Source organism: Lynx canadensis, chromosome B1, assembly GCF_007474595.2.
Source record: "Lynx canadensis isolate LIC74 chromosome B1, mLynCan4.pri.v2, whole genome shotgun sequence".
NCBI classification, from domain to species: Eukaryota; Metazoa; Chordata; class Mammalia; order Carnivora; family Felidae; genus Lynx; species Lynx canadensis.
The window spans coordinates 169,790,020-170,854,589 of NC_044306.2; the positions used below are offsets into that span (position 1 = coordinate 169,790,020).

At 39.5% G+C, this 1,064,570-nt stretch overlaps 6 protein-coding genes and 2 pseudogenes across 9 annotated transcripts; 4 read left to right on the forward strand and 4 right to left on the reverse strand.

The window, feature by feature from the left end:
• Positions 1–251,686: 251,686 nt before the first annotated feature.
• Positions 251,687–566,925, reverse strand: GRXCR1 (glutaredoxin and cysteine rich domain containing 1). Of its 4 annotated transcripts, none has more exons than XM_030313952.1 (4): positions 378,200–378,601; positions 310,769–311,011; positions 262,686–262,751; positions 251,687–251,948 (listed from the first exon to the last, which is right to left on the reverse strand). In XM_030313952.1, exons 1-4 carry the CDS (start codon positions 378,599–378,601, stop codon positions 251,769–251,771), a joined length of 891 nt encoding a protein of 296 aa, XP_030169812.1. In that variant the 3' UTR covers positions 251,687–251,768. The 4 variants fall into 4 exon arrangements, 1 of the variants encoding a protein (XP_030169812.1); XR_003968455.1 differs by lacking the exons at positions 251,687–251,948; positions 262,686–262,751; positions 378,200–378,601 and adding exons at positions 438,790–438,874; positions 565,495–565,564; positions 566,809–566,925 and having other exon boundaries at positions 310,947–311,011; XR_003968456.1 differs by lacking the exons at positions 251,687–251,948; positions 262,686–262,751; positions 310,769–311,011; positions 378,200–378,601 and adding exons at positions 560,251–560,290; positions 565,495–565,564; positions 566,809–566,925.
• Positions 264,262–264,776, forward strand: TRIM61 (tripartite motif containing 61). Its single transcript, XM_030313954.1, is given in 3 exon segments — positions 264,262–264,338; positions 264,340–264,591; positions 264,593–264,776. Coding segments are annotated over 3 exon segments (513 nt in total).
• Positions 495,147–496,331, reverse strand: LOC115512686 (39S ribosomal protein L42, mitochondrial-like). The gene is given in 2 exon segments (XM_032592999.1): positions 495,147–495,820; positions 495,823–496,331. Coding segments are annotated over 2 exon segments (423 nt in total). The 5' UTR covers positions 495,956–496,331; the 3' UTR covers positions 495,147–495,530.
• A 325-nt stretch (positions 566,926–567,250) lies between the features above and the next one.
• ATP8A1 (ATPase phospholipid transporting 8A1) lies at positions 567,251–799,100 on the forward strand. The gene is given in 40 exon segments (XM_030313951.1): positions 567,251–567,394; positions 601,934–602,048; positions 603,303–603,402; positions 604,565–604,663; positions 611,836–611,881; positions 627,709–627,749; positions 637,438–637,511; positions 640,023–640,092; positions 641,153–641,280; positions 645,407–645,518; positions 646,838–647,003; positions 648,260–648,387; positions 650,979–651,056; positions 652,258–652,346; positions 658,565–658,609; positions 667,673–667,745; positions 669,860–669,965; positions 671,159–671,241; positions 675,838–675,887; positions 680,351–680,420; positions 685,208–685,292; positions 687,698–687,837; positions 702,448–702,586; positions 706,118–706,182; positions 724,675–724,701; positions 724,703–724,759; positions 724,761–724,799; positions 724,801–724,850; positions 743,335–743,518; positions 743,612–743,722; positions 750,348–750,422; positions 750,527–750,649; positions 754,118–754,196; positions 759,427–759,488; positions 762,637–762,693; positions 763,621–763,728; positions 784,281–784,369; positions 785,094–785,186; positions 793,136–793,227; positions 794,411–799,100. Coding segments are annotated over 40 exon segments (3,495 nt in total). The 5' UTR covers positions 567,251–567,345; the 3' UTR covers positions 794,509–799,100.
• A 6,434-nt stretch (positions 799,101–805,534) lies between these two features.
• On the reverse strand, positions 805,535–810,907 carry SHISA3 (shisa family member 3). The gene is made up of 2 exons (XM_030311955.1): positions 810,631–810,907; positions 805,535–807,069 (listed from the first exon to the last, which is right to left on the reverse strand). Exons 1-2 carry the CDS (start codon positions 810,905–810,907, stop codon positions 806,630–806,632), a joined length of 717 nt encoding a protein of 238 aa, XP_030167815.1. The 3' UTR covers positions 805,535–806,629.
• Positions 810,908–850,698: 39,791 nt separating this feature from the next.
• LOC115513201 lies at positions 850,699–850,799 on the reverse strand (annotated as a pseudogene).
• Positions 850,800–965,895: 115,096 nt separating this feature from the next.
• Positions 965,896–967,318, forward strand: LOC115513084 (annotated as a pseudogene).
• A 38,330-nt stretch (positions 967,319–1,005,648) lies between these two features.
• Positions 1,005,649–1,043,936, forward strand: BEND4 (BEN domain containing 4). The gene is made up of 6 exons (XM_030313955.1): positions 1,005,649–1,006,160; positions 1,011,910–1,012,047; positions 1,013,538–1,014,104; positions 1,027,018–1,027,109; positions 1,033,663–1,033,903; positions 1,037,354–1,043,936. Exons 1-6 carry the CDS (start codon positions 1,005,674–1,005,676, stop codon positions 1,037,569–1,037,571), a joined length of 1,743 nt encoding a protein of 580 aa, XP_030169815.1. The 5' UTR covers positions 1,005,649–1,005,673; the 3' UTR covers positions 1,037,572–1,043,936.
• The last annotated feature ends 20,634 nt before the right edge of the window (positions 1,043,937–1,064,570 follow it).

The window sequence follows — 1,064,570 nt, forward strand, 5'->3', positions numbered from 1 at the left end:
GGTGGTAATTGGAGTGATGAAAGCAACTGGCATATTATAACAGGGAAATTTTTAAAATGTGCATTGATTGTAAAGTGGGATGGGAAATCAATTAAAGAAAATGCACCAGCAGGTGCACTATCTCAGGCATTTGATAGGTTCTGAAGAGGCAGTTATTAAAATGGCAGCAGAATAAGATGCTATTTGCTCATGTTATTGATGCACTGGAGAAAGACAATGAGGTTTAATGATGCCAGAGGCCAAAAAAGCTAAGACTCAGATCTAGGACTTAATTATAAGTGAAATGGAGTTCCAGGGAAGGTCTATTTGTCAACTCTGGCAATTGTGCTATGCAAAAATCAGGGTTCAGTTTAGGAAGGAGTGGGAACCTAAAATTTTTATTGGAGACATTTGAGCTTCTCCTGAAACCTGTAGGCCTTCAAAGTGGTCTGTTCCTTCCCATTAAAGTCTAGCATGCTCCTGTTTTTAAAAAGATGACGCAGAGGCCTCTGGATTTTAGAAAAATATATACCCCTCAGGATCTATTTCCACTGATTCTCCTAGATACCAGACAAAAAATTAAGTCCAAATCACAATATAATCCAAAGATATGTTAGCCTATTAAAAAAGATGTACTTGGGGCACCTGGGTGACTCAGTTTGTTGAGCTTCTGACTTTGACTCAGGTCATGATCTCATGATTTGTGGGTTAGAGCCCCGCATCAGGCTCTGTGCTGACAGTTCAGAGCCTGGAGCCTGCTTCAGATTCTGTGTCTCCTTCTCTCTGCCCCTCTCCCACTGGTGCTCTCCCTCTCTCTCTCTCTCTCTCTCTGTGTGTGTCTTTGGAAATTAAATAAACATTAAAAAATAATAAAATAATAAAAAGAAGTACCAAACCAAAAGAGCTATAGGGTATCATCAACACGTATCAGTAAGGCCCACAGTAATATGTGTATGGTTGTGGAATCTGAAAGGGCTGATCAAGGTGGATGAGGTAAAAAGTTAGATAAGGAGAATTTATGAAAAACGGATATAAGAGGAGAAAGGCCAAGTTTGGTTTATAAATAGGTCAGTTCGGTACATGAGTACAAGCTGAAAATACATTGCTGATCAGAACAGTCCTACTCAGAATGGCCCTGAAATAGTGACGTGAAAAATAATTTCAGTGGGAGAAACTTTTTGTACTACACCTGATATTTCACATTGTTTAGAAAGAAAAGTTGCACATAAATTCACAGTGCAAAGTGACTTAACTTTCTATTTAAGGACCTGGAGAGACAAAGACTGGCAGGTAAGGAACTAAAAGTTGCAGAAGAAATATGTGAATGGACCTATCCATGTAGATGAGTGATCATGCAGTGTAAATATCTTTGTATTATATGCCAATGCCCATCAGTGAGTACTTACCATGGAAAAGGCACTAAAAAAAGTCAAGTAGACAGAATGGCTTAGACAGTTGACATGAGCCAACACCTGTCTTTGGACATTCTTACCTTGCAGCAGTGGATTCTTGAACAAAGTAGTCATGGTGGTGGAATGAAGAGTATTCCTGATGTCTCACCTACCAAGGCTGATGTAGCTCCTGCTGAAACAAAGGACAATTCTGAGCCTCAATATGGCAGTATCTCTTCAACAGTCCCCCTGGTGGTGAGTTGATTTCACAGGACTCTCCACTCTGAAAGGAGCAGCTTGTTTTAACACATTGTAGGTGTGTAGGAATTAACACATATTCTAGGTACATATTTGCTTTTTCTTCTTGCATAACATCAGCTAGTCTCTAGGGAATCTGAACCAGGAGACTCATGAGGTGACCGTTGGATGTGTTCTAGAAATGAAAAATTAAACCAAGAAAGAAACTTATCAGAGTCAGCTATCACAGGTAGCTTTTCCAACAAAAGAGATATAGGAAGGGAACCCCCAGAAGGATGGTTAGGAAAAATCCAAAATGCCCATTGTGCAGCTATTTTAAAGAGATAGCATTCCAGAATCCTCCAGAAGAGACTTCTGAGAAATATTATGGGAAAGATCAGGCTAATGTGTGAGTGTGTGTGTGTGTGTGTGTGTGTGTGTGTGTGTTACATACACTATAAAAATGGATGGAACCACATTTATTACAAAAGTCTTGACAAGAAATACAACAAAACAAATAATTCTCTACATAATTTTTTTTCTAATTACCTTGTAAATTTATTTATGCCTTGCCTTGTTCTTAAGTGGATTTGGTGAATCAGTTTACTATAAAATTTTATATGGTATTTCCAATTTTTACTCCAACTCAGCAAGAATTAATTTTATTTTTGCCTATTTCAGAATATAATCAGTGTCTCTGAGGGGTTAAATAACTTGTTCAAAGTTACCCAAGAGGCTAAACCATACCCCAAACCAGAAAAATAGTTCCGTTAAGAGTGAATATAAGTGATTTCTTTTCCACTTCTATTTTTCAAACTTTCCAAAATATAGTTATGCTGATTTTATAGGGAAAATAAGTTGTAAAATAAGAAAAAATAGACTCACTAGATGTCCAATACATATTCATTGAATTTTCAAATGAAACAGCAACACAGAACAATTGTCATTCAAGATCCTCTGGATCTATTTTAAGAGACGGTTAAATTTCATGCCAGGAAATTGTGTTCTCAGCCTAAATTGTCCACGCAGTTTTGAGCAAGTATGTCATTTTCACTTCTTAATCTAATAGCTCTGAATCTTTGCGTTTAACAACTTAGCTATCTACATTTTAGAGGTGGCTGAAGAGACTCTTATTTAGGTAGTATTATAGTTTTTTTTTTAATGTAACAAATAGAGTTTTCTACAATAGTAGAAAGCAGCCTTTTCAAGTAAAACAGGAAAATATTGTCATAGTAAAAAAAAGTCACATCGGTTTGTTCCATTGGTAACTTTTGTATCTTCTCTCATTTTATATAATGTGCCCTAAGTATACCTGAGGCATAAATAGGAGAGTAAAATGGGTGATTTTTTCAGTCTGTGGATAGGCATCCTCATTTTTTTTTTTTTTGAGATAAAAGGCACAAATGAGTGAGGGTAGAAAGAGGGAGAGAGACAAAGAATCCCATGAGGAGCAGAGACAGAGAGAGAGAGAGAGAATCAGGGCTCACCCTCACCTGAAGTGGGGCTCATGCTCACAAACCAGTGAGATCATGACATGAGCAAAAGTCAGAAGCATAACCAACCGAGCCACCCCGGCGCCTGGCGGCCTCATTCATAGAAGGAACTCATCATGTTCACTGAGGAGATGAAAAAATGCAAGAGCTAGATGAACTTAGAGAATATACTGAGTCATAATCCAGTAATGCTGCCCCTGTCATCTCTTCCCGCTCAAAATTATAAACGGATCTTAATGAAAAAGGTATTTAAAAGAATTTTGTTAATGTTTATTTATTTATCTTGAGAGAGAGAGAGGGAAAGAGATAAATCAGTGGAGGGGCAGAAAGTGAGGGAGAGAGAAAGAATCCCAAGTAAGATCTGTGCTGTCACCACAGAGCCCAAAGCAGGACTGGATCTCAGGAACCATGAGATCATGACCTGAGCCGAAATCAAGAGTCAGACACTTAACTGACTGAGCAACCCAGGCGCCCAGAAAAGGGTAATTTTAAAAATAATATGCTATGTACCACAATTAAGAATTCAAATTGGGCCTGTAGTTAGATACTTGAACTTTAATGAGATCATTTTCTTCATTGTAGCCTCTCGGGATAAGAACAGCAGCTGTGTAGACAACGGTATACACCAAACTTGTTTCTGTCGCCAAAAATTTACTTTAGAAACCATTATTTTAGGGGGAAAATTGGTCAAATATGTCTTGCGTAACTTCATGTACAAAGAAGCATGCTGGGGTAGGAGTGGGCCTAATAGCTATTATCCTGGTCCTCCAAATCGACTTCAGAACTAAGAAAAAGATCAATATAGGAGTCAAGCATATGGGGGATCAAGATACCACTTTCATTACTGATAATACAAATATTGGAAAACGTGAGTTAGAGTAAGTGCCAATGAAGCATGCTAGCCTTTTCCCCCCCATAATTAGAGAAATGAGTGAGATGACAGAGAAAAGCCATGTGTTGCTCAAACGAAAGGCTGAGTCACAGGGAAACATAAAGAAAGGCAAAAATGGTGCCTTCCAAACACAATATACTGGGCACTTATGCATGATCAAACACCTACAAGACTTAACTATCTCATGCGATCTAGTTAACCATCTATAAGTTAACTCCTATGAGATTTAACCATCTCATGTGATGCTTCGTCAAGTGAGGAAGATAAAATAATAATCCATAAATTGCCTAAATACTTGTTTTCTCCTCACACTGAAAATTGCTTGATGGCAGAGTTGACATGTGTCCTCAAATTCTAAGAATATATATTTTAAATAATGAATAAAATAAAATGGAAATGTGAGAACAACAACAACAAAAATGGCTTAAAGGAGTGAGTGATCCCTGCTTACTCAGGGCCAGTATCCCAGGGAGGGCTTAGTCAGAGTGTGAAAAAAGAAAGGTATGTAAAGAGTAGAAAAAAAGAACAGAGAAGAAAAGAACTTTTCAGGCAGGGAAAATAGGTATGAGTAAAACTACTGTGGCATATCAATAATACACAGTATATTTTGAGAAAATGGGTAGACCTCATGGGCTGGAGGGGAAAGGTTATATTGTGTTGAAAATGTATTATGATGGAATGGAAGTTTAGAACTAGACTCTTGAAGAAATTAATGACTTTGCAAGGGAGTTGCCTTGTTTTATATTCTTGTATAGGCAAAGGGCAACTATTGAAGGTTTTTAAGCAAAGCTGTAATATAAAAATAGCATTTTAGGGGAAAAAATAAGCTGGTGGCAAACTACCAAATGAATCAGAAGCATATCAATCTTGGGATAGAATGTTGGAAATGAACAAATGGGTCCCTTAGCTCTCCTCTAATTTCTCACGGTCTTAGACATCCAGATCCTCCATAATAATTAGATTAAGTGTGTATGAGTATCCTTCAGGTAAATTATTTTCAGGTTTAAAAATTTACATCCAAAATTATTTCTCTTGTATCATGTAACCTTGTTCCAGTTCTTAAAATTAACTCATGAATATATTTAATGGTGAAAGGCCAAAGAGATTCAGATACAAAAGGCCTTTCTTTGACAACTTTTCTTTTTGTTTTACCTTTCTACTCATTCTTTTTTTTTTTAGTCTTTGAAAACCCACTTATTGGCAAATGTTTAGCAACTCTGATTCCATATGTGTGATTTGGCCTCATTCTCTACCACACTGAGAGATTCTATCATCTCCTTTATCCCCTCATCCAATTAATCACCACTTTTGCCTTCTCATATCCTAAATGTTTACCTATGTATTGTGATCGCTGTGAAGAAGCGGGATGCACCCTTACCCAAAATTTGGTTCAGATGTCCAAATTGATGATCCCAGACACATACCAAGAGGGTATGATAAGTCTCGTCACTTAGAAAATAAGACTTTCTGGAGATTTAAGGGCAGACTTCCCAAGCTGGTCTGAAAATGGCCTGACAGGGGAAGGAAAGGAGACTGGCTGGAGGTATTTATTGTGGTTAGGATCTGGGGCAAGGATGAGGGTTACAGTGTGTGGGCAAGGGCTTGTATGATTTGAATTACCCTCCAGAGCCAAACGAGAAAACACTAGACTTTCTTACCAGCTTCCCCAAACAGAGATCACAATGAAGAGGTAAGGCTTAAAAGCCATCATCAATTGAACAACAGACTTATTACACCATGAAACACCATCTTCATCTATCCTTTGCATTGGTGTCCTAGGCTCTCTGCTAGTCTCCCTTCCTCTAATCTCTGTGATGTGCCAATCCATCTTTCACCATCGGTCCAGGCTTGCACCCTTCAGTCTGATGATGCCATGATCCTGTTCAGAATTCTTCAGTGGCTCTGCATCCCTAAGCAGTAAGTCTCAATGTCCTCATTGAGCATTAGGGGACTGAATCCCGGACACCGAAGAAAATTCAAAGTGGTTCTCTGCAAGACAAGTATTTTTGAACTCGTTGTATCTGAAATATCATGTAGATTTTATCTTCTCCTACAGGTAGTCATATGACTTTTAGTATAAAAAGTATCTCCCACATGCCAATTCAAAATAGACTGAAAATGTAGAGTGCCCTCATATCTTCCTGGGGAAGTCACCATATTGATCTATAGCTTTTAGTGTTTAACCGAGCCTACCCTTAGAGCATTAATACTTTAGTTAGAGAAGCATAACTTTTGCACAATAAACTATAAATGTCTCTACTTAGTATAGGAGATCCTTCACTATCATGAGCCATATCCACCCTAAGTCTCTGTAATGATGATCTGCTTCTGAAAATCATACACAACAAGCCCTCCATGCTCTTGTAGCAACAATGACCCCCATGTTTCACTCCGCTGTGGATTCACATGATCTTCCCTCTGTCTGAAGCACCCTGCCTCTACCTTCCCTGGAAAAAAACTTTTCTTTTGGGGTGTGGTATACTTAATTCTTCAAATTAAGGATTTTAGTCTCTCTTTGAAGTGTTTCCCTAAATTTTCTCTGAACAGATTACACATCTACATTATAGCAACGATTATTTTGTTTTGTAATTTTTTCATGTCTACCTTCTCCAAAGTTTTCATAGACAGGTGCAGGATCCTTTCAACTACATGAACTAGCATAAAGCCTGTGGTATAGTGGATATTCAATACACTTTTGTTGAGTGAATGAACAAATATTTTTGAAGTGACATTTATAGCAATAACTGTTGCTGTCCTTTCTTTTAAATGCTGTTAAAGAAACATCTCTAGTAATAATATGGTTGGAATTCTTAATTTGCCTCATATGAAAGGTGATTTAAATATTTAAATATAGCATACATTCATTTAAAAAAGTATTATGAGAATGGCCAAGAGAGAAAAAAGAAGGAAAGAAAGAAAGAAAAAAAACCCAACAAGAGGATAGCAAATAGCAAAAAACTATAAATAAAAAAGGGGCTTAGAGAAAAAGAAAAGTATCAGAAAAAAAAATTAAAAATCCCACTTGTCTGTGTAAGCTCCCAAGAGTAAAAACCAGGGGCAAAGAAATTCACACAATATCTCAGGGCTGAGTGGTATGGGAGGGGAAAGAGAATTTATACAAACCATGAGGGAACAAACTGGGGCAAGAGAGAGGTAAAAAAAAATTTTAATGTGAAGCAAGCCCATGAAAATATAATTATATTTGCTGATAAGGGGACAGTGGGCTTCAGGTGGGCAGTGAGATAAGCTGAATGCATTATTATGTGTGTGTGTGTGATGGGAATATGTAAGTAAAAGATGAACTTTTTACTACTGGTTATAAGTTATTAAGTTGCTAAATTTTTATCCTAGTTGATTTGTGTGATGTGTCCCCATCCCCAGACCATTGGAATTATGGACCCCAGGATATTTGTTTTCTATAAGCCCTTTCACTTGATAATGATAATGAAGAGAACAAGAATAATGAAATTAGAATAATAATCACAATAATAATACAACCTTTATAAGTTATAGTCCACATTTTCAATTGTGTTAGAAGTATATATTTTTTCCTCTGATATAAAGTGATTCTTATTTTGATCCCCATAGGACTCAGTTGGGAGAAAACAGTATTAGTCTTTCTTTGATCTCTCTTCAATACAACTCCTCAGGATTAAGAATTAATGAAAGTATCAGGGAGCAAAGAGAGAAGAAAAGGAAGGATATAGACCTCAGTAATCAGTTCCCACAGTTGGCCTCTGAGACATCCACCAGCCTGTACGTATGTCAGTTCCCAGTCTGGCAGCTCTCAGGAACCCTCTGCTCTTAGACATACAGCTCTCTCGTCTCATCTTTCCTTCCTAGAGCTCACAATAATTTATTCTAGATTCATAGAGAATCCTTCTCCCCTCAAATTATGGGTCAAGATGTATTGCCTCTACCCAGAATTCTCTCTTCTCTCTGGGAAGAAAGGAAACAAAAAGCCAAGAGAATTGATGACTTATCTTACCACTTAAGTCAATAGTATTTTGTTAGATGAGGAGGGGTCAATAAAACAATAAGGGAAAGAAAGATTATCATGTCACAAGAATTATCCTAACATAGCAGTCATCTTTTATTGCATGCCTATTACATTCCGGGCACTGAGATAATCACTTCATGCTGGTCAATGTTTGGAGTGGTATTGCTCTTAAAGAGAATCTCTTGAATTGAAGAAGAGAAAATTCTCAGGAGTAGTCACTAGAGATAATATGAGTTAAATCCATTGAATTCAGAAGTAAAGACACAGATCTGTGACACACTGGGGGTAGGCAGAGAGAGCAAGGAAAAGGAGACAGAAGGTTTGTAGGACTGTAGCAAATTAAGGGCATAATTGGCATTTGATCAAGTAGAGCTGAGGGCTCAGCAAAGATTGAACTAGGAAAGAACCATACATAGTAGTCCTTAGCAACAGGGCTCTCTCCTTTTACAAATGACATTAGAGTGGAAAAGGTCGTATGTTAATTAAGTCGGTAGTAGCTAGCAAAAAAGTATTTTGCAAAAGATGTTGTTTAAATAGTCTGACTTAAGAGAGAGTCTGAGAAGGATTTTTTAGAGAATTTTGTGCATTTAACAAAGAACAATATAAGGAAGAAAAGAATTTAAATTACATACAAAGAAATTAAATTGGGTCTGTGTAAGGGGGAACTTCTTCCATTCCAGAGACTTATTTTGTCTGCTAATGCCCTTTTCATGAACCATGTAAATAAACTAAATCTATCCCAGGTCTATACTTCTTCAATTGTCATTTCTGATGTTATTATTGTATGGAAGAGAGCTCTTAAGGGCAAAAAGAGTTCCTTTAATACTTGAAAGTTAGCATAATATGTTACTCCAAAGTATACCAATTAAGCTTAAGGGTTATTGTGAGCTAAAGTCACTTGAAAAACAGCAGGTGCCAGGAAGGCTCTCTGACCTCTCCTTTTTCTTCCTGAAAGCAGGAGATAAAAACTCCATATGGAAGATGTCTTCCCTGTACCAGGAAGAAAGCAACACCCTTATCATCAGACACAGGACGTCTCATACTTAGGCTATCATAAAAAAGACTAGAAATAACACATGGTGAAGGAAATGTAGAGAAAAGGGAATCCTTGTGCATTGTTAGTAGAAATACATATTGGTACAGTCTCTATAGCAAACAGAATGGAATTTCCTCAAAAAATTAAAAATACAACTGTCCTATGCTCCAACAACCCCACTGCTGGATATATATCCAAAGGAAATGAAAGCAGCATATTAAAGAGATGTCTGCACTCCCATGTTCATTGCAGCGCTATTTATAGTAACTAAGATATGGAAACAAACTAAGTGTCCATCAAGGGATGAATGGATAAAGAAGATGTGGTATAGATACCATGGAACATTACTCATCCATGTGAAAAGAAAGGATTTCTGCCATTTGCAATATCATGGATTAAATTTGAGGGCTTCATGCTAAGTGAAATAAGTCAAACAGAGAAAGACAAATACTATATGAATTCACTTATATGTGGAACCAAAAAAAATCAATGTCATAGAAATAGAGTTGAATGATGGTTACCAGTGGCTGGGGTGGTACGGGAAATGGGGCGATGTTGGCCAAAGTATACAAACTTACAGCTATATGATAACTAAGTTCTGGGGATCTAATGTACCACATGGAGATTATAGTTAATGAATATTGTATTATATAAACTTGAATGCTGTTAAGAGAATAGATCTTAAATTTTCTCATCACAAAAAAAGAAATGGCAATTATGTGACATGATGGAGGTATAGCTAACACTGTGATGGTAATCATTTTGCAATATATATATATATATATATATATATATATATATATATAATCAGTATGTTGCTCCTTAAACTTACATAATGTTACATCTCAATTATGTCTCAATAAAACTGGGGGAAGAAAGAAACAGAAAAATAAAAAGAAGACTGAGGAAAGTTTATAAAAAAAAAACAAAGTGTCAGTCAAAATGTGAAGGATGTATTAAAAAACAACTAATAAAAATTGTTTCTAAAAGAACATAGTCAATGAGAAAATAAACTTGAAGAAGAAAACAAAAAATAAAAAACTAATGCTAGCATCAATGTTATCTCATTTGGGAAATTTTTTCCTAGTTACCATAGAGATGGGTTTCAGAGGGACCCATATATTTTAGAAGGTCATGAAATGATGTCAATTATTTTTTGACTCCACACATGAAATGTTTAGACCACATAAAATAGAGGAGCTGCTGTGAAATTATTAGATCAGATGTTTACTACATACATAGTATGCTATTTTATAACATTTTGGCAAAATTCCATTTTATTGAAATAGTAGCTTTTAAGTTTAACACAATGGTTAAAATTCTTTGTTTGTTATAAAAATTCACAGGAAACACAAAACTCAGCAGCTAAGAACATTTTTTTATCCAATTTTGCTCTCTATATCTCCTAGATGGCAGTGGTGAAGGGGGGGGGGTGTGAGCTTTGTGTAGGGGGAGGTGACATTTTAAGATACCAAGAAAAAGTGAACTGCAAAATGCAAAGTGAACATGAAGCTGAAAAATGGCAAAGCACAAAGGTACTAAATCTCGTTTGCTTCAGCTTGTCAAACTTAATTTCATCCACTACATGTAAAAGATCTTTTGGAAAACAATTAAGTTCAAGAGGCTGCAAGGTCTGAAATGATTCCTGAGGTTGCTAGAATTTTTAATAAAAAATCTAGGAAGTGTAAGTACATCTAGGTGTCCCGCAAGACTCAAATTTTATATGGGAATTAACAAAGAACTCCAAAAGTAGCAAGAGGGCCCTCCACCACCATCTGCTATTAGTGCCAAAAGGCAATTGAAACTGAATGTTTGGAGGGCAGAAAGAGGGCAAAGGTTGGTTAGGAATAAGATTTAAGGCCACCGTTTCCCTACTTACAATTTTATTAAGAAATATATTATAGAAAACATATTTTTTTCAAGGAAGTGTACTACTTTTCTTTAAATTTCAGTTTTACTCAGCTATAACTAACTTATAATGTGGTAAGATGTTTATTTATTTATTTTAGTTTGAGTCATTCATTTCTATTTCTTTTTTTAACATAATTGATAGTTTCATGAAGTATTTACAAATATATTTGCAGAATTAAAAGAACCAATAAGGGATGATGAAGTATGCTGGAACTAGCAAGAACAACTTTAACCACATCTAAACCCAAAGAGGGAAATTGGAGAACAAAGTTACTGGAACCCAGGAGCCAGAACCAGGAAAAAGAGGACCAATGATAGGACTGATTATATCTGGCATACAAGGAATTAGGAGAATAAATATCCACAACTGCCTTTCTCTAAACTCTCTAATCTGCAACCAGTACTAGACACAAATGGACGTCAAAAGGCAAGAGAGGTGATGTATGTAGTCCATGGAGGTCACTCTTGAGGGCCCCAGGTTTGAGCAGAAAAGCATGGAGAATTATCTATAGGGAAAACAAAGAGGTGTGTTTATCGTTTGTCTGTTTGCTCTCAGACCTATTTACTTGCCTTTTCCTTGATCTGATATTAACACAGGGAACTGAATTTCCCAGGCTCTCCTACCGACTTGTTGTGTTTTTTTTTTGACAGTCTGTTTTATTTTTTTTTCAATTTATACCTTATTTATTTTTAATAAATAATTAATTAATAAAAACAATAATTTTTTGTCAAATTTGCTAACACACAGTGTGTAAAATGCGCTCTTGGTGTTGGGGGTTAGATTGCTACGGTTCATCGCTTACGTACAACACCCAGTGCTCATCCCAACAAGTGCGCTCCTCACTGCCCATCCATCTGTGGTCATTGAGAGCTAGTGGGCAGAGATTAGAGGACTCAAGGAAATCAAAAGTTGTGCTGTCTGTCCCAAATTCTCTCTACTTCAGACATTATCTCTAAATAATATCCTCCATGGTCTAGCTACCATTGAACAGACACAGTCCCAGCTCTCATAGGGTTGGGTAGAGCAGAACAGGGCAGTAATACTATTTCCATTTCAGCTGTAAATTTAGGCTTTTGGACTGACATAATATTATCTCCTGTGTCCTTCCAGCCTGGGTGCGGTAGTAGATTCATGCTGTTTCTACTGTCTGGGTTGTTTCATGTTTCTCTGCATAAATTCTCAAGTCTTCTATCACCTTTGTATCCAATTACCACTATTGAATTTTCTCTCTTTGCAATACTAGCAGTCATTTCTGTTTCTGACAGAACTCGGATAAAATGCTGGGCTAATTTGTGATCGGGAGACATTTTCATAGACTTAGAATTTTACTTCCTAAGTTTTTTTAATAAATTGAAAGTGTGATTTGCCATCACAAAAAGAATATGGTAAATAACAGTATCATACTATTTTCCCTCAGGCTAATGAGATAATAGAATCAGAATTTAATCAATGAATCAAATATTTATGTCATACCTAAATGAAGTCATAGCATACTGTATGAAAAAAACTAACAGTAGTTCAAATTGATAAAAGTAGAGGGAAAATTGAGTTACTCCATGGCATAATTGGCAGTGGAGGCATTAAAAAAAATCTTAAAAGGACTTGTGAGTTACAGGTCAGTTTTATAGTTGCATTTTGAACACATATATTGTTCCCAGCCTGCTTTAGTCATGCAAGATCTCCACTGTTTGTTAGGAGGTAAGATAATAGTAAATGATCAATGGTAGAAAGTACTAGGCAGCAAAGATAACTGAGGATTCATTACCAGGTTTTTAATCATGTAGCTTTACTGTCATTCAGTTATTCATAACTGTATTTTTAAAAACAAATTTCAATATTGCATTTTTCTTGATATATAAAATAATAAGAAACTGGAATGGGAGGTAGAAATATGTACATGGATTGATCCTACTCAGTATCTATTTATTCCAGGAAAGAGTCAGTGTATTTTTTTTTAAGATTCACTGTATTTTTTTTAATATGAAATTTATTGTCAAATTGGTTTCCATACAACACCCAGTGCTCATTCCAAACAGGTGCCCTCTTCAATACCCATCACCCACTCTCCCCTCCCTCTCACCCCCCATCAACCCTCAGTTTGTCCTCAGTTTTTAAGTCTCTTATGTTTTGGCTCCCTCCTTCTCTAACCTTTTTTTTTTTCCTTCCCCTTCCACATGGTCTTCTGTTAAGTTTCTCAGGATCCACATAGGAATGAAAACATATGGTATTTGTCTTTCTCTGTATGACTTATTTCACTTAGCATAACACTCTCTGATTCCATCCACGTTGCTACAAAGGGCCGTATTTCATTCTTTCTCATTGCCACGTAGTACTCCATTGTGTATATAAACCACAATTTCTTTATCCATTCATCAGTTGATGGACATTTAGGCTCTTTCCATAATTTGGCTATTGTTGAAAGTGCTGCTATAAACATTGGGGTACAAGTGCCCCTATGCATCAGCACTCCTTTTTCCCTTGGGTAAATTCCTAGCAGTGCTATTGCTGGGTCATAGGGCAGATTTATTTTTAGTTTTTTGAGGAACCTCCACACTGTTTTCCAGAGTGGCTGCACCAGTTTACATTCCCACCAACAGTGCAAGAGGGTTCCCATTTCTCCTCATCCTCGCCAGCATCTATAGTCTCCTAATGTGTTCATTTTAGCCACTCTGACTGGCGTGAGGTGATATCTCAATGTGGTTTTGATTTGTATCTCCCTGATGAGGAGCTATGTTGAGCACATTTTCATGTGCCTGTTGGCCATCTGGATGTCTTCTTTAGAGAAGTGTCTATTCATGTTTTCTGCCCATTTCTTCACTGGATTATTTGTTTTTCAGGTGTGGAGTTTGGTGAGTTCTTTATAGATTTTGGATACTAGTCCTTTGTCCGATATGTCATCTGCAAATATCTTTTCCCATTCTGTTGGTTGCCTTTTAGTTTTGTTGATTGTTTGCTTTGCAGGGCAGAAGCTTTTTATCTTCATGAGGTCCTCCTCATGAGGACCTCTTCATGAGGTCCCAATAATTCATTTTTGCTTTTAATTCCCTTGCCTTTGGAGATGTGTCAAGTAAGAAATTGCTGCGGCTGAGGTCAGAGAGGTCTTTTCCTGCTTTCTCCTCTAGGGTTTGATGGCTTCCTGTTGCACATTCAGATCCTTTATCCACTTTGAGTTTATTTTTGTGAATGGTGTACGAAACTGGCCTAGTTTCATTCTTCTGCATGTCACTGTCCAGCTCTCCCAGCACCATTTGTTAAAGAGACTGTCTTTTTTCCATTGGATGTTCTTTCCTGCTTTGTCAAAGATTAGTTGGCCATACTTTTGTGGGTCTAGTTCTGGGGTTTCTATTCTACTCCATTGGTCTATGTGTCTGTTTTAGTGCCAATACCACGCTGTCTTGATTACAGCTTTGTAGTAGAGACTAAAGTCTGGGATTGTGATGTCTCCCGCTTTAGCCTTCTTCTTCAAAATTACTTTGGCTATTCGGGGTCTTTTGTGGTTCCATATGAATTTTCGGATTGCTTGTTCTAGCTTCGAGAAGAATGCTGGTGCAATTTTGATTGGGATTGCATTGAATGTGTACATAGCTTTGGGTAGTATTGACATTTTAACAATATTTATTCTTCCAATCCATGAGCACGGAATGTTTTTCCATTTCTTTATATCTTCTTCAATTTCCTTCATAAGCTTTCTATAGTTTTCAGCATACAGATCTTTTACATCTTTGGTTAGTTTTATTCCTAGGTATTTTATGCTTCTTGGTCCAATTGTGAATGGGATAATTTTCTTTAGTTATCTTTCTGTTGCTTCATTATTAGTGTATAAGAATGCAACTGATTTCTGTACATTGATTTTGTATCCTGTGACTTTGCTGAATTCATGTATCTAGCAGACTTTTGGTGGAGTCTATCAGATTTTCCATGTATAAAATCATATCTGCAAAAAGTGAAAGCTTGACTTCATCTTTGCCAATTTTGATGCCTTTGATTTCGTTTTGTTGTCTGATTGCTGATGCTAACACTTCCAACACTATGGTAAACAACAGCAGTGAGAGTGGACATCCCTGTCGTGTTCCTGATCTCAGGGAAAAAGCTCTCAGTTTTTCCCCATTAAGGATGATATTAGCTGTGGGCTTTTCATAAATGACTTTTATGATCTTTAAGTATGTTCCTTCTATCCTGACTTTCTCAAGGGTTTTTATTACGAAAGGATGCTGAATTTTGTCGAATGCCTTTTCTGCATCGATTGACAGGATCATATGGTTCTTCTCTTTTCTTTTATTAATGTGATGTATAACGTTGATTAATTTGCAAATGTTGAACCAGCCCTGCATCCCAGGAATGAATCCCACTTGATCATGGTGAATAATTCTTTTTATATGCCGTTGAATTCGATTTGCTAGTATCTTATTGAGAATTTTTGTATCTATATTCATCAGGGATATTGGCCTGTAGTTCTCTTTTTTTGCTGGGTCTCTGTCTGGTTTAGGAATCAAAGTAATGCTGGCTTCATAGAATGAGTCTGGAAGTTGTCCTTCTCTTTCTATTTTTTGGAACAGCTTGAGAAGGATAGGTATTATCTCTGCTTTAAATGTCTGGTAGAATTCCCCTGGGAAGCCCTCTGGTCCTGGACTCTTATTTGTTGGGAGATTTTTGATAACTGACTCAATTTCCTTGCTGGTTATGGGTCTGTTCAAGTTTTCTATTTCTTCCTGTTTGAGTTTTGGAAGTCTGTGGGTGTTTAGGAATTTGTCCATTTCTTCCAGGTTGTCCAGTTTGTTGGCATATAATTTTTCATAGTATTCCCTTATAATTGCTTGTATTTCTGAAGGATTGGTTGTAATAATTCCATTTTCATTCATGGTTTTATCTATTTGGGTCATCTGCCTTTTCTTTTTGAGAAGCCTGGCTAGAAGTTTATCAATTTTGCTTATTTTTTCAAAAAAACCAACTCTTGGTTTCATTGATCTGCGCTATAGTTTTTTTAAATTCTATATTGTTTATTTCTGCTCTGATCTTTATTATTTCTCTTCTTCTGCTCGCACTGGGGTGTCTTTGCTGTTCTGTTTCTATTTCCTTTAGATGTGCTGTTAGATTTTGCATTTGGGATTTTTCTTGTTTCTTGAGATAAGCCCAGATTTCAATGTATTTTCCTCTCAGGACTGCCTTCACTGCATCCCAAAGCATTTAGATTGTTGTAGTTTCATTTTCATTTGTTTCCATGTATTTTTAAATTTCTTCTCTAATTGTCTGGTTGACCCATTCATTCTTTAGTAGGATGTTCTTTTAACCTCCATGGTTTTGGAGGTTTTCCAAACTTTTTCCTGTGGTTGATTTCAAGCTTCATACCATTGTGGTCTGAAAGAATGCATGGTATGATCTCAATTCTTGTATACTTATGAAGGGCTGTTTTGTGACCCAGTATGTGATCTATCTTAGAGAATGTTCCATGTGCACTCGAAAAGAAAGTATATTCTGTTGCTTTGGGATGCAGAGTTCTAAATATATCTGTCAAGTCCATCTGATCCAATGTATCCTTCAAGGCCCTTGTTTCTTTATTGATCGTGTGTCTAGATGATCTATCCATTGTTGTAAGTGGAGTATTAAAGTCCCCTGCAATTACCACATTCTTATCAGTAAGGTTGCTTATATTTGTGATTAATTGTTTTATATATTTGGGGGCTCCCGTATTCGGCACATAGACATTTATAATTGTTAGCTCTTCCTGGTGGATAGACCCTGTAATTATTATATAATGCCTTTCTTAATCTCTTGTTACAGCCTTTAATTTAAAGTCTAGTTTGTCTGATGTAAGTGTGGCTACTCCAGCTTTCTTCTGACTTCCAGTAGCATGATAGATAGTTCTCCATCCCTTCACTTTCAATCTGAAGGTGTCCTCAGGTCTCAAATGAGTCTCTTATAGACAGCAAATAGGTGGGTCTTGTTTTTTTATCCATTCTGATACCCTATGTCTTTTGGTTGGAGCATTTAGTCCATTTACATTCAGTGTTATTATAGAATGATATGGGTTTAGAGTCATTGTGATGTCTGTAGGTTTCATGCTTGTAGTGATGTCTCTGGTACTGTGTGGTCCTTGTAACATTTCACTCATAGAATCCCCATTAGGATTTCTTGTAGGGCTTGTAGTGGTGATGAATTCCTTCAGTTTTTGTTTGTTTGGGAAGGCCTTTATCTCTCCTTCTATTCTGAATGACAGGTTTGCTGGATAAAGGATTCTCAGCTGCATGTTTTTTCTGTTCATCACTTTGAAGATTTCCTGCCATTCCTTTCTGGCTTGCCAAGTTTCAGTAGATAGGTCTGCCACTAGTCTTATGGGTCTCCCTTTATATGTTAGAGCGTGTTTATCCCTGGCTGCTTTCAGAATTTTCTCTTTATCCTTGCATTTTGCCAGTTTCATTATGATGTCATGCAGATCAATTCAAGTTACGTCTGAAGAGAGTTCTCTGTGCCTCTTGGATTTCAATGCCTTTTTCCTTCCCCAGATCAGGGAAGTTCTCAACTATGATTTGTTCAAGTACACCTTCAGCCCCTTTCTCTCTCTCTTCCTCTTCTGGAATTCCTATTATATGGATAGTGTTGCATTTGATTGCATCACTTAGTTCTCTAATTCTCCCCTCATACCCCTGGATTTTTTTATCTCTCTTTTTGTCAGCTTCCTCTTTTTCCATAATTTTATCTTCTAATTCACCTAATCTCTCCTCTGCCGCTTCAATCTGAGCTGTGGTCACCTCCATTTTATTTTGCACCTCATTTATAGCATTTTTAAGCTCCTCCTGACTATTTCTTAGTCCCTTGATCTCTGTAGCAATAGATTCTCTGCTGTCCTGTATACTTTTTTAAGTCTAGTAATTAATTTTATGACTATTTTCTAAATTCTTCTTCTGTATATTGCTTAAATCGTTTTTGATCAATTCACTAGCTGTTGCTACTTCCTGGAGTTTCTTTTGAGGAGAATTCTTCCGTTTATCATTTTAAGTAGTCCCTGGGGTGGCGCTGGAACTGCAGGGCACTTCTCCTGTGCTGTCAGTAGTAACTTGCCTTGGTGGGCGGGGCCGCAGTCAGACCCGATGTCTGTCGCCAGCCCACCACTGGGGCCACAGTCAGACTGGTGTGTACCTTATCTTCCTCCTCTCCCAGAGGCAGGACTCGCTGTGGATTGGTGTGGCCCCTGTCTGGGCTATTTGCACACTGCCAGGCTTGTGGTGCTGCTTTGATGGGATCTGGCGTATTAGCCAGGGTGGATCTGCAAGGTGCACAGGGGTGGGAGGGGCAGGCTTAGCTCCCTTTGCCAGCAGTGGTCCCCTGCGGGAAGGGTCCTGCAGCACCCATGGGGAGGCAGACCCATCAGAGGGATGGATCCACAGAAGAACAGCATTGGGTGTTTGTGCAGTACAAGCAAGTTCGGTGATGGGAACTGGTTCCCTTTGGGATTACAGGTGGGGGATGGGAGAGGGAGATGGTGCTTGCCAGCGCCTTTGTTCCCTGCAGAGCTGAGCTCTGTCTTCCAGGGCTCAACAACTCTTCCTCCTGGTGCCCTCTCACCCTCCCCGCTGTCTGAGAGCAGAGCTGTTGACTTTTAACATTCCAGATGTTAAGTCCCACTGACTGTCAGAACTCATGGAGTCCGGCCCCTTGGCTTTTGCAAGCCAGACTTCAGGGGCTCTGCCTTGCCCAGCGAGCTACACCTCCACCACCCTGGCTCCCTCCCGCCAGTCCGTGTAGCATGCACCGCCTCTCTGCCCTTCCTACTCTCTTCCGTGGGCCTCTCGTCTATGCTTGTCTCCAGAGAGTCCATTCTGCTAGTCTTCTGGTGGTTTCCTGGGTTATTTAGGCAGATGTGGGTGGAATATAAGTGATCAGCAGGACGAGATGAACCCAGCACCCTCCTATGCCGCCATCTTCCCCCTTCTCCAAGATTCACTGTATTTTTAAAGTAGAACTATGCCTATCAAAGAGAAAAAAAATCCTACCTTCCCCAGATGCATTTGCAGACCTGCATGTCTGATAATATACAAGCAGAAATCATTGGGTGGGACTTCCAGGAAATCTCTCCCAGGGATTCATGAGTCATGTTGTCCTCCCTATCTCCCCTCCTTCCCATTCTTCCCTGAATTGTACCTGTAATGGTTGCTTTGTAGATATTACGGCTAGCTTTGCAGCCACAAGTTTTCAACCATGAGGCAATCTTCAGAAGAAAGCTACATGTTTAAAGAATGGCAGTGTGAGTGGAGAGCTGAACTGGAATATTAAGTACACCATAAAGCCACAATAGTAGACCTAGACAACCAAAGTTCAGACTTAATTATGGGAGAGAAAACAAATCTCTATCTTCTTTAAACTAATGATACTTAAGCTTTTTGTTCATATCAGACAAATGCGATTAGTAATGGATATTACCCCGTTTATCTGAAGATATTCATCACAAAATGGAAGCTTGTTTGAAACTTGACTCAGAAAGGTTATGAAGGAGGTGCCTGTGTGGCTCAGTCAGTTAAGCTCTTGACTCCTGATTTTGGCTCAGGTCATGATCTCCCAGTTGTGAGATAGAACCCCACATAGGGGTCTGTGCTGGGCGTGGAGCCTGCTTAAGATTCTCTCTCTTCCTCTCTCCCTGTCCTCCCCCACTTAGGCATACATCTCTCTCTCTCTCTCTCTCTCTCTCCAAAAAAAAAAAAAAAGAAAGAAAGAATGAGAGAGAGAGAGAAAGAAAAGAAAGTTATAAAAGAATTAAATAAATTTAAAAATATACTGTTTTTCTTAATGAAAGTGAACTGATAATTGCAAAGTTTTCCATTAGTCCCCCAAATAACTTGTATATGAAACAAAATCCCAGTAAAAATAGAAAATATTTTAACTTGAAAAATTAATCTGAAAGAATAGTAAAATGAAATAATTGGAAAAAAAATTAAGGAACTATAATAAAGGATTATTTCCTACTTTAATTTAACTGACATGTAATAAGAGTTAATATAATTCAAACAGGGTGATACTGACAAATAGACATATCATTGAAAAGTATAGTCCTAAAACAGACTCAAGGATATATGACTTTGGATCATAAAGTACTTTGTCCAATAAGAAATAAGAGTGAAAACAAGAATTTTGTAGTCTCTTTCTATGACCTTAGAATTTTTCATAACTTATATATTGAGTCTGTTTCCTTAGGAGAGACCATTTGGATATCAGCACAGTAAACATAATGACAATGAATGAGATTATCAGAGAAGGAAGTAGAGATGGCTTGGTTCAGCGGTCTTGCTAACACTTGTTCTGCTCTTTACAAGCAGAATGCCAGTAATGTAGTCTTGGTGTACACATATCTTTGAATCAAGAGTACTGACATACATATTGAAACCAAATCACAGTTCTAGAGAACAAAGTCTGTACCTGCTGACCTCCACGTATGGATATGGAACATTATCTCTTTTGAACAAGTACTCATAGGAAAGTGCTTCTTCATTTAGAACTGGGGCAGGGAGAGCTGCTTTTACTGAAGGCTATTTGGAATATCACTCTCCAAGGAGACATAACATGATACGGCCATCAAACTCAGGTACTAAGCAACCATGGTATAAATCTACTATAAAATCTACAACTTTGAGGCTAATCCATCAGCTGTAAGTTAAGAATGCACTGCATGCACTTAGAAAAGCTCAATGTTCAGGGGTCATCTCTTGCCCGAGAGTAAGTGCCCATGTATTATTAACAAAAATGAATGTATCAATATTGACTTAAGGCAGGGTGCTACACTTTGTGAGTGAAAAAATTCAATTACAGTATTTCTAAAGACCTTATGAAGTCCAAATGTCAGGAAAAATATTCAGAATCACAATCTTACTGTGAAAGAGAATAAGGAAAGTAAACAGAACTAAATACAGAGAGTTACTGATGATTTTATTTGTATAAATTCAAATGATTCATAAAGCAGTATGAAAGCCCTGCTAATTGTTTCTCCTGTATAAAATAATTATACATAACCATAGCTAATTTATTTTGTACAACTTTCAGAAGTTACTATTGATTTTTTTAAGGTAGATTATTTAGAATTTATAATACCAATACTACTTAAAACAAAAGCCCTGCCTTTATCTCTACAGACATTTTTAAGAGGTGAAATGCATGTTCTAAGTACACACATGAATATCTGAGTATCTGAGTCCTAACACTTATGGATGGTGTTAGCAAACTTCATTTGTCTGGAAGTCTCATTATTCTACTATTTTGTCACTATAAGGTTATAGCTATTGGTGCTGATTTTTTGGAAACTTTCCTTTTGAAGTTTTAGTGGTTACAAACTGAGGAAAATTAATTATGCTACCATGAGATGCAGAAGAAGGAAAAGAGCATCATTCAAATAGTTGCGTTAATTTACTAGGGTTGCCATAAGAAAGTATCAAAACCTGGGCGACTTAAAACAATATAGTTTCACAGTCCTGGAAGCTACAGATGAGAAATCAAGGTGTCATCAGAATCATACTCTCTGACTATTGTAGGGGACAATCTTTTCTTAACTCTTCTAGCTTTCAGTGCTTGCTAGCAATCCTTGGTTCATAAATGCATACCTTTAGTCACATGGCTGCGTTCCTCCTGTGTCTTCACATATTTCCCTTCTGTGCATGTCTGTCTCTGTGTCCAAACGCCTCTTTGTATAAAGACAGCAGTTACATTGTATTAAGACATTATTTTAAATGGACTATCTCTATTAGGATACTATTTCCAACTAAGATAACATTCTGAGGTACCAGGAATTAAGACTTCAACATATATTTTTTGGAAGGACACAATTCAACACATCATACACATGGGGGCACAAGCAGGATATCTATTTTTATTTGAAAAGGAAAGGTAATATAAGTAAGGTAAATACCCCAGTGGGTTTTTATCAACAAGATCCTGCATTTTATTGAAATGTGCCAAATGGAAATGTTTTATCAAGTGAATTAATAGATACATTTTCAATGTCACTTGGATAGAGGGCTTCCCTCACTTCTGTGAGTGTTATTCTGAAATTATCAGTTAAAATCTTGGAAAAGGAGCCAAAAGCAACAAAGTGATTTTAACAGAATTAAGTGAAGATTATGCATTCATAAAACAAAAATTAACTACAGAAAGGTGCAAACTGAGTGACATGACTCAGTTGTAGTTCGTTTGAAAGAAAATGAGAATTTTACTAGTAACAAGTTAAAGGTAAGACAAGTTTGGTAAATATGATGCATTTAACAAGTTAATATGAAACTAATTAATTAACTTTGGGGTACAATGCTGGCCTTGAGTCTTAAGGTATATATAGTATATCAAAAAATAGGTATCACCTCTATGTCAAGGTCTCTGCCAGATACTACAGTGCATGCAAAGTAAAGAAAGACTTATATCTCTAAGAGAGATAATAACATGTAGGGGGTGCAAGAATGCTGAGTAGGCTGCCAAATATACCAGTAGTAAGAATACAAAGTAGAAACTTCCAAGGAAGATGGCAGAATAAGAGGACACTAAGCTCACCTTGTTCCATGGATACAACTAGAAAACACCCAAATCAGTATAAGTAACCCAGAAAATATAGACTGCTATATACAGAAGATTTTATATACAAACCTAATGGTAACCACAAATCAAAACACAGTGATAGATATGCAAAAGAGAGACAGAGAGAGAGAAAGGGATCCAAGTATATCACTAAAGAGCACCAACAAACCATGAGAGAAAAGAGCAAGAGAATAAAGGAAGAAACACAAACTACAAAACAACCATAAAACAAGTAACAAAATGGTAATAAGTACATACTTATCAATAATTACTTTATAGGGGCGCCTCGGTGGCGTAGTCGGTTAAGCGTCCGCCTTCAGCCAGGTCACGATCTCGCGGTCCGTGAGTTCGAGCCCCACGTCGGGCTCTGGGCTGATGGCTCAGAGCCTGGAGCCTGTTTCCGATTCTGTGTCTCCCTCTCTCTCTGCCCCTCGCCCGTTCATGCTCTGTCTCTCTCTGTCCCAAAAATAAATAAACGTTGAAAAAAAAATAAAAAAATAATTACTTTATAAATGTACTAAGGGCTCCAATCAAAAGACATAGGGTGTTGGAATAGACAAAAAAACAAGACCTATTTAATGCTGCTTGCAAAAGACTCATTTCAGACCTAAAGACACATGCAGATTGAAAGTGAAGTGATAGGATGCCTGGGTGGCTCAGTTGGTTAAGTGTCTGACTTCAGCTCAGGTCATGATCCCAAAGCTTGTGAGTTCGAGGCCCTTTTTGGGCTTTGTGCTGACAGCTCAGAGCCTGAAGCCTGCTTTGGGTTCTGTGTCTCTCTCTATATCTGCCCTTCTTTGACTAGTACTCTCCCTCTCTTCCTTAAAAATAAATAATAAAACAATTTTAAAAATTAAAAAAAAGTTAAGTGATGGAAACGCATTTATCATGCAAATGGAAGTGAAAAGAATCTAGGGTAGCAATACTTATATTGAACAAAATAGATTTTAAAACAAAGACTGTAAAAAAACTAAAAAAAATAAAACAAAGACTATAAAAAGAGACAAAAAACACTATGTAATAATAAAGAGAACAATCCAACAAGAGGTTGCAACAATTATAAATATTCACCCAACATGGAAGCACCCATAAACGTTAAGCAGCTAATAATAAACATAAAGGACATAATCAATAGTATTGCAATAACAGTAGGGGACTTGAACACCCCAGTTACATCAGTGGATAGATCATACAAACAGAAAATCAATAAACAGTGGCTTTGAATGACACATTGGACCAGATGAATCTAACATATATTCAGAGATTCCATCCTAACACAGCAGAATACACATTCTTTTCAAGTGTAGATGGAATATTCTCCAAAATGGATCAAATATTAGGCCATAAAACAAATCTCAACAAATTAAAAAAAAACTGAAACCACATCATTTGTCATTTCCAACCACAGGGCTATGATAATAGAAATCAGCCACAAAGAAAAGTCTGGAAAGAACACAAATACATGGAGGTTAAATAACATGCTACTAAACAATGAATGGATCAACCAAGAAAGTCAGAGGAAATTTAAAAAAATGCACAAAGACAAAGGAAAATGAAAACACAACAGTCCCAAATCTTTGGAATGCAGTAAAAGCTGTTTTAAGAGAGAATTTTATTGTAACACAGCTGTACATCCAGAAGCCAGAAAAATATCAAACAACCTAACCTTACACCTAAAGAAGCATAAAAAAGAAGAACAAATGAAACTCAAATTCAGTAGAAGGAAGGAAATAATAGATTAGAGCATAAATAAATAGAAACTAACTAACTAAATTAATTAATTAGAAAAATACAATAGAAGAAATGAATGAAACCAGGAACTGGTTCTTTGAAAGGATCAACAAAATTGATAAACTTTAGCCAAGATCATCGAGAGAGAGAGAGAGAGAGAGAGAGAGAGGAGGGAACCCAAATAAACGAAATCAGAAATGTAAGAGGAGAAATAACAATGAACACTACAGAAGTACAAAAGATTATAAGAAAATATTATGAAAAAATTTATGTCAACAACCTGGAAAACCTAGAAGAAATAGATCAATTTCTAGAAACGTACAACCTACAAAAACTGAATCAAGATGAAATTAAAAATTTGAACACGCAGATTAGCAGCAATGAAATTGAATCAGTAATCAAAAATTCGCAACAAACAGAAGTCCAGGACCAGGCAGCTTCACAAGTGAAGTCTACCAATTGGTTAAAGAAAAGTTAATACCTATTCTTTGCAAGCTATTAAAAAAAAAAAAAAAAAAAAGAAGGAAAGTTTCCAAATTCATTCTATGAGGCTAGCATTACCCTGATTCCAAAACAAAGATAAAGACACTACAAAAAGTGAAACAGAGAGAGAGAGAAACAAGCCAGTATCTCTAATGAATATAGGTGTGAAAATCCTCAACAAAATATTAGCAAACTGAATCTAATACATTTTAAAAAATCATCACCAGGGCAACTGGGTGGCTCAGCTGGTTGAGCATCCAACTCTTGATTTTGGCTCAGGTCATGATCCCAGGGAGTACTGAGTCCCATGTCAGGCTCTGCACTGAGTGTGGAGCCTGATTGGAATTCTCTCTCTCTCTCTCCCTGTGCCCCTCCCACCCCTAGCACTCCTAAAAAAAAAAAAAAAAAAAAAAAAAAAAACCAATAAAAAAAAAACAAAAAAACCCCACCCAAAACAAATAGAATTTGTTCCTGGGATGAAAAGATTGTTCAATATTCACAAATCAGCCCACATTAGGCATCACATCAACAAGAGAAAAGATAAAAACTATACAATCATTTCCATAGATGCAGAAAAAGCATTTGACAATGTACAACATCCATTCATGATAAAATCCCTCAACAAAGTGGGTTCAGAGGGAACATAATTCAACATAATAAAGTCCATTTATGAAAAACCCACAGATAATAACATACTGAATAGTGAAAAACTGAGGGCTTTCCCCCTAAAATCAGGAACAAGGCAAGGATGTTCACTCTAACCACTTTTATTAGACTTGATGTCCTAACTACAGCAATTAGACAAGAAAGAGATTAAAAAGCATCCAAATTGGTAAGAAAGATGGAAAAATTTTACTATTTGCAAATGACATGATACTGTGTATAGAAAATAGTAAAGACTCCACCAAAAAAACACTAAAACTGATAAATGAATTCAGTAAGGTCACAGAATATAAAATTAATATACAGAAATCTGTTGCATTTCTATACACTAATAATGCAGAAGTACAAAGAAAAATTAAGAAAACAATCTCATTTATAGCAGTAACAAAAAGAATGAAATACCTAGAAAATAAACTTAGCCAAGGGGTGAAAGAACTGTACTCTGAAAACTATAAAACACTGATGAAAGAAATCGAAGACAACACAAACAAATTGAAAGATATTCCATGCTTATGGACTGGGAGAATAAATCATGTTAAAATGTCCTCACTACCTAAAAAAATTTACAGTTTTAATCCAATTGCTATCAAACAACCAACATCATTTTTCTCATTCCTGGAACAAATAATTTTCATAAATGTATGGAACCACCTTGAATAACCAAAGCAATATTGAAAAGGGACAAAACTGGAGGTATCACAATCCCAGATATCAGGATATACTACAAAGCCATAGGAATCAAAACTGTATGGTACTTGCACAAAAAACAGACACATAGATCAATAGAACAGAATAGAGAGCCCAGAAATAAGCCCATGATTATATAGCCAAGTAATCTTTGACAAAGGAGGCAAGAATATACAATGGGAAAAAGACAATCTCTTTAACAAATTGTATTAGAAAAACTGGACAGCTACATGTAAAAGCATGAAATTGGACTTCTTTCTCATACCATACACATAAATAAATTCAAAATGGATTAAAGACCTAAATGTGAGACCTGAAGCCATAAAAATCCTATAAGAGAGCACAGGCAATAATTTCTCTGGCATTATCCATAGTGACATTTTTCTAGATATGTCTTCTGAGGCAAGGGAAACAGAAGCGAAAATAAAATATCAAAATGAAATGAAAGCTTTTACATAGCAAAGGAAACAATCAACAAAACTAAAAGACAACCTACAGAATGGGAGAAGATATTTGCAAATGACATGAGATAAAAGGATTGACACAACTCACCATCCCCCCTGAAATGAATAATCTAATTTAAAAAATGGGCAGAAGACATGAACAGACATTTCTCCAAAGAGGACATACAGATTGCCAACAGACACATGAAGATGCTCAATGTCACTCATTATCAGGAAAATGAACATCAAAACCACAATGAGATATCACCTCACACCTATCAGAATGGCTAAAATCAAAAGCACAAGAAATAAGTGTTGGTGAAAATGTGGAAAAGAAGGAACCGTCTTGCACTATAGGTGGGAATGCAAATTGGTGCAGCCACTGTGGAAAACAACATGGAGTTTACGCAATAAATTAAAAATAGAACTATCTTATGTTACAGTAATTCCACTTCTAGATATTTACCCAAAGAATATAAAAACACTAATTTGAAAGGATATATGCACCCATATGTTTATTGCAGCATTATTTACAATAGCCAAATTATGGAAGCAACCTAATGTCCATCCATAGATAAATGGATAAAGAAGAAGTGGTGTGTGTGTGTGTGTGTGTGCACATGTATGTATATGCGTGTGTGTGTATAATGGAATATTACTCCATCGTAAGAAGAATGAAATCTTGCCATTTATAACAACTGGATAGATCTAAAGAATATAACGCTAAGCGAAATAAGTCAGTCAGAGGACAAAGACCATGTGATTTCACTCACATATGAAATTTAAGAAACAAAGCAAACAAATAATGAAAGAGAAAACCAAAAAACTGACTCTTAACCATAGAGAGCAAACTGAACTATCCCTGAGGGGAGGTGGGTTGGAAAATGAGTGAAATAGATGAAGGGAGTTAAGAGTATACTTACCATGATGAGCACTGAGTAACGTATAGAATTGTTGAATCACTATATTATACACCCGAATGTAATATAACACTATATGTTAACTATACTGGAATTATTTTTTAATTATATGCAAACAAACAGAAAATGAAAAGTAGAATTTTGATAGATGGTCTAAAAAAGCAAAATGTCATGTGAATTCAAACGAATACAAGGACAAGTCAACTTGGAAGACATCAGGAAATATGATACACAAGAAGCTTCTGCTTAGAACTCACTTCTTCCTTAAAAGGCTTTTTTTACCCCCAAAATAAATTATCTCATATTCTAATCCTATTTCACCATACTATACATCCCTCAGGTCACCTTTGTAAACAAATAGTCATTCAACATATTATTGGAGTGTTTCCCATCTGCCAGGTGATATGATCAAACAGAAATTAACACAACAGAAACCTATTTTAATGAGGAACAGCAATATTAAACAAACACTTATATTATAAGTTGCTATTGGGAAAGGGTCAGGAAAACTTCATCTGTTCTGAGATAACAACAGGTTTCACTCAGTAGGGGAATGATGGTGATGAAATGGTAGGATCAACTGCCAGGGAGTCTTCATGAAAAATTGCTTAGAAGGTGTTACTGAGGATAAGTAACCTGGAAGGATGAGTAAAAGGATTTACAGTCAATAGAGCAAGGAAGCCAACCTAAAGTGACCCCATCGCTTAGGAGCCAGAGGAATAAACACCCCAGCTCCCTCTTCTTTGATCTCCTGATGATGCCTGCTGTTGGCCAAAATCAAAATGGAAGCCAAAAAGCATAGGAGCCCATGGATGCAGTTCATATATATTCATCTATAGGGTACACAGAAGGGTGGACAACAACAAAGAATGTATTTGGAGAGACAATGAGCTCACTACCTACAGACAGAGAAAATGATTTACAATATGAAAATCAATATGCTGGGAAATATGTGTATTGGATAAAGAAGAGAAACAACAGATGTTAAGGGGCTTATCACAGTGCTTGGGATGCAGTGTCATCTCAATGTCATCTATTTATCACTATCATCATCATCATCATTATTATTGTTGTCATCATAATCATCAGTAGTAGTGTTTTATTTATTTTTTTAAATGTTAATTGATTTTGAGAGAGCTAGAGAGAGTATGAGCTAGGGAGGGGCAGAGAGAAGGAGAGAGAAATCCCAAGCAGCCTTCATGCCTAGAATGGAACCTAACTAGGGTCTTGATCTCATAACCACAAGATCATGACCTGAGCTGAACTCAAAAGTCAGATGCTTAACAGACTGAGCCACCCAGGTTTCCCAGTAGTAATATTTTAAAACACTATCATCATTGCTGGAAATGAGACTTTTAAGCAACTAGAAGAGTCATCCATGTGGATTTCATTCAGGACCATATTAGAATTTATGTAGATACAAAAACTGATTTTGCTGCTAAAGTTTTCAGTGAATAACAAGAAGTAACCAAAAATAAAGTGAGTAGATGACCAGAATGAGGATAAGCTAAAGGTAGAGCTTTAAAGAATGTGCTTTAAATAATCAAAGATTTGTATCAACTAAATTTTGAGAACCTGGTAAGAGTTTGGTTGGTAGAGATGAAGAGACAGAGAAACATAAATTAAGAGGAACAACTGATCGAAACAGGAGTATATACATTGTGAAAATGCGAAGTAATTCATTTTCAATGAATCATAGAATATGAATAAAAAACACTGGCAGAGGGTAACATTAATGTAATTTGCTGCCTTATTTTGTAGGGCTTTGAATATCAGACCAAGGGTTATTGGAATGGAGATAGTGGAGAGCTAGCAAATGATTTTGAGAAAGGGAATAATTTAATTAGAGTAAAATAAATTGTCCTAAGTATAATTTGGACTGAATAAGATTAGTCAATAATTGTACAAGAAGGGAGGCAAAGAATGAACTTTGAATAACTAGTAGAAAGTAGATAGACATTAAGGGAAGAACATTCCACTCAGAGAGAACAGCATGTACAAAGGCACAAAAATGATAACTATGATATTGAATTAGGGTAGTTTTCACTTATTTCACCCATCCTCCACTAACCTCCTTTCTGGTAACCACCAGTTTGTTCCCTGTATTTGTGACTGTTTCTGTTTTTGTTTGGTTCTTTGCTTTGTTTTGTTTTTAATGTTTATTTATTTATTTTGAGAGAGAGAGAGCATGCGCACATGAGCTAGTGGGGGAGGGGCAGAGAAAGGGAGAGAGAAAATCCCAAGCAGACTCTGCACTGTCAGTGCAGAGCCTGATGTGGGACTCAGTCCCAGGAACCATGAGACCATGACCTGAGCCGAAATCAAGAGTCAGACGCTCAACTGACTGAGCCACCCAGGCACCCCTGTTTTGTTTTTTGGATTCTACATATACATGAAATCATTTATGACCTCTACCTAATAGACGCCAGAAGCACCTCCTCCCAAACCGTGACAACAAAAAAAAATGACTCCGACAATTCCTATGTGCGTTGGAAGTGGAAAGGGAGCAAAATAACCCATGGCTGAGAACCGCTGAGTTATAGGAAATGCATATAATTTAATAGAATCAGAGAGTAAAGTATAGCAATGAGTTGACTACATAATGGAGCTGGAAAAATAGAGATAGATAAATGCTTTTAGATTGTTATGTTGAGGTTTTTTATTTTCTCCCAATTATTAAAAAAAAAAAATAAGAGGCAAAGAAGTGAACAGAGAAAAATTGTAGTTTAGAAGGATCACACTGGGAGTAATGTGAGGGAGCAAGTCTGTTGTCAGGGAGGCTGTTCGGAGGAAATTCTAAAAGCCCTATTTTTATAGCGTCATTGAGAATTTAAAGGAGACAAGATATATTTTTAAAAAAGGTTGAAGAAATTAGAATAATAAAATAGGGAGGATGGAGCAATAGTGTGAGGAGAAAAGATGATAGAGGGTTTAAGGGTGATTCTTAGGGCTCTACCTTGAGTAACTGAATGGATGAAAGTACCACATCCATACACGGGTAATAAGTTTAAGGGAAAATGTGTTCTGCTGGAGCGATAAGGGAAAATATGATAAATTCATTTTTGGTTAAGTTAAACTTGAGGTGCCAATGGAAAAACAAAGTACAAATGACTGAAGGTGGATATATCTATATATGTTCATGTTGGATTTGTACATTTAGAAATCATCAGTATAGTGTTTTTCTAATGAGTAGAGGGGGCCAAGGAACAAAACATAGAGAGATACTACTTAAAAAAAATAGAGGAATAAAACCTGGCAAAAGTGTTTGCGAATGTACTCCAAAAGACTAATGGGAGGAAAGCCAAAAAATGAGAAAACTTTAAGAATGTTGATATGGATAATCAATGAAATAATCAGTGAGACCAGTATCACAAAAGTAGGATTTAGCAGCAAAGACACTGAGCACCTTAACAATGGTAATTTTATGGAGAATGGCAAGCAAAGAGACGTGGAGGAAAGTTTAGAGAAAAGGAATGTGGAATATTATTTACACATGTATATATTTGAAAGCTAAAATGAAGGAGAATGAGTAAAACTGAAAGAAATAGAAAACTAAAGAAAGAGTTGGTTTTCTCTTGAAACTATGAAAATTGATCTACTACATTAATGGAAAAAAAAGATAAAAATCATGATTATCTCAATAGATGCAGAAAAAGCATTTGACGAAATTCAACATTCTTTTATGATAAAATTCTCAACAAGTTAGGTCTAGATGGAATGTAGTACTGAAAGTCCTAGCCAGAGAACTTAGGTGAGAAAAGGAAATAAAAGGAACCCAAATCAAACAGTAAGAACTAAAATTGTCTTTGTTTTCAGATGACACTTTATTGTATATGGAAACCCTAAGATTCTACCAAAAAAAAAAAAAAAACCTATTTGTATGAACTAATAAATGAATTAGTAAAGATTCAGGATATAAAATCAATATACAGAATCAATTGTGTTTTTATACACTAACAGCAAACTTTTGGAAAGAGAAATTAAGAAAACCATCCCACTTACAATAGGATCAAAAACATTAAAATAATTGAGAATAAATTTAACTAAGAAGGTGAAAAATGTGTACATTAAAAAGTATAATACATAGATGCAAAAATCAAAGAAGACACAAATAACTGGAAAGATACCACGTTTGTGGATTGGAGGAATTAATATTGTTCACATATCCATACTAACTGGAGCACCTGAGTGGCTCAGTGGGACATCTGACTCTTGATTTCAGCTCAGGTCATGATCTCATGGTTCATTAGTTCAACCCCCACCTCAGGCTCTGCACTGATAGTGCAGGGCTTGCTTGGGAGTCTCTCTCTCACCCTCTCTCTCTTTGTCTCTTCCCTGTTTGTGCTCTCTCTCTCTCTCTCTCTCTAAATGAACAAGTAATCTTTGCTCATTTAGAGAACAAATATATTTTTACATATTTTATAAATATATGATATGTGTGTATACACACACACATATATATATATATATATATATATATATATATATATATATCCATACTATCCAAAGTGATCTATAGATTCAATGCAATGCCTATAAAAATTTCAGTGGCATTTTTTTTTACAGAAATAGAAAAAAAAATTGTACAGAATCACAAAAGATCCCAAATAGTCAAAGCAATCTTGAGAAAGAACAAATCTGAAGGCATCACTCTTTCTGATTTCAACTTATATTACAAAGCTATAGTAATCAAAACAGTATGGTACTAGCATGAAAACAGACATAGAACAGAATTGAGAGTCCAGAAATAAACCCATGCTTATATAGTCAACTAATTCCTGACAAGGGTGTCAAAAACACACAATGGGGAAAGGGTAGTTTCTTCGATAGGTGATGGAAAAACTGGACATCCACATATGAAAGAATGAAACTTAACCTTATTTTACGTCACTCACAAAAATTACCTTATAATGGGTTAAAGATCTAAATGTGAGACTTGAAACTATTACAGCTCTTAGAAGAAAACAGATGGAGAAAGATCCTGAACATTGGTCTTAACGAAGATTATTTGGATATGACACTGAAAATATAGGCAACAAAAATCAAATATGGACAAACTAAAAAGCTTCTGCACAGAAAGTAAATCAACAAAATGATAAGTCAACCTATGGAATAGGTTGCAAAGCATATATCTGATAAAGAATTAATATCCAAAATATATATAAAAAAAAACTCATGTCACTCAAAAAGCAATCTATTTAAATAATGGCCACACACACTGAACTTTCTTTTTAAAGTTTATTTATTTATTTTTGAGAGAAAGAGAGAAGGGGAGGGGCCGAGAGAGAAGGGGAGAGAGAAAAACAATCCCAAGCAGGCTCTGGGTTCAAAACCACAAACCATGAGACCATGACCTGAGCCAAAATCAAGAGTCATGTGTTTAACTGACTGAACTACCAGGCACCCCAGAAACTGAACATTTTTCCAAAGCAGATATACAAATGGCCAACAGGTGTGTGAAAGAACATTTAATATCATAAATCAGGGAAATGAAAATTAAAACCACAATGAGATTTCACCTCACACCTGTCAGAATGGCCTTTATCAAAAAGTCATAGTGAGTGTTGGTGAGTTAGACTGACTAGGCTAAGCTAGCTTATCTCGTACTTCCCCCATCTATAACATGATGAGATTCATGAAAGTGGTGAGCCTAAAAATGGAAGCAAGAGGTCAAGGAGGATTGTAGCTAAAAAAAAAAAAAAAAAAAAAAAATTAAAATCAAAAAAATTTAAGTCCTAAAATTAGAAATCATGCCAGTGTTGTTTTTTTTTTTCTTTTAATGGCTTCCTATTACTTACCAAAATTAGAACAAACATCCATATCAAGTTCCTTATATCTCTTAACTTTATTTGGTATTTGTTTTCTTCATTGCAAAATTGTACTTTTTTAAGGTTGTCTAGGCCCAGATTAGGTTATAAGATACTTCAAATTATTGCTGAAAGTTTCATCCTTTTATTTCCTCAATGTATTGTAGTTGCTGCAATTTATTGTGGCTGAAATGATGTATGTGGAGACATAAGAAGGAATTTTTTCAATTGTAAACTACTCTATAAATGGAATGGAATTACAACAGCATGAATAGTTCAATGATAAATATTTCAAGCTGAGATTCGATGACCTTTTATGAGGAGGAATGCTACCATTTATTGAACACCTAATATGTGCTAGGTAATGTACGACATGCTTTACTGATGCCATTTGATTGATGTGCACTGTAATTAATCAGTAGATATAATTTACTGCTGTGAAAGGTACATATATTGCTTGATCTCCAGTATAGGGCTGCACCTGGATTCAACTCCAGTATGGCTGACACCAAAACATGGGTTCTCATTTCAGAGAGAGGAATTTGGGCTAAATGTCCATTTTAGTCATTAACAGCAACATGATTGATATTATTTCTTTGACCAATTCCATGTTACTATAGAAGACCATACTTGTGTTTATGGTTAGGCATCCTATATTGCATCTATACTAAAGTACCAAGACCTCAATTTTCTTACAAAAAAAAAAAAAAAAAAGATTAATTCTGTGTCATTTGTATTTTAAGAGCTTTTCTTAGGGGAAAAATTTGTTTTAATATCTGTGTAAGGTACAAGAGTAATTTTCTTTTATAACCTGAGTGAAAAAATGGTACCAGAAATTCTGCTCCCTGTGAATTTGAACGATTTGAAATTTCACCACCAGTGTTTCTAGAATGAGATTAAGTACTTGCAGATAATAATGAATGCACTGTTGAAATCATTTAAATGATTGAATGAAGTATTTGAGAGAAGTCATTGTGAGGCATATAATTTCCTTTTTCTCTCCTCTGGTGCATGGATTTCATTCCTTAAGTAAATGGAGGAAAAAAAAAGTATAGTACCTTGAAATTTCCCATATGAAATCTAGTATTGTTGCAAGACAAAGATATTTTACCCTGCGGCAACATTTTCTTTATAAAGCATCCTTCTTGTCATGTTATTTTTGTTGGAAAATGATTTATTAGAAAGTCTTTACAGTTTGGAGTCTGAATAAATCATGTTGGCTGGATATTAAGGAGCTATAATAATCAAATGTAGAGGTAAGTTCATTAATTTTCCAGAGTTCATGTGAGTCATCACCACTTCTGCGTCAGCCAGTGGTACTCAAAGTGCGGTCCCTGCGCTAGCAATGTCAGGAACTGGGAATTTGTTAGAAATGCAAATTCTAGAGCCCCTACCCCAAACCTTCTGAATCAGAAACTTTTGGGGATAAAGCCCAGCAATCTGTGTTTTAGCAAGCCTTCTACTAGATGCTCATATTGCTAAAGTTTGAAGAAAACTGACCTAATCCATGGTTAATGACTTGGGCAAATGTACATCTGACCCCCAGCCTTCATCTTTAGGAATTAGGGATTCCTAATCTGGCTGAACATTAGAATAATCTGCCTGTCCTCCTAAAAAATATTGAGGACCAGACTCACCCAGACAAACTGAATCAGCATCTCTCAGGTAGATCTGATAGGCAGCCAGCCGGACTTGAGAACCACCAATCTATAGCAGCAGAGTTTGTGCTAGGAAGAATTTCAAGTACAGTATCCGCAAATATGGGTAAGAGTCCTGATCTAAGTTTTTATTCATGATATAACTTTAGGCAAACCTTAAAATTTTTACATTTCTCTATCACAAAATTTTGCAAGTGCCCAATGAGTTGAATTACATGACAATGCATCACATATTCTAAAGTCCAAAATTTGTTGGGGCGCCTGGGTGGCGCAGTCGGTTAAGCGTCCGACTTCAGCCAGGTCACGATCTCGCGGTCCGTGAGTTCGAGCCCCGCGTCGGGCTCTGGGCTGATGGCTCGGAGCCTGGAGCCTGTTTCCGATTCTGTGTCTCCCTCTCTCTCTGCCCCTCCCCCGTTCATGCTCTGTCTCTCTCTGTCCCAAAAATAAAATAAAATAAAAAAAAGTTGAAAAAAAAATTAAAAATAAATAAATAAATAAAGTCTAAAATTTGTGAATGGTCCAAGACAGGCAGCAACTGATCTTGGTTAGAACTGAAGAACATCCAGCCCCAGTAGAGATGATGAAACAGAATTTGCACTTTAAAGTGATCTGTCATTCACATACACATTCATGTTTTTGAAGCACTGTTCTAAAGCATGAGGCCAAGATAAGTCATCTTCATAACATATAAAAGAGAAAATGCAGTATTTCCCATCATTCAAATTATGCTTAGCTTTAAATGAGTGTGGGGTTAAAAAAAAGAGAGAGAGAGAGAGAGAGAGAGAGAGAGAAGAAATTTAGAATAAGCATTTCAGCTTCACATTTTCACTGTGAGTTTCCTCTTTGAGACTGAAAATGAAAAGACTCTGAGTCTGTTTGTCCAGCAAAAACATAAATGAGTACAGGTCCCCTCAAGGCTTGCTAGGTTACTAAGAATTTAAAAGTAACTCAAGTTTGATGAACAGTTCTTTTCATGCATGCTGTTCAAAGGCTAAAAAAGAGTTGCAGAATGTAAGGAAGAGCTGTTGAATAATAAGGAATAGCTAAAGTCTGCAGGCAAATACTTGTCAATAAGCACATACTGATTATTATTCTTATTTATTATTGTTGTTGTTGTTGTTGTTGTTGTGATTATGAACTGCCGTAAACAGACATACAAGTTTAAATCAACACATTATAGGTAAATGTCATTGTAATAACATACCAAAAAGAAAAAACAACCAGAAAACCGTGCTTCATATGGATGGTTTAACATAAGAGTATGATTTCCTTCAGCAGGTACCCCTTGCTATTTATGCAAGTGTAATTATTAAGGCACAAGACATGATTTTCCTTGTAATAAACTTCTTGTATTCCTCTGCTCTTTGGAGGAAGTAATAAACTGCTAGGTGAACAGAAAGTCCAATAAATACTCCCATACACTTCAGCTCATCAGTTGTGTAAATTTTATCGACTTACCAGGATCATGCTATTTGGATTTATTGTCTGTAAGGATAAAAAGCTGTAATAAAGGTGGATAAATGGATCCCATTGGCCCATAAATAACTGTTCAACCAAAAGAGCTGCGGCAGAGTAACTTTGTTTTCCACCATCTGGTGCATCAGAGAATGTTATCAAAGCAGCAGTAGGTGGTGGTGGGAAAACATGCGTTTCATTTCCATCCTTGAGAAAACAGTAGCATTTGGAAAACACATGCATCCTTTTTCCTGGGCCAGCTACCTAAATACCATCCAATATAAAAGGATTTATTTTTTTAATATTTTTTCCACGTTCGCGAGTCTCATCGTGTTATAGATGGGGGAGGTGCTAGACTGATAAATCTGACATCTGAAGTATCCCCTAGTTTTCTACATAATAGAAAGAGCACCCTCATGAATAATGCAGAACTCCAAAGCTAGGGAAAACTGGTGGTGGAAAGTTCCTGAGTGAAACACGAATAGAGGCCACCACATTCTCAGAGGATTGAGAATGGTCCCAGTTCAAAACTTAAATTGTATTAACCTCCATATTAGTTAAAGCGTCTTATGTGGAGTCTTAAAAATTAATCCACTGATTAACCCATTCTTCTTTTTTTTTTGTAATCCACTTATTTCAAACATTTTAATTTAGCATGTCTAAGCCTCAGGCATTTTGAAATCTCATCTTGTTTATGATAATTCTTTTTATTGTTGAATAAACCTGTTCCCTTTACCAGACTCTACTCTTTACAAGTCTTATTCCGTGTATTTTTATAGATGTAGAATCAGGGGTACAGGGATGCCTGGGTGGCTCAGTCAGTTAAGCGTGGGACTTTGGCTCAGGTCATGATCTCACGATTCATGGGTTAAAGCTCTGCATCAGGGTCTCTGCTGTCAGTGTAGAGCCTGCTTCAGATCCTCTGTCCACCTTTCTCTCTGCCCCTCCCCTCACTGGTTCTTTCTCCCTCTCTCTTTCTCTGTTTCTCTCAAAAATAAATAAACTTTAGGGGCACCTGGGTGGCTCAGTTGGTTAAGCGGCCGACTTCGGCTTAGGTCATGATCTCGTGGTCCGTGAGTTCGAGCCCCGCGTCGGGCTCTGTGCTGACAGCTCAGAGCCTGGAGCCTGTTTCAGGTTCTGTGTCTCCCTCTCTCTGACCCTCCCCCATTCATGCTCTGTCTCTCTCTGTCTCAAAAATAAATAAATGTTTAAAAAAATTTTTTTAATAAAAATAAATAAATAAATAAGCTTAAAAAAAAGAATCAGGGGTACAAAAAATTGAAATGTAATTTTTAAATAGTTCTATTTTATGTATATTGATGCCTCCCATTCTAATGAATGTAGAAAACTTCACAGAGTCATTTTTAGGCAAAATGGAGTGAAAAACAACATGATGATTCATATCTAAGATTAATATCTTGCTACACCTACCTTTAGAAAATATCCACATCTGATTCTTCCAAACAGTTTCACATTCTTCTATCAAATGGTTTTGATTACCAGAAGCTTAGTAGACAGTGCATTGAAGGAAAAATTAGTGAAAAGACAAAGGTTTTGGGATAAGATCTGGTGTTGACCATGTAATGTTGGGTAAAATATTTTACTTACCTGTATTTCAGTTTCCATATGTATAAAATACTTTTAGACTTGATGAAAGATATATTCCCTTAAATTCTGTGATCGTATAGTTTCTAAATCCTCTGAAAGTTATTTTAGGCGCTCATCAATTAACAGAAAAAAAAAAAAACATATACTTGAAAGCCTTATTATGTGGCCATACCACTAGCAACTTACATTGATTAGGCATTTATAAGAAGTAAGGCATTTTTCTGAGTATTTATATATATTATCTTGCTTTTTAATGATAAAAAACTTTATATGTGAGAAAATTAAGGCTCAAAGAAGTTAACTAACTTGTCTTTTGTCTCATAGTTAATAAGAGGTGAAGCCAGGGTTCAAACCCAGACAATCAGTTTTTAGACCCTACACTATTAACCACATCCTGCAACTGTGATGTCCTATCTAAAAATACTTTTACTTTGTGGTGCTGGGGTGGCTCAGTGTGTTAAGCACCCGACTTCTGCTCAGGTCATGATCTCATGGTTCGTGAGTTTGAGCCCCACGTCAGGCTCTGTGCTGACAGCTTGGCGCCTGGAGCCTGCTTCAGATTCTCTCTCTCTCAAAAATAAATAAACATTAAAAATATTAAAAGATATTCTTACTTCAATACATTCAAGTCTGTGTCATAATATTTTCAATATATAGTGCCATCAGTTTTATTTGTATACATGGTGAGCAAGGTAAGACTCTGAAAAAATTAGGATCGCTCCAATCTGTTCGTTTATAAAGGAGTAAGTTATCTACTCATATACTAGCTTATCTAGTCTCTATAGTACCTAATATTTCCAGAGAGCAGCTTTTTCTCTTAAATAATAAACTAAATAATCAGGAAACACAGACACAATTCAAAATGCCATCTTCTTGAGTTTAGGCTCCCAATCTATTTTGTGCTCTACACTGAGGCACATTTCAATTCTATCTGATAAGTGTATGGCTAAAAATATACACTGGTGTGTATGTATTATTCATGTATTATGTCCTTTAATGGATTTTTACTTTTGTCATTGTGTGGCGTACATCCATCATCTGAGAAGAGGATTCAACCAGTTTCCAGTGAAGCATGTAAGGCCAATGGCAATCCTCATACACTATTTACTGACAAAATCCAAGGTGCTGGATTACCTCACATGGACATCAGAATATTGAATATTCTGAACACTCAAAAGAAGAGTAAGACTGGATTTTAGACAATATCCTCATAGGAAAATGACCCCGACAGCAAAAGTAACAGCTAGCTGAGGAGCTTAGTTCTTAAAAAGGAATTGAATCACCCATACTAGAGCAAGAATTAATTAAAGAGACAAATAAGAAATTAGAGCAAGCATAATATATAACTTCAGAGAAGTAAAAGAGGCAAGAATAAATTATTTTAAAGAGGAACTAAGAGAAATGTGACAAATATTATTTTTGAAATAAAGAATTCAATATGTGTAAGAAATGCCAAAGAGATTCAAGGACAAGTTAGTGAACTGGAATATCTTTCCAAAAGAAATCAGAAGTGAGTATATAGAGGAAAAACACAGAATAAGAGTAAAAAGGAGTGGAGATCTGAAGTAGATATGTCATCAACCATAAGTTAGGAATCCAGTGAAAGAGAATATAACAAATATAGAAAACAGATTTGGGATTTTCAGACAGAAAAGACATATAACCTAAAAATGAATAAAATTTAACCTGACAATGAGTGAAAAAACAGTAGAATAATTTTGTCCAAATAATAAAAGAAAATAACTGTTATTTTTGTTTTTTTATATGGCCAGATTATCATTCAAAATCTGTGTTGCAAGCAATATATTTTTTTTTAATAGCAACAAAAACTAAGAGATTTCACTACAAATAGATCTCACTAATGAGATTTCCAAATGATGTACTTCAGGAAGAAGCAGATCAGATGCTTCAATACATGTAAGCCATTAATTAAAAAAAAAAAAAAACACTTTTTCTATTCATTGATCCACTGAGAACTTTACAGTCTCATACCGACACAGCATGATAGGATATTTCATATTTACCTTTTTTTGCAAGTTATATCTCTTCTTCCTGTTCTCATCTACCCGATGAACACCTAGTAATTATTACAGCCTCAGATCAAAGCTTTTCCCCTATTGGCTGAGTTTCCAAACAATCCTGAGCCCAGTGGAATAAACTTTGTACATACCTCTCTTATAGCTTTTGTTGCATCCATTGTTTATTTAATAAATAATTACTAAGCAATTACTTTGTTCCAAGCACTCTCTTAGACACTAAGAATGTAATCACAGAAGTAAGGAGTCCCTGCTCTCATAAAATTCCCCTTAGTAAACAATCACAAATTATGTTGTTGCAATTACTACTCATAGGACCTTTTCTATTAGTTAAGTCCCTGAGGGCAGGGAAAACCATAATTTATCTTTGGACTTGCATGTCTCAAAGTCAGTTGACACTCAGGCCCCCACAATCTGCTATATCCAGATGGACACACAAGTTTGAGGTGGCTAAATAGAGCCACTTAATGATGTTTATTAGTAGAATAAATCCTAGTCATTAATGAATAAGTATCACTACTTTATATCTAAGGACAGGAGTTCATCATTTATTGATGTTATGCGTCGTCATCTCTGAGCTACAGCTCACACTTCGATTATGTGAGTAGAAGAATTATTCACGAGATACTTCCAAGTATTACATTCTATTTTTTAATGTGCCAATAAAAGTGCTGCATCCTAAGACTTTAAGACAGAAAGGAAAAACTTGTTGTATTCACAATGAGGTTTTTATTTAGAATTATTCAGGATTAGTGAGAAATTCTGTGCTTTCTCACCTGTATGACTTGGGGGGAATCACTTAACTAAGCTGTGTTGTCTTCATTTGTAAAAAGCATTACTAACAATGCCTGCCCCAGACATTTTTATGGGGATCGTAATAGAAAAGAACAGAAGGAAAGCTCTTTAAATCTCAAAAGGACAATGCAAACAAGATATTCTACTGAAACGTAAGCTCCACAGAGGCAAGATTTTTTTGTTGGTTTGTTCACAGCTAAATCCTTTACTTCTAGACCACTGCCAAACACGTTGGCACCCAATAAACACTAGTGGAACCTTTTAATCAAATATCGGTGGAGTTAATATGTATATATTACAGAAGTAATTTAAAACATTTTAAATGCAATGTCGTCTACTCAGTTGCCAATCTCTAAAACTAAACCCTAAAACTAGAGAAATTTGAAGAGTTCCTTAATGTGAAATCTCAAAGGGATTTATTTTGTCAGGTTAATCAATGTGTAATTTTATTACTGCATCCATAAAGTCAACATGAAAATTTTCCTCTATAATGTTGAAAATGGGTTGCAATAGAAATTAATTAAGGAGAAAAACAGGCAGTGTTCGGAGTGTGTGTGTTGGGTGAGGGGTGGGGGAGGGGGTGGATGGGTGCGTATGCACCTGCATGTGGAAAGCTTTGGGGAACATCCCTGCATCTGTTTAATTCAGTAGCTCAAAAGTAAGCTCTCTTAAGTGTCATCTTCATGTGGTCTATTATATTTAATGTGATTTTCAGATACTCAAAGCAGTACAGTGCAATCTATGTCGTTAAATTCTTTTGACACCCGTTCTGTTTCTACAAGTACAACCCACCAAGTGGATCACGTCATCCTATAAGCCTAGGCCCTCATGCTAGTGATAGAATCATCTCCCTTTCTGCTCTGCTGCAGCCAATTCATCATAAGAAAACCCTGGGCTAACTGCAGTAATGGGTCAGTTCTTACCATGAGCTTCCAGATACTTGTGCTGCTTTTACAAATCTCCAGGATATGATGTACTGAGCAAGAAATTCATCAATAAAATACTTGAAACACTTACCGTGGCAATCTATCTAAATTTGGGAGAAAAGTAATCTTTACAGAAAGGTTCAGCCTGCTTATGATGATAGAGGTGTATTAAGAATCACAATTATTAGGATTTCAGTGGATGAAGAGGTGTCTGTCTCATAGAAAACCCCTGAATAATACAACACATCCTATGAATTATTTATCATTCACAAGGTAGTATATGTTAGCATGCATTGCCAAGAATAAAGTGGTCAGATAAAAAAAAAATGTTACTCTAGAAATGGTGTGCTTATTCCTTCAGCAACTCTAGCCTGCAAAGCATTCTTATTACAAGTCAATGATTGGAGCAAAGGGGAGGTTGGAAGTTGGGTCTCAAAGGTTCAGTATTTTATATTCCAATTTGTCAGCTTCATTTGTCCAGAGAAAGTGGTGCAGTTACCACTAGAACAGACTCTGGTGTGGAGTTTGCAGGGACCTGACTAGGTAATATGGATGGGGGAGTAGCCTGTGTTTCTTTAGCTTAAATGACAACATCCATCCCCTTACTGCCACCTCTTGGCTGCTAGTAACTTCAACCAATAACTACCTTTCCTGGGAATTTGACTTTACTGAGACTAACTGGGGCTGTGCCACTCTCTCCTGGACCACCTTTAAATGCCTGCTCACTCTTGGGGCGCCTGGGTGGCTTGGTCGGTTAAGCGTCCAACTTGGGCTCAGGTCATGATCTCACAGTCCGTGAGTTCGAGCCCCGTGTCGGGCTCTGTGCTGACCGCTCAGAGCCTGGAGCCTGTTTCGGATTCTGTGTCTCCCTCTCTCTCTGCCCCTCCCCTGTTCATTCTCTGTCTCTCTCTGTCTCAAAAATAAATAAACGTTAAAAAAAAATTAAAAAAAAATGCCTTCTCACTCTTTATGACCCTCACACTGAAACCATCCCAGCGCAGCCCTCAGTGTCCTGGAGATTAGAAGAGAGAGTCTCTGCAGAAGTCCAGTAACAAAATGAGATACGTAACTAGGTTTGTGCAAGAAAAACTAGCAGACAAAAAAGTAGAACCGGAATTTCATCCTAGCATAGTGACCAAGGCACTTGAGGATTTTGGTAAGTCACTCCATCCCCTTGCGTTTATTTCCTACTTTATAGAATAAAAAAAGGTTGAATAAATAGGTTGGGAAAAGAAAAAAAAAAAAAACTAAAAACACACCACATTGGAGTTTATATGTAAGGTACAAACAAGTTTCTTGTTTTTTAAGTTCATTTATTTATTTTGAGAGAGAGAGAGTGCGGGAGAGGGGCAGAGAGAGAGGAGGAATGAGGATCCCAAGTAGACTCCATGCTGTCAGCTCAGAGCCCCACACGGGGCTCAAGCCCAAGAATCATGAGGTCATGACCAGAGCCAAAATTCAACACTCAGATGCTTAACTGTCTGAGCCACACAGGTGCCCCACAATACAAACAACTTTCTATACGTCAGTTTCCTCTCAAGCCCTCAGCAGTACATCCCAACTATATACACTGGGTATGTGGGCAATGGTGACTCAAGCCAGTCGTTTATGGTTAAGTTACATTCAGGGTACATTCATTGAGAAGGAATGCCTTTTAGAAACCAATATTCTTAAAATTATTTTCTTTTGCTTGTATTAATTTGATCCCCTACAAAATAGATTTTACTTCTCTGGGAAATGCACATTTATGAAATTCCTTATATGTTTATCTTCCCGAGGCTGGGAGCTCTTCCACAGTAAGGCCTGGGACTAAGTATTGTTTTGTGTTTCCTAGCACCCAGCAAGTTACTCGCAAACATAGGAGTGTTTGCATGCATGGATTAAAAACCTGGCCTCTATGGGGCACCTGGGTGGCTCAGGCGGTTGTGCGTCCAACTTCAGCCCAGGTCATGATCTCGCGGTCTGTTAGTTTGAGCCCCGCATCAGGCTCTGTGCTGACAGGCTCTGTGCCTTGTTCGGATTCTGTGTCTCCCTCTCTCTGTCCCTCCCCCGCTTATACTCTGTCTCTCTTTCTCTCTCTCAGAAATAAATAAACATTAAAAAAAAATTTTTTTAAACCTGAGCTTTAAATTAATTACATCATATTTAAGCATATAATTATATAATATATATAAGTAATATATAAGGATAAACATATTTATAATTATATATAATATATATAATCACATCATATAAAATGACATAATTTATTGTATTATATATAACTACAGTAGAAATAAATTTATATTATATATAAATAATATATAAATATGTATTATGTTATATTATGTTTTTAATAAATTAAAATGTAATGTTATGTTATTCTGAACCAGTCAGAGGGGTATGGGAAGTGGTGTGTGTTTTTAGATTAAACTCACAGAACTTAAATATAAGGACAAATAATTCTATATGGCCTTACATACATCATGATAAATGGTCAGTAAGTAAATCTACTACTTGAAAATTAATGTGCTACTCATCATCAGGGAACTACAAATCAAAACTACAATGGGAGATCTCCTCACACTTGTCAGAATGCCTAAAATTAACAACACGGGAAACAATTGTTGGCGAGGATGTGGAGAAAGTGGAACCCTCTTACACTATTGGTGGGATGCAAACTGGTGTGGCCACTGTGGAAAACAATAAGATGAGTTTCCTCAAAAAGCTAAAAATAGAACTACCCTATGACCCAGAAAGTGCACTACTAGGTATTTACCCAAAGGATATAAAAATACTGATTTGAAGGTGTATGTACACCCCAATATTTATAGCAACACTCTCAGCAATAGCCAAATTATTGAAAGAGCCCAAATGTCCATGGACTGATGAATGGATAAAGAAGATGTGAAGATTTAAATATATAAATATGTAATATCTATATAAAAATATTACTTACATATTTAATATTACATATAAAATTTTATATGTATATAAATATTAATCGGTCATAAAAAATAATGAAATCTTGACATTTCCAATGATGTGGAGGGAGCGAGAGAGTATCATGCTAAGCAAAATAAGTCCGAGAAAGACAAATACCATATGATTTTACTCACGTGGAATTTAAGAAACAAAACAGATGAACTTGGTGGAAAAAAAAAAAAAAAAAACCAGGGGCAAACCAGAAAACAGACTCTTATCTATATAGAACAAACTGAGAGTTGATAGAGGGAGGTGGGCGGAGGGATGGGGCCAATGGATGATGGGTATTAAAGAGGGCATTTGTTATGATGAGAATTGGGTGTTTTATGGAAGTGATGAATCACTATATTCTACACCTGAAACTATATTACACTGTGTGTTAACTAACTGGAATTGAAATACAAACTTGAAAAAGCAAAAAAAAAGAGGAATAGGATTTAACACTGAAAACAGCAAAACAAAACAAACAAACAAAAAATTAATGTGGTAAAGCGTCTAGAAAGTAACACTTTTCTGTAAAGTATTTCACCAGGTAAAGGTAAGTATGAGTTAGCAAAATTTGTATAAAATGATTAAGCAATAATAAAAAAGTCCAAATGTCAATTTGTACTTTTTCTTCACAGGTCTTTGCAGACTTTTTAATTTGTGAGATTATTTGTATTTTCCTATGTATCCCCTGCTTCACTGTGTGGTCCATGAATGATGGACAGTTCTTTGCTCAGCTTTGAATCTCAGTGCCTAGCACAGTGAGTAGGTAGTATTTTCTTATGTTGATTTGTAACAAAAATGAGAAAATAATGATATATCTTCGTAAGAAGTATTAAACCTCTAATTTTAAGTTCTAAGCAATTGTTTCCAAACAAAAAATATTCAGACTTTTGTTGTGAATACACACAATAAAGAAAAGATAGAATCTTTTCCTAGCTTTGCCATTATATCACTTTATGATGTGGGCAAGACCTTTCATTTCTTTGTGTTTATTTCTTCATTTGAAAAATCAAATAAGTAAATACTGCCTGGCCACATCCATAAAGAGAAAGGAAATGGTAGAATTCAGATGGCAGAAGCTGGGAAAGATCTCTGACCTATCTAGTTGGAAGAAGAGTCTGTGTTTCTAATTATGCCCTTTTAGCTCCCTTTGATGAAGCTCCTTTTTCAATAACGTTTCCACTTACATAGGAACTAAAATTGTATCAGCCTTGTTTTTTGCTGTATATCCAGATGCCTATCACAAGGCGTGGAAAAAATTCTCAAAAAATATTTGTTCATGCAATGATGTAAAAGAATTGGTGAGTTCATTGCTCCCTTCTCCAACTTTCTTACCCTCTTTGATATCCCTGTAACATCGTTGCCTCTACTGTTTCATCCTTCTTGAAGTACTCCTTAGTTTTAACAGCATCTGTGATACTACATGGCATTTGCTTTACTCTCTTTATCCTTTCCTTCTTGGTGTCCTCTTTTTTCTATGTCCTCAAATGCAGGTGTTACCCAAGGTTCAATTCATAGCTTTCCTCTCTAAATTCTTTACAGGGTTTTTAGGCAACTCATTCTAATGGTTTCCATTGTGAGCATTATCCATATAACTTTTGGATTTATTTTTTCTGGTGCTGTTCTCTCCACCTTCCAATGTCCAATCTCACATTTCCAATTTGGGGCCTTCAATGCCTTCAAGTCAAATGGCCAAAAGTGAGCTCACCATTTTCCCTTGTCCCCAAACCAGGCTTCCTGTGGCATCTGTATCCTTAACAATATCATTATTGTTCCCATTACCTTTCCCTAAAGCTTCATGGAAAACCCATCATAAAATCTTGCCAAATCAACTGTGTTTTTTATCATTCTTATCTATTGCATTTCCTATCCTCACTGCCATATACTAAGTCAGCCTTAATTTTTGTTGCTTGACCTACCATGGTAGCATCTTCATTGGTGTTACATCTTGGTATTCTGTTCCTGGGCCACCACTACCATGAGGGAAGGGAGCAGGAAACTAGCAAAATACATATTAGCAATTGTAATAGTTGACAGGAATACAAGTATGAATGTCTCTGTCTTCAAGACTTTTACTCTTTGTAGGAAACAGGCACAGATACAAAAGAATACAGTAAAATATGGCAAGTCCAAGACCACATTATGCATAATGTGTTATGAGGGAATCACCTACCTAAAAGTCACATTCCCTTGTCTACTTGGAGCCAGGCTTTGTTCTTCTACTCATGCTTTCTGCTCCCTCAAAGACAGAAGAGCACTATAATGGGTCAGACCAAGGGCACTATTCAACCACAGTGTTTTTAGCCAGAATAGCCATAAAGAGGACATTGATGACCTTTGCTAGAACTGTCATAGTGGAATGGAGATTAAGAAAGTCAAAAGGTTGTGGGGATAATTTCTGAGCTAGAATTAAAGAAGTGGAGACAACAATTGTGATAGACGCCATGATGTGTTACCATATATCCCATTCAGAAATATCATCAGAAGTGTCATCCCCCAGGTGCCGGGCTTACTGCCAGGAGAAGTGCCTCATCTGTTGGCTCTCTTTAAGGACTGCCTGAACTGAAGAAAATTATCTGACCCAAGGTCGTGCTTCCTTCCTGAGGCTTGCAGCATAATACCCAGAAAAACAGAGTAATATCTAGACATTTTAAGGATTTATTGGACACGGGATTGAATTAATATCAATATCCATGCATGTGGTACTGTTCTGTGCATGATCTTAGCTCCTGAGTATCTTGTGAAATTAACGGAGGCCTTTGTTGTGACATCAGTGAGTTCTACTCTTCCTCCTGCCCAATCTTCTTTCCCTCTTGATTCCAAGAGCTTTCCAAGTATATTTCCTGTGTGTCTATGCCCATCTCAGGATCTATTTTCCAGAGCCTGACTCATTGGTAACAAAAGACATTTCCCAAACTGAGCTCCAGAATAAATATCCACAGAATGGATCTGAATTCAACCAGCAACCTGAACAAGAGTTGTTCCACTGAACCCATTCGTGCTGGATCAGAAAGCACAGTCCTCAGTCCATCTACATACTGCAAACAGATGCTTACAAATGTAAGCTAGCCAGCTTGGAGAGGTTTCTTACATAGCATTATTGTGGCAAGAGATACTAACCCAAGACATTTTATTCCACATTTTACAAATGAGGAAGCCAAGGCTCAAAAACATTTATTAATTGGTCAGTATTGTGCAGCTGGTAAGCATTAGAGAAAGACTTCAAACCAATTTTTATCACATGACAGTTTATCATGTGACAACTTCTCAACATCCATCTGCAGCTTTGCATCACCTACTGAATAAGACTGAAAATTTTTACCATGGTCAAAAGTTTCTGGAATGTGATCTCACTCTATCTATCCAGAATTGTTGTGTAGGACACTTTTTCACAGTAGAAGCATTTTGGTCAGACTGTACTTCTCAAAGATCTTTAAATATGCTCTCTGCTTTCCAACACCTGTTCCTTGATTCCTGCCATTCTCTCCCATGGAACATTATTCCTCCAATCAATCAACAGTTAGGGGGAAAAAGAGGATATTTCTTTCATGAAAACTTCTCATGGTTTAAGAACAAAGAGTGATCGTTCCCATCTTTGAATTATTGTGTCACTTACACCTGTCTTATGACACATTGCCATACTTCCCTGAACAACAGTACCATATGGTAGGCTCCCAGGAACAGAAGGTCTTTATCTACCCTCTGCACATAGTATAGAGATTACCAGTAGTAAATTCTCAATAAATATGTTTCAGATAAATGACTGGTGGGTAATAAAGAATTGTGAAAAAATACAAAAGCTATATACCAATGTAAAGTATTATTACCTATGGTTTAAATTCTAAATATTTTATTAAACAAAAAATGGACAATCAATTAGGACAGATGTGGGTTTAAACCCTTGCTTTATTAGTATGTCAAAATTTTTAATCTCTCAGAATAATCATGTCATTTTTAAATTAGGAATAATATCTACCATATAGTGTTAACATGAGCACTGAATGAAATGCATATATACAATTATTGGCTCAGAAGTTGCTGAATAATGCTAAGTGCCTTTCCCTGTATGCTTCACTCTTCCTGTCTTTCAATCCTAGACTTCCCTTTTCCCTGTAATAATTCCTATGATTGGAAATATTTGTTTGTTAATTTTTTTGTGAGTTCAAAAAATCTGCACATCATAATCTGGTATTCTATCTGTCTGCTTCCATCCACAAATGATCATGATCAATCCATAACATTGAGCAAATCATTTAACTTCTTTGATATCTTTTTTAAATTTATGGAGTGGAAGGTCTACACTAGATAATCTCTAAGCCCCTTAAGAGTTTTTGAAGTTCAGTTACAGAACTGAGGTTTGGGAATATGTGTCTGGTTTGGTCATCCTCTCCTCTGTATTTCTGTGCTAATATTTGCATATTGATTTTTGTGAATCTTACGGATATAAGGAGAAATATAAGAAGAAAAATATTATATTATCAGCCACCAACTACACTAGATAATCTCTAAGCCCCTTAAGAGTTTTTGAAGTTCAGTTACAGAACTGAGGTTTGGGAATATGTGTCTGGTTTGGTCATCCTCTTCTCTGTATTTCTGTGCTAATATTTGCATATTGATTTTTGTGAATCTTACGGATATAAGGAGAAATATAAGAAGAAAAATATTATATTATCAGCCACCAACAGAGTATCACTAGGCCAGAGATGGTCAAATATCCATCATAATGTTATTGATTTATTCATTTTCCTTTAAAAAATCTATATTTAAAAGATGGAAAACCCGAATCATCATACTAGGAGCGTGGTGCTATAGCATGTTATAGGGGTCTTTACAGCCAGTGTTCGTATTGCTACCAAACTGGACAAGAAGTGAGAGCAATCACTCTTCCAGGAGCCAGAGAATCTATTTCTGGAATGTTTTATCTTCCACTGTTACTTTTTTCTTCCTTCTTTCCTTATAACATATTGCCTGCCTACCTGCTTTCTTTCCTTTTTCCCTTCCCTTTCTCCCTCTCCTTCCCTCCAGCCCTCTCCTCTGTCTCTGTCTTTCCTTCTTTCCTTCCTTTCTTCTTCTTTTTTTTTTCCCTCAATCCTCATTAAGAACCAGTATGATTGATTTTCAATGCCATCATATTCATTGCTTTGGAATCAATTCCTAGAAAATACTGAGGCTATCTCTCATTAGATAGGTACCTTTCCGATAACTTCTGAATTTGAAAAATGGTTCCTCCAAGATGAGGTGGCAGAATGAGCTACCAGTCCATAGTGAAATTAATATTAATATCTAATAAGGGAAAAAGTAGTTAATATCCTCCTATCTTAATGAATTGATTAAGCCAGAGCCAGTGAAGAATAGGCATTATAAGCCTATCACCTAAAATATGAGGAACACACACTTCGTGTGGCAGTCTATTCATTTGAAATAATTCATTACCTGGAAAAAAAAAAGTCATCTTTAAAAATACAATGGGAAATTGCACTCGGAAAATTTGTGTTTACTCATTAATACTCTAGTCTGTGAAAATATGAAACAGGCAAACAGGCTTTGTGAGAAATAAGGGCTTAACAAAATCAAATACGAATTTTATTTTAAAGCTTGTCAGTTCATAAAACAAAACCAGGGAGAAAAAAATGCCAAAGAAGCACAACTTTAAAATTAATAATTCTTATCGGCAGTGAGTGACAGCCCAAAGGGGGAGGAGAAAACAGATGAAAATGCCATAGAATATTAATAATTTATGTGAAAGCTTAACTTTTTCTAAGAAAGATGAACTCTTAATTCTTGTTAGTTCTCCTTGGTATTATCTCCCAAACTGGGGTTCTAAATCGCCTGTTCGTTTTTAATAATTACTGGAATATAAAGTATATGGTGAGTAGCGCCCTAAAATCTTCACTTCTACCTCATGCCCATTCCCTGTTTCCACATAAACCTTTTGACAAATTGTAAAATATTCACAACGCAGAAAGTTAACTGGTCATGTGCTCAGAAGAGATTAATGTCTCCATCTGCAGAAATGAATGAAGGCAGCAAGACTCCCAAATGCTCTGGGTATGCAAAATGCTGAAATACAGAGAAATCACTGCATGGTGTTTCTTTCTTTTTTTTTTAATTTTATTTTTAATTTTTTAAAATTTACATCCAAATTAGCATATAGTGCAACAATGATTTCAGTAATAGATTCCTTAGTGCCCCTTACCCATTTAGCCCATACCCCCCTCCCATATTTGTTTGTTCTCCATATTTGAGTCTCTTCTGTTTTGTCCCCCTCCCTGTTTTTATATTATTTTCATTGCCCTTCCCTTATGTTCATCTGTTTTGTCTCTTAAAGTCCTCATATGAGTGAAGTCATATGATTTTTCTCTTTCTCTGACTGACTAATTTCATTTAGCATAAGACCCTCCAGTTCCATCCACGTAGTTGCAAATGGCAAGATTTCATTCTTTTTGATTGCCAAGTAATACTTCATTGTGCGTGTGTGTGTGTGTGTGTGTGTGTATACACCACATCTTCTTTATCCATTCATTCATCACTGGACATCTGGGCTCTTTCCATACTTTGGCTATTGTCGATAGTGCTGCTATAAACATGGGGGTGCATGTGTCCCTTCAAAATAGCACACCTGTATCCTGTGGATAAATGCTTAGTAGGGCAATTGCTGGGTCTTAGGGTATGCATGGTGTTTTTTTTTTGGAACTTAGACTCAAGATGAAAAATGGGCCGCAGTCTGGTAGTTCAAAATTAACTTTTGGCAGATTAGATCTAATTGTTGCCCTATTCCTAAATCAAACGTCAGCATAGAGTCTTCAGTGAATTTATAATCCAGTGAGCAAAACAAGATCCAAATAATAATATACCTATATATACATTCAAAGTTCAACATTTCACGAGAAGCTACTATGGACCAGCTGCTATACTTGGTGCTGGTTGTTGCACAAAGAAAATTAAAATGCTAATTTTACATAAGGACTCACTGCCTTCAGGGTTTTGTTTATAAAATTAGGCAACTACAAAGATAAAATTACAGTTTAATTCTAAATAGTCTCAGAAGAGGGGTGCCTGGTCATGACCTCAAGGTCATTAGTTCCATCCCTTCATTGGGCTCACTGCTGTTGGCGCAGAGTTTGCTTCAGACCCTCTGCCCCCATCCCCCTCTGCCGCTCCCCAACTCACATGTGTGTGCATGCTCTCACTCTCTTTCAAAAATAAAAATAAATAGGGGCGCCTGGGTGGCTCAGTCGGTTAAGTGTCCAACTTCGGCTCAGGTCATGATCTCATGGTTCGTGGGTTTGAGCCCTGCGCTGGGCTCTGTGCTGGCATCTCAGAGCTTGGAGCCTGCTTCAGATTCTGTCTCTCTCTCTCTCTGCCCCTCCCCCACTTGTGCTCTGTCCCTAAAATAAACATTAAAAAAAATTAAAAATAAAATAAATAAAAACATATAGCCTCAGAGGAGAAAAAAAAATCAGAAGAAGAGCATGGATTTGTAAATGAATACAGATGAAGTAGGTGATTTTGCTAATATTAAAATAAAGTTGTTAGGGGAAGACATCAATGAATTTGAGAGATAGGGGGACCTTTAGAAATCATTTACTGAGGGGCGCCTGGGTGGCGCAGTCGGTTAAGCGTCCGACTTCAGCCAGGTCACGATCTCGCGGTCCGTGAGTTCGAGCCCCGCGTCAGGCTCTGGGCTGATGGCTCGGAGCCTGGAGCCTGTTTCCGATTCTGTGTCTCCCTCTCTCTCTGCCCCTCCCCCGTTCATGCTCTGTCTCTCTCTGTCCCAAAAAAATAAATAAACGTTGAAAAAAAAAAATTTAAAAAAAAAAGAAATCATTTACTGAAACTCATCAATTTTACCAGTGAAGAATTAGGTCCATGGATATAAGATGAATTGGCAAAACTTGTACAGATTTGTGAATTACTTGTTACTTGCGTAAATTTGAGTAAGTGACTTTCCTTTCTGGGTCTCAGGTTCTTAATCTACAATTTGGCAACAATTCTGTCTTCCTTGTTGGATTGGCTTGAGCATCAAATAATGAAATATACACAGTTTAAAATAGTGCCTGCAAAGAGTAAGCACTCAAAAGTATGTTCTTAAATGGATGCTGTTGGCAAGAGAGCCAGCACCCAATTTTTGTGATTCTCAGTCAAGAGCTCTGTTCAATATTCTATTGTATGCTTTTGTATGCTTAACAATTTGCTAAGAGGGTAGATCTTACAGTAACTGTTCTTATTACAAAAGCTAATAATAATAAGGAGGACAGGAAGAAACTTTGGGAGGTAATAGATGTGTTGATGACATAGGTTGTAGCGATGGTTTCATGGATGGATACTTTTCACCAAGCCACCAAGTTATACATTAAATATGTACACAATTTAGTCAATTATACCTCAGTAAAGTAGTTTCTTAAAGAAATAATTCTGTTCATTAGGCCATACCACCTCTGTGCATGAAAGTCAATTCACCAACGCTTAAACTTTAAGACTTGCATAGCACACCCAAAAAAATGAGTCTGCAATGGTATTTTATTAGTAGAAGTCATTATTATATGAAAATAATAACAGAATCAGAAACAAGAATGGAAGGAGGGATTAATGTCAGTATCAAGACGATGAGCCTCAAAATTCTTCATCTAACATAGACAGACACAAATATAGAATAGAATCACTTCTTGACCGTATGGATAACCACAAGAATCACCTGTAGATATAAAAGGAAGAGAAAAAACAAATCTCTTCCATTCTTATTCTATTTCTCCATAAGAACGATGAAACAACATCAATAAGAAGAATCTGAAATCCAACCTCCTTGAGGTTGTGAAGGATTACTAATGTCTCCTGAGGAAAATAAACAATCTAGGGGATTTGAAAAGCCTTTGCGTTGCATCACCAGAGGATTCTGTGAGCAGCAGAGTGTGGTAGTTGAGAACAGAGACTTTGGGCCAGGTAGAAATTATTTTAACACAGTCCTGTTCTAGGTAAAACTAGGTGAATAATAGTATCTCCCTCAAAACAAAATTTTAAATGATTAAACAAGTTAATATGTGGCGTATGCAGCATATAGTGAGAGACATGTGAAGTATGTGAATGTTGATAATTCCAAAATCTATGGGCCAAAATTAGTCAAAAAGATGTTTGACTTATCTGGTGATTGAGAAACGAAAATTAAAATAGGAATGAGACCTTATTTCTCAGAATTATGATAGCCAAAAATTGAGCCATAAGAGTTTTTGAGGAGTGCTTACATCAGGCCTGAGGAAAGAGGGGAGGGTCAGTAGAAGGGGCAATAGTGACAGTGGAAGGAACAGGATAAGGGAACATATACACAAGAGAAGACACCGCCGAAAACAGCACCAGCCCAAAGCTGGCTAATGAGATCGAGTTGTCAAATAAATGAAAGAGAGAAGAGGGTTTTGAGATGCACTTCTTAAAAAAAATAAAAAAATAAATAAGTATCCTAACATTTCCTATATCAAATTGAGATTTTATTCTATAGATCTGTAACTAAATTCTATAAATCTGCAGGAAAGGGGTTCTGGAGAAATATGTGTCAGTATAGACGTTCTATGCAGCACGACAGTTTTGTGAGGCACTCTTGAGAAGGACAGTCTGCCATCATCCTGAACCATTTGAGGAAATAGCTATGAAGGGGGGCACTTTTTTTTTTCTTTTCTGCTCTTTTCCAGTTCTATTGAAATATAATTGGCATCGAATACAGGGTAAGTTTAAGATGTGCAATGTGATTTGATACACGCGTATATTGCAAAATGATAATCACAATGAGGTTACTTAGCATATCCACCACTTCACATAATTTTCTTGTTTGGGTGTATATGTATGGTAAGAGCATTTAAGATCTACTATCTTAACAACTTTTAAATACACAGTACAATATTGTTAACTATAGTTACCGTGCTGTGCATTAAATCTCCCGAACGTACTTATCTTGAAACTGGAAGTTTGTATCCTTCCACGAACACCTCCCCACTTCCCCCATCCTCTAACCCCCCACAACCACCCATCTACTGTTTCTATGAGTTCGACTTTTTTTTCTTTTAATTTGTGTATAATTGACACGCAACGTTTCATTAATTTCAGGTGTACAACATAGTGATTCAACTTCTCTGTACATTGTGCTTTGCTCACCACAAGAGTAGCTACCCACTGTCACCATACAACACTATTATAATATTATTGACGATATTCTCTATGCTGCACCTGTTATCCCGACGACTTATTCATTCCATAACTGGGAGCTGGTATCTCCCATTTGGAATAGGGCACTTTTGACTGAGCAGGCCATTTATGTTGGCTACAAGCACACCTTAAACAGCATTCCACCAGAATCACGAATGACTAATATGACATGACTCTTTTTAGAAGAAACAAACAAACAAAAAAACACAGAAAGAAAACCAGTTGATTTTTAGTGGAAAATATTTAAGATTAAAACGTGTTATTCAGGGGCGCCTGGGTGGCTCAGGCGGTTGAGCATCCGACTTCGGCTCAGGTCATGATCTCGCAGTCCGTGGGTTCAAGCCCCGCGTCGGGCTCTGTGCTGACAGCTCAGAGCCTGGAGCCTGCTTCGGATTCTGTGTCTCCCTATCTCTCTCTGCCCCTTCCCTGCTCATGCTCTGTCTCTGTCTCAAAAACAAATAAAAACTTTTTAAAAATTTAAAAATAAATAAATAAATAAATAAATAAAACGTGTTATTCAGTCTTAACAAATAATGTAAAATTTGAACATGATATAAACCATGGTATTCTTATTACCTATGAGCCTATTTTTTATATTAATCAAGAACTATTTTAAATGATGTGCTGTTTGCACATAAAGCTTTAAATCTACTTTCTTTGGGGATCCCAAAAGGTTAATCAATATTTATGGAAGAATGCAGTCATTTAAGTGACTAAAAATTAGAAATCTTAGGAAATAAAATTGACTTTCTTATAGTTAAATATGTTTCCTTAACTCATATGATCATTCCTTCATTAAAGATCATCTTTTGAGTGGATGAGTTATCAAACAATCACCCTCACAAGCCCTTGTTAAAAACCAGGGCCATCACGTATATTCAATCTACACATCTACTTTGAGTAATTCTTATGATGTCACTAGCAAATGTGACTTATTAGGAAATATTCCAAGCTCTGTGGGACGGACCTGGGATTTCTAAACCCATGTCTCAATAAATTGCCATCCCTACAGTTGAACACAAAGACGCAAGTTGCATGATCAATCCCAAACTTTGAGATGTTGTTCTGTTGAGAGCAACAGAAGCTCTTGGAACCCAGAGTGAGAACACTTTTCCTGTGTCTAGCTGAAAAGAAACCATGATGGGGGTGAATTAAAAAGAAAAAAAAATGTGGTATCACACCAATCAACCTCCCCAGGAGTTGGTGAAAACACAGACAAATTGGACAGGGACAGCTGCAGAACTTTAGAGCTGACAATTAAGAAGTGCTGAAACACACTGGTGCAAAACCACAGCATCAAGGATTTGAAGCTGCAAAAACAGCTGGGCTGATCCTCCAGCTGAGCATTTCCTCTTCCAGCCCATCTCTGAGCCAAGACCATGAGCACAGGGGAGGACGTGGCAGGTGGGGAGCTGCACATCTAGGATTCATTCAAAAAACAAAAAGCCACCCAAAAATGGCATCCGCTACTTAGAGAATGCCTCTGCACATATGTGAGGAAACTAGAGATGGTGTTTTCTGAATAGATTGGTGCATTTTCATGCATGAGGACAGTGAAAAACATCCCTTGAAGTAAGTACTAAAGGTAGAAGAAAGAATTTTGAATCACTCACGCTGAGTTGAATTCCAATCCAACCCCATACTAAATACATCACTGTGGGCCACCGATTTGTTCTCTTTTAGAATGGGGTCAGCAAACTTTTTCTCTAAAGAGCTAGAGAGGAAATATTTTAGGGTTTGTGGGCCAAGCAAACTTGAAGACGTTACATAAATACTTTTAGAAAAAGAGAGGAAAAAAATCACAAATAGCTTACTAATCAAATTTAAACTATTTATGGACACCCAAATTTGAACTATGTGATAGAAAATATTCTTCTTTTGATTCTTTTCAGCAATTTAAAAATGTAAAAACGAGGGTGCCTGTTGGCTCAGTCGGTTAAGCGTCCAACTTCGGCTCAGGTCATCGTCTCACAGGTCATGGGTTTGAGCCCTGTGTCCAGTTCTGTGCTGACAGCTCAGAGCCTGAAACCTGCTTAGGATTCTGTGTCTCCCTCTCTCTGCCCCTCCCCTGTTCACGCTCTGCCTCTCTCTCTCAAAAATAAATAAACATTAAAACATTTTTTAATGTAAAAAACATCCTTTTTTTAAACAAATTTGTTTATTTATTTATTTTGTCAGAAACAGAGAGAAAGAATCTTAAGCAGGCTCCAAGCCATCAGCACAGAGCTCCAGGCAAGGCTCAAACTCACAAACCGTGACCAGACAAGAGTCAGACACTTAACCGACTGAATCACCCAGGCACCCCTGTAAAAACCATTCTTACCTCCTGGGGTGCACAAAACAGCTCGTGGGCTGCACTTGGCTCCCATGCGATAGTTTGCCAACCTCTCTCTTAGAGCATTGCATGGCCTATGAATTTACCAGCAAATGTTACTAATTATGATTATTATTTAATAATTATTTTAAATTACTTACTAATTAATTACAACATTATTTGTAAAAAAGAATAAAGTTCTGATATATGAAAAACATTTTGTTAACTAAATGAAGCCCATCACAAAGACCACATATTATATGAGATACATATTGTATGCCAGAAAATGGGAATCTATAGAGACAGAAAGTAGATTCGTGGTTGCCTAGGGAGGAGGAGTGTTCAGGGTTAGGAGAGAATGGGTACTGACTGATAATAAATACAGAGTTTCATTTTGGAACAATGAAAACATTCTAAAACTAATTTTGTGATGGTTCATAATCCTGTGAACATGCTATCCACTGAGCTGGACATGTTAAATGGCTGAATTACATAGTAGGTGAGTTGTATCTCAAAAAAGTTGTTTAAAAAATAAAATATTTTTATTACACATACAACTTCCCCCACCAAGATGTCTCCTGATCTGTCAAATCATGGCAAACCACATAGATAATCATTTGGATGCTGTCACCAATACTCCAAATCAAACACACAAACATGTAAAAAAAAAAAATAATACACTGTAGTAGAAGTATTTAAAACAACTTGGCATTTATTTCTTCCACAATCACTCATTAAATTCAAGTATGCATTAAGTATTGTATCCTTGGATGTAATAGGTCAACTTATAAGATATCAGAAAGCTTATTGTATATAAGTTCGGCTTAAACTCACCTTTCTTGAATAATTGAGATAAAGGCTTATGTAGTTCCCTATTAGGGTTATCGGAAATTACTAACTGCCCTATCTCTCTTCTGTGACCTCGCCTGCTTGCTAAATAGATAACTTAGAATGCAAAATGCTCCCCCACCCCTTCTACCAAGATCTGGCTTAGGGCAAGACCAACATGTAAAAAGTCACATACTTGATACCCTACGGCCTCTCAGGTGTCTAACTATGATTGGTCATTTTAAACCCTCTTAGGACAAAGATCTTTAAATTGATAGGTTCCCGCCAAAACTAACGTCTGTGTGTCACAATATAATTGGCTACCATGAAATGTTGTAAATTGTAATTAGTTAACCAAATAATGACGTATTCTGACTTGCTAAAATCCATATAAGCTCACTGCCACCTTTGTTCAGGGCCATTCTCTGCATTTTTCTCAAGATCAGGAGGTCAGGTTTGGCCCGGTGGTGAATAAAATCTTGCCTCACTTCTATTTGGCATCCGGTGGTTTTTCCAACAGCATCCTGTTTCATGGAATAAAAACATAAATAAGGTAGTATCCTTGCCTTGGAATTGATTACAGAACAGGAGTGCTGACAGATATATAAAAGACACAAGATAACTGGATGTGACAAAGTGGTAATTGCACAATTGGAAATTTGCAAAAGAAATTATAAGCCACAAAAACTTTTTCTCCCAGACAAATACAGAAATCTTCAGACCAAAATCTGAAGTTAAGACCAATTAAGCTCCATTAGTAGAATTTTTATTTGAATCAGATATTTGAAAGGCAGTGTTTGAAAAGCATTTGCTCTAATCCTCAAAACATGTTAGAGCAGAAGAGAGTTCAGGCAGAAATAAGCCTTAGAGATGTGGATAAACAGTCTTCCTCACTCAGAGGAAGGAAAGAGGGAAGATGGATAAAGAAAGAAAATTGATTTTAAGGCTGCAAATTGGTAAATCAAGATTATTGGGGTTGGACTTTTTCAGGAGAGAAAGAGGTGACATAAAAATGGTTAGGTTAGACTCCTATGGAGCGTACACTAGCCAAAAAAAGACAAATCTCATCACTGGCAGGAATGCACAGGCTAAAGAGTCACAAAGTTGTTGAAATCATGCAAAGACTTGGGTAATTTTATCCTTAGCAGATGATAGAGACTGGGGCACTGGTAAGCAGAGAAGGGCACCAAGGAAAATCAAAGAAAGATGGGGCCCAAGGTTGGAGGGACTGTTGATGTCACCATGGCTAACCAGGTTGTCCTATCTGTGTTGAGAGGCAAGTGAAATCAAGACACAGCCAGTGAACTAGAATGATGATCACAAGGCAAATACCCTCCGGGTCAGAGGCATGAAAGAAAAAAAGCAATTAGGAATGAATATAAAACAATAGCAGATGTAAGGGCGATCTGGCTAGGACATCTGTCACTCCATTGATCGCCAGGGTTGATTAGAATGATCTGGCTGGCTAGGTGGGTGTCCCCTTCCTCCCTCACCGCTCCACGTGGGTCCCTCCAGAAGCTGTGCACGCTCGGTAGAAGAGGAGGACCCTCCCCGATAGAGGAGGGCCGTTGGTCAAGGGTATACGAGTAGCTGCGCTCCCCTGCTAGAACCTCCAAACAAGCTCTGAAAACAATAGCAAAGCAGGGCTGATGGCAACTAGAGAAAGTAATGTCCTTGTTAAATGAGGAAAGAAAGAAAGAAGAAAGACAGAAAGAAGAAAGAAAGAAAGAAAGAACCGAAATAAAGAAAGAAAGACAGAAGAAAGAAAACGATGGGAGATGGGGAGGAAGAAATACAAAAAGGCAGAAGGGAAGCTGAGAGGAGGGAAGTGAGGAGGGAAGGAAGAGCTAGTCTATTAACAAAACACCTAGATTTATAGTCCAGACTTAGATTATTTTACCCATGATGGAAAAATACAGAGAATTAAAAGATTGAGGGTTATCCAGAAGGTAAGCAGCAGATTCATTAAGAGATTGTGGACTGGATGTTTATTAAGAGGACTGGACATATTCAGAAAAAGGAAAAACACACTTTGTTGTTTATCTGAAATTCACATTTAACTGGGTGTCATATATTCTAGTTATATGGCAAAGCTAAAGGGATTTTACAAATACAATTAAGGTTTCCAATCTGTTGACTTTGAGTTAACCAAAGGGAGATTATCCTGGGCGGGCCTCACTTTATCAGATGAGACCTTTAAAGAATGTGTTTGAATACCTTAAAGAAGGCATTTGAGTTCTCCTGCTGGCCTCCAGGAAGAAACAAACAACCATATCATCAACTTCCTGTGGAAGGAATAGCCTCTAGGATCTGAGGAGTCCAGTCCTACAACCACAAGGAACTAATTCCTGCCAACAACTACATGAACTTGGAAGAGGACTCAAGCTTTGAGTAAGACCTCAGCCCTGACTGACACAGGAATCAGCCATGAGGCACAGAGCACAGGAATCAACTAAGTGGTGCCTATACTTCTAATCCGTGGAAACTGTGAGATATTAAATGTATAGCGTCTGAAGCCACTAAACGTGTAGTGACTTGTGACATGGCAATAGAAAACTAATACAGACTATAATCTCAGATTTCTTGAATCTGAGACTGATTCTGCCATTTCCTAGGTTAACTGGGTTAAAAGGATGCTGTCATTCTAAAAAGCAGGCATAGGTCTAACCTCAAGTTGAAGTTCTTCTGTATTCTGAGGGTGAGTACCTCATGCCACAAATCCTAAAAATAATGTAGAATAAAGCCAGTATCACCATTCTTTAGCTTCCCTGATGATGGGCTCATCAGCATTTCTACTACTGGCACTAGAAATTCCCCCTTCTCTGTTTTCCTTAGAGAAGGAAGATTACAATTGTCAACAAAACTTGATTACACGTGAAAAAATAGTCATCTCAGGGACTGCACAGCACTGAACTGAGTTCCTCTTAACAAGTCCTCGCAACAACTTTTCAAGGCTGGGATTATTAGCCACATTTTACTAATAAGGAAACAGGGCTCAGAGAGATTAAAAGACTTGCTGAAGATCACCCAGATAGTAAATCGTAGAGCTCAAATTAGAAAATTATAAGGTTTGTCACCAAAATCTATGTTCTCACTATTGTGAAATAAGCCTTGTCATTGAAACATAGTTCTCTCCATTTCAAGCCTCCATTCACCCACACCATTTAGAATTTAGAACTGGATGCAACACTAACATTAATCCTATATTCCAGGTTACTAATGAATCCAGGTTACCTGTAAAGTAGATTTTTCACAAGAAGCCTGTGTATCCTCTGTATAATAAACAGGTACTCTATATAATAAACATGGGGAAGACCATATAGTGGTAAATTTCTCTACCTGAAAATGTTTCTGCCAAGTAACTCAGCATTCACCTAATTCCATGAAGCTTTTACTTCCTGGATACAAAGAGAAATTATATGAGCTTTATAGAGAAAAATTGCAAATGGCTTCTGCAGCCAAGGATAACTGCTAACACACACGCCCAGGCGCTAATTACCCTCAGCACATAGCAATTGCATTCATAATTCTAAAATAAATGATTTGGTTTTAATATCTTATATCTTCTATTTATAGAATTATAATTTTCTAGGAGAAATGGATAGCATTTTGCAACATTTGCTCTGGTAGGCAAAGAGCTTAGAAACGTTGGATGAGAAAACAGGATTTGAATATGTAAATCAATCAGCAAGATTGCATCACATTTTATCAGATCCCAGAAGCAGAAGTGGTATGGACTTTTTTCAGATGATCTTTTACTAACTATATTATATGTCTTAAGTAAATATTAACTAGCAAGAGAAACTTGTCTAATAGGATGTCAATATCTTGATAATCCTTTTTACTCCACATTTTTATTTACTGTTTCATTGATTTATTAATGTTAATTAACATTTACTCTATTTTTCTCAATAAAATATGTATACTAAAGGCCATAGCCTTAAAATAAATAAGCATATACACATATATAAAATAACAAATGTACATATACATATATTTTACATACACACAGTTGTGTGTTAGATACGTGTGTGTGTGTGTGTGTGTGTGTGTGTGTGACATTAACCCCCATGATTTCCCCAAATATTGACTGGTCTGATGTTAAAGTGCCCTTTTGCTCATCTAATGGAAGTTTGGTAATGGGTCAATTTTGCCTTGCCTTGATTCTCCATCCTGGTCTGATATAAGACATTTCAGAATAATGCAAGCTCTATAGGGCAGAGATTTTTGTCTTTTACTGATAGATCACAAGTGTTAGAGTACTGCCTGAGACACAGTAAATACATGCTGCATGAATATAATAAACAAATGGCCTACAATTTGATTCATTTTCCATACATGCAAACTGAGAACAAGAAGAAAGTATGTTAAGGTGCTAACAACACATCTTACTTTAAAATGAAAAAGAAGCTAAATTTGTGAGATTTCCTCCTTTTGAATAAAGGTTGAGCTCACTGATTTTATTTCAACTGGAAAGATTATAGGTAGGATGGCAGCAGAGTGCATATTTCTTAAGGATGAAATGGAATTGTATTCAGTATCATTGGGATCCCCTTAAATAACAGCAGCTTGAGGACGGATGGATCATTGACATGTTTCTTCATTTTTCTCTTCATTACACTCTGAATTTTGTTTTAAAATCAAGGATGCTATTCCATATGAGTTCTTCTGCATATAATAAATAATTACAACATTACATAATAAAATCTTACATTTTTAATATGAGGATAATTACATCCTTGTAAGCATGTACAATGCGAGTCTATATTAATGCAGAAGCCACACTGGTATAATTAAGCAATTACAAACATAGCACGACTAAAAAGGATTGAAAAAAATAAGAGAATAAGGGTCTTCCCTAAGGGACACACTTTCTATCTCCAGAAAAACACTGACAAATATTCCATCATGAACCTTTTATTCATGTATCCAATACGGCACTAAAACCTACTTAGCTTCTTTATGTTACTGCAGAGACAATAGCATTTAATTATTTCTTGAAATTTGAAATCATACATACTAAGCCAAAAGGTTCCATAATGCTTTATTATTCAGTATTGCAAATTATTTTGTAGAATTATTTTCAAATATATGTGTGGTGAATTCATTACGGTAGAATGGTTCATTGGTTAGATCACAAGAGACTCATTTCAAAAATCAGAAATTTCATCTAGCACTAATTGGAAAGTTAACCCCATAAAATTGTTTTAATGGTCAATATCTTGCCACTCTGCCTAATTTATCCAAAGGGAACAGTATGGGGCTGATGAGTCAGAGGAATGACTCAACCACTAGGCTGTACGTGGTGGTGGAATCCTGCAAACATTTATTTCATTTCTAGACACCACTTAGATAAATAATGCATAACGTTAGAACCCAGCATGAGATTCAATATTTTGACTTAGGAACAGCTTTGTTCTTTCTTGCAGGACAATTAATATCTGGTTAGATGCCACTGTGAATGATGAATTGTTTCTTAAAATGTTGTCTGATTTCTTTTCACCTCTTCACTCTAGCACAAATAATTTTTTTATGAACCTTGAGAGCCTAGATAGTAGTACAAATGCCTTCAAGCACCATGGAAATGGCCTTGAGACATAAGCCTAAGGCCAGACCTTTTATGCATCACTGATGCAAACCAGGTATCTTGTAGGAAAGGAGAAATCAGAAAGCCAGCTTTCAGGGTTAATGCTAAGATTCATGGGGAGGTATTTTGCTGAGGACATTACTTGAATATGAGAAAGTTTTCCTCACCCAGTTTCCACGGACTTTCCTGTAGTTTGTGTGCTATTTTGCACATGCCCTTGCTATTGCTTCGCCGTCAAGTTCATGTGTCTGCAGAAATATATAAAAAATGCATTATCTGTCAATTCATGAGCAGGGGGAAAAGTTGTGCAGGCAAAGCTTCCTTGTGCTATAAAAAGAAATATAGTGGCTTCAGCTCCTTGGGAGTTCCCAGTCTTCACAATAAATCATAGACACTTAGCTCAGACCTCCACAAACTTCTTTCTACTGATGAGGCACATTGCACGTTACTCCCTGTTGCTCACTCCTGCGTTGCTAAAATGAAGACCGGATGAACTTCAAGAGCTGGCATTTGCCTTGAGCAGTTCAAAAACAGGGCTGGCAAGATTCACAGGTCTGACAATCCCAGGATCAGCAGAATTGGTTGATTAAAGGGAGCAAAATTTAGAGTTTATAATGAAATTTTAACAATGAGCTGCTTAAACAAGTCATTCAGAATTTATGCTTCTGAATAACTTGCTGTAAAACTGAATAATGCACATTTCAAAGGAACACAAAATCTGATTTCTGTTGTTTGGTTTTCTCCAAAAGTGTCAGTTGGGATTTGAACAGTGAGACAGAATAGTTTGATGTCTTTGGGTAACTTCCTTAGCATTGTCCCCACTGTTGAAAGAATTAAACCAAAAGGCAAATTTCAGACAATAAGAAATAAGCTAGTTATGGTTGACTGAAAGTGAATCCATAAAGGCATCAAGGATCACATGGCAATGCCACATACCTCACAAGACAAAACATAAAGGATGAGGTTGGGTTCAGATGTAAATAGAATCACGTTTTCTTGCATTTTCCCTTGTTTCCGTTTGTCTTAGTCAGTTTGAGCTTCTATAACACAATGCTATAGACTGAGAGGCTTATAAATAACAAACGAGTATTTCTCATAGTTCTTGACTGTGGAAAGTTCAAGCTCAAGGTGCCAGCCGATTTTGTATCTGATGAATGCCCCACTTCCTGGTTTATGGATGGCTTTTTGCTGTGTCTTCATGCAGCAAAAGGGGCAAAAAAAACTCTAAGTGGTCTGTTTTATAAGGCCACTAATGTCATTCATGAGGACTCTACCCTCATGACTTAGTTACCTCCTAGAGGCCCCGCCTCCTAATACCATCACAGAGTTTCAACATATGAATTTGGGGGAGCGTGGGGGTGGTACACAAACATTCGGTCCATTGTACCACTGAAAAGCAGCAATTAGAAACAAAGAAAGAAAACATTTAAATATATCTAGAGAAAAAGCAAAAAAAAAAAAAAAATCCAAGTAGAGTTGTCAGTGAAACCACAATTTCTTGACTTTGACTTTTCGTCCACGATTTGTTTTCACTATGTTATTATGGCAAACCTAACTATTCTATCAGGGACAAACTACTGTTCGTTCATGTGTAAGCTCATTTACTCTTCCTCTCTCTCTTTATATTGAATTTTAAGGTGTTTTAAAGAGATTTCAAGTAATTCTTCAAAATAGGTTTTTATACAAACATGTGTTTTCCTAGAGGCATACATAAATAGATAAAATGCAGAGAGCACATGCACATATATTTCTTACTTTCCCACAGAGAACCAGTCTTGTAGTTTTCTGTTCCAGGACAGACAGATACCAAGGCATGCATCTATCTATCTACTAAAGGATTGGCTCATTAATTCCAAAAAGAAACCTTACTCAAAATGGATGTGCTGGTGGAAAGAAAGGGAAGCCAAGCCATAGCTTCTTCCACTCACCTTCCTACAGGTGAAAGAAATAACTTCAGAACCACTGAGAGCATGTATGGCTTCAAGCGATCTTTATGGAAAAAAATGACTACTTGAGAAATTATTTGTTCTGGAAGTTGCTGAATCTTTCCTATCGGCATAACTTATTACTGCACTTGATGGCTTTCCTGCAGTTGCTGTTTTATCCCATATATGAAACTGTAATGAAAAGGTTAATCACAGCTCACCAGGGTTTATTATAGTTAGAGGCTATTAACGGTTTGAATGGAGTCCAGCTACTTCAAACCCTCAAGCATATTGAAAGAAACCAGTTATTAACTGGGGCCATGCCCTACATACTAAGGAGTACATAATAATTTTCACTCTGAGCAAATCTGGATTTAAAAGAATATGGGAAAGTCAAAGGGTCTCTTCTAGCATCTGTTTACTGCGAGCTGCGTAAGTCAAACTTAACCTTGTATAAAATGGGTTTTTGGGGGATTGTTTTTTTTTGTTGTTGTTTCTTGTAATTGACCTAAGAGTTTCTAGTTAAGTATGAAGAGTGCCAGCTTTGGAGTTAGAACGCAGGATTAAGAAACAAGCTTTGCAAGTTTTTACCTATATGACCTTGGGTCAATTACTTCACCTCAATATGCCTAAATTCAGTTTCTTTAGTGGTAAAATGAGTGTAATTGAAGTACCTAATCTGTAGGGTTGTTGCGAGCATGAAATAAGGTAATCCATGCAGAGGGCTTAGCATAGTACCTACCATATAGTAAACATCCAATGAATGTCAGCAATTCTTATTATTGTTAATGTTATCATTATTATTGCTACAAGAAAGTAAGAGATAATAACTTTAAAATAATCTGAAACACAAAAGAAAACAATCTTAAACTTTGGCAAATCATGATATATGTACAAAATTCCATTTATGAATTATTTCAGTACTGAAATGTATCAATACCCTCCTTAATGTCTAGGATTCTTAAGAAAACGTGCTGCCCCTTGTCTATCAATTTTACATTGCTGATTCAACTGTCCTCCAGTTTGAATAAGGTTTCTGTCATGGTTATGGTTATTCACTGAGCTGTGTACAACCTTTATTGCAGCAACTAATGGCATGCATTTTTCCAAATAGTGACAGTGTGCATGGTAGGTCGTAAAGGTTGACTGGCAAACATAATGGTACACTGCTCCATAAAATAAGTGATATCCTCAATTGTACCTTCCTTATAATGCAGATTTTTATATGTTTTTATTAGAATGGAGTCAGGGCATCTTAATATGCTAACTAATGTTAACAAAGCACTTTCAAAGCAAGAGTTTTTAATATTTTGCGATCTGAACTTTTGTATTATTTTTTGCCCATAAGTACAGTCTTACTGAATAACTGGATTACACATGTTTGTGTAATTATTTTTTTCAATGCTAGAAAGCCCTGCTCCTTCGTATGGGGCTTAAGCAAGCAGCTTAAAATGCCAGAAAAGGGATATGCCACTGGAGAGAATCAACATCAGTTGGGCCACAAATGGGCCAATGATATTTTCTATCTAGGACATAATCTTTGTTTTCTTCAATGCCAGTCACTAGCTGAAAATCCCAAATTTATTTCATTTGCCTGTGGTGAGATGAACTCTCCTCATTTGCTACATCCCTTCCTCAGACTTTGGTAGAGTAAAGCAAGGGAAATGCAGGGAAATTTGAGAAATGCAGAGGAAAACAGACAAAGAGATATGCATTTTTATCTTATTGCAGGGAATATATTGAAGATAGTGGATCCACTGATTGCCTTGTAAACAGCACATTCTAGGATCAGACCTTGATGAACAGGTTTCCCCTTCCCCTCTTACATTGACAGATTCAAAGCTTACCATCTCCTCCCCTACCTTGTCCCAAAATAGGGCTCTCTAAACAGTAAAACTAGATGGAAACGAGTGGTAGACCATTCTACTTGAGATAGAGAAGGAAAAGCGTCTCCATGAAGGGACGTGGAAGGGAAAAGGAGATGAGGAAAAGGAGAGGAAATCACAAAGATTAAGAAATTACCAAAGGTGGGTGGAACGATGAAAAGGTAGGATGTAGGACAGACCTGAAGAAAGACAATATGAAGTAGTCTGGGGTAGAATGAACAACCTCAAGCTGAGGATAAACAGAAAGGACAATCCACTGAAATGGCATCACTTTCATTCTGTTCAACTTAGAATTAGAACTCAACCCAAAGTAAAAGGTGATTTTGTACATTGTTTTCATGTTATAGGTTGAATTGTGTTCCACAAAAATCCATATGTTGAAGCGCTACCTCAGGTACTTGAATTCCCAGTACCTCAGGATGTAACTGTATTTGGAGATAAGATCTTTGAAGAGATAATTGAGTTAAAATGAGATCGTTAAGATCTCTAATCCAATATGACTAGAAATGTGATATAGATATATGTGTACAGAGAGGAAAGACCATATGAAAACAGAAAGAAAAGAGCCATTTGCAAGCAAAAGAGAGAGAGTCTTCAGAAGAAACCAATCCTGTTGACACCTTGATCTTAGACTTCTCACCTGCAGAAATCTAAGGAAATAAATTTCGGTTTAAACTACTCAGACTGTATCACTTCTCGGCCTTTTGGCTAAAGTCAAGCGTACTCAGACTGTGGTATTTTGTTTACGGCAGCCCTTGAAAACTAACATAACCTGATCTCTGTTGTGCTTTGGTCTCAGCAACAGTAACATCACTTCATGATGGACGTAACCACAACACTGCTCAGTTTTTACTGCTTGATCCTGGAATTTAACAAACAGCAGTGCTATGTTTCAGGTATTGTGATAGGTGCGAAGCTTGTAAGGAAGAACATGATGTTTCCTATGCTCTCGAGAGGACTACCTTCTCACTGGGGACACACAAGTGTGTAAAAACATAAATTTAAGTGGAACCCTGGTCAAGGCTTTATGAACAGTATAAGAGGACCAAGAAATGAATGACTGTCCAGCCTTTCTAGTGGGGGAAGACCCTGTGACATGGCCTGATAGAGAAACCTTCTAGATGAAGTGCCTTCAAAAGGTAGATTGCAAAGCAAAGATTAAAACATAATTTTTCTGTTGCCATATGTAAAGATTTTATATGTAACAAAATTTTTGAAACCTAAGGATTTCAAAGTTTTAATGTCATTAGGCTCAATGCCGTTTGATAACGCAATACTTCAGTGTTTAGAATATCAATAACATACTATTTGGACATCTCTTATGACAATTATTAACTCTTATGCATTAAGAAGTACTCTTGTCATCAAACGGAAGACACACGCCTCACACTTCTTTAGAAATGTTGACTTCCGCAGATTAAAATCCCACACACCTTTTCACTTCAAGTACAGCTTCATCTGGAAATTCAACTGATGACCTGAATTCAACTGAATTCAACTCTGTCTCTCATTGGCTTCTCCCTCTTTAGATAGACACTATTTTCTTCTGGTTTACTTCATTCTCATGCAAACTATTTCTCTGTCCTGGTTCCTGGCACCTCTAGGTTTGCATCATAATTAAAACTAAGGATAAGGATACTTATAGATCAAAATCTTCTCCAGTCAAATAAAATCAGTGAAAATGTCAGTATTTTATCTCGTTAGATACACATTATTTCATATATTTATCCTAACGATTGTTGTAGCCAGTGGGATAACATACTTCTTAGCCAGACCTGGAGCAGTGTCCACCTTAGGAACTGAGGCATAAATTAGACAAAAGACTAAACCCTTCTTGGACAACATGGGCTGTGTTAAAATTGCAGTGGGGTTCAGATAGAGTATAATGAGTGATACATAGACAAAAATAATAGTTATATAGGTCCTAATTAATACGGAATTCTTTTTTTTTTTTTAATGTTTATTATTTTTAAGAGAGAGAGAGAGAGAGAGAACATGAGCAGGGGAGAGGCAGAGAGAGAGGAAGACACAGAATCTGAAGCAGACTCCAGGCTCTGAGCTGTCACCACAGAGCCCGATGCGGGGCTCAAATCCATGAACCCTGAGTTCATGACCTGAGCTGAAGTGAGATGCTTAACCAACTGAGCAACCCAGGCACCCCAATACAGAATTATTTCTATTTCACATGTGTGCATGTCTTACCTCTTCTACCTTGAGGATGAGTATAATATATAATGTATGCCAAACACTGTTCTTTATACATATTAACTCATTTAATAAGTACAACAGGGGCACCTGGGTGGCTCAGTCGGTTAAGCCTCTGACTCTTGGTTTCAGCTCAGGGCATGATCTCAAGTTTCTTGAGTTCGAGCCCTTCATCGGGATCTGCACTAATAGGACAGAGCCTGCTTGGGATTCTCTCTCTCTCCCTCTCTCTGCCCCTACCCCACTAGCACTGTCTCTCTCTCTCTCAAAATAAAAAAAAACTTAAAAAAAAAAAGTACAACAAATGTGTAAGGTACTTTCATTGTTCCCATTTTACAGATAACAAATCTTGTCATAGACACTGGGTCTAAAATTCTCCCTGGTTTAGCAAAAAAGCAGGATGCAGGATTGAAAGCAAGAGACGGCTAATGTCCAGGAAAAGATGAGAGCTCTGAATAAGGGTCCTTGCCCCATATTTATTCAGATCAGAAGGCTTAAGAACGTGATGGGTGGGCACAAAGAGACACAGAAACTGTGGACATTAACTTGGGGACGTGAGGGAAAAGGGGGCTTTTGAAGATATACAGTGTTTGGGGGTTTGGGTCAATGTAAAACAAAATCCTGGTGCCGGGCAGATGGGTAGATGTTTGTTAACGGCAGACAGGAGGTACTGTGTCTAACTTAGCTAGCTTAGGGGATGAGACAGACAGGGGAAATAACCTCAGGCTTAATAAGGTACCTTTTCTTTTGTTAACCTTCTCCACTCTGGGCTGCTTTGCCTGCAGTGCAGGGGCCCACAGTCCAATTCACCAGTTTACCTAACCTGGCTCTATCCTCCTGTGAAAGCAGCTTTTCTTCTATAGTACTAAATTGGGGGTGCTTCCACCCTGAATATCTAATCTTGTTTATTTCATATACCCATGTATTGGGCACCTTTGTGCCATTCCTATTTTAGGCCTTTGCCTCTCCCTCTCTATTCTAGGGCTTCTGCACCCCATCTCTATTTTGGGGTGCCTTTGCACCTCCCTATTCCTGGCACCTTTGTGCCTCCCTATTTTCATGGTGCCTTTGCACCCCCCTATTCTTGGGGTGCCAATCTGGTTTACCCAAACTCGGTGTGAGCATTTTATGATTTTGTATTTCTTTATGCCTTGTTTACCCATTGGTGCAAACCCAGGGATTCCTAAGCTTAACTCCCACAGAATCTAAGCCACCTGCAGTTAAGTGACTTTCACAAAGTCATATAACAATAGCAGAGGGACAATTCAAATAAAACTTGGTTCCAGATTTCATCAGCTTATCCACTATGTTATGTCACTGTTCCTGTGGGTGGTGTTCAATTAGTGTACTGAATGGTTAAATGACAAGTGGCATGAAAGATACAACTTCAGCAGCTGAACAGGGAATTAAACCCAGAATTCTTATTTACCACTGGAAAACTTTATCCATAAGACCTTACTGCCTTTGGAACGATTCACTTTGATGTTCTTGTGATTTAATTTTTTCTTTTTAGTCTTCTGACTGAGAGTGTATTTTCATTTTTCTGCATTGCATTCTTACTTGTGAATGAGAAGAGATTTTTTTAACCAGGGTTCCATTTATTTCATCTCATTTAGATCAAGATACTCTTAAAAGCTGCAAATGCCCAGGGAATTATAAATCAGAATGCTAACCTGTGAAGTTCATGTTATCAAATGGTAACAGTCCCATCAGAACATTAAGGATGTGATTTAATACCTTGTTGAAAACATATTTACAAATAGAAATTTTTTACAATATTTAGGCTTTGGTCTAGAAGAAAATGGTATATATGGACATGTATACATTTGGCTGTTTATGTAAATATAGTTATGTTGTCTATACTAGTTCATTAGAACAATTTTCCATCTTGAATAAAGTTTGGTCTTATCTACAGAAAAAATCATTGTAAACTGACCTAATTAATTTTAGTTTTAAAACTATGCATTAGTGGATATTGGTTCTACACAAACACACACACACACACACACACACACACACACACACATACACACACACCCTTCATCCTCTACCCCACAGTCACCCCCACTGGTGCTGTTATCACACATCAAACCCTTGCTTAATTGGCTCAGGAGTATCAAAAACTCAGAAGAGACAGTACTTGAAGTTCTCATTAGTTAAGAACAGAGTTGGCCCGGGGCGCCTGGGTGGCTTGGTCGGTTAAGCGTCCGACTGCGGCTCAGGTCATGATCTCACGGTCCGTGAGTTCGAGCCCCGCGTCGGGCTCTGTGCTGACAGCTCAGAGCCTGGAGCCTGTTTCAGATTCTGTGTCTCCCTCTCTCTCTGCCCCTCCCCTGTTTATGCTCTGTCTCTCTCTGTCTCAAAAATAAATAAACGTTAAAAAAAAAAATTAAAAAAAAAAAAGAACAAAGTTGGCCCAAAAGTATCAGTTTAGACACCAGATAGAAATTTGGCTTAAATAGAAGCAATAAAGCAAAGCAGTTAAAAAATCTCCTGGGGTGCCTGGGTAGCTCAGTCAGTTAAGCCTCTGACTTCCACTCGGGTCATTGTCTTACAGTTCATGAGTTCAGGCCCCACGATGGGCTCTGTGCTGACAGCTCAGAGCCTGGAGCATGCTTTGGATTCTGTGTTTCCGTCTTTCTCTGTTCCTCCCTCACTCTCACTCTGTCTCTGTCTCTGTCTCTCTCTCTCAAAAATAAACATTAGAAAATTTTTTGGAAAAAACATATCTCCTTTCAACCAGGAAAGTGCCCATATGGTAAAACCAAGCTCAGAACTCTCTACAGGTACCCCCTGCTCTCCAGAAATCAAACAACAGACAAGTTGGTTTTTCAGTATCCACAACAGGGTAACAGCTGTCCCAAGCTCTGTTCAACAGTTTAAACACACAATCAGAGAATTCTTGGCTATTAATTTCTTTCCTTATTTCTATTTTTTTTAACGTTTATTTATTTTTGAGACAGAGAGAGACAGAGCATGAATGGGGGAGGGGCAGAGAGAGAGGGAGACACAGAATCGGAAGCAGGCTCCAGAGTCTGAGCCATCAGCCCAGAGCCTGACACGGGGCTCGAACTCACGGACCGCGAGATGGTGACCTGAGCTGAAGTCAGAGGCTTAACCGACTGAGCCACCCAGGCGCCCGTCTTTATTTCTATTTTTAACAAATATATAAATTCACCAGCAAATAGCCCATGTAAAACTAAAAGGTGAATGTTAATAGATGCATTTTAAAAGATATCATTAGTTACGTTTTGTAAAGAAAAGTGGTAGATTTCTAATTTGCTACAAATTTTTAGGATATACCCAAACTCAATCTTACTAAATTGCAATAATCACAATAGCAACGATATAAATACAGAAAAGAAAATACTGTGAGGAACATTCTATTTGAAATCATGTAGGCAACGTAATTTGTAGTGAAAGTATATCCCAATAGTAAAGAAGGAAAACGGAATTATAAATCAGTAAAATTAAAATATAGTCAGACTTTAGTAATACTAAAAATGTTATACATGTGCAATTGCTTTTGAATTAAGTTTATATAAACTTTATATATAATATATTATATGCATATAAGATATATTTTATGTTTGCTTTTAGTTCAAAATAGTAAAAGCCAAGGCTACCTGAAATTTAAGACCAGAGACAAGATATAGATTAACCCCACAGCACAGTGAAAGCAGTTAAGCAATCTCACAAACAAATTTCAGTGTTGTTTTTCACAGTTTTAAAAAACCATCCATAAAAGTTTTTTGTTACTTCAGATGAATATTCTGCCATAAATATTCTCTTAACCATTCCTGTTGGTTCTGACCCCATTATGCTCTCCTTTTCTGTTCTAGCCACCAGTTAAGAAGCTATTTATATAGTTTTCTCAGGTGTTAATAGTTCCCTCAGTTGACATCAATGGGCAGAGATGAACATTTAGAATTCAGTTATCAGCTTGCTTGTCATTTAGATTGTCAGTTTCATTCATCTTCTCCTGAGTGAGTCAGTATGAAATAACATAGGCTTATCAAGGAAAAATGAGCCCGTGAGGCCTCTCATTGTTTTCAGTTCCATTCAATATAATTATTACTTCATTCTGTGCCAGACTTTTGGTATTCAGAATTTGCAAAAATTAGGTATGATTATTACCAAGAAAAATGTCAGCTTTTCAGAGCGTATCATCATTTGGGAAATCATGATAGATCTCACTGAGTATTTTTTAAATGGCGGTGAAGTCTAATTTAGAAGTGGAAAAACTGGCCAATTCTCATCCACTTTGGGCTCTTTATTGGTTGGGTTTGAAAGGACAATATAATATTAATATATATCTTAACATCATTGGAAAAGTCCCCACAGAGGACACTGAAGAGCCAACATGAGACAGCCAGAGAAACCGCAGCACTGAAAATCCCTAACAAAGGGCCTGAAATAAACTCTTACAATGAGTGTAACTGAAATGCATATAAGGAAATCATGTAACAAGCAATCTTTTTAAATTAAATGGTCAATGGTACACTGGCTGAGGGGAAAACAAGCATATATAGTCTTTTAAAGCAAATAAGGACAGAAACATACAGTACTGTCAATACGAAGCCGAAATCCCTCATCACAATGCGCACGTTTCCAAGTTTATTTACAGTGTGACCTGAAAATAGGATGTGTCTTCCCTGGGAGCTGTGGTCAGCGTGAGGCCAGAAGTGTGGTCCCGTTGCCCAGAGCCCATGAGATCTAGCCACACATGGAACAATCAAGCAATGGCCCTATTGAAAGTACATATATGGAGAAACAACGCTGCTCAGAAAAATCTCAAGCCGGGTGATGGCTCGGAATGCTGCTATCAAGCCACAAATAAAAGGTAGAAAAGGTCCAGAGAAAGATAAATGAAATTATAAAAGAAAATCAATAAATACTTGAAAGAAAAACATTTCTGAGCAGTTTTTATGTGCCGCTTATTGTGCTAAGTGTATTCACTTGTCATGTCCGTTAGTCCTAGAAATTTTTGTGAACAGCTCAGTACAATTTCTGGCACAAGGTAGGGCTCTCTGAGGTGGCAGTGGCCATTATTGATGAGGGACCATAAGGCAAGCCGAGGGCCAAGCACAGGTTGCTGCAACAACCCCTGTCCCCCGGTAGGATATATGTAATATTCCTCAGGCACTCCTGGCTGCCCAAGGACAAAGGAAAGGACAGAAAACAAATGGTTAATATCACAAGAAACAGGCAATCTTATCAATAGCCTAATCTCTGGGAACTCCCTACTATCTTAACTATAATGCTTTGCTAGAGGGAGAAACAACCTTAGTTTGACAATAACTAGGTCTTCAGTAATCTATAAATCCTCTTTAATGTATGCAAATCCCTTCAAGAAACTTCCTCTTGAGGTTACCTCTTCCAACTCCACAGTAGATAAGCAGTCACTTTGCACTACCTCAGTGCAGCTCTTTCTGCCCATGGGTCCTATCCCATTGCTTTAATAAAATCACCTTTTTGTACCAAAGAGGTCTTCTCTTCATGAATTCTTTCTTTTTTTTTTAATTTTTTTTACATTTATTTATTTTTGAGAAACAGTGAGACAAAGCGTGAGTGGGGGAGGGGCAGAAAGAGAAGGAGACACAGAATCTGAAGCAGGCTCCTGGCTCTGAGCAAGCAGTCAGCACAGAGCCTGATGCGGGGCTCAAACCCACGAACTGTGAGATCGTGACCTGAGCCGAGGTCGGACGCTCAACTGACTGTGCCACCCAAGTGTCCCTTCATGAATTCTTTCTTGACTGTCAGCTCCAGACATCACCCCCATCACCCCAAAACCTCATCAGTTACTCTTATTATTATTAATCATGCCTCTTGCGATTAATGTTTCATCAGGGGATAATGGTGTTAAGTGAAGAAGAAAGGTGTGTGTTTGGAGTGGAAGAGGGTGGGAGGCACATTTGTTAGGTGTCTACAGTGTGCTAGATTTTTACATGTCTTAGTATATATCAACTTAAAATAACTCTGAGAACTAACATTATTATCCCCAATTTATAGAAGAGAATGCTGAAATGTTCTCTTTCCTCTTAAATTATTTTTTTAATCCATACTCTCTTCCTTACTTTTGCTCTTTGCTTTCTTCCTTCTATCCCTTCTCCATTTATTAACTTATTATCTTTTTTCTCCCAAAGAGTGAGAGAACAGTTAGTTTAGTTTCATTACAGAAATAGATATAAATTAAAAAAAAATTAAAACACATACACTTGTATGTGTGTACGTATACATGTACATACATATACACATACATACATGTATACACATACACATGTGTGCATATACATATATCTAATCTTATTGAAGTGAAAATGATACTGAAACATGTTGAAATTAGGATTTAGGTTAATGGACCAGTGCATGACACACATTCAACCAGAGGAGAATTACAAATTGGTCTCTCAGATTCCTTACATCCATCACAAAGAAATATGGGTAATATTATAAGGGTCATTGGGTACGTAGGATAGAAAAAAAACAGATAATATAAAACACTTTTATTTTTTCCTGATACTTAACCAAAGAGAGGACAGAGCAAAACCAGTCTACTCCCTTCCCCTCTCAAAAATCATCTACCAAGGAAGAATAAAAAAAAGTAAAATCCACCTTCAATGAAACAAGGAGATATTTGTAATCCTGAAACACAATATAAAAAGACAGAATAAGGTAACAGAAGAAGAGTAAATAGCTTAGCTGAGATAAGATCAAACCTAAGCAAAAAGAAAAAAAGGACAAATCAATTTTCCTGGACAAACTCCAGAAAGGCTTAAGGAATTGCAGGCACAGGTTACATTTCAAGGCAGAGAGGAGGCAAGGGTCTAAAAGGACAATTGCTTGAAAATCTGTTTCACTGCAAGAAGATCCTCACATTGTGCTGATCTCCCTGCACTTACTGAGTCAGGTGACTATTATTCTTCCTTGCCCTTGAAGGAATAGAGTCTGGAAAGACTGAAACGGAGAGGCCCTTGCCTTGGAAACAGAGGGCACTGTTGTCTCCAGATGGAAAGGTAAAGTGCTTTAGCGAGTACAAGGGTCTAAGATGTGTCCCTTGCTTGAATTGGCTCAGAACTGCAGTGGCCAGGAATCTGTCTGTTAGGCAAGAGAGTGTAGGAACCTCTTCTGCAAAACTGAACCACTGTAGGAAAGAGTTCTATAGATACTGACTGGGGAAAAAAATCCAGTTCATGACATCATAGTGAAATCACTGATCTACAGCCTACCTCCGTGCAGTCGAGGTTTTATGATTACTATACATTTGAGCATGAAAGATAAGCCATGATAAAAACTAAAACTCAAGATAGAGACAATGTAGGTTAAAATAAGAACATTAACAATATACATATGCAATTTGCATATATAATATATATAACATCTGAGAGAAATAATAAAGGACATTGCATCTTTAAAAAAAGAGCAAAATAGGGGCGCCTGGGTGGCTCAGTCGGTTGAGCGTCCGACTTCGGCTCAGGTCACGATCTCGCGGTCCGTGAGTTCGAGCCCCGCATCGGGCTCTGGGCTGATGGCTCAGAGCCTGGAGCCTGCTTCCGATTCTGTGTCTCCCTCTCTCTCTGCCCCTCCCCCATTCATGCTCTGTCTCTCTCTGTCTCAAAAATAAATAAATGTTAAAAAAATTTTTTTAAATAAAAAATAAAAAAAGAGCAAAATCACATTAAAAGAAAGTTTTCAAATAACCAAAAATCTGCTAAAAATTATATATTTATATATATGATTGTATACACATATATCTATATCTATATCTATCTATCTATCTACCTATATAATAGCAATTTTGATAGAATTGGACAAAACAGGTTGGGAAAAGCTAACAAATTTTTTTAATATCTATATATTGATATATAAAATAGAAAGGAAAAGATAAGATAGCTTGAGCAATCCAAGAGTTTCAACAACGTGGTTTCAGAAAGAGAGAGCAGAAAACGCTTGGGGGGAAGAAATAAAAACCATTTCTCCCATCTTGATGGACATCATATTCCAGAATGCAACCCAGTGAATGAAAAACCTTCATACTGAAGCACATCATCATGAAATTTCAGAACACCAAGGATAGAGAAAACATACTGAAAATTTCCAGAGAATATAAACTGGTCACATACAAGAATGATATACCAGAGTTGCGTGAGACTTCTCAAAAGCAACTCCTGAAGCAAGAAAGCAAAAGAGAAATTCTTTTAATATTTCAAGGAAAATAATTTTCCATCAAATGTTTTATACAAACCTATATTGTGAATCAAATTTGTGGGTAGAATTAGGATATTTTCAAATGTTCAACGTCTCTAGAAAGGTACTGCCAATATCTGTTTTTTCAGGAAGTTGCTAGAGAGTATTTCACAGCCAAAAATGAGGTAAACAAACCAAAATAGGGAAGATTCTTCAAAGCAGAGAGTTAGAAGGAAGCCCCTAGCCAAGAGTTCTATAGAGTAAAATATTTCAGAGTAAACAGAGTGGGATGGTTCCAGGAGGGAACAGAAATAAGTTATAAGTTAGGGGACAAGTATGACCAAAGGAGAAATTATAAGGACTGATATTTTACGGACATAAGACTTACAGGCGAACACCCCACATTAGTTTAATCAATCATACCTTAAACATTTAATTTACATATTAGTAACTTTTAGTTGTGTTTCCTCTTAAATAAGCTCATTAGCATAGAATGTGAGGTAGAAAACATCACTTCTCCCCATTGATTACTATTATCAATCCTTTATGTGGGAAGTGAAATTTACAAAGTCGTGAATGGGGTGAGTGAAAAAGTTCTATTTAACTATTTGATATAAAAAGGAGCATTTTGTTTGTTTTCCTAACTGAGCAGCATGTATTCAGCCACTTCTCTATTTAAGACTCTCATTTGTCACTTTCCATAAATGCTGGCAGAAGTCAAACTGTGCTTAAGGCTCTTTCAGGGAACAGCTTGTGACTTTTTTCCAAGTGTTTTTTCAACCATTTCCATGAGCCGGGTATCTGGTGATAGATTTGTTTTGAGCTCTCAGAAGCTGTCGTTATCTGGGTCATGGCTCCACTCTGGACATTGTACCTCTTGACCATATGCTTTGAGAGTGCCTCACACAAGTTCTGCACAGTAGGAAACACTCTTGAATTGGATGATGCTGTTGCAGTAATTGTACAGATCAAGAAAAATCACACAGGGCCCCCAAACAACTAGTTTGTATTTAAGTTACCCCCCTTTTGCGGAACTGCACTAGATCTTATTTCCATAGAGGTATTGGAATGTGGTCTTAACCACAATCCAGAGAAATTCAAAAGAGAAACAACTTTTTTTTTTTTACATTTTAGTAATCGGTTCTTAATGTCTACATCCTACGTTATGCTCTACATTTTCATGTTCTTTGAAATAATAAGTTATATCATTGGAGGTTTTTGAGAAGACATAGATGTTATGCATATGGACATCAAAGGTACGAAGAGTAAAATGAAGGTGTGGTGTTGCTGCAGCAAATACTTGAAGCTGCTTCTAATTGTATTATTATCCTGTCTCCAAGAAGGCTTCTGAGGTCATCTGAATTTATACCAACTGGTCCACATGCCGAGGATGGATGGTATTTAAACCATAATTAAGGCACGTTGTAGGCTGGGCGAAAATATGACTTCAAAAATGCAAGATTTTTATGGTTCATTTTTAGGTTTCACAACAATAATATAAGAAAAAAATTGAGATTTTACTTCCACTTTAAGAAATGTTTCAAGAAATCTTCACAGAAAGAAAGAAAAGGAAAATTAGAAATTGCTACATCTGTGGTACTTGCTTGGCATGTGGTAAGTATTTCTCAATATTAGACATTTTTCTCCTATTCCTAGTTATTATTCTCTTATTCCCAGTTCAGGGAGAAGCAGTCTAAAGACAGTAAGTAAAAATCATCAAGCAGCCCGGCCATTTCCAGCAGAATCTCATAGAACTTATCTGGCTTTGGTGAGATGCCTTAACTGGTAATAAGTACACTCTGAAGCCCACTTTAGAGAATTTAGAAAATTCAACAGTTGTACAATGCACCTTGTTCATGTGACACGCTGAAACCAAAGTTAACTTTAGACAGTATCAACTGAATGTCTACATTTATCTGTAATATGAATGAAAATCTACAGTATTTCTCCTGAAGGCAGACAAAAATCTTTATGGTTGTTAAATATATTCAAATATCTTTTGGATTCATTTTTAAAACCTTACATCTCTTATAATGAATTTTTCCATCTCATGGAAAAAATTTGTCCTCCCCGTCTAATTTTCATAAGCCTAAACATAGGCTGCATTTAGCAAGTGTCCCTGAAGAAAAACAAGGTGTCCTTATTACCTTAAGGGTCAGCCTTCACATCAGAACACATACTCCTCAAAAAAAAAAAAAAATAATAAATAATAAATAAATGAAGGAAAGAAGGAAGGAAGCACTCCCATACGGAGGAAAATTCGTTATCTTGAGTTTATTTTGCGGAAACTTGGAGTTTCCAACCGTATTTCATACAGCAGATTGGTAAGGCAACATTGTCGGCCACTCGACATTCATTTTGGTCTACTTTTTGCTTATCTCCACTAAGAGTTAAAATGGCTTTTGAACCCTAGGATTATCTTTAAAATATTTGTCTGTGACAAAGGCTTTACTGAGGACAGACTCTGCATTATTCACGAAAGGTCTAGTTTTGACATATGGTCCGCCACATGAGTTCAACTGCTGGCTGGCTCCCATTCTGCGGGCTCGAGTGCCAGCTGGAATCAATATCATTTTGTAAGAGGGACATAGGCATCATTCTTTTGTAGAAACAGACATTTGTCTCTTGCTTCCAGAGTCATCCGTGCTCTGTACCACACATTTAGATACTTAATCAAACAATATCTTATATCCCTTTTCATGGTTATATATTGGTGTATTCCCTAAGGAATTCACTGAGGTCAGGAACTGTGCTTTACACAATTTTGCATCTGTTACCGCTTTACGACAGTGCTAGCTACGTTGGTAGGTGCTTATTAACCACTGAATTGAAAACTTTATGTAGATACTGACCACTAAAGCTATTTTACATTCTGTTTCTCCAACGTACTAGGAAGGCCCATTCTAGAATACGAATATTTATAGGTTTTACAACTGGGAGCACCTGGGTGACTCAGTCAGTTGCGCATCCGACTTCAGGTAAGGTCATGAGCTCACAATTCGTGAGTTCGAGCCCCCCATAGATCTACTGCTGTCAGCGCAAGCTGGCTTCGGATCCCCTTCCCTCCCTCCCACCCCCGCCCCCCGCGCCCTCTCTCTGCCCCTCCCCCGCTCATGCTCTCTCTCAAAATTACACATTTAAAGGTTGTACAACGATACCCTCCTCGAGGCGTTTTTGGGGGAAGCTTAAGGGCGACGTAATAGCAGCTCAGTCACGACACTAGCTAAAGTTCAATATCCCAGGAAAGGTGGATGTAAATATCAGTGCTCCCATAGGATGCAGAGGTGGGTGATAAAAATAGTCAACTCCAGGCCATCGCATTTTTTTATCTGAGAAGAGATTCACTGTAAACTGAGGTCCTCCATGAGGAAACTGAACTTGATGTCTAAGAGAACAGGATGTAAATAACTCACTGCCCTAATGAGGCAGAGAACGTCATGGCAGAATTGATTGCCTAAGATGTAATCCACACAGTTCTTAGATCAGAAAGAAAATTGTAAAAGGTAGCAAAAGAGAGAAAAGCTATCCTGGAGTATGGATAAGTTATGTTTTCACAATTGTACACAATTATGTTTAATTACATAGTAAACTATGGAGTTCTCATTTATTTTTTTAAATGGATTTTTCCAGGTTTTTTTTTTAATGTGTATTCATTTTTGAGAGAGAGAGAGAGAGCGTGAGATGGGGAGGGGCAGAGAGAGAGGGGGACAGAGGATCTGAGTGGGCTTGTGCTGACAGCAGAGAGCTCTATGAGGGGCTCAAACTCATGAACTGTGAGATCATGACCTGAGCCAAAGTCAGATGCTCAATGGATTGAGCCACCCAAGGCGCCCCGCGTTCTCATTTAATAGAATAAAATTTGTGAGTTTTTTGAGAATCTTCATAAAACTCCCACAAAAAAATTATGCTGTAGGTATGTTTAGGTCTATCACAGGGCTAAGGAGACACTTTCAATGATTGCTGTCAAGATTCTGTTGCCAGAGTGGGGAAAAGATGGGCTGTGCATTGAGGGTGCATTGAGGGCAATGTGCCCACTATCCGGGAAATTCCTCTCACTTCTCTCTTACACCTGGCCCTGTCTTTGTTCACTCCTCTGTTTTAGGAGAGGACACATCCTTATTGCTTCTTGAGAAAACAACAACAACCACAACAACAACAACAGTAGCAACAGCATTTTTATACAATTTTTTTTCTTTTGGAGAGGTTTTAATATTTTCTCCTTATCCAACATGTTCTGAAATCTCACAGTAACACTACTTTGTATGTTTGGTTCCCCATCATGGTCAGCAATCAGTGGGCCTTTTCTTTAAATTTTTTTTTTCAACGTTTTTTATTTATTTTTGGGACAGAGAGAGACAGAGCATGAACGGGGGAGGGGCAGAGAGAGAGGGAGACACAGAATCGGAAACAGGCTCCAGGCTCCGAGCCATCAGCCCAGAGCCCGACGCGGGGCTCGAACTCACGGACCGCGAGATCGTGACCTGGCTGAAGTCGGACGCTTAACCGACTGCGCCACCCAGGCGCCCTCAGTGGGCCTTTTCAACTTGAAATTTTCTATCTTCAATCCTGAGAAATTTCCATGAACTATTTCTTTGATAGTTGCCTCTCTTTCATTTTATCTCTTCCTTCTTTCCGGAACTTCTCTGACTTTGCTCTTGGAATTCCTTTCTCTGTTCTTTTCCTTTTCCTCTTTTTTTTTTTTTTTTTTTTTTTTCTGTTTCTCTTGCCGGGTGATTTTCCTCAACTTTATTTTTTAAGCCCTCTGTTAAATTCTCACTTCTGAAATCATAATGACTGGTACACTTCTAGCATCTTTTTCCTGTTAATCAATTCTTTATTACAGTCTTTTCCTTTTTGTAATAGCATCTTTTGTAGTCTGAAGGTGTTAATATGATTCTTTTTTCTCTCAGTTTTCTCTGCTTTCCCCTGGGAATTGTGTCTGTTTTTTCCTAATTCACTTTAGTCTTCATCTTTCACAATAGAGGCTTTCTTGGATGATCCTTGGATTTCTGTTCCTATTTAAGAGTACAGCAGGGAAAAGCTCACCAGAAATTTTGTGTGCATAGAGAGAGAAATTGGAGAGCTAAGCGCTGGGCTTTATTAAAAGTCATACTGCACTGCTATTATCTGTATGTTGGTCTTTCCCCCTTGGCCTATCTGTTTTCTCTAGAGGCAAAAATACTCTCATCCTTACTGATGCCAGCCAGAATTCTCTAAACCAAGTAGGGAATGGGCCATCCAAGGGGATGGGCCCTTGTCATTCAGTATTCAGACTTTCACATAATCCTGCTGTCTTCCCTATGGCAACTCAGCCCTGTTTTCAACTCTGCCTGAGAACTGGAACTCAGAGATTATCAGGTTTTACTTTTCAGATAGTAAAATTCCCATCTCCAACCCTCTGAGGATGAAGGCTTCCTGTGGACAGACATCTGGGTTCTAACAGCTCTTATGCAATTGATGTTCTGCAAGAATCCAAGCACAATGTATTTGCTTGTTTCTTTCTTTCTTTACGTATTTATTTACTTACTGACTTACTTATTTTAGTTCTTACTGACTCTTTAAATGTTGTTCATTGGTACTTCCCTGCCTTGAGATAAAAATTGCCAGTTGACCTACACACTGAGACTACTTTGAGGCTCACAATGCCCTTTAAGTCACAAACACAGATGACTCAATTTGTCATTAGTATGCTCAGTCCTAAACAAGCCTTTACATTTAATCCAGCCCTACATTTAATTTAGCAGTAAATCTTTTCCCCTTCTCCTGCCTTGGTATCTTCAGCAAATAAAACTTCTTTTTTTTTTTTTTTTTTTTTTTTTTTTTTTTTTTTTTTTTTTTTTTTTAAATTTTTTTTTTCAACGTTTATTTATTTTTGGGACAGAGAGAGACAGAGCATGAACGGGGGAGGGGCAGAGAGAGAGGGAGACACAGAATCGGAAGCAGGCTCCAGGCTCTGAGCCATCAGCCCAGAGCCTGACGCGGGGCTCGAACTCACGGACCGAGATCGTGACCTGGCTGAAGTCGGACGCTTAACCGACTGCGCCACCCAGGCGCCCCCAGCAAATAAAACTTCTAGTCCAGGAATGAGTATGTATTCAGTTTTTCTCTTATCTAAAATCCTTACCCATTCTTCCCTCTCCAGCTTGCTTATGTAATTTTCTCTGCTTGCTCCCTTTTCCCTTTCCACAGATGGGGAGCGGGGGTGGGGGAGGGCGTGGAAGACACATTGTCACCAGGGATGCCATTATTGCATGAATTGGAGTGTTTAGATAACAGATGTTTAAGACTCACCTTCTCCTGGTCACCTTTGTGTGATCTTTGGAAATTCCCATTTGGGAAACTTCCATTATAGCTCCTTGATGTGGGAAATACAGGTTTTCCTTTAGATGACATAGGCACCTGCCCTCAAACTCCCAGAAGTTCTACCCCACAGGGATATTATTCTTGAGATCTGCTAACCCATAAACAGGAAATCTCTTGGGTTAAAATTAAACAGCCTCCAGAGAGTTCTCTCACTTTGCCCCAACAAATTCAAGAAGTGTGCAGTAACATATATTCTGCTGCCTTGGGTCATTTTATCTTCCTCCAACATTAATTAGGCATCTTGATAACTACAGCTTTGTAATATAGCTTGAAGTCCAGAACTGTGATGCCTCCAACTTTGCTTTGCTTTATCAGGATTGTTTTGGCTATTCAGGGTCTTTTGTGGTTCCATACAAATTTTAAGATTGCTTGTTTTAACTCTGAAAAATGCTGGTGGTATTTTCATAGGGGTTGCATTAAATGTGTAGATTTCTTTGGGCAGTTTAGACTTTCTAACATTTGTTCTTCCAATCCATGAGCTTGGAATGTTTTTCCATTTCTTTGTGCCGTCTTCAATTTCTTTCATGAGTGTTCTACAGTTTTCAGCGTACAGATCTTTACCCCTTTGGTTAGGTCGATGCTTAGCTATCTTATGGGTTTGGTGCAATTATAATTGGGATCAATTCCTTGATTTCTCTTTCTGTTGCTTCATTATTGTTGTATAGAAATGTAACAGGTTTCTGTACATTGATTTTGTATCCTGTGACTTTACTGAATTCATATGTCAGTTCTAGCAATTTTTTGGTAGAGTCATTTGGGTTTTCTACAGAGTATCTTGTCATCTGTGAATAGTGCAAGTTTGACTTACTCCTTGCCTGATTTGATTGCCTTTTATTTCTTTTTGCTGTCTGATTGCCGAGGCCATGACTTCTAGTACTATTTTAAATAAAAATGGTGAGAGTGGACATTCCTGTCTTGTTCCTGACTATAGAGGAAAGACTCTCAATTTTTTCCCATTGAGGATAATATTAGCTGTGGGTCTCTCATATATGGCCTTTATGATGTTGAGGTATATTCCTTCTATCCCTCCTTTGTTGAGGGTTTTTATCAAAAATGGATGCTTTACTTTGTCAAATGCTCTTTCTGCATCTACTGAGAGGATCAGTGAGATTCTGCATATTTTAACAAGCACCCCAAGATCCTTGTTAACCGTGTTGATGTTTGAAAACACTAGGCTTTGTTCTGGGAGCATAGTTAGAAGAATATCATGCAAAAAAGAAAAGAAAAGAAAAGAAACAGAACTTGGGAGCAGTGAGGATGGAAATATTGAGAGAAATTTGAAAAATATTTAGAGAGTTAGGATCAAGAGGAAAGCCATAGGATACAGCTATTGACCCTACTATACATAGTCAATTGCCAAGTAATTTAATGCTCATGATGAACGAATTCCCACCAAGCTTTTAACAATTTATGCCTTGATATATTACTCTCCTTCATCTTCAAAACATATATATATATATATATATATATATATATATATATATATTCTAACTGAAAATTCCTGAAGAATAAATCTGTAAATGTAGAAATTTAAGCTTCCTGACAGGTGGAGAAAAAGATATTTTAAGCTGGCACAAATGATTATGATGAAAGTGAGGCATAATGCAGAAGTACCCAGATGACGGAGCAGGCAGATAATTTAATTCTAGGGGGAAATAAATTGCAACTGCCATACTTCAGTTTGAATGCTACTCTAACAGCATGGGTAATTTTTTATACTAAATATTGGAGTTCTTCTGGGAATTAATATAATTGCAAATGTTGAAAGAAAAGTTATGATCAACACAGGCCCCTAGCAGAGTCTTCATTAATCCCCAACATTCAGTTTTCAAATTGTAAACCACAGAGGGTCTAAATATATGGCCTTATGTTGGTTGTATACATATTTTTTGCTATGGTTATAAAAGATGCCCTTGGAAAGACAACACTGAAAGTATTTGTGGTATATGTACCCAGAAAATGGTACATCTGGAGATGCTAACAAAAATCCGTTTCTTTTCTCTGTCTCTTGTCCAGTCCCCAGGAATATATATGCTGAAATGATGCTTACATATAGTAGAGTAAAATACTACTATATTCTTTTACAGCACTTTAGAGTTGATAAAGCTGTTCCATACATAGGATCTTAGTAAATTTTCACAGTAAATCCATGAGATGTTTATGATGCTATTTTAGGCATAAAAAAAAAAAAGGAGGCTCAGAAAATTTAAATAACTAGCGCAAGAAGATACATCTAGGAAGTAACAGGGCCTGGAATACTAGCTGATGCATTTTGACAAAATGCCCAATGATCTTTCTTCAAAAGATCTTGTATGTGGGGTCATATTAAAGATAGGAACTTTGCTTTGGGATCCCTTTCACCTTTATTAACTTGCTGTCTCTCTCCCCTTCCTTCCCTTTCTCCTCTCCCTCCCTCCTTGCACATCTTCCCACTTCCCAGGCCAAAGGTGCAGGTTATCTTGGATCCTATCAAAGAGAAACTGTTACAGGTTTCCATTTCTTTGGTAGCACTCTGTCCTCTGAACCTCCTTCTTGACTTTCAAAGTTTAACAGTGCTATCGACCCATTCCTGGAAGGCCCAGTTCTCAGCTAGCTGAAGTAGCATTGGTCAGTGAGAAAGATTCATACACCCCAAGGTACCACTGCCTGATGATAGATAGCTTAGATTTCTCCCAAGATTTCTAGACTTTAGCTTTAGATAAGGCTACAGAGAGATGCATCCTTGGCCATAAATGGACCATAAATGTCAGTAGTACCTTGTCTGATGGGTTCTCTTCCTCCCTTTCCCTCTCCACCCCATTCTCTGTCTTGACCAGAAATTCCAAACAGAACATCAAAGATTAAACTCTGCGTTGACCTATTTTATTTTGTTTCTTCCCTGTTCTTTCACCTCCCCCTCCTCCCCATTTTTCCCACTTCCTTCCTCCTCTTCCTTCTCTTTCTCCTTCTCCATCCTCCTCTCCACTTCTCCTCCTCCCTTCTTCCTCCCCCTCCTCCTCTTCTCTTCCTCCTCCTCATCCTTCCCCTCCCTCTCTCCTCCTCCTCCTTCTCTTCTTCTCCTCCTCTTCCTCCTCTAGCAGGGCCATGTAATCTGAAGTTTGTCATCACCTTCACCCTCCATAGCCATTTACATTAAACAAACTTTATTTATCTACATGACATTTATGGCTTCTGAAAGTTAGAGTTTGTGACTTCCAATCCAGCTCACAAGAACCCACTTCATCTTCTGTAATCATTCTCCTTCCCTTCTTTACCTCACATTGACATTTGGTGTTCCTGCTGCCAGAAACAACACTTTCCAACTTAATTTGCCCAACCTTTAATGTTTGATCCTTAGCTTGCTGTACTTCCTTAGATACAGATTTCATATTCAACTTCAACTTTGCAATATATGATTTCTTTCATCTTAAAAAGAGAAATATGACAATATATATTGATAATTATCAAATCTGGACAGTGGTAGAAGACATTTATTTCAATATTCTATGTATTTTCTCTATCTTAAAATATTTCTCAAAATAAAAACAAAAACTTTAGTAATTCTTACTTCACCAAATCTCTGAGTTTAGTCCTTGAATGCAGTCATTATTTGGGTGCCTCCTGAGCTAGCCCTTCTTCCTCAACCCATGCATTTCCAATTTTAAATGTAATTTTCTCTTCGGGGTAATGAGTTACAGCCTGGAATATTTCTTTCTGAAGCCAATGTATTTTAATACTTTTTTAGGGAACAATGCCTTGATCCAAAGAAATACAGTTTAGGGATGGAATATCACACATGCCCTCTAGTTCAGATCATGTGAAGAGAACCTATATCAGGGGTAGGGTGGGGGGCACATCTTTATGAGATCAGGAATAAGAAGCCCAGGTGGTCCTTTGCTGCTCTACAGCTCTATAATTTGCTCTCCTTTCTCTGGACTGTAACATTTAAGGGCTGCCTTTCTGAACCTATTGTATGGCAAAATGCTTCACTCCTCACACACTTCCCACTTATCTCCTGATCAATCATCATGTCTCTCAGGGAGACTTGACCTGAGTTCCCAATCTAGGTTGGGCTGCTTCTGTTATTTGCCCCCTTTGTAATTGTAATTACTTTAAAAAATCCATCTTCCCACCAGGCAGCGTGATACCTGAGACAAGAACCAGATCCACCTTAGTCATTGATGCATTTTAGCGCCTAGCCCATTGCCAAGAATATAGTGTGTATTAAACAAATGTTTGTTGAATGAAGGGGAGAATGAAGCAATAATGGGGGGTGGGAGTCAAAACAGTTACTGGTTTCCAGAGTGCCTATGAACCAGACAACATCCTTGAGTTTTAGCTTCCTACTCCTGACCAGTCTGCACATTTAATTTCTTCACCTTTTGCCTGTGCTGAGATTCTTAATGAAAGTGTCAGGGGAAATGTTCACAAAAGGATGATTGTGACTTTTATAATTATTAATAACTGAGGGCTTTTGTGACAGAAGTCTCAGTGTCTCTCCTACAGCTGAAGCCCGAGAAGAAAACGCATAATTCTCAGTAATGTCTGTCTAATAAATCAGGCTTCAACAAAGTTAATTAACTGGAAAGCACATGACTTGGAAAACACCATTAAACGTCTCCTAGATTAAATGCTGATGAGAGGCTGGACCAATACCCATGTTGAATCTCTGACTTTGCTGTCAATCTTGTGGAAAGAAAAAAGTTGGCTACTTGTGAAACCACCTGGTTACACAGTGATAAGGAATATGTTAAAGCAGCTCCTCAGACAAATGGGTTGTGAACACATATCAAAGTTTTATATTAAGCTTGCCCTAAGGGATAAGGTTCTTAGGAAGGCCATCTCAGTGGCTTCTCTTTACTAGAGATATTTCATAGTAGAGTAAATATAAAAAAGGGGTAGTGTCTGATTAAAGATAATTAAGAAAGAGGTTAAAGATTGTCTTAGTCACTTTGGACAGCTATAACAAAATACTATAAGACTGGGGGGGGGGGGATGTTGCTTATAAACAACAGAAATTTCTCATTGTTCTGAAGGTAGGGAAATAAAAAGTCACGTCCCCAACAGATTCAGTGTCTGGTGAAAGCCTTCTTGATTCATAAATGGCCTGCTTCTCCCTAGGTGTTCTAATTACAGGGAGGGAAGGAGAGGGAGTTTCCATGTGTCTTCTCATAAGGGCAGTAAACCCATTCATGAGAGTTGCACTTTTATGGTCTAATTATTTCCCAAAGGCCCCACATCCTAATACCATCATGTTGTAGGTTGGGATTTCAACATATTAGGGGGACACATTCAGTCTATAACATCCCTGGCCTCCCCAAATTCATGTCCTTCTCACATGCAAAATACATTCATTCCATCCCAATATCCTCAAAAGACTTAATTCTTTCCAGTATCAACTCTAAAGTCTAAAGTCTGAAATCTCATCACAATAGTATCTAAACAAAGGTGGGTGGGATTCAAAGGACAAATCGTCCTGAGGCAAAATTCCTCACCAGCTGTGAAACTGGGAAACCAAACAATTGTACTTCTCCAAATACAACAGTGAGACAGGCATAGGACAGACATTCCCATTCCAAAAGGATGAAATAAGGAAGCAGGGGTGGTGAGTCCCAAGCAAAACCTAGTAAGGTAAACATCAAATGATCTTAAGGTTCAAGAATAATCCTTTTTGGCTCCACTCTCTGCCCTCTAGTCTCTATGAGTCAGTGGTCCCACCTTCCACCTCACTGGGGCAGCAGTCCTGCCCCCAGAGCTCTGCTGGGTGAGGATCAAACCCCCAGGGCTCTGGGAAGCCTCACACCCAGATCTTTGGGCAGAAATCATCTGAACTTGAAAGCAAGGCCACAGTCTCTCCTCCCCCACTCCCCACCTTTTGAAACTGAGGAGGCAGCTCCAGTGATCTCTGAATCACCTTTAGAGTCATTCTTTACTTGTCATAAAGAATAGCTCTAGGTTTCTGCTGACTTGTTTGATTAGGTTCATGGCTCATATGCATACTAATCTCTTTATCAAATGGTTGCATGGCCACAGCTTCCAAATACAAGGTCTCGGTGTTTGCACTATGGATAGGTTGAGAATTTTCCCAATATCTAATTTCTGGTTCCTTTTTTCTTATCAATCCTTTCTTCGATGTATTTCTCTCTTCTCACATTTACCATCAGCAGTCCAGAAGAACCAAGCCACTCCTTTAAGATTTGTTTAGAAATCTCCTCAGCTAAATATCTAATTTCTACTTTCCACAGAACACTAGGACATGGACACAATTCAGCCAAGATCTTTGCTGCTTTATAATGAAACTCTCCTTGCCTCCAATATCAAGTAGAATGTTCCTTATTTCTGGCTGAGGCCTCATTAGAATGGCCTTTGCCGTCTATATTTCTATAGGCATTCTGCTCGTTTTTACTAATTACTAAGGCATTCTCTAAGAGGACAGAAACTTTCTCTACAGCTCTCCTCTCTCCTTTCTGAGCTCTCACCAGAATGGCCTTTAGAAGTCCCTTCACAATAATCTTGGCTTCTAGCAAGCACCTTCCAACTCTCTGGCCTCTGCCCATTACCCAGTTCTAAAGCTGCTTCCCGATTTTTAGGTATTTGCAATTGCAGCACCCCATGTCTCAGTTAGTTTGGGTTGCTATAACAAAAATACATGTTCCCGTCCTCTCATCCCCCCTCCAGAGAACAACAGCCATCATTGCCAGGAAAGGTCAGGAGGCACTAGGAGTATTTATTTGCCCTGGCTCCCTGAGCCTACTAATGCCTTTCTTTCCTTTCAAGTATGCAAGTATTTAGTGAGCTGGTGTCTATAGAAAATGTAGAGTAAATTGACACAGATAGATTTAAAACCTTGCCCAAAATCACAAGGCCATTTATAGGGAGATCTAGTTTTGGAACCTAGGTGTTGTTCATCCTTTTCCCACATATTACAATTTTACTATACAGGAAAACTGTGACAGATGATCTGGGGAATGGAGAATACAAACTAACACAGGAAGGAACTGGAACAAGAGACAAGCCTCCATTTTCTAAAAAGCACAGATGTGTTGAACAATTCACTGTCACAGTCATTTTACAGAATAAAGGTAAAACCATATCAAGTACTTAACATGTGCCAGGCACTGTGCTCAGTGCTTTACCCAAATTATTCTTTTCAGTTCTCTAACTCCACTGAGACATAGAAGCTTTAAATTCCCCCATTTTACAGATGATGAACAGATAACAAAACGTGGCTACACAGTGGAATCATCTGAGGGAGAGAGGTCACAAATACTGATATCTGAGCCTTAACCCCAGAATTTCTTATTTAACTGATATGAGGTGGGGCCATGCAGTTGTTATTTTTAAGGCATCCCAGACAATTCTCATATGTAGCACAAAATTTCAAATTCTTAAATTATTTAATAATAGTTTAAAATGAGCAATTCTCTAATATTAAGAGCCATTGGATTGAACTACTAGCCTAAGATCAGTCTTGTAGACCCATACAGATCAAAGAGTTGAACTCAGGTAGCCTGAGTAGGGCTCCCTCACCCGAACATACTATTCTGCCTCTACTTAATGGGTATCTCATGGCACTTCATAGTCACAAAGAACAGTGCACTAGATAGGTTTATCCCCATTTTACAGATGAACATCTGAGGAAGAGAGAAATTGACTAACTTATCAAGAGACGTTGCAAATCAGGGGCGGGGCTTGGATTCCCACACCAGACTTTTGGACGTCAAATCTCAGGAGCAATTACCCTTTGTTATTCATACTCGAACTCCTGGAGGATTATCCCTAGATTAGAATCTTTTTACTGTGCACGGTAGAGAGGTAGAAACAACATTAAAAATGTACTCATGCTCAGAGGCCAGTACTTTTTATCTCTCTCTATTGCGATAAAAGAAGAAATAAGTTCCTGATGAAATGTATTTTCTCAGACACACAGAGAAAGTGGTAAATAATAGTGAAATAGAGTCAAAAGAATGCCCCCCCACACACACAAACCAATAAGACTTCAGGTATGTGATGCTTAAATTAATTATTGAAAATTGGCCTGATAATCTGGGTATCATTTACAGCATTCCTTCTACAGGAAAATAACAAACTCATAAATGAACTTTTGGGTGACAACTGCAAGGTGGGGGATTGTCTACACTGTATAAACACCAGATGTGAATATTATAAATGTTCATTTGTGTGTGTAGAAAGAGATATGTTTTCAAAATGTAAATATAAACTGAATTCATCTACTTAGAAATCTCAGATGAATATATCCATTTTTTATCTTTAGAGGCTGACAGAGTGGCTTTTGTATCTGCACTATAGCATTAAAAATTGTTTCCTTGAAACACATTTCCCATTCTAAGCAGCTAGCACCTGTCATGCAGGCCACATATGGTAGCTTGGTTAGTGAAGCGATAAAGAATTATAGTAGGTAGTAACCACCTGATTCAATCAGCCATCAATCATTTAAAACACATCAAGCTTTGTTTTGACGGCCAGGGCCTTTGCACTAACCAGATAAACAACTGATGCTCCCTGTTCAGACTCACAAAACGCAGATCATCCTTGATCTTCTCTCTTAACTACAGACTGTCTCCCCTTCTAGCAAGCCGGCTTCAGTCACCTCGGTCTACTCAAATTTTCCAGAAGACCTCCTTTTCTCTTGTGCCTCTAACACCCTCCTGCTCATCCCTTATCTCACGTGCACAGCCCCTTTCTTTGCATGAAGGCCAGCTGAAACAGCAGGTCTACCCAGAAGCCTTCCCAAAGGCTGTCATGTGGAATTTCACCTCCTAGTCCCCTACATTCCTGTAGCACACCAGATTGGGTTACGTCACCCTTCTTACCAGAGGCCAGCTCGCATTCCTCCCATAAATGCGTGATTGCCTGCTCTGTGCTAAGCACTAATATCAGCCAGCACTAGGGGAATAAATGGAGTAAATTCTAGATGCCCTTGGTCTGGGAGGAGATACAAATACATAAATAAAACCATTATATAATACCAGAATTATATATAAACCAGAATTGTTGTTTCATATTTTATTTTATTTATTTTATTTTTTAATGGTTATTTATTTTGAGAGAGAGAGCATGTGTGTGAATGAGGGGAGAGGCAGAGAGAAAGGAGGAGAGAGAATCACAAGCAGGCCCAACACTGTCAACACAGAGCCCTACACGGGGCTCAATCTCACGAACTGTGAGATCATGACCTGAGCCAAATTCAAGAGTCAGACACTTAACTGACTGAGCCACCCAGGTGTGCCTATTTTGTTTATTTTAAAAGTTTTTTTTTAATGTTTATTTATTTTTGAGAGAGAGAGTGATGGAGTGTGAGCAGGGGAGGGGCAGAGAGAGAGGGAGACACAGAATCTGAAGCAGGCTCCAGGCTCTGAGCTGTCAGCACAGAGCCCGACGCGGGGCTCGAACCCACGGACCGCGAGATCATGACCTGAGCCGAAGTCAGAAGCTCAACTGACTGAGCCACCCAGGTGCCCCTATTTTGTTTATTTTAAAATAAACAATACATTCATATTTTACAAAAGTTACAAAAAGGTAAAATGATGAAAATTCTTCCTCTTACATTTTCTCCCAGTTATTCAGCTGCCCTCTCCTGAAGCAATGAATATTAACAGTTCTTGTATATCCATCTGGGGATATTCCATGAGTATATAAACAAATACATATGCATTTATATATATATACAGTATCAGAAAAAAAATTTTACATAGGTGCTCTAAAAACAAAACAAGATTTTGCAGCTTTCCTTTTTTACTTACTTCTGATATTTTGTGTATCACTTGATCAGTACATAAAGAACTTTCTCATAGTTTTTTTTTTTTAATTTTTTTAACGTTTATTTATTTTTGAAGGAAAGAGAGACAGAGAGTGTGGGGGGGAGGGGCAGAGAGAGAGGGAGACACAGAGTCCGAAGTAGGCTCCAGGCTCTGAGCTGTCAGCACAGAGCCCGATGCGGGCCTCGAACTCACGAACCTCGAGATCATGTCCTGAGCCCAAGTCGGTCGCTTAACCGACTAAACCACCCAGGCACCCCTCTTAGTTTTTAAATTTGGATACATACTGTTCCATCATAGGGATATACCATAATTTATATAACCAAATCCCAGTTGAGGAATGTTTTGATTGTTCTCATTCTTTTGTAACAACCAATGGTACAGTGAATAATCTAATACATAAATCATGTGTGTATATGTATGTATGTATGTGTGTGTTTGTGAAGCTATTTTAGTGTGAACAGCCCTGCAAAGCATAAGAATGCTTGTTTCTTTGCCCCCTGAACAACATATTTCCAAGCTTTTGATGCTCGCCAATCTGATATGGGGGAAAAAAAATCCTACTATCTTAATTTAGTTTGCATTTCTTTTATTGTAAGCGAGATTAGGTCTCTAAGAATCATTTGTATTTCCTTTTCTGTGAATCTGATGGACACATTGGTTCCCAATTTTTCTATCAGTTTATTGTTTCTTATTGATTTATGGGAGTACTGTAAATCAAAGAAATTAACCTTATGTGAAGTGAGTTGCATATGTTTTACCCTCAGTTAATAATTTGTCTTTTGAATTTGCCTTGCAGAAATCTGGTAGCTTTATAAGATTAAATTTATCAATTTCAGTATGGGTAAGAACTTTCAAGTTGTGATAAAAAATACAAAAGCCCTAACTGAACTTCTGAAAGTATATCTGGCTTTCCAGTTAGAGGAAAGAAGAGAAAGTATGGCTTGTTTCCCGTTTGTTTCACTTCTATATTCCAATTACATATATTACAGGGACATATGCTGAGACTAATTAGGCTCCTTTAAGAATCAACCAGTCACTACCTGTTGTTCCAATTATTAACGCTGCAAAACAAATTATCCCAACACTCGATGCATAATAACATTAGTATGTTCGGGTATTCTTTGAGTCAAGAATTTGGACAGAACACAGCGGGAAAGAATTGTCTGTGCTCTAGGATGTCTCAGACCTGCTGCAGTCTCAAAGCTGGGGGCTGGAATCATATTACAAAGGCTCAGTCCAACCACAAAATGCTGGAGATTAGGGGGAGATTAGGAGATGAGCTGCCCTCCTGAACACCTTCTACAGTACCCACATGTTGCCTGGGTTTCCTCATAATATGAGGGCTGGGTCCAAAGGATGTGTCACAGAAAGAAAGAGTCAGACTGAAGCTATATCATAAGATACAGAGCAACACATCTGCGGTACTCCATTGGTCAGAACAGTCTGTGCCTGCCCAGGTTCAAAGAGAGAGAAAAATAGACTCTACCTCTTGATGAGGAGTGGCAAGGTTCACCGGTGACAGGGATCTGTCCTGCACATCTTCAATTCAAATAAGACGTCTGTCTCAGTCTAAGGCAGGACTCACCTGTGGGGCCTACTCGATTGCAGGGTTATGTCTGCTTTCTTGTGGCAACAGCTAAAGAATTAGCCCTGCTTCAAGTTATAAGACAGGTTCCTGCTCCCCTTCTAGTGCGTGGGTCTGGTTACTGGGTTGCTATTTCCTCCATCGACCGTCTCAGGGTAATATCGGTAGAAACAAGAAACAGTCAATTCTTGCTTATCTAGGAATATTGGTACCCACCCTCAACCCGCCTTCTGCTGATGATTTTTGTATTCACAATTCTTTTTATCAAACAATGAGAAAGACAAGATGAAAAAGTCCTACCAACCCATTTGATGATGCATTAGTCACTCTGGCATAGTCAATGCTAAGAAAAAAGAAAGAAAGGAAGGAAGGAAGAAAAAGATGCTATTTACCAAAGTAGAGTACACAAATTATCTCTGGGTTTCAATTATCCGTATTTGTCTGATTAGCATCACTGACTAATCCCATTTTTTAAAAGAATTTCCTATAAAGATTCAATTATTTCCTATGGAACATATCCTGCTCTGTTAAACTAGTCAACAAATGCAGTATTTCCTTTGACAAAAATTTAGAGATATTTTAAATAGAAAACCAAACCAAAATAAAACCATTGACGTATCATTATGGCTGTTCACTCAACAGAGCTAAGTAGCATATTAAGTACAAAAACAGAAATCACGTGTTCCAAATTGAGCTAAGATATAAGATCCATTTGATCTTTGTACCAGATCAAGATATGAAGTGAAGACAATTTTACAGGGTGGGACAAAGGACTACCAAGAACAATTGTCTTTATTCCATAAAGGGGCATCCAGATGGTACAAAATCAGTACCCAAGACATGCCAATAGTCTATGGATTTGTTTTAGAGACCGACAGAGGTAGTCGGCTGATGGGATAAGGTAACAGGGATTTCAAAACAGAGAACTGTGACAATCATTTTAAATAATGTCTGTAATGCAGCAGGCACCAAAAGACTGAATCATAAAGGCAAGATCTCCTGTCTCAAAGGGTGACCAGCAACTTCTAACCAAGTATACATGGGTCTCAGTAAAAAAACAAACAAAAACTATATATATAGTTAACATATATATATATGTGTATATAACATATACACACACACACACACATATATATATATATATATATATATATATATATATATAGGGTTCATTTGATTACTTAGAAGAGGTGGTCTATTTGTATTAGCAGAAGTAGCCAGCCTAAAAACAGCAAACACCTAGGAAAAAGTCAGAGCCTGCTAACTGAGAAAGTACGTAGTTGAGGTCAAATAGTGAACTTGTGAAATCCTGGTTTGGACACACAGAGGAGATTAGGTATCAACCAAAACAAGCATTGGGCCATAAGCTTCCAGACAAGCATATGATTGAATTTCACGTTCTCCTCCATTATTTAGAAAAAAGGTTATTTTTACAATTTTTACCTTGCTCCTTTGCAGGTTGGTTTACTTGAAAAGATCCAAACCTGTCTAAGTTGAAGAAAGGATTCAAGAGAAGCCAAGAAAAGATAGAATCCAAGAAAATAAGGCAGGGACAGATAGTATTTTTTTTATGTTTATTTTATTTATTCTGAGAGAGAGAAAGCAGGGAAGGGGCAGAGAAAGAGAGAGGGAGAGGGAGAGATAGAATCCCAAGCAGACTCCACACTATCAACACAGAGCCTGACTCGGGGCTCAAGATCACAGACCGTGAGATCATGACCTGAGTCGAAATCAGGAGTTGGCCGCTTAACCGACTGAGCCACCCAGGCACGCTGACAGATAGTATGTTTTAAAAGACATTTTAACATTAAGCATGGTCCTGACATCTAATGCACCTGTTGTTTCCCTTCCCACATACCATCATTTTCATCAAGTCTTCTGAAAAGATCCAATTCTTGATTTTTCTCAATAGTTCAGTGCTGGCTGGGAGGGTAAGTGGGATATGACTCTGACAGGACTGTCACTTAGGATTTTGCAAACAGCCACCACATAATATTTCACTACACAGCCTCCTAGTAATGGACGAGGATAATTGAACACTATCCTCGCAGCAATGAGAGCACCATGGCATCTGATTTTACATTTTGTGCCCTTTTCATAACAAAAGAGACCATTACAAAATCCCTCACACTGCCCTGAGCGTGTTTTAAATCTGTTGGAAAACTTAACTCAATGATAGTGTTTTACACTGATTTTCTGTCCTGTATGATCCAAACCAATTCATGTTTCAATTTTACTTTAAGATTTACACTTAGCTCTGATCTTGAGTTTCATTTTATCTCCCTCTCTGTAAGCATTTCTTCCCAACTGCCAAAAAAATGATAATATCCAAATGTTATCTCATATAAAGGAATACCTAGGAAAATAACACTACATATAAATATATATGCACACACATATATGTATACACATATGCACATCGATCTATACATAGACGTACATACATTTGTATCATATATTATTTGAGCAGAGTACTTTTCTGGGCCCGACATCCTTCCAACCTTTATACCGCATTTACGAAAAAGAGACATATGTAACATGATGATAATAGTGCACATCTATTGAAAATTTATTACACACCAAGCACAGTTTCAGATTTTTAAAATATAATGTATGTAAATATTTCATTTTTATGTGTAATATTTCACAAAATATAAAATACTGTTGATTGTACATGTAACATCTCATTTAAGCTTCAGAGCAGCCTGATAAGACTTAAGTCTCGCAGTAATTACTATAAGAAAAATCTCCATTTCTCAGATAAAGACATGAAGGCTCAGAGAGATAGTTACCTGTTCAAGGTCACACAGCAAATCACGGAGCTTTTAAACCTTAACCATTGACATGAACTGCCTGCAAGGAGAGAAAGAAACCAAAGCCTGGGGGCCATGGAGAACCGTTCCCCAGGCACAGACGGCACCTAAGCAAGGGACTGGTGGCATGTGCTTACTATATTTCAGAATTGCTATGGTTGCATGGCAGCTATACCATGTGGACAAAGCCAGAAGAGTGGAGCAACCTGCCTCACCCGGGAGGAGCGTTCATCCCTGACACCGTCTACACTTGCCCGGGCCTGGTAACGAAGAACATTCTAAGATTTAGACAAGTATATAGTTGCTTTTAAATTCTTCCAGACAATGCAGCCCTCACTGCCGACATGGGTAGACAGTCCCATCACCCCACCTGCCCTTGCTAAGTGCTGCCACTTTGCACCTCTGGCTCCCCTCCCCTCCCCACCTTCTGGAAGGTGGAGTTGACAGTGCTTATCTTGCCCTGTCTACAAATGACGCATCTCGTTGTACTTGGGAGGCTGTGAGACGGGTCATTGTCCCATTGACTCCCTTGTCCTCAAAGCCAGAGGACCTGGACTTGGGGCTGAGTCCCAACAAACATATTCTGCAAATCTCTTCCATGCTATGGCCTGACTTACAGACCTAAGGATAGGACTTGAGCCTGAGTCAGATGCCATTAAAAAGAAATAGCTTAGGTTGGTCTACTACGTTAGTGGCTCCAGTATTCGTGTTCTTTCTTCGTCCCCTCTGCTTGAATCTTGGCAGGCCCTATCTTATTCATTCAAATGTGCTGGAAGTGACACTATGCCAGTTTTATCCCTTTATTTTAAGGTTTGGCAGAGTCGTTATGGAAGGAATCCAACTATCCTAAAGGCAAGATAAGTGGAGAGGTGACAGGAAAAGACCCTAAGATTACATTGCTGGGAGGGAGTCCGGCCCTCTCAGCATTTCCTCTGGGGTCCCGGTCTTCAGCTGACCTTGACTAAATTCAACACTGGCAAAACCAATAGACCACCCCAGGCCAGGTTGCAGACTGGTAAGCAGGTAGAATGATTACTCCTTCAAGCCAATAACTTTTGGGTGTAGTTTTTACAAAGTAAACAGACAACCCAAATACCTAGTGAATAGAAAATATTTAACACATGTGAGTACAAGTGACAGTGGCAGGAGATTGATCCTCAGGGCCCCGAAACTCTAGGTAAGAGAAAGACTAATGAACTGACAAGCAAGATAAGTGTCATGACAGAGCTGTTAATTTGGTACAGCTGAAGTACTGAAGGACATTCGAGGCCAGATTAGTGAGATCAGGGAGACTTCCGAGAGAAATAATAAGTGAGCAAAATTCTGCAAGGGAAGTGGGAGTTCACTAGGAAGAGAAAAGAAAAGAAAAAAGAAAAGAAAAGAAAAGAAAAGAAAAGAAAAGAAAAGAAAAGAAAAGAAAAGAAAAGAAAAGAAAAGAAAAGAAAAGAAAAGAAAAGAAAAACAACGACAACAAAAAACATTAAGAACCTTCCTCTATGTCTCCAGCACATCTAGATCAGTTCCCTGTTCATAAATGAAGAATTAATAATTAATATGTTTGCAAGCCCTCAGTATAAACATAAAATTTAAAGTAATTAAGACTGTGAAAAGGAAACGAGTTAAGCATGCCTCCTCTTGAACATGAATGGCTCCAGCCCTCAAGTGTATAAGATCTTTTGCCAAACCAGTGCTTCCTTTTCCCTAAGCAGAGAAGAATTCCCTCCATTAAAACAAGTACAGTGTAGGCTAACAGAATGTAGATTATAGTAATTCTTTATATGCTGCATTACTGAATATGCTATGTTGGATCCTTTCTAGAAGAATTCATGGAGACAGGACAGCCGCCTTTCAAGAACTCATTACCTAAAAAGATCTCAAAATCGGAATCAAAATCAGGAGTCACATTTACACCATCGACCTTTTTATTTCGTGTTATTACTAGATCATTAGGTAACGTTGTGCCCCTATAAGGACAGCATCTGCTGTCACTAGGCATGGCTCTACTTTTGTTTTTACATTTCCCCCAATCTATATTAATATAAATGTACATTTACTTACAAAGTGAGAAAAAAAAGAGTTAATTGAGTTCAAACTACTATCAAAAAAGCACTTATGGCTGGGACTATGAAAATTTGAATACTATCTGCTTTTTTTTTTAGTTTTATCACTTGTTCAAGAGCTAGATGTTTGGGACTTTTTAAAAAGGGATATAATAAAGGGTGAGATAAAATAAGAAAATTTTCATTCTCTTTTCCTCGATCCATCCCTTCCTAAAGTTATGGGACAGAATACATAGACTGTATAAAATCCCCAGCTATTAGAAGGCAGATCGTTGAGATCCAACTCAATGTTTGTTGAGTGAATAAATAAACAAACAAGAGCAGTTATTGCACTAGGAGACCAAGAGAGAGAAGGCATTCATTTATATGGGAGAATAGAATGAGAATTAGAGAAGAGTGTGATGTGCTAGATACTCAGGCCAGACCAGGCAGACAGGGAGATGATTAAAAGGAGGAAGATTGATGGGGCGCCTGAGTGGCTCAGTCGATTAAGTCTGTCTCTTGGTTTCAGCTCAGGTCATGATCTCGCAGTTCTGGAGTTTGAGCCCCGCATCAGACTCTGCGCTGAAGCGCGGGGCATGATTGGGATCATCTCTTTCGCCTCTCTTTCTGTCCTTACCCCTCTTGTGCTCTCTCCTCAAAATAAATAAACAATAAAAAAAAAAAAAAAGAAGAAGAACGAAGATTGATACGGTCTTTGAAATGAATGGCCGAGTGATGACGGTCTTCATAGCAGTGAACCAAAAAGAAAATGAGGACTTGAAAAGAAAGCATTTTTTGCAGTGGCCCCTTTAAAATTTATAAATGAGCAAATCAGAGAAGAATTCATGCATTCTGCAAACGCATTGTTCCCAAGAAGGAAAGAAGAGGAAGGTATCCCTAATATCTCCTTCAAAAACTCACTATTGGGGTTAAGAGTTTCGCTCTTTACTAGGGAGGACTGAGTGATGGTTTCCATGTAACTGAAAATTATCATAAGGGAGACCTTTCCCAAATGGAAGGAAACACTAGATGTGGGAATGATTACTTTCCCTGCTAACATTCCTTAGTTAGTTTGTTTGTTCCTGTAATGCCACTGGGTCTTTGAGGTAACAGAAGAATAGCTACCCTCTTGAGGAAGAAAAAAAAAAACTACCTTCTATCTGAATAGCAGTGTTCTCCCTAACTTTACAAGGCAACTCTCCCAGTATCAACAGCTGGCCTTTAGACTATTCTTGTAAGACAGAAGGGACAAAGCCCCAAAGGCTCAAAACTGAGAGCTCTGAGAATTCAATCCCAAGGCCTTGTTGTACTCAGGGTGCAAGCTGACTCCCAAGTCTAATTACCTTCTGTCATAGATTGTGTTTTCCCAGAGCCATACCCAAGCTAAGGATTTTGGTGGAAATCCTTATCAGAAGGATAAGGGCCTTATCACGAACTTCACTCCAAAAGCAAAACTGAACATAAAACCGGCATGGATTAGGGGAGGCAGGGAAGAAAAGGTGAAAAAGCCAAAGAAGGGTACCTCAGATGGAGTTCAAGACTCAACTTGATCCCCAGGGCCTGTTTGGGGACTTTAACCCTGTAAATATAAAAAATATATGTAAATTTAAATAGTCTCAGCTTAAATTTTAATTGGTTGAATATCATAGTCTTTTTTAAAAAATGTAAGTATGAAAAGAATGAACCACTTTAAAAAAAATTTTTTTTAATGTTTATTTACTTTTGAAGGAGAGAGAGACAGAGTGAGTGGGGGCATGGTGGGGGCGGGCAGAAAGAGAGGGAGACACAGAATCCAAAGCAGGCTCCAGGCTCTTAGCTGTCAGCACAGAGCCCAATGTGGGGCTTGAACCCACAAACCACGAGATCATGACCTGAGCCAAACATGGATGCTCAACCGACTGAGCCACCCAGGCGCCCCTACTTCTCCTTCTTTTTTTTTTTTTTTTTTTTTCAGCTTTCTCATCAGAATACGCAGAAGTTTCCAACTGGTTTCTCTAAATCTGACAAATGTCTTATCTGACTTTGCCAGTCCTCTTGACCACTGAGTGAATGTTCTAAAAATTCAAGTCTGTCGTGCCCTGGATTATAAGCTTTTAACATTCACCTTTTTTCTAAACATTCGAGATCAAATTAAAGCAATCAAAAGTTTGAGTTTTAACAAGTAATCCAATCTTGCAAAATGGTAAGTGATCAGAAGTAGACCCAGACATCTTCATACAACAAGGCTTAAATATTTTAAATCAGTATCTCTTAATTTAAACAACTGCTATCAGCTCCTTGACCACTCCATTCTTGAGCAACCATACCTTATCCAAAGAAAGACAATGTAATCTGCAGTTAGAGTATACTGTTAATCTTGTCTATTTCATGATTTTGGTTTAAAAGTCTAGGACGCCATCATAGAATAACACAATAGATCCTAATGTCAGCATTTTTCAATAACCTTTTATTACACAATGTGCACTTTGTCATCTAAAAGGAGGGGAGTCAATTCTGCCCCAGCTATGGGAGTTAAATCAACAAAATCATCTAAGGAAAGTGGCACTATTGATATAGGAAGCTTTTCTTTTGTTGTTTGGAATATACTTTTTGAATATTTCAAATTGACATACATTTTAGCTAAGGTCAGCTCTTGTAGGGCAGTGACGCCCTATAGTTTGTTTTTGTTTTTCTGTTTATTTTACTAAGAGACCAAAAAGTATCCTAAAAACCATTCTACTATTGATTTTTGTTTGGAAAAATTAATACTTTAATAAAATTACGCTCTGCGGTAAGACAGACAGAACTCTATCTTATGTAGATAAAATTATAAGTGTAAGTATTTATGATTAATTTTAGGAGACTGGCAGACCCTGATCTATAACTTCCTAATATTGTGAAAAGATTTCAGATTTTCAGTCTTTATATTATACATGATAAAATGAGAGTGACTTGAATCATAATAAGTTGTAAATTTCATTCTAAACTGCTTTTTACAAAGTTGTCAAATACTTCATGGGTCATATCTTTTTGCATACTAAAATTTATCATGCAAATTTACCATGTAAAATGGCAGCAAATCAAAAATAATTGATTAAATATAAACTCACTTTCCATTACGTTTGGCATCAAAGAGCTACAGAATAGAGAGTTTATTATCATGGCATTATTATAGATTTTGAATGATCTATTGGTATTTTCTCTTCTTTATAGAATCATCTTAGCTGTCTACTTGATTTACTTCATTAAATCATCCTAAAAATCATCATTATCCAATAAACCAAGAAGGCATATAGGTTTATATTCCAAAAATGTTTTTTATAGTTTACATACTAATTAAATTGAATAGAAGAAAGAATTATCTCGCAATAATTCATTTCCAATGCAGTGTTTGTGTTTGAGGACATACACTTTCCGACAAAATGACTCCATTTTTTTTTAAGCCAACCACAAGTTAATTCCTCAAAAACTTTAACAAATGCAATGATCTCTATATCACTTTGCAATTCAGGAAAGTTTCCAATAATACTCTTTTTTTCAGTTTATAGGTAAAGAAATATATATGAAAGTAAATCTTTCATTGATTTACTAATTTACATGTTCGTTGATGAATTTCTGTATGTTCAATTAACTCTCAGATCGATAGGTGTCCTTTATGTTTGTGTTTCTAAAAGTAAAATACAGAATTGAAATTATTATACATAAATCTTAAAAAAGAGGTGAAATGATTACAAACTAAAAAATCTTGGAATGAAAAAATTAAACATGAATTATGTAGGTAGGTTAGAAAAATTGATTTTAAAAATCCAGTAATTAGTCTGATAGTTTTACTTCAGCCATTTAAATACTAATCACAGTCACATGTGGTAGACACAGAGAAATGATGACCAGATTCCTCTTCAGTGAAGGACTCAGTTTCCAGCTTTGAGGAATGTGGTCAGCAGACAGCCTCCAGCTCTTGGCTCCTTCAGGGTCTACCTCGGCTGCAGAGGCCCACCTTGTTGCAAATCATGTTCTCCTGGGGTGACTTACATCCAGTAACTTCACAAAAAAGGGTCCAAAGCTTGAACCATTTAGAAAGAGTAAAGAGCGATTCTGATGGAAATCCCACATTCCAGATTCACCCTATGAATTAGCTAAGGTTTCAGACCTGTGCCAAGGTTCAACTTCTTTTGTCCAATCCTGCTTCTTCCCCTGCTTTCACAGGCATTGATCCCTACAAAATCTCTCGTATCCCAAACACCATCCCAGCCTCTGTGTCCAGAAAACCCAGCTGTGACATCTCCATTAATGCATAAGAGAAAAAAGCAAAAGTTAGTCAAATCTAATGTACCAGAGATAGTATTGTAAAAATGTGGCAATGGTATACTGGATTGGAAATGGAAATTAAGAGACTAGGCCACAAGATGGGCCTTTATTACTACCTTAGTTTTGTGGCCTTTCACAGATCACTGAATACCTGGAAGACCGGCTCCTCCAATTGTCAAGTTAGGAGACTGGCTACAGATCTCACTGTACTTTCCAGACCCATGACACTATAAGGTAAACCAGTGGTTCCCAAATGCTTTCTGTGGGCTCAGACCAGTCTATTATAAAATTTTCACCAATTTTTGGAAAAAAGAAACATGGAAAGTAGTGACGTTTTCAGAGTTAAATTTCTTCAGTTTGCCTTTTTGCTTTGTATTGTGCTGATTTTGAAGTCAACTCCTTTCTCTTTTTAAAATTTTTTAGCTTTACGAAATATCATTTCTTTCAGACCTGATGAGGTCAGTCAGAAATATTTTTTTTTTAAATATATTTTACAGGCAAAATCAAACTTGGGATCAGTCACCCAGGCTACCCCTGAACTGTTATTTCAAAATTCTACTGAATGGCAAAACTGTGAACCATTAATCTCAGCTTTCATAGAAATGATATGCATTCAACTGATGCTGATACTTATTGTCATTGATGATACAGATATATCAAAGTGAATTAGGGATAAGAGCAGACTCAGATTCATGTTCTATGACTCCTGTTTTGTATAAATTTGCATATAGTTCTGGTAGGCTTTTGAATTCTAGAAAAGGTGGTACTTCAACATGTATTCCCATTATGGAACCTCTCCTTTCAAAAACTCCCACTTTTTCCCCCTGAAGTCTAGGTATATCCATTTTAAGAAAAAAAGGTGGGATGGGGGGTGGCAGAATCTTAGAATGAGTGGTCTCAAGAGTTCCATTTCTCAACTCTGAGTTGACCTCTCCAAAATTACTAAGAGCTTAGAGAAAGGATGTTTTTCCTAATTTTCCCTGGTTTATCTCAAAAAATGCCTTGTTAGCAGCAACAAGGCATTTACCCAATTCTACCCTCCTCCTCCTTAATAGGCAGTTTAATATAGCATAATGAAAAGATCAGCAGACTGGGAGTCAAGATTTTTGAACGTGCCAAGTGATATTGTGAATAATATTGAGATAATGTTTTAATAAGCAAGCACATTTTATAGTGTAAACCACTCAGCTGAGAGGTATCCTACCTCAGCGACTAGTAATATCACTATTCCCTTTCTGCCAGCTGATGGCCTCTTCTGCTCACTCTCTTTCTTATCCCGCAAAGCAAGTCTTTCTTCTCTACCCTTTTCTTGGCTTTCTGCAGTTTCTCCAAATGTACCTCCTCTGTCTCCATTTCAGGGCTCTCTTCTCTCCTGGATTCAGTTGTTAGCATTTTGTTCGTTCTCCAGAACAGCATCACTGGGTAAGGTGCCGCTGCTCTCCACCGTCCCCCTGCCTCTCCACTTCATGCCCCTCAGCCACCATTTTCCCTTCATTCACATCCCAGCTGCCATTTTTCTTTCATTCACATCCCACAAACTTTTTTTTCACATCCCACAATCCTTTTCTTTTTACTGAAAAGTAATTGATGTACAATATCCTCTTGGTTTCAGGTGTACATCACAGTAATTCAGTATTTTTATATATTATCAAATCTTTCCCATGAGGTCTAGTTACCATCTGTCACCAAACAGTTATTACAATATATTGCCTATATTCCCTATGGTGTACATTATATCCTCCTGACTTGTTCATTTTAAAACTGGAAGTTTTGTACCTTTTAATCCCCATTACCCATTTCACTCATTCTGAATCCTGCCCTGCCTGGTAACCAACAGTTTCTTTCCTGTATCTATGAGTCTGTTAAGTGTGTTACTTAATGTACCTTTACTCTCTTTTTCTTGCTGTGTCTCCTCTCTTTGAAAAAGCTTAGCTTGAGACTTTCACTGATGGGCCACTAAGGACCGAATCTATTGTTTCCGGTGCTATATTCCAACTGCTGCAGAAACTGAGGAGATATTTGACACCACACTTTCTCTGAAATGATGGTAGTTTGTGTTATTGTTGTTGTTGTTGTGTTTTGTGTGGGTTTTTGTTTGTTTCTTGTTGTTGTGTTTTGTTTTGTTTTGTTTTGTTTTAAGAGGCAATGGCTGTGTGCTTCATTGAAAACATAAAGGTTTGGAGCTTCAGCCTGCTGAATGCTCATGTAGGTTTCTCTTTTCTCCAGAAAGATTCTGGCAAATTTCTTCATCTAAAGCAGATAGCAAACCAAACAAAATTTTGCATTTATTTCCACAAGATGTATGTAATTATGGTAGTCCATTTATTTAAGACCTAATTAATTATTATATTTTTTCTTCATTGGGGAGATCTCACCATAATGAGACCAATGATCTTAACTTTCACCCCAACCCCACCTATATCAGAAAACTTTACTCCTCAGAATTTTAGCAACTTTAGATGCTTGAGCACCAGAGGCTTATCTAGAGGTTTTGGAGGTTTTAAAAAGTAATACCAAAGAATGCTATGACCCAGCCTTTGGTCCAGATTTCTTTCCCAACTATAATTTTATCAGTGAGACGATCGTATCACTTATACCCACAAATCTTTGTGTTGTGGTATTTGTGTTGCACTACCTGAGGAGAAAATAGGATATGATATACCTTATTGACATTTTAGACAATTAATTTTTCAGTTTCTTAAGAATCACCTAAGACATGGGGTGCCTGGGTGGCGCAGTCGGTTAAGCGTCCGACTTCGGCCAGGTCACGATCTCGCGGTCCGTGAGTTCGAGCCCCGCGTCGGGCTCTGGGCTGATGGCTCAGAGCCTGGAGCCTGTTTCCGATTCTGTGTCTCCCTCTCTCTCTGCCCCTCCCCCGTTCATGCTCTGTCTCTCTCTGTCCCAAAAATAAATAAACGTTGGAAAAAAAAAAAAAAAAAAAGAACCACCTAAGACAATGCAGTAAAAGTGACTTTTTTTTTTAGAGTAGAAAAAGTAGCACATCATAAGCCGGGGAAACCACACAATTGTTGTAAGGACCAAATATGATGTAAATAAACATATTTTGCACATCTTAAACATTAAAAACAATAAAAGCTACATAAAAAAGGAAGGTAGAATTGAATGTGCATCTAAACTTCAGTCTAATAGAAGTGTGCCATGCTAGAACAGTAGCAATTAGTCTCTCCATATTTTTTACTCCACAAAATGTAAACCCATAAGATTTCTGATGCCCTCAATGTTTATTAATCACTGATTTCATTAGTGTTTATTTCACACCTACATCCAAAAAGATTTAAAGAGCTATTCAGGGGCGCCTGGGTGGCGCAGTCGGTTAAGCGTCCGACTTCAGCCAGGTCACGATCTCGCGGTCCGTGAGTTCGAGCCCCGCGTCAGGCTCTGGGCTGATGGCTCGGAGCCTGGAGCCTGTTTCCGATTCTGTGTCTCCCTCTCTCTCTGCCCCTCCCCCGTTCATGCTCTGTCTCTCTCTGTCCCAAAAATAAATAAACGTTGAAAAAAAAAAATTTTAGAAAAAAAAAGAGCTATTCAACAAAATTTGAAAGCCAATTATGAAACCGAAAAGATTCAAGAGAGACATGCAGGAATCCTAGTATGAGGCCATTACTGCTGTGAATCATATTTGACGCTGGCTACCTTATAAGATAAAGAGATAGACACTGAGAACATAAAATATAAGAAAAATATTGTTCTTGCCTTCCAAGAGCTTAAACCAATGAGGAAATAATTACATGTAAAGAAATAGTAAAATTATACCATAAAATCGAGGGCAGAGATAAGAGCTTGTTTCTGGGAAGGGGCAAGGATACATCTTCCTGTAGACTCGAGAGAAAATGCTTGGTAAATCTACAGACAGATTTTAAGGGCAAAAGAAGAGACTGGGGATAATACTTTTCATAAGACTTTTCTTCTTACTAATGCAGTAAATGAAGTTATCTGCCGCTTTGGAAGTGGGTTTATTGTTTCAAGGTCAGTAGAAAAAAGTTTGCAATTCCCACTCTTGGGGAGAACACAATAAGAAATAGATTTTTTGTTATACCTATCACCGGCAGTAGTCTATCAATAAATAAAAAATAAAGACAGCTGACTTTTCTTTCAAAATATTGCAAGAACATTCTCTAATGATCTTCCTTCAGGTCAGAGAATATTTGGCAGGCCAAGCAATTTCTATTACTGATTCTGTGTAGACAGTTTTGTTTATTAAATATACATTAGAGGAAATGATTTTTCTCCCTTTAGAGTCTAGACTTATGGCACTATAGACTGATTCCTTTAAATATATGGAAACTAGCTATGTTTATTTTATGAGTTAGAAAGTCTCATAACTCTCAAGGCTCATATCCGATTTGTATCTCTAAAATGTTTTTTTATAAACTAAAATAAACATATAATCCCTTTTCTGCAAACCATAGGCTATTCATCCAAACCAAACAAGATATTTGAACATATTAATTTTAGCGTGGTTTAAAAATACATGGCTGAGCTATGCACTGGGGGCATGCTTTTGGTACCATACTACATTTTAACCCTTGAAGGTCACCTGCTTTTTTCATACCTGCTTTTGAGGAGTATTCTTACTAACAATCAAATTTCATTTTCCCCTATAGAACAAAAGTGGAAAATCTGGAGGTTATGTGCGGCCTGGAAGGGGGTGCTGCTGTTTATAGACCAGGACTCAAATTTGATCTTAGATTTGATCTACATAACACAAAGTGAAATTGTAATGAATGGGAGAAGTACTCATACTCCATTCAGATCATTTTAATTGCATTATAATTGTTTGGGTAGATAATCTTTTTTAGCTTATAGACTATTCAGTTAAGGACAAAAAATTCGAATTGACTTAAATGTCCGTCAATTTTTAAAAATGGTTAAATTTACAGAACAGCATATCCATGCAACCACTAAAAATGTGGAAAGTTTCTATGTACCAAAATGGAAATGATCACAAAGGTTAAAAAAAAAAAGTAAGTTGCAGAAAAAAAAAAAACACAGAGTAAAATCTTGTTTTTATCAACCAACGAAAGTTGAGTGTATGTGTATGTGCTTACACAAGATACAAAAATATTTTGAAGAGTAATAAATAAACAACACTGGTTACTTCTGAAAACATAATTAAGAGGGGTCAAGAAACATTCATTTCTTATCATATAGATATTATATTTATTATATAGATTTACTATTTATTATATAATTTTATAATATATTTTATTGGAAATAAAATATTTCCCAGTATTTCTACATTGTTTGAATTAACTACATAAGAGTTAATTAGATTTGTAATTAAACAAAACAAAATTTTAATAGTAAATTTATTGAAGATAAGAATAACCTATTTTTATACATGGGTGATGTCTATATAAAAGTGGAAAATATTTTGATATAATCATTGACTAAAGTATAATTTTCCTCTCTGTTATTATACATTGTACAAATATACAATGTGTAATTCCTTCCACTTTTGCTTTTGTTTCTGTTACAACTTCAAACTTTCTACTTAGAGGATTTAATAAATAGTAGGGGCACCTGGGTGGCTCAGTCAGTTAAGCCTTTGAATCTTGATTTCAGCTCAGGTCATGATCTCACAGTGGCTCCTGAGATTGAGTGTGGGAGCCTGTGTGGGATTCTCTCTCTCCCTCCTTCTCTGCCCTTCCTCTGCTCATATGTGCTCTCCCTCCCTCTCTCTCTCTCTCTCAAAATAAATAAACTTAAAAAAAGAGAAGGATTTAATTATCTACTATTGGAAAGTATCCAGGTCTTGTAACTCAAGAGCTTACTTATGAGAAGTAACAGCAGCATGTGATAGTTTGGTAGAAATGCAAAATATGCTTCACCTCAGATCTACTGAATCAGGATCTTCACTTTCACAAGATTCCCAGGGGACATTCCCATTAAAAATTAAGAAGCACTGCTCCAGAGCACTAATCCTTATATATGATTTTATAGCAAGTATCTTATTTTTATTCAGATCATATGTTTATGGACCGCCTGGAAAGGTGAGGGCAGAGAAAATCAATAGAGATTAAAAGGGCTAAAGTCTTTGATTCATCTCCATATTGCCTTTCTAGGGTTTATGACTCCAATCCTTTCCTTTGAAATCACCTCAGAACAGATAGGAACACAGAAGATTAAAAATCTGAGTAACTCTATGGAGCGCTTGGGTGGCTGAGTTGGTTAAGCGTCCAACTTCGGCTCAGGTTTCTGAGACCTCAGGTTGTGAGATCTCATGGTCTGTGAGAACAAGCCCCGCGTGGGGCTCTGGGCTGATGGCTCAGAGCCTGGATCCTGCTTCCCAGATTCTGTGTCTCCCTCTCTCTCTGCCCCTCCTCCGCTCATACCCTTGTCTCTCTTTCTATCTCAAAAATAAATAAAATATTTTAAAATTAAAAAAAAAATTGATTATATTAACTCCATTCCTAGTCTGATAGAAAACGGCACAATCATCTATGGTTTTAGACACTTGAACTGAAAACAGCTTAAATTAAAACATATGCCACACATAAAATATATTGTTTGTGTAAACATCTATTTATTCCCATTCAAATGAAACGTGGGAAAGTAAAAGTCAGGATGAAATGAAATGTGGTCAGAGTGAAATCTGTTATATGAGGCTGTGAAATGGGGGAAAAAAGTGCAGATGCCAGAAGTGTTGTTTTTTGAGTGTATGAAACATTAGGAATCAAATAAAGAAAAACAAGGACTCTGGGCAATAGAGATTGGCCCTGTCACCTCATTCATTTACTCTTTTTCTATTAATTTATGTCCCACTATATTTAAAAATTGTAAAATAACGTTGCCTGTCAAATGGTAGACAGTAAAAGCTTTTGGAATAAATGAATGAATACATGCAAGCCTCTTTTGAGTATGGAAACTTCCACTCCCTGTAATACTGCAGAGCAGATAGCCTGAAAACTCCTCTCCACACAGCAAAGAGAAATGCTGGGAAAAATAGATACACTTTGAAATTCAAACCTGTAGTAGCAAATATAAGGGAAATCCCCAGGATGCTAAAGCAACGAGGTCATTAAAAGCCAGAGTGGTCAGCGCAAGGACGGACACCAAGTAGTCTTGGGGAAATTGTTGCTACGATGACCTAGATAGAGTCTTGGGGTTCGATGTTCATAGGATAAGAGACAACCTGTGCAAAATGAAGACTTGGAACCGATATCTCTCACAAAATCAGGACATTCCAAAGACTCCAACCTCAGCGAAAGGATCGGCTTAAAAGATATGTGCACCCACACAAGGAAAAATTATGGGTCAATATCTGGACACCTGGGCACTGCATGGAAAAATTAGTCTCCCTTAAGAATTTATAACCATGGGATGAAAGTCACATGTTATTGGTGTTTAATTTCAACCACCTATGTTTTCTGGGAGACTAAAAATTAGAATAAAGGGTTTGAGGGCTAACGATACCCCTAGAGTTTATGGCCAAAGCAAATTGAACTCCTCTCTTCATAAATTATTTCTCAGTACAGACTACACAAAATTTCCATGAATAAAACCCTCTGATGACTTAAGAGTCACCAAGCAAAAAAGCAGAAGCATCAGATAATACAACTATTATATACAGATGATAGAAAAAGCATGTTTAAAATGATGAGAGATGTAAATTAAAAAAAAAAAACAAGGAAAATCAGTCACAATGAAAAAAGAATGGGTAAGAAAAAGAACCAAGTAAAACATCTAAAAATGAAAAATATAATTACTGAAATATAAAATGTCACCAAATGAATATTAGGTTAGCTACAGACAAGGAAAGCATTAGTGGGCTGGAAAAGATTATTTGGAGTGAACACTCAAAAAATAAAATGAGAGAAAACATGAACCAGGGGTTAGAAGTCACAAATCTAGTAAGTATTACAAAGTATAAGAAAAGGGAGAATGGGAAAAGACAATGTTCTTAGATATAATGCCTGAGAAGTTTCTAGAATTGGTGAAAGACATATTTCTCTGACTCTAGATTTTCAAAGAGGATATAAATTAAAATAAGTCCACACCCATCCATATTGTAGTGTAACCATAGAATTTAAAATTACAGCAAAGGTTTTAAAAGCAAGAATTCATATTGTTACAAAGAAACAATTCTAAAACGGCAGACTGTTTTCGATGGAACAGTATCTGCAGACAGTTAATAGAGCTGCAGCCCATTTTTCTATACTGAGCTAAAATATCATTCAGGATGGAGGACACAATAGATTCAGATAATCAAGCCCTGAACTTCCACTAGCAGCTTCCTGTGTTACTTCCTGTCCACAAAGTAATAAAAGCTGTAAATTTTCAGAAGAAACATGAACTTAGAAGAAAGAAGTAAATTGCAAAAGCACAGTAAGGAAGACAATATGTACACAATAATGATTATATCAAACAATAATAATGTTTAATTAGGGGACAATAAATACCAGGTTTAATTAAATTACCGAACAACTATAACACAGAAGGTAGAAGATGGTAACAGTGCTAAGCATTCTAAGGTGTTTGTATGATTCTATAGAAGAGTAGAGATACTGATCATCTTTAAACTGCTTAAACTTCAAAGTGTTTCAAATATTTCATATTAAAATGGTACGATAAATCAGTTAAACAAGAGAAGAATGTATAATAGCCAAATTAGTAAATGGGGAAGATCAGAAAAAAACTTGAAAGCATCTAGAAAGCATAAGGAAAAAGAGGAGAAATAAGATGCAAACAAAAAGAAACTTTAGAAAATACTCAATATGGTGGTACCTGGGTGGCTCGGTTGGTGGTCAAGTGTCTGACTTCCACTCAGGTCATGATCTCAAGGTTCCTGGGTTTGAGCCCTGCGTCCAGCTCTACGCTGACAGCTGGGAGCCTGGAGCCTGCTTTGGATTCTGTCTCCCTCTCTCTCTGCCCCTCCCCTGCTTGTGTGCACCCTCTCTCTCTTTCTCTCTCCCTTTCTTCTCTCTCAAAAATAGAAAAATAAACATTAAAAAAGAAAATACTCAATATAACAGGAAAATAATCCTTAATTCTAGAGACAGAAATTGTTTGAAGATACAAATTAAAACAGAGAACTATGCCCAACCACCCAGCCCTGACCCCATATACATTCCCTAGGCAGAGTTTGGGGTACAAGGTGGAACCTTACCTAACATTTAATCAAGTCTTTTCTTAGAGTTGCTTGATTGCAACAATATTTGCGGACTCTCAGCAATTTAAAGAAAATCACATTTTATTAGAATAATATGGAATAGCTCACAGATAAAACAAATGTGAGAGTTAAAATCTCTGCTATCAGGAAAGACAGAAACCAGAGTGAGAACAAATGACCATTTCCTTTACAGCCAAACAGCCAGAATGAAGATTCTCCATTCTTATTCTCTCAGACTTCAAATTACCAGCCTGACAGCTGCAGGGGGTGAATAATTTGATTAATGCGTGCACTAAAAAAACAAGCAATTGGGCAAAGCAGGAGGGAGGGGCAGGGAGGGCTTCCCAGAGAAAAACCAAGGTGCCATGATAAAAGAAACCCTAAACTGGAGAAAAAAAAAAATACTGAAGGTAATTTGACTCTTTCTGCTGGATCTTTATCCAGGTATAGCAGCAATTTTTATATGATATTTGACTCAAGGGGAATATACATTTCTAGAATTGTTATTAAATTTTTCTCTTTCTCCATAAGCATTTAGACCAGTGATCACAAATCAAATGACTGCTAGCATCAGACAACTCAAGGAAACAGTATGCACTATTGGAATACGATGATAAAGAGGAACTCACTTGCAGTGTCAGGAATAAAATACAAAATGGTGAAAGTAAAGGAAAACTGGAAATACCTGGACTTACCCAAGGAAGCAGTGGTTACTAAGCTCAAGCTGATTTTTGGAAAAATCAAGAGTCAGGAATTTATGCAAAATAGCCAAATGTTTCTCTTGATGTCAAATTTTAATTGATATTGGCAACTGATAACTTTTTAAAATACTGTGGGTATTTTACCAGACAGATCAATTAGACACAATTGCAGGACCGATTCTGTTATCGGCCATCTATGGATCGTGGCTTGTGTCTCAGTGACTTGTGGACTGTATTATCTGTGCATGTTAATGGGAGAAAACTGTGAAACTCTATACTTCCAATTTCTTCCTCCCATCTTCTGGGCTATTATTGGCTATACATTTTAGTACACACACACACACACACACACACACATTATATATAATGTGTATTCCATATGTATAATGTATACATTATATATGTATATATGTATAACATATATGTAATATACATTACAAGATAACACTATTATGTTTGTTTTAGATAATTATCTTCTACAGAGCTCAAATATAGAAAGCAATATCTATTATTTGTAACTTTCTTTTTATATGATTTATTTTTTTCTTGATAGACTTTTTTTGTCATTTTTTTTAATGTTTATTTATTTTTGAGACAGAGAGAGACAGAGTATGAACAGGGGAGGGTCAGAGAGAGAGGGAGACACAGAATCTGAAACAGGCTCCAGGCTCTGAGCTGTCAGCACAGAGCCCGATGCGGGGCTCGAACTCACGGACCGTGAGATCATGACCTGAGCTGAAGTCGGACGCTTAACGACTGAGCCACCCAAGTGCCCCGATAGACATTTTTTAAAGACAGTTTTAGGTTCTCAGCAAAATCAAGCAGGAAGTACACAGAGTTCCTGTATATCCTTGCACCCCGCCCCCCACCCCAGCCTTACTTACCATCGATGTCTCACAGGACAGTTGCACATTTGTTACAATTGACGAACCTACACTGACACATGATTTTCACCCAAAGTCCATAGTTGACATTAGGGTTCACTCTTGGCGGCATACAGTCTAAGGGGTTGGACAAATGCCTAAAGACAAATATCTACCATTATAGTTTCATATAGAATAGTTTCACTTTCCTTGAAACTCTCTGTGCTCCATCTACTAACTTTTCCTTTCCCCTCACCCCTGGCAACCACCGATCTTTCTACTAATAAATAGTGGAAATATAAATTGATGCAGCTGCTATGGAAAATAGCATGAAGTTTCCTCAAAAAATTAAAAACAAATCTACCATATGATCCAGCAATCCCACTTCTGGGTATTTATCCAAAGGAAACAAAAATACTAATTTGAAGAGATGTCTGCGCTCCCATGTTTATTGCAGTGTTATTTACAATAGCCAAGATATGGAAGTAACCTAATGCATCAATAGAAGGATAGCTAAAGAAGATGTAATATATATATACATATGAATATTATATATGTATATATATGAATATTATATATATATGAATATTACATATGTGTATATATGAATATTATATATATATAATGGAATATTACTCAGACATTAAAAAAAGCTCGCCATTTGTGAAAATGTGGATGGATCTAGAGGGCATTATGCTAAGTGAAATAAGTCAAAGAAAGACAAATACCATATGATTTCCCTTATTTGTGGAATCTAAAAATCAGAACTAAAAAAGAAAAACAGATTCAGATATAGGAAGTAAGTTGTTGGTTGGGGAAAGGGGATGACAAAATAAGTGAAGGGGATTAAGAGGTACAAACTTCCAGTTTTAAAATAAACAAGTCACGGGATGACACGGAGATATAATACACAGTATAGGAAATATAGTCAATAATATTATAATAAGTTTTTATGGTGACAAGTAGAAATGAGACATTGTGGGAATCGTTTTGTAACACATAAAAATATCAAATCACTATGATATACACTAGAAACTAGAATACTGTATATTATACATCAACAAATAAAAAAGAAAGAAGGATTTATGCCACTTTAGTGGATCACTAGGAATCTCAAGCTTCATTACCTTTTATAAAAGTATAAATAGGTGTGTGAAAACCCCTCCACTGACTTGATGAAAGTTTCTTTGCTTTTTCATCCTTATTATTTCTATCTTGTACCATTTCTTATGGTTTCACTTTTCTCACAACACAAAGATTTGCTCACTACTCTGGGTAGATTTTTATCTAAGGCAATAACCATCTAAAATTTTGTTAAGGAAGCAGGTAGCTGGGGCTCTGACCTGAGGTAGACTTTTGGAAAGAGAAAAGGTGGCCCACTGTGGGCATGAGGAAAGGGAGACCAATTAGAAAGCCCAAGGAAAGAAAGGAAAGCAAAGGCAGAGAATGATCAGGTGCAACGAAGGTGAGCAAAAGGCTCCATGTCTGAAATAGTAAGAGTGAACAGCTTGGGATAAATAAACAAGAAGACACTCCTTCAGGAGCGACAGAGAAAAGTAATGTTATGGGAAATTTATCGCCTGACCTTTGTTCAAGGAAAAATGGTATTAATGAAAGTTCAGTGAAACATTGGAACAATCCAACAATCAAGAATTATTTCACCAGGGGCATCTGGGAGGCTCAGTTGGTTAAGCCAACTGATTAAGAGTGAGTTTATTAAGAGTGAGGGCATGAGTGGGGAGGGGCAGAGAGAGGGAAAGAGAATCCCAAGCAGGCCTCGCACTGTCAGTGCAGAGCCGTACTCGGGGCTCGAACCCACAAATCATGAGATCATGACCTGAGCCAAAATCCAGTCTGATGCTTACCTGACTGAGCCACCCAGGTGCCCCTCAGCTCTTTTTTAAAACTCTTTGTGGGGCGCCTGGGTGGCGCAGTCGGTTAAGCGTCCGACTTCAGCCAGGTCACGATCTCGCGGTCCGTGAGTTCGAGCCCCGCGTCAGGCTCTGGGCTGATGGCTCAGAACCTGGAGCCTGTTTCTGATTCTGTGTCTCCCTCTCTCTCTGCCCCTCCCCCGTTCATGCTCTGTCTCTCTCTGTCCCAAAAATAAAATAAACGTTGAAAAAAAAAAATTTAAAACTCTTTGTTTCTTCTTGGAAAGTGGCCCTCCTTGGACCCATCTTATTCAGATATGACAGAGCAACATTTTGAAAACTCCATGCGATGGTTTAACTTTAACGAGCAAATGCAATTTCAAGAAAGGAAAAATAATTTTAACTCAAATGATTTGCTTTAAAACCAAGTACAAACGGAATTAAGCTTGAAATACACAAAAACTGTAACATTTACACTGAGAAAGAGAAACCCATCATGGAACTGCTGCACAAAAGCATTAAGAGTGAGGAGCAACTCGATTTCCTACTGTGCAATTTAAATGTACTGAAAATAATTAAAATGAATGTAATTGAAACTGTTTCTGCACCATGGTTCAATTAGGTCATTTAAATGTTGCATGAGAAAATTCTGAAATTGTTCTGAAGCAAATAGAGGCCTTGAATTGTGAACCGTAGATGCAGGTGAACTCAGGTGGTCCGGGGGAATAGGATATGAGGCCAGCAGCACCTGCTACCCACACTAGTGGGAACAGACACAGTGCTGGAAGAGCCCTGTGTATGTAGCAAATGGCGGGTCAGTACCATCGGTTTCCATAGGAAAGGAAAAATAATACAATTGAAAGTCAAGCCTGTCTCGTTGGTGCCAGGAATTTGGGGCAACTTTTTCTCCTGGAAGCCAAGCCTAAAAGTATTCAAATGTCACTTAAGGAAGGATTCTTTGGAATTAAAGCAGACTTGAACAGTGGCTGATAGCATTAATGGTTATTAAATTGGAAAACTATAGTAGGATTCCAACAGAGCTTAAGTTGTACTCACCCTGAGATTGAGAAATGTCTAGGAAAGCCTGGTGAAATTGGGCCACCTGGGCTCGATTCGTATAAATAATTCACTATGCTTCTGGGGGTAGAACTCACCTAAGAGAAAGGTGTCAAGATGGATAATAATGTTTTGCCTTTACTACAGTCAAATATCTGGCCACCAGATTATCTGCTGGCCCAGCTTCTGTAGGTGCCTGGCTGAACACTAGTAAACAGAGACTATAAAAAGGAGAGAGTAAAACTGAACAGAAGTAACCCCCTAAACTACCAAATGGACATTGACTGAATAGGGACAGAAAAGGATGGAGATGTCTGGCTGGTTCCATTGGTACAAGTCGTCAGATAATGGCAGCTTTGGCAATGACAGGGGTCTGCACGGGTGAGTCTGCAGTGGATTCGTAGCTGGATGAACACCCATAACCTTGCATATTTATAGCTGCTTTGTCACAGTCATTGGAAGCACAAGGTACCTCATACAATTTACAAGAGCTTTCCTGGTATTTGCAGACATTTTAAGGCACAGCAAGATCAGAGTCAGGAATCACTTACAAAGCATACTCCCACAACTGCATTGGAAACGGAATTTGATTTTTTTGTAAAAAAAAAAAAAAAAATCCAATCATCCCATAACTTTTTTGAAGCACCTATATCAGGTAATGGGAGTTACACATATTACCATAGGTCATTTTCAGCCACAACCACACCGGGATCTTTGCAGTCCTGGAAATATTAATTATCCTGTGAACAAGGCACCTAGAAACAGGTAAGCTTAGTTTTATTGGCTCTGCTCTATTCTTTTGTTCCACATTGACTGTGAGCATTTTGTCATTGTGCCTTTTATTAACTCAGTATCATTTTGATTATAACATATAATCACGGGGGGAGTTTTGGCAAATACCTTTATTTAGATACCTTTATTTAGAATATGATTCCAACATTCAGTTTTTTATAAGTGGAATATTTAAAATATTAGTCTTTAGAAAATAAAATGATGGCTCTTACAAGGAAAACATTGCTTTGTGTAGGGGAGTTGTCCTTAAAACATACCAACATCTTCGGTAGAGGCTTATCAATCCACGTCTTTAAAAGCACACACAGAGGGGCACCTGGGAGGCTCAGTCTGTTGAGCGTCTCACCTGAGCTCAGGTCATGATCTTGCGGTTCATGAGTTCCAGCCCCACATTGGGCTCACTGCTGTCAGCCTGTCAGTAAAACCCACTTCGCATCCCCTGCCTGCTCTCTCTGCCCCTCTCCCACTTGTGCTCTCCCAAAAATAAATATTAAAAGTATAAGAAATAAAAATAAAAAGTACACAGAAAGATCATGGAGAGGGTTCAGAAGAATCAAAGGGATGTTTAAAGAATTGGAAAACAATCGCTACGTAAAAAGGTTGAGAAAATTGGGATTTCAAGACAACTCAAAGGGGAATTATTTTTTCAAAATAATTGGGCTGTTATTCAAATAAGGGCTGTTATGAACAGGATGATAGCTGGTTGTTTTTCATCTCCATTTAGAGCAAGATAAGAGAAAGGGGTTGGAGAGAGAGTGTAGGGGAGTTAGGCTAGCTGTTAGAAAGGATTTTGTTTTAATAGGGATGATAACCCTGGATCATATTATGGACACTGTCAGACACATTCTTGTGCGTGGTTGATATAAATAATAATTTTAAATTTTTTAAAAAAATTTAAATTCACAGAGTTGTCCAGAAGTTTCTCAAGATCCTCATGTTCATGTTCAACCAGGGAAAACAAAAACCAGTATCTCTACTTCATCATCCCTTTGTCTTAATAATATGTCATTATTACCAAGTTGTCAGTAACTGGTTAAGTTTCACATTAATTTGTCTTATTGAATTAACTTTGGCTTCATTCCCTAGTTTCCCAGGATGCCTGATCGATCGAGGAAGTAGGAGATAAATAAGATCAGCGTTTTAAAACGTTTCGTGCAGCAGGAACATTGCTAGCAATAACCTCTTCTGTGATTGGTCATATAGATAAGCGGAGCTGCTCTGGTTCCCTGGGAGCGAGACAAGACAAAGGGGCAGAAGATGGGGCAGAATCCTGTTGATTTCACCCCCCCCATACCTGCCCTTAATACCTGCCCTTCCAACAACCCCCAAGACACCCTGGAGGAACCCATATGGCTTTTTGAGCATAGTTTAAAAATCACTGACCCAGATGAGAATGACATATTAACCACTCTCGTGGTGTTTTATAGCTCATAAAATGATTTAAAGTATATTATCTGTGTCCTTCCTGCCTCAGCATTCAGGTTCTATTTCAGCAAATCATTTAAAAGCATCTGGTAATAACTTTTTAAAGGTGATCATAAGTCATTATATTAGTTATAATAAGGAAGGAAAAAAATAGTGTAATTTAGAATGGGTTTCTTTCTTGACAAAAATTATGGGGGACATTTTTGTTTCCATCATTTTAGAAAGCATGTGAGATGAAAAGACTATATATTAATTAAAAGTACAATAGAAAGTTCTACTCTAATGGAGTTTGATATTGGACCAGGGCCAACCTCTCCAGTAGTACATAGTAGGGCCATGATACTTCTCAGGGCACCTGAAAATGTTGTATATGTTTTAAAATCAGGATTTATAAAAATGAGCTAGGTCAAAGAAATGGTTTACTCTATAATATTAACAGGTTGTTTTGATTACCTCCTGTCTATCCCGTTGCTAAGGGAGGGATTCCCGACCTAGGGTTCTGGCAACGGCCAGAAATGTGACACTTTGACTATGGACAGATGAGAAGGATAGCGGGTTATTGGTCACAGAGATTCTCAGCCTGGTACAAGAGCACGCAGGGCCCCATGGTGGCTGCACTCAGAACACAGTGAACAGCTGGGGGCTGTCGGGGAGGCTTTCTAATACTAAGAAGTTGAGATGCCTCCTGGTTCCCATAGGAGAATGGGATTGGCTGGTTTGAATAATTCCACAGGCTGGCCAGGAACTGAAATCCATTACCCAGGGATAAGCAGGAACTATGCTTGGTCTCTGATAAAGAGGATTGTTTGGTCCGCAGATCTCATCCATGAGAGCAGAGTAGTGAGAAGAATTTATGGTGAAGCCATTTGAGGCCCTCTGCATTTCACAAACTGTCAAGGTAGCACATGATATTGAACTTTTTGGGTCTTATACCACATATATTTGCTTTATACCAATATAGTCATAAAATACATATATATTTTTTTTAAATGAAGAGACCCACAAAAGCAAAAGTGCCTAGGGGCTCATGAAAGTCATTTGTGGTCCTCTTGGAGACTGATAAATATAGAACTAGCATGCCCCCTGTTTGTCGTAGAACTAAGCAAACCCCTTAATTCACTTCAACAACATTCACAATCTTGCTCTGTTCTTAATATTTAAATTTAAAAATGTCCAAACATCAGAAGTTAGTGCAAGAGACATATAAGAGAAGTGCTTAGAGTCCGATTATGTGATTGATGTAACTTTCCTTCCTGAAAAGATAGTATATGTAACCTTGAGCATGTTCCTCAGTCTCTCTGAATTATAAGCTACTTATATTTAAAGAAATATTATGGAAATTAAGTCAATGAAGTAGGGAAAACACCTCTCACAGTGTCTAGCAGGTGTTAGTTGGATATAAATCATCATTGCAATCAAGGCTGCTAACTTTATTGTTTCTGAATATTCTTTATAGAGTTTGCTCGGCTTTAGTAGGCACTGAAAATGCATTAAGTGAATGGATGGGTAGGTAAATACATGAACTTACATATACACAAGGAGTCCTTGTCTTTACTACATTTTCCTTACCTAGAATGTTCTCTCCACTCTTCCTTGCTTAGCTAAGTTCTGCTCTACGATAGAAGAGCAACTTTCAGTAAATGATTTTATTTTTATTTTTTGAGAGATAGAGAAAGAGCATGAGCAAGGGAGGGGCAGAGAGAGAGAGAGAGAGAGAGAGAGAGAGAATCCTAAGCAGGCTCCATAACCAGCATGGAGTCTGATGTGAGGCTCCATCCCACAACTATGAGATCATGATTTGAGCCAAATATCAAGTCAGATGCTCAACCAACTGAGCCACTCAGGATCCCCTCAGTAAATGATTTTTTAACAATCTAGTTCCTTTTGATATCTTTCTTCCCTGAACTTCTGGAGAATTTATTCTCTAAGGTACTCATTTTAAACTGAATCTCCAATGCTTTGGTTATTAATTCTTTAGATTATTTCCCATCTCCCTAAACTATAGAATTATAAATGTTAAGGGATAAGGTTATACCTTTTTATTTTCTTAGGCCTAGCATCATTTCCTTCTCACAGTAGGAACTTAGTCAAAGATAAATACAATAAAACCTTGGTTTGCGAGCATAATTGGTTTCAAAAACATGTTTGTAATACAAAGCACTTCTACATCAAAGTGAATTTCCCCATAAGAAATAATGGAAACTTAGATGATTCATTCCACAAACCAAAAATATTCATACAAAAAATGATTACAATACTGTAATATAACACAAAATGATAAAGATACAAAATATAAAGAAAAATAACTTGCACTTAACTTTGAAAACCTTTGTGGCTGATGTGAGGGAGACAAGAGAGAGGAGGGTTATTGTGTAAGACGACTTTCACTATCACTACCAGAATCACTGCTATCTATTGGCTCAATGGAATCTTTTTCTTTTCAAGCAACTTTAACAAGGAACCTATCCAATGACATTTGCTTTTGCCTCCTTTTGAGGATTTCACAGAAATGTGACATAGCATTGATGATCACCCATAATCCTTCAGAGAGAGAGAGAAGAACCATTGGCTCGGTAGTGATCATGTGACGTTCAGCATCACATACTACTCATATTGCAAGACACTGCTGGTTTATCAAGTTATAATTTATTAGAAATGTTTGCTCGTCTTGCAGAACACTTGAAGAACAAGTTGCTTGCAATCCAAGGTTTTACGGTATCAGTCTTTCCCTCCCCATTCTTGCTCCTGCTGCTTAATTGATAGCATTCTCATCCCCCCAGAAAAACTTCAGAATTTCCAAAGATAAATACAGAATCCTGGGTATCCTGTAGTGAATGTGATCGCTATCTGTTTGAAGGCAATTTTTTTATCAGAGAACAAGAATTAGAAGTGGAGGAGGAAGGTTCACCTGCCCGGAAGACTGGATCAACTACGTCCTCTCTGATGATCCAGGCTTTCGTACCACCTCAGTGTTTCCTCAAACCCTTTCATTCTCCCACACTGCCCCTCGATCATTAATGCTGTTCTGTCTTTGGAACATCTCCCATTCATGCTCCAGATCCAAGTTCTCACTACTGTCAAGTGAGGTCTCCATCAATTCTTGTCTGAGTTACTGAAATAGCTTCTAAATGGGTCTGTCTCCAGCTCACATCTCTGTCAATTTATCCTATTTCTTACAACCTGGATTATCTTCATAAAGCAGTTTATTTTTTACTCACAAAGGAAATCTCATGATCTAAATTTTCAATTGATTATTCAATATTCAATTATTTACATTATAAAGTACACGTCCAAATCCTTTTGCTTAGAATTGTAGTTCTCCTGCAATACTTCAGGAACTATTTTTTTTTATTTTTATCATGTATCGTATCACATCCTTTGAATATGGCGCAAGCTGGATGACAACTCTCTAAAAAGCAAACAATATTCCCTATTTCTCTCACCACATTCAAGCTCTTTCTATTCAAACTGTCTGTCTGTGAACTAGCCTCATAGGTTATATCCCCATCATCCTAAATCTATTTCAAATGTCAAATCTGTTAAGGTTTCTTGTATCTCCTTCCAGGAAGTTTATATCTCCTATTCTCTATGCTTTCTAACTTCTAAACATTTTGTCCCCTCCTCATTCCAATATTTTCACAATTTATCTTAGAGTAATGTGTGTTTGTTTGTGTGTGAGAGAGAGAGATTTTCTGCTATATGGTAAACTGTTTGACAAAAATTGATGTCTGATTATCCTCCCATCTCTAATAGGACTCAGAACGATGCTTTGCCCAAAGTTGGAAGACACTGACTGCTGTTGAATTTAATTTTTCCTAAACTGAAAGAGGAAAGCCTCTAGGGCCTTAGTGTCAGAAATAAAATATTCCAATTAGATATGTTCACCTAAAATGGAACAGAAAGCCAATAAGTGTTCTATGTATTACTCACTAATTATCTTAATGTCCGCCTTCAAATTTGAGAGCAGACATTATCTACCCTCATCTAAGAAATTTTGTGGTTATTATAAGAAAAAGCAATAAGTAATAAACTGATTTTTCCTTACAAAAACATTTTCAAATATTTTTTAAGAAAATATATTTCACAAATAAAGAGTTCCGTGGATATAGGAGTTTTTAAAATACCAAGTTAAAGTTGAACCAATCTCTTTGCCACAGAATTTCAATATATTTTTAATGAATTGTGAATATCAAACAGAATGAAACAGTGTATAGAATTCCCTAAGCATAATGTTGCACAGAAATCTTTTCTTTGAGAGCATATTGCATATTGCTGGACTATTTGGGAAACCAATCTTCATTAGTGTTAACCTGTTTTAACATGAGTTTAAATCTGTTGTAGAGACTGCATCATTTTTGTAAGAGATAGAACACTTAAGTACCAATATACTAAAGTATATAAAGATATCAAAATATCTCCTGGAAAACTTAAGGATCCAATAAAAACAGTATTTACCAATGTAAGCTAAGCTAAAAATTCTGTAAAATATCAAAGAGGCTGTATCTATATGGGTCAAAGTCATTAAATGCTTGAATAAAATAGCATGCTATGATTTTCAATACAAATCAGCAACTAAACAATTTTCATAAATCCATGGGTTTTGTGCATGACTTTTGACTTTATGGAACTGAGCATTTAGGGGCTGAGAAAATGTTGAACAAACTGAAACCATTTAATTTTTAAATATTTAACTTTTACCCAATAAAAATCCCTTGCTTTAAGAGACATCAAGTCTATTTATAAATATCTGTGTTGGTGGAGTTTTCATAATATTTTCATTTTTGTGAATCAGCTGTATCCTAAAGTCAGTCACATGGTAAACAGGAGATTTTTGGGCAAGAATCAGAGATTTAAGAGACAGCTAATCATCGCTACTCCAAGTAATGAGAAAAAAATTAAAATTGTTTGATTTGGTCATAGTAATGATTTAAACACTAAATATTGTCTTTACTATTGTTTTTCTATAAATTTTATGGGTGCTGTCATGAATGTGTAATATATCATGCACCCTGGGGGAAATTGCAGTAGTGTATAATACTGGAAAAAGTTCTGTTCCTTGGAGACACTAGCACATTGGCCATGGCTATTATTTACTATTATCTCAATTCTCAAATTAATCTCTAAAATTATTCATTTATTTTGTTTGTTGTTTAGGCATCATAAAGATAGCAAAATAATTAATTGAGACTAAAACCAGCTTACAGAATACAAATGATATGTAGTGAACACTTTCTAGTGTCTCTTCCTTGCCTATGAGCCATCATTAGCAAGATTCAGAGATGAGTCATGGTATTAAGTTGATTCAACCATAACATATGTGATCCAAGCTGAGAGCCAGTCCTACTTTTTTCAGTCAGTACAAGGAAAAGACACTGAAAGATAGAAGTATCCATGTGTGGCTAAATACCATGTCAGCCCTGGAATTAGCCTCTGTATGTGACTGAAGTATAACATGTATTTTAGCAACTGAAGGAGGCCATGTTATTCTAGGGAAAGCTACGCTGCAGGAAAAAGGGAACATTGAGATCAGGCAAAATAAATTCTCAACAAGAAACGGGAGAAAAAGATAAAGAAAAGATGGAGAGAAAATACTTTTTAAGGTTCTGATGATGTCAAATTTCTCTTTTCACTTGTTACTTCAGGTCTACCTACTTTTCAGTTTTTGTGTGTTTGAGCCACTCATGTATTTGATATTTTTTAAATCTCCCTTTTTGCTTAAGCTGGTTCAAGTGATTTTATGTTATTTACCATAGCCAAGTTTTAAATAACGCATTCCTAAAATTAACTTCAGCATAGTTGTTCATAGAGCAAGCTATTGCCAGTACAATCCAGTCAAAGACCAACAGGCATACACCCATGGTTGGATAAGTTGGGTTTGACTGCGCATCACAGCAAGGAAGAACACTCACCAGGGAACTGTGGACCAGCAGAGTGTGTTAGAACAGACTAATTACAGGATTTGGACTTATGGTTTGGAGAGAGGCTTTAGGGAAGTTTGGTATTGCTCTAGATTGGCCGCTGTCAGGAAGTGTAATTCTGGGATTGGGTATCTTAACAAATCTTAGCTAGAAGAAGAGAAGACTACAATATAACTGGTGGAGAAGCTATTTGTGGAAGCTACAAATATAACTGGTGGAGAAGCAGCAGTCACCTCAGCCAGTTCTGGTCATTCTTGTGGTGTGGATAGTATACGGTGTTTTACATGTTCAGACATGATGATTGAGTGATCTTGTTTTCATTTTGATCCAGCATGATTGTAGAGTGGCTTCATCTGATAGTGATATTCTATGAATATTTTATGTTCAACTGGAGAACACCAAGACCCAGCTGATGATGTCAGGTGCTGTTTTTCTTTTTCTGTTTATAAGAAAAAGCAATCTGACCTAATCATCAATCCCTCCTCATTAAGGGATTAGTGACACTCTATCTACCCCAGGTCACCCTCGTTCATCTTGTCCTCTACACTATATTTGAAGCTGATCTTCTCCATAGCCTATGCTTACCTTGTTCCATCCCATCACAACAAAAGTGGAAGTTTTTCTGTATCAAAGAATGTAATTCTAGTGACAAAAAACATCAGTCTCCAAATTGGGCTAAAGTTCAAACATCAAATGCAGTATCTTCATCCACTGTATTTCTAAATCTCTAACGCTTGTTCCTCTTTGCACATCTTTTTGAGATGTGGAAATATCCAATGTTTGCTCTGAGACAAGCCAGTCACACTCCCAGCTCAATCCTACTAACCACTCATTCCCCCCTCTTTCTTTCTATTCAGTGCAGCATCTAACAGAACTTCATTGTAGGGAAAAAAGGGGGCTTTGTATCCCCCATTTTTTGGTCAGGAAAAAAGTGCCTTCTAATTTGAAAGCTTCCAGGATTCAGGAACTACCAGGAAAAGCTTCTCTAACAGAACAGCCATAATTATGATTCCATCATGCCTTCTGTGCAACTCTACCAAATATCACCCTTGCTGTAGTAGTTTAAGGCTGTCACATGTAATTGCCTAATACACGCTTATCCTATTATTTTATTTTACTTTTATGAAGGTGACTTAAGCACATTCTGAAAGTCTAAGGGAGAACTAGAGAGCAAGGAGGAGTTGCCTGACAGTGAGGTAGCCATGGTGCTCAGAACTGAACTAGCACTCTGACAGAAAACAGGTTTCTGAAGGTTCTCGTATCGCTGTTATGGCAAGAGTTCTGAAGTAGGGCTAGCTAAATTAAAACATTGTTTCCTACTCATAAGCTATGTGACTGATGAAGTTACTTAACTTCTTTGTGTCACAGTTGCTTTATCTATAAAATGGAAGGAAGAAGAGTTTTTGTCTCATAGGGGTACCATGAAGGCCCAAAGACAAAATGTCCATAGGGAATTCACCAGAGCTCCTGGGGCATAATGAGTCCTTGCTAATATGCACACAAATACACACATATAAAGAACACACACATGCACACACACACACACACACACACACACACACACACATATATTTTTCTCACATAAAACAAGCTGCTTAATAGAGAATATTAAGCTGCTTAATAGAGAATTTCATAACTTTTAATGAAAATATTTATAAAAACAATAAAAATGAACTCATCCTATAGGGCAAATATCCAGTAATAGCCACAAATTTCCCTCAATTTACAAACACAGGTATTTTCTCATCTCTTCTTTCCCCAAATTCCTAATCTCTGCTAGAATCTAGGAATACAAACATAAAAGCACACATTTTTGGTATTAGGCCGTCATTTTACACAAAAACAGGCATTTGTAGGCTTGGTATTTGTACGTAGGTTTCCATTGCTCCTTTAACATTTGAAGTTGAAGATTCTAAAGAAAAGTAATATCATGGCCTGCCTGGGGTCATTCGCGAAGTAAACGTATTTTTGACAAATTCCACATTATCTGCTCTACTATGGAAACAGGTCTTTTGTGATTAAGACTGAATATGTGCATCTTTAGGTCCTAGGAACAGTGAAAAAGTAGACTTGTCTACAAATAGGGGCTTTAATCACTCACTCAGTACTTTTTCTTCCAGAAAGTTGCTTCCACAGCATAGGGGAAAAAGTTGCCAAAATAAATCATCCAGATAAAATATTGAAACACATTAAATTCTAAAAAAGAGCAATACCAGATACTGTACTTTCCAAAACATATTACTAGTTCTATATTTATATTGTTTTTTTTAAGATTTCTCTTTTGTTATTCAAAATACAATCAGTGTTGGTTTAGCAGAAATAACAAACACTAGGCAGATATGTGCAAAATGAGATAAAGACACAAAAAGGAAGAATGCACTTAATTATGACTATGATGTGATTTGAAATAAACAACTTATGAAAGGAATGCTATGATTTTTTTTTGCTCTTTTTCCTTTTAAAAAGAAAGTTATGGTCTATATGTATATGTGTAAATAGTCCAATGGGGGAAAAATACAAGTCTTATAGATACTATTACCTAATATATCAGTTATTAAAGTAAAAGGTATCTTTTTATCAATTACGTCTGGCGATATACATTGAAAATTCCCTTTACTTACATTTAAGTAAAAAATTGAATTGTAATATCTGAATAGTACCCTAATAAATTTTTCAAGAAGCTTCAGTATAACTAGCTGCATCTTTTCTGATGACGTTGAATCTCTTATAGGTAGTTTTTATTAAGTATTTGCCATGTTTCAGGTACTGTAGTACTTTACATACATAATATAATTTTTTTCCAAGGAAAAACCCTGTGAAATGTGTATCATAGCCACCATTTCATAGTTGAAGTACTAAATCTCAGTGAGCCAATAGATTTGCCCAAGATCACATGAGCAGTAGTATGTGGTAGGTCTGTTGAAATCCAAAACCTCTTCTCTTAATCACTAAGCTATAATAACTCTTGTAGGCAGCCTTATGTTGAGTATTCAGTATATGCTAAGCCCTCCATTATCTCATTTACTCTGTACAACTATTCTCAGGAGTACATATCTACTCAAGATGCAAAAACAGAGCTCAAGGTCACATGTTAGTAAGTTAAGCATGTCAATTGCAACACCAGAATCTAGATTTAGGCTTGTCTAAATCCAAAGCCATCCTTTTAATCTGCAAGTCCTACTGTCCAATTGTCATAACTGACTGGAAAAGAAAATATTGTTTTATTCTATGTAATTCTCATTCAGACCAGCATTGCCCTAATAACTGGTAATATATTTTGGAAGCGGTAGGTAATTATTACTATCATTATTACATATTTTTCCATTTCACCTGAGAAGGAATTTTGCAAGCACTTAGAGAGTTTTTGAAAAAATGTCAAGGGTGTTGAACTATATTTTCTGAAACAGACTTGAATATTTGAACTTCAGCTTAATAAATGCAGTTAGAAAATGTAATAGGAAAATTCAAAGTGGAGGAAATAAGATTATGTATTTCTGACCCCAGTGCAGATGCTTTATCACATTGCTAGATCAAGTGAGAAAGTGACACAGGAAAATACCATCATCTTGAACAGCCTGCATTTTTAATGGACTTAACTGTTAAGAGTGGGAATGCAATCAAAATTCTTTAAAAGAGAAACTGGAAAAATATTAACTTGATGGAATCCTTGCATGTTGATTCCTGCCTACCCTTTGTTTCTCAACTTATATAATCACAGGCACTGCCATCAACCTGCCAATTAGTTTAAACTCGCAAGACAAAAATACCTCTAGCCACAAATTGTATCTCACAAGCACAGTTAAAGATAAATTTTGTAACAATAGGAAAACCCCTGAATTAGGGGAAATGTCACCCCTGCATACCTTTTTCAGGGATATGGCTTGCTCGTCCCCAAAAGAGTTATGAAGGCAAATACCAACAACAGTGTGTACCAGCAAGGGAAGGCAAAGTATCGGGGCAGCCTGATCCTGGATCAACAAAAATGTACCACAGAGCATATGAGTGACGCAGACAAGTAGGAGCATTCAGAAGGAGAGCAACTCTTAAGATCTAATTACTAGGAGGACATCAGAAGAATATATGAAAACCGTTTAAGTTCTGAACTGAAGCCTTAAGTCTCCAGTGAAGAAAAAACCTAATGGAATGCTAATATGTTTAGCATTGCTCTCACTGTCTTTGCTTTCCACTTAGGTAGTTACAGGTGCTCCCACCAAGCTGTTATTTTAACTTCGTGAAACAAAATGCCTTTGCCTAAAATTTTATTTAATAAGCATACTTCATTTGTGAGCTTTTGTCTTTAAACATCACAGATGTCACACCTAGGAATAGACCGAATCCTCTCTCCTCCACTCCCAATTTCAAATCACCAAAGTGGGACTCTAGCTGCCACAGATTACAAGTTCAAGGAGCTCACCTCTGAACTAATCAAAAGGAGCCAGGGGTCTAGATCCATTGTACAAATTATCAGAAGCCATTTCCATGGCCATTCAAATGAAGACTCAGTTCTCTCTGTCTCTCTGTCTCTGTCTCTGTCTCTCTCTCTCTCTCTCTCTCACACACACACACACACACACACACACACATCTAAGAAAAAATATAATGAATGTCCTTCACTCATGCTCAGAACAAGGTTTCAATCCAACTATTTCCCAAAAGTACAGTTTGAGAAGTAAAAAGTGTCACTTAAGGAGAACTCAGATTTTACTTTTCTTTCATTTGAGCTGTCACTACTGGCAGTCAGCTCCACAGCACATTCTCACATTGACTCTCTCTAGACCTACTTAGCTCTCTTTTTTTTAGTTCACTTCTGCTCCCTGGGATTACACTCCCTGATCACGTACAAACCATACACCTTTGCCTCGGGCTCCATTTAATATGGGGAAATCAGACTAAGTCAGAAAGGAATAAGGTTCTTGATTCATCAATTCATTCACCAAGCAAACAATACAAGCTGAGAAAAATGAAAGCTCTCATATCCTTCATATATTGCTTCAAAAACATTTACTGCGTGACTATTACATGTCAAGTACTGTACTTGGGGCAGTTCATACAGTGGTGCATAAGAAGACTACCTCAGCCCTGAAGAAGCTCACAGTCCCTTTGGAGATGTCAAAATCAAGTCAATAGATAAATAATTAGAAGTTGTGTTCACTGCTAAGAAGGAAACCAGACAGCACTCTGAGAAAGGAAATAGCTAAGGGAGGCTCTCTTAGGGCTGCATTGGGAATGTTTAACAGATAGAATTCATTGTTGCAGGCAACAGAAGCTACCTCTAGCTGGTCATCAGAAATTATTGAAAGTATGTGAGGTAGCTTACAACATTGAGCAGAGCCTGGGACAAAGCCAGGACAAAACGCAAGCCCCACAGCAAAACTGGGCTGATGAAGTAACAGCTGGTGATGTTTGTGCTGATCCACCATGACCAGGGTAACCCATATCTCCTGCCCACCGATGTCACTTTGGTGTGAGGAACTTGACTTCCTAACCACTGGAATACTGCCACCACTTCCACTATTGTCACCAAAATCCAGACGTCTCCATTGTCTTCAGTGACAGCAAAAAGTAAAGCACCTTTCAGAACTTTTGAGGGGTTATTGAGAGTATGTCTGGTGGGTGAGTCCTCATCATGTATTTGCTTCCTAATGCAAGGAAGCCAGGGATTTTGAGTTACGATGTTTGCGTTGGGGAGGTGAATTCATGATGTGGGGATTCCCACAAATGCAGAAAGGCAGACATAATAGGAAAGACGCATTCGTGGACTGTACAAAGGCCTTGGGGGAAGGTATGGCCCCAAGTTGCTATATAAAGAACTAAAAGAAGGTTTATATGCAGAACTAGACCAAGATATAACAGGACTATGTCGAAGAGAGCCATATCTGGATCACAGAGGACAAAAGTGGCACAAGATGGAGTTGGTGATGTGATATGATGTGAAAGATGGACAGGGCCACATCACTGACATCAGCACATGTTGTCCTTTAACTACCATCTCTGTCTAGCTACCCTCTATTTTTACTGTTTTCAGTGGTGAAATAATTTGGAGTCCACATAAACCACAACTATGAACTTGGAAACTCATTTTCTCTGCATTGTAAATTCAGGGACCCAATAAATATTCATGTGGAATGAATGGATGGCACAAAAGATGAATTTTCACATAAAGGTTTTGGTCTTAAAATTGGAACATTTTAATAAGACCTGAACATTTTCATTTGGATGCTAATATTCTGAAAATTGTTAGTATATGACTAATAACCATGTTCTCCAACTATTTATGATATTTTGAAAGACAGAACTACAAAATATTTTGCTGCATTCACTTTCTAGGTAAATCATAACCATATACATATTTTCCTAAATCACAATATAAATTCACAAATAATTATTTATGGAGCTGATAAATTTGTTACCAGAATTTCTGCATACATTCATTTTTCTATCACTAAGAATTAGATTTTAAACAATCCTATCAGAAAACCAAACTTGGGCAATATTGAAGGACAAATAGTATGTCATCTGAAAGCTTTGAAGGTATTAATACATACTTTGTAAAAGTGTAATATCATAAAGCTACGTCACACAGTAAGTATTAACACCTCCATTTTCTATTCTTTCTGAAATGACACATGGTATAGAAGCATGTAAATCTTTTACATTGAGGAGAAATCCGTGGGTTCTTTTGTCACAACAAAGAGTAGACTCAGTTTGAGCTATCTACCTGCTATGTATTTTCTGAGTTTGTCGCCAGAGATTACTTATTATAATAACTGATGGCAACTATTAAGTGAGCAGTATCATACACCATCGTGGTCACATGAGATATCACATTTACCTCTCACATCAGTAAAATGGTTCTTATTCCCATTTGACAGATAAAAGAATGATGGTTCACTGAGATTTATGGACTTTCCAAATATTGCCAAGCTAAAAGCACAAAGCAGTGTCACACAGCTGTATGAAGTACGTGAGGTCAGGGATTGTACCGAGGTCCTTGAGCAATGAGTCTGGGGCTCCTTTTACTTTTCCACACTATCACCAGTCTATGAACATTCTTCAATAAACATCTCTACTAATTTGAAAATGTATATATAAATAACTCTACCAGTGACCACTTTATATTATAACTAGTCATGGCAGCAAGGCCACTCAGATTCATATTTTCATCCAATCTATATACAGGCACCTTTTCTCCATTTTTCTTCACATCTGTTGGGAAAATAGCTACACAGAGGGAAAAGATTCTCCCTCGTGTACTCTCCTAGATGGAGAAAGCAGTCAAGACATCTCTAAGGCAGAGTTACTTCATAACTCTCCTTGGGAGACTTCCAGAAGACAGAGCACACGTCCAAAAAGGCATCCCAGATACAGAGATAGCACACATTGTCACACATTGTCAGACATCACATGCTGTCACTTGATATGTTTTATTGCTTCATTGATTCTAATATATTTTATGGTGTTTCCTTTTCAAAGTGATGAGAAAGGCACAACCCCAAGAGCATAGTCCTCACCATGTACAGATTCTTCCCATAGAGGCAAGGACAATATTAAGACGAAAGCCTAGTATTTACTGAGCAATAGCTTTGCAAGCAGGTTCACCTAAGGCATCACCTTTATTCCTCACACTGGATTATGTGCCAAAGGTCCTTCTTCCACGGGAAGGTACAGGGGAGAAAAATCCACAGAGACTATACCTAGACAGAATAGTGCTATTTGTTGAATGGATGTAGTAAGTCCAGCTAAAAACTTGTTGGTTAACAATGGACTTGTTTCCATAGGTCTCTGCATTTCTCTGGAAACTAATCCTCAACTATCTATGTCATGATTTCATTCTGGAAGCCCCAGAAGGTATGTCATGTGCATTCACAAACAAATTTTTCTGCAGCTCTAAAATGGCAGTGAGGATTTTATTGTTGTTGTTGCTTTTACTGTGATGAAACCACAAAGGTATTCTGTAGCAAAAAACAACACTGAATACAATCTGGTTTCATCAGGTAGTGATATGAGGCTTAAGAAACTTTGAGAACACAGTATAATAATTGAGAAGTGAATAGGCAGATTCATTTCTGAATTAGGAGGTTCTGCATTTTCTTATCTTGTACTTCTGGCTTCCTTATACTTATATTTGTATTAGCTTTTCTTGATTGATGTATAAAGCTATTATCCACACATTACTTTCGGATGTCACCAGGAGAAGCTATTCTAAGCTGATTCTTAATTTTGCAGATCTGCAAATCTTATTTAGTCAGTTTGCCCAGTGGACAGACTCAGGTCAACAAAATTAACAAATACTGATTTCTAAATCAGATGCCAACTTATTAATTTATAGGAAGAATATTTATTGCCTAGGGACATAAATATTCACATTGGTACTGTACCATGACTGGAAATTTTCAGTCATTTTGATTTATGATTATGCATTTATCAATATCTCTATTTTCTCCATAATATAAGTGTTCAGGAAAGTTGGCTCTCCCTACTTTATTAGGAAGAAGAGGTATGATACAAAATATGCAGACCAAAGGCATTTAAGTCATATGCGATAGAAAAGTGCCAAACTCTATTTGATGCTTCGTCTACAGATAACAACTTTTTAGATGTTTCCATCTCAGCAAGATGATGGACATGGACTAGAAAAAATTGCATAGAGAGACATAAATCATTTTCCTCATCTGTGGTCTTCGAGCAATTATATTACAGAATCAATTTAGCTGCTCAGGCAATTGAACTACATCTGTCATTCAAAAGTCCTCAAATGAGAAGGTGATGTAACTTCTTCCTGACTAGCATTCAAAATGGATTATTAATATTATTTTTACTAAACTCAGGTCACACTTTGAATTAAGGGGGGAAAGGTGAAAGAAAAATAAGAAAGGAAGAGACAGGGTGGGGTTTTTTTGTGAGTTTTAGGTCTCAACCTACCTTTGTATCCCTAAGCCTTCTCTACTTCCAATAAAATATTTCATCATTTATTCTATCATGCAATTATGACTGTTGTCACCTCAAAGATTTGATGCCCCTATTAACGTCTTTGAGGGGGAAATATTATGAAAGTATAGCATATCATGTTTCACACTCACCTCACAATATTATGGCTTACGGTCTCCACCAAAGCATTAATAATCAAAAGCAAAGACGGGAAGCATTCAAAACAGAAAGCTCTACTATAATCGTTTTAAATCAGTTTTATATATAATTTCTACAGTTTAGTTCCTCATTACCTTTTACTTGGGATTATTTTTATGGTACTTTTTATTCTGCAGTCATTTGTTGGCTGAATACTAAGGTAGACCTTAAAAGAAAATGACAGATGTAAGACAGAATAGTTAGACCAGGCTTTCTCACCTGCACATGGATATCAGAGACCTGAATGTAACAGAGACTTGGAGATAACTAATGAAAAAATAAACTCAATATTCAAATAAATAGTTTCTGTGACAAAATCAAATGACTTATACCATTATCCCATAATATTTATATAAATAGTTCTTTTCACCATTTAATATTGCTTTTAATGGCAGATCTTGTCCTCTTTCCCCCACCAGCACTCTTCTGAAAATGGTTTCCAACATAGTTGTAATTATTTCTCTTTCTAGTTTAAGAAATACACCTGCTATTTTTGATTTAGCTGAATATCTCTAAGATCTGAAGCAGCATGCTGAGTACGCAGAGAATTATATTATGTCTTAAAGTAAGATTGATATGTCATTAAGTGAACAAATTCTTTCATAAATTGCCCCTGAAAACGAAAGGATCAGCTCTTTTATGTAGGAGACTGGAGACTTCACACTAGTAATTTTGTTTGGTCTTCTTAAGTCTACATTCTAGTGTTCAAGAATGGACAGTGAGCTTAAGGCATCTAAAGAAAGCTGGAACTAGCTATCTGCTCTCTCACAGCTCTTCCTGATTCTTTTATTATATTCTCTACAAATGAATTATATCTCAAAAGAGATTAAGAAAACCACTGTCTATAGAAAAAAAATGACCACCAAAACAATCATGAATGCTCTTTTTTTTTTTTTTTTAAAGAAGATCGCTAGTTCAGTCTAACCATTGCTTTCCTTTTTAACTTTCTCCCAAGTCATGGTTGTTGAAAAATCATTGATATCAATGTGTATGCAAGCATGTGTCTGTATCTATTTATATGTGTTATATTCTGAAACTCTGTGGCCCTGTTTTCCTTGTTCTTGCTGCTACACATTTCAGTGACTGTCTCCAAGAACACGCTGGCCCAAGAGTTTAAACGCTGCCTAGCCCCAGAGAGGAGTTGCAACATCACAGGGGTCTTCTAATGTGTGCTAAATCAAATATTTAACTTGTCCAAATGCTGCAAAAGCCAGTGCAATAATACGGCCAACAATCACTTCCTGAATCTTACAACCCTCAACCTTAGGCTCAAAGAGTTGGGTTTTTATGGACTGACTCCTTTCGTTCTCCTGCTATGCAAGGCCTTGTAACTAATTCTCAGACCCGACATTCCCTGAAGAAGACAGACCCTGCAGTCTGGGCAGTTTTCCTGGGTGGGGTTAATCTCTAGGGAAATAGTGTTAAGGAATCTCTCTACACACATAAATATTTGAGTTTGGGGCATTGGGCTTTAGGAATAAGCTACCCTCAACAATTTTTCTGTCTAGCTCCACATCTCATTTCTACCACCTGAGTTAAAATAAATTAAATTTTAACTAGTTCCTGTCATAAATACTTATTTTCTATATAGGTTATAAAATTTGTTTAGCTTTCTTAAGAGTTTACCTTTTCTGTAACTAATTTGGGATGGTCTGCTCATTAAGAATGACTCTTACATGGGGCACTTGGGTGGCACCTAACTTGGTTTTGGCTCAGGTCACGATTTCATGGGTCATGAGTTCAAGCCCCATGTCGGGCTCTGAACTGAGTATGGAGCTTGCTTAAGCCTCTCTCTCTCTTTCTCTCTCTCTCTCTCTCTCTCCCTCCCTCCGTCCCCCTCTGCCCCTCTCTCCCACTTGCACTCTCTAAAAAAAAAAAAAAAAAAAAAAAAGAATGACTTCTACATTTAGGTCAGCTTAAGACTAGTATGGGAGTTCAATTTTATCTCATATTGAGAGAAATTCTTGATGATCAACATATTACAGATTCTTTGCCTCTACTACTTTAATAAATGGCATTATAGGACTAGGACAGGGAAAGTACAAGATAATCCTGGACAAACTTGTGGTGCCAAGAAGTAACAACAAAAAAAATTTTAATGACAGAGACATATCCGTAGGACACAGGAGTTAACTCAAACAGACTTCCAAATACCAAACCTAGGACAATCTGAGGAACAAAATAAAATAATGATAGCAATAGATTATAACCTATGGAATAAACCAAGTATCCATGAATTTATAATTAAACAATCAATATGAATAAATAAGTAGAAAATGTAATATATAGATATAAATAAATAAAAGTGCTATAAATAATTTAAAATATAAAAATATTTAATAAACAATGAATATATTTATATAATAAATCATTTAAAAATAAATAAAAATAATTGATATAAATAAATAATTGAATGTATAAATAATAAATAAATACATTTGGTATATGTTTAAATGTAAATGGTAAAAAAATATAAATATAAATACTATAAATATAAATATAAATAAATAAATAATTGGCCTAAATAAATAATTGAATAAAAATAAGTGAGGGGAAGGGAAATCTCTTTCTTACCATAAAATTCCAATCAACATATTTAGAAGAAATGATGAAAACAGAAAATCCACTATTTAGCAAACACCTTACTAATAATTGTTTTAGGCAAGACTCATCAATAGGTGCTAAAATTAATGAGCAAAAGTATGATGAGACACAGTATTTATACAGCCTCCAAGTATATCCCCTCAGGATAAGTATTCATTACAAAGAGAAAAAGAGTGACAGGAACTCTCCAATGGCAGCCACCACCTTACCCAAGTGATCAAAACTCACATTACCACCAATGAGAAAATTCACACTATGTGTCCCCGAAATGATGCTGTACAGAGGGCACAAAGGCACTTCTGTGCATTTTTGCCAAACCTAAACTTAATCAGGAGGAAACATCAGACAATCTCACATTGAAGATCATTCAATTCAAGATTGTGTCAAGATTGTGAAAGACAAAGCTGAGAAACTGTTCCAGATTAAAGGAGACTAATGTGACATGGCAACTAAATGCAATGTGTGACTCTAGATCAATGTCTGGATCAGATATAGGACATTAGTAAGACAATTGGCCAGATTTGAATATGATATGCAAATTAGTTAATAGCATTGCATCAATATTAATTTCCTGGGTTTGAGAATTATATTGTGGTTATATAAAATGAGAACATGTGGAAAATCAATGTGAAGAGTATATGAGAATTCTCTGGTGTTTGCAAATCTAAAACTACTCAAAAATAAAAAATTGGAAAAATGTTAAGAAAGATAAAACAAATTTCCGACCCCCAAAATATTTTCACCTTTCTGACTTTTTTTCAGGAGCCAATTCATGAAAACTATATCATAGGTAACTGTGGCACATGCAAGAATCTCTAGCTACCATTAACTACCTTTAACTCTCACCTAGACTATTATAATGGACTCCTAACAATGGCCAGTCCATTATCTATATGATAGTGAGAATGAGCTATTCAAAACCTAAATATGATTATGTCACCTGCTTCCCATGATCTCGAGTTTCCCTAAGGGTCCAAATGCCATCTGCCCTCCAGTAAGAGTCTTTGTAATATTTCCTCTTCCCATGGTTTGCCTCCTTCTCTTCTTTACCTTGTTAATTCTATTAATTTTTTAGACACCAGTCAAAGCCTTCCCTGACTTGGTTAACTACCTCTATCATAGACACCATAACATACAGTCTGCCCTTTTTAGCATCTATCAGGATTAATTTTACATGTTTGTGTGGTTATTTGATTAACGTTTGCCATTCTCACTGCACTGTAAACTTTATGAGAGCTTAATCAATATTTATCTCCAGCATTTAGCCCAAAGTATAGCACTCAATAAATATTTGTTGAATGAAAGAAATAAATAAGCCATATATGAAAGTATCTCTACATGACTCTTCCAAAAATTTGAAATATGTTTTTTCTCAATGGATAGTTAAAAGTAAAAAAGTATAACTTTTTTTTTTTTTACTTTTAACTTCACAAAAGTATAATTTAAAGATATTACCTTATTTGGCTTTTCTTGCTATAAATTCATTTTCTGTGTTTAACATAAACTTGTAGGATTGCATGACATAAGATTTTTCCTGAAATAGGTAAAGCAGAATATGGGAAGCTTATCCTTAACATCTTCACTCCCTTCCAAGAAAATGTCAGTGAATTATGTCAAAATAGATAGTCTTAAATAGAAAAATATAAGTAGAAATAGAATGTCAGAAATGAAAATATAAATGTATCAATAGAATTATCAACTTGATGTACTAGAATTCCCATTTGGCTTAGAGCTTCCAGGCAACAGAGGCAAAGGGGGAAATCTAGTCACACAAAGAAGGAATCATATCATTTATTTAGACAGATCTATATTTACTTATTCTTGGAACTATGGAGTTCTCTTTTATATGAAAAAAATGGTAAAGTAATGACTCTGGGTCCACTTGGGAGTCTTCCTTCCGTCTGGTGTCCAGCAAGCTGTATTTGAATCCTACTTTTTGTTAACTTTTAAAGTATGTAAAGTTGTGAAAATCACTTCTGTGTGAAGCTCAGTTTTCTCAGTTAAAATAGAATGAGTGGAAGGAACGTCTATAGAGGGTTCTATAAGGATTAAAAGACATTATGTGTGCACACTCGGGACATGTAGTCCATGCGTGTCTATGCAAACTCCTGTCTGTGCAAACTTTCATTTCAAAAAAAATCTGCCAAAGAAATACACATCATGGCAGAGAAAAAGGGTTTTTGAAAGCTATTATGAAAAAAAATGGCATTTATAGTTAAGATTATTTTTTGTTTCAAGCTTCACATTCAGGATTTAAATTCAGAATGGCCAAGGGGACACATGTTTAGTTTACTCAGTACTCATGGCTCCCTTCTATTATCAGATAAGACATTTATTGGGATTCTGACAGTTCTGCTTTCTGAATAGGAAAAGCTGAAGGAAGACATAGGTAAGGAGGAGCAGATAATAGAAAGTTGTGATATCTGGGCCAGGAGAGAAGAAGCCCTGGGTCTCCACTCATAATTTAACCTTTTCTGCTGACAAGTGCAAAAGATATTCAACCTAAGTAGACCACATCAGCCTCAAAGTTTCTACTCAAAAGAAGATAAAGATAATGGACAAGAGTGAATAGGAGGCCTTATGTGAGTGCTAAAGACTGAATTGTGTCCCCCCAAAATTCATATGTTGAAGTCTTAACCCTCAATGTAACTATATTTAGAAATAGGGCCTTTGGAAGGTAATTAAGTTTAAATGAGGTCAATAAAGATGGCCCCTGATCCAATGGTATTAGCGTCCTTATAAGAAGAGACACCAACAAAGGAATAACTAAACAGACTCAAATAGAGAGAACAAACTGTTTACCAGGGGAAAGGTGGGTAGAAGAATGGGTAAATATATTTTAAAAGAGGAAAAAGATACACCAAGGAGCTCGTTCTTGCTCCCTCACTGTCATGTGAAGACACAGCCAGAAAGTGGCCATCTGCAAGCCGGGAAGAGCTCTCACAAGAAACCAATGCTGTCAGACTTTCGTCTTGGGTTCTGGCCTCCAGAACCATGAGCCACCAGTCTGGAATATTTTCTTATGCCTGCCCTCTCTGACTAATGCAGTGAGGAAAGCATTTGACTTAATCTTCATAATTAAAGTTCACTGAGAGCAATTTGAGAAAAATATATATATATATGAGAGTTAAAATAAATAATAAAATAATTTATCCTAATAAAATAAGGAATTCAATGGAGGCTCCTGGGTGGCTCAGTAGGTTAAGTGTCACACTCTCGATTTCAGCTCAGGTCATGATCTCATGGTAGGTGAGTTCAAGCCCCATGTCTGGCTCCATTCTGACAGTGCAGCCTACATTGGAATTCTCTCCTTCCCCTCTCTCTGCCCCTCCCCCACCTACACTTTCTGTTTCTCTCTCTCAAATAAATAAAAATAAAACTTTAAAAAAAAAAAAAGAATTCAATGAACGCACAGCACAGAACTCACCAAAGGCCTAACCACTGCACTAGTTGCTATGGAATATTTCAACCACTCTATACCTTGGTTTGGGGACATGTACTCTTGTTTTGGCTAGATGTAAGATGGCGAAAGTAAATTCCTCCTTGTCTAATTAAAGGTACAGTTAATTTATTCCCCTTTTGCAACACAAATGGCAAAGTTCTGATTAATCAGCTCTCGAACAAAAGCAAACCCTCTTCTACGCTTAATTAAAATTCAAATTTCTCTGGAGGGTTGATGACAGTGGGGAGTTGGCATATGCCACTGCTAAATACGTGTTGCTTGCAGGACAATGTTAGAGACAGACCTTGGGGACTTGTGCATCCGTATAAACAAGAATATGCTCAAACATTCAATTAGGTGCCTCCACATTTTTATTCTCAGCAGGGAATGGGTATAGAGAGAGAGGCCAAGAATTTTTAAATTATTGCACCCTAAGGTTCCAATCATAGTCATTATCCAGAGAATAGTTATTCAGGTAATCCCCAGTAAAAGAAAAACCAGGTGAGTTAATGTATACATAAAGATAGCATGGCCACCACCCAAAGTCCAATGTAAATGGTAGGGACAGGTAGCATCCTGATTTAATACAAGTATAAGAGGCAAAACACTGCAAAATTACCTTGACATGCCTTCGTCTAACTGAATTGAGCTATTCCATCAGGAGCAGCACTTCATTCTTTAGTCCTTGGTGCATGTATGAGCCTTTCGCTTTCCATTTCTGAAGAGGAAAGATAATCTCAGGTAAGGGACCACTGAAGATTTAATCTCTAAGGCAGAGATCAAAAGCTCTAACTGATACAGGAACCAGGCAGGTAACATAAAGGGGAAAACAAGCTTGATGCAAAAAAATTGGGAAAACTGGAGACTGTGATACACTGGAGAGCATCGATCCTCTGGTTGGTAATGGGTTGGGGTGTCGAAAACTCTCCAGTGTCAGGCTATAGTCACCATGCAGGTGAGAATGAACATATGCCCAATGTATCCCGATTTTTTAAAAGAAAATGGAAATCTATATTTTTAATAGAAAATATTCTGACTTTTACATGTTTCCCATAATGACTGTAAAACGATGTTTAGGTTTAAAAAAGCACTTCTACCAACATTATTCAGCCAGTGTGCCACCTCTCCTACGGCTAGATCAGGCAGCTTTTGCAAAGGAAGATTTAAAAAAATTAGGAGGTGAGGGAACCCCTAATTTGTGATCTCTGCTCAAAAGACTAAAATTCAACAATTTTTTAAAATCTTCCTTTGCAAAAGCTGCCTGATATAGTAGAAAGAATACTCAACTGAGATAGTGGCATTGCCCCTGGTTACCTGCTAGGTCCTAGATGTATGATCGTGAACTTTAGGGCCTCCATTTATACACTTGGTAGACTGAACAACTTGTGTCTAAGGTTCCTTTCAAGTTCAACATTTATAGCATGTCAGCAAAATGAGGAAGAGAAGTTAAAGGTCACATCATCTAGCTCTGCATCCAATGATTGAAGTATGTTTACAGGGCAGGCTTTATGGTCACATATTTGAAATTTGAAGTAATGTTAATCCTAGTTGCTACATTTGTCAACATGGTGTAATATATCTGAATTTATGATAATATCAAGGAATAAGATATCTAATAATTTGAGCTAAGGAGTTTACTTGCCTATATCTACTTAAACTAAATACAATAAAGAATTAACTTCATAAAATATGCAGACTGTTGGAACCACAATTTGTCACTTTCTTAGAATTAGTTTTTGTCCTGGGAAATTATTTAAAAATCATGTATTACTTCAATAAATACTGCTGAGTTCCAAGCATTAATATATAAAATTTCTCATCTCTCAGACTCACTAGAATACACTAAAACAGCAATAATCTGAATTCTCATTTATAGGAAATTCCCTTTTTAATATTTTTGTGATGATAGCTTGCTTCCTATGAGTTAGAGCAATTACCAAGGTCATTGGATATCTCAGTGAAGCCAACTCCTACAGACGTTGTGATACAAGGATTTCTTTTTATAGTCAAAGGCATAATGATCTTTCCACTAAACAACAACAATGCTTTATACTTACAAAGCATTTTTTTGGTTTGCAAAGTGCTTTCATGCATTAAGCTGAACCCCCACTACTGTGTCTGGGGATATTTATGGCAATAATTATTATGTTCATAAGGCAGATAAAGAAATTTAGGTTCAGAGAGCCCTTGGTCATCTAGATAGTGCGTGCTAACACTATCTAAAGAAACTTTGTGCAATAATCGAAATGTTTTATGATCTGAACTCTCCAGTATGGTAGCCACTAAGAATATGTGGGTGTTGGGCACTTGAAATCTGACTAGTGAGAATGAAGGACTAATTTTTAATTTGATTTGATTTTAATTAATTTATATTTAAGTTGTCATATGTAGCTAATGGCTGCTCTATTGGACAGTGAAGATCTATATATGACATATTCATTTTTAATTAATCTATCTTTTTTCTTTTCACTTTGCAGTAAGTCTTCTAATTTGATCCATACTCGTCTTGAAATACCTTTCATATAGGTCTTTTACTTACCATTCTAATTTCTAATAAGCAATTCAGATCACTGAACACATGAACACTGCAACAGCCTGCAAGGTGATCTCCATTACTCATGTCTGTTCCCAACTCACTGTAAACATCTTCAAGAAAGAAACCATACTCAGAAGACATGAAGAGATATTTCTCCAATGAAGACATAGAGATGGCCAACAGACACGTGAAAAGATGCTCAATATCTCAAATCATCAGGGAAATGCAAATTAAAACCACAATGAGATACCAACTCACCTGTCAGAATAGCTAGAATCAAAAAGGCAAGAAACAACAAGTGTTGGCAAGGATGTGGAGAAAAAGGGACTCTCATGCACTGTTGGTGGGAATGCAAACTGGTGCAGCCACGGTGGAAAATAGTATGGCGATTCCTGAAAAAATTAAAGATAGAATTACCGTATGATCAAGTAATTCAGCTACTAAGTATTTACTCAAACAATACAAAAACACTAATTAATCTATAAATAATTATATATTATTTATAATTATAATTATATATAAAATTATATATTATATATTAAATATATATTTTATAATCATAAATTTCTATAAAAATTAATATATATGTGTATATACATACAATGGAATATTATTCAGCTACAAAAAAGAATGAAATCTTTCCATTTGCAATCTAGAGGGTATTATGCTAAGTGAGACAAGTTAATCAGAAAAAGACAAATACCATATTATTTCACTCATATGTGGAATATAAGAAACAAAACAAATGAACAAAGAAAAAAAGATCCAAAAAGAAAAAAAAAAAACACCCAGACTCAAATATAGGGGAAAAACTGGTTACCAGAGGGATGATGGGTGGGGGAATGGATGAAGTAGGTAAACGGAATTAAGAGTACACTTACCATGATGAGCACTGAGCAATGTATAGAATTATTGGGTCACTATATTATATGAAACTAATACAACACTGTATGTTACTTATACTGGAATTAAACATTAAAAAAAAAAAGAAGCCATACCTCTTTTTTTTTAATTTTTTTAAACGTTTATTTATTGTTGAGAAACAGAAAGAGACACAGTGTGAGTGGGGGAGGGGCAGAGAGCAAGGGAGACACAGAATCTGAAACAGGCTCCAGGCCCTGAGCTGTCAGCACAGAGCCCGATGCTCGGCTGGAACTCACAAACCTCAAGATCATGACCTGAGCTGAAGTTGGATGTTTAACCTACTGAGCCACCCAGGTGCCCCAAGAAGCCATACTTCACACAGCTATCTTTGCCCACAACAATGCTGCATAACAAATAATATATCAGCAGATTTAAAATGTAAGCATTTCTTTAGCTCACAAGTATGCAGACCAACTGAGGATTTGGCTGGCCTAAACTGGATTGAGATGGGTGGTTTTACTGGTCTCAGATGGGCTCATTCATGGGCTTACAGCCAGCTAGGAGATGCTGATCTTGGCTTGGCTCAGCTGGTGATGGCTCCGTTCCACTTGTATTTCATCTCCATTTTAGAACCAGTGAGTTTGCAATAGCATGTTGTTCCAGTGGGGATAGCAAGGGGGCAATAGAGCAAGTAGAAGCACAAAAGATCCCCTGATGCCTAGGCTTAGAACTGGCACACAATCACTTCCACCTTATTGTATTGGCCTAAAGAAATCATGTACTGGGGCACCTGGGTGGCTCAGTTGGTGAAGCATTCGACTTCGGCTCGAGTCATGATCTCACGGGTCATGGGTTCGGGCCTGGTGACAGACTCTGTGCTGACAGCTCAGAGCCTGGAGCCTGCTTCAGATTCTGTGTCTCCCTCTCTCTGCTCCTCCCCGACTCACTCTCTGTCTCTGTCTCTCCCAAAAATAAGTAAAACATTAAAAAAAAAAAGGAAAAAAAAGAAATCATATACCCAAACACACAATCAGGAAGCAGAGAAATAAACACTGCCCACAGTGTGAAGGCACTGCGATAGTCTTGAATAAAGGGGATATATTCAAAGAGGGGTGAAAATGTCATTGTCACAATACTTGTTTGTGTGTATATATTCCTTGCACTCCCTATTCCTCATTGCAGAAAAACAGTATCAGAATAAAAACATTTCAAAATGAAAAGAGCATCACCTGAAGATACCAAGTCAGTGTTCCCAAAGTCATAGTGGTATCATGGATGCTCATTTGTTTCATGGTTATAGTATAGTAAGGGCTTATGGAACAGACACGAAGAGTTCAGAATTCCTTAAGCCATCCTCGCACACTACAGTAACATCTTTGTCATTCTGCCACCTGAAAAATTGGTCTCTTTTATAAAGCTAGTTCCAAGTCAAAATAAATTTATATCTTAGGAACTTGAAATAACCTATTCTTTGAATGTAAAGAGTGCTCAAATTAATCTCATCCCCTTAGTGATAATGTTTTCCTCTTTCTCAAAAATATTATTAAACAGCAATATCATATATCATTTAGAGATCAGTTTCTTTGGGAAGCTTTTTAAACTCTTAAAAACTTAAATTAGAATAATAAAATATATGAACAGGTCTATATTTATCCTAATAACAAAGTTAAAATCTTTTGCTGTTCCTTTTTCTCTTGGGGTTATTCATCTTTCAAGCTAGAATTTTCAAGCTCAAATTCTTCCTTGAATATTTTTCTCTTTTAATTAGTGTTCTTAGGAGTCTTACTGAACCATTTGCTTATATATTTTCCATCACATCTTGTCACATCTACTTGAGTGTGAAGGCAAACTTTATGACAGATCTATCAACAAGCAACTTTTAGCATAAATCTGAGGCATATTTTAAAATTTGTTGCTTACTTAACCATAAATGAAACATGTTTGTATATGTTAAAAATAATTAACATCCTTAAAAAGAATCTTAAGTTGTGTCTTTATGACAGTTAGTGAAAATTTAGAGGGTTTATTTTTGTCACTACACAGAAATAAGAAAAAAGGATAGGTGAGAAAATTCTAGCACAGAGTTATCCAATAAAAGGCATTGAAAATGGGGTGTTCTATGAAGACTATTTTTTCATTAATTGTGTTTCGTAGAAAACTTGTTTGATTCATGTTGAAAATGTTGGAAGATTGTATTTTCCTGAGTTCTATACAATAAGTGTAAAATAGTTATTCTTTGGTTTATTAACTAGGGTCCCCCTTTGTACATTCATTATTGTTGTAGAATAGAACAAAATGATAAATAAAATTATCCTGAAGGAATATGGATAAAAGGACATCTTTGGAAATGCTTACTTTTAAAATAAATTATTAAAAAAGATTATTTTTGTCTCCATCATTCTCTCAAAAGTAAAGCAAAAATAATTGAATTTATTAACAATCTGGGTTCTTTCCACTGAAACTTTGCCTCAGCACAGTTGAATAGACAGCAGTTATTTTAACCTGAATGAACTAAAATGAATGACAATAATCGTTTCTTTTATAACTTATTTCAGAAGAGTCCCATAGAACACAATTGGCTTAGGGTTTAAAAGACATATGAAGTATATCAGGGTTTCAGACCTGAGAGTTTTCACTGTGTTCCACACGTGATTCAGACAGAATTGGGCATGTCTGGAAAAAGTATGAGCAGGGTCTATCACAGTTCCATTTGATGAGTCTTTGGGGGGAAAATAATTAAGACTGGATGAAGTGGGAGTACCTGAATGGATTGAATCATGGATTAGAGTTGAACTCCCATGGGGAAAGTGTGTGTGTGTGTGTGTGTGTGTGTGTGTGTGTGCACATACATATATGTATATCACAGCTTAAGGTAGCACTTGGTGCCCATTTGACTTAAAAATAGTTGTTTTTTTTTTAATCTTCTCTGTTTGGTTTTATAAATAACATTTCTTTTCATTTGTATGATTTAATTAATGTGGAAAGCACTGAGATGTGATAGAAATTAAAAGGCATTAATTCTTACTGAGTTGTACTGGCCCCATCACCAATTGTTCTTTAACCTCCTTGAAGCTCTGTCTCCTTATCCATGATCTGCTTTTGAGAGGAATGCATGTAACATATATTAATTACCTCAGACAATTGCTAAATAAATATTGATTTTTTTGCCATCTTTTCCAAGAGATGTTTATTCTGCATTATTGTTTTTTTTATTTTTTTAATGTTTATTTATTTTTGAGAGAACGAGAAACAGAGTGTGAGCTGGGGTGGGGCAGAGAGACAGGGAGACACAGAATCCGAAGCAGGCTCCGTCCAGGCTCTGAGTTGTCAGCACAGAGCCCGACATGGGGTTCGAACTCACAAACCATGAGATCATGAACTGAGCCAAAGTTGGATGCTCAACTGACTGAGCCACCCAGGCACCCCTGCATTATTGTTTTTTATGTAAGAAATTATTCAAATCCTGGCCTCGGAAATAAGATATGGAATTGGATTTTCTAAACATTCAGCCATTGATATCAATGCATTTTATGGAAGAGTTGGTGAAATAGGAAGTGATTCATGATAAAATTGAGCACAACAGTATTGTAAGAGCTTACATAGTGAGAAGTTGAGAGTATCAATAGTATGAAATCATTTAAAGTAAGACTAGACAAAACACTAGAAATACTTCTGCTGTGTCATATAAGGAAGATATAGGCTTTTGGAAAATGATGCCCCCTGTATAAAGCCAATATGTTTCTTACAAATGATAGTGTGAAATTGACTTTGATGAGGTGACTCCTTTGAGAAGCCCCAAATTAGCTTGTTCAAAACCATCACAACAATTAATTCTGTTTAAGACTTGCATTCAACATAGGAAGCAGAGAAAATATATCACATATGATATTTTTGATTAAAGTTTTTCCAAGTTAAAAGTAAATGTGTTCTAATTATAGAAAATACAAAAAAGAACTAAAAATTTTAAGAAGAAAAAAATATGTTCCAACAGGCAAACACAATCACTGTTAAGACAGTAGCTTTTATGAATTTGGTAGATTTTTCTAACGAATCTGTATTATATATTATCATATGTATTAAAATAAATTAAAATATAGTTGATCTCTATGTAAGTATTTCCCTTCTTTTCCTTCCTTTGTTCTTTCTTTTTCGCCTTCCTTTCTTTTCTCTTCTTTTCCTCCACTTCTTTTTCCTTCTTTTCCAATTTCTTTTTCTTTCACTGATTGGCAATTGAGAATTTTAACAATTAAAAATATTGTTGTGTACCTTAAAATCAGAAAACATACCTATCTCAGATCTACATGAAATCACACTTAATAGCCAATTCCAGGGGCACCTGGGTGGCTCAATCGGTTGAGCGTCCGACTTTGGTTCAGGTCATGATCTTGCTGTCTGTGAGTTCAAGCCCCACATCGGGCTCTGTGCTGACAGCTCAGAGCCTGGAGTCTATTTCAGATTCTGTGTTTCCCTCTCTTTCTGCCCCCCCCCACTCATGCTCTGTCTCTCTCTCTCTCTCTCTGTCAAAAATAAATAAACATTAATTTTTTTTTTAAATAGCCAATTCCAGGTACCAAATTGTAATTAGAAAGTCTAACCTTTCTTTCAATAGCATTAAAAACAATAAAATACTTAAGAACAAACTTAACAAAAGAAATGAAAGATTTGTACAATAACAACTATAAGACTTTGATGAAAATATGGAATACTTTTACTGTATTAAGGGTAATATACAAGAGTACTGTTTAATATCTTCTAACAATCCATGGCCACCATCTAATACCACCTGTGGTAAAGGGAAACTTTAAAAAAGGAAAAGAAAACCAGAATTTGTGGTATGCTTATCATGTGACAAAATTTCAGGATCACTATGGAGCTACTTAAAATCTTCACTGGCCTATACATATTTTGACATATATTTTACTAGAGAGATAATAAAGGTAACCTTTATTAAGCAGTCCTGTGTCAGGACCAGGACTCTCTCTCTCTCTGTACACACACACACACACATACACACACATATATATATATACCCACATAAATATATGCTAATTTATTCTTGACATAAACCCATTCATGTACTCATATTACAGATGAGAAAACTGAGGCAGAGGGGATTTATTTACTGGCTGGGATCAAGAAACTAGCAAGGGAAAGAGCGTAATTTGAACTGAGGTTACTGAACTCTTTTACCATACCACCTCCAAAATAACATTCTATGAGAACATTTCCAATCACACTTTTTCTTTACTTGTCTTTGCTTTTACTTTAAAATCTGGAATATTGAAAAGCAGAAAATTAAGAAATATCTTACCTGGCTAATGTTGGACATCACTTATTGCTATTTGTACAGGTTTTTCTTTAAGACTCAAGTATCTTACTTAGAATCTGTCTCCCTGTGGGTGATGTCCTATCTCTCTTCTGTCATTCCACACTGAATTTTCCATGATTGGACTGTGTTTTCTGTTTCTACATCTTTTTTGAGGTTGCTCTCATCATGGGCATGATTTTCTATAAACCCTTTTATACTTTTTAGTTCTCATTATAGCTGAATATTTTATGGCATTTTTATAGTTCTTACTCCTTAAAAAAAACAAAAACAAAAACAAAAAACAGGCGTGCCTAGGTGGCTCTTTCAGTTAAGCGTCTGACTTCAGCTCAGGTCATGATCTCACAGTTCATGGGTTCAAGGCCCACGTCGGGCTCTGTGCTGACCACTCAGGGCCTGGAGCCTGCTTCGGATTCTGTGTCTCCCTCTCTCTCTGCCCCTCCCCCCTCACACTTTCTCTCTCGCAAAAATAAATAAACATTAAAAAAAAAAAAAAAAAAAAACACGGGCATCTGGGTGGCTTAGTCAGCTAAACATCTGACTCTGGATTTTGGCTCCAGTGATGATCTCACAGTTAATGGATTTGAGCCTTAAGTCTGGCTCTGCACTGACAGTGTGGAGCCTGCTTGGGATTCTCTCTCTCTCTCTTCTCTCTGCCCCTTCCTCACTCTTTCTCTCTTTATCTCAAAATAAAAAAAATAAAAATAAAACTTTATAAAAAAAAAAAACCACTGCCTTTCTTTTCATGATGCTCTTCTTGGTTTTCATTCCTACTTTCTGATTATTCTTCTTTAATTTCCTTGATTATGTGCTCTTTATCTGCCCACTCCTTCAGTGTAAGAGTTTGCAACAATTGTACTCTTCTTCACATTCCAAATATTATCTCCAAATTAACTTGCCCTGACTAAAGGTTGTAGCAATAATCTGTAGGCTAATGTCTGCAAAATATGTATAGAAAGCTTTACCTTTACCCTGAGTTCATTAAGTAAACTACTTACTACCTCTTGGAACATCCCGAAGGAATTTTATACTCAATTGTGTCTAAAATAACTCCTTATTGGATCTCAAGAAAACTTCCCATATTCTTTATCCCGGAGTCTAACATGACCATCTACTCAATGACTCAAGTTGGAATGTGGTTGTGATTCTCAAGATTTCCTTTGTTCTCATGTCCACAGCCAACGAACCAAAACAGTCTACATGGTAGAATGTTACTATTACTTTCTAACTGGTCTCATGGAATATCTGTCACCATTAAAATCCATTCTCTAAACTGCCTTCAAAGCAAATCTTTCTGAAACAAAAATAGTCAAACTATTTCTCTGTTGAAAACAGTCATTGACTTCCTGTTACCTGTAAGATTTAGAACAAATTTTAGAACTTTTACGAGCCAGTGTTTGACTACCTCTCTAGTCTCATGACCTCCAAATTAATGCCCAAGACACCAGTTTTCTTGCCATTACACTTACTTGCTTTTACACTTTCTGCCCGTTCTGCTCAGGATATATCTATATGTGAAATAGTTACTAATACAAAAGTAGATATTACCCTTTTTCCTGAGAGTTTTGCATTTAGCTTTAGTACATTTATGTTTGATGTTATGATGTTAACACACTATCTGGACCAGTGATTGTGGTTATTAGTTCATGTTTTTGTTCCTTTCACTTCATAAAGCAGCAGTACACAGCACAAAGGACACCACATAGTGATGTTCGACAAATATTTTTTTAAACCCCACTAAAATTTCATCAATTTCTGCAAATAGGAAGCAGAAGAAGATATTTCTTTTTTTTTAATTTTTTTTAATGTTTATTCATTCTTGACAGAGAGACAGACATGAGGGGCAGAGAGAGAGAGGAGACACAGAATCCAAAGCAGGCTCCAGGCTCTGAGCTGTCAGCACAGAGCCCAATGCAGGGTTCGAACCACGAACTGTGAGATCACAACCTGAGCTGAAGTCGGATGCTTAACCAACTGAGCCACCCAGGCACCCTGAAGATGTTTCTTTATGGCGCTATACTATCCGCTTATCAGTCAAATCAATGAAAGTTATAATTCAAGCTAATTAAAGGCCACGATGAATCAAAGCAATCAGTTCTTACCAAGTATGTTTAACTATTCAATTGGTTTGTCATGGTAAAAATATAACTTCATTTTAGTTGGGAAAAAAAAAATCCGTGATTTCAGAGGACAAAACTCATATCATCTTGATTGCTTGACATTTTCTGGTTAGTCTGTTGCAGTTTAAATAGACCTTGAATGGCATGGTTTATTCACTGTCCTTTTTTTGCAGCAAAGAAACATGGAACAACTGGAATACCTTATCATCTAATGTTTCAAGGCAATTATTTAAGACCTGTAGCTGTCATTGTAACACTGAACTTTTTCTGTTTACCTGGAAGAAGCACGCTGACATTCATCACCATGCTGCAAGGTAATGTTAGCTTGCAAGTGTCATGTTCAAACTTTTAAATGTGTAATGTTTAATTTACCTTAGTTTGCTTTAGAAATATTTTATATTTAATCCCTTATCTTCAATTTAGACAACTAATTGCTTTTGAAAAATTACACTGGTCAATTTCATATTTCACTATATGGCAAATTCTGATAAGTAACTCTCATTTATCAATGATACTCAGCTCTACATTAATAATTTTCAAGACATAATACCCTAGGTAACAGTTGTCTTTGGTGATGCTCAGTTTAGGTATAGAAGGTAAGCTCTACAATGAACTAAATGAAAAGTTCAAAAATGGACAATTCTATTAGGATTAAAATAAATAAATAATGTATCTAAGTATATCACATAAAAATCACCATTACTCTCAAGGGCACCTGGGTGGCTCAGTCAGTTAAGCTTCTGACTTGGGCTCAGGTTGTAATGCCCCCGATTTCGAATCCGAGAGACCACCAAGGAGCCGATACCGATGCAAACGCACAAGGGTTTATTTGCAAGCTCGAGCTTGGGCCCAAGTATACCCGACACAGTGGAGCAGGGACTTGGCCCCTAGGTTAAGAGGCGTAGCAGTTTTATAGGGGCCAGTGGCCAATGAGATTGTAACACACACAGAAAGTTGCATAGTCATGTCAGTCCACACGCAGGTGGCCAATTGAATTACAATTTACCCTATAGTAACTGTTTGAACTAGCCTATCGCTCTGGTCAGAATTGGCGCGCAAGTTTGGCGGGCAAAAGGCGGGGTTTACATCCTTTGGCAGTTAGGGGTTCCGCATTCCTAAATTCGGTTTCCAGTAAGGGTGTGCTCAGCGGCTTGACTAGGGTGGGGGAGTGTCTTAAGCAATAAGTAGGTCATGTGGGGGTTATACATGAGATGGTGGATGTAGCACAAAATGGAGTTAGTCTTGCTCTGCTTGTCCAGGGGTAGGGGATTTTTGTTAAATTCCTTGGGTCCCACAAGGTCATGATCTTGTGGTTCGTAGTTGTGCCTACAGCTCAGATCCTAGAGCCTGCTTCGGATTCTGTGTTTTCTTCTCTGTCTGCCCCTCCCCTGCTCACTTTCTCTCTCTCTTTCTCTCTCAAAAATAAATAAACATTAAAAATTCTTAAAACAAATACATAAATAAAAATAAAAATTGCCATTAGTCTTTACATGGAATAAATATTTCACATGTAAATAAAATGATGGTTACCGTGCAGTGCCTGGTTGGCTCAGTTGGTAAGGCATGCGACTCTTGATCCCAGGGTCATGAGTTCAAGCCCATAAGGGGTGTGGAGTCAACTGTTTAAAAAAAAAAATGATGGTTACCTTTACTTAAATGACCAAATTGAACCACTCTTGTTTTTTAATAGTTACTTATTGATTATATTGTTATTCTTTGTGAACTAATACTGTAATTTCAACAGTTATTTTTTTAAATGCAGTTATAATTCTCTGCACAGATTTTCAACCAGTGTAAAAAAATGAAACATAAGTGAGGTTGAAGAATCAGACTTATAAATAGAGAGAACAAAATGGTGGTTACCAGAGGGAAGAGAGGTGGGGAGATAGGCAAAATGAGTGAATGGGATTGGGAGATACAGGCTTCCAGTTATGGAATGAATAAGTCATAAGAATGAAATATGCAGCATGGAGAATATAGTCAATGGTATTATAATAGTGTTGTATGGTGATAGATGGTAGCTACATTGTGGCAGGCAGAGCATAATGTATAGAGATGTTCAATCACTATGTTACATATCCTGAAACCAATGCAACACTGTGTGTCAACTATCCTCAAATTTAAACATTTTTTTTAAATAAAAGAAATGCGGCTGATCCCAAAGAAAACAATATGCGAAGAGATTATTTAGAAGCCTTGTCTAATAGTGTGTTAAATGCAATTTTAAACTACCTACAGTCAGTCCACTTTGTTCTTGTTAAGACTTCACTCATCTCACCCATGAGCATTATAGTAGTCTTCTCTAATTTCCTAGTACTAGACAACCAAAGCCAGCTCAGAATTTGATATTACTGGAGTAGAGATCTAATAAGCAAATCTTAGCACATCTTTCATTTTTAAAAATCTTTGATGGCTTTCTATTGCATAAAGAACAAAACTAAAATCCATTATCCTGAACATAAAGACCTTCAAATACATCTACAGTTTACCTTTCAAAACTAATCCCTGTCCCCTGTCTCTCCCTAATAGGAATGCTTGGTCTCCCAAATATTGAATTGTGTTGGTTGTTTTCAATTATAGTATAATATATGTATATACATATATATAACATATATATAACATTATATGTTATACATAATATCACAATGAGAAATAACCCAGTAAATGCTATCCTTACTCCCTGCCCAGGTTCTGAATAAACTGGTAATAAGACTTATCTTTTAGTAAGAAAATTAGGAAATCAAACTACCATTTTTCTTGCTAGAAGAGGCCAGGTTGAGAAATATGACTTAAATCCATTTCCCAAATGGGTTTGCCAATACTGAGTCTTAAATCTGAAAGACTTACTCATTAAAAAAAAAAATTTCTTTTTTAATGTTTATCTTTATTTTTGAAACAGAGAGAGACAGAGCATGAGTGTGAGAGAGGCAGAGAGAGAGGGAGACACAGAATCAGAAGCAGGCTCCAGGCTCTGAGCTGTTAGCACAGAGCCCAACACAGGGCTCAAACTCGTCAACCGCGAGATCATGACCTGAGCCGAAGTTGGACACTCAACCGACTGAGCCACTCAGGTGCCCCAAGACTTACTCATTTATTCATGATGATCTAAACTGGGACAGTCCTATATGGTACACATGTGGTATTCCATACTCTTTTTAGGCAAATTTGCTCCAAGAGAAAGAATGATAGCATTGAGCAAGAATATCTAGTTATTCTTCTCAAATTTAGAAATCAGATATAATAAATGCTGAGATGCATACCGTAGAGTTATGCAGATTCGTGTATAACACGTATCATGATTGGCTTTTCTCCTGATTCCAGACTCCCAACCATCAAGTGAGAATAGAAAAAACTCCTGAACTTCCAAAGAGGAAAGGAAGTAGAAGAAAAGATGAGGCATGGCAGTAAAATGATAGCCAATCCCATCTCAGGAAGCTTGGGAGGGGGAAAGCTCATCTTCTGTCATTGGCATTCATTTTCCTGATCAAATCTTCTTCTATCAAATTGCTGAAATTGGTACCAACAAACCAGAAGATTTTTGGAATTGCTGCCTCTATTCTAGAAGTTTCTGCCAACCTTAGGATCCAGAATGATCCTCGCTGATATTTAACTTCTAGGTTCATATAGGGAAAATGTGGGACAAAGGCTGGTGGGTCTGTGTAGCTGGGAAATAAAGGTCAGGTGAATTGTTGCCTTGGGGTCAATTACATGGGTTCTTGCTGGCTCAGGGAATTCCCTATTGCTTGAGTGGGTAGTTTTGGTTCCCATCATGGGATGCTTTCCCACAGGGTCTTTTGCCTGAGTTGAAAGATAAGCTGAAAAGAAGAACTTAATCAATTTGAAAGAACAGATTAAGATCAAAATAGAGATAGTTGAAGTCCTCCTTCAAAGCCAGATCTTCAGAACTCCAGCCCACACTGGCCATTCATTAACCTGTCAACAAAGTAACTTACATTTAACATGACTGAGAAATTTTATAGCCTACATAGGAGATGTAGTAAGTAAAGGAGGAGAGGCACATAGAGAAAATCCCTCCTCATTGAATCAAGAGCAGAAAAAACATATATTGCCTTTGAATTATATACTTACCTAGATAATAATAGAGTAATATTTTGTTTTGTTATATTAGATTATATTAAATACTTAGGACATACCCTAATTTGTAAACACTGAATAGTTGTAATGCTAACAATATATATTAAAATTAATATTTGCTTGTATTTTTTATTCAATATGTATCGAAAATGTATTATGTGTATATTTTGGTCCCTAGACCCAATTCCAATGTATGCAGGAGGAATTTTCCCTCCACACTGCCAACCAAGCAATGTTCCAGATACCAGCAAGGTGTCCTACAATCCAACTCAGTTCTGACACTATCTACCTGGAGATTCCAGTCACCCTATAAGATTCTTTCCCCCTCCCATTGCAGATGCCAGTGGCAAGCCCAAGTTATCACCTGTGCTTCTGATTGATGGTCTATAGATTGGAGTTTCCAGTGACCCCACCTTGGGTTCAATCACTTTGCTAAAGTGCCTCATAGAACTCAGAGAAACGTTTTACTTACTGGATTAACAGTGTTATAAAAAGATATGCTAAAAAATATGGATGAACATCCAGATGAAAGAGATGCATAGGACAAGGTATGTGGGAAGGAGGTTCACAGCTTCCTTGTCCTCTCTGAGCTTGCCACTCTTCCCAAATCTCCACATATTACCCATACAGAGCTCTCTGAACTCGCTTCTTTGGGTTTTTATGGAAGCTTCATTATATAGGCATGATTGATTAAATCATTGGCCATGGGTAATTGAGTCAACCTGGAGGTTGGGGGATCGGGCTGAAAGTTCCAACCCTCTATTCAAGGTTGGTTCCTCTGGTGACCAGCCCCCATCCTTAGCTTTTTTTCCAAAAATCACCTCATTAACATAAATCCTATTGTGATGGGGAAGGGCTTGTTATAACAAGACACCCATTTCACTCTTATGATCCTGAAGTTCCCCTCCCTCCCAGACTGAAGGCAAGAGGCTAAATATTGTAACAAAAGATGTTTCCGTTGCTGTTATTGATCAGGAAATTCTAAGATTTGGGGAGCTATGAGCCAGAAACTATGGATAAAGAGCAAACACATATTTCTTGAAAGTGTTATCAGCAAAGCTAGCATTATGGCAACATGCCTGGGGGCTATAAATCACAGTAACAGTGTGTAAGTTTATATTTTAAGAAAATTTCACTTTTTTTTCTTTTCTTTTTTTTTTTTTAGACGGAGAATGCACAATAGGCAGGGGACAGTGCGAGAGAGAATCCCAGTGAGAGAGAGTGAGGCAGAGTCCAACATGGGGCTTGATCTCACAAACTATAAGATCATGACCTGAGTCGAAACCAAGTCTGATGCTTAACCAACTAGCTACATAGATGCCCCAAAATCCCACTATCCTAATTGTAATCACACCTCAGAAGGAGATTATGATTTATCCGTTATATTGTCAGACTTTATAGGATATGCGAAACATTAGTAAAATTTGATATAATTTCAAAAATAGGTGTAGTTGCCTGGGAATGAAATTTCAAGACTATGAATTGTTCACTTCATTCTCAGATTATTTTTTTTGGAAAAAAGCATCATTTGATTGGTCATTTCAATTAAACACTAGTCAAAGGCTCTTTTCATAAATGAAAATACTTGAGACAATTTCATTCTAACATTGTGTAGTGCTTTGTCATTGGTAGCCAGATCTGATTATCTGTTGATCATTTCCCTTATGTAATACATGCTTCTTTATTGCATATGGTTTGAATTCTCCATGCCTGTCTATTAGTGCATGTACTTGCAGAATTAGATAGAGTCTGTTTAAAGAGTTGCTCATGGTAGATAGAGCATAGAGATGGGGAAAGTGCCATAGGGAAGTATAGATCTTTCCTTCACTTTGCACTGCAGGAGAGATTGTGTCAACCAAGGGGCCTAAACTTGGCATGGCATGACTTGATCTGACCTTCCCATGGCCCTCACATGCTGTACTGAGAGAGAATGCATAACCCAGACTTCAAGAACTATCATATGTTTAATCTAAAGTTTATGAGAGTACCAAAGAATTAAACCAGATATCAGCAGATTGACTAAAGTTTCCCCAGAAAAAGGAATATGCTGGTAGTCTCTCAGCATATCAACCTACAGTAACACACACTGTAAACTGTATGTCATTTCTATTACTCTGAATATTCAGTGAGGTCAAGTTGAAAGTTAGAGCTTGGACTCTGCGTTTACATGTAGAATTACAAATGCATCTTACCTAGGCTTCCAATTAGAAACGAAAAAGGAGAGCTGGATCCCTTTCATAAGAGTAGAGTGGTAGCGACAAGCACAGTCATTGGCAAAGGACAGCTGTGCCTGGAGAGTGGAGATACCACCACAGCCATCATCAGCAAAGCCAGCATTGTGGCAGCATGTCTGGGGGCTGAGGCAGAATAATGTGGGAGACTTATTTCTGAGCACTCATGTGACAGCTATCTGTGGAGCTCTTAGAAATAGCTAGAGGACATGTTGAGAGATGCTAATTTCTGTCATTCAAGCACATAAGGATGATGCCTTAGAAATTTGGATATTTGGAATTATTTATTATGATGTGTGGTAGTCATAAGCTGGTCAGGCCAGAGAACATTTGGGTTACATAAACCTCATTTGTTATGCAACACAAGCTATATGAACTTCTTTTTCATTTTTATAACCCAACACAGAGAGATGAAAATTCTATTCTAGCTATTTTCTCCCTAAGGGGGTCTCTCTGTTTTGGAAGAGGTTTTTGAAACTGCTATTTAACAAGAATATCTCTTCTCTAAAAGAAGTTACTTTGTACCCTAAATAAATTAGTTTAATACGTGTATAGACAATTCTTGTTTTATGAATGGAATCTCAGCTGATGGGCGAGCCAGTCAATTCAATAAAACTAATCAACTCAAGGAACAAAATAAAAGAAGAAATTGTCAGTCAATTCCGTCAGAAAACAAATTGATGCTTCTTCTTGAAAAGTCTGGGGAGAATAAGGTAGCTGGATTTTAGCAACCCGGGTACTGCTGATTTTGCAAAGAAAACGTAAGGTATCTTGGTTTCATGTTTTATTATTTCACTGGCTAGTGTAGTCACTCAAAGGTCACAAATCACAAAGATCACAAAGATCTTTGTGGGGTGGGGGTGGGGAGGTAAGGGGGAGTAATCAAAATGAAAATGTTATAAATCGATAATATATTGATTAGAAAATCTTTGTGGTGGAAGAGACGGTTATATGAAATGACGGTACATGCTATAACTGAGATTCAGTTACCAAGATATCTTGGACATGATTGTCACGTATTCTTAGTATTCTTTCAGTTAAAGTGAGATTTTCTCCAACACACAAATAAAAAGGTAGCTGTGAGAGGTTGTCAGTCCAAACTCAAATATGTGCAATCTTTTTTTTTTTCAATCTGCTCAGAGACGTGGCCTGAGTCAAGTTCATCATTAAAAAAGAATCAAAGTAACATAGGATTTGAAGCCATGTTTTCCTTTACCCTAGAGAAAATATGTTCAACATATTTTCAGTAGAAAACATATTATTCAACATATTGTTCAAACAGAGCAACAGAAGGAGGTTTTTAATGATGTCAAACATCTCAAAAATGTTGATTAATATACTCAGTTGAAAAGAAATCAAGTAAATAAGTTATAATGGGGAGGGGGGGGAGAGAGGGAGGGAGGGAAGGAAGGAAGGAAGGAAGGAAGGAAGGAAGGAAGGAAGGGAGGGAGGGAGGAAGGAAGGAAGGAAAGATGGGAGGAAGAAACAGAGGGAGGGAGAGGGAAGAAGGAAAGAAAGAAGAGAAAATAGTTTTCCTTTTTTCACTTCCTTACCTCCTCTCCCTCTCCCCCACCCCAAAATAGCTCTATTGTTCTTCCTTGTAGATTCCTAATTTTTGTTGAAAGCAACTTGTCTCCCAAATCTGAAACATAAGTCATTCCAAATTTCTTTGTCTTCTGGATCACACACACTCTGCATTGACCCCCCCTTTCCCCACACCTAACTACTCACCACATGTAGTGAGTTCTACCTATTAAGCATCTGTGATCCACCTTCTCCTCTCCAACAGATCCAGTTCAAGTCCCTGTCACCTCATTCCTGAACTGCAGTGACAGCCTTTAATGAGCCTGTTAGTTTTCACCTTTCTAGTTCAGGCTTCACTACCAAAAAAAAAAAATAAATAAATAAAAAAAAAAAAAAAATAAGATTTAGGCAAAATACAGAGTATCTTTGTCACTACAGGAAATAAACCCTTTATCAGCCCAAATCAGTCTCCTTTCTGTAGTGTCTAATTTCCATATATTCATCCCTGTTAGAGTCAAACAACAATAAAGGATAAAATCTGGGTTGGGCTTTTTTGTAATTATATGACCTTGGGTAAGTGACTTTGCATCTCTTTATCTCATTTTCTCCCCCTGCAAAATGGGGACAGTTGTTGTGAGGCTCAGAAGTTATAAATACCTGACAAAGAGTAAATGCTCAATAATCTTTAGTTATGATGTGCGTGTGCAGAATGATCTAGGTGTTATTAGGCAGTAAGTTATCATTTTTGTTGTACTAGTCTGTCTTCACTGCTAGGATAAGAGATCTTTGAAGAAAAAGACTTCACGCTATACTAAATCTCTGTGTCTCCAAAGCCTAATACTGTGCCTTCATTTAGTAGTTTTTCAATACCTATGTGTTGAATAAATGTATAAAATGATGAATATTCACTACTGTAATAGAGATATTAGTGTGTGGGAAATAAAAAGAACTCAGCTGCTCCCTCATGACAAGAAAATCCTTTATGAACGGCCTTTGGCTGATCTCCAGTTGCAATAACAGCACATTTGTAAGTCAATATTCTTGGATACCACAAAATAACTTTTGTGAAGGTCAGAGGGTTGGGATTAATGTAGACAGAATATTTATAAGTCTGTGATCAAATATACAAAGGTAAGGAAGTTTCCATTTTTGTACCGCCTGTATCTTCTCTCTTCGGATCACCCCTCCATATATGTATATCAGGATGTCTCCAAGACAAATTATACTATCATCCATTTCTAATGATAGTGATTATTAAAATAGACACATTAACCAGGACTTCTATCTTTCATGGTGATCTGGATACTATGGTCTTCTGGTTACCTGATTCTACTGCCAGTCTAGATGAGCTACTGCTGAATATATTCTAGTTTCAAGCTCTTACAGACTATTATTCTTGGTGGCTTTTTATACACGCTTGCATTAAAGAATTGCTTTTTAGATTACAGAGCTATTGGTTATTACATAAGGTGAACGAAAATAATAGGAACATTAATTGGGCACCGATTATGTGCCAGTCACTGTGCTAGGCAATGTACATATGCTGTCTTGTTTACTTTTTACAACACAGATAATTATTTTATCCCCCATCTACATAAGAGGACACTGAGACCTATAGAGATTAAGTAGCTTGTTATTATACAGAAGGTATAATTAGTAAGGTAAACTAATTAATTAATAAAGCTGATCATTTTGTCTCTTAAAATGAAGCCATTTTGCTTTTTTTAACCTTAAAAACTAACCACGTACCCAAGAAACTGTTAAGTAATTAAGCATAACTACAATATACGGCCTTTGGGTGAGAGAGGAGCCAGATAAGAAGCGAGGTGATTGGTGAAGGTAATCTAATCACTAAACACAGACAACAAAAATATTTCCCTGTTTTAGTGAAGAGCCAAGTACAGAATCCAACAGAACTGTGTTGAGTGCTGTTGCATTTTTTTTTCATGAAAAGAACTTGGAGAACACATGAAAATGAAAAAAAAAAAAAGTATAATTTTACCAAAAGATATTTGTGTCCTGGGGTTTTGTTTGTTTGTTTGCCTTGTTAGTCTTGTTGTTTGCCAAAGCCTCCTCCTCTCCAGCCCCCCAATGGCCCCTGCTCCACCGGGCCACACTTAGGCAGTGAAGTGAGCACTAAAAGAACTGATTCATTCTATGCTAAATGTGAGGAAGAAATCTTGGCTTGTCAGCCCAATGACTGTCAAGTTCAGAGTTGACTCCTTAGCAGAATAACTAGAGAGCCATGTTATTTTATATTGTCTAGGTGCCTCTAAAATGGAATGGTGTAGAGCTAATTTAATAAGAGACTGAAAACAATACACATATTTTATGCGGAATGACAACAGTTGATCAGAATATTATACTCCACAGTAATGACTAAAGATCCCTTTAGCTTTTGGATTATTACCTCGTATGTGAGACATGTGTCAGACACTAAAGACTGATGATTAGACAGAAATGAAACTGGTCATTGAGCTGAGGATTATGAAAATTGTCTCTCATTTCTTACAGAGCATGCCGGGTAGAGTTTAGAATCTAACAACCTATGATCACTTACATATAATTGCATCTTTCATGTTTCTGGGGAAGAAGAATACAAATCTGGAGCTAATATCCTTTGTGGAAATATTTTGGGAACATTCTGCTGTTTTCCTCTAAGAAAAAAGTAGTATAAGTAAATCTTGCTATTCTAAGAGACAGAATACTTGATATGACTCCAGTGAAATTGCTAATGCAGGAATATGTTTCTCCACTCATTTTAATCCCAACACCAGAAGTGCATTCATCATTGCATGGTCCTCAGAACTAAATTGATTTGATTTCCCAAGACCAAGTCAGGACCTAAATTTCTGTATGCGTTTAGTAATATTTGACCATTCCATCCCCTATACATTAAATTGTGCAAACACCAAACAAGGTTTTCGTAGAATGCTACGATCTTTCTTAGGGTATGTAAAGCCCATCCAAGAAGTGGAATTGGAGAACTGGAGTGGAGAGTACAGGAATCTCTTCTTCACCCCTTCCCTGCTTTGGCACCATATTTCTTACAATCTCAGTATCCGTCCAGAAGAAAAGTTCTTGCCAAGAGGCCCTCTTTTATAGTTCCAAATTTTACAGAGCCCCTTATCACTACTTCTCCCTCTGATACTTTCATGCTTGGTGGCAGGCAGGGGGCGGCGTAGTAATGGCCTCTTACTATTGCTGGTCTCCAGGTGCCTCAATATCCCTTACCAATTCCATTAACCATGCCCACATCTCTGGAAGGTGTCCCTTTGTTAAAATGTCCTTGCCTGGTCAATCTAAGTGGAATTCTGTTTTCTGCTAGATCTCTGACTGCTACAGTGATGTTGTATATAATAGGAGTTAAGCAAATATATATATTCATTAAATGTTTCCATGCCTACTTTTAAAGCTTAGAAGAAAGAAGGAAGGCAGAAAGGCAGGAAGGCAGGAAGGAAGGAAAAGAGAGAGGGAAGAAGGAAAGGAGACAAACTCATAAAACTTAACCTAGTGATTTCCCACAAAAGACATTTCAATTAACAATGAGGTGCTCAATTCAACATTTTCAAAAATAGTGAAGTTAGTCTTATATTAAACTCCACACATTAATTTAAAAAAAAAAAAAACACCCAGAAAGTTTAGTTTTAGTTTTGTTTGTTTGGTTTTTTTTATTTTGTTTTGATTTGTCAAAAATGTTGATAGCTCAGTATGGTACCACTCATTACCTTAGTTATCTCAGAAATTCTAACTAGTGATTCTATGCATCTGAATGATAACCATGTGGTAGCTAATGGTTTACCCTTAATAAGTACAATAAAGCAAAAAAAGTAAAAATGAAAATTTATGGTCCATTAGAGGAAAATCAACAAAACGGAGCTCTTAGGGTTGAAAGTTTGATAATAACTGGTTTAATACTATAACATCAGTACAAGAGACTCTGCTTAACTCTGAGACGTCTCCTTAAAGACTGCCACACCCCTCAAGGACACTCTGCAGTGTAGGGCAGCCACATTCCCAGGGACAGTTAGGCCTCAGAAGCCCCAAGGAATAGCCTTCCATTTCGAATGTGCACATGGCTTCTTTACTTCCAAGAATTAGAGAGGTCCATGAGATGATGGAGTTGACCTGAAGTTCATGTTTATCAACCGTAAATTGGAAAATCAAGTTCATAGGCCAGCCCTAAGCCTGACTGCAGGGTGACCCGATGCATCTAATTCTCCATTCTGCTTCCCCCATACTAACAGTTCATCACCTGGAAGTGGATATGACTGAATCTTCTGGGAAATGGTCCATTTTATACTTTAATTGTGGAACCGACTCATCCCCTTAATAATTCTCCTTAAATGGAACTAGCCTTGGGGCGCCTGGGTGGCGCAGTCGGTTAAGCGTCCGACTTCAGCCAGGTCATGATCTCGCGGTCCGTGAGTTCGAGCCCCGCGTCAGGCTCTGGGCTGATGGCTCAGAGCCTGGAGCCTGTTTCCGATTCTGTGTCTCCCTCTCTCTCTGCCCCTCCCCCGTTCATGCTCTGTCTCTCTCTGTCCCAAAAATAAATAAACGTTGAAAAAAAAAAATTTAAAAAAAAAATAAAAAAATAATAAAAAAATAAATAAATAAATGGAACTAGCCTTTAACGGATGAGTACCATGTATCAGTTAGTAGTTCCTAGACGGTTAGAGATAGATTTGACTCCCAGTCCCATATGGGGGCCAATAAATGCTGATAAAAGATACAGTCTCTGAAAAATCCTGTTACTTTGATCATCTTTTTCCAAGGCTATTTTCCCTGATGGTCATATCTTAGGTGTCGTAGGCACAACTAGTGACTTCTACCTTGAGATCATGCCTGATGCCAGTAAGAACTTTAATGACAGGCCCTGGGTCAGAGGCTTCAATTTTATATGATTAGCATCTATTTTTTTTTATTCTATTTTTATTTGGGGGGTGGGGGAGGTACAGAAGGAGAGAGAGAGAATCCCAAGGAGGCTCCACACTCAGCATGGAGCCTGATGCCGGCTCAATCCCATGACCCTAGGATCATGACCTGAGCAGAAATCAAGAGTCAAATGCTTAATCAAATGAGTCACTCAGGTGCCCCAACATCTTTTTCTTTTTCTTTTCCTTTTTCTTTTCCTTTTTCTTTTCCTTTTTCTTTTCCTTTTCCTTTTTCTTTTCCTTTTTCTTTTTCTTTCCCTTTTAATGTTTACTTATTTTTGAGAGAGAGAAAGAAAGGGTGGGAGTAGGGGAGGGGCAGAGAGACAGGGAAACACAGAACGGGAAGCAGGCTCTAGGCTCTGAGTTGTCAGCACAGAGTCTGATGCGGGGCTCGAACCCATGAGCCGTGAGATCACAACCTGAGCCAAAGTCAGACACTTAACTGACCAAGCCACCCAGGCACCCCATCTATTTCTTTTTCTATCTGTATATGTGTGTGTATATATATATATATATAGTGGCATCAATATATACACTAACATACAACAAAAATTCACTTCAGTATAGCAATTCTTAAATATTTTACTTACTCTTTATGTCCTTTCCTTGGGGAAAAGGACTTCCTTTTCTGTCGTTTTTTTTTTTTTTTAATTTTTTAAATGTTTACTTTTTTTAATGTTTATTTATTTTTGACAGAGAGAGACACAGAGCATGAGCAGGGGAGGGGCAGAGAGAGAGGGAGACACAGAATCGGAAGCAGGCTCCAGGCTCTGAGTGGTCAGCACAGAGACGGACACGGGGCTCGAACTCAGAGTGAGAGATCGTGACCTGAGCCGAAGTCGGCCGCTCAACCGACTGAGCCACCCAGGCGCCCCAATGTTTACTTATTTTTGAGAGAGACAAAGCATGAGAAGGGAAGGGACAGAGAGAAAGGGAGACACAGAATCGGAAGCCGGCACCAGGCTCCGAGCTGTCAGCACAGAGCCCAATGTGGGGATTGAACTCACAAACCATGAGATCATGACCTGAGCCAATGTCAGAGGCTTAACTGACTGAGCCACCACCCAGGCGCCTTCTGGTGTTCCATGTATCTGAGAAAAATAGTTACCTGATTTTAAAACGACTAGGCTATCTGAAAATACTAATTTACATGAAGACATCAAGTGAAAAACCTGGAACTTAGGGTGGAGAGTTGTAGGTCTCAGAGCTGGTCTGTCCACTGCCTCCCTAAGTGGGGTCTTAGCGGTGTTATCTGTCAGGACCTCAGTTGCTCATCTGTAGAGCAAGGAAACGTGGAGCCCTTGTCTGACACTCGCCCCACCTCCAATTCACCATCTGCACCAAGAGTCTGCTCCTTCTATCGACAGCACTTCTCAGATTTATAATTTTCACAACTTGCAATTAATTACTCCATAGTACAGACTAATATACCTGCTCAGAGTCGAACACAGCATCCCCTTGTAGCGCACCGCCAGACCCTACAGCTGAGTTCAAAGATTCTTTGTGTTTTGAAAAGAGTACTTGATGTGGAATAATGAGGGCTGGGCCTGGCATTCCTCTCTGCTGCTTGTAAATTGCGTGACTGTGGACGAATAACTGAAGCAGCATTTTAAACCTAATTCCTCATTCATGGAATGCGGATGACAACGTCTACCTACCTACCTTATGGAATTGCTGTGTGCCTTTCAAAAGATAGCTCTGGTGAAGCATACAGAATATATGAAACTCACTAAGTGCACTTGCACTTTTATATTTAGATTGACCTTTAGGAGAATTTATCTATAGAAAAATTCAGCTTTCATGCTTTTTAAAGGTCAATGTGAAAAACGCAAGCGATAGTTACTGCTTTCTTAACAAAACTGCACAAGTTATTAGTAATGACGATGATCCAAAATATTAAAAATATTTACTAAATCACCTGAAGAGTTAGAGTAATTAACCAGTTAACATGACTCCATGTTAAGAGAGGATGAAATCTTGGGGTGCCTGGGTGGCTGTTAGTTAAGCGTCCAACTTGGGCTCAGGTCATGATCTCATGGTTTGTGAACTCAAGCCCCACAATGAGCTTGTGTTGACAGCTCACAGCCTGGAGCCTGCTTCAGATTCTGTGTCTCCCTCTCTTTCTGCCCCACCCGGCTCACGCTCTGTCTCTGTCATAAAAATAAATAAATACCAAAAAAGAATTAAAAAAAAAAAAGAGAGAGAGGATGAAATCTTTGCCAAAGATTAAAATGATAACTACAGGAAAAATACGACTTTAAAACAAGGCTAAAGCCATGAAACTGTATTAATGGTCCACAGCTGACAGTTGAATTCTGGCTATTGGTGGCTATCGATGTCAGTGTCGTCCCAAAGTAACCACAACCTGAGAAATCAGAAATGCTCTAGCATCCATTCCTCCAACCCAGAAATAAGAGCTGCTGAAAACAAGAACGGCAAAAGTAACAATAGCAGCCAGTGCATTGATGGCTCACCATACAGAACTGTGTTTCCATATCTTATCTCACTTAATCTCCTCAGCAACCCTATAAAGTTATGTTCTGCCAATATTTGCATTTTAAAGACAAGGAAACTGAGGTTTGGAGACATGGCATAACTTGCCCAAACCCAGGTCACTAAACTGGTACTAGAATAAGACCTTAGGAAATGAACTTCCAAAGTTACCACTAAGAGAAGAGAAAACAATACTTGAACGACTGAACGACTGAATACCGCCCTTCTGGATAGAAGCCTGTGGATGCATCCCGCTTCATTCTGCCTGCCGGTCTGAGAAGCCATTTATTGAAGCTACTCCGTTGTTTAACACGCAAGCATTAATTACCGAAGTAACAAATGCCCAATCAAATAAAACTGCTGTTAGTTGGTGTCCTGCTGCTGAGACACATATGGACAAGCAGTATGCATCGGGAAACTTTTTCTCGGGTCAAACAAGAGATCAGGTATCAAACTAGCCGCGAGACTTGACCTAAAGAGCAGAGCTTGGTCAGCCCAGCGCTAGCTCCACCCCCTGACGTCACAGGCACCAAGTAAGCTTTCTGTACTGATCTCTATATTCCCATTGGGATCTTAATTTATTATTATAATCACATAATTAAATGAGTAACGATTGCTTTCTCATTCCATCTTGGGGCGCAACTTAAAATCATAGTGACATTATTTAGAATTGTTTTTTTCATTCTTTCTTCTAGTGAAGTATTTTACCCGGCTTTCAGAGTTGCTGTTAATGCTTTCATTTTAGATACCTTTCACGGCACTTACTTCATATTTTAATGGTGTCTTTGGGTTAAGAGTCAACCCAGAAAATACGATCTGAATTAAATAAACTTTACACACTTAGCCAATACTTTTATTTTCACGTGCGAGGCATGGTCTAAAATTTTCAAGTCCGCATGCTCAACTTATTATCTGAATACATGTAAAATATAACTGAATGTTTTCTTTGGTAGATGATTCAGGATTTTATAGGATTCGAAGATAGTTGCTATAAACAAAAAACAGAAGAGAGATTACTTTTTTTGTTGTTTCATTATTAGAGAATCGAAGTGATGAAATCACCTTGCCAAGGTCACAGAGCTAATTAAAGATTACCCAGGCTAGACATGCGTCTGATATGAATTCCTCAATAGTCTTGCTATTGGAAGTGTAGTATGAGGACTGGCCGCATGAGCATCACTGGGGAACTTGTTAGGAATGCAGATTCTCAGGGTGCACCCAGATATACTGAATCAAAATCTACAGTTTACAAGATCCTTGGGTGATGGGCATCACGTTCAAATTTGAGGAGCCCAGCTCCATAGCACCCTGTTAATTTTCTTAATTATCTACCTACAAAATACTGTGGCCCTTGGCAGATAGATTAGTCTAGAACTTAAAAGAAACTTAGGAAAACTGAGGTTTGGAAGTTTTTTTTTTTTTTTTAACTTACATTAGGTGATTTTAAGTACACCCTTTTATTATTAGGCACTTTTCTTTAGAAATAACTCATGACTGCGTTTGTAATTACAGATACAAATGGTTATCTCTATGTGCATGTTTTTAATACATATATACTAAAAGAGGTATATATCTCCGATTTTTACTAGACTGCATATTTTTTTCATCTCTAGAAACCCTGCAGAGAGCAGATCTGCATTACCCATCAAACCTCAGCTTTTACAGCCTACTGTCATCTGTCAGAAGCACACTATCGCCACCTGCTGACACTGCCGTAGAAAAGCTAGCAAGGTGTTTAACTTATTCCCTCTCTTCTACCAAGATCATTTCATTCTAATTTTACTGTTTTGCACTCATATTTTCCCCCAATCTCTGATTTCTTCCCAATTCTACGACCACACCGTGCGACACTCTTACTCTATTGTTCTCCTTATGGAGCTGAACTTCAGCTCACTACAATCATACCAAAAAGATTTTAAAACCGGTTTCAGTATATAATAAGCAATTACTGTCCTCTCTGCATTGATGTATAACTACCAGGATAAGTGTCCCAAATTATGATTCAAAAAGTAAAATTAACTTACCAGGTGCAGCTTAGTGATCAATGCAGAAGGCCTCATACCTGTGCTTAACAAGTATTCGAGATTCATTAGATATATAAGAAACTTCTCTCTTCTCCACTATTCCTCCTTTTTGTAGGTTTCTATGAAAAAGATGCTCTCTTCCCTTTATATTTTATCTAAAAAAAAGTTAATATTGCCTGCCATTTATGAATATCTTTCTGTCTTATAAAAGCAATTTTTTTAAACCTTAGTTTATTTCTCTCCTCAGCTTGTGATTAATTTAGACCCAGAAAAATCTCTGTTCTCTCCCTCACATTATTAAAAAAAAAAAAAAAAAAAAAACTGGCCTCAAAAAAGGCAACTGTTTACACAGTTGTGGAAACACTTTAAAGCTGGCTCCAAATGATTAATTAAAATTAATATAGTCAATGGAAACAAACCTTGAGAATCTCAAAATTTCCTTCAAAAAGCCTCAGAAGTTCCAATGGTACTTTTATCAAAGATAATTTTGATTCCTGTCTTTTTTTTTTATGTTTATGTATTTGTTTTGAGAGAGAGAAAAAAAGAAGGAGAGCGAGAGGGAGAGGGGGAGAACAAGCAAGGGCGGGGCAGAGAGAGGAAGAGAGAGAGAATCCCAAGCAGGCTCCATGCTGTCAACCCAAAACCCCGCTAACCACGAGATCATGACCTGAGCAGAAATCAAGAGTCTGGATTCTCAACCAGCTGAACCACCCACGCGCCCCTCCCTGTTGTTTTTGTTGTTACTGATAATGATGATTGATTGTGGCATCTTTAAGAGGGATCCCTCTAAGGGAACATAATTGCCTACCTCAAATATTTCACTACCGAATGTTGTGTGATAGCCTACTCAAAAGGAATACAAAATATACTTTGTGTCAGAGTTACACTGAAAAAAAAAAAAATCCCTGCATTTTACTTTTAAACATCTTAAGCCTCTATGGAGAAAGAATGTTACGTCAACATTAGTAAAATTTTAGAGGATGGATTGAAAGAAGAAAAGTTCATTCCCTGAAGATGTATGTGCCTTCAAATCTTAAAGTGCCAATTCAGGGTGTTAAGAAAAAAAAAAAACTAAACCTAAAATCCTCAAAACTAATGAGAGCAAAGGAAAGTTGAAGTTTGAGAGCTGCTCAGATAAGAATTTGCATGAAGTCACTTCAATTTTCCTATTCCTGTTGGGTTTGGTTACAGTAATAATAATTTTTAAAAGGTATGCATGCTGGGTTTGTTTTGAGAAAATTAGGTTAGATTGTTATGCAAAGAAGAGGAAGAAGGAGGAGGAGGAGAGGAAGAAGAGAAGAAAGAGAGTGGGGAAGGAAGGAAGGAAGGGAGGGAGGGAAGGAGGGTGGAAGGGAAAAGAATTATACCAGGTAGAATTAAACCAGCAAGGAAGACTTACTCAAGATTACCGCAGTAGGAGAGAGACATTGAACAAAAGATGGCAGGGTTTTAAAGTGCTGAAGTGAGTTAGTAAAAGTGCACCTGAGAACTGAAGAGGGCGGTTGGTCAATGAGATTAGGCCATCTGTGTTGCTAATTGGTGTTTCTCTAAATTAGGCTTCTACCCTCTCACTGAGAGGGAAAGATAGGAGTGCTATCTTTCCCAGTGATTCCATTCCAAAGGGATGGCTCTCAGGTACTTGACAAAGACATTTCTGGGTTGTAAAACTGGCAAGAGGCTGAGAATCTCTACCTCTAAGGAGCAAAGAAAGAATTTACAATTGCAAGTTTTCTAAAGTAAATGCTCTAAGAAAAGGGAGGTCAGGGCCAGTTGTCAGTTGTTAATCAAGCTGAGGGTGTTAAAGCTGCCTGGTCAGTATCCAATTGTTGTATCACAAGTGTGTTAATGAGCTTTAAAATGAAGCTTTGGTTTTCTGTATTCTCGAGATATGAGTGTGAAGTAAATAACCCAGATGTTCCTTGCTGATTCAAACACTGTGCAAGTAATTCACAAAGAGAAATCCTTAACCTACAGCAACATGATTAAAATAAGTGAATAGTCTCTCACAAGAGGAGGGCTCTGAAGGACAACACTCATTTGAACATGTTAGTTATTGCAAGCTGGTTTAAAAAGTCTGTTCACGTAATATTATAGGTGACTCTATTCTTTGTTATTGGGTAATTCTCATTTTTTTTTAAGTTGCAGAGACACCATTTTCCTTCTCTATTAAAAAAATCCACTTTGAAATTATGTTAGCTATTACCATAAAATTATTGCTCTAAAATCGCTGCCATAAAATCATCACAATCATGACACTTCAATGTCATACAACAAAAATTGTTTATTTCTCATGTTTTTGCAGGCTCCACTGATCTATGCTGGTCTTGGCTAGAGTGACACAAAATTTTTCCACTATCCTTTTTCTGCTATCCTTTTTCTGGGATCAGCAAACAATTAGCAAACAGGCCCGGGGACCTCCTTCTCAGGAGCCCCAGACCAGGCAGAAGCATGCAAGGTCTCTTGAGGACCAGGCATATCACTAACTTCTGCCTAACATTGGCCAAAGAAAGTCACATCGATGAGGCCAGTGGCAGAGCGAAAAAGCCTCACAAAATTTGATGGCAGGGACACCGGAGTGGCTCAGTGGGTTAAACATCCAACTCTTGATTTGGGCTCAGGGCATGATCTCATGCTTTGTGAGCTCGAGCCCTGTGCCAGGCTCTGAGCGAAGCATGGAGCCTGCTCAAGACTCTCTCTCTCCCTCTTTCTCTCTCTGCCTCTTCCCCACTTGTGTGCATGCTCTCTCACTCTCTCTCACTCTCTCCACAAAAAAAAAAAAAAAGTATCAAAGAACACAGATACAGGGAGGAGGAAAGAATTGGGGACATTAAGGCAATCTACCACAGGTTTATTCATTAAATATTCATTGAAAACTCGCTATGTTCATAGAATAATGTGGAAGGAGACTTGTCTTTTCTCACAAAGAATGTACAGCGTAAGAGGAATCTGAGCAAGTTTTAATGCTAAAGCAAATATTTACAGTGGGCATTAAGAAACAGACACCATTTAATTCAGTAAAAAATGGAGAAGCATTCCGGGGAAAGGAAACTATATTATAAACAGGAGAATGCCTGTGAGAAAACACAGAGCATATTCAAAAAGGTTCAATCTGAATGAAATAATGAGTACATGAAAAGGAATCATTTGAAATGTTGTTGAGAGAAAACATTCAGTGTCCTTTTTATTACATCACCACCCTCAGTCCGCTTCTCAAATATTAGTGGTTCCTAGGAGTTAGCCTTCTTCCGTCCTTGCTTCTCCATACTCCATACTTGGTTAGCCTAATGTCAGCATCCCAATTTAAGCAAATGACTCACAAAGTTGAACCTCCAGTTATAGCCATTCTTCTTATATTCAGAGCCTCTATTTTCAACAGTTTCTAAATATCTTTAACAGAATATTCTAGAAATATTTCAAAGATGATGTATATAATGGGATCTTCCATACTCCAACATGTTTTTTTATATTCCTTATCTCAGGAATCAGCACTGATGCTGGCAAGCCAGGTCCAAGGACCCCAAGGAGGTCCTGCAAGACCAGCCAAGAGGGTCCTTGGCTTCCCGTAGGATGGAAATCAAGCTGGAGATGGCAGGAAGTGACAGCAGAGTTTCCTGAAGATATATAGAGACAGGTGGATCTTCTGGGAGACTCAGAAAGGAAGAGCATGAGTCTCGTCTTTGTTCGGAGTCTGGGGAGGTTTTACTGAGGACGGCAATCTGGTGTATGTGTCCCCTCAGGCATCTAAGAACTGGTCAGAACAAAGATGAGGGCATAGGTGTTAGTTTTGGAGCCAGGGGGCCTTGGTATAAAGATATTTGGCTCCAATGGTCTGGAATACACATATGATGGCTTCATCTGATCCTTCTCACCTCATCCTTCCTTAGATGTTATCTCTTCTAGCAAAATCATTAATTCCTTGTCCCTGACAAGGAGGACATATGCTGTTTGCATTACAAGACATGTGTAAAGTGGAGTGTGGGTGCAGATCTTAGCAAGAATAGAAGCAAGAAAGTAGCAAAAAGCAACTTTTTTATGAGTCCTATGTCAGCACTACAAGGCCCCCTAGCTGAAAACCCAGCAGTCCACCCAACCCCATCCCTCTTCTTAATTCGGTCATATCTAACCATTTAAGTCACATTTATTCTGTCTCATTAACCTTCCACAAATTTACCATCCTCCTTTCTATTTCTACATCATTACCTTAGCTAAGGCCACCAGCATGTCTTACCCATGACATTACAATACTCTCCATACTTACCTCCGATCTCCAGTCTTCCCAATGCCAGAATGACCCATCAAAATTGGATTTTTGATCATATGGTTTCTCTGTTCAGAAAAATTTTAAGGTATTCTCTTATTGTCAGGATTCTCTTATTTGGTCATTTATTCATTCTGTAAATACATCCTGAATCTCAGGCATCAGGACCTGTTCTAGACAATAGAGGCAGAACTAGGTCTCTGCTCTCATGGAGCTGACATTCTAGTAGGACAAAAATAATAAGACACATAAAGAAAAAAACACATGATATATTCAAACAGAATGATAAGCACTGTAAAGAATGCAATGAAGGGTGGTGGATAATGGACAAAGGGTAGTCAGGTATGAAGTGCCTATTTTGGAATCAATTTAGGAACATGATACTGCTAAGAAAAGATGGTTACTGAGATCTGGTCTGGGAGCAGTCTAACCGTAATTAAAGATATATTGACATCCAATATACATTTTGAAATTTTGAGGTGAAACTGACAGATCTGAATTATGGGTTGAGATGAGGAAAGAAGGATCAATAATGGTTTCTGTGCATTTGGACAGAACATATGGGTAAATGGTGGTGCCATTGACCAAGATAAGTTAAGCCCAGGAAAGAGCAGCTGAGAATGGAAGAGCAAGATTTCTAGTTTTGCCATGTTAGTTTGAAATGCCAAAAATAACTACTCCATAGTAGAGAAATTAAATTAATTAATTGCTAAATTGATTATGAGAATTCAATACACTTTAAATAAATTAAATAGTGAATAAATTTTAATGGGAACTTAAAAATATATATCAGGGGCACCTGGGTGGCTCAGTCAGTTAAGCGTCCAACTTCTGCCCAGTCTGTGAGTTTGAGCCCCGCGTCAGGCTCTCTGCTGACCGCTCGGAGCCTGGAGCCTGCTTCGGATTCTGTGTCTCCCTCTCTCTGATCCTCCCCCGCTCATGTTCTGTCTCTCTCTGTCTCAAAAATAAATGAAACGTTTAAATAAATAAATACATACATACATACATACATAAATATAAAAATATATATCAATGTGCTTACCTGTTTTGCATTTCCGTGAGGATAACCTTGTTAGTCATCAAAATCTTTCCTTTTTGATGATGAGATAGGTTGATGTAATGGATTAGAGGTAGGATGGGAATCACTGGTTTAGCCTGTTATTAATGAAATGGCCTTCATATTTTGACTGACAATGTAGGGTTTTGGAATTGAAGAAATTGTCTTGAGAGCTATTATACTAGTGTACCTATAATCAAGCATGAGGAATCAGATTCTACCAATTACAATATAGATAATCATCTTTTCACTAATTCAAGCAATCATTCAACAATTATGCATTAAGTATCTCCTATGCCCCAAGCTTTATTTAGTTCTATTAAAAAAAAAAAACTAGCCTATTAGTCCTGCTATACGAAGCTAGAAGGGAGGAGGTCATGCAGAGGAAGGTGGAAACACTAAATCTGCCTTTTCTATCCTAGAAATTGGGAAAAGGGATGATAGAATTGATCAGACCCCAGTATCCTTCTCTTCTCACCCCTTTATTCCACGTTTCAGTCTATACCTTGAATAGACTCTGTTTTAAACACCAAGACATGTATGGGGATACCAAAAATGTCAGAGCTAGAGCCCTCTTTTCCTGGGCAAAGTAAGAGGAGATTTAAATATACAGGCCATTAGAAGACCCTCAATCAGGGGCACTTGGGTGGCTCAGTCAGTTGAGTCTCCAACTCAGGTCATGATCCCAGGGTCATGGGATTCCTGGTGGTGGGAGCCTGTGTCAGTCTCCGGCTCTATGCTGAGTGTGGACCCAGCTTGGGATTCACTCTCTCTCCCCTTCTGCCCCTCTCGCCTGCTAACGCTCTCTCTCTCTCTCTCTCTAAAATAGAAAGCAAAAGAAAAGAAAAGAATAACCTCAAACAGGGCTCAGCACTGCATTCTAATACGGCATGACAGTGAATTATGGAAGTAGCAAGAATGCAGACAGATGAGTCCACCCTGGTGGCTAACCTAAGCTTGGAATGCCTGGTGAGAGACCTCTGAGAATTAAGATGACTCATGGCCCAGGACAGTCCTTGCTCAGAGCAAAGATTGCCTCAATGAGGACCTTAAACTCGGGGCCAAATGCCAGAACCACAGACTGCAGCGGTGGGCCCAATACATCCGTGCTCTTCAAACTAAGACATGTGCACCTTTCCAAGGGTTATACAGGCATAGGTGGTTTTAAACAAACCGTTTTCCAGATTCTCGAGTTTCATAATTTGTTTTTATAAAAACTGATCTGACTAGGCACGTGCCTGCATTTCCAAACCCATCTTCCAGCTTTTCAAGAAAGGCACAACCGTCACTCATCCCAAATCTTGGTAAGGTACACTGCTCTGCAGGATAAAATGTCCAACAGATATGTAGTTCAAAATATTCATTTTAGGGATCTTTTTTTTAGGACAACTCAAAATGTCATAAACACACAGAACTTCTAAATTCTCCTAATGTCCTTATTTATATTTATAAATTTCCTGATTTATATGTATATAAAATATATCTTTATATTTTATATTTATATTTAACACATTTCTGTTAAAGTGGTCCCATGATGCATATCCTATCATTGAAATATGCTCACGCTATCTCTGTACCTCAAGTCCTTTTAATGCTAGAATGCAAATTTCATGTGATCAATCTCATTTGGACCTACATCTAGGTCATCTACCATAGGGCCTGGGACAAAAAGACAGCTCAACAAATATATTTTGAATGAATACATATTTTCCCTCTTATTCAAACTTACCCAACTCCAAGTCCAATGCATGCCCTAACTGTTCCATGAAGACCAGTGGTCTTGAAGAGCGACGTTTGGAACTTCTGCCTCAGGGGTATAGAATGAGAATTAAGAGCACAGACTCGGGGCGCCTGGGTGGCGCAGTCGGTTAAGCGTCCCACTTCAGCCAGGTCACGATCTCGCGGTCCGTGAGTTCGAGCCCCGCGTCAGGCTCTGGGCTGATGGCTCGGAGCCTGGAGCCTGTTTCCGATTCTGTGTCTCCCTCTCTCTCTGCCCCTCCCCCGTTCATGCTCTGTCTCTCTCTGTCCCAAAAATAAAAAAAAAAAAAAGAGCACAGACTCTGGGGTGGACCATCCAGGTTCAGATCCTAGTTCTACCACCTATCTCATATGTAAGTTATTTGTACTCTTTGTGGCTGTTTAGGAAAAAAGACCCTAAGGCTTGCTGGGCTTGTTTTGAAGCTTAAATTAGAATTTATATGTAAAACACTAAAACAACACCTAGTGTATTTTAAATACCATGCATTTGAATTATTGTATTTATCAACTGTCAACTAGTAGCATTATTATCTATAGTACTAAGTTGGCATGTCTCAACAGATACCTTTCATGTGATACTGACCTGTTTCTCTAGTAACTTGGAAAGACCGTACGTTTCTAAATTAAAAGCTGTCAGTTTATTCAGTAGGACATTTTTAGTACTACAGGAAATACTATTGGAATTCATTAAGTAGTTTCTAATGTATATAACAGATTTTTAATAAGTGAAGTATTTTATTAAATTTGGATTAAACTGGGGCACCTGGGTGGCTCAGTCAGTTAAGCATCTGACTCTTGATTTCGGCTCAGGTCGTGATGTCAGTTTGTGGGATGGAGCCCCACATCAGGCTCTGTGTGGATGGTGCAGAGACTGCTTGGGGTTCTCACTTTTCCTCTCTCTCTGCCCCTCCCCTGCTCTCTCGTGCTCTCTCTCTCTCTCTCAAAATAAATAAACTTCAAAAATTTGGGGATTAAACTGAATAACCCTCTTAACAGGAAAAGTCCACCAAGAATATTTGTTTATCTATAATTTAAAAATCAACAATCTATAGCTCTGCAACCGTCATTAACTTTTTAATCTGTCTCATTATCGTGGTACTTCTCCACAATTCATATTTAAAATAAATGACTACTAACCCTGCTTCATTATAGTCACAGATGTCTGCACCCATCCAACTTCCCTCTGCATTCTGGCAAGGAAGCCTGACTTGCAACCACGCAACACTAAAAACATGCTAAAATATGCAACCAAAGAAACGGAATTATTAATGGATTTCCTCCTCACTTGAAAAAAGCTATGGAGACTTTCTTCCGTGAGTCATGGCGCTATGATTTATGCATGTCTTTGTTTACTTGCCAATACACCATTACCAGGAAAAATTGATGAGGCATCAATAATTAAGAAATTCTGAAATCAATAATTAAAAAATTCTTGAAGCGTGACAATTGCTTCAAGAAGTACTAATTCTTCCATGGTTGTCTGAGGTTTGGAGAAAAGTGAAAGCAAATGGATTTGTGGTCATGGTGCTTGGACCAAATAAAGTAAAAGAAGTACTGAGACACAGTGAGAGGAGATAAAAATCAAGAGTAGACTTTAAAAAAACAGGAATTTGGAGATTCCAGCAGAAATATGACTCAGACATAAATGCAGTTGCTTTCTCCTTCTCGAAAAGGAGCGGCTGGGCCAGTGCAAACTTTGACTCAATAATCAAGAGACTTAAGTTGGCAAATATTTTATTTTTAAAAATACTAGATATTAATTACATTTTATATTAATAGCATATGTAAGAGCATAAATAATATAGCATCCGTAAATGGCATATGTGACATACTATATATAAAAAATCAGTTATCTGGAATGGGTAGGTATGCCCACTTGTGGTGTGTTGGTAAATGTTCAGCAACCATCTTTCCCACAGAGATGTGTGTGTGTGTGTGTGTGTATACTTGCCTGTGTATAAATATACATATATATATTTACTTATTAGGATGTGTAGCACACACTTTACAAATGATAAAGTATATATAACTCTTTATTATAAACTCTATATAACCAATAGACTATCATAGATTTTGTTATTGATCTTTGCCAACCTCTTATATCTGTAACCAATTTATGGCTGCAGCTGATGAGATGCAGTGCTAACATGAATGTTGGCTGATATTTTTGGTTTCGTAACAAGTAAGATAAAAGTAAACAATGAAGACGAAGATTGGAAGTTTACTTATCTATAAGAAATGTAAGTGACGCCTTTTTGAATCAGACAATAATTTTGCACACTGATGTTTCCTCAAATTTTTTTGTGCCATTCATAATATAACAGAATGACTCCATTTTACGGTCACTCTACTTTATTCTCATTTTCTCCACCACTTTCTGGAGACAAAACAATCAACAAAACAGTAGACCAAATCCTCAACTGTAGACTTTGCCAGTTTCTGTGGTGTAAATTGTCCCACCACAGATGCTTTCAGGTTACAAGCACAGTGGCATTATATAGTATTTCCGTTGTATATTATATAGTATTATATAGTATATCAGTATCCATATGGATACAGCATTCAGTATTATATAGTATTATATAGTATATATATATATATATTAGTGTTAGTATTATATATATTATATATTAATATAATACTATATTATATTATTATACTAATAATGTTATAATATATAATATTATATATTAATATAATACTATATTAGTATTATAATATATAGTATTATATTATATAGTATTATATAGTATCTCAGTATCCATATGGATACAATAGATGTAAATCATCTTACTTAATAGCATAGATAATGCAAGTATGTAATAGTATAATTGGGAAGTGATGACTGTTGAGTAGAAGTGATTTAATGCAACTAATTTTGTAAAACTGGCAGAATCCAGTTCCAGCATGCTACTTGGTAAACCTCAAACAGCAATGGCTTTTCACATAGGAAGAATTTAGCTGTTATTTTAGCTCTAAAAAGACCCTACATTTGTAGAGAGGCTCAGGAGAAGACGTGTCCAAGATTAGTGAGCTGACGTGCCATGAAAAAGCTGATTTGAGAAATATTCATCTATTGCTTAGTTCTCCAATTCACTCCTGTTAATTTTCTGTACCGGTGGCCAAATAAATCAGTAACTTGTAGCAAGTGTATGTAAGTGACATCACTTTCCACCAATTCATCACTCATAAAATGCTGCAGGGTGACTAAAATAAGAGTAAAAATACATAATCTCTAACAGGAAGAATTAAAGTCAGATATATTTATAAATATCTTGATAGTAACATGACTAAAACTGTGATCGATTTAAACTGTGAACACTGGTCCAAAAGGCAGCAATGTTGCTAACTTACCTTGTACTTTCAATTCTTGACTCAGTACTCAAAACATACTGGGTCTTCAAAGAGTAGTCCCTTTATAAATGACCAAAACATATTAAATACTAACTTTGTGCATATTACTGTGCCAATTCTGTAAGAAACACAAAAATATTATAAGGTAAAGACAAATGATCTAACCTTATTAGTCCTGTTATCTCATGTGAATTAAGTATGCTTCACAGATCTAATATGTTTAAAGCACAAAATAAACTGATTGACATCACAATATCTAACTCTTTTGACAACTCTAATATAGCATATTATGAAAAATAAATATGCCTCTTACCCCAAAATATTTAACACATAGTTGAAGAGGAAAAAAATGCAACATGTAATGTAAACCATTACAAAAACTGCGATTTACAATAAAGTATAGATAAGATAGATAATCTATCTATCTATATAGATAAGATAGATAGATAGATAATCTATCTATCTAGATAGATAGATAGATAAGTATATTAGAACAACAGACTATGTTTTAAATGATATATCAGATGTTCCTAAAAGCTGGTGAAATTTACCTATGCAAACTACTTAAATAGCAATCGTACTATGGTCAGTCCATGGTGTGGACTGTGGTCAGAATGATTCAAACCTGTGATAATTGAATATGGTTTGAATGATTCAAACCTGTGATAATTGAATTTTTGCCATAGCTATTTCAAAAAACAAAGCTTTCAGATGATATTAACTATGTAATTGATTCATAATGGTATATTTCTATAAGCACATGTGTTTAATTTGCTTTGATATGTTGAAATGTCACTTCTGAAAGAAAATCTACAGAGAGAGATTTCTGTCATCTCTTCCTCTTATAAAGATACCAGTTCTCTTGGAGTAAGGTCACATGCTTATAACCTCATTTAATCTTTATCTTCATGAAGGCCCTGTCTCCAAATACAGTCACACTTTGAGGCTAGGTCTTCAACATATGAATTCATGGGGACACAATTCAGTCTATAACACACTGAATTTTAAGAACAAGTAAAAACAACAACTACAAACACTTATACAACACTCATAATATGCCAGATACTGTTCCAATAGTTTAATGTTCACCCATATAGTAATCATCCCAACAACTCTTTGGGCTAGATACTATCATTGTCACTGTTTTACAGATGAGATCATTTAGTTACATAAAATGTTAACTTGTCCCAGTTTATCCTGCTAATAAGATGGAGTCTGCTTAATTGAGCCAGGATTCAAACTGATACAGGCTCCAGAATAAAATCTACTAAAATTATCCATCGTGTTAAGGATGGAACACTGGATTCCTGGCTCCTTTCTCAGTTTTACGAAGAAGTCTGTCAATACAAACTACTATTTCATACTAAGGTTCGTTGGCTTTTGTGTAGAGGCATTTATATTCATCTGTTTGAATTAGAAGAAGAACAGTAAGTCTTTCTGGAGAAAACCATCAGTTATACAGTGCTTTGTGGAAATGACACTGGCTTTGCTAATGTAGGTGGAGTGTAGATGTATGTGCCCATGTGAACAACTTACGGTTATCTCACAAGAGAGGCTTACATCAGCATTCTGTGCATAAGGACAAGTAAATGAAATAATTGAGAAACTGAGCTATGGAATACATCATTTTATTGAGCTGGCTTGGATCTTTGGTGTCTAAATGGCTTGTTAATGAACTCAGCTGAATAATTCACTAAATGTATTATGAACATTACACAGAGGCATTTGAAAGATCATATAAATGGTCTGTATTAATATTTTCCAAGCCAGATCACAGTAATTCATGAAAAAGGAAAAATCTGCCATGACAGTTATTTATTTTCCAAAGCTTGACCTATTCAGAAATTAAACAGAGAAAGAGTATGTCAGATGACTTAATCAAACAAAAATCTATTTTGAAAAGTCACTTGCATTATTTTCTTTAGAAAAGTAATTCTCGGTGTTAGATCTTAACAGAGAGGGCAGTTAAATATATTTAGTTCTTTTTTGTATGTTTTATTTATTTTTGAGAGAGACGGAGTATGAGCAGGTGAGGGACAGAGAGAGAGGAAGACACAGAATCTGAAGACAGGCTCCAGGATCTGAGCTGTCAGCACAGGGGCTTGAGGGGCTCAAACTTGTGAACTGTGAGATCATGACCAGAGCCAAAGTTGGACGCTTAACTGACTGAGCCACCCAGGCACCCCAAGAATCATGCTATTCATATAAATTGTTTCAGTAAATACTTAGCAAATATATTATCACTGGCCCAACAGATACTTACCAGATAAATTATCACTGGGTTGTATTATTATTTCTACCCCACCGTAATTAACATATTTAAATACCTCCACAAATTATATACAATAAAACAGTAAAATGTAAATAAACACATATACTTTTAAATGAGAATAAAGAAAAATACAAATTAGACAAGAAAGCCAAACAGGAAAAGAAAATAATAAATATATATGCTGATATATACTTAACATATTAAGTGTAGTATTATATTGCATATAGGCCATAAATTTCAAATGTAACTCAGTGTGCTTCCACTATTAGACATTGTTTCTTGCCGGACTCAATAGATTGGAAAATGTAACTCTAAATTACCTAATCTATTCATCTGTTCTATGCAGCTATCAGGACATGTATCAAATTAATACCCTTAAATTGTTAGCATTTTTTTTTAAGTTTATTTATTTAGTTTTGAGAGAAAGAGAGAGAGAGAGAGGCAGAGAGAGAATCCCAAGCAGGCTCTGCACTGTCGACACAAAGCCCAATGCAGGGCTCGAACTCACGTACAGTGAGATCATGACCTGAGACAAAATGAAGAGTTGGACACTTAACCAGTCAACTGAACCTCCCAGGTGCCCCAGTCTGTTAGCATTTGTAATGTCATGCTTTCTGATGCTAGTTAGATATCATCAATAATTTGTCAAATCCATGATTTGTTAAAACCAACTTATATCTTAAGCATTTTTCTGCATTTTCTCCGTTTCAGAAGAAATGCATCCAAATAATATAAAGATGTAAGCATTTCAAAAGGAAAAGAGGTGGGACCTGAGAAGGCTACAATTTTATGTCATTCAATATTTTGATATAATCTGTCAGGACAACACCCTTGCCCACTTTATTCCTCACAGGGGTGTTGAAATATATGCATTAGTAACCCAGAGCAAATTTGTAGCTCATGCAGATTAACTTACATTATTCCAGTCCATAGTTTAAAGGCTGAGAAAAGTTCAACAAAAGTTACAAAAAATCATATTATTCTTAACAAATATCTCAGCACATCCATAGGGATCAATCAATAGAATAGCCAAACCTAAAACCCATTGTTTCCTCATGTAAAGTATTTGCCTGAAAAACAGACCTGGAGACGGTGAAAGAGGAAATAAGCCTGAGAATTAGACTTTCACAAACTGCCTGCTATGAACTGAATGTGTCCTCCTCACAAACCTAATCCCCAACGTGGATTTGGAGGTGGGGCCTTTGGGAGGAGATTCAGCCCAAATGAATGGGATTAGGGCTTTTATGAAAAAGACCCCAGAGAGTCCCCTCTCCCTTTCTGCCCCCTGAGGACATGGGGAGAAGACAGCCATCTATGAGCCAGAAAGCAGGTTCTCACCAGCCACTGAATCTGCCAGTTTCTTGATCTTGGACTTCCCAGCCTCCGGAACTATGAGAAATAAATCTCTGCTATTCAGAAACTACCCAGGCTGTGGTATTCAGCCCAAGCGGACTATAACACTGACCACAGATCTGAGGGGAGAAAATGTTTCTCCTCTTGGAAAGAGAGTACATGATTCAGGGCCCATCCAGAAGAGAATCCTACAAACGGAGTCCATTAAAGGAAACCACTGGTGGGAAGTAGAGCTCACCAATCAGACCAGAACGTTTTTCAAGTTCTGGAAGCAAAATCTCCTCTCTCCTGACATGACCACAGGGGGGGATACAAGTGAAGTCTCCAAAAGGCATATCCTTCACCTGCCTGATAACAATGCCAGGTTTTGCCCATAAACACATGTGGACTAGTTTTATTTTTGTTTCAATCAGCACATCTCTCTCCACATAAGACACCCCTGATAAGCAGTCTTTTCTTTCCACATTGCATGAATCTCTGTCAGCAACTGTGTTGCTCAAGGCTCACGGGATGCTTGGTTGTATGCTAGGAGAGACACTTGCAGAACCCTGAAATCACTCCCCTTAGGGACGCGACACTAATAAGGCCTTATCTCAATGAGCGCGAATTGCGTTATATTCATAAAGGAAAACACTTTTAACGAAGATAGAAAACGTAAGGCGGCCGTATGATACCCACAAATGCCTAGATTCCCACCCCGGTCCTCAAAGCTTTTTGCATTTCAGATAGAAAGTAATATGCGATATAAAATGCGTGGGAAGAGCTAACATACCACAGCCAGAATCCTGTACGTACAAACTTAGCCAAGGGTACAACCAATAAAGGGAATTTGACAAATACTAAGTCACTATCCTTAGTAAATACGACTTTGTGGCTAACCTGACTCGGGCCTAGATTTTAAACATCTTTGACCACAAACAACTTCTACAAAAACACTTTACACGTGGCCCAGTACACGAAATAGGCATATGTACACTAGTCTGCTGGGGCTGCTATAATAAAATACAATACAGTGTGTGACTTAGATGTCAGAAGTTAATTTTAATTTTCTCATAGTTCTAAAGGCTGGAAGTCTGAGATCAATGTGTCGGCAGGTTCGGTTCCTCCTGAGGCCTCTCTTCCCTTGGCTTACAGATAGCTACCGTTTCCCTGTGTCCCCACATGACCTTTCCCCTGTGCACACCCATCCCTGGTATCTCTTCTCTTCTTATAAAGACACTCGTCTTAGGGCACCTGGATTGCTCAGTGGGTTAAGTGTCCGACTTCGGCTCAGGTCATGATCTCGTGGTTCGTGAGTTCGAGCCCCACATTGAGCTCTGTACTGACAGCTCAGAGCCCAGAGTCTACTTCGGATTCTGTATCTCCCTCTCTCTCTGTCCCTCCCCTGCTCGTGCTCTCTTTCTCTGTCAAAAATAAAAATAAACATTTAAAAAAAATTTTTTTAAAAGACACTAGTCTTACTGTATTAGAGCCTTACCCTTAAGATCTTATTTAACCTTGATTATCTCCTTAAAGGCCCTATGTCCAAAAACAGTCACATTCTAAGTAATGTACTGGGGGTCAGGACATCAACGTATGAATTTGAAGGGGACACAATTCAGTCTGTAACAATGCACATGTGTGTATGATGTGACTGAAATAAAGTTTCACAAGACAGTATCTACCCTCACTACATGCTAAGTCACCTCCTATTTTCTGTTCTATTACGTTATATTCTTATAACAAACAAACCTTGGTTGTGATCCACTAAACTGATTTCATGACCTACAAACTGCAAACTGAAAACCACGAGCCAAGTGTATCTGGCCATATGGTCCACCAAGTTCCTGGAATAGGAGAAACTCTAAGCACATTATCTAGGTCAACCACATGGGGCAGTAACCACTACAGGGTCCATCGATTACAAAAAAAAAATGTTGATAGTACGTTAAACATTATGTCAAAGTACACTAAGATAGTGATAAGAAAAAAACGTGGAGCTCTGAATTATCAACTGAGTCAGGGTGAAGTAAGTGACTGCAATTGGGGAATTTTTAAGCCCCCTCGCTGCCAACGTAGACGGAGATCACCAGCGTGACTTGGCAAACACAACTGAAGACACAAGAGACTCATTCAGTCTGGGGGAAAGATAATATTCAGCATGAGTCCTGGATGTAGAAGAAGAAAGGGCTTGTGGAAGAAGTGTTTGGGGGAAATGTTTCACCATCATCTAGGTAATAATGTTTTATTAAATTTTTGTTCAGAAAGACTTGTCTTTCCAAATATTAGAAAATATTCTAAAGGCACAATAACTAAAATAATATACTGTTGTGTGGAAAAGGGCAGTGTTGGGTGTTTTTCTTCGTGGAAATCTTTACAGCTGTGCGTAGTGGTTCAGGTGGCCATCTAGACGCCCTCCTCTTTGTTCTGTCCAAGTGCACAGGAATGATACTCACTTTGGGCAGTGTGTAAGACTTTTTTCCGTTGTACCTATTCCACAGGCATATTTTTCAGGATTCCTGTAAGGGATGTGCACCATTAAGAGCCATCACATTCAGAGGCGCCTCAGTCCATTAAGCGTCCAACTTTGGCTCAGGTCATGATCTTGGATCTCATGGGTTCAAGCCCTACATCAGGCTCTATGCTGGCAGCTCGAAGCCTGGAGCCAGCTTCAGATTTTGTGTCTCCCTCCATCTCTCTCTCTATGCCCCTCCGCTGCTCATGCTCTATATGTCTCTCTCTCCATCTTTCAAAAATAAAACATTAAAAAATAAATAAAAAATAAAGAGTCATCACATTCAAAAAAGTCTAGAATATGGATGACCTTGTCATCAGGTATTTGTCGTTCATTTATAATCTATCCTATTACAAAGGAAATTTACCAATAAAGAGTGTGGGGTTTTTTTAGTTTATTTATTTTAAGAGAGAGAGAGCAAGCACAAGTGTGAGGGCGGTGGGGGGGGGAGTAGGAGAGAGAGAGAGAGAGAGAGAGAAAATCCCAAGTAGGCTCTGTGAAGTCAGCACAGAGTCCGATGTGAGACTCACACCCACGAACAATGAGATCATGACCTGAGTCACAACCAAGAGTCAGGGGCTTAACTCACTGAGCCACCTAGTCACCCCACCAATAAAGGGTGTTTATACTATAAACAATGTTGTCTAGTACCATAGTTGACTTTTAATCTTTATCAGGTTTTCAGAGAAAGAACTAGAAAGTTAACAAAAATTAACTAAAGAACTAAAAGTTAATTTGACTGCAGGTCAAATTCTCATGTAGAAGGAATTAAAGGTTTTGCTAACTCTTTACTCACAGCCACTTTCTGTTCAAAGGTTGTATAGTTACCCATGTCTGATAAACAGGAAACTTTCCTAAGATGAGGAATTATCAAAAGACCAGTGACTAAAACTGAGCACAACTCATCTGTGAGTCCATCCCAGTTGGTTTTGGAATGGAAACTATTTCCCCTTCTCACTTGGAAGATTCTGCTACCCAGCTTTTTCTCCAGTCCCAGCTGTCCTTCTACTACATTCCTCTTCTGACACGAACCCCACCTTCTCCCTCTGATTATTTTTGAAAATGGAATTTCTGACTCTGCAAGCTTATGGCCAAATATTTCTGTTCTACTTTTTTTTTTAATGTTTATTTATTTTTAAGAGAGACAGAGTGCAAGCAGGGGAGGAACGGAGAGAGGGAGACACAGACTCTGAAGCAGGCTCCAGGCTCTGAGCAAGCGGTCAGCACAGAGCCTGATGCGGGGCTCGAACCCACAAACAGTGAGATCGTGACCTGAGCCAAAGTCGGATGCTTAACCAACTGAGCCACCAAGCACCCCATAAATATTTCTGTGTCACACACTGAGTTTTAGTTTCTGCTTCGACATGGCCTCAGAATGCATTTGTTGAACCAACAAGACATTGTAGCAGCATGTTTACGATGCCCTGGGCACTCTTCTGTGAATTGGGGGTGCAATAGTGAACACAACCAACAAAGTCCATGCTCTGAAGACTTACATTCTAGTGGTATAGGCAGAGAACAAAAAAATGGTACATACAGAAGCAAGAAAAATGTGAAATATGATAATGCCATGCAATAAATTAAAATTGGGTGAAACAATATTGTATCTATGTAAACTGTAACTAATCTGTCCTTTGTGCATGTATACCATGGTTCACAAAAGAGTGACAAAAATACATGGCCCTTAAACTATTAAATACGTATGAAGAATGTGTTCAGCTATATGTAAAAGAAAAACTTGACACACAGCAGACTTAATTACATGTTTAATTCTCTCAAATCACAGATTTATTTTTTATGTATTTATGTATGTATGTATGTATTCATTTATCTATTTATCTATTTATCTATCTATCTATTTATTTTTTAGCTAATCTATATAGGTCAGTGCCCTTGTAATTCACGAGGCCTTTCCCCCAAAGTCACAAATGGCTTCTATAAGCTTCAGGAATAACATGTGTAACTCAGGAACAAACAGGAAGGAGCCAAGACATGTATTTTCCAAAACTGCCCATGCTCAGCTCCCAGGAGAATAACGCGTAAATCTCTATCTCCTAAGTGAGTGACATGGCCACCCCAAACTACAAAGGAAACTGAGAAAACTGAGAAAATAATTGCCATGATTGGTTTACACCAATTAAGACCTATTATGTAGGGCCTGCTATGTTGTTATCTCAAACAAAATCAGAGTACTTTTAGCAAAGAAGTAATAGGAGATAAACATTTGGTGGGCAACTAAGAGTCACTTCCAGTTACCAATTTTCTAATTAGACTGGATTTCTACAAGAAGAATCTATAAGAGGAAGAAATATACTATTCCTCTATAAATTCTGAAGAAACTATGATCATGATTATAATTTTAGTTTTTATTCAAGCCCTTCTGCACCAAATACTATAGTAATATTAAACCCCAAATGAGATTATGATCCTATTCCCCTAATTCATTCGTAGGAAAATCAATATGTATCTCGATGTCTTACGTTTGTTTGATCAATATTTTGGTCTTCACTTTTCAAAACTAAGAATGACACAGGGAGCAATAAAACTCAGTGATACTGAGAAGAAAAAAGTTTTCAGATATAAGACCAGCAGGTCTCCAGAATACCTTCATAGTGGAGAAAGTTTTAATTTCCTCCATGGACTGAAGGGTAATTCACAGTGGAAAAACAGGTAGGATGACAAATAATAATAATAAAATGTTCACAGAGAAAGATTGATAAATTTGTGGAATTAAAATAAAAATTATCATGACCTTTTGAAAGTGTGAGGCATAAGATAGACTTTTGTAGGAAGAAGTAAAATAAAAAAGAACTTATAATAATCTTTTATTCCATCAGAAATATCAGGGTACATAGATGGGAAAGAGTGGCATATGCTTTTGGTACCCTGCCCTGATCCCCTTCTACATGTTAGCTGCTTATAGTTCACGGCTACATACTTCTCTGAAGAATTCTGCTCAGCCAGTCAGAGCCGCCTTGCTGGGAGATTGTGCCTCCTTTCTCTGTGCTTCCTCCCCATTCCCCTGGCCAGAGAAGCCTGCAGCCAATGACCCAGAGATACAAAAGACTCCTCCTTGCTAAAAAGCTGGACCCACTCAGTAATTTGTACCCCAGCACTCTCCTTGGAATCAGGCAGAAGCTAGTTTCCTGCCAAAACCACATCCTTCCTAAACTGCTTTTCTTGGCCTGTCCTGGGGCCATTCATTCCTTCCTCAATAAAACTCATACACCTGAATCCCTGACTCAGGCTTGGTGGGTGGGGAACACCACAAAGCATAAAGGTGAGACACCCCTTTTCACCTGTGGGAATATTATATTCCTTCAGGCATAGTGAGGACCATGGCAGACATCTTCTATAGAAAGATATCCTATAGAGGTTCTTCATAGTCTCTTGATTGAAGTATAATTTGGTAGTAGCAGCTTTTGATGTTCTAGATAGGTTGTTTCTCCCTTGGGCCTCCTAGGCTCATTGTTATTCGTATAAATCATTGACAAGCAAGAATTCTCTCTCCTCAACATCTATCTGTTCCTCTCTGCTCTCTTTTAGTCCAAATACTGCCTCAATGACCCTTATAGCTCTCTAATGCATGCATCGAGCTCTTTCTGGGAGTAAGTCATTAAAGAAAAAAGTTGAAGGTTCTGCAAGTGGCAGCAAGAAGCATAGTCTCACTTCTAGATACTCATATCTGAGTAAAAGAGTCAGGGCACAAATTTCTAAATTCTAGCCCAACCAATGGACCCTCCCACCCAATCCTGATACATGTAACTAAATGTTGGCGTAAGTCCTGGACTCTTCTTAATATGTCCCAGCAATAGTTCTGTTAACTGGCTTTTCCTCTCGGATACACACAAATGTGCACGTGTGTTTGTGTGTGTCTATGAGGTGTGTATTCTCTTGGTTTATATGCACATATATGCACACACACAATCATATGTGTATATATGTACAAGAATATATACATACAAACCTATATGTTCATTCTATAGTTTTTTTTTTCTTTTTTAAAAAATATTTATTCATTTTGAGAGAGAGAGAGAGAATGCGAGGAGGGAAAGGTACAGAGAGAGAGAGGGAAAAAGAAAGAATCCCAGGTGGGCCCGTGTTGTCAGGGGCCTGAACCCAAGAACTATGAGATGGTGACCTAAGTCAAAACCAAGAGTCAGATGCTTAAGCAACTGAGCCACTCAGGCACCCTTCTATAAAGTTTTCTACATATATAAATATCACAATTCTATTCCAATGTTAATTTACTTAAAACCACTCTCTGGTGAAGGATATATTTCTTTCAGTTTTGTTGGCAGACAACATGAAAAACATAACTCCAATATTTCCTACTGTATTTTAGAAGGTTAAAAATAAATAAAAGCAAATCTACTTCTTTTTATTCTCTTCCTATATCAATAATTTTATGACTTGTTAACTCTGAAAACCTACTAGGCTTATTACTAAACTCAATTCCTTAAAGCTGTAAAAGCAACCCAAGAAAAGCACTTTAGGAGAATTGCTACAGTTTCTGATGGTGAAAATCACTCAGTTTCTGCTGTCTACTTTATCCTGAGGTTGCTCAAGAAGCTAAAATGTTTCTTATGACACAAGAGCCAAGTTCTATAATGTCTCCTTTCACAGCAGAGTTGACTAAAAGCTTCCATTTTCCCACTTGGAGGTTTCAAGACAATAACTTTGCATAGTAAGGAAAGTTGCCATAATGTCATTTTCAGGAAAGTCAAACACACACTGATGAAGCTGTTGACAGAAATATAAGTGAATTATGGCTTGGCAAAGCATGAAGCCATTAAAGGAAAAATGTCCTCCAAATCATCCCTAAGGATCAGCAGATTTTATACTTGACAGCTTTTCTTTCCTTAATGGAGTTTCAATGGGAATTATAGTGGCAGAGTTTGCATTAGATTATTCTTTATTTAATGTGTTGAAATATGGGTCCTCATTGGAGTAAGCTCTAGAGAGAGGCAGGGAATAAGGACCATGGAGGCCTGCCTAGAAATGGGAATGAAACCCCACTTAAATCCAACAGTCCCACTTGTTGTAACCCATATTTGAGGGAGAAATGCATGCTTCCTTGAATGAGTGATAGATTGGATGGTGCATGGTGTCCTCTTGTTTTTAAATTCTCTGAGTTCTTTACAGTTTTCTAATAGACTGTGTTAAATCTGTAAACAAAGGTTTAGGGATTTCCTAAACCAAATATGACTCAATTTGTGGTCATAATTGGCACAAGTTATTGTGTGCTTTATATCCAAGATGTTTATCCATAGGATCTAAATAATACCACTGGCTTCAAAAGGATGAGACTTTCAAAAGGCTAAATCATAAAAGGAAAAAAAAAATTAGAACATTTATTGCATATCTTGTTTGGGCCATATTCTGCATTAAAGGTTCTATTTCACAATTAATCCTTTCGAGACCATAAGTGACAGCTGATCCTCTTTTTCTTGGCACCAGAAACAAACTACCTTTAAAAAAAAATACAAGAAGACTAAAAGAAAGCTGTTATTTTGTGTCCTAGAGTGAATATGGTGGGTATTTATTATACTGCACTAGTTTTATTCAGAAATGCATAGCTGAGTTTATTCCAATACCTTTCTTTCCAGTAAAATAGTTCAGAAAATCTTTGCAGTCCTGGCTGAATTTATTCAACCAAACAAAGGGGAGAAATGGCATTTAAGTAGCAACATTGATTGAGCATATATAAAACCTTTAGGTGTGATAGGTCAGCAGGTTAATTATTCTGCCATGAGCTCCATGTCTATTGTGATGCCTTAGGCATCCAGCATCATGTACAGTACACAGGTCAGTTGTACAGAGCATCATTGTCTTTCTATAGGTATAAGCTATCAAAGATTAAGCATAGAGTCCTGCATAGAAGATATTAAACCAGTTTGGCTGAATTGACATGTATGAAACCCCTATTTGAAAACAGAAATAAAATAAAATAAATTTATCTGGAAAAGTAAAAGTGAAGATTCGGGAAAATTTAGTGAGATTCAATATGGACGTGGAAAATGAATTAAAATGTAAATTAAGGGATCTGGTTGTTAGGAGACTAGAGTCCCAATCCTGATTCTCTCCCTACCAAGTTTTGCGTCACTGGGCACTTGCTGGGTGTCAGTTTTACCTCTAAAATGGAATTGTTGAGCTAGATATTTTAAAATTTTCAAGGACCCTTTTTTCTCCAACCTCCAGTCTTTTTTGAAGCTCAAGAGTGTACTAAATAGAACTTTTGGCTATGTGAGCATTTCTGCTGTTCATTTATTTGACCCAATTCTTCAACTAAACCTGATCATAAAAAAAAAAAAAAAAAATTGATTCCATTGTAGAGATTACTGGGGAGGTAAAAAAGACAACTGGAGTCAATTTAACTTATTAGCATAGTTAATATATGGGCATTCTTGGCCACTTGTGAGTTGCCTTATTCCTTCTTCTGAGTACTTACCATACTTAATGTATGTACCAGTTACATGGCATTTAACAAATACATTGAATTGTCCTCTTTTATGCCCATGGATCCTATAATTTTCATTGCCTGGATAAACTCTTCAGTGTTTGGGTTGTAATTTGTCTATCTTATTTATTCATAACTGTGTAGATAACAGTTATTGAAGTAAAATTTGCTGCTGCTTATAAGTAGTAAATGCTAGAATAAATGTTAAGTATTGCCTCATTTTTTGTGAGAAATGTGTTTAAATATATGTGTTAGGTCGAGTAAATATATTCCCCTAAAGCTCAATATCTATGAAACAGTGAAAGCTAGAACTGATAAGATGAACAAATATAAATGTAGCCCTTTCTATGTGGCAGGTGTTGTTGTGCTTCTCATACATAATCTCATGATTTCTACCACAACCCTGTGAGGTCAATGCCATCCTGAACCTAATTTCTCAGAGAGATTTAGCAAAATCCACATAGCTGGTAAATGGTAGAGCTGGAATTCACACCAAGGCAGTCTGAAACCAGAGCCTACTGTGAGAGCCTGAATATAAGAACTAATTGTGTCTCTCTAAGTTAACCAGTGAAAATTAGAAGACATAATTGTTATAATAAATTTTTTTTCTAGAACAGAGTTGGAAAATTACAGTCTGTGAGCTAATTTCAGTCATCCACCATTTTTTAAATAGTTTTATCTGAACGCAGCCATACTCATTTATGTCTTGTCAATAGCGGACTTTGCATTAAAATGGCAGAGTTGAGTAGTCACCAGAGATTGGATTCCCCACGCCCCGTCCAAAATCCAAAATACTTACTATCTGGTCCTTTGCAGAAAAGGTTTGCAGATCTCAAGTCTAGAGGAATCCTACTCAAGCTTCTTCTTTTTAAATAATCAACCTTCTTCTATTCTTCTTCTAGTAATTCCATAATAAGAAAATGTCACAAATAATGTGTATCCAAATTCATTCTATCCATCCTAGGACTCAAAACATACATACAAGTTTGTACCTTTGTTGCCTCGTTTTTACTATCCAAACCATTTTATTATCTATTTCCTTTTTTCTCATTTTTTTTGTAAATTTAGACCTTTACTTTATTAACATTTATTCCATTTTTTCATATCTACACTTAATATTACAGCCTCCATTTTGACTTTTATGTTTATTAAAATATGTTTCATAGCTTATATTTATTAACATATGTCAATAGGTAAGTGACTTTCCTCATATCCTCTTTTGCTGATCCTGGATCAGTTTGCTACCAAATCCTATTTCCTCCTTTGCTCCTGTTACAGGGCATCTGATCCCTACAGGACGTATTATACATACCCCCCAACAAGTGGTATCCAGAAGCGTTCAGCCAACAGAATGCTTCCAGGAGGTGAAGAGGTAGGGAGAAGCCAGGGTATTTCCTCCCTCCCTGCAACTCTCCATAGTCTATTATGGTTCTAGATTACTGGTTGGTAAGGAGGGTGGAGAGAATGGGGTTACTGTACATGGGTTCCAGTAATACCTTCTCTTCCCTCTTTAGATGGTCCAGGCTTCCTTCCATGGCTAATTTCCAGACTGTTCCTCCATTCCATTTGGCTTTGTCACCCTTCCATTTCTTGTGTGATCATTTCCCTGCTTTAATTCTTTTGAGTATAAGTTCTTGATGTGATTTTTGTTGTTGTTTGTTTGACATTAATCTATACAATTCTATTTAGTGTGATCTTTAGAAATAGACTGCATTCTTAACATGTTGTTAACTATCACACATGATTTTACCAAAAAAGGCCTGCAAAAGTTCATTATTAAAGTTCTTCACATGTGACGTATGTTTCAAAAAATATACAGAGAACAAACTAAGGATTTCTGGAGGAGAGGTGGGTAGGGGGATTGGCTAAATGGTTGATGGGTACTAAGGAAGGCATTTGTTGGGATGAGCACTGGGTCTAATATGTAAGAAATGAATCACTGGGTTCTACTCCTGAAACCAACACTACACTGTATGTTAACTAACTTGAATTTAAATACATTTTTTAAATAAATCAATAAATACAAGAAAAAATACTACTGCCTGAGCAATACTGCAAATTGAACTTTCAAGGAACAACAACACAAAGTGACTTGCTACTTTCTTTGAACTCTGTTCATGTACAACAGGTTGCCAAATCCCAAAGAAAAATACAAACCTAACATCACATTTTAGACATGATGCATTTCAATTTAACGGAAATATTTCAAAATTTTAGTCTTAAGATATAAATAATTACTGGAAATTTTGAAATTAAATACAGTATATGGGATTTTTTTTCCCCCTTAGGGCTCTCCTTGTCATTTCCTCAGGCTTAAGTTAAATGCTCAATAAGAATTCAGCACAAAGACAACATGGAGGTCTCCCTTAAGTTTCCTGCTTTTCCCTGGGATAGAAACCAAGCATGGCTTGTAATGTGATACTGAAGTGAAAACAAATGATTGTTGATAGACATTTCCAGTTTGAGGGCCCAGAATACATTGTTCTGTCTGAAATGTTTTAATATTTACATTGTATTTTATGTGTGACCCAGTTTTATTCATTCTGTATAAAATGTGATGTTTTTTCAATTTCAAAAAATTTGGGATAAGATACATTACAGGACATGGAAACCTCCCTTAAGGAATACTTATATGAATATATGGCACTATTCTACTATTGAAACAGCGACGAGTGTTAGAAAATACTTTTTTAATTTCTCTTCATGTTGAAAGTAAAATGGCATTAAGGATGTGTTTGGTTGGCTTACAACTGACTGAATTTTTTATTCTTTCCTTCCTTTACTCTCATTTCTCCAACTTCTCTTTAGTCTCAGTCCAAGTATGTTCTGTAATGACACGACAAAGTATGAGTTTTGGAGTCAGAAACATCCAGGTGCAAATCCCAGGTTCCCCACTTCTGACCTGGAAACACCTCTTATTTATGTGAGCCTCCAGTGCCTCATGTGCAAAATGTGTGCAATCCTATCTCTTCCACAGGATTTTGCTAGGACAAAATCAGATTAAAAGTTTAAATTCAATCAATTTGTAAGCATTCAGTATAGATCTTAGTTCCCTTCACTTTTCTCCTAATTCCCTCTTCCCTTCTAACTTCAGTACTTATATAAAAGCCAACGCATGCCATGTATACCATTATCTGTGTTACCTTGTCCTCCTCTAGGCTTGGATTGTCTCATTCTAAATGTGTCCATGTGAAGGGTTGGAGGAAAATAGAAAGCAATATGCAAATTTGCCTTTCCTTCTGATTTGAAGTTATTCCTGGGATAACTGTTGGTCTACCTCCAGCTAATTCTGCCTTAAACACGTGTTTAGAAGGGCTACAACGTATTTAGAAGGGCTCCTTCCTGTACTCCTCCAATCCGTGCTAATCTCTCTTATCCCCAGGATGCCTAGCCAGATGTGGGGAGAGAAAGGAAGTCATGTAGGTAAAGGAACAAATTTCAAACATGGCTCCAGAGCATCTTGATGGCTTCTGCTCCTGAAGACCTGTAGGGTGGGTCCGCCATTGCTGGGAAGGTCATGTGCCCGGAGCAAGTACCTGGTTGTCATGGGTGATACTCCAAGGATTCTATTAAAGTAAGATGTGTGTTGTCAATTCTAGACAGCTGGCTCCTGGAGCTACTGAATCCTGTAAACAAAAGATAACTTGTGAGTGTTCAGGGGTGAAGAGAAGGTGTATTGATTCCTTAGGAGTGAAAGCCAATATTTGAAAGACATATTTTTTATTTTACTGACGTTTTTTAGTTGTGATAGAAAAATCCTACTCTCCACTGATTATTCATGGAAGTCCCCAAACTTCAGTGAAGAACAAGCAGGACACTTCTTGACACTTGCACAGACCCAAAGCTGTAAGAGTAGAAGCTATACATTTATAATTCAGTAGAGAATGATTTAGCCTCTTCTGTGGGTACTGTACATCCCTTATTTTTGTTGCATAAGTGTAATTGAGAATCACACCTTTTCTACCACTTAGATGTAGTAGTGTGTTTTTAATAAACGTTTTAACTTTTCTATTTTATATTCTTTAATTGGCTGTCAGATCAAGAACTTTTAAAATTATATACAGGGGCATCTGAGTGGCTCAGTCGGTTAAGCATCCGACTTTGGTTCAGGTCATGGTCTCACGGTCCATGAGTTCTAGCATGCGTCAGGCTCTGTGCTGACAGCTCAGAGCCTGGAGCCCGCTTCAGATTCTGTGTCTCCTTTGTCTGCCCCTCTGTCACTTGCACTCTGTCTCTTGCATTGTCTCAAAAATAAATTTAAAAAAAACATTAAAAGAATGAAATAAAATTATATACAGTATTTTTGATGCTAAGGCAAGACAAAACAGGGTTGGAGCAAAGGGGCAGGAAGTTGGGAGGAAAAGACTTAGGGAAAGTATTCTGTCCTCTTACTCCTAGGAAGGGTAATAGCCCTTAATGTTTTTAATGATATAAGCTACTCAAGGTTTTCCATTCAACTTTGTTGCTAAGAAAGTAATAATAAATTTTGTGGTGGTGGTGGTGGGAGAAGGAATAGAACAAACATGGAGGTTTTGGGAAAATGAAAATAAATTATGTGTACCCCTGGCATAAAACTGACCCAGTTCCTGGCCCCCAGAATTGGGAAAAGTCTCTGTATCTCTTGATTTGAACACCTGAACCTGCTATAAGGCCAGTGTCTCTGAGGTGTGAGGATTTAAAGGGACAGGGTTGTGGAGGTGACTGCCAGGACGCACTCTTACCACAGTAGCTGTGAAAGCCAAAGCCAGACAATTCAGAGAGAACATTGTAATTTGTGATATCTCCCTCTTTGGAATCTAGGAATGAGACTGCTGGATCCCCCATGTTGGACAGACAGAGTGTCTGATTAGTTGATCATGGGGCAGCTAGAACAGAGGATACCAATGGCAGCGATGGACTGAAGAACATGAGGGCTTTTTCTTCCTGGAGAGAGAAATCACATGGAACTTCATTTTGAATTACACAGGTCCTTTGAGCCTTTAATCGGTAAAAGATGGGGAGCCCTGAGAAATGTGATACTATCTTCTTGGCAAGCAAACAGATAAGGACATAGAGTTCATTTTAGCGAAATGCGAAAATAAATATGGCCACAATCAGTACCTTGGCTATTGTGGAATATTGTATACTTGTTGATATTAGTCAATCTCAAGGGCGAGTGGTAAGTTTTGTGCAGCTTTCACCGGAAGAGTAAGTTAAAACCTCTGTTGACCTATAATATCACTTGCATTTTCAAATTGTATAGTTACTAAGGATGTGTGGTGAATTTGAATTTCCATTCAAGAAGCATTTTCCAAGTTACCCCATTTTCTTCTCTGTAGTAAGTACCTCAGGTCTTTTTCCACACCATTTACAAAATACATAATTGTTTCAGGTTTGTGACTAAATTGTCACAACATATCACAGAAATATCATTTGTTTTCATTGTGGCTGTACAATTCACGGTTATGCTTTAATTTGACCTGATTCCTTCCTATCTGATCGATATATATCAGATGTCCAACTGGCTCAGTAGTTCTTCGCAGAACCAGTGGAGGTAAGAGCCAGAAAAATGTGTAAACCATTAAATGGTTGTTATTGTTGTTTACTTTTCTGCTGAGTCTCACCTAGATTTTCCATTTTCAAATTATGTAACCGATATAGTGAATAAGCAAGGTACTCAGAATCCATTCAGAAAACAGTTCTATTCTTTATCCTTAATTGTCCATTCAAACTTGGCAGGTTCTTCCTCTAAGTGTGGAAAAAATCTGATTCCACACAGTTTTTTTAGCAACTTTATTAAGGAATAATTGAAATATAGTAAACTGCATATATTTAAAGTATACAATTTCATGGGTTGTGATACAGAAAGTGTAAATATGTACTTTCAAACCCATTATCATAATCAAGATAGTGAATCACTTCCAATTTCATTATGCTCCATTTTAATCTCTCCCAGCCTCCCTTTCCACCCTCTACTTCCATCTCCAAACAAGTGCTAATCTGCTTCTGTCACTATACATCACTTTGAATTTTCTAGAATATTATATAAATGAAATCATATAACATGTAATCTTTTATATCTTTAACTCAGCATCACTATTCTGAGATTTATCCATGTTATGGTGTGTATTAATACCACAAATCTACTCACTTGTTTTTTTTTTTAAGTTTATTTATTTATTTTGAGAGACAGAGAGAGCATGAGCAGGGGAGGTCAGAAAGAGAGGGAGAGAGAGAATCCCAAGCAGGCCCTGCACTGCTAGTGTGGAGCCTGACAAGGGGCTCGAACTCACAAACAGTGAGATCATGACCTGAGCCAAAAATCAAGAGTCAGTCACTTAACTGACTAAGCCACCCAAGAGACCCCTAATCACTTGTGGATGGACATTTGTGTTCTTTCCAGTTTTTTGCTATTAGGAATAAAGCTACTGTGAATATTCATGTACAAGACTTTGTATGCACATATTTTTTGTAATTCTGGGTTAGATGAAGATTTCTTATATATGAAATTAAAAGCGCAATTCGTAAAAGAATGAATAAAAAACTGATCTTTTTTTGTTTTTGTTGTTTTGGTTTTGGTTTTGGTTTTTAATATAACTTATTGTCAAATTGGTTAACATTTAATATAACCTATTGATCAAATTGGTAAGCTGTCTCTTGGTTTTAGTGGTTCATTGCTTACATACAATACCCAGTGCTCATCCCAACAAGCACCCTCCTCAATGCCCATCACCCATTTTCCCCTCTCCCTCACCCCATCCCCCATCAACCCTCAGTTTGTTCTCTGTATTTAAGAGTCTCATATGGGTTTGCGTCCCTCCCACTCTGTTTGAAACTACTTTTTCCCCTTCTTTCCCCATGGTCTTCTGTTAAGTTTCTCAGGATCCACATATGAGTGAAAACATATGGTATCTGTCCTTCTCTGACTGACTTATTTTCGCTCAGCCTAATACCTTCCAGTTGCATCCACATTGCTGCAAATGCCATGACTTCATTCTTTCTCACTGCCAAGTAGTATTCCATTGTATACATAGACCACATTTTCTTTATCCATTCATCAGTTGATGGACATTTAGGCTCTTTCCATAATTTGGCTATTGTTGAAACTGTTGCTATAAACATTGGGGTACATGTGCCCCTATGAATCAACATTACTTGGATAAGTTCCTAGTAGTGTTATTGCTGGGTCATAGAGTAGTTCCATTTTTAATTTTTTGAGGAACCTCCACACTATTTTCCAGAGTGGCTGCACCAGTTTGCATTCCCACCAACAGTACAAGAGGGTTCCCGTTTCTCTACATCCTCGCCAGCATCTAGTAGTTTCCTGAGTTGTTCATTTTAGCCACTCTGACTGGTGTGGGGTGGTATCTCCATGTAGTTTTGATTTGTATTTCCCTGTGATGAGTGATGTTGAGCATTTTTTCATGTGTCTGTTAGCCATCTGGATGTCTTCTTTGGAAAAGTGCCTATTCATGTCTTCAGCCCATTTCTTCACTGGATTATTTGTAAAAACTGCTCTTTGAGAAACATTGGTAAGGGAACATAAAGCTAAAGGTGAAGAGAAAATATTTGCAAATCATAAAAATGTTGAAAACTTATATATAAAATATATTTTTAATATCAAAACTCAATAAAGAGAAAACAATCATGTGAAAAATTGGGAATGATTTAAACAGATATCACCAAAGATTAAATCTGTATTTATCTATATCTATATCTATAGATAGATAGATAGAGAGATGGCAAATAAGTGCATGAAAAGATGCTCACCAATATTCATTACCAAGGAAATTCAAATTAAAACCACAAAGAGATACCACTACACATTTATTAGAAGACTGGAATTAAAAAGACTGATTGTACCAAGTATTAGAGAGATCATAGAACACCAGAGACTTTAAGACACTTCTGGAGGGAATTTAACATGGTTTTTAATAACTTTAGACAGCAGTTTGACAGTTTCTTAAAATATTAAACATGTACCCCCCAAATGGTACCACAATTCCACTCCTCATATTTACTCATAAGCAATGAAAGTATATCCATAATATTTTTTTACTCAGAAAATAAAAATTCCTCTAACCATATTTAGTCACCAAAAAATTGTGTCTCTAATAAGTGAAATATCCATTTTTAGGTAGTAATCAAAACTCCGAACTATAGCCAAAATTCAGACTTCCTGTCTTCCCAAGTTCTGGCTTCCTTAAAGTTGGCCCCTGAAGAAGGAGAGGGTTGTGTGACTCACTTCCTCTTACTCCCTCTCCTACGGTCGAATCATCTTCCATCTTTGCACCACTAGCTGAGAATCCTGTCTACTCTAATGTCTGGCCCCAGAGAAGGAGAGCAGATTAGGATTTTATGTGATAGTATCAGGATGTGTCAGGATATTTGGTTTCTCTGAACATGTTAAGTGTTCACAACTGACTTTTTTTTTTCCTTTTAAGAGTCTTTGTGGGTCTCCTCAGGACATACTTCTCATATAGCTTCCAGTTGCTGAAACGTCTCACTGCAGATCCCTGATGTGGGTGCTGCACTCTTTGACAGTAGACAGTGAGTCCCAACAGGCTGGGGACCCAGATAAGATTCCATCCTCCTTTGCAAGATGTTAACCTGTTGCAGACCAGCTCTCTCTGTGCATGGCTCATATCTTATCCACAAAATTCATAAGGACTTAAAATAGTCAAAAATATATTTGAAAAAGTATAAAGTTGAAGTACTAATACTACCTAAGTTCAAGATTTATCATGAAGTTAAATATTTAAGACATGTATTGGATTGGCATAAATTATTGGAACAGAATGCAGAGAACCCAGAAGTAGGTCTATATGGTCAGTTAATTTTTTAAAGCGTCTAAAGGCAATGTAAAAAAAAAAAGGTAATATTTTCAACAAATGATGTTGAACATTGGATATCCATATGCAAACAAAGTTTAACTTGAATTCATAGCCTGAACCATATGCAAAAGAGAAAATATTTGTTTTCTTGGATTAGGCAAAAATTCCTTAGCCATTCACCTGAAACTGATATAACGTTATACGTAGAATTCTTAGCTATAGTGCCAAAAGCATAATTCATAAAAGAAAGCAATAATAAATTGTATTTCATTACATTCAGAACTTTTGCTCTTTGAAAGACACTGTGAAGACCATTACGAGACAAGTCAAAGACTGGGGGAAGATATTTCAAGTCACACAACTGGAAAAGGGCTTGTATCCGGAATGCATGAAGACCTCTCGAAAGTCAATAATAAGAAAACAAAAATGCATATTAAAAAGTAGGCAAAAGATCTGGTCAGACACTTCACCAAGGAAGACACACGGCTGACAAATAAGAACATGAAAAGATGTTCAACATCATTAGTCCTTGGGTCTTTAGGAAAATGCAAGTTATAACCATAAGATACCACTACACACTTATTAGATCGGCTAAAAACGACTTCTTTAAGTTGACTTTACCAACCATGGACAAAGATGTAGAGCAACTGAAATTTTCATACATCGTGGATGGAAATGTAAATGGTGGAATCTCTTTTGAAAATTCTTCGGGAGTCTCTTAAATTAAGTATGCACCAACCATTCTACCCCCAGGTGTTTGCTCAAAAGAATTCAAAGTTTCAGGCCACAGAAAGGCTTATATATGAATGTCCATAGCAGTTTGATTTGCAGCAGACAAAACTGGAAACAAGCCAAATGCCCATCAACAAGTGAATGTTTATGCAAACTGTGGTTTATCCATACTTATCAAACTGCTACTCATTAATGAAAAGAAATGAAGCGTAGATATACATGCCACAACATGGATGTTATCTCAAGATTATTATGCCAGTGCAGAAGAAAGAGTGAGTATATACTGTATGATTTCATTTACATAAAATTCTAAAAACTGAAAACTAATCTACAGTGACAGAAAGTAGAGCAGTGGTTGCCTGGAGGTGTAAGTGGTGTAAGTTTCTTGAAACCAAAATCAACATGATGAAAATATTCTTCATTCCCAAAATGTCCTTCTGTCCTTTGATGATTTCTTCCACTCTCCTCTCATACGCTACTCCCCCTGCCTATATGCAGCTATAATGCTGCAATTTATTGTATGTCCATTGTACCTCAGTAAAATTGCTCAAAACATTTTTTAGGGCATATTACAGAAATGATGAAAAGCCACTCACGCCCACGCTTGGCAACCTGCAGCTTGGATGTCAGAAACAGCCCTTCGGGTGTTAGATTGGCCCACCTGGGCTGACCGTGACTTGATTCATAGCTCTGGGAACAGGGTGAATGCCCTTTTCTGCACTTGCCACTGAAAGTTCAATACATTCATTGAGCAAAACCATGTGCCAGGAGTAAAAATGCCGGGCAGAAGTAGCTGCCCCCCAAAACAGCACAGCATGGCCCCCCTCCCTAGCCCTTCTCACTGGGAGGCAGGGTGCTCCAGTGGCTCTCTGCCGTTGGATTTGTGACTGAGTCCTGCAACCACCGCTTCCAAACTGTGTAACACTGTGCTAAACACCTTTGCTCTCAGAACTTCATTTTGCTAACCTGTAGAGTGGAGAATATAATATCCACCTCACGAGGGCTATTAGATAAGGATGTAGGGAATGACACATGCAGCAGGATCAATTTTGCACACAAAAAAACACATCATTCATTTATGATTATGGTTAGAACAATATCAAGAAGCAATCGTCCCAAGAGGCTGCTGGTGCCTGTGTTGTAGGGCATCCTTTCTATGCCGGAGGATGGTCCTAAACTTGCCTGTCCTCATATTGTTTCCACTTTTAACAAAATAAATACCCTTTTAAAAATTAGGTCACTTTTACCTGAAAGAATACTGTGAGTAGTAAAGCACATTCGAATATGTAAACTTTAGAGCCATTTTAAGTACAACCAGCAGAATAGACAAAAAGAAGGACCACAGTTGCTACACTACAGGGAAGAAAATGTTCCTGAGCAGTCTACTGCTCTGTGCAGACTCTCACTAATTAGAATTAATTAGTACTGGTAGGGCTCCCATGAAATGCACTGAAAATGGATGGCACGTTCATCAACACAGAGTAATGATAAATGACGATGTGTTGAGTTGGGGTGATGTGATTAATAGAATCTATAGAAGTCCAGGCTGCCTTTTACTTGGCGTAGTATTTTTCTGAATGGATTCAAGAAGCAGATTTTTTAAAGCACATCAATTTAAATGAATAGGAAATAGTGGTGGTGACAGATGTTCTAAACCCTAGAGAAGTCATGCGGAAGATAATATTGCTTCCTTACACTCTTATAGGACCAACTTGTTTAACAAAGGGCTTTCACATTCTTTCACTGAACCTTCTTATTTGCCTGATGACTTAAACAAAGCTGGTATTAAGCCCCATTATATACTTGAGAAACCAAAATTCAGAAATCTTGGGTCACTTGTCCATAGTCAAATAGCTGGCACACTTCAGAAATGGGTCTATATTTAGAGCATGTGCGGTATTTTTGTCTGCTTGGCATCTGCTACTATATATTCTAAAAATAATATCCTGATTTTGTTTGGGAAGAACCATCACTCCTCCTCTCTTCAATCATGTAGCTTTAATGTCACCAACACCACTCATAGGTTCAGAGTGGGTTTTAGAACCCCCTACTACATGTGTCAAAGAGGGATCTCTTTTTTTTCTGGGGCTATATGTAAGTTGCTTAGCTGGAAACACAGGTCTATCAAAGGTCACCACATGTCATATGGAAAATGCCAGCTTAGCAGTTCCAAATTAAAGGAGAGTAATGCCAAAAAAGGCGGAGGGAGGAGGGAGAGTAAAAAAGGGAGGAAGGGAGAGAGAGAAAGGAGATCATCTGGGGTCATCATTTGAATCCCTGAATGTAACATCCAGTTGTGCTCAAAACCAAACCTACTCTGGGAGGCAAATCATTAGAGACTTCATGTTTTTATTTATTTTTGAGGGAGAAAGAGAGAGAGAGAGAGAGAGAGACAGAGACAGAGCACAAGTGGGGGAGGGGCAGACACAGAATCCTAGGCAGGCTCCAGACTCTGAGCTGTTAGCACAGAACCTTACATGGGGCTTAAACTCATGAACTGTGAGATCATGACCTGAGCTGAAGTTGGATGCTTAACTGTCTGAGCCACCCAGGCGCCCCAAACCATGAAAGACTTAAATACAGAGAACAAACTGAGGGTTGCTGGAGGGGTGTTTGGTGGGGGGATCGGCTAAATGGGTGATGGGCATTAAGGAGGGCATGAGCCTTGGGATGAGCCCTGGGGTCATACGTAAGTGATGAATTATTAAATTCTCCTCCTGAAACCATTATTATAATATAGATTAACTTACTTGCATTTAAATAAAATTTTAAAAAAAATAGCTGCTAAAAAAAGTTATATGAACCAACAAATTCCTTCTTATTTTGTTTAATCTAGCCTGTTTTTTTGTTTCTGTCACTTTTACCTGACTAATACAGACAAGAATTCAGGTCTTTGGACCCATATTTCAGTGGTCTTCACTGCACTAGAATTCCTCCCTTGGAAAAAAATAACTATAAAATTATGATAGTTCATAGGTATTAAGTACTTTGGATATGCTAACTACCCTTCCAAATACATATATTAACTCTTTAATCCATACAACAGCTCAGGAGTTAACATGTAGAATCATCTGATGAATAAATAACCAACACACAGAACAATTAAATAGCTTCACCCAATATACATCCCAAATAAATGGAGGAGCCAGGATTTGAACATATTCAGTCTGGTCACAGAGCCAGTGCCTTTTTGAGTGAGGCTATACTTACTCTTTTTTTAAAGCTGAATTATTCTCTGACCAATATGAGGCCAGCAGTTGGGTAAATGCTAGCTTCTAGTGAGCAGTGAATAGGACACATGGATGAAGGAGGAGCCGCCCACAATCAATCTGGGTCCACTGCAGTTGGCAAAATCCAATGGGGATGAAAAGTATCTCCTTACCTGTTTTGTTTTTTCGCTGCATATTCTTAGTCACCACTAAGACATGAGACATGGAAGCCTTGATAAAGCTGGCACTCCAGTTGGAACAGGTGCATTGTATCGTAATTTGTAAGACTCCATGTTTTCCTGATGCCTCAACGTCCCCACAAATGGGCTGTGAGTACCATCCGAAGGTAACCAAACACACCAGTGTGTTAAGGCTGGTCTTTGTTACAAGTTCCCCTCTAGCCCTCCCCTGACTAGGATCCAGTGACATTCAAAGGCACCAATGAAATCCCCTCATGTCTTTTGGTTGAGCACTCCACCATGACCCCCAATGAAAACACTTGCCCACACGCCCTCATCTGCTCTCAGCTCCCCTCTGCTTGCTTGAGCCCACTCTCTTGGAGTTCCTTTTGTATGGACCCTTGCATGGTGTGCCATGCCTCCCTCTTCTAGGACCTGTAAGTATAATAAATTTATTCTACTCTCCTATGCCTTGCTATAGTGTTTTTCCACGTCCACAACAGATTAATCATCAAAGAACCCATTTTAAAATAATATAATTGTTCTTTCCAACATACGTGTACATCTCGAGATTTTTTTTCTTCACTCTCTGCCAGGTTATGCTTAGGTTTACTTAGTCAATCCGGAGTCAGAGGAGTATAGCCTCAATTAATTATTTTGAAACAAAATTTTACATATTCCTGAATGTGTTCCCACATTTTATTTCATTTGTTTATTTCATTTGCTCTCCCAACAGATCTTTGAGGCAGGCCAGGCTATAAAATTCCCATCTATGAAGATGAGAAATCTGAGATCAGGAGATATCTTGTTCAGGGTCACCCTGATGTTGTGTAAGGGGATGAACCAGCTTCTCTTCCGCTACACCATCCCATTTTTTTGTTGTTGTTGTTTTCTTGGGTGAATTCTGTATGTTTCTCAATCTCACTTATAAAATATGACCCATTTCTATATCCCCAGGTCCAACCCCAAGCTCATAATCTTCACCTCTAACCCATTTTCTGATGTTGTCCCTGACATCTTTCTTATTTGCCTTTCAGATATTTCTATCTGAATACCTTTGTTGCCATTAACTTCCATCTCTATTTTTTATATACTGGCCTGTGGATGGACTTCAGCATCTCAAGCCATGATCTACTTTGACAATCTTTAATGGAATATGACCACCACTAACTAGTCTTTTTCCTGATACTCAGTCATTCAGACTGCTCTCCACCTTCCCTGAAATCTTCAGTCGCTCACTGCCATCCTCCCCAAACCTCCCAATTTGAACCTGCAGAATAGCAACCTGGTCACAGATGGTAAGGACTCCTAGCCCACCATTTGTAGCAGCTGATGGCATTCTTTTAAATCTGGCATTAAAAAAAATCAGAACATACATATGCATCACCTGTGTGCTTGAAACACAGAATAAGGAGAGACACTTATACACCCACATCTTGCCAAATTCTACTGATGAGAAAACTCATCAAGATGACATGACCACTGGTTGACCCCTGAGTTAGACCTCTATAATCAGAGGATCCTTGCTCCCAGAAACTGCCTCAAGGACACAGCCTTGAGTTAGTAAGTGGTGTTGGAACCATTTGGATGGTATACAGTATTGAATCCCGTTAAGGCCTCTATATAAATTTTTAAGATTTGGTGGGAAGATGGGGAGATCTATTTGTCTTGCAGCTGCCCAAGGCAAGAGTGATGGGTAAATTCCTTGCTTATTAAATCTGACACCTACCAGTCTGGAATGGCCTGCTTCTTTCTTTGGTCTCTTCTTGCCCTCCATGTGTGGAGGCCAGTTTCAGATCATACCTGGAAAGCTCCCAAGGAGGTTGTGAACCAGCATGTACCCTGGTCTCAGATTCACCTTTAAATACTTTCACTCCCATGGTGCCTGGGTAGCTCAGTCAGTTTAAGCATCTGACTCTTGATTTCAGCTCATGTCATGATCTTGCCATTTGTTGAGTTCGAGCCCCACATTGGGCTCTGCACTGACAGTGCAGAGTCTGCTTGGATTCTGTCTCTCTCTGCCCCTCCCCCACTCACTGTCTCTCAAAATAAATAAATATGCACTTTGAAAAAGTAAATAATAAATATTTTTTCACTCCCTAAGGGAGTATACTCATGAGGTATTCCACAGTCTAAAATTTTACAGTATTATAGAGTTAAGAGGAATCTGATAGATGAGGAAACTGAGCTCCACAAAGATAAAGGAGTTCTACCGGTCAGGGCAGGCAAATTATTATAACCCACAACACCAAACTTGTAGTGGCTCAGCTTAATGGTAGTCTATCTCTCACTCAAATCATAGTCTAATTTAGGATGGCAGATGTGTATCTTAGGGGCCCAGGGTCTTCTATGTGGGCCCTTTGATTCCTCTTTTTGTAACTAGTGATTGCAGAAAGAAAAGTACATGCAAAATTCCACAAGAGGTTTCAATGGTCCTAGACTAGGGGTACATCAAATCAGCTCACATTTCATTGACCAAAGTTCAGTTACATGGACACATCTAACTGCAAGGGAGGCTGAGGAATATAGTGAAGTGTTTTTGTTTTGTTTTGTTTTGTTTTGTTTTGTTTTTAATTGCAGACATTACCTGGTTTATAAGTTGCCTTAAATATTTTACTTAAAAAAAAAGCCATTTAGAAATTTATGCTAGGGGCGCCTGTGTGGCTCAGTCAGTTGAGTGTCTGACTCTTGATTTTGGCTCAAGTCATGATCCCATCATCGTGGGATCAAGCCCTGCATCAGACTCCAAAATCCTCCCTCTCTTCCCACTCCCTATGGGACTTCATTGCCATATTGATCTAGCTTTTCTTTCTACTCATGTGCCCCAGTTGAGAGTTAACCCTAAGGTATTTGAAATATCGACTGAAATAAAGCTACAGTATGAAAGCTGCAAACTGTTTTCTAGGCCTCTAGATTAAATATTTTAATTCCTCTTTGATGCAACCAGCATTCCCCCCATGGAAAATCGCTTCAAGTTGGCTCTTGATATTATTCAAATATTAAGCCAGAAGTTAAACTGTGATGCAAACATTAACTTAAATGCCTATGTTTTACATGGACCATATGACTTTATATATTGCTGAAGTAAGAATTATATTTCAGACTTTTCTTGGTTTTCTATGTGTATACTGGATTTTTGTAGTAGAAAAATAGAAAACAGAAAAATAGAAAAAAACCTTTATTTTTTTTCTATTGAACAAATCATCACAAACTTAATGACAATAAGAATTCATTACCATTCAGTTCTGTAGTTTGGAAGACTGACACGGTCTCACTGGGCTAAAATCATGGTGCTGGTAAGGCTACCTTCCTTTCTGGGGCCTCTTGGGGTATATCTGTTTCTTTTCCTTTTCCATCTCCTGGAAGCAGTTCACATTCCTCACCTGTGGTTCCTTTCCTCCCCCTGCAAGTTCAACAACATCATGTCTCTCTGGCCATTCTTCCATAGTCACATCTCCTTCTGATCCTCTTCTGCCTCCCTCTTCCACTTATAAAGATCTTGATTATTATATTGAGGCCAGTGGACAATCCAAAATAATATCTCTATATTCAGGTCAGCTGCTGAGCAACTTTAATTCTCCTTTGCCACATCAGGTAATACACTTGCAGTTTAGGGATTAGGACACGGACATCTTGGGGACCCTTGTTCTGCCAGTTAACTGGTGCCAATAACACTGGTTATTGTATCGCGAGAAATACTAAAATGAAAGAGTGGATTCCGACTACGTATGGATTGAGACTTGTAAGGCTCTGGCCCAAATTACTGTGTACATTTGTAAAAGTGAGATGGAAAGCATGAAGAGGACAGTAAAATGTCAGTATTTGTAAAAGAGAAGGGCCAGAAGGAAAAAGCAGAAATAACTGCTTTCATGAATGCCTTTGTAAGTCTCCTGGCATTAGGAGTGTTGATTGGGCACAAGTTGGGAAATTTGAAAAATAAGTCTCTTTGTTTGGGCTTTGCCAATCCCACAGGGCATCAGTAAGACTCTTTCACGAAAATTGAAGGGAGGTAGACTTTGGCCTGGTGAGTCAAATCAAGGGAGGGAGAAATGACTGAAGCAGATAGATTACTTTGTGAGTATAAGTGATGTTCTTCTTTGGGGATCTGAGAAATCATTGGGGTCACTCTTTGGATGGGTTTTAAGTATCTTAAGTATCAGATGATGGGAGCCACAGCTAAAACTTGGTCTGAAAATGTTAATTCCACTTCAAAAAGTCCTCAGAGACTTTAAAGCATATATATATATATATATATATATATATATATATATGCATATACACACAAATATATATAATTCCTCTAGAATTTAGATTTCCTTCTATGGAAGGAATCATTTCATTATTCATTATTCATTTCGTTATTCATTATTTCATTATGCTAAGTGAAATAAGTCAGAGAAAGACAGATACCATATGTTTTCACTCATATGTGGATCATGAGAAACTTAACAGAAGACCATGGGGGAGGGGAAGGGGAAAAAATAGTTACAGAGAGGGAGGGAGGCAAACCATAAGAGACTCTCAAACACAGAGAACAAACTGATGGTAGATAGGGGGGTGGGGGAGAGGGGAAAATGGGTGATGGGTATTAAGGAGGACACTTGTTGGGTTGAGCACTGGGTGCTGTATGTTAACGATGAACCACGGGAATCTACCCCAAAAACCAAGAGCACACTTTACACACTATACGTTAACCAATTTGACAATAAATTATATTTTAAAAAAGAGTAAAATATAAAAATAAAAAATAAATTTCCTTCTATCATTAAACATGATCAGAGCAACCAAAGAAAGCATTTATTTGACTAATGCTGCTTTTGTTTCTATGTTTCAGCAGAGAATTTGGAAGTATTTTTGTTCTTGTACATTCTATTGCTTCATTAACTTAAGCTTCAGTAGCTTGCTCTGTGCATCTTTGCTTAGTGGAAATGTGGTAGCAGTAGTGAAAGCAAACTTATTTGAAAGACATCTCCCTTCCCAACTGTTGTTTCCCAAAACCAAGCCCACTGACAAGATTGAGGTATGTTTCCTAGAGAGAGAGAGAGAGAGAGAGAGAGAGAGAGAAGAAATTTGACTTTACAGGAGTCCATTTGAGAAACACATAAAAAGAGGAAGATCTGGAAAAAGACCTTTCTGAAGACCAGGATAGGAGACAGAAGTCTGTGAATTTCATTAGGAGCTAAGGCCTGTATACAGCTTCAGACCAATACCTCAAGAGAGGGCCAGACTTTGGAAAAGGGTTACTGCACATCATCTTTAGGGATTTGAGCAATGGCGCCCCAGCCTCAACTCTCATGCTTTAGGTATGACCCAGATGTAGCAGAACCAAGTGGGAGGGATCCCTGGGTATCTCTACAGTGATTTGTGTCACTGATAACAGATAACATCTATTATCTTCAGGACCTGGATACATTCACGTGAAATCCACAGTGCACTGCACTTCTCCAGAGAATGGGAACAGCAACAATGATGGGGGGGGGGGGGTTGTCTATTCCCTTGCAAACCACCTCTTTCCAGCAAAAGGAAAGGGAATGCTCAAAAGTGAGCTGATTTTAGAAAGCCAGGGGATGTGCTATTTCATGCTAGTTTATGAGCAAAGATTCTTACCTGGCTTTAGTTGCTTTCTACCCTTTTCTCCATGATTTTATTGTTAGTGACAGGTTGTCTACAAACACTACCTCTGAATTATTATTATAATTATAGTACAGCCCCTAGCTCTTTACCCACCCCCAGTGAAGGAATCAAAGTAAATGGTTACTTTGTTTTCTCAAATCTACCAGTAACACTTCTCTGAATATGTTCTTTCTGTAAAGTCACTAAAGATCTTCCTGGATTGCAGGTACAACCATGATCTCTACAAGATGGCAGCTTGGATGTTCAAACTGAATTCAGCTGTATTACATATACACCTCCTACTCCTCTACCCAGCCCTAGTGAAGGAATCTTGACCTTCTTAGGCACCAAGAACCCAGATTGAAGCAAGGAGGGGTAAAATGAATGACTGCGAAAACCATTTTCTCTCTAGAGGCACGGAGAGGAGGACCTTTTGACAGGAGGTCCCTGTAAGTGTTCATAACAATAGGATTGGCTGATTTTTAGAAATAATAGCAAGAAAAAGAAAGAAATATATGGAGTATTTTGGGAATTGAATTACTCAGAAATAAGCAGCCTAATGATTTCTACTTAGTCATAGTAGATACGGGGTTCTGCATACTAAAAGGAGACACTTCAGGGTCATTATACTGTGGGGTCAATCCTAGTCTTGGTTGATGGCAAACAAAAGCTTTATATTTGCATATCAGAGGCTTTTAAAGTTCTTGTAGGTGAATGTTACTAATGTATGCAGAGAGAAGTTAAGATGTGTGGCAAAGCAGCAATGATAAAAAATTAATGCTTACTACTATGTGCCAATTACTCTTTTAAGTATTGCACACATATTATCTCATTTAGTTTGGCTGATCAGAATGATAGCAAGAAATTACAAATTAAAAACAAGGAGACTTTAAGCTCATCCTTTTAATTTATGGATAATATTAAACTATTGCTATTATGCCAACTCTATTATTTTGTAAACATTTACATTATAAATTAGTAAATATTTCAATAATACCCCATATCAATGAAATTACTATAAATTGTATTGTACATATAGCTGTTAAAACCTGAATGTCTTTACATTTTTATTTAAATATTTAAAAACATTAAATAGTATGAACAGAGGCATTCATAGATAATGTTCAAAATCCAAAAGAATAAGACCTATTTTTTTTTCACTTTATTCTGATACAAAATATTTAAATACAATACCCCTTTCTTTTCTGGTTAATTATTCTCAGTGACATTTTGAGATCAGAATCAGCATATAATTATTCTTTCTCTAAAACCCCTGGAATTAAAGTTGAGCTGACAAAAGAATATTTAAATCTAAGAACTTTTGAAAAATTACCTCTAAGTGAGTCAGCTAGAACGAACTTCATTTTATTAAGATTTTAATTTTTTAAAAAAATCTTTCATTCTTCAAGGTGAATAAGAGGTCTGTGATATTGAAAAACACTTATGGGATGGTACAGGGAAAATCTGTGACTACAAAAATGAAAGTACAGTTTTCTGGTATATGGAGAATGAAAGGAAACTATGATCCAGCTCCACTGACCTTCTTCAGTTTCTTAAATTGCAAAGACATTGGCTACTTCAGAGACTTCCCATAAGCTGCTTCCTCTCCCCACAATGCTTACCCTGCTCCAACCTACCCTCAATTCTTTGACTACCTACTTTCTACTTATTCTTCCAGTCGCTTCTGCAGGCAAGCCTTCCAGACCTCTCAAGCTATCTTATGCCTCCCTGGTAGATGTTCCGGTATAAGCTTCCACTTTCATAGTTTTTCATTACATCTTTAGTTTTGCAAATTTTTGTTTGTCACTCTGAAAAAATTGTAAGATCTATTCCATGAAAGCAAGAACTGTGGGGCCCTTGTTCCCTGGTGTATTCCAAACCTTCACCATGATGTCGGCAATATAGCATATGTGCCTTAGATATTTAATGAAAAAAAATGAGAAAGATAACAGGCATCTTGAGACAGGGAGAAAAGATTACGATTCATAAAGCAATAATGCAAAACTATTTTTATTTCCCATAATTATGCACCAATAAATAATATCCAAATTCTCTATTCAGCCAATATTTGTGGAGCACCAGATCTATGCCAGGAAATGATGGTGAACCAGACACCGTCTCTGCACTTAGGGTATTTGTAAGTCTGTGGGAGAAACATACGGTAAGAAACGATGAGGTACTGTTACAGGCATTACGGTAGCATAAGATGGAGTGCCATGGAAGTAGATCGGAGGGGTATCAATTCCAGTATCTACTGCTAAGTTACAAATTGTCCTGAAGGATAGTGTTTAAAACAATTTGTTTTTTGTGTTTTTTTTTTGGGGGGGGAGCTCCAGTTTTTTTTTTTTTTTTTGAGGGGCAGAGAGAGGGGAGAGAGGATCAGAAGCAGGCCCTGTGCTGACAGCCTGAGGTGGGGCTCGAATTCACAAACCCTGAGATCATGACCTGAGTTGAAGTCGGACACTCAACCGACTGAGCCACCCACGTGCCCTAATGTGTTATTTTTATATCTCATAATTCTGTGGGTCAGCAATTTTAGCAGAATGTAGACAGGATGGCTTGTCCCTACTCATGATGCCTGAGACCTCAGCTATAATAATTAAAATCGCTGAGGACCGGAATGACTAGAGGCTGGCCACGTACCTCTCTCTATGTCTGTTTTTCCACCCTCTACATGTTGCTAGCTTGGAATTCCTCATGATATGGCAACTCTGTCAGGACTTCTTATGTGTTCAGGACTGTAAGAGAGGATGTTTCAAGACACGAGGAGTAAACGTTACCAATCTCTTACAATCTGGGCCTTCAGTCAAAGTAGGCCTGAATGAGATGTGTATCTCAAATTTCTATCATATATCTTGGCAGGGAACAGGTGTCAAACACCTTGTGGCCATCTACAATCCACTGAACTACCTAACTCCGGCCGGGGCATCAGGAGAGGCTTTGTGGAGGGCACAAAAATCTCGGCTGACACCTAAAACAACTGTGAGTTAGGATGAAGAAGTGGAGGGTGGCATAGGGGAGGCATTTCAACCAGAGGTCAGTAGTGCAAGAATGCTCACAGTTTGGCCAGAGATGGGTAGAACTGTGGCAGGAAAGGAAGGGACGGCGTAGTGGTGAATGATAAAACTGACTAGAAAAAGAGCAATTCATTTATGAAAGATCAAACATCTCTTCTCTCCACATCCCCATTTCAGTGATAATGGTCAGGATGAAGGTAGTAAGTAGTGCGTAATGGGCAGAGGAGAACGGATTGAGGAGTGCTAGTTCAGAAAGACAAAATGTCGAATCCAGACTCTGACACTAACTATACTGTCCTTTTTTTAAAATGTTTTTTAGTTTATTTTTATTTTAGAGAGAGAGAGAGAGAGAGAGAGTGTGTGTGTGTGTGTGTGTGCGCGAGCAGGGGAGAAGGGAAGAGGGAGAAAGAGAATCTCAAGCAGGCTCCACATTCAGTGGAGCCAGACATGGGGCTAGATCCCACAACCCTGGATCATGACCTGAGCTGAAATCAAAAGTTGGATGTTCAACCAACTGAGCCAGTCAGGCACCCTTCTTACTGTAGAGTCTTGGGCAAAATTCCATGAGTCACACTTACTACAACTCTAATAAGATGAATCATTTCGGGGCGCCTGGGTGGCTCAGTCGGTTGGGCGTCCGACTTCGGCTCAGGTCATGATCTCACAGTCTATGGGTTTGAGCCCCGCATCGGGCTCTGTGCTGACAGCTCAGAGCCTGGAGCCTGTTTCGGATTCTGTGTCTCCCTCTCTCTCTGACCCTCCCTTGTTCATGCTCTGTCTCTCTCTGTCTCAAAAATAAATAAACGTTAAAAAAAAAAGATGAATCATTTCTCTTCATAATGATATATCATATTAGCTCTTTTTATAGCTAACATTTATTGAACATGTGAGATATTGGCTAAAGGTGCATATTATCTTACTAACAACCCTGTAAAGTAGGTAATTTCATTTCATTTTATAAGAAAGGAAACAGACATACATAGGAAAATTCTTTTCCTGAAGTTTCCAAGGTTTCAGTGGACCATGAAGCCAGGCAGTCTGGTCCCAGAGACACCGTCCCTCTCAGCCAGTTCTTCATGCCTCTATGAAGATAAAATGAGATGTCCATTCTAAAAGTCAACCTTGGAATGTAGCAACCACTAGAGATATTCAATAGATAACTTTATCATTTGAGTAGGATACCTAATTCCTTTTTTTTAAATGTTTTTATTTATTTTTGAGAGGGAGAGAGAGAGAGAGAGTGAGCGAGCTCACACAAGTCGGGGAGGGGCAGAAAGAGAGGGGAATCCATCATCTGAAGCGGGCTCCAGGCTCTGAGCTATCAGCACAGAGCCAGATGTGGGGCTCAAACTCATGAACCATGAGATTATGACCTGAGTCAAAGTCAGACACTTAACTGACTGAACCACCCAGGTGTCCCAGTATTTAATTCTTCATAGCATATTTTGAAGATTCATAGGAGCGTGTCTAATATTACATGCAGATCCCTGTTCAAAGAAAATTCATTACTGTGCAAACTCAGAAAACCATTCAATCGGCATTGAATGCCAACTCTGTGCAAGTCTGTTCCAGCCTATGATGTGAGATGTAGGCATACAGCAGCCGGAATCCCTGCTCTCAGTTCACTGCAGTATAACCTAGGCTGTGAGTTCCGTCAGAAACAGGCTCTGAGGCAAGGATTCAAACGTAAATAGTTTATTTAGGAGACAATCCCAGGAAATACCTGCAGGGTGTGAGAAACAAAGCAAGGAAGTAAAAACAGAGCCAAGAAAGTTCATTATCTAGCAATTACCGCTGGGCAATAGAACTTTATTCCCTCGGCAGAGTGACAAGAACTTCAGTTATCCCAAGCAAGGGGCAGGGAAGGTGGGGTACCCATCCCTTGACTTCCTGTCCATCATTGGCTGTAGGCTGCTTCCGGGAGCATTAATTCCCTAGCACTCAGCCTACCTTGCTCTTGAGCCAAAAGCACTTGGGTAGCCAAACAGCCCTCAGACCAAGAGTCAGAGGTGTTCAGGGTTAACAACATTCTGTGTGTGGAGGCCACCCTGGGCCAAGGGCCTATGGAAGGGGTCCTTGCAGTGTCTGCAATGATAATTACATCAACAAGAAAATTATGTACATTAGAATGTGATAAATGCTCAGATATCGTAAGGACAAATGGATGTTACAAATTCTCCCTGTTGAAAATAAGGGAAAAGGGGGCACCCAGGTGGCTTAGTCGGTTAAGCGTCCAACTCAGCTTGGGTCATGATCTCACCGTTTGTGAGTTCGAGCCCTGCATCGGGCTCTTTGCTGTTGCTGCAGTCTGCTTCAGATCCCCTGTCTCCCTCTCTCTGCCCCTCCCCTGCTGTCACTCTCTCTGTTTGTCTCTCAAAAATAAACAAATAAACAAACAAAAAGAAAATAAGAGGAAAGATCCCCCTTCCTTTCTTAGAAAACTTGCAGTTGGATTTCCCCCATCATGACATACTATTTTTGAAAGCAAGTCTCAAGTAACTTTATCTTTATTATCTCCTCTGTCTCTACATACAATCCTGTACGTGGAAGAACTTGACGGCATGTGATGTATAAACCCCTACCTATTCCACATCTGTACTGTGAGCATGCATCATCACAGGCCATGGGACAGAACTGGGCTACCCTTGGGACGCTGGGAATCTTCAGACCGCGGGAGAACGGGAGTGATCTCAGGTGAGGAGCAGCTCACTGACCATCAAACCTGCCTGTGCCGCCTGCACTCCAAACCGTCCGAGACCTTAACTGAGCATTTATAAGATAGGGAAAGATTAAAGGCTGTGACACTTCAGTCACACTAAGAAAATTACGAAGGACATTTTGTAGACTAGAGAGATGTTTTATGTCCACAAGAAATCAAAACCTGAAAAGGACAGTTAGTTCAGGCAAGAAAAAACAATAAGGATACCAACAGTAAGACAGAAACTATTTGAGTGCCGAAATCTCTTTCACACCTTTCCTATTTTATTGGGCTGGTTTGTGTACTCTCCCAGTAGGCTCTGGTGCAATTAGCATTTGAAACACATGATTTATTTGTTCAGCCATAGCTATTGGTGAAGGATTAAGCAGTTCTGATTTTATGGTAGCAGGCAGGGACGCCTGGGTGGCTCAGTTGGTTAAGCATCGGACACTTGATTTTGGCCCAGGTCATGAGCTTGCAGTTTGTGAGATCGAGCCTTCCATCGAGTTCTGTGCTGACAGCACGGACCCTGCATGGGATTCTCTCTCTCCCTCTCTCTCTACCCCTCCTCTGCTTGCTCTCTTTCTCTCTCAAAATAAAGCAAATAAACTCAAAAAAATAAAATTAAAAAAAAAAAAAGAAAGTAACAGGCAAAACAGGTCGATGTATATGATCCATAAGCCATGCGAATAGAAAGTTGAATGCTAAATTAGAGTCTATGATTTGTTCTCTCTGGGAAAATCCATCATAGACTTCTGGTTTCAGTAACTTTATCTTTCACATTTGAGGTATTTCACATCTAGTACTTTTCAAGGGCATCATAATTAATTCAACTTTCATTTGTTTGTGGTACAAATGTTTACCGGACTCTTAATAGGTGCCAAGCCCTACACTTGACTCTAAGCATTCAGTATTGAAAACACCGGGACCTACTCTCAGTAAGTTAAATAATCAAACAAGTAATTAAAAGCAAACAAACCATCACAGCACAATGCAGTAAGAACTTCACTGCAGGATGATTACTGATCCAACTCAGCAAACACATACCAAGCCCTTCTTTGTGCCAAGCGATATGTTAGATGCTCACGAGGAAACAAAATAAACCAGCGCTTTTGCTACTCTCTTACGCAGATCATCTAGTCCCAAGACGTAGTCCTGTTCATTCATAATTCAACGTATGTCCTTGGGTGTGGACAGACTACCTAGAGATTTAGCTCTTGGATCTGTAGTCACAGGTAACACCAATTGCTCTTCAAACAGAATGCAACTAATGCAAGGCATTAGGGTAGTGTGCATGCGTATCATGAAGGATCTCCACAGTAATTATTATCAATGTCTTTTTTAAGAATTTTAAATGTATTTTTATGTCATGATTAAGCACAATTAATTTAGTTTCTTAACATGGTCATAACAGGAAAGAATTGTTGCTATTTATACTTGATCCCTTTTTAACTACTTTGAAGGCTGCATAAAGTTTGTTCTTTCTTGTTTGTTTACTTGTTTTTTAAAAAGAATTTCCGTATTGCCATATTTCAGAATGGGAAATGGCAGATAGGGTTTGGCTCCACATAGTAGATCTTCTGAAGGAGAATTAAACTGCTTTTCAATGCATCTTCCAAAGAATTCTTTAGATCATTTCTTTAGTTTGTCATACACTCATCCCTTTATACCTTGTGGCATCTATTTTGGAATATGGGGCTTAAGCAACTCCCCCTAAAAACGTTTCTATTCTTTTTAAATAACTAGCAGAACACACAATCGTGAAGTATCTTGGTATATGAGTTTTTTCATTATTAATGGCATATTGAAAGGATTCATCTTCTGTATTTTGGTGTCAAAGTCAAACAAATTATGAATCAAATGTTAATGGATGTTGTAGACATTATAATCTCTCCCAATGCCTTAAGATCTTGGTATACGTTTTGAGAAAATCAAGTGAACAGTATAAATGTGTACTGATATATTCATCTTCAGTTAGAGTAACTTATTGATCTGCCATTAGTATGACAGAAAAGATATTCATGAGTCAGTGGTTAGGAATGCCTAGGCTAGTAGTTTGCATATGCGAAATTGGTAAAACAAAATGGTGGTAATAAGACAGAGCAGAGACTGGACTTGGGTCCCCTTATCCTGAACCACAAAATCCAGTGTTCCTGGATAGCTGAAAGTCCATGCCCTTTGAGTAGCATATCTTGCAGGGAATCGGAAGCAGGATGCTTACCTGAAGGACAGTCTACTACAAAGACTAGTGAAGATCCAACCAAATCGGTCTGCGCCAAGGTGGACCCCAGCACTGACCTTTCATGGACTCTCTTTCTCATTATAATACTAAAAATCACACCCTGGGGTGGAGATTTAACATGCTAATTAGATTTACAATACACGTTAAAGCATGACATTTACGTGCACAGGCACCAAGAACTCCCCACCTCCACACGCTTAATGACGCTTAAATGACAATGACGCTTAAATGACACCCCTTTCCTGCTTCAGTCTCTTTAAAAATTTCCCAGCCTTTGTTCGGGGGACCAGGCTGAAGACCCCTTTCCTTTGCGCTGTCTCCCTTATGCTCCAGCATACGCCCCAGTAAAAGCCATGTCTGGAACTCTTGTTTGGCCTCTAGTTAATTTCCATTGCTTGGGGAGCCCAAGGACCCACGTCAGTTACAGATGAGTTACAGTGACTGTGAATGACTCCAAATTCCTCAAAGATCCCCTACACTTCTGAGATCCAAAAATCAGCCAATGTCTGATTCTTATGTATGGTCAAACTCAGCACATTCTAACCATCACAGATAGAACCATTTAAGGAAAATAAAACACAATGTTTTAACTGAAGGAGAGAAGTCCTAAGATTGAATTACGCCCCGGTAAGAAGTTATGAAATCAATAGCAATATGCTGACAACACTGGTGTCAAGTTCCGATGGGATGTGACTTAACAATTCCACCTGTCTTCCTTAATTTATTCGCGATCTAATTCTTATCTCTGATGTTAATTATGGCATTAAAAAAAATCAGATTTTCCACTTGAACATTCTCTATCTTTCATACTTTTGATTAGGACAAAATCACCCAGCTTGAGAACTGCTTTTCAAGAGTTCACCATACACTATGGAAACGTAGAAAATAGGTTAAGTTTTTACTTACTGGTAAGATAAATACACTTGATTATCCCTGGATGGTAACCTACTTACAAGATCAAAAAGAGGGGTTCCTGGGTGGCTCAGTCGGTTAAGTGCCTGACTCTTGATTCCGGCTCAGGTCATGATCTCACCATTTGTTAGATCGAACCCTGCCTCAGGCTCTACACTGCCAGCCCAGAGTCTGCTTGGGATTCTCTGTCTCTGTCCCTCACACTCTCTCTTTCTCTCTCAAGAATAAATAAATGAATTCAATTTAAAAAAAAATTTAAAAAGGCTCAAAAAAGAAATGGGATGTATGAAGTTTAACATTGACCTTGTCTGAATATTGAATATTGAAACAAAGTGAGAAAATTAGGACTTGACTTTCTTTCACTTTTGAAATTTCCTAGGCTGCTTAGGAGAGGGAAGATCAGAGAGGTGGTAAGAATCTGAAGCTAAGCCAAGGTAGATAGCACAGGGAAGAAGGAAGCTAAGGGTAAATTATGGGAATTAAGAAATATCAGGAAACAGTGACTAAAACCTACAGTTGAGACACTGGCAGAATGTGCAGGCTTTGGAGATCCTGGCGAGAAAGTACAGCCTTCTACTCCCACCCCACTCTGAAGCCCAGGGTACTCGTGTTCTTGCCCGTGACGTAACCATAAAGCCTTAGGCACATTCAGGACAGTGATGTGGGAGGTGTATTGGCCCTTTGGGGCAGGGTAAATGGCAGTTAACTATGATAGAATCAGGAGCTCTACTTGCTAATAATTCTTTATGACATTTAGTAAATATCCTTTGCTTCTGCCACCGAACATCCCTTTAGGTTTCTTCTTTTAAAACAGTACTCCAAATTTCCTATGGAAAGGGACTTTACGCCTACTTTCATGCCATGCTAGAGGATTTGGGAGATTTGCTTCAGCAGACAGCTTTAATTAGCCATAGTAATTAGTCAAGGGATGGACACATGGCACAGCCAGGAATCGTGAAACAGGATGGAGCTTTTGCCAGGAATCCAGAGGAAAAAGACTCCCATCTCTTTCCCCCTGCCCTTAAACCCGGTTGAATGTGACAGTAACTCCTACAACCAACTTGCCCCTCGTGGAAACTGAGAACAGAGAAATACATGGAAGAAAGCATTGCTGAGCTGAGGAACGCAGATAAATAGCATGGGACAAGGCCTTAGGTTCAAGCTGCAGCTGAAATCAGACTTAGCCCAGGACTTTTCAAGTATATGAACAAAAAACAAAAAACATTGTTTTTATTAAGCCAATTTCATTAATGCTAATGCATGGGCCTCTGCCTAAAATATAGCAAGTTTCTGCAGCATAGCAGAAGAGATTTAGAATCATACACAGTCGTGTGTAAATCCTAATTCTACCAATATAACTCTGGGTAAATGAATTAACCTCTCTGGAATGTAGTTTTCTTTTTCTTTCTCTTTTTTTTTTAAGGTTTTTTTTTTTTTTTTTTTTTAAATGTGTATTTTTGAGATAGAGGGCATGAGTGGGGGAGGGACAGAGACAGAGGGAGACAGAATCTGAAGCAGGCTCTGAGTTGCCAGCGCAAAGCCTGACGTGGGGCTCCAACCCACCAACCTTGAGATCAGGACCTGAGCTAAAGTCGGACGCTCAACCAACTGAGCCACCCAGGAACCCCCGGTTTTCTTATTATATACAAAGAATAAAACCCAAATGATCAATAAAAAGCCTATGGAAAGCTTCTACATTACATGCCGCATAGTAGGCCCTCAGTAAATGATGGTTAGTGTTTTTTGGGTCTTGGTTTTTTGCCTATACCAGAGAAAGAACGAATCGTTCTGAAAGGTCCTCATTGGCATTAATGAAAAACGAAATACAAATTGTCAGGAAAAAATCAAAGATATAAAAACACCTTTTACTGATTTTGTTAACTAAACTCAGATGTTCTAATGCCTACCAATTATATGACTTTGGGAACATCATCCCACGTTCATCACCCTATTTTAGCTGTTAAGTGACTGGATATGGAGTTCCAATTCCTCTTTTAGTTCTAAACCTCTGAGCTGATAGTTCTTAAATGCAATAGTTACAAATGAATAATACGTTAATCAACATGCTCCTTACATGAAAATAGAAAAGCCATAGTTCAATTCTCTTTACCTGGTTGGTTACCCTGAGGTAATGATTTAGATAGATAACTTTAAAAAAAATCCTCTTTTGAGATTATAAACTCTTTAAATATAACTTCAGCCTGCTTTCTTTCCTTCCTTCTTTTCTTTCTGAATAATTTAGCCATTAGGAGGGGGCAAGCCAGGGAGGTGTCAGTCAGGGTTGGGGACACTGGCACCCATTTGACAGATGTTGGAGCCAGAGCAAGATGAAAAGGGTAAGTGGCCCTTGTAAGTGACCCTAGTAGGTTGTTAACAAACCTAAACAGGGCGAGGAGAGCATCCACATAAGGGGCTAAGAGGGTGGTGACAGTGGCGATGGGAGATTGGAAACATGGGGGGACTGAATTCGCTAAGTTACAGATTGAAGATTTGGGGATCTCTGTTTTTCTAGGGAAGAGAGTTTCAAATATGGAAAAGGAGTGAATTAGAATGAACACTTTGTTACAGAACGAGAATCGAGGACATCACTTGAACTCGTGTATATATGTAAATATAAATATATAAATATTATATAAATATATATATACTTAAGTGTGTATATGTATTTACATACACACTTCCCCTAACTCTGTCCACTGAGAAGGTCTGGAGTAGTGACCATCCCCCAATAGCAATAAGCACATCTGGTGTCTAGATCTTGGTTTCTAGGTGAAAGGGCTAATTTTAAAGCTGGGGCAGAGGATAGAAAGTAAGCCTGGAAAATCTTGAATCAGAAAGAAGACAGTGCTCAAGTGATGGAGACATATTAAAAGAACAAAAAGAACAAAAAAAAACCGACTTAAAAAGATTAAGTGGTCGCATTTAAGACAATTTGAATATCAAAATAAATAATGACTGTAACAAATTAAAAGCTGTTTAAAAAATAGGAATCCATGAAGCCATCCTGCTATAAATAAATGAATACAAATGAACTGATAAGAGAAAGCATTTTGTTTGGCATAATTTCAACTAATAAATGTAGAGTGAATGATAGAATTAGAAAATCACAATTTGGCATAGTAATATTAATTCACCCAAGCCATATCAATGGATGCTAAAATGATTAAAGTTTATGAGCAATGGGAATTTGCATAGTCTCAAAGTACCTCTCTACAAAATAGTAATCACAAAAGGGCACATGAGTAATTTTACATGGAGAAACACAGCAGATGCCACCTTAATCAAATGATCAAAGTTAACATCACCAGTAACCAGACAAATTAAAATTGTGTTCCACCTAATAGGATACAGTGAAAAGAACACAACATTATTTCTCTGATAATCTTGCCAAAAAAATGTATAACTTACATCTAATCATGTGAAAACATCAGGCAAAATCCCAATTGAGGAACATTCTACAAGGAAACTGGCTGTAATCATCAAAATATATTAAGATCAGGGGCTCTGGGTGGTTCAGTCAGTTAAATGTCAACTTCAGCTTAGGTCATGATCTCACAGTTCGTGGGTTCGAGCCCCATGTTGGGCTCTGTGCTGACAGCTCAAAATCTGGAGCCTGCTTCAGATTCTTTGTCTCCCTCTCTCTCTGCCCCTCCTGCACTTGTGCTCTCTCTCTCATTCTCTCAAGAATAAATAAACACAAAAAAATTTTTAAAAATATTAAGATCAGAAAAGGCAAGCAAAAACTAAGCCATGTTTCTGATTAAAGTGCATTTTAAAAATTGCAACATGTTATATACCTGAAACTAATGTAACATTATGTGTCAACTATATTTCAATTAAAAAGAGACACAAAAACTGCAAATTTCAACGTGCAACTTTGGTTGAAACTCTTGGGAAAACTGGTGCTATTCAAACACCTTCTGTAGATTCTATGGTGATCATGTATCACTGTTAATTTTGATGGTTGTATTATGATTATATAGGAGAATGTCTTTGTGCATAGGAATTATACACCAAAGTATTCGGGTTAAGGGAACATCACACTGTCAACAAATTCTTAAATGACTAAAACCAAATTATTTATACTGTTCTTGTAACTTAGTTATCTAAGTTTGAAATTATTTCTGAATTAAAATTATTTTAATAAATAACCAGAGTTAATTAAATATCACAAAAGCTAAAAGTTGGAGACAACTGAAGTGTCCATCAAAAAAATGAATAGACGAAGAAATTGTAGCATATATACAACATAATACTACTAGGCAAATAAATGGAATGAACTACTGATACATGTAATAACACGGATGAATCTCACAGGAGTTACACCGAATGAAAAAGGGAGACACAAAAATATAATTACTGTGTTTTTAGATACTACTGTGTGATAAGAAATCCTAGAGCAAACAAAACTAACCTATAAAAATAGAAATAATATCTGTAGTTGCCTGGGTCTCGAAGGGTGGAGATCAGGAGGCACTGGCAGCAAAGGGGCACAAGAGAACTTTCCTGAACGATGGAAATGTGCTATGTTCTCAAGGATGTTAGTTAGGTACATGTACACCATCGTCAAAATTCCCAAGTCTGAGTTTTATTGTATGCAATTATATCTCACTAAGGTTAATTTTAAAACAAAATATTGCTGGTAATAATAAAACAATAGCAACTGAGAAAACAAAACAGCAAGTAAAATATCAATAAAAATAAACTTCAAGACGCCTGTTCTCTTTGGAACTATTTTTAATAAACAGCCATGAGATGGTAAACTATCTGTTTCTTGAAAATCGGCTAGGGGGCGCCTGGGTGGCGCAGTCGGTTAAGCGTCCGACTTCAGCCAGGTCACGATCTCGCGGTCCGTGAGTTCGAGCCCCGCGTCGGGCTCTGGGCTGATGGCTCAGAGCCTGGAGCCTGTTTCCGATTCTGTGTCTCCCTCTCTCTCTGCCCCTCCCCCGTTCATGCTCTGTCTCTCTCTGTCCCAAAAATAAATAAAACGTTGAAAAAAAAATTAAAAAAAAAAAAAAAAAAAAAAGAAAATCGGCTAGTAAGTATAATAAACTTATTAGTATCTAGGTTAGTTTTGTCTCTTAATTTTAATGCTATATTTTTAATAAAATCCTATACAAAAACAAAATTTCTCAACCAAATCACTACATCGTGTAAATTTGTTTATTTAAGGTGTCCCTTATCCTAATAGTTTAACTTTAATTAAGCGCTGTTTAAAAAAAAAAAAAAAAAGTTGCGGGATGACTGGGTGGCTCAGTGGTTGAGTATCCGACTTCGGCTCAGGTCATGATCTCGCAGTTCGTGAGTTTAAGCCCCAGGTCAGGCTCTGTGCTGACAGCTCAGAGCCTGGAGCCTCCTTTGGATTCTGTGTCTCCCTCGCTCTTGGCCCATCCCCCACTTGCATTGTGTGTGTGTGTCTCTCTCTCAAAAATAAATAAACTTGAAAAAGAATAAAAGCAATTAGAAAATGTTGTGTTTTGACAGCAAACAACTCAATTAGCAAACGCCTGGGTTGGAGTGGTGAGGGAGAACTCTGTGGCTTCCTTATGCAGATCTCTAAATTATTTGAAACGTTTTGTACCAAAAGCTGTATCATGACTCGAATGCACCTGAACACAATTCACCTCTTCTTCCCAAACCAGAAGCTTTTTCATTTGCTACAGGACCAACATCTTTGAAGAGCAGTATATCAAGCATTCAAGGAGACAGTGGTTGTTCTAAAAGAAGTACATGGTGTCCGAAAAGGGAAGCGGGTTTGTGCGATGTAAGTCTTGCAGGAAAAGTACAGCAAGGTTGACACCGGGCGGGCCTTAGATTCTGTGCTCTTGCAGCCCACTGCAAAGAGTGCTGATAAGCTGTTAAGAGCTAGAACTTTCAAAACCTACTCACGACCCGTCCTGTTTAAAACAATTCCTTCCAGATTCATTATGCTGGCGTGAGAAAGGAAAGACATCCAAGATTTGAATATCAAAACTTACATACCATAATTTTGCTCCGCAATTCAAAGGTGGATTATTCAGTGCCCTGAGTGCCACCCCTAAATTATTTAAAGGAAACTAAGTAATCTGAATTCTTCTGCGGGCTGAATTATTTAAGGCATAAATGTTTCCTGTTGAATGCTTTTGTGGTCACATTTTGTGTCTTGGCCTAAGTGAATCAAATCAGCTTTAATGCTGTAATATGAAAACAATGGTTAGAAATAATACATGAAGTGATTGTCATGGTTTTTTCCTAGGAGAATGATGAAGTAGATCTCGGCAATAATACACATTTCTTCTTATATCTTTAGTAAAGCCTGTGCCAACAAGAAATTGCTCCCTTCTGTCTCTAGCCTTCTCTGTCTCTTAAACTTGTATGAAAGTCGATTGCAAATAAATGCTCCTCTGCTAAATTTGTAACTCTCTTCTAAATCTGCCATTGCTAGCCCAGGTTTCTTATTACCTATTAGAATATTTTATATCAGCAATAATATACTTACCAGTGTGGCCAATTACCTTGTTGAAGAGAAATTGGCAATCTGTCATTTGATGTGCAATCCAATGCATTGTCTCTGGGGTATAGCTTTGGTTATATTGCTAAGAGATAATATTGTACTTTATCTGCCTCCCAGGCTTAGGAACAGACTACCTCGAAGCCTTACTAGAACCTCATTTTTGTCATTAAATTTAATTGTCTCACATTTACTGCCACTTTTAGCAAAGTCCAAACTACATGGTTTGGGTTTCAGATTGTATTTCTCTTCTCATCTTCTTACCGGTTGGGAAGGTGGGAGACAGGAGGAGGAAGGTCAGTTAAAACCTCAAAAAATCACAGGACAGCAGGATAAATAAGAATTCAGAAGTGAAGAAATGCATCAGAAAGACAGTAAGCAATGATGGAATCCTTTTGTTCATTACAGAGTCTCTTGAATTAAATTGAGACATTCTTATTTTTCAAGTAAAATGGTTTTTTCAATTTTTTAATGTTTTATTTATTTTTGAGAGGGAGCGAGAGAGAGAAACAGTGCGAGTGGGGGAGAGGCAGAGAGAGAGGGAGACATAGAATCTGAAGCAGGCTCCAGGCTCTGAGCTGTCAGCACAGAGCCCAACATGGGCCTCAAACTCACGAACTGTGAGATCATGACTTGAGCCAAAGTTGGACACTTAACTGACTGAGCCACCCAGGCGCCCCTGAGATATTCTCTAAATTGAATAGTATTTTAAATGTAATGAACATCCCTTGTTGGTGGTTTGTGGTGGCAAGTAACAGAATCCAACTCAAGATATATTAAAGAAAAAGAAAAAAATATCTCAGACAGGCTGAGGAGATGGAAATTACTAGATGGACACAGGGATATTTCACAGCTTCCAAGGGCAATAATTCCATGGCTCCAAAAAAGACTGCAATCCGGAACCGGGGAGAGGTAGGGCTCTCATCACACCCTTCAGCCTGTTACACTCTCTCTGCCCACATCATCTCTCTCTGCCTGTCTACATGGCAGCAAAGTGGGTAACCCCAAGCTACCAGGTTTAGGTCTGGTATGCGCAAGAGAAGCCCAGACTCCCCTAAGCCCCCTGAAGGAAGAATCTACTCAGTCTCCCTCAAGCCACTGCTTTCCCATGGTCAAATCAACTATGAACAAAGATTTCATTATGTGGCTTTGGGAACTAGGGTTATCATAAATTTCTATAGCAAAGAAGAGTTTATTGGTTCACGAGCTGGGCAGAAACTCAATATATGCTCACCACAGAAACTTGTAGCTTAACCATTTTAAAGCAATTTTTTCTTTTAGGTCACATCCTTTAATAACTGGCATTCCTAAAGTAATGTGTCAAGCACTAAGAAGTCAGACTTCCAGAACTCTATAGTTTGCCTGTATGAGATACTTTGTAAACTGAGTGTCAGATTTTCTCCCTCCAGTGTCTACTTCTGCCAGTATTTTTCAGGTTTTCATATCTGAAACACAATTTCCTGTTCTTCCGTGAAGTTGCCTTCAAAAACTGGGCTACGGGCTCTGTCCTGAGTGTAGAGCCTGCTTTGTATTCTCTCTCTCTCTCTCTCTCTCTCTCCTCTCTCCTCTCTCCTCTCTCCTCTCTCTCTCTCTTTCCCCTCCACCATCTGCCCCGCTGGTGCACTATCTCTCTCTAAAATAAAATTTAAAAAAATTCAAAAACTGGGCTAGAGAATTCACTGTCAATTTATCACGACCGCCATACCTTTGGCATCTAAACCAGGACTACAGGTAAGGACTGTAAAGGTAAGGACTATATTCTATATTGTCCGCAGTCCTCTTCTTTGTGTAGTTCTGGGCTAGAACTTGACAAAGAGAGGCATTTGCATGAGATTGGTAAGGAGCCATTGTTTTCCAGAGGCCGCTGCCCTCTGATGTGTGGACAATCACGAGACCCAGAGTCATCCTAGGGAGTTAAAGAACCACCAGCCTCACCACTGAGCACTGACGACTCCAGCCTTCCTGGAGATGTGTAAGAAGTACACGGCTTCCAGGTGAGGACTTGAGAACCCTTTGTCTGGTGTTGCAGGCTGAGATCCTCTATGCTGGCTCCCTTGACCCCAGCTCTTCTGATAGCTGCAAATCTCAGTCATTCATATATCAAGCCGTTATACGGAGAATACATGAGAGGCTTCTGTGTTTGCAGTTGTCCCGTGTCTGATAAAAAGCTTATTGAGGGGCGCCTGGGTGGCACAGTCGGTTGAGCGTCCGACTTCAGCCAGGTCACGATCTCGCGGTCCGTGAGTTCGAGCCCCGCGTCAGGCTTTGGGCTGATGGCTCAGAGCCTGGAGCCTGTTTCCGATTCTGTGTCTCCCTCTCTCTCTGCCCCTCCCCCATTCATGCTCTGTCTCTCTCTGTCCCAAAAATAAATAAACGTTGAAAAAAAAAAAAAAAAAAAAAAGCTGATTGAATTCTGCTATCAGCGGTTTTTCACATGCTGTGGAAGGCACAGAGCCTATGTTCTTAGTAATTCTACGGTTAAATTCCAGGCATTCCATTACATCATTTTCATCTTAAATAATACTTCTGCTCATACGATCTGGAGCCCGGTCAGTTTCTCTGAAGATGACCAAACTTCTCAAAAGTTTTCAAACTCAGAAGTCCCGCAAAACATTGTCTATCTTTTTGGAAGGGCATAATACCACTACATTTATAATGTATTATTTTCCCTTAATATATTGAGAGATCTGTGGGAATGGAGTTTGGCAATGGTTTATAAGTTAGCCTTAAAGACTGACAGTCCAGGGGCACCTGGATGGCTCAGTCGGTTGAGCGTTCGACTTCAGCTTAGGTCATGATCTCATGATCCGTGGGTTGGAGACCCGCATCCGGCTCTGTGCCCACAGCTCGGAGCCTGGAGCCTGCTTGGGATTCTATGTCTCCCTCTCTCTCTGCCCTTCCCCTGCTCACACTCTGTCTCTGTCTCTGTCTCTCTTTTCTCTCAGAAATAAAAATAAAGACATTAAAAAAAAAAAAAGACTGACAGTCCAGTCGTCATGAAAAAGCAGCCCTCAAAACCCGTGCTTCTCTCTCATTCTGTGCTGCTTTGAGGGTGACTGGCAACCCATTTGTGTGCTCTAAAAGTTTTCAGAGGCAAAAGTATCTTTATTTTTGGAACACCTTTGGAAGATCCTTAGCATATAACACATGGCTCCTCTTTCCATACTCTCCTAGTAAGTATTTACTTTCATTGAAACCGGTTTGGGCTGCCGGGTTTGCCTTGGGTATTGAATGTGTATTAAGTTCACGTCCGAGCACTGGGAGAAAGAGGCATAGTATAAATCAATCAATCAAATGAATAAAGCATTAGGTGGGGTTGTGCAAGGGGGCAGAAGGTGTCTATATGTTTGCAGGAAATCCGATATGAGATGAATGGTTTGGGAAAACACGCGCACAGCTAGAAAAGGGCTTCAAGTGAGCAGGCCAAATGCAATATTTGCGTGCCCACTTCAGTGGCCATGTCCTGTTCAGATTGGCGTGGTCTTTGAAACCCAGATGTTGAAACCCTCCTTTTCACTTCAAAAGCAAAGGAACTAACTGCATACTACTATGGTGGTCACACGTTGCACTAAACGTGCCTGGGGGTAGTTTATTATTCTCTTGGCTAGACGTTTTGGAAGAGATGAGGGAAAGCTTCAAGTTCCTTGGAAGATACTGGTGAGGTTGGATTCATAACTGTCGAAGCGTTTCTTTATGAAAGTCTTTCCACACACTTTGACACCCACCGCTTGGGTAAGTTATGTCGTCACAGCCCGACTAACAGTTTCATGTGAGATTTTGTTCTTCAAGTGGCACTGATTTCCTTAACTTGTTTTCTTATTATAGAACGATACCTGCATAAAAGCAAAACGGACTTCCAGGGTTTGGTGTGACAAGCAGTGAAGAATACTGGCACATTTATTAGCAGCAGCCACAATCTTTTTTCAGACCATAAAAAAAAAAAAAAAAATGATGTCACTGCATTTCGCCCAGATCTGCTGTGGCGGCAAGAGTTTGGGAAAATACCTGTCAGACTGAAAAACAAAAACCGGACATTGTACTTCAATCACATTTAATTCCGAATGTGTTCATCAACGTCATTGTTCACCGTTCTGGAAAAAAAAGTTATGAACATAATTACGTGTGTCGATTCTCGATCAATTTTGTTCTATAACTGAGGCAGATACTACCCCGCCAATTCTAAGTCATCCTCGCTTATCAAAAATTCAGGGGAGTTTTTAGAGACTTTATTTTTCAAACTACCAAGGAAGTGCTCAGTATCTCATCAAGCAGCACATTTTTAGCAAATACTCTACTTCATCACTTGGCTTTTCTTAAGACAACAGTTTGAGGAAGAAGAAAGTATGAAAAAAGATCAAACTTTTCTATTCCCAGGCTCTGAACTATGAGCCAAGGAGGATGATGGCAAGAATCTCTCATCTACTCAGAAAAAGTTAAATAAAACTGAGAGTCCATTAGAGAAGAGTTAGAGATTCATCCCCCTTGAGCTATATTTAAGCTCTCAACATAAGAGGCAACAAGAATTTCAAAAGAAAGCCTATGTCTACATCAGATCTCAGAAGAAGATGTTTTACTAAAAACTTACCATCATTTTCCTTGTCAAAATTATATAACCATGTGGGTTTTGTTCAGATCTCAGAATGTCAAATCTTCCATACTGTGTTTGAGTTCATACCCTATACCTACATCCAGGGCGGTGGGGGGAATCTAAAAATACTAGTAGCCTTTGTGTTAGGACTTCCTATGCACGAAAGAATTGATAGAATTACTTGGCAAAACATTGTACAAATGCAGTCTGGGAAATTATATGGCGGGGGTGGAGGGGGTATTTACACATATGAATTTTTGTTCACATTTGTTCATTGGATCATTTTAGCCCATAAAAAAATCACTGAATAATTTAGTTAGAAATATCTTTCAAAGCTGTCAGATGGGATGTCAGCACTAATAGAAACTACCAAGTAATAATATCTAAGTCCTATGTCACTTTTCTTTAATAAGCACAACTAGATATTTGAAGAAGCACAAGATAATGGCATTCCAGTTTTTTATTTGAAGATTTGTCTATTTTATTTGAATCATGATGAATATCTTTCACAACATCTCTGGATTTCAGATTTAAAAATTACTGGTATAAGACAAGCAAACACTTTTCACTTTGAACCAGTGACAAAAATACTAGCACACTTTAAAACAATAAACTCCAAAGATAAGTGAGATATTCTATAATCCAACTTTATATTCATTATATGTTTATAGAATACCACTTTCAAACATGCCAGAAGGTAAGACCTCTAATGAGTAACACTGAAGTTTCTAGAACCTGGAAAGACAAATAGAGGAGCTGGAATATTGGTGAATATACTTTAGTATGAAGACATTAACCCAGAGCATCAGAAACTGCAAAATACTTAGGTTATAATTATACTTCTTTTATTTGTTTTAACTTTTAAAGTTTTTTATTTGTTTTTGAGAGGGAGAGAGAGAGAGAGGGAGAGAGAGAACGAGTAGGGGAGGGGCAGGAGGAGAGGGAGACACACAGAATCTGAAGCAGGCTCCAGGCTCTGAGCTGTCAGTACAGAGCCTGATGTGGGGCTCGAACTCATGAACCGCGAGATCATGACCTGAACCGAAGTCAGATGCTCAACTGACTGAGCCACCCAGGCACCCCTATAATTATACTTCTGATACTACTTAAAACATACACGTAAAGGTTGTAGAGGTAATTTGTTTCATTCGTTTTGTAAATTAAAGGTCTCTAATTCTGTCCTAATGTTTTTCAATAATCTTTCATGAGTATTCTAATGAGTTTCATCCATTTGTTCCCTTTTAACATCTCTGTGGCGTTTGGAATGCTCATTGAATTTTTGTATACACAGCATCAGGGACCAGTTGGCAGACAAGAGGGAGAATTAATTGTCTCTGAAGCACAAAAAAACGTTTAGATGTAGACTGATGCTACGTGTGGGAGGTTCTATGTAATGTCAGAAAAACTTTCATTTATAATCTGAATTGTGATTGCCCTACCTCTATTTAGAAAAGTAACAATTTTTGCAAACCATGAAGTAAAATTTAGGAGTGAATCACCACTAACACATATATGCTTTTTTGTATATATACCAAACATTATTGGCAAGAAGTTCATCTGCTCTATTACGGAGGGGAAAAAAACACATGGAATTTAGCCAAGGGCTTTATGAAGATTAGAATATTACTAGTTGATCCAGACTCTTCCTTAAATCCAGTGATCCCACAGGTATAGCTCCAGTAGTTAAAGGATTCCTTTAATACTTGGCACTCACTTGGCATCATCAAGTGAGTGACAGAAGCATCATCACTACTGTCCAGGGAGAATCTCTGAAAAGAATTTAATCTCTCTATATTTCATAGAGCTTTTTCTGGCCACTAGACCTACTGACAGTTAATTACATTTGGAATGAGAAAATGGATAAATGTGCTGAATCCATGAATGTGGTTGACCTAGCTCTTTCTGAGTCATTGAGCACTGCTCAGAATAGAATTGGGAAGAGTAAGGGAAGAATAGAAACCCGAATTTCCTGAACCTGACAACAAATACAGTTATTTGCATGGCTGGGGACACATATCAAGCCATGGAACTTCTCCATTTACTCCACCTCCTTTACCTTCTTATAAGAGGATTTCAGTGGGACCAACAGAAACTATTCATTTACAGATTTTGACCAGTTGCAGCCATAATTCCCTTGGCCATTCTCTCTTGGTATGCTTCTGTACTTAACAGGGTTTGGGTGGCATAAGCAAAAATGTGTGGGCAATCAGATAGTGACTGAGCAAATTTTAGGAATATAGTGTAAGTCAAGAGTCATCCTTAGCATTGACAACATAAAGGTTAAAGTATATTATTAATACCAACAGAATGGTTGTAGTTTATTCAGAATATTCCATGAGCTAACTAATCAATCAACCATTTTCAGCACCCAATTATATAAATATATATTTAAAAAATGCAAGTGAATCAATTTTAATATTTTAAGAATCAGTAATAGAGTCCAAAAAATGGCCCACACAAAATAATTTTATAAACCAACTTTCAAAAAGAAAATTGCATATAAATCACTCAGAACTACAATTGGAAAACAGAATCATTCATCATAATAACTTTAACAAAAGAAAGGAGGAGGATACACAAAGTAATTCTACCATAATAAAAAAAGCAAAAAAAAAAGTAGAATAAATAATTTTATTTATTTACAATAATAATAATTTTAACAAAATATTTGAATTCCCTACATGAATAAGCTTTGTTGAATTATATAAATATTTTAATAAATTTATTCAATAAATATTTACTAAGTATTTATAGCATAACTGTCATTATTCTAGCATTTAGGGATAATGAAGTGAACAAAATCCCTGCCATAGTTAACAACTCAATATAATACATTGCTAGCTACCAATAAATGTTATGATGAAAAGCAAAGTGAGAAACAATATGGGGGTTCGGAGGATGATGTTTAAATAGGGTAGTCAGGGAAGCTCCCTGGTTGCAGTGACATTTAAGCCAAACTGAAATAAAGTGCTGAAGAAGGGATAGTTCTATGTTTCTTGATTAAAAATTAGTAAGAAGAGACAAGCCTAGGTGGCTCGGTCTGTAAAGTGTTGGACCTCAGCTCAGGTCATGACTTCATGGTTCATAAGTTCGAGCCCCGCAACAGGCTCTGTGCTGACAGCTTGGAGCCTGGAGCCTGCTTCGTATTCTGTGTCTGCCTCTCTCTCTCTGCTCCTCCCCAGCTCTTTCTCTCTCTCAAAAATAAACACACACACACACACACATATATTTTTGTAATTAGCAAGAAGAAACATACATACAGAAAGATACAGAGAATGATGCTAGCAAGATGGCAGAATGAGTTTCCAGGGATTATCCCCTTACAGAAACATCCATCCGAACAACTACCCTGAAAAAAATACCTTCCCAAGAGTTAAGGATTCCAGGTGAGAGATTACAGCACCTGGATGGAGCACAGAAATAAGAAAAGACACATTGAAGAGTGTAGGAAAGACAGTTTCACATTACCTACATCACCTTTTCCCCAAGCCGAGCCAGTGAAGCAGAGAGGGATACCCTCCCTGTGGGTTGAGAAAAGAAAAGTGAAGCGAGCCCCAGACTTCTCCATGGACTTCAGCCACCAGACCCTCCTCAGTACCAGGCCAACTCCTTGGCCCTAGGCTCCTGGCCTACCCCCAGAACAACCTGTGTGGCCCAAGGCTCCAGCAAACCAAAAGTCCAGGTCCTCTCCAGTGGACCCAGGGTCTAGGACTACCCCTGTGCACCCAGTTCCAGGTCAGTCGTCACAGATTTAGGGTCCAGTTTTTGCCCAAGGAATCAGGCTTCAAACCTGACCCTGGCAACAAGCCAGCCATCTATATACCCAGGCACCAGGCCTATCTCTGTGGACTTAGGTGCCAGGCCAGCCCCAGACTCAGGACAAGGCTCATCCCCGTGGACCCAGGCACCACACCTGCCCCAGCGTCAGATTGTCCATCATGGACCCAGGCTTCAGGCATAATCCTGTGGGCAGAGTCTCTAGGCCCACTCCCATGGACCAAAGCTCTAGGCTGGACCCTGTGAACTCAGGCACAAGACCCACCTACCTGCTGACCCAGGCAATGCAATTATTATCAAAATTCCAATGGCATTTTTTTTACAGAAATAGAAAACAACAATTCTAAAATTCATTTGAAACCACAGAAGCCCTGAGTAGCCAAAGCAATCTCAAGAAAGAAGAACAAAACTGAAAGTATCATGGTATACTTTCAAAATATACTACAAGGCTATAGTAATCAAAACAGCATGAAGCTGGCATAAAAGCAGACATACAGACCAGTGGAACAGAACAGAGAGCCCAGAAATAAATCCACACATAAATGGTCAATCTCAACAAAGGTGCCAAGAGCACACAGGGAGAGAGAATAGTCTCTTCAACAAATGCTGCTGGGAAAATTAGATACCCACAGGCAGAAGAATGAAATTGGACCCTAATCTCACTCTGTATACAAAAATCAACTCAGAATGAATTAAAGATTTAATGTGAATCTATTCAAAGAAGATTAGGGGAAAATCTTCTTGATATTGGTCTGGGCAATGATTTTTTGGATATGATCCCAAAATCCAGGCAACAAAAGCAAAAATAGACAAGTGGGACATTATGAAACCAAAAAGCTTCTGCACAGCAAAGGAAACAACCAACAGGGTGAAGAGACAGCTTAAGGAATGGGAGAAAATACTTACAAATCACATATCTGATAGGTTAATACCCAAGACATATAAGGAACTTAAATAATTTAATAGCAAGAAAACAAATAAACTGATTAAAAAATTGGCAAAGGACCTGGAAAAGGACTTCTTTTTTTCAAAGAAGACATACAAATGCCAACACGTGTATGAAAAAGTGCTCAATATCACTAATATCAGGAAAATGCAAATCAAAATCACAATACATCACTTCATTTTTATTAGAATGGCTGTTATTAAAAATAGGAGCACCTGGGTGGCTTAGTCAGTCAAGCATCCAACTTCGGTTGAGGCCATCATCTTGCAGTTCATGAGTTGGAGCCCCACATTGGGGTCTGTACTGATAGCTCAGAGCCTGGAGCCTGCTTCAGTTTCTGTGTCTCCCTCTCTCTCTGCCCCTCTCTCACTCATGCTCTATTTCTCTCTCTCTCCCTCTCTCTCTCTCAAAAATAAATAAAAAACATTAAAAAATTTTCTTAAAAGAGAAGATACTTAAGTGTTGATAAGGAAATGGAGAAAAGTGAACCCTTGTGCACTGTTGGTGAGAATGTAAACCAACCATACTGTGGAAAGAAAAGTGAACCCTTGTGCACTGTTGGTGAGAATATAAACCAACCATACTGTGGAAAGCAGTACGGAGGATCCTCAAAAAATTAAAAATGGATTTACTACACGATCCAGAAATACCATTTCTGGATATATATACCCAAGGAAATGAAGTCAGTATCTAGAAAAGATATCTGTGCTCTCATGTGTATTGTGGCATTATTCACAGTAGCCAATATATGGAAACAACCTATGTGTCCCTCAATGGATGAATGGTTAAAGAAATGTTACATATAAATACATCAAAGTGTTATTTAGCCTATAAAAGAAGGAAATCATATCATTCACAACAATATGGATGGACCTGGAAGACATTAGGCTAAGTTAAATAAGTCAGTCATAGAAAGACAAATACTGTTTCCTATCACTTATATTTGTGATCTAAAATAATTGACCTCCCCCAAACAGAGAGTATAATGATGGCTGCCAGGAGCTGGCGGTTCAGAGAAATGGGGAGATGCTGGTGAGAGGGCACAAAGTTTCAGTTATGCAAGATGAATAAATTCTGGAGATCCAATGTACAACATGGTGACTCTAGTCCAAGAGACTAGATCTTTAAATGTTTTTATCACACACATATGCACACACATGTGCAAAAGATAGCTAAATGAGGTAATTAAAGCCAGTTAATTAGCTTGATTTTGGTAATCATTTCACAATGCATACATATATCACAAACATCATATTTTACAATATAAATATATACACTTTTTATTTGCCCATTATATCTTCGTAAGGCTGGAAATGAAAAAGAATGAAATAAGCCATACAGAGAAAGACAGATACCATATGGTTTCACTCTTATGAGAAACTTAACAGAAACCCATGGGGGAGGGGAAGGAAAAAAAAAAAAAAAGAGGTTAGAGTGGGAGAGAGCCAAAGCATAAGAGACTGTTAAAAACTGAGAACAAACTGAGGGTTGATGGGGGGTGGGAGGGAGGGGAGGGTGGGTGATGGGTATTGAGGAGGGCACCTTTTGGGATGAGCACTGGGTGTTGTATGGAAACCAATTTGACAATAAACTTCATATATTGAAAAAAAAAGAATTAAAAAAAAAGAAAAAGAATGATCCAAATGTACACATTTCATACAAATATAAGTGAGAAGTTCTAAAGGAAATAACATCAAAGTGTGCATTTGTGCTGTTTTTTTTCTTTAGTTTTATCTTTATTTAAAAAAAATTACAGTGATAACGTGTAAATTTAATCGTCAGAAGTTAGTAATTATATGCACCAAAAATCACTCCTGCAACTCAGATATGCAAAGAAAATGTGCTGGCATGAAAGCCTACTGTAACATTACTTTGATTTTTCCAAACAATTGCTCAAATATGCATCTTCCTCATTAGCAGGGAATAAATATCTCTCACTTGAAAAGTTCTTGAAGCCCTTGGATTTTCCAAAATTCTGAGGAGACCCTGATTTCCTGAGCTAGCATCTGATCATTCCACTGGTGGTATGAGTTTTACAGACACAGGCCAATACTGAAGACATACCCTGCACAGTTTGATGAATGGTGCTTGTCACTTCTTAGTGAGATACACTTCCTCTTCCAGATCCCTGCCCAAGACACAGTAAATGAACCAGATCTATTCTTTTTACTTATTTTTTTATTTTTTTAATGTTTATTTATTTTTGAGAGAGAGACAGAGCATTAGCAGGGTAGGGGCAGAGAGAGGGGGAGACACAGAATCTGAAGCAGGCTTCAGGCTCTGAGCTGTCACACAGAGCCTGGTGTGGGGCTCAAACCCATGAACCGTGAGATCATGACCTGAGCTGAAGTCGGATGCTTAACCAACTGAGCCACCCAGGTGCCCACAGATCTATTCGTTTTATTTCACATTCTCATTTCCAGTCACTGTTCTCCAAAGCACAATGACAAACTAGCCCGGTGTTTAAAAAGCTTTTCGCATCAGCTACAGGCTATGCTGAATTATCTTCCCCAACAAGGACCCACACATCTTTGATTTTAACCCAGGCTATTCTTAAGCATCAAAATGAAATTGTAGCTGAACTAGAGAGAAGAAATAAAGCTGACCCAGGGACAGAGACAATGACAGACAATGATTGATGAGATTTTGATAGGAATTTAAAGTTAAATATGGACTCAGTTATCAAACTACCAACTCCACACTCTGCCCAGTAGTGGGGGAAGGTGAGGGGGAAGAAAATATGGAGGTCAGTTAGAACACGTGGATAGCTACTCTCCTTGCTTCTACAACTGGTCATGAAAGTTGGTTTGTATTTCCAAATTTCTTGCTTGTCTTAGTTCATGTTAAGTCTGCCCTCTGTCAGCACCTCAGTAGACTGGGTTCTTTTCCTAGTAGAGTTATTCAAAACCTCCTTTCCAGGTTATCTTACCTTTTGGTTGCCCTGCTTTTATTGCAAGACTGTAATCTTCCATGAACCTTTATCACTGGAGATGGCAGTATCTAGAAGGTGACTGAGAAATGTCCTGAATTCCAGATATCTCCCTTCTTGCATATATTGTGTAGCACCGATGCTATTCTCCATAAACAGGATCAGTCAGTCTGCCAAACAGTAACTTTTTCTTCCGTAGGTCTGGTGTCACCAGAAGCTAAAAATGCCCTTCTGGAAGTCTCAATTCTTTGTTTGATAGACCACTGCTTGGGTCCTGATGCAAGCTCTTGTCCTTTGAATACTAAGATATCAAGAGCATAACATCATGGGGATAGAGGCAAACATATTCTGAGTCAGACTATAAGAGTAATATTTAGAGGATCCATACTTACTTCCACCTCTTGGTTCCCAGATTCATGTATTCTGAGAATTAAAATAAAAACACCAAAAAAAACCAGCACCATATACTGTCATTGGTTAAGAGTATGCATGGCACCCTAAATTCTTATTATTCCCAATTCCATCACTTCTTTTAATAAATAATCACTTTGTTTTTCCAAACCAGTCTTTCATGATGTAAATAACGTGATTGAAAAAGCATTCATTGCTTCCAGGATGAGTACAAAGCTTTGTCCTTTCAAAGCTTTTCACAATCAATTTCTAAAGGATCTCTAGTCTTATGTGGCAGGTACTGAAATTTAAATGTAAATTCTCCCAACAACCCTATATGGTAGGGATCAGCGTTACTCCCATTTTACAAATAAGAAAATTGAGGCACAGTAAGTATAAGAAAATTACCTGAAGTCATAGCTGGTAAATAGGAGAACTGGGATTCAAAACCAGAGAGTTCAAATCCAGAGCCTGCTCTCCTAGCCCCAGTGACACATTGCCTATCATCATCATCTTTGGGGACACTTGATACATGTAATGAATGTTTGTTATCCGCCAGGCATTGTGCTCAGCATGGGCCACGACTTCCATCCGTGTCTTGGCTTATAGAAATCCTAGCTATTATCAAAGGCACAGCTTCCAGCTAAGTCCCCCCAAAAGACTCCCATGTTCAAATATCCGGCTGTTTTGAGCTCCTTATAATATTTAGTGTCCTTACCAGACAATAATCTCATGATAGAACTTGTATTCTATTTATCTATTGAAAGAGCAGACCTAGGCCGGCTGACTAGTGACTGTGTCCCCAATATGGCCGCAGAAAGAAGTTCCTGCTCAAACCTCAGAACACGCCTCCTCCCCTTGAGTAACTTACGTTTTCTAAGAAAGCAGGCTACCGATTGATGCATTCTTCCGAAGTCTGAGGTGGGAGGAAGGGGAGTGTGAGAGGCGTGGAACGTGTGAGTAGAAGAGGGAGAGCTTCTCTCGGGTAGGGGCCAGAGGCAGGAGCCCTCAACCCTGTCCAGGCTTAGAATGACCTGGGAGCATTTTACCCCTCCCCAAACCAATTAATCAGAGTCTCTGGGGATGGTGTTTGGTGCTAGGTATTTATATAGCACAGCAAGGCTGACAGCCAATGGTTAATAGGTGACCAGTGAGAACCGTTCTGTATACACTGAGGCCAAACATGTTAGAGATCCTCAGACACAGTGGTTCTTAAACTTCAGGTGCATCAGAATCTCTTGGAAGACTTGTTCAAACACAGATTGCTGAGCCCCACCCCCGGAGTTTCTGACTCAGTAGGTCTGTGACCACCAGGCCCAACATTTGCATTTTTAACAAGTTCCAGGTGATGCTGATAATTGCTGATCTGGGACCACACTTTGGCAGCCAATCGGCTGAGTCCACGACCCTTCCCCAGCCAATCAGCTAAGGCCATGATCCCTATAAAACCTTCATGCTTTTGAAACTCGCTCTCTCTCCGGTGTCTCACCGCTGCGTTGGTGCAGGTAGGAGATTGAGCTCAAGCTAGCTCGAATAAAGGCTCTTTTGCTTTTGCATCGGACTCAACTCCCTGGTGGCCTTTGGGGATCACGAATTCTGGGCATAACACTATGACATGCCTTATCTTCCCAATCATGGTAAGGACAAGGCCATATCATACTGTCTCTGTATCCCTCACAGTGCCTGGTACATGTTTTGACTGAGAGTCACGGGCTTCGTTTTTATTCCAGGAACTCGGGGAGTTTTCTACAATTAACGACCCCAATAATGTTACTAACTCACTTACATGTTTTATTCAGAAACTTCTGCTTCAGAAGTAGGGTCAATAGTTTTCCCCAATTCTTATTTCCGCAAGCATGGAAGGAGAAGAAAAAGGGAAGAGTGCAGCAGCCAGTAGCTGTTCCCATATTTGCAACAGCAAAGGATTGGCAGCAACTACTGGAAAAAAAAAAAAAAAAGCCCACGAAAAGTACAGACAATTTTACCTTGGGGAAGAATGTTCTGAGACACAGATATATTTCTCTTTCTTAAGAATAAAGCTTGCTGTAATATTTCCTAGCCAGCAAACAAAAACGTGACAGTAGATATATCGACAATTCTGTCTCCAGGTAAAACCTACAGCAGACAGCAAACCACTCAAAATAGACCTCTAAAGGTCAAAGCAAATATGTAAACTTCAGAGCAGTGAAATGCATCTGCTTCTCCAGGAAACAGCACCTTAGTTTTGGAACCAGTGCTCCTCCTAGGGGCTTTTCAGGCTTCCCAGTGGCTTCGTTCAGCAAATGCAAAGCAATACGTAATATATTATGTGGATCTAATGTAATATGTGCATCAAAGCAACCAGCGGTGCGTAAAAAAACATTTGAAGATCACTATTCCCATCAGTCTCAACATTTTTCTTTTATTGCAATAAATAAGCGCTCTTCCCAGACTTCCATGCCACCACTCTCCATATTTTGCACACGTTTTGCTTTCGTGTCTTCGGGTAACATCTTATTTTGATATCCCTCAAACAAGGTTGCAGAGAGAAAAGGGTTAAGATCATGGAAAATATAGAGAATAAAATACAAAAGTGCAGAATGATACCTGAGGCAGGTGCAATGTGGGCAATCAATATGGATTTTCCAGATATCGATTAATATTAAGGGTAGTCTTCGGTTTTGCGGCATGTAAGCAATGCTTTCAGGACATCTTATATTCTTTTATGAAAGCTATATTCCCAAAGTCACCTTCCCACCAAATTGTGCATTCTGAGTTTTCCAGTGTGTTCTGTGCTAAGTTTAATGAAAGAGTTCAAACAGTTCAGAATGGGGCCAGAGCAAGACATTGCCTTCAGAATGAACGATCCTTCTTTTCTTGAAGGAAGTGTGCTTTGAGACACGGATACCTCCCCAGAGGTGAAATAACGGATTTTTTCCCATCCAGGAATTTCCAGAGGCCAGTGGTTCTCCGAAGGAGAATACTTCTTGGTCAGTGTCCCCTGAGATCACTTACAGGAAACAAAAGTCCGCTACGGCTGCACGGCTGCATGTTCTATGAGACTGTTTCTCTTTTATGAAATTATTTTGTTAATTTTAATATAAATTTTATATATGTAAGGTGCACAACATGATGATTTGATATACATAGTGAAATGACTAATACAGTCAAGCTAATTAACATACCATCTCCTTGGTATGCCTGTGTGGCTCAGTCGATTGAGATCCTGACTTGATTTCGGCTCAGGTCATGATCCCAGAGTCATAGAATTGAGCCCTTTGCAGGGCTCCAATCTGAGGGTGGATGGAGCCTGCTTGGGATTCTCTCTCCCTCAATCTCTCTCTCTCTCTTTCTCTCTCTGCCCCTCCCCCACTTGAGTTCACTCTCTCTCTCACTAAAATTATATATATATATATATGTATATACAATACATATATATACATGTATAATATATAGTATATACACATATAATTATATTTGCATATATAATATAATATCACCACACATAGTTACCTTTGTGTGTGTGTGTCCAAAAAAGCACCTGAAATTTACTCTCTTAAGTATCTAGTATTCAGTGCATTGGTTTGAACTACAGTCATGATGATGTGTTTGATCTCTAAGACTTATTTGTCCTTCATAATTGAAACTTTGTACCTTCTGACTAACATCTCTGTTTTCCCCACTTCTCCTATCCTGGGACCTACCATTCTACTCTACCACTCTCCTCTCAGATTCTGTATTTTCCATGTTTTTAGATGCCACATGCAGAGGACATTATGCTAAGTGAAGTAAGCCAGAGACAGAAAGAGACTGTCTCTAAGTGAGACAGGTGAGGGGGTCTTTCAGTCTTGCACAGCAACAGGTCTTCCAAAGTAATTGAATCTCCAGTCAAACCCTGCAGGTCAAACACAGCCTACATTAGAAGAAACCTGAAGGGTGGGGATGCCTGGGTGGCTCAGCTGGTTAAGCATTTGACTCTTTTTTTTTTTTTAAACATTTTTTTATTTTATTTTTGAGACAGAGAGAGACAAAGCATGAACAGGGGAGGGTCAGAGAGAGAGGGAGACACAGAATCTGAAACAGGCTCCAGGCTCTGAGCTGTCAGCACAGAGCCCGACGTGGGGCTCGAACTCACAGACTGCAAGATCATGACCTGAGCTGAAGTCGGCCGCTTTACCGACTGAGCCACCCAGGTGCCCCAAGCATTTGACTCTTGATTTCAGCTCAGCTCATGACCCTGTGAGTTTGAGCCCTGCCCTGGGCTCTGCGCTGACAGTGCAGCACCTGCTTGGGATTCTCTCTCTCTCCCTCTCTCTCTGCCCCTCCCCTGCTCACACTCTACCTCTCTCTCAAAATAAATAAACATTAAAAAAAATTTTTTTTTTAAACCTGAAGGTGAGGAAGGTGATGGTGAATAACCTTGAGCATATTATCAACCATGTCTCTGGTTATTGTTATGGTCCCATCAGTCATCAGTTAGCTAAAGCTTTTTTTTTTTGAGAGAGAGAGAGAGAGAGAGAGTGAGAGAGAGAGAGAGAGTGAACGCTCGTGAAAGTGGGGGAGGGGCAGAGTGAGAGAGAGAGAGAGAGAGAGAGAGAGAGAGAGAGAGAGAATCTTAAGCAGGCTCTGTGCCCAGCACAGAACCCGATGCAGGGCTCCATCCCATGATCCTGGGATCATGACCTGGGTGGAAATCAAAAGTCAGGTGCTTAACCGACAGAGCCACCCAGGTGACCCAAGCTAAAGCTTTTTAGCCAAGTTCCACTTCACATACATTCCAGATGGGCATACGCTCCCTGTTCCCTCTGTAATACATTCCTCCAACGCCTTCCGCCTGCTGATGCTTGCAACCGGGAGAAACACTCTTATCTGCCTGCCTACTTGGGCTATCAGCAGACAAATGTATCTCCCGTGAATCAGTTGTTTCTAACCAAATCTGTTAGATTTATAATTGTGCTGGTAATTATAGATATAATTGTATAACTAAATCACATTAATTTTGATTAAGTGAAATAATTTTTTATAACTAAATGTTACATGGACGGGCTAAATACAAGAGCAAAGAGAAAGATGTTTATTCTATGAGAACTGTGTTTAATGCCTTAGAAATAATTTTACAAAATCAAGTACTAAAAAAATTATTGTCAAATTATTGTGGCTGACGAAACTACAAATGAGCGGGAGAGAAGTGCCTGGTGGCTCAGTCGGTTGGGCATCTGACTCTTGATCTCAGCTCAGGTCATGATCTCATGGTTCATGAGATTGAACACCACATTAGGTTCTGGGCTGACAGTGTGGAGCCTGCTTGGGATTCTGCCTCTCTCTCTCTCTTTCTCTCTCTACTCCTCCTCTTTCTCTTTCTCCCTCTCTCTCAAAATAAATAAACATTAAAAAAAAAGCAGAAAAAACAATCCCCCAAATCTAAAAAGTATTACTGTCAGATTGCTTGCCCAAAGAGTCTTTAAATTTTCACTCCACTTTGAAGAACTCCAGACTGACTTCTTTGCTGGGCATGATGTTTGTGCATGAAAGACAAGTCAAAAGGCTGTAATTTAGCCTTTTTAAAAAAGACCTTGGGATGACAAGAAGATTAAAAAACAAATATTCATTTATAATTATTAGGTATGTATCATTCTTGAAGACCCCCCCCACCACACACACACACACCAATCTTAGTTAAAAATGTTTTCTTGGACCATCCTAGCCTTGACTGCATCACTGTATAGCCTTTGCCAACAGCCAGCATTGCCTGGCTTTTGAAATACATGGCAAGAATGCAGGCAAGAATATACGAAATGTAATGCCGTAAGAGCATGGGGCAGACTTTTCTTTTCATTCCTATTCTATTGATTATGTAGGTGTTCATCTTTGAGCAAGTTTGTTATTTCCTTGATTGACTTCCCACTTTATACCAGAAATAAAGCCAGCTTATGTGGACACTTATGATCAATAAATTAATATAAATGTCAAGACTTTAGGAAAGTTAACTGACATTCTGAATCACAGTTTCTTCATGGTACACTAAAGAATATATGAGACACCTTCTAAAAACCCAAGCATACAGAAGGCGTCCAATAAATGTTAGTCCATTTCCTTATCTGGTCAGTAAAAAGATACATTGTTGAGACACAACTTTTACGGTAATTATAAAAATGTTCTATGCTTCTGCGTCATGCTCTGTGTTTTTAAAATAGATATACTTTCCTATATATTCTACTTAATCACACAGAACAATGTGGGATAAATATAGCAGGTATAATTATATCCTACTTGCATTTTATAAAATTGAAACAGACATGAAACTTCTAAATCAAGTTCTTCCAGAAAGTTAACGTAAGTTTATTTTTAAATAAGCCTGTTTATGAGCCTATTAGTCTCATTAACTTCTGCAACTCTATGAGATGTCTGAGGTTTTTGTATTGTTTTGTTTAATTTCATTACTTTTCCATAATGTTCTTCTTTAGAGGCCCACAAATAATCAGCAGAAAACATAACACTTTAATTCCATGCCAATGCATGGCAAAAAGAATAAAAGAAACAAAAACAAATTCCTTCTGAATGCAACTGAGAGAGAGCTTTTGTCCTTCAAGCTCATAATCCGAGATAGGGCCTGAAAATTAGAATCCACTGTACTATTCTAATTCTCCATCCTGGTTACACCCCAGACAAGGAGGATATTGGGAGTATGACTAGATTTGCCAATACATAGCCAGTGCCTGAGTAGTTAGGAAATTTCCGGATAGGCCCTATTAGTTAATCAAACCTCAGAAATATGTTGGAACTATGTTAAGAATCTGCTCACTCATGGGAGAAGCTCTTCCCCCCTTTCTTGACAGAAGAGAAGCCTACTTTCAACAACTGTAATTTGTACCACTGTCTTAGCTCTGGTCATATTTAATTTCCTCTTTTTGCCCCCTCCCCGCTGTGAGGCAATTGTTCTATAGATTGATTTTGGCTTAATCTGTAGCTTCATATAAGTGGAGTCACATCGTATATATGCTTCATGTCTTGCTTAGTTTATTCACGTAATGTTTTTGAGATTGATCCATGTTATTGCTAGAATCAATAGCCTGTTCCTTTTTATCACCAGGTAGTGTGCCTAGTAATAATATATCATATTAATATACCATTTTAAAATACCATAATTTTCTTATCAATTCTCCTGTCAGTGGGCATTTTGCTTATTGCCTGTTATGAATATAGATTCCATGAAACTCTTACACAATGTGGACATAGGGCTTTTTATTTCTCTTGAATAAATAACTAGGAGTAAAATTGTTGGGCATGCAATTGCGTATGTTTACGTTTATTAGAAACCATCAAACAGTTTTCCTAACTGGTTGCACCATTTAACATTCTCATTAGCAATGGATAAGAGATCCAGTCATTCCATATCTACACCCACATGTTACATCTTCCATCTTTTACAATGTTAGCTATCTGGGGCGCCTGGGTGGCTCAGTTGGTGTACCATCTGACTCCTTTTTGTTAACGTTTATTTATTTTTGAGAGAGAGAGAGCAGGAGAGGGGCAGAAAGAGAGGGGAACAGAGGGTTTGATGCAGGTTCTGTGCTGACAGCCGCCAGCCCAATGCGGGGCTCAAACTCGAACTCACAGAACTCACAAACCCTAAGATCACGACCTGAGCCAAAGTCAGAAGCTCAACCAACTGAGCCACCTAGGCATCCCGAGCATCCGACTCCTGATATTGGTTCAGATCATGATCTCAGGGTCGTGGGACGGAGCCCTGCATTGGGCTCTGCACTGAGCATGGAACCTGCTTGGAATTCTGTCTTTCCCTCTGTTCCTCTCCCCTGCCCATGCACTCTCTCTCTCTAAAATAAAATAATAATAAATAAAATTAAATGTTAGCTATTCTAAATATGATAGTATTTATGATAATATGATAGTATTATGATAGTATTTATGATAATATGATAGAAAATATGATAGTAAATATGATAGTAAGGGCACACTGTGGTTTTGATTCACATTCCCCTGATGATTAATATGTATATTTCCCCTTGTTTTTGACCATTCATATGTCTTCTTTTGTGTGAAGTGTCCACTGCTTTATTAGTGTTTTTTTTTCAGTTATTTATATATACTAGTTATAAGTCCTTTAACAGGCATTTGTACTGTAAACATTTTCTCCCAGTTGTGGCTTCCCTCTTCATATTTTTTTTAGTGAGGAGATTTTAATTAAGTCCAATTTATCATTTTCTATAGTTAGGTGCTTTGTGACTTATGCAAAACATCTTTACTACCCCAGGATTGTAAGGATAGTCTCCTGGCTTAGCATTAACATTATTTATCTATTTATCTACCTATCTAGTTATTTATTTATTTATTTTTAATGATAATTTATTTTTGAGGGAGACAGAGACAGAATGCGAGTGGGGGAGGGGCAGAGAGAGACAGGGAGATACAGAATCCAAAGCAGGTTCCAGGCTCCGAGCTGTCAGCACAGAGCCCGACGTGGGGCTCAAACTCATGAACTGTGAGATCATGACCTGAGCCGAAGTCAGACGCTTCACCAGCTGAGCCACCCAGGCACCTCTAGCATTAACATTTACAGCAAAGTTTGCCTCTCTGGACACTATTGACATTTCCGACTGGACCCACTTGAGGGGTGGGGTTGTCTTGTGTTTTGTAAGATATTTAGCAGAATCCTTGGCCTCTAGCTACTACTATATGCCTGAGGCAGGAATGGTGGCATTGGTAGCAGTTTTCGATGTCATTTTTCTTCCAGATGTGAATCTAGTAGTTCCGGATTATTTGTCAAAAAAGACTCTCCATTCCCCACTGCCTTGAATTGGCATCTTTCTTGAAAATCACCTGACCTCATTGCGTGGGTCTATTTCTCTATTCTTTATTCCACTTGTCTACTTGTTGATTTTACTCTACTTATTAAAAATGTTCATGAATACTGTAGATTGTTTGCATCTTTAATATAAATTTAAAATTGCTGGTCAAATTCTACAGAAAGTCTGATGGATTTTAATTGAGATTATTGCATTGAGACATTGAAACTATAAATATCTTTAAAATGTCATCTTCCAATCCAAAATGTGGCTTATTTCCTCATGTATTTGGGTTCTATACTTTCTCAGCAAAATTTACATTCTAGTTTTAAATGTAGAGGTCTTACATGTATTTTGTAAAATGTATTCCATATACTTAAAGGTTGCTGACAATATTATAAACTGTATTGTTTTAATTTATATTCAAATTGTTTGTGATTTGCGTGCTGCATTTTTAACTTTTATAAAAGGACCTCAAATCCAATAATTTCAACTTCACTCTGAAGTTCAGTAGTTCGTAGATTTCTTTGGGTTTTCTACATGCTAGTCATGTGGTTTACAAAGAATGAGCTCTATTTTTTCCCAATCTTTATGACTTTTTTTTTCTTGCTGGTTTCACTGGACAGGACCTTCATCATAATATTGAATAGGAGTGATAAAAGTGAACATTAATGTACTCTTCTTGATTTCAGGGGGAAACTAATATTTTTACCATTAAGTATAATGTTAGTTATCGATTTTCATATTCAATGAGTTCCTTTCTATTCTTAGTTCAAGTGTTAGGTTTTGCTCTAGCAAGCAGCCAAAGATACCATGATATCATGAAAGTTTTGTTTTTGGCGTTCTAAAGGCAAGTGTGTTTTGTTTTTTCCCTTAGCTCTACAATATAGCCCTCAATCCTTGGCTTTTCTCTAAATATGGGGCCCTTCTGGGATTTCAAGGAAACGTCCATTGTGTGGATCACTTGAACTCCAAACTCTGACTTTGCAACCTGAGCAGCTGTTGAAATCTCTGCACAACTCTCTGGCCTCTCAGCTACTTCTTTTTTCTGGGGGATATCGTGATTTATGATAAATACACAGTTGGTCTTTGTGCCCTTTTCTGTCACAGAGCTAAAACCCTTAGAATTTAAGAGAACTTCCGAGTTGGTGAACACGTGGGGATGCTGGGAGAGTGATGTGCTCAAAGTGTTCGGAGAGGGCGCGGAAGTTCCTTGCCCCACTCTTTGCCCTATGCTTCTCTTCCATCTGGCTTTTTCTGAGTTATAGCCTTTTATAATAAACTGGTCATCTAGCACATAAGATGTCTCTTTGGGTTCTCTAATCAATCCCAGGCTGGGGGTCATTGGAACCTCATATCTCTAGCTGCTTGGTTAGAAGTGCTGGTGACAACCTCGATTTTTTGGCAGACATCTGAAGTGGTAATGGGAAGGCTGTCCTGTGGGACTGAGCCTTTAACCTGTGGGATCTGACACTTTCTCCCGATTAGACAGTGTCAGAATTGAGTTGAACTATAGGATGCCCAGCTGGTGTCAGAGAATTGCTTGGTGGTGTGGGGAAAACCCCCGTACATTGCAACTGGTCCCAGTATATTACTCTGCGTAGGTAGGTTGGGAATCTGGCAAGGAATTAAGTGGAATTAAAGAACAGATTTGGGGGCGCCCCTCTCCTTGGTCCTCTCATTTCTTAGAAGTTTCTACGCAATTCCAGGCATCCTGGAGGCCCAAATGTCAACATTTATTTCTTTAATCCAGTAAGTTTGCACTTTCTTTATGAGCTGTATCCTGTGCAAACTGGAAAGTGTTCTCAGAGGATAAGCTGGATAAATGTAGGTTCATTTTGTTTGTTTCCCTTCTTCCAGCGATTGAATTCTTTCCAGTTCCTTTCTGGTTTTTGTTATTTTCCAATGCCTTCAACAGTTGTTTATTTTTCATTATTTCATTCCAAATAAATGTGTTATTAGTAGGAGGCTTCATCTGCTATAAACTGTTCCACTGTTACCAATTATAATTCCCCATATTGGATTTCTTACAATTCCTCAAACACACAACTTTTTTCTGACCTCTGGGACTCCACATATGCTATTCCTTTACTTGAAGCACAATCCCCCTTGCTCTTTGGCTAACTTATTTCTGATTACCCTTTATGCATGTGTTTAAACATCAGTTGCTCAACAAAGTCGTTTCTTTCCATTTCTAACTCACCTAAGTTGGTCCATCTGCTATAATTCCCATAGTACACTAGATCATTTGTGGTCTAAGACTCATCCTGTTTACAGTTATTTGTTTAATACTTCCTTCCTTCTTAGAGTATACACTGCATGAAACCAAAACCATACCCTATACTGTGCCTCACTGATTAGTAAGTACTCAGTAAAAATTTGTATCTTTTTACAATACTGAGGTGTAAAATGTTTTGATTACCTTTTCACAAATATTGAGAAGGTGGTTTATTAAGGTCAATCATAAGAGAATCCGTCAGAATACAGACACATGTACTGGTGTGTCCAATAATTATAACATAATTTCTTTTTGTCCACTTTACCAACATTGCCTATGTGTTCAAACAGTCGCAGCTTTTTGTTTTTTATTATTTTTTAAAAATTTTTAATGTTTACTTATTTTTGAGAGAGACAGAGTGTGCATGGAGGAGGAGCAGAGAGGGAGGGAGATACAGAATCCAAAGCAGGTTCTAGGCTCTGAGCTGTCAGCAAAGAAAGAGCCTAACATAGGGCTCAAACTCACGAACCACAAGATCGTGACCTGAGCCAAAGTCAGATGCTTAACCAGTTGAGCCACCCAGGGACCCCTGACAATAGCACCTTTTTAAAGGGTTTTCAGTGACAATAGCACAAAGCAAATGTTACAAAACTGAATCCAGATAAGTCTTCTGGCAACTTTTACATCATCACCAAGAAATCCACCTGATAACAATAGTGATTTGTCACTAATTTTTTAAAGCTGTAAAATAGTCTTAAAGATGATAACATTAGTGACAAATGTTATCATCTTTAAGACTATTTTACAGCTTTAAAAAAATTCTAAATATAAATATGACCATATTTTTTTCCACTGTCCAGAGCTCTTTTCTTCTCTGTAGCTGAGACACACAGAAATGAGTTATGCATCTAGGGAATTGGAGTAACTCCTTCTAGACAAAAGGGTGACATTGCAATTGGCACTATTACATACAGTGAGTCTTTTCTTTAGAAACTCAAACACATTTAACATGGGGCGCCTGGGTGGCGCAGTCGGTTGGGCGTCCGACTTCAGCCAGGTCACGATCTCGCGGTCCGTGAGTTCGAGCCCCGCGTCGGGCTCTGGGCTGATGGCTCGGAGCCTGGAGCCTGTTTCCGATTCTGTGTCTCCCTCTCTCTGTGGCCCTCCCCCGTTCATGCTCTGTCTCTCTCTGTCCCAAAAATAAATAAACGTTGAAAAAAAAAAAAAGAAAGAAACTCAAACACATTTAACAAATCAGAGTTTGGATATCCTGAAAGGGTACTGGGTACTCCACTAATTTCAATGAGAAGCCGGGGTCTAGCAAAGGGCATGGCAAATCGTTGTTAAACAAACGTTTATTTCATGAGTCAATGAAAATGGCCACAGCAAAAATTGAAAACAAAGGCAATTATACTAAACAAAGTTTATTGATTAACTCATAAACATGACAGTTAAAAATAAAAACACGTATAAACCATATGATTGACTTTAGTTAATAAAACGAGGCTCTCCCTGGGTGCGATCGCCGGCTAACCAGCACAGCTCTTACAGCGTTGAAGGCCGTTCTCGTTGCAAGCAGTGCACTTCAAAGCTTTGAAAGAGTCTGTAAAGCAGTTTCGAAACACTGACATCTTGCTCCCATGGCACACGGAGCACGGAAGAAAGCCAAAGCCTCCACAGGAGGGACACTCCTGTGGATGCTGCACTCTCTGTAGAGGGCGGCAGGGGGACAAGAGAGGACAGAAAAGGCGTTAGCATGAACAACTCAACCTGCCTTCCTGTCTGCCTGCATTGTGGATGGTCGTAAAACAATGCTGGCTGTGGACTTGAAATCACCTACCACGTATGCAGAGACGCAGGGGGAAAGCTAGCTGAAGTTTTCTTTAATACCCCGTTGATGGCCACCAATAGCATAACCTTGTTTTGTGAAGACTGGTACATTTTAGGTTAAAGGGTCCAGATCTCAGGAGATCTATCACACGAAAACATTTGGTTTGTTTACAAACCAAACAATTCAGGAAATGGTTATTTTCATTAGAGGGAAGTACTGTAACTTTCCCTTGAGTACCTCTTAACAGTTTAATACCTTTGTTTATAGAACAGTATCACTAATAGTGAGTCTGGAAAATCAAAACACTAAAAGCTGAGTGTGAAACAGCCACTATCAACTGAAGATTTATCGTTACATTGCACATTTGAATAATGCTTTGTTTTTTTAAAAGCACTTTCAAATGCATTATTGTATAGAATCGTCCCTCATGCCATCCTTTACACATACAGACACCTTCGACTGTAAAGCAGATATTCAGGCATCTTTATCCTTATTTTATATTTAAGGAAATAGGCATAGAAATCTTAAGGTATTTATCCAAGTCCATAAAATGCCCCACAATGGCTATCTGCCTTTCTACCTCAAGTAAAGATAAAATACTCTCCTACTAAAATGAAAGTAACCATGCATTGTATTAAGGATAATATTTTGAAAATTATTCACACACATTTCTATTTCCCTCTTTGAGCACATATCCTTTGCCAGAGTTCACTAGTGGTATCCATCAGCAGTGGGGAGATTAGGAGCCATTACAGAATGAAGACGAGGTGAAAAGTGAATTAATACCAAGCTTCTGACTTGCAAAATAGGAGTTTGCAGCAATATTTGAAAGCTTGGCTTTGGGAAGAGAATAATTGCTAAAATAAAACTGGGAAATGTGAATCAATACACACACACACACACACAGGCAGAAACACACTCAAACGTGGTTTATATACACAGACATATGGCTGTTCGCTGGAGATTCACAACTGCACGTACTAAAGTCTCCAAAGCAGCCAAATGAAAAGGAACCTGATTAACTGGGTTTAACCCACCGTTTCCCCAGCACTTACAGCTATGATAACTCTTTTCTCAGGAAACAACCATAATTCTCTCACAATTAGTACTTTATGGAATGTGCTTCGGGAAATAAACATTAAGGACATGATTGCTTCAAAATTTATGTCCCCACTTTTCAGATATGCACTTTTTGTATATAGCAAAGTTCACCTGCAATTATAGTTTGACTTAGCTATTATGTCAAGATGGCAAAATCCACATAATACCTCATTTTTAGCGGCACAGAATTACTTGATAGAAAGTAGTAGTTGGCAAACCGGATGACACAAAGAGGGAACTTTATCAAGACTACAGGTTCAAAACTCTTCCAAAAAGTTAGATTGAGTGTGTGTAGCAATTAGTTACTTTGTAGGCGGGTTTTTGTCATTTCTTTGTGCAAGTATTGACCAAAACATGGTATAGTGAATTTACAATTTTACATAATATTAAAATGTCTTTAGAAAATAAATTGAATAAAACCAAACCCAGTGATGGAAAAAGAGTGTAGTTTAAAAGCAAATTATAAGGAAAAAAATGTAATAAAAGCAAATTATAATATAATTAGTAAATAATGGTGTTCTTATCAAATTTAAAAACTATGATAAAATAGATAGATTCTTGACATTCACGAGAGCTGTGCCAGAAGTTTATATTAAAAATACATAATGACTTGTGGGTCACCTGGGTGGTTCAGTCAGTTAAGCATCCAACTCTTGATTTCAGCTCAGGTCATACCCTCATGGTTGTGAGATCAAGCCCCGTGTCAGGCTCTGTGCTGGGTATAAAGCCTGCTTAAGATTCTCTCTCTCCTTCTCTCTCTGCCCCTCCCTCCCATTTATGTACACAGGTGCTCTTTCTCTTTCTCAAAAAAATTATATACACACACACACACACACACACACACGCACACACACACACACACATACAATGACCTACTGATCAGAACAGATATTGGGCTGGCCTAGGTCCTGGAGAAAGGACCTTTAGGGCCCCTGACTCTGGGATTTCACCCATTAGTGCTAGATTATAACTAGATCTGGGTTTCAAGTAGAATAGTATCATCAAATTTTGCAATTAAAAATACAAGATGCCTGGTTAATTTGAATTTCAGAGCAACTACAAATTTTCGTATAGGTATATCCCCAACATTGCATGAGACATACAAAAACTAAAAATTATTTCTCATTTATCTGAGAATTAGATGTAAGTGGGCAGTTCATATTTAGTATGGCATCCCTCATAGAGAAGTTGCTGACAGGGAAGGTATGAAATGCTCAGTTGTCTTGGGAAAGCAGCTGATGTCTTGGAGCATAGGGTTGGAAAGATTCTGAAGGCATTTCCATTCTCAGTAAAAATTAGCTGCTTCAGCCATAAACTGAGGAGAGGAAAAGAATGGCATACATATTATATAGCATCTATACCCAACTCTCACACGTGCCTGATTTCACAAACGAAGAAACAAAAACTCTTAATGACTATAAGAAATGTTTAGGTCACAGGGGAATTAGAAAATTGGAACTTGAAGAACTTTCTTCAAGAGCAAATCTCTTTGGGTGAGTACCTAGCAGTGCAATTGCGGGATCATAGGGTAGTTCTATTTTTAAGTTTTTGAGGAACCTCCAGACTGTTTTCCAAAGTGGCTGCACCAGTTTGCATTCCCACCTACTAGATATTTACCCAAAGAAAAGAAAAATACTAATTCAAAGCGATACAGACACCCCAGTGTTTATAGCAGCATTATCTACAATAACCAAACTATAGAAACAGCCCAAGTGTCCTTCAACTGATGAATGGATAAAGATGTGGTAAATATACGTACAGTGGACTATTACTCAGCCATCAAAAAGAATGAAATCTTGTCATTTGCAATGACATGGATGGAGCTAGAGGGTATTAGGCTAAGCAAAATAAGTCAGTCAGAGAATGAAAAATGCCACATGATTTCACTCATATGTGGAATTTAAGAAATAAAACAATTGAGCAAAGGGGAAAAAAAAGAAGAGGGAGGCAAACCAAGAAACAGACTCTTAATAGTAGAGAACAAACTGATGATTACTAGAGGGGAGGTGGGTGAGGGGAAGGCTTAAACAGGTGATGGGGATTAAGGAGAGCACTCCTTGTGAGGAGCACCGGCTGTTGTTATGGAAGTGTTGAATCACTATATTGTACACATGAAACTTATACTACACTGTATGCTAACTGGAATTCAAATAAAAACTTTTAACAAAAGAGCAAATCTCATGGTCCTTTCTCTTTAGTAGTAGTTTTTCACCTTTATTTACATCCATAATAGTCTCAAATAACATATTACATGGGATCCTCAAACATAAAAGAGTTGAATGATAAATGCTGTGACCGAGGCATAAGTGGGGGTGGCTCTGAGCGGGTCTTGAGCTCTCACTGTTCCATTAGCCTCCAGGTATCTCATTCCCGATACACCATCCAGTACAATCTACTCCATTGGTTCTTCTAATAAAAATAAATAATTCAGTCATCCCTAGCTATCTCCTTCAGAGAGCACTTTTGTTATAATGTTACAGTTTTGTTAGTCTGCGGTTCCAATTTAAAGAGTTCCAACAACGAGAAAAAACTGGCTTGTATTAAATGTATCAGATGCAGGTAAGTAGATGGTTGTGCCCCCAGTACAGGTGTTAAAGGGGCTAGAAAATTGCCCCAAACATGGACAACGTTCTAGGAAGGAGGAAGGAAGAACTGAGGTTAACAACAGTCATTATTAAAAGCAACAAAACAGACTTCCACTTTCAATGAAGAAGTCCACTGCAGAAACACCGAATTTCAAGCAACTAGCTCTTTAGTGCCCAGTTGCCCAGCAAAGTGAGAAACCATGCAGCCCTGGGTGAGAACAGCACACAGAGCACTGAGTTCACAGAATGGCCCTCCTTCGAATAGTGGTTTGGGTGGAAGCACGTCCCTTTGGGGTGGAATTCAAGAAAAAAAAAAAGGAGTGAGAAATCATCCTCTCTTTTTACCTCTTTCTGTTCTCATACACTTGGCGAGAGACTTTAAAAAAAGACTCAGAGGGTGAGACACTGTCTCAGAGGGTGAGACATTTATTCATTCATTCCACAAATATTGAATGTCTACTTGCCAGGCACTGTGGAAGGCACTGGGGATAAAGCAGTGAGGCCAGACACATCCCTGTTCACTTCATAGTAGCCCTCAGCCCTTCCCTTAGCTTTGAATGGGTCCACGCCATACTGTGGTCATCGGAATTAAAACACACAAGAACTCCAGAGTCTCTCACAAAGGATCGACAGGATGAGGATGAAAGGGTAGAGCTCATGAATGATTGTCAAATGGATTTCCTTTGTAGCACAAACTCAAATTCAGAAATATAAAGAGATTTTCCTATTATCTAAAATAGAAGGAGGATGCTAATATCAAGGGCTTTCACTATCTTCCTGTAGATTAGGAAATGGATGCACTTATTATTTTTAACCTCAGATTTACCTATTCCTGTTCTAGTAGAACTTGAAAGTCTCTTAAGTATTCCACTAAAGAGGAAGTAATTTACCTGATTTTCTGTAACCATAAATCTCGTCATCCAGATTGTCTATGAAGCAAATCTATCCATATAACAAATTGTCAAAGAGGGCACACTTTGCATATAATCATCTCTGGATGATTCACCTCTGTCTATGTATTTTGTTTTAAACTACATTCAACAATTTAATTCAGAAAATGCTTAAGTGCCTGCTAAACACCTCTGTCTGATCAAGCTGCTAATAAACACAATCTTTGCTGATGATCAGAGTTCCCAGCATCCGTAATTTGCAGCCTTGAGAAAGAAGCCCCTGAACTAACTGTCGACACAGAGGAAAGTTGTGGCTTATAATCTTAAATTCATTAGCCTAAATATAGGAGTCTGATTTTTGAACCCAGTGTGCTGGACTGCCATAAACCTACTTAAAAAGATGTTCAGATTTCAGAGAGAGGCAGGCAGAGTACATGGCCTGATTTCCCAGGTGAGTCAGTGGTCTCTGATGCTTCTATGAATATGCCGTGGCCACCGCACCAACCCCCCGCCCGCACTGGGAGGGTCACCATCCAGAACTGTGCTTCTCCAGGGAGGGTTAAGACAGTGTCTGATAGCATCAACGTCCTGCAAAAATAGGCTGTGCCATTCTAGCATCCTCCGTGTGTAGCTGAAAACCTTGTGTTCTTCGCGAACAATGAATAAGTAATCACCAGCCCTCAGGGGAGAGTCAGATTTTACAAGAAAAAAAGGACACGAAATGGGCATATGTTGGCAATCTCATTAGAAATGACAAGAATGTTTGTTCATAACTTTAAAAAAAAATAGCAAGGCAAGAGCTTACTTGGAGCTTCTCTACCATCTGCAATCTTTAATTCAGTATCTGCCATAACCAGGTGTTTGCTAATACATCTCAAGGCTCCCCGGGCTTCCTCTGTGTGAACACCAGCAGGATCAGCTATCCATCATGGTTATTGTTTTAGGGGAATCGTAGACACTTCTTTGCTTCTAATCTCCAGCTTGTTTATTAATATAAATAAATAAATAAATAAATAAATAAATATTACTAAAATGGTGTTTTCATTTCATCCTTTCACTCAAGCATTATCCTACACAAAATAATTATTTTTCTCTTCCTTTTCATCAGCTCACTGCTCTGCCTTTTCAAAAAAGGAACCTTGGATGAAAGAGGATTCATTCATCTTTTCACTTAACAAATATTTATTGTCTGTTATTTGCCAATCCCTGTTCTAGGCACTAAAGGTACAGAATAGAACAAAAGAGACAAGGATCTTGTGTCCACATGGAGCTCACACTATATTAGCTCACACTATATATTAGGAGCTCACACTATATATATCAGGAGCTCACACTATATACCCTGCAAATTCTGTCTCAGGAACAGAATCCTCCCAGGTGCACCTAGCTCCACTGAACCCAAGTATCCACACTAGCTATTGTTATATTTCACTTGCTTCTGCTGGCTTTAGCCATATTCTCATGTTTAAATCTACTGACAATTTTCATCAATGAATCAGGCCCACTTGACTTCCCAGAGCAATGTTCACTTGGGCTGGCTGTATGCTAAGATGCTTCGACTTGGAAATTTGAAATTATTTGTTGACTCCATTTCTGATGGCCCAACCATAACTGCTACCTCTCTTTCTTCACCATCATTTGGAATAACTGTTAAAAACTGGGACCTGAATTATGAGGACCAGGATAGTCATCATCTACCATGTAGTACGAACTAACAGTAAACTAGAACTTGGCAAGATCTGTCTGGTTTCTCTCTAAAGTTATCACCAATTTACCCATCTTTCAGGATGGCCTCCCCTCTAGTTTCAGAGTCCAGTGTTAAAGCCTAATCTGTTCCCTGGACCTCATACTCTGTCTACCTCACAGCCAACTTCTCACTTGAGCTTTGGGTCCTACCACATATGGTCAGATTTCCCAGACAACTACATGCCACTTAATTTGAGAGTCATGGAAGCATAGATTCATGCTTACGACCATGGGTTTTGAAGTCAGGGTGATTATAATCATGAATCAAACACTGTCTGTAAGGTCTTCAGAAAGTGATTTAATCTCTGTGCCTCCATTTCCTGGTTAGTAAAAAGGGGGTAATAATAGAAACTGACCTGCAGAGTTGTTGTGACGTTTCAATGACTTAATACATACAAAACATCAAGAATGTTACTTGCTACATAGTAAAGACTCCAATGTTTCCAACCTCACGAATATTTAACTCCTACTCCACTGCCAAAAGTCAACTTGAAGAATGGGATGGGTTTAGACTGGAATTTTGCATCCCTTATCCACTTTTCCTGGCTCTTCCAACTGCCTCTCTTGAGGGTCAATATCTTTACCTAGGCTAGTGTGCCTTAAGCCCTAGCTCCTCTCACAGGCAAATTAGGGCTTTCTTTGGATGGCTACAATTTCTCTACCAGTTTTGTTACATGGGAAAAGCAGCCCAACAGAGTTATAACACCTTACAGCTCCTACAACAGCAGAAGTCAGTACCATACAATTCTTTTCAACATCATGAATAGTCTTAAATGTCTGCACCTTATTTATGCCATCTGTAGAATGGAGACAGATTTGATGAAGAGAAAAAAATCTTCTTTCCAAAATTCTTTGAGCTGAGAGACAGAGGTTATGTTATATAGCATGATGGTGTTCACCAAGTTGCAGAATTAAGGGATTGTAGACTCAAAGAATAAAAGTCCATGAAGAGCTAAGCCGATCATCAATCTTTAAAAAGAGTAATGAGAGAGATTTACCCTATATGACTCTAAAAGATGCTGTTAAGCCACAGAAATAAAAACAGGATGATATTGCTACAATAAGACTGGCAAAGGAACTCAGTAGAGAGTCAAACCAAGACCCAAGTACACATGGGGATTTATTATGATATAAAATTGGCACAACAGAGCAATAAAAAAAAATAGTAGATTATTTAGTAGCTGGTTTGGGGAAGCTATCTCATCATAAATAAGAAAATGCAAGTGCATTCTGTATGAAGTAAAGACCTAGGTATGAAAAATTATAAAGTTAATAGAAGGGAATGCAGGATAATATCTATGTAACGTTAAGATAAAAGACTACTTCGTTATGAGGAAGCATGATCAATTTGATTATATCAGAGGATTTCTGTTGGGTGACAGACATCATGAAAGAAACTGAAAAAAGGAAAGGAAACATTGACAATGACTAAAACAAAGAAAACATATATTTAGAATGTAGAAGATTCTTCCAAAACTCAACCAAGGAAGAAAAAAAAAAGACAATTCCAAGACTTTTACAGGGAAGGTATAAGAATACACAGTTTACACAAGAAATTTAAAATGTTTTTAATGTTTATTTATATTTGAGAAAGAGAGAGAAAGAGAAAGAGAGAGTGCAAGGTGGGGGAGGGGCAGAGAGAGGGAGACAGAATCTGAAGCAGGCTCCAGGCTCTGAGCTGTCAATATGGACCCCAACATGGGGCTGGAACTCATGAATTGGGAGATCATGACCTGAGCTGAAGTCAGACGCTTAACTGACTGAACCACCCAGGTGCCCCAAGAAATTTAAAATTTAACAAGCATACAATGGGACACTCAAACTCAGTGGTAATCAGAAAAATGTAAATTAAAACAATAAGGCAATATATCTTCACACCTACTACCCTAGCAAAAACTAGAAAACAGTAAATTAGAGAACAATGTAAAATATTGTCAAGAATCGTGGGGAGGAAGAACGTGGGAACACCTAAAAACGTCTTTCCCTACAACAGGGAGTATTTGAAAGGTGCAACCAGTCCAGAGAGCCATCTACTTGGAAAATTAAGTGTATGCTTAAGCAATTTCTACTCCCAGAGAAATCCATAAGGAACATGTTCAAGGTTGTTCCTGGAAGCAGTGTTTGAGGAGGGTACTGAATGACATCTGGGTATCCATCAATGGAAAAGCAGGTAGATAAAAAATAGTGGGTAGGCACCACAGAGCTGCACTGTCCAAAACAGGAGCCACTAGCCACATTTGTCTATTTAAATTTAATTTTAAATCAAATAAAATTAAATAAAATTAAAATTTCAGTTTCTCAGTCACACTAGCCATATTACTTGCTATAACAGCGACTATAAAGTGCTCGATAGCCACATACAGCCCATGGTTACCACTTTGGACAATACAGATATGTTTCCATCATGGAGTAGTTAGAAGAAATGTATTAAATGTTCACATAGCAACATACATGGTCCTTAAAAACATAGTGCCTAGTGAAGACAATTTGCAACAAAATAAAAAATATTTGTGTAAAATATTACACAACAAAAATGCAATGCTGTATTACATAACAGCATGACACAAATTAAAAATGTATGCAGAGGGGCGCCTGGGTGGCGCAGTCGGTTAAGCGTCCGACTTCAGCCAGGTCACGATCTCGAGGTCCGTGAGTTCGAGCCCCGCGTCAGGCTCTGGGCTGACGGCTCAGAGCCTGGAGCCTGTTTCCGATTCTGTGTCTCCCTCTCTCTCTGCCCCTCCCCCATTCATGCTCTGTCTCTCTCTGTCCCAAAAATAAATAAACATTGAAAAAAAAAATTAAAAAAAAAATGTATGCAGAAAACAATAATGCACATTAACCAAGTTAAATCATTTAAATAAAAGATATGCATTAACCTAAACTCATGGTTTCAGGGGGTTGGAGTCGAGTATAGGGACAAAAAGAAAAAAAGAAGTCCATCCACACAGATTTTCAAGCTGAGAGGAGTTGCTGACTATATAGTCCATGCCCTCACTGTGTTTGTCCTTCTGGAAGAAATCACAACAGGGGGGCGCCTGGTTGGCTCAGTCGGTTGAGCCTCCGACTTCGGCTCAGGTCATGATCTCATGGTTCGTGAGTTCAAGCCCCGCGTCGGGCTCTGTGCTGACAGCTCGGAGCCTGGAGCCTGCTTCAGATTCTGTGTCTCCCTCTCTCTTCCCCGCTCATGCTCTATCTCTCAAAGATGAATAAACGTTAAAAAACATTAAAAAAAAAAAAAAAGAAATCACAATAGGAATGAAACATGATTCCTAAAACCAAGGAGCCCTTGGTTCGTTTGGGACACCCATCAAATACCCAAGGAAAGGTGATAGACAAGTCAAAGGATTGTGGTAAGCACCCAACAGGAAGAGGGTTATAAAAATTCCAAGGTGCGAGAGACCAGGAATGATCTGGGGAAGAAAGGATACTGTAAGATGGGCCTTGAAGATGGTGTAAGTAAATGAGGACCTGGAATAAGAGCATTCTAGGCAGACAAAACAGCTTGCACAAAGAAATGGTAGGAAGAAGCCACAGAGACTTGTCTCTTGCAACTAAAGAACAAAAAGTGGTAGAGAATCAGAGGTGAGGTCAGTGGAGGAGACTAGACCAAGAAGAGCTGGCAGGGCTTATAGATACTGGGTGCCTATATTGCCTAATTCACCTGGGAATGTCCTGGTTCATGTGTGCTGTCCCAGAGAAATCATTAACACACCCTCTTTACTCTCAAAGTGTCCCAGTTTGGGCCAGAAAAGATATGACCTTCCTACCTATGGAGAGAAACAGGCTGATAATATAGTTTAGCAGAGGACTTTCTGGTTCCATATTGATTTGATACATTACATATTTGAACATGCATTTCTCTGATGCTACGATTGTAAGTATTGGAACAAAATTAAAGTGTGCACTTTAGGAGAAATAATTTTTCTGAAATCTTTAGAAATGATAAGCTGGTCCGTGGGAAAGATAATTTAAATGAAAAATTGTAAACGTGCTTCAAGACAATTGCCTGATTCTGAAACACCTCATCAACAGCTCTATTACAGAGAATTAGGCTCTAATAAAGCTGACTGGGATTCTCACCTAATACTATGAGGTAGGGAGAAGCTAACACTAAAGTCACTCTAGCTGGAGCAAACCTAATGGCAGGTGATACCAAATGAAAACTGCCACACGTATCCCATTACGTATTTGTAAGAACATGGGGAGAAAAATTCAATTAGGAAAACTCAATTACAATCAGAATGTGTTTTAACATTTTGATTACTAAAAATAAGTTGCTAAAAGCACAATTACCTCAATTTTGGTTAAGAGGTCTTGCAGTTCTCCTGATTCATTCATTGACAAAATTTTCTCAGCACCCTATTAACAAGAAAGGGTGGGGTGGGGGAAGAAAATCCATTTTGTTAGTATTGGAGAAAACAAAGTTCTAGCCAGGAGAGCTTAACCCACAAGATACTGAACACCATTCTTCCCTCATAAGTAAATTTACAACCAGGAGGCCAAAGAAGGGAGGAAATTTCTTTTTTCCTCCATATATTCTCCCATTTAGTAAGGCTTAGTGGGAGCAAGAGGACGACTGCCAGCAGAAGGTGAGAGCTGGGAATCCCACAAATGTCAGATTATGTCCAGATATGGAAGGTTCCAGCACACCCTTCAGAGTTGTTCAGAGAGCCTGAAGGCAGCTCTGCCATCTGGGAAAGGAAACCATTGAGCAAACTCCCAGCCTGGGCTGTCTCCACCCTATTCCCAGTGGTGTTGACATGACCCTCCCTTCACGTGTAGAGATAGTGGCAGCTAATAATACTAATAAAATTAATAACCACTGACACTAATTAAGCACACATTATGAGCTGGGCACCCAACATCATCTAATTTGAAGTGGTAGGCTCTATTAATAGCACAAAGTGAGCCTCAGTGAGATTAAATAACAATGCCAAGGCCACCCCGAAAGGAAGCAGAATGGGAATCTGTACACAAGCAGGGAACTCACTCCAGAGCCATTGTTTTTAACTTGTAAAACTTTCCCATGAAAATGAGAATGGGGGCAATGTATGCACTTTCCAAACAAATCATAGTGTTTCTTCTAACTACCTGATTTTCCTTTCTTTCCAGCCTCTTCTTACATTCTCCTGCTCGATTTTCCTTTCCTCGATAAGGAAGGAAATTATTTCTGATCAAAGGCAGAGACCATGTGTGCCTTGTTCACAACATCTCCCTGGCACGGAATAACAGTTGTTGGCACAGAATAGGTGTTGAATCAGTTTTTGATTGATCAACCAAACGGGGAGAAATAGCACCACACAATAAATACTTCTTGGATTCCTATTTGTGCTGGGCAGGATGGAAAACAAAAACTCACTTAAGATATTTAAAACGTCCTGGTTCATAAGGAGGTCACTATAGACTTTTATGTAAACGTACAACAAAGTAAACCACAATGCAGAATGGGAAATAGGTGTTGGAACCAGGCTCTGGGGCCACAGCAGTCTCTGGCCAGAGACGGGCTCAGCCATTTGCTCCAGGAAAGATTCCTAGTCTTGGACCTAAAGCTACTTTCTTGAACTGGAAAGTCATTAAGCCTGACTTTACATCATTGAGTGGAAAAAACAGCAGCCCAGCTAATCTGTTCTAGGATGTAATCGACTCCAGCCTGTGGAGTATTCTTGGCAACAGACTCTAGAGCTAAGGGGCAAAGGGATAAACAGGTTTATACAAGCTATCATCAACATGCCAATCCGGTGAAAATGAAAGCTGGTCAGTTTCCAAGGTCTGTGGGAGGATACCCATCGCTCACTGGGTCCTGAGTGCTAGCGGGCCAGGCTTTACTACAGAACAGATTACCTCATCCACCACCTTTGTTCATGGCTCAATGGAGTGTGTGATGTCCCTGGCAGGCTTCCAAATAGGGGCTAGCTGTCCCATCTGTCTGGACTACTTGAAAGACCCAGTGTGGACATAACTTCTGTCTCTCTTGAGTCAGTCTGTCCTGGAAGGATCTAAATGAGACTTTACCCTGTCCATTTTGCCATTATTGTTCTCCAGGAAGGAAATTCATAAGCAATCCCCAGCTGGGCAATTTGATGGAAATCGCTAAGCTACTATAAATAAGAAGAAGCCAGAGGAAGAAGAAGGAAGAGAAGCTCGTATGTGAAAAGCATAATTAAGTGTTGGCCTTCTTCTGTCAGAAGGACTGGAAAGTTTTGTCCACAGTGTAGTTTCTCCACTGATCACTGGAATCACTGCATTTGACCCAGAGAGAAGGCTGTTCCCCATCACAGGAAAAGATTGGAGAATTGCACTGAACCAGGGAAGGAGAGAGTGGAACAGGTAGAAAAGGGGATAACTGTGCAAACCAGAAAATCATTGGAACTGAAGAAGAAATAGAGTCTGAGTTCGAGCAACTTATGTGGTTTCTCAAAAATGAGCAAGAGACTGTTCTTTGGCAATGACAAGATGAGGAAATGGATATTTTAATGAAACGAAATGAAAACCTAACATTTTAAAAGCATCTTTCCACATTAAAACATCTATTAAAGGAGACAGAGGGAAGATATGCAAGGTGAAAACTGGAATTACTGACAGATGTTAAAACTATCTACCATAGATATAAAACCTTAAAGTCCCCTGAACCATTTTCATGGCAATTAAAGGAATATGGCAAGAAGGAGGTGGAGGTGGAGAAGGAGGTGGAGGTGGAGGTGGAGGAGGAGGAGGAGGAGGAGGAGGAGAAGGAGAAGAAGAAGAAGAAGAAGGGGAGGAGGAGGAGGAGGAAGAAGAAGAAAAATAAGGAGGGGGCGGGGAGGGGAGAGGGAGGGGGAGGAAGAAAAGAAGTGTCAAATGGGTGATGCAGAAAAGGGCAACTAGGAAATCATAACATGGGGGAAACGGATCTGCTTATTGACGGCAGAGAAGGCTTTCTGAGCTTGGCAGAATTTGATCTGGACCTTGAAGCTTAGGGGAGGTTTCTAAGATGAGGTAGGCAATTTTTGTAGTGATGTATAGGAGCCTTTAGTTCTGGGTTTTATTTTACTTCAGTTTATCTCATAAAATTCATGTCACCTTAATCACCATCAGAAATGTCAACTTGATATATTAAAAAGCACTAGGAATTAACACACAGGGCTACAGAGGATATATGTAACTGTACAAGGCAGGTTATATTCTTTAGTTTGTGGGTGGTTTGGCCAGGAGGACAGAAGAGACATACCTAAAGCAAGACCCAAAGTGATGGAAGCACCAAACAAAACATTAAACTCTAAAATGTAGGAATAACTGGTAATATTTTACTTTTGCTGCATTCTATTTCTTTTAAGAGTCAGCCACGCTAAAATGGGAAAAGCCCCTGGGGACTCTGGTCCACCAACTAAAGCAGCAAGGGAATAGATCATTTTTCTACAATGAAAGAAAATGCACCACATGACCCCAAGCAAAACGAATGCACCAGAGAAGCTATCAGGCATCTGCTTTCCAGCTCTTTTCTTCTCTCAGCTGTCCGCGTTCCTTAGCCAGTTGTTTAGAATCCGATGCAGAGACCAGGAAAGGCCTTTCTCATTACCCATCAATACATGAAATTTGCCCTGCCTCAGCCAAATAATTCCAGCATCATCAACACGACAAGAGTAGATTCTACGTTTCAATAGAAACACAGGCTTTGCTCACATTAAGCAACGTACCCAAACTCTGTTCAAGACACACCTGGGGTCTGGTGCACAGGTGGCATACCAAGTGCCGAAGGTGGAGAAAATTCTCTGGAACAGAGACCTGAGCGCTGAGTACTTGCTCCCTCTCTCAACTGCTGCTACTCAATATAGCATCCACCCACAACTCCACCTGGCCCGCCCCCAGATCATTTCCTTGGAAGGAGCCCTCTGTTCTTTTGCCAAGTACTGAACAGAAACAAGAGTCAAAATCCCCTGCTTCCCCACTGGGTTCCAAGTCCCCAACCTCCACCTGACCTGTCCTTGCTGAACTGAAGTGCAAGATTTTACAGGGCAGGACAAGGAAATCTCTGCCCTCTCTGCTCCTAAGCAGCAGCAGCAGCAGCTGAGGCAGGATAGGGATCTCAGCCTTGCTGGCAAGTGTCAGGGAAAACGAGGTTCCTCCCATCCTGAGGCTTGGATAGCGCTCAACCTGCCCTGCGCTGCTCTGCATTCACCCAGTCCAAAGCTCTCATTCCCTGCAGCTTTCCACCACAGACATTCTAATTATTACTTGGTCTATAAAGACACTTGCGTGCCCAAAGAAGAGAGCGTATTTTTTTAAATTATTTTTTTAATGTTTATTTACTTTTGAGTCAGAGAAAGTGTGAAGCGGCAGAGAGGCAGAGAGAGAAGGAGACAGAATCTGAAGCAGGCTCCAGGCTACCAGCTGTCAGCACAGAACCCGTTGTGGGGCTCGAACCCACGAACAGCGAACAGCGAGATCATGACCTGAGCGAAAATCACACACTTACCCGACTGAGCCACCCAAGCACTCTGAGAGCGTATTTTTTTTTAAGTATTAACATTCTTAGGGGGTAATCTTTTCCCGCTTGGTATTTGGTTAAGAGTATCACATGAGTTTGTTAACTTTTACAATGTAAGTCTATTATTCAGTTCCATGCAAGTAGAAATTAATCTTTCTATTATTGGCATAGTTTGCCAAGACTTCCAGGATACCTATGGAAATATTTCTAATGCATTTTTCAATTGATTCAGAATCTTTTTTTCTGAAAATTAATTTAATCCTGAAATTAATGATACTAGTAATATGCTAGGTGCTTTACAGACATTGGCTTTTTTAATCATCAGTGCAAGATAAGCATTATTATCTCTCTTTTTTTTTTTTTTTTAAAGAAGAAACTGAAGTTTGAAGAGAATAAGGAACATGCCCAGCACCTTTTAGTTAGTCAATACAAAGCCTGTCCAGATCTTGAACTCGGGTCATATTGTCTCAAAACATACATTCTTTCCATTGTTCCATGCATGCTGCCTGCTCACTGATATAATTTATTAGTGAAAAAATGGTACAGATAGCTCCCAGTCTGAGTAACATGACAGTCTGTGTTGGGATTCACTGTTGACATGGGTCCCAAAAAAGCCAAGTGAATGAAAGCCTTCACTGCAATGACTCCAAACTGGATGAATGTGTCAGAGAAGCTAAGGAACATCTCTATTGTTTTTTTACTTCAGTGTCAGGTATTTTTGGTTATTTCAAATACATTGCATATTCCAGAAAAGGACTTAGTTCATTATAAACTCCAATATATGAAATTAGCTCTATTCTCAAATTCTTTCCCCCTTAAAATTCTGAGCAGTGAGCTGTGACATGTGAACAAGTCACTTTACTTTATATGTAACAAACTTCCCAGAGATCAGACAGTCTACATAATCTTTTGCCACATGAATCACCAAAAAAGAGACCCACACCTTCAGGCAACAAGAACAGGTTTAGAAAAGACATCAGCCCCTGCTGGTTAGGGCTGCTGGACACTCACCCACCATTTGTGATCCATGAATGTACACAAGTGGCCACCATACTCATTTGTACTCATGTCCATTCATTTATTTCCACATTCAACACAATTCTGAGTCTCCATTATGGGTTAGGCATTGTGCTAAGTGTTTGAGATATAAACAATAAGCAAAAAAAAAAAAAAAAAAAGACTCCCTGTTCCTGAGAGAATGTAAAATCTTTTGGAGTAGACAGATGTTAAACAAAAGGTCATACAAATAAATGTAAATTATAACCGTCATAAATACTACAAAAGAGTTGTTGGTACAAGATGTTGTGAAAGTGTATCTAATAAGGTGCAATTAACTTAATCAACAAGATTAGGGAAAACTCCATCAAGTAATGATTAAGTTGTTATCTTTATGATCGATAGTAGGTAACTGAGCACATAGATAGAATGAAGGAAGGAAATTAATTAGAGCAATAAGGTTACCAAATATCATATGTACATGATCCTTCGTGGTCACCATTTTCTTTCATTCAAAATAAGAAAAACTATGTTCAATGAACCTGCCTATCAGATTCTGCATAGTGTTTTGGACTGGTGCCCTGGAGGAAACATAGGTAAGATACCAGGCCACAGGGTCAGTGATCTATTTTACCAATAAGATGAGGAAAAGTTTAGATTGGTATAAGCCAGCTTGGATTCACCACACTCTTCTAGATCTCTGTGAAGAGTTGTTAGGCCAAGGGTTTCCTTGCCCATCATCAAAAAAACGAAATAAACAAATACAGACATTTAAGTATTTTTTCTCAAGAATTACTTAAAATCACACATACAGGCGTTAGCTGCCTTCAGGCTGATATACCTCCACGCTAATACCCAGGCTCTGAGATTCCACATAGGACACAAATGTTTGGAAACTATTGACCTGAAATTTTTGAGAGGTCCAGAAGAACTAAAAATAATGTTCTCATTAACCAAAACCAAACAGAATATTTTTTAATTTATTTTTATTTTTTTAATTTACCTGCAAGTTAGCATATAGTACAACAATGATTTCAGGAGTAGATTCCCTAATGCCCCTTACGCATTCAGCTCCTCCCCCTTCTTACAACCCCTCCAGTAACCCTCAGTTTGTTCTCCATATTTATGAGTCTCTTCTGTTTTGTCCCCCTCCCTGTTTTTATATTATTTTTGCTTCCCTTCCCTTGTGTTCATCTGTTCTGTGTCTTAAAGTTCTCATATGAGTGAAGTCATATATTTGTCTTTCTCTGACTAATTTTGCTTAGCATAACACACTCTAGTTCCATCCACGTTGTTGCAAATGGTAAGATTTCATTCTTTTGATTGCCGAGTAATACTCCATTGTATATTTATACCACATCTTCTTTATCCACTCATCCATTGATGGACATTTGGGCTCTTTCCATGCTTTGGCTATTGTTGATAGTGCTGCTATAAACACTGGGGTGCATATGCCCCTTCAAAACAGCACGCCTGTATCCCTTGGATAAATACCTAGTAGTACAATTGCTGGGTCGTAGGGTAGTTCTGTTTTTAATTTTTTGACGAACCTCCATACTGTTTTCCAGAGTGGCTGCACCAGTTTGCATTCCCACCAGCAGTGCAAAAGAGATCCTCTTTCTCCGCATCCTCACCAACATTTGCTCTTGCCTGAGTTATTAATGTTAGCCATTCTGACAGGTGTGACGTGGTATCTCACTGTGGTTCTGATTTGTATTTCCCTGATGATGAGTGATGTTGAGCATTTTTTCATGTGTTGGTTGGCCATCTGGATGTCTTCTTTGGAGAAGTGCCTATTCATGTATTTTGCCCATTTCTTCACTGGATTATTTGTTTTTTGGGTGTGGAGTTTGATACATTCTTTATAGATTTTGGATACTAACCCTTTATCTGATATGTCATTTGCAAATATCTTCTCCCATTCCATCGGTTGCCTTTTAGCTTTGCTGATTGTTTCCTTCGCTGTGCAAAAGCTTTTTATTTTGATGAGGTCCCAATAGTTCATTTTTGCTTTTGTTTCCTTTGCTTCTGGAGATGTGTTGAGTAAGAAGTTGCTGCAGCCAAGATCAAAGAGGTTTTTGCCTGCTTTCTCCTTCAGGATTTTGATGGCTTCCCGTCTTACATTTAGGTCTTTCATCCATTTTGAGTTCATTTTTGTGTATGGTGTAAGAAAGTGGTCCAGGTTCATTTTTCGCTGTCCAGTTTTCCCAGCACCACTTGCTAAAGAGACTGTCTTTATTCAATTGGATATTCTTTTCTGCTTTGTCAAAGATTAGTTGGCCATACGTTTGTGGGTCCATTTCCAGGTTCTCTATTCTGTTCCATTGATCTGAGTGTCTGTTTTTGTGCCAAATCAGAAATTTTAATGTATATATACATATATGCATATTGTGTGTATGCATATATGTTATATATTACTTAATTTTTACTTTTATTTGCATTTATTCATATACCACTTCATCTTACTAAGAAAGTTGCCTGCAATAAAAGATACATATAATGATAAAATAAAATAAAATTTGAATAAAAATTCAGGACAAAAGAAATGTCCTAAATACATTTCAAAATGATAGCTATTATTGAGACTTAAATTTATTCTAAGGCAGCTCCTCAATTCAAACAAAGTTTGTTTTAGTGTAGTACTCTAACAATGCAATGTTTTACATAACACTTTAGATGGTCTTGCTATTATAATAAATAATACCCCTGCTTTTTCATTAACCATAAAAATATAGTCTCTAAATAAATGCCATCACAGAAGTGGCTCTTGACTCAAATAGTACAAGTTTTTTTTATCCCTCCTGCTGGCTTAAATCAGGCTCCTTTTCCCTTTTGCTTAACCACTTCCCTGTGATTTATTTCTCTCTATTTAACTGCACACCCTACATTGCTTGTTGGAGTACCTTCTAGTGACTGGGATGCAACCCAGACTCCTCAGCATGGTTGACACAAACCTCCACTATTGGCTGCACCAACCCTTCCAGCCCTGTCCTTTAATGCTATGTACTCCTAATACTCTGAATTTCTCTCCTTCTCCTGGACATACCAGGTCCTTCCATGAGATAATATGCCTTTGCACATGCTCTGTACCTTTGCCCCAAATTTATTCTATCCTTCGCAGCCTCTCCCAGAAAACTTCTAGACATCCCTCCAAACCCAAATGAAATGTTACCTTATTGATGAAGTTTCTTTGATTTTCCCAGGCAAATATCAGTATTCCTTCCTCTGTGCTCTGAGACCACTTTGTGCCCCCCTGCACTGTGAGCCCAGTGGTGATTAAAGCAACTGGGACTTCTTCAAGGACCCAGCGCTTTGCATGGTGCCCCATAGACACTCAATAAGTATTTGCCATATTAACATCTTCAGCCATTTTGTAGTAAATACATTAGTATATACTAAATGTAGTAAGTGTAGTAAAAAATGTAGTAAAAAAAAAAAGAAAAGCATTACATTCCAAATGGCTGTTTCCCACAATGACTTCTGATTTAAAAAGGAAAGATAGGGGCACCTGGGTGACTCAGTTAAGTGTCTGACTTCGGCTCAGATCACGATCTTCACAGTTTGTGAGTTCGAGCCTCACATCGGGCTCTGTGCTGACAGCTCAGAGCCTGGAGCTTGCTTCAGATTCCATGTCTCCCTCTCTCTCTGCCCCTCCCCGCTTGCACTCACTCTCTCTCTGTCTCTTTCTCTTTCTCAAATAAATAAATAAACATTAAAAAAAAAAAAAGGAAAAATAAGCAAAGGCATAAATCAAAAGGCACCTTGGTGAAGGTAAATCTGCAAGCTGATGTGATTTGATGATGGACTGCCAAACACCTACAGGAGAGAGGGGTATGGAGACTGTGTGACTGCTTCCCCCTAACCATCACTTCCTTTAGCTGGGCACAGGACAGGAAATGAAGAGCAAACCATTGGAGGCTGCACTCTCATGACGACTGGTAGGCTGGGCTGTCTGGTGCCAGCTACTAAAGGATTTTTCTGCTGTGTAATCAGGAGAGCAGATGGCAGGGCTGGCATTCAAGGACCTCAACCAACACCTAGCATGACGCCTGCCAAAGGACGTGCTCAGTAAATGTTTGTTTCTGTGGCTGCCAGACCCACCAGAACGGGAGGTTACGTCAACCCTGGAGACAGGCCACCCGAGCCCTGCTGACAACGGCAGACTTTACTTCAGGAATCGGCTTGGGATCATCTCCAGTACGTGAACCAACTCCATGGAGACCCTGGAGTTCTACACCAAACAGTTAGGCCTGGAAGATGTTCAAAGCAGGTGTGGTGATATCCCTCCAGTGTCTTAAAAAAGACACAGTAAAATCTCCTCAGAAAATCTCATTCTAAAGAGCATGGTTTTCCTGTGTCCCTGGCAGGAAGAATTAACTGCAAAATTAAACTAGTTGACTTGTTTTGTGTAATTATATAATACAGACTTTTGGATGTTGAAAAACGCCTGCCAAAGGCAGTGATTTAGGTTTTCTGTAATTAATGTTGAGCTACTTTTTTCAGTCTAGCTACAACGAACACTTTTCTCATGGAAGCCAATCTTGATCTTTATAATAAAGCCATATCATCAAAGTAGATGATCATGGGGATATATTATTCTCTTTTCTATGGCAGAAAACCATCTCTCTTGTTCTTTTATTTATTTTTTCTGGTTCCTTTAAAATTAATATTGAATCACATAAAAGTGACATCAAGTCCCTAGGGTTTTTTTTTTTTTTAATTTTTTTTAACGTTTATTTATTATTGAGAGACAAAGAGACACAGAGCGAAAGCAGGCCAGGGGTAGAGAGAAGGGGAGACACAGAATCTGAAACAGGCTCCAGGCTCTGAGCTGTCAGCACAGAGCCCGACGCGGGGCTCAAACTCAGGAACCAGGAGATCATGACCTGAGCCGAAGTCGGTCGCCCAACCAACTGAGTCACCCAGGCGCCCCAAAGTCACTACTAGGTTTAAAAAAAAAGATAATATTGGGGGATCGAGCTAGAAGCCGGAAAACAGTTTTACTTAATAGATTTAAGACTGTTGTCTACTACGTCACATAATTCCCTGCATAAACTGATTTTTAGAATGCAGTGATTAAGTTCACCAAAGTTTTTTTTTCATTCAGCTATAACTGACATATAACATGTTACTAGTTTAAGGTACATAACATAATGATTCAATATTTGTATATATTGCAAAATGATCCCCACAATAAGTCTAGTTAACATCCATCACAGCACATAGTTACAAATTTTTTTCTAGCAATGACAACTTTTAAGATCTACTCTCAGAAGCTCTCAAATATACAATGCAGTATTGTGAGCTGTAGTCACAATGCTGTACAATACGTCACCAGTATTTATTTATTTTATAACTGGAAGTTTGTACCTTTTGACCCCCTTCACCTATTTTGCATCCCTGTCCCGTGCCCCCACATTTGGCAACCATCAATCTGTTTTTTGTATTTATGAACTCAGGATTTTTTTTCCTTGAGATTCCACATATAAGTAAGATCATACAGTATTTGTCTTTGTTTGTCTGACTTCACTTATTAGCATGAGGCCTTCAAGGTCCATCCATATTGTCAAAAATGACAAGATTTCATTCTTTCTTATGGCTGAATAATATATATATTGTGTATATGTGTGTATACGTGTGGATGTGTGTATATTGTGTATATGTGTGTATATGTGTATATATATTGTGTATATAGTGCATATATGTATATTACATATATATGTATATCATAATTTCTTTATTCATTCATCCATTGATAAACACCAAGGTTGTTTCCGTCTCTAGGGAATTGAAAACATTGCTGCAGTGAACACAGGGGTGCATATACCTTTTCGAGTTAGTGCTTTTGTTTTCTTTAGATAAATACCCAGAAGCGAAATTGATGACTCATATGGTAGTTCAATTTTTTTAGGAACCTCCGTGCTGTCTTCCACAGTGGCTGCACCAATTTACTTTCCCACCAACAGTGCACAAGGGTTCCGTTATACCCACATCCTCCATTACATTTGTTATTTCTTGTCTTTGATCATAGCCATTCTAACCAGTGTGAAGTGATACTTCACTGTGGTTTTCATTTGCACTTCCTTGATAATTAGTAATATTGAGCACCTTCTCATGTGTCTGTTGGTTATCTATATGTCTTCTTTGGAAAAAAAAGTGTATTCAGATCATCTGCCCATTTTTTACTTGGATTGTTTGTCTTTTTGCTATTTAGTTGTATGAGTTCTTTATATTTTGGGATATTAATCCTTTATCAGATATGTGATTTGCAAATATTTTCTCTCATTTGGTAGTCTGCCTTTTCATTTTGTTAATGATTTCCTTTGCTGTACAGAAGCTTTTTGGTTGATATAGTCCCACTTATATATTTTTACAACCAAAGGTTTTCTTTTTTATTTTTTTAATGTTTATTTATTTATTTTGAGGGAGAGAAAAGAGCACAAGTGGGGCAGGGGCAGAGAGAGAGAGAGAGAGAGAGAGAGAGAGAGAGAGAGAGAATCCCAAGCAGGCACTGTGCTTGAACTCATGAATTGTGAGTTCATTGGAACTCACAAATCGTGGAACTTGAACTCACGAATCGTGAGATCATTGCCTGAGCCAAAATCAAAAGTTGGATGCTTAACCAATGGAGCCACCCAGGCACCCCAGCCAAAGGTTTTCTGAATACAATTCCAGATTAAATCCTAGTGCCCCCATTTACAAATTAATTTAACTTGGACAAATAATGTAAATAAAGACTCAGCTTCCTGGGGAGCCTGTGTGGCTCAGTTGTTCAAGCATCTGACTTCAGCTCAGGTCATGATCTCATGGTTTGTGAGTTCGAGCCCCACGTCAGGCTCTGTGCTGACAGCTCAGAGCCTGGAGCCTGCTTTGGATTCTGTGTCTCCCTCTCTTTCTGCCCCTCCCCAGCTCATGCTCTCTCTCTCTCCCAAAAATAAACATTTAAAAAAATTTTAAAAAAAAGACTCAGTTTCCTTATTTGTAAATTGGGTATAATTATGTTTATAATGTTGTTGTAGAGATTACATGAGATATATAAGTCTACAACACTGTATGGCATATATTAGGAATTCAATAAATAGTAGTTGTTTATTTATTATTGTTGTTGATGTTGAACTCTGAGAAAATTTGTAATTTAGGATCAATTTTGAGCATACAAACATTTCCTGTCTAGAGTCAATAAATAATTTTTAGAAAAGGAGGTCAATAAGAGTATTATATTGCTTTCAGATGATGCCACCATAAAGTAAAGAGAATGTAATAAAAAGGGAGGTAGAGGATCATACAAAATATTGGGATTAAAATCTCAATTTTGTGATTAAAAAAGAAAGGTGGTATGAAATTTGAGGACTTTCTAGCTACATTGTAGACATGCTAAAATACTATGAGAGATTTAACTAGCTTTCAGCCAAGATTCTTCGGAAAGTCAGAAACTGAGGACAGTTAGTGAACAATATTACTGAAGACGAGTCGATTATTTTTCTTGGGTAACACAGAATTTAATCACTCAGCAGGAAAAATATATGAGGAAGATTCATGTGGTGAGGGTAGTTGAGAAATATAATTAGTTGATCCAAATATCAATAATTCCATTAATAGGAGGGAGATCCTACTTAAATAGGCCTAAATCCCAAATGGGATCCAAGGATGTTTAGACATGGACAGGCTATGGAAGAATCATCACTGCAGCTTAGATGTTCAATAAAAATTACCTTATCATTAGTATTATGATCTTAGTAAAATTATCACTCCTACCTAGTTGCTACTAGAAAGACTTTTCTATAGTGTACTGAAGTTCATGGTCATGAAATGAAGCAGATGACCCATTTTTATAAGGTACTATAATGTTAAAGAGTCATCAGTTGTCTAATAATTGTTGTTTTTTAAACTCATGAGAATAACCCAATGCATCTTCCAAGATCCCAGCAGGAAACTTGGATGCCCTAAGACTTTAATTGAGGAGCATTTAATGAAAGGATAATCTACAGAAGTGTGGACAACAGTAAATAAACCAATGGGCTTGGTGAATCACCAGGGGGGTGGGCAACAATGACGGTGTAACTACCCATAAGTCTAACAATCTTGAGGAAGGCATTGTATGCAGTAGCTGTGGGAACTCAGCAACTGCCCAAACTGCACCTCAGTGTGATGGGAGCAGGGAACGTAAATACCTCTGTCCCACCTCACTCAGATCTCCCCCTTAGCCTCCTTGTGACTGAAGTCAGAAGGCGAAAGCACCTGCTTGGAGGAATCTGTAAAGTTTGCCTTTCTGTGGCTCAGAACAGTGAAGGGGAGAGAATGGATCTGGAAGGGAAAACAGAAAAAAGGGAAAACAGCCCAGCAGCCATGAATCACATGATTCCTTTCATTCTATTGGAAACGATCCCAGTTTGAGTCCATTTATTATGTGTCTTCAGAACAAGAGAATAAGAATGACGAGAACCTTTCTGTAATCCTACGGCGAAAGGAAGTGAATCGCATGAGTAACCAGATATGTTGGAAAGGCTGAACCATTGGAGTTAAAATTGTGGGTTCAGCCATATATTAAATCCTATCTCTGCTACTTAATCGGGTGTGCAGCTTGGGCAAGTTACTTACGTCCTCAAAACCTCAGTTTTCTCAGCTACAAACTAAAGAGAAAAATATCACTATCAGGTACAATTGTAAGAAATAAGTGAGATAATGTATATTATGTACTTAGCATAGTGCCAGGTACATATAGACCATTAGTAATGAAAATAATATTTGTTTATTTTTGTTGTTTTCAGAAGATTAGTAATGGACTTTCCATTGAGAGATCCATTTTGAAGGACTCATTGTCAAGTGTTTCTTTTTTAAATCAACTGCTGTGACCTCCTTACAGTGGGACTATTCTCCTTCTATTGGTAGTGTGGAGAGAATATTAATTACCTCTACTTCATTGTCACTGTCCACTCTTCATTGTCCTTTTCATTCCAAAAATCCTTTGAAATTGATTTAGGCATAGCTTTTGTGAAAGAGTATTTTTCCCAGCCTCCTGTGTAGTTAGATGTAGCCGTGTGCCTAAGACCTTCCAGTGAGATGTGAGCAGAAGTAATGCATACAGCTTCCAGGCCAGACTCTTAAAAGCAAACGGGTCATCCTACTCTTATTCTTTTTATCTTTTAACAAGGTGGAAAAAAATGTGATGTGTTAAGCCATTTTTAACCATGCAGTAAGGACTTACCCTGAATGGAGACGCAGTAAGACAAAAATGACTCATGGAGCCGAGATCATCTATATCCTTAGATCACTACCAGCTCAGACTTACTTGAGAAACAAATAAATATCTACCTTATTTGAACAAATAACCTACGATTTATAAACAGATATAGATATACATACATATGGATGGATGGATGGATGGATGGATGGATGGACCAACAGATTTAGGTAGAGATATAGAGACAAAGACAGAGACAGATAGAGAAGATAGAGATAGGATAAGGATGACATTATAGAAGTGAGTTGGAGGCCAGCACAAACTTCTGGGTACTGTCCAGAATTTAAGAATTTTTTTTTTAGCTATAAGATTTAGGAAAAGAAGTGAAACAGGATGGCAATAATAGCCTTGTCCAGAGAGATTTCTTGTAGATATTTTTAGGTTCTTTCTCCATTCCTTTCAGAACTCTCCCTGCCAGAAGTGTCTTCTATTTGGAGAAGGACACCAAGGAACTAATTGTGTAGGCAGGTCAGGAAGGATGACTAAAATTCGGGTCTCTAAATCTGGACTGAGAACAAAGCCTGGTATTCCTTTGTCATCTCCCTTTGTCTTGGCCTCTACAGCCTCCAAAAAAAGCAAGTTTGGGATTTTCTCGAAGTTATAAGGCTCTCATGATTCATTTCTTGAGGAACTTGGCTGTTGCAGTGGTAGCACAATGCCAGGAGGACAGTTCTTAAAGGGTATGGGAGGAGGGGGGTTGAGCAAGGGCCTTAAGTGAAGCTTCTAATAGTTTATTGAGCACCCAGAATTAAACATGTGTTTTACAGCATTACCCACTTAATGTTTACTGCATCCCTACAAGTCCTCTTTTAAAAGCCTCAGTTTTAAAATAGGGAAACTGAGACTCAAAGAGATTATAAAAGTACAAGTGTTACAAGAGTACTTGTTCAAGAGCATCACACAGCTAATACTTGGCAGAGTCAAGGTTCAAATCTAGATCTACCTGGTTCAAAAGATTATGCTTTTCTTCACTGAACTTCACTTTTTCCATATATATATTTACAAATAATATCTACCTCTAAGGGTTACTATGAGAATAAAGCATGATATTAACACATGTTAAGCCACAGTTTAATATAGAACATAATAAGTGCACCAGGGGCACCTGGGTGGCTCAGTCAGTTGAGTGTCGCACTCTTGATTTTGGCTCAGGTCATGATTCCAGGGTCGTGGAATCGAGCCCCACATTGGGCTCTGCACTGAGCATGGAGCCTGCTTAAGATTCTCTCTCCCTCTGACTCTCTCCCCTGCTCACGCTCTCTTGCTCTCTCTCTCTAAATTTTTTTTTAAAATAATGCCCATTACTACTATTATTGCTATAACTTTTGTACTATACTCATACACCATGATATTAATATATCACAAGTTTTACCTAATGTTCAGTGATGGTAGATGACAAAGACCATAGATTTTAGATCTTGTCAATTTCTTGGGTCCTAGAGACTGCTTCAGCATTTCATTTAAGCCATCAATGTAGGCAAACTTCTGCCTTAAAGTCCTGACCTGTGTCAGGTCTCCTATTTGCCTTCCTGAAGCACAGAAGTAAATGGTTGGAAATCGAGGCAATCTGTCAGAGGGCATAGGCGGGTGTGTTTCAGAGTATCCAGAGAGTAAATATGAGCCCTCTTACTTAGAAGACAGGCTAATGCAAAAGTTATCCATAAAATGACCATTTATCTCACTCAACCATTTAATAAGGTAAAGTAAAGTCATAGATAATAAAGAATATACTAATACTAAAAAGATGAAATAAAGTAAGAGAAATGAAAGCATACTTGAAGCAGTAAAATGTCAAATAAAAAAGCGGATTCCAAGATAAAAAGAAGTGTAATATAATCAATGAAAACTAGAGAAAATGAAGCAAATAAAAACTAGGAAAAAGATATTAGTGAAATAAAATAGTATAACCAAGGACACAGCAGACTAAGATAATTAAGATAAAGAGAGTCCCAGAAACATTTTAAAAATAAAATGGGAAAAAATATTTGAAGATAGGAAATTAACCAGTGAAGATATTACGAGGTATGATAATAAAAGCCAAAGAGTTTTATTAGAACGTATAAATGAGGCAGCCTCTGAGACCAGAAGCATAAACCCTCGTATGGCAACTACCAGGCTTTCAAAGCCAAAGCACCTAGTTACTAAACTATAAAAGGTACCACCAAGTAGCCAGGTCCTCTAATCAGCATCATAGCCATCAGTCGATCTTGCCTCCTCGGTTTTTATCACCTCACATCCAACCCATCGGGAAATCCTGTGGATTCACCTGCAACGTTCAGTTTGAATCGGCCCATTTCTCATCACCTCTACTGCAATTCCCTGCTTTTATTCCTGCATGCCTCCAATTCTCTTCTCCATGGTGGCCAGAATAATATTTTACAAATTCAGAAGGGTCGCTTCACTTGCTTTCTCCTGATTCAAAGCAGCAAGCACCTTTGCTTTCCATTTATATCAGAAGCCAGATCTCTTACTGTGACATATAGGACTCTGTGCACCATGGTCCTAATTCTCTAGCCCACCCTGTGGGTTAGACTCACCTCTGTCTCAAGCTCACAAACTTCCCATTGGGCTTTCTTTCCATGTTCTTTTACTCTTAGAACATGCCAGCTTGTTCCTGCCTTAGAGTGTTGGCATGTACTTAAATGTACCAAATCTCTACAACCAGAATGCACAACTCCCAGGATCTCTTTATAATGGCCTTATCGTCATGCTCCAAGTCTTAGCTTTAAGTCCCAGATCCTCAGACAAACCTTTCTCAGATCACCCAAATTAATTAAACCTTTTTCTAATTACTCTGAATCCCAGATCCTATTAACTTCCTAGCAGTTTACAATCTATAATTTAGTACATATTTATTTACCTGCTCATCTCCTCTAGGAGAATGTAAGCTCCATAGAAGTAGAGACAATAAGCTATTTAATTCAACACTGTGTATAACTGGGATCTGGCGTCAGGCTGGACTCCTATTCGTTTCTTATAAATATTTGCTGAATGAAACACCACAGAGCAGACTTCCTTTCCAAGGCTTTGGACTCCCTAGTGGACAAGAATCCTCATGATTCAGAACCAAGGAACAGAAAGCAGGATGTTTAGTGTACATGCCCTTCACCCACACCTGGCATCTCATTTGCCCATGAGTGCTGCCCACCTTGGATATTAGTGTCAGGATAACTGGGTACAACAAGATTGAATTCTGTGGCCATCTCCTTGATGGGTATAGTTTGCAATCTGGTCACAGTCTCTTGTCCTACAGTGACTCTTTGTTCTTGAACAAAATAAGGTTGAACGGCACGGCATTGTCATCATTGCCAAAAATGAGCAAACATCAGCAATTTGTTATGGTTCAACTTAATACATATGCGCCAGCCCACAAAAAAGCATAGAATTAAAGCTAAAGAATGTGTTACAAACAAGAAAATGCATCCAACCAGTCTCTCAAAGGCTACCATGACATATGGGCATATTTTTTAAATTAAAGATGCCGGCAAACACCCAGAAACTAAATTCTGTTCAATACAGGTTTTGCCTATATCAGACCACAAGTATCAATAACCTTTTCTATGAGACCAAAATCAACTATCAGCTCTTTACCCCTGACATTTCTGATCAGGATAAAAGAGGACAGGAAAAAGAAGAAGGAAAAAAGAAAAATCATAGCACTGGTTCACTTAGCTCAGCATTCAGGAACAAATCAACTAAAATATAAGATGGATATCACATGCATGCCCAATAATCACAAGCAAGGCATTTGGAAGCCCCCAGTAAGGTACACACACTGCTAAGGACGTATACTCTGAAGAGTACAAACAAATAGTTTTCCCCTGCAGAGAAACTCCACGTAAATCCAGACACCATTTCTCACAGTGCAGAATAAATAACTGTCACTGGCTCCGGAATTCAGTGTTTTACATCGGATACTTTCCAAGAGTCAAAAACTCAACTGAGAGAGCAAGCATGAGCCTCTGCAAAGTTGAGCATCAAACCCCATGCCGAGCTATCATCCAGGGAGGCATGATGGGCTTTTGCCCCTGCTCAAGGTGAATTCAAAACCTAACTAACTAAATTAGACAACCATATTTAAGGCAAGCAAAGAAATGACGCAGAGACTCACTGGAAGCATATTTTACTTCAAACACACTCAATTGAAGATCAAGGAAAGAAAACCTGGCCGTAGTACAAAGCCATCCAACAATCTCTGAGGAAGAGGTAAGAGTTGGATGGAAGAAGGAGGAAAATGCCTGTAGCTACACATGTTATCCCTGGTGTATGGCTGAAAAATCCATGAACTGGTAATACGGTCTTAGCCTCCTCCCACCATGTGGTTTGATACTAACACAACCAGTGCAGGCTTATATATCATCACAAATAACAAACGGGACATTAAGGTGAAATTAAACTCCAGCAACCCTCTGATATCCAATGGAGTAGGCTTGTTGTCTGCTTGCTGATGCTTACACATTGTCGAGCCAACCATAGGCTTTTCTGAGGTATTAATAAATGAAAGCTTTCTTTTGTTTGTTTTAACTCAGTGAATGATGAACTTTATAGGAGTTTTTTTGTTTTGTTTTGTTTTTTGTTTTGTTTTTTAATTCTCACTGTTGCCTCAAGCAAGATACCTTTAAGGGAAAAAGCTGTGGCAAGGATATGCCGTGTTTGGGGGCCGCTTGAGGGAAAAGGTAAGCCTGAGGATGGAAGGAGTAGAAACAAGAGGTGGCCAAGGAGCATGGCCTCGCCGTTCTGTAGGAGATAGACACAGATTCTTTGTGTTTGCTTTGAGAGAAAGAGGACAGAGGACTGAGAGAGTGGCGGGGTGAGGGGAGGGAGTGCAGCGATAAACGGGGGCAATCCGAGACTATGTGGTGAGGCACCTGAAGGGCCCTGCAGCCAAAACAACTTTGAAGACGCTCCTGTTTAATTGGAAGTTGTCTCTGTCAAAGCATGTTTGTTTAGCGCGAAGCAAGTCTTGGGTAAATTCTGCTCTGAGTCTTGAGTAAATTCTGCTCCCGCTTGTTTTGTGGGTATCGTGTACAGAGAAGCCAGCAAAAGACTAAATTTCATGTCAAGGCTGAGTATGCCACAGGAGAGAAACTGCACAAAGAAGAAATGCATCCGCAGCAGAAGTGATCTCAAGAATGCTAATCTCTCTCTGGGGCACCTGGGTGGCTCGGTTGGTTAAGCGTCAGACTTCGGCTCAGGTCATGATCTCACAGTTTGTGAGTTCGAGCCCCGCATTGGGCTCTGTGCTGACAGCTCGCAGGCTGGAGCCTGCTTCAGATTCTGTGTCTCCTTCTCTCGTTGCCCTTCCCCCACTTGTGCTCTGTCTCTATCAAAAATAAATAAATGTAAAAAAATTAAAAAAAAAAAAAGAATGCTAATCTCTCTACCCTCATTCCCCTTTCACCCTCCAGAATTCATGAAAATCACAGTGAGGATGTTGGACATGCATCAGGAATGAAGTTTTACACTTTAATTGAATGTCACCCAAATCCTAAGCGGTCAGGAGACCCAGGTGTCATGTGAGTTGTGCTTCGGTTAAGACCTTTGTTTGAAATTGTTAATTTTAAAATACTTTTTGATGTCCCAGAAGGACTAAATGTAGGCACTAAATACCAGATCAACAACACGAGTTGTATTTCAAAGTCAAGAGAGCCAAAGCTGTTAATTTGTTAATCAGTTTGTTTTTTTTTTTTTAAGTCAGTTCTCAAAATTTATCTGTGACAGGGACGCCTGGGTGGCTCAGTCCTTTAAGTGTCCGACTCTGATTTCAACTCAGGTCATGATCTCACAGTTTGTGAGTTGGAGCCCTGTGTCAGGCTCTGCACTGACTGTGCGGAGCCTGCTTGGGATTCTCTCTTTCTCTTTCTCTCTCTCTCTCTGCCCCTCCCCTGCTCATGATCTCTCTCTCTCTCTCTCTGTCTCAAAAGAAATAAACTTAAAAAAAAACTATCCGTGACAGATAAAACTGAGCAATGACCAAAGTCAAGAAGCAAGATGAAAAAAGTAAAAAAATTCTTGTTTAAATTTCTGTCTTCAGAGGTCATTATTCCCTGAAACAAACCCTCTGCATTATGAAGTAGTCAGGACATGCCTCCCATTTGCAGATGAGGTGATTCTCTTCTGGGAAATGCAATCATCATGAAATTCAAGTAGGCCTGCCCGAATGCAGACCCTGCTGTATTTGCTTTGTTTTATTTTTTCAATGAAAAGACACAGAGTTTTTTTCCCTTATAAAACTTGGCCACTTGGATGACTTTTATTCAATCATTTATATTTCTTTTTTTTAATAATTTTTAATTTATTTTTGAGAGAGAGAGTGAGAGAGCACAAATAGGGGAGGAACTGAGAGAGAAGGAGACACAGAATTCAAAGCAGGCTCCAGGCTCTGAGCTGTCAGCACAGAGCCCGACGTGGGGCCCGAACCCACGAACTGTGAGATCATGACCTGAGCTGAAGTCGGAAGCTTAACCGACTGAGACACCCAGGCACCCTGCAATCATCTGTATTTCCATAATTTATTGTTAACTTCACCAAATATTTGAAGTTTCTCATAGATGGCAGAAAAGGAAAATAGCATATAGGTAATCCAAATTTCAACTTCCAGTGATCTATTTAAAGACATTATCTACCCAAAAGGTATCATTCCTATGAGTAATAATCTCCTATTAACATAGAATATTTTATACATCTATCAGTTAAGATAACCATAAGTGACACACAGTTTGTACGCCATTCATTTGCTCAATAAATTGTCAAAATGGTTACAGACTCAACATAAGAGCCTGAATTAATGCGGTAGGAATTAAGGAAAAGGAACAGAAAGAAACAATATTCAGGAGGTAGAATCCGGAGTTCCTGTAGGTCAAAGGATCGTAGCCAAGGGTGACCATCCCATTGTGAGTGATAAGAGACAAAGAGGAATACACACGCATATTGTAAGATACTCATCTTTGATTAATGCCTATTTTGTTAGTATGAAAGATTAACTTATAAAATGTATAGTATCTACTGGAGTTTACATTTTTATACAGTCAGGATGCTATTTTAGCATCTTTTATAATTGCAGTTTTGAGGGTATGTAACAGTCATCTTCAAAACACTGCAATTAAGAATGACAGCTCTCCACAATAAATCTAAACTTGGAGGATTTATGGGTTTTGCTATGTAAATTTGCAAAGCGATGAATACTTGACAATTTTTAAAGCAAAAGTAAAAACTGGTCACAGGCAAATCTTTTATGATACTAGAATTAAAAAAATATACCTTCCAAATACATAGATTATTAGTCAAGATTTTTTCATTGTGCAAACCAAAGGGTTCACATAACAAAAAGTAGAAGCTGAAAAAAACGACGATGATTTATTCCCCAAGTCACTTTAGGTCAAAGTTAAAGATGACTTATTAGGGTCATAAAATAGCAGTGGATGTAGTAAATTTATGTCTTTGCTTTGTTCCCTGTCATATTGTAACCAAAGCTATTTCTACCCTGCCATAATGTGTATTTTTAATCAGACAGTATTAGCCACAGCAGAGCAAACCACAAGTCACAAGGACAGATGACTGTAACTCTATTTATGTTAGAGATAGATTTCTGTGACATTGCATATAAGCAGGATTTATAAATCAGATTAAATTTCCACTTCACTCCCATAATAATTTTGTTTCTAATGATATCAGTTTGACCCTAAATTTCATCTTTAAAAACCTACTTGGAGAAAATATATAATTTTTTTCTGCAGGTTTCTAAAGTAACCACAATAGTCTCAAAAAATGATATCTACTCTTTATTGATTAAATGCTGCCCGTGATGAAGTAGGGTAATGAAATCTGAAAGCTTTAGGATGTTTATATCTGAGTGTTCTCTGGTAAGAGTAAACAGCAGTAGGAAAGCTGGTTTTGCCTGAACAATTATACCATAGTTTTGCTTTAAACACCTTCTAAGCCCTCAGACTCCATGAGACCTTGTCTTGAGCTGGCTGAGTGGGCCCTTCAATTCTTCAAAGGTAAAATTCTGTTTATTTTGCACACTGCCTTAGAAGGGAAGAACCATTAAAAATCTACAATGTCATTCCCTAATTTGCCAATTCATTGTATTGACTTAAAGTGTGGCACACATATACGTAATGTACTTTTTATTTAATGTAGCAGAAGCACTGGAATTTTAGTAACATTTGCCCCACATGTGCTTTCCCAAACACTGCCAATTCGGCTGTATAGGATTGCAGATACAAGTTTCTTATAGCCTGGATGTGGTAAACTAGTGACTCCTAGTGGTTGGCACATAGATGTGCAAATCATCTCTTCCCAGCAAAATCCAAACGAAGAGGGAAAATGATACATACCGCTTCATTCCCTTCCAAAACAAACAAAAAACCAAAAAACAGTTACTGCTACCAGAAATATTCTTAAATAGACCGCTTCCACACGTGCAAAGAAAATACCTGTATAAATAAACATTTTAAAAAACTCTTACTGATAAAAACCACGCTGGAAATTGTCCAAAGCAGGAAAACTAAAGTTTATTGATGAATATTGCTGAAATACAACGATAGCTTAATATCCCCATATCTGGGATTTTGTCCCCAAAACACAATTCAACAGGAACAAAAATCTATATCCAACATTCTCTATAAAGCAAACCACAAAACTGGAAAGATTAATTTCCAAGAAGAGTGAAAGATTTTAACAAATTCAAATATGTCACCATGATGATATATAATAAAGTCATTCTCAAGTTTAATTATAAGTTCTAGGGGAAAAGTGAATGCTGTTTTTCATAAATACTAGGCTTAAAAAGCAGAGAAAAATAGTTCATTCGTTGTGAAATGTCACCATAAAATATATATAACCATGTGTATACATATATACATACATACATACTGGAAGGGAATATAGAAAAATGAACATGATTGTATGAAGGCAGTAATACTATGTATTTTTCTTATTAAAGACAATTTCTTTTTTCCTAGAGTAGTTTTAGGTTCACAGCAAAACTGGGATAAAAGTACAGAGATTTCCCATATATTCCCTGTTCTCCCATTATCAACATCCCCCACCAGAGTGGCCCATGGTTACAACTGATGAACCTAAACTGACATCATTATCATTGAAGTCCACGGTTTATATGAGGGTTGACACTCAGTATTGTACACTCTAGGGGATTGGACAAATGTATAATGACATATATCCATCATTATAGTATCATACAGAGTATTTTCCCTAAAAATCCTGTGTATTGTATATTTTTAATGTTTAAATGTTTATTTATTTACTTTTGAGAGGGAGACAGAGAGAAACACACACACACACATAGAGCACAAATTGAGGAGGGGGCAGAGAGAGAAGGAGACACAGAATCTGAAACACTCCAGGCTCTGAGCTGTCAGCACAGAGACGGACGTGGGGCTCGAATCCAAACTGTGAGGTCATGCCCTGAGCCCAAGTCGGAGGCTCAACTGACTGAGCCACCCAGGCGCCCCTATTTTTAATGTTTAAAATGCCTTTTGTTTTCCCAATAAAAAACGTTCAAGAAAATATCTAAATTGCAAATTTATTTCAAAGTAACACATACAAATAAGCTAACAATGAACTTCTCAAAATTCCGACCTAATCAACTGTTCCTCTCTAGCACCTACTCACCCTTACAGCCTACCCCCATACTTCCTCAGGAAAGTCTTCCCTAGCACCCTTATCTGGGTAAAAGTACTCTATTAGATGTTCTTAAAGACCCCATTCTTTTCTTGCAGAACATATCGCTCACTTTGTGATTATTAGGATGACTGCTAGAGTTTGTGTCTTTCACTAGATCGTAAGAGAAAAACTGTACATGGGAAGCACTCAATACAATTTGTGGGATAAACTGAAGGGCAGCACGTACTCAGCGGGGTATTCAACATGCACAATTTCCTGCCCCCACTTCAGAAGCAGCTGGAGTCCAGCCAAGGCACAGGTGTGATCCTTCATTCACTTTGCAATTTTCCCCAATCCACATAAGAATTTTGATGATCTTAGAATTACCTAGTATACTGGGGCAGAGTTAATCGGATTCTCTGTCTCTTTATTTCCTCCTAGCAACTTCTCATATCATGTAGAATGAGACACACTGAAAGACTGAAAAATTTTCATTTGGGCTGCCTGTTTTGTCTCCTGAAGCTGTTTCTCTTCCATACCCTCCTACACAATGACTTCAGCCCCTAACCCGTCCTCTCCCTCCTTCCTGATACCGTCCATACTGACGAGCAGTTGTTGCCAATCTCCAAAAAAACAATGGTCACTCTTTCAAGAACCAGTTTTAGCCAATTATTCCTTAAACTTGGTGAATTTCCACTCACCTATGCGTGATACAGTCCTCTAAAACATTTTCTCTCCTTTTTTTTTTTTTTTTAAGTTTATTTTGAGAGAGACAGAGACCGCTCAAGTGGGGGAGGGACACAGAGAGAGGGAGAGAGAGAGAATCCCAAGCAGGCTCTGTGCTGCCAGTGCAGAGCCCGACGTGGGGCTTGAACCCACCAAACTGTGAGATCATGACCTGAGCTGAAACCAGGAGCCAGACGTTTGCGAACTAAACCACCTGGGTGCCCTTCCTCTTCTTTTCCCTAGTAACTTAGCTCCTGCCAAGCATTCTTGTGGTGGGCATTATCAAATAAAGGCTATGCTCACAGAGCTCTGGTCCATTTTCTTCCACACTTGCTTATTTACGAAAGAGAGAAGAGACACGTTTGTTTCACTCCTCAGAATATACACAGCATCCGACACAGCCTACGTGGAGCCTAACAATATTTTTTAGCTGAAATTAAGTCATTGAAAACTAGGGCTCACTGTTCTGAAATTGGCACGAGAGGCTAAAAGCAAAAGTCTGCACCCTCACTACATTCTCCCACTTTTCCAGCTCAAGGTAGCAATGCATCAAGGAATTAATAACCCAGAGTCCAGGAGAAGCAGGAAGGAGACAGATAATGAAGATGAAGGGGGTGTTCCTGAGATGTTACGGAAGCGAATTGCTTCCATCTGGCCAGGAGCACATTTTCAGCTGTTCCTCTAATTTCATGTATGTTTTGCCTATGAGACAGAAAACACACTTTAACTGAAAGTAAGGAAGAAATGAAGGTAGGAAAGAAAGCAATCCTATCACGAATTAAAGCGGCATTTGCCATTTTCAAAGTTGAAGTAAAGTATAGTACGTGTAATGGGGGCTAAGAAAGGAGAAGAGAAAAAAAAAGAGTTTTTAAGAAAAACTATGCTTTCATTATCTTTTCTCCCCAAATTGGAAATGTAAGAAGGAAATGCAAGACATTTTAAAAATTGATAAACCAAAAGAACTACAGAAATGTTAACATTGTTATAAAAATAGTTTAAGGGGGCGCCTGGGTGGCGCAGTCGGTTAAGCGTCCGACTTCAGCCAGGTCACGATCTCGCGGTCCGTGAGTTCGAGCCCCGCGTCGGGCTCTGGGCTGATGGCTCAGAGCCTGGAGCCTGTTTCCGATTCTGTGTCTCCCTCTCTCTCTGCCCCTCGCTCATTCATGCTCTGTCTCTCTCTGTCCCAAAAATAAATAAACGTTGAAAAAAAAAATTTTAAAAAAAAAATAAAAATAAAAATAGTTTAAAATCTTTTTAAGAAGGGAATTTAATTATATTTTATATTTAAATAATTGTACTAAAACATGTGAACTTTACCCCGACTCACAACCAGCTCGCTTTAACATTCTGCAGGTACTGTTAGCCATGAGCAGTGCAAAGGCATTTTGGACGTTATGTGCCTGAATCAAGCTACCAAACATTACGGGCTTCTGGGTCCCGATATGAAAACGAGGACAAGAGTTTTTAGGTCACTGAGGAAAGAGCATGATCCACTATGAATGTATATAATATAATGTGAACAAATCTTATTTTCAAGTCTTTTCCACACTAATATTGGAGTTCTAAGCAGGGAAATTGTGACCAGAGAGAAAAATGAAAATTATGCATCTAATAATAAGGTGCTGGCAATCTTCAAAGGCAGAAAAAAAAGGCAGGCTGCATAATTAATCTCATGTAATAACAAAGCACAAAATCACAATAAATTAGTCATCTGTGTTCTAATTACTTTAAAGAATGACTGTTGGTGTGCAGAGTAATTGACATCCCAGTGATCCCAGGTTTGACTCGTAGCGCTTCCCCTTCTCCTGACTATTAATTATCAATCATGTTAAATTACTTAGCTCTCTGAAGAAGGGCATTTGCTCAGCTTCATTTTAACACCATGCCTATGGTTGTGTTCCAGAAATTTCTTAGGAAGCAGCCATACGGATACCTAGGTGAGACGGTGACAATTACCCCTTGGATCTAACTCCTCTATCCTCCACTAACAAATTTCCCTGGAAAAGAAAAAGGAACGTAAGAGCTACGGAAAATTTGATTTAGTGATAAGAACTAGGACAGGGTAATATCCATATGCCAGGGTCTTAAAGGAAATGCTGTAAAAGGAAGGGCAAACAGGACTGAAATTTCCATGAACTCTGCCATTAAAGGGGCTGTGTGACCGGGGGGAAGTGCATGGCTTCAAACACTTGATCAACACCTGCTCATTCAGAGCTGAGTGGCAGTCAGGTGATCTCTGTCCAGCGAGCGTCCTCAAAAAGAACAGCATTGTCTCCAAGGAAGTGAAAGTTGATTCTTAGGGGGTGGGAGAAAGTGATATATACTCTATGATGATATACAAACTCATGCAGATAGAGGGCAATAACGAAAAAAAAAAAAAAGGTTGAGAAACACTGTTATACATCGTCAGCTACAGAGAAGGGCTTCTTATCCAGGAATGATTGAGCAGTGATGGCAGAGTTCACACTCGCTCACAGTGCTCTAAGCACGTGCCAGAGGCCTCACTGAAAGAGGCAGCGTATTCTTGCAAATACCTTACGTGCAATCTCCAACTGGTTCTCCTTAGACCGCAAAGAAGGCACAGTACATTTAACAAAAGAAAATTTTTTGTTTTTGTTTGTTTGTTTCCTTGTTTGTTATTTAGAGAGAGAGAGAAAGAGAGTGAGCAGGGGAGGGGCAGAGGGAGAGGGAGAGAGAGAATCTTAAGCAGGCTCCACGCTTAGCCCGGAGCCCAATGTGGGCCTTGATCCCATGATCAGGACCTGAGCCAAAATCAAGAGTCAGACAATTAACCAACTGAGCTACCCAGGTGCCCCAGAGTTAGGCTTTGTTTTTAAAGATAACAGAAAATAGAAAAATACACGAAAGATAAAATAGAATGACAACACTAAAGAAAAAAATTCTAGTGATGACAATAAAATTTTTTTAAGTTTATTTTGATAGAGAGAGAGTGAGTGTGATCAGGGGAGTGGAGGGGTGGAGAGCAAGGGACAGGGAGGATCCCAAGCAGGTTCCTCACTACCAGTGCAGAGCCTGATGCAGGGCTTGAATCCAAAAACCGTGAGATCATGACCTGAGCCAAAATCAAGAGTCAGATGCTTAGCTGACTGAGCCACCCAGGGGCCCCTAGTGATGACCATAAATTTAAATGGATTAATTCTCTTCCTGAAACATAAAGATTCACAAATTATGTCAAATAAAATCCAAGTATAATTTTGTTTACAAAAGAAATACCTAAATCAAAATTACTAAGCAAAAGAATACAGGCAAACAAAAATAAAGTACATAAATATACCATGGGAGATACAGAGTGGGCTGTGTGAGCAGTGATATAAGACAAGAAAAATTTAAGCCAAAAAGCACTGATTTATCAAAGATGGTTATTAGAAAAAGCCACGAATGTATTTATCTCTACATATTTAAATATATGAAGCCACATCGATAAAGACTAACGTATATTAGCTGACCCTAAGAATTTGATGGGAAAAAAAGATTGAAATAAAAATCAGAGTATTTGAATGGTATAATTATAAAATTTGTTTTATTTTTTATTAAAAAAATTTTTTTTAATGTTTATTTATTTTTGAGACAGAGAGAGACAGAGCATGAATGGGGGAGGGTCAGAGAGAGAGGGAGACACAGGATCTGAAGCAGGCTTCAGGCTCTGAGCTGTCAGCACAGAGCCCGACGAAGGGCTCTTGATCTCACAGACCGTGAGATCACGACCTGAGCCGAAGTCGGACGCTTAACCAACTGAGCCACCCAGGCGCCCCTATAAAATTTGTTTTAATGTTTATTTATTTTTGAGACAGAGAGAGACATAACATGAGTGGGGGAGGGGCAGAGAGACAGGGAGACAGAATCAGAAGTAGGCTCCAGGCTCTGAGCTGTCAGCACAGAGCCCGACGCGAGGCTCGAACTCACAGACGATGAGATCATGACCTGAGCCAAAGTCGGTCGCTCAACCGACTGAGCCACCCAGGCGCCCCTTGAATGGTATAATTATATAATTAAAACACTGTGTTTTATTTATATATATGTATCTGTCAAAATAGAGGTTACCTGTTCTTCTCAAGAAGCCATGAAAATCTTACATAACTTTATTATATATTAGACTACATAGAAAACATCAATCAATAAATTCCAAACAGTAATCATCTCATAGGTCATATTATTTGACCACAATGCAATACAATTAGAAACAAATAGTTAAATGTAAAACCAGATTAAAAAATATCTTGGAAATGAACCCATTCTCCAAAGAACAATTAGGTCAAAGAGAGAAAAAAAAAAAACTGAAATTACCAACTACTTTACATAAAAATTAAAATGTTACAGATTGGGGCACCTGGGTTGCTTTGTTAGTTAAGCATCTAACTCTTGATTTTGACTCAGGTCAAGATCTCAGGGTTTGTGACTTAGTGCTCCACATGGGGCTCCACACTGAGAGTGCAAAGCCTGCTTAAGATTCTCTCTCTCTGCCCCTCCTGCGCACACACATACACACTGTTTCTCTCAAATAAAGAAACTTAAAAAAAAATAAAAACAAAAAATGTTACGGATCAAACTTACATACATAGTGAAAGCAGTTTAAAGAAGTAAATTCAGGGGTGCCTGGGTGGCTCAGTCTGTTGAGGAACCAACTTTGGCTCAGGTCATAATCTCACAGTCTGTGAGTTCGAGCCCCGTGTCGGGCTCTGTGCTGACAGCTCAGAGCCTGGAGCCTGTTTCAGATTCTGTGTCTCCCTCTCTCTCTGTCCCTCCCCCACTCATGCTCTGTCTCTTTCTGTCTCAGAAATAAACATTAAAAAAAATTTTTTTTAAAAGAAGTAAATTCAAATCCATGAGTTTTTATTCCTTAAAGAAAGTAAACTCAAGAAATTGCACAATGATCCTCAAAAGTATCCTATCAAAGCAAAAAGAAGAAAATAATGAAGTTGTAAATTTAGAATTACATTTAAGAGGGTGAGCAGAGAAGAGCAACAGCTCAGGTCCTGATTATACTAAAATGTCCGTGTTCTTTGCTCAATATTTGAATTACATTAAAATGTTAATGCCCTTGGCTTCCATTTTCTTGTTTTTGGAAAGTTCTCTAAAAAAGATACTCTAACTATATAAGAATTACATTCACAAAGATATTTATTGTGGTATTTTCTACAATCCTGAGCCCAAATTTTCAACAGCAGGGGAAAGATGAAAAAAAAAAAAACAAAATGTAGTCAGATGAAAAAAATGATAAAACCATTAAAAAAGACTTTATCATTATGGAGATTCTAAAAGCCTTTTAGGGCAGTTCACAACGTGGGTGGAAAATACTGGGCACGTTTCCTGGTACCCACAGCCACCACAGTCTGGCTCTAGAAGCTCATAAGCAAAGCCAACCAGCTCCATACAGCAGAACACAACCCATGACTGACTCCATTACCTGGCTCCAGGAACCTCTCCAATCATATTTCCCCAGCTCCCTATATACACTTGTGGTAGCTAATATCTAATGATGGCCACCATCACCTCCTTCCCTCCCTGTAGCCATGTCTCATCACTCATGGAAAGATGGAGTCTGTCCCCTCACCTTGCATCTAAGCTGGTCTTATGATTTGTTTCGACCAAAAGGAAGTGAGGGATATGATGTTCTGGAACCTCTCAGCCCAGACTTTAAGAAGTCTAGCATCTTCTGCTTCTTCCCTTTTGTACATCAGATGCCATATAAAAAGCTGACTACCCTGAGATCATTAAGTTGTGAAGAAACCCAAGACAGCTACCTAGAGAGGCCACAGGGAGCACGAGAAGTGTGTTCTTTGGGTCAACTAAAACAATAAAACAATAAATAAGCAAATAAATAAATAAAATAAATAATAAATAATGTAAAGCAAATAATATAATGATAATATAAAGCAAATATAAATAATAAATAAAATAAAGCAAAGAAATAAAACCTTTAAGTGAAGGGTTCTTGTACTTCCCAGCCCAGCCCAGCTGGCACCCAAAAGCAACTGTGTGAGTGGCCCTAACAGATGCCATACGGAGCAGAGGAATCACCCTGCTGAGTGCACTCAACCCATGAAATTGTGAAACAAAAGAAACGGTTGCAAATCACTAAACTTTGGGGTGACTTGTAACAAGGAACTTGATACCTGAAACACAGTCGGAACTTGAGTCATACCAAACTAAAAGCACGTACAGAAAGTACCATGTCTGTGAGTTTGCACGTTCTACTTTTTTGTTCCCGCCTTTGCTCACTGTATAAACTTCTAGTCCACTTGAAAGACCCAAGCAAGCATTTTCTCTGCTGTGAAGCCTTCCCAGAATGCCTCAGGCAGTCACTCCTCATGCCTCTAGATGTCATAACACAACGACACAGCACATACTTCTTTCACTGTACTTTCACGCCGAGGGACAAATTTGTTTCTGTGTCTACCTGCACACTGTGAGTTCCTTGTGGGCAGAGACTGGGGCGTTATCCTTTCCATATTTCCATTGCTTAAAACAATACCTAAAAAATAATCCCATGAAGCAGATAGGATTGTTCCTCTTTTACACATGTGGAAACTGACATACGCAGCGTTAAGTTAACGTGCTCAAGGTCGCTCAGAAAGTTGAGCTAAATGTATAGAGAGAGAGATCATGAAAGAATGAAATTCTATGAGCTCAAGAAATCTTTCCAGATAATTCCATCTTTCACCAATCTTTTTCTCCTCTTGTGTCCTATAGTCTTTATAACCTGGAAAAAAAAAATCCATATGGAACAAAGAATCCTCCACATACTCTTGACTTCACAGTCTCACTGCAAGTTTCTGGTACGCAAACATCACAGTTTATATTGCTACTAAATCTTCCAAAAGGCCTGGCATAGCACATAATAGGTCCTCATTCATTCATTTATTGGTCATTTCAAAAGCATTAAACCGGTCAATGATGAAGAGAAGTTCGGGAAAATGTATCAAGTATTTTTCTACAAAATAAAAATATAATTAAACATTCAATTATATTTTCAATCTCCACTTCTTATACTGTGAATTGCAATGCATTTTTTAAATACATGTTTTTGAACCCAGGGAAAAGAATGATCTTGACTGAATATTCATTGTGAATAACCCGCCTGTCACCTGAGTTCTGCACTACCCAAAGTGAAAGGGTAGACTGAGCTTCGCAAACTCAGGAAAAATCACATTGTTATTTTTATTGTATGCTTTGCCTGAGAAGGAACTGAGATTTGCTGTCATTTCTGCATCAGGGCTCTCAATCAGTGACAGAATGAAATTGATTTATTTCCCATTTTGACTTGTAAAAATCTGAAAATTTAGATCTTACCCTTTTTTCCCTCAGAGACAAAACACAATAGACAGACAGGAGCCCGTTTCCTCCGCAAATATTCCCATAGCCAAGGCAACACCTAGGTCCTTCCATCTAACTTCTCACTCCCTTTACTACATGTTTAAACTCCCCTGACTCATTCAAGTTTAAACCAAAAGACCAAGGTTCACACTAAGGTCATTTCAAGCTCCAAAGCACAGCACACTCCAAAAAATGTGTGATGCCTGAGGACCCCAAAGAGAAGAACAAGGAAGGAACTTCCTGCCCTCAGTGGACACTAATGTCTTTGGGGCTTTTGACGGGGCAACCTCAGTGGTGGCAGGGACGCTGGATACAATCAGCACAGAGCTAAACTGTATGTCAGAGAAAACTCATAAAAACTTTTTCCTTAGTTAACACCATTTTATAGAGATCTAAGTTGACCTGTTATTCCTTCAGGAAAAAACAGTAAGTCCCTAGAATTCTTTTACCCTGCAATTCATCACCTAGATCTTTCCCAGAACTAAACCGAATCACACCTCCTCAGAAAGAATCAAAGATGTCCACAAGTTAGGCATAACTCTAGATTTCTCTCTAGAAATCTCTTATGCTAGGAATACATGTGGCACAGAATTAGGGGCACAATCCCACCACTTCTTATGAAAATCTTACTCATTTTGCAAAGCACAGCTCAAAGGCTCCCTCCTGCTTAGAACCTTCCCTCATTGCCCTGACTGAAATACATCTTTTTTCTCCTTCTAAACTTTTACGATTAACTTAGCACTTGGCACAACTAGCTTAGAGTGACATAGCATGTGTCATGCTCACTTCCTTCTCCCCCTCACACACATCTCTTACATTTTGACCCTAGATAAAGGAACTGTGCATTTAAAATCTTTGGATCTCTAGAACACTGCACATTGCTTTGTACACAGAGGGCACTCAATGTTTGCTCCGTGACTATTCATTTTATTCCTTGTAGTCTTTTCAGAATTACTACTCTTACAATAGCCTAGAAGCCATACACAGGGACACATCCAAATCTGCCCCACCTACTGTAGATCACAACTCCCACCCTGCATTGTAGCAATATGACCCAAGTTCCAGAGAAATTTAAATAATATACAAATAATGAAAAAAAAAAAAACTTTAGACATTTGTTTCTGTTTTCCCAAGTTCTTTAACTGAACTTTTTTTGTTTATTTCAGATCTTTCAACAGAAACCATAGATGGAATACTATCGAATGTGTGGATCACAGGGTATAGTTTGGCATTCTGAGGAGAGCTTGAAATCCTTCCCACTCCCACTACCCATCAGAGGCCCCTTAAGGAAAGGTTGAGGGTACGTCTGGGGCACCACAGAGAACACTTTGATAGTCACTAATTCTGATTCGCCTCCTCAGATTCTCAAATAGGCCACAGGAGTCTGAGAGAGTGGCTGAAATCCACAATTAATGGATGAACCCTGGTTCCTGGGGCCACTGAACCCTGCTGATTCCCCACAAGACTGACTTCATTGCACCCAAAGAGGAAGCCCAGGATTCGTCTTTGCTTCAGCAGTTCAGGGCTTGTAGTTAGACAGGTACTTTGCTTCGTTTTATTCACCCTATTGATTCTTTGAACCTAATCCAGAGAATAAACACCAACCAGGACCAAACATATGGTCAAGTCTTTAGCTTAATTTTTGTGTTTGGAGAGAAAAGCATCTTGGGCTGAGTTCAACCAAGCTGGGAGTCCAAGGAGTGATTAAAAACAAAACAAAACACAACACAATGTATCATAATCCTACCTGAACATAAGGAAGCCTGCCACTTGGCACAGGAGCTATTTACTTTGTCGAATCCCCATGTGAAATGTTTGCTGGGTTGTAATCATATATAATATCACGGTAACAAACTAGATGTTTATAGAAAAATAGGTCCTAAGGGCCAGAAACTCTAAGAGAAAATACATTCACTTTCCTTTTCCTTATTTTTTTCCTTTCAAAATGTAAATGAATGGTATAAATGTTTGATTCAGGCTCAGGCCCCCAACGGATAAAATATTTATGACATTTGTTTTAAGTTCTTGAATAGTCAGTTCAAAATTGTTCCTCCTAGTTTTTTCTTTTCCTGAAAGGAAATATAGATTTGAAACTTTGTCTATTATCCAGATATTTAAGGCATTTAATTTTAATTGAGCTCATTTATTCTACTGTATATTTAATGTGTTTTCTTATATTGTGAGAGCCCTCTGCTGGTTGAGAAAACACTAAGTCTCTCTGCTCACAAGAACAGAAATACAGCTCATTACCAACCAAAGCTCTTCTTTACTGAGATAGTGATTTCAAGTTCTATTAGAAATGGATGCTCATTAAAATTTCTATTAACTCTCACCTACTCATAGAATGGTACATTATTTTTCTGCAGTTTCTAAGATTAAAAAAAAGAGTTTCAATGCTTACATTATGTCTTTAAATCCAAATAAGAAAACATTGATTATGCACAAATATATTTTCTTTTCAATCAGATTGGGAATAGTTAGCAATTTACATCTAAATTAAGATACAGGCAAATTGGCTCCTGGATCCCTTTATGAGGTGGTATGCTCTGTGTCCTCTTTAATTTGTGTCCAAGTCACAAACAGACACAACCGGTTTGTTTTTGGTTTTTTGTTTTTGTTTTTTTTTTTTTTAGAGAGAGAGAGCGTATATGTGCAGGTGTGCGAGCAGGGAGGGGCAGAGGGAGGGAGAGAGAGAGAAAACCTGAAGCAGGCTTCATGCTCAGTGTGGTGCTTGACACAGGGCTCAATCCACGACCCTGGGATCATGACCTGAGCCGAAATCAAGAGTCAGACGCTCAACCAACCGAGCCACCTAGGCTCCCCTCAACACGTCTATTTTATACTTTCATAGTGCCTAGGTACATAGCATCAAATTTAAGCCTCAAGTTTTGATATATTGTGCAAGTAATTAAACAATGTACCTACCAGACACTTTATAAGTATCCTGCCATACAGACAATTACAGCAGGCAAAACTAAATGCGGCAAAGTCTTGATCAAGTGGGACAATTCACTAAAATTTGTGAAATGGTAAAGCCAGGATATATATATTAAGGAAAGACTATACGGATGAAGCTGTTCCTTGGGCCTATAATTTTGGAATACGTAATGCCTACATGCCTCAAAAACTCTCTCTTTAACGGACTCTAAATTTTTGGAGTGAAAGTTAAATAGCACATAAACAGGTTTCAAGGTACCTACTGCTATATGATTCTTCATGTCATTGATTTAAAGGCAGCACCCAAAATATGAGATGAAAACAGTATAATCATAGTCCTTCCACATTTTCTCTGCAAGAATAGGGTAAGAGCCAAACAAATCAGCAAAACTGAAGGCAAAGATTTGGTCAGTGGAACCAGCACATCACAAGATGTTAGTGGTGATGCTACAGGATTACTGTAGGACTAAGATGATGGTATGTGACTGTGGCAATTTGAAGAGGACTGATTCCTTGATTTAGTTCTACAGAGCTGTGCTTTGAATGCCAAACTGTTACACAAACTAATTTCATGACCACATGCAGTGTTAAAGCATCATTAACAGACTTCGGTAAATCAAAAGTATGCAATCCTCCAACATGAAAATGTCACTGAGCACATCCGACTCAGGCAAAAAGCCAGGATTAGATGATGTCAAAGGTCTGCACTTCGGTAGTTTATTGCAGTCATTGCCACCAATGTGTTCATGCCTCACTGTGTGCACACCACTCTAGGACGTGACATTGGTGGTCCTCCGACCAGTAGGTGGAGTCTGTTTTCTCCATCTTGAATCTGGGGCTGACCCTATGACTTGCTCTAGTCAATGAGACAAAACAACCATGACTTAAGCAGAGGTTTTTAATGTGCTTGAGCTTCAGGGCTTGCCCTCTTTCACTTCTAGGAACGTCTTTGCCACCATGTAACAAGTTCCAGCTAGGCTACTAAAGAGGAGAAAATCTGAGAAACCAATTTCCACGTAAGTGAGATCATCCTAGACCACTCAGCTCTAGCCGAGCCACAAGTAGACCACAACAAGCAGCCAAGTCCAGGAAACATCACAATCTATACAGTAAATGTTGTTCTAAACCACTAAGTTTTGGGGTGGTTTGTTACGTAGCAAAAGCTGTTAACAGCTACTTCCATCATAAAGCCCAAACTTTGACTATGGTTTGTTATAGTCCATGACCACATTTTTCTGGAGATGGAATCTTGAGTCATTTGATAAATTCTTTACTCCATGATCTAAGGAATGATACTAGCACCAGACTGATCTGCTTGCAGAAAGAGAATGATAGTCATCAAAAATAGCAGCTTATATTTCACAGGAAAATTCTGTTTCCTTGTTGTCTTAATTATTGTCTACTAACCACATATCCATGGGAAAGGGATGTTGAGACCTAGTAAAATGGACCTAAAAAACAAGGGTATAAGGAATTTTTATCTTGAGAAACGTTCACATGAAAGTTATATAAGTATTTTAACTAGCCTCAGACTCAGTAGGATTCATTGTATGGCATAGATGCTTAAATGGAGGCTCCATTCATAGAGTGATAGAGATAATATTCATAGAGACAATCATCTAGAAGACTAGCTCTTGTTTTGGGTGCTGCATTTAAAGACGAGACTAGGTCCTAAGGAGAATAATTAAGATGTGGAAGTTCAGAAAACCATGAGACAAGTAAGAGTTAAGGGAACCTCAGAGAAAACCTCCCAATATTTTTGCAAATTAAATTATAGTTATGAATGAGGGAATGGTTTTAATTTCATTTTTCTAGGTTCAAGAACTAAGACCAACAAGTGCAGGAAGTTAAAGGCAGCACTTTCTAATATTTAAAGGGGTACTACAATCAAATAGGTTGCCTTGAACCACAGTGAGGTTGTTGCCACTGGGTGTGTTCAAAGATTGTTCATCTTTGCCCAGGGATATGGTAGAAAGAATTCATGTGCTGAGAGAAACACTTGAGAAGCTGACATCCAAACCGACCTTCTTAATCCAAGGTTCTATGTTTCCGTATGAAACATCTGCATGCATCTCTCTACATTTGTCTTTTCAAAACCTAATAAAGCAAATCTTTGGCAACCTCATCTTGTTGGTAGCCCCACCAGTCTTCCAACTTGGTCTTGATCTGAGAGGATATGAGAGAGAAGAGGTGCTAACAGAAGAATCTAAGAAATTAATTCCTTCAGCCTTCTGCCTCTTACTTGGACACACGTTTAAATGGATTAGCTTTGTTCTAATAATAAAGAACAAATCGATGTCACTTTTTGACATTTTCACATAAAAAATGTTTTCTGAGTTGAATAAGGTAAAACTGTATTTACTATTAAAAAGAGAGAGAAAATCATTGTCATATTGTAAGGAAATAATAGTGCAGAGTATTTTATAAGTAACTGGTATGTTTCATCTTAAGAAAAAATAGGTGTGTTGGGGCGCCTGGGTGGCGCAGTCGGTTAAGCGTCCGACATCAGCCAGGTCACGATCTTGCGGTCCGTGAGTTCGAGCCCCGCGTCGGGCTCTGGGCTGATGGCTCAGAGCCTGGAGCCTGTTTCCGATTCTGTGTCTCCCTCTCTCTCTGCCCCTCCCCCGTTCATGCTCTGTCTCTGTCTGTCCCAAAAATAAAATAAACGTTGAAAAAAAAAAATTAAAAAAAAACACTACCACTAACCAGAAGCTCAGATGCTGTGCAGCATCCTGCCCCCATGAATCAGACCTCTTGGACATTGATGTCTGAGGATAGACTCAGAATATACTCCACCTTTTCTCCTCTCATGATTTATTGACCCAGCCTTCTCTTAATTCTTCTTATTATCTCTATCTCTCCCCACCTATACATCCTAAGTATATGTTTTCTCTAAAGCTTTTGCCTTAATAATATTAGCAAAGGGTTAGAGTGCACCATGTTCCAGACACTGTGAGTTTTTATGCTTCATCTCACTTAATTCTCAAAATGCCCAATGTTGTAGGTATTTTATTATCTTCATCTTAAAGAAATTGACCAAATAACTGGACCAATACCCATACTAGCAAGGAAAAGAACTTACTCTTGTATCCAGATGTCTGCTTCCACTTTACTTTGCTACTCTTATTTTCCAGGAGGAGCTCCCAAAATGTGAAAATGAAGATCCCAATGGATACAGTGTAAACCTTGGCAAGTGATCAGATATGAGTAAGAGAAAGATGGAGTAAAAGAAAACCAAGATTTTGAGCCTCTGTGACTGGGAAAATTGTGGGGTCACTAATCAAAACCAGAGAACTGAAATAAGTAACTAATGATGAGGCATCATTCTATGCTAGTTTTTTTTTTTTTAATGTTTAGGTAAAATATCTGTAAAATTAAAATACCCTACAAGATTAGAGCTGCAAATAGACTTGAAGACTAGAAAAAGAGAAAGATAATAATGGATGTGATAAAGAGAGAGCAGAAGATGGCAATGGGACTTCTGTTTGGTGAAATTAGAAAACACTGGAGCAGTTGGTTATGTGGGTCACAAAAGAAAACCAACAAAGTATTGATATGAAAATTAGACAATGAGCCTAGATAATGCTGATAATACAACTTTGTTGGAGACTTCTTTGCTATGACTTTAGATATTCTCCAATAATGCCCTTGGTTATACTAGAGGAAAAGAGGAAAAACGGATGAAGGGGGTTGCGTAGGACTGGGAATGGACAAACTTGGGAGCTCCACAGAGCCTGTCCAGCAGGTGATAACAGACTAAGTATTACCATATTCCTGAATACAGTAAGGGAGGGAAACAAGTGAAACCAAAATTGTGACTATAAGCTACGAGAAGTAGAAAAGGCAAAAGGACACACAATATCACTGATGATAGAACAAGTTCAATAGAGAGACAAGGGGATAGACAGAAGGACAGAACATTGGGGCCACTGCAGGATGTTTCTAAGTTTAAGATCTTGAATGTGGAGAAGTTTCACCTGATGAAGTAATTCAGGGTGTGACTATGCTGCTAAATAGTAGAATTGAAAGCCAGGGAGATGAAGGTTAAGAACTTTGCAGACTTGATTTTAAAGGGTCCAAGCTCTAGAGTCAGACACACCCAAAGCTGAATCCTCACTCTGCCACTTGTGATCTGAAGGTATTTAAACTGTTTTGTAAATTCTCTAAACTTTACTTTTCTTCAGGTATGAAATTGGGGGTGGGAAAGATGATAGTAGTACTATTCACCGAACTATTTTACAATGTACAAGAGAACAAGGAGGCAAAACGCTTGGCAGAGTATATCATTCAAGTTAGCTTTTACTGTTATTGTCATTGTTGTTGCTAACAAAAACTATCCTCAATTAAGTAGAAAAAAAAAGGACAAAGAAGCAATCACACAAGAAAATATTGCCTAATTTAAATTCCAAGAACCTGACTTAGGCTTAAATTTCAGACTTCTCTAACCCCGTGCTTTCTGAAGTGGAGGGAACAGGCCAGAAACAAATAATTTATGACTTTGATGAAGGAGGCTTGAAGATTAAATATTTACTGTGTCTATTACAAATAAGATCCAAGACAACAGGGGTAGACGAATGTTCAGAAGATTCTCCGTCCATTTGGACCTCTGATGAAATTGCTAATGATTAAGAAAATGACCACAAAGGATACTGATGACTTCCAAAAAAAAAAAAAAAAAAAGAAAAGATAAAGTTCTAAATTCATTGATTCCATAATTAAATACAAAAATATCAGCATGAGATATGATTGTACTTACTTGTGAAGAAGTGGGTCACATTACTAAGTAAAATCTTCAAAGACAACTAAGAAGTGGGATATACTCCAGTAGGCACCGTCTCCAAAGTACTCCTTTTATTGAAAAGTTAGTTACCTAGGGATAAATTCTCAGAAAGCTCTTATATTGTAAAGAAGATTGTGTACATGTATAATGAGAAGGTCTATAACTTTCATCAGATTTTCAAAGAAGAATATGGCCCCAACATTTAAAGACCACTTCTCATATATATGGGAAATATTTTCAAGAGGTTTAAAATAGAATGGTTTCAAAACCTAATAAAACATCTAACTTTACATTGGTTACATTGGTGGTTTATGACACTACTTATTTAATATCATAACACATTCCCATAAAGAAACCAAAATTATCAAACATTCCCCACCCTCCACTCATCCTGCCACTCGTCTTTCCTGGGAGCCAGGAAATAAATGAAGTGAGTTCTTCAGTTTTCCAAGCTGTGTACAGGAAAAGGGAACCTAAGAACCTGGTAGACACTCTGGGTTGAGGAAATAGAACTAAAAGCCCAGGAAACTAAGATGGCTGGAGTTTACAGGACAAAGTACTAGAGAATGAAGGGCTTCGTGGAGAACTCTGAAGATGTGCAGAGAGCCAGCTTGCGTTCAGCAGCGTACTCATCAGCACATGCATGTAAGGCAAGTATGGAAGGCTAGCAAAAGAACCTGAAAAGATTAAAAGGGACAGTACCCAGGAAAAGGTCTGAGAAGAATGCCTGTTCCCAATAATCAGTGGGGCATTAGATAAAGATCCCACAATATTATGCTTCCATAATGGGGAATAATTAGCTTTGGACTAAAGCTAATTCTGTCTTGAAAATCTTCAAAACAGAACCCCAAATAGCAAACTTTTTCCAAGCAACTTAATTGCATCTCAGCAAAAAAGTTTAAGAATATTTATAGAAATACAGGGGCGCCTGAGTGCTTAATCAGTTAAGCATCTGACTCTTGATTTCAGCTCAGGTCATGATCTCATGGGTTTGTGAGATCCAGCCCTGCATCAGGTTCTGCGCTGACAGTGTGAAGCCTGTGTGAAATTCTTTCTCTCCATCTCTCTCTGCCCCTCCTCTGCTTGCTTGGTTTCTCTTTCCCTCAAAATAAATAAACATTAAAAAAAAAAGAATATTTATAGGAATACAAAAATTTCCCAACAAGGAATACTTTTACCCAACCAGATAAGATTCACAATATGCAGAATCCAATAAAAAATTACCAGGCAGGTAAAGAAGTAGAAAATATGACTCCCAATGTGGGGAAAAAAATCAATCAATTAAAACCAACCCAGACTGACACAGATATTAGAATTGTCAGGCAAGGAGATTAAAACAAGTTATTATACCTATATCCCATATGTTAAAAAAAGCTAGAAGATATATTGAACATGTTAAGTAGAGATATGGAATATATATTTTTTAAAAATTAAATGCCTGAAGATAAAATTATAATTCCTGAAATTAAAAAAAATAAACTGGATAGGATTAACACAAGATTAGACATTTTACAAGAAAAGATTAGGAATAGATTAGAAGACATAGCAAGAGAAACTATACAAAATGAAAAGGAGTGAGCTATGGAACAACTTCAAGCAGCCTAATATGCATGTAAGTAGAGCCTCTGAAAAGAAGAGAAGGAAGGGAAGATCTAAATAATATTTGAAAAAATAAAAGTCTACTAGAACTGATACATGAATTCAGCAAAGTCACAGGATACAAAATCAATAAACAGAAATCAGTTGCATTCTTATACACTAATAATGAAGCAACAGAAAGACAAATAAAGAAACTGATCCCATTCACAATTGCACCAAGAAGCATAAAATACCTAGGAATAAACCTAACCAAAGATGTAAAAGATCTATATGCTGAAAACTATAGAAAGTTATGAAGGAAATTGAAGAAGATATACAGAAATGGAAAAACATTTCATGCTCATGGATTGGAAGAATAAATATTGTTAAAATGTCAATACTACCCAAAGCTATCTACACATTCAATGCAATCCCAATCAAAATTGCACCAGCATTCTTCTCAAAGCTAGAACAAGTAATCCTAAAATTTGTATGGAACCACAAAAGACCCCGAATAACCAAAGTAACATTGAAGAAGACCAAAGCGGGAGGCATCATAATCCCAGACTTTAGCCTCTACTACAAAGTTGTAATCATCAAGACAGCATGGTATTGGCACAAAAACAGACACATAGACCAATGGAATAGAATAGAGACTCCAGAATTGGACCCACAAAAGTATGGCCAACTAATCTTTGACAAAGCAGGAAAGAATATCCAATGGAAAAAAGGTAGTCTCTTTAACAAATGGTGCTGGGAGAGCTGGACACAACATGCAGAAGAATGAAACTAGAACACTTTCTTACACCATTCACAAAAATAAACTCAAAATGGATAAAGGACCTGAATGTGAGACAGGAAACCATCAAAACCTTAGAGGAAAAAACAGGAAAAAACCTCTCTGACCTCAGCCGCAGCAATTTCTTACTTGACACATCCCCAAAGGCAAGGGAATTAAAAGCAAAAATGAACTATTGGGACCTCATGAAGATAAAAACCTTCCGCACTGCAAAGGAAACAATCAACAAAACTAAAAGGCAACCAACGGAATGGGAAAAGATATTTGCAAATGACGTATCGGACAAAGGGCTAGTATCCAAAATCTATAAAGAACTCACCAAACTCCACACCCGAAAAACAAATAATCCAGTGAAGAAATGGGCAGAAAACATGAATAGACACTTCTCTAAAGAAGACATACAGATGGCCAACAGGCACATGAAAAGATGCTCAACGTCACTCCGCATCAGGCCAATACAAATCAAAACCACACTCATATATCACCTCATGCCAGTCAGAGTGGCCAAAATGAACAAATCAGGAAACTACAGATGCTGGCGAGGATGTGGAGAAATGGGAACCCTCTTGCACTGTTGGTGGGAATGCAAACTGATGCAGCCACTCTGGAAAACAGTGTGGAGTTTCCTCAAAAAATTAAAAACAGATCTACCCTATGACCCAGCAATAGCACTGCTAGGACTTTACCCAAGGGATACAGAAGTGCTGATGCATAGGGGCACTTGCACCCCAATATTTATGGCAGCACTTTCAACAATAGTCAAATTATGGAAAGAGCCTAAATGTCCATCAACTGATGAATGGATAAAGAAATTGTGGTTTATATACACAATGGAATACTACATGGCAATGAGAAATAATGAAATATGCCCTTTTGTAGCAACGTGGATGGAACTGGAGTGTTATGCTAAGTGAAATAAGTCATACAGAGAAAAACAGATACCATCTGTTTTCAGTCTTATGTGGCCCTGAGAAACTTAACAGAAGACCATGGGGGAAGGGAAAGAAAAAAATAAAGTTAGAGAGGGAGTGAGCCAAACCATAAAAGACTCTTAAAAACTGAGAACAATCTGAGGGTTGATGGGGGGTGGGAGGGAGGGCAGGGTGGGTGATGGGTATTGAGGAGGGTACCTGTTGGGATGAGCACTGGATGTTGTACGGAAACCAATCTGACAATAAATTTCATATTAAAAAAAAAAAAAGAAAAAATAATGGCTGAAACTGTTCCAAATTAGATTAAAAGAAAAAACTACACATCCAAGAATGTCAATGAACCCTAAGCAAAAGAAACATGAAGAAAGCTATACCAAGATATATCATAATCAAGTTTCTGAAATCAAGTGATTAAAAGAAAAATCTTAAAAGCAGCAAGGGGAAGGAGAAGACACACATACAGAGGAACAAAGATAAGGTTGACACCATACGTTTTATCAGAAGTAATGCAAATGGAAGATAGAGGAGCAATGTCTCTTAAGTACTAAAAGAAAAAAAAAATCCTTTCAACCTTAGAATTCTATATCCAGCAAAGATATCTTATAAAAACCAAAGACGGAATTTTTTCAGACATAAAAATGCTGAAAGAATTCATCTACAGCAGACCCACACTACAATAATAGTGTATAAGAAGCCCTTCACATAAAAATAAAGTGATGCTGAATGATTTAATACTCTACACCAAAGAATAAAGAGAACCAGAAATTAAAATTGCACAAGTTAGAGCACTACCAAACTCACCTGATGAGGTCATCATCACCCTGACACCAAAACCAGATAAAGACATTAGAAGAATAGAAAACTATATTGACAGAAAGATTAATGGTCACCAAGGGACAGGGGTTGGAGGAAGGGACTGACTGTCAATTGGCATGAGGAGTATTTGGGGGGTGTGGGGGTGGAAATGCTCTGTATTTCAAATGTATTAATAGATTCACGGGTGTAAATATCTGCCCAAACCCATCAAATTATAATTTAAATGGATACAGTTTATTATATGTAAATTGTACCTCAATAATCTGATTAAAACAAACAAAACAGTGCATCTGGCAGATACTGTGGTTCAGCTCACTCGTAACCAATCCAATCTCCTTCTAAAGCGTCTTCCTGTACTGTAAAGGCTAGAAACCTAAAAGCCACATTTCCCATTGTCCTCCGTTGTTTTCATATGTGACTGATTCAGTAACCACAGATATACTCATTCACTGGAGACTTTACTTAGGAACAGAATTATGTAGGAAAAGGGGCAGAGAACAAATCATCTGTTTTGCTGGAGAGGACCAAATCCAGAGGCATTTCTGGAGCCAGCAGCTTCCTAATTGTGGCACAGGCTTCTTTGGTGGCCCATTTCTGCAGAGAAGTTATACAAGTTCTCTCTGAAAGCTTGCTTAGAGCCTATATTTCTAGTCTATAAACTACCTATGCTTGGTAACAATTCCTTCATTCTTGAACTGAATAAAATAGCATTTTCAATGGATACCGAATTATCAAGCAGTCACAGCTCAATATCAGCTAGTTTAAGAGACCTGCCTAGATCAACAGCTCTTCTACTCCTCTTCATTACCAGAGTCTCCACTCTGATTCATTCTATGTTTTATAGCTCAGTTCCAATGTGGGTTTTATAGATTTCTACTGTAAAAGTTTTATGGTTGGTCCAGAATCAACACACTATTTCTAACCTATTTCCTACTAGAATTTCTAAGATAACTTATGTCCAAACTTCAGGAACACAATTTTTTTGTATAAAGATCTCCTGATGCCAAATCCACAAGATTATTGCTTTAAAAGTTTCAAGCTGAACTTGCTTCCCCACCCTCCACCCCTCCCAGCCCCCAACTAGCTCCTTGACCCTCCCTCCCCTGATGGAGCATGCCAGGACAGTGAAGATTTGTTTTCTAAAGTAATTCCTTTCCCTTGACTGTTGCATTGCTTCCATCTTTACATAGAAGTCTGGCTGGGAATGGGGGTCATCAGGAAAAAAGAGCTGAGCATTCTTGTTAATTCCTCTGCTCTTTCCCATTGTACTCTGTTAAGGTCCCTGCAGTGGAGACCCATCCCTGGGTCTGGCACCACCTATCCCTGGGTCTGGCAGCAATGATGCAGGAAAATAGGGCAGCTGTTGCAAAACGGCCTCATGCTCTCTCCACCCCATCTCACTGTCTCCCACAGTGTGCCTCCATATGCCTGTTTCTGTTCTGTCGACTTCATTCTCTGCCCCTCTCAATTTCTCTCTCTCCCTCCTTTCAAACAGTTGTATTGCACAGATGATTCATACATCTTGATTTTTCTCACTCATCTAAATTTAAGCTAAATCAAATGGTTTCGTGTGACCGTTTAAAACATCACAGATGTTAAGGAAACTACCAACATCAGCTTCTTTTCCTCCCTAGGAATCATGCTTCACCATGTGCCAAAACCCAGCAGAGGGCATCCTTCCATTTCAGATGAATGAACTCTGCAGGGAAAAGGCTCTCTCTCCAGTTCCAGCGCTGTGTTACATTTACAACTGCACACTGGAATTTAAATAAAGGGGTTTTTGTAGTAGGAGGGGAGTTTGTTGTAGAAGTTGTTTTCTGGGGTGTTTGCCTCCTTTTAAATTATAGATTTAGAAGTAAATCTCCTTTATAAGAAAAAAATGAAGAGGAAAAAGAAATCCGTCTCTGGTCTCTTTCCAGATTTGGGGCATTAGCTTCAAATTGCAGAAGCAATAAGGTAGTACCTCTGTGATCTTTCCTTCTCTAGGCCACTGTATTAATAAAGTAATCACAGAAAAAAGCAATTGAGAAAAAATCTGCACCCCACCTCTCTTGTCTGTCACACTCTCCCTCTGTCCATCAAATGGAAAGAAAAATAGCATTACTTCCTGTTAGATCATCTTAGAAGTAGGAAGAAGATAAGTATGGTCAAAAGCAGTGCATCAGGTAAAGCCAACTTTCCACCTGTATAAGGTGGCAGTCACCCACTATGTTTAATTGGGTAGATCACAGAAACCAAAATTCCACAAAGGGAAATATCTTCTACTATCATCAGAATTTTTCCAGGGTTAAAAGGCAAATGACCAAAACCCTTATCAGTGATTTTTTTCCTCCTGGTGTGGGTGAGTTTATCAGATCCTTTCATGGTAGGAGAATGTCAGAGAGAAGGAGAGAATATGAAAGGACAATAGAGCATCATATACTCATTCAACATACATTTCTGAGCACTTTGTGCCAAAACCCTTTTCTAGGTATTAAGACTGCATCAGCAAACAAAGTATCAAAGATCCCTTTCCTTGAGGTGATGTGCCAAAAAAGCTGGGGTTTGAGGAGTCTGGCAGACCTAACTTTGAGTCCTGGCCCTGTCACTTGACTGGCTTTGTGACTTGAAGCAAAATAATTAATGTTCTCTTTTGCAAAATAAGGATAAAGTTGTTACTATTTATTAAAAACATACTTGTTTTCTTGTTCCAGGCACAAGAATTGAGCATTTGTATATATTACATATGGTAAAATTCTCACAATTAGTCTGTGAGAAAGGTTCTATTACGCTTCTCCTTTTACAAATGAGAAAACCCAGGAACAGAGTGATTTCTAAATTGCCCAGAATCACATAGACGTGTTGGAGCATGAATTTGAAACAAGGCTGTCTTGCTTCTCAACCAGTAGAGCAGAGTTGTTCTCTGAGGCTATCCTGGGGATTCGATGAGATGAATGTGTAAAGCTGAGAGTGCAGTATAGTATCATTATTACTCTATTATTATTAATTTATCACTCATGACTGCCATTGTTGTAACTTTCTGGGACCTAAGGGTACATGTTGAAATATGATAAAAGAGGCTCAATGCATCAAATCAAAAGTCCTCTGCCTCAGAATGTAGTCTGTGTCCAGCTCAGGTTAAAAGTAGGATTGCAGAAGTCATACCCAGGAATCATGGCTTCACTGCATTTATCTTTCCATAAGATGACAGGCTGTCTCTAACAGTGATGGCTCTAGACAGAATATCAGAACAGTTTCCCTGTAACAAAACATGAGCATTTCCTGCTCTGGATTTTTTCTAACCTCCCCTGAAAGCTGAGGGTTAAGACCAGATGCGAAACAAAGCCAAGATCCAAATATCCATCTGCCTTTTGACAGCAGCTCTTTGTTCCCTGATAAGTGATCTGGGGGGAGTCAGTCCCACCCCCTCAACCACTGGTGTCCCTTGGCTCTTTGTTCTTACTCTTTCTAAAGTGCACTGTTCAGAGCCTCTTCTCGGGCTTCTTAATGACTGTGCGATTGTGCGTGCTCTTAGATCGATGGGGGTTAATTAACGCTAACAGTATTATTCAAAGAAAAATGAAGCAGTCATGTTTCCTGGCTTCTCTGGGAGTTTTCTCTTCTTTCTGTAAGCCTAAATTTGTGTCTCACACTGACAAATTACCAAAATTCAGAATAATTTTTAACAAGCAGATAAAATTCTGGCTCCAGGCCCCATTTCTTATTGATTTTGTTTCAGGACCACCATCTCAGTTTCATTAGGTAGGAAACTGAGTGTTCGATAATGGGGTATAAGAGAATTCACAAATGTACATCTTTATAAATATTCTGTTTTTCTTGTGTGCAATAAAAAATAGTTTTTATCTCACATGTCAAGCTTCATAATGCAAAACTCAAGTCAACTGAACATTTAAAAAATGTATTCCTATTCAAAAAGGCAATTTAATGCTGATTTTATCTCACCATGCTTCTGTAGGGATGAACACTGTTAGCAACACATCATTTGGGACAGAAATAAGTGCTTCAATTCCTTTGGTTGGAACTCCAAAAAAATAGCAAATTTCCCAGGAGTTATGTTGCAAGTTGCCTTGTCATAGGCTTATAGATTTCTAACAATGCTGGTTGGGTTCAATAAAAAAGAAGATTTTCCTTAGCGGAGTACTTACCCCAAGGTAATGGCCATCGATGAACACGACAGGGAGGGAAGGAGCTTCAGAAACACGCCGGCATCGCTCATCTAGCTCTTTTCCATAGTCACCGTTCAAAGCTATGTTTTTCTCTTCAAATTTTACTCGATGGTTTTGGAAGATCTTTCTAACCAGTTCACATCTTTCAAAGGTTGTTCGTACAACACGAAGGCAAGTGGTATAAATCACTACACGGTCAAATTCTAGGTCAATTGATGGTTGCTGAAGAAAAAACATTGTAGTATAGTGTCAATATTTGCATTTACTTTCTTACATCTTATTATTTTAAGACAATTAGCATTTCAGTGTGTTATACATTAAAAGTATGCAGTAAAGTTGAAGTGCCATATTTGTCAATTCTAAGACATGTTTTTATGTTAGAAAATCTGTAATTAAAAAGTGGATAACAATCAACATAATTTAAATGGCATAATTTAATTCACAGTGTTTTTTCTGTTCTCAGTGGCAAATCAAATAATGGTATATCTTCAATTGATGATGTTTCACACGGCATACCATGTGGTAAGATAAGGAATGATTGAATGATCTCTCTTGTGTTTTGTAGACATTTTTCAATTACTAGATCTGCCTCTTAAACCCAAAGTAAAAAATGTGACAGAACAGTCAAGGTTAGTATTTCACCATTTGAAAACCCTCCCACTTATCAATTTAACAAATTTTATGGTCTTTGGGCCACTATTTCCTGGAAATAACAAGATGTATATCATAGGATTGTTCTGAGGTTTAAGTAGCACAGCAAATGTGCATGCACTCTGTCGAGCAACAGAGCTCCAATGTGCAGCGAGAAAGCTCTGCAGTGACCCAGAGGGAGTGCATAGACACCAACACCATAGTGGCCAGTGGGTCAGAGCCAGGCATGGAAAGTAAGGAAGGAAACAGGTACACTACAACAGAGGCAAGCAACTCTCACAAGCAAGACGATTCTCTGTGTGTGAATCCTGTCTTCTATATTTCCTGCTACATCTGAAGTCAGTGACTGTATTCCTGAGAAAACCTGCCCAGTACTGCTAGGGCCACACAACATAGGCCCTGACAACATTAGGAAAGATCCTTTTCTTCCTTGTCACAGTCTTCCTTGAAGGAGACTAAACGAAATACAACTATACCATGAGACCAAGGGATACGTGAGTTTTCACTGGGCCACAGTTGTTAAAACACAAGGACGCAACTTACAAACCCCTGTTAAGGCAAATCTTTGATTGGAAACCAGTCCAGACAACTAAATACTAGAATCAGAAGGTAAGATACTAAGCTCTACCACTTTGTATTCAAAGAAGTCAGAACAGTGCATCAGAGGTGAATGTACACATAGTCCTAAAAAGGTCTAAAGTCATTAAGATGGCAAGGCAATGATGTCCACCTCACCAAGAAAGAGGACATTTTTTTCCTGATGACACAATATATCAGGGATGAAAGAATCACTGCTTCCCTCAATAGAGTTTACACGCTAAGCTGAAAACCCAGAGACTTGGAAGGACCAAACAGGTGTCATAAATGCTGGGCCAGACCAGAAATAAAAGAGATATTAGTGAGAGGTAAAAAGTCATCTGAAAGATAAAAAATGTCACTCAGCTTTAGGCAAGCTTCAGGCTGTCAGGCACGTTACTCACTGTTGTCAGACATTATTATTTAATTAATTAATTTATTTATTTATTTATGACATGTTATTTTAAATATAAGCTTGAAATCTGATTTTTTTAGGTTATTTATTTATTTATTTATTTAAGAGAGACAGAGAGAGCATGAGCAGGAGAGGGGCAGAAAGAGAGGGAGAGAGAAAATCCCAAGCAGGCTTCACACTGTCAGCACAGAGGCAGATGCAGGGCTTGATCCCATGAACCATGAGATCATGACCTGAGCTGAAATCAAGAGTTGGACACTTAACCGACTGAGCCACCCAGGTACCCCAAAATCTGGCGTTTTATGGAAAATTTTATTCTTTCTAAATGCCAGAACCTCATTAAAAATGTATTCAGACCATGTGGACCACAATATTTGAAGGCTGAATTTGGCCTATACACTGTTAATTAATACTGGAGTAGAGAAACATTAGATACATCTAGACTCTGCCACTGGCCATCTTTGTGTTTTGGAGAAGCTAATGAACTAGTAAGCCTCAAACTAGTAAGTTTTGTCAACTGTCAAATGTGATCTACCTAGCAGGTTTGCTGAGGAGACTAAGTAACCAAGAAAATGAAAACAACTAGTGTAGGGCTTGACATGCACTACTGTGCTCAGTTACACTCCACATTGTGGGATTTGTAAGATTAAAAACACAAACAAGAATGAATCAGTGGGAAAAAAATGAGTGGAGTTAATGACAAGAAAGGGGGATTGTTACTATGCTGTAGATGAAGAAGCATTGGTTTTCAAAGAGAGAAACAAAATGCCCAAGAACCTATGGGTTATCTTCATGTTCATGGTTATGGGCAAGTAGAGAATCAAGAAACTCACGACAAATACTGCAGCTCCTGGAAGTGCACTCAGGGTCCCTTTTCTCTGATGACATTATGCGCGTAAGTATGCATTGTTCCTCGGGCTGCAAGGCTGCTAGATCCACATTTGATTCCACCAACATGTTCCACTTTTTTCAGTAGCTACACGTAACTTTTGAAATATTTAAGAAGACATACATTTTCCCCATGAGTAGAGGTGGGAGAGTTTAAAATCGGACCATTCTGCCGTCACAGTAACCAACTCATATAGGATTCTCTCTGCTTGTACCACTTTTCTGTGTGTCTCTGTGTGTCTCTAAGGGACACGCATTTAAAAAGTAGTAATAAGATGGACCCCCATTAGTGGCCATGTTGGATGCTGTTTAATGTAAAAGGAAACAAAGATATCCCTTTACCTCCTGTTGAGAATGAGCTTCACCTGCAATCAATGGATCTCCAAATGTGTTGGATATTAGAATAAATTGGGGAGTTTTTAAAAATGCCCAAAGCCCAGGCCAAGTACATAACAATTAAATCAGAATCACCAGGAGTGAAAATCTCAGAATTGTGATTTTTTTTTTTTTAGAGCTCTGAAGGTGATTCCAATGTGCAACCAAGTTCTACTAGTTAGATACCAGTTGGAAATGCAGAAAAAAGGCTTCACCCTAGATCTGCTGAGTCAGAATCCGCATTTTAACAAGTTCTCTGGGGAATTTGGATTCATATTACATTTTAAGGAGCCCCAGTGCAATCACACTGACAGCTTGACCTGACGGAGAAACTGAGTTTATGTCCCTTTAAAATAACCGCTAGTCATTCATTCAGTTACTAGAATCATTTATTTGCCAAACATGGTGCTAAGGTACTAGATATATAATGGCAAACAAACAATATTGTTCCCTAACAACCTGAAGCTCATAGTTTTTTTTTATTTACATAAATAAATATAGATTCACAACCTGTTAAGTGTTGGAAAGGAAATGCACAAGTTGTTATCAGAGGCTACTGAAGGTGTGCCTTTTCTTGTTTCAGAGTTTGAGAAAGTGTTTTCTGATATTTGAGCTCTGCTCTGAAGGACAAGAAGGAGTTAGAGAAATTAAGTAGGTAAGAAAGCATGGGGTAAAGTATTATAGGTAAGTGCAAAGAGCTTGAGATGGGAGGAAGACGGCATGTTTGAGACTCTGAAAGAAGGTCTTTTGGGACACCTGGGTTACTCGGTCGGTTAGGCGTCTCACTTCAGCTCAGGTCATGATCTCAGGGTTCGTGAGTTCAAGCCCTGCGTTGGGCTCTGTGTTGACAGCTCTGAGCCTGGAGCCTGCTTTGGATTCTGTGTCTCCCTCTCCCCCTCCCCAGCTTGTGCTCTATCTCTACCTCTCTCACTCAAAAATAAATAAACATTAAAAATTTAAAAATAAAAAAAAAAAGAAAGAGTCTTTTGCCAAAACACAAAGAAAGAGAACTACAGTAGTACTGATGATTCTGGACAGGTATGCAGGATCTATATCATGTTGTACCTTTATAACCACCTTAAAGATCTGTGAGCTTCAACCTCAGAGCAATGGGAAATTCCCGAAGGTTTTTAAGGAGGAAGGGAGGAATTTACATTAAAAAAAAGTAAGTGCAGCAGGGCGAGTGCAGATAGTTGCACAGAATGTGTATAGCAGGGTCTAAATGAATGATTCCTTCAGGGCTGTGTAGCCCACAACTGGAGCAATCATACTCAGTCTTATTCCCAACTCCCTTGGTCTGAGAACTGAGACTGAATACGGGATAAAATGAGGGTAGGAAATTTGGTTATCTATTAGAATAAGCTGTTAAGCAAAGTGTTCTAAAAAGACCTTATTGAACAATTTTGGGGGGTATGATTTGGAAGTAGATCTTCCTAGAGGTAGAAGTAGGTTGAATGATTTCCCAAAGTTTTATAAGATGAATTTAAATGATATTGTCTTCGGCCGAAAAAAAAAAAAATCCTCTTCTACATTTGTGTCATTTTCTGTCCCTCAACAGATTTGTCAAAGCATCTGGCCAGAAATCTAAAAATAGCCACTCAATGGTTACTGTCCTTCTTCTCCCTTCCTAGGGGTTACCATGGGAATAGCGTAATGAAGGATGGATGCATCTGAGACAGTGCTGAGAAGCCATTGGGATTTGCAGCCTGCTTGTTTTGAGAGAGCCGACCTAGATATTCATAAAGGCAGGCCACTTCTTCCCTTCCACTGATTAAACAGATGAATCTTAGGAGTGACCTGAAGCCTCACCAGAGCCTGCAGCAAATGCAGATATGTTGGCAAGGGACGGAAATTGCTACGCACAAGACATAGAGGTTACGCAATAGCCAACTTATGTCCTCAACCTGCACCTGCCTTGTAAGAGCCACTGTGAAATTGTAGTATTCCAGTTACTTCATCATCTTGGGGCAATTCTGGAGCCCCCATGCCCACTGAAGCCCCCATGCCCACAGGAGCTGCCACTGGAATTCAGGCCAAGAATTAGTCTCCACGGCTCCCTGACAGAGGATCCCTGGAGCAGACCCAGCTCCTCCGGCTGGAGGAAATCCAGTGGGTTATTTCCATTTGACCCTTTGCCTGTCCAGCCTGGCAATGGTTTAAAAAGGCCTCCTGAAATAGGGGTCCCCAGACACCTCCAGGAATTCAGGTCTTAAACAAAAATAAAAACCAAAACCAAAAGTAACATTTTAAAACATCAATGGCAGATAGAATGCTAGAACTTTACATTCATAATCCTTACAATCGCTCACACGTTGTTATTGCCTGCTTTATTTGTAGACTGAGAAAGCTAGGCTCAGAGAGGATAAGTGTCCTAAACAGGGTGACAGAATCAGAATTCAGTAATTTAGAAAACTGGAACCAGATGCACATCTTTCCAAAATCCATGTGTTTCCACTGAGCCAAGATGAACCACCAAATCACCCTCTGGTTTTATTACTATCTCCCCAGGATAAAGCTGTTGCCCAAACACAGATGGCTATAGACCTAATTCATCACCTGTGAGAAGTGTTTGTGATTTAAAGAGGTTTAACTCTTTCCTAAATTATGTTCACACATGTAACAGGAAGTAACATCACAAGAGGGGCATTTTAAACTTTCTTGTTTCAGTCTGAAGATATTCCTTGGAGATGGGGAAGGTGTAGAGATCTTTCCTCCTCTACCTGAGAACAAAGAGGTGAAATGATTAGTTTAGAGCCACACAGCATGTCAGAGGTAAACTGGGACTAGACTCAGACAGACTTTTTGATTAGCAGGCAATGGGCGAACCTGGCTCCAGGAAACACCGTTTTAGTTAGTTAGTTAGTTAGTTAGTTAGTTAGTTAGTTAGTTAGTTAGTTAGTTATTTTTATCTGTTTATTTTTTAAGTATGCTTCATGCCCAGCACAGAGCACTGCAATGCAGTGCTCTAACTCACAACCCCGAGATCATGACCTGAGCTGAGATGAAGAGTCAGATGTTTAAGCAACTGAGTCACCCAGGTGCCCCCTGGAACTGCCATTTTAAAGAGCAGGTGCTTGCCTGTGGAAGCAGGGCTGTGGGCCTTTGTAAAGGATGAGAATTTTATATCTCTTTCTTTCTCTCTCTCTCTGTCTCTGTCTCTGTCTCTCTCTCTCCCCCTCCCTCTCCATGCTATTCTGTAAATCCCTATAGCTATATGCATGTTCTGAGATGCACCCCCCCAGGGAACTTCTCTGTGTCCCTTTATAAGACACAGATTATAAAAATAATTATAATAACTATTAGTTACCGTATGACTGCATAGATATGTAGTCCTTGGGACTTTACATGTAGAACTTTCATTTATCAAGAGATAAGGATTATAATTCACGCTTTACAAATAAGGAAACTAAAGCTTAGAATAAACTTAAGGTGCCCAAATACCTCAGGAAAAAAGGAACGGAACCAAAATTTTAACCTGGGTCTGCCTCCTAAGTCCTTGCTTTTGCCACGGGAAGATACTATATACCCCTCTTAAATACACCCAACCAATGGGCCATACTGTTCTAGAACTGAGTGATGAAATATACCATGGACGAACTGTCACAGGGACAGTCCTAGAAATTCCCCTCACTCATCCCTCCACTTCATTCTACTATCTCTGGCTGGATGTCATTGCTTTACACAGACCTTCACCCATCATCATATGGAAAATGGGCCCTCTACCTTCATACCCAACTCTTTCCTTTATAGCACCTAGCACTGCTAGACATTACCTTGTGTTTGGTTATTGATTTGCTGTCTGTTCCCCCCAAATAAAATATTACCCTGCCAAAGCAGGAACTAAGTTTTGTAGTTTTGTTTACAAGAATTAAGAACCAAAAATATGACCCGGTACGTCGTAGATGCTCAATAAGTACCTTCTGGCCTCTTTCCCACACATTTAATTAGAACTTGGTTTGAATTTGCCTCTTAAAAACTGTACATTCTTGGACAGTTATTTAATCTCTTCAAATTTGAGTTTTTCTTATCTATAAAATAGGGACACAAATGCCTCCTTCATGAGGATGTTTTCGGATTCAATGATTTACTGAATAGAAAAGCCCTTGGCATGAATCCTGATGCATAATAAACACTCAATAAATGTTACCTTTTGATTATTAGTATTACCATTATTATAAAACGTTATCGACACGCACCACCAACAGCACTATCACCCCCATCATTATAACCAACTATGTGAATCAGACTAACTTCATCTTGGACAATTCCGCCATGATAACCACTCAGAGACCTGAAGCCTTGAGCACAGCATCCCCCCCTCCACATTCTTTCTTTTTATTTAATCATACACATAATAACCCTTAAGTACACCCTTGAGGCATAGTGTTCTTGATCTGCCCGGGAGCTATGACTATGACCCACAACTATTCTCAAACATTTCCCCCCAGTTGTTCCTCATCAGTACTCCCAGCCTCTAGGAGACAAAAGCAGGTCTTACAGGAAGTGGGGTTGTGGACATCTCCTCATCTTGGGCAGAAGCCCAAGACTGCTGTCCATAAACCCCTTAATAAGACATTTCTTATCCAGTTGGACTTATCTGCCTTTTTCTTCAGTCTCCCATCTCCTTCAGCATTTGGAGGTCACTTTGCACATACCTCCCTTTCATGGAACACCAAGTCCAAATTCACATGTCATCAGCCTCATAAGCCTGAACGGCAAAGTTAAACCTCATATTTACACAATGATCAAAAATTAAATCTTTTTAATGAGTTAAATTTCCAGTTACATTTGTTTGGATACACCATCAATTCTAAGAGTGAAAACAACAAAGCGGAGCATATACATCACATGCCATAAAAATCCCTCCTTTCTAACTCTGGGTGCCCCCTTGGTGGCATGAAAGAAATGCATGGGCACAATCTTTGCATGCAAAGATTTCTGAAGAGTGTGTTTTCTGTTTTTGTAATGCTCTAAGACCATATAAGTTAATGAATTTCAGTTATTACCTCAGGAATTATCTACTTGTCCAAATCAATTATTGAGTTGGCCTAGACATTAACTGAAAAGTCAATGAACCTAATGAATCCTTCATACCAAACAAACAAAAATGTATTTTTCCAGAAAGCTAAGCTGAAACAATGTTGATTTCATAGCACATCTGAGTTAATGAAAATGAAGGTGCCCCACTCCTCCGCCATAGAGACCTTAGAAAAATGTCTCAATTCTGTCAACTTTGTATTAATCAAGCACGGGGAAGTTTCACTTGAAAATATAGATTTTTGTCTGTTCTTCAAAAAACAGAATCTGACAACATTAGTTTTGTTGCATTCTTGTACAAAAACAGTAACTGAAGCTTGGTGGCAGCTACCCTCTTTAGTGGCATATGTCTCCTGATGCTGCGTGTAATGTCATTCCCTTAGATCTAGACAATTTCTTGCATTAACATTACCTACATTGCTTCTTTCATCCAGAGCTTGTGATGCTGCATCCAGTCTAGTGAGTCTGTACACACACCTTATATGGGAGGAAACTGTGTATTTACTTGAATCATTCACAGTGTATTTACTTGAATCAACTTTTGGGGGGAAGCAACATGTAGTGGGGGGGGGAACCCATCTTGAGCCAACACTTTGGCACTTAGTAGCTGCAAGAACTTGGGGAAATCAGTTTACTTTTCTGGAACTAGTTTTTCTCTTCTCTAATATGGGAATAGATATAATCCAGCTGACAAAGGAGTTGTAGGATCATATGTAAAATGCACCTGAAGACACACTGTAAATTATAATACTTTACAAACACAGCAGCTGTCATCACTGCCCAGACATCCAGTTGAGAGAAAAGGAACAAGCCTCTAATGGAAACCACCTTCCTACCAAACCAAACTTCTCCTCCCATATGAATATTTTGGTTTCTACAGACATCGTCAGAAATATTATTTATTGGCCTTTGTTATTCTGCTCATCTCTGTAGATAAAACTGCCATCAAGGTGAGTGCCAAAATCACATTCAGGAACATCCAATCCCGGGTGATGTGCTTTACAACACTGAAAAGCCAGGCAGCAACTGAATTAGGAACATCCTGCAAATGGAGACAGTGGGGGGGGGGGGGGGGGGAAACTTTCCCTCTCATCCTCTGAAAAATTCACATTGCAAAACCAGAAGAGATGAAAGTGTTGAACAATAACATCAGAATAATAAGTGGGTAGAGTGCCTTCACCATTTTCCTAATGCCTTTCATCTTTTTACTTCACAAAAACCTGGCACTCTTTCTTAAAGGTATAGGTGCCCTTTTTCTTCCGTTCTCCCAAATATATACATATCATAAATAAATCAAAATCAAACAATGAAAGATTAAAATCTTCCTCAGTTTTCTACGTCAAAAAAAAAAAAAGGCTGAATAATCAGCTAAATGAGATCAATCCCTTTTAATGGGTTGGGATGTGACAGGAATCTCCTTTAGAGGTTATAATACCTGCATCTCATCTCAGCTTCATGGTTTCATAAATATCAGTGTGATGAAGAGAAGTGATCTTAGTCTCTGTGGAATTCCCAGAATAGACTGAAAACCAAGAGCAACAAAGGCAGTGAAAACTCAGAAGTCGAGAAAATTGGACCCAGCCTCAGGCAAATCCTTATTCCTGCCTCCTCCTGGGGTATCCAGGTTTAACTCTTATGTCCTCCTGACTATTCTTATTGTCATGATTCCAACCTCACCTAGGTATGCTCTTCTCCAGATTCCAAACACTGCACACAGGAGAAGAAACTGCTGGAGAGTACTTATGGAAAGCTTGGAAGTTGCCACATGAAGCTGATATACGTACTTTTTTGAGCATTGAGTCCTTCAATTCTATAAGGAACAGAGGTACTATCATTATCCTAACTTTTCAGAGGAGGAAACTGAGACACAGAGAAGTATGTGACAAGTCTAAAGCCAGAAATCTAGCAAATGATGGAGCTAGTATTTGATCTGAGTAAATCATAGAACTCAAATCTTTACATGGTGCTATTGGCCATGTACTGACTCTGCTTGAGTGTATCTATATCCCATTTCATCCCGTAGAGAACAAAATATTAGAGGGAGAGATACAGGATTTATGAATCCTAAAGTTTCATATATATATGGATTTTAGGTACATAGTATATTAGTTTCCTAGGGCTGCTGTAAAAAATTACCACAAACATAGTGAGTGGCTTAAAACAACAAAAATATATTGCCTTGCAATTCTGAAAGTCAGAAGTTCCAAATGGGACTGGGCATAAATCAAGGTGTCAGGAGGGCTACGCTCTCACTAAGGCTCTAGGGAAAAATCCATTAGCTTCCCCTTCCCAGGGTCTAGGGGTCACCTGCATTCCTTGATCTTGGTCTCTTCCTCCATCTTCAAAGTATAGTGTAACAGTCTCTACTTTCATTGCCACATCTCCTCACTGACTTTTGTGCCTCATTTTTTTTTTTTTTTGAGATAGATAGAGGGTAAGCAGGGTAGAGAGGCAGAGGGAGAGGGGGAGAGACAACCTCAAGCAAGCTCCTGGGATCATGACCTGAGCTGAAATTAAGGGTCAGATGCTCAATGGACTGAACCATCAAGGTACCCTGTGCCTCCCCGTTGTAAGTACCCTTGTGATGACATTGGGCCCATCCAATAATCCAAGATAATCTTCCCATCTCAAGATCTCTAACTTAATTACATCTGAAAAGTCCTTTTTGCTGTCAGGTAACATATTCACAGTTTCCAGGAATTGGGACATAAACACCTTTGACAGGATGGGGGTGATGGTGGGAAACCATTATTCTGCCTAGTAGAGATAGATAGTTTTAAGGTACTGGATCATAGGTACAGGAATAAAGGACTTCAAGTTATACAATCTTAAAACAGAAAGGAAAATGGAGATCATTTAGTCCAACTTGGACAAAGGTATGGCAATATCAAGAATATGCTCAAACTTCTGGTTATTGAACTGTATCTTCCTCATTGTGCTTAGCAACTTGCTTTATAAACACAAAATAAGGTAATTCTACTAAGGTAGGTATGAAACACCTTGTTCTTCTAAGACCTTCGACACAATCACTTGTGAGTAGAACTTTCTCCAAGTTGCTACTGAAGAAATGGAAAGGATATTTAAAAAGAAGCAAGAACAAAAAACAAAACAACAACAACAAAAAAAGTCAGGTGCCTGGGTGGCTCAGTTGATGAAGCAGCCAACTCTCAATTTCAGCTCAGGTCATGATCTCACAGTTCATGAGCCTGAGCCCCGCATCAGGCTCTGCACTGACAGTGTGGAGCCTGCTTGGGATTCTGTCTTCCTCTATCTCTGCCCCTCCCCCACTCATGCTTTCTCTCTTTCAAAATAAAGAAACTTTAAAAAGAAAGAAAAAAAAGATTTGTCTGATCCTTATCTAACCAGTGTGCTTTGTCTCCCTTTTCTACCTTTTACCTAAAAATATGCTTTGCTTCCTCCAAACAAGCCTTAGAAATTGCTCTGAAAAACCAGATGCTAAGCATGACAAAATGAGGGAGGTACTTTGTGTTACATGAAAAGGAAAACACAAATGAAAATGTTTAAAATTTCTGCATAAAGCCAGAGGTTGAATTTGTCTGTGTTCTCCACAAAAGCAACTGACTAATTTTTCAGTACAGCTTCAAAGAGATAAACAAATAACTGTAAGATTTCAAAGGCAAGAAAATGTTGCTTTTCCATGTCTTCTCCAATTTCCCCAAATCAGGTTGCCTTAATAAAAGTAACTAAATTGTGAAGCCCATTAATCCCACAGAAGCAGATGTGAAGGAAGAATAATGCTCAAAACCTTACAAGTCATATATTTTTTCAAGTATATACCATACTATTTGAGATGACCAATGTAATTTTGTAAAGGAAGTTTACTTGATATTGATTGCATATTCAAATAAGAAATGCAGGTGTTTTTAAATAAGATTAATCACAGTATTATCGGAAGGTAGAAAATAATTTCTGGAAATGTTTTTCAGCAGACACTGCTTGCTTTAATACCAGAGCTCCTGACTCGAGCTGATTATCGAATTTTGGAGATTCAGTTATTAGGAAAGAAATATGACTAAATTATTGAACGAAATACTAAGTCCCATTAAGTGGAAAATTTCATTGTGAATAATTTTATTAGTAACCTGATCAATACTGGAAACAAGAAAATATTCATTGATGATTTTTTATGTTACAGGCATCATGTAAATGAATCCATTTATTGTCACTAAAATCCTCACAACATACAATGCCAACAGATATGATTATTCCATTTTCACCGACAAAATAAAAAAGTCACAGAGAGATTGCAAATTTTCTCAAGGCACATAATCATAAAAATCTTTTCTTGTTGGCATATGTAACACCACCTCTCCTAGATTTTCTCTTACATGTCTGGCTGTTCCTTCTTTGTGTTTCGCTAGAGCTCCTCCTTCCTCTAAGAATTCTGGTTCCCCTGGGCTCTCAGCTTGGTCCACCTCCTTCTCTCTGGATGATCTCTTCCCAGTTTCAATAGCTAATTGAAGGCTGATGAACTCTCAGGGGTATATCCTCAGCTCAGACTCCACTCCAGCAATCCAGATTAGATATCCAGCTACCTATGTAACATTTCCACTTGGATATACCCTCCACACTAGAATTCAGAATGCCTGAAGCTAACCTCTTCATTGCCACTATACCTAAAACCAGTTGCTTAAAATCTGGGAACAGTTCTGGTTCCTCCAGAGATTTCCCCTATCACCAACCCCATACTCTACAAATGAAGCAGTCCTATCAATTCTTTCTTTGTATGTTTCATGCCTGTCTCCTTCTCTCTGTCCGCACTTCTACAGATTTAACTCAGGTTCGTACAATTTCTCACCGACATTATAGCCTCTCTACTTTAGGGGTATGGATTCCAGTTGAATCCACACCACAGTTGCAATCCACATTGCAGTAGGTGTATGTAATTCTGGAGAGGATAATTTTGTAGTAGTCATCTCTGATTCAATTGATAGTACATTGCCAGGCCAAAAGCTGAAGGCTGACTGTTGCATAGCAGCCAACAGGATGCATTCAAACAAACCGCCAAGGATGCTTTCACTCTTCCTCATTTTATTTTTTTCAATAAAGGGAAGAAAAAAGACCAAAAGACTTGTGTTTACAATTAAGATGAAATAATGTAGTTTCATTCAAATAAATGATGATTTTAGAAATACTGAAGGATAAGACAATAAAGTGGTACTCAAATATTCACATATATATACATACATATACATATACATATACATATACATATACATATACATATATACACACACATATATACATATATACGTATGTATATACATACATATACATACATATACATATATACACGCACATATATACACACATATATACATATACATATATGAAGCATGAGGTAGGATAAAAACTGGCTAACCACCTTTAAAATAGAATAGAGAACATCATTATTCTGCATTAGTCTCCATCAAGATGGGGTTAAATGCTTGTGCAGATGTTAGCCATGCCTGAGGAAAGGCTAGCCTGTTGCCTTTATTGTCATCCACTGTCTACCTGGCTGCTTCTACTAAAATGGTATTTAAAGTCTCTAGACATGAACAACCACCCTCTGAAGAGATCAACTCACGATTCCAAACCTGCATGGCACAGTCATACCCTCAGCCAGCCCCCGGAGAGAGAAACCACCTTTCTCTCTGGCTCTCAAGCTATGAGAATTCAAGTATAGAAGATGCCAGACATGGTGTTCTCATCATCCCCAAATGTGGAGAAAGCAGAAAGGAGGAAGGAAACAGACTGAAAAGAGAAGTTTGCAACAGCACTTCCCTTTTCATTTCCTTCTCCACCCCTGTCATGGTCATGGTTAATTTACATGAGTCGATAAATAACTTCCTTTTCCTGTATTTTTTGTGTTGAGTTGGTCATGTTTGTCACAACCAACCAAAGATGCTGTTACAATACCTGGGGTTTCAGCAGACGCGACGAACTTTAGTGATGACATTTTTCTCTCCAGAAATAAAAACAAACTTTTTAGGGGAAATCAGACTTTTTAGCAGTTTTCACGTGCTTGGGACATAGCCTATTTCTACACTCATATATCACCTAGGCTCGAATAGAATCAGTGGCTGAAGACTTCAGGAACGGCTGGCTGATCTCTTCCCTCTTGACTTCATGGTATGAAGAATTCTGAATCGGGGGCCACCTGGGAGGCCCAGTCGGTTAAGCACCAACTTCAGCTCATGTGATGATCTTGCGGTTCATGGGTTCGGGCCCCACGTCAGGCTCTGTGCTGACAGCTCCGAGCCTAGAGCCTGCTTCAGATCCTGTGTCTCCCTCTCTCTCTGCCTCTCCCCTGATCATGCTGTCTCTCTCTCACACAAAAATAAAATAAACATTTAAAAAATTTAAAAATATTTTTAAAAATAATATAAATTTTAAAAAAGTTCTGAATTTGGAGGGGTAAAACCTATGTTGTGAATCTCATCTCTGCTAATCTGTAGTAAAGTGGCCTATAACAAATTGATTCCCACATTCATAAAATAGTTAAAACCCTCCTGCATCCACATCACCCAACTCATGGGGATCAAACAAAATGGATGGCATTACCGTAGTCTATACAGCCATGCATAAGTAAGTGCTATTAATTACTTGCAATTCTCAAGAATAAATCTTTGAGGGGCACCTGAGTGGCTCAGTTGGTTGAGCATCAAACTTCAGCTCAGGTCATGGTTTTATGGTTTGTGAGTTCAAGCCCCACATTGGGCTCGCTGCTTCCAGCACAGAGCTCGCTTTGGATCCTCTGTCCCCCTCTCTCTCTTCCCCTCTCCCGCTCATTCTCTCTCCCTCTCTCTCTCTCTCTCAAAAATGAATAAACATTAAAAAAAAAGAATTAATCTTTGAATCTTTGATATCTTTTCTATAAATTCTCTCCCTTGAAGGACTAACCTATTTGGTTGCCTTCAATTACCACCTTCCTTCTCCTGGCTCCCAGGTCAATATTTCTTTTCCTTTCTTCTCACCTGAGCTAGTCTAAGAAGCATTTCCTTTTTAAAATCTGGACATTGCCTCAAACTCAGCAAGTCTAAGGTCATACTCTTCCCCAAATTCATGTTCTCCCTGAACTTCCACCTCTGGCTTTGGTCTGTCCATCTTCTACTGGGTCCTGGAGTTTCCTTCCAACCACTCCTCTCTATTGATCAGATCCAATCATGAACCAGTTTCTACTGTGGTCACGTCCCTATAAATTTCTCACACATCTCTATTGCTCTCTTCTTATTGCCCTCATGCAACACTAAACTCTCATCACATTTGCCTATATTGTTATATCCTAACCTGTCTAATTCTATTTTCTACCCCTTGCAATATCTCCTCTCTAAAATCTTCAAATCTTCCTGGTGACTTACTGATTTTATATACATAGGTACACACACGCACGCACACACACGTTGCAACTATGTAATGTAAATGTTTTTATTTCTTAGAAAGAGGAGGAAGCTGAGGCTCAGAGATATAAAACGACTTGCCCTAAATCATGGGGTTATGATGTGGAAAAACAGAATTGAACACTAGTACGTCTACCTCCCAAACTGATGATGCAGTGCCTTCCACTAACTTGCCACATTGCAGCCCTTCCATCGAGGCCATGTGCCTTTCTTTCATTCTCAAGCATCCTCCTATTCTCCCCTTACCCTTCAATCTATGATTTCCTATGTCATGAATGGCATTACGTCTGACAAATAGTTGTGAAAAGACAATATTCAGATCTTCAAGTCTTCCATCCCTGTGTTAAAGTTGAACAGAGAGAGAGAGAATAAGACAGAAAGAGACAAAGAGGGAAGGAGAAAAGGAGGAGAGGAGGAAAGGAGGGAGGGGAGGAAGGAAGGAAGGAAGGAAGGAAGGAAGGAAGGAAGGAAGGAAGGAAGGAAGGAAGGAAGGGAATCAAATTTTCTAAAATTCTTATAGGAAACAGGATACATTGTTATCACTTCTCAAAATATGGCCCATAGAGCACCTGCGTCAAATCCCCAGGATGCAGGTCCCAGGCTCCTCCCCTCCCTGATTCCGGAGCAGTAGCTCTCCTACTGAAATAAGAACCCCAGAGAATTCTTATGCACACTACAGTCTACGAATCACCGAAACCTGAAGTCTCTGGATGTTCTTGCCACAAAACGGAATTTTTAAACAGCATAGTCTATTTGTGCTCCTTCGAGAGTAAACAAACATTCCATAGGAGCTGTGCCTAATTCTGGTGACTATCAGTGGATGACACTGACACCCTTTTCTCTTTCTTACTGAAAGAAGGGCTCCTAATTAAAACCTCCCATGGAGCTGACAGTAAGTCAGGCTCAGGCACCTGCACTGTCTTATTTTCTTGCCTGATTTTGTGAAGGAAATGTAACAGAAGCTAGAGTGAATATTTTTAATGTTTACTTTTGAGAGAGAAAGAGAGAAAGCAGGGGGGAAGGGCAGAGAGAGGTGGACAGGGAATCTGAAGTGGGCTCTGCGCTGACAGCAGTGAGCCGGGCATGGGGCTTGAACTCATGAACCATGAGATAATGACCTGAGCCAAAGTTGACACTCAACTGACTGAGCCACCCAGGCACCCCAAAGATAGAGTGAAATCTTACACAAAAATCCAAATGATCGCTAAAACACTCAACTCATTTTACTTAAACCTCAACTGCTCCAACTTTTCTACTTGTATATGCTTCACATTACATCCAATTCACCAGATCCAGAGTATTCAGAATTAAGGGTATAATTTTCCTCCTCTTATATTTTGTTAGAATGATTTCATTGTTGTTATCATGCCTAGGACCAAAAGTTTCCAATTATGATGCTCTAGTCCCACACAAATAACTTCAGCTGTTCTCTCTTTCTTTCCTTGAAGTACAAACAGAACTTGATATTTTTTTAATTGAAGTACAGTTGACATACAATTTTATATTAGCTTCAAGTGTACAACACAGTGATTCAACAATTATATACCTTACCAAATGCATACCACAGTTAAGTGTAGTTACCATCTGTCACCCTACAAACTTACTACAATATTATTGACTGTATTCCCTATGCAGAATCTTCATCCCTGTGACTTACTTATTTTATAACTGGAAATCTGTACCTCTTAACCCCCTTCACCTATTTCACCCATATCCCCACCGCCTTCCCTCGGGGAACCACCAGTTTGTTCTCTGTAGTTATGTAAATCTGTTTCTTTTACTTCCTCTTTTATTTTTTTTTAAATTTTTAATGTTTATTCATTTTTGAGAGAGAGGAAGAGAGATAGAGTATGAGCAGGGGAGTGGCAGAGACAGAGGGAGACACAGAATCTGAAGCAGGCTCCAGGCTCTGAGCTGTCAGCACAGAGCCCAACTGGGTGCTCAAACCCACAAGCCATGAGATCATGACCTGAGCCGACCAGACCGACTGAGCCACCCAGGCGCTGCCCCCCCCTTTTTTAAATTTTAAAAATTTACTTCCTCTTTTAAAGACAGCACAAGAACAGGTTGTGAATTGAAAACCTTGTGAGCAGATTTTCAAATGACGTGCTCAAGTTGCTGTTTTAGTTTAGAGGATATGCCAGGTTTAAGGATAAGAAAAAGCTTCTTGATGGTTTCCTAACTTGATCCACCTATATCATTTTAAAAAGGGGAAGAGGACATTGCCACATACCTTAAGCTCTGTTCGTTTTGCTTTGTTTAGCTTTTTGTTTTATTTCTAATTGTGAGGATAACTGCATCCTTAAGAATTTACACTCTCCCTGCTGACATGTACTATAAGATGACTGATCTATTTTAGGCCCTTCTGTCTATTTTCATTAAAGAGGGACTTGATCTAAGCAATCCCAACTGAAGCAGACACTGTGGTGTGATGGGAATAACACTGGCCTAGGAATCAAAAGTCCCAGATCTTATTTCCAGTTTGGCCACAACTTCGGGGCCTTTATATGATCCCTTCAGAACTCACTCCCTCCAGAAGTCACTAGCCTCTATCAAATGAGAGGAGTGGTCTAGATCAAGGGCCACAAATTCAAAGGTTTCTCAGGAGCTGGGCAGGTAAAGCATTAACAGAAGATGACAGCGGTAGTGGGGATTATCAGGACTGGATTTTATGCCCTCTCAAAAGGCATTCGAATTGGAAATAATTTTAAAACAGTGTGTTAACCAAACCTCTGGAAGCTAAAGTTAGCCCACAAGCTACTTACGATCCCTGAACAAGATAGTTTTTCAAGTACCTCTCAGCTTTAACCATACGTGATTCTAAAATAACAAGTAATGGTAATTGAAATCACCTTGTCGTAAAGATAACAAAAATTAACATCTATCGGGTTCTTACTTGTCGCCAGGCTCTTAGCCAAAGACTTTACTTACAGTAACTCATCGTAATCTTTATAATTACTCAGTGAGGTGGGTATATGGTTATAATCCCTCTTTTCCAGAGAAGAAAATCAAAGCATAGAGAGTTTAAATAACTTGTCCACACTAATCCTTATGTTTTCATGTTGCAATTGCCTTATGTTATACTCAAGTTTTGTGTTTAAGATACATTAATTTTGCTTTGGATTTATTCCTTTTTCAAGTATAAAGAAACCAGCGAAACAATTATTACTCACATGAGCCTGCTTCCTGGAAGCAATGTACCGTTCTTAACATTCGACATATTTTCTCCTGGTTAGTGTTCCACGCATTTTGAATTCAGACATCATACTGCATAATTCTGATTTTATTTTTAATTTAGGTGTTTAATTGATATGTTTTATACTACATGTTGTCAGGAGCATTTCTCCATGTCATAAAAAAACCCTTCGTAAATCTCATTTCTAATAAATGCCTAAAATTCCATTAAAAAAAATTAGAAAAGCATGATGCAACAGAGCAAACGAGGCTTAATTTCAAAGTTAATTAAATATTCAAGTTATAAACCTTAATCAAGAGACTTAATGAAGGATAAAAATAATATGTGAAAGTTAGGAAATATTTTATATGTTAACATTATTTAATGTTTCACTCCATTAAAGTAATAAATAATCAAAGTTATTTTTGATGTCTCTAAATTACTGAATTAGCATTGTGTACATAGAGGACCAGTTGTTATTAACAAGCTAGAGAATAAGAATGGAAGTAAATTTTTATAAAAAGTGAGTTATCTAAAATGTTAATAAGTTTTACAATTAAATAAAAAGTGTTTTTATTGGCGTGCCTGGGTGGCTCAGTCGGTTAAGCATCCTACTCTCGGTTTCATCTCAGGTCATGATTTCACAGTTTGTAAGTTAGAGCTTTGTGCTGACAGTGTGGAGCCTGCTTGGGATACTCTCTCTCCCTCTATCTTTCTTTTTTTTTTTTTTTTTTTTTTAATTTTTTTTTTCAACTTTTATTTATTTTTGGGACAGAGAGAGACAGAGCATGAACAGGGGAGGGGCAGAGAGAGAGGGAGACACAGAATCGGAAACAGGCTCCAGGCTCCGAGCCATCAGCCCAGAGCCCGACGCGGGGCTCGAACTCACGGACCGCGAGATCGTGACCTGGCTGAAGTCGGACGCTTAACCGACTGCGCCACCCAGGCGCCCCTCTATCTTTCAAAATAATTTTTTTTTTTTTGAGAGCTCATGCTCTCTCTGTCTTTCTCTCTCTCAAAATAAATGTTTAAAAAAGTGCTTTATCAATGTCACCTGAAAGTGAATAAAGTCATAGAATCAGAATAATGGAAGTAGAAGAGAGTTCTAGAAACCAGTGGACACTGTTCCTCGACCCATTTATTGAACTGTACTATAGCTGCTGTCAGATCACAGGAATTAACAATTTATTTTAATCCAAAATACCAAATGAGATCATCATTAAAACTTGATAGTTTGGATTTCTGGTTTCAACGCCAACATGTAAAGGCTTGGAAGTTGTCCCTTCCAAGTGAAAGCCAGATGAAACTAAAATCACTGACTTGAAGGGTCCATCAAAGTACCGAGCTTGCAGAGCAAGTTGCCACCCTGAAACCCAGAGAGACAGATGTATTCAGAGAGACACAGCTGACTTCTATTTACCTAGAACCAAAGTCTTTGGGGCCATAAATGGGTAGGGCACTTAAATGGTAATTGTGATACTGCTGGAGGCCAAGTGTGGACGAACATGATAGTGTGACTGCTGTTTTAGGGGGATCTCCAGACTCTCGTAAGTTTTACTTCCAGGAACCCCAACAGGTTCTCACAGTGAAGAACCAAGAAAGATTCCCCCCAGGCTCTGCCAGGCTAAGGGGAAAGAGTAACCCCTGTGAAATGCAGTTAGAGCTAATTCCTTCTCCCTAAGTGTAGGCTACACAGAGTGATTTCCTTCCAATGAGTACAGCAGGAAAAGTAGGGGAAGAGAGTGAGTATACAGTGGAGAAACCTGACAAGCCCTGCTTTAGCCGGGTGGTCAAGTTCAGCTTCAATTGTGAAAAGTCACGTTGATAGAGGGTATCCTAACAAAATATGACGAAAATGGTGCTTTCACCACTGTGATCTTCCTCCACAAAACATATGACCCCAGTCTAGTCATGAGAAAAACATGAAACAAATCCTGAGAGAAATTCTGTATCTGTGCAATACTGTCCCAAATTAACAAAGTCATCAAACCCAAGTTAAGTTTGAGAAACTAAATGTACTGTGTTATCTTACATGGGATCTGGAACAGAAAAAGGACATTAGGTAAACACTGAGGAAATCTGAATAAATCATGGATTTCAGTTAATAATGTATTAATATTGCTTCACTAATTGTGACAAATGTGCAATACTAATTTTAAGATTTTAATAATAATAGAGAAAATTAGCCATGGGATAAATGGGAATTCTGTATTATCGCCACGATTGTTTTGTAAAAACTATTCTAAATAGGGGCGCCTGCGTGCCTCAGTTGGTTGAGCATCTGAGTCTTTATTTCAGCTCAAGTCATGATCCTAGGGTCATGGGATCGAGCCCCACATTGGCATGGAGGCTGCTTGAGATTCATTCTCTCTCACTCCCTCTACCCCCTCCTCTGTTCATGCTCTCTTTCTGTCTCTAAAAAAATAAAATAAAATAACTATTCTAAATAAAACATTTAATTTTTAGAAAACAAACATTAATAAGCATGAAAAAATCTAACACTAGTAATGAAAAGCTCACAAATTAATGTAAATATTAATAGTTTGCTATAACTCATATAACTAATTAAAAACAGAGAATTGGCTGTTGTTCCCTCATTAAAGACTAATTTTCAGCTTGGTATGTGGTCTCATACATCAGCACATTCTAGTACACTCTAATTTTTATGGAAATTGTAAGTAAAATGACAGTCTTATTTTTCTAATATTTCTATTATTTGACAAAGAAACAGAGTCACTCCAAAGAAGGATAGTTCTTGCTTTTCTTCTCCTCCTCCAAGAGAAGAGCAGAAAAATACCTGGTAGAGCATTTTCCAAATTTAATTTCATAAAACTACAAATTTTTTTCTATAGGAAAAACAGAAGAGTAAAACAGGAGGTTTTTCATTTTTTTTTTAAACAAAATATTCCATTGTTCTCTTGAAAAGCTACAGCATACTTTAGCATAGAAAACTGGGAAGTCCTAGAGTAAAGACACTTTTTATGGCCATCATGCAGTTTTTCACAAAGCACATATTAACATCTGAAATCACACCATATTTTTAAATAACAAAGTGCATTCAGATCATTCAGGAAAAAGAACTTTAATAGAAATAAGTCAAAATGCCTTTCTTAATCATATCAGATGCCTCTGCCTGGCATTCACAGCCCTCTACTCTACAGTCTATTTATCCTTCATGACGTGTCCAGCCCATATTTTGGACTCTTTCACCACAAAACTCTCCTCATACAAAGCTCCTTTCTCTTCAGCTGGAGATTAGTTTCATTTCTGAGACTTGCGTAGGACATTGCGCCTACCTGACTATCTGAAATGCCTCCTTCCTTCCCTCCTCTCCAAAGTCTTCCCTCTTTCAAGGACCAACTTAAGTTATCATACTGCACAAGCTCTCCCTGATCTCTCCTGGCCCTAGCCATTTCTTTCTTCTTTGTTCCCCCTAATGTCTATGATACTTAACTTTGCCACTGACTGCACAATCCAATGACTTTACTCAGTATTTCTTAAAATGTGTTCCACAGACCATCTGGTTTTTGTTTGGTTTTACCCAGTTTTTCCTGACATCTCTTAGCACTAGAAATCTATATACTTCAGTAGAGAAAGTGCTAACTTGACTATTATTTGTGTGTCTCTGAATGCATGTGTCTTTTCTTTTGCATAACTGTTGGAAAGCAAAAAATAAGTTCTTCACTTGATGGTAACCTACCAAATGTAATGTTTAACACACATGACAAATATTTGTTGCATTAACATGTTCCTGAGAAGTCATGGTTTGAGAATTTCCAATATCATCTGCATATTCAAGGAACTTGTTTAAAAATCTTTCTCCTGGGGCGCCTAGGTGGCGCAGTCGGTTAAGCGTCCGACTTCAGCCAGGTCACGATCTCGCGGTCCGTGAGTTCGAGCCCCGCGTCGGGCTCTGGGCTGATGGCTCAGAGCCTGGAGCCTGTTTCCGATTCTGTGTCTCCCTCTCTCTCTCTGCCCCTCGCCCGTTCATGCTCTGTCTCTCTCTGTCCCAAAAATAAATAAACGTTGAAAAAAAAAAATTAAAAAAAAAAAAATCTTTCTCCTATCACGAGAAGCCAAGAGTATGGAGTACCCCCGACAATCTCCAACCAAAATCCCAATCTCAGACTCAGATTCTGGGGAGGATATGTTCTTAACCAAATTTATTATATCTCACAGAAAAGTGCCATTAACCACAAGCATAATCTTTGTCCGGGCTCCTGAGCTCTCTCTGGGCTCATTGATGGAGTCTTGTCATCACCAGCCATCTCCTACCCAAGCCGTATTTGCACATGAATTCATCCAAGGCACCAGTTTTAGCTGTTACATTTATGGCTCTGATTTTTTTCAAAGTTTATTCACACAGCAGATCTAATACAAACATGGACAAAAGGTAAGCGAAAATATTTTATAAAAAACAAAACAGAAGCCAAGTAAAAAGAAATTAACTCTGTCACATGACAGAGTGCAGGCTTGGAAAATATGCAGTATCCTGTTAGCTAAGATAGAGAGAAATTGTTCCTTTCTGTGCAACCTCAAAATCCTCTCTATAGGTTTGCATTCTCAAGAAAATTATATGAATTCTATGAAAAGAAGTGCTAATCCATGCGTTCAGGCATAAAATAAAGAGAGATTCCATGTGTATGTGTGGTACAGAGGCAGGTGTTAAAACTGAGCTACATTTGTCTCATTACAAAATTGTTCAGTGCATCTCCTCTGCCCTTGTTTATTGCTCATTTTCTCTATTACCGAGATTGCACTTAGAATATGCTAAACCATGTGGAGACTTTTGAATATCTATGGTGTCCTATCATACATATGTAATGGGTATATTGCAGAGTCTCAACTCAACATCAAACTGTTCTATTTTTTTTCAGCTAACTGCCCAGATGGTGCTTTATCACTAAAGCACTAAAAAAGAAGAGGTCTCCTTAAGGATTCTAGAACTTCCCCTTTCAGATTTAGAATGACATCATTTAGATATTTTAAGTAGTACTACTGGTTTTAAAATTTCACTCTAAAACCTAAAGCAGATTCTCCTTTTCCTCTTCCCTGTTCAGCAACATATCTCCTTGCATCTACCTCACTTGGGAGAAAGACAGGGAGCCATGTAGTCTGCTCTTTGCTTCCCCTTTTCCTTTCTCAGAGCACCAGCTCCTCCTCCTTATAGGTGAGGAAGAGGAAGAGGGAAAGGGTGTGAGCATGCTGGCTTCCCCTCCACGTACCATGGCAGCTATTCTAGCCACATGCTAGATAGTGCTAGATTCTAGCCACATGGTAGATAGGCGTGCATGGGCACAGCGCTTACAGGCCTAGACAGCACTGCTCCACTCTGGCAGTCCCTTGTAAAATGGAAGCACTTCTGGATGATCTCCACCTCATGGATTCAGGCAATATCCCCCTGACTCATGGTCTCCTTTTCCCTCCATAAAGCACTGGTTCCAGAAAGACTCCAGTATCACTGCCCTCAATAGCCAGGCATGTGGAAGAGTGTCCTCTCTTGAGTGTTTCCTGGTTTCCTCTCTGCTTAGTAACTTCTCATCATGCCATCTTTCTTTAATTCTCTCTTCATGTGCTTCATGTTGGCAGTTTAGAAGGTTCTCTCAGGAAGCACATGTCTATTTAAGTTGAGCAAAGTGGTAGTCTCTCCTTCTTTGAGTCTCCCTAAAATCACAGATTATTCTCTCATCACTCTCTCCCCTAACCTTCCTTAGCTTAAAAAAACAGGAGACACCAGCACACTTTTTCCCTCTCTACCTCAAGGGGAAGGATGGTGGTCAATGAATGAGAAAGTTCTCCCAGCAAACCTTACTGGGAGGTAGGCATCTCCAACTGTGGTCACCTCTCTAAAACTCAGGAGCACTTAACTCCTTTTGTACTTAGCCTTGGTCTTTCCAGGGCAAAAGGAAATAAATTCTCTCTCAACTAATAAACCACAAATAACTATGAGGTGACACCTCAACTATGACAGAGACACCTCATGCTTCTTTGAGGCCCCACATGTGGCACAGTGCCCTGTGCTGCTGCTCAAAAAATATTCGTTTATTTATTCTAGAGCCACCTGTGGTTGATCCTTAACCATGTGGCCTAGTCGTTGCATTCTGGGGACGCTCATCTACTCATGATGATAAGTAAACTTACTTTGTATGCTTTACAGGCCAGAGAAAGAGACTTTTTAAAAGAGTTTTTAAAGCTTATTTATTTATTTTGAGAGAGGGAGGGGGAGTGAGAGAGAGAGAGAGAGAGAGAGCATGAGTGGGGGAGAGGCAGAGAGAGAGGGAAAGAGAGAATCCCAAGCAGGCTCCTCACTGTCAGTGCAGAGCCCCATGCAGGGCTTGATCCCAAGAACTGTGAGATCATGACGTGAGCCAAAATCAAGAGTGGAACACTTAACTGACTGAGAGGCACCCTGAGAGAGAGAGAGAGAGAGAGAGAGAGAGAGAGAGAGAGAGAGAGACTTTGATCCATGTTTAAATATTTACCTTATGAATTCTGAGATGCCTTCAACCACATTTGAAATTTCAATGGATGATACTAAATCAGGAAAGACATTGGTTACCAGCTTTCCAATCTTTGGTGTTGACTTTCCGAAAAGGAGTGGCAAGTGAAATGAATAAGCTAGAATCCTGTCTACATATTGCAACACAGTAGTTTCTTCAGTTTCTGGAAGACCTCCTGACTCAGGAGGCACTTGGTAAATGTTTTGCTAACAGGCTAATAGAGTACCTGGATAAGAGACTACTTATCCAGCATAATAACGTACTTAAAAGGTTTCCTGGTCCATATCTCACCATTTGGCATTTGACAGAAGGATGAGATGGCATTCCTTCTGTTACAATTTTAACTGTGACCTAAAGTGGACATAAATTCATAGGTGCAAAAATGACTCCTGTATTCTAAAAAGATATTCTCTAAAATGGGTGACCAGTGTGCTACATTAACCAGCAACGAGAGCATCATGTGGGCCCCTGATAGAAATTTAGAATCCCAGGCCACAATGCAAACCTACAAAATCAGATCCTTTCCTATGTGTAACAGCATCCCCAGGCAATCCACACGCATAGAGCCCACAAAAGGGCTAATGCTAGCTTTAACCCTAACTTCACTGACCTTAAGTATATAAAAGAATTGAAACCAAAAAGGAAAAAGAGAAGAGTATTTCCTTAGAATGTGTTGTTGGAGGGTTGTGGCATTTCTCTGTCCTTTGTCTAGTTGGAGGCAAAGGGGAACTTTAAGAGAAATAGAGAGAGTTTGGCTTCTTTTCTCTTGGAGTTTATGAAAATGTCTACAGGCAAGAGGATGGCTAAGAGACCTTTGCTGCATGATAAAGAAGTGACATTGACAACAAACTGCACTGAAACCAACTCTGGAGGGTTGATGTGTTTTCTCTGTGTGGACCACATTTGGACCTTGAATCAAGAATCTGCCTGCAGCTGCTGGGAATCACGCCCAAAAGAACACTGCTGTGGAAAGACCCCTCCAAGGGACAGACCACAAGCAGCTGGATGCCAGAGGCTGAAGAAGGAATCTGTGCAGGCCTGGTAGGATCGATGATGCATGCATGCAGAGGATAACCATTGAAAGGACCCAGAGCAGATATCAGGGACAGACACAGAGGCATCTCATGAGAGATAGAGTCAGCCTTGGACAGGTGAAACTTCTAGAAGATAACATCACAGATTACATTTTATCAGCCACCTGAGACTTCACCTTTGCCCACAACAAAATCCCTAAACTGGGACACCTGGGTGGTTCAGTCAGTTAAGCATCCAACTCTTGGTTTTGGCTCAGGCTATGATCTCATGGTTCACGAGTTCGAGCCTTGCATCCAGCTCCACACTGATAGTGTGGAGCCTGCTTGGGATCTTCTCCCTCTCTGCTCCTCCCCCGCTTGCTCACACTCTCTCTTTCTCTCTTTCTCAAAATAAATAAATAAACTTTATAAACAAACAAACAAACAAAGCAAACCCTAAAGAAGGTAAAGGAAGTCTAATGGATGGGTGGGGAGAACAAGGCCGGGAAACAGAGATGAAGTCTTCTCACCCCACTCCCCACAGCCGACCTACCAGACCCAGGAGATCACAACTGAAGGATGGAAAAAGTAACTTTGAATGTAGTTCAAAGTTTTTATTATTGCACTAGATTGGACACTGTATTTATTGAGACAGCCTGTGACCAAGCCAGAAGACCTTTTACTTAAGAAGGGATACAGTTACACAATCTGCTAGAAAATTTTCCAAAGCTTGAGGGAAGAACTAACTCATACATTTGAAAGACATCAGGGAAATGGAGCATAGGTATTTTGAGCTCATATTATAACAAATCCAGCTCATTTAATGTACATGTTACACAAACAAGAAAAGATACAGAGAGAAGAAATCAGACATTACTTGATTTTATCCACTACTGAGCTACTATCACCAAGCCTTAGCTTTTAACCTAGACCTTGCTGACTCCATTATACTCCAATCTGAGTAAACCAGTGCAATAAAAAACACGAATTCCTATTTTGGCTCCCAGTCTCAATTTCAGTAAGCGTCAATATTAGCAGTATGATCTGAGTGCCAGAGGCTCGCAAACCAAATAGATGAATAAAAAGAAAGGACAAGAAACACGGGGAACTTAATGAATATCTCAAAATTAACATGCTCTAAACAAACTTCTGGGTATGCAAACACAGGCCCACTGCTTGGTGGAGATTAGAAGTTTGAAGTTAATCTGCTACAAGGAATAACCTTAAGAAAGAGGAGATAAGACCTGACTCAGGTAGAGAAATGGACTAGAGAAAAACTGCATAATAGAGAATGACTGATGGATGTTTAGCACTGTCATATCTAATAAGAAGTCTTAAGTTGGTGCTTCACCTGCATTGGGCTAGCCTGGAATCCCCTTCCCTCAGTCTCCAAAACTTAACTGACAATCTCCTACACACAACTTTGTGACCTATGTGAATGAAATTTTAAAGGAATGAAGAAATGTGTGAAGGTGATGACAGAGGGTCAAGAAGGACAGATAAACAAAAGTGAGATAGAGAATGGATATAAAATAGACACAGAGAATCCACTAAACACCAAAAATCAGATTGCAGAGGTTAGGGCCTTAGAGACTGCTTGCTCAGTTCTGCTGTCTACCAATGGTGTAGTTGACTAAGACAAAAATTGGTACTGAGAAGTGGGGTGCTGCTGTAAGAAACTGAAAACGTGAAGGTGGCTTTGGAACTGGGTAATGGTAGAGACTGGAAGAGTTTGAGATACATGCTAGAAAAAGCCACAATTGCCATAGGAATGGCTGGCTCAATCGGTAGAGTGTGTGACTCTTAATCTTGAGGTTGTAAGATCCACCTCCATGTTGGGCATAGAGCCTACTTAAATGAACGAATGAATGAATGAATGAATGCGGGCTTTTTCCCATTAGAATAAGAATGTCTATGCCATGCCTCTCCCATCATTGTATTTTGAAAGCACATAAGTTGTTTGGTTTCAGTTTCCCAGCTAGAGAAGAGTTTTGCTTCAGGATAAGTCTCACTCGTATTTCATTGAAATGATATTTACACAAAACTTTGGACTTTAAAGTTGATGCTAAAAAAGAGCTAATATTTTGGAGGCTTGTGGGATGGAATGGATACATTTTGCATGTGATAAAGACATGAATTTTGAAGGCCAGGGCAGAATGCAATGGATGATATTTTTAATCTCCCCCAAATTCATATGTTGAAAACCTAACCCCCAGTGTGATTGTATTAGAGGTGGGGCTTTTCAGATGTGATTCAGTCATGAGGGTGGAGCCCTCATGAATGGGATTAGGGCCTTTTTAAAAGAAACCCCACAGTGCTCTTTTGTTCCCATTCTTCCACGTGAGGACTTATGGCTGTTTATGAACCTGGGAGTATGTTCTCTCCAGGCACCAACTACATTGGCACTTTGATCTTGGACTTCCCAGCCTCTGGAACTAGAAGAAAAAATGTTTGCTGTTTAAACCACCCAATCTATGGTTCTGTTATAGGAGCCCAAGCAGACTAAAACCGTGGTCTTAGATAAGTATTTGACCTCTTTATACTTGTTTCCTTACCTCTAAAATGAAAATTATAATAGAATTTACTCCAAGGAGTTATTATGAGACTATTTTAGATAATATATGGAAAGAGAATGTAAAAATGCCTGGAACTCTTTTGTTGGTGATGTTGTGGCTACTGATGATGATTTTAAGGAATGTTGTGTTTCCCACCATTCATTGGGTGGGGGCTCAGTCATTTTATTTGACTATCACATGAAAATGTGACCTATATAATTCAGAAAATGTCGGAGATGCCCAGGCAGCCTACCCTTATGTTACTATAAGAGACAGCATTTCTCAGCCTTCCACCTGCTCACACCCACTACCAAGTCCACCATTCCACACACAGAGCCAATCTCCAAATCCTCCTGCAAACAAATTTAGGCTTTCATAAAGGAACTCATATATGTTAATGAGTACCATTGTCTCGGCAGCCATTCTGAGACTATCATCTTTCTCCTCTCCTGCTCCATCTGTCTCTCCTGTCTACTGACAGGGTTTCTGATGAGATTCCATGAAAACACTGTTGCCAAAGGCCCTCATGCTATGACTCATGAGCGCCTACTGAAAGCACTCTCTTTTACGGTTCTCTGCTCCCCCCACGCACCCTGGTATACATCGCTGCACAAACCTCCTGGTGTGGTAGGTTTGCCTGCTGGGATGAATCCTTCTCAAGGCCTTGCCATCTGAGACATAAATGGTGGCTCCTGCTCATAGACTGGACACCACTTTCATAGTTGCAAAGTGACTGCGTATATGTGCTAGCTGGTTGTTAGTGTATAACTTATGGGCAGTATAGTAAGAGGGTGCTGGTGGCAGAGTAAGAAATTATACCCAGAGCACAGACATTAAGTCCAGGTGAGCAATTTCTACAACGAAATAAGGTAGTATCTGGAGTTCCAGAGTGTATTGTATGCATTTTTTAGTTTTCCAGATATTATAATGTTTTGACATCTTAAATTTTTTTCTGGCTGGGGAAAGACTGCCCCTTCTGGGGCTGGACAATTTTTAGAGATAGTAAAGGATTTGGCCAAGAGCATGCCTTACATATGCAAACTAACCAGTCAAGAACCCTAAGTCCTCTCTCTGGTCTGCATACCCCAAAGGCAATATTCTTCTGCCTTAATTACCCCAGGACCACTAGGACAACTAGGGACCACTCCCATAGTTGAGAGTCCGCCAAAGTTATTCATATAGCTAATCTTAGCTAATCCTAAACTGTTTACCCTGCCCCACCTCACATTCTCCATGGAAACCCCAACAAAGGCTGTGGCCCAAGCTCTCCCCTCATTCCTATATTCTGCATCATGTTCACGCTGGTAGCTTTTCCATATAGCTCTCCATGACACTCCATGCCTCCTGTCCCTAGAAGCTGTGAGTATGAGAACATTGCTTTCCTGAGCCTGTCCTCTGTCTTCTCTTGTGGCCATACCTGACTGGCCATCTCATAAAAGAATCCAGAACACAAAGTAAAGCAGTTACTGGTCTAGAAGTTGTAGTAAGCCTCTGCCCAGCAGGGGCTCATCCTCGGGAGGCAGAAGGCCGCTGCTGCTAACATAAACATATCCCTTAAGAGAAAATGGAGGGACGTAAGAAACCAAACTTCCTGAATATCCTCCGGACTAATATCTTTTGGTGCCATTTGCTGAGTGTGTATCTTTTACATCTATTGCAGCAAATTTAAATTCTAATAGACTTAAGTATCAGAATGTTTTTAATGCCAAGCCTGAGAGCCTCTGTAGGACTATTTCCCACACATGCTCCAAGAGTAGGAGCCCCACCTATCTCACCATGGTGTATAGTTCCAGGGTATGCTGCTGATTCTAGGACACACACCTGTGACTCTCTACCTGTTGGCTTTCTCTAAGCTGGAAGTTCCGGGGAGTTAATACCTCCTCGTAACAGCCCTCAGCCAGTGATTTATGAAGGGTGGCGAATAAATATCTCAGATTTCTTGCCCCTTTGAAGTGCATTCTATATTGTAGGATTGAGCTCTGGTTGTCAAGAGCAGTAACTTGCTCAACAACAATGTTTATTTGCTTCCTTCCCTTCTCTGTCTCAATTTCCACTCTCCTACGGAGGCTTCCTGTGATCACTTCCCAAATACATTAGGTACACTCAAACCCTTATCTGGGGAATCCAATCTAAAACAAACACTTACCCTGGATTGGAAAATTCCCCTCCCCCAACCAAGCACATTCTTATTCTATTTTCATTTCCCAGATTTCAAAGCAAGGTTATCTTAGGTCACCAACTTTCCAAGTAGTTATTTTTCTACTTACTTGCATTCCTTTCTACCTTGAATCCAGGCATTTAAGCCATCTTTTGCTACTACTATTGTTTCACAAGTTGATCTGTCTCTTCCAAGTGACATGTAAAGAACTTGAGAGAAGGAATTGGTTCTTAAACACCTTCCTACTTCCTCAAAATGCCTAACATGGTATTTAGCACATAAATATTCACTAAGTATCTGTACATAGGTTCATAGCAAATTTATCAAATATAAGTTGGATACTGTCAGGTGCCAGCCTCAGAGGGACTCCTTTGAGATCTATGAAAGTATAGCCACAGGAGGGATTTAGAGTACTGTCCCCGCAAATTTGGCCTCATAAGTCTAGTATCTGTGTCCACATCTGGTTCTGCTATAGATTCCTTGGTCATGGTATTCAGCTCATAGCAAGACAACTACCCTTCACAATACTGAAACAGAACACAGTGCATTTCATACTAAACTGTAAAACCTAGGCAACTCTCCAAAGTCTTAGTGTAAAACTACTAGCTGATCCATTCCTACCCTGCAACTAAACTAGGTCATTTCTAGGTCCTTTGGAATGGTTCAAACTAACTAATGTTCTCTAAGAGGGTCCCATTCCATACTAGGTAATGTCAGTAATGGTATAAAAGTAGAGACAAATAATTCAGAAGAATAATAATGCTTGGGAAATAGTTTGTTTTCTTTCACTCATAAACTGCAGATCTTACATTGTACAGCAATAAGTTTTGCATTGGCAGCAAGAGCTGTACTACAAAACATAGGAGGTGCTCAATAAGCATGAGTTGAATTAATAAATGAATGGAGAAGAAGTAACTCCAGAAGAAATGGGAAGAAGAAAATCACTGAAAACCAATGTGTTACTTAGGGATTGATTTTTATGATGGACAATTAAAAATGTACTCAACACAATAAAGGTCCTATGTGACAAGCCCACAGCTAACATCATATTCCATGATAAAAAGCTGAAACCTTTTCCTCCTACATCAGGAAGAACTATGCTCACTCTCACCACTTTTATTCAACATAGTATTAGAAGTCCTAGCCAGAGCAATCAGGCAATAAAAAGAAATAAACTGCATGCAAATCAGAAAGGAAGATTTAAAACCATCACTATTTGCAGTGACTGATATTATACATTGTTAACTGTAAAAATATATCATGTTCACAGATTAGAAGAATTAATATTGTTCAAATGTCTATACTAACTGAAATAATCTACAGATTTAATGTAATTCCTATCCAAATACCAACCGCATTTTTCACAGAATTACAGATACTAATACTAATACTAATACTAAAATGTATCTGGAACCACAGAAGACCCCCAAATAGCCAAAGCAATCTTGAGAAAGAAGAACAAAGCTGGAGGAATCACAATCCTAGATTTCAGTAAAACCTTGGATTGGGAGTAACTTGTTCTGTGAGTGTTCCACAAGATGAGCAAACATTTCTAATAAACTTGAACTTGATAAAAGAATGATGTCTTGTAATACGAGTAGTACGTGATGTTGAATGTCACATGATCACAACTGAGCCAATGGTTCTTGAAATTTGCTTTGATATACAAGTGCTTTGGATTACAAGCATGTTTTTGGAATGAATTATGCTCACTAACTAAGGTTTACTGTATACTACAAAGCTGTAGTAATCAAAACAGTACAGTACTGGCACAAAAATGGACACACTGATCAATAGAGCAGCATAGAGACCCCAGAAATAAACCCACACTTATAGGGTCAATTAATCTATAGCAAAGGAGACAAGAATATACAAGGAGGAAAAGATAGTACCTTCAATAAATAGTGCCGGGGAAACTGGACAGCTACATACAAAAGAATGAAACTGGACTGCTTTCTTACACCATCTACACACGCACACCAAAAAAAACCTCAAAATGGATTAAAGACCTAAACATGAGACACAAAACCATAAAACTCCTTGAAGAAAACATAGATAGTAATTTCTTTGACATCAGCTGTCACAACATTTTTCTAGATGTATCTCCTGAGGCAAGGGAAGCAAAAGCAAAAATAAACAATTGGGACTACACCAAAGTTAAAATCTTGTGCACAGTGAAGGAAACCTAACGAAAAGGCAACTTACTGAATAGGTGAAGGTATTCACAAACAACATATCTGATAAGGGGTTAATATCCAATATATACAGAACGTATACAACTTAACACCAAAAAGGACAAATAATCTAATTTAGAAATGGGCAGAGGACCTGAACAGACATTTTCCCAAAAAAGATATACAGATGGCCAACAGACATGGGAAACAAGGTCAACATCAGGAAAATGCAAATCAAAACCACAATGAAATATCACCTCATACCTGCCAGAATGGCTAGAATGTTAATAAAAATAAATGAATAAATAAATAAATAAATAAATAAATAAATAAATAAATAAATAAATAAGTGTTGGCAAGGATGTGGAGAAAAAGGAACCCTTGTGCACTTTTGGTGGGAATGTAAACTGGTGCAGCCAATCTGGAGAACAGCTTAGAGGTTCCTCAAAAAATTAAAGATAGAAATACCTTATGATTCAGCAATTTTACTATTGAAAATTTACCCAAAGAAAATGGAAACACTAATTTGAAAAAATATGTGCATCCCTATGCTTTTTTCAACTTATTTACAATGGCCAACATATGGAAGAAACCCAAATGTCCATTGATAAATGAATGGATAAAGATGCATTCCATATATGTAATGGAATACTACCCAGCTATAAAAAAGGCTGAGATCTCATTTGTTTAAAAAAAAATTAACGTTTATTTATTTTTGAGAGAGAGAGAGAGAGAGAAAGAGTGTGGGTGGGGGAGGGGCAGAGAGAGAAGGAGACACAGAATCTGAAACAGGCTCCAGGCTCTGAGCTGTCAGCACAGAGCCCGACGTGGGGCTCAAACCCACGAACTGTGAGATCATGCCAAAGTTGGAGGCTTATCCAACTGAGCCACCCAGGGGCCCCCGGATCTTGCCATTTGTGACAACATGAATGGACCTACAGGGTATTATGCTAAGTGAAATATGTCAGATGGAGAAAGACAAATATCATTCCTATGCATTTAGAAACATCTCACACACTTCTTTTTCATGAAGGATGAACATGCGTACATTGCTAACAAAACCCATGAGCTACAGACACATTGCAGATAGACGAAAGCAACTAAGGGTTTCCATTGACAAATGCATCTTGTTTACAGGGCCATGTGGAACTTAGACACTTCAATAGGGCAGTCAATGCCTTCTGAAGCACATCAGTTGCTAGACTTCCCTGACCTCCATATCTGAAAGACAGTTTTACCCCTGCCCCTACCTGTTACCTCATCCCTCATTCTCAATTGTCTCACCTTTTGGAAATTTCCTTCACAAAGTTTACCACCACCTCAAGGTACATTATGTATTTATTTTAGCTCGCTATTTATTTGATTACTATCTGCCTTTGCAAGCCAAAGGCAGGAACTTTGGGTTGCCCCTGGTGCGCACACAGCCCCTGGAAACATACCTGGCACATACCAAGTACTTCATACCTTTCTGTTAAGAAAAGAAGTAAAAGAGAATGGGAGAGAAGGAAATAGTGGTAAGAAAAATTGATTTTGGAGCTAGAAGTTCCTGTATTGCAACACAGTTTCATTGCTTCTTCTGTTGTTATTGTTTCCGGCTATTTGTTTGTTTGTCTAAAAATAATATATTAAGTACAGGTGACACACAATGTTAGTTTCAGGTGTACAACACAGTGATTCAACAAGTGTATATATCCCTTATGCTGTGCTCACAAGTGTTGCCACCATCTGTACATACAATGCTATTACAATACCATTGACTATATTCTCTATGCTGTACCTTGTATCCCCATAACATGAGAAATTTTATTTTTTTAAGTTTATTTATTTTGAGAGAGAGAGAGCACCCAAAAGTGGGGAGGGGCAGAGAGATGGGAGAGAGAGAGAGAGAGAGAGAGAGAGAGAGAGAGAGAGATAGGGGATGAGGGATAGAGAGACAGGAGACAGAGGGAATCCCAAGCAGGCTCCACGCTGTCAGCGCAGAGCCTGATGCAGGGTTCAATCTCACAAACCATGGGATCATGACGTGAGCTGAAATCAGGAGTCGGGTGCTTAACTGACTGTGCCACCAAGATGCCCCAACATGAGAAATTTTAAATGGACTACGTGAGTGTTTGTGTATTTAAGAGGGACATCAGTAGTAAAAAAATTTAAAAGAAATTTTTAAATGCAAGAAAATCACCTCCTGCAAAGATGAGTGACAATGAAAAGCTACCTTCTATTTTTTCAATGTTTATTTTTTTTTAACTTTTAATGTTCATTTATTTTTGAGACAGAGACAGAGCATGAGTGGGGGAGGGGCAGAGAGAGAGGGAGACACAGAATCTGAAGCAGGCTCCAGGCTCTGAGCTGGCAGCACAGGGCCCGACGCAGGGCTCGAACTCATCAACCATGAGATCGTAACCTGAGCTGAAGTTAGACGCTCAACCGACTGAGCCACCCAGTCGCCTTTCAATGTTTATTTTATTTTTTTGCTTTTATTTTAATTTTATTTTTTATTTTTTTTAAATTTACATCCAAATTAGTTAGCATATAGTGCAACAATGATTTCAGGAATAGATTCCTTAGTGCCCCTTACCCCCATTTAGCTCATCCCCTCCCACAACCCCTCCAGTAACGCTCAGTTTGTTCTCCATATTTATGAGTCTCTTCTGTTTTGTCCCCCTCCCTGTTTTTATATTATTTTTGTTTCCCTTCCCTATGTTCATCTGTTTTGTCTCCTAAAGTCCTCATATGAGTGAAGTCATTATTTTGTCTTTCTCTGACTGACTAATTTCACTTAGCCTAATACCTCCAGTTCCATCCACATAGTTGCAAATGGCAAGATTTCATTCGTTTTGATTGCCGAGTAATACTCCATTGTGTATATATATATACGTGTGTGTGTGTGTGTGTGTATACACACACACACACACATATATATATACCCCATTGTGTATATATATGTGTGTGTGTATATATATATATACATATGTATATATATATATATATACCACATCTTCTTTATCCATTCATCCATCGAGGGACATTTGGGCTTCTTTCATACTTTGGCTGTTGTCGATAGTGCTGCTATAAACACTGGGGTGCATGTGTCCCTTCAAAACAGCACCCTGTATCCCTTGGATAAATGCCTAGTAGTGCAATTGCTGGGTTGTAGGTTAGTTCTATTTTTAGTTTTTTGAGGAACTTCCATACAATTTTCCAGAGTGGCTGCACCAGCTTGCCTTCCCATGTTTCCAGCTTTATTGAGGTGTAATTGACAAGTAAAATTGTATGATATTTAAAATACACAATGTGATGATTTGGTACATGTGTACATGTGAAAGGATTCCCCCTCACTGCATTAATCAACACATTCCATCACTTCACATACTTAACTTTTTGTGTATGTGAGAACATTTAAGTTCTATTCTATTAGCAAATTTTAATTATACAATATGGTGTTATCAACTATAGTCACTATGTTATACATTAGATCCTCAGACCTTATTCGTCTTATAACTGAAATTTTGTATCTTTTTACCAAGCTCTATTTCCTCCACCCCTCAGCCCCTGGCAACTATTTTTCTACTTTCTATTTCTATAAGTTCCATATATATGAAACTTTCTATTTCTACTTTTCTACTTCTATTTCTATTTCTATTTTCTACTTTCTATTTCTATAGGTTCCATATATATGAAAATATATACATATATGGAACTTAAATGTTTAACTTTATATATTTATATATAAATATATACATACATATTTAGATTCCACATACTAGTGATACTGTGTGGTATTTGTCTTTCTCTGGCTTATTTCACTTAGCATAACACCTTCCAGGTTCACCCATGTCGTCTCACATGATAAGATTTCCTTCTTCGGGCTCTGTGCTGACGGCTCAGAGCCTGGAGCCTGTTTCCGATTCTGTGTCTCCCTCTCTCTCTGCCCCTCCCCCGTTCATGCTCTGTCTCTCTCTGTCCCAAAAATAAATAAACGTTGAAAAAAATTTAAAAAAAAAAAAGATTTCCTTCTTTTTTTTAAGGCAGAACAATATTCGATTTGATATAAATATGTGTGTGTGTGTGTGTGTGTGTGTGTGTGTGTGTGTGTGTGTATCACATTTGCTTTATCCTGTTGACAGGTTATTTCCATACCTTGCTTATTGTTAAATATTGCTCTAGAAACATAGGAATGCAGGTATCTCTGCAAGTAATGATATTGTTTCCTTTGCACACATACTCAGAAGTAGGATTGCTGGACCATATGGTAGTTCTATTTTTAATTTCTTGAGGAACCTCCACACTATTTTCCATAGTGGCTATACTAGTTCATTGCATTTTAAATGAACTTGGGCAGATTATGTAATTTCTCTGAGTATGCAGTATATATAAAGTGGAATTACCTTTATTTCTCCCACAGAGTTGTTTTAAGGAATAAATGTGAAATACAGGTAAAATCATTAATCTATCAATCATTCCTGGCACATTACATGCACATATGTGCATACATGTGTGTTTATTATATAATTCTCACCTTGTTTCACGTAAATATTTCTAAAAGTATTATATCTATGTGAAAGCATGGTACTAGCTACTGAGTTGTTGTATTTCAAAGTGAATTAGATGACCTGTTCCATTTATCTAGGACCTTCCATAAATTAGGGCCCCCCCCCCCCGCCCAGGTCAGATTCTCTGTCTTCATTACAACGTCCTGCTGTCTTTTGCCTTTTCTACTTTAGATCATAAGGGAATTGCTTGTCTTTTTAGTATCATAATCAGTTGTGCAATTTGTGGTAATTTTTACCAATAGTAACAATGATGTTTGTGATTTACATTTTAATATAGAGTGAATTCAAGGCTATCCCCATAACAACTTCATGCTCAGTCCCTAGCTTTTTAAAATGATGCCTTGAGTGAGAAATATCAGAGTGAAGGCACCATATGAGAAGGTGTAGATTCCTTGCCAATGCAATGATGCTTAGAAAGTAAGCAATATCTATTACATAAGAAAACCAAACATGTTGACGCATCTTTGGAGATTTTTTAGGAATTGGTGTTTGTAGGGATACTGTGTATGAGCATTGCCAACCTGGTGACAGATGGTGGTGCAGAAGCATGGGGCGAAGCTAGGAAGAGAAGAGATTAAATTGGTAATTTGCATGTTGCTAGGAACACATTTTTAAGCCAAATTACAATTACGCTATTTGTATACTGTGAAGTAAAAGAAAATTTCTATACACAAAAAGCAAAGATCAAGGTAAATATTTGTCTAAACAGTCCTTTCCTTTTTAATTGGCAAAGTTACCCACTCTAATAGAAAAGATATTTGGTTTGCATGCATATTAAGTTATTGAGAGGCTTTCTTATTGGCCCTAGAATGGCCACTAAGACTATAAGCTAAGAACACAGAAGCACAGATTACCCAATAATTGGGGACCAACAGACTCTCCTGGGTTTATTAAGAGACAGATAAATAAGCTCTGCTATCCTCCAACCACCTCTCCACTCTCTTCAACCCCCCCCCCGACCTTATATCAACAGAAGATAAAGGGGGGTAGAGAGGATTATTACAGTAGCTAGTCATTAGCTTGCTATTTAGAGGCCCCAATTCTTGCCCTCCTATAGCCACTCCCATCCCTACAAGGTAAGAGACAAAGGGATGTGCCTATCTGAAGCCGGTACCTTCTTCAAATGATACACTGAGTTCTTTCTCCTGGTGGTCCTAACTAAGCCTGCTTCTAGAGCCCACAAAGATTTCTTCCCTGAGAAGCACAACCCCTCCACCTAAAGAGTGGCCAAGGGTGAATATTTGCAGCAAGTGGCAAGAAGTGAAACAGAGCTTGACATATTGACTCCAGCAACTACACACAAGTGTGCAAGGCCGTGATCCATGTAAAACAATTCCAGGACTGGAAAGATAAGGATGGTAGGCCTTGGGCCACGGATGGAGAGAAGGACAGGACAGTTCATCCCATGTTTACACACAAGAATACAAGGGGTTCAAGAATTTTAAATTTTAACCTGGTCCTGAAGGTCATTCTGAAGATATATCATGAGAAGTATATAAATATATTTATTTAACACTTTGTTGGCTTGATATATAACTTTTTATATTTAGACACAGGGTGTCTAAGCCTCCATCTATACTCACCCCAGGCTCCACAGATGTTAGGGGGAGGTAATAGAGAGGCATCCAGGAAAGCCAACCAGTGTCAGCCAAGATATAAATGAGAAACACTAGTCAGTTTCAATCACTTCTCTCCTTCCTGAAGCATAAGGATGGGTACTTCGGAAAAGAAAGGAGGGTGAGGGAAAGGAAGGCAGATGGTATGGTCTATGAGAAGACCACACCCTCTCATCCCCCCAAATCCTTCCACCCTAAGTCACATCAGCAGAAAGAGAAAGAAAATCCTTAAATGGGATAAGACAAGTAATGCTCTAGGTGTAGAACAGTTTGGAATAATCATGGAATTTGTCTGAGATGTTAATGAAATTTTTAAAAAGAGAGGTTGGATGAAACATCTTTAAAGACAGTGATTTAAAAGGAATAAAACCATATATTGTGTAAATCTCACCAAATTCAGACTTTTCAAAAAACTCTTTAAAGATGGACTATATGTCCCAACGTGTGTGTATTTCCTATGTACAAGATGCCCGACCCCAACATTCTAACTAGAAAATGACCCACTGTCCTACATCATAGTATTTCCTGCAGTGGGGTCTTCAGTAATCAAAACCATGATATAGTTCCGAAGTCCCAAATTTAGATGAACCTTAGAGAAAAAAGGAAAATCTAGAAATGGGTAAAACTGGGGATGTGGGTACAAATGGAACCTGTGTGGAAAGCTCATTGGCATTTATTTTCTGGGATAGAGATTTAAAAGGAAATTATTGCAGCCCTGGAAAATAACCCCATAGCAAAGGCAACTGGCAGTAATTCATTGGCCTCTGCTTGCTAAAGAAGACTGAAGGAGAAAAACCAGACAGAAGAGCTATTAGGATCATCTATAATAAAGATTTAATCAGGACTAATGTAATGACTTAGTGTGGGGAATGAGAAAAGAACAAAACATTTGATTTTCTGAAAATTACTTTTCAGAGATTTTTGCAAGAACTAAGAGGAAAACAGGGAGGGAAGAAAGGGGGGAAAGAAGGAGTGAAGAAAGGAGGGAAGGGGAAACCGACTCTTCAGGGTTAACCCAATTTGATAGAGAGGAGGACTCACTCCCATGCACTGCACAGAGGTGGGATCTGAAGTAGAACCTGGGCACCCTTTCGATGGGTGCTCTGTAGATGCTCTAAGCTTCCAGCTCCTCCGGGTATGATTACCACACATCACACTGCTATTTGCTATTTCTATGTGACACCTTGTCCCAACATATATATCATAATTTAGTAATGGGTTTTGAATGCCGCTCTTCCTGATGTGTGCATTAAGTGCAGATGACAGGGGAAGCAAATTAGTTCTCACACGAGTTCGTCATAAGCTGTAAAATAAAAGCCTTTTTGGCTGAATGGGTATGCATATGATTAGAAACATTAAAATACTCTCTTTAGTTGGGATAACTGCCAAGGAATATATTCACTGTCTGTGCCCGGTGCTTCTCTCTCCCCCCACTCCACCCTCCCCCTTCACCTTTCCAATTGCTGACTCCAGGGAAGGCAACCAGTTCTAAAAGCCGTTTGTCAGTGTATCCCATGTCCTATAATAAACTCTTTCTGCCAGAAATGCAGAGGAAGCACGCTGTGGAAAAGCTCTCCCTTGGATGGTCAGCAGTGTCTAACTCCCTGCCTGCTCTTTACACACAGGCCAGACTTTCGGCTTCCCTCTGGAAGGTACAGGGTCCTTTCCCTTGTGCCACAAGAGCCATGATGCTTCACACAGCGCAGACACTCCAAAGGCATGCTGGAGACATACGTGATAATTCTACACACTCCATATCTCCCAAAGCAAACCAGCAGTAAGATGCATCAGACTCCTTGAGAGATACAGAAGTCAATGATAGATTTCCAAATCCAAAATATAAATGGAGAAGAACTATTACAGAAAATTCTATCTCTAGAAATTAAAATTTTAAGCTCCAAGTAGAAAATAGTGAGTTCTGAGAAATGATTTTTTTTTTATCCAGTACATTATAGGTTATTGGAAATGGCCAGTGCCATTCTAAGGTGTAGTGTATTCTAAGGAGTCCAGTGAGAACAACCAAGAAAACATGGCCTGTGGGTTTCTATATCATTCAAATGTATTCTTCTCACACTCTGACAAGCTCCCAATGCTGAAGGTGCTGATAGGAAAGGTCTGAATTTTTCTGTGCCTGGGATCACAGTACCCCAAATATACCCTGGAAAAGAATGCCATTTTATAGGGCATCCTTATAAAATGGAACGCAAAAGAAAACGGCATGCTTTAAAAATGCCATGTCTGGGGCGCCTGGGTGGCTCAGTCGGTTGAGCTTCTGACTTCAGCTCAGGTCATGATCTCATGGTCCGTGAGTTCGAGCCCCGCATCGGGCTCTGTGCTGACAGCTCGGAACCTGAAGCCTGCTTCAGATTCTGTGTCTCCCTATCTCTCTGACCCTCCCCCGTTCATGCCCTGTCTCTTTCTGTATCAAAAATAAGTAAACATTAAAAAAAATTCTTTAATAAAAAATAAAATACATAAATAAAAATGCCATGTCCAAGAAAGTAGACTAAGAAGTTGGACCATGGCGTCAAACTCAAATGCCCATGAGATAAGCAGGCAATGAGGGACTTGGGCCAGGTATTAAAAAAAAACCACAACAACAGTGTAGATGTGAGGAAAAATACCAAGGATCCTTGAAGGTGGAGTTAGGGACATAATAAAAAGGAGAAAAAGGGGCATATTGAAAGGTGCAACCCTCTCTGACCGACCGGCCACTACGCAGCTCTATCTTATGTCACCTGAGGAAAGCCAGGCCCAGATGTGTCAAGAGATGCTACTAATCTGTATTTATGTAAAATTCCCTGATTTAAAAATATCAGCAGCTAGTAGAGGTATTTTTTTAACCCAGAGTATTATTAAGTCATACGATAGTTATTATTAAAAAGTCAGCTGGTAGAGCTCCCAGCTTGAACCTAAGACAGATTCAGACTGAGGTTTAGCATGTATAGTATAAGACATACAAGGGAAGAGCGACCTAGTGGTTTATTCATGTGAGTAGACCCAGGCACCTACTGGGAAAGAATTCACATATTAGAAGAGAGATGGTTAGAGCATAGGAATTTGTTACTAACTGATGAGAGGCAGCAGACGTGGGGACAAGCATCCTTTGTGTTGCCATCTAGTCCTTCAACACAAAGCACAAAGAGCTTCAGCACAGACCACATGGGCACTTGCAGGGGGCAGAAGCAAGGGGTGCTCTCATGGGTTTCTTTCCAGTTCTCACTTTCCAATCAATCAAATCTATCAGTTAATCAATTATAGCCAACAGTTACTAAAGCCAAGTGTAATGGCACGCTGGCGGATACAAGACATGCTCTTGGGGAACACAGAATCTATGTTCTAAGGGAACAAGACACACAAACCTGAAACTTTCAGGAACCATCCCTGTGACCAGCAACAGTGAGAGGCAGAAAATGGAGCTGGAATGAGGAGGAGAAACTGGAGGGTTCCGGAAAGTCAATGGTGAGAGTTAGTCCTCTCACGCAGTGCTTCTCAAACTTTTGTTTGCACAGGAATCCCCTGGGCATCTTATTAAAATGCAATTCTGATTCCCAAAGTCTGGTGGAACCAAAACTTCTGTTTCGTATGGTGAACCTCCAGATGTGGCTTCCACTCCTTACATGACATGTGGAGAAGCAAGGGGGCTTAACTCTTTCTGGGAACTTTAGTGCTCCAAGAAAAAAACAAAACTTTGTGAGGGCTGGAGTTGCTCAAGGAATATATGATTGTGATCCCAGGTTAACCCCTTCACGAAGGCGAGGCTGGTGTGACAAAGTGGAGGGGGCACTCACCACAGTGACTTTGAGAGAAGTATTAGGTGCATAGAAAACAGATTTCAAACCAGTCTATCCGTACTTGGATGTAAGTAAGCACCGGCTATGCTGGAATCTTAAAACGCGTATTAGATCTCGGAACATTGAAAAACTAAATATTAAGGTGACTAGTTCATGGACTTCATTTCTTCCTATTACGTTGTCTAATTCCTATCTTGTTTCCCTATCAGAGGACTACGGTTTGCACTTCATCATCCCAGTTGTTCCTGTTCTGGCCAGAAATAGGAGGTAGCCTTTCCACCCAGGACAGCTTCTTTCACGGTGAAACGTATTGGCTCTACGAAGCTCTTATCTAAGAAGCACTCTGTACCTCTCCTCCGTCCCGCCTGGCCACCTGTTTTGGAGTCTTTAATTAAAACGAGTGTCAGTGGTTCCATTTGTCACTCTCCCTGTGTAAGTAATCATAGAGTCGCGCGTGGTTGCCAGGAGAGCCCTCACCGGCGAGTCTCGGCTGAGCTGCAGACATACAGCATTTTCAGTGGCAGTTGTTCCAACCCTGCACTGGGGATTAATTACTCTGCAGGAGCAGTCTGCCTCATACAACAAAACAATTTTCATTCATCAGCCGTGGGTGTGAAATTAATGAAAGCCACAATCTCATTGGAATGCAACACTAAGTCCTCATTTGTGCTGTCAATACCGCAGGAAATGGGATACTTTTTTCCCTCCTCTATATATTTCTGCTTTCAGCAATAAAATCAGATTAGCCTTTCATAAATGCCAAGGATTACACTTTTGGATACACACACACATGTACGCAGAAGGAGAGCGAGAGAGTGAGAGAGAGAGAGAGAATGCCAAATGTATTGGGAAAACAGCAGCAGCCTCTGAAGGCAATGTATAAAAGCAAATTACAAGAGCTATCCTCCCATCAATGTTCATTTGAAGGAAGTAATTCTTGACTTTATTTCCTCCCAAACTTCCTTCTCTGACTCCAAAGCAACCACACACTATTAAGGTAAAAGATTGTAGGGAGTTAAAGCATACATTTCTAGGCTCAAAGTTTTTATCAGCATGTACATTAATGCATTGTAAAATCTCCATCTAAATTTTAATTATCCTGGAGACTGAAAATGCCCTGGGTAAGGAAGACACCAAAAGACTAGATCTTGGAGGTTCTGGTCGGCACTCATAGTGATGGCTTCCTGAATCCAAATCATTGTACGCATCCTCCCCCTAAAAATAAGATCAACAAGGACCAAAAATAAAACTACACATTCCATGCCTCAGCATTGCTAGGAGACAAAGAATAGCATGAGCTTCGAATTAACTTAAAAAAATACATCCAAATTACAACAGGGTTTCCTCCACCACCATCATTAACTTTGTCCAATGAAAGGACAGGCGAGTTATGACATACCAGCAGTTGTGAGCAAACCTACCATCCAGACTTTGGTTTCCTAATACCCTTCTGCACCAGAATGTACCAGGGCTCTTTGAAGAAATGGTTGATTCCTGGGATGAGCAGAGAAAGTATAAAGTGAGCTTGGACTACCTTGTGCCAAAAAAGTAAGGAAGTGCTTAAAAATTTGACGTGGGCATGTCAAGAAGACACCAGTGCCAGTTTAAGGGGCTCCTTCCTACTGGACAAAAATGGAACATTTAGAGTATTAAAATGAATAAGGACAGCAATGGATTATAACCCAGTGAATAAGAATCCAGAGCCTGTATACTGATAATAAATAGATAAATAAATCTATAAACAAAGGAGAAAAGAGAATCTTTCTTACAGAAGAATGCTAGTAACTATAGGGGGAAATCATCACTTTGCAAACATAATTCTAAAATTTTATTCATGGAAAAAAATCATCGACATGTGCTTAATCTTTGCTGTGGAAGTTTGATGAGTAACCAGATAATCACACAGCCTCAAAGTACCTCCCAATAAAGTATTTTTTAATTAAAATAAGAAAAATGACTTTACAGTGGAGATATTAGATACCATAATAAAAACCAAAATGAATATTACTCAAAGGAATAAATGGACAACATGTGCCTTCAGATGTGATACCCCAGAAAGATATATCACTTATGTAATACCCCAGCCAAAAATATATAACCTGATTTTTTTTTTATTTTTTTTAACATTTATTTATTTTCAAGAGACAGAGTGCGAGTGGGGGAGGGGCAGAGAGAGAGGGAGACACAGAATCGGAAACAGGCTCCAGGCTCTGAGCTGTCAGCACAGAGCCTGACGCAGGGCTCAAACCAACAAACCGAGAGATCGTGACCTGAGCTGAAGTCAGACGCTTAACTGACTGAGCCACCCAGGCGCCCCATATAACCTGATTCTAATCATGAGGAAACAGCAGAGAAACCCAGATTGAGGAATATTCTGCTAAATAACTGTATTCTTCAAAATGTAGATGGCATGAAAGACCAAAAAAGGCTGAGGACCATTTCAAAGTGATAAATTTCCATGTGCTACATATTGGAGCATGACTAATCAGCTTCTGTGGTTTTACCTGTTGTTTATAATTTACTTTCTTTTCTCTTGATTAATGTGCCTGTGCATCTCAGATAACCCACTTTATGCCTGGGGACTTCCCTTTACTACTATTTATCCTGTGAATCCTATCTTGCCTGAAGACTTTCTTCCTGGTATTTCTCTTTACTGCTCTCCTGAATTAGATCAAATGTTTCCTACATTCTGAATCTTCTCATCTCTTGGTTTGTACCTTTCTTTTTTGTAAAAGTGCAGGTTTAGTTGTTTTTTTTTTTTTTTTTTTTTCTGAAATGATGTGAAGAAGGCAAACTCTCTTGAGCCTTTGCACATATGGAAACATTTTTGTTTTACACTTACACTTGATTAGTGGTTTGCCTGGAAGGAGAATTATCTCTTCAAAATAATTTTTCCAAGAGATTTCCAGTCAAGATAGCTTTGTAGCTTTAGGTATAGATATGCCCCTGCTCAATGTTCCAAGTAGTATGGGAGATTAAAATAAAAAAAGAGTGGATTTTTTTTTATTTTTTTTAACATTTATTCATTTTTGAGAGACAGAGAGAGAGTATGAGCGGGGAAGGGGCAGAGAGAGAGAGGGAGACACAGAAATCTGAAGCAGGCTCCAGGCTCTGAGCTGTCAGCACAGAGCCCGATGTGGGGCTCGAACTCACAAACTGTGAGATCATGACCTGAGCTGAAGTCAGACGCTCAACCGGCTGAGCCACCCAGGCACCCCAAAAAAGAGTGGATTTTTAAAAAATAAATCAAAAAAAGATAGTCATGTCAAGGTCCAGAAATAGAACAGAAACAAAGAGGTAGGTAGGAATGAAGTCACATAGCTCCCACAGCAATAGACTGAAGCCAGATTCATTACCAGAAATTGGGCTAGGCTAGGACTTACCATCTCATGACAGGTACCTGGGGCAGGGGGGTGGGGGGAGTCAGGGAGAATCACCTCATTAGCTGCCTGGAAATACAGTTTATATGAAATGTGGCAAGACAGAGCCTTGCAAACAGAACCTGAGTGAAGCTACTCTCTGGCTTTGTAACTGGATATAAAACATACCCAGTATCACTAGACGACAACAGTCTTGAGTAACCATTTAAAATGTGGTTCTAGACTACAAATAAAGCAGCAGTACCAAAACTACCAAACTGGTCAGTGGAGAGAGAAAGAAATATCCTTTCATTCAAGGTGACTCTACACACCCTAATTCCAAATGTGTGAAGAAAATGAACTGAACTCTAGGAAAAAGTCAGTACAGGTGAAATGAAAATACCAATGCAATCTAAAAAAGACTTTGTATCAGACACCTCTCACATACCACTTCTGATCTTCACCATGTCACATCTGTCATATCTCATTCTCCACTGAGGTGACCAACTTTGCATGGGTTCTGACCAGCTTCAAGTGAGCACAGGGTAACAGGGCTCACACATGGAAGGTCTGTCCTGCATCTCTTACTCCTGACCGGTGAGTGGACTTAGGTTGACTCAACACTAGACTGATAGGTGCTTTTTTAAGCCAACTGATGATTTCAAATTTTGCCTTATTAAAATTATAAGAACCATAGTTCGTAGCACTAGTATCAGCACTTTAAGTCTCCCAGTTTCTCACTTATGCTCATTAGATAATAAAGGCAAAGTGCAGAATGTTGACATCATCCCACAAACACTGCCACATAATGGTGTTATCACTGTCCAAACCAAAGTACTGACTAATGTATACAATTCCAAATCTGGCATATGGAAATAGTTCAGGGCTGCCATTTGAATATGAAGTAAAGAACTTCCCATGCACATGAGCTATCTATAATTTCCTTGTCACGAGCTTTAACTTCCGCCTATTTTGCGTGTGTGTTGTTTTTTGTTGTTGTTGTTTATGCAAAGAATTTGGCTTCACATACTTCTTTGAACATTTCAAAATACATTGAAAGCAAATTATGGTGTGCCAATATAAAAATGAAGAATGAATTCTATCACATTCTCTCAAGGTCCCCATCAATACTGAGTTTTTATGATTCCATGGAAACAAATATGATTTTTAAACAAACACACAACAGTCTCTTAACAACCTATATTTTTCTGTAGTGCATATTATACATTTATGCCAGATAATCTCCACAAATCCCTTTGACCCTTGTTTAAATATCACTTTTTTAGGTATCTTTTATCCAAACAAGACACTTTTGAAAGTGACAGGTATCCCAGGAATTATAACAAGGCAGTAATTAAACCACAGGGGAAACTAAGACGTACAGTCACCTTACCTCGTTTTTGCTCTCATTGCTGGCTATACTGACTCTTTGGGTTCTCAGTAAGAATCAAAAATAGCTTTCCAATTTTACCTCCCACCATTTCCCCCACACAAACTCTGTGCTACAAGTAAACTAGTCCCTTTATTGACTCCCAAACATACCTTATGTCTCTAAGAGACTCACCTCCCCATTTTCTAAGGTAAGTATACCATATATAATACAAGTATTATATGCCAGGCCCTGTTCTAATCTCTGTAAATGTATTACTTATTTTAATCCTCACAATACCCACATAAATTAGGTATAACTACTAACTCAAAATTTATAGATGAGGCAACTATAATTTGCCCAAGATGACACAGATAAAGGGTGATATGTGACTTAGGAGTTTGAACCTATGGGTTCTCTTCCAGAGTCACTGCTATCCACCACTACATATACTAGTTCAAATCTCACCCACTGCCTAGAAACCTCCTTGTCCTTCTATCCGCAGAAGATTCCAGAATCCTCTGATCTCCTAGTAATTATACTACCTTATAATATTTCAATTCTCAGTGTGTTATTTTCCCTTCTTTTATCATTATTCATAACGTTATGTGTCTGTGTCTTACAAATCTAATTCATGAGAGCAGGAGCCTTCTGTTTATAATCACAAATTTATTGCTTGACTTTTTTTTTTACAGTTTCATTGTTATTGCCTTGTTGGTTTTATATATATCCAAGACATACTTGGATACCTAGAAAACTTCTTCCAAAATATATGCATGTTTCAATTCTTTGAATGGCCTCAGATTAGATTTTCTTTGTTTAGGAGATGCAGTCCACTGCAAAATCAAAATGCACACATTCATTTAGTCCACAAGTATTTATGGGACATGTATTATGCAGCAAAGTACTGTGGTAGGCACCCAGGATGTGGAAATTTAAAATTCCGTCCTTGTGGACCTGTGTGGAAGGCTGAGTAGTACACAGACTTCTGTGTTAGAGTTATAGTATGTGGCAATAGGGCTTTAGTAGAGCTGTAATGAGGGTGTTCTGAGAGTTATAGAGGCATTGAACCTAACTGAGGGCAAGCACTGAAGCTTCCAGGAAAGAGGCACGTCTGAGGTTAGTTTAAAAGATTGAGTTAACCAAGAGAGAAAAGTGGCAGCATTTCAAGATGAGAAATCAGCATGTACCAAAAGCAAAGCGAAAAAAATCAGATGATATAGAATGGCAAAGATTGGTTAGAGTAAGGGATCGGTACATACGGGCTGTAAGGGAGACCATGTCCAGAGATGGGACTGCAAGAGTAAAATGGAAAAGCAGGGAAGGCTTTATACGCCATATGTATCAGCTGCCTCTTTTGTTCCACCTCCCATTGGCTTCAAGAAACAGATCCATATGAGCTTCGTGTCATGTGGTACCGACAGATACTCACTGTGACTTAGTGCCATGTTTCCAGCTCGGACTTTTCTCTGGCTCCTCGGGGTGGGGCACTGAAAGAAGACCACTCAGCTCTTAGGCATGTGTAGCCTACAAGTGTGTGTGGTGAGTGGGGGAATATAGATCTCATGGCGCGATTCTCACCAAAGGGAAAGAGACCATAAAAGAATGCTTCTCCCAGTTGATGTGGATTCTGAAAGGCATTTTAGATACTCTTCAGAAGGCCCCAGCAGGATGCAGGATCGAAGGACCCTCATTAAACACGGCAGTAATCAATGTACCTTTGCCGTGGCTCTATCCCCTTCCCTCTTTCACATTTCTCCATCTCTCCCTCCTGCCCTGAGATCACTTCTCCAATAAACGACCTGCACGCAAATCCTCATTTCATATTCTGCTGCTGAGAAGAACTCAGGTCATACAGCAGACTCTGAAGTTAGATTTTATATGTAAATGCTGCCAAGAACCATTGATTTGTTTTCAGCAGGGGAGTAACATGATTAGCTTTTCAATTATACAAGGACAAAATCCACAGGAGGCGGAAAAACAGAATGGGGAGAGTTTCTTCATATCTATGGCAACATAAAGTTACCGAGAAAACCCCGGAAGTAAATGGACTTTTTTTTACACGAGAAAAAATAACAATAATGGCCTCAAAAAAAAAATGGCTAGCCAGATGGCACTTTCTGATTGTATTTGCAGAAAAGCAAAATGTGCAGGGATGAACTCTGGCTCCAGGGTAAATTATTAAGTAGGGAGAGTTTGGGGCTTGGGGGCTCTCCTACTCTTCACCTTTTCCTGCTTTGATATTCTTTTCAGAAACTTTTTAGTAACAATGATGAGCTGGTAAACTATTTTCAGGGAGAGGATAAAAGCCCTAATTTCCCGTGTTAGCTGATTTCTGTGCTGGGAATACTCCCACCATAGCCAATTTCAAACAGCCAAGTGTTTCACAACTGACTTGCTAATTCTCTGAATATGTAACAACCCTCTCTCCACCCCTACACTGCTGCTACTTCCACAGGAAAGCCCTGGGGCTATTCTGAACTCTGGCAACCAGTACCCTAGTTTCCTCTCTTTATTGCAATGCAACTGCCTTCCACTGCTCTTCTTTGCAATGTTTTGCTGAGATCCTAGTATCCTCAGTTTTGATCCCTTCCCCACCCAATGCTTCTCCTCCTTTGTCTCCAGATAACATCATTTTATGTTTATAGGGTGTGGTGGGTGCTAGGGTGTGTCCCTACCCCTCCCCTTCGCCAGGCTGGTCCACTGTCCTCAGATACTATGACTGGTGGCTGCTAACTGTTCTCTGCTGCTGTCCTCCGAACAGAGGATAATTCCTTCAGATGAATGGGAGCCTCTTCATCCAGGAGACTGAAGGGGGGAAGGGCAGCCAACTATTGACATTGCGCAGAACCCCACACTGGTCCACCTGTATTAATAACTCCTCTGAATGAGACCTGATGAGCAAGGAATACTAAACACCTGAATATAAGATACACTACTCCAGAGTGTGGGAGATAAACCCCACAGAATTTATCTAGGAGTCTGGTGGTTTGAGGCATGTTGGAACCTCCTCTCAAAAGGAAAGGGCAAATTATTTTTGCCCCTTCTATCTCTAAGAAAGAAATAAAGTGCTCTGTGGACCTCTTCAGGTGTTAGAAGACACACATCCACTTATCAAGTGGCACAGAAGGTTGTTAGTTTGGGGTAGGGCTGACAAAAAGAACAGATGCAGGCTGAAATACAAGTAACCGAGAATTGTGGTTCATGCATGCAACGCAGCAGATTCCATGTTATTAAAGTATCTGTAGTGAAGAAGGGCATTATGTCCAAATCACTAGCCAGGAAATAGGAAAAGACATAGCACCAATAGGAAAGACATAGCACCAACCCCTAGGGTTCAGGATCAGGACCAAGACCATGCCATACCATGTGTCATATCATCCAGAACCCGCCACCGAATAGATATATCATGTTGAAGGTACAGATGATATATCAGCTTGGAGATGAAACCCTGTGGGAAAGGGGCATCATTCTTCAGGATGCCACTTATACCTTAAGCCAGTACTATGTTAGGCTTATACGGTGGTTATTATATGGTGCTATATTTCCAATACCTACAATTCATGGGTCCAGGAACCAACAGAAAGCTGTAGGAATGATCCCATTTGCCATCATTCCTAGGCCTTCACCTGGGGCCTAGGAATTACTACAACTTTAGGTATTATTAGTTTTAAGCCCTTGGTCCCGGAAGGGAATACTTGTACCAAGTAACATAGTGAAAGGCTCACTAAACTTAAAACTACAGTTGATATCTAGTCACCTTAGGTTCACCATGACAGTAGTCTAGTTGGTATAAAAAGGAATCATTATACGAGCAGAAGGAATTGACCCTGATTTTCTCAAAGATATAGAACTGCTGGTACATATTAGGGGCAGATAAAAATATAGCTGGGACTCTGGTGCCTCTCTTGGTATTCACATGGTTTTAAATGTAAATGGTCAAGGACAGCAACCACTGCCTGACAAGGGCATAGTGATCAGAGGCTCAGACTCCACAAGGACTAAAAATAAGGGCCACCCACTCATGCAAACCACCTAGACCAGCAGAAGTGCTAGCTAGGTAGGAGGAGGGGGTCTAAAATGGATGGTAAAAGAGGCAGAAAATAAATACCAGTTATCACGTTGAGACCAACGACAGCGTGGGGGCTATAATTTATATACCACTAACTGTCCCACTGACTGTGGCAAGGCTATGCCTGGATGAAATGAACTTGATGGAAGAAGCAAGTAAAGCTGAACAGGGCAAGAGGTGGACTGTAGTGGATGCACCCAGAACTCCCTTCACAAGGTTGGCTGACCCACCCCCCAAGCAGCATGAATATTGGCTGCTAAAAACTCACAGCTTCCCCTTTCTGGATAAACATCTCAGCAGAACAGATGATGTCCTGACACACATACATAAACACACATACATGGACAGCCAATGGTTGATGACAGACAGACAGAAGCATACAAAATGCCAGCCCATTACTGCAAGGTGGAAACAAATCCATGGTACAATTTGTATTCTGAGTACCCAGACTGCAGCTGGTCTCCAGCCAAGACCACTCCCTGGCTGAGCTGTCCTCCCCTGCCCTAACCTGCTTCCTTCACCCCTTACTTTTGAGAGTCCTTCCTCAATAAATCACTTTTCACAAGAACCCAATCTCAGGTTCTACTTCTAGGAACTTCAACCTAAGCAGAAGACACTTAGCTGGAGCAGGAAAGTGGGGGGAAAAAAATAGAAAAGGATTTCAGGCGGCAGATCAAAATGAAGACCAAAATAGTTGGGGACAAATGTTTTTTTTTCATTGTCCTTCGAATCATACTGGGATGTTGTCAGCTTCTATTATGTAAAATAAGTTAATATCCACCTTGCAAATTTGCCAGGATTAAAGAAACAGTATTGTTAGAAAGGTACCTAAGAAAATTTCTGTCACATGTAGACATTCAATAAAGGGTTGCTCTTATTACCAGTACTAATAATATTCTTTTAAGTCAGTGTTTTAAAAAGCTTGTTTGTGACTAGCAGAATCCAGAGCAGCAATGCTGACAGGCTTGCTGAGAGAGAGTCTGCCCTGCTCTGCATGCAGAGAGCTTTCCTATCATTGTTCTCCTCAAATGTGAAATGAGTTCCACCTCACTGACTGCAGAGCCCCTGAGGCTTGGAAGGGGGAGGCGGACGGAGGCAGTGAAGGAAGAAGCCTTGGGAATGATCCCTGTGACTCTGTAGTCATTGTGTTCAGTATTTTATTTTGTTTTTGATTCCACGTAGGCAAGCAGAAGGGAAAAAACAAAGCAATGTGCACTACTTGGGGAAAGTTCCTTTCTGTTTTAGATTGCTCACTTTAAGTCAAATGTGGCATGCGCTTGTTTAAAATTACACAATTAGCGCCCTACTATGGATATGGCAGATAGCTGACAGGCTTAGACTTATATTGCTGTTAGTTAATAATAAATTGCTTACCACCCCTAATATCATTTGATGTCTGTGAAGTTCTAGTGTTAGAATAATAGAATCAGGTAAAAAGCTCTAGGCCTTAGAAAAGATGAATAGCAGCCAGAAATCAAAAGGAATGAATACTGAAAAAAAAAAATAAGAGGAAATGAACCTGGAAAGACAGAAAAAAACACGGATAAGCAAACTAAATATTATGACATGTGATCACTATTAAAGCACTTTAGTAATTCAAGTAGCATGATCTAATGTGACTTAAATTGCATAAAATAAAAATTAAATCTTACCAAAGTTGTTTAGTAATGGTGTGGCAGGCACTATTGCTTGTCTATCCAACAGCTATTTCCAAACCCATGCTCTACCAGAGAGGCAATGCCATATATTCATATTCCCAGCCTCTTGTTATAACAAATAGTGGCCCTAAGACCCTATTCCAGCTAATGAAATGTCAGACAGTGCTTCTAGAAAGTTTCCAGAATTTTCTTATTCCTTTTTGATAGAAGAGGCACACCTACAAAGAATGTTCTTTTTTGCTTTTCCTCTTCTTCTGTTTTTTGCCTCTGGATTAGCTTTAAATTATGGCAGTCATCTTGAATCCATGAGGGAGCATCACAAACAAGCTAAGGATGAGAGCACAGAACAGGAAAAATGGAGTTGTTTATTACATTATCAAGCCACCAACAACCTGAGCCTCCTCTAAACTTCTTCTTAATTGATATAACAAATGTCTAAGTATTTTAAGCCATATCTAGTAGTCCACTCTGTGCCTTATAGCAGAGCACATCCCATATATTTACAAATAATTCCCCAATTATTGTTGAAAGGCATAACAAGTCAATCCAGGCTATTACGAAAGAACAGAGAGAGCCCGCCTCTGTCCAGAAGAGGCAGGCCAGGCTTCCAGGATGACAGGTGTTGTACGGGAATGCTCAGACACAAGGCACTTAGGTAGCTGGCTGAGCTCACAGGTACACAGCCAAGTGCAGCACAGCCAGGCTGGCAAACACATGGCCAACTAGTCACAGGAAGTTAAAACTACAGAATCCAAGACAAAGACCCAGTTAGGGGCCAAAGCCAATGAGAAACTCAAACACAGAAACTGGCCTCAGGAAAACAGTTTTGTGTGGCAGAGGCTAAGCCAAGTTTAGATGCAGAAGCTAAGATTTCCCAAAAGGAAGTGAGTTCAGCCAACAAAACTTGTAGTACCATAATGCCTTTTAAGGAGTGGCCTAGAGTTCCCATGCAGCCCTAGTTTTAAAAGATGTTATGTGAAGAGAACAGAATCTCTATAAGATTCTGAATTTAAAAGAACTCAGATGTCCTGCTTCTGTCCCCCAGTAAACTCTGAGTACTTACTACATTCTATAGTAACTATGAGTTTGTATTCCTCATAAGAAAGAACTTAATTCCTCTGAGGACAGAAATCATGTTTTGTTCATCTTTGTGCACCCTCACTGCCTAGCAGAGTACTTAACAATGACTGATTCTATAGAGGCCAAGGGCAGGCTTCCCCAAGATAGGCCACTTTGGCATGAACATCATTTTGAGTTAAAAGTCATCAAAACTCAGTAGATGTAGAAAAGCTCTCTTCATGGTCCTCAACTGCCTAAATTTACATTGTAAAGGAGAGCCTGTATCAGGAAGAGTTATTAACAGAGACTCCCTTTTACCTAATACACTTATCTGTGTAATAGGGCAACCTTTGTTTTTAAAAACATCTCCTTTCACCTTCCTGCTAATGACCTTCCTCCCCTTTGTATCTTCAGACTCTACCTCTCTCCTTAGTTCATGTAAGCTTCATGTTGCCTTGTTCTTGGAATTTCCAGGTCTATGTGGATTCCCTTACATACACTATTAAATTTTATTTTCTCATGTTCATCTGAATTATGTCAATTTGATTCCAAGTCCAGCTAGAAGGCCCTTGTAGAAGGTCTTCATCCCTAACAATTCACTGTTTGTTGAGGTGGATAGTAAAAATAATAACAATATTTATTGAGCACTTATAACATGCCAGGCATTGTGCAAAATGGTTTATATGCAACAGTTCATAGGAAATAATCAGGATCATTAACCCAATTTCAGCAACAAGAAAACTAGGGCTTACAAAAGTTAGGTAAATTTCCCCATCACACCCACCCAGGAAATAGCAGACTCTGCATATGAAACCAGGTCACCTCCCTCCAGAGAATACAGTTCTTACCCCTTCATGGAGGAATCATGTATTTTTCACAAAGAAAAGTGGGGATTCTTAGAAATTTGGGTTTTTTCCTGCTCCTGTGAATAATTGATGGAGTTATGTTTTCAAGAGCCTAGACATACACGGGGCGCCTGGGTGGCTCAGTCGGTTGAGTGTCCGACTTCGGCTCAGGTCATGATCTTGCAGTTCGTGAGTTTGAGTCCCGCGTCGGGCTCTGTGCTGACAGCTCAGAGCCTGGAGCCTGCTTCGGATTCTGTCTCCCTCTCCCTGTACCCCTCCCCTGCTCATGCTCTGTCTGTCTCTGTCTCTCAACAATAAGTAAATGTTAAAAAATAAAATTAAAAAAAAAGAGCCTGGACATACACAAGATGAAGTTGGGTAGTTCCAAGAACTGGAAAAAGTAGAAGTGGGGTATTCTGAGAGACAACTTATGTGAAAGGCCCGTGAGCAACATCAGTGCAGCATCAAGGGGCTGGAAGAGCAGAAATGAAGATGAATGTGCCAGAATCCACAGACCAGGACCATGGCTAGGTTCTCTGACCCCCTCAAGCCTGCATATCCTGCAGATCATAATGGTAGGGAAAGAAGCCCCAGTGATGACTAGTATAGGACTTCTTGCCCACACTACGAAATAGGAGCCAGTAGTCACTTTGAATCCAGTATGGAAAGAATCAAGTCAAGTGGTCTTTCCAGCAGTGGTTTATCGTGCCTCACGTTTACCTCCAACAGAAAGGACGGACAGAAGAGAGAGAGAAAGCCTGTTGTGCAGGCTGAGTGGGCAGCTACCTAATTTCCAGCACAGGCTTTGGGTCTGCTTCAGTCGTCATAAGCTCTCACCACCAAGTCACTTCTTTGGGGGCATAATTCCATCTCTAGAAATCTTAGAAATATGAAAAACACTTTTTGAGAAAGCTAACTTGTAACTGAGGCAGAAAGAACTGGCCATGGAAGATGCTGAAGTAGGCAGAAATAAAGAATAATAAAAGAAAAAAAAATATATATATATAAAGAAAAATCCCACAGTTAGAAGAACAGCCCTGACAGCTGTGATCAATTAAGAGAATCTATGATGCTGTGTCTCAAAGCTCCATGATTTAGTTTTTTATATGGTTCAAAAGAGAGGTGGTAACCTTAGTTAAGTTTGGTTGGTTTATTGGTTATTGAAATTTCCTAATACTTTCTTTTAACTGACAAATGTGTATAACTATACGTTGTCCTAGAACTACTGTTAAAAGCACAAGGTACTCACAGAGGCAAATTTTCAGCCTTCAGGCTCTTGCTGCTGTGTTTTCATTGTGAATGAAGTTCCATGACTCTAGAAACCCACTACTACTGAGTATTGGTCTGACCGACTCAATACACAAAATTTGTGCCATGACTACAAGTTATCTGCTTCCCAGAATCACAGTTATTTCCCTGAGATTGTAGGAATTAGGATCCATGACCCCTGGGAGACAAATGGCTCCCTTCCTGAACAAAGTTTCTGGCACTATATGAGTAATGTGTAAAGATCATTGTTAAAGAGCCTAATAAAAGGAAATCCATGAAACCCTCTGAGGCTGATAGTCTATGGTACAACCACTTACACATAATTCATTTCTCTCCTCTTTGCACATCTTTCATTTCTCTCCTCTTTCTGTATTAAAAAGACCACTAGTTTAAATTTATTGGTTTCTTATACTTAATAAAATACATTTGCCACTTCATTAGTGATAACTTTATTTGCTTTAAGGTCAATTCTTTTTACTCAGTGCTATTCCATGCTGATAGTTTGCCACAATCAAAACTGTGTTCCATCAACTCCATAAGGTGCTAAGGCATAGCTAATTACAAGACCAGAGTACAAAAGGATTAACATCTTTGACTAACACAATAAAATTAAATTTTGTTGAATATAGAGTCCTGTATGTAAACACAGAAAAAAAACTAACAAGAGTATTACATTAAATAAAAACAGATGTTTTATGAGATTGAAAGTTTTAACCTCATGAATCTTTCCACTGAGAAAAGATGTTTGACTCAACAAGCCAACATCATCACAACAGTGTGATGTGGCCACCAAAAATATTATTTTAGTCTTAAATTATATTCATGGAAGTGGGTGACAGATGACCTTCACTCTATCCTGGTATGATCAGTTTCAGTAGGTTCAATATCCACAGGATAGTGAGACTTGAATCCTTGTCTTGCCAAGACTCTGAATCTCTTCCCTCTAGAAATCCCCACCAAAGGCTAGGTAAGACCTTGACAGAGATGCTGTAGAGAAAATTCAGGCATCCAATGAGTGGTTGGACACTAGTTGCCTAATGGATAAGAGCCCAAGCTTTGGAGTCAAACTTTCTGATAGTTATATCACTCACCATCATGTGACTTTGAGCAAGGTACTCAGAATCTGTGAACTTGTACCAGTTTGCTCCTGCTGCTTAACCAACCACCCCAAACAGAGTGAAATGCAACGTTAAACATTTATGGCTCACTCTTGAGTCTGCAGTTTAGCTGGCAGTCAGCAGATCGGGGCTAAGCTATGAAGGATTTGGCTTCAAAATGTTGGTTGGGTCCAGGTCTGTTCTTCATGTCTCTCACTCTCCTAGGACCAGCCAGCCTCCTGCAGCATGCCTTCTCTTGGAAAGAGTGCAGGAGAGAAAACTCAATCATGCAAGCACATTTCAAGCTTTTGCATGCGCCACATCTATCACCATCCCATTGTCTAAAGGGAGTCATGTGGCCAACGCTAAAGTCAAGGGCTGTAGAAGTCCACTCTTATCCTCATGCAGTCATGACAGAAGTGCGTCCATGTGTGACACACATTGGAAAAAAGTTGAATCTAGTTTTCTCATAGACAAAATAAGTTTACTGTACCTACCAGGTATGGCAGGTAGACTAATGGCTGGCCAGAAATATCCATGTCCTAATCCCCACAACCTATGAATATGTCACCTTATATGGCAAAAGAGGCTCTGCAGATATTATTTCACTAAGGATCTTGAGATAGGACGATTATCCTGGATTACCCAGGTAGGTCCAATATAATCACAAAGGTCTTTATAAGGGAAAGAAGATGAAGGGTTAGAAAAAAAGATATAACAATGGAAGCAGAGGTCAGAGAGATGCAGAACCAGGACCCAGGGAGCCTCCAGGAGCTGGTAAAGGCAAGAAACAGATTCTTCAGAAAGCCTCCAGAAAGAGTAAAATCCTACAGAAAGCTTGATTTTAGTCCCATAAAACTCCTTCCAGACTTCTGGCCTCCAGAACTATAAAGTAATAAATCTGTGTTATTATAAACCACTCAGTTTATGGTGATTTGTTTCAATAGGAAAGTAATACACTAGGTGAATAATTATTACCATTGTTCAATCCCCCTAAATATGGATACTGCAGGCTTTTTTCTTTCACATAACCACACAATTAATCTGGATGCCAAAGGCCTTGCTCTTTATTTCTGGGGAAAATCATGAGTCCTGTGTCATTGAAAAGGGCAGTGTTTACTTGAGCTCAGCAGAATCTTGAAACATGAGAGGGCATCACTTCTGCCAGATGTTTCCCAAACAGTATGCTAACAGCCGTCAAAAGAAGGTGCTCATGAGTCAGTCATGAGAGGACACTGAACCTGGCACTACACCAAAGGTAACGTGCAGGTAAGCACAGCTGCTCTACCAGCACAGGCTGGTTCTGGAGCACTGATGAGCAGGGCAATCCCACAGCTTGTCCATGCTGACCCTGCTCTAATCCACAAAGCCCACTTTCCAATCTCTAAACCTGCCAATTTCCCCTGAGGTCACAGCCCATCCAACTATTCTCCTTTCCCAAAATGACCCTCATTCAGTCTCTACCAGATTGGCATTCTTTCTCCTTGTTTGATTTCCACTGACTTGTCAGCACATAATTCCCCCAGGTTTTCTCTTCTATCTCTTGCAAATCAACAACCTGGCTTTCACTACTCTACCCACTCTGTGGACTAGTCAAGCTTTCAGACTTTTCATACAATAAAGATCTTTAATTCTATGTCATTAGTTACATAAAAGGTGCAAAACAGGGGGGCAACTTAATTCTTCCATGGCCTAATTGTTGGAGGAGTTAATCAAGAGGACATGCTGTCAACTGATGGGCAGTCACAGGCTTCTCACCTCCTCTCCTGTCCTTGGAATGTATGCCCCCAGCCACCATTCCCACAGCTGAAGCTGTTCAAGGATGCAGCCTTGAGAGAGTAAGGTGTTATTGAGGTCATCTGAATAGTATTTGTAACTGAAGTCAGTTAAGGCCTCTATATAAACTTTTAAAATTCCAGTGGGTATGGAGATATACTCATCTTGTGGCTACCCAAGACAAGCTTCATAGGTAAGTTCCCTTGCTTATTAAACTTGCCACCTACCAATCTGGACTGGCCTGTCTCTTTCTCTGGTCAATTCCTGCCCTCCATGTACAGGAGCTTGTTTCAAATTTAACCCAGGAAGCTTCAGAGGTTGTGAACACCAATTTTGTTGTTTAGGAATCAAAAAAATAATAAATACTTCTACAATTTATTCTATTAACTATGAAGGAATTACATGAACAAAATGTGCACCTATTTCTTCCTAACAAAATGTTCTAAGGCATAAATAATTTGTCAGAAATTAGGTGACATAATGAATTATTACAAAAATAAAATTGACGGGGCGCCTGGGTGGCGCAGTCGGTTAAGCGTCCGACTTCAGCCAGGTCACGATCTCGCGGTCCGTGAGTTCGAGCCCCGCGTCGGGCTCTGGGCTGATGGCTCAGAGCCTGGAGCCTGTTTCCGATTCTGTGTCTCCCTCTCTCTCTGCCCCTCCCCCGTTCATGCTCTGTCTCTCTCTGTCCCAAAAATAAATAAAAACGTTGAAAAAAAAATTAAAAAAAAAAAATAAAATTGAGCAAAGAGATCCTAAATATTACTTGAATAGACTTGTGTACATGAACCAAAGTCCCTTAATAAAAGTTTCTGTATGGGGGTGCCTAGGTGGCTCCGTTGGTTGAGCATCCAACTTCGGCTCAGGTCATGATATCATGGTCCATGGGTTTGAGCCCTGCATCAGCCTCTCTGCTGACAGCTCGGAGCCTGGAACCTGCTTTGGATTCTGTGTCTCCCTCTCTCTCTGCCCCTCCTGCACTTGCACTCTGTCTCTCTCTCTCAAAAATAAACATTAAAAAATTTCTGTATGACATTTTAACATGTCTATAATCTCTAAAATTCCTTCCAGGCAATAGTGATTGAGGAAGTGATGTATTTATATAGTGTCAACTTATAGACTATTAAATATTTATATTGCTTTTATACAAAATTCAAGGTACCGGGTTTCAAAGAAAATATCAGAAACTCTGTAAGCATGAGTAGGACCACCCAAAGATGTTTGTCTAACCCTGCTATTATATTGCTTTTATAATGTTTGGAAGCATCAGGTGCTAATTTCCTAATTATGTGGTAACCATTTGCTATCAGTAAGAGTTCATTAAGCAGTTTCAAGTCATCTTGTAGAATCTGTGGGTTTTCTCAGCATGTTGTTCTGATGTCAGAATTTAGGTAAATTAATGGATTAAGCGTCAGCCTTCCACAAATTAAAATGTCACAACGATCCCATGTCCTGATGATACAAGTACATAGGAGAGAATGAGAAATATTCCAACTAGATACTCATTGAACTAATGAGAGAAATCTGTAGTAAGATTCATGGAATTGGGATAAGTACTCATGGTCAGAGTCACTGTTACTGACTACTGGAGCCTTGTAGGATCAAGATAAGAGTCATTAATTATATAGATTACCCTTCAGTCCTTGGGCCTTGAAATGGACCTAAATTAGAAAGAAAGCAAGAGAAGTTGAAGAAAGGAATGTAATAAAATGATGGTCTAGTAACAGAAAGACTAAATGGAGAAAAATATAAGCATGGGAGAAACGAGGAATGGGTAGCAGAGACTATGTTAGGCCAATAAGAAAACAGAGAGGGAAAAGCCTCTGGAAAAAGAAGATAAAGTCAAGTTTTGTGTCTGAATTCTTCCAGAAATCACTTTACACAACAATTCACAATACATTACTGAATAGTCCATGAAGGCAAAAGCTGGGTCTTACTCCTCACATTATCTACTTAGTGCCTGCTCCATAATAGATACGTAGCAAATGGTAATTAAAGAATGATTGATTGAATCTAGAAGATAACCCACAACAGAAAGAACCGAATGGAGGGAGCTACTAACACTTCACCACGCAAAACCTATTCCTCTCCAATAGGAGAAATCTCCAAACTGAAAAGAGATGGAAAAGAAAAAAAAAATAATCACTTTGTAAGAGAATTTCACTTAATTCATTAACTCAAAGAAAGAACATTTACTGAAGTCCTAATCAGCATCAGTGTCAAACGCTGTGGCCAAGAGTAGCAAAGCATTGGTATGTGGAAGGTGGTCATTATAACAGCACTTCAACAGGTTTGAAGGGTTAACTCCTTCAAGATCATGCACTCCTTGCCTGCTAACCTAAGTCCATTGGTCTGTAGGAGAACTAACCGCCTTTTCCTCGAGATTTTGCAGATCACTGGCCTTGATGAATAAAGAACCAGGCTTTCTTGGAAGATAAGCCCTGACCCCATTAAAAACAGCTGCCATCGATGCCAGCAAGTCTGTTGAGGGTCATGTTGACATATAATTAACTGCCAGAGCATCAGCTTCTCCTGCATGTTAGCACCCCCCCACCCCAGCCCATTTCTCAACCCTTCCCCTTTAAAACCCTCTGCCTTCACCTGGACTGGGAAGACAGTCTTTAAGACCTTAGTCCACCATCTTCCCAGGTTGAGGCTTCCTAAATAACACAACCTTTCCTTTCCCACCATCACTTGTCTCTTGAGTATTGAATTTCGAGAGGTGAGCAGCTGAACCAGAGTTTGCAACTGGTTCTCTGTCTGGTAACAGCAGGAACTTCGGGTGTATCAGTTTGCAATTATAAAATTTTCCATAAAAATATATCATTTGTACCAACCCATTTTGGGGTTGTAATGTAGTTTCTTGCATCATTTGGAATTGCATAAAAAAATCCTGCAGCTTTTGCTATTCCTGATAGCTAAAAAAGGCAATATTTCCATTAATAAATGCTTATTTTGATAGAACATCACATAATAATTTTTCTGAATGAGATTTTAAATCCTATAACAATGTTTCACACGCAGAGAATATGCTCAACTTATTAATTAATAATGATAGTACCTCATGAAATTGCTATGAGAAATAAATGTCAATGCACATAAATAATAAGGACAGTGTATTTAGTAAGTACTTAATCAATATTTAGTATTGTTGTTGTTTTCCAGAGTGGTCCAAATAAACCACTGGGACCAAGGAGTCATCAAGAGTATCGCCTTGTTTTCATTGGAATATTACTCTATTGCCAAAGCTAGATAAAGTTTACTAGAGATGAATAATAAGTACAGCCAGAAATTTCTGTTAATCATTCATTCTAAAGTTAGTGAACAACGCTGAGCAGGGGTCTTCCCAGACTTAACCCAGTCATCCCTTCCCGGTGTCAACCCTTGCAATCTGAAAAGAGTTTAATCACATGATGTTATAGAGATGATAAGGTTTGATAAATTTTAAAAATATAATTTAAGGGGCTCCTGGGTGGCTCAGTCCGTTGGGCATCAAACTCTCGATTTCGCCTCAGGTCAGGATCTCACAGTTCATGAGTTCAAGCCCCACATTGGGCTCTGCCCTGACAGCACAGAGCCTACTTGGGATTTCTCTCTCTCCCTCTCTCACTCCCTGCCCCTCCCCGACTTGTGCACTCTCTCTCAAAATAAATTAAAAAAAATAAAGGTAAGGTTGAGTGTTTTTGTATACAGCACTATACTTTGAAAACCTAACAAAGCCAAAGCAGTGAAAGGCAGGGTTCCCAGGTTACTAGCTTTGGGCCAGACACTTGATTTCTCAGTTACTACAAGCAGGCATTATTGCTCCTTATTTCACAAAATCTTTGGAACAATCAAGTAAAATAATGTACCCGAAAAAATTTGCAAAATATAAATTCTTCCGCAAATGTAAAATTATTTTTATTTTACTTATCTCGAAATGTTAAAATGCTTATAAATATAAACACATTAATCACAGATGTGCATGTAAATACAAAGATGAAAAGTTATATGTTTGAGTTTTTAGAAAGGAACCAGCAAATTATAACATGGGAATAGCTATTGTCCTTCTTGGCATCTATTTTTCTCTAATACAGTAGCTTTAAATTTGTAAAAAGAGGGAATTAAAAGTATAGAAATTACAGAAAAAAGACTATAACTGAGTATACAACAGACTATACAAGTTTGAAAATAGGATGAAGACAAAATTACTGATATTTAATTACTGCCTGAAATTTAATCCCATAGGAACAAATTAGAAAAAAACTAATGACCTTAATTATCTGCATCATTGACCCACCCCAAGAAGCTTTGGAAATATGTTGCTGCTAAGGTCAAGGTGTATTGCAAATCTTTTTTTTTTTTTTTTTTTTTTTTTTGCTATAAATTTATTCAAATCAAGAAAACTGTCGTATTTAAACCTCTCAAAGTAATTTTGGCACATATGAAATCATTAAGTCCCTGAGCTCTTTTTACAGGCTGGTTTTTGCACTGTCTCCTCCCCAGGCACCTGGGCCACTTGCTGCCTGTCCTGGCCCCACGGGTGTATCTCGAACCTAATCATGCCCTGAGTGATGAGCGCTATGAGCCACATGGTGGTCTTGTAATTTGTCTTGCATGAGGTAACAGTGACTAATTGTAAAAAATAAATACAAAATAATTTTTTTCTAAAATTCTCCAGTAATGACAAGTAAAATCATTTATCTAGGTAGAATTATCCTTACAGCAGAATTTCTTAAAGAAAATTAAAACACCACACCTACATCAGAATGTACTGGTAATTTCAGGAACCATTTCTAAACCAACTGATTGATAAATTAGGATACAAGAGGAAACAAGTCTGTCAGGATATCTTTATCTTTAGCTCAGGAAACCCCTCCCTGGTGATCTAACATGATCAGAAGAACAAATGACAGATGAATACATAACGTCTTTGTTTTCCCCCTTAAATATTGAAGACATAAAGAACATTAAGGAATATTTTTATTAACTCTAGTGAACTGGATGAATTTCCATTTTACATGCTAGGTCAATGATTCTCAAACTTCAGTGTATGGATGAACAACCTAAAGAGCTTCTAATAAATGCATATTTCCAGGCCATCACTAGATTCCAGGTTCTCAGATTTCCAAATGAGCCTCTCTTGAGCATTACATTCTTGTTGTTTCTAGGAGAAATGGAAAAACCAAGCACCTGTATCTGAAGAGCTATAATCTAGATGCACTGGAGGCTTTGAGAGATTCACAAATGAAACAATGAACCACCCTCTACAAGGCCCAACTGCACATCTAAGTGACTTTCCTCTCTTTACCTCATGGTCCATTACTACTCTCAAAAACTTTAATTAATATTGCACATCCTCAATTACCCAGAGTTCTATAGAGTAAACTAATTAACACATGAAATGGGAATTTGTTCTAACATCCCTTTTATACACAACTTTCTAAATAAGTGTTCCTAAGAAGTAAAAATATTTGAGGCAAATAATTTCAATGACAATTCTCTGCACAGCTGAAATGTTTGCAAGCTCCATGCCAATATTTTATGAGACAGGAGTAACAGAATGGGAAACTAACAGAGAGGAAGCCAAGTTATTTACCGGTTCTTTGAAAGCTTTTATTTATAACTGGGTTTCCTCTCAAGTTTCAAGTTGAATGCTTTAAGATTTTATGACTTAAAACAGGAAGAAAAACCTGTGTCTTCAATTATAGTGCCTTGCTTCAATAAGATTGTGCATTGAAACCTTAATCAAATATCCAAAATATTACTCCTCACTTTTTCCTCCATGAGAGAAATTGCTACATCACAGTTACATCCAGTTAGGTTTGCTGCTTATTTTCTAAGGGATGTGGAAAATATACAGATATCCAGGGAAGAGTCACATCTGGTCCCATAACCATGTATAGAAGTAACTTCATGGTAACTTCTGCTTTTAGTCCCCAGGGCTTCTCTGCTACTGCATTGTGGGATGCCTATGGAAACCTACTCAGTCATCCTAAAGCACATGTCTAAGACATTTGTCACTCCTTATGACACCTATCCTTTAACAAGCAGCGAGCATCCAAATCAGCTTTCTACATAATGCTGCATAGGTTGTATTGCACAACTCTGAGGGGTGCTATTTACACAGACAGTGATGTGAATGGAGCCCCTTGAAATAGCACAACTAGCAGCCCTCATCCAAGAGAGGAACTCCTTTAACTTATGTTTTGTCCTGGAGAGATCAGAGAACATTCCATGATGACGATGGTGATGATGATGATGATAAAAGTAATGATGGCCAAAATTTGTGAATACTTGCAATATGCTGATTACTTTGCCCACATTATACAGAAAGAAGGACTGGCTAGAAAGAAAAATGGTTAAGTACCAGACTTTGAGGGACTTCTGCTAGTAATCACTATTGTCCTCTTGAAGCAAAGGGTAAATGGAATATGGGTAAGTTATTAAAAAATGAGTTTCACTGGATTTTTTTTTCAAAAGAAAAAGGGTGATGGAATTACACATTGAAAAGTATACAAGTTAACTATTATAAAGTAATGTAGTAATAACATCTGATTATAGAATTTCTTCTATTTCCTATATGTGAATTTATAAGCTCTTTCAGGACAAAGCCATAGGGAGAAAAACATTTTCTCTTGAAGATTTAAGGTATTTACCCATAAATAATAATTTTGGGGGTAGATATGAATAAATTCAAATCACAGTACTATAACTGGTGCAGAAGTTTTGTAAATAACCTTCCAGATCGTAAAGCAATTCAAATCATGACTCAATCAAAAGCTAAAGTAATCACAATAAATGCAAACATTTTTACACTTATTACAGAGTCTTGGCTTATACTTTGACAATAATAATTTCTGCATTAGATAAAACACAGAGGCCACTAAGGTTATTTTAGAAGTCTATACAAGATCTCCAAATTAGTCAAACATAGTCATCAGTTTCTAACTTTTGATTTCCCACCTCATCCCTAATCAGTGAAATCTTTCATAGGTAAATTCTACATATGAAAATAACCTTTGATTTTAACTGCTTTTACCCTTTAATTTCTTTTTTTTTAATCCTGGCGATGTGATCTTTCTAAATACTTCTTTGAAATGAAAAATAATAAAATACTATTGGTTAAAATCCTTTCTCCCTACCACTGTTATATCTGTCTATAATGCAGAGGCACTGGATAATTCATCAAGGAGATTTTATTTAAATATTGAAAATAACACAGAATGGTATTATAATGAAAAATATTGGTTTGCTACCTTAATGATAGTGATTATGAATTCTATTCCTGAAATAATGATCCCTGCTTTTAACAGAAAATCATTTTACCAATGCTTCTGGGCAATTTCAAAAACTTGTCTAAACATTATATCATTACCAAAGGCCTCCAGACCTGAATAATGCATTCCTACATTACTGTGCAGAATCTATCACATTTTAAAGGCTAACATTTTTCCTATAAGATCTGGATCTCACTCCATACATTTACAGAGGGATAACTTTTTCAAGTGCTACTCTAGAGTTCCATTGGGCAAATGAATGAAGAAAGGCACCTCAGATAAAAGCTGCAACCCCCAGAGTAGTAGGGGCAAGTCGAAGTTTGTCTTTACAGCTTCCTAACATTCCAACTGAATCCAACGCCACTGAATGCAGCTCTCAATGTTCTCTGGTTTAAAATCCATACAAGTGATGATAAGTGCTAATCTGGTATCTGCAAGGTGATAAACCAAAAATTAACTCCTAAGTTGTGCTCAGATGCTTTGAACACCATCATCTTGGTAAAGAAACAGACACATTGTTTTAGTCACTGCACACTGGAAGAAAAGACCACTTAGAAATATGACTTTGAGAATCCATCTACTTTGCTAAGCATAATGACCCTCTTTTTAATCGATGGCTGTTGAGACAATATCTTAGATGGGGGAGTGACTCATGAAGTATGTAGAAGTCATGAATAAGAGAAGCTTGCTTTCAACTGGAGGGCACAGAGGTGTTGAGATGGTGAGTTAAGAACAAAGCCCGGGAAAAGCAAAGTGCATTGACTTACCTGCAATACTTTGGTCAAATTGTTAAATAGAGCTTGGCCGGCACTCACTTTGTACTTGACGCCTCTGACTGTGCCATTTTTGCTTAAAATGTGGACTCTTCTTGTACCAAAACCCTTCTCACTGGCAGCCCTCGCTAACACCAGCAAGTTATCCTGGTCGTTCTCATACTCATCACCTTCTGATCCTATGTGGCCATTTTGCTGTCCATCAGACTCACTCAGTCCATCTACCCCACAGATGCTGGCACATTCAGAATCCAGGGAGCCTGATGGTTGCCCATCTTCATACACTTCCTTCAGAACTCGCCCGCTGTGAGATGACGCAATCCGAAACCGGACTTTCCGTGGCCTGTCATTTTCTGGCTTTATGTCCCTTTTTAGCATGATCACTTCCATCCACATAAACAATTCACATAATCTCTGGATCAATGTTATTGCATTAGTCCACTTGCCACATAGCAATATCAGAGCCTCATTCTCGCAACAGCGGCACCCATATGAAACTAACATCGAAAGAAGATTCCTAAGAACTTACAGTGAGTCTCTGCTATTAATAATGAATGTGTGTGCGTGTGCTATGGTTACCTTTAAACTAAAACCTGCAAATGATCCCAGCCTTTAAATATTAAACAGCCATGGTGGACTCTTTAACAGGACAAACGCAAGAAAGTGGCAGGTAATGAAACAATAAATAAGTATGGGGCAAGGAAACGAAAGACCTGAACGTTGAAGCCAATGATGAATGTTGAAAAGGATCTTTAACAGAAGAGTATCTCTACAATTCGCTGTCCAGAGTGGAGGCCAGAGATAAAGTATGGAATCTAATGTGTAGGATGGGACGTGTCATAGTCCTCCCACAGGGCTTCTTTCTTCTGTCTTCCACTGTGATCTTTCAAAAGGGCAGTGAATGTGCTACTTGCCAACATAGAGCTTTTAATATTAGTTAATGAAATAATCTCTTCGACTTTGTCAGCATTGTATAAGATGCATTTTCAATACACATCTTCATGCACAAGTGGTTTTGCTAAAGAATAACTTTTTAACAAACTGTGAAAAGAGAGAACATTTGCCTTGTTACTTCCCACTTCCGCTAGCTGAAAATTCTCTCAGAGGGAAGGATTTTGGAAGGAAACATAAGGGACAATGAGGGAGGAATGGAAAATCCTCCAAGCCAGCCAGATCAGGCAAAGAGGTCCTGGTGATCTGCATTAATAAATATTATATCCAAATCACCCATGCATACAGAGCGGACCTCCTAACACCATGCTCAGTGCATTTTCTGACACTTTGGTGAGTGACTGAAGAATCTCTTAAGATACAAGGGCCAAAAATGAACAAATCAGGAGACTATAGATGCTGGAGAGGATGTGGAGAAACGGGAACCCTCTTGCACTGCTGGTGGGAATGCAAACTGGTGCAGCCACTCTGGAAATCAGTGTAGAGGTTCCTCAAAAAAATTAAAAATGGACCTACCCTATGACCCAGCAGTAGCACTGCTAGGAATTTACCCAAGGGATACAGGAGGGCTGATGCATAGGGGCACTTATACCCCAATGTTTATAGCAGCACTCTCAACAATAGCCAAATTATGGAAAGAGCATAAATGTCCATCAACTGATGAATGGATAAAGAAATTGTGGTTTAATATACACAATGGAGTACTATGTGGCAATAAGAAAGAATGAAATATGGCCCTTTGTAGCAACGTGGATGGAACTGGAGAGTGTGATGCTAAGTGAAATAAGCCATACAGAGAAAGACAGATACTATATGTTTTCACTCTTATGTGGATCCTGAGAAACTTAACAGAAACCCATGGGGGAAGGGAAGGAAAAAAAAAAAAAAGAGGTTAGAGTGGGAGAGAGCCAAAGCATAAGAGACTCTTAAAAACTGAGAACAAACTGAGGGTTGATGGGGGTGGGTGATGGGTATTGAAAAGGGCATCTTTTGGGATGAGCACTGGCTGTTGTATGGCAACCAATTTGACAATAAATTTCATATATTAAAAAAAAATTAATTCTCAGAAAAAAAAAAGATACAAGGGCCATATTAAAACATACACTGTGGTGAGTATCCCAACCTGTTTGCACCTCCAGAGGGAGGATCCACACTTGGCCCTCATACTGCACTTCAGTTTTTTTTTTTTTTAATGTATAGTTTTATGTGATATAAACTTAATTTACTTTTATTTTAGAAAATTCAGACAATAATAGCACGATGTTGTGAATAAAGTCACACAAAAAAAGAAGAGTCACAAATCTCCTCCCTGGAGATGTTAATAATTTTGTGAAACATCTCCCAGTGCCTATGAAGACGGGATGCTCTGATGGTCACAAAACTACATCGCCCAGCCTCTTGCAATTTAAGAGGAGAAGGAACAAGTGCTAGCTTTCACTGATGGGATGTGAACAAAAGCCACGCCTCATTTGTGGACCAAGGCAGTTAAGAGAGAGAGTGCCCCATCCACGCCCTTTCTCCTCCTTCCCCATCTGCTAGCTGGATGACCCTTGAAGCCATATACTGAGCTTGTCAGAGCCACAGGTTCACAACCGTCACCACCCCGCACTAAACTATGTTATGAGCAAAAACTAAGCCTTTATTGTGTTAAGCAGTGGAGGTGGAAATTTAAGGATTGTTTGTTAGGGCATCTATCAGTCCTGAATGTGCTCTCATATATTCAACATCTTGCTTTTTTCATTCACCATTATATAGTGAGTCATTTGAGTCATTTCCTATGTATTTCTGAAAAACATGAATTTGATGTGTATATTAAAAGTCCTTCCACTAGCTGTACCACGTTTTATTTCTCTTTCTGGATTGCCTGATGTTTAAATTATTTAAAATATTTAGTAAAATAATGCTGCACTAAATGTTCTTGTTCAAAAATCAGTTTACATATATCTAAGTAGTCCCTTAGTATCAATTCCTTTGGGTAAAATTGATGAGGTAAGAATTTTTTTTAATGCAAAGCTTTTGATATAAATTGTCAATTGCTGATATGAAAAGTTGTATACCTTGCACTTCTACTAGCATATGAGTTCTGATTTTACTGTCTCTAACCAATGCCAACAGTGCATATTACCAATTTTCAACAACATTTATTTTGTCAAGTCGAAAAGTAGTATTTTGGTGATGTTATAGTTTCCCAACTTTGAACACTGTTGAGGACTTTCATTCTGAATATTTTATTCATATAGAGCTCTCAATGAAGAAAAAGATGGAGAAAAATGGAAACCTCTACCTCCTGGCTAATCAAATTAGAGAGCAAATATTAGAGAATTCTATATAATGCCAAAGAAGGAGGGAGAGATGAAGGGTGAAAGGGGGAGAGAGAGGGAAAGATCAAGTATGAGATCAGCTAAGTGACAATATAAAGGGGCTTTAACTTGGCAAAGTAAAAGAGTATGTAGTCAAAGTACACAAAAAGAGAACATAAGTGAGGAAATACTTATTGGGGAAGAAGAGAAAAAATAATTCAGCTTTATGCCCAAATGTCCAAATCTTTAAAAGACACCATAGGGTAGGGCATGAGTATGAGCCTAATCAAGAAAAAAAATCAAAATTCTGTGCTTGTCCCAGTTAATTTTTGTCCTGAATTCCCCATTTAATCTTTCCCACCCCCATTTTTCTAGGTGTTTGAGTTGGACAGAGTGCTATATAGCATGAGCAGGATTTTGAAGTCAAGAAACCTAGGTTCAAATTCCAGCATACCTCAGTGAAAAAACTCTTTTCACCTCTCAAGTCTTCAATTTTCCTATCAGTAGAATGAAGGTAACAATATCTACCCTAGTGAGCTGTGCTTAGAAGTATCTGGAACACATTGCTCAATGTGTTTTTGATGGTGTGTACATACACTATGCATCCTTTGGATGGAAACAACTAATTTTAGCCTGAATTAAGGCAAGACAGTGGCTACACAAGATTGCAGTTAATAAACAGACTTGGAGGATAGAGAGAATTCAATAAAATGATTTCAAAGTTTGTGATATTTTAACGTTTATTTATTTTTGAGACAGAGAGAGACAGAGCATGAACGGGGGAGGGGCAGAGAGAGAGGGAGACACAGAATCGGAAACAGGCTCCAGGCTCCAAGCCATCAGCCCAGAGCCCGATGCGGGGCTCGAACCCACAGATGGCGAGATCGTGACCTGAGTTGAAGTCGGACGCTTAACCGACTGAGCCACCCAGGCGCCCCACAGTTTGTGATATTTTAAATATACATATTAAAAATACATTGTGTATGTACATAAACACATGCATATGTATTCATATCTAATATTTACATACCATTTTAAAATAATGATATTAGTTAAAAGTCATCTCTCTTTTATGGATGAACTGAAAGTCCTGTAAACTGGAAACCAGCCTGCTACAAGTATAAGGAGGTATCTGCTAGTGTGAGACTATGCCTTGATAACTGTGATTCACATACTTATCTTAAGCTAAAATGAAAATTAAGGTGCTCTAGGGGCACTGGGTGGCTCAGTCGGTTAAGCGTCCGACTTCTGCTCAGGTCATATCTCACAGATTGTGAGTTTGAGCCCTGCGTCAGGCTCTGTACTAAAAGCTCAAAGCCTAGAGCCTGCTTCAGATTCTGTGTCTCCCTCTCTCTCTGCCCCTCCTCTGCTCACTCTCTCTCTCTCTCAAAAATAAAGATTAAAAAAATTAAAAATTAAGGTGCTCTTTTCAGTGGATAGCTTTGTAACTATTCTTTCATTCAGGCAATGAGTATTCCATCAGTATCTACTGAGTGCCACCCAAGGATAAGACACGGTAAGACACTATGGTAAATATAAAGATATGTAAAAGTATGCCCATGCCTTCCATTGGTAACATATGCTTAAACAAAACAGCTAGAGCTCAATGTAGTGTATCTTAAACTAACATATAATCCCATTTCCTTGAAATAGCCAAGTTTCCAGTCATCAATAAAAGACATCAATACTGTTAGCAGCACTCTCCACTCTTATTCTGCTTACAATTGGTTCCCAGCTGCTGGATGTTAATATAGCAACTTCTAACTACTCCATCAGCCACCTTTTCCCAGAATCAGTTTATTTTTCCCTATTTTTAAATCACTTTGCCAGGTTAGCATCCTCCCTTCAGAAAGAAGTTCCTTCATCTCTTCCTTCGGATGTACTCTTTCAATCATTTATTCATTTAACAATATTTATCGAACCCCTAATAAATATCAGAGAGTTGCTGGATCTATACAGGTGAACACAACAGGCACATTCTGTGCCTTTAGGAATAGATAACGTATAATAAACAAATAAAGATATAATAAAAATTATAATATGCATTACTAAGAAAAAGATATGGGTATAACAAGAAATGATAAAAGAAGGGAGCCTTCTCAGATGAAATAGTTACAGTCAGTCTCTGAAAAGGAGACAGTAGAAGAGATTGCTCACGTAAAGGTTTGAGGTGGGCAGGAGTAGTTGGAGATAGTTCCTCAGCTGTGGTGGCATGTGTAAAGGCCCTGAGACCAAAACGCAGCAGGTTTGTTTAAAGAACTAAATAAAAGCAGAGTGGCTGAAAATAACTATGACTTCCATCCTACAAAGCCCTTCTCAAAAGGACAATACTGAGGCACCTGGGTGGCTCAGTCAGTTGAGCATCTGGGTCTCGATTTCGGCTCAGGTCATGATCTCACAGTTTGTGGGTTCGAGCCCTGTGTTGGGCTCTGTGCTGATGGCACAGAGTCTGCTTGGGATTCTCTCTCTCTCTCTCTCTCTCTCTCTCTCTCTCTCAAAATAAATAAATAAACTTTTTTTTAAAAAAAGGACAATACTAACAAGACTTTTGCTTTTTAACCTAATCCTTAATTTATGCAACCCCCTCAAAACTTGAACCAAAAACTTAGAAACCGTATTACCAATATAGAAATATTTCCAATACTCATAAGTTTAACACCAATGGACATGTTTGTTTAAAATAGTAAGTTATAAATTCTAGAATCTAAATAGAGGATAGAATGTTGTATTAACCAAACTAGAACTACTTTGGAAAATACAATTAATGAGCAATTCAAAGACAAAATAAATGCCCCTTGTTCAGTTCCCAGTAGAAATGATAACCTAGCAGCTAGAGCTAAGCCCGGATATTTCTTGTTGGTGTTGGTTTTTTAAGTAGAATATCTAATTATTTCCTTATTTGTAGAGAAAGCAGGACATTAAAATTTAATTATTCTTTCACTCATTCCATCTCCAAATATTGCCCCACATACTATTCTGTGTGTGATTAACACTACATGGTAAAAAATAATTTTAACCATATTCCTGGCTTTTGGAGCACAATTTTTAAGATTCCCTTGAATCATAGTAAATATGCACATGTCTCCATTTGCTGCTATTTTATAACTATCACATTCACTGTTTTGTTTTTTGGTCTTCAAAACAGTAAAAATTGGTCACTGAATGTGAAGCAGAAACTCTGACAGTCATTAACAAAGTAATTGTCTTTTCTCCAGCAACATTTGTCAACAGAGAAGCAATAAGCCATGACTCACTCCCCAGTACTGTTCTCAGAACTTCTGTTGGGATGGAGAGAACCTATTGATTTTTATATTCTAACTACATGGTGACTAGAGGGGGAAGGAGATTTACTAACCACCAGTGAAATAGGGAAAATAAACTGTCTCTGAAACTTTTCAGCATATACAATATTGAACCCTTTTTAACAAACATGACTTTGCAAATCAAAATTCACAGTTCAAATATTAATTTGAAGCACAGAGAGCTTCTAATTAGAGAAGAAACTAAGTGCATTTAAGAATTTATTCTTTGAAAACAGGACTATTTTATTGTTACATAACACGAAAGATGCAGGCTTTCTTAGTTTATAGATTAGTTATGAATGGGGGCTGTGGGTATACATGATTCTGGGTTTGAATCTTGGATCAGCCACCCTCTAAGTGACCTTGAGCCTCAGTTTCCTCATATGTCAGATAGTAGTTCCTATTGCATAGAGTGTTTGAGAAGATTAAACAAAATGAGGTATATGAACTGCTTAGCATGCTGCTCAACAAATGATAACCATAAATTCTTTCAGTTACTTGAACTAGCTACATATACTTTGGAGGACAGTGAGAAAATGGAACCAGATGAAACTAATTGATGGAAGTCAAGGCAATCCCATTCTGTTTTTCGTCTGATTCTGGGGCTTCAAGGCTGAACCAGTCTGTCATCACTAAGACCCTGGAGAAGGGCTCCAGTTTCCAAAGCCTTGTTCACTCTTTACATCTCCGGACTGAGAGTTCATCATGTATTAAATGCTGTACTGGGGGCAGAAGGCTTCAGTGCTGGCTTACTTCCTGTCACTATGGATCCTGAGCAGCCGCGGCTGTGTCAGAATCCCACGCTGCCCAGCTATGGATTCAACATGCAGCCCAGCATTTCCATCGGATAATTATATAAACTGTCTAAAATTAGCACAACCACAGATGAAGGAAGATCAATATATAGTCCCCAGAGAAACGACTTCCCCGAATGGACTTTAACAGTTCAATTTTCTTCTTTGATTCCCCTCTGTATCTTGCAGAGTGTTTTGCATATAAACAGTGCTCAGAAAAATGTTTGCTGAATTAAAATTAGTTGGATTTTGGGGCGCCTGGGTGGCGCAGTCGGTTAAGCATCCGACTTCAGCCAGGTCACGATCTCGCGGTCCGTGAGTTCGAGCCCCGCGTCAGGCTCTGGGCTGATGGCTCAGAGCCTGGAGCCTGTTTCTGATTCTGTGTCTCCCTCTCTCTGCCCCTCCCCCGTTCATGCTCTGTCTCTCTCTGTCCCAAAAATAAATAAACATTGAAAAAAAAAACTAAAAAAAAATTAGTTGGATTTTAATGTCAGAACAAACTGACCTCACATTCTAGGAGAGAGGTAACTAACCACTGACATGATTACTTCCATCTCTTTCTGTCCTGCTTCTGGTCCATATGTGAGGTGGGAAATAATGTTTACTCTTCAGGCAAAAATATCTGAGTCCTATAAAGTTATTGGTGTCCTTAAAGGCACCATCTACACTACATTACAAATTGTTGGATGGCAGAGTAAATAGTGTATTCTGCCTATAGAATCCAAGTCCCAGAAAGAAAATCAAAGAGAAATAAATCAAGTTTACCTATTTAGTGCTAAAAACTTGACTTGGCTGCCTTCAGCTTATAAAAGCCAAGGGATTCAAACATCCAATCCACTTAGCACCAAGTAGCTATAAGCTCAGGCTTATGCAAGTATGTTTCTCAAGCATGAAACAAGGACTTGACTCTTTTCCCCTGAATAAGGAATTTCATGTGTACTGTGTGGCTAAGATTCTTCAAACTGGGAGAAAAATCACTTTTATATCCTTCTTCAATCAGATTGTCACTATGGAGAATACCCATAAGATATGTCTTACGGTAGAAAGATTGTTTTTTAATTTTTTAATGTTTATTTATTTTTGAGAAGAGACAGAGTGTGAGGAGAAAGAGAGAGAGAGAGAGAGAGAGAGAGAGAGAGAGAGACACAGAATCTGATGCAGGCTTCAGGCTCTGAGCTGTCAGCACAAAGCCCAACGCAGGGCTCAAACTCAGGAACCATGAGATTGTGAGATCATGACCTGAGCTGAAATTGGACGCTTAACCAACCGAGCCACTCAGGATCCTCTCGGTAGAAAGATTTTTAAACTAACTGCGTTATTACTCCAGGATATTGGTCGACGGATTCAACACCTCTTAATTCCCAATAAAGAGATAATCAATGAACTAAATTATGCATACATTTATCCTACACATGGGAAGTATACTTCTCACAATTCTGCCTGGAACCATCCAAGGAAATACAACTACCATGGGATGGAGAAAAGGTTGGATAGAATGAATGAATGTGGCACCTGAGAATAAAGATTAATGAATAAAGCATTAAAAACGCTGAATCAGATCCAGAGATACTCAAGGTATCCTGCTAAGTATCATAAAGACCAGAGTTCATCCCTGAGATATTTCCAGAATCAGGATAGAAATAAGAGAACAGAGAAATAGAGTCACAGTCTTAGAAACATCAGCCTAGAAAACTAAAATCAGTTTTTCAAATCAGCAGTGGATTTTAACAGAACATCAGTGCTGAATGTGGTAGCATGAGAATGTAAATCCCATGCAAATCCCTAGAGTGGCGATTTATTTTTCCAGGAGAATGTGCTTGCAGAAAATGTAAAAGATCCTTACAGATTTTTAAATCTATTCAGGTAAATAGCAATGCTCTCAGAGACTACCCTGCTAAATTTTTCTCAGTCAATAGTTTTAGGTTGATGAAAAAAAATAAAATATCAAGAGAAACATGCAAAGCTGACTGGAAAATATATATTAAAGAAATCCTTATCTTGAGACACACTTCCTTTCTTATTCCTGTGGCTGAATTTTTTTTGAATCACTGAAAATTTGACATACGTTATCTTTTACCAATAAATGCCATAAATTTACCACAAATTGTATTTCATAATCATGTTGTTGTTTTTCTTCCAAAAGCATAATGCCAGAATGGAGCCTTGGGACAACCCAATTCTATTAGCCTACCACTGTTGCCAGGGTAACAGGGGGCTGCTGATTCTACTGTCTGACGTGAAGGTTAAAACTGGCAAGAGAGGAAAAACAGGGAGCCAAGACAGAAAAAAAAAAAAAAAACACAACTGCATTCGTTCAGAGATCTAGAGTTTCTGTTTTCCTTGTGGGATTGTGGTTTCAAGTCCACAGATATAATAGAAAGTTCTGTAAGAGCACACAAGTGGTCCACAAGACCAGGCAAGTTCCCTTAAAGAGAAGGCATAATGCAAAATGGATTATGAGCTCTGTGGCTGAAAAGGCACACCACCCCAGACAGCACAGGGTTCAGTCAAATCTCCCAAAGTATCTATTACACATTTAAAAGGGGGACCTTTGCAGATATCTCTTTTTGCATCGTCTTTTGCAAACGAGTTAATGCAGTTTCCAAAGCTTTTGTATATATAAACCTGGAACTCTTAAAGTAACCTGATTTGGCTTTGATCTGCTCTGTTTGCATAAAGAACCTTTTTTCCAGTATGAATATATGTCATATTAGAAACGAAATAAAAATTCATTAATCATTTATACTGACTGCCCACCATTAGCTCTGGAAGCTGGGAGTCTCTTGGAAGATTCAATGGACTCCAGGGGTAAGCCTCGATGCTTTGAGAGCCAGGGAGTAAAATAGGATGAGGAGTTAAGGAAACCATTGTCCACACTTATGCATGACAACTGCCACATCCCTGACACTCTGGAGATCAATAATCCAATCACTGGAACATTAGAAGGTAACAACCTGGGCACCGACACTGTGGCTTCACAAGGGGCAGGGGCAGCGGCTGACATCTGCTAGACCTGTCCAGGCAGCTTGGGGGCCAATGGGTATTGATAAGCATGAGCCAAAGGGGAAGAGCATGCCACCTGAGGCTGTGCAGTTTTCCATGTGAGACTCACTGAACCCCCTCTCCTGAAATAATTCTGGAGGCTTTGGAGCAAGGGACCCTGAGGTCCAGCCATCCATCTGTTGGAGGCTCTGAGCTACTATAATTTAGGAATCATTTATTTTCACAGGCTGTGGAAGCCTGAATCATATGTTCACCATTGCATAAATGTGAAAGGCTCAACCCAGAGTGCTTTTCAGGTACTTCATAAACGGATCTGGGCACCTTAGCACCGTTGAGGATTTATGCCGGGTCTTACCAGTTCTAAGATGTGCATTTTCTCACATGTTAACATCTCTGAAATTGGTGGGCATCTGACCCTCAGATCAGTCTGTGACAGTCATGACATAACTGCCTGCACATTAAAACTTATAGACTGGTTTCACTGGCTTGGAAGAAAATCCAAGACACTGGGGCCCCTGGGTGGCTCAGTTGGCTAAGCGTCCGACTTCAGCTCAGGTCCTGATCACGGTTTGTGGGTTCGAGCCCCATGTCGGGCTCTGTGCTGACAGCTCAGAGCCTGGAGCCTGTTTCAGATTCTGTTTCCCTCTCTCTCTGCCCCTCCCCTGCTCATGCTCTGTCTCTCTCTCTCAAAAATAAACATTAAAAAAAATTTTTTTTAAGAAAACCCAAGACAAGAGCAAAGTACACTTTTAATAAACACTGCATCACCAATGCTTTTGACTGCAGGAAGGACTTGTGTGAAAAATCACATACATCAATGACTCTGAGGGGAAAAGTGGTTAACAAGACTCAAACTGAGTGCAAACACATTTAGGAATATCCTAATCAATTTATTTTATATTTATTTGCCTTTATATGTATCCTTAAGAGTGATATATGAGAACAATATCTATATAAATACATCTGAAAGAGCTTTTTCCATATGTTTAAAATTGTCAAGCCATACTAAAATATCATGCCATGGTTAAATTAGCAGGGCTTTTTTTTTTTTTCTTTCTCGGTGGTTCATAAAATAAGGATGCATCCTCCAGATGACAGCATCTTAGATTCAATGAAATATGGGCATATGCTACAATTCCCATGTACATGCAACTTTTATTTAATGCTGTGCAACATCCAGAGGCACAGGCAAGAAAGAACTTCATTACCAGGAAGGATGCATTCTTATTAGAGGTCTGGAACACACTGGGATCCAGAGGATGGGCTATTAATTTATTTGCTATCAGCATGGGGTCACCTTTCTATCCAATGAAGTCAGCCTCAGAGAGGCATCGAACGTTTCTTCCTCGCCACTCCCATCTCCCCACTATCCTCCTCCTTTTCTGCCTGTCTGCTCTCTTCCCAGGACTCTGGTTCCATTCGGTTGGCACTGTGGGGTCAAAGCCACTGAATCTGGCTCCTCTCACCCCCCCATGAGGACATCCTCAGGTCTTTCAGATATTTCAGAAGGGAGCATCCCTGAAATCCCCAAGATGTTCTCTTGCCAGTATTGAGTACATCTCACAGCATACATGATAGGTACATCACAGGAAGTCTCCACCAGCAAGGTGAGGGTGGGAAGGAATGAACTGGGTAAAACACGCAGAGAACACTGTCTGTTTGATTTAATCTCATAACACTCCTGACAATAGGGGATTACAAAACACCCACTTTACAGATGGGTACATTGGTACTAAATGGTGACTCATGCACTAACTCTAACATGGACATGTAGAATGAGGAGCTGGGGCAGTGCATTAGCTGTGACTTACATTGGGGGAAAATAACCTTTTATTTCACTTAAAATAGTAATGAGCAGAGGGGCGCCTGGGTGGCTCAGTCGGTTAAGAGTCCAGCTCTTGGTTTTGGCTCAGGTCATGATCTTGTGGTTCGTAGGTTCAAGCCCCACATTGGGCTCTGAACTAACAGCATGGAGCCTGCTTGGGATTCTCTCTCTCCCTTTCTCTCTGCCCCTCCCCCTCTTGTGCTGTCTCCGTCTCTCTCAAAATAAACTTAAAAAAAATAGTAATGAGCAGAAGGTGTGTTAATAATAACCTCTCATATGTTTATAAATGTTTGCTTAATGATGAATTTATGAGGCCTTACTAATAGGGTATCTAATTTGATTTAAAACAAAACGGCTATTATTATTTCAATTTATATTCACCCAATTCTCGTAGGGACTAAAAGAAGGCTACAAAAATGCATACAACAGAGCAACATACAATAAATTCAAAATAATTCAGAAAAAGAATAAAGATAGGAGGTAAATATTAATATATCCAACCCCCAGACTGAAGGAAATGAGGCACAATGAGATAAAATTCTTCCTAATTCATTGCTTATCCCACCAATCTGAGTCCTACATAAATGAAACATCTGAGTCCTCCATAAGTGAAACATCTGAGTTTCATCTACAGTCTAAGTCTGACATAAATGAAACATGTGAATTGAAGCTGAATGCCACTAACCTTTCAGAAAGCCAGAAAACCAATCCCCATCTTTGTATTTTCACTTTGTCCCTCACAAACTCAACTGCTTAACTTCCCAACCCATTCATTTCTCAGCAAATACTTTTTAGTAGGTTTCTTGTACCCGGCATTGCCCTTGGCCCTGCCTATACAAATACAAACAAGGCTAATCTCCAGTGACACAGAAAGTGGTCTGTTCTACTTCTTCCTCTCCAGGTTGACATCCAGCTCAAACATCATCACAGAGTGATTTGAACATAAATACCTTAACCTCCAAAAGTTCCCAAGGTTTCTGCGATCATGTGTGCTTAAATGGCAGTAACTCAAAAAAATAATGTTCTTCACAGAAAATACTCCTCTTTGTTCTGAGTAAATACACAAGAAAAAGTGAGGCATGTTCTAGTATACAGTCTGCTTTGCGCTCCCTTATTAAGAAATATATTTGGGGCGCCTGGGTGGCGCAGTCGGTTAAGCGTCCGACTTCAGCCAGGTCACGATCTCCTGGTCCGTGAGTTCGAGCCCCGCGTCGGGCTTTGGGCTGATGGCTCAGAGCCTGGAGCCTGTTTCCGATTCTGTGTCTCCCTCTCTCTCTGCCCCTCCCCCGTTCATGCTCTGTCTCTCTCTGTCCCAAAAATAAATAAAACGTTAAAAAAAAAAAAAAAATAAAAAAAAAAAAAAAAAAAAAAAAAAAGAAATATATTTGTCCTTCACAAATAAATGACTTGAACTATGGTGTCCTGACTAGCACAGTGCATAGTGAATAATATCCTATCATCAAAAAAGAACATTTTCACTGATGGTTACTTCATCTCTTTCGGTTTTCCTCATCAGCCCTTATATAAAAGTCTAACGAAATCTCAGACAAATGCAGAATGTTACATTTTAGAAAAGAATCATGACCAGCCCTCTTATCTTTCTTTTTCTTACACTAGGATTTCTAGTATTCCTTTTATGTCGATCATGATGTACGCTAGATGCATAAAAAATCTTCAGTATAAAAAGCTGAAGACTCTTTCAAAGGAGAATTCTTAACCAGAATATGGATCTATTTCATCTTTGTACGCTAAAATAAATACTTCTTAATATCAACTCTCTTGCTCAACATGCCAATACTGAATTCTCCAAAACCAGTGTACAGAAAATCATTGATGCTCTCAGAGTATCAGACTAACATTCATTAAAAACTGGAGTGTTTGTATCAGAGATGGTGTGAGTAATGGAAGAATAATCAATATGTACATCAGACACCTGAAAATATCGAATCACTGTAGAATTTAACATAACTGTTGGCTTAATTTTATTCAACTTTGTAAAAAAAAAACATACAAGGAAGTTTAGCATGTAAAGAAGTAAACGTATGGCTGAATGGAGAATTTAAAAAAAAAATTTTTAATGTTATTTATTTTTGAGAGAGAGAGAGAGAGTGAGGGAGAGGCAGAGAGAGAGGGAGACACAGAACCTGAAGCAGGCTCCAGGCTCTGAGTTGTCAGCACAGAGCCTGATGCGGGGCTCGAACCCACGAACTGTGAGATCATGACCTGAGCTGAAGTCTGACATTTCACTGACTGAGCCACCCAGGAGCCCCTGAATGGAGAAATTTTTTAAAAATATCTTCTATCATAAGGTAATTTGGCCAATGAGTCTTCCTCTACATAAGAGGCATGATATACCTGATAGTTGTTTTTTATTTCATTGACTAAATGCAAGCACAGCAACTTAACTGTCAGAACGTATCCTGTACAGGATTGCTCCAGAAGCAGGTTTCCATTTCTCTTTAGTTTATCATTTTACCGACTGAATTATTTCTCTTAATACAGTCAAAGTTTCATTAGTTTCCTCTAACCAAAGAGTTACACTTAGGAATACTCCACCACTGGTAAGAAGTAGATCCCTACCCATGTCCAAATATCAGTGATACAACTTATTAATTTGATAATTATGTTGCCTTAACTGTACACTTGTTTATGTCCTATCTTAGAAGTATATCACAAAACAGGCTATCGGCTAAACAAATGACAACAGTCCAATAATTAAGGTCTAGCTTTGAATACAACATAGAATATTTTTTTTTAATTATTTTTTAACATTTATTTATTTTTGGGACAGAGAGAGACAGAGCATGCACGGGGGAGGGGCAGAGAGAGAGGGAGATACAGAATCGGAAGCAGGCTCCAGGCTCTGAGCCATCAGCCCAGAGCCCGACACGGGGCTCAAACCCACGGACTGTGAGATCATGACCTGAGCTGAAGTCGGACGCTCAAGCGACTGAGCCACCCAGGTGCCCCAGAATATTATTTTAAATAATAAAAAAGTCACAGTAAAACAGTTTAAAAGTAAATTACAAAAGAAAATTTATATTTAAAAAAATACAGACAGAAAACTAATTAAATACATAAATGTTGGAGGATGTGGAAAATTGAAAGCCTCCTAAAATTACTGATGGGTGTATACACTCATGGAACCGTTCTGGATCCCAAGACCCAGGAAACCCACTCAGAATTATATAACCTAGAGATGTTACCTCAAGGTCCGTTAAGGGGACATGTATGAGGAGGTTTGTTTCAATATTGTGTGAGGTTGTGGGAAACTGGAAACAATAGCCCTGTAAACGCTATGTAGAAATCGGGATCAATGAGCTAAGTTCACACGTAACTCCATGTACCTTTAATACATAGTACTGGTATTGACTGAAATAATTTAGAAATCGAATGGGTTCTACAGACACTAACGTACAATTTAAGCAGAATAAAAACAAATGCATGCACAAAGCAGCACTACAAATTTGACAAGAGTGATAGAAATCAAAGTGTATTCTGTACGTCTACATAAGACAGAAGAGGGAGATAAGAGTGAGAAGACGTGAAGCAGGAAATGAGGGGCTCTGCATGGCCCAGTGATGACAGAGGACCCTGAAGAGCACAATGTCATTAACTCACCTCACTGTAACCAAACATAGATATGTGATTATCTTACAGTTGATGTGTTATGGCTAGTTTTTACTTTTTTGTGCGTTTCTGTATTTTCAGATGAGTGTGTTTTATCCTCATACTTACTAAATATAGTTATTCCTCAGATTTTCACGTTCTGTTTATACAGGTTAATTCACACACAACAAAATTCACCCTTTTAGTGCTACTGATTGATGAGTTTTAACAAATATATACAGGACTCCTTAGACTTTTAAGGGACTTGCTTGGACCAGAGCTTTGGTACCCAGACCCAGTGCTTTTCCCACTACATCAAAATAACTTCTAAAATATTACCCCCAAATTTTCATGCCTTTCTGTTTGTATTTCATAATACATCTTACCATTTTTTTACCTTTGAAAAATTAATTACTATAATAAACGCCTCCATGGAACTGCATGTGGGAAGACATCATTAGATGTGCCCTTTGTTATGTGAAACAATGGAATTGAGAGAAAGTAATTTTTCACAGTGAGAAATCAGAGACCAGATAGAAAATCAGGAGGCTGCAAGCCTGACATTTGCTTTGGTGAATTTTCATGACTAACCTTTTTTTCTGAATAGCAGTTGACCCATCTTAAAAGGATAGGAAGCCAAGATTTCATACATTGAAAAATATGCCATTTTAGAAGGAGTGCTAACTTCCAACTCACTCCTGGTTTCCTTCTTTCTACCTTCTTCCTTTCATGGATCATTTTGGGGCTTCAGGGGAGTTCTTGGAGATACAAGAAACAGAGACAAGCAAAAGACAAGAGTAACATGGAAGGGTAAGAAAACTGAGCTGTTGGCATCCAACTGACACAGCACAGTGAGTCTGGACACAGGAAGATGGATAGGATATGAGGTCAGCCACCCAGACGATGGATGATATTCCTACAGCTGTTAGGATATTGTCCCCAACTACACCGGCAACAGCTTGTAGTCTAGCTCAGAAATCAGATCTCCCTCACCCAAAATAAATTAATTAACACCCACCCCTCTGAATTAAATAGCCCTGTCTGCCTGCCCAGCTTCTGTCAGCATTCTTTCTTCCCTAATGCCTGTTCCTTGCTGAGCTTTCCAACTGCCCTCAGCGCTGCCAAGCAGGCAGTTCCTGTTCTTTAATTCAGTTTTATCATGTCGGGAGATTGCAATCAAGCCTTAATAACATTCTGCAGCCCGTAGAGACATTAGCCATCCCTGAAACCCAGCTAACTTTTTGTTACAGGCATCTGTTCAAAAGACAAAACAAACAAAACAAAACAAAACAAAACAACCACACTCAGCCAGCACAGTACACACACTCCAAAGAAGTATCAATGAGGGGGTACAGAAAATGACCTAGCATCATCAACTTTATTCTTTGGTCAGATTTCTTATTCCTATTAGAAATAGGCAATGATCAGCAACTGAAATTCTGTAATCTAAAAGATGACCAAGGACAGCTGAGACCAAAATCTTGAGAAGCACCTTCTACTCTGCTGTCCAGGTGCCTCTCAACTCATCATGAAGTCATGATAGTGAGATTTTGCATCCGTTTCGTGCTTTAGCTTCCGATGGCTCTCACGTGCTGTGTCCTTCACACTGGGTCAAAGAAATAGGATCTGAAGAAGCCGATTTGCAAAATGATCATCCAAATACCTTCTTAGTGAGAAAAAAAAAACTTTAATTTTCAATCAGGTGATATGTTGGCAGCCAAATATGTAATCATTTGCAAACTCAGAAAACTATTACCCGAAGCACAGCTAGTATATAGCCTCCTGTGGTATGGGACAGCTTGGGAAGAGGGAAGATAGACCCAATTGTGGGGTAGACTGTGAAGATTACTGACTAAGCACAGACACAACAGAAGAGGAAAATAAGCAAATATGAAAGTGGACTTCTCTAGCTTCTCAGTTTGGCTTGAAACCAATTATTGGAAACAAGTCCATTTGCCTACTGTACTATGTCCCCTCTTAGGGAGTGTGCATGGAACCTCTCCCTGGCCTCAGGAAACCTCCGACCTAACCCTAATCATTCGGCTTTGTCTCTGCAGAATTTCTAACTTCATGCAGTGATTCTCATCAGTGTCTGTGGGCACTGAAATTTGGGGTCATGGGGCGCCTGGGTGGCGCAGTCGGTTAAGCGTCCGACTTCAGCCAGGTCACGATCTCGCGGTCTGTGAGTTCGAGCCCCGCGTCGGGCTCTGGGCTGATGGCTCAGAGCCTGGAGCCTGTTTCTGATTCTGTGTCTCCCTCTCTCTCTGCCCCTCGCCCGTTCATGCTCTGTCTCTCTCTGTCCCAAAAATAAATAAAAAAAAAAAAAGAAAAGAAATTTGGGGTCATTCTCAGATAATTATTCACGCATGAAGAAACAGAGAAAGCCATTTGTAAAAGAGGGAAAGAGGAAATGCAGATATCCAGAGGAAAACAGAAGCAGAGTTTGGGGTTGGAGGGTGCTGGAAGGACAGAGAAACAGAGAAATGTTCCTTAGTTCCCAGTCTCATTCCCATTACTGGTTCTGGTCTGATTGCAGGAGAATACAGTTAGTTTCCCAGCCTATTTGGTTCAGACGTCTCTTGAATAACTTGGGGTGTGAGGAACCCCCACTGGGAACTGGTGCCAGCTTCTGGAAGGCTCCTGTTTCACATCCACATCAGAGCAATGTCCCTGTATATTCTCTTAACAGGATCCCCTCCGAACTGACTCTTTTGCCCACCTCCCCTTTTCTTTCTGACTTCACAGTGGCCTCTTAGTGTTTATGAGCTTGCGTATTAGGGTCTCTCCCTCAGGTCTTAATATTCCAGCAGTGGGTCAGTTCTCTGCAGGATTAGGGGGATTCATAGGCTCTGTGAATGCGTCTGCATCTGTGCGCTCTATCCTGAAGCTCTCCAAAGAAAGAAGCAATTCATCTATTTTATATGGGACACAGCTGTCAGGGAGGCAAAGTGCAAGGACTGTAGACCCAGAAGCCAACTGGCTGGCATTAAAATACCAGTTCTGAGTCAAGGTGTGCAACGTTGGTAAGTTTATTTTTCTTAACATCCCTGAACTTTCTTTGCCTGTAAACTCTTGGGTCCAAACCCATATGAAAATGTCATTTCTGTAGGTCAGAAATGATAGAGTCTCAGAAACTTCCCAGGGATAAACCTAATGGCATTATACCTGTCTCACACGTGAGTGAAAATTTGAGTGTTTAATGCCTAATGGTTTCTAATGTCTGGCAAAAGTACACCCCAATGAGTAACAGCTTTTCATCTTAACGTGCTGTTGCCTACTGTTATCCAGAATAATCCCTTTGTGCCCATGGGTACTTTATGATGATGAAGGGGAGGAGGAGGAGGAGGACCTAATATGCCATAACGCCCAAATTCTCCAAGCTGCTGGGCTCCCCAGCTGACTAACCCCAGAATATGGTTTCTTAACAGAACATGATCCCACCTAGCTGAGCAAGACCTGTGGAGAAGAGGTAGCCACAGGAAGGCAGTTGCATTGTGCTCAACGAACGGAGCCGTGACAGCCAACAGCCGCAGGGCGAGCAGCCCAAGCTCTTTGAGGGCACCTAGAAGCAGAGGCTCATGTGTGAGGCAAAGGTCACACCCAGAAGGAAGAGGCAGCAGTTTACCCTACAGGAGCTTCAGGCTTCGGTTGAGCCACATGTCTAGACAGAAAAGGCTTCTCAAAACAGAGCCACAAGGTGAGCTCAGCCTTTCACAAAGTGACCTCATCTTAGCACCATCTTTCTGTGACCACAGTGTGGAAAAGGTTGTCTCCTGACTGGCAATCCTTCTATGCCTATGCTGACAATGACAATCACCTACGTCAGTGGTCAGGCTCTGACAGGGCAGGTCAGCCAGTCCTCGTGTGGCGAGTCCGTAAGGTGCCATTCCTAGGAAAGGCAATGCCATGGTGGAGTCCTCTTCTTGTTTTAGAAATTCTAAAATTATAAATCCCCAATGCCCAAAGTCTGTGCAGAAGGGTTCACGTATTCCCTCCTCATGGACCACTTCCCCTAAATAAATACGTCACCTGCTTCCCAATTTTTCCCGGTCTTTGTTTATGTCACACTATCATGATGTGGGGTGACCAGACTACTGTCCAGGTTGCTTGGGACAGTCCCAGTTGACATCTGTTATTACAGAATTACTAAACAGTGCCTGTTTCCATACTCGAAATACCTCCCTTAGAAAGTAAATGAGGGGATGCCTGGGTGGCTCAATCAGTCGGGTGTCCGACTGGCTCAGGTAAATTATCTCGTGGTCTGTGAGTGTGAGCCCCACACTGGGCTTTGTGCTGACAGCTTGGAGCCTGGAGCCTGCTTCAGATTCTGTGGCTCCCTCTCTCTCTGCCCCTCCACCGCTTGCACTGTTTCTCTCTCTCGCTCTCAAAAATAAATAAACATTAATTTAAAAAAAAATAAAAGGAAGTAGGGGTGCCTGGGTGGCTCAGTCGGTTGAGCGTCCGACTTCAGCTCAGGTCATGATCTCACGGTTCGTGAGTTCGAGCCCCGCTTCAGGCTCTGTGCTGACAGCTCAGAGCCTGGAGCCTGCTTCAGATTCTGTGGCTCCCTCTGTCTCTGACCCTCCCCTGATCATGCCCTGTCTCTTTCTCTCAAAAATAAATAAACGTTAAAAAAATTTTTTTATAAAAAAATAAATAAAGGAAGGAAGTAAATGATACAGTCACTCTGCCTTCCCTGACAGCTTAGATAAAATTTGTCACTATTTCCCTTAACCTGCTCTAATATTTTTCATATCACAATGATTTATCTCTTATAGTCTGTCTTCCCATTGTAAGCTGTTCTAGATCAAAGACTCAAAACTATTGTGATAAATGCTATATTCCAGCATCTGGAACAATCACTGGAAGGCACTTAGAAGGTATTCCAAAAATACTTGTTGAATGAATTTAAAAATTAAGGAATGAGACAAAAATTTCCCTTCTAAACAGTGATATTTACTTTCATTATCTGGTGAACTAAGAGTAAAGGTAATCAACTAAGCCCATATCCAGTCTTTTCTTAAAATGTTTCAACATTCTAACACAGCAGTATGTTTTTGCAAATTTGTTGCCTTGCTGTATTTCCCCCAACCTTCTCGGGACCCACCGCCCTCTACATTCCCAGTAGAACGTTTTGCCAATGGCATTTAGCAGGCATATTTTCAAATTGCTTGCCTTGGGTGAACCTCTACAGAGTGTATGTTTCAAGAGCTCTACCCAAGTGTGCAGTGGGTCATATAACCCTGCCCTTTGGCTGGCCCAACAAGATTACTTGGAAATAGAGCATAGCAATTCTAAGAACTTCCAACAGTGAACAAGATAAAGAAAACAGCTTCCTTCACTCCCAGAGATTTCCAGCTCTTGGCTCGTCATGGGGTCTGGCATAATATCCACCCGTGTATACCTCTAGTTAATTCACCTGTTTATTTAACCTGGTCTGAATGACTTCATGCTGCTTACCACCACCAACTCTGAGTCACTAGGGAAAATTCGCCAAAGGGGCTGCTCCTTCCTATTCCTGTAAAGCACCATCCAGTAATAAACTCTCTGGAGCTCACCTCTCTCTGGGACCCAAAATTCCAAATGGGACGAACTTTAACTCTCTGGAGTTGATTATACATAGATTGCCTTTAGGGAAATGGAACCTTGGAATGAAAATATATTGATGGTTCAAAGCTACTTCCTGGACTATTTCCTTTATGTCCACATGCCCACCAGACATTGCCAACAAGGTGTGCTTCTGTTACCTAAGCACAAATATCTAATAGAACTTCGTTATTCCTCATCTTCTTCTTTCTAATCATTTCCACTTCTTCCAAGAGAAGACTCTTTTTAGCAGATTTAGGATTTCTGCTCTCCGACCCTGTCCTCTCTCTTTGTCGCTCTCTACCTGGTTACCACACCCACAAGTACTTCTGCGTGCCCTTCTAACCATATCTCAGGTGTGTCCTTTCTCCCCAACCTCAGAGTCTCTGCTTAAGCCTAAGTCCTCAGTGTGCAAAGAAAACCACACTCAGAACTGGTCGATCTTACTTTATTCCAAACTTCCTACTAACTGGCTTCGAGTGCAGCCAGATAAAAACTCACAAATTTGAGTTTTTACATGTAAAAATATAAGCCAGATAATTTGAATGGATGAACCTGAGCACCTAACCTATCTAAAACAATTATCATTTCTTATCCAATAAATTCACTGTTTAATAAAATTACACGTGTACTTTACCCCATAAAAGTTTTTCCATATGGCTATTTTTTTCTTTCCTTTCTACCTTTCCATTTACTTATTTTTCATTTACCTCTTTCCTTATGCCCATTTCCTGTTTCTATTTTTGAAATATCTTGTTTCAGCTTTTCCACATTTGATTTTTATGCTCTGGCACCTGGAGAGCACATGAATAAGTTCCAATTTTAGAAGGTACAGCTGGGCTTTTATGGGAAATGGAAAAGGACAAAACCTCCTTTTAACAACCTGGAGAGTTCATCTGGCTTTTCTAACTGTTGTTTTATGTTTCATTTTTTAGAGGACTAAATAACATTCTCATATCAACAAAGCACCAGTGGCCCTGAGTGCAATCCCTTGTTGTAAAAGCAAATAGAGATAAATAACCTGGCTTGTACATTTCAATATTTTATGAATGAACTCTAGCCTTAGGGAATTATTTCAGACTCTAAGTCATAACTCATTCCATGATTCACTGCATATGGCTAGTTAAAAGTCTGAGTCTCTTCAACTGTATCAGTGGACCCTAACCGTATCATATCCTAAATCTCCTTTTCTGCCAAATATTTTAATATCCCTTTTACTATCCTGAAATGAAATGCATAGGCACTTTAATCCATCCACACAGAGATAATACACTCATTCCATAGTTTCTTTTCTACAATTCTAAAGCCCAACAAGCTCTGAAACCTGAAAACTTTTATCAGAGTTTGGCTCCTAAACTCACACGGCCCCATCCCCGACCTGAATTGATGCGAATAATTTATTTTATTTATCCCATCTATTATGAATATGTGCTACAATAAAATCAGTGTAATTGGTTTTAGGTCCCATATTCCACAGAGACCATGACATTATATTAGGTGTATGTACTTCACTAGTTTTCTAAAATCTGAAGAAAAGACTGAAAATACTTCTGGCTAAGAAATTCAGAAAAAGGTTTTCATAACTATGTAACCTACCTTCACACAAAAACTCAGTATACACTCTAATAACTCTAGCAGGAGGAAGAAATGAAAGGATACTAATTTATAAAAACCATACATATTTCATTATGGAAGTCCTTGGACATGATATAGTAGCAGATGTACTGAAGCGGTCTGATGCCTGCACCGGGACAGAGAAGCACCCATCACTGGGTACAACAGGCACAATGCACGAGGGCATAATTTTCTGAAATGATGAATAACTTCTGGTAAATTTCCAAACAGCAAAATACAATACTCCTTTCAATTTACACCTCAGTTGCATTTCCTGGAAAGTAGACTGTATATGAAAGCTTCATTAAAAAGCATCTGTGTTCATACATCAGATGCAGTTTGTTTCAAAGCTAAGAGAATATGAAATCCGTACAGGATAGATATGTATCTGCTGTGCAGGGCTCTCTCACACATGGCAAGACATCTAGCATCCCTGGATCCAACTTTGTGAAATGACATAGGAGACCCTTCCCCAAATATTAAAAACAAAAAAACACATTCCCATAATTTCCAGAATGCCCCCGTCCCAGAGGACAGTAATTCTCTTACTAAGAACCACTGGACTCATTTATCTTCAGTTTCTCTCAGACCAACAGCCTTAGGAGGATTTGGAAAATACATTCAACTGGAACTGAATCTTAACCAAAGCCGTGATGATCTCTGGACTCTCAGATACCTCCCTCTGCGGTAAGTCCCATCCAAACAGGAATCCTGATCTCATGGCTGTTAGCAGCATTGCATCTGTGGGAATGCATATCACCCCTGCTTCTTCCCCAAGACCTTTCCTTGTTCCCATTCTTCAACTGTTCATTCAACCCGTTTGATTGAGCACATGTCACATTAAACAGCAGGGATTCAAAACTTGCTAAACTCCTGCCCTCCAAGAACTTCCAGTATAGTCGGAGAAGCAGTATAATAGAGATAAATGGAGTGCTGAGGAGTATGGAAGGTAGATGTGATACTTAGATATAGAAGGTCATAGACAGTTTCTGAGAAAAAATCAGTGGCTATTCCTGGTATAATTTCCAAGAATGCTAAAGAAAAGCCTTTTGCAATAAAGGCAAATAGAAAGAGAAATATTGCTTGCACATTTAAAGATAATTTATTGCTGGGGCGCCTGGGTGGCTCAGTCGGTTAAGCGGCCGACTCTTGATTTCTGCTCAGGTCACGATCTCATGGTCATGGGATCAAGCCCCACATTGGGTTCCAGGATAGGCGTGGAGCCTGCTTGGGATTCTCTCTCTCTGTGCCCCTCCTCTGCTCACGTGTATGTGTGTGTGTAAGTGTGTGTTTGTGCTTCAAAATAAATAAACTTAAGATAATTACTACTTTTCCGAGTTTCATCCTCAATGGAAAGAAAACTGGATGAATAGCAGTTCATTCATTCAAAAACAATCTTTATAGAACACCTATAAATACAGGCTTATCAGACATCTATAAAATATATAACTCTAAGTCATCATTTTCATTTTCATTATTTTCATTTTTCCAAAGCTGGGCTTTAGATTAAGAAAATCTACCCAAATATTTCCTTCACAAGAGTTCTTAATATTCCACAGATGCTATCTGATTTTTTCCTCACTTTTTTTATAAAAAGGATATATATTTTTATAGCCACAGTTGAGGGCACAAGTGTCCAAAAGCACTGTTTGTCCAAAGACATATTGTACCACTTCTACTGACTGTCTACTTAGTTTACAAATAAAGTGAGAGGATAAATAAAAGAAGCTTGGTGTGGTAACTTACCATCAATAAGTAATCTTAGCTCTTTAAATAGAAATGTTCCTGGAAAAAAACCTGTTTTTGCTATTTTGGAAGTAATATCATAACTGGAACATTCAACTGAGAAGTTACTTCTCAAACTTGGAAGATATAAAAACATATTCCATTTTCATGGCCTATTTAGATAAGTTTAGACCATTTGCTGCTTTGAATGCCAAAATAGTCTTGGTTTTTCACTTGTGAACTATATTTTTCTTAATGTCTCAGAAATTAAATTGTGTAATTTTAAATTGTGAAATCTAATTGGAACCAAGAACCTGGATACTTAAAACATGTAATTTGAAGTGAGAAACTCACTTTAGCTTATATTGATGTGTTTCCTGCTATATAGTCTCCATTTTGGATGCTTCATAAATATAAAGAACAATGATAAAAAATACTTTTATTAAGGATTTCTTATGTGCCAAAAATGCTCCATATGTTACCACTTTAGTCCTTAAAATAAATCTATAAATATGTAATATTGTTCCAACTTTACATATGAGAAAACTGAGGCTCAGAGACACTAAATACTTTACTCAAATCATCAAGGCAGAGCTGATATCCAAACACAAGGCTGGCTGAATCTTGCATTCCAGATTATAGACATCATGGTATCAGAACTGAAAGACCCAACTCATTGATGTTCTTTCCTCTCACACTGCTGGTTCTTGCTTCCAGGAAGCTGGTTCCTGGCTTCTTATTCTTAATGCTTCCTTATTCTATGACTTGTGCTCCCCACAGCTTCTGGGCAGTAGGTTTCATTCAAATAGCTATTCTGAAATTTTTTTTAGTTTTTATTTATTTATTTTGAGAGAGACAGAGACAGTGTGAGTAGGGGAGGGGCAGAAAGAGAGAGAGAATCCCAAGCAGGTCTGCACTGTCAGCACAGATCCCACATGGGGCTCAACTCATGAAACTGTGAGATCATGCCCTGAGCTGAAACCGATAGTTGGACGCTTAACCAACCGAGCCTCCTGGGCACCCCTCAAACAGGTCTTTTGGAAGCATCTTGTGTAAAAAAATAAACAGAAGTCTCTGGAGATGGCAGTACAAACTCACTTGTTAGTGGTAGTTCCCTCATGAGCCAGATGCCAAATGTTGTGAATTTTATGAAACCAGAATTGACAGTTTCTGCCCAGCAGGGCGTAATGTTTTACTACTGGTCTAGTTGGTTCATATATCATCATATCCCAGTAACTATAATTTTTCTTCCATTTCTGGGACATGTGTACCTCTGAAGGACCTGAAAACAGCAGTTGGCTAAACTCAAATGTATAGGTGCAACTGTAAGAATGGGCCATGGGCACAAATGCTTACAGAACGTCAGAACCTAGAAAGAAATTTAAACTTATTAATGTTTATTTATTTTTGAGAGAGTGAGAAAGAAAGAATCCCAAGCAGGCCTCACACTGTCAGTGCAAAGCCCATTGCTTGAACCCACGAACTGTGAGATCACAACCTGAGCTGAAATCGAGTCACATGCTTAACCAACTGAGCCATCCAGGAGTCCCAGAACTAGAAAAAAAATTTAGATATTAAAATATGTTTGATCAATTTTCAAAGGAGAGAACCAGAGTGGTCTCATGAATAGTTAGGAACATTACCCAAACTAGATCTGGCTTCCAATGGAGACATTGTTCCATTACCACTGTTCCATGCTACCAAGTCTGAATAATGCCCAAGATCATATCTACACTCTTGAGCTAAGTTTTAAGTTCACTTTGTCTATTGCTGTGCTCTGTATATTGTTGACTATACAGCCACCTGAGGCTATAAGTATTGTTATGGATCCTCTTTCCTAATAGTTCTTCCTGATAAATGCTGGTCACCTGTTTCTCCATTATTTTCCCTTCTATTCCACACCTGTTGGGCTCCACAGCATCTGGCTTTACAAATTTACCTTGGCATTATTTTCCTTCCCTCTCAAATTTCAATGCAAAGCTTTACATGTTATTTTATTTGGAACAACAGAATGAAAGTGAAGCCTGGTTGAGGCCAAGAAAAAGGTTAAGACCAAAGAAGAGTGTGATCGTTCAGGCAGACTCAGACAAAGGACCGACTGAAAAGAGGGAGAGAGGGGAGTGAAAGAGAAGAAACCAGGAAATGGGACAGCACTCAAGGTGGAGAAAACTGACCAGAAAGGAACAATCAGTATCCAGAAGACTATGACACTCACCTCCCATTCAGATGCAACAACTGTATTCAATGAGGGGTGGGGTAGGTGGGGCATGGCAGGTGGAAAGTCCAGGTAGGGGTCATTTTCAATGCAAAGCTAAGGTGAGATGGGGGAGGGGACTGAGTTGGGGTTCTGAGTCCTCATTCTCTGGGAACAGACTCCATTCTGTGCCAAGTAAATGGGAGACAGCTTACAGACATGGATAGTAAAAAGGGAGCTAGAAAAAGAGCTAGGCCAGAAACTAGTGCAGGTTATCAGAGAACCCATTAAGTATATTAGGTTCAGGACTAAGCCCTAGGACCTGATGCAATGAACTTGAGACATAGAAATCCAACCGAAGGGAGAAGGTCAAGAATGAAGAAATTAAGGTAAGGCCGGATTTCAGTGCCTCATGGGGGCTTGCAACTGGTTTTGTGGGTTTTGGCAGCAAAACTTGTTTTCCACCACCTGACCAACTAAGTCTCTACTTCAGTCCTCTCCTGTGTCAGGAAATAAATGGGACCTGATGCCAAAACTGAACCGGAGAAGCCTGAGGCTGTCGCAGGCCATGGTTAGATGCAGAACAAAAATCAGAGACAAAGGAGTGGATGGTAAAGGGAAACATGAGAGCTGAATCAACATCATGATACTAACAGTGTTAGCACACTTGCTGCCCATGCAAAACAAGGCTTTGAAACGGAGGCAAAGTCTGTTCTGGGAAGTATCTCTTCTCCATGGAACCGGCACCAAAGTCTAGCTTCCTGGAATCTGAGCAGCTCAGGACCCAGGCACTCCAAGGCTATAAATGTAAACCCCTATAGTACCCAACAGAGCCTGACACCCTGAGAGGCAATATCCCCGTGCAGTCCTTTGTGGAATTACTGCCTCCTCTATCTACATACTCTAAGCCCCTCATCTTAAGTACCCCAACGCACATGACTGCTTCTGGGAACAGCAGGCATCTTCCCACATATGCTGGCGATCACAAGCAAGCCAGCTTTTAAGTAGTGAGGACGACTGTGTGCCAGAATCGTCTCCGCTACATTTCTTATATTGCACACACAGGCTATAACTTTCCTAAGGAAACACATTAAAAGTAAAAATAAAGGTAAGGTGTGTTTTTAAACCTTTCCACCTTCGAGGAAGCAGGCATGGAAGCAAAGGCAGTTTGCTGTAGTTGAAAAAAAAAAAAAAAAAAGGATGTTGCTAAGGAATCATGTTTATTTTAGAAGAACTTAGAATAACAAATACCGAAATTCTGATGTCTTGTACTTATTCAAAGTAGTGCATTTCCGTACTTTCATGAAAGGGTACATTTATAGTTTCCTGAGAGAACAGAAATATCTCACAATGTTGGTTTTAGAGAAACAGTTGATAATGAACATCAAAACACATGTAACTAAAAAAGACCAACATGTGATCTGAATTTTTTTTTTTTTAGTGTTTTATTTATTCTTGACAGAGAGAGAGAGAAGGAGACTGAGCACAGCGGGGGAGGGGCAGAGAGAGAGAGAGGGAAACACAGAATCCGAAACAGGCCCCAGGCTCTGAGCTGTCAGCACAGAGCCTGACGCAGGGCTGGAACTCACGAACCGTGAGACCATGACCTAAGCCGAAGTCAGAACGCTTAACCGACTGAGCCACCCAGGCGCCCCTGAACTTTTTTTTTAATCTTCCCTGGCTGTTTTGCATACACCCTGCCCAGGAGGATTATCAGTAAAATTCTAGTGGAGAACAGGAACAACCCTAGGTATTGCAAAAAGAGGATATTTAATAGAATCGGCTACTCAGGTGCTAGATGAGAGGGAAAACCAGTGTGATGAGGTAACTCGGAAATGAGTCACTGACCATTCCATTTCTGTAGTTTTGCATGACAAAGTACCTCAAACTTTAGGAGCTCAATACACAACAATCTATCTTTTTTAAATCATTATCTTTCATAGTGCCTGAGAGTTGAGTGGGCACCATTAGATAGCTCTCACCTGCGTTCTCTCATGCAGTTACGTCAGATGGTGGAGAAGTTGACATCATGTGGGATATCACATGTTTGATAGTCAATGCTGGCTGTTGGCTGGGACCTTGGCAGGAGTTTGGGGCCAGAACACTCACACAGACTTCTCCATGTGGCCTGGCCTTCCTCATAACATGACCATCTCAGACTTCTTACCTGATGGCTCAGGCTTCCAAGGCAAGTAATCCAACAGAGAAAGGATCCAAAAGATCCATCCCCTTTCTGACCTACCCTCAAAACACCACTGTCACTTCTGCCATATTCTGTGGGTTAGTTTAAGTTTGGTCTAGACAGAAGGGAGGGGACACTGGCCCCTGGTGGTAAGAATGTCAGGGAATTTGTGGACACATTAAAACCCATGAGACAGAGGAAGCAGCTACCAGCCCATGTCCTGGGACAACATTAAGAGACGATGTTACAAGAACCAAGAATTGTGGAGTAGGAACCACAAAGGCCAGTGCTGGAGGCATAGAGGAGGGCCGCACAGAATCATAAGAGAAAGAGAAGGGAAACCAGGTCTTGCCATTTCAAGCCCACAGAGACAGTGCTAATTATTCCATCATACATACTGCTCTTATATAGAGTCTGCATCCTCTATAAATAAGCCTGACTTGACAAAGTATGGACTGGTATGTCAGTAAACTGATGAGTAGATTAATTACTGATTTTTGTTATGACAGTATTTCCAGTGAACAACTCTATCAAAATAAGCTGGCTGCTTTTTAAAAACTAAGTCTTGGGGGCGCCTGGCTGGCTCCATCGGCTGAGCATCTGACTCTTAATTTCCGCTCAGGTCATGATTTCACGGTTCATGGGTTCAAGCCCCACATAGGGCTCTATGCTGACAGCATGGAACCTGCTTGGGATTTTCTCTCTCCCCTCTCTCTCTACCCATGCGCTCTCTCTCTCTGCTCTCTCTCTCTTTTTCTCTCTCTCAACAAACATTTAAAATGAAATGAAGTGAAAAAAATGAAATAAAATAAATTAAAAACTAAGTCTTTAATATTTTGATGTACAAACATCAAGATCATAAGAAAAAACATGCTGCCAAATCAAAATAACCCAAGAGACATAATAGCAAATGCAATGTGTGGTCTTGACTTAGACAAACCAACTGTAAAGGACATTTTAGCCAATTATAGAAATTTGAATATAAGCTGGGTTTAAAGTGAGATAGAAATTTACTGAACAGGAAAGATGAAGATCATTGACTAAGAAGCTTACAAAACAAAGTGTACAATACTAATATGTACTAAGGTATTAACCGTGGTGATCCCTGAGGGAGTGGGGATGTGATATTTGTTTTCTAATTATTCTTGTTTTCTTTCTGATTTTCTACATATACATACATTAGTTCTATAACTATAAAAAAGTTATTTGAATAAAAGCCCTTTTAAAATAATTATGACATATAGGTGAACTCACTATCATATAGAACCTGTCTCTCAGATTTGCAATTTCAGAAACACAATGTCAGGCTGAGGAACAAATTTATGTTCATGAACCCTGAATCCAGACAGAAGCCAGAGACAGAGATATGATTCCCTGTAGGAATCAACATACTTTCTTTTGGATTCACAGAGATATTAGCGACTCAGAACAAAGTGCTAAAGAAAAGGAAATTGAAAAGTCCTCCTCTAAACTAATTTCCTCTTTCTTGCCTCAGCCCATGAAAATATCCAAGTCTCTCCATCCTAAATTAAAGTTCATGCTCCCCATAGTTCTTTCCTTGACATTTTTCTGTTTCTTGTTACATTATATATTCCTACGAAGCAGGCCACCACCTATAGTGATGACTCCCAAATGTGTATCTTCATTCCTGACTGTTCCCCTAAACATGGATAGGATTGTCTAATAAACGTTTCCATTTGAATTCTTACGGGAACCAAGAAGTCAGTGTATCCAGCAGTAAATTTAATCATATTTTTTTTGTAAAACACATTAATTCTCTATTTCTCATCCTTATTAATTATATCAATGTCAATCCAGCAATCCACCTCAGGAATGTGATGGGCATCTCAAATTTCCCTCATAATCCCACCACCCATACATATACCTAGTCATTTGCAGATGCCCTGATAATTTATCCTTGCAGAAAATCTATCAGTTTCCAACAACTGATAAGTTGAGTTTTCAAAGTTCCAGTATAAAAGATCAATGTTCAAAACTCAACTGTAATTTGTATATACTAGCAAATGGTGAAGACTGCAGTTAAAAATATAATTTATAATAGCATAAAAATATGAGCTACTTAGGGGTATATCTGTTAAAATATGTGCAAGTCAAACACTGAAAACTATAAATACTGAAAAGAAATCAAGAATATTTGACAGAATGGAGAAATAGTCATGTCTGTGGACCATCACAAGCCTCAGTCTAGTTAAGGGAACACTCTTCTACAATGAATATAGATTCAACACAATTGCAATAAAAATCCCAGCAGCCTTGTAGAAGTTGACAAGAATTCTAAAATTTATTGGAAATGCAAAGGAACCAGAAGAGCCAAAATAACCTTAAAAAAAGAGAGAGTTCTTCCCATCCTACTTTAAAATTTATCATTAAACTACAGCAATCAAGTCAATCAGTTGTCAGATAGGCAAATTGATCTATCTGGGCTAGAATAGAGTTCAGAAAAACACCACTATATATATAATTAATTGCTTTTCCACAAGTTCAAATACAATTCAGGGAATAGCCTTTTAACAAATAAAAATTAATATACATATAAAATAAACTTCAATCCATATCTCGCACCACAGAAAAATATTAACTCAGAAATGGATCATAGATATACATGCAAAATCTAAAACTATGAAATTTCTAAAACAAAACATGAGGAAATCTGTGCCTTGTGTTAGGTCACAATTTCTTAGATAAGGTATCAAAAGCACAATCTATAAAATAAAAAATTAGTAAGCTGGACTTCATCAAAGTAAAGAACTTCTACTTTCCAAAAGACACTGTTAAAAGAATAAAGAAGACAAAATCATGGGCTGAGAGAAAACACCTGAAGACCTCATATCTGAGAAAGGCCTTTTATTCGAATATATAAATAACTATCAGCACATAATAAGAAAAAAAACCAATAAAACAGTAAATGCTTTGAACATTTTCCAGGGAAGATTTGCTGATCACAGATAAGTATATGAAGGATGTCCAACATCATCCATCATTAGGGAAATTCAAATTAAAAACACACTATGATACTACTACACATTAGAATGTCTAAAATTTAAAAGATTGTCCATACCAAGTATTCAGGGAATATGGAAAAACTGGAACTCTCACACAGTGCTAATAGGAATGTAAACTAAACTAGCACAACTACCTTACAAAGTTGTATGACAGTTTCTTAAGTTAAACATACAGCTACTATATAACCCAGGGATTCCCAGTCCCAGATATTTCCCCAAAAGAAATAAAAGTGTATGTTGATGAGATCCCAATAGTTTATTTTTGCTTTTTGTCTCCCTTGCTTCCGGAGACATGTCTAGTAAGAAGTTGCTGCAGCCGAGGTCAAAGAGGTTGCTGCCTGTATTCTCCACGAGGATTTTGATGGTTTCCTATCTTACATTTAGGTCTTTCATCTATTTTGAATTTATTTTTCTGTATAGTGTAAGAGAGTGGTCCAGTTTCATTCTTCTGCATATCACTGTCCAATTTTCCCAACACCATTTGCTGAAGAGAGTGTCTTTTCTCCATTGGATATTCTTTCCTTCTTTGTCAAAAATTAGTTGGCCATACATTTGTAGGTCTATTTCTGGGTTCTCTATTCTGTTCCATTGATCTATGTGTCTATTTTTGTGCCAGTACCATACTGTCTTGATGATTACAGCTTTGTAATACTGCTTAAGTCCGAAACTGTGATGCCTCTAGCTTTGGTTTCCTTTTTCAACATTACTTTTGCTATTCGAGGTCTTTTCTGGTTCCATACAAATTTTAGAATTGTTTGTTCTAGCTCTGTGAAGAATTCTGCTGTTATTTGAGAGGAATTGCATTGAATGTGTAGATGCTTTGGGTAGTTTTGACATTTTAACACTATTTGTTCTTTCAATCCTTGAGCATGGAGTGTTTTCCCATTTTTGTGTGTCTTCTTCAATTTCTTTCATAAGATTTCTATGGTTTTCCGTGTATAGATCTTTTACCCCTTTGGTTAGGTTGATTCCTAGATATCTTGTGTTCCTTGGTGCAATTATAAATGGGATTAATTCCTTGATTTCTCTTTCTGACACTTCATTATTTGTGTATAGAAATGCAACCGATTTCTGTACATTGATTTTATATCCTGTGACTTTGCTGAATTCATATATCAGTTCTAGCAGTTTTTTGGTGGAATCTTTTGGGTTTTCTACAAAGAGTATCATGTCATCTGTGAAGAGTGAAAGTTTGACTTCTTCCTTGGCAATTTGTATGCATTTTATTTCTTTTTTGTTTTCTGATTGCTGAGGCTAGGACTTCCAGTACTATGTTGAAAAACAGTGGTAAGAGTGGACATCCCTGTCATGTTCCTGCTCTCAGTTTTTCCCCATTGAGGATGACATTAGCTGTGGGTCTTTCATATGGACTTTATGATGTTCAAGTATATTCCTTCTATCACTACTTTCTTGAGGGTTTTTATCAGGAAAGGAGGCTGTATATGTGGATCCCGAGAAACTTAACAGAAGACCATGGGAGAGGGGATGGGGGAAAAATGTTATAGAGAGGGAGGGAGGCAAACCATAAGAGACTCTTAAATACTGAGAACAAACTGAGGGTTGATTGGGGGTGGGGGAGAGGAGAAAGTTGGTGATGGGCATTGAGGAGGGCACCTGTTGGGATGAGCACAGGGTGCTGTATATAAAATATAAAAAAAACACTGGGTGTTTTATGTACAATACAATACAATACAATACAATACAATAACTATGTTAAATTCCTTTTCAAAAAAAAAAAGGAAAGAATGCTGTATTTTGTTAAATGCTTTTTCTGCATCTATAGAAAGGATCAAAGGATGGTTCTTATCCTTTCTTTTACTTATGTGGTATATCATGTTGATTGATTTGCAAATATTGAAACAGCCCTGCATCCCAGAAATAAATCCCACTTGATCAGGGTGAATAATTCTTTTGATGTACTGTTAAATTCAATTTGCTAGTATCTTGTTGAAAATTTTTGCATCCAGGTTCATCAGGGATATGATGTAATTCTCCTTTGTAGTAAAGTCTTTGTCTGGTTTTGGAATCAAGGTAATGCTGGCTGCACAGATTGAGTCTGGAAGCTTTCCTGACATTTCTCTTTTGGAACATCAAGATAAAAAACTTCTGCACAGCAAAGGAAATAATCAACAAAAGTAAAGGCAACCAACGGAATGGGAGAAGATATTTGCAAATGACATATTGGATAAAGGGTTAGTAAAGAATTTACCAAACTTAAACTTATCAAACCCCAAAAACAAATAATCCAGGAAAGAAATGGGCAGAGGGCAGAGGACATGAATAAACACTTTTCCAAAGAAGACATCCGTATGGCTAACAGACACATGAAAAGATGCTCAACATCACTCATCATCAGGGAAATACAAATCAAAACCACATGAGATACCACCTCACACCTGTCAGAATGGCTGAAATTAACAACTCAGGAAATCACATGTTGGTGAAGATGTGCACTGCTGATGGGAACGCAAACTGGTGCAGCCACTGTGGAAAATAGTATGGAGGTTCCTCAAAAAATTAAAAATAGAACTACCCTACGACCCAACAATTGCACTGTTAGGTATTTATTCAAAGGATACAAAAATGCTGATTTGAAGGGGCACATGCACCCCAGTTTATAACAGTGCTATCAACAATGACCAAATCATGGAAAAGCTCAAACGGCCATCAACTGATGAATGGATAAAGAAGATGTGGTATATATATGTACAAGGGAATAATACTCGGTGATCAAAATGAATGATATTTTGCCACTTGCAACAACATGGATGGAACTAGAGTGTATTATGCTAAGGGAAATAAGTCAGTCAGAGAAAGACAAATATATAATTTCACACCTATGTGGAATTTAAGAATCAAACAGATGAACATAGGGAAAAGGAAGGAAAAGGAAAAATAAGATAAAAACAGAGAGGGAAGCAAACCATAAGAGACTCTTAAATACAGAGAATAAATGGAGGGTTGCTGGAGGGGAGGTGGGTAGGGCGCTAAATGGATTATGGGCATTAGGGAGGGCACTTGTTGGGATGAGCACTGAGTGTTATATGTAAGTGATGAATCACTGGGTTCTACTCCTGAAACCAATACTATACTGTATGTTAACTAACCTGAATGGAATTTGAATAAATAAATTTAAAAAAAAGAAATAAAAACATATGTAGATAGAAATACTGATATATACATGTTTACAGCAGTTTTATTTGTAAAAGCCCTGAACTGGAAACAACCCAAATGTCCATCAACAAGTCCATAGATATAAAAATTGTGGTTCATCCATACAAAGGAATACTACTCAGCAATAGGTAATGAACTACTGATCCAAGCAATAACTTGGATGAATAACTTGAATAACTTGGAATAGAATAAATAACAATTTAATATTATTATAAACTGCACACATTATACAATATGTCGGAGATGGCCACTGGGAGAATGGGACTGCCAGTTGACCCTCAAGCTGGACCCAGACACTTAGAGGCTCCTCACCTCCTCTCCTATTCTTGGAATGCATGCTCTGCCCACCGTTCCCACAGTAGGAGCTGTTTCAAAGCACTCAGGCTTGAGAGAGAAGGTGCTGTTGAGACCATCTGGATAACATATGTGATTGAACCCAGTTAAGGCCACTAAATAAACTTCAAGGATTCTGGAGGGCACGTGTAGAAAACTACTAGACTTGCAGCTGTCCAAGACAAGCCTTGCATGTAAGTCCCCTTGCTTATTAAACCTGTTACCTACAAATCTGGAATGGCCTCCTTCTTCGGTCTCTCTTTGTCCTCCATGTACAGGGACCAGTTTCAGATTTCATCGGGGGAACTCCTGAGATTTCAAACCAACACATCTAAATAAGTATGCCTGCAGGGTGATTAACTCTTACGGTATTGAACTGAGCACCCCACCCACCTCAACTATTCTAAACTCGTTTACATTCCAAAGCAGAGCATTCCAGTTCTCATTGCTGGCCATTATTAATTAATTTTTTAATTGATAAAAACCTTTTGAGGCTTCTTAATATGTATTAGTGAATTAGGACATTCAAATATGTGAGCATAGCCCGTGGTTTGTGTTTCAGTGGACAGGGAACTCTAGCCCTGGGTTTGAGCTCCATCCAGTTCAGCAACTTTCAAGTTCCCCTACTTTTTCACACACAGGATTTTGGTCCTCATAAATATGCTGTATGTATAAGTGTATAAGGCACTAATAAAGAGCTTGGCACATGGTTAGCATTCCATAAATGATAGCTACTACTAGCTAATTTCATACAAATACTTAAATAACTTTCAAAACATTGTTTGAGTCCCAGTTCAAATTAACGCCAAGAAGTTCTTGGTTCTTTCTCGGACTGATGGCAAAATAATTCTCATGTTGTCCTGTAGTCTTTCCTTTCCGACTAGACTTAAGCCTTTATTGAATGCATTGAAATGGTAATTTTTGACAGCACATAAATTCTCCCCAAGGGAGAAAAACCTAATCATAATTTTCCTATGTGATATGGAAAGTTAAACTATTTTCTCATTTCTGAAATTGCCTATTTCTTACAAAGTATGCACACTGGTAGAAGAAACATTCTCAGAAAATAGTCAGAAATGTGGGGGCTCTAGAAGAAAAAAAAGTTTAAAGAAATTTTTCAGTATAACTGCTAGAGCTTTACAAATTAATAAAAATGCATTCCCCTATTTTGAGGACCAAGCACCCCAGATTTGCTCCAAAATACAACAGGCGTTGTGTACAAGATGGTTATAAACTGTTCTCCTGGAGGAGAAATTAGTGATGTGGCCTCTTTATATTTCTTCTAGGGCAGACACCACTGGGCTGTATGTACCTGTTGATCTATTTACCAGCCTGCTTTTGATATACAGTTAAAGCAGATGCAATTTCATTTGAGAATCTAAATGTCAAAAGCCCGGGTAATTTTCATCCTAGACAGTCCTCGAAAGTCAGTTATCTTTTTTATTAGGATACCACAGGGGATATTTTAGGTCAGAAATGAAGCAATACGTCTACATATAGTTTTTGAAATGACATTAACCTTCTCCTTCTGACTCATCTTCCTTTACTGATTCACGATCTTTGGGTAAAGATTGCTTCCAAGTGTTCCATTTCTAATCATATCACTCCTATGAAATTAAATACCTTTTTTTAATTCTTTTTTTTCTTTCAAGATTTTATTTAAATTCGTGTTAGTCAACATACAATGTAGTATATCCTAACTCATCACTTACATATAATACTCAGTGCTCATCACAAATGCCCTCCTCCTTTTTAAAATTCTTCATTGATTTATAACAGTATAGAATTTTCTTACAGCTGGTTCAGCCATATTGAAATGTGTGGCCCAAGACCCACCATTGGAAAGGTGATACCTAATTGGTCCCAGAATGTGCGCTTAGTATACATGTCATTATGTTCATTTTTCTTAATTTTTACTTTATCAATTAATATTCTTTATATGCTTTTTAGAATTTTATACTTTGTATTCATTTGCTAAAACTGCCATAACAAAGTACCACAAATCGAATGGCATAAACAACACACATTGTCCCAACAGTTCTGGAGGCTGGAAGTCCAAGATCAAGGTGTCAGCAGAGTTGCTTCTTTCTGGAAGCTGTGAAAGAATCCATTCTGTGCCTCCAGCTTCTGGTGGTTTGCTAGCAATCTCTGGCATTCCTTGACTTGTATAAGTACTATCCCAACTTCTGCCTCTATCATCACGTGATGCCCCTGCTGTGTATCTGTGTATGTAGTTCCCATTTTTTTATAAAGACAACACTCATACTAGATCAGGGCCTACCCCGATGGCCTTATCTTAAGTAAATACATCTGTAATGACCCAATTTCCATATCAGGTCATGTTCTCAGTTACTGCAGGGTAGGATACATGACTTTTGAAGTAACATAATTCAACTCAGAGCACACATAAACACATACATATGTTACATAGGAAACTTTCTAGCACATCATCATTATACTTATATTTGCTTTCTCCGTGCCTTTTTTCATAAGATGAGAACAAGTTTCTTAAGTCCATCAACAATATGGAACAATAGGTAGAAGTATGAAGGTAAGTTACTTCAGTGGAGCTAATGGTTCTGCTAATTCTTGCAGACCATTCTGCCTGATGGACTAGACCACCAGCCACTCTGAAGCACAGGCAGGTTTATGCCCAGCCTCCCCTGCCTGGGATCCTCTATTGTTTACTTGCTGTTGTCTAACTCTCGCCATACATAGCCACCACTTTCTAATAAATTCTATAAGTAGGAAATAATATTTATGGCCGGTAGCTCTGCGTGTGGCCCACCTGATTTTGGTCATCAAGTTTCAAACAATAACAGCTCTGTGATACTGCAGCAAGTTAGACTATTTAAGTTTGTCTCAATAGTATTGACAAGCAGGATAGCAAATAGTTTTCAATTCTCTCTTAGTGACAACTCCAGTAAATTAGTAAACTGAATTTCTAAAGATTTAATTGAAGATGCTAAGTCATCTGGAATAGCAGGTCACTGTAGATTCTTTTTTAATTTGTTTAATGTTTATTTATTTTGAGAGTGGGAGAAACAGAGAGAGCGGGGGGGGGGGGGGGGGGGAGGAGGGGCAGAGAGAGAGGGAGAGAGAGAAAATGCCAAGCAGGATCTGCACTGTCAGCATAGAGCCCAACACATGACCTGGGGCAATATCAAGAATTGGACACTTAACCAACTGAGCCACTCAAGTGCCCTGGTCATTGTAGTTTCTTAACGTTTGCCATGAGTTGGGATATAGGATGGGGTATAGTTATTCCATGATCCTAACTCATCCTAAGGCACCTTAAGATAATCAAAATTACCCAAAGACAGTTGTAACCTAGATTGTGGCATCATGATCATTCTGTTTCCCAGATCCTTCTTCCCCCTGATTTCCTGTTTATGAATTATTTTCCTGCCCCCCCACACCATCTAATGCACTCATGCATCTAATACTAATGATCTCTCTGTCTCTACTTCATTGGCCCTATGAAATCAGTCGTTGGCTTCATCGTATGGATGGTCTCTCTTATATACCAAATATCTTCTAGGTGTTATAGCTAGTAAATTAGGTTGTGCTAAACAGATGCCTTTTCATAAAATTCCTAAGGCAGAAATACAGTGAACACCATATTCTTGCGACTCTTGGCTAGGGCTGCTGTCAAAACAGGACATGGAAATATAAGATCTTCCATCATCAGCATTTCAGTGGCCACCACTGTCCAGCTCCATGGGCTGAGAGGCAGGCTCTCTGAGAGTGGAGGCTCCCTGCTTCCTGCAAGACTGCCACGGAGGCTTTAGAGACATTAGTCACCTAGTGGGACAGTGATCCAATCTTCCTAAAGAAGTTTCTGGAAACCCAACCTAGACCTCTTCCTTTAACCTCTCCAATTATTATGTAAACACCTATTTTTGTATAGTAAACCTCTTTCTGCTTCAAATACATAAAGTGGTATTCCTAATAGTAGACTTAACTGGATATAAATGAGGGGAAGAACCATGAAGAGTTTATGGCACAGAAATACAATTTCAAGAGCACTAGACATTAGATGCCTTTCTTTATTATTGTTTTTGGATCAATTCCTTGTGGGAGTTTTCATCAGATAATTTACACTACACCAAACCCCAGCTACATGCAGTCTCATTCCTCCTTTCCAGATTATTTCTGATTTGCCAAATTCTTCCTAATTGCAGAGAAATTTACTCTCTTCATTTCCCAACCCCAAATCCAGTTTTCAGGCCAATTTTGTACGTCTGAACCTACCTGGGTGCAGAGCAGCTCAAAATAACTCACATAACAAGAACCACTCCCTTACATGGCAGGTGTGCTTATCCACAACTTTTTCACCCATCAGATAATGACAGTTGATGTGGAAGCCAATGAAACAAGGGTTCACATGTCATGTGAGAAATTTAAGGTGTGGTCACGATGGCATTATCAGGAAATATCAAGGTTCCTCCAGTACACAATAAAAGCACTATGGACTTCCCAAAGGGGTATGACTGGGAGCAGAATGAAAAGCCAGTACCACCGGCCTGTTTTCTCTCTCTCCCGCTCACATCCAGTCCTCGGCTACAGAAATCTATCTCGCCTGGGCATTTTCAGTGTGAATATACAAGTCTTTTTTTCCACCCAGTGTTATTTTCCCAATTGTTATTTTGAGTAATATGTTTCCTTCTACTATTCCCTTTTCTCCTTTGTAGAATCCTTAACTCTCCACATTTTACAATTTCTGATGCTGTGCTCCAAGTCTCTTAGCTTTTTCCTCAAGATTTCATTCTCTTTGGGTTTTTTGCTGTGTTTTGAAATGTGTCTTCCACTTGACCCTCCAGGCTAATCTCTATGATGACTAATCTCTCCTTAACTCATCCACTCAGTTTTTAAATTTTAAATTTGTCAGATTTTTAAGTTTCAGGAAGTCTTTATAAAGCAATAATAGAATCTTGAATTTTGAATCTCTCTTCTCTTTCCCTAATTCTCTCTTCCCTCCCCCTCCCTTCTTTCTTTCCTTCCTTTTTTGTCGCCTTCCTTTCCTTTCACTTTCCTTTTTTCTGTGGTCTTTCCTTTGTTCCTTCCTTTTCTTCCCTGTCCTTCCATTACACTTTCACTTGCATCTGTCTGTCTTCGTTCGTTCTTTTTCTTTTTCTTTCTTCTTCTTTCTTTCACTTCTTTCTTTCTGTCTTTCTTTTCATTCTCCCCTGTCCCCTTCTACACCCTCACTCTTCCTTTCTCTCTCCCCCATGCTCTGTTTTAACTCAGAGGATCATATCTGCTGCGTCTCCCTTTGATTTGATTATTTCCTTTGCCTACCACTAAGTCTATTTACATACCAAGCTTAATAGGGTACCTGGGAGTGACTAAAACCCAACAAGTGGCAGAAAGTACTGATATTCACAGACAGGGATGTGAAAACTGGAAACTCTTCAGTCCCCATTACAACCATCCAGCAGAAGCTTGACTGGTGCTCTCTTAGGCAGAGTCCTCACTCTGCCTTCACAGGGCCCCTCTGAGGCCTTCACAATCAGCAGGTCTGCCTGGAATGCCATGTATAGGCTAGCAAGGTTTTCCTCTTCGGATTATACAGATCTTAAGGTATAATCTCTCTTCAGGAAAAAGAGTTCAAATTCTCAGCCCAGATCAACTTTCAGGCCAAGACAGAATCATCCTAAACTTCCAGCCTATGTCAGGGTCAAAGTTTTCACATACATCCTTCAGTCCAAGCACCTGTTTCTCTATGAAAAGATAGCTGGTATTTAGATTAGAATTGAAAGTGAGTATCAGGGCAATAGGGACATGGCAGGTCACCATATCATCAGAATTCTGATAACTCTGAGGCAGATGGTAAAGATGTTACCAAGACATCTGAAGATCGAAGAGACAAGACAGATTGAAACCAGCCAATATTATTTGTTTTATGCCTTATCGCTTTCCACAAAAGATTTAATATGATTCACAGCAGAACACACACAATAAACCAGCAAAATGTAAGCAGAGATTAAAAATAAGAACCAAGCAAAATATAATTTAGAAGAGGAAAGAAAAAATAAAATAAGTGACTTGTATCTGGAGCCCAATTAATGGGCAGACTAACCAGGAGGTTACCTGGGATGCTGATTTCTAATGCATGAGATAGCATTCCCGGGATAAATTCACACAGTATAAATTGGTCTCACTCCCATTAAAGTAGATAGAATCAAGTCAGAGTTAAAAACACCCTTTACAGCATTACTTTGTCTTTTGAGTAATTTTTTCCCTACCCATATATAATTTTAGTGAGTTAGATGCCAGCAAAGTGAGCTGAGCTTTTAAAACTAAATAAAGTCAAAGGTCTGCTTCTGGGGAATGAATAATGTAGTTAACTAAATTGGAAACCTGCATTATGTCTTCTAAGAAGTTGCCTTGGAACTCTACAGTTCTATAATGTCTACAAGTTAGAAAATTATAAAAGGGAAATGGAAGGATAAGAAGCAGATAAAATAGGAAACAGCTTGACAAATGTTTTGGTTGGAATTAATGAACACATGACTATGTCCACATAACTTCTTAGAAAACATTTTTCTCACCATCTCCACTACATAAAAGTTTTAAAATATATTTTTAAAATTTCTATCAAAAAGGTATCAAGTGATTGAATCGGCCTATCAGTCTGCCCTGTCACACAGCACATTCAGTAAAACACCTCGTGAAGCAGTTCTTCTGACCCTGTTCTACCTTTTTCAGAAGCCAGATCTTCACTACAATAAGTGGGCATGATCTACCTGGTTCAAGCACCTACCTATGAAAATACTTAGAATAATTTTTAAATTCATACTGTTTGAAGAAAAACAATGGTTTCACTGAGAACTGCTCAATAGATACTTTGAAATCTATTTGAAACGGTACATAGCAAGATACACTGAACTTGAACATTAACATACACAGCTTTCTCTAAACAATTCAGCAACATCATCCTGAGGTTAACCAAAAGTTCCTTCTCAGTAAGGAATACATCTTCCTTACCCAGCCCACCAGGAGTATAGACTCTGTTTTGGTCCAATTTCGATTTATCTTCTTGAAAATTCTGGTAGTAACCTTGTTATTTGAGCCTGTTATTATTAGCATATTATTTAGCATATTAATTCCGAGACTCTACAAATGTACAAGGTTCATGGAAATGACCAAATCTTTAGTAAGTACTTTTGTTGGATGATGACTTCCTCCAATATACTGTATATTCAGTGCCTTTTGTTTTTCCCTCCAAACTCAGCTCTAAGCCTTTTATCTCTTTTTACTATTGTGATTATCATTCTACATTTCTGTTCTCTGCCCTGATGTGGAATCAAGAACTTATAAGATGAGACACTTCCCTATTGGGGTCCAAGAAGGAAACAACTAACTCCAGTCAGCACAGAACACCTACCATGCCACTACCCGTGAAACATATTTAAGTAACCCCACTTGCTGCATTATCTCAGAGCTGTGAAATAATAGAATACCCCAAATCATACGAGCTGCATTCAGATCCTCAGACAATAACGTTATTTCATATTTATAGGATAATGTCTGAAGCCCTTTCTCAGAGGCTCACTCAACTGACAGCTGACACAACCCTGAGAAGCAGGTAAATAAGACCTAATTATCCTCACTTTATAGCTGAGGAAGCTTAGAGTCTCAAATCTGTAAGTCAGGGCACAAATCACAGTCCATAAAGTCAGACAGTTATATGTTCCAATTCCAGTGCTCTCACTTAGGTAGGCTCTTCATCTTTCTATTTGTCTTAGCTTTCTCCACTCTCATAAACCAGTTGTGAAGATTAAGTGGGATAATGTATAAATAAAAAAGCACTAGTAGGATCCTGGCATTTTATTACTGGATGCTGTCTAAATAGCATTTCTCTCCCCTTTTCCCTCCCTCAGAGATGTGGGTCTGACCACCCAACCAATAAATGGTGGAGTCCAGAAGAGAACCCAGCTCTGACTCTTGACCAAGTGGAGAGGTATCAGCTCAGGGGCCAAAATTCCCTTCTATACTCATACTTAATGGTTTGTCCAACCACATGAAAATTGTTGCCACAGAGAGAGAGGGGCAGGTCAGGGTTTTGTCCAGCCTGATGCTTAGACAATTTGGAAGCTCCTTCTTTAAGAAAAGAATACAAAATTGAGAATATAAGGTTAGGTATAAAAGGGCTACCTGGTTGGAATCAAAGAAGTCACAGCAAGTTAGAATTTTTTTAAAACTGACTAAAAATGAAGACATTATCAAACCCTGAAAAATAATATAACATATTTATTAATCATTTTCCAGAAATACCTCTCCACTACCTTTCCCTACTTTTTTTTTTTTTTTTTTTGCTGCATACTCCTTGATCACCTTTCCACCCAACAACTTTAAAACATTACCCAAATACAGAGATTAGACAATAAATCAGTCTTTCCTTGATCATGGCTGATTGTTCTACTTTATTGAAGGCAATTTTATCTGTCATTTAGTTTGGAGCTGACAAACCTCACTAAAGTAAAACATACTAGATATGCCAAGGGACCATCTGATGTGCTGGAACATGCAAAATACAGAACTTCACCAGTCTGTCCTACTGCTATAGATTTATGTCCCATAAACACAGGAATTTTTGATAAATTCTATTTCATGTAATTCTCATAAAAAAAAAAAAAGACGGAGTTTAATTGACTAGAAAGAACTTCTGCTTTAATTAGGTGTCACTGTGAACGGAGTCCTCCACTTACAATTTTATACATCCGACTGACAGTTGGGAGAATTTTCCATAGCCTAGTTTCTGGCTCCATATATTCCAAGCTTCACTTCACCCCTTTTCCTACATGTTTCCGGAGCTGGTTTATATCATGATACCACGGTTTTAGGTCAAGATGCTTATGTGTTCACCAGGATGATGAACAATCACGCAGGTATAATCTGAAGTGACAGAAAATTATGCAAAGTATCTCATAAATCCCCTAGTCAGATCCCCCCAAAATGCATGCAGTTACTTTGACACCACAGACCAGGAGAGGAAGCGTGTCAAAGGAAAATCTGGAGGGGAGCAAGTAGTCTCAGCTGATTGCTGCTAAAATAGCTTATGTTTTTCAAACGTTACAAAACATATGACCATTAGAACTCATTGCTAGGGCCCCAGATGGAGCTAGTGTAGGTGAGAGGGGTGTGTTAGCTTTGCTGAAGAGAAATCCACCCCTGCAGGGACCCATTCCAGAACAAAGTCAGGGAGACAACTTAATTTCTAGGACCTCAAGCAATTTAAAAGCATAAGCTAATGCCTTACAAAGACTACTTTTGTCCCACCTCAATTAATTTATTTTCTTTTTTTAATGTTTATTTATTTATTTGAGAGAGACAGAGAGCATGCACATGCAGGGGGAGGGGCAAAGGAGGGCAGAGAGAGGGAAGAGGGGCACAGAGAGAGAGAGAGGAAGACAGAACCCCAAGCAAGCTCTGTGCTGTCAGCACAGAGCCCCATGGGGAGCTTGATCTCAGGAACCAGATCATGACCTGAGTTGATATCAGGAGTCAAATGCTTAACCCACTGAGCCAGCCAGGTGTCCCTCAATTAATGTATTTTCTTTGACTACTCTTGTTGCTTTGAAAACTTGAGGAGTATCTAAGCAAAGAAAAGAAAGGATTTACAGCTGGGAAGAAAGATATCTAGGTATTGGTTGCTCACTCTATGACATTTTGATACTTGAGAATATTTTTTAATATTTTAGCTGTAGCTCCAACTTTGATCTGTCCACATTCTATTACCATTTTGGATTCACTTTAACCCTGAGAACTCCAAGCTGAAAAGCTTCTGCAGCAACTAGCCACAGGTTGTTTCTATTCCGGCTTGTTTTCATTTCACCATGGATCTTTGAACAGTCACTGAGCTAATTCCATTTTCAGGCCCATTAATCTGAAACTTCAAATCAAAAGAGAGATGATGCCTCTCCCTGATAGGTTTGCAGAACGGCAGCGACAGTGGTAACAGCATCTTAAAACTCCCTGTGCTGCCTCCAGATCAGTATGTGTGCATGGATGGCTCCTTGAATGCCAGAGGAAGGCCTGGGCAGAGGGGAGAGGTGGGAAGGGGAGGGAGGGGAGGGGAGGAAAGGGAAGGGATGGGATCCTTTTACTTGGCATTTCTTCGCTGTTTGTCATTAATACTAACAAGCCTGGCCTTCAAGTACTGTGAAATGGACTGAGATTGTTTTTGGAATCCCCACGTCTTCCACTCCGAGTCTCTCTTTGGTTTGACAGCTCAGTTTCCTTTAGCATCCAAATTTCTCTTTCTTTACAACCCTTCTCCCTTCTAGTAACCTGGTTTGCAGGAAGATATTGGATCTAAAACAAACACAAAATGCCCATACTCAGCTTTTCAGGTGCAAATGAGCACATCTTCGTGTCCAAAGACACAGTGTTGATCAACACTGGCTGCACATTAAAATTACCCAAGGACTTTTAAAAAATACCAATACCTGGTACCTGGGCCTTAGTCCAGACCGAGAAGACACTCTGGGGTTGGACCCAAGCATGGAGATTTTTCTAGCATCTCCCCAGGTGAATCTATACTGTTATTTTATTTTCACAGGGAAAGGAAACATAAGGGAAAATCTGGGGCTCCATTTATGGAATTTCAGGCAACAGAAAGCATGGAAAGTATTTTAGGGAGCAGATGGCAGAGGGCTTTTCCAGCAGCCTTAAAATCCCTTCAGTAGCCGATCTGCCACTGCCATTCATCGATAGAGCCTTCTGTAAAAACGCTGTACCTACAGCAACCAAATTAGAATTAAACCGACCAGCCCAAGTGCCAAGATCCTAAAACAATTCAGTTCCACAACACTGAAAGAGTTGCCTTCATATTTCAATTATGGATTTTTTCAACTATTCTGTGCATGTCACAAATACTGACACCAGAGGTCATTATAAAACAGAAATCTTTCCTTCTCTGTTACTGTTGTTTATTAACAAACATTATGTGAGCACCTGCTGTGGAGATGTGCACGGGAAGTGATTAGGAGATTAGAAAATACTGACAGAAAAAAATCCCTCTTTAGCTATAAAATCCTATGATTCTGAGGTAAATCTCTTCTCTGAATGCTGAACACTTTAGAAAGACCTCTTATGAGATAGAATTCTGGAGGCATCAAGGACCAAATTATTCACCCAAATTGTCTCCTTTCTGATCTGCCTGAAATTCCTATTTCTTTTCATTGAGTCAATAGAAGTTTCATAGAATTAGCTTGGAAAAGGTGACGTACGCTGTAGCACCTACTGATCCCTTGGTATATATTTGGTGACCAAATCCCTAGGCAATTTTGTTACCAAATCACCTAGAACAAATCTCTCAAGGTTTAGAACCCTGAGCTGGAAAGTTCTGTAGGGGAAAAAGGGACCAGAACAGCCCAACTCTCTGGGAAGCAGTGTGAACACTGCAGGCCTGGAAAGGACACAGATTCTCAAAGAAAAAGAGGAGAGTTTCAAGAGCATGGTCCCAGAGAGGATAGGAAACAGGGGTCAGAAAGACATGGACATCACAATCTCCACCTACTTCTCAAGTGTCACCTTGGGCAGGCTGAGCCTCTGTGTATTCAGGACAACCTGTTGCTGTTTGAACCTTTTTGTCTCTAAGGCCTTCACTTTACTTGACCTTTCTCCACCAGTTTATACTTGCCCTCTTACAACCTGGCCCCTGCTACTGTCTGCTCCTAGTTTCTACCTAATTCCACCTTTCACTAGCTGTCCTACCAATGCCTGACCCAAAATATAGAGTAGGATGATGTCCTTTTATTTATTTTTTTAATTTTTTTATAACGTTTTAATTTATTTTTGAGGAACAGAGAGACAGAGCACAAGCTGGGGTGGGGCAGAGAGAGAGAGGGAGACACAGAATCCAAAACAGGCTCCAGGCTCTGAGCTGTCAGCACAGAGCCCGACACAGGGCTTGAACCCACAAACTGTGAGATCATGACCTGAGATGAAGTCGAACACTCAACCAAATGAGCCACCCAGGCTCTCCTGGGATGATGTCCTTTTAAAAGAAAGCTGAAAAGTAACCCATGGGTTATTGGGAAGCAGAGGAGAAGTAAGATAGGTGTTGATAACAGTAATTGTATTACTAAGACACTGCATGTTTACATGCATAGTGATGTAAATATCATAAATAGTGATGTCAGCAGTAACAGTAAATGTTCTCATTTCTAGGAATGTATTCTCCTCTCCCCCTCCTTCCCTCAATTCTTGTACTATTCTCTGTCTAGAAAGAGTGTTCAGAGAACATGTGAAAAACTCACAAAATCTCCAGAGGGGAAAGATCTGGGCATGAGCTTCCTGCTCCTTAGTGGGCAAGACCTGAGTCCAAAATAATGCTTTTATTGTTTTTATGTAGAAATTCTGAAGTTAATGTAATCTATAGAATTGTGGGAACACATATATAGCATATTTTTATGATGTTACTGTTACATGCTACCTTCTCTAAGAAAAGTTAGCATTTGTTAGACTAACTGTCTTTATACATGAAGATACCATTATAACCACACTTAAAGATAACTTATGTTCCAAAATATTCTGTATCCCAAGCTAAAAGCATTAACTCATGCCTGCTTTTCATTTGCTACCTGTAACCCATATGACATAAAGTTGTTTTGAATACACTGCAAAGTGGGTCTAGATTGGTAAAAAAAAGCTGAAATCAGAAGTCCTCAATCAATGGAAAATGATACTGAGAGAGGTTCTAATGAAGAATGGCCAATATGTTCTAGGTATTATAAATACCATAAATAAATATATCTCAAATGAATCAGACCCAAATTACTGGGTCTAATTTTCAAATTTAATTATAAATACAAATGAGTTTGTTACAATCTAATTGAGATTTACAGTTGCCCTGGGTTCAAAAAATTACACCATAAAAATCTTAGTTTTGTTTGCAGCAATAGCTTGCTAAAACACAATAATAGTAATTAAATAAGAAGGAGTAAGATTTTGAGGGGAAGCTTGGTGTGAATTTTCTTTTTCAATGGTATTTGAATTAGCCATGGAAGATTAATGAAATGAATAAAATGAAATGTATTAACAAATGAAATAAAATGAATGTGGCAAATACTCGAGTAGAAATATTATTAGAAACAATTTACAATCACATGGAAAGAACTTTTAATTGCTTGTTATATCTCCTAGGTATTACATTTTATCAGAAACTGCAATGCCTATGCATCTCTACTAGTGGGTTTTGGTCTGAAGAAAGTAATCAAGACATTTGGACAGTGACATCTTCATCGTCTTCTGTCACTTCATTTACACAATTGAATTTCTACCTAAGTGGAAGGTATCCCCAAATCAAATAATGTCTATAATGAATGCCTCTTCCTTCTACTTAGTTCTGCCTCTCAGAGTGACATATCAAAAGACTTCATTAAGTAGCTAATAAATATCAGAGCCTTCCATAGAGTTTCCTATTGTATGTTGGCTCTACTCAGGCTTCTGAATTTGGGAGACACTAGAAACAGAATAAAAGATAAAGAAGATGGGGCACCTGGGTGGCTCAATCCATTGAGCGTCTGACTTCAGCTCAGGTCATGATCTCGTGGTTCATGGGTCCAGGCCTCGCGTCTAGCTTTGTGCTGACAGCTCGGAGCCTGGAGCCTGTTTCAGATTCTGTGTCTCCCCCTCTCTCTCAGCTTCTCCTCCACTCATGCTCTCTCTCTCTCTCTCTCTCTCTCTCTCTCTCTCTCTCTCTCAAAAACAAATAAAAACATTAAAAAAAAGATAAAGAAGACAAGGGGAAAATGTCTACTGTCCTTAATGCGACATCTTTATAGCTGCCTAGGTGCCTGAAACATCAAAAAGATAACTATTCATTAATTCATTCATTTAACAAATATCCATTAAATGCTTCCTATGTGCCAGGCACTATTCTTGGCACTGAAGATACAGGAGTGAAGAAAATAAGCAAAAATCCCTGCCTTCCTAGAGCTTACACCCTTGTGGAAATAGGCTAAATAAATAAATAACAACATACTAAAATATGTATATATTAAATGTTAAATGAGACATGAGGGCTATGGAGAAAGACAAAATAAGCAAAAAGATTATTATGTTGGCAAGTAGAGTTTTCAATTTTAAACATAATGGTTAGGGTAGATCTTCTTGAGAAGGTGACATGTGAGTAAGGATCTAAAGAAGGTGAGGGAAATGAGCCATGCAGGTAACTGAATGAAAATGGCACAGCAAATTCAAGGTCCCTTAAAGAGAAGTATGTCTAGTGTGTTCAAGAAACAGCAAAGAGGCCACTTATACCAGAGGGAAGTGACCAGCAGATGACACAGAGATGGTTAGGTCAGATACATTCAGGAAGGACAGATTTAGCAGGGCCTATGAAGGTATTATAATACTTTTCCATGTTTACTCTGCATAAGATGGGAAACCATTACAAATTTTAAAGAAAAAGAAGTGTCATGATTGGATCAATGTTTTAAAAGGGGTCACCTTCGTTGTTCAGTTGAGGCTAGACTGTGTGGAGCAAGAATGGAAGGAGACCAACTAGAAGGGAGCTTAGCCCTGGTTTCTCCCAAAGCTGAGCTTGAGCCAATGGCTGCCCACAGATAGATTATTCTGTAAAGTGACCCCAAAGGAGAGGACTTGACACTTAAGAAGAGGGAAACGGGGAAATAAAGCCAATTAAGAGCTTTATGAAGCTTAGCCACTGTGAGCAAGTGGGGTTCCATGCAGGGCAGCCTCTGAAGACATACAAAGCTGACACTCAGAATTTTCCACCTAAAAGATGGAGGAGGGAGTTTTTCCCCAGCAGCTCTCATTCTCCACCAGCTAAGTGTTGTCCCATGGAGATGTAATTCTCTTTAATTCCAGTTTTGAAAAGAGAAAGCAAAAGAGTGACTGAGCAAGTTCCCATAGATATCACACCCAGTGGTGGCAAAGAAACCCTAAGGGAAAGCAAGAGACGAGAAAGCTAGAGATAATCTGAGGGGAGGTACCACCAGGTTACACTTACAAGCAGCCAGGTGTGGAAGCAATGGCTGGAGTAAAAAGGTAAGTTGAGAGTATATGAGGTAGGGCACAAGATTTTTCCCCCACAGGGACTTCAGCAGTAATCCACAATGGTGGGTTGAACAAAAGTCGTGGCAGTGGAGGTGGTGGGAAACTGTCAGATTAGAATACATTTTTAAATGTAGGGCCAAAAATATCTGCTGACCAACTTAATGAGAAATGTGAGGAAAAAAGCACTTTGTGGGGTTTCTGTCAACTGGGTAGGAGAGAATTGTAAAATTATGAGGTTTGGGAGAAGAATAGGGATCTTTGAGTTTGGACATGGTACATTTGATCTTCCTATTAGACAAATGGAAATCTTGACATTTAATTCTGGACTTACAGCACAGGGGAGACATTCAAGCTGGAACTATAAATTTTGAGGGCCCTGGCATATGCACAGTATTTAAAGCCATAAAATTGTTTAAGATCACCAAGGGAGTGAGTATAGACAGAGACAGAGAAGAGGTTCAAAAATGAAGATATGGAACACTCCATCATTAACATATGAAGTAGAGGGAAAGAAACCAGCAAATGAGATCGAGAAGGAAGCAGACACTGAAATGGAAGGAAAACCAGGAGATAGTGTGCTAGAAGACAAGTTGAGAAAGTATCGCAAGAAAGAAAGACTGATTAAGCCTATCAGATGGTGCTGATAGGCCAATGGACCCTGAATTTAGCAATGAGATGTCACTGATGACCATGACATGAGGTGCTTGGGGCAAAAGCCTGGTTGGTTTGGATTCGAAAGGCAGACAGGAAGGGACACCTGGATGGTCACTCAGTTAAGCATTTGACTCTTGATTTCAGCTCAGGTCATGATCTCACGGTTCATTAGCTGGAGCCCTGTATCAGGCTCTTGTGCTGACAGTGCAGAGCCTGCTTGGTATTCTCTGTCTCCCTCTTTCTCTCTGCCCCTCTCCCACTCTCATGCATGTGCCTGTTTGGTCTCTCTCTCAAAATAAATAAATAAACTTTTTTTTTTTTTTTTTTAAGGAAGATTTAGAGTTCATATGTATGAAAATCCTTTCAAAGAGTTTTACTGCAAGGAGAGCAGGAAGTCAGAGAATAAGATGGGGCAAAGAAAGTTCTTCTTTAGATGGAAGAAATAATGACATTTGTATGTGGACAGGAATAATCTAGTTAAGAGGGAAACTGATGATCTAGAAGAGAGAGAGGATAATTGGCCGAGCACTGTCCTTGACTAGGTAGGAGGGGATGGAGTCTAACACACTAGCAGAAGTGTGGGTCTCACTTGGCTTGCAAAGCTCCATCACACCAGTGGAAGGAAAGGTAGAATCTGTAGGTGAAAGGCTTGTCCAAGGAGCTTGTTGAAGTTCTTTTCTGGTTGCGTCTATCTGAATAGTGAAATAAGAAGCCAAGAGTGGGGTCAGAAAAAAAGATGCTGGAGCTTTCAGGGGAGAAGAGAAGGTATATATTTGACATCAAGGAAAGTGGGGAAGTGAAGAGTAATTGCCAGGTGTCTTAGTCCATTCAGGCTGCTATTACAAAATATGTTGGATGCTATTACAAAATAAACAACAGAAATTTATTTCTCACAATCCTAGAGGCTAAAAAAGTACAAGGCAAGGTGCCAACAGATTCAGTGTCTGATGAGGGTCTGCTTCCTCGTTCGCAGAGAGCAGTCTTTTCACTGTCAAAGAAGTGAGAGAGCTTTGTGGGGTCTGTTTTATAATGGCACTAATCTCATTCATGAGGGCTTCACCCTCATGACCTAATCACCTCCCAAAGATTGTCCCTTTTAAATATCATTACACTGAGGGTTACATTTCAACATATGAATTTTGGGAGGGACACAAACATCCATTGTATGGTACCAAGTAGCACTAAGGGACCAGTAGAGGGTCAGGTCATGAGTTTAAAATGACACTGGTCAACCTGGATGTGAACTTTTCTCCATCAAGACCCAGATTTCCAGGTGAAAACACAGCAGAGGCAGAGTTGGATTTAACCAGGGCTGTGGTTTAGCCAATGACTACAAAGACACTGGACAGAGAGAATCAAGAATCAGGAGTGTGTACAAGACAGCGACTTCTATAATTGCTCTGGAATTAGGCTGATATGGAAGGACACGAGGGCATGAAGTAGATGAGAAAGAGTGAAAAGTGTGAGATTGATCACAGTAAGATCAACCGCAACTGCGCTGCCCCACAGTGATTACAATGAATATTTCCAAGTCAAGGACCACAGTGTAGAATCTTAGGCCCCAGGAGAATTTTTAAAAACTTTTTATTTTAAAGTAATTATTGACTCACAGAAAGTTACAAAAGTAGTCCTGTGTACCCTTTACCTGTGCACTCTCCCGCCAATGGTGACATCATTGATAACTATAGTATAATACCCATGAGCATTCTTAGGGTATTGGGTGCCTTGTAATTAGATTAAATTCAATGAAAGAGGGAATGATTCCATAAAAAGAAGTAGCACTCACTCAGTGGTATTCATATACTTGCCCTCTCCTTCATTTGCATCCGGTGCATGGACTTTGAGCCAGATGACCAGACTCGGGGCCAGACACACTTGAGTTCAAATCCAAGCTCCACTTCTCATTGGCTTTGGCATCCTAAGCAGGCTATATTGTGGTACAAGGCTGAAAATTATGCCTCAGTATCACATGCCGCTTTTAAAATGTATGTATCTGGTAAAATCAGGAGGGCCTCAAATAGCCTTGGCTATTTGGTTCACAGACAGCAATAGAGCACGTAAGGTCATCCATCCTCCTTATCAAAAGGAACAGGCACAGTTCTGGCTTATCCCTGAGTAGTGGCTTTCAGTTCCCTGCAAGCCCTTGGAATTATTCAAATCAGGAAAGTCACATCCTCCCTTGGGAATGAGGGCCCACTCCTGATTACGTAAACCCTACCTCCCACAGCTCCTGGTTGTTCACTCTGCTCCTGAGCACAAACCTGTGGAGCCTTGCATAGTGTGAGGTGTCCATCTCCCCTTAATGAACTGCTATTGGCCCCAGCTGTCCTCTGCATCATAGAAGGCGATCAAAACACATGCATCACCTCTCTCGTCTTTTAATCTATAAAATGGGAATTCAAATACAACCACCTCCCCCAAATCAGATAAACTATCTTACAGTGTCTAGGTCAACAAATATTCCCTACCTCTCCCCCTGAAGATGAGACCTCAGTTTCAGCGCAAGAACCACTTTCTTTGCAGTGGCTCTTTCTCCTTTCTTGGAACTCCTCTGGCAATTATAACCTTTACTATTCTAATGATACATACATTATCTTTTCATATGTATCCATTTTCACTGCCACGTCACTGCAGAGTATGCCTTTGCTTGTCTATGCCTCAAAACACTCTCTGCAGTTTTGTGATCACAAAAGATGCTCAATAAATAGAAATAATAGCTAACATTTACTGAGTACTTACTAGAAGTCAGGCCCTGAGCTAAGAGTCTTACAATAAACTTCACAATGGATGAGATAGTGATTGACTTATCCAAATATGGTGGCTTAAACCAACAATTATTATACTTCATGATTTTGCGGGTCAGAAATTTGGGCAGAACTTAGCTGGGTGAAACTTCTACGTGATGTCAATGAAAGTCACTCAGTAGTATCTGGCTGACAGATGGACTGGTCTGAAGGGCCCAAGATGGCCTCACTTCCATGTCTAGCACCTTGGTGGAGATGGCTGGAAGGCTGGGCTCATCTGATGCCATCAACCACAATACTTGGTAACTCAGGGTATTAAGATTTCTTATATGGAAGGGTGCCTGGGTGGCTCAGTCAGTTAAGTGTCCGACTTCAGCTCAGGTCATGATCTCATGGCTCATGGGTTTGAGCCCCGTGTCAGGTGCTGTGCTGACAGCCCAGAGCCTAGAGCCTACTTTGGATTCTGTGTGTGTCTCTCTCTCTGCCCTTCCTCCACTCATGCTCTGTCTCTCAAAAATAAATAAACATAAAAAAAAAAAAAGACTTCTTACATGGAGGCACAGAGCTCCAAAAGCAAGTGTTCCTATGAGCAAGATGGCAGCTGCATGACCCTTATGACCTAGCCTTGGAAGTCACATCATGTCACCTCATTGTATTCAATTGGTCAAGCAGTCACAAGCCCACCCATTTCAAAGAGAGGGGACATAGATTCAACCTGTTGATGGGAAGTATGTCATAGAATTTTTGATCAGGTTTTAGTCACTAAAGATATCATACCCACTCTTAAAAAAGTAAATTTGGACTTACAGAGAAATTGAGTAACTTCTTATGTCATGCGCCAGGGTGACTGTGTTAACCCCTGAGAAGGATGTCCACCAATCTCGCTCTGAGATAGGGACCCTACAGTATCTGCAATACTTGTTTAATTAAGATACCTTACATTGAAATATTTTAATGCTCTTCAAAGAATTCACAGTATATAAAGAGAGAGCTAGCTGCTTCTTATAGCCCATATATTCCTTAAACAGATACTCCTACAAGTCTGAGCATATAGTTTACAGTAGAGGGAAGATTTATCACTTTGCCAGAGCTAGCATATGGTTATGACACATTTATAGGAGTGACTGAAATGATTTGGAAAGATGTGTCTAAGTTGCATCACATCACCCAAGATTATGAGGCATCCTAAAAAGAAGACTGATTTAGAGGCATTATGGCTAATGTCGTTGCAGTTGAAAATTGCTCTGCATTTGCATATACGTGCCTTGAAAAGCAAAAAGCTAGAGTCTGACTTTTCTGGAAACTGCTTAATTAACATGTTGAATATTAGTTTGTTTAATGCATGCCCCTACAGGCAAGGGGTGTGTGTGTGTGTGTGGGTGTGAACACACACAAGTGTGGGTGTGTATGTATGTGTGTGTTTCTGGGGGGAGGTGAGGGTAGGGGCCATTAGAGACAATATTACCACATTATTTTGATGTGACTCAGATGAAGAGTAGCAACGTGGCAGTGACAAAAATGCAGAAGACGGTGGCACTGAGAATTGTATTTCTGGTGTGAAATCGATTGAAGAACTGAGGGCCATGGGAATAAAGCGATCTGATGTGGTAATGAGGCAGTGGAGCTCCTGCAGGCTGAGGCTAGAATCCCAGAGCAGACCCTGCACACTGACTGAAACTTGAACCAACTGCCCAATGCATCCAAACCCCAGTTTCCTTACTTATGAAGTGGAGCTAACACCCCAGTAAAGCACTGCTGCAAAAATCAGACTGCACAGACAGTGCCTAGACATGGGTCTGACACTTTGGGGGTATTTAATAAATGCTGTTTGATGATGATTATCAGGAGACTGTAATTCTTGGTTTCCTCTGATCAAGTTCCCTGAACGGCGGAAACATCACCATCAAATTCCCTGCTATATTAAGGGCATTTTGGCACAAGACATAGTGTATGGTAAGAACTCTATAACTATTTTGGTATAAAATGTATGCATGCATGAATTGAGCCAGAGATGGAGAAGAACAAAAATAATGGGGTTAGGGAAATGCTGTGGCAACATCTCCAAGCGGTGAGAACACAGGCTTTGAAAAGAGACATGCCTCTGAAAATCAGCTATGTCCATCCATAACTGTGGGCTGCTAGAAAGATCATAATGCTTCCCTCATGAGTTGTGGCAATTAAAGGAAGTACTGTATGTAAAGCACCTTGCACAGTGCACACACAGAGAACACATTCCAACACTGACTACTGCCCTTGTTAGTACTGTTAATGTTCTAGGCAATGGACCCCATTCCTCGGGTTTCTTCCTCACTAACTGTGAATTCAGTACATTTGTGCATACATTCAATTAGAGCAAGAATTTTGTAAGCCTGTTAGCTTTTAACGTGCCTTCTGCAGATTTACAAATCTGGCTTTCTTTTCTTCTTCTTCTTCTTCTTCTTCTTCTTCTTCTTCTTCTTCTTCTTCTTTTTTTTTTTTTTTTCCTGCTTAAAATGTTTTGGCTGTAGGTTCATGCTAATTCTATTGATTGGTTAAAGTCACATCTACTGTTTCTTTAACTTAGTGAAGATGCTTAGTGCCACAGTAGAATGGATATAAAACCTCACACTATAATTATCTATTTTCAACCAAAATAAAATGATTTATATTCTATTTCATCTCCCCGAGCAGTTGATATATACGCTTATATTTAATTTTATTTTTTATTCTCTGTAAGGCTTGTCTCTATTAATTACATACAAAGCACATTTCCCCCCAATCTGGTAACCAGCTGCAGCATTTCAGTGTTTTCATCACAAAATGTCAAACTCACAATTGATTCTGTGATTCAAAGAAATGGTTGCATAGTCCTCTGAGCTCTGTAATGAAATGTGTTTGTTGTATTTCGTATTATACCAAAACTTGACTTTTCCCATTATCTTTCTTTTTAAATTACAAAAGCAATACATGTTCTGGCCTACACATTGATTACTGAAGCAAAGAAAAGCGTTCTCTCAAAGTATTGTATTTCTTAAATGCACTCTATAGATTTTAAGACTTTTCATTCAAATGTTAAGTCTGATTCAATCAATCCCCAGTCTCTTCCTTCCTTAATAAAATTACTACAGTACTATCTTAAAGGAATATTGTAGAGGATTTTTTGTCTATGAATTTTCTGAAAATAAGTCCATGGATAGGAAATTTATAAGAGAAAAGCATAAGCGGCCAGCAAACACAAGAAATAACATTCACCTTCCTATGTAAGAGAGGAAAGATACCTTTTTCCTATTCCCCTCCTAGGTTCTCCAGATGGGGCTCCCTAATTGGACCAGCAACAGACTGAGAAGAGAAGAAAATCATACAAATGTACTTAATATAAGTTTCACATGAAGACCTGGGGCACCTGGGTGGTTCAGTAGGTTGAGCATCTGACTCTTGATTTCAGCTCAGGTCAGGATCCCAGGATCTTGGGATCGAGCCCTGAATCAGGCTCCACACTGAGTATAGAGCCTGCTTCAGATTCTCTCTCTCTGTGTTTGTTTAAGGATTTAATAAAACAGAGTAAATTTTAAAGACAGATGGCAAAGATGGACAGTGCCATTCATTAAAGAGCCACTTCTTGGGGCGCCTGGGTGGCTCAGTCGGTTAAGCGTCCGACTTCAGCCAGGTCACGATCTCGCGGTCCGTGAGTTCGAGCCCCGCGTCAGGCTCTGGGCTGATGGCTCAGAGCCTGGAGCCTGTTTCCGATTCTGTGTCTCCCTCTCTCTCTGCCCCTCCCCCGTTCATGCTCTGTCTCTCTCTGTCCCAAAAATAAATAAACGTTGAAAAAAAAAAAAATTTAAAGAGCCACTTCTTTAACTCAGATTTCAGGACATAGGGAATTTAAATGTCTTCTTATAGCACAATTACTTGAATTTGATAGTATTTCAGCTCTTGTCACAAGAAGGACTGTCATTTCCTGTCTGAAACACTTATTAAGTTACAAAAATTTCTCTTCGATCTTTGCAGAGGTATTTCAATTCCAACCTGGCCACCTGTGTTCTACAATATCACTAACAGCATTCCGTAAATATCTTTCAAAGTTTTATCTGAAGGTGGAAGAATGCAAATTCTGAAAGGCAATACAAACCTGCAAAATATAACCGGGCTGCCAGGAAAAAAAATACTGGCAACATATACAGGAAATCCATTTTGCAATCAACCTGGATCTTATCAAGGTTCTGTTTGCTATACAAATAGTGATGAAGTAGATATCTGAGAGGTGATTGGGGTTATTTACTAAGTAATCACCCAATGTTCTGTGATTAAATATGGGGCATTAGCTAGAGTTAATAGAAAAGGGACTCTAACAACTCAACACACATGCCTATTTTATCTACAAAATACTGCTCACTTATTTAACGTACCAATGAATCCAACACAAAATAAATAGCTAGGCAACTGGTTTCTGTTTGTCTTTAGAACGTTCTAGGAGCAGAGAGGCAAAGACATGAACAATCTGATTACTCAGTCTTGCCCACAGAGATGGAGAGAAGACATTTGTGATTTACAAAAAAAAAAAAAAAAAAGAAAAAAAGAAAAGAAAAGACCTGCACAGGTTTTGGTAGCAAAAGGAAAAGGAGAAAGTGAGTATCTCTTCACCTAGAGGTGAAGGCAACTGAACCTAGAATGGAAAAGAAAGGTGATGGTTGGTGGCAAAGTGATCCTACATGATCTTGAGAAATCCTTCTCTTCCCAGCATCTGGTCACCAGATCTATAGACAAAACAACCTGCTTTTTAAAAAATATCACTTATAAGTTTTTTCTTTTAATAACAGCGATATATTAAAAAGAATAAAAATTAACTATAATTCTCAACACTATTGTTGATACTACATACTTCCTCCAAGGCTTTTCTCTATGTACAAACCCTTTTACAGACAATATGCTACTTCAATGTGCTAGGTAGCCTCTGCGTTTATGCCATAATTTGAGTTAAAATTTAATGCATTCACTTGATAGTTAAATATGTGGCCTTTGGAATGAGAAACCTGGATTAAAATTCAATAGTTTGGAGCAAAATACTTAAATCCTCCATGGTTTTCTTTCCTCAATCATAAAATGTGTAAAATATCTTCCTAGGGATCAGGATTCAGTGAAGATTTGGTAAGACAATGTACTTAAAGCACTGCACATAAGAAGATATTAAGCTCTAGATTAATAGCAGTTATTCTTACTTCATATGTGTTTTAAAATTAGCCATGTATACAACTGGGGTGTTCATTTGTGCCGTGTTAATCTTTGGAAGCTGGATTCTGGTACTTCCAGTGTGTATCCTGACCAAAGATGGCTGACACACACTTCTTGGCATTCCCAGGCCCATTAGTTGACAAAGGGAGAAACTCAGTCTGAAATCAGTTGGCACTATTAGGAAATAATCTGAAAACAACCCATCATTTTAAATATGGATACCTCAGTTTGTTCTCTGTATTTCTCTGCCTTTAAGAGTCTCTTCTGGTTTACCTCCCTCTCTGTTTTTATCTTATTTTTCCTTCCCTTCCCCTATGTTAATCTATTGTGTTTCTTAAATTCCAAATGAGGGTTGCTGGAGGAGAAGCAGGTAGGGGGATGGGCTAAATGGGTGAGGGGCATTAAGGAAGGCACTTGTTGGGATAAGCACTGAGTGTTGTTATATGTAAGTGATGAATCATTACATTCTACTCCTGAAACCAATATAACACTATATTTTAACTAACTTGAATTAAAATTTTTTTTAATATAATTTATTTTCAAGTTGGCTAACATACAGTATATACAGTGTGCTCTTGGTTTTGGGGGTAGATTCCCATGATTCATCACTTACATACAACACCCAATGCTCATCCCAACAAGTGCCCTCCTCAATGCCCATCACCCATGTTCCCCTTTCCACCGTGCCACCTCCCCCCAATCAAGCCTCAGTTTGTTCTCTGTATTCAAGAGCCTCTCATGGTTTGCCTCCCTCTCTCTCTGTTTGTAACCATTTTCCCCCCTTCCTTTCTTGAAAACAGTGTGGAGGTTCCTCAAAAAATTACAAATAGAATGACTCTACAACCCAGCAATAGCACTACTAGGAATTTATCCAAAGGATACAGGAGTGCTGATTCATAGGGGCACATGTACCCCAATGTTTACAGCAGAGCTTTTTTTTTTTTAACGTTTATTTATTTTTGAGACAGAGAGAGACAGAGCATGAACAGGGGAGGGGCAGAGAGAGAGGGAGACACAGAATCTGAAACAGGCTGCAGGCTCTGAGCGGTCAGCACAGAGCCCGACGCGGGGCTCGAACTCACAGGCCGTGAGATCATGACCTGAGCCGAAGTCAGACGCTTAACTGACCAAGCCACCCAGGCGCCCCTGCAGAGCTTTTAACAATAGCCAAATTATGGAGAGAGCCTAAATGTCCATTAACTTGAATTTAAATTAAAAAAAGAAAAGAAAAAGAAATAAATACAGATACCTAACAAACACATCTTTATTTGCAGATGCCCCGTTTAGTATGACCTATAGAGATGAAGCATTCACATGATGACTACAGTACCTGGGTTGGGATCCTCACTCTACCTCCTACTAGCCATATGCCCCTGGACCAATCACTTCACTTCACTCGGTCTCCGTTTACTCAGCTGCAAAAAAAAATAAGTAAAGCTTAGAACAGTGTCTAGCATGTTTTTTTTTCAGTAGTATCAGCATCATACAGAGCACTTTGTGGAATTTATATCCAGAGAAACACGTATTTAAAGATTGCTTAGTACCACCATGAGACTGAGATCTAGGTTTACAAAAACGGGTTTTCATGTTTCCACTCATCCATAGCTTATCCATGAGAGTTCCTCTCCCAGTCACTCTGCAGATCACTGCAGCAATTCCAGATATTCCAAACAGATGTAATAATATTCTGTGAGGGAGGGGGGCATTTCTTCCCATGACTAACTGTTTATTAGTAAAGAAAACCTTTGCCAGAAGCTCTCACCTGGCTGCTCCTCATATCCCACTGGGCAGGGCTGTGTCACAATGCCTATGGCCAGGGCTAGTCACTGGTAAGGGGAATGACATCACCAAGAATGGCCTGGGTTAATAGTGCCTCATCCTAGGCATATGGGAGAGTGGAAAACTTTTAAAAATTGCAGGGAGGGATCGTCCGAGAAAAGGAATTAGGGGATGGGGGAAGGAAGCAAGGAGAATGATTGCTTATAGGCAATCCGTAAAATCTAACACCAAATTCTCAGTAATTTCTACCATATAGTAAGCACATACTGTATACCAGACACTTGCTTTGTGTGGATTATAATTCTCATAACAGTCTACTCCAGTCGGGCCCTATCCCCATGGCTCCCATGAAGCACTCTTATCTTGAGTCACTTCTCTATCCTCATATTTACTGCTCGGTAGCAACAAATGCAATTAACCCTTCCCTAGACATATCAAAATTTTCTTATGTTTTCCCTCTGCTCACTACTTCTTTTCCAAACCTTCAGCCGTTCCCTTCTTGTCAATATGGCATCTAAATGATGGAATCCCCCAGGGCTCATGCTGGACCATTTCCATTCTCTGTTCATTCTTTCTCCTGGAGCCATCTCTTACAGGCCTATGGCTTTAACTATAAGGAAAGCTAATGATTCCCAAATTAAGATAGTTTTAAACTAGAAGTCCCAGCTTGAACCCAAATTATTAGAATGTTTTTCTTTTTAAAAAATATTTTGATTTTATAAAGCATATTTCATCTCTTATGTCTCTAATACTTCCTTTTATTTCTCCCAAAACTGGAGGACTAGTTACAAAAGTCCAGTACATCAAAACACACATTTACTGAGCACATTTATCTCAGCCGAGGGCCTTGACTGCTCTGGGACCAAAAGCCTGTGGTAATTTATGAGCCTTTAAAGTCTTAGAAAGAAATATCAGTTGAACTCGGTGCAAATATGAGAGTCTAGAAGCTCATTCAGTGCTGCCTCCAAGATCAGAAAGAACCTTTGGGAAAACTAAAATTCACTAGCAGCCCTGACATATCAGAAGGAAGCTAATAATGTTGGGATGTCCTGCTGGTCAACAGTCCTCTGGGTTTCCTTAAATCATTCAAAAACATATTACTGTCAGTCACTCAGCTGGGCCTCAGAGAGCCACATGATTGAACTGGCTCTGCTCCCAGTTATTGATTCAAATGTGGTTTCAAGGATAGCAAAATGCTTGGGGCGATGCAAGGCTCCAGTTCAACATGAAAGGAAGGTCAGCCTTTCATTCGCTATGTTGCTTCACTCATTGACCCCTGAGTACCTCCAAACATTGACCGTGGCAGAGCTGAGTTTTCTAAACTCCTACATCTCCTTTTGTGGGTCATGGGGTTTTAATTAATACCCAAGGGAAAATGCTTTCTCCTGGGACAGGAAGCTGGCATGCCCTAAAGGGTGATGTACAATTTGGGGTTGTAGCTGCAGTACTCACAAACTGCCACTCGGGGGACAAGCCGCTCTGTTACCTGGGCCCTGTGACTGCTTCTGAAAACAAAACCCTCTGATGGGATCATTTTCCTCCAATATTGGAAGAACAATCTAGAAACATGACTGCAAAGTCTCAGGGCTGTGTGTCTACATATACATAAATATACATTTATACACAGAAGCCTTTCAGCTCACACGACTTGAGAAAATCCCCAATTTCCACCTACCCAATGGGGTAAACAGTAAAACCTTGGATTGTGAGTAACTTGTTCTATGAATGTTCTGCAAGATGAACAAACATTTTTAATAAATTTTAACTTGATAAACAAGTGATGTCTTACAATATGAGTAGTACCTGGTGCCAAATGTCACATGATCACAACTGAGCCAATGGTCCTTGAAATTCTCATTTATGTACAAGTGCTTTGGATTACAAGCATGTTTCCAGAACAAATTATGCTCGCAAACCAAGGTTTTACCATACTTCTTTCATTTTGCTTGTTATTTCGTCTGATCTAGCAACTAGAGTGGGTTCCAGGGAGCTCAAAACAAAGGAAAGGTCTAACCTCTGGAGGAACACAACTATATTTTACACATTTGTGGAGGAAGGGATATGTCAAAAGCTGGGATCTTTCAGAAGATCGGGTTGGAAAGATATTAGTGGCCCAAATACTTCTACACACTGAACACCTGAGCACGTGTTTCACATTCACTGTGCAGCAATGTTTTTTTCCTTTTTCTCTTTCTTTTCTGTGGCTGTTAACAATTAAAGGGAAGTGTCGGCACATAAATTGCTCAGTATGACTCCAATTTTGTCTACTTTCTCTAGGTCTCTGCCTCCCTCTTTATTTACCTTGACATGAGAACCTTTATTCTTGCCAAAAGAGGCAGTAGAGGTGGAAACGCTAATTTATTTGTGTGTCATCACTCTGAAAACTAAAAAAGGAACCAGATTATCCAAGGAACACTGTAAGACAAAAAAGGCACTGCTATAAATATACCTGTGAAGATAAAACTTTGAACTTTTTTTTTTTCACCTGTCTTCAGGAAATGGCCAAAGGTTATATTTTGTCATAACAGGCCTTGGATGTTAGAAAATATCCCTGAGGCACCTGCATGGTTGTCAGTCGAGCGTCCAACTTCAGCTCGGCTCACCATCTTGTGGTTTAAGAGTTCGAATTCTGTGTCAGGCTCTCTGCTCTCAGCACAGAGCTTGCTTTGGATCCTGTGTCCCCCTCTCTCTCTGTCCCTTTCCCCTTTCAAAAATAAAAAAAAAGAACTATAGAAGATATCCTTATACATTTACATAGACATGCAGACACACACACAGACACACACACACACACATAATTTGTAGAAAGCTTAGAAAGAAAACCAAAAGTCAAGATAGATCAGTCCCTGATTGATACCATGGTCAAATATCAGGGATCATGTGCTTATAAAAACAAAATGGTCACCAGAATTCAGGAGTATGACTAGCATAAACAGAGGCCCAGGGTCAGTCAAGCCAATGGCGTTTTTTTCTATGCCAATGACCAACCAATTTCAGGGGCACTGTGACTAACTTCTGGAAGGCTGTAACAAGAGTTCATAGCTGGTCTCACAAGCAGGACCTAGCACAGAGCAGGATCCACATTTGCTTCTGATCCAGAAAAGGATATTTGAGGAGAAGAGCCAGTTTGAGAACCTTGTAGCATTTTCCAACCCAAGACCAGTCTGTCCTGTCTGAGCCCAGACCATTCCCCTGTTGGCTTATGAGATTTATTTAATAAATAAATAAATATAAAATAAATACAAATAAATACATATAAAAGATGAGACCAAACCAGTTGCCACCTCAGAATAGGGTCAAGTATAAGGAAACATGGAGTATTTCATTGTGGGAGGTAACTGTGATTCAAGTCCAGCTGCTTCTAAGACATCATGGTAACAGCCAAGAACTCATGGATTTTAACAATTCTTTTGGAAGCGAATTGGCATGATTCTTTCTCTGCTTCTGTTAAGAGCTTAGGCTCTGGCATAAGGTGATTTCACATGAGTTCTAGAATGAGACCTGCTACATTCTAAGCTCTGCCACTTGATCATGTTAGTTAAGCTGTTTAGTCCTGTTTTCTCATCTTTCAGATGGAATTAGTAACAGGATTTACTTCACAAGTTTTCTGGGAAGATTAAACCTATTTAGACAGGTCTGGCATACAATAAGCCTTCAATAAATATCAGCTACCATAATTAGCATCATCATTACTAATATTATCACTCTGTTACAATGAAGAAAGTAACTTTCTCCCTGGTAAAAGCCAATAGTGTCCTACTATCAGAGGACTTTGGTGAATCTGTTATTACCTTTCTCTCCTTACCCTTGACCTCCCTCCTTCTTTACCAGATTGTCCAGCAGCATTTAGTCATATGTTACTTTCTGTTTTTGTTTTGTTTTGTTTTGTTTTTTACAAAGGTCCCCTTGATTTCACACCTTCTTCTAGTTGCTTCTTCTTCCTTGCTTGAAAAAAAAAATCTTGGAATCATTGTCTGTATATGTGGTCCAATTTCCTTTCTCATTTCAACCTACCCCATTATGACTTTGGCCCCTAGAGTTACCTCCTTTTTTGCCAACTCCAATGACACTTTTCAATCCTTATATAACTAGAACTTTCCACCTCATTCAGTATCACTTACTATGCACTTATCAAAACATTCTGCGTTTTATTTTTTCTTTATATAACATTTTTGTGACTGTTAGAGTTCCTCTTTGTTCAGTTGGTTCTCAGTTGTACTCTTTCCATCAGTGATCATGTCCAACCCCATAACTCTTCATATTTCCAGATAAAATCTCTTCATTCATATAAGCAACTTCTCCTCTTGGAGACTTCTCCTCTTGGAGTCTTCCAGGCATCTAAATTTGTCATATCTAAAATGAGCTCCCAATATTTATACACATGTTCCCAAATATTCTCCTCCTCAAGCCACTGCATTTCCATATACCAACACCCATGTATTTGCCTGTTGAAACCAATGTCATTCATGATATTTCCCACCCACATCTAATCCAGTATCCATTCCCATGAATTCTCTCTCTAAAATAGTGGTTATCAGTTAGAAGAGATTTTGTCCCCAAGGGATATTTAATAAGGACTACCTGCCTGTCTGAAGACATTTTTTAACAATGGGGACATCAGGGAGTGCCACTGGCAGAGAAAGAGGCCAGGGATTGCTGCTAAATACTCCTATAGTAAACTGAAAAGCCCCATAACAAAGAACTATCTGGCCTCAAATGTCAATAGGCTTAAGGTTTAAAACTCTGCTCTTAAATATGTCCTGAAAGTGTCCAATTCTCTCAGTCTCCACTGCCAGCACCTGATCTAACTCATGACCCTTCAGGCTCTATTGTTTTAGGGGTCTCCTATGTGGTCTCTCACCTCCTTCACTTTTGTCCCCCACTCCCTCATCCTTTTCTCCACACAGCAACCAGAGTAAGATGTGAATATGATCCTATTAAGACCCTACCACCATCCTAACCCCTTTCAACAGTCTCCCCACTGCACCTAGAATAACAGCCCAACTTCTAATCGAGGCCTGGGTCTTATCCACCTTTCCAACTTCAGCTTGACCATTCTCTTATTCTTAAAGCATTTTCCTCTCTTAGGGTCTGAATCATAGCATTCTTCTGGTTTCTCTTACCTCTCTGGAGGCTCCTTCTCACTTTCTTCTGCAAGAATCTCTTCTGCTCAGTTTCTAAATATTGGAGTTCCCCAAGGTTTCGTCCCTGGGCTGTCTTCTCCAATCTATCTATGGTCTCTCCCAGGTTATATAATTTATTCAGATGGCTTTAAAAACCATATATATGCTCTCAACTCAATTGACCCTAGGCTTATTTACCCAACATCTTTCTTGACAACACTGTTAGAATGTTTAATATGTATCTCAGAACATAACTCTTGCACTCTCCACTCCAAACCTGTCCTTCCTCCAGTCTTTCCCACCTCAATAACTGTTCCACCATTCACCTAGATGTTAATTTCAAACCCTAGAAGCTGTCTTCTATTCCTTTCTTTTACTCATTTGCCATATCCAATCCAACAGCAGTCCTGTCAACCACTCCTTCAAAATATACACCAATGTGTCCATTTTTTACTGCCTCCATCACTGTTGACTTAGTCAAAGCCAATATTATCTCCCACCTGGGCCATAAAATAACCTAACTGATATCCCTAGTTCTACACTTGCTTCTCCACAATCCATTCTGCACAGAGTGTTTAAAGTTTCCTTTTCTTTATTTCACTTGATCCAGTTATTCCCCTGATTAAAAGTGGAAGTATTGGTATGGTGATAAAAAGCAGTCATATTTTTAATGTATGTTAAAGGTATAGATGACAGGATTGCTATTGGATTGAATATGCTTCCCATTACCCAAGTTCTTTCACCAGGGTCCATAAACCCTAAATGAACTGACTCCTACCTATCTCTCCAATCTTATTTCATGCCACTCTCTCCCTCCACCACCTAGTTCAATCCACACTGATCCTAGTTCTCTATGTGAAAACACATGCCTCTCAGACTTTGCACTCACCCTTCCTTCCACTTGGGATTCTGTGTCTTCAAATCTTTGCATATCATTCTGGCATCAGCTCAGATGTAATTTTACAATAAGGCTTTCCTTCCCCACCGAAGCTAAAGTAGTTCCCCAATCACTCTATCATCTCACTCAGTTAGTATGTTTGCACAATGTACTGCTACATCATACTTTGTTCATTTTTTGTCTTGTTAATAATGAGAGGAAAACTTGATTTAATTTGTTCACTGTAGTATCTCCTTAAGTCTAGAAAAGCTCCCGGCACACAGTGGATGCTCAATAAACATTTGTTGTGCCATTAAATAAGTTTAAGAGAACAGTTTAATGTCATCTTTGTTGAGGAGCCATGTTAGCTGTTTTCCTCATCATCTGGTGAGAGTGTTCACAGAGAGTAGCCATTTAACTATTGCAGGCATGTCACCCACGGAATACCTAGGCAGAAATGATGTCTCTCTACAGCTAAGACTTTGCTAAACCTAATTGACTGTCTAAGGTGGACACGTTCTCCTTTGCAACGACCCAAGAGAATCACAAAACACCAAAAATAGGAAATGGGTCCTTATCATCAAAAAGAATGGTGATGAATAAAAGAAAAACCTCCAATATCTATATTTGGGAAAGATTAGGCCAGACTGAAATATAACCGTATTATATCTCCTCTTGCTTTACACTTCCATATACACCACAACTCAAGGTCTAATACCCTCTGAAATAATGTACTGGTTCCACTGATAACTGCTAGTGGCCATGATGATCAATATCTTATACATATCTATCAGTTCTAAACCAAGTATAATAGAATGAGAGAAATTCAGAGGGATATTTTAATTTAATGACTGATTACTTTAGACTCTAGTTATGTAACTAATATTATAATTAATGGTAGCTTAGTGGATACATTTGAGTGAAAAATTTAGTAAGCTCTTCTCTAGGATTAGCAATAAATTTAAAATGTCCGCTTTTCTTTTGCTGAAATGTGCTGAGGGAACCCTGAACAATCCACAGCACTTTGTGTTCTCTGTCAAGGGAAAGGACAAGTATATACTGCTTCCTGTAGCACAATTTCTCAAATGCCAATGTGAAAAATATCCTTTTCTTTTAAAATTTCATTTGAGCCTAGTTAATAACAAGGCCCCCAGTCAAAGCCCAGCAGAGCAATCAGCTTTGACTGTGTCCTTTGTCACAGCATTGAGAATGTGCCAAATACAGAAAGTTCCTCTCTGAGTCTAAATGCTCCCAGGGCATGTCAGGACTACTAAGTCAAACCAACACATTACCAAAATGAAAGTACAATCATGGTCTCCTAGTTTCAGAACAGATGGCAAAATAGTAGGGATTTGTGGGTTCCTCGACCCAACCCTAGAGGAGTACAGAAGCAAGAGGGCACTATAGTTTACAGGACACAGAAAACACATACACTCATGAAAACTCTGGGGAACTGAAGCTTTTTCTAAGTGGAGTAGTTGTGGGGGTTGATGACTGACTGCAGCCTGTGGTCAGTGAGAATCGAAACCAGCAGTACGAGGAGAGAAACTTCTAGGTCAGCTCTTTTCTATCTCCACAATAGTTTGGGATGATCGTCGTCTGGCCTTTCACGATAGAAATTAGCAACATGAGTTTAAGTCATCCTGGTAAATGCACTGCAAAATCTCTGTGAGGGTGAACACTAGATGAAAATGTATGAGCTACTTGGCCAAAATGGGAAACCAACTTCTCCAACCCTTTTCCCTCAATCCCCTAAACTGGTAGCTTTCAACTTAAAGATACTGTGTTCTTCCAAAGCTGCATCCCTTTATTAATTTTAAAAAATTTTTACATCTAACATATGTTTTTTATTGAAACACACCTGACATGCAACCCTGTATAAATTTAAGGTGTACATGTTAATTTGATACCTATTGTAAAGATTGCTATTATAGCTATAATTAGCACCTCAATCACATCACATAATTACCATTTTTTTTTTTAGTGGTCGAAGTAATTAGAATTTAATCTGTTAGCACATTTGATGGTTATAATACAATATTGTCTTCTATATTCATTTTACTGTGCATTAGATCTCTGGGATTTATTTACTACCTGTTGCAAGTCTGTACCCTTAAACATCATCTGTCCTCTACCCTATCTCCCCCCATCCCCTGGCAACCATCATCTTACTGTTTGGCTTTTTTAGATTGTACAGTGATAGGACATAGCATTTGTCTTTATCAGTCTGACTTATCTCACTCGGGATAATGTCTCTTAATTAATTAATTAATTTTATTTATTAATTTGAAGGTAAAATTCTTGAGTTGTGTGGTGGAGTGGTAGTAAATGGGAGAGATACGAGTAGTAGTTTTTGGTACCCGGAGATCATATCCTCCCCTCTCCTTAAGCTTACCCAGATGATTCTGGACGAGGGCCTAGTCTCTGGCATATCCCATACACGTTATTAGATGCAAGGAAATGTGATTCCTTGAGTCAAACAAGCAAAAACAGAGACTTGAACACTGCAACCACTGCTAAAAATAAAAATAAGCTCAACCACATAAGTTATTAAAAGCAGAATTATTGGAAATATGGGCAAAAAATTCAAAATAAGCATAAGAAGATAGAGAAGAGAAGATATTAGTAACATGGAGCAGTAATGAGAAATTATGATGAGAAAACAAATAGAAATATTAGATATGAAAAATACAGCTAGGGGCGCCTGGGTGGCGCAGTCGGTTAAGCATCCGACTTCAGCCAGGTCACGATCTCGCGGTCCGTGAGTTCGAGCCCCGCGTCGGGCTCTGGGCTGATGGCTCAGAGCCTGGAGCCTGTTTCCGATTCTGTGTCTCCCTCTCTCTCTGCCCCTCCCCCGTTCATGCTCTGTCTCTCTCTGTCCCAAAAATAAATAAACATTCAAAAAAAAATTAAAAAAAAAATTGTTTGAAAAATACAGCTAAAATAAAGAACACAATAAGTAAGTTAATTACCAAGATAAGTTGAAGAATGAGTTAATGAGTTGTAAAAAAAAAAAAAAAAAAAAAGAACACTCTCAGAGGCAGCAAAAAGGATAATAAAAATTTACATATATATGTATGTATATATATGGGTGTGCCATATATATATATATGATGGTAACAGGTAGACAATAGAGTTCCTATAAATAGAGAAAACATGCATAGAAGTAAAATTTGAACAAACAAAAAGGATAAAATTGCCAGAATTAAAGAAAGAAAAGCCTGCAGACTGAAAAGGGGCATAAACTCATAGGTCATTAAACAGAAGAAATAAGGACAAATCAAACACCTAAGTGCATTATTATTAAAATGAAGGATATCAAAGACATAGTAAGGGAAAATAATAAAAATGTACAAAGGCAAGAACGGCTCCCTTACAAAAGAAAAAGAATCAGAATGGCATCTGACTTCTCAACCACACACTGAATGCAAAAATTCAACACAATCGTATTTTGAAAGTAATAAAGGAAAAGAACTTTCCTCTTAGAATTTTATATCCAAGCAAATTATAAGTCAAAGATGAGAGCACAGTAAAAAGTGCTCTTCGGCACTGCAGGCCTCAGATGGTTTAATACGCTAAGATCCCTAATAAAAACACTCTAAGCAATCAATAACAGTGGGAGGGGAGTCACAGGATATGCTGTTTCAGGAGATACAGAAAGGGGGTGAAATTTTCTGGTACTTGTAGGTTGAATAGTATCCAGAAACAATTCACAATTATATTATACTTATATTACTTTTACATAGGTTTTATTATGTATCAGGCACTCATCTAAATTCTGAACATATGTAATTCAAAGACAACTCTTCGACTATGATCTCCATTTTACTGATAAATAATTTAGGCATAGAAGGTTATGTGGCTTACCCAAGGTCATACAGCTAGCTAACTAAATCCAACAATCCATAAAAAAAAAAAAAAAAGTTCACATTCACCTCAAATGAGGTTAATCCCAGAAATGCAAAAATAGTTATATTTCATGAAACTCACCAATACCATTATGTCATTAGCAAAGTAGAGAAAATCATATCAATCACTCAAATGATGCAAAGAGACTTTAATAAAGTTCAGGACCTATCTATTTTTTCAACAATCTGAACAAACTAAAACTAGAAGGGAACTTCCTCACAGTGGTGAACATTGTATATCCAAACCTTATAGCAAACACTACCCTTAGTGGAGAAAAACAGAGAGCACACCCTTTAAAATAGAACACAATATTTTCACACCACAACTGACTGATACAATTCTACAAGTCTTACCAATACTAAAAGAAAAGAAAAATATTTAGGAGAAGAGAAAAAAAATGTCACTGTTAGTCCATAATACTATCATCCAATAAAACCATAGAATTATCACCAAAAAAGCAACTAAAAATAATGTTCAGAAATTTAACTGGAGATAACTTAAAAAATCAATAGTGCTAACTTACCTCAGCCATAACCAATTAGAAAATATAACAGTAGCAAAAAAGAAAGAAAGGAAAACAAAAACTATAAAATATCTAGAAATTAACCAGGAACACACAATAACTATAGAGAAAACAAAAACTCCAATCAAGGTCATATAAGTTGATATATAAATTAAATGGACATTTTATTTTTTTAGATAAGATGGCTTAACATTACAAAGATATTTATTCTTCCTAATTATTCTATTAATCTGATGTAAATCAATTATAGTTCCAGTTGGATTTTTTAAGAATTAAATGAATTTATTCTATTTTCAATAGAAGGAAGCCAACCTTATAAAAAATGGGAGAGAAAAGAGGAACAAGTTGTCAGATATTGATTCTTTTAAATCATAATTTAAAAATTAAGATATTTAAAAATTAAGAGTTGGGGATCCAACTCTTGGTCTCAGCTCAGGTCATGATCTCACGGTTCACAGAATTGGGCCCCGTGTAGGACTCTGCACTGGCAGCATGGAGCCTGCTTGGGATTCTCTCTCTCCTCTCTCTCTGCCTGTCCCCTGTTCATGTGCTCTCTCTCTCTTAAAATAAGTAAGCATTTTTTTTTTAAGAAAATTAAGATATTGCCACAAGAACAATCATGTTGATCAATGGAACATAATAGCTCAGGGACAAAACATGTATATGGGCCACTCTTATATAAATGAAAGCTAGTATCACAAATTCATGGGAAAACTATGAATTATTTAGTAAAATGGTTTGAGAAAAGTGAATCCTACTTAACCTTACATATCAAAGTAAACAACAACAGGAATAAATATCTAAAGGTGAAGGATAAAACTAGAAAGTTGGTAGAATAAAATATTCAATAGCTACAGACCTGGTGAAGGAGAAAGATTGTTTAAACAGAACTTCAAAAGCACAAAGAAATAAATGATTAAGTTGTCTATATCAGAATAAAGATTTTCTGGTCAATAAGAAACTAAGGATAAAGTTAACATATAGTTGACAGAATGGAAGAAGATATTCGCAAAGTACAAAACCAACAAGAGATTAATGTTTACAATATACAAGAAAATCTTAGAAGTGTATAATGAAAGACAACAACCCAAACAGACAAATGAGCAAGAAATATGAATATCCAATATATAGAAGAAACCCAAGACACTGACAAATAGATGACAGGTCAAAGTGACTGACAATTACAGCGATGCATATAAAGTAAGTTACTACAGAATAGCAAAAATTAGAAAGCTGAATAATGTCAACCATTCATAGGAATACTGGTAGTTAGGAATTTTGTCCATGCTGGTGAAAACATAAACTAGCGCAGCCTTTCTGAAGAGCAACATGGCTCTAGTCAAAATATGAACCACATGACTCAGCAGTTCCATACTTGAGCGTCATTTCCAAAAGAAGGTCTCGCAAGGTCCCTGAAGAGACAGATGTACAGAGTTGTTTACCACATCCCCAACAATGATGCCAGAGTTTCCCATAGGTCATGTGACCAACAGAGAAGGCAGGTGGACATGGACCATCTAGGCAGGACCCCATGTAAGGCTCAGTTCACCCATGACAGAATCTCCCCAATAAGAAGCTGAAAGATGGCTTGTTTTGGCCAGAGCTGGGAGGAGGTGGAAGGAAAAGAGACAGAGCTGGACCTCACAATGAAAAATGCAGTGTTGTCATCCCTTGAAACCTTTCCAAAGACTCATACATGTGTCCTAGGAGGAGTCAGTATTTGATTACCTGCCATAGAGAAGGAAATGACTATAAGTTACTGTTGCTTGGAAAAGCAGCAAAAGAAGTGCATTGTTACCGACCAGTTAAGGCAAGAGATAATTATCTCTTATCCTCTCCTTCCTCCTACTCCAGCAAAGTAAAGGAGCTGGACTTTAAAGAGAGTTTGAAGAAGAGGTATCTCAGAGCTATATCATACCCACCACCGTCCAAGCAACCAGAGCCGAGATCAAGTCCCCTCTAGAGAGGAAAGAACACAAGGCAGTTGAAAAACCATCCTTATAATGCTTTTCAGCTCTGTAGTGTCCTTTCTGTAGGGACCCTGCTATAGTATGAATGTTGTGTTCCTCCAAAATGCATATGTTGAAATTCTAACCCCATAGGTGATGGTACTAGGAGATGAGATCTTTGGGAGGTGATTAGGTCACCAGGGCAGAGCCCTCATCAATAGGATTGGTACATTTATCAAAAAGGGTCTGGAGGGCTTGCTTGTCCTTTGTGCCATGTAAGGATGCAGTGAGAAATCTGCCCTCACCCATCCATGTTGGCAACCTAACATCAGACTTACAACCTCCATAACTGTGAGAAATAAATTCTGTTGTTTATAAGCCACTCAGTCTGTGGTGTTTTTGCTATAGCAGCCTGAACAGACTAAGACAAATCCCAAAGGAAAAAGGTGGTCAGGGCCAGAGGTTAAGCTGAAGCTGGCTCAGCCAGAAGTAGGAATTCATTTAATTTCCCTTGATTTGTGTCCCATGTAACTTCAAAAATTATTTAAAACAAGCAGAATAGAAACCATGTAATGTTGGTTTTACTTCTAACGTTGAAAAGACACCCACTGTCGTGCAACCCGAGAATCATCATCACGGTGTAAGGGAATGAGCAGGGCTGGCCTGTCCAACACTGTGTCCAGTCATAGCAGCTCAGAGAGATGGGCATGAGGACTTTTGCTCAGACCAAACCACACTAGTTGGCTTCGTATCACAGCTGTACCAGAGATCCCTAGAACAACTAAGGTGAAGAGGAGGATTACAAGTGAGACCAGAAGCTCCTCAAATGTCTTCTCCTTGGAAGTCCTGGAGGACACAGTCACTGATCTCCAGATCTTCAAATGTAAATTGATGGTTTAAAAATGATAGAGAAAATAAGGGAGTTAAAAATAAGGGGAAAAAACCTTTCAAGGAGTATAAACTATTAAATAATGGAAAGTGTTCCTTTTCATTATCTCCATCTCTGTTCTCAAAGACAAAATGAAGTTATGACCAAAAAGGAGCCAATCTTATTTCTTTGAATAATCTTAATGTTTCACAAAAGCCATCAGTTATTGTTGCCAAGTCTCAAAAAAGAATCCTTTAACAACTGGACTACAAAAAAAATTGAGCATAATGTGTGTTTTAATTCTAATTTGTATTTGGCTATATAGACCCAGCCATCGGCTGTCAAATGCTTGGTTTGAGATCTAACAGCTAAAGATTTTATTATTGCCTTCTATGTCAGATGTTCAAGCATTAGATGCCCTGAGGAGTTGGTTTTTGATGTAGTTATTATTACTGAAAGCAACAGAATATCCTAATATCTTCAAATATTAACTTTTGCCCTGAAGTAAGACAAGCACATGCAAATGTAATAATTTGGGCCTGAGATGTTGTAAACAAATACAGAAGTAGGAGGGAAATGTCCCAAGTATGAACAGTTAATAGCTAATTGACCCACAATACAGTTGCCTCTCCTGTGAACAATTAAGAGTTGACCATTTAACAATAAATATCAGGTCAGTTCACCTCCTTTGCCTCCAATACAATCCCAATATCATAAGGACAATTTTCTTGTCAAAGCCAAAGTCCTCAAAAGCAGGACTTGACTGGGTATAAAATTCTGTTCTATTTCTTAGTATTCATAATGAAGTTGTTTACAGTTTTATTTGTCACACTCATTCACAGTTTTATATTAAGGAAAGAAAATGACATTTAAGAAATTAATTGAGTTCAGGGCAAAAGATATCTTACATTTGATGTTTCTGAAAGTCTAAATATAAATAAAATGTCTGTCAAAGCATGTTTCTGAATTTTATAAGACTATAATTATACACATATTTAATAACCCCATTAGGCAAGATGCTTTAGAAAACACTGAAGACTTAGATTATTATGATTAGCATAATAATTAGGTCGTTCATCAGGAAAAACTATGAATAATTCATTCTAATTAAGTAACTGATAGAACAGTAAATCAACCATCAGTGCCAGACCCCAGTAGGTTATGGACGGTAGTAATCACCAGTGAAACTAACTTCTGGGTACAAGATAATAAATTAAAATATTATTCAATTTTTGTTCTATTACTAGAAAGATCACCAAAAATTCTTTCTTGGTCTTTGGATGTTTGACAGTCAGTGGATTTACCCCAGGTAGGTGATGCACTTTGCTGCTGTATGCATAACTTGAAAAATAGAAAAAAAGATTAGACGTGAGAGATATGAGGGGAAAATGTGCCTATCTTCTAGATAATAAATGTTGCCATTGTGTTACCTCTCTCCAGCTATGCTAGGTGACTAACTTTTGAAATCTGATGTAGGAATATGTATTCATAGGAATGAAACAGCTTATGGAGAAAACAGGTGGTAAGAAACTCCTCCAGCCCATAATGCTGGTGTAAATGATTCTTCAAAAGAACAAAAGATCCTGTCCCCACATCCTTTTGTCACTATATAAAATGATGCCAATCCTCACAGAGAAAGTAGAGAGCCAGCTTATAAAGCCTGCTGCGATGCTGGACCTCAGAACAATCTATTATTAAATATTCTGCTGCATCTTCTGTTTTAGAAGGAAAACAGTCCAAGAGCTATACTTATTTTCTGGAAGAGAGATGAAGGTCAATTCAAAGATTTTAATAATCAATATCAAGATATAGGAGAAGCCTAGTACAGAGGTCCTATCTAATTTATGGAAATATTAATTTGAAGTTTAGTATACAATAGGCTTTAAGTCAAAGTGTTTCTGTTTTCCTTATAACCTGTAAGATGTAGTATATGATCAACTAGACCCCAGGATGGAAGACCAAACAGAAACTTATTTTAGTGTAGAGTAACTAAAAATAAAACATTAAGGAATATGAAGAAGTTCAAGTGAACATGGGAACCTGGGAATTGTTTTCTATGCTGAGCAGAGGACACGTTGGATGAATAAAACATTTAGCTCCAATATGAACTGCCTGATCCCAATTAACCTCTCTGGCCATAGGCTTGACTTCAGAAATGCTACTGTTATAATACTGAATGGGGTTTAGAATAGCAACGGTCACTAACTAGTAATCCAGCAGAATTTACACATCAGCCAGGAAACACTGCACTGTGGATTGGAAATCTCCACACCATAATCCTCTAAGACAGGCTACAAACGTGGGAGCCATCCCTAACTTCTTCCTCTCAACTTCCCATCACACTGGCCTCCCAGTACTGTGGACTTGTCTGTAACATCTTTCCACACTGTCCACATTCATAGTTCTCAATGGTACTATGTTCAGTCATGCACTGATCATCTCTTGCTTATTTTGATAAAATGTTATCCTACTGACTTCTGTGCCCGCCTATATGTCCCACTCTGACACAAATCTGATCGCAGAAATCTATCACTTAAAATGCTCCAATAATTCCTCATTTCTTTACTTACAATTTGGTGCTCACTAACTTCCCCAGTACCTGCCTTATCAACCTGTACTGGGAATAATCCTCGCAGATCTCAGAGCATGTCATGATCTCAAGCTCTTAAGTCTTTGCACATGTATGCTGAGATCAGCCAATTGGAGTGTCCACCCCTGCAGTTACTACTCTAAGGCCAGGTGGCATATGATTATAAAGTCACACTCAAACACAAGTCCCAAGGTACAATGGGACTGGGTCTGGTTCTGTTTATCCTTTCCCTTATTTCTGTTATTGCACTGAATTTGTCCCTTTGTGTAAAGGTAAGAGAGCTTCATCCACCCACACCAGCTCAGAACCTAAGTCAGTCTAGGATGAAATCAATTAGCACTAAGGATAGACCACAGAAGGACTGCCTGAAATCAGCAGCTAGACCTCCCTAGGTATAACTGGACAACTGTCCCTAAAGAAAACATACATAGAAACAAAATTAAGTGCCTACAGCAACCAGTTCTTATATTTTCATAACTTTTTGGATCATTGAGGACAGATGTTTTTCTGCACTTACTACCCCTGAATACCTATAAAGAGGAAGCTAGCATAATATCTCATATCCTTGTCTCCTCCAAAAAAATATGAATTTTTAAAAATGTTTATTTATTTACTTTGACAGAGAGCACACATGAGCAGGGGAGGGACAGACAGAGAGGAGAGAGAAAATTCCAAGTAGGCTCCACGCTGTCAGCACAGAGCCTGACGCAGGGCTCAATCCCACCAACCATGAGATCATGACCTGAGCCGAAATCAAGAGTCAGAGCCTTAACCAAATGAACCATCCAGGCACCACCCCCCCAAAAAGAAATTTTTAACCACAGACCTCAGGTACTGAATAATTCTCTTTCGCATTAGAGTGATTTAAGTGATCTACTTCCCAGAAGAACCCAAGCACACTGGCCTCGTTTGTTCAAAAGAAAGCATCAATATTATGGAATTAGTGTTGATTTGTGTGTGTGATCAAGGTGTTGTGACTATTAATCAAAAAGAGTCTTTATGCTTTAGAGATAAAGCGTTTATAGATGAAATTATATACGCCTGGACTTGCTTTAAAAATAATGCAATGCAGGAGGGGGTAATCACAAATGAAACCAGATTGGCCATGAGTTTGATTATTTTAAACTGAGTAATTAGCACATGAGGGTTCATTATACAATTCTCTCTTCCTTTGCACATATTTTTTAAATTCCATAACAAAAACCTTTTTTAAAAAGAGAGACTCTTTAGAGCTGGTTGATCACATTTATTCCTATAAAAGGGGAAAACCACTACAAGACATGTCAAGGGTTTCAGGCCTCCTTTAGGAGATTTTCCTGAGGGTTTCCTATAATATCACCCAACTCTCTCCACTTGAAACATCTCCTTTCCCACACCCACCTTCCCTAACTCCTATTATTCTTCACTGCTTAGTTTAGATATGCCCTTTCTTGGAAAGCCTTATCCTATTGTCACCCTACTTCCTGTTTGTCTGAAGCATCCCTATTACAGGCTTTCATAGCACCCATGCTTACTTTTATCAGGGTTGTTATCACACTAATTTATGTATTCTTTACTTGCCGTTTTAGAATCTACAACAGAATCCAAATTTTTTGAAAATAGGAAACACATCTTCTTTACCTCAAGAAAGGATTCTTAAAGCACACAATTTGTTTATCTTAGATTTTCTGACAGTTCTCTAGATTTTATTCTGGCCTGATGAACTTTCTTACTTTGAGAATCTTCTGCATGTGGAGAGGCCAGGAATGAAAAGTCTGTTTCAAATCCACCAAACCCTTAATTGCTTATGTTTCCTCTAAATTATGCCTAAAGATGAACTGTTTCTTTTTTCACTCATCCCTCACTATTTGTATGATAGGCAGTAAGATGAAGCAAGGTAGCACTTCAATGTTCTACGTGGAAATATTCTTAGCTAGATAACTGGGTAATTAGATACATTTTGTATTATCTGCATTGATGAGGGACCATGAGGCAAGCTGAGGGCAAAGTACAAGCTAACACACTGCACACACACCCTCCCGCCCCCAGGTGAGACGTGTGTAATATTCCTCAGGCACTCCTTGCTGCCCAAGAACAAAGGAAAGGAAGGAAAACAAATGGTTACTGATAGAGATCACGGTCCTGCAAGACATGAGTCTCTATCTATTTGTAGTCTCTACAACAGAGACTACAATAGTCTCTAAACTATTTGTAGTTTACAAAATATCTTAGTAAATTACAAGAAAAAGGCAATCTTATCAATAGCCTAATCTCCAGAAACCTATAGACTCAGTTTCCTGGAGGCCCCAACAACACCTCCCCTGCATAGTGATGTGAGGAACAAAGGCAAGAAGGAAATGGCAGGTAAAATTAAATGTCCTTATAACCTGCAGCCCATTGACAAATACTTGAGGTAAATACAGAGTATAATAACATTTCTCCGGGAACCCCCTACTGCCCTAATGTCAATGCCTTACTAAAAGAAAAACAACCTTGGCTTAACCATAGCAAGGCCTCAGGTATCCTAGGAGTCCTTTTTAGCATATCAAAGTCCTCCAGGAGGTCTGTCTTTTGCCTTTATCCCTCAGCTCCATAGTATATAACCAGTCACTCTTCATAACCCCAGTGCAGCTCTTTCTGCCCATGGGTCCTGTCCCCGTACTTTAATAAAATCACCTTTTTGCACCAAAGACGTCTTCAAGAATTCTTTCCTGGCCATCAGCTCTGAACCCCACCCTCCAAAACCTCATCAAAATCACCGCATGCAACAATGTTGATAAAACTTCTATCACATAACAACAGTCTCTCTTCTTCCAGGTTTCAAAACATTTCTCATTCTTCTCTAATCCTTTACCACTAGGCTACTTGAGGTCCTTTTTAGGAACTGCTCTCATGGACTCTCAAGATTTTATTAACAGTCTCCTCAAGTCCACACACCATCCAGTCCACATGTTTCACTGTTTTCTTTTCATGGCAGCAGCAATCTCCAAATACCAAATTCTGTTCCTGTTATCTATTGCTCCATAACAACTCACTGCAAAACAGTGGCTAAAACAAGAATCATTCTCTAACATCTTGAGGTTTATCTGGGTCAGAAATTTGAGAAAGGCTTGGCTGGGCAGTTCCGGTTTCATATCTCCTGGGTGAAAAGCAGTCAGATGATGGCTGGAGCTGAAACAGCAAGAGCATGGAACATCTGGGGACCGTCTGGACATGTCTGTCCCTTCCTCTTGTCTCAGAGTTTTTCCATGCAGCCTCTGTGCATGGGATAGTTTGGGCTTTCTCACAGCTTCATGGTCTCAGAGCAAACTGTTTACAAAATGACTGAAGGCTCTAAGAGCAAGGTACTAGTAAATGAGGTACAGGTTGCATTGCCTTTTACGACTGACCTCAGAAGTCATGTTCCTTGTGTTGCTTCCTTGTATTTTATTGGCCAAAACAGTCACAAAAGACCACCCAAGAACCCTCTAGCATACAATAGCTACTAACAATGTTGTTACATTCCCAGCCCCCACCAAGAAATGACTCAGTAGGATATACCTTCAGTGAATTTGAAGAGTACTTTTTTTGAAGTTAAAGAAAGCTTATTGAGAAATCTAGTTTGACACTTTACTATTAAAAGTTTCCTCTAAAAAAAAAATGGAGCTATTATTACATACCAGTGAGTCAGAAAAAATATACAATGACAAATCCTTTAAGATCATTTAACTCTTGGGGCGCCTGGGTGGCTCAGTCGGTTAAGCTGCCGACTTCAGCTCAGGTCACGATCTCGCGGTCCGTGAGTTCGAGCCCCGCGTCGGGCTCTGGGCTGATGGCTCAGAGCCTGGAGCCTGTTTCAGGTTCTGTGTCTCCCTCTCTCTCTCTGCCCCTTCCCCGTTCATGCTCTGTCTCTCTCTGTCTCAAAAATAAAAAAAATTAAAAAAAATAAAATAAAAAAAAGTTAAAAAAAAAAGATTATTTAACTCTTAAGAGACTGGTGCTTTGGCATTATCTTAGGAGTCTCACTTTTGCTATCCCCCAAACAACTGAGAAATATATGCCTAACAGTGTTTTTGCAGTATTCATATAAGAATAGATATAGTTCCTAAATTACAGTTTAGGGCAGACACTTCTTGATTGTGGCCAAGTATCAGTCTCTCTCTTCCTATTCCTACCTATTACTTTCATAAGTTTCAGAGGAAAATTAGAACTCTTCTCACCCAAGGGGTGATTATTTTTTAGACTAAGCCAATAACGGTAAATTTACTGCCCTTCTTGCTAGATAACCTGATTCGTTTAAGAATGGGCAAGTAAACAGCAACTCTAGCCTTTCAGATCTGAGATAAAAAAATGAGTTAAGGGCACTTCTCACTCATACAGAGTCAGGAGAAGGGAACAACAGCTCTTCAGCCTTTGAACTTTGTTTTGCAAAGATGCGATGCTTTCAGCTGCCATGGCCATCTTGCAATAATGAAAGGCCCTAAAATTAATAAACGCTAAAATCTTAAGGATAGAAAAGCAAAAAGGTAGACAGAGCTTTAGTCCTTTGTGATGTCACTGAGACACTGAACTAACCAAACTCAGAACTCCCCTACCTCAGGACTTCCTGTTAAGTAAAACAATAAATATCTACCTACCTCAAGCGGACTTAGGTCTGATTCCATAGAAGAGTCTCAGACAGGTGTGTGGGTGCCCGTAATATACCGAGAGAGTGCTTTCTAGACAAAGGAACAAAAGAAGCAGGAGAGGAAGTGAAGGAGCTAAGCAAGAGTATAGCCTCACCCAGAGTCCAATTTGCAGGCTAAACCCACAGGGAGATATAGAGCATACATATTATACAGCTGGCCTTTTATACACCTATATTAATCAGTTACTGGCTAAGGAATACTCCTGGTGAAAGAGCATGGAAACTCTGATGGCTTCTGTTCTGCTGAAGAGAATGACTGGCTTAGACTATTAGCAGACAAAATTCATAGCATTTAGGGATGAGTACACTGGACTGGTAAAGGAGACCTAAGCCGAAGTCTAATAGCATCCACTAGAGTCCAACACTTGCATCAGTCAGATTCATTTACTTCCCTTATTAACTTCATTCAATTCAGGTGCAGCTTTTCTGAGATTCTGACTGGTCACAATCCCTGGAAAAACTTACGAAAGGAAGGTAGTGGGGCAAACTACAACTGCCACTGCTTAGTTGGTCCCAAGTCCATTAACTGATAGGCATCAGCCATTCTAGATTTCCCATTAATACTGGTTAAGGTAGTTTGTCTTGTGGAGTGACCCAGCCCCCTCATCACTGAGGAATTTGAACCATTGTTTACTCGGTGGTTGTTCTGCTTGCCTATGTACTGTAAAAACTGGGGATGGAGGTTCCAGCAGTTGCCCAGTGGATCCTCTGATTGCCACATATACTCCTCTGTACCCCAATTATGAAGGAGCAGCCCTGCTGCCCTATGCTGACCAGAGTATGAACCAGAACTTCTGAATGTATAGAACCAGAACACAAATTGCCAGATATGGGTGACTAGGAGTAAGGGTGAGTAGGGCCACTCCTATTTCCCCTCCTGATTCTCAGACCATATATTGTGCCTATTTTGGACAGAGTGTCATTCAGTGAATGTTGGTTTAAGGTGTATACCACATTCTGAAATCACCCCATTCACCCAGATTATGAGCTCTAAGCTGGTGTCCAACAGGGTGTTCCAAGAGGCCCTTCCAAAACTCTTTTGGGCAGGGAGGTTCTAGATGGTGCAATGTGGAGAAGGACAAGTGAGTCCCATTGTCCTGTGCCCACCACCATACCTCCTTTGCCCTAATTAGGTCTCTTGGTCCAAGGCAATGTTATGGAGGATCCCATGTTGGTGGATCATACACCTTATGAGCCCTAAGATATAAGTGCTGCTTGAGGCACTGTGGGCAGGAAATATAAAAGAGTATCCAGAATACATGTCCATCCCAATAATGATGAATTATCACCAAGTGACAGAGTCACACCATCTCTGCTTGCCAGTATTGCGGCTTGGCTGTTGTTTCCCAAAGTTAGCTTAGCTGGAAGGAAGCAAGCATGGGAAAGGGCAATGAATTCATTTTCTGAAGGTCTATTCTTTCTCACGTGTGGTTGATTAATGAAACATTACGGTGGAAGGGGCCTAACGCAATCAACTTGTCTTGATGTGGCTAATTAGTTTCCTAGAATGATCATACTGGGGTTCTTGGTTTCTGTTGCTTGTAGTCTGAACATTCTGCCTCAGAAGTAGTATATAAAACTTGGGGAGAAAAAAGTCTGAGTAGTTGTGCCCATGCATAGGCTCGTCTGAGGATGTAGCTGTTCCATTCTTGAACCCATTGCACAAGCACTGGGGGAGTCAAGGACAAAGGCTGTTTGGTGGTGTAGTGGTTCTGCTCCAGTAAATGCTCTCTAGTGAGCATTAACATACAACACAAAGATCCTCACACTTTGTACTCACTCCCTTAGGTCCATCTGCATGCCTCTTCCCAAGACGTCCTTGTCCCTGACCTTCTAATCATCCTTTTGCGTACCTTTAGCCTAACAACTAAGCTATTTGCTCATATATACACTAACACCTCCACGTCCTATCATCTCTACTCTAAAGGAGGCCATGATGGCATTTTGGATTTCTAGGTTTCAGCATAAACTCAGGCCCTATATTCAATAGTTTCTGCATATAACTCTTAAAAGATCTGAATATTCCCTTTACCCCCAGTGTTTAGTTATCCAAGTAAATGATGATAAATTCCTTTGAGAAAAGGACTAAGAGAATCACTACTGTATACATTTGCTATGGTGTTAAAAGGCCTTTCATGATGAGAATTGGGCCTCTCCAACCATTGATGAGTTCTAGGGCTGATAAATACTAAGGTCTAAATCTGGTTAAGAGATCATGACTTTCCATTAAAAATCTTCTGCCCATCCTTCCTTGATCTCTTCTAATTACATATTTAAGCAATATCCCTTTTTGGCTACCCATATATTTTGCCCCTAGGGATAGTCCATGTTCTGTGGACCATTTCCATAGATTACTGTAAAATCCTTGTGACCTCATAATTTAGGGGACCCAGGGAGAAAGGAAAATGTGGAGTTCTGTGGCAAGGAATTAAAGAATTATAATGAAATTCAAGATGGTGACAGCATAGCATTAAACAAACTTAGCATCCCATCTAAGCACAACTCACACATCCATGAAGTGGCCCTGACTTCCTGGGTCAGGTCTTGCTGACCCCTATTCCTAATTTACTGCCAATTACAGTTATTATTCCCACTTGCTTCTGACAGTTAAGTGCTGTCATTTGGCCTCTGCTGTTCTGGGATTCTATTCTCTCTACTGTCATTGTGGAGCTCCGTTTTGGAGTATCTCCTACAATCAGCCCTGCACTACAAGGAGAGTTGTTACTGAGATTCTTGGAGACGCTGGTGCTTCCTGCACTGCTGCAAACCTCATTGATCTGGTAAGAAAGAGTACCTGTCATCTCTTCCAAGGAACAGAGTCAGCTGGAAGATTTTCCAATCTTTCAATATATCCATTCTAGCAGGCCCTTTCTTTGAGCGTTTTGATCCCTTCCTCCACAGTCTGCGGTGACATTTCTTATATCTCTAGTTCATTTAACACTCACTTCCTCACATCAGTGATTAATACTTTATCACTTTTCCAAGCTTCCAAGATTCACCCCAGTAGCATCTTGGATTATTCTTAGGGCCATTACCAAACTTGCCCTTATCCAAAGTTAGACCTACAACTGCTTGGTCCACTCCTAGACAAAGTCCCCAAGATCAGGATCTACACCTAGACAAACTTCCATGGTTCCTGCTGGCATGTGTTAGGCAGTCCTACTGCTGCTTTCTGTATAGTCTCTCCCCTTTCCTCGGATCTGCATTTTCCCAGTAGAGTTTACTGAGACTTATGTTAGATATGAGTCTGGTGACCAGGAGGGGAGACAGGAACAGATATGAAGGAGAGAAAGCATTGTTTTTAAGGCATTTGCTTCATTGAAGTCTCTGCATAGTCTTCAAGGAAGAGGAAGGCCTTTCTATTCCTATGAGGAAAAGTGATCATTTCCCCAGGTCCTGAGGATTCAGAACTTTGGTGGGGAAAGGATAAGGTAGGGCTTAAGTACAACAATCCAAATATTACAAATATATAAACCCTTCTATTTCACATAGTTTAACAATGAGAATGGATCTATATAAACTCCCAAGAAATGCTATAAAAAGATGATACATATTATATGTACAAATACATATAGCATATATGGTATACATGTATTTAAAAGCATACAAACTAAACAGTTCTTGCCTATTACAAGGGACATGGAAGGGACCTTCACTTCTATACCTTTAAATTGTTTATATTTTTCTCTCAGATCTTCATTGATGAGAGTTAACTAAATCACATCCTCAGTTCATAATGTATTATCATTATTTGTCCTAGTAAGGCTTAATCTTCTTTATATTATTTACTAATATTTACCTATTTATTTTTGTCTTCTTCTTAGTTCTTTCCTCGTACTCCACTGGCAACTGTTATAATGTGTTTATACTAACATAGTGCACTAAAACATCAATCATATTTACAGAATCCAAGTTATACCCAGCACCAAGCTTTACTAATAATTATTAAAGTTTATAAGAAAGCCATATCACATCAGAAGACATCTTTCTAAATTCCTTTTTAACATTGGGATGCACTTTGGATTCAAAGTGACAAGCACACTATGGCCAATACAAAATAGCACCAGGAAGCCTCTTAGTTTTGTGGGTCTCTCAACCTTTATACTCTCTAGTCATGTAGCAAGAAACTCTATACAATTAACTTCCATTATTCAATCCAGCTATGGTTCATAAAGCCATGAACTGAAGACTAATTTATAATAACAATCAGGACGAAGTTCATCCTACTATAAATTCCTTAGATAAGAAATCAGTATATAGTACCCTCTGCAAGATCTTCAATTACCTTCCAATTAGTAAATTCCATTAACTGGATAACGAAGGGGTCTGGCTAAGGTCAGAAGTAATTCAGGCAGGGAGAAAGCAACCAAGTTAGAGACCTGTTTATTAATCCTTTTATAGTACTTAAAGTTTACCTTTTATTTTGATGCATTCTTGCAACATGCATATTGTTTTATGAGCATGTATGTACACACATTTGCATTCAATATTTACCTAGTTGCTGCATATTTACATTAAAATTCCACTTTGTACTGGTTTCTTTTAGCCCTATGTTTTAGGATCCATCCATACTGTTATGTGAGTACCTAAGCCTTGCTTCTAACTGCGGCATACTACTCCATTATAACTATCCCCTCTCCAATGATGGACAGCCAGCTTGCCTCACTTCCCTAGTACCAGAAACAATACTTCAGGCAATATGTACACAGAAGAATTTCATTAGGAGATATAATCCAGAGCATTATTCTAGAGCCATAAGGAAAACAAATATACTTTATTAATAATATACCATCTCCAAGATGAATACAAACTATACTTCCACCAGGGCATGAGGATCTCCATATCCCCCCATTCCTGCCAACACTCACCATTACCCAACTGACAGGGGTAATAATTACAACATAAATGTTTCATTTGGTTTTGGATCCTCTAATTACCAGTTCTTGTGACTATCTTAACATATGCTTGTTACCTTTTTGAATTTCTTTTTCATTATATTGTTTGTTCATTTCCTTTCTACATCTTCCAAATTGCAGTTAAAATGGCACATTCCCAACTCAACTTCCTCTTAACTGAATTCCAAAACGTTCCATGGCCATTCAAATACCAAAAGACAAAAAGGGAAGTGCAATGAGGGGACAGTCAGAGTAGCAAAAGCTAGTGATCCTCACTAATTTGGCAAAAATAACTTACTCTTGCAAATTTCCCTACAACATAGAACAATGTGAATGTCTTAGGAGGGTCCCTCCTAAAGCAAATAAGGGGCCCTGAAGCTAAGATTTTTTTTGCTTCACGGTAAATGGATCCAGGGTCCCATGTATATGTGGATCCAGCATGAGCTCGCTATTTGGTTTATTACTATGTCTTTGAAGTTGCTTGATTTTATCAATAAGCATGTATTAATTTATTTATATATATTTTTAAACATTACTGAGGATTTCTTAGAATTCCCAGTGGCAATTTTATATTTTACTTTCTTTTTTTTTTTTCTTTTTCTTTTTATTTTTTTTTTTTATGAAATTCATTGACAAATTGGTTTCCATACAACACCCAGTGCTCATCCCAAAAGGTGCCCTCCTCAATACCCATCACCCACCCTCCCCTCCCTCCCACCCCCCATCAACCCTCAGTTTCTTCTCAGTTTTTAACAGTCTCTTATGCTTTGGCTCTCTCCCACTCTAACCTCTTTTTTCTTTTTTTTTTTCCTTCCCCTCCCCCATGGGTTCCTGTTAAGTTTCTCAGGATCCACATAAGAGTGAAACCATATGGTATCTGTCTTTCTCTGTATGGCTTATTTCACTTAGCATTACACTCTCCAGTTCCATCCACGTTGCTACAAAGGGCCATATTTCATTTTTTCTCATTGCCACATAGTACTCCATGTGTATATATACCACAATTTCTTTATCCATTCATGAGTTGATGGACATTTAGGCTCTTTCCATAATTTGGCTATTGTTGAGAGTGCTGCTATGAACATTGGGGTACAAGTGCCCCTATGCATCAGTACTCCTGTATCCCTTGGATAAATTCCTAGCAGTGCTATTGCTGGGTCATAGGGCTAGTATCTAAAATCTATAAAGAGCTCACCAAACTCCACACCCGAAAAACAAATAACCCAGTGAAGAAATGGGCAGAAAACATGAATAGACACTTCTCTAAAGAAGACATCCAGATGGCCAACAGGCACATGAAAAGATGCTCAGCGTCGCTCCTTATCAGGGAAATACAAATCAAAACCACACTCAGGTATCACCTCACGCCAGTCAGAGTGGCCAAAATGAACAAATCAGGAGACTATAGATGCTGGAGAGGATGTGGAGAAACGGGAACCCTCTTGCACTGTTGGTGGGAATGCAAATTGGTGCAGCCGCTCTGGAAAGCAGTGTGGAGGTTCCTCAGAAAATTATATTTTACTTTCAATTCAAATTTTATGCAGCTCCCCTCCCCCCCTTCCTCACCGTGTCTACTAGAGGATGTGTCCTCTGACCAACAGGATTTCCCACCTTCGGACATCGCTCACCACCATGTGCTCAGGGGCATTATTCCCTCTAGTTTTCATTGTCTTTATCAATGATAGAATCTAGCTAATTAAGACACTGCTAAGAAAAATGCAGTCCATCCCCCTTCAAATTCATGAGTTAGTTCATGCATTTGTTTATTCAACAAACAATCTTGTGTCCCTACTATGTGTTTACATGTTATGAGTTCAACAGGAAAAAACAACCACGTTAGTCCCCATGAAGTTTAATTTTTACTGTAAAACATTCCCTTTACTAAGAAGAAAGCAGAGAGTATATGGGGAATATATAAGTACTTTTTCCCTCCTCTTATGATGTAAATAATAACAATATGCCTTCTCCTGGTAACCATTGCTTTAAATTTCTAGACACTGCAATGGATCAGTAGTGGTTTCTTCAAAAACAAAGACTGCATGTTCATTCGCTTTTCCAGAGGTCAGCTGATCACTCTACCACTACAGTCATATACACGTGTCTAAGTCACAATGGTCCACACAAAATATTGAGTGCTCTTTTCAATACCCCCAATAAATGCAGTGCTGACATAGTTACTATCTTATTGAATTATAATTCTTTCCCACTGTGTTCATGTCTCTTCCCTCAATATGCTGTGAAGAGACATAACTGTGTAAGATATTCCCCCATTGAGGAAGATCAACACACCCTAAAGAAAAAGAACAAATACTTTCACAATAAAGTTGAAAATGATGGCATTTTTCTTTTGAACAAATGTTTGGGGTTTTTTTCCTAACATAGAATTTGTGGTGTTAATTAACTATTGATAAGTATAAGCATGGCAAATTTGTCAGAAACTTTCCAGAGACTTCCATATTTAATGCCCTAGCTTATCTCTTTCAGCTTCATCATCTGTGGTTTCCTGCATCTTGGCAAAGTTCCCAAAACAGACCATGCTGTTTCATACATCAGCATTTTTAGCCTCACTGCAACTTCTTCTTGGAATGTGTTTCCAACATTCCTTTCTTCACCTACTTCTCACTCTTTATTCAAAATAGAGTATTTTGACATTTTGACAAAATACAGCTGGCTGAGCATCTGATTTAGGCTTAGGTCATAATCTCATGATGTGGGAGTTCGAGCTCCCTGCTGTCAGTGCACAGCCCGCTTCGTATCCTCTTTCCCTCTCTCTCTCTCTCTCTCTCTCTCTCTCTCTCTCTCTCTCTCTCTCTCCCTGCTCACACACTCTCTGTCTCTTGCTCGAAAAATAAATAAAAAATTTAAAAATATATAGTTTTGATCCTGATTCTCCAATAGCACAATGCCCCTCTCCTGAGACCCAAAGCACCCTGAGCATCCTTGACCAAACACTTAGTCTCTTGAAATGATCTATTTAAGTGTCTGCCCAGCCCACTAGCCTAAAAGTTCCTCGAGAGCAGGTATTGTCATACTCATCTTTATCTATCCAGCTCTTACCACAGTCCCTGCCACCGAGCATCTAATCATTAAATATTGAACAGAAAACTCAACTAAAATCACTTCTTGGAATAGCACTTTGCATTTATACAATCATAATCACCCCCAAAATGAATTCTGCGGCTAAACAAAATAGTTAGCTTCTGACAGGGGGAATTTGAAGAGCAGAGAAAGGACCACTGGCAATCTTCTGTTAAAGTCACTCCTGGGGCATGTGGGTGGCTCAGTCAGTTAAGCCTCTGACTTCAACTCAGGTCATGATGATCTCACAAGTTCTTGGATTTGAGCCCCGTGTTGGGCTCTGTACTGATGGCTCAGAGTCTGGAGCCTGCTTCATATTCTGTGTCTCCCTCTCTCTCCCCTCTCTCTCAAAAATGATAAGCATCAAAAGAAATTTTAAGGGGAGGAAAAAAAAAAAAAAAAAAAGACGTTAGAGTGGGAGAGCCAAAGCATAAGAGACTGTTAAAAACTGAGAACAAACTGAGGGTTGATGGGGGTGGGAGGGAGGAGAGGGGGTGATGGGTATTGAGGAGGGCACCTTTTGGGATGAGCACTGGGTGTTGTATGGAAACCAATTTGACAATAAATTTCATATATTAAAAAAACAAAAAAAGAAATTTTAAGTCATTACTTATCATCGTTTAATTACAAATTTTAAATGCCAATTTGTATACTGTGCATGAAACACATTAACAATCTATCCCTTGTTGATATTATTATGTATGGCTTAGTGAAGCGGTTTTTAAACTTGCTTTTGAGGTTTCAGGTGGAAATTGTTTTGTGTTTATTTTTTGTGTACCTATTTTGAGGTGACCACTTTTTTTCCTAAATTAAGTGTGAGCAGGAAAATCAACAAATGCACCAGGGAAAAGTGAGTGAGCTAGTTGAGGCTGGATGAGGAAAACGGAGCTAGCACCTTAGAACCCCTACTGCTCCTTGGAGCTCCCCACAGCAATTATCTGTAGGCAGCAAGCACTGTCCTTGGCTGGAGCACCAAACCCAACTTTATGTACAAGGACTCTGTTCCTCCATCCCTGCTCACTGCCTGATTGTTTATTTCAATTTTCTTTCTTTTTTTTAGTTGATCAAGGAGATTCTGAGGCTGCCAACTTCGTCTGTATTCAGAAGTATGAAGTGCTCATGGCTTCTAGGATTCTGAGGTTACTACAGAATGTTAAGGAGCGGGTTCTGTAAGTGATACATAATTACCTGCTTCACATGCATGCTATCTTTACTATTATTTAACATGTATTATATGAAAAGTGCTAAAGAGAAATGTTGCTCAATTTATAATGTGTATACGAAGCACCCGGGATCTTGTTAAAATGGAGGCTTTGACTCAGTAAGTCAGGAGCAAGGTTGGATCATCTACATTTCTAACAAGCCCCCAGGGGATGCCAATGCTTCTAGTCCACAGATGGTGCTTTGAGAAGCAATAAAGGATGCAAAGAATGGATGAGCTATTGTCTCCAGTTCTCATGAAGTTCACAGTCTCACAGGAGGCACAGACGTAAACTGTAAGAACTCAAATGCCAGGCAGCAAAGGGCAAGTAATAAAGAGAATGTTGAACACCAAGCAGTTCGTAGCAGAAAATTTGCAACTCGGGTGGTTTTCAAAATCTCCCTTCAAGTGCTTTAAGAAAGTGATGTAGAAAAATAAGGAAGACCATCAAGAAATCAGTCAGTAGGTCCCAAAAGAAATCAAATACATTCTCCCAAATGCTGGTCCCTTTCCTGCTCATTTTCTTAGCATTAGAGAATTGAGATTTTTTTTTTTTTTTACTATTACCAGCATACTTCTGCTTTCTTGTCCCACAGAGAGCAGTGAAGGAAGAAGGACCCCAGAGAAAGGAAGCTGAAAAATGTAGCTTCCTCCTGGTTTCTGAAAACAGCTTCCTAGACTGGAAGTATTGACCCTGGCAGAGATGTTGCCTTGCAGGGATAGTAAAACTATCAGGCCAAAAATCTATGCTCGTTATCAAACACCCTGGCCCACTCCTCCACACAGGTGTCCAGGTGTCAAGCTGAAAGGGAAGACAAATGCAGATCAGCCAGCACACATAGCCCTGAACTGCTTTGGAAAATTCCACGGTGCATGACAGGTACTTCTCTGTTCTCACATTTTGTTAACAGGCGAACAGCTGTACATAGGTTTACAAACCTGGATGTGTTTGTCATGAAGCCGCAAGATCACAGCATGGAAGTGCCACGCGAATACAATCCTGTGAATGTGCATCAGGATTTCACTCTCAGAACACCTGCTTCTAGGAAATAGATACAACAGCCAAACTGACCTGTAGCCAAGCAGCAAACATACAATTCTCTTGCTGACAGAGAATCTATTTCTCAGAAAAAAAAAACAAAAACAAAACTCTGTCTCAGTGTTGTCCCCTCGTCTTTTTTTCCACACCAATGATACTGTAGTAGCGAACTGCACTCTGTAGAAGAAAACATACAGGATTTGGAAAACCAGCCTTTAGGCTTCAGGCAATGCCTCTTAAGTCCAAGCTTCTTATCCTATCCATAAAATAAAGATAATAAAATCTATTACACTTACCTGCTGAGATACTGTGAGGATTTAAAGAAGCAAATGTATGTGAAAGAACCATAGAAAGTATAAAATAATGATAGCAATAGCCAATATGTATTGAGTGAATACTACACACCTGGTACTTTCTATGTATTACCTGATTTTATACTCACAGAACCCAGTAAGGTAGGCATTATAATCATTTTAGAGATAAGGCATAGGGAATAAGCTTAGGAATCCCCTGAGCCTGCACGGATGGTTAACAAGGCATAAAGAATTACAAAGCCATAGGGTGCTCTCACTCAAGCTTGGGTAAACAAGATTAGGCCCCCAGGAAAAAGTGGAGGGGGGCAAAGGCTCCCAGAATAGAGAAAGGGGGCAAAGGCCGCAGAATAGAGAGGAGGGCAAAGGCCCAAATACAAAGGTATATGAGGTAAGCAAGATTAGGCATTAAGGGTGAAAACGTCCACCAATTTAGTACTATAGCAGAAAGCTGCTTTCATAGGAAGGAAAGACCAAATTAGGTAAACAGGTAAATAGGGCTATAGACCAGTTGCACTGTGGGTGAAGCTGCCCAGAGCAGAGCTGATTAAGAAAGGTGACTTGTTAACCCTGAGGTTATTTGCTCTACCTTTCTCATCCCCTGGTCTAGGCTAGCTAAGATAAACAGACGTGGTACCTCATGTCCACTGTAAATAACCTTCCTCCTGGCCACTGGCACCAAGATTTTGTTTTGTATTTACCCAAACCCCTAACCCGGAATATCTTCAAGACCCCCTTTCCCTCACATCCATGAGTTAATGTTCACAGATTTACTGTCTCTTTGTGCACGTCCATCACCATGTTTGTAAGCCTCCTGATCCAATAAAACTGGAGCAAGGACCCTTATTTGGGGCTCTTGTCTTTTCTCGGACATTAGCCATCTCTCACATTTTAATCCTGCATCCCGCTTTCTTGCTGGGCAAGAAAGAACTTTAGACTTAGAGTCTACGACAGCCTTAAGGAAACTGAGGCTAAGAGAGATTGAGTAACTTGACAAAATTACATTACTACTACGTAACCAAGCATAATGCACACTTGTCATTTTTTGGTCCCCAGCATCACTGACTCTTTCCCACAGCATCCCAACTTATCTTTAGGGAACTGTATCTCATTCATTAAGAACAGTCTTCATAGGTAGAAAATAGTCAACTTCCATTATAAAAGTTGAAGGGCTAGATTTATCTTTCCACTAGACTGGCACTGGAAGAGGGACAAAATGTAGCCACTCTTTTGTGGGACTTTGACTTTTGAGGAAGTAGTGAGAAGTTTTAAAAAATGGGGAGGTCCCATTCAATCAGAAGGGATATTTCCTTTAGTTCTTGCTTCTCCGACATGTCCCAAACTACTGGTTTCTGTTTATGTCAAAATATGGTTCTCCAATCTTCAAATAGGTTATATCTCAACAGTTTGCCAATAAATTTACTTAATTTATTGCTTAGTTTACTGCTTTTTTGCTTAATTTAGCCAATATTTGTTTCTTTGCAATAAAAAGATGTTAACTGATATACCATGCCAGGATTTCAACCCAGGGCAGCCTGAAATCCAACACCCATACACTGAGCTGATTAATTATACCATCTCCTAACAAGGTCACTTTAAGTATTAAAACATACTTCTCTTCTCCAACCAACAGGTGTATTAATCCATAATAGACTTACAAATTCATATAACTTCTGCTTTCTAAAAATAAATGCAAAAATTATTTCTCAAGTGATAATTTAGAAATCCTCCTAAGGACCATAGATTTAAGGCAAAATCATAGAGTCATTCAGTACATTGAGTTGTAGAGTTGATAGGAAACTATGAGATCATTTTCACCTAACTTTATATAGGCATACCAATAAGTAAATGAAAACAACACCTTCCAGGCTTAAACACTCTTCTTTAATTTGGCATAGGATGCGACCATTACACTGCCTAAATGCAACGCATTATAGATTAAGTCTCACCAAACACAAAATGTAAACAAGGACTACAGAAACAAAATTTATTTTTCCAAGCTTTGCCTTTTTCAATTTTAAGAAATATCCAGGCTCTGCTAAGTAAGTATATTATTCCAGCAGCCTCTGGAGTCATATAAATGATCATCATGGACATCAAACAACAGACAGCTTTCAAAAAGAAAAAAGAAAATGGTTCAGCCACAGTTTAATTTCCTCTCTACTTTCAAAAGAACATATATTCACTGGATGTTTGGGAAAAGGACTTTCTTCCACTCTCTTGACACTTTTTTGTTTGTGCTAGATGAAAAAGAGAAGCCATAAACTGATCTGGGCACTTAGATTTGCAACCTCCAAGGTATGGTCAGTTTTTCATGAACGAAACAAAATGTAATCTAAATGCATCACATTGGAATATGTATATAGAACCAAACAAAACGTTCAACATTCCCTGCAACATGCAAAAAAAACACTCACATTTGTTAAATATCATTTTCCCTACTCCAGGGCTGAGAGATATTCATTCAGCAGGTATTTTTTGAGCATATTGAGGGATTATGTTAAGCATGCTTTGAGCTCAAATCAATATCTCACTCACTCTGAAATTCCAAGCTGAAGGATCATCTTATAAAACACTAGAGAGTCCTTCTAGTAGTGCTGGTAACCTAATCTGGTCGAATATGCCCAAGTGGAAACCACAGAACACTGAATTTCATCATCTTTAAGATGTTTTCAGAAAGTAGGCTTTATAAATTTAAGCAAAGTACACATTTAGCAAAGTACATAAAGATAATTTGATCAAATAATTAATTTCATGATGACTTTTATTAAATGTGTGAGTTTAGAATCATATAAGTATTTTAAATACTTGCTCTAATATAATGAATTCTGTCCAAGTAAATAACCATATCCTAAAAAAATAAACACAATGAAAATATGGGCATAGAATAATCTCAGACATCTCAAATGGAATTATTTGATGGATTTGGAACATAATTAGAAAAAATTTTATTCATTTCTTTGAAGTTATTCAGAGAGAAGTTTAGAAGTCTTGGTATACATGGAATAGGACCCTTTTATGAAAACACTGCAGGAAAAAATATCTATAACAACATGGCACAGGAATATCGCCTTTACCCTGAGACTCGCTATTTTTAACCCTTTCATTTACAATTTATTTCAAAAGTTGGTCTAATGCTTTTACTCCATGAACAAAGTTTCATCAAAATGGCCTTTTGACAGAATCAACCTTCTCTTCAGTTTGGAAAGACCATATCCTACTCTTAAGCAAGCAATCTTTGTTTCATATTTGCGGCCCCATTAAACAGAACTGGAGACGTGACTTTTTTTGTTTTGTAAATCTTTTTGTTGTAAACCTTACTTTTGGTGGGTGCCAAAGGGGAAAAAATAAGAAACGAAATCAATGTTTGTATTTAAACTTGGAATTATAATGAGAAGATATGGAGAGAGAGAGAGAGAGAGAGAGAGAGTATTGCTTACTCTCTAGAATGTAACCTCATAGATTAATAAATAGCTCCTTCTCTTCCTTTACACAGATTAATAATCTTTTTCTCTCAGTGAAAATGGAAGCTATCATTTATTGAGTAGTAATTATGTGCCAGGTACCATAATAAATTCTTCAAGCACTTTGTCTTATGTTACTCAAAGGTCAGCTTCAGGGGCGCCTGGGTGGCTCGGTCGGTTAAGCGTCCGACTTCGGCTCAGGTCATGATCTCACGGTCCGTGAGTTGGAATCCCCACGTCGGGCTCTGTGCTGACAGCTCGGAGCCTGGAGCCTGTTTCGGATTCTGTGTCTCCCTCTCTCTCTGCCCCTCCCCTGTTCATGCTCTGTCACTCATTGTCTCAAAAATAAATAACATTAAAAAAAATTTTTTTTTAATTAAAAAAAAAGGTCAGCTTCAAGCTACAGAAAACTTTTTTTAAGTTATTCATTCAAAAATTATTTATTGAGCAAGTACTATCAGACACTATTCTGAGCTCTGAGGATATAAAAGTAAACAAAAAACAGTCATTGTTTGCATATAAAGAACAAAAACAGAACTTAAAAGCATCCACAGATGAAAGGATATCTCTAAGTGTGATAATTCGGCCAAAAACAAGTCAGCAATTACAATGGAAGCCAGCAAAAATGTTGAGAAAATGTATTCAAAAATATATTCAAATCCAATCTGGAATTGTATATTCAACTAGATTATCATTCAAGAATGAGGACAAAACAAGTAAGTTATTAGATGAAAACATATCCCTTCATTAATGCACCCTAAATAAGATCACTTATAATATACTTCTAGAAGAGAACAAATGATCCCTGAAGGGAGATCAAAAAGCACACAAGAATGGTGTGCCAAGTGGATTCCATAAAATACTAATAACGATGGTGGTGGCCATTACTCTTTGTGTGTGGATGTCATCTTACCCATCCTAAAAATTTTATACACATACAGATATATTAATATTTAGTTATATATAATTAAACTTTAAAAAATTTATTTTTCTCTAAAGAAATTAACCGGAATATAGTACCCTTTTTATGAAGAGAAAATAAAGCCCCATTTTCTTTTAAGCATAATTATGAAAAACAGCTTCTTCTAGGCTCTGCTGTTTTAATCAGTCTAATTTTTATCCTTTTTTATGCTCAAATTGTCACAGCTTGGCCAATGAAAGCTCTTTTTAAGTTGGCTTCTGAGTCCTGTCAACACCACATCAGAACATTTCAAAGTGTACTTGCTTTCTGGCAACAAAAGTTTCTAGACTCATCTTGAAATATCTCTTCCCAAGGCATAGAATTAGCTCCTCCTAGAAGCACTGATATTTTTAGTTAAGTTTTACCATTTCTCTATGATATCCCTACTTGAAAGTTGAACTCCTCACAGAACTATAACCAACCTCTTTATACCGAATTTCTATTATTTATTAAAGTTTATATAACCACTCAATTTTTAAAATTTTGTCCATAAAGGGACCTAGTGGTTCAGTCAGTTAAGCATCTGACACTTGATTTCAGCTCAGACCATGATCTCATGGTTGGTGAGTTCAAGCCCCGCATCGGGCTGTGCATTGATAGTGTGGAGCCTGCTTGGGATTTTCTCTCCCTCCCTCTCTGCTCCTCTCCTGCACGCTCGCTCGCTCTCTCTCTCTCTCTCTCTCAAAATAAACAAACTTAAAAAAATGTTTAAAAAATATCTGTCCATAAAAATTAAAGCCTAGAAGATAGTGCTAATATTTTGAGTAATTTGCACTATTTGTATTTCTGTAATGATTTTATGCACATTTATTGACTCACTCAAATCCTATGTCAACCCAATGCTTCTAACTATTTTCAGGAAGTTTCATAATTTTTTCTAATTTTTATAGGGTTATATTTCTAAGAGCTGCCATTGTCTTTAGCAAGTTTTACAATTACTTTTCATTTAACTGTGAGAGAAAATTTTTAAAGTCAACTACTTGAAAAAAATGCTAGGAAATATACTTTATCCCTCCATACACAGATACAAAAAAAAAAATGAAAAGCTTTGATAGTTCATTTTTTTAATTTAAATAAGAAAAGTATTATATCTGTAAGTAATAAGGCAAGTTAAAATTGGAAAACACCTTTCAGTCTTTGCTTGTAGAGAAAGTGAGATTTGTATGCAGAAAGATAAATTCATCAGGGAAGTTCAACATCTAAATCCTCACAGCAAAAGCATGTTTAGATCTCTTCGATGATATTTATATGGCCAAATGGTACCCTCTGGTGCAAGACTAATTGAAAGTGGCACTTTAACATTATGATTGCTCAAATTGAAAAAAGGACCCCTAAGGATAGAGTAGCAATACTCAATTAAAAATGCCTGACTGTTAGAGAAAATGATACTGATTATCTTGCCTCTGAACCTCAAATTAATTTTGCAAGATAATTCTCTACAATTTAAGTAAGACTGTCTCCATTATGTGATTTATTAGAACTATCTTGAACCTCTTGGCCACTAAACATATGACTTTTCAAAAAGTAATTGAGAAATGTGTTTCTTCTTCTGGTCAGAATTTAGTTAAGAGGTTTAAGGATAATAATTTTGGTATATAGAACCTAGATACATGAATATTTATAATCTTTGTTTGGCTTGGCCAAAACCAAGTTGCAATTACAATCCAAATTCTTCACCAAACCATTAGTTTTTTTTTAAAGAATAAAAGCCAAAGTGATTTTGCCTAAATCTGAAATGATAATCTGTCCCGAATTATTGCCATTAGGTCCTGTATTCATTCCAGTGGGGAAGTAAAGTAGAGACACTGAATCTACATTAAAAGGTAGGCTTTCCTGAGGCTGTTTTTATGCTAGTATCATCATTCAGTATATAATTAAATATTTTCTTAGAGTAAAAAATGTGACTTTTCCCCCCGGGACAATATAGAAATACCAATTTGTGTTGCATGCGCCAATTCCAGTTGTTTCACTAAGTAACTCTAGAACCATACTGAGAAGGATTCTGAGGAAGGATCTGTGGCTCAGTGATGAAGGATCAGTCCAATATTAACCACGAATGGAGTACTAGATACGTATTTTTGCCATCTTTATTGCAAAAGAACTGCAAAGGATTCCTTAGGACATTACTTTTAAAAAGATTAAATAATTTTCCACTTTTTAACTGACTTGAAACATCTGACACATTTTGGTTTCTATAAATACCTCTGAAATTAAATTTCTATGATGTCCAACTACATGGCATTCAATTTAATAGGAAAAAAAAATATTTGAGTGCCTACCAAGAGCACATATGTTTGGAAGTGGAGATAAACAGTGAACAAAATAGACACAATTTTGCCCTTACTGACTCTTAAATTATCAGGAAGATAATAATTTTAAAAATAATAAATGAATAGTTGTATCATACTTTGCAATGTACTTTAAATTACATCTTCTTTGAATTCCTTGGAAGAGTCCAATTTTTTCCAGGAGGTATTTTTCAATACATTGTGAGATTTGGTTTGCTAATAATTTTGTTTAGAAATTTTGAATCTCTATTCAGAAAGGAGAATGACTTTTATTTGGTTTTAGCCTCATAATAATACAACCTCATTAAATTATTTGGAAAGTGTTACCTGTTCTTTTCTCTGAAGGGATTTATATGGCTTTGGAACTAATTTGTTTCTTGATGATGTGTTATAACTTGCTTTTGAATTTATCTAAATCTGTTTTATATGTTTTTTTTCTGTTTTGGTTTTCACTTTGGCTTTTTTAAATGGAAGGGGGACTAGGTTTTTAAATCCAATTTCTTTAGATGTTATAGATCCATTAAGATTTTCTGGGTTTTATTGCAACTTCATTCAATTTTTCTAAGTAATTTTTTTCTGTGAAATAGTCCATTACAAGTAAGTTTTTTATACAAGAGTGTTCATTCTTCACAGTACTGTAATTTTATTCTGCATCTTTAGATATGTCCTTTTCTCTCCCTTTTCGTGGGTAAATTTCACTGGAGTGTGTTCAGAATATATATATTTTCACTAAATTAGCTTTTGTCTGCACGACTTGAATCAATCTGGTCAATTATTTTGGCTTCATAGGAAAAAGGCATAAAATTACCAAAAAATGATAGGCTTTTTATTGTTAAACTAGTATTTTAATATTAAGCTTCTCAGTAATTAAGATATATTTGTAATTATTCTGTGTTCAGACCCATAAAGAGCAACCATTCTTTCATTTTTATGAAATAAATTTCCAACTCTTCCTCATGGCGAATAATAGCATGATGTTTCTTTGTAAGTTTTTATTCACAAGCCCTATATTTCTCTTTAATATATTCCTTTGAGCTCTTTCTAGCGTCTCTACCAATGTTTCAAATTTGAAACACTGAACTCTGATATTAATCAGAGTCTAGAACTACCTGCTCAATGGTATAAAAAATAAAAGAATGATCTTAGGAACCCAAAGACCAACTTTGCTATTTTTATTTAATGATGTTTATGGGCCTTGAATAAGGATATTACACAAAGTGGGTGAGTGGAGGCAAAGGCCTCCTACCCAGAGGAAATCTTTGCCCAAGATAAGCTTCCTCATCACCAATTTTCCTATTAAAACCTCAGAGACTGTGTCCTCTGACTTCTTTCTTCTCTGCCACCACATACTTCTTCCAGTTTTCCACAACCCCAAACAACTCGGAGCTCTCACCCAGTACTTGAAGATTTCCTATGGGTTTATATTACAAAAACAAGGAAGCTACCCAAGATAGCCTTAACTAAGCAGAAGGATTTTTATATTTTTAGTAAGTGTCTAAGCAAACTGACTCCAATGTCCATAAAACCTGAGAAGAAAACTATGACTCCCAGCCCTTTGGCTCTCTCTCTCTTCATTCTCCCTTTGGTTCTGGTGATGCCACACTTCAGCAGGTGTTAGATGAAGACATTTTATTCCCAGGTCTGGTGGTTCTGATAAGGGTAATAAGAATTAATTCTATCTTAGTTATCTCCATATCCCTCCATAGGGGACAATAAAGGGACATACAGTTCTTTGCATGTAGAAGTCTAAACACCTGTTGAATGAATGAACTAATGACTAACAGGTGAAAGATGGTATTGTGTCCTTGGAGTCACAAGGTCTGAGGTAAGTTTCCTTTACATTTCAGAAAATACAGATGTTTCTCTGTTTCTCATTTTTACTTCTGCTTCATAAAGGAAATTATGATGATCTTAGTCATTCCCAGACAAGGGGTGACAATTTATTTTTCTTTCAAGGATAATTAACTCAAAAGAAAAAAGGTTTACAGAGGTTATCTAAAATATTAGGTAAATGGCTTTGTTTTTTTAAAGAAAATTATAAAGTATGACAATGCAAATCAGCAATAAAAATGAAGAACTGATATATGCTATAACACAGATGCACCTTGAAATCATTACATAAGTGAAATTTATATGAAATATTCAGAAGAGGCAAAGCTATAGAGACAGAAGTAGCTTAGTGGTTTTTAAAGTTGGGGGAGGAGAAAATATCTCTAATGGGTATGAGATTTCTTTGGAGGGTAATAAAATGCTCTGTGATTAAATTGTGGTAATTATTATACAATTGTGAAAATATACTATAAAGCCCTAAATTGTATACTTTAAATGGGTACATGGTACTAAATGTAAATTATATTTCAATGAAGCAGTTTTTAAAAAGTAAAGATTAAGTGGCTTGTTCAAAATTTCATGACTAGTTGGTGAAGCCAGAACTGTAATCCACATTTTTCCAACTTGCACAAATCTTTTTTCTCACTCTGCTATTGCCTTATGTGTTTTTATGCCCTTATTTCCTGACAATCTTCATTTCTCTTTTTGTCATTTGTGTATTTGTATTTCGTTCTCTTCCTTTTTCTCATTTCTTAATTCCTCAAAAGCTCTCATACAGTCCCTGTCCAGCTGTTAAATAGCCTATGTTGTAATCATCACAGTTCAGCTTTCTTTATTATTTGGCTATACCTCAGGGCGACTTCTGATACTATTGATCTATTTTTTCCACCAAAGGGACATAAGGGACTAAGCACATGGAACTTGGTGGGCAAGACTTTGGAGAAGAAGATGACTTTAGCAGGATATGAGCAGCAAGTGGGAAACTACGGAACAAAAGAATGATTCTATTGCTGGAATCTTATTACATTCATAGACACGAGAGACCTACGAGGTTGTTTAACTTGATATTCTTACCCAGGAGATTGACTTACAGCTGGTGTGTGAGAAATGCCATTTTCCAGATGACTTCCTCTCCTGTTACAAAGTCTGGCTACGGCTCCCTGCAAAGTGCTGGATCTTCTCCATGTTCAAGTGTTTGAGACACTTATCTTATCTTTCCCCTCTGTGCTGGCTTTTTCCACTCATCTTTTTTTAATTTTTAGTATCCTACTGTAGAAACATTAATTCTTCTCTATTGAGTCGCACTCCTTCTCCAATATTTGTGCAGCCATTGTGATATACCCAACTTGGAGAGAGGAAGGCATAAGATAAATAGTAGTTCATACTATACAAGAAAGTCATAAAATAATACCTTTCTGTCTTTGCAGTACGCTAGATTACCTTACTCAAATTTAAGCATAAAAATAGACTTATTCACCCATTGTCAGTCTCTAGGAATGGGGACTCAATGGTTATTAGCCGGTTGATTTTTTTTCCCTTTTCCAAATGAAGATGTCCAATGTAAATTACCACTATTTCAATTGCAAATCTGATTTTTTTCATCATTCAAAACATCTCTGTTGGCTTTAGGCAAATTTTATGTACTTACTTTCCCACAGTTATCATTTACGTCCACGAATCTTAAATTATTTGGAAAATTCTGAAATTCTGTTGGAAAAATATGTTAATGTTGGTAAGTTCACATCGTCAACCTAACATATGTAGTAAATACACAGTAGGACTTGCTTAAATCCACTGGGTGGTGATGGTGACGTCCCAGGAGAAGGGAAGGTTAAATTGTAGAAAGTCAAGGGGAAACAAGGGAAAAGAAATTGGTCTGGATGGTAGAAGTAAAACGCCAAGGTGGAGCCCTTATGCCACACTGTTATATTTCATACAGTTAAAAGGGAAGGATTATGCGTGGCAGACAATGTTAGTTGCTTACTCCATAGTCCTTTCTCTCCCTTCTTCCTTAATGACAAAACCCATTTGTGTGTGGGTTAGCAATGTGCCCAGGCCCAAGGACTGGATTATGGTTAGTCCCTATCAATCGTGACTTTAATGTCTCATCTGATTCCTCCCTATTTGGGATGATGGCATGTCATAGTAGTGATGCTTAGAACTTCGCAGCCACCTTGCCTCCTGATGCAAAAAGAGGGGATAAAAATTAAATGCACCGAGGATCAGAAGGGTGGGAAGAAACTGGGTCTCTGATGACATCACAGAGCTGATGAACTTGATGTACTGCCTCTTTCATATGCGTTGTAAGAGAATAAAATGTCCCAAAGGCTCAGTTGGGTGTTGAATTGCAGACCTATCATCTTAACTGAAACAGTATCAAAGCACTTTCAAATATCGAGAACATATATGATATGATGGATCACAAAAAATTTAAGCCATTGATCAGGCTTAGATAATATAAGGCTATTCCTGAAGTCAGCTGCCCTGAGTGGAAAGGGAGTTTCTTCTCTCTGATATGCTCCTCTGAATAGCATGACTGAGATGAAAGGCATAGTTAAGGATAAGCAGTGATACTTCTGGGTCCCCTCTGAGTCTTGAGGTGCAATTCACAACAAGAACCATCTTTAAGAAAATAGTGGACATTGGGGCACCTGGGTGGCTCAATCGGTTAAGTGGCCGACTTTGGCTCAGGTCACGATCTCGCGGGTCCTTGAGTTTGAGCCCCATGTCAGGCTCTGTGCTGTCAGTTCAGAGCCTGGAGCCTGCTTTGGATTCTATGTCTCCCTCTCTCTCTAGCCTTCCCCTGTTTTGCACTCGGTCTCTCTCTGTCTTTCAAAAATGATAAATGTTAAAAAAAAAAAGAAAGAAGAAAGAAAAGAACATAGTGGACAATGATTAAGCTTTTAGAACTTTTCCTCAAGAAGACAAGCTGTTACATTAGCTGATCTCATCTGATAATCTTTTTTCTTAATTTCTATTTCTGGTTATTACTACACACAGCATAGAAGACATACCTAAGTACCTAAAAGGAAAGGGCACATTTCATATTTACAAACAGTCCTGGTTGCAGATCAGTGCTAGAGGCTAAGAATGCATGGCTGTGCTAACAGCATGCATTCTATTCCTTCTGCCTATCCCTTAGTTGTACCCTCAGCCACGCCCTTTTAATAATGAAGTAAATGGCATGAAAATATGCCGGCATACCAAATACAGTTTTTATACATCTGTCTTGTTGGTAGAAACGTGCATGGAACCTTGAAGGACTAATTGGAATTTTCCAGATGAGGAGAGGATATTCACTAACAGAAGTGATGTGCAAAGATTCCAAAAACAATTGAGATGTAAAGAGTTAATTATGGCAGGCATGAGAGATCCATGTGAGGGAGGAGTAGCAGATGGGAAAGGCGGGACCTTCTATCTATACTGAAAAGTTTAACCGCAAGGAAGATGGTATGAGGGAATTTAGACCAAAAAGTAAAAGATCATTCTGGCAGTTTCAGATGGGATGAATTAGAATGAAGGAGTCTGGAGGTAAGAAGAAAACATTCCAACAAAAAAGATGACAGTGGCAATGGTATGAATCAAGAAATAATAAGAGACAGACTGAAGGAATTAGCAATTAATTAAATGTAAGGGTAACAGGACCAGGGGCAGTTTGAAGATAACTCACTTCTGACAATAACTGGGATGAGATTATGACATCCTTTACAGTATATAATAAAAAGGAGTTGGGTTTTGTGTGAAGGGAAAGAAGGAGATAATGAGTATACTTTTTATAGTGTCAAGTTTGAGGCACTCGTAGTTTACTCAGGTAAAGCTGTCCAACAGATCAGAGGTTCCTAGGTTTTTTAGGTTTACATACCAGCAAAATTTTCAAAATAAATATGAGGGACCAGTTTAAGACTGGCAATTTTTTCTTTTGATAAGACAGGATGTGTTCTTTAAAAACACAAAAACTATCATCTACTAATATCAACTTTTCATTCTTACAAAGGATATTTCAACACCAAAAATTAAGGCATGAATCTGATACAAAAGGCAATTTATTGTTAATTCAATAAGTTAACTTAATTGTTAACTTGCCTTCAATTCAAAACTCAACTGAAGCATCCTTATTTTTTACAATTCCTCTTGTACTGATGTAATCCTCATCACTGATTTACAACAGGCCCCAAATGGCATTTGAAACCACCTCATAAAGAGATTTGGAGCCCAACAGAGAAGCTTTAAAGATCTGAAATCATAAGCATATTATTGAAGTAGACAAATAATCAAAGTACTGTTTATCTGGCCTTTCTATGTGCCAAGCACTAAGCACTATGATAAAGGCTTTACATATATCTCATTTCAAAATCTCAACAACTCTAGGAGGTAAGAGGGCATAGCTCATTTTTACAGATGAGGACATTGAGCCTAGAGATACTAAGTTACCCAGATCACAAAGCAGGAAATGGCAGAGCTAATATTCAAGATTTCTATAACTAGAAGCTCTATGCTTTTAAGTGTGATTGTTATACTGCCACCTGGAAAAAAACATACAGAATAAGAGAGAGCATCTAAGATGGAACTTAGGAACACTGACACTTTAAGTGCTTCAAAACAAAACAAAACATAACAAAACAAAACAAAACAAGCCAGAAGAGAAAAATAAGCAGGGTCATGTAAAACAAAGGAGAGGAGAACTTCCTAAAGAAATGTTTGTCAAAGGTGAAGGTATTAAGGGGTTCCAACTACCAGTTATAAATAAGTAGGTCACAAAGATAAAAAGTACAGCACAGAGAACATAATCAATATATGGTAATTACTTTTCCTGGTGGCAGATGGTAACTACACCTACTATGGTGAGCATTTTGTTAGGTATATAATTGTTGAGTCACTATGCTGTGCACCTGAAACTAATATAATATTGTGTGTCAACTACACTTAAATTTTTAGAAAATGCTAAATGTCACAGCGAAGGAAAAAGTAAATTAAACATGTAAAAATTATATTTATAAAAATCCAGTAAAAAATATACATGCATCCTACTTCTAATGAAGTCCGTGAATAATACTCTTCGGTCCTGCCAGACCCTTGCACATGTCAGCAGTCAATCAATTAGTAGGATCATGAAACTTACCCTAGAACCATGTATCTAACTCATTTTGCAAACCTTAAAGCAAACCTGAGAGGCTTAAACCTGAATCATCTGAGTAGTACATTAGCTATCATTTGAACTACCTGACCCTAATATTAAATAAATTTTTCAGGATCCAATCAAGTCGTATTCAAATTTATACAATAATATCTGTTGCAGTCTAAGTGCCTCTAACCAGAAATATGTTTTTAAATGTAATTTATAATTTAGGAACTCTGGGTATAGAGTATTATGTTTGCCAACAATCATACAGCTTATGTTATACAATTTCAATTATAAAAGATCTGCTAACTGGTGCAAAGAATTTGAAATGCAATTTCAAATTACGACCCACCAGGAGGCGTTGGTGCATTGGTATCATGGTTTGAATAATTAAGACCATGCTTTTCATAAGATAAAGACGATCACGTCTTACTAAGTTTTAACACAGATTTCCAATCATAAATTCTCCATCCCTTATGTGCCAGTCCATAAGTTATTACCTCTTAGCTTCAAATTCTTACTTTTTGCTTGCTCTGTGAGAATGGATCTGGGCCCCTTAAATATTGTCCCCTGTCCTGCCACATAATGTTCAAACTTTGTCAGTAGAACGGTGCTGGAGAGACACTGCAGGAGCAAAAGGTTTTGCTTCCTCGTTCTGATGCACTCACTTGGCAAGCTCCCACAGTGCATTTGCAGTGTCTAGTTCCTATAGTGTAGTCCACTTCCAGCCACCAGATTCCTGCAGTGTATATGGCTTCTTCAGAGCCAGTCTCCTGAAATACACAGTGGCCAGCAGTACATTGGTCATCGCCACCCTCGGGCAGATTTGTACCACTGCTTCAAATGATACACCTCCTCAACAACTTTTCTGGGAGCCCTAGAAAGCAGAATTCTGGTCAGTTCCTGAGGACAGATTTCCAGTAAATTCCCCCAGGGTACCCTCACAGTGACTTCTGCGACAGTCACTAAAAGGGCTGTGCTTTTTCCCACAGTATTCAGATTTCAGCTGTGGAGGAGAGGGGCAAAATGGGGTCTATTCTTAGGACTCTCTGTCTCAGCCCTGGGTAGTAACTGCACTTATGTCTGTTATACTGTATTCATTAATGTTCTCTTTGCTTATTACTAGCAAAACCCTAATTGCTCCAATGTCCTGTTGCAGTTAATAAGTCTTTATATAAAATCTTTCCTGTTCAGTTGCTGTAAGATATCTCTCCCTTGATTTGACCCAGACTAATAAACTTTCTTTATATTCTCCTTTATGAAAATAATGAAACTAATAAACTAATAATAGTAGCTCTCTATAAACTTAGGAGGTGATAACATCACAACTCTTAAAGAAATAAAAGATTCAAATTATACCTTTCACAATAAATCTTAACTTTGCTAGTTCATCATGTTTCCCAAGCTGGAGCCAGACACCCTATCTAGTGGGTTTTCCTTAATCTTTCTTTACATTGCCTCTACATGAAAAGGAGAAGAAGAAATACAACTGAAACACCCTGGAAAGACAGTTGAGAATGAATGCTAGGATCCTGCTGTTGTTTAAATTCTCACAATGATGCCAAGTAGTATAATTTCAATGTTACCTGTGGGGGGATTGACACCTAGAGAGGATAAATTACTCACCAAAGTTCATACACCTAGTAAACAGTGGAGATGGGATTAAATGCTAGGCATGCCTGAGTCCAAACTCCCGACACTTCACCTCAGAGAGCTTCCCAAGATGGATTTTTGCTTTTGTGTAACTGGCTCTCTTCTCTCTCATTTGGACACAGCAGGCTGCTCATTGGACTAAACTGTTAGTTTGTGTTTTCATCCTCTTTGCCCTCAGAACAGTCGCTTCTCTCTGCATGTCTCAGAAGAAAAAGAAAGCAATAAACAACTACCTAGTATTCAACTGCAATTGGGAGCAGCCAAAAAAATTTTTCATGTGTATTTCCCTTCAAAAAGAAATACTTTCTGCAATATAAGAAAAGGAACAAAAATTGTACCCCGTCTTTTCTTTTTTCCAATCAAAATAGGCTATTTAGGCTACAGCCATATAATTAAACTTTAGCCCTAGAAGTACTGGTTTATATTACACTAAAGTAGCACATTTTCAAGTGCTGAAAGGAAAAAAAAAAACCCGTCAACCCTAAATTCTATACCTAGCGAAAATATCCTTCAGGTATGAAGGCAAATTAAGACATTCTCAGATGAAGTAAACTAAGGAATTGTGTACCTCTAAGGGCAGCAGACCTACCCATAGAGAATGGCGACAGGGAATTCTCCAAACAGAAAGTAAATGACTTCAGAAAAGAAGAATAACAAGGCAATAGGTTTAAAAAAGGAGGGAGGTTGGGAAGTAAACATAATATAGACTATACTTCTCCTGAGTTTTTTAATCATGTTTCATGTTTGAGGCAAAACTATAATACTAGTTGACGGGGTTTTTGATGTGGGTAGAGAAATAAATTTTTAAAGTGGAGAGGATTACGGGACCTAAATGGAAGTAAGATTTCTACATGTAAAACAGCAAAATTTTTCCAGTATATTGTTATCACAATTACATATATTCATCATAAAACTAAAGCAACCCCTTAGAAAATGATACATGTAAAAAGGTTCAACTGAAGCGAGGACCTTTAGATCACATGTTAACATCCACTAGAGAGAATCTACGTCAGAAGAGGCATTTGACAGCCAGAAACAGGATGACTCAGTCACCCACTTCTATCTTCAGCTTCTCTGGTGCTGGAATAGAACAGCCAAGAACTAGAATGGCCATGGTGGAAGAAATGGACCTTTGCATGGTCTGTGGGTCCAGGGACCATCAGTGTAGGCTAATTCTCACCAATACTGATCTCGCTATTGCCACTGCTGAACATCTAACTGCCAGCAGTAGAGAACAACAGTGAGTGTCCAAATGGTGCTATCTTTCTGTAAGACCAATAAGACACTTATCTCCTGGAAAGAGTAATGTTCCATCCTGTCTGTGCTTGACCCACTATTCCAGGTGCAGCTCTGCCTTTTGGGGTCACAACTCCCAGCCAGCAGCACTACCTAGGGCTCAGAGCATGTCTAATTTATTGTCATGGAATCCTGCATAACATTACCATGTACCTACATACCCACTGTACAGTGAAGGAGCAGCAACAGTGGTCTTGTGTCAACAGCATCCATTGTTCCTACCACATATTGTGCCATCTAAGCTGCCAACCCATTAGGAGATTGAAATGGACTTTTAAATATGCTGCTAAAATAGAAGCTTGAAGAGAACACCTTGAAAGGATAGGGCCCTATCTTTTTATCATTCAGCATAGTATCTTATCCAATAGCCCTTCTATAGTGCTATGTCCATAACAGTAGAATAAATGGTCTGGCTAAGATGGGATAGAGGAAGAAGCAGTCCTACTCGTTCTCACCCCCCAGAAACCCACTTGGGGAAACACACATAATGTCCTCCACAATTTTAGGTTCTGTGTAATCCCTCCTCCAAGGACCCAGCAAGAATCCCACTAATCTTAGAGTTAACACTGCTTTCTCTTCACTTTGGGATCCTCATGCCAGGAGATCAGCAAGCGAAGAAAAGGATTACTACACTGACAGCAATAATCGACCAGGACAATCAGGAGGAACCATAACTTCTGTGACAGATTAGGGCAAGGAAGAATATGCTGAGCACTCAGGTAAGCCATGTAACCTTCATTCCCAGCTATAATTGTACATGGGAAAGCACGAAACCATGACCTGGTAAAGCAGAGTGACCAAAAGGCTCACACCCCTTCAGAATACGGATGAGGCCTGGGGGCATTCCCCAGGCAAACTGCACAGATTGGCAGAAGCGCTAATCACTGGGGAGAGGAATTAGAATTGGCAGTGAAGGCAGGAAGTGATGCATATTAGTTGTGATCTCAGGACAAACTACAGCAGCAGTAGCTAGAGCTCCTCCCAGTAACCCCCTTGTAAGGTTTTCCAATCAGAATTCTGAAGAGGCTGTGCCATGACCTCTGGGTATCTGAGCTCAAAGGATGGACTGTAAAGAATCGTGCTGGTAAACAACCATCATCATGTAAACAGGGGGGGCAACTTTCCCTCACAACTGTATTAGTTGATAACTCACAGCTACTCCTGTCTCTGGAAACTTGCCCTCACAAGAACAGGAACAGCCTTGCCTACTAGGCTATGATCACCTACCCCTCCAAGGGAAGACCACTGCCAATGACTGAGTTCCATGATGTAGGAGAAACTTCCTTGTGGGAGAACTTTGAAGCTTCCTGTGGGGTTAAACAAGCTAGTCTCCAGCTAAGCCCACATTCTGGCTCAGCTTCTTATTTGTCTTTTTTTCCTGTTTCATCCTATTGTCCTCATTTCTCTTCAAGTGCTCTTTTGATAAACCACCTGAAACAAGAATTCCTGTCCCATGCTCTGCTCCTAGAAACTCAAGCAAAAACACTTATGTACAAACCTCACTCTGCTAGACATGCCTTGGGAAACTTGATAGATTTTCCATCAAATCTGAAGCTTGAAAGAAAAATTGTTAATTGAAATCTGTAGGTAACACAAACTCTGTTACAGCTGGGTGTGTTTCATGTTACTTAACTTAGGAAACCAGATTTATGGTAAATGTAATAAAACACTAAATATTCAAGAGTCAATAAGCTTCCTATTTCTGCTTTGGATGATGTCTTTCCAAAATCTTCATTACTCTAAAGCAAGAAACATGGAATCACACAAAGAGCTTAACTTTCAAATTAGTTGGTTAGTATGCCCAGAAAATTGCAACAGCAGTCACACAGAACTAAAATAAATGACTTCTGAAATAACTTCACATAAAATTTATTCTGCTTATTATTAATCATTATTCAGGTGATTTCCACAAAAAGTCCAATTAAAAAATATTCCAAAACAAGGTCACAATCAGCATTTTACTATAGCAGGAAATATTTCTAGAAATGATATATAATACAATGGATTCAAAAACATTAAGTTGAGGAAAAAACGAAAATAAAACACCCGCAGAGAATTTAAAATCTTAATTGGTAAACATAATAGTAGGAAACCTGGTGGGTTCAACTCTTCTCTGGGCAAAACACAGAGCACATGTATTACTTTCTAACTCTGGCCCTCCTAGACTTTAAGACTAGAAATTTATAATCTAGGTGATAAAAGTAAAATTATGAAAAAAGTGGGTCTGTTGTACCCACTGTCACCTGCAAACTAGTTAAAGGAGCTTCAACATTACTACTTGATATGAGCTTAATATGTGAACATGAAGTTTGGAAAACTCAGTAGATTGGAATCTGACTCTCATCTGATGAATTTAAACATCCAGAGGAAAGGCATTTACCTGCTGATGAATGAATCCAGACTGTGAGGTCTACCTACACTCGAGAGTTTATCAGGTCAAAGAGTACATGAAAGATTCCAGTGTCCCAATTATGGATCATGCATAAAAAGGAGAACATATGAAGGTTTGTATTATGTCCTATCCAACAGGACCCACTGGGAAGGGCAATGGGACTTATATATACCCTGCTGGATTCCTAGTAACTGAGGAGAGACTGATGATGAACTGGAAGAAAATGCATCACTTATTATAAGATAACTACAAGTGAGAAGTTCCCAAATATGTGATAGAATCTCTGAAAGCCTCGTGAGAGAAAAACTCATCTTTTAACCCCTCCTGGACCCAGAAGGTATAAAGACAGAGTAAGTCATTTTTAAGTCTAATAAAAACTTCCTGCATCTAATGCTTAAGCACAAAGGGAGTTTACTGGGAGAAAATTTATCTTAAGTATAACCTGAAGAAGAAAAACCGACAGCAAACATCAGACTCAATGGGGAAATGAAAGCTTTTCTCCTAAGGTCAGGAACAAGACAAGGATGTCCACTCTCACCACTTTTATTCAACATAGTACTGAAAGTCCTAGCCATAGCAATCAGGCAGGAAGAGGACAGAAAGAAGAAGGAAGAAGGAGAAAAAAGAAGAAGGAGAAGGAGAAGAAGAAATAATAAAAGGCATTCAAATTGGTTAAGAAGAAGTAAAACTTTCATTATTTGCAGATGCTATGATACTATTTATAGAAGACCCAAAAGACTCCACTAAAAATCTACTAGAAATAATAAATGAATTCAGTAAAGTCATGGGATACAAAATCAACGTACAGAAATCTGTTGCATTCTTATACACTAATAATGAAGCAGCAGAAAGTGGAATTAAGAAAATAATCCCATTTACAATTCCACCAAAAATAATAAAATATCTAGGAATACACTTAACCAAAGAGGTGAAAGACCTGTATTCTGAAAACTATAAAACACTGATGAAAGAAATTGAAGACAACACAAACAAATGGAAAGATATTCCATGCTCATGGACTGGAAGAATTAATATTGTTAAAATGTCTATACTAGCCAAAGCAATCTACACATTTAAACGCAATCCCCATCAAAATACCAATAGCATTTTTACAGAACTATAACAAACAACACTAAATTTATATGGAACCACATAAGACCTCAAATAGCCAAAGAATTCTTAAAAAAGCAGAACAAAACTGGAGGTACCACAATTCCAGAATTCAAAGTATATTACAAAGCTACAGCAATCAAAATAGTATGGGATTGACATAAAAATAGACACATAGATCAATAGAACAGAATATAAAACCCAGAAGCAGGGGTGCCTGGGTGACTCAGCAGGTTGAGCATCCAACTTCAGCTCAGGTCAAGATCTCATGGATCTTGAACAAAGAATGGAGGAATATACAATGGGAAAAAGTCTCTTTGACAAATGGTGTAGAAAAACTGGACAGCTACCTGCAAAAGAATGAAACAGGACCACTATCTTATACTATAGACAAAAATAAAGTTAAAATTGATTAAAGACCTAAATGTGAGACCTGAAATCATAAAAATCCTAGAAGAGAGCACAGGCAGTACTTTATCTGACTTTGGCCATAGCAACAGTTTTCTAGATATGTATCCTGTGGCAAAGAAAATAAAAGCAAAAATAAACCACTGGAGCTACATCAAACTAAATAGCTTCTGCACAGCAAAGGAAACAACAAAACTAAAAGGTAAACTACTGAATGGGAGAAGATATCTGCAAATGACATCTCTGATAAAGGGTTAGTATCTAAAATATATATAGAAATTAGAAAACCCAACACCCCAAAACCAAATAATCCAATTTAAAAATGGGCTGAAGACATGAACAGACATACTGATGGCCAACAGACACATGAAAAGATGCTCAACATGACGCATCATCAGGGAAATATAAATCAAAACTACAATGAGATACCACCTCACATCTGTCAGAATAGCTAAAATTAATAACCCAGGAAACAACAGGTGTTGGTGAGGATATGGAGAAAGGGGAACCCTCTTACACCGTTGATGGGAATGCAATCTGCTGCACCCTCTCTGAAAAACAGTGTGAAGTTTCCTCAAAAAGTTAAAAATAGAACTACCCTATAATCCAGTAATCACACTACTGGGTATTTACCCCCAAAATACAAGAACACTAATTCACAGGGATACATGGACCCCTACGTTTACTGCAGCACTTTTTAAAATGTCCAAATTGGGGCGCCTGGGTGGCGCAGTCGGTTAAGCGTCCGACTTCAGCCAGGTCACGATCTCGCGGTCCGTGAGTTCGAGCCCCGCATCGGGCTCTGGGCTGATGGCTCAGAGCCTGGAGCCTGTTTCCGATTCTGTGTCTCCCTCTCTCTCTGCCCCTCCCCCGTTCATGCTCTGTCTCTCTCTGTCCCAAAAATAAATAAACATTGAAAAAAAATTTAAAAAAAAAAAAATAAAATGTCCAAATTATGGAAGCAACCCGTGTCCATCAATAGATTAATGGATAAAGATGTGGTATATATATACATATATATATATATACATTGGTATATATATATATACACACATACACAATGGAATATTACTCAGCCATATAAAATAATGAAATTTTGCCATTTGAAACAACATGGATGGAGCTAGAGAGTATTATGCTAAGTGAAATAAGTCAGTAAGAGAGAGAAAAATACCATATGATTTCACTCATATGTGGAATTTAAGTAACGAGCAAAGGAGAAAAAGAGAGAGACAAACCAAGAAATACACTCTTAACTATAGAGAACAAACTGAAGGTTACCAGAGGGGAGGTGGGTGGGAGAATGGGTTAAATAGGCAAAGAAAATTAAAGAATACACTTAATGTGATGAACACTGAGTAATGTATAGAATATCTATATTACAATATATTGTTCCCCTAAAAATAATACAACACTTAATTTTAACTATACTGGAATTAAAATTAAAAAATTAGTTAAAATATGTATAATCTAAGGAAAAGTTGAGCATTTATTTTTTTTAAGTTTATTTTTGAGACAGAGATAGAACACAAGCGGGGGAGGGGCAGAGAGAGAGAGAGAGAGAGAAAGAGAGAGAGGGAGACACAGAATCCGAGCTGTCAGCATAGAGTCCATGAGCTGCGAGACCATGACCTGAGCCAAGGTCGGACGCTTAACCAACTGAGCCACCCAGGGGGCCCAAAAGTTAGGCATTTAAACTGTGGGAAGGATACGAATGCAGGTGGCCCTTGGGTGTCATTAGAAACAGGGGCCAGAATGCCATAGAATTTCTGACTCCATCTCTTGCCTCTGCTTACTGTTAAATGTATGGTTTTTGTCCTTATTTCTCTAAGGACTGTTTCTTCTGTTCCCCAAACCATAGATTGCATCATCTGATAGGGTGCCAAGAGTTATGAAGGTTTACCTATCACAGCTTCTTTCCCTCTGGAGAGACTAAGCCATCACTTTGTCCTGAGTACCCACATTCTAGGGATGAAACTCATTTGGCAGCTTGACCAAGGGCTGAAGTCAACTTGTAACATGGCTCCTTCACAGGTACCATGTAGAATGCTCAAAGGGACGTTGTGACAAGTGAAAGACATAACTAGTCCCACAGATGCTCACTGCAATATCCCAGCACAAAGACTGTGAATATTAGTTCTGTCATTTAATATCTATGAGAATAAGGGTAAATTGCTCAAGCACTCTGATACTGAACTTCCGCATATGTAAAACATGGACAACATTTTTCCTAGTTTCCATCCAAGGTTTCTGTGAGAAACAATAGAGTGAAGATTCTAATAACACTTTGTAAACTAAAAAGCAAGACAAATGATGATGATATAACAACACCCCAACATCATAAGTGATTTCTCTTCCTCTGTATACTTATGGATCATATAAATAATACCACATAGTATACCATTGGATTATCTCTTGCCAAATACTCCTCTCACATGTAAAATGTCTTATCTGTTTCCCCAGCTACGTAGTACATGCTATGAGGGTAAGAGTTGTAAGCCAAGTGGGGATTGCAAACTGGTAACCTATAGACGTGCTTTGTCTTAAATGTCCTTGGACCATCACACTTTTTCTAGAACACACAATCAAGCCACCCTTTTTAACCTGTCTCTTCAAACCTGTCTGGCCACTGCAGTCATTTGAATCTGTGATCCCCAAACAAGAAAGAGCATGGACTACGGAGAAGAAAAACTGTGAGTTTAAATGCTGGTGGCAAGGGGCACCTGGTGGCTCAGTCAGTTAAGCATCTGACTTCAGCTCAGGTCATGATCTCACAGTTTGTGAGTTCGAGCCCTGCGTCAGGCTCTGTGCTGATGGCTCAGAGCCTGGAGCCTGCCTCAGATTCTGTGTCTCCTTCTCTCTCTGCCCCTCCCCAACTTGTGCTCTCTCTCTCTCAAAAATAAATGTAAAAAAAAAAAAAAATGTAAAAAAAAATGCTGGTGGCAATAATTTCAAAAAAAAAATGTTCTCTGGTTATGGATTTTTCTTCCTCCTTCATGTTATATATATTTGGCTATCCACCAAAATGTTAACAGACATTGTGGCCGGGAAATACAATATTCTTCCTACTGAAATAGTAGGACCTTTTTCCCCCAAAGTTCTACTATTTTTATAAGAGCAAAAATTAAAAGTTATTGTTTAGGAAATGAATGAGTAAACTTGGCTAGGCAACTAGTGGTGTATCACTTGGCTTACAGTCGTCTTTGTATTGATTTCCCTGGTTCTCATCCCACCCTGCCCTAGGCTATTTGAAAAGCTGCAGCTAAAACCCATCCTCTGTTTTGACCATTTTCTGCCCAGTCATTTTATGCTTCAGCAAAATTCTTACTGCCTTCCTTAATGGACCTCTGGGAATAGAAGAACAACTTCAATAAAAGTACAGAGAATTAAATGATGAGACCAAGCCATAACAAACTCTAAGCTTGTCCTAGATTCCTAGAACATATTACATTAGCATAGTTCCTCTAGATTTTAACATATCCTGGTGCATATTATTCAACAAATAAGTGTTTACATTTATCAAATGCTTTCTCTGCATCAATTTAGTCACTTTTTTTGTCTATTAATATGGTGAATTCCCTTGACATATTTTTTTATGCTGAGACTTCAGTACATTCCTAGGAGAACTTGATCTGAACAATGAATTAATTTTTAATTATCAAATGTTTCTATAGCTAATATTTAATTTAGAATACTGGAACATGCATCCACAAGTGAAACTGGCTTATAATATTTTTATTGCTTTTATCTGATACTGGAATCAAGATTGCACTAATCTCATTAAATAAGCTGAACTGCTTCTTTTCTGGAAAAAAAAATTGTAAGATTAATATTTCCTTGAAAATTTAGTAGAAATTCCATGTGAAAGAGACCAAGGGCTACAAAGTTTTGGTGGCAGGGAGGTCTTTTACAACCATTAAATGTCTCTACTGCTTATTGACCTATTTAATTTTTCTAATTTGGGCCCTTTGTATTTTTCCAAGTAGTTTATGCTAAGATTTTGTAAATTACCAAGTATATTCTGACATAGTTACTCATAATATTTTTTACTTAAAATCTGTTATATCTGTAGCTATTTTTCTTTTTCATTGCAAGTTTCTGTTTTCATTCTTTTTCATTTTCTTGCTTGATCTCGCTAGAGAGCTTTAGTTTTGTTGATATTTTTATTTTTATTTTTTTTATTTTAGAGAGCACAAGCAGGGAAGAAGGGCAGAGAGAGATCATCTTAAGCAGGTTCCAGGCTCAGCACAATGCAGGACTTGATCCCATGACCCTGGGATCATGACCTGAGTTGAAATCAAGTATCGTACACTCAAAAAACTGGGCCACCCAGGTGCCGCATATTTTTATTATTTTTATTTCTTCATTTTATTAATTTCTTTTTTAATGTTGTTAATTCTTCTTCCTTGTTTCTTTCAGTTGGCTTCTTTGTATTCTCTCTGCTACATTTTCAACTCCTTCAACTGAATGTTTAGCCTATTTGTTTTCAACCTTTCTGTGTTCTGGTAAATTTACTTGAAACTACACATTTCCATCAAAGGACTATGTTAGCTGTGTCTTACAAACAGTAACTTGTGAGGTTTTATTGTTGTTTAAGTCCTAAAACTTCGTAATTCCTTTCATGATCCTCCCCCTTTTTTTAATATATAAAAAGACATTTTATTATTGTTTTGCTACATAACAGTGAATATACTCAATTGCATTTCCTCATATGGCAAATAAGACACAAGATAACATCTCTTTGATTACTGAAAACCTCAATATCATCTGTCTTTTGGAGGATCCAGTTTCCTACAATGTCTATGATACTGTCCACGAGGACACAAATGATGCTTAGTAAAGAACATTTTGCTACGTTGTTCTATCATAGGTTCTTGCTCAAAGTGTTCATTTTTTCCTTGTAATCTGGTTTTCAGCATTTGATCATGTGTTTCTTCATTATTATGCACAGGATCTGGCCGTGGGGTAGGTTTTGTATGTTCATACGGAATGTCCACAGAAGGGTGGTAGCATACTGTCATCCTGTCATCAGATGTCAAAGCAAACTCTACTTGCAATTATGGTCATCTGGAAGAGGAGAACACGTAGGTTTATGACAAACACAATATAAAGCCCTGTTTTGAATTGGAAATAAATGTTTCCAGATAGTTCTGTTCGATATCTCCCGTTTTACTGCTGCTAATACCATGGTGACTCAAGATGCTTATCAGGTGGTATGAAAGAAGATGATCTGAAGAGAAACTGCTTTTAAATTCTGCTTCCAGGCATACCTATTTTCATCCCTGACAGTCACTCATCATAAACCTGCCATCTTACCTCAATCCTCATAATCCCCTTTTAATCCAAGGATTATTTATTAATATAAAACCTTACATTTAGGATTATGTAAACTATGCTTATTTTCCTGTTTAAAATTTCTAGTGTTAATTGATTATGGTCAGAGAATACAGCATACATGATATTGATTCTTTGGAATTTAAGACTGCGTTTATGGTGTAGTAAATTTTCCATGTGGGGAATACACAAACACATACAAACTCACATATACACACACATATGTGTATATACACATGTGTATGTATATATATACACATGTGTATGTGTATATACATACACATACATATGTCTATATATATATATATATATATAAAATAGTTCAAGCTTCCTTATTACATTACTCAGTTCTTTTACATCTCTATTAGTGTTTGATTTATTTTTTTTTAGTGTTTATTTATCAATTTCTGATGAAAGCAGGTTAAAATCTCTTGCAACATATATTGATACAACTATTCTCTCTGCCATTATGCTACTGCAGCTTTGTATAGTTTGATGTTATACTGTTAAAGCATATGCATTCATGATGGTTATACCTCCTTGCTCTATTATTTTACCAATATGTGTCACCATCACCCTTTTTCCCCATATAACATTTTTTGCTCTGACATAACTGGAGTCAGATATTAAGATGGCCTCTCTCTTTTGGTTTATAATGACCAATATCAGTTTGTATCCTTTTATTTTCAAATTCCCTGTGTCTTTTTTGCCTGATTTGAATCTAAATAGTGCACTGTTGATTTTTTGCATTTTATTTTTTAAAATATCATCTAAACTTCCATATTTTAACTGGTGAGATGACCATTCACATTTATTAAAACTATTATTATATTAGGACTACTTTTTCATAATTTCCAGTGATTTTACTCTCCCCATTTATCTTTTTTGTCCTTTCTTTCCATTAATTCCATCAAGTTTTCTTCTCTGATACATACATACAGCACTTATGCTGAGAATTCTAATGTCAGTCCAATTACTATTCTAGTTGATCTGTTCTTCTTCTGTGGCCTTTTAGAGTTTTCTCTTTATTAATACAGTTAATTTTTTAAGCTTATTTATAATTTTGGGAAAGAGAGAGAGAGAGAATGTGCACAAGCAGAGGAGAGGCAGAGAGAAGGAGAGACAGAATCCCAAGCAGACTCCATGCCATCAGCACAGAGTCCGATGCTGAGCTCCAACTCACAAACTGTGAGATCATGACCTGAGCCAAGATCAAGAGTCGGATGCTTAACCTACTGCACCATCCAGGTGCACCAATACAGTTAACTTTTGATACAATGTGTCTAAGCATAGGTTTTTCAATACCTATTCTGCATGGCAACCTTTAGTCCTTTTTAATCTGAAAGCTTACATCTTTCTTTAATTCTGAGATATTTACCATAATTATTTTGCCCTCTCTGTTCCTTCTGCCCCTTCTGGGATATCCTGTTATCCCAATTTGGGGACTTTTATTCTCTATATCCTTTCCTTCATTATTTACTGCTTCTTCTGAAAGATTTCCTGACCAATTTTCCCATTCACAAACTCAGTCTTTGGCTCTTGTTACCCTGCTATTTATTCCATCTAATTAGTTCTTTATGTCAACTCTTTTTCATATCCAATATTCTCAACTTGGTTCTTTTTGGTTTCGTTGTTGTTAATTTGTGTTACTAACATACTCCTGTGGTAGGCTGAATATTAGCTCTCCTAAAGATGTCCATATTCTAGCCCCTAGAACCTGCGAATATGTTACCTTACATGGTATATTATTTTCCTAAGGATGCCATAACCAAGTACCACAAACTGCATGGATTAAAACAACAGAAATGTATTTTCTTACAGTACTGGAAGCTAGATATCTAAAATCAAGGTGTTGGCAGGGCATGCTCCCTCTGAAGGGTCTAGGAGAGAATCTGTTCTATGCCTTTCTCTTAGTTTTTGGTGTTGCCTGTAATCCTTGGAATTCCTTGATTTCAAGACATATCACTCTAATATACCAATGTAATCAATTGGCATTCCTCTGTGTGTGTCTGTGTTAAAATTTCCCTCTTCTTAGAAGGACACCAGTCACTGGATTAGGGCTGACTCTAATTCAGTATGACTTCATTTTAACTTGATAATATCTGAAAAGATCCTGTTTTCAAATAAAGTCACACTCACAGTTACTGGAGGTCAGGATCTGAACGTATCCTGTTGGAGGACACTATTCACCTCAGTACACATGGCAAAAAGAATTTTGCAGTTGTGGTTAACTTAAATATTTTGACATGGGGATATTATATTATCTTGGATTATCCAGGTGGGCTCAGTGTAATCACAAGATTCTTGTAAGAGGCAAGTAGGAAGTTAGAAAAGAGAGATGCTATACTGCTGGCTTTGAAAACTGAGCAAAGAAGGAACCATATGCCATGCAATGTAAGTGGTCTTCAGAAACTGGAACAGAAAAGCAAGTTTTTTCCTTGGAGCCTCCAGAAGGAACCAGCCTTGATGATACCTTGATTTTTAACCCCATCAGACCCACTTTGACTCTGACCTCTGGTATGTTAAGAAAATACATACCTGTTTTTATTACCAAGTTTGCTATAATTTTAATTGTAATTAAATTGCTGTTACGGCAGCAATGGGAAACAAACACAACCCCCTTATCTCTTTGAAGATCTTTAGTGTGCTTCTTTTAAATTCTTGACCTATTTGTCCCATGTGTCTTACTTGTATGGTATATAATGTTTCATTATCTGTCTTTCATGAACTCTCTGGGAACCTAGTTATTTTTTTTCTGTGAGCTTGTACACCCCTGGGGCTATCAGCTAGTCTGTCTGCTAATATGTACTGGAGAATAGAAGTCTAGTCTCCAATCTGCATCACTCCAGGTGACTTTATCTTTTTATTTTTTTTAAGTTGATTTATTTATTTGAGAGTGATAGAGCAAGCAGGGGAGGGACAGAGAGACAGAGAGAAAGAGAATCCCAAGCAGGTTCCATGCTTTCAGCCCAGAGCCTGATGTGAGGCCAGAACTCACTAACCACAAAATCATGAGCTGAGCTGGAATCAACAGTTGGATGCTCAACCAACTGAGCCATCTAGCACCTAGGTGCCCCTAGGTAACTTTTAAAAAAAGAGCAGGGAAGTTAGCCCATGGGTATAGCTTGGACACTACAGACTCAATGTAGACTACTCCACAAGGAAATTCCTCTGTTCAGGGACTGACCTTGCAACTCTTAAAATGAAGTGATACTGGGGAGAGGAAGTCATATTGTGGTCCACCTGTCCTGAGGTTTGAAAGAAAAGATGTAGGGGAATAAAACCATAAAAGTGTGTTCATTATACACCTGCTTGAATCATCTCTTTGTCCCAGCAGTACCTTATAGGAACTGATAAGGAACACTGCCTGATGGCCCAGGGGACCAGGGGACTGAAGTGCTATCCCCCAGTCTTTCTTCCTTTTGCTGTCTGGTAACCCTTAGCCTAAGCTTTTGGTACCTGTATTGGCTTTTCTCAATTTTTTTTCCTGGCAATTCCTTATATACAAACTTTCTTATTACTTCTGGAGATTCTTCAAAGCAGACACTGAAATAAGGAACCAGTAATTCATATGAGTTTTCCATTTTTGTTAACTTTCTTTTCTATGTCGGACAAAATGGGACTGCAAAATAATGCTAATCATCCCTCTGTAAATGGGAGGGCAGTGGTTAAATGGGGGGTATAAGACAATATTGGAAGAATCAGGATTGTGTGTGGCTATGAAAAGCTCTTCACTCAGAAATCAACATGATGACCTGGGTAATTCAGAATGCACAAATGGGTAGATGTCCTCATTTTGGAACCAGTTTCATTTGAAATAAGCTTTCTGTGTGATAAATAATTTTTTGTTTTCATGAAGCTAGTTAGCTTCAGGTTATCACTGGGCTTACGCTGTTGGTTCTCTTACATTATGTCTTTATAAGGAGATACCTAGTGAACCAATTTATTCCAGAGGTACAGAGCCAGAATCCAGCCCACTCAGCTCCTACGCTCGCACATGTTACTTGAAAATGCCTTTTCCTTTTCACTCTCTTGTTTGTGGTCTGTGACTACCACCATATCCAAATCACATTTAGGGATTCAACCTACCCATAAGAAGCAGTAAAAATGAAAAAAAAATTCTTCATAGAAGAATAGTTCTGAACAGAAAAGCAATTTGAATTTATATCCACCAAGTTTTTCTTCAGACAATTTAACCTAGAGAATGATTCTTCTACAATTAAAAAGGAATTGTTAGAAATCGTTTTCTTCCCTTAAATAAATTATATATAGCTTGATAGAGTATTTATTACTCCATTGCTACAAAATTAAGAGAGATCATTATATACACATTCACTCGCAAGCCAAAATAATGAGACTTCCAAGAATTAATAAAAGAAAGACAATGAACCAAACAAAACATATACATGAATTAGAACTATTGGAACTAATGGGTCCAAAATTTAAAAAAAGAATAATATTCTCAAAGACATAAAGGATAAAAGTAGATTATATACATAAATACATGTATATATATATAGTAGATTATATACATAAATACATGTATATATATATGTATATACATAAATACATGTATATATATGTATATACATAAATACATGTATATATATGTATATACATAAATACATGTATATATATGTATATACATAAATACATGTATATACATGTATATACATAAATACATGTATATATATGTATATACATAAATACATATATATACATGTATTTATGTATATAATCTCTACATGTATATGTATATATACATATATATACACATTACCTAAGATTTCCTTCATGTCCTTCCTCCCTCCTTTATCTCTACTAAACATAACTTGTACTATAAGTATTTACTATACACATGCTGGCTCAATATTCTTTTTTTTAATGCTTTACTGAGATATTATTGACATGCAAAAAAGCTGTACATCTTTGATGTATACAATTTGATAAGTTTGGACATAAGTATACACGCATGAAACCATCATCACAATCAATTCCATAAACATATTCACTACCACCAAAAGTTTCCTCCTACCTTCTTTATTTTTGTATGTATAATAAGACCTTAACATAACAGCTACCCTCTTAGAAAATGTGTAAATACACCATACAGTTTGTTACAAAGGTATAATAATCGAAACAGTATGTTACTGACATAAAAACAGACACATATACCAATGGAACAGAATAGAGAGCTCAGAAATAAACCTTCTCATATATGGTCAACTGATCTTCAACAAAGGTGTCAAAAATACACAGTGGAGAATGGGTAGTCTTTTCAATAAAAGGTGTTGGAAAAACTGGATATCCATATGGAAAGGAATTTAATTGGGTCATTTTCTTACACCATACACAAAAATCAACCCCAAATGTGGTAAAAACTTAAACATAAGGCCTAAAACTTTAAAACTCCTAGAGGAACACCTAGGGAAAAGGGCTTCTTGATATTGGCCTTGGCAATGATTTCTTGAATATAACAACAAAAGCATAGGCAGCAAAAGCAAAAACAAACAAATGGGAGTTACACAAAACTAAAGATCTACACAGCAAAGGAAGCAATCAATAAAGTCAAAAGACAACCTATGGAATGGGAGAAAATATTTACAAACCATACATCTAATAAAGGGTTAACATCCAAAATATATAAGGAATTCCTATGACTCCAGAACAAAAAACAAATAATTTTGGGCAAAGGATCTGAAGAGAAATCTCTCCAAAGAAGACACACAAATGGCCAACAGGTATGTGAAAAGGTGCACGACATCACTAATCATCAGGGAAGTACAATGAGATATCAGCTCAATGTTATTAACACACTGTGAGGGAGGGCTATAGTGTTACCACCTGTGCAGATGATAACCAGATTTCATTGTCCCTTGAAAGTAAACCCTGTAAAAGCAAGAAGTATCACTCTCTGACAGGAGGGCAGCTGAAAGGAAAGTAGTCAGGGACTCTGGAGTCAGCCTGCCCTATTTTCTTTAGGCTTTTTCAAGATACACATTATGTCCTTTCATGTGTTGAATGATAAGTAATGTTGGGCACATGCTGCACACACTGAGCACTGTCTAAGCATGGAACTGTTCATTCCTTTCCAAATGTAAGGTCACGATCTCCGTGCCTCATTAGTGAGGCAGCATAGAAAGAGCAGGAAACCTGGCTCCAAAAATTCCAGCTTTGCTGTGGAATTTTAAATAAGGGATTTAACTTCTCTGTAAAATGACAGTAGTTCTTCACCATAAACATTTCTCAGGATTGTTTTCAGGATTCATTTAGATCACATAAATGTGTAAAGAGCCCAAGATGTATCAGGGATGTTGTGTAATTCTATAAATACAATATATGGTACAAAGTAGAAAATGTAATACTCCAGCTGTTAAATAGTGAAGACATGTTAGAGCATCACTTTTTTCAAACCCTAATAAAATAATGAATCGAGGCAATACTCAACAATGGCTACTAACATCACACAAAAAAGAGAGAGACAGACATTATCTATGAGGGATTCCTAAAGGGGGGAAAAAAAAGAACCTAAATTGGATCAAACCATTAAGCCAAATCTCTAGATCTAATTTCCAGTTTTCAGGAAATATATAGGAGGCAAAAGTACACTTTAAATGACACCACAAGGAAGCAAACACTAAAGTCCAGAATTAAAGACATTCTATAAGATAAATTGCTGCCTTTCTTTAACATACTGGTAAGGGTTAAAAAAAAAAAAGGCAGGGGGGTGGAATCTATGGATTACTACAGACTTAAGACACATGTGAGAACCAAATGTATGCAAGAACACTGGAAATTGATTCAAACAAACCAAAATTTTTAAAAATCATTTTGGACACAAACAGGAAATCTGAACACCGACTGGATATTTGTTGATATTAAGGAATTATTGTCAATGTTTTACGTGTGACAGTGATATTGTAGTTATGTTTTTAAGCAATTTACAGATACAAACTGAAATGTTCTTGGATGAAATGACATAATGTCTGGTCTCCTCAAAAAAACCAGAAGGTGTGGGGGCTGGGAGAGGTGCAGGTGGAAGTGGGAAAACATACACATAGTACATAAAGTGTAAGAATTATTTAGAAAAATCTTGGGGGCACCTGGGTGGCTTATTTGGTGAGGCATCTGACTCTTGGTTTCAGCTTAGGTCATGATCTCATGGTTTGTGGGTTCAGGCCCCACCTCGGGCTCCGTACTGGTAGCACTGAGCCTGCCTGGGATTCTCAGTCTCCCTCTCGCTCTCTGCCCCCACCCCCCACTCTCTCTCTCTCTCTCAAAATAAATAAACATTTTTAAGAAAGAGAAAAATCTTGAATATGCTATGCTCCCTGTGGAGTGACCTAATATTCACCCATCATAAGCATAATTTACACTATCACAAGTTCTAACAAGACCTCAAAAGTCAGAAATCACAAAACATAGAAACTTGTGATTTTTTTTTAATACTAAACTTTGAGGTCTTAGCCATGCATCAGTGAGAGGAATATCTGTTTATTTCCATTGCAGACTGGACACTTTCAGACCACAGCCTTTTAATTTAACTGATACTTTTTTCAAAGCATAATGGTAAGTGTGGGCTTTATTGTTGTAATCATTAAGGAAATCTCAGGAACTCTTGTGAGAGATCTATGCCCACTAAGCCATAAACCTCAAAAAAACAAAGTGTTCTCAGGGTACTTTTCAAAACTGGTTTGTGGTATACTATTTGTTCTTCAGGCTCCCAGACCCTGGACTACATATGCTACAAATACATTTCAGGTGCAAATTATTTTCCCTGTTAAACTTTATAGTCCATAAAGTCATTCATGCTGATTAAAATTTTTGAAATGCTAGATTTCTAAGTGGTTGAGAGCAAATTATCAGCCAACATCTCTATTTTTAGCAGATTAAATAATCATAATATTAACTACAAGAGGCTTCAGAGCATCTATGCTTCATACACACTTTCTCTCTCTCTCTCTCTCTATATATATATCAGATATACATATATAATACTATATATATAATATATAATATATACATCTTATTGATATATATAGACTAATATAATATAATATGTATATATATATATATATACACATATATATATAAAATTTTGGAACAACTTGTACACTGAAAATAAAAATGTATCTTTAAATACTCAACCTCAAAAGTCCTGAATAGAACCCAGTCCACCCAGCTATATACACCACTTTTGCTTCAATTCTTAAAACCCATAGCAGTTTAAATGTAGTTCTATCATCACACGATGTCCCAGATAAAATGAAGAGAAAATTCCAGTCATTCCACCTCAACCACATGAATCTATCCTCCTTTCATTAAATGATGGAAATCATATTAATGTGCTGGGGCTGCAGTAACAAAGTGTCACAAACTGAGCGACCTAAACAACAGAAGTGAGTTGTCTTGCAGTTCCAGAAGCTAAAAGCCCAACGTCAAGTATCAGCAAGGCTGGTGCTTTCTGTTGGCTGTGAGGAAGAATTTGTTCCATCTGCCCCTCTATCTCCAGCCCCAACTTCTGGAGGTTTACTAACAATCTGTGGCATTCACTGGCTTGCAGAAGCATCACCCTGCCCTCTGCCTTCATTTTCACATGGCATTTCACCTATTTGGGTCCAAATCTCCCCTTTTTATAAAGACGCCACTCATGGATTAGGTGCCAACTCCACTACAGGATAACCTCATCTAATTGAACTAATTATATCTGCAATGACCCTATTTCCAAATGAGGTCCTATTCTGTGGTATGAGAGGTTAGGACTTCAACACTGAATTTTGGTGGTAAACAACTCAATGCGTAACAGGAATTAAGATAATTTGCTCGTGTGGTATACATATTCAATCATCCAGGACATACACAAGGCAGGAAAAAAACCCAAATCAAATTAGAAGGAGGAACTCTACATATCTAAGTTGTATACATCTATTTCATTTCAATAATTCATTCATGCATGCATTCAAGAAAATGATGAATAAATACCAATTACATATAGGGCATAATAGAGGATAACAGAGTATATACATTATTAGGGACAACCTGACTCATGCTTTATGTGCTGCACAAACTAATAACTTTTTTAAATGCTCATTCAACATTTATTTTAGTAGCAGTAGAAAGAAACTGATAAATTATTAATAAAATTATATACTTTCTTCACTTCAAAATTATGCATTAAACTTAAAATAACATTTACTTCTACTTGGGAAAATCTTCCTGGTCATAGTTTTCTGTCATTCATACCTGAATAATGTTAACAATTCCTATTCACTAAGGGTCAAGGTAGGTTACAAGACTATAGTTACAGATAATTGTTCAACAAATATTTGAGAGGGTTTTTTGGCAAAATAGTTCCTATATTTCTATAGTTCTTTATTTCTCTTTAGTTTTCCTTTGCAATCGTCAAACTAGATAAAATCTTGGGAGGTATACTTAAAAGTTCAAAATAAATCACTCATTCTCATCAAATAGTATTATACTAGACTTCCAGCTGACTGACTGCTGCCTGTAGGGAGCTGTCAATGGCTGGTGTCAGAGTGGTAGCACAACCCCGTGTACCCATGTATCCCAAACATAGTGCATTGAGATAAAAGAACACCTAAGAGAGACCTCTGAAAATTTTCCATTTATTGGCCCTGTATATTAGGAGGTAGAGAGCAAGAACAGTATGCATTTTTCCAGTTGTGTAAGGATTATTCATAGAACTGCGACTTAATGAACACCGTATTTCCCATTCATTCCAGTGAGATTTTAGTATCTCCTGATTAATTGGATCCCCAGGAAGCTCTTTGATCTGTCTCTTAATTGGTTTTGCAAATTAGTAGGGAAAATGACCACATAAATCAGAGAATCTCAAGATTGGAAACACCTAGTAGTTAGAGGAAATACCCAGAACATCCCTGCAGTCTGTCTTTGCCCAGCTTTACACACCAGGGAAATCAACTGTTTCAACAGTGTGGTGCACAGACTCTGGGCTAAATATGTGGGTACAAATCTCATTTCTGGCACTTACTAGCTATGTGACCTTGAGCAAATCATTTGACCTTTCTGTATCTCACTTGCCTCTTAAGCAAAATGGTTGTGCCAACAGTACTTGCTTCATGGAGTTCTGTGCAGATTAAGTACTTTAATACCTATAGACTATTTGGAACAATGCCTGGCACATACTAAACATAAATGCTAGCCATTATTAGAAATTTTTAACTTAACAGTACACTATTTTGCTGTGATGTTAAGTGTTGATTTGAACTTTAAGCAAGCATATTTCTCTGTTGGTATGGAGTGGGCAGTGAAGCAGCTGAACATGCATTCTATCCAATAAGCTTCCTAAAAGACAAACACTGATCTCTCTTTGCAGAGTAGCTCTGCCCACCAGGAAGATGCTCTGTGACCATACTGATCCTGTTGGAAATGTTTTGGAAGCACTTTGCTAAACAGAAGAACAGCCTGGTGCACACTCAGCTTACCAAGACTACCTCCTTTCCCTCAGCATGCACAGACCTCCTTTTGCCAGACAGTTGAGACTATGGATCCCAACATCTATTAGGGACTTTCCCTCTATCTCCTTCTAGATTAGGGGAGGATGAGAATCAATCTCATTGTTGTGCTGTAGTTGTTTAACCTGAAAGCATGTGTGTTTCGGTTTCTTGGTGTTAGAAACAACCCAAGTTACAAGAACCTGAAAACACATCTAAAAACTAAGAGCCAGGGCACCTGGGTGGCTCAGTCAGTTGAGGGTCTGACTTCAGCTCAGGTCATGATCTCACAGTTTGTGAGTTCAAGTTCAGCATTGGGCTCTGTGCTGACAGCTCAGAGCCTGGAGCCTATTTCAGATTCTGTGTCTCCCTCTCTCTCTGCTCTTCCCCCACTTGCTCTCTCTCTCTCTCTCTCTCTCTCTCTCTCAAAAATAAATAAACATAAAAACTAAGAGCCTTGAGCCACCCTAACATAGCCCTTAAAATGTTCTTCTGGTCTAGCCACTCAACAGATGTTTATATCAGTAATTGCAAAATAGAAAAATAATTTTAGAAAACCATAATTAAAGGCCACAAAGTATAAATTCCACAAGGTGAGCAAAAGTTCATGGGGGTGGGGCAGAGCAGGGAGACTACCATGTACTGGAGGAGGTAGGTAAGCAAGGGGAAAGGGACTGAGGTTTAGGAAGTTTCTACAGTAGAATCATTTGAACTGCATCTTGAAGAATATGTGACAACAATTTGCAATGTTTTATCTACCCTAAAGGAGACAAGGAAGAGACCCTTTTCCAATCTTAAAAATAGATTACTATAGCAGTGACTATACCAGAATCAACAGCATAATAGGAAGAAAGTGGCACAGACGGCTTAGGAACAAATTTATCCACTAGTTCACTAATTCCTACACATCCATCCTCTACAGAATCACTAAGCAGGGTAAGAGACTATGGAAAGTGCACAGATGCATGTTTATCTCAAGATAAATGGCCAGGAGCACAGAATTACAATCCGCATGGTTAGAGCTAGAAGATGAGAGTTTATATTACAAAAATATTCAAGCGTACAATGGCCTATCTTCCACAACTTTACACTGAATGATTTTTATTTGCCACTCACTTCAGTTGTGATCCTGCGTATCCCAATGTAATTAAATCCCTTTTTAAAAGTTTCTTTGTCAGTTAACATGATCTGTAGTGCTCAGAGGTGATAGTAACACAGCTACTAAGAAAGAAACAGTTGTTCCTGACTTTTAGGTTTGGCAAATACCTCAGTGCGTAGTTATTGCCTGTTCCCATGTGTGATGTACATGTGGAGACAGATGAGTAGCATTAATTCTCAGTTACCCATTCATTTAGTTATGTGTGCAGCTATGGAATGAATGCTCCTAAAGGTAAAAGAAAGAGATGATATACAGTGCCTAATTCTATGCCCTCTTGCCTGCAAGATTAAAATCCATTTGGGAAGAGAAGACCTGTGTCTGTGAAAGAATAAGTCACCGTGCAAGACGGTACACAATTAAATGTCAAAATGAGTGCTAGAAGCGGTAGTATTATTGAGAGAAAGCACTGTGAGAGAAACTTAGGAGCAATAGCAGACCTTATCACAAGAGGAGGGGCATGGGCTAGAACTTGAAAAAGGGTATTATTTACATTAAAAAGAAAAGATTTCATGGGCAGTCAGAGAGACTACAATTGAGAAAGGCCAACTCAAGAGAATTGTCTCTACAAGTGAGGAAGTAAAGACAGTAATGGAAAAGCCAAAGATAAGGGTCTGCTTAGATTATTGGATGGATTTAAAAGCGAAACTCAGGAATTTGGGACTTTTCCCATAGTCAAGAAAGAATCAATGATACCTTCCAAGGCAAAGCAGTATATGGATAATATAATTTGGTTTGGTTTGATTTGGTTTGATTTTAGGTAGCTTTGCCTCTTCTAATGAATGGGAACATGAATAACACCAAATATCAAATAAGCCAAAAACCATGTAAATTTGCCTTTGGATGGCATTACAAGCATGGCCAGATACTTTCTTGAGAGAGTAATTCTTATAATTTCTTCTGTAAGAAACTTGAAAATAAGAAGAAAAAAAAAGTTTTCCTCCCAATTCATCCTCCTACCTTTACTACAAGATCCACCTAGCTCCGGAATTCTATAGGACATCTTTTGCCCCAGAGAAAAATTAACACACCTTTGTTTTGAAAGCCTAGGTACAAAGGTCTGATTATCGGAGAAGGAGGGGGGTCTGATGGTTATGTAGAAAGAGAAGGTACAACGTAGGGAGAACTGGTTCCCCAAAAAGTGAAGGGGTTGGGAACAAGTTTCATTTTGTGAACAGCATAGGCCAGGGCTCTCACGTCTCACCAATGTGGCAGGTGTGGCAGGAACTCAAGTTGAGCATGCACAGATACCTTGGAAACTGAGCAAAAGACCCTGTTGGTCAAGATTGGAACAGAGCAAAACTCTTTGGGACTGTGGGTAATGGATGCCCTGACACTCAGGGAAACCAAAAGGCAGTTCAGCAGTGACCATGAAACTAAGACCAGAGGTGGTATTCATATGGATTCCCAAAACAGGGATGATTTCTTAAAATCATTGAAGGTGGTTTCCCCAGAAACGATTGGGTGGGGACTAAATCAATCAACACTGATTTACAAAAATAAAGAAATATGACAGTCGTCACAATTGAGGGCAAGGGAGCAAATTTATAACCTTATTCTATTTGGTTTCCCATATTCTCTTAAAATAGCACACTGCCTCATTCCTTGAATGAAAATTTTGGTCTGTGCCAAATATAAGGATGTCTAAAAGCAGAATTGGTCAGTCTTGAAGTTGGGTGAGGAGAATCTTCCATGAATTGGAGAGATGCAGGATGAGTGAGAGGCCAGAACCTAGCCCCCCACGACTGAAGTTGTTACTAGACAGCTGAGTTTGTACAACAGTAATGTAATCTATGCAAATGTGTAACCAGCTATGTATGTTGAATGCCATTCATTCATCAAGGAAAAATCATTTCTACCATCCTTATGCCAACTTATAAACTCTAATATAAACTTTTTTTCCAGCTTTATTGAGGAATAATTGACAAAATAATTGACAAAAAATAGTATATATTTAAAGTGAACATGCGGTGATTACATTGTGAGATTATGGTAATCACCGTAATCAAGTTAATTACTACTTCATAAACTCTTTTTTGTGTATGTGGTAAAGACATGCGAGATTTACTCTCAGCAAATTCAAGTATATAATACAGTATTGTTAACCATAGTCACCATGCTATACATTAGACCCTTAGAACTTATTTATCTTGTAACTTTTTGTTCCCTTTGACCTGTCTTTCCCTATTTCTCCTAATCCCTAGCTTCTGGCAACCACCATTCTACTATCTGTTTCTATGAGACTGGCTTCTTTTTTCTTTTCTTTTCTTTTCTTTTCTTTTCTTTTCTTTTCTTTTCTTTTCTTTTTTTTTAGATTCCACATATAAGTGATACCGTATAGTATTTGTCTTTCTCTGTCTGGTTTATTTCACTTAGCATATAATGCCATCCAGGTTCACCTGTATTGTCACAAGTGGCAGGGTTTCCTTCTTTTTTATGGTTTAATGTATCATTTATATAACATTATGTATTTATATTATATATATATATATATATATATATATATATCACATTTTTAATCCATTTATCTGTCAATGGACACATACATTGTCTCCATATCTTGGCTATTGTGAATAAGGCTGCAATTAACATGGCAGTGCAGACATCTCCTCCAGATACCTATTTTGTTTCCTTTGGAGATTTACTAAGAAGTGAGATTGCTAGATAATATGGTAGTTATATTTTTAATTTTTTGAGGAACCTCTATACTGCTTTCCATAATGGTGCTACTGGTCAGACACAAATTTTGATAATGATATTTAAAATGCTAAGTGCTATGGACTAAACGATTGTATCCCTCAAAAAATTATAAATGGAAGCCCTAATCCTCAATGTGATGGTATTTGGAAGTAGAGCCTCTAGATTAGGATGAGGTTATAAGAGTAAGAGTGCCATGATGGAATTAATGCCCTTACGAAAACAGAAAGAGATCAGTCCTCTGTCTCTGCCATGTAAGGACACGGCAAGAAGGCAGGCCACTGCAAACCAGGAAGATGGTCCTAACCAGACACAGAATCTGCCAGCGCTTGATCTTTGAGTTCTCAGCTTTCAGAACTGTAAGAAATTAATGTTTGTTAGTTAAGCCACCCAATCTATGGTATTTTATTATAACAGCCCAAACTAACTGAGATACTAAGCAACTACCTCTGGATGGTTGTTTGGATGTTGATTCTTCTTAAGGTCTTTCAGATGCATCTCTAAGGAATACAGTATATACCTGTATATGCACCTAGATAACACTGTTTATACTGAAATAATTTCAATGTGAATTACAGACTAGAAATCTAGTTACTACTAGTTCTGTGATCACTCTAAGTTTCAGATGTTTTATGTGTATAATATGGTCACTGTGTTCTATACATGCGATAACGAATATAAAGTTCTTTTCTCAGTTCCAGGCATTCAGGAAAAAATTAATCAATTATAATTTCAACATTATAAATGAAATATAAATGAATTGAATACTTTTTAAGCCTTAACTTGAATATCTGAGAGTACTGCTTATCCATAGTACTAGAATTATATTCATAGATAAAATTTTAGTGATAATTTAAGAATAATTCCTCCAAGAAACTGAAGCTTAAAGAAGTTCTTGATTTGCTTGAGATAGCATAGAAAATCTTATTATAGCTACAGTCTGACAAGGGTAGGATACTGGCCAATAAAACATAACTAGAACATTTATTAATTAAATCCTCTTTTGTTTCAGTTAGCATAACTATACTCAATGTACCACATCCCAAGAATGTTCCATTCCAGATACCTGTGTTTCTTAGAAGCCATCTCACTTTTTTACTAAGTCAGCTCATTCATTTCTCTCTGGCTCTTTCCATTATCCTCCTTTTGTGTTACATCAAGAGATAAATGACATCATTCTAGAGGGTTGCCTGGTGGCCCTGTCTCTGACTTTTTTCTACCACTACCACTTTCAGTCCTGGACCAATCCCAGGACTGATTCATCAGTTGGCAAGAAACCAGTGTGTTTCTAGCCCTAGGAACTACCAGTGATAAAATGGAAAGGGCAATGTAGAAACCCAAAGTCAAAGGCTCACTTCCAACTCTTGGTGCAAGACTCAATTTAGAAAGACTGTGTGCAATAATGCCAGTAGGCACTGGAATTTTATAGAGCATGCTGAGCAGTTTAGGGCTTTTCCACAATTTCTGGCATGAACAGTGCATTAAAAGACTATTAAACCAACAATGATTTTTTTTTCTCATTTCTAAAACTCCACCATCCAAACCTTTTCTCCTTAAAGCCTTAGGTTGGAAATGGACATTAGAGGTTCTGACTCCATCTCCCAAACAACATCAGCCTTTGTAACACTCCCCTCAGGTGGCAGCCAGCTACAGTGTTTGACAGATCCAGTTATCAGAAAGTCCATAGGTGCATTCAGTTGAAATCTCCCATTCGGTAACTTTCAGGTGCTGTTCAGAAAATCAATCCTAAAGCCACAGCATTTCAAGGTTGGCAAGAATCTTAAGAGTATTCTGTTCTGTAGAATTTCCACAAACAAGTTAAGTCTCCTTTCCACGTTAGAGCCTTTTGCTGAGTAATATATCATCCCAAACATCCTAAACAACAAACACTTATTATTTCTCAAGATTTTGAGGGTCAACTGGGTAACTTCCAGTCTGGCTGGCTCAGCTGTGGCTGGATAGTCTAGAATGGCCTAATTCACACATCTGGCAGTTATCAGGCTGGTGGTTCTAGAGGTGGTCTCAGCTGGGCTTCTGCAGGGTAACTAAGATCAATGCTTTCCCAGCCTCTGATATGCCACGTTTGCTAATATCTTTTTGGCCAAGGCAATAACACCAGTGTATTGGGTTAGACAGTGTCCCCACTAAGATTCACGTCCTATTCAGAAACACACAACATGATTTAATTTGGAAATAACATTATTGCCGATGGAATTAGTTGAGTTAAAGTGAGGTCATACTGGGGTATGTTGGGCCTTTAATCCAATACAATTTATATCCTTGTGAGAAGAAAAGAAGAGACACAGAAACACACAGGGAGAATGCCATGTGAAGACTCAAAAGAGCCCAAGGCTACACCATCACAGGATAAGAGAAAGGCATGGAACAAATTCTCCCCTAGAGCACACAGCCTTGCCAATACCTAGATTTCAGATTTCCAGCACCCAAACTATAAGAGAATAAATTTCTATTGTTTTAAGCTACCCAGTTTGTGGCAGTTTGTAATGGCAGCCCTAGGAAACTAAATCACTTGGCCAAGCAGAGATTCAAGGGATGGAGAAAAAAACTTCACCACTAAACAGGAGGAAGTAAAATGTTACATTGCAAAGTGATTGTGCACATGGAGATGGGAAGAGTTTGCAACCACGTTTTCAATATGCCAAAAAGCCCTTCAAGTACATGACATTTATTATAATATCCCCCCACTGATCATCCTTTCTAGGATAATTCCTCCCAATTCCTGTAAAAGGTTTGCATATAGGCTGCTCTCTCATTATATTACAATTTGTCCACATCCCTCTTAAAAGGTACACCCTCCAAATGCTTTCTCTTCAGTAGTGCTATTGGGTTCTGTATCCATTAAGCTGTGTCTCACTGCAAGTAATAGAAAACATGACTAACAGGGGCTTTAAAATAAGACTATTTATTATTTGGGGTGCCTGGGTGGCTCAGTCAGTTAAGCATCTGACTCGTGGCTTCAGCCCAGGTCATAATCTCACGGTTCATGAGTTTGAGCCCCATATCAGGCTTGTGCGGCTGGTGTGGAGCCCGTTTGGGATTCTCTCTTTCCCCTGCCCTCTGCCCTTCCCCCACTCTCTCTTGCTCAAAATAAACAAACTCTAAAAAAATCTTTTAAAAAAGACTATTTATCATTTTGCTTAACAAGAAGCCCTGGAAATAGCTGACAGCTGGTCCCAAGTTTGGCAACTCCACAGTGTCAGGCACTGTTTCAAAATATCTGAAATTCTCTTACCTTCCTCTGCATGGTTGCAAAAGATCTGCCTGAGCTCTGAATATAGTTTCTTGTGGTTATGTCCATAGGGAGGCAAAGGTGTAGAAAGAGGAGTGAGAGAGGATTCCTGACTGGCCCATATCATGTCATTAGGAGGGAACCATTTCCCAGAAGTCTCTCTGAAATGTTCCCAGTCCCTTTGGCCAGAACTGAGCCATATAGCTACTCCTAGTTCCATGGAGGCTTTGAAAGCATGTCCCGCTTTGTGAGCTCTTTTGTGGGTACCTGCAACAGAGAAAAGGGTTGGGAATGGCTGTTGGGTACAGGTCTTGAGTAGCCAACCAAGAGCGTCTGGCATACCTCCCCAGAAACACATGACTTTGTGACGTAAACACACTGATGTGGTCACTACTATACACAGGATCTCTAGAGATGACAAAGGAATTGTAACCAATTCTTTAAATTAGCAAGTAATATGCTCATCATATAGGATAGGGAATAGAGAACAGTAACTAAGCATGAGGGCTATGAAAGCAAACTGTCTGGGTTCAAATCCCACCTTATAATTTATCACGTATATGACCATGGGTAAATTACTTAACTTCTCGTCTCGGGTTCTCCATCTTAACAATAAAGATAGTAACTGTACCCACTCATAGGGTTGTTAAGATTGCACTTACTGCAATGTCTGGTGCATGGAGAATTCCCTACGTCCACTCCCACTATGGAATAAGGTCAGGGCTAAACATGGGACGAGGAACAACAATGCTACGGCACATGTGTTTTCATAAAAAACCTGGAAGAACACTTAAAGAACTACAAGTGATTGCTTATGGTAGGGAAACAGGGACTTTTTAGTGAATATATTTTATATATTTAAATTATGTGAATATATATGATCTAGCCAAAAAATGTTTAAAGTCCCCATTATGTACAATTATGTACATAATGTACATTATGTACAATTACATGTATTGTTTCACAAAATTATAAGGAAATTATTGTCCAAAATGTTAACAGTAGTTATCTTTGGGTGACTGAGTAGACTTTACGTATTTTTACTTTTCTGGAACTCTTTTGTGGTAAGCAGGATAATCCCCCTTCCCCCAAAGAGAAAAGATGTCTGCATCCTAATCTCTGGAGCCCATAAATATGTTAGGTTACAGAGCAAAGAAGAATTGAGGTTGCACATGGAATTAAGGTGGCTAATAGTTGACCCTTAAATAGAGAGATTCTCCTGGATTATCTGGGTGGGCCCAGTAGAGTTATGAGTCCTTAAATGTGGAAGAGAGAAGCAGAAGCGTCAGGGTGATGCCACGTGAGAAAGACTCAAGCGGCCACTGCTGGTTGAGCAAGGTGGAAAGGGACAATGTACCAAGGTTGCATGCAGCTTACAGAAGCTGTAAAAGGCAAGAACCTCCAGAAAGGAACATAGCCCTGCCAGCTCTTTGATTTTAACCCAGTGAGCCCCATTTTGGAGCTCTGACCTCCGGTATTTAATATAATAAGTTTGTGTTGTTTTAAGCCACTACATTTATGATAATTTGTAGCAATAGGTTACTAATACGTTCCTCGTGTTTTAAATAATGAGAATGTACATATTATTTTAATAATCAGGAAAAAAATAAGATTAAAAAGTGTATATATACATACAAACTTGAAATGTGACCAGAGTACTAAATTACATGTGCTTGTATATATGAGATGATAGACACCATTAACCTGTGATTAGTCAGAGACTTGGCCCCAGGGCACAAAGGCAATCTTCAAAAGGCACAAAGAAGAGACGTATGTGCTCCCACACTCCTGTATTGTTATTTTTCATTCTTCTCATTCCCTAGCTATGCACTCACAGCTCCACAGACATCAAGCATCCCATATATACCTAGCCTTCAGCAGAAGTGCAAATTTTACGAGAAACAATAAAATCAAACTGTAAAAAGGAAAGACATATCAAAAAGATATGTGCCAATATAACATCAATGTTTGAACAGCAGGAAATGTTCTGAGACACCAGATAAAAATCCGTTTCTAATGTGATGCACCTACTTTTTCAGAGAACAGAAAATTGCCTGTTATAAATGCACTGTCATGATGACGATTGGAAAAAGAATGAAATTGAACCAAATTCCTTTGTATTTCATTGTACTTTTGAAACCTCAAGTGCTAAAAAAGCTGTACATTGTAGTTAGCTTGATGTTTTCTAAAGATGAGAAAAAAAGCAGTTGGAAAACCTTCTTTAAACAACAGAAGCTAAGTCATTCTTATAAGAAAACGCTTATGAGCATTTTCTTAAATTGTGCATTTCCTTCCTGATTAGGAAAGTAATACATGCTCATTGGAGAAAATTCAGAGAATATAGAAAAGTACATAGGAAAAAATATTAATCATTCATATTCAGAGGAAACCACTGCTAAAACTTTTTCTGTATTTTCTCCCATAGGCTTTTTTCATAGTAAAGGTATTATATATAGTACATACAATTTTTAGCTTCCTTTGGTTAACATTAAACAACAGCCTTTAACTCAGAATGTAAAATTGTATACCCATAATTTTTTTAAGTTTATTTATTTTGAGAGAGACAGAGACAGAGAATCCCAAGCAGGCTCTGCATTGTCAGCACAGAGCTCAATGCAAGGCTTGATCCCATGGACCGTGAGATCATGACCTAAGCCAAGCTCAAGAGTTGGATGCCTGGGGCACCTGGGTGATTAATCAGTTGAATATCCAATTCTTGATTTTGGCTCAGGTCAGCATCTCACAGTTCGGTGGGTTTGAGTCCCGTGTTGGGCTCTGTGCTATCAGCACAGATTTTCTCTCTTGGAATTCTCTCTCTCTCCCTCTCTCTCTCTGCCCATTTGTCTGTCTCTCTCTCTCTCTCTCAAAATAAATAAACATTAAAAGAGTAAAAAGGAAAAAAGATGCTTAACCAACTGAGCCACACAAGCATCCCTGTATAGCCATAATTTTTATATTGCATAAATTTTATATTTGCATCCATTATGTGGATGTACCAAAATATATTTACTTTCTCTAGTGTTGAATAATTATGTCGTTTCTAACCATTCACTATTTATAAATAATGCTGCAACAAATAACTTCACACAAAATTTTTTCTACATTAAAGATTATTTCTTTAGGATCAGTGGAAGTGGAATAAAATAATTTAGAAGTGTAATAGTTGACTGAAAATGTAAGAATATTTTTGAGAATTTAATATATATGGCTATAATTCTTCCTAAAGATATACATTTTTATCCTCACGCAAACAAATCCAGGGATATTGCTTCACTAACTTGAGCATAACTTAAGACATAACAATTTTAAATTAAGGCAAAATGGATCAAAAGTAGATACAATTTGTCTTTTCTGACCCCCTTCCTAGAGCTGAAACAGACCTAGAATTATACCACCTTGGATTTGTATGCTATCTTCACCATTTCTTAGCTAGGTAATCTTGGGCAGATACCTCTCTAACCCTCAATATTCTCTTTTCTAAAATGGGAGAGAAAATAATAACTTACTCCAAAATATAGTGTTGTGATGAGGACTTAACGGGATAATCCTTGTAGAATGCTTAATATCTGCCACATGGTAAATAATCAGTGGTAGCTAACATTATCATCATTACCATTAAAGTACTATTGCACCTATTAGTGTGTATTTATATCCTTCCTGCAAAGTACATGTAATCTCTCTTTATCCAAAACCTCAGACTCCACATGGAGAATGTCATCTTGGGAGACAGGCTTTCTACAACTTATTTGTCATGTATTCTATACCATCACTGTGATCATCCCTTCCTTTTATCTTGCCAACAATTCTACACACTATTCAGTGCTCATCACAGTAAGTGTACTCTTAATCACCTTGTCTATTTCACCCATTTCCCCCACCACCCCCCTCCACTTCCCCTTTGGCAACTGCCAGTTTGTTCTCTATATTTGAGTCTGGTTTTTTTTTGTTTTTTGTCTCTTTTTTTCTTTGTTCATTTGTTTTACTTCTTAATTTCCATAGATTAGTGAAATCATATGGTATTTCTCTTTGACTTACTCCACTTAACTTTATACCTTCTAAATCCACGCATGTTGTGGCAAATGGCAAGATCTCATTTTTTTCATGGCTAAGTACTATTCCATTGTGTGTGTGTATGTATGTATTGTGTGTGTATGTATATATATATATATATATATATATATATATATATATATATGTATATGTGTGCGTGTGTGTATATATGTGTATATATGTGTATACACACACACACACACACACACACACACATACATATGTACACACCACCCCTTCTCTATCCATTCATCTATTGATGGACACTTAGGTTGCTTCTATATCTTGGCTATTATAAATAATGTTTCAATAAACATAGGGGTATGTATATCTTTTTGAATGAGTGTCTTTGTTTTCTTTGAGTAAACACCTTGTACTGGAATTACTGGGTTGTATGGTGATGCTATTTTTAATTCTTTTGAGGAATTTCCATACTGTTGTTGGTTTTTGTTTTTTTTTTTACAGTGGCTGTACCAATTTGCATTTCCACCAATAGTGCACAATTCATTTTTCTCCACATAATCACCAGCACTGGTTTTCTTCTTGCCTTTTTTATTATAGCCACTAGGACAGGTGGGTGGGAGATGATTGTCTCATTGTGGTTTTGGTTTGCATTTTGCTGATGATGAGTGATGTTGGGCATCTTTTCATGTGTCTGTTGGCCATTTGTAGGTCTTCTTTGGAAAAATGTCTACTCAGGTCCTCTGCTCATTTCTTAATCAAATCGTTTGTTTGTTTTTTTATATTGAGTTATATATGTTCTTTATGTATTTTGGATAGTAACCCCTATAAGATATGTTATTTGCAACTATCTTCTGCCATTCAATAAGTTGCCTTTGTGTTTTATTGAGGGTTTTATTATTTCAAATCTTTGTGAATCTGATGAACAGGAAAATAATACTTTATATTTATTTAAATGTACTTTTTGGTTAGGTTAAACACTTGGTTCACTGTATATGTCCTGTTTTGTAGATTTTCTAGCCGCAAGATTTGTTAATTTGTTCTTTAGGGTTAATTTCTATTAGAGTTTACAGCAGAGGCAGGGGAGATACTGAGTGAATGACAAAAGCAAATAGTTTATTATGGGGTCAGTTTCAGAACAGATAACCCAGGGAGCATCTTCTCTGACAAGCAAGTAATAGCAACCACATAAATACTGTAAAGACCCTGCTCTCTGCCTCCAGAGAAGCCCTTCCAAATATCCCCCAAAATTTAGTGTTTGTACTGACAAAGTTGCCTAGGGAATGAAGTAGGTCCCATCAACACTTCTTAGAAATTCTTACGTTCAAGAGCAAGTTGGTGGTTCTGAAGAAGTCTAGCTATACCTTATCTAGGCAATCTCTAACAGAAGGAAAGGGAGGTCAGCAGGCAGAACCAAGAACATGCTCCAGTAATGACAACATTCCTAGTCTATTGGATGTCCATGGAGACAATTCTCTTTGAAAGAGACAGGCTCCCTAAGAGCTACCACTGTGAGATGAAGAACTGATTTTCACCAGTTATTTGTTCTCAAGAATATGCATCACAAATGGATTTGTACTAATGACGTTTTTAGAGTGGCTTCATACAATTTTCATCGAATACTTTGTATACTGACTCTTCACCCTGTTAACAGCTTTGTTTGACTCAAGAACAAAATAACAAGCATACCGTGTTTTTTCATTTGTTTATTTTGTTTGGTTTTGCTTGGGAGTAGTTAAATAAAGGCAAGTGGATGATGTCATAAAAATAAAACTCAACATAGAATTATAGCTTGGGTGAGAAGAGGGGGATGAAGAGTTCCAGGTGGGTTTTCCAAGTCTAAATCTCATCCACTTCAGAATTTAAAGAAAAAAATTAGTATATCACAAAAAAAGAGAGAAGGTCCCTTATTGAGCAAGATACCCTATTAATAGTTTTATATGATATCTACTCCCTGAGACTTTCACTTGCTTGTTTAGAATAACATATATGCAACAAAATACTACTTCACTTTTAGAATCCTTTTAAAAAATTGAAGATTTGTGTAAGGCAAAAACCATGTTCATTGTTTAGGATTACTTTTGTTTTATCTAAAACCAAACCCCACTAAAAATGCTTCAACAATAGGGTATTATTCACAAAATAAGTAGCAAATTAGGCCAGTCCAGGGTGATTAATTTAGTGAGTCAACAATGACAGGACTCCCGGTGGCATTTCTGACTTTTGGAGCTGTCCTCTTAAAGTTTTCACATAGCTGTCATAACTCCAAATATCATGTCCTCCAACAACAACGTCCAATAGGACATTTTATCAGGGAAGAAAATATTTCCCAGAAGCCCACAGCAGAAATCACCTATAATGGATTTGTCAGAACTGGTCACAAACCCCACCCTAAACCATTAGTAAAGGGGAACAGGATTACTATAATTGTCTTAAACCATGATTTGCCCCTGGGTTGGTCTTATTGCTTCCCAACACCTGAACAAAATCCAGGTTCTGTCGGCAAGGGAAGCGCACTGCAATGGCTGATGTGTTAGCCAGGTGTCTACCACATCACATCTTATTCAATGTCTATTTCCCCAGAATCTAGTGAAGTACAAAGCAAATATTTGCAGACTAAGTTAATAAATTAGAGCAAATATTGGAATACCTTTGTAAAATATCACCGGCACATTACATGTACTAAGATGACTCAAGGCCTATGAAATATTATCCTATTTTATAGAATACTAAAAGGTAACACTCAACAAAATAAATTTATAATTATTTCTTTGAATGAAGAAATGTCTTGAATTAGTGTTAGAAGGTGGAAGAGGGTCAGTAAAATATCTTCCAGATGGAGAAGGCACTTTAAGACCAACAAATGAAGCAAGCCACTCCATACCATTTACACTGGTGTGTGTGTGTGTGTGTGTGTGTGTGTGTGTGTGTGTGTGTGTGTTTTGAGTAACTTACTGACACGGGGGATTGCACAGATGTAGGATGCAGGCGCTAAACTCATTCTTCACCCCCAATCTTCACAGCTATTCTCTGCCCATTCCAGACCTTAATCTTGAGATTTTATGGAGCAAGGGGCATGGTGGTGAGGTCACGGGGGTAGTTATCTAAAGTGGATCTTTGTGCCAGTCATCTCTACTAGTTATCTAAAGTAGAGCCTTCTCGGTGCAACTTGAATTCTGGTCAGGGCACACATTAACTTCCATGGGGCCTAGAACATAGAACCCTGAGGGAGGTCATTGCATGGACATGAGCAAGGTAGAGGGCCAAAGATGGAGTCAGTATTGTCCACACTCCTATGGGCAGGATTAGAACTCTTTGAAATTTAAACAGACACACACACACACACACACACACACACACACACACACAAAGTAGATTGTACCGGTTTAACAAATTTGGGGAGACTAAGTTGGAGGAAACATAAGGAAAACATTCAAAATTGTGCTGCACAACCTTTACCAATTACCTTTAAACTGGCATGAACATTGATGCTGCTTTTCTATTTTCATATAATTAAACTACCTAAATAGCACCTAACTAGTGAAAAAAAAGATTATTAGGTTCGCTACCTATTCAGTTGATTCCCCTCTCTATACTCCCATCATAATTGTGTTGGACCATTTATCATGGTATACTATAACTGATACTATAAATTGGCCTCCTTCCCTCTTCCTTGAGGGCAGAGACAGGTCACATTCAGCTCTGTACTCCCAGGAGCATGTAGCAAATACTCCAGAAAGGATTTATTTGCCCAAGACCGAGTAACCAATGTCTACTGAGTAGCTTGTTCCATTGTGCAGGATATTTACGTCCCAGTTATTAAGTGACTATGTCTCAGCTCCAAAACCACCCTTCTATGTATCCTGTTTTGCCACCTGGACTTAGCTCTGCCAAGAGGGACAGTGGAGGGAGGCCTCAAGGTGGGGGGGGGAGGAAGAACAGACTTGCTCTTTCCTATCTGTTTCTCCTCCAGTGAGCAGTTCTTTCTTGTAGCAGCTGCTGAACCCAGCTGGTAGTTTTTCCAGCGCTTACAGAACCAGCTTCAAGTCCCACCCTCTCCAGGGACTCCAGGGACACCTCCTGCTCAGGCTTCTCCCTGGAGCTCGGAGACACCAGCACCCCTGAGCAGCACACCTCCTCCCTACAGGTGTGTTCCAGCCCTACAAGTGCCTTCTAGAACTCTACATTTTAGAATTCCAGCCTCACTCCCTTGGTCCCTCAACCCTAGCTGATCTTTGGCAATTGCTTCCTCCAGAACACCTTAAAGCCTCGTCTGGCCCTTTCAGTTACCTAGTTAACAAATTTATGTCTAGCTAACAATTTTTTATGTTGAATTTCTGTGTTCCAATTCCTTGGTCCCTGACTGATGGGATTTAAAATTCCCCCATTTTACTAATTCATGGCATTAAACATATATACCACGGAGCTAATATATTGGTGCTCCATTCTGGGAAAATATTGTTTTATATATTATTTTTTGAGGAACTCTGGAGCTTAGTGGCGCTTGGGAGAGGGGTAGCAAAGGACCATCCCTGGGGGGCTCTCAGCCTTTGCACTATTACTCTCAACTAGCCCACATTTGCATCAGCAAAGCAAAATCCCTACAGTTATCTGGGCCCTTTCCTGAAAAGGCGATTTAGCAATCATCTATCCTTACATAAACATGCCTCTTGGGGTCTCTCACTCCCCCAACCTAAGGCCTTCTTTTTTTTTTTTTTTTTAACGTGTATTTATTTTTGACAGAGAGAGAGCGCAAATGAATGGGTTAGGTGCAGAAAGGGGGACAGAGGATCCAAAGCGGGCTCCATGCTGACAGCAGAGAGCCCGATGCAGGGCTCAAACTCATGAACTGTGAGATCATGACCTGAGCTGCGACTAAGTCACCCAGGTGCCCCCAACCCAAGGACCTTTTTAAAGCCCCCTCCATCAAAACACAATAGGCCTGCAACAGCAATTCCAATAATGACAATTTTCTCCCTCTTACTTCAATTCCAGTGATGTTTTACCATCCCTGAGAGTTTGGTGCCCCAGGCAGCTACTCAGCGTCTCTGCTCCCCTGATGCATCCCTGCAGACAGGCATATGAGATAAACTGTTCCGCACAAAGTAGAAAATCAACTTTTTATATTTCTGAGGATTTTATCTAAAAATGACCTTCTACAGACAACACACTGGATTATAATAACACTGAGCGCTAGGCATGGATGCAGCAATAGGCACAGGCTATCTCATATAATACAACCATGAGAAAGATACTGTCTCTGTTGTTACTTTTCGTGTAAGGAAGCTGACGCGTACAGAAGTTATTTGATCTGCTGATTTTCCTTTACCTCAAGAGCTAATCGAAGCCATCTGGCTTTTAATCTTTCTACTACTGTAGACGGTTCTCACACCAGACCTCGACAGTGAGCAATTCTGACCTGGTGTCCTCACAATTATCTGGAAAGCAAATGCAATTCAAGGCTTCCATTTCTGTAACTGTTTGGGTTCAACACTTTCCGGAATTGTCTGTGAGTACTAAATAAGTCTGAAAATGAAATGCTTTCAAGAAAACTTTGTTCAGCAACAGTATAAGAGTGGACTTTTAATTAGACCCACATAATTTGGCTTTGAACCAGCTAGCTTCTCGGGAAATTTATGACAGACTTTAATGACAGAGTGCCAATTCTTTTTGTAGTCTCTATACCCAGTATGGGGCTCGAACTCAAAACCCCACGATCAAGAGTCACACACTGTATCGAGCCAGTCAGGTGCCTCAACACAGTGCCTATTCTTAAGGTGACTGACACACGAGACTAGACACATAAAACAACCGCACGTGGCCAAAACAGAAAGTAAGTGCAGTAGACTTAGTGTTGGAGACCTCCCTGAGGACCGCACGCATGAACGCCTCATGGAGGAACCAAGGCCGAAGTTGCCCAATAACTGCTATAAGTTTTTAACTGGTACAAGAAATTGAATAGGCAGAGAGTCAATGTTGTCTGACTTGTATCAAGTTGCACTCTGAGAGCAGAATTCTATATCTGTGTCTTTCTTTAAAAGAACAACAAAAAATAAAGAATTTAGGCAATAATCTGACACTGTCAGGCAGCGGTCTGGAGATTTATTATCTAGAACTATTGCAGAGGATGTTTGCCAGAACTTTAAAGATGGGCCAAATTGTATATTGATTTTCAACTTTCTTCAATTTACTTCCATAGACAGTGTCTCTAAGCAACGTTAAAATTGTACCATCTGAAAGAGCATTTTGATCTACTTAGTCCAGAGAGTTCAAAAGCAGAGTCCTACAAAACAGAAGGTGTTTAAGTGTGTGTGTACGAATGTGTGCGTGTGTGTATGTGCCTGCGGGGGCATGCAGGTCCTGGCCCCCTTTGCCCACAGATCAGTTCCTTGTCCTTCCCCTCTCTGCTTTGTACAGCAATGGGGCTGCCCCGTGAGGCTGTATTTCCCAGGCTCCCCTGTTAAATGGCTGCCCGCTGAGGGCAACCAATGAGAGGCACAGGAGAGAGACGGGAGAGCTGGAGGAGGGAGACGTCAGGGTATTTCTTTCCTTCGTCAGTATCTTCATGGCTCCAGCTCCTGCTCCACAGACCCACTACGGTTCAGGATTCTGCTGGGTGATTTCAGACTCTGGTCTCTGGTAACAGCATAAACTCCCTTTGTTCAAGGAGGGTACTGTCTTCCTGCGGCTACTAATCTCTGACTTCTCTCACCGTCCCTGGTTGGGCCTCTCAACTCCTTCCTGGCCTGAGTAAATTAAACTGTCCTCTGTTAAAAACATCAGTAGTTCTGTGTTACTGAACAGTGATATGGAAGGGAAGGCTTTCCTTTTTCCTATAATTCCCTACCACATGGAAGGAGCTCCAGTTATGAAATAATCCTGACTTCTCTCTGTCCTGTACCGACTTACCCACTGACAGAGGAGGTAATGAATTTAACGAAGAGTGTGCAAGGAGAAACCGGGCACACAGATCCCAGCCTCTCTCCTTCCCCTTTCCTCCTCAAGTCAGCCCACCCTCAATGAGTGTGTGTTCTGTTCTGCTCTCAGCCACATGGTGAGAGGGTCTGACCCTAAAGAGGATTCTCGTAGGTTTCCAGAGCTGACTGGGGCTGCAGAAATCTGCCTAATTTTAAATTTCTGAATTAGGAAGCCCACCTGCCTACAGACGCAACTACATTGTGCTATTATCAGCATTACCAGTATTAAAGGTAATATTTTGATTCTCTCATCTCTATTACTGTCACTTCTTATTATCTCAGTTGGCTCAAAACTCATACAGGGAAAAGGATCCTTATCTGGACTCCTCAGCAAAACAGCATACATAATATTTATATACATGTTATATTCTGATTAATTGTATCCCTAAGTCACTAAATCAATTAAAAATAATAGCTAACCCTGTTGCTTGCATTGTGCCAGGAATTATTCTAAGTGTTTTCCATATAGCTCATTAATCCTCAAGTCAATGCAATATGTATTGTGAAGATTCCAAGTTTACAGCCTGGAAAACTGAAACTCAGAGATGTTATATAATCTGTCCAAGGTCACACAGATAATGAGTGATAGAATCTGTAATCAAACTCCAAAAGTTGGGCAGTAGAATCTCTACCCTGAAGTCCCATCCTATGCTGCCCACATTCACATTTTAACAAATGATTCTGTACTTCACCTAATGTGATTTCATTTTCAGTCCCAGATATATTATTTTCAAATACCTCGTGTAAACCAGAACATAGTCTCCGTTTTTGCCTTGCCTCAACTTTGACATAAAACTCTATATTATTTCCCTCTCCAAAAAGAATCCATTTTCTTAAAGGGCATTACGAAGCAGTGTAGACTTTACCAAAGATTTCATATAAGAAACAGGAGAAGGGATTTGCACCAAATACCTCGTGGCAGACTGCAGTGTTTTATGCAACGGCTGCATTCCTAAAGACTCTGATTATTCTACTCTGGCAACTTGGAAGATAGTTATTCCACAGATTTAAGTGCAAGGTCAGATTATACTATTTAAAAACATTTTGACAGGAAAGCTTATTAATATTTTAGGCAACACTTTCAAATTCAAGTAGTTTAGAATTGCACAAAATAAATAATATGCATATGTTGAGGCTTTCTCAATAAGAATAGAGTTTCCTTCTCCATCCCACCACAGAGCAAGCTAACTCTTGCCTCCAGTCCCCTGTAATCTTAGCATCCACCTACTCCACACACAAAACCTTGCATCCTTTACTAAACTCTGCAATTTACTCCTGCTTCTGCCTCCAGACTTGCTTACCCAAACTCCCACCAAAAAGTTCAACAAACAGAGATCTCCCCAGCCACAGGGCCCACTCTACTTAGAAAAAGGAAAGGAGTGGATAGAAGTAAATAGATTAATTCAGCGTTGTATTGGAGCCAGTTTATACTGGTTTGCAAGACCAGTTGCTAAATTTTCAGGAATTTTGCAAGAGTTCTTAAACACAACTATTATTAAAAAACAAATTACATAAATTTACAATTAAATAAATTGCATTAAAACAAAGATAATAGGGGCGCCTGGGTGGCGCAGTCGGTTAAGCGTCCGACTTCAGCCAGGTCACGATCTCGCGGTCCGTGAGTTCGAGCCCCGCGTCGGGCTCTGGGCTGACGGCTCAGAGCCTGGAGCCTGTTTCCGATTCTGTGTCTCCCTCTCCCTCTGCCCCTCCCCCGTTCATGCTCTGTCTCTCTCTGTCGCAAAAATAAATAAACGTTGAAAAAAAAAATTTTTTTTTAAATAAAACAAAGATAATAATCAAAACTGATCACTTCCTTGTTATTTTACTATATTTTACAATTATGTGTGATCTTGAAATTATTTGCATGTATTGTATCTTTAAGGTGAAAATATCATATAAAAGTGTTCTACCATGCATCACTTCCCAACTCTGTGTTCAATTACATCATATGGGTAGCTTGAAATGAGCTATGGTAGAGTACTGATGCTTGAGAAATTGGCAAAAGTTTAAAATTAGTCATTATTCTTTCCTGGGGAGTCTACTGCTAAACATTTAGCCTACCACTAGGCAGTTGGTTGATAGGTAGATATATAGATGCATACATATATATATACATACAAACATATATAAATAGATCAACACTATTTGCCTTGCAAAACACCTCTATATTTTCTTTAACAAAAATCCTTCTAAATTTCAGCTGAACTACGGCATATTATATGTATTTCCCATTGGAATGTAGCACACATGGTTTCATACAGGGCACAAAAAGCAACACTCAAGCAACACCCGTTTCACAGAAACAGACAAGAATAGGGAGGGGAACTAACTTTACAAACCACATAGACCTGGCACAAGTCTCTTTGAAGAGTCTGGGGGGAGGGGCGCCTGGGTGGCGCAGTCGGTTAAGCGTCCGACTTCAGCCAGGTCACGATCTCGCGGTCCGTGAGTTCGAGCCCCGCGTCGGGCTCTGGGCTGATGGCTCAGAGCCTGGAGCCTGTTTCCGATTCTGTGTCTCCCTCTCTCTCTGCCCCTCCCCCATTCATGCTCTGTCTCTCTCTGTCCCAAAAATAAATAAACGTTGAAAAAAAAAATTTAAAAAAAAAAAAGAGTCTGGGGGGAAATGCTGAGCCAGCACAAGTCCCAGGGAGCACATTTATATATGCTAAATCATAGGTGGTCAGCATAAACATTCTCCAATAGTAGGGTACACTTAGAAACCTCCTCTCTAAATAAGAAAAAATGATATTTTAAATTGCAACAAAGGGTAACCAGTTTCTACATAAGACAGCAAGACCAAGCAAATTCGCAAAAGTTGTCAACTAGAACACTGGGGGCTGATTTTGTGGGGCCTCTCCAGTGCCAACCTCAGTAGACCAAATTGTTTTTGAAAACTGTAATGGCACCACATATCTCTGGGTTTTAATGACAATATACAGCAGAGACTGTAGCTTGAGACCCCAAGGAACAGAGGCAGCCCTGCTTCATGCAGTATTCCAGGCAGCCTGTGTCTTCTATAAGAATACTTGCAAATAAAAAATACCTTTTTATACAGAACTTTAAAATGTTACCTGTTATGGCTATAGTTCTAAACATTAAAATAAACATGGGGGAGAAACAATTAAATTCACATACTTACCATGTTCAAATCACTGTTCTCATCACCAGGGAGATCCACTTTGCAGATATTTACCTTACACACGTAAGTGTCACCTGGATAACCTGCGTAGCCAGCTTGAGATACAAACATGGAGTGCTCCTTTAATAATCCAATTACCCCACACCTGAATTATCTGAGCTCTTTCTCCAGCAGAAATCTAGGGGTGCAGGCGAGGTGCTTACTCAGTTTAAGGAAGACCACATTAAGTTCATAAGACAAAACTGGTGAGTTTGATCAGGACGCTATGAGCCTCAATTTATAAGTTTCTGTATTTCTTTTGCTAGTGAAATTGAAAATGGGTCCTGGTCTCTGGCTGCTAAGTCATCCTTGCTGGGCCAGATCCTTGCCAAAGGCTGCAGTGATGCCTTATGCTTAGGCTCCCAAGGTTTTACCTCCTTTCCTTTGTACTCAGAAGCCCATCATGAATGGGGGTCAGGATCCAAGCCAGGATGCCAGGTCATAGAAGTTTCCAGTCCAAACTCAAGCTCTGTCAGCGCCAATCAAATCCCACATATAGGGACAGTGGCAATGAATCTCGGTCACTAATCAGGACCATCTTCCTTCACGGTATGCTGCTCCCTTTCAAGTCTTTCATAAGCTTTAGTGACAGAGGGCCAGTAAATCCATCAGGAACTTTTCAATCCATCAGAAAAGTTACCCCATTAAACCTTGGAAGGAAAGAGGATGGTACCTCAGCAAGTCTCCTAGGATAGTCTTTGGATGTCTGTAAACATACCTAAATCTTCCCCAGGAATGAGGAATGCATGTTAAGGAATCCCAGAGGGCTGGAGGCTTAGATACTGTCCATGCTGTAGCTGCGAACTCACATTTCAGTTAAGAGGGAATGCTTAAGTTATTCTCCCAGAACAGAAAATCTGCTGTGAGGTCATATTCTGTGTCTACAAAGACAGATGGGCTACGTTGGCCCACTTAAAATGTACGGTCTCACCAGATATACTGCATCTTAAATAATTTAGAAAGTAATTTGGGCTGTGATAAATGTGTACACAAATTCAGTAGGAGCACAGAATACAGGGCAATTAAGTTTGACTGCATAAATAAGGAGAGCTTCCCAAAGCCAATGATATTTGATCCAGGAGTTAAAGTGTGGATTATGAAAACAGAGTGAGGTGCTTATGGACAAAACAGCCCAAGGGAAAAGGATGTTTAAATATTTCAAAGTAAAGGTGAGCCATTTACCAGGGTGACAGAAACACAGGGTGTGTTGGTGGCCAGGAATGAAGGGAGCTGATAAAGTAAAGTTAGAAGGAGACTCATCTTCTGTTCAGCTTTGAGTAGCATGGTAATGAGTTTGAACTCTATCCTGAAGCCACCGGGAAGCCACCCAAGAATTAGGAGCAGAAGGAGTAATGTGTTTGTGTCTGTAATCTAGAGAGACAACTGGTACCTATGCAGAAGGCAGACAGATGGGAGGCTGGAGACAAGACCCCGAAGCCATTGTCAAGGTCCAAGGGAGAGAGAGCACAGCCCTGAAAGGAGAGGCAGTGGCAAGCAAAGGGAAAAAGTAGATTCTAGGAATATTTCAGGACAGAGTTAGAAAACACTAGGAAATAATTGTATGGAGGGTGAAAAGCAGAGGGAAAAGTCAGAAATGGCACTGAGGTTTGTAGCGAGGGAACTGGATGAACGCTATGCCATTAACTGCACTAGGAACCATTAGAAGAGGAGACTTGTAATGGGGCCGCCAATGATGGGTTTCTTCTGGATGCATTGAGTTTGAAGTGCCTGCAGGACATTCATATGGAAAAGCACTTTCTAAATTGGCATTAAAAAAATGCTTTTTTTTGCTTTTTGGCTCAAAATGGTAATAACTGTGCTGTAAGGACATCAAAACACTCTCTACAACAAAATTTCTTAACACATTCAAATATTCTGCCACAAAAACATTTCTGGCACCAAGACAGAATAGATAGGTTGAAAATACATATTATACTCCGGGCATTTAAATAACATATAAAACACTACAAATTGATGGGAATGAGAAAGACTATTCAATGAACAATGGGGATTGACAGTTTGCTATTTGGGAACAACATATAGATTTAGAGCCTTACCTCATAACATCTACCAAATTAAATTAAAGAAAAAATAAAATAGAACATAATGAAGGCGAATATTTATGCAATTCTGAATCTCAGGATGGTAATTATCTTGTATACTTTCAAGCAGTAGAACGAAAATTACAATGTTTATGATTAATAAGTTAAACTATGTAAGCATTTTATGTCTCTTTCAGTAAGAATAATAATTAATCTGTCATTAAATTCTTCAATAAGAATTCAAAAGACTTAGAACATATTGAAATTTTAAGTGATAAATATAACAGAATAAAAATTAGCATTATTTAAAAATAAACATCTAATATGATTGCTTAAGAAAAAACCAAAATGGAACAAGCTAGGGATAGACAATAAATATTTATCTTCACTTAAAATGAAGACATTTTACATATTTCTTATAACTGTATGAGAAAACTTGATGCTAGTAAGTTTGCAATAAACACTCTCAAATATAGTTGGTAAGAGTGTAAATGTTTAACATTTTAAAAAAAGTAAATTGGAAATATTTATCAAATCTATGTTTGCCCAATTCTACTAACACAATCTAAAGAAACCATTCAAAATGCAGACAATAAATTTATACTGTGAAACACATAAATACTTATATTTAAATACATTTAGATTTATATATTTCAAAGTATATATGCTACTGTTTGTAATCATGAATAATAGCAAACAATGTAAAAGTTGAAGAGCCTTAGATATAATCATCTTAGATTTAATCAATATAACAGTCTGAGTGTAGGAGATGGTTATATTTTTTTAAATTTCTTTTTTATTATTTATTTATTTTTGAGACAGAGAGAAAGAGCAGGGAAGGAGCAGAGCGAGAGGAAGACACAGAATCTGAAGAAGGTTCCAGGCTCTGAGCTGTCAGCACAGAGCCTGATGTGGGGCTCGAACCCAAGAACCATGAGAGAGTGACCTGAGCTGAGGTCGGATGCTTAATTGATTGAGCCACCCGGGTACCCAGTGTAGAAGATGGTAGAAAGAAAGGAAGAGAAAGAGAGAGAGAGAGGAAGGAACCAAGGAAGGAAGGAAGGAAGGAAGGAAGGAAGGAAGGAAGGAAGGGAGGGAGGGAGGGAGGAAGATCTACCTGTGTAATGTGCATAAATTCCAGATTCTGCCAGTAAAGGGAAGGTGTGCGCTCCTCTCTCTAATTTCCTTCCTATTGGCTGGAATGTGGGAAGGATGGTAGAAAATGGAAGCCCATGTCAATGACAGCAAATCCACAAGGTAGAGCGAGCATCTCCAACACTGAGCTCTCCCCATACTGCCCTTGATGTCTGTACCTGCTGTATACGACCTCTGGGCATCTACTGAGTCAATGTTCTAAATGACAACACTGCATAACTGTATACATAATCAGCTACCAAAATTAGTAAGTTTTTCTCACTGATCAAAATTTGGCCACACACCTGTGGAGGTTTGGGTACATCTTGTGCTAGAGCAGATGGATGAGAAAGAGTGTGTAATCTGTGCCCCATTCTTCTTGTACCATTTAAGAAAGACCAGAATCTCCCTTTCTTATATTTTAAAAGTGTCATTAACAAAATGCATTGAACTATCGCAGAAAACAGATCAAGGTCTTAAGGAAAATTTGCCAACTGTGAAAATAGTGTACAAGTTGACAACTGCCCCTGGAAAGCATGAACAAATAAAGCCTCTCAAGCAAACTATGAAAAGTTATGGCAGAGATTGCTAATTGTGCCTCAATCTTCATCTTCCTCTACTGCTTTGATAATAGAACCACCAATATTTAACTGGCGACAGGGCTGCCCTGAATGAGATTTACATTTCACAGTATTCCTTGTAGCCAGACATGGCGATGTAACTAGATTCTGGCCAACAGGATATAAGCAGAAATGGTCTATGACAACTCTAGTACGTGTTCTTCCTTATAGGGAAGGGTATATCCTTCCTCCCTCACTCTGGCTCAAAGCACATGTGACATTTGTATCTGGGGCAGTCATCATGGATCCTAAGTTAGAAGCTTTATGTTAAGATGACAGAGAGACCTGATGGAAGGAACCTGAGTCCTCCATGTTTGTGGAGTTTCCTTATTAGTTGTAGATTGCCTACTTCTGCTTCCTGTTTATGAGAAGGAGAAATAAACCTCTGCCTTCTTTAAGCCACCCTCACTTTGGGCTTCCTGTTAATCCTAAATATTACAAAGATCAGAAACATATCATTATTCTGTGCTGCCAAAAGTATCAGAAGGGAATGCAGACAATATAAAATTTACTACTATGAAAAAAATCAATGCATAATTAAGGGAATTTAACATGGGAGCCATTATCCCAGGTCAGTTACAATACCTCAAGAATACCAGTTAGTTATTTCTTTATCTCTTCTTTTAGTTCTCCAAATTATAAATCCTGTGATCTGTAAAAGTTCCTCAGTCATAGCCTCTCCTGCTGACTCATTAAAAAAACAGTGAAATCACTGCTTTGTTATTTTATAGTGTACTCTGGAGAATTAACTTATCCTCCTATGTTATAAGAGAAAAATTAAAAATATAGCTACTTTCAAAAATCAATTGTAAAGATTTGCAGTGCCATGAAAAATCTGGCAATTGGCCCAGACTGAAATGTATTGAATATTTTGTTGAAACCAGAAAAACATGCCCCAGCTGGACAGTGTGAGAAGAGAAGGACCTACTGTATATATTTCCTGGTCTCTCCATGCTTGAGTTCTAGAGAGAAATTGCCTGCTGAAAAACTAATTTCAAAAAGGTTACTGTTAGTTACTCTAACACTCACTTCAGGTGTATGAACCACTGAAAACCACAAACGATGACAGAATTTAGGCATGTCTCCAGGGTAGCATGTTAGGAGTCACACAGAAACAAGCCATCTGGCCCATCTGGTATGGTAGTGAGGCATTTAGTGGGGATGATGGCAGAAATGAATCAGGCATAGCTACTGGAGAGTACAAAGAATTCAGAAGATTGAGGGAATTTGATTATCTATAAATGACCTATATGTACAAATATTGCTACTCACATACACATAATAAAAAAGAAGTTCAACAGGTATGTCTCAAAAAAAAAAAAGTGGAGTAACTATCTATTATCAATAACCCACCATCATTTCGGAAATTTCTCCCTAAGGGATACAAAGACAACTAACTTCAGTGCAATTCAAAGATTACTAAACATCAGTAACCACTCTGAGCATAACAATAATGGCAATATAATTTTATATAAAATTTGCTTAAATTAATTGTTAAAATATTAAAGTCTGATAAAGAAATAGACTAGTTAACTGTTGCTTTGCCTTGCTTCCTTCTGAAGGGAATAGCTTTCAAAAGCTCTCAGAAAAAAAAATCAAGAAGTAACAATGAGAATCAGCCATATTAATGATAAACAAATAACAATGTGTGAAACTAAAGAAAAGACACCCATTTAAAATGGAGTCAGGAAGCCAAAAGGGTGCCCTCTCACATATCACTACTTGTCATCAATGGCAGACCCAAATGAAGAGATGTACCTTACATTCCCAACAGGAAAAAGCCTGTTTTACTACCCCAGAAGGAGGGAAGGTTTTCCCTTTGTCTGACAACAGCCCAGCCAATGAAGAGACTCTAAAACTCAGCCAATGAAACACCACTACACTTTCAACTCCCAGTTTACTCCACTGGACTTTCTGTTTATAATAGCCCTTCCCAACTACCCACTCTCCTCTATAAGAGTGTTACTTTCTTTTATTCTCCAGACTTACCTATGGCTTTGGCTATCACCTGCTTGCCCCAAATTGCAATTCCTCTGCTATTCCTGAATAAACCAATTTTGCTGGTAAAATAACTTGCTGTTTTAAGGTTGACCTATTGGATGATGAAAAAATAATAGTACCGGATGCCTCTTTTAAGGTCTTTTTTTTTTTTTTTTTTTATTAATCCCTTAACCTATTGTGGTTAAGCTTTTTTGGTCCCTCGAAAGGCACTGATTATTATTACAAGATATCTTAACATGATTTCAGAGAGTAAATATAAAGAATAGTAAAGTTGAAAGTAGTTTAAAAACAACCACAAATAGTACTTTTAAATGGTTTTCTTTTGAAATTCTAAAATTTAGGAACTAAAAATGAAAGTAGACATACCCCAAACTAAGATTCCATTAATAATGTGTTGCTCACTTTGAACACCAGAAATACGTCTTTAAACACAGGCACTACTTTTCCTCTTCTGGAAGAGACCAGGAAAGATAAAAAATGACAATCAATTCCTGTCATTTTAATCAAGGAGTATAACCTTTAAACCTTCACTCTTCCTCCCCATGTCTCCTTCTGACACAGTCATATGGAACAGCACTTAAAAGAGAATTATTTCAAGGGTGCCTGGGTGGCTCAGTCAGTTAAATGTCTGACTCTTGATTTTGGCTCAGGTCATGATCTCACAGTTCTCCTGAGCTGGAGCCCTGCACTGAACTCTGTGCTCACAGCAGGGCATCTGCCTGTGATTCTCTCTCTCCCTCTTTCTTTGCCCCCTCCCTTGATCTCTCTCTCTCTCTCTCTAAAATAAATAAAGATTTAAAAAAAAAAAAAAAACAAAAATTATTTCAAAAAAGAAAGATAGAGAATTATTTCTAAATTTCACCAATATTGTGGCCAGGTTTAACATAGGCCATTATGTGCCCTCTGTGCGAATTACAGAAAGGCATTCTTTCTTCCAGACTGAACCTCTTGATCTCTGTCCCCGTACATAGATTGCCACCCAGAGCATGGCCCCCACTCTCCTCCCAGCCAGGAGCCCTAGTGCAGGGCACAAACTGTCCAACAGTCCACGGCAGCCTTGCTTGCACCTAAAAGATTGAGATATTTTGCCTCGAATTCTTTTCTCAAAAAACTCTGAGAAATTTCCATCCCCTAAGTGGTTATCCTGCACTTATACATCCTTTAATGAAAGAATCAGGAGAATAAATTCCTGGGAGCTTTACTTAAAGCAACAGAACATTTGTTCTGAAGTTTTGCAGATGCACTTCTAATATCCAACCCACTTACCCAACCACTGATTTAAGCTTTTTCTGAGCTTTACCAGCACTTAGAGGGCACAGTTTTCAAGAAAACCAGAAGGAACACAGCTACGAAATCATTATATTCAGCTACTTTGATTTTTCTTAATCTCTATTTTAAAGATAATCCTACTTTTCCCAAGTTTTTTTTTCTATTGTGCTTTTTAAGGTATATGTAATATTAATTCACAAGACTAGGTCTAAATGATAAGATCTTTTACAATATTTATTTATTTTTGAGTGTAAAGCATGCACATGCATGTGGGGGAGGGGCTGAAGGAGGGGGGCGGGAGGGGCGGAGAGGAACAATGGATCCAAAGCAGGCTCTGTGCTGAGGGCAGAGAGCCCTAGGGAGGGCTCAAATCTGGAGATCCTGACCTGGGCTGAAGTCAGACGCTTAACCGATTGAGCCACCAGGCACCCCCATAAGATTTTTTTAATAATTTAACTTTAACATGGCATTTTTTATCTAAAACAAGTCTACTTTTTGAATAATGCTTTGAGTCTCTTCAAAATAATGAACTTACTACCTTTAACCCAATTCACTCTAGCACAAATCAAATTTTATTTTCTCACAACTCATCATGCTTACATTTTTCATGTATTATAAAAGTTGTCTCTAACCACTGTGATCTATTTTACAACTTTTATTCAAAAAACATAAAAGAGTCTCTGAATCTTCGTTATTTCTTTTCCCCTTAGCAATATTAAAACCTGATGATGACTCATATTTCAGAGAAAATATAGAGATCCTCTTCTCATAAAAATTGAATATGTATAGATATAAAGCATAATTATATAACATATACCATATCCACATGTATATAAAATACTTGTTGAAAACCACTAAACTCACAAAAATGTAAAAATGCACCCTAATTCAAAGCAAATTTCTCTTAAAAGTAGGCTATAAAGGGGCGCCTGGGTGGCGCAGTCGGTTAAGCGTCTGACTTCAGCCAGGTCACGATCTCGCGGTCCGTGAGTTCGAGCCCCGCGTCAGGCTCTGGGCTGATGGCTCAGAGCCTGGAGCCTGTTTCCGATTCTGTGTCTCCCTCTCTCTCTGCCCCTCCCCCGTTCATGCTCTGTCTCTCTCTGTCCCAAAAATAAATAAACGTTGAAAAAAAAATTAAAAAAAAAAAAGTAGGCTATAAATACGGGAATTGGGGGGGGGGAACTGATCTAAAAGATTCTCTCTGGCCATCTTTCCTCCCCTGACTCTGCCCAAAATCTGTCAACAAAATTGTAAAGAGTAACAGAGACTAGACCAGTAAAGGGCTGATCTGTCCCATTGGCTACACAAATCATCTTATCTCTTCTATTTTTTCTATCTAGTACAAACTCAGTGACCATATAGTATCATTCATTAAAAATTACGATGCGGGGGCGCCTGGGTGGCGCAGTCGGTTAAGCGTCCGACTTCAGCCAGGTCACGATCTCGCGGTCCGGGAGTTCGAGCCCCGAGTCGGGCTCTGGGCTGATGGCTCAGAGCCTGGAGCCTGTTTCCGATTCTGTGTCTCCCTCTCTCTCTGCCCCTCCCCCGTTCATGCTCTGTCTCTCTCTGTCCCAAAAATAAATAAACGTTGAAAAAAAAAAGTTTTAAAAATTATGATGCATTTATATTTCAAAAAATGATAGATTAACCTTAGACTTAAATAAAAAAATATTAAGAATAATGTAAATTATAGTAAATGGTGATAACATATATAGACATACATATTCATATCTATATTTGTATATACATACCTAATACATAATACACACAAAATAAAGGGGAGAAAGGGGGAAATGATGGAACAGAAGAATGTCAGTTAATAAATGTAGAAATATTAGAAAGGGGCACCTGGGTGGCTCAGTCGGTTGAGTGACCGACTTGGGCTCAGGTCATGATCTCACAGTTTTTGAGTTCTAGCCCCGCGTAGGGCTCTGTGCTGACAGCTCGGAGACTGGAGCATACTTAGGATTCTGTGTCTCCCTCTCTGTCTGCCCCTCCCCTGCTCATGCTCTGTCTCTCTTTATCTCTCTCTCAAAAATAAATAAACATGAAAAAATTAAAAAAAAAAAAGAAATAGAATTAGAAAAATCACCATTTTGCAACTCCCTATGTGAAACTGATGCTTATACCATTGAGTGAAAAGTTGAAAAAAAAAAGCTGAAAAAAGCATCATCTCACATATCACTTGGCATTTACAAGAGGAAGGGATTCCTTTATGTTGCAGACATCTAGCAGACAGCAAATAAGTAAATAACCAAATTGTTCGTAATCCAGAATGGCACAAACAGACATCATGTGCTTCCTAACGTGATGCAACAGGAAATACACAAATGGGAAGCGGGACATTCTTCTAGACAATGAGCCCATATTCCAAAAATGTCAAGGGCATGAAAGCAAACAAAAAAGACAGAGGGACTATTGTAGATAAAGGAGATTAAAAAGACATGACAGCAAAATGCATTGCATGATTTTTGTTGGATCTTGAAGTAAAAAACTGTAAGGGACTTGTTCTTTAATAATTAAAGAAATTTGAATATGAACTGCCAGTTTAATAGGGTGTATGAGTAGTACTGTGGTTGTGTAAAAAAAAGTTCTTCTTCTTGGAGGTACATGCTAAATCATTTAGAGATGAATTGTTATAACATCTGCAACTTATTTTCAAATAGCTCAGGAAAACGTGTATGATATGCAAACACATATACACACGGATATACACACAGGAAGAGAGAAAAGTTTATGTGCAAAAATGTTAACTGGTAACTCTAGCAAAAACACGTGTTGCTTATATGACTATTCTTTTAACTTTTATAGCATTGACAACTGTATTTCTTTTTGTTTGTTTGTTTATTCTGCAAAAGAGAAAGTAAAGGAGCAGGGGAGGGCAGAAAGAGAAGGAAAGAGAATCCCAAGCAGACTCTGCACTGCCAGTGCAGAGCCTGATGAGGGGCTTCAACTCACGAACCATGAGATCATGACCTGAGCCAAAATGAAGAGTTGGAGGCTTAACAGACTGAGCCACCCAGGCGCCCCAGCATGGAGAATTTTTTTAAGTAAATTGTGGAAGAAAAAGAGCTAAAGGGAAAAGGAAGGAAAGTTAGTTGATCTGAAAGTTCTTCCAGATAATTTCATATAGAAGGTAGCTCCTATTATATCATCTAAATGCTATGTGAGAGGTAACATATATATCATGGTACAGTACTTGAGGACATATAATAGGAAAGTGTAATAACGTCTGAAGAAAATGTCCAAACAGATTAAGACAAAGATTAAATTCAATTAACAGTTAAAATTATCTGGAGGCAGCATGGCGCCTAAACTCTACCATGTAAAAGTGAATTTTAATCTCAGCTTTGCTATTTACTAATTGGGCATGATACCTAACACTAACCGGACATTTCTTGATTTTTTTTTCTGTAAAACAAAGATAATATTTCTTAACCCATACAACTGCTCTGACAATGAAATGTTGTAATACTGCAGGTCCATGAATCTCAAATGTTAGTTGCACCAGTCACCTGGATCCAAGACCTGTCCCACTCCAAGTTTTGTAATTCAGTAGGTCTGGGATGGAGCGCGAGAATGTGCATTACCAACAAGTTCTTCGCTGGTTCTGGTCCTGCTGGTCTGGAGACCACACTTTGAGAATTCTGGCTACAAATATTCAAATTAAAAAATGTGCATACCCCACCAACAACGCTACAGAGAGAAAGCTGGCCCACCACCCCCTCAGAGTGGCATCTATTACCTTGAATGTGCTCCTTCACCACCCTATTGTGACTTGCACATATGTTTTCTTCAGTTGGAAGATCCTCACTATTCCCATCCCTACCCTGACCCTGAACACACTCTCTTTTGCCTCTCACTTGCCAAGAGCCACACACAGCATGTAAACTGCACTGACTCAGTTCCACCACTGTTTCTTCTTTGGAAATAGGGATCATATGTAAAACAAAACAAACACATACGTATGTTTATATATATGTATGTATATACATACACATGTATACATAAGTTTGTATATATTTATAAATATACAAAATAAAACAAATACACATAAAATAAACTTGGTCCAAGAAAGAGAAGTCGTTCCATAGAATCAAAAATCCCTGTTAATGATGTCTATTAATATTGCTCCAGCGGGTAAGTGAGGTCTGCTTCCCTCTGCTTAGGACTCCCCCTGTGTAACAGCCCAGACTGATGACTTCCGTTTGCTTCAACCTTCTCTAGATTCCAATCCAACAGCAACACCTGGAAGAACGAGCTCTGGAATCGGTCTGTTCCATCAGTCAGTGCCTGGGTACACGGTGTTCAGAGTGAACTATACCTTGTGACAATGGACATCTAGCATAAATCCCAGAGCCAGCACACCTGCTGGATGTCTGCCCTGATTCCTAACTTTCATCGTTTCTTGTTAGACAAAAAGTACAGCTGGGATTGTCATTCTGATGTTACTAGATCCTCCTCACCCCACCCCAGGGGCATGACCTCAGGATGGTGAGACAAATCAAAATCCTAGTACTGGACTCAGAAAGTTCATTGCCATGGGCTTCGTGCGTCTTGGCTTAGATTCTCCCTTTTCATACCACTGTTCAGATCAATTCTAAGCTTACTCTGCACCTTGACTGGGGTTTTGGGGCCTCAACCCCTCATGGATGCTTATCAGAGGAAAAGAATAGTAGATTAAAGAGCGTGGGTTCCAGAGATCCAAAGAATCCTATGGCAATTACCAGCTAGGAGGCTTTTAAGGTCACTTGAGCTTCAGTTAGCTAATCTGTACAATGGGAAAAAACATAATTTGATTCATAAGATTAAAGGAGATAGTGTATATAAAAGCACTGAGCTCATTATCTGACTACAGTAAGTATATGTTAGATTTAAAAAAATAGGGGCGCCTGGGTGGCGCAGTCGGTTAAGCGTCCGACTTCAGCCAGGCCACGATCTCGCGGTCCGTGAGTTCGAGCCCCGCGTCAGGCTCTGGGCTGATGGCTCAGAGCCTGGAGCCTGTTTCCGATTCTGTGTCTCCCTCTCTCTCTGCCCCTCCCCCGTTCATGCTCTGTCTTTCTCTGTCCCAAAAATAAATAAACGTTGAAAAAAAAATTTAAAAAAAAATAAAAATAAAAAATAAAAAATAATACTACTGATTTCAAAGGGACAATGACAATTGATAAAGGAAGGAAAAAGAAGAAAAACATTCCTATTTGTGAAGTTAAACCTTTAGCTATTCCCTGGCCAGCTTCTGCTCCCCATTTCTCCCTCTACCTTAAACTCTCCCCATGCTTCACAGGCCAGTAATAGGACTTTGAAAACTAAATTAAAAATCTTTCCAATGGCTATCTTAAATTCTAAGATTAATGAATGGACATTCTGTTCCTCCAATGGTAGAAAGGCCTTTTAAGGAGTAATGGGAACAATTACTATGCTTCATGGAATTTCTTAATGGTGGAGATGTTTCCAAGGCCCTCTTTATGCAGGGCCCGAGTGTGGAGGTTGGAAACATTGCTCCTAATAAAGCTAGAACACAGTGCTCTATTCTGCAATCTCATGAGACGGGATCCTAAGTGAGAGACCTTATGCAGTAGAAGAGAAAACCATGGACCAAGTTAGCACAGCTAGATTTCAGTCAGGGGCTCTCACCAACAAACTGTATGGCTTTGGACATTATTTTGAAGTTCTCACTTTCCTCACATGTAAGGTAAATATTCATTCTATAGGATCTCCTCTACCTTTCACAAATTATCGTTATTTCTGTTTTAACCTTGGCCCTGGATTAGCCTTCTAACCTGGAAGGAAAATCATATGATTGACATACAGGTTTGTTCAATTCATGAAAGTCCTGACCACAATTGTCATGAACTACCTTGAATAGAGAACGGAAGAAAATAATGCTTCATTAAAGTAAGTTTTATGGAAAGGTAGTTAAAAACTTCGTGGATATACGCTTACTCTATTGACATTTCTATAGCTCCATTTATGTCCTAAAGAATAAAAAGAAATGCTTTTAACCTTTAAAAGATTAGTCAGGTAACAAAACAGCAGCATGATTTTATTTTTAAAGAATACAGAGAGAGTTGTAAACACCAAGGTAATAATGGTATTTATCACTCAGTGATACCTATAGATTTTTTAATTTTTTCTTTTCTTTGTCAATATTTTATTTTCTACCATATGCACATTTTGCTTTTGTAATAATAAGCAAAACAAAATATTCTGAATCCTGCTCTCTCTCTTACACTCTTATACAGTTTCTCTGCCTGGAAAATAGTTCAGAATATTATACTTCTAATCTTTTCATGGCTAAAAAGAAGAAAAGCCATTCATAGTTCCCTAGCATGCCTTCCAAGCAGAACATTTTTTTTCCAGTAAACTCTACCCCAGTCCTTTAAAATTCTCTTATTGAGGTCCCTTAAGTTGCTATCCTTAATTGTGACTGTTTCTCATAAAAAGTAAGTATGTGTTCAGCCTGCCGTAAAAAGGTGTTGCAGATTTCAGAGCTCAGATTCACCTCTTTTTCCTTGAACTAGTTGGGAGGTTTTTACATTGAGTCCCCTTAACAGCTTGAAGGGAGCAGAAAAGTAGAGAGTTGACAACATGGATCCGCTCCAGGTTGAATCATGACTCTGCTATTCTCAAGCTGTGCAACCTTGAGCCTTTTACTCACCCTCTCATATCCTCAGTTTTCTCATCTGCAGAGTGAGTATACAATGTTGCTAGGCCTAAATGAAATCCCACTTGTAAAGAGGCATAGTTCAGTATCTGAAAAGCAACAGGTGCTTATTGGAGCATTTGAAGGCCCAATAAATTTAACTATAATTAATTCTAAAATAAAAATTAGGCTCCTTCCCAAATAACTTTAGAAACTTAACTTCGACAGTCCGATCCTAAAGGCAATCCCATTCTCAGCTTTTCCCTATTTTTTAAAAAATTTTTAAGTTTATTTATTTATTTTGAGAGAGAGAGAGAGAGAGAGAGAGAGAGAATCGCAAGCAGGCTTAGCACTGCCAGCTCAGAGCCCAATGCAGGGCTTGAACTCTGAGATCACAACCTGAGCCGAAACCAAGAGCTGCATGCTTAACACACTGAGGCTCCAGATGCCCCAGCTTTTCCCAATTTCTGAGAGCAATAAATACACTTGAGTAACACTTTAGGCAATATTTCTGCTTTGATTTTAATATATTAAAACTCTACAGTTTCTAAATTTGAAGATCCTTTAAATGCTCAAATGAACTATTCCTATTTCTTAATAAAAAGATTATTATTTCTCAGAAGTATAATTAGTTTCTAATCAATCTAACCATACAAATACAAAATTTTTTGAGCAGGAAGAAAATTTAGATGTAGGCGTATCTTTTCCATTCAGACAGATGCCTGTTAACCTAAACTAATGTTTACATATTCAAAAATTAGTTTTTAACTTCCTAACACTGAAACAAAAACAGGACCATTAAATAGAATATTCAATGGGGATGGCACACGGTCTGTTAGTACATAAATTTAATCTCCCTAAAGTTAATTTCAAACTACTTCAGTAGCAACCGATGGAGCAATCCAATACAAAATGAGGACAGAGGGATGCTGGAAGGACCGTTTCCATTACCTTAAATATCTCACTGACTTACTTATTAATTCGTTGTTCTCACAGAGTAAATGATACTAATGGTTACTCTTGCCAGTAATACACTAGCCCTACTATGTGAATAGGGAAAGTACTTAGCCCATCTTTAAAAGTGGTTTATAATAATACCTACTTCACAGAGACATTGGGAGAATTAGGTGAGAAAGTATAGAAATAATTTAGTAGAATCTGAATATAATAAGGGCTCATTAAATGTTAAGCAATATTGTTATCATTACTTTTTATTCCTGAGAAAAATATAAGCACTGGACAAGTTAATTCATCAAGATTTTTTTTAAAAGAAGACTGTATCAGAATAATTTCCCACGAAAAGAACGATGTATCCTGGTCTATTTTCAAAGTTCATTCCTTGACAAATTATTCCTCTTGCTATTCCTTGGCCAGCTTAAGAGAAAACCTCTTTAATTCCCCTACTTTGGTTTTAAACCTATGGGAGTTACATTCACCTGGTTGAACTCAGTCCTTCACAGTGGGTAATTAGAAATTATTTTTCTTTTTAACCAGGAAACCATTTAAACATAAAAGAGTACAAAAGATAATGTGAAAGACACGTGTAAATGAAGCAATGCTAAAATGCCAAGTTTAACGTATGTTAATACTCTGCTTTCTCTACTTCAATTCTTACTTTGCTTTCTAAAAAGTGAAATGCTACAGATACGTCTATATCCTCAACCTGCCATTTTCTTCTCCAGTAGTAACTACTATCCTATTGTTGGTGTGTATTGTGTTTATGGCTTTTTTTTTTACTTTTATTATGTATCTAGATTCCATAAATAGTACTATTGCTAAATTTTACATAAATTATACTTTAAGTATCGTTTACAATGCACTTTTTTTTTCTTAACTCAGCATTGCATTTTTGAAATTAACTGTCTACTCACGTAGACCTGGACCATTCATTATAAATCTTGCATACTAATTGTTTGAATAAACCATGGTTTACTGGGTTTTTTTTAAGTTTGTTTACTTATTTTGAGAGAGAGAGAGGCAGAGAGAGGGTTCCAAGCAGGCTCAGTGCTTTCAGCGCAGAGCCCAACATATGGCTCGATCCCATGAACCCTGAGATCATGACCTAAGCAGAGATGAGAAGTCAGACACTTAACCAACTGAGCCACCCAGGCGCCTCTATTTATTCATTGTTAAGTGGATTATTTCCTGTATTACAAATTTTCTGAAAGAATATCCCTGTGCACAAATGCCTGGGTTGTTCTAGGGTAGAGAGATGGAGTAGTGTCTTGCTAAGGTAGATGATCTTCAACTTTACAAAGGATTCCCAAATTGCTCTCCAAAGTCATCAAGCCAAGCTACACTTCAAGCTCCATGTGTGTGATTTCATTGACCCCCACCCCCTTACTATTATTTGGTATCATTATATACATTGAGTGTTTCTTTTCTTTTTTTTAATGTTTTTATTTATTTTTGAGACAGAGAGAGACAGAGCATGAACAGGGGAGGGGGAGAAAGAGAGGGAGACACAGAATCCGAAGCAGGCTCCAGGCTCGGAGCTGTCAGCACAGAGCCCGACGCGGGGCTCAAACTCACAAACTGCGAGATCATGACCTGAGCCAAAGTCGGACGCCCAACCGACTGAGCCACCCAAGAGCCCCAATATGAGTTTTTCTAATTTGCTCTTGATATATATTTTCACATCTGCCCTTATTACTTTCCAATCTAATCATCTGCCAGTAATCTCATATCATTTTCTGGAAAAAGTCTGTAATACCAGAAAAAGAGCAAATGAATGCATGATTCTAACAATTCAGCAATTCATGAAGGATATCCTTTTAAATGAAAAGACAAAATCAAGGAAGGAAGGGGATGAATTAACACCTGAAAGTATAAATCTTAACCAAAAAGCATGTTCCTCTGATGAGGTAGCCAGAGGTAAACCAACACAAAAGAAATCTTAAAGTTTAATTTCTACTCTGCAATTTAGGACCAACTGGATTATACTAATGTCTTAAGAAACCACAACAGCTCTAATTTCCTCTTTGTATCTTTCAGAAGCAGGGTAGAAATATTTAAAGCCCAATGTAAAAATTAATAAATATTGCCTGTTGAGATCTCATATTCCATTTAGCTGGCAAATCAAGATTAATCATTTATATATCAGATGAGGATAAATTAATGAGCTCTGTGCACTAGGTTGCTTTCATATAAAGGGAACTGAATACAAATCTTTCATGTTACAAATGTGCTCGCTACTGGGCCTTCATAAAAATAAAAACCACAGTGGTCCTATGAATATGAGTGCCAATATTGTTTTATACGAAGGAATATTAAACACAGTAATAAACTATTACACATTCTTGCCTACCAATATTACACTCATCTCCAGAAATAAGTATAGTAAGTAACACTTGCCTAGATAAATGTAATTTTTAATTTGTTTTTTTTTTTGTTGTTGTTGCTTCTGTCATTCTTGTTTTGGCCATTCTATTCTTGTTTATACTTTCTACCAGTGAAAAATGATAATATTCAGCTGTGTAAACTGTGTCTTCATCTGTTCTAATCATTGGGATGTATTCTAGGTAACCTTACCACAAGTAACATAGAAACTTCTAGAAATAATGTCTATACAGATATATGGAAAAATAAAGTTGATGCCTGGTACTGGCACATTACATTCTAAGGTAGCCACAAAATTGCTTGGATCTTGATCGCAATAAGACGCTGGAATATTAAAAATAATTCCATAGTGCTTCATTAATTTCACATGAGATAAAAGGACACTGCATGTCCTTCCATTTTCATAACTTGTTTCAAAGAGGGAGTAGGGAAAAGACTGCTTTGATTTAACAGACTTTAAAAAAAAATTTTTTTTAATGTTTATTTAAGAGACACAGAGAGAGCATTAGCAGGGAAGGGGCAGAGACAGAGGGAGACACCGAATCTGAAGCAGGTTCTGGGCTCCTAGCTGACAACAGCAAACCCAACGCAGGGCTCACAAGCTGAGAGATCATGACCTGAGCCAAAGTCAGACACTTAACCAACTGAGCCACCCAGGCGCCCCTTAAAAGCCTTTTAAAATTGACAATGCTTGATCACTTGGTGTTCAATAGAGTCAATAATTTAACTAAAGTTGTATTCGTAAGTATAATCATTTACTAAGATATGCTTTTTTAAAAAGCCAAATTGTGCATATCATTAATGAAGCAATGCAGTGATTTTAGGTTTTCATTTATTTATTTTGAGAGAAAGCGCGCAGGCACCCATGCGAGTGAGTGGGGCAGGGGCAGAGAGAGGGAGAAAGAGAAACTCAAGCAGGCTCCTCGCTGTCAGCACAGAGACTGATGCAGCGCTCAAACTCATGAACCATGAGATCATGACCTGAGCCAAAATCAAGAGTCAGATACTCAACCAACTGAGCCATCCAGGCACCCCTTACTTTCATTTTGAAAACAATGTAGTAGTTATATTTCTTTTACAAATGCTATTTATGAAAAAAAAATCACACACAAAATTGCTGTAAGTTTGCCTGAGGTAAAATTATATAACTAGTAAAAGAAAACAGAATCAACACCATGGATTATATTCCTGAGTGCACAGAGCTCACACAATAACTAAACAGCATGGTGCATTTTATAGCACTGTTCAACACATTGTGCTTAAACTTTTTTTTTAATGTTCACTTTTTTTTTTGAAAGAGAAAGCAAGTATGAGCAGGGGAGGGGCAGAGAGAGGGGGAGACACAGAATCTGAAGCAGGCTGCAGACTCTGAGCTGTCAGCCCAGAGTCCAACAAGGAGCTCGAACTTGTGAACCACAAGATCATGACCTAAGCCCAAGTCAGAGGCTTAACTGACTGAGCCACCCAGGGGTCCCAAACACATTCTGTGTTTAAAGAAAGGAAATAAATAAAAAATTTTCCATAGTCTTATATTTAGTCCTGATCTTATTCTATTCTCAAATCCTTTAAAAAAAATCCATTGCTTGCATCCCCAGAATAAAACCCACTTGATCATGGAATGTAATTTTTTATATATCGATGAATTCTATTGGCCAGGATTTTGTTAAAGATTTTGCATTTATATTCATGAGGAACATTGTATATGGTTTCTTTTCTTTGTATGGTCTTTGTCTGATTTTGGTGCCAGGGTAATACTAGCTTCATAATGAATTGAGAAGTGTTCCCTCTCTTCTATTTTCTTTTTTTTAAAAAAAATTTTTTTAACGTTTTATTTATTTTTGAGACAGGGAGAGACAGAGCATGAACAGGGGAGAGTCAGAGAGAGGGAGACACAGAATCTGAAACAGGCTCCAGGCTCTGAGCTGTCAGCACAGAGCCCGACGCGGGGCTCAAACTCACGGACCGCGAGATCATGACCTGAGCCGAAGTCAGCCGCTTAACCAACTGAGCCACCCAGGCACCCCCCTCTCTTCTATTTTCTAGAAGAGAGGCTATAAAAATTAGACTTAAATTTTTTTAAGTTTATTTATTTTGAGAGAGAGAGCGAGCATGTGCAAGCAGGGGAGGGACAGAGACAGAAGGAGAGAGAGAGAATCCCAAGCAGGCTCCTTGCTGCTCAGCGTAGAGCCTGATGTGGGGATCAATATTGGGAACCTTGATATCACAACCTGAGCTGAGATCAAAAGTCAGATGTTTAACCAACTGAGTCACCCAGGTACCCCAGTATTAATTCTTCTTTAAATGGTTATAATTCTCCAGTGCAACCATCTGGGCTTCCAGATTTCTTGGGGGGGGGGGGAGTTTTTCATTACAAATTCAATTAATTTAGTAAAGGACTACTCAAATTATTTCATGTTGGATGAATGTAGTGGCTTGCGTTTTTTGAGAAACCGGTCCATTTCATCTAAGTCATGAAATTTATGTGTGTACAATTGTTTATAGTATTCTCTTATTATCATATTGATGGCTGCTTGGACTGTAATGATATCCTCTGTTTCCTTCCTGATATAGGTTATTTGTGTCCTCTTTTTAATTTTAATAGTCTTGGTAGAGAGTTATCAATTTTATTGATCTTTCCAAGCTCAAGCTCTTTGTTTCATTGATTTTCTTGTCTATCTTCAATTTCATTGATCTCTGCTCTTATATAATTTCCTTCTTTCTGTTTGATTTGGGTTTATTTTGCTCTTCTTTTTCTAGGTTCTTTAGGTAGGAGCTTAGATTACTGAGATTCTTCATCATTTCCAACATGTGTGATCAGCACTGTACATCTCCCTCTAAGTGCTCCAGCTAAGCCCCACAAGTTTTCATATGTTGCATTCAGTTCAACGTACTTCTTTCATTTTCTTTGAGATTTCCTTTATGATTATTTAGAAGTGTGTTGTTTAATTAGCATGTGTTGTTTAGTTTCCAAGTGTGTTTTTTTAATTAATATTTTTATTTTTATTTTTTTCATTTTTTTTAATATGAAATTTATTGTCAAATTGGTTTCCATACAACACCCAGTGCTCATCCCAACAGGTGCCCTCCTCAATACCCATCTCCCACCCTCTCCTCCCTCCCACCCCCCATCAGATTGTTCTCAGTTTTTAAGAGTCTCTTATGGTTTGGCTCCCTTCCTAACTTTTTTCCCCATCCCCTCCCCCATGGTCTTCTGTTAAGTTTCTCAGGATCCACATAAGAGTGAAAACATATGGTATCTGTCTTTCTCTGTATGACTTATTTCACTTAGCATAACACTCTCCAGTTCCATCCACATTGCTACAAAAGGCCATATTTCATTCTTTCTCATTGCCACGTAGTATTCCATTGTGTATATAAACCACAATTTCTTTATCCATTCATCAGTTGATGGACATTTAGGCTCTTTCCAATAACCAAAGTAATACTGAAGAAGAAGACCAAAGCAGGAGGCATCACAATCCAAGACTTTAGCCTCTACTACAAAGCTGTAATCATCAAGACAGCATGGTATTGGCACAAAAAAGGACACATAGACCAATGGAATAGAATAGAAACCCCAGAATTAGACCCACAAAAGTATGGCCAACTAATTTTTGACAAAGCAGGAAAGAATATCCAACGGAAAAAGTCTCTTTAACAAATGGTGGTGGGAGAACTGGACAGCAACATGCAGAAGGATGAAACTAGACCACTTTCTTACACCATTCACAAAAATAAACTCAAAATGGATAAAGGACCTGAATGTGAGACAGGAAACAATCAAAACCCTAGAGGAGAAAGCAAGGAAAAACCTCTCCGACTTCAAACCTTCCTTCAAAAATAAACAATAACTGGGAAGTCACACTATCCCACTTCATTCTGTACAGCTTCTTGTTTTTCAGATATTTGTATGAACACACTTGCCTTAGAATCAAATTTTTCTCCAGAGAGCTCAAGTTATTCAAAGGTAAAGTGAAAGTAAATCCTCTGTATGGGCTGTTTGTTGGCATATCTTTAACATTATTTTAAAAACAGAATTCCTTTTTTAACTATAACTTTATCTCTCCTATGCTGGTGTTCATCATCCTGCATCATTCTTAAGATGATATAATATTCATTTCCCAATTAAATTAACTTGTCCAGATAAAAACTGGTTTGTGTTCCCGTATGTCAGATTATCAGAATATCCAAAATCTCCCTACGGACCACTGTCTCCTAACTGGTCCAAGAATCCATGAAAGTGACTCAGCCCAAAGAGGCCAGTCCCTACCTCAGTGATAGACACTGTCAGTTGCTATACCAGCAGCTCTTCTTCTTCCTTCTAACAGACCTTGATTTCATTAGTTGTCTTCATGTAGCTATCTCCTTCAGGGAAGGCATCTCCCTCCCCAGCAGGTGACTCCTGATTGACTGGAGCCAATCGCAGTTGTTTTATCCCTCTTGGCAGACGTTTGGTTTGGCATGGCATGTGACCCAATGAGACATGGGGAGAAATCTGCCTAGGGACTTGGGGGAAATGTTTTCCTTTCCGTAAAAACAGACCCAAGAAAGATTTCTTCTCCCATTCCTCTAATTTGAAAGTACATGATATCTCACACTGCTGCAGTCATCAAACGACTGTGAGGTAACCTGCTGTCATGAGGAGAATGGAAGAATAGAAAAATGGAAAGGGCCTCGGCTTCTGATGACTTTTTTGAGCCACTGAATTAACCAACTCTTAGAGGAATCTTACCTAACAATTCTGATTATATGAGAGAATCAATTAAGGAATATATTCAGTTAAGAGTAATAGAAATCTGAATTTACAGGGGTTTAAGCAAATAAATTTTATTTTTCTCCTTCAACATGAAGTCCAGAGGTTGGTACAGAGGGGGCTTGGAAGATGGCGGCCATAGAGTAACATAGAAGGGGCCTATGTTAAACGTATTTAGATATATAGAAATTAAAATATGAGGTTGTAATATGAAAGCAATGTGAGGGATTGTAAATTAGCCAGACCACAAAGTGTGGTCTAGAATGATGACTTGGTCCATGGTTAAGGTTGAGTTTACTTCAGTTTATAAACAGCAAAAAAAGCAATGCAAAAGATACACATGAGACCAAAGGAACAAGTGAGTCAGATTGCTCCCAGGTGTGACTCAATTTCTCACAGAAGCGCACCCAAAGCTATCTAGACTTGAACAGAGAAGGAACCCATCACTTTGGAGGAGGCCAGAATTGTGAGCTTCCTGCCTCTTACACTGTTAAGCCAAGGAGAGGCATCTCAGGCATCAAGGATCTACTCTGTCATCCTAAAAAAAAAGTTCTACTCAGAACAAAATCTTGCTAGACCTAATTCTGTGACCATTCCATGACTTACAGGGGATTTTAAAACTCTACGGATAAAAGATAAAACTAGACTCAAAGAAACAGATATAAAACAAAACGACAGACACAAAAACACTGGGTCCTGGAGCTAGACTCCCGAGTTGAGGAGGCTAAAAACCCAAGTCATTGGTGTGCTAGGTTGTACTATGCGATATCAGAGAATAACCTCCAATGGGTGTGAAGGCTTCAACATTGAGGAGAGAAAAGTGGCATGTGATGGGCATTTTAAATCTATTACGCTTAGTTACTCAACACTTTTCCCACATTTAAATAAAAGGAAGCAGGGGCGCCTGGGTGGCGCAGTCGGTTAAGCGTCCGACTTCAGCCAGGTCACGATCTCGCGGTCCGTGAGTTCGAGCCCCGCGTCGGGCTCTGGGCTGATGGCTCAGAACCTGGAGCCTGCTTCCGATTCTGTGTCTCCCTCTCTCTCTGCCCCTCCCCCGTTCATGCTCTGTCTCTCTCTGTCCCAAAAATAAATAAAAACGTTGAAAAAATAAATAAATAAATAAATAAATAAATAAATAAATAAATAAATAAAAGGAAGCACTATGCAAAGAAGTAAGTGAAGCTCCTCGCAGAGTTAATGAACCAAATGCTCCAAGGAGCTGAGCTGCAAGTGTAGGAACCTCTCAGCGGCAACTGCTGCCATAAAATGCACACATTCAATACCACAGGAGGTAAGCTGCAGAGGGTTTTAAAACAGCTGAACGTATGTATAATAGGGTTTGAGAGCAAAAGAACAGAGATAGCTTCAAGTGCCGTTAACAGTAATGGGGCAATAAAAAAAAAAGTTGGAATTAGAAATAGTATGGAGTCATTGGGTGCAGGATAGCAGTTTTCAAAGGGTAATCTGGACCAGCAGCATCCATGGCACCAAGCAAGCTAGCACCCCAGTGCCGGGCTCCATGCCAGAACTACTGAATCTGAACCTCTGGGGTAGGAGGCCGGCCATCCAGCAAGTGCTCTCACAAGGCCGCCAGGAGCTCTAATGCATGCTCAGGTCCGAGAACCACTGGTGTGGTGACAAGAAAGCCCAGCCACCAGAAAGTGGGGTGAGGTGACCAAGAGCACCAGCTCCCAACCCACAGCCTCTGGATCTGCATCTCAAATCTTTACTTCTCGTGGTGTGAAATTGGGAAAGCACGTAAATCCTCTCAGCCTATTTATAAGTGTACGTATCTTAGAGGTGTACCATAGGGATTTCCAATAACATTCACGAAACCTGCTCAATAAACAATATTAGCTATCTTTCACCATTAGCGTCATCATAGCAGGGGCTGAAGGCATGACTATTATTTCTCTGGGTATGAAGGCACCAAGCACTCAATGTTCAATGTGTTTTATAAAATAAAAAAAGAAGGTGGGTACAATTTTGTAGCAAGATTTGCATATGAATAGTTGAATTAATAATAACTTCTGGGACTCAACATACTTAACACTGTTTTACATACTTTACATATTTTAATTCATCTAATCCTATTTAATTCTCACAATAACTCTACTTTCACCCCCACTTTACAGATGAGGAAACTGAGCTAAGAGAGGTTACGTAGAGGACGAAAAGTTCCAAAGCTAGAAGGTGGTGGAGTCAGGATTTATTTACAGATAATCTGCCTCAGAGTCTATGTGCTTAATCATTATGCTACACTGCTTCTCACAGTTAAAAATAGACTTTGATGTTTAAGGCAGAAGTTTCATTCAGTTGTCTAGAAAATACACTTACATGGAATATCCCATTCTCTGAGGGATCAGAAAAACAATTGCTACCTGTTCTATAAGCATTTCCTCTGTGTGCATTAAATGTACCCAACTGATTCCATGGGCAAGCTGGAAGCCTGAGAAGTGGGATGGCTCTTCCCTCTAAAATGGCAGGAAGAATCAGAGGCAGGAAGAGCTAGGGAGAAATGTACAGTGGGAAAATTCATTGCAGCTCTCCAGCTGCTAATTTTCTCAGTGCAAGGGCATTCCAGGATAACACAACAAACTATTACCCTCCGGCAGCAACAGTATCTCTGCTGTGTCTGAGTCAGAAGCTCAGACAGTTGCATGTACTGAGGAAATAAGAGAACAGAGCTCAAGGGGAACAGGCTGATTGCTCCAAGATGCGCTGTCTATGCCTGAGCAAGGTGCCTAGATGCCTGTGTCTCGGTGAAGGAGGCAGGTTCCTGGACCTTGCTTGGTAGATTTTACTGGGTGTTCGTCGGGGCTTTCAAAACTTCTCAGGGTTCTAGACAAGACAGATTAGACTCCAAAGCTGCAACAAAACCAGGCAGTCTTTTGGGCAGAAAGCTGCAAGGCAGATCAATTTTATCCTTAACTCGTTCAATCTCCGGCTTTTGAATGCCTGCCAAATCCTTGAGGCTTCTTCAAGGTAACCAATCCAAATAATTCACTCATTGTTTCAACGCTCTCAACTGTCAGTAGTTCCAAGACACCCTGTGTTGTGATAAGAAAAAACAAAAGCAAAAACAAAAGTCTCCCTATTTATTTCCCAATGCCAGAAAACAATCTAAAATGAAATTGAGAGAATGTGAGATTAGCTTTTCCTCTTCCTATTTAGAATGAAATATTCAGGGGCGCCTGGGTGGCGCAGTCGGTTAAGCGTCCGACTTCAGCCAGGTCACGATCTCGCGGTCTGTGAGTTCGAGCCCCGCGTCAGGCTCTGGGCTGATGGCTCGGAGCCTGGAGCCTGTTTCCGATTCTGTGTCTCCCTCTCTCTCTGCCCCTCCCCCGTTCATGCTCTGTCTCTCTCTGTCCCAAAAATAAATAAAACGTTGAAAAAAAAAAATTAGAATGAAATATTCATTGGAGCAGGTTTTTGGCAGAATGGAAATTTCAGTAAGCATGCAACTCTTTTGATTACCTCTCATTGAAAGTGGTATCTCATTTCTCACACGCACATTCCCTGAACATGTTATCTCACGTGTTATAGAAACAGACATTGAAATACCCATGTTTTACCCTATAAATTTCCCACTAACCTGTAAAGAAAAACCAGAAGCAACAAGATATCTTATAGGTCAGAGTAAATTCTTCCCTTTCACCCTGACTGTTCATTATGCTGAGTTTTTCTATAATGAGAACGTTTCCTCTAGCTTTATATTTAATTTGTCTACAAAGAGTTGCTAAATGAGAAGGAATTCTGAGCTTTTACTAGATGTGTAATAATATTAACATATTAATTTTTTGGTGTGATTGTAGTACTTTTTAAGTTCAGTGAGTTTGATCTCATGTAGGAACTAAGCTTCCCACATAACAGAAGAGGAGGGGTACGTAAGGTCTACAGAACAAATTGGCTCAGTGTCTCTTGTAAGAAAGGTGTTCAGAAAACTACTCAGCAGGGAAAGCTTTCAGAAATGTCACAGAGTGAGAAAAGTACATCAAATATCCTTTTATTTTCCATTTCATGTACTCCCTTTCAAAAAACTCCCAAATGTTCCTGTCATTTTTTACAGTTGTGTCTTGGGAATTGAAGAGATGGGGGGAGTGATGGGAATTGTGGGCTCTCCCTCCCACCCCTCAATACTCCACTGAGGCCGTGTGAACAGACCCAGGGCAGAGATGTAAGGGGTGGGTACCAGTGGCACAGCGGAGAATGGACAAGCAAAGAGCATATATGGGAAAAATGAAAAAGAAACAAAACTTCCTTTCCAAATATGGAGAGTAGAATTAAACTGTACAATGTATTAAAAAATGTTTTAAAAATGTAAAACCAGTCTCCTGCACAGATACTGCTAATTACAAGAGGACAAGTAGTAACAGCCTGGTAGTTACAACCTTAACCAGGTGATCAAGGTTAACATCGATAGTACTGAAGCGTCTACATCGTGTGCCTCCTGATAGGGTGCACTAAGAACACAGCCTTACTTCCTCAGTAATCCTGCCCAAACCACAAGGAGATATCAAACAAACCCAGACTGAAAGAGATAGTACAGAACAACTGTCCTGCACTCCCCAGAAGTGTCAAGGTGATGAAATACAAAGAAAGACTGAAGAACTGGTCCAGATTACAGAAGACAGAAGGAACATGACAACTGAATGCAACACACTTTCTGGAGAACATTGTTGGAACAGATGTCAAAATCTGAGTAAGGTCTGGGGATTAGAGACAAGTATCATTTTAACATTAAATTCCTGATTTTAATCATTGTGTTGTGGCTATGTAAAAGAATGCACTTACTTGAGGAAACCACACATTGAATTACTTAGGAGTAAGGGGTATCATGTCAGGAAATTACTCTCAAACTTTTCAGAAAAACAACAGAGAAGGATAAAGCAAAAATAGTAAAATATTCTTTGTTACATTTAGCAACTTTCTGTAAATCTGAAACATGTCAAAATTCTGTTGAAAATTTGTAACATAAAACATTAAGATAAATATGCTTCCATAGTCCAATGGGAAAGGAAAAAAGGTAGCTGAATCCATTCACAGGGAATCTCTTTGAAGGAATACTGTAGTTTCTAGACTTGCTTACCTGTCTCACTACCCCTTCTTCCTTTCTCCCCCAAATGCTTTTTTTTTAATGTTTATTTATTTTTGAAAGAGAGAGAGCACAAGTGGGTGAGGGACAGAGAGAGAGGAAGACACAGAATCCGAAGCAGGCTCCAGGCTCTGAGCTGTCAGCACAGAGCCTGATGCAGAGCTCGAATTCACAAACCATGAGATCATGACCTGAGCCAAAGTTGGACACTTAACCGACTGAGCCACCCAGGCGCCCCTCTCCCCCAAATGTTTAAACCTTCAGTGCTAACTTCCATTTCTACTTAAGAAAATCCCCATTCTCCTGAAACCAGTGGAATACAGTGGACTCGATAGCCTACTTTCCAAATACTGAATAACTCAGTCTAGAATGAAATAAACAGTGAGGACTGTAGATGGATGAATAGTGGTACTTTAAGGACCTGCCTGATAGGACATCCTTCCATCGGTGTGAGACAACAACATGCCTCCTCATTCTCCATGATCAATTAAAAAATAAAAATTATACTGAACTTGTACATCTCTCTTTTTCTACCACACACACCCCCTAAGAGTGATTTTCTGAGACCATACAGAATAGGTTCATACTAAAGAAGAGAGAGTTCCCTAAACATTGAATAATCTTCACGCAGTCCCTCTTTCAGTAAGAAGACAGCACTTGTCATTATAAATGTACATTCCAACTTCTACTCTCATATTCAGCCTCCACTTTCTAAAACATAGGGAAGAGCCTATTGGTGAGGAAGAAAAATCCATCATTTCAAACAACAGTTATCTGTCCTTGCTTGCCAAATTATAGCTACCAGAAGACCCAGAAGAAACTCTGGAATTACAGATTTTCTATACCTTAGTCTGGATAAATACTCCAGGTTGTGTGTTCTCATAGGGGTCAGTAGGAGAGCATATCACCAACTGCAGGGATTTGTAGGGGGAGTAGATATGGACTGAGAGTTTGGAACTGCCAATCTCCAACTTACCTCAAGGATCTTTCTTCGATGTTTCCTCTTCTACAAATCCATTCCTCATCCTAACATCTACTCTCTATTCTCCTCTCGTGACACCTCTCCATTTCTCCCTTTGTTCCCATTCCAATTGCCACCACCCTAGTTCAGGGTCCCTTGACTATAAGCTTAGACCTTAAAACTAAAAGAAGCCAATTATTAAAACTCTTGGAAGATAAATAAAACTCAATCCAATGTCATGAAAAGAACTGTACATATTAGTACTAGCAGGAAAAAATTTGAAAATAATTTGAAGTAAAATAATACAGTAATAGATTAGCGGAAGCCAATCAAATGGATCAAATATAACTTCTGAATGTGAGGAGAAATGTGAGGTAATGGGGACTTGAATCTTGAGGACTGAGGCCCATCGACAGCCAAAGATACAAAACAAATTTCAAGGGTATCCGTAGTTCCAGAGCTCAGATGTCTCAGTTGATATCTCTGGTTAATATTCAGCCTCAGCTAATTTAAAGTGTGACCTCCAGAAGTACTTGGAATGCTAACCGTAAAATTGTTTGGATGGCATAATTGTTTCCAAGAGAATTAGTAGCTTTAAACTTGGAGAACTAAGTCTATATATGACTAAGTACATCAAACCTATAAGTACTAATATCTTTTAGTAAAGTTTAGAAATAATAATCCAGAGAATTGGACCTACTACAAAAATATGTCATGTTATGATTCCAAATTAATTTGATGGGACAGGAAAATTGATTTATACCAAAGATTTTATGCTGAAATCCATCAGTTATTTGAAAATTTGAGAAAGCCTAAGACTTATTTTCATAAGTTAAATTTATCTTATTATAATTGTTACTTCAACACTTGAAAGCCTACAGATGACTGAAGGACTTAAAAAGAAAACAAAATTCAACTTCATAAGTGTAGTTTAAAATGCTTAAAGTCATTTTAGTTTATGAATGGAATCAAACATTAATCAACCATGTCCTCAAAAGTAATTCTTAAAATCTGCTAGATTTTTAAATAGAATAAAATGATCAAGTTGAATTGTATTTTTTTAAGTTTATCTATTTTGAGAGGGAAGGAGAGAGAGAGAGAGAGAGAGAGAGAGAGCAAGGGAGGGGCCAAAAGAGAGGGAGACAGAGAGTCCCAAGCTGACTCCACACTGTCAGCACAGAGCCGGACGTGGGGCTCAAACCCACAAACCGTAGATCATGACATGAGCTGAAATCAAGAGTAGGATGCTTAACCGACTGAGCCACCAAGTGCCCCGATCAAGTTGAATTTTAAAGCTTAAAAAAGAACTCTATTTTTTAACATATGTATTTAGTACATTAAATACTAATTTTTAGAAAATAAAGTTTGCTTCAGATAGTCCTTTCAGGATCCAAAAGCCATTGTCAAGAACACAGAAAACCCCCATGGACAACAGGGCCCCAATAGCTTCCTAGCAAGGTCTGGGCCTTTTCCCACAAAGCACAATCTGTGTACAGCTGACAGACTTATGTTCCCCAAATGCCATTATATATTGTCTCTCTTCACACCTCGAATTCTCTGATCTTTCTGTTTTCTGATGTGAACAGAAGGGGGAAAAGCTGAAATAGAAGATCTTTCTGTGTTTCTACGTCATCCATTGCCCCATCTCTTTTTCATCTCTAAGATTCTATTTGTTTTTAACCAGGAAGTCACCTTAACAACTAAGTTACTACCTCATTAAATTAATTTCCCTCTCTATTTTCAACTGTCCTCAATTCAATATTATTTTCAATTAGCATTTAATAAATTTGGGGCTAAGCCTCAGCAGTTACAAACCTGTTTAATCAAGCCTGTTTCTAAAAAGAAGCAAAATCTTTTTTTTCTTATACATATTTAAAACACTATTTGACCAAAACATAGTTCCACTACAATGTCCATGAAGAACTCCAAAATTTTAATAATGCAACCTTGAGAATGATTTCTGAGATTTAACTGAAAGTATAGCAGAGAATGTAGGTTGCCTACTCTCAAATCCACTCTCTTCTTCCTCAGAACCCCATGTTTTATCCAGGTACATTGCCAGATGAATAAAAAACTAAATTTACCAGGCTCCTTTTCAGCTGTGGCCATGTGACTGAGTTCTAGCCAGTAAGATACGAGCATAACTTTTAGGTAAGATTTCAGTAACAGATGCTTAAAGTATGCTGGGATCCCTTTTTATCCATATTCCTTTCCCCATCTTCAATGTGGATGTTCTGGCTGGCACAACAGAAGCCAGACAGGAACCAGAGGTGACCTTGAGGATGGAAACCACTTGTAAACATGGCAGAGCAGAAAGGGGAGACCCTGGACCTCTGATGACAGTATAGAGCCTATCTTCAGACTTCTTTCATATGACAAAGAAATAAACTTCAACTTTGTATAAACCACTGTTATTTTGGGGTTTTCATAATATTATGGGCAACTGAATCTTATTCTAAGTGACATATAGAGGCATATTTTTTAACATCTTTTTTAAAAAAATTTAATGTTTATTTATTTTAGGGGGGGGAGGGGCAGAGAGAGAGAGAAAGGGAGACACAGAATCTGAAGCAGGCTCCAGGCTCTGAGCTGTCAGCACAGAGCCCAATGCAGGGCTTGAACCCACGAACCGTGAGATCATGACCTGAGCTGAAGTCCGGTGCTTAACTGACTGAGCCACCCAGGCACCCCTGGCATCTTAATAAATACTACTAATGAGTATTCCTCCAACAAGTCTCTGAAAAATCAATAAATAGAATCCTGCATTAAAATTATATATCCAACATTTGTGCTATTTGTCATACAAGTGATAAATTAAGTAAACTTGTGTTATTTGACTATACAAAAAAAGAAGGCGTTAGGAATATGCCTCTAATACCTAAAATCATTTCATTTTCTGTCACTCGGAGTAGAAAGAGATGTTGGGTTAATTAAATGGTAATAATTTATTAACTAACAAATTTATTAACTAAAATTTGTCTACTACATTGTAATAAATTACCTCATGTATTTCTCACAATATTCCTATAAAATCGACATTATAATTATTTTCCATTTTACAGATGAGGAAACTGAGGCAGAGAGAAATTAGGTAACCTGGTAAGAGACAGAATGTGAATATGAATCTAGCTGTTTGATTGCAAAGCCTCCATGTAACCCACTAGGCAAATCTGAAGTTCAGAAAGGTTTTTAATGGCATTCCCCAAATCAAGCCACTAGAAAGGGCCAGAACTGAGATGCAAACCAGGTCTTTTGGGTCCAGTGATTTTCATTACATCAGTGTTGATACCAATGAGGTTTTTAGATTAATCATACATTTTCTCTGGGCTACTGAAATGTATAGTAGCTTTAAAAGATAAATCAAACACTTCCATTAATTAAGCATATGTTCAAATATAACATACGTAACGTTTCAAAGCAAGTAGCAAAGGCAATCTCCCCTCTTTGAATGTCATAAATTGATTCAATAGGAAATCGACTCAACATCTAAAAAGTTCAAATACAGCCATTATCTATGTCTATAGTTATATCTATACTATACAGAGAAAATTATCTGTATTTTTCAGATTAACATGTCCTTTATTCTCCATAGCCCCATAAGTATTACTAAAAATTCCTCATGTTATGTTCAAGTTCATTTTTTTCAAAAACCACCTATTCCATGTGTGTGGGTAGCTCAGTGAGTTAAGCATCTGACTCTTGATTCCAGCTCAGGTCATGACCTCGGGATTTGTGAATTCAAGCCCACATCAGGCTACACACTGTGAGCATGGAGCCTGCTTGGGATTCTCTCCCCCTCTCTCTTCTCCTTCCCCACTCATGTTCTCTCAATCTCTGGCTCTCCCTCCCTTTCAAATAAACTTAAGAAAATAAATAAAATAAATAAAAATAAAAATCACCTTTTTCTCTGCTAATTGAACAGATCTTTGTCATTTCCAACTGGGAGTCTCTGCTTCTAATTCATGCTCCTCATTCTGTTATCACAAGGATCTTTTTAAAGCCCAATTTTATTCTGTGTCCAGACCCCACACTGCCTCTCATTTCATTCTGTGCATACAGTCCATCACTTTTGCTGGTTTCCATGGTCCTCCCTAATTTGGTTCCTGTGCATTTATTCAAATTTATCTCTCAGTATTTCCCAAACTACGGGTTTCCCTTTGCCTCCTGCACTTTGTAGATCAAGAACAAGTCAGAAGCCAACAGGAGCCAGAAGGAGGTATAAGATGAAGCCAGTGGGCACTGGAAACTGAGGGGTGACGCAGGCCACAGACTGCAGCTGCCTCAGTTAGACAGTATATGACTTCTGAAAGCATGAGCATCAAGCGGGAGTCAGAATAGCATGGATGCAGGAATAGGAGGAAAGAGGTTCCAATTTAACAGGCTGAGGTCAGTTTTAAGAGTACAAACCAGGGGCGCCTGGGTGGCTCAGTCGGTTAAGCGTCCGACTTCAGCTCAGGTCACGATCTCGCGGTCCATGAGTTCGAGCCCCACGTCGGGCTCTGGGCTGACGGCTCAGAGCCTGGAGCCTGCTTCCGATTCTGTGTCTCCCTCTCTCTCTGCCCCTCTCCCGTTCATGCTCTGTCTCTCTCTGTCTCAAAAATAAATAAATGTTAAAAAAAAAAAATTTAAAAAAAAAAAGAGTACAAACCAAATGGGGAAAAAAAATAGACAAGAGAAAAAGGCAGGGAAGAGGGGCCCACATTTAAAGTCTGGCATAGGGAAGCCCATCTATACAAAAGTCCGAGCGTCTGCTCTCCTACTTAGCACTTGCTCACTGTGCTCTCACCTCCAGTGTCTCTAGCTCCACAAACCTTGAACCTGCAGTGACTTCACTTCCTTTACATCCTTTCTTTATAGTGTTCCCCTACCTTCTTTTCTTTGGGGGATGACTAAAATGTAATCCTGGATTGATTCTCTTTCCCCATTTGGTAGATTTCCTTAGAGTTCAAAGTTGCCAAGAAACTACGGTGATAAATAATTCCTCTTTCCAGCAGATGTTGTTTCCGATTTTTTAGGGTCAGAGGGAGGAAAAAAAACATTGTTATTTTCCAATAAATCTGCTAAACACTGCAGTGAATTATGAACCTGAGCAGAGGCTACATCATCCAAGAGGCCAAAACACAACTGGCAATTATTTCATAGTTGAAAGTTATGGCTTATTTCAGTTAATCAGGAAATCATTTTTTTAAGCCTGGCATTCCTTCTAAATTAAAAGTCATGGAGTTACAAAACTGTATTTATAATTATATTTATCTCATTTACTGTTATACTCAACTGTTCAAAAAAAGTTCTGAGATTTTCATCTCTTTCAATAGTTTTTTCCTCAGTATTGTCATCTTTCCTCCCTGAAACAGCACCTAATTGACATGGCAAGAAAAAAAAGAGATTTTCTTGGGTGTTTCTTTTTATTTCCAATATTGGCTTTCTGGGCAACATCAAGGAAATAGATTATAATAAAAGTTCTTGCTTTTAGTGGTTATCCTTTCCATATAAAAAATATCACACGTTTTTCAAGATAAAAGCCATCACATCCAGTAGAAACAAACTGTTAATATACCTTTTTTAGATCTATAACAAAGCCACATATAAACAAATTTGAAGAGTTCTAGATACAATGTGAAAACCTAGAAATGCTTTGTAATACACTCAATATATACAGGTGTAGACTACATTTCCTTAGAGTATGATACATATTTATATTTGTTTACATAATTATTTGACTAATGTCATAAGTTCTATAAGGGCCTGAAACTTATTTGTTTTAGCTGACTACTCAATCTCCAATACTCAGCTCAGTATCTAGAACATGGTAGGCACTCAATAAAGTGGAGAAAAAGCATCTCTAGTTATACATAACAACCACACCAAGGGGCAGAAGGAAACTTTTGAAATTAATAGATATGTTATCTTGAATGCAGTGATGGCTTCACGGGTGCATATATGTCCAACCTTGTCAAGTTCTACACTTTAAACATATGAAGCTTATGTCAATTATACCTCAATAAAGCTGCTTTTTTAAAATGTCAAAATCTATAACATGATATGCTAAATGTATTACCCATGAAGTTCATGGGGTATTTTACAATAACATTTTACAAAGGATCAGCATTACTAGAATGTAATGGGGTTGGGGGGAAGCATTAAGAGTATTAATTTTCAATTCCTGGCTTTGATAGGAAAGAGACTTTTGAAGTAAAAATCTTACCATTTAATTAGTCTCTTACCAGTTTCAAATAAGAAGTATGAATTTAAGTTCTCAACAGTAGGATTGTTTTTAATTAGTTCCTTACCAGTTTCAAATAAGAAATATGAATTTAAGTTCTCAACAGGATTGTTTTCCCTTGAATGTTCATTTACTTTCTCAGTAAAATATTTGGAAAATTCTTTTCCTAAATGATTGTATGTGAACTTAATGCTATTTTAAATATAATGGATGATAGTTTTTAAATTTTCTTATTTTTTTTTTTAGTTTTTAAAATTTCTATTAAAAGTTCTTTCTTATAATACCAAGCCACATTTTAAAACTCTAGTTTCATTTAAACAGGAGTAGAGTATTTTCAATTAGAGTGAAGAAAAAAATCATTGTACTTTTTGTTGGGAATTCCCAGTATATGAGGAAGATAATAATGTTTAAAGACATTATAATAAAGACATTATAATTCTGAATTAAAAACTTGCCAAGGTGTTTGAAAAGAGAATGATGATACAGTCATGAGAAATGAATCACAGGCTTGAGAGAAAAGTATTGATCTTATCACTATGAGTAACAGTAAGTGCCTGAATTATTCAATGACAACAGAGTTGGAGCTTTTAGTTGAAACTGGTTCGTTTTTAAAATTTCATCACTTAATTCTGACAAAAGCCAATATGGTATTCACAAGATTTTTTCATTATCAAGTACTTCACAATAAATATGCTCTAAATTATTTCACGTAAATGACTCTGACAAAGTAATATACTCCAGTATATATGTTTATGAAGGGCACAACCTCTTGTATCTTTAAATAGCATGCTACCCATTCTTCTACCTATTTCCAGTATCGAATCTTAAGGAACCAGATCAATCACAGTGCACACAATTTTAAGCTCATCCATTCATTCTACAAATATGTATTGATACTGTGCTATATGACAGACACAAATTGGAATGAGAGAAATGTAGCAAGACCTATTTCTCCTAAACAGGTAAGCAAATAAGAAAACTTCAGATAGAGATAAGTGCTATGAGAAAGACAGAATAAGGCAACGTGGTGGGGGCTGGCACTGGAGGGGAAGTGGGGAAATCTAAGCTGGGTGGGCTGGAATCATCTGACTCCAATGACTGAATGAGGAAGCAGAAGGAGAGGAGTCTGAGAGGCAGGTAAGGAGAAAATCATAAAGGGTCTGAGTTTCATTCCAAGTGCTCTGGCAAGCCACTGAAGACTCTTAAGAAATAACACAAACTGATTTGTGCTTTAAAATAATAACCATGGCTTCTAGAAGATGAATGCGTGACAAAAATAAAAGCAGACAGATGAGTAAGGAGGCTTTTACAGGTGAGAGATCATGGTGACTTGTACAAGAGTGGCAAAGATGAAGAGAAGTGGGTAGAATTAAGATATATTTTAGAAACAGAGCCTAAAGAATGTGCTGGTTTGTTGGAGGGGTATGCATGTTAAGGGATGGTGACACAAAGAGAGCAATCAAGATGGGAAGACTTTGGGAACGTGCCTTACAAATCTAATAATATATTATCTTAACCTTATACTATCTGTTGAATCAATATAATAGTAACTATATACCAAAGGTAACAAGCATCTTTCCTTGAAATAACCAGGCAGATTTGCAATCTGATAGAATTTTGTCATAACTCAATTTTAAACTAAAAGATAATTGTAATTATCTACAATTTAAGATTAATTTACCCAATTATTTTATGCACCTGCAAAAGAATATAGAATTTGGTGGCCAGCACTATTCAGTGTCTGTATTTTATAGGAGTGTGGAAATCAACTTTCCACACCTCAGTCCTAATCAGATGCAGGGTTCTCAGGCATGTCTCTACCTTTGGGCCATAAGTTCACAAAACACATCAGGCTTTATTATAAATCAGTATATTAGTGAGCACCTATATGACTATGAGTTCCTCCCAAAGAAGACCAAATTCTTAACCCTTGGTGGCCCCAAACAACAAAAGACCCAGGCAATATCAGGTAAGTGAAAACCCACTAAGGTAGGAATATCCTCTGACATCTCTTTTTGACTTTCTGGCCTTGATAATTTTTGGCTGACAACTTTGGAGATATTTTTTTTAACATCTTTATTAAGTTATCATTCATATAACATAACAATTCATCCATTTAAGGTGTACAGATTCCTGAGGAGAAGCTTTGTTGTAGTCAAATTGATCTCTCTGTTCCTCCCAAGGATATATGCTTTTCTATCATTCCAGTTACCTTAAACATTCACTAAACAATCACTATTGAGTATTTACTACATGTCAAGCATCCCTACCTGAAATGATGTCTCCTTTCCACTTCTACATCCTTAACTCTGACTTTAAGACCTAGTTCAATCATGTTGATCACCTCAGCTCTTGGACTCTCTCCTTCTCTCAATGTCTATAGTCTATTGGACTTTAAGTGTCAGCCATTTTGTCATATTGCTTGGTTAGCTTTCACATGTGCATTATGTGTCTTTGTCACCTAGCACTCTGGCTTGGTGCCTCACACATTTTATGCATTCGATACATATCTTGTGGAGGATGATAAAACCTGGTCCTTAGAGAAGCTGTCCTTGAATAACCCTCTCCCTCCTAAATCCACCAGTAGCGTGGTCATAGAACCTGAAAGTTTTAAAATGATCTTGCTGACATCTGAATTGTACCACAGGTTCTGTGACAAGGTCATGTTGCCAGAATCAGAGTTCCCTGCCAGAGGCTGGCACATTGTACTTCACACAACAATGGAAGATGAGACTATCTGAGAGGGCTTTGAAATCAAGCAGATGCAGGGGCGCCTGGGTGGCTCAGTCGGTTAAGCGTCCGACTTCGGCTCAGGTCATGATCTCGCGGTCCGTGAGTTCGAGCCCCGCATCGGGCTCTGTGCTGACAGCTCAGAGCCTGGAGCCTGTTTCACATTCTGTGTCTCCCTCTCTCTGACCCTCCCCCGTTCATGCTCTGTCTCTCTCTGTCTCAAAAATAAATAAACGTTAAAGAAAAAATTGAAATCAAGCAGATGCAGATTAGTGCAATATTCTACTTCAGTCAGGTTTCTGCCCCAATACAAATGTGTGTGGTTTCTAGCCATCAGGAATGAGTGGTTTTTCAGAAATGAGTTGATTGGCATACTATCACCATTATGGAGAGTGATAGAATGATCTGGGAAAAGGACACACAGTAAGCTAGACTGTACCATGCAATGATCGTCTCTGTATGAAAGACAGTGGTCATTTCCTATATGAATCGCATATGTTGTCAACTTTCCTGATGGGTTGGTAATGGGACACACACACGCACAGAACCATATAAAATAGATTTCTCTAGAAAATACAGGTAATCTCTGAAACTCCCTTCAGTTAAGCAGAATTGAACTTCACTTGAGGGCTCGTTAGGAACTACAAAGGTGATTGCTCATAAATCAAAAACCGTCATGCTGCTGTGCACTGATTTTGAATAAAAACTGGCTCTGGCTTTATATAAAACTATACCTAAAATGTTAATCATAAAAGCACAGCATTTTCTCTGGTTTCTGTTCACTAACTTTTAAAGCTGATGTTTTGTTTTATTTTTACTGTCTCCATGGTTGTACTTACCCTTTTAATTTGTTCCAGACTCATGTTCATGAAGCCAGAGGATACCCGCTTTATACAGGAAGTCCTGGACCTGGAAGAAATAAAAATGGCCAGTGATGACAGCCCTAACAAGACTGCTTATTTCTTACTTTTCGAAGACCATACTTGCAAATCATGACCATCACTAAAACACAATTATCTTGAGCCCTGCTCTACCCTTGCTGATGTTTCAGGAATACTGGAAATACATTTTCTTTGTTCTAATCCCAGCCTTTGAATCAGAGCCTAGGAGAGTGGGCTCTTCATAAATATGCATTGACCACATAACGGGGAGTATTAATGTAGGCCAGGGCTCTGATTAGCAAATGTTACCTGCAGGAGGCAAAGGAAATACCACAAATGGAGATAAGATGCTGTTAGTGGATTTCATTTTATCTTGAGGGTTGGGAATAATCACTTATCTCTCTGGTCAAACCTCCTCAGATCTCTCCCTTCAGGATCTGAAAACAACTCACATAAAAGGCCTCTCTTCCACGGGATACTGGAGGAAAAGCACAAGATGAAGGAAGAAGCAAATTGCTTTTAATTTAATTTATTCCTTTCTTGCCATCTCAGCAGCTCACCAGAATCTACATAAAACCTTACATCCTAACTTGAAGATAAAATCAGCAATAAAAGAATACGGTACTAGTTTCAAAAACTTGTTAGCATAGACCTTGCTATACAAAATAAAAGGTAATGAGGTTAGGATGATCACTAGGGTATGGAGCAAATTAAAATGTAGCATTTATGGCTTTTATGCTAGGACACTTCCCCTTTTCAAGTAAAACTACTGCACTCAACTTCCTGCAGGTTTGACTCCACGCAAAACCCAAAACAAAAAAGTCCTTTGTGAACCACCTAGCGCAATTGTTGAATTTACTGCAATTCCCGAGCGTCGTCGGACTGAGCGCACACACTGGCGGGACGCTACGGCCCACTCGCAAGCAGTCCGCCTGCAGCCAAGCACCGTGGCCGGAGGAGCACTGGCGCGGGGGTGGGAAGCCCGGCCTCAGAGCCTGTTGCTCGCGGGCCGGGCTATGGGGCAAGTAAGGCTCAGGCAGTGAGGGTTGCCGGCCGCTCTGGGAGGCTAGAATTCCACCCAGGCGGCGAACTCGGGGTCCCTTTCCATTGCCCGGACTGGCACTTAACCCTTGGCGTCCCAAGCCTTCTCGCCCCCTTCGCCGGTCCACTCGGACCCAACACCACTTTCTAGACCAAGGCCAACTCCATTGCTATTAAAAGCCGCAGGGTAGTGGGAAGGAGATACACGGAGATACAGGGGCCAAAGCACACCTTCCTCTCTGGTCAAGACTTCGGCAGAGTCAGAACCGTGTGGAGCAAGAACGGGACAAGCCGAAGCTGCGAGACGGAGCGAGGGCGCCCGGGGGGTGAAGAAGAGGCTGGGAGCTGACCACCCTTCCCCCGCAGGAATGGTGCGGCCCGGGGCGGGGCGGGGCGGGGCGGAGGAGGTTCTCCCGGCTCTCTCCCCGCCCCTCTCCCGACTTCCCCGCCGGGCTGCAGCGGGAGCGTGTGAGCGCGAGCCTCGGCGACCCCTCCCCCGGCGTCGGCACCCGAGCTCCTCCCCTCGTCGAGCCGCCCCCTCGGCGGCTGCCGGGAGAGCTCGCTAGCGCCGCAGACGCCGCCACCTTCGTAGTCTCTTCCTCCAGCTCCGGCGTGCGGGGGCCGTCCGGCGGCGGCGCTGCCCTGGGTGGGCAGCGGGGCCCGCGCGGCCGCTGAGCACTCGGCGCCGCGCAGCCAGGTCTCCCGCCCGCGCGGCGCCGTGACAGGTGCAGAGTCCCAGCTGAGGATCCACCTGCGGCGGGCGCAGCGATGCCCACCATGCGGAGGACCGTGTCGGAAATCCGCTCCCGCGCGGAGGGTGAGCGGCCGCCGCAGCGCGGGGCTGTGCGCGCAGCGCGCACGGGGGTGGCTCAGGGCCAGCTTGGGGTCGGGCCGTGTGTGTGTTAGGGAAAAGATGCCCCCGTCCCACCTCTTCCCCTAGGTAAGTCTGGTTGTCGTGCCTGCCCTGGCAGATCCTTCTCCCAGCGCCGCCTGCAGTGCATTCGCAGACCGCTTCCCGGCTCTAGAGCCCTGAAATTGGTGTCCTCGGCGGGAGCCCCAGGGCTTGCTTTACACCGCAGCGTGACAATTCGGTTCCTGTCACCGAGGGCTCTCGTCCTGCCCACCGCCCTCCCCGCTAGCGCAGCAGCCACCCTGTCTCCACTTGGCTTCTTCACCCTATTGAACAGACCCCAGCCCGCCGCCCCCGCCTCTGGCACCCACCTTTTTGCAGCTCCCTCCCCGCGGCTCCCCAAGGAGCGGGGTGCGTTTTCCAGATTCAGGATCCTTTGATCCACAGCCCCTTGCCTCTGACAGCGTGAGGAGCCTTAATTGCGGCTGGGTGCCCAGCGGGTTCTGTGCATTACGGTCTGCAGTTCTCCCTCCTGCAGTGGAGTCCACCCAGCTTCCGTCTGAGATCTCATTTTTGTTTTTCCTTTTCCTTGATGTCCTCACTTTGGCCGGCTAAGCTGACTTTTTAGCTAGGTGGAAGCCGTTTTCTTTGCTCCACCCAGGGCCAGCTGTTGAATGGCTACACCTGTCAGCAGTGAGCAACAGATGCCCAAGGGTATAGCAAGTAAGCTTTTGGAGGGCTGAGACACCCTCTTCATCTTAGCTCAGGAGCCCTCAGCATTCTTCCTGGCAAGTGACAGTCACTCGGTAAACATTTCTTGATTTTGCTTATGGCAAAGCCAAGGTTGTACATATCTCGAGTTTTGTTTTGTTTTTCTCTCCCATAAACCAGGACTTGAATTTGCAAAAGGTGGAATAACATGGTTTTGAGAACTAGTCTATCTTGCAGTCATCACTGGTTCCCACCCTCCCCCCTCCACCCGTCCCTTAATGTGAGGCAGGTGGTAAAGTGGTTTTAGAAAGGTCTAGCAGTTAGGAGACTAGGACTCCAGGGCTTGAGACAGGCCATTTTACTGTTTTTCCTCCTCAGAATCTTCATGTAAAAAAAAAAAAAATGGGGACATTGAGTTGTAGTATCTGTCGTTTACTTGTTAGAGCGTTTAGGCAATACTAAATGAAACCGTTCTGAGTAGTGGCCACACAAGAGTCAAAGCTGACCTGTGTCCTGCATAGGAATTTTGTACATACTTATTGTTATTTGTACTGTAATGGAAAAGTATGTAAGACATGACAATTTTGGATACAAGGTGAATAAATGGTAGTATCATTTTTTAAAAGTACACGGTAAAAAATTTATTCGTTCTTTTTCATCTTATACATCTGAGTGAAATGAATGAATATTTCTAATCATCTGAGTGAGCCATACAGGTAATGAAAATAGAGTGGTAATAATTGGGATTGTTTTTTCAAATAGCAGCAACTAATGAACCATGTATCGTGGGAAATCAGAAAAAGAGAAAAGACCAGAAAACAATGCAAAACCTGTGGCATGTGAGTGGGTGTTATTAATACCGAAATGCTACAGTATTGTTTTTTATTGTTATGTGTATTTTTCCAAGCATTTTCTCAACACTCCTGGAGGTAAGTGAAGGTGGTCTCATCCGATAGTTGAGGAAACCGTGGCCCACGTTGAGGTACTTGCCCAAGGTCAAGTAGCTAGTTCAGTGACACGTTTGGACTTAGAGCTCTGGGAAAATAAGGACTTTTATTTAATCTTTGTATTCCCTGTGCATCCCAGTGTCAGGGCCATAATGGAGCTTGGTGAATGACTCTTCCCTCGCATAGTGGTTAGTTTCAGTTTATTATGTGCTCAGTAGGTTGCTCAGGACTATGGTGAGGACAACATAAATAATGACTCTGTGGGCTGGAGATATGGCTCATTGCCCGCCCTGCCCACACTTTTCTTTCCTAAGGAATATTCTCCTTTGACAGCTCCTGCTGCCTAAAGGGCCTTGTTCTGAACTGCAACGCCTTTGGCTCAGCCGATTGGACCAGGGTGGTCTCATGACTCAAGGGCAGACAATCCTACAAGGTGGCGCAGACACTTGTAACCTTGTGGTTTGGCTCAAAAAGATTCTCTGTGGTGAGCATCTCTCTCATGGGAAGAGTTAAGCTTATAGCCAGAGGGTGAAAATTGAAACAGAAAGGGACAGAGGTGAATAGGCTAGTGGAGGAAAGAATGGCTGGCTCTAATAGGTCACATGAATGCTGCTGTCATGAGGAAGCAGGGACTATGGTAAACAGAGAAAAATAGGAGAGAGAATGGATTGGATGGAGAGAATGGGGCAGAGAGACAGATGCTGACAGGCGGTAGCCCAGCCTTGGAACTCCTCCCTCCCTGAGTTTTCTAGTCACTGTTCCCAAGCAGTGTTAGAATAAGCTCTTTTTTTCCCTCCAAGTGACTTAAATGGGTTTCTGTTCCCTGCAGCCAGATTGGCCAGATGCACGGCTTTCCTGAGTACAAGTTATTTACATCCCAATTAAGGCTAGAGAACTTACAAGAAATAAGGAATAAATAGTCACGAGGGGATGCTATTAATTGAACATTGTGCTTTCTGTGGCTGACGTACATACCACTGGAGGTCAGGACATAGAACATGAGGCCTACTGAGTGAATGCTTCATTGAGGAATAATTTGAGATGAGGGCTTCCCAAACTTTAAGGAGCACATCAGTCATCTAGGGATCTTGTTAGGTATAGATTCCAAGTTGGTAGGTCTGGGATGGGGCTGCAGCTGTTGCATTTCTGACATACTCCCAGATAATGCTGGATGGCACTGGCCTTCGGGTCTGTGTAGCAAGATTTCAAAGGATATTGCCTTTTTTTTTTTTTTTCTTTCAGTAGTTGGGAGGGTGTTAAAGGTAGAGAGTAACCAATTGAAAAAATGGTGAAAGTCAACATAGCTTATTTGAGAGATATTAAGGAAATTAGCCAGGAGCAGGGGAAACTTGGAAGGAGCAGGATATAAATATGTATAGGTAAATTACTGCTAGATTACAAGGTATTTCAAATACCAAGATGAGTCATTTGGATACAGAATCAAGTATTTGAAGGAGATCTTAGAGTTTGTCTAACCCATTTCTCCTTCAAGCATGAGTCCAGTGTGTAATGTAACAGGGCCAGTTAGGCCCCAAATCATCATAGGGGAATGACATCCCCAAAAAAATAAATGTCTTAGAAAGATGCATCTGGAAGCATGTTGGATGGTTTGGAGAGAATGGCAAGATAGACTCTTATCATTAAAAAAAAAAAAAATCTAGTAATGACAAAGGTCAGGATTAGTTTTGAAGTACAGCAGTGAGAATGGGAAGGGAGGAATCTGAGATATTGCTGAGTAAAACATTAACTCATTCAGCAAGTATCTGTTGAGCTCCTACAAGTTCTATTTCAGATACTTGGGATACACTGGTGAACAGGATAGAAAAAAAGCTCTGCCCTGGAGGTGCTTACATTTTAGTCAGTTAAGAGACCAGGAAAACACAATGAATTAGCAAATTATAGAATTTGTTATGTGGTAAGTACTACAGGAAATATAACAGGAAGGTACGATGCATAAGGTTGGTGGATGGATTACAATTTTAAATAGGTTGATTAGGCTGGCCTTCACTGAAAAGATGCCATGGAGAAAGTGAAGGAATTAGCCTTGTGGAGATCTAGGGGAAGGAAGAGTGTTCTAGGTAGAGGGAATAGTCACAGCACAGGCCCCCAAGACAAGAGAGTCAGGAGTGTTAAAGGAACAGTGTGGGGGAGAATAGTAGGAAAGGAGGTCACAAAAGTCACATCATAGAACATAGCAATGTAGATCGGGAGACAAATGGATTAAAATAAAAGGAAATTCTAAAGCAGGAATTTTGAATTCTAATGTTTGTAAGATCTCTAGTATCTCATTAAAGCCGCATTTTGGGGGTGTTACTCATGAAGATTTTCTTCATTAGATCTGCAGGACTGAGAATCTACATTCTTAATGAACGTCCCAGGATGTTCTGGTATAAGTGAAACACATTTTGAGGACCTCTGCTTTAGTCTTGAATCTGATTGACTGGGAAAATTATTAAAAGATAAGGAAATTGAGGAGAGTCAATACAATGAGAAGTAGTAATTGTGGGATATCCAAGGGGATGTGTTTTGAAGATACTTAGAATTGGAAGTTAGATGCGGGCAAAATCAAATGGGAATCTTGAGTTCAGAGGTAATAGGTAATCCCTGAGAGTAGATAAATTTTCCAGAAAGCAAAACAGGATGAAACAGAAGACTAAGAATTCTGAATTTCTTCATTTTTACCCCAGCTAAATCAAATGAGTCTCTAAATACAACATTAGGAATGTTAGAATCAGGGACTGAAGTTGTGGTGGTTTATACAAAATTTTCTCTTGTAACACTAGAATGGAGGTAAGCAGTCCAGAGCGGCTATGCTTGATACATAAAATTGGAAGGGACATTGTCTCCTTACACCTTTCTGCTTCACCATCTTCCATGAAGTCATAACATGGTTGCTGGGGTTCCAACCATCATGGAAAAGCTCCAGGTAGGAAAACACAGAAAGATGAAAGACCAAAGGGTTTTCCTGGAAGTACCACACAAAGACTCTTGTTTATTTTACTGTGGCTTCCATCTGCAAGGGAAGCTGGGAATGGAATTTTCTAGCTAGCCACATTACTCAGTGTTTTATTACTAAAGGAGAAAGAAAGAATGGCTATTGGGTACACAGCTAACAGGCACAGAGACCTTCAGGTGTTGAGATTGGCAAAGGCTCTTGCTTGAAATAAAGGAGTGTTCTGGAGCTCATAATTGATAAAATAATAAGCATTAAATTGTTCAAAACTAAGGAAATGTACACATACACACACACCTGTCCAATAGTTTGCATTTTCTTCTGCTGAATATTAGGCTAAAATGTAAGACATTCATTTGGTTGTGTAAAATATGTGCGAAGTGATCAATTTAGTTGTTTTAGGCATTGTTTTCCTAAACTAGTCTGTGTAAATGGCAACTTTAAAATGTTTGCAATTTTATAGCATATTGTGTTTTATTTACTTAAAAGATAGCAAAAGGAACATTCGAGTAGTTTCTGTAAGAATTGTTAAAGGGAAATTTGGGGGAGGTTTCATTTGTCCAGGTAAAAGATGACTAAGAATACCTGTTCCTTTAATAAGCATGTATTATGCACCTGCTGTGTGCCAGCTAGTCGGGTGATGAGACAAAAAGGTGTGGTGAATGAATGAGATCCCAAAGGAAACCTGGAGATCGGTTTTAGATTTAGAACTGATACGGCATTGTGAGAGAGTGGGAATGTGAGTATAGTGATACTTCACAAAATCAGTATTTGAGAATCCCCAATACATTTCATTTCTCTTAGTGCAATTCTAGAGATAGTAAGTGTGGCAGAACTAAAATTTTTAAGGTTTTCTAAAATATAGCATATTGTTCACATTTTCATCATGTCATTTCAAAAACAGTGAGAACTGAATCATGTGCTACTTTACAACCATAGGAAAGTTTGTGTGGTGAGTATAGTTTTGAAGTTGAGTTTCTCTAGTATGAACCCTATAGTATAGGTTTCTGTTCACAGTTTCATTAGAATGTAAATGTTGTAAAGGCAGCAGTCTCATTCTTCACTACTAGCTGGAGCCCGTACCTTTCAAAGCTATTATTCTCTGGATTGTAAATTCCCTAAACTAAAGGCGGGGATTTTTGTCTATTTTGTTTACCGATACATGGCTCCCACTGAGGACGTTGCCTGGAATGTAATAGAAGCTCAGATATTGTTGAATGAATAAATTAATCTTATGACTTAGAGGTAAGATGATCTAGAGATGCCTTACAACTAGACCTATTTGACACCCTCCTCCTGCGAGAGCAATTTAAAAACAAAACAAAACAAAAAACAAAAACAACAGTGTGAACAGTGTGATCTGTTTACTGCTCTACACTGCACTTAGGGTAGTGGCCCTCCATGTTTGTCACATGAATGGATAACTCTGAACTTTGTTTTTAATGGAAAAGCCTAACATTGTTCTCTGGATCTTAGAAGTTTCACACTTGCTCATTGGAAAAAAATGCGCACTGTAAAAGGTGTCAGAAAGACAGTAAAAATCACCCCAAACTATGCCTTCCAAATATAACTACCGTTAACATTTTAATACATATATTTGCAACTACTTTCCAGTGGGAAACAGTGATAGTTTATATTCTCTGCCTAGAGCTGAGCCTAGAATTTAGTAGGGGCTCAATACTATTTGCTGAATACATAGATCATTAATTTCATGAAAGCTTAACATTTTTATGTTAATGTATAATTACTAAGGGATTTTCTATGGCATTTAGGTCATTTCAGGTTTTTAAAAAGGATTCTTGAATAAGCATTTTTAGACATTTGTACACTTTTCTGATTATTTCTTTGTAAAAAGGCCCTAGGAAAGGGATTTCTGGATCAAAAGTATGCATCTTTTAAATGGCTATTGATACATATTTCAAAATTGCTGGAAAGATTGTATCAATTTATACATCTGAAAGTAACCAAGAGTGCATACTTCTCTATTCCTTCTCCAACATTGTTTTGCCACCTTTCTCACCCTTATGAATATCCGATGCAAAAAATGAATCTCTAAGTTTACATTGCTTTCAGTTATTAGGTTGAATATATTTTGTCATAAAATGACATGGAATTTGTTTTGTATTGAAATTTAAGACCTTCTCATATGTTAAAGATAGTAATTTTTCGCTGCTTATAGTTTGTTAACTTCTTTATAGTGTTTTCTAGTGTATGTTAATTTTCAGAAGCATTTTTTAAATGAAAAAAATCATTGTAGTTGGCATACAATGTTACATTAGTTTCAGATGTATAACATAATGATTGAACTTCTCCATGCATTATGTTCTGCTCACTGCCAAGTGTAGCCACCTTCTGTCACCTCACAGTACTGTTACAATACAATTGACTATAATCTCTATGCTGTGCCTTTCATTCCTATGACTTTTTCATTCCATATCTGGAAGCCTGTACCTCCCACTCCCCTTCACCCATTTTGCCCATCCTTTCTACCCTCCTTGCCTCTGACAACCATCAGTTTGTTCTCTGTGTCTGTGAGTGTGTTTCTGTTTTTTGTTTCTTTGTTCATTTCTTTTATTTATGAAATTCCACACATAAGTGAAATCATGTAATTTTTCTTCCTCTGACCTTTTTCACTTAGCAGGTCCTGTAGGTCCTGGAGTCTATAGGCCCATCCCACAGGGATGTGTTGTCTCAAATGGCAAGATTTCATTCTTCTTTATGGTTGAGTAATATTCCATTATATGTATATATGTGTGTGTGGATCCATCCATCGGTGGATTCTTGGGTTGCTTCCATATCTTGAGTATGGTAAATAGTGCTTCAATAAACATAGGGGTGCATATATCTTTTCAAATTAGTGTTTTCGTTTCCTTTGGGTAAGTACCCACTGGTAGTATTACTGGATCACATGGTATTTACATTATCAATTTTTTTGCACAATCTCCTTATTGTTTTCCATAGTGGCTATACCAGTTTACATTCTCCTTAATGGTAAATGAGGGTTCCTTTTTCTTCACATCCTCGCCAACACTTATTTGTCTTTCCAATAACAGCCATTCTGACAGGTGTAAGGTGATATCTCATTGTGGTTTTGATTTGCATTCCCCTGATGGTTAATGATGTTGAGATACTCTCATGTGTCTCTTGGCCTTCTGTACATCTTTGGAAAAATGTCTCTTCATGTCATCTGCCCATTTTTAATCAGATTATTTGTCTTCTTGATAGTTGTATAACTTCTTTATATATGTTGGATGTTAACCCCTAATCAGATATATTATTTGCAAATATCTTCTCCCATTCACTAGGTTTCTTTTTCATTTTGTTGATGATTTTCTTCATTGTGCAAAAGTTTGTTTGTTTGTGTGTTTGTTTTGGTGGGATCCCAATAGTTTATTTTTGCTTTTGATTCTCTTGCCTCAGGAGACATCTCTAGAAAAATGTTGCTAAGGCTAATGTCCAAGAGATTATTGCCTACTTTTTCTTTTCTTTCTTTTTTTTTTTAAGTTTACTTATTTATTTTGAGAGAGAGAGAGAGAGAGTACATGTGTGTGCACAGGCAATTTGGGGATGGGCAGAGAGAGAGGAAGAGGGAGAATCCCAAGGAGGCTCTGTGCTCAATCTCCCAAACCGTGAGATCATGACCTCAGCCAAAATCAAGAGTCAGATGCTTAACCGACTGAGCCACCCAGGTGCTCCATGCTTATTTTTTCTTTAAGGAGTTTTATTCTTTCATATCTTACATATCTCATCTCTTTAATCCATTTTGAGTTTGTTTTGGTGTATGACATAAACAAGTGGTCTAGTTTCATTATTTTGCATGTAGCTATCTGGTTCTCCAAACACCATTTATTGAAGAGGCTGTCTTTTTCCCCTTTGTGTATTCTGGCTTCCCTTGTTGTAATTTTAAAAATAATTTTTTTTTAAATGTTATTCACTTTTGAGAGAGACAGAGCATGAGCAAGTGAGGGGCAGAGAGAGAGGGAGACACAGAATCTGAAGCAGGCTCCAGGCTCTGAGCTGTCAGCATAGAGCCTGATGTGGAGTTCCAACCCACGAACCCTGAGATCATTACCTGAGCTAAAGTTCAATGCTTAACTGGCTATTTATTCATTTTTTAAGAGAGAGAGCACAAGCAGGGTAGGGGAAGAGAAAGAGGAAGACACAGAATCTGAAGCAGGCTACAGGTTCTGAGCTGTCAGCACAGAGCCCGACATGGGGCTCCAACCCACAAACCATGAGATCATGACCTGACCTGAAGTTGGATGCTTAACCAACTGAGCCACCCAGGTGCCCCACCTTTGTTTTAGATTGATTAACCATATAAGCATGGGCTTATTTCTGGGCTCTCTATCCTGTTCCATTGATGTATATATTTTTGTGCCAATGCCATACCGTTTTGATTACCATAGCTTTGTATGTAGTATGGCTTGAAATCTAGGATTGTGGTCCCCTCCTACTTTGTTCTTCTTTTTCAAGATTACTTTGGCTATTCAGGGTCCTTTGTGGTTTCTTATAAATTTTAGGATTCTTTGTTCTAATTCTGTTTAAAATACTATTGGTTTTTGATAGGCATTGCATTGAATCTATAGATTGCTTTGGGCAGTATGGATATTTTAACAATATTCTTCCATCTATGAGCACAGTATATCTTTCCATTTGTGTCATCTTCAATTTCTTCAATCAATGTTTTAGTTTTCAGAGTACAAGTCTTTTACTTTGGTTTTTAGGTATTTTCGGTGGGGCGGGGGGGGAGTTCAGTTGTAAGTAGAATTGTTTTCTTAGTTTCTCTTTCTGCTATTTTGTTATTAGTGTAGAGAAACACAACAGATTTCTGTGTATTTTGTACCCTGCAACTTTACTGACTTCATTTATTCCAATTTCTTGGTGAAGTCTTTAGGGTTTTATATATATTTGTGTATATGTGCATATATAGTATGTGTGTGTATAATCATGTAATCTGCAAATAGTTTTACTTCTTCCTTACCAATTTGGATGCCTTTTCTTTCTTTTTCTTGTCTGATTGCTGTGGCTAGGACTTCCAGTATTCTCATAAGTAAATGTGGCATGCATTGACATACTTGTCTTATTCCTGATCTTAGAGGAAAGGCCTTCAGCTTTTCCCCATGGAGTATGATGTTAGCTGTGGGTTTGTCGTATATGGCCTTTATTATGTTGAGATATATTCCTTCTAAACCCACTTTAAGAGTTTTATCCATGGATATTGAATTTTGTCAAATGCTTTTTCTGCATCTGTTGAGATGATTATATGGGTTTTTTCCTTCATTTTGTTAATGTGATGCATCATGTTTTTTAATTTTTTTTAATGTTTATTTATATTTCAGAGAGAGAGAGGCAGTGACAGTGTGTGAGCAGGGAAGGGGCCAAGAGAGAGAGATGGAGACAGAATCTGAAGTAGGCTCCAGGCTCCAGTCTCCAAGCTGTCAGCACAGAGCCCCAATGCAGGGCTTAAACTCAGAAGGCATGAGATTGTGACCTGAGCCAAAGTCAGACACTCAACCTACTGAGCCACCCAGATGCCCCAAATATGGTGCATCATGTTGATTGATTTTTGGATATTGAACCATTCTTCCATCCTGGGATAAATATCAGTTGATGATGGTAAATGATTCTTCTAATGTATTGTTGAATGTGGTTTGCCAATATTTAGTTGAGGATTTTTGCATATATGTTTATCAGGAATATTGGCTTCATATGGCCTGGTTGCTGAGTGAGGATATGTAGCTGGGGCTATGCAAGCCTGGAGTGTTCTGGGATGCTTTGCCCTTGAGTGCCCTTGGCAAGATGGCTGTAGCTATCGTGGGTACTGTCCAGGGTGTCCCAGCATGTACCGCACTGGGGCCCACTTTGGTGGGATGGCTTGAGCTGGTGTCGGCGAGGGGTCCAGGCTCACTGAGGCAGCAGGCCGGCTGGGGTGCCCAGACTCAGCTCCCATCTGCTCTGTCAACAAACGGTGGCACAAACAGTGGCGCTCATCAACCCATCTAACTCTGGAGAGTATTCCATGGCTCCCTTGTGGTTTAGCACATTTCTGGATAACTTCCTTTATATTCTATTTGCTGTTTTAAACTGTGGCTGGACAGGGTTATGGGCCCACGCTCACTGAGGCAGCAGACCAGCCAGGGTGCCCAGACCCCAATTTTGTCTGCACTATCCAGGTGGAGGGGTAATATAATGTAACAGGGCTGCTGGTGGCCAACCCCACTGACTTGGGGAGTTCCAGCAGGCCCGCCAGTGCTTGGTGGATACAGTTCTTTTAAACTGAAGCTTTTTTTCTGTGCCCCAGGACAGATGAGTCTGCTTACAGTCCCTCAGTACTGCTGTTCATGGTGTTGGAGGTAGGCATTCCCAGTTGTTACCATGTCTCTGACTCTCCTGCCGCCCTCTATGTGGTTCCTCTAACTTTTGTTGTACAGAAGCTGCAGTCATCCATATGTAGGTGTAGATTCAGTGTGTCCACCAAAGAGGGGATTTTAAGGTCTTTCTACATCGCCATCTTGGACCCTTCCCTACATCCAAGTTAATTTTTATGATGTATCATCTTTCAGTTTTGTCATTAAAATTTATGCTTTAATGTCATATTTCCCATTTCAAGGTAAAGGTAATTTTTCACTTACATTTTTCTTCTAGTACTTTTGCATTTCAGTTTAAACAGCTGTGTGTGCAATTCCTGTGGGGTTTATTTTGTTGTGAACTGGGAGGTAGGGATCTAATTTTATTTTTCCTCAAATTATAATCCATGTGAGATAATAATCATGTATTTACTACATTCTTTTCATATTGCTTTGAGGTGTTTCTTTTATCTACTAAACTGACATATATAGTTGAGTCATTTCTGGGAGCATTCTCTCCCCCTTTTCTCTGCCCTCCCCTCTCTGTTTTGGTCTCTTTTGACCCCTACTATCAACTTCCATTACCGCAATTAGGAACTATCCTCATAGCTCTCTTACTCTCACTGCTCTTTTATCTGATTTTTTTCATGTTTATTTTTCCACTTGACCCAGTGAATGCATCACTCGGTCAAGATTAAAAATGTTTTGAGAGGGGCGCCTAGGTGGCTCAGTTGGTTAAGCGTCCGACTTGGGCTTAGGTTATGATCGTGCAGTTTGTGGGTTTGAGCCCTGCATCGGGATATATGCTGACAGCTCAGAGCCTGGAGCCTGCTTCAGATTCTGTGTCTTTCTCTCTCTCTGCCCCTCCCCTATTCTCTCTCTCTCTCTCTCTCTCTCTCTCTCTCTCTCTCAAAAATAAGTAAACACTTAAAAAAATGTGTTGGGATATTTATTGAGATTGCATTTTTATGAATTTACTGAGAAAGTTGACATCTTTCATATGTTGGGTCATTGAAGCTTGGTTTCTTTTCTCCATTTATTGGTATTTCTCTCCTGTATTCTCTCCTGGTATTTATCTTCAAATAAATCCTGTCTACTTTAATAATTTGGTCATAGATTTATATTTTATGAAGATATTGTCAATAGAATCCTTTCTACGTTGTGTGTTCTTGTTTGACTGCTAACACATGTGAGGTGTTTGATTTTGACACTGACCGTCAGTCTGAATTCTTTGAGTAGTTTTTCAGATAATTTTCATCTTTAGAAGTTGTAAAGTTATATTGTATGTCATGAAACAAAGTATTTTTAAATGGGGTTTTCAATTAAACTTGATCAGGTATGTTTTGGTTACACTATTTTTTTTAGCAAGATTGGTTCATTTTCATCTGCTGAAGTTTTGTGGACTCTGGTTCCAACAGACTACTTTGAAGGTTTCATATAAGAGCCCTTACAATTAGCAGAGATACTACTCTTCTGCTAAGAGTACAGGTCAGAATTTAGACCAACTGGGATTTAACTAATGATTCCATGGAATCTGTTTATGTCAAATTGGCATTCGTATCTCAGATCAACACTAAGAGAAATAGAATGTGAGCTACAAATGCTAGACACGTGTAGTTTTTAATAATCTGGTAGCCATAGTTTAAAATGAAAAGAAACAGGTGAAATTAATTTTAGTAATATATTTTCTTTTACCTAGTATATCCAAAATACTATTTCACCGTATTTTGGATATAAAAATTAATAGTGAGGTACTTTGCATTCAGTTTTCGTGTTATGTTTCAGAGGGCTGCGTATTTTGTATTTATAGCACATCTCAGTTTGCACTAGTCTCATGTTGTCAGTTGCCCACGTGGCTAGTGGCTGTCATTCTGGGCAGCACAGTTTGCAAACTACACCTCTACCATGTGTTTACATGTTAGGATTTACTAGCATTCTTCAGAATAAAACTTCACAGTGGAAATCATGGCTCGAAGTAAGCGTATTAAAAATATGTGTGTGGCTGTGCCTCTCAGCTTCTTTTCTTACAATAGAAGGCTGTCAAGAATACACTCATAAAACCTTGTCAGTGCTTAAATGATACTGCTTTTGACATGGCCCTTGTGGCAGTTTAGAGGTTTTATGTAAGTACATCATGGCATCTTTTGGAGCTATTGTTTTTTGTTTTTCTTTTTTTAATTCTCTTTTTAAATCTCTTTAATGAGCAAAAGCCATCCTGCTCTACCTTCCTATTATTTTCCGCTTAAATGTTAACACGTGATGTGTATACATAGATAGTAACTTTGAGTAGTGTGCTTTTATATACAGCATTGCCATCACTTTGGTTCATCTAAGGGGACTGTAGCACTTGGCTTCCCAGTCATTTACATAGCTAACTGGGCAAAGGGAAATGTCCATTTTATTTTTTTTAAATTTTTTTTTAATGTTTATTTATTTTTGAGAGAGAGACAGAATGTGAGTGGGTTAGGGGCAGAGAGAGAGGGAGACACAGAAGCAGAAGCAGGCTCCAGGCTCTGAGCTGTGAGCACAGAGCCCGACACGGGGCTCGAACTCACGAGCTGTGAGATCATGACCTGAGCCAAAGTCGGATGCTCAACCGACTGAGCCACCCAGGCACCCCGAAAATGTCCATTTTAAATTGAGCCTCTGTTCATTATTTTGTGTGAGACATCTTTGAGGATTGGTGATCTTTTTTTAAAAAATTTTTTCAATGTTTATTTTTGAAAGAGACAGAGTGTGTGCGGGGGAGGGGCAGAGAGAGAGAGAGAGCGGTGGGGGGGAGACACAGAATCTGAAGCAGGCTGCAGGCGCTGAGCTGTCAGCCCAGAGCCCGATGCAGGGTTTGAATTCACGAACTGTGAGATTATGACCTGATCCGGAGTCTGAGGGAGCCACCCAGGTGCCCTGAAGATGACTGATCTTGATCTATCTGGGGTTGTATTTAACAGGATCCGATTAGTCAGGTGACAGTTGAGGCAGAGGTTATTATTAAGAAGGCCAGAGTTAGCCTGGATTCTCGACCAGGAAACCACTTTAGTAGGCCAGACCTATTTAGAATACAAGATTGGCTTTCATGAGGGAAGCAGGCAAACAGTGGTATACGAGGGTGGATCTGAGAGTTGGTTTATTCTGACACAATCTAGAATAGCTTCTGCAATTGGCTTGGGTCTCATTGCTTACCTCAGGTCCTAAAAGAAATGCAGCTTGGTGTCAAAGAAATCCCTTTCCAGCATCTGCGTCCCAACTTTTCCTCTGATCTCTCCCTCACCTTTGTGTGGACTTAGCCCTGCCCTGCAAACCTTAAAGATAGGAGACATTTAAGGAGCTCTGACTTAGCACTCTAAGGATATGGCATGAATCACCCTGTCACCATTTCCTTGACCTTGGTACCTATCACAGCAGCTCAGAGCTCCTGGAGTGGGGCCCTGCCTTCCTTACTCTGGGAGAGGAGACCCTCCTTCCTGACCATAGCTTGAAACTGTACTTGTGAGCAAGTCTGATGCCAAACCAGGCCTGCCAAGAGTTCTGAATATCATTTGCTTTCACCTTCCCCACTATTGCTCTTGGCCAGCTGTCTGGACAAACCTGTCGCTCCATGTTGGAGCTCTTTGATTCTGGGTGCATCTGTTGTCCATGACCATTTTTCCTGGATCCCTCCCTTGCCCTGCCACTGTATTGTTATCCTAATGGCTGTGACAAGTTTGACCCTTTCCAGTTCCCACCTATCTAGTCTATCTTACTTTACTTTTTTTTTTTTTTTTATAACCCAGGCCATGTCCTATCTGACAAAATTAAATAAAACAAGATCTCTGTGTATAGATTTTACCCAAATTTGATATGGTGCTGTATACCTTAAGCTTAAGTTGGGCTCAGTCCACCATCAATGCGAGAATGATTGTGATAAAAGTTCGCAGGTGGACTTACTCCACTTTTGTAACTTTATTTTCACAGTTATGAATAGTGGTTAGAGAAATGACGTGAAGAAGAATGATTCTGTCTGCCATCTTTAATGTAAAGTGTGTCCGATGTGGTCAGGCAGGGGGAGGCTTGTGTACTGTGGATTGTTTTATAGCCTTGTTGTGTGTACCTCAGTGCTGCTCGACCCGGGTTGCACAGCGAATCAGATTGGGAGCTTCTAAATAATACTGATACCTGGATGCATCACAGACCAGTGGAATCAGTCTGGTCCATTGGGCATATGGATCAAGCACTGATATTTTCTCTCCCAGGTAATTCTGAAGTGCAACAATGCTGAAAAACACTGGGGTAGTGAATTTGCTTACTTTGCAGAGAGGAGGAGGAACAGACTGTATAAAGCCATGTAGGTTGCCAACCATAAACCAAGTGCATGTAGGTATTAGGGTAAAATTTTTTGTCTGTTTCCCAGTTACCTACTGGGTCTAATTATCCTCCCCTTGCTTACCCTTCTCAGAAATGGTAACATTTATAGGATGATACTCGATTATTAGATTTTGAAGACTTTCTTTAAAATTCTGAATGCTTAATTTGTATAACCAAATGAGTAAATACATTCAGTTTATTTTTAGCTGTTGTTATATCTACTCTGGGAGTGTGATGAATTTGAGCCTTTCTGTAGTGTCATTACTAGTTTTTTGCTAGCCTACCTACTTTTAGTGTGTGGTAGTTAATTAATCTCTTTATTCAGCCTATATTTATAGCCCACGTATGTAATCATCTGCACCTAGAAGAAATACCTGAATGCTTTGCTAAGGGTCTGTAACTTCTGTGGCAACTTTATGTTAAAGGGTTTATTTTCTTCAGTTTATAATTTTTTCTTTTTTTTTAAGTTTTTATTTAAATTCCAATTAACATACAGTGAAATATTAGTTTCAGGTGTACAATATAGTGGTTCAACCCTTCCATACATCACCTGGTACTCATCACAAGTGCTCTCCTTAATCCCCATCACGTATTTCACCCATCCCCCCCAACCACCTCCCCTCTGGTAGCCGTCAGTTTGTTCTCTGTAGTTAAATGTTTGTTTCTTGGTTTGCCTCTCGCTTTTTTTTCCCTTTGCTTGTTTGTTTTGTTTCTTAAATCCCACATATGAGTGAAATTATTTGGTATTTGTCTTTCTCTGACTTATTTTGCTTAACATAACACTCTCTAACTCCATCCACATCTTTGCAAATGGCAAGATTTCATTCTTTTTATGGCTGTGTAGTATTCCCTTGTGTGCAGTCATGCATACATCTTCTTCCTTATGCATTCATCAGTTGAAGGACACTTGGGCTGTTTCCATAATGTGGCTATGGTAGATAATGCTGCTATAGACATCAGGGTGCATGTGTCCCTTTGAATCAGTATTTTTGTATTCTTTGATTTATCCCACAATGATGTTCATTCTTTTACCAGTTAATGTACAGAAAATGAAAACTTACAAGTCCTTTACCTGCTTTCTCTGGTTGCTGAGATGAAGCTCACTTTTGAGACACTGAATTTAGCCAGTGGGGTTTCTCTGTGGCCACGTGTATGGGTGCTGGGTGTCTAGCTTCAGGATGTGATTATTTCAAACTGAGGATTAGAAAAGAAACTCCAGGGTGCCTTAGAGCCAGTGCATCGTGTCTGATTGTTATGTGACTGTTTTTTATTGTTCTCTTCTATCCTTGTTGTCTCGGCATTTAGACTTTTTTTTTCCCAAGGTGATAATGTGACTTGTACTCCACAGATGGAAATCTTTTTTTAAAAGCCTGATTTTGACCTAGGAATTGAGGGAAAGTTACGAATTGTTGGCTCAATTTAACCCCAGATGGCTACTTATTCTTGTCTTTTTGTTTAAAGTTCAATGAAAGAATCATTACACAAGTTGGCCTTTTGTTGACTTCTTAGTGAATTAGGAAAGAAGGAAAAAAAAAACTCTCTTAATTTTCCCAAATGCCAAGTTGAATCTTTCTTGATCTTATTAAGTGGCTTTCCCTGTGGAATTTATCCGTATGGTTGGTGAACTCCCTTATGTTTTAATTTTAACTAAGTCTGAATACCAAGATTGCAATATGTATAATTGTTCTCCTTATGAGATATCAGACATTTTTTCCATATGTTCATCTGGAATTGTCCTTTTTTTTTAATATATTTTTTAAATTTTTTTTTTAGCATTTATTTATTTTTGAGACAGAGACAGAGCATGAACGGGGGAGGGTCAGAGAGAGGGAGACACAGAATCCGAAACAGGCTCCAGGCTCTGAGCTGTCAGCACAGAGCCCGACAACGGGGCTCGAACTCATGGACCGCGAGATCATGACCTGAGCCAAAGTCGGCTGCTTAACCGACTGAGCCACGCAGGCGCCCCTGGAATTGTCCTTTTTAAAAAATTCCGTTGACTCAAACTAGAATCAGCATCTTTACTCTTTATACTTCGTGTGTTATTAGTCTGTTTGGTACCAGACTATTTAACATGGTAACCACTTAAAAAGTGGAGTGCCTTTGTTTTCAGTGGCACAACAACAGAACTTGAGACTATAACTTTCTTAGCACTGTCACCACTCTCCTCAGCACCTTACACTGTCACCTTGTAATAGTTGGCTTAAGAGAAAATGAAATGAAGCATTTGGGCTCCCAATAGGCTGGGAGTGATAACTGACCTCTGGCTCTCCCAAGCTGTGTGGCCTTGGGCAAGTCACATAACCTGAGACTCCATTTTCCTTTGACAGAATGGTCATAATACCTACCGGTAAATCCTCTGCCTGTTGTGTAGAGAGTAGACTGGCTGCATGCTGGGACCTCCCAAGGAGCTTGAAGCACACTGACCCCCGGAGATTCTGATTTCACCTTGGGGATAGGAGAGGAAGCAAGGAGCAGTGATAGTGGCTTTGACTACTAGGTATCAGTGGAGGCGACAGGAAGTGGTCAAATTGAGAACATGGTCTGAAGGTAGATTTAACAGATTCGTTAATGGATAGGATGTGGAGCATTAGAGAAAAAGAGGAGTCAAGAATTAATAAAATTTTAGGCCCTCAGCCCAGAATGATGGTGCCATTTACTGAGATAGAAAACACCGGCATGAAGGACTGAAAATATCCTTGCATCTTAGAAAAGAGTGGGAAGGCCCACATGTGCCCATATGTATGTTTGTGTGCATTTCTTTAAATTTTCTTAGAATATTGCACTTATTCTAAAATCAGGATTTCCATCTTCTACCTGCTTCATCTTCTTTGAATATTCTTTAGAACCTCAGTAAACATAACTATCAGTGTCTTACCTGCTGCAGTGGATTTTAGAAGTCCAGGAACTGTATGGATTTAATCTATTTGGGATTGATACTTCTACTGTCATGACTTTTCACTCCATAATCAGAATCAGTGAGAACTTTCTTTCATGTCCTCATCATGCTCTTTTGGTTCTTGAGGTGTTCCAAGCTGCAGGGACATCCTTCAGAGTGGAGAAATTAAATGAAAGCACTTGCTATAAAGTAGGCGCTAAGCTAAGCAAATATTACTTGACCCTGTGTCTGCTGAGTGATTGGGATAAGATCAAGCTGTTCAGATTTTGGAAGCTGAGGTTTTTAATGGGCTGGAGTGGTTTTAAAATCTCAGTGAGTATTTTTCCCTTTGCTCAACAATGGCCAAGCCATTCCAGCAGATCTACAGGGCTGACTTGGTGATTCTAATTAGTGGTGATAGCCTGTGGAGACACAAGCACTGAATTACTAGGCTCTCCCTGCAGTGGGTGATTTTTATTTAGAGTGCTAGAAGTTCTTGAAGCATCTGTTCAATCCATCCTTGCATCATTCTTGTTCCACCTGCGAATTGGGTAGGGTTGATGGCAGTCTCACACATGTGTAGGTGTCATTGCTTTGATGTCACTGAGCACAGTGCTGGGTCTCCTCAGTCTCTGCAGCCCACCAGCTGTCGTTCACACACCCTGGTTTAATCTGCTCGGTGGAGGTTTCTCTCTTGTTCTTTAGCCACATCCTGAAGGAAGCCAGCTCTGCCTTACTTGCTTTTGTGAAGGTGACTCCTAGATCTTTGAGCCTATCTTGTCTAACCGGTCTTGGTGGGTTCTTTAATACTAACCACAGTGCCTACTGCAGACCAGCCCTCCCCAACCACACCCATTCTTAAGGTCACGTTGGGATTTGGTGGAGTTCTCTGGTGTTCCTTTATGGATTTCCCCTTTTTCTAGCCTTGGTCAGTGAACTTGTTGGATACTTTGCATGCCAGATTGTGACACTGCTCATCTTCAATAGGCAGATGAGAGTGTCACCCTTTCCTTACCCTGGGCAGCGTCCTTTAGAGTAAAATGCTATTCTTGCTTGTGGGCATTTTATGTTGCTGTGTGTGCTAAACCGACTTCTCTGCCAAAGTCGTAATTAGCAGGTAGGCTTTAGGTTCTTTGCAGGGTGTTTTTGATGGTTGAGGCCTTGTTAAAAAATAAAGAAGTATTATTTCTCTCTTGGAAAGTCACAATGGAGGTAAGAAGCAAGTGGCTGTCAAACTCCGCTGACTCATCCTGAGAATAATACAGCAGCAAAACAATGTTATTTGACTGTTTCTGCTGCTGTTAATAAAATGAGAACTAGTCTGTGGGAGCCGGTCATGTGTCTACCTGTTTTTACGTTATAAAATGCATAAATGGCTCTAAAAATGAAAGTCGTAATAATTCAGATAATTTTCATGATTGTTTATTTGTATTTTTTCCCCAGTATGTTTTCAGGGCTGGCTCATTCAATTATATCTTCCTAGGAACGCTTTGCTACCGAAGAGGTTGACTAGCTTGCCAGGATTGTTATCAATTCATAATGCTTTTCTCCATGTATAAAGTGATTAAAACTTGGTCATGTATTGGCACTGTATTTTTGGTTCTCTGATGACCTCAGAATTTTCTTAAAAAAAATCGTTTTAAAAAGATAGCCCTGTAGAATTGCAGAGTGGGAGGGAGCTGAGAGATTATACTGTGCAACACAGTCCCTGACACAGCCGGCCTAGCAATTGGTTACCCAGTTCCTGCTTGAATACCTCTTAGTGTGAAAATAGACAGCCCATTCCATTCTCAGCCAAGCCTAATTCTTAGCAAGTGCTTTCTAGAACCTTCAGTTTATCCAAACTCCCAAAACCCTCTCCAATTCTGATTTTTTATGTCATTTGCACGTTTATTAGTAGTGCCATGTATGCCCTTATCCTGTCATTGGGATCCAGGCAGTCTGGCTCCAGAGCCCTCTTGAACTTATGTTTTTATTTTAACTGTCCCAAGGGATCCTTTTGTATCAGAGCATAGATTCGTGGGACTCAGTCTTCGGGGTCACTCACTCTGGACAGTATTGTCCTGGGTTTTCCCCTCTGTAATGTACTTTATTTCAAAGATACTTTGTACCTTTGGCCTGCAGGTGGCTTCAGGGTAGTGTGACCCCCTCCAGCCCCACTCTCTGTGACGGTCCCTGCTCAGTGCTGAGTCTGCCTGCCTGTGTCTCTGGACCATAAGTCCATATTCCCAGGAGGGGATCTGATTGGCCCAGCTGGTCAGGTGCCCCTTGTTAACCCTGACACACCAGGCCAGGGTAGTAGGTCAGGAGAGGAGTAGAGGGGCAGGAACCAAGGGTATCTCAGGGTAAGCTCCTTCAGAAGGGCTTGAAGGCAGGGGGGAACCAAAGGAAATTTCCAGTGTGAGCCCTGTCTGAGGATGTTGGTCAACTAGTTGAGAATCTACATTGTTACATGATCATGAAACCTATATGTCTGTGTTTAAAAGAATAGAGCCTAGCTGAAAGCCTTGTTGAAATCCATATGCTAAAGTCTCCATTTTTAAAAAGGAAAGAGTCTGGGCTTGCTGGTCCCCGATGGTCTCCTCCTTCCTTTAAACCATTCTTTTAGTCCTCTACACTTGATTTTTGACTGGCATTGACCCCAAACTCATTGGCCAGTAACAGTATTGTTCAGACCTAGGTAATATAAAAGACCTTTTTTTGAAGGGGAAATTAAAAAAATTTTTGTAATGTTTATTTATTTTTGAGAAAGAGACAGAGTGTGAGTGGGGGTGGAGCAGAGAGAGAGGGAGACACAGAATCCGAAGCAGGCTCCAGGCTCTGAGCTGCTAGCACAGAGCCCGATGTGGGGCTCAAACCCACAAACCGTGAGACCAACCATGACCTGAGCCGAAGTCGGACGCTTAACCGACTGAGCCACCCAGGCACCCCGAAGGGGAAATTTTTTAAAAATCTGAGTATATATCCCATGTATGAGAAATACCCCTTTTTTAAAGTTTATTTATTTTTGAGAATGAGAGAGAACACAAGCAGGGGAGGGGCAGAGAGAGAGGGAGAGAGAGAACCCCAAGCAGGGATTCTCCACACTGTCAGTTCAGAGCCCGACGTGGGACTCAAACTCACGAACCGTGAGATCATGACCTGAGTCGAAATCAGGAATCAGATGCTTAACCAACTGAGCCATCCAGGTGCCCTGAGAAATGCTGCTTTTAAAAGACTGAAATCCAGGTGCCTAGGTGGCTCACTCAGTTGGGAGCCCAACTACAGCTCAGGTCATGATCTCGTGGTTTGTGGGTTTGAGTCCCACATCGGGCTCTATGCTGACAGCTCAGAGCCTAGAGCCTGCTTCAGATTCTGTGTCTCCCTCCATCTCTGCACCTCCCCCACATGTGTTCTGTGTGTGTCTCTCTCTCAAAAATAAACAAACATTAAAAAGTTGTTTTTTTTTTTTAAAAACAGTGAAGTCCTATTCAATGTTAACTGAATTCTCAATGCTAAAGGGAAATGTTTTTAGCTGGAGAATTTATTTTCAGATTTTTACCATAACCTTTAGAAATTGTAGTTCCCATTATATAAATCTGTGAACTCTAAAAGCACCTCTGTAGACTATGTTCGTAAACAGTTTCTAAAGTACAGGATTCTCTTTCTTTTCTGTTTAGAGCACTGGGACAGCTGTTTCTTGCCTTCAACTTCTGTAACCTCTCGCATTCACCATGGTGTCTTCTATGATGAGTGACAATCCACGTAATGATTCTGCAGGTTCTCATAGCTCTGCAGGTTTGAAAGTGTGTGTGTGTATGTAGATGCAGACCTAGATATGCTGTCAGATATGAGTTCATTTAGAACAGCTAGGTGCGGGCTTTTCTTTTTTTAGCAAGCCTCTACCTTCTTTTGTGCCTCATTCCTCCAACTAATGTTTGTTCCAACTTTTCTAAGAAAGTCTTAGGTTGATCACCCTTGATGGAGAATGAAGTAGGAAAAGTAGGAGTTGAGAAGCGCTGTTATTTCTTTTATTTTCTGTTAACATTATACCATCAGTTGCAGGCGGCACACCTGTCCCAGCAATTCCTTGTACTCCACATGGAAGGCAAGAAAACATTTAGTAGTCTCTAACATTTTTTTTAATGTTTATTTTTATTTTTGAGAGAGAGAGAGAGAGAGAGAGAGAGAGAAATACATGGGGGAGGGGCCGAGGGAGAGGGGGAGGCACTGAATCCGAAGCAGGCTTCAGGCTCTGAGCTGTCAGCACAGAGCCCAACATGGCACTTGAACCCACAAACCTTGAGATGGTGACCTGAGCCGAAGTCGGACGCTTAACGGACTGAGCCACCCAGTTGCCCCAGTCTAACATTTTTAAAAACACCTTTCCTTTGTTCTCAGATGTCTGTGCATCTGTTATTATTCGCTCTTGAACTTGTGAGCCGATTTCCAACCTTTTCCGTGATCTTATTTATATTTTACTGGTGCAGTGGCACTGCTCTCTTTGAATACACCTCCCTTTCCCCTGTGTCAGGACTTCCACAGTCAGTCAGCATGTTGCTTTAGACAGCCTTCCAGACTTCTGTCCTTTTTGGGTCTCGATGATAACTTAAAATGTGTCCTCCCAAAGTCTAGAATACATATGTGTCTGGTTTAGCCTGGTATTCCCCTTTTTTGCCTGTCAAAAGCTCTTTGGTACAGTTATGTTTTCTACAGTTTCAGTTCTGTCTTATCACTTTTGCACTGATTAGAGTCCAGTCCATGGTGGCAATTCCTCATCTTGTGCCTGTACCTTCTCAGAGATGAATTTGAATGCGAGACAAGTCAATGGTGCTTTTAGCTAATTGAGACTTCGAGGAGATGCCTGGTGGATGTCTGGCAGTTGAAACCCCTCACTGCTAGTGCAGTCTGTTTCTGTGCCAAGTTTTAAGTCTATAATATATATATTCTTGGGAACATACCATTTATTGCTTTTATCTGACCAAGTGATCTATGGGCTGTTCTCAAGGAGGTATCATTAAATTCCTTCCATCTTTTATTGTTCTTCTTCCTTTCCTGTTAAGCATGATTTGGCATTAATAAAAATGTTCGTTATTATTTCTAACAATTCAGCATGCCCAAGATGATTATTTTCCAAGGTTAACATGCAAGGCTGACGGCCAAGGAAATTGGGTGCTTACTATGTGTGAGGTTCAACACTAGGCAGGCCCTAGATTTTCATGTGATACTGCTTAAGGAAAGCCTTTCTTCCTGATGTCAGGAATACTTATTTTAGCGTCCACCGCTTAGAATTGATAGTACTACTTTTGGAGTTTGCTGCAATTCAGCATGAGTTCAGGAAATAGCCATTTTTTTTTCCTATTCTAGATAAGAAATGTTGTCTATGTGGTTTCACGCTTATTTATTTTTAGATCAGTTCCCACAAAGACACTTAAAGAAAAATATCTTTACCATTTATTGTATGACAGGTCCTGATAGAAGAATATATTAGTGGGTATCAAGACAGGCAAAAAAACTGTAAACTACTGGGAATTTTTGGATGCCTGATATTAAAATAGAAAATTTAGTGAACATTTATTACATGCAAGAAAATTTCCTGATGTGTTCTTCGTTTCTTCCTGATATTAGAGTAACATACCAGACAGTTACTTTCATGTGCCCTTATGCCTGTCCTGTCTCAGTGCCTAAGTTCGGTTTATCTGTAACATCTATTATTCTCAGCTGCTGTAATGTAGCAGTATTCTTACACAGAGAGTTGTGACACTGAGGCTTTTCTTTCCAGGAAGCAGCTTTATTCATGCCGGCACTGTTCAGTTGGGTTCGTACCCGAAGAAGTGAGCCCCGAACACCACATGGCATAGTTTTTTTTATACATTTTCTATTTCTTTGTCTCCCATATATGGTAACACACAAACATGCAGTCTGATTAAGTGGTCTCATGTTACAAGGTCATGAGGGATGTTGTCACATACTGGTATAGGCAGGTTGCCTTAAGGTTTTGTTTGTTTGTTTCCATTCCTTAGTGAGGGGACCCTACCACAATATACCTAAACTATAGGTCAAAAGATTAATATTGGAGTGATCAAAAGACCACTTTATATTCAAAACTTTTGTAGGTGATACTTCAAGGAGGAATGGTCAGAGAGGGTGCTTTCACATCTAAGTAGCATCTAACAAGACCATGAGGGTAGGAGAGATTTATGGTTGGAAAAACTATCGATATGAAACAGGGAAAGTAGAGGAGAAATAGAGTTAGAAGTAGGGTCAAGCTTATTTGTTGAATGAATGAATACCTCCATTAGTGTTAAAGCTTTAGAGCTAGGTTGTACTTTAATCAATTTCCCTGTATTGTCCTGCTATGGTACTCACTGGCTCTGACCATGAGCAGTTCTCCATTAGAAGTAGTTCCCTTATCTTCATCATTTTGAGAAAATTATTTAAAACCCTTACAAAAGAGTTCACTCCTTTTTTTAAAGACTGAAAGCAACCCATTTTTGAAGCAGATAACCGTATTTTACATCATTGGAGTAAGTGGATGTCCTTTGTTACAACATTTTGTTGTAACTCAGTTGGGTTTGAGGGTAATGAGCTACCATTTGCATGAATGAGAAAAAAAAGGAGGGGAAGTTAGGAAAGTGAGGGATGTGGAAAGCTTTTTGACTGTAGTGCAAATTCTTTAGGGTGAGAACCCATAGTTATCCCAGAACATGCGGGACTCAGGGCTTGGTTAGGACAGCTGTTAACATCAGAGGAGATCTGCTCTAGCAAGTAGGGCCAGTTGGGGAAGGTTCTAGGCAGCCTGGTGATTTTGTGGGCAGGGAAGTTGCATTATGGTTGCAGGTCACTATTCCATGCAGAGCAGGAAAGTCAGCTGGTGATTGGTGGCCTGGGCCACATATGGTGTCAGTGATCTGCATTAGATGGACATTGGGAGAAAACTTCCAGCAGAGGACTGAAATGCCTCTGCTAAAATTCCACAGTATGGAAGCTGAGCATATTCATGAAGTAGGTAAGAGTAGTTCCCAGAATCAAACGAAAAGCTTTATAGGAAAGCCAAGGATGCTCCAAGGCAGTTTGACTAATAGATGGATAGCTCAGATCAGTCTTATGTGTGCTCAACCTTTCCATACATCCAGATTGCACATTGACCATTTCTAGTCGACCATGGGCCATGTGCCCACCTTTAAGTCAAAAAGGGGAACACTAACTTGATGCAGCAGACCCTAAAGACTGACAGCAGTTGTGCAAAGAAGAGTTCTCCAAAGAAAACCAAGGATTTTTCAGGAGAAGCAGATGCTGAGCTGAAATGAGCAGCAGATGTCCACTGCACTGAGCCTAAATCAGCAGTCAGGTATAAATCAACAGGAAGGTATATTGCTGCAATTGAAAATTTCATTTCCCTTCTGGCTATTGCAGCCATGATCTAGAAATTTGAGACAGATTGCTAAATAATTTCTATTTTCCATACTTTTAAAGGTGTTTGATTTCTTCAATGCCATCTTTGAAAATGTAGCGTGTGAGTCTTAACCTCTAAAGCACCCCGTTCCTTGTTCCCAGCGCCGTGGTTTTTCTTCCCTTTGTTCTTTCTCTCAGCAGCTGCTGCCAAGCTCACAATCGAACATTTGAAATCGCTCTTCTGCTCCAACAGCACAGGATATGGGATTTCAAATCTCTTTTGTACCTCTAGTAACTGCTTCTATGTTTCTAATAAACTATATATATATAGTAAGATACCATTAAAAACAAAATAAATACAAGCCTGTAAATTATATTTAGCCAAAGATTGCTTTGTTCCAGAAACTTGAGCCAAAAAGAAAGCAAAACTACTATTACATGATGACTTCTAATTGTTATTTTTCTCACAGAATAAAAACATACTAAAATTTTGGAAAGGATAATGCTCATGGTTTCCCAATAAGTAGCCCCTAACTTTAATTACACCTAAGTTTTGTAGTTGTGCCTCTAAAGTCTCTGGCCAGTTTTCCAGTTCATATTCTTTTATTAGATCCAATGACTGTTGCAAGCAAGACTGTTTGTCTGATGACCTCATTTTGTGTCAAAAACCATGAGCAATTAACATGACCTCTTTCATGTCTAATATTTGAGGTCACTGAGCAAAAGGATATACAATTGGACTCTCCGGAATATGTTAGGAGATAACGTAATAGGTAACTCTGATTCCAGTTTTAGCCTTACTTATAACTGCAATAAACTTGAGACTACAGAAACTCAGTGGTGCTATAACCATATTACCAGGCAACAGAATGATTTTGTATTTTGTTCTTTTCTCCCTCCTACCTACCCACCCCTGCTTTTCTGTTGCATAACCCCCCACACAGATGACAATTTGGGGGAAAACATCTACTTACTTAATATTAATTTATAAAATCATAGGGTAAAATGCATTATTTTGCGTCTAGATTTAGACACTGGTCACAATTTTCATTATAATTTATCCACAAATTTTAAAAATGTTAATACCAGGGTGCCTGGGTGGCTCAGTCGGTTAAGCGTCAAACTTCGGCTCAGGTCATGATCTCATGGTTCCTGAGTTCTAGCCCCGCATCAGACTCTGTGCTGACAGCTTGGAGCCTGGAGCCTGCTTCGGATTCTGTGTCTCCCCCTCTCTCTGCACCTCCTTAACTTGTGCTCTCTCACTCATTCTTAAAAAAAAAATAAACATTAAAATTTTTTTTTAGTATTAATACCTACATTAATGTCCTTAAGACTTGTTTTTCTCATTTCAAGTATTTTGAAAGGATGATTAATTTTATAATATCTGGATATAGGATGGGCTGACAGGGAATGTATGAGTGACAAGGTTGTGCTACATTGTGCTAACATAATGTCATTTAATTCTCTTAGTAACTGTTTTATGCATGAGGAAGCTGAGGCTCAGAACACAAAATAATTTGTGGTGTTCTGTACAAATTTGTATACAGATCTGACCATAAAGCCTATTCCTTTTCCCCACAGTCTGCCTCTCTGATTATAGTAATAAAAATAATAGCTAGAATTATTGTATGAGCATGAGGAGCTAGGCACTATCCCAAGTACTTTTACACATGCATTATTTCATTTATTCCCCACAAAAACCTATGAAATAAAGTCGGCAGCTAGAGTTAAGTAATTTGCTTAAGACAACCCTAGCTCGGGGCACCTGGTGGCTCAGGTCATGATCTCGTGGGTCAGGAGTTCAAGCCCCGCATCAGGCTCTGTACTGATAGCTCAGGGCCTGGAGCCTGCTTCGGATTCTGTGTGTGTGTGTGTCTCTCCCTGCCCCTTCCCTGCTTGCATCCCCCCTCCCCATAAAGGAAGGAAGGAAGGAAGGAAGGGAGGGAGGGAGGGAGGGAGGGAGGAAGGAAGGAAGGAAGGAAGGAAGGAAGGAAGGAAGGAAGGAAGGAAGGAAGGAAGGAAAGCTTTTTAAAAGATGACCCTAGTTCATAACTGATGGACCTGAACTGTATCTCTCACTCCATGGTCTGTGTTCCCAGTTATGATTCTGTAATGCCTTCCTTGAGTATACCGTTGGTTTCAGTATTATCAATTGGTATGTTGTAAAAAGAAAATGATGCATGATTTTTAAGGATAGGAGTGTTTGTATGGGGAATTCTGTTAAGGAGTTGATCATTTGTTGCATTTGTTATTTTTGTTTGTTTGAGTGATAGTGCAAGCAGAGGAGAGGCAGGGAGAGAGGGTGACACGGGATCCGAAGCAGGCCCGACACTGACACAGTGAGCCCGACACAGGGCTCAAACTCATGAACCGTGAGATTATGACCAGAGCCAAAGGTGGATGCTCAACAGACTGAGCTACCCAGGCGCCCCAGTTTTGTTGCATTTAAAATCCTAAATGTCTCCCTCATCTTGGGTTTTAGCTTCAGACAGTGTGTATATGTGACATCATACAGGGGTACGATGGTAATGTGTGCTCTGGAGAGGCTGTAAGGGTCAGAGCAGCTCCACCTCCAAAAAAAAATGTGTATGCATCCATTTCATCTCCTGTCATCGCTATGGCATGCAGGCCCCATCATCTTTTACCTGAATTGGCCCAGTAGCCTCGAAACAATCTTCCTGCCTACAACTTTTCAGTGGATTCCTACCACATTAAGAATATATATTCAGGTTTCTTACTGTTTTCCAATCTGGCCCTGCCTCTCCTTATTTGATGCCTTCCTATTCACTGTTACTTATCCTTATGTACCTGGAAATGCCAACCTTATTCTTGTCTTTAAGGCTCTTCCCCAGCTGGGTTTACCCAGCTCTTCCCCGGCTGGGTCATAAGTGGGTGCCAGGTAGTTGCTGGCAATAGATGATAGTCACTACTTACCTTTTCAAACACGGGCTACATCCTGCTCTTCCCCAGCTGGGTTTACCCTGTCCCTTATTTAATTCCTGGTTGAGGTCCCTCCTCAGCCTCTCCTTGGGGAGGCCTTCCCTTACCACTCAGCATAAAGCCACAGTAGTGGTAGTGGTAACAACAGCAACAATGAGAACAGCTAACGTTTAGTGAGCTTTTACTATATACCAGGCATTGTTTTCTGTATTTATTAGCTCATGGGGGCCTCAGGACCTCCCTTTGAAGTAGACGCTATTATCATCTCCATCATAAGATGATGAAACTGAAGCAGAGAGGGTTCCGTCAATCTGTCAATCACTTGGTTTATTTTCTTCATCACACTTACCATGATCTATATTTATCTTGCTCTACTCTAGAAAGCCAGTTCCTGAGAGAAGGGACTGTGTCTTATTTTCTGCTGTTCCTGAAGCTTTTTGCTGGGACATAGTAGGCACTTATGCTGAAATATGTTCAGTGAATGCATGAATGAATGAACAAATGAACGAACACATGATCAGTCTTATTGGGGCATGATATTTGTGGTGAGAAATAGAAAATTTCAAAGATGATACTTCGGCTCTAATTGTATGAAAAAGACTCAAAGCTCTTCACTTTAATATCTGTTAAACATTTTTCTTCTCTGTTGCATTATATTGTGTGCATACAAGCATGTGACCATGAATCTGGGCAGAGGAAGAAAGACTATATGTGAATATACTAATTAACCCAGTAGTCACTGGTCATAAGTGGGTGCCAGGTAGTTGCTGGCAATAGATGATAGTCACTACTTACCTTTTCAAACACGGACCACAGTCTGACTTTGTAACTGAGTTCTACTGCAGGCCGTGTAAGGCAGCTGTTGCTGTGAATCATCTGGCTGAAGTAGGGAAATGTTTGTTTTGTTTTTAAATTTCATTGCTCTTCTGAACAAATGATGTATTGACTTTTTTCTCCCTGGTTCCTGGCAAATACTAATCTCATAAGACTTTGGAGCTGAAAAAGAACTTCAGATCCTTAGCCTACCTTCCTCATTTTTACAAGGGGAGAGAAATAACCCCCAGGGATTACGTGGTTTTCACAGGGTCACATAAGTACTCAGTGGAAGAACCACAGCTTGCCTCACAACCACCAAGTGGGTTTAATGATCAAACACCGTTAGGGGAAGATGAACGCTTGTTCACTTCAGGGCCATGATTAGAATGCTGACTCGTCAGCACCTTCTATTTACTCGGTAATGAAAATTATTGCTGAAAGCCGAAATGGTCACCAGGAGGATGTTGCTTCTATATCCCTCTTTAGTAATACAAAGTAGTATCTTCTTGTAGCACATTCAGTGGCTAAAAGTGGTATGTGACTCTTTGCTTCCCTATATTGAAACTCTTGGTCCTTCAGAAGTCTAGAAATAGCATTTGGTTCTGTTATAACTAAGAATGCAGAAATGAGTCTGGTAAAATCCCTGGTTTGTGAAGTAATTTTATCATTTAAATACTAACTTTGCATTAAGTGAAATAGTTAAAAACAATTCGGAAAACAAAAGTGCTTTTCTGCTGGGGAAATAATAAGCAGGATATGACACTACATATAGAATTTTCACTGTACCTGGAATTCTGAATTACTGAATCGTTGCCTATTCTTTCTTGCATAAATAGGGAAAAGTATCCTCCTTATTCATTTCCACAAAAGCTAGTGCAGAATAGTTTATTTTAGGAGACTGTTTTCCTTCTGATTGGTTTTAAGACATTACGGACATTGGAGGGTGCAATGTTGAAAGAAACTAATGTGGTTCAGAAGGCACCATTGAGACTTGCTTCATGTCTGTTCCTTACAGTGCTGTGTGTGACTGTGCCTGCCAGGGTTCGCCCTGTAGCACTTTTAGTTTAGGAAGAGTAATGATGCTATTAGCAGATGTCAAATGCCTGAGTGAACACTGAGGACACAGGGGTGACTAGGGGTGGTTTTCCTGGAATATTCAAGATATGTTGAAGGAGTGTGGATCTGGTGTCACTATCATTAATTTCTGTGTCTGTACTTGGGACCATATTGAGATGCCCCCCTGTCCCCGCTCCCCCAAGAACTTGAAAATGCAGGAAATGAGCTTGCTTTCTTATTTTTTTTGTAAGCTCAACTCATGATAGGAGCAGACTCGCCTGCAAGAGAGACAGATCTGTTCCTAGGTCTGTAAGGTTTGATGGTAAAAATCCCATTCACAGATTAAATGTCAATTTCAACTTGGAGAAGGAGATGGTCAGGAAAGAGGTGAGTCGGGGAGTTAAACATTGGTAGCACCCTTCTCAGCTCTGTGGAGGGGCAGAGAATTAGTTGTGTGCAACAGATTTGAAGCACAGCCCCATTGCCAGGTATCCCAACAGACTTTGAAGATTTGGGCTCTACGGGTGCGTCTACCCCTGTTGTGAGATTGGGTGCGTCAGGCTGTGCTAGCCCGATGCTGTTAGACTCTTGTCATCTACCAGTGGGTTAATTGATCAGATGTTGAGGGATTGATATGTTACCCATATGTCCAGACCTAACCTGCTTATTTCTATAATGTAAGATGAGAGTTCCTTGAAGATTCTAAGTATAACAGTTACAGACTTTCCCATTCCAGTTTAGTAAGAATACCAGCCTTTCTCCCAGATGCCTTCATGGATTATTCCTGAGGACCTGTGAGGCTAGGCACATGCACTGAGATATTCCTGAGAGTTCCTGAGGTCCCTGTGTCTACTTACTGCTGGCTTGCTGCCACCTGCAAGGAGTAACTAGGGATTCTGGGCCAAATGCTAGGTGGTACTTGTGACACCTGGCTTTCGACATCCTGGGAACGGGCTTCAGGTGCCTGTGGGGTCTCTCTATCACTGCTGATGGAAGAGCTTGGGTGGCTGAGCTCCCTGAAGAGACAGGACAGGGCGACTGGCAGCTCCCATTGGCGGAGTGCCTGGCTCCCTGCTTTCAGTGCAGCTCTCCCTCCCTCCTTCAGTATCACACCTGCGCAGGGCATCCCACTGCCTGAGCCCCAAGGGTTCATGACCTGATCACCTGCCAAAGGTCCCACCTCCTAATGCCATCAATTTGGGATTACCTGTCTACATATGAATCTGGGGGAGACACCAATGTCCAGTGTATAGCAATCCATATATAAAATTTTGATTATATAAAACCAGGGGGGAAACCTGTATCTAAAACATGGTGCGGTGAAAGAGAGTTATTAACCGTGCGAGCAGAGGCAAAGCTGCCCATGTGCTTCATTCAGACTGTAAAATGGATATGACAGCACTCACTTGGGAGCCATGTGGCCTCCAGAGTGACCATCCTCACTCTGCGCCTCTCTACTTGGAAAGCTTTCAGTGGCTCGCTGCCAACCAGAGGATGCGTTCCAGACTTCTTCGCCAGCATGAGAGGTCTCCCGAGATCTGCCTGTGTGCTTTTTCAGCACATCGCACTGCCTTTACCTTGCCCTTTGTCTATGCTTCAGCTCTGTTGCGTCCTCTGCACACAACTGCGTCCCCATACTCGTGTTGCCCACCTCTGTAGAAAGCCTAAGTGATTTTCTGGTTTCATATAGCAACAGACCCCGCAGGCAAGCTTTTCTTATACATTTTGTTACCAGCACTTGGCTGCCATTAGTTCTTTATCAATGGGTGGAGAAGCATTTACTTGCCCTCAAAAAAAAAAAAAAAAAAAAAAAAAAAAAAGAAAAAAAAGGCCAAAAAACCACTCCTTTGTCATTTGGTGTTTATTCAGCAAACATTTATTGAGTACCTGCTGTTGGTTGGTACTGGTGTTCGGATGATGAGTAACACACCCTCTGGTGTGGCCTCTGGGAGTTCCCATTCTGGGAAGGAGAGACAGACTCAGAAGCAGGCAGTAACAAAATCTTCTGATTTGGGTGTTTTGCTGGGGACTGGGAAGTGCAGAGGGCTATGGGAATACAGAGAAGAAACACTGACTCAGCATCTTAGAGTACTTCAGAAGAAACCCTGTCAGCAGGTTTTATAGGAGGAGTTGGAATTGCCTGAATAAAAAGAGAAGAAAACTGGGTTTTTAATAGAATACTGTTGGTGGCTCTTTCTAGGAAAGGAGTAAGGACTGATTTAATCTAGTCTCAGTTAATTCTTACTAGAAGGTAAAAGAAGCAGTTTAATGTTTTATGTTCTTTTAGAACTTCTATGTATTTTTTTTTTAATGTTTATTTTTGAGAGAGAGAGAGAGAGAGAGCACGTGCAGGGGAGGGGCAGAGAGAGAAGGAGACACAGAATCTGAACTAGGCTCCAGGTTGTGAGCTGTCAGCACAGAGCCCGACATGGAGCTCAATTTCATGAACCATGAGAACATGACCTGAGCTAAAGTCAGATGCTCAACTGACTGAGCCATCCCGGTACCCTGAGAATTTGTATGTATTTTTAAAGTGTTGTCAACTTTGCGATAAGACGTTACCCAGTTGAAATTGCTTGAATCTGTTGCATTGTTAGAATGATCCTGAGGGATGCCTAGGTGGCTCAGTCCATTAAGTGTCTGACTTTTGATTTCAGCTCAGGTCAGGATCTCATGGTTTGTGAGATCGAGCCCTGAGTTGGACTCTGCACTATGGAGTCTGCTTAGGACTCTCTCTCCCCCTCTCTCTCTGCCTTTCCCCCACTTGTTCCATCCCTCTTTTTCTGTCTCTTTCTATCTCTCTTTCTATCTCTCTTTCTGTCTCTCTAAATAAATAAATAAACAGGGGCACCTGGGTAGCTCAGTCGGTTAAATGGACGACTTTGGCTCAGGTCATGATCTCACTGTTTGTGAGTTCGAGCCCCGCCATCAGACTCTTTGCTGCCAGCCTGGAGCCTGCTTCAGATTCTGTATCTTCCTCTCTCTGCCCCTCCCCTACTCACACTCTGCCTCTCAAAAATAAATAAACATTAAAAAAAAATTTTTAGGGGCGCCTACGTGGTTCAGTCAGTTAAGCATCCGACTTCAGCTCAGGTCATGATGATCTCACTGTCCATGAGTTCAAGCCCTGCATCAGGCTCTGTGCTGACAGCTCAGAGCCTGGAGCCTGCTTCCGATTCTGTGTTTCCCTCTCTTTCTGCCCCTCCCCTGCTCGCACTCTGTCTCTCTCTCTCAAAAATAAACACTAAAAAACAAAAAACATTAAAAAAAAAGAAACATAAAAAGAAGGAATGACCCTGAGATGACTTGAAATGGTCTTAAGAAATTTGAAGCTCATTATGAACATAAATTGCAGTTAGTGGAAAGATTAAGATGATTACAGTGAGTTGTGGTCATATCAGAACATGGTTGTTGCCTCTATAAACCTTAATGTTTATCTTGTTTCTGTCTTCACCCAAAAAGGAAAAAAAAAAAAAATCCCAGAGAGGTATTAAATATGTATACTTAACTTCTTTAAATATATTTTTAATTACCTCTGTCTTATTCTTCTTCTCTAAAACTGTAAAGTCAACTAGTTTAAAATGTTTTGTTACTTTTGGTTGGATTCTTACATAACAGAAGGAAACAAGTTGAACATTTATGGGGGAACAATGAGTAAAAATTTGCAAAATTTGCAAAGATTTTAAAATGGGTCAGTTTTGGGGCGCCTGGGTGGCGCAGTCGGTTAAGTGTCCGACTTCAGCCAGGTCACGATCTCGCGGTCCGTGAGTTCGAGCCCCGCGTCGGGCTCTGGGCTGATGGCTCAGAGCCTGGAGCCTGTTTCCGATTCTGTGTCTCCCTCTCTCTCTGCCCCTCCCCCGTTCATGCTCTGTCTCTCTCTGTCCCAAAAATAAATAAACGTTGAAAAAAAAAAATTTTTAATGGGTCAGTTTTTATATGACTATTAAATGCTGACTTTTAGTTGAAATATTAGATGTGGGTATTTTCCTTTTCTATTATGAAAGAAACAAGAACACCAATCAGGGAGAAGCTTATAGCTCTGAACAAATTTTAGAATCTCAAGTAGTTATGAAGTATGTTGTTGTCTGGATGATAAAATGAAACGTTTCTTATTGAATCAAGAGACTGTCTCTCTTCAAGGTTATGAGAAGACAGATGATGTTTCAGAGAAGACTTCACTGGCTGACCAGGAGGAAATACGGACTATATTCATCAACCAGCCCCAGCTGACAAAATTCTGCAATAACCAAGTCAGGTAGGAACTACCAGAGATGACTTGTCAGGCCAGCCATCACAGCGACACCTGATAGGCCATCTCTCTCTCCTCTCTGGCGGAAACAAAAATGGTCACCAAGAGCTTTCGGTGAAATCGGTTCATATTTGAGAACTTACTGGAGGCAGTGTGAATTTGCTGTTTTCTTCATCCTCTAGTCAATAAGGAGATATTAATAAGAATCTGGAAGCTGGAAGGAGGTAAACAGAAAGGGTAAACAGCCATACCCTACCAACTGTACCAATTCTATGTATAGTGTCTGCATGGCAAAAGCTGCTCATGGGTAAATGCCTTTGTCGTAAAGCTGTTACAAGAAGGAGTGGTTATTGTTAGTCAATTATTTGGCTAACAAAATTTAAGATTTGGTAAGAGGCCTTTGCAGTACCTCACCAAGAACTCCTTTTGGTTAAATAGTCTTTAAATTCTGGCTTTTGATAGCTGTAAGATTGAGTATGGTGTTGAGGAATGGAGGGCTGTTGCGTTCCTGCACTGGTACGTTTGCCTTCCAACAACAGCATAAAAATTATCACCGTTGTAAACACTGTTCACTGAGTGGCCTCTGGATGGAGTGAGCACCCCGTTACCCCTCTCACGAGCCCAGTGTTTCTCCAGTGGCCAAATTCCTGGATTTGAGAAATAACCATTTAATATTAATAATTACAGGGACGCCTGTGTGGCTCAGTCGGTTAAGTGTCCGACTTCGGCTCAGGTCACGATCTCAAGGCTCGTGAATTCAAGCCCCACGGTGGGTTCTATGCTGACAGCTCCGAGCCTGGAACCTGCTTTGGATTCTGTGTCTCCCTCTCTCTCTGCTCCTCTCCCACTCACACTCTGTCTCTGTCTGTCTCTCTCTCAAAAATAAGTAATATTAAAAGAAAAAGTTTCTGGCCTTGCTCAAATTCCTGATTTTTTGGTAAGATTTTATTTTTTATTAGCGTATTATATACTCTCCTAACTAAAGTTGCTTTTCTTTGTAAGCTACTCCTAGTATGTTAAAAAGGATGATCGGCCAAAGAGAACAAAAGAGATTATGCAGAAAATTAAACTCTTACTACTTAATTAGATAAGTCTTTTCATTTACTTTCATCTAGGTTAATGACCATTTGCAGTATTCTCCCAAGTTGAAATAGAGGGCAGCTGTCCATCTCATTTTTTATATGATGGTAATAGAATTTTGTAAATGTGGGTGCTAATTATGGATTAATTTTTTATGCTACCTTTCATTTTGTTTTCTAGCACTGCGAAATACAACATAATCACCTTCCTTCCAAGATTTCTCTACTCTCAGTTCAGAAGAGCTGCTAACTCATTTTTTCTCTTTATTGCACTGCTGCAGGTAAAGTCATGTCATAAAACTTTAGTTCAAAGTCAAATGTTCAGATATTAATAAATGTTTTTGTTAAGCCCATGACCCATCTCCTGAAGCGCATCTAAAACACAGAGAGACAAGCTGGCTGGGGTGGACATTTCCAACTCCTGCTGCAGGCGATATCAGAATTCCACTACTTCTTCAAGCCTTTTGATTCATTTTTGTCAGCTTATTTTTAGCATTCTATACATTCAATATGGCAGGAAGGAAATTTGATGGTAAAGAGGGAGGGAAGTTTTTCTTCAAATAGTAATTAAATATTAATTTATTTTAGTAACAGTAATAGTTCTGAACCTTAGAATATAAGAATTACCATTTTAAAACATTTCTTTTTGGGGTGCCTGAGTGGCTCAGCCGGTTGAGCCTCCGACTTCGGCTCAGGTCATGATCTCACGGTCCATGAGTTCGAGCCCTGCATCGGGCTCTGTGCTGACAGCTCGGAGCCTGGAGCCTGTTTCAGATTCTGTGTCTCCCTCTCTTTCTGACCCTCCCCTGTTCACGCTCTGTCTCTCTGTCTCAAAAATAAATAAACATTAAAAAAAATTTTTTTTAAACATTTCCTTTTGTAATTAAGTAGTAATTCAGGGAAAACAAGTTTCATTGTATTAAAAAGCATACATTCATTGTAAAAATAATAAGAAAACACAACAAAGCGTAAAAAAATTAAAACTATTATTTTTCCACCACTCAGAGACAACTACCCTGAAATTTGGGGTGTATTTTCTCCTGGCCATCTTTCCCCCTGCCCCTCCCAACCCTAAATATTATTTATTCACTTAGCCTACAAAAAGAAGATCGTATAATACATATGTTTTACATTCTGCTTTAACCATACAACAATGCGTGGCTATTTTCCCATGTGGTTCAGTGTGTTTTTAAAATATCAGTTTTAAAGATGGTATGGTATTAATTTAACTCCCCTACATACAACAGCTTGCCATGAAGCGAGCTATCATGTTCTTCCAGCCACTTACTAGATACGAGCCAATTGCCTCACCCAGTGTTAGTTTGCCGTGAGAGTAAAATCACTGAAGCATATTTTAAGAGGCACTAGGACGTGGTTGTTTTTAAATATGTTATAAACTTGCTAGTTCTCACTGGATTTCTTTTTTTTTTCCCCCCCAAATAGCAAATACCTGATGTATCACCAACAGGTCGCTACACAACACTGGTTCCTCTCTTATTTATCTTAGCTGTGGCAGCTATCAAAGAGATAATAGAAGATATTGTAAGTATTTGATTTTTTTTCATAAACAAATGTGATGGTTATTTTATATACATATTTTTATACATTTTTCTTTCAGTTTAATTCTTGGCAGAGGCTATTTAAAATGCTCATTCAACTTAAAAATATGTAGAATATATTCTGGAGCTCATTCCTCTTAGTTTCTACATTTTTACTGTTACAGAACACTTGTTAGAGTGTTCTCCATGTTTGCAGTTTAGTAATAAAAGAAATGAATTAAAAACATTTTTTTAATGTTTATTTATTTTTGAGAAACAGAAAGAGTGTGAGCAGGGAAGGGGCAGAGAGAGAGGGAGACACAGAATCCGAAGCAGGCTCCAGGCTCTGAGCTGTCAGCACAGAGCCCAATGCGGGGATTGAACTCACGAACTGTGAGCTCATGACCTGAGCCGAAGTTGGACATTTAACCGACTGAGCCACCCATGTGCCCCGAGAAATTAAATGTAATAATTGGCTTGGAGAGAAAACTATATTTGAACATTAATTTCACTTATGCCCAATTTTCAATTTGAACTTTATTTCAAGTTAAACATGGTACCCTCCAAATTATCTAAATGTAAAGGGCTTTTAATGTATTTTTAATTTATATGCATGGTTTTTACTTTATTAAATACTTTTGATTCCTTTTCATTGTTAGTAGTTCTAAGTTTCCTTTTATTTTCTTAAAAGAAAGTACCAACATATATGCTATTTTTATTATTATTCTGTAGTAGCTGAGAAAAGAGGAAGTCCATTTCCCTTTTATAAAATAAGTTCCCCAAAATAAATTAAGACTTTTCTTTTTTCCTCTGTTTTACCGTTATTTTAACTACCTCAGTTGAGGAAGCGAATGTATTTTTTCCTATGCTCTTTAAATACTTGGCCAATCTGAAATGACTTTCTGTCAGGCCTTAGGCAAGTCAGATGGTAAGGTGAGGAAAGGCTGAGACATTCTCTGGGAAGCTCCAATTTAAAGTTGCACAAACATTAATAATATTTCTGTAGAGAATCAAATTGGGAACTCATAAGAACGCATGAGCCATAGCTTCCCTAGACTCATTTGAAATGGGTCAAATGTCCATTTGAAGCATCAGTCTCAAAAACCTCCAAGTGTCTAGGAGTACAGACAGAGGTTGTCTGTTTGCATGTCTGTAAAACATCACTATCCTCTTCCCTGGAAATAACATGCTTGAAGGGGACCACAAACTGAAAATGTCAGGGACTCTCTTTTTACCTGTATTGTTCCACACAGACTTACCTTTAAATCCTTTAAATTGTACTTGGATTTGGCAGTCCATAAGGATCGGTCTTTACTATAATTTGTCACTTTCTTTGCTTTATGTAGTCCCTTTTCTCTCTTTGACATAATTTTGATTAAGCATAGGTTATTTACCAGACATTGTGCTGTTGTTTTTGTACATGTTTTTCCCATTTCATTTCTTCAGTACCTTTAAAAGTTGGATATTAATCCCATTTTAAAGGTAAGGAAACTGGGGTTTAGGGCGGTCATGAGCCTGTCCAAGAACGCAGTTGGGATCAGAGCTCTGTCTCATCCAGTGCTCTTCTATATTGTAGCAAGTCACCAACAGTAGGATCGATCACATTTATTGAGCTTCTGGGATCCATGTGTTGGTTCAATATCCTTTACATTTATTAAGTCTTACAGCAACTCTTTAAAGGATTATTGATATTGCCCCCATTTTACGGATGAGGGAGAGGAGGCACAGAGGAGCAAGGTCACTTGCTCAGGGTCATCCAGTTAATAACTGGGGCTGTCAGAATTCAAAAGAAGGCAGTTTGGCTCCACAGCCCTGCATTATCATCCCTGCTGTAAGCTGCCTATCTTTCTTCTTTTCCTTCTAACAAACCTCTAAGTTCTCTAGCTATGGTTTTTAGAACCCCTCTCTGTGGAAACGTATAAATATTATTAAAAGGTGAATAAAATATTATCCAAAAGGTGTTTTTCTTTTAAATAGAACTCTTGTTGGCACAATGTAATAATTGTGTACTATCAGAAAGCAGCTTGCCAGGCAATTCCTGGAGGATATAATAATACTTGTGGGGAGAAATAGTATTACGTGGAGTGCTTTTCCAATAAAATCATTGTTAAGAAATTGAGTAAAATAGGGGCACCTGGGTGGCCCAGTTGGTTAAGCATCTGAGTCTTGATTTGGGCTCAGGTCATGATCTCCTGGTTTGTGAGTTCGGCTCTGTGCTGCCAGCATGGAGCTTGCTTGGAATTCTTTCTCTCCCTCCTTCTCTGCCCCTGCCTTGCTTGTGGGCGCGTGCATGTGTGCTCGCGCGCACTCTCTCTCTCTCTCTCTCTCAAGGTAAATAAACTGAAAAAAAAAAAAAAGAAACTGAGTAAAATAAGTCCTTAAGAATGGTTTAATAAGACATTTATGTCAGCTTGTAAGGTGATAGAAAGTTTGAAAAAGTACTCCCTAGGGGAAAAAAAAAATCAAATGGTTTAGATGATTGCCCAAGGAGTATCTTTATCAGTAATGTATCTTTATCAGTAATTGCAATGAATACATATATTTGTCCATTCCTTCAATGAAATGTATGAAGCAGTACTTAGGTGCCAAGAATTTACTAGGTTACATATAGGATGTGCTGAACTTTTGTTGCAGTAGTAATCATGTCCCAAATATCAGTGGCTTAAACCTAAGTTTCTTTTCACATACTCAAAGACACTGCAGGTATTTTTTCTGGGAGGAAGGGAGGGCAGGACGCACCATGTAGCCACTCAGGGATGCAGCTGAATCAAGGGTCTACTGTGTGAAACGTTGGGTGGTCACCAGAGCAGAGGGAGAGAGAATGGAGGTCCAGAAGTTTTTGGCCCAAAAATAAAGCACATCACATCTGCTTACAGTCTGATACCAGAACTAGTGACAAAACAAAAAGGAGGTTAATCTCAGTGTCCGTGAAAATAGAAGAGAACTAGATAGTGGTGAAGACCAGTAATGTCTACCACTCTTTCATCAGTGAATAAAACACAGCTTACATTACAGTAAACCTTCTTTTATATTGAACACTTACAGTAAAACAATTCCCTCCAGGTGAGACACCTAAGACTTATGCACCCAGTGCATTTTAACACCTGATGTTTTGCCTAGCTCAACAAAATGCAGTTTCCTGTTTTTAATGTGCAGGTAGCAAATGACATAAATACCTACTTGAAAATATTCTGAAATTAGTGGAGAACTTTTCATTTAAAAAAAAAAAAAGCATCGTGTCAAATGTCAACTCTTATGATAAGGGTCAAGGTTGGTTGCTAAATGATGATATTCACGACAGAAAACATGTCTTCTTTGCTATACACTTGTTAACTTAAGCTCTGATCAACTTTATTCATTATAAAACAGATGCTTTTTTAAAGTCTACAATATTCAGAGACCAACTACTGGGAATGTATTTGTGAATATAAGTAGCCATGATGGAACTTACAGCCCAGTAGAGGAGACAGACAATCAAGTAACCACACCGGCTATCAGCTATCATAAGAATTAAATGATGCACTGGGGCACCTGGGTGGCTCAGTCGGTTGAGCGTCCGACTTTGGCTCAGGTCATGATCTCGCAATTTGTGAGTTCGAGGCCCACGTCGGGCTCTGTGCTGACAGCTCCGAGCCTGGAGCCTGCTTCGGATTCTGTGTCTCCTTCTCTCTCTGCCCCTCCCCCACTTGTGCTCTTGCTGTCTATCAAAAATAAATAAAATTTATTTTATTTTTTTTTAAATAAATAAAATTAAAAAAAAAATTTAAACAAAAGAATTAAATGATACACTGAAGTCCTTAGAACAATGCCTAGTTATAGTAAGGTGATGAATAAATGCTAACTGTATTGTCATCATCCAAATATCCTTTTGACTAAAATATAGAAAATGGATTGAAAGGAAAGAGAGGATTTGGGTAGACTAGTTAGCATAATATTCTGGTAGTTGCTATAAAAAAATGAAGAGGTCTGAGACCGAGTGGTATTGTAGATAAAGCAATACAGAAAAATGAATTCCATATATATTTAGGAGTAGAATTGACAAGACTTATCACCATCCAACATGCTTATTTTGTTCATATTTTCTCTCCAACCACTAGAATGTAAGCTCCATAAAGACTAAGAGTTTTGTGCTTTTTCACTGCTGCATCCTCAGGGATGTTACCCTCAGTAACAGGGCCTGGCTCATATTGTTTTGTAAACATTATTGAATGAATAAGAAATAGATTGGATGGAAGTGAGAAGGAGAAGAAAATGCTAAGGTTAACTCTCAAGTTCCTGGTTTGTGCAAGTAGATGGTATCTGGTTCCATGTCTGAAACAAGGACCACGTCTTGGGGGTTAAAGTCCTAGATTGCTTTTTGGACATAGTTCAAGATGCCTCTGAGACTGCCAGAGGGAGATGTCAAGGAGGCAACTGGATATAACCATGGAGCTCCAGTGAGAGTATTGGCTGGTAAATATGTATGTATCAATTATAATTGAAACTGCAGGTATGGATGAGCTGAGCCAAGGAGAGAGTATAGAATAAGAAGCGAAGAGGGCCGGGTATAAGCCTTCAACAATTCCATCACTGAGTAACAAGAGAAGAGACAAAGAAGGGGCCAAGCTACAGATGGAACACCTGGACAATGATGTGATAAATGCTTAGGAAGCAGGAGACAGCTCCCAGGAGGGTGTGGTCAACATTACGTACTTAAGTATCCTGAAGTTCATGGCACTATTTACACAGTAGTTTATTGGTGCACTGTCAACTAAATATTGATAATATTAAATAGTTCACGAGCCCTCAGTGACATTAAGTGAATTCTCGTTATAGGACGCTGGAGTTATTTGAACTCACAGAGTAACTGCATTAATATTCTTTGAACTGTTCATTTTAGAAGGAATAATGATCTGTTTGGAATTAGAGATATGATCTTTTTACAGTACTAAGGTTAGAACCTGCCTGTCTGGATGGATCCTTATGTATACTCAACACAATTTTTCTTGCAAGCAACCTAATTTATTCTGTGGAGGGAAGGCTGAGGAAAGGGCTGCTCCTGTACAAGAATTCTCTGTAGATGGAAAGTAATGTTTAGGATCTCCTTAGGTTTCACTAAGATTAAATTTCCTGTTTAAGTGGAATGTTTCATTAATTAGCTTTTATTTGTCTCCTTCAGTTGGAAGTCTAACCATTGTCTGTAATAGATATGCATTGTTTTGGAAGTATTTGTACTTCATTCAAATATCTAAATTTGCTTTGGACCATTATTTTGAACCAAAATTTATTTTGGGTTACCTTCTAATTTTCTTAAGATCATGTTAACAAGAGTATTTTAGAGTTTTATCAATTGTAAAATATTCTCTACTGATTCTACAAATTTGAATTTTTTTTTAATGTTTACTTATTTTTGAGGGGGGTTGGAGGTGGAGAGAGGGAGACACAGAAACCAAAGCAAGCCCCAGGCTCTGAGCTGTCAGCACAGAGCCTGACGCGGGGCTTGAACTCAGGAACAGCGAGATCCTGACCTGAGCCAAAGTCGGCCGCTCAACTGACTGAGCCACCCAGGCGCCCCTAATGCTACAAATTTAAACAAACTTTAAAAATTCATTTAAGGGGCGCCTGGGTGGCTCAGTCAGTTAAGCGTCCGACTTCAGCTCAGGTCACGATCTCACGGTCCGTGAGTTCGAGCCCCGCGTCGGGCTCTGGGCTGATGACTCGGAGCCTGGAGCCTGCTTCCGGTTCTGTGTCTCCCTCTCTCTCTGCCCCTCCCCCGTTCATGCTCTGTCTCTCTCTGTTTCAAAAATAAACATTAAAAAAAAAATTCATTTAAGAACATTTGCTGGTAAATCATAAGCTTACTTTTGGAAGCAGTAATTTGCCTAATGAAAGTCCACATTATTCCAGTTTTGTTAGTGAGTGTTTTGTTCTGAGAAATAATTGTAGTGTGTTCCTACATATGGATATGGCAAGAATTATCTTCTGCAAGCCTTCCACAGAGGCATTTTGAATGCCCTGTTTGCACTTTGTACAGTTCAGTGGCTGATTGTTTGGCTGAACTGAGTTCACACTGCCTGCTATTATGTCACCCCTCCTGAGTATTGCTGTGTTTGGGAGGAGCGCTAATCCACAACTCTGGCCTTTTCTCTTGGAGAGTATTGTCATTTGTGTACTGTGATTCTAAAAACTGTATTTCTTCTCAAATGAAAAAATTAGGAACTCAGTTGTTTTATGTGCATTCCAACCCACCTTAAAGTCATGTATATGCAGCTAAATCTGACCTTGAGCTTTATACGATAGAATCTTTGAGCTCAGAGTTAGTTAAATTCAACACTTTCCTGCAACGTCAACCGAGGCTGATGTGTTACACTTAATGCTGTAAGTTTAGACAGAAGCTATGAAAAACCTCTAGTTGAACCATAGACAAGATAGCTTCCCTTGGCCACTCAAATTCTCACCTTTCCTCTGACCTTTAGTTTCTTTTACTCTCTGCTCCAAAACCTTGGCTTATGTGACTCTTCAAACTCACCCACTTAGACTTAAGCTAACACACCTGTTTACATTTTTTTTTTTTTTGATGCTTTTAAGAGGAAGGAGAATAGGATCCTGTGATTAAATGGTTTATAATGGGGAGAAGGGACCATTCAGAAGCAGTGGATAGAAGAAGCTTTATGAAAATGGTATATGTGTTTGGTGCTAGTCATTGGCAGACATCAGCATGCCATTAAATTATGGAAGATGTACTTGGCCTAATTAGATAAGGAATTTCATAAGAAGCTGAAAATACTTCAGTACCATTATTAAACGGTAGTTATTACGGATAATTCTCTTGGGCAGTTGTCTTTTTTAAGTGAATTATTTAAGTAAAAGGCTAAATCAGCCTTTTCTAGTACATTAAAATTTTAGTCTTACCTGTATAATAATGTAGGATGCTTCTGAGGACCCTACTCTGTGCTCCCAGAAGAGGAATACTGTATGAACATTCTATGGATTGTGTTTTCAATTTTAAAATTCCCACATACCCTCTGATTCTTATCGGCACACCCCAGCATGCTTATAAAATTGATATGGGTATAAAAGGATAAAAGCCTTGAGAAATATAAATTAAAAGAAATATTTTTTGTATAAAGATGCTACTTTGTTTTATTCATCTCATCCACTTTTTCACAGTTTTTGTTTTTTGCTTTTAAACTTTAGAAACGACATAAAGCTGATAATGCAGTGAACAAGAAACAGACACAAGGTAGGAATTTTACATTTTAATTTCTCTTATCTGTCAAATACACTCTGGTAATATATATAGATCACATCAATGAAATGTAATTCAATTGAAAATACCTGAATACCTTGTATCTCTTAAGTTTTTGTTCCAGGGGAGACTCTTTTTTTTTTTTTTTTGTAGTATTTATTAGCATAATACTTAAATTCACATTAGAGTGATTTACAGTAGTAATACTTTTGAAAGATAACATTTTTAATATGCGTAAGTGCCTCATAGCAATGCATTCCCGAGTACTGTCCATGAAATCAGTTGTGTTTAAATGCTGCAAAATGTCTATATTTTGTTAGTGATCAATAGATGTTACTCTAGGTAAGATTTATAGAAAATAATCAGATGTGAAGCTACTTGTTAAAAGGCATGTTGGAAACACTTTGTGTTATACTGTACACACAGATGATATATGCTCCAGAAATAAATAAAACAAAAACCAGGCCAGCTTCTGGAAAGTACATGGCATTTTGACCTGGCTTTTTTGTTGTGGGTCTCATTTTGACACAGCAAGAATCAAAATGACCTCTCACACAAGTAAATAGACCATAATGCTCTTATATTCTTAAAAAAAATACCCAGGATCACGTGAAATAGACACCTTACCCATCCCTGAGCTTGCCCCATCTGAGAATCTCATTTCTCTCTAAAGTTTCCTAATGTGATGAGGATCGGTCATGTGTGCCCAAATCAGCTGGTGATTAAAAACAGTATTTTTATACTGCTGTGATTTTTATGGGACTCTGCCAAACACCCTGCCTTTCTTCCAAAGGGATCATCTGCTTTTACCTTCCACTAAAGGGATTATCTGCTGATTTTTGATACATTTGTGAAAGGTACATTAATTAAAGTGTCCTCTAATACGTTTACAAAATATTTACTGAGCTTATAATATTTATTATGGGACATATGAAAAAGCAGAAGATGGGAACTATATAAAAGCCCAAGGGTAAAATATGATCTTGTGTGGAAAATGAAAGTTTTGGCATACATGATCTCAATGTCTCTGTAGATTTTTGTGGCGAATAATGGTTCCTATGTCAAATACTATATGGGTCCAAGAGAAGGAAAGGAAATTGTGGGGTAATTTGAGATAGATCTTGAATTTTGGGGAACACTTTGGATGAGCAGAGGCATCCAAATGGGGAAGATACTACATGTGTGTTGGGAAAGAGGGAAGAGAGGTTATCCTGAACAGAGATGAAAAAGGCTGCTGGATTGCTTTGTTGAACTGTTACCAGATTGCCAGATGAAGAAAGGAGATTCATATCAAAGGGAAGCAAACACATGATTAAAAAATAGGGTCAGGGTCTAATTTTCCAGGGCCTGAATGCCAAGCCAAGGAGATTCCAACTTTTCTTGAGTATACTGAGTAGCTATTGAAGGTTTACAAGTGGAAAAGAGGATGACCATCCAGATTAAAGTTGAAAGAACAGAGTGGAATGGAATAAGAAGCTATTAGAAGCCTGGGGACAAAGTACTCCAGGAATTTGGGTGTGAAGAGACAACCATTAGGAATTGAAAGGGGAAAAAAAATCCACACGTTACAGGTTCTGGTATTTTGGACAATGTGCGAAAATACATTTGCGCCTGTTGCCATGTTGCTTAGAATATTCAGCAGCATCTTTTGAACCAAAAATATGTAACTGTTTTTTTTTTTTTCCAATACATAGCATATCTTGTAGCAAAGGGCTATCTTCAGGGACTAGCAGTTATTTATTTTCAAGCACTGGCCCAAGAAGTCAACATTGTACGATTGAAGAGCAGCCATCATAGCTAAGATGACTGTAGGCTACCACACCTTGTACTGATGGGTTTTCCAATTTTCCAGGTACTACCTACTGCTGGAAATACTCACTTTTCTCTCCTATTTAAAGAAAATATTCTTTCTGGGTTCATCAATTTATCCTGGATTAACAAGATTAGCTCTCTGGCTAAAAATGAAGAAGAGGAAGCTTCTGTAGTGACATAAAACTCATGTCAAAAATAAAATATTAGAGCTTAGTAACTATAAAAACCACTTCAAGTCAGCAGAAAACTTGAAAATTCTATTTCCAAGAAACTATGGCTCTTAGTTTAATACTTGAATTTATTTTCTGAGGGAATAGACTTTTCTTTTTTTCCTCTTTGCCTAGCTGAATGTTGGTTGTCTTTTTGTATTGTAGTTAGTTAATAGGAGGTAACAGAAATGTTTGAGTAGGATACTGTTTGCTGTCAGATAACTCAAATTGCTTGATATAAAAGCCATCTGTTGTCATTAGACCAGAATGAAATTCAATTTGCCTTCCTGAATTGGAGGCAAGAATGGGTGTAGGAGTGGGAAGGGGGGTATTTTTGATAGATAATTAATTTTTGACAGACATTTGAAGTATTTAACTTAAATTTTCATTTTATAAATGTTTATCAAGACCATGTAATATTTAAGAGGACACCATTCTGTCAGATTCAAATATTAATCATATATTCTTACAGAAATAAATATTTTGTCTCTTCATTTTACATTGAAACACTCGAGAGTGACTTTTATCTCTGTCATTCCCTAATGACTTCAGAAATATAAATTCATAATTTCATTTACAACATTTTCAACCATTTAACTGGAGATTGTCTGATGCGTAATTTTCATGAACTAATGATTCCAAGCAGGGATTAAATTACGGATTTAGGACCTAATGCATGACTTCATAAACTTTACATTTTGCGTCTATCATCAGTACTTATGGGAACAAGGCATTTCTTGTCCTAGAGATAGAGAAGTTGCTTAGGTAAATGGTTCAGCGGGCTGGCCAGTACAAAATTGTATATTGGTCTCTGAGGTCCTGGTTGCTGAGGGAGAGCAGTGTAAATTGATGGCCAGAAGTCCAGGGAGGATGAGTGAGTCTTTGAGTTTTGTGGTTCGCTCCTCCCAATAAATTGTGATTGCTTCCCGTGTTTTTGTGATGTGATGGTTTGTGTGTACTAGGTAGGTGGGCCCTTTTACTCATCTTTCTGTTCCCCATGTCTCTTAGCTCAGGGGCCTGCCTGTATGGATGAATGAACCACTCTCCATCTATAGACTTGAGTACAGACAAAAAGCAAGAAGAGACTAGAAATGAAAGGAGCTGCCTTAGAAATTCATTATCTGGGCTGTAAGCAAGATGAAGAGCAGTGTTTTCAAAACACTGTGTCCCAGACTGTTCTGCAGGCACTGATAAAATGCTAATGTGACAGAAGCTCTTGCTGCCTCTGCACCTTGTCTGTTGAAGCCATCATATCATCATTTTACTCTGCTTTGCCTCCTGTGAACACAGTACTGGGTCCACTTATCACTTCCATTACCCAGAGTTCCAGAGCACTGCTCCAGAGCAGGGCATTCAGAATGCCCTGGTTTTCTTTGCATCTAAACTTACCTTCATTTTCTCGGATTTCTTCCTCTATATTTGAACTCATGGTATTTGATATACCTCACTCCATGTGTACACACAGACACACACACACACACTGGAAGCAGTCTCTCATAGCTTTCCCTAATCTGGGTGGTTTTGCCAAATTTAGCTTGGCAGGAATTTGTAGAATATAAATTTGTTATTATCATTATGATACGTAAATTGAAGACAGTCTCTGTATGAATTTATTATAGTGGTTGAGCTGCTTCTCTTTTGAATATGTAAACATATATTTGAAATGCTATTGTGGCTAGCATGCCAGCATTTCAAGTGGAACACTAGTTTCACACAAGATCACAATACGGACACCTGGGGAAAAATGGGGTTCAGGTGCAGACTGAGAGAGATATTTAGGATCTTAAAATTAAAAATGTCCCCCAATGAAACATATTTGCTTTTTTAAAATCCCAGGTTTGGCTGTCTTCCCTGAAGGGTGGAGTGTATACCTTTCACAGGGGAGAATGGATTGGAGCCACCTGTGACACCTGGCAGCCCGTCAGTCACCTGATCTGATGCCATAGTTGAACGAGGACCACCAGAAATTCCTAGTTAGATTGTTTCATACATTGCTCTATCATGTAGCAGACATGAGATTAACGTTTTTAAGCTTTGCTTATTTTGAGAGAAAGAGACAGAGTGCGTGAACAGGGGAGAGGCAGAGAGAAAAGAAGAGAGAGAATCCCAAGCAGGCTCCGAGCTGTCAGAAGAGAGCCCAACATGGGGCTTGAACCCATGAACCGTGAGATGACCTGAGCTGACGTCGAGTCGGAAGCTTAAAAGGGACTGAGCCACCCAGGCACCCCTAGAGTAGGTTTTTAATAGTTGTTTTTCAGTTTTGTTTTTTTTTGTTTTTGTTTTTGTTTTTTTTAAATTTTTTTTTCAACGTTTATTTATTTTTGGGACAGAGAGAGACAGAGCATGAACGGGGGAGGGGCAGAGAGAGAGGGAGACACAGAATCGGAAACAGGCTCCAGGCTCTGAGCCATCAGCCCAGAGCCCGACGCGGGGCTCGAACTCCCGGACCGCGAGATCATGACCTGGCTGAAGTCGGACGCTTAACCGACTGCGCCACCCAGGCGCCCCTGTTTTTCAGTTTTAATGTAGAAAAGGACAACAACAAGTAGGCATGTAGCTAAAAATAGATCTCAGCTTTACTTGTGTCTTCCTTCCCTGGAGCTACATCAGCCTTTTCAGAAGTGGAATTGAGTTGGTACTGGCTGATAGCCACTAAGGGGCTTCTTCCCTGCAGGGCACATAGTTGCCTGTCTCCCACTGGCAACCATTTCACCTTTAAAGCCCTTTGTGAAAAAGGTGTTGAGTTGGCCTGGGTGGAATATGTTTCAGGACATTAACCCTGAAATGGCCTACCATCAGGCTGAATCCATCCGGTTAAGTTCATCCCATGCTAAGGGACTTAAGGTAGTACCACTGTCCTGCTTGTTGAAAAAGCCGGAGTGCTGCCTTTTTGTCTCCCTGGAGGTCTCCCCACATCTGGTCTGTGCAGTAGGCCTGAACATATACTCTGCCACATGTGCATTGTCTTACCTATAAATAGTTCCTAGAAACTAGTGCTTCCATGATCTTAAACATCAGGCTTAAAAATGGAGCACATGTATGGCCTAAATAATGTTTTCAGACACTTGTAAGACTGTTAATATTTTCAAACTATCACAAAGATCTTAGAGTTGTATAAATTGAACTGGTTAGGTATTTTCAGCAACAGCTCTGGATGGAGACCAGGCATTTATATGAGGGGAATACAACCCCAGATTGTCTTCCATTTGTCCCATAAATAAAAGTTGCGCACTGAGGAGCAAAAAACCACTGAGGAAATGTAGGGCCATTGTTAAAGAGGAAAAACAGGTGTGATCCAAAGTTCGAACATTAGTTATTTCACTTGAGTAAAGTCCTCACCGACCATCCACCTTGTATAAGACCCAGTGCAGAAAACACAGAAAGAAACCAGTCTGCGTTCTTGTTCTACAGGAAATGATGATCTGGCAGAGACATAAGATGCCCACTAATACTATGATACAAGATCGAAAAACTAGAAGGGACCAAATGAGAGAGGTGGGAATTCCAAAATGTCATTTTCCAGGCTCGTGAAGAACGAGTGGGCTTTCAGTAAGCAGAGCTATTGGAATGGTAGCAGTGGGTGATTCAGGAGGAGGTGGGAAGGCCTGAGATGTATTCTCGGAAATAGTCTATTTCAGCTAGAGCATAAGATACTTGTCACAGAGCAGTGGAGGCAAGCATTGGAAGGCAAGTTAGGGTCCTTTTTTTGGAGGCTTTTGAAAACCAGTGTGGAGAAGTTGGAAAGAAATACTGAAGAGCATGGCTGGGTTCCCAGTTGTGCTTTTGAAAGAAGAATTTGGGGTGGTGCGGGGAGCAGACAGGTTAACTTTTATTTTTTAAGTTTAATTTATTTTGAAAGAGAAAGAAAGAGTGTGCAGGTGAGCATGTGGGGGGGGTAGAGAGAGAGGGAGGGAGAGAGAATCTCAAGCAGTTCCATGCTGTTGGTACAGAGCCCAACATGGGGCTCAATCCCACAAACCATGAGATCATGACCTGAGCTGAGATCAAGGGTCAGATGCTTAACCGGCTGTGCCACCCAGGTGCCCCAAGAGATCGACTCTTGCTGAATCAAGGAGAGGGGTGGGGCAATGACGACGGGAAGGCAAAGGAAAATGCACAGCGAACAGATCCACCTGGGCTCGGCGAAGGAGAAGGAACCTCGTCAAGCAGCAAATACCACTGAATTAGACTGTGACACCCACTACGTCCAGCATTTAAGAAGTCGTGAGTCTTCCCGGGTGCCCCAGCTCTAAGCTGCAGAGCTAGAGCCTGGCTGCAAGAAAGGCGGGATGGATTGATTACTGCGGCAGTGGAGGGAGATCTTTCCTTCAAGGAATTGTTCAAGTCAGTGAGGGAAAAAGCGAATGATAGATGATTCCGTGAGCAGGATTGAGGGGAAACATTTTGAGAAAAGGGGATTGCTGATCCTCGTGCTCTCTGATCACATCATCTCACCCATATTTTCGTTTTTATAAGTCACTGGTCAAAAACAGCTTTCTGGGAGATGCCCCTAGAGTTTCTGTAGGCCTCCCCAGGGGCCCCAGGATTTCATTCTTAAGAAGGTCTCAGGGTCTCACTGATGCTGCCAGTGAGGCCCATTGTTACAAGTTTTGTAAGTGGGTAATAGAAGTAGTATCACGGATGGAAAAGCCATATGTAGAAGAGGGATAAGAGCAGAATTCAGAAAGTTCCCTTTGTCTTTTGTGTTGGCGGACTCCAAGCAGATTGTTGCTTGACTTGCCCTTTTTTTTTTTTTTTAAGTTATTTATTCTGAGAGAGAGCGAGTGCACATGCAGGGGCGGGAGAGAGAGAGAATCCCAAGCAGGCTCCTCACTGACCATGCAGATATCGCACAGGAGAGTTTTGTGCAATGTCAGCTTATGCCGCAGAGAGGTTTCTGCCTTAAAACTGTCTTTGGAATGCAAGGGTCTACATAGTGACTGAATTGATGCTTTAATATGGGTATCATGGTTTTCTTTCTTTGCGAAGCTCGAAGGCACAGTCTCAGCACTGCCCTGTCCTCCTCAAGGCACTGAAACTCCTCTCTAATGCTTACAACCAAGTAGAAACCAGAGTGTACCACGTTTTCTGTGGTTTCTCCATCCTCTGTGACCTCGCTGGTGCCCATCATCCTTTCGGATAACTCGCCCCTTGTTACCCACTTAAAGAAGTAGCATGATTGCCCACGAATGGCACCCCAGCGACTTTCAGTAACAGCCCCAGTGATGAACTCTTTCATTTACAGTGGTGACAGCTTCTCTCTGAGAAGACCAGTGTTAGACTCTAAGTGAGCACCTGTACCTGTGCAGCGTTTGATTGGGTCCTGAGAGCCTGCCAGTTTCTCCAGGGCCTTTGATTAGGGAACTCCCAAGGGACTCTAACAGAATGTTTTCATTTCAAAACAGAAATCCATTACAACAAAGCTGTTAAGGAGTATCCTGCTAAGTAAAAACAGGTTACGTTTGAGGTATTTGTTGAAAGTCTGAGCTCTCTTCTGCATGCTGTCAGACTAATTAGCCCGGGTGAAAACTGTAGCAGGTGTGTTTGGCTGGAACTGCAGAGAGAGGAGTTTTGCATTTAAAGGAATGAGCTAGGGGCGCCTGGCTGGTTCGGTTGGTTGAGCGTCCAACTTCAGCTCAGGTCATGATCTCATGGTTTGTGGGTTCAAGTCCCACATCGAGCTCACTGTGTCGGCACAGAGCCCGCTTCAGATCCTCTGACACCCCCTCTTGCTGCCCCTCCCCCACTCATGCTCTCTCGCTCTCTCTCTCTCCCTCTCTCAAATATAAATAAACATTAAAAAAAACTAAAAAATGAAAAACAATAAAGGAATGAGCCATTAATGCACCATAGGACAGGCCATTCTCAATTCTGCCATGGCTTGCTTTCAGCCCCCTTCACTAGGCATCACTAATCATCCCCACAGCTCACCTTCTTAAACTCTGATATTCTAGAGGTATGGGGTAAGTACTTTGGGTCCCGGAAAAGCTAAAAGCTCAGAAAAGCACCCAGCGTAATTTCTCACTTCCTCTAAACGTGGTTGCAGCTGGGTCAGAGGAGGTCAGTGATTAAAAATAGCTGCGTTGTTATTTCAGTCACCAGCATAATACACGTGATATTGCTTATTTTAATTGTTCTATGGTTGGGTGTTTAGGAACCAATTCTGAAGTAGAGACAAAGTGAATTATATGATTGACTTTTATCTTTAGCCAGTATTCAAGCCTTTATTTGTACAGAAACATTTTATATGTCATGAGCTGATTTTCAATTTCCCCAGAATTCTGTATCCTAAGATGGGTCTAGCCTCAAGTTTGAAGAAAGCTATGCACTTCCGGTCTTTATTTCTGGTTCTAGTTTTATACTTCAAGAACAAAAGAAAGGGAAAAGGAGAAGGTAGAAACCTATTCTCAGTTCTCACAAGCCTCCAAATGATGCTGTAGGTCCCTGGACCACTGGTTGAGCAGCGAGGGTCTGTCGTACATTCAAAGCAATGTTACCGCACTGGGTTAGAATTCTAACTCAGTGTAGAGACATAAAGGTAATTTACACTTTGACTAATCCAGGCCACTATAGCCTTCAGAATAGATAACAAATACCCATGTAGATTGCCAAAAACCAAATGATTGATAACAATTTGTGCTTGTCTAGGTTTAGTCAGTGAACTTCATATGTTGCATGTGAGAGTATAGATTGCACAGGATTCTTGGGCCGGTAATGTGGTTTATATCTGATGTCTGATAAAAGTACAGACACAAATGCCCAGAGCCAGCAATCTTCCTCTTAGGATCCTGTCCAATAGAATACAGTCATATAAATATATTTCGGTGTTGTTTGAGGTGGTAGGGAAAAAAAAGAAATCAGAATTTCCATCAAGAGGAAGATAGTTGAGGGACGCCTGGGTGGCTCAGTCGGTTAAGCATCTGACTTTGGCTCAGGTCATGATCTCACGGTTTGTGGGCTCGAGCCCTGTGTCGGGCTCTAAGCTGTCAGCACAGAGCCTGGAGCCTGCTTCAGATTCTGTCTCTCTCTCTCTCTCTCTCTCTCTCTCTCTCTCTCTCTCTCTCTCTCTCCTGCTCGTACTGTCTCTCTTTCTCAAAAATAAACATAAAAAAAATTTTTAATAAAAATTAAAAAAAAGAAAGATAGTTAAATACATTAGTGTCTAGCTGTTGTGTAAACCAGAGTTGTTTCACAGCTGGACTGAAATACCCAATGCTTATCTCTGGGACACCTGGCTGTGAGCAGAACAAGATGCACTAGCTGGTGATTTATAAAGTGTTGTCTAGGGTTTGAAACTCCCCCAGAGGCACCCAAGACCAGCTTCTCTATTTAGTTTAAGGATGTGTATAGATTGATAGCTTACTTGGTTTATCCTGTTATACAGTCTGCTTTGGCTAATTGACTAGGGGCTATAAAAGACCTCTTGGAAACTTTTCTCCAGGCTTTCTTAAAATTAAGATTTATTGTACATTTAATGGAGGTTCAAAATCTGTGTCCTAGATGAGTGTGAAGAGACCCTGGAGAACTGTGCCTGGAAGTTTCTCAGACTCCTGATGCTTCCCTGTCCTTTCATGTTTCTGCTGCACCATATCCTCTACCTTGATAAAGCTTTTTGTGGATATGTTCTACGGAGTCTTACAAGACTGTTCAGCTGGCTGACCCATTGTAATGGATGTATCCATGTAGTGGCTTGTTTTTCAAAACTGGCTCATCTCTGTGCTTTGTTCTGAAAGCATCTGTGGCATGTTAAGTGGAAAACCAAGCTGCAGAGAAGTAAATTTTTAGAGAAAAGAAAACAAAAGTCCATATGTTCATGTTCTTTTTTTAAAGTTCATTTATTTATTTTGAGAGAGAGCAAGTGAGCAGGGGAGAGGCAGAGAGAAAGGTAAAGAGAGAGAATCCCAAGCAGGCTCCATACTATCAGTGCAAAGCCCAACATGGGGCTTGAGCTCATGAACCATGAGATTGCAATCTGAGCCGAATTTAGGAGCGGGACACTTAACTGACTGAGCTACCCAGGCACCCCCATATATTCATGTTTGTCTAGAGAAAGGTATGTGACGATGCATCAGTTAGTATTCCTCAGCTGAAGAAAGTGGCATGTGATGAGAGAATGTCAGCTCACCTGTTATATAGCTCTATCTGGCTTGTTACAAACATGCATTGATTTTATAATTGATAGAAAACATCGTCCACTGAATATGTATTTAAAAGTTTCTTAGACGTGCACGTTTTTTGCAGCCAGCGACATCTTCCAGTGTATCTCTTCAACGATGAATTTTGAGGGAACGTTTGGGTGGAGGCAGAGAGCCCCTAGGAGGTAGTAGGAGGACAGGTGGATTGAGAGTGAAGGAAGTGCAGAAAGGTCGGTTAAGGGAAGGAGGTAGATCAATTCAATTGTGCAGAAAGAAGCCTTGGGAGCAAGGATGCGGGGAAGGAGCAGAGGGAAAAGGGGGACATGAAGCAGGTTTGGAGGATTGTTTTCCATGGTTCTGCGAAAGTACTACAGGTTTCCACCCTCATTAGTGGAGCAAAGACTCCCTGGCTGGTCTGCTGTGTTTGGGAAGCCTGTTATGACACTTCCATCCTGTTCAGTGGGACCCAGTAGAGTGGTTCAGGGCTATTTTTAGATGTGAACGAACAAACATCTGCGAAGTGGCAGCATTTCAAGGAGGGCTCGTTTAGATTACAGATCTGGAAGGGGTGGCCTGGAGCTGACATCAGAGGACACTCATGTTAGTGCATCCGATGGTTACATAAACATTTCCAACTGCTCATGCTGGCTATATATATATAGTCCATACACTGGAATCATTTTAGGAACTTATAAAACTGAGAAGTCTATTTTAAGCAAGTGTTTAAATTTAGAGTTCATTGGCATCGTTTAATGTAGCTGTTTTTTATTGAGTTATAATTCACATAGCATAAATTTATTATTTCCAAGTATACATTGGTTTTTTCATGTATTTATAGTTATACACCATCACCACTGATTCCAGAATATTCTCATCACCCCAAAAAGAAACTCCATACATATAGGCATTAAATCCCCACTCCTCTCTTCCACAAGCCTCCAACATCCACTAATCTACATTCTGTATCTATGGATTTATCTATTCTTGACATTTTATACAAATCGGATCATACAATATGTGGCCTTTTATGTCTGGCTTCCATTTAGCATACTTCAGGATTCATTTTGCTGTAGCATGTATCAGCATTTCATTCCTTTTTGTGGCTCAATAATATTCCATCATGTGGATGTGCCCCATTTCATTCAACCATTCATTAATTTATGGGCATTTGGGTTGTTTCTACTTTTTGGGTATTATGAATGAATAATGCTACAATAAACATTTGTGTACAAGCTTTTATGTGAACATATGTTTTCAGTTCTCTTAGATACATACTTAGGTGTGGAATTTCTGAGTCATATGGTAGCTATGTGCTTAACTTTCTGAGGAATTACCAACTTGTTTTGTCATATAGCTCTTTTGTAAACATTGTGTATATGTTGTTTTTAACATGGGATTTACTGGGGAGGCAGGGTTGTATCTTTAGTAAATCTATGTAACTATTACTGAGGCTTCATATGGTCCCAAACACATTAGTGAATCCAGCTTTCCATCCAGCAAGTATTCACTGAGTGCCTTTGTATCACTCTTTTGTAACACGGGGTATTCAGCAGTGAACAGAATAGAAAATGTTCCCATTGTCACAGCTCTTACAGCCTTGGGCAGGAGATGGCCCTTACATAAATTGTCTCTCAACTAAATACATAGTAAAACTGCCTTAAAACTCTGAAGGAAAAGAGCAGGAAGCTTATTTGGACTTGAGGGGAGTGGTAAAGGAGTGGGTGTCATGAAATGTCCCTTGAAAAGTTGTGTTAAAGCTGAGATCTGGAACTTATGTAGGTGTTACCTAGGTGAGGATGGAGGGAAGGAAGGTTCCAGTCACGGAAATGTGCAAAGGATTTGAGGCAGGAAACAGCATGTTGCTTTCACCACAGGGTATGAGGAGGGGCAGAGGGAGCTACGGGAGGTGGTGGTTGACTAGACAGGAGCTGTTAATCAAAGGCCTTCTAGATGTTTGGACTTGTTTTATGAACCAAGGGGAGCCAGTTGAAGAGTTTTGAGCAAGGGGTGACCTAATCGTTTATATGTATATTATGTATGTGTATTACATATATATTTATATGTATATTAAATATATGTAAATATATAATATATATAAATATATAATGTATATATAAAATATATAAATATATAATATATATAAATATATAAAGTATATAATATATAAATAACAATATATAAAATATATACAAATATATATCGCTTATATATATAAATATATATATATTTGTATGTAAGGATATGTGGACTGATACATAATAATCCATAGTTGTACAAATATAGATAATCATTATATATAGTTATTATAGCTATGCTATAGACACTAAATTTGAAAGAGATCAAGAGTGAATGTGGGAAACTAATGGTGAGGCTAATGCAGACCTCTAGCTGGGGGCACATGATGGTTGCTTCAAGTAGGGGTGCTGGTGTTGGTGATGGTGGAGGAGATGCAGAATTGGAGATGCTCAAGACATAGAATCAACAGGAAATTTTTAGTAGTAAAACGTCTTCCTAATTTTCAGTGATTTTTTTTTTATATAAGAGCAGAAGAGATTTTAAAAATAAAGAGATGAACAGTGAGGCATATGAGAATAAAACCACCTCAAACAACAATATAGCATCACTAATCAGAAGAATTTAAGTTTCTTAAAAGTATTGCTACAAAAACAGTGAGAAAACCTTATCTAAATTAATAAGTGAATTTAACAAAATTACAAGATAGCAAGGTCATTGTATGAAAGTTTAATTCATTTCTATAGACTACCAGTGACCAGTGGGAAATGAAGTAAATATACCATTTACAATATAAGAAAAAGTTATCAAATATCAATAGATAAATCTAATGAAAGACTCCTATACGGTAACCTACAAAAACAAATCTGAGAAAAATTAATGAAGATGTAAATAAATACAGAGATAGAGGTTGCCCAGGGATTGAAAGACTCAAGCCCCACATCAAAAATCTCAGGAGGTATTGTTTTAAGAATTAATGATTTGATTCTAAAATTTATGTGGAAATGCAAAGGACGTAGAATAGCCAAAACTATATAAAAAAAGAACAAAATAGAAGATTTACTTAATGTCAAAACTTGCCATAAAGTTACAATAATCAAGATGCCATGTATTGCGAAGATATGCAAATTGATCAGTAAAATAAATACAGAGTCTAGAAATCTATCTAGTATAGCACCATGTTACTTTAATTAGGAAAATGTAAAATCTTTTTTTTTTTTCAATTTTCACTTTAAGGAGAAATATATTTTTTTTCTCCAGATTTTTATTTAAATTGCAGTTAGTTAACATACAGTATAATATTAGTTTCAGGTGTAGAATTTAATGATTCGTCACTTACAGATAGACAGAATCTCAGATACACACATACTGTATGAGTCCATGTATACGAAATGTAAGACTAATCTATGGTGACTAATTTATATTTGCCTCTAGAGATGGAGGGATGGATTGTAAAAGAGCATGAGGGATCTTTCTGAAGTTTTATATGTTGTGATGAGTGGTAGATTCACAGGTGTTTACAGTTTTCAAAACTCATTGAACACTTAAGATCTGTACATTTTGTTATACCTCAGTTAATAAAAGCAAACCTCGTAGGCATGAGCCAGGCAGTTGCCCTAAATAAGGGAAGCAGGCTGGGTATGAGAACACAGGAAACCATGAATGCGGTGAGCCCCATGGAGAAAGGTGGCCACTGCTCTGTTCGAGGCTCAGGAGGGAATTGAGTGACCTTCTGAGCTTTCCAGATAAGCTGAAGTCTTCATTTTCATGCCAAATTTCAATTCTAGAAATATTGGGCACTGATTTTTTTTAAAAACCCAAGTACTGCAATTGGGGGAATATATGAGATAGATCAGAAGAAACTAAATGGCAGTAAAGGACTCTGGCTGCTGTTGAATAATATTTTTCTAATTTAAAATACTGCAAATTTGACCGCATTATGCAGTGTCAGTTAATCTTAGTTATAGTTGATTTGAGCAGCACTTGGCTGTCTTTGTTGAGAAGTGTACTTACTATATTGTAGCTACTGGATTAAGCCATTAAAAGGCAGAGCCCTCTCATTTATTCTTTATTCTTTGTAACAACTAATTGTGAAAAAGACACTGCTAAGCAGTGACAGACGACATCTGTACCCGTGGCCTTTTACTCTGTCTCATGCCCTGACCCTCTTGTACTCAGGGAACAGCATTAAGGAGCAGGTGTAGTCCTGGGATCAGTTTGATAAACTCTGCGGGCGTTAGAGTTTTGTATTAGAATGTAGTGATCACTTTTGGATGCCTGCTGTTCAGATCCTTGACCCATAACTGTACGATATTGTAAAAATTGGAACTTTAACTTGGTCATATAGTTATAGAAATTGTACTGGAAATATTTTAGTGTTAGCTCTTCAACGTGGAATTATTATTGTTTTAATTTAATGAAGTGGATTCACCAAAATGCACTGTAGGGTATTCATTGTTGGACTTATTCATTTCTTTAACAAACATTTGAGTGTCTTACTAGGAGTGCTGTGAGGTACCATGAGAAAATGAATAAGACACAGCCTTGTGTTCAGGGAATTTTGAAAAGCAAAAAAGATTGTATTTACATTAAACTAATTTGTATCGTAATACTGACTGCAAGACCTGTTGGTATGTGACTAATGCTGTTTTTGCTGTTTAACATTTTGGAGGTTATTATCATTGTGATTTACCTCAGAGGGCTCAGGTTTCAACTTTCCTAACATCAAAAGAATCTGAATCTAAAGTTTTGTACCGATCAATTATTTCTCCTGCATATATTTACTGAGTAGCTCCTTTGCACCAGGGACTGTGCTGTTTCCAGGGAATATTATTAAATGGTGCAAATACTGGCTTTGCCCTCATGCAGTTTACTGTGGGGATAATTTGTTGACTGACCTTGACCTATTCCTTAAGTACTAAGTGCTGTACTTTCTACCTTGCATTATTATCTTTACTGTTTTTTTTTTATTTTATCTTTTAGTGTCTATTGGTATATTCAATATTATGCCACAGACACATACTGGGGATGAAAAAAGATGTACTGAGCAATGTTACTGCTGTGAAGCAGTAATAAGACACTAAGAAAGTATCCCTCTATCATAATTTAATAGTAGCCTCTTCTTTCATTTCTTCTCAGTAAACCAAATATGGAAACTTACGCAATTTTGCACTATTAGAAAACTAAAGGCGCAAATTCTTTATCTGTTTATGTGTTAAATTTTTACTAACCAATGTGAAATCTGTTTCTTCTGTGCCTGTAAACCCTTTCTTTTTTTTTTTAAACATTGCTACTGTATGGCTTCTGAAATGTTCTTTTAGCTTGTCACTCCCTTTTCACATCATTTGTGTGGCTTTCTCCTCCAGCCGTGGCCTGTAATTCTTCTTTGTGCTCAAGAAAGCCCTTGAGCACCAGTGAGATTACCCTCTGCTAATAATGTTTTATTGTGGGATCTAAAATGTGCATGGGTTGTTTTTTTAATTCTTTGCGTAATTTTATACCATCTTTGCTGTCATAATTAATTTTTAAATCTATAAAAATTGCTGCTGGCTCATTTTTTGAAGCTGTCCATTTAAAATGATCATTGCCTCAGAAGCAGGCTTTTAATAAGTAGTAAAAATGTTTCTAAAAATGTCACCTTTTCTTTTTCCAGTTTTGAGAAATGGTGCTTGGGAAATTGTGCACTGGGAAAAGGTATGCATTGATTTTTATTTTGTTCCAGAAGAAGCGCATCGATGTGTACTCTAATAGATACAATTTTTGTGTGTGATGTAAACAAATGTCGTGAATTCTGATACGAAAGCTGTTTAGTAATTAATGTTGTAAACATACATGGAGTCTTTAGTCACTCTCATTTAATTCTGAAATATGCTAGAAAGACTTGAAAAGTAATATTTGGAATTCTTTGTTTTTCATAGTATATTTTGAGTACTGTTTTTCATAGATTTCATTTAACCATGAACTGTTTTGTGTTGAAACTTTTTGCTTTAATCATCTACTGTCCAAGCAAAACTAAGAATTAGAGTTCCTTAAAAAAAAAAAAAAAAAAAAACTTACTAACCTAAACATCATTTTCTAATGAACTGGAAATCAATTCCATAGTCTCGAGAGGTTAACACGCTCACAGGACATGTAACATGGCAGTTAGTGAGTTGAGTCATCATTTAACATGTGTTATCTAAGTGCTTTTAAGACCTCAGTTTCAAAAGGTAAGCAATTGTTACTAGCTCTCCCTTAGTCCTGGAAGACCATTAACTCTAGTCTAACTAGAGTCTAACTCTATTCGCAGGCGAAGAACCTTTATAACTTGGTGAAGGACTTTTGGAGGCAAAGCCACTCTACCTGGGGGATTTTGTTCTCTGAGATTGCTAGGAACAGCTTAGGTGTCCCACTCAGCTGGTTACTTGCCTTCCAGTATTTCCCAGCAGCTTAAAGGCCATTCCCTTAATCCTGCCCTGTGATGTTCATAGTCACCTTGTGTCCCTGCAGGGAACAAATTCCCTCTCAGTTGACTGCATTTTTCTCATTTTAAATCAGTGGCCAAAATAAAGACTGACATCTCCCTTCCTGCGTGTTTAAAAACTCACTACTCTCTCTGGTCTTTGGCATAAAAGTAACAAAGAGGAAAATACCTTGACTGTGCTTTCCTTAGTCCTGTCATAGTCACCGCTCAGAGAAGCACAATAAAAAAATGAAAAAGCTCAAAAAAAGCTTCAAAAGAAGTTTCCTTTTGCTCTTCTTTGGCACTTGTGGATTTAAACATTTTAGAAGATTGGTAGGATGTAATCAAGTATGACGAATTGAATTGTATTATAAATGTGTATCATTTACTAGGTTTGTCATAGTAATTAGCTTAGACACGTTTCTTAATAAATTGATATATCAGTTTCTTACCATCTAATCCAAAGTAAGCAGTCATAAAGTCAGGAGATAAGCATGCATGACTTTCCTCTAAAATTAGCCTATTACAATGTCTTATTTTACTGATGTCTTTTTTTTTCCATTATTTCAAGATTGAATGAATTACTGTAACTCAGTTTTTCACAGACAAGAAATCAGCAGCCCATGATTACCCATAATGTTAGCATTCTTTGTTGTCTTGGAGATCAGTGCCACACCCTCCCTGCGCATCCCACTTAGAGAAGCAGAGGAATAAAATTTAAAGTGTTGCCAAAAGTTACCCAGCCAGCATGAACTGATGTTACTTAATAATTTGTATTAGATACTTAATTAACTAGAATTTTTAAAAGTTGGTTCAATGATGAATTCAAGATAAATACTCAAAAATTAACAGCATTTCTTTTGTTGTAGATATCAAATTAGAAAAATACAATGAAAGATCTCATTCCCAGTGGCATGTGAGATGCTTACAAATAAATTTAAGATATGTATATGACCTTTGTAAAGACAACATCAAAGCTTTTTAGGTGTTAAGGATTGACATAAATGGGCAATTATGTCAAATTCCTAGCAAAACCAAAAGTACCAGTTGGTCCAAAGTATTGGTGCAATATAATCCCAGGGAAATTATTACTTTTTCCTCAAGAGTTGACTAAATTATTCATCTTAATTTCAAAAAGAAACAGTCAAGAAAATAGAAGAATATTTTGGGAAAATGAGCTGTGTGCAAGGATGAGTAAAATGGAGAGCAGAAGTTATTAAGATAGTATGGTTCTGTTGCCAAAATAGGCATTGATAAATAGAGTAAAATAGACTAGAAGAAAAGGGACTAGGATGCCCTGAAATAAAGCCCATTTAATATTTAATAAAGAGGGCAAAGAATCATTGATAAAATAATTATTTAATAAATGATGTTGGAAATCACCAACTTGCAAGTTTCAAGAAATAATGTAGTTTATATCTAAGTCACATCCCATGCTAAAATAAATTCCAGCTGGCTTAAATGTTAAAATGTTGGTCTTGAAAAACATACAAATAGAATAAAGACTTTAAGAAATATTTGGAGAAGAGCAAGATCTCAAGCTGTCTGGAATTTGATCCTATAAATTTTTTTAAAAATGCACAGCAAAAGCCACTACAAATAATTAGGCACAATAGGGAAAAATAGTTGCACCAAATAGGACAAAAGATTGAAATTGTTATATAAATAGGAAATAAAAGTTGGCAATAAGCAAGAAGATCTGTAATAAGCAACCAGATTCAGTGTAATATCAACCTAGTTATGAAAGTTGCAAATTTAAGCAATATTGGTGTCTCATTTGCTATACTTCTACTTTACTTAAGATTTTTTGTTTTATGAAGTATTTCATTCACATACTATTGTGGATTAATAATTTAGGTCTTCATATTGAGAATCATAAAAAGGGGATTCTGGGAATTTAACCTGAGAAAATAATGATTAAGTAGAGGAAAAAACCTGTACATGCATAAAAATATTTATTGTAACATTTTTTTTTTAATTTTTTTTTCAACGTTTATTTATTTTTGGGACAGAGAGAGACAGAGCATGAACGGGGGAGGGGCAGAGAGAGAGGGAGACACAGAATCAGAAACAGGCTCCAGGCTCCGAGCCATCAGCCCAGAGCCCGACGCGGGGCTCGAACTCACGGACCGCGAGATCGTGACCTGGCTGAAGTCGGACGCTTAACCGACTGCGCCACCCAGGCGCCCCTATTGTAACATTTTTTATAACAATGAAAAGGTAGACTAATGTGGATATCCACCAGTAGGGAAAGTATTTTTTAATTTTTTTTTAACCTTTATTTTTGAGAGACAGAGACAGAGAGTGATCAGGGGAGGGGCAGAGAGAGAGGGAGACACAGAATCCGAAGCAGGATCCAGGCTCTGATCTGTCAGCACAGAGCCCGACATGGGCCTCAAACCCACGAACTGTGAGATCATGACCTGAGCCAAAGTCAGACACCCAACTGACTGAGCCACCCAGGTGCCCTGGGAAAATGTTTTTTAAATTACAACATTCTACACTCTGCATATTTTGTGATAAGTAAAAGTTGTAATTTCAAATACTGTGGCATCATAGAAATATTTTATACCATTCATTCAGCAAATATTTATTGAGTGTATGTGCCAAGCAGTGAACAGCAAGCAAGACATATGAGGGTCCCTGTGTCATGAAATATAATCATAGGTGAGAAGAACAGAGGCATTTACGCTAAGATGTCAACTATGTAAAAATGGTTTATTGAACACTGAGTAGACAGGCAAGCAGCCTTGCTTGTTGGGTTAGCCAGGTTGTGGGACAAGTCTTCTCTTTAGCTTATGTCACATTTTGTGCAATTAAAAATAAAATCAATAAACTGAAACCAAGAGTCTGATCCTCATGCCAGGGTAATACAATAAGCGTATTACCCTTAGCGGCGCTAACGGGGCTTTCTTTCAGGACTTGATTTCTTTGTTTTTCTAAATGTGTGGCTACTGCGGCTACCTTTTAATTGTCCTCAGAGGACCTGCAGTTTTGCACAGCATACGTCCAGTCATTCACAGATGGGCACACTTCAGCTCTCAGACATTAATAGTTCATCTCTCCAGTTTTGCCCTGAAGACTTTTCTCTGTTGCACAAAGTTAAACTGTCTGACTTCCAAAGCAAGTATTGCAGTGACAAAGCCCTATACAAGGCACTGCATCTCCACTCTTGACGTGTAAGCTACTGCCTTCCATGGCCCTGACCGCAAAGTCTAGTTCTTCAAATTGAGATGCAGCTGAAATTGTTCACAGGTTTTGGAGATAGTTGCAGGTGGAGAATTTAGGAGGGATCTTAGACTCAGCACATTCTGCTGGCTTTGTAGAGAAGTATGGAGTGGTGGGCTTTTTGCAGGTGTACAGGTCACTCCCTAAAGCTGCTTTAAGACATGAAGTTTCCAGCATGAAATGCTTTTGTTTGGATTTAGAATTTATGTCTCCAAAAATTCCTTAGTAAAAATATTAATATGCTGGGGTCTGTAATTGGACAAAGATTCTAAATCAGTCCATTACAGTTTGATAAACTTACTCTTTTACATAATCCTCAGTTGTAGGTATGAATGTCAGTGACTTGAGAAGGCTCAAGGTGATGGTCTAAAGCCCTGAATATTTCCTTAACATCAGTATTTGGGGAACTAAGTGCTTTGTCATGATGTTCCTCCACTGAGAACATGTGGTCAAGGAATTTGTACCAACTTGACTTTCTCTTCTGTCCATTAATCTTATGCACACACTAGGCTGGAAAGGGGGAATGCCACATTAGGAATGCAAAACTAAAAAAAGAAAGAGAGGTGCTTGGTCGTGTTTGAGAAGCGATCTAAAACAGGCATCATAAGGAGGGGGCAGGTAAGTTCCCTGCTGTCCTCATAGTACTGCAAGAACTGCTTTAGCTCTCGGTGGTGAGCCTTTGGTCACTCAGGTGAGCCCTGAGTAACTAACTACTTCATACCGTGTAAGGTGCTAATAGTTTCTTTCAGTCCTCAGTTGAATGACCACAAGCCTTGCTTTTGTCTTAACAATGAATAAAGATGTGGGAAAGCAGTGGGATCAGTAAGGGATTTTTGTAAGTCTGACTGTTAAACTCTTACACTATAATGTGGACAACTATTCGATTTTATGAAGCACATAGTCTGATTGGGTAGCAAACATTAACATGCAATAGGAGATTAAAGAACATTTAAATGGTAGCCTGGGTAACATTCTCTCCAAATGCCGTAGCTCCATTGACCTTATACTTCTTGATCTTGGGTGCTATCAGAGTACGATCACAACACATAACGGGCCTGTTTACACCTATACTTGCTAGGGTTTTGTTACTTCCCCTTTTTTGAGGGTTGGTGTGTTTGATTCCAACGTCCCTGGAAATTTGTCCGTTTCCAATCATCCAGATTTCAGCTAAAATCTCCCTTGAATCGGAGCTTCCCTACCTGGATAGCCAACATACATACAATACACGAGAAGACCCCCTCCAACCTTGCCTAACTTCCTCCCCCGGCATATAAAGTAACCACAGTGGTCTGACTCTGCAATAATTTCTTATTGTGATTCCTACTGAGGACACAATTCTCTCCTCCCCCCATCCAATAAAGTGTTATTTCAGGGTTCAAGAAAAAGTTGAGAGAGGAAAGAACAAAAAGGCTTTAACAATAACAAAAAAAGACTTTTCTTCTCTTGATTAAGTATTGAAGCTTATTTGGAGGTTTATTTGGCTCCTAACAGGGCACTTTTGTGATCTAATGAGAGTGGTTATCAGTGTAACTTGGTCCAGTTGTGACTTAGTTGGAGTCCTAATGTTTGCTCAAAACTCTATGACACTATATCACTTAAATCACCTCTAGAAAGTTTCTGGGCTTATTATATCTTTAATGTATCTTTAGGACATGTTCACAAAAATGCTACTGGGTAGAAAAGCCAGGAAGATATTAAGCTGTTTTTTTTTTTTTTAATTTAAAATACAACATAGATTTACTATATTTACTTACGCAAAATCAAGCTTTGCAGCCAGTCAGATAAGGGTTTGAGTCTAACCTCTTCCTCTCACTGTGATCTTAGGGAAATAACTTAGAAGCTAATAAGACTCTCTTTTTTTCCCTCTCTAAACTGTAAATTATAATCAAAACCTATTTTATAAGACCATCATGAGGAATAATGATCATACATATGGTAGGTAGCTTTTCCAGTTGCACTGAGATTTCCTTAAGCAGGGTAAAGATCACCTTTGGTAAATTCCTCCTTTTTATTTTTATGTCATAGAGAATGTGAGAAGTTGAGATGTCAGTGGATAAAATGGATGAATTTATTAAGCTAAGCCCTGTAGTTGGAAAAAAAAGATACAGTGTTCATATTTTAAAGGACTGTCCCATCCTTGGCCTCACTCCTAGATCATTTTATGCCGTTTTGTGAAGATAAGTGGTTCTTGTTTGCCAGTAACCATTTTTTACTGTGTTCTATGCTTAAATACAGTGGGTTGTATATTTGTAACTATATTTCAATGCAGATAATTAACCAATTCCCAGTTTTCTTTCAGGTAAATGTTGGAGATATAGTTATAATAAAAGGCAAAGAGTATATACCTGCTGACACTGTACTTCTCTCATCAAGGTAGAGATTACCTACTGATGCTCAAACAGTGTAGAGGATGGTTTCTCTACCCTGCATTGACCTTGTGATTTCTCCAAGGAAATAAGGAATAAACGAAGAATTTCAAACCTCTCTAATGATTTTGAATTAAACATTAAAAAATTGATTGGACTTAATGGACTCTTTCTTATTTGCCATATAGAATAAGTGATAGGTACTATCCTGTGTAATTCAAAAGTTATCATTACAATTAGAAGTCTGCTCTCTCTCTGGCTACATCCAGATCCTTGTGTGTGGACCACTAACTCATGAGATTTCCTGTTGTTTATTTTATATCGTACATGGATGGGGTTCTATTGATTTTTATCTTGCAGTCCTTGTTCATGATAAATTCTTCTATGATGCATTAATATATCCCTCCAAACTTTCTTGATCTTTATGGGACATTAGTGCAAGAAAATGGATGAATGATTTCTTTTTTGTCGTCATACCTTTTGAAACGCCATACTCTTCCAACAACAACAACAAAAAAAATTGAAGTATTTTGCTCTTTTAAATTCTTTCCATGACTGAATTTAGATAATTTTTGTTTTATTCATATTTAAGACAGTCATGAATTAGTATTCAGAACATATGGCACCGTTACCTTTTAAAGAATGCGGTTTTGAAATGGTTTGGGGTTTAAAAACTGTAAAACTGGTCCTAATATAAATTAAGAAAAATGTTTTTTAATATCTTAGAGGTTGTTTATCATCATTTCCTTGGACAGTTTTATTTGTAAAATCCACATATAAATATGGACAGTGTCCTTTTTTCAAAATCTATTTAATCAGGTCATTATTTAAAGTGATTGGATTTATAACAAGTTAGTGACACTTAACCGAGCAAAAAGTTCTCCAGATATTTATAGAAATAAGTCTATGGGTAGTTGAAGTACTGTAGGTAGTTGTACTTTCATACTTTATAGCTGGGAGATTTTTGTGTCACCTATAGATTTTATTTCCGGAAAAATTAAAATTAATGGGTTTCTAAGTCAGCCTTTTTGTTACTAATTTTCTTTGCTCATAGCTTTAATTAGGGTCGGTTTCTAAAACTGAAGTAGAGGTACTGGTCCACATGTGGCTGTGTGAGAATGAGTTTAACGGTTGAGCTTGCTGTCACTGCCTCAACATACCAGATGGCATCAGGTACTAGAGAACACTCTGCCTAGGAGACAGGAAATCAGGATTCTTACCCTGGCTTGGTGATTTTGAACAAAAGACTTCATCTCCCAGGCCTTGATTTCACATCTTTTAAAGTGAGGAAGAGGGAGGAGATGACGAAACTCTGATATTCCCTGATTCTCCTTCTTCTTTAGATTCAGTAAGTTTTTATTTATTTAAGTTGTAAGAATGCCTAGCCAACAGAACAATGGGCACTCGGTGGTACTAAATAAAAGTTTGATAAATGTAGTGGATGACTGACCATCTAAATGGTCAAAGTTCAAGGTGATAATACAGCATTCCAGCAATTTAAGAAAGTAATCGTGTTTTCCCGATTACGCCTATCAGAGAGACATAATTTATCATAGAGAATATCATGTATGTGTACCATTAATTACACTTTTTATTTTTTGTATGCTCCAAAGCATGAAGATACTTGACTATATTGCCCTGACTTTATACATAATTTTGAATTGAAAGTTTTAAAAAATACTTTTCATCAGCCTTTATCCACCCCCAGAAACTCCCAGAAAGCTCTGTGCTCATATTTTTTTAAAGTTTGGAGCATTTTTACAGGAGTTATTTCCTCAACGTTAAAAACACTCACTGGTGGCTCACAGATACTGTAGTATAAGTATAGATACGGTAGATGGAAATAGTTTCTATCTTTTTTTTTTTTTTTTAAGATTTTTAAGTAATCTCTACACCCAACGTAGGGCTCAAACTCACAACCCCAAGATCAAGTCTCATATTTCACCAACTAAGCCAGCCAGGTTCCCTAATAGTTTCTAAATCTTACTATAGCAGCCACAGAGATTAACTTCCTCCAAAGATTATTACTTCTTAAAAGATTGTGTGACTCATTGCATTTAGTTATTTAGTAGGACTCAAAGTATAAAGCCTCTTCCATTATGTATTTATATCCCAGTGGCAAAGTGCCACCTTTCAGGGTTGTTTTTTCTCAAAAAGTTTTGCACTACTCTTGTGAATGTACGTTAATCTTAACAAATAGGTAGAAGTTTGTGTCCTCATTTAACAGAAAGCGTAACTTTGACTTCAAGTCTTATTTTTGGCTATTTAACTTTAACGACTAAGTCAAGGTGGGAATATTTAATCCCTAATTAATCTGATCCCTTCATTATGCCACACTGTCCACTATCAGAATAAGGACATGGTGATTCTCACCTGCAGATGAGCATTATTTAACAGTAAACATAAACAACAGTTTGTAACAGTTTAATTTCCAAATATTTTCAATTATTAATTACGAATAGTGCACCCTTTCTGAGGTAGTTTGAAAATAAAGCATGAACATTGTTGAAAGTTACTGTGTTTCATTGATTTTTCACTTCCATTTGAAGAAACAAGTTTTAGTTTATAACAAATACATATAGAAGTTTAGAAAGTAAAATATAGAGTAAAATAACTCAAACTGTTCATTCAAGTCTACACAGGTTCCTGGCATGTCTATTTCATACCCTCTCTGAAAAACTTCTCCTGGGTTCAAAGGCTTATTACCCTTTTAAGACAATGCATCACTAAGACTTAATGAATTATTGAACAACTCAAAAGGCTGCGATTATGCCTTCTAACTTCCTAAAACCCATGTCTTTACAGCTTTGCATTAAAGGTAATGATATGTATGCAGTTAACTTTCAAAATGTTTCGGAATCAGAAAATTTCTAATACTTTTTTTTTTTAAGTGTATTGGGGATGGTGGTGGAGAGGACTAATATACTTGGTTTTTCAAAGAATTGTTCCCACAGTTCTTTCCTTCTTGGGTAGGAGTGGTCATACACTAGATGGCGTGAGGGTGAGGAATTGGAGAAAGGAAAATCTGTAAGATAAAGTAACTATATAAAATTTTGTTTTTGAGAAGACAGTCTTGTGAATAAACTTTAAAGAAGGAGCAAAAGTTTCCACATTTGAAAATTGGGCTTCAAATTGAGTAATCCTTTAATATTTCACATTTTCTTGTGCCTTTAGACCTGATCAAAATAAATTTTGAAAAAATGGACATTAGACATTTTTATTAACATGTATTATTTTCTATAATAATTTCAAACTTTCTGTCTCTTTTGTCCATTTGTTTGGTTCTTCTTTTTTCTGTTTTTCATTTTTTTTTTCCGTTTCAATTATTTTAAACTGGGACCTGTAGGTGGCAGTAGGGGAAATAGTGAAAGTGACCAATGGGGAACATCTCCCAGCAGATCTCATCAGCCTGTCCTCAAGGTTAGAACCACTGAGTCGTACAGGATGTGTGTATGTGGATCCTCACCCTACAGCAGAGAACAATTACACCCAAAGATGGTTGAGTTCTATGTCTCTTCCTGTAAAACACAAAAATTTTTATACTTCTTGGAGATAGACATTTCACAAATGTTTTAAAGGCCTTTTATGAATGCAACATTGGATGCTGTTTGTCCCTCAGGTGGGAAGATTCAGCTCCTATTGTTCTCAATAGGAGTTCATGAGGCATGCCAGTAAAGGTAGATTTTAATTTCCTGTGCATCATTAATATATATCCATGTTTAACAACATGCCTAAATACCGAGGCTGAATTTAATACCTCTCCAGGATACTGTTTTGAACAGTGTTAAGCTTTTCATGAAATGAAGTCATTGAAATTTTGCCTTATTCTTATATTTGAAACTTACTGTGAGTTCTGTAGAATCCCTTCAGCAATTATGACTATAATTTGGGCTTGTATAGGGTTTACAGAGGACCCCCTGCACAAAGCTGGATGTTGTACATTTTGTACTGCATGCTTTGGGATCAGTTTTTATCCCACTTGTTACTAGTGGCAAAGTGCATGTTCCCATGGTAAAGTTCAGCCGTCTACCAGTGTCTGTATTGTGATATGCATCTTGTTTCATCTTTCCACTTACTAATCAAAAAGCCTGCTTTGCCTCTCTGACTGTAGCTTGCGTTTGGATGTCACCATAATTTGCTGAAATATTTATTATGTAGCATGATCCCTTATGTAAAACTTCTTGCTGCTTTTTCATAACACTATTAAGAACTGCTTCAGTAACAGCTGTCTTAAGGGATTGAGAATGTTCTGAATTCAGATGCATATTTTATTTGCCCCACTTCAAATAGAAGTCAGCCGTTTAACTTTTTAACTTCCTAGCCATGTAAAGTCCTAGAAAAATTGCTTTGTGAAAAAAAAAGATAGAATGGTAGTCTCATTTTAATGTGAGAATGGCCTTGGACATATTGATCAGTAATATTTTAATGCATTTTACTGGCAAAGTATGGAATCTGCATTGTTCACCTAACATCTGTCACCATGCTTCTATATTGTCGGAAGATATGTTTTAAAATTTCGTAAGCCATTTATGTTTCAAATGTATATATAAGTTACAAATTAGCAGTTACTAGAGCCAAGTTAAATGTTGGATAGATGATATGTTGAATATAATAGAGCGAAAATATAAATACTGAAAAATTTCTCCAGTTGGGAAAAAAATATAAGCCTTTATGGGAGAAAAAAAAATCCACTGAGTGAATTGAAGAACTTGCAAAGTTACATTAAAATGAATCTGTAAAATATTTGATCATTGACCGTATGTTTCAGCAATTTTCACAAATCTCCAGGCCACAAAACTAAGCTACCTGCCCATTTCTGAAACTTGAAATAATGTGTTTTGCACATGTACAAATTGGAAGTTGATTAGAAGATCCAGGTATTTGTAACTGACAAACTTTTTCCATTCTAACTTTGAATACATATGCTTATCAGAGATTACATTTATACTTCCATGATGTTACTAAGGCTTATTGTATAACCAAGTGCTAATGAGATTGATTTAACTTCAGAACGTTTTTCCTTACACTTGAGGATACAATTAGATGACAGACTCACCTGTCTGTACTTGCTGGGCACATAAAGTCACATTGTGAAGGGAAAGGATATACACAGTCCAGGATGTAGTACCTGTGATAATGCTGGAGAATGTGCATCCCTTCTGCCAGCCACCACTCACTAAACTTTTCCAAACACATTCTGGTGGGGACCCATGAAATGGACCTCCTAGGTTCAGGTCAAGGAGCAATATGGCCAAGTTGGCTGGTTTTAGTTTTAGCTTTTTCTGCCACAAGAATCTCTGAAATAACCTTAAGAAAGAGAACAGGAGCAGAAAAAAACAAAAACAGAAGTATGTATCTAAAGTATATAGCTACTTCCATTGTAAAATCTCACACAGTTTTTAAAAGTAGCTTTAAAATTTAAATATTATGGTTCGTATGATCCTGTTCATCTTAAAAGGTAGTCACTGAAAGTTTATAGAAGCAGCAATCTGGAATTTTCTAATCACTTTCCTTAACCAATTTATACATGGGCTACAAGCATGAAATCTCACTTGATATTTTTGAGCTAAAGATAAATCTGGACACAAAACTGCTTTTACATTTCAGATACAGTCTGTGTCGTGTCGTTATGGATGAGCAATTTAAGTATCACATGACAAATCTAATCATCCACATTAGCTTGAAGATCAGTACTGATTGGCATCAGGAAATTGCTTTGTGGTCGTTCTAGCTGAAAAGCTGATCCATGAGTTGTGACGCATGGGTTCTGCCTCCCAGCATTTAGCACTTAGAATGGAAATCATCATGAAACTAGACGACTAAAGCTTTGTTTAAAACAAAAGGCTTCAGTGAGTCTAAGCATTTAAATAAGTTATTATTTTGCTTTTCTTCCCCCACTAAATCTCTCTGCTTTTCCATTTTAAATAACAGTGAACCCCAGGCCATGTGCTACATTGAAACATCCAACTTAGATGGTGAAACAAACTTGAAAATTAGGCAGGTAAGATCTAATACAGGTTTATTAATTTTTACTGATTTATTACACGGAATCAAGAGCTTTATTTCTGGTGTTGTCTTGAATTGAAGTGACTATCTAATTGCAAATACTTTCTTGCTGAGCCACTATGAAGAGGTGTCTTTGACTGAGATGAAGACTCAGATTTACTTGCCTGATTAAATATAGTCCATCACACAGATATAATTTGTAACATTTTTAATATTTCATGTAATAGCCAACAGCCCGATGATGATAATTTTAGTAGTTCTAAGTACTTTGACATGTGTTCGCGTATTTAATCGTCCCCATTCGCCTGGCCCAAATTATTATTTGGCTTTGCTGTATCGAAAAGGCATAGTTTCCATTGCTGTTCTAAAAGTCTCACTAATCTCAGGGAATAGTTAGGATTTCTGTATTTGCTTCTCATACCATCTCCGATAGAAAGCAACGGTCTTTTTAAGGAGGAGACTTTTAAAAATGTATTCTCTGGGGTTCTAGGGGGATGATGGAAATGACAAGTGAGAAGTTTGGGATGTGATGGAAGTAGGTCATCAGGGCACCTGAACTCAGAGTGCCCCAGGAAGCGGGGTCCTGTTCACTGCCAGCCAGTAGAAGTTAGTTGGCCAGAGGGAGGAACTATTTTTGAGTTTTCCTTCTCAGTGGACTAACAGAAAAGAAATGTAACGATTCTCTTTGGACATAGTTCTATTTATTTTGCATTCTCTTTTTGAGATTCAGCAGGCAGACTGTGTAATTCTAAATATTAATTTTATTTTTGGAAACACACAGTTCTTTGAGGACTTCAAAATATCTTTGCAGTCAAGTTAATAGTCTCAAGTATGTTTTAGATCTTTCACAAAAGCTACCCTATTCTTGTGTTCAAGTAGAGAGGAAGGTGACCCTTAATTATGATTTGACAAACAGTATTGTGTAAGGGAGGAGACTTGCTTATAAAATAGTGGGACCTCTTAGATCCTAAGACTGAGATGAATTCAGAATCCCCCTCCTCCTGCACACAATGCAATTAATATACTCTTTTGCTTTTTAAAAAATTTCTAAACAGGGCTTACCAGCAACATCAGATATAAAAGACATTGACAGTTTGATGAGAATTTCTGGCAGAATCGAGTGTGAAAGTCCAAACAGACATCTGTACGATTTTGTTGGAAACATAAGGCTTGATGGACATAGGTATGTAAAATTGGTCTTTATAAGAACCCAGAATTCAGGGGTGCCTGGGTGGCTCAGTCAGTTAAGCATCCAACTTCGGCTCAGGTCGTGATCTCACAGTTCCTGGGTTCAAGCTCCACGTCAGGCTCTGTGCTGAAAGCTCAGAGCCTGGATCCTGCTTCAGATTCTGTGTTTCCCTCTCTCTCTGCCCCTCCCCTGCTCATGCTCTGTGTCTCCCTCTCTCAAAAATAAACATAAAAAACAAAACAAAACAAAAAACAGAATTCACTGCGTCTCAGTGTATTGCTGAGTGTTTTCCAAGCCTGGGTGCATATTATTTTCTCATGCTCTAAGTTTGAACACTCAAAACCTCTTAAGTATTTCTGTGTTACTTCTACCAAGAGTCTTTTTCCAGAAATGTTAGCTATTAACTCCATGCATATGGTACAACTGAAGACTTCCTCAAGATGACAAGTGGATATTTTCAGGGATATGCCAGGCTTGTGGCACATTAATTAGTGGCATATTCTTTGGCCAGAATACTTATGTCATAGGCCTATCTGCAATCTCCATGGCTTGGGTCCTTTCCTGTGATCTCTAGGTGCCTCAAAGATTTCAGATTCTACCCGCAAGGAGTTGACTGTACTGGATAATTTCTTGTCTTTCTTGTCTTCTCTGTATAATTCCATATGCTCTTTTCTAGGCCGTGTTATCATCTACAGTTATCTTTACTGTTACATCCTTTCTACCCTTCATACCTTCCCACTTCTCTTTCCTGTCTCTCTCTTCATAGATTCAACCGGTATTTCTCAAGCCCCCAGTGGGCTAGGTAGGCTAAGTACAGAGATGGAACAGGAGACTGCAGTGAACAAAAGAGATAAATATGCCCGCCCTTGTGAGCTTACTTTCTTGCAGTAAGGAAAGGGCAAATAGACAACAAATGATAAATAAGAAAATTCTGTTCTAGGTTAGAAAGTGATAAATGCTTTGAAAAAAAAAAAAAAATAGCCCAGGACAAGGCAGATTGGGTGTCCTTGAGAGCAAATCACTTTTGAGTTAGAATGGTTGTAGTAAGCCTCATTCATCAGGTAACATTTGAGGCCTGTGAGTAGGAGGAGAGTAAGTTAGCCATTTATACATCTGGAGGGAGAGAATTCCAGACAGAAGGAATAGTCAGCGCAAATTATTAGTTGTATTTATTGCATCATTTTAAAGTGGGAATGTGCCTGGAGTAGGTATGAAATTTCAGGGAGGACAGCGTGGTTGAAGTAGAGTTACCAAGAAAGAGTAATAAAAGAAGGGTAGAGGAATAAGAGGAAGCCAGACCATGCAAGGCTTTGAAGGCTATTGTAGAGTGTTACTCTGAGTGAAATGGTGATCCATTGGAGGGTTTTTAGAGGGGATATCAGCGGTTCAGTTTGGGGCCAAATAAGTTTGTCAGAGAGGCAAATGAATATATAAGCCTAGAGCTTGGGATAGAAGTCTGGGTCATGAGATAAATTTGGGAATAGTTGGCATAGATAATTAAAGCCATGGAAGTGGAAGAAATCACTGAAGGTGAAAGGGTATGGAGAGAAAGGTGAGGAGTCCCAAGGACTATCCTAAGACTGCAACATTAAGGTTGGGAAAACGGAGAGACCAGCCAAAGAAACCAAAATCAGGTTGATAGGAAGAAAGCCGAGATGGAGTGAGGAAAGTCTACCAAGGCAAAGGGAGTGACAGACATGGGTCAGATGTTGCTGTTGGTCAAGCACAATGAGGCTGAGAATTAACAGTTCCGTTTAGCAAGTCGATATCCTTGAGCTTGGTTAGAGCAGGCAGAGCCTGATGAAGTGAGTCTGAGATAGTGGAAGAAGAGGAGTTGAAAATACCAAGTGTAGACAGCCTTTTCAAGGAGATTTGTTAGAAAAGGGAGCAGAAATGGAGCAGAACCTGGCAAGGAAGGGTAGGGTCTCTCCCATCTGCCACTTCTTCCTCTTGCCCTCGCTTTCCTTCTCCTCTGTCTCCTCTACCCCCAGGTATAGGTAGTGGCCAGATAAATGCACTAGTCATTCCACCAGCCTGAGAGATTATCAGTGCCTTCATTATTTTATAATTGCATTATTACAGTGTTTGAATTCTAAAGAACATGTAAGATATACCCTAAACTGTCATCCTCATTCAGATCCACCAAAAGCTTTCCTGTAATTCATGAATTATATATTGTTCTAAAATTTGCACAGAGTGACCTCACAGAGTGAACATATGGTTATAGACTAATAATAGAGTTGGCCACTTATATAAGTAATGTTTCTGTAGTCTGACATTCCTAACTGGCCAACTTCCATTTGTTATCAGTTCCCCATGAAATCAATGCCAAGCAAATCAATGCAGTGAAAGAGAAACTATATGATAGTGCCAAGACTTAGGGTAAGGTAGAATTTATACAATAAGCTTTAATATATATGAAAGGTGGAAAAAGATTTTCAATACCTTCGTATTGTGGCACATTTGACTTTTACAGTGATTACCCAGAGCTCTTGGAGCCCCTTTATTTGGAACATGTGTACTTTGATTCCATTATTAAGGATGATGGTTAGGCCAGAAGCTTTGGAATTCCACCTCTGATGAAATGTAGTAATAACTAACTTATGTTGAATCTTCATAATTGAAAAGGAGTATTTTTGTTCATTTTTGAAGAGTTTGTACCTAATTCCAATCAATCCATACCACAAATGCCAAGGTGACAATTGTCCTATTGTACCTCATTGTATATGTGAGGAATGGTTGGCACTTACGTGCTTCAAGTATAGGCTAGCAGCTTCCCAAGAATTTCTTGGAAACGTGCTTTAGGCCTAAGGTCCCCTCCCAACTCTGAAACATCTTGAGACATATACACAAAGGGTTCCCTTCCAGCTGGGTCTGAAAAGCATGCTGTTTACAGAAAGAATGAGAATTATAGATACTGTAGTCTTTTTCTAAATTGGCATACACCGTTTCTTAAAGGCTTACTTAAGTAGAGGCCTTCAGGTGCTGTTATGACCTGAACTGATGTCACCTGAGCCAGTGATCGTTGGGCAGTTCTTGAAAGAAGGTCTAAGGCCCAAGCTGCTACTAGCTTTAGTCACCTAACAGACCATGAAAGTCCACCAGGAATGCAAGACTCAACCTCACTTTGCCCTCTGCTGGCAAAGAAGTTCTGTAAGAAGTTCTGGGTTCTCCGGAGACTTTACTTGGACCAACTGTTGCCTTCTTTTTCCAGGTTGTTTTTTTTTAATGTATTTTTCTTTATATTTGACATTTCTTTCTTGCTTTTTTTCCTAAAATGAAGACCTAGTGATAGAAATCCTTAAGCCATTACATTTTGTGTAGTACATCTCCATCAAGAATCCCACTATATCTCTGATAGCTTGTACCTCTCTGTGTAAGGTTGTGTCAACCAACAACTTACCAGTGTGGATAGTTTTACAAAGAACTTGCAAAAGACTCAAGTTGGCCTTTGTTCATGAAAAATGTGTTTTAAATTAGATGGAATAGATATCTTCAATTTCCTGTCATTTCAGAGGAATGTTTTAAAACATTAGATGCTTACCATTTATTGGAAACTTATTCATAGTTCTTAGATAATTGATATTCGAATATGATAAATTATCCTAGAGATTTTAAATACAGGGACTTAACCTCTGCAGGGCAGGGGTGGCAATGCAAGTGGATGATGAGATCTATGTATTTACCTTGCCTTGTATATTATTTGGACTTTTATTATGCACAAAGCTGTTTTTAATTAGGTGTGGGAGGGGAGCAGATCCCCTAACCTCACCGCTTCCAAACATCTTAGAAACCTAAACAGACTTACTAAATCAGGAAGAGTCTAAAATAGGTTTGAAAATTAACCTCTGAGTTCTAAAATACTGCCTACTGTCTTGGATAATGAAGTTGTAGGAAATGGCTGGTTTGGTGCTAAGGAGAAGCAACTGGAATGCTTCCTTACAGCTGTCCTTGGGTAAGAAAATTATTCTTACTGGTAGGAAAATTACTTCTTTTCTAAAAATAAAGTGAATGTGAGAAGGGTTATTTTAATAACAGAACCTTTGTTGGAACTATGTAATAACTATAGAATTCTTAAGCATTTTAGAAAGTGTTTCTAATGTCACATGATCTGTCCTAGCACTGTCCCCCTGGGAGCAGATCAGATTCTTCTTCGAGGCGCCCAGTTGAGAAACACACAGTGGGTTCATGGAATAGTTGTCTACACTGGACATGATACCAAGCTGATGCAGGTAGGATTCTTATCTATGAAAACTTTTTGGACCTATTCTCTTGCAAAATGTGCTATTTGTAGCTCTCTATGCAGTAGTATGAAACATAGCAGACCATCTGTCACAGATCCCTGAGCCCCACTCTATACATTCAGAATCTCATTCTTCGGTGTGTGGGGCTATGAAATGGTTCATGCACACAAGAACAGTGGAAAGTCCATCAGGCATCAACAGTGCATGAACTCTTAATGATTTTGTGTGTTGGCCCGTGGCAGCATTTACTAACTATTGCAGTGATTAATACTAGATGTCTATGTAATGACGAGTGCTCTACGTTAAAGTGTTTGTCTTATAATTTTATTTTAATACAGTGATCAAATTTTAGAACTTGGTTTCACTTTTTCATAAAACGAAAAGAATCTGAGAGTCAAATGTTGACCATTTTTTGGTAACATTTTTAATGTTAGCCCACGTTTAATCAACTTTAGTCTTCGCACTTCTAGTGTTTACATGTGCCTGGGGATATAATAGGAGTGTTCACTGGTTAGGTGGGTAGGGAATACCATTTTAAGATACTGAATGAAAAACTGGTTTCAGTTCTGATAACTTTGTAAAGTTGTGGAGACATTATCAACAGGCAGACAGGACTGCTATTAATGATTCCACCCCTAGCCATTCTATAAATTCTGTAAGCCATTATTTTATATCTATTATTACAGATTTAATTTTCTCTTCTGTGGACGCCTTGGTTAGCACTGACCTATCGTGATGATTTTTATCATTAAATACAGCTGAGGAAACCTCTGTCATTTCCTACAGCCAGGGCCACTTAGATGGTTGCTGTATTCAGTAAAAGAGTTGCTAACTGCCACCAGAAATGTGGAAACCAGAGATCCTTTAAATGTGGTCTTCAAAAAAAAAAAAAAAATTAAAAAAAAAAATAAATGTGGTCTTCATAGTTTGGAACTTCCAGGTCTCTGGTTGTGGGTGCATAGGCACCTTCTCTGCCTCTCTTCCAGAGCTGAGATGCTAGATGCTTCTAGTCTAAGTAGTCAAGTAATGCATTGTTCATCTTGCCTGCCTCAATGCAAAAGTCGTGTCTATAAAGGAATGTCATTTCCTTCTCTTTTTATTGTTTTACATTAGATAAAGATATGGGTGGGGTGGGGAGGGAAAGGTGGTTAACATTTGACAGCTTATTTCTGTGTAATTTTCATGTATCTACTCATGTCTAGATTTTGAGGTGTGACTTACTCTGTCGTCTTCATCAAAATACCAAATATACATTACTAAATCAATCTGTACTCATTTTTATTGCTCATATTGTTTCTTTTTTACAGAATTCAACAAGTCCACCACTTAAACTCTCAAATGTGGAACGGATTACAAATGTACAAATTTTGATTTTATTTTGTATCTTAATTGCCATGTCTCTTATCTGTTCTGTGGGTTCAGCCATTTGGAATCGGAGGCATTCTGGAAAGCACTGGTATCTCAATCTAAACTGTAAGCATTAAAGTGCCTATTGTACTTAGTTTTTCTTTCATTAAAACGTGTATTTATTTCACGGCTGACTTGAGATTTCCTATTATTCCTAAAAAGGAAACCTTGTTGCCAAGATAACTGGGCATTTAATTTTTATTTTTCAATGCAGTTTCCAACAAAAGGAGGTAAAATGTTAGAGTCTCTAAAATTTGAGAATTCTTAAAAATCTAATGAGCACTCTGTAATAACATAAAATGTTATTTTGTATTTTATTTAATGTTATTCATTTATTCTTTAAAATATTTTAACACGGGTGGTTAGGTAGCTATCTGGGTAAAGAAAGCAGATTGATTATATTTAAAGCACCAAAAGTAAACCACATGCTTGTAAAATGTTTAAATTGAACGTACTTTCATTTGAACCTATGAATGCAGTTAAATTCCATGTTAATGGTCATTCTGTCTCAGGGAAAGTCCTATTAAATAGGTTCTTTTTGGACCATCTATCCTTTTACTGTTATGGGATTAATGTACCATCTCTGAATATTTCTGGAAAATAAGTTTGCATTGTCTTTTGATTGCCAATAAATATTTAATTTCCAAACATACAAAAACAAATTCTAGTAAAACCTGGTAGCAAAATTGATTTTTTTCAGTTTTTATTATATTGATTTATTTTTGCAGCTGTTCCAACTTTTTTTTTTTTTTTTTTTACAGTCATTGATTTACTATTTCAACATTAGAACTGTTATGAGTACCATCAGTTTGTTTCTTGTGTGTCTGGGGTAGCTGTTCCATTTTCTTTATTGAAGTGGAAGAATGTAGTTTACCTAAAGTACAGCCCTACATTGTTTTTGCTACTTGGGTTAGTTTTCCTGCTGCTGTTTTTGTTTGATTGCTTTCCAGGCATGCTTTAAAGTCTTTTTTAAGAGTTTATATAAAAGTGATTCTACCCAATTGAGATTTTACATTTATAAACCCACAATCCTATCCCTGCTATCTCTAAACTTCCTATTTGGAACAGGATTTGAAATACTTGGTAGTGCTTCATTCTTTCATACCATTATGAAGCTCTTAACAGGACTAACAACATATTGAACACAAATAGTGCTGTTCCATCCTGAATGTATTTGAAAATAAGGAGATGTTATCAGCGCAGTGAATCCCGCCTAATTATAGGCATCTGTTGTATGATATGGAAAATTTTTGTTACGCTAAAGTTCTGGCCAATGCAGATGAAAAAACTGTAAATGACTTTCTTCCCACCTCCCCCAACAGATGGTGGTGCTAATAATTTTGGACTGAATTTCTTGACCTTCATCATCCTTTTCAACAATCTCATTCCTATCAGCTTGTTGGTGACATTAGAAGTGGTGAAATTTACCCAGGCATACTTCATAAATTGGGTAAATATGAATTATTATTGTTTTTCATCATTCTAAGTATGCATTTTGTCTTTTTTCCTGATAGCGTCTTTTGATCTCTCAGAAACAAAATCTTAATTATACCTTACCTTTTGTTGACTACAAGATGGCATTTCAAAATATTTATGGCTCTAATATAATTATAACAAAAATCATTTGACATGTAAAATCAGTAGCAAAATCTCTCATCTCAGAATCACACCAGTTTACGGACCCGACATTCTGGGGAACAAGATCTCCGGGAAACCTATTTTGGGTTTCATAGTGATCTTGGGGAAAAGGAGAACCATGGGGTGTGGAGCTAAAATATCTAGACTATAGTTGTAGCTCTGTATTTCCTAGCTGTGTGAACTTTGCCAAGCCACTTGACTTCTTTGAGGCTGATTTTCCTGGACCCTTACACAACAATGATAAAACACAGTTTACCAACATCTCATGGTGGTGATACAGAGCAAAGAAATCTCACGACAAAGAAATCTCACAGAGAAATCTCACAAAGAAATCTCACAGCCTCCTCAATGATTAAGTGCTGGAGAAATAATACCACATTCATTATTTGTAACAACCAGGCTGTCTATCATGTTTTATATATCTATGTAGTTTATTTTTCCATACTGTAAACAAATTCAGCTGTGCTTAAATTTTTCTTAATTTTTTTCTTCTGAAAAAAATTTTTTTAACCTTGGGAAAAAAATGTGCTGGACATCTGTTTCCTAAATATTTTCTTTATAAAATGTGTTCTTAATTTTATTTTACCACAGTTAAAATTAATGAATTTATGTAAATTGAATACATCTTCAGACTTAATCTGCCAGAAAGTTTTAATTTTTCTTTTTTTTTTTTTTTGAGAAATTCTGGTACTATCTTTTGATGTTATTTTTTTTTTAATAATTTAAAAGTCTTTCAAATGGACAGTATTGGGATTTTCTAAAATATAACTGACAATACTTTTGCCACTGCTCATGGTGAATGACCTGCCTCAGCAGTCAATTGCTAATTTATTCAGAAGACCAGTATAATTTAGAAATCTAAAATGAGCTGCAGGTATGGCTTATTTCATGCAAGGAGATACATTGCTGAAGAATTATGTAATAAAATTTGTGTAAATAGAGTTAAAAACAGGATTAAAATTAAGGTTTCCCACTTACAATAAGAAATCATAAAGTGATTCATTATGAAAGTCAAATAACTAGTCACTTTATTATTTTTTACGTGGATTTTCAAAAATAATATTTTCTTCAAATAATGACATAGTTTGAATGTTGGAGTAACCTAGCAGGCTTATGCTTTTTTCAACTACCTTTCTGTTATACAGAGATTTTATAACATTCTTGACAGGTCTTCCCTTACCAGAAAGCTCTTTCTTGTGTAGAAATGAGATGAATAATTGCTCCCCTTTGTTACTGGTTCTACCTGATCTTTTATGAAAATGTCTAAAACCTTGTTTCTGAATGATAGCCTTGCAAAGTATTAGAACTCAGCTACGATGCCTATTGTCCTATGGTATCTTCTCCCATATCCTTCTGTTCCTTACTAGATTTGATTTCCAACCTACTCCCCATTCCTTTATTCCTCTCTGAACATTGTCCACTTGGTTAATATCCTGCTTAAAACATGGCACCTACAACAACACAGCCTACTTTAGAACTGATCCCCATCAGCAGATGGGGAATGCAGATGTGGGAAAGATCAGATTTGTCCTTTTCGTTTGACATGTGAAAACCTGTGAACCCTGATTTGCCAACAAAATATTATACTGTAGAAGATATTAATTTGTATAAGATTAATAGTCACACCTCATAATTTATGTGAACAATGCAAGTACAAATGGTACAAAGCTGTACATTTTTTATTGGGTTTTGAGAAGGGCACTCATTTTACTTTCAAGTATATACAGTGGCAGAAACTTAGGCCAAGAAAGTACAACCAGACAGAATCTCTTAGGTAAATTTTCCAGGGGCTTTCAATCTTAATTATTTGAGCAATGTCTAGTTGCTATTATTTTAGCTACATTAAGGACTTATATTGTGTTGGACACCTTAGGAAGCACTTTACATACGTTATCTTATTTAACCTTACAATAGGTCACATATCTAGAAAATGGTAGAACTATAATAAATCAAGATTGCCTGGATTCCAGGAGCACTCAGTCGGTTAAGCATCCGACTTCAGCTCAGGTCATGATCTCATGGTTCGTGAGTTTGACTCCCGGGTCGGGCTCTGTGCTAACAGCTCAGAGCCTGGAGCCTGCTTCAGATTCTGTGTCTCCCTCTCTCTGCCCCTCCCACCCTCATGGTCTGTCTCTCGCTCTCCCAAAAATAAATAAACATTAAAAAAAAAAATTTTTTTAAGATTGCCTGATTCCAGAGATATGCTCTAACTACCAAGCTGTCCTGCCCTTACCGGGAAATATAATATTCTATACTGAGTCCTTTTCAGGGAAATCAACTGAAATGGTAAAGTGATGGCAAGAGATGAGAGTGGTTACATATATAGCTCCTGAGTTAAATGAAATTTCAGTCAACCTCTTGATACCAGTTGCATTCCGTAATTTCTTTTATTTTGAAAAAAAGGATCTCGACATGCACTATGAACCCACAGACACTGCTGCGATGGCTCGAACATCTAATCTGAACGAGGAACTTGGCCAGGTAAACTAAATTTCTTAGTGATGTGTTGAATTGGAAGTCAGATTTGTTGTCATTTCTGCCATAGGTGGCAACTTCATCTGAATCGACAGCTCCGAATGTCCCATTGCTTGAATGATCGGCATACGTACGTGTTAGCAGATAACTATCAATTTTCATTTGTAGTAAATGAATTTTTTAAAAACATTATTTAGAACATATTTTGCTCTCACCTAAAGTATTTCACTAAGGGATGTCCTTCAGTATGTAATCTGGTTAGTAGTAAAGTGTTGGCTGTTTTTGAGTTATAAACTCTCACTATTAAAATTGCTCGTAGCTTTTGACAAGAAAGGAAGAAAAATGGTTAAATCGATCAGTGATGTTATGTAAGTCCAAGTATGAAAGTAATCAAACAGGAATTTTGGACTTAAAATTGATACTATATTCACATATATGTGTATATTTGTAATCAATTTACACATACTAGCTGAGGAAAAATTCTTTTTTTTTTTTTTTTTTTGCCATTTGCAAAGTCTTACTTTTTAAATAGCATTTAGGCCAGAATTATCCTTTTTCTTACCCATTCAGATGTTGCATGAAGTTAATTGCACAAGCTATTCCCCCTTCTGTAGTTGTGTGTTATGTTGAGAAGTGCTGGTTTTAGTGCTCCATAAATGTTAAGTAGCAGGAGTGGTGTTTTCTAGTGGAAATTCAGACCATATCACGGCAGATTGCTACATGGCTACAGGGTTTTCTAACATCCTGATAGTCTTCACTGTTCATACATGAGATGATTCATTGCTAAAATACTTAAAAAAAAAAAAAGCAGTTGAACATATTACTTAATGTGCAGTTAATAGCATTCATTGTAGCCCTAAAATGTAACAAGATTGATAAAAAGAATTATTTAAGGGGTATTTTCCTCTTCTGTGAGAGAGTAGCATAAAAAGACTTCTGAAGGGGCTCTTTGGTGGCGCCGTCAATTAAGCATCCAACTTCAACTCAGGTTATGATCTCGCAATTCGTGGGTTCAAGCCCCGCATTGGGCTCTGTGCTGACAGCTCAGAGACTGGAACCTGCTTAGGATTCTGTGTCTCCCTCCCCCACCCCCCGTCCCACCCCTGCTTGTGCTGTCTCTCTCTCTGTCTCTCAAAAATGAATAAACATTAAAAAAAATTTTTTAAAGACTTCTGAAATTTTAATGAGAAATTTTACACTTTTTTAGGTCAAATACATATTTTCTGATAAGACAGGCACTCTGACCTGCAATGTGATGCAGTTTAAGAAGTGTACCATAGCTGGAGTTGCATATGGGTGAGTTTTTTCCCCCTAATTAGAGTATGAATATATACATTTAATTACTGCTAATAGTTTGGTACATTTTGAGAGTTCTCATCAGGGGAAATTTTTTTAATTGAAAGCCCCTATTTTGACGTCAGCAGCCATGTATGTTTTGTGTGTTGCAGTCTGGATTTGTTTGTCATTTGGAATTACCTAGGGGGTGGAGGCTCTGCCCAGTAGTATATCCATATTTAGAGTTGCTGAAGGTCACTGTCTGGCTCCCGTCACGGGGTACAAACACAGTTCCCTCTGCATTGCCATAAAGTTAGAGTACAATGTTGTAAGAACATGCAAAGTGTCCTTGGGCAGTTTCCAAGTTAAAATATTGTTGTTTCCCTGATAGTTATCCCTTTGATTTTTTTTTTTTTTTTCCTTTTACCACCTCTCCTCTTTGCAGTCACAGAGCAGTCTAAATTTCTGATGATGGGAAGGAGGTAGGGACACGAAACTCTTAAATCCAGGGCGTGATGAATGCCATCAGAAATATTTATCAGGCTCACGATGTTCTTTTGAATGTGTTTGTTTAGAACCCATTTCTTTCTTTCTTCGAGTTATGTTTGCCTAAACCATTCAAAAGCCTTTTGAAATACTTTATAGGGTAATGTGAGAAAATTAATTTGTACATTTCCTAAAAGGACATGATCAAAAGTTGAAACACTCTCATTGTCTGGAATGACCTTGACCATGACCTATTATCAGATTTTCCAACTGTCTTTATCTACAAGTGAGACTGGGAAATACTGATCTCTTTACCATTCAGGCAAGGGCACTCGCATTTGGGTTTTCTGGCTTGTACCCACTCTTCCCCATTCACACTCTGTCTCCAAGCATAAGCTAGTATAAAAATTATGGATGAATTTTGAAAATGCCATAGTTAAAATTATAAATAAATAGCCATTTGTTAAAAATTCTAAAAACAAATGGTGACTCCTGTACAAGGGTCTACAAAGAGAAATAGATGAAGGCAGATATTCTTTGGGTTAGCAGAGACAGTGACTAAAAATGGCTTCAAACTATGTGTGTAATTGAAGCTGAAAAGACATTTGATTGAATGGCTTTTTCACACTTGCGGAGACAGGATGTTAATTTAAGAAGCGTGCTCACTGTTTCCAGGGCTGGATGCCACTTTGCATCTTTCCTCTTTATCCAGAGCTCCCCCAGTTCCCCTAGAAAAGGCTCTCCTTACTCCTCCCCACCAATTGCTACCAGCATTGTAATTTAGTTAGCTGCCATTTTGGGGGAGACAGAGCCACGTTTTGTGATGTCATGTGTATTTGACCCACAGTTACCCCAGGCAAGAAAGGAAAGGCCTATTGTGATTCTACAGGATTCTACAGTTTGTTGAATTATACTTGCTGACAGATTTGTGGAGATTGTTTTTACAAAAATTCTGCATTCGTAAGTGAATTTATTTTTAGAGTGGTCTGTTTGATAATTGACATCCTTTTTTTATTTTGCCGGTTTCCAGTTGAATAAGCAAGTTCTTCAAATTAATAATTATTGATTATGAACTTAGGAGAACAGAAAGCTAGAATGAGGTCTAGCCTCTCTCCTTCATTTTATCAAGTGTTTTCTTATTCTTGAAACAAGTCCTTCAACACTTCCAGGCAGGAGTTCTAAATAGCAGGGTTCTCCTGGATCCATTGATGATAATTAGCATTAACCACTGTTATATGACCCGGTAGGGTTGAGACTGGTAAATATTAAAGTAGTATTAAGGGTTGGGGCGCCTACGTGGCTCAGTTAGTTAAACATCCAACTCTCCATTTCAGCTCAGGGTATGACCTCATGGTTTGTGAGTTCAAGCCCCACATAGGGCTCTGTGCTGTCAGCTGTTTGGGATTCTCTGTCTCCCTGTCACTTCCCTGCTTGTGCACTCACGCTCTCTCTCTGTCTCTCAAAAATAAATAAATAAACTTAAAGAGTTAAGAACTGTCAAAATTTAGATTAAGCTTCCAGTAAGACAAATTCTTCTTGGGAAAATAACATCTCTTAATACTGAGGTGCAGCCATAAGACATGACCCCTAGTCCTAGCTTTGTAACTGACTCACCATGTAACTATCAATAATTCTTTTCAAATGTTCTAAATTCCTTACAATGAGGATAGTGAGATACGGTATCTCTACAGTTTTTTTCCAGATATAAAATTCTGGATATAAAAATCAAAAAAGCGTGTTTAGAAATTAAAAAAAAAAAAAAAAACAGGTGTTTCTTTGTTTGCAAAATTTAACTACATAAACAGACATACATCTCTTTCCTGGGTGATATATCATGTTTCTGAGAATCCCAGAAGCCTTGCTGAGTGAAGCTAGTTGTTAAACTGTTTCCAATAATTATGTTGTATTGGGTATGTGCTTTTAGGATCCTTAGCCCTGATTGCGCTTCATCAGCATCCCCTCCCCCAAATATCCTGATGGACATTTGGAATGTCAACATTGTAGAGTTGTTCATATATGAAGTCGTTGATCCGGGAGGCTTCAGACACTTAGGTGTTTACAGTAGGAGGCACACCACTGTTCCTTAATTCCACCAAACTCAGCAAGAAAAGTAATTACTGTCAACCATCTTCCTATGAGAATTTCCTCAGGCACTCTCGGGTCATCAGAACCCAAACGGGGAAATAACATGGTTTTGCAATCCCATTTGCACTATAGCAGTGTTAACACTTGTTTAATATGGGGAACTATTATGTACATGCACTTTCAACTCCAGCAGAAGAAAGGATGGTATTTTTCCCCCCAGGATGTGGCAAAGCAAAGAATACCACACATTTTCACAGACTAACAAATGCCTTTGGGGTCACAATTTCAGAACTGATCCTCCTTCAGCATTTTTAAGAAGTAAAACAAACCCTAGTTTTACCCTAGGTAATGAGTTCTGTTGGCTTTTATGAGTTTAAAGGATAAGACTTGAAGTATAATTTTTTCCTAGCATTCCTTAGATTTGTGAAAAGATTTTTAACACTGAAAGCAGTGCTTCAGAATTTAGTCTTGGTAAGTTTTCTCTCATTTGCCATAACCACTGCCCCAAATTGGATTTATGGTGGGCAACGAAATAAAGATTTGTACATGCTTAGCAATAATGATTATTTTATAGCGATCCACTTTGTCAGATTGCCACTGTGCTTAAACTTATTAGATTGTTTCATTAGATCTTTCTTTGATTAAATGTAAAATGATGTCATTTGTAAATTTAACTTACTACAAACTAGAAATTCTACTGTTAAACATTTGTTAAAGTGTCATTTCCACAAATTCCTTCCTGTAGAGAATGAGTCAGTTTTATCATAGTAACTTAAATACCATGAATGGCTAAAGAGGCTTCTATGTTCAGTGTCTGGGACTCTCTATACAGTGAATATTATCGGCATATATAATACAGTCCTAAGTATAATCCTTTGTTGATAATTTAGACCTTACTATTAGATTAAGCTGATAAGCTGGGCGAGGCTTAACATAGTACAGTCTCTAAAGTTAAAAAAAAATTTCTAGTACAGAAACTAAACTGATTTTTGTTGACTTCGCCATTTAATCAGTGTTAAAAACATTTCATTGACATTTTCCCTTTAAGTAAATAATGAATTTTCTAAAAAGCAATCTTTATGGAGGGACGCCTGGGTGGCTCAGTCAGTTAAGTGTCTCACTTCAGCTCAGGTCATGATCTCATTGTTCATGAGTTCAGGCCCCACATCAGGCTTTCTGCTGTCAGATCCTCTGTCCTCCTCTCTCTTTGCCCCCCCTCCCCCACCGCTCACGCTGTCCCTGTCTCTCTCTCAAAAATAAACATTAAAAATATTTTTTAAAAAGCAATCTTTGTATATTAATACAATATGTGAATAGCTTAACATGATGGTATTTTGTTTAGCAATATGTTTACTGAAAGGATCAGTACACTGAGAAGAGATTCACCACAAGAAATAGCACAATTGTCATAAAACTTCCCCCCAAGGTCTAGATTATAACCAACAAATTTATCTTACCGCCCACCATGGTAAGAGCTGGGTAAACACCATTTGTTTGCTTATTTACAAAGCTGAACAAATATTTTTATCTCCTTCTCTGTATGTGACGTTTTGTTAGATGATGGGGATGTAACAGCTTTTAATCTAATTAGTTTATGATCTAATTAGGGGTTAATGGATGTGAATTAAGTCATCAAACAAAAATAAAACACAGTACAGAGGTCCATTTGAGTCTGTGATGGGGATTTGATCAAATCAGGCAGGTCAGGGACTGCTCTCTGAAAAAGTGATACTTGAGCTGAGATCTAAGAATGGGTTTGGTTAAGTGAAGAGCTTACCAGGCAGATACAGCAGTGTTGACATGCACACACCAGCAAATGACCAGATAGCACATGCACCCCCGAGCTGCTGGAGCAGCAGCCGTGGGCACACTCATGCAGACAGGTTCAGTAGCAGGTGTGTGGTTCTCCTACTGCTCATCTCATTTGAATAGTGCTCAGCTCAGCCTCAGCCAGGGCTGGACCAGAACCGGGGAGAGGGACCCTTAGCCTTCAGCTTTGCATCGTTTAACCTGTATGACTTGAGAAGCAACGGCCTGTCTCCTGATGTGAGATCGGCCACTGCTGTCCAACACCAGTGCAACTTGGCAGAGCCTTGGCACGGTGTTTTTGCTTGGGTGTCACTGGCCCTCCTCTGGTATAGTGTGGAGGGCTAGAGTCCAAGCTTTGAGGTTGATGAGAAGTGATTGCCTTAAGCGCTGGGCTTCAGCCAGTTTCCACAGAGTGTTTCTGGGAGTCCAGCCCACAAGAGGCTTGGTTAGCCCTTCCTCTCAAGCATCAACAAAAGTCCTTTGGTAAACCAGAGGAGAATAGAGAGAGAGAATAGAGAGTAGAATAGAGAGAGAATGGAGAGAATAGAGAGTAGAGGGGACTGCCTTTTATGACTATGCCTTGCATATTGCTCTGGAGGAGGTTTAATGCTTTGGAGGTGGAAGAGGTGCCTTGGAATAAGGCCCACATATGTCATAGCCAGTTGGGTGGAAAGGTGAAGAGAGTGGGATGGACATTGAGGGAGTGAAAGGACACCACAAGTTTTCAGTGAAATGTTACATTTGTCAAAAACGGTGACTTTACATTTGTACTCAACTCTGTATTTTTTTTAAACCCTACCTAACAAATTTAATTTAAAGAAAAAATATGGAGTGGTCATATATCGTTAAAGAAATGAGAGATGAGAAAATCTGTTCTAGCTGCTGAGAGAATAGATCTTACCTTTTCCTACCACAAAAGAAGAAATGGTACCCATGTGACGGAGGTGTTAGCTAACACTGTGGTGGTAATCATTTTGCAGTATGTAAGTGTATCAAGTAATCATGTTGTATACCTTAAACTTGTACAGTGTTATACATTGATTATATCACCATAAAGCTGAAAAAATTTAAACAATGAAAATAAAAATTTAATAAATCCGTGAAGAGAGGAAAGAAAATCTGCTCTGTCATGTAGTAAATGAACCACTTCTGACTAAATACATGACTGGCTGGTTGAAGCAAAAGCAATACATCAGTCAGACTTTTCCTGGTTCTCAAATGAGCTAACAGATGAAATTAAACTTATTGATGAATGTGTGTTCTGTTTGAGATAACAGATGGCTTAATGAGTGAATTATGGTTTCAGTGACAAATTCCATCAGTTCATCTTTTAAAATGCAGTTCCATTTAATTATAGAAATGCAATATTTTACTGTAATATTATACCTGTTTAAAGACACATTACTTCATGGTGGTTAAATTTACTTCTCAAACGTACCTGGGAAATTTTATCAATATGATCGTTTGTTCCTAGGTATTAGCATGTTTGTTTAATTAAAATACTTTATTCTGATTATACAACATGTAATTAATTTTCCATTGGTTTTAGCATGTATTTAAACCTCTAGGTTGAAATATTTATTTTTGAATATTCTGTGAATAAAATGAGCAAATTCCATGGTCAAGAGGCAATTTGGCTTTCCTGTTATAGAATAATTTTGTAAACCTGCTTAGTTACCATAAATCATCATGTTCTAATTCTATGCTAACTGCCATTCTTTCAAAATCAACTAAAAGTTCATTTTCTTAACTTTTTCAAGATCCATCTTGCAGTACTTCCTTTATTCATGCTTTTATGTTTTGAGCCTTTCTGTGATTATTTTTTCCTCTCTTTCTGCCCCTCCTCTTGCTTTCTGAAGCCATGTCCCTGAACCTGAGGATTATGGCTGCTCTCCTGATGAATGGTAAGCTGCATGGACCTTTCTGTCTCATTGATTCCTTTAAGAGATTTGCATTTTGTTGTTTTGATAAACACATTTCACTACTTTCAGGGGGGAAAAGCATTATCGATAAAATAGGGTAACAATGCTGTGAAGTATGTATTTCTTAAAATCCGTTGAATATCCTTGACTTCCTATTGCATAACCTTTAGTCATGTTACAAACATTTAATTTAATGGTTAGGCCTGCTAGAGTTCTGCATTATGTATCTGTAATAAAGTCTGTAATGATCAACTTTGGGTCCCTGGGCTGTGAACTAGCTGATTTCAGTTGGAACTCAAGAAGTTTGATATTTTTTAGCGCAGCACTGCCACCTTCTGCTGCTATTTACGTACTCTACAGAGCCACAAAAAAGATGCTGTTGAAACCTACCTAAGAAGTGGAAATGCTCTTCACATCTTTTCATTCGTTTGCTAAATCTAAATGAATATGGGCTAGAAAAGGAATATTTTTAAAATTAAATGTCTGGGACAAATGTTGGAAGACTAATGCTACCAAGGACTAAAGTTAACTGGAATCTAATTAATTTTAGAATTAATTAAAGATGGCATTTTATAGTTTTAATTTCTGGATTTTTGTGTTCCCTTAAACCACCCCCCCCACATGGATTTACATTTTCATTTAGAACAGTATAAGTTTATTTTGCCGTTTCTATAATTCATCATGATTTAGTGGCCAATGAAACTTCCGAAAACAGGTTCTTTTAGTGCTGGTAACTATAGAAAACATTGTGGTTTTATAAGTGGTTATATTTTTATTTTCAGGTTATACATGTGTTTTATGATTTAGCCACATTTCCAATATGCATGGAAGTCCAATAACATTATTTAATCTTTTTCAACTTGAATTTTATTGCAGTAAAGTGGAGATTTGGTAACAATTTGCAGTAAACCTCGTACCTATAATACTGATAGAGACAGCTGTTTGGTTCATGTGATAACTGATGAGTCATCACATCTAAGCTCATTGCTTAGAGCGTCTTCCAATTTCAACACCTACACACAACTGAATAATTTTTACCATTTTTAAAAATATTCCAAGGCTTCTTACTTTTGGTAGATAATTCAACTTTAATGCTGTAGATATTCCCTTTTGTTGAATCCTTCGAGAATGTAGTAAAATTTTGACTATCTTTATTTGTTGTTTTTCTGTAACATTAATATAATTCTATTAATACTGTTCACTAGTGTAGAATCTATACATTTTTCTAAGAAAGCTCATTTCTTCTTTTTTTTTAATGTTTATTTATTTTTGACAGAGACAGAGCATGAGCAGGATAGAGGCAGAGAGAGAGAGAGAGCGAGAGAGAGAATTCAAAGCAGGCTCCAGGCTCTGAGCTGTTGGCACAGAGCCTGACGTGGGGCTTGAACTCACAAACCATGAGATCTGACCTAAGCCAAAGTCGGACGTTTGACCAACTGAGCCACCCAAGCGCCCCAGAAAGCTCATTTATTCTTAAGAGAAGGAAATTACCATTACCATGTTTTCATTAAGATTGAATGGAAATGTTAAAAATTGTTGTTTATTTACTCAGGTCATTTAAAATATCCTACTTTCAATAGAAGTTGTTTTATTACTTTTATTGCTATTGGAAAGAGAGGATGGTATATTATCTAGTTAACTTCTTTTTGTAAAACACCCTTTTGGGGGCGCCTGGGTGGCGCAGTCGGTTAAGCGTCCGACTTCAACCAGGTCACGATCTCGCGGTCCGGGAGTTCGAGCCCCGCGTCAGGCTCTGGGCTGATGGCTCAGAGCCTGGAGCCTGTTTCCGATTCTGTGTCTCCCTCTCTCTCTCTGCCCCTCCCCCATTCATGCTCTGTCTCTCTCTGTCCCAAAAATAAATAAACATTGAAAAAAAATTTAAAAAAAAAAAACAAAAAAAAACAAAAAAAAAAACACCCTTTTGGAAAATTTGTTATTTGATACTCTAAACTAGATAACCCTAAGAAATGCCGGATTTTGCATAAATTGCATGATTCCACTTAAATATTAGTATTTTAAAAAATAACCATAGGGAAGGCATTTATCACCTTGATAATAAGGTGAGCTTTATTTTAAATATATGCTTAGATTCCCCATCTATCAGGTAGTTACCTGTAGACCTGCAAAGATGAAAGAATAGATGGTACTTGAGTCTCTGTTCTGTCCCGGCTTTCTGCAGTGGTCAAGGATGCAGACGTTGGATTCTGACCACCCAAGTTCACATCCTGATCCTACCAGTGCCCTTGAAAAAGTCACCTAATCTCTCTGCCTGCCTGTCCTCATCTGGCAGAATTTGAACATCATAGGGAGGTTGTGAATATTGAGTGAGTTCTGTTTTTAAAGTGCTTAGAATAGAGTCTGGACATAGTATACTCACAGAGACTGTTAGCTCTGATGTCTCTCATTCAATCCTGATGACACATTTGAAGAGTTGTGATTGACGTGACCATATTAGAATTGGTGAAATTTAGGCAAAGTAACTTGCCCCAAAGTACACAACCAGGAAATGTGGAAGCCACAGTTAAAACCTCACCCAGCCTGGTTAGACAATAGGTGCTGGTCACGTTATGTCCTATAGAACTTACAGAATTTTAAAAACATACGCTTTTAGAGCACAAAATATCCTTACCATTTCAGGCTTTTTTTTTCTTTCTTGTTAAGGTGGCAAGAGCAGGTACAATTTAACTGTTTTGTGAAAAGTTAGCACAGGGAGCAAAATTTTGCACATTCATAAGTGTGGAATCTCCCCAACCTCATCCACTTGATTTTATGTTGCCAATAATACCAAGATCAAAAGTGTGATCCTGAAAAAGAAAAAAAAAATGTAATCCTGGTTGAATCTTATGCTCCAGGCATCTGACCACATCTTCATGGTGCTGGTCTTCAAGGATAAACTAGAGAGTGTAGATGAGTATATAAACCCAAAATCAAAGTTCATTCCTGTCTGTCAACAGCTTCACATTTCAATGTGAAGTTCATTGAATTCCATATATAAAACCTGTAGCCAGTATATATTTTACTGCCCTCCTTGAACCATATTCACCACAAAATGTCAAGTTTAAAAAACATATAATATTTAACACTTAAATGTATGTAGATGATTGTACATTTAATGGAATTTGAAGGCAAACCTATAATACTCTCTTGAGAGTATCTTCAAACACATTCCCTTGACATTAAAGATAATGGATGACAGGTGTAGCTTCACTCACTTAAATATATTAGTGTAAATAGTTTACAGAGATAAGATCATTTCCCAACCAGTAGCCACTTCAAAGTTGGTATGGTTTTTTTTTGTTACTGCCAAGTATCGTAAGCTAACATATAACCTTACAGAGTAATTCTTTTCTATTAAAAATCTACCAATGGAAAAAAAGTTCTGCTTATGCTATTCATGTAGTCCTAAGATATGATTATTTTTCAAAACTGTATATTTCCATAGCCATTTTTTTCTTTTCCTAATGTTCACTGTGGAAAATTTCAAACATAAACGAAAGTAGACAGGTTACGCATTCACTCACTTCAATAATAACGTACTCAAGACCAATTTCATCTATACTTTCCCTCACCATTATTTTGAACCAAATCCCAGATAACATATTTGTTTTCCTTAACTATTTAATATAGATCCCACACTATTCTGGTATATTTTTAAGTTAATGCTAATGAAGATGATTCTCCAGAAGGATTCCCTTATTGTATTTTGTGCTTAGTCATTTCACTGTGGTTATTAGTATTATCATAATATCAGTAGATAGTACTATTTTCTGGTCTTATTTTCTCATTTTCTTCTGGTATATAATTATGTATGGAATGAGTGGCATTTTTTTTTTCTGCTGCAGCAGCTAGACTCATGAAAACATTTTTCCCGGTATGACTGTATAATAATGAGATCTAACACATCCAAATTAGTGTTAGTCTTGAAAGTAGTTACGTTGACAGGTAATTTATTTATTCCAATGATGCAGCCGTTTCACAGAATGTTTTTGGAACTCCTCCTTTGTAATTGCCTTCAAAAACATTTTGAGCCATATGGAAAAGTAGGTCTTACTACTTTGGTTAAAACCAATGTCCAACAAATGTATTACCGAATTCTATCACTTATTCATATTCTTGGACTTGACTGGACACGACTCTGAATAACAAAGTCCTTTTTTTTTTAAGGATTAAATTTATTGTCAAATTGGTTTCCATACAACACCCAGTGCTCATCCCAACAGGTACCCTCCTTAATGCCCATCACCCACTTTCCGCTCCCTCCCACCCCCATCAAACCCTCAGTTTATTCTCAGTTTTTAAGAGTCTCTTATGGTTTGGCTCCCTCCCTCCCTAACTTTTTTTTTCCCTCCCCTTCCCCATGGTCTTCTGTTAAGTTTCTCAGGATCCACATAAGAGTGAAAACATATGGTATCTGTCATTCTCTGTATGACTTATTCCACTTAGCATAACACTCTCCAGTTCCATCCACGTTGCTACAAAAGGCCATATTTCATTCTTTCTCATTGCCAAGTAGTATTCCATTGTGTATATAAACCACAATTTCTTTATCCATTCATCAGTTGATGGACATTTAGGCTCTTTCCATAATTTGGCTATTGTTGAAATTGCTGCTATAAACATTAGGGTACAAGTGCCCCTATGCATCAGCACTCCTGTATCCCTTGGGTAAATTCCTAGCAGTGCTGTTGCTGGATCATAGGGTAGATCTATTTTTAATTTTTTGAGGAACCTCCACACTGTTTTCCAGAGTGGCTGCACCAGTTTGCATTCCCACCAACAGTGCAAGAGGGTTCCCGTTTCTCCACATCCTCGCCAGCATCTATAGTCTCCTGATTTGTTCATTTTAGCCACTCTGACTGGAGTGAGGTGGTATCTGGGTGTGGTTTTGATTTGTATTTCCCTGATGAGGAGTGATGTTGAGTGTCTTTTCATGTGCCTGTTGGCCATCTGGATGTCTTCTTTAGAAAAGTGTCTATTCGTGTTTTCTGCCCATTTCTTCACTGGATTATTTGTTTTTCAGGTGTGGAGTTTAGTGAGTTCCTTATAGATTTTGGATACTAGACCTTTGCTTGCTATGTCATTTGCAAATATCTTTTCCCATTCTGTTGGTTGCCCTTTAGTTTTGTTGATTGTTTCCTTTGCAGTGCAGAAGGTTTTTATCTTCATGAGGTCCCAATAACAAAGTCCTTTCTAAAAATTAAATCTCCTTTTAAGCGATTTTAGTTTGCAACCGATAGCATCATTTAAAAGTAGGAGGTACAGAAGTCTAGGTGGCTCAGTCCCTTGAGCTTCTGACTCTTGATTTTAGCTCGAGTCATGATCCCAGGATAATAGGATCGAGCCCTACATCAGACTCCACATTCAGCATGGAGCCTGCTTAAGATTCTCTCTCTCTCCCTCTGCCCCTTCTCCCCTGCCCATGCACACAGTCTCTCTATATATAATAAAATAAAGAAACTTAAAAGCCAGAGGCACAGATCCTTTCAAAAACTGGTGCTTTATAGTCACACTACCTTTGTCTTCCTGTGTGTGCACATGTGTATTATATGTATGTGCATAATGTATACATTTAGTGTAGGCTGTGGCTGATGTGGATTTTATTCTTGTTTTTAATTTTTAATTTAAATTTTATTTTTTAAAGTTCATAATGCAATGACATGTTGCAAATTCAAATGGTATAAGGAGGGGAAGATTTTCCTCCTTTCTCTCTCTTTGAGCCCTTCATTTCCCCTCCTGGAGGCAGGCAGTGTAATCAGTTTCAGGTGTATCCTTCCAGATCTGTTCTACATATATACATGCACGTATTTTTTTCTCATGTATTTACAGAAAGCAAAGCATACTATACGCCCTGTTTTGTACCAGCTTTCCTTTTGACGTGCATCTTTTTGGTTGGTCCAAGATCAAATGAAGAGCTTCCTGGTTTTTGTATAGTATTCGTTATGTGGATGTACCACAATTCTTTAAAGCAACATCTTTCTTAGTACTTGAGTTATTTCTAATCTTTTGCTATTAAAAAAATGTGCTGCGAAGAATGAATTTGTACATACATTTTGCACTAGGTAGATAGCTAGTGTAAATTCCTAGAACTGAAATTACTGGATCAAAGGATACATGCATTTTAATTTTGGTAGAAATTACCCAATTGTCCTTTTGAGAAGTTATGTCAATTTTCATTCTCACCAATGGTATGATTTATCTTTTTCCATAATCACAACAGTACAGAATTGTCAAACTTTATTTCTGCCAAATTGATAAATTTAAATTTCATTTCTCTCATTTTCAGGTAAACCGGAGCTTGTATTTAAAGCGCTCGTATTTCCTCATCTGCTCATTGTTCTGCCATATTGTTGATCTCTGTCATATTGGTTTCTGGGAGTTCTTTCTATTTTACAGAAACTGACCTTCATTATACGAGTTGGAAACAGTTTTTCCCAGTTTTTCACTTGGCTTTTGATTTTTGCTTGCAGTAGTTTTTGCTATGCAGAAACATTTAATTTTATGCAGTCAGATTTATCTACTTGTTTTGTGAATTACGCATGTGATACGTAGGCATTTCCCACTCCTAAGTTATTTTAAAAATTTTCCCCTATCTTTAGTATCTTTATTAAATTGTTCATCCATCTGGGGTTTATTTGGTTTAAGGTGAAAAGTATGACTCCACCTGTGTTTTTCCTTTATTTCTAATGACCTTAGAAAACATTGTAATGAGTGTTGAATTTTAAAAAAATGTCATAGTCCATGTCATATATGAAAATAAGTAGTACTGACTGAAGCCATATACATTCTAAATTTTCTGTTAATTTTTATTGCTCTGGGGGATCTTCATTTTTGTATACTCAGGGAATAGTTATTTACAATGTATCCTAGTTTTTAAATAAGCCTGCAGGAAGCTACCATTTATGTGGCATTGTGGGCCACCTGCTTCTTATTCTCCTTACCTTAATGTTACACTCCCTATCTTATTCCTTCCTGCAAAACACCATAATTTGTCTCCTTGTGTGCCTCATGCCACTTGAAAATTTCTGTGGAAAAATCTAACAAAATGTTGACTTGACATTTGTATTTGTGAGCGGTTTGCTGATTCATACAATTTTGTCAACTGAGTTTAAATTCTCACTTTTACTTTTAAGGCAGTTGGTTCTTATTTTGAAATGACATGAGCCTTCTAATTTTATGTTTACTTTTACTAAAAGTGAATGTTTTGTAAGATTTCAGAGAGGAGTAGTGAGAGCTCCATGCCTGAGTTATCCAACCCAGGCTATGTGGATTAGCAGATGATTTATTTGTAGTTTTTATGATCTTAGAAAAGAAGCCACTTCCTGGTTGAAGAGTTCTTATTTAGCATTATTCATGGTAGAAGAAGCTTCATTGGTAAATGGAGGGTAGGATGTGTGCGTGTAAAGATTTCAATTGCACATCTAGAGTTATTTGTTATAAATACATTTGAAAGTTGTATCAATTATGGTAACTGTGATTTATGAGATTAAAGGGTTTCTGTTGAGATTAACAAGACATATCTTCAGATTTGTGAAAGCTTTTAGTCTGGAATCCTTTGGAAAGAAGATAGGCCTCCGCATGCAAGATGTTACTATGATTATTCCTTGACATTTCAATTTATCTAACAAATAAGTAGGAATGTATAACTAACAACCATTAATGAATACATTTTAATAATAGGGAGACTTTATGGAGCCTCAGAAATAAACTCTTTTTAAGAAATGGTAATATTTGGAGGAAAACTTATGTCAATTTTTTATGTTCCCATTGATAAATCATTTAAAAGTTACTGGATTTTTCCCTCTATCTTTAAAACTAGAGGAAAAGTAGTAATGTGTTTATTCTGTCTCCTAGGGATGTTTTGAGAATTCTAAACTACTACATGCTAATGAAGATGTACTGTATTATAATTTTCATAATTAATAGATCAAACTACTACATGTAAATGGAGCTGTATTTTATTATAAACGTTCTAACTTCCTCCTTTGGTTTATGGGAAAAATATATTTCATGGATACTGTGTATGTTTCATTATTTCAAATTCTTTTTTTCTTCAATTTCTCCTTCCTTTCAAACTGCTGGATTTAAAATATGAAACTCTTGCTATTTGGCATATTGGCATTGATAATATTCTGTAACCTGTAAAAATTGTGATTAAGAGCTTTCTGGGTAATAGCTATTTATTACTGGATACATATTTTTCCTTGGTGAATTCCAGAATTTTTTTTTATGCACAAAAGGTTAGATGTATATATTTTCACTGAACCATTGCAAAATACACCCTTTAGGTTTGACATTCCCACTTTAAATGCTGCTTGTTCTTTTAATCTCAACATCTTGATATTAAACCACATGGCCATGAGATTAATAATAGCTAGATTACAGATGCAATTTTGATTCCATTTATTTCATATGTAGTACATAAGTGTTTGCTCATCCAAAGATAGCCACACCCCAAAAAAATCCCATATATTTTTATGATTTGTTCTTCTTATATAGACACAGGACAAGTGATATATACATAAATATACCAGATATCTGTTAGTGACAGATGTTGATAAGATATATAAAAAGCTTATTGCTTATATTTTTATATTCCATATGATAATTCTATAATGTTAGCCACTACAAATAAAGATTTCTCATTGGCTAAAGTAAAGGAATCAATATTGTTTTTTATAAGAACTTGATTTTCAAACTCTAAAACCTGGAAAAAATTAACAGGAGTAGAAGAAATTAAATTCCAGGTATTTTAAAAGTTTTATTACTTTTTTAAAAAGTTTTTAAACTTCATGTGGCCACAGTATAATTTCACTCCAGAAAAATGAACTATAAAATACTATTTTTATTATACTGCAAAAGTCCATTACATTTTAGAATAATTGAAAATATTGTATGATTCAATTATGAAATCTTTGATATCTGGAAATGCAGACTATATTGAATCTATTAAGGGTTTGCATAATGATTTATTTAAAAAGTTAGTCACAAATAGAACAATGACTTGTATCAATGAACCAGTTTTGCTCCATTTATTTTCCCCTTCAGGCAGAGCTCACAGTTTGGAGACGAAAAAACATTTAGTGATTCATCATTGTTGGAAAACCTCCAAAATAATCATGTAAGCAACATAAAACCATTATCTTTTTGTTAATGAGTGAAAGCTAATGAGTATTTCTCTGGATTATCGTCTCTCTTTATATATTCTTTTTTTTCAGGATCATTTTTAATACTTACCAAAATCTATTGTTATTAAATCCTTTTACCTGGTCAACACAAATTCATGGTTATTAGAAATTCAGTTTTAATAGTATTGTTCATCAATATTCTGTCTTTTCAAAATGTCTTATATTAAATAATTATAGAACTCTGTATGAAACAACTCACTCTTCACCATTTCAGAATATCTGTAGAAATGCTAGAAATGAATTACCTGCTCAAAACAATAGGCCAGTGCCAACTCTGTACAGTAAGAGTACAGAGTACAGAGTAAGAGTACAGAGCTCTGTACAGTGCCAACTCTGTACCTGCTGCTCAGAGTGACTGCTCGACTTACGAAGTTATTGTCACTTATAAAAATTCTGTCAGATCAAATGATATGGCTTCCTGAAGTTGACACCCCAGAACTTCATCAGTACTGACTCATCACCCCAGCCCTCATCAGTACTGACTTCTAGAATATATCCTGTTTGTTTTCTTTCCTTCCTTCTCACTTTCACGACCCTCGTCCAGACTCCCAGCATTCCCCAGCTAGTCTCCTTGCTTCCATTTTTTTCCCCTCCAGTTCTTGCTGTGAATGGCAACTGGAATCATGGAACTGGAAGTCACTTCCATCACTTCTCTGTTCAAAACCGTTCTCTGGCTTCTTAACTCACAGCCATACACGGTCCGGCCCCTACCTAAATTACCAACCTCGCTTGAGCTGCTTTCTTTCCCCCAGCCCATACTGGCTTCTGTTTTTTCAAACACACTTCATTCTTTCCTTCTTTAGGACCTTTTCAGTCATGTCTGATTCCTGCTTGATGCAAAACTCTTTGCTCAGTTCTTCATGAGGCCAAACGTCATCAGACTGGCCCAAATCACATTACATGATATTTGCACATTCTCTCCTTTATGGTCCTTTCACACTATAAATAAATATTTGTGTATTTATCTGTGTTCTTTCTTTCCCACAAGTTAAGCTTCATGCAGCAGGGACCATGTCTGTTTTGTCTACTGTACTAGCCTGAGAACAGATTTTTCAAATAATGTTATGATTTACCCTTCCAATCACTTCAGTTGTGCTTTCGTTTAGTTTGTTGTTTTTTGTTTTGTTTTGTTTTTTGACCAAGACCATAGGAGAATTTTTTTATTTGATATTTCTTTTCATTGGGGGCCAAACAGGAAGATGTTTAATTTAAAAGATCTGACTTCTTGGGGCGCCTGGGTGGCTCAGTCAGTTAAGCGTCTGACTTCGGTTCAGGTCATGATCTCACAGTCCATGAGTTTGAGCCCCACGTCAGGCTCTGTGCTGACAGCTCAGAGCCTGGAGCCTGCTTCTGTGTCTCCCTTTCTCTCTGCCTCTCCCCTGCTCATGATCTGTCTCTCTCTGTCTCAAAAATAAATAAAAACGTTAAAAAAAAGTTTTTTAATTAAAAAAAATAAAAGATCTGACTACTTTTTTCCTATATGCTCTAAGTTCCTTGCAGAAAGGATCCGCTTTTATGTCTTCCTCAGGCTGTAAGAATCCATTGTACATAGTAATTGCTCAACGAAATCTTTGTATTTAGTAAAACATGTTTCAGATTAGGGTTGTAATTTGTAGAGAGAGGGAGGGCAAAGCTTTACAGAGAGGTATCCTGCCATCATCACCGCAACAAAGTGGTGGAACCCTAGTAAGATCAAATGCCAAAAGCTTAATCTAATCAAGATTTAGAACCAGGTAAATGAGCATTTTAGAATTTCTCTCATGTCTTCTAAGGGCAGGATTTGACTATATCTACCTTTTTCACTGTGCTGTTTTTATTTGGTACCACCAAGTTGTCTTATATAATTGTTTGAAAAATTAATGAAAGCAGGTAGGAAGGAATGATTTTAAAAATACATTCATAGTAACTGTTGGCTTCTTAGTTGTCTATACCCTCACACCTTCAATGCTTTACAGCTACAGTCTTAATAGACATGAAGTAATATTGCTATCGTTAGTGTCAAAATGTTTAGGTGAAAAAGGCTGAATTATGTGTTTATTTCTTACAGCCAACTGCACCTATAATATGTGAATTTCTTACAATGATGGCTGTTTGTCACACAGCAGTGCCAGAGCGAGAAGGCGATAAGATTATTTATCAAGCAGCATCTCCAGGTACAAAAGAAGGAATTATAATATACTTTTTCAGTGGAAAATTGTTCTGAAATTTCAGGTTGTCTAGAAAAAAAATCAGTTTAATTTGAAAATGAAATAACCAAGTTATGGGTTTTTTTTTTTATTAAAAAAATGTGTTTACTAATTAGAAAAACTTGGCTTTCAGAATTAAATATATAGGTTAAAATATGTAACTTCATATATGTAACTTTTGGTATATGACATAAATTGTGTGGAAATTTGAATAACAAAATTCACACAAGTAAAAAGTACTAAAAAGTACTCACACATAGTAAGTTCTCCCTTCTTTGAAATAACAAATTTGCTTTCCTCTTTTGGAAATGATAATCAAGGAGCTTGAGTATTTCTTTGGATGAAGAAAATTCACACATTTGAAAGGGATTCAATAAAATATGTATTAGCATGGTTATCAATATTTAATACTTCGGCTTAATTTTAAACCTGTTTTCAATGTAATTAGGCAGTCAGTTTGATGATTGCAAGACTTTAGGAAAGAAAGAATATATTTTAAAGAACTTCATTTTAAGTGTTTTAGCTGTATTCTAAACCAGCACCCATGACCTTGTAGAATGTACCAAATTCCTAAAAGGCATAAAAAAATTACATCTCATTTTGATGTAGTATGGTGATGAAAGTAATACATGACAAAATAAAACATCAATTCATTTATATCCATTTCTTTTTTTCCTTTGTCCAAGTTTCTCTTTTTTTTAGAGTTGGCACACAATGTTATATTAGTTTGAGGTGTTGACAGTGCATTTATATCCATTTAAATTGAATCCTCAATTAGTATTTTTTTTTACATTCAGTGTTTTAGGAGAAAAGCACAAATGCAAGACAATTTTGTGCATTTGTTTTGAGAAAGGTTTTCTAGAGGATATGTGGAACCAAAGGTACATTTAAATTTTCCTTCTTAGCTGTGTATGACTAACAGTAAAATATGTCTCCTGGTTCTATACATGTCTCAGATCCTTAAGATGATTCTACTCATTCCTTTGGCATTGTCATATAATTTTAAAAGAAATGGATTTCAATAACAGGGACCAGAATAAACAGAATTTTAATTCTTTTAAAATTAAACAGAAAATATATTACAATAATGTATTTCTCTTGTACTGGGGATAATTTTTCATCTCACCATGTATTTGCTTTCATGTGTTTTCCTAAAACAGATGAGGGAGCACTGGTCAGAGCAGCCAAACAACTGAATTTTGTTTTCACTGGAAGAACACCTGACTCAGTGATTATAGATTCTGTAAGTTATTTATTTTTAAGTCTCTTTTTCATCAAAGGAATGACATATGCATAACTTCAAAGATCAAATCATATCAAAGGATCATAATAAAATAGACGTTCCTTACTCTAATCCCCTTCTCCAGAAGCAGCCATATCTCTTTCTTCAGGCATGTAAAAATCTCATATTTTCAAAAGCATATGGGATTAATGATATAGGTCTTGATTCTTCACTTTTAAACCTATCTACTGACTTTGTCTTCTGTTAGGTTAAATGAGGATTTATCTCTCTTGATTCACTATCCCTTCCTGATATTACTGTAGTTACATGACAGTTTTTAGTTAAACGGGTATTCAGACCCAATTTTTAAAATAGGCAAAAGACTTGAACAAACATTTCACAAAAGAAGATACATGAATGGCCAGTGAGCACATTAAAAAAAAAAATCATTAGTGAACAGTGAAATTCAAATTAAAATCACAGTGAGATGCTATATACCCACCAAAAAGGCTAAAATTAAAAACACTGGCAGCACCATATGTCAATGAGAATGTGGCGCAAGTGGAGCATCCGTATGTTAGTCGATATGTTAAACGGCACAAGACCTTTGGAAAAACCCTTAGAGTTTTCTAACACAGGTAAACCTGCACCTGACCCAGCAATGGTACTCATCACTCATAATGACCCAGGAGAAATGAAAGCATGTGTCCCCAGACATCTAATGGAATGTTCATGGCAGCTTTATTCAGAGTAGTCAAACGGTGGAAACAAACCAAACGTCCGTCAACAGGAGAACGGGTAAACAAATTGTGACATACACATACAATGGAATATCCAAACAGTAAAAAGGAGGGAATTATTGATTCATCAACAACATGGGTAAATCTCAAAAACACTATGTTGAAGCAGAAGAGGCTAGACACAAAGACATACATGCTCTCTAGTTTCATTTATATGCAGCTCGAGGGGCACCTGGGTGGCTCAGTTGGTTGAGCGTCCAACTCTTGATTTCAGCTCAGGTCATGATCCCAGAGTCCTGGGGTTGAGCCCCATGTCGGGCTCTGCACTGAGTGTGGAACCTGCTTAAGATTCTCTCTATCTCTCCCTCTTCCTCTGCCCATCTCCCCTGCTCACACACTCTCTCTCTAAATTTAAAAAAAAAAAAAAAAAGACACACACACACATATATATACAGCTCAAGATCAGCAAAAGTGATCGTGGGGATAGAATTCAGAACAGTGATTGCCTCAGAGTCAGGGAGGAAATGGATTGGAGGAGGGCACAGCAGTTTATGGGGTGATGGGAATGTTCTCTATCTCGATTGGGGTGGTTCCACAACTGTACCATTGTCAAATGACAGTTTTCACTGGCCTATACGTTTAAAGTCTGCATACTTCATTGTATGTAAGTTGCATCTCATTAAAAAATCATCATTTAATGTTTGTTATTATGCCTGTACCAGTGTTCATAGTTGAACGTTATTGTATTCAGGAATTTTTTTCTCTTTTTGTTTTTCCTGTTATAAATTATTTCCTGAAAATAATTTTTCCTTTATTTCCTAAAGATAAGTCCCTTATCTTTTTTTCAATTGCCTTATTTATTTACTTATTTATTTAACCTATTAGTGATTGTTGCCATACCTTCTTGGTACACTCTTATCAGTACAGCCACACCATGTAATCTGTCAGTTGGCAGTTCTTACCTTGAGACCTCCCCATCCCTCTAGAAATTCATCATTCTTTTTGGTCTGTGCCAGTGTCGTCTAAGACCTGCTTCTACAACACTTGGGTTTTGTAGATTTTCTTTTGATTTTCTTCCATTTTGAACTATTTCCTATATCTCAGATCTTCTTCGTGAACTTCCTTGTTTTGATGGGATACATTTCTTGTTTGTTTCTTCAGGTTAAAAAGTCATTCTCAAAGCAGAGGACATAGTAGTGATAGTCCTCCATAAGTCCAGCTCCTGACTCTCAGGATCTCAGATACACTAGTTGATGGGTCACCATTCTGTTCACAGTTGTCATCCTGAAATTGGTTTGTTGTCTTCCTGGGGACTTTCTTTCTTTTTTTTTTTTTTTTCAAAATTTTTTAATGTTTTATTTTATTTTTGAGAGACAGAGCATGAGTGGGGGAGGGGCAGAGAGAGAGGGAGACACAGAATCTGAAACAGGCTCCAGGTTCCAAGCTGTCAGTGCAGAGCCTGATGCGGGGCTCGAACCCACAATCGTGAGACCTGGGCCAATGTCGAATGTTCAACTGACTGAGTCACCCAGGCACCCCTTCCTGGATACTTTCTTTACCTCTATTCTGTGTTAGATCTTTTTTTTTCCTAAATCCTATGTCTTCCTTGCTCTTGGTTTACTCTTTTACTTTTGTGGAATACATTCTTTAGTGACTTTTTGGAAGAGATACATAGGGAGTAATTTATTTATTTAGATAGTCTGAATAAATATAGAATTCCAGGATAGAAATTATCTTCCTTAGGAATTTTGACTGCTCCACTACATTTCCGGTTTCCAGTACACCTAACTGAGAAATCAGAAGCCATTATGATTCCACAGGTTTTATGGCTTGCCCCTGCCCACTCCCCCACATTCTAGAAGATTCCAGGAACTTCTCTCTTCCAAGAGTTGGGAGTATTTTTAACCCTTTGTCCTGAGCACTGGTGGACCCTTTTTTTACATTTGGAAAATTAAGTTCTGGAAAATTTTTCCATTTTCCTTCCCTCTTCCCAACCTACTTTCTCTTTTTAGAATTCTTGAAGTAATCTTTAACTTTTGTCTTCTGCTTTTCATGTCTTTGCCTTCTCTACTTTTTGAAACTGTTCATCAACTTTATCTTCTCAGCCTTCTACTCATTTTTTTTTTTATTTCTTCTATCATGTTTTTGGTTTCAAGAAGCTTTTTTGTTCTCTCGATATTTCTTTTTTAATAGTATCCTGTTCTTCTTTCATGAATATAATACATATATTACTTGTCTCAGAGGAATAATGACAGTTTTTTGAAATTTTCATCTAAAAAAATTTTACAAGCATTTAACAAAGCATTTAATTACAAAGCATTTACAAGCATTTAAACTACAGACTTTTTCGGAATATAAAATGGTCTCAAACTGTCACTGCAGTTGCTTTGTAGTGATTATAGTTTTGGGAGAAAATGTACTTCACCAAAAGCTAATCAACTTCTAAATGTTCTTTTCCTAAGTTTTCTCATTTTCTACTTAGGAGAAAAGAATGGCATTTAATTACCGTATCCCTTCATATGGAATGTATGGTAGACTCTACCAGGTCTTTGACACACATTGCAATATGCAGAATAATAAGGCCAGTTTCCTCCTATACTACCAAAGAGCAGTAGCCAGGGTATAAATATGAATCCTAAAAACATAAGAATTATTACAAACAGTCTCATTGTTTTAGACATTTTCTTCATGGGTCCCATTAAAAAGCATGTACTGGCTAATGCAGCAGGATTTCCAAGGGTATATAACACTGCAAAAAAAGTTTTATGCCACCAGAAAGGCACAGTTATCCATTTCCAGTAATAGAACAGAAAATGCCACGTATGAATCACATGACAAAGCACTTCAGTCTGGTTTTGAAACTAAGTGAAGAGACATTCAGGCTGCTCAGGAGCCTCTTGTGCCCATCAGGAAACCCAACCCTGAAACTCTGCAGGTCAACTTGAAATTTGGTTTTGAATTCTTTTTCCTCGAAATTGCTTTTATCTGTTTGTTTTTGATATCTCTGTTCCATGTTAGTGTCCTTAGATGTCTGTTAATCTTATGGTTCAGAATGAGGAATTTGAAAGCTGATGTGACGGTTCTGAGCCTACAGGGGTATTTGTCTACACTGAGCTTTACTCTAGAGTGGTCTGGGGGGATTTGTTTGGGAAGTCATAGTGTCTGTACCTGTAAGGCTTCTCTTGGGCTTATTGAATTCCCCAGAGAGTAATGTTGCACTTTCTGCCTGGGAAGGTCTGGCTGAGTAGCTATGGGTATTGGGACCCAGCATTTAATATGAATATGATCACAGTGCACAATGTATCTTCAGCTGTGCCAGTCAGCTTCTAGACAAAAGGATGGGCCAGTGCTGAGAGCTGCTTTTCAAGTGGCTCCTACCCAGTTCTTCCCATTTTAGGCCCCTCTTTTGTCTCAGAATTCTAGAGCTCTCTGCTTTCTCACATCCTTAAACCATTTAAGGATTATGTGGTATAAATCAAGTGGATTGTCAGCCTTTCCCATGACCACTATAGCATTCAGCCTTCTTGTATCTGCTAAGATACCATTCATTGATCTGTGTTCTAGCTTGCAAATTTCTGGTGCTGTTGTCCTCTTTCTGACTTTCCTGCCATTGTAAGGTTTGGTTTTGTTTTTTTTTTTCCTTTTTTTAAGTGTTTAGTCCAGTTTTAGTGAGACTTTGGGATAGACAGAAATTAAATGCATATGTTCAGTCTTCCATCTTAACCTGAAAGTTAATAAATTCAATTAAAGAGGATATATTCAGAAGGGACGCTTTGTTTGTGCTATTTTTTACAGTAAAACTTCATGCATAGGGTTTATTTCCAAAAAGCCAAAGATACTTCCAACCTGATGTAATCACGTATTCCTTTTCTTCTAGTTGGGGCAAGAAGAAAGATACGAATTGCTCAATGTTCTGGAATTCACCAGGTAAAACAGCTGCTCTGTGATTTATATCTGTGAGATGAAATTCTATACATTTTTGTTTTTCTCTTTTAAATAACTAGGAGTGTGCTTTATTTATTTAGCTAAATTTATTTAGACAAAATACTAAAATCATCAGTGTAGTTTATAATTGTCATAGCTGCCAATAAGTCATAAACACCCATCTTCAGAGTATTGCAGGACATGACTCCTGGAGGCAGTGTAAAAATATTTTTGAACATAGCTGGTCTGCATCACAACTGTGGAGTATAGGACCAAGAGTCCCATGGCTGGTGATCTGGAAACATTATACTTAGATGCACTAGGATTTATGTGTAGTGAGGATGAATCAGAGTCAAGAACCCAGCAGTCTAATTCTGTGTTCATTGTATCTAATTATCTTTGAGATTTCAGAAACCATATCCATCCCTCCATTAGGTATAAAACCAGTTACCATCTAGTAGGGAAAAGCAGAAATCAAAGAGATTATCCTACTTTATTTCTTAAGGTCAAATAATAGATGCCTTCTAATGATAATCAGTGATATCGCCGTGATTTTGGCTTTTTTATTTCTTCATGACTATGGAGTTTCCTAACCTACATTCTTAGGGCAAATAGGCCTCAGTTAACAGGATGGTTTTTAAAGATTGCATCACCATTAACAGGGCACTTAAGGTTAGGCCACGGCCAGGAGGTAACACTGCTCTTCAAGGAAATAAGAGTTTACCTAAATCCTTGAACTTTCTCCTACATAAGGCAAGCTTATACACTCACTGACTAGAAAAGGCATTTCCTACATTATGGAGGTTCCTCAAAAAGTTAAAAATAGAACTACCCTACGATCCAGCAATTGCACTACTAGATATTTACCCAAAGGATACAGAAATACCAACTCAAAGGGATACATGCACCCTGATGTTTATAGCAGCATTATCAACAATAGCCAAATTTTGGAAAGAACCCAATGTACATTGACTGATGAATGGGTAAAGATGTGATATACATACACAATGGAGTATTACTCAACCATAAAAAAGAACAAAATCTTGCTATTTGTAACAAGGTGGATGGAGCGAGAGAGTATTTTGCTAAGTGAAATAAGTTAGAGAAAGACAAACACCATATGATTTCACTCATGTGCAGTATAAGAAACAAAGCAAACGATCGTAGAGGAAAAAAGAGATGAAAACCAAGAAACAGACTCTTAACTAAGAAGAACAAACTGATTACAGTTACAGAGGGGAGGGGTGGTGGGGGATGGGTGAAATAAGTGGTGGAGATTAAGGGATGCATTTGTCATGAGCACTGAGTATTGAATGGAAGTGCTGAGTCACTAAATTTTACATTTGAAACTAATAATACACTGTATGTTAACTGGAATTTAAGTAAAAACTAAAATAAATAAATAGAAACACTTGTAACTTACTGGGAAAAAAAGTCATTTCCTTTTCTATGCCAGCTTTGGTTGCTATCTTGGTTGGGAGTAACCACATGCCAGTGTTTAATATAAAAAATAATGGGGTCTGTCTAATGTATTATTTAAACACTGCTCTCTTTACTTGTATGTGCTGAAAGGCTCAAGGGAAAATGCATGAGAAGTTGGATGAGTAACTATAATAGAGCATATATCTATATATCTATATCTATATCTATATCTATATCTATATCTATATCTATATATATATATAGATATTTCCAGAATGTATTCCTGGCCTCTTTTTTTCATGTCAAAGTGGCTGTTTTTGCTAAGTCCACTTGCATTATATCCACAAGATACTATAAATAGTATATCATTAGCATTTGGGTATGTTTGTTTATTAACACATACCTGGAAGCATCACGAAGAAAAATAAAGCACGGTCAGGGGTTTAAGATCTATCAGGATGCAGCGATGGGGCAGGCGTAAGGAAGAAGTGGCTATGGTGGTATTAAGGCGTAAGTGAGAGAAGTGGCTATGGTGGCATTAAAAGAGGCTCTGGGAAAAACATTAGTGGTTCAGACTAGGATGATGGTAGTGCAAAGAAAGTGAAGTTGATAGAATCCAGATACCTTCTGGAAGAATGTCAGGGGGCCTTTGGGGTGGATTGGAGGTGGAAGAAGAAAGGAGGAAGGGGTTAGAGCCTCTGGCGTAAACAGCTGAGTAGGTAGAGGTGCCGTTTATACAGATGGCAGATATAGGAATAGATGTGCGGGATGAGATGTTTGAATCATTACGTTGGAGATGCCCCTGAGATATACGGATGGAGGTGGTGGGACAGGCCGTGGATATGAGGGCCTGGAACATAAAAGAGAAGCCTATGATTGAAATATAAATTTGGTTCTTGTTGGCCTGTAAATGGGCTTTCTCTCTCTCTCTCTCTCTCTCTCTCTCTCTCTCTCTCTCTCTCTCTCTCTCTTTCTCTCTAAAATAATTAAAGCCAAAGAAATGAGTTGGATCTCTTAGATATAAAATACAGAATGAGAGAAATAAGAAAGGCTGAGGATTGCTCTACGACTAACCCCAACTTCTAAGGGTTGATTAGAAGAAGAGGAATCTGCAAAAGAAACTACTTTGTGGTTAGAGAGGTAGAGGATAAAGAGAGGATAACTGCATAGAGCCAGGAGAAGAGGTGGATTTCAAGGTGACCGTGGTCTTCTGTGTCAGAGACTGCAGCGAGGTTAGGTGAGCTGAAGGTGGAAAGTATATGCTGAATTTAGCCACTCAGTGGGAAGGTCAAGAGAGAAGTCAGGTGGCAGTGATGGGGGGGGGGCATTCAGGGGATATAGGTGGAGACCATGCATGTAGCAGTTGTTTGGGGTTGAGTTGTGAATGGGGATGTGGCTCTCTTGGGGCACATTCTTTGGGCTGAGTTTTGTAGGAGAGAGACTCAAACATGCGCAACTGATGAGGAGGACCCAGTCTAGAAGTGGAAGACGCAGACTTGGGAGGGCAGCATAGCTTGAGGAGTGAGGTTACTGAGGAAGAAGAGTGAGAGAGGAGGTTCACATGTGAAAGGAAGTCCTCTGATAAGAAAAGAAATACTTCCTCCATTGTCAGGAAAAGAGGCAGAGAGGATGATGCCCAGCAGATAAATGTGTAGGTGTTAATGGCAAAAAGAACAGAGATTTTTTTGTCTGTAGCTTTCATCAAGGTGAATTGCAAAAATTCAAAGGATCCGGAGTACAAGGGTTCATTAGAGACTTGGAGAAGGGAGAAGGTGTTCCAAATCCTGCAGATAGAGAGCAAGTTTATTAGAAAAAGGTGACATGTTGCTGAACAGTAGTGAGCACCCAGGTGACATGGATATCTTGGATTTCCTAAACTCGGTGGCAGGGTGACTTTTCTCCAACTATGTCCATCTACTGTGGTGCCACAGAAAGCATTCCCATTTGCCCAGGATTGTGAGTTTTGCCAGGAGAAGAAAGGAGCAGAAAAGTTGATGAGTTTGGGACCATCTCATTAAAGTTGGATTAAGGAGGCACCAAGAAGGGCTGAGACAGAATATAGACTATTCAATGTCATTACGGAGAGGGCCCAATTGAATGTATTCCCAAAGCACAGGGACAGCGATCGGAGGTACTAATACAGTGGGGATTCTAGATGGAGAAACAGAAGACTAAATATTTCTAGATACCTCAGAAAGAAACTCCTGACTGTGTGGTATGCTAGGATACCATATCTAACTGCTCCTTATATTGGACTCACCTCAGTTCGTAGCAGAATATTGTAAGGTAAACAAATAGATACAGACCCTTGAGAAGTCCTTCTTCTCCCTCATTTCTGGAGAGAATGCTTATATGCGCTTGTTTCTAAATGAGGTATATCTTATGCAGTCTGTGCCACTTCTATTCAGTGTCATTTGCTATGTCTTTGCAAATGCAGTGCAAGATGCTGTGTGTTTGACTACCATTTTTATATCGCCAACGCGGTGTTAAAATGCTTGTGCTCATTAGCTTAGCTTTGTCATATAAATTGGGCTTTTTACATGATGCCAGTGGTTTGCTAGTAATCATTGAAAAACAATCGTTGTGAATGCATAAGTCAGTTTTTAAGTGCCAGTGTTTGCCTTTCTGTGTGGTTTGGGTATATGTTTAACATAGATTATTATTTCTGTTTGTATTTAAAGCTGTAACATACAATTCCTCTTAAAAGACACTGACTTTAATATTTTTTAAATCTTAAAACATTGAGCCAGAACTTTCTTCTGCTCAAGTGGGTACTAACTCTTGCAGGCTTCCTGGGATCCATTTTGTAAATTATTCCTTTAGGGCAGTGGATGGTACCCTGGTGTCTTAAAAAGACGTGATGTAACTTTCAAAGATACCCAGCCATACACCCAGGGGACAGTTTGTGTATGTGGAAGGATAGGACTCATAATTTGGTCACATTTATTTTTTCACTGTGAGCGTTAAAATATGTGAGGCATGACAAACATATATATGCATATTCTCAGTATGATGACACATTATGGAAAACCTCTTTCTTTCAGCGCTAGAAAAAGAATGTCGGTGATTGTTCGCACTCCATCCGGGAAGTTACGACTTTACTGCAAAGGAGCTGTAAGTTTTTATTTTTGTCTTTAACAGTTTTGATTTATGACGGTTTATAATGTATACGTTCAGCATTCTGCTATGGAAATGTAACACAGATGTTTAGCATAAAGTTGCTGACATCCACTTTCCTTGGTGTTTTATAGTAATAGTGTTCAGCCTCTTCTGGTGAAATGCGGAATTCCTTCTGGGTAAATTTGGTGCTTTGAAAAAATTTGGCCTAGGTTATGTATATAATTCAATTTTTGATACATAATATTTGAGGTTTATATTATAAAATACGTTAGAAGACAATTAAAGTAGAAAATGCTTTGAAATTGTATTAGAAATGTAATGATCCACACCAGTTTGAATCTAATTTTTTTAAAGACCATAGAAACATGGGGAAAAATTGGATCACAGTGACTGCTGTAATTTTCATCATATGGTCATTACTATTTGTTTTGCATTGTTCTAATTATAACAGAATTTCTGACTATTGGTTGGCTTTTGTATATTGGCAGGTTATATTGACAAAAATAGTAATTTGTCATTCGAAGTGAATTTTCCTAGTTAAAATATGTTTATACTCATAGAAATCTAAATAAGGGGTCTACGGACCAGAGCCACTTTTTGTTCCTAAAATTAGCATTTTTCTTCTGAATTATCCTTTCTGGACACCTAATCTACTTGGACTAGTCAGATAACTTACCAACTTAGAACTTTCCAATTTTAAATATAATTGCAACCTTGATTTATTGAATGAAACCTGGAAACTGAACTTATTAGGAAGCCAAAGCTTATTACTTAAATTTTTGTTGAAAATGTTTTTCAATGCCTTGGTTTTAAAGCATTGAAATGCAATTTTGAATGCCGTGTTTTTAAAGCATTTTGGTAGAATTATTTCGTGACGTCTCATAAATTTAGGTTTAGAATTCCTCCGGTTGTTGACTGAAACAAGTAACATTTATTCATTGTGTGCACTTTATCTACCAGCCTTTCAGCTGGATTTTGGAAAAAGGAAGATAAGACCCAACACTTGTCAGGAGCTGAGCCTAGTCAGGAAAATATATATAAAAAGAAGACTAGTATACAATATTGAGGTATACTTTAAAGTTCTCCCACATTCCAAGGGTAGTATTTAGTGATAAGGGAATGATTGATATGTGTTCAGTTTACACTCAACTTACATCCTTCCATTCTTAGTTTTGAGTAATCATCCATCTAGAACCTTTGGGGAGTTAAAGCACTGAATAAACTATAAAAACACTGGATTTCCTTTTTGTATAATCATGGAGAGTTTGTATACATTAACTTGCTTATTGCATTGTTTCCCCTCACTCCCAACCAAGTTGGCTGTGAAATGCCGCCGAATGCTAAAAAGGCAGAAATATGTAAAACAGCAAGGTACACTTGAGAACTGCACACAGTTTGGCAGGGAATAGCAGAATTCAAGGCTGGCAAGGTGAGCATGCATTAGGTCATGCATTATTTTCATGCTCACGAACTTGTATTTTTTTCTGAATTATTCTGATGCCATTTAGGAAGATGGCTTAAGGCAGAAAAGAGATGCATACAGAGTTACCAGTTGATGCTATTGTCCCAAGAGTTGATGAGGATCTGAACCAAGACAGTTACAGAGAGGATTGAGAGGGTGGAGATTTAGGACTTAGTAACTGATTACATGTGGGTGATGAGGGAAACCATGATCTAGGATTGTTATCCAATTTCAACTTAACTGGGTAGACGAAGTGGTACCACGTCCCATGATAGAGGGTTGGGAACTACATCTGGGCCATGAGGCAGAGATGTTTGGATTATACATGGGAAGGAATCTAGGGTGCTGATACAGATTTAGGAGTTAACAAGTATAGCTGGAAACTAAAAGCAGAGGATTGATGAGATCTTGTAAGGAGATATTACATGAAAAGAAGAGGCTAAAAGTGAAGAGTTAGAGGATCTAAAAAGAGAGATTTAATCAGGATTGGGGAGCAGTGGTTGGAGTTTGGTTTCTGTGAGACAATGGGGGCAAATAGTGCTTTCTGTAAAATGTGGATGGGAGCCTCTTTGATGCATGAGACAGTGATGAGGTTCCTAATTATGAGAAGAGACTAAGAAAAGCTCATACCAACTCTGCTGGGGGGGGGGTATATAAAACCATCAGATTGGGGTACACACAAACAGGGAGAGAGTGAGAGCAAAACTTAGGGACACATGAGGTAAGTCTAATGCCGAAGAGAGAACAAGCATGTCAATCAACCACTGGACACGAATTCACTCCAGGTGAAATCATTTGTACAGACAGGTCTGACCAAGGATGCTTAGAGCTCAACATGATTTAAAAAACAACAACAACAACAACAACTATTTTTAATCAAAAAGAAATTGGGGTTGAGGGGTGGGGGTACGTGTAAGCTAAATTGGAAGTCCTAAACAATCAAGAGAAAACATCACTAAATGGAATAAACTCTAAACAGAGTGGAAGGGGCAGGGGCGGAGTCAGTGAATTGGAAGACAGCACTGAAGAGTTCATCTAGAATACAGCACAGAGAGATGGTGGTTCTCTGTGTGTGTGGATATGGATGGTTTATTTTTTTATTCTTTTCCAGGTTTTCTGCAATGAAGTTGCCTTGCTTTTTTAATTTTAAATGAAAAAAAAGGAAAAGTATACAATATACAGTTTATGTCTGCAATAGTAGCCTATTTTTAAAAAGTTATATCGACACGAATAAAATCTTAATTTATTCAAGAAAATAAAAATGCTATTCCAGTAGGGGGCGCCTATAGGGGTGCCTGGGTGGCTCAGTCTGTGAAGCGTCTGACTTTGACTCAGGTCATGATCTCTCGGTTTGTGAGTTCAAGCCCTGTGTGGGGCTCTGTGCTGACAGTTCAGAGCCTGGAGCCTGCTTCAGATTCTGTGTCTCCCCATCTCTTGGCCCCTCCCATGCTCATGCTCTGTCTCTCTCTTTCTTTCAATAATCAATAAACGTTAAAAAAAATTTTTTTTAATACTAATAATTAAAAAAATAAAAGATGAACAGGAAAACAACTTTTCAAGTGAAAATCGACCTAAGATGAGTTATTCATCTTGAAGCTGTAGACTCTTCACATAAACACCTGGAATCTGTACCGTGCACTCCAGGAACATCCCCTCTTGCACTGTTTTCTGATCTTACCTTGCTGAGGGGCTAGGACACCAGATAAGTAAATCCAGTTAGGATTTTTCTATAAATGTAGACTCAGTAGGTTCTAATCCGATCCTAAGGGTGCACACGCTTTCGTTCTGTGAAGAAACCTTTTTGGTCCTAACCACGTACCATATACTTGATGTAGCTCTCTGAATTAATGAGCATTACTCTGGGTAAAAAGTTGATCTTCATGTATTTCTGACAGGTAAGCATGGCCAGTTGTGACTGTCATTTAAAAACATACCATATAATTCATGTATATTCTGTCTCTTGCGTTCCTTGATACCATAAAAAGATAGAAAATTCTATTTTGGACATCAGTGTCTTCCGCTAGAAAATTTGGCTACGTTGCAGAATTTAATCTTCCTTATCACTTTGGTTTTCGTGACTTTAATTTTTTAAAAGATTTTCTTAGTTTCAAAGCAGCCTATTTAATTTCTTTGAAAAAGTCATTAGCCTCTGGAAAAAAATAGATTTCACAAGTTATACCTTTCATTCCTAGAAAGGAACCATGAGGGGAAATTACCATTTCCTTTTGCTTTGCCCCCCCCCTTCCTATTCCACCACTAAAGAATGAAAAGAAATTCATAATTGGGGCCTGGAATATTCCATCTGTCCTGAGGTCACTAAGTTCTTGTTTCTCTCAAGGGTTCTAAATCATACTCCATTAGCCTCCTTCCAAATCTCAGCCCTGAGACTGGAGACCCCAAAATGGGTAATACCACTGAGAAAGTAATTGCAGGTAAATGATTTATTTTTTCCTAGTCTAATAAAACCATGAAGGCCAAACACTAAAATTCTTAAAACATTAAATCCAAGCTGAGGAATAACTAAAGGAACAATAAGCAATTTATAAAGGGGCAAAAATCAGAGAACTGTAAGTGGTGCACAACATTCACGCCGAAAGGCACTTTAAAGATAATCCAGTAATTGCATTTTACAGACTAAGTTAATTGAGCTTTCAGAAGATAAAGTGACACAATCAGAAATATTCAGCTATCAGGCAATGCTAGATTTGTTCAGAATTCTCCTTATCATACCCACCAACCCTCTCAGTGGATTTGGCCTTGTGTTTCTCAAAGTTTGTTCTCTGTGAGCACCAACCCCATAGAGATGCCCTAATCCCTAGCCCGGGCTCCATAGTGAATGAGTCTGGGGAACATACCACATGGCCCCCTTAGACATCTGTTCACATTAGCATTTTAAGGGCTCTAAGTATTCCTACAGGGCAAGCTTCGTTCAGCCCAGCACTTCCCAAACTTTTTGAGTACTGGACCATTTTTCCCTGTGGCACCCAGGAACACTGCAGCATCCTGCCCTACCTTCAGGGTTGGGGAAGATCTTGCAAGATAAGTGAGGTACTGCTAGAATATGAAATGTTGATCACTGGAGTAACTACGGATGTATTCAGAAAGGAGAAAGATGAAAATATATGACTCAAACCTTATTTCTTAGTGTCACTAGGGAAACAGTGTTATTAGGCAAAAAATATTTTGTGCTTTAAAATTAATGCTCAAAGTGATTGCTTGTTTTTATACTGATTTGCTGCTAATAATGCTGCCAACATTAATGTTCATTAAGCTCAAGATGCTTACTTTAATTGCATTCTACCTTCTGTTTGTTTTCGAGGACACTGTAATTTATGATCGACTGGCAGAGACTTCAAAATACAAAGAAATTACCCTAAAACATTTAGAGCAGTTTGCTACAGAAGGTGAGTATAATACAGCAATACAGCATGATTAAAATAAAAAGAAATCAAATACTTCTGGTGTCTTGCAAGATTGTTGTTTCTTGACTTAGAAATTCCTAAAGTAAGAGAACAATTAATGTTGATAATTTAGATTATACTATATGCTGTTCCTATTATTTTTGCTTGCTTTTCTGTATTAAAATTTTGAGAGACTTAGCCCCCAAGTTTTGGGGGTATAGGGCCTATAAATCTGTTCACTTTTTAGAATGGGTACTATTCACATTATAAATATGTTGTATCTCTAGCAGTGTAGAAGGAAGAGAAACAAACAAAACAACTGGCTATGCTAGTCTGAATAAGAAAGAGGAGAAAAATAAGCCTATATGGCTATAAGAATAGTTATTCAGTATAGTTTTAACTCAAGACTTCTTAGGCCCCTACCACATGACAGGCTCTGTGTGAGGCTTGGGATCTAAATATGTTGAGTCCTGTCTCTGTGTCCTCCTGAAACATATTATCTGTATAGCAGAGCAGTGCATAGTCTAGGGGAATGATCTAGATTAGATGGGAGGACTCGAGAGTCCTTAAACAGTAGGGTCTGTTACTACAAGAATTTGTAGAGCCTTATCTCTGAACTTAACAGAAGTAGTCAGAGCTGTATCTAAATCTCCCATCTAAGGTTTCACTCTTGTCTGCTTCAGCTACAACGGTCACCAAATGCAGCAAGCCTGACCTCTGATCAAATCCTTTTTCCTCTTAATCCAAAAGCTGCAAAAAGATAGGAACGTTTTAAAAAGCACGAGATTTTGAAAAGCAAGGGCATAAAGAACCTTCTCCCAGCTCTCCAAAAATGCAAGAGCATGGAGACACTCCTGTTCATAGAGTTCAGATTCCTCAAGGCGCATCCTCAGCTGGGCTCGGCGGGTACAACCTAGCCAGCATCCTGCCCAGGTTCTTTTTCTGGAGGAGGGTTGAGGGAACATCTCTCTCTTCTCTGGTTATGATACGAGGATAGTCCAGCTCCTAGACAAATTTAAGTTTTCTTGGTCTTCACCTCCACCCTATTCTTTCTGGCCCTGGGCTGAACATCGCTTTTACTCCATGGCTACCCCAGAGTAAGTCTTCAGCCAAATTTCCAAAAGAGAAAAACATGTCCTAATATGGCCCCAAAGATTTAGCTTCTACTCTCCGTGAGCTGGCAATGGACAACCCTACTCCTTTCTTGGAAGATAGAGTCCTCTGGGCACTTTATGTTCTCTGCTTCTTATTTCTGACATGTTCCCTGGTCATATTTTATTTGGCTTGCGGTCACTAGCACCTCGTTATTCTATGAGTTAATGACTTTGAGTGAGGGTGTTGTCTTCTCAGGAACCCAATTAACTGCATTTGTCCTGGCTGACAAATGCTTTTGCTTCTTCCTTGTTCCAATCCACCGTTTTTTGTTTTTTGTTTGGCTGAAGGTGGTTTCCAAGTGAGTTATGAAATTGATAGACACTGATCACGAGGAGTAGGTCATCTCAAACATCAGATTCGGTTGTTTTCCTAGGGTGTTTCTGATGAGTACTTTTGTTTTGTCACTATCCCTCAGGTCTTTTAGACTCTTTATACTACACTTTTATGGTGATAAAGAACAATAATAAATACAAGTATATATCCCTGTATGAGGCACATGGCTTTCCTAGGAGACCCCATTGGGGTCCCTCTTTTTCCTCATAAGCATCTATGAAGCATCTACAAGCCAGCTACTGTGCCCAGTACTAGAGTTAGAGGTATGAAGAACTCAGGGCCCCTTCCCTCCAGGATCTGGACACTAATACAGGAAATCCACAAGAAAAACAGTATGAAACATTGTCATTCACACCATAGGTGTGTTTGGGGATTTCTGCCTGTGGGGTCTGAGTGAGAGGAGAATGCTTCCGAGAGATGACATTACGAACTGAGTCTTAAGGCAGATGCAAGGCAGACAGTTGAGGGAGTTGGAGGGGGTGAAAGGGGGAAAAAGTGACCAGCGTGTGCAGAGACCCTGGTGTGTAGGAGGTAAATGGCAGAGAAGGAGGTTGAAGACAATTGGTACAGGGTAAGTGAGCCGGATTTGGGGGTTTGGACTTTATCCCGGGGAATAATTGAAAGATCTCAAAAAAGGAATAATCTGATAAGATTTGGATGTTGGAAAAGTCACTTTGGGAAAGGCACAAAGGATGTATCGAAAGAGCTAGGGATCAGAAGCAGGGTGCCGGTTTAAGGTGAGGGGAGCACAAATACCCATTTTACACTAAAGTGGTGTCACAACTGAATCAGACTTCAACATATTGTTTGAATTGAGCCAGTCTTTTCAAAATAAGACTTATTTATATAAAAATGGAAGGGTCCTACTTCTGAATAAAATCTTATTTGGTGTTGGGGGGATATATGCTGCCTTTTTTCAGGATTACGAACTTTATGTTTTGCCGTGGCTGAGATCTCAGAGAGCGACTTTCAGGAGTGGCGAGCCGTCTATCAGCGTGCATCCACATCCGTGCAGAACAGACTGCTCAAACTCGAAGAGAGTTATGAGTTAATTGAAAAGGTATGTGAAAGACCATTTTGCTCATACAGAAAATTTGGTTTCCAGAAAACTTCAGTCTTTTCAGGAGCCAATAAATAAAGATCAGAACATTTTGACACACCATTCACTGTTGAATTTCCTTGGGTCGAAGCATCAACAGATATTAATTATGGTTAAAACTTTTGCCGAAAAGTCTCTGGAATTACTTTGTGTAGACCTTCTTTTTTTTATATAATTTTGGATTGGAGTTAGGCTAATTTCTTGCCAATGTACACTATTGCTTCCGCATCATTGAAGATAAGCATGCCCTCCTCCACACACACGTGCACACAAGTTACATACACTACATGTGTGTGTGTATATATATGTATATGTGTGTGTATATATATGTATATATGTATACATACATATATATGTATATGTGGAAATACGTTTGGAAATAACTTTTCTCCTGCCTCATTTTGTACACAGCCTGAATATGTATATATGTATATATGTATATATGTATATATGTATATAAATGAAGATTTATAATATGTAATACAAAATAATGTAAAAATATAGCTTGTGTGGCTCTATACCTAATAATGAAGAAGACATAAGTGAACAATTCAGTGCTTATACCTGGCTATTCATTGTGTGTATGCACACACACACACACACACACACACACACACACGTATGCATACATATACAAACATCCATCATTTGTGTCACAACCAAAAATACTCTTATTTTACAGATAAGGAAACCAAGGCTATTCAGCCAAAAAGCAATGGATACACTATGATCGCTGCTTTATAAGTAGCAAGAAATCTCACCTCCTTAATTAAGAATGGCAGACATATTTGTGTAGTACTTACCGTGTGCCAAATGCCTTTGTAGCCCTTGAATCTATTAACTAGTCCTCACAACATCCCTTGGAGGCAGGTAATGTTAATGACTCCAGTTTCACAGATGAAGAAATCAAGGAAACAGAGAGGTTAAGTGATTTGGTTGAGATTACACAGTTCGTAAGAGGGTGAGCCAGAATCCTCATTCTGGCTCCAAAGTCCATGCTCTTAGCCACTCAGGTATCTTCATTCTAACCTTTCACTTTCCATCAAATAACTTCTTTACTGCATAATTCCTTGACTGTATTCATGTTTGTACTACATAGAATCTGGTTTGTCTGTTAGCTTCAGCTTACTGGATCTTGCCTGCAGGTTAGTAAAAGTTGACATTTTTTTACTCCTTCCTCTTTTTCAAACAGTTTGCTCTCTGGCACTTCCTGTCTGAAAGGTGGTTAGCCCCACTGATGCCTCCTTCCCCTTTCTGCTCCCATATGCTGCCTCTGTGTATAATACTGGGGAATGTCATGCCCCAGCTGCAGGTGGTTTTCTCTGTTGTATACAGTGGCCATTTGTGACACGAGATAGTGTTCTCCTGTCTCCTCAGTGGACTGTGATCACTTTAGAAGCTAGTTTTTTCTCATACATTCCTTGCATTTGAACTTATTTTTGTATCTTGCTTATTTCTCAGAAGACTTGTGATAGCATATATGGTACCTTCCAACTTAATACCCATCTACCCCCCAGCTTTAGAAGCACACACACAGCTTGTTATCAGTTAACTTGTTGAATAAGTCTCTCTCCCTCTCTTTTTTTCCCTAACATATTTATATATGATTATGTCTTTGGGACATAATGTGGTAAAATAAAATACTTTATTATTTACAATGCCATGACCATAATCTCTTTCAATCTCTCCAGCCAAAGTTACATGTTTCCTACAGTACTAATGGTTTGGGTTTTTAATCTGTTGTTTTTTTCTTATTGTTTTGAGGACTAAGAACAAAAAAACTAACGTTTGGAAATACGTTTGGAAATAACTTTTCTCCTGCCTCCTTTTGTACACAGCCTGAATAATAATGTAGCCTTTACCTCCATGGTAATGTGATAGAATTAATATATAAGAAGTTACAATAAAATATTTGAAAATGGATTCTAACCATTAAATGTTGTTTCTGCATAAAGCATACTGTAGAAAATTCTGGAGTTGAATGTTTAACGTGCCTAATAACAGTTTTACTCTGAACTCCCTAGAGTTTATAGATTAGGTTTTATGGGTTTAACAGTTGTTGCAGTTGGGTGGGTGGGTGGGTGTGTGTGTGTGTGTGTGTGTGTAGTAAGTGTAATATCTGGTATTAAAAGCCTTGGGACTTCCATCTTTTAAATGAAATAGAAGTTCAACCTTTCTCCAGCAGATGGTGATCGTGAGTCACACGGAAAAATTTAACTTGTCTGGGAAATGCATTACATGTATATGTATATTTTTAGCTTACACATACAGATGCCTCCCTCTGACTGCCTCTTTCCTAAAATGAATGAAAAGGAGATTGATAGCTAATTCCTTTTTACTTTCTGATAAGCCATGGTCTCTAAGTTTTATTGAAAAATCTAAGAACCAGAAAGGTGAAAGGATTGGTTCCCTTGCTCAGCCAGTTTCCAAATAAGGGCTGGATTTCTGTGTCCATCCCTATCCCTAAAACCATAATTCCACTCAGGTGTTTATTTCATTAACTTTAATTAGGCTGCTAATAGGTGTTAGGTATTGGGGAAGCACAGGCAAATAAGGAACACTCCCTCAGTGGAGGACCTGAGCATCATGGTCTGAACAAATTCCTTAAGTAGGGAATTCGGAAGGAACCCGAAATGGTGACCCACAAGCTTGGTCCAACGGTAGCTCCAGAGACATAAGTTTTAAAATGAACTCCGGGGCTCCTGGGAAGCTCAGTCAATTAAGCATCCAATTTAGGTTCGGGTCATGATCTCCTGGATCATGGGTTCGAACACCGTGTCAGGCTGTATGCTGGCAGCTCAGAGCCTAGAAACTGCTTTGGATTCTGTGTCTCCCCCTCTCTCTCTGCCCCTCCCTTGCTTGTGCTCTGTCTCTGCCTTTCTCAAAAATAAACATTTAAAATTTTTTAAATAATAAAAAATAAAATGAACCCCAAAAGATTATTTTACCAGTTAAAAGAGGTCAGAGATTTTTTTAGGGAAAAAGAACAGGCACAATAATACTGAAGAGTCTCTGTAACGAAGAGTTATTTTTCTGAAAATACTTTTGCCATCCCTGATCATTTGAAGACTCTAGGATTTTTAATGTATCTAGAGTCAGGGTGATATCACTGCTTCCTTGGTCTGAGCTTGCATTCTGGGTTAAAATCGCTGGGGTGAGTGTTCAGTAGGAATTGTGGGTGATTGTCATTAAAACCACCCTACTGAGGCAGGTTTCAACATGGCAGAGCACGGGTCCTGCAGGTGCATTGCCCTGGCTTTACATTTAGCTGTCATAATGTTAAGGGTCAACCGTTTTTGGCTTCTTCTTTGGCTACTTTATTTATTTTTTTTAATTTTTATTTTTGTATCTGTTTTTATTTTTAGAGACTGCATGAGCAGGGGAAAGGGGCAGAGAGATAGATGAAGACAGAGAATTCTAAGCAGGCTCCATGTTCAGCACAGAGCCCAAAGGGGCTTGATCCCACGACCCTAGAATCATGATCTGAGCCCACATCAAGAGTCAGATGCTCAACCGACTGAGGCACCATAGCGTTCTTTGGCTACTTTAAATGAGACATGTGGATTATGTAGTCTCTTTTTATGTGATTGCAATCTGTTTTTTGGGGTGGACCACAATATTAGACTTAGCATGTAGATAGTGAATTTTAAATCTTTCTTCTAACAGCAAAACCCATTTAGCAAACGAAGTATTGCCTGAATCATAATATGTATAAGAGATACAAGCAGAGTTGCTCTGATTAAGGGTGGAGGGGTGGAGAGGACCCCCAAATTGGCTCTCCCCTCAACCTCAGCACCTTGCCCTCATCATGGTCAGTGAGAAGCCTTTCATGATTCTGGGCTTCACTGAGCACCTTTTGAAACCATATAATATTCCATCTGTGTGTGAAATTTTTAGAAAATGTGCTTCTCAAAATACTATAGATTTTCAATGCTTTTCAGTTTTGTTAGGAAGAAAGAGGGCACGCACATGAGCGGGGGAGAGGGGCAGAGGGAGAAGGAGAGAGAATCTTAAGCGGGTTCCATGCCCAGCGTGGAGCCAGAGTCAGGGCTCAATTCCATGACCCTGGGATCATGACTGAGCTGAAATCAAGAGTCGAATGCTTAACCAACTGAGCCACCCAGGTGCCCCTCAATGCTTTTCACTTTTCAATGAAAAACCAGATCATCACTGTGGTCCCTGCACAAGAGGTTTCTGAACATATTTGAATTAATGATGCAAAATGCCATTGACATGTTAATGGTAGTATTACATTAAAGACATTCAAAATTTGAAAGATTCGTAGAGCTTTTCCTGAAAATGAGAATATTTTTAATATGTTACAAAATAAGTGAAAATTTTATAAATAAGATTGTACTTTTAAACCCTACTCACTATCTTATCCCTCCAGTGTTTGTTCAAAGAAGTAACTCAGTTTTTGAAATTTAGTTAAAACCTTATTCCTTTGGGTGCAGTAACTCCTAGCATAAGCTGAAAAAATATCCAAATAGACCGAAAACATCCAAGAAGATAATGACTTTGGTCCCTTGGCACAGTGCTTTGTTACTTTTCTTTCCCAGCAATCTGAGCACTAGAAAGCACCCCCTTCCTCCTCCAGGGCACTATAGGAAAGAAGAATGTATAAGAGATTTGAAAAAGTCCTCTGGATACCATTATCCCTACTGACTGTCGTTAGAGGAGAAGTTTTAGGACTTTTACATCCATCTGTAAATATCAGCATCATCTCTGCTCATGGTTTGGACTCCAACCCTTGTATTCAGATGGTAAACTTTTCAGGATTAAAAAAAAAAGAAGAAATTCTAATGCTATGGGTTGTTTCAAGATGTTCCTGAAACATCTTTTTTCTGTTACCAATAGAGGCCAAGACGCAGCATTGATTCCTAGGAAGACAAAATCGTACAGGAACAAGAAGGGTCAGTCACATGGTTAAAATGCAAAAGGGATTATTAGAATCATATTAGATACTTGAGGTGTCTTGACCCGGTTTAGGAAGGGGAATTGTAGCACCACTTTGGATTTTATGGACGGTAACATCTCTGCATGTCTTTACCACCACTTCTGAGAACCTCGTTTCCCCCTTCTTCAGACAGTATACCTGACTTGCTTTATGTACTTTAACCTTGCTCTTTTGAAAAACAATTCATGTATTTGGACTTGTAATTTTAGATTATGAAACCACCTATACTACGCTGGTCTGCATTTTTAAAAATCTGATTTTTAGAATAACATTTAGAACTCATTTGTATATATTTGGTCAGGAGAAATTACAGATAAGTAACAGAATGATTACGGAGCTTTATGCTTCATTAGCAGTGGTTTCCCTGAAATTTCTCACCTTGTTCTTTGATCTGTCACTTTACATTTATTCTAACGTCCTTCTAAAACAATTTTTTTTTTTTTTTTTTGCCTCATCTTCATACTCTGCTGCTGGGTTCCCTTGAAAATTTATAGTACAGAGGGCTCTGATCTTATCAGGGAAGATTTTCTAATTAAACCATTGGCTGAAATAGGAAGGTGTCCCTTCGTGGTAAATATAGATTTCTGAAAACGTTTTATATTTATTTGCTTCAATAGAGAAATGCAATTATATCTTTAGCATTGCACAGATTACCTACTGATCGCATCTAGTGTTTATGAAAGCAAATTATTTATCTTGAGCAGTAACCGAAAACAGAGTGAGATATAATAGTGGGCAGTGATTGAAGCAGTATTTCCCTGGTGATCAAATTGGTGGTTTCTTTTTTTCTTCCTGTTATGAGGCATAGATTGTGAAATATGTTTTTAAAAAATAGCAACTTAGTTGATGCAGTTTTGTTTAATAGATTATGGTTCAGAGAAGATCATTTCTGAGCTTGAGAGTAATCAAGGTAGGGGTGCCTGGGTGGCTCAGTCAGTTAAGTGACCGACTTCGGCTCAGGTCATGATCTCACGGTTCATGGGTTTGAGCCCCGCGTTGGGCTCTGCGCTGACAACTCAGAGCCTGGAGCCTGCTTCAGATTCTGTGTCTCCCTCTCTCTCTGCCCCTCCCCCATTCGTGCTGTGTTTCTCTCTGTCTCTCAAAACTGAATAAACGCTAAAAAAAAAATTTTTTTTAAAAGAGTAATCAGAACACTGCAACTTTGACAATCTAGCTCTCCTTTGAATCAGAGAGCAATGTTTTACACACATTTTGTGATTTCTGTAACCTGTACCCTCCACTAGATTGAAGCCTCATGAGAGCAAGGACTGTTTTTCTCGTATTCGTCACTGTGTTTCCAGTGCCTGCCTGTCTGGCCCATGTTGACTACTGAATAAATATTTGATGAATAAATAAACGATTCAGTTAAATAATTTATTCAGAAGCTAAATTTATTTAGTAGGTGCTTGCCTAATGAAAGCCTGGCCCCTATTGCTAATGTATGTAGTCCATGTTTTCTTCACATGGAGGATGTTTGTGTCACATGTGTTGTCACTAAGGATTAATTTAAGGATATGTCGGGGAAAAAAGAGCTAATAATTCTAAAGAATGCATTCTGTAGAAATGTGGTCACAGCCATTTTGAAAACTTCCTAAATTATTTAACCTATGAACGTGACAAGCACACGTTTGAGAATATTCATCAGCAGACGCCTGGACACATGGCGGGCTGAGTTCTGGGATCTGGGGCACAGCAAGGGAAAAGGACCGAGAAAAATCCCTCTCTTCGGTTTCAGTGGGCGGAGACAGGCAGTGCACTTGTAAACTGAAAAATGAAGTTCCAGACAGGGCTTAGTGCCCCGAGCACTGAGATGAGTCCCCAAGGTCGGACCGTGAGGTGGAGTGACCTTTTTTACATTATCTCCTTAACTTCCCCTTCGAACGTGGCTGACATTTTTGGGACTTCATGAAGACTTCTTTGATGTGGTGTGATAAATAGATCAACCATGATACACAGTGTGACTAAACACAACAGTCTAGCACCCTTCGCAACACGTGGCAACGAGTGGTTTAGAGGATTCCTAGAAAAATATAAAACTTAATGGAAAACAGGACTTTTCTTGAGCTTTTATGACTGCCAAGTTCACAGTAACTTCTGTATTAGAATGTAATGCTTTTTCAGATAAAACTACCGCTTCTATTCTTAGAGGCTGCAAATATCCCTTTCATTTGTACTAAAAAATGAAATGTACTAGATGAAAATTTACATGATGTACTGGTGATTTCATGGTTTAAAATTCCAGTAGTTTCCTGTTTTACTGTTTGCTTAAGAATATTTGCAGCCTGTCAGCTCATCCACTAAGACCTGACACTTTTTGAGCATTTACTAAGTTCCAGGTCCCCTTGCTTAGTTAAAGGGCCTATAAAGTGGAGTACACGAAATGATCCATTGGGTGAGAGAGTGTTACAACTTCTGTTACTAGTTATATTTGATCTCAACTTTTTTATAATTTCTCTTTACTCTGCAAAGTACAGAATTTATTGATATTAACAGAGTTTGTTATACAAAAACAGAACAATGTCCTAGGTAAGCACTCAACATTTTTTCCTAACATACTACTCAAAAAAAAAAAAAAAAGTTTTGAGATCATTTCTCAGAAAGATCCTATTCAGTCTGTATTAATTGGCCTTACCTTGCTGATTTAGAAATTCTTAGGAAAGTTAGTTGCTGAGGGATACATATCCAGTGGTTGGCGGAGCAGGGATTCAAATCCCAGTTCGGTCTTAATTCCAAATCCCATGTTAATAAACCATATGTTATTCTGTAGGTGTGGTTTAGAAGAAAGCAAGAATGTATGTAAAATATGGTAAACTTGAAAAATAAAACGTAACCAAGCGTGTAGCTTCCAGATCAGCACTTGAGAGGCATGGCATTGTTAGGACATGTCCCCGTAGTAAACGAGATAACCTCTGTGCATCATTTTCCTTAAAAATGAAGGTAGAAATTTGTGTTTCATGATTTTCCCTCAACTCATCTTGGGAATCGTATTTAAAGTACTTAAGGTTTTCTTAGTACTCTTTCTCTGTTTACATGCTTCTCCTTTTTGGCCTGATAGATCTCTTACGACGAGCCTTTTGCGGTAGGCTTTCCACACTGCGTATTGCTGCCTTCTCGCCCAGAGAAGATGGCTGTTGTTTTTGCAGGCTACACCCAATCGCCTCTCAAATCCTGATTCCTTTCAGCTGGGTGTGTGAATTCTGACCTTATTTGGCAAGCCCTTGGCCGCATGAGAGCTCAAATATGATTTCCGTGGTTCACAAAGCACTAAGTTAAAATCTACTTCTTGGCCTTGGAAAAATTAACCAGTTGCACGATTTCTCCAGAAGCAGGCAAGTGAGCCATTCCAGTGACTTAATGCTCTTTGTCCTAGCGTTCTGTAGCCCCACTTACACTGGAAGGAAAGAAGTATGAGATTCTCCTTTTTAAAATAAAACCCCATTGTTGTATGCTAAACGAGGTTGAGAAGAAAAACTACAAGAGTGAATGTTGACCAGTGGAATGCAGAACAGAGAGGACGCTGGCAACCTGTGTGAGCCAGCATTATAAAATGACTAAGAATCACATACCCACCAGCACATCCGTATTCCAGGATTGCCATATTTTCAAGCTGAAAAGAATGAGGACTGCCATAGCCTCTTAACTGGTCTTAAGGCCTCTATTTTTCCTAATCCATCCCTAGTTGGCCACCAGTACACTTTCTGGAATGTAAATCTGATCCTGTTCCTCTTCTAAAACTCTCCTCCAAATAACCTTGCCTTTGGCAACCCTGCACATAACACCCAGACCCTTCCATTTCCATTCCCTACCAGCTTTTCCAGCCCCATCTTTTTTCCTAACTTACTACTCAGAGTTGAGACTACTGATCCAATTTCATCCTTAGAACAATCCTACTAAATTAGTAGTCTGTAATCACTACCACACCTCGCTTCACGTATTATTTCCATATTGTCTGAATGGCAACGTCTCAAGTACAATATGCTTTTGCATACTTTCTGCCTTTGCACATGTGATTTCTTCTGTTTAGAATTCCTTTGCCCATCCTTCCCCCACCCTGGCTCAGCCTTAATTCCTCATTTAAGGTCAAGTGTTAACTCATGTGGGATTGGGTTTTTGAGCCACCCAGACTAAAGAAGGTATCTCTTCCCCATGTGTCTCTTTTGTACCTGCAGAAAATGTTTTGTTTACTTTTAAGGTAGCATATAGCATATGTAATATGATCATTTGGGGAGAACACTTTTTCTCTGACGGTAGCCCTGTATTACAGTTAAGAGATTTTTGTCTGCAGTTTGGGATTGCAAGAAGAGAGAATTGGGACCAGAGGATCTGAGGTCAGGCTAAGAAAGAATGGTCAGATTTGGACAAGGAAATATCCAGAGCAGTCAGTCAGGGTGGAACCCAGTGCAGAAATGGGCTGCTCACAGCATTCTACACCAGGGGTCTGCAAACTCCAGCACAAGGGCCAAATGCACCCACTGCCTAGCTCTGTAAATCAAGTTTTATTGGAACCCAGCTACACCCACTTGGTTACACATGGTCTTTGGCTGTTTTCATGCCACGACAGAATTGAGCAGTTGCAGCAAGCCCCAAACCCTACAATATTTACCCTCTGTCCCTTCACAGAAAAATGTTGTCAAGCTTGCTCTAAAAAAGCAGTTGTTGTAGTGAGGTCCTCAAACCCAGAGCATGTTACCATTGCACATTCCCAGGCTTCACCTCAGACCTACTCGATGAGAAATCTGTGTGTAATAAGCCCTTCAGGTGACTCTGAAAACCACCACTCTAGATTCCTGGCCCCATGGCTAATTACTCGGGGCTTGATGATAGCCAGGCAGCCGGGGTCTAGGAGAAACAGATACCAGTAAAAGGAAAGGAGGTACAATGAGAAAACAAGATGAGGGGGAATCCAAAGAAGAATCTCTAAGGGTACATTCTAAAATAAAAATTCCTGCAGAAGGAACCCACTGTTGTATCCCACCCTCTTGCCCAGAAGTACCTGCCCAGAGTATGTCTGTGAAAGATGAGGGCAGGTGTGTGGGGGTGCTTGGAGAGGAGCCAGTCCCAAAATGGGATTCCCGGAGCCTTCCAGTGGAAACAAATAGGTACCCTTAGCAGGAGTGGCTCTGGACCGAGTCTGAAACCCATTCAGAGAAACAAAGTTATTACCAAAGACTGAAGAACAGATACAAATGTTTATTTTTTTTTTTTTAATTTTTTTTTTTCTTCAACGTTTATTTATTTTTGGGACAGAGAGAGACAGAGCATGAACGGGCGGGGGCAGAGAGAGAGGGAGACACAGAATCGGAAACAGGCTCCAGGCTCTGAGCCATCAGCCCAGAGCCCGACGCGGGGCTCGAACTCACGGACCGCGAGATCGTGACCTGGCTGAAGTCGGACGCTTAAACCGACTGCGCCACCCAGGCGCCCCAGATACAAATGTTAAAAACCTAATGATTTGAATAAAATCCTAACTCCTTTAATCTCAGTTTTACTTCTTGTTCGCTGCCTTTGGGTATTTATTGATTCCTGGGACTTTGTTCGTACCGACGTAGCTCAACTGTACCTCTGTTTGACCCTAATTTGCTCAACCTCCCCAAAGCTATTAACTGAATTAATAAATGTAAAGCACTTAGCAGTGTCTGGTACATTCTTTCTAGTAAGGAAATATTTCATCTTCCTGGTCACAATCTTATTTCATACTGAAATATAGGTTATTCTAGTATTTATCTATATTTACTCTAGGAGGAAAACTTTGCTTACCAGCATTCTGTCTTTGTCTTTAAAGAAGCTTCCGCCAAATAGTCCATGTTGTAATCTGAAGCCTAAATTGTTTTTTGAGTTTGATTATTAAACTTTTTATCATTTAGGAACATTATCACAAACTTTTTAAAAATACAAAGAAATCTAAGTACTAACCAAACATTTGCACATGGTAATAAGTCATTCTGAGGTTCTGTTATTTGGCAAAATATACAATGAATGGGAAAAACATAATTTCTAAATCCATCATGATACATTTTACCATACAGGTTTTAAGTACTCTGCATGAAGGCTTTTATCTTGACTAGGGTTGAAATTTTACAATTATGTGCCTTTTAAAATTCCGCCTACTTTATGAACATCTGAAAGAGAAAATAAGATTGTGGAGGGCTTTACTGGGTGAATAAATATTATTTCATGATTTTTCAGTGATAATTAAATCTACATTATGTCAAAGAGTCCTCAACCTGAAACCTTTATAACTTTTGGCATAGTGACATTTTGAAAGTAAAATTAGTGTTGGACTTTTTTTTTAATTCCATAAATGCCAGGGGAATTTTATCATGTTTCAACACTTGCTGAATATGTAATTCCCATAGTGCACATTAGTGGCCATCTGTGTAAGGTAATACATGTTTGGGATGAAATTGATTACGGCTTAAACACTCCTGTGTTATGATCAGGAAAAGCACGCAAAGTTCACATCTTTTTTTCTAGTGGTCATTATGTAGCTAAAGATATTAATTTCCAGGGGCAAACAGCCTATCACTCAAGATCTTAATCTCACAATAAATGACACCAGGGCCAAAGGAAAGGAGGCTATGGGGCCTTCCACTAAAATTAGTTAACACTGTGCTCCAGGAGCTCTTAGGATAAAAGAAAAAGTAACAGGCTTGGGGACACGGTTTTTCTTTTGTAGGCTTCAGGGTAGACCCACTGCAATTTTGCTGCATATTCAGAACTGTTTCATTACCCTTTTGAGAAAATCCTGTTATTAGAGCCACCAACACACCCCAGGTTAGCCTGCTTGTAATTTTTCTTCGCATGCTCATTGCAGGCCCTGCCTCTTTAGTCCTTTATATTATTTTTGCCTGGTTTAAAGAATGTCTCCTTTTCATCTGTGCAAAATCAGATGCTTTCCTTCCTTCAAATATGGCTTCAATGTGATCTCACCCATGCAGTTATTTTGTTTTTATTAGATTCGTGCATGGTAATGTATGCCTGTAGACTTCTTGAGCTCGTTTCTCCCCTTGGAGCTACAAGATACACAAATACACTTGTTTATGTATTTCTAATGAATGCGTTCACATCTTGACTCTCCCATTATCTAGTTACCTCAGGGTTTTGTGAGACATTACCAGAAAATAATTTTTTAGTTTAGAAAATTTTAAGAGCTCGTATTACTGAACTGTCCCCCACGATCGTTAAAAAAAATCTTATCATGCTTTCTGTGGATTATTTGACATTTGAACACAGGTATATTCTGATCTTCCCTGGGATGTGGGCCAGGATGATTTAGCTGCAGATGCCCCGAAAGTAGCTGAAAGAATGGATAGAGTCATTGTCTAAACGTTGAAATATAGCCATTGTGATGTTGGCATAGTTGATGCTGAACTGTACTTCCTTTGTGTTCTTGAACTTCTTGATGATAATTATTCATCAGGTTATGATAGATTTCAAATCTGCTTCCCATTAAAGATAATAAAATAATACTATCTCTTTAAAGAAGGGAATTTGCCTTCCTGTCTTACATATTATAAACTAAGAAGTCATGCGCCAAGAGTATCTAATAGCTGTATAATGTATTTGGAATATATTGAAAAGAATGTAGTCTAGACTGCAACAGTACTGGATAATATCTAGATTTCGGAATCTTTCTTAACTTTTTTTTTGTCATTCACTCAGCAAACACTGAATGCTGACTGCCAGTGTTCCAGAGATACAGTGTAAAGGTGAACAAGATGTGGTGCCTCCTCTCGAACAAAACTATGGGTCGTACATTGAAACAGTTAATCTGAATATGGTACATTGAAATGAGTAAAGACGAGCAAAGTTCTGTCAGAGCACCGTAGAGGAGAAGACTTGTGTTAGAAGTACGGCTTCAAGGAAGCAGTTAACTTTTGAGACTGGCCTTGCAGGATGAGCTGGGTTTCCCCAGGCAAAGCAGTGGAGGATGTGTGTGCCTCTGTATACGTACATGCACACAAAGACACATGCACGTATACATACACACCTGTGCACATGCACGCCCAGCTATATTTAAGCATTGTGGCAAAGACTGTTGGCTGGCTAATTTAACACCCGTTCCCATCCTTTTCTGTCTTGTCATCCCACTATCGAGGCTGGAAAAGCTCAGTACTGATAGTGAAGCATGGCCATGGAAATATAAATAAACAAAAATGGCCATGTTTGGAAATCTGCTAGGGACTTTTAGAAACACTTTTGCTTTCAAGTAAGAGATGGATACAGTTGCCATTGCCCCCTTATTCTTGTCTTCAGTTGTGGCAGTGATAATTATAGCTGTGGCAGCCACCTTGAGACATTGAGAAAGTCTTGGAAAGTGACTTGAACTATCAGTCTAATGCCTGTAACTGGCTATCCCAATACTACTTAGGGAAGGAAAACCAAATCTTCATTTAAGCCATTGTTAGACTTTTTCTATTATAGCCAGAAGCATTCCTAAGTAATATACCCATAAGCCCTCTCTCACTCACTCATGTTTGCTTACATATATTTTAACCTTATTTCTTTCCCATGCCTACCAAGACTTAGGACTAATTTTAAACTTACACTTTGGTAAATAGTAAGCAGAACTTAATGTTAGGAGAAAGAAGATGGAATGCTTTCTTTGTTATTACCAGTTTAGACACTATCCTTAGCACTTCATTTCCCTTATATCTATACTGTCCCTGTCTGGTGTTTTAAAATAAAAATGAAGGCAAGAAGGGAGAAACAGCTTGAAAAGAAAGATAAATGTTGATGTAGAGGATCATCCTGGTGGTTAGGTTACAGGGAAAATCCAAGAATCAGTTGATTGTGGCTTAGTTTGTCAGTTTGCATTCTTATGTATTTAGGACCAAGAACCATCCCCTGTACCTCTGTAGTGAGCCAGGTTTCCCTAACAACCAAAGAGTTGTTCTCATTGTTCCTCTATTTAGGAAGATGAGAGTAGAAACCATTCTTCTTTCTGAGTGATTAGAAGAGCTTTCTGCAGAACATATTATGTTCGGTCTTGTATGAAACATACCAACTAGTGAGCAAGCAATCTTTAATGGACTCTGGCCTTCCACAGCACAAATATGGAGTAATGTGATAATTACCCAACCTATTCTTTCTTACAGAGACTGATGCTGTTTCTTGGTTTATTTCTCTCTTCCTCAGCATTTCTAATTGTCTGCTATGTGTACGTTTTCTGACACTGCATCAAATTATAATTTAATTGCATAAGCATTTATTTTTTCATAAGCATTTATTCCTACTCTTTTTCAAACAGATCGTGAACATTGCTTCTTTGCTGTGTTGATCTTCCATAGTTTTTGTTGTTGTTTTTTTGCAGCTGCCTGCTCGTCTTTAACTCCCTTTTGATTTCTCCCTTGTGTGTGGCTTTTTGTTTCATTTTTTGTTTTTGTAAGAATCGGTTGCCTACCTTAGGAGTAAGGTAATATAGGTATCTTCAGTTTCATGTCAAAGTACTGGATTAAAGTCAGGGATCCTTAAGAGAAAACTCAGTGGGATACTTGCAATTTACATCAAAGTCTACATATTACCATTATTCTCTGAAAACATATACATACTTTAGTTCTTAAAGAATCTAAATGGGTTTTCTTCTTAAAATTTTTGCCACTCATTTTCTCTAGAATCTTCAGCTACTTGGAGCTACAGCCATTGAGGATAAATTACAAGATCAAGTGCCTGAAACCATAGAAACTCTCATGAAAGCAGACATCAAGATCTGGATCCTTACAGGGGACAAACAAGAAACTGCCATTAACATTGGTAATTAACCTAATTCAACCTTTAAATCGTAATGCTTTTTAACAGTTTGACGTATTTTAGAAGATAAATTTGAGATATTTCAAGATTTGAAAGATTTGGTTTTGTAAGATTTCCATATTTATAATATTGTTGGGCTTATCGGTTCATTTATGGTCCCAATGTCCCTTTAAATTTGCAGTGGTTGTATATACCTGCAAACCTCAGCTCTTGCAATCACAAAGTAACCCTCTCTCACCTTTCTATCTCTGCCTCCCCCCACCTTCCATCCATAATTGACACATGTAGATAACATGTCCGCAGTTGTCTGTGAAAGTCTGGAGATAGGGACTGTGGCAGACTCGTGTATCGGCACTTGTTTATGTGACCAAAGGTTATTTCTGAGATGGGAGGTAATGTTGCCAGCTTTCATTCATCCTGCAATCGTGTCATTTTTCACAAAGATTTTATTAGTCAGCTCATGTCGCCATAACAAAATACCACAGATTGGGTGGGTTAAACAACAGGAATTTATTTCCTCGCCGTTCTGGAAGCTGGAAAGTCCAAGATTGTCTGCAGGTTTGGTTTCTCCCGAAGCATCTCTTCCTGGCTTGCAGATGGCCGCCTCCCTACTGTGTCCTCAGCTGGCTCTCTTCTGCGGGTACACACTCGTGGTGTCTCTTTCTCGTCTTATAAGCACACAAGTCCTATTGGATCATGAACCTGCCCTTCTGACCTCGTTTAACTCAATCTTCTGGAAGACCCAATCTCCAAACATTATGGGTTCAGGTTCCAACATGTAAAACTAAGGAGACACAACCCTGTGCATAACAGAGGTCTTACTGAGAAGAAAGTTGGTATTTGGTTTAAGGCCCGTATACTAGTAATATGCAAGGAAATGTCACTCTTTTTTTTTTTTTCTTCCAAATTCGGTAATAATAGTTTGCCTGAGCACTGTAATCCCTGACATAGATTCAACCTCTGGATATAAATCCTATGAATTACATCCAAAACTCTACCAAAGTGGAAGAAACCATTCAAAGGTATTGACAGCATGAAATCACATTTTTAGAAAGTCTGTATCAAGTATCATTATTTAAGAAACATTTCGCTAGTACTCCTTTTAGAAATTTTAGTAATCGCAGCATTCTGTAAATATAAAACTACAACAGAGGGGCGCTGGGTGGCTCAGTCGGTTGAGTATCTGACTTCGGCTGGTCACGATCTCGCGGTTTGTGGGTTCGAGCCCTGTGTCAGGCTCTATGCTGACAGCTCGGAGCCTGGAGTCTGCTTCGGATCCTGTGTCTCTGTCTCTCTCTGCCCCTCCCCCACTCGTGCTCTGTCTCTCTCTGTCTATCAAAAATAAAAAAGAAATGTAAAAAAAAAACAAAAAACTACAACAGATTTATAGCAAATTGCTGGAGGTAGAGGACAATTAATTTTTAAAAGATGCTAGTATAAGTGTAAATCCATAAGCCAAACAAATGGTTAATTTTGATTACAAAAAGTATCACTGGTGTTAGACACAAATGGAAAGATGATGTACAAGAATACTTTAGAGTTCGGACACCTGAAAAACAGAAATAGGCTGAACAAAAAGCATGATGACAGCTAGAGGAAGACTGTAGGGTGGCAAAGAGTGATATGTGAGGAAAATAAGTGCTGCTGAGAACAATTGAGGGACGGAGCCATTATGACAGTTCCTATGAAGAGTATGGAGGTGGCGTTTGGTAACATTTAACTTCTGGAGTCTTGGGCCATAATCTTTGGGGTCTTTTTCCTAGGATAAAGTAGGTGAGATCCATTCATTTCATTCATACAGCAAATGGGCATTACACAGAAGGATTCAGTTTTAAATCAGGAGGTCAGGAAGAACTCACTGAGAGGATGACCTTTGAGAAATGACCTAAGAGAGGAAAGGGAGCTTGTCGTTGGATGATTAGGGAAAGCTGTCTTCTGTTCTAAAAAGAGCAGAAATGCAAAGCGGGGAGCAGGAGAGCAGGTCAGCCACATGACAGGGCCTCCCAGATTGCTGTAAAGGCCTTGCATTTACTCCGAGTGAGATGGGAAGCCACTGGACGGTTCTGAGCAGAGGAAAGATGTGGACCGACTTTCCTGCAAGAACGGTCAGTCTGGCCACTAGGCTGGCTGAGAATGAGCTGGGAGGGAAGCAGGTGTGGAAGCAGGGAGACCAGTGAAGAGGCTGTTATATCAATCCAGGTGAGGCATGTTGGTTACTTGGACCTGGATGGTAAAGTGAAAGTGGTGAGTAATGGCTGGAATATGTATATATTTTAAAGGTAGAGCCCACAGGATTGACTAATTGATTAGATGGGAGGTATGAGAGAAAGAACGGACTGGAGCATAATTCCAAGGCATCGTAGCTGCTGTGATTGAAGGATTGAATTGCCATTAACCAAAATAAGGAAGACCGAGGGGAAGCAGGTTTTCTGGGAGGAGATCAAGAATCCAGTTTTGAGATATGTTAAGTTTGAGATGCCTGTTTTACACCTAAGTGTCTGCTCTTACATAGGCACTGGGATATGAGAGTCTGGAGTTCAGGAAAGAGCTCTAAGTAGGAGATATGAGTTCCAGAATGGTCACTGTTTTGATGGTATTTAAAACCATTGTATCTGGGCACCTGGGTGGCTCAGTCAGTTGAGTGTCTGACTCTTAATTTCGGCTCAGGTCATGATCTCACGGTTCGTGAGTTCAAGCCCCACATCAGGCTCTGCACTGACAGTGCAGTGTGGAGCCTACTTGGAATTCATCTCTCTCTCTCTCTCTCTCTCTCTCTCTCTCTCTCTCTCTCTCCCCTCTGCCTGCACACTCTCTCTCTCTGTCTCTCTCTCTCAAAATAAAAAATAAACATTTAAAAATATATATATATCGAAAGAGATCACAAAAGGAGTAAGGTAGATGATACTATTTTAAATGTGATGGTAATATTTTAAACACCAGCCAGCCGAGTTGCTTGTTTTTCTCCAGCCAAGTTCAGCTGTACACAAATGGGTTCTGAGTAGGCAGTGTCAGTTTAACCAGCAGGTGATTTTGCCCTGCTGCAAGTACAGCAAAGCGAGGAAAGACAGGACGGTAGAGGATATGACAGTAGTCCAAGGGCAGGGGGACAGTGGTGGGATCCACGGTCCACAAGATAGCCAGACAGCCTTTAGCACCCTTCTCCAAAAACAGCCATCTCCTCATGTTGGTCATCATGAAGGATGTTCCATATAAGTGTGGTGCTTTTCAGGACATTGAGAGTCACTACCACGTTCTCTTTCCATACTTGTTTCTCAAGACAGCTTTAACTTGCCAAATATTATCCTTGTAGCCCTCCTATAACAAGCAAGAGCATTTCTTTTTTAACTTCTGCAAACCTGGAAAACAACTATCACCGGTCCTAATAAAATAGATAAAGCTTTAGTTTTGTCTAATAAAATAGATTAAAAGTAAATAAAATTTGATATTTTTACAGTATTATCACTTTAACATCTTCGCCACTGCTCTGTAGAGAAATGAATTATATCAATTAATCTACTCTATGTTTGGACATAGGACACTCCTGCAAACTTTTGAGGAAGAACATGGGAATGATTGTTATAAATGAAGGCTCTCTTGATGTAAGTAAAATTATCTTTTAAAAAAAATTCCTTTAATAACTTAACCATCTTGTTATATTTTATTTTATATTCAAATAGCTGTAAAAATATTTGATCTTCCTTAGGTTAAAAGAGATTTATTACTCTTGCTCTGCTGTAACATAATGCATATTGTTTTGAACCACATTGTTGTAAATAGATCCCAGCTTTATGTCCATGACAGCTAAAAGAAGTTGCTAAATGATTTGCTTGATGGTGTGAGACAAAACTTTTTCTGCTTTGCAGAAGCATTATGTCAGGAGGTTACTGAGTGACTGCAATTTGTTCATGTCTACCTGGGAATTTTGTATGTTAAACATTTAATATCTTCTTTAGCTTCCAGTGTTAATGTGTATTTTGCTTCTCTTAAAAAAAAATTATCTGTGAAACCTATTGGACAGCATGAAATCACCATTCCTAAAAGGAAAGCCACATTGTTTTTTTTAATGTCCTAACTTCTGGGCTGAAATATAAATTCCTTTTTTCATGGCTGTGATCACACAAAGTTATATTTGGGAAAGGGGGAAAGATTTGTGAGGTGTACCGTGTAAAATAGAAGTTAACCCAAAAAAATTTTTTTTAAATATGCAGGTCAAATGACCTGTTAAGAATTTTAAAGTAAAAAGGTGACTGTTTGTAACTTAAGGTGGAAGACAGAACAGGGGAGGTGACTATACAACTGCTTGAAATAGACATTGTGACGCAAAGGGCAGAGAAAACCTGATAATTAAGGACGTGGGTGAAGCCGAGAGGACAGGTATGCAGAAAGGATGGTGAAGAGGCAGACATTTAGTAGAAGTCAGGTGGCAAACGGAAATTACAGGTCAGAAGTATTTGACTTCCGGTTTTTAAATTGGAATGACGATCTCTTCATTATTTGTCCTCAAGACAATCCTTGGGATCCTTTTCCCTTTCTTGTGAAACTTTTGAGAAACTTGTAACCTAAAGAATAATACTTGATTTTTAAACCATGAAAGTTGGTCACATCTTTATTAATAAGCACATTGTGTGAACCACGCTTTAATCCTAAAAACACCTAAAATCCTAAAATCCTAAAAACAACCAAAAAAACAAAAAACAAAAAACAAAAACACCTAGCCTGTGGTTGGAAGAATGTCCTTTTTATTTATTCATTCAGCAGGCCTCTGCTAGGCTCCGAGGACACACCACTGGGTAAGCACTCAGCAGACTCTGCCACTTAGGGCTCACAGTTGTCTCTGTTCCCCACCCGTCATATTATTAATTTTGGGTTTACTCAAGTTACAGTGTTATGAAAAACCAGAACTAAGATAGCCATACCCTTCAAAAGCTTACAGATAATAAGGGAAGTAAAATGCATATAAGTAACAGTACCAAACAGATGCATAGATAAGGTGGATATATTGCTATGACACAATTGTGAGGCTTGGAAGTGTTTATAAAGTAAGCGACCCGTGAGTTAGATGGAGATGAGTGGTTGAGTAATGGAGGAATCCTTGAATCAGAAAGTTAATACATGTAAGTTCAACGTATATTTGGGGGCATAAAAGAGGAACACTGAACTTAAAAGGCTGTAATTGTCTGAAGTATTTTGTTTGAATAAATGCAGGTACATAGGGTAAAATCCAGGTTACAGAAAGGGACAGGTACAAGCGTTACAAACTGAGTCTCCCATCCTTACACCCACGCTACCCAGTTTATCTCCCTAGGAACAACCGCTGTTCCAGTTTCCAAGTGTTCATCCCAAGATACTCTGCCATGTCTGAGGGATATTTGTGTATATCTATGTGCACATGCTTTGTTATTGAACACAAATTACAGCACACTATCCATGCTACTTTATACCTTGCTTTTGTCTCTTAATATTATCTTAGCAGTTGTTCTCCAATAATGTATGTGAAGCTACCTAATTCTTTTTAAATGGTGACACAGTATTCATAAGGAAACGGCAAAGAAATGACAGTGGGGGGTGACTGTCATTAAAACTGGAAAGATAGTCTCAGGTCAACTGTGGAAAGCTGGGCCAGGTTTGAGAATTTGCCTCCACAGGTAAGGGAAGCAACTTCATCAGCCCTTTAAGAGAGGTATGATGTGTCAAAGCAACCGACCATAGACAAGTGTGGAAGGCTGGAGAGTCATGGGGTGCAGGCAGCAGGCCAGGATAAGAGTTAGGTAAGAGGGGATGGGGTGCCATTGCCATCCATGTTATGGGAGAGAAATTCAGGGAGACTTCTCCCATGTGGTCCCTGGAGAAAGAGGAAGCCATCACGAGTGGCTCCAGAACTGGGCCATGGTTGTTCACAACATTACAAGAGCCTCCATGGAAGCATTTTCCTAGTCCCTGTAGACGTGTAGGCCTTTGTCAGCAACATGGGTTACAGGTAGTAGATGGTTTTTCTGACACTTGAAAGAAGTCAGAGGTGAGACCTCTGACGTCAAAGCAAAAGCATGTCAAGCCATGCTTGACCTGTCACATGATCCTTTTTGTCTGGATGTAAGCTTTCATCTTACGTAGCTTACGACAGCAATGCTTCTTGTTTTCATCTCTTTCATAATTTTTCTCCAACTGGGATGAGCACGTTCTTTTTGTGTTGCGGGTATCGAGTGATAGAACTAGTAATCTCAAGAATAAAAAAGTAAAGGGAAATACCAAAGATAGTCAGCGTGCTGCATCATGTATTGTTAAGCCAATGGCATTTACTTGCATTTTGGAGTTTTCAGAGTGGCAACCCTAAGACATAACTGCCTCAAGGGGTACCTGCACTCCCTATTTCTACTGGACCAAACATAGCTAGGACTCTCAAGGGAATACTCAATTTCAGGAAAGCAGGTCTGTGTCTATGTATTTTGGTTTGCCAGCCTCTCTCAATGCCCAGCAGACTGCCTACCCCATAAGTACTCCATAAACACTTGAGAATTAAGTCACAGAGTAATTTTCAATTAAGGGTTTCCCTTTAAAAATAATATTGTATATCAGTTTTAAATTTGGCAGTAATCGATCTTACCTGGTATTTTTAAAGTAAAGTAGTTAGAAAGGTTCTTAGCAATTCAGGTGACAGTGTGGTGTGGAAGATCGTAGGCAAACCCTGGCTGACGGATTAGCACTCACTTATCCAGCTCTGGACCGCCATGCATTCTCTCCCTGCTGGTAGGGGCAGGCTGTTCTCCCAGGGAGTTAAGTGGTGACTTTACAAATCTGGCCGTTGGGGTCAGACCCTCTCTGGTGCACTCATTTGCTTCTCAGCAGGAAAGGACACATCACTTTGCATAGCTCCTTCAGGTCTTGTGTCCTAAAATCCACAGCTGAGATTTCAAGGAAATCATGAGATGTGCTAGAACACCTGCAGATAAATCATTATTTATTTTCCATTGTCACGGAAAAGAAAAGCATCCTGTGTGTTCACATTGTACTGATGAGGATACACTATGGGATTCCCATTCCATCAGCACAAACAAATAATTAACATTTAAGCAATAAACTTAGTAGGAACGTAATGTCTCAGGAAATAATACAACAGTAAATAGATTGTGGGTATATGTTTCATCAAGTGGCAGTTTTAACGAACGCACTTAAATTATTCCATTAAATGTTACAGTTCTGCCCTATTCTGAATGTGGGACCCTGGGCAAATTGAAATTAGGTAACCGCTCTGAGCCAATTTTGCTGCCTGCAAAGCAAGGATAATGTTACCGTTGGCACAGGACTGCCATGATTAGTACAGGGCATGGCACGTACGAGAAAGAGATATTATAAAATTTTGTAGAAAAATATTATTTCAGTAGCCTGCAAGTTGTTTTGCATAATGACCATTTTTATTATGAAAGATACATTATTCCCCCATCTTTTCATTTTTTTCCTAAGCAAGATATAAATGTGGATCTTCTTTTGCAGAAGTGATACCTAGTGCTATGAACTGTGCAAATTTTATACCAAGATACTCCTAATACTGTTAACATTTTAAAGTTGAATCTTCTTTTTCAACTTGTATAAGTAAACTATTATATTTGAGGTTCTTGAGTTTCCAAATAGAAAAGACTTTTTCCTGGCAATCACAGTAAAGGAATTTTTTTGTCTTCCCATAATCTAGCGCATGTCCAAAAAAAAAAAAAAAAAAAGTTATTTGGATTTCTAATTTTCTCATTTTGAGTTTCAGTACAGTTATCTGTGTTGAAAAATTAATGGCCATTCAGCATTTTTAAAACCTTTAAGTAAATATATAAAACCAAACCACAGTTGAAAATACAGAATGAAAGTCTTGCTCCACAGATCTGATAGGGAAATCTGACGGGCTTTTCTGTATCTGCCCATTCCTGGCTTCCTTCATGGCAAGAGCGGTCTCCCCTGACAGCAGCTGCCCGGAGCACAGCCGGGTGCTTGCACCCAGTTACCTACCAAGCTACCATTTAACATTGACATTGTCAGCAAAAGAGTTTGTTAGGAACTTTGATCATGTTTTTCTCTTAGTTTAGAAAGTAAGAATTTCATGGGTCCACGCCATTAAGAATCCTCTGAAGTTGGGGGCTCCTGGGTGGCTCAGTCGGTTGGGCAACTGACTTCAGCTCAGGTCATGATCTCACAGCTCGTGAGTTCAAGCCCTGGGTCAGGCTCTGTGCTGACAGCTCGGAGCCTGGATCCTAGTTCGGATTCTTTGTCCCTCTCTCTGTCCCTCACCTGCTCACACACTGTCTCTGTCTCAAAAATAAACTTAAAAAAATTTTTTTTCTAAAGAATCCTCTAAAGTTGATCAAAATCTATTAGATATTTGTAATAAATTGATCATTTGGGTAATATACTTATATAATTTTTTACTGTGCTACTTTGAATCACTTTATTAGAAGTTCTGACTGTGTTCGTGGTATGAGACATTTCTTTAAGGGTCTGCAAAGGCAGGAATTTCAAATTCCTGGCATGAAGGGTATATTGTACTTCTTCTGTAATTCCTTAGCAATGCCCAGGAAATATGGACCATTATCATAACCATGATTATTATTATTTCTTTTAGCATTATTATTCCCGGGGCTGGGGGGTGGGGGGCAGACATCCCACTTCTCAGAAACCCCTTCCACTTAATGACCTAGCTTGAAGGGATTCTTCTAGCATCGCTTTTATATCTTTAATTTGTCATGATTTGTTCAAAGTCTGTCTGCTAAAACTGGAAATGTCTAAAAATGTGAGCTAAGAACTAGGGAATCTCAATTTGTCTTTAGCTCCCAGTATCTAATTAAGGCCTTTCAAAATGTACAAAAAGCTCTCTACATCCAGATTCCACTGTTCTCATCTGTCAAGTCTAGGGTGAATGGGAGGGACCATAATTTCTTAAGCCATTAACTCTATAGGTGCCAGAACAATCTTTCTGAGCCTCACATAATATACCCTTAACCTTGATCTCTCCTTCTTATAGCATTTCTTTTACGTGGACAGTTGTTGGATGTGTCCTGGGAGGTAGGGCTGGATCTTAAATCCATTTTCCTTTCTACTGTCTGGCTTCCTAGGAAACAAAAAAGAGCAGGAGAAAAGTATTACTATATATTTATTGAATTATCAGGAATGATGGTTAAATATGTATGTAGAGAGCTTGGAGAAATAATTTCCTACACTCATAGTCAAAAGGCTTCCAGTGTTTTCCAGTTGAACTCCCGAGAATCCCTGCCAACCTGTCCTGGAGATCACCCGGGCAGTTTTTCTAGGTAGTCTATGCTGCTGTAGACATTCACATTCAGCCTGATGAGGAGTCAGCACCAAGTATATGGGAAGTAGTGAATGGATCCCAAAGGAAAATGCAGCTTTCTGACTTTTTGTGAAAAGAGAACCCTGCTACCCCTGCGGGATAGTTCCAGTCCTAAGAAAAACGCTAGCTTAGGTTTATGAAGCTTATTTTTTGTACTAGGTACTGGAATAAGGACTTTATAGGAACAATCACACTTAAACTTGACAACATTAGTAGGCAGATACCATTATGCCCATTCTAAAAGTTCACCTTGACCTCCAGTGCTAATTAGCATTTGAGGATGTATCAAAGTACTTGGATTCCGGAGTCTAAGCAAATAGATTTTTCTGGGCTTCAGCTGCCAGCTACTCTTATAAAACAAAAATAGTAATAATATCCATCTATGGGGTACATTGTGCGGATTAAATAAAACAGTACCTTTTAAATACTTGTAAACAGCAACCAAGATTTGGTAAGCACTTAAAAATATGGACCATTATCATAACCATAATAATTATTATTTCTTTTAGCATGATTATTCCTGGGGCGTGGAGGGGGAGGGGCATCTTCTTGCCAGCTGCTGTAAGAGGTGATTTGATTTGATTTGATTTTAAAATATTTATTTATTTTTGAGAGAAAGAGCAGGGGAGAGGTGAAGAGGAAGAGAGAATCCCAAGCAGGCTTTGTGTTGTCAGCTCTGAGCCCCACTCAGGGCTTGATCTCACCAACCATGAGACATGACCTGAGCCAAAATCAAGAGTCAAACATTTAACCAGCTGAACCACCCAGGTGCCCCCCTACCCAGCCCCTTAAGAGGTGATTTTAAACAGCCGTCCTTCTCACTACTTAAACGTCTCTCCTTAATTTGAACATACGACTCCCAGGTTTGATTATGGATACCAGTGTTTTTCCTCACTGATATATTATTGTACAGAAAATGAATTGTTAACCACATTTGGTATTAACAAGCCTAAGAATATATATTTTTCAACACCTTGGTAAAATAAAGCCCTTTCTGGGATTGCCTTTTTTTTTTTTTCCTAGCTGAATTTGATTTTCTAACACCGTGTAAGCCTCAAGTATAACTTACAGGACATTCATGACATAAATGGTGAGGTTGTCATCTGTATCCTTTTAAGCTCGACTTCTATGTATTACGCAGACAAACCTCACTGTTTGGAGAACCAGCCACTGTTGAATGGCCTCTGAAAGCAATCCAGAATAAGCAAGTTACTGACTTGACTCCAGAAAAGGAGGGGGGACAAAAGAGAATTGGGGCTACTTCAGGTTTTGTCTTGATGTGTCCCATGAGTCCAATACAATACATTTTGTATTGCTTTGAAAACCAGTTTAGGCAGCTTTTAAACCACACTGAGTTTTCCTCCACTGCCAGCATGGCGGCGTTAGTATTGGGAATTTTCTTTCACCATTAGCAAAGCTGTTTCAGCTTTTGGGCCTGAAAATTTTAAGATCTTAGTTTAACTTTCAAGGTGTTAATATATCCCTATCAGAAGCAAAGTTACGTTTTTATAGCGTCCCATTGCAGGATGATTGTTGAAATAGTGTCTGACACACCGCTTCCTCCAAATAGCTCTCAGCGAAGAAAGCCAACTTTGTTACTTTTGAAAGAAATGAGTTAGTAAAAAATGTAAACATTACAAAAAATGAAAAGAGCATATGAACAAATAATCTGTTCTATTTTCCCCTGATTGAAGATGCTGCCTGCCACAAGCCAAAGTGTGTGGTTGAAAAAGTTCCATCAAACACATTGTTTGGTCTCATAAAAATTAAATGTGTCCGCTTTCCTTAAACAGAACTCCGTAATCTTGGCTGCTGTGCAGAATCCTCAGTGAAATCGTTCACAAATTCATAGTATTTCTGTCTTGAGAAATTCTTCCTACCCGCAAGCCTGAATATGCTTTCTCTCTCTCCCTTTCTCTTTTTCTCTCTCTTTTCTTTTGGCTGAACATCTGAACTCCTCCAAGAGTTCCCTGAGTCCTAGAATTACAGATAAATGCTTTCTAACCCTTGTGTCCCTGCCACTCTCCCCACAGCTTGTTGACATTTGTGAGGGTAGCAGGCCATGCCTTGTGACTTTTTTTGCATCTCCACCCACTTCTTTTGATGAGTCAGTACAACCATGCAATTGACAGGTTAGAGGAAACCTACTATGTGCCAGGTGTATCTGCCTACATTAGCTCTGCTGCTCTGTGCTGGCAGAATTCGTCTCACATACAGAGACTTTGAGTTCACACAGCTAGCAAGTGCAGAATCCAGCACTTCGACCTAGACCGCTCTAAGTCCAAAACCATTTTTTTCTTTTTCTTTTTTTAAATTTTTAATGTTTTTATTCATTTTTTAAATTTTTTTTTCTTTTTTTTTTTCAACGTTTTTATTTATTTTTGGGACAGAGAGAGACAGAGCATGAACGGGGGAGGGGCAGAGAGAGAGGGAGACACAGAACCGGAAACAGGCTCCAGGCTCCGAGCCATCAGCCCAGAGCCCGACGCGGGGCTCGAACTCACAGACCGCGAGATCGTGACCTGGCTGAAGTCGGACGCTTAACTGACTGCGCCACCCAGGCGCCCCTGTTTTTATTCATTTTTGAGAGAGAGAGAGCATGAGCGAGGGAGGGGCAGAGAGAGACAGAGACACAGAATCTGAAGCAGGCTCCAGACTCTGAGCTGTCAGCACAGAACCTGACACAGGGCTCGAACTCGTGAACCATGAGATCAAGACCTGAGCCTAAGTGGGCTGCTTAACCGAGCCACCTTGGCACCCCTTTTCCTTTTGTTTTTAAATAACCATACCTTCTCCAGTGGCAGTGGAGACTCAGTCACAGGAGGAAGCATTCTGGGAGGCATCCCCCACGTTTTCTGCCTTGTCCCTCTACTTTGTTCCTACCTCCTTTCCCACTCACCACTAGGACTACAAAGCAGCTGAAAGACAGATGCTCTTCTGGAAAACTGTGGCATTTGGCCATCTTGTATTTATGGAACTCGGGAAAGACTACATTTCATTGTACTCACACAATGACTGTATGGAAGACTTTATTGAATGTACCTATGAAATAATGGAAATGGTATGGATTTGGGGTTTGCACTGAGAATATACAGCAGATAATGATTCTTCTGCATTCCTACATTAATTAATTCAAATCATTAGGAAAATGGACCCAACATTAGCTTTCTTTGTGGTTCTTTCTTTGTGGGGTAACAATTTCTCACAGGCTTCCTGGTTGTTAACTTTCTCCAAACCATTGATTTGGTAATTTGCATATTTCCCCCCCCCCCCCAAAAAAAGGCAGCTGTATGTTCTGAGCATCCTCTTCCTGGCTGAATCGAAGGCAGTATGAGAGACTGGATGTCTGCCGACCGAGTTCCTCTAGAATTCTGCCTTCTGTGTTTAAGTCACTGCCGCCACCAGAGAATATTTAATACCAAGCTCAAAATAAGTGTTTAGGAGGCTTTCAGTGGTGGTTTAAAATAATTACCATGAGAACTTGGGTAAAAGCCTTTATCCACAAAACTATTTAAATTATATAATTATATCCCCTACCTCACTCTTCCTTCCTTTCTCTGGATTTGTTTCTCTTTGCTGCGTGCCCATACCCCAACACTGAACCGTAGCCTCAGACCCAGATTCGACACTTCTCTGCCTCTCTCTCTCTAACATACCCCACGTGAGACTAGATGCCTCATAAGGAGTTATTTGCCTGATGGAACCGATCGTAATCCCACATCCCAAACCTCTGCCCAGGGGCCAAGAGCAATTTATCCAGCGCCACAATGTCCTCTTCTTACCTTCCATTTTGTGACCCCTAACCTTTCTGATGACGTGACCCTGCTGGGAGATCGGACTGTTTCCTCAGTTACAGTGTTTTATATGTATTCCCACCGTGGAAAACCCGTACCTGTGTATCAGCAAAGCATGGGAATTTTTTGTGTGTCTCTTTCCCCTCTTCATTATATTTAGCAATATGTATTGATTAAATGCATTCCCTTGGCTGCTTTCCACTAAGCAGTTCTGGAGGACCTCTTTGACCATATGTTTTTAATGATTTCACCTTCTGTCTGCCCTTATCCACTTTGGAAAAATGACTCTACATTAGTTTGGTTCTATACAAATACGTTTTTTAGGGTTATGTTCTCATATAGTCTGGGAGTTTAAAAGCACCAAAGCTTTTTAGTCAAAAACTATGTCCAAGAATGCTGGTGATTCTACTGGAATAAATACTAAATGAACCAATTATATATAAATGTAGTTTCTCTGTACTCTCAGGCATACATTCTTTACAACTTACTGCTGCCAGCAGTAGCCAGTGGAATAGTGGATATATGTGTTATACAGGCGTATATGGAAGGTCCAGTGTTCCACTGAATCAATAACACATTGTCGAAAAATAAGTAACACCCAGTGGTTTATCCATGTTGCTATTATGGGAGTCATAACTCACTCTTTAAGAACTTGCTAACATTGTCCATACTTGATATGGTCATAATGTATTATTAAGAATGTTCTTGGAATGTTCTGTTAATTTGTAATTTGAGGGTGTGAACATTTGGAAAGTGTAAAAGTAGAGAAAGAATGAAATGTTATTTGACCATAAATTTGTAAATACCTCATGGCTTAAATGATGATGAGGTGAGGCCACAAACCACAAAAACAGCTAATAAAGTATGTGTTAGTTTAAGATTCTTATATATATATTCTCTTATTTGACATTTTAAATTAACTTCTAATAGGTTTTAAAAGGTAGACCTTTAGCAAGTTAAAGTAAGGTTTTTTTCACCCCCCCCCCAGGAAATATTTATTTTTCTGCTATTAAAAAACAAAACATATCTATAAAGTTATGGTGTTATATCTTAAGAACATGCCAGCAAAGCAAGGCCTCTGTGGGTTTTTTTTTTCCTTTTACAAAAATATATATTTATTGGGGGGGGGGAATGAGAGGGGGAGGGGTAAGAGTGAGAATCCAAAGCAGGTTCCACGCTATCAGTGCAGAGCCCAATGGAGGGCTCAGTCTCATGAACCATGAGATCATGATGGGAGCCAAAATCAAGAGTTAGACGCTTAACCAACTGAGCCACCCAGGCGCCCCAGCCTGTGTGTTTTCTTTATCATTAGCTATTTTAAACCTAGTATTTATGAAGCTCATTTGCATGTTTAATGCTATTGCATGTAACTTTACATATATATATTTTGCATTCTTTATGGGAGCTTAAAGTCTAACATGTATATTGATGTGGGCATCTATACACACACACACGGAAAAACACCAAGTCAGTTTATAACTTTCAAGTTATTTTCCACTCAAGAGTTCTATCAGATTGGGACAAACTAATTTGTTAAAGAAAAACAATCTAGTTTAGTTATATAAATAGTCATCTTCCGGGGCACCTGGGTGGCTCAGTCAGTTAAGCGGCCAACTTCAGCTCAGGTCATGATCTCGCGGTCTGTGAGTTCGAACCCCGCGTCGGGCTCTGTGCTGACAGCTCAGAGCCTGGAGCCTGTTTCAGATTCTGTGTCTCCCTCTCTCTCTGACCCTCCCCCGTTCATGCTCTGTCTGTCTCTGTCTCAAAAATAAATAAATGTTCAAAAATAAATAAATAAATAAATAGTCATCATCCTACCTTATAGCAAGAGCCATATGCTGTATGTGAAGATGTGATGCTAACTTTTCTAGAGTTGAGGGCAAGACAGATTTCCAGATACTTTTCATGTGGCAGAAGTGGCTGGTAGAGTTGAATGTTAAGTGGATTGAAATAAATTGCCAGTGGAAAATTTCAAAAGGAAACTTACAATTCTCCTCATGATACTAATTGTGTTGTACTAATATTGTACAGTATTTGACACTTTGAGAATCCTTCTTTATCAGATGTTGGTACCTCCATTAAACCTAATGTCAGAGGAAGGGAAAGAACTAGTCTTTTTGGATGTCAGCTATGAGCCAAGCACTGGGTTGGGTGCTTGACTCACAATTAAAGGAGCTATTTTGTCCCTACCATAACCCTACAAAACAGATATTAACCCAATCTCATGAATGAGAAAAGTTTGATTCCAAGAAGCAAAGTAACCTACGAATAAAGATATCCATAAAGGGCAGAACAGTGACATTCTGATACCATATTATTGCCCTCTAGCTTCTGGAATGTTAGTTCTTTACAACGTGGCTTCATGATCTTGCTTCAGATGTGATCAGTGCCCAGAAGTATCTTGTGAACCCTCATGGCCACCCTTGACTTTCTGACAAAAAGAGTCCGCTTTTTTATAGCTGTGCATTTGCACATTGTATACTGATGCCTGCTTTCTCTGCATCAGTTGGTGACTTTGCACATCAGCTGACAAGTTTACAGTGGCCCAGCTTCCAGCAAATTATCTTGTTTTAGCAGAGTCGCCATCCTTGTTCAGCAAGATCCCTGCAGGTGTTTTCCTGTAGCGTTGGGTTGCATTTTGCCCTTTTTATGGGAAGCAAGTGAAAACAGAAACCTGTGGTGTTTCCACTAAACCAAGAAGTACAAGCTTCATAAACTTCAGTCCATCTGACAAGGGTGAGAGTTGTGTGTCTCCCAAGTGTGATTCATCATTAGCCCCAATCGTATGCTTATTTCACTTAACCGGTGATGAACTCATGAAGGAAAAGAATAAATCCAAGAACAATGAAATACATTGTTAAATACTGTGTCTGAAAGTCAACGTGTAATTCAGAATGTTGATATATCATTTTTTCCTTTCTGGGAATAGAATTCTCCTTAAAACATAAGTTTATCATTTGACCTGCACATACTTTAACAGATTCCCAGGAAGAAATATAAATGCCAAGTGTCTGTAGTCACCCAAACACCAACATATACTTTGTGATAAATAAATATACCTCTTTCCTTTAGCTTTTGCCATTCTGGCTTGGCCTTGCTGATGATACCCTCTGGGATGTAGGTGAGTGATGAAACATCACTTATTGTCCCTGTAAGTAACCGTGGCCCTGGTGCACAGTGTGGAAGTCACCACCATGAGGTCTGGCATATTGGAATATTTATCTGTAATCTTTACCTCATCTCTGCTAGTGAGATTTGGCCAACTAGTCTTCTAGTCAAAGGCTAAAGGCTTTTATTTTCCTTTCCTTAGGGGTATTTCCACATTCTCTATGAGGGTGTTCCTTGGATATATTCCTAAGTAAGACTGTCTATGTATAAACCTCTGAAAGAATCAGGAAAAAAAAACCAAAGACTAGAAAAATGGCTGAAAAGAGCCATTTTATGCAGTTGCTTTCTACAACATTACATTTTAGGCCATCAAAAACAGTTCTTAGGTGGCCTAGCATGTTCTTTGCACATCTGGCCTCTGGGTTCTTTAGACTGTTCCAAGCAGAGTTTTTGCCAAAATGGAAGTGACATCTTGCATGCTATGATACTTTCCAAACAAATCAGGGCTTTCAATTTGTTTCACTGTAAAATTGTGTCAGATTTCATTGTCTAGGCTCCCCTATGTGGTTTTTATCAAGGAGTTCCTTGGTAAAGGTCATGTACAAGCACTGAAAAAGATTGCCATAAAGCTACAAGTCTCTGATTTCTTAAAGTTTGTTGTTTTATTTTGTTTTATTTTGTTTTATTTTATTTTGTTTTGTTTTGTTTTGTTTTATTGCAGGGTTTTATATGAACATGTTACCTATTTTTCCAGGCTATCCCCTAAAGATTGAAACAAAACTCCGTGAAAGCCTTCTGGTCAGAGTTATCTTTATTAGGAATTCTACTGGCCTAATTATCTGCCAAACATTTTTCTTTCTTTTTCTTTTCTAAGCATATTTCTTAGAAAGCAAATAAATATTGTTTATTTGGCCCACTGTTGCATAACCTTGCTTGATCATGAAATAGCTAGTCTAGGTGTTTATTATTTGTATTAGACAATTTATATTCTATGAGACAGAAAGAGATGTTAGATCATCACTACCACCTTGTTCTCCATTTCCTCTATAAGAAGATAAGCACTTTGGGGCACCTGGGTGGCTCAGTCAGTTGAGCTTCTGACTTTGGCTCAGGTCATGCTCTCACGGTTTATAAGTTCAAGCCCCATGTTGGGCTCTGTGCTGACCGCTGAGAGCCTGGAGCCTGCTTCAGATTCTGCATCTCCCCCTCTCTCTCTGCCCCTCCCCTGCTCACACCTCTGTCTCTTTCTGTCTCTCAGTAATAAATAAAAAGTTAAAAAAAAATTACAAAAAAGTAAAATCTTAAAAAAAATATCCAAGACATTCTTGGAGTTTTATAAAACACAGGAGTTGTATACTCAACAAAAGCAATCTTCAAAATAGTCACACAAAAAATATTGTGACTTCCCACAAGGTATTCTGCAATCATTAATAATTTGGTTATTCTTTCATTACAAAGCCTTTATTTCTTTGTCAGAGGCCTCAGTCCCAAAAGGAAGAAGAGATAAATGACTATACATCGCGCTGTGTTGTAGAAGTATAAACAAGTATGTGGACAATCCAAAAGATAGTAGCACCCCTGTCACCTGGAGGATTCAGGAGCAATAGAGCCATGGTCGTTTATTCACTGTTTTTAGTTTGCAGTCCTAAAGGGAGAAAAACAGTGACAATGGAGAGAAGGAAGATGCAAGAGAAAAGTGGAGGGACCAGAGGCGAGAAAAATTCATTTCTTCCCCTGCCTCAAAAATTAGCGAGAAAAAAGTAAAGGGAAGTTTTGAGGTTGAGGAAGGAAAGTTGAGGGAATTCTTCCTGGTACAAACGTTCTCAGTAAAGCAGATAGATGTTGGCTGACGTGACGAGGGCCGAATTTGGAATCTTGGGAGAAGACAGGGTCTGGAGTAGCCTGTGGGAAAATGGAATCCAGTGGGCATGGATGAAAGCATGGATCAGTGGTAATGAGCACCCATGCAAGAGGAGAGAGCTGGAATAGAGCCTGTCCTCGTAGTGAGGTGGTTTTTCCCTTCCATGTTGTCAAGACTAAGAACCGAGGAGAGTGTTGGTTGTGGCCTAAACTGTGAATTGGCGAGGCAGGAAAGCGTGGCAGGAGGTCCAGTGGCTAAGAGCTTCTAAAGAGCTCTTGGCTGTGTGCAGGGCTTAGGGGAGGGGGAGCTGAGCTGAAGGATTGACTGGAGTGTCCATATGGGTAAGGGACACTTACCCATATGGGTAAGGGAAAGCACACAAATCCTACTTTCCCTCCCTCACCAGTATGGCTGCCGAGTAAGGTACCTGGACCCTTGCCTTGCCCCTCGCCTATCTGTGTCCCCAAATTGCCTTTACTTCACACCAGCCATGGTTATGGCAACACACACTCCTTTTCTTTCAGCCCACAAATAAGACTGTGTAGACTAAGGAGATATTACAGAGCTTTCATTTTGTTCTACTCTGTGGTCCTTTATCCTTTTTCTGATTTAGCTTCTCATTTATATATTTTCACTTTCACATGTCACTAAGTTTAAATGTTTAAACATTTCCCCCTCCAGTAGCCAAAAAGAAAACAAAGCAACAGCTAATATACTAATAAATTTATTTCTAGCTACAGGAGATAAGCTTCAATGCAATGTGGTCATAAAGTATGGCTCCCAGGCTTAGGGGAGAAGCAATAAACTTTCATAAATAAAATAATTTTAAAATACTCCTGGCAGTATAAATAAGAGTAAAATATAACATGTAACAGCCAACAACAGAGCTCCTTACAAAAGAAAGCTATAAACTAAAATAAGGAAATGTTTGCAGCTTTTTGTTGTCGCCCTGCACTCTAGGTGGGCCGCCTGGAGAATTCACAGTGGGAAGTTTTGGACTCACCTTCTGAAATGTTGCCCCTATTACATGTCCTGACACCTTTTGATTTGCTGAAGATCTGTGATAATCACCAAGGAAACCCATTGGGTACTAATGCTACAAATAAGACCGTTCTCAACACATTTCAAGGTGTCAGAGAACACTTTTCAAAAGGAGAGAGAGTAGGAGGATGCACCGGACCGCGTCCCATGGCTTCAGTTAATGCGGGAGCTTACAAGGCTCAGGGCTCACTTGACTTTCAGTCTTGCTCTACCGCTGATCTTTAAGGAAATGTGGAGTTCTCCTGGGCTCTACCTCAGCTTTCATTTGGGTTTTCAGCCCAGGAGTCACATGGGCAAAAGCATAAAAACTACAATGGCATTTTAGTGATCAGTGCCTTGGTTTGAAAGACTGTTGAAGTGATGGATTGTTCTCTAAAAAATTAAGGAGCAAGCAAGACAAGATCTCCCTCCCTCCCTCTCTTCCTCTCTCTGTTTCTCTCTCTCTGTTTCTCTCTCTTTCTCTCTCTCTCTCTCTCTGTCACGCATGCATGCATGCATGCACACGCTCACTCACTCTCAAATCAGAAGTGATAAAAGACAGGGAATTGAAGAGCTGCCAGTAGAATGAAATCAGAATTTATCAGTGCTTTCATTCAATACATTGGCAATTCCCAACCATTTGTAATCATGGGCAATATGTTTGCTGCTGAGAAATGGGTTAAACATACTCTCTCCCTTCAAGGAACTGAAGACTTTGCTGGCCTAGAGTGAGTTACACTTGGTCACATGGGCCGAGTCTGGGAGGGCTTAGTGGATAAACTTGGTTTAGAAGGTGATAGACTAACCTCTGAAGGGAAGGGCATTCCAAAGATGGCATGAAGGGGTCAAGACTGTGAAGGGAAATATGAATGAAAATTAGTTGGGCCTAGATTTCAGAGAGTCTTCAATGCCGATGTAAGAGTTTGGACTTTATCGTGTAAACAGTAGGAAGCCATAGAAAAATTTCAGAGCAAGAGATGTGGTTTGTGTTTTACATTTGTTTTATAAAGAGAAATCTCTGTTGGCAGTAAAGACGAGATGAGAGACAGATGATGAGAGCTCTAGGGAAACAACAGAGGGAATGATGTGGGCATTCCATTATAAGTTGCTATGCCTGGTACCTGTCTCAACGTTGGGTTGGGTTTTTTTAATTCTTTTTTTTACTATTTTATTTATTACTTATTTATTTATTTTTGCTGATTATATGGAGACAGAAGGCAAGCTAGCACAGAACTTTTTTAATTCTGAGTTTGATTTTCAACCATTAGTAGCCAAGTGTTCAGGGCAAGGAAGTTAAATTCTGTCTCCTGTTTCTCATCTGCAGAATGCGGGTAGCAAATGATGCCTTCTGCATAGGGTTATAACAAAGTATTACTAAATGTATACATATGCATAGCCCTTAGAACCTTGTATGTGCTATGTGCTAAGTATTTTATTTTTATCTTTTTTTCTCAGTTCATTCACTTCAAACAGCTACTCCCCTGGATGTGAAGTATAAACCCCCATTTTTGTAGAGAATGCTGCTGCATGGTGGTCCTTAGTGTCACTGTAGATCATGAGGAACAGGGGAGACGTTAAGTGAAGTTCCAGTATGGGGAAATTTGGGCAGGCTTACTTTACGGCACAATGTGGTTATATTATTCTGATAAACAGATTTTGAAATCCCAGAACACAGTGTGAACTACATTCAAATATGAATGCAGAAAACACCTTCAGAAATCTCCAATAAACATTTTAATTCCCTATGTCTTTACTTCCCTGTTTGTGAGGTGCAACTGAAAAAACAGTGCCACAGTCTTAAATTGGAACAATAATTATGTCCATGAATGCAATAAAAATTATAAGTACTTTTATTAAAGGTAGACTTATTGTATATATATATGTATATATGTATACATAATAATATATATGTATACATATACGTATATATGTGTATACATATACGTATGTATGTGTATACATACATATATACATATATGTATATATATACATAATACGTACAATAATATATTATCATATATATTTATTGTATTTATTATATAAATAACTGCAGGCTAGCATTCTGAACAACTCCAGTAGTAGAGGAATTGTTCCTTATGTTTCCTTGTGCAGAGCCAGTGTTCTGTTTCTTCTCAGTGTTCGGACTCCTGTAAAACAGAAAGCCGGCCCCATTAGGTTATAGGAAGAGTCTATAGGATTTTGGGGCGGCGGGGGCAGGAAAGCTAAATATCTGAAACTTTTTTGCCTTTGAAGAGCTGAGAAAGCAGTTCTTGACGAGGGAGATAAATACAACCCCTCTGTATAGTTGAGGTGAACAAAGCTTTCCTTGATACCTAAAGGTTTTTAATACTCTTTATTGATGGGAGGGGTTCTTTTATTTGATCCATCAAGATTACCAAGCCACATGTCCCCATCCCTAACTGAAATACGGCATCATGAAATCATGATTAAGTTGTAGAAACCAATTTGTGAAGTGGCAAGAGATGACAGATACTGCATTTTCCCTCTTGGTTACTGGGAATTAAGTTTCAGTAGCATTGAGGAATTCTGAAAAAATAACTGTAAGTATTTAAATTATATTCTTCAACTTTTCCCTTGGATTCATGGCTAAGCAGTTTTGACTAGTTCATAAATTAGGACAGTGTTGTTGTTTTGTAATAAGATAATTTAGTGAAAATATTTTTGCAGGACTGTGATTTGTGTGGCTAGAATAATGAGCAAAGATTGCAGAGGAATCAGTGATTGTATCCCAACCCTGGTAGGCACAGATGTGTGACTTTAATGGAGTAATTTATTTTTTCTGATAACATTTGTCCAATCTCCTTTGAGGACTTTTGTGAGAATAAATGAGTGGAGTTATGTGAAAGCAATTTAAAACAGAAAAGCACTAAAAATAACTAAATGTAGTTGCTGAACATCCTGAAGGCATCTTAGTAGAACAAATGGGAGTAAAACGTTGAGAGTGTTGTGTTTGATTTTCCAGGCAACAAGGGAAACTCTCAGTCGCCACCTGCACTACCCTTGGTGATGCTCTTCGAAAAGAGAATGATTTTGCTCTTATAATTGATGGGAAAAACCCTCAAGTATGCCTTAACTTTTGGAGTAAGGACAGTATTTCCTGGACTTGGCTTTGTCATGCAAAGCTGTTATTTGCTGCAGGTAAGTTCTCATTAATATGGTCACATTTCAGTAAAGAGCACCTTGCTCCTAAGTTCTTGATTTTTGAATTCCAGATTCTATCCAGAATTTGTAAATGTCAGGTTATTGTTATTTCACTCACTCAAGACTGAAGGTTTACAACCTGGAATAGAATTTAGTAGCAAAGTCTAGTGATCATTGTAATTATTTTTCATAATTTGAATCAACAAGTTTATTTGCCATCCTCCTGTGTTCAAAATCAGTTATTTACCTAAATTTCCATGTTTGGTAATTACTGTAAATATGTTCTCTTTTCTACACTCAATCTTAGATCCTGCCTCAGGACCTTAACTTTAGGAAATGGCAGGATGGGAGGTGCTTGGTCATTTTCCTACAAGACTGTTTCTTGACTGTACATTCCTCTTTCCTGTAATTTATGATATTTCCCATTTCCTAAATTAGAATCTGTTTTGAGTTATCAAGGCTTGAATCCATAGAACTACATTTTTGTAAATATTCACTCCAGTCCTTCCCAAACTTCCTGTCAAAAAAATCTTCCCCATATCTCTGTCTTCATTGTTCCCCTATATCCTAAAATTTAAAGTGTATTGATGGGACACCTGGTGGCTCAGTCGGCTAAGTGTCTGCCTTTGGCTCAGTTCATGATCTTGTGGCTCTTGAGTTTGAGCCCCGCATCAGGCTCTGTGCTGACAGCGCAGAACCTGCTTGAGATTCTCTCTCTCCTCTCTCCTCCCTCCTTTCTCTGCTCCTACCCTGCTTGTGCTCTCTCTCTCTCTCTCAAAATAAATAAACCTTAAAAATTTTAAAGAAGGAAGGAAGGAAGGAAGGAAGGAAGGAAGGAAGGAAGGAAGGAAGGAAGGAAAAGAGAAAGAAAGAAAGAAAGAAGAAAGAAAGAAAGAAAGAAAGAAGGAACGAAAGAAAGAGAGAGAGTGACAGAAAGAATATTCATGGGACAGCTGGATGGCTCAGTTGGTTAAGTATCCAACTGTTGATTTTGGCTCAGGTCATGATCCCAGAATCATGGGATGGAGCCCCACGTTGGGCTCCATGCTAAGCATGAAGCCTGCTTAAGATTCTATTTATCTCTTCCTTCTGCCCCTCTCCCCCCATTCACCCTTTCCCTCTCTCTAAAATAAAAAATAATTAAATAATTTTTTTTTTTTTTAATAAATAAGGGGCCCCTGGGTGGCTCAGTCCAGTTAAGCGTCTGACTCCTTGGCTTTCGGCTCAGGTCATGTTCTCATAGTTTCACGAGTGCAAGCCCGAGTCGGGTTCTGCACCAATAGCATGGAACCTACTGGGAGTCTGTCCTCTCTTCCTCTCTCTTTCCTCTGATCCTCCCCCACTTGTGTTCTCTCTCTCCTCTCCTCCCTCTCTCTCAAATAAATATTTTAAAATTAATTAATTAATTAATTTAATGTATTCATGACTATGCCCAGTGTCTTCACCGTGGAACCCAGGGATTTTCCCTCTTTTGCCGTCCACTTACTGAGTCTTACCAGCTGGTCACACCAGGTCCAGGTGGCAGTGTCTCCAGTGTTTCTCCTCCTGGGAGATGAAATCTTAGCAAGGCTTCTGAAGAATTTCTCAGAATTTGTTCTTTTAACATTACCTTTAAATGTTTTCTATTTCCTTTTATTATTATTTTAAAGTATATATTTACTGATAAAAGAAGGTTATGCTTTTTAAACCTTTTTTGTCTGGGCTTATTCTCTTAAATATCCTGCCTATAATCTGCCTCCACATTTATAAGCCATGCCTTGTAGATATTTCCGAAATTTCAGCTGGAACCTATTTTGTGAAACATATTTAAACCTAACTTAATAAATACCTTTTATAAAGCATCATTTTCAACCTATGAAATTATACTCAGAGAATTAAAAGTGCTTATTCCAGGAATCGTATTACTTTAGTCATTTATTTTTCTTCACTGTGGTATGTATTGATAAATGTTGCTGTAAAACAGCTCTTGGATAGCATGTTGTACATACTTAATATTAGTAATATTCAGGCTTTCTGGTTAATCACGAAGAAAGAATTAGAGATTAATTTATCTTGATGGTCTCATTTGCACTTTGCTATCACCATCCTTTTTAAAAATCTGCTTTTTTCCAGTGACCTTTCTTGATTCCTTGCTAATCTCTTGACCAAGTCTTAGTAGTGTTCAACTCTGACACCCTTCCATCAGGATAATTGTGTGCCAGATCTAGTTGTTAATCACTTTCACTAATGGGATCACAAGGATCAACAAAAGATTGCTCAAAAGCACATTAAGTGATATGACTGTTGGCTCCTGCTTGAAAACAAAACAGAATACAGAGCTCTTTAGATTCAGTGATCGGTTCCCTTGGTCTGGCCCTACTGTGTGCTGAGCAGATGGGCCGCACCTACAAGGATGAATAAGACTTCCTGCCTGCTCTCCTTCATGTATCCTTTTTTTTTTCCTTTTAAGTAGAATCACAGTTGCTTTGAAAGTTGTGGTAGGCCAGTTCTCATAATGCAGTCCCTGCAGCTGATCTCATTCTTAGAGCATTGCTTAACACAGTACCTCCCACCATTCTTCCAAAAGTTGAACCACAAAATTAAACAATAGCAGAGGGAGAGAAACACTAGAAAGCGGAGTCAAGGGAGAAAAAATATGTTGTGAGCTTGTGAAATTCTCTCCCGAGATCCTTGTTCTGGATGGCTCACAAGTCACATGGATCTCAGGGCTCCTCTGGGCCCAGGTCCCTGGGAGGGAATCACACTCTGCCATGCACGTGCAACTCAGCTCTGAAACTGAGCTTATAAAGATGTGTGTGGCCCCTTCCTCCCTCCGTCCTGTTTTATGCATGTTTGAGGACCTGAAGGTCCCTATGCAGACACTGGGTTTTATTTAGAGTTTTTAGGGCTTTTTTTTTTTTTTTTTAAGTAAAATATCTTTCCTCAGCTTTTTCTTCTGAGTGCCTTCATACTCGCTCTTTTCCCCTAAGGACTGTGGTTCAGCTTCCAGTCTGGTGTTGAGAATTCATCAGTGCCACTGCTGTAGTTATGTCTGTTCACCTTCTTGGCCGCCTAGTGCCTCCTGGCATTTTATCCAGTGGCGCAGACCGTATTCCTCTCATTCAGCTTACTAACCTTGAAGTACAATTTCCATGACACGCTTTTGTCACTTGTGAGGAATAGGTGGGCAATTCTGTAGATCTTTCTTTACCATTAAATGCAAGTGGCACTCCAGGTTCCCAGAAGATGACAATCTCCCAGCCTCAGGAAATTCTCTATTTTCTGCTATTAGAACATATACTCCAGACAGATACTGAATATTATTTCAAAATACAGTACTGTTTCACAAATTTGTTTGTGTTCATTCTGGCTTTATGGGTTTCTCCCCGCCCAACTATTTTCTGATATTCTTTTTTTTTTTTTTTTTTTTTTTTTTTGGTCAGTCCTCACGTGAAAATCATCCAGAGTCTGCTCTGGGCCACAGCTAGAATGGAAGTGGAGAGGAAAGCCTTCCCGTAATGGATAATGAGGCTCTCAATATTAGTTCCATCTTCAGGATTACATCAGCCACTTTCTTCCCTGACATTATCAGCAGAGAGGGCAGAAGGCAGTTTTCGGTGTTTGCCTAATTGACACAGTTATAAAGATGAGCGTTTTTCCTGAAAAGCCTACAGTTGAATTGAAAGAAACAGTTGTTCTCAGTCAGTAGTCATTATATCTCTCACTCACTGCCATTTTCTGAAGGGACTATTCAGAGACAGAAATAATCCCCTCGTTCCAAAATTATTCAGGGCTTTGGAGTCCTGGTTTTGGTTTACAAAGGGAAGGTTTCATGTTATACTTCAAGTAATTTTTTTAAGTATGTAAAACCCAAGAAGTAAAATGAAATCTGTTTTTATCTGCCCAACATGTCCTGTATTTTTATAGATACCATGCGGGTTTTTTGTTTTTTTTTTTTACCTCTGTGTACACTTACCTGTATAACCTGAATAGTTTAATAGGAAACATGCATCTAACGTTAGAGGAGTTTCTGATCAGTTTTCCTGGTTATAAACATAAACTCCTTGTGGTCCTTCTTTCCTTCTTTTCCCTTGCTCAAATGCACCAATTCCATCATTTGGTGGGATCAGATGTTTGAAGAACATGAAAACTCTGCATCATTTTCAACACCCCTCGCCCCCCACCACTCCCGCAAAATACACATATACACAAATATGTAAAATTGAATTCACCATTTTAGGGGCTTCACAGACTCCCTAAAACTCTTACACAGGTAGGAGAGGGAAAGGCTTGCTCCAAGACTTGTGGAGATTTCTGTGCCCAGCGAAAATCAAGACCTATTCTGCAACGTTACTGTACCAGATAAATAATTCCTCATCTCAGTTACCAACATTTTATGCCCTAAGTTCTTAGAGCTTGCATAATTGGTACATATAATGGCATTTTATCTGAGGATTCATAAAATTCTTGTTCTAATTTTACCTCTCTGGCACTTTGGCTGCCTAATGGAATTTCTCTGGCTTTGGTTTTGTGACCTGTAAAAAGAAGAGCTTGGCACATAGCAATGATTCAAATCCTACACAGAGCCTGGAGGTCTAAGCAGCAGAGAGTAGAGCTTCTCTGACATAGAGCCGTGGGAGAGCCATGCACATACACGCCTTCCTCAGTTATTTCCTTCCAGCTTGAAAGCCGCTGGGCCAGAGGACCTCTCCTGGCCCTTTCACTTTCTGGACAAACCCTTCTGTGGGCCACTCTATGCTGGGACGGGTCTGTCTACCGCTTGGATCAGCTTAATTTGTGGAAGCATCTGTTCTATCTCTTTCAATATTCCCTCCAGAAGAGGGTGGGAATGTTGCAGGGAAGTATTGCTGTGTGTTAAATAGCATGTGGTTTCTGAGATCCTCATCAGTTCACATAACCCAGCCTTTCAAAGAATTTTACATTTTTTCTGTAGTTGTCAGTTTAGCTTAAACGTATTTTGAAACTTATGTTCTGTGACAGTTGGTTGAAAATTGGCCTAGAGCCTCCAGCTTTTAGACTGTCTAGTAATCACCGTTCTTCTACATAATTTATGTACTTATGTCTTCTGAAAAGCAGAAGTTAAATTGAAGTAAGCATTTTTCCCGACTTGCAACATCTCTAATCAAAGTTTAACCCCCTTTTGGGCCATTTTCCCCATAGTGCATTAAAAAAAAAAAAAAAAAAAAAAAACACTTGACTTCAGTGAGAGTCGTCACTCAGGAGTGGCATTCCAGGCAAAACCTTTCACCCTGGTCTGATCAACCGGTCCTCCTAGAAGAGGTCTAAAGGGACCCTTTGAATACTCTGTGTCATAGCATGACTGCATTAAGCAAAGGGTCAAGACAGATCTACTTCTTGAATCTTTTGGGATTGTCTTAAACTTGAAGGATTTCCCTAAATAAATGTTTTGCACTTAAAGGGTAGTCATAAAGCACAAATGAAGCTAATAAATGCTCAACAGACATTCCTTTAAAGAAAAAAGTTTGTGAACACCATTGGATGCCAAGCAGATGTTTGGCTTTGAGAAGACTTACAAACTGTTAATGAATGTCAACCCCGTGTTTGCTTCCAAGAAAATATGAATAAATGTTGGAAATGCTGAGAGAATATTTCTTTCATACATGTATGGCTAAAAGAGGACATGCTGAATAAGTTTTATAACTTCATAAAATGCCCATGTTTTGCTTTAACATCATATAATAAGCTGTTCAGCCCTGTCTGTCTCATTTGCTACTCTACCTCTCCTGAGTAATGTTAAATAATAAGGCCATGGTACCGTCTGGTAGCCACTTATGTTATACAGTTCCCCACCAGGGAAGTCCATATTTGACAGTAAAATATTAATAAATCTCAACACTTCAGAATTCCACTACAATTCAACATTATATAGTTTTAGATATGATCAGTTTAGATAAACCACCATCACCCAACAGCCGCACGTGCACACACACACACACACAGACACCGATTAGAACTGCAGATCATATAACTCCAGTAAAACAGAGTTAACTTGTACTGGAAAGTATATAAAATATAAGCATGCAACTTAGTGAATTTTCATGAAGCAAGTACACTCCTGTATCAAGTACTCGAGCATAACCAGCACCTCAGAAGCCCCCGCACGCTCCCCTCCCTGTAGCTTTATTATCCTCCCAAGAGTAAGTGCTATCTTGATTTCCATGATCATGCTTCTTAAATGCTATCTTACTCGTTTCAGTCTTTTTCTGTTTTATATCTTGCTAACTTGGAATAAGTGTACGTATCTTCCATAACTACATTCAAATTCTTGATGATTCTTTTCTGTTCAGCAATTTTAAGTACAGACTCTGCAGCTTTCCACTGAGGCCTCCCTAAAGCTTTACATAAATCAATAGTCAGCACTCTAATGTGTCTTCAAAAACAAATCCACCTAATAGATTATGTACAGTTCTCTTTCAGTTCTATGGTGATAGAATAAAGGGCTTCATTTTCCGATTTGTTAAGGACATGGTATATGGAAACTACAATATTTCTTCAATCTGTCTACTGACCTGATTTTGTGGGGGAAAGGAAAGCAGAGTTACTTTGGTGTAACTGGTTCTCCTTGAACCCATAGGGTTTCTAGTGATCACCTTCTTTCTAATAAACCCATGTGAGCCATCCCCATTTAGAGCAAGTTAGAGGCTTGGCATTTTGAGCCAGGCTAGGGCTTCAAGAGTCAAGACCAGGTAGGATGTAAGCCATGAGTGTTGAACAGCTGTAGGGCATGGAGTAAAGAGAAGGAAAAGAGCACATCCTAGAGGAAAATGATCTTGCAAAACAAGAGGCATATTACCAAGGAAGCAGACGGAGAGACGAGAAATGGATATAATAAGCTTTTAAGTTAAGGCATGAATGAGGAGGTGGTTCCAGATAGTATTTTCCAAGAGGAAGGGAGTATTTCATAGAGCAAAGTGGGCAAACGTTTTCTGTAAAGGGCCAGATAGTAAGTATTTTAGGCTTTCTGGGCTATACAGTCTATGTCACAGCTACTCAACTCTGCCACGATAGCGTGAAAGCAGCTCTGGACAAAATATAAATGAAGGGGGTGACTGTGATCCAATAAATCTTTATGTAAAAAGCAGGCTACTGCCCAGATTTGGCCCTGGGGTTATAGTCTATTGACCCCTGCATGGTGTCTGTGGCTCGTGAATGAATGATAAGCGGGAGACATTCTGACAGAACATCCATGAGGTTCACTCCAACCTCCCTAGGCTGTAATTTCCAGCTTTCTTTTCTGGAAAACTGAGACATTTGCCAGTCTCTCTCCACCTGCCTGTTTCCCTTTCTCCATGATTCCTCAAAAATGACTGACATTCTTTCCGTAGTGACAGCTATACAGCCACTCTAGAGGGTCCATTAAATTTCTCTGTGTCCTGGGATTCAAGAAAAACCGTTAAAATGTGGAATTTCCAGAATTCAATTTGTTTTTGAATGAAGTGTCAATAGATATTTATGTGTCTCAGTAGGAGATAGATGAGGAACTAGGACCACAGATATCAGATCCTGCTCTGTCACCGAAATGCCTCCCCTCTGTTCTAGGGGGATGTGCCAGCAAGATGCAAAAGGACAATTCCAGCCACGGGACCAGGCGGGAAGGGGCACAAGCTAGCCTTCCCCTTAAGCTGGAAGTGGTCCAAAGCCAAAGTAAAGCAAATTCTTGTTTGATTTTTATGCATTATTTTAGCTTCTGCCCTACATGCCACTTCCTCTGCACTCCACCTTAGGAAAACATTCTTAACTATTTAACATGTTCCCTTCCAAATGCCACACTTTATTTGTATATGTGTGCCACTGTGAAAAATACATAATATGGTTATATGTGTGTTGAAATGAGAGATCTATATTTATAATACTCCAGCACAAATTTGTTGCCTCTTTAATTTTTCTACATTTGGGAGACTATCCATGTTACCAGATGGAAAGCAAGTTTATTTCTTCTCACCAGTACTCATTGTTATCTAATGCATCATAATAATATACATCATTTTATTTATGCTCATAGCAATGGCCATATAAGTTGCCTCTAAACCTTTGCTACCCTGGAAAGTGCTAAAGGGAATATCCTCTCTACATAACCATGCCAAGTGTTTTTTTAATATATACTTAAGAATGGAAGTGTGTGGCTGTGGCTATATCTATATTTTGTTTCAATCAGAATTGCCGCATTGCTCCAAAGCAGCTCTACTCAGAGTGTGCATTCCCAGCTTTATGTGAGAAGGTTGCTGTTTCTGCACCTTAACATCAATGCTGGGCGTCCCTGAATTTATAACTTTGTCAATTTGATGGTTGAAAAGCACCTTGTTGTTTTCACTTCTCTGATTACTAGGGAGATTAAGCATCTCTTAATATAAAGAGAGACAGAGTGTGAGTGGGGGAGGGGCAGAGAGAGAGGGAGACACAGAATCTGAAACAGGCTCCAGGCTCTGAGCTGTCAGCACAAAGCCCAGCATGGGGCTCGAACCCACGAACCGCGAGATCATGACCTGAGCCAAAGTCAGACGCTTAACTGACTGAGCCATCCAGGCACCCCTAGCATCTCTTAATATAACTACTTACCTCTCTAGATTTCTGCTTTTGAAGTTCATTCATTCATTCATTCATTCAGCAAATATTTTTTGAGCACTCGCTATGTTTGCTATGTATAAGTTCTATAAATAAAGCAGTGAACAAGAGGAAAATCCCTGCCTTCACATTGTAGCTGTTGTTCAATAAAATCATTACACATATATATTCAAAGGTAATAATTACTGTGTATGATTGTGTGTATAAATGGTCATAGTTGTTTTATTATATATCAGATAGATTTATATGAAATCCTTGGTAATAGTTGCTATAAAGAAAAGCAGCACGCTGAAGAAGAATAGGGGTACTGAACTGTCGGCTGGGGTTTTTTATGGCCTAATTGAATATTTCTGGTGAGAAATCATACGTAAGGTTTCTTTCTGGAGCGCCTGGTTGGCTCAGTTGGTTGAGTGTCCAACTTCAGCTCTGGTCATGATCTCACAGTTCATGGGTTTGAGCCCCGCTTCAGGCTCTGTGCTGACAGCTTAGAGCCTGGAACCTGCTTTGGATTCTGTGTCTCCCTCTCTCTTTGCCCCTCCCCCACTCACATTTTCTCTCTCTCTCTCTCTCTCTCTCTCTCTCTCTCTCTCTCTCTTTCTCTCTCTCTCTCTGTCTCTCAAAAATAAACATTTAAAAAAAAAAGATTCCTCTCTGACCATCATTGCCTTTTCTGTGCCTTAAATTCTGTTTTATGTTACATTAATAATGCTAACCTGGCTTTCCTTTGTTTTATATATGCTTTGTCTTTTTTTTTTCTTCTAAACCATTATGTTCAATCCTTCTGTATAATATAGTGGTTAAGAATACTGTCTCTAAGTCCACATTGCTTAAGGTTCAATCATGGCTTCACCACTTACTTGCTCTTTTTCCTTAAATTATATAATGTTTCTGTGCCTCAGTGTCTTCATTTGTAAAATGACAATAATAGTAACCTCTTATAGGGTTCTTCTGAGAATTGAATGAATTAAAACAAGTAAAGTTAGAACATAGTGAGCAAATAAGTGTTATTATTACCTGTTATTATAAAGCGTGTCTCTTTTAGACACCATATTGCTGAATTTGTTTTTTGTTTTAATATAACCTGAGAATCTCTTTCAGTCAGTGAATTTAACCTATTTATATTTATTATAATTATTACTATGTCGGCCTCATTTCTTTTGTCTTATTATTTTTTTAATGTTTATTGATTTTGAGAGAGCAGGCGAGCAGAGAGAGAGAGAGAGAGAGAGAGAGAGAGAGAATCTAAAGCAGGCTCCAGGCTCCAAGCTGTCAGCACAGAGCCCAATGCATAGTTCGAACTCCCAGACCATGAGATCATGACCTGAGCTGAAGTTGGACACTTAGCCAACTGAGCCTCTATAACTGCTTGTTCTGCTTATAACTGCTATAACTGCTTGTTCTGGTTTCATGTTTTCAGTATTTTCCCAAATTCTTCCAAGGTTTTGTTGTTTTTTTAATCATACTTTTTCAAAATTCTTATATCTTTTTATACCAGTTCTATTTCCTTATAAGCCATTATAAGGCTTTTTTTTTTCTTTTGTGCTCATGATATCCTGTTTTACCTGTGAGATTTTTTCCCCCATTTTCCCTAACAGCAGCAAAGTCCTTTGGGAGAAAGATGAAAGCTACATCCTAACTTGCGGTAAAATTGGAGACAGGGCTCCATCTGAGCTTAGTGAATCCCTGTCCCCTGCCCCTCATTCCTTTACCCAAGTGTTGCTTTTCTTAGAGGCAGCCACGTTTTGGTGAGATTACCTGCACAAGGTAACACTGAAGGCCTTGTTAACACACCCACATCATTGGCACCTGTCCTTGCCTGGCTCCATGCCCTGAGGTTGACCAAATGATTCCAACTTTCCTGTCCCAAGGTAGGAAATGGGAATTTTCCTGGGGTCTTAGTTTTAGGGTATTGTGGATACTCCCAAGAATTGGGGTGTCTTTCAACATGTTATTTGGGGGAGTTTGAGTTTCTACAAGCTCTAAGCCTAAGCCAAAGTGTTTATAGTGAGAGAGGAACCCCTTTGCTCCATGCAGCCCACTCTCACCTCCCTGACGCTGGTCAGCCTGGGCTTCCATGGGGACACCACAGGGGATGAACAGTGCATCTGAAAAGCTTTCCCTGCCTGTTTGTGTATTTATGGCCCTGGAACACCACTCTTTCCCTCTACCCATTTACCTTCTGACAGGTATCCAGCACTTCGTCTTTCTCCAAAGGCTTCTCATCGATTTTTGCTGATTGTGACCCTCAAATTTACCGAGCTTCTTTAGCTCCTGGCATCTTCAGGATTTTATTTCAATTTCGGGCAGTAGCCAACACTACCACTTGTTTCATCTTCTACGAGATATTTATAAGATGAGAGATAATTCTTTGGTGAAACCCATCCACATAGTACAGAATTGCTAAGAATGAGGGAGGGAAGGAAGAAAGGAAAGGCAAGCTGATTTTCTTACAGCCTAAGGAAGTTCCAACCCTTTCTTACCTACTCAGAGTCACAAGAAAAGAGAAGAGAGCAAGTGCCCATATAGGCTCCAACCAGGAAGAGATGGATGGAGGCCATAGCTCTTACCACTCTGAGAGCAAGGTCGCAAAAGAGCAGAACCTGAAGGAGAAGCACTCTTGGCCTTCTGGAGTAGACATGCTTCCCACTTGGACCACACCACTCCTATAGGCAAGGCTCCCTAGACAGAAAGAGGTAGCTGGACCTTGTCCCATGCAGGAGAGATTTCTGTCTCTAGCACTTTTTGTCTCCTTGGAGCAAGAATTCATAGACCACTGTCCTATGTAAAGGCTCATAATATTTAACTCCTGGTACAGTAGGTCAGGTCAGTGAAAGTTCTTAAATTAATAACGGGCAGAAGGATGGCGCTAAGAAGAAGGCTCTTCTCCTTCTCTTAATATTCTTCCATATAGGGGCGCCTGGGTGGCTCAGTCGGTTAAGTGTCCGACTTCAGCTCAGGTCATGATCTCGCGGTCTGTGAGTTAGAGCCCCGCGTCGCGCTCTGTGCTGACAGCTCAGAGCCTGGAGCCTGTTTCAGATTCTGTGTCTCCCTCTCTCTCTGACCCTCCCCCATTCATGCTCTGTCTCTCTCTGTCTCAAAAATAAATAAACGTTAAAAAAATAAAAAAATAAAATAAAATATTCTTCCATATAAATTTCACCACATACCAAAGGATCACTTAAATACTTAATAAGCGAGTGATGCCTGAACGCACATCCCCAGCTCTGAGTTTTTTTCCAAGCTTAGTTCTGACTTTTCAGTCAGTATAGTTAATGATGCCACTAGGATATCCCAATGCTCTCTAAACTTCCAAGTGTCTATAACTTCCTGAGACCTTTCCTCTATACATATTCCTGCCTTTTCTGTTGATGTTTAGGCCATCATTTTCTTAGTCACTCACATTTGAAACCTCAGGGTCATCTCTGATCCCACTTCCATTCAAACCCCACACCCAAGCCATATGTCCTTTCTTTTCATTTTCTTTTCAATTCAGATACATATGTAGAGAGAGATGTAGGTATCCACACATATAAAAAAGATACATTTTGGGGGCAATCCAAATTAGTATTTTTAATGCACTGCTTCTACCATGCTCTTTTTTGGCTCAAAATCTTTTTAATTAACACCTCCTATTGCTTAGAGCTAGTAGCTGTGATATTCAAACTTTCTTATCCTGACATGCAGAGGCCCCCTGTCTTCTGGCTGTAAGCCATTCGGACTATACCCACTTTCCCTTGAAAAGGTGGTATGTTTCCTTCTCCACCTAATAATTTTCCATCTGTTTTTCCTATCCATGTGAGAAAGCCTGGAGAATGCAATATCCTTTATGTACTTCCTCTGCATTCTAGATACAGAGCAGATTAAACAGACTTTGCCTCCTGACAGCAAACAGTAAATTAAAAAAATTTAAAAAAAAATGAGTGAGAGTTGTAGTGTTAGTATAATGAGATAATGAGATGAATTTCTTGTTTTTGCAAAATTGCCATTTATTCAGTTCTACTAGCACTTTACATTTGCTCTGGGCTGAGCCTAGAGCTGGGTTCCAGATACTAGATGATGAAAGAAAAGAGAAGAGAAGGAAGGAAGGGGAAGGAAGAGACAGGGGGAGAGAGAGAGAGAGAAAGAGAAAAAAGAGAGAGAGAGAGAGAGAAAGAAAAAGAAAAAGAAAGAAAGAAAGAAAGAAAGAAAGAAAGAAAGAAAGAAAGAAAGAAAGAAAGAGAGAGAGAGAGAGAGAGAAAAAGAAAGGGGGAGGGAGGGAGAAAAAGAGAAAGGAAAGAAAGCAGGAAAGAAAGAAAATGAACAGTAGCATTGTAGACAAACTATTCTCTGGTGTTGATACTATAATAAAGATTTCTATCAGGAATTTTTTTCCTTTTGGGGTATTTATAAGGTACATTTGCCAGTTAGTAGTTTGGAGTGTCTGTGAACACACACACATAAATGCGTATTCAAATATACACTATCAATACAATCAGTCCCTATTTAAAATATTATCAGAACCATTGAAACTGGAGACAGGAGTAGTTCATCTATAACAACCATGATTATGGGGGGAAAAAATGTTTGCATCTAAAATGCATTGCAGAAGGACATCTTATTTAAAATTACTTTCCCTTTTTGCCCTGTGAAAAGGCTATCTGCATTTTATTTCTGTAGACTCAATCCCTGTATTATAAGGTCCCCTTGTTGCCTCTGACTGCACAGTATATCAACAGATGTTGCTTTTGGAGGCTAGGAAAGCACTCACTCATCAGTCATTTGAATAACACAGTTCTCTTACCTAGAAGTAGTTGAATGTTTCATTATGTACCATATGCTAAGTATAGTTTTGAAGATGCTATATACGTGGCTGTTTTCATTCCAGTAATCGATGTGTTTGTAGAAGTGTTCTAATATTTATGTAATTTTGGTACATGTAACAGATTTTTTTTTTTGGCCAAATTTTAATTCCTCTTCAATTCAAAACTTTACAAATGAGCCTAACAAATTTTAGTTCAGAGTCAAGATCTCAAAAGTTTTTCTCTTAGGTTTTTTTTTTCTCTTTTTATATTTTTTTTATTAGCAGAATATGACTCAATGGGGAATAAATAGACTGATAGTCACAAGGAGAAATCTTCAGAAGTGTTGGAAAATACAGCAGAACCCCCTACTAATGATCCTGACCTCTAAATAGTCACCAGGAGCACTTCTCAAGCTTAGTAAATACAGGGGCTCTATAAGCACAGGGTCACTATAAAAACACTTCAGGAAAATTAAGAAATACTCTCTTCCTCCTTGTTCTTAAAACGTTTCTCTAGATTCACCTTCTAATAGCAACTTTATAGTAACTTTTAAGTTTTCAGTATGTTTTTGAGATACATTATCCATATTATTTCTAGTGTATATATAAGATGTTTTTTAGGTTAGTAACCTAAAAACATAATACAGTAAGATAAATTATTATACTCCTTTTGGCTACCTATAAAAAGTCCCCTAAAATATTCTGTCTTTATCCGTATTCCATTCAAAAAGGCAGTTCATTTAGCTAATCCCATTAAAAGAGTGCAAAATGAGGCTCATTAAAGATGTGCTCTCTATATACCTGCAGCTTAAGTGGTAAAAATTGTCAGTACACTGATCTAATGTCCACTGGACAATGAGAGTTACTACATAGCAAATAAGAAAAATACTGAACGGCATGTGCAGAAACTATAGCCAAAATAATATCTGAAGAGCTATTACACTCAGTGTGCTGCTAGTTTGTATTGCAAAAGACCACCTTCTGTTTGTGGAGCCACAGGAAGAAAACTGTATCTTTAGAGCACATACTTGATTAGTCTTTGTCCACAGAGCCTCTGGCTTCTCCCAAAGAAGGAAAGAGCAACAATGGAGGAGAAGAGAACTGTGTATAATTGAAGTCCTAACGCAGACCCATGCGTGGTTTTAAAAAAAATCTAGAGTAGAAAACAGTGCTTTTATAATGTTTCTGAATTATACATTGGGTCACTACTGGTGTTTGTAACATTCAGTTTTTAGTTACTCTCAAACATGGATCTCTAGTTTTTTGATAGACATTTGGGAAAATTAGCATGTAGTAACATTGTTCTAGACTATTCTGGAAATTGTACAAATATAGAAGCATGTTTATGAAAGTCAAGAAAATAAATAAATTCTAATGCTTGACTTCAGTTAGTGACTTCTTATAAGATAGGACAATGGTAGAAGGAATATGTTCTAGATGATTTCGAACAGTGAAGAAGTTTAGTATATGCTATTTGCTGGGTTTTTTTTTTTTTTTTTTTGACCTGACAATAAGCTCTCCTCTCCTTGTCAAAGCCAAGTCATATTCTAACTCATCAAGGAAGCCCCTTTCAAGCAATTCTGATTTCCACGTCCTCTGAAGTTATGAAGTACTGGCAATTATATCAAAAAGCTTTATGTTACACTTTTTAATGTCATCTAAGTTTGTTGTGCTATCTTGTAACTGCCTTGTACCAAGGAACAGTTTTTAAAATGGATGCTGTAGGGGCACCTGGGTGACTCAGTCAAGTTAGCGTCCACCTTCACCCCAGGTCATGATCTCGTGGTCCATGAGTTCAAGCCCCACGTCAGGCTCTGTGCTGGCAGCTCGGAGCCTGGAGCCTGCTTCAGATTCTGTGTGTGTCTCTCTCTGCCCCTCCCTGCTTATGCTCTGTCTCTCTCAGTCTCTCAAAAATAAATAAACATTAAAAAAAAATTTTTTTAGTGGATGCTGTAAAAACAGTAGAGCTTTTTAACTGATTTCAGCTCGACTAACCTGAATCCTCTTGAACCACCTTGTCTCCCTAAGAGATGCCCACAGTGCATCTAGGCCAGACCTGAAAGGATGCTTCTCAGGACACATCTGCACTTTTGCTTCATGAGATGACGTGGTGCTTACTAGGAATCAGTCAAAATTGTTGCTAGGAAAGCCCGGTATAATACTCTAGAGAGACTTTCAGAGTTGCTAAACCATTTGCTGTATACTTTAGAGTGGGGAACAGAACAGTGAGCTGGGGTGGAGGCGTCATTACGTTCTGGTCTCCACTTGAATGAAACCGGCCGTGGAATGTGCCTCATGAGTGAGGTTTGTGCAACAAAAATAGGCAGAATTTCAAACAGTAGACCCCTCTGCAAAGTAAGGCTCTTTGCTCTACATCACAAGCTTGTGGGTTCATGAGTTAAATATTTTATGTATGCATATTTTATTTTTTATGAATCCCCACTTAGCAACGGCTATGTCAGACACATCAGATATGAAGGCTTCTGCCGTTTGTTGAATCTTCTTCCAAGCCCTTGTCTGCTGTTAGCTTGTAAAGGAAACAGATGCCGCTGCTAGTAAGAGTTACAGTGTAACTTTGGGGACGCCTCTCGCTATATCGTCATCTTTTAAAACACACACACACACACACACACACACACACACACACACACACACAGGCATTGTTCTTGCCAAGGGGATTAATACTCCATTTTTAACACCTGAGATAACCACGCTCACGAAGTTGGTGAAAATCCTCAGCCAATTTTAATTTGGGGACATTGAAAATTATAGTGGCAGGCAGAAGAAATAGTGGTTGGTTGTGATAGCCATGAAGAAAGAAAACAAAATTGAGTCCAGCCCTTTTCTGATGCCACTTCCAATCTCTGGTCTTAGCTCCCCATGCAGAGATTTCTCTTTTATGACACATTCAGCCGATGAAAACAGATACCACCGTTTTCTAATTCCATCGATCCCATGGCGTGACTTCACAGTTATTTACATTGTGATCCTGTTAACTTACAAAGGCAATTTGATGAATGTTTTCAAATGATTCTCTCTTTTCATGTCCATTTCCCATTTGCTATTTAGATCATTTCTTGGTGAGCATGCTTTTTGACATTTACTACATGTTAGCTGTAGTCCATGTTTAAACCATTGGCCTACAGCCAGTGGGCTTACCAGTTTATATTAGTCTGTTAAGAAAAATTAAATGAAATGTGAAAATGAACGGAAAATTACCTCAAAGAAAAATGGGGGCTAACTGTGAAAAAGCCCATAATGGCTGGTACTCACCCATTCCCTTGCAGTGTTCACAGTTGGGCCATTTTGTGCTATTGCCAGACTCTGAAAGGAAATCCAAAGAAAGAATTAAAAAGAATTATTTCATGTAGCAGCCGTTTATTGAGTACCTATTTTGGATCAAAGATGAGGAGGCTGGTTCACTCTGCAAGTAACTCACAGCCTAATATAATGATTCTCAAACTTTAAATAAAATCTGGGGCTGCTCTGATGGAAAACTTTTCAGAAAGGCAGTAGGGCCACTTGAAGGTACATATCTGTGCGGAGTATCCACTGCTGGGAATTGTTCCTAAGGAAATTTATAATAATCAGGAAAATTATAAGGTAGCATCTTTCAGAGTAGGGTCTTCATTTTTAAATAGAATAATAAATGATTTTCCAGATGTTCCAGCAGATAGGTATTAGATACCTACTCCACTTCACCTTGATAAAGAATTTACCTCTGATCACTAACATTGTGTGTGTTAGTTGTTTCTTCATACTTAATTACTGTCTTCATGCTTTTTGGACTCAGTTCACTGTTTAGTTTTCCTCTTTGTTTTTAATTGCCAATAATTGTGGATGATATAGGAATTACACTGAGGCATTCTGTCTTTGGACCCTTCTGTCATTGCCATGGGGTTTATTTCTTAAGTGGCTCTTTTATTTTTAAGTAATCTCTCCACCCAACGTGGGACTCGAACTCACAACCGTGAGATCAAGAGTCTCACACTCCATCAGCTGAGTCAGCCAGGCACCCCCTTAAATGGCTTTTAAAAATCTGTGATAAATTGATCCAAAGTTAACACCAAATATGATTTTAGTATAGATGCTGGTGTATTCTGTTCCCGACCCCCGTCTGTATAAACGGTTGCTTGTGGTGCCTGGGTAGTTCAGTCAGCGTTTGACTCTTGATTTCAGCTGAGGTCATGATTTCACAGTTTGTGAGTTCGAGCCCTGCATCAGGCTCCATGCTGACAGTGCGGAGCCTGCTTGGGATTCTCTCTCTCCTTCTCTCTCTGCCCCTCCCCTGCATGCTGTCTCTCTCCTCTAAATAAATGAGAAAGAAGGAAAGAAGGAAAGAAAGAAAGAAAGAAAGAAAAAGAGAAAGAGAAGGAAAGAGGAGGGGAAGGGAAAGGAAAGGAAGGGAGAGAGAGAGAGGAAGGAAGGAAGGAAGGAAGGAAAGGAAGGAAGGAAGGAAGGAAGAAAGAAAAGGTTGCTTGATTCTTCTTGGCCGCTAGTATCTTTGGAAGAAAATTGAGGCATATGAACTATGTAATCAGGCATTTGGTGTTTATTGTGGTTGATTGATTCATCATGGTGTATGAGAACAGATCAAGAGGTTAGCCAGTTCCCCACTGCTCCTTGGAGTTTGAAGTTGTGCATAGTACATTATCTAACATCTGCTTACAGAGGCTCAAAACTTTTATTTCCAAGGTACAGTATAGGATTTAGTTAGTGTAACATTTAGACTACCATCCAGCAGCTGTCCTGACCTTTCTCATTCAAATGTGAAGAATTTGAAATTCTGATGTTGCTTATTAGGAAGCGGTGGAATTTCTAAATTCAAATGTGATTTCGTTAACAAATTAATGCACCCATTCCGGTGAAGTAGTGTTTAACGGGGCCCTGCAGCTCCTACCTTTCACCTACAGTCCTGCTTCTTAGACTCTCTTTTTCCCTTAGAGTGGCAACCAGGGTAACAGAACTGAGCATCTGCAAACCAAAGACTTTTACACAATGGTACTTCATAGAACTATCCCTTTGGATCTTCCGCTGCTTTTATCCTTCAAGACCGTAACACTTCAAAACTCCTTTTCTCAGAAAGCAGAGCTAATTGATACTTTGTTCTAATTGAAGGGTTTCTCCTCTTCAAAAATCTGAAGTTGTCGAGATGGTTAAGAAACAAGTCAAAGTCATAACGCTTGCAATTGGGGATGGAGCGAATGACGTCAGCATGATACAGACGGCCCATGTCGGGGTTGGGATCAGTGGCAACGAGGGCCTTCAGGCCGCGAACTCCTCGGATTACTCCATAGCTCAGGTAAAGCAGCATTGCTGCAAAATGCGCCGTTTGTCCCCGTCAGCTGTACAGTAGGAGGAAAAAAACACTAATTCTTTTCCACTTTTATTTTAGTTCAAGTATTTGAAGAATTTGTTGATGGTTCATGGTGCCTGGAACTATAACAGAGTCTCCAAGTGCATCCTGTACTGCTTCTACAAGAACATAGTCCTCTATATTATTGAGGTAATAGCAGGTTAAGTGTGCAGTCCTTGTCACATGCATATGTGTTTAAAGAAGTTTTCTCATTGTTTTCGTGAATCCTTCATCTGCCCACTTTTTATAACTTACAAACATGTTGGCCACAGAGAATAATCAGTGTTTAAATTCCTGGCTAACCTTGTTACATTGCTTTGGTAAGATAATGTTGAATTAGAATTGTTAATGAAGGAAAACTGTTTTCAGTTTTTAAAAGACTACCAACTACATAGCATTTGTTTTATACAGCTCAAAACCACACTAGAGAAAGCAGGACGCTGTTGAAGGATACACACATGGAAAACTACCTTAAAAGAAAGTAAGGGAATGACAGACATAAAATTGAGGGTAGCAGTTCTACTAAGGGGTAGAATCAGAAGGATACACACATAATTTTGCTAGTATTGGTCATCTAGTCGTTCTTATTATGCTCCAAACATACATACATATATATATATATATATATATATATATATATATATATATACCCTTTGCTACCCAGACCTGTTTTGTCTTCTGAGCTGGTAGGTATTCACAGTTCAGATAGTGAGGAAATTGTCTAAAAATTTTTAGAACGTTCAGTTCCTGTGTCTGGATAGCAACAAATTGCTATATCCCTTTTCTGGTATCAAATATAACATTATTATTAAAATTAAAACTTAACCCCAGGTCAGGAATATCACTTCTAAAAGAATGCGTTCTGTTTTATAAACATTTTTGCAGCACCTACTAGGTGCCAGGCACGTTCAGCAACTACAAAGTAAATCGAGCTTCTGTCCTCCAGAAGCTTGACAGTAGAATACAATGTAAGCCATATTTGTAATTTTAAATTTTTTAGGAAGCACAGTAGCAACAAGTAAAAGTTAAAGCCCAAGTTCATTTTCTTTTTTTTTAATATAATTTATTGTCAAATTGGCTAACGTGCAGTGTGTAAAGTGTGCTCTTGGTTTTTGGAGTAGATTCCCGTGGTTCATCGCTGCCATAAACACCCAGTGCTCATTCCAACAAGTGCCCTCCTCAATGTCCATCACCCATTTTCCCCTCTCCCCCCCACCATCAACCCTCAATTTGTTCTCTGTATTTAAGAGTCTCTTATGGTTTGCCTCTCTCCCCAGGTTAATTTTAAAATGATATTTTAGGGGTGCCTGGGTGGCTCAGTCGGTTAAGCTTCCAGCTTCGGCTCAGGTCATGATCTCAAGGTCTGTGGGTTTAAGCCCCGCCTCGGGCTCTATGCTGACAGCTCAGAGCCTGGAGCCTGCTTCAGATTCTGTGTCTCCCTCTCTCTCAGCCCCTCCCCTGCTCATGCTCACGCTCTCTCTCTCTCTCTCTCTCTCAAAAATATATAAACATTAAAAAAAATTTTAATAAAATCATATTTTATTTAACTTAGTATATTCAAAATTACCATTTCAGCATGTCACTGCTTTAAAAACTCAATGCAGTATTTTACATTCTTCATTCCAAGTGTTTAAAATCTGGTGCGTATTTTACATCACAGCACATCCCCATTTGGACTGATCACATTTCAAGTGTTCAACAGCCACGTGTGGCCTGTGGCTAAGTGGACAAATTGAACTACGTGGCTAACCAGGACATAATAGATAAGTTATTTACTTTTTTTTTTTCCAACATCTAGATATCATTAGAAGCTGTGTTTGTAATATTTAAGTTCTAGGTGATATCAGTTTCTTGCTCCCCCTGCTCTACAGAGTGTGACGATAAGATCCCCGTAGCTTTTGTTAGGAAAACCCTCCGTCTTCCACTCCTGTCAGAGGGCCTCCCACACCCTCATAAATCTGCCCAGGGCTCTCTCACACGTTTGTTTATGCCACCTTGCCCTCTAATCTGCTGTTTCTACACTTCTGTCAGGAGAGACACAAGCTAACCATTCGCTGTATGGAAATAATAGCTCATACTTTACGCCAGAGAAGTCACACTGTAAACAAACAAAACATCAGTGGATTTCACATTTACCCTATTGGCACATTGGTTGGGAACTGCTGTATGTTTGGTTCAGCTGCTCTTTATGCCTCTGTCAGAATGCTTATCTCCTTATTAAAATGTTGATAGAACATAGTTCTTAAGATTCAGGCTAGGAAAATTGAAACTTAGTTTAAAGTGTGCAGGCACTTTCATTTACTGGTCACTAAAATTCTACAATTAGGTTACAACCCGTTAGGTAAAATAAACAAATGCTTGGAGACCTAAACAGCATAATCTATGAGTTTATTGTTCATCACTGCTGAATTGGGTCTGGAATAGTCTGTGTTTTAAAGAAAAATGCACTTCTAAAATAGCTTATGAGATCCAAATATAGATATGTTCTCTGTTGTATGTGTAGATTTGTGATTCTTTTCTAAAATAATAATTTTTGATTCCCAATCCCCTCTATACTTCTAGTTTTTCTTAATTTTCTTCTCATCCCAAAACATTGATATTCAAAAGAATATCAGATTACATAGGTGGTAACAAATACTTTTGAAGACACCAGGAGTGTAAAAACACTAGCAGCAATAAATCTACTACAAAACTTTAGTTTTGTGCAATGAAGTGAGTAGTCAGCTCATTGCTTTTTCTTAAAATCTACATTGACAATCAACAACGAAGTGGGCAAAAGTTACGTACTAATGGGGGAAATAAAATATATTCAACTGAGACACGAACACTGCAAGCTCTGTTTCCGCTCCAGAGTTACGTGATTTGTGGTTGATTAGCCCTAAATTTCACTTGGCTTTGAATTTAAAGCCTCTTCATGAGATATTTAGCACTGATCAAATACTTTACACATTGAAAAGGAAGTAAGTCCTAAACTCTACTGGAAATCTCATTTTTAAGGTATTTTTCTTTTAGCACTTTATGGAAATACATTTTGAATATAATTCAACTGTCTTGGAAAGGAATTGACCTTTTAAATCAATTCCCAGATACCCAACTTTTGCCAGCTAAAACAAGTTCTGCAGATGTTAATGGCTCATGTCACTACTGTGAATGAATAGACAGAAAACACATCACTGGGTGTCTCTAGCGAGGATAACTGCCAGTCTCGAATCTCTCCTTTCAGTTTTTTGTGCTGATCAGGCGTGGGAGCAGAGGACTCATTGACTATTTGTAAGCTGCTGTTTAATATGCAGAAATGCTCCATGAGGAAAATGTCTGTGAAGCTTTAACTGCCACGCCTCTGTTGGGACGTGGAACTTAGAAAATAATACCAGGTCTGAAGTTTCTTTGCTAATAAAGGAACACCATGGGTTTTATAGATTATCTGCAAAACCTGCTTTTCCCATTGCTGTATTGCCAGGAATGTCACTATCTAGTGACTCCATTGCCATAAATTACGGCCAGACAAATAAATACAGATTCGGCAGGTGGCAATATAAAACAGTCACTTGTGGTGGCCACCCAGCGGCAGCCCTAGGTGTTCATTGAAATTGCTCTTTCTAAAGGGATTTTTTTTTTTTTCTCTGAAATATCTGACTCCTTCCTAACAAAATAGGACCTTTTCTTTCAAATGATTGGTCGCATCCAGGTTTTCTGGTAACATCCCAAAACAATGTAGTGTTTCTAATTTCCAGAAGCTTTGATTAAAGTCAATGAGGTGATACTTTCCCAGCACGAGTTGTGCTGGGACGTGGATTTCTTGTGAATTTAAATAATCTCCAAACCTCCCCAGAAAGACTGGTATTTTCTTTCTGCATCCATGGTTTTGGTTGAGTCAAAGAAGGGGCTTTTATGTGTTTGTAGTCATTTAGGTGTTGTTTTATTTAGTATGGGATAGGTTTCTAATATATCTTTTCACTACAAATCACACTAGCTTGAAATCCTTTCAGTAGACTTCTTTATTAAAGGCCTTTGTAAAGTGTATGTACACTCGAATGGCAAAATATTTGTATGAAAGTGCAGCATACCATAGTAAAGGATTCTGTTCATATTCTAGTCATGTCTCCTTTCTTAAAAAAGAAACTGGAATAAGAATTTTTTTCAAATGCAGGAAGGTAATTTCTAAAAACATGTTCGCATTCCTTTCAATAGGAGAAATGAAAAGGTAAAAATGTGTCTATAGCTTTCCACTTAAAACTTGCTGCTTTTCTTTCATAACGCGGTGAGGCCTCTTTAAATGAACTTCAAATGCAGACTTGCTCGTTTATGTGCAAACTATTTTGAATGTTAAGCTTTCTGTAAATATTTATTGATTTGAGGGAGGTTCTTAAATTTCAGGCTCATAGTGGCATTTGAATCAGCACAGACTATTATATACAAAGACGGTAGGAGACCATTCACATTTACAGATGTTTACTCACACGCAAACATAACATAATTTTCTTATTGTACACAGCATCGATGACTGCAGATACATGTATTACTAGACCCTTTTGATCCAGGTCATGTCCACTGGATAAATTTGGTGTGCATCTTTTTTTCCGACCAACAAAGACTGGACCACATCTTCATAGTCTAGTGAGGCCATAATTTGAAACTTGGTGTTTAATAATTCCATATATTGCTATCATACTCTAAGGCATCAGAAGGAGCTTCTTAGAGTGTATTACTACAATAAATCACAGACCCCGTCAGGGAGAACATTACCGCCACCCAGAGTATCACAAATACGTATTTACATAATCCATATCTGAAAAAGGCCAAATGTGAAAACGCAAGAGAGCATTAAAGTTCATCTTGTCATCTTGTGTCTACTTACACTTTAAAAAAAAAGAGAAAAAAGAGTGTAAAGTCAGCAGCACCACCCTAAGGAATAAATGTACCTTCATTTAAAGATACTAAGTTCTTTTAAAGCACACACACATGAATGACCTGACTACTAGTCTAGGGCAGATGTTCAATTTTTTTCTATAAATAGATGTAGCAAAGTAAGCAAGAATTTCAGATGTGACTCCGGTCCCTGTGCTGTTGCTATTGTTGTTGTTAATGTGTGTTACAGCCCTAACACAACTTGGACTTATTTTTCATGTGCTACTTCTCCTTTGTTTTCTTTTCCATCTCATGAAGCAGACATTCGTTTTTATATATGCTCAATCAATCCTTTCCTCCATAAAAAGGAAGAAGATCAATGTGGGTACAGAAGCTGTTCATAGGGAGGCCAGCCTGGGTACATATTGATAAATGGTGAATTTGTAGCAATTCATGCTTCCATAATGAGGTTAAATGAAACGTGAAGTGTGGCAAAGTCCCCGCAAGTCTGATTCAAAAATTCACTTGACTGGCATGTCAGGACTGCTTTCCTGGAACAGGTTTTGTTGTTGTTGTTGTTGTTGTGCTTTGGTTTTGGGTGTGTGGTTATGTAATCTCATTGCCGGCTAGGCTTCTCTTTCTTCCGGATCAACTAGAGATTTAGTTACATTTTCAGTCTGCTTTCTTAAAAGTAATATATGTATGGTTGACTTACTAATATTCACTTCATTTTCTGTTTGTCTTAAACATGTTAAAGTTTTTTGTTATATTGCCTTTTAATTTTGTATCCAAAGTTAAGTCTTCCATTTTTAAGAGAATTGCAAAATGTATAAGAACATGATGCTTTATACTTGAAGATTTATTTATAGTCAAAGCATAAATTCACGTTACCAGATATTTTTAATATATAAATTCAGATTTCACATTCTGATGGCTATAATTATCAAGAAATGCTAAAAGGTTTATCAACTTTTATCCTGTTAGGTCTACTTCTGAGAATTCATCCTTAAAAAAAACAAAGGGACACAAGGAAATTTTTGGAAGTGATGGATATGTAGGTTGCCTCCATTACAGTGGCAGTTTCACGAGTATATACATATGTCCAAACTTAACAAATTGTATACATTAACTGTGTGCATTTTTTTTGTATATTAGTTATACCTTCATAAAGCTTTTATTTCTAGAAAAAAAATCCGTCCTTAGAAAATATAGATGTGTGGGATTTCTGTACAAGAATTTTAGTTCAGAATTATATATAATACCAAAGCTGAAAGCAAACAAAATATCCCAAAATAGTTAGAGTCACGCTATAGAAGATGTCCATCTGTTAATGTCATTTTAAAGGATATGTAACAACTTGAGAAAATGTGTATTTTATACTGTTAAGAGGGAAAGGAACAGGATATGACACTATCTAACACTTTTCCAGTAAGGTAAACTTGTGAATGTATATAGATAACCTATATGAATACAGCCAACGCAGAAGAAAATCGCTATGGTATTGTCATCGGAAATCATTTCATTTGCTAAATAAACAAATGTTCTTTTATAATATAAACAATAATATTTAATTACCAAAAGATAAATCTTTCAAAAAGGAATTTAACCTCTAAAAATTTAGTGGCTTAAAATATATTCCCTAAAGTACCTTTTAGAAAATAAAGTTATATTTAATTTTTTTAATGTATGATTGCCTATTAATAGGATTCTTTTTTGACCCAACACCTAAAGCCAATTCTGACTTAAATAACAAATATCTTCTGAAAGCATCTCTTCAAATTAAAAAATAAATGCCATTTTTAAGGAAGTTGTGAAAATAATATGTTAATAACGGCCATTATACAGTGGTTGAGTTTTCAGGTTCTAAGCAATGCATTTATATTTTCTGTGTTCTGATTTAAGGGATTTGGGGTTGTTTTCTTCCTAGATCTGGTTTGCCTTTGTTAATGGCTTCTCTGGACAGATCCTGTTTGAGAGATGGTGTATAGGTCTTTACAATGTGGTAAGTTGAGGACATTTGATTATTTTTGTTTCATTAAATACTTTGAGATAAAGGTTCACCCTGCGTTAGATTGCTTGGAGTAATAACCACTTTCTGCCCTTTAGATGTTTACAGCAATGCCTCCCTTAACGCTCGGAATATTTGAGAGATCATGCAGAAAAGAGAATATGTTAAAGTATCCTGAATTATACAAAACGTCTCAGAACGCACTGGACTTCAACACCAAGGTAGGACAGGATGTCCTGGCGCATGTTTGCGGCGGGCAGTGGGACTTGCTCTCCTGTTTTAATTACATGGGGCATCTGGTCTTCCAAAGCTAAGGAAACAACTCCAGGGTTCCGACCACGGCAAGTCATATTTGCCTCAGGTTCTGATATGGACTGAGAAGGGTTTTTATATGTTTGTTTTCTTATAAAATTAACTTGTAACCACAGTTCACTGGGGTTTGCCAGGCAGCAGTAAATTGGGTCTGAAAGACAGACAAGAGTGTCCTTTTGGCCCTCCGGCTTTCTGTCTTTGCAGCGTTGTAGGGAAAGGCTCACTCCTCCCAGGGGTCAGTCATCCAGGACCGATAAGGTCTGTCTTTACATGTGTAAAGTGGTGGCGGGGTGGATGATGTATCATTCTTTATCAATTCTCTGTTTTGTGAAATAACTTCAACCTCATAAGAATATTAGATTGCATTGGGCATTATAATCTCTGGCCAATAACTCAGTCATAATACTCAGTATTTCCAACCCATGAAATTTTAAATACAAGATAAAATATCTAACGTTTATCTAAAATCACATTCTGAGTTTGTACCCTACATAACACACCATGGACTATTTGTCATCCTTTGGGGTCATGGTGTTTATTCATCCCAACAACAAAAATATCTCATTTATTTTTGCATAGTTTACTTTCCCTCAGGTTTATATTTTAAAGTCTTTCCACCAGTATTTGTTAATAATTCAGGTTTCTGTTCAGTGTAAGTGAAAGAAAAATGTTTAATTTTGTAACCGTCAAGGTAGGTGCTATTTTGAAAATATGATAAAAGCCACGAATATAATACACCTTCACAGAACTTTTCCCATCTAGTACAGTACCTGGTTATTGGCATATTACTAATAATCAGATGTGACCTAAATTCAACGCTTTGAATTTAGGACAGTTACCGTAGGATATTTTTAATATTTATTAATTTCTCAGTATACCAGGAGAATAAAGTAAAAGGCATTTCACTTCCACTAAGCTCACACTGGAAACGCTAACTTGATAGCCAGGGTGTCATTCATCTTCTGAGACAAGGTCTTCATGAATGCGCTGTGCATGCATATCCAGGTGTGCAGATACGACTTGTTGGCATTGTTTTTTATAACTGAACTTGGTCAATTAACAACAACAACAAAAGCTGAAGTGTCCTGGGCCACTGGTTCTGAAAAGTATTTCTAATAGTCTCTGAAAATGATTAGTGCTTATAATGTGCAATATGCATGCTTTAATTTTTGAATGTCTTATTTTTGGATTTTTAAATTTTTTTTTTAAGTTTATTTATTTTTGAGAGAGAGAGACAGAGTACAAGTGGGGGAGGGGCAGAGAGAGAGGGGGTCGGGGGAGACACAGAATCCAAAACAGGCTCCAGGCTCCAGGCTCTGAGCTGTCAACACAGAGCCCAAGGCAGGGCTCAAACTCACTAAATACAAGATCATGACCTGAGCCAAAGTCAGACGCTTAACCAACTGAGCCACCCAGGCGCCCCGATTTTTGGACTTTTAAAAATTTATTTATGATGTCCAGTTCGTATTAAATGGCACCACTTTGCTGTAAATTCTTTTCGTTACCTGTGGTGGGTATTTTCAAATGACGGTAAGACACAGAGCAGATACAATGGACTGTGAACTGTTGCTTTCCTGGAAAAGTGATCTGAGAGCTGGGAAAGTTCCAGGGCTACTGGCATGCTAACAGTAATTCTCACTAACCTGGACAGTTGTATCAAGCTCAGTCACAGGTGTCCAGTCTACCGTAGCTCAGGATCCATGATACTCTCTCAAGAGTTAACTTTCCAGCCACAGACTTGGCCATGGTACTCTTGCTTATAAACATAAATTGATCCTGCCATGAATATCCAAAGCCATTCCTGGAAAGTCACATCTTTTCGTGCCCTCTGCACATGGCAACTTTAGACAGTCTTGTGGCCAAGGAAAAGGTAGTTTATAGTTTCAGTGTGGAAGCATCCTTCCTTGTATCCTTTGTTGTTCTTTTGTTGTTTACAAAGTATTTCATTGTCTGCAGAGCCCATGCATTTCAAAAGTCATCAGATCAAGACAAACAGATTATACAACTTCTCTATCCTTTGAATATTTATATACAAGTTGCCAACCATTTTTAATAGTATTTATAGATTGTCTCATGATTTCAGTGAAAATTCTTTGATTAAATCCCATCTAAGTGTTTTAAAATTCAGGGACAAATGGCTACAAAATGCATAGTTGTATACACAGCAGTTGCTGTGGGTCTCCAGTGTAGAAGCATTGTTGCCCTGAATGATGATGATTACGTTTGTTATGGTAAAAAGGGTCGGAGGTTCTGAGGTCGTGACAGGGGTTAAAGGATTAGCATGTGACAATAAGTATCGGTCAGGAAAATGGAAAAGTAGAACTAATTTTTCTTGCACCCACCTGTGCTTTCTGTCAAATAAAAACTTGTGGTAATGACATAGTGAGGAGAAGAGACAAAGGTTAATGAGTAACACAAGTTCAAATGTGTAATGTATTGGAGCGTAAATTGGATCATACAATCCGCTGTGGCTGGGTGAGCTAACAAAGGAGATTGAGATCACAGTGGAAAATTTTGGGAGGCAGGCAACTTAATTTCTGTTGTTTGAACAGCTTAAAACTATTAATACATGCCAGTTTTATTTAGCATAAGTTTTGCTTGCAAGAAGCACTTTTAAATGACAAAACTGCCGCACTTCAAAGGACCATAAGAATTGTAAATGGTTTTTCTATAACTTAATCTTGCACATCCCTGCCACGGAGAAAGTACCAGCCATACATGCTCCCTTGTTCTTAAAGTACAATCGATATAGAGAAGTACTAACTAAAACGACGTTACACTTGTAGGAACTTTGACGTTGACAGGTGTTAAAAGTTGTGGAAGCCTTTTATAAATTCAGTAACAGTGGCAGTGGGGTAAAGAATTACACAAATGGTGTACCTGTTATTTCTAGCATGTAGTGTGTGTAGAGAGAGAGGTGGGGGGAGAGAAAGGATGCATTACATCCTTACCATTGAAGCATTTACACTTGTACTGCACATGGGAAAGAGAAAGTAGGGATTTCACCAAATTACAGTCTTTTCAAAAGTCTGTTCTTCTGGAATTATGAAAACAGTCGCACCTAAAGAATTTCAGGATCTACGTGTCTTTTAAATATTACTTTCCTTTGCAGGAAGAAATTTAAACTTTTAATACTTGGCTTTCAGAAAGCAGAAAAAATTTCAGTGAAGCTGAAAAAACATTTTGAGAAACATAAAAATAAATAAATGACCCATGAAGGTCTAAGAGGCAGAAAGTGTCTGTCAGTTCTATTAATTCACAGTGGTGGCCCGACAGAAACACGTTTTGTGAATCTAGCTCACAGATAAAAAGAAAGGTCAGAGTTCACAGAGCTAGTTTATCGCAAATGGTTCTCATGGATTTTTGTTTTCCCTCAGGTTTTCTGGGTTCATTGTTTAAATGGCCTCTTCCACTCAGTTATTCTGTTTTGGTTTCCACTAAAAGCCCTTCAGTATGGTAAGTAGAAAGGATATGAATGCTAAGAGATGACTTTTTACGTTTTTAGAAAAATAACTCAATGTCAATATATGTTAAAAATTATAGCAGTGTTTCATTTTATGCTGTTTTCCTTAACTTAAAATACATGCATCCAAAAACTGTACACACTTTAAAGATTTTTATTATTCCTTTGGGAGCAAAGTGATTTAATATATGCAAAGCCTTTCTTCTCCACTTCTCATGTTTTCCAAACTTGCAGAGAGTTAAATTTTAGGGCTCTTTTTTTCCTCCATTGATGTAGAGCTTGAAGACAGTAGTGCTAATATTTTATGTAGTCCATTTATTATACCTGCGAGGCTTGTACCAAGCCCTTTATACTGAACCTGATAAGACACGCTCGTGTTTTCAAGTCGACGTGAGCCGACATCTTGAATGAGATTTTTAATATGTTTTTATGGTCATCTTGGAGTGTAAGCTTTTCCTCTGCTTGTTTTGAGGGAGTGACTTTATTCCGTCAGTCCTGAGAGAGAGGATGATGGTGAATCGCCTCTGCACATAAAAATGATAAAGTAGCCACTTTAGAAAGCGATCCCTGTGACTCTCGAGCTGGTACTGCCGTGTCCCCCGGAGCAGACCTTGCTGGAGATCCCGAGGAAGGCAGCTGGCCGCTGGGGGCCTCTGCCCCCAAACTACAGGCATTGAAAACACAACACCTACCCCACCCGAGGTCTGTCCGTCCTTTAGAAGTGCAGGCCTTCCCCCGCCGGCTGTGAGTTAATGACTGGCAATAGAAGAGCCAGCATCCGGTCCCTTCTTGCCCTCCTACGCCCTGTTCTCCACAGGCAAGGTGGTTCTGGTAAAAGGGACATGGACCACGTGCCTCGCTCCCCACAAACCCACAGACTTCTGTCGAGTTTAGAACAAGATGCGCAGCCCTCACCGGGGTTAACTCCTCCACCTGTGTCTTCCCTGCTTTCCTGGCCGCGGGGCCCCAGCCTGCCGCTTGGATGCACTGCTGACTTCGTCCTCCAGATATTCCAGCAGGTTCTCTCCCTCCGTGCCTCAGGCCTGGGCTGCCAGAGAGCCGCCAACACTGCCTTCTCTGCTTCTGCTCCTCCTCATTATCCTCTGTCCTCTTCGTGAGGTCTTTGACTACCAGGGTGTGACATATTTGCTCACTTTTTATTGTCTTTCTCCTTAGTTAGAATCAGAGTTCCAGGAGCGCCTGGGTGCCTCAGTCAGTCAAGTGTCCCACTTTGGCTCGGGTCATGATCTCATGGTTTGTGGGTTCGAGCCCCGCATCGGGCTCTGTGCTGACCGCTTGCTCAGAGCCTGGAGCCTGCTTCAGATTCTGTGTCCTCCTCTCTGTCTGCCCTTCCCCTACTTTCTCTCTCTCTCTGTCTCTCTCTCTCTGCCTCTCAAAGATAAATAAATTTTAAAAAATTAAAAAAAGAATCAGAGTTCCAGAAGGGATTCCCGTGTGGTTCAGTGTTGTACTTGCAGTGTTTAAAACAATACCTAGTTAGTGAACTGTCCCTTCATGGGAGCACGTGGCACATATGGGGTGAATGTTACAGGGAGGGTGAGGGCTTCATGTCTGAATCAGAGATTTTTCATCTCATTTCTTTGTTAATTTCCCTGCCAGTACACTAAATAGTTCTCATTTTCTAAGCCATGGAAATGAGTGGTAAGAAAATCCAATTAGAGTATAGCCTCTTGACCCAGATGGGCCAGGAGAACCAGAATGGATTTTTTTTTTCTTGAGATAATAATTCACGTGCCATAAAATTCACCTTTTAAATTGTACAATTCAGCGTTTTTTAGTATATTCACAGAATTGCCCAAATTCACCACTGTCTAATGCCAGAACATTCCCATCACCCCCTAAAGAAGCCCCATACCCGTTAGTTACTCCCTATCGCTCCTCCCCCCCCCCAGCCCCTGGGAGCCACTCACTGCTGTCTGTGGGTTTGCCTGTTCTGGACGTTTCGGAAGAATGGAATCGCGTAATATGTGGCCTTGGTTCAAGTTGCAGCATGAATCGGTACTTCACCTCTTACAGCTGTGAATGATGCTCCGTTGTATGGATTTCCCATGTTTTGCGTATCCGTTCTTCCACTGACGGACATTTAGATTGCTTCCACTCTTTGGAGCCGTGGGACATTGAGATGTAGGGTGCGATGTGGGACCTTAGACAACTTCCCTACGTAAACCTTATTTTCAGATTGCAAAATCAATATAGGTATGAAAGACTACACATGGCCATCTCTTGATATTTCAGCATTGTAAATTAGAAAAAAGAAATTGGATATCCAGAGTATCTCAAGTCGAGTAGCATCTAAAAACACCTGAACAGTGACAGAGTTTGAAAGGAATTCCCAGGTAACTCCACCTCCTGGAGAACAGATCCTAGGACTCCCTTTGCATGTTCACAGTTTCCCAGAAACTGCCCGAGCCAGCTACTGTCAGCAGAGGCAGTTGATAAAAAGGGTGCCACCTGTAGACCTAGCCCAGTCAAGGGCACTCGTGCTTTCTCTTCTTACGACATGAATGGCATCTGGCATAAATTACCTTGTAACATTCTAATGTTGAGGGGTTTGTTGTGGGTTTTTTTGCCTTATTTTTAATTTTTAAATAAGGAGAGGTTTTAGATTTGGGGTTTTGTTTTTGTTTTTGTAGCTCTTGAAAGGATGAGGTACACAAGAAATGTAAGGCTATAGAAAGTACAGCGAAATATTCATTTCTTTACTTCTCACAGTATGGCCTATAGACACCTATAAATACCCCTGACCTTTTTGGGCTACCCGAGGTCAAAATTTCAAAATTTTTATCGTATTATCCAGACGTGATTTTTCTTTTTTCACGGCTGATACAAAAGCAAGGCGGGTAAAATTGCTGATACCTTAGCACACATAGTGGTACCACCGGACCACTGGGCAGTGGTATTCTTCCCTGCCAGGCACCCACATTAAAAAACAACAACAGAAGCCAGTTTCACTTAAGCATGCCCTTGAAGAAGCTGTAAAATCGATACCTTTGTTAAATCCTGAAACCTGGTGCACGTCTCATTAATATTCTGTGTGACAAAACGGGAAGGGAGCAGAAAGCCGTTGTGCTGCGCACCAGTGAGACTTGAACCGGGCAGAGTGCCCTATGCACCATGCGAGTTCTGACCTGAACCAGCTACTTTCAAGAGGCTGCAGAATCCTGCCTGGGTTGAAGATCCACTCAAAATGTCAAGTGGAACCACCGATCTTACTGTAATTAGAGCACTGAAAGCTCACTGATACAGTTTCAGGTCCCACGTGTAACCTTCACGAAACTACTTGTTGAGTTTTGATGTAGTACCAAAGAATATCGTTAGAGAAGATTCTTAAAACACTCCTCTATGACTCCATCTCTCCGTGAAGTTGAATTTCCCTCATGTATTTCAACCAGAACAATATGAGAATCCAGCTGCCTTCCATTAAGCAAGACATTAGGTTATAAAAATGTGAAACAGTGCCCAATTTTCTCACTAACCTGCTCTGTTTCTGGGAATATTGTTTATAAAAATCTGTTTATATTGTATGTATTGTGTTTATTACTATTATTTTTAGATAAATCAATACGTATTTTTAAATATTCTGCCTGAATTTCTAACTGAGTAAACATCGATAGATATAAACCACACGAACAAAAAAGCTTTTGGGGATCCTCAATAATTTTTAAGTGCAAAGGAGTCTAGAGATGAGAAAGCATGAGAACGAATGATTTGCCTGAATGATCCAAATGCTGAATCCAACAAACCCCACAATAGGCTTTTAATTTTTTTTCTCAATGTGGTCTTCAAATGAATCTTCGGCTTCTTCATGATGAACCAGTCGTGACCAGAAGGCTTATTACTTGGACTCAAATGTGATCATTTTTGATAACTTATATATTTTGGTTAAGGGACCTGTGTAAATGCGTGGAAAACAGGAAGTGATCATAAGACACTTTCAGTTATTTTGTAGATTTATGAGTATATTAATTTGGTTGTATGGAAATTTGCAGGTTAATTGTAGACACTTACAAGTTTGTCCACAAACTTGTACTCATAAGACATAACACGTCAGCTCCTATATCCCTAATCATGGAATACCCCCACAGAGAGGAGTCCTCTCTATTGCCAAGCCATTAAGCAACCCTTCCTGACTACTTGTGACCAAAAACTTCAGAGAGGGTAGAGCCACATCATGGAGCCCCTACCACATGCTCCCAGTACTGGCACTGTGCTTGGTGCCTTACATATGACGCCTCATTTTAATCTCAAAACTCCTCCAGGGTGGTTCGTTTCACTTCATCTTTTAAGTGAAGAAACTGAGTTGGCTGGAGATTGATTATACACTAACGTGATACAATTAGTCACAGAACCAAGCCCCAGTCTGTGTCGCCCAAACTCACCGGATTATTCCTTCTTTTCATACCAGTGCCACTCTGCCTGGTTCATCCCATACGTTAACATATTTTGTCCTTGCATGTGAGACTTTGAATAAATATTGTTGCCTATTTGTATAAATAGGATATCATATTGCCTATGCCATGAGTTTTACATTTTTCCATGGTGCCAATGATATGATTATTCATTTATTTTTATTTCTTTAATTTTTTTAACAGTAATCATTTTTCTTTGTTAGCTACCACTCCCTTCATCTAAAGCCACGTTAGTCAGTCATTTCTGGAGTAACAAAATACTTTAAAATATGCCCCTAAATTCAGCCAGACCTTCCAAGAGCTATATGCCTGGAATCATATTGGTGCCCTCGGTCTTCTGTGAGTTGCATTTATGAATCCCTTTTGGACCAATGCCAACAACTTTATGAAGAGAAAGTACGAAGCCTCCCTAAAACCTTCATCTATATTGTTAACAGAGTTCTTTATTAAGGGTTCAGGATGCTTTCCTGTCTCAATGTCCATAACATTAGGCTTTGCTTAATACTTAGTTCGATTTTTTTTTCCCCATCTCATGGATCCTAAGAATTGGTTAACAAGTCGGTTTTCCCCCTTCATGTTGGCTTTTGGAAAAATTGTTTTCACTTTGTGACCCACATTCATAGCGACTTTGTGAGACTTCTTACAATTTTTTTTAATTCGCTAGTTGCTGGCTCTATTGTGTGCCACTTGGTTCCCCTTCTTTTGTTTAACACATGTAAATTGATTTATATTTGAAAGGATTCTGAAAGGACCTCATTTTCATTTCTAACAAGCCTCTTTTCCTGTCATACAGGTACCGTATTTGGAAATGGGAAAACCTCTGATTATCTGCTGTTGGGAAACTTTGTTTACACGGTGAGTGCAGAACATTTGCCTAGTTTGTATATCAGATCAAATCCTTTTAACTGTGTGCACTGCTGGATTTAGAGTTGTTTACACTTCCCCTTAAAAAAGAAATAAGATGAGGGGCACCTGGGTAGCTCAGCTGGTTAAGCATCTGGCTGTTGATTTTGGCTCAGGTCATGATGTCGCGGTTCATGGGATTGAGCCTCGTGAAGGGCTCTGCACTGACAGTGTGGAGCCTGCTTGGACTCTCTCCCTGTCTCTCTGCCCCTCTCCCACTTTTGTGTGCTCTTTCCTTCTCTCTCTCTTTCAAGAATAAATCAATTCAAAAATAATAATCTAAATAAAAATGAAAATAGATGTTTTGACTATTAAGAGGTTTTTTTATATTAGGTTCTTTATATGTCATTTAGGCTCACTGACTTTACAAGACTTTGGTTGCTATTGTTTTCAGTATTCCCTCTTTACTCTTAGTGCCGCCCATTTGCCCTTTTTCTCTTCCTTGTCTCTTTTTCCTCATTTTTATTTTACTGCCCTTAATTTTTTTTTTTTTTTTTTTTTGGCTTTCCTGAATTTATGGCAAATATTATCATACTGTTCTTGGGTATTTAACCAGTAATTATTCTAAAGTCTCATGATGACTGAAATGGGAGAGGAATCACTCTTTGGGGACATTTCATCCACACAAGGGATGGAACCCACTGTGTTAAGTCACTATCCAAACACTTACGGAGGACGCAGACATGCGTGCAATCCCGTTCCTGCCATAAAGGTCCAAAAAATGTTTTAAAACCACTTTAACCTTAAAAGTCAAAACTATTACTTGACTGCTAATGCCCAAGGTCACGTGGTTGGTGTCTGGTAAGTTTTCTACTCACCTTCAACTCTGAATTCTCAGACCAGCATTCCCTCCTCTCTAATCCTGTGTCCCTGTCCATGACCTCCTGATGAAGGCAGTGTGCTGCTCCAAATACTAAGTGGCTGTCAGTGTGGCCGGTTCAGTTGGTAGAAAAACTATATTATAATGCTTAAATATCAAGTGTTTAAGTTACCGAGTGATAGGATGTTAAGGCCAGTAAGTAACAGAGGGATTAAGTTTTTTCCAGAGGTCTTCTTTCCATTGACATCAACCAACTGAAGTAGTGACAGAGAGAGAAAGTGTGTCGGGTCAGGGGCGCTGGTGACTTGGTCTCATGCAGCGTGGGTGCCAAAACAAGTAACTACTTGATAGAGTACGTTTAGAAATTAATCGGAGGATGTATCATGGATGTGTTTTAGGGACACATTCAGGCACTCAGGTCTCAGGAAGGCGTTTTTCTTTATGTCAACCTACGCCTCTTAGTTTTGAACTTTTATAGGGTTTATAGGGTTTTAAGAGTTTTATTTCTACAGATATTAATCCTAAATTGCCGTTAGATATCTTGCTGAGAAGGCCCAAACGCTTCACTTGAACCTGGCTTTATGACCCCACGGGGAAGCCCCTAATGTCATTTGCAAACCCTGAAAGTGCCTGAAACGCAGAGCTAGCAAGCGTGCCCTGACCACCCTTGCGAGGCTGGTGTCACACTGCCACCGCCTTCAGTGCCCAGAATCCCTTTGACTACTGACAGGCTTTGAAACTTTTTTTTTTTATACTTTTTAAATTTTTTTACTGTTTTCATTTTTGAGAGAGGGAGATAGAGTGTGAGCAGGGGAAGGGCAGAGAGAGAGACAGAGACAGAATCCGAGGCAGGCTCCAGGCTCTGAGCTGTCAGCACAGAGCCCGACGTGGGGCTCGAACCCACGAACCGTGAGATCATGACCTGAGCTGAATGAAGTCGGACGCTCAACCGACTGAGCCCCCCGGGCGCCCCTTAGAACTTCATTTTTAATTATAAAAAGATAATAGCAGATAACAGTTCAGCACCAAGCACTGGTCTTAGTGTTTTATACCCACACCCCTGTGAGGGAGGTGACCTACATCAGTCCCAGTTTACAGGTGAAGGAGCGGAAACACACATGTCAAGTAACTTGCCTCGTGCCTTGACCAAAGTGCCTAATAAATGGTGGCGCATTGAGCACAAGTAGTGTGACTCCAGGGCATGTCCAGTTAACCTTTGAGCCACCCTATCAAAAACACAGGGCAGTTCATTACAGCAGTTTCCCTTACTGCAGAGTTAGTAGCAGAGTCAATAACGGGTGTGTGCATCACGGAGGGCATAACAGGCTTTTATATCCTAATCGGTAGGGTTTTTAAGTACGTAGAGTTACAGAGTAAGTGTTTAAATTTCTAAACAGCCAGTTATATTACTTTTAGAATTTATCTCTTAAGTTCGGAAAGTAGAGGCTTTAAGTCTCATAGATGATATTTCTTTAATGTTTTTAAAAAGTTTTTAATTTTACTTATTTTGAGAGAGAGAGAGCACGGGAGAGAGCACGGGAAGGACAGTGAGAGAGGAAGAGAGAGAATCCCAAGCAGGCTCAGCACTGTCAGCGCAGAGCCCAGTGTGGGGCTCGAACTCACGAACCGTGAGATCATGACCTGAGCCAAGATCAAGAGTCGGTCGCTTAACTGACTGAGCCACCTTAGGCACCCCATTACAGATGATATAAAATAAAAAAATTTTTTTAATGTTTATTTATTTTTGAGACAGAGAGCATGAACAGGGGAGGGTCAGAGAGAGAGGGAGACACAGAATCTGAAAAAAAAATCTGAGCAAGCGGTCAGCACAGAGCCCGACATGGGGCTCGAACTCACAGACCGTGAGATCATGACCTGAGCCAAAGTCGGAAGCTCAACCGAGCCACCCAGGCGCCCCTAAAATCAAATTAAAGCACACTTGAATCCAAGTTACTGCAGGTTTGCATTCACCGTTCACGAATTGTACAGGAAACGGCAGGCACAAACCTCGTGGATGGACCGTGAGGCTGTGCAGGTGAGGAGAGCAGGGATGGTGGCAGGAGTGTGATGCTGCTAGTGGGCGGTTCTGAGTGGCCACGGCCACCATGTGCAGATAGCCCACCTGTTTCTTTGCTTGGTGGTCATACAAGGCAAGCTGTGAATCATCTACCAGTCCCATAGTCTAATTCACAGTGTAATACTTAGTCTTTATAAACCTCACTTCAATCATTGGAACTGTCACATTTATGAAATAAAATAACATTTTCCCTTCTGTCTTAGTTTGTGGTGATAACCGTGTGTTTGAAAGCTGGATTGGAGACTTCATATTGGACATGGGTAAGAGTGTCTCTATCCACAACCAAGGCATTTCCCGTTTACTTAGGTGTTAACTGTGAACATTGTTGTTCTTTATACTAACTTTATGTATCCCTGTTCCCTGGTCCCACAGTTTGTTCATCGTGAGGGGTCTTGGGTGGAAGGAGGAGAACTGGGGATTCTAGTTTGTCTGATTTGGAAACAGTGAATAAAGAAAACTGAAGTAGGTTTATTGACCACAAGAGTGTCAGAGCCTTTAATATATTATTGTGTATTGTGAATATCCCAGGAAGGAGAGAGGCTTCCAAACTTATTTGACTAAGAGTCTTTTCTTAGTAGAATGTGTCGCAAGATGCATTTGGCAGAAAACCCACTGGAAAATGATTATGAAGACCAGCAATATTAGCAAAAATTTGTCCTCAGATATTTGTAAATACCCAGTTTGGGTAAAAACATGTTCCAGTTTAGAACATTAGTTTTGCGGTATCCAGATAGAGAGACCCAAGAAGCAAAAAGAAATGAAAGTTTGATGTTCAGGAGAAAGATGGGCACAAGAAACGTGGAGCTGACCGTCATCAACATACAGGTAGCATTCTCCCACGTGTCTAACTTCTCCCAGAGACAGCATGCAAAGTGAAAACAAAGGAGGTTAAAGATGGCAGCAGATGAAAAACAGGAGATTCGGAGGAGAAAGCCCCCAAAAGAGACAGAGACGGAACACTTCTAAATGCCAGTAGCACAAACATCCTAGCCATGGTTGGAAGACATTAGCATTAGCCCTGATGAAGGATCTAGTTAAACACGCCCACATCATTATTTAGAAATTCCTATAGATACTATTTGATGGATGTAGTAAAAAATTAATAAGGGAGTTTGTGAAAGCTTCATTAGTGTTTGTGGAGCCGGCCTACCTAAAAGTCTCGTGACTCAGATTCTCTTCCTTCACAGTTCAGCCATATTGCGATTTGGGGCAGCATCGTACTCTGGGTGGTGTTTTTTGGAATCTACTCATCTCTGTGGCCTGCTGTTCCGATGGCCCCTGATATGTCAGGAGAGGTAATGTGTCCTGATAACTCCCGATCCAACTAATCTTAAAAATTGGTGTTCATTAACGAACCTTGTTTGCCATGGATTTGTATTAAAATAGTATTTGGCCATTTAAAAGCTATTTTTAATTTCCACAGTTGCAAGTGATAAATCTTGAGAGAACATTTTAAACTTGGACATTCTACTTAAATCTGACTTACCCTTTCAAAAGCCTAGCTGGAACACTAAAATGTGGTCAGGAGCTTTATTCATGTTAAGAATCTCCATCTAGAAGATGCCATTTTAAAATTAGACTATAAATCCACAAATACATTTTGTTTTTGTTTTTTTTTAATTTTTTTTTTTCAACGTTTATTTATTTTCGGGACAGAGAGAGACAGAGCATGAACGGGGGAGGGGCAGAGAGAGAGGGAGACACAGAATCAGAAACAGGCTCCAGGCTCTGAGCCATCAGCCCAGAGCCTGACGCGGGGCTCGAACTCCCGGACCGCGAGATCGTGACCTGGCTGAAGTCGGACGCTTAACCGACTGCGCCACCCAGGCGCCCCCACAAATACATTTTGAATCAGAGATTTGGAGAAATGGTTAGCTGATGTCTTTGGGACAGTCTGTCATTTCTTCTGTTATCTCTCATTCTAGGGAAAAGTGTACCGTCACTAGATTAAATGCACTTTTAGAGTCGTCTTAATGAGATTGGTTTAGTTTTCATTTTGAACGAGTTAGGGCATCTGACGTTTCAGCCTTATCACAGTCCATTTTCAATTCTGTCTTTTAGGTTCTGGTTACACTGGTAGGAATTGAGTTATTAGGTGTTCATGGGGGAGTGTCACAAGATCTCCTTTCCTTCAGAAGAGATTCCAGCAGTAGGAGGGTTTATGATTTCAATTGCAGGAAATTTGACATAAAATGTATAAAAGAAAATGTGGAAAACATTTCAGGATTTCCTGTGACCTCACAGTAACTTGCAAATCAAGGAAATGTGAGCTTCGTTACAGTACATTGTTGTCCTGCAGCCACAGGAAAGATTTCCAGTGGTTTCCATGGATTTGTTGCCCCTAAGTACTGCCTGAGTACCTTTCACTTTTGACAGTCTGGTTTATAGATCATTTTCATGAAATTTTATCTGACAGCATCCTGCTTTTTATAAATTAGCAGAATGCAGACACATTTGAAAAAAATTTTTGTGGTTCTATTTATTAGAGAGAGGTATTATATACTATTACAGCAAAACCAGACGTATCAAGGAGCATGTACTTCCTTCCACCAGAGGTGAAGGCCTCTTTGGAAACATGTACTATGAACTCTGGAAAATTTACAGCATGTATTGTGAGGAAAACAGAAAGCTGTGAATGCATCTGCTTACCTTGCTTAGAGTCCTTTTTTCTGAAGAAGTAAAATCAGAGACTATGTGTGTCTGAAGATACCATTTGGAAAATCAGTCCTTTGTTTTTATTTGATGTTCTCTGTCTCACCGGACCTGCTTTTCCCTGAGGTTAAAATTCCAATTCAATATCATTTTCATTAGGCCTCATTTTACCTCACTTCTTAATGTTTTATCTTCAAAATGCATGTCACAGAAGATGTTGAGATTCAGATAGTTTAAGCCACTGTAGCCAACAGCTTTGATGACAAGAACAGAGTCTTTGACCACCTACTTCTAAAAGAAGTGTGAAGTTTGATTGGCTTTTTGCCAACCAAATATAATTCTACCCTTGCCTGTAGAATTCCTGGTATTACCCACACAGAGAACTTAATATCATCTCTTGAGATTTGCGGTGATGCTGTGTTTAATTCAAAGTGAAGTGAATGTCGGTACTCCATCACGTTTCTCTTCACTTCACATACAGGGGGAAGTGCTAATAGGGATTCTTTTTCTTGTTATTACTACCGGTTCTTTGAATACAGTGTTTAAATACCTGGGGCTCCACTGAAAATATGAAAAACGGATTAATTTAGCTGTAGACTTGACTGTAAGACTGTTGAATTTATTCAAAGAAAAGAATACTTTAAATTTATATAGTAGTTAGTGCTTACAAAGTCTTTTGCTGTGTGTGTGTGTGTGTGTGTGTGTGTGTGTGTATGCACGTGTGCAAATGAGGCTCATGGCAACTGCCAAAAAAGAGTTTAATAAGAATGCCACTCATATTCTCAGGGATAGAGAATTTACATTTACTGTTTCCTGGGCACTAGGGTTAGATCCCAAGAATATTTGTAGCAGTACTCAATTTTTTGGACTTTTTTTTAAGTTTATTTATTTATTTTGAGAGAGCAAGCATAAGTGAGGGAGGGGCAGAGAGAGAGTGGGAGAGAGAGAGAATCCCAAGCAGGCTCCATGCTGCCAACATAGAGCCTGACGCAGGGCTAGAACTCATGAACCATGAGATCATGACTTGAGTGGGAATCAGCAGTCAGACAATTAACCAACTGAGCCACCCAAGTGCCCCAGTTTTTGAACATTTTTATTATGTGTAGAGAGTCACTAGTTCTATAATCCAGTTTAATTTCAGAAAGAAGCAACTACCCTTAGGTTTACATTTTTCTAAGCTTAAAATTCTATATTTCAGTCAAGAGTGTAGCCAGATACATAGCATACATATATACAAACATGAAAATATATGAAAAATTTATTTATGTACCAATATTTATACCTGTATGTATTATACCACATATATATACATATATATATATACACCATATATATAATACCATATATATATGTATACCATATATATATATATACATATATATATATATATATATATATATATATATATAAAATACCATTTTGCTATGAAAGTTAACAGATGAATAAATAAATCTTTTTCAAGATGGCTGGCCAATTATACACACACACACACACACACAACACACACACACGTGTGTGTGTGTATATATATATATAATTGGCCAGCCATCTTGAATAAGATTTATTCATCTGTTAACTTTCATAGCAAAATGGTATTATATACTACATATATATTATTGGGTGTTACATATAGTAATATATTACTATAAATAACATCAGGATAAGTATAAATATTAGCATTCCTCAACTTGACATGTTTTATGTGATCCACATAATGAAACACGGGGCCCGGGGTAGCTCCCAGGATTTAAGGCTCCTCCACAGGATTCGTGGTGTGGTGTGTAGTAACTTTCTGTCGCAACCCCTACCGAGTCTCAGTGTCTAATTCCAAGACTCTACCCAAGGACCCCAGTTCTTTCCTATATTGATGTGGCAGCAGTTTCTCCCAGAACGAAACAATTAATTAAATATGTATGCATGTTTGGTTGCCTAAAAGCATAATAAGGGCCCACAGGATAGTCTAGAATTCCTAGAACTGAAAATAGTAGCCCTACTGGCCCATCCTGGTCCAGGTGATATTTTAGGGGATGGTGATACACTGTGTGGCGTCAGCAAGACAGAGCAGTTATTCAATAAGGCAACCAAGATCTAGGAAAAATAATACCTAGTGTATATTAAATACTTAGTGTATTGAACACTGTATCCAGGGAACTTCTCTAAATACTTTATATGCATTCATTCAGTCAATACACCAACTATTTGTTGAGATCCTTCAATCATTCAGGCACTGTTCTAGACACTGGATTCATTAGGAAATAAAACAGACAAAAACTCACGTACTTCTCAGCTCACCTTTCTAGTGGAAGAAGACAGACAAATAATTAAGTGAAACATATAGACAAGTACAAGTATTATAGAGAAAATTATAGCAGGTAAGGAGGGCCAAGAGCCAAGATTTCAGTCGTGTTTCCCATACAGCTTTATGGCTTTTACTTATGGCCAAATCAAGAGCCAAAGTGTCTGGATCTGACTTAGGTTTTCATGGCAGGACCATGGCTCCTGTGTTGTAAACCTTTGCAGAGGTTATCACAGTAACCCAGGCGGGAGATCACAGTGGCATGGGTCAGGAGGACAGCAGTGGTGCAAGTGGTCAGATTCCAAATCTCCATTAAAGGTAGAGCCAGTTGGGTTTGCCGACAGACCAGATGGCAGGAGTGAGAGTGAAAGAAGCCAAGGCAGACCCCATAGTGTTGCCTGTGAATTTCGTTAGGAGTGCGTGTCCTCTGTTCCCCGGATCCTCACTGCAGACTGGTTATAACCACTCTACAGATGAGAAAGCAGAGATGCACAGAAGATACAGAGGCAGATTTCAGCACAAATAGAACATCTAAAGAGCCAATATGTAGTGACGTCTAGTGGCAGAATAGGATGCTGGGCTCATTGAGGAAACCCTTTCTGTGCCAGTGGGCCACCAGTGATTCTTAGGCAGAATCTATCATCTGCACATCCAAGGCTGCCTTCCAACTCCTAAGATTCAGATTCTCTGTGTGCTTGATTCTCTGTGTTCCTCCAGAGGAACATCTTAAATGTTGCAAGGGCACAGACTATTTTGCTCTAGTTAACAGGATCTCGGGGTGCAAATTGTACACACCTTAGGCAACTTACAGGTACAGGTCTCATGCTTCTATATTCAGCTTGATGCATCTTCACACATAGATCAGGATTTTATAGTCCTTTCCAATCTACATTCTTAGTTCATCATTGCAGCCCCATCTGAAGACAGAGTTGTATCTTTCAACATGTTGAAAGAAAATCCTTGCAACACTAAGAAGGGAAGGGAACCAACATTTACTGTGCACACACCATATTCTCCAGGCACTTGTGTTTGATTTCAAGCATTCCTTATTTTATTTAAACCCAGATAATAAACCTTTGTGGTAAGCAAAACAATAGCAAGTGACCTAGAGAAGTTACCCCAGGTTTTCTTTTCAAATTCTGGTTTCCGCTAACATCCTAAGGATCGAAATACCTTCTCTTTGGGGCCCTTGATCTTCCTTACTCCCAAATGGGAAAGTCTTTTTTTTTTTTTCTTTCCTTCCTGGAACTATGTTGCCTGCACTCCATTGATTTCTCTGATTTATCTATTTCCTGGGATACCTGGGGCCCTCATCAGTTTCCCTAAGTTGGCCAATTAGAAAATTCCCTCAGTTGGCCCATCTCTCTTAAAAAGTCCCCAAATTTTTAACTATCCCTTTTCAACACCTACCTAACTTCCTAAATACATTTATAGAAATTCCATCTCATTTCATAACCTAGACTCTTGGCTCTTCTTAACAGTGATACCAGTATAAATAATACCATTCTCATTTTTTAAAAATACACAAAAAATTGAAAACCCAATCATCCCATTATCATTAGAGAATGTACGGTTGCCACTCTGATGGTAATAGGTCCTCATTTACTGAAGGCCAGTCACCGTTCTAGCACTTTCCATGCCTTCACTCATTTAACACTATGAACATTTAACACAACCCGGTGAGGTAAGTTGTGTTATACATTTCACAGATACATGGTGGTTACATAATGTTCTCAAGGTCACAGAGCTTTGAGTGAGCTGAGATTGGAACTCAGACACAGTCTGTACCCTTAACCTCCTTACACACCGTTCTCTGTTTCTTCTTACGTTTCTTCTCCCATCTCCACTAAGGCCTTTCCTGCCAGCCTCATCAGCTTTAAAGATGTTAGATGCCTTTTCCTATCAGTGCCACCAGTCAAAAGACTTCCATCTGGTCAGTAAAGTAAGGAATGTGTTGTCTGTATATATTATTTCTATCTTCAGCTGTACTCAAGAGCTACTCATTTATCACAGATCGAGGGTTCTTTTCACACCATCGGATCACTCCTTTCCCGCTTACTTCAGCACATTCTACATGCGTGAAGTTCCAAAAATCTGTTCCCCAAATATCTCAGAGTTTAATGCAGTCTTCAGTTACTCCAGCTACAGCCAGATTGGGTGGCTCTCAGTTGGTGGCAGGGTGTTCCCATTTGGGAACATTCCTTCCTATAGTTCTGCACTTTGTTTCCATTACAGTAATTCTACATCTCTGTCCAGAATAAAGATTCGACGATAATGATTAACAAGTATTCCAGTACCACAGATATTGAAATATTAACTATTACGACCGAATGCTGATATCGGGGTGGGGGCAGTGGATGATGCAAAGGTAGAACATCCGACGATGAGAAATTATTGAGGAAAGGAAAAAGAAAAAGAAAATAGTGTGACAGGCTTGGCTGTGACTTTAAATATGTCGCTGTCTTCCTCTTCACAAATATGGTTGTGATTTAAGAGAAGGACTTTTTTTTCAGACCTGACTTGTATTTTTTCACACCAGTACAACAATTTATGGGGCAAGGTAGACCCTGGGGAGAAGTGCTATGTTATATAAACATATGCTAGCCTGCTTTTCCGACTTGTCTAGATGATGTTACTGAGTTTTGGGGTTTTTTTTTAATTTCCAGAAGAAAATATTTTAGTCACTATGGTTAGTACACCAGATTAAAAACTGAAAAGGAAGCTACATCGAGGATCGTTTTATATCACAATTAATACCAGAAGCTTAGTATCGGCAAAACTTTTAAATTCATCGTGGCTTTGCAGACACGCACTGTAAAGTCCTCCCAAGCGCCGTCTGGTTCTGCTTTCCCTGGCCTAAGGGATCTATAAAACTACCGAAGGAAATTGAAGTTAAGGAACAAGCATGTGTTTTACAGAATTTCAGATCTCTTGATTGAGGTTGGTAAAGTCTCTCCGAAAAACAATAAAAATCTTTGTTGAACTCTTTGGTGTCACCCCTGTAGGAACGGTATTAATAAACAACATTAGTGTTATGATTTTCCTAAATTGTGCCATTGCCCACTTTACCGACACGATAAATTACTTTACATATGAGGAATTTCCTGGTTGAAATAGTCCTTATTCATCTATCAGCTTTTAATTACCTAGATAGCATGTAATGATTTATTGGTCACAAGACCAGCCCTTGCCGATGGGGTGGGGCAGTGTTACAATACGATGAAGCTTCATCCAAGGTTACTGTGCTTAGCCAAGGAGACTAGAGGGAACAACTACGCCGAATTCTCTCAGATGTTCTTCAGTGAGCCAACAGTTCGAAGCCCATCCAGGAAAACATGCCATTGGTCAACAGCCCTCATGCCCCTGACGGTAAATGAGACAGGCCAGACTTTCACAGTCCTTAAGGCAGCTGGTTGCATAGCCACTTCCAAGCCCATTTTGTAGAGAGAAGCCTACGTAGAAACACGAAGAAGCAAAGAGAGCTATGTATATGACAACTCTAATGGCAAATCAGGACATTTTGAAATTAGAGCTCTCCTTAGGGTCCTTATGAGAACTGGCATTGCTTTCTGTAGGTACAGCATATTTTCCGACAATGCAGGGCAAATGTGTATTGGGTGACTAATGTATGCCAGGCTTTGTATTAGGCAGTGGAGGATGCAGAGATGAATGGAGTTGGTTCTTTCCTTTAAGAATCCCATTGCTAATGAGGGGCGCCTGGGTGACTCAGTCGGTTAAGTGTCCGACTTCAGCTCAGGTCATGGTCTCATGGTTCGTGGGTTCAGGCCCCACGTCGGGCTCTGTGCTGACGGCTCGGAGCCCGGAGCCTGCTTCGAATTCTGTGTCACCCTCTCTCTGCCCCTCCCCCACTCACGCTCTCTCTCTCAAAAATAAATCAACATTAAAAAGATAAAAAGAATCTCATTGCTAATGATGGGGTGCTGATATCATAAATGTAAGAGATGATGTGGTACACCCGAAGTGCCATGGCAGTGAGCAAACCACAGGAAACTGAACAAAGCCTGCTGTTAGTGTGGCAGAGCTCTGACTCTTCTCCGGAATCACTTCATTTCTTGTATTCGTTCATTCCATAAATGTGTGTTGAGTGTTTAATGGGTGCTAAGCACTGTGGCTAGGTAATCAGTTAATTAGGCCAGATCCCTATTAGCATGCAGATTGAAGGGACCAGGGAATGGGAGGGAGAAACAATCACTAAGTCAGTTAATGTGTGACTAAAGGTGATTTCACAAAGTGATAGAAAGAAAACAGGATAATATGCTAAAGGGCAGGACTCTAATGGCTGCTCCAAAATGGTCTTTTTGAAGAAGGAATGATTAAGCTGAAACTCAAAATGCTATGTACGTAAAGAACAACATTTCAGGACTAAAGGAACAGAAGGTGCCCATGCTCTGAGGCAGGAATGCTGGAGTGGAGAGGGTTGGAAGGAGTCAGTGAGATGGGCAGAGGGCAGATCAGCACACCCCCAACCTCGGCATTCTCACTCATGAGACCAGCACAGCTTGTTTCTGGATAACAGGCCTGGGATTCCATCAGAAATGCTCGTAAAGGAAATCACAAATGTCACTGTATGATCTGCTTCAGTAAAGCTCATAACTGAACACGATTGTTTATCTTAAGATAAAGAGATCATCAGTGAGTGGTCAAAAGCTACTTTGTTCCATGTTGTCACTTCAGCTTCCTAGCATGTATCATCCATACCAAGTTATCTTATGGCTTTTTTTAAATATAGTTTATTGTCAGATTGACTTACATACAACACCCGGTGCTCATCCCAACAAGTGCCCTCCTCAATGGTTATGGCATATTTTTTTGATATTAAAAAGGGTGGATTAAATGATAGCAACTTATTTCTCTCTCATGTAAAAGAAGTTTAGTGGTGGCAGGCAGTCCAAGGCTGGTATGGCAGCTGCACCATCATTAAGAACCAGCTTTCTTGTATTTGCTGCACTGGCCAACCTTAGTGTACTTCCTCATAGTCCAAAGTGGCTGCTTCAGCTCTTAGCCACTTTACCAACATTCCAGCCAACAAGAAAGGGAGGAAGAAGAAAGATTAACCTTTTATCTTTGATGCTCTTTCCTAGACAGCACCCACCACATTTCGACTTAGATCTCACAGGCTAAGAACTAGTAACACAGCCACACCTAGCTGCAACAAGAGAGCCAGAGGAATATAGTCTGAGCTAGAGGACAAAGTGTCCAGCCAAGAGTCAAGTGTTTGCATCTAAGAAGGGGAGAGGGGATATACTGGGGAACAACTAGAAAATTTTGCCATGAAAGTCAGTAATTTTTCAACCTAAGCCATTTAACAACCTTTCTGTGTCTTTCTTATAGCTGAGTGCTTTTTGAATTTTTGAGTTTCTTAAAAATAATTTCCTAAAAGAGATGCTAACTGTGTGACAGGATGGAGGTGTTAGCTAATGCTAATGGTACCCATTTTGCAATTTATAAATGTATCAAATCAACACATCATACACCTTAAACTTACATAATGTCACATGTCAATTATGTCTCAATAAAGCTGGAGAGTGAATTTAAAATTTTTTGAAAATAATTTTCTACAATCTGAAATATAGGTCAGCATGTTTCACAGATTGTATTACTAGTAATCAAACGATTGATGTTTTATGAGATGGTTTTTGAGATAAAGAGCCATCACAAAATTATAAAAACCTGCAGGAATGATAGAAGAGGTAAACAGATTGAGCACTGAGATAACGAACCCTGTCTTACACAACTTCCCCAGGAACATCATAACATTTTTAAATTATCTCTCTTATAATAAAAAGAATATTTGGTTACTAATTCTGTTCTCATTTTTTTAAGTAGTACAATAAGATTAAAACAAAACAAATTCTGTTCTTAATTATTTTCACTGTCTGGGAACTAGATCCCTAGAAAATAAAGTTTCAGAGCCACATATATCCTAGCGCTCTTGATTCCTTTTCAGAAAGATTATTTTGCATGTTCAGCTCTCAGTATATACGTGTACAGAGTGAAATTTTACTTTCCTTTTTTAAAAAAGTTAACTTATCAATTCAGGTCCCAACTAACTCTTCCTGCCCTGCCTCCGAACATCTTTCTTAATTGTTTATTTTCTCGTTACTCCCTTTGCCAGAGGGTGGAGATACAAACAAAGTCTGCTACTTGCATCATACAGCTAGATGGAATATTGGTTCTGAGTCCCCCAGGGTGATCGCTCCTGCTTGAGCCCCTCACCACCATCCTGAAATGTCCACTGGGAGGGAAAGCGCATAAATGCTATGAGCTGGTATCTAATTTGCATATTTGTCTATGATTTGGAGCCATGTGCCTATTTTCTAAGAGTTTTGATTGTTTATTTGGAATATTCCAAGCCAAGGGTTTCCTTTGTCTATGAGTAAGCAAGAGCTTCTGGGAATAATTGCAAACATACTGGAGTTTATTTGAAACACCCTTCTCCTTAGTTATTTTCTGGGTGTTCTGCTCTGTCTGTTTTTATGGAGAAAGTAATAATTCATCCTATATAAGAGCCCAAGTCAGCTCAATACAACTGAGATTTACAGAGTACCTGTGTGTCAAGATCTATAATGGGTGTCAGTGGATCATTACGTGAAAAAAGAGAGTCCTCTTGGGGCGATTGAGTCTTGTGGATAAAATAACAGATCAACAGGTAATTATGATGGATGCTAATTACCGTGATCAGGATACACAGCGGCTAGCAGAAGAGGGGGAGAAAGACTTTCCAAGTAAAGGGCAGCCCAAGCAAAGAAGGACTTTGGGGTTGCTAAGGTAGAGAATGTCTGGAGCTAGAGTTGAAAAGTTAAGCAAAGACTCGGTCACAGAAACCTCCTTAAGTGTCATCAACATCATTACTTTAAGCCATGGCAAATGGCTTTTCATTGTGATGAAATACATAGTGTTCTAGAAAGTACCTGAAACCATAGAATAAAGATTTGGGTCAGAGGGCCTGATAGATAAATGCTAATAATAAACTACGAGGGGTGAAAAACATTTTAAATTTTGACGCGAATATGATATGATATAATTGAAAATTTGCAAGAATTTTTTTCAGCTAAAATAAGACATCAAAGACCTTTCTCAGTAATAAGCACCAGAACATGGAACTTGGCATGTGAATTCCTCTGTCTTTGGGTTTTATCAGAGGGAGGTTTTGAGCTACACTATCCCACATGTGTAGCCCCTGAAGGATTTCAGTGGAAGTTCATGTCTTCAAGCCAAAGTTCCTATGAGCTTGAAGTTTCTCTGGTTAAAGTATCAGGTGGTGAATGTACCACTTAGTGCCGACCCAGTGTTCCTTAGTTACCTCCAAATTCAACCCCACACCCAGGTACCACAATTAATTTAGACAGACAGGCTCAAGCCTCTGGGAAAGCCTCACTCAACTTAGAGACATTGACAGGGTCACACCATGGTGTTTCCCAAGCCTTGGACACAGAGACATTTTCAGAAACATTTGCAAGTTTAAATTCAAATGGCACAGTGATGTCCGAAAGCAGTGTTGATTTTGATGAGCCAATATGAAGTTCCCATACATCCGTGGTTGTGTTGCCAGAAGGAGGCACAGTTCTGATACCCTAAGTCATATTCTATTTACATAAAATTGATATTTTGTTGCAAAAATATAGATGCTCAAGCTGTGGATTTCAACCTTCAAGGTACCAAAAGGATCCTTGTATCTCAGGTTCTTTGAATCAGCTCTCCCGGTTCCCCTGAGACTAGGGACTGAGAAAATGACCCCTTGGGTAACTGAGGCTGGATGAGATGGGAGTGGACGTGGACACAGAGTGTGCCTTTTCTGAAGAAATATCCAGCTGGCAGAGCAGAGACGAAGCATTGAGGCACGGTAGGGAGACAAGAGCTGCGACGTGCTTGGCAAGACCCAGAAAATTTGTGTGAAAAGAAACAATACCTGAAAACCTGAGGTTGAGCACTGAATTTTTTTTGACGAAAATGATTTCATGAGGAAGATGCTTACAGAGGAGACCAGAAGGATTAACTGAGAGGAGCAGGTGAGAGAAGTTAAGTGAGCTTTTAACTTGCTGGATGGCTTTGAAAAAAGAGAGAAGTGGGAGATGGCAAGATATGAGGGTCGCCACACCATAGCACAGACCATCCCTGCACAGGAAGGGTTACTCTACCAAGATGTTTCAGAGGTGCCATGGCCGGAAAGAACAGTTGCCCTCTTGGGTCCGACACCCTACTGACCAAATCCCAAGAAGCATGTAATGGGATATATAAGTTATATATAATAAGTGCTGGGATTTTTTTTCCCCAAAACTTGTTAACTCCCTTGGAAAAGCCCTAAATCTTCAAAGATAAGCCCTCCTACACAAAGAAAATGAAAGGTCCCATTCACAGCAGCAACAGGAGAGACTTTAGCCAGATATGTATATGGTTGATGAGAAGAAAACTAGAAAATCAGACAAATGACAGAAACACAAAGAAACAAGTTGTTTATGTTTCCGAACAGGAGGATCACTGTTGAATCATCTGTTCTTCCCAATTAGAGAACCATTTGGGAGAAAAGCAAATACGTCTTCTCCTCATTATTGTAACTAAGCCTAGGAAGATAATCCTAAATGCAGAAAAAGAGGTTAGGATTTGCCTGAAAATAGTGGTTTTATTATAACTATTTTGAATGTTTCTGTATCGGTGAAAATTGATGATAATTTTGCTTATTAAGGTAAAATTCATAATTTTGATTTATGTGAGTAGCTTAGAGTCACTAAGGAAAATAGGGAAAACATGAGAAAAAACATTATTCCAGTATTCAAAGGTAATCACTGTTAACATGTTGGTCCAGTCTTTTTTTTTTCTTTTAATACCCTTAATTGTACACTTAACTTTGATTAAACAATTTATTCTTTTTTTATGTTTATTTATTTTGAGAAAGAGCAGGGGAGGGACAGAGAGAGGAAGTATCCCAAGCCAGCTCTGTGCTGTCAGCACAGAACCCCACATGGGGCTCAAACTCAGGAACCATAAGATCATGACCTGAGCCAAAATCAAGAGTAGGGTGCTTAACCCACTGAGCCACCCAGGTGATCCAACAATTTATTCTTTCAACAAATATACAGTTTGTTGAAACTGTAGGACAGTTTCTAGTTGCCAAGGATACAGCAGTGAACAAAATCGAAAACTCTGCCCTCAGGCACTTATATTCTGGAAGGGAAGGGGGAGGAGGAGAGGGAGATGGAAACAAGTATGTCTGTTCTGTAGCACACTGGATGGTGGTAGTAAGTGCCGTGGAGAACCGTGGTGTAGGAAAGAGGATGGAAACTACTATTGTGATAGTGGGGTGCTGTTTTAAGTTGGGGTGGTCATGGAAGGCATCACTGGAAAGATGACCTTGAGCAAAGATCAGAAGACACAGTGGGAACTGAAGCCAGGGCAGAAGGACTAGCAAATGGGTAGAGTCTGGATTTGCAAGGGAGGACGGTTTTGTTCTTAGAATCCTTACAAGTTTTAAACATTTTTTATTTGACAAAATGTACATAATTCACTACTTGTCATCTTAAACAATTTTTAAGTCTACGTAGTTGTATATTTTGAGAGAGAGAGGGCATGGGGAGGGCAGAGAGAGTGAGACAGGGAGAGAAAGAGGATCCCAAGTAGGCTCCACACCGTCAGCACAGAGCCAGATGCAGAGCTTGAACTCATGAACCATGAGATCATGACCTGAGCCAACACCAAGAGTCGGAGGCTCAACTGATGGAGCCCGCCAGACACCCCAATCACTTTAAGCATTTTTAAGTTTGGCGGTATTAAGTGCATTCGCAATGTTGTGCAACCATCACCACCATCCATCTCCAGGACTTTTCCATCATCCTGAACTGAAACCCCCCGTTCCCCCTTCCCCCCAGCCCCTGGCAACCACTATCCTACTTTCTGCCTCTGCATGGGACTATTCTAGGTGCCTCATATGCGTGGAATCATAGAGTATATGTCCTTTTGTGTCCAGCGTATTTAATTTAGCATAGTGTCTTCAGGATTCATCTATTATTGTAGCCTGTGTCCAAATTTCATTTTTTTAGGCTGATATCCAATTGTATGTATAAACCACATTTCATTTATCCATGTGTCTGTTGGTATTTCCACCTTTTAGCTGTTGTGAATATTGGTATGGGCTCTGTTTTTAAGTAGAGCAGCGCAGACTTGCCAAAGACTGGATGTGCAGTTTGGGAGAAAAGGAGAAAGCAGAGATGGCTTCTCAGGTTTGGGGCCAGAGCAGCTGGCAGAATAAAGGTTGTGTTTGTTGAGATGGGGAAGGCTGGGATTATGTCACCTCCTTTTTATTTGACGTCGCAAAGTACTCATGTGGCTATTAAAAGTCCTCATTAATGTCGGTAGGAGACATTCCTTGTCTTCCTGCACGTTCGGCATCCTTTCCCGACTCCCCTCTAAAATGTCCTCTTTTCCAGTCATCCTACTTTTCCCCAGTTCACTCACTGAAATCTTTCTGTTGATTCAGATGAGGGAAGGGGTAGTTTGACATACGTCGCTTTTAATGGCTGTTGCTCAGCTTTTTTAACAGAAAAGACAACCTAGGTTGAAAAAGGATTGTTAAGGAGCCGGATCAACCTTTTCTCCCACCTCCCCAGATCACATAAACACCTCGTTATAGCTGCTCCCAGGATAACTCCTGCCAGAACACAAGAAACCGAGCAAACTGTAACCGCCCTATCTCAGGAGCATAGTCCCAAGGCTCCAGCCTTCTTGACTTTCAGTCTCTCCAAACACTGGATTGTAAGAACATATTTATTAATCAACATTTATTGAGTACCTGCTTACTGGTTAAGCACTTTGGTTGTGAGAATTCATCAAGATGTATTTCTTTCTCTTATAGAGTTTATGGTCTAACTGGAAGATAAAGAAGCACCTAGAAAATGAGTGATAGGTGCCACTAAAACGGAAGCCCAAAGTAGTGTCAGCTAACCCAAGTCTAAGGAAGGAAGTGTAATCTGATGTGAAAATTGATTAAACGGGAACATCCCAAGAACTGAGACACGTGTATAGCTAGAGATGGGGGCTGGCTTGAAAGATGACTTGTGGGAAGTCATCAGAAGTCAGGTAGACAAGGTCTTGAAATCAGGTTAAGGATTTTGCACTCTATCCTCAGGGCGGTATGAAGCCACTGAATGGGTTTAATCCAAGAAGTGCTAAAATCTAATTTGTACTTTGGAAGTGTCCCTCTGGCCTCAGTGTGGAGACAAGGCTAGAAGCAGAGCAACACTGGAGTCAGAGGTCTAGCTTGCAGGCTTTTAGCAAGGGTGGGCACATTTTGGGACGGGGATAATGGCAGCAGGGTTGGCAAAAAGCACGTAGTAGGTCCAAAGATACTGTGCACAACGGAAGCTGGTGGTATAAAGAGACCAGACTAGAGCCCAGTTTTGCGTCATACACAGTTGGTGACGAAGCCATTCTCTAGATAGAGTGCACAACGGAAGAGCAGGTTTGGAGGGAAAACAGTGTGTGTTCAATTTGAGACGGATCAAGTTCAAAGTAACTGTGCAACGTTCAAGTTCAGAGCTGGACAGTCTGAAGTACAGGCAAGAGATGTAAGCCACGGGAAGAGATTGTGACTGATCCCCATATAGATAATAGAAAACACTAACCTTCTCAGGGTGTGTGTTTACGTGATACCAGAAGCCTCCTGACAGAATAGCAGGATATCTTACCTTTCCCTTTGTTTAGGGCTCTTTTAGACAATTAGTTTTCTAATAATTACAGTCTGTGAACAGCATCTTTAACAGCTAGGATAATATTCTCTAATATGGGTATACATTTACATAACCAGCCACATGGTGTCCTGTTAGTTTTCACTGATGTTTTGCTATTTAAAAGAACCCACGAGGAATATTTGCATTCCCCCAAATTAGCTCCATGGGATGTGCTAGTAAGCAGACTGTGGCAAAAGTATTCCATGGTAGATAAATACATTTAGAGAAACCTTGATTAAAAAAAACATTGATGGGTGCCTGCCTGGCTCAGTTGGGTGATCAAGTGTGACTCATGAATTTGAGCCCCACATTGGGTGTATAGATTACTTAATAAAACTGGAAGGAAGGAAGGAAGGAAGGAAGGAAGAAGGAAGGAAGGAAGGGGAGGGGAGGGGAGGAAGGACAGGAGGGAGGGAGGGAAAGAGGGAGGAAAGGACAGGAAGGGTAGGCGGGAGGGAAGTAGGGAGGAAATGAAGGAAGGACAGCATAGGCCGACATGAGGGGAGGGGGAGTGGATGTGGAGGGAGCGAAGGAAAGGAAGGAGGGAAGGAAGGAAGGAAGGAAGGAAGGAAGGAAGGAAGGGGATGGAAGGAAGGACAGGAGGAGGGAGGGAAGGAGGTGGCGGAAAGGATAGAAGGAAGGGAAGGAGGGAGAAGGAAGGAAGGAAGAAGACGGGCCGGGCCAGACAGGAGGGAGGGAGGGAGGAAGGATTGAAGGAAGGAAGGAAGGAAGGATAGGGTAAGGATGGAATGACGGATGAGACGGACCAGACTCAAGGAATGGAAGTTGGTTCTAGTAGATGTCTTTACAGGATTTCTCAAAGCCTCAAATATGCTGCTTTGTGATGTGACCCTTCAAGAGGGTGCTGCTATGGTTTGCTTATACCTTTACTAAGCCTTGGGACATTACATCAGCTTTTCGGGGGTAGTGCTCCCAGGACTAGTGACCACAGAAGTCTCATGGGATACTAACCTATATGCAAAAGTTGTCTCAAATTTCAGCACATAGTTCCAGAAACTGAATTATCAAATTAACAGGAATGAATATGTTTATGTACTTGATGCACATTGCCAAATACCTTTCCCAAAGGTGAGTACATTGCCAATAGAAATATAAATTGTTACAAAGAGCTGTTGCCCCCCACACCAGCTGTGATAGTGAATTGTTTAAATCTGATCTAATATGTGGTGTTTCTATGACTACAGAGAAGCTCAGCACTTTTCCATGTTTCTGGTTACTTACTGCTGCTTTTGTGAAAATCTTCTCTGGTCTTTAGCCTCTTTGTTGGGATCTTAGCTATTCTTATGAAGACAAATGGTCTATTTTTATTATCAGATATTAATGCAGAATTTCATATATTTGTGGCATTCTCCCAGTTTCTTGTTTATCATTTACTTTTTAGTTATGTTCTTTTAAAACATGTGGCACTTATACATTTTTATAAATCCATTCTTTACAGCATTTCTTTTTGTAGTTTTTTGTTTTTGGTTTTTTTTTTGTTTTGTTTTTGTTTTTACTGTTTTTAAGCTTAGAAAGGCCTTTTATAAAGCTTTATCTAGACACTTAATAATCACTTCTTGGTTTTTGGTTGTTATTGACATAAACTCTTAGCCTCCTTGGAATTTATATTGCTGCCCTCCCTGAAAAACAACTAAGGAAGATTTATAGCACTCTTTTCTGACTAATTTTCCGTCCCAAATTAATATATTATGCCCAGTCTTTAATAATTGTTATGAAAAAGATAATTTGTCTCCATTTCTTAAATTAGCAAATTGAGATGAATGGCAATTTATTTATTAGTGGTCAGTTACCTTGGTCAGTTTCAGTCTTGAGACCAGCATGTATTGTGACATTAATGTGACAAAAACCATTACATTTACAAACTGGCTCAGACTTAATTTGATACTGTGACAAAAATTTTCTTCCTCAAAGCTCATAGGAGAGATCACTAGAAAGTAAAAAAGACCTGGGGTGTTTTAAGAAATTTGAAAATTAAATGAAGAAAGGAAAGTCTGTTCATCTGTGTCAGTAATAAAAGCAGCCACTCTACCAACACCATGGGGTTTCATTCTTCCAGCCCGCTTTCTAGCTGAGGAAGCAGAGGCTGGGAGTTACTAACCACAAATGGGAGAGCAAGGAAGGGCAGAGCCAGGACTCCTTCCAGGGCTGTTTATCATCAGTCCTGCTCCAATCAGGGTCCAAGGAGATAGTCTTAGGACTCCCCAAAGGGCCCTCTCTTTTAGACAACATCTGTACTTTATCCAAGAATAAGAATCCTAGTGCACCACTCTGACGTTAATAGCGTAAAAAGAGGGTTAGCGTTAAGACCCAACCACATCCCCGAAGTTGTGTAGGCAGGTAGCACCTGTAAATTCTCTCTCCTACAAGACTGAACTTGGGGGCCCTGAAGGGGAAGAAGTGTTTCTCTCTAGTGTGGGAACTAGGTGCTAGGGGATCACCTCAGGTGGGGCCGAAGGTAAGCCCCTCTTATCTGGGCAAGCCCCTTGGCTTGGCCAAAATGCCCGTCCGCGCCTGCTTTCCCAAATGTTCTTTCCCTGCAAGTTCATTCACGTGGAAGTTTCAGAGCAATTCCTCCTTCCTCCGAACCTGCGTTTTCAGGTTCTCAGGCTGCGTTAGTTCATTTGGGAAGCGCGCACGGTGCGATGGTGAGCCAGCATCGCTGTGCAGAGACAAGCGCTCGTTTGTTCCCAGCGCAGGCCTGTGCCCTCCAGTTTACCGGCTTTGCGGCGACTTCGGCTGATCCTTTCTCAAGTCCCCCGGGAGCCACTTTTGTGGCAGCCTCCATTTGGCTTCACAGGGCCTCGAGGAGGGGCCGTGGGGGCCGCTTGGCATGGCCCAGCAGTCTCCCACGTTCAGAGCAATTTGCAAACTGCTCTCGGAGGGAGCCCGAGCCCAGCCCCGAACAGGCCGCTCCTGTTACCCCCATTGTCTGCGGGGATCGGGCGCCTTTCCCCAGCTGACCTGCCTGCGAGTGGCGAGATGTGAAAAGTTAGAGACAAAAATGGTCTCTACAGACTGAGGGGGAGCTTTCTTGTACAGAAAGGAAGGAAATACCTCTGTGGGATTTTATTTTTTCTCCCCCCCCCCACCCTCCCCTTCATCCAAAAAATACAAAGAGACTCTGTCTTTAATGCGAATGTCGGCTTTAAATCTTTTAGGTTTGGATTAACTCTGCAAAAGAAAAAAAAAATCTGACAGGCTTTCAGATATGACGCAGAAAAACTTTTTTCCCCTCAATTCATGTTGTTCATTTGTAAAGCCAAAGGCTGGTGGACTGAATAGTGGGCGCTCCTTGTTCCCCATTCATAGTTAACATCACAATGGTCAGAATTAGCAGCCCAGAGTCTCCGCCACTTCTGCCTTTTCCACCAGCGACATTTAATACAAGGTGGCAAGGGCAAGCAGAAATCTTTCTTCTTTGGCCCCTAAATTAAAATAGATTAAAATTAAGCCACGCAAACGAGGGCATTTTCCGTTACGCGACTTAGAATCTTAGCTACCTTTTCCCCCCAGGAGGAAAAAGAAATGTGGTGGTTTTGGGGGTTGTTGTTGTTGTGTTTTTTTTTTTCCTCGGTCCTTACCTCACTAAAAAGCTGCCTTCAATCTAAACAAATCCCACTGATTTGATAGACATTTCCTATTACATAGTAATTGTTGGTTTTCACTATAGACGATGTCAGCAAACATGTTGAAGATCATGTTTTGCTTATAAAATAAAGTGACTTTTATGTGAATATTTTTCGTCTTGTCGGTGTCTAGAATATAGGTGCTATTTCATTGAATCCACGTGGCCACATTTATTTTCTGAAATTCTTTTGTAATACTGTGTTTTTATTTTGAACGTGCTCAGAGCTATTTAATCGTATATATGGGGAAAAAGAAACCATAGCATCCTTGAACTGACAGTCTATATCAATGAGCCCATGTTAATGCAAAAAAAAAAAAAAAAAAATTAAACATCAGTACCTGGTCTTTAGTTGAGGGTCTGAATGAATAGGTAATCTCAAACATAATCTAAAAGTAGTAATCTTTGTATTAGGTATGGACTGATTGATTAGGAATGTTAATATGTAATTGCATATTGGCCTGTAAGAATAAAACTCTAGATCATTTTTAAGTCCTGAGCCACACCTGGTTTAAAAAAAAAAATCCTTGTGAATTTGAGTAGAGTGCAAATGTACATGCATTAGTTGACTGCTTTTTAATGGAGTTCTGCCCATACATTTATGCACTTAAATAGGTACTGAAAACTTACTCTAGTAAACAGAGACTCAAAGTGAAACAAAGTATTTCTTTTGGTTTTACTGTATGGCATATTCCTTTTAAACTCTGTATAATCTAATTACATTACAAAGGGATTTTATTATAATTGCAAATAGCTAATAGGTTTATTAATTTTTTAAGCATAGAATCATTTTCTTTGCAACCCAAAAGGTTCTGATATAGCCATTTAGTATTTGATACAAAGGAATGATTATAAATATTTTTAATACACTTTGAGTTTTACACAGTAGATATTTGGTTTGACTTTAGCAGTAACAGGACATATCAATGCAAGTTATGTAAATCTTTGAACAAAAATTAAGATTATTCTGCCTAATATCATAGATATCTTAATTTGATTATACCATATCATGATTTATCTGGATGATTTTTTAATGTAATATTTTACAAAAGCAAAGTTCATTTTTATTGGCCAGAAATAGTAAATTTAGTTTCTAACTAGGATTTATTTTACATGTTGTAGTATAAGAGAATTTAAGCCAGAGTATATTTGACGTTTGCTCCAAAAGATTGATTTTGATATTCTAAGTTATAAAAGAAGGTCAAAGTTTATTACTCCGCATAGTGACCACAGTAATAAAAATCTCACATAAAAGTATGAAAAGATTTGGCACATGGTAAAACCCTGCTATATTAGCTACTTGAGGGGGAAAAAAATAGATGTAGCAAAGACATGTTTTAACACATTTGGCTTTTGATTCCAGATTCTGCACAAGTTTGGATTTAGTTACTGTATATCCTCTTGCAGAATGAAATATTTTTAAATTATTTTACTTAAAATCATATAAAAGCTAAACACGAATGATGTATGTCTTAGTTTTTAAAGGAATGTTGTTTCTGATGGTTTACCCAGGCTGCCATGTTGTTTAGCTCCGGAGTCTTCTGGATGGGCCTGTTGTTTATCCCCGTGGCGTCTCTGCTTCTTGATGTGGCCTACAAGGTGTAAGTATACTATTCGGCTGTGTACACAAAAGTATAGATGTGTGTTAACCCTCAGATTTCTCCAGTTGTAACATCAGCTCAATGATGTTAGTGAGAATTCGTAGTGTTAATTAGTTCTGCCTGATAAATAAAGAAGAAATGAGTGATTCAGAAATTAGAAAAGTAAGTTAATTTAAAGACTTAATAAGATGTAAAGCAAGTATTTTCTATTAATAGTAGACAGTACATTTTTAGAAATCAGCCAGAAAAATCCAGGCAGAAGAAAAAAATTCTGTTATCTCCAAACACGTATATATTTTATTTATGAACAATAGTTGTGGGAAAAAAAGGTTTTTGCCTGCCTGTTTCAAAGCTTATATAAAATATAGAATGAAAGGAACTAAAACTGTACTCATTTTTCTCAACGATTATCAGTTTTAAAATGCTGTCTCTTCCCACAAAAAAAAAAAAGATATCCCTAAAGTTAATTCTATGATGCTTATTTAATAACTCTGAGAGTTTTAACTTTTATAAACCTAAACCATTCCTTTTAAGACTGTTGTTTCTGTAATTGCATCATGCTCAAAATTACTGTAATTTTTAGATTCTTATTGAAAACTGGTTGCCTGTACTCTGATTACTGTCGTACCTAGCAGCACATTAATAAACCAGTTTTGTAAAGTGTGAAGTCTTCGTATGAAGATTTACATGCAAATCTTTTTTTTTTTTTTTTTTTTTTCTCCAGTATCAAGAGAACTGCTTTTAAAACATTGGTAGATGAAGTTCAGGAGCTGGAGGCAAAATCTCAAGACCCAGGGGCAGTTGTGCTTGGAAAGAGGTAAAAGACACTAAATATGTTCTTTTCCAAGTGAACTTTTGTCTTTCATTCGTGGTTGGAAATAAGTGGTAAAACTTATATTTATGACTTTACATGGAACTAGCAGTGTGGATAGATTTCAGAATCAGAGGGATGCAGATTCAATCAAATCTGTCACTCACTAAGCTATGTGTGACCTTAGCCAAGTCGCAAAATGCTCTTGAGCCTCAGTTTTCTCATCTAGAAAATGGGGGCAATATTACCTACCTCATGAATAGTTTTTAGAATTAAATAAGATCTAATTGATCAAGCAGGTAACTTGGTGCGTGGTGCTTAATGAGCTTTAAATAAATGGTGGTTACAAATATTAGTGTGTTATTAAAATGAAAGGAAAAAAAGACTTTTAGCTTGACACTGTATCTGTAATAAAATAGCGTGTCAGGAAAATCAGAGCTTGACATAGGGCAAAGTGCCCTACAGTAGCAGTAAGTGCTTATTAGGAACTGACCTTGGCATGGGTCATCTATGAAGTGAATTATGTGTTCCAAGTCCTTTCCTCAGCACCACTCCCTCAAAAGAGCAAGGTTAGACACCTAATCCAATGTACTAAATTCACAAAGCATTATAAGAAAGAGATTAAACTGATTTGAAAGCCGTCTATAATAAAACACAATTACAAAGGTAATACCAGGAATTTACTTTTTTCTTCCTTCTTCGCGCTAACATGAGCTCAAGTTGTGTCTACACCATAGGAACTGCTTTGCTCGGGTGTCTGTCGCTGTCATCACAATCCACTGTTGTTACCCAGTTTGACAGGATTAAGTAAGTGTCAGACTGGGAACTCAAGCTGAGACCTTGGCTTCCAGCCTGGGCTCACTCTCCTCAGGCCAGGAGGGCTCGTCACACACCCACCAGTCTGTGCCTCTCTAGCACAAGTCCTTGCACCGCCATTTGTGGAGCGCTCACTACATGCTAGGTGCTGCACTGATCGCTTCATATGCACTGTCACACTGGATCGCCGTGACAGTCCTGTACAAATTCGTCACCCCAGCAGCACCTGGCGGGGTGGCTCTGTCGGTTGAGCGTCCGACTTCAGCTCAGGATCATGATCTCACGGGTCTGTGGGTTCAAGTTCCACATCGGGCTCTGTGCTGACAGTTCAGAGCCTGGAGCCTGCTTCGGATTCTGTGTCTCCCTTGCTCTCAGCTCCTCCCCCACTCACACTCTATCTCTCTCTCAAAAAATAAACATTAAAAAAGAAAAAAAAGAAAAGAGTAGCATGCTCTCCTAACTGGGCCGATCAGGCAACCCAATGCCAGGGTTATTTTAGGAATCCTGGAGAATGAGATGGATGTAAAATTTCAAGAAAGTTAGCTAACCTTATCTACATTTTCAAAGAGGGCGAAATTGTGATTTCTGGGTAGTCTAGTGATGTCAGACTTATTTCAGTTCCAAAACACCATGTTTATACCTCCCAGTCTGCACAGGTTGCTCCCCTTGTTTAGAAGCTGCTACCCTCCTCCAGACTGGGCGGCCTGATTCCTAGTTTTCAAAACCCGGCTCCGACGCAATTACCTCAGGTTTTCTTACATGAGATTAGTTCCTACTCTGCTGTCTGGGTACTTTGTGCCTCTGTTGTCACATTTACTTTATTTTATCATAATGTGTGTGCTTGTTTCCCCTACTAGAAGGAGCTCCTTGAAAGAGAGGCCCCCTTTTTAGTCTTTACCGAGACCCAGCACCTAGCACGGTTCCAGGAACATAACGGCACTTGATAAACATTTGTTGAATGGGTGATCGAATGGTCAAGAGAATGACCTGAGGGATGAATGAACGAATGAATTAGTGGGTGGCAAATAGATGGTTGACTCATGGGTAGTTAAATAAAAATTCGATAAATAAGAACCTAGAGTTACACAGGTTACACTCTCCAAATTAGTCATGTCCAGAGAAGTAACAGTGGTTTACTTCTTTGTCCTAGAATGATGCCATCTTGTTAGCTGGCCATCCCCAATTTGTTTCAGTCTCCACTAAGCTCTATTGTGAAGTCAAGCTGTACATAAAGGGAAACTGCATCAGAGAAACTATAACTTGTAAGCACTGTATCCAGATTAGCACTTACAATAATGTATGTCTTATGTTTACTCATGTTCAAAAACTAAAACATTTTGGTTGAGACAGTCTTGTTTAGTGGAAATAGTAGGTCAATTACCATATTATGCAGTGAATTAGGAATATTCCCTCCAATCTTACAATGAAATTTGGGGGGATGGGGTGGGAGATGTGTTTGATCATCTAAGTACAGTATGTTGCTTTCAACCTTGGGTTATGGTGGAATTCAATTTAAGTCTAAAATGTTAGGAGAATAAATGCAAGTCTTGCCCCTGATCACTAAGTAGGTATAGCTTATTATTTTTGGTTAAGAAAATAACTTATATGCCCTGAAACCCTGTCTCTGCTGTTACTTTTTTGTGGATAGGCCCCAACGCTCGGGAGCATAAGCATCTATAATTCCAAAATACAAAAAAGTTTGAAATTCAATTTTTCCTCACAGGTTTATAGCAAATATTTGCTGGAAGAACCTAAACCATTTGTTCTATATATATAAAGGCATTGACAGTGGTTTTTTTTTTTTTCTATGATATAAATATCCATACATTTTATAGCAGAAATAATAATTAGTTTTTGGAATAGAGGCCTCTCAGATCTCACTGGAGATCTACATCAATAAGTTGTGTGTAACATCTTTTCTAAAACAAAATAACACAAACAAATGTGAATTCAAAAACCCAGTGCTTTAAAATAAGGGATGTTTACACTGGGCTCATTGGAGGCAGAGCAGTCTGGGATACCTTTCATAAGCATGAGAAGCACGCATATACATCTTGTACAGGCAAATGTGATAATGAGATCCATCATGTTCTATTATCCAACCGTAGACATAAGCCAGCATATTATCATCAGCCATTACTAAATAGAATTTTTCCCCAGGATCTTCAGATCATTCCTCATTAATTTGTCCTTCACTATAGCCTCGACTATTTTTTTTTGAGGCCATGAAAATTCATGTTATTTTATTTTATTTTATTTTATTTTATTTTTATCTTTATTTTTATTTTATTGTTATTTTTTAATTTACATAGAAGTTAGTTAGCATATGGTGCAATAATGATTTCAGTAGGTTCCAGTGATTCATCCCCTATGTATGACACCCAGTGCTCATTCCAACAAGTGTCTTCTTTAATGCCCCTTACCCATGTAGCCCTTCCCCCACCCACAGCCCCTCCAGCAACCCTCAGTTTGTTCTCTGTATTTAAGAGTCTCTTATGGTTTGTCCTTCTCCTTGTTTTTATATTATTTTTGCTTCCCTTCCCTTCTGTTCATCTGTTTTGAATCTTAAATTCCTCATATGAGTGAAGTCATATGATATGTGTCTTCTCTAATTTCGCTTAGCATAATATCCTCTAGTTTCATCCAGATAGTTCCAAATGGGAAGATTTCATTCTTTCTTGATGGCCGAGTAATACTCCATTGTATGTGTATACCACATCTTTATCTATTCATCCGTCTTTGGACATTTGTTCTCTTTCCATACTTTGTTTATTATCGATAGCACTGACTACAGCCTTGACTTTAAAGAAGAGAGTATGGAAGTATGGATGTCAGATAATTTGGCCATGTGGATGGTGATGATGGTTTCTCTCGGCCTTTCCCTATATTATTTATCTTTAAAAAAAAAAAAAAAAAACAATTTTAACACTGCCCCCAAACTAATAGAAAAGAAACTATGTTTCTCAGTTTTCATTCTATCAGTGTTCCATTCGAACCTCCGTAGAGGTTTAGGACAGGAGCATATATCAGATGTTTTCCTCCACCCTACTCTTATCACTGTGATAATGGTTCTACTCAGCATTTGTAAAGAAAAGTGACAGAATGACAAGTATTATCTCCTCCAGAGCAGAGATCGGGACAGTTATAATCACTGTTTATCTCCCCACCACCACCTACCACAGGACAGCTGTCACGTCTGGATGGTTTTTTACTTTCTGGGGATCCATTTTAATGAGTCAACCAAAGTAGCTTTGTCAACCCAATATAAAGTCAAATGCAAACTTACCAATCTTCAAAAATAAACGAAAATACCTTAAGGCAATGTATTCCAGGACAGTAAATGGGGTTTTACCTAGGCTTTCCTTAGTGCTTTTAAATGAAATATTATTTTAAAACACAGTGTGTTGAAACACCTTACCTCCACCAAATATCTAAGTTGAAACATTTTAGTGGGCTTGGAAATAAGGTAACAATATTTAAGTGGTAGTTGCATAATTTCATTGAACAAATTAAGAATTTGCATGGCTTGGTATGTAAATGATGAAAGACCATACAAAATTTAGTAACTACTGACTAACAGTTGTAATTAAGATGGGGTTTTAGGGGCGCCTTGGTGGCTCAGTCGGTTGAGCATCCAACTTGGGCTCAGGTCATGATCTCGTGGTCTGTGAGTTCAAGCCCCATGTCAGGCTCTGTGCTGACAGCTCAGAGCCTGGAGCCTGCTTCACATTCTGTCTCTGTTTCTCTCTCTGCCCCTTCCCTGCTCCCACACTGTCTCCTCTCTCTCTCTCTCTCTCTTTCTCTCTCTCTCTCTCTCTCTCTCTCAAATATAAACATTAAAAAAAAAAAGGATAGGGTTTTAATGAGAAGGTATCTAAAGTCTTTTTGTTCTTCTCACAGTGTTAAGCTGTTCAAGAAAAGCTGAACTTTTTAACATATCCATTAACGTTTGCGTGTCACCAATGCAATGTATAATGTGCCTTGATAGTAACATCAGTACCCATGAACATCAAGGGCCTAGAACTGCATAATTTTGAAATGATGAGTAGTTCCCAAAAGGTAGGATAAGACTAGACAAATACAAATCATCATCACTTATTATTTATTAAGCACCCCCCTGTGAATGGCATTTATATTTCATAGGAGGGACTCTGTTCTACAAGAACTAAAGCAAGCGTTCGGTGTTGTCCAGGAAACAACAACAACAAAAACCTAGTAGTTTCCCTACTGTGGAACTGGAGTGGAAGCATTGTAAATCAAAACTCACATGCAGCAATAGACATGTCGTGTTGAGCTAATGTTGAATATAAGCCAAGGCATCAAAAAGGATCCTCACAAAGTTGTCTTCTGTTTTGTGATGATCTCTGTTTTGGTGGATTCTTTTTTTATAATAAATTCCTTGGAGAAGCACCTGGGTGGCTCAGTTAGTTAAGCGTCTGACTTCAACTCGGGTCAAGATCTCACGGTTTGTGAGTTCGAGCCCCACATCAGGCTCTGTGCTGATGCCTCAGAGCCTGGAGCCTGCTTCAGATTCTGTGTCTCCCTCTCTCTCTGCCCCTTCCCTGCTCACGCTCTCGCTCTCTCTCTCTCTCTCTCCCTCAAAAGTAAATAATAAACATTAAAAAAAGAGAGAGAGAGAGAGACCAAAGAAAGAGGCAGTCCACTCCAGATTGGTAGGTGTCAGGTTTAATTGGCAAGGGAATTTACATAAGGAGATTGTCTTGGGTGGTCATAAGATGAGTAGATCTCTGCCCCACCTGCCAGAATTTTAAAAGTTTATATAGATGTCATGGGGCGCCTGGGTGGCTCAGTCAGTTAAGCGTCCGATTTCGGCTCAGGTCATGATCTTGCAGTTCACGGGTTCCAGCCCCACATCAGACTCTGTGCTGGCAGCTCAGAGCCTGGAGCCTGCTTCAGATTCTGTGTCTCCCTCTCTCTCTGCCCCTCCCCTGCTCACTCTGTCTCTCTCTCTCTCTCTCAAGAATAAATAAACATTAAACAATTTTTTTTAATAAATTCCTTGGGAGCTGGGAGAATGGCAAGGTTGGGAAGGGCTAGCATTTGTGGAGTGCTTCCTAAGTGTCAGTCACTGTGCTAGAAACCATACAATTCCCTGAATCCCCACCATTGGTTAGGGATTATCCTCCTGGTGTGTATGAGATGACCAAGAAAGGTTTGCCTGAGGCTCCTCAGCTAATAAGTAACAGACTCAGAATTAAAGTTAAGATTCCAAAGCCCATGCTCTGCCCCCAGTAATGCACTCCTTTCCTGAGAAAGCTTTCTTACTGCGCTTTGTTTTTGAACACTAGGCATTAACTTGATGCAACAGCTGAGTAAAAGGATAGCCTCATATGAATGATTATTACAAACTACATTATCTTCTACATCTAAGTTTCGTAATAGGACAGATAAAGTTCCCACATCTGCCTTCTTAACATTTAATGTTATAATATTAAAGTATTATGCATTTAGGAAGGCCAGCCTGAAACCAGGAAAATGTATTTGGGGGAGAAGAAGCTACATCCTGATACATTGCCAACCTCTAGTTGTCTGTAGTCATTTCCATCTTAAACACCAGAGACTTCCCAGCACCCCGTCCGCAATGCTCTGCTAACAAAATCAGACCACCTGCCGCTAAGGCTGCCGACTTCCTCAAAGCAGTTACATGTTTTAGTGTTCCTTGGGGTCTCTGGGTCTGTAATGTTAGATCATTTTAAGAACAGAGTAGAAAAGCGACTCTAAAAATGGCCCCTTCTCATTCCCCATATCTGTTTATTTCACTGGCAAAAACAAGTTTTACAACTATTTGCAAATCCACCAGAGTTTTAGATTAAGTAGCTTTCTTGCCTTAATGTAGCTAATTCTCAGTGACAATGAAGTATGTCTAATAAGTACCACTTACAGCATCCCTCGACTTGAAAAATATGTGAAGATAACTACAAATGTCAACATTGCTAAATATTTTACTTCAGTGAAAGCCTAAACGTTTGCATAATTACAAGTTCATTCTGCAGAGGATTCTTTTATTTTTATTTTTTGTATATGATAACAATTGTTCCACTTCAGGATTTCAGAAAATTTGGCAAAACACAAAGCTAACAGAACAATTTAACTAAAACTTTTATACTGGGGGAAAAACCCAAGATGGAAATTTTTCAACTGAGCGCATTCCAGTGATTAAAACAAAATTGCGTAAACATTTGCTGTAGCACATGTGGATTACTTATTAGGATTCTTATGTTCTTTGATATCAAAGCAAAGTTTTATACATCAACCACTGGAGAAATGGCATGATTGGGAGGCCTGGTGTGATGTTTAAAGTGTATTTCACAATGATTACTCGAACTTATTGATTTGACAAATAATTGGCTTCCTGCTGTGGGAGACACCATTCTACATGCAGTGGAAAAAAACAGATGCATTATTTCTTGCAGTGTTGCTTCTAGGCGTTACATAATTAATTACGTGGATTTGTTTCTGTGGAGATTATTCTAAACGTTTATTGAGAAATAAATATTTTCCTTGTCGTTTTACCTAATATTATTTTCTGAAAATAGTTTTATTTTAAAATGAAATTAAGGAACACATTTCATACCACATTGGAGCAGGTAATGGAACTTTTCTAATTAAAATGTCTATGAAATCTCTTCTTCGTGTAATTTTTAGGATTTCTTTGCATCACTAAAAAAATATTATTTTGTACCAAAATATGTGCAAAGTAGGAAAAAGAGTAATAATTTTTGTGACTCTAAAAATGCCACGCTCAGTACGTACGTAGTAAGTCAACCAGGATTTTAGAAGTTAATGACGCTGCTGGCAGATTTTGTATTTTTTTATTAACTGTGTTGTACAGGTTCTGTATTCCCATTTGACTTAAATATAACTAGTGGGTGGAGAACTCTTTTGGCTGGATTATTGGGAACAAAACTCTCCTTAGCTCTGGGGAAAGCTGGCCTTGGAAGTATCTAAATACTTGAAATCTCATTTGCTATCTGAGAAAACGGGGCAAAAAGAATCCCTAGACTACAGACCTCTCAAGCAATCTTTTGTTTAAGTCTGATTCTCTGGTGGTCCTGTGGGCACACTGGGGTCTCTGCCGAGTTGATAATTCATTTCACACATTTGCACCTGCCCTACAGCCTCACGGAGAGGGCGCAACTGCTCAAGAACGTCTTTAAGAAGAACCACGTGAACTTGTACCGATCTGAATCGCTGCAACAAAACCTGCTCCGTGAGTATCTGAGTTCTGACTTGCAAATAAATTCTCTGCCGTCACGTCAGAGCGTTTAGGACAGCAGGGTTTGGGCTTTAGGAATATTCAACTTTTTAACATTAACACCGAAAAAAAGTTTTGCGTACTTGCAACACGTTACATAAATGACCAGTGAGAGAAACCTCTGACCACAACCGTCTCATTTCCAGCAGACAAGACAAAGCATGTTAAAATCCTGCTGCTTTCACTTGAAGAAATAATATCTCCACATGCCCCTTGCTTCCTTAAATCTTAAGACGAACCAGTAAAATAAATCTTAAGTCTTAAAAGCTCCCTCCGTACTTTTATCTTTTCTACTTGACCAACTTTGCAAGGGCTTTTTCAGCTTTCATACGGCACAGAAACATATATTTCCCCCTTCAAAAATGTTTATGAATATTTAGAGTTGTAAGAAATTATTAGGTATCATGCCCTCTTAACATTTCAAGGATCTAAAAGAGAATATAATATATAAAGCCCTGTAGTAAATGTATTTGTGTTAGTCATATATCTTTTGTTTCATGTTGTTTCCACATGTAATTTATTTTCATTTACGTATACTCATGTTTAATGCTTTTGCTTTCTATACTTCAAGAGGCCTTTTCTAAAGATGTGACCCCCTTGGGGGCCGTTGCTTATCCCCAGCCATGTTGGGGCACAAATGAGTTTATTTGTAGATGCCAAGAGCCAAGGATGATGTTGTCCCAAGGAAGGAGTCCCCTTTTCCACCTTTGGCAGTTGCATGTGTTTAATTGTGAATCCTCCTCACTTTTGTTCTTCCTTCTGGCTCATCCACCTGATGTGTATGGAAATGCATGTGCCCACTTGACTAGACTCCCACACCCTCCAGTAGCCAGGAAGCAAAAGTTGGAAGGCTTGGCTTGGATTTGAGATGCCATGAGGAAGACCGAGGGGGGTTGAAAGCATCCGTGGGGCAGAGTTCATAGAATCTCAGCTGACAACCTGCAGTCAGCCCACTCTTCCTGTTATAGCTGAGTCTGCATCTTTCTCCGGATGTTAAAAATTCATGTCTTCGTGCACACTTTTGAGGGCAGGAGGGCTATATGAGATCCCCCCGATCGGAAAATAAGTACTTAAAACTCAGAATAGAGATTCCCAGTGACTTCACGGTGATCATTTCTGTTTCCTCTCTAACTTATAGATGGGTATGCTTTCTCACAAGATGAGAACGGGATCGTCTCACAATCTGAAGTGATTAGAGCATATGACACCACAAAGCAGAGACCCGATGAATGGTGATGGGCGGGGCTTCGAGGCTGGCTCCACCAGGTCTCTAAGGAGAGCTCCCAGGTCTTCCCGGAATCTGCTGACCAATTCCAGTCTGGTTCAAGGAGGGGAAAGTGGATCTGAGCTCATCTCGTTGATTGACCTTCAGATTCATGTATATTATAGACATAAGCACTGTGCCACTATACTGTAACACCATCTCTTTCAGATTTTTTAAAGTATTTGCTGAGTCTTTGTAAGCAGAAATTGAAAATGACCTTGTATCTTGCCAGAATGCTTTCTTAAAACTGAGAATAGGTCAGGAGTCTTATGCCGTTACTCTGGGGCTGTAACTGACTATCAGTTGATTGGATATACCACAAGGCAACCAACCATTTAAAAACTCTAAAATGGTAATAATTTAAAGGGACTCTTGATATCCAGACTTAGATTTCAGAATATGCTGAAAAAAAACCAGCACTCTTCTCTAAGGAACTGACTCACCTTACTGAGCAAAATTTCTAAACAAGACATTAATAAGTGTTTGTGTCAAAAATTGTCTTGATAAATGTTTGCCAAAGAAGTTCAATAAGTGTATTTCTCATTCAGTAGTCATTTGCCCAGAAATTTAAAAGAAAGTTTACCTCCAGTTCTGCTGTAGGATCTGCATGCTTGACTTTTCAAATGTAAGAGTGATTTGCAAAAATGAGTATTTCAAGGCATTTGCTACTCAAATCTGTGATGTTGCACCTTTGGCCTTACAAATGCTTCTTTCTTGTTTGTCTTGTTTACTTGTTGAAGTTGGAGGGCACACGTGGTAATGTGACTCTGTCATTATGATACTGATTTTTAATCTGTATATATGTCTCAGTCATTTCTGATGAGGTGTCTCTAGATTTTTCTAAAACCCTGGCTTCCGCTGAAGATTGAGTGATGTCATTTAGTCTTAAAGTTTTCTCTCTCAAGAAAAATTTGCTTACATATTTATGTGAGAGTCCCAGTGCTTCTGTCGAGGTGTTTGGAAATACCATGTCGGATAAATGCATGGGCTTTTGTAATGTACATAGGCTCGGCTTTTGTCCTGTGTTTTGGTTCTTTCTATAGTTCCTGCTAGAGATGCCTGCTGTCTTATATAGCACACCCCGTGTTATGGTGACCACCCCTGTATTTAACACTGAGAATTACTTCACAGTTCACTTTTCAAATAGCTCCCCCAAATTAGTCACATGCTGCTAATTGGGACAAATCAGTGGTACATTTTCCCCATTTTAAAAACACCTGTTTTACTCAAGGCTGTTGCTTTACAGTCAGAGACAGTCTTCATCACGAGTAGATTTTGTTGCTATGGTTTTAAATGTATGTTCAGTTTAATTTAATTATTTTCAGCATTTCTGAGACATGTCCTAAAAATGCCTATTTTGCTACCAACGATAAATGGTGAAGGGGCTGTTTAAAAACCACAACCAGTTTTCTATACTATTTTTAAAAGAATGCTTTCATTTAAAAATAAAAATAAAAAGGAATTCTAGTTTTCAGATACACTTCAGAGATTGAAGCAAACTTTCTGCCTTTTATTCAGAATCCTGTTTGCCTTTAAGTGGACTTACCAGCAAAATGGGTAGAACTTCCTCTTGAAAAAAAAAAGCCAACTAGAATTGCAAAGAGAGGTGATTTGAGTTTAATAATGTCTCATTCTTTTAACCCTTTTTCTTAATCTAGATTTAAAATTAGGTTATACGTCATTTCCTTCTCTGTATTTTTAGCTATTTAGTTACAAGTATGCCCCCCCCCCATTTTCTGTAAATAAGAGAGGTTATAACACATACATAATTCTAAGGGGAGCAAGGGGTTGACATAGTTCACTTCCTAGAGCATTCCCCTTTGGGGTTCAGATTAAGAAAATTGTGAATCGAAACATCTAGAAAGTCCACACGTGTAAGAAGAGTCTGAGATCACCTTCAAAATTCTGCAGTCACGGACTTTTGTCCGCTGAATGGAGCAGCTTTCCCAGGCCTCGCAGTGGTGATAGTCAAGGTCAAGCCACACAAATCCAAAAACAAGAATGAAGTACCCCGTTCCAGAGAAGCGCTTCCTCGCAGGTACAGATCAGAACTCCTCCTCCTCGTCAGCGGCGTCCTTCTCCAAAATGTTAATAGCAAAATGTGATGAATCTAATGGAACTGAATTTTCCGGCTTCAAAAAATGAAAACTTTTATTTTTATCTTAAAACATGGATTATTTCTATGGAGCTCTTAACATGAGTAGAATACCCATGGTTAATTAATGTACGAGATCATGGTCTGAAATATGGCTAATTTCTAGTCCTATTTATGAATTATTAAGTCAATTCCTTTGCTTCTTGGGTGAGAGAGGGGGTTGGGCAGCAGGGAGTGGTCGCCTTGGTAAAACTTAAAACACAGCATTACGGTGGCAGTGATTTTATAGTGTTAGAGAAAACCCTCTGATTTTTTAACCTTCCAAAGAGGGGAAAAGTAACACAGTTTTACCAGGATTAAAACAAACAGCTGAAATGACTTTCAACTTGTATTTTCTGAAATAAAGGACACATACTCTTCAATTAAAAAGTCCCTTGTAGGGACTTTGGCAAATGCTAACACCGTTGCTTTACAATGTTTACAATTCAGAAAATACTACTTACAGCAGAAAATCCTCGTTCATTTAACATTGAAAAGCTGGGAGTTGCTTCTTTAGTGTTGGGTAGTATGCGGTGATATTGAGCATGAACTTTCTAAATGTTTTATATATACATATAAAAACAGATCTGTGTCTCACACCCAGAAAGATGCTATCTGGCAGAAATTGTTAGCAGGAGAATGATGTTTCTCAGGAATGTAGCAAATTTAAAATGATATATTTGCTGCCCACCCTCCCACAACCCACTGGATATCTCACGTGAGCCAGCTTCAGCAATGTTGCAGATTTAATGGGAAACCTTCTTCTCATCAAGTCAGGTGAACGTGTATTCTATTCAATAATATTATTTATTTACATGAATTATATGGTCATTGAATGGAGTCACTCATTCCTCTTAATTTTCAAGGGGGAAAAGTGAGTTCCAGAAATCAACACCTATTCTGATCATGAAGTTTTGTTTTATAATTCTGCAGTTCAGCATTCTCGTATCAGATATGAACATCACATGATAATTTATTCTGCATTGTGTGCACTGTACATCACTTGTAACTTGTCATTGAAAATAGTCTTTCAGGAACTGAGTGCAAGTCTGAAAGTAAAAGATTGTATATTTGTAGTTTTTAAATTATTTATAACAATGTTCTAACTGTTACCATGCTACGTGATCATCAGTGTTTATTTTTGCGCAGTTGCCCTAGGAGAGTTCCCGGTTCTAAAACTTATTTCATCAAATAAGTCTATAACCTTATAAATAACCATTTATAAAATTTATCGGGAAAACACCCACTCCATTCACATCATGTGGACCAGATCTGTGGAATTCTTTTTGTAAATTAATGTAATACCATGCAGTTCGGTGCCTAATAAATGCTTTTTAATGATGAACATTTCTATAATGCTTCTTTAAGAGATCATAATCTGATTTTTCTCACGTTAAAATAACTGAAGTCACTTGTGAGACTTAGTTATACTTTGCTGCATTTTAATTAACCTTCAGTGGCTATTAAAATGGAATGTAAGTTAAACTTTGAAGGAAAGGAAATAAATGTTTTCCATTTCTCGTCTTGATTTATTTTCTGTATGAAAGCAGCTGTGTTTTTGATAGGTTTATGGTTTGCATGAATTAATATTTAAAGTGGTCCAGGCCAATGCATGGCTACTGCTGTAAATCTTGATGTTTATTTCTGCCTTATAAAATTCTGTCATGGCCTACCTGGAATTCAATATTCAGTGGACAAATTAATTGGTTCTCTGCGCAACTTTTTTTAAATAAGTAAATTATTTTACAAACAAATTTGCAAAAAATTAATTGCAACTTTTGTTTAGCTTGCTTCTAAGAACTTTTCTTAATAAAGCTCACAAAACTTCTCAGCAAATAAATCTCCCGTAAGGAGGGGAAAAAAGCTAGATTTTATACATGCTTACTTTGAATTAACAGCAACTTTCCATAGGTAAATCTGCTCTTGCAAAAACTGAGAGCAGAATATTAAAAAATAATAAATATTTTTATGTTTCATGGTTCTAGAATAGAAGCCATAAATGCAGTAAATACTGTTTGCTGTTTGTTTAGCTATTTCAAGCTTCATTTTTCACATTTTCAAGTTTATTAAGTTAAAAAAAAAAAGGCAGCCTTGGGAGGCAGCTACTATGGAAAATTGCAGTTTGCATTTAAGATAAAATAGTATTTTCAGCTCCATGAAAAACCATTCCTGCTGAAACTGCTGTAGAAATTGTGAAGCTGCATGAGTGGAGAGTATTGAATCTGTGATCATAGTTTTCTCAGGTTTGTTTATCTCGATGTTCAATGCACTGTGTTTCATAAATAGTTATTAAAGTTGAGTAATATTCAGTTCTATGCAGTGTTATGTGTCATTGGCCTTTTGTGAATGTGCATGTTTTAAATTGCAAATTTTAAACATTTTGTCCTCTAATTGTTATTAAAAATGAAATAAACTGTACCATTACATAAAGGAATTGTTGCAGTTGTAATTGCTAGTTTTAAAAACTTTGTTGCTTTATAAAACTTTCAAAGCCAGTGTAATTATAGTCTGAGAAGGTGTCTCCACTTAATGGCACTTTAACATTTTGTTTATAACCCCAGTGATCTAGAAAATAGCCCTTCCTTTTAATCCAACTAAAGGAGACATGAGGGGGAACATGTGAAGTCTAGTTTGGTAAGAGACATGGTTAATTTGAGTACCCTCAAATTCCCAATTTCTTTGAATAAAATTCCTGTATTTTGATTCTTCAGTCAGAAAAGCCTCCCAGGATTATCCCCATTCCATATTTAAATCAGCCTAGAAGTCAACAGCTAATTCACGGTTCCATCCTTTTACTTCAGCAAACCTACCCAAGCTACATGGCCATATTTAGCCAGTAACATGTGAAGGAAGTAACCAAAAAATGTTACACATGTGACACAAAAGCACCAGAAACACTGGGTATGAGGACAATAGTCTTATCAGAAACAAGCATCATTTGGTAAAAGAGAAACAAATGAAGCAGCGATTTTGGAAACTGCTGGAATGGGATTCGTTCCCAGAGAAACACTTGAGGGAGCAGTTTGAGAAGCCTCTGGTTTTACTAGCGAGGGCTGAGGGCCCCACTTCCTCTCCCTCAGTCTTTCCAGGGACATGGGCTGCACGTGGGCCTCCCAAGCAAAACCACAGCAAAACAACGTGTACAGAAAAGTCACCTGTAAATTATGTCAAACGATTTTCACCTGCATCTCCACGCCCCCTCGAAATGTGCACGCTGTTTATACTGACCCCGTGGTTTCAGATGCTAATACGCCCTAAATACTAAAGGAAGCAGCAAACTTGAAATAACATTCTCATAAATTCAACATGTCTTCCCCATTTAAAGTTTGTCTGTGTGCGTATGGCATCTCTAAGCTCAGCTTCCATTTTGGTAACACAGAGCCACTCATTCTAATGAAAAAAGGTCTTCCTAACCTGGACAATTTCATTAGGAGGCTAGTCAAAATTTCTGGAAAATAGGAAATCTGTTTTACCATTGTTTTTATTTCATGTACAAACTAGGATTTCAAATAACAACTCTCTGTCAGAATAATTGCATTAATAACTAATTGCAGTTTTAAAACGGCCATATCCATGTCAAAATATGTCAACAGTTTGTCTCCGTAATAGTTTAATATATGTTTAATTTCTTGTTTTTCCTGAGTGTATACTAAATAAGTTTTTTAGGTTGTGCAAAGGTAAACAGATCCCAGCCCAATGAACTGAATCAAGTTCCTAACTGTGATTGTATATACTTTCAGGAACCTTTTTCATTATCTCACTTTAGAAATCTTAAGCGTTTCAGTCTGGCAAGTTCTCCACCAAATGGAATAACTAACAATAACACCAAAAAAAAAGGCAAATAGGCAGGGAAAATAAGACGGAACAATCAATCCAATTGGACAATTAAAAGTACAATCTGTTGGCTTTAAAATGAAGATTCGGGGCGCCTGGGTGGCGCAGTCAGTTGAGCGTCCGACTTCAGCCAGGTCACGATCTCGCGGTCCGTGAGTTCGAGCCCCGCATCAGGCTCTGGGCTGATGGCTCAGAGCCTGGAGCCTGCTTCAAATTCTGTGTCTCCCTCTCTCTCTGCCCCTCCCCCGTTCATGCTCTGTCTCTGTCCCAAAAAAAATAAATAAACGTTGAAAAAAAATTTAAAAAAATAAAATGAAGATTCATTTTAAGGCAAATTTATTAAATACATTTTTCTAAAGCAGATGATAAAACGTACAGGTCATGAATACGCAGCGGGGTGGGAGAGTGCTCTATCCCTGGCAACGTGGGGAAGTTGGCCAGGTAGCAAAAGGGGCCATGGATTTTCATGACTCACTCCATCAACCACAGGGCCATTTTCTCTGTTCCCTGCACCCCAATCAGCAGTTAGATCTGCCCACCCCACCCCCCACAATTCTTAGCCTTTTTGTTTCTATTCTAGGGTGTTTCATCTGCTTTCTATTATTTGTCATTAATTACAACACAGCTCCCTCCCCACTAGAATGCAAGGGATTGGAAACAGTGACTCTAACTTATTTCTCAAGATAACCCAAAGCAATAAGGTACCACTAATATGTCCATTTTACAAATGAGAAAACTGAGGGGGCGCCTGGGTGGCTCAGTCCGTTAAGCATCTGACTTTGGCTCAGGTCATGATCTCACGGTTTGTGGGTTCGAGCTCCGTGTCAGGCTCTGTGCTGACAGCTCAGAGCCTGGAGCCTGCTTCGGATTCTGCGTCTCCCTCTCTCTGCCCTTCCCCACTCACGCTCTCTCTCTCAAAAACAAACATTAAAAAAAAATTTTTTTTTTTTAATGAGAAATCTGAGACACAGTGAAGTAAGTGGCCCAACGTCACTCAGCTTATAAGTGACAGACTCAGAAAACTAAGCCAGGCACTATAACTCCAAAATCCATGCTAGATCATCTGGTCTCCCAAGTTTCTCGTGTGTAAAGGGAGATGTGTTTGTCGTCTAGTATTTCTATTCACGCTTTACATTTAATTCTGTGTTTCATGCTGTAGCACAGCTCTACTGACTGTTACAATCCCCTCTCTCTATAGGATTTGTACAATATTACACAATCAATCACTTTGTCCCCAATAGATTTTCTGAAAAGTAGGTTGGCTGATTTTTCCCAAGAAAATTAGACCTTCTAGAAATTCTAGAGCTTGCATTCCAGTGGGGGAGGGAGCTGTGTGGTTATGTAGCATAAAGAATGTAGAATTTCAAAGCAGACTGCCTGGGTTCAAATCTTGGCTCTGCTATTATTGTCTGGCCTTGGGCATAGTGTTTAACCTTGCTGCTTTGATTTCTTCATCTGCAAAACAGGCGTGATAACAACCCTCACTTCAGGGGTGTGAGGATTAAATATTACAGTTCATAAAGACTTGAGACACACGTGGTGCTTAGTAAATGTTACCCATTATTTGCATAAGTACCTTTCAAAGTGTAGAACTTCCGTTTCTTCAAAATAATCATGGTTTTAGGATGTTTGGACTCTAATTCTTGGGGAAAGTAATAAAGCATCAATCAGCCCGATTTCCGCCGTGCTTTGGTGCTGTGGCAGGTTGTGGCGAGCCTCTCTTTGGAAATTTCAGGTGATTTGACGTGACCCTTGCTCTCTAGGCTAAAATGAAGACGTGATCAAGCTGCTCTCCTTCATGGACCTCATCGAGGTTCCCCTTACATGTGATGTATATCCAACCACCCTAGTTTTCAAGACCTCTGATACTGAGCTTGCTCATCTCTTCACCCTCACTCTTTGAATTGTCTAGTTTCCAGACTGCTTCTTGTTCTTTTATGCCGGTGGGTGCTTCTCTGCCATTCTACCAGTTCTTTGCTTAATATGCTCTTCCTCTCATTCCTAGCACTGCTCTCTGCCTCCCCCACCCAGCCTTCCTCACTCAGATCCCATGCATCCAGAGGCCCAGGTTCGATCTCAACCCCTCCAGAAAAGCGAGGTGCCCTTTGTATGTGCCGCCTGGACACTCTACACGTCCCCTATCATTGCAGTTACCAGAATGAATTCTAAGCGTCGGTTTGTGGGTTCATCTTCCCCTAAGTGACTGCGAGCTCCTGGAAAGCAGGAAAGACAATGTGCTTCTTTTATAGAGCCTCTGTAACAGCTTATCACAAGGACTTGCCGTCATGCCTGGGTCTGTGGAGATGGTGGCTTTTTGAATCAGACCTTCGTTTTATTCATCTTGACACTCCCAACCCCTAGCACAGTGCCTCACCCAGAGGCGGTGTCCAATAAATGCTTGCCGGACGGACCGTATCTGGAAATCTGCCACAGGATGGCCAAGTTGCCTGCCTTGGGTGTGTAAATAATAATAATATCAGCTACATATCGTTCACAGAGAAGTCCAAAGGCATGTATTATGTCAACAAGTAGGTGGGGATATGATTTGATTCAGCGTCACTGAGTGCCAGGTTACGATGAGGACACAATGTCTCCGTATATTTTAAACAGCTTAGAGCCCATGAACTTGATTGGCGCACATGGCTAAGGAAGAGAAGTTTGCAGGTGTGAACGTTTTGAATTCCTTAGCATTATTTTGCCTAATGGAACTGCTCTCCAGAGGGATGGCAAATAGAAGTACAGCCACTAAAGAAGGCTAAGTTAGATGGTTTTCAGCGGAGGCGGTTCTGCCCTCTAGAGGACATTGTGGAATTGTGTGGAGACAGCTGGGATGGAGGGGGAGGGGCAGATGTCGTGGGTATTCATTGGTGGGTCTTTGTCTTGACAGAGATCCTACAATGCACAGGTTAGTCCACCCAACAAAGACTTGACCATCGGTGTGACTTTGGAATGTTCCTTTGGGTGGAAAAACCTAATCCTATTTTACCTATAAAGTATCTTTGACACTGTTTTAATATACACTGGATTTTCCAGATACATAACGACTGTGAAAATCAAAAAGAGATCAGACCTTGCTTTGTTTGGAAAAATCACATTAACAGCAATAATGCAACGGGGGGTGTGGGTTGCCAGTCTAGCAACCCTGCATCAGTCTGGATTTGGAGCTATCGCTTTTCGGTCGTTCTGCGTAGAGGTGCAAATCTAGGACCTTCGTTAGGTCTACTGAAACTGTCACATTTGGAAGTATTTTCCTTTTCTTTCTCCTATTTACCATTAAGACACTGTATTGATTTTTAAAAATTGTATCTGTAAGTGATTAATATTACCTATAAATTGCAATTTAGGACAGTTAAAGGGATGGCACAAAATATTTGTTCTAAGGAGAGCTCACTGGGCCCAACAGAGTTGACAGTCATTGCTTCGGAGATTGGGACTGGGTTTCATGCTTTACCCCACAGTGGATTTCATGCACAGAAACTTCAAAACCTCAAAGCAGGCGTTCCCTTGCTGTTTCAACCTGGTTTTGCATGAAGCTCCAGGGCCGACTGTGCGACCTTGGGCAAGTGACTTCACTCCTCCAAGTGCGTAAAATAGGAATTCTAATGCCTCCCTGTTTGAAGTTGTTTGGAGGATGAAAGGAATTAGCGCATATAAATATTTGGAATAGCTTTTGGCTCATAAGAGCCCAGTAGAGATTAGCTTTTAAAATATCAAAGGAGCAATATATAACAAACATGAATAAAACCAGTCTAATGACAAAGGAGTGTGTACCAGAGGCATGCTCACAAGTGTTTCTCCTTTTACTGTTCGGCCATCCCTCTTTCCCTTCTTGCCTCCCTCCCAACCTGCCCCCCCCCTTCTTTCTTTCTTATTTTGGGCAATATGGGATATCCGAAGTCACCACTTTTGGTTACGGGAGAAAGAGAACCAGAAGTCAGAGCTCCTCTGCCATCAGACCGAGCAAAGGCACGATACCGTTGAATTTGCTTCCTCAGCTAGGAAGCAAAAGGGTAAGGCCAAACAACTCCCCCAGGTTAGAATTCTACCTCTAAGTGGCTCTATTAAAAAGAGCTACTGGGGCGCATGGGTGGTTCAGTCGGTTAAGCGTCTGACTCTTGGTTTAGGCTCAGGCCATGATCTCAGTCTGTGGGTTCCAGCCCCACATTGAGCTCTATGCTCACAGTGCAGACAGTGCAAAGCCCGCTTGGAATTCTCTCTCTCTCCCGCTCTGCCCCTCCCCAGCTTGCACACTCTCTCTCAAGATAAATAAACTTTAAAACAAAAAGAGAGAGAGCTACTCAAGGGGGCCTGGCTGGCTCCATTGAGCATCTGACTCTTGATCTCTGCTCAGGTCATGATCCCAGGGTCGTGGATGGAGCCCCGTGTCGGGCTCTGTGCTGGGCATGGCGCCTGCTTAAGAGTCTCTCTCTCCCTCTGCCCCTCTCCCCATGTGTGCACTCTCTCCTTAAAATAAAATAAATTATAAAAAGAGCTACTGAGGGATGCCTGGCTGGCTCAGCCAATTAGAGCATGTGATGCTTGACCTCAGGGTCCTGAGTTCAAGCCCCACTTTGGGTGTAGAGCTTACTTTAAAAAAAAATAAAAATGGTTGTATTTAAAGATATATATAAAAAGAGCTATTGAGGGCCACATATAGTAGCATGAATTCATATAAACCGAGGCTCCAAAACAACACCCACAGGGGTCAAGTAGGTAACAAAATTGAGGGAAAGGGGCCAGGTTGTGGAGATCAGGCAGGAGACTGGTGAATGACGAGTGTCTTGTCTGAAAAGGGCTTGTCTGGCCCAATGGCAGTATAGGAACCTCAGTGCCACATCTTCCTCGTGTCATGAGAAGCCAGAAATCCAGACTCTTATGAGAAATGTCCCGATTTTTAAATCTCTAAGAATTCACTTCCTTTGCTGCTCTCCACAAGCCCTGATGTGGAAAAGAGCTTTTTAACGTAATGCAAAATCAGTGTAGGATTTTTTAATTTCAAAATATGAAGTAAGTGAAGACCTCTTCTTTTATTGAATAGCAGAGAGTATCATTAAGAAGATAAAATGAAGCACTTTGATCTAAAATTTCAAGTTCACAAAAACATAAAGGACTTTATTTATTCTAACCCAGCAGGATATATGCCCAAATGTGATCATCAGACATGGAACTGAGTGGCACGTAAGATATGTAATATTCGGTGATTATAACCCAATAGATGGACTTTGAACGCCACAGTTATTATTAACATAAAAAATTTCAGTGTGGACTACTAAATAATTAGTACCGTCAATGTGGTAAATACATTAAATTACAAATCTTTACATTTATACAGGACTCATTTTACAAATAAATGTCTTAAGACTCAGCTGTCCAACTTTCATTTAAACACTAAATGCCGTTGAACAAAAAGTCAGCAATAAATATTCCCTCCGGTGGGTGCGGGAAATGCTTTTACATAAGATCTGTTTACAATGAATATCTGAGTAAATATTTAAAATTTTAAACTCCATGTGGTTACTGAAATCTTGTATTCTGAAAAAACTCTTATATTTTAAACAAAATTTAATCATTAATTTAAAAAGTAACTCTTCTCACGATGCTAACGTTATTCATGGTTAGGTTTCTCCCAAAATCGTAAATAGGTTGCTCACTGTCCCTTCAGGTTGCTTAGTTGTTAATTTTTTTTTTTTTAAGAGAACCTTCAATAATTACTATCAGGTATTTTACTTTGCTTATTTATGTATATATTTGTACTAAGACTCACTAAACAACTCAAAAGAACATGTAGGCCTTTCCTAAACATTACAGCTGAGTTGTCTAATTAATACATTTTCAGCCAATTTGCAACTGTAAATTGAAATGGTGCCTATTTTAAATAAAAGCAGCATAAGTTGAAATGTAATAATCACCACGTTTTCAAGGCCAGAAAGCAATTCTCTTAACGCACCCGTTCTGTGATGGGAGCTGGGAACCTTAAGACTAAGAAGGCGCTGTATTTTCCTAGCACATTCCTCCATGACATCGCAGGCTCCCAGGGAAATTTCCCCAGAAATACTTGCAGCAATGGCGACAGCACTCCACCTGTCTGCCGTTGTACGACGGGCTGGATTTATCGCTGTGGCCCGTCAGCTGGAACTGAAGTCCGGGCAGCTCTTCGCAGGCAGCGGGGGCTCCTGCTGGAGTGGGTAAGCGAAGTACTGGGGTGACACCAGGAAACCGGATGGCTGGGTCAGGTGGATTGGGTGGCCCGTGGTATAAGGTGGAGGCGGGGAGGGCACCAGGCAGCCCGGCTCTGCTCTGGCAAAGGAGAATCTGCGGATGGAGCCCCCGGTGGAGCTGGAGCTGGTGGCCGTGCTGGACTGTCTGGAAGGTGCCCTGAGGCTTGTGGAAGTCAAGATCATGGGCAGGGTCTCCGTCTGATAGCTGCGGAGTGAGAAGCGGATTGGCTGCTGTGAGGGCTCCTTGGGTCTCAAGCAGGTGCAGCAATAAATAGCCACTAAAGAGCCCAGGATGATGAAGGCAATGAAGATAGAGCCAACGATGAGGAAGGGAACGTAGACGGGCTCTAAAAGGTAAAACAAAAAAAGACACACACAGGTGTTTGGACAAGAGTCTCCCAAACTCCAGGCAGCTTTGGGGGGCGGGGTGAGTGACCCAGAATGACCACCGCTGTCAGCCCAGCCTCTCAGAGCTGGTAACCTCTAAAGTGCAAACTGAGATGACCCAATATTCTTGCTCCGAGCAGGGAGGAAGCAAACTGATACTGTAGCCTCTGTTAGCAATTAGCCGTTATATTGCACATCTGGAAGTCAGAAGGAACAGAATCTACCCTCCTGTTCATGCACTGGAGGGGCCGTGTGAGTTTTTTGGTTACCAGAACTTCTGGATGTAAACCCAGGTTTTTGGTAGTTTTACCACAGTGGGGCACTGAGGGCTCTGACCCATCTCTGAGGCTGAAAATTCATCTCCCATCCAAGAATCTCCAATCTAAGCAAAGAGAGCCAGGCCTGTAAATGAGCCCTCCGTTATGAGACTATGGAAAGAACCACAGAAAGAAATCCACGGGGCGCCTGGGTGGCTCAGTCGGTTAAGGTCTGACTTCAGCTCAGGTCATGATCTCACAATTCATGAGTCTGAGCCCCTCATCCGGCTCTGTGCTGACAGCTCAGAACCTGGAGCCTGCTTCAGAGTCTGTGTCTCCCTCTCTCTCTCTCTGCCCCTCCCCTGCTCACTCTCTGTCTCTCTCAAAAATAAATAAACATTAAAAAATAAATAAAAATAGGGGCACCTGGCTGGCTCAGTCCACTAAGCGTCCGACTTCAGCTCAGGTCATGATCTCGTGGTTCGTGAGTTTGAGCCCCGTGTCGGGTTCTGTGCTGACAGCTCAGAGTCTGGAGCCTGTCTCAGATTCTGTGTCTCCATCACTCTCTACCGCTCCCCCACTTGTGTTCTGTCTGTCTCCCTCAAAATTAACATTAAAAAATTTTTTTAAATAAATAAAAATAAAAGTTTTAAAGAACTCCATAGTGGGCCCAAACGAACTGTTTTTGTGACCGCATCTTAAATTGTCATCTCTGGACACTTCTTCCTGGAAGTGATTTGGGATGCCCACTCCAGCTGCCACACCTCTTCCCCTCAATTTCCACCCAAACTGTGGGTTGTGGCCAACCTTAGATCATGAGGTAGCTCTTGGTGTTGGTGGCCCCAACTTTCCATGAGGGCATCCCTCCGTCAGAGCAAACCCATTTCCTTCTCTCTGTGCACGGCAGACATAAAATCTCCTACCCCTGAGGCACCTTTGGGACATTCTCCAAGTGTCTCTCCTGTCTGATAGGGCCACCTCTGGATGCAGCCTCCAGCTTAGAAGTAGAACCAAGAAAACCTGCATTAAACTAAGACCCTACTGTGTGCCTGACTCTTACTTATGACCTGATTCAGCTCTCCTGGACACTCGGTGAGGAAGGCATGGTACTCCCTGTTCTCCAGATGTGGAAACATACTCATTTTTGACCTTCCCAAAGACACACAAGCAGTGATGGACAGGGAACTATCAACCCCGAGGGTTGGGGGTTCCTCGGTGTAAGCTCTACCGCCTACCGCCCCTTCTGCCATGTTTAGAAGCACCCTGTGGAAGGGGAGGGGAACGTGACTGACTAGCCACTTACTCCCCCACTGTTCTAAACATTCATACACTCACTTAATCCACAGTTTGTCTCCTCTGAGAGCAATATGTGCATTTAAAAGTTTTTTTTTCTTTAACGTTTATTTTTGAGAGGGGAGAGGGGGCAGAGAGGGAGACACAGAATCCGAAGCAGGCTCCAGGCTCTGAGCTGTCAGCACAGAGCCCGATTCGGGGCTGGAACCCACCAACCTTGAGATGGGAGGCTTAAACCACCGAGCCACTCAGGCGCCCCAGCAATACATGCATTTGAGAGCTGAGAAGAGGCCCAGAGAGTTAAGTCACTTGCCCAAGTGACCCAGCTGGCAAGCGGCAGTCACAGGCCAAGGTCCCTGAGATTTTGGCTAACCGCACCTCAGTGAGTGTGGATCCTGCCCTCTCTCCTGCCGGCCTGGTCAACACAGCGGAGCCTGGAGGCCCAGGACGGAATCCCCGCTGCAGACTGCGCTCTTAAAGTCTGTGCAGAAAGCAAATGGGTCCCCCAGGGTGAGTGGAGGAAAGCCAGGGGAACGAGTCTGTATTTTTTTTTTTAACACACCAGGACGGCCTTGAGTTCTCTGCTTCCCTCCCCCCCCCCCCCAGCATCTTCTCTCCAGAAACCCATTCCCCAATCCACCAGAAGTTAAAGTCCTTGAGAGTATAATGGGGTTCTAAGACAAACCAGGGTCTGCTTTTCCTCTGGGTCCTTACTCTCTCGGCGGGCGGGGTTGGGGCAGAGTGGGGGGACTTCGGGCACCATTAATTCTTTCCCGGGGGGAAAAAAAAATTTAAAAGGGGCGCCTGGGTGGCGCAGTCGGTTAAGCGTCCGACTTCAGCCAGGTCACGATCTCGCGGTCCGTGAGTTCGAGCCCCGCGTCGGGCTCTGGGCTGATGGCTCGGAGCCTGGAGCCTGTTTCCGATTCTGTGTCTCCCTCTCTCTCTGCCCCTCCCCCGTTCATGCTCTGTCTCTCTCTGTCCCAAAAATAAATAAACGTTGAAAAAAAAAAAATTCTTTCCCGGGGAACTTCTGGTGCCCGCTTCAGACCTCTGCTGTGGCGTTCTGGGGTGTCACCCATTCTTAGCTCCGCCCGCTCCCCGGGTTTCCACCGGTAAAACCATCGCCTCAAGCTCCAACGGGTTTCCCAGACGTTCCCATTCAGGTGGAAAGCTTTATTTTCTTTCCCGTTTTTTGTTTTGTTTTGTTTTTTTTTTTTTTTTTTTTTTTTTAGGTGTAAAGTTCCTCTGCCGGGGTCTTGATTTATTCCGCTCTGAAGTGAGCGGAAATTTGACCCGTGTTTTCCGACAGGAGAATAGGGGGCGGGCAGCCCCTGCGACCCTGGTTTCTAAATCTCCACCTCGAGGACCTGGGCGTTTCTGAAAGGCGTGACAATAGGGGGTGGGTCGGAGAGGGTAATTCGATGCAGAGAAATGAAAGGAAGTCGGGAGAACAAGACACAGGCTTAGGATAGCTACCAAAGATCCACCAAAAAAAAGTGGGGAGGGAGGATAAACGTGGCTGTAGTTCCTTAGCCCTGCGGGGCTGCAGATGAGCGCTCCCCGAGAGTTGCGGCCCCCGCCGCCGGCAGTTCCCCAAGCTCCCGGGGTGACCCGGGCGCTCGATGGGGAGCCCCCACCGCCCTGGAAAACCGCAATCCGACCTGGCGCTGTCCTGGTAGCTTCTTCCCCTGACCTCCCGCGTTCCCGAGACCTACTACTGTCTTGCCCGGGGTCAACGGGTGCAAGCCCTGTGGTCTTCCCCGTCCCTTGCAAACTTTCCTCGGGCCGACCCGTGGAGACCGCGCGTGGCGGGAATCGGGATTGCAAAGCAATCAGGGCGCCTGACCCGAAACGCGACCACCCGCTCCGGCCCCGATGCCCCCACCTTGGCTGCTCCAACGCGCGCAGACCCAGGACCGCCTGGGGCGCACACGCGCGGGCGCCGGGCTGGGGCCGAGGGCCCGCACTTACGCGCGGTGATGCCCGGGTGCTCCAGCTCGCCGCGGTCGTTGGTGCAGCTTCCCTGCTCCAGCCTGGCGTCGGCCGCGGCGCAGCAGTAGCGCAGCGCGCAGGAGCCGCAGCAGATGGTGGCGTCCGGGGTGTCGAAGTCCTCCGGGCACTGGAAGCCCTCGTGGTAGTTGCCCTGCACGTCCACCCAGCCGTGGCAGTATTCTCCGGACTGCTGGGCGCCCGCCGGGCTCCAGCGCAGCCAGCCCAGGAGGAGCCAGAGCGCCAGCAGCGCCCCCATCGCCGCTGGGCGCCCGGGGCGGCCGGGAGGGGGACGCGCGCGGCCGGAGAGCGGAGGGCTGAGCGCCTCGGTGCCGCCTCCCCCGGGGCGCGGCGCGGGCGGCTGGCCGCGGCGTCCGAGGCCCCTCTGGCGGGGGTTAGCGGGGGCCGGGGAGGCGGCAGCGGCTGCGCGGCGGCCTCCGCAGGCCAGGCGTCTGCATGGTGCGCGGGGTCGGAGGGCGAGGGCCCGCGGGAGGCGCCGGCAGAGGCTGCTGCTGGGGCTGCTACTGCCGCCCTTCGCCGGTCTCATACTGCGACCCGCGCCAGGGGCGCGCCGAACCCTCGGCCGCCGCCCTCCCCGCTCCTCAAGGGAGCCATCGCGTCCCGGGCGGGCGACCCCAGCGCCGCGCCGCGCCCCTCCTCGGGGCCGTCGCCGGGGGGTCCGGAGCGGAGCCCGAAGGAGGAAGAATTCGAGATCCCCACCTGCGGGCGCCCGGGACCGGCGGCCCCTGCACCCCCGCCCCTGTCTGTCACCGGAGCAGGAGTCAGCCCCGCCGCGGCCAAGTACAAACGGCCTCCCGGTTGCTGACGGCTCTGCCTGCAAGGCGTCCTTTAAAAAGGAAGAGGGAGGGGGAGACGCCGAGGGTTAAGAAAGAGTCCGCCCTCCCGGGTCGCGCCGCTGGAGCTAATCACCGCGGGGGCGCGGCGCGGGCCGCCGATGCCCCTGCGCTTTCTGGTTAGTGCGCCCCCCTCCGCCCCCCCCGGGCCCCCCCCCCCCCCCGCCCACCGCGCTCCCCCAGGACTGAGCTCTGGAAGTGCGGGCATCAGGCCTTCACACACACACACACACACACACACACACACACACACACACACACACCCCACCAAGTCTCGCTCGGCCCACAGAGCTCCGCAGAGCGAGTGCGAGGGCTGCGGGTTTCTGCCGCCATCCACGCGCGTCGGCGCGCGGGTGGAGACGCGCGGTTGCCGTGTATGGGTGTAATAAAAAGCGGGCGCGGCGACTGAACTTTGTCGAATCTTCCGTCGCCTGTTGCACAGATGCGGACTCGATCCTGGGACACCTGTTCTAAGGGTTCAGAAAGGACAATGTGATTTTAAGGGGCCGCCGACATTTGCGCTAAGTTTTCCACCGAAAAGTTTCCATTTCTAAGAGGAACGGCACGTTTTCACAAACAGACACACACACGCACTCCCCCCCCCAGCCCCCCCAACCTGCGTGCGGGCGGGTGAAGAATCGCCGGTCACCTCCTCCAGCCGAGGGCAGCTCGAAAACCCTCAAAAAGCACGACTTCGTTCACGCCCACAAAGGAAATAAGGGAACAAAATTAATGATAATTGAGCAGATCTGAACTTCTGTTCGGGCAAAGAAACACATTTATTTAAATGATGTGTCCCCTGTGTGCTATTTTCAGGGGCACCGCTCCTTTAGCGGCGTAAGTGCCTTATGAAACTGGTGTTATGTGAAACCCAGGCTAAACTCAGGCATTTATTTTTACTGCGTCCTGAACTTCCTCTCATCGTTTACTGCTATGTGTGAATATGTTCCACGTATCTCAACCAATTTGTCAAACACTCTGAATGCCCGTGCCACTGATTTAGATGTTGGCAAGTTAAGTGAAACAAAAGAGACAAAAGTTTGCTGTGCACCAGCAATAAAAAGTGTGCGGTCAAAAGCATTTACCACGCCCGCGGCTTCCCCGTGATCCACAGTCAGTTCAGAGGAGCTTTTTTTTTTTTTTTTTTTTTAAACTCTGACTAAAACGGTTTCTTTCTTAAAATCCAAGTGAAAGTATATTCCAAGTAAACGATTTCTTCTGATTCCTTCATTTAAATGTTGGGATTAGCAGTTAGTTATGAAAACGTAAAAACAATGCCCAACATTTCAGATGGTAAGTAGGACTGTGTAAATATTTTACTATATTGCTGTCTTAGAAATACATATTGCTCGGGACAATAATAAGCTATTAAATAAAACCAAATTAAGTTCAAGCTTTTATCCACAAACATACAATGGGACAGTTTTTCTTGACTTAAGCATACTGAAAAATTGTTTTTGCAGAAATTTCTTGGGTGCAATGTTTTTATTTACAAAAAAAAATGTTCTTGCCAGACTTAAAGTTTTTTTTTTTTAATTGTGTGTTAGGAGTGTTGTTTGGATTGTATATATCCTGAGCAATTAAGGGAAAAGGTCATTTAGAACCACAGCAAAAGGGAGCTCTAGTGATCATAATAAGATGATAAAACCGCAAAGACATGTTTACTGCTAATAACTTTCCCAGAACCACACCTCTTTATATTATTTTTGTTAAATTTAAAGGAATTCCATTACATCACAACTGGAAGAAGTTCTGCGACAGCAACGTTTGCTAGTCCCCCAAGGGTCAAGTTTCTCTCATTATCCAGCTGTTCTTTGATAGCATTAATATTTTAAGGAGTGATTTGTTGGCGCTTACCTCCCATTAATTACATTCTCCGTGCCACAGTGGGATTCTTTTCCTTAGGACATGAACTGTAATGAATTCCCTCATTCAAAGCTCCTGTCTATTTGACTTATTTAGAGGGCATTTTACTCAAATTTAGTTGGATATTTACTCATGGAAGACAACCAAACCTTCGAGTTACTTGATACTCCACAGATCGGACACGTGTGAATATTCGAGCAACTGTGTGCCACGCTTTCATATCTAGATCCAGGTGCCTTACAACAATCAGCTCAGGGGGTGTGCCCAGGGGAGGAAATGTGTTTGGTTCTTTGTCATGAAAGAGCTCCTCGAATTTACACTGACAAATTAAACTGCAAAATTGATGTTCTCAGAATGCTCTTTGTGAATAGTAAAAGAATATGTATCTTTTAAACATCCAAATTTTCTGTTATTCTGTTACTACTTTAATAGTAAAGGAGGATTAAAAAGTTCTCTTAGACCCCCCCCCCGAAGACTCTAGAGGGAAGATAGAGAGATGGAAAATAAAATCTATACCATCTGGGGTATTATGCGGAGGTTTGGGAAATTCTATATTTTTCCTTATCTCAGTAACACAAATTCCATATTTTGGTGAATAACACAATCATAAGGGATAATTTCCTCAGCCTACATTCTCTGGTGGCCCTGCCTCCAGGAAATTCTATAGGAAATGAGTTAAATGGTATGATGTCTGGAATTTGCTTTAATAAACACCACTAAAAGAGAAAGAGAGTGAAGGGGGGCGAGAAAGAAAGGAGGGAGGGAAGGAAGGAAGAAAGGGAGGGAGGAAGGAAAGAAGGGAAGTAGGGAGGAAGGGAGGGAGGAAAGAAGGGATGGAAATAAAGAGAGGGTAGGGAAGAAATGGAGAATGGAAGGTGGAATAGAAGAATCTGAAATACAACTGGCAATCTGTTCATCATTGTAGCTGCGTGAAGGGTACTTGTAAAATTGAAATGCAATTCTTTCTATTTTTATGCGTGAAGAAAAGCTACATATGCAAGTGTTCTTTTATTTTTCATCAATAAGAATTGATAGCAGCATGAAACTACCACAGAGGAGTAAAGAAAAGGAAGGCAAAATGAATGCATTGGAAAGGGTTGGAATCAAAATGTACTAGGAAAGGGAGGCGACAAGGCCAAAGGAATGCAGAAGTGAAAAATTAATTAATTAATTAATTAAAGGACAAGTCACTTTGGTTATGGAAATCCTTTCCAGATCATTTGCATTGGATCCAGGAATAAAATAGAAAACAGAAAGTGTTCAACCTTCCCTGAAGTTCCTTCCTGAAGTGATTTCTTATCACCTACCTTCCTTTTATAATTTTGCCCAGGACTTAATGGAATTTTCTTCCTTGAGTCACTCACTCACTATAAATCTCTTATTCCACAACCCTGTCAATCTGAGTACCTAGAAAGGTATTTTTCCTCAAATTTGCTTTAGCACATATCCACCCCTGGAGAATAAATAGCACAGTGCCCAGAAGTGTACTCCCAGCCCCCAGCAGCCCAGTTCCCAGCTGGTCCCTCCACCTGCCCCGTGCATTAGCCAGCCTCAGAGTCGTCATTTATGAAGAGGAGATTGGACATAGTGCCCTTAGAATAGTGTTTCTCAAACCATAAGGTGCATAGGAATCACCTGGGGGGCTTGTTAACATGTAAGTTTGATTCCCAAGGTCTCCGGAGGGGCCAGAGATTCTGCATTTCCCAAAAGCTTCTAGGTGATGCCAGGGCTGGTCTGAGGACCATGCTCGGCACCCCTCTGGGCCTCCTCTGCCCTTGCCCCCAACCACAGGGGAAGGAATGAATGGAGCCAAAGGGACCCGACCAAAGCCTATTTCCTCACTTTCTATCTCACTCTCTGGGCCTTAAGATACCAGCTTCGCCTCCAGACTCAAGCTTACCTCTATGGTTCACGGAAGCCATTTCCTGGTCATAAGTGGTTCTAGGGCCAAGTGGTTAAGAACACGTAAACACAGGCTAAGGAGTCCAAATCTGTACAGGAGAGGCTCCCTGCAGTGCAAGATGGAGTCTGAAGTGGGAAGGAAGGGGCAGGGCAGACCAGGCTGGTGGCCTCCGGGTCTATTCTCGTCCCAGCTCACACGTTAGAGTGAGCCTCAGTAAATTGTCACAGAGGGAATAAGTGCATGATTGAATAAATGGCAAAATTAATGCTCTCCCTTAGTGATGTCATAGCCTTTACCATATCTCACTATAAGATAGGACATCTGTCTTCCCCGTTAGTTTGGCCTCGTTTTCATTATTATATCCGGGAACCTAGCAGAGTATCTGGTACACAGTGAGTGCTCAGTAAATGTTGAGCAAACAAATGACTGTAAACGATAGGTGACTGGTTGAGAACTTGTGACAACTGAGTGACATCTGTCTCACTACTATAGAGCGCTGCAACAAGTGAGTACCTGGGAGTGAACCAGTGGAGAGCACTGTAAATTTCTGAGGCAGGGGGTATTTGTAAGAGTCAGCTCCCGTAATTTAACTGTAAATGTAGCTCAAGTACTGACAGAACAGAGCAGTCACCAACGATCCTCCATGGAGACGGTGGCGACACTTGTCTACGAGAACAGAACAATGATGCAGAGAAAACCAGCCAGTACAGTGGAAAGAATATTCTAGTTGAGAGTCAGACAAGTCTAGGTTTGAGTGTGCCTCTTTCTGATCATGTGACCTTAAGCAAGGCCCCTTCCAGCTTACTGAATCTCAGCTTCCAAGTCTCTGACATCAAGGGAGTGGGAGAGAATAACCCCTACCCTGAAAGATTGCTGTAAGGGTTCGAAATAAAACATGTAGCAGTCTGGCTCAGGATAGCGGCTTCAGAAATAGTAGGTATTACCCACCACCAGCTGGTTTGAATCTATAGTCAAATAATCATGGCAAGTCTCCTGCTAACCAGAATGGGCCTGTGCCCTGATTAATTTGAGTGGATTATTTACAGTTCTCCATCGTTCATTCCCTTATTCATTCAATGCGCCCATTCATAACCACTGGCAATTGAATATTGATTATTCGCTTTTAGAGTTGCTCTCCTGAGAAATGCCCCAAAGCTAGGAGCAGAGGGGGATAAGGGTGGGTGTCAGACGATCATAGTATAGGGACAGGCCCTGCTGGAGAGACTTTATTTCAGCTGGATTTCTACAAGGTGCAGCCCCCAGCACAGGTGGGCATTTAATAAGCATCCGATTAGTCTGTGATTCCATATTATGTCAGTAGAGATGTAATTTATTAACCTGGGCTCCTGGCATCCTTCCAGTGTATGTATTATAGAATGACATTTTTCATGCAGAAATATAAATTAAATTAATTGGCATCCGTATTTAATTGAAACTTCCTTGACAGTAGATGGATTCCCCCCAACACCACCCCTTTCTCAGCAAGGGGCATTTCCTTCTGAGTGCTTGCAGACTGAAGAGAGGCCAGCCCCAATTCCTGGGGCTCCCCAAGGAGCTGGCTTTCAGCAGGGTTTAGAGCAGCACGGAAAGTGAATTGACCCTGGAAAAATGGTAAGTTGCTACACCGTGGCCATGTGTTCTTTTGGTGGGGGAAAGGGTTTTAGAGAACAAAGAAAACACAGAATTGTTCTTGTCTTATTTCTGTCTTCTTACTCCCCTTCTCACCTCTACTAGCCACACAGAATGTTTTGAAAATTTTTAAGTACCATTACAGTTTGTAGGTCATATGGAATTCTTTGGAAAACTACCATATAGTTGCTGCCAAAGTTATCTTTTATTTTAATTTTTGTCCTTTTCAAGTAGCCTGTATCTGGTTAGCTCTGTTGGTAACATGGGGGGCCAATGAGGCAAAGGTCCTAATTTCCACTCCTGTGGGTCAACTAATTCTCCTCTGTCTCAGGAATACAGAATGCACACTTGACCTTGGCTTGCAAACACCTGCTGTGAGTTATTGGAGGGCATCAGCCAGAGAACTTGACTCTAACAGACACAATCAAATATGCAGCATGGAAAATGAACTCAATGTCATACATTCCTACAGCAAATGGGTCAACAGTGTTATCATCGTAAATAGCGTCTGATATGTAGCGCTCACGTGCCCCTCATCCTCTCCTCAAAACTGGGCTCTGCAATTCTTTCTGCTTTATCTCCTCCACCATCTGATTTTATCCAACCATTCATTCTGTACAATCACCTTATTATATACTTCTTTGATATACTGTCTGTAATCAATGACAAGAAGAAAACTCACCCTTAGCATCTTTCTTTGGCTTCTCCACTTGAACTGGGCTTGAAACATAGACCACATTTGTAGTTGTCTGCTTGGCTAGTCTCATTTAGTATATAAAAATCTAGGATTCAGTAATTCTTTAGTTTCTGTGCCATTCTGCCTCTTCCATTAAGAACTTACCTATTTGGCAACCTTAGCTCTCTTGAAGATAAGAAATGCAGGCAACAATCTTCCTTACCTACATGTGCCGCCCTTCCCCCCCCCACACACACACACCTCATCATCTTCCAAAGAAGGCATAGAAAAATCACAAAATCTGGTACTAAATGTAGTTCGCTTTATTGATTAGAGAATGCTATACATACCCACGCAAGGCCTGTCTTTCTGTATCTATATCTTTCTATCTCCCTGGATTTTTCTCTTGGCTTGAGCAGAATTCCTCTCCTCATTCTAATAACAGTACCCCACTTTCGCCCATTCCGTGTGGGCCCAGAGGGACTGTCAGTCATGGAATTCCACTCCTGGCCAAGGGTTGGGAGTGAGATCTCAGTGATGCAATCAGAATTCCTTATCTCCCTGGACTTTGTGATTGGTTCGGGGTGTGCACGTGACTCAAGCATGGCCACTCAGAGTCCTTCCACGAGATTTGAGCAGGGCCTCCCTTCTCTTTAGACTGTGAACTGTAGAGGGGCGCCTGGGTGGCTCGGTCAGTTGAGCGTCCGACTTCGGCTCAGGTCATGGTCTCACAGCTTGTGAGTTCGAGCCCCGCATTGGGCTCTGTGCTGACAGCCCAGAGCCTGGAGCCTGCTTCGGATTCTGTGTGTGTGTCTCTCTCTCTCTCTCTCTCTCTCTCTGCCCCTCCCCCGCTCACACTCTGTCTCTCTCTCTGTCTCTCAAAAAATAAATAAACATTTTTTAAAAACCTTTAGATTGTGAACTGTAGAGATGTTTGCTTGGGACAGTCAGAGATGTGCTCCTGGCCTTGTAAAGTAAACCTGACTGAGAATAGAGCCAACTCACAGAAGCAAAAGAAGAATCATAAGGGAGAGACCTAAAATGTTGCAGTCTCTGGCCTCTGAAATCCGCACGATCCTCGTCTTCCTTGTTACATGAGATGACATGTTCACTTTTGGCTTAAGCCGGTTTGCTTTAGGTTCTGATCACGTATCACTGGAAGCTAATCTGACCACTACAGTAAATATTATGGAGCCAGCTTTAATAAATGACTGCTGCCTGGAAGGAGGTGGGGTGAGGGGTGGTAAAGTTATCAAGATGGGATGATATGAAAGCACAGCATCTGGAGCTATATTGTGAAGAAACAGATGCTTTATTCACCCCATTAGGGCTTTAGGACAGTATATTTTAAGTTGTGAGTCAGAACACATAGAGTGGGTCGTGAAATCAATTTACTGGTCCATTAATGGTATTCATTTAAAGATAGAATAGGATACAAAACAGAGAATACATCACCCCTAGTAAAGGTAAGTTTGATTTCATGACTTTTCAGATATATGTGTAAGCATACATGTTCTGGATAGTGATATAAAATAGCTTTTTTTTTACTGAGGGGCCTGATCAAAACATTTGAAAGCCCTTTTTAGAACAAAACTCAAATCACAACGTGGAATAGAGCGAAAGAGTCAAAATATTTAGCACGCCACTATTCCTGTGTTCTAAAAAAGAATGTGTTCTAGAAAAGGTAGCTGCCTATTCTCCATAACTGATAAGTTAGCCCTGACCTTGCTAGGTGTGCAGACGGGGGAAGACACGTGGGATTCATGCACAGAATTATAGGCAGTTAAAGGTGTATCAGGCTAGTTTAAGCTGCTTCCCTTGAATTATTTATTCAGTTAGTTGAAGTTAATCTCTTTATCAGGACTGTCTCGTGCCCTGGTCCTTCCCCTGGGTAGAAGGGGCGAGGAAGAGAAGCAGTTCACTTCAGCTTGTGAGGGCAGGAGAGAGCACAGACTGCTCTCCAGATCGTCACCGTTACGGGTTGCAGAGGTGCCGTCCTGACCTGGTTTCTGGAATGAGTCCACTGAGAAAGTCTGTGGTTAGCAAGCACGAGGCTTTTTCTCTATGCAAGGAAAAGGCCCATAACCCTCCCTTCCCAGGCCCCATCTGGGCTTTGACGGGTGAATGTCTCACTGTGAGTACCCTCCCTGCCACCCCAGCCTCAGGTCTAGCTTGTCCTGAGCAGTTGGCGTCTGGTTTTGGCTACTGGGGCAAAACTCCCTCAACATGGCAACCCATCCAGACAGCACTATCACCTATTTTCCGTGTTTCCCCACAGCACGAGGAACCTTTTAGATCCTTGCACAGTACACAGGAACCAAGAGAGGCTCCAGAACGCTAACTCAATCTCTCTCTCCCTCTACCTGTCCACCCCTCGCTGCCATTTTAATTGGTTTCCTCACACTGGAGGAAGACCACACATCATGATTATCTCCCCCAAGAGTCCCAAATGGGCTTGGAAAGAAGTAACCAGAGCATACTTGTCTCACCAATTGCTTCTTAAATATATGTCCCTCTGTGGGGCATCTGGATATCTCAACCGGTTGAGCGTCTAACTTTGGCTCAGGGCATGATCTCCCTGCTCATGAGGTCGAGCCCTGCATCAGGCTCTGTGCTGACAGCTCAGAGCCTGGAGCCTGCTTCAGATTCTGTGTTTCTCTCTCTCTCTCTCTCTCTCTCTCTCTCTCTCTCTCTCTCTCTCCCCCTCCCCTGCTGGTGCTGTGTCTATGTCTGTCTGTCTGTCAAAAATAAATAAGAGTGTGGGCATATATATATATATATATATCCCTCTGTTACCCACACTCTCCTGGGGCCCAAGGGGGCACGCTTTCCCTTTTTCCCATGGGTCAGAGTCTTCCCTCACATCATTTACTGAATTCTTTTTACCAATGAATTCATTCATTCATTCATTCATTCATTTACCATTCATTCATTCATTTACTGAATTCTTTTTACAATAAGTCTGAAGACCTATGATTAGACCTATGACTTATAAGTCATAAGACCTATGCACAGGCATAGGTCATGTATATATATCTATCTATATAGATAGATAGATATTAAGTTTATTTATTTATTTTGAGAGAGAGAGAGAGAGAGAGACAGGGAGCGAGCACAAGTGGGGAACGGTCAGAGAAAGAGAGACAGAATCTCAAGCAGGCTCCACCACATTAGTACAGAGCCCGATGTGGGGCTTGAACTCATGAACTGTGAGATCATGACCAAAGCCGAGACCAAGAGTAGGACACTTAACAAACTACACCACCGAGGCGCCCCGGCATCGGTCTTAATAAGTAAAGAAGAGCTTGAGGAATTCAGAAAATGTTCAAGATTCTCAAAACCGTTGTCTTTCTACGGACTTAAAAACAAAAAATCCCATTTTGATAGTCTAACCTTGGGCCTTACCTTTTCTTTCCCTCTGTTTCTTGTTTTAATAAATTCTGAACACCCCGAGGTAAATGGTTGCCCCTGGCTGGTTAGGGGGAAAGTTACAAAAACTGAGCTATTGTTTAAATTGTTTAAATTAGTGACAGAATTTAATAAATATTATCCTTTTATAAGAATAATTTATGTTCATAATTATCATCACATGTGATGGTTAACTTGGAGTACATTTAGGTATTTTAAGTACTTAGTGTCTGTACTCATAAACACACACATACACATTCTTGGTATCTCCACCATGAGATTTTGGGATAATTCCTCACCATTATTTATAAGAGTGGGTGGGCTCATAAGCTTTGTAAGCATGGAAAGAGCTCTCCTTCTCAGTCCAAAAAAAGATTTTTCTAGGCAGAAGACAAAGAAAATTTATTCTTCGAGACCAGTGGTCAGCAACCCTTTTGTAAAAAAGCCAGATAGTAAATATTTCAGGCTTTGCAGTCTGCGCACTCTCTGTTGTAACTCCTCAACTCTGATGTTGTAGCACGAAAACAGCCATAGGTGAACATAAGTGCATGGACATGGCTGTGTCCCAATAAAATTTTATTTATGGGCACTAGAATTTGAATTTCATGCAATTTTCACTTGTCACAAAATATTCTTTTTCTGATTTTTTTCAGCCATTAAAAAACGTAAAGGCCATTCTTAATTGTGGGCCATATCCAATAGGCAGTGGGCGGGATTGAGCCCACCAGCCATAGCTTGACAACCCTTATCCTAGATCCCTTTGTAAATTTAAGTATTTTAATTTCCTCTTCCTTTCCATTTATGATGCTAGCTAATGTAGCAATGGCAGCAACCAAGGACCAGCTTTAACGTACTGACTTTACCACCCACCTCCCTACTTGTTGGCACGTAGGAGAAATGCTGTCACACACCTGTGCTGAACAAGGAGTATGTGACCTGGACATTTTGAGTGACATCTTTCCAGATTTGCAAAATACAGTCAACTGAGCCACAGAAGGGTCAAAACTCTTGCTGCCTCCTCATCAATCCTCTGAGTTCCTTTCCCGGTTCCACATTGAATGACAGAGGCCAAATCCTGGAGGATACTGCATTAATGGCAAGAAGAGAAGGTAATGCAAGACCATTCTGCTGAGACTACCATCTCTTCTGATCTAGATGATATTCCTGCCAGAACGATGTCTTGTGACAGGTCATTAGAATTATTATGTCTTGGGCCTTTGGCAAATTCATAAGGCAAAAAGTGAACCCGGGAGTGACCTGGAGGGAATAATTCAAATACCAAGATCTAGTTTTGATTCCTTAACACCCAGGCCACTAAGGATGTATCATGAGTCATTAAGAAAAGTTTGCATCATAATCCATATACAATCTGTTTAGGAAAAAAAAATAAGGGTATGATACAATTAGAAAATGTTCCAATCCAAATAGTTGAAATGTTCACTGTTTTGCTATTTTAGATCAGCTATTTCGAACATTCAGCTATCAAGAACGGCTCATCTGAGTGGGTCAGAGAGAGCCCTATTTTACTGTGGAATTGCCTTCTGGGAGATTTGTCACTGTCACTCAGAGTATAGGATTTGCAAGAGCCATTTATGGCAGTATGTGTGAGGTTAGATACATCTAATTTCTATGTAACACTATTTTTATTACCCAAAGAAAATTCTAGCTAAATAAACCAATGTGTGAAATATAATTTCTCACCAGAATTACACTGGCATCAGACTTCTGGCCATCATTCATTTTCACATTACATAATTTAAGTTAATTGAATGAAAATATTCTAACATCTTGATGGTATAGCTAGACCTCAGAGGTTTCATTATAAGAAAGAAAAATAAGTTATTCACACAAGAAACACTCTGTTTCGGGGAACTTCATATAAAATGGTGATTATTAGTGAACATTGGGGTTTTTGGTTTATTAAAGTTAACTTTGTGATCACTTTTTTGCAGATAAAATATTAACTTATTTTCATTGAGTTAAGTTGTTCCTATAGGTTAAAAAGAAAAGAAAAGAAAAGAAATCCCCTGAACAAAGGTCACAAAATGACAATTAATTTTATGAATTCAGTGTGGAGGGTCTTCCTGAATAATTTTTAAGTTCCTACTTTGTGTTAGGTACTATGGTGAGTGTTTGCCATGGGTTAACTTGTTTAATGGTCACATCAATCCTATGAGAAGATTCCAAATTTAAGAAACTTGCCCAATGTTCTCACCCACTGCAGAGTCTGAATCCACCTGCTGGGTCGTCTGTGTAGTAGGAGATTGCTCCAAATGAGAACAATAGGGAAATATTTCATTAAACAATTGGTTGTTTTATTTATGTGATACCAAAATCCAAGTTGATTCATTTTTCCCAATAAATAGATAATGGTTTTCCCTCAATTCACCCAACATAGTTTGAGATTTAATATATTGATTAACTTCTACTTGGGGAACCCAGGCCCCCATAGTCAGTTGACAGATTTGCAGTAAGCTGGAGAATTAGGCTTCTCAAGCAGCCCCTTCACCCTGAACGTTATGCACACTTTAGCCTAGCTGACAGTCTAAACATGTTAGTATTGGAGTGAATGTCATCCCACAGTTTCTTTTTATTTTTTTTATTAAAAAGCTCAGATTCCATGGATCACAACTGAATTAAAGTTTTCATCCTTGGATATTTCTTTCAGCAATTAAAAACAGGTTTTTTTGTCAGTAGTAGTTTGGTTATATAATAAATTAAAATCAACTTTGGAGATATCTTTCACTCACACTTGTGTGATATTCAACTCACCCTAAATGTTATGGGTTGGAAATGACTGGCCTTTGGAGCAGAGTCAAAATATGCCTCCAGTACTGTCTAGGCTAGTTCAAGGCAAGTGAGCCAAACTGGACACTCTCATGTGAGGCTGGAAAAACTTTAAGGAGACTAAAGTTGTCACAGGTACACAGGACTTGAGATCGCCCAGTAACTAGAAAAAGCAAATGCTTATCCTGTCAGAAGACTGCCTTCAAACAAATACGAACTACAATCAAAGTTAAACACTAGGGGAAAATGCCATAAATAAGAGTCAGTAGATACAACCAGAATATACATTTAACCCCCTGAAGACTTAAGAATTTGGAATTATTAGAAAAAATGTTTTTAAAATCTGTATGTTGGGTTCAAAAGAAAGAAGATGGAATAAAAAAATAAGCAATTAAGAAGAGTAGAGTTAGGGTACCTGGGTGGCTCAGTCGGTTAAGTGTTCAACTTTGGCTCAGGTCATGATCACGTGGTTCATGGGTTCGAGCCCTGCGTCAGGCTCTATGGTGACAGATCTGAGCCTGGAGCCTGCTTTGGATTCTGTTTCCCTCTCTCTCTGCCCCTCCCCCACTTGTGCTCTCTCTCAAAAATAAACATTAAAAAAAATTTTTTTAAAGTAGAGTCTATTAAAAATTACCAGATAGACTTAAGAAATAATTAAAAACAACTTTTTTACAGTAAACATTATCATAATATAAAACACAATAAAAAAAAACAAAATAAAATACAATGGATGTGTTAAACAGTAGATCAGACACAGATGAAGGGAGACACAGCTAGTAGACTGGAAGATGTATCTTAAAACATTTTTAAGGGTGCCTGGGTGTCTCGGTCAGTTAAGCATCTGACTTCCTTAGGTCTCATGATCTCACAGTCCATGAGTTTGAGTCCTGCATCGGGTGAATTTGTGCTCTGATTCAGGTTAGCTCTAGCCTCACTTGGGATGAATGCAAACCCTGGGTTTGGGTGAGCCCTGCTTCCCTCTCTCTTTCTCCCTCTCTCTCTCTCTACCACTCATTCACTTGCACCTTCTCTCTCAAAAAAAGAAAAAAAAAACATTTTTAGAATGAAGCACAGAGAGCTATGAATATGGACAAAGGATTAAGAGATATTAATGATATACCGAGAGGTCTTACATACCCTATTTTGAGTTCTAGGATGAAATGGTAGCAATAATGAAGGAGAAGCAATATTTAAAGATATAAAGGCTGAAAGTTTTCCAGGAACACAATGAAAGATATAAGTCCACATATACAAGAAGCAAAACATGTACCAAGTAAAATAAATAAAAAGAAATCCATACCAGGGTGCCTGGGTGGCTCAGTCGCTTAAGCATCCCACTCTTGATCTTGGCTCAAGTCATGATCTCATGGTTCATGAGTTCCAGTCCCACATCAGGCTCTGCACCAACAGTGTGAAGCCTACTTGGGATTCTGTCTCCCTCTCTCTGCCCCTCCCCTGCTCTCTCTCATTCTCTCTCTCAAAAATAAATAAACAAACTTAAAAAAAAAGAGAAATCCACACCTACACACATAATAATGGTACTGCAGAACACCAATGAAAAAGAGAAGAGCTTAAAAGCAGGCAGTGACGAAAGGCAAATTACCTATAAAAAGAAAAAAAGACAACTAGACTCACAGCCAACTTCTCAATATCAATGTCGGAAGCCAAAAGACAGTAAAATAAATATCAAAGATACTGAGAAAAATTACCATTAATCTAAAATTGTATAGCCAACAAAACTATATTTCAAGAATAAGGAAAAAACAGACATCACCAGAAAAAGAAAAATTGAGTGACTGAAATTAAAATGTCCTGAAGTAATTTTATTCTTCAGAAGAAAGGCTAAGACATTAACTTAACCTCTAATGAGTCATACTTGTTAAATACGAATAATAATATTTCAAATATACTGACTAAAGAATAGAAACATCCATACTTTCAAGCCAGTAGGTGGGAAAAAACAAAATAAGAAATAACATAAAAACAAGATGTCATCAACTTTTAAAAGAAAAGGAGAAAAAAACTAATGATGTAAACAAGTTCACATATGTCAGTAATCACAATAAATATACACTGACTAAAATAACAAAAGATTTTTTTTTACTGGAAGACAAAAAAAATAATAATAGGCTCTTTACAAAAGACACACTTAAAACATAAGGACTTAGAAATGTTGAAAGTAAAAAGATTAAAAAAAAAAAACAAGGCAAATAAAACTTTGAAAAGCTGGTATAGTTACTTTACCATGAGACGAGAAAAACTAGAGACAAAATCCTTATTAGGAAATGGGATGGTCACATTATAAGTTCACCAGGGATACAGAATGATTTTAAATTTGTGCACACTCAAATGAAACCTTCACATACATAGAGAAAAATCAACAGAACCACAGAAGAATATTGTCAGATAAGATATTGGGAGATTTCAACACATCTACCTCAATTGTTCATAACTCAAGAACACAAGAAATCTTTGTGAAAATTTGCAAAGTAAAAATTTGAAAACTGCAGTTAACCAACTTGATTTATTGGGCAGTTCTAGAATCCTATCTCTATCAGTGACATAATACACAATGTTCCCCAACACATATAGAATATTTCAAATCTTGACCACATACTAATTCACAAATTAAGTCTCCAATTATCACATATTCCAGACTTGAGTATTATATAGATTACAGTCTATGGAAAAAAAAATCATGAAATTCAATAAATGTTATTGGGACTGTTACTGGTTATCCTCATAAAAAATGCTTTGAATTTTTACTTCACACCAGACACATGAATCAAAGACACTGGGAAATGAATGGGTAAGCAGCAGGTCTGTAATTCACTCTCTCCAGGTGGGGAATGAGGAACAATGATGCCAGGAAAGAAAGAACACAGCCTAATCTCTTTGTAAACATACTAATGATAGCCGCCTTGGCAAATGAGAATTAATGGAATTTGCGGATGGAAATGTCTTTATCCATGGAATGCTTTTAGCAGGATATATCTGATTGTCCAGAATTGATCATGGCAAACAAACTTGAGATCTATGGATTAATGGTGCATAGATAAGCACATTTTCTTTTCAAAATGGCTTCTTTCTGTTAAAGTGATGTGAATCTCATACATTGCTTAGAAAGGATCTAAAGAAATGATATGAATGGTCCCAGACCTCCCCTTGCTTCACGTATTGCAAAATTAACTGTATTCTTTAAATTATTAATAAAGCTTAAAAAAAAAAAAGCTTAACACTGGGTGAGACCTCTCATTCCTGTGAGTCTGATTTGAGCGACTCATACTTTGTGTTACCACAGACACCATAAAGAAGGAAAGGGAAAAAAAGACATGCTACAGCCTGGCAGAATTTATTGGAAATACAATTCTCAAATGAGGGATTAATCTACAGAATATATAAAGAAGTCCTACAACTGGAAAAATTGGCACATTCCATGAAGGATTACTTCTCTGAAGAGAGTTCATAATTGGCCAAAAGCATATGAAATGCTATTCACTCTTACAAGTAATTAGAAAAATTCTAATTAAAACCACAATGGAATTTCCTTTCATACCCACCGCATTGCCTGCAAAACAAAGATACGGAGAGATTGCAGCAATGATACACAGTGGAAGTGTAAATTTTCAAAAAGCAGCTATTTTTAACATACCCTAAGATGTACTCTATAAACCACAAATTCCACTCCTAGATAAGACATTCGAGAAACCCATGCACATTCTTGCCCCAGCAGACAAGATGGTTCATAGCAGCACTAGATGCATCAACTGTAGAATAGATTAATAAGTTTAGGTATGTTAACAAAATTCATTATAAAGTAAATATAAATAAATGAACTACATGTAACATGGGTGGGTCTTAGAGTCATAACACTAAGTTAAAAGATTGAAGACTATGTATACTTTTTCTGAACTTCAAAAACAAACAAAATTTAATTAAAAAATTTTAGGGATACATACGTATTTGGTAATACAATCTTAAAGAAATAACACAATAAGGAGAGTGGTTACCCACATGTAATAGGCAGAATAATGCCTCCCGCCAAAGATGTCATGTCCTAATCCCCAGAAGCTGTGAATATGAAATCTTGCATGACAAAAGATGCAATTAAATTAAAGATCTTGAGATGAGAAGATTATCCTGGATTATATGGTGGATCCACTATAATCACAGGGGTCCTTAAAGAGAGAGGCAAGGGGCGCCTGGGTGGCGCAGTCGGTTAAGCATCCGACTTCGGCTCAGGTCATGATCTCACGGTCCGTGAGTTCGAGCCCCGAGTCGGGCTCTGTGCTGACAGCTAAGAGCCTGGAGCTTGTTTCAGATTCTGTGTCTCCCTCTCACTCTGCTCCTCCCCTGTTCATGCTCTGTCTCTCTCTGTCTCAAAAATAAATAAACGTTTAAAAAAATAAAAAAAAAGAGAGAGAGGCCAGATTGTCAAAGAAGAGATATTATGACGGACGCGGAGGTCAGATAGAGACAGAGATTTGAAGATGTTACCCAGCTGGCTTTGAAGATGGAGGACGAAGCAATGAGCCAAGGAAGGCAGACAGCCTCTAAAAGCTGGAAAAGGCAAGGAAACAGCTTTTTCCCTGGAGCCCCGAGAAGGAATGCAGCCCTGCTAACCCATTTTATACTTCTGATCTCCCCAGCTGTAAGGTAATAAATTTATGTTGTTTTAAGCTACTGAACTTGTGCCAATTTGTTAAAGCAGCAATGGGAAATTAACACACTGTGAGAAGGCATCAGAAGGTTGAGACAATAAAGTTCTACACAGATGCAATAATATTGGTTTAGTGCTAATTCCTAAGTTAAAAGAAGGTTTCATGAATATCTGTTTTATAATTATGCTTCATAACTTACATAAGTCATGTGGGTTTTTTTTAAGTATCAAATATTATGCCAAAAGACTTTCACATGCACACACGGTGAATACAGAGGGCAGCAGGTTTGGGAAGAGAATAATGAGGAGTTCTCTTCCCCCACATATTGTGTTTGAGATACTAAAGGGACATTCAAGTAGAGAGGTTCAGAAGGTGGAGGGAGGAGCCAGGAGCTGGAAGAGCTCTGTTGAGCCTCAGACTCTGGATCTCGGCTCAAGTCACGATCTCTCGGTTTGTGGGACGGAGTCCTGCATCAGGCTCTGCACTGACAGCATGGAGCCCGCTTGGGAGTCCCTCTCTCTCTCTGCCGCTCCCCTGCTGGTATGCGTGCTCTCTTTGTCTCTCAAAATAAATAAACTTAGGAGCATCTGGATGGCTCAGTCGATTAAGCGTCTGACTTCGGCTCCCCTCATGATCTCACGGTTCCTGGGGTCTGGCTCTGTGCTCACAGCTCAGAGCCTGGAACCCGCTTTGGATTTTGTGCCTTCCTCTCTCTCTCTGCCCCTCCCCCGCTCACACTCTTTCTGTCTCTCAAAAATAAATAAAAAGTTAAAAAATTACAAAAAATAAATAAACAAGAAAAAAAAGGATGAAAGAAACCCACACAAGCAATTGAGGAGTGCTCAGGTGGGAAAAAAAAAAACACAGAGAAAATAATTGTGTGTGTCATTTAAATACTTAGTAATTTATGCACATACTTTTGTTGTTGTTGTTTTGAGAGATAGTGTGCACACGTGCAAATGAGGGAGGTAGAGGGACAGAGAGACACTCTCAAGCAGGCTCCACGCTCAGCACAGAGCCTGACACATGGCTCGATCCCACAATCCTGGGATCATGACCTGGGCTGAAATCAAGAGTCAGATGCTCGACCGAGTGAGCCACCCAGGCCCCAATTCACATACGTTTTTAAATTCAGAGTGGTGTTCTTCTCAAGAAATGCCGTGATACGCCTGGGTGGCGCAGTCGGTTAAGCGTCCGACTTCAGCCAGGTCACGATCTCACGGTCCGTGAGTTCGAGCCCCGCGTCAGGCTCTGGGCTGATGGCTCGGGGCCTGGAGCCTGTTTCCGATTCTGTGTCTCCCTCTCTCTCTGCCCCTCCCCCGTTCATGCTCTGTCTCTCTCTGTCCCAAAAATAAATAAACGTTGAAAAAAAAAAATTAAAAAAAAAAAAAAAAAAAGAAATGCCGTGATAACCCTCCTGGCAAGGTATTGGCCATACCAAAAATATCAGAACCTGGGTGGATCTTACTGATCTTCTGGGGAAGCCCAGGTTAGCCCCGAGCGACTCCTCCTGAACCTTAGCCACCAGACTCCAGAGTTCCCTCCTTAGAGAGCCAGAGGCTGCTGGGCACTGTGGGCATCAGGGTCTTGCTCTGCTATAGCAGGATCCCGTCAGTTTGAAGGTACCCATTTCCTTACCTTTGGTCAGTCACATTTCTCTGCAGGGATGTATCCACCTCTGAGATAGAGACTTCTTGATGAGTCTAAAAATATAATCGTGGCAGTAGCCACTGTTCTCAGATTTTAGGTAAATGGAACTGAGAGGTTGTGCTGCTGCTGCTGTCGTCCCGTCTGTCTTGCGTGTGACCAGGGCTCCGCACTCCCCGGAGCTGCCAGGCCTGCCTCCTCACAACACTTGTCTTAGAGCACAACTGGTCCCTTCTCAGGCCTGCAAGTGAAACCGTGAATGTAGGAAGTTATGAAAATTACAACCAATTCTGCAGAAAATAAAAGTAATTGGGGGTCATGGTGGGAGCACTGTTCACATATGGCACTTGAAAATTTTACACTTTGGATGTGCAGACCATATGGGACAGGGTTTTGTTTGTTTTGTTTTACATTTTTAAAGCACGGGGTGTGTTTAGTCCTTGTCACTTTCGGGCTGAACACAGTAGAACCGCAAAAGGCAACATCTGCTCTCTGGAGTGTTTCGCCAGTGCTCCAGATGTATGCAAAACATCCTTGGTTTTACTGCCTTTCAAGGTTATTAATCTTTTCGGGGGAACAAATTAGCAACTTGACTTCTTAGTGTTCACAAATATTTTAATAATGATAACCTATGGAGATTTTCTCTTATCTACAAATCAATCTCACTTCCTTATCTTTCAAGATCTGAGCTAAAGAGTCAATTTAGAGTAGGAACACAGACATTTGTAGTAAGTAAATATACATGAATGTGCTTTAATAATTCAATTATGTAATTTGAAGCAGCAAGATCTATTCCCGGGGATTCCATTCCCCCCTATCCAGCCCTCGAATTAAGAATTGAATGGTGCCATCTGTTGGTGAATTGTTGGGTATTGCTAGACCCTTTAGTATTTCAGGATGCTGAGATCATCCTCATTCGTTCATTCCATTACACTAAACGCTAATTATGTACCAAAATCTGCACCAAGTACTAGGATGGAAATTAAAATAAGACATGATGACAAAAATTTAATACAAGTCTGGGACCTGTGTTCTATTCTGAAGGTCTAGAATTCCACATACTTCTACTGCAGCAAAGATGATGTTACAGTTTCATATTTTAGGGAACTGTATGCAATGCGTTCTGTTAGTCATTTTAGAATCCTAGAAAGAGATTTGGTCATTCTAGACCTCTTTGTTCACAATGATTTCGTGGGCCAAACAAGACACATGTATTTATTGGAAATTTTTAACATTCCTCAACTTAGATTAAATAAATTAGGACCATCTTACTAGCTAATAGATATTTGTAAGATGATTTATTTAGGTCAAAACTTAATAAAGAATAAAAAAACTAGTAGCTATTATAATTATCTATTTCTCATTAGATTAAAAAAAAGCCTTCCTTTAAACCCCTATTCCTCAACACCTCCATTATTCTGCTCCCCTGAGAGGCAAAATTTCTTTTTTTTATATTAAATTACTTATTTATTTATTTTGAGAGAGAGGGAGCATGGGGGAGGAGCCGAGAGAAAGGGAGAGAGAAAATCCCAAGCAGCCTTCACGCTGTCAGTATAGGGCTCGATGGGCTTGATGCAGGGCTTGATCTCACGAACCCTGAGATCATGACCTGAGCCACAATCAGGAGTCAGACGCACAACTGATTGAGCCACCCAGGCACCCTGAGGCAAAATTTCTTTAAGAAGTAGTCTATAACTGATTTTGTTAAATATAATTTATTGTCAAATTGGCTAACATACAGTGTGTAAAGTGAGCTCTTGGTTTTTGGGATAGATTCCTGTGGTTCATTGCTTACATACAACACCCAGTGCTCATCCCAACAAGTGCCCTCCTCAATGGTCATCACCCATTTTCCCCTCTCCCCCACCCCCCTGTTCTCTGTATTTGAGAATCTCTTATGGTTTGCCTCCTTCCCTCTCTATTTGTAACTATTTTTTTCTCCTTCCCATGGTCTTCTGTTAAGTTTCTCAAGATCCACATGAGTGAAAACATACGCTATCTGTCCTTCTCTGACTGACTTATTTCACTCGGCATAATACCTTCCAGTTCCATCCACGTTGCTCCAAATGGCACGATTTCATTCTTCCTCAATATAATTGATTTTTTTAATGTTTATTTTATTTTTTTTTAACGTTTATTTATTTTTGAGACAGAGAGAGACAGAGCATGAACGGGGGAGGGTCAGAGAGAGGGAGACACAGAATCTGAAACAGGCTCCAGGCTCTGAGCTGTCAGCACAGAGCCCGACGCGGGGCTCGAACTCACGGACCGCGAGATCGTGACCTGAGCCGAAGTCGGCAGCCTAACCGACTGAGCCACCCAGGCGCCCCAATGTTTATTTTTGAGGGAGTACATGAGCAAGGGAGTGGCAGAGAGGAAGACAGAGGATCTGAAGCAGGTGACAGTGCAGAGCCCAATGGGGGGCTCCAACCCATTAACTGTGAGATTATAGACCTGAGTTGAAGTTGGAGGCTTAACTGACTGAGGCACCCACGCGCCCCCATGATTGATTTTTTTACAATACGCCTCAATCAGCTTTTTGTGACACCTGTACACACACACACACACACACACACACACACACACACACAGAAACCATCAAGTTCACTAACAATCTCCATGTTGCTAAATCTAGTGACCATTTCTCAGTCTACATTATACCTAACCTCTCAGCAGCCTCCAACACAATTGCTTGCTTTCTTGTTCTTAACACATTTCTAGAACACCTCACTCTCCTGGTTGGTCTCCCTATGAGGCTGCTTTTTTTTTTTTTTGAGGCTTCTTCATAGGATGATCCCTCTCCCCCAAATCTCTATATAGTAGAGTACCCCCAGGGTTCAGTCTTCAGACATTTCTTTTTTACTAGCTAAGCACTATCCAATAGAATTATAATGCAAGCCATGTATATATTGTTCGGCTTTCTAGTAGCCACTTTTTGAAAAAAAAGCAAAGAGAAACAGATGAAATTAATTTTCATGGCACACTCACATCAGTATATCTAAAGTGTTATCATTTCAACATGTAACTAATATTAAAACTATTAATGAGGGGCGCCTGGGTGGCTCAGTCAGCTAAGCGTCCAACTTCAGCTCAGGTCATGATCTTGCAGTTTGTGGGTTCGAGCCCCGCGTTGGGCTCTGTGCTGACAGCTCAGAGCCTGGAGCCTGTTTCAGATTCTGTGTCTCCCTCTCTCTCTGACCCTCCCCCATTCATGCTCTATCTCTCTCTGTCTCAAAAATAAATAAATGTTAAAAAAAATTTTAAAAAGTATTTTAAAAAAAACTATTAATGAGTTATTTTACCTTTGGGGCACCAAGACTGTGAAATATGGTACATATTTTACACTTACGTACATCTTCCTTCAGATGGTACATTTTCATAGGAAATGCCTGATTTGACAACGTTTACAATTGAAAACTATACCTATGTTTTTCCAAGCACACTTGAAGTTTTCCCATAACTGAATCATGTGTCCATTTTTATATTTAAAATTAAATTAACATTAAATAAAACTCAGTTACATGGTCCTGCTAGCCATGTTTCAAGTGCTCGATAGGCACATATGTTTACTGGTAGCTACCGTATTGGAAAGCACAGCTCCAGATGAGTGTCGTTTATTTCATGGATGTAAATCACATCTATATGCTCCAAATTAGATTTGTAGCATGGACCTGTCCCCTGACTGATATATCCAGATGCTAATTCAACATTTTACTTCGATATCTTACAGGCAAACCAAATTTAATATTTGATTCTGTTTTGGCATCCTTCCCCACTAGTACCTGCTCCTGAGGGGTGAAAAACTAGAAATCTTCTTTGATTTCCCTCATTCTGTCACGTTCCACAACCAACCTGTCAAATCTACTTTGAAAATGATGTTCAGAATCTGACCATTTTGGGCCCCTTCCATTGCCGCCTAATCAAGCCTCCATCATCGCTGTGCTGCAGGGGCTGCTCCCCAGTATCTCAGCCTCTATCTCCCCTGCCCCCCGCAGTCTATCCTCCACACAGCACTGCAACAAATGTATACAATGCAAATCAAATTATCTCTTCCTTTACTCAAAACCCTTCACCATCTTCCTGTTCTGCTCTTTACGGTGTGCTCTGCTCCTGTAGGATCCAGTCCCTGTCTTTACCTCCAGTCTCATCTGATGGCTCAGCCCTGAGTCCATGCCTCTCTAGTCACACTGCCTTTCCCGGTCACCTCAAGCCCATGAGGTTTCCACAGCCTTCAGGTCCTTCTCAGCTATCTGTGTGGCTTGCTCCTGCTTTCCAGGCTCTGCTCACAAGTCACTAGCTATCCTATCCAAACAACCACCCTCCTCCTCCCCAGCCCCAGCCTCTCTGTCTTCTTGCTGCCACTTTAGTTTTCTTCCTAATGGCCATCACAACACTGGAGACTAGCCTATGTTTGTTTGGTTTTTGTCCACTTTCCCTCTAGGGAATAAGCTCCATGAGGGCAGAACTTGAAACATTCTTCTTGTTCCTCTAGACACTTCATCTTATTCTGGTTCCATTTGTAAGGAGTAGGGAAGCAGCCACTCTCCCTATAACAAGTAAGAATTGGACAGACTGAAAAATCAACCCTTTGTGGATCCAGAGAGAGGAGGAGACACAGAGCAAAATGCTTTCCCTTGGGACCAGAGAAACAAAAGGCATATATAAGGAATTGTGGCTGACAGAGCAGAGACTCCTGAGGGGAAACCAGAGTATGAACCAGGGCTGGATGGGAACCCGGAAGTATGATTGGCAAATTGCTGGAGACTCAGGGGAGCCAGGTCTGAGAGTTAAAATCTCCAAAGATACCCGGTGATAGGGAGACCTCCGCCATACTGTGACCTCCTGGAGCTCAACCAGACTCCCACAACAAATATCAGAGAAAAATCCCCTTGAACTTCCGGCGGGGGGAAGAGAAAAGGAATCATTCTGAAGGAGGCCACAGCATTCTGTCCTTCTTAATAAGGCCTCTATCGAGGGAAACTGGTTAACGAGAGCCTAACGGCCTGAGGAAGGGAAATACTGAACTGCAGCTGATCTAGTCTTCTTGTCCCCCTCTAAAGGAAGAGAAAACAATGCAGAGCAGTCCTGAGGGTCACAGCTCAGGAGCACAGGCCCCACTAAAACACTGAACCCTGCTCATTCGGCTGTCAAACGCTTCCCCTCCCCACACCTCACCACTACATTACTAACGGCCTATTTACAACAGTTCTTTTTGGCCCATACATCATGTCCAGCTATCAAGAAAAAAAATTAGAAGGCAACAAAGGCAATTTGAAAAGACAGAGCAAGCATCAGAACCAAACATGGCAGAAATACTGGAATTATGACTGGGAATTTAAAACTTTGATTAATATACTAAGGGCTCTAATGGATGAAGTAGACTGCAGGCAAGAACAGATGGACAATGTAAGCAGAGAAATGGAAATTCTAAGAAAGAACCAAAACAAGATGCTAGAGATCTTTTGTTCATCTGTTTATTTAATGTGATCCCTCCAAAAAATAAAAATAAAAAAATAATGTGATCCCTCCAAACAGAGAACCATGCCATCACTGATGGTATAATTATTCATGAATGACACTTAAACAACACAAATAACATTTTTAAATGATTCCTATTGTGAAGCATTTTATTGGCATTTGAATAATATTTGGCCTGACTGTCCACCATCCATTTCTCTAGTTTGGAGAGTGTCACTCTTTTTTTTTTTTTTTTTAAGATTTTATTTTTAAGTAATCTCTACACCCAGTGTGGGACTTGAACTTACAACCTCAACATCAAGACTCGCATGCTTTATTGCCTGAGCCAGCCAGGCACCCCCAGAGAGGGTCACTCTTAACATCAGTCAACAAGCTGATGAGAGAGAGAAGGAGTGCTCACTCTTCAACAGATGCCAGAGGCGGCCAGAGAAACATCACCCCCAGCTTCCAGAAGGAGCTAGCCCAAGGGCAGGCCAGCTGCACAACAGCCTGAGGTGCTAATCTTGAGAGGGCACTAAAACATGGGAAGGAAGCAAATCAGAAATAAGTTGCCAAATAACCCAGGTCTCAAACACGACTTTATACCTAACTAGAAAAATCAAAAGTGATTCTCTTAGCTTAGAAATAAACAATGCTCTAGAACAGAAATAACAGAACACTTTTTGCTGATGGTGTCTAACCCAGCTAAATCAACATAAAAGAAGCACCCAAAGTGTGCCAAATGCTTACACCGTCACCCACGTGACACAGAATGACTCGTCTCCTCCTGAGAGATAGAGGCAAGGTCCCCATCCACCACGGTTTCCCCATTTCTCTCTCTCTCTCTCTCTCTGCCTTGTTAAGAGTCTGTATGGTTATTCAGTGGATAAGAGTGCAGGCATCAAGAGCCACACCGCCTGAGCTGAAATCCCCACTCTGCCGCTTATTAGCTGTGTGGCCTGTGGCCATGTTACTTGGTCTCTCTGTCCCTCCATTTTTTTTGTTTTTTAAAGTTTTTTTTTTCAAGGTTTATTTATTTATTTTGAGAGAGAGAGAGAGAGTGAGTATGTGTGTGTGTGTGTGTGTGTGCACATGTGAGCAGGAGAGGGGCAGAGAGAAAGGGAGAGAGAGAATCCCAAGCAGGCTCCACAATGTCAGCACGGAGCCCAAAGTGGGGCTCAAACTCATGAACTGCGAGATCATGGCTGAGCTGAAATCAATAGTTGGACACTTAACCGACTGAGCCACCCAGGCACCCTCTTTTTCTAAGACTGCCTACCAAGATTAACTGAATAAATAGCTGTCAAACACTTAGACTGTGCCTCACACATAAAGATGCTATGTAAGTATTATTTATAATTATTGTTGATATCTCCACCCCCAGGTTAGAACCCAGGGGGAGAAGCATACATTTAGATAGGAAGGGTTTAAAGATCTTTCATTTGCTTCCAACATTTAGTTGATTTTTATTCCAATTAGATTTTTTTGAGAGAGAGAGAGAGAGAGAGAGAGAGAAGGAGCGTGCAAGCTGGGGGCAGAGGGAGAGAGAGAGAATCCTAAGCAGGCTCCATGCCCATTGAGATTATGGCCTGAGCTGAAATCAAGAGTCCCTTAACCAACCGAGCCACCCAAGAGACTTTCAAGTTAGTTTTTTTTTTTCCAGTACTTGCTCTCAAGGATTTTATGATTTTATACACTCACTTAAAAAAAAGTGGTGAGGGGCGCCTGGGTGGTTCAGTCGGTTAAGCGTCCGACTTTGGCTCAGGTCATGATCTCACAGTTCGTGGGTCCGAGCCCCGCGTCGGTCTCTGTGCTGACAGCTCGGAGCCTGGATCCTGCTTCCAATTCTGTGTCTCCCTCTCTCTCTGACCCTCCCCCGTTCATGCTCGGTCTCTCTCTGTCTCAAAAATAAATAAACATTAAAAAAAATTAAAATTAAAAAAAAAATTAAAAAATGGTGAATAAAAGGCACACTATAATCTGGTGCCAAAAACAGGGGAAGAAGAAAAGATACACTGTATTCATAGGATCAGAGTGATGTAATTCAGTGTGTTACCTCAATGACATATATGAAATAGTAAGGTTCATTAAAAATCATCTCAGAAGAGTATTTCATGACATGGAAGAATGTTTGTAGTTTATGGTCTAGAGCAACAGATAAGTTACAGAACAGAATGTATGGTGAGATCCAATCAGAGTTTTAAAATGTATAAAAGTAGATTTTTTAAAGACTGGATAATGTCAAAATGCTGGTTGCAATTATCTTGGATGATTTTCTTTCTTGTTGGTACTTAAGCTATTTTTCAATATTTTTTAATTGGCATAACATTTCTTCTAAATCAGAAGGGAATATCAGCAATAAATGTACTATTCTTTTGAAAAGGGATCTTAGAGCTGTCTTATTTTAATGGCTGCCAACTGGGGCAATATTGTTCCCCACTCACCCCAAGATACTGGCAAATATGGGTGGGGATGTCATGTTGACTGGGATCCCTGTTGATATTTAGGGCCAGGGATGCTAAGTGTATTTATTAAAGTCCTCCACACCCCAAAATGCCAAGGCACCCAAATGACAGAATTGCATCTAATGCATCTATGTTACAATAAAGGACACTGAGTCTAGAGAAGTGAGGTGCCTAAAGTAACAAAGCATGTTAGTTCTAAGTCAAAACAAGGATCTGGCTCTCCTGGCTCCCAGCTCAGATGTTTTTCCATTTTCCTACCTCACGGAAAAGGTGGCATTTGAGACGGGTTAGAAGAATGGGTAGTATCGTAGGTTGAATAAAGGCCACCCAAAGGTCTCAGGTCCTAATCCCTGGAACCTGTAAACATTACAACAAAGGGGAGATCTTCAGAGATATGATTCAGTTAAGTATCTTAACGTGGAGAGATTACCCTGGATTACCTAGGTGACCCAAATCCATTCCCAAGTGTCCATATAAAACAGGTGTGTGGGGGGTGGGGGGTGTTAAACACACATTAGAGAGGCAATGTGACCACGGAAACAGAGACCGGCGGGATATGGCCATAAATTCAGAATGGCTCGCGGCCACCAGAAACTAAAAAAAAAGCAAAGCATGGATTCTCCCCTAGCCTCTTGCAGGAAAAAGGCCATGTTGATACCTTGATTCAGCCTAGTGAAACTGATTTCAGATCTTTGGCCTCCTGAACTTCGAGAGAACAAATTTTGTTGTTTCGGCCACCAAGTTTGTAGTTACTTGTTACAGCAGCTGCAGGAAAACTAATACAAGTAAGATACAATGAGGTCACAGAAAGCGCATTCTGAGACAGAGATGGGATCTGAAGAGATACCATGAACAAAGAAACGAAGGTAGAAATAACCGCATTCAGGGAATAGTGAGAGGACCAGTTAACCACTGAAGCCAATATACAGGGAGTGCAGTGGAAGACAAACTTTTCCTAAATTACCTCATAATTTCTCAGCATTTGTTAAGGTTCACAAATTCAGGGCATTTAATTTAAAACCATCAGAAAGTTTGATGCAATATGCTGGTTTCTATTGCTTTCCTGTATTTGCTTTCGTGAAGTATAAACAAACTACACAAACTAAATATGTAAAACATAGCAAGTTTAAATCTTATGTATACATTTCTCCTCCGCTGAAAGGCAATTTACATAAAGCACAAACATAAACAACATCTGTGTATATCTCCAGTAATATATTAAGTGACAGTGATGTTCTCTTTAACCAAAAATGTACTTACGCATTCAAAATTACCATTTGCATAGAATTTGGGAAAAAATGCACATTTTTCCCCAACGGAAATTACCCTAATGTGTCTTAAAATATGTAAACATGACCTAGATGTATCAGAGTGGTACTTGTGAAATATCACACATGTTCAAGCTTATCCAAGTAATTGTATTTTATAGCTCTTAACATGGCATGTATCTCTGAACACACACATGCACATACACTCCACATACATTCACACGTGGAGTTCAAACTTGAATATAGTGTTCGAGTCTTTCTTTGGACAATTAAGACAGAATTTTAATCAACTTTTCTAAGAATAAAACTTGTACCTTTGGGTGGTGGGAAAGTGGTACTTTTCTGCACCATCTGAATCCCAGGGACTAATAGTTTGCTCGTTTAGGTTCCTGGGGTCTCCATACATGCATATAGAAGCAGTGTGCTCATAGCCACCAGCCCCGCCGTCCACAGAGCCACCTTCGTGGGATGAAAACACGCAATCAGAGATGGAATCAAAGCTTGACGGTGAATGTCTTCCTTATCTGTACCTACTCTTCTTGTTTAAAATCAATTTTCCCCATTCTCTTTTCTCTCCTCCTCTCCTACACAATCCTTATAGAATCACCAACACTGTTTCTTGTCCAAAGACTGTCTTGGTTGAGTCAGGGTGATATAATGGTCAAGTGCATGAGCTCTGAAGCCACACGGACCTGCATCCAAGCGCTGACCTCCGCACTTATCAACAGTGCAGTCTATGGCAGATTACCCACCTTAGGGGACCCTCCATTTCCTCATCTGTGAAATGGGGAGGATACTGCAGTGCCAACTTCACTGTGTTATTATGATGCTTTAATGAGTCATTAGCAGAAAATAGGTGTATAGTGTGAGGAAAGAATCCAAGCGCCGCCCAACACCTCCCCTATGTTCCCAAAGAGAAACTGTGCTCCATACAGCATGAGCTGGCAAGATCACAAATTGCATTGTGTGCAAAGACCCAGAGCACATCCAGAACACCCCTGTTCCTTCTGCATTAGACCATGCAAGCCTTTCTTGGAACTGCTTAGCTATGCATGCATCAGTGGCCCTCAGGCATGCCCCAGTTCTCTGCATTTCAGACCCCAAGAGAAAGGGCTGGGGTCCTCTTCTGCAGCAGGAAGCGGGGGATGTGCAGCCACATCGTTCATCTGCTGCGTGGGGACCACGCATTGCAAGGGGCTATACGTGAACGACATCATATCTAAACGGCATCCATTGTAAGAAATGTCGTTGTTTGGGTAGCAATAAGAAAGTAAAAACACTTCCAATTAATTGTCACATGTCATTGACTGTCGGAAACATTCTTGACTCCAGAGATATTAAAATGTGAAAATAACGTGCAGCTCAGAAACCATGAAATACGATATTAGAAGGAAAGGGGATGTGTGCATGAGAAGGTACTTGTGCCTTCTCTAATTAAATAGGAAAAATGCTTTCTTACAGATGCAGAAATGAATTTAAACATCAATATGCATGAACTTATAAATGACATCCAATTCTTAAATCCCCTCTAAACTACCCTTCCACAGTTACTTCCCACACTCACATACTGTCGTTTTTACATATTGCCTTTTGGTGGCTGACTTTTGGTGCTATCAACATTTCATTTCCCTTTGGACACCTTTTATATAAATAATCTCCATTATTGTTCCCTTGCTCTCCTATGTGTACCTTGCTCCTATTTCAATGAAATTCAAAGATCTGAATCTCATTTTTAAAAAACCTTCCAATAAAGATGAGTTATCAGCTGCTCAGTTTGTCCCTTTAATGCTAGAATCTGTTATACGTGATTATTAATTCCAGGGTTTCAGCCTTAGGTGAAACTTCTAAGCAGAGTGGAAAGGATCCCCTATCCCTACTATACAAAGGGGTGTCCTTGCCAGCTTCTCTTGGAGCTGCTTCTTCTCAAAGGCGCCCCTTCATTAATAGGGGCTTTTCTGGGCAGTGGCTTTGCCTATGATTAATTATCATGAACCCAACTTGGACCTTTGGCTTTCTGGCTCTTAGCTGAGTAGCCAAGATATTTCTCTAGACTGAGATAGTTGGCTTCAGTTCTAATTAATGATCAGTTGTTATCAGCTTAGTTTAGACTTTTTGCTCTCTGACTTTTTGGCTGGTTAGCCTAAACACTTCCCAGATCCAAAGAGCTGGCTGAAATTTATGTTCCCTTTTTTTTTTTTTGGCACTGTCTTGATCATTTTGATGCTTTCCCGGATCTGGAAAAAGATTTTAATTGTTTACAGTCTTGATTAATGGGCTTGCTATTGCTTTGATAGTCCATAATTTATAACGATAAGAAGCCTAAAAACAAATGGGCATGTTTTATATTGCTCTTCTGGGATATTTTGGTCAGTCCTTTTTAAGGAGTTACTGTTTTGTTTCCCTCTCTATTACTATTAAGTTACTAATAATTTTGTTATAATTGAACTTTAAACTATCACTATTTCTAACTCCTCTCTCCCTGCGGTATTTATTAAGCTGTAGAATTTCTTACTGTTATTTCAACAGAGTCCTTTCTCAGAGTCCTCTGGTTGTATATCTGAAGCAAGCCACTCACTAAGACAGTTTTGGTATCTGTTTGCATGCAAACGTAGGGCATTCTTTTTTTTTTTTTTTGATGTTTTTTACATGTTCAATGTAGTCAATTTTATTTTTTTAACATTTACTTATTTTTGAGACAGAGAGAAACAGAGCATGAACGGGGGAGGGTCAGAGAGAGGGAGACACAGAATCTGAAACAGGCTCCAGGCTCTGAGCTGTCAGCACAGAGCCCGACGCAGGGCTCGAACTCACGGACCGCGAGATCATGACCTGAGCCAAGGTCGGCCGCTTAACCGACTGAGCCACCCAGGCGTCCCCAAACGTAGGGCATTCTTATCCTTCCTCTAGCACCTATCACAAATTTCAGTGAAATGAATTGGCCTTTTACTCTCCATCAAATAAATGAATCCCTTATGCTCCATAATCATTCTTTGGTGCATTAGCACATTTAGCCGAGTAAATAATCCCCATTTCAAGTGGAACCCCAAGTTCACTTTTATTAACAAGTTCTGTACTGGACTCTCAACTGGTCATCTGAGTTCTAGTTCACGTCAGAGACTCTTCTTGCTATCAAGTTATTATTAATGAAGACTGTTGCTGCTTTGAATTAATACCTCATTAACCCAGTCTGGATGGCCTCTGTTTCCAAAATAGTTGGCTTAGATGGGAATATATGGCTCCTCTGTTAGAATTCTCTGTAGCTATTTTCTTTATTTCCAAAAGTAAAAGAATGAAAAAAGAAAAACACAAAACCCACAGTATTTGAGGAAGGTGACAGTGTCAAGTTTTTCCCATTTTTAAAATGATGTTCGACGTCAAGTTTCACATGACATTTTCTTGACAAGGACACAGGAAGCCAAAGTTTGCTCTCACTTATGTTGGGTGCCTTAAATCAACAGAGACCTGTTCTACAGTTTATTAATTTCTGTACTGTTTCCGCTATTTTGATATGTTTTCTATTGACTATTAATACAAATTTTACATGTGATAGAAACCATCTCTCTGTAAGGTCACCCAGGACTTCCTCTTGAGAGAAATTCTACCCAGTCTCATTCTGTAACTGACACTCTGGACCCTTCACTCTTTGAGACACTTCCTCCCTTGGTTTGCATGATCCTGAATGGCCCTAGCCCTCTTCCTCCCTCTTCAATCCTGCTTTCTCGTCTCCTCCACAGCACCTCCCAACCCCCTTAATCCTCCCAGCCTCTAATACTGGGTGACCCCAAGCACCTTCTCCTCTGTGTCTACACTTTGCCCTTGGGAAGACGTGGCCTCCTACAGCCTTTCCCACGGCCTCTACAACGCATTGCTTCTATTATCACGACACTCAGTTCTCTCACCAGAATTCTGATTCATGTTTCTGTTCAGAGAATTTCCTCTTGGCTATCTTGTGATCATCCCACATTTTGCTTATTCATATATTTAACCAATATTTATTGTGTGTCCATGATGTGCCAAATATGGTGCCAGACCCTGAAAATACAATGATCATCAAAACACCCTTTCTGCTCTCCAAGAATGCATAGCTCCATCAAACTTGAAGGTGAGAACTGTAGCAAATGATTCATAACTAAGTAAAACAAAACCCAACAAAAGAAAAACACGCTGCTCTTCTTGTCTCCCGACGTTTTCTTTTATGGATCTTGCTTTTGGTGTCATAGCTAAGAAATCTTTCTATAATTCAAAGTCACAAAGGTTTTCTATGTTTTCTTCTAGAAGTTTTATAGTTTTAGGTTTTATATTTAGGTCTATGATCCATTTTTTAAAAATGTTTATTTATTTTGAGAAAGAGAGAGAGAGAACTAGTGGGTGAGGGGCAGAGAGAGAGAATCCCAAGCAAGCTCCTGACTGTCAGCACAGATCCCAACCGGGGGCTTGATCTCATGAACCATGAGATCATGATCTGAGCTAAAATCAAGGGTCAGACCCTCAACCCACTGAACCACCCAGGCGCCCCTGGGTCTATGATCTATTTGGAGTTAGTGTTTATATTAAGTGAGAAATATGGGTCAAGGTTCATTTGTTGCATACGGACCTCCAATTATTCCTCTCCCTAATAAAATCAAAATACTTCTACCAAAGTGAGCTCCCTTGGTACCATTTCATCAGGGCCTCTCTCTGGTTAAAAGTTACCATAGCTTCCTGCCGTGCACCACTAACAGCTAACTCTGCTCAGCTTCCACAAGCTGGTGCTAAAGTGGCCCACTTTACCCCCACAACCTCCCATACTAACCACGCCAGTGTCCTCACTGTGGTCGGCAGACATTGGGAGCTATCATTTCTGGACTACCCAAGGAAGGTTAATCAGAGTGTTTCTCTGACATCGTAAAATGGATATTGAGAGAGTGAAGTTCCTTCCTGCCAAAGCTGCTTAGCAAAAGGGCCAAACGAAGAAGAAAAGGAGGCCAACACAGGGAGGGAAGTGATGGATTGACCTGACGAGAGACCCCACCCACCCTCCTGGCTCTAGGAGTTGGCATGTGACTCGGTGTCATCCTAATGGCTGCAAGGCAAGGAAGGTCTAGTTCATTAGTTGACAGAAAGTCTTACACTCACGCTAAATGCAAAATTCAGACGATGGTGGAAGAGTTATCACCTGCTCCCCTTGAGTCTAACTTTATCCTTCCTCTCTGGTTTCCTCACTCTCCCCTCGCTCTCCCCCCACGTCCTCCCATAGTCCCTTGGGTGTGTTTGGCTCTCTTCCCCCGTTCCTGGCCTTGCTGCTGCTGCTGCTGCTGCTTTACTTCTTATTTTGGCTGCCATTTGGGCTTCCCCTTAGGAAACTGGGGCAGGAAGCTACATAGTCTTTGTTTATGAGGAAAGAATGAAGGGAAAAGCCCTCTCCCGGTCAGACTTCAGAGTGAACCATCTACAGACAAAGAGATGAAGCGGATATAAATTTGTAATATTAATTTATAATGAAACAGATATAAATTTCACTCAAAAGATTCATTATTTTAATAAATCAAATTAAATCCGATTCCCAGACCACATGCTCTACAGTGGTAAGAAATTTAATTAGAATCGTTTAATCAAAACCGTAGAAGATGGCACAGTCTAAGTTGGCAGCTTTTTGAGGATTTGGCTTGATTTAAGGGCATCTGGAAATTCCGTCAAGGTGGTCTTGAAATGTATTAGGTGACTGGACTCCAGTGGTGTCCACCGGGGAGTCAAATTCTAATTTATTGCTGGTGAAAAGACACATAGAGACAGAACCCGGGGAAGGCCTAATTCTTATCTGCTACGCTGGTCCTTCCTGAGCCCAACTATCTAATGCCTCCACAGTGGAGACTGGTCAGAGAAAGGGACAGCTTTAGATTTCCCTCCTAGATGCGCATCTGGTTGGGGAGTAGCTGGAGAGGATTAGGAAGCCCCTTTCCTCCTGACCTGGGTGAACTCTTCCCCTGCCCTCCAGGGGCCTTCTCTCTGCCCCTGGCCCTCTGAGCTCCCCATTGCAATCTCTAACGAAGACCTGTGCTGTGTGTTTACAGATTTGACAAATCATACGACGGATAGCTTGCCCTGCTCAGAGTAAAAGATACCCTTTTCCGGATGGTTTCTCTTTTCTCCGACTGTTGTAATTCATTTCAAAATTCCTCTCTGAACTTATGCCCATATGAGTAATCTGACTGTCCAAAGCATGATCTTCTCAGAACTCTGGTTGAGGGGACATTTTGTGAGAAGACCCCTCCCTATCTTCCTTCCATGGGAAACAATTTTGTTGCTCTGGTTTCAATGGATGTGGACAGGAAATGTGATTCTACATTTTAAAAGGGAACGGGGGGAATCCAAGTAGATTTAGAGCTCGTAATTGTGATTTACTTTGGCTTTTTAATTTGAATATTTTAATTGCCTACTTTCCAAACTGAGTTTTAAGAAAATAAAACAATAAAATAAGATTTTGTGACTTTGAGTCTACCTTTAAAGGGTTATGTTTTATGATTTCTCTAAGAGAACCATATGCCCCTCCACTTCCAATTATTCCTTCCTTCCTCTCCTCACCTCTAATTTTCTTTTCATCCTTTATGTCCCTGTGTATGCACATGTGGATCCTCTGATTTTTAGTAAGTGTGTCTGAAACAAAATGCAGAGAAAAGTACAGGTAGGTAGAGAAAGAGACGTTTGTCCCAACTCCTGACCGTCAGGCAATTGCACTGCCTGGTGTTTAATCCTCAAGCCTCCAAGGCACAAGGTAAGGAAGCATTGCCCGAAGCCCCACCTCACTGGCTTTCTCCTGTTTCCTGGGATCTGACAACCTTTTCCCAGTCTTTGAGCGTGCTGTTCCTCCCATTAGGAAACCTCAACGCCAGTTCCCAGCTCGGAGGCTTTCTTCATCTTTAGGCTTTAGTTCGAATTTTGCCTCCTTTGAGAAGCCTTCCTGACAGCCACAAATGGTCCATGCCCCCGACCCTGGTTTTTCTCTATCCGTGTCCTGTTTGTTTCCTCCTTGGCTCACATCATGATTTATAATTGTCCCATTTATTTTCAGTTCTTTAAGTTTACTGTTTGTCTTTGGTCTTCCTTTGGTCTGCTGGCTCTGACAGCGAGCTCGAAGGGAAGGGGTGGAACTTGCCAATTGAATTCAGCTCTCTAGGGATAACACCTGGCACGTAATAGGCACTCAATAACCATCCTTTTAGTGAATGAATGAATGAATGAATGACTATCCTCTCCAGAGAGGCTGGGTGTGCCAAACTGCTCTGAGAAGATTCTTGCTGCATTGATTCTAAATTCTGCTCAGGGAGACCTCTAAGGAGGGTGCACCAGCCAAGTGGGTTGGGTGGGCTACTTGTAAGGCCAAATCCAGAGGAAGTCACCCCAAGGAACACTTAGAAGGACAGAGTGAAGCAATCCCGGAATTATTTTCTTAATGAAGGGAATTAACTCGGAACTCAAATTGAATCAAGTGCCTAACATAGAGAGCTCAGAGCTAGCCCCTTTTTGCTAACTACCCTTATAAAATGACCCCTGACCCATGCAGGCAAAGCCCTGGCAGCGTTGTGCCAACTTTAGCAAGGGGGGGGGGGACTGCTTTTAGCCCCAGGTAAACAATAAAATTAATTTAAATATTCTTGAGGTAAAGTCTCTGTACAACTACAAAAGACAATGACTTTCCTCTTGTTGAGCTTATGTATTTTTTTTTAATCTCGAGTTTCTATAAGGCAAAGACTGCATGATATTCATCTTTATATTCCTATCAGAATCTCTGATGTAGAAACATATGATTAGAGGAGCCCAACACATTAACCCCAATACATTATTTTACTTATAAAGTCCCACACTCTTTACCAAAGAGACCCTTCCCATCAGATAGAGCAGGGGAGAAAGGAAATCACGTTTTGCCATAATGATCAGGGCTGGAAATCTGCTTTTCCCCACCATTTGCAGGCTAGAACATCTATACTAGATGCGGAGCTGAGAAAGAAACTGAAAGGAATTGGGTTTTAACCGGGTCAATTATTGATGTTCAGCAGATGAAACAAGAGCTATAAATAGAAGCAAAAGAAAAAAAAATGTTGGTGGGAGTTTACTGAGGATTAGGGAACTTCCTAAAGGCCACATAAGGGCACATAACTGGTCTTCCTTTGCCACTGATGGTTCAGGGTAATTGGGTGGATTCATCCTTAAGCAGGGAGATAGTGTAGACTCGTGGTTATAGACCAGCAGAAGACAAGAAAAGGATCATGGGTCTATGTGCTTTCCAGAGGGCTGGCCAGCCTGGGGTAGGGATTTAATTGCCTGGGGACCAGAGACCCTATACTGACCCTATACTCCACCTCCCTTCCTCTCTCGCTCTTAGTTTTTCATTTTTCTCAAAGGTTTGCTGAGTGAAAAGGAAGGAAAGCATTTTTGTCTGTGCCTCCGCCTAAAGAAATAAAGATCTACAAATCCTTGGAGACTGTGGGGTAGGAAGAGTGGAGGAAATGTGAAAGAAACCCAAGGGAGAAGTGAAAACTCGGGCCAAGAAAGTCAGGGGCCACTTGCACAGAAGTACTTGCCTCTTCTGGGGCTGTTTACCACACAAGCTTTTCTTTTCTTATCATTTGGGGAATTTTTGTGATTTGTTCTCTTTCATGGTGTTAATTCCCACACAAAGCATTCTGATGGAGTCTGATTTGAACATGATGCTCTAAAGTTCCAAGCTAGTTGTGTGTGTGTGTGTGTGTGTGTGTGTGTGTGCATGCGCACGTGTGTGCACATTTCTTTAAGATTGTTCATTGTCGGGGCACCTGAATGACTCAGTCCGTTAAGCATCCGACTTCGGCTCAGGTCATGATCTCGTCATTGGTGGGTTCGAGCCCCGCGTCCTGCTCTGTGCTGACAGCACAGAGCCTGAGCCTGCTTCAGATTCTGTGTCTCCCCCTCTCTCTGCCCCTCCCCTGCTCGCGCTCCATCTATCTCTCAAAGCAAATAAACAATTTTTAAAAACTTTTAAAAAAATAAAATAAAATTTTTCATTGTCAAAAGGAGCGTGATATAGGTTCCTATATCTTCTTTCCCTCCTAAGGGTTTGGGCCACCAGAAGGTAATCACTAGCACTTCTAACTGAATTCAATATACTTGGAAAAGTTCTACGTGGAAAACAGAAACACAAAATTCATTTTAAGTTCATTTTTAATTGAGTTGCAGTGTGATTTAGACCTTGAACTTCTCCAGCCAGCCACATAACCAGAGAGACACGTCAAAGACAGGAATCCTGCGGCCCTCACCAAGAGCTGGAGGGGCCTAAAGTGTTCACCATAAAACAGACCTTTGCTAGATCAACCTTTTCCCTTGGGGATACGGCAGCTGAGGTTTGGGGTGGACAAGTGACTCAGTCGAAGGTCACTAGCGCTGACTTTCCCACGTATGCACTTTACTATTTCTGCGTTTGTAGCCATTCTTGTTCTTCTCACACTTCACTAACCAGTATTTTATGCCTTCACAGAGCTCTGAAACTTCAACATTTTCGTAGTTGGAGTTGTCGGTTTTAACTAACTAAAAAAACTCGGATTGTGCCGGACATGGAGCCCGAGGTTAGGTTTGAAGGCCAGTAAATGCAAATGGCACTTTCCCTGTCCCAAGGAGCTCTTCCTCTAGCACGAGGGATAAGATGTCCCCAGTAGCTGGAAGACAGGGGAGGGGGGCCTTGCCATAGAAAGGCAGAGTCAGATAGATGGGGGTTCTGAGGAGAACTGCTTCCAAACGGGAGAAAGTGTTCATGGAAGGGGGGCGTTGGGCTCACTCCCCCTGGGGAGTAACTGGAGATGTGACCGTGACCTAGAGTAAGGCAAGGAGGAGCCCCCCCCAATGAAGGAACAGAATAAAAGCCAGCTGTGAAAGGAGGGCACGAAGGTAACAGAGTGCTTGTTTTCACTAGAGAACACTCTATGTGAAGGGCCTTTGTGTGATAGAAAAACCCTCCCGAAGGCCCTGCAAAGCAACATGTAGGACAGTGTATTAGTCCTCGACGTTTGTTTGTTGCTACCATAACACAATTCCATAGACTGGATGGCTTAAACGACAGAAATTTGCTTTCTCACAGTTCTAGAGGCTGGAAGTCCAAGATCAAGGTGAGGGCAGGTTTGGTTTCTCCTGAGGCCTGTCTCTGGGTCTTATAGATGGCCCCATACTTGCTGTGTCCTCACATGGGCTTTGCTCTGTGTGCAGGCACCTCTGGGGTCTCTTCCTCTTCCTCTTTCTTTTTTTAAGTTTATTTATTTATTTTGAGAGAGAGAGAGAATCCCAAGCAGGCTCCACACTGTCAGTGCAGAGCCTAACATGGGGCTCAGACTCACAACCAGCGAGAGCATGAGCTGAGCCAAAATGAAGGGTCAGAAGCTTCTCCGACTGAACCACCCAGTCGTCCCTCTTCCTCTTCTTATAAGGACACCAATCATATTGGATTAGGGCCCCACCCTGATGACTTCAGTTAGCCTTAATCACCTCTCTAACAGCCCTATCTCCAAATACAGTCACATTTTGGGGTACTAGCAGTTAGGGCTTCAACACAGAGTTCTGGAAGGACACAAATCAGCCCTAGCAACTCTGTATGATTATACTAGATTATACTAGATTCAAGATAGATTGCACTCTTGTAAAAGCCACCAGGCATTGGATGGCTCAGTTGGTTAAGCGTCTGAAGCTTGATCTCAGCACATTGGGCTCCACACTGGGCATGAAACCTGCTTAAAAAACAAAACAAAACAAAACAAAACAAAACAAACAGCTACCAGGCATTAATATAGCCTATTAAAACAGGCTACACATTTCCCTCCCACACATTTCCTATGAATCTTTTATTTAAGTATAAAGATTAAAGGCAGAGGTCCAAATACTGCATAAAAACTTAAGAAAACAAACCTGCGTTTCTACTTCTAGGAATTTACCCAAGAGAAATACAAAACATATGTCTGCACAGAGACTTGTCCACAAATGTCCATGATAGCATTACTCATAATAGTTAAAATGTGGAAACACCCCAAATATCCAACTGATAGCCTATAAACAAAATGTGGTATATCCATACCATGGAATATTATTCAGCCATAAAAAGAAATGAAATATGGATGTGTACTACCATGTAATGAATCTTAAAAACATGCTGAGTTAAGCCACGTGGAAAGGGCTACATACTGCATGATTCTATTTATGTGAAATGTCCAGAAAAGATACATTTGTAGATCCAGAAGGCATATCTGGGGTGGCCTGGGGCTGGAGAAGGGAGTGGGGACTGATGTAAGTGAGCCCAAAGGAATGTTTTAAGATAAAGGAGAAGTTCTAAGCCTGGATTGGGGTGACGGTTGCACAACTCCATAAACTTATTTTAACAACACATTGAATTATACACTTACAATGGATATATTTCATGATATGCAAATTCTACTTCAATAAAGCTGGAAAATATTTGCACACCATCCTTGTGCGGGGGGCCATGTTGACCTTCTCTTTATTATTCCAATTTTAGTATACATGCTGCCGAAGCAAACACAATAAAGCTTCATTAATAAACATTAACAAACATTAATAAAAAACATTAATAAAAACTACATAGGAGGCATTGAAAAAGTCACACACACACAAAAATAAAATAAACTTCAAAAATTTCCTGTCATTGGGCAGGAGAGTGTATGCCTTCCATCCATAGTCTGCAGTAGGAAAAAGCTAACCCCCTTCCCAAGTGACTTCTTGGTTCTGTACGGTGTGGGGTAGAGGAAAGGGGATAACTGCAGCTCCGGGGGGGGGGTGGTGTATGCTGTTTCCCCTCCACTAACCAGTTCCTGGTGAAGTCTGGCAAGTGATAAAATCCTGTAACAGTAACCCTGGAAGGGGCCTCAAGGGCCACCTTGTGCAAACCTCTCATTTAATTGAAGGTGGAGTTGGGGCTTGGAAAACTTCATACAAACTGAGTTGCTCAGGAACCACAGGTCAATGGAGTCTATGTCAGGTGCCCCAGTTCTTACTCCAGTCGTCCATTGGGCTGTCTCTTCATATCTCTTAGCCTTTCTCAGCCTCAGTTATCCCACCTGCAAAATGGAGACAGTAATATCTACCTGTTTCACAGAGTCATATGAAGATCCAATGAGATCAATAGTGTGGAAATGCTTTCAAAAATAGAAAGCCTTCTACTAATGTAAAGTGCTTTTGTAGTCATATTAGCAGGTAAGTCATGGGTCAGTCTAGCTCAGAATCCAGACCAAAGATCTACAAGACTACACGCTTCCAGGAAATGCATTCGTCTGACCTGATGTGAGCATGAATCTCTGGTTGAAGCTGCTCCCCAGCATCATGACGGGGTGGGGGTGGGGCAGTTTGGGCACCATTCCTTTAATTTTCCAGAACATTCTCATTCCAGAACACCATTATCTTCCTGCTGTCTATCCATGACACTTTAATTATTTCAATGACAATGAAATTTAGTCTGTGTGCTTTCAACTATGATTACTCAAGTAACAACAATGGAAATGAAGATTTGATTTAGGTATCTATAACCTAAAACTTATTTATTTTATTCCCCTCCTTTGAAAACTTACCCATTTCTGTTGGGACCCAAGAAAGGGCCCTCTGTGTCTAATAATACCCGGGAATCCCCAAGACTGTAAGCTAAGTGTATTTTTGAGTGTATTAATCTCTGCTAAAGGACTCTCAATCCAACACCCTTCCCTGAGCCTCCTACCACCCACACAGGGGCGGATCTCACTAGGAACCCACAGCAAAATGAGAGCCCAGCAAACCAGTCATCATTACTGGCCCAGGAAAAACACCAGGTGCAGAGCCCAGCACAGAATGTGATCTGAGAAAACACTTATAAATCAAGCAGGTCCCAGGGAGTGAAAGTACAAGTTAGTAAAAAATAACAACAAAGTGACCATGAAATGTTAAATCAGATCAACCCAACAGCAAGCTAATTACTGGGGCCTCTGTAGAAAAGCCAGGGTGAAGACTGACATTAAGTCAGGAAAAAGCTGGAGAAGCATTCTCACCTCCCACATCCGGTTACTTTTCATACATTAGGAGGATTGGTCCTTTAATTGTGATATTTGTTTCAAATGTTTTCTCCCAGTTATCTTATGACTTTGTCATGATTTTTTTTTTATTTTACCATGCAAGTATATTTTATTTCTAGGTAGCTTGAATTATCAGTCTTGTTGCATCTGAATTTTGAGTTGCATTTAGAAAGGATGTCCTCATACCTATAAGAGAAAGTTAGCCAGATTTTCTAACACTGAGGGGTTTCATTCTTGATCCAGCTGGAGTTTATTCTTACATACAGCTATCCTGTGGTCCTCACAATGTTTATTAAAAATCTATTTTTGCCTGGGGTGCCTGGGTGGCTCAGTCAGTTAAGTGTCTGACTTCGGCTCAGGTCACGATATCGCGGTTCATGAGTTCAAGCCCCACGTTGGACTCTTTGCTGACAGCGCAGAGCCTGGAGCCTACCTCAGATTCTGTGTCTCCCTCTCCCTGCTCCTCCTCTGCTCACATGCAGTCTGTCTCTCTCCTTCTTTCTCGCTCTCTCTCTCAAAATAAATAAACATTAAAAAAAATCTATTTTTGCCTTAGTCAATGGAGATGCTACCTTTATTGTGTATTATGTTTCCACATATATTTGGGTCTATTCTTTAACTTTCTATTCTATTCTATTCCAATGGTCTATCTACTCATGCGTCAGTATCACGTTGTTTTAATTTCAGAGGCTTTATAATAAAGTACATTGTAATATCTGGTAAGTAGCTCTTTTCCCCCAGTGTTTTTCCAACTATTCTTGCAAGTTTTGTTTTGTTTTTCTGTATGAACTTTACTATCAACTTTCATAGTTCCAGAAAAGGGTTTTAATGGTATTTTTGTGGGGATCACATTAACTTAGAAAGACCTGGTGTCTGTATGACATTTATGATACTGAATCATCCTATCTAAGAACAGGGATTTCCTTCCATTTAAGTTTACTTTTATATCTTTTAAGAGTGTTTTTATTTAATTTTTTTAATGTTTATTTATTTTGAGAGAGAGGGAGATAGAGGGAAAGAGATAGAGAGAGAAAGAGAGAGAGAACGTGAGTGGGGGAGGGACAGAGAGAGAGGGAGACACAGAATCCAAAGCAGGCTCCAGGCTCTGAGCTGTCAGCGCAGAGCCCAACGCAGGGCTTGAACTCATGAATCGCAATATTATGACCTGAGCCAAAGTCAGACACTTAACTGGCTGAGCCACCCAGGTGCCCCTTAAAAGTGTTTTAAAGTGTTTTTTTCTTCCCCTTATAAAATCTGCACATTTATGTCTAAGTGTTATATCTTTTTTGGTTTGTTACAACCCATTACTTTCTGAAGCCAAGCTGATCCAGGCACTTGATTTTGGGTTCTAAATAATTCCCAATTTTCGTTTCATTTCCCTTTGCCTTGCCCAGTCCGCAAGTCTCACTGGCATGACTTGAGTGTATGTCCATTGACCACGCTGGGAGAACAAGAAACAATAGTAGGTCTAGAGTTTAAGACAAGATGACATAAGACAGTGGTGAATAAGGTCTTTGGGTCTTAGGAAGAAAGAATTCACATCTGTCTGGGGGCAAAGATAAGAGTCACGGGTCTCTCACATATTTAAAAATCTAAAACTGGATTTAACTCGTCTGCTTTTCTCAGTCAAGTAAACTCTATCAATCTTCATGACGTCTTAGACAATCTTCTAAATCCTCTTTCCTCTTCTGGGTCTGATATAATACAGTATACTTATGACTAATAGTATTGAGTTGATAAATCCCTTCTATAAATTTTCCCTTCTTAATATTTCCCTAATACTTTCATGATCCAAACTCCATGTGGCCACAGAAATCTCTGGTAGATAGTTGTCTCCAAGACTATCTGTAAAACCAGGTGAAAGGCAGGCCCTGTGAATTGTGGTACACATCTCAGACTATACATTTCTGTCAGATTTCAGACTTGGGGTCTCTAGATGGTTTTCTCAGGTTGGTACATGGTCCTGCTGAAAGCAATCAATGGTTGGATTTTACTCCACACCAGCCTGCTCTCCTTTCAACCAAAGCTTCTTTACCAATGGTACTTTTTTTTTAATAGATGTTTATTTATTTATTTTTGAGAAAGAGAGAGCATGCACGCACACAAGTGGGGGAGGGGCAGACACACACACACACACACACACACACACACACACACACAGAATCTGAAGCAAGCTCCAGGCTCTGAGCTGTCAGCATAGAGCTCAACGAAGGGCTTGAACTCACAAAACCTGAGCTGAAGTCAGACGTTCAACTGAATGAGCCACCCGTTCAATGGTACTTTAATTCCTTAGACCCAAAGAGGACTAAGAAATCTAGACAAATCATAGGAAATGCAATATTGAAAAAGCCATTTGAAACCTAAGGCAATTGGAGACTCTGAGCTTTTGGTAAGAATAAGAAGGAAAACCCCTGCTGGGCTCTCTCACCTCTTTCTCCACCAGTTTCACTATTGAAACTCCTAACACCCCTCAAGGTCAAGCTTAACTGTTACCTTTGGTACATAATTTTTCATGAAACTCCTCTACCTCCCAAAGATGTCATTGCTCCCTCATCTGTTTTCCTATTAAATTTTAAGCATGTTCTATTATCATTTTAATCACATTTTATTACAGTTCTCTCATTATTTGTTTATATCTCTGTCTACCAACTAGGCTTCAGATTCTTGGAGGGCAGAACTATATCTCATTCATCCCAGTATCCTCTAGATCTCATAATTTAATTGGATTAAACTGACCAGAGCAAGAGATTTGAACTTTTTTGTTCTATTCACTGTTTGAGGTCTATTAGTCTCAGCCTCAGCAGTAAGGAGTGCTGCATTTCACCCAGCTCACATTCACACCAGGAGACCCCAAACAGAGTTCCTTGGTGAAGGTACGCCATGTTCTTCAAAGCCCGTCTCCCTTTCAGCCCACTGATGAACTCTTTATTGGTAATATGTGAATGGTTATGAGGACCAAATGAGATAATTCATCTAAGGCACTTATCAGTGAATGTTAATTAAAATATTAGTGACTTTATACTACACAGACTGATGGAAACTTGGATGACAAACTATGGAGCTACTACTGAGTCAGAGAAATTCCTTAGTGAATTGCTTTGTGATCCAACAACAGTTTCCCATCTTTTTTCCACCCCTACATAAAAGATAAGGGGCACATTGCCAGGGCCATTCCTATGGAATGGCATGTAGATAAGGATACATGCAAATGATAGGCAACTTCAGGTGTATTTGCTGGAACTTTCTATCTCCTTTCCCTGTATCTCAAGAAAGCTTACTGGAATGTCTGCGATTAAAAATGGCAGCGTTTTTTTTTTTTTTTTTAACAATAAGATGTCTATTCTTATTATTTGTTTAATGCACAAAACTCAGTTCTTCATTATTACTAATAAATTATTCCAGCATACCTCTGTTTTGACTCCCCAGTATTTTGTGAAACCCAGTTGCTAAGATCCATTATTATAAATCCCAAGGGCACAAGACTGACCATTGTCACACTGTGAGATGTTCACAAACTCTTCTGCTAACCATATAATTATGAAAAGTGAGCTCATTGTGGCTCCTTGGTGGCTCAGTCGGTTAAGCGTCCAGCTCTTGACTTCGGCTCAGGTCATGATCTCATGGTTTGTGGGTTCGAGCCCCTCATCGGGCTCTGCGCTGACAGTGTGGAGCTTGCTTGGGATTCTCTTTCTCCCCTTCTCTCTGTCCCTCCCCGACTGGTGCACGCACTCTCTCTCTCTCTCTCTCTCTTTCAAAATAAATAAATAAACTTAAAAAAAAAAGTGGGCTCATCTGTGCTATCAGAACATTCTCATGGATAGTCATGACACAGAATGAAACTGCACTATCTCCGAAGATATTTTAAAGCTCAGCATCCTGGCAGGAAAGAGAGGGCAAATACAAAAAAGGAGATAAAACAGAGTTTGATGCAGGCTCTATTTATTTATCACACAGGTTTAAGGGAAATCAACAAGTGATGGTAAAACACCCAGGTGCTAGAATCAACAGGAAGTTACTATGACCTACTTCTTGAAAGAGACAGCAGGAAATCAGCCATGAACCCAAAGAGAGCTGTTGCTGTTGGAAGAGGCTGCCTACAAGATGCAGCCCCTGACAAGCCCTGGCCCGGCAGGCAAGTGAGCCGGGGGAATAAATACTGGAAGGTCTTTACCTTCTCCTGCCTGTGCCTTTCATTGGCCAAACCTAACGGGAATGCACAGGGCATGGACCGTGGATGCAGTCTGTAAAGGCCAGTCTTCTTGGACAGAGAACAGGGTAAGGGATGCAAAGTGTATCCAGAAGGACAAACAGGAAACATCCAGCACTACTGCTGACGAGCTCTTTTCTTCTTGATTCTGCACTGTGATTTCTAGCCCGTTTGGTGGGCAGTGGGGGGAGGGGGAGAGAAATGGATAAGATTTGAGTCATTTTCTACTTGGTCTGAAAGAGAAAGCACTTTTTTTGCCAGCAAAACTAGAAACAATAGACTCACAAGTGTGCAATTAAATCCTGGAAATACGTGGCTTTTCATCTCCATCTTAGATAAAAAGAAATCTCAGCTATGCCTTTCCCGGGCCATTTTAATTAACTTTATCAAGAAAGTTCTAAATGTCTAACTCCCTTTATCTTCCTTTTCAGAATATCAATTGGGCAGAATGTGAAGATAAAACTTAACAGAACTTACAGTGAGGGGGAAGGGGAAAAAACTGAGAAAACAGAAAAATTACAAGGTTTTTTTTTCACCCTCTTCCTTTTTAATTCTTGTTGTACTTAGTAGGATTCTGATGGCTGACAGGACTAAAAATTCTGTGTGTTCACTCTGATGACACGTCTCTTGCTCCAGCTGGAATCCTTCTCAGAGAAACACGCAGAGATCAGGATGACCCTCTTTAAACGGACAGGTGGGGCCTCCATTTTCAGTGCAAGCTAGCTCAGCCGACAGTTTTGAGAGGATACCAAATTTTTCCTCTTTTTAATTAATTGATTATTAAAATGACAATTTATCCATGTTAATTAGATATCATTTGAAAAATACGAAAGATACAAAAAATACAAATATAAAGAAAAAAATGGAAGCCATGCATATCCTTATCTAACAGTGGAAACTCTTGTTAATGTTTTATTATATTCCCTTTCACTCTTTTTTCTATACATTTTTTTCCCAGATAGGCATTACACACTGCAGGCAGATTTTCAGTCCTTCTTTATTATAATGAATATAATAGAACAATATTCCCCAAGTTATCAGGTAAACTTCAAAATAATAAAATATAAAGACCGCATAACATTTTATGTATGGGTGATGTCTTAGTCTATTTGGGCTGCTATAATAGAATAGTATAGACTGGGTGGCTTAAGAAACAAACATTTATTTCTCACAGTTCCGGGGATTGGGATTCTAAGATCAAGATACCAATATGGCTGGGTTCCAGTGAAGGCCCTCTTCCTGGTTTACAGACTGATGCCTTCACCTTGTATCCTCCTATGGTGGAGACAGAGAGATAACTCTCTTCCTCTTCTTATGAGGGTACTAACCCCACCAGAGGGGCTCTACCTTCATGGCCTAATCACCTCCCCAAAGCCCCACTGCCTAATCCCATCCTACTGGGGTTAGGGTTTGAACACAGGAATTGAGTGGTATACAAGCACATCGTCCCCAACAGATGGTTCGATCCCCATGTATTTAACCATTCCCCTATTATTGAACACGTCACTTTTTCCAATTTAGGTTTATCCAGTTTCCTTATTATGAATAAGACTCCAGTGAACACCATTCATAATTTTTTTTAATCTATAAATTTCTGAGAACAAATCTCTTGAAGCAGAGCTAGGAAGTTAAAGTTTCACTTCCGATCTTGCCAAACTGCAAACCAAAAAGATTGCACTAGTTTACCTTTCCACCCACAGGATACAAGAGTGCCCATTTTTATAGAACCTGGCTGACACTGAGTCCTGGAATTTACTTTTATCTCTGTTAAAGGTGTTTTGTTGTTGTTTTAACGCACATTTCTTTGTTCAGTGAGAGCAAACATTTTTTCACACATCCGTAGGCCATTTAACTCCCTTCTTTGTGAATTGTCTGTTCCTGCAGTTCGGCAGCTAAGCTTTCTTCCAAATCTTTGTTCCTCTCCTGAGAATCACAAAACTTTATACAACTTTATTCCAACTCATTGAGTGTTTTCAGATGGTTGGTTGCTTTTAACAGAGTGAGTTGATTCCAAAAATGTCATTTCAGTTTGGTTTTTGACAGAGAACGGCTATATGCTCAGTTGAATGCTGCCCAGACTATTTTCCAAAACCATAACTAAAGTTATCTTAATTGTCTCTCTGAATATATTAAAATACACAGTAGCCTACAGTTTTTAGTTCATAAATCCAAAGCTCTTGGAAACACATTTCTTTTGTGGGCCTCTCTAGGCCTAATTAGGACTATATGATCCTTTTTAGGTACTGGGCAGAGTGAAAAAAAAATAGTTTGGTCAAGCATCGGCCTTTTGACGTGAGTTCTCAACTTGATATAAAGCCCAGAAATGTTCCTGCAAATGTGTTCTTGAGTGCCTGCGTGCTTCCCTACTGTTTCTATGGTAGGTGATGAGGAGATTGTTTCAATGCCTGGGCACCCCTTGTTGGGGCTGCTAGAAGTCAGTGAGCCCAAAGGAGGGATGGGGGAAGTCAATGGGAGTTAAGTACATGGAACCATTTCCTGGGTGACTTGACCAGTAGTAGCAAGTGTTATTCGTCCCATGCTTTCCATTTAACAAAGCACTTTCTCCTACATCAGCCCATTTGATATCAGAACAACCACATGGGATGTTGGAAACCATCACCCTCCTTTTGCAGGGACAGTTAAATGACTTGCTCAAAGTCACACAGCTAGTTAGTGGTGGTTAGTGCTCAGACTCCTGGCTTCTGTCTGTAAATGTGATTCCAACTATGTTCCTCTGGCGCATGGCTGCCTTGTTTACTGAGCACCCTTTAACAATGCAGTAGGATCATGGAACCAGAATAAAGAACAACAACAACGATGACAAAAGCCGGCACACAAGTTACAACCCTGATTAGCATCATACTCAATGGTCTGGAGAGAAGAAATAAGAGAGATTTATGCGATCTTTTCGATGAGAAGGGACATACCTGGGTCTTTGCATACGCCTTTCATTATGTGAGTAATCATATTCGCTGTGCACTGTTGAAGGCTGTGACATCTCTTTCTTCTCTCGTTAATCCAGCTTGACCTTTCAAGGCATTATAGTCATTTTTTTTTGAGAGCGCACATGCATGTGCAAGTGGGGGAGGGGCAGAGAGAGAGGGGGACAGAGGATCCGAAGTGGGCACCACACTGATGGCAGAGAGTCCCATGCAGGGCTTGAACCCATGAACAGTGAGACCATGACCTGAGCCAGTCAGATGTTTAGCCGACTGAGACATCCAGGCGCCTCAGTCATTGTTGACTCTACAAAATGCTATAGGGTGTGCTTAGCCAGAGCAAGCAAGTAGACAGCTGGATGAGAAAGCCTGGAAAACCACATCACAGCGAATATGCGTCTTCTCCTGTAGGAGTCTACTGACCCTTCGCATCAGAATCACATTTGCCAAATTTGAGGGATTTCTGAGGCTGAAAACAAACATGAAAGGATATTTTTCCTGGACTTTGGGCCAATGGTGGCCCCAGTGGTAGATTTGGGAATTATTTCTTACAATGTGATCATTTTCACTGGGGATTTGGTTGCTTGATGGTGAAGTAAAATGAGCAATGTTTTTTTCTTTTAACATATATAGGTGCCTAAACATTGTGGAGCTTTCTGGGAGAAAATGAAGTTTAGACTCTAAATCCCCGTCCTCATTACCAGGAAGACACAAAACAATGGACTGGTCTCAGCCCTACAGAGACCTTATTATTAGAACATACCATGTGGTTCCTATTGAGAAAACCTCACTCAGGATATCAGAATCCCTACCACAGCCTGATTGGAGGCCTCTGAATAAGCTGACACTGAAACCCACCAAAGCCACCCAGCAATGGGCATTTTCCCCCAGGGTTATTGTCTGTGTGAATGTAATTATTCAGGTATTAGTAACACTCTGGAGCCCAGGCAGCTCTCCTGACTGAGCACCATATAAAAGTGAGAGAGTGTTGTTCCTATCACTTTGTTTTTGATGTTTATTTTGAGAGAGAGAAAGACAGTGTGTGCCCAAGTGGGGGGAGGGGCAGAGAGAGAGCAGGAAAGAGAATCTTAAGCAGGTTCTGAGCTGTCAGCACAGAGCCCGACAAGGGGCTCAATCTCACAAACTGTGAGATCATGACCTGGGCCGAAATCGAGAGCTGGCCGCTTAAATGACTGAGCCATCCAGACTTCCCTTGTTCCTACCACTTTTAAAGGAACCGGTAAGCTATCTTAGTGCTGTGTGATAATCCAAGAAACACAACTCCAACCTCAAATAGAAATAAGGTGGAAGTCTGGGCAGCTCTGTTGTGGGTGTGGGACTGTGTAATCCCCTCCTGTTCCTCCTCCTATACCTTCTGCCGTGGTGAACGGCATCACCACCATCCTTCCAGAAAAGCCTCCGAGATGATGTCAGAATGGGAATAAAACCCAGACTGTTATCCCTGTGCTCTTTCCACGTCATCCCCCTGTCTCCCACTAACCAATGGAGATTTTATCGACCCTGACCAAAATATCTGCAACATGGAGTCTGTGGAATTTGCCCTGTCAAGTTCCAGGATTCTAAAACAAGAAAAATATCTCAGTAAAGGCATTTCTCTGCCATCCAATAGGAAGATCCACCTGTTAAGTCATACTACTCGTCTTTTAATCTGGAGCTTGGAAGCTAGGCCTCATCCCTGTGTGTAGGCATGTAGCTATACCACCTTGATGGGACAGTCAATAGCCTAGGCGGTAAGGCAGAAAAAACACTCCCTTGCTCCCAAGAGTCCAACAGGCCAGCTAAATGCCGTCGAAGAACTGTGCAATTGAAAAGCCACTTCATCAAAGCTGGTCGTCTTCAGGCACGTGGCGAGAATTAAGAACTTTCTTGGGATATCATGGATAATTTATTTGGAAGAGCCAGAGTTACTCAGTCAACTTTGTATCTGTTTTCCATTTATCCTAATATCTGAGGATAACATAACATTATGAGCAAATTTTAAATTTGAAAATGTCTCTCTGGCATTCAAAAACAGCCAACACATTAATGGTAATTAAAAAATTACACAACATTGGCTGTGTATCTGCACACTGCCCTTCTTCTGCTGACATCAGGTGGTTTTAAACTGCTACAATCCAAAGATAATGTACAGAGAACTATGAAATTTAGGGGTGCCTGGGTGGCTCGGTCTGTTAAGCATCTGACTCTTGATTTCGGCTCAGGTCACGATCTCATGGTCATGAGATCAAACCCTGCATCTGGCTCTGCACTGACAGTGCAGAACCTGCTTGGGATCCTCTCTCTCTCTCTCTCTCTCTCTTTCTGCCTCTCCACATGCTGGCTCTCTCTCTCTCTCTCTCAAAATAAATAAATAAGCATTTAAAAAACTTAGATTTACATTCACACCACATACTTATTAGCAATGGGTGAGACAGGTTATGTTCTAAGTCCATAAATCTATATTTACTAAGTACTAGAAATTGCACTAGGCTTTTCAATTAGATGACTTCGTTAACCCCATGTTGTCTCCCTTTTAAGCCAGTTTGTCTTTTTTTATTTTTTTTGAATATAATTTATTGACAAATTGGTTTCCATACAATACCCAGTGCTCATCCCAATGCCCTCCTCCATGCCCATCACCCACTTTCCCCTCTCCTCCACCCCCATCAACCTTCAGTTTGTTCTCAGTATCCAAGAGTCTCTTATGGTTTGCCTCCCTCCCTCTCTGTAACTTTTTTTTTTCCCCTTCCCTTCCCCCATGGTCTTCTGTTAAGTTTGTCAAGATCCACCTATGAGTGAAAACATATGGTATCTGTCTTTCTCTGATTGACTTATTTCACTTATCATAATACCCTCCAGTTCCAACCACGTTGCTGCAAATGGCCAGATTTCATTCTTTCTCATTGCCAAGTAGTATTCCATTGTATATATAAACCATATCTTCTTTATCCATTCGTCAGTTGATGGACATTTAGGCTCTTTCCATAATTTGGCTATTGTTGAAAGTGCTGCTATAAACATTGGGGTACAAGTGCCCCTATGCATCAGTACTCCTGTATCCCCTGAGTAAATTCCTAGCAGTGCTATTGCTGGGTCATAGGGTAGTTCTATTTTTAATTTTTTGAGGAACCTCCACACTGTTTTCCAGAGCGTAAGCCAGTTTGACTTAAGCATCTCACACTTGCATGTGACTGAGATCTGATTAATACAGTGCCTCAGAAAATATGTTGACCAAGAAAATTAAAAAATAAGTCTCTTTTGATTGTCTATTAAGTAACTTTTACAACTGATCAAAGTATATGTCAATTTTATGATTACAATTTTCTGCAGTAAAAATTGGGGTTTTGAAGTTAAAAAAAATAATTCTGCACATTTACGTATCATGATTATACTCTTTGAAGCAAATGTTTATGGGGAGAAAAATGAATGGAGAGGGACATCTCCATCAATACAAAAAGGGTGGTTATTTGATTTCTTGGGAATTGTCTCTCTTGTCATTCCCCAAAAAACAACAGCACCTGTGCTAAAACATAAGGCTTTTCTCATCTCCCACCCCCCACTTAGTTCCCGTTCTGCTAATCTGTGATCAAATAACCCATTAACACTTTGCTTCATCCAGCAGGAAGAAAAGATAGATTTTTAAATCTTCCAACATTATTTAGCAAAAGCATAGCACACCTCTGCGTGTTTTTTACAATTCTGAATAACTGTTACAAGTAAAGCAATATTTTAATTTAGTGACTCAGGTAACCCACAAACAACTAACTAAGGAACATGTTTCAAAGATTCATTAGCCAGTCAGGTATATGAAACCCAGAACATATTTTTCCCCAAAACATGATCTTGTCTTTGGTCTTTGGTGGATAGATTCCTAGGCCACCTCCCAAAGACTCCTTTACCCATAAGGAAGTGTATTTTAGTATGTAGCTCCTAGTCCTTCAGAGGCCCCTAAGCCAGGTCTGGGGCTCCCCTCCACTGTAGTTAAAACCAGGTCACATCACTGATCAGATGGCTTATCTCAGTTTACCCTCCTGTGAAGTGGATATATTGATATCTACCCTTTTAAGGAATAAACGAAATAATGGAAATAAAGCATTGAATATAGAGTTTGACTCAGAATACATAGTGACAATGACTATAATGGTGGTGATGACAAAAACTTTTGAGTCCTGGACCCCTGAGGAGCCAAAGGGTCTGAGAAGTTTCTTGTATCAAGTACACGTTTACATTGTATTGATTGAGAAAACCTATAAGGGCTGAAGTAACACAATCCCGGGTGGCTTAAAGAACGGCAATGCAGAGTTCTGGAGGCTGGAGGTCCAAAATTAAGGCATCAGCCATGTTGGCTCCTTCTGAGGGCTGTGACGGAGAATCTGCTCCGGGCCTCTCTCCCCGCTTCTGGTGGCCTTAGGTGTTCCTTGGTTTGTGGATGGCATTCTCCCTGCATCCTCACATTGCAGTCACTCTACTCATGTCTCTCAAGTTTCCCCTTTTCATAAGAACACAGTCACATTGGATTAAGGCCTCCTAATGACCTTATCTTACCTTGACCCATCATTTGCAAAAACCCTATTTCCAAATAAGGTCCTATTCACAGGCACTAAGAGTGAGGATTTGAGCCTCTTTTTTAGAGAATTCAATTAAACCCATAACAGTGAGTAGGTGAAAGATTTCACTGGGCATCTCTCAGGGAGTGTTTTGATGGGCTTCACGATGGAGTAGGAGAGGGAGTCTCAGCGCCTCCACACCCATGAAGGGAGGAATGGGGTCCAGTGGAACCGTGGCTATCAGAGGAGAGCAGCAGTCTGGGATTTATCCATGTGAGATGGTGATGATCACAGAAACTGCTGGTACCTCTCAAAGCTAAGGCATATCACCCACCGTTTTACCCAAATAGCTCTCCAAACACAAGCCTCACACTTACTTTTTCTTCCAAGTTTACCTTGTTTCAGATCATTAGATTGACTCCCTCCCTGAGCTACATAAGCATCTTAAGAAACTAGCTATTCTCTCTGGCTATTAGAGTCTCGAACGTATCATTATATTATTCAATTCTTAGCAACGGTTTTGCAACACCTGGGGTTTCATCAATTTCTCACAACTCCTCAAAGTGAAATGAATTTTGTATCCAGTTAAAGGTTTAAAACAAGCACAAGCCTCCTAGTGCTTTCAGAGGATGAGGTAATCATGCACTCTAACAAATGACATTAGGGCGTCCCGGTTCTCCCTAAGTTGGGAATCATGGTACTAAACAGCACGCCTGACCTCTGGAAGGAAAACCAACTCCCCCCGGTGACTAATTTACAACCAGGAAGTAATTTCTCCACCGGGAGCCTGTGGATCAACAAAGTTTCTTCTTGGTCTTCTCCCAGGACTGCAGTGAACCAGGCAGGGGGGTGATCTAGGTTCACTCTTCCTGCGGGAGGAACAACCCCCAGGCTCCCGCAGGGGGTCGGCGGAAGGGGATTCTTCTCTAAAACTGCTCAATTACTCAGGATAATGTTTTGAATCCCCAAACATCACAGCTAGCTAGTTTCAAGCGATATTTTAAGTGAGACAGAAGTTCAGGTTTCTAACAATCTGGTGGATAAAGAAGCCTCAGGAATACTAAGCTGAGGGAAGGGTCCTTTGCGGGCTTACTTCTCCCTCTAGCCCAGCTGACCACTTTGCATCCTGCAGGGTCAGCTGAAATGTCTGGTCTCAGAGACACCTTCCACGATTATCCCCATCTTCACTAGTCTTTACTACATCATCCTAGTTAGTTCCTTCACAGTCCCACAATCTATTGGTAATTATTTCGTTTACTTGGTCTATTGTCTCCATAAGAATGTAAGTTTCAGAAGACCAAGAGGCTTGTTCCTGCTCTTCTCTGCTTTAGTTCCTGTGTCTGAGCCTGTGCCTGGCACAGAGTAGATGTTCAGTAAATATGCGTTGAATGATTACTGTTCTAGATGACCAGCAGGTGAACCTGTAGCCTCAGAGCCCCTGTTGACCAGTGTTCAAGATGTAGAACATCTTGTAGGCTGGACCGAGCAATAAAATATTGACCTGCAAAATATGACTTTCCTCAATACTCACTCTGGCCTAAATAAACAGAAGGAGCCCTGAGGAATTATCCTGCAAGGCTGATTTAGTGGAATCATTGGCACTTGTGTAAAATTTTGGAGAATAATGTCCTAAGCCCAGATGCTATTTTTAAGAACTTAACACCGGGAAAACCCTTCTGGGGCTAACTCTGTGGGAATGAAGCCCTTTTTCTGTCATTGGTGATGTATGAACTGATGGCTCATGGAAGGTGGGGCTCAGACTAACTTATCAGACTTTTTCCTTCTGAGTTATAGCTCAGCGAGCAGACTTGACCGATTACAGTCCCTGACAAGAGCTGAGCAGTCTGTGGGCTTGTTTACATTACCAAAGAGAAGTGACAATATGGCCCAATTTAGTGCCTACAGTCCAGCATAACTAAACAAATTCTCTTTCCAGTCCCAGTCGAGGTTCACCTAAGCTGAACTGGATTTATGGGAAACAAATGCCCAACAGAGCCAATCAGTCTATGATACTTGTTTGGGGCCAAATTACTTTAAAAGCCACAAATGAGGACCCTTTAGGAGCTGAATTAGAAGAAATCTGTAAGTGATGCAACTAGATTTCTGGCATCTGGAGCTGATGCATGTCGGGCAAGGCTGTTTGCAGTAGTTCCCAGGGAAGTTTACAGGGTCACCCAGAGCCGCTAACCAGTAACCATCTCACAGAGGGAGACTCAACAACTCAGGTGTGCTTCTGCTTGGCTGTGGACTTTTAATGCCAACATTCATCACTGAGTTAGGGGTTTCAAGGACAAAGACCTTCTAGAAAAGGCAAGTTGATCTGCTCTCCGAGCAGGTACAGAGATGGGAGTCCACTGGGCAAAGACACAGGACTTCCTCCCCTGGGAGCAAAAATAAATACTTGGGGGGAAAATTGCACAACTTCTGTCCTAAAGAAAGTGGGAAAAGTTCCAATGAAATCTCCCTCACATCCCTTCACAGATATACGTTGTGTTTAGTTCCCAAATGTGGTAGCATTTCCACATCCATCTTCTCTCAGAAAGCGTTTCCTAACCTTTGTGGGGGAGGGGGAATCATGGAGCTTCACAAACGCTGTGGCCCCTCTAATGGAAGAAATGTAAAACAGTTTTGGGGGTCTCCACACCCCATTTAAAGCCCATTCATGGACCCACTAGAGATCCCTATATTATTGGAACAAAAGTGGCCCACCATTGGTTCAAAACTGGAAGATGTTGGGGTGCCTGGGTGGCTCAGTCAAGCTGAGCGTCTGACTTCAGCTCTGGTCGTGATCTCACAGTTCATGGGTTCCAGCCCCGCGTTGGGATCTGTGCTGACAGGTGGGAGCCTGGAGCCTGCTTCAGATTCTGTGTCTCCCTCTCTCTCTGCCCCCGCCCCCCCCCCCCCACCACTCATATTCTGTCTCTGTCTGTCAAAAATAAAAGTGTTAAAAAAAAAAAAAACTGGAAGATGTTGTCAAGACATGATTTTACAGAGAGAAAGATGGGAGAAGAAAGACTTCTTCACCTCTGTCCTCCCCAAAACCCAGGTGCCCAAGTCCCAAAACAGAGATTAGGCATATGCCAGTGACACATGGGAATGAAATAGACTAAGACAAACTGTCCTGGTTTGCTTATTTGGCTACTAGAGCACCTCTCTAATGATGTCCAGTCACTGCGACTCTCGTCCCTCCTGCAGCTACAGTGATTCAACAAGATTTATGGCCAAAAATAACCATTACAGGTATAATGAACACTGGGATAGGTGTTTTTCTGCTATAAACCTTCGGAAACGGGTATTATCACTGTTATTTTACAGATGAAGCTATAAACTGTAAGGGTGAGGGAAACTAGCATTTTTAAACACCCTCTACATTTATTTTATAAATATTGGCAATCCTGAATATGTGAATCAATACGCCAAACTTATTAACGAGAAAGCTGAATTTAGAAAGTTTGAGTGATTTTCCAAGGTTACAGAGTTGGCAGGCAACAGAGCTAGGAGCTGAACCCAGAAGCGGCTGGCTCCCAAGTCCATGGTCTTTCAGATGCACCATGCAGCGAAGAAACTCATCTGCTCTTATGGGGAGGTGCCCGTTCCGGAGCCAGATTCCCAACCTCTAGAAATGTCACCTGTCACAGTTGACTGTCTGATGATCAGACCATCCCTGTACTATCTCATTCATTCTGTATAAACACCCTATGAGAACGTATTGTTGGCCCCATTTTGCAACAAGGAAGCGAGGCTTGGAGAGATGACGTGACTTACTCAACATGCTGCTCGTCCGTGTGCAAGGGCAGTGGAGCATGATAGTTAGGAGAACAGACTTGACACGGGGTTGCCTGGCTCCATTTCTTACAGGCTGGGTCACCTTCAGCAAGTTACTTAACCTCTCTGTGCCTCAGCGTCCTCATCTATACAATGGTACAGATACCTCGTGAAGTTGTTAGGAGGGTTATACAAGGAAACATTCATAAACCACTTAGGGAAGTGTTGGTTAAATAAAATATGCATCAACCTGGGACGAGCTGCGGTGATAACGTGAACATCCTTCACTGTCGGAGTATGTCAATCTGTTGTCAGGAACTCTCTTCCATCCTAGAGAGTCCTGGAGGGCACAGTCTAGAACAGGCGCCCACAGAAGCAGAGGCTGTACGCCAACCTTCTCAAGCTTTGTGAAATGCAGCCCAGGTGAAGCCTGCCTTTTCTGTGGGCCGAGCAATCGCTTCCAATCGCAGCCCTGCTGGTATATTCCAAGGGGTTGGCTCATCCCAAGCACCCCCTCATTCTAAGCCCCACAAAGTGCATCTTATCCCAAGGGAAAACTCAAGAGACTCAAACCCCAGTGGCCTTTGAAGCTGAGTGGCTCCCTGGGCGGGGGGTGTGTGTGGGGGAGTACGTTCTGGGCTCCCTGTGTGGGGCCCCTAGGAAGGCTAAGGGCATGACCTTTCACAGAAGCCTTGTCTCCTCCCTCCGCACCTCTGCTTGTTTTCTGGCCGACAAGCCTTGTCCCAAGTGGTCTCACAACAACTTACGGAGTGCTCAGCTTCCACACGGGGCAGCAAATGAGCATTTCTACGCTTCTGCAGAAAAAGGTCAGCTTTAGATTAACGGCTTCTCATCACCCCTCTCACCTTGGAAACTGTTCCACTGTGAAGCTTGGAGTCTACAAGCCCTGAACTGGTTCCAACTGTGCTGAAATCCAGGAGGAAAAAAGAAAACCATTTCCTCTTGTGAATGGGCATCGGTCGTGAGGCAAAGAATTTCTTCAAATTGAGTCTGACAGCAACCGCCAGGGCCCAAAATGAATCTTCTCAGGCGTGACCCCAGATGTGTACATGACCTCTGAGCAGCCCATGCACAGGGGGAAAAAGGCAAACGACTACTCCCATAATTCCTGGTTTAAAGGACCTATCTCCCAGAGCTCTTCGTCAAGATGTTTCAATTGTGGTAAAACACACATAGCGCAAAGTTTACCATTTCAACTCTTTCCAAATGCGCAATTCTCTGGCATCAAATACAGTCACGGTATCGTGCAACCATCACCGCCATCCATCTCCAGAATTCTTTTCATCTTCCCCAGCTAAAACCCTGTAAATGATAACTCTCCATCCTTCCCTTTCTGCCGGCAACCACCATTCTATGAATCTGACTCCTCTAAGGACCTCACGTGACAGGAATCACGTGGATTTGTCTTTTTGTGACTGGTTCATCTCACTTAGAACAATACCCTCAAGGTTCATCCATGTGGTAGCACGTGGTACCATCCATGTGGTAGCTTCCTTTCTAAGGCCAAATAATATTCCGTTGTATGTATATGCCACATTTTGTTATCCATTCATTCATCATCTTTAGACATCGAGGGCTGCTCCCACCTTCTGGCTGCTGTGAACATCAGTGTGCAAATATCTGTTCAAGTCCTGCCTTCAACTCTTTTTTTTTTTTTTTTTTTGAGAGAGAGAGAGAGAGAGAGAGAGAGAATCCCAAGCAGACTCCACACTGTCAGCGAGGAGCCCGACATGGGGCTTCATCTCATAAACCTCGAGATCATGACCTGAGCCAAAATCGGGAGTCAATGCTTAACTGACTGAGCCACCCAGGTGCCCCCTTGCCCTCAATTCTTTTGGGCATATCTCCGAATTAGAATTGCTGAATCATATGGCAATGCTACGTTTAATTTTTTGAGGGACTACCATAGTGTTTTTGCACAGCAGCTACACTATGTTCTATCCCCATCGACAGTACACTCAAGCTTTTCTCATGCCCCACCCTTCCTTTGCCTCCTGTACTCACCTCTCCCTCCAATATCATCCCCCTCCCAATCCAGCTTCTCCACTACTGCCCTTGGAGAGGCAGTAGGATACCGTGCCAAGACCAAAGGATTTTCAGTCAAATAAATTGAGATTTGAAAATCTATTACTTTCAGAAACTCGATGTCTCAGCGCTTCCTCCTCAATAGAAGTCCAAGAAATGTTACCGTAGCTTCCAATAACAGTAACCACTAGAACATGGTGCTCAGTGCAGAATAGTTTTTGCCTGTTTGTTTGATTTTTATTTTTCTGTCTCGCTCATCAGGTTTCAGTACCTAGAAGAGCCAGCCTGGCATATGGTAGAGACTAAATAAAAATGTGTCGAATAAACAAACTCTGTCAGAATCCCAGCCTCCTTAAATATTTTTCTTAATCCTGATGTCACATATCACTGTAAAGCATCTTAAAAGAGATCTTCAAAATTCTATCCTGTATCCTCAAATACCTGGAAACTGCACACAAAGCAGAACATTTTGCACAACATTGAAAATAGGTAGGTTTTTTTAAAAAAATACACAAATAAAATAGGTAGGGTTTTTTTAAAACAATTATTTAATCTTATTGCATTATATAATTAATCAACAGCTACCATTCACCAAATACTATACGGGATACAAAAGAAATAAAACCAATGATTTCTATTCACAATGAAATTTAATGTGGTGGGGCAAGCAAGAATGAATCCATGGAATAATGAAAGGTCATACAAGATGGCAAATTCTGCCTGAGAAGTTTGAAGAAGGTGAAGCCCTCTCTTTTTTCATAAGTTGTGCCCTGAGCAGTTCCCTTGCCCCCTGCCTTAGTGAGGTATAATTGACAAATAAAATCGTAAGATCCTTAAAATGTACTAGATGATGATTTGATATATGTACACATTGTGGAAGGCTTCCCATCGTGGAGTTAATTAACACGCCCTATCACCTCATGAGCTTACATGTCACTGCACACCTTCTACGCTTTATATACTGGGTCTAACCCCCGCCTCCAACAACACTCCGCTTCTTCCCAGTTTACAAACGAGAAAACAAGCTCAGAGAGGTCCAATACTCACCCCCACGTGACACCGTTAGTAAGTAGCTGGCGTCTGGATCCACATGCGGATCACCTCCTTGCCTGTGATCTCTAGAATGCTTCCCAGCATGAAGGCTGGATGGGGCGAGGCCCGTTGAATGTGGGAAGTAAGGGCAGGCAGGTGAGGACAGCACAGCATGAGCAAAATCATGAGATTCAACCCAAGTAAAGGGCTGTGCGGAGAAGTAGAGAAGGTTGAGGCTGTCGAGATAGAGCGAATCAACCTACTTTCAGCAATCGTTAAGTCAGGTGGAATTTAACCAAGCATTGCTTGTTACTTTGTAATGATAACATTCTGAAAGAGTGGAGGGGAGAAGAGTGGGTTAGGCAGGGGAGAGATGTTGCCAAGGTTATCTGAAGCCACAGCCAGGCTGTGAGCACGGGTAGAAGGGTGTGAACAGGTTCAGTAGACAGGACACCGTCCCACGTGGCTCACCGAGGCTGTCACAGAGCCCCCCAACAAGACTTCACAGGGAGGTTTAACCACACCACTGGCCCCAGCTGATTCTTGGCTTCAACTACAAAACCCAGGCAGTGACAGGCAGGGTGCCCCTGGGACAACTACTTAGAACTCCTCACTCATCCTTTGTGAAAGAAAAAGTTCGAGAAAAAGAGAGAAAGCAGCATGAAAACCCACACAGGTATTTCATCACCTCTTCCCTCTCAACAGTTTCCCTTTGCTTCCATTTTTTTTCTTTTATTACTCTTTTTTGGTCCGTAGTATCTCCCAAATGCTAACCATCACTTGCCTCCTGTGAAGTTCAAATGCAAAGGTAAGCTTTTATTTTCCTAAGAAGACATACTGATGAAAATCTTGAAGGTTCAAATTAAATGTCCAGACAAGCTTCTAAATCAGCACTTAGTTCCTGGTCTCTACAGATCTAACTTGGCCGGCTCCCCAGCAGGAAAGTACTCCTTCATTTATCTAGGCGTTCGCTTGTTCCACAAGTATTCAGTGAGCACCTATTATGTGCCAGGCATGGTCCGGGCTCTAAAAGCACGACGGTGACCTGACCTCTGCTCTTCTGGAACTTAATCTAATTGGTGGTAGAAGAAAACAAAAAAACAATGACACAAAGGTTCTGGAAGGATAAACTTTTTAAGCTATGGCAACACATAAGAGAGATTCCTACTTTTATCCTGGAGGGGGTGCCAGTTTGGAGTTCTGTCCTCAGTTCCTTACCCCTCCCTGTATCTGTACTCTTGGTATGGTTTCATCACAGTTGCCCCTTGGCTTTGGGCTTGACCATGTGACTTGCTTTGGCCAGGGGCATGTGGGTAGAAAGGATAGTATGGCAGTTCAGAACCCAGGACGTAAGAAGCATCACCTATTTCCACCTGCCTGCAGTGAGAGGCAGAGCCACCCAGGCGACCCAGCCGAAACTCCCTCAACCCACCGACATGTGAGCGATAATAAATAATTATTGTGCTAAGCCACTCACTAAGTTTTGGAATGGTTTGTTACACCAGAACTAAGTTGGAAGACACAAAACGTATCTAGTGAGCCTGAGACTTGGGCACGACGGCCAGAAGATCACAACTGGCAGCTGGTTGCTCTCAGCTGCATACGATATGGTTCCACTCAGAGAAGAACTGGTCAAGTTGTGCGCAGAATTCAGAAGGCACACAGAGAGCCCGGAACCACCTGGGCTGGGAAATAAAGTTGCTTCTTATTCCCAGACTTTCCAGCCAATGAAAGATTCTCAAGTAAGATACAGTCTGGAGACAAAGATCAAGTCAAGGTGTGGCCATCAGGATACGGCTTAGAAACGAAGACCGATCCAGTTAACTGCCAGTTAAGCCAAGTCCTCCAGGTAATGACCAAACTGTAAAAGAAACAAGGTGGCACCCAGTACAGTGTTCTCAAACTTTAGCATGCTTCAGAGTCAGCCGGAGAGCTTGTTAATACAGATACTTTGGCACCACCCCCCTTGAGACTTTGAGTCAACAGATCTGTGAGGGGCCCAAGAACTTGTATTTCGGAAAGGCTCCGAGGTGATGCTGATGCTGCATGTTTGGGTCGCCTTGGTCTACGAGGACATCCTCTTAGCTGGACAACCAGGTTGGCAGAAAAAGTAAGGGCATTGTCCCACAGCAGCCGGATATGCCCAGAGTGACAGCAACTATGGAGACAGAGAGACAGAGACAGACAGACAGACAGCGACGGGGACAGAGAAGCATGTCCCAAATCAATTTTGACATATGAGTACACTAGAATAAAATACATTTAAAAACTCATAAAGAAAAAAAAAGAGAGAGAAAAAAACTCATAAAGATGTTTTCCCCCATTTTATTCCTTTTATTTTCTTGTTTATAACAGATCGATGTGCTGAGACATCGAGCCCTTAAATTAAAGTTAATGGGACTGGAAGGAATTTGGTTGGAGCCATGTCATTCAACTCTTTGGACTTCTGAAGTAAATCCTAAAATCACAGAGTACTTATCAAAGCTAAATGTAAAAGTTCTATCAGCTAAAAACCCAATTCAATCCTATTGCAGTATTTTTTTATTTATTTTATTTTTTAATAATTTATTGTCGGGGCGCCTGGGTGGCGCAGTCGGTTAAGCGTCCGACTTCAGCCAGGTCACGATCTCGCGGTCCGTGAGTTCGAGCCCCGCGTCGGGCTCTGGGCTGATGGCTCGGAGCCTGGAGCCTGTTTCCGATTCTGTGTCTCCCTCTCTCTCTGCCCCTCCCCCGTTCATGCTCTGTCTCTCTCTGTCCCAAAAATAAATAAACGTTGAAAAAAAAATTTTAAAAAAAAATAATTTATTGTCAAACTGGTTTCCATACAACACCCAGTGCTCATCCCAACAGGTGCCGTTCTCAATGCCCATCACCCACCTTCTCCTCTCCCCTCACCCAGCATCAACCCTCAGTTTGTTCTCGGTATTTAAGAGTCTCTTATGGTTTGCCTCGCTCCCTCTCTGTAACTTTTTTGCCTTCCCCTCCCCCATGGTCTTCTGTTCAGTTTCTCAAGATCCACCTATGAGTGAAAACATAGGGTATCTGTCTTTCTCTGCCTGACTTATTTCACTTAGCATAATACCCTCCAGTTCCATCGACATTGCTACAAATGGCCAGATATCATTCTTTCTCATTGCCAAGTAGTATTCCATTGTGTATATCAACCACATCTTCTTTTTTTTTTTTTTTTAATTTTTTTTTTTCCAACGTTTATTTATTTTTGGGACAGAGAGAGACAGAGCATGAACGGGGGAGGGGCAAAGAGAGAGGGAGACACAGAATCGGAAGCAGGCTCCAGGCTCTGAGCTATCAGCCCAGAGCCCGACGCGGGGCTCAAACTCACGGACCGCGAGATCGTGACCTGGCTGAAGTCGGACGCTTAACCGACTGCGCCACCCAGGCGCCCCTCAACCACATCTTCTTAATCCATTCGTCAGTTGATGGACATTTAGGCTCTCCATAATTTGGCTATTGTTGAAAGTGCTGCTATAAACATTTTTGAGAGAGAGCAAGCGAGCCAGGGGAGGGACAGAAAGAGAGGAAGACAGAAGATCAGCAGCCGGCTCCACGCTGACAGCGGAGAGCCTGATGCGGGGCTTGAATTCACGAGCCAAGCTGTGAGATCATGACCTGAGCCAAAGTCCGATGCTTCGCCGACTGAGCCTCCCAGACGCCCCTTCTACTGCAATTGTTTTTAATGGAAAGAATTAGGAACTGTCACACCTGCATAAAGCCTGTACCCAGACATTAGTCCTTCATTTTCTCAGTGCTTGTGACATCTTCCAAAAAGACCTTCTTGGACTTACACATTAACCACTAATTATACAAATTATACTAATTACACAGATGTTTTCACTGAAGGACACCTTGTTTAACCTTACATACTCAGAAAGATTTGGGGAAAATTAAAGTATCAATTTCAATATATTACTACTAAAATGATACTTTTTATAAATTATTTTATAAAATATATATTTTGGTCCAAACCTTGAATTATTGAAATCCTATGGGTAAGGAAACACGTATGGAATAAAATTTTGGTTGGTGTTTTTGACTGTCTCTTCAACACTAGTCATTTGCAAAAATGTATTACTAAAGACATATCTCATTTTTCTAAGACAAAGTGTGCTTCCTTTACACTTTTTCATTTCTGGCTTTTATTTGTAAACTCAGAAAGGTTTTTTGAAAGTATTATTGGCAAAAGCACTTCTAGCCTTGACTAAGAAGGGCTACAACTGTGTGAAGTAAAAACCTGGGAGCCCCCAACTTTCTCCAGGTTGGAAGCATTCTGAAGAATTTGCTCTGATGCCGAAAAGGACATATTTTCTCAAGCCCCTTTCAGAGTGACAAGGCAGATGATGGGAATGAAGGACAAGGGTCCTTCCACTGCCATTTGCCTCGGGGTAAACCATTGTCCCTGATTCTTTATCTCTCCCTGGCCATGGCTTCATCATGCTCGCCCTTTGACTGTGGGCTTGATCGTGTGACTTCATATGGCCAGTAGCATGTGGGCAGAAATAGGAGTATGTCAAACAGAAGTGTTTATTTTCATTATTGTCTTCCCATTTTTCCACCTCTGTGTGTTGGGTACGTAGCAGGTATATAAGATAACTTGTCATTTTTGTCCATAAGTATCTGGGTCAAGAGAAGGCATGTCTGGCTGGACGAGATATAGATCATGACCTCTTGATCATGAGCCAATGTCATGACTGAATGACATTCTCTGGAGCTCTAGGATAGGGCTGAGGATATTTAACGTGTTGGAGGGAAGTAACTGTGACCAAAAGGGTAGACAGCAGTAGGTGGAGTTGTTGGGCACAATCCTTTACTCCTCTTCCATGCATCCTTACCCTTGCTAGGGCCTTATCCTGCCCTTTGACTTTGGGCTTTGCCATGTGATTTCCTTTGGCTACGTACCAGTGAGCCTTTAACATTTTCCACTTAGCTTCTTATACTTCTGCCTTTGCCGTGAAAATATATGCTGGCTATACCACTAGTCCAAGAAAGGTGTGAAACAGGTGGAGCAAAGCCACGCCAGCAGACGTGCAAAGCCACATTACACAACAAAAGCTAAATGAAACAATGTTTCACATTGTTCGCTTGTTACACAACAAAAGCTAAATGAAACAATGGGGGGAAGAAGCCTTTCTGCAGAAGCTTCAACTAGGCTGATCGTTCGAACTGGAGCAGAAATGGCAAATAAGCATACGGAAAGATGCGCAACGTCGTACGTCATTAAGGAAATGCAAATCAAAACCGTTATGAGATGTCACCGCACACCTATCCTAATGAATAAAAACCAAAACACTCACAGCGCCAACTGCTGGTGAGGACGTGCAACAATGGGAACTCTCATTCACTGCTGGTGGGAACGCAAACTGATACACCCATTTCCGAAAGCAGTTCGGCAATTTCTTCAGAAGCTAAACACAATCCTACTGTACAACCCAGCTTTTGCACTCCTTGGTGTTTATCCAAATAAGTTACATCCACACAAAAATTTGCATACCGATGTTCACCACAGCTTTTACCATAATTGCCCAAACTCGGAAGCAACCAAGATGTCCTTCAATATGTAAAGAGCTAAACAAACTGTGGTCCATCCCTACAATGGAATGAGCTGTAAGACACACACACACACACACACACACACACACACACAGTGCAGGAAACTTAAGTGCAAATCCCTAAATGAAAGAAGCCAATGTGAAAAGACTGCACACTGTATGTGCAGCTATATGAAGTTCTGGAAAAGGCCAAAGTCGTGGAAGCAGTATAAAGATCAGGAGTTGCCAGAGGTGTAGGGGGAGACAGGAGGGATGAAAAGGTGAAGCACAGGGGCGCCTGGGTGGCTCAGTTGGTTAAGCGTCCAACTTCAGCTTAGGTCATGATCTCGTGATTCGGGAGTTTGAGCCCCGTGTCGGGCTCTGTGCTGACAGCTCAGAGCCTGGAGCCTGCTTCAGATTCTGTGTCTCCCTCTCTCTGCCCCTCCCCTGATCATGCTCTGTCTCTCTCTGTCTCAAAAATAAATAAAAACATTAAAAAAAGTTGTTTTTTTTTTTAAAGAAAGAAAAGCTGAAGCACAGGGGAGTTGTAGGGCAGTGAAACTATTCTGTGCAATACTGTAATGATGCCTATGTGACATCACGCATTTGTCAAAACGATAGAACGTACAACATAAAAGTGAACCCTAATGTAAACTATGAACTTTAGTTAATAATAACATATCAATATTGGTTGATCAGTGGTAACAAATGTCCCATGCTAACATAAGATGTTACTACAGGGTGAAATTGGGGAGTACAAAGGAAGTAGATGGAGAACTCTCTGACTTCCTGTTTGATTTTTCTGTAAACCAAAAACTGTTCTTAAAAAAAATAAGGTCTAATTAAAAAACTATAAGAAAATAAAAAGGTAGGAAGAACCCTGGACAGTCTGAAGAAAGAAAGAAAAAAAAAACTGCAACAGAATTTAGCCAGATGAAAAAGAGAGTAGGGCACGATGGAATCAGAGTATTGTAGGAGAGGGCAGCATGGACTAAGGCTGGGTGATGGGAGAGAGCATTTCACAGTCTCAGGAATGCATACAGTGAAAGAGGGTAGGGAAGTAAATAAAAATGTGGCTCACAGGACACTACACTGTGTGCGTTAATCCATTCGTGCTGCTCTAACAGAATATCACAGACTGGGTGGCTTATAAACAACAGAAATTTCTTTCTTACAATTATGGAGGCTAAGTCCAAGATCAAAGTGCCAGTGGATTAGGGATCTGGTGAAAGCCTGCTTCCTAGTCCTTAGAAGACTGTCTTCTCACTGTCTCCTCACATGGCAGAAGGAGACAAGGGAATAGGGGCCTCCTATATGAGGGCATTTTGATGTTGGGATTAATAAGAAGAAATATGTATTTGTCTTCATCCCAGGTCCTGGCACAGAGCCTCTAAAACCCTTGGAATTTCCTAAGTGACAAAGTCATAAAGGTGTGGCTGCTATGTTAAGGAAGTGACTTTTGGAAACCTGATAGGCAACCTAAGGATGAGGGCTGGTCACAAAGGGAACCAGCCATGTGGTTAGAGAGTTGGAACTTTTCACCACCCCAACCTCTGGGGAGGTGAGAGGCACTGGAGACTGAATTCAATCACCAGTGGCCAATGATTTAATCAATTGTGCCTAAGTAATGAAGCTCGATAAAAACCCAAAAAGGACAGGGTTCAGAGAGCTTCTGTGTGGCTGAACACATGGAGTTTCAGAGTGATGGGCTCGGAGAGGGTATGGAGGCCCTGTGCCCTTTCCCACAAAGCCTACCTCTCTTACAACTGTCTGTCCCGGTGTTACATCCTTTCATAATAAACCAGTGATCTAGCAAGTAAAATGTTTCCCTGAGTTCTCTGAGCTACTCTAGCAAATTAATCAGACCCAAGGAAGGAGGAGGTCGAGGGAACCTTGATTTACAAGGAGTTGGTCAGAAGTACAGGTTAACAACCTGGACTTACAACTGGTGTCTGAAGAGGGGACAGTCCTTTAAGTGTAAAGTCCTTTAAGTCCTTAAGTCCTTAAGTCCTTTAAGACTGAACCCTTAACCTTGGGCTGCCTGGGTGGTCCAGTCGGTTACTGATTTCCGCTCATGATCTCATGGTGAGATGGAGGCCCGCATCGGGCTCTGTGATGAGTGTGGAGCCTACTTGCAATTCTCTCTCTCTCTCTCTCTCTGCCCTTCCCCCACGCGTGCCTGCACGTGCGTGTGCTCTCTCTCTCTCTCAGGATCAATAAATGAACTTAAAAAAAAAGACTGAACCCTTAACCTGTGGGAGCTGATGCTATCTCAGGGTAGACAGCATCAGAATTGGGCTGAATCATAGGACACCCCGCTGGTGTTGCAGAATGGTTAGATATGTGGTGTCAGGTGTTGTGAGTGTGGTAGCAGTGTGAGAGGAAAGGGGGCACACACAGGAGGAAGAGGGAGTTTTCCAAGAGAGGCACTTATCCCAGGCACCAGCTCCACCTTCATGGCCTAATCACCTCCCACTTCTAAACACCATCACACGGGGATGGTAGGTTTCGACATTTGCATGGGGGTGTGGGACATGTTGAGGAGTTTCATTTTATCCTGAGAGCAATGGGGAGTCACTACAGGATTGTAGGTATGGTAGTGACCTGTGATTTCTGCTGTAGAAAGACATTCTGGTCACATCCTGGAGAGTCATTAGGAAAGGAAAGAAGCCTGGAGGCAGGGAGGCCTTTAAGAGACTGTTGGCCAGGCTCTGGGCTGACAGCTCAGAGCCTGGAGCCTTCTTCAGATCTTGTGTCTCCCTCTCTCTCTCTGCCCCTCCCCTGTTCCTGCTTGGTCTCTCTCTCTCTCTCTCTCTCTGTCTCTCTCTCAAAAATAAATAAACATTAAAAAAAATTTTTTTAAAAGAGGCTGTTGGCAGTAGTTCAAGGGTGGGGTCCTGGTTGCTGTGCTAGTTATCCTTCATTTGAGCCTTAAGATTTGCACTCTGCACCTGTCTCTGCCCCCACTTTGTGCTTGGGAAGGCTGTCCCCTGAGGACTGAATCCCTGGAGCTTCGGTTGGTTTGGCCAAGAGGAGGTGTAACAGGGGACTGGAGGACTGGAGGACAGGAGGAGGGAAAGGTTGGAGTATTTACCCCGACTCCCTTACTCGGTGCTACATGGCCACAGCTCTGTGCCCCTCCTTGACACAGCCTCCTCCTCCTTCACTCTCTCTGGGCTTTGGGAACACAACATCCTCCACTCTCTATAGCTTAGGAGTGTCCCTATGTCCTTGGCATACTGGTATCCCTGCTCTCTGGGTGTCTCATCTCCCTTGTGTGTTCCCCTAACCTTGACCACACGCCCTCAATAGTCTTCCCATTAAAGTCTTTATTCAAGCCATCTGGGGTGAATTTAGTTTCCTCCCAGGCTGAACCGATACACTTGCTTTAACTTAGGCTGTGATGGTAGGAAGAGACAAAAGGAAACAGCTGGAGAGATACTTAGGCGATGAACTTGACAAGAGACCTTGGACGCAGCAGGGGCCGGGGAGGGAAGCACAGGTGAGAAAAATTGTGGGAAACCACTGGGTTTTAGCCTAGACCCCAGGATGGATGGTGATGCCATTTACTATTCGGTGTGGCTTCTTGGTGCTGGTGAATTTAGGACAAACCACAATTACGATGACCATACTTGAATGTTAGTAAAAATTGCGGGTTTTTTTTGTTTTTTTTGTTTTTTTGTTTTATTGTTTTGCTGGCATGGTATAGTCACTTTAAAACATACAGTTCAATGATTCACTTAAGAGTAACTCTCCAAGCCTAAAAACATCTGTCCTCGATTAAACAACAGATACCACTTACAGACCATGTCTGTTTTCAAGGGTTTTCGAGCAGTAATTAATCAGGCAAATGAAAAAAGCACAGTCCACATCATTGTATCCAATTAGAAGAAACCTCTGTAAGTGTAGGGCACCAAACTGTTTGGTTTTGTTAAAATGTACTGTGATGAGTGACTGGTTTTATATCTTCGAAAATGTCAATATTTACTTTAAACTTATAGCCAAATTAAAGAAAAACAGAAGTGATTGTTTAACTGTCACAGAATATATGGAGGGCGCTCTGGGGTGGCTACCGCAGGGCACCGTGAATGAGAAGGACACCCAAGACTTTGTACTTTCCCCAGCTGGGGACATTTCAAGCTTCCTTTTTGTGGTGTTGCCTGTTAGTCTCCCATCCATCATCCACCCGCGATGGGCTTGTTCCCCCCTCTACACATCTGCCCAGAAGTCCATCCTTCCTAGACTGTACTCCTCCTCCATATCCCATCCACGCCTGTCGCTACCTCAACTACACAGCTCCTACTACCAAATCCAGAGAGTCCTGGCAGATTGCCACTGCTTGAGCTTTCTGCCTTCACTCAGAGGAAGTAAAGGAGCGCCATTCTCATGCTTCCTCTGAACTACCAGGCTCCTCGGGTAATTAAACTGTCATACTCCAACAAACTCAGCTGCCGGCTAATTGTTGACCTGCTTCCCCAGTGACTTCCAGAAGGCATCAAGGAGTCCCTGAAGGTCAGCCCTGGATGGGGCATCGGACCCACTCCAGGAGGAGACTGAGGCACCCCATGTTTGATGGCGTCAGAACTAGAACGCACCCTTCGGACTCCCGATCCAAAGTTCTTTCCGTTCCCCTGTCCAGTGAGAAGCTGGCTGGGTCTGTCCTGTTGGTCGTTAACCTATCTCCCCTCTCAGCTGTTCAGGTCTGTCATGGAGGAATTTCAGGGAGCAAAACGAAGTAGAAACAAAAACTATCATTGTTATTCCAAATAAAAGTCTGCACTTGATAGACTAAAACTGCACTGGGAAAGACAACTAATCTCAAAAAAACAAAAAAACAAAAAACAAAACAAAAAAAAAAAAACACCCAACCCACACAGACAAACAAAATCCACTCCCTCTCATATTATAAGAGCAGAACATGTTCACTGAGAAGAAGAGAGAAGAAAATTAAAATAACCCACAATCACATCACCCACAGACATGTTGGCATTTTACAGTGTTTCCTTCAAGGTTTTATTTTCCCCCTCTAAATCTGTGCATGACAAAAGGTTTTTAACATCCTATATAAGAAAAAAAGTAACATTTTAATTTTGAAAATCCGAAACATTAAAAATAAAACTATGCTATACTCAAGAAGTTATAAAATAGAATAAGAAGAAAGATAATATCTCAGTGTAAGGGACAAGGGTAAATGGGTTTTCTGTGGAGGAAGAAAGGAAGGTACTTGCTTATTTGTGGTTATTTATATGGGATTCTGTAAGAGATCCTTTAAGCATCAGGGCGGTCATTCTGGTGCTCCATGCACATGGGCTGTGTCTAGTCATTGCTTGACAAGTTCCCAGGGCCTCTGGATCTTCTGGAAAGCAGCCAGGGACTCCAGCCAATGGGCAGCCAATGGCCTTTTCTGATGCCCAATGTCGGAGGACCATTACCCACCCCGGGTCTCCTTCTAGTGTCCTGTATACCTCAGGCTGGTCAGAGGAGAGGACAGGCTCAACACGAGGCCAAAGGGGGCACTGGCTTGCTTGAGGGGGTTTCCATGTTCTCATCCCTAAAAGTATTACTGAAGAAAGGAGCTACCATAACCATTCATAACACCGAACACAGACCCCGGACTGAGTTCTAAGCACGGACCACACCCTAGGCAAATGCAGGGTGTCCCCAGCCTGGGGGAAGAGATTAACACAGATGTCCAGATCTCGCTGAATTTTAGGACAAGAGGATCATGCCAGAATTCAGCTTCTCCCCTTTCCAGGGATCCCAAGTATAGGGGTGGGAGGCTCACCTGTGCTTAGGAAACGTTCTGGTTTCTCTGATGAGAAGGTAATTGGGATGATGGCTAAGAACAGTGGCTCTCGCATCTATAGACTGGATTCAAATACTGCCTCTGCCAGTTACTCTCTGTCAGCCTGGGGGAAGTTACTTAATCCTTCTTTACCTCAGTTTCCCTTCTGTAAAATAAGGAGGATAAAAGTACTAGCGGTTGTTATTTCGAAAAGATAGACACACCTCGTGTTTATTGAAGCATTATTTACAGTAGCCAAAATATTAAAGCAATCTAGTGTGCATGAATAGATAAATGGATAAAGAAGATGTGGTATTTGTGTGTATATATATATATGTAGGTGTGTATATATATATATATATATATACACACATACACACACACACACACACTATGGAATATTACTCAGTCATAAAAAAGAATGAAATCTTGCCATTTGCAACACATGATGGAACTAGAGTGTATTATGCTAAGGGAAGTAAGTCAGCCAAAGAAAGACAAATACCATATGATTTCACTCATATGTGCAATTTAAGAAACAAAACACATGAACAAAGAAAAAGAGAGATAAGAAATAGACTCTTAACTATAGAGAACAAACCGATGGTTAGCAGAGGGAAGGGTGAGGTGGGTGAAATAGGCAAAGAGGATGAAGACCACGCTTATCTTAAGGAGCACCGAGATGTGTAGAGAACAGCTGGATCACTGTGTTGTACACCTGAAACAAATACAACACTGTATGTTAATTATACTGGGATTTTTTTTTTTAAAAGCACCAGTGGTTGTTGTCCCATGGTTGTCGTGACCATTAAAAGTAATAATGTATGTAAAGTGTTGGCAGAGTCCCCAGAGCCTATAATTTCTAGCTATTACAGTAAAGGGCACTCTTCCTGCGCGCACACACACACACACACACACGTTACACGTTCCCCTCCCCGCAACACACATACTCACCAATGACTCTGAACTTCACGAGCACACTGATTGGCCAGACAGAGCCCTCTTCCATCAGGAATCCCGGGATGCAGTGCAGAATGCCTCAGTGTTGGGAGGGGGCAGGGAGGGTATCCTCCTGGGCCCTAAAACAGCCCTTCTTGTGCCTAGAGTAACATAAAGTCTTTCACGCACACAGGTCTTTCCCCTGTTTGCTCTCTCTCTTTCTACTGCATCTCAAACCACTGGCTCATTTGGCTCCTCGGAGTAGCTCTCGGGACCCGTGTGAATTAGACCAGACACCCCTCCCCCAAAACCAACGCAGCCCTGTGGCCAGACATGGATTTCCATCCCACTTGCCCTTTTGCCAGCCCTCTTTACATGAACACCTGTGCCCCGTGTCCTGACTAGGAGGATGGAGATCGTGCCACACCATCCTCTCCTTCCCCCCTTCTCTCCTCGCCAGCACCCTACCCCAAACTACTCCCTCCTTCCCCCTCAACTCCCTCCTGAAACAACACAAGCAACAAAAAAGCCTTAATCCCTATCAGCTCATGCAGACAGATATTGGTGGGCGTAGGGAGTATTACCTACACATGAGAGTTATCTAGTATGTCAGTGCCACGCGGTCAGGAGACCCTATTAATGTATATTATCTCATTGAATCCACCCAGCACCCTTCCGTTTTATAGATGAAGAAACCAAAAAGCCAGAGAGGTTAAGTGACCAACCAAATGTCACACAGTGGTCAAGTAGCAGGGAATATTACACCTAGGCAGGTTTTACTGCAACATTTGCTTATAACTACTAGTCAGGTACCTCACAGCTAATATGATCCAACTTCCCAACAGTTAAAACAAGCACTACTGAAAGCAATCAAATATTAAGATGTAATCAGATATTATCAAAGCATAGTTATACAAAGAATTCTGTGAAGTAAATAAAATATGAATCAATATATTTATCAAAAGTGATCAAAGTGTAATTAGGATGGGTAATCAAATCAATCAAGTATTAATATACATTAGCATTTTCAACATCTAATTATAGAGCACATAATCAAAATATAGTGGCGATGGCGGTAATAACAGTCCTTCTTCAAAGTTCCATCTAAAAATCTAACATTCTTATCCAACAAGAGCCAAATCCAAACTCTAATGAACGTTATGGATACTGCTCAGGAGCTTTCTCTGATCCCACAAAGACCCCTCTAATTTGGGTGTTTGTATAATTTATCTTTTAAATTTTAGAGTGAAACTGTAATTCAGTAATTACATTAGGTCAATAGGTCCCAGGCAAACACAGCTGCATGGACGCCCTACCTGTAATCAGCTCTACTCAATTCCATTTAATTCAATTCAACCCAAATTTTAAAAAATAACTAAGCCCATATATTTTGCAGAGCTGATGCTAGATATTTAAAATACAATGGCCATGGGACACCTGGGTGGCTCAGTCAGTTAAGCATCCAACTCTTGACTTCGACTCAGGTTACGATCTCATGGTTCATGAGTTCGAGCCCCATGTTGGGCCCTGCACTGACAAGGCAGAGCCTGTTTGGGATTCTCTCTCTATCCCTCTCTCTCTCTCTGTTCCTCACTTGTTGTGCACTCTCTCTCAAAATAAATAAACTTAAAAAAATAAATATAATGGCCAGCAAAGCATCATTCCTACCCTTATATTTCCTGTTATGCAAGACAGGGGAAATTAATTAGGAAATTAAGCCATAGTGCAGTCAGTTCTACAGTGGGGACAAAATGGAACACTATGGAAACACAGATAGTGAGCACGATTGCAATGATCTATCGCCTACATAATACACCACCCTAAACACAGTGGCTTGAAATGACAATCGTTTTATTATAGCTTATGGTTTTGTGGGTCACAAATGCAGGCAGGGCTCAGCTGCACGATTGTTCTGTTAATCACGGCATCAGTGGAGGTCACTCACTGGGATACATCTGGGGTGTGGACAGGTCTGGAGGGTACAAGACAGCCCAGTCACATGTGTGGCACTTGGGCAGAGATGGCTAGAAGGCTGTGCCCGGCTGAGACTGTCCACTGGAGTACCCATGTGTGGCTTCTCCAGCACGGCGGCCTTGGGTACTTGGATTTCTTACATGGCAGCTTGGGGCTCCAAAAGCAAGTTTTCCAGCAAATAAAGGTGCAAGTCGCATGACGTTTTATGGCCTAGTTTTAGAAGTCACACAACTTCACTTCTAACGTATCATAGTGGTTGAAGCAGTCAGAAGATCACCCACCCCCCCCCCCCCCGGGAGGTGACACAGTCCCCACCTCTCTATGGAACAAGAGTCAAAACTTTGCAGCCTTGTTTTAAAAACACTTCAAGAACCAAAGACAATCTTTGAGGATAAGGGAATGATTCTTGAGCTGAAGGAGGAGTAGGAATTAGCTCAAAGCAAGAGCAGAGGGGGATGAGTGGAGGTTTGTAAAGGCCCCTAAGATGGAAGATGGCAAGGATCACTCAGGGACCGAAGGTGCTGAAGCCCAGAGTGTGAGGAGAACCAAGGCAGAACTTGCATCCAAACTGACACACACCAGAGGCGCCCGGGTGGCTCAGTTGGACTTCGGCTCATGTCACGACCTCACGGGTTGGTGAGTTCGAGCCCTCGCTGCTGTCAGCACAGATCCTGCTTCGGATCCTCTGCCCCCTCCTCAAAAATATAAATACTTAAAAAAATAGATGCACACAGGATGGTGACAATGAGTTCAGAATCTGGGACATAAAAGGTGTTTCATAAATGGGAATGAATGAACAAATGAATGGAAGGGCAGATAAAGTTATCGTAGGGAAGACTGGGGCTGTGGATGGGTAAATAAATGCTGTGTCTACTGCAGGGCAGAGGGTTCAGTCACCACCAAGCATGGACGCACCATCGAAGTGGAGATAGATGTGGGCGAAACCACCAGACGAAGATACAACTCTGCCTCCCTGCCCTGGCTAACCTCATTTGTGAGGAATGAAACTCTACCTCTCCCTGGCACCTGTCGATCCCCTGAAAACACACGGTTCTGAGCCCCTCTTGTTATCCCTCAGCCCAGCGGTAGGGACCCCTGCACCCCCTTAAGGCCGTGAGGTCCAAGCTGGCCTTGCAGTCTCCCACCCTTCCTTCGTCCTTCCTTCCAAGTTCTTATCCTGACTGTTACCTTTTAGGTAAACTCTCCTGGATATGCAGTACTAAACTAATAAAAATAAGTCCACTTTCCAATAGCTATTTATTAAGCCATTACTAGCATGTAAATGGCCCTGAGCTAGATCTCAAATACGTCATTTGCCCACCGCATCTGTGAGCCACCAGAATATTTCTTCTTTAAATCAACGCATTCTCTTTTTTTTTATTTTTTAATATTTTATTTATTTTTGAGAGAGAGAAAGACTGAGCACAAGCAGGGGAGGGGCAGAGAGAGAAACACACACAGAATCCGAAGCAGGCTCCAGGCTCTAAGCTGTCGGCACAGAGCCCGACACGGGGCTCGAACTCACGAACTGTGAGATCACAACCTGAGCCAAAGTCGGATGCTTAACCGACTGAGCCACCCAGGCACCCCTCATTCTCTTTTTTTAAAGTTTATTTATTTATTTTGAGAGAGAGAGAGGGAGGGAGAGAGAGAGAGAGAGAGAGAGAGACAGAGAGAGACAGAGAGAGAGAGAAAGCGCAAGTGGGGGAGGGGAAGAGAGAGGGAGAGAGAGAATCCCAAGCAGGGTCTGCACTGTCAGCACAGAGCCCAATGCAGGGCTTGAACCCATGAACTGTGAGATCATGACCTGAGCTGGAGTCAGATGTCCAACCGACTGAGCCACCCGGGTGCCCCTAAATCAACTCATTCATTAACTTCGTTTGAGCTGCATCCTAAAACAGACACATCAGTGAAACCATGGATCTGGTGTGCCTGTCGTACATTTTTCTTATTACACATTAAAATAAATATATGCGTAAAATGTATGCTACTACAAAATAAATATATTCAAAGACAAATATTTGTTGGCCTGCTACTTAAAACCACCCCACTTGCCACAGATCATACGTACACCATACCTTGAGAAACGCTGCTAATAGAGAGATTTTCTTCAGGAGTATAAGGCGCTTTCCGTGTCGTCACAAAGCATTACATCTGGTGAGAGATCAAGGGCGAGGAAGATTTCACAGGAAGTGGATAGATGGAAACAAGGCACACTATAATCAAATCCCAAAGCGTGTGGCCACAGCAGGAAAGAAAAGGAGAGGTCAGAGAAACAGAGAAGCTGGTGGGGGACAGAAGGGCTGCCTGGCGAGGAAGGATTAAGGCACGCTGAACCTATTGATCTGGAGGTGATACTTAAGATCCACCAGCGGCTCCCCAGAGTGGCAGGACAATGGCAGACTTCTCAGCACACCTGCCCCCTGGTGACAGGCCTGTCTGTCCCTGTGGTCTAATAGCCCAGAATTCTCCTGAACAGTCTCTTTTACAAACTGCTTGTTGTTCTTCAAATGCACTGTCCTCTCTCCCTCCCCTGTACATCTGCACTTGTCTATCCCTCTGCCTGGAAAACTCATCTTCACTTCTGCACTTCTGTCTTTTAGGCAATTTCTATCCAGTCTTTTTTTTTTAATGTTTGTTTATTTGTGTGTGTGTGTGTGTGTGTGTATGTGTGTGTGTGTGAGAGAGAGAGAGAGAGAGAAAGAGAGAGAGAGAGCACAAGCCAGGGAGGGGCAGAGAGAGCAAGAGAGAGAATCCCAAGCAGGCTCCGTGCTGTCGGCACAGGGCCTGATGTGGGGCTCAAACCCACAAATTGTGAGATCATGACCCGAGTGGAAATCAAGAGTCTGATGCTTAACTGACTGAACCACCCAGGTGCCCCTCTATCCAGTCTTTTAAATGCAGTTCAAATATCCCCTTATTTCCCTCATGACCACTGGATACATTTTACAGCATTTTCATGCAAATTACAAGGAGTTTTACTTCCTCTTGGTAAACACAGTCCATCTGATGGAGGGCCACCGTACTTGGTGAGGGAATGACACCTTGTACGGATGAAAATGCAACCCTTCCCCTGGTGTCTGTAGCCCTGTACCAGAGCCCACAGGCTGCATTTCTGTCCCCCTGACCTGGAACCCTTGTGAGGTGCACACCCTGCACAACATAAGTGGCAGACCTGTCTTCTCCCCACCGCACAACTCAGGCAGAGTTCACTGCATTCCCATCTCAGTGTTTCTTGATTTATTCGTGTCCCCAATAGACAGGCAACAACTGAAGGTAGAAAGAGCCTCATCTATCTCTGTATCTATGGCAACTAAGAGAGCACCTATAAAGTGGAACAGAATACATATTTGCTGTGCGTATAATGATCAACCAACACGTACATGTTGGAATGATCCAGAAAGCAGTAAGTGTTCAGAATCTTTGAGAAAAGAGAATGGATTTGAAATTGGAGTTTTCACTCCATGGCTTCTCACATGGCCCACTACATAAATTGTGCTAACTTGTTACATCGTGGGCGCAGAAAATACGTGCCAAGTGGCCATGGAGTGCAATGAACAACAATGACAGAGCAGCCAGACAGAAAAACCACCTGCCCCTCCTTCTAGTCCAAATTAACCAGTTGTTTGAGGAAGGGATCACACCTGCCCCATGCCATGCTACCCCCCAGAACTAGCAAATAATATTCATGCAACCAATAATGATGGAACAAAGAAATTAAACACACATTCCTTGCTTATCTCATTATAGAATTTAAATAAGGATGGGTGGATGGATCTGGGCCTGGTACACCCAACGCTGTGTTAAGAGCTAAGTTTACACAATGACTCAACTATTTTTTTTTAAAAAAGCTGTTTTGTCAACTATAACCATTCACATCACGATCTTTATCCCCATTCCTGTTGATTGTAAAAAAAAAAAAAAAAAGAGAGAGAGACTTAAACTTATTCCCAGGCAATAAATGAGGTAAGAATTTATTGCGAATTAGACTTTTGATTTGAGATGGGTTTTCCAAATAAGAGAAGTTGTTCGGACTGGATAAAAATCATGATACAATAGCCCAGAATTGGAGGAAATGGCACGGTGAGAATTTTGAGGCAAGGGATTCAAAGACTCTTCAGGCACAAACTGTTGACGTTTTCCACTGAGGAGTTGGGAAGAAGCTTTTGGGCAGACGCTGTGTTAAACTTTTGCCTGGACAGCAGACTCCTGGAAAAATAAAGTCAAGCTAATGAAGACAGAGGCAAAGTACAAAGTCACGTTAATGAGGGCAGGAAAGTATGGTTCTAGTTCTCAGCGCCCAGGCTATTGTGAGGATAGACGGTTTGGGTGTCAGGTAGACAAGAAGACTTTCTGAATTTTGGTCTGGATGGATCTGAAGATTTAGATAGCACTCACCTGGCACCCTCAGGGAAGCACTTTCAGCTTCTAAGGGCAAACCCCAAGTCTACAAGGTTAAGGATGGAACAGTTGCAAGATTACATAAGAAAGGGCATCCAACCCAGTCTTTGAGAGTTAGGTAAGGCTTCTTAGAGAAAGAAGCAGCTAAGCTGAGACCTAAAGCATGAAAAACATCAGCCAGGCAAAGGCGTATGTATGTTGGCGCGGAGGGTACGTTTCAGGTGGTAGGGATAGTATGGGCCCGGGAGCAAGAGAGAGAAGGATGTCCTGGAGAGCTGCAGGGCATTCAGGAGGGAGGAAGGGCCAAGGCTGTGGGCCGGATCTTGAAGAGCCTTGTAAATGGTGTGTGCTAAGGAGTTTTTCAGGAAGGTAACGTGGAGCCACTGAAGAATTTGAGGCAGAAAGGAAAACCGTGCTCTGATACCCATATTTAAAGAGAAGGGAAAATGGTTCTGGGAGGAACATGCGTGCAGGGAAACAGTTCTACCCTTCACAATGTTGGAGTCACACTGACTCATTTTTATGTTCTCCTCCCTTCAGAATCCCCAAACTCATGGACTCACAGACCCTAAGGGGAGAAAAGAATCCTGAAAACCATCCAGGCCAAACTTCCTTTGCAAACTATACTGCAGACCAACCAGGGTTCAATCCTCTCCTTGACCCCAGGCTGGAAGGGGAGGATGGCGCGGGGCAGAGGGGCTGAGCAGGACAATGTCACCGGACGCTGAGAGACAGAGCGGATCATGGGAAAGAGCGTTCTGGCCCATCCACCCACCCAGGCAGTGACTGACTTCTCTCCACACCGATCTGATCCAAGTTAAACACACGCTTTTCAAAACATGGAGAAATGTGTACCCAGAATGTGCTTCAACAACTCAAAAGCCAATTATGGTCCATCTAATCTAACCAAAGCTGATTTCCTCAGGTGGCCGAATGAGAGGTCAAATGGCCAGTCCTGAGGATTTCCACAGAGCTCCGCCAAAACATGAAGTTCCCGGCACGTCCCCAGGGCCGACAGCTCAGCTGCTGAAGAGTCAAGCAGTTGAATCCTTTAATTTCCCTCCCATTCCCGCTAATTATAAATACGACATTGCAGTGAACTACAGCAAACTCCCCTAGAGGTGAGGCTTCAGTGTTATTCACAAAGGAAACAAAACAATCCTCCATATTTTATTTTCCCACATGCACATCATTTTCACGAATTCTGAAAAAACAAAAAGACAAAGAGGTACTATTTGCTGATGAAAAAAATCTACATATCCATATTCATCTATTTATATAAATAGATTTTGCTCCCATGCAGACTGTGTGCCATTTCTGTAAAACTGTGACGGTGTGAGTTCGGTTCATGGAGAAGCCGTGAGTGCCCTCTAGAGGAGTTTCGTCTCTATTGCATGCACATCGAAGCCGCTCTCGTGCCCGCTGAGTTATGGAGAGAGCATAGATTTCCTAGGATATACATGCAAAGTTTCAAGTGCATTTTCAGCTTCTGTTTTTATGCATGTGGTTTATAACTCCGGGCCAAAGCCAGTGATGTGATCAGAGTAAGAGCTGGACAGGCCGAAGTTTGGAGAGCCTTATCAACCCTTGGAGAGATGCTTCTCTCTCTGCCAGGGTGACCTCCAGAGCTGAGGACAGCTTGGCACCCCGTGGAAAAGACGTCACAAACAGGAAAAGACGTTACAAATCCTTGGTGTGTGCTTTCCTCACTTGCGTGCTGGCGAGAGCCATCATTGCCCAGAATGTGAGTCCCTGTAACCCCTACACAATCACCTCACTGTCCTTACTCTGAGGTCCAACTAACCTTGGCAGAGAACCAATCAGTACCATCCTGGCCACCAGCAACCCGCACTAAATTCTTAAAATGAACACCGAGGAAATCCTGGAAATGTTGCATCACCAGCTATGTATGGAGTGAGGCGCCGTAAACCAATAGCTTCTTGATACAAATGTCCTTGGAGCTCTTCTTCTTGAATATAATGCTGAGGGTTGAGGACGGTTGGGTAATAGCAAAGGATGAAAACCTGCTTCAAAAAGATGAATAACTCACACGTGAGAAGCCCTAACGTGTGGCGTGACTGGGAACCACGTGCTATCCTCAAGCCATTTGTGTCATCACCAAAAAAAAAAAAAAAAAAAAAAAAAAAAAAAAAAAAAAAAAAGCCCTTTTCTGTCCAGCGCGTTGAAAATATTTGAAGAGGGATCCCCGGTGATTCACCTTAATAAAATACTGAGTAAAATCTCATTAAATTGAAGGGAAATGATGTGGGGAAAGACAAACTTTCAACTGACTTGGTTGAAAATAATAACATTACACATCTAGATAATTCAGCCAGCGGTTGCTTCAGACCATGTCACATCCAGGATCTGGCACTGCTGCTTCCTCTTAGTGCGGTGAAGCAAGCGGTTTTTGGAGCCAGAAAACCCTGATTCGACACTGTTTGAGGGTGCAGATCCCACTCCACAAACACGAAACAGTAAACTTCAGTTTCCCTAATCTAGCTTCACTTCTGTAATGAGCCCCCGTTCCACCAGGGGGCAGAAACCGGATCCGAGTCAACTATGGTTCTTTCTTGTTTCTCCCAGGTGGCACCTGCAAGCCGGGCAGCCTGTGGTCCCGACCGGCACCTCTACCCTGTGGCACAGCCAGGAGCCTCCTCTTCCCATCAGATTTCAGCTGCATCTCTCTTCACAGTTGCCACCAAGCACCCTCCATCCTCCCTAAGGCCCCCTCCTCTGCTCTGGTCCAACCCTGTGCCTCTCCCGAGCATGGGGGACCACTCTGCTGCTGGGGAGTTCAGTGAGGCTGCCCCGGGCTCAGCCGGCCATCAAGCACCCCAGAGCCATGCTCTTCAGGGTCTCATCCCCACCTGAGAGGGGATCACAGGTGTCTCTGCACTTGGACCCCTCCCGCTAAAACTAGCGGGGCTCTTATTTTCCCTGGTTCCTCACCCCCAGCCTGGCTGGAGGATGAGGCATGAGAGCCTCCCTTTCTCAGGCACCCACAGCGTCTCCTCACTTCCTCTTCTCCAACTCTCCCCACCCCAACTGTGATGGTGAACTTTACATGTCAACTTGACCCAGCTAAGAGATGCCCAGTGAGCTGGTACATTATTCCTGGATGTGTTTTTGAGAATGTCTCCCAAAGAGATCAGCATTCAAATTAGTGGACTGAGAAAAGAAGGTCACCCTCACCAATGAAGCTGGGCATTATCCAATCCATGGAGGGCCTGCATAGGACAAAATGGTGAAGGAAGGACGAATTTGCTGTCTGAGCTGAGACATCCATCTTTTTCTGCCCCTGGACATTAGAGCTACTGGTTCTTGGGCCTTCAGACTCAGACTTATACCATTGGCTACCCTGGTTTTCAGGCCTCAGGACTTGGACAGGTGATATATCACTGGCATTCATGGGCCTCCAGCTTGCAGACTGCAAATTAGGGGACTTCTCAGCCTCCATAATCATGTGAACCAACTCCTATAATAGATCTCCTTCTGTTTATCTTTCTATATGCTATGGGTTCTGTTTCTCTGGAGGCCCCTGACTAATAAGCCAACCCGGAGAATCTCTATCCAGCCTGGAGGACCGAGGCAAGGGCTTCACCTTACTCTGAGTCAAGTTTTCCTATACTCTGAGATGCCCGCACAGTTTCTGTAACAATCCCGGACGTCCATGATGCCAAGGACTCTAAACACTGCAGGGATTGGTATAAGGGTCAAGATGAGAAATACCAAGGGGAAAAGAGTATGTTGCTGCTCTAAAATTTACTGTGAACTGTAGGCAAGCTCCTCATTCTCTCTGAAGCTCTGTTTCTTCATCAATCGAAAGAGAAAATGGCATCTCTCACATAGGGTCATGAGAAGGGTAGACATTAAACTGCTAGCTCAGCACCTTATACATTAACCTCACTCCCTCATACCTGCTCAATCTGTTAGTACTGTTGGACAGCCAAGAGAGTAGAGATCAGTGTCCAGAGCAACTGCTTTCTATTGAAGAGAAAAGGCAGGTGGAAAAGAACATAGACACCCCCAGTATGGCTGGCAGAGGAAACTTGGGAGAAAGAAGAGCCAGGCACACGACTGGGAAAAGGCAAGAACAAATGGGCAGAATGACCAGGCCACTGAGGGCTGTTCCAGCCCCACATGTAACACACTTCATTTCAGGAAGATGGATCCAGATGCCTGCTTAGCCACACCCACCCATCCAAATGATGCATCAGCAGCCAGAGGGGCAGAGTTTAGCAGGCAGATGGTGGCCCAGCTACCCAACCCCTGGTCTTGAAGTCTCACATCTGCCACCTACTGGGCAAAGTCCTAAAATGGAGCACCACCTCTGATTCTCTACTCTTGTCCAACTGACCACCTTCATGAAACTGCCATCCATTTCACCATGTCCCTACCCAAACGTGTTTCATTTTCAAATGACACTTCTTGGATTTCATACATCTTCAGCAACACTATCTCATCCAGCCAATTAGCTGATAATTAAAGAATTTCCCAAAGCTCTGGTTCCTTGATGTCAGAAAGCCATTTGCTTTTCTCTGACACGTCTATTAGTCTATTATTTCCATTTAGCCTATTTGTACACAGCACTCTACTGTTCCAGACTCTCAAATTACTGATTTTTATGCTTCTTCCTTAGCGCTTAATGCAGTTCATAAATTTCACTCTAAAAGTTTAAGCATAAATCACACTAAAAGCCCAAGTTGCTAAAGAAAACTAGCAGCAAATCAAGCTTGGTATATCAAGCCACCAGCATCAATTCTACATTCACACACTTCAAATTAAGGGTCCCCCTGCCCTCCCATTATTTAAATGCAGTTTAAACTTTTTCTTACAACTTTCCCTGACTTTATATCAAGCCCCAAACAACAACAACAACAAAAGGAAAATTCAGAATATTCTTTTCGTTGTTGTCATTCAATACTGAACTTCCTGAGGTATATGCATAAACATCACCCCAGGATAGAAACAAACAAATGAAAAAGGAGCCCCCTGAGAAACCCTTTTTCACTTCTGGCCAAGGTGAAAGGTTCTAAGTTCAAACTGTTATGGAAGAAAATTAGATAGATAGATAGATAGATAGATAGATAGATAGACCTGATGCCTACATATGACTTAGGCTGATGTCAGTGGCATTGGAGGTGACATATGGCTGACAAAGGCAAAGCCATGTCATCAGTGCCTGACAAACCCCCAACTGACTTAGGCCTAGACATTGACCTTAACCAGCCTGCCCTGGTTACATTCCATGGGAGTAATTTGGTCATGTCTTTTGGAAACAGATGAATGAGCTTCGGGGAGCTCTCCAACGTGGAGATCTTTTTCTTTATTGGTAAATAAATATTCCACCTGTGAGATGCAAAGCATTCAAATGAAACATCAGTGACCATTCTGTGACTCCCTTTAAAAGGCAGAGTTTCTCTTAGACAACATAATAATAATAATAATCGGCACTTTTCATCCTCAAAGCAATTTTCACACATTAAATAATCAATCTGTCCAACATCTGTGTGAGGTGGAGGAATAAGGATTATTATTTCCGCTGGGGAGAGAGAAACGATGAAAAAGCTGAGTGGCTGGGGCTCAGCTGAGGTCAAGAAAATCGTAGACTGAAAATCAGGAGACCACACTCCAAGATGGGTCCCGCTTGGGACTTGAGGCAAGAGAAGAGAGGCTGCAGGATTGGTGAGGAGGATATTACAATATTTCAGGTGAGACTTCTGCTTTCCGAGTGATGGAGACAGGAGTAGGCATTAAAAAGAGAAGCCAGAATGCTATGGGAGACCATCAGACCCTATCAAGAGTCACTTAATTTATTAATTCTTTCACTGATTCATTACTTGATCCATTCACTCAGCACCTCGCTGAAGATGTGCTAGCTGAACAATGGAATTTATCCATTTACCATGTATTGGGTGGCTGCCAGCAACCGTGTAAGGTTTGGGAGACACTAAATGGAAAAGGCACAGCCCCTGATCTTAATTTCCTAATGTACGACATGGAGATAAAAAGTGCTGACCTCTCCATCGCAGAGATCACTAACTCCTATCAATTCCATTTCGCAGGCATCCCTGCAGATGATCCCATCCTCTTTATTGTCATAACTGCAGTGGCCCTTGCTCCGGTTCTCATTATCTCTGGCTACAGGTCTCTATCCTCAGATCCTGCTTCTGTTTTGTTTCTAGAGCACTTTTTTATGTGATGCTAACACTCTCTTGCTTAAAGGTGTTCAGTTATGGTCCATGTCTTCCAGAATAAATTCCAAACAAGGGCCTCCCCATTCAGGCTAATGTGTCTTTCTCCAGTCTCATTGCCCTTATGCCGTATACTTCAGCAATACAAAAATACTCTTGGTTCCCTGAGCACAGTATCATGGGATGTTTTGTTTTGTTTTTGCCTCTCTGACTTTGCTCATGTTTTCTTTCTGCCTAAAACGCACTCCACTTGACCACTCAACCTGGCCTGTCTGCTGAGCCTTCATCCTGCAGCTATTCCTTGGTCCTGCTCCCCTTCTGGGCATTCCCTGACCTTCCCAGGCAGGATTTATCACTCTTCTGTGTGACCACATTATCTTCTACACACCCCTCTTGAAATTATGGGTGTCCCTAGTTTTCTGGGAATTCATAGCATGAATATTTGCTGTAATGAATTGCAAAAATTTTCACCCAGCAGCCTCTCCCCAAGTCAGAAACCCATCATAACAAATTTGTATGCTTAGGTGGCGTGCAAACACAGGCAAGGGGGAGCAGCATGCCCCGTCAGTTGTTCTCCCCAAAGGATCTCAGTACAAGCGCCTGTCGTTCTGTATTGTGCATTACTGTTCTCACATACCCCGCAACCTTCAGAAAAAATGTCACCGAAGATGCATCCGAGAAAGCAGTTAAGTGTAACGTGTCTGGGAAAGTCCACACATTAGAAGGGACAACGTGTGCTCAGAGAGGTACACACACAAAGGACCCACATTTGGCCATGTATGCATCCCCATCTACTGTGCATACTATTTTTTCTATGCATGAGAAAATGCAAAAGGAAATGTTAATAGTGTCGTTGGTTCTGAAAAGCTTCAATAGACGTGGCATGGTATCTTTTATTTTTTTTAAGTTTTTATTTAAATTCCAGTTAATGGAGGGTATATTAGTTTCAGGTGTATAATACAGTGATTCAACACTTCCATCAACATCCAGTGCTCATCTTAACAAGTGCATGCCTTAATTCCCATCATCTATTTAACCCATCCCACCACCCACCTCCCCTCTGCTAACGATGTTTGTTCTGTATAGCTAAAAGTCTGTTTCTTGGTTTGCTTCTTTCTTTTTCCCCTTTGCTCATTTGTTTTGTTTCTTAAATTCCACATATGAGTGATACCATATGGTATCTGTCTTTCTCTAACTTATTTTGCTTATCATAATACTCTCTAGCTCCATCCATCATTGCAAATGGCAAGATTTCATTCTTTTTTATGGCTGAGTAATATTCCATTGTATACATATACCATATCTTCTTTATCCATTCATCAGTTGATGGACATTTGGACTGTTTCTATAATTTGGCTATTGTAGATAATGCTGCTATAAATGTCGGGGTGCACGTGTCCCTTTGAATGCGTATTTTTGTATTCTTTGGGTAAAGAATTGCACCTAGTAGTGCAATTGCTGGATCATACAGTAGTGCTAATTTTTAACTTTTTGAGGAACCTCCATACTGTTTTCCAGAGTAGCTGCACCAGTTTGAATTGCCACTAAAAACAACAGTGGGTTCCCCTTTGTCCACATCCTCACCAACACTTGTTTCTTGTGTTACTGATTTCAGCCACTATGGCTGGCGTGAGGTGATATCTTACTGTCATTTTGATTTGCATTTCCCTGGTGATCAGTGACATTGAGCATCTTTTCATGTGTCTGCTGGTCATGGCATATCTTTTAAATCTAGAGAAATACTATATTCAGTGGACCAGTGGTCACAATCAGGATGGGATGCACTGAGGGTACGTTCTTATCGAAGGGTATTTTCTAGATATAAAAGTAAAACATGATTCCTATCTAGTGCTCTTCAGTATCATCGTATACTGCAAAAAACAATAAGGAGTTCATTAAGTGCTAAACATTAGATGATTGGTGTTTAAGATGTTTTATATTAAACCAGAAATGTTTATTGGATAATTGTATAGATGTTTACAAGTGTTTTGATAGATTCTTGGAGAAACTGATTGGGATTTTGGGATGGGATAGGGACACATTATTTTTCCAATTTAAAACAAAAAGGCGTAGGTTCTCCTATTGAAAATAGGCAATCCAACAACTTATCTAAAATTAAATTTGGATGAAGATAGCTATATTTGCTTGCACAGCTATCTTCCCCACAAGACTGAGTGGTCCTGAACTAGGGACTTATGTTTTGTTTACCCATGTATCTCCAGGCAGAAACACAATGCCTGATACTCAGCAAATACATAATGGATGGATGGACAGATGGACGGGTGAATGGATGTTCTAACTGTAATATTACTAGGTGTCTGTTTCCCTGGAATCCACCAACGGACTCTCAGCCTTGTTCTGCTCTCATGCAGTGGCTAGAAATATGACTTCTCTGTCTCCCTCATGCTATGAGAGTGACGTGAAAAAAAAAAAAAAGATCTTGGAAGCCCGTTTTGAGAGCATGAGACTTTAAATAAATGCAAGTGACTTAATCGTGGACGACTGAATAGAAGTAGAAGCACAACCCCAGAGCCCATCACATTCACTCTTGCCCTTGGTTCTTGCACTTTATTTAGTTTAGAGTGAGGTATAAATTCCTAGAATGGCATCTCCCTCCTTCCAGAAGAAAAATCAACCTAGTTCCTTTCTGATAGGTACCTTCTGCAGGAGAATTTCTCTTTGCCTTATCAATTTCCTAACAGGGAATCATGTTTGCTCTGTGCTCAGGACTGTCTCTGTAGCTACCTGTAGGCTCTTTTAATCATGCCTAAAGATCAATAACCACCAAGCCACAGGCCACACTGCATTCTCCATCAACTGAGTATTTATAAAGAAAAAAAAGATCCCCCAGGGTTTATTGAGTTAAAAAAAAAAAGTTTTCTATAGCCTTATTTGTAAGTGACCCTTCCCACCTATTATATGAGCTAAGAATCCAGGCACCAGCTCCCAGGAATCAATACCTACTCAAACTGCTCCATCAATATGCACGTTCATTTATTCCCTTCAAGGTTATCTTGGCTCCTTCAGGGCAGACACTCATTTTCTCCATTATAGCCATGCCCTTTAGGTTAGGTAAAACTAGTCAAAGGGAGAAACCTCTCGTACAAGGACATCAGCTTGTGTATTTGCAGCCATAAGAAGCAGGCAGACCTCACTAGCACAGGGATGAGAATGTGTGTCCAGTATCTCCACTTGCTTTTCTTGTTTATCCAGGGAATTTGCTGCCTAAACATAGCCTCTCCAGGATTTCCCTGGATAGACATCAAGGTCACCAACTCTGCAGGTAAAGTACAAGCATAACATCTTAAACATCTTAAGCTATTTTGTATCAAAGATCTTTGTACTTAGGTACCTAATAAATGTTCACTGCATGAATAAAACATACTATCCTCCAATTTTGAGGATAACCACTTGCCCTGTGACCTCACTTCTCTGACAGATCTAAAAGGAGTTATTGTTTTCCAGTTTATTTGGCTGTTGTTATTTGGCTGTTTATTTGCTTGTTGTTAGAATGGAGTGAGTGGTAACTTCTCAACTCCTTATGTGCCAAAGCGGAAACCAGAAGTTGTAGGCATAATTTCTACCTTATAAATTTGGACATATAGGAAACATCTCATTACTTTACATATATATATATATATATATATATATATATTTATATATATATATATATTTATATACTTATATATATTTTTTATATATATATATGTCACACACACACACACACATCGCTAACTATTATGCAAGGCACTGTTTTAAGTGCTTTATTTTCTTTTCAAAGCAACCCCAAGGAAACATCAAAGGGAGGTTCTTTTATTATCCCCATTTTATAGGTAAGCAAACTGAGGTTGAAAAAAATTAACAGGATCCTTGCTCCAGCCACTTACGTAGGTAGCCCTTTCAGATTGAACTTAATCAAGCCCTCATGCTCCTAAATGGGAGGCTCTTGCTTCTGCTTGGGTTGTGGGGTGTCGTATTCAGAGCAGACCACGACTGGGGGTGGGAGTGGGGAGGGCAGCAGCGTTCCTGCCCATGAGCTCCCTGTCCTTGTCTACTCATTCCCCCAAGATGAGCAGCTCTCTCATGTGTGTCCCTGGGTTCACCTGGAGTTTGCGAAGGACACTCGGTAGCAGTATAAATATGAAAACATTCCGTATCTTCCCATCACTACTTCTAGCTGCGCTGCATCTAAGCCCCTTCCTTGTTCTTCCACAACATCTTGGACAGATTTTATACTTTCCAATCGCTCTTGATTATTACAAGTCCAGTCCCGTTTCAAACTTACCTCAAAGGTGCTCTGAGTCTCGTTTCTTGCCCTTTCTTCCAGCAGAGGCCGAGGGGAGAGCACCGTGGTGCACCGGGGCTGATGCTGTGGCCACTTGCGAGCCCAGGGAAGGGGGGCTGGCAGCTGGATCGTTGTGAACTTTCTTTAGCACCGGGATACACTTAGCTCCTCTTGTTTTTAACTCTTAGTCCCAATTACAGGACAAAAGGAAAAGTCCCCAGGGACCTCCCTCGAGAGTGCGGCAGCGGCCAGGGCTGCTTTCTCTGCCTACTTTGGAAGGGACCATCAGAGTTGCTCTGCCTGCCTGTGGCACCGGTATCCCCTAACTCCACCGAGGACATGGCCTTCCCAAAGAGGCGGAGTAGAGGGGAAGACGAGGCGTGTTCTTCCTCCTCTCCGAGGCTTGGGGAAGAACGGGCACAAGAACTGAGTGTTCTGTGTCACCACTTTGACACACTTCCACGTTTACGCTTCTCAATCATTCCAGGCACAGTAGACACAGGTTAAGCAACTGAGTCTAGTAACTTGCCCTGTTTTCAAACATTAGCCTATGTCTGAAACCTCTTTCATTCTAGCACAACCCTGCTTGCTGTGAGGGTAAACCCTGCAGGCAGGGAGAACCGACCATGAGGGAATTCATCACGGGACGTATCTCAGAGTATCGGCTCATGTTGATGTTAAATATGGTATGCCTGCGTATCTTATCTCACTAATTATAATTTCTCTGAAATCAGGAATGCATTGATCTCCACCCCGCCCCTCAGCCAATAGCATTTGGAGCAGTGCCTTTACGTGAAAGCTTTATAATATTTGTTGAGTGAAGAAATGAAAGAATAAGAAACAAAAAATATGGAATACAAATACCCTGACTCCGTGAACTTATCTCAATAATGGCACAATGTGAGTAGTAAGTATTCATTAACTTATGTGGAATTGAACAAATTACATAGAGTTTTATGTGTGTGGCAGGTTAATGTCCACAAGGAGAGAGTCCAAGGACAATGGTATAGGTTTCACTGAGAAATAGAATTTGAAGATTGGGATATAGGAACGAACCAGGTAAAGTTTTGACAGAAATGAAATAAAACACTATTTGCAAATCTTCTCCTGGCCAGATGATGTCTTTCTGACATTTTCAGTTGAAACTGTTTTGTACTAGCAAACAAAGTTAAGATTCTTGAAGCATGTGTTCAAGTCTGACTGCAACTCAGTCATCTCAAATTTTCTTAGTCACTTGTGAAGGATAATCATAAAATAATGAGACTGATATTTATGTGTGGCTTGTAGGAACAGTTTTGTTTTTCTACAATTGCACATCCTATTTTCAAAAGGTCTTTTTTTTTTCTTTTCAACCTGAAGCAATGGCAAGGGATCAATATTCAATCAGTTTGTGCAGAATATGATGATGGATTTGAGATCACCAGGGTCTGGAATAGTTTGACGCCAAAAAGTCAATAATTCTCATTCATTCACTCAACAAACATCTACTGCATATTTACGGGGCACTAGACATCAAAATATCAAGACGAAAGACGTAGTTCCTCTCTTCCAGACACCACAGACTTCCTGGGAACTGAGATGAATGGACACCTGGTTTTAAGACAGTGGAGTAAGTGTCATGGTGGAGGCAGGCAGGGCTGCCACAGAAGCACACGGGGCGGGACTTAATCCAGACTCTGGGGGTGTCAGGAGAAGCTTCCTTGACACCATGAGGAGTGAGGAGTGTTCTGAAGGATGAAGGGTTAGCCAGATGAAGAAGAGGGAAAGTGCACCCCAGACGGAAGAGAAAGACACACGAGAGCAGGCCAGTGTGCTGTGCGATGACGAGCTTTTTCCCTGGAGTCCAGGCAGAGCACCCGGGAAAGTGCTGAGCAAGTGGCGTCTGTTGCTTATTATCAGGAGCAGAAGTCTGGATCTCAAGGAGTCAAACTGCATTCTTGGCATTTTTTAAACAGTGTGTACCTATAACATATAAAAAATTCAAGTGTTAAACTGTGAGCAAGACAGGTGCATAGACCATGTGTAATCACAGGAACCCTGAACACAGGAGTGCTGGGTATCCACAGAGTAGTCTGCTTCTGCCCCTCGCAATACTCAGAGAAGTGCCACCACCACCACCCTCATGGGGTCATCAGCCGCCAGGGGGCAGGCCCACAGCCTGGGGCCCAGCCTCGGCCCTCAGCATCCTGGGCAGACGGCTCCTCCCAACCTTGGTCCTCCTGTGCCTGTGCGCGTGCCTGTACCTGTCCACATAAGCCTTAGAAAGGAACAGTTTTGGTTTACCGTTGCAACGGGCCTTCGGAACATACAGCTTGGGTCCAGGTGGGTCCTGCTTCATCTTTCTCAGTGCCCAGCTTCAGGGATTGATGTGAGGAGAGCGGTGACGGGCTCCATCAGGAAACCCGTGACAACCCACCCGGTTGTAGGAGAGATCCTACAACCTTGATAGTACCCATTGAGAAAAAGGGAAGTGTCCAAGCTTGGGAGGCAAGCTTCATCTCAGGTTTGCTTTCTACGGGGAGAGCAAAAGGCACTGTTTCATCTCCGTGTCCAAGATTGCACTGAACTCAGGCACTCCATCCAAGTGCTGGATGGATCTGGAGACTGGGAGGGGAGCAAAGCCTCTGGGCAGGAGGGTAGCAGCTCTCCAGGCCGTGCATTCGGAATGGAACAGGACCCCAGGCCGGGGCTGTAGGAATGGGCAGTAGGAATAGGAGAAGAATTGGCAGGTCTGGGCCAAAGGATCTAGAGCATGACCGTAGTGCCAGGGAGTAATATTTTCAGAAGAGAGTCCTCCTGAGGACTTCCTTCTCTCCCCTTTTTTTTTAAGTTTATTTATTTCAAGAGAGAGAGAGAGGGCATGAGCAGGGGAGGGGCAGAGAGGGAATCCCAAGCAGGCTCCATACTGTCAACACAGAGCCCGACTTGGGGCCCGATCCCACAAACCATCAGACTGTGACCTGAGCAGAAACCAAGAGTCAGACACTTAAGCAACTAAGCCACCCAGATTCCCCAACAACTTCCTCCTCTTGCACAAGTCTGCATCAAGGTCGTAAATACAATCCCTGCTGACAGGCTGCCTCCATCACCAAGTTGCCATATAAGCTCTGATTTCCCTTTATTGATAAGCTACACACAGAAAGGACTGGAAGGATGCCTTTTATCACACCATTTGTGCAAATCAGAGTTCATACTAGGTGCCAACCCATTGGTAAAGTTCTCTTGGCCAGAAAGCAGGTCTGGGGAAGGGAGCTATACTCATAAATACGCTGGGGCCATTCAGCTATCTCAATACTATGAAACCCAAACCCCGGTACTTGGCCCCAAGTCTGGGAGCAGATGAGTCGACTGCTGCACCTAAAATGAGACCCTTTGACTTCTTTCCAGTCCACCCCCAAGCCCCCTGTGCCAACTCGCCTAGTGTCAGGACGTGACAATCTAGGACCAGGGATAGAACAGCGATATGAACATGTTCTGGAGCACCCAGCGCTAGCTAGCAGACTGTGGCTAGTGGCAGAAAAACAAGATTGAAAATATAACGAGACTGTGGAGAATTCTTCCAATTATCAAACATGCAGAATTTAAGTGGAGGTTTCAATTGTCAACAATGCCTAGTCAAAACAGGAGTTCTATTCTGTTAGGCATATGCTCAGTAATGCAGCATGTATAATTATAAACATGCCATGTATTATTTCTGTCTTCTGATGGGAATCTCATGAAATGGAATTTATAGAGTCCCTGTGTCCGTAGGATACAAACCTATAGTGGTACAATCAACAGTGAGTGCATCTGTGTGGGAAGTCACATGTTTTATGCATCCCAGTGTATACTGAATCACGCCTTACCATATCTGAAACGTCTTGTCCCAATGGTCTGGCAGCTCCAGATAAAGGTATGCAAATTTGCCACCAACACAGCAAAATGGCCTGAAAAACAAATATTCCGATGACAAAATTCCTCAGTCGCTACATGTAATCTGAGTAATTTGATTACATAATTATGTAGCTCCATGGAAGCCTTCTAAAAAATGCATTTGTATTCTTCTTTTGTATGCCTTAATTTCAGATTCATTTTGTATATTTTTGCAGATTATTGATTAAATATGACAAAATGAAACATTCTGGTAGAAGCCAAAAATGTGAAAAGAACCCCTTTTTACAACTGTCTGTCCTTTAAAGTATTATAATTTGTGGTGATTTATTTTCTCATTCTAAATAGATATTCACTTTCATGCCTAATTTTATATGTATGATTTTGAATTCTGTTTTTTAAAGAGGGCTCCCAAAATTGCATATGCTTCCGATTCCACAAAACTGGAACTGCCCCTACTACCTAATTATCATGATGCTAACTTGTCATACCCAATTTGCCTGCTCATGTCTGCAGATATTTAATGAGTACTTACTATGTGCCAAGTACTGTGTAAAGTGCTCAGAATTTTTATTTGATTTTCAGGACTATTCCTTTACAGAAAACTATCAGAATATCTTCCTGGTCCATCTGAGAAACAATGCAAACATCTAGAATTCAGTATATTAGAAATATTAATTTTTTAATTTGTATTCCTTGGATATACTTTTAACTATAAGAAGATATAAAGTGGAACTACATGGAGTTTGAGTTTTCCTCAAAGCTGAAATTCTCCCAGGTTACATATGCTAAAACCACTTTTTTATGAGTTTTCATTTGGCCGATCATCAATAATGGCCTAAATTTTCTGTAAAAACTAGATGAACGGAATTCTGGGATTGTGCAATAGTTAAAGATTACAGTTTTAAAAAAGAAGCCCGTGCAATCCTCTGGCAAAACATGTATTAGTCAAATATAACTTCCATGCAAAAGAAATGTTAATGAGAAGTTTGACTGTATTTATATGACATCCAGTAACATTTAATAGTAACAACGTAGTTAGATACCCCTTCTTCATAAAAATGTATGCTGTTTTTTTTATATACGGTCAACCCAGCTTTCACATAAAACTATTATCTCATTCTCTGTGCCTTTGCTGGACTCTTAGCCCAGTGACTAAGCTTGTTCACTAGTGTATCTGTCGTGCCTGGAATGGTGCCTGGCACACAGTACACGCTCAATAAATATTTGTTGGACAAACGAATGAGCCATTTCATAACTTTCTATTCAGGAAATAGGAGTGTGTTTCACCTTCCCATCCAGAAACCTTTGGTTGTTCCAAAATACTAACTACCAGATCTTTTAGACTATTTGTTTCCTTTCTTCATGCCTAATGTCAGATTTACAAGCATTATCCCAACGCAGAGTGCCTGGATAATGTATGTGGCATTATGATGTTTTATTATCTGTTGATGTTCAGTTCAGAAAAGACAGCCTTACAGTTTTGTAATCATCCAGCCAATTTGCCCCTCCAAATTTGAGATTTTCAGCAGGCCTCCTAACACAGCATGATCAGTTCTGAGTGTGAAATTCCAGGCATACAAACAATGATGATGGAGTGACAGTGGTCAATTGCTTTAACAATGCCTAATAGCCCTTTCCTGGGGCTCAGCGGTTCTGGTTAAAGTACTTACAGGTTGATCATAGTCAGTGATTATTACCTTATCAAGAATCATCTTATGTCTGCTATGTTTTCCTTCTGGACAGAAAAAAGGCCCCATTAATCCTTAAATCACTCACACTTCATCTTTTGCTCATGTACATCCACTCTGTGACTCCTTTGCTTCATTCTTTCCGGCTCACAAGACTCTTTCTGGTCCAGAACACTCGTATGGTGACCATATTGACAGATCCCCAAATTTAAATTCATGTTCTGACAAACGGTGTTTTCTTTTTGTGAATTTATTGTTAGAAAGCCTCAAAAATTAGAAAAAATAAATTTTATGAATTCTACATTTAACCAACAACAGTAAACGTAGGTAAGAATTAATACAAAATTCTGCAAAAAATTACAAATGGATTAATACAATTTTTGTCATTTTCATCACCTCTGTGGAAGCTGATGACAGGGTTTGTGCTCATTTGTAGAATTCAACTTGTGAAGTTAAAAACTGTTCTTATTTTTTTTCAAACATCTCTTAGAAAATCTGAGTAATTCATTTGATTATCAAGAGAGATCTTGTATCAATTACTTTAATAATCCTCCAAAAGCTGTCAGCAAAAATGAACTGATGAACTGGAATCACATATCACGTGGTATAAAATCTTGGAATAGTAATGTTTTTCCATGAAAAGCTTTCTGGAGAATTTTGTTTTCTTCTGCTTCTACTCAGCAAACAAGTATTGAGGTAATAATTTAAGGATTCCATTTTGAACAGTCTTCCCAGCAACAGAAAACAAAATATCCTAGAAATTATTCCATGCCTTCTTCAGATAATCCTTTTTAGGGCCTTTTAACAACTTTTTGTTGGTTTTTACCAAATAGAACAAAACCGTTCAAGGCTCTGTAATATATCCCTTCTCAAGGTGGGTAATTCTCCTCCCAGCCTGTGGTCCCTTTCACCAAATCCACATCACAATGAATAGTTAACACTATTAGCAATTTTCTTCTGAAATTCTTTTATTTTTAGAATGAAACCATTCACATTTTTATCCTGTTCTTCAATTTTGATTAAAATGCAAAGATTCACATGGAGAAACACTTGTCTCTCCATTAAAAAAAAAAAGTGTCATGGAAAATTGCAATGCCTTGTTTTGATTTAGGGTCTTTGGAAAATGTCTTGACAATGGAACTTTTTCAGCTGATAAAAACTAAGCACGTGATGATTGTAACATTATTAGCATTCTTCTGAGAACAGGCATCTGTATCAGAAATCTTATGTTTGAATAGGACCAAATTTGTCTTTGATAAAATCACACAATTATTTCAATGTCTTCACTCGTATTATAGAAATGTAACAAATTTTGAATAATTTTACAATAACAACTTCTACATCAATTGAAAAAATCTGATGAATTATTAATACAACCGTTGCAAATGTGTGCCATGTAGCCAATCCTTCCCAAGATTCTGATATTGCCATTATTGGAAAAGAATCTCAAAGCCGGCATGAGAAATACTGGATGACACATTGACGAACTAATCAACAAGGCTGCTGATGCTGAACCCAGAGGAAAGATGGTCATTTAATTGGCCACTTCAGTCACCTGGCAGGATGTCACTTTCATGAATTTTTGCACTAATTTCAGTGTTTTCATTAAAATATCTTATTAATTAGTTGTGCATCATAAATTACATCCACATATTCAGAAAAACATTTTAAAATTATTATTATATGCTGGAGAAGTAGTACAGGTAGTGGTTGAAAGAACAGACTCTAGGGAAAACTGCTGGGGTTCAAATCCTATATCGGTCACTTGTTAGTCAGGAGATACTGGTCAAGTTACTTAACTGTGCTTTGCACCTCAGTATGCTTATAATGATACTAATAATACTGTCTTTGAAAAACTACTATGAGGATTAAACAAATTAATATTTGTATAGTGCTCAGAACAGTGCTTGACACATAGTAAGCACCATATAAACACTTAAGTACATTTGTGGCTAGATGAGTGTATCATGATTCTAAGACCCAATGTTTCACGTGATATACCACATTAATAAAAGAAAGGATAAGAACTATACAATCCTTTCAATACATGCAGAAAATGCATTTGACACAATACAGCATCCTTTTTTGATAAAAAAAAAAAAAAAACTTCAACAAAGTAGGGACAGAAGGAACCTATGTCAACATCATAAAGGCCATATATGAAAGGCCCACAGCTAATATGATCCTCAGTTGGGAAAAACTGAGAGCTTTCTCCCTAAGGTCAGGAACACAAAAGGGATGTCCACTCTCACCACTGTTGCTCAACAGAGTTTTGAAAGTCCTAGCCTCAGATCAGACACCAAAAAGAAATAAAAGGGATACAAACTGGCAAAGAAGTCCAACTTTCACTCTTTGCAGATGACATGATACACTACATGAAAAACCCAAAGACTCCGTCAAAAAAACTGCTAGAACTGATATGTGAATTCAGCAAAGTCACAGGATATAAAATCAACATACAGAAATCGGTTGCATTTCTAGATACCAATAATGAGGCAGGAGAAAGAGAAATCGAGGAATCAAACCCATTTACAATTGCAACGAACACCATAAGATACATAGGAATAAACATAACCAGAGAGGTTAAAGATACATATGCTAAAAACTACCGGAAGCTTCTGAAAGAAATTGAAGAAGACACAAAATAAATGGAAAAACATTCCATGCTCATGGATTGGAAGAACAAATATTGTTAAAATTTCTATACCACCCAAAGCAATCTACACATTAATTGCAACCCCTATCAAAATAACACCAGCATTCTTCACACAGCTAGAACAAACAATCCTAAAATTTGTACAGAACCACAAAATACCCCAAATAGCCAAAGCAATCCTGAAAAAGAAAAGCAAAGCTGGAGGCATCACAATTCTGGACTTCAAGCTGTATTACAAAGCTGTAATCATCAAGACAGTATGCTGGCACAAGAACATAGATCACTGGAACAGAATACAGAACCCAGAAATGGACCCACAAATATATGGCCAACTAATCTGTGCCAAAGCAGGAAAGAATATCCAATGGAAAAAAGTATGTTCAGCAAATGGTGTTGGGAAAACTGGACAGCAACATGCAGAAGAATGAACCTGGACCACTTTCTTACACCATACACAAAAATAAATTCAAAACGGATGAAAGACCTAAATGTGAGATAGGCAGGAAACCATCAAAATCATATAGGAGAAAACAGACAGCAACCTCTTTGACCCTGGCTGCAGCCCCTTCTTACTAGACACGTCTCTGGAGGCACGAGAAATAAGAACAAAAACGAACTACTGGGACCTAATCAAGATAAAGAGCTTCTGCACAGGGAAGGAAACAATCAGCAAAACTTAAAAGGCAACTGACGGAATGGAAGAAGATATTTGCAAATGACAGATAAAGGGTTTGTATCCAAAATCCATAAAGAACTTACCAAAATCAACACCTAAAAAACAAATAATCCAGTGAAGAAATGGGCAGAAGACATAAATAGACACTTTTCAAAAGAGGACATCCACATGGCTAACAGATACATGAAAAGATGCTCAACATCACTCATTATCAGAAAACTACAAATCAAAACCACAATGAGATACCACCCCATACCTGTCAGAATGGCTAAAATTACCAACTCAGGTAACCACAGATGTTGGGGAGAATGCAGAGAAAGAGGAACCCTTTTGCACTGTTGTTGGGAATGCAAACTGGTGCAGCTACTCTGGAGAACAGTATGGAGGTTCCTCAAAAAATTAGAAATAAAACTATCCTACAACCCAGCAACTGCACTACTAGGTATTTATCCAAAGGATACAAAAATGCTGATTCGAAGGGGCACAGGCACCCCAATGTTGATAGTAGTGCTATCAACAATAGCCAGGTATGGGAAGAGCCCAAGTGTCCATTGACTGATGAATGGATAAGAAGATGTGGTATGCATATATGCAATGGAATATTACTCAGCAATCAAAAAGAATGAAATCTTGCCATTTGCAACAATGTGGATGGAACTAGAGTGTTTTATGCTAACTGAAATAAGTCAGAGACTGACAGAGAAAGACAAGTATCATATTATTTCACTCATATGTGGAATTTAAGAAACAAAACAGATGAACATAAGGGAAGGGAAGCAAAAATAAGGCAAAAACAGAGAGGGAGGCAAACCATAAGAGACTCTTGAATACAGAGAACAAACTGAGGGTTGCTGGAGGGGAGGTGGGTGGGGTGGATGGGCTAAATGGGTGATGGACATTAAGGAGGGCACTTGTTGGGATGAGCCCTGGGTGTTATATGGAAGTGATGAATCACTGGGTTCTAATGAAACCAATACTACACTGTGTGTTAACTAACTTGAATTTAAATAAATAAATAATAATAAGATCACACAATACTATTATAGTTTCCTTGAGCTCCCAGAACAAGGATGTTTTTTGCAGTTGCTAATCTTTTTGTTTGTGCAGATGAAAATTTGGTTTTAAACAATATGAAAATTAGCCTAGATGTACAATCCACATCTCTGAAACTATGATTGTGCCTTGTGATATGAAAAGCAATGCCTTTTTTGTTGGTTTTTTTTTTGCTATAAATTCCATTTCAGCAGAATTATATTTTCAGTAAAACTAAAGAGCAAGCTGATCTTTGATTGACTATGTGAAGTTGCAATAGCCCCACAGAAGATTCCATTGAAGTCTTAAAGAAAATAAGCACATGAACAGATAAATGCAAGGAAGCTACAATTTGCATCAATAAGCACAAAGAACATGTCTTCACGAAGTAACAGGGAGAGAACGGGCTAGGGACAGCCTGTTTTGAGCACAGCTTCTCAGATTCCCCTGTGTCCTCATGTGGGAGTTATGATTAGGGCCGTGGCTCTGCTCTTCTGTTAGATCCTGCCAGGCCACAGGAAGCAACCTCTGCAGAAGGGATTTAGTGTCCCCTACCCCAACAGGTCACCCTTGAACTCCAGCACTGCTCTCCATATTGCAAAACCATAACATCTGGATCTAGCATCTGGTTCTGGGAACCATCTCTCCCTAAGCCACAAGAGCTACCTTACTCCATTCCACAGCTTGTATCAAGGGATAACAAAGTACAGGCCACCAGCCAAGTCTAGCCAGTGCCTGATGTTTGTTTTCTCCAGCCCACCAGAATGATTTTTAACACTTTTAAAGGGTTGAAAAAATAATCAAGAGAAGAGTACTATTTTTGTGACAGGGGAAAAAAATATCTGATAGTCACATTTCAGTGTATCTCTGCTGTTTTATTTGAACACAGATGTGGTAGACAGAATTCTAAGATAGCCCCCAATATTCCCACTCCCTGGTATACATGCCCTGTGTAATCTCTCCTCCCCTCAAGTGTGTGTGGGACCTGTGAATATGATGAGGTGTCACTCCCATGATCGTGTTACCCTGGATAGCAAAGCTGAAGTGATTTTGCAGATATAATTAAGTCCTTAAATCAGTTCAGTGTGAGGTAACCAAAGGAACACTACCTTGGGTGGGCCTGCCCTAATGAGGTGAGCCCTTAAAAGATGGCTTAGGACTCTCCCCAGTCTCCTGCTGAGATGAGTAAGATGAGATAGCTCATCTATCCTTAACACACTGCTCTGAGTTAGCTGCAAGGAAAGGCATTCTACCAACATGCACTTGAACTGAGAAGAAGATCCTAAGCCTCAGATGAGGCTTAGAACACCTTGACTGTAGCCTGAGCAGAGGACCCAGCTAAGCTGACTCCTGACCTATAGAAACTGTAAGTCAATAGATGTGTTTTGGGCTTTGGGTTTTTTTTTTTAATTTTTTAAATTTATTTTTATTTTATTGTATTTATTTGTTTATTTATTTATTTTTGAGAGAGAGAGAGAGAGAGAGGGAGGGAGGGAGAGAGAATCTTAAGCAGGCTCCACACTGAGTGTGGAGCCCAATGTGGGGCTTGATCCCACAACTCTGGGATTGTGACCTGAGCCAAAATCAAGAGTTGGACACAACCAACTGAGCCACCCAGATGCTCCTAAACGTGTATTGTTTTAAGCCACTAAGTTTGTGATAGCTTATTACACAGCAATAAAAGCAACATGACAGCCATGTCCATTTGTGTAAGTGTTGCCTGTAGCTGCTTTGGGGGCTACAACAGTGGAGTTGAGTGGCTGCGACAGAGACTGTAAAGCCCACAAAACATATATTTACAGAAAAAGTTTGCAAACTCCTGGGTTATATACAATTATGACCCAGCATCACACATACCAACCACATCACAACCATGATACAGGGATGAGTCTGTGGTTACACCTAAGAGATGAAGGCTGAAAAAAGAACAGATACCCCATCAGATCTCCAGGTTGTATACCTGAAACTAATGGAACATTGTACATCTATCAACTCCAATAGTAATAAAAAGACATAATAAATAAATAATAAAATAAAGTCTTATGGGTGGGATGATTAGGAAAAACCTGTCTCAAAAGGGTTGTTGGGTCCATGATTTTCTGATTCCTCATTTTCCATACTATGAGCTCCTCATTCATATATACTATGAGTTCATATATGATTAAACCATTATAGATGAAAGAAAAGAAATAACAGATGTCTTGCTATAAGCAGAGTTGATCTTCTGGATGAAGGCACAAAAACTTACATGTGGATTGCAATGCTTCCTTAAGGAGTTTTATTCTTTTGAATAGTCTCATGAAAAAGGCTCCTTTCTTTTCTAGTCCCTGTATTTGTATTTGGAAACAAACCAGAATTTTATAATTAAGTAATTTTAAACTTCAAACAGCTTTAAACTACAGACAAAGTAAAACTATGCTTGATTATACAAGAAATGCTCAATATTGTTACCACCTTATACTGCAGTCAACTTTGTCTGCCAGCTACAATTACATAGGCTTTTACATTAATGCTGTTTGGGTGAGTTCTCCATCTAGAGGCACCAGCATGCATGCTGTTCCCACACTGCCATGGCTGGACACAATTGTAGACCCTGTGCGCACAGTTGTCTGGTTCACCAGTGTTCCTTCAACCTGTACCCTCTCCTGCCACACCACGGTATGACTGATGCATTTGTTCCGAAGACGCAAAATGTCTGCTCTGCCAGCTGGAGACTCAGGAGTAACGCGGGCAGATGGGAGCCACTGCTGCATGCTTAAGGTCTAGTGAGGAAGACCTGCACTAAATAAGAAATTAAAAGTGAAGGAAGGGAGCAAAGTACACTCTGTGGGAACATACATCCAGGGTCCTAGATTAATAGCTGTCCTGGAAGCCTTCTCTAGGGAAGTGCCGTCTAAGCCTTGGACCTAAGGATCTGTAAGAACCTTAATAAACATGCCTGTTTCTACTCCAGTGAAAACCTGGAAGTTTTAGTGGTGCATTAGAGTCAGCTGGGAGAGTCTGTTTAAAATCCTGGAGCCCAAGCTGTACAGGACACTAATCAGAGCAGAATCTCAGGGCTGGGACAAGGGCAGCAGCACACCGTCTAGGTGATTCCGATGAAGGCCCAAGGCTGACATCCATCTTTCCCTCTCTCCCTCCTGTTCCAAAGGAGTGTTCCCTCTGCCAAGCTAAGGCAAGTCTCTCCTACCCATTCTTCAGTGCCCCATCCCCCCAACCCTCTCAGAAACTCTAGTGAAGATCTCCCATCTCCTATTTTGCCAAGTTAATCCAGTGTCACTATTGGCTCCCTCCTCTTAGCATTTGGTCGTGTTCAAGTCTGACCCATATTTTTTTTAATTCACTCCATCCCACCCACTCACTTCACCTGCCACCCTCTCTCCTGCTTTTTGCAACCCAACTTCCTCAAAAAGTAGTCCACATGATTTCTCTATTAGCACTCGCTGTTCAACAAACACAGATCTGGTGTCAACCTCCAGCTCTAGCTCCTTGTCACTAAACTTAAGGAACCCTTTCAGCCTTCATCCCATACCATCTCCCAGTAGCACCTGACATAAATGGGTGCCCCCACCCTGCCTTCTCAAAACAGTCTCTCCCCTTGGTATTTCTTGGGGTTTGGGGCTGGATCTTTTTCTCTTTTTTACCCCCTACCCTCCTCAATTCTTTCCATAGGTGATCTCATCTCCCCCCACAGCAGCCAAGTACCATCCCTATGCTGCTGAACTTTTAAAGTTCCATACCAGTGTTTATCAAATTATGATCTCTGCAGAAGCTAAAAGTTCAGATTCCATAGCCTAACTCCAGACCTACCAAAGTCGTCTCTGAAAGCAGGATCCAAGAATCTGAATTTTTAACAATCTCCTCCAGATGATTCTTTTGCACACAGTCAAGTTTGAGACTTGCAGTTCCAGACCCATGTACCTAACTGCCTATAGCATATTTCCACTTGGAAATTTCAGAGGTACTTTAAGTGCATCAAGTGGGTATGGACATTCTTAATGTTCACTAACATCTAGTTGTCCTCCTTCTTGGGTACACAGAAGATAACATATCGTAGACCTCTTTGCAGTTAGGGAATATCATGGGACTAGCTCTGTTCTGCACAATGGACTGTGAACAAAAGTGATGTATGTCACTTCCAAATTGAGGCAGTGAACGCTGGATTTCTCTTCCACTGCCCTGGCAATCTAGAAGTCACCTGGAAATCTGGAAGTTGGGATGAGACAACAGAGCCACAAGATGAAAGTGACTGCATTTCTTTCACTGCTTGGAGGTGAGCTACTCTAGAGAGCCACCAAATGCACAACATTGTGTGAGCAAGAGGTAAAACCATGTTGGGTTAAGTCACTGAGATTTTGTGATGAGCTTATTATAGGGGCATTATTTAGCTCATCCAAAATGGAGACACCTGTTCTCTCTGCATCCTCCCATCTCCAACCTGCTCCTCTCTCTAGTGTTCTCACTCCACTCAATTGATGGGACCAGAAACTTCATGTCGGTAGTGAGTAGATATTCTTATCTATTTTTTCATGTTTTCTTAGAAGAGGAACAGTCATCCACTGTCCAGAGGGGAGCAATATTGGAAAACTCTTCAACTCAGCTTCTCCACCATCCCCTAATAGGTAGATGGCAAGGATGAGTTACTTACCTTACGGATGAGATTCACTGAACCACCTTTACTGTCACTTATTTTACGTACCTGGACACTGTACTTTAATCCTAACCTAGTTTTCAGGTCTGAGCTCAGTTGATATAGAACTGAAAAGGAAGGAAGGAAGAAATGAATGTCATCCCTAAACCTAAAGAAAAAAAGACCAAGCTGCCTTGCTTTCCACAATATTCCCAGCACACAGCTTATGGAAAATAAAAATACTTGTTGACTCATTGACCAACTTCATTTAATTACTATTTGCTGAGATACTTGAATTTCCATGATATTTCAATTGTTTACAGAGAAAATAGTACAGGACTATCATAGAAAATCTGGGTACAAAGGCCCCATACTTCCTTTACCACCAATATTCCCTCATGCCCAACTCATACTTAATTTTTCAGGCATATGAGAAGTAAAACCTGGCTTACAATATTCCTTCCTGTTCCTCATCTCCTTTTCTCCTCTTATTTATAGGCTGATTTTATATGCTCAGGGTGGTTAAGGACATAGTCTGCTCATGTCTTTGTCTTATGTCAGTCTAAATGTTGGTATTTCCACGTTTGTGAAGTTTTCTGAATCTTATTACATGGTGCGTTATTCTACTCTAGAATCCCTCTGTTCTTATCCTTAAGAATTTAAATTAAACTAAAAGCTGACCTTGTATCATTTTCCTCCTTGTTTGAAATTCCCTTCATTCTGTTTTTGTAGGGTTCTGTAGGGTAATATTTGCATATCTAGTTATCTCAAATAGTGTATTTAAACATATTTCACAAGGGCCCACGAGGTGCCAGGCATTGGGGTAGATGTAAGGGACAAAATGGTGAACAAAAACTGATGTAGTACCTGCCCTGAAAGAACTCGTGGTCTACTCGGGGCAGTAGACAGGTTAATTAATTTATTGCACTAATGAAAGCAAAATTACAAACAAAGAAAAGAGCCTTGGAAAAAGAACATGATTCTATGCCTGCATCTTAATAAAGTCATTTGACAGAGACTGGAAGCTACTAGAAAGGGGTTCCCCAAAGATCTAAAGGAGGGAGGAAGTATAAGGAGGAAGTATAAGGAGGGGTACAAATGGGAGTGCATGTCTGAGGACTCAGCAAGGAACTGAACAGTCCAAGGAACTGAACAAGGTTAGTGGCTAAGGCAAAGAGGAGCAGAAATGTGGTAGAGAGAGGGTTCAGGGGCAATGGAGCAGGGGTATGGTCAGATACATATTTTGAAAGCATGCCTTGAACTTCAGTATGAAGTACAGGTAGCTTAGAGAATACAGGGAGGCCAGGTTGGGAGGCTAATCCATCTTTCCTGGCAAAAATGATGACAAACTGGCCTTATGCATGTCAGTGGAGAATGAGAAAAGTGATCCATCTGAAAAATGTTTGGAAGGTAAAAGAACTTATAAACTTTGACAGCTTCCATGCACCTGACACTGTTCTAAGCACTCTACAGTGGCACTGTCGGACACAGTAGCCACCAGGCACTCATGGCTATAAGCACATTGAATGAGGCTAGTCCAAACTGAATTGTGCTGTAAGTGTAAAATACAGATTCCAAAGAGCCAGAACAACAAAAAAAACCACGTAAAATATCTCATTAATAATTTCACATCGAAATGGTAATATTTTGGATATATTGGGTTAAGTGGAATATATTATTACAATTAATTTCACCTGTTCCCCTTTCCTTTTGTTTTAATGGGGCTACTGGAAAATTTTTAATTAAATATATGGCTCTTGTACTACTTCTACTTGATGGTGCAGCTCTAGACGTACTAACTCTCCTAATTCTGCCAACAACCCCTTTAGGCTAAATACCACTTATTGGAAACTGAGGCATGGGGACCCCAGTTCTAAATGCCTACCAAGCAAGTAGAAGGAGAGCTAAAATTTGAACTCATACAATTGGGTTCTGAAATCTACACTCTTAACAACTACACTTGTACGGCCTCTTGAAAGGATATGAAGATAACACCTCAAATTTCTAGATTTTGCTATAGTAGCCTAAACACTGTTTTCATAATTGGTGCACATGGAATGCTAATTATAAAAATTAGCCCGATATCTTTTTAATATATTTGCTACTGAGGCACTCTTTTGTGTCTAAGGACAGATTATGTCTCTATGCCTCCGTTTTCTCATCTATAAAGAGCTAATAATAAAAGAATTTATCTCTTATCATTGTTGCAAAGACTAAATGAGATGATACATGTAAATTTGGAACAGTGCTTGACACACAGTAAGCGATATAAAAATTATTATTAAAATGAGTTTATGATGTTTGTACCAAATATCTTGCTTTATACTTTAAACTTGCCTCATTTTATTCTTTATTTACCTTTTGCCTTTTATTTTAGTTCTTATCTTGTACTCTGTTAGTTTAAAGGTAAGCACAGTCTGGCTATAAAGAGTTAGAATGCTCATCTGAAGTCTATGCAAAAATATACTAGAACTTTTCTTAATGTCCTAGGATTGCAGCTAAGGCCCAGTATACCACATGGTAAATGTGCCATTATTTAGGGATAGTTTCCTCCCTCCAGGGCTTACAAGAATTTCCCAGAAATATCTTTGGATTAGTCCTACAACCTTCCTTTGCATCACCCCAGTCAATATAAAGCGGGGGTTAAGAGTGGGAGGTGGCATTAGGGGGAGTGAAGTGTCTGAGACTGTTCCCTCCACTCATCCTAACAGGGGCCTCAAGAGACTCACTGGTCATGAAAGGATGTCCTGAAGGAAGAGGGGACCAGCCTTTCATTTACCAGTTATGACTGCTTAGCTAGGAGACTTGCTGACTTGTCCCAAGTGCTTGTGACCATGTAAAAGATAATTATGGGGAAGCAATGTGGCAGGGTGGGAGAAGCAGGCATGAGACTGCCAGGGTGGAGGAAGCCAGGACCACTCTCTTGAGTTTGAGAAGAAGGTATGCAAGGTAGATCTTGCACTGCTGAAGAATTAGCTCTGGGAGCAGAGACTGGGGACTGTCACAGCATTAAGGCCAATAAGGTGCATGCATCAGAGAAATTCAGTGGAATGCACCAGCCCAGGGTCCTCTGAAAGATGCAGCTGTATCTTGGAAGGACCTGCTAAGTCTCAGGGAACTACTTGGGAGTGAGTCCCAGGTCAGGGGACAATGATGACTGACCAACATCCACGTCATTCCTCTATGGACACTGAGCAAGAAGAACACTCACAACCAACCAAGAGGAGGATGTGAACTTGCCCAGGATGGCAGGAAGATGTCTGTCCTTTCCTCCACTCCCCCATCACCTTAGAGAAGTTGAGTTTTTAGAAGGAGGAGGAGACATCCAAGAGCAAAACATCCTTACTACAGGTTTTTGCTCTGTGGTTACCATAAGGCTTACATATGACAACTTACAACAGTCTATTTTATGTTGGTAACAAGTTTGATCTCATTGTAAAGCTCAACATTATTACTCTGCCCCCAGCGTTTTGCATCTTTTTTATCTTGTATATCCCTTAACTAATTATTATAATTATAGTTACTTTTACTACTTTTTACCTTCATACTACTTTATAAGAGATTAATCCACTACCTTTACTATATTTACCATTCCCGTGAGATTTATTCTTTTACATTTATTCCTGTTACTAATTAGAACCCTTACTTTTCAGCTTAAAGAAGTCCTTTCAACATCTCTTGTAAGGTCAGTTTAGTGGTGATGAAGTCCTTTGGCTTTTGCTTGTCTGGGAAACTTTATCTCTTCCTCACTTTTGAGTGGTAACTTCGCCAGGGAGAAGATTCTTGGTAGGAAAGGTTTTTTTTCCTTTTAGCACATTGAATATATCATGCCACTCTCCTGTGACCTGCAAAGTTTCTGCTGAAAAATCTGTTGTTAGGCTTACAGGGATTCCCTTATATGTAACAAGTTGTTTTTCTCTGGTTGCTTTTAAGATTCTGTCCTTGTCTGTAACTTTTGACATTTTAATTATGTGTCTTCCTGTGGGTCTCTTAGGATTCATCTTATTTCAAACTCTCTGGGATTCCTAGATCTGGATGTCTATTTCCTTCCCCAGGTTAGGGAAGTTTTCAGCCATATTTCTTCAAATGGGATTTGTGCCTCTCTCCTCTCCCTTCTCCTGGGAGCCCTGTGATGGGAAGGTTAATCCATCTGATGTCCCATATGTCCCTTGAGCTATTTTCACCTTTCCTTGGCCTTTTAGCTTTTTGCTGCTCTAATTAGCTGAGTACCACTGCCTTGTCTTTGAGTTGATGGATTCTTTCTTCTGTTTCATCTGGTCTACGGTTGAGCCCCTCTAGTGTATTTTTCACTCCCGTTATTGTATTCTTCAGCTCTGTGACTTCTTTTATTTGGTATTACCTTATATTTCACATCTCTTTGATGAAGTTCTCACTGTGTTCATCCTTTCTGCTCCCCAGTTTGGTCAGCATCTCTATGACCATTATTTTGAACTCTTTATTAGATTAATTGCTTATCTCTATTTCATTAACTTTTCTTCCCCCTTGAGGTTTTATCTTGTTCTTTCATTTGGAACATATTCCTCTGTTCCTTAATTTTGCTTGGTTCTCTGTGGTGGTTTCTATATGATAGACTGAAACAACCACTTCTCCCAGTCTTGGAAGAGTGGCTTGTGTAGGAGATGACACCTGTTCAACCCTGCCTCAGCTCTTGGTGTTCTCTTAAACCTCTGCGCTCATCCAAATAAGCAGCCTATTATATTTTCAATAGCTCCCAGTAGTTGAGGATGTGCCAAAACCTGTCATGTCCCAAAGGGGAGGATTTCAGCATTTAGATTCATGATGACTAAAGCCAGACCCTCAGGCATCAGCTTTTTAAAGTGTGCAAATATATATATAGTCCTATAGGACTGCAAGTGTAAGCCCCACTGGCCACCAGAGCCAGGGATCTGGAGGCGTCCCCTGAGTGTCAGCCACACAAATCAAGATGAGTATATAACTCTTTCCTGGGTGATACTGGTGAGTTGGGACAAATCACAGGAAAAGTACCAAGATGGCATCCACAGCCCATGCTTCTTTATTTGTTATTTATTTAATGTTTATTTATTTTTGAGACAGAGAGATAGACAGAGCATGAGTGGGATAGGGGCAGAGAGAGAGGAAGACACAGAATCCAAAGTAGGCTCCCAGCTCCAAGCTGTTAGCACAGAGCCCAACGTGGGGCTCGAACTCACGAACCACGAGATCATGACCTGAGCTGAAGTTGGATACTTAACTGACTGAGCCACCCAGGCGCTCCTTCAGCCAATGTTTCTTGAGAGCATTTCCACAGGTCACTAAATATTTGCCAGACTTGAGTACTACCCCTCAGACCAAAACTCCAAGACAAGCCTCCTTTACAGAAGGACTGGGGAATGTATCCCAGTCTGCTGTCTGTGCAGTGCCCTGGGGATGACAGCCTGCCAAGAACCATCTCTCTGATTGTTACAGTCTCTTGGGTCCCAAGAATGCAAGCGCCCCTGGCCACCAGAGCCAGACAATCAAGGGGCATCCCTGAGGTGACAGCTGCAAAAACTGGAGCTCCAGACACAAAATGCAGGACACCAGAATCATGTAACGCTCCCTCCAGGAGACATGGGCACTCTGGAGTGCAACAGAGGGTGAGAATGAAGACAGCACCTGCCCTATGAGGTCTCTGGAAAGAATTATTGTTGCCCCAAGATGCGTTCCTAATCAGAAACCCACCCCTCAGGCCGCACTCATGATGATCAGCTAATAGGCTTCCAGCACAGACAAACCCAGTTCCTGGGCTTGTTGCCTCTTGTGGTGCCCTAGGGGTGGTAAATGTTTAAGAACTGTTTCTCTGTTGGGGTGCCTGGGTGCTCAGTCAAACATCTAACTCTTGGTTTCAGCTCAGATCACCATCTCACAGTTCATGAGTTCAAGCCCCGTGATCCAGCTCTGCACTGACAGCATGGAGCCTGCTTGGGATTCTCTGTTCCCCTCTCTCTCTGCGCTCCTCCCCCCTCAAAATACATAAATAAGCATTAAAAAAAAAAAAAGAACTGTTTCTCGTTGGTTATAGTCCTGTAGAATTCACGGGCATAAGCTCTACTGGCAACAAAATCCAGGCAATATAGAAGTGCCTCCTGGCAGAAGTCAGAAAAATCAGGGTGCTAGACAGGGGTAGGAGCTCCTTCGTGGGGGACATGGATTATTACAATCCTATGGGACCAGGAACACAAGGTCCTCTGGCCTCCAGAGACGGGTGACCAAGAGGCATTCCTTAGACTACTTTGTAATAGCTTTGGTTTTAAGTCAGAATAAAAGCAACCTTGAACTAAGTCCATGCTGTCCTTTTTGGCCATTTTTACTGCTAGTCAGACCTCACCCACATACATGCCATTCTTCCTCTCCCTCTCCCTAGGCAGAGACGTTGCTAATGCATCACAGCACTCTTTCCTGCCAAGTCCAAATGTGCCCCCATGACTCTTAATACCACACTTAGACAGCCACTGCCATCCAACCAGAGTTAGCAAGATTGGACCTAACTTGCCAACTCTGAGACTGAATTTTTATGCAGAAGACAGAAATATTAAACAACTCCAAGCTAAAGGAAGTAGGAAACCAAAACCTGTCTGTGCTATTGCTATTTTTTCAAACCAGAGAAGGCACGCAATAAAGAGTATGGCTATGTGTCGGCTATCTCACTTCAGATTTTGATTGTTCTCACGGCTTTTCAATCTCACATCTATTTTAAAGTTTCCTCTCCATTTCCAAGGTGCTTCTGATTCATTCCCTTCTCATATCCCCTTAAACATGGTGGCCACTCAGTGGCTCTATCTGGCCTCTCCACCTAAGAGCACTTCTCCATTTTAGACCTTCCAACATTTAATACCCTCTCAGTGTCACCATCAATAGAGCTGTGAGTGAGCTCAACCTTTCCCTGGAAGTGGTGATTTAATGTGTGAATTATACAGTTATTAGAATGGGTGTCAGGGAAACAGTGTAATATATGTAATGTGGAGGCTGATGGACCGGAGGAGCTGGAACCGTCTGGATGATTTCTGGCACTTCTTTTAATGCTATGTCAGTTATTCTTATGACCAATCATTCAAAGCTGTCTATTACCTTCTAATAATAATAATAATATTTTTCACTTAACGTTGCACCTTTCACCAGAGGATTTCAAAGAGCTTTGCAAACATTCATTAGCACTTTATGAAGTGGGCAGGTAATATATAAATACCAAGTCACATGTCCCTGAATAGCAGCCATTAATAGTTCCCTTGACACCACATTCAGGTTAGTGCAGAAACAAAATAAGACCATATAAATGAAAAGTCAGGCGTCATCATTATTGGCATTTACTGAGAATCCACAGAATCCTACCAGAGATAGGCTTCATTTTCTTGTCTCTTAGTGTGGCAGGAAGGGTGGTCTGTTTCCCCCTCTTGCTACCTCTCCCCATACACAAAAACACCTCTTCCTGAGACACAGGCAGAACAATGTACACACAATCCAGAGCACTGGATTCTTTTAGCCTCATGACTCTATGAATCCCTGCCTGACAGGGGAAAATTCTCACTGCCCTGAAGATTATCCATACACAAGAATCCTAAATACCTTGAGCCCTACCCGCAGAACAAAACAGAATGATTGAAATGCATACCAGAGACTAGGAAGGGGATGCTGCCAGACCCCGGGAGGGAGTGAGGGGAGTCAGGACAAGTAGCTTGGGTATGAGCGATGACCACCTGAGAAGCAAGCACAAGAGGTGACCCTGAGAGCCAAGGTTCCCAGTACCCCGGGTGAGGAGCTGGAGGCAACAGGGAGAGGAGAGGAGTCATCTCTAACCCCCATCCTCTGTGTAATTTGTGAGAATTAGAAGATATGATTAGAAATAGAACCAAGAGCTGGCTCTGCACATTCTTCTTGGTGTGTGTGTGTGTGTGTGTGTGTGTGTGTGTGTGTGTGTGTGTATACACCTACCAGGATATTAGACTAGGCCAGATTAGGCTATGGTAATAAACATCCTCCCAAATCTTCAGGCAGGCATTAACACAACGAAAGTTTTGTTCCAACTAAATCCACTACAGGTCCAGGGGGCTCATCAGGACATCTGTTCCCCATGTAGTGGCTCACCATTCCAGGCTCCAGTCTTGGGTTTCTCCAACTCAACGTGATACTTCTTAGTTGACCATGCTAGGAGAAAGACAGAAAATAACACACCAGCATTTAATTCCTTTCCCCAGAAGGGACACGTGTCATTTTTATTTCCAGCCTATTAGCTAGAACTAGTCACTCTGTTCCACCCAATGAATGGAAGGGAAGGAAAACATACTCTTTCATAAGTCTGAGGAGGGGAGGAAAATTGGAAATATCAGTGAGCATTAGTGACGTGTATTACAGCTAGTAGGTACACACTACTGGTTTGGTTTGGTACCGAGGCAGCAGAATCTTCTCTAAACCTCAAAAACAACGTCATTGACGATAGCACAAGAGTGTACCATACCTGGGTTGGTTTGCCTTGCCTCATGCTCTGTGGACTTGGTCAGTTTGAAGGTAAATAAAACCTCAACATGATATAGCCGATACAGGTAGGGGTGGCTTTGCTTCTTCCTGCACAAACCTTTCTTCCAAAAATTATTCCTGTCATGCTTTCTCTCTTATTTTTACCCAGTAATAAAGGAAAGTCTAGGTTAACATAGTTCTCCTTCCCCAATCCCCAATTTCCTTTACACAAAGAGTGTTCTCTGACTACAAAAACAGCATGCAATGGGGCAAATCCATTGAGCCAATATTTCCATGCTTTCTAAGAAAGTTCTGTCCTCTCCTTGAAATTCAAGAAATGATGATCATTACTCTGACTTATGTGATATTCAATCTTGATTACCCACCAATGCATTATCCATATGCATTGTTAATCATTGTTGATATTATTCGGTTAGGAAGATATTTTTCATATTAATTCACACACTATCTCTTCTTTTAAAAAAAGGGACTTTTCTTATGGAAGGTTTTTTTCTTAAACCAAAACAGATTTTGTATGCTCCCTATCAGAAAAAGTATGAAACACCAATGTACTAACTCCCTTCCTCCCACCCCTTTTGAGCCCCCTCAACTCTTCATTCTCGCTTAGAAGCTCATATAGAGCAGAGTCTACTGTGTCAGAAATATGCCAAGGCAAAGAGGAAGAAAAGGAGAATTCCTCAGGTCGCAACCGAATTCCCAGCAATCTTTCATTCTAATTCTTTCTAAAGGTGGACAGAATGGATTCAAGAAGTATAAGACTAAACGCAGGGGACTGTTTCCATACTTCCTGTCTATGTGACTTTGAAAAGAACAGCTTTAAATCCAAATGACAGCCCTGCCTTAAAGCTAAAGTTCTCTTTTCTGCTTATTATGGATCTTTGATAAGAAATACAATTGCTGAGAAGTCTGTTTTGCTTGCTGTTTGCTACGAGCATTGTGAGGCCTTTCCTGAATGTAACCCGCTGTGTAGTAGAATGGGTTGTAAACCTTCCTAAATGTAGTCTGATATGTAATGGAATGAGTGATTGTACATAAACTAACCGGCATTTCTCGCTTCTGTAAACCTGCTTGCTTAGCACATTCCTCACCTACCCTACCCCCTTCCCCCTTCCCCCTTTTTTTCCTCCCGCCACAAGTAACGGACAAAGCCTTCCCGCCAAAGGACAGACAAAGGACGCCCAATCAGAGAACAACAAATGTCCTTACTTTAAAATCAACTAATCAGGCCCCTCATAATTTGAAACCTCCCCTGTGCTATTTGTCTCTGTCTATAAAAACGCTGTACCAACCCTGATCGTGGCCTCTTGCGTCACCGGCGACGAGTGCGCAGAGGACCAGGTTCGAACCTGCAATAAACGACCCTTGCCGCTTGGCTTTGACTTACGACTCTGGTGGACTTTTGTGGGAGGTTTCGGAACTTCGGGCATTACAACTTTGGGCAACTTAATTTCTTGACTAATCTGTTTACCTATCTGTAGAAATGAAACAATAATACTGCTGACATCATAGTATTGTCATAATGAATACATGAAATTATGTATCTGTGACATGGCACAAAGAAGGTATTAAAATTTATCTCCACTTTCTGAAAAGTTTGCTCCATTTACCTCTCCCTCTCCTTTTCTCAATTTCTCCCTCCTTCTCTCTTTTTCTCCTCCTCCTTTCTCTCTTCCCACCCCTAACCTTTCCCAAGGCAAAAATTGAGAGGCCCACAATGAACTTCCTCTCCCCAAGGCCTAATCCCATTAGGCCTTTTTTCAAGACAAAGCTCCATTAGATCTTGGCCAGGTGAAATTCCATTAGGCCTTAAACAAAGGAACAAGTCTCTCATTATATATATATTAGGAGGTGTCAAGAGAGGAGCACTGCTGATAACAAATCTACATATACTATTCGTTATTCCTTAATACAAGAACATGTGCAGTGATCCTTTAGCGTATCTTCCTTAAGAAAAATGGTCTTTATATTAATATTCTCTCTTCCAAGTTGAAGGAGAACGATTGCATAACAGACAGCTAAGAGGTTTCAGGTGCCACACACAGAAGGTAACAAGTTAAATCCTTCTCGAGGAACTTCTACCCTCAGATTTGCACACCCTTATTAAAGTACCTCCCTCGTGCTTCCCCATGAATCTCAACCCATCTTTTGGGAAACCTCAGCCTCTCCTTCTGGAGATTTGCCTCAGTTTCAAATCCATCCCCCACCACACCCTAATCCAAGGTATGTTTCTCCAAGTCTGAGTAGTGAAGCATACAGCAGCACCTTGACCAGGGCTTCAGAGGGAGGGTTAGTAGGGGCAGACTCCCAGCTGCATAGCACTGCTCAGCATCGGGGGGACACACATCTACCAGTCAATCCATTCCTGACTTCCTGCTCTATCACTGTGAACTGAAAGCACATCTATTTATTCTTCCTAATTTTATAAGCTAATAACAGTTGGGCTAAGCAGACACATCCTCCAAAGACAAGGAATTCTCATTCATTCATTCTACAGATATCTGTTGGGCACCTACGTGTGCCAGAAACTCTCCTAGATTTGGGGGACAGTTGCTTCTCCCATGAAGCTTGCATTCCAGTAAAGGGGTGTGGTGTATATCTCCTGTTTGCCCTACCATATCCTCTCTCCCCTCTTTTCAAGCCAACTTTATGTCATGGAGACTGACCTTTATGGATTGCATCAATTGGTAGTCTTGCCCTTAAGCTTCTGGTTGGGTTAGGCCAATGAGGAGCACCAGCAGAAGTCTGGACGGAAGCAGGAGAGTTAGGTCTGAGTGTTTATTTCCCTTGACACCTTGTCTGCTGGGCCACAGTCCTGCCAAATGGCCTCTCCTGTAAATTACAGCTATTCTCTCCAGGCTCAAGTAGCTGCTTCCAGCCCAGCGCCATTCAGGCCTTGGGGTATTAACAGCTCTCTATTATTATTGCTGCAAGTAGTACTACCTTCCCTGGTTGGTTCCCCTTCACCTCCCTAAATCTTTGGAAATGGTGCTTTTATTAACCTCTCTTCAACTGCCTCACGCGAACGGGACGTTCTTTGTGGGACTTTGTTGATGCAAGACACACAATCAAAATCATTCCTGATACTGCTTATAAAACCTAGATGATTATAGGAGGAGATAGAGTGGGGGTGGAAAGGCATTATACAGGGTAGTCAAGAAGGGCTCTTTGAGTAGGTGACCTGACTAAGGAACAGAGTGCAGCAATGCTCTGGGACAGAGCTTTCCAGACAAAGGGAAAAGCAAGTGCAAAAGATCCAAAGCAGGAATGAGCTCTGTATATTCAAAGAAGGAAAATGAGGCCAATGTAGGGAAGGAGAAGTGGGACGGTGATGCAGAAGCAGGCAAGGGCCAGATCAGGTGGAGCCCCGGCCAGGTTAAGGAGTTTAGATTCCATTTGAAGTAAAATTGAATGAGATTAAAAGGGTTTAAACAGGAGGGTGGCATAATCGGAGTTACATCTTTGACAGAATTCCCTCAATTGATCTGTGAGAAGAGGTACTTGGGGACAAGGGAGAAAGCAGGAAGACTCCATTGGAGTTGCTGGCCAACAGTTCAGAGAAGTGATGGTGAACCTGGACTAGCGTGATGTGGTAGAAATGGACAGTCAACAGTGTTGGGATATAATACCTTTTGGAGGAAAAACTCACAGGACTTCCCAATGAATGAGATGTCAAGAGTGAGGAAAAAAGGAATCACGGGTGACCAGGTGGTTTGGGGCTGAAGCCACTATGTATGTGATGGAGCCATTAACGGAGGTGGTAAAGACTGGGAGCTGAGAGAGGGGGGCAGGTTTTTTTTTAATTTTTTTTAACATTTATTTATTTTTGAGAGAGAGAAAGAGAAACAGAGACAAAGACGGAGTGCAAGTGGGGGAGGGACAGAGAGAGAGGGAGACACGGAATGCGAGGCAGGCTCCAGGCTCTGAGCTGTCAGCACAGAGCCCAATGAGGGGCTCGAACTTACAGACCGTGTGATCACGACCCGAGCCAAAGTCAGAGGCTTAACCAACTGAGCCACCCAGGTGCCCTGGGAGGGGGGCAATTTAGATCAGACATGCAAACGCAGATGTCAGGCTAAGAGATGTAAGTGTCGGTGTTGTCAGCATATAGAGGGGGATTTAACGCAGAGGGGCTGGACAAGCTGACTGAGGGAGGGAATGCAGTTCTTCAACACCATCTAAACCTGGAGAGATGAAGAAAAATCATTTTCTAACTGCTCATAAATTTCAAGGTGCTGTTCTCTCAAGAGCGTCACTGTGTCACATTAATATGCAGAACAATGTTTAGTTTCCTCCCTTCATTTTCTATTTCCAAATTGTGTATCTTCAGGCCTGCAGAAAATAAGAAAGAGGCCCAGCCATGAGCCATATACTTTCAATAACTGTCCCTTAGAAATGCAAAGAGATCTTGCGCTCACAGGGATGACCTGATTAAGTTTTTTCCCATGAACTCTCTCTCCCCTCAATTTCTATGTGGGGGAAAGGAAGGGATAGCTCTATTCATTCTTGTATTCAACAAACATTTACTGATTGCCTATGATGGGCCAGTTTCTAGCTGCTTAAGTTAGCAGAAAACAGGGAAGAAAACAAAACCTCTGCTTTACAGTACTTACCTTCTAGTGGGAGTAGACAGAAAATAAATAATACAATTTAAAATTTTCTTTTTAATGTTTATTTATTTTTGAGAGAGAGAGAGAGGGAGAGTGGCAGAGAGAGTGGGAGACACAGAATCTGAAGCGGGCTCCAGGCTCTGAGCTGTCAGCACAGAGCCCAACGTTGGGCTCGAACTCACAGACCGCAAGATCATGACCAGAGCTGAAGTCAGACGCTCAACTGACTGAGCCACCCAGGCACCCCAACCAATACAATTTTAACAATTAAATGGTACAATGTCTTACAAACTGATAATAGCTATGGAAAAATGACATCAGAATAAGGGGCATTCAGATCATGGAGGGGGGTTCCAATTTTAAATAGGGTGGCCAGGGGGGTCTCATTGGGTAGGTGACATTAGAGCAGTGAGTTGGAGTTGAGAAATTAGCTAAGTTGATTAGGAGATAGTGTTTCAGGCAGAGGAAACAGTAAGGGTCTAAGTCAGCAATGAGCCTGGCATGTTGAAGGAATGGCAAAGAGGTCGGTGTGACTTAAGTAGTCAGGCCTAGAATGCCCTCCTCCCCAACACCCACTGAGTCCTGTCCTCCAAAGCTCCATTCAAATCCTATCTCCTCCATTTAGCTCTCCCCAGAGCCCACCATTCACACTAGTCTTCTCTCCAGAAGACCTCAGTACCCACAAATGAGATCACACAGCTTAGAAGTTGTCTGCAGGTATCTTTATTAATTTTGCTTCCACAAATAAACTCCGAAGCTTTCTGAATTCAGGGGACCATTCTTTGTACTCTTTGTGTCATCCACAGCACATGATAACTAAATAATAAATATGATTTGATTTATTGACTAAATGAGCAATTCTTAAATCATTTTTATTTGACTTTGAAATGCAGGCACATAAATATGCATACACATATGTCTAGAATCTTCTCCCTGTCTAGCACTGACCCCTTTCCAGGATCTGGCATTAATATCAAAAGACTGGGAACCAAGATGGACAGGAGGGATGGAAGGGTAAGGAAGCTTCATGTGATAATGATTTGTCTGAAAAATGAATGCCTGAGCCACAGAATTCAAGAATAGATTTTAAGGGGCACCTGGGTGGCTCAGTCGGTTAAGCATCTGACTTCGCTCGGGTCATGATCTCACAGTTCATGAGTTCGAGCCCCGTGTCGGGCTCTGTGCTGAGAGCTCAGAGCCTGGAGCCTGCTTTGGATTCTGGGTCTCCCTCTCTCTCTACCTCTCCCCTGCTCGCACTCTGTCACTCTCTCTCAAAAAATAAATAAACATTAAAAAAATTTAAAAAAAAGAATAGATTTTAAGAATGATACAAGAGAAGTAGAGGGAAAGGTGAAAAGGAGATTTTGTAAATTTAAAAATTTTAACCATGTGAATGTATTATTTCTTTAAAAAGGGGGATGGGGAACAGTGTGGGAGAGACTAGTCTAGGTTGGCAAAGTTGACAAATGTTTTGCTCTTCAATGGGTTTTCCAAAGTTGAAAAAGAAAGCTGATGTCCCTGGCAGTCTACAGCATTAATTAGAAAGATGAGATTTCACTTTGCAATTAGACTTCACATTTTTCCATTCCACTTGGTGCAACCCAAGAAATAACTGTTATAGGAAGGGCCCTTTTCCATCTATCCTCACGTTGTCACTCTACACCAGAGTCAAGACTTCATCTCTTGTCGTCTAGGGGAGCGTTAGGGAAAACACCTACACTTTGTCTCTCTCCTCTATCACTGGCTCCTCTTCACAGAAGAGGATGAGACCGGAAAGACCAGGGCAGTCATGGGCACATTAGTCAGGTACATTCCAGGCAGTGGGGGCCAGCTATGTCCCACACTTTCCCTTTCCCTTTGCACTTGGCCTCTCAGATCTGCATGTACTCAACAACATGGATAGCTATGTTTCCTCTCCCAACCAGTTTGTGGCAGGTCTGGCCAGGTCTCAACCTTTGTAAATGTGGGTTGAGAATGGTTAGGTCAGGACTGGGAAAGTATCAAAGGTTCTGCCTTGTAGAAGAAGGAAAAGGCTTTGCCACATCTTCCAGCTCTCCTAGTAATAAAGCTGATCATCATTTTGCTCCTTGTGTTCTCAATTGGTTAAGAACCTACAGAAAGGGAAGAGGGATTAATTAGCACCCTCAGACTTCCAACATAGTTTAAATCTCCTGATAATAAGGCATCTTAGGGAAGTCCCTAAGATTTCAAAATTCAAACACATCAGCACCGTTCTATCTAGTGATAAAGTAAGTGATAAAGCAAGATGATTCCATAACCATTGTTCCAAGAAACAGTGGCAAATGTTTCATGTAGTAAGATTGTCAAGGAGATTTTTCCAACTAAGAAATCCTCCAGAGTATTCATTTTAACAAATAAGAAGTAAGACTATTAAAGATATATTTTAGTGCTGATGAAAATTTTCTAATCAGCACCGCACGTCACCTGCACTAAGGCACTGAGAAGGACACAACATCACTTCAGTGGTATTCCTAACAAAGATGCAAAACTTGAAATAGGCCATAAGGAAACAATCAGACAAACCCAAATTGGGGGTCATTTAAAAAATAAGGGACCAGTCCTATTAAAAAATGTCAATGTCAGGAAATACAAAGAAAAGACCAAGGAATGCCTGCAGCCTCCAGTAGGAGGCTAAGGAAACATTGACATCTGAATACAATGAATGATCCTGGAGTGAAAAAAAATAATTGCCAGAAAGGACACTTTGGGGATAAAGGACAAATTTGAATATGGACTGCATGTTAGATAATGGCCTTGTATCAACGTGAAACTTACTAGATTTAATAAGTTCATGATGTTGATGCACTTAATGTTCTTAGAAATTGTTTGCTGGCAAACCATAAGAGACTCTTTATTTATTTATTTTTTAATGTTTATTTATTTTTGAGACAGAGACAGAGCATGAACGGGGGAGGGTCAGAGAGAGAGGGAGACACAGAATCGGAAACAGGCTCCAGGCTCTGAGCTCTCAGCACAGAGCCTGGCGTGGGGCTTGAACTCACGGACCACGAGATCATGACCTGAGCCGAGGTCGGACACTTAACCAACTGAGCCACCCAGGTGCCCCATAATAAGAGACTCTTAAGTACAGAGAACAAACAGGGTTGCTGGAGGGGTGTTGTGTGGGGGGATGGGCTAAATAGGTGATAGGCATTAAGGAGGGCACATGTTGGGATGAGTACTGGGTGTTATATGTAACTGATGAATCACTAAATTCTACTCCCGAAACCATTATTACACTGCAGGCTAACTAACTTGGATTTAAATTCAAAAAAAAAAATAAAATGTTCACTGATACCATCATGATCTCTGCAATTTACTCCCAAAGGTTCAGCAAAAGATAAGTAAATAAAATACGTTATATACCATACATCATATCATAGATAGGCATAGATACAATGAAAGTGGCAAAATAGTAATAATAGGTAGATCTAGGTGAACATACATGGCAATTCATTATATTGCTATTGCGACTTTTCAGCAGATAGGAAACTTTTCAAATTAAAAGGTGAAATTAAAAAAAAAAAAAAAAAAAAGATACTCCCAACAAGATACCATAATTCTTACGTATTCTTCACACTTTGAGAGAGGATTAAATAAGTCTTGAGGATACCGTAAGAGATAGAAAATCATTTTGTAACAAATCCCCCGTGTCTCAGTGTACGGAGGCTGTAATTTAGGTCACCTCACATGGGGATCTGTCTGAGCCACTGCTTTCCAATCTGCATGTCAAAAACAGACCCAGGGTAGAAAGTGGTGGCCCATAAATTAAGACTTGATCCAACTTGTTCCACCTGGGGGCCATTTGTCAGCCCTCTTTATTTTCCATCCTTCCCTGGGCTTGCTTCCTTCCATCTTCCCCACCCCTCCTTCAGTTTGTCACTATGTTTTAAAAATACAACTGTGCCTTCATAAGGGCATTAAAAAAAAAAAATCAAAAAATTACCCAACAGTCAGACTCAGCAACATTGCAGATTGTGTTTTTAAAACATATTCACACTGCCCTCAGGCCTTTGCCAAGGAAATAGATGTGTATAAATGCACTTTATGAGAGGTTTTTTTGTGATACCAGTTTTTATAAATTTCCTTGAAAAGGGTCCAAGACAGACATGCCTTATGCCAAAGAGCATTAATATATATTTATATTTATATAATATATATATTATATAATATATATATATTATATATAATTATGACTACTTCATACAATCCATTTCCATCATAAATATCAGGTGATTTGCAACTTTCAATTTTGGTTACAGAGTCAGGAAATCTCCCCCTCCTCTTCAGCAGCCCCTCCCCAAAGTGATGCAACACTTATGGTCCCCTCAATATGTGTCAGGCACTGTGCTCCAGAAACATTATCTTATTGGATATTCATTACATTATTAAGTATATGGTATTATCTCTATTTTACAGACAAAAAATTGAGGCTCAAGTGCTTAAGTCCCTTGCCCAAAGACACACAACGTGTGCCCAACACAACGTGCTGATAGGGTAACAGAGCCAGACCCAAGGCCAGAGCTACCTGACTCCATAGTCCAGATCTTAACTACATACCTATTTCCCATTGTCTGCAAAGCACCATCCTGGCTTCCTTTGACCAACATAAGGCCATGAGACTCCACAATCTTGAGAAAATTCTAGGAGATGCCAAGTAGGAAAACAAAGACATTCCGTACCACAGGAAGAATAAAAAGTCATTTCTGTTTAAACCCTCACTTTTTTGAATTGCTTGAACTTCACATTCACAGGGGGAAAAAAGCCACTACATTTTACTGCCATTTGTTCTCTTATTGAGATCTTCCTGGACAGTTCACGATGGTTTTTTGAGCCAGAATCAAGTTCTTCTGCCATCTAACCAAAACTTCAAAATGCCAGTTTTGTACAGACTATACCAAAAGCTTCAGGGCATAACTCACACGTAAAAAAGTACAAGACTGAATATGAAAATCTGAAATACACACTGCATAAGTAATGACAGTAAAAAGCCAATGATATTTTAAAGATATTTTAAAGATTTAGTATTTATCATTGTAACACAGCTTTTCTGTTTGATGTTATACAAAGCAATGAGCTCACTTCTGAATCAATGCTATTTTATTGCTTGCTGTTATATTTATGGAATGTTACTGTGAACAAAGCAGAGCAGGCCAAGTCTATTCCCAACATAACCTATAAATAATGTAAGTAAATAAACTAAGCAAATCTTCATGAAGCAATGCATTATTTACTATTCCTTGTTGCTGAAATATGAGTTTAAATTTTGGTTACATATTAATGTGAGATCTTAGCCATTTCTAGGTCTCCCAGGGGAGTCAAATCCTGAAGTTTAACTCAGAATTAACCTTGCATGCCTTCCCGACTCTGTAACTAAAAGCCACATTCCTCTCCATAGCCAGAAGCTAGCCTATGTAAGCACTGTGGCCATCATAGGCCAATGACCTCAAATTAGCCCAACAAAGACTATATTAGCATCACAGTGTAACTGTCCCAAGTGGGTGTTCTATAGTCTTTGGCCAGTCGGGTTTTTGCAAGACAAAATCACGTGGAGGACCGATTGAGACTATTTTACTTTCATACATTATACTCTGAATGGGAGTCACTCAAACTTTCTTCAAGTTTCAGAGTGTTTTTAAAGATTCATTCATTCATTCACTCAAAAATTATGAGTTGAGTGCTACCATAGTGCCAAGTTCTGTTCACATTAGGATATCACAGCAAACAAGACTGGTAAGGGACTCTTTACAGTCATACAGGAGTAGAGAATTTGATAGCAAACAAGTAAACAAACGAACAAGATAATTTCAGTAGTAAGGAAGAAAATAAAAGAGAGTAACATGATAGAAAATGATGAGGTCACTTTAGAAAGGGAAGTTAGAGAAGGTTTCTGTAAGGAAGTAACATTTGAACTGAAGCACCCTAAAGACTGGTAACTTTAATCGGAGTTTCTCCTTATTTCTCCTTCTCCCCCCTCTTTTTTTATGTGTTCACTGGCAGCTAAGAGCCACTGATCCATGAGGAAGGGATAGTTCAAGCGCTGGTGAGAAAACATTCATTCCAAGGTAAGCTCAGGTGGAGTCCCCTTGCAGAGAGGAGATGAGATAATGGTAGGCAATTGCCAAGGAGTGGACAGCCATCCCTCACAGAGAGGGATGATGCCTGGGAACACAACCCAGCGGCAAGAGACAGATGAGCGCGGGGTATGGGTACCAAGGGATCACAACAGAAGTAGAGGCAGGACAGCAGAGTTGCAAACAAACCGAAGGTGAGTGCAGCCATTGGCAGCTTGGGTGGACTCAGGAGGAAGGGTCTGGGGTATGGTCTGAAAAGACACTGCTGAGCTGAAGGCAGGAGGTCCTGACCTAGAGGCCAACCAGACTCCATCACCTCCTTCATTCATTCTTAAGTGACCCTTACTTGGGATCACTCACAGCAGAAGTCATCTCACAGCCCCAGGATGCTGGAGGTTTTACTTTCATGACGGGGTTGTCCTCATCTCTTACCATGCTCCCTGATAGACTTAATTACTTGAAATGAAACAACCAGAAAACATCTCCAGAGGTTTCCCAATCGATGCCCCACCTCTAGACAGAATAAATTAACAAACTACCCAGGACAGGGATTAAAAGCTTTGTTAGATGACCATGCCCTAAGTAAATTTGTGAATGGAGTGCAAGCTGCCTTTCTACCTACGATTGTAGTACCCTTCACTGTGTGAGGTTAATGGGCCATCTTTCCCTCATGTCTAACATTTATTTCAAGCTGTCTGCACCTGTTTTATTAGTCTGCCCCCCTCAGTAAAGTATCAGGTGGAAAAGACTATAATAAATGAACTCATTCTAAGTAGTCAAGGACTAAAAAAATGGTTTAATGTTAATCAATTGTAAGCATTATTAAAGATTTATCCATAGAATGAAAGTGAGACAAAGGAGGAAGAATGGTTGCCATCTACCAAGGATGCTAAATAAGCCAATTAAAGAAAGAGCACGTAAGAAAGACACGAGAAATTATTTTTATTTATTTATTTTTTAAAGTTTATTTATTTATTTTGAGAGAGAGGGAGAGCACACAAGCAGGGGAGAGAGAAAGGGAGAAAGAATCCCAAGCAGGCTCCATGCTGTCAGCACAGAGCCTGACACAGGGCTCGATCCCACAACCGTGAGATCATGATGGGAGCCAAAATCAAGAGTTGGACACTTAACTGACTGAGCCACCCAGGCGCCCCTGATTATTTTTATTTTTTATTGACATATACATAAGAAAAGTATGCTTATCATAATCATACAGGTCAATGAAATTTGAAATTTCTTGTACTGAGCACCTAGATCAAGAAATTGAGCATGACAAGCACCTCCCCTCATGCTCCTTCCTGTTACTCCTGCCCCCAGGGGCAGCCACTTTCCTGACTTTCAGCCCCATTGATGAGTTTTGCCAGCTTTTGAGCTTTATGTAAATGGAATCATAGAGTATACTCTTTGGTGCCTGGCTTCTTGTGCTTAACATTATGTTGTGAGATTTGTTCATAATGTTTCATGTACTTACAATTCTTCATTATCATTGCTGTATAGGATAAGAAGTTGTCTTATAAATGTCAATATTTGACCCTCAAGACTGAATCCTAAGCACACTTAAAGGGGAAAAATATAAACTCATCCCCAGAGTAAAATTAGCTCCCTTGGCGGAAATCATTTTTATTTTGTTCATTGAGCACTGAGCTCATAATGCATTCTCTTAGACTTTCTTATTTAATTTGAAATTTACATCTGAGCTACTCTTAACATCAGGATACAGACAAATGACTTCAAGTCACAACCCTTTCTCACTATGAAAGAAATGAAGCCAAGCTGTTCTCTTGCTCCAATTTTATTTCTTCTCTCACAAGTAACTATGCTTGAAGATACACCAAGAACAGCTGCCAACAACCCATCCTCTGGGACACTCATCCAGCTCAGCCAGTCAGTCATTTGTTGGCATGCATTCATAGGTTGCAAACATCAAAAAGTGCTTGTGATCATTAGTGAGGCAATTCTAAGCCTTGCAAACACACACACACACACACACACACACACACACACACCCCCCAAAGGCCTGGGCTACTATGCTAATTCCCCAGCGTGTGCTTTGTCCATGCCACCAGCTTGCCTCTCCTAAATAACTCGCCCCACATCAGACACCAGGGGCATAGTGAATATGGGGAATGGTGGCGTTGTACTAAGAGATGCCCAGTTCTTACTGGATACCAAACCAACTCTAATTTTTACTAGGACAGCAGTAACATGAAAAATGAGACAGGTAGAAGTTGGCATCAATTTGATTTTAGTTGTCATGCCAACTCTGGCAGGAAATGGTCAGGGCCAGCCTATGAAAATTTCTAATCATTGAGTATCTTGAAAACCAGAGATTTCAAAACAGCAGAACATTTTGATACTTACAGCTATATGATACTTATGGTTCAGGACAACAGCCTGTAAAGCCCTCAAAGGTCTTCTAAATTGGTGGGAGAAAAGAACATTTCCATTTGGGATAGGTTTAGTGCCCTTTGCCCATATTGACAGGCAATGTTGTGGAGCAGTAGGAAGAATACCATATTCCAAGTCAGATATGAGAGTTGGAGCATAGCATTACTGGCTGTGAGACTGGTGTCCTTTGAGAACTTTCAGGCCGTAGGCCTCTTCTTTTTGGAGGCTGACCCCATATAATTTCCCAGCCAAAGGACTTTTTATTCTAACTTTTATAAATTGTTCTCACTGTCCAATGTAATTGGTTTTAACATTGGTAATTTGAGTAGAAAGGAAAGTGCTTGGGATTTGGGGATCTGGATTTTTGGGATCTTTGGGAAGGCTTACTTCCCAGAGTATATTTGGAAAAATATTACCTAATTAGATGAGAATTGACCCATTCTTTTTTTTTTTTTTTTTTTTTTCAACGTTTATTTATTTTTGGGACAGAGAGAGACAGAGCATGAACGGGCGAGGGGCAGAGAGAGAGGGAGACACAGAATCGGAAACAGGCTCCAGGCTCCGAGCCATCAGCCCAGAGCCCGACGCGGGGCTCGAACTCACGGACCGCGAGATCGTGACCTGGCTGAAGTCGGACGCTTAACCGACTGCGCCACCCAGGCGCCCCTGAGAATTGACCCATTCTCAATAAGCTGGTTTTCTAAGGGCGCCTGAGTGGCTCAATTGATTAAGGGTCAGACTTCGGCTCAGGTCATGATCTCATGGCTCCTGAGTTCAAGCCCCATATTGGGCTCTGTGCTGACAGCTCAGACCCTGGAGCCTGCTTTGGATTCTGTGTCTCCCTCTCTCTCTGCCCCTCCCCTGCTCACACTCTGTCTCTGTCTCTCTCTCTCTCAAAAATAAATGTTAAGGGGCGCCTGGGTGGCGCAGTCGGTTAAGCGTCCGACTTCAGCCAGGTCACGATCTCGCGGTCCGTGAGTTCGAGCCCCGTGTCAGGCTCTGGGCTGATGGCTCAGAGCCTGGAGCCTGCTTCCGATTCTGTGTCTCCCTCTCTCTCTGCCCCTCGCCCGTTCATGCTCTGTCTCTCTCTGTCCCAAAAATAAATAAACGTTGAAAAAAAAAATTTAACAAAAAAAAAAAAAAAAAAAAAAAAAAATAAATAAATAAATGTTAAAAAAAAATTTTTTTTAAAAGGTGGTTTTCTATTCTCAGGCAAAAAAAAAAATTAGGCAGAAGCAAGAAGTAATGCCAATCTGACAGTGCACTAACTTATTTGGTCTTTCAACATTTTAAATAATTTGTTTTAATTTAAAGGAGTAAGTGCTCACTGTAACAAGTGACACAATCTACAATATATTTTTTAAAATTATGCATCTCCCTCTTCATTTCCCTCTATCCTTACCTTCTTCACAGAGAAATCCAATAGTAACAGCCAGCTGAGCCCTTTTATTCCTTTTTTGGTTTATATAAAATATAGATACAGAAATTGGATCATACTCTTCACATAATTTTGCAGCTTGCTTTTCCTTCTTGAATTACATTATGGACATCCTTCCAAACCAATAAATAGAGGTGGAATTCATTCTTTTAAATGGTTGCATAAAATTCCAATATATGGATCTCCTTATTCAATAGTCCTATTGATGAAAAGTGATGTTGTTTCCAGTTTTCTTGTTTGTTTGCCAATAAAAGCAATGCTGTAATAAATATTAGTATACATGTCCTTATATACCAGTGCTTTATTTCTATTGGCTAGAAGCCCACTCACTTTGCAAGGTCAAAGCTTAAGTGCATTACTCATTTTAATAAAGATCGTATTACTTTCTTTAATACATCCAGACTTGATTTCTTATATGACGAGGTAGGGATTATAAATTTTGTTGTCTTCCACATGGGCAGTCACTTTTGCCAGGACCTTTTATTAAATAAACCATGCTTTTAATAAGCTGCAATGCCACTTTTGATACATGGTAAATTCTCATCAACACCTGGATCTTTTTCTGGTGTTTTTAACTATGTTTCTCTGATCTATTTATCTGATTTGATGCTGATACCAAACAATATTTTATCATCATGGCTCTGAAATTAGTTCTAATATCTAGTAAGTATGTCTTATTATTCTTTTGCACAATTTTTCTTGACTATTTTTTTTTAAATTTTTTTTTCAACGTTTTTATTTATTTTTGGGACAGAGAGAGACAGAGCATGAACGGGGGAGGGGCAGAGAGAGAGGGAGACACAGAATCGGAAATAGGCTCCAGGCTCTGAGCCATCAGCCCAGAGCCTGACGCGGGGCTCGAACTCACGGACCGCGAGATCGTGACCTGGCTGAAGTCGGACGCTTAACCGACTGCGCCACCCAGGCGCCCCTTGACTATTTTAAGATACTTATTCTGCCATTTGAACTTAATTATTCTCTTTTTAAAAATCCCATTAGGTTTTTGAATGAAATTGCAAATATGTGTTCAATGATTTCCAAAGAATTAAAAATTTGGGGCACCTGGGTGGCTCAGTCTATTGAGCATCCGACTCTTGAGTTTGGCTCAGGTCATGACCCCAGGGTCATGGGATCAAGCCCTGTGTTGGGCTCTGTGCTGAATGTGGAGCCTGCTTAAGACTCACTCTCTCTCTCTCTCTCTCTCTCTCCCCCTCTGCCCCTCCCCCCTGCTCGTGCTCTCCAAAAATAAAATAAAAAAGAAAGAATTGAAAATTTTACAGTTTGAAGTATGCCTCTCCATTTATTCAATAAGATTTTTTAGGTTTTTTTTTAAGGGGGGTACAAATCTTATAAAATTATTCCTATGTAGTCTGAATTTTTGTTGCTATTATCAATGGAAGATTTTTTCAAAGTCTATTTCTAGTTGACTAATACGAATTAAAGGAAAAAATATATATTGTGTATATTCATCAAATAACAAAACACCTCACCAAAAGCTCCCATATAACATAGTATTTTTTTTAGTACCATGGGTTTGCTAAATATCTAGTCATACCATCTCCAAATACAGCAATCTCATCTCTTCTAATATTTATACTTATCATTTACTTCTCCCATCTTATTTCATTTGCTACTACCTCCAAATCAATGTAAATAACTATGGTCATAGATGGGAGCCCTATTTTGTCCCTGATTTTAAGCAAAATAACTTCATCACTGGAATATTACATTTGCTAAAAGAATGTGATAATCTTTTCATGTGTAAGTTTTCCTATATTCTTATTTTGCTTGTAGTTTTATCAAGAATGGCTATTTAATCTTATAAAATTATATTATAGTATCTAATGATTGAATAATCCTCTGATTTTTTTCCCTCTTTTAGTTTGTTGATTTAAAGAACTATCATGTAGATTTTCTGATATTAAAACACATTTACATTACAGAAATAAATCCTACTCAGTCATGGTGTGTTATTCATTTTATACAGGACTAGATTCAGTAAACTAAGGTTTAGTTAGACTTTTTGCAACCATATTTCTAAGTGAAACCAATACATAAATATCAGATTACAATGGCTTTGTAAAATGAACTAAGGAACGGTCCACTTTCTTTCTATGGCCTGAAATTATTAAATAACATAGAAAATTTCACTTTATAATAACTTGGAAAAGCATTGTCAGATATTATTAGGGAGGATATTATTGTTACACGGTTTTTAAACATGACAAGGAGTAGATGTTTGGAAAAATCTGTAAGTTGACTAAAGTCAAGAAACCAGTAAGGGGTAAAGCTAGGAATGGAACACCAGGCTTCTGATACCAGAACTGGATCTTGATCTACCTTGTACCACCTTATGTCTCCAGGTAAGACCCTCAATTTTAGACCTAAACAAAGGTTAGCAGAAATCCCATAGCAGGCCCAAGAAAAGAAAGCCACCCTTTGGACTCAATAGAGCAGTAATAAGCTTTGCAAAGGCTTCTGAGAAGCCACAACCAAAGAGCAATCCTCTTGGTATTTGGTTCTTTGAAACGGGATCGCCCAGATGGACCACTAACAGTGATTCAAGATGGCAGATTCACTGAGGCAACCAGTAGGACTGTACATAACTGGGTGATGATAATTCATGTATATACAGTCCTTTATAATTTACAAAGAGTATATTCAAAAAGGTTAGGCCACTTGTTAAAGATTATATCTACCACCCCGTAACTCCTTAAATCATGCTCCTTGTATGTTTCCTTCACAGCATTTATCATTCTTACTGCAATTATTGTACTCATTTGTGCTATTTGTTCTTTGCCTTCCCATTCCTCCCTAACCACAACAGAGGTAATACAAAAGCAGAGGCCATACTGTATTACTGTTTTATCCGCAGGTCTGAACACAGCAAAAAGACATTTAAGACATATTTGTGATGTGATTGAAAAAATAAATACCATCTACCATTTATACCTGAAGATCCCTGTTTAAATCCTATATAGAAAGAACACCAGCTTTCCCTCCAGATATGGTGGCACCGCTACACACACGCTTAGGAATAACACTGCTCCTGCCTCTCTAAATATAAATTGTGCTATACATCCAAGTCAGGGCTCTCCATATCAATCTTATACAATCACCTTATTTGACAGTGACATTCTTTTTAAAGGCAAATCAGTGTGAACTCTCAATATCCCAAATTAGATCAAGCACACAAGTTCAAATGAGTTGGCCATTAATTACTCACCACCACTGGCCCAAGTTTGAAACCACCAGATCTCATTTTTCATTGGGCTGACATCCTGAAAGGCACCATTTATCAGGAGACCTCCCTTGTATTTTTTTTCTTTTTCCTCCATTGTTTCCCTGAATTAACCAAAGCAATATTAAATAAGTTGCTAAATACAGATATTAGCTCATTTGTAGCTAATTATTATAGGTAAATGGTGCAGTAAATGAAGTACCCTACACCCTCCCCTGGCCTTTTTTTTTAAGCTTTTGTGATGTTCTCCAGGTAAATCCCATGCATAATGTAAGAGTGGCAATGTTGTTTGCATAATAAGCTATTTTCTACCACAGAAGCAGAAACATTTTATCGCTATAGAGAAAGCTCAAATTATGAATACATTTTCATATAAGTTGATTTATGTGAAAATTACAAATAAATGCAGAGCTGAGCTGCAAGTGAATTGTTTGTTCCCAGTTCAAGGAGTGGTGTTATTTGAAATTAAAAAAGAAAACAACTCCACCACATCCTGCTAAGAGAAATATTTTTAATGTTATTCAGACTGAAGCACATACTATATGATCCAAGAAGAAAAGCATTACCTGGTCTGGCAGTAGGACCTGAGACTGCAAAAGCTAAGATAAATATGTTCAATGATTTTGGAAGCCATCTTTTCATGAATAAAAATATACATGACATATATATATAGATATATAGATATAGATATAGATATAGATATAGATATAGATATAGATATAGATACACTTCCATGATATATGTATTCTTACGTGCACTTGGGGTGCAAAGATTCTCAGCAAACTCTCTACTTCTTTCAATAGTCAAAAGAAGTTGAAGGAATGAATGGAAGCCCATTATCATCTTGGCACAAGTAAAAGCTAAATGTGTACTGAAGACATGAAAATGGTTTTGTGTAAGCCCCAAAGCTTCTCAGACACCTGCAGGACTCTCAAAGTGGGATGCACATTTCTAATACCAGGCAAATCACTTATCTTACTAGAAGCCCCCTTAACCATTTTAACCAGTACAGTGTTTGGCATCTAACTAGTTGATCTGTAATAGGGATATAAAGCTCGCCACAAAGCTAACATCTAAGATGTGGAGGAGTTGGGTTTTACGGAAAAGAGACATCAACATGGCACACTGGACACATCCACACAGTAAAATAAATGTGACCTGTTTAACAATTCAGGCAATATGTCTGTACTTTTCCTAGCCCTTTAAACTTCCCTGTATTATCCTCATGATGGACCATGATCACAGAAAACACTCCAGGCTATTGCCGAACACCTCAGTCCACATATGCTTTTTTAAATGCTAACTAATTCCTTATCTTTCAAGTTCTTAGTTCTGATAATGATCTCTGACTCCCTTCACATTTTGCAGCCCTTCCTAGCTCCCAAATGGGCTTACTGGTGTCTTATTCAGTTCTTGGCTCCGTGAGCTCCCCAGAATCTGATTGATGTCCAAAGCCTCGAGAGAATCCTATTTCCTGCCCCAGCCAAATACTCAGCCCCACCAAACACCACTGCCCCTTCCTGTCTTCATCTCTGAACCAGAGAGGCCACTCAGAATAGAATATACAGATAGCTGGCCTAAACATGGACCTCAGAAGTCTCATCTTTACTTTCTATTTGCTGTCAATTCACTGGCTGGTCAAGAGATGTTGCATATGTAGATGTGACTTTTTGCAAGCCCTCTGTGTCATCTCTAAACCATTGATGTGTGTGTGTGTGTGTGTGTGTGTGTGTGTGTGTGTGTGTGTGTGTGTTGTGTGGTAAGTGTATTCCAGTCAAAGCACAGGCAGGCATCATGTAACTTGCTTGGCCTTGTTAGATCAAAAAGACCAGAGCCAGTCCCTTCTCCATGCCCCAGATTCAGGTATTAAATTACTACCCAAGGATCTCTGCTACATCTGTTCTGTTTTATTTCGTATCTGTTTTATTTCATATTTATTTCATATCTTCTCTTCAATATTATGTCGGGAGTCTGGGTCAGATGTGAAAATAAGTAATGATGGGGAAATGCTATCTTAATTACACTGCCTTGGATTCTCACATTCAATAGGTCAACAGACAGGGAGGAAATACTTGATCCCCTATTCCCACTTCCCTGAATTTTAGGCTAGCAACTTATACTTGAAGCTTAACAGTAAGAAGCCTAGAGAGGATGATCTGTCCACATCTCTTCCTCTTCTACTATCCTCTGATTCTTTCAATATGAATAGGCCAAGAATAAGCATATTTCTTTTTAAGTCAGATGAAGGGAAGACTCACTCCAATAAACACTACCACAGAGTTTGCGCCCTCTTATAACTCAGAAAGAAAAAAGTAAAAAAGTCTTTAAAGGACAAATACTGCATGAGCCCACTCGTATGAAGTACCTAAAATAGTCACATTCACAGAGGCAGAAATTATTCCAGGGAAAGGGAGGAGGAGAAAACAGGGAGTTAGTGTTAAATGGGCACAGAGTTTCATTTTGACATCCATCTGCGGATGGATAGTAACGATGGTTGTATAATAATCTGAATGTACTTTACGCCACTGAACTGTATGCTTAAAATGGTCGGAAGGTAAATTTATGTTACGTGTATTTTGCCACACACAAGAAAATAAAGGATATTTATTGAGCTACATTTTTTAAAGTAAAAAGGACTTTTAAAAATACCAGCTTTTCAAATTTTAATAGAACAACTATTGAGTCATTGATTTATCACCTACTATTTGCTTTGCACTCTGCAAGATCCTGGGGATAGTGTATTTATTGCAAGAGACAAATACTCTACCCTCATGGAGCTGAGAACTTGTGGAAAGAAATAGATATTAAAAAAAAAATTACAATCCGGGGTGCCTGGGTGGCTCAGTCGGTTAAGCGTCCGACTTTAGCTCAGGTCGTGATCTCACAGTTCGTGAGTTTGAGCCCCACATCAGGCTCTGTGCTGACAGCTCGGAGCCTGGAGCCTGCTTCAGATTCTGTGTCTCCCTCCCTCTCTGCCCCTTCCCCACTCACTCGCTCTCTGTCTCTCTCTCTCTCTGTCTCTCTCTCTCTCAAAAATAAATAAACATTTTTAAAGTTACAATTTGATGGGTGCCTGGGTGGCTCAGTTGGTTGGGCACCTGACTTCAGCTCAGGTCATGATCTCACAGTTCGTGAGTTGAAGCCCCATGTCAGCCTCTGTGCTGACAGCTCAGAGCCTGGAGCCTGCTTCAGATTCTGTGTCTCCCTCTCTCTCTGCCCCTCCCTGCCTCATGTTCTGCCTCTCTCTGTCTCTGAAAAATGAATAAACCTTAAAAAAAATTTTTTTTTAAATTACAATTTGATGAGAACTTTAAAGCAAAAGGTAACGCTGTGCAGGACCATCTGGCAGATATCACCCTCCTAACCACGTCGGCAGGATCAGAAACTTGAGGGATAAAGGACAGTTCACTAGGAAAAAAGCTTCTAAAAAGATGCTCAGCCCTCCATGTGTCAATGTACCATCTCCCCACTAAGGACTCTTGAATTCTGGATTTTCCATAATGCTTATCATCCGGCAGTTTTCTGGAGACCAGGCTCACATGGAGGACAAACATCCCTCTCTTAGTTCAGTCTCAAATACCAAAAGGCATTGGGACCCAGACACTAGGCCAAGGTCAGCAATGCAAGAGATGGCATGTTAGTCTCCTCCATCACCTTTCCTTTCCAGAGTTCTCACTGGCATTCACTGGATCACGGATTTCTCTAAGGGCCCAACAAGGTTCCTTACAAAGTTGGAAGAAATCCTTAAAAAGCAAAATGGTTAGTTAAAATTTGTCATTAATAACTCAATAGTCTGTTACGTATTTTAATGTTTCCATACCCCCATGTTTACCATTCATCCAGTTAACCTTATATTTAAAGCAATTTTCCATCATTCTTGATATCTGCATTATCCCAACAAATAGCACAAGTTTGGAAGCAATATCCCCAAACTATTCCTACTTTAAACACACACACACACACACACACACACACACACACACACACACATACTCCCATCTCTACTAGATTATAAACTTCACAAAGGCAGGGCCCAGGTCTGTTTCATTCCTTAATGAATACTCTCAGTGGTTCCTACAATATCATAGATGCTCAATAAACAGTTCTCAGATGAATCCCCCTCTCTGTGTCAGCGTCTGAAACCCCTGTCACACATAGCCATGACATAGTCTCTGTCATACATAGATATGAAATAGCAAGGTTTGGGAGTCAGACAGACCAAGGTTTAAATCCTGGCTCTGGCTCTGCCATTTACTAAAAATATGAATTTAGGCCAATTATACATATATCATTTTTTATTCTATTTATTGGTTATTTATTTTTGAGAGAGAGAACATGCATGAGAGAGGGAGAACGCAAGCTGGGGAGGGGCAGGGGGGTGGGCAGAGGATCCAAGTCCGGCTCTGTGCAGACAGCAGCGAACCCAATGTGGGGCTCGAACTCAGGAACTGCGAGATCATGGCCTGAGCTGAAGTCAGACACTTAACCAACTGAGTCGCCCAGGTGCCCCAAAGCCATTAATATTAACACTCCAAACATCAGAGTCCACACCTGTGAAATGAGAATAGTAAGACATTTCTCAATGATGTTAAAGGATGGAAACAGATGGTGTACATGTGTAGCACACAGAAACACTGTGAGGAGGCACAGGTAGTTAATGCCACTTTACAGAAGTCAGTGTGACCCACTAAAATAACCGCCCCCATGATAGAACTCCGTCAGCTTCATATAGTAGCGTGCTTAATGTTTATTTTTGAGAGAGTGCAAGCAGGGGAGGGGCAGAGAGAGAGAGAGAGAGAGAGAGGGACAGAGGATCTGCAGCGGGCTCTGTGCTGACAGCAGACAGCCCAATGCAGGGCTTGAACTCACGGATCACAAGATCATGACCTGAACCGAAGTCGGACGCTTAACTGACTGAGCCACCCAAGTGCCCCCATAAGCTTGCTTTTAAGCAAAGCAAAAAGGGCAAAAAGTGGAATTACTGAGACTGGGGCTTAGTCCCATTTATGAGATCAACACAATGTCTTGCGCCTCTGAGAAGGGTCTAAAAATCAAATCACAAAGGACAATACGAAACAAGCCCAGCAGTGCTTCTCAAACCAATGTGCACGCGAACATCACCTGGGGATTTTTTGTTAAAATGCAGATTTGGATTCACTGGGGTGGGAGATTCTACATTTCTAACAAGCTCCCAGATCCTGACAGCTCTGCGGGCTCCCGCTGTCTACAGACCACACTTTGAGGAGCAAGGGTTTAAAGCACTATGCAAAACACTGAGTGCTATCACTCCGAGGGCCATACCATCATAATGGTAATAGAGAACCATCTCATTTGTGTGTTCCATGCAATGACTTCCCCCAAGTGCTGTGATTTTCTCTCAATGTCTTTTAAATGCCACAAAATCATACTTTGACCCCGATAATGATCATGATAAACACATCTGAATAAAAAGACCCCCCCAAGCTCCTGCTAGGCAATATCTTTAGGCTTAGGGCCATCTTGTTTGTAGTTGCCTTGGCTTTTCCCCTTTTCAATCTGCTGTCAAGTCGGTGAACCAGACTCATATCAAAGTCAATTTGAATTCATTTTGAACAATTTCAACAGATACTATTTCAAAGGGTTCTGCTAACTTCAAAAATAATATTCATTACCTGGTCGTTGAAGGAAACTGCTCTCAGGATATTGTACCCCGCCATCCCCTAATTTGGTAATTCTATCAGGAAAAGCAATTAAGTTTGTCTGACATGACTTGTTTTTATAAATCCATGATGCTTACTGTTCTTAATTTAATTCTCCTCTTACCACTTATAATTTCATTCTCATCTGACAGTTCGTATTTTCTCTCTGAGTGATTTTTCCCCCTTTATATTACTAATCATAGAAAATTCCGTGAATAACATCAGCCTTTGGGTTGGGGGGGGGGACAGGAAAATGGTGGGCAGTGCACAGGCTTTCCTCAGGGAAGGCAGGAATTCTGTTCCTTATGATCTCTACAGCCCCTACAGCAGTGCTTGGCACACAGACAGCGCTCAATAAATACCTGGTATGATGCACCATGCCAGGCAGTGTGAAGGTAAAGGAGACTGTAACCCAGGCCTTTCCCCTTGTTTTACATTAGTCAGGAGGCAGACATTTTTCAAGAAATCATTACAAAGTTAGCTGGGGGAAAAATGGTACTATGACAGGATTTCCAGTGGAGACTAGACCTCGACATTTCATTTTATTTTCAAAGCTGGAAAAACTTCCATCTAAGATGCTGTCAGCAGTTTCTGTCCTATTCATTGGAGTCCTGAATTGCCTTGACAATGTATACGTTACAATAGCACAAAGGAGAGGGTAGTCAACCATCCTGGAAAACCTGAGCTCAGGGAAGACAACAGGTAAGAAAAGTCACCTGGTGAGGTTTTAAGGGATGAACTGTGGTTGAGGAAAAGGAGGTAAGAACATGTTTTGTACATGGGGAGGAGTGTGTGCAAAGTCATAAACTTGCGCAGCAGTGTGGTATGTTCAGGGCAGCATAGGCATTTGCTCTGGGCAGAACATAGGGCTCTGTGAGGAAGCAGCCAAATATGGATCCAACTTTACCCAGGAGCCAGATGCTGGAGGACCTTGTACACTGAGCTTACAAATGTAATTGCAATAGGGAGTCACTAAAGCATTTTTAAGCAGGGAAGTGAGATGACAAGATGTGTGCTGTGAAAAAAAATTAATAATGACTGAGAGAATTTAAGGGATGGATTTGATGGAGACAAGACCAGAAGCAGAAGAAGAGGTGAGAATTGCAATAGCCTAAGTAAATGGTAACAAGGGTTTGAAGCAAGTACTACTAGTAGGAAAAGCTACAGTGTGCAGGGCACAGAGCCAACACATTGTAAGCATTATCTTACTGAATTCAGAGACCTAGGGCAAGAAAAACCACAGGGGGGGGGGGGGATGGGGGGGGGGGGGGGGGGGGGGGGGGGGGGGGGGAGGTGTTGAAAGACTATAGGTGGGAGGATCAGCAGTGATGTACTGGATGTGGGGAGGTAAAGGAGAGGGGAACGTAGAATGATTTCCCTGTTTTGTGACTTGTTGATGGCAGTGTCTTTCATCCATTTAGGGAAGATTCAAGGAAGAATATTATTTCAGGAAAATACCATGGGTTCCATTTTCAATATGTAGAGTTTGAGGTGCTCATGGAACTTTTGTGTAGAAATGGACAGTTGAATAAATGAGTCTGGAGCTCAGAGTTTTAGGCAAGAGACATGTTTGGGAATTTCCCCATATATAAATGGAAGTACAAATGGTGGGTAAAGAAGGAAGACCACACAGATGAAAAAAAAAAAAAAAACAAAGCAGAAATGGAAAACACCAATATTTAATGACAGGCAGAGAACAAAGAAAAGGGAGGAAGACTTAGAAGGAGTGGTAGAGAGACAGGCTGAGAACCAGAGAGGATGCTGTTAAGATGGCCACAGAAGACAGGTTCAAAAAGGACAGAGTGGTCAACATTGTCAAGGCTGCTCAGATATATTCATTACATTTATTTGGATATGAGAGGCATCATTTATTCTTTCAATGGGCTTTACCTGCACACTGACATAATACCTACTGAAAACTTTCTTGCCCATTGGAATAAGGCAAAAGATGGATGAAAAAGCACCCTCTGAAACTGATGGCAGAAAAGATCAATGCCTAGCATTTGAGATTAGCCATCTATTGCAAGTAAGTCAGCCTACAATGGCCCAGCAATGTGCTTAGTAGGAGGACACTGAAGTATGAAAACATGAAACAACCACCTACTGTATTGTATGGCGACTTGCCTGGCATGAATTCATGGACTGTCAGAGTTGAGTGGGTGTGTGTGCTTTTCGTTAAGAATAACAATGGGTTGGGGCGCCTGGTGGCTCAGTCGGTTAAGCGTCCGACTTCAGCCCAGGTCATGATCTCGTGGTCTGTGAGTTCGAGCCCCGCATCGGGCTCTGTGCTGACAGCTCAGAGCCTGGAGCCTGCTTCTAATTCTGTGTCTCCCTCTCTTTCTGCCCCTCCCTTACTCATGCTCTGTCTCTCTCTGTCTCAGAAATAAATAAACATTAAAAAAAAATTTTTTAAAAAAAGAATAACAATGGGTATTGGGGAAAAAATGGCCAATAAGCACATGAAAACATGATCAACATCACCAATCATTAGGGAAATTCAAATCAAAACGACAATGAGATACCACTTCACACCCATTAGGGTGGCTGTTATTAAAAAATAAAAACAAAAACAAAAACAAAATACAGAAACTAAGAAGTATTGGTGAGGATGTAGAGAAACTGGGACCCAAGCCATTACTGATGGGTATATAAAATGGTGCAACCACTGTGGCAAAAAAAATTTTGTCTTCAAAAAATTAAATATGGAATTAACATATGATTCAACAATTCCACTTTTAAGTATATGCCAAAAATAATTGAATGCAGGGACTCAAACAGGTATTTGTATACTCATACTCTTAGTAGCATCATTGACAATAGCCAAAAGGCTAAAGCAACCACTTGACAAATGAATGGATAAAGAAACTGTGGTGTGTGTGTATACACACACACACACACACACACACACACACACACACACACACAATGGAATATTATTCAGCCTTAAAAAGGAAGGACATGCTGGCATGTGCTACAACATGGATGAACCCTGAAAACTTTATGCTAAATGAAATAAACCAGTCACAAAAGGACAAATATTGTATGATTCCACTTACACCAGGCTGCAAGGGTAGTCAAATTCATAGACAGAGAAAATAGAATGGTGTTTGCCAATAGCCTGGGGAAAGGAGGAATGGGGAGTTATTATCCAGTGGGTACTGAGTTTCTGTTTGGGAAGAAGCAAAAGTTTCTAGAGATGAATGGTGGTGGTGACTATGCAATATATTTCCTGCCTGAGAACTGTATATTAAAAAATGGCTACAATGGTAAATTTTATGTTGTGTATACTTTGCCACAATACAACAATGAGTATTGGAGAAGGAGATGGAGTCTATTTTCTTCTAAGATTGTCTGAGAGAGAAAAGGTTCTGGTTGTAGAGGGCTAGAGATGAACAGTTTTTCAGAAAAGAAACATCCCTAGAAAGAAAAGACCCGTTGTCATGCCATAGCTTATAACACTAATAGAAATACTAATACTACCAGTATTACTACCATTTATCGAGTGTTTATTATTGTTTTAGTAATGCTAAGTATTCTATGTAATTTTTTCATTTTCAAAAAAAAAAATTTAAGTGAAAGTGACTATGTCTAATTTGTAGATAAGGAAACTGGGGCTCAGAGATGTTATGTCAATTGTCAAAGTCACAAGGAATAAGAGGCAGAGTAAGGATTCAAATCCATCTGACAGCCCATGCTCACCATGGTTTGGGACTCTACCCAACTATCATGCAAGGCTTCCATTTAGAATATGTTTTAATTTATCCAGAGAACTATTAGCATAGGAACTTGTCTTGTTCCTTAAGGTGAGAATAATCTCCACCAAAAACTAATCAATAGGTACTTGTCTTATGCATCTCTTGGTAGACGCAACATTGAGGAATGGTTGTCATATGGGGTCTGCAGCCAGGCAGCCTGGGTTCCCATCCTGTTTTTGTCCTTCTATTTGGTTAACTTTAGGTAAGTTACTTAACCTGTTGGAGCCTTAACTTCCTCACCTGCAAACAGGCATGATATGCTAGGATCAAGTGAGTCCACAAATGTAAAACAGATAGAATGGTGCCTGGTCACTAGAAAGATTCAATCAGCATTAACTACATTATCTTTTATTATTTTAAACCATTTTGTGCCTCTGGTGCTAATAGTGGATCATCCACACTGAAGAACAAATTTGAAAAATCTGGAGGTACCTGAAAAGCTCTGGTGTGTTCTCAGGACCAATCTGCAGCCTCCTCTCTGCAGCTCTCCAGTGCTAACCCTGAGGAAAGAATTCAAGCAGAGAATCTATTGTGTGCAAGCACTGTGCCAGAAGCTAAAAAGATTTCATCTGGATCCTTGAGGAGACCCTACTAAGAGAGATGGGCATGAACAAATAACTGAGATACGATATGCTACAGGGTAAGAAAGGGCTGTGCTTCAATTGCCATGGAGACAGATCTAGAAATAATAAAGTTGCCTGGGTTCTTACTGCTTCCTTTAAAATATCTCATTAGTTTATAGGCTCTCAGAGTGGGAAGTCACCTCCAATGTCACCAGTGGAGTCCAACCTTTACTTTGTGGAAGTCCCATGGGCTGTACCTTAAGAAACTCACTCACAACTCAATCTTTTGTTTTCTTCTCTTGCATGGATGTGGACTGCACACTTGGAATTCAAAGAAAGGAAAGTACCTTAAAAAAGAGGAGGGGTTTAAGAGTACACTCATCTTGATGAGCCCTGAGTAATATATGGAGCTGCTGAATTGCTATACTGTACACCTGAAACTATTATAATACTGTATGTTAACTATACTGAAATTACAATACATAGATACATACATACTTCATCAAGAAAAAAACCCAGAAATTCAAAGTTATTATTTCACAGAGGACAACTTTGGGATATGTATCAGGAAGGATATCTTTCATCAGTGGCTTGAGAAGGAATCTCTACTACTTGCTTTTGTGCCCAGAGAGAAGAATGCCTAGGCTCCCCTGCAGGGCAGATCGGTTCCAAGTGGCTACAGAGCATGATCATCCCTTAAAATCATAAATATGGGCCACTGACACATACACAAATGCTCTTAGTAGCCTTATTCATGAGAGCCAAATACTAGAAGCAACCCAAATATCCAAATAATAATAGACTGATAAATAAAATGTGGCATATTCATACACTGAAATACTACAGAATGATGAAAAAGAACAAACTATGGATACACTCAACAATGGGGATAAACCTCACAGACACAATGCTGAACAACATTGGCCAAACACAAAAGAATATATACCACATAAGTCCATTTATAAAGTCCAAAAACAGGCAAAACTAATCTTATACATTAGAAGTAAAGGCAGTGGTTACCTCTGGACAAGAAGGAGGGGAAGTGGTTGGTAAGTGGAAGTAAGAAATCTTCTGGGTTCTTGGTAATGTTCTATTTCTTGACTTGAGTGTTTATTTTATAATAATTCATTCAGGTGTACATTTATGATTGATGTACTTTTCTTTATACGTATTTCAATATAATTGGCTTATTTAAAAAGAGGAAGAGGGAGCACCTGGATGGCTCATTTGGTTGAGCGTCCGGCTTCGGCTTAGGTCACAATCTCATTGTTTGTGGGTTTGAGCCCCACATCTGGCTCTGTGCTGACAGCTCAGAGCCTGGAGCCTGCTTCGGATTCTGTGTCTCCCTCTCTCTCTGCCCTTCCCCTGCTCACACTCCGTCTCTCTCTCAAAATAAACATTTTTTAAAAAATAAATAATAAAAAGAGGAAGAGAAATTACAAAAAGAAAAATCCTAACCTAACGCAAAGGGTACAACTAGATTAGGCTACTTGCCTTCTCAAATACTTAAAATGACCACCATTGCCTATAGGAGTAACATGCCTTCTCATTTAACTAGCATTTGCACTCACTGTCCTTTACCAAAGCAAGCAGACATGCCACCATTTATGTGGCAGAGTTTTGTCACCTTAGAGGCAGCTAGTCTCCCTATACTCAAACAAGGTTTTGCCTTTGACTCACACAAAAATTACCTTTGTGGCCAGGGAGCAGGCTTTTTTTGCAGACAAGTTTAGCCATTTAAAGGTTAAAATATCCAAGAAACATAATACAAGACGGCATGACGTAGATACCAGGGATGTGACACAGAAGCACTGTATCTATGTCTCAAGAGGCGAAAATCCTTGGGGGGGGTCTTCTTTGCTGATTAGATTGCATCTGGGGTTCAGGTCTGGTCATCATGCTGTGAAAAGGATAGAAATCAATCAGACATGACCTCAGAGAAAGATCATCATGATGAAAGAACTTGAATGCACATCATGGAAGCAATGACTGAAAGATCTTCCCAGTCCATGTGCCTTGGCATTGTGCTGTGCTCTGAATTCTCTAAAGCTGTGCCCGGAGCTGGATCACTCAGCTCTTGAGCAGGACCTGGACAGCTGAAGACCCATGCCAGCCAGCTCTGGCCCAGGCAGCTCTGGTAGGTTCTGTGCAAGAACTGTCCAAGCATTGTGGGGTCTGTGGATGCCTTTCACGGTCCCCCAGGAGGAAGACATGAAAAGTGACATTGGCACCTGCTACTCGGCCTGGATATACTGAGCTTAAACAAGATCTATCACCTCTACCTCTACCTTGGCAGCCAGAGGCAGAGCACATCTCCCCATCCTGAAAGTGGGGTGGAGAAGCTGCTGCTGAAGTAGTCAGTCCCTATTCCAGGTGCCCAAAGGGCACAGTTACCCTAAGGATGCCAGGTGGAGGCGGGGAGTAGAAGGAGTGCTCCAGTGGGTGTGACCACTGTGCTGTCCAGAGCCTCTTTCTTCACATGTAACAACCACTTCCCTCTGCGTATAGCTGATATACCCCTCCAGGAGATATCCGTACTGCTGAGCGTCTGCTCTAACAATGCACATGCATTCTGCAAAATAGAGCTTCAGCATATTTTGAAATACTTAACATGAAAACATTCAATTGGATTAGTAGTCCTTTCTCACCAACATTAGAAATTTCAACATTTGTCAATGAAAGTGAAGAAAGAGCTATTAGAGCCTATAATTATAATTTCAACTGCTGTATGTCTTTTACAGGCTGAAAAAATGGTATTAAATTTTTAATCACAGCTTCTTGTCCATCACAACTATTGAGAATTTGAAGAATTCATCATTAACAAGTCTTGATCAGGAATTATAAGTAGCCATTTCAAACATAAAACCTGATACTAAAGGTTATGTTCATGGAATCAAACTAAGCTTTCATTTTCAAACCTTTGAAAAGGTTTTATTTGGAAGCTTTCTACAGTTTCAATATTTAATATGTTCCCTAGTATTTTATATTTTATTTTCCTCTCATAATTATATATTATAAAGAAAAAAATGTAATGAATTTTTCACCAATCCCCAGACAGACATTCCTAATTCCTCTCAGGTTCACCCTAGGATACTCTGCAAATATCATCTTCAGTATCTGCCTTAGATTTCAAAAGGTTGGGAGACACAGGTAGAAAAAAAAAAACGTTAATGTAGAAAGAGAAACATCACGGAGAACCAAATTGGAAGAACTGATATGGAGGCCATAAATTCAGTTGTTCTGAGCATCCTCAAAGGGGTAGACTTGGTCCTCAAGTGAAGGCTCCAGGGAGATGGCTTTCAGTCAAACCCCAAGAGTCAGCTCTTTCCAGAGAGAGACCAGGAATGTTCTGACAGAGTCTAGCTGACCACTTGGCAGAATGGTATAGATGGAGACTAAAATTTTAGAGCATGACTGACCTAGGGAACCTGTACAACCTCTTTTGACCTTTATATTCTATGACTCCATACCAGCCAGTTCAGGAAGACTTCCAGGCTCTCTCTCCCTGGCATTTCTTAAATTCTTGGTATGGAAAGACATGAAATCATCAAGGAATAAATAAAAAGCCACTGGCATGCCAGGCCTGGCATAAACATGTTGAAATTAAGATCAATATGATGGGGTGCCTGGGTAGCTCAGTCAGTTGAGTGTCCAACTCTTGGTTTCAGCTCAGGTCATGATATTGTGGTTCGTGAGATCGAGCTCTGTGTCAGTGCTGATACCACAGAGCCTGCTTGGGATTCTCTCTCTCTCTCTCTCTCTCTCTCTGTCTCTCTCTCTCTCTCTCCTCCCCCCCTTCTCAACTCATGCTTGCTCTCAATCTCTCTCAAAATAAACTAAAAAAATTTTTTTTAAAAGATCAATATGATGCACACAGGAGTATCTCTGTGTCTACCGTCTTTAACCTTGAGAAGACATATGGGGACACAGACATTGACCACAGCCCAGGATTCTAGCCTTTATTAAACCACCCACTAACTACTAGATACTGGGAAAGTCAATTTCCTTCTAATTTAATTTTCTTATCAATACAAACAATGGGGATAAGATGGAAAAGCTTAATTGATTTCCAAGGGGGTTCGCAGCTGTAAATTTTTATCTAAGATTGTAGATATAACTTCTCTTGGTTTAACTGTTCTTATATATACAATGAATACAAAAGGGCCTCTCTCACACAGGGTAGTTCAATTCAACATTACTAAATAAACATACACTGTATGTCAGGCTCTATGCTGAACACATATCAAACCTCAATAGAAAGGAGAGACTACAAAAAAGCAGGTTAAAAGCCAGCATACACAATGAGGCCCTTAAAAGACCTTAAGGCACTGAAATAACTCAGGTAATATGGAAAATGAGGATGTGGAAGAACAAAACCAAGATGGTGGCCATCGGGGAAACGATGTAAGTTCTCCCAACGATTGTGTCCCCTATAGCAGCACAGCAACATTGTGTGTGCCTTGAACAAAAGACAGTCCATAACTATTTTAGGACCTAGGGCTTCCCGAGAGGGACAGGAAATAGAAGACTGGAGATTGAACAACAAATAAGCATGAGTGGCACCAGCAGGAGAGGCACCAGCTGGTTTACCCGAGACAAAATGGAGACAAATTCCTAAAAAGTTACTGATGGAGTTCTAGAAAGCCAGAAGGTTCTATAAAGAGCACACATGCTCAGCAAAACCTTATTAGCCTGCTTGGGAAAGAGAATATACCTACAGCAGCTGTGGATGAGTTTTGCAGACTGAAGTTACCCAAGAATTCCACCCATGCAAACGCAAGCCACCCATGTTAATGTTCCATGGTGTCTTCCATTCATTTATCAACTTAATGCCATTATGTAATATAACTTTGCCACAACAGCATTTGTTCTATATGCCAGATAATCCCAGAATGCTGGGAAAGGGAGATTTTCTACGAGGCAGTGTTCTTTGAAACAAATTACTTCAGACAATTAAATGGAAAGAGGAGAAGCCTCATAGAATGAATATGATCCGGTTCCTGTCATGGCATTCCAAAGCTAACTGGGTGCACAGACATGCATTCAACTATCAGTGTGCAAACACTGTGAGGACGGGACCGGATAACAAGTGTTAACAGTGCCATGAACCACAAACCACGATGTCCATCACATATAAGGTGCAGCAGTAGTGGTATTGTCACAGGGCAGTTCCTCATTTAGACCAACTTCCCTACAATAAAAAGGCAGAATTTTTCTCTCTGATCATTTGAGTAGCATCTAAACAATGTCTGTTTCTAAAAATCATTATTCTAGGCAAGGCTATGTTTGTCACTCAGCTGCGCTGTGTCATTTCAACCAAGCGTTCTAACACCACTTCAGTCCATTATATAATCCCCAGTTTTCCCCCATTCTGAATGTCTTTGTTGTTTATTGCTCTGCTCTCGCACAGAACTTGTCTGAAAGGTCTGGGTGCTTTCAATCGGGCCTTATCAGAGATCCTGGTTATTGGAACTCTCTGTATTTTACAGCCTCCATCTCATTAATGCCAGCACTAATTTGTGGTCCCATCCAATACCACCCCCATAAGATCTGCATGAATACTCACTGGATTTCAATCTGCCATTCAACAAGCATGAAGTCCTTTATGTTCATTATTAGCCAATCAAACAGCTCCAGTTCCTTTTCTCTGCATTTTTTTTCCATAGTGAAATCATTTTGTTATTATCCCAAAGCAGTTGCTTGGTAGGAAATATTAGAGAAAAAACAATGACAACGGTTAACAGCCCTTCCTCCTCTTCCTTTTCTCCAGCAAATGCAACTGTTTTAACCTGTTCCTGAGACCTTCAACAGCAACTCCAGTTCCAATTGAGTTGCCAATTTGTTTGTGAAAATCCTCCTTCCCTAAGATAGCTCTTACCCTGAGATACCTTGCAGTATATTATAAAATGGGCCTATTTTTTACCCTCCGAGAAGCAGAAGGGCTGTTGAGATGAAAACTAATCCATGCTCCAGCAGAGAATTAAACCAGGTTGCCAAACCCAAGTGGACGGATGGACTCAGTGCCACGTGTGCTAGGGTGACCTCATTCTGAGACCTACCACCTTCTTGTTCTGAAAACTGGAGCCTGGGGTCATTCTCATGGAATGCTCCTTCATTCAATTTACATGGTTAAATGACCTCCCTTTCACATCATTTCAACCCCATGCATCATTACCAAAAGTACTCCATTCTGCTATAATGTTCTGCATTTCTTGTTCCAACAAATGCCTTGTCCTTCAAGGTCCTCCTGTCATTTTCTGTTCTGCAACAAATTACACTTGCAAAAATGGGCTCAAGAAGGTTTGGCTTTTCTTATTTTGAGATAAATTAAAATCAGGGTGAAAGTTAGTAAATAAAGGGAAACAATATAGAGCAGAGTGTCTGGTTCAGCAGAAAGACTGAGCAAATTTCCAAAAGGGTCATTTTTTTCTCTTTCCTTTTTAATGATCAAAGGCAGAAAATCTCAAAAGTGAGTATTTTCTCACACAATAAGGATCTGAGAACTATTTTTTTTTCACCTCCTACTGAGACCTGGTTTCGCAGGCTGTGTTCCCCAGGAAGCAGACTCTGAGATGCTGATTTGGGTACAGAGGTGTATTTGGGAGTGCCCTTGGTTCAATGCCCATGGGAGAAAGGGAACAGAGCAGGATAGGGCAGAGGGGGAAGCTGGGCTATGGAGCAGGTACAACAAGTCTCAGCCAACCCCAGAGGGAAGTCTGGACCAAGAATGGCCCTTCCGAGTTCTCCCCAGCCAGGAGAGGGGGAGGGGCTTTTATATTTTAGCACCATGGGATGAAGGCTGCCCCTAGTCGGGGGGGTGTAACCTTGGGCTCCACCAGGTGGCAATTCCCAAAGACAGATATTAGCCAACAACCTTCTCAGTAGCTAGAAGACTGAGCCCTTTAATCCTTAAGCAGGGGTCTGGGCAATGCATTACATTCTCCAAAGAAGGGTAAGCCCTTATAATATAAAATTTCTGATTAACCACCTTAAGCTGAAATAGGTTCCATGGAAGATGTTTTGCCAAAGCTATTTTTTTTAAGTTTACTTATTTATTTTGAGACACAGAGAGGGAGAGAGACAATCCCAAGCAGGCTCCACACTGTCTGTGCAGAGCCCGATGCTGGGCTCAAACTCACAGAACTGTGAGATCGTGACTTGAGCTGAATTCAGTTTAACCAACCAAGCCACCCAGGTGCCCCCAAAGCTATTTTTTAAGAATGTTTATTTATTTTTGAGAGAGAGAGAGAGTGTGAGTGGGGGAGGGGCAGAGAGAGGCTGCTGGGGGAGAGAGGACCCCAAGCAGGCTCTATGCTGACAACAGCGAGCCTGATGTGGGGCTCAAACTCACAAACCTTGAGATCATGACCTGAACCAAAGTCGGTCGCTCAACCAACTGAGACACCCAGGCGCCCCATCACCAAAGCTATTTAAATCCTGATTTGATGGCTGGCATCAACAACTGCTCAACAGTCTGATCCTTATGGGTTCAAACATGTCTATACACTAAAGATGTTGTGGTTCATGATGGCCACGAAGGACAATTCACTAAAGATGCTGTGGTTCATGATGGCCACGAAGAAAAATCCTGAATTCTTCTCCTCCCGTGGACACACCGAATCTACAACTACATGTGGCACAATTTCCTCTGGAAAAAAAACAAACAAAGCCAAAACTAGCTGAGAGACTCCTACATATCCAGCAAATGAGAAGAAACCCACATCCAAGCAGGGAGGAGAAGTGAAGACAGTCTCACCATAAACCACACCCTGGGGTGGCAACTCACAATGGTGAGGGAGCTCAAAATACTAAGCTTCTCTCTGAGGAGCAAAAGGTATGAAACCAATATTGGGAACCCCAAATCTTTTTTTTTTTAATTTATTTTTGAGAGAGAGCCAGCCAGACAGAGCACAAGCAGGGAAGGGGCAGAGAGAGAGGGAGACACAGAATCTAAAGCCAGTACAGAGCCCGATGCAGGGCCCGAATTCATGAACTGTGAGATCATGACCTGAGCTGAACTTGAATGCTCAACTGACTGAGCCACGCATGCACCCCATTGGAACACCAAATCTTAAGACCTGCATCTGAAGGATAAGCCCCCAAAACATTGTGTTTTCAAAGTCAACAGGGCTCGTGTCCAGAGATCCAAAAGGCTTTAGTACAAACTGAGAAACATTTCTAAAGGACTCACCCTCACCAGGGTCCAGATTAAAAAGTGCCCAGACTTGGAGGGAGCCAAGATGGCGGAACAGCATGGAAGTTTTTTGTGTGTCTTGCATCAATGAAATACAGCCAGACCAACACTAAACCATCCTGCACACCTATAAAACTGATCTGATGGTTAACAAAACAATCTGCACAACCTGAACCACAGAATTCAGCAAAAAAAAAGAGAAAAAATTCATTTTTATTTTCAATTTTTATTAAAAATATTTTTCTTTAATTTTTTACTATATTTTTTATTTTTGTGTAAATTTTTCAAATTCCATTTTACTCCCATCATTTTATTTTAGTCTACTTCAGTGTATTGACTTTTCAAATTTTCAAACAATTTCTTTTTTTTCATTTTTCTCTTTTTCATTTCTTTTCTTTTTCTTGAATAAAGAGAAAAAATTCATTTTTATTTTTAATTTTTATTAAAAATATTTTTCTTTAATTTTTTTCTACTATATTCTTTACTTTTGTGCATATTTTTCAAATTCTATTTTACTTCCATCATTTCAATTTAGTCTACTTCAGTGCATTCATTTTTTTCAAATTTTCAAACTATTTCCTTTTTTTTTCTTTTTTCTCCCTTTTTTCTCTAATCTATCAAGCCACTTTCTTTTTTTTTTTTAATTTTTTTTAATGTTTATTTATTTTTTGAGACAGAGAGAGACAGAGCATGAACAGGGGAGGGTCAGAGAGAGAGGGAGACACAGAATCCGAAACAGGCTCCACGCTCTGAGCTGTCAGCACAGAGCCCCACGCAGGGCTCAAACTCACGGACCGTGAGATCATGACCTGAGCCAAAGTCAGACGTTCAACCCACTGAGCCACCCAGGTGCCCCTTTCAAGCCACTTTCAACACCCAGACCAAAACACACCTAGGATCTAGCATCATTTATTCGATTTTGTGTGTGTGTGTGTGTGTGTGTGTGTGTGTTAAATTTTTTAATTTTAATATTTTTTTATTTTAATTTTTTCTACCTCATTAATTCCTTTTCTTCCTTCAAAATGATGAAATGAAGGAATTCACCCCAAAAGAAAGAGCAGGAAGAAACGACAGTCAGGGACTTAACCAACAGAGATACATGCAAGATGTCTGAACCAGAATTTAGAATCACGATAATAAGAATACTAGCTGGAGTTGAAAACAGATTAGAATCCCTTTCTGCAGAGATAAAAAAAAAAGTAAAAACTAGTCAGGATGAAATAAAAAATGCTATAACTGAGCTGCAATCACGAATGGATGCCGCAGCAGCAAGGATGGATGAGGCAGAACAGAGAATCAGCAACACAGAGGACAAACTTATGGAGAATAATGAAGCAGAAAAAAAGAGGGAGATTAAGGCAAAAGAGCACAATTTAAGAATTAGAGAAATCAGTGACTCATTAAAAGGAACAACATTAGAATCATAGGGGTCCCAGAAGAGGAAGAGAGAGAAATAAGGGTAGAACGGTTATGTGAGCAAATCATAGAGGAAAACTTTCCTAACCTGGGGAAAGACACAGACATCAAAAACCAGGAAGCACAGAGGACTCCCATTAGATTCAACAAAAACCGACCATCAACAAGGCATATCACAGTCAAATTCACAAAATACTCAGGCAAGGAGAGAATCATGAAAGCAGCAAGGGGAAAAAAGTCCAAGGGAAGACAGATCAGGTTTGCAGCAGACCTATCCACAGAAACTTGGCAGGCCAGAAAGGAGTGGCAGGATATATTCAATGTGCTGAATCAGAAAAATATGCAGCCAAGAATTCTTTAGCCAGCAAGGCTGTCATTCAAAAGAGGAGAGATAAAAAGTTTCCCAGAAAAACAAAAATTAAAGGAATCTGTGACCACTAAACCAGCAAAAAATTTTAAGGGGGACCCTCTGAAGGGAGAAAAGATGAAAATATAAATACATACATACATATATACATACATACATACCCAAAAGCAACAAAGGTTAGAAAGGACCAGAGAACACCACCAGAAACTCCAACTCTACAAGCAACATAATGGCAATATTCATAACTTTCAGTACTCACTCTAAATGTCAATGGACTCAATGCTCCAATCAAAAGACATAGGGTAACAGAATGGATAAGAAAACAAGATCCATCTATATGCTGTTTACAAGAGACCCACTTTAGACCTAAAGACACCTTCAGATTGAAAGTAAGGGGATAGAGAACCATCTATCATGCTAATGGTCAACAAAAGAAAGCTGGAGTAGCCATACTTATATCAGACAGTCTAGACTTCAAAATAAAGACTGTATCAAGAGATGCAGAAGGGCATTATATCATTTAAGGTGTTTATCCCCCAAGAAGTAAACATTTATGTGCCAAATGTTGGAGCACCCAAATATATAAGTCAATTAATCACAAACATAAAGAAACTTATTGATAGCAGTACCATAATAGTAGGAAACTTCAACACCCCACTCACAGCAATGGACAGATCATCAAATAAAACAATCAACAAGGAAACAGTGGCTTTGAATGACACACTGGACCAGATGGACTTAACAGATATATTCAGAACACTTCATCCTAAAGCAGCAAGATATACATTCTTGTCCAGTGCACATGAAACGTTCTCCAGAACAAACCATATACTGGGACACAAATTAGTCCTCAGCAAGTACAAAAAGATCAAGATCATACCATGCATATTTTCAGACCACAACACTATGAAACTCAAAATCAACCACAAGAAAAATTTGGAAAGGTAACAAATACTTGGAGACTGAAGAACATCCTACTAAAGAATGAATGGGCTAACCAGAAGTTAAAGAGGAAATTAAAAAGTATATGGAAGCCAATGAAAATGATAACCACAACCCAAAACCTCTGGGATGCAGCAAAAGTGGTCATAAGAGGAAAGTATATAGCAATCCAGGCCTTCCTAAAGAAGGAGGAAAGATCTCAGATACACAATCTAATCTTATGCCTTAAAGAGCTGGAAAAAGAACAAATAAAACCCCAAACCAGCAGAAGACAAGAAATAATAAAGATTAGAGCAGAAACCAATGCTATCGAAACCAAAAAAACCACAGTAAAACAGATCAATGAAACCAGAAGTTGGTTCTTTGAAAGAATTAACAAAATTGATAAACCACTAGCCAGTTTGATCAAGAAGAAAAAGGAAAGTACCCAAATAAGTAAAATCAAGAATGAAAGAGGAGAGATCACAACCAACACAGCAGAAATAAAAACAATAAGAGAATATTATGAGCAATTATATGCCAATAAAATGGGCAATCTGAAAGAAATGGACAAATTCCTAGAAACATACACTACCAAAACTGAAACAGGAAGAAACAGAAAATTTGAACAGACCCATAACCAGTAAGGAAATCGAATTAGTAATCAAAAATCTTCCAAAAAACAAGAGTCTAGGGCCAAATGGCTTTCCAGGGGAATTCTACCAAACATTTAAGGAAGAGTTAACACCTATTCTCTTGAAGCTGTTCCAAAAAATAGAAATGGAAGGAAAACTTCCAAACTCACTCTATGAAGCCAGCATTACTTTGATTCCAAAACCAGACAGAGACCCCACTAAAAAGGAGAACTATAGACCAATTTCCCTGATGAACATGGATGCAAAATGCTTCCACAAGATATTAGCCAACTGGATCCAACAATACATTAAAAAAATTATTCACCACGACCAAGTGGGATTTATACCTGGGATGCAGGAATGGTTCAATATCCACACAACAATCAATGTGATTCATCACATCAATAAAAGAAAGGACAAGCAAGAACCACATGATCCTCTCAATAGATGCAGATAAAGCATTTGACAAAATACAGCATCCTTTATGGATAAAAACCCTCAAGAAAGTAGGGATAGAAAGATCAAACCTTGAGATCATAAAAGCCATATATGAATGACCCAACACTAATATCATCCTCAATGGGGGAAAACTGAGAGCTTGAGGAACAAGACAGGGATGTCCACTCTCACCACTGTTATTCAACATAGTATTGGAAGTTTTAGCCTCTGCAATCAGACAACACAAAGAAATAAAAGGCATCCAAATTGGCCAGGAGGAGATCAAACTTTCACTCTTTGCAGATGACATAGTACTCTATATGGAAAACCCTAAAGATTCCACCAAAAAACTGCTAGAACTTATCCATGAATTCGGTAAAGTCGCAGGATATAAAATCAACACACAGAAATCGGTTGCTTTCCTATTCACCAACAATGAAGCAACAGAAAGAGAAATCAAGGAATTGATCCCAGGTACAATTGCACCAAAAACCATATAATACCTAGGAATAAATCTAACCAAAGAAGTGAAAAATCTATACACTGAAAACTCTAGAAAGCTTATGAAAGAAATTGAAGAAGACACACACAAAAAAATGGAAAAAGATTCCATGCTTCTGGATAGGAAAAACAAATATTGTTAAAATGTCGATACTACCCAAAGCAATCTACATATTCGATGCAATCCCTGTCAAAATAACACCAGCATTCTTCACAGAGCTAGAACACATAATCCTAAAATTTGTATGGAACCAGAAAAGACCCCGAATAGCCAAAGCAATCTTGAAAAAGAAATCCAAAGCTGGAGGCATCACAATCCCAGACTTCAAGCTATACTACAAAGCTGTAATCATCAAGACAGTATGGTACTGGCACAAAAACAAACACTCAGATCAATGGAACAGAATAGAGAACCCAACAATGGACCCACAAACATATGGCCAACTAATCTTTGACAAAGCAGGAAAGAATACCCAAAGGAATAAAGATAGTCTCTTCAGCAAGTGCTGCTGGGAAAACTGGACAGCGACATGCAGAAGAATGAACCTGGACCACTTTCTTACACCATACACAAAAATAAACTCAAAATGGATAAAAGACCTCAATGTAAGACAGGAAGCCATCAAAATCCTCGAGGAGAGAGCAGGCAAAAACCTCTTTGATCTTGGCTACAGCAACTTCTTACTCAACAGGTCTCCAGAGGCAAGGGAAACAAAAGTGAAAATGAACTATTAGCACCTCATCAAAATAAAAAGCTTCTGCACAGCAAAGGAAACAGTCAACAAAACTAAAAGGCACATGATGTAATAGAAGATATTTGCAAATGACATATCAGATAAAGGGTTAGTATACAAAATCTATAAAGAACTTCTCAAACTCAACACTCAAAAAACAAATAATCCAATGAAGAAATGGGCAAAAGACATGAATAGACACTTCTCCAAAGAAGACATCCAGATGGCCAACCGGCACATGAAAAAATGCTCAACATCACTCATCATCAGGGAAATACAAATCAAAACCACAATGAGATACCACCTTACACCTATCAGAATGGCTAACATTAACAACTCAGGCAACAACAGATGTTGGCGAGGATGTGGAGAAAGAGGATCTCTTTTGCATTGTTGGTGGCAATGCAAGCTGATGCGGCCACTCTGGAAAACAGTATGGAGGTTCCTCAAAAAGCTAAAAATAGGGGCGCCTGGGTGGCGCAGTCGGTTAAGCGTCCGACTTCAGCCAGGTCACGATCTCACGGTCCGTGAGTTCGAGCCCCGCGTCGGGCTCTGGGCTGATGGCCCAGAGCCTGGAGCCTGTTTCCGATTCTGTGTCTCCCTCTCTCTCTGCCCCTCCCCCGTTCATGCTCTGTCTCTCTCTGTCCCAAAAATAAATAAACGTTGAAAAAAAAATTAAAAAAAAAAAAAAAAGCTAAAAATAGAACTACCCTACAACCCAGCAAGTGCATTACTAGGTATTTATCCAACTGATACAGGTGTGCTGTTTCGAAGGGACACATGTACCCCAATGTTTGTATCAGCACTACTGACAACAGACAAAGTACGGAAAGAGCCCAGATGCCCATTGATGGATGAATGGATAAGAATATGTGGTGTATATATACAATGGAGTATTACTCGGCAATCAAAAAGAATTAAATCTTGCCATTTGCAACTATGTGGATGGAACTGGAGGGTATTATGCTAAGTGAAATTAGTCAGTGAGAGAAAGACAAATATCGTATGACTTCACTCATATGAGGACTTTAAGAGGCAAAACAGATGAACATAAGGGAAGGGAAACAAAAATAATATAAAAACAGGGAGGGGGACAAAACATCAGAGACTCATAAATATGGAGAACAAACTGGGGGGTGGGGGTGGGAAGGGGGATGAGCTAAGTGGGTAAGGGGCCCTAAGGAATCTACTCCTGAAACCATTGTTGCACTATATGCTAACTAATTTGGATGTAAATTTTAAAAAACTAAAATTAAAAATAATAATAAATAAAAAAGTGCCCAGACTTTCTGTGAAAGGAGGTGTATCTGCTTGTCTGAAAGCAGTGGCCTGAGGGACAGGTATCTAATTTAACATACAGCAGGGGGTCTGCTGAAATACCCCCCAGGTATGGCTGCTGGCAGTGCCATCTTCCCACTTTCTTTCCGCCTTGCCCTGCTCACCAGCATCAACAGAGAGGAGCTCACACCAGCCTCAGGCACCCCGATTTTTGCGGCTGCCTAGATCTCACAGCTCGGGGGGCAGTGGAACTTACATCTGCGGGCCTTGTAGGACTGTTACCAATGGAGAAAGACTTCCTAACCAGCGACCACCTCAAGGTACAGCAAGAGGAACCTGGTCTTTCTGTGAAAGAACTAATAGCAGTGCACACTCTGAAAAGTTCAAGTCTGGAAGTTAAACTGGAACACCAATAATCTGAAGCATTTGGAACTGGTCACACATGAGCATCCTGTGGGAGTAGCGTCCTGTGCTACAAGATTCTGACTCTTCATTTCTTCCCAACCACTCTTTCCACCAAGAATGGCTTCTGTGGTTTGATCCCTAAGTGGTCTTCTAGGAAGACCATGTATGTTGACTGATGCCTACTATGAGATGAACAGAATCCTGCCTCTGAAACAATGTCATATCTGTATCCTACAAGTGATGGACAGAACACCCCAAAATACAAAAAGGCTACATATGCTAGCATTCAGACAGAAGACTGGGGCCAGTTCGTGCACGTGTGTCATAATTAACACTGCCCATCATGGGCAAAAAAGATGCAATAAAAGCTCTGAAGTAAAGGATTTCCCAAAACTACAATCATTAAGAAATCCAACTGACCTTGTCACTTACTGATCTGTGCACGCAGAACTGTGGTCCCAGTTTTCAATCTCTGATTGTGAAGAAGGAATTCATTAATGATAATCTAGTTAAGCTGCTGAATCCCAGGTATATCTTTCCATTAGACATTCAGAGTAGACTCTTAAATTTCATTAAGATTTGGTCACAGCATCTCCCAGGAGGTGTGGATGTAAGCGAAGTGAAAGAAGTGTAGCTTGACCTTCTTAAGAAAGGTGTTCAGTTTCCTCCCTCAGATGCAAGGATGAAACAGTAAGACAAGAGACTGCTGAGATCTCATTGAATTCTACTGAACCAGCTCTTCTTTCTATAATTGTTCTCAAGAGCTCTACTATTACACTGGTCCCACAACAGATTGGACAATTGCACAGTGAATTAGATATGGTGAAAATGAATGTGAGGGTGCTGTCCACCATACTGATGCAGACGCACCGTGTTCCTGGGTCTGAAAATCTTGAAGACATAGAGCTACTGCAGAAACTTTGTATAAAAGATGGATCAGGAGACACAGGATGGGATCACGGACGTGCTTGTGGTAGTGGACAATGAAAATGTAACTGTTGAGCTAATTCAAGTGAATGAGGATTTAAATAATGCTATCTTTGGATATGAGAGATTTACTCAAAAACAACGAAGAATTTTGGAGCAAAATAAGAACCAGAGGAAAGATGCCAATACCACCAGGGAAACTTAAGCCTCGTTCTGTGATCTCCTTGTCCTGAGTCCCAGCCCTCCAATGCGTGGGGCCACTCTGGGAGAGCTCAGCCACTCTGGGACACGAACGCTCAGCTTTCAGACTTACACTTCAGCTCTCCAAGTCCTGTTGTAATAAGTTGAAACCTACTCTTCATCCACAAGTAGATTTGCTAGCCTTGGCAAATACAAAAACATCCCTGTTTACCCAAAGGACCAGCCAAAATCTCCCCTCAAGTCTTACATATGAGAGTTTTCTGAAATATTCAAATGCAGCGTTACTATAGTTCGGTTAGTCTACAGACCATTCCAGCAACACTATCAAGCTGGAGACTGTCATTCTAGCCCAGCAATCACTCAGCAATGACGAAGAATGATCTCCAGCCACCCAATTACTACGAGGTAATGGAGTCTGACCCCTTAGCTCCTGCTGTCACTACAGAAGCTAGGTATGAAAACACTGATGCTTATCACCACAAAGGAGCTCAAAGCCACAGTGACTGCTGAGGTGAAAGTGGATGACTGGCCTGTTAACTACATTAGAGGTGCCGATTCTCTAAGAGATAGACCCTGGGCAGCTCTGAAGCTCAGAAGACAAGACCTACCCACAAATCAAAACCATGGTGGAACACTTCTCCTCTGCAATAATGAGGTTTAGCAGAAGAGTAACAGTTCCAGAGTAACATCAGTGGTTCCTGACCACAGCACAAGGTGTATGTTATCTCAAAAGAACTTGGTTTAACATATATTCACTTTAAAACTTCAGCAGAGGGACGCCTGGGTGGTTCAGTTGGTTAAGTGTCCAACTCTTGATTTTGGCTCAGGTCATGATCTCATGGTTGGCCACATCGAGTCCCATGTCAAGCCCTGTGTCGGCTCTGTAATAACACCACAGAGCCTGCTTGGGATTCTCTCTCTCCTTCTCTCTCCCTCTCTCTCTCAAAATAAAAAATAAATAAACTTAAAAAAAATACTTCAGCAGAAGAAAAATTCATTGCACTAATGCCAACCAGTTTAGTTGCAGCATCTTATGGTTCACAGGCCTTCCTCCATTTAGAAGAGAAATAAATCATCATATAGCTGAGAGAAGGGTAGATGAAAATTCTTTTATTACAAAATAATAAGACTACTGAATACCTTCATTTAACCAACGTTGGATATAAACGTCAATTTGTACTTCTTTATAAATAATACTCTTATTTAGAATGATGACTTGGAAAAGCCTAGATGATACAGTTTAATTATATTTCAGGTATCCCGAAGAGGTCACTGGGCTCTGTATCAGGTTGCCTTTGATTTGTTATGATTCTCTTTTATCCTTTATATACTGAAAGTTCCTTTTTCCCCCCTTTTCGCCACAATTTAATATTTCTATTTGGAAACAAAGACTACTGAGAAACATTCAGAATAAATTGTGATGTGTTTATGTCACAAATTACAATAACAAATAAATTACTATTAAAACCCAAAAATGTATAGTCACCCCATGTTCATGAAGTACAAACCTCTATTATGTCTGGTATAGAAAAAGTGGGTTGGCGTCTCAGTTCAGTTACCTCTGTGCCTTAAAGTAACCCTTGAACTTCCCAAGATTCTGCTTCTTCACCATAAAACAAAGATAACAGTATTTACTACATCTTCCTCAAAGGGTTACTTAAAGAGGCAATGGATGTGAACCCACTTTATAAACCACAAAATGCTATACAGATAGAGCTTCTACTATTTGGCACAGAGTAAGTGCTCGAAAGATATATATTGAGTGGATAAAGGAATAGGGTTCTAATTCCCTCACCTTCCAGCGAGAGTTCATGGCTGTTGGCTTCCTTCCAGCACACCGCCCGGTCTGGGTCTCAGTCTCGAAGTTTGTGTAAGAAACAGGAGGATTTAGCATGAAGCAGAGGGAGGCACACGCTTTGCTGTGACAAACAGCACAGCAAAAAGACAGGAATTCTCTCCCCTGAGGTTATACCAGGAGAGATCTCCAGAAGCAACTGCTATCATTGTCTGGTTGAGTCTAAAAAAAAAAATAGCTCTTTATCAACGATGCCTCAACAGACATTACTTTCATAACATGCTCCAATGTTCGAGCAGAAGCGATTCAACAAGCTCTCCCGGCAAGCCGACTTGTTTCCAGGTATCTCCAAAACAGTCTCAGAGGGTGCGGGTCTGTGGGCCCCTCCCCATAGATCTAAAATCCCAGGCACCTAGGTGGTTCGGTCAGTTGAGCGTCTGACTTCGGCTCAGGTCACGATTTCGCGTTCTGTGGGTTCGAGCCTCCCGTAGGGCTCTGTGCTGACAGCTCAGAGCCTGGAGCCTGCTTCCAATTCTGTGTCTCCCTCTCTCTCTGCCCCTCCCCTACTCATGCTCTGTCTCTCTCGCTCTCTGTCAAAAATAAATATACATTAAAAAAATTTTTTTAAATAAAATAAAATCCCCAAAGCTTGGGGCATGTGGGTGGCTCAGTTGGTTGAGTGTCCGACTTCAGCTCAGGTCATGATCTCATGGTTCATGAGTTCAAGGCCCGTGTTGGGCTCTGTGCTGACAGCATAGAGCTTGGAGCCTGCTTCGAATTCTGTGTCTCCCTCTCTCTCTGCTCCTCCCCTGCTCATGCTCTGTCTTGCTCTCTCTCTGCTTCAAAAATAAATTTAAAAAATTAAAAAACATTTTTTTTAATCCCAAAAGCTCTGAAAACCAAGTTCCTTCCCTAACCCACCTGGTGGTAAAAACTGACCTGAACTGATAGGCGGTTGTTTACAGTCTATGTTTACTCCTCTAAGTGCATTTCACTCGGTAGAAATATGACCAAGTTTTATTATCAGGTGCTACCCAGACCCCCCTGGTGGCGTTTTACAGCATACAGGGTATGCTCTGTAGGCCCAGCCTATGCTCCGATATGGGATTACAATAGATCTATAAGATTTGTCAAGACCTATTAAGGAGCTTCTATGTATCAGAAACTATTTTAAATGCTTTGCATGTATTACCTCAATTAATCTTCACATAATCTTATAGGCACAACCGAACATCTGTCCCATTTCACAAATGAGGATATTGAGGCACACAGAGACTACGTAAATTGCCCAGGTCACACACCAAGTAAGTAACAGAGCTCAGGATTGATACCAGGCAACCTGACTCCAGAGTCTGCCCGCTCCCTTGGCAGCAAAGTCATCTTGGCAAACCCTACAGGAGTCAGCAACAGACAACATCAGTTGAGCCTTAGGAAGCATATTCAACATCTATGGTGCCTGTGGTATTCAGTAATTTCTACTTGTATCAATTAGGATCTTCCAGAGAAACAGAACCAATAGGGTGTGGGTATGCAGTGTGGTGTGTGTATACATGTGTATAGAGAAAGAGAGAGACTTTAAGAAAGTGGCTCACATAATTATGGGGGTTGGCAAATCCAAAATCCCAAAATCTGTAGGGCAGGCTGGCAAGCTAGGGAAGAGGTGATCTTGCAGCTTGAGTTGAAGGTGGTCTAGAGGCAAAATTCCCTCTTCCTTATGGGACCTCTGTCATTTTCTCCCACAGCCTTCAACTGATTGGACAAGGCCCGTTACAGAGGGTGATCTGCTTTACTCAAAGTCTACTGATTTAAATGTTAATCACATCTAAACATAACCTTCACATCTAGAGTGGTATTTGACCAAATAATTGGGCCTAACCCAGTTGACACGTAATAATAACCGTCATGCTGCTCTCAAAATTATCCAGTCTGAACTGGGTCTGTTTATGCTTACCATTATCATTTTATGAGATTGCAAAATGAATGATTAAGCAGATAATTCAATGTTGCCCCTGAAGAAAGAGATGCTTCTGAACAGGCCCCCTATGACCCACCTCTGTGCAGACAGGGTATGGGAGTTGATAAGATACAAGCTGGGCCCCTCATTTTCACTGGAGAAGGCTGCACCCTGCATCTACGGCACTACATTTGTTAGTACTGCTCAGTTCACAAGTGAAAGAAATCCAACTTGAACCAGATTAAGCAAATAGAGGTTTATTATCAGGATGCTGGAACCAATGAAGATAAACAGATCCTCTCCCTCCTCCAATGCTGAGAGTCAAGCAATTAGAAGACATTTCACCAATGAAACAAGGGAAGGGGCAGCTGAGGAATGAAGCGCAAGTTTCTGGCCTAGCACAGCTCCTAAATATGGCCTTCAGCCCCATGCCCTCCACACATCCACCACCAACCACCCCTGGCCCACCAGATGCAAAAAAAAGTCAAAAAAGCACTTTATTCCAAATCAGGACAAAAGTGAATTAAGGGTGTATCTTTATATGTCCCATCTTCCAACTGTCAGAAAATAGAAATGGCTCCTAAGAAGGGATGGATGAAATAGGAGATACCCGGGGCCCATTTTCTCTGCCAGATATGAAGGCCCCGGGCCCCTTCAGTGAATCTAGGGCCTTGGGTGGGGTGAGGGGTAAATAGTCTGGAGCACAGAGTCCCCAGCACATGGGAATATAATCCACCTTCACTAGCTGAAGTGAATTCTCATAGAGGACATTTAACAAAACCAGATTCCAAAACAGAAGATGGGTCTTCTGATAAAGATTTCCCATAGCTTCAACCACATTTCTCCTCATCCCTCAGGTACAAAATATAAAAATAAAAACAGGGATGAACAAAAACTAAATATCCAGCATTCAAATAACTGAGTGCGGGAAAGGATAAAGCTTCAGCCCCAGTGGAAGGGGAATTCATCCACACCACATGAAAACAGATAAACTGTTTGGAAAAGCTTCTCGGTAAGGATAAACAAATAAGAGGACATCCAAACACATGACAGCAAAAGAGGAGGAAGAAATGCCAGGCAAGGACGGGGGAAAGGAGAAAGGAAAGGAGGGAGAAAGGGTCCAGAGGGACTAACCAGCCGACCACGAGGCAGGACCCGGGCTGGGTCTTCTCAGTGCTCTGTCTCCCTTGGTCCCTGCCCAACTTCTGAGCAGGATTCCCTGTAGTCTTCCCACCCGTGGGTCGCCCATCATCCTTCTGATCAATTCCTTTCCTGCTTAAATTAACCGAAGTTAAATTTTGTTGTTTAAAACCAAGAACCTAAAATGATACAGATGGTAAGCAATTAATCCATTTCAGTAGAAAACTAAGACGAAGTAACTGAGGGAATTAGAGATACAAAAACAGGTGTAAATGGTATAAACATTGCCAATATACAATAAAATAATATAACTAACAAAAACAGGAGATGTGGGAGAAAAGGGGAAGGAAGTGAGAGTGCTAATTTCCTCAACCTTTCCTAGCAGGGAATTAATAGATACTAATTAAAAATGGAAACACGTACTTTTAAAAAATATAATGACTCATAATAATGTTTCTTGTAATCATTTTTTAAATCTTAGGGTAATAATTTAGGGAATGCAGGTGAGAAAGCTGAAATTGGGAAATAACAGACTCAACCAAAATCTTAACAGCTGGTTCATTCGATCAAAAGTGCAACATATGTGCCTACTAGGTGCCAAGCATGATGCTAAGTGCAGAGGTTCTCATGGAGGACAACCCAACAGGGTCCCTGCCTTCATGGGGCTGACAGTCTAAAGGGAGAGCCAGGCTTAAACAAGTGGATAAAAAAATAAATATGAAATTACAAATATGATAAATGTGTGAAGGAAAGAACATACTTGACAGATGGTGGGCAAGACCCTCTTGGCAAGGGGATAGACATTTAAAAAGAGACTTTAGGGGTACCTGGCTAGCTCAGTCAGTTAAGGGTCTGACTTGATTTTGACTCAAGTCATGATCTCACGGTTCATGAGTTTGAGCCCTGCCTTGGGCTCTGCAATGACAGTGTGGGGCCTACTTGGGGTTCTCTCTCTCTTCCTCTCTCTGCCCCACCCCTCCCCCAAATAAATAAAATTTTAAAAAAAAGAGACTTCAAAGTTGGGGGAAAAATAGCTTTACAAAGATTGAAGGGAAGGTAATAAAAGACACAGGGTACCACATGTACTGGAACTCCAAGGCAAGTGTCTTAGTCCATTTGTGATACTATAACAAAAATACCATAGACTGGATGACTTATAAATAACAGAAACCTATTTCTCACAGTTCTGGAGACTGTGAGTCCAGTCCAAGATAAAGGTGCCAGGCAGATTCAATGTGTAGTGAGAGCCCATTCACTGATTCTTAAGGAAAGAACTTGGCATGTTGGAAAAAAGTGAAAGGTGAAGTGAGGACAAAGGGGCATAGAATGATGGGGATAAAGATGGCAGAAGCTAACCCATGCGGGGCAGGCTTGTGTGGACATGGAATGGTGTCCAGCTTTTATTCCCAGAGCAGTGGAAGGTCTCTGAATAGTCTTCAACAAGGGAATGGCAGAATGAAATGCACATTGTATAACACCCACCATGCTGTGGTTGGAAAGTGGTCTGGAGGGCTGCAAGAACAGATGGGCAAGACAGGTTAGAGCAGTGGTCCAGGAGACAACTGACGTTGGCTGCGCTTGGTTGACGGCAGTAGAAATGGAGAGATGAAGACCAACCAGAAAGCCGTTTTGGAAGTATAAAATCTTAGGTGATGAACTAGATGGAAGAGGTAGGGGAGAGAGAAAAATCAAGAATGACTCCCATTTCTGGGTTAGGCTACTGGGTGATAATCATATACTGAAACAGTAAAAGCTTGGCAATACATATTTTGAGGAGTGATTCTTAAGAATTTCAGACATTTCATTACTAAGATACTTATAAAACATCTAAGTGGAGATGTCAGATATACCATTAGATCTGAAGCTCAAAAGAGAGGTTGGGGCTGGAATCATCATCACACAGATGCTATTTAAGAACATGGGAATACAGAGGCACCTGGGTGGCTCAGCTGGTTAAGCACCTGACTCTTGATCTCAGCTCAGGTCTTGATCTCAGGGTCATGAGTTCAAGCCCTGCATTGGGCTCTGCACTGGGCATGAAGCCTACTTTAAAAACAAACAAAAAAACATATTTAGAAAAAAAAAAAACAACAACATGGGAACGGAGAGGACCCCCAGCAAGGGAGTATGGAGAAAAAAGAGGACCTATGACCAATTCCCGAGAATATCTGGTACTCAGAGGCAGAATAGAGGAGAAGGATGTAGGGAGGTAGATATAAAATTAGAAGAGAGTTATGTCCCAGTGTGAAAGAGGAGGGGGTTTTCAACTTTGTGGACTGCTGCAACTAAGCCAAATAAAGTGAGGACTGAAGAGGACCCATCATACTGGGCAGTCAATGAAAATGACATCCGTATTTTTGGTGGAGACAAAAGACAAAAGACAGGCAGCTTTTTTGAGAAGTCAGACAATGATGAGAAGCAGAGAAATGGAGCAGTTACAAGAAAAAGATGGGTTCAAGGGAGGAGCCTGAGGATGCTTGTGTGATCCAGTAGAAAGGGGAGAGAGCAAGGTAAGGAAAGAGGAGAAGGCACCAAGATAACACGTGCAGGGAGGGAGTGACAGAAGAGAAGGGCAAGGGGACGGATGCAGACACAGGAAGAACTATCTGGAGATGAGGTGATGGGAAGACAAAGGTGCTCCCACATAACGGCTTCTATTTTCCAAGGAAGACAAGTCCATCGGCTGAAAACTAGGTGGGAGAAATGAGGAAGGAGAGGGACGTCTGCAATATGAAGCAAGTCATAAAATGGTCTCTGGGAGAGCAGAAAGCAAGTCGATTTTGAGGTTGAGGTAGGACTGCCACACAGTACAATGTGGCAATGCCACCTGCTCAGGTGCGAGTTCAAGGAAGGCAAACGTTTGGGTTCAAGGTCAGAACTTCGCCAGATAAATGTAACAAAAAATGAAAGATTCAAGGGAATTCAGGATATCTACACCACATTGACTGCAATGATTGTGGAATCTGAGTGGGACCAGGAGCAAGAACAGGGCAGGAGGGAGCTGTAAGATACAGAGAAAGGGGTTTGATCAGCACACCTGAGATCTCAGTGACACCAAAGAACCGTCATGGCGGAGGGCCATGCAGGACAACCGCGTGCACAGGAGGTTTCAGTTGAAGACACTGATGACTGGAGCAGGAGTTTGGGGAACGGTGCAAAATTTGGTGGCGATTAGTGCTTACGTGGACTAGAATGGAGATGAAAGTCACCGGCTTGGGTACTGGATGGATCTACTCTTAGAAGTTGAGGCCATCAATCGTGACAAGCACTTTGGGGCACCTGGGTGGCTCAGTCAGTTAAGCATCTGACTCTTGATTTTGGTTTGGGTCACGATCTCATGGTTTAGGAGTCCAAGCATCAGACTCCATGCTGGCAGCGAGGAGCGTGCTTGGGATTCTCCCTCCCTCGCTCTCTGCCCCTCCCCCACTCATGTGCGCACTCTCTCTCTCTCAAAATAGATAAATAAACTTTTAAAAAAATAATGACAAGCACCAGTGTGACTAGAAAGACCAATGACGGCAGACAAGCCTCCAGGGAGTAAGTGGGAGTGGAGGGACGAAGATTAAAGGAGAGACTCTTCAGCACCTATTCCCACATCTGCTCCTCTTCCCTTGACTCTTTCCTCATTTGGCTACTGCTAGTCTAGAGTCCACTGCCTTTTCCCACTGAGGAAATCAGCTTGAGGACATAAGGAGGCAGTGGGATAAAGAAAAACACAGGGTAGAAATGTCAACCCTGACTCCAGGAATGTGTGGGGACCAGAAAAATCAAGTTACCGATGGGGAACAGTCTCAATAACTTTTTCTCCCTATAGAGACTCCTCATTAGGGGTTGTGGCAACTCCATTCAGAATGAAGACTGCCCACGTAAGGCTACAAGATCTATCCATGGGAGTGCCCTGCCTGGGAGGAAGAAAGGAAAACAGAGATAGGAGGAAGAGGGAAGAAGAGGAAATACATGTTAAATTAGCATCTATTATGTGCCAGACTTGTGTAAGGCTCTGCAGGTTGCGCACTACACAAAGGTACCACATTCAAAGTGTAGATACCATAAATTTGTATATTCTGACAATTTTCTGGCAGATAGTAGTGTTGCGGAATGAATTGTGTCCCCCTCAAATGCGTATGTTGAAGCCCTAACCGACAGTGTGACTATATTTGGAGACAGGGCCTTTAAGGAAGTAATTAGAGTTAAATAAGAAGGGTGGGCCCTTGGGCGCCTAGCTGGCTCATTAATTCAGCATCTGACTTTTGATTTCGGCTCAGGTCATGATCTCACAGTTTGTGAGTTCAAGCTCTGTGTCAGGCTCAGTGCTGACAGCGTGGAGCCTGCTTGGGATCCTCTCTCTCCCTCTGCCCCACTCCCACTTGTGCTTTCACTCTCTCTCTCAAAATAAATACATAAACATGTTTCTTTAATTAAAAAAAAAAGGGTGAGCCCTAATCTAATAAGACTGTCCTTATACGAGAAGGAAGGGATACCACTGATGTGTGCCAGAGAAAAGTCCATGTGAGGACACAGTGAGAAGGTGGCCATCCACAAACCAGGAAGAGAGGCCTCAGGAGAAACCAACCCTACCAGCACGTTGATCTTGATCTTCCAGACTCTAGATGTGAGAAATTAATTTCTTCCTTTTTTCTAATGTTTATTTTTGAGAGAGAGAGAGAGAGAGAAAGAGAGAGAGAGAGAGAGACAAAGGGTGAGCTGGGGAGGGGCAGAAAGAGAGGGAGACACAGAATCCGAGGCAGGCTCCAGGCTCTGACCTGTCAGCATAGAGCCCGACATGCAGCTTGAACCCACGAACCATGAGATCATGACCTGAGCGGAAGTCGGCGCTTAACCGACTGAGCTACCCAGGCGCCCCATGAGAAATGAATTTCTACTATTTAAGCCACCTAGCTTGTGGCATTTTGTTGGCCAACTCCAGCAAACTAATATAAACAGCAAAGTATTTTTTGTTATAATCATCAGTATATTAGGAAAATTCTCTAATAGGTAGAAGTAAAATCATTTGAGGAAGGGTTTGATATTTTCTTATTTACATAAAATTGTCATAGAGACCAGCAGTGACCCTGAGAGTCACAACGCCAGACGGTTTCTTTTGTTACTTTAATCAATACATAACCATATAAAATAAAGAGTGTAAAGATGAAGAAAAAGAAGCCCAGAGAACTTCAGTAACTTGATCGAATTCAACCACACACTGATGAGAAACTGAGCTGACATTTGTATCCAGATCAGCCTATTCCAAAACTCATGTTTCATGCTCTACCACACTGCCTCCAATTACAAGTTCTAGTATTAAAAAAAAATGCTGCAAATGTCAGTTGTGCCTTTACTCTGCCTCAGACACTCTGCTAGATGCTTTCATCTACAATAGTGAAGTAGGTCTTATTAAGGCTAGGTTAGAAATGAAGAAACTGAGGCTCAGAGAGGTTAAGGGGCTTGCCCAAGGCCACACAGCTTAGCAAACTGTAACCTATCTGTTTACTGCCCCTTTCTCTCCCTCTTCACCTCATACTCCACCTCTGAACGTTCTGTCTTCTCATAAGCTGCTTTTCCCAGGCGATCCATAAACACAAAAGAACCTTTCTCCTGTTTGACACATTATTTATATCCTTTTAGTATAATCAACATTATCAAAAGTCATTTACAAAGTAAATAAAATAGCGATTGTCTGACAATGCATTTGCTCCCCAAAAATAAATGACGATCATGTTAGAATTAAATAGTAGTTGCATTTATTGAATAAATTTTGAGCTCTTCTTCTTGATGCATATAGTTTTTCCTTGGCTAACTTATGAATTTCACCCTAAAGATTAATTTGGCTCTCTATAAAGAGCATAAGAATTAATATTCACCCAAGATAGGAATCTTTTTTCATTTTCATTTTAGTGGAAATCAATTTGTTAAGATATTGTTGAGTGCAATTTGTTACTTATTCACTCCCACTTTTCTGTTCAAGTCAGGGTACTTGGAAATATCTATATAAACACTTTTTGTCAATACTACCAAGATTTATATTGCCAAGTTACTGTAACGGTTATCTCTGAGAGCTGTATGAATTATGCTATGTAATGTTAGATTTTATTGAACTTATGTAATAGAGAAGTGATCAATTAAAAAAAAACAAAAACGTGGGGTTCCTGGGTGGCTCAGTCAGTTAAGCATCCGGCTTCCGCTCAGGTCATGATCTCACAGTCCACGAGTTCAAGCCCCACGTCGGGCTCTGTGCAGACAGCTCAGAGCCTGGAGCCTGCTTCCGATTCTCTCTCTCTCTCTCTCTCTCTCTCTCTCTCTCTGCCCCTCCCCTGCTAGTGCTCTGTCTCTCTCTCTCAAAAATAAAATAAAAACATTAAAAAACAACAACGAGTTTTGCCTCTAGCAGGCAGTATGTAGAAATGACATCTGAATAGGAGAGATACAACCAAAAAACTGGATGTGGCCCTCTTCATGCAACCTAGTCCGATTTGCAGGCATTTTCATGAATTCTTTAACACATTTCCCACGGTGCTCACTAAGCAAGATGCTGCACTAACAGTACCATTTGGCCAGATCCTTAGAATTAGGATTTATGCAGGTGTCTCTCTGACTGCCTGCCTGTGTGTCTTTCCTATGACTCCCATGACAAAGTACCACAGAGCAGCTTAAACAACAGAAATGTATTGTCTCACAGTTCTAAGAGATTAGAAGCAGGAAATCCAGTTGTTGTAGGACCATGTACCCTAGAGAATGCAGAGCATGTACCCAGTGTTAGAGAATAATCTGCCCCCTGCCTCTGTCCTAGCTTCTGGTGGTTTCCTGGCCATCTTTGGCACTCCCCTCCCCCGTCCCCTCCCTTGTAAACACATCACCTAAACTCCGCCTTCATGTTCATATGGGCCTTCTCCCCGTTCACGTATCTGTGTCCAAATTCTCCTTTTCTATAAGGACCCCCAGTCTTGTTGGATAAGAAGCTCACTCCATTCCAGTATGACTTCATCTTAACTAATTACATCTGCAAAGACCCTTTTCCCAAATAAGTCCCATTCTGAGGCTCTGGAGGTTAGGACTTCAACACATGCATTTTGGGTAACACAATTCAACCTAAAGCACTCGTACTTGCTCAACATATAAGCATGCTCTACTAATTCCCCTTATTATAAATAAAACTGAAAATTAGTAACAGTAATGTCTATTATGACCTTAATTCTTTCTTCCCTTTCAGAGCCAGCTTCTCACAAGAGTAATCTATTTCTCCATGAACTTACTCCTAAACCCACTTTAATCCAGCCTGGCATCAAACATTCTTATCAGTGTCACCAATAACCGTCTAACTTTTCAATCATCTTCCTTTTTAAACCGTGATCCTGCTAAACTTCCCTGTGGCTTTTGAAGCTGTGAGTCATGTCCTCCATCAGGAACTGCATCCTCTCTTGGTGTCGACATGACTATCATGAGATTTTCCTCTTTCCCACCCCATCCCGGGAATTCTGTTCTTGGGGCCACCAGTCTTCTCCCAGTCACTCACCCTTGGTCCCATCCATCATCACCCGCCTCTCGTCTGCTGATGGCTCAAGCCCTGTAATCTAACACGCAGCTCCCTTCTGAGTCCTAGGACATCCCCAAGAACTTTACTCCCCACCTCCCTTCTGAGTCCTAGGACATCCCCAAGAACTTTACTCCCCACCTCCTTCTGTGTGTTCCAAGTCACATAAAATTCAACATATCTAAACAGAAAGCCTCCTCCTCCTGTGACCTACATTGAAGAACGGCACCTCCACTGAGCCAGATGCCCTGGTCAGAAATCTGGAAGTCACCCTGCCTCTTGTTAATCACTCTTATCCCCAAACAGAAAGTCACATCATTCTAGCACACCTTCCCAGAGAGGGCCTTGGAAATGTAATGCACAATTCAGAACAGAGTTTAGAAAAGACTCCCTATGGGGCGCCTGGGTGGCGCAGTCGGTTAAGCGTCCGACTTCAGCCAGGTCACGATCTCGCGGTCTGTGAGTTCGAGCCCCGCGTCAGGCTCTGGGCTGATGGCTCAGAGCCTGGAGCCTGTTTCCCATTCTGTGTCTCCCTCTCTCTCTGGCCCTCCCCCGTTCATGCTCTGTCTCTCTCTCTGTCCCAAAAATAAATAAACGTTGAAAAAAAAAAAAATTAAAAAAAAAAAAAAAAAAAAAAAGACTCCCTAGTAGCCTGAAATTTGGGTGGTTCTCAAAAGGACAAACAAGCTGCTCAAGGCCACCCAGTGGAGTAGATGGTGCCTGCCTTTTGGGAACCGACTCCTCCATGAGCCAAACCCCACAATCCCCAGCTCCTGTGCCTCAGTACTTCCTACCTCGCCTCCAGGGCCAGCTCCTCCATTAGGCAAGCTTCGCACAGTGCCTAGGGCCACGATCCTTTCGGGAACGCACAAAAAAATGTTTTAATTTACGTTCTTTTTAAGTCAGAAGAAAAAAATGAATACAATCTACCAGAGTGGATTACATTCATCTATATGCCAATGAAATCATAAAATATGATTTTTGACATTTTTTATGGAGGAAGGAGCCCACAGAGCAAAAGTACTTAGGGGATAAAGCAACCTGCTTGGGTCTGCCTTCCCTCTCTGACTGCCTTGCCGAGGGCCCTCCTTTCGGTCACAAAGGAAAAGATAGACATATTAATTCACACTGAAGCACTAAAGATTGATAATTTACTGGGTAGCCATCCGAGGAAGATTTGCTTCAAATTTGTCTGAAGCCAAAGAGAAGGAGCCTTTTTTTTTTTTTTTTTTTTTTTTTAACATTCACTGCTCCTTTTTAAGTGTAGAGGAAATACCTAAGCATTGTAGGAATTTTAAATCACAAAAGTTTAAAGATAGAAATAGGGGCGGCTGGGGTGGCTCTGTCAGTTAAGCGTCCGACTTCACCTCAGTTCATGATCTCACGGTTCATGGGTTCGAGCCCCATGTTGGGCTCTCTGCTGACAGCTCACAGACTGGAGCCTGCTTCAGATTCTGTGTCTTTCTCTCTCTCTACCATTCTCTGCTCTCACTCTGTATCTCTCTCTCTCTCTCTCTCAAAAAATAAATAAACATTAAAGAAAAAAGCTTAAAGATAGAAATAATCTATAATGCTAGAGATCATCACTATTAACAAGTTGATGCATTTTCTTTTGGTATTCATGTGTGTGTATATACATTTCTTTTTTTTTTAAATGTTTTATTTATTTTTGAGACAGAGAGAGACACAGCATGAGCAGGGAAGGGGCAGAGAGAGAGGGGGACACAGAATGTGAAGCAGGCTCCAGGCTCTTAGCTGTCAGCACAGAGCCCGAAGCAGGGCTCGAACTCACAAACTGTGAGATTGTGACCTGAGCCGAAGTCGGACGCTTAACCAACTGAGCCACCCAGGCGCCCCATATACACATTTATTCTTAATAAAATGGAATTCCTCTTCTTAACTTGTGGCACTTTTAATGCCATAATTAATATATTTGTGCAAACATTTTTGTCAATTTTTTTTTAGTTTTATTTATTTATTTAGAAAGAGAGAGTGAAAGAAAGCACAAGCAGGAGAGGGGCAGAGAGAAAGGGAGAGAGAATCCCAAGCAGGATTGAGTATGTCGTCAGCACAGAGCCAGATGTGAGGCTGGATCTCACGAAGTGTGAGATCAGGACCTGAGCCAAAACCAAGAGTCAGACGCTTAATTGACTGAGCCACCCAGGTGCCTCTTTGTCTACATTTCTAATTATTTCTTTAAGATAAATACTTCAAGATTACTGGGTCAAAAGCTATAAATGTTTTTAAAGTTTCTGATGCACACTGCCAAATTTTTTATCAGAAATGTTATATAACTTTCTCATCCTTGATGCCAAATTCCCTATACCCCAAGCAAGACTAGAAATTATGCTTTATGATCTCTGGGAGCCTGATATGCAAAAACTGGAATTTCTTTGTTCCAATATGCATATATTTGATTACTTGCGATATTAAAAGTATTTTTTAAGAATTTGGGGGGTTTTTTGGAGAAAGAGTGAGAGAGAGAGCAAGCACGAGCAGGGGAGGGGCAGAGAGAGAGGAAGAGAGAGAATCTTAAGCAGGCAGGCTCCACTCCCAGTGCAGATCCCAACCCAGGGCTCTATCCCACGGCACTGGGATCATGGCCTGAGCTGAAATCAAGAGTCGGACGCTTAACTGACTGAACCACCCAGGTGCTCCTTAAAGGTACTTTTTTTTTTAATGTTTATTTATTTTTGAGACAGAGAGAGACAGAGCATGAACAGGGGAGGGTCAGAGACAGAGGGAGACACAGAATCTGAAGCAGGCTCCAGGCTCTGAGCTGTCAGCACAGAGCCCAACGCGGGGCTCGAACTCACGGACCGTGAGATCATGACCTGAGCCGAAGTCGGACGCTTAACCGACTGAGCCACCCAGGTGTCCCTAAAGGTACTTTTTAAACATTTACTAAACAGTTGTTTCTGCAGTGAAATTCTGTTCATGAACTTAAATTATGATACTAGAATGATGGTCTTTTCCACATTAAGGGCGCTCTTCTATACAATAAAGATGTTAACTTTTATATGAGTGCACATTTTGTCCAAGTTTATATGCTTTTCAATTGGGTGTTATATTTTTAATCATATAGACGTTCTTAATTAAAATTCAATAAAATAGATCAGCTGTTCCTATTTCTACTTTCGAAGTTACACTTTAAAAGCCCTTTGCCGGGGCGCCTGGGTGGCGCAGTCGGTTAAGCGTCCGACTTCAGCCAGGTCATGATCTCGCGGTCCGTGAGTTCGAGCCCCGCGTCAGGCTCTGGGCTGATGGCTCAGAGCCTGGAGCCTGTTTCCGATTCTGTGTCTCCCTCTCTCTCTGCCCCTCGCCCGTTCATGCTCTGTCTCTCTCTGTCCCAAAAATAAAATAAACGTTGAAAAAAAAAATAAAAGCCCTTTGCCATCCTAAGATATTTACTTTCATTCTAACACTTTATGGAGTTTTGTTTTTACATTAAAATCTTCTCCATATTGAATGTATTTTGATGTAAGCAGTGAGAAAACACATTGTCATTCTTTTTTCCTATGGAATTAGAAAAGTATTCAAAAATTACATTTGAATAATCCATCCAGCCACTCCCTGATTCTGTTTTCCTTTATTAAACTGGAAGCAAGTCTGTCTCTTGACCTTCTCATCTGATTCATCACCTGCTGCCTCATTCCTGGCCAAGCATTGTTTTAATATGTGTAAACTTACCATGTATTTAAAAATCTACTGGGCTGGGACCCTATTTTTTTATCCTACTTTTTGAAATTTTTTGGTTACCCTCATACTTTTTTTTTTCATCTTGCAGATGGAGGAAAAGTAAAAGAGTGATGAAGGGAGACAGAGAGAGAAAGAGAAGGTAGAGAGAGGGTACTGAAGATAAAATGATTCGAGGCTATTTTAGTCCCTCTTCAGCCTGATTTACTCTAGCTGAAGAAATTCCGTTTCCATCAACATTTAATGAATGCATTGTGACCTAATATGTCAGTTCCCCCTCTTTAGTGTCAATATCTAACTTTAATCAATTTCATTTTTTTAACACTTTAAGGTCCAAAGAATATAGACAAGGCTTTCATGTCTTCAAGACTAAGAAATACATTTATTAGAGCACTGAACATCCTGAAGACCAATATCCCAAGATGTCATGATTTCCTGAGAAGAAAGACTTTGACAAACATGTCTCCATAGCAGGAATTCACATCCCAGGGCATACTTCACTGACAAGCACCTTTAAAATTATTTTATGGAGATCAAAGTTCTGAGGTTTTATTATGTCATATTTTAAGCAATCTATTTCAGATGGTAAATATCCATCTCCCAAAAAACACAAAAATGCTCATAAAAAGTACCATAACCCAGAGCATTCAAAGAGTTTCTATGCAATCACCACATGATGGGCTCAAGTAAAGATAGGTTTTCACAGAAGGTGCAGAGGATGTCAAATTTCTCTCTCTACCACCTAGATCTGGACTCAATCTTGAACATTCCAGATAAACTGCCTCTCCCATCCTGGGCAGGGCAAAAGGTCCAGCCTTGTGGCCAATAGATTTACCTCCAAGTTCACCTCGACTACTCCTTTGCTTTATGATGCCAAGGCAAATGCTTTGCTTTCTGTGATTCAGTTTCCTTACCTATGAAATGGATAAAAATAATGCCAAGTTTTGGGTGATTGTGGTAATCAAATAAGTTAATGCATGCAAAATATTCAACAGAGAGCCTAGGAGGGGCAGGCTTCCTATAAATAATGACATACTTTTACTGGGGCTTTGAGGCTGAAAGGCTTTATGTCTTTTTCAAATCAATCATATTAAATCACAGGCCTTAGCACATTGTTGTCGCTCAATAAATGTCAGGGAACAAGTTAATAAGGCAGTACCTCTCCAAGATAATAAATTTAAAAATTCCTGAAAACTTCTTACAATATCAATTTACTATATATTTTTATATAGTAAATATATATATATTTATTATATATATTTTATATACTATCTATTTTTTCCTATCCACCAATGTAACACGAAGGGAAAAAAGAAAAAATGATCAACTCTGTTATATATGATAATTTATAGTGTGGTTTTTTTTTTTAAGTTTATTTATTTTGAGAGTGAGTGGACAAGTGGGGGAGGGCAGAGAGAGGGGGGACAGAGGATCCAAAGCAGGCTCTGTGCTGACAGCAGCGAGCCTGATGCTGGGCTCAAACACATGAACTGTGAGACCATGGCCTCAGCCAAAGTTGGCTGCTCAACCAACTGAGCCACCCAGGCGCCCCCTATAGTGTGTTTTTTTTTTTTTTTTAATTTTTTTTTCAACGTTTATTTATTTTTGGGACAGAGAGAGACAGAGCATGAACGGGGGAGGGGCAGAGAGAGAGGGAGACACAGAATCGGAAACAGGCTCCAGGCTCCGAGCCATCAGCCCAGAGCCTGACGCGGGGCTCGAACTCACGGACCGCGAGATCGTGACCTGGCTGAAGTCGGACGCTTAACCGACTGCGCCACCCAGGCGCCCCCTATAGTGTGTTTTTAAACCTCAGTTTTGCATCATACAGACATTTGCCACCTTGACTACATGTGCTCCTGAAGTGACTGCACGTGTTCCTGAAGACGGATGTGAACAATCCACCCGTTCTGAACAGACAGCTATTCCCACACAACTAAAAGGTATTATAAATTCTCTAAATAACCCTCACTTTTGGGGCAGCTGGCTGGCTCAGTCAGCAGAGCAAGCGACTCTTAATCCTGGAGTCATGAATTCAAGCCCCACACTGCACGTGGAGTCTAATTAAAAAATAAATAATAAATTTTAAAAAACAACCTTCACTTTTAATTTTGCCATTTTCCTTTGTGGTCGATACAAAGGAACAATTCAACCAGCTTAAAAGCAGGTGGTCCAGCTAAGGTTAAGATTGATCACTTCATGTCTTCATAGTAGTTTCCTTCTTTGCCTTAATGGAGTAAAACGTATGAGATGTTCATTTCCTACCTCTTTAATTTTTCCACTTGCCACTTGTTTTTATAAATATCACAGGCAACATAAAACAATAATTTTCAGAAATTTGAAAACAGTAAGAACCTTTCTTAAAAAAAAAAAATTATCCAGAAGCCAAATACATAAAATAGGCCAAAATGAAGTTGCCCTGGTTGAAGGCAGGCGGGAGGCCTAGAGCCCTTCTAGAGACAACCGCTCCCAGCCCAACAACCCAGGTCTCTGCTACCCCCAAAGTCTCTTGAATAAAACATAAGTCAGATCATGTTATAGATGATGCTCAAGACCTTCCAACGGCTACCACTCACACAGGGATTAAAACCCAAAGTCCACACCTTGCCCAACTTGTTCTGGTCTCTGACCACCTCTGAGTCTTTTATGTCCTAACACATTTTCCTTCTCCCCTCAGCCCCCCATTCCACCCCGACCACCATCCTGATGCCCCAATCTACCACTGCTGCCGGCCTTACTACTCCTTGAACAAGCCAAACATGCTTATTCCCCAGCTCTTTGCCTCTGCCGTGCCCTCTGTGTAAGATGCCACAAAACCATATGGTCCCTTGCCTGATTCCTTTCAGATATTTACTAAATTGTTATCTGCTCAGAGAGGTCTTGCTGGCTGCCCTGTACAAAGCAGTATGTCCCCACCCAAGTCCCTCTCTATCTCCTGTCATTTTTCCTCCTTAGCACTTATATTATTGACACATTTCTCTACTTACATATGTACTCATTTGTTGCCTGTATCTCACGATTAAATGCGAGCCCATGAGGATAGGAATTTTATTTTGTTCACCACCAATTCATAATACAGCACCAGACACGTGGTAGGTGCTCGGTAAGTATGTGCTGACTGGATGAACGTGACACAGCTGTGCATGCTTCACAGGGCAGTTTTAAACCTCTTCCATGTGCAAGTCAATACTCTTCTATAGACAAATATGGGGACACTGTCAAAACTGGCATATGAGAGGGACACTGAAAGTGCCACGTACACAACACCCAGAAGTACCAGTCGTTTGGACATCCACGTTTTGTGTCTTAGGCTTAGATTTAGAAGAAACAGAGATGGGTTTGTGAATGGTCGCAAAGAGTCTCATGAGTGCAAATTATTCTTGTGGTCCATAATGTGTGAGAAATGAGCCAGGTCCCAAGGTCTTCACACAAAGGGGATCCCTGGCTTCTCGCTTTTACCCACTCTCTGCCAAAAAAAACTCTATCAATTTCCAAAAACAACTTATACCCATGTATAGTGCCTTCATTCCACTTATCATCAAGCCATCACCAAGGCCTAATGTCCAAGGTCTCGATACTGAAATCCTTATTGCACCTTCCTTATGCAATGTTTTTTTTTTTCCTTTAATTGTATCTCAGGATCCAGGGATTTCCCTTATCTGTACTCTTAGGGGCTTTCCATGGGCTGACCCAGCCTACCAAAGCATGAAGCCAATGACTACTTTGAAAACATACCTAGAGGGCACCTTTTGGGATGAGCACTGGGTGTTGTATGGAAACCAATTTGACAATAAATTTCATATATTGAAAAAAAAAAAAAGAAAACATACCTAGAAACACGAAAGTCTGTGGCTTAAGTGAAGGACTAGCTTCGGGAATGATTTATTTACTATTTTTTAATGTTTATTTATTTTTGAGAGAGTGAGCACAAGCAGGGAAAGAGCAGAGAGGGAGAATCCCAAGCAAGATCCGTGCTGTCAGCACAGAGCCTGATGCGGGGCTCAAACTCACAAACCATGAGATCAGGACCTGAGCCGAAATTAAAAGTCAACTGCTCAACCAGCTGAGCCACCGAGGCACCCAGGAATGATTTAAATAAAAAAAAAATGGACCCCCAAAATTACTCAACCAAAGAGTTCTCGCATTCTCATTAATATCCACTTAACACTGGTATTATCAGAGTAGAAGCAGGTGCAAAGAAATGTGGCCCTAATCACAGGAAATAAGATGGGTTATTTTGGATGTTACTACAACCCATGTTTAAATTGGACTTAACATACCACAGTCAGCCATTCTGTAATTGATAAATTAAAGTTTTATGTATAGATCCCTGAAAGCCTGATCTTAAGAAGTTTTGTATTTTTTTTTTCCCCTCTGCCTGGAACATTCTTCTCTTCTTTACTCCTAGATAACTCCTACCCACATTTCACATCTCAACTCCCCTCACTATGAGTCCCTTAGAGAGGCTGTCCCGGACTCCTTTCCCACACCCCTACAGGCTGTCCGACTGCCACCTCCCACACAGTCTCAGAAAACCTGGACTTTTCCTTTAATGCTTTGAACTCATCTGTAATCAATGTGCATTTACCTGACCTGTTTAATATCTGCCTCCCTTACCAGACTGTAGGTGAGCTACATATGGGCAGGAGCCATGTTTGGATTGCTCACCGTTGTATCTCCAACACCTAGCATGGACTAAGTGTTCAGTGGATCTGGTGAAAAGAATGAGTGAATGGAACGCAACCTGAACCATGTGTTGAAATGACCATGGATACTTGCAACAGCCCCACTTTATTAAAATAACAATTCCCTGTTATTTAATAAACAGCCCCTATATTAAAATAACAATACAAAAAAGTAGTGATCCCTTGGAGCCAGATGTGGATCATTTTCTCAAGGCTCCCATTCCCAAACCTCCCTAATGAGATCATTCAAATCCTTTCAGGTACGCCTACTGCATCAGGAAGCTCATGGAATCTTGGGCTTGAGTTCTGATCAAAACTTGACCTTAAAAGTTTTGAAACATTAGTAAGAATGGTAGACATTGGGTCAATCATCATCCCAAAGACTCTGGTAGACATTAAACAAAGAGCAACTAAAAAGAAAACCCCAAGCAGTATTTTTCAACGCCAAATGCAGGAGTGCCCTTGGCACCAGGTCATTCCTTCGCTTCTGGGAGGTGAGAACTCCCTGGGCGCCCAGAGAACCAGCAGCCTTCAGGGCATGAGGAGACAGCAGCTCCCAGTAGACACTGCCACTACCAATGGAGGTAAGGTCCTCCGGATGGTGACTTTGGCACTGTGTATCAACTAAGAAGAGCCAAAGCAAGAGAAAAAGAACATGATAGACACCAAACAGTGTCTACATCTGACCTTTAAGTTGTGGGGCTCATCTTTGAGGACTCCAAGCAATATTTGACAGGTGAGGTGCTTTCAGGGCATGAGACTGTGCAGCGTGAGAGAGTAAGAAAAGGAAATCTAAACTGATGCTGTAGCAACTTCGTTTGTATCCTTAAGGTGCTGTGCTTGGTAAACTTTGGGCAACACCATTATACATTGGGCATAAGGAAAAGGAAAAGAGAAGAAAGTTCAGAACATTATGAACAGGAAGCAAGGGGATCTGGCATTTAAAAAGAAAAAAAGATCCCCTCCTTAGAGAGAGAGTGAGCGACAGCATTAGAATCACCACCATGGGCTACAAATATTACAAAGGAGCAGGAACTGATGGGTGAATGCCAAGGCAGCAAGCAAACACAGCATGGCAGTGATGCCCGGAATGTCAAAAGCTTGGAAGTTGTCCTAATCCTTGTTTAATCTCCATGGGAGTTTTGTTTTCTTCTTCCACAGAAATGCATCTTTAATTTCATAATGAAAATCAAGAGGCAAATGGATTTGATTTTATAGCCAACAAACAAAAAGGTATCTACTCCATTAATGAGTGGACATTGTACTTCTAAAAAGAAGGGGTTCCAGACGATGATCGTTTAGCCTCTGAGGAAACTGCCTTCAGTTCACACATTCAACAAATTTTTATTGGGCCAGACACTGTTATAGGGGCTGGGAATGCTGAAGTGAACAAAACTCTCTGCCTCCAGGGGGTGTGCATCCCAGTGAGGAGAGGCAGACCATAAACGAAGGAAGTAAACAGAGAAAGTACTAGTTACAAGGCCTTTGGAGAAGAAGCAGAGAGAAGGCTAGTGAGCATGGCAGCAGGACAGGGCCCGTCTCACGAGATGAGATTTTGATCTCACTCAGGGCAAGCTCACTCACGCTGACAATATGGTCACAGACCTGAAGAAGGTGAAGGAGCAGGTCCTACGGACGGCAGCAGGGGAGTGAGGAGAGTTCCAGGCAGAGGGAACAGCAAGCAGAAAGACCCTGAAATGGGGCTGCCCTTCAAGTGTTCCAGAAACAGCAAGGCTGGTGTGGATGGATTGTGCTGGTCGTGGGAGTCGAGATCAGAGGTATGGGACAGAGGGGCCGGCAAGAAGGCCTTTGCAGGCTTTGTGTGAGTGAGAGGGGAAAGCATTGCGGGCCTGAGCAAAGCAGTGATGTGACTGACTGTCCTTTAAAAAGCATCACTCCAGGGATGCCTGGGTTGCTCAGGTGGTTAAACTTACGACTTCAGCTCAGGTCATGATCTCATGGTTCGTGGATTCGAGCCCCGCATCCGGCTCTGTGCTGACAGCTCGGAGCCTAGAGCCTGCTTTGAATTCTGTGTCTCCCTCTCTCCCTCTGCCCCTCCCCTGCTCACGCTCTGTCTCTGTCTCTGTCTCTGTCTCTTTCCTTCAAAAATAAACGTTAAAAAAAAATTTATTAATAAAATAAAATAAAATAAAATAAATAAAATAAAAAAAGCATCACTCCAGGTGGCTCAGTTGGTTGAGCATGTGACTCTTGATTTCAGCTCACGTCATGATCTCACAGTTCGTGGGTTCGAGCCCCATGTCAGGCAGTGAGAAGCCTGCTTGGGATTCCCTCCCTCTCTCTCTCTGCCCTTCCCCCACTCACGTGTATGTGCTCTCTCTCTCTCAAAATAAATAAATAAACTTAAAAAAAAATAAGAATCACTCTGGAAGCAGCACTCAGGTGCTAGACATATTTGACCTAAAGCCCTCAACCCCCCCAAAAAATTAAGACTTAAACTTCTAGAGTTCCTACCTGTCCATCAACTCCATTTCAATACTCCTGCTGAGATTTTCAACACTTGGCTGAGGGGTCGTTTTGCAAAAATACAGAAAACAGCAATTCTTTTTAAACATAGCACAGAGATGCACAGGGTAGTTAGTACAGGATGGAACAGAGCCGCTTCTCCACAACGAGTCAGGTTATACATTGTGCCAGGGTCTGCAGCTCCTGGACCACACTCACAGTTCCCTTCTGGTCCAGTCAGATTTGGGGGTACAGTGGCTGAAGGGAACATGAAGAGAGAAAGAAGGAAGAAGCGAAAGGACTGCATCTGACCCAAAACCTAAATTCAGTCTTGAGGAAAGGGCCAGGCACTGCCGCCCCAGCCTGAGGTGCGCCCTCCCTGTGGGAGCTAAGCTCGTACCCTGATGCTTTGATGTAGGCAGGCCGGGTCCAAAGACCCCCAGAGGGGGTCCCGCAGGACCAACCAAGAGGGTTCTTGGCTTCCTGCAGGATAGAAATCAAATTTGAGCTAACAGGAAATGAAAGCAGAGCTTACTGAATGGCGTTAAGTGATAGCAGACCAAGTGTCTGAGAGAGTCAGAAAGGAGACAGTAAGTCTTGTCATCGCTTGGGGTAAGGGGTTTGTATTAGAAAGGGGTCCATGGTACGTGTTTCTTCAGGAATCCAGGGCAGGGTCCAACCAAAGGCAAGTGACAGGTAAATAGTAAGTGCTCTTTCACAGATCATCGAAGTTGGGGGTATCGATGCCAGGGCTGGCCGAGGTTTGACCACAGCTAATGTCCTGGAACATGATGGGCTCTTCTTAGATGTTATCAGGTGTTTAGGGGCGTGGGATGAAACTCAGAGAATGATTAACTTTCTTGCTTCCCCCTTGGCGTGGGAACATAGCTTCTTCAGTTTACTGAGATGCAAGGTAAAATACAGAACGTTAGTCAATGCGGCCTAGCAGAAAAACAGCAGACATGGAGCCTTTCTAAACATGGAGTCCCTTCAGTTTTCCTATCTCAGTTCAATGGTGACTGTTGGTCCTACAGATTCTGGGACAGTCATGATTTCATACAGCATATCCCACTGGCCCCACAAACCATTAAAAATTGTCCCTGAAGAACTTCCCACAAGGCTGCCAATAGAAGACATCAGAGGTCTGTGTCACAGAGAGAAGAGAAGGGTAGGCTGGAGGAAGGGACATCTACCCAGGGGAACTAATAATGCTCAGGAGTCATGAGGAGGAGAGTGAGGGGGAAGTTCAGGATGTGCCCAGTAGCTGAGTCCTAGGCTGGGGCCGCCACTCACTGCGATGCTCCTGGGTTCGTGATCCTGATCCAACAAGATGGTGGGCATCTCCACAGGCACTCAGGCCAGCCCTCTTCCATCTCCCCTGCATCCTCCTATCACCTCTGAGGAAGGCCCCCGGGGAAAAGCAGGCAGGTTTTAGACACGTTGCACCACGGGATTCCACTTTCGTCCAGCACGCACACAAACACACAGGCACATACTATAAGAAAAGAACATACAGAAGACTGGAAGTTAAGTGGTTACTGCCGTGTCTGGACTGTGATATTATGGGTAATACTTTTGTTGTTGCCCATCTGTGTCTTTTCCTTTTCCGCAAGGAACAGGGATTACTCACATTTTTCTCGAGGCAGAGAAGTGCATAATATACTGTAGGAAGGTTTCTAACACCAATGGTTCACGTGAAAAGGAAAATCCCTGACACACCGGAAACTAGTGTAATATTGTGTGTCAGCCATACTCAAATGAAAAACTTTTTAAAAAAAAAAAAAAGAAAAGAAAAATAAAGTCCCAAAAATGCAAATGTCTTGTCATCTAAACTACATACTCCTGGAGCGCCTGGGTGCCTCAGTCGGGTAAGCATCCGACTTCGGCTCAGGTCATGATCTCATGGTTCATGAGTTCGAGCCCTGCATCAGGCTCTGTGCTGACAGCTCAGGGCCTAGAGCCTGCTTCCGATTCTATGTCTCCCTCTCTCTCTCTGCCCTTCCCCTACTCACACTCCATCTCTCTCTCTCTCTCAAAAATAAATAAAAATTACAAACAAAAAATAAAAATAAATAAACTACATATTCCTGGACATGCCTGAAAGTGGTTCCTGAATCCCAGGCTGGGTTTTGGAATATATGGCCAGTGCATCACACAAGCCATAGAAAGTCTGGTTTGAGGATGGCATGGATGTCAGGCATCAGAGTACGGCCTCCACGTCTCCTCAGAGAAATGTGACATGCCCTTCCTATTGTTTACTTTTAAGCTTCCCAGTAAAGCCACCTCATATCAAGTGACTGGATTTGGGAGGGGACTCACTACTAGAGAAAGAATTCCTTGCTATTCCTGGATACCAGGATGTGAAAAAAGGCTAAGGACTGTGATTGCTGCATTTTGCTTTCCATTTTCTTATTTTTCTAACTGAGAGGCTTTAATTGCATTGATCCTTTTACCCTATTATTGTACACTGGGCATTTGGAGACTATTAGTCAAAGGTTGCCAGACCATAAAGAGGCATGCTTGAACCCGACCTAGAGGAAAAGGGATTGCCTAGAAACGCTACCCTTGGAGCTAGATGTAGTAACTGGATGTGACATTGGGTTGATTCTCTTGATAGGGAGTATATGAGCGTATTTTGGTTGCACGCGGGACAGTTACGATAAACAAAAGCATTCTGGTGGTATTATGCTATGTATGTCGCAGATAGCTAAGGGCGGGACTGCCCTGGACTCCACTGACAATGATCTCATCCCTCTTCTCCTGAGAACACACACTCTGCCCCCGGCCACAGTGGTAAGCATCAGACCCAGATCAACCAATTGTAATATGTACTCTTTGGCAACAGAGATTGATTGGTCCAAGGGTTGGGCATATATGCCAAAGTAGAGTGAATCAGCCTCCCAGCCTGGGATGTATAGTACAAGTGCTGGATGAAAGAAGCTCTCTCACCCAAACTGAGGCTGCGGGTGGCAGTCTGCTGGCTCTGGCGTGCAGACAGTCCACCTTCAGTAGGACAGAACGAGGACGACTCACCGAGAGAAACTGAGGCACGCAGGGATGAGTACCAGGTGGGGAGGGAAGGAGTTCTGCCAGCTCCAATCTGTGGTTCTGGTTGCTATAGCCTTGCTGCTCTGGTGACCCTGTTACCCCCTCCCACCTTCCTCAGTCAATACAGGCCTTTGCTCCTTCAGCAGACCTGAGCTGGGTTTATGGGTAACACCTCTACCTGAGGGTTCAGCTACAGTAACTAATACCAAAGAAGCCCTGGATCCATGTGGGTTTTTTTGTTTTCGTTTTTTGGTTTTGTCATACCTAAAGGAAAGCTAACTAGTTTATTTTTTATTCAAATCCATGCAGATCTTCCCTAGTCTCTTGTTCTTAGTCTACTTTCAATTGGTGTTAAAAGGCTGCAGGATTACAATGAGACATCAAATAAACAATGTAAACATCTTGTCACCTGCCACCCATCTGAACATTTCTCACAGCAACACCTGTGGTTAAGACAGACCTATGTTTCCTCTGTGGAATTCCCTAGCAACCGAACATAAATAAAGAAGGCAGCCATGGGAAGGGGGCGGGGGGGGGGGGGGGCTCAGTATCACGGGGCAACTGGGGGAGGGGGAGGGGGGGCTCAGGTGAGAACAGTGTTTCCTGCACTACCTCAGAGAGCCAGCACCTAAGAGGAGTGCAACCTTGACAGATATGCAGAGTGTAGTCTCTCACCATAGGAATTACCAAAGAAGCTAAAAACAGAAACACGCACTGCATAATCTCTAACCTCAGGGGACAACAAAAACAGAGAATTGCTGTGTCAATCTCATTTCCTTGTTAGGCGCATTATCATAAGTGAGGGCCTTTCGTTCTGAACGCCACACTTCACTAACATTTACCCGACTCTGGCTTCTGAAATATTGAATTCCATAGTAATTTTATTTTTTGCTTTTGATCTTTACTGTTTTGCTCATTTATCCATAAACATGAGCTGCTGAACTGAGTTTAAACCAAATAGCTAAGGTTAGAACCTGAGGCCATCCAGACAGGACTGAACCAGTAGCCCAAGACGGGACCTCACTGTTGAAGGGAGTAAGAATAATAACTTTAAAATTTCTATCTTTGGATACCTCCATGGAAGGTTACTTGATAATGATCCATGTCTTGATTTATCTTGATGCTCTGCTTTAGGAAGGGAAGAGATTTATATTACACAGGGATTTTCCTGGATAAGACGGTAAGCGTTCTCATAATGTGAATTTTATAAATCCTCCCCTTTTGTCAAAACACTCTCTTACAGAATGGTTCCATGACAGGGAATTGCTAGACCCACTCTGCAAAGCAGTACTTTGTATCACTTGACTAATTTTGAAAGTAGCTCATTCAACCAATTTTGGCAACTGAACTATTTCCTGAAATTCAGAACAGCGAAAACTTGAGGACGAGACAGGGACCAAATGGGGGAGTTAAAAACAAGTCACAATGCATCTCGGGTGTCTTGCATTTACTGAAATATTACCAGTGGGGGGAAAGGAGAGAAGGAGTACATCTGAGCCGGGGGGCCGCCCACTGATGCCGGGTCTCAGGTCAGGGGCAGCTGGAAAATGTGGTCTCCTCCCTCTATCCAGCCAGCAGAGGAGGCAGGTCAGTGTGATTTTCCAGGGTTCACAGTTGAGGAAAATGGGACTCAGAGGCACGCCCAAGCCGCCTAGAGTCACACAACTTGTCCACCATCTCAGAGTCAATGAGTGCCGGAGCCTAAAGCAGGGTCCAGAGGTGCTGGTTCCAACATCTGTGCTCTTCACCCAATTTAGGGTGAGGCCAGCAGACTAGCCTAAGCTACAAAGATCCCTCTCATGGGCAGTTGTTTGTTTGGGATTAAGATATATACAAAGGATTTCATCTGATTATATCTAGTGATGATGAAGACAATGATATGAACTAAGCTTTCTGGAGTGTTTTCCGTGTGCCAGATTCTGTTTACGTGCCATGCATTTATCCCTGTTGTCCTTAGAACAATATTGTCAAGTGGGCACTGTTATTATCCCCATTTTATAGACGGAAAACCAAGATACTGAAGGTTAAGTAACTGGTACGAGGACACACAGCTGGTAAACAGAAGACCCAACAGAAAACCCAAGCAACTAGCTCCAGAGCTCATACTCCCAACTTCTATGCTCTCCTGTTTCTAAGACACACAGATAATGGGTAGTTAGCACAGCCTACAACTTCCTGATTCTACACTGTGCCGCTCAGACTTTTATTCAGAACAACACTCACGCTACCCTTCTATTGGCAAAAATGAGACCCTTGGAACATGGAGCAGCTTACATGTTTCTAAGGAAAAAAAACAGGATCTCTTTCAACTTGATTCCATTTCTACACTTGAAACCATATCTGTGTTCTTGGAAATCTCAAACGCCTATAATAGTGTCAACAGACTGAAAACAATTATCTCTACAGGTTCAAAATGGGTGTGTGGGGGGATGGGAGGTTGGGGGAGGTTCTGCTAGGCAGCTAGGCAGGCGTCACACTTCTGCTCTTATCTTCTGGATTCATGAATGACCCTTCCTGGGAAGCCTGGAAACCCAGCTAGAAGAGAAAAAAAAAAAAAAAAAAAATACGGAAGAAAACCACTAGGCTCTCCCATTAAAGGGAAAGTAACAGCTAAGTAACAGCTGCCGTCATGCATATTACAGAAAGTACATTACTTGCTTTACAGAGCAGACTGTGTCGCAAGTCAAGTCACTGTTTGCACAGGTGTATCTGTCTGTGAACAAACAAGTCCAGATCAATCCTCCTAAATTTCACCAAATAGAAAAGTGGAGACAGCAAAGCATAAAACTGGCTTTTGACATTCAAGATGGTCTTCCTTTGTCATTTTGGTTTTTCCCTTATAATTCCAAAGAAGGCTTTTTCCTTGATTTAGAGAACATCTTTATTCCACAGAAATGGCTTTTGTGAAAGGTTGAGAGAGAGCTATTAGTCTGCTCTCCAAGACAGCAGTTGCTCTGGTCTACCTAGCATTCTTTCCTTAGGGAAGCACATCCCTATGTGCAGTTCCAGTGGGGAGGCCTGGATCGCAGGGCTCATAACACAACCCTCTCTCCCAAGCAATACACTTGTCCAAGGATGGCATGTAACATCTCTTTCTCTTGTGGATTTTGTGTCTGCTGGGCCCATCTTTCCTGTAACATGGAGAGATGAGTAGGGTGGAGACAGAGAAAATTCTAGAACCAGTGAGTCCCTTTTTCTAATCTCAAAGACTCTAACTTCTGTAGTTTTCTTCCTTCCTGTGAGATGCCTTAGCATCCTTCTGAGTTGAATGAGCCAATAAATTTCCCTTTTGCTTAATCTGGTTTGAGTTGGGTTTCTGTCTCTTGCAACCAAAAGAGTCATAATATAAAAGACTAAAAGTTTAAATCACTGCCTTGACCTCTCCCAGAAGGTGCCTGCCTGAGCTGAATGTATTTCCCTCTCTTACAAAAGACTGAGTTTCTTTTATATCCAATAAACCCGTCGACATTCTAGTTTGAATCATCCTCTGATTTTAATCCATTTCTTCCTGTTTCATGCCCTACTTAGCCTGGACTTCTGGCCAATGTGATTACTCTCTAGCTGCAGTAACTTAGTCTGTCTTTGCAAAGACAGGGCCATATGCTGTTTGCTCATAAACAGCAAAATGCTCAAGCACCCCCCCAATGTGAAGTGGTCTTCCAAGTGGTTACCTCGATACCATGATGCATTTATACCAGTGACACTGCCATTGCTTCAAGCAGTGGTTCTTAAGATAGCCGTATATACAAATCACCTGAAGAGATTCTTAACCCACCAAGGCGATGAGGTCTTGCCCCAGAAGTTCTGTTTTAATTGGTCTGGGGAAGATCCTGAGCATCATCAATCTTTTTAAAAATTCTCCCAGCCAAGGTTAAGTCAGCCAAGATTAAGACCTAAAAAAAAAAAAAAAAAATCTATATGTGTTTTTAATGATTTTTAGGTTTGAATCAACTAGAATAACTTGTTCTCTGACCGTGCCTTGGGGATGAGGTTGGAGAAGGCATGGAGGTGTCAGCCCTATGTAACTCTCCTTCAGTATCTCCTGGGGGTGTGCTTGAATTCATTAAAGCACAGTGAATATCTCCAGGGGTATGATGGGGATGATCAAAGGCCCTGTTCTTAACATCACTTACACACTGTCCCTGTCTTCTGTGGCCTCATGGGAGCCCAGCATTTGTGCCAAAGTGTGCATATCTGTTGTGTGGATTGGTCTTCTGCCTATATATATTATTCAAGTTCTGGTAGACTTGTTTAAAAAAAAAAAATCAGACACTTGACCTTTCTGACAAAACTCACTTTGGTTAACAGAGATGATGTTATAGCCCACCTAAATGGTATATGTATTAATTTTCTAGGGCTGTGATAAGAAGGGACCACAAACAAATGGGCACACAGACACACACAGGGAGAGTGCCATGGGAAGAGGAAGGCAGATGTGCAGGCGATGCTTCTACAAGCCAGGGACACCAGAGATTGCCAGCAAAGCACCCACCAGAATCTAAGGGAGGTCGTGGGACAGACTTTTCCTCACAGCCCTCAGAAGGAACCAATGTGGCTGACACCCTGCTCTTGGACTTCCCTTCTCCAGAACTGTGAGACAAAAACTTTCTGTGGTTTAAGCCACCCAGTTTGTGGAACTTGGTTACGATAGCCCTAGGAGACAAATATAGTCCCTTGCAGAAAGGAAAAGGCTATGATTCTGTAATCGTTCACCTTTAATGCTGCCTGTAGTGATCAGGGGAAAGACCCAGAAGTCTAACCCAAAAGCAGTAAGTTAAAGGGTCATTGCTGATCTTTATGCAACGCATGAAGTTTATTACCAGCTGCTTTTTGAAAACAAAAGAAGAGGAACAAAAACCAAAACTTTCCTTTTTCCTAGCCTAGAAAACAAATTCCAAAAGCCTAGCTGCCTGGGCATTATAGAAATCAGTTAGAAAATTATCATAATTTTTACAGCAAAAACATATTTCTATTGGTCTTCAGAAATGGGTACTAACAGAAGCTTTGTTAGCAAACCATGAAATACTCCAAGCAACTGGTGCATCAGTCAAATCCAATTGCTTTCTTGGTTAGGGACATTTGGCATGGATTAATTTATAGAAAGCCCAGTAAACTGTGTAACGTGTGATGTTAGGAAACCTCAAGTTGCCCTTATTTGAGACTGTATTTCATTGGCTCATTTCAGAACCTTCTTCATGGAAGCTGGTCCTTCTGGGGTACTTTGGAATAAGATGTGGGGTTAAACACTAATTAACATTGTGAACTCATTCTGTCCTATTGCAATACAATACTCATACAAAGACATTAAGAGAGGGCAGAATGCATCTTGCTGGTGGAGGCTGCTAACTCCACTAAGAACCTGAACGCATCTCTGACTTCTTGTTACCACATCTCCTCAACTTTCTCTTAATGACTTTTTTCTTTCCACCATTTTCCCTCCTGGCTTTAATATCCAACTTTGTTCTCATAAATATCTCAAGCTCAAACTTCTGCCCAGGGTTCTTTCAGCTCTTTGGGAGAAATGTTCTTCTAAAAATTGGAGGAAAGTGAAGAATGGAGAATAAAATATTAAATTTACTAAGTTTGACCAGGTATGTTTGCTACTTTGATTAAATAGAAGAACCTTGACTTAAGTTAAATCCTCCAATGACCTGCTTTGTGACTTTGGGAAATTTCTTCAATTCCTTGTTCTTTAGTTCTCTTCACTTTATGCGAAATAGCCCTAACATATTGTAATAGTGAATGGGTCAATGAATAAATAAACTAACCCATTAACCTGACATAATTAGACAATGATGGCCAATTCTTTTGCTGGAGCCAATGGGAAACTGGTGCTCTCTTTCCACACAGTTGACAACTGCTGGTAGCTAGATGAACACTACAAGGGAAGAGCCTGCCAGAGAATGAAAAAAAAACACAAGGAAAATCAGAGGAGAGAAATGGAGAGAGAGATCCTTCCTAATAACATCAGAGAAGGATTGATGCCTATTCTATACCCAATACGTGTATATGTATATACATATACATATAAATATATACAGTCTTCAGGGTCATGTGAGCCATAAGCATTTTTATGCTTAATCCATTTGCATTGGGTTTCTGTCACCGGCTACTAAAAGAGTCCTAATAAATATATGGAATCCTGTTAGTGAGAAAAATAGTAATTAGATCAAAGGTGGCTATTCTTTTCTACTCTTTAAAAAGAATGTATCTGTTCTAAAAAGGTCCTAGAAGTTGTCATATGAAGGAAAGGGAGGGGACTGAACTTCCTCTGAATAGCCCGAGGGCCAGCAGTTGGAAGAAGCAAATTTGGGTTCAAGGTAAGGAACACCTTTTCATGACCCAGAGCTGCATAAAATGGAACAGACCCCCTCTTGAATATGTTCTGTATCCATGTACCTTTCTTTCATCCTCACTGCTGCTGCACCAGTCCAACTCATCTCCACTCCCATCGGAGTTACTACCAGAGCCTCCTAAAGTCATTCATGCACTCAGCAGATATGTGTCAAGCCTCTAATCTGTGCTAGGCACGATGCTGAGGACTCAGCAGGGAGTAGAACACATAAAAATGCTGAGGACTCAGTAGGGAGCAGAACAAAAACCCCTGACCTAAAGGAGTCTGCATTCTGCATAGGGGAAACAAGCAACTTACAAGTACCACATACAACATGACATATGGCGCTAGGTACTAGATGGGAAAGGAGATGGGGAGCATGGGTGGAGGGCCCAGTTGCAATATAAATAGAGTGATCAGCGAGGCCCTCACTGAAAAAGAGATGCTAGAGCTAAAGAGATAGGCTAGGGACTGATGCAGATATCTGGGGAAAGAATACTTGAAGCAGAAGAAATATTTGAAGCAGAAGAATCTGGACAGGACATTAGGGCCTCTTCAAGACCAGTCAGACTGGAGTAGAGTGATGGAGGGGGAGGGAAGAAAGATTGAGGTTCAAGAGGCGGTGGATGGTTGTGGATCGTGACAAGTCTTAAGAAAGCAATTGCACAGACTCTGGGTTTTACTCTATGGAGGAGAAAGACAATAAAGGGCAGTGGAGAGACATGATTATATTTTAAAAGGGTCACTCCGTTGCTGTTTGGAAAATAAATTGTCTTCCTGCTGCCAATCTGATTCTCTACAGTCCACTGTCCACAAAGCAGAATGAATCTTCTAAAACATTGTCCAGCAATCCACTCCTGGACATTTACTCCCCCCAAAATAAAGTTTACATCCACACAAACACCTGTATGTGGCTTTTCAGAACTGCCTTGTTTGTAACAGTCCCAAACTGAAAACAATGAGAATGTCCTACAAATGTAGGCACGGTTTGTATGTAGGCAAATGGTTAAACAAATGGAGAGACATCCCTGCTATGGAATACTACTTGGCAATAAAATGGAACAAACTATTGATACACACAACATGGAGTGATCTCAAGGGCATTAAACTAAGCAGAAAGTCTCAAAAGATCACATATTGCATGGCTCTATTCATATAACTACAGTTACATGAAAAGTGCCCATTGGAGGAAATAGATGAAAGGTACCCAGGACCTCTCTGACCTGTCTTTGCAACTTCCTTGTGAATGTGCAATTATTTTCAAACAAAAAGTTTACTTAAAAAAAAAACTGTAGAAAAGACATTGTGTTCTGGCGAAAAAGTCTGCATTGTCTACGAAAAAGTCTGCATTGTCTATGTATAGCACATCCTTCCCAGTTACCTGATTCTATTCTTTCATTGTCTTTGAACTATTTTTACACCTTTGAAAGTTTAGATAACTGATAGACATGCAAACTGTCCTGTCTGGTAAAGGTTCCCTTCCCCTCTCACCTGCACGCCCCCTCCATGGAATCACGAGTTTACACATGTTAAAACCATTTACACATTCAATTCAACATTGCCTTATTCCATATCAATCTGTGTTTTGGCTTTTCCTTTGAATACTATGAGGGCATTGAACAAGTTAAAGAAAATCTTTAACATCTGTTCATTTTTTTTTTGTCTGTATGAGAATCATAATTTTACTTTTTCTGAAAATTATCTTTCAAGAACATAAATCAGGTGGTGTCACTCCCCAGCTTTACCCCTCCCAAGCTTCCTGTTGCAGTTAAAATGAATGCCAGGGGCGCCTGGGTGGCTCAGTCAATTAAGCATCCGACTCTTGGTTTCAGCTTGAGCCATGATCTCACAGTTTCATGAGTTTGAGCCCTGCATCAAGCTCTGTCCTGAGAGTGAGGAGCCTGCTTGGGATTCTCTCTCTCCCTCTCTCTCTCTGCTCCTCGCCTGCTCACACTATCTCTGTCTCTCTCAAAAATAAATAAAACTTTTTCTTTAAATAATAAAGAAACAAACACACAAATAAAATGAATGTCAAACATTTTCCAAGGTGCACAAAACACGGCCAAGCCTGGGCCCGGTTTGCCCCAGGGCCTCATCTCCTCACTCTGCCCCATGCCAGGACACTCCAACTACTTGCCCTTGCTTCAGCTCCATGAGAACACCAAACTTGTTCCTACCGTATGGTCCCTGCACCTGCTGTCCCTCAGCCTGGACGGCTCTTCTCATGCATGGCTTTTTTTCTTGAGTAAACTCTCAGCTCAACTGTTCCACCTCAGAAAGATCTTCTCATACACACTGTTCTATCAAAAGTAACATCCCCATCCTATTTTTTAATCACAATTATTTCTGAAATACTGTCAATAATTGTGCTATTATTACATATGCTTTTTATATTATATTAATATTAGTAAAATAATCATATAAGCATATACATTTATGTATTTATTATATTATGTAAATGTGATATGTTAACATTGTTTGGTTAGTTTCTAGTTTATTTATTACCTGCCCACCCAAATTCCATAATAGTAGGATCTTGGAATCTGGTTCCATTATATCCCCCAATGCTTAGAAAGGTATCTAGCACATAGTAGGCATTCAAAAAATATTTGTTGAATAAATCCTTGGGTGAAGGGCACCTGGCTGACTCAGTCAGTAGAGCATATAATCATGGGGTCATGACTTCAAGCCCCACACTGGACAAAGAGCTTACTTAAAAACAACAACAACAACAACCAAACAATCCTTGGGTGAATGATGCTTCTGGAAGTAGTGAGGTATTCAGGTATCACTGGAAGTATGTAGGCAGGGTTTGTACAACCACTTGGGAATGTCATAGCAAAACCATAGGCATAGGCTCGGTCACAAGAATAAAGGAGCCTGAAGGGCTCTTCTAGTACTACAAGGCTAGGATTCTATGGCTACTACACCCTTTCTGTCATGCAACGGGAAAAGCAAAGTAATCCTCAGACATTTTCCACCAAATGATGGTGTGCACACTCCTATTCCTGCCGCAATATCATCTCCGCATTAAAATGTTGAAGCTAATCAGACATTTAATTTCAAAGTGGAAGGTCATTATCTTGTCACAAAATTTTATTCCAATTACTTTTTTTTTCTATTATACGAAATGAATTAAAAGTAGCACAAAACATTGGGAGATCAAACAGTCAATCAGAAGCTCATTAAATATCATTGAAATTGGTGCAATAAAAAGCATTTCCCATGGCTGGCTTATTACTTAAAAGCTATATTCTGGATGGCTCAAGGAATTGACATGCTGCCAATCAAAAATCACCCCGTCCATAAATAGCCACTTGGCTTTTAAAAGTTCACTACCTTTTTTTTTTTTGAGATAAGAGTAAATATCTAAAGAGATTTAAAGCATAGGTGTAATTACCATCCTATCAGCCCCTATGAGACCCTAAAGAGAAGATATCAGCAAAGTCACCATCTGATAATTTAGACTATAACTTACAGAAAGATGCTTACAAAGTGCTACCAGTGATTTTATAAACACTTCAATACATTACTTATGTCCGATACTCAGCTAAGTACAAGCCCAGGCAGGGATTAGTGGCCAGTTACAATTTTAAAATTGAGTTCAACTATACAGTTGGAAAAAATGCCCATTTTATTTTCTCAAGAGTGATTATAAAGCGCTTCATTTATCTATGGACTCAACTGTTAGCATGAAGACCTGAAAGTTTATCATTTTTAAATTTCCAATATTTTTCCACTAGAAGCCTTCCCCCCCACCTTTTCTTTTAAAGCTGGATCACTAATTTTAGCATTTACTTTTACAGAAACGACCACTTTTTGACATATAGGAAAGTAGGTCCTTTTAGTTGGGAAAATATGACAACAGAAATACTGTTCCCAGTCTCTTAAGGTGTTTAAGTGGTGAGGATGATACAAACAAAAAATACATAAGCAAAAGAGAAAGCTCTCAGGCATAGGAAATTACTTCTTCAGTAGAAGGACTCAAGAATCTCTCCCCTTGAAGCCACCTCACACACACACTGCCACTACCCCAATTGCTTTTCAAAAGCCACAGCTTATTGGCAAATTATCTGGGAGTAAAGTGGGAGGGAAACATTTCGATGCAAAATTCAGAACTGCTTTATAGGAAGAAAAGTGTGGGAAGGTTTGTTATCATTTATTTCCTCCAGTATATCATTCAATTTCAGCTGTCTCACATCTCAGAAGCAGCTCCCCCATTTCTCACTTATGTGCCTAAGAGACATCTCTTTGGCATCTCATTCTCTCTCCCTGTCTTTTACCAGCATTTCATTATTTCTTAACTGTCCCTCTCATGCTTGTCTCCTTTTTTCCTAGTGATCCACGTGTCCTCATTTAGCAGTTTTCAGAAGCCAGGGAGAAACGTTGCAAATAATGTTAAATATGATTAATATCTTGAATTCCTTGAAATATGACATGCATGAGTTACAATGAAACCTCTTTTATTTCCCCATGAAATGCTTTTGCATAATGAGAAAGAAAATGTCCTCTATGCCCTAATCAGCCCTGACAGTTCCTGGACTCCCAAATACTTTTATTTATGGCATTATTTATTTCATCTCTAATAAATGGAAGGGGGGGTACCCACAGCATGATCTGAGGAGGTTGCAGGAGAAAGGGAGACTATCCTAGGTGGAGGAACACAGAGGCTGAACCAACAGAGAGAAGGCTTCTAAGAGAAGGGAGATATGGGAAATAAGAGGAAAAGACCTGAACCCACAGAAGAAAATGGGTCACTTTCCCAAGATTAAAAGGAAAACTGAAAAGAAATGTTAACTTCAGAGTGGAGAGAGGGGAGTCATATATCAGAGAGGAGATGCACCCAGAATCCTAACCCTGGAAAATGAAGACTGACGGCTGGCAACCAATGTTCCTGGGAAGGAGTATGCTGGCATTGGAGTTGACCTAGGGGAAGGCTGATTTGCTCCAAGGAGCCTCTGGGAGAGGCCAGGACACTCCTCTAGATTTGAAGACAGCGCTACTCCATGGGGATCCTCCTCCAGACCACAGAGGCGCTTCTCTCATTCAAATAATTACTGAAATTGTGTGTCTTCCAGAAACATTGGCCTGGTGGCCCCAGATGCAGTGGGCGATGCAGGAGGCAAGCTCTCAGGCCGCCTTGGTTCTACAAGCACATTTACGTATATATCAAATGACATTGTTGAAAGTATCTAATCACCATCCCAAAGGGAGGTATCTGGTCATATTTTTCCCTCAATTGCACAGACAGTCTACGTGCTATGAGAAGGAGTGAGGATATGAATTCAAATGATCTGGATGCATCTCTGCACTCGACTACACACTCCCTGAGTGTCTGGCTTTGGGTAATTACCTCGCGAGCCTCGGTTTACTCATCTACAGAATGGAGTAAATGATTCTGTTACACACTTTCGGGGCTCCTATGGGAAATTAATAAAATAACGTAAAAGTCCGACGCCCTGTGCGGCCTTGTGATATGCATGAGCTCAAAGACCATGTGGGCAGACCCCGAGAAGTGCAAACAACGCGCAGCGACCATGGATCAGGACCTTCAAGATGTTCTTTACAGAAGATTGGGGGAGCAATTCCCCGTGGGCAGAACAACTGGCTGTGGGGATACCTTCCCAAAGGACACACGCCCCGCCCCAACGACTACCAGCCCCTCTGTGCAACCCCGAGAGTTTGGGGTCACGTAGGGGGCGCCAGGGGCTCATTTCCGAAGCTTAACCCCGCCCGCAACGGCAGAAGCCTCAAGTCTGCACGTGGGGCTCCAAAGTCTCGCGCTGGCCGGAACCTCGCCCTGTTTACCCGCGCGCCCTCGGGATCCGGCTTTCCCCCTCCCTCCCCCCGTCGGAGGCGCACACCCGGCGCGCGGACCCCACGGGCGGCGGCGGCGGCGCCAAGCCCCGCCCCCGCCCCCATTATCATTAGCAGATATTACCCTAAACACTTGCTCTTTACCTCCTTTCTCCCTCCAGGCATTGGCGAGGCGGCCTGTCAATCAGCGCTCGGGCGGCAGCCCCCCGCGCGGGGGCTCAGCTATGCCAGCCTCAGCGACAGGCGGCAGTGGCGGCGGCGGCGGCGGCCCAGGCACAGGCACACACCCTCCCACACGCGCGTACTCGGGCAGAGCCGGCGGGCGGGAGGCGGAGGCACCCTCGGAGCCCGGCGCCCGGCGGGGAGGGGGCGTGCGACCGGGGACCGGCCCCGAGGCGCAGGATGGAGGAGGAGATGCAGCCGGCGGAGGAGGGGCCCAGCGTCCCCAAAATCTACAAGCAGCGCAGCCCCTACAGCGTCCTCAAGACGTTCCCCAGCAAGAGACCGGCGCTGGCCAAGCGCTACGACAGACCCACCCTGGTGGAGCTGCCGCACGTCCGGCCGCCGCCGCCGCCCCCGCCGCCTTTCGCGCCGCACGCCGCCGTCTCCATCAGCAGCAGCGAGCCGCCGCCGCCGCAGCAGTTCCAGGCGCAGAGCACCTACCCCGCCGGGCCCGGCCGGGCAGCCGCCGCCGCGTCGTCGTCGTCTCCATCGTGCACGCCCGCCGCGTCCCAGGGCCACCTGAGGACTCCGGCGCCGCCGCCGGCGTCCCCCGCCGCCTCATCATCCTCGTCCTTCGCCGCCGTCGTCAGGTATGGCCCGGGCCCGGCGGCCGCCGCGGGCAGCAGCAGCGCGGGCAGCGACGGCGCCAGCCTGGAGCTCAGCGCAGGTACCAACTCCTGGGCGCAACTTTCCTTCCCGCTCGGCCGCGGGGAGGGGTGGGGGCCCGGGAGCCAGAAGCTGGGCATGGCGGACACCTTTTCCGCGCGCCGGACTGGCGGGAGGGTCGTGAGGGGAGAGCGGAGAGGTGGAGAGGGGCGAGTGCAGTCCGGGCCGAGAGAGAGTCGGGCGTCCGAGCGCACCCCTGAGGCCTCCACGCGCGGGCAGCAACTTCTAGAGGATTCCCCGCCGCCGCCGCCGCCGCCGCGTGCGGAGCTTCCGACGGCGCGCGCGCCTCCTAACAGGTGGCTCCGCGCTCGGTTGCGGCTTCGCGCCCAGGAAGCCGGGCTGTGGCGGTCGGCGGCAGGGGTCTTTCGGGCGGGGGTCAGAGAAGCAGGCTTGGCGCCGAGGCCGCGCGCCGGACACCCCAGGGTGACCGCCACGGCAGCTCCCGGAGAGGCTGGGGCTGCTCTGGCGGCGCTCGGGGACGCCTTCCCTTTATCCTCGGCTGTTTCACTTTTTCCTTCCACTTCTTCATTTACCTCTCTTTCTTCTCTTCTTGTTTTTCCTTCTCTCTCTCTTTCCTGGCCTTCTGATTATCTTTTTAACCACCTCTTTGGTGCACTATTACTCTGTCGCGGTCCACTCGACTGGCTCTTGGGTTCTTTTTTTTTTTTTTTCTTCTTCTGTGCGCTTGTGTTTCTCATGCGCGCGCTGTCTGCTCCCTCTGCCCCTCTTTCCCCACCCACCCCAGAGTCCCAAACCGTGTCAGACAGCGGGTTCCTCTGCACCAGCCACGCGGGTGGACCTGACGCTCGCCCCTGTTAGCGGACTTTAGGGAAGGAGACGTCCTGCCCCTCCCCCCAGCCCAGAAGATTCCCCCACCCCCACCCCGGGCTCTCGGGGCCCGCCGCTCATACCCCTTCCCCACCAGGAGGGTGGGGGCTGCACCCCGGGATCGCGAGCCTCCCGAGCATCTGTCCTGCCCCTTGAAGAAATGCCTCTCCACCGGGAGGCTGCAGGAGGTCCCCTGGGAAAAGCCAGCTCTCCTGCGGGTTAAGCTATGGGAGGTGGGCTGGTAGAAAAGCCTTAGCCTGGGGGCCTGGCCCAAGGGCCCTCCGCGTTTATCTCGCTTATCAGAACTAAAAGTTCCTGCTCAGGCCTTTTTTGGTATTTTAGAACCCCCCAAATTCTGCATATCGGTGAGTCCAAGGCTTTTGTCCTAATGAAAATGTGAGCATTGTCTCTAAATGAGTTATAGACGCCTATGCTAATGTTATGTTGTTTGTCAATATTTTGACACATGAGGGATTGGTTTTGAGAAAGAAAATCTAATTACAGGTAATAGTGAAGACTTCCTGTTCTGTCACATGTCTCACTGATTTGGAGGTGTTTGTCTTTGAGTGGGGTTCTTGTGTAGGTGTCTTATTGTTAGTGGGGTGGGTTTTTTTATTTTCAGTTGCCCTTGACCCAATATTCTCGTGTGTTTTTATATTCATTGTTAGGCTACCCATTCACTTCCATTTTTCTCATTTTTCTTCTGTGTTCTCCCCTTCTTAGTAGTAGGTTTGTGCTCTTTCTCTCTGGGTTTGGTGTCTTATTTATACTACTTTTAGTTCATGCCCGTGTTTATTCCCTAGTTCTGCTTAATCTTTATCTTTTTTTATGTTCTTTCTCAGCAGTTTGGGTTCTTTTCCCATGTTCTGTATTTGTTTACTCCCTTGCATAACCTTAGTTCCACCATGTTTACTGGGGGAGGGTTCCCCTTTTTTATCTGCCTGTTCAGTCTTTAATCTCATCTTGCTTTCTCCTTTTAGTCTTTGCTGTCTTTCAATCTTTTATTTCCTTTTATACACTATAAATCTGCTCCCTCATTGCCATTTTCATCCATAGTTTTAACCTTGCTTTTTCCTGCTATTTTTCCTGCATTGTTTCTTTTTTCTGCACCAGCCACTTGCTGTCCTTTCCATGCTCCTTCCTACTCTGGCAGTGTCCTTCCTGTCTTTCATTCACAAGGAGTTTGTGGGTGTTGTTTTCCTTTTTCACCTTGTTGTAAATGTACTCTTTCAGTGTTTCTTCTTAGCTAATTTTGTCTCCATCCCCAGGTGGAAATCACAACATCACTGAATCTAAAAGAGTGAAAAGGGGCTTTGTTTGATACCCCTGAAACTCCCTATATTTTTTATTACCTTTTATTCTTAAAGGCTGCTTGCTTGCTTGCTTGCTTTCGTTCGTTCTTTCTTTCTTTCTTTGTTTCTTTCAGGTCATAAAGAGTAAGCTTGATAGCACCAAGGGCAGGATGCCATTTGCTTGTTGGAAAAATGGGAATTGGATAGTAGGTTTCTTCCATGCAATGAAGAAAATGGTCTGGCAGCAAAAAGAAAAAAAAAAAAAAAGGCCATAGTACTAGACATCCTGAATTGTGGTCATAATATTAATCATTGATGGACAAACCCATCTCTTAACCCAGCACAGAGATGTGAGTGGCCATCAGAGGGACAGTCACCTTAAGAGCTGATTGGCTCTTTGAGGAACTAGTGGTTCCACTTTGAACCAATGAGCATGTGTGTACAGACAGACACCACTTAAGCATATTGAGGAGGGGGCTGGAGGAGGTGGTAAGTTGCTTGTTGCACCCTCACAGAAGTGTTACTGTAGCCTCGAGGGCCACCTAATAGACTGAAAATAGCCAAAACATTGATGTGATGAAATGAGTCAAGGACAGAAGAGATAAAACTGAGTGTCCAGCGTAAAGGCAGTGAAAAGATGAAAAGGTTGAAGTGAATCTTATTTCCCATTAAAAGCCATAAACCATTGAGAGGAGAAATGTGATTAAAAATAGATTTTTCAGCATTCTTATAAAATCTCATGAAGAGTATAATTTTCCTTAAAAGGGGTAATATACCATGGTTTTAAAAGCGTATTTTTCCTCTGTGGGAGGCTTAGAGTTAAAACCCACGTAGATCTTGATATGCAGCCTAAATTTGGCATCAGGAAATGGGAAATTGCATCTTTAAGCAGAGTACAATCAAAAATGAATTACAATAAATCCTATATAATTGCATAGGTCATTCTCTTTAATGAGATTTTATTAACCTGACTGTCAAGCTTTTGAGTCAGGCAGATATTTTATCTTCTTCAACTGATAAAAGTGTCAGCTATAAACCACCATATAAATATTCATAAATCTACACATCTGTGGCAGCCTATCAGCATCATTCTTTTGGACATTAAAAGCATTCTAATTACTTTCTGTCTAGCAGAGCTGAAATGCTGCCTGTTATAGTATGTGCTTGGCAGGCATGATTGCTTTTGTTTGCCATCACAAATAGCAGCATCCTATTTTATATACCGATGGTCCAGAAAATATTCAGGGATTGACTGAGCAGGATGAATATTAGGAAGCACCATCTGGTTTTGATAGCACCAAGTATATTAACTCATCTGTTAATTTTTGACACATCATTGATTTATTTATTTAGAAAAATTGCATCCTGTTTTGCTGTTTTGATGTTTGCCATTATGAAAAAAAATTGGATGGCATTTTTTTTAAGACATAGTTCATTGATTTAAGACAAGGGTGATACTTCCAAAGATGCTTTCATTTTCTAACTTCTATTTTCTATGCCTTGAAGTCTTCTCTTAAGTTATATTAATGTTTTAAGGAAATCATCTATTTTGAACTAGCTGGAAATCCTTTTGGTAGATATAATGTATGGATACATGATAATAGGTCACAAAAAATTTTTTCTGCTTCTGCATTTTTAATATTAATATATTTCACCCTCCGCTGGGTTAAAATCAAAAGGTTACCACTAATCTCGATGGCTGTGATCTCCTTCATAGTAACAGAATACTCTTGGGTATGTGCTGTGATGGGCAAATTCCATTCAAGGCTTTACTTACAAAGAAGGACATTAAAGTAAGGCGCCTGTGTTTGATTGCCGAGTTCCCATCCCTCTTCTTATTCACTTATCAGATGTAGGATGGCTTAAACCACTTACATTCAGAAGAATTTCTAGAAATGAATTTTTTAATTAAAAATAATCACGGGTTCAGATTTTGGAATCAGACTAGGCAAAATTTCCAACATGATACTATCCCAACAGATTGTGCAATAGAGCAAAATAAATTACAAGTGGTCACTTTATAGTGCTTCGTGGTTGTGCTGTATGAATATTTTGTGGTGTTTAATTTTAGAGAAGTTAAGAATAAAGTAGGTAGTTTTAAAGCCCCTTTGTAAACTGTTGGTGTTCTTCCCTGCCATCTCTTGAGTGGAGCATTCTGTAACTAGGAAAAAAAAAAAAACAGTTAAAAAATTTCAAAATACATGTTCATACTTTGCTCAATTAAGAATCATGGGTCAGTGACCATTCAATTGTGTTCATATGAAAACAGAACTTTTCTCCATTTCTTAGCGATAATGAGCATTGCACAGTACTTGCATTTCTAATTATATTCTGTCTGGAAAGCTAAAGTATTGCTGGCTGCAATATGTAGTAGGTAGAAAGATTTGCTGTTTTCTGCCAAGTGTAATAGTAATATTGTTCATCATATCTTTCCGTGTATTGACGTTAAAACAGTATTTAAATATTTCAAGGTACCAAAAAGGAGAAATTCAACTTTTTATGGTCGTTATTTTTGCATCTATCAATTCTGAGAACAAATTCAGAATGAAGCGTTTGTAAAAACTGAAGGCAAGAAGTGTTTTATGGTTGTAGCTATTCTCTGATACTCTGGGTACACTTTAATACATTATCTTCATAATGTAGTATATTACATAATGATTTTTTCTCAGCATATTACAAGCTTATCCTTCAATTAAGAAAACAAATCATGCTTGTCCCTAAGTCAGATTTTTTCCCTTAAAATCTATACTCTAATGTGATGTATCAATATGATTAAAGCTACTGAGTGTGTTTTAGGACATTGAACAAATATATTTGAGCAGTTCTTTATAGCCACTTCTATTTTAGCCTTTCTTTGCATATTTTGTTCCTTTCATCAAGGTTACGTTAAAGGTGTATAGGCTGTAAATCAGTTAGGGCCATGCTGATTAAAATGCAAACAGTAAATACAACTTCAGGTCTAGAATGGGATTATAGGATTAAAATGAATGAAAACTGCCAGTGTGCTAGAATTGAAAATTCGTGATCAATAACATTCTTTGATTTTACTAATAAAAGAACAAAAACCCGGAAATGAAGACCACTGTGCAACATCTTAAGGCTTCCCACTTTTATGGTTCAGCTGTTTACTTTGTTTATTTGGTTTTGGTCAGTGTAAAGAATTAATACCCAAATATTTAAGGTCTTTCCCCATTACCTTTTGGTTTAAATCGGGCTCAGTCCTTCCCTTCCATCTGGCAGGGGGCAGAGGCATCAATTCCACTGTTTGGTGTGTAAAAGATACTTCTTATATCCATCTCCCTTTTCTCTAGTATAGCAAGTGAACTTTGTCCTGGCTGCTGCTTCAGTGAAGTTCCCAGCCCATCAATCAATTCTAGCCTGAAACTATGCCTGACATCTGGTTTTCTTCTTCAGCACTCAAAATCACTGTGTAAAAAACAGGCCTGTGCCTAATATTTGTGGGATTTAGGACAAGAGTACAGATGCAGGCCTACATACCATATATCTAAATAATTAACAAACTATTAAATAAAATATGTTCCATCCACCTCCCCTGACAAATATACCTTAATGACCAGATCTGACTTTGGAGTTTTCAGCCAGCCCATGGCCTTCTCTCCCCACCCCCAGCTTCATCTTCTAATAGGAGGAGCCTCACATACACACGAATGGATGCCCCCGTCCAAACTTCCAGGCTCTGGCACCATGGTCTATCCTTGGGAGAATGGCTCAGGGAAGAGTCCAGCACAGGCCCTCGAAGCAGTTTAAGTAAGGAATTCCTGTATCTTGGGTACCTTACCATGGGGAGGGGAAGGGATGGAGGAGGATGATTAGGGCAGGGCCCCCCTCCCTATGTCTAAGGGTGGTACTGCTCCTAAGCATGGGAAAGCACCATGGCAAGAACAAAGTAGTCCCGTGGACTCTCAGCCTACCCAGAATGCAGCCAAAGCAATGTCCAGTGTTACAAATGAAGATCTATATATTTATGAGAGGACCCACATGCATTCAGTAAATATTTTGTTGTTCCCATAGAAGCCCTCAAACATTTCACCATTTTTCATTTTTAAAGTTTTTTCCCCTGAGCAAAAGATAGAGCCAGCATTTTCAGAGACAGTAGGTAGCTAGTTAAATTTCTATCATAAATACTTACTGGCATCTAAAATCTACAGTATTTTGTTTGTTGCCATTATTCTGGATAGGGAAGAGATGAAATGAGAGGCATCCTATAGCTGTATACAAGCCCTATAAAGTATCTCTGTATATTTATAAATAGCCCATTCTGGGTGGTAGTCCAGAAAGAAGAGGCTGCACCTCGTGATATTTGCATTTAGGGTGAATTTTCAAGACCCAAGACTGACAGAATTAAATCACATTTGCACAATGTTTGAGGTATTTTTGGTTGTTTGAACTGATTGTTTTCCATTTGCTTTTTATTTTTCACTGATTGACAATTAGTATGCTTTAGAATACATTTATGTCAACTAACCAGCAGTCTGGACACATGCCATTTAAAAGATTTGGCAACCTAATGGAAGAGGCTCATGGAAGAAGCACTACTGCTTTTTACATGATACTTGTATGGATTGGCCTAAATATTGGCCTTGACAAGAAATCCAAGTTCACAGATAAATGAAGAGAAAGAATAGTGAACACGGATGTTGGATAACACAGTTTTGCTTTTGGGCTCATCATCTTTTGCCTTATAGGCCATCCTTTGTTTTACTTTAGATGTCTAGTGAGCTCTTCAAAAAGACTTATCTTTCTTCTCCAGTTTGCATCTGGAAGCAACGTACTCTCGTCAGGGATTGTATCAGCTGATTAATAGCAAGGGCATGAGGGCACTCCAGAAATAGAAGTAATGATTGCTGTAAGCCCTCCTATCAAGGAGGAATTGAGTCTGCAGTAGCTGGCTCGATTCGTTAGAGTAAGGATCTTAATGAAGCCAAAGGTGTGAGTTCAGACTTGTACAGGCCAGTTAATGCCACAGAGAGGGAAATCTCTCTGTGGTGCCCAAAGCCACAGTGCAGCCATTTCCCAGAATGAGGGACTGGGAATGACTCTTCAGACACCCCTCTGGTTGCAGAATGACAGGAAGCTATGCATCCTACTAAAAGTACATTCACTGTGTTACCTTGGTTTGGGATGGAGAGTAGAAATACATAATTTTAACATTTTTGAATGTTAACCTCAAAATTGAGGACCTTACTTACCCTTGTCTTTGGCTGTCCGTCTCTGATGTGTTTTTTCATGTGTTTCAGAGAGTCGTATGATCTTGGATGCCTTTGCCCAGCAATGCAGTCGAGTTCTTAGTCTCTTAAATTGTGGAGGAAAACTACTGGACTCCAACCATTCTCAATCCATGATTTCTTGTGTCAAGCAGGAAGGCTCGAGTTATACTGAGAGACAGGAACAGTGTCACGTCGGGAAAGGGGTCCACAGTCAGACGTCAGATAATGTAGACATAGACATGCAATATATGCAAAGGAAACAACAAACTTCTGCCTTTTTGAGGGTTTTCACTGACTCCCTACAAAATTACCTGCTCTCGGGGAGCTTTCCAACTCCAAACACCTCATCAGTCAGTGAGTATGGCCACCTGGCCGACGTGGATCCTCTGTCAACCTCCCCCGTGCATACACTAGGTGGCTGGACCTCCCCGGCGACATCCGAATCCCATGGTCACCCGTCCTCTTCTACACTGCCCGAGGAGGAAGAGGAGGAGGAAGAGGAAGGCTACTGTCCTAGATGCCAAGAGCTGGAGCAGGAGGTTATTTCACTGCAACAAGAAAATGAAGAGCTCAGACGGAAATTAGAGAGCATCCCAGGTACTGTGCCATATTCCTTGCAAGCTAACTGCAGATCATTCCTTCCTGGTGTCTCTGTGTGCATGCGTGCATGCACGCATGTATATGTATGGTTTTGGCCAGTGAGGTAAAAAAGTTGAAAAAACAGGCATGCACAGGGTATCCTTACCCTTCCAGTACCACACAGAAGTTTCAGGATAAACTACTAGCCTTGTTCTATGTTTAAGTCCAATCTTAAGAGATATAGGCCTGAAGACCACCACCCTATTCAAAGATGTCTCTGTCCATATAAAAAAGATTCCAGACGTGGTACAATAAGATTGAAATAGGCCAAGTACCGTGAGCCTGAGTTTTCTTCAAAATGTTGCCCTCTTTTTTTAAAAGCGGCTTTTGTATTTTTAAAGATTTTGTTGTGTTTTATTAGTTAGTAATAAAGATGAAAGTGAACTGATACCTTCGGTGGTTGGACTTGAGTAGTACTGAACAAATGGTCTCTTCTGTTCCATTCATTTCTTGCCATTCTTGTTAAGTTTCAACAGGTATCTTCTCTTTTTAGCATGCAAGCTCCCTGTTAAATGAGCAACTGTAAACTGAAAGGAAAAGATCAGAGACAGACCAGTAATTAAGCAGATCTCAAACTATTTGTGCCCCTGGCAAAGCAGGCATTTCCTGCCTCTTAGAGACATTAGATTTGCTGCATAGTAAAGTCACCTTTATGGCAAGATCTTCTCTGGGTTGCAAAGCCATTTTTTTTTTTTTACTATTTGAAAAGGTACCAATTTTGCTTATACCTTTGAATTCATTCCTGCATGTCTGTGGCTTACAAAAGATAGTGAGATCGTTAGCTAGAGCAATATCTTCAAATCCTTTTAATCGTGCAGCCCACTGATAAAAAATTTTGAGAATGTATCCACCAATGTACACGCTTCTTGGTTAACTGCATACATGTCCTAGTATACTAATAAAGTATATTTCAAAATAAAGCATATATAGCATGTTAAAAATTTTAAAGGCCGATACATAAATATAAATAGAAAGTATGTTCGTTTCCTAACTCAGTGTCTTTGAACCGCCCAGTTTGGCAACTGACTTAAAAATAAGGAAATATTGAAGAACATTACCCACTTGTTTATTAGTTCCCTTAGGAAGCAAAAAACAAGTGTTAAGAATTGCCAGATCAGAAATCTATTTTCTTTCTGTCCTTTCATTTAAAAGCATTACTCAAATAGACCTGAGGTTTGGTTCAGAATATTTTGCAATTAGGTTTAATGCAGTCATGTTGTGGGGGAGTTGTGTGTGCAGGAGGTGAAGTAAATTCATTCTCTCTCTGGGGCGCCTGGGTGGCTCAGTCGGTTAAGCATCTGACTTTGGCTCAGGTCATGATCTCCCGTCTCGTGGATTCAAGCCCCGCATTGGGCTCTGTGCTGACATCTCAGAGCCTGGAATCTGCTTTGTATTCTGTGTCTCCCTCTCTCTCTGCCCTCCCCCACTTGCACTGTGTGTGTCTCTCTCTCACTCTCAAAAATAAATACTAAAAAAATGTAAGAAAACATTCTCTCTCTTTGCAGTTGAGCGTTGGGGTTAGATAAAAGGGCCGTGGTGTCTTCTCAAGTCAGGAAGGCAGGGACCACAGGAGACACTGGGTAGAGCTTAAAGAATACAGTGGAACCATTGTTCCACTGGGTTCTCCATGGCAGAGAAAGAGGGGTGTAGCTAACATGCTGGGATTTTACAGCTTTCACAATTCCATAAAGTATGGTCAGTTAATTATGGGTTTGATCCGACCCAAAGGGGTGTTTTCCATCTTACTCCCCACCCTCCTCTGTGCCTTTCTGGGGGAGAAAATACTATCCTGGAGATCAGTCAATTTTAGATACTTACATCAGCCATTCAGAACTGTGGGTAAGAGTTTCAGAGCGCAGGGACAGGTGACACAGAAGTCCAGAGTGGTATTGTCTAATTCCCAGTTCTAAATATTTGACCTTGGTAAATATTAAGCAAATTTGGGGTTTAGTCCTCCCATTTCCCAAACTGTGCCAGGTGGAAGGGCTGTGTCGTGGATATAACTAACTCACTGCTGACCTGCCACTAATCACCGTCTTTTTCCATTTCCAGAAAGATGAAAATGCTGAAATTAATTGAGCCTTCTTGATGGTCCAGTATTGAAGGACACGTTGAAATTAGGGTGTGGTCACCACTGTTAGTGCAAACATTCCAGCTCTGTTGACAGTCCCCTCCATAAACTTGAATCAATAGCCATTTCATATGGAGAACCATGATTGCTATAATTCATACCGAAACTCAACTATGTAAATAAAAATCAGTTTGTCAGTTATGAACAGAAAAAACTTAGTGTAAAATTGAAGAAAGATTAGCTTATTTAACACGTACTCATTACCTAGGGACACCTTAGTATTGGGTGTCCAGTTGAATGTGTCACTTGCAAACCAGATAGTGATCACCTAAGAATCCACCTTTCACTCCATTAGCTACTAATTTTGTGGGGGAAATCTGTAACTTTTAGACAGTCGTTTGAAGAAAAGTGCAGCAAGTAGTACACTCTGGTTTTGCATCTAACAAGAGTATTTTGCAAGCAGTAACTCTCCTGTGGAATTTGGGATGGATTTTCCTTAAGTATCATCACTGTTTCCCAATGTCTTCAAAAGACCTCTGTTGTTCCAGAGGGCAGTGCATTTCCATGGAAGCACCTGCGACCTTCCTGTAGTAGAAATTACCCTTATGTTGTGATATAACTGTATTTACAGCCAAGCAGGATGGATGAGTACAAAGGAGAAAGCATTCAGAGCGCCTGGGTGGCTTAGTCGATTAAATGTCCGACTCTTGATTTCAGCTTAGGTCATGATCTCATGGTCTGTAGGTTCGAGCCCTGAGTTGGGCTCTGTGCTGACAATGTGGAGCCTAGTTGGGATTCTGTCTCTCCCTCTCTGTCTCTGCCCCTCTCCTGGGCATGCATGCACGCTCGCTCTCTCTCAAAATAAAATAAACTTCAAAAAGACACAAAGCATTCAGAGGAAATAAAGTTAACAAGAAGATAGGGACACCTGCCCCAGGTCAGAGCTGAGACCCTGGTTTTAGTTCCTTCTCTGCCACTCCAGAGTTGTGCTATTGAGTAATTTTGAGATTCCTGTTTCTTTATTTTCTTTTCCTGAAATAAAGCATTCATATCTAGGAAGGGCAACTATAAAAGAGGATGGGAAAGTGCAGACCTTTCTAAAGAAGGAAGAGTTTGGGGAAGGTGCACCTCCAGCACCTCCTGGGAGGGCTGGGTAACTGTTTTATTTGTGAAACACTCCACAAAGTCCTGTTGATTAATATCAGCCACATGCAAGCAAGGGGCTTCTGGAGAATAATACTCTGACTTCCTGTCCACAGTTACTTGCAGATATAGGCGATTAAATATTTTATCCCAAGGAAAGAGCATTAGCACTTACTCTTTGGTGTTAGATGATCACACTAGAAATTAAGAAAGTCAGTTGAAAAGTTTAATTTTTTAAAGGCAAGAAAGCAAAGATAGGTTAAAAGTAAAAAGCCACAGAAGAATTGATATTTAGATCAGGAATACAAAAAGTTGAGACGTTATTAAAAGAAGGAAAATGTTGGGAAAACTTCTCACTGGAGAGGGTGTCAGTTTAGAGCTGGCATGTTTGTTTGTTGGGAGAGCGCGAGCAGGGGAGGGGCAGAGGGAGGGGACAGAGGATCTGAAATGGGCTCTATGCTGACAGGCTGAGGGCAGTGAGCCCAATGTGGGACTCAAACTCACAAACCGCGAGGTCATGACCTGAGCCGAAATCAGATGCTTAACCAACTGAGCCACCCAGGTGCCCCCTGCATGCTTGTTTAGAAAGCATACAGTCAACACAAGATGAGAGAACTCCTAAGGGAGGATAGATACAAAATACTGTATGTCATCTAATTTAAGACCCATTGGATGCAAGATGCGCCAATATTCTATGTTCCACTAAGAAAGAAGGAAAAAACACTGTGAATCATAATTGCATCTTTGAACGAGCTCAGAGATTTTAAAACACGAAAAAAATGTGTGTCTAAGGATCATAAAATATGGTAGTTTAAAAAAAATAACTTCCAAAGTAAAATAATTATGACATATTAAAAACACCTTGAGATTGGGGGTGCCTGGATGGCTCAGTTGGTTAGGTGGCCAACTCTTGATTTTGGCTAAGATGATCTCAACAGTTTGTTGGATCAAGCCCCACATTGGGCTCTACCCTGACAGCAAGGAGCCTGATTGGGATTCTTTCTCTTTCTCTCTCTCTCTGTTCCTCCCCCACCTGTGCTATCTCTTTTCGTCTCTCAAAATAAAATAAGTAAACATTTTTTTTAAAATACCTTGGGATGTTTTAAGTGCCAGATAGAAGTACACTATTAATGTTATCAAAGAATTTTCTACTTTTATATTTGAATGTTTATTTATTTTTGAAAGAGATAAAGTGTGCGTGCACAAGCAGGGGAGGGGCAGAGAGAGAGGGAGACAGAGAATCTGAAGCAGGCTCCAGGCTCTGAACTGTCAGCACAGAGCCCAACACAAGCTCAAACCCATGAACTGTGAGATCATGATGTGATCCTAAGTCAGACGTTCAACCGACTGAGCCACCCAGGCACCCCAAGGATTTTCTACTTTTTTAAAAAGTACATTTATAATTATCAATTTATCTTCATAACTCCAAACAAATATTAATATTCCTATTTTATAGGCAAAGAGGTTGAAACCCGGATAGGTGAAGTCTGTGGCAGAGCTAGGATTATTATTTTTTTTAAGTTTATTTATCTGACTTTGAGAGAGGGAGCATGAGAAGGGGAGGGGCAGAGAGGGAGTGAGACAGGGAATCCCATGCAGCTCCACACTGTCAGCACAGAGCCCAGTGCAGGTCTCAAACTCACGAACCTGGAGATCATGACCCGAGCCGAAATCAAGAGTTGGACGCTTAACTGATGAAGCCACCCAGGCGCCCCCGTGGCAGAGCTAGGATTATAATCAAAGTCTCTTGATTCTAGATCTAGTGTATTACCCTCTTCCACCCTAAAAATACAGTCGATTCTTACTATTCATTGTAGTTATGTTCTATAAAGTCACCGTCAAGACTGAATTAGCGAATACCAAAGCGTTACCCCTAGGAAAAGTACAGAGCTATGTTCCTGAGAACCTTTAGTCACATTTTTACCAACTGATCAATGCATAACCTTATTTTATGTATGTTTTTGTATAAAGAGACTTTAATATATAGTGTTGTCAGATTAACATTGAACTCACAGCCAACAGCCCTATAACTCATGCGTGAATGAAGCTTATCTAATACGTATTTTCTCCCTAAGGCTCATCATAGCATTCCTGAACTTAGGAACTCTAGACCGCACTTCAGCTCTGTGTTTGGGGTACCTTTTAAACAGCAGAATCACCAAGAAAAAGCACAAAATATGAAAAACGTGGCACGTGAAGAGAAGAACACTTGTTACCCTGTGAGCTGAAACAAACAGCCGAAGTGTTAAACCTTGTTCAGCCTTAGCTGGGAATGTGTGCATTGTGCAACCCAGGTTTTCAGTGATCTGCAAAAGTTCGCAGATGACTGCTAGAGCACCAGGAAACATGGATTTGACAGTTACAAATATATTTTAGCAAGTTGGCAAATTTGAAAACATGTGCTCTGCAAATAATGAGGGTGGATTGTACTTACTCAAAAGAGTACAAACCAGAAAACTCACCTTGAATTATGCACCACTGATCCTATTAGTCCACAGTTGTCATTTTCTAAGAATATTTTAGAAAGATAAATCAGTAATGTCCGTTTTTTGGATAATTTTACAACAGTGAAAAGCCCCTGGAGTGAGTGTGTTGTGGATGTCCTGGGGCCTTCTTGGCAGCCTCCCACTTACACATGCCCAGAAGTGCCTGTGCAGGAATGTTCAGGGCGGCTTCTAGTCCTCAGAAGCCTATTGTTCACATTTAGTGTGGGGGGGTTCTAAGGAGGATGAAGACCCGTGAATATATCCTGAGTAAAAACTTAGAGCAAATGATAGGAACAGAGAGGTATAAAGGATTTAGTTCTTTTACTTAGAAATTGGTAAAAGTCCTCATAACTCTTGCTATGGCCATGAGATTGAGAGAGACAGAATATGATAAAAGACAATGGGTTTGGAGTCAAACCTGGGTTTGGATTTCTGCTTCTGCTATTTGCTAGCTGTGATTTTTGGCAAATCAACCATTCTGAACCTCAGTTTCTTTCTGTACCATGAAATTAATAATACTATTAGGGGGCACCTGGGTGGCTCAGTTGGTTGAGCGTCCGACTTTGGCTCGGGTCATGATCTTGCGGATTGTGAGGTCGAGCCCCGCGTCGGGCTCTGTGCTGACAGCTGGGAGCCTGGAGCCTGCTTCAGATTCTGTGTCTCCCCTCTCTCTACCTCTCCCCTGCTCACACTCTGTGTCTCTGTCTCAAAAATAAATAAACATTAAAAAAATAAAAAAAAATACTATTAGAATGTTGGAAGTATTAAGTTCATTAAGTAGCAGTTGGATGTCTATTAGTTCTTCCAGTAAGTGCTCAATAAATAGCAACTTTAAAAACAGAGAGAGGAGGGGAGCCTGGGTGGCACAGTTGGTTAGGCGGCAGAGACTTGGTTTCGGCTCAGGTTGTGATCTCACAGTTCGTGAGATCGAGCCCTGCATCAGGCTCTGTGCTGACAGCTGAAGCCTGCTTGGGATTCTGTCTCCCTTTTTCTCTGCCCCTCCCCTGCTCGCTCACACTCTCTATCTCTCTCTCTCAAAATAAGTAAACATTTTTTTAAAAAGAAAGAAACAGAGGGAAAGTGTTCTGTGCCTAGTAATGCAGAAATTTTAAGTGTTTTTCTTAGATTGTAAGTGGTATTTTTAATTTTTTTAAATGTTTATTTTTGAGACAGTGTGTGAGTGGGGAAAGGGCAGAGAGAGGAAGACAGAATCTGAAGCAGGCTTCAAGCTCTGAGCTGACAGCACAGTGCCCAACACAGGGCTCAGACTCACAAACCATGAGATCATGACATGAGCTGAAGTCAGACGCTTAACCAACTGAGCCACCCAGGGCGCCCCCAGTTGTAAGTGGTATCCTTAAAAAGAGGTCAGTATGCAGTTACCCAGGTTAGAAACCTCCAATCCATCCATTACGCATGTCTCTCCCCTATGTCCTATCAGTCTCCTCTCTGGATTCCGCCTTTTGGATACACATCAGTATGGGTTCCTCCTCTCCCCACTGTTTTCATCCGGGCCTATCTCAACATGGACTACTGCAGTAGCCACTCATCTACTCCCAGACTCGAGCCTCTCCCTGCTGAAAAGCCTCTAAAGGCTTCACCTGGTCTGTAGAGTAAATTCCAGCACTCAGTATGACACATGGGGTCTCTTTCTACCTGAATCTTTTCCTGTCCATTTTTAGAGACTAGACTCTCAGCTCCCACCATACACCAAGTATTCCAACCCCACTGGACAGTTGTGATTCCTGTGCAACCTTATACTTGCTTCTGGTTTTCCCTTACTCCTGCTGTTCCTTCCATTTCAGGAACATATTCTTTTCCCCACTTGAGAAATTCCAACTCCTCCTTCAGTACCCAGTTCAGGTGACACTCACCTCTGTAACAAATTCTACCCCTCTCTGTTCCCAGGCAGAATTAACCACTTGCCATAATATATCATGTATATGTCTGTGAAAGTCAGTATTGGGAAGTTTTTACTGTGTGTATTTGTTTTTTCTCTTTCTATCTCTCCCTGGTGTCCCAATATGAAGAGAGGCTGGCCATCTGAGCTCCTTGAAGGCAGAGATGAAGTCAACATTATCTGTGTATCCTAAATCCTAGCCCAGTGTCAGGCATGTTGTGGCATCTACCCTCATCAGTTAAATTAGACAGAGATGGGGGGCGCCTGGGTGGCTCAATCAGTTGGGCATCTGACTTTGGCTCAGGTCATGATCTCATGGTTTGAGGGTTCAAGACCTGCGTCGGACTCTGTGCTGACAGCTCAGAGCCTGGAGCCTGTTTTCGATTCTGTGTCTCCCTCTCCACCCTTTCCCCACTCGTGCTCTGTGTCTGTCTCTCAAAAATAAATAAACATTAAAGAAATTTAAACAATAAATAAATAAATAAGACAGAAATGGGACATTGTCATAATCAAAAGCATAACCATGCATCTGTAAGGCTGAGTATTTTCTAAAGCTCATCGTTTATTTCTTCATATTTACAATTCAGGTGCTTCTACCTTATAGACACAATGTGAATAGGACGCTTAAAGATGATACAATCGCACAGATGGCATGGTCATCAGAGGACAGTAAATAATTTCAATCTCCCTATAAAATCACAGGTGTTGTATTTTGTAAGTCTTTAAAAACAATTATACAGCAAAGTAGATTAAATGCTTGAGAAACAAGAAGAGAAACTCTACTCTGATCAAAATTTTAACGTAATGATCTGCAGTGAAAATTGGGTACCCAAGCCCAAGCACCCTTAATATGGGGGGGAAAAAACAGAATTGGAACAGTTTTCCTTGGAAGAGCCTTAAAACAAAGTCAGCAGTCAGTGAAGTAACCTTTAAGGAACTCACTAGGCTCCTACTCGTAAAATAATAATAGCTTACATTAGGCAGTATCTGCTGGGTGCTTTCTGCTTTACATGTATTATTTTAAACTTTACAGTAACTGTATATAGTAGGCAATTGTCCAGGTTTTACAGATGAGATAACAGAGCCTAAGAGAGGTTGAGTAACTTGCCCAGAATCACACAGTTCCTAGTGCCAGAGGCAGTACGTTAAGGGGAAAAAAAGTACCCATGGATGACTTTGGGACCAATTCTTCTCACGCCTTCTTGTCAGCTATTATATACTAGTACTGAGAATGTGTTGAAGACCCTGTCTGTGTGGATTTAACTAACACTGGCCATGACAAAATCAAGCCATCCAAGCTAGAGGGTGTGTTTGTTTTTGAGAGTAGCACATTCATCTGGATGTCTTAGATACCCAACAGAGTATTTGTTTCCCTCAGTCTTTATCTGTTGACATGAAAGATGTTCCTAATTTGCTTTTTTCCTCTCAGGTTTTTTGCTCTTTCTAGGATTCTCTGGTATGCATTTTAAAATGCTGTTACGTGGTGGTGAGTGCCTGGGTGGTTCAGTTGGTTAAGCATCAAGCTTCAGCTCAGGTGTGATCTCAGTGTGTGTGGGTTCGAGCCCTGCGTCAGGTTCTGTGCTGACAGCTCACAGCCTGGAGCCTGCTCAGAATCTGTGTCTCCCTCTCTCTCTGCTCCTCCCCCACGTGCACGTGCTCTCTCTCTCTCTCTCTCTCTCAAAAATAAACATTAAAAAAAATTAAAATGCTATTACATGGCTGGGGGTGGAAATTCTCAATATCAGGATACAACTAGGGACATTTGGGGTACCTTTATATTCTCCCTTCCCTTTAATAGAAGCTTTTACAGTTTTTGGTTCCTCATTTATTGTCTCATTAAACCTGCTAGGTGCATGTGCCTTTCTTTTTCAGAATGTATAAGTAAATATATGAAACCTGCCCAGTGGGTCTGAGTTGGTAGCTTCTCCATCGACGGGAATGACTTGCTTAATTCACAATGTGCGTGAGGAGGCAGTTGGATGTGAGGTGTCTGGGGCATAATCAGCTCCTTGAGGATCCTGCTGCTCTTTTCTTGGTGGAAGCCCTGACCCCATCTCTCATCTCTTGGAGGCCAGAGGAGCAGTGTCTGGCCAGGACTGCAGGAATCTCAAAGGAAGCAAAGGCCTCTTATTCCCCATCTCTGAGGGCCCCATGTGCTCACTGGGAAATTCCACAGTGTGTCCACAAAACTGTAGATTGACACAACAGCAGGGCAGGAGGACAGGGGGTTTTCCACGATTGCCTTCTCAGTGCCCGGTGCTTCTCTGGGAAGGCAGCATGGTGTAGCTGTGGGTCAGGATAATGTTTCCTTCCGCTTTCATCCCTCTTGAATAGACACAACTATCTCTATTTTCCAGACTTACTTTTTTTTTTTTTCCACCAAAAATATTTCATTTGATTCTACAGCTTCCCTATTATAAATCTAGGCAACCCTCCAAAGAGCCCTAGCAGAGAGCAATGTTTCAAATCTGTAACAGCAGGGACATGCCCTGTGCTGGATAGGGGCCTGGAGGCCTCTGCCTTGTGAGGGTCAGGGCCAGGGGAGCGCACTAGGGAGGGGCTGGAGGAGGGTGTTACTCAGGGCCCAGCATCATGCCTGGTGGCTATTTCTTTTTTTTTTTTTTTTTACATTTATTTATTTTGAGAGAGACAGCACGAGGGGGGGAGGGGCAGAGAGGGGGAGAGAGAAAGAATCCCAAGCAGCCTCCATGCTGTCAGCATGGACCCTGACATGGGGTTCAAACCCACCAAATTGCAAGATCATGACCTGAGCTGACACCAAGAATCGGACACTTAACAACTGAGTTCTCTTTCATAACTGGCTAAATAGCTTTGTCTTGTCTTCCTGGCCTTCAGTCTTGTGCCCAGATATCAACCTACAGGACCCACTTGCCTCCTACAGCCAGTAAATGAGCATGAAATTCTGTTTTCTTCCAACATTTGAATCAGCTGGCCTTGCTCATAGCTTAGCACTGCTAGGAGATGGGAGAGTCGGCCTCCAAGCCTTTCCAGGGCTGTGTACAAACACTGCAGATAATATATAGCAAAGGAAGGGGTGGGGGGGGGATAATAATTATGTAGATATTCTTCAAACCACTTTTAAATTATAATACATGCCCACTGTAGAAATGTTTTTAAACTGGTTTTTACAAGGATGATAGTGTTAACTACCCTAATCTTGCTACTAAAATATAATCGTTTTTAATTATTATTAACACTTTGGTTTATTTCTTTTCAATCTCTTTATGTACATAATTATTCATAACATGGTTGAGGTCATGCTGAATATTCAGTTTTGTAAGCATTTTAGTGTTTCATTTAAACATTTTTTCTTAGACATCTTAATGACTAAAAAATATGGGTAAAGGATCAAAAGAAGTCTCATTCAAATCCTAATCAGTCCATGAGTATTTGCAAATTTTACTAAGACTTCCCAAATAGGGGCACCTGGGTGGCTCAGGTGGTCAGGTAACAGACTTTGGCTCAGGTCATGATTTTGCAGTTCGTGAGTTCGAGCCTCGCGTTGGACTCTGTGCTGACAGCTCAGAGCCTGAAGCCTGCTTGGGATTCTGTGTCTCCCCCCACCCCCACACCTCCCCTGCTCACACTCTGTGTCTCTCTGCCTCTCAATAATAAATAAACATTAAAAAAAATTATTAAAAAAAAAAAAGACTTCCCAAATAAATCCAGAGTAACACCTTGCATGCGTCACTTGGCAAAGCAGTGACGTGTACAGCGGTGTTTGCTTCTGAGCACAAACCGGGAAGGACCCAGTGCTGCCATTGGGAGCCTCCCACTCCACGCTGGTTGCAGGAGACTTGGACACAAGTTCAGTGGGGCCACACAGTTAGTGGAAACCCAGAACTCAGCATTAGCTTCTCAGGTCCCCTGCTTTTCCCCCCACAGTCAATGCCATTAACAAAAGAGTCATTCTTAACTTGCTGTGGTGTCAGTAAAGTGGGTTAGACTTTTAACAGGCCAGTGAATTAGAGGTACTTGACAGGTTTTATTAAACTTTGGTTTAATAAAAGGCCTATTTCAAACTGATGCACGTATGCCTTCTTTTTGTTGAGTTTGTGGTTATTCGGCAAATGCTTCTCCAGTTTGAAGACCATATTCGAAGGACTGCTTAGGCATGGCCTGTGACAGGTCTAAAATACACAGGTCCATAAGGATGGTTATTTAAGAATATATGGTACTTTTTTTTTGGCAAGATTCTTAAACTACTTCTACTTCCTATCATTCAGATTCTTCAAAAGGATGTTGATGTAGTTTTTGATTTGTTATATTACAACATGATGTCACCTAAAAAACCCAAAGCTATTAGCTGTGTAGATAAAGATGATAACTTATGTTTGCGATCTTTTAAAAAAAAAAAAAGGTGAGAAAAACCAAGAAGCAGTAGTGATACTTTAAACTGGGGATTTCGGTTAAATATTCATTATTTTCTTTACTGTGACAAAAAAAAGCTAAAGAAAACACACATCTGAGACAGATAGTGGCAATAATTCCTATAAACTGGGTTATTAACTAAGCTACCAAGACCTTTAAAGGCAATTAGTACTACTTCTGAAATGGCTCTTATATCAATCTTAAGATGTAGGAATTATTTCTGCAGTGGTACAAAAAATGTACCGTGTTGGGTTACTATCTGTTTAGTTTATGGTAATTATTCAATGAATCTATGAGCTTCAACCTCAAAAGATTAGTGCAACAGTTAATGAAACACACAATAACCAACTCTGTATTGGACCAGATGAGTAAAAACCCTGGCCAGCTGTATCCACGTTGGGAAGCAGGTCTACACTGCATGGCATTCCTGCTTGCTTGCAGAGCTAGGAATGAATCTGTCCGTAAAATTGGGCATTATATTATTAATTAAAAACTGGCAAAACATTAGTTTGCAGTACCTTGATTTTAAAAAACATCACTGAGTGCTGATGTTACAACTTGAGTCAAAGAAGTCAAGATACATATCTTCTGGTTCATTGATCATATTATTGACCCAAATCCATCTTAGAGTAAGTATGACTTGAAAGTTTTCAGTGAATTGTGCTGAGCCTAAAAATTCTCCCCAAATCATAGCATCTGTTCTGTATTTACAAACTGAAATAACTACGGATGTCAAATGAAAGAAGATTCTATTTCCTTTAGAAAATAAGTCTTTTTTTATTTAGATGTTTACATCAAAAATCTCTTCAAACTTTAAAGCTTTTGATTTCCTTGTCCTGGGGTAGCTAATGTGTAATCATTGCCATCTCTCCCACCCAGTGCCCTGCCAGACCGTTCTGGATTATTTGAAGACTGTGCTGCAGCATCACAACCAGCTCCTGATCCCCCAGCCAGCCGACCAGCCCGCCGAGGTAGGTTCCTAGGGAAGAAGGTAGACATCATTCTGTCTGAAGTTTCCTTCAGACCAAGCTTCTCAATAGCTTCCACGGATGCGCCAGAACAGATGGCCGGCAAGACACATTTTTGACTCTCTGAGGTCTGTGGTGCTTATTACCTATGAGTCCATGTACTTTGGAGGAAGATCATGTGTGTACTTGACTCACCAAGATTCAACGCTGTACTCTTGAGAGGGGGCAGTAAAGAAATGCCAGTTTAAATGGCATAGGCAAGTCTTTTGGCATTCTTGCGGCACAGGGGCTGAAATGGGAAACACCAGCCTGCCCTTCTCAGGCAGAGCCAGTATTCCAAAAAACCTCTTGCTCTAAGGCACCTCCCACACTTCTTGATTTTTAGATGGGTGTTCACCAGACCCCGGGCTCTGAAACATGAGCATTTCTTCCTCTGGACCTTGGTAGGAGCAACCACAGCCCCTTCCAAAGTGTAGGAGAAAGGGTCTGTTCTGCTGGTAATGGCATGTCAGTTTAAACATGGTACATTTTTACAAGATTTTCAAGGCTTGGTTTTGAAATATGTTGTTTTAATCATACAGACTTTAGAACCTAAATCCAGTGGAAGTAACAACAGCACTGTATGGTGCTGAGGTTAGAAATGTCCTAGGTTGATAGCAGTATGTCAGCTCTTTTTACGTAGTTTGCTTCTTTTGGCAAGGTGAATTGTTCACTGGTGACAGCAGGCTGTGGACCTTCTCATCTCGTCTTCACACATCCTTCCATACTGTCTGTGTCTAGTTGAAATCATCTTGAAATTCCTTTCTCAAGGGGCGCCTGGGTGGCTCAGTCAGTTAAGCGTCTGACTTCGGCTCAGGTTATGATCTCATGGTTCGTGAGTTTGAGCCCCACATCGGGCTCTGTGCTGACAGCTCAGAGCCTGGATTCTGCTTCAAATTCTCTGTCTCCCCCTCCCCCTCCCCCATTCTCTCTCTCTCTCTCTCTCTCTCTCTCTCTCTCTCTCAAAAATAAATATTAAAAAATTCTATCCTTGTGCTATCCACTTCATAGATCGAGCCTCACACCTGCCATTCCCACCCTGACCCCATGCCTCGCTGCCGAAGATAGACAAGAAAACACCACTCCCCACTTTTCTGCACATAAAATAGACCAGAGAATGAAAAGACACGGAAACTCAACTGTGGCATGAGACATGTTTGGCAGTCACTCCCTTTCCCTGAAGTTTGGAGGAGCTACTTCAGAGTGTCTGCCCCTTTCCTCCAGTGCCCCGTCCCTGGGGCCACCACCCTCCCTGTCTTGAATTCTGCAAAAAAGTAAGCGATACCAAGTTGGGAGTCAATCCGGTGAATTCTGCTGCACTGATTCCTACCTTCTGGCACACCTGGTGCCCCCAGGAAGCTATGCCCCTGCCCCTTGTTGGGGCTACCCATCCACGCCTGTTCTTTCATCCATGCTGCCCTCCCCCTTCTGGGGCTTTGTGCCATCAGTTATTCCTTGTCTTGTGCACCGATTTACCGGGTCACTCCTCTGAGTATCAAACACCATGAAACTCGGCCTTCCCTTGATGCTCCCACACTCCCTCCATTATCATCTTTTCTTTCTCTTTCCATCACGCACTGCAGTCTCTGTCCACCCTTCCACTGTGCACCACCATGCATCAGGCTCCTTGAAGGTTGGGCCATGTCTCCAGTGCCTGTCATTGAAGGCACTTGCAGAATGGTCACCTCATTTCTTTAGAGATTAAAACACTTGAAAGACTGGTCTGTATTTGTTACTCCATTCTTGGTTTCCAACTTGCTCTTTTGCCCCCAAGAATCTGGCTGCACCTTGACTGCTTACCAGAGTCCTCTGCAAGTGGCCCTGGGGACATTCCCAGCGCCAGTGCAGGGGCCCTTTTTCCAGCTCCCATTATCCCCAGGATCTCACCTTTCTGCTCCATGCTTTCTCTTGGACTCAGCGTCAGGACTGTCTTCTCCTTCCTTGTCCTTTTCCATCCACCGTTTCCCCAGAGTGTCACCTTTCATCTCCCTCTCTCACCATCCACTGCCCTTCTCCAGTCAGTTATGTTCTCTCTCTGAACACCAGCTACATGCAGGTTAACAAGTCCCAAATCTAGATCTGGGCCACCAGTCCCCAACTCCCAGCCACTGTGTCCAACTGCTGACCAACAATGGAATGCTCTTGCACCCTCAGACTCATGGCATGGCCTCTGAATGCCCATCCCTACCCCTGTTTTCTCTGCAGTAAAGGCAGCAACAACCCCAGGCAGAAATTTCTGAGGCATTACTGATTCCTTCCTCATTCCTGACATCTGCTTGTTCCACAGCTACATTGAGTAGTGTCTCTTTTCTCTACCTCTCTCCCCACACTTTTTACCTGGACTATGCAACATATTCTTCTCCTTTCTCCACACTAGGAAGTTAGTTTTCTAAACCAGTATTTATTCCAGAATAAATGTCACATGCTTGAAATCCTTTGTTTACTCCCTAGAATAGGGTCCACATTTCCCAACTTGACATTTCTGTTATACAGAAAAACACTTCTAAAAAGCCCACTTCCTCCAAGAAGTTCTCCCTGATTGCCATACCCTCTCTGTGCTCACAGAGCACATTGTTCCTAACAGTAATTCAGAAGTTACTTAAATGTTAAGTAATACGTCTTCCATTTGTTTGAGTCTGTGAATGCATTAAATGAATGCTTTTTATTTTGGTTTTTTCAAAGTGATTTATAGATGAGAGTTTAATAACCTCTTGGTGGCTAATTGAAGAGACTATGCAATCAGAATTTATGAAAACATAAAAAAGGGACATATCTACATTTCCTCTGGATAGGAATATTCAAACTTTTTTATTACCCATCATCGCCATTATTATGCTGTTTTTACTGTCATTTCAGGCATGTGGGCATTTTCTCAATATTATTGATCACATTTTATTTCTATTAACTATGGTAAAGCAGTATGGTAAATCTCAGGGTTCCTGGGTGGCTCAGTTTGGTTAAGCATCTGACTTCGGCTCAGGTCATGATTTCACGGTCCATGGGTCCGAGCCCCGCCTCGGGCTCTGTGCTAACAGCCCAGAGCCTGGAGCCTGCTTCAGATTCTGTGTCTCCCTCTTTCTCTGCCCCTCCCTTGCTCACATTCTCTCTCTCAAAAATAAATAAACATTAAAAAAAATAAAACAGTATGGTAAATCTCATCCTTAAAACAGGGAGCATCTGAGTTGTTTGGGGCTGTAAATTACTTTCTTCCTGCTTTTCCTTTTTTTTTTTTTTTTTTTTTTTTTTTTCTTTTTAAGAAAATTACCTCCAAATGGTATTTCTACACTTATGGAGAGCTTCATTTTTTGGAGAGCTGTTGAGCTCTTCTGTACGAGTGGATTCTTTTTAAGGATTTGAGAAAGTTCATTCCTTGGTTTCTGAGCTCCCTCATCTCCAGCACCTCTCATCTTGAAACAGACTCAACCCTGGTCTTAGGGGTGGGCTCTGAATTCAAGGACCAGGTTCCTAGTTCCACCTTTTGTCTTGTGAGACCTTGGAAAAGGATTTAACATCCTTGGCAAAACAGTTACAGGAACCCTGTCTTGCCCAATGAGCTCAGACACCCAAGGGAAAGCTGTTTTTATTAATTTGTGAGACAGAGAGAGACAGAGCATGAATGGGGGAGGGTCAGAGAGAGAGGGAGACACAGAATCCAAAGCAGGCTCCAGCCTCTGAGCCGTCAGCACAGAGTCCAACGTGGGGCTCGAACCCATGAACTGCGAGATCATGACCTGAGCCGAAGTCAGATGCCCAACCGACTGAGCCACCCAGGCGCCCCAGGAAAGCTGTTTTTAAAACTTGCACAGTATTTGAGGCTCCTGAGTGGCTCAGTTGGCTAAGCGTCCGACTTTGGTTCAGGTCATGATCTCGCGGTTCATGAGTTGGAGCCCCACGTCAGGCTCTGTGCTGACGGCTCGGAGCCTGGAGCCTGCTTCAGATTCTGTGTCTCCCTCTCTCTCTGCCCCTTCCCTGCTCTCACTCTGTTACTCTCTCTTTCTGTCAAAAGTAAACAAACATTAAAAATATTTTTTAATAATAAAAAAAACTTGGACAACATTAAATAAGTAAAAGGTTTAACAACCCACTGCTCAGTCTCCTTTTCTGAGGCTCACAGGTGTACTTACAAGGACCATCACTGAAAGGATGATCTTAAATTAAGGATTGGCAGAAGCCCTCTGTCCCTAGTACCAGCTTTTAATGGCCCCTTGTCTTTGTTGCTCTCCTTAAAGATCTTTCACTCTGCCCATTTCTATTCATCAGAAGCTCTTCACATGTCCCAGTGCCGCAGCAGTAAAAAGAGAAAGAAAACAAGAAAGAACTCTTCATTGTAGCCACCATTCTTGAGCGTGTGCTTCATAGCAGCCACACTAGCATCTACTGCATCAGTCATTGTACAGATATTCACTGCACCTACTGTGCGTCAGACACTGTTCTCAGCCCTGAGAATAAGGCACTGAGTAAAGCACAGACTAAAAACCCCAGCCCTCATGGGCTTATCTTCAGGTGGGGAGATGGGTGGTTTCCTCACCACAAAGCTGCAAGCGGGGATCATTATCCTTAGTTTGACAGACAGAGCTGAAGCTTCCATGTCGGTCACCTGTCTGAGGCCTGCCCCAGAGCCCGGCTCTGCAAGGGTACTGGCAGCACCACGTGTGAGCAGCGAAGAGGCCAAGGCCACAGAGTGCACGGGGCTAGCCTCAGTCTGTGCATCGCTGATTGTGGAAATGGTGGCGGTTATCAGTAATGTTCTTCCACAGAAATACTTTTTGACACAATCTGTGGTCTGAGGCAACCAGCCCTGGATTCCACCTTCCTCGGGCCCCACCCTGTTGTCCTGAGAGCTCCACTAATCACAACCCTGGTAAACCCTTTTCTCCCTGTGCATGGGAAGCAGGAGAATTCTCTTCCTTGCAATCTATCTCCTTCTCCATGCCGTGACCCTCTCTCTGTTCCTTGTCTTTGTGAAGGACACTGCCATTTCACCTGGGAATCACCTTGACTCTTCAGTCCCCCACACCCTGGCTCACTGGAATGGTTGCCTGCCCTCCTGGATTCTGTATCTTTCCTCCTTGCAGACTCCTGTCATCCCTCCGTCTCTCACCCCGGGCTGTGAGAGAGCAGCCTGGGCTGAGGGGACCCTTTCTGAACCTCTGGGCTCTTGCCCATCTGTGATCATTTACAGCACCAGAGCCAAGTCTTGGTTCATGCTCCCCTATACTCAAGTCTTAAACCCACGATAATTTAGTTCTTCCCATTTTATAAACAGGGAAACTTTGGTGCAACCAGTTGAAGTCTCGTGCTCAAGAAACACAAATAACACCTGGAACCAAGATTCAGTTCAGACTGCAGCTGGTCTAAATTCAGAGTACAAACCGTGTGCCTCAGCTGCCTCCCTTATAACAAGGAACCTGAGCCACACTCCTAGTTCAAGGAAGTGTGACCAGTGTGGTGATGACTTTCCCCGGGTGTGATTCCATGCAGCTTTAGGGGACAGTCTTGTCTGCACCTTTCCTCCTGGGTCCTGTGCCATTTGCCCTTCTCAGTGCTCAACTAACAGCAATTTTTGAAATAAAACCCTATCAGACCCAAACAGTGCCAAATTTATAACCTGTAGTAAATTTGCAGAGTTGTAAAACTGAATGAGTTTTTCTTTATTTTGTACACCTTAATTACTAGGGAAGGAGTACATTAAAACTAAGATCATGGGTTAATTAATTTGTCCTGGACTGTAGAATTTTATGGACAACCAGAACTAAAGTAATGGTTGTGTAGGTGGAATTGACTAAACATGGCTTATAAATGTTACAGAAATTCCTGTAATTAGTCCCACTGCAGCTATTGAGCCTGGGAATTTTATAGCAGACATAAATTAAGAAGATGAAAAGGAAGAAAAATTTTGAGTTGACATAGTGGCATTTGCAGAAGCTATAATTTGAGGAAACCTGGTTTGCGTTATTGACTTTTTTTTCTTTAGTTTTCACAATTCTCCCTTTTTTAAATTCACTTTTTAATGTCATTTCCACTGTTATGCAGTGGCTATCAGGTGTTAGGCGAATTAAGCACAAGTAATAAATACCTTATGAAAATAGACCACCAGCATCATTTCTAAAAATACTTAACCGCCAACCAAAGGATGAAGAGACCTGTTTGATCACACTCTTCAAAGTCATTTTTGCATATTTTAATAGATTGAAAAGGAAAGTTACGGGTTATATTTAAATACTGTTCCCTGTCATTGGATCTTGACACATTTTAACCTACCTGTTAAAATGCAAGTTATAAATAGCTCCTCTTTCAAAGGTGTTCATTATACCTCATTGGCTCTTGTTATAGAAAATGCAAATGTAATTTGAAAAGTGCCCGTTCTCAGTGTGAGCAATTACCTGTGCTCTTCAGTACCTGGTTCATTGTCAGCAGAGCCACTTGGTTAAAAAGCATGTTTGCCTTTGAAATGGAGATCGCCTTGGCTGGCTGGCTGGCTAAGTTAAGGTAATGAGAAAATACTTCGCTTTTCCAGGGAAGCAAGCAGCTGTTGAACAACTATCCTGTCTACATAACGAGCAAACAGTGGGACGAGGCGGTAAATTCTTCAAAGAAAGATGGGAGACGGCTCCTTCGATACCTCATCAGATTTGTTTTCACAACCGATGAGCTTAAGTACTCATGCGGCCTTGGGAAAAGGAAAAGGTCAGTGCAGTCAGGAGAGACAGGTCCTGAAAGACGCCCTCTGGATCCAGTTAAAGTAACATGCCTCCGAGGTACTGCATCCTTCCGCTCAGTGTCACCATCTGTGATCTCATTTCACTGCATTGGCTGTGGCTCCCCCGTGCAAGTGTTCAGCCTTTACTGTATTTTGGTTTTTTCCGCTGAGACCTTTCTAGGCTTCATGTGGCCCATCTACTTGGTATCGAGAAGTTCTTTAAAACACCTTCGTTTGCTTTAGCCTTGGCGTTCTCACTTAGTGGCACATAAGCATTGCATAGCACCTCATGTTTCACGCTTTAAATCTAGAGTTTCTTTGCTGCCACAGAAGGCCACCTCCAGCAAAACTGGAGCATTGGGAAATGCACGGAGGAAGGGAGGACGTGGAATTTGCCAAAAATTAGTAAAATGATATATCCCATTTCCATTTGCAGCTTGTGCCTCCCACCACCCGCCAGCTACCTCCTCAAGAGTACTTGCACCTAACTCCTTATTAAATTTATTTAGAATTAATTTCCCTTAAAATTGGGGTGCCTAAAGTATTCCTGGCCCCATCAAACTTTATTTTGTCAGCATTTTTGAAGTTTCTGTATTAAAAATACTACTTAGATGCTACCATTTCCTCAGTATTAACAACTGATTACTTTGCAGCTGATCTACACTGTGGTAGGCCAGGCAGAGGGTGAGAAGGAGGAATCAAGAGCTACACAGTTGATTCAGCAGGTGCAAATAAACACAGATTTAGACAAGTAGAAACATTATAGCGCCACCAGGAACACTGATCACACATGACAGATTCACATCAAAAGGCTCAAACATTAACCTTTATAATTCACTAGTAATTTTATTGGTTGGAAAAGCTTATTAATAATTTACTTGAGACAGGGATCAAAATATTTCCTGGCGAAGAAATGACAGTGAAGAAACATCATTACTGATGAGGCCTTGTTTTCAGAAAGGACACTCCAGCATTCCCTCCCAGGATGCCCACAGTATTTGGCAACATCAGGGTGCCTAAGACATGTGTAGATTTTGTTAGCAGCTGCAATTCCTCAGTGCCTCCCCCCCAGCCCCCAGGCTTCCGATTTAGCACGTCTGGAGTAGGAGTGAGAGAGGCATGCATTGCTGGTGATTCTGGTTCAGGTGGCCCATCCTTGAGAAAACCACCAGGAATGAAAACCCCAGTGTCCCCTAGGCATGGGTGAGCCAGAGCACCGCCTGTTGGCCAGTCTGAAAATTCCACCTACTCAGTGGGTGATGGAAATTTCCAGGGTCTTAGCAGACTAAGCCAGAGTTTCCTTTATTTCTCAACATCATTAGAGCTGACAGCGTTACTCACCAAGAGTGACAGAGGCATTTGTGAGATTGGGGCGCTCCTGGGAACACTGTACTCCAAGAAGTTGCCCTGGGGCTTATAAGGGGAGTCAGGACAAGAGGCCTCACAATTGTATCCCTTTCCAGAAATTCTTACTAAATGGTTTACATTTTAACCAGCAAGTCAGTGAAACTGGGGGATTAACAGGCATCCCAAAGCACAGTGCTGCTGCCCTGAGCATGTTGCCTGACCCACCGTGACACTGACAAAGTCCAGGTTGGCTGACCAGGATCTACATTCTCCAGCTCGTGCCTCACCTTGGGACACAGCCACAGGCTTCCACCCAGCCCATGGGTGGAGAATACACAGGCAGAACGTGGTGACTGTTTGTGTCAGGGGCAGCCAATTAGACTGTTTATATGCTTGTCCCAAAGGCTGAAATCCTAAGGCCTTCCTGGGACCCAGATGGCATCCCTTTCATAAAGGTTTAGACCTGGTGATTCCCAAGGTGGACATCCCTGTTGTGAGCAAGATTAGAACAGCCAAGGAAACCTCAGACCATTGAACACTTTGAAAACAGGGTGCTTTCTGAAATGGAACCAAACTCCAGGTTGACCCTTCCTGAAGGTGGTCTGACCTTAGAGGGAAGAGGGCCTGTGAAGATGCTTCCTATCTGTGTAACAGAGTGAACTCTGCATTTAGTTTTTAATAGTCTTTACCACAATATTAGAGAAAGTCCTGTGTCAGCAACAGACACTAAGGAGAAGGTGGAGGTTGAGAGGTGTCATAGAGCGGGCACATTCTCAGAGTTGCAAGGTCACAGTGTCCTCATTCCTTAGCTTTTAAATCCTCCTGCTGATAGGAGTGAAGAGTCTGGACAGAGACGACGGGAAACTACAACAGTTATTGAATACTTACTAAATACAGTAGGGGTGTGAGGGGGACAGAAGAGGATCAGGGAGTTAGCCTTCAGTGTTTCCCAGGCCTGCACCCAAGGATAAGCCATCTGATTCTGGCAGTTTTGGAGGATGAGTTGCTGAATAAACATTGTTATTTCCCTTGAGGAAGGTAACCAAGGCTGGGACTCCGGTGAGATGAGCGAGGTTCTCACCCCAGGAACAAAATTGAAGGGAATGCCAGTGAACTCAGTGATGCCCCTGCTTCTCGGCTGAGCTAGACTCTATCTACTAAGATGGGCACAGTTCAGTTCTTGAGATTTTTGAGGTCCAAGTACTTGAAAAGCATCAGCATCTCCCAAAGGCAGATAGGGCCAGAACTGCACGCAGTAATTTTAGACAAATCCAGTCCTACAACCAGACCTATTGTCTTGTAGAGGGAGTGGTGTTGGAGAGGAAACTGTGTAAATAATAGTCACATTGGACTTAGAATCAGCTATGCAAAAATAACACAGTTTGACTTAGAACTTTTTCCAAAATGCTCACTTCAGTTTATAAGGGCTCATATTAAAATAGCCAGGTAGGAGTTATGCCTGTGGCCTGACCCCCTGAGAAAACAGGAAGAATAGGTCATTTGGAAGCCGAGTTTATTTTATGGGAGCCTTGGCTACTTTCTTTATATGTACCCTTCTAGGCATGCTGATTGCCTTCTGGTGAAATTAAGTATTTAGAAGAAATCTGATGTAAGAAATAATTCGTCAGTACATGTATGGACATTCTAATGAGAGAAATAAGCATAACCTATGATACATGTTGAGAATGTGAAAATCTGTTCTGAGCTACAATTTGGGCAGTTTCTCAGTCATTGAGATTTTGTTAATCCTGTTGCACTTAATCTGCAGATTAGTGGCAGCTTAAAGAATACCATGCCAACAATATTTGCTGTGTTTCCGGAAATAGTTAACATTCTAAAAATGTGAACAGATGCCACCATAGGTTTGAAATGTACTTCATAACTCTTACCAAGCGTGGTGTATCTCGTACATCTTACAGATCACATTTACCTTTCATTTTGATAGGAGATGTTCCTTAGGAGGATTTGTACTTTTGCACATGAGTAGAAACTTACATGTAGTGACTTGAGTCTAAGGAGTGACATCATCATAGCATTACATTGGATTTCCCATAAAGATTTCTTGTAGAGCTTCTGTAAATGTTTAAGCAGCCTCTGTCATTTTCTGCAAAAACCAGTTGTTTTTCTCTCTCTCTCTTTATTGTTGTGTTTATTCCCACAGAATTCATTAGGATGCACTGTACCTCCAACCCCGACTGGTGGATGCCCTCTGAGGAACAAATAAACAAAGTGTTCAGCGACGCTGTGGGTCATGCCCGGCAGGGGCGGGCAGTAGGGACTTTCCTGCACAACGGTGGCTCGTTTTATGAAGGGATCGATCACCAGGCTTCCCAGGATGAGGTCTTCAATAAAAATTCCCAGGATGGGTCTGGGGATTAGTGGACAAAATCTTTACACTGTAGTAGCTGGTCCTCCGAAGAGTTCCAGTTGTCAATGTCCTGTTATCATCACCTGAGAGTCCAAAGCATGTCCTCCTGTCAGACTTGCCACATCCCTAACCTTAACTCTCTTGACCTACTGCCACACTTCCCAAATAGAAATCCATTTTAGGGTTATTTGGGAAGTCTCTGGAACCTGCAACAGACTTTCGGGATATTATAGAAAGAAACAAACGAGATTTGGAATTATTACTAGCTAGACAGTGGAGGTAAAAAGAATAGGTGAGCTCCTGGTCAGCTGTCTGAAATCTTCAAGTAAGTGCTGCTTCCTGAGCAGAGCTGGTCCTCACAGAAGATTGAGTTAGAGTCCCTGCCCATGAGAGGAGGTAGAGACATGGAGTTATTTTAAGGGACAATGAACAAACATTCTCTTACTTTAATTCAAATTAGTTGTCTATAGTTTACAAAGACTTGAATTCATACTTCTCAGCGAAGACCTAGGTTAGGTGACATTGTATGCTGTTTCTACCTTGATAAAGCCTATATTAAAAACAAGCCAGAGAAAAGGCACTGCCAGACAATGATTAACTGGAAATCAGCTGGGTTCTTTTTTAGTTATTTTAACCCCCTAAAATTCTACCATGTTGATTAGAAAGGCACTACATGATCTCTGGGGTTTACAAACAGCAAGCTTTCATTATTATGTCAGTCAAGAAACCTCCAGGATCCAAAACCCCTTCAAATGCTTAATTTTGTGGGTTCATAGACCCACAGTTTCCATGGCCTTAACTCAGGTTCTGTTGACACATTGCCAGAGTGATGGGCTGAGCGATGAGAATTTCAATCAATTAGTTGTTTGGTGCACTGAAGAGCAAACAAGTGGTGTGACTGATGGGACTCACTGAATTGACCAGATGTTCTGGAATTATATACACACAGCTTCGAGGCCGTTCTGACAGCTATGCAATAGGCTTGTCTGTAATTTCTCTGAAATGTGAGGGTCTCTCTGTGCTGAGTTGATCTTTACAGTTTGCACCAAACTTTTGTTACTTGTTGTCACCGATGAAAATGTTTCGTCCCAATGTTTTGTGCCTCCTTCCCACTCAGTGTTCCCTTGAGCGACAAGCTCTGGCTAAGTTAACACTAAAGCACTCCCACTTGTGTTCCCCTGTTTAATTTGTTGAGCTCCTTCTGGGAAATTAGTACTGTCTTTGAGAGCATTCCTTACCTATAAATACTGTGGAGGTGCTAGAATCTTTCTGAGGGCTTCATATTTGGATGGCAGGAGAGGCTTCCTCCATCACACAGATCCAATGGTTACATTCTTTGTAGAGTATAGGGCTACATGGGCAGAAGTTACTGCAGGTTATTAATGTCCTCTACAAACACGACTAAGGGCTTTGAAAATGGGTTGGAAATTCACTGAAAGTTTATGAGCATCCATTTATAAAGAGGAGGTTTTTGTGACCATTTTCTGTGAGACAGTAAGTTACCCTTTATGCTCAGTACTTAGCACCAGCTATATGCACGGCCCTGGAAACGGTCCTTCTTTAGCTTTTGTTATGATTCTTAGTTTCATCCATTAAAAACTTTAGTGTTTATAGAGCTGGTTCTTTGTCAGATCTGTTCAGTGGTGTGGGGAGAACTAATATTTCAATCCCGTTTTGGACAAGTTAGCTAACATTTGTAAGTAAAAGAAATGATAAGGGCAAATGTGATGTTGGTTGGGAACCAGGGAACGACTGTTCTTTGGCCATCCACGGAAGAAAGAGACTTTTTGAAAAAAAGTTTTTAGAGGTCTGAGAAGTCCACGCCTTACAAGATTCTTTGGTGAGAGGAAATCTTGGCCAGAACAAAATTACTATCTGTATTTCCAACTTACCTTTGCTTTTTTGCATTAGGTTTCAGTTACCCTTAGTGCTGAGTTCAATGTCCTTTTTTTCCTTTAGCAATAATATTTGACTACTGCTTTAGAAAAAACTCCAACTCATACGTTTTCTTGCAAGCTTCAGAATTCGGCATGTCTTCACATCTGCCCATCATGGTGGAGCTCTGTGTCATGCTGGTCTTGAGTGTGGGTGATGAGGAGAGCCTCTCTGCCCTCACTCTCTGTAGCCTTGCATGTTGATGTGTTTAAAGATGAAGGACTCGCACCACTGCTGTGAGAGAGCGTGACGGGAACTTTCTGTTTGGCTGTAATTATCATCACCCGAGAAGGCTACTGGGTAGCTCTGCTCCCAAGCTACATGGTTGCTCACAGCCTTTGCTCCACAGGCACACCTGGTCTCCCTTCCCACCATCCCAGGTGGATTATTTGTCTATCAGCTGTTTTCCAGTACTTCACGGATTCCAAAGTATTGGAACTACATGTTGGCCATCTCTTACGCGCATGGGGAAACCAAGTCCCAGAAAGATGAGTGGCTTACTCACATCACACAGCCAGTTGTAATGCTTCTCCCGGGCCTGGTACCTAAGAGTATGTGCCCCGAATCAGGTGTCTCACTACATCCTTCACCCGCTAGCTGTGTTCCTTTAGCCAGATGCTGATGGTCACTTGGGCTGTGGCACAGCATCTGCTTGGATATTCTGCCATGTCCTCTCCTTCAAGTCTGGTCCATGCCACCATTTGAGCTTTAAGGCTGCTATGTTAACCTGCTTCATGGTGGTTGCCTGCATGGTCACCCGATTTGTAAATCAGGGCTTGCAAACGATGTTCACTTATTTTTGTAAGACCAATGTGGCCTCTGTGGAGCCAGATTTTAAAAGCTCACCACCAAGAACTCACTGCTCTGTCTTTCTATTGATCTCTTTGAAGTCCTTAAGATGTTGCTTATTTTCTTGAGTTGGATTTTCTACATGTCTGGCAATTGGACCGATTGCTTTCATGGATAGAAACTTAGTCTCATGTCAGCTTTTGGAACCCTCCTTGAGTCATTCTGTTGTTGGTGTAAAATGGATTGAGTGAAAACAGCTCAGGATGCAGCTATGCTCCACTTCCTTGATGACAGAAGGAGGTCACAGGGCTGGCCTGACAAGAAAGACTAAACTTGGCATTTTTATCAGTACTAGCTGTAGCCCCTAATCCCAGCTATCAGAGGAGTCCTCAACAGTGACAGTGTCTTAATGTGTCGTGTTTTCCCAAATTAAAATCCTGTGACAAAGAGTATATGCCTACTTTTCAAACTGACCTGGAGCCCCAGATGCAGTTCTGCTGGGCTCAGGATAACCTCAGTGATCCCCATCAGAGGATGTAGGCCCGGAACCCATGGAGGGGAACTTTGTGTGAGCACTTTTACTAGAGGCACGTTTCTCACAGTGTCTTCGAGATGCGCTGTTCACAATCTCCCCATGCTAAATGCTTTGAAGGAAATCTGTAAAGATTAAAGTTTGTACTTTTTACTTGAAAATATTACATCCAGCCCTTGACCCTGGGCATCTCTCTGTTACACCCCCAGTTTCCACCTCAGGATTTAGGTTACTGTCACCATTTGTGTAAGGTTTCACCAGGAATGTAGGAGGGTAATGACAATGTCCGCAAAAAATTGCTGCCCTTTCCTTTGGTAACTGTTTCACAGCTGTAGAGCAAGTAAGTGAATTTATATTCTGGGTCTTTCTTGGCTCTTCATCAGTTATAAATACATTGACTAAAAGATTTATCAGGATTATAGGGGTATAAAGTGTCACGATGTATTATTTGGTCCGACTACCCCACGTGTCAGATGTGGATAGAATGGTTTTTAAAGTCCAGTAGCTATTCCTGTAATATCCAGAGTCTAGACGATAATCCAAACTTGGATTTCTCCATTTTCCTGCCACCTTTAATGTCTTGTCCTCCCTTCTGTTGCTCTCAGAAAATGGAGGGAGCGTCCTGCGAGATGAAACAGGCACTATTTTCAGAAAAGCAAACATACATTTGCTCTCATTTGGATTCTGTCAAACCCGTGCTCTAGAATCTAAACCCAATACCCATTCACTACCTCCTTTGTTTTTTCTTAGATTTCAGTCATTTGTTAAAATCCCATTCTTGGGTAACTTTATTTTTAGGAAATACTTAAACGTAACTTTTCTCATTCAGTGCTATGTCGTTTGACAGTGCAGATCTGTAATTTTTGACAGCTCTTACATACCAATTTCTAGAAATATAATAGAGAATGATTTTGCACATATGGTGCCAGTCTTGCTGGTGTATGTTTAATGTGGCGACACTTGCCGTAGCTGCCTGGCAAAACATGTCAACTAGAACGCTTGAGTCAGAACTCTAATGTAAATGTGTCTAAACAGCGGTATGTATCGCCATGGTATATTATTGTAAACACAGTGATGGCTTCTTTCAGTCATATAACGACTGAATGAAGATCTCTTCCCTTGGAATAACTTGGAATAATCTCTTGGAATAATAGGAAAATGTTACCCAGCTGAGGGCCCTCTGCAAAGTTACGCGCATTGGCAGCCAATGGCATTGGGTCTTCTATTTAGGTTGTTTTTTTAGAGAGTGAAGGATTGACACCAGTGTGAAGTGCAAAAGTAACGACCCGTCAGTACGTGCCTCTTGGTGTGTAAAATTCAAAACCATAACTGATAATATCTATGCATTAGAGACCACTTTTACCCTCTACAGTGTATTCAGTTGCAAGAAGCATTGAGAGGACTGAACTCTGTCCAGGTCGCCTAATGACCAGCTTGGTTAGTTTGGCTGTTGAACCACTAAATTACCAAATCTTTGTGGTAAAATGGCCACATTCATTTTCCTCGTGACCATCCATCGTTGGCTGATACAAGGTCTAGGTGTTTATGAATCACAATTCCCCAAATTGTAATGAAAATCTATCTGCTGAGAAGACTCATTAAAAAACCTGTTCATTTTCAGAATAATTGCCACAGTATAAATGGCCACGTGGGTCTTGGCCACGTTGGAAAACTATTTAGGCTCATCCCAAACCACTAACAACAACAGCAGTAACTACAACTGATACTCATTGAGTTCTTGTGCGCCAGGTACTCACTAAGCACTTTAATGCATTCTCTCCTTTTAACCCTCCTGACCATCCTCTGAGGCTGTAAGTTCCTGTTATTATCCCAGTGTATTGATAAGGACACTGTTCAAGGTACTCAGCTAATAAGAGGATCACTTTGGGCTTAGTAACAAGCAGGGTGACTACTTCAGTTTTCTCCAGTAGTCAAAGTCAAGTTCTCAGATCCCATCAACACTTTGGGATGGATTTTGTTTAATTTATGGCATCAAGGGAAAGATGATATTTGTGTTCTTAAAAACCACCTTTAAAATACATTGATGCTTAAATAGGAACTTATAAACCATATATCCTCTGGTAACTTCCCAGGTTTCTGCATAAGACATGACTTACATAAGATTCCATGTTAAAGACTAGAAAAAATTTTTAAGTAGTGAATAAATTAAAATTGCTACTTTGTTCACATCTGCTTTGTAGATTTCCTGTACAAAAATGCAGGGATATAAAAGCAAAAATTTGAACTCAGTGAAGTGATACTCTTTGGGAACTCCTAAATGTTAGAAATGACACTGGGCATCAGTGAGCTAATGTTTCATTCGCTTTTCACATTTGTTGTATTTGTAGCCTTAGATTGATGAGTCTGGTTTGGAAGAGAGGGATTTAATTTACAATTTCACTGTGAGAACTGTTGTGAAGATTTTGTAGGAAAATACAGTAATCTGTCGATTCTTTCCTGTAGTTATGGCTTTAACATCTCTTTGGCTGTGTTTAAGTTCAAGAGCCTGCCAAGGCCTGGCTTGTGTTTCTTGGGAACAGGGCATGCCAGACCGTGTGATGGGTCCTGAAACTGTTGAGGTCACTGGTCCAGCCTGCCCTTGCCCAGTGTAAGCACTGCCTCTGTGTCTCTCCTCTCTGGAACTTCATGTAGCAGCCTAACACTGGGGCCAACTTGCCTTTACTCTATTTTCTATGATGAACACTTGTGGAGAAACTGTGACAAATCCATTGATCCTAATATTTTTATTGTTGGAGTCTTGTTGATTCTCTATGAATAATTTCTATTGGGTTGTACTGTGTAGAATTAATACCCACTAGGGATATGTTAATAAAACTATAAATGCATAGTGTAATATAGACTAGCAAGAATTTTTTGTGAACAATTTATATAGAAAAGTAAGTTGTTTTTTAAGTGTTAGGCACATTTCTTTTAGGAACTTAAAATGTTATAAGAGTTTTTTAAACATTCAATATTTTTAATTATAAGAAACATTTGTTACTAGAGCCAATTATTTCAGGTGTTCTAATTGGAGTATTGATTTTATGACCTCATATACCTCTAGAATGCCACATGTTCTGTTGGAGATAAAATTGCACAATAAATGTCAAGTCTCTGTTAAGTGTTTCAACTTGCCTTTTGCATCTTTCTCCCAATTCATTGAAGAACGTTTTCTGGGTGGTGGTTGTTTTTTGTTTGTTTGTTTGTTTGTTTTTGAAAAGAACATTATGCCCCCTGAAGCTAAGGCTTTTCTGCCTGTCTTGGAATGCCAAGAAAATATTACATACTTAATACCCAAATACAAGATACTCAACTTATGTCAGAGAACGGACCAAAAATCATTCAGAAAAGTCATGCAATCTAGTGAATGAAAGACAACTAATGACGATCTAAGAGAGGCATGGAATCCAGGAGGACTTATGCCTGCTATTTTGTACATTCATACTTCAAGCACACTTGTTTCCTACTCAACAGAGCCATTCTACCAAGGAGGAGAAAATCCTACAGCTGTTACTCATGACCTTTAAAAATGAACAATGTTGATTGTTTATGGTTTTTGAACAGTGATCTGAATACAAAAACAAAATAATTATGGCTAAATAGGGTGGCATGGTTGTGGCTTCCCACTTTTAGTTATTGCATAAAATATACATCAGACATATCAACCATTATAGAATAATAAATTTGAATAAATGTTATTTCATAAATCAGACCAAGTAAAAGCTAAAAACACTTGTTTCATTTTAGGGGAAACATAAAGATGTGATTTTTTTCACCATAAGATGCAACATTTCAACCAGTTGTTTTGGATGAAGCAGTAATTTGATCCAAATGATTTGGGTTTGAATTGGAATACCAATTAAAATGGAATTTAAATTATTTCATTATTCTAAAGCATTAAAAGAGGATTATTAAGTAACGAGCTTAAAAATATGTAATCAAGGGGCACCTGGGTGGCTCAATTAAGTGTCCAACTTCAGCTCAGGTTATGGTCTCATGGTTCGTGAGTTCACCACGTCGGGGTCTGTGTTGACAGCTCAGGGCTTGGAGCCTGCCTCAGAATCTCTTGTCTCCCTCTCTCTCTGCCCCTCCCGCACTCGCGTTCGGTCTCTCTCTCCAAAATAAACATTAAAAATATGTAATCAAATATTCTCAAATATTTTGAATATTTACCCCAGACACATAGGGTAAAGCTTCAGATTTAAATACTTTAAAAAGTGTTAGGAACAAATTCAGGTTGCAAGATATGAGAGTCAAGAATTAATTGTATTTCTAAACACCAGCAACAAACGACTTGAAAATTAATTTAAGAAAACAATTCTACTTACGATAATATTGGAAAGAATAATATACTGAAGAATAAATTTAACAAAATAAGTGCCAGACTTATACACTGGAAACTACAAAACATCAGTTGGAAGGAAGTTTAAAAGATCTAGATCATAATGATAATGGAGTGGAAGACTTAAGATGGCAATACTGGAAATGATCTACAGATTCAATGGAATTCCTATCCAAATCACAGAATTCTTTGCAGAAATTGACAAGCTGATCCTAAATTCATAGGGAAATGCAAGGAACCCAGGTAGCCAACATATATACATCCTTATGTTTATGTTCAATTGATTTTTAACAAAGAGCCAAGACAGTTCAATGCGGAAAGCATAGTCTTTTCAACAAATGTTGCTGGGACCACATCATTGCCTCATCAAAAAGAGGGGTACCTGACTGGCTCAGTAGAGCACGTGACTCTTGATCTGGGGGTCATGAGTTTGAGCCCCATATTGGGGATAGAGACTACCTTAAAAAAAAAGAAGAATGCTGTTGGACCCCTATGTCAACACCATACGCAAAAAAAGTCAAATTGGATCATAGACCTAAATATAAGAGCTAAAATTATAGAACTATTAGAAGAAAACTATTAAATCTTCATGATCTTGGATTAGGGAATAGGATCTGTCCATATGTGAAACCCAAAAGCATAAGCAACATCAAAAACAATAGATTAACTGGACTTCATTACTTTTGTGCTTCAGAGAACACTATGAGGAATGAAAAGACAACCCACAGACTAGGAGAAAATACTTGCAAGTCATATGTGTGATAAGAGACTCGTAGTCAGAATATATAGAGCTCGTAACTCAATAAATAGCCCAATTAAAGGTGGGCAAAGGATGAATACACATTCTCCAAGGAAGATGTATAAATGGCCAATAAGCACATGAAAAGAGGTTCAACATCATTAGTCGTTAGGGAAGTGTAAACCAAACCACAATGAAATACCACTTCTCTAGGATGGCTACAGTGAAGATGACATGCAATAACAAATGTTGGCAAGGATACAGAGATACCAAAACCTTGTCATTTTGAAGAGCAGTCCCGCAGTTGCTTGAAAAGTTACATACAGAGTTAACATGTGACCCAGCAATTCTAGTCTACACAAAAACTTGTATACAGATGTTCCCAGGAGCATTCTTTATAATGACCAAAAATGGAAACAACCCAAATGTCCATCAATTGATGAATGGATAAACAAAATATGGTGTTAAAAAAAATGTGGTGTAGCCACATGGTAGAATATTATTCAGCCATAAAAGAAGGAGTAAAATACCAATACCTACTACCATACCATATGGATGAACCTTGAAAATATGCTACAAGACACCAGGCAAAATGGCCACATTTATATGGCTCCATTTGTAAAATGAAATATTCTGAATTGTCAAAATGCTAGGTAGGCCAATTTTAGAGTATGCTGATCAGTACACAGTTTACATAATTAAGGAATGGAATATATTATGATGTAATCCCTTTAAAGTTGATTATACATTCGCACAGCCTATTTATTGAAAGCCTGATGCGTCTGGCACTATAAGGACCATATCCCGAGAACCAAAGGAGTACAGCCAATGGCTGGGTACCTGTTTGGAGGAAAATGACAAAAACCTATTGTGAATAATGAGAAAACCCCAAGTTCCACTGAGCAACTTGTTCCTCCAAATAGAGCTGTATACAAAAAGCTTAATCAGGCATAAAATGAGAGAAAATAAGTACTACTGAGCCTGTGTCTCTATCACCAAGACAATTCAATTTGACTGTCTCTGCCAAAGTACATGCCAAGTCAGGGAGAGATTTATTCATATATGATTTATTATACTCCCAAATCCTTGTTGAATTACTTTTTTTCCCCTTTATTCCCCCATCTTAAAGCTGTCATTCAGACCTCTCATAGACACAGCCGTAGTGGTACATACCTGGTGTTTCAGCCTGTCCGGAAACGGCCCAGTTGATCTGAGAAGTGTTTAATAAAGACATTTGGTAAAAAGGTGTAGGCAGGATGGACTGAAATGACAAGGGAGAGTGTAGTGTCCAGACCTGGGACCAGCAGGGTGCTGTCATTAGCCTGGAGGGGTAGGGGGAGTGAGTGCTAGCACTGGAATTAGGACCGTGTTGAGAACGCTCCCCGCCAGGAGATGTGATCTCCATGTAAGAGACATGGTTAGACTTGGCAGAGCCTGTAGGGAGGGAGCTGGAGGGTCAGTATGTTGATCTCCCTCCTCTTTTCCAACTCCTGCTGCTCCCCTCTAGCTGAAAGCAACTGGAAACCGGAAGGCAGGGAACCCATTCATGTCCATACAAGTTGACATGCTGGGACACCAAGCCAAGTGGAGAAAGGACACAGAGAGGACATGAGGCACATTTGATAATGGAGCTCTTTGGTCCCACCTCATCGACATCCTGAGAGTTGACTTCTTTACATAAGTGACCTTATAGTTCTCAATAAATTGGAATAGTTAATATTTATTTAGTCAGTAGGTTAAGTGTTTTACTAAAATTATCACTATATCTTCTTAATGAGTCTGAGGTAAACTAATATTCCCATTCTACAGATGAGAAAACTGATGCTTCCCAAGGTTACAGAGCTAGTAGTGGTGAAGTGGTGAAGCCAAGGTACTAATCCAGGCAGTCCAAATCCAGGCAGTCCAACTACAGGTAAGAAGAATAGGTTTTACCTACTTCAATAAAACTCATCTTTGAAGGTAGTAGTATCCGTAGGACTTTCAAGACAGAAAAAAGTTACAACAATTAGGCTAACACAGCAACTACCTCTTGACTCTGTCCGGCTCTGGCTGGTCAAACTATAATTTATCGTTCAATATGGCCTGAGAAGTCTGCCACTTGAAATCCTGCAAAGAATGCACAGATGAACATTTGTGCATATTCTGGGTTCCAGGCAAGTCTTGGTTCATATTTAGTACTAAAGCTCATTAGAGACACAGTCTCAATGCCTCTGCTAACAGCCCTCCCTATTCGTTGGTCTTTATGTGTTTTAGTGTGTGTAAGTTTATTTATTTTCAAGAGAGAGAGCAAGCAGGGGAGGGGCAGAGAGAAGGAGAGAGAATCCCAAGCAGGCTCCACACTGTCAACACAGAGCCTGACACAGGGCTTGATCCCACAAACCATGAGATCATGACCTGAGCTGAAATCAAGAGCCAGACACTCACTTGACTGAGCCATCCAGGCGCCCCGCATTGGGCCTGATGTTTAAGAAACAATGCTTCAATCGATCAATCATCAATAAGATGGAATGAAATATGTCTAGAATAGAATCTGAGTCTTTGTACTTATTAAATGTCAAATTTTAATAAATTGGCTTATGCAATAGTTTTGAAATATAGCTTTAAGACATAAACATTCATTCTCATTTCACAAAAATCTTATAGACTAGACTGATCCTGATTTTGTTTACTTTCTTTAGTTATAAAAGTCAAAATTCATCAAGGCACAAAAATATTTAAGAATACACTGATGAAAATGAAATATAACAAATAGTAGGCTGTGTGCTTGAACAGAAGCACAGGGACCAGAACATGTAACTGTAAATACGGGCACTTTTTTAAAACCTAGGGTCCTCTTCCCAACAATAAGAGACTGAAAACAGAGACTCTTCAGCCTCTGCCAGATGCTAAGGAGGGATTCAGGCCCTGGGGAGATCCAAGGAACAGAGGTATGAATGTCTTCTACTCTGTCTCTTTTTTTGTACCCGTGACAATGATTCATTCTCCTTCCTGGCAACAGAGAAGCATTTTCAATTCAACTGAAAAAAAAAAAAAAAAACAACATAATAACGTGTTTGATTGTGGGTTGTATTGTATTTTCTATTAGCATTTTGTGCTAAATAATTACCCTTTCAGTTTCTGGTGTATTTTTGGGTAGACTGTTTTTCTGTGATTACAGAAGAATGTCAAAGCCAAAACTAGGCATATGATATATGAAATATATGATAGCTCTAGAATTGGTAAAGATTGGGGAACTCTGTCACATTGCTCTTTAGGGATATTTAATGGGGAAAATTCTCATGAATTTACAAGGAACTATAAATACTTGTTTAATAAAAAAGTGTATTTTCATTGTTTAATGAAAAAGTGTATAATCCTAGTGAAAAGTATAAAACAAGCCCTTTCCCTGAAAGGTCTAGTAATAATGATTGAGAAGTTATGGACAGAAGGAATTTCAAGATCTTCTGATTCAATAGGCAATTACCATCACTTAAGGAAAAGTAAGGCCCGGAAAATTCTAGTAATTTGCTCAAGTTCATGCAGCTATTTCCCAGCAGTGCCTAAATGAATATCAAAATAATGCAGTCCCCTAAAACCATGTTTTCCAAATTTCTTATTGGTGTCTCCCTTTCTGCTTTGGCTGTCAGGAAGCCTAGGGTTAAGTTGTATCTTACATCTTCCTTTAGCTCAGCTTTTCTGGTATGCTTATTCTCTACCACCATCAACCCCCTCTTTTCCCCTTCTTGTCTTTGCATTTATCTCTGAAAGTTCATTTAACAGTGCTTTATTATTAAAAACTATTTCTATCTGAAAATAGGTGAATTCCAGATTATATTAGAATGCTTCCCAAAACATCAGTAGTGGTGTTCAATATCTAACTTCAGAAATAAGACACCTCCAGGCTCCTGGGTGGCTCAGTCGGTTCAGCATCTGACTTCGGCTCAGGTCATGATCTTGTGGTTTGTGAGTTCGAGTCCCGTGTCAGGTTCTTTGCTGACAGCTCAGAGCCTGGAGCCTGCTTCGGATTCTGTGTCTCCCTCTCTCTCTGCCCCTCCCCCACTCATGCTCTGTCTCTCTCTGTCTCTCAAAAATAAATAAATGTTAAAAATTAAAAACAAAAAAAAAAAAAGAAATGACACCTCCTTTACCCTTTCCTGCCCCAAACCAACAAAAACATTTCAAACTATCTGTTCCAATTTATCCATAGAATCTATCCTCTCAACCTTGCTGCCACTTCCCCACCAAGTTTCTGTCCCCTCCTTGCCTGCAATGAGGGTGAGAATCTGATGGATAAGGAAAAGTGAGGAACTTGCCCCAGAGGGAAGGACATGGGATGTCCAGGGGACCTGCTTCCCTCCCTCTCTGGGATCCTACCTGGGAGCCTTTCAGCAGAGTAAACTCTGAACAAGTGTCTGTTGTCTGACAGGAGCTGGAAGGGGCAATAACTTCATGAGTGAGAACCAACTGTGGCTTTAGGCTACCAAGACCTCAGGATTAGATTGTTCCTGCAGCAGACTTAGTCTGTGTTGACTCCTATTACAAGAGTGATTCTAACTCTTGGGTGAGAACCACTCGAATCCTATACAAACTAGGGACCGTCTCCCTAGATGAACAGACACTCAGGATTTTCCAGGATATTCCCAAGGGTTCTTGAGTCCCCTAAAGCTTATCGGTGGTCTTTAACAAGCTTATCGGTGCTTGTTAAAAACTCTTAACCTAGAACCTTCTCCTCTGCTCAGAACCACCTTTTCCTTGATAGCTTATCTTACAGTTCTCCATTGCTTCTGACAGCACTTGTTGGCTACATAAGAAAGACTTTGGCGTAAAATACACTGCTCTAAAGTGTTAAAATGAAATGCCCAAAATATTAGTCTAGAAAGAGGGTATTAGACAAATGGATGAGGCATTTTCAAGATGAAAATTACACTATTAAAAAAGCATTGTGCTACATCATTATTTAAACAAAGCTGCTTTGCTCCCCACAAGACCTTGAAACCCAACGCATATACCTTCTCAAAATTCTGCCAAGCTTTAATATGGTGGGTTCTTTAATATTAAAAACTTTATATTATACTAATAAAAACATTTATAAAGAAAGGTTTTTGAAGGACAATTGCTCTGTGCTAGAAACAATCCTGCCGATTCTGTTAGCCAGACAAACGTGCCCATTTACATGGCGGCAGGCACACACTGCAGACGCCGCCGCCCACGCCGTTCCCTCCGTGTTCCGCCCGCCCAACCTCCCCTGTGCTCTAATCAGAAAGGCAAACGGAGTCGTTTGAGTGCCTTTACCCTGTGCGGTCATATCCGTTCAGCGAGCAGATGTTCCTCTTGCCTAGGTCCTAAGTGCCTACCCATGAAAATACTTGGGGAGAATATTTAAAACCCGGCCACTCAAATTTGTTCCTAAAATAAAGCTACTTTTACAAACCAGTAACCAGATAATGATCCAGTGCTTTTTAAAATCATTGCTTCTTGTCTCTTCCTGCTCTGGTTCTTACCCAACAACTAAACCAACAAAAACTGTCTTTAGTTCTGTCTCCCTTTCGAGCTATCGGAAGCCAAATACCCATTTTATGTTTCCTTTTCTTTTTCCTTTTTTTCTTTTTGAAGCATTTATTGTTTAGTATGTGCTAGGCACCGTACTAGTGCTCAGTCCTGGGCCCCCTGCCCCTTGGGTCTCCGGTTCTATCCCCCGGGGAAAAGACAGACTGTGGAGCAAGAGAGCCGTGATCTTTTCAGACCAACACTAGGGCTTGCAGCTGGTCAATGGGCTGTGGTGGAAGAGAATCAGAAACAATCCCTTCAAGATCTGGTCTTGGCGAGACAGGACAGGGGGCCCCCTAGGCATTGAGCTGGGCTGTTTCTCCCAGGACACAGCTCACCATGAGTGCGGTAGGATCTGGGTGTGCCCCTTTCGTACTGGGGTGACATCCCTCTGGTACAGCCAAGTTGTCCACACCCATTTGTAAATGGAGGGCCTGAAGCGTTTTCTTCTGAGATCCTATGGTTAAAGGCTGTGTTACAATGAAAAATTCCTAGTTGAATCTTTACTCTTAAAAATTATTGTTCTTTTAGCAGAGGGGAAAGGAAAGGATGAATAACTCAAAATAATTGCAGGCGACAGCCCTTTCTACTCAAGAGACTACTAGTACTAGAAATATCTTGTGAAAAAGAAATCGCTTGGGTCCAAGCATGCTCAAGTTGAAAGAACTGTTTTATTAGTAAACTATATTACCTACTGTCAACTTCTGGCTTGGTGGCTTTGTGATAGTTTCAAAGTCTTCCAAACGCTTGGTAAAAGAAAAAATGTCTATTCCCATTGAATTTGTGGATAACAATGAATAGCCCCAGGAATATCCCGAAATTTGAAAGGCAAACAAGTAGCATTAGCACGGTAATAATACTCGGGGTGAGGTGGGGGGTAGCAAATAGATGATCCTTTCCACCTATCATGGCATTCTGTTGCTTCCATAGCACTTACGACAATATCATCATTAGGTATTTGTGTGATTCCTTGTTCAGTCTGTACACCTCGTGACACTTTTAGCTTTATGTCAGGGGACATAATTAATTTTTTCACCTTTTCATATTTTCTGCCTAGCGCAGTAGCTGACATATTGTATGGAGTTCCAAGATATTTTTTAACATGTTAGTGTACTGTACTCCTATCCATGTATATACACAGACGATGAACACAGCAAAAAGCTTGTCAGGATTTGAAGAGATTTATGGGAAATAATTTAAGTTGTTCTACTTGCAGTCAGTGAGCTGATGCTGTACAGCAGTGTAGGCTGCTTATGCCATCCCATCCCACTCCCTCAGTTATAGAGACGCTGGTATATCCCGACCTGCGACGGAGAGTGAAGACAGATAGGAAAACACTCAAGCAATAATCCTGTGTAACTCCACTGTCATTTGAAAAGTGAGAATGCATTTTAGTTACATAGGCACACAGAAATATAAATGCCAATCATATGCACAAACGGTGAGGACATAGGTTCGGTTCTCCAAATTACATGTGCAAGGAGCTAGAATGCATACACACACACAATGCTACAATGCCATGGCATCCCGAGGACATGCTGCGTGTGTCACTTTGGGTGAGTTATATAAAGGTCCCTGAGTTTTAGTTCCCTTATCTGTGAAATGATATCTACCTCTTTGAGTTAAAATAAGAATTAAAGCTGACATCTTATTTATGTTTTGTCTCTTCTTTGTTCCTTGTTTACAGCCTTGTTTGGATTATTATCCTATTTTATCTTCACTGTTGGCTTAGTAGCTGCGCCTCTTGGTGTGTGCATATGTGTGTTTTACTGGTTGCTCTGTGATTTACGATATACATCTTCGACTTATGCTCTGCCTTAAAATAAAGCCATACCACTTTGTGAATCGTGTAAGGATCATACAACAGTACCCCTCCATTTCTCTCTTCCTGTCCTTGTTGCTACCGCTGTCATATATTTTAATTCTACATTTTATGAGTTTTTAATTTGATCCCATTTTGGCCAAAGAACATATTTTGTAAGATATAAATTCTTATTGACATGTGTTTTATGGCCAAGCATATGATCTTTATTGGTAAATATCCCAAGTGCCCTTCAAAAGAAGAATGTGCATTTCTGTTTTAGGGTGGAATGTTCTATAAATGTTGAATAGGTCAAGTTAGTTGATAGTGTTGTTCATATCTTCTATATACTTACTAGCTTTTTGGCCTCCTTCTATTGATTACTGTGAGAAGGGTGCTATGTGGGTTTATCTGTTTCTCCTTTCAGTTCTATCAATTTTTGCTTCATGTATTTTAAAGCTCTGTTTTTAGATACATAAATGCTTGGATTATTTTGACCTCTTGAAGAATTAACCACTTTATCATTATGAAATAACTTCCATTATAACTGGTAATACTTTTTATTCTAATATCTACTTTGTCTGATATTAATATGCCTATTCCAACTTTCTTTTGATTGATGTTAATGTGGCATAACTCATTCCATCCTATTATGCATATAGGTGTATAGGAATCTTGATAATTACAGTGGATTTCTTATAGGCATCATAGCGTTGGGTCTTTTTTATCTTATCACACAATCTCTGCCTTTAACTGAAGTGTTTAGTTCATTTTATACTTACTGTGATTATTGATACAGTTCTGTTTAAATCTACCATTTTCTACTGATTTTTCTGTCTCATCTCTTGGTTTTTTGTTCCTTTTTTCTGCCCTGTTTTGTGTATCTTTCATGATTCCATTTTATGTCTTTTGTAAGCTCATATTAGCTGTACCTCTTTGTTTTCTTTTTTAAAGTTTGCTTTACAGATTAGAGTGTATATCTTCAATTTATCACAATCTGCCTTCAAGTACTGTAACACTTCTGCAGGTATAAGAACCTCCTAACAATACACTATTTCTTCTCTGCTAGTATCTATCTATGCTATTGCTGCGATATATCTTAGTTCTACATTTGACATATATATGCCCTATAATACAATATATACTTATTTTTGCTTTAAACCATCAACTATCCATTCATTTTAAAAATAAGAAAACATTTTTACTATTTACTCACTTATTTCAGTGTTTTTCATTCTATCCAGATTTCCATCTGTTTTCATTTTCCTTCTGCCTGTAGGACTTGCTTTAACTTTTCTTGTAGTGGAGGCCTGCTGTTTGAAGAATTCTTACAGCTTTGTGTGTCTGAAAAGTTCTTTATTTCACCTTCACTTCTGTAAGAGATCTTCCCCGAGTGCAGAATTCTAGATGGAGAGGTTTTGTTTCTGTTAGCATTTTAAAGATGTCCATCTGTTTTCTTCTGGCTTGCAAAGAAGTTCCTTTTTTTTTTCTTGTCTTTTCTTTCTCTTTCTCTCCCTCTCTTTCTTTCTTCCTTCCTTTCTTTCTCTTTCTTTCTTTCTTTCTTTCTTTCTTTCTTTCTTTCTTTCTTTCTGAAAGAGAGCACCTGAGCAAGGGGGAGGAGCAGAGGGAAATTGAGAGTGACAGCATGTAGCCGGATGTGCAGCTCAATCCCATGACACTGGGATCATGAACTGAGCTGAAATCAAGAGTCCCGACACTCAACCAAGTGAGCACCCAGGGGCCTCTGATGTGAATTTTCCTATATTTCTAATCTAAGAATCTTTGGACATATGTGTCCTCTGCTTTTAAGATTTTTACCAAAGTTTTTTCAAGTTTGATGATGATATGCCTTGGTCTGGTTTTCTTTATATTTATTCTACTTGGGGTTTGTTCAATTTCTTGAACCTATGGGTTTATATTTTTCATCATATTTGGAAAATTTTCCTGTAATTTCTTCAAACATATTTTCTGTCCTCCCTTCTTTCTCCTCTCCTTCTGGCACTCCAATTACAAGTTGTAGAAGGCAAAATAATGGCTCCCTAAAGAGGCCTACATCCCAGCCCCCAGCATCTGCGAATGTGTTAGGTTACATGGCAAAGGGGACCTTAAAAAGGGAGATGATCCTGTCTTATCTTGGCGGGCCCACTGTAATCGCAAAGGTCCTTAAAAGTGGAAAAGGGAGCATGAGAGAAAGAGCAGCGCGATGTGAGGCTCTGACTCACTGTTGCTGGTTTGGGGATGGAGGAAGGAGACCATGAGCCAACAACTAAAAGCTAGGAAAGGCCAAGAAAATGATTCTTCTCCAGAGCCTCCAAAAAGAAATGAAGCTCTGTCAACACCAGTGAGACCCTCATTGGACCTCTAACCTACAGGACTGTAAGATAATAAATTTGTGTTGCTTTAAGCTACTGAGTTTGTGGTAGTTTGTTACAGCAGCCATAGCAAACTAATACAAACATATAGCAGACTGATATTGTCCCACAGGGACCATGCACTCTATTTTCTTCAGTCTGGGCTGTATCTGGGATAGCGCATATTACTTCAAATTCACTCATCTTGTCTTTTGCAGTGCCAAATCTGTTATGAATTCCATCCAGTGTATTTTTCTTTTCAGATACAGTATTTTCTTATTTCTTGAAGTGTATATATACACATACACACAAATAGTTTATTTCTTGGATGTATCTATTCATTCGCATCTGCCCTCGTATGTTCACGTTTTCATTTATACTCTTCAGCAAGTCTGTATTTACATAATTGTCCTTAGGTCCTTGTCTGCCAATTTCTTCATCTCTGTCATTTCCAGGGCTATTTCTATTGATTGATTTTTTTTCCTTAGTTATGGGTCATCTCCTCCTACTAGGAATTATTGACTGGACGCCAACCATTGTGAATTTTATGTTTACTGCTGGATCTTGTATTCTTTTATAAAGTGTTGAATTCTGTTCTAGCGTGCAATTCAGTTATTTGCAGATCAGTTTGATTCTTCTGAGGCTTGTTTGGGCTTTGCTAGGGTAGGTCCAGAGAAGCCTTTACTCTAGGGTTAATTTAACCTCATAAAGATGTGACCCTTCCAAGGCCTCTGTGAAATATCCTGTATATGATAAGGTTTCTCCCTCCTGACTGACGGAAGAATGAACTATTCTAGCTTTGTGCGAACCCTGGGAATTGTAGGTCTACTGATTTCCAATTATTGTTTCCCTTGTTTTGAGGAGTTTTACCACATGCATGCAGAGGTAATTACTAAACCAAAGACTTGAAAGAATCTCATTACAGATGTGCATAGCTTTCTCTCTGTACCTCCATCCTCTATTATAATATGCATGACAGACTCTCTCTTCTTTGAACTCCAGTTTTATCTCAACTCCCCAAGATCTTCAGGCTCTGTTTGGCCTACCCATTTCTGCGCTGCAGCCTAGAAAGTAGTCAAGACCATGTCTTTCTTTCTCTTTTCTAAGGAATCCTGCTCGGCCTTCTGTCCCATGTCTTCAAACAGTGCTTGCCCCACATATTGTGTCTGGTTTTCTAGTCGTTTTAAGCAGAAGAGAATTTCCAGAGCAGTTAATGCTTCGGGGAGAGAAATGAACGTGTATTAAAAGAATTAAATAATACAGAAAAATGCCTAGCGAGAAGGTGTTCAATGAGTGATTATATTAATCAATGAATTATTTGAAATATTTTCAATAATAATAGTAATAATATCAGCTAAGTTTAATTATACTCTTGCCAGGCATGAAACAATATAGCATTTTACATCTGATATCTTATTTAATCCCTATGCAGTTGGATAATGCTGTTAGCACCATTTAATAGGTAAGAAAACCGAAGCAAAGGGAGTAAAGCAACTTGCTTGAGGCCACACATACAGTGAGTAGCAGAGTCAGAATCTGAACCGTAACATACCTCCAAAGCATCAGCTTGATGACCTCAAGTATAGTGCCTGTTAGCTTGCGGAAGAATACGTAGAGTGAGTCAAGATGGTAAAATAACACGACTGACTTCTGGAACCAACAAACCAGAATTTATATCTTCAGGTGAGGATTATTCTCCAAATTATTAATTATCTTGAAAGGACGCAAACTTATATTAACAATGTTCATAACACAGGGCCTCCCACTCAAAATGAACTGATAAGCCACAAACACAACATAAATTTTTAACCCAAATAGTGTTCCTTGCTCTTAACGGAAAATAATAACCAGCTTATCCATCCACGCATATATATACCCATATATTCACCAGTCTTGTATCCAACTAATTTTGACTGCTTCCAAAATAATCAAAGTTATCCTTTGATTATGATGGATGAAGATATCCATCATTTCATCAAGCCTATTTTTTTTTTAAATTTTTTAAGGTTTATTTATTTTTGAGAGAGAGAGACAGAGTGCAAGCGGGAGAGGGGCAGAGAAAGAGAGGGAGACACAGAATCTGAAGCAGGCTGCAGGCTCTGAGCTGTCAGCACTGAGTCCGATGTGGGGCTTGAGCCCACGAAATGCGAGATCATGACCTGAGCTGAAGTCTGGTGCTTAACTGACTGAGCCACCCAGGCACCCCTCATCAAGCCTATTTTTAAAAATGGGTCACAAATTCTCTAGTTAACTCCAAGCCAAGTGTTGCAAACATGTCCTAAAGATGGCAGCATTGTTAGAATAATAATATAGCCTCACAAGGAATTTTTTTCAAGGAACACTTAGTTGATCTTTAATATTTATTTAAACTATTGACATTATTTTATGATCATACTTTGTTTTTTTATTTGTTTAATATTTTAAAATTCTAGTTAATTGATATATAGTGTTATATTTGTTTCAGGAGTAGAATTTAGTGATTCATCACTTACATTTAACACCCAGTGCTCATCACAAGTGCCCTCCTTAATGCCCATCACCCACTTAGCCCGTCTCTCCACCCACCCACCAAAATGGCCATACTTTGGATACAATTCCAGATTTACTCCAAGAAATCAACTAGGTAGGAAATGCATTCCTTTATAAGACAATTCATAATGATTTTTCTTTAAAAATCATTTCAATTTTACAACCACAATAACTCCCTATATTTCTCTGGAGATACATCTATTATAAAAGATCAGATATTCCTGTGCCAGTAGGCTGCATATCCAAATATTGGAAAATAATCTTAGTCCTTGATAGTCAAAGTGTGGTCCACGAGCCAGCACCTTTAGAATTACAGTAAAACCTTGGTTTGTGAGCATAATTCATTCCGGAAACATTCTAGTAATCCAAAGCATTCTTATATCAAAGCAAATTTCAAGGACCATTGGCTCAGTTGTGATCATGTAACATTCGGTATCACGTACTACTCGTACTGCAACACATCGCTCATTTATCAAGTTAAAATTTATTAGAAATGTTTGCTTATCTTGTGGAACACTCGCAGAATAAGTTACTCGCAGTCTAAGGTTTTACTGTAATTACCTATAAGCTCCCTAGGAACAGAGAATCTCAGCCCCACTCCAAACCTCCTGAATTAGAAAATCTGCATTAACAAGATTTCCGGGTGATTTGTATGCAGGCTAAAATTTAAGAAACAGCTCCAGCTGATCCTGTGAAGGGACAACATAAGTTATAATGCCAGTGAAACACTAATGAAGATAAGGAAATGTTTATCGGATGGAATAGTCAGTGATGACTATCTTTATTAAGGAGAAAGTTAATTCTACAGTTAAGTTTTAGGAATGTAAATCTTCAAGAGAACTTCAGCCAAATTCAGTTAGCCAGAGATGAATATCAAAACATTAACTAAACCATAAAACTCCTAGAAGAAAACATGAGTACTAAGCTCCTTGACTTCAAACGTGGTGATAAGTTTTTGGATCAAACTCCAAAAGCAGAGGCACCAAAGCAAAAATGAACAAGCGAGATGACAAACTAAAACCTTCTGCACATCAGCAGAAACCATCAACGAAATGAAAAGGCAACCTACCAAGTGGAAGAAAATATTTGCAAATCACGTATCTAAGGGGCTAATATCCAAAATATATGAAGAACTCATAAAAATGCAAAAACAAAAAACAAAAAACCACCCACATTTAAAAATAAACAGGGGATCTGAACAGACATTTTTCCAAAGAAGACATATAAATTGCCAACAGGGACATAAAAAGGTGCTCAACATCACTCCTCATTGGGGAAATGGAATCAGAATCATGAGATGCCACCTCACACCTGTTAGAATGGCTATTATAATCCAATTAAAAAAGAAGACATGAATAGACATTTTCCCTAAAAAAGATGTACAGAGAGGGCCAACAGGAACGTGAAAAGACGCTCATCATCATTTATCATCTGGGAGATGCAAATCAAAACTACAATGAGATATCACCTCACTTGTCAGAATGGCTAAAATCAACACAGGAAACGACAGATGTTGACAAGGATGTGGAGAAAGGGGAACCCTCATGAACTGTGGGAATGCGAACTGGTGCAGCCACTATGGAAGACAGTATAACTGTTTTTTGAGGTTCCTCAAAAAATTAAAAATAGAACTACCCTATGATCCAGCAATTGCACTACTAGGTATTTACCCAAAAAAATACAAAAATACTGATTCAAAGGAATACGTGCAATCCAATGTTTATAGCAGCATTATTTGTAATAAGTTATGGAGACAGCCCAAGTATCCATTGAATGATGAATGGATAAAGAACATGTGGTATGTATGTGTATACACACACACACACACACACACACACACAATGGAATATTATTTAGCCATAAGAAAAATGAAATCTTGTCACTTGGAATGATATGGATAGAGGTAGAGAGTATTATGCTAAGCGAATTAAGTCAGAGAAAGACAAATACCATGATTTCACTCATATGTGGAATTTAAGGAGGGAAAATGAGCAAAGGGAAGAGAGAGAGAGAGGCAAACCAAGGAACAGGCTCTTAATTGTTATGATGATTACCAGAAGGGAGATGGGGGGAGGGAGGGGGAATGGGTTAAACAGGTGATGGGAATTGAGAAGTGTGTTGTGGTAAGTACCGGGTGCTGTATGGAAGTGTTGAATCACTATATTCTATACCTGAAACTAATATTACACGGTATGTTAACTAACTTTAAGGAATTTAAATTAAAAAAAAAAGATTATATAAGGGGCACCTGGGTGGATCAGTCAGTTAAGCATCTGACTTTAGCTCAGGTCATGATCTCATGGTTCATGGGTTCTAGCCCTGAGTTGGGCTCTGTGCTGACAGCTCGGAGCCTGGAGCCTACTTCAGATTCTGTGTATCCCACTCTCTCTGCCCCTCCCCCTCTTGCATTGTCTCTCTCTCAAAAAAAATAAACATTAAAAAAAATTTTTTTAAGATTATATGAGAAATGGCTATTATCAAAAAGACAAGAAATAGTAAGTGTTGGTGGATGTGAAGAGAAGGGAACTCTTGTGCACTGTTAGTGGGAATGCAAACTGGTGCAGCCAGTACGGAAAACAGTATGGAGGTTCCTCAAAAAATTAAAAATAGAACTTCCCTACGACCCAGCAATTGCACTTCCAGGTATTTGTTCAAAGAAAACAGAAATATTAACTCAAAAAGATATCTGCATCCCCATGTTCATTGAAGCATTATTTATAATGAAGATACCAACCTAAGTGTCTACTGATGGATGAATGGATAAAGAAAATGTGGTATATATACACAAATGGAATATTGTTCAGCCATAAAAAGAAGGAAATCTTACCATTTGTGACAACGTGGATGGACCTCGAGGGCATTATGTGATGTGAAATAAGTCAGAGAAAGACAAATACCATTATGATTTCACTTATATCTCGAATCTTAAAACACAAAAGAAAACTGGGGTGCCTGGGTGGCTCAGTCGGTTAAGCAGCCAACTTCAGCTCACGTCATGATCTCATGGTTTGTTGGTTCACAAGCCCCGTGTTGGGCTCTCTGCTCTCAGTGAAGAGCCCGCTTCAGATCCTCTGTCCCCCACTCTCTCTGCCCCTCCCTTGCGTGTGCTCTCTCTCTCTCAAAAATGAACATTAAAACAAAAGAAAACAAAACAAGAAAACAAAAGAGCTCATAGATGGAACAGATTGGTGATGGACAGAGGCAGGAGTAGGCGTAGGAGAAATGAGTGAAGTAGGTCGAAAGGTACAGACTTCCAGTTATGAAATAAGTTATGGGGAAATAATGTATAGCATAGTGACTATAGTTAATAATACTGTATTGCATATTTGCAAGTTGCTAAGAGATTAGATCTCAAAAGTTCTCATCACAAGAAAAAAATTTCGTCTGTAAGTATGTAAGGTGATGAATATTAAGTAGACATTATGGTGATCATTTTGCAATGTATACAAACATCAGGTCCTTATCCTATACACCTGAAACTAATGTTATATACCAATTATACCTCAGTAAAGTAAAAATATTAAGTAACTTGTAAAACAAATTGAATCCTTCTTGTCTGAAAACACTGCTAAGCTTTGAGGGGTAGTCCTATTGCAAAACCAGGCCTGTCTTCGGGACACAGAAAGGCCCTGGGCCTCAGGGAAGTGAAAACAGCCCAGAGACCCCAGGAGAAACCTTGCAGAATAGGAGGCCATGGAACAAATGAGGTGGAAAACAGCTGTGACATCTATTTCTTTCCTTCTAGAGTTCCCAACTTTCCCATTTGGAATAAACTGAGAAATTCTGCGTCAGATAGAACTTCCTGTAAAAATTTTAAATTGCTTCAATCTGAGTTTAACAGCCACCCCCCTTTCATGTCTTACTAAATCATCTTAAGGTTACATCTGGAGTTCACTAAGAAAAAGTACAATAAAAACGGGTTTTAGAGGTTTCTCAGATTTATTTAATATTTCGACCGAGAGCAGATAGATAAATCACAACTCAGAACTCCAGCAAGAAACAATACCTTGAAGCTACACTCACCAGGAAGCAAGTTAAATATACTGAACCACCAGAGACATGACACATACCATTTCAAAACAGGCATGAGACTCTTACCTATTATGATTCTCCAGATCCAGCAGAAATGTAGCCAAGTAGAATTCACTCAACACTGAAGGCTGGAGACCATCCGCACTAGCATTCGAGAAAAGGGTTCTCAGGAATGAAAATGCACTCTGTTACTATTTAAGATGTGTTAGCCTAATTAGACACAGCTATCAACTGAAAACAACAGCCATGTTTTTGTACCCATTCTAGCCCTCTTACCTAGAACACTCTGCAGTGAGCTCTTTCTGTGCCTGGCCTTAAAGGGCACTGCCTCAAGGAGGCTTTCCTATCCCCACGACCTGGGTAGTTATGAGGTAGTACGGTGCCTACTGACACAGGGCACCCAAAAAATATTTGTTGAAACACACACACACACACACACACACACACACACACAACAAGCCAAGCTCATAAATACAGAAAACAGATTGGTGGTTGCCAGCAGTGGGGATGGGGTGGGGGGTGGGAGAAATGAGTGAAGGGGTCAAAAGGTATAAACTTTCAGTTATAAAATTGATAAGTTATGGTGAAGTAATTACAGCATGGAGACTACAGTTGACAATATTTGCAAGTTGTTCAGAGAACAGCTCTTAAAAGTTACCACAGGAAAAAAATTTCTTTGGCAACTATGTAAGGTGATAGGCTTGTGCAAGGTATACAAATGTCAAATCATCATGTACACTCGAAACTATTATACAGTCGACCCTCCAACAACAGGAGTTTGAACTGTGCAGGTCCACTTAAAATGCAGATTTTTTTAGACTACAGTACTGTAAACGTATTCTCTCTTCTTTATGATTTTCTCAGTGCTTTTTTTTTTCTCTAGCTTACATTGTGAGAATACAGTACGTAATACATATAAGATACAAAATTCGTGTCAATCAACGGTTTATGTTCTCAGCAAGGTTTCCAGTCAACAGTAGACTATTGGTAGTTAAGTTCTGGGGAGTCAAAAGATACAATTATATGAGTTTTCGGCTGTGTGGGGATTGGTGCTCCCAATCCCTGCGTTGGGCAAGGGTCAACTGTTATACCCCCAAAGAAAAAAGTATTTGTTGAGTGTATACAGTAATCGAAGACTCAGTTTTTAGCATTTCTTTTTCAAGTTTCCAACAGAACAATTGCCCTCGTCTTCTCTGACAAACACACCGTTTCCACTGTGACCCACAGTGAGATCTGAGAGTATTTCAGGTACATAAACTAAGAGTTCAGCACACCACCATATTGATTTACAACAGTATACGCCCCTATTACTAGAGGTGGAAATCCCAGTGGGAAACTAAACCCAAGTTCAAAAATAGAAATGAGCTTAAGACTTTTCCCTTTAAAACTGTGGGTTCTCACCTCCTTTTAAGAGGAAATATTAAAACTAAAATTCTTTTTAAATTTTTAAATGTTTAGTTTTGAGAGAGAGCAGGGGAGGGGCAGAGAGAGAGGGGGCAGAGGATCTGAAGCAGACTCCGGGCTGACGGCAGAGAACTCGATGCGGGGCTGGAACCCAGGAACCATGAGATCATGAGCTGAGCTGAAGTCAGACGCTTAACTGACTGAGCCACCCAGGCGCCCCTAAAATTAAAATTCTAACTCATGGATTCTCACATCTTGGGTTTTTTTAATTGTTATTATTAAAGTATAATCGGGGCGCCTGCGTGGCGCAGTCGGTTAAGCGTCCGACTTCAGCCAGGTCACGATCTCGCGGTCCGTGAGTTCGAGCCCCGCGTCAGGCTCTGGGCTGATGGCTCGGAGCCTGGCGCCTGTTTCCGATTCTGTGTCTCCCTCTCTCTCTGCCCCTCCCCCGTTCATGCTCTGTCTCTCTCTGTCCCAAAAATAAATAAATAAACGTTGAAAAAAAAAAGTATAATAAACATACAGTGTTTTATTAGTTTCAGGTGTACAATATGATTCAACCATTCTAGCTATACATTACTCAGTGCTCATCAAGGTAAGCGTACCCTTAATCCTTTTCACATATTTCACCCCTCCCCCCACCAACCTCCCGTCTGGCAACCACCAGTTTGTTCTCTGTATATAACAGTATGTTTTTGGCCTCTTGTTTATTAATTTGTTTTGTTTCTTAAATTCCACAGATGAGTGAAATTGTATGGTGTTTGTCTTTCTCTGACTTATTTCACTTATCATAATACCCTCTAGGTGCATCCATGTAGTTGCAAAGGGCAAGATTTCATTCTTTTTCTATTATATATATGAGAGACTTGAACATCCGTTATCTCAAGAAGATTAAAGAATTGTGCTTTTAAATTATCTTTTTATTATAAAAGACAGGCTCCTTGTAGGAAATCTGTAAATGACAAAAACAGAAAAGGAAAAATCACCTATGTATGAACACTGTTAGTATTTAGTGTATTTCCTTTCAGTC

Excerpts from the sequence above, each read along its gene's own strand:
- SHISA3 (XM_030311955.1), bottom strand. The coding sequence starts at position 810,907 with ATGGGGGCGCTGCTGGCGCTCTGGCTCCTCCTGGGCTGGCTGCGCTGG. Across the intron at positions 807,070-810,630 it reads GCACCCGGGCATCACCGCGC|AGCCCGTCTACGTTCCCTTC; the intron begins GTAAGTGCGGGC and ends TTTACCTTTTAG.
- BEND4 (XM_030313955.1), top strand. The coding sequence starts at position 1,005,674 with ATGGAGGAGGAGATGCAGCCGGCGGAGGAGGGGCCCAGCGTCCCCAAA. Across the intron at positions 1,012,048-1,013,537 it reads AGGCCCTCGAAGCAGTTTAA|AGAGTCGTATGATCTTGGAT; the intron begins GTAAGGAATTCC and ends CATGTGTTTCAG. Across the intron at positions 1,033,904-1,037,353 it reads TAAAGTAACATGCCTCCGAG|AATTCATTAGGATGCACTGT; the intron begins GTACTGCATCCT and ends TTATTCCCACAG.
- GRXCR1 (XM_030313952.1), bottom strand. The coding sequence starts at position 378,601 with ATGTGGATGGAAGTGATCATGCTAAAAAGGGACATAAAGCCAGAAAAT. Across the intron at positions 262,752-310,768 it reads TCGATGGCCATTACCTTGGG|GGTGCTGAGAAAATTTTGTC; the intron begins GTAAGTACTCCG and ends TCTTGTTAATAG. Across the intron at positions 251,949-262,685 it reads ACCTCTTAACCAAAATTGAG|AGAGTGCAGCATCCACAGGA; the intron begins GTAATTGTGCTT and ends CGCCCTCTACAG.